Source organism: Mustela nivalis (genome assembly GCF_964662115.1).
Source record: "Mustela nivalis genome assembly, chromosome: 7".
In the NCBI taxonomy this organism is placed as follows: Eukaryota; Metazoa; Chordata; class Mammalia; order Carnivora; family Mustelidae; genus Mustela; species Mustela nivalis.
Window position 1 is genome coordinate 36314743 of NC_139026.1, and position 1153433 is coordinate 37468175.

The following is a 1153433-nucleotide window of genomic DNA, read 5'->3' on the forward strand; positions in this document are numbered from 1 at the left end:
TCGTGAGACTAAGCGGAACACCCAAAGAAGAAGTAAACAGCATTGGTTGCTAGCGAAGTTGTTCATTTAGGTGCACAGCCTGATTCACTCCCTCCTGTACCCTGCTCGCTGATTGGTCATGTAAACGTATATAAGTGGGTAGACTTGCGGAAATAAAGAGAGAGAAGATACACCTGAACTGGGGTTTCTTGTCATCCTTGCGGGTCGAGGGTGATAGCAGGAATTAAAGAAGCTAAGGAAAAGCCCTAGGATTTTATAGTTCATGGGAAATAGCAGTATGATCACTTTGTATTCCCTAGCTCTATCAATTGAAAAGTCCTAGAGGCAGTGACAACATAGTAGTATTGAACCATATCGGTCTGTAATATCATTTCCCACCAAAAGAGAGCAGGACTACTTGAAAACAAGGCTGATTTCAAGTATGGGTCAGAAAATATATGAGAGGAGCCTAGGACATCATATTGTGCTAGAAAATAAGCTACAAAAAAAAATTAAGGTGGTATAATAAAAACTTCACAGTTACTGTCACTAACTGAAGATGGGACAGTGTGAGTTTCAAAAAAAACTATGATTTTGATTATAACATAATGATAAAAATGAAATCTTGTCATTTGCAACAATGTGGATGGAACTAGAACGTATTATGCTAAGCGAAATAAGTCAATCAGAGAAAGACAATTATCATATGATCTCACTGATAGGTGGAATTTAAGAAACAAGGCATAGCATCATAGGGGAAGAGAGAAAAAAATGAAGCAAGACAAAACTAGGGAGGGAGACAAACCCTAAGAGACTTTCAATCTTAGGAAACAAACTGAGAGCTGCTTGCTGGAGGGAGAGTGGGTGGATGGGTGAGGGAATGGACATTGGAGAGAGTATGTGTTGTAATGAGCAAGGAGTATTATATAAGACTGATCAATTACAGACCTGTACTCCCGAAACAAATATATTAATTAATTGAATTTAGATTTTAAATATAAATTTTAAAAAACCATAATGAATGTTAAAGGTCATAAGATGGGATGCCTGGATGGCTCAGTCCATTAAGAATCTGCCTTCAGGGGGCGCCTGGGTGGCTCAGTGGGTTAAAGCTTCTGTCTTTGGCTCACATCATGATCCCAGGGTCCTGGAATTGAGTTCTGCATTGGGCTCTCTGCTCAGCAGGGAGCCTGCTTCCTCCTCTTTCTCTGCCTGCCTCTCTGCCCACTTGTGATCTCTGACTGTCAAATAAATAAATAAAATCTTAAAAAAAAAAAAAAAGAATCTGCCTTCAGTTCAGGTCATGATTCCAGGGTCTTGGGATTGAGTTCTGCATTGGGCTTCTTTTTGGCGGGGAGCTTACTTCTCGCTCTGCTTGCTGCTCTCCCTCCTTGTGCTCTCTCTCTCTGAAAAATAAATAAATAAAATCTTTAAAAAGTAAATAAAGGCCATGGGTTTATTGTAGCACTTTATTTTTTTTTAAGAGTTATTTATTTATTTCTGTGTGAGAGAGAGTGCTAGAAGGGGCACGCTAGAAGAGAGAGAGAGAGAGAAACTTTAGCAGACTCTGCACTGAGCACAAAGCCTGACACAGAGCTTGATCTCAAGACCCTGGGATCATGACCTAAGGTGAAAGCAAAAGTTGGAAGTTTAACTGACTACACCACCCAGTGATCCCCATAGCACTTAAAAAAAAAGAAAGAAAGGAAGGAAGGAAGGAAGGAAGGAGGAGAATGAATCAAAACTCAGTGCATGCCACTGGAAATAAATAGCATACCAATAACTGTAATTGTTGATCATTTAAAAAGAAAGAATTATGCTACTATTCTACCTTTTCAACATAAACTATAATTTATGTTTAAAAAAAGATACTAATGGTTGTCAGAATAAAGTTCCATTATAGAGAATAATTACAGCTAATAAATGTAGAAGGAATGACATAACTAGAAAATCAGTTTTGCTACCACATGCAAAAGAACTGAATAAGGCAATAATCAGTAATGGATGCCCAAACCATTAGATGAAACTAAGGGAGACCTTTGCAATGAAAGAAACAGGATATTACCATCTGAAAACACATGTCAACTAATCTCACTGAAGCAGGACAATCAATGTGTGCCTCCAAAGTGATGCAGTATAAAGGGCAAAGCATTACCTATGGAATGCTCTTGTGAAAAAGAAAGAACATACACCTGAATTAAGTCTTTAAGAACTTATATCCGGTCTAATGGAATATACAGTGAAATACAACAAGAAATAATCAGCCAAATCTAGACTGTGGATCATCTGTAGGATTACTGATCTAATTTCTTCAAAAAGGCAATGATGTGAAAAATAGAATAGGAGGAGATTGTCTATATTAAAAAATAATAAAGAGAGGGAAGAAGGGGAGGAAAGGAGAGGGAATGGAGAGAGAGAGAGATTGAGAGGAAATACAATAACCAATTATAGAAATGGACCATTTGGATTGGATTCTCATTCAAGCAAAGGGAATGTAAAAAGACATTTTTGAGACAAAGATATTTTAGCTGATAATTTAAAAATCGCTAATTTTATTAATTATATATAGTGATAATGACATTATGGTTTTCATTTTCTTTGCCTTTGATGTGTATTGAAATAGAAATGATATGCTGTCTGGGATTAGTGTTAAAATACTTTAGCCCTACCCCTACTCCTCCCCTGTGTGACCCCCAAAAAGGCAAGGAGAAGAGATTGAAGCTAGTATAGCAAAATACTCATGAGTTTTGAAACAGGGTGATATGAGTCATGAGAGTTTATTTTACCCTACTATTGCTTATATTGGAAATTTTATTAATGCAAAGTTAAAAAGAGAATATGAAATTACCTATGAAGTTATATTTTACTAACTTTAAAAAGAAAGGATGAAAGGAAACCTTATTTTTAAAAGATTTTATTTATTTATTTATTTATTTATTTGAGAGAGAGAGAGAGAGAGCACAAGCAGGGTGAGGGACAGACAGAGAGGAAGAAGCAATCTCTCCACTGAGCTGGGAGGCTGACCCAGGACTCTTTCCCAGCTCCCCCATTTTTGTGCTTTTGATGCTTAACTGACTAAGCCACCCAGGTGCCCCCTAGGCCTTATTTCAAAATTAATGTTAATTCTCTCCCTAATTGTCCAGGATAGGAACTTGAACTCAGTTCATATGTAGCCTCAATATGATACATACCATATCAGGCAGATGGCATCCTCAAAGAAGTTGGCTGATGAAAATTCAATGCCTGAACTATTTATAGAGGTGAATTCAGGGTGAACAAAACCAAGGGATGGAGTCACCTGAAGCTACAGAAAATGGAACAGTGCAGCTGAAACCTGTGAGAACTAGCCCTGGGAGGGGTCTATGAGAGGAGGCAGAGCTGTGGAGAAAAGGGCCCTGCAGGAAAGGCACCATCTTCTAACCCTGCTAGTGTCTTCCTTCCCTGTAGTCCAGCTGTCAGAGGCAAAAGAGTCTTCAGTCTACAGAAGTCAAACTTCAAGAGCACAGAGCAGGGCTGAGAATGGTCGGTGGTTGGGGAAGGCAAGGAGGAGCAATGGAGAAAATACTAACCTAAATGTTTATATTGCTATAGATCTGGTGCTGATATGGAATAAATTCAGGTAATATAAGCTTAAATTTTACAAGGTCTCCAGAGCTTTCATAATACAGACAATATCTATCAAATTTCTGTTTATATAATTCATAAATCAGCTATTGGTTCAGTATTTTGACTATGGTGAATAACAGGACAGCAGGGATGAAACTTGAGGACATTATGCTAAGTGAAATAAGCTAGACAGAAAAAGTCTAATATGACAGCATGTCCCTTATATGTGGAAAGTAAATAATAAATCAGACTCATAGAAACAGAGTAGGGAAGTAGTTTCCAGAGGTTGCTAGAGGTTGGGGAGAAAGAGGGAGAGGTTGGTAAAAGGATACTAACTTTCAGTTATAAGATGAGTAAGTTCTGAGGATCTAATATATAACATGGTGACTATAGTTGGTAACATTATATTATATAATTGAAAATTGCATAGAGACTAGTACTTAAATGTTCATATGCACAACACAAAAATAAGTATGTGAGATGATGCCTGTGTTACTTATATAGATGAGGTGAATAGCACGTGCATCATCTCACATAGCAATGTGCACATACGTCAAATCATCATGAGGAGCATTTTCCATATCTTACAATGTTATGTCAATTATGCCTCAATAAAGTTGAAAAAATTGGCTGTGCTTTAAGGGGAATTACTATTATGTTACATTTTTAAAGTAGTTGATCACTATATTTGTATTTAAGAGTACCCTGAAATGTATCATTTTCCCCAGTGTGTTGTGCTTTCTCATTTATTTGCTGAACTTTTTAATAACATTTTTACTTCCATTTTTAATAGTTATAGGCATTTTATAGACAAACCACCAGACGCTAAAATGACTTAATTTTTAATTTTAATGATAATCTATTGAGTTCTGTAATCAAGGTGTCCACAAGAAAACGACATTGAATAATTTTTAAAAACTAGATCATGGATGTGGCAAGAATTTAAATACAAGAACTTAAAGGAAAAACATGGGTTGGAAAATACATTTGGAAAAACAATATGGACCAAGGTCATGCTATTTATTTTAATTTCAAAACTATACTGAGATGGTGAAAAACCAGTGAATTCACTCAAGAAATGTCGAGCATCACAGTCTCATTTAATTATGTATCTGTGCTACCTAGTGAATGAAAGCTACATTACAAGTCAGGATTGACTCTTCATCCATTTGAATCAAATATATGCATAATTTTCATAAAAAGAGAAGTTGTGCCAGACCAGTTAAACAGACAAAGACAACTTCATTCAAGACTATTGCAATAGAAAAGAGAGATCACTTAATAGAAGAAAGAATGAACTCCACTCAACCAAAACAAAGATGGAAGAGTAGAAAAGTATTGAAGGACATTGTGGGGAGGGGGGTTCAGTCAATGAATTAGGCATCTGTGTTTGCTGATTGGCATTCATAGAGTTAGATTCCCACCCTTCCCCAGAAACTGAGAGAAAAAGGTACTATCATTCTTGATGATTACATTTCAAAGCAATGACTTCCAGGTTTTTGAGAAAGACAATTCTTGATTGTAGATTCACACCTCAAAGGGTCAGAGAAAAAATTTACAATTACAAGTTTTCTAAAGTAGATGTTCTAAGAAAGGAGGTCGGGGACTATAGATGAAGTTTAAAGTTTAAACTTTAGTCTAAAGTTTAGTCAAACTGAGGAACATTAAGGGAAGGCCATCTTGATCAACTATATGAATATTCAAATTATTGGATTTGAAATGAAGATTTCATAAAACAATAAAGCACTCTATACTTTGTGCTTTTAAGGCATTTTAGGGACAAGTAAGGTATTACTATTTCAAAGTTAATCTTATGTTTAATCTCTAGAGAATTTGGTTCATTGTACCTTTTGTTTTCCTTCAAAGAATTATGCTTCTATAAAACTAAGCCTTCCATATAATAGGCAAAGGGATTTGAAGAGTCTATCCCAGGGTGAATGTGCAGCCAATATGCTGTCATAGATGATGAGGAACAAGAAGCAGCCCAACTCTTGAAAAAAAAGTAATAAACCTTTCCATTAAGTAGAAAGGAACTCTATATACCAGGGCTCCCTTGTGGGAGAGTTGGCATCACCATAAATTGTAAATCAAAGCATAAGCAACCATTGCATGACAAAAAAATTATTTCAGGCAATTCAGTGAAGAAAATCTACCAGTAAATTGTTCTCTTCTTTCTTTCCTGATTGATATGCAATTTATGTTCCAAAAGGCTCTAGTCTCTCTTGGCTTAAAATTTTATACTTACTGCCTCTTGAGCTGTTTTGTTTTTTAAAGCTGGGTGAAAGTACACAGGGAAATTTGTCAGTAGACTATTTAAAGGAGAATAGGTCTGTGAGAACCCTTGGAAAAGCCAAGAAGAGGAAAAATCAGTGATATTTTTAAATCTAAGGTTATCTTCTCTTAGATATAACCAAAATGTTGGATTTGAAGACATTTGGAATAAGTATTTTTAAGTTTTTATTTAAATTCCAGTTATTTAACATACAGTGTAATATTGGTTTCAGTTGTACAATATAGTATTTTTACAAAACAAAAGAATGGCTAATTAGATTCAGAGCAAATATATGGGAATGTCTGAAAAAAATTCAACCAAGTTTTATGATGAAAAGTTGTAGAAGTGAAAAAGATAATTTTCTGAATGTACTGAGATCCAGTCTGTACCTCAATAAGGAGAAATTGAACATTATTGTTTGAATTAGTCTATGGATATAGCCTTATATTAGTTGTACTTTTATAGCTACTCATGTTTAGGTTAATAATTAGAACATTAATTATAGTTCACGCTACTATGAAGTCATGCATTTTTAAATCACAGTTATATATACTTTAGGCCTTTTTAAAAAAGATTTTATTTATTTGACACAGAGAGAGAGAGCACAAGCAGTCAGAGCAGCAGGCAGAGGGGGACGGAGAGGAAGGCTCACCACAGAGCAGGGAGCATGATGTGAGTCTCCATCCCAGGATCCAGGATCATGACCCCAGCAAAAAGCAGACACTTAACCGACTGAGCCACCCAGGCATCCCATATGTTAGGCCTTTATGCATATATGCCTCCTTCCTTTCTTTTCAACTCTTTCTTCTTTATCTGATACCACTTTCGGAGCTATTCAAGCGAAGCTTGGTTCTATACCACTCTCTACTCACTCCATACATGTTCTCAACTCAATCATATCTGTGTCCCACCTTCCATGTGGGGTGTGGGGTGTGTGTGTGTCTCCACACAAAGGATGGTGGCTAAATGAGTCACAGATTTGTATATCTGATGCAGGCCTATTCTCTAATTTCCAAAGCAAGTAACAGTTTACCTGGCATCTTTTCCTGGGTGTCTGAAATAAACCTCAGCACATCTAAAGCTGAACAGAATCCTCAGCCAATGGTAGCTGTTGTGAAAGGCAGCACCCAGATCACCTCTCTCCCACACGACCCTCCATATCCGATGTTTTACCATGACCTGTTACTTTTACATCTTAAATATCTTTTGAACTCTTTTGCTTCTATACATCTGTCATGCCAACATCTTCCTCCAAGGGGCCATCATTTGACATCTACATGACTGCAACAGCCTGGACCACCTACGTGTTTCGTCCTGCCCTTTCCTCACCTTCCCAACCAACACACCTCTATCATTTCTCCTTACTGCAGCTGGAGTGATCTTTCTGGAACACAGATCTGGAAATCAGATCAACGCCCTCTTTGAGCTTCTCAAAGACTACTCTTTGCTTTGAGAATAAAACGGGATTTCTTTTTTTAAAAAATATTTATTTATTTGAAAGACAGGGAGAGAGTTCACAAGTAGGCAGAGAGGCAGGTGGGGGTGGGGGAGAGGAGGCTCCCCCACTGCGAAGAGAGCCTGATGTGGGGCTTGATCCCAGATCCTTTAGATCATGACCTGAGCCAAAGGCAGAGGCTTAACCCACAGAGCCACTCAGGTGCCCCTAAAATGGGATTACTTTATATGACCTTCAAGGTCATATATATATACTACTTTGCCAGTGTTATTCCACTCTATGTGTCCCCTTAGTCCTTCTCAGCAGCCTCACTGACTTGCTTTGCTCCATCACCACTTCGCTAACATATCATCATGTTCCCACCTAGAGATTTATGCTTGCTCATCCCTCTGCTTGAAATGTTTTCTCCCTAGATTGTCATGTAGCCTCTTCTTTCAGGTCTTTGCTCAGGTATCACTTCCTCAGTAAGACCTTCTCTGACCACCCTATTTAAAATTTAAAATTTAGAATTCCTCTCCCCAACATCTGTTCTTTTGGTGCCTTGTTTTTCTCCATCATCATCTTGATACCTATGATATAGTTTACTTATTTTATTTTATTTTAGGCACTGTCAATTGGAATATAGGTTCCTTGCTCACAGGTATTTTTCTGTGTTTACAGGTAATATCACTGAGCCTAAGAGAATACCAAAGACACAGAGCTACATATTTTCCCTTTGCTGCAGCAGATCTACTCCAAGCTTTCTTCTTTCCTGTTCTGTACTATGGGAGGCTGGCCTCTACAAATTGTGTATCTGGACTCTTGCCCTCTGGTTTACACTGAGTAGTTTGCCAGTTGGGAAACACTTTCAGAGGATCAGAGGAGAAAAGCTATTTAGGTTGGATTTTATTTCCCTTGCAGCAGACCAGTTGTGGCTGTGTCTGTCCAGTTAGGGCCAGAGCTGTTCCATAATTCCTTTCTAAAGGTTGAAGGATCTCCAGGTTTTGGTAATTGCTTTCTGTCTTTGCCTCTTAGGGGACAAGTCTTTTGTTGTAATGGCTAGGCTCTCGTCCTCTGATCTCATCCTTTGGTTTCTTCAACCCTTCTTAAACCCTTGTAATCTGCCTTTTACTAAAATCTCCTCACCTACCCATCTGAGTGTGTCATCTATTTCTGCAGGTACCCTGACTGTTCAAGTAGGCATTCAATAGTAAGACCAAAAATTATATATATTTAGTGTTAAGAAAATTATCTTTTAGGGAAATTGAGTGTGTAAAACACAGTGTGTTTCTGAGTGCATTGTAACTTCTCAATTAGTGGTAATTATTATTATTATTAGGCCAAGACTTATTCTCATGGCTCATATCTCTTATATTTTAAGATTTTATTTATTTACTTATTTGAGAGAGAGAGAGAGAGAGAGAGAGAGAGAGAGAGAGAGAAAGCATGAATGGGAGAAGGGGCAGAGGGAAAGGGAGAAGCAGACTCCCCACTGAGCAGGGAGCCCAACATGGGGCTGGTCCCAGGATCCTGAGATCATGACCTGAGCTGAAGACAGACGCTTAATTGACTGAGCCACCCAGGCGCTTCTTGTTTGTATCTTTCTGGAATTTCATACAGCATTTTGTATATTGTCTATCAGTTTAGCATATATAGCACATAATAGAACATTTTACTAAATCTTATCTACTTTTCCTCAGGTTAAAATATTTTATCAGTAACTAGAAAGTAGCATAGTAATAACTTCAAGATGTTGGTCTTCATGATTAATTTATTGTCATTTTGTAAATATGCAAGTGTACCCTCCAAAACTGCTCCAGTAGCAGGAATATATTTACCTTGTTTTATGTAAACTGGGTGGCTCCTTGGTGTATAATAGTGTAGTTCAAATACAGCCCTATTTACAATGCAAGCAGGAAGAAGATAAATCATAGAACAAGGATTCTAAAAATAACCAGTGATTACCTGTCGGCTCCCTGAGTTTCCCACTGCTGTAGTAAAATGGCTCACTTCTACCTAATTCAGACAATAGCCACAAAATCCAAGTGGCCAGATGTAAAGCTGTGGGATGTTTCACAATGAACTTAAAGCCAGGTTTTAAAATTCTGTGCTCTTCTAATTAATATTTGTGCATAAATTTTTCTAGGAAGGTAATCTACATGATGCCATTAATGACTTTTTAAAATTCTCTGCTGGTGAAGAAATCAACATTGCAGGCTTCTGTTTAGAATTCCTTTTAAGCTCACACCAGAGCACAATATAGTCTCTCTGACACTGCATGGTATCCCAGAAGATCTTTAATGAGCTGGTGCAGAATTACTGGAATGAGAAGGATGTCTACAGGAAGTCCTGTAAGCTCCTCATTGCCAAAAAGATAAAATGTAAAAGAGGGAGGACCACAGCATTTGGTCAAGATATAAACTCAAAAAGAAAATTAAGAATTTTTATGTCTATAGCCACATTATATGATTGACTTCATACCATAATTATGAACTATATAATTAATAATTTTAGTTTTAATAATGTAGTAATGTACTGTATCAATAGTAATAATATATGATATCTAATAATTCTGATATTGTTAAAGGCCAAATGTCCTTTGGAACACATCTAATAAATCCATGAGGGATCTATATTTCTATTACTCAGATCCACTGTGACCATGAAAGGCAGGAAACTTCATATTCTTCTACTTTCCATAATTTTTTAAATTCAAATTCTTTTGTGTCAACTTATGACATTTGTCTTCCAGATTTATATTTAAGCAATTTGTCAGGCATCTCTTCACTCCTGGCACATACAACCGAACCAGCTGTTGTTAATTTTTATCCCTTCCAAGCCTTTTGGATCAGGGACAATAATTCCCCTCAAAAGATTCATTGATGTTTTGAGATAATGAATAAGAACTTCTTTAGAAATTTCAATATTTTCTCTATATAGAAATTGTCAAAAATCATATTTTATTCATCTTATCTCCTAGATTGATTTGCATCTTCAATAATAGCATACCTTCTTTATCTCTACACTACTTGGGACCTTTGTTCTCTGCATTCTTCCTATTTCTTGGACCTAGTAATGCCTTGGCACTCTTTTTTTTTTTTTTTTTTTTTTTTAATTGTCACTGATTCATCAGCTCCAGGGTAGAGAGTGTCCTTAACCAATCTCCACCTGTACCTCATTTCCACCCAAATGCTATTTGAGGATGTAGGCAGACCCGTATCCACATTGCACAATTATGGCAAGGGCCTGTGCAGTGTTCCTCAATAGTTGTGTAGTGCAAGAAGTAGGATTGCCCTAGAGAAAGGCAAGAGAAATAGGCTTAAAACCCTACAAAAAGATTTATTAGTGTACCTCTAATGTCATCATAAAATTAGTATATCTGACTACAACTAAAAAGAAAGACAAATGAGTACCCATATCAACACACATACACATACACACACACACACACACACACACACACTTCTGAGAAAGAAAGACTATTATTTCCCTAGTCTAATGGTAAAGATGGCCAGAAGCACGGTCTGTCACAGATCACTTAGAATAAGGAAATGCCTCATCATGCTCCAGAGAGTCCAATTCCAAAAGTTTCCTACTCTAGGGTACAGTAAAGACTGCTATGTTAACTGTTATAGCTGTTCATCTTCATTCATCTCATCTAACTACATTTTTCAGGGCCTAAAAGTCCAAGTTCAATGAAAATTGATGACAGATTTTAAAATGAAGATAACTCAAATTTGTTGATATTTCAAATAGTGAGCTTAAAATGTCATTAATAGATCTAACCTTTGTTACTTCAAGAATACTTTATTAATCAAATCATTTGGTTTTCCTCATAAAATTAAGATTCTCTACTTAGGCTATTCCCACCTGATAAATTGCAGGCTGGTTGTCAAGACAGAAGCTGTGGCATATCCCTTCTCCTAGCTAGAACATCTCCATGCCTCTGCCTCTTTGTGATATAAAGGGAATGGTGGATGGACTGGAGAGAGCAATGAGAAATGAATAGATGGTGCTTTCCAGCTTGAAGAGTCCAGGGCTTGAGATTACAAACTAAGTGACTCATTTCATTCCATTTCTGCATAGGTAGTACTCTTTACATATATATTCATCAATTATAATAAAACTAGGTTTGGGGATAATTGTTGCATCAGGCATACTGTAACATTTCATTCCAGGAATTCTGACTAGATTCATAGACTGTTGCATTTTTCTCTTCATTGATTACCTGCTCCTCATTTTGCTTTCATAGAAAAAGTATTTGTCAAAATAATATCAACATACAGTTTAAAAATACATAATTGAAAATCACACTCTCTACTGCTAATTACCTACTGCTAAGAAGTGATAAACACTTCTTATTCTTTCAGTTGTCTCTTGTGATACTTAGCTACATATTTTTAGGTAACGTGTTAATGCCATTATTTCTTAATTTGTGTCTTTATACAATATTTCTTGACTTTTATGGCAAATAAAGATTTAGTTTCCTTGTGTTCTTGCTGTTCACTTTCTTCCACACAATGTGGAAACGTAACTTTTAGTTACATCAGTAATCAGTGCTTATCTTATGACCTATGTAAAAATTATCCATTGTTGAGTGTACTGTGATATCTCCTTTCTTGAATATCTTTCCATGAGGTTAAAAGCTTATCCTTTTTTCCATAACTTTGTTTTAGTTTTTGTTAACTTCTCTAGTGAAAGTCTACAGTCACACAGGGGATAGGAAAATAATGAAAGGTAATATTGAAGAAAATACACCAATGAAAATTTTAAGCATTAAAACTCCATTGTATTAGGGTTCTCCAGAGAAACAGCTCCAATAAGGTGTGTTTGTCTGTCTGTCTGTCTGTCTCTCTCTCTCTCTCCATCATCTCATCTATCTATCAAGACAGGGATTTATATTAGGAATTGGCTCACCCAGTTATGGAGACTGACAAGTCCAAAGCTGAAGTGTGGGCTGGGGAGAGCCAATGGTGCAGTTACAGCCTAAAGGCCAATAGTCTGGGACCCAGGAAAGGCAAGGTGCAGATGAAGTCCAGAGGCAGTCTGCTGAAGAATTCCCTTCTGCTATGGGAGGCCAAGTTTTTGTTCTAATCAGGCCTCCCACTGATGGGATAAGACCCACCCACACTGTGGAAGGTAATGTGGTTGCTCACAGTTTACAGATTTGAAGGTTAATTTCACCCATAACACTTTCCAAGTTGATAGTAAAATTAAGCATCATACTCTTGATTTTGTAAAGCACAGTGCGTTTTTTAAATTTTAAAATTATTTTACAATACTTTGTTTTAAATTATTTCCCAATTTAAGCAAATTTTCCCCCAATATGAGAATCTTAGAATTTTTTTTTCAGAAAAAAGTGTCTCTTTTCTATATTATTATTTATTTGAAATAGCAATTAACTTTGCTAACATAAGCTCTTCTAAACTCAATATTGCTTGCTTTTCACTAGGAGTTATAAAAGGTTGAATAGAGAACAAGAGCTTTCAGTAACTAGAATAGAAGCAGGGGGGTAATGAATAAACTGTAATTTTTTTTCTTTACTTATGCTCCTGCCTCTCATCAATGTTCCTTTAAAAAAAAATCTATCTTATACTTCCTTAGACTTGCACTGTGCAATGTGAAAGTGGCTAACCGTATATGGCTCTTTAAATTAATGAAAACTAAATGCTACTCAAAATTCCTTTTCTTGACACCACTAGCTATACTTCAAGTGTCCAAAAACCATTATGTGGTTTCTCTTCTGCACAGTGCAGGTGTAGAGCCCTCATGCCATTATGGGATATTCTACTGAACAGCACTATCCTAGACAAATAATATAGAATTAGTAATTATAATCAAATGTATTGTTCCTGTTTTGTGATGGGATTGAAGCATGAGTTGGTCTTACAAATGTTGTTTGATTCTCTTTCCTGTTAATAAGAGCTGTTTGGACTTTAAAACTAAGACTCAGAAGAAACATTACCTTTGAAACACTCCATTAGGACTTCTGGGTTTTTATAACTCAACCCATTCAATTGATAATAAAAGCCAAGACATGAGTGAGACTGTGACACATAAGAGGAAGAGCAATATGCTTCGTATTTAAGAACGTGACCCATGAAGGGGGAGGGCTAGCCCGTCAGAGGCAGATGGGGACTAGATTCTTAAGGTGTATGGAAAACATGTTGGGAAGTTCAGTTTTAAGTAGAAAAGTAGAAAAGAAAATAGAAAAGACATCTAAAAATGTTAAGCCTGGAAACAGCATAAGCGGATTTTCTTTAGAGGCAGCTCTCAGCTTTTTGAAGACAGCAAGCTAGAAAGAAGATAGGATTTTCAAGTCAATCATATCTGGATTCACATTATTTTTCCATCTGCCACGGTCTGAAATGTCCTGTATACATTCCTTAATTTCAGTCTATCTCAATTTCTCATTTGCAAAATGGAACTAATAATACTTAACAACATGAGTTGTTAAGATGAATAGATGGGGTAAAATATGTAGTATCTACTGAATTCTTGGCATTTAATAGGAATTTTGTAATTTGCTAGTCCCTAGTCCTTCCCTTATTCACATCTGTTTATATTGCAATAGCAGAAGACACAAAAGGAAAATTCTGCAAGTGTCTGATATGTTTGATCCCATAGTTCAGGATGATTTATACGTGGCTTAACTGATGGGAAGTACAAGCAGTTTGAGATTAGTTAATAGCTCATCACCCCATGACGGGTTCTGAGTATAGCAACAGCAGAACAGAAACGAATGCCTCATAATCAAGAGGAAGCAGATCTAGAACTCATGTACTGACCGCCTAACTTAATAGTGAGACCCACTAATACAGAATTAGGTGTGACCGCAATAAATGCAAAAGAGAAAATAGTTTTCATCACATCAAAAAGGGTTTTCAGATAGTGTTGTGGTTCACTGGGGTACCACAAACATCCATGACATGCTGCTGATCCTCAGGAGATATGTAGAAGTTATATTTTCTACAACTGACAATACATATTCTAAATGCGTTTATCTGAGCCACTCATATGGTTGGAAAGCTTTCCTCCTAGAGAGTAACAACTTGTCATTTTGCTTCATTCCCGAGTATCTGCTCAAGCATCACTCTTGCAGGAGGACCTTCTTGACCATGACATCTAAAATAGCAGTTTTCCAAAGTTCTAAGTTTTACTTAGAGGATCAAATTTAATCTTTGGCAACAAATACTGTCAGTTGTTTTCTTGAAATGACAGGCTCACTCTGTTCATTTTCAAGTAAATGTCTGCCAATTACACAAGTCTGATTAACCATGGTTTATCTGCCAGTTGTTCTTTCAATTAAAATGTTGCTTCATGAAAAAGGCAGCTAGTTTCAGCTCTCAACTCAAACAATTGTGCATGTTCTTTTTTTTTTTTTTAATTCAAGGACAGTTTAGGTATGGAGCAAAAGTGCTTTGTGTTTACTTCCTACTTCATCCCATAGAACATTAAGAAGTCAACATTCAATAAAGTGAATAATTTTTACTGTTTTAGTTTTAAGTGAAACTGACTTTTAAAAAATTTTTATTTTATATGTTTAAAAAATTTAATTTTGTATATTTAAAAAATTTAATTTTATATATTTTTTTCAGTGCTCCAAGATTCATTTGTTTATGTACCACACCCAGTTCTCCATATGTGCCCTCCATAATACCCACCACCAGGCTCACCCATCCCACCACCCCCTCCCTTCCAAAGCCTTCAGTTCATTTTTCAGAGTCCACAGTCTCTCATGGTTCATTTCCCCCTCTCATTTACCCCAATTCACTTTTTCTTTCCTTCTCCTAATGTCCTCCATGTTATTCCTTATGCCCCACAAGTAAGTGAAACCATATGATAATTGATTCTCTCTGCTTGACTTATTCACTCAGCATAATCTCTTCTAGTTCCATCCATGCTGATGCAAAAGTTGGGTATTCATCCTTTCTGATGGAGGCTTAATACTCCACCATGTATTTGGACCATCTCCTCTTTATCCATTGGTCTGTTGAAGGGCATCTTGGCTCTTTCCACAGTCTGGTGATTATGATCTTTGCTGCTATGAACATTGGGGTACAGATGGCTGTTCTTTTCACTATATCTGTATCTTTGGGGTAAATACCTAGTAGTGCAATTGCAGGGTCATAGTGTTTTTTTCTGCAAGTACATGGCAGAATGCATTAATTGGTAGTACAGTTTGGTGGCACTGCCTTCATTCATATTAAGGCACCTATAATTTTACCTACCATTACTTTTGCACTACTTAAATTGGCTACAGTAATCAATTAGTACACAAAATAATGTTAAAATAATGATAAAATAAATAATTATTATTATTAAATAAGTTATAAAATCTAGTCTCTAAATAAACTCAGAATATTGAATGAAGAAATATGCATATTAGAGAAAACACAGGTGTGCACAAAATTTAGAATTAGAAAAAATATCATATAAAATATTTTTTAGTTATAAGAGATTATGATGTTCAATAGCATTTTCATGAATTAGAAATACTTTAAGTAATGGATAATTTTCTAGAGAAATGTAAGTTATCATAATGTACCCAGTAGAAGATATATAATGGAAAACCTGAGGAAACATTAACAGTGTAACTTAACATCAATGATCTTTTATTTTGGACAAATAAAGAGCTAAGATTAGCAAGAAAATATGGGGGAAAACAGTAACAATTTCTTTTATTTTCATATTTTTTGTAATGAGATTTCATTCATTATTACAATAGAAAACTGGTATTTAAAAATACTGAAAGAGAAAGGTTAATTTTTAAGGACTATACTTACTAGTGTTAAAAATATCACTGATGATTAAACTGGTGTGAACTCATAAGAATATTTCATAGCACATTCATTTTTCTCTTTCCAATTAAAGTATAGCCACATAATTTGGGAAAGGTGAACATAAGCTATAAGTTAAGAATGGGTTGGGAGAATTCACAATTTAGATCATGTTGAATATGCCTCATTGATTTTTTCATCAATGTTTCTCATCTGCAATGTTAAAATTTCCACAGCAGAGGCACCTGGGTGGTTCAGTAATTTAGGCATCTGTTTTCAGCTCAGGTCAGGATCCCAGGGTCCTGGGATTGACTGTTTAGTGGGGCTCCTTGCTCAGCGGGGAACTTGTTTCTCCCTCTCCCTCTGAGTGCCATTCCCCCTGCTTGTCTGCTCTCTCTCTGTCAAATAAATAAATAAAAAGTCTTTTTAAAAATTCCTGTAGCAAAACCCCCCTTTTCTTGGATTTTTTCATTTCCAAAACAAACTTTAAACATTTCCAAAAGATTCTTATGGCAAATTCCTTCCTATCTCCAGATAGCCATGAATAATTGGATCTGGGACTAGATCAGATTTCTAACTTGAATGTTTCACTTAGAACCTTTCTAAATTCTGAGGGCACGTTGGATTAGGAATTAGATCCTGTATTTCCAGAAGCAGAATTTTTGACACAATTTATACCACAGGGGTTGCAAACTGGATGTCCACTCGTCACATCTGCCTAGAGGCACGTTTTCTTTTGCCCACTCAAGGTTTATAAAACAATGAATTATTTAACAACAATTTGAAAATATTTGATTTCATAGCCAATTGAAATGTGGGACTCTGAGCTTCATTCTTTCTATCCTGCATGGCAACAATCTTCTGAAATAGAGAAGTTGGAGGACCCCCTCGATAGGGCTCTCACACTCAAGATCTGCATTGCCCATGGGTGCCACGTGCCTTACTCCTTTATAAAATTTGAATTTATGATCACTTCTTTAGGTTATGTCCAAAATCTTGCTGTCAGAAAATGATTTCCCAGAATACCTGCTATGCTATCAAATTCCTATAAATAAAGTCATTTTTTGGTTTATGGAACTCTACAAAATTTCCAGGCAGAGAGCAGATGTGTATCATGGGAGACATTGGTAATTTCAATCTCACATTAACAAAGATTGGATTGTCAATGCCCGTGCAGGGAGAAAAGTTTCCAGTGAAGGGGATATAAAGGGTATGTGAGCGTTCATGGGGATGCACGCAGAAGCAGTGGGTACCAAACATCTAAGAAAGTCAGCATGATCAGGCTGGGAAGAAAGTTAAAACAGACAGTCCACAGAAAGCAACAAAGTTGCTTTTGAAGTTAATGTGTAAAAATTCCCTGACCTGTGATGAATACAAATAGGCTCAGATTAAAAACTGTTCATATTGGCTTTTGAACAATCTGAGTCAGTGGCAGGCTTCTAAAACACGTGTTTAAATATACATGTCTTTAAAAGAGGAGACCGATATATATGTTTAATATTCTATAATAGTTTGATCTCAGAAATGCTTTTTAATTCCCATCCTTTTCTTGAAAAATAGTTTTGAAATCTGTTGTTTTCTTTTCAAGACACATGCAATTAGTCTATTTTTGACATTGCTCTAAGAGTAAACATGATTAAAATTATAATGAAACCATTTATATAGCCATTAATAAAATATGAGTTAAATCCATATTTAACCCCCCCCACACACACCTACACACATGGTTCTTTCTTGAAATCTATTCAACTTTTTAAATTTTGTCTCAGGTAATTTGGAATTGAGATTTACCAGAGTCAGCAGTTATCAGAAGGGTTTGCTGCCTAAGGGGATAACAAAAACCAGGCCAGAGAATTTAGGTTCATCTTGGGAAAATGGAATATGTGCTCCTTTTACTCATTCAGAAACATTTGCCAAAATCTGATCATATGTTACCCACACTAGTCCTTGCTGAGGCCAAAAAGAGGAAAAGACATAGTTCCTGTTCATAAGGGGCTAGCGACTTAGCCAGGCAGAAAAACAGCTCACAGTACAATGTGATAACTATAGTAATGATCCCAGGCAACTGCAAAGGAAGCCCAGAGGAGGCTTAGGTTGATATTGCTGTGAGAATCAGAGAGTTTCCCCCAAAAGCAATAACAGTGCATTGAACTTGGGAAGAGTACTGTGACTTTATCACCTAGTGAAGGGGTATACGAAAGCACATGGTAGGTTCAGGCAGCCACAGATAATCTCACATAATGGGAGAATAACTGATGACAGATGGCAAAGCGTTTCATATTGAGGCATTTTTCTATGAAGACTGAGGACAATTGGGAAACATACCAAGAGTCTTGGAAGTTATATATAGTTCAAGCAATTTCGTGTCTAGGAGTTTATTCTAAGAGAATAATGTGGAATAGAAGATAAGATACAGCAGCAAGGATGTTTCTCACAGCATTATCTGAATACAAATATTTGGAAACATCTGAAATAAGTTTCAACAGGAGCCTGAGATTGAGGTGGAGCTTTAGGATAGACCTTTGACAGTACCTCCATTTTGGTCTGTAAGGTGCAGATTTTTTAGTTAAAACAGAGTTAGACAAAGATTAAGTCAGCAACATCTCGAATTTTCTCAAGACCTGTGCTATTTCTCACATTCTCATTTGGAATCTTCCCATTGATTTTAATGACTTATGAAGAAACTAGTAGATTCAAAGGAGGCCTGGGGAAAAGGCAAAGGATCCAAGGAAAGGCCTGGCTATTGGCTGTGTTCACCTGCCAGAGCCAAGTTTCTGCTTTGTATCTATCTCTTCATTCTTATCCCTTGGTACCTACTGTTCCCGTGCTTTGTACACACTCCTTAAAGCCAAATTTGTCATTCTCCCTGAAGTGAAACATTCTCAGTATGTCCTGTATGCACCAAGTCAGACATGCTCCTACCAAAGGCTGTTTTTTTCAATCGCTCTAACCTCTAAATTTGAGAGAGGCCTATGAAGCCTGACTGCTTGAATGCCCGTTTTTGACTACATCACTTTCTACCTGGGTGGCCTTTGGAATTGACTTAACCCTTCTTTTCCTCAGTTGACTCTTTGGTAAAAATTAGAATTAAAAAATAATGCCTACTTGTTCTGGCTTGAATTGTGTCCCTCAAATATTCATATGTTGAAGTTCTGACCTCCAGTACTTCTTTTTTTTTTTTTTTTTTTTTTTCACACATCATCCATGTATTGGCAAATCACAATTGCTGTAACAATACATTAGGCATTCCACAGTTAAGGGCTATCAAAATTTCCATCAGTGACAAAAAGATTTGTATCCAAATGGACTGATTTTCCAGAATCCAAGAAAAAGTCTCCTAGGATTTATTTAAAGGTAAATATTAGAACAAATACTTCTTAAATTTAGGAAATTCAGAACATACGATTAAAGAATATTTGCAGTGCAGACTATATTCAATCCTTCCTTCAAAATGTGCCTTTGAGTACATAATTCTGTTTTCTCGATCTAAATTGAGCTGTCTTCCAAGGAAGTTTTCCAAAATGGGTGTCTCTGTGTGATAACATGCTTCATTGTATTTTTTTTTTAATTTATTTTTTATTTTCAGCATAACAGTATTCATTATTTTTCACCCCACCCAGTGCTCCATGCAATTCGTGCCCTTTATAATACCCACCACCTAGTACCCCAAACTCCCACCCCCCACCCCTTCAAAATCCTCAGATTGTTTTTCAGAGTCCATAGACTCTCATGGTTCACCTCCCCTTCCAATTTCCCCCAACTCCCTACTCCTCTCTAACTCCCCATGTCCTCCATGCTATTTGTTATGCTCCACAAATAAGTGAAACCATATGATAATTGACTCTCTCTGCTTGACTTATTTCACTCAGCATAATAATCTCTTCCAGTCCCGTCCATGCTGCTACAAAAGTTGGGTATTTGTCCTTTTTTTTTTTTTTTTTTGATAAACATATATTTTTATCCCCAGGGGTACAGGTCTGTGAATCACCAGGTTTACACACTTCACAGCACTCACCAAAGCACATACCCTCCCCAATGTCCATAATCCCACCCCCTTCTCCCAAACCCCCTCCCCCCAGCAACCCTCAGTTTGTTTTGTGAGATTAAGAGTCACTTATGGTTTGTCTCCCTCCCAATCCCATCTTGTTTCATTTATTCTTCTCCTACCCACTTAAGCCTCCATGTTGCATCACCACTTCCTCATATCAGGGAGATCATATGATAGTTGTCTTTCTCTGCTTGACTTATTTCGCTAAGCATGATATGCTCTAGTTCCATCCATGTTGTCGCAAATGGCAAGATTTCATTTCTTTTGATGGCTGCATAGTATTCCATTGTGTATATATACCACATCTTCTTGATCCATTCATCTGTGGATGGACATCTAGGTTCTTTCCATAGTTTGGCTATTGTGGACATTGCTGCTATAAACATTCGGGTGCATGTGCCCCTTTGGATCACTACATTTGTATCTTTAGGGTAAATACCCAATAGTGCAATTGCTGGGTCATAGGGCAGTTCTATTTTCAACATTCTGAGGAACCTCCATGCTGTTTTCCAGAGTGGCTGCACCAGCTTGCATTCCCACCAACAGTGTAGGAGGGTTCCCCTTTCTCCACATCCTCGCCAGCATCTGTCATTTCCTGACTTGTTGATTTTAGCCATTCTGACTGGTGTGAGGTGATATCTCATTGTGGTTTTGATTTGTATTTCCCTGATGCCGAGTGATATGGAGCACTTTTTCATGTGTCTGTTGGCCATCTGACCTCCAGTACTTCTTATATCTAAATACTATGTTGTTTAGATATAAGGTTATTGAAGATGTAACTAACTCAATGATGTCACACTTGAATAAGGTGGGGCCCTAATCAAATATGACTGGTGTCCTTATAAGGTGGGGGAAATGTAGACACAGACAAATATGCCCACAAGAAGACCACTCTGTAAAGATAAAGGCAGAGATCTGCAAGCCAAGGCATGCCAATGCCAACAAACACCCAAAGCTGGGAGAGAGGCAGGAACATATTCTCCCTCACAGCCCTGGGTAGGAGCCAAACCTATGGCATTTTGATCTCAGACTTCTAGCTACCAGAACTCTGAGACAATTCGTTTCTGTTGTTTCAGCATCCCAGTCTGTGGTGCTTTGTTAAGGCAGCCCTAACAAACTTAGAATGCAAAACCTGTAGATTGATTCTTCTCACACAGTAAGTTAACCTTTTCAGTCATTAACTATAAGAGAAATAAAGGGGTAGGTACTGTGGTTCTTTGTGGTACTCCTGAATTATGATACACACCTAGATCTGTTTTACTCTCTGTAGGTTAGGTAAATTTAAACTCAACACTTAAATAACAACTCATTTTTTAAATTATTTTTATTAACATATAATGTGTTATTTGCCCCCCGGGTACAGGTCTGTGAGTCATTAGGCTTACACACTTCACAGCACTCACTTAGCACTACCATCCCCCATGTTCATAACCTAGCCACCCTCTCCCTACCCTCCTACCCCTCAGCAACCCTCAGTTTGTTTTGTGAGATTGAGAGTCTCTTATGGTTTGTCTCCCTCCCCCTCCCATCTCATTTCATTTTTCCCTTCCCTACCCCACAAACTCCCCATCCTGCCTCTCAAGTTCCTCATATCAGAGAGATCATATGGATCATATGATAATTGTCTTTCTCTGATTGACTTATTTCGCTTAGCATAATACCCTCTAGTTCCATCCATGTCGTTGCAAATGGCAAGATTTCATTTCTTTAACCAACTAATTTTTTAAAATGCCCTTGTGAATTCTCTCAGGCTGCTCCCTACGCAGGGAATGTTGCTATCTTTTTCCCCTAGTTTAATTTGATGCAAAAACTTCAACTCATCCTTAGCTTTTCTGTCTCCCCCCATGATTGGTTGTAAGATATTAATTTTTGGTAGATGTTCAGATTTTCATAAAATAACATTTTGACTCTCTTAGTGGTCTCTATATACTTTTCTCTGTGTATTCTACACACTGCTGCTCAACACATCATCCTGGAAATGCTCATTTGAGCACATCAACTCCTTGCTAGAAAATATGCACTGTTTTTGGAAAGGGATTTAAGCTCATTAACTTGGCATTTAAGCTCCTTTGTGATTAAACTACTGTTTAGTTTCCCAAACTCAGATTCCATTCTTATGAAGTTGGTTTCCATTAGCAGTTACTCTCAGGGACAGAGGTCATAGCAAAGAAAAAGAAAAAAAAATCCCTCTGTTTTAGCATTTTACCTTGTTTCAAAACAAATAACTAGCTCAATTTTCCCATAACCTGTCCTCCTTGTTTCCAGAAAATTTCAATGCTATTTTAAAAATTATTTTAAAAAACTATATTAGATTTATGAAAAGGTTTATAAAATAATATGATGAATATTTAAGTACCCATCACCCAGAATCAAATATAAAGCATTAAAAAACCATAGAAATTCATTATGTTCTCCTTCCCTCCACTTCCCCCATATTCTTAAGCTTCAGAGAAAACCAGATCCATAAATGTCTTTATACTTATACCATGTTTCCATCTCTAAATAATGGATAGTACTATTTTAACATTTAAAATTTTCTACTTATGCTGTATATATCTTTCTGCACTTGTTTTTTACTCATTATCAGACCTTTAGGACTCATCATGTTGATTCATACAACTCTAGTTTATTTATTTTCCCTTTTGTATAGATTTTTACCATGACTACACTAAGATGAGTCCACTATCCTGTTGGTGGACATTTAGTTGATATCTGGTTTTATTTTATATATTCATTCATTCATTCATTCATTCATTCAAGAAATATTTATTAATCATCAAGGATACAAAAGGAAAATGAATTCCCTATTCTCCTGAAGCTTATGTTCTTGTATAAACCTGACTTCTTTTGCAAATGAACAAGAGTTTCTATGGAATAAATTCCCAGTGGTAAAATTGCTGGGGCATTGATTATTTATATCTTAAAATGAATAGATATTTTCCATTTTTTCTCCACAGAGATTGTCCCATAATATTAGAATGTTATTTGATCTATATCCTCACCAATACCTGACATAGTCAAACAAAATTTACCAGTCTGATATCCTTAGGATAACAGTATATTTTCAGAGTCTAAATGCACAATTCCCTAATTACTAGTGATACACAAATATGTTTATATTCATTGGATACATGTTTTTCCTGTGCTTTTACCCATTTTCTACTGGAATACATGATAAGCGTTCTTTATATAGTTTCAAGTTCCTATTTAAGTTCCATTTAGTTAACATACAGGGTAATATTGGTTTCAGGAATAGAATGTAATGATTCATCACGTACATACAACACCCAGTGCTCATCACCACAATCCTCTTTGTTCTCTATAGTTAAGAGTCTGTTTCATGGTTTGCCTCTCTTCCTTCCACCATGTTCACTTGTTTTGTTTCTTAAGTTCCATATATGAGTGAAATCATATGGTATTTGTCTTTCTGTGACTCATTTCGCGTAGCATAATACTCTCTATCTTCATCCACATTGTTGCAAAGATTTCATTTTATATATATTATATAAAATTTCATTTTATATAATATATATAAAATATTACTCAGTCATAAATATATATTATATATATATATATATTTGCCTTAGTAATAAGAGATATGGTTTTAGCTCAAAGAGATATGAGAAGATTGTCTTAGAAAATAGAACAACATGAATGTATTGTTCCTCTACCCTCTGTCTTTAGGGTGATATTTGAATCTTAAATGCCTACTTCCCACAATTGATTATGACACAAATCAATGTTACAATGGCAATAGTCCATGTCAGACTTTTTATGCCAGCTAATGTCCAGACATTATATAACTTTATCACCCTCCATAACACTAGGAATCAAAAAAAATTATTTATCATGCATTGAAGTGACATTGAAGAAAGAACTCGTGGTCATTTTGAGTGTTAGACTTTTGTTTCTACAGAAAATTAAAAAACTATAAAATTGTCTCAAGTGGTAAAGTCTTTGACTTTTGTAGATACTATTAAACTGCAACATTTTTTACTGGGACTCTGTATCATTTTACCATCAATGTGTCAAAAACTCCTGAGTTCTCATTTTTGACAGCACAGTGGAGGATAGTTATTGAACCATCACAATGAGAGAAGAAAACTATGGAGAACAAGACATTTCAACCTGCTCTAGCAGCCATACGATGAAATATAACTTTGCTAATGCTATCAGTATTGCTATTATATGACTCAGCATGAATATACCAGTTATGTCCTAGCAGCTGGCTGTTCTGATTACTCAGGCAGTTCTCATGACATACAAATTGCTGAAAATATGCAACATTAGTATTTAAAGCTAATGTTCTTGTTCTGAAGTGATCTATGGTTAGAAACCAGATACTATTTAGTGGGAGGGGGGGATTTGTGTGTGAAGTACCTGGAGGCAGTGATAGATTAGGTGGGGGAAAGGAGAGTGCAAGATGGATTATGCTTGAACTTGCTTCCATTTGCTAGTTTTGAAATCTCTACAAAGAGTACCATAATTAAAAAGTGAAGGGGAACATTTTCAAAGGGATTTGGAACATACAAGAAATATATAGTGCTGTCTCAGGGTTCAGAAGATAAGTGTGATCTTGAGTAGTCAGTTTTATTTCAGTTTCTGTGAAGATTGTACTGTAGTTCTGACACAATGAGAACTGACAGTATGAGAGCTTCACATCTCGGTGGAGATGATTAGAAGAAATTGAGAGAATGCCTTTGAGAATATATAAAACACATTGGTAACCTCCAGAACTAAATGGAGATTGGGGGAAGTGTAAAGCAGGTATTGTGGTCCTGAAGTCATTCTCTAAAACTCAAGGTAGCAAAATAGGATAATTAATAGTAACCTAATTTGTGTAAATATCAATTACATACATAGGAAGGGATGGTGCCTCATGATTCAATCTTAATAACAGATGGTACAGAGGGAGAAAAATCTTTGTTGAAGGTATTTTATTTGTGAGAGAGAGAGAGAGCACAAGCAGTGGGGAGGGGCAGAGGGAGAGGGAGAAGCAGACTCACATCCAAGCTGAGTGCCTGAAAACTCGGTGCTCAATCCCAAAACCCCAGTATCATGACTTGAGCTGAATGCAAACGTTCAACCAACTGAGCTACCCAGGTGCCCTGAAGGAGAGAATAATTTTATGTACTGCATCAGGTCAAGGAATTATCTCATATTCCTAAATTACTGAATACTAAAACAAACAACCAAAGCAAACCAAATAATTTACTTGTTAGGCTTTTTCTTTCAATAGAGAATTTAACCAAGTTACATACATATTAATAAGTAAAATTTTTGTTCTTGTTTAGGTCATTTATTTTATATTTAATGTGCTTTTTTATTTTCCTATTTTTAACTTTTGCTTTATGTATAAAGTCACCCTAACTCCATATTTTTAGAAGTAGTGTTGCTGTTTATGTATTTCTATACTGACAATAGTTTTCTCTGTACACTTTGAAAGTCTCAATTCACTGCCTTCTGGCTTACATTTGAAAATACTTCTTTGATTTTTACTATTATTTTGTAAGATATATTTTCTGGCTTGGGATAAAATGTGCTCTCTGGGTAGGTGTATTGTTATTTTTGTTTCGGTTCAGAAAACCCACAACCATTATCTTTTTAAATGCCTTGATTAGTATATGTTGGATATATACTTTAGATTTAATTTGTTTTTTACTATCACTTTTTTTCCCTCTGCTTCTGAGATCCTAGTCAAGATGCTCAGTAGATCTCTCATTCTACCTTACATACTTCTTAATATTTTAAAAATATTTTCATCTCTTTAACTCTATGATGCATTTTAGTCATTTCTGGGGGTATATATATTCCAGCTTATGAATTCCCTTTTTGTCCCTTTCTCATCTATTAATACTTCCTTTTATTTCAAAATTATCTATAACTATTCCTAGAAGTTTATTTTGATTGTTTTGTTGTTCATATATATGACTCAGACCAAATGTTTAAAATAATTCATATGCAAAAAAAAGAAAAAAAATAATACATATGCAACTACTCTAATATCTATAATTCCATGTCTTCATTTGTGAATGTTTAAATCTTTTTGCTAATTGTTTCATCTGACTGACTTATGTGGCTTGACCTCCTTCACATTTGATGATCACTGGTTGACTTCATTTCTTCATCTTGTCCATTGAAAATATAACACAACACAAACTGGGAAACTTCCTTCCAGAGGAGCATTTTTTTTTTAATTTTTTAAAATTTTTTATTTTTTATAAACATATAATATATTTTTATCCCCAGGGGTACAGGTCTGTGAATTGCCAGGTTTACACACCTAGAGAAGATTTAATTCTGCATTTTCTAGCATATAAACCAAGATTACTTCAGCCTCCTGATGCCTCATCATCGGTGGGCAAATCACAAGCTCTGCTTTGCCACTGCATGCCATCTAAGACTGAATATCTTCACAGCAGTGTAATTGTTGGAAAACCCTCAGAGCAACCCATTTTATTAGGGGTATGTACTGTTACAGCACCAGATCACACTTGGTTTTTTTTTTGTTGTTGTTGTTGTTTTTCCATTATGAGGAGAACAGTTAAAGACCTCTCACTCTTGCAAAACCAACTATACCTCATGTAAAGTGTTCTATGTAGTATATAGTTGGACTGCAGTGAGAATGGTTTATCAATACACTTAGTCACATGTGAAACAGAAGTCACATTAACTATATAGAGATGTTTGTCATCATTATCTACTAGACTCTTTATTGTTAGAATCTATAAAATCATTTGAAATATTGGTGTGCTATGCTTCCTGTTTAATCTGACATTATACTTTGCCCTTTTAAAAATCCTGGAAGTCATCAGTTAAAGACTTTTCAACCATGGCAAGTCATTTTATTTCTGTTTTCTTTCTGTTGTTAGTTTTAAAGTTTATCTCTTTTCCATTGCAAAAAAATCTTGTGCTTGAATAATTACTTACAAAATATATATTTTAAAAAGAGGAAAAATGACAACTCTAATCCCTTCACCTGGGAAAATATAACTCTCATTTCGAATCATACAATCCCTGTATTTATGTGCATTTTACTAATATATATTCATTTATTGTGAATATTTGCTAATATATTTTCATGTAAGGAATAAAATCTTAAAGTACTTTTATATGATTAACTTAGAAATTCAAATAAATTTCAAAAACTATAATATGAAAAAAAAGACATAACATTTTACATCCTGATGTAAGCACTACTAATACTGTATTTTTTTTAAAGACTTTATTTATTTATTTGAAACAGAGAGGATGAGCAGGGAGGATGGGCAGAGGGAGAGGGAGAAGCAGACTCCCTACTGAACAGGGAGCCTTGATACAGGACTTAATTACAGGGCTTGATCCCAGGACCCAGAGATCATGACCTGAACCAAAGGCAGCCACTTAACCTACTGAGCCACCCAGGTGCCCATCACTACTAATACTTTAATGAACCCTTTCAAGATCTCTAAGCACACACACACACACACACACACACACACACACACACACACAGAGTTTCTATGTAGATATATAACATTTATTCTTACCTTTTCATGAGATCTTTCAAATATGTCTTTATGAATTATTACCTTTTGTGATTTGTTCTCATTCATTCTTGCATACATGTCATACATTAGGCATTAACTCTCCTATTGAGAGCCCTTTATTTTGAGTGCTAGAACTAGATGCAAGAAAACAAGTGCAAGCTCTGCCCTTGAGATATACCAACTCAGTGAAGAGGAAACACACATAAAACATAGTAGTGGCCTATATAGAAAACATCACGGGTGCTTAGGGGAGGCGGCGATTCTTCCTAAGAGGGAAAATGGTGTAAAAACCTTAAAGAAGAATATCTGAGTTGAATCTTTAAGTTGAAAAGATGTTTGTTTACCCTGTGGACTTGTAAGACTCAGGATGAGGGAGAAGAAATATGAAACAGTAGCTGGTATTCAAGTAATAGCAATTTCAATAGATTCAGTAAGTCAAGAGTGTAGGAATATTAAATTATAGGTAGTGGTGGTAGAAGTAAGCATAATTGGCAAAAATATTAAGCAGCTAAAAAAAAACCACATTTTTCCCAAATTCAGTTCATTTTCAGTGATATGTGCTGCTTATATGATCAGACACGGCTATATTGTATGCTCTCCTGCTATGATGATGTGATTAGATATTCATTTCAGTAAACACTTGAGTATGTTTTAATTAAAATGCCTTCTGAGGAAATGGAATGTCACATTTTTAAATAGAATTTCAGGTTGCTATAGTAACTAATAAAACTGTCACTATTTATTCTAAATAACATAAAAGCATCTTTGAAGTTGGTAAATCATTTTCAAAATACCCTGACCGTTAGTTACTGATATTAAATTGAATTGTATTAACAACTAGTTTCATGTTTCATGTGTGAGAAAATGCAGAAAATGAGTCTAGAAAAATAGAGAAAGCAGAGATATCTTTTCAAAGCTGATGGGTTAGATGGAAACAAATGTTTAATGTACCTTGTACAGAAGAGATCATCTGTTAAGTTCAAATGATCCAGTAAAATTATTTTGTTGTTATTGTTCTGGTGAAAGTATGCCAGCCACTGAAGCATAAAGATAGTTAAGTGAGAGGAACAATGAGTGACATAAGGGAGTAAAAATGCATCCTGGAAATATGGGGCTCTTGTCATATACCTGTAGGAATATCTGCCTTTTGCAGACTTACTGATGTTGGAAACAAAATGCCAACTGCCAAATAGTTTAAATACTTTTTTTAAAAAAATGGTTTGCACAATATAGTGAATATGATATAAAATCTCATACTTCCTGATATGATTTGAAACTTAATACAGTTTAATTAATACATAACTCTGTCCCTATTTACCTGATAATGGCAGAGGCCATTTGAGTATTTATAAGGAGTAAAGTCAGGAATCCAAGTTTGAAAGTTAAGAATGTCAGCCAAAGACTTCCAGGACATATACAAAGCTTGAAAGCAAATTACAAAAATTACAAAAGTTACAAGGGGTACGTAGTACTAAGGACACCATGATGCTCTTTCTTCTTTTGGAGGAAGCAACATAATTGGTATGTGTCTAGTTGGCCCTTCTCTGGACTTAGTTTCCTCACTTTACAAAAAGGGGGAAATAATGTCCACTGCAAATAAGGAAGTGATTTTAAATATTCTATCACAGTGCCCTACAAATCTTGTTTCCATTATTTTGCCTACCCTTTTCAAGTTTCGTAAGATTTATTTAATCCTACCTTGCCATGGAAATTTACAGAAGAGTACTTTCACTGAAGGTACAACTTTGAAGTTAAGGAAGAGTTAGATTTATTCCCAGGTATCTTATGGTTCTTGGTGCTATAGTAAATGGAATCGATTCTCTAATTTCCCTTTCTGTATTTTCATTGTTAGTGTATAAGAAAGCCACTGATTTCTGTACATTGACTTTGTATCCTGCCACGTTGCTGAATTGCTGTATGAGTTCTAGTAGTTTGGGGGTGGAGTCTTTTGGGTTTTCCATATAAAGAATCATGTCATCTGCAAAGAGAGAGAGTTTGACTTTTTCATTACCAATTTGGATACCTTTTATTGCCTTTTGTTGTCTGATTGCTGTTGCTAGGACTTCTAATACTGTGTTGAACAAGAGTGGTGAGAGTGGGCATCTTTGTTGTGGTCCTGATCTCAACGGGAAGGATGTAAGCTTTTTCCCATTGAGGATGATATTTGCTGTGGGTCTTTCATAGATAGATTTGATGAAGTTCAGGAATGTTCCCTCTATCCCTATACTTTGAAGCGTTTTAATCAGGAACGGATGCTGGATTTTGTCAAATGCTTTTTCTGCATCAATTGAGAGGACCATGTGGTTCTTCTCTCTTCTCTTATTAATTTGTTCTATCACATTGATCGATTTGCAAATGTTGAACCATCCTTGTAGCCCAGGGATGAATCCCACCTGGTCATGGTGGATAATCTTTTTAATGTGCTGTTGGATCCTGTTTGCTAGGATCTTGTTGAGAATCTTAAAATCCATATTCATCAGTGATATTGGTCTGAAATTCTCCTTTTTGGTAGGGTCTTTGCCTGGCTTGGGGATCAGGGTAATGCTGGCTTCATAGAAAGAGTCAGGAAGTTTTCCTTCTGCTTCAAGTTTTTGAAACAGCTTCAGGAGAATAGGTGTCATTTCTTCTTTGAAAGTTTGGTAGAATTCTCTGGGGAATCCATCAGGTCCTGGGCTCTTGTTTTTTGGGAGGTTTTTGATCACCGCTTCAATCTCATTACTAGATATTGGTCTATTCAGGTTGTCAATTTCTTCCTGATTCAATTTTGGGAGTTTATAGTTTTCCAGGAATGCATCCATTTCTTCTAGGTTGCTTAGCTTATTGGCATATAGCTGTTGATAATAACAGTTATATTATCAGAAGTTGATAATAACTTCTGATGATTGTTTCTACTTCCTTGGTGTTCGTTGTGATCTCTCCCTTTTCATTCTTTTTTTAAAGCAGCAGTCCATGCATGGCAAAGCAAAGTAATTGGTTTCACCAATAAAAAGATGCAAAAAGATTCTAAGATGCTTTGTCATTACTGCTGAGATGATTCATAATGTACATTTAAGAATTCCCATCATATTGTTTTGTTTTAACTTTTATATTTAGTAGAATTATAAGAAAATATGTATTTTTATTCCTTTATAATGTTTTACATTAATGTTTGAAAGATCTAAAAAATTTAGCTGAAAAATCACATCTTCCTCACATCTTAACATCTTTCAGGGTTAGTCATTTATCAAGAGGGTTCCTAGAATTTTTTATGGGGTAATGGCACAGATGTATGCCATTCATATTAAAAGGCCATGTAAAAATATTTTATGTGATAATTTGGAATAGAAACAAAATTTTTAAATATAAATTTCCTGAATTAACTATTTTCCTCATTTGTTTTAGCAATACATGACAGCATGTATTTTCTTGGAGAAGATAGAATTAGAAGGTATGATCAAAAGATAAATCCTACTAAACAGCAAACAATTGCTATGCATTTTTATAAAAATGAATAAACTAGGACTGGACATGTTATTATTGGTTTTAAAATAGTAAAGTGAAATAAAATCTCTATTAGCTAAAAATGATCCAAGAAACAGATGGCAAGAAAAAAATATTTTGTGCAGCATCAATTAATTCATGTTAGTTCTAGCATTCTAGGGAAAGAAAATCTCTTTTCTTAAAAAGTATATATTTTTGAAGTGTTTAAAGGAATCATTCTGCTATTATGAGGTAATGAAATATAGAGCATAAAAATCAGATGCTAGAATTAGAAAATTTTGAATTTCTATCCCCTATGCACAATTTATAAGGATGTATTACTTAACTTCCATAATCCCCAGTTTCCTAACTATAAAATGGAGAAAGTAGTTAACAATCATATGTAATAAATTAGATAATGTATGTATACCCTTAGCAACCCTGAGATTTTGGTAACTAATAGAAAAAGACAGAAATATGTATTTATGCTTTTTCCAAAGAATATTATAGTCTACCAAATAATCAGCTTTTGCTCTAATAAAAATAAACTGATTTTTTAAAAAAAAAGTACAGGAAGGAACAATATGATTATGATTTCCTTAACTGAGTATCTTAGTTTGTAAAAATATTTGCACACCTTGAGAGCATATATATTTAAGGATAGTGCCATATATATTTTTAGGTCATAACTGTCCTAAAGAGAATAACAACCATAGTTAAGGCTTAAAATATCACAGGTAATTTTATTGCACTATAGAGAAATTTCTGAATTTCATGTGATTTGCAATTAAGTGTGACACCAAGTAATATGAATAATTATACACTCCTTCTCTAGATCCATATAATAACCATTTTCATTAATGCATTTGTATGACTTTAACATATCTGAGGAAGTGCTTCCAAATGCAGAATGTTTTAATCACTGTTTTATAAAGTATTTGAGAAAAGGCTTCCTAAGAAATCAGAGAAAAACTATTTAGAAAGGGTATGACCACACATCATTTATTCATGCACTCCCTGTCACAGTGGTTTTCCATTGTTTCTATATCTAGTGCTTTATATTTAAAATTTTTTTTAAGTCTCAGAATGGGCTTCTGAATCATGTTACACATTTGTAGGTTTCTTTTCTCAAACTAAATTAAAAGTTACTAAAGGGTAGAACTCCTTTTCATTAACTTTGAATGAACATCAATCAATATCTTGTACTCTTGACTTCTTGATTGGATTAAACAGGATTGCATGAAAGATGCCTGGAGTCTGATTTTAGGAGACTTAGATTCATATTCTAGCTCTTCTCTTCATAGTCTGTGGGCCACTTGTTGCAAATACTTTAAGCCTCTGACTCCTCAGTTGTCAAGCAAAGATCATAACAGGTTCTGCCTTTCTGACCTCAAAGATATATTTAGAGCAATAATATGAATGAAAACAGGTTACTTACCATAAATGCATCGTTTCCTTTCTAATCACATACCCTCCAGCTCAGTCAGGAACTCTTTACCAGGTGATACCAAATTATAGGGCCCAGATTTTACAAAGCCAACCTTTGTAAAATCTAAACCATCCTTGTCCCACTTCTTTTCTCATTGAAAACAAAACAAATGTATGTCCACAAATAATTAGCTGATGTTCTTCCTACAGAACCAATTATTTAATAAAATTAGGGAGGAGAGGGTTGCCAAAAACAAGTATGGCTATGTTCATTGATGTTTTGAGCATAATTTATATCTAGACACTTTTGTTAATTGTTATTCATCTTTAATTTGCCTTGTGCATTATCAACTATTATCACTGCAATTTGGATTGGTTATGTGTCTTGCCCTGAACTAGATTTGTGTTTCAATTAGGCAGTTTTTTATCAAACATAGAAAATGTCATAAGCCAACCAAGGACTTTTATCAGGGTTTTTATGCTGCTGATTTCTGGCAGTTATTCCACTGAATTGTGTTTGCTATAATACCTACAATGTATTTGACACGACTTTTCTTTTTTTATTCCCTACTGTTACCCACTGTAAGTATACTATTTGTTTCCTGATGGACCCCAGATATATACTGATAAGATAGTAGCTAACAAGGACAAGAAGCCACAAGATATAAAGGATTTTCATTTCATTAAAAGAGTAATGACTTTGTCTTATAATCATGAGGGCCACAGAAGGTTTTTAAATAGAAGAGTAGAATTTCATTTAGCATAATCTCTTCTAGTTCCTACCATGTTGCTACAAAAGTTGGGTATTCGTCCTTTCTGATGGAGGCATAATACTCCCTAGTGTATATGGACCACATCTTCCGAGAGAGTCAATTATCATATGGTTTCACTTATTTGTGGAGCATAACAAATAGCATGGAGGACATGGGGAGTTAGAGAGGAGAAGGGAGTTGGGGGAAATTGGAAGGGGAGGTGAACCATGAAAGACTATGGACTCTGAAAAACAATCTGAGGGTTTTGAAGGGGTGGGGGGGTGGGAGGTCGGTGTACCAGGTGGTGGGTATTATAGAGGGCACGGATTGCATGGAGCACTGGGTGTGGTGCAAAAATAATGAATACTGTTATGCTGAAAATTAAAAATAAATTAAAAAAAGAAGAAGAGTAGAATTTTCAAATGTCAATTCTTATCCTAGTAGTTATTACTCAAGGTCATGACAATTGAATACATTAAGAGATTCTGAAATTTCAGAATTGAATATACTTAGATTCAGTGGTTTAATAAAGACCAAATGAACAAGCAGCTTGTCTACACCAGTGTATTGAGTGCTGTTACGGTTTGTTTAATGTAGATGGGGCAAAATACAGAAAAGAGGGCTCATCAGTATTAGTCTTTTCTCAAAAACACCTTCAGACTCCTCCCACAGATATTCAAGGACCTCAGTTCATAGACCACTCTGTCCGCATCATTAGCATCATCTCCTTGTCCTACTAAATCATAAGTACTGAATGAAATGTTTTTGAGGTCTTGCCATGACAGGAATTGGGTATTGTTCTAATTTCTGAAAAGTCTTGGGAACTTTTCAATCCTCTATAATTTGTTAAGCAATTTTTCTTATTCCCTTTTATCAAAGCCTGAAACTTCCACAACTTATTCCTAGAAATGTCCTCATTATCTATTTTTTTCAAGGCTGCTGGCAACTTTCCACAGACTCAAAGTTGCTCAATCTTAAGCAAGTTGAATAAGGGGAATAAAGATCTCCATTTAAAATTGTATTATCTGTTGGGTGCCTGGGTGGCTCAGTGCCTGGGTTGAGCCTCTGCCTTTGGCTCAGGTCATGATCCCAGAGTCCTAGGATCGAGTCCCACATTGGGCTCTCTGCTTGGTAGGGAGCCCGCTCGCCGTCTACCCCCCCCACCCCCGTCTCTCTGCTTACTTGTAATCTCTCTCTCTCTCTCTGTCAAATAAATAAATAAAACCTTTTAAAATAAATAAATAAATAAATAAAATTGTGTTCTCTGTAGTATGAAGAGGGATAAAGAACCTATTAACAGTCATATTTGTTTTGGAAATGGCATAGTGGTTTTGTGGTGGGTAGAGAAGAGAGGTGGAGAAGACCATGGAGAATGCAATTTTAATAGTATAAGTAAGAGAAGACAAGTGACTGAAAATAGAATGTATGGAAGAGATCTAAAAATTAGTCACCAAAAAGAACTTGCTCCCTAATGTGCATGATGAGTTAATAGAAGAGTTGAAGATGGTTACAACTCGAGTAAGGGTTATAAGATCCCATATATTGATGGTGGGGTTGAACACTGTTGTTTCTTCTCTCATATCATCCAACTGGACCTTTACTTCCTCTGCTCTAATGAAATTGTTCTTATATAGGTCACTGATGACTTGTATGCTATTAAACCCTAATGGTCAATTCTGTTCTCATTTTATGTGACATCCCAGCAACATTTGATAAAGTTAATCACAGTGTACTTGCTCATATATTTTTGTCACTAGTTTTCTGGATGCTATATTCTTGACATTTTTTTTCTTTCTCCGGCTTTTTAAAAAACTTACTTATATTCCAGTATAATTAACATAAAGTGTTATATTAGTTTTAGGTGTACAGTATGTTGTTTCAATTCTGTATGTTACTCAGTGCACATCATAAGTGTACTCTTAATCCCCTTCACCTATTTCACCCATTCCCCCACCCACTTCTCTCTGGTGACCATCAGTGTGTTCTCCTTGTTTAAGAGTTTCTTTAGTTAGTTTGTTTCTTTGTATCTTTTTCCTTTATGTGTGTGTATGTTTCTTAAATTCCAGCTATGAGTGAAATCATCTAGTATTTGTCTTTCTTTTTCTTTTTTTTTACTCTTTTTATTTTTTTTTAAATTTTTTATTTTTTTATAAACATATTTTTATCCCCAGGGGTACAGGTCTGTGAATCACCAGGTTTACCCACTTCACAGCACTCACCAAAGCACATACCCTCCCCAATGTCCATAATCCCACCCCCTTCTCCCAAACCCCCTCCCCCCAGCAACCCTCAGTTTGATTTGAGAGATTAAGAGTCACTTATGGTTTGTCTCCCTCCCAATCCCATCTTGTTTCATTTATTCTTCTCCTACACACTTAAGCCTCCATGTTGCATCACCACTTCCTCATATCAGGGAGATCATATGATAGTTGTCTTTCTCTGCTTGACTTATTTCGCTAAGCATGATACACTCTAGTTCCATCCATGTTGTTGCAAATGGCAAGATTCCATTTCTTTTGATGGCTGCATAGTATTCCATCGTGTATATATACCACATCTTCTTGATCCATTCATCTGTTGATGGAAATCTAGGTTCTTTCCATAGTTTGGCTATTGTGGACATTGCTGCTATAAACATTCGGGTGCATGTGCCCCTTTGGATCACTGCATTTGTATCTTTAGGGTAAATACCCAATAGTGCAATTGCTGGGTCATAGGGCAGTTCTATTTTCAACATTTTGAGGAACCTCCATGCTGTTTTCCAGAGTGGCTGCACCAGCTTGCATTCCCACCAACAGTGTAGGAGGGTTCCCCTTTCTCTGCATCCTCGCCAGCATCTGTCATTTCCTGACCTGTTGATTTTAGCCATTCTGACTGGTGTGAGGTGATATCTCATTGTGGTTTTGATTTGTATTTCCCTGATGCCGAGTGATATGGAGCACTTTTTCATGTGTCTGTTCGCCATCTGGATGTCTTCTTTGCAGAAATGTCTGTTCATGTCCTCTGCCCATTTCTTGATTGGATTATTTGTTCTTTGGGTGTTGAGTTTGCTAAGTTCTTTATAGATTCTGGACACTAGTCCTTTATCTGATAGGTCGTTTGCAAATATCTTCTCCCATTCTGTCAGTTGTCTTTTGATTTTGTTAACTGTTTCCTTTGCTGTGCAAAAGCTTTTGATCTTGATAAAATCCCAATAGTTCATTTTTGCCCTTGCTTCCCTTGCCTTTTGCGTTGTTCCTAGGAAGATGTTGCTGCAGCTGAGGTCGAAGAGGTTGCTGCCCGTGTTCTCCTCAAGGATTTTGATGGATTCCTTTCGCACATTGAGGTCCTTCATCCATTTTGAGTCTATTTTTGTGTGTGGTGTAAGGAAATGGTCCAATTTCATTTTTCTGCATGTGGCTGTCCAATTTTCCCAGCACCATTTATTGAAGAGGCTGTCTTTTTTCCATTGGACATTCTTTCCTGCTTTGTCAAAGATTAGTTGACCATAGATTTGAGGGTCTATTTCTGGGCTCTCTATTCTGTTCCATTGATCTGTGTGTCTGTTTTTGTGCCAGTACCAAGCTGTCTTGATGATGACAGTTTTGTAATAGAGCTTGAAGTCCGGAATTGTGATGCCACCAACGTTGGCTTTCTTTTTCAATATCCCTTTGGCTATTCGAGGTCTTTTCTGGTTCCATATAAATTTTAGCATTATTTGTTCCATTTCTTTGAAAAAGATGGATGGTACTTTGATAGAAATTGCATTAAATGTGTAGATTGCTTTAGGTAGCATAGACATTTTCACAATATTTATTCTTCCAATCCAGGAGCATGGAACATTTTTCCATTTCTTTGTGTCTTCCTCAATTTCTTTCATGAGTACTTTATAGTTTTCTGAGTATAGATTCTGTGTCTCTTTGGTTAGGTTTATTCCTAGGTATCTTATGGTTTTGGATGCAATTGTAAATGGGATTGACTCCTTAATTTCTCTTTCTTCTGTCTTGCTGTTGGTGTAGAGAAATGAAACTGATTTCTGTGCATTGATTTTATATCCTGACACTTTACTGAATTCCTGTATAAGTTCTAGCAGTTTTGGAGTGGAGTCTTTTGGGTTTTCCACATATAGTATCATATCATCTGCGAAGAGTGATAATTTGACTTCTTCTTTGCCGATTTGGATGCCTTTAATTTCCTTTTGTTGTCTGATTGCTGAGGCTAGGACCTCTAGTACTATGTTGAATAGCAGTGGTGATAATGGACATCCCTGCCGTGTTCCTGACCTTAGCGGAAAAGCTTTCAGTTTTTCTCCATTGAGAATGATATTTGCGGTGGGTTTTTCATAGATGGCTTTGATGATATTGAGGTATGTGCCCTCTATTCCTACACTTTGAAAAGTTTTGATCAGGAAGGGATGCTGTGGGACACAACAAAGGCCGTCCTGAGAGGAAAATATATAGCGGCACAAGCCTTTCTCAAGAAACAAGAAAGGTCTCAGGTACACAACCTAACCCTACACCTAAAGGAGCTGGAGAAAGAACAAGAAAGAAACCCTAAGTCCAGCAGGAGAAGAGAAATCATAAAGATCAGAGCAGAAATCAATGAAATAGAAACCAAAAAAACAATAGAACAAATCAACGAAACTAGGAGCTGGTTCTTTGAAAGAATTAATAAAATTGATAAACCCCTGGCCCGACTTATCAAAAAGAAAAGAGAAAGGACCCAAATAAATAAAATCATGAATGAAAGAGGAGAGATCACAACTAACACCAAAGAAATACAAACTATTATAAGAACATACTATGAGCAACTCTACACCAACAAATTTGACAATCTGGAAGAAATGGATGCATTCCTAGAAACCTATAAACTGCCACAACTGAACCAGGAAGAAATAGAAAGCCTGAACAGACCCATAACCAGGAAGGAGATTGAAACAGTCATTAAAAATCTCCAAACAAACAAAAGCCCAGGGCCAGACAGCTTCCCGGGGGAATTCTACCAAACATTTAAAGAAGAACTAATTCCTATTCTCCTGAAACTGTTCCAAAAAATAGAAATGGAAGGAAAACTTCCAAACTCATTTTATGAGGCCAGCATCACCTTGATCCCAAAACCAGACAAGGATCCCACCAAAAAAGAGAGCTATAGACCGATATCCTTGATGAACACAGATGCGAAAATACTCAACAAAATACTAGCCAATAGGATTCAACAGTACATTAAAAAGATTATTCACCACGACCAAGTGGGATTTATTCCAGGGCTGCAAGGTTGGTTCAACATCCGCAAATCAGTCAATGTGATACAACACATCAATAAAAGAAAGAACAAGAACCATATGATACTCTCAATAGATGCTGAAAAAGCATTTGACAAAGTACAGCATCCCTTCCTGATCAAAACTCTTCGAAGTGTAGGGATAGAGGGCACATACCTCAATATCATCAAAGCCATCTATGAAAAACCCACCGCAAATATCATTCTCAATGGAGAAAAACTGAAAGCTTTTCCGCTAAGGTCAGGAACACGGCAGGGATGTCCATTATCACCACTGCTATTCAACATAGTACTAGAGGTCCTAGCCTCAGCAATCAGACAACAAAAGGAAATTAAAGGCATCCAAATCGGCAAAGAAGAAGTCAAATTATCACTCTTCGCAGATGATATGATACTATATGTGGAAAACCCAAAAGACTCCACTCCAAAACTGCTAGAACTTATACAGTATTTGTCTTTCTTTGACTGACTTATTTCACTTAGCATTATATCCTTTCAATCCATCCATGTTGCAGCAAATGACAGATTTTGTTCTTTTTATAACTACTATTCCATTGTATAGATAGATATATAGATAACATTATATAATGTATCTATATCTATATGCATCTCTAATTCTGTCTGTAGTATTTGCCAATTCATCCCCAGCTCTTAGGATGGTACTTAGAACACAACAGGCCCTCAATATTATTTGTTGAATGAATGAATGAATGAATTCAGCTTTCTATGGCCTAGTGTCCTGAAAACATCAAGATCAAACCATGTGTCTTAAAACCTCCTTGGACATTAAAAATCCACAGGAGAGAGATTTAAAAGTACTAGCACATGAGTCGAAATGCAATTCCTGCTCTTGTTCCCTGAACGGACCCTCTCTCCCAGTGTACAACAACTACTACATACACCTCTGTTCTCCTAAAGCTTCCCACCTCTTACCCCATCCCATCTGGCCCCAGCCCTCAGCCGTTTCAGAGTTGGGATGTGACCTCTTGTGTCACTCAGTAAGTCATAGAGTCTGACATCTGTATAGATATATCTATATAAACTATATCTATATATCTCATATTCTTTATTTATTCCTCTGTTGATGGACACTTGGGCTACTTCCATAATTTGGCTGTTGTAAATAGTGTGGCAATAAATATAGTGGTACATAAATCTTTCCAAATTAGTGTTTTCTTATTCTTTGGGTAAATATTTTTCTTTCCTTCCCAATCACTCTTTATTTTTCTTTTTTATTTCTCTATCATCTTCTCCTTGACTTTTTAGTATGTCCCAAGACCCAGACTTTGATTCTATTTTCTTATCTACCTACATTCACTTCCCTATAGTCTTACCCAGGAGACTCCAACTTTTTCCCAGATTTATATTTCCAACTAAGACCTCTCTCAAACTCCAGATATGAATATAAAGCTGCATATCTGACACCTTTACTTGAATGCCAAATAGATATTTTAGACTTGGATGAACATATCTGAAAGTATGCTCCTGATCTTTCTTCAACAAACTGTTTTCTTGCTAGACTTGTCACTTCAAGTGATGACAACTCAAACTCTTGCTGCAGATACCAAAAGTCACGGGGTTATCTTTGACTTCTTTTTATCTTTATATACCACATGCATTCTTTCAGAAAATCCTCTTGTGTCAAACTTTCAAATATTGTAAAATCGAATCACTTAAAAAATTCAGTGCTACAACCTTGATTCAAACTATGATTAACTCTCATTTTGATTATTGCAATGGCCTTCTTACTGATCTCCTTGTTTCTATACTTGCCCCCATGGTGTATTCTCAACACAATGTTAGGAACGGCCCCTTTAAAACATTACTCAGATCATAGCTTTCATCTGCTCAAAATATCATTTCATTCAGAATAAAACCCAGAAGTCCTTATGATGGCCTTTAATTTCCTGACTGATCTGTGCCACCACCTATTCCATTGTTTTTCTCATTTCATCTCTTAATCATTCTTTCAGCCATGAGAGCATTTTTTTTTAAAGATTTTATTATTTATTTGAAAGAGAGAATGAGACCAAGAGAGAGATCTCAAATGGGCAAAGGGAGGGGTCTAGGGAGGGGCAGAGTGAGGGGGAGAAGCAGACTCCCACTGAGCAGGGACTCCCACTGAGCAGGGAGCCTGATGTGGAGCCCCATCCCAGGATCCTGGGATCACAGCCTGAGTGGAAGGCAGACGCTTACCGTCTGACCCATCCAGGCGTCCCTACAATGACATTCTTATACAACACCTTTTCCACTGTTTCCTCTACTTGACATGTTCTTCCACTAGATGTATGTGTGGTTAACTCCCTCGCTTCCTTTAATTCTTATTCAAATTAATTTTCAAAAGAATTTATTTGTAACCTGCCTCTGTACAACAATTTCCCAATTCTCCTAAACGTATTGTACTTTTTTTCCCATAATGCTTATCACCTTTGAACATATTTTGTAGTTCACTTACTTCATGTACTGCCTGTATTCTCCTCCTATACATAAATCCCATAAAGGCTGTTCCGTACTTTCATTCATTGATATATTCCATGAATACAAAATGATGGTTGGTGCAATATTTTTTAAATAAATACTTGCTTAGTGAATAAATGATCCCACAAATTAATTTGACATTTTACTGTGACATTGAACACTCACATGCTTTCAAATAATTCCACTTCAAGGTATGTATACCCAGAAGAAACTTCAGCACACTTGTCCTATGCAGTATATACAATCCAAAATATATACGGAACTCTTTTGACTTGATAGGAAAAACAAACACAAAACCCAATATTAAAAATTGGCAAAGGACTTGAATAGACATCTCTCCAAAGAAAACATCTGAATGGCCAATAGTTGTATGAAAAATTCTCAACATCACTAATCATCAGGGACATGAAAATTAAAACTGCAGTGAGATATCACCTCACACATGTTAGAATAACTACTATGAAAAAAATACAAAAGATAACATGCATCAGTGAAACTGTGAAGAAATTGAAACCTTTGTGTCCTGTTGGTAGGACTGTGAAATGGTGCAGCCAACTGTGGAAATAGTATAGTTTCCTCAAAAAATTACAATGGAACTAACACTTAATTCAGCAGTATCGTCTCTCTGTATGTATCCAAAGAATTGAAACCAAGATCTCAAAGACATGTATGCTTTCCCATGTTTATTACAGCACTGTTTAACTAAGATATGGAAACAAACCAAATGTTCATCAATAGATGAATGGGTAAAGCAAATTAATACGGTTTTATATGTCAATTATAGCTCATTAAAAAATAAATGAGTGACTACATGGATTAATAAACAAAAGAATACATAAAAAACAAAAAAATGTGTATATACACACAATGGAATATTATTCAGTATCAAAAATGAAGGGACTCTTTTTAAGTTTTTATTTAAATTCTTACAAGTTAACATACAGTGTAATCTTAGTTTCAGGTGTAGAATTTAGGGATTCACCACTTATATACAACACCCAGTGCTCATCACAAGTGCACTCCCTAATACCATTTAACCCATTTCCTCACCCATTTCCCCTCCAACTAATTCTTAGATTGTTCTCTATAGTTAACAGTCTGTTTCCTGGTTTACCATCTTTTTTTGCTTGTTTGTTTTTTTGCCCCCCCTTATTCATTTGTTTTGTTTCTTAAATTCCGCATGTAATTGAAATCATACGGTATTGGTCTTTCTGTGACGGACTTATTCATTTAACATAACATCTTCTAGCTCCATCCATGTCATTGCAAATGACAAGATTTCATTTCTTTTGATGACAGAGTAATATTCCATTGGATATATATACCACTTCCTCTTTATCCATTCATCAGTCAATGGACATTTGGGCTCTTTCCATAATTTGGCTATTGTTGATGCTGCTATAAACATCGGGGTGCATGTACATCCTATGAATCAATATTTTTGTATCCTTCAGGTAAATACCTAGTAGTGCATTCACTAGGTTGTAGAGTAGTTCTGTTTTCAACTTTTATTTTATTTTATTTTTTTTTAAGATTGTATTTATTTATTTATTTGACAGAGAGAAATCACAAGCAGATGGAGAGGCAGGCAGAGAGAGAGAGAGAGGGAAGCAGGCTCCCCGCTGAGCAGAGAGCCCGATGCGGGACTCAATCCCAGGACCCTGAGATCATGACCTGAGCTGAAGGCAGCGGCTTAACCCACTGAGCCACCCAGGCGCCCCTGTTTTCAACTTTTAAAGGAAACCCTGTACTGTTTTCCACAGTTGCTGCACCAGTTTCTACTAACATTCCCACTGAAAGTGTAAGAGAGTTCCCCTTTCTCTACATCCTCATCAACATTTGTTGCTTCATGAGTTGTTAGTTTTAGCCATTCTCGCAGGTGTGAGGTGATATGTCATTGCAGCGCTGATTTGCATTTCCCTGGTAATGAGTGCTGTTGAGCATCTTTTCATGTGTCTGTTGGACATTTGGATATATCCTTTGAGAAAAAATGTCTATTCATGTCTTCTGCTCATTTCATAGCTGGTTGTTTGTTTTTGGGGTGTTTCGTTTGATGAGTTGTTTATATATTTTGGATACTAACCCTTTATCATATATGTCATTTGCAAATATCTTCTCCCATTCCACAGGTTGCCCTTTAGTTTTGTGGATTGTTTCCTCTGCTATGCAGAAGCTTTTTATTTTGATGTCGTCCCAGTAGTTGATTTTTGCTTTTGTTTCCCTTGCTTCAGGAGACATATCTAGTAAGAATTTGCTATAGCCAATGTCAAAGAGATTGCTTCCTGTGTTCTCCTCTAGAATTTTGATGGTTTCCTGTCTCACATTTACGTCTTCCATCCAAAAAATAAAGGGAATCTTACTGTTTGAGACAACATGGATGAGCTTAGAGGATATTATGTTAAGTGAAATAAGCCAGTCAGAGAAGGGCAAATACTGCATGATTCCACTTACATGAGGGATCTAAAATAGTCAAGGAATAGAAATAGCATGGGAAATAGTCAAGTATAGGAAAATATGCAATGATTTTAGTAACAACATTGAGTAAAAAATGCAGATCTAAAAAAAATTCATATTACAATGATATAATACTCAGGTTGCAGAATAGACCAAAGGAAGAATCCATAATAAATATTCATTGGATTAATGTTGTAGTTTTTAGTGGGCAGTCTATTTATGGAACATCTTGTTCTTACGAAGAAAACAAGACAGAAAGGAGGCCATGTATGAACCAATGTGCATAATGTTTCGTGAACTATAAGCTATTAAAATAAGCCATTTATCTAATTCTCTTAAGTTCCAAATCGGGGGGGAAAAAAGAATATTTTGAATTTGGGAAGAAATTGTCTATGCTCTCATTGCTTGTGCTTCAACTGTCCTTTCACCGTCTCAGTCGAAGGCCTCGGGATTTTCAGGGAAATTACCTTCTACTTCCCCATCTTGGGTGTCTCAGGTCTTACAGAAGAATTTTAAGTAAGCTACTTGAGTCAGGTTATGTCTGTGGTATAGAATCAACAAATCTCCAGGTGTGATCCAAAATTTAAAAAGACCAAAACACCGTTTTATTTATGCAATTTCAAAAGTGGAAATTTGTTCTCATCATGTAGATATTACAGTAAGAGAACTGGATTCAGCAATTAACTGTATTTTTTTACTTATTTTATTAGTTCAATTAGTTAACATAGAGTGTATCATTAGTTTCAGATGTAGAGTTCAGTTATTCATCCATTGCATATAACACCCAGTGCTCATTATCTTATGGACAGTTAATCCTTAACTGTCCTTAAACATTTTCGTTTGTAAATCAAATGCAAAAGTGGTTTAATTTTAATGATAACAGATTCTCTAGTTTTGGGGAAAAAAAACTTAGAAAAAATAGAATGAGGAATGACTAATCAACTACATCAGTAAATTAAAATGAAAATAGCAAGCAACATCATGAAGTATATTTAAAAATCAAAATCAGTTTCTTTGAAATTTTATCAAATTTTAGTTGGGATATTTTGGCCACTAAGAACTTTCATTTGGCTTTCCAAATGGAAATGTTTGTTTTCTTGCTTTTAAAATATTGATGTGCATTTTAAAATTCAGCAGTATCTTTATTTCTGAATTTTATTTTACTTTAGAAACATAATAAAGTAAATATAATGGTGATGATAAAGATAATATGCTGTTTGGCTATAACACCTTCTGGAAATTAGATTTTTTAAAAATAATACTATCATGAATGTGTGCACTAGAAAACCAATGGAAAATGGAATCCAGATCAAATAATTGGCATGGTCTAGGCATAGGTCTAGTATAACATTTTAGTCTTCACTATTAATCATGTTTTTTTCTTACTAGAAGACACTTAAGAAATATGCATCTAATATTCATAGCATGAGAATAGTAGGAGTTTGCATTATCATTTCCAAACATGCTTAGCAATACATGAATAATATTTTGCTACAAATTGTATGATAACAGCTCTAATGGTTTTGTAATCAAAGGGTAGATGATAAATGGGAATAGCCAAGTTTTTTGACTAGGAAATATTTCTTCTTTCCATATGGGATAGAAAATTTACCAATTTCCCTGGCTCTTTGCTATGTAAAAGGACTAGATAAAATGAACACAAAATAATTGTCTCTCGTGACAACAATATAAATATCATTGTGCTCTCTTCAGCAGCATATATACTAAATATCATCATTAAGATTTAGAATTTCTAATGAGGATGTGGTTTATGATTTTATTAAGCATGTTAATTTTTTTATATAATTTTTTATTTTTTATAAACATATATTTTTATCCCCAGTGGTACAGGTCTGTGAATCACCAGGTTTACACACTTCACAGCACTCACCAAAGCACATACCCTCCCCAATGTCCATAATCCCACCCTCTTCTCCCAAACCCCCTCCCCCCAGCAACCCTCAGTTTGTTTTGTGAGATTAAGCATGTTAATTTTATGCAAGAATTTACATCTTGATTTTAGACCACTAGTTAATTTAAAATGGATCCTTATTTCAGTTTTATTTAGAACAATCTTATATTTCACACAGTAGTTGATTCCAATAGCTTATCAAAAATAAAATAGGTTTAGGACACATGGGTGGCTTAGTCAGGAGTCTGTTTTTGGCTCAGGTTATGATGCCAGGGTCCTGGGATTGAGTCCCACATGGGGCTTCCTGCTCAGCGGGGAGTCTGCTTGTTCCTCTCCCTCTGCCCCTCCCCTGCTTGTGTGCACTCTCTCTCAAATAAATAAAATAAAATAACAGGTTTGTTTGTTGTTCTTTCCTAGATATGTGAGTCAAAATTGGCCTTGATCATTATTATAATATGATTAATTCAGATGACACAGGTAAGCAGGTCAGTATTACAATCATTTATCACCTTTAAAAAGTATTTTCTCATATGGTGAGTGCTGTGAAGTGTGTAAACCTGGCAATTCACAGACCTGTACCCCTGGGGCTAATAATACATTATATGTTTATAAAAAAATTAAAAATTTTTTTAAAGTATTTTCTCCTGATTAAATTAAATATATGGCATTCACATTCTTGTAATATGCTAACAGTTCTTATTCTATCAGCTCAAAACCTTCTACATCTTTGCAGTGCATAATCCATTTGATATTGATAAACAGCCTGCTGATTCTTTCTTGTATTAAATGTAATTCCATTTTGATCAATAAGAAAACTGTAAGTCCACTTGAATAAAAAGAAGAAAACTAAATCATACTGAGTTAACAAATTTGCGTGCTCTGGGATGTTACCAGCTGCTGCTCTTAATAATAAATGAAGTCATCACTTTCAGCAATCTGGAAAATAAACTGAAATAATTATGTTTTCAGTTTTGATTTAACTGAAAATCAGTTAAAGGGAGGGAACAAACATTCTCCCAACTGAATAAAGCTGTAGTTCACTGGCAACCAGGTCGAGTGCCTTTTTAACAATGGCCTAATTTATTGATATGCATATCCACTGAAGTGAGGAAGACCTCAGAGGGCCTTAATGCAGAGATCCAGGAATAAAACTCAAAAAGCTCTATATTCACAGTCCCCAGATATTATTTAAAGACATTGTTTTGTGATTACTGAGTAGTTTCTCCGTAATTTTCTGACTTTATTTTATATTAATAGCTGACTTGCTGAATACTTAAATTCTAACCTGCTTTTCTGTCACATTAAATACTACATTTAATCCCCAAAATATACCCAAGAGAAGGATGATGCTATCATTATCCCTATGTGAAATGTAAGGAAACTGAAATATATCGACTTGCCCAAGGTCTCACAGTTAGTAAGTGACAGATCTTAGATTTCACTAGTCTTTCTGATTCCAGAGCCCAGAACTTTTTTACCTCTATGATATTAACTTTGAATGGACTCATTACTAAACCCACTATTTACACTGTGGAATTAATACATAGATTGCATATTTGATTTAAGAAATGTTTTCAAGAAAAACAAAGACTTTTTTTTTTAAGATTTAATTTATTTTCTTGAGGGAGAGAGACCACAAGCAGGGAGAGGGACAGAGGAAGAGGGAGAAGTAGGGAGCCTGATGCCAGTCCTCGATCCCAGTTCCTAAGACCATGACTTGAGCCAAAGGCAGATGCTTAATCAACTGAACCAACCAGGTGCCCCTAAACGTGATTCTTTATGCTGCATAGAGCATGGCAGCCACAACCTAATGCCGTGAATATTTAAGATCCCAATATTCCAGAAGAAATCACTAAAAGTTTCTTGTAGATAAGTTAAAATAGTTTCTTTTCTTGCTTTGGATCACAGATCTCTGGTTACCTGATGGAGGTAATGACCTCACTTCCTCTCTCACAATTTTAGAGAGTTCTCTAAGCACCTGAAATCTATTAACTGACTCCCCTAACTGACAGGAGAAAAATAAAACAAAACAAAAAACTGAGCTCATTAAGTAAGTCAAACTTATGGCAGAAAAAAAGGATCTGTGATTTCTTTAACAGAAAGTCTTGTCAGTAACTCATTCTAGTTCTAATTCAAAATACATTCCAAATCAGTCTGTCTCTTCCTGCTTCCAAAGCTGGGTCTCAGACTGTAGCCACTGTTTAGCTACCTAGGAGACAACTCATTTGGTTACAGTGCTTCCATTTTGCCTTCCTATAATCTCTTTGTACTTCAGCCAGAGTGATGTGTCTAAATGTATCCCAAATCATATTTCCCATTCATTAAGACTCTAGAGGCATTTTATTGAACTTAGAATAAATCCACAAGAACCAGGGTCTATCTCTGTGACTGGTGCTCTGGCTATTGCTGTCTTCCCCAACCTTACTGACACCCTGCTCTCTTTTTGTGCTCAAGCTCTAGCCCACTGGATTCTTCTCCACCTGCCAACTTTGTTCGCGTCTCAGGCCCCTGAATCTGCTCTTTTCTCTGGCATCAAGTACTTCCCCAATCTCCTCTTGGTTGATTCCTTCTTATAATTAAAATTTTAATTATTTTATTTCTGAGAAAGAAACTCCTGAGTAACTCAATCAAAAGCACCCTGCTCTCCTCCAGTCACTATTTCAATAATATGTTTTATAGCTATGATTAATATCTGGTAAATTGTGCTTATTAGTGATTATTTACATTGTTAGCCTTTTCCTCTCTTTTCACATACATGCCCCTAAGTAGAATTTAACTGTTTTCTTCTTGCCATTCCTACCTGCCTCACACATCATAGGTAGTCAATAAATGCCAGTTAAGTCCATTTCTCTAATTGAGATGATGTATCATGTAGTATTTAAACTAAATCTAAACTCCTAGCTTTCAAGTGTGTCCTGAACAAATGTGCTAAATGAATGAATGGTACCTTGTAGTAATTGTTTCAGGTTGACATTTCTGAGATGAACATCTAACCTTTACAAAATGATATAGGTTTACAAACAGTACTCTGATTTGTTTTACAATTACCCCTTTTAAAGAAATGACTTAAGGAATTTTACTTAAAACTTGACATTTCTGTATATCTAAAGAGATCATAAGATCCTCTGTATTTTTCCTATCTAGCTCCTCTTACCAGGTTTGGGGTTTTTTTGTTTTTGTTTTTGTTTTGTTTTGTTTCTGCTTATAGGAAATATGAGACAAACATTGCTGAGCATTTAGTATTGCTACTTAGGTACCCTACAATTATTCTCAAGTATTTGGAACTATTAAAATAAAAATTTAGAATTTTTACTGGTTTTTAAGCGCTGGAAAGACAATGATTAACATATATAGCATACTTCTATTTCCTTAAATCCATTATAAAATATGGGTAGGACAAACGTGTTTTGTTTTCCCTGGAATAGTGCTAGTTTGTTGTCTTATCTTAAACATTCATACTTTCACTCTCAAAGTATTCCGAAATAGACAGCAAGTTACGTGCTAACTATAAGGATGGGCTATATTAACTTTGGTAGCATTATTTATCAAATAGTAAGAAAGGACAATGATAGTATCTACTTTCATAGGTGCTGGAAGGATTAAATGATTTAGTGTATGCAATGTCCTTAGTAAGTGCTTGGCATCTGATGTGTGTGAAAGAAATGTTAGCTATCATCCAGTTCTGATGGAAGGATAGATGAGTAAATGTTGCCCAGTTAGGTAGAGTAACAGCATTTAGTAGACCCAGAAGTGCTGCCCCATGATAGGTATCTTTTACTGTTTAGCTGTATTTAATTTTCACCTGCCCTTTCCAAGTTCCCTGGTTTTGATGTGTAAATGGCAGCCAAACTACCCAGATCACCTGTAGTCCTTTAAACTGATTGCTTTTCTTGTAGGCAGATTTTTCTGACATTCGACTTCACTAGGAACTGGACAAAGTGCTTTAAAAAAAAATAACATTGATACATTACTTGTTTAGGAATATAAGACTACAATTTTCTTCTCATGTGGGGAGAGAATTGGATTTTGAAGGGTGTGAGAACCAGAGGACAGAGATCATTGCTTGATTACAGGTGTTGTGCATTGGGCCTCTACTTTTAGAGTGGAAATTTATCTTCTAGGTAAATCATAGATATAATACACACAACGTACATGAGTTATAAATGTATAAATGTATTAAATGTATTGTTTCCCCAACCAACACCAAAGGGCTGTACTATTCATAAGTTTGGAAACATTGTATTTTATGACGAAAAAGGTTTTGGGGATTCTGTCTCTGTGATCTTCAAGATATCAAGCAATATGTAAGAAATACAACTCTTGTTTTACTTTAAGGGAAACATAATTTTATGTCTTTTAGCTTATACATGGAGATTTCAATTATTAAATTTGAGGCAGTTTACTTAAGTTTCACTGGAAATATTCTTGGAAGTAGAAACATAATTGGTTCAGAGATCCTCACTCTTGATATGTCTGTGTGAAATTTCATTATTTATTTTAGAATGCTAAAGGTATTATAACCTTTTCTTCATTATAAATAAATTGCAAAGGGATTTTGGAAAACATTGCTGATTTATATTTGTCTTTTTATATTCATTAATCATCTAGTTCTAGATGTGTTTTCTGTTCATGGGTTTGTTTTTTTGGGTTTTTTTTTTTTTGAGGGGTGAAATCTACAGAACTGTCTTGATCATTGATAGAGAACACAGTAAATTCCTTTACTCCCAAATTTTGTCTCAGGACAAAAATTTTCAATGTTTATATTTAGTCTGTATTTCCTCAGACTACTTTCCTTCATTAGTGTATTAAATATTTCCATTTAATTTTTTTAACTTATAAAAAGTGTCAAAGTGGCAAATAAGCTATATTTAGATTGTGCATTAGTGTGCAAAAATAGATCCTTAAACTGAATTCACAATCAGTTTCTCTGACTTGGATTTATAATACTTTCTCTAGAATAAAGTAAAAAGTGGAGATCATTTGCCATTTAATTAGTTGTGAAATACTCTGAACCAGTGGGAAAATACCCGATTTGTGAAGGATAGAAATCCTGTATGATTGTAAAGAGTTGGAAGATGATATTTGTCATTAAAGGGTGCTATATCAAAAAGTAGTGTCAGATATTCTGAAAGTGACTGATAAAATAATAGCCACAGCAAAGAAACTCCTAAGAAGTAACATGTGTGATATAGGTTGTCAAATAGTAAGTTCTACATGAGATTGGATTTATACATCCAACAAAATCAGTAACTTGTTGTTTACTGAATGGATTAATGAAGAGTTAGACTCCATTGAAAAGGCAACAAGAAAAATCTAGTATTTATCACTCTATAAAAATCAGTGGGTTATTTAAGATATAAACGCTCTTCAACATTAAAGACTGAAAAATAATTGTTGAACCTCTATCCAGTTATTTTTAGTGCATAATCTGAAGCCAATATATCAAATTACTACAGGCTAGTTTTAGAGATGATTATCAATTTGGATCATTCATGTGTTCATTGATCAAATAATTACAATAATAAATATAAAAGATGCAGGAATTTTCTGTATAAAACCCTGGAGATCCAGTATGAGAGAATAACATTTTTTTCAGATAATATGGAATACTTCATCGATCAAATGGCATACAAAAAATATGGCCTTAAGATAAATAATTGTTTAAATTCTCTCAAGTTATAGTTGATTGACATTTTTTCAGCTTTCTTATAGGAAGAACTGATTGACAAGGCAACTAAGCAAATGTCAAGAGATAGTTCATGTTAAAAGCATTACTGATAACATTTACTGAGCATTTACTGTGTGTGAGATGATACATTAAATTGTTCCTCATTACAACCCTAAGGCAGTTTTATTAGTTAGGGTAGGGTAAACTACTTTAACAAATGGCTCAAACCCAAAAGCTCAGTTGAACATTCAAAGGATATTACTGCCAGTAGGTGGGCAGATGCTCTCCATGCACTGATTCATCTGCGCTCAGCTAATAGAAGGAGAAAGAAAGTATGGAGGAAAAATATCCTCCTTAATAATCTTGACTCAGAAGAGACGAATATTAGTTTTGTTCAGATTCCATTAGTAAGAACTAGTCACATAGCCATACCTGGTTGCAATGGGAACTGAGAAATGGAGTCTGGTCAAACATTACCCAGCAAAACCTGACAAGCATAGAAGGGGGAAGAGAGCTAAACAGCCAACCTAACTGCCTAGTATGTGTTAATGTGATGGACATTTTACTGATAAGGAAAGTGGGTTATTGAATTTTTAGAAAACTTGCTTAAGATTTCCCAGCTAGTAAATGGTACATTTAGGACTTTCATTGACAATGCATTGCTCTTTCATTTCGTTTTTCTTAATTGCCAACTACTTTTTAAATTAATTTATGTCAAGTGACAAGTTACTTCTTAAATTCCCTTAAATTTTTTTCTGTCTTTGTATTTTTGTATTTTTCTAACTAGCTTTTATACTTCACAGCAGAAACTCTGCCTTTTTCCATTTTTGTAACACCAATATTTTTTGTGACTCTGAGATCACTTCAACTCATAATTAATGTTTAGCCAATCTTATCTAAATTTCTGATTACAGGTTAATGTTGGATTTAATTTAGAAACATAAGGCACGATACAGGAATTGATGTAAGAAAGGAATAGAAATAAAGGCTGAGTTCACTGTTTTGGCAAATTTTCAGAAATAAATTAAAATGCAGCAAGTTAAACTATGAGCACAATCGCTGATGTAACCAAGGAAATGATGCACCTGATGTAAAATATAACTGAGTTTTTTTTATTAAAATTTTGCCAAATAAATATTACCTTAAAAACATATTAATAAGTCTAGAAAGGTGTTAAAGACAAATAGGCAACAAAGCGAGATTTTCTTTCTTAATTAGAGATTGAAGACAATACTTGTCTCACTATTTAATTTTTAACATTATGTTCACATATACAAATTCATCTTTTACCACCAGCAGCATGATCCCACATATTGAAATGTATTAAGAAAATGTACTGAAGAATTCATTGGTATGGAGAGCATTAGTATTCCTTAGACGATTTTACTACTTCTTAAGTTTTTGTATTACTGTTACAGAGAAAGTTGGTTTATTTATCGACAGTAAAATGGGTCGTGAATTTTTGCTACAGCGTTCTCTCCACTTGAAGTATCTTCACTGCCATTTCTACCTGTATAACACTTATTCATTATTTTAAAAGATTTCTTTTTAAAAAGAAATTTGTTTGAGAGACAGACAGAGAGAGAGAGAGAGAACGCACACAGAGGAGAGGAGGGGCAGACGAAGAGGAAGACAGAGTCTCAGGCCGACTCCACACTGAGTGCAGAGCCCAACACCAGGCTCCAGGCAGTGCTCGGTGCCATGACCCCAAGATCACAACCTGAGTGGAAACTGAGTCTGAAGCTTAATGGACTGTGCCACGCAGGTACCCCAAACACTTCTCCATCTATTAATCCCTGCATTTGTGCCACCTCTTCTAAGAATCCTTTCAGGATCACAGTCAGCAAAACCCCTCTTCTTGGTTTGTGACTGTTGTCTTGGACTGTCATCTTATTTAGTGTATGCCCCAGGGTTTTCTCATTTTAATTATTATTACTCATAGTGCATTAAAATAAGCTGACATACAGCTGGTTGACTCCACTCTGCCCCGTTTCTGCCATAGTGTTTCCTAGTAGCATCTGAGAGACACGTGTACTGCACTCCAAAGTGGGGGTGTAACTGGAAGACAGCCAGCAACAATTTGCGTCTTTTCCCCTACTCTTTCCAAACACAAAATAACAAAAGACCTTCTAGGCCCCTGCTGGATGCTGAGGGGACAGTCTGTTGTGTCATGGCCCATTTCACAACTTGTATGATACAGGAGGTGGCGTGGAAGCAGCAGCATCAGAAGGAAATTCTAGGTTAGGTGCAGGAAATATAAGCAAGAAACAGAGGCTGGGCCCCTTGTTTTAGAAAGAATAGAGATTCTGAATGTTCTTGCTGCAATGGTTTTGCCATTTATTGTTGGACATAAGTATATAACTATTAACATATGCATTTATTTTATGTTTGTTAATATATTTAAATTCTGACAAGTCAAAAAATATAATTGGTTGTTTAATAAGATATTAGTTACCAAAGACCCATTTCACAAGAAAACTGATGAACATGTAACTTGTTCAAAATGTTTGCTTACATTTAACATCTGCCATGGGGCTTATGGAGATATCAATGGCCCATGAAAATAAAAAGTCACAAATCTGCTGAAAAGGCATCAGCATTTATTTCAAATGTAAGTATTCATTTTAAGAAGATATTCCAGAAGACGGATAATTAACTCATGTAGCTGTAGAAAATGTATTTCTGGAGCTCTCTCTAAACCATGACTTTTTATTTAGAGCAAATAACTATTCTTCTAAAATTATTTCACTAATTTTTTTCTAAGTTTTATTCACGTGTACAAAAAGCAAAATAGTAACTTTTAATGTGTTGGTTCATTAGCAGAAGAAGAACTTTAGAAACAGGTAAAGAATAATGTTTTACATCAACAATGACTTTTTGGTCAGTGATACCAGAGAGAAAATCAGTGGACTTAATTTACGGTTCTCATTCATTTCATGAAATCAAGGTAAAGATTCTTGGAACTTCATTCTACACAAGGTGAAATATCTGACATTATTATGAATGCTACTGTAAATTCAGTCTAGAAATTCAATGTTGAACGTAAAATTAGTGATCTTATGATGAAAATTTAAATGCAAATTTCAGTGGGGCACAATGTTATGGGAAACCTGTTTTCTTATCAAATTCAGAACTCTTGGAATTGTACTGTGATCTGATTTTGATTATGGTGCTCACACAAATTTATAATTGTGTAGAAACAAACTGTGATATTCCACCAATCAAAATAGGATTGTCAATAATTGCAAGAATTTTTTTAGTATACACTCCTAACTAATTTTGAACTAAAATATTTTACAATGAAGCTGATATTAAATACCAAAAAATTACTTTAATGTAGCAATATGTGATTTCTTTTTTTTTTCCTTTTCAAATTTTTATTTAAATTCTAGTTAGTTAACATACAGAGCAGTATTGGTTTTAGGAGTAGAATTTAGTGACTCATCACAAGTGTCCTCTTTAATACCCATCACTCACCTAGCCCATCCCCCGGCCACCTCCCTCCATCAAAGCTTAATGTGTTCTCTATCATTAAGAGTCTCTTACAGTTTGTTTCCCTTTCTTTTTCCTCCTTCCCATATGTTAATCCATTTTGTTTCTTAAATTTAACACATGAATAAAACCATATGCTGTTTGTCTTTCTCTGACTTACTTTGCTTAGCGTAATACACTCTAGCTACATCCATGTTGTTGCAAATGGCAAGGTTTCATTCCTTTTGATGGATGAGTAGTATTCCATTGGGTATATATACCACTTCTTCTCATCCATTCATCAGTCAAGAGACATTAGTGCTCATTCCACAGTTTAGCTATTGTTGATAATGCTGCTATAAACACCAGGGTGCATGTGTCCCTTCAAATCTGTATTTTTGTAACTTTTGGCTAAATACCTAGTAGTGCAATTGCTCAGTCATAGGGTAATTCTATTTTAAACTTTTTGAGGAACCTCCATATTGTTTGCTAGAGTGGCTACACCAGTTTTCATTCCCACCAGGAGTGCAGGAGGGTTCCCTTTCTCCACATCCTTGCCAGCACCTGTTACTTCTTTTGTTCTTAATTTGTAGCCATTCTGACAGGTGTAACATTCTGACAGGTAACTCACTGTGGTTTTGATTTGTTTTTCTCTGATGTGAGTGATGTCGACCATCTTTTCATGTGCTAGTGTTTGTTAGCCATCTGGATATCTTCTTTGGAAAAGTGTCTGTCATGTCTTCTATCCATTTCTTTTTTTTTTTTTTTAAGATTTTTTTATTTATTCATTTGACAGACAGAGATCACAAGTATGCAGAGAGGCAGGCAGAGAGAGGAGGAAGCAGGCTCCCTGCCGAGCAGAGAGCCCAATGCGGGGCTCGATCCCAAGACCCTGGGATCATGACCCGAGCCGAAAGCAGAGGCTTTAACCCACTGAGCCACCCAGGTGCCCCTCTTCTACCCATTTCTTAACTGAATTATTTGGTTTTGGGGTGTGGAGTTTGATAAGTTCTTTACTGATTTTGTCTACTGACCTTTATTCAGATATGTCCTTTCCAAATATCTTCTCCCTTTCTACAAACTGACTTTTAGTTTTGTTGATTGTTTCCTTCGCTGTGCAGAAGTTTATTATTTTGATGAAGTTACAATAGTTCAGTTTTGCTTTTTGTTTCCCTTGCTGTACGTAAGAAGTTGCTTTGGGTGTGGTCAAAGAGGTGGCTGCCTGTGTTCTCCTCTAGGATTTTGATGGTTTCCTGTCTCACATTTAGGTCTTTCATCCATCTTGAATTTATTTTTGTGTATGGTTTAAGAAAGTGGTCCAGTTTCATTTTTCTGTATGTTGCTATGCAGTTTTCCCAACACCATTTGTTAAAGAAACTGTCTTTCTATTAGATATTCTTTGCTGCTTTATCAAAGATTGGTTGGCGTTAGCATTCTGTGATTTCTATCTTTGCTGCTCATTACCAGTTGGGTTTTTAAAATATTGACCCTTTGATGAACTTTTAAAAATAATCCAAGTGTTTTAAATTAATATTAAACTTATTTTATGGATCAGCATTCTAAATTTGTCTGCATTTGGCCAAAATCGTTTGGAAACCTATAACCAATAAGTGAAGCACTAACAATCTTCAGCTTTTAAAGCTTTTAGTAAGTTACAATACTGCAAGTATTATTTGGAATTTAAATTCTTTGCTTGTATTGTAAGTTACAATTGTAACTTACAATACAAGCAAAGAGGAAGTGAGCAAATTAAATGATGGGAACACATATATGAGATGAAGCTTTGAAATAGAGTAATTGTTATTACATATTGTTTTAAGACTCGTTTGAAGAAACTCTTGTGCTTAATTGAATAAATTTATATTCTATGCCAAGATTGAATTAACTTGAAAGGCCCTAGGATTTTGCAGCATCTAAATTTTATGAAATTTTTAAAAAGTAAATATAGAATTAATTTATTATCTAGTTTGCTTATGTAATGTAATAAAAAGTTTTTCTGAGTGAAGGCAAAAGTACAGGTACATTTGAAATTGTGTGGGTTGAAATAAGTATCCATTTCAATATAAAAGAAAAATAAAAGCAAGAATACCCTCCATTGACCAAAATCTTCTCTGGGTTTCTGTTACCTCAGTGTCTATAAGGAGATCATTTTCTCAAATAAGATCATGATCTTCAGAGGATGTTCAATTAAGTAAGTCAACCACTTTAAATTTATTAGCCTCAAATGTAATTTTGAAGACAACTGCAGACAAATTTATGAAAAATTAAAAATAGTGAGACCATTTATTCTTCAGAAAAGTAGCAGATATGACACTAGAATAAGATACATTTTTGAAACTCATTAAAGCTTATGAATACTTACCAAGACTAATTCCTTTGCTTATCAAACTTATTAGTGAGTTTTAAAAACTATTAGTTGAAGTATATGTGTACAAAAACACAGATAATATGCATTCAACTCTGTAGAGTTTCACTGATTGAACTAACTGATGTAACCAGGAAACAGATTAAAAAAATTTTTTTTACCGGAACAACATAAGACCTTCTATGGCCCCCTCTACTCACAATGAAGTCATAGATTTGTGTTGCCAGTTTTAGAACTTTATATAAATAGACTCATACAGCATGTAGTTTTATTATCTGGCTCCTTATGTCAATATAATGTTTTGAGAGTAACACATATGTATACTTATAGTTAATTCATTCTCACTGGTCTATAGATTTCCATTATGTGAATACAAAAATTTATTTACACATTCTAATTTTGATGGACATTTTGGTAGTTTCGATTTTGGGCTATTAGAAATAGTGCTATTATCACTATTTCAGTGCTGCTTTTGAAAACATGTGTATACATTTTTGTTGAGTGTATAAATAGAGGTAGAACTACTGGGTCATAAGGTCATATGATTATAGTTATGGTTGTAACCATTTTATACATCCACCATAAGTAATGAAACAATTTTTTAAGCCAAAATAAAAATATTTTAAATTTTATGACTTAATTTTAAGGTCCCTTTGCCCTCTTAAAATTGTCCCAAATTGAAGAACAAAATAAATGATCACGTTAATGGTAACATTTTCCACTTTATCAGTCTGCAAGCAAAGAAAATATTTTGTCAAATGTGCTCTCTGTTTCCCAAATAAAAGGACACAATTTTTTTTACTATTAATGAAATATATATGCAATTTGAAATTTGCTTTTAATATAATTCAAGTTAAATGCAGGTCAAGATGGGTCATAAGCTGAAAATGTAACATTCCTTGCCATTGCTAAACTTCTTTTTCAAATAGTGACAAAATCCAATTTCAAGTGAATGATTAAATGCACAAAAGTAATACAAAAAATAATTTAAAACTGAAATGAGTCTCCTTTAAAATCCATTTTATTTAATGGACAAATTAAAATATTGAAAAAGAAATAACACAATTCAACATTTTGAATTTTTAAATTTTCCATATTTTAAACTATAGCTTAAAATACAATTTAACATTGTATTATTGTTTTATATAGCATTAAAATGCTTTTAATAAAAACATTGCAAAATAAAAGACTCCTATTCAAATTTTTTTTTTTAAAGATTTTATTTATTTATTTGACAGAGAGAAATCACAAGTAGATGGAGAGGCAGGCAGAGAGAGAGAGAGGGAAGCAGGCTCCCTGCTGAGCAGAGAGCCCGATGCGGGACTCGATCCCAGGACCCTGAGATCATGACCTGAGCCGAAGGCAGCGGCTTAACCCACTGAGCCACCCAGGCGCCCTCCTATTCAAATTTTTTATGAAGTATTCTTATAAACCTTTATAGTTATTTTTTTGTACTTTTAAAAGCTTTTTTTCTCCTTACTAAATAAGTGTAAATCTTTTGAGACAATAATTATTTAGCTAAGTACATTGGAAATATCCAGATTTCAAGCTTCTTTCTGGGAAATGAAGTGCTCCAACATCAAAGGGTTTTATATTTTAAAGTGTTTTATATTTTAATTCTCAAGGGGTGCCAAAAATGGCAAATAAAACACTCTTCAGTTACTTCATTGTTTTCAGTGTTAAGTGATGAGGAGGGTTCTCTCTTTGAGAGGAATGGTGAACTGTTTAAAGGAGAGTGAAGCCATCCCACTTGAGGAACATCAGGTTCCCTCACAACAACCTGCACAATTTTTGATGCTATACCTATGGGTTTGATATCTTTTACTAAAACTTTTTTAAAACTAGGTTGATATAGTCCTTCAGAAGGGCATGTGGCTTTTAATCCTGATTTACACTACTTTTATGCATCTAATTCTAAAATGTTTTTCTTCAAGTCATAAAGCCCTAGTGAATCTGTTCATTCATTTAACCAATATTAATTGAGCAGTTACTATGTGTTAAACACCATTTAGGCATTGGTGCTATGAGAGAGGATGGACTACATAATTACTTGCATGGTGAGAGAGTTACAGAGGAAATAACATTTGAGATCTTCCAAATCATAGCAGTTACAACAATGATGCTTTCAATTTCTTGTTAATGAAAGAGAAAAATGTTATGAGATCATTCTATTCAGGTGAGAAATGACCTATTAGTAGGAGAAACTATGTTTAGTTTGGTAATATAAGTTAGAATACTATAAGCAGATTATTCATCAATATGCTTCTGCCAGCCCTTTCAAAATTTTTAAGTAGTTCCCTCTTTTTCTTTAAATATGCACTTATTAAATAATTTTGAGAGTTGCAACATACTTTATCATTCTTGAATCTTAATGCATTTTAAACTATTAAATATCTGAGAAGTCCTATAGTGAAGAAACCTATTTAATGTTATTTATCCCATAATTTTCCAACTGTATTTGAATTTTTAAAAATTTAAAGACCTATTAAAATCCATAGAAAGCTTGTAGTCTATGAAATACACTTTGGGACATTTGGATATAGATCTATCTAGCCAACACTGAAAGATTAGAAAAATTTTAGTCACAGTAAAATAGCTAAAGGTACATTTCAGACAATATCTAAGAAGAAAAAAATGATTGTTTAATTGTGAATGGATTTTGAAGGAATTGAGCTTACATCACTGATATTTACTGATAGGTGACATGGACAGATATCATTGAACTATCATTTAGTTCTATGTTTAGCTCTTGTGTCTTGAATAGTTCATCTCCACCAGCAAGGAAATGTGACCTAAGAAACAATTATTTTTTATTAAATATTTATACATATATTTAATAAATATTACATAGTAAACATATATATTCATATGTATTTTCTCAGCTTTTTATTCAAATAAATTATGAGTTGAAGTGGAATATCTTATTACAAAGAATATCAAAGACTTAATTCCTTTAATTATATTTTGTCTAAAATTGGTTTAAGGAGTTTCCTTATTTGTTTAACATTTAATTACAAAAGGGTTGCATAGCCATAATACCCTTCCTATGCTAAATATGCTCTTATTCTGGAAGCCCTGCAGGATTGGTCATAGTTAAAGCTTGAATGAGAAGGAGAGAGGCCAATATTCCATTCCAAAGCTCTTTATTTGGTATTGTTTGGAATATGTGCAGCATCCATTTTGTTCCAATTAGTATTGGAATTTGTTCCAATTAGTTTGCTTCACTCGAGTAATCAGCTGAAACTTTATTTCTGAAAAATGATTGAAAGAGTTCAGAACAAGTGTCCCCAAAATGTGCCACATTGGCATGTGGCTTATTTGAGTTAAATGCAATTGAGACCTTGCAGGCTCATGTGAAATTTTTGCTCTCCATTACTACTGTAACAGTCTAAATTGAGGATCTTGCCCAGAATCAAAGTTATTACCTGAGATAAATTTTATTTGAGTGATCCATCTGTATGGCAGGACAAACATCTAATTACCAAATGTCTGTTGTTCTTACTGCCTAGTAAATAGTCCTCCCTTTTGAAGCCCCAGGTTCCTATCGTATTCCTTAGCTTAAGATAGCATGGATATACCTCACTTTAACTTTTTGTCTTGGAACCTTTCATGTATGTGGGTACAGTACATATGAAATTAAATTTGAATATTTCTTGGTAATTTGTCTCATGTTAATTTAATTCTTAGACCAGCCAGAAGAAACTTTAAAGAATAGAGGAATTTTGTTCCTCCCCAACACTATACAGCCAGTAAAACATGGATTTTGTTAGGCATGAATCTGAGGTTTTCAGATTCAATCCAAGGATCAAAGGAAAGACATTGCCAATTTACATAAAGTAACATGATCATATTTGCATTTAAAAATAATGTTGGAGGGAATAGATAGGATTGATTGAGGGGAAAATAGCAAGTTGAAGGACAATATAAAGACTCTGCCTGCTATTTTTCCCTCATTTTGGTTATAGATTTCCTTCCCTGCCTTCTTTCTCATTTTAATCAGAAAAACTTCAATCACTTCTCCACTTCTTATGAAAGCACTTATTCATCAATACAAGCGTATAGAAGAGCATCAAAGAAACTAGCAGAATTTCTGTATTGGGGAACAGGAGTTACTTATAGGCAGGAACCATAGACCAAGGGGGCCAGGGAATGTGAATGCACTAGTGATAGACAATGAATGTTTCAAAGCCTAGATTTTTAAAAACCATTTCTCACATCAATTTCACTTAATTTCTATTTCTTGTCAAGATCATTGACTTAATGATGAGAATGTTAAATCTAGGAAATAATACTATACTAATATCATATTTTAAATTTTGACTGTGAGAGAAAACAGTTTGAAAAGTTAAGGAGACAAATAGGATAAATAGTAAGAAAAATTATTTTTAAATGATACTACTTTAATCCTGAATGATATTTTTGATATGTGGATTTTTATGTTGGTTCACAAAGCTTAAGATAAATTATATTCCAGTTGATTAATAATTTTTGCTAAGCTCAATGAGAATATTTTTAGTATTCAAATGGAATTTATCACTTTTGAAGTAAATTGCAAACTATGAATTTATTGCTTTCTCTTCTGTTCATCTCCTGTACATCAGGACCAAGTAGAACAATGTTTTAGAAGAAAGGAATACTTATCCTTTAAATTGTATTTATGATTTTAATTATTTTCTTAAGTTGTTTTATTATGCAAAATTTTTGCTTTGTCTCAAAGAAGAGATTTATTAAGCCATATGTTTTATATGAGATAGAAGATATAGATTTTATATATCTAAGAAATTCAATGCATTTCACTTGATAATTGACATTCATGGTGCTAAAGTTTTTCTCACACAGCTTTACTTTGAAAAATAAGTATCAGCGTTATAGGGGCAGAAAAGTTTCTTTTCTTCCCTTCTAGATTCTTTGGCTGATTGATCTAATAATTAAATTAATAAAACATAAAGTAACTGAGAAAAACAGAAGATTAATAACATGTATACCTCCTGTGTAAGTGGGAAAGACCCAGAAAAACTGAGTAACTCTCTCAAATGGTCAAAATGATCAATTTAAATATTTTCAGCTAAAAACAAAAGAACATGTGTTTGCTGAAGGGATGCTTGTGGATGAGAAGTTATGGTAGGTTACCAAGAAAATCACAGTAAATAAAAGAAAGATCACAATGCAAATTTAAGTCCTTGCCTGATTTGATCGCAGTTTCTAAAGAATTAGATTTATCCTCCTCTTCCTAGTATGCAAGGAAAAATCCCCTTACAAATGGTGATTTCTCTTCTAAAATATAAATGTGTCTTACAAAAGGGTAACTTTTACTCAGTTTTCAGAGCTTCACCTAGGCCTGATGTTTCTTAAAAATAACCACTAAAAATATCAATATGCCAAAGAGGCATATTTTGGGGTGGCATATTTTGCTCCCCCTCAGCTTTATCAGATTAATAAATGACCTTTTATCCTTTATTTTCATTTTTGTACATAGATTATAATTTTAACATCAAGTATTAGGTAAAATACATTTAATTCATTCATTTTTATTGTTTAAGTAGCAGCTATTAGCAACATGAAATTAAGTATGCACCAAAATAAACTAATACAAGCATTTTTCAAGAGATACCAATAATGTGGTAATAGATGGGAGAATGGTAGGTATCCTGAGAAGCATAAGTAACTGAAAAGACATGAAAACCATGTCCAGGTTAACAGCCATGTACCTTACTGAAGGAAAAAGAACACAACAATTTAAGAATACTAGTATTATGGGATAACATTATCAATTATGAAAAGAAAAACATTTTCTTTAAAAGTTCTTTAGTTTTCTAAAGTAATTCATCATGTCAGTATATTAATTTAAAAAGATTCATGATCTTGTCAGCAAAGTCTCACAAAGCATGAAGAAAATAGAAGGGAGTCATTATGTATCAGCATAAAAAGTTTAACCAGACTATGTGTTTTTCAGATTTGCTTATACTCAGTCTTAGGCATGAAGCATTTAATAGGAGGGAATATTTACTGGGACATCTTTTCAGTGATCTCACCTCAGTTTCTGTAGCTGAAAGTAATGGCTTTCTTCTCTACATTTTCAAAGCATTTGATCGTGTGTGTGTGTGTGTGTGTGTGTGTGTGTGTGTTTATTTTAAAATTGAAGTCTGCATCTATATAGTTAACTGCATTAATTTTAAGTGTATGGCTGGAGGAATATTAACATATGATTTTTATACATGAATATACCTATCTAATCACTATCCAGATCAAGGTGTTCAGCTCCAGAATATTCCCCCAATCTGCTCTATCCCAGGGCACATTTCTTCAGATATAACTAATTTTCTGATACCTATTATGATAGATTTGTTTCACCTATCCTTGAAGTTTAAATAGAATCATTTGATGTGGGAAACAAAGGCAGCCAAAAATTTATGGAATTTCCTGACTACCTATAGCCCACTGACAAGTCCTTGAAAGAGGCAGAGTGGCATTCCTCTAGGGATTCAACTGCCTTGATGTTAATACTTTGCTAAAGGCAAAAGGCAATCCTAGCCTGAAATAAACCCCACCCCCAGGATCCTATAAATCTGCTTTAACATATAAAAATTCCTTTGGAAATTCCTTTATCTCTAAACCCGCCAAGTTATGTGTTGGCAAGCATATGGCCCACTGATATACATCTGAAGGGTCTCATGACTAAGGTTTTATTAGATGGTAATAAATGACCTTTTCCCAATAAGCGCTAGACCTTTCAAGGTCCTGGAAAACCTTGCTTCCAGAATTCCTTAGAAACTAACGCTATCCCTAACCCCCTCCCAACTTGAAAATATAAAATGGGCCACTCCTCATGATCTCGTGTACAGCTCTTTCTGCCCACAGGTCTGTCTCCATGCTTTAATAAAATCACCTTTTGCACAAAAGACATCTCAAGAATTCTTGGCTATTGGCCTCAAACCCTAACCTCGTCTTTCCTACACCATTATTTTTCATGTATGGCTTCATTCAATCAGAATTATGTATGTGAGATCCATTTGTGCTATTGTTGTTATCACCAATTTGTTCATTTTTATTTCTGTATAATATTCCTCTATGTATGCACATACACAATCTAAATATCCATTCTGTGTTTTTTTGTTTGTTTTGCCATTTACTTTTTCCAAGTACTTGAGTATTATAAAGATGCTGTGTGCAAGTTATTTGGTATACCTGTGTATTTTTAGGATTATCTAAGTGTGGAGGTCTAGCATAAGTTGTAGTTTTAACTTTCATAAATGCTACCTAAAAAGGTTGCCAAAGTGGCTATACCAATATACACTGCCACCAGCAGTGTATGAAGCTTTCCCTTGCTCCATATGTGTTCTAATTTTGGAATATTCTCTTAATTTAAGTTGCTGTTTTATGGTTTTAATTTTAATTTCTTTGATAATAAATAATGTGAAACTTCTCATATGCTTATTGACCATTACAGTAATCTCTTTTGGGAAGTGTTCGGTCAGACTTTTGACCATTTTTTAAAATTGAGTTATTTACCTTATTATTATTGTTAAACAAGGGTTCTTTATATATTCTAGATGAGTCCTTTGTCAGTTGTGTTTATAGTGAATATATCTTCTAGTATGTCTTATTAATTCTCTTGATAATCTTTGATGAACAGATGTTCTTAATTTAATGTACAGTTAGCAATTTTTAGTGAATTTCTTTTGTATGTTCTGCTTAAAAAATCACTCAGGTAATTGTCTGAATCCTGATCTCATCTCAGGTCTTAATCTCGGAGTCCTGAGTTCAAGTCCTGCATTGGGCTCCATGCTGAGCATGGAGCTTACAAAGAAAAAGAAAGAGAGAGAGAGAGAGAGAAAGAAAAGGAGGGAGGGAGGAAGGGAAGAAAGAAAAAAATGGAAGGAAGGAAGAAAATTTTGCTTACTCTAAGCTCATGAAGATGCACTACTGTGTTCCTTGTATAAGTATTATTGTTTTACTTTTCTCATTTGCATTAATAGTTGGAATTGAATTTCTTCTTTATTATGATAACCTTAAGAATAGAAATATATATTTTTTCTTTTTTGTATTTAATTTTCTAGTACCATTTATTGAAAATGCCACCCATTCCCCACTGACTGGCATTGGCATCTTTATTTACGTAAATCTGTTTCTTCAGTTTATTTTGAATATCCTATTTAATACCACACTGTGTTAATTCCTGTAACTTTGTAGTAAACTTTGTAATCTTTAAATCTTTGTAATCTTTAAAATCTATAAAATTTCATTTCATATTTTTTCTATTCAAGGTCCTTGGATTTTGTTTGAGAACCCTACTGGATTAGACAAACTCCAGTCCATATTTTAATTAGTCTGCAAATCTTTAATAGGGTAGGCAAGGAGTTTTTTATTCCAGTATAACTTTACCACACTTTCATTAGGAGGATTTTTTTTTCTCTAAAACTAGAGAAATCTACAGTGAAATGCAATTTTTATTATGAACAATTACAGATTTTATAATGTGTCATTGGAAGTATTCAGAATATCTAGACTCCTCAAATGATATGCAAGGATAGGAAATTCACAATATATCACCTACATATTTAAGCAAATGTCATTGAGCTAGAAATAATGATCTAGAAATATATAGTTCAACAGTTGAATGTTTTAAGAAAATATTGTGAATTAGATTGCAATTATTTTTCTTTTAATGCAATTTGAAAAGGTCCTTTATGTAGCTTTTAAGAGTTAGAAAAATATTTTTAAATTTTCACTTTTCCATATCTTTAACAGAGAAGCAGGAAGGAAATGAGTTGTTACCTAGATAAGGTTGTGTAGTGTAGGAAGGTCTTGTACTTGTTATTTGTTAGATAATAGGCTTGCTCATGTTTAAATGCAAACACTTAAAAGGGAAAAGCTGGATTATAAAGGAAAGAGAAATAATAACCAATGATATGAGCTGAAGTTCCTGAGAAGTTAGAGGGTCTAAAATAGAAGCACAAGTAGAAGGATTGGGCTTGGATAGGATGAGGGACTACTCTTTTGAAAGGGGAAATACAGAGGAGAGAATGAATATAGATATATGGTTTGCAAGATAAGTGGGAGGAAGTTGAATCCTTTTCTTCTGTGAAATAACAAGGAAGACCATTTCCTGACAGGAAGGGAGACAGAGGTTAGAATGTAAAAAGGAAAACTTTTGAAATAATTTATAGACTGAGAGCATTCTTGACTAGAGAAACTTGGCAGGATAGCTGTAGAGAGGGCTTAAAAATTAATGTTAGTTTTGTTATCATAAATTTGCTTATTATAGAATTCTCTCTAGAAACAAGTGTGCACGTTTTCTGGGGTAGGTATCACCACAAGCTATTATGTTTTTAAAAATCTTTTCAAAATATGCTCTCTCACAGACATTTTTTTCGACACCAGTCTAGGTATACTGGTGTATATATATGTATATATATTTGTGTATATATATACACAAATATATATATAGAAACATCATTTGATAGAATAATTATTAGTCTTAGAAGTTTTTTTAAAAGATTTTATTTATTTATGACAGAGAGAGAGAACACAAGCACAGGGGAGCTGGAGAGGGAGAAACAGGCACTTAACTACTGAGCCACCCAGATACCCCTATGCTTAGAAATTTTAAGAAAAGTCTTTATTTTAATTTCCTTAGATTATGAAAACTCTTATTCTGTCTGTGGTGAAGAAAGAAAATAATTGTTAACTCTTACTTGTGTGATTGATCACCAGCAACTTAAAAGTCATTATGAAGTCAATTCAAGTTGTGATGGTATATTATATAATGTATAATTTATGTTTATATATATGTATATACATATATATGCAATAGGGTACACTGAACTGTGTGTGTGTATATATATATAGTGTGTATATATATATATATATATATATATAAATAAAATATTTATGTGTGTGTATGTGTGTGTGTATATATATATATATATAATTGACCCCTGAACAACATAGGTTTGAACTGTGCAGATTTACTTATACATTTTTTTTCAATAAATACAGTGTAGTACTATAAATGTGTTTTCTCTTCCTTATGATTTTCCTAATAATATTTTGTTTTCTCTAGGTTACTTTAATATAAGAATACAGTATAAAATACATATAACATGCAAGTTATGTGTTTACTGACTGTTCATGCTGTTGGTAAGGCTTCCAGTCAACAATAGGCTATTAGTAGTTAAGTTTTTAAAAAGTCAAAGTCTGGGGTACCTGGATGGCTTAATTGGTTGAGTGTCTGACTCTTGATTTCAGCTCAGGTCATGATCTCAGTGTCTTTAGATCAAGCCCCACATTGGGCTCCAAGTTCGGTGGAAAGTCTGCTTTAGATTCTCTCCTCCTCCCTCTATCCCTCTGCCATTCTCTCTCTCTCTCTCTCTCTCTCCCTCCCTAAAATAAAATTAAAAAATCTTTTAAAAGTCAAAGTTTACACACAGATTTTTGACTGGGGATCAATAGTGTTCAAGGGTCAATTGTTATACAACCTATGTAATACATCCTATTGTATAACCTTTAGATGAGTTTCCCTGCTGCCTTCTATTCTTTTTGTTCCTTTTCATTGTCAGACTTAGAACTATTAATACCTTAAGTTTACATAAGACTTCAGAGTTTTCCAAATATTTTCTTCTCTCCTACCTAAGTTCATGCAACTATTATGCTGCATATTTAGGCCATAAAGTTAATTCTTCTGTTTCCAATTCTTGTGTCATTTCCTCTACCACAGGGAAAATAGTAATGCACTTTTAGTCAGACTGATTTAATGATACTGGGGGACTTGACTTGCATTTATTTCTGTATATCTTGTTATTTGAATATGAAGATAAGAGATACAGGGTTTTTTTCCATTTATGTTTCATAAATATTTTGTATAAACTCAATATTAATTAGTCAAATAATTAAATCCAGTGAATGAATGGTTTAAAAGAATCCTTAAATCATTTATTTCTTCTTTTTTTGGCAAAAGAAAAGAATACTTTATAATTTATATATGATCTTACCTTAACTTATTTGTTTTGGAAATATAGGTATTTTTATTCCATTTTTTTCCAGAGTGAGATTTAAAATTATAAGAAGAAATATTAAACATATAGTGTTAAATAACCAAGGAATTATACATCTGTATTTCAAATCTATGTACATTTTACGGAACAGTTTCAAGCTTTGAAGACATGGTTCAGGGTTTAACATTTTATATAAATCAAAAATGGCTGAGATCCAAAAGTAAATAGCGCCACTAATAAAGAAATGTCATTTCTGTTTCTTTATAACCCCCATTAAATGTTTCAATTGTTTTTGCTACACTCTAACAGTACTTACAGTGAAAAGTGAAAGATCTCTTTGAAAATCTCCTCAAAATATGAAAAATCAAGACAAGATCATTTTAAATTTAGATTCATGTAAATAATTCAAACAGATATCTCTACAGAGATTATAGGTGCATTAAAAGATGCTCAATTTCATTAGTCATTAGGAAATGCAAATCAAAACCAGGATGGGATATTATCTTACACCCTACAATTGCTGCTACAAAATACATAATAACAAGTGTTGGCAGAGATATGGTAATATTTTGACCTCCATACTTTGTGGATGGAACATAAAACTGTGCAGACACTTGAACAAACAGTTTAGCAATTCCTCAAAATATTGCACATGGAGTTACTATGTAACCCAGCAATTTCACCCCAGGTATGTACCCAAACAAAATTTGCCTACACAAAAACCTGTAGCCTTACAGCAGCCTTAATTGTAGTACCAAACAGTAGAAATAACCCAAATGTCTATCCAATGCTGAATGGATAAACAAAATATAGTACAATCCACAAAATAAAATGTTATTTAAAAGTAAAAAGTAATGAAGTTCTGATACATGCTACAGCATGGAGGAACTGGAGAGCATTATGCTAAATGAAAGATATCAGTCAGTCACATAAGACCACATAGGAATACCTTAATATGGAATGTCCAGAATAGGCAAATATATAGAGATAGAAAATAGATTAGTGGTTTCCTATTAGTGGTTGCCTATGCAAAAGGAAAATTGTACAAGATAAGTTAAACAGCCAAGGAAGACTTTATTCAAGACTATAGCAATAGGGTAGGGAGAAACAGTTCCCCTTCTTGGAATGCATTTGGGACAGGTGGCATGCCCTCTGTGGGGACAAAAGACCTAGCAAGCACCATTGAGCTGCCTTGTTCACTAGCATATGAATAGAAATACCTGTTGAAAGCAGCAAGCCTTGGCTTTATGGCGTCCTTTAGCATAAACTTCAAACCAATGTATGGTTGTGTGACTGCTTTTCTGGGACAAACCAGTACCTGCAAGAGCATGACAAGACCCTCTCCCAGAGGATGAGCCTGGGTCCACATCCTGCAGATCCCTACAATTTAGTGTTTTAAAATCCAACTTCTCCTGAGGTAAAACACAGTAATACTGTGCCATCTGGCCAGGAGACAGATCAGACACAGGGTGAAAGAAAAGATCTGATGAAGACTGGTGACACAAAAGGAGAGATTGTTTGCTCTTCTGTGAGGGTTTGCTGAAGAGTAGCAGGCAGGAACTCCCTGCTGAGGTGATGAGAGAGTGAACTTGTGCCATTTTCCTTTGCACACCAGCAAGGTCATACTTCAGTGAACAACACAGCATCCCCAAATGGAGGCTGGATCTCCTTACACCAAGTCCTACCTGCCTGTACCCTACAGTTGCATCTCCACTAGGCAAGTCTACCCGAGACTTAGTGCAAAAGGCCCTTCCCCAGAAGACCAGCACAAACCCCTCACATAGACCAGGTCTGCTGATCGTAGAGTGTTGCAAAGCTTCAGTTCTAGGGGAAATACCATTTAGCTTCTTCTAAACAAGCAGAAAATTTTAAACCTAGTTTAAACTTGCCACAGAGTGGATAAGGTCCAAACACCCTCCACTGCAGGCAAGGAGAAACTCTGCAAAGGACTGACCTTAGGGAAGGAACAGCCAAAGCACAACAGCAGCGTGCACACTCTGAAACACCTCCTGAAGGACCAGGCCCATGAAGTGTAAGACCTGTTCTTTATATAGCCATTACTCTTAGGAACAGGAATATAACAGCCTTTTCTAGCAATCACACCCAAAAAATGTGACTTAGACAAAATGACAAGAGAGAGGAATTCACCCAAAAGAAAGAACAGGAAGAAGTAGTGGCCAGGGATTTAATCAATACAGATATAATTAAGATGCCTGAACCCAATTTAAAATAACAATCATGAAGATACTAGCTGAGCTTAAGAAAAGTATAGAAGACACTAGAGAATCCATTACTGCAGAGATTAAATAATTAAAAACTAGTCAGGCCAAAATAAAAAAAAGTATAACCAAGATTAAAAACCTACTGGATGCAATGACAGAGGGGATGGATGAAACAGAGGCATGAAAAAGTGATATAGAAGATAAAAATAAGGAAAACAATGAAGCTGAAAAGAGAGGAAAAGAAAGGTATTGAATCATAAATGTAGGGATCTCAGTGACTCCTTGGAGTATAATAACATTTGCATTATATGAGTCAAAGAAGAAGAAGAGAGAGAAGAGGTGGCAGAAAGTTTAGCTGAGCAAATTATAGCTGAAAATTTCCCTCATCTGGAGAAGGAAACAGATATTGAAATCCAAGAAGCACAGAGAACTCCTATTAAATTTAGCAAAAGCTGGCCATCACCAAGGCATATCATAGTGAAATTCACAAAAGATACAAAGAAAGAATCCTGAAAGCAGCAAGAGAAGAAAAGCCCTTAACCTACAAGGGAAGACAAATCAGGTTCATGGCAGATCTGTCCCCAGAAATACAGCAGGCCAGAAGAGAATAGCAGAATATATTCAATTTGCTGAATGGGGAAAATATGCAGCCAGAATACTTCATCCAGCATTGCTGTCATTCAGAATAGGAGAGAAAGAAGAGTTTCCCAGACAAACAGAAACTAAAGGAATTCATGACCACTATGCCAGCCCTGCAAAAAATATTAAAGGGGACTCCTTGAGAGGGTAAGTAAAAGACCAAAAGCAAGAAAGACTAGAAAGGAACAGAGAACATCACCAGAAACACCAACTTTATAAGTAATGCAATGGTACTGAATTCATATCTATCAGTAATCACTCTGAATATAAATGTAGTAAATACTGCAACCAAAAGACATAGGGTATCAAAATGGATTTTTAAAAAATACGACCTATCTATATGCTGCCTTGAAGATTCTCATTTCAGAACTAAAGACAGCTGCAGATTGAAAATGAGAGATGGAGATCATTTATCATGTTAGTGGACATCAATAGAGAGCCAGAATAGCCATACTTATATCAAACAAACTGAATTTTAAACCAAAGACAGAAACAAGAGATGAAGAAGGGCATTATATATATCATATATCATATATCATAATTGAGGGGTCCATTCATCAAGAAGATCTTGCAATTGTAAATATTTATGCCCCAAACTTGGGAGCACCCAAATATATAAACCCATTAATAACAAAAATAAATAAAAAGAACATAAAGATAAATGTAAAGAAATTCATTGATAATAATACAATAATAGTAATACTTTAACACCTCACTTACAGATCATCAAAGCAGAAAATCAGGGAAACAATGGGTTTGAATGACTGACTGGACCAGAGACTTAACAGATACATTTCACTTAAAGCAACAGAATACATTTTCTTTTTGAGTGCACATGGAACATTCTCTAGAATAGATCACATACTGGGTTACAAATCAGCCCTCAACAAGTACAAAAAGATTAAGATTATAAAATGAATATTTTCAGACCACAACACTATGAAACTTGAAGTCAACCACAAGAAAAAATTTGGAAAGACCACAAATACATGGAGTTTAAGAAGATCCTACTAACAAATGAATGGGTTAACTAGGAAACTAAAGAAGAAATTAAAAAAAAAATACATGGAAGCAAATGAAAATGAACACATGGCACTCCAAAACCTGTGGGATGAAGCAAAGGCAGTCCTAGGAGGGAAGTATATTGCGATACAGGCTTATCTCAAGAAGCAAGAAAAGTCTCATACACACAACCTAATCTTCTGCCTAAAGGAGCTAGAAAAGGAACAGCAAATAAAGCCTAAAGCCAAGAGAAGAGGGGAAATAATAAAGATAAAGCATAAATAAACAATATAGAAACAAAACAAAACAAAAACCAGTAAAACAGATCAACAAAACTAAGAACTGGTTCTTTGAGAAAATTAATAAAATTGATAAACCAGCCAGACTTATCAAAAAGAAAAGAGAAAGGACCCAAATAGATAAAATCACAAATTAAAGAGGAGAGATCACAACCAACACCACAACTAACACCACATAAATACAAATGATTATAAGAGAATATCATGAAAAATTATATGCCCAAAACTGGACAATCTGAAAGAAATGGACAAATTCCTGGAAACATACAAAGGACTAAAATTGAAACAGGAAGAAATAGAATATTTGAACAGACCCATAACCAGCAAAAAAATTGAATCGGTAATCAAAAATCTCCCAACAAACAAAAGTCCAGAGCCATATGGCTTCCCAGGGGAATTCTATTAACACCTAATCTTCTCAAACTGTTCTAAAAATTAGAAATGGAAAGAAAACTTCCAATCTCATTTCACAGGGCCAGCATTACCTTGATTCCAAAAGCAGACAAAGACCTCACCTTTTTAAAAAGGCGAATTGTAGGCCAATGTCTCTGATGAACATGGACAAAAATTCTCAGCAAGCTGCTAGCAAATCAAATCCAACTGTACCTTAAAAGAATTATTCACCATGATCAAGTGGGATTTATTCTTAGGTTGCAGGGGTGGCTCAGTATTCACAATCAATCAATGTGATACACTACACGAATAAAAGAGAGTATAAGAAACACGATTCTCTCAAGAGAGCAGAAAAGGCATTTCAGAAAATACAGAATCCGTTCTTTATTAAAAATCCCTCAACAAAGTGGATATAGATGAAACATACCTCAACGTCATAAAGGCCATATATGAAAGACCCACAGTTAATATCATCCTCAATGTGGAAAAGCTGAGAGCTTTTCCTCTACAGTCAGGAACAAGACCGGGATGTCCATTCCCACCATTACTATTTAACATTGTACTGGAAGTCTTAGTCTCAGCAATCAGACAACAAAATGAAATAAAGCCATCTTCATCAGCAAGGAAGAAGTCAAACTTTAAATATTTGCAGAGGACATGATACTCTACGCAGAAAACCCAAAATACTCCATCAAAAAATTGCTAGAACTGATACATGAATTCAGCAAAGTTGCAGGACATAAAATCAATGTACAGAAATCTGTTGCATTTCTACACAATAATGAAGCAGCAGAAAAACAAATAGAGGAATTGATCCCATTTCCAATTGCACCAAAAACAGTAAGATACCTAGGAATAAAACTAACAAAAGAGGTCAAAGACCTGTACTCTGAAAACACTATGGAACACTTATGAAAGAAACAAGGACACAAAGAAATGGAAAAACATTCCATACTCGTGGATTGGAAAAGCAAACATTGCTAAAATGTCTATACCACCCAAAGCAATCTACACATTTAATGCAATCTCTATCCAGTATTTTTCACAGAGCAAGAACAAACAATCCTAAAATTTGTATGGAGCTACAAAAGACCCTGAACAGCCAAAGAAATCCTTAAAAGAAGAACTAAGCTGGAGGCATCACTATTCTGGACTTAAAGCTGTATTACAAAGCTGCGGTCATCAAGATAGTATGGTACAGGCACAAAAACAGACACATAGATCAATGGAACAGAAATGGACCTACAATTATGTGGTCAACTAATCTTCGATAAAGCAGGAAAGAATATCCAATGGCAAAAAGACAGTCTTTTCAATAACTGTGCTGGGAAAACTGGGCAGCAACATGCAGAATGAAACTGGGCCACTTTCTTATACCATTCACAAAATAAATTCAAGATGAATGAAAGACCTAAATGTGAGAAAGGAAACCATCAAAATCCTGGAGGAGATCATAGGCAGCAACCTCTTCAACATTGGCCATAGCAAATTCTTACTAGACATGTCTCCACAGGCAAGGGGGATAAAAAAGCAAAAATGAACAATTGGGACTTCATCAAAACATAAAGCTTCTGTACAGTGAAGGAAACAATCAACAAAACTAAAAAGCAGCTTATGGAATAGGAGAAGATATTTGCAAATGACATCTGTGTTAAAGGGTTAGTATCCAAAATCTATGAAGAGTTTATCAAGCGCCACACCCAAAAACCAAATAATGCAGTTAAGAAATGGGCAGAAGATGTGAATAGACACTTTTCCAAAGAGGACATCCAGATGACTAAAAAACACATGAAAAGATGTTCAACATCACTCATTATCAGGGAAATACAAATCAGAACCATGATGAGATACCACCTCACACCCATCAGAATGGCCAAAATTAAGAACAAAAGAAGCAACAGATGTTGGCAAGGATGTGGAGAAAGGGGAACCCTCTTGCATTCCTAGTGGGAATTTAACCATTGTAACCACTCTGGAGAACAGTATGGAGGTTCCTCAAAAAGTTAAAAATAGAATTACCCTATGACTGAGCAATTGCACTACTAGGTATTTAGCCAAAAGATACATAAATACAGATTTGAAGGGGAACATCCACCCAGACATGTATAACAGCATTATCAACAATGGCCAAACTGTGGAAAGGGTCCAAATGTCCATTGACTGATGAATGGATAAAGAAGAAGAGGTATAAATATCCACTGGAATATTATTCGCCTTTGAAATTAATGAAATCTGGCAATTTGCAAAGATGTGAATGTAGCTAGAGTGTATCATGCTAAGCAAAATAAGTCATTCAGAGAAAGACAAATAGCATATGTATAGCAATCACATGGCATTTAGGAAACAAAACAGATGAACATATGGGAAGGAAAAAGAGAGAGAGAAGCAGACCGTAAGAGACTCTTAATGATAAAGAACAAATGGGTGATGAGTATTAAGGAGGGCACTTGTTTATTTTTTTTTTTAAGATTTTTATTTACTTATTTGACAGAGAGATATAGAGTGAGAGGAAACACAATCAGGGGGAATGGTAGAGGGAGAAGCAAGCTCCCCGCTGAGCTGGGAGCCTGATGTGAGGCTCAATTCCAGGACCCCAGGATCATGACCTGAGCTGAAGGCAGATGGTTAATGACTGAGCCACCCAGATGCTCCAAGGAAGGCACTTGTGCTGATGAGCTCTGGGTGTTGTATGTAAGTGATGAATCACTAAATTCTACTCATGAAAGCAGTATTATATTATGTGTTCGCTAGCTAGAATTTAAAGAAAAAATTTGAAATGAAATGAAAAAAGACTACTGCAACAGAGAAAGATTGAACTTTACTTCTCTGAAACAAAAGATGAGAGGATTAAGTGCTGGTGCGAGCTAAAGGAGAAGTCCTAGAGGATATTAGGATGAGGTAGTTCAGTGTGATTAGGCCATCTAAATTTGCTAATGTAGCTGGATTCCTACCCTCCCACAGAGACTGGAAGATAGTGTCACTCTCTCTTTTGATTATATTTCAAAAGATGATGCCCAGATCCTTGTGAGACATTCCTAGGTTGTGAAACTGGTAACGGGCTGGGGGAAGATTTATCTATTTCCCCAAAGAGCAGAGAAAGAATATACAATTATAAGTTTCTAAGGTAAATGTTTTAAGGAAAGTTTATGTCAGGAAAAAAAAAAGTCTAAAACTTAGTGAAGCTAAAGAGAAGACCATGTCATTCACCTAGGGTTAGGAGAGGGGTTGTACAAGAACGAGAGTGACTGCTCATGGGTACAAAGCTTTCTTTTGGAGTGAGGAAATGTTCTGGAGTTGATTATGGTTAACTCCTAGCCACCTCTGGGTATATTAAAAACAATTAAAACTGTACACTTTAAATTGGCAATTCAGTTAATTATTTCTCTTTAAAGTTCTTTATGAAAATAGTTGCTTGTACAATTATTAGGTATGTAGTCCTACCTATCATTACTTCTTTACCAAATTGCTATGAGAATTAAAAGCATGCAGTTGTCATCAGTTGTAATTTTGTCCCGAAGATACCCGTCTTTGCTTTTTAAGAAATTTTACAGAGTTCTCATTACTTGACTCCAGGTGCAATTTACTGTTTGTTGAGCACCATTTTTCTCTTTTTTTAAACTACCTGCGTTATCAGCCAAAACAGTCTGCCTGTCAACATTGTTACTTCGTGATCATTTTATCTATCTGAAGAGCAAGGTAAGACACCTATGCCAACTGACATAATATGCACTCAGCCAAATTTTATATCACGTACCAAGACTTGGGTCCAAAATCCTTGTGTGACCTTCAGTTCTAATTTATTCAACAGATACATATGAGGGCCTTGAGAAATTGTCTTGCCTTTTTAACACATATCTTTGATTAAAGGTCAGGTGCTTTGTTTTTCCTTTGCCTGAGAAAAAGGTTACATTTGACAAGTCAGCATCATTTGACATCTTTGACCTCCTGGAAATACTGTCTCTTGCATGTTTCCATAACACCAGATTTTGCTGGTTTCCTCCTACTTCACTGACTATTCCTCCTCACCTTTGGTGAACCTCTATTTTTCAGAGTTCTGAATGTTGGACTATTCAGATTCTATGTTCTCCTCCCTTCTTTTCTTTATTTATATCTTTTCTCTATGTGTGCTTTACTGGCATACAACTTCTTTTTGCTAATTAATGACAAAATTTATGTAACAAGAAAAAGAAATCAGCATTACTTTCACTCAGAAAGAGACCAAATAAGAATTAATTTCTTTAGCTATGAATTTCACTTCTTACTAGAATGGGTGCTTTAAAGTAGCTTTTTCATGGAACTAGGAGAATGGTATCAAAGTGATGTGACTTGAATATTATTTTTGCTTTCATAGCATTATAAAATGATTGCTTCCTTATTTGACATGCAAGAAATTTTTCTAGTAAATATGTAAGAGCATGGCCAACCCATTGACTCTTTTTTTTTTTTTTATAAACATATATTTTTATCCCCAGGGGTACAGGTCTGTGAATCACTAGGTTTACACACTTCACAGCACTCACCAAAGCACATACCCTCCCCAATGTCCATAATCCCACCCCCTTCTCCCAAAACCCCTCCCCCCAGCAACCCTCAGTTTGTTTTGTGAGATTAAGAGTCACTTATGGTTTGTCTCCCTCCCAATCCCATCTTGTTTCATTGATTCTTCTCCTACCCACTTAAGCCCCCATGTTGCATCACCACTTTCTCATATCAGGGAGATCATATGATAGTTGTCTTTCTCTGCTTGACTTATTTCACTAAGCATGATACGCTCTAGTTCCATCCATGTTGTCGCAAATGGCAAGATTTCATTTCTTTTGATGGCTACATAGTATTCCATTGTGTATATATACCACATCTTCTTGATCCATTCATCTGTTGATGGACATCTAGGTTCTTTCCATAGTTTGGCTATTGTGGACATTGCTGCTATAAACATTCGGGTGCATGTGCCCCTTTGGATCACTACGTTTGTATCTTTAGGGTAAATACCCAATAGTGCAATTGCTGGGTCATAGGGCAGTTCTATTTTCAACATTTTGAGGAACCTCCATGCTGTTTTCCAGAGTGGCTGCACCAGCTTGCATTCCCACCATTGACTCTTTTTTAAAACAGCAACCATTGACTCTTTTTAAAATTAGAAAACAAATGTAAACTCATTCATTTAATAAATGCTGGTTAAATGTGTCTTATATGACAGGTTTTATTTCACAAATTAGAGACACAGCAGTGAACAAAATTAAAAAAAAAATTTCTGCAACTATGGATTCCACAGTATACTGTGAAGAGAAAGAGACAAAATGAAAACAAATAAATATATAGTATACTGTAAAATAATAAGTGCTATAGAGAAAAATAAATAAGGATGGGAAACTGAATGCCTCAGTGGGGGTTGTAGTTTTTAAAATGATGCTCTGGGAGCTCTCTGAAGAGAAAGCATTAAGCATATTGTTGAAGAAGATGTAGTAAATCATGAAGATTAATACTGAGGTGAATTGTATTCTAAGCAGAGAGAAAATGACAGTGCAAAGGCCCTGAGGCATAATGTGTTTAAAAAACAAGAAAGCTAGTGTTTTTTGAGAAAAGTGAGTCAGAAGAAGGGTAAAAGGAATTGAAAACATAGAGGTAGGTAACAGGTTTATGCTCGGCTTTGTAGGCAAATTAAAAATGCTAGCATTTAATTTTCATGTTACAAACTGACATTTATCAGAGGATTTTGTGCAAGAACTGGCTTGAACTATTATACTTTTAAAGAATCCCTCTTGCTGTTGTGTTGAGAATAAATTTTAAGGGGCAGAAGTGCAAGTAGGCAGATAATAAGGTATTGCAATAATCTAGACTAGAGATAGTAGTGGTTGGTAGTGATCAGCATCTATATATCTATATATCCATATGTCTATATTGATATCTATATATCTGTATATCTACCTATGTATACTGGAAGTAGATATGTATGGATTGGATGTGGAGTGTGAGAGAAAGAGAGATGTCAAGGATAACTTCAACTATTTTATTACCTGAGTAACAAGAAAAACAAATTGCCTTTAATTGACAAAGGAATGAGGCAGGATGAGGGGTGAGGGAGGTTCAATACAGAGATGGTGAAAACCATGCTAATTTTGAAATGTCCATTACATATTCATATGGAGATGTTGAGTATACAACTGAAAGTATGAGAATGGAGTTCAAGGAAGAGAACTAAGCATGAGATTTACGTTTGGGAGTCATTGCTCTAGATACATCATGAATAAGATCTGCAAGAGAAGGCTAGACACAAAGGAAAGTGATCCAAATCCTGAGAACGGAGAGTCGGCAAAAAGAAACTGAAATATATCCACTATGAAAGGAAGAAACCAAAGGTGTCTGGTATTCTGGGAGACAAGTGAGTATAATGAATCAAGGTAGAACTGATCAACTGTACAAATGTGGCTGAGAGATGAGGTAGGATGAGCACTGAGAATTGACTATGAGATTAAGCAACCAGTGACTTTGAAATAGAAGTTTTGATATTGCTGGAAGCCCAATTCTTGGCTAGAAGAAAAAATAAGAAAGGAACTTAAGTAAACATAACTTTTTGATTTGTTTTGACTTGTTTGTTTTTTGCTATAAAAGGGAGCAGAGAAATGCATGTGTTAGGTTGATAACTGTGAAAACTACTGGAAAACAGTTTGGAGGTTCCTCAGAAAATTAAAGATAGAGCTACCCTATGGCCCAGCAATTGCACTACTAGGTATTTACCCCAAAGATACAGATGTAGTGAAAAGAAGGGCCATATGCACCCCAATGTTCATAGCAAAAATATCCACAATAGCCAGAATATGGAAAGAGCCAAGATACCCTTCAACAGACAAATGGATAAAGATGTGGTCCATATACACAATGGAATATTACTCAGCCATTGGAAAGTGACAAACTTTGGTTTAAGGCTCACAAGTGGCTTTGCTGAACTTACCTTAGACTCCATCCCTACATTCTCCTCCTTAACTTCACTATCTGGCAACTTTTCCACACTTCCCTAGCCCCTTCTCTATTTCCTTTTACACAAACATTTCAAGGACCATTGCAAACAGAATCTGAGTTGTCATCAATACCTGGAGACACAAAGCATTGTCATGCTCTCCTCTCTTGCTTGTTCAAATGGAAAACTGTAGGCGTTGGGTTTTTTTTTAAAAAAATGAAGTTTTGGTCAAAGTCTGGCCCAAAGTTGAATTCAGAGGGTTTGCACACTCATGCAGCAGTCATTTTCTTGATTTATGAACACATAAATGGAATTGGTATACCTAGCCATAGGAGTGACTTTACATTGAGCCTCTGGTCTATGGAGTAAAAGTTAATGTAATGGGGGAAGCCAAACATAATACTTTGGAATGACTCCTCCCACCCACCTACCCCAAGCATCCAAGAAAACAGTATCTTTTCCTAAGATATATGATGAAGATTAGTTTGACCATTAAAAGACCTAAAAGATACAGAGATAGTAGGCCGCTAGCACATATCCATTTACTTTGTCATGTAGCCCCTGCCAACACGAGAGAATTAATAATAATGGACTATTGCAGTTCTACCAAGTGATAGGCCCAATATCACCTGTTGTGTCAGGCATGATGTTACTATTAGAATAGATTAATAGTACCTCAGGCAAATGGTATACGGTCATTTATTTCACAAATGGATTTTTTTCTATTTCAATTCTAAAAGAAGTCAGAAATGGTTTGCATTCACATGAGATGGTCAATATTAATTTATAGTTTTATCTCAGGACAGTGTCAAATTTCCCGTGCTTTCTCATACTAAAGTTAAAGAGATGAGGACTTAAGAGAAATCCCATAGAACACCATACTGAACCATTATATAGATGGACATAATGCCAATGTGACACAGTGAACAAAAAATACTTTAGTTAAGAATACATGTAGATCCATATTAATGACCATTGGCCAGGGCAGTCGGTCAGGAACCTGGATAGAAAAAGACTGAGCGATCTGAGACAAGGTCTTTGGTAGAGTTATATGAATGGATATGTGGCACAGGACGAATGGATATGTGACACAGGACACAAAGGGAAGATTTTTCCCTTTATAGCATTTATACCATTTATATCTATCATGGAAGAGGCACTGCACAATGAAGTAGACAGAATAACTCAGCCAGCTTTCTTCAGTGACTGTCCTGGAATTAAGATAATATGCAAAATTTTTAAAAAAGTGATAAAAGTGGTAGAGATGGAGGTTATTTACTGGCTTAATTTCACAAAGTCTTTTACCATTGTGTATCTAGCCTCTCGTCTCTGAATGTGCAACTTCCAGTAAAAGAAGTTAACACTGAGCCTGCAGTGTGAGGCCACTCATACTTGGTCAGCTAAAGGCTGGAGAGCAGTATTACATGATGAGGGCAGAAAGTATGCATGTGAAACCCCGATGACCCACTTTTAGTGCCTCCTGGTATTGCCTGGTTCACCTGCTGTAACTGTGGACAAACATGTCCACAGCAAACTGAGAGTGTGTAACGGTCAAGTGTCAGATTATATGGAGGTGGCATTTGGAAATGAATTTCTTAGTGTTGGTTAATAAATTCCTTTTTTTTTTTTAAAGATTTTATTTATTTATTTGACAGACAGATCACAAGTAGGCAGAGAGGCAGGCAGAGAGAGGGGAAGGGAAGCAGGCTCTCTGCCGAGCAGAGAGCCCGACGTGGGGCTCGATCCCAGGACCCTGGGATCATGACCCGGGCCGAAGGCAGAGGCTTAACCCACTGAGCCACCCAGGTGCCCTGATTAATAAATTATTAATATGCTACATCTAGGTTAAATAACATAACAGCCTTACTTATTTTTTAGATAAAATTAGAGTCTTCTGTATAGGCTTTCTGTACAGACTTCTGTATAGAATTTCCTATATAAAAATGATAATGGTAAGTTACCTTGAATTCAAGGTAATAATAACTCTATAATACCGGTGTTAGAAATTATGACAGTTTTATCTACTATCATGCCATTGTCTCAGCATTTGCTCCCCATTTTAACTTAGACTGAGATTTAACTTAGACTGAGATTATATTTAGATATATATCTCAATATATATACATATATATGTATATAAATGTACATACATTTATATATGCATTTATATATATATATAATGGTTAATCCATATGCTTTCCCTTACAATAAAGTAACAGGCAAATTTTAGAATATAATCTTCCTTTTTTTGGTTACCCTTAAATGCTGTTGTTTTGAAACTAGCATTTGATCATCCCACCACCTCTTTCTACTTTGCTCTCTGGATAGCCTATATAAGTGGGTTCCCTTTCCCTATAGCTTCCAGTTAGGATCAGCAATTTGGGAACTGGCAGCAGATCAGGAAAAGGTAGGAAAATAAGGTTAGGGACTATTTTACCCTGAAGTCTTTCCTAAAGTATTTTTGAGCTGGTGGTTTTTGTCAATCGAAGGTCGCAGTTCTTCTCAAATCGGTCATTTAATTATGATTATTTGCTTCCAAATTCTCTTAACTGCACTTTTTTTTTCTCTCTCTCTTCTGCCCTCACTGATCCCAGCCCCAGGATATGGAACTATTTTTTGTGGTTTTTCAAAACCCTCCCCGTACTTCTGTAAATAGTCTTTGAAATGAATTCTGGGATTCTAAATGATAACAGTAATTCATTGTTTTTCAACATTTTTTTTTCATTATCAATCCCCTAAGGAATATTTTTAGATATTATTTTCCTAATTACTTTCCACCCCCTTTCACTAAATGCTATTATAATATCCCAGATTTTTTCACTTTCAAAACCCATTTTCCACCACTTGGGGGTGATAGTGCCCCTGAGAATATAAGAGTAACTAGTAACAGAAGTAGCCTAATGGAATTGAAGGATGGCATGGACATATTATCAAGGACTAAGATAGGACATGGTTGGCTTACAGCCTGTGATATGTACTTACAACCAGCACCTTTGTATATGCCTAGAATGTATATATCTGGTATCCAGGAGATAACAGTGAAGGTGGTCCCTCTCATTATTACCCTTAGCAACACTTTGACAATTTTTTCCTCTTGTCACTGCAACCTTTAACTTGTGGCTATGAGAATTCTAGTGCCCAAAGCAGGAATGTTTACCCGAAATAAATGCTGTCATGATTCCAGCGAACTGGAGGCGAAATCTACTTCCTGGCCACTATGGTCTTCTCATGTCTCTTCATCAAGAAGAGAACCTACCGAGGTTACTGATTCCCTTACGAAATTGGTATTAGAACAGTGGACAAAAAGAGGCCTATTATTGAAATCCAGGAGGTTCACTGTGATGCCTCTCATTTGTATTATAAATAGCCATGACCAGTGGAACACTGGTCTATAGAAAAGGTAATTCAGATGACCACATTAAAGAAACTTGTCCTGAAAAGCTCTGGCAGAGGGTAAGGAGAATATGAAATGTATTACAGATTAAGGCAGTTAGGATCACCAGCCTAGGTCTTTTGACGAAAGAACTGGAGACTTAACAGCTATATTTTTACATTATTTAACATTTTTTCCTCTCTCATTTTTCTCCCACTTTCTTATATGAACAATGGTTGTGGCTAGCTTCTTAGGTTTCAGGGAAAAGTATGATTAAATGATTTTGTGTGTGACTTTATAAGTCGTCTGTATTTGGAATACATCTGTCAACCTGGCCAAAGACAACAATGTATGCTAAGAAACAAAAGGATGACGTTTGGCTTATATCTTCTATTTGTTCTTTTAGATTCACTCTCCACTCTGCTCTCCTTCCTGAAAAGTGCACCTGTAGTGACTATTCCAGCAGGTTCTCTTATCCTCTTCCATTTGAATTTGGCCAGTGAAGAACCCTGGCAGATGGTCAGAGGGATGGAAGACAGACACATTGGGTATTTGGTGCCCCAACTCTTTCCCTGTGGAATTCCTTAAACAAAGGTTGTCACACTACTAACTTTTAAGGTAACATCTTTAATTAACCCTTTTCTTTTTGTCTTAATTGAATATATTATCTGTGTCCTCCTGGGACCTTGCCTTATACTTTAACTATGATATATTTTTGTTTATATGAGCTTAATTGTAAGATTATGTATCCATGTTAGTCATATTCCCTATAGCATGATATTAAAAACTAATTGAAGGAATAGCTTTGGCCAAAAAAAAAAAAGGTAATCTTAATCTTGAAAACTTTTAAATTAATTGCTAGCTTAGAAAAAATATAATAGAATCTGGCCTGATAAGGTCAGCAGTAATAGGGTGTAACATCATTCTACCAAAAACCAAGTTTGTTTCTAAAATCAAAAGGCTATATGGTAATTCATATACTATTCTACTGATGGGAAAGAAACTGTATAAATTCTCTATATTTGACTTGTCTGATGACACAGATGTAAAAATCATGCACCTAAAGTGTCTAACTGTATTTAGTTTAGTATGTTATTTTTTAGACTGATACTCTGCCTATACATTTTACATCCGCAAATATAAAACTAGATTCCAGTTCAAATACTTTCAAAATATAATTAAGATGATGTTCCTTTCTGATCAAATATATCATCTTCAGTGTTTTGTCCCCGGGTTATAGCACAATGAATGACCTTTTAATTAATTAAAATAAATTATCAATATTTACTGAATGAAAAAAACTTAGTTTTAAAAAAAACTACAAAACATGTCACATAAGCATTGAAGAGTTTGTATTAAAACCTTATTCAAAATCTAAGCTGAATTCAAAACAATGGGTAAATGTACTAAATGTGAGATTGTTGATAATCCTTGAATTTATTTTATATAATCTTTCATAGATATAAATATAGAAAAATGTTGCCATTGTTTAATGACAAAAGTATGAAACATATTCTAGCTAACTATATCAATTAAAATGATGAAATATCCAAAGATTAAAATTAGTAATCATGAATTTCTAGAATGTGGTAAAACACTGATTTTCCTCAATCACCCTTAGTCTAAATAATTTTTTTAGTTTAATCCTTTTTTGAGATTCAAATCTTCCAAATTTGGCCTGTGGCCTAATAAATTAAAAGGTAAATGTTGTCTTAAGTATAAGAAACAAACTGAGGGTTGCTGAAGGGGAGCTGGGTGGGTGCATTGGTAGGCATTTGGGTGATGGGTACTAAGGAGGACACTTGATATAATGAGCATTGGGTGTTTTATGCAACTGATGAATCATTAAACTCTACTTCTGAAACTAATAATATAGTATATGTCAATTAATTGAATTTAAATTAAAAAAATTAAATTTAGGGACACCTGGGTGGCTCAATGGTTTAAGTCTCTGCCTTTGGCTCAGGTCATGATCCCAGGGTCCTGGGATGGAGCCCCACATCAGGCTCTCTGCTCAGCAGGGAGCCTGCTTCTCCCTCTCTCTCCACCTGCCTCTCTGCCTACTTGTGATCTCTCTCTCTCTCTCTGTGTCAAATAAATAAATAAAATCTTTAAAATACATTTGGGCTACCATCTGCAAAATACTAATCTTTCAGCACCCAGGCGCCCCCAGACTGACTTTTGTTCATAGCAATGTGTCTACCATTTACAAGTATGTATGCGTGTATTAATTGAACCAGCCACTGAACAGTTTTTATTTTAGAGTCTATGAAGTTTTTGTTTATATGAGCTCTGATCATGTAATGATTTGATTGTCCATAAACCAAAAAGATGAACTATTTAGAACTGAATAAAAGGAATAAAAACCTGAAAAAAAAAAGCAATCATCTAGCAAATTCTATTAAGCTTCTCTATTTTGATTTTAATGAATTTTACTAAATACCATAAAGGAACAAAAACAAAGCTCTAATCCATGGGCTTCAAAAGCTTTTATTCAAATAAGGGAGATAAAAAATAACCATCCTTCACAATTTACTGAGGGCAGTCTGAGTTTATACCTGTGTCCCTAGCTTAATTGTTAGATGCCCTTTTTATTCTCAAGGTGGTCATGTTAGGTCAATAAATTATATAGTCATTACCCTAGAGGTAATGCATACAAACCAATAACTAAAATATAGGGTTCCAAGTAATTAGTATCAGGAATTAAGATAAGTATAAAGCAATTACCATTGCAATTCATGATTGGGTGAGTTCAGTTCTCTCTGTGATCAGGGAAGACTTCAATGCAGAGGTGGCAGTTATGCCAGATCTTGAGAAAAGAAGACTATTTCAATAGAGATAAAATGAAAAGCAGGCATTTTATTCAAAATATTTATATATTTCTTGTGAAAAATTGTTCACATTGAAGTTGGAATGTAGATTAAAAGTGTAGATCTTTTTTTTCTGTAAGATATCTGGTTTTCCTAAGAAGGCTACACCCACTGTTCAGTGGGGAAATTTTTACATTTTAATTCCATCTGACTTTAACCTTCCTCCACTAAGACAATTTAAGCAGGAGACTGGTACACTATGGGCAAAAAATGCTCAGTCTTTCATATATTCAGTCTTCCATTCAGAAGAGTATGTATGTACTATGAAGCATTTGTAATATTTTAACAAGGCTGATTTTTATAAGAATTTTTAGAGTATTGGATTTTTCCCCAAGTTTTTATTTGAATTCCAGTTAGTTAACATACAGTGTTATATTAGTTTCAGGTTTATGATATAGTGATTCAACAATTCTGTAAACTACTAAGTATAGAATTGCTGCACGTGTTGTGTCACAAACGCGCTCCTTGATCCCCATGACCTATTTAACCCATCTGCTCACCCACCTCCCCTGGTAACCATTAGTTTGTTCTTTAAAGTTAAGAGTATATTTCTTGGTTTGTCTCTCTCTTCTTTTTTTTTTCCCCTTTGGTCATTTGCTTTGTTTCTTAAATTCCATGTATGAATGAAATCATATGGTATTTGACTTTCTCAGACTTATTTCATTTAGCATTATACTGTCTAACTCTCTCTCTATGTCATTGTAAATGACAAGATTTCATTCTTTCTGATGGCTGAGTAATATTCCACCATATGCGGATGTGCACACACGCATTTGTGTGTGTGTGTGTGTGTGTGTATGTGTGTGTGTACACTATGTCTTCTGGTAGATACTTGGGCTGCTTCCATATCTTGGCTTTAATAAATAATGCTGCTATAAACATAAGGCTGTATGCATTCCTTTGACATAATGTGTTGTATTTTAGGGATAAATACCTAGTAGTGCAATTGCTGGATCATAAGGTAGTTCTGTTTTTTACTTTTTGGGGAAACTCCGTACTATTTCCAGAGTCACTGCTCCAGTTTGTATTACCATCAACAGTGTGAGAGATTTCCTTTTCCTCCACATCCTCACCAACACTTGTCATTTCTTGTGCTGATGATTTTGGCCATTCTGACAGGTGTGAGGTGATAATGGATTTCACTCATGATAACCGATGACAAGCATCTTTTCATGTGTCGGCCATCTGTATGGTTTCTTTAGAGAAATGTCTGTTCATGTCTTTGCTCATTTTTAAATTGGATTATTTGTTTTGGGTGTGTTGAGTTTGATAAGTTCTTATGTATTTTGGATACTAACCCTTTGTTGGATATGTCATTTGCAAATACCTTCTCCCATTCTGTGGGTTGCTTTTCAGTTTTGTGCATTTTTCCTTTACTATACATAAGCTTTTAAAATTTTTTTTTTAATGAAGTCCCAAAAGTTTGCTTTTCTTTCCCTTGCCCCAGGAGATATATCTAGAAAGAAGTAACTATGGTGGATGTCAAAGTAGCTAATACTTCTGATCTCCTCTAGGATGATGGCTTCAGTTCTCCCATTTACATTTTTAATCCATTTTTTAATTTATTTTTGTGTGTGGTATAAGAAAGTGGTCCAATTTCATTCTTTTGCATGTAGTTTACCTACATGCAAAAGAATTTCCCAACACAATTTGTTGAAGTTTTCCCAACACAATTTGTTGAAGAGACTTTTTTTTTTTTTCCACATTGGATATTCTTTCCTGCTTTTGGAAGATAAATTGACCATACAATTGTGGCTGTATTTCTGGGTTTTCTCTTCTGTAGTATTGATCTGTGTGTCTTTGTGTGTGTGTGTGTTAGTGCCATACTCTTTTGATTACTACAGCATTGTAATATAACTTGAAGTCTGGAATTGTGATACCTCCAGCTTTACTTTCCTTTTTCAAGATTGTTCTAGCTATTTTGGGTCTTTTGTAGTTCCATACAAATTGTAGGATTGTTTATTCTAGTTGTGTGTAAAATGCCATTGGTAGTTTGATAGAGATTGTGTTAAATCTGTAGATTGCTATGGGTAGTATAAACACTTTAGCAATATTTTTTTAATGACTGAGCATGGAATGTCTTTCCAGTTCTTTATGTTGTCTTCAATTCCTTTCGTCAGTGTTTTATAGTTTTCAGAATATAGGTCTTTCATTTTGTTAGGTTTATTCCTAGGTATTTTATTATTTTGGGTTCAATCACAAAAATGATTTTTTTCTAAATTTCTCTTCCTCCTGCTTCATTATTGGTGCATAGAAATGTAAGGGATTTCTATACATTGATTTTATATTCTGAGAGTTTACCAAATTTGTTTATCTGTTCGATCAGGTTTTTTGGGTGGTCTTTTGGGTTTTTCATATATAGTATCATGTCATCTGCAAATAGTGAGTTTTACTTCTTCCTTACCAATCTGAATGCCTTTTGTTTTTTTTTTTTAGTTGTCTGACTTCTGTGAGTAGGAAGTGCTATCTTGAATAAAAGTAGTATGAGTGGATATCTTTGTCTTGTTCCTGACCTTAGGGAAGAGCTCTCAGTTTTTCACCACTGAGTCTGATGTTTGTTTTGGCTTTTTCCATATATGGCATTTATTATTTTAAATTATATTCCTTCTAAACCTACTTTGTTAAGGGTTTTTATCATGAATGAACATTGTGCTTTGTGAAATACTTTTTCTAAGTCTATTGGAATGATCATATGATTTTTACCCTTTCTCTTTTTGGTATGATATATCCCATTCATGGAAGAAGTTGCTGTGTTTGAGATCGAAGAGGTTGCTGCCTGTTCTGAAGGATTTTGATGGATTCCTGTCCCACATTCAGGTCTTTCATCCATTTGGAGTCTACTTTTTTGTGTGATATAAGGAAATGGTCCAGTTTCATTCCCTTGCATGTGGCTGTCGAATTTTCCCAGCACCATTTGTTGAAGAGACTGTCTTTTTCCCATTGGAAATTCCTTCCTGCTTTGTTGAAGTTTAGTTGACCATGGAGTTGAGGGTCTATTTCTGGGCTCTCTATTCTGTTCCATTGAGCTGTGCCTGTTTTTGTGCCAGTACCATACTGTCTTGATGATGACAGCTTTGTAATAGAGCTTGAAGTCTGGAATTGTGATGCCACCAACTCTGGCTTTCTTTTTCAAGATTCCTCTGGCTACTCAGGTTTTTTTCTGGTTCCGTATAAATTTTAGGATTATTTGTTCCATTTCTTTAAAAAAAATTGATGGGATTTTGATAGGGATTGATTTAAATGTGTAGATTGCTTTAGGGAGCATAGACATTTTCACAATATTTGTTCTTCCAATCCATGAGCATGGAATGCTTTTCCATTTCTTTGTGTCTTCCTCAATTTCTTTCATGAGTACTTTATAGTTTTCTGAGTACAGATTATTTGCTTCTTTGGTTAGGTTTATTTCTAGGCATCTTATCATTTGGGGTGCAATTGTAAATGGGATCGACTCCTTAATTTCTCTTCCTTCTGTCTTACTGTTGGTGTATAGAAATGCAACTGATTTCTGTGCATGGATTTTATATCCTGACACTTTCCAAATTCCTGTACAAGTTCTAGCAGTTTTGGAGTGGAGTTTTCTGGGTTTTCCACATAAAGTATTACATCATCTGCAAAGAGTGAGATCATGGCTTCTTCTTTGCTGATTCACATGCCTTAATTTCTTTTTATTGTCTGATTGCTGAAGCTAGGACTTCTAGTACTATGTTGAATAGCAGTGGTGATAGTGGACATCCCAGCTGTGATCCTGACCTTAGCGGAAAAGCTCTCCGTTTTTCCTCATTGAGAATGATATATGCGTTGGGTTTTTCATAGGTGGCTTTGATGATATTGAGATATGTAACTTCTATCCCTACACTCTGAAGAGTTTTGATCAAGAAAGGATGCTGTACCTTGTCAAATGCTTTTTCAGCATCTATTGAGAGTATCATATGGTTCTTGCTCTTTCTTTTATTAATGTATTATATCACATTGATTGATTTGTGGTTGTTGAACCAATCTTGCAGCCCAGGAACAAAGTCCACTTAGTCATGGTGAATAATCCTTTTAATGTACTGTTGGATCCTATTGACTCACATTTTGGTGAGAATTTTCGCATCTGTGTTCATCTTTTTTTCGATGGGGTCTTTTTCTGGTTTGGGGATCAAGGTAATGCTGGCCTCATAAAATGAGTTTGGGAGTTTTCCATCCATTTCTGTCTTTTGGAATAGTTTCAGAAGAATAGGAATTAATTCTTCTTTAAATGTTTGGTAGAATTCTCCTGGGAAGCTGTCTGGCCCTGGGCTTTTGTTTGTTGGGAGATTTTTGATGACTGCTTCAATCTCCTTACTAAAGCCTGAATGGGTGTGTTCAGGCTTTCTATTTCTTGCTGGTTCGGTTGTGGTACTTTATATGTCTCTAGGAATGCATCTGTTTCTTCCAGATTGTCAAATTTGCTGGCATATAGTTGCTCATAATATGTTCTTATAATTGTTTGTATTTCTTTGGTGTTGCTTATGATATCTCCTCTTTCATTCATGATTTTATTTATTTGGATTCTTTCTCTTTTCTTTTTGATAAGTCTGGCCAGGGGTTTATCAATCTTATTATTCTTTCAAAGAACCAGCTCCTAGTTTCATTGATTTGTTCTGTTGTTCTTTTCATTTCTATTTCATTGATTTCTGCTCTGATCTTTACTATTTCTCTTCTCCTGCTAAGTTTAGGCTTTCTTTCTTGTTCTTTCTCCAGTTCCTTTAGGTGTAGAGTTAGGTTGTGTATTTGAGACCCTTCTTGTTTCTTGAAAAAGGCTTTTCTCTTAAGACTGCCTTTGCTGTGTCCCACAGATTTTGCACCATTGTGTTTTCATTATCGTTTGTTTCCATGAATTTTTTCAATTCTTCTTTAATTTCCTGGTTGATCCATTCATTCTTTAGTAGGATGCTCTTGAGCCTCCATGTATTTGAGTTCTTTCCAACTTTCCTCTTATGATTGAGTTCTGGGTTCAGAGCATTATGGTCCGACAATATGCAGGGAATGATCCCAATCTTTTGGTACTGGTTGAAACCTGATTTGTGACCCAGGATGTGATCTGTTCTGGAGAATGTTCCATGTGCACTAGAGAAGAACGTGTATTTTGTTGCTTTAGGATGGAATATTCTGAATATATCTGTTATGTCCATCTAGTCCAATGTGTCATTTAAGGCCTTTATTTCTTTCTTGATCTTTTGCTTGGACGATCTGTCCATTTCAGTGAGGGAGTGTTAAAGTCTCCTACTATTATTGTATTATTGCTGATGTGTTTCTTTGATTTTGTTATTAATTGGTTTATGTAGTTAACTGCTCCCATATTAGGGGGATAGATATTTAAAATTTAACACTCCCCTCACTGAAATGGACAGGTCATCCAAGCAAAAGATCAGCAAGGAAATAAAGGCCTTAAACGACACACTGGACCAGATGGACATCACAGATATATTCAGAATATTCATCCCAAAGCAACAGAATACACATTCTTCTCTAGTGCACATGGAACATTCTCCAGAATCGATCACATCCTCGGTCCTAAATCAGGACTCAACCGGTATCAAAAGATTGGGATCATTCCCTGCATATTTTCAGACCACAATGCTCTAAAGCTAGAACTCAACCACAAAAGGAAGTTTGGAAAGAACCCAAATACATGGAGACTAAACAGTATCTTTCTAAAGAATGAATGGGTCAACTGGGAAATTAAAGAAGAATTGAAAAAAATCATGGAAACAAATGATAATGAAAACACAACGGTTCAAAATCTGTGGGACACAACAAAGGCAGTCCTGAGAGGAAAATATATAGTGGTACAAGCCTTTCTCAAGAAACAAGAAAGGTCTCAGGTACACAACCTAACCCTAAACCTAAAGGAGCTGGAGAAAGAACAAGAAAGAAACCCTAAGCCCAGCAGGAGAAGAGAAATCATAAAGATCAGAGCAGAAATCAATGAAATAGAAACCAGAAAAACAATAGAACAAATCAACGAAACTAGGAGCTGGTTCTTTGAAAGAATTAATAAAATTGATAAACCCCTGGCCCGACTTATCAAAAAGAAAAGAGAAAGGACCCAAATAAGTAAAATCATGAATGAAAGAGGAGAGATCACAACTAACACCAAAGACATACAAACTATTATAAGAACATACTATGAGCAACTCTACGGCAATAAATTTGACAATCTGGAAGAAATGGATGCATTCCTAGAAACATATAAACTACCACAACTGAACCAGGAAGAAATAGAAAGCCTGAACAAACCCATAACCAGGAAGGAGATTGAAACAGTCATTAAAAATCTCCAAACAAACAAAAGCCCAGGGCCAGACGGCTTCCCGGGGGAATTCTACCAAACATTTAAAGAAGAACTAATTCCTATTCTCCTGAAACTGTTCCAAAAAATAGAAATGGAAGGAAAACTTCCAAACTCATTTTATGAGGCCAGCATCACCTTGATCCCAAAACCAGACAAGGATCCCACCAAAAAAAAGAGCTATAGACCGATATCCTTGATGAACACAGATGCGAAAATACTCAACAAAATACTAGCCAATAGGATTCAACAGTACATTAAAAAGATTATTCACCACGACCAAGTGGGATTTATTCCAGGGCTGCAAGGTTGGTTCAACATCCGCAAATCAGTCAATGTGATACAACACATCAATAAAAGAAAGAACAAGAACCATATGATACTCTCAATAGATGCTGAAAAAGCATTTGACAAAGTACAGCATCCCTTCCTGATCAAAACTCTTCGAAGTGTAGGGATAGAGGGCACATACCTCAATATCATCAAAGCCATCTATGAAAAACCCACCGCAAATATCATTCTCAATGGAGAAAAACTGAAAGCTTTTCCGCTAAGGTCAGGAACACGGCAGGGATGTCCATTATCACCACTGCTATTCAACATAGTACTAGAGGTCCTAGCCTCAGCAATCAGACAACAAAAGGAAATTAAAGGCATCCAAATCGGCAAAGAAGAAGTCAAATTATCACTCTTCGCAGATGATATGATACTATATGTGGAAAACCCAAAAGACTCCACTCCAAAACTGCTAGAACTTACACAGGAATTCAGTAAAGAGTCAGGATATAAAATCAATGCACAGAAATCAGTTGCATTTCTCTACACCAACAGCAAGACAGAAGAAAGAGATATTAAGGAGTCAATCCCATTTACAATTGCATCCAAAACCATAAGATACCTAGGAATAAACCTAACCAAAGAGTCACAGAATCTATACTCAGCAAACTATAAAGTACTCATGAAAGAAATTGAGGAAGACACAAAGAAATGGAAAAATGTTCCATGCTCCTGGATTGGAAGAATAAATATTGTGAAAATGTCTATGCTACCTAAAGCAATCTACACATTTAATGCAATTCCTATCAAAGTACCATCCATCTTTTTCAAAGAAATGGAACAAATAATGCTAAAATTTATATGGAACCAGAAAAGACCTCGAATAGCCAAAGGGATATTGAAAAAGAAAGCCAACGTTGGTGGCATCACAATTCCGGACTTCAAGTTCTATTACAAAGCTGTCATCATCAAGACAGCATGGTACTGGCACAAAAACAGACACATAGATCAATGGAACAGAATAGAGAGCCCAGAAATAGACCCTCAAATCTATGGTCAACTAATCTTCGACAAAGCAGGAAAGACTGTCCAATGGAAAAAAGACAGCCTCTTCAATAAATGGTGCTGGGAAAATTGGACAGCCACATGCAGAAAAATGAAATTGGACCATTTCCTTACACCACACACAAAAATAGACTCAAAATGGATGAAGGACCTCAATGTGCGAAAGGAATCCATCAAAATCCTTGAGGAGAACACGGGCAGCAACCTCTTCGACCTCTGCCGCAGCAACATCTTCCTAGGAACAACGCCAAAGGCAAGGGAAGCAAGGGAAAAAATGAACTATTGGGATTTTATCAAGATCAAAAGCTTTTGCACAGCAAAGGAAACAGTTAACAAAATCAAAAGACAACTGACAGAATGGGAGAAGATATTTGCAAACGACATATCAGATAAAGGACTAGTGTCCAGAATCTATAAAGAACTTAGCAAACTCAACACCCAAAGAACAAATAATCCAATCAAGATATGGGCAGAGGACATGAACAGACATTTCTGCAAAGAAGACATCCAGATGGCGAACAGACACATGAAAAAGTGCTCCATATCACTCGGCATCAGGGAAATACAAATCAAAACCACAATGAGATATCACCTCACACCAGTCAGAATGGCTAAAATCAACAAGTCAGGAAATGACAGATGCTGGCGAGGATGCGGAGAAAGGGGAACCCTCCTACACTGTTGGTGGGAATGCAAGCTGGTGCAGCCACTCTGGAAAACAGCATGGAGGTTCCTCAAAATGTTGAAAATAGAACTGCCCTATGACCCAGCAATTGCACTATTGGGTATTTACCCTAAAGATACAAATGTAGTGATCCAAAGGGGCACATGCACCCGAATGTTTATAGCAGCAATGTCCACAATAGCCAAACTATGGAAAGAACCTAGATGTCCATCAACAGATGAATGGATCAAGAAGATGTGGTATATATACACAATGGAATACTATGCAGCCATCAAAAGAAATGGAATCTTGCCATTTGCAACAACATGGATGGAACTAGAGTGTATCATGCTTAGCGAAATAAGTCAAGCAGAGAAAGACAACTATCATATGATCTCCCTGATATGAGGAAGTGGTGATGCAACATGGAGGCTTAAGTGGGTAGGAGAAGAATAAATGAAACAAGATGGGATTGGGAGGGAGACAAACCATAAGTGACTCTTAATCTCACAAAACAAACTGAGGGTTGCTGGGGGGAGGGGGTTTGGGAGAAGGGGGTGGGATTATGGACAATGGGGAGGGTATGTGCTTTGGTGAGTGCTGTGAAGTGTGTAAACCTGGTGATTCACAGACCTGTACCCCTGGGGATAAAAATATATGTTTATAAAAAATAAAAAATTAAAAAAAAATAAAATAAGATTGTTAGATATTCTTGTTGGACAGACCCTTTGAGTATGATATGGTGTCCTTCTCATCTGTTATTATTGTCTTTGGCTTAAAATCTAATTTATCTGATATTATGTTTGCCACCCCAGCTTTCTTTTGATGTCCATTAGCATGGTAATGTTTTCCACCCCCTCACTTTGAATGTGGAGGTGTCTTTGGGTCTAAAATGAGTTTCTTGTAGACAGCATATTGATGGATTTTATTTTTTTATCCATTCTGATATCCTGTGTCTTTTGATTGGAGCATTTAGGCCATTTACATTCAGGGTAAATATTGAAAGGTATGAATTTAGTGCCATTGTATTGCCTGTAAGGTGACCATTACTATATTTTGTTTCTGTTCCTCTCTGGTCTACTGCTTTTAGGCTCTCTCTTTGCTTAGAGGACCCCTTTTGATATTTTGTGTAGGGCTGGTTTGGTGTTCACAAATTCTTTTAATTTTTGTTTGTCCTGGAAGTTTTTTTATCTCTCCTTCTATTTTCAGTGACAGCCTCGCTGTATATAGTATTCTTGGCTGATATATCATGCCATTTTTTTTCTGGCCTGGCAGGTCTCTGTGGGTAAGTCTGCTGTCAATCTAATATTTCTACCATTGTGTGTTACATACTTCTTGTCCTGAGCTGCTTTCAGGATTTTCTCTTTGTCACAAAGATTAGTAAGTTTTACTATTAGATGACAGCATATGGGCCTATTTTTATTGATTTTAAGAGTGGTTCTCTGTGCCTCCTGGATTTTGGTGTTTGTTCCCTTTACTGTATTAGAGTAATTCTCTATTATAATTTTCTCCAATATACCTTCTGCCCCCCTCTCTCGTTCTTCTTCTTCTGGAATCCCAATTATTCTAATATTGTTTTGTCTTATGGTATCACTTTTCTCTTGAATTTTCCTCTCATGTTCCAGTAGTTGTCTCTCTTTTGCTCAGCTTCTTTATTCACCATCATTTGGTTTTCTATATCATCAATTCTCTCTTCTGCCACATTTGTCCTAGCAGTAAGAACCTCCATTCTTGATTGCACCTCATTAATACCTTTTTTGATTTCAGCTTGGTTAGATTTTAGTTCTTGTATTTCTCCAGAAAGGGATTTTATTTCTCCAGACACGGTTTCTCTAATATCTTCCATGCCTTTTTGTGCCCAGCTAGCACCTTCAGAATTGTCATTTTGAACTCTAGATCTGACATATTACCAATGTCTGTATTGATTAGGTCCCTAGCCATCAGTACAGCCTCTTGTTCTTTTTTTGTGTGTGAGTTTTTCCCACCTTGTCATTTCATCCATGTAAGAATATATGACTGAGTGGGGCACCTGGGTGGCTCAGTGGGTTAAAGCCTCTGCTTTCAGCTCAGGTCATGGTCCCAGGGTCCTGGGATCGAGCCCCGCATCGGGCTCTCTGCTCAGCAGGGAGCCTGCTTCCCTCTCTCTCTGTCTGCCTCTCTGCCTACTTGTGATCTCTGTCTGTCAAATAAATAAATAAAATCTTAAAAAAAAAAAGAATACATGAATGAGAGAATAAAATACTAAAAGCATGGCAAAGACCCCAGAAAAATGTATGCTAACCAAATCAGAAGTGACCCCAAACTGGGGGAGAAGAAGGGGTAAAAAGAAATTAAAAAAAAATATATATATATATATATATACACATATATATTAGACTGGTGAATAGAACAGAGCCACCCACTTGATTTGGGGTGTATTTGGTCTCATAGAAGAAACTGCATCCCAAAATTTTAAAGAAAGAAAAACGTATATAGATACAAAAATAAGGGTAAACATGATGAAGGGATGGAATATGACTGTCAAGGTGAAAATTTTAAAAATTTCTAAAAAGGAATTGATAAGATAAGTTGGTTGGAAAAAGAAGAAAAAAAGAAAAAAAAAGAGAGGAGAGAATGTGCTCAGGCTGGAGACTAGAACAAAGTCCTGTGCTATATTTAGGGTATATTTTGATCTATTAGATGAAATTGTACCCCAAATTTTTTTAGAAAAATTTTTTTTCTAAAAAAAAAGACCTATAAATATACAGAAAATAAAGTTAGGTACAATGAGGGATAAAATATGCCCATAATAATAAAGGCTTAAAAAGATTTTTTTAAGGAAAGGTATTGTTAACATAAACTAGTTTGAAAAATTAAAAAATGAAAGAGGAACAGTTAAAAATTAGAATAAGAAAAAAAATTAAAAATATTTAATCTAACTTTGCAAGACTAAAGGTTCATGGGGAGAAAGCCATGAGTTCCATACATTGCTTTCCCCTCCTCTGGAATCCTGTTGTTCTCTTTGATTGGTGAGCTTGGTCTTGGCTGGATGTTCTTGCTGATCTTCTGGGGGAGGAGCCTGTTGTAGTGAATCTCAAGTGTCTTTGCCTGAAGTGGAATTGCACTGCCCTTGCCAGGGGCCAGGCTAAGAAATCTGCAGAAGTTTGCTTTCGGGAGTTTTTGTTCCTTGAATGCTTTCCATAGAGCCTGGAGAACAGGAATAAAAATTGCCTAGAGGAGCCAAGAGCTCAGAGCCCCACTCCTCAGTATGCCCTCAGAGTAAAGGGATCAATCACTCCTGTCTCCCTGGTCTCTGACCATGCTCTGGGCTCACTTGGCCTGTGACTGAGTGTTTCTGTCTCTGACACAGAGCCCCATTTGGAGTCTCCAAACCCAGCAGATTCCTTCCTCCAAAGGAGGAAGGTGAGTCTCCCAGGATCTGCCACTTGTGGGGTCCCTGCTTGAAGAGGTGTGGCCCAGCTGTGCCTTGGAACATGGTTTAAGGTAACCCCGATCTGAATGCTCACTCTTTGGCTCCGTCTCTGCATCCAGCTTCCCCACTCTGGTACCTGGCAGCTCTGCCACACTCAGACACCCCCTGAGGTACCTGAGACCACACTGTCCCTGCTAAGGCTCCACCCCCACTTAGCCTCTGGAGTGATGTCCCTCAGTGGAGCAAACTTCTAAAAATTCTGATTTTGTGCTCCACCACTCCACCACTTGCCAGGACCCAGCCCCTCCCCAGCGGTCTATCTTCCTGATGCTTCAGATTCACTTCTCTGCATGTCCTACCTTTCAGAAAGTGGTTGATTTACTATTCCCAGAATTGCTGCTCTTCTTTTCTTTGATCTTCTGTTGAGTTTGTAGGTGTTCCAAATGGTTTGATAACTATCTAGCTGAACTCCTGTGACCTGATGTCATTTCAGTCTGCTATTTCTCCACCATCTTGCCTCTCTCCCTCTTCTTTAAATGTGTGATAGAATTCACTCAGGAAACCATCTGGCTCTGAACTTTGTTTACTGGGAATGTTTTGATTGCTTAATCAATTTCTTTCCTGATAATTGGTTTGTTCAAATTTTCTATTCTTCTGTTTTAGTTTTGGTACTTTATGTGTTTCTGGGAATTTATCCATTTCTCCTAAATTGGCCAATTTATTGACATGCAATTTTTCATAATATTCTCTTATAATTGTTTATATTTCTGTGATATTGGTTGTTACCTCACCTTTCTTATTTGTGATTTCATTTTTTTTAGTCCATTCTCCTTTCTTTGATAAGTCTGCTTAGAAGTTTATCAATTTTATTGATTTCTTTCAAAGAGCCAGCTCTGAGTTTCATTGATCTTCTCTAATACTTTTTGTTTATTTCTTTCTTTCAATATCATTTACTTATCCTCTAATCTTTATTATTTCCTTTTTTCTGCTGGTTTTTGGTTTTATTTGTTCTTGTTTGTTTGTTTGTTTGTTGTTTTTTGTTCTGTTTTATTTTGTTTGTTCTTTTTCTAGCTTCTTTAGATGTAAGGTTAGGTTGTTTATTTGAGAGTTTTCTTCCTTCTTGAGATAGGTCTGTATTGCTCTAAACTTACCTTTTAGAATCACTTTTGATGCTTCCCAAAGGTTGTGGACCATTGTATTTTCTTTTTAATTTGTTTCCAAGTATTTATTTTTTAAGATTTTATTTATTTACTTGAGAGAGAGACAGTGAGAGAGAACATGAACGAGGAGAAGGTCAGAGAGAGAAGCAGACTCCCCATGGAGCTGGGAGCCCGATGCGGGACTCCATCCCGGGACTCCAGGATCATGACCTGAGCCGAAGGCAGTCGTCCAACCAACTGAGCCACCCAGGCGTCCCACGTTTCCAAGTATTTTTTAAATTTCTTCTTTTATTTGTAGGTTGACCCACTCATTGTTTAGTAGGTTATTTGACCTCCATATATTTGTGGTCTTTCCAAATTTTTTCTTGTGGTGACTTTTACTCTTATAATGTTGTTGTCAGAAAAGATACATGAGATGAAATCAATCTTGAGTTTGTTGAGGATTGCTTTGTGGGCTAGTATGTGATCTGTTCTGGAGAATGTTCCATGTGCACTTGACAAGAAACTGTATTCAGCTGTTTAAGGATGGAATTTTATGAATAATGTCTTTTAAATTAATATTTTCCAGTGTGTCATTCAATGTCATTGTTTCCTTGTTGATTTTCAGTTTAGATGATCTGTCCATTGATGTAAATGGGGTGGTAAAGTCCCTTACTATTATTGTATTATCAATTATTTTTGTCATTAACTGTTTTATGTATTTGGATGCTCCTATGTTGGGTGTATAAATTTTTTTATACATCTCTTCTCTCCATGTTTTATGTATATGTTGTTATACTCTACAACCTTTTATCTTTCAATTTCCTTGACTGATAGTCATTTTTACTGCTTTTGTGTCTACTACCTTTATACTGTCACTTTTGGTCTCTTTCCACTCAAAGAGCCCTTTAATGTTTCTTGGAGAGCTGTTTTTTATTTTTTTTCTTTCTTTCTTTCTTCTTCTTTTTAAATTTAAATTCAATTAGCCAACATATACTACATCATTAGTTTTTGGTGTAGTGTTCAGTGATCCATTAGTTGCATACAACACCCAGTGTTCATACATCATGTGCCCTCCTTAATGCCCATCACCCTGTTACCCCATGCCCCACCCACCTTCCTTTCCACAACCTTCAGTTTGTTTCCCAGAGTCTAGAATCTCTCATGGTTTTGGTCCCTCTCTGATTTCCTCCCATTAAGTTTTTGCTTCCTTCCTCTATGCTATTTTTCTGTGCTATTTCTTATATTCCACATATGAGTGAAATAAGATAATTGTCTTTCTCATATAGACTTATTTCACTTAATATAATACCCTCCGGTTCCATCCATGTCATTGTAAGTGGTATGTATTCATCCTTTCTGATGGCTGAGTAATATTCCATTGTATGTATGAACCACATCTTCTTTATCCTTTCATCTGATGAAGAGCTGTTTTAGTGGTCATGAACTTCTTTAGTTTTGTTTGTTTGTTTGTTTGTTTTATCTGGGAAACTCTTTATCTTTCTTATCCCGAATGATCACCTTGTGGGACAGAGTATTCTTCGCTGCAGATTTTTCCCATTCAGCACTTTGAATATATCTTGACACTCTCTTCTGGCTTTGAAAATTTCTTCTGAAAAATCCCCTGCTGTCCTTATGGGGGCGGAGGGGTTCTGCTGATAATTGTCTTCTTTTGTCTTGCTGTGCTTTTTAAATTTTCTTTCATTAATTTATTTATTTGTCAAAGAAAGAGGGAGCACAAGCAGAAGAAGCAGTAAGCAGAGGAAGAAGCAGGCTCCTGGCTGAGCAAGGAGCCCAATGTAGGACTCAATCGCAGGACCCTGGGATCATGACCTGAGCCAAAGGCAGACACTTAACCAACTGAACCACCAGGCATCCCTATCTTGCCATTTTTAAATTATTTTTTATCACTATGTTTTGCCATTTTTATTTTGCTATATTAATTTTATGCCTAAGTGTGGATCTGCTTTTGTTGGTGGTTCTCTGTGCCTCCTGGACCTGGACAACTCTTTCCTTCCCCAGATTAGGGAACTTTACAGCTATTATCTCTTCAAATAAATTTCTGCTTTTCTCTCTCTTCTTCTTTTGGGACTCCTATAATGTGAATGTTATTACATTTGATGGAGTCACTGGGTTCCCTAAGTCTTTTAGTTTTGTATAATGCTTTCTTTTTTCTCTCCTTCGTTCAGCTTGATTACTTTCCATTACTCTCTTCTAGGTCATTAATTCATTCCTCTGCTTCTTCCAGCCTGCAATTCACTCCATCATGCATGTTTCTCCTTTCATTTATTGAGCCCTTTATCTCTCCTATGTTATTCTTTTATCTTTATGTTAAGGGTCTCATTGATGTCTTATCTTGTTTTCTCAAGTCCAGTGAGTATTCTTATGATCATTACTTTAAATTCTCTATCAGGCAGGTTATTTATATCTGTTTCACTTAGATTTCTGGCCATGGCCTTGTGCTGAGATCTTTCATTTGGATTAAATCCTCTGTCTCTCATTTGTCTAAGTCTCTGTGCCTACTTTTGTTAGGGATGACAGCTACATCTACTGTTTTTGAGGGAAGTGGCCTTATGAAGAAGAGGTCCTGTAGTGCCCTGCTGTGTAGTGTCCCTTCATCCCCAGGGCCTTGCACTTTAGGAAGTGGTTCCAAATGTGTGTTGCATGCACTCTGCTTTTGTATCCTGGCTGCTTTAGACCATTTGCCTGGAGAGGTCCTTCAGGTCCTTCAGGCTGTTTGCCTGGAGAGAGCCTCTCTGAAGTAGGGTGAGTTGTGACAGTAGGGAGTAGAAATGGTTCTGAGAAGCCATTCTTGCACTAGGATGCCTGTTGTGGTTAGTGTTTGGTCCCTGGCCTGAATACAGCATTTTAACTAGGTGTGCTCTTGTCTGCTTGTGAAATCAGACCTGTTGACACACCTGCTAGAACTGAGGCCCTGCAAAACTCCTGGGTCTGAAGATACAGTTTTGAAAGGGCAGGTCTTCTGGGGGAGCAGGCCTGCTGTGCTGGGAATGGAGCAGGTGTGGCTGGGAAGGGCAGTTTTACTGAAACATGAGGGGGTAGGTCTTGGTGTAAGCAAATTAAGTAAAGAGTATAGATGCTATGCTGCTTCCCACAGGTGGCCCTGAGCTTATGCTGAGGAGAAAAGTTCTTTTATTCTTGCCAGTTCTTTTGTTCCAGAGTTCTCAATGAATACTGCATATTTGGGACATGCTCCAAGATGAGCAAATATCTTCCACAATGAGTGCCCTAGGTGCTCCTTAAATCACTGTTACCACACTGTATACCCAAGGCCTGTTTGCCCTGCCTTCTCTCCAAGAACAGCATCAGTGCCTCTGGGCTCTCCCTGAGCCAAACCCACTAACCTTTAAAACTCTAGGCTTTCAGTCCCACTGGTTGCAAGAACTCCAAAACTCAGCTACTCTCACTTTCCAGGCCAATAATTATGGGAAATTATCTTCCCCAGGTGCTCCCCTTTGTGTTGGTCTGACTCTCACCCTTCACCACCACTATGGTTCCCTCCCCATTGCAGCAGCCATGATCCATGTCTCTCCCAAACCATGTCTCCACACTTCTTATCTTCTTTGATGTGGCTCTTCTCTACCTTTAATTGTGAACTTTGTTCTGCCAGCCTTTTGGACAATTTCTGGGGGTATTTAGGATCATTTGATAGTTATCTAGTTGCACTCATGGGATAAGGCAAGCCTAGGGCTCTCCTACTTTGCCACCATCTTTCTCCCTTCAATGAAGAGTTATACATTTAATTCTAGTAAGTTAAGACCAGTGTTTTTCTACTCCAGCAATGCCATTGTACTTTTCCTTATCTTGAGTGAAAGGAGAGTGGCTACTGCTTTTTGGGGTTCTACTGAAGACAAAAGAATTTAAGTTAGGACTATGTTTAGTTTGCGTAAAGTGTGGTGTATTTTTGAAGCTTACCCTTCCCCCATGTAGAGTTCTGCACTGCTAGCATTCTAGTGCAAGAATGGCTTCTCAGAGCCATTTTTACTCCCTCCTGTCACAACTCACCCTACTTCATTGCATGACGATGCAGGGCAAGAGTATTTAATATCATATGATCATGTTTCATAGCATCTGAGACAAGAGGTCTATGTATAGTGAGAGGGGAAAAAAAAAGCTCTAATATTTGTAAAATATATGGAGCTACAAGCTAATCTGTGAAAACATTCTATCATTTATCAAATGTGTAAAAAGTACAGGTTGTTTCTCTTTCTCTTTCTCTGTCTCTGTCTCTCCCTTCATCTCTCTCTCTATATATATATATATCTCTTTCACTCTGTCTCTCTCTCCCTTTCTCCCCCTCTATCTCTCTAAATATGTGTGGTGGAATTACTCAACATATAATTGATGAGAGTTCCTGCTTTGTAGGACACAAACCTATAACAGTACTAGCAAGAGTGTAGTCTGTAATAAGGAACCAGTAAAATATATTATCTATTTCTTTCCCATCAGGCTAAAGCAAGACTGTGTTGCCTTATAGACTTAGTCTCCTCCCTGCATGTTTTTTTTTTTTTTTAAGATTTTATGTATTTATTTGAAAGAGAGAAAGAGAGAGATAATGAGAGAGAGAGCACAAGCAAGGGAGAGAGAGACAAGCATACTCCCACTGAGCAGAGAGCCTGATGTGGGACTTGATCACAGAACCCTGGGTTTTCTCTCTTTTTCTTCTTTCTCTTATGGTCTTATGACCTGAGCTGAAAGCAGATGCTTAACTGACTGAACCACACAAGTGCCCCTCCTCTCAGCACTTTTTTTCTCCCTATTTGGGTGGTTCAAGTGACCTGCCAGCCACTCTTGGAAAGCTCAGCAGGAGTATTCTCAACTACCTTCTGGATCTCACCTCAATTCATGCAAGAAATTTAGAGAGTCAAACTCTAATTTCATTTCCTAAATATATCATATAATCATTTACTCTAGATTGGCACCCCAAGATTGATGAGGGAAAAGAACACTTGGGATTCAGAATCCAAAATGATATAGGACCAGACAGCCTCTTTCCATTTACAGGACTCTTCCTTCTATGTCAAAGCCTAGAAAGGAAAATTCACACCAATTTCATCAATTTCCTCTTCTTCTCTCTTCCCTGCTTCCACAATTCTATGGGACAATGAAAGTCTGGCTTCTCCCCCTCCCCCATATCTCACCTTCCTTCTACTAAAACAAAAGCCATAAATCCTAACTGTCACAGGAGGAAGAAGCATCTTCTTTTTGCTATGCCTGTGTCCTTTTTTACTGCCCCTAAGAATGTTGAATCAAACTGAAACAGTCTAGTAATATTTTTTTTCTTTCCATATCGCTGGTTCCTCATGTTCAGTGTTTTGCTAAAGAGAGCAAGGTCTCTACCCTTTCCTTCTCAAGAGCTATAAACTTCCTGGCTTGGTTTTGGAGGTGGGAAGTGGAAGAATCAAACATGACTTAAAAGGGAAATTAAAATACATTTGGAGGGCACCTGGGTGGCTCAGTGGGTTAAACCTCTGCCTTCAGCTCAGGTCATGATCTCAGGGTCCTGGGATGGAGCCCCACATCAGGCTCTTTGCTCAGCAGGGAGCCTGCTTCTCCCTCTCTCTCCACCTGCCTCTCTCCCTACTTGTGATCTCTCTCTCTCTCTCTGTGTCAAATAAATAAATAAAATCTTTAAAATACATTTGGGCTACCATCTGCAAAATACTAATCTTTCAGCAGTTTTTCTTTTTCCCTTACCTTGTTCACAACATTTGTTTTTAGAATGCAATATAGAAGAATGATGTAAACATTCTGAAACACCTCAAATGTATAGAAAATTGATATTTTTAACTAAAAAAATTAGAAGTTCTGCCTTATCCATTGTCCATACCCTTGAAACTATGGATGTTAGTTTCCTAGGATAAAAGAACTTTTATGACCAAAGTTCCAGAAGTGATACCTACAGAAGAATATTGAAACTTTTTTCCTAATTTTTGAATTTTATTAATCAATTTTATTTATTTATTTATTTATTTATTTAGAGGAATGTGTGACCAGAGGGGAGAGGATGGGGGAGAGGGAATTTAGAGAATGTGTGACCAGAGGGGAGAGGAGGGGAGAGAGGGAAAGATAGAATCTTAAGCAGGAGCTTAGCACGGAGCCTGACATGAAGCTAAATCTTACAACCATGAGATCATGGCCTGAGCTGAAATCAAGGGTTGGACCCTTAACCAATTGAGCCAGACTGGTGCCGCAGAATATTGAAACTTGTATGGATATGAATAAAAACAATAAGGGGTGAACACTCTGTCATTACTTATAGCATAACTCTCAAATTACACTTCTGATTTATTTTATCTTAACACATATTTAACAAAAATAAGTTTAAATTAGGTAGGTTATACCACCAAATGGTAACACGGAATCAAAATTTACCTCATAGTAGATTCTGTCATTTTTATGCCTAAAAGTAAAAGTATCACAGCATCCTTTGGTTTATCGCAGTTTTCTGTGGGTAGGCTACTCAAGGTTAGCAAGGGTATTCAAGTTTGTCTGCAGAGAACTAGGCTTCTTCTATCATCCTTCTCTTCCGTCCTTAACACATACCGTTTCATTGTTTGGTATTAAGAAAGTTGGTGGGCTTGTGATCATGTTTTCATTCTATCGAGGAGGAAGGAGGAAGGGGAAGGTCAAAGGCAAAAGTCTTATTTTCAAAAAAATTTTGACATTTTCTTCAGGATGTAAAGTCTGGGTTGTCCTTCTACATTCTGCTGCCAAAATTTTAACTCCTGGTTGGTCATAGAGAGGTTATAAAGGACATTGGGGTAATTAATGAGTATTTTGTTTCCCAGCCTTTAGAGTAGAGGAAGGCAGAGAGGTTTTCAGTGAGTCACGCATGAGCCAACAGCCAGCATCGGCCATACTGACATGAGGCTATCTTTTGGCATAAATCCAAATTTAAAGGACCTTTGGAAATATCATTACCTATCTCCTTTTATAATTATAAATTACATCATAATAATAAAATTTTAGTTACAATAAATATGTATGATTTTTGGTAATATGTACATTAACTATTGACTATAATTTTATGTACTTTGCAGGATGCAGTATAATTAAACACTAATTCCAATCTATCATGACAAACCTTCTTCATGACTGAGACAATAATTCTTAGTCAAAATCATAGTAAGATGACAATATTTTCAATTATAATAAAAAGCCATGATGTGCAATATTAATTTTTCTGCAGGAAACAAAAGCAATTGATTTTCAATTGAAATTCTGCCTGAGTCCCAGTGAAAAAATCCTTTGGTCAGCACATCGAAAAGAATACAAAAAGGAAAAGAATAAGGCAAAACTCATGAATAAGAATAACTTGATTCAGGGAAACATCACATTTAGCTTTCTTATTTTCTTTAGGTAAAATTCTTTATGATGCTGCAGTTTAAGGTATTATAATGGATCTGATTATATACTGTAGAGTATTTTGAGAATTTTGAGTATAAGAGTCAGATGGCATTATCTTGAGGTTTTGTTAAATACTTTAAAATACAATGCAAACAACTGGTGTATATTGAATATGTGCGGAAATGAATTCACATAAATGAGGAGGATATATGTAATGCATATAATTTCTACCGCAGAAAAAGCCTGAAAGCAACTTCTCATTAGAAAATAAATATCCTAAAATATGACTCATGATGGATGGTTTTGAGAACTTTGACCGACACATGCAGAAATTATTTATTCAGGAAATATTTATAGAGCATCTATGCTATGCTAAGACACAGTTGTAGGTGATGAGAATATAGTGGCAAATCAAAGAGATGTTAAGATGTTCGCACCACACTTAAATAGTTAGTTCTGCCTAGAAAGGATGATATCATTATGCAAATTTGTTTTAAGGACCAGTAACTGGGAGCCCTTAGCCACTGTAATCAAGAATGTGCTCCTCATTGTTTCAAAGGCTCTACACTCCAGCAGTGGCTACACTAAGGACTTCAGTATGTCAAACAACTAATGGTTTTCTAATTGGCATAGTGCATATCAGAAATGGTTTCATATTAATGAAAAGTCGTGGCTCTGTAGTATTATGTAGACTACATTTGGACTCTCCATAGAAAATCTAACAATATTCAAGTAATATCCATTGGTAAACATGTTTTAGAGATAAATTCCTGCTTTTGAACAATGGAACAGAAGACTCTAACTAATCCTGTCTCTGGGATCCCACAGTTAGCCTCAGGCAGAGTGATGGCTGGTGCCTGAGGATAATCATAAGTGTAGCAGGAGACTGTTTTTCTGCCTCTTGTACAAAGTATGGTTGGAGTCCCTGAAAAGACAGGACTGAGATATTTGACGTATAAAAATAGCGAGTTTGAATTGTTTTGTGCCTGCTTGCTAATGGTTGTAGATTTACTGACATCTGTCATGTAACAGAATTGGTCTGAGGTAACTTTCATTCTAATTTAGCAGTGAAACTGTGGAAGAAAAGGAAGGCTGTGGAGGAGTGTAATGCTACCGGTCTGGTAGCTGCTATGATGTACAAATATAAAACTAAAAGAATAAAAGCTTAAAAGTGGTACATGATAAAATCTACTTAAATCAGATTACAATAAAAACAACAACATCCCCTGCCCTATGGCACTTACATTCTGGTAAAAAAGATGGACAATACATAAATAAATATACCATACATTAAACTTCTTAATTGGGTATTTGTAGCCTACCCCTGAGTAAATGATGGCTGAGTTAAGACCTGCATGAAATGGGTTGAAGCAAGTTAAAAACAAAAATCAAAGAAGACTACCTCATAGTAGAGTCTTGTCAGGTATCATCAGGATTTGGGAGCCCGTCTTCCTAAAGTATATGCAAAGCAAGGTTGTTGGAATTCAGCGTCTACTCATCATGCAAGGTGGGGGCGGGGGATAGTCCTGCGTTCTAAAGAACAGTTTTATCATCTAGTAATGTGGCCTGGAAAAAGACAGTGACTGTTTTGTCATTTATGATATATAAACTGAGGTTGGAATAGGAAATAGCTAATGTCTCTTTTGATTCCAAAATTTAAATGATTGTTTTCTGATTATTTCTAGTATCACCTGACATTCCGGGCTTTGATATAAATGAAAGTCAAAGCCAATATTTTTTGTAAAAGCTTTATTGAGATATAATTCACAGAACTTATTTTATTTACCCATTTATGGAAGCACAATTCAGCCATTTCTAGTATATTTACAGTCATAGAACTATCACCGCAATCAGTTTTAGAGCATTTTCATCACTCCCAAAAGAAACTCTGTACCCATTAGCAGTCTTTCTTCACCCCAACCCACCCCGCCGCCAAATACCTCTCCAGTGCAGGGAAATTACCAATCAACTTTCTATCTCCATGGATTTGCTTATTCTGGACATTTACTAGAAATGGAATCATGTGATCTTTGTGACCAGTTTCTTTCACTTAGCATAATGTTTTCAGGGTTCATCCATGTTGTAATATTTACTAGTAATTCATTTCATGTATTCCCATGTAATATTCTATTGAGTGGATATATAACATATTTTATTTAATCCATTCATCAACTGGTTGACATTTGACTTGTTTTTCACTCTTGCCTATTATAATATATCAGATGTTTCTATGCACATTTGTGTACATGTTTTTGTGTGGACATACCTTAGTTTCCCAAGATATATACCTAAGAGTGGACTTTTTGGGTCATATGACAACTCTATGTTTAACCTTTTGGGGAACTGCCAGACTCTTTTCCAAAGCTGCTATAACATTTTACATTCTACTAATGGCATATGAGAGTTCCAATTTTCTACAAGGTAAACATTTAAAGGTAAGCTTTTCAAATTCAAAAGGTAGTCTCAGGGGTAGGATAGCAGTTCATAGCCGCCCCCTCTGCCCCCCATGAATCCCTTATTAGATTGTGACACTCTGAGAGGATCCATGCAGTTTTATCACCTGTTATAACTACTAAATAACACATTTATTTTGCCTCTCAAAGTCCATTTTGCCGATGCAATTAAGTAGGGATCTTGATAAGGTGAAATCATACTAGATTGGCCAGGTGGGCTTTAAGTGAAATCCCAAATTGAGAGGCAAGAGGAGATTTGACGCAAATTAAGCAATGTGACCACTGAAGGAAGAAACTATACCACTGGTTTTGGGGATAAAAGAAGGGGCCAGGGGCCAAGGAATGTGGCTCTAGAAGCCAGAAAAGTCAAGGAAATGCCTTTCTTAGAGCCTCTGGAGGGAGTATAGCATTGCCCACACCTTGATGTTGACCCAATGAAACTGATTTAGACTGTTGACCTCCAGAATTGTAAGAGAATAAACATGTATTATTTTAAGCCATCAAATTTGTGGTTTCTTGTTATAGCAGTCATAGGAAATTAACACATCAGGTAATACATTTGCATTTTAATATTCTTGGAGGAGCTACATTGCCTTACTTCACATGAATAATTCTGATGACAATATCATATATGCAGGAGACAATTGAAGGAGATATTTGGGAGCAAATAAGCCTTTTATATCCCATAAAATTATACGTTCTATATGGTGCCTTATTCTTAAATCTGTGTAATTGCGAAAGTATACAAAAGTCTTTAGCCATTGTATAAATAGTGGTTAGGAGTCCAGGTAACAAAATCTATTTTCTATCAATTCACTGTGTAGGCATGAATTCATATTTATCCTTAATTTTCTTTTCTTTACAAAAAAAAAAAAAAAACTATAATCACTAAGGGTATGCCCTTGAGCTTTCTGTGACTCCAGTGGCAGGAAGTAGAACCAAATGGTTTACAGACTCGGGCTTTGGTATCAGTCAGTCATAAATGGTGCTGAAAAATACAAGGTATGTATATCAGAGTTTATTATGTGAGGACTGAAGGAGATAAGTTTTATAGAGTACTTAGTACAGATCCTATGCCTAGTCAACTTTCAAAAGTGGCCTTTAATTGTTTTTGAATATTATTAGTGAAGTTATCAGGGAATGAGAGTTACATATTGATGAAGAGCTCAGATTCTGAAATCAGACACTCTAGATCTGGGTCCCAGCTCAGACAAATATTAGGTGTATGACCATGGATAAGTCATTTATCATCTCTGTGTCTGTTTCCTTCTTTCTAAAATGGTTTTAATAATAGAACCAACTCATAGAGGTGTTGTAACTATTGCATGAATTCATGAAGGGAAGTTTGAAGAGTCATGCCAAGCCCCTGGAAACTCAGTCAATTTGAATGTTATTTATGGAAGAATTGCTTTAAATCCATTACCTTATCACATCAGAGGGTCTTGTCTTTTCAGTCTGTCTGTGTTTGTAAGTGGGTAGAGGAAACAGTTGTCATGTCCCTGTAAATGCCTTCCGCCCTGTCACGACACCGCTTCACACCAACAGTGCTGCCTACGTTTTTCGAACCAGTGGGGCCCTACCGACCACTTGTGTGTATGTTTGTTTCACTGTTTCTACTTTTGGTAAAGGAGTCTTATTTTCCTAATGAAACTCCGTTTATAGAATCCCACTCCACATTCAGGTCAGGAGTGAAGAGGGAGCCATGCACCCTTGCCCAAGCTTGCCAGAATCAAGGTCATGAGGGAACAAACTCAGTAATACCTGAATTTGCTGTACAAATTGTCTTCAAAAATATCCAGTCCAATTTATGTAATTTGACTCCCACAAAACATTTATTCGGATAACTTTTCTGAAGCAGCACATTTCAGTGTACCCTATGTACAGGGCACTTTAGATTATATCATCATATTTATTCATGACCACAATTCCCTCAGAAAGGTGTTATCAACCCCACTCTGCATTTGAGGAAATGAAGTCTAAGATAACTTAAGAACACAGTCAAGACACAGAGAGGAGAGAGAATCAGTATTTAAAATCTATGCCTATACGGTCTCCGAAAAACGGATGGCTGTGCCAATATTCTTTTAATCATTTTCCAAACGTTGAACATTGTAGCTTGTTTCTAATATCTTGCTATTAAACATAATGCCACAATGAATATATCTGTGCATTAATCTTTGTCAATTTTTATTGCCTCTAGATAGAATAGTAGGAAGTAGCACACTGGGTCAAAGTGTATGTAGTATTTTTAAGATTTTTTTTTTTTAATACATGAGATGAGATTGCCTCCCAAAAGATTGTTCCAGGCCTTCCTTCCAGCATGAGGAAGAGTGCCTGATTCATGCACTTTCACCACCACCATAATCCCTTAATCTTTGCAAATTTGTTGGGCAGTCTGTTCTCTCCGTTCTAATTATGTATAATTTCCAAATGGATGCTACTGCATAGATAAACACAGCCAATGGCAACAAGTGAATGAATCGAAGCATCTATATCTTGAACACAGGAAAATTAAAGTGGTAGTCATTTTACGTTTGCTTTTGTTGGAATGACAAGACTAGAAGGAAATTCAAAATGTCCCTGAATTTATATATTCTTTTAAACTTTTAAACCAGACTACATTGTCCATACATAAAAGTATACAAATCATAACTGTACTACTTGATTAAGCACTGAAATAAATAATGTCTATGTAACCATTATCTATACCGAAATATATTAGAAACCTCACGCCTTGAGAAGCCTCCTCATTACTGCTCGCAAGGCTGTCCCCACAGATGACCTCTATTCTGATTTGTGTCACCTGTATCGCTAGTTCTGTTGCCCTTTTTGCATTTTACACAAGTGGAATTATTTAGTATATGATCTTTTTAGGTCTTTAGGTCTTTAGATCTTATGGTGTATGATTTTTTGCCTGGAGTATTTTGCCCCATATGATGCATTTGAGATTTATCTCTGTTGTGTGTAACACTGACTTTTTTTCATTGCTGCACAATATCCCATTTAAGACTGTAATACTATTTACTTATTACTGTGGATGGTTATCTGAGTTGTTTGCAGTTTAGAGTTATTATGAAGATGTTGCTCTTTAGTTAGCATTGTGCTTGTACCACACATTTCTGTGTGCATTTCTCCTGTATATATAACTGGGGGTGGGACTGAGGAGATAATTAGAGTTAGTTTTGTTAGGTACTATCAAATGGTTTTCCAAGGAGATTTTACCAGTTAATGCCCCCGCAGCAGTGTATGAGAGTTCCAGTTGCTCCTTGTTCTCACCAACACTTGGCCTGGTCAGCTATTTCTTTTTTTTTTTTTTTTTAAGATTTTATTTATTTATTTGACAGAGATCATAAGTACTCAGAGAGGCAGGCAGAGAGAGAGAGCAGGAAGCAGGCTCCCTGCTGAGCAGAGAGCCCGATGGAGGGCTCAATCCCAGGACCCTGAGATCATGACCTGAGCCAAAAGCAGAGGCTTTAATCCGCTGAGCCACCCAGGTGCCCCTGGTCATCTATTTCTTATAGTGAGGAGTAGTATCTCATTGGTGGTTTTCAATTTGCTTTTCTCCGATGATTAGGAATGTGTGACACCTCTTTGCATATTTAAAGGCCATTTGGATTTCTTTTGTGAAGAGCTTGTTCAGGTCATTTATTTTCTTTAAAAGGATCATCTATTTTTGTCTTGTTGGATATTTTGAATTTAAAATATTTCAAGTGAAGCTTCTCTTTAGACATAAATATTACAAATGTCATCTCTCTGAAGCATGGCTTTGCATAGTGTCTTTTGATAAATAAGTTTTAATGAAAATTTATTGTGGGACACCGGGGTGGCTCAGTGAGTTAAAGCCTCTGCCTTTGGCTCAGGTCATGATCCCATGGTCCTGGGATGGGGACCCACATAGGGAATCTCTGCTCAGCAGGGAGCCTGCTCCCTGCCCCCCCTACCGCTCTCCCACCCTGCCTGTCTCTGCCTACTTGGGATCTCTGTCTGTCAAATAAATAAATAAAATCTTTAAAAAAAAAAAAAAGAGAAAATTTATAGCAAATGGAGAGATATTGCTACCATGTGGTGGAACTTTATAAAAATTTATTTAAGACACTCTCTGTCTCATTCCTCAGTATCCCCCCCCCCTTTTTTTTGGTAGCCTGTTAACCCCATTCATGCCCATGAATTCCTAAAATTTGCCATATAATTTTTTTTTTTGCTCTCATATTCCCATCCTTAAATATCATTTATCTTCAGGTATCTATTTTGCTTGTGAATAGAGCACATTATTTGTGACAGGAAAAGAGTAATTAATATTTCAAGTCCTCAAAGCATTGCTTGCTGAGGTAATAGGAATGATGCAATTTGCAAAATTTGGGAGGCTGAGAAATAAGTGAATTCTGCTGAAGAAGGAACTAGTGAAATAAGGAGACCCTGTGAGAAGATTCCAGGAGTTGAGAGGAGGGAGTAGCCCTGGAGGCTGGAGAGACCTGTGTGGAAAGAGCTAGCAAGGGGGAAGGAAATAGTACTTATGAATATTCTTAAATTCTGGTATGTGGTTGCAATGAATCTCCATTTTCAGTAAAATCCACATTGCAAATTGCTGCTTTCTAGAATTGTATCCACTTTGAGGTGTGGTGTGCAAAAATTTGTTAGGATGATTCAGGATAGAATAAGAGAATAAGATGCTGATCACTGGGGCTCCATTACACGTGGATTACTTGAAGCTCTAATTTACATCCGCACAGTGTGATTGATGCTATGTTTTCAGTTGTGTTTGCAGTCAACAATAGAAAAAGTGATTTGCACAAAAGCTTTTTATCTTGATGAAGTCCCAATAGTTATTTTTGCTTTCCTTTCTCTTGAGTTTGGAGACATGTCTAGAAAAAAGTTCCTGTGGCTGAAGTCACAGATGTTGTTACCTGTATTCTCCTCCAGGATTTTGATGGATTCCTGTCTCACATTTAGGTGTTTTCTCCATTTTGAGTTTATTTTTTGTATGATGTAAGAAAATGGTACAGTTTCATTCATCTGCATGTGGCTATCCAGTTTTTCCAACATCATTTGTCTTTTTTCCATTGCATACTTTTTCCTCCTTTGTTGAAGTTTACTTGACCACAGAGTTGAGGGTCCATTTCTGGGTTCTCTATTCTGTTCCATTGATCTGTGTGTCTGTTTTTGTGTCGGTACCATACTGTCTTGATGATTACAGCTTTGTAATAGAGCTTGAAGTCTGGTTTTGTGATTCCACCTGCTTTGGTTTTCTATTTCAACATTCTTTTGGCTCTTCAGCATCTTTTCTAGTTCCATACAAGTTTTAGGATTATTTGTTCCAGTTCTGTGAAAAAGTTGATGGCATTTTGATAGGGATTGCATTGAATGTATAGATCACTGTAGGTAGCATAGAAATTTTAATAATATTTATTCTTCTAATCAATGACATCGAATGTTTTTCCATTTCTTTGCATCTTTCTCAAATTCTTTCATGAGTGTTCTATACTTTTCAGAGTACAGATACTTGTCTCTTTGCCTCTATGGTTAGGTTTATTCCTAGGTATCTTACAGTTTTGGTGCAATTGTAAATGGGATCAACTCCTTAATTTCTCTTTATTCTATCTCATTGTTACTGTATAGAAATGCAATTGATTTCTGTGCATTGATTTTTTATATCCTGCCATGTTGCTGAATTCTATATGAGTTTTAGTAATTTAGGGATGGAGTCTTTTGGGTTTTCCACATGGAATATCATGTAACAGCAAAGAAACAGTTGACAAAACCAAAAGACAACAGACAGAATGGGAAAAGATGTTTGCAAATGTCTCATCATATAAAGGGCTAGTATCCAAAATCTATAAAGAACTTATCAAACTCAACACCCAAAGAACAAATAATCTAAACAAGAAAGGGGCAGAAAATATGAACAGACATTTTTCCAAAGAAGACATACAAATGGTGAACAGATACATGAAAAAATCCTCAATATCATTTGGCATCAGGGAACTACAAATCAAAACCATAATCAGATACCACATACAGCAGTCAGAATGGCTAAAATTAACCAGTCAGAAAATGACATATTTTGGCAGGGATGCAGAGAAAGGGGAACCCTCTTACGCTGTTGGTGAGAATGCAAGCTGGTGCAACCACTCTGGAAAACAGTGCAGAGGTTCCTCAAAAAGTTTAAAATAGAGCTACACTATGGCCCAGCAATTGCACTACTAAGTATTTATTGCAAATATACAAATGTAGTGATCCAAAGGAGCATCTGCACCCCCAAAGTTTATAGCAGCAATGTCACAATAGCCAAACTATGCAACTATTTCACTCATATGTGAATTTTAAGAAACACAACAGAAGAATAAACGGGAATGAGAGTAAAAAATAAAACAAGTGGGGTGCTTGGGTGGCTCAGTGGGTTAAAGCCTCTGCCTTCAGCTCAGGTCATGATCTCAGGGTCCTGGGATTGAGCCCCACATCAGGCTCTCTGCTCAGCAGGGTACCTGCTTCCTCCTCTCTCTCTCTGCCTGCCTCTCTGCCTACTTGTGATCTCTGTCAAATAAATAAAATCTTTAAAAAAAATAAAACAAGATATAAACAGAAAGGGAGACAAACCATAAGAGACTCTAAATCATAGGAAAAAATTGAGGGTTGCTCACAGGAGATGGGTGGGAGGATGGGGTGACTGGGTGATGGATATTAAGGAGGGCATGTGATACAAGAAGCACTGGGTATTATATAAGACTGATGAATGACAGAACTCTATCTCTGAAACTAACAATATGCTATATGTTAATTAACTGAATTTCAATAAAAAATAAAGTTTTTAATAAGTTTTAAGGAAAAAGCTTTTATAGCAACATATTTATTACAACAAATACAATTATATCAAATTGCGAATCTACTACAGCTCTCTAAATTGTGGACATGTGAGAATTATACCAAAATATATCTGAACTGGGCTTTTCTTTGAAAATTAGCCTCTTTTTTCGCTACATTACATTTACATGGTTAATCAAGTTAAAATTGGTAATATAGATGGTCAATCACCATCTTGTTTCTATAAAGTAGGCTTTGTCTTATTTGACATATTTCGGCCATGTCCTTGTTTTTGCCTCTCAATTGTACAATTTGGGGGGAAGTGTGGTTTTATTGAGTCTAGCAATAGAGAGTAGTAGCAAATATGAAGAATAAAACAATAATTGTGTGCTTTTCTATTAACATTTCTTTCTGAAACAAATGAAAGCGGCACCCTCAGAGGGTAATATTATGTTTTAAAACTGCTTTATTGTGGTATACCACTAATCTTTCCTATTCCAGTTGGTTCTATGTTTTCTCATCTATAGTATTAGAAGTTGATATAATTCACTGAATTACTATCCCTAACAGACAACTCCGGTCTTCTTTCCTACAAAAGAAAGACTGTAACATAAAATTTCCATCAAAAGAATTTTAAGACTTCTACAACTTTGCATGCATGTAAAATTCATGTAACACGTGCATTCATGAAGGCGCCTCACACTGCTAAAACTATTATTACTTATGAGAACTGATCTAATGGGGAGCAGTGCCAATGCCCCTGCAAGTGGAAAAGGGATTAGATGATTTCTACAGGGAATCTGAATGTCAAAACTAGATCCTGATGGTATACTTTGTTTAGACTTTCAACAGAGATTTTCAAAGTCATGAACTGTAGATCTTGCTAATTCCAACATTTTGTAAAGTGACAGAGTACTCATTTTGTGTGAAATCTTCTATGAAAAAAAAATAATTTTTGTCTTAGTCTGACTGTCAAGGACTGATTAGGTAGCACAGAAACTGAATACTAAAAGACTCCCTTCTTAAATTAAGGAATTCATGTCTACAAGGTTCCAGAACAAAAAAGATTTCTACTCTCTTGCCAGTGGGATGAAAGGATTTTTTCCTAATTGACTATACATGAATTCAGGCAAGGTGTTCAACAGACATGTAGGAAATATTCACTGTTTCCTTTGTCTAGTATGGACCTAGAATTTCAGGAAAGTTCTGTAGTCTGTATTGTGCCTATACATGCCTTCTACTTGCCTTCTATAAGTGCCTATGAGCAAAGACCACCAAAAATTCCCAGAAGCCAGTGGTATTTCCTATTGGAAAAGTTACTCTCTGTGGGTTTTAAAACTCAAGGAGGGTGGCCTAAAGATTTTTTGCTTCTTTTATTAGCCTGGAGAGAATGTTAATGATTAGGTGCCAATTCTCTTTGTGCTTTTTTTCTCCTCAATTACCTTACAAATTGGTGTCTAAATAAAGCAGGCTTATTACTAATACTATTTCTGTGCATTTTACTGAATCTTGGAAAATGTGTCATACAAGAGCAATGTGCAGTGTCCCCAGCCCTGCTGAATGTTTTCCTGCCATCTGCTTTATGACTCTTCACTCTGATTCTCCTACCTGGCTCCTATGATCAAGCAAACAGAGAAGGTAGCAGTGATCTCAGCGGATTTTCTTTCATCCAGCAGGTATCCTCTTGCTGATAGTTTTGTTTTCTTGAGGCCAAATGTCACACACACACACACACACACGCACACACACACACCCCAAATGAACACAAGTTACTGGAAGGCAGCATGTTATGGTGTGAAGACAGAGGCCTTTGGAGCCGAGGGTCTTCAGTTTGGATTGTGGTTTTTTTGTTTATTTAGGAGTGTGGACTTAGACAAGGCCACATATCTCTGTTATTCCGCTTTCCTAATATAAGTACCTAATATAATACCCAGTAAGAAGTGCTGTGTAGGGGCACCTGGGTGGCTCAGTGGTTAAGCCTCTGCCTTCAGCTCTGGTCATGATCTCAGGGTCCTGGGATCAATCCCTACATCAGGCTCTCTGCTCAGCCGGGAGCCTGCTTCCCCCGGCCCTGCCTCTGCATACTTGTGATCTCTCTTTCTATCAAATAAATACATAAAATATTAAAAAAAAAGAAGTGCTGTGTAATTAGATATAGGAAAGCTATAATGCTCTTAGAACATAACAGGCATGATTTAAAGGATAGCCAGAAGTTAAAAAAAAAAATAAATAAATAAAATCTACTTTTTTCTCTGTAAGCAGCTTGGAATAGAATTGGAGATACATAACATACACACACACACTCACGAAATCAGTATTACAATATAGAATATGATTTGGTCAAATGACTGAACAGGATAATCATTATTAGAGAATTTTAGAAGCCTGAAGTGAAAGATTCAGTGACATTCGTGGGCTAGTGGCTTTTTCTGAGCCAAAAGCACCATGGTGGGATCACTGTTTCAGGCAGGTGCTCTTGGCATCACTTGATGCAAGACACCAGAAGTGGCTATGGGAGGTTACAAAGCTATTGCAAACATTTAACAGCGTGTTAAAGCCTGGAACTGTACAGCCAGATAATTCTGTTCACATTGGAATTAAAAGCATTTAAGGACTGAGAGGGAGGAAGCAGCACAAATAGGTAATTCGCTCACCAAATGTTGAATAGAGTAAGCATCATTTCTTCCACATTTAGACTGGTAGCATCATTGATTTGAAATGAATTAAATAGCATTGAGCTACTTATTAATCCAGAGAAGACTGATTGGGGTTATGAAGAAGTATCTTTACAAATTATTTCCCTAGCAACTTCACACCCTGATGCTAGTGTTGAGTTTAATAAAACAAGGCTTTCAAAGAAGCTGTGCCAACTGAAGCATGTAGCTTAGCTACAGAGCTGAGGCAGAGCACACGGGGCTTTATCTAGACCATTTCACGGGGATATGTAATAGCCACAGAGAGCACCTCAGAATCTGTTCTCTCCCAAGTTCCTGGCCCTCCCTTCATTCGTAGCCACCGACACAGAGAAAAGACAAGAATTCTAATGTCCAGTAGGGTAATTGTAGTAACTGTATTATTCTGTTTGCTTAGCACTTTATAGTTGTCAAGGTATAATCCATATGTTTCCGGTAATTTTTATTGGTCATCTTCCCTAAATTTCTAAATATATTCTTAAAATGTGTTTCATTTTTTCAGGAGTTGCATAATATTTACATTGTTGAAATCCGTGATCTAAATTTTTAAAAATCTTTAAAAAACCCCTAATTTTCACATTACTTTAGTGATACTAGATCAGTAGAAATATAAGAAGTTTGGCCAGAATATTTGTGTCTCTTGGTAAGGAAGGGAAATAGAAGTGTGGAGAATCTGGATCTTGTTTAAGGAACCAAAATGAAGTGTTTGAGATAGAGTCTTGAAGATTCTGGGCAATAGAAAAACAATAACATTTTCCCCTATATCCCAGTCCAGCCTTCTTGGATGTATCAGCTTAATATTAATACGGTTATGTGAGTCTAGAGAAAGAGAATGGAGTTTCCAGAACTCTAAACTCAGATATGGAGAATAGCAAGTATTCTCTTTATATTAAAAGTGACTCTTACCACACACTGTGCTCAAGGACAAGTGCCTAAGTCAGCAAACACGTTTTTCTCATCCTCAACTCTAATAAATATGAGCTGTGCAAGTCACAGTCTATCTACCATTGTTACCGACAAGGAAATGAATATTTTTTAAAAGTATGTGCCCTGAGTGGATGATTCAGCTCTTCAACTGTAGGAAATCAGTGGTGAAGCATAATAAATCAAAAGCAAATGAATTAGGAGAGATTTTACTGTGAGTGTGTGTGTGTGTGTGTGTGTGTACGTGTGAAAGAGAGAGAAAAGCATCCAGTATAGATAGAAAGTTCAGGTAAAAAAAATTGAAGGTGGATTTTTTTTTTTTAAAGATTTTATGTATTTATTTGACAGAGAGAGAGATCACAAATAGGCAGAGAGACAGACAGAGAGAGAGATGAGGAGAAGCAGGCTCCCTGCCAAGCAGAGAGCCCCATGCAGGACTCGATCCCAGGCCCCTGGGATCATGACCTGAGCCGAAGGCAGAGGCTTAACCCACTGAGCCACCCAGGCACCCCGAAGGTGGATGTTTTTAAATCTGGTAAAAGACTGTGTATTTCAAAACAATGATTCTGAGGATTCAGCTAATATTGCGTTTTCGAAGAATTTAAACATCTATTTGGGGAGGGCATAGAAATAAATGACTAGGGACTAAGCATGCTATCTCTGTCTTTTACTCTGTTCAAATATATTGTGAGCATAAATTGAATCTAAGTCCCTGTGAGATGGTATCCAAGGATATTTTAATATGGCAATATCATAATATCGATATGTAAAGTAATTTAAGATGAGAATTCCTTGTATCGCGTATGCTGGACAAGATCATAGCTGAAGCTGGAAATGGTTTATCAACACATTTTCCCATGCTTAATGGAAGAGTTAATAGTTAAACTGTATCAAAAAATTTAAAAAACTGTGGACAAATATAAAACAATGGTGTTATGTAACACCATAACAGCAAGCATAATCCAGGGTTTTCCTGAGCAAACTAAGAAATGTCATCATTCTGGTGAGAGGTAAAATCAGGTAATATGGTTTTAAGAAAGTCAAGGAAGAGAGAGTTCTGGTAACAATGTTTGTTGACATTGCCTACCATTTCTCAAGCGCAGAGATAAAGCCTGTCAAGTACTCTTTTGGTTTAACAACACGGAGCTCAAAGTTGACTTGATTAGAGAATAATGGTGTGGGTGTGGACTGAGTGGGGACTAAGGAAATGGAGAAATTACAAGTGAATATGTCAAGAAGAATGGTTGAAAATTGAAAGAGATCTAGAGTAGTAATTAGTAGAGTGGATGGGTCCTAGGAGGGATTCAAAAGATGGATGAGACTTGAGTAAGTTTATATATTTGTAATGATAAGGATTCAAGAGAAGGGGAGAGGTGGATGACAAAGAGAGAAAGATCAACAGAACAAAACATGGAAAGAGCTCTAAAGACAGGTATATATTTGAAACCAACTTAAATAAATTTTGAATACTCTATAAAAAGTTCATTTGTGCTTGTGTGAAGTAAACCTAAAGTGAATTAGAACCAGTGGAAATAACAAAAATACACATTTTTAAGAGGGGTTCCTAGGTGGCTCAGTAGGTTAAGCATCTGACTTGATTTTAACTCAGGTCATGGTCTCAGACTCTTTAGATCAAGCCCCCTGTCAGGCTCCACGCAGGGCGTGAAGGCTACTTAAGATTCTCTCCCTGTGCCCCCCAGCCCCCCATCCTTTCTTTCTCTCTCTCTCACCAAAAACAAAACAAAACAAAAAAAAAAAAACACTTAAGAAAACCCATTGTATTTATTTATTTGACTGACAAAGATCACAAGTAGGCAGAGAGGCAGGCAGAGAGAGAGGGGGAAGCAGGCTCCCTGCTGAGCAGAGAGCCCAATGTGGGACTGGATCCCAGGACCCTGAGATCATGACCTGAGCTGCAGGCAGAGGCTGAACCCACTGAGCCAGCCAGGCACCCCCAAAATACACTTTTAAGAGTGGATAAATGAATAAGTTATGAATACAAGCTTTCAGTAGCTTGAAATGAGCTTCATTATAAAATACATTAAATAAATGAGAAAATATTAAGAAGGTTGATCATAACAGTAATGGGTTTTAAGTTTTATGAAATGCTGTGATAATTAGGTCAGAATTTTCAAGTGGAAATTGAGTGGTCTTCCTTAGAAATGCAAAATATTCATGAAACCTATAACAAGAATGCTATTAAAGTGTTTAGTTAAATATAATTCCGGCTCAAAATAATGAGCTTTCATTTATCATCCTGAATCTCAATAAAATTTGGCTCCCAATGTTTTTAAGGAAACTAAAATCTTCTAATAGTTTTTACAGTTTCTGGAATGAGAATTTCTGAAATCCTTCTAGGGTAGAAAGACAATTTTTTTAAGAGTTGAAAACCAACAAAACATAATTAAAGAATTCATCTGTTTAAAAACTTTGATTCAATTCAGTCATTATTTCACTTCTCACATAACAGCATAACTCGATAAATGTTTAGTTTATTGCCTACATTTAGCTGTGTCATTCCATCCTTCCATTATTTATGTCACTACTGGAGAGAAATGAATAATCTGTTTGTATGCTATGCCTGATAAAAAAAAGTTTTCTTCATTATTAAGGTACATGATACAGTGTCTCTTAGTAAAATCCTAAAAATGAGAAGCCCTGTATTCTATTATAGGAATGTGACTTCTCATTGTGTAACAATACAAACACCACTATCTGTTTATATTTCACTGCTGCAAGTAAAATTGAATAAGATAACAACTTTCTATATATTCACAAGAGAACAAATTTCATAGACTTAGCCATCCTATCCTCTATGGTATTTGAAAAATACTATGACTATTAATGATATATTCCATTTAATATTACTTATTATTTTATCTGATATATTCAAATATTTTTTGTTGCTGTTAAGTAAGCTCTATGACCAATGTGGGGCTCAAACTCGTGATTCTGAGATCAAGAATTGTATGTTTCACCAATGGAACCAGCCAGGTGCCCCACAAATATTTTTAATAAAACAGTATTCATTTTCCATCAGAGTCAGTGAAAAATAATAATTTAACTGATTTTTATGTGTAGTGCTGAAAATATAGAATGTGCGTCAGAAATTTATATTGTTCCAATGCAGGGAAAGATGCACGTGACAGACACGTATGTGAATACATTTTGAGAATAAGAAATAGTTTTCAAAATTAAACATGTCTTCAGTTTAACTAAAAAATATTTAATATGTAATTTCAGTTTAATAAATAAGTCCAAGGAAAGGTAGAGTGATATATACTAAAGAAGCATCTTATTTTATTATTGTTTGTCTCCCTCTCTGTCTTTGACCTAAGAGACTCTTAGGTAGAGGTAGAAGAGCTGGATGGGGAGATGGAGTATCTGGGTGATGGGCATTAAGGAGGGCACTTGAGGTTGTGAGCACTGGGTATTATATGCAACTGATGAATCACTAAATTCTACCCCTGAAACTAATACTACCTTTAATGTAAACTAACTTGAATTTAAATAAAATTTTGAAAAACTGAAATAAAAAATAAAGGAGCATAAAATTTTCTAGTTTTACTTTCTTTTTTATTATAGTGATTAGTTAAAGTTCTTCATAAACTGTAAATCCCCATTCAGAATATATACAAAAATGTCCTTACTAATATTTTCCTAATCTGGTAATTCATGATTTTATTCTCAAAATTTGTGATTATTTTTTTAAAGATTTTATTTATTTATTTATTTGACAGACAGATCACAAATAGGCAGTAGAGGCAGGCAGAGAGAGAGGGGGAACCAGGCTCCCTGCTGAGCAGAGGGCCTGATTCGGGGGCTGAAGGAGCAGGAGGCTGGCTGAGGACAAAGCAAAAGCTGGCGCCCTACACCCCCCCCTTCACCCGCTCCCCTCCATATGTGTAGCATTCCTCAGGCACCCCTGACTGCCATAAAACGATAAATAGTTAACTTGCAGAGATCACAGTTCTGCAAGGTAGGAGTCTCCCTTGGTTTGCAAATGTCCTTGAGATTTACAACAAAGAAGTTACCTTATCAATAGCCCTAATGTCACCCTCCCCTCCATAAAACACCGAAGAGGCGGAGGTAGAAGGAAAAGGAAATAAAGTTAAATTTCTTCTAAACCTAAATCTCATTAACAAGGATGCTTGATAGCAGGAATGTAACATTCCACCAGGAGACTCCCAATTGTCTTTACTTGATAAGTAACCAGGCCTTCAATATCCTGGTAGTGCTTTTTTCGCATGCGTGGGCTAACAGGCCAGTTCTGCTTCTGTAAGATTGCTTTGTCTGCTTTCGCGCGGGGTCCCCTGACCCAATCCACTGACGCCAAGTATGCCTGTTCAAACTATCAATCAATCAGCTCAGCCCCACCCGAAACTTGTTTGTATCTGTCTATAAAAACCCTGCACCAACCCAGCTCTGGACCTCTCGGCGTTATCGGCAACGAGCAGTGCAGAGGTCCAGGTTCGAACCTGCAATAAACGACCCTTGCTGATTGGCTTTGACTCACGTCTCTGGTGGTCTTTTAAGGTGGGGGTAATACTCAATTGGCATTTCAGGGCCTCAATCCCAGGACCCTGGGATCATGACCTGAGCTGAAGGCAGAGGCTTTAACGTACTGAGCCACCCAGGCACCCCTCAAAACTTGTGATATTAAGACAGTAAATATACAAGATGGGTTTTATGAAACTGTGAAATTTTATTTTCATTTGCCATAAATTTTGATAATGATATAACCATACATCCTGGCCCCAAACCATTTCGAATTGAAGTACCATATTCTATTGATTGTTTAATCAACAAAATTAATTAACTAATTTGATATTTTAATTATTCTTATTATGAAGTAGGGTTATATCAAATATGAATTGTAGCTCATCACTTTTTAAGTCAAATGAATCTAATTTCATTTTAAAAATCCTAATTACAGGGGTGCCTGGGTGGCTCAGTGGATTAAAGGCTCTGCCGTTGGCTCGGGTCATGGTCCCAGGGTCCTGGGATCCAGCCCGGCATTGAGCTCTCTGCTTGGCAGGGAGCCTGCTTCCTCCCTCTCTCTCTCTGCCTGCCTCTCTGCCTCCTTGTGATCTCTCTCTGTCAAATAAACAAATAAAATCTTAAAAAAGAAAAATAAAACTCCTAATTACAAAATGATTCTTTCAGTGACTTAAAATAGAATTAAAGAAAACTTTTCCCGTAAGTTATGGAAGCAGCTTTTCTTAAAGCAGATTTTGCTTTTTTGTTGTTGTTGTTGTTTATTTTGTTTGTTTATATCTTTGCTTACTTCTGTTGACTACAGTCATGCTATGTAATGATAAAGAGGAAAAATAACTTAAAAAGCTATTTCAGTATGGCATGAGAGGTATGATCATTAGTTCTGCTGCTCTATATCATATTAAGGGAAATGTCCTATCTCAGGTGAATTTGGGTATGAGAAATGCAGGGAAATTAATTTGTGTGGAGGAGGGCATCTATTCTAAAATGGGGAGGAGAAACGAAGGCTGCTTGTGAGCAGGAAATGACTAGGAATGATGATGACATCTGAAGGACAGAGCCAGTCAACAGAAACTCCTTACCCACAGCAGTGCTTGGGCTGTGGGTTCATGTCAGGCAAAAACCGTTTCCTGGTTTTTAGAGGTTACGTAACCCCCTGCAGCACATGAGAAGTGGCTGGTGTCAGGGAGCAGTATCCACTCCCTGGAAGGTAGCAGCTGGAAGAACTAGCCCGTGTTTGTTACCAATGGTGAGAACAGTTCCAGAAGCAGAACCCCAACCCCATAAAGAGAATTGGGGGAAAAGAGGGCGCTAGAGTAGAAACTTTCAAAGTGTGCAAATATGACAGGAGAAAGGTAAAGCAGCAGCTTGGAGGGCTCTACGGTACTCAGAAATCTCTTCAAAGCAGTAGCTTTAGAATATGTCTTCATAAAACAGATTCTAAAATCACGCTTTTGACTGCCATACGTTTTCTGGAATAAGTAAAACAAAATGGAGGCCCAGCAACTGCAGTGGAGCCATGCAAAGTTTTCAGTAAACTTCAAAATACTGGTGTGCTAGAAATTGTACAGAGCATATTCTTAGACCGGATTGTATGTGTATGTGTGTATTAAAAGATATAATAATATAAATAAAATGTAATCATTTAAAGAGAGCTATGCAAAATAACCAACACAATTGGTTGTTGGGATCTTTTTCTTTGGAGAGGAAATCAGTATCAAAATTGCCAAATCTCTAGGAAATAATAATAAGAGTTAAAACCCTATGTGTGGATTTGACCAAGGTGAAGTGACAGAGATTCCATTTACCACCTAAAAACAACCAAAAAAATTAACGAGCAAAATCTCTAAAACAGCAGTATTTAAAACATTGGACATCAAGCAAGGAGGAACAATAATTCCTAAGAGGTGTGGCACATATGAAGTGAGCCCTTCCCCAGCTTTTTACCTTGAGAGAGCTTTCATGCTATGTGGCACAGGGAGGAGGTACCTAGGTAGAGATTGGCATGCTCCTTGAGTTAAGGAGTTGGAGCTGAGATCTGGGGAATCCTAGATGGATAGATTCATGCAGATCAGAAAAGAGACACTTCCGTACCGAGAAAGATCTGCAGTGGATTCCCCTTGAGTATTCAGGAGAATACGGAACAGTGCATGACTATGGGAGAAACTACATGAGGCTCTGAAAAGAGTCACCCTAAAGGATGGGTATGTTGTTTATAAGCATGACATCAAATACAAAAACCCTAAAGTAATAGGTTGGTGGTTTGGTTTGCATAATAGCTCAGAATACTCGATGTCAAAAAGGTCCGAAGACAATGAACAGCTAAAAATACATGCATTATATGAAACAGATGAGGATCAGTTTCCTTAACATGAAAATAATTCATGATTAGAGAAAAGATTAATAGTCCCTTAGAAAACAGAAACACTGTTTAACATTGCAGAGATATATGTATGGATGATTCTTACTGGGTCATTTGTAATTTAAAAAAAAAAAGTTTTTCTAATTCTATGAAGAAATGTGATTGAATATATTTGGGTATACTCATAAAATGAAATATTATTCAGCACATAAAAAGGACAAGGAAAATCTCTGTAACCTAATAGAAAGAGAAGAATAAGATGGATTATTTTGGAAATAAAACAAAATTGTGGAACACCAATGTAGCATGGTCTCATTTTGGTAAAAATTAAAATAAATTATATGTGTATGTAATTAAAAAAATAAAACTGAAACTGTCTCTGAAGAGATATATCAATAATGAATAAATATAAGAAAGTCACATACCAAGGGCCAATAAATCTATGATCATGTGGATATATTCATAAAAGCACTACCAGATTTGTAAAACTGTAAGCAGTTGATAAACACCCGTGCTGAAGTGTTGACACCTGCTATGTAAAATAGAAACTCAAGCAGTTGTTATTAATAGGACCCAACACTTTTGTTAACCAATAAGGAAATGAATATTGAAGTGATTTATTTGAAAACTAGAAGTTTCACTTATAGAAATGTTTCATACTTCTATAAATGTGGGAGCATATGTGTATAAAGATAGCTGTTGTTTATAATTATCTAAACTGAAAACAATTTAGTGACCATTCATAAGGGCTGCTTAAAAAATATGAAGGTTTTGAAATACAATTAATATTCTTCAAGACTTTAAAAGGATGTGCTATAAAAAGACTATTTTGGATTTTTAAAAAATTTTTTAAAAGATTCTATTTATTTATTTATCTGAGAGAGAGCGTGAGCGAGAGAGAGAGCAAGCAAGCCAGGGGAGGGACAGAGAAGCAGACTCGCTGCTAAATGGGGAGACCAACTTGGGACTCCATCCCAGGACCCTGGGATCATGACCTGAGCCGAAGGCATTTAACCGACTGAGCCACCTGGGTGCCCGGAGAATGTTTGGATTTTGTCAATTGACAAATGACAAATGAGAATGACAGTGGCTGTCCTTGACAGCCACTCCTTACCTCTCTCCACCAAGTTTGTGCTACCTAGACATGCAGAAATGTCACCAATAGCTTCCTTGACTTCAGGTTTCCAGTCAGGATGGGAGAGGAAGAACAGAGACTTTTATGCCTTTCTCACTTCCTTCTGGGTAACTAAGGTTAGAACGAGCTGATGGTTCCTAGAAGGCAATCCTATCTTCCCAGTCCTCTCTTGTCTCTGTATTTTGGGGTTGTTCCAAGTCTAGAGAAATGGGAAAATACCCTTTTGTTACTAGTCCCCCACATTACTGTCTTCCCAATACTGTAATATCCTTGTGGTTTTCCTTCATCTTAACCATGACTTTATAAAGAGTCCCTTTATTAATTTCTCCTAACATTCTTTTAAATAGCCAGCTGGGCAATGTGTATTGTTTGGTATAACAAAAGCAAGCTGAGTATGTCAGACTATGTAAATGACAGCAGTTGAACTTAGAGATTCTGGAGTCTGGGCTTGAGTCTGAACTATACCACTGACTAGAGTGGCTCTGGGAAGATTGCTTAACTTCTTTAAGCCTTAATTTTCCCTTCTCAGAATAAAGCAGACACTCTCTGCTACATTGGGCTATGGTGAAAATTAATAGAGAACGTGAATGTAATATACTGACCGAATAGACTGATCACTATTAATGAAAATCAACATGAACAGATCTCTTACAGTGCACCAGGCATTCCAGGCCACTCTATATAACTATTTTAGTTTTTTCAATAGCTTATGAATACAGATGATTAGACATATGTGCACACACACACACCCATATATATATTAAAATATACTATATATGTAGTATCTGGCATATAGGAAATATTACTTTTTAAAGATTTTATTTACTTTTTTGAAAGAGAGAGAAAGAGAGCATGAGCGGGGAGGGGGGGGGCTTTGGGAAGAGGAGGCAGAGGAAGAAGCAGACTCCCTACTGAGCATGGAGCCTCACATGGGGCCCGAACCCAGGACCCTGAGATCATGACCTGAGCCCAAGTCAGATGCCTAACTGACTGAGCTACCCAGGCACCCCCATAGCAAATATTATATAAATGTTTGTGTTATGATTGTCATTTTAATTTCCTAATTTTAATGATGAGGTAAAGGAAAGGTTAACTATTAAAGGTTGGTTTATCAAACAAATTTAGCTTGGATTTGAATTAAGGAAGGGTGGCTTTAGAAAACAATATTTATGTGCACTTACCCAATAAATACTACTTATGATGATTATTGTTTATTCTATTTGTGTAAATATATTTAATAAGCATATATTGCATATATAGTTTTGGCATATATACACACCATATGAATATTTGTATGTTCACAGGCTATGTCAAGGAAGACTACATATCAACCCATTATTTTAAAAGTTACAGATATTAATTAAAAGTAAATTATGTTAGTGTACATCTATCTAGCTATGTGTGTATTTGTGTACTGACTACCAGTATACATATAGAGGTAAAAGTATCTGTCTAAAATTTGTACATATGTAGCACATTCAGTTATAATATCCTCTATTTCTACATGTATGACAAGAATCAGCACATGCATTTAAGATCACTTGTGCTTGCATCTCATAATTTAAAAAAATATAACTTTTTCTTGTAGCAAATGAACAGTAGTCAAAAGTTTAAAACTTTGCAGAAATGTCTGTTCATGTCCTCTGTCCATTTCTTGATTGGATCATTTGTTCTTTGGGTGTTGAGTTTGCTAAGCCAAACTATGGAAAGAACCTAGATGTCCATCAACAGATGAATGGATCAAGAAGATGTGGTATATATACACAGTGGAATACTATGCAGCCATCAAAAGAAATGAAATATTGCCATTTGCAACAACATGGATGGAACTAGAGTGTATCATGCTTAACGAAATAAGTCAAGCAGAGAAAGACAACTATCATATGATCTCCCTGATATGAGGAAGTGGTGATGCAACATGGGGGCTTAAGTGGGTGGAAGAAGAATCAATGAAACAAGATGGAATTGGGAGGGAGACAAACCATAAGTGACTCTTAATCTTACAAAACAAACTGAGGGTTGCTGGGGGGAGGGGGGTTGGGAGAACGGGATGGGATTATGGACATTGGGGAGGGTATGTGCTTTGGTGAGTGCTGTGAAGTGTGTAAACCTGATGATTCACAGACCTGTACCCCTGGGGATAAAAATATATGTTCATAAAAAATAAAAAATTAAAAAAAAATAAAATTAAAAATTAAAAATTAAAAACAAGTTTAAAACTTGTCTCATCAAACAAAATCACTAAATATAACTTATGTTTTGAAAATGTGTAGGCACTATATTTTAGAGAAAATAGTGTTTGTTTGCTTATGGATATGAAGAAGTATATCTCTACCTATGTGAGAGGTATTTTTGCTTCTGTACTATCACCAAAATTACATGATGATGATTTTTGTCTGAGAAATGCTATTTCACATGTGTTAAATGAAAGGGTATACTTTGTTCATTTCTAGTTTTTTAAGGAGCCTCCAATAATATTCAGTATAAGTAGTTGATCTTTTAAAACTCTTTCCCCTTATTGTATCTCCCTTGAGAGTACCTTAAAATACTGAAATATGCCTCAAATGATGGACATCACATAAATTAATAGAATCTCTGACTAGTGCAGAACTTTTTCTAATGTAACCATGGTTTCATCATTGAGCATTTCTATTGTTAGTTCCCTTTGCTTCTGGAGAGAGGCAAAACAGCAGGACTTTTGATATCTGAATAATTTGAACATAAAATGACAGAATATAATACAAAGGGAAGATAGCTGAGTTTTATGTGAGTATGGATTTAAATATCTATTTTAATTTCCAAAAGGTAATATGGATTCCTATGGCAAAACAATGACTCTAATTTAAGCTACAATTTATTATGAAGGATGAGGAACATTGTGAAACATTCAGGCAAACTGTCAACACTGATGCTTAAATGTTGTGATTACAGTTGCTATTTGAGGGCAGAGATCATTTTGCTTGAATTCCTTGCTGATGAATTTGTTGTTCAAATAATATGCTCCCTGAAATATAATATAAAAGGGATAGCTATGATCAATGGACTAAGACTTATTTATCTACTGTAAATATTTTCATTGTCAGGTTACAGTGTACAAAGAAAATAAAGAGGGCAAATCAGTGGGGAGAATGTTGATGCAAGTTACAGACTATGCTTTTAATTTACCAGGTGGCAGGGAAACTTCAGGGCATACACCAGCATCACATGTTTTTTCCTTTCTTGTAATTGGAAGACAGCAAATGTTGTAGGAGAGGTGTAAAATAACAAGAAACATTAGCTCTTTTGGTAAGTGATATTGAACAATGTGATGTGATGAGGAAGTTAAATTATACATCATTATATTGATGAATAGATCTGTGACATAATAGATTAAATTAATAGTTATAATGTGAAGTTTAAATTTAAAAGCTCCCAGAGCAAAACCTTCAGAGATAATTAACTAGCTTTCCTTTGACCTGTCGGCCAAACACTGAGGAACACAGAAGAAGATACTATTTTTCTGTAATTTTTTCCTTAGCCTCATCGTATTATGTTCAAATACACAAAAACCTCCTACTTTATCTCTTAAAATGCTGTATCAGGGTTCCTAGTTAGGTGTTGGCAGATTTTTTTTTACAACAATGCATACAATGTATGCATCCTTTAAGCTGAAATATAATTATGATCTAATGACCCACTCAGGTAAATAACTCCTCCAACTAGAACTCAGAGTTCCATTTTGAATTTCCATGACTTATTTGGAGCTAGTATGGACTTTCCCTATCTATGTTCTATTGTCTAGTATTGGAAGATGTTTCCTAACTAATCAGAGATGTAATTTATAAGAATGAATATTTTATTTTAGTTCTAGCTTTGATTCTAAGCAACACAAAAAGTGTTTTAATATTTATGGCCTTATTTCCTTTACAGGAAAAACTTTATTATTATTTGTCTTAATATTATTATTAAGGTAGGATTCTTTTTTCTTTTTTTCTTTTTAGTTCACACTGGGATTGTGGAGTGGTGTCATATATTGTTGCAGGCAAAAATTAGTCTAACTCTGGAAATCATATATTATTTTCAAATTTCTTAAATGTAAATAAATTATTTGTACATGAAGGAGTTAGAAGTGTACTGGCATATTTCAAGTCCCACCCATCATACTTACTACTTACTTCTACTGATCATTTTATCTGATCACACTGGAAATTCTTTGTAGAAGGGCAATCTATTAGTTCTATTGTCTTCTGTTTTCCACAAAAAATATACATATTATATATACATATATATTATATATACTATCTAGATAAATATATAGAACAACTTTTCAATCTATGATACAAAGATGAAAATGATTTTTTATTTTGTCCTTTTTTGCATCTTTTTTTTTAATTTTAAATTTTTTATTTTTTTATAAACATGTATTTTTATCCCCAGGGGTACAGGTCTGTGAATCGCCAGGTTTACACACTTCACAGCACTCACCAAAGCACATACCCTCCCCAATATCCATAACCCCACCCCCCTTCTCCCAACCCCCCTCCCCCCAGCAACCCTCAGTTTGTTTTGTAAGATTAAGAGTCACTTATGGTTTGTCTCCCTCCCAATCCCATCTTGTTTCATTGATTCTTCTCCTACCCATTTAAGCCCCCATGTTGCATCACCACTTCCTCATATCAGGGAGATCATATGATAGTTGTCTTTCTCTGCTTGACTTATTTCATTAAGCATGATACGCTCTAGTTCCATCCATGTTGTCGCAAATGGCAAGATTTCAAAAGATGGCTGCATAGTATTCCATTGTGTATATATACCACATCTTCTTGATCCATTCATCTGTTGATGGACATCTAGGTTCTTTCCATAGTTTGGCTATTGTGGACATTGCTGCTATAAACATTCGGGTGCACGTACCCCTTTGGATCACTACGTTTGTATCTTTAGGGTAAATACCCAGTAGTGCAATTGCTGGGTCATAGGGCAGTTCTATTTTCAACATTTTGAGGAACCTCCATGCTGTTTTCCAGAGTGGCTGCACCAGCTTGCATTCCCACCAACAGTGTAGGAGGGTTCCCCTTTCTCCGCATCCTCGCCAGCATCTGTCATTTCCTGACTTGTTGATTTCCTTTTTGCATCTTTAAGTTAAAGTTTTCTAGAGTGAACTTACTCTTATTTTCAAAGATCTAAATAAAACTGAGTGGTTGCACTCAGTTTAAAGGCATCATTTAACGCGACTACATTTTTTTTAACTTTATTTTTTCAGTGTTCGGAGATTCATTGTTTATGCATCATACCCAGTGCTCCATGCGATACGTGCCCTCCTTAATACCCACCACCAGGCTCATCCACCCATCGTCCTCCCCTCCAAAACCCTCAGTTTGTTTCTCAGAGTCCAGAGTCTCTCATAGGTTCATCTCCCCCTCCAATTTCCCCCAACACCCATCTCCTCTCCTTCTCCCAATGTCCTCTGTGTTATTCCTTATGCTCCAGAGTGAGTTATGACTCACTCTGCTTGACTTATTTCACTCAGCATAATTTCCTCCAGTCCCATCCATGTTGATACAAAAGTTGGGTATTTATTTTTTCTGATGGAGGCACAATATTCTGTTGTATATATGGACCATATCTTCTTTATCCATTCATCTGCTGAAGGGCATCTTGGTTCTTCCCACAGTATGGTGACTGTGGCCATTGCTGCTAAGAACATGGGGGTACATATGACCCTTCTTTTCACTACATCTGTATCTTTGGGGTAAATACCCAGTAGTGCAATTTCAGGGTCATAAGGTATCTCTATATATAATTTCTTAAGGAATCTCCACACTGTTTTCCAAAGTGGCTGTACCAACTTGCATTCCCACCAACAGTGTAAGAGGCTACATGACTACATTTTAATGTGTTTTCCTTTCACAATAATTAAATTGTGAAGTGCATGGCCAGAATGGCTCCTGATGTGAAAAATTTGTACTACAGTGATATCATTTAAGAATTGATTTATCTTAGAAAACTGACAACGTAATGGATATATCAACATTAACCTTGAAACCAGGACCTATAATTAGCCAAAGTTGACAAGGAACAAAGATCACAATCTGAAGGTTATCTTCAATATCTTTATCTAATTTCTAAAGGACAAACTACTTCACCTAACACCCACTGTCTAAGTGATCACCAAATAATCATTGTAAATTGGTCTAAAGTAAATCACCTGTCTATCCATATACTTCTTTTGTTCTTTGAAAAATAAGCGACAAAGGAAGAGAATATTAGATTACTCTTGCTGATGTCCACATGGTGCCTGACCCATTAACATATGTGGCCAGTTAAACCAGCGGCATTTTATTAATCTCAGCCAGTTCAAGCAATTTAGTTAGTCCTTTCTAAAATGTGCCCTTCCTTCACAAGTATAGATTTTTCCTTGCAACCCTAGAGCTTTGAATAGTTTTCCCACTTGAATAAGTTAAACATATTTTGGGGTCATGGAAAAACAATTAATTAAATCATTTAAATGAATTTTTGGCAGAGAGGCAAACTTCAATTTACATAGCAAGTACATTATTATGGGAGAAGACGAGAAAATACATACATACAGTATTACTAAAAGACTTTTCAAGTAATGTGGGTTTGTAGGATAATATGAAACAAGATTTAAATTAAAATGCCTAATATAAAAATGCATGTGGGAAATAATGTCTTCTTTCCATATAAAGGCAAATAACAGACATAGAGGGTGGATAGATGATGGATACGTAGATACAGGTTTAGATAAATAGAAAGATACTGCATTAAAACAGCAATTGTGTAAATATGCACTGACAGGGTAAAAAGCATTTTATGAAGGTGGTAATTGATAAATGAAAGATATCACTCTTAGTATACTCATTTTATGGCATTACCTATTTTATTAGTCTTATCTTCAATCATTTAGCTAATTTTAAATGTGCGTAACCCTTTATGCACAGTTTGTTTATATTTAGAGTGTATTCATATGAAATATAATTTATTTGTTAAAATTGAACCATTTAATGTAAATTTAATGTCTTTTCTAAAATTAACTAGAACATAAATAAATTCTTAAAATGTTGTGTTTATGGCAAGGAAACACAATAAGATATAATGATGTTCTTAAACACTGATGGGAGTATTATTTATTCTTGCAGTAAAATGGAAAACTTAGGGGTGCCTGGGTGCCTCAGTTGTTAAGCCTCTGTCTTCAGCTCAGGTCATGATCCCAAGGTCCTGGGATGGAGCCCAGCATTGGGCTCTCTGCTCTGTAGGAAGCTGGCTTCTCCCTCTCTCACTGCCCTGCTTCTCCCTCTCTCCCGCCCTGCTTGAATTCCTACTCTCGGTCTCTCTCTCTCTCTCTGTCAAATAAATAAAATCTTTAAAAAAGATAAATAAGGGGTGCTTGGGTGGCTCAGTAGGTTAAAGCCTCTGCCTTCAGCTCAGGTCATGATCTCAGGGTCCTGGGATCGAGACCCACATCGGGCTCTCTGCTCAGTAGGGAGCCTCTTTCCTTCCTCTCTCTGCCTGCCTCTCTGCCTACTTGTGATCTCTGTATCTGTCAATAAATAGATACAATCTTTAAAAAAAAAATTAAAAAAATAAAAATAAAATTTAAAATAAAAATAAAATTTAAAAGAAGATAAATAAAATGAAAAAGTTAAGTTGTATTTTCCCATATTAGAAAAACGAACTCCCAGTTTTAATCCCATACAACTTTAATATTCAGTTTTTGATTATATGAACCCAAGTATACAAATTATCTTAGAGTACTTAAGAGAATTTCTTTTAATATACCGTCTGTTTGGAAATTTCATCACATTTTACCATAAAAATAGTAACTGTGAGGTAATTATTTTTAGGAGCGCACATTTTATTTAAGATTTTGAAAATGGTCTCTTCTCTTAAAAAAAGAAAAGAAAAGAAAAGAAAATGATCCTTTTTAAGGCAATGCAAAATCCCAGTACTTAGAGATTAAAATATTTTCTCATAACTGCTATCTTTGGTGATATCAGAAGTTAGCCTAAAAGTTATGGTATTGACATTAAGATCAAGTGAGATCTTGGTGAAGTAAGAGTGATAAATAAGTAAACAAACAAAACTGAGTCTGATATAGAGTAAAACAGTTATATAAAGTTATTCATGTGAACAATGTATTTTTACACATTTCAGTTAATATAAAAAGTCTTTTTTTTCTTGAGTAAGCTCAATTTGTGAGCCACTCTTTACATTGTTAGAGTGCTATGTAAGCCCATACTTACTTTTTTTTTTTAAAGATTTTATTTATTTTACAGAGAGAGATCACAAGTAGGCAGAGAGGCAAGCAGAGAGAGAGAGAGAGAGAGAGAGAGAGAGAGAGAGAGGAGGAAGCAGGCCCCCTGCCAGCAGAGAGCCCGATGCGGGACTCGATCCCAGGACCCTGAGATCATGACCTGAGCTGAAGGCAGAGGCTTAACCCACTGAGCCACCCAGGCAGGCCCAGCACACACTTACTTTTAAAGTAAAAATAATACCTTCCAACAGTTTAAGTAGATATTGCTTGTTTTGATAACTTGCTCATCTGAATTTAATAATTATTACAGTAATTGCTTACAGAAAGTATGCCGTGTTCAATGTTTTATCTATTGTATCTGACAATAAATATTTGTTGCATGAATTAGTAATTTCTGATTTTAAACACAGGGATATTTTCTGTAGATCAAAAACATACAATCCTAAAATAGTCATACAAATAATATTTAGCCATGTCTTTCTATTTCTATGCTCTTTGAAAGAGCTCTTATATAGTCTTGTCAGAGAATCAGTATTATTTGAGGAAATGATATCTAGCGCTGCTTTCTCATACATTGTTTTAACTCCATGCCATGTGATTTAGGAATACAAGCCAAAGTACAAAAAAGGATAATTTAAATGCATTTTCCCCAAATGAAGGTATAAAGGATTCTCATACATTAACAATCTAACCTAACCATATGTTTATATTCTGATAAAGAGTCAGTGTAGGTAACTGTATTAGAAAGCATTTTATAAAATCATTAATAGACTAAATGGTATGTTGATGCCTTAAATGTTGACATAAATTCTATATAATTTACTTATGTGTTTTCTATTTGAAACTTCAGAATTGAGAGGGTAGCCAGGTATGTTTATTATCAAGACCATCCCTGACTTTTACCTGCTTGTACAAATTTGCTCTACCGTGACCTCTAATTTTTATCTCAGCTGCAAATACTAGGTTTTGCCTGCTTTCTCAGGTCTGGAATTACTGGTGCTAATAATAGCTGGCATTTATTTAGGTCTGTATATAAATGATCTTCTTTAATCCTATGATGTAGATACTATTTTATCCTTATTTTTCACATAATGAAATGGGACATACAGGAAGTTTAAATAGAGGGGGTTTGGGAGAAGGGGGTGGTATTATGGTCACTACTACATTTTATTTCCTTCCTTAGGGAACGTGTCCTGCCTTTCTCCTGCAACGTCTTGTGAGCTGGGATTATGCTGCAGTCAGTTTCTGAGCAAACTTCACATGCTGCCAGACTTCCCACTTGCTTCTCCTTGACTGCTGGGGTCTCCCCTGTTATGGGTGATTGTGATGATTCAGATGCTCTGCCTACTGAAATATTGGTGTGTAATGTACCACGATATCTCACTGCTACATCCCCCTGCCTGTTGTTTGCCCTAACACCTTTTATAGTCTGACTTCCTCCTACAAGTGCTGCACATCTTCAAGATGATTAAAGAAGGTCAGTTAGGAGACTTCTACAATAATATGGCAGGAAGGAGACTGCATCACAAAGAAAGAAAGAAAAAGACAGAAATGTTTTGTAGTTAAAACACAACAATCTGAGTTTCGTACTAGATACAGAGCCAAAATTTAGAATTAATTGAATGGAGATTTCAAAATTATGAACCTTAGTTACTGAAAGGTTGGATGTGGCATTCAGAATAAAGAGAAACTGAGACGAGGAAGGGGTAAAAAGGAGAGAAATAAACGTGGTTTTGGCTACAATGATTTTGAAGCAAAGGAGAAACCTACAGAGATACCTTGATATCACCATGTCCTCATGTTCATTTGTTCACCATACATGATAACAATTTTAAAAACTTTTCAAATATCTCATAGTGAAATGCTGAAATAGCGGCAGCTTGGGAAGTTGCATTAAGTACATAATAGGTGTTCAGTAAATTCATTGTAATTACCAGACTAAGGCATAGATTGATACCTTATTTTGACAGTTTCAAGGCCAATTCATTTCAAATTGAATGTGCTACACTCAATCGTTTATAAATGGAAAGATATCAAATGCTGTCACTAAAGCAGAATCTCTCTTATAGGTATATTCAATTAATCTTAAAAACTTTTGCTATTCAATTTAAAAATACCCTAAGAATATTTACTTTTGCCCTTAATAACTTCAAAATGATATGAAAAATCAGTCCTAAAGTTTCTGATTAATAAGTATTAAGTTTTAATTGCAAGGTCATTTTTAAGGTGTTTAATAAGTATCTTAGTGCAGAATTCTATTTCATAAAGAAACAAAGGTTCAAAGAAAGAGATTATGAGTTTTATTCCTGATAATTTGCTTAGGAAATTTCATGTAGCTATTACTTATAACAAAGTATTTAACAAATTAATGCATTTATATTTTTAGAGAAGAAAGAATTTTTTAAAAATGTTTCCTTTCACTTCGCTGGTTTTTTTTCCTTTCCTTTCTTTCTTTCTTTCTTTATTTTTATTTTTTTTTATTTTATTTTTTTTTTGTTTTGAGTAGGACACTAAAACCCAATTGGACAGAAATTAATTTAAAGGAGAATTATATTCTTTGAGAATTATAGTCCTTAATACTGACCATCCTTAGGTCCTGAAGGGTTCAGAAATCACAGATACAATTTTGCGCTCTTTTATATCCCCTTTATCTACTTACCCTTCCCCCTACTCACCTGCCCTCTGGCAACCACCAGTTTGTTCTCTGTATTTAAGTCTGTTTATTTTTGTTTGTCTTTCATTGTTTTGTTTCTTAAATTCCACATGTGACTAAAATCATACGGTATTTGTCTTTCTCTGACTGATTTATTTCGCTTAGTTTTATACCCTTTAGGTCCATCCATGTTGTTGCAAAAGTCAAGATTTCATTCTTTTTTGTGGCTAATATCCCACTGTATAAATGTACCACATCTTCTTTATCCATTTATTTACGGATGGACATGGGCTGCTTCCATATTTTGGCTATTGCAAATAACGTTGCAATAAACACAGGGTTGCATATATCTTTTTGAATTAGTGTTTTTGTATTTTTTTGGTAAATACCCAGGAGTGTGATTACTGGATAATATGGTAATTCTATTTTTCATTTTTTGAGGAAACTCCGTACTGTTTGTCACAATGGCTGTAACCAATTTGCATTCCCACCAACAGTGCATGGGGGGTTCCTTTTCCTCTAAATCCTCATCAAACTCTTGTTTCTTATGTTTTTTATTTTAGTTATCTTGACATGTGTGAGGTGATATTTCATTGTTGGTTTGATTTGCATTTCCCTGATGATTAGTGTTGTTGAACATCTTTTCAGGTGTCTATAAGCCTTCTTTGGAAAAATGTCTGTTCACTTCCTCAGCCCATTTTTAAATTGGATTATTTGCTTGTTGTGTGTTGAGTTGTATAAGTTCTTTATACATGTTGGATGTTAACCCCTTATCAGATACATGCTTTTGTGCTTTTTTATTTCCAAATTAGGATGCCAAATTGTTTTTTTGTCAACTTTACTAAAATGTAAAAACATCATAATAGTCATAAAAGCCACACATTATAATAAACAAATATAATGAGGAAATAAAGAACAATTTTGTAAAAAGTGCATTTTATATATAAGCTTCTCTGTACCACAAAAGTAATAGATATAGCAATAACGCACATTTTAAAAGTAGAATATTTAGGACATGCTTCTGGGTCAAAGTTTCTTTTTCTATACACTTACACACACACACACAAAGACCATAGGTCCATGGTTTTTGCAAGGTGCTGTACAATAACTGATATTTATAATTGGGGTCCAACAGAACTGATGAATTGTGTGATAAAAGAAGACCCATAATAAATATTTTAAAATAAATGAATACTAGAATGTGAACTCCATAAGTATAAATTTGTTTGTTTTTAAAATTCACTGCCACTTCCTCAACATAATGTACATCAAGATGCTTAATAAGACATATATAGAATGAAGGAAATGAAATTCATAAATTAACGATGAATTAGAACAGGGAAGAAACTATCTGAATTGAAAAATGTGTTTCTAGTTATTTGGATTAACATCATTCCTCCAAGCCCTGTAAGCATGGTTCCCAATCAAGGATGAAACATCACCTTGCATTTCCCTTTTAACTTTTTGTTCCTCTGTTACTTATTTCCATATGTAATCAATATAATGTTGTTTCTGGTCTTTACTCCAAATGTCTTGTCTATTTCTTTCACTAAAGTTTTAGTGTCATTTATTTTGCAAATTAATAATCCAAAAATTTTGATGTCTTACCACTATCCTAGGACATTTCTCTAGTCAGATCATCCTTCTTATCATGACCCTTTCTCCATTTCCTCAACCCCAAAATAAATTCTGTATAATTGTTCAAGCTGTTTCCTCACACTCTTACCTCCTAATGTAACTCATAAAAACATTTAAATCCCAATTAATATCTACCTTATTTGAGAACCTTACTGCTTTGATATGCATAAATTTCAGTGGATTATACCTTTTCTTTTCTATACTGAAACCTATTATGATTTTGTCTTTTTTCTTCCTTAGGGTCTTAGGGTCTCGAGGAGTATGGCCGGTTTTGTTTTGTTTTGTATGGTTCATATTGAGTAATTGTCATCACTCAGTATATACTTGTTCAGTGAATAAAAAAAAATTCTTGATGCCATTCTTCCATTGCACTGGTTATATAGAATGGAAAAGGAGGAGAACCCTGAAAATGGCAGCAATATCCAAAGAATATTGATATGTAAACACATTAGCCAAAAATATTATTTTGAGAAGTATATTAATATATGAGGCTAAAGGAATAAAAAACATCTATCCTGGATCTGTGGCAGCAGGAAAAGAGATGTGGCAAAACTGTGATGAAATCTCTGTTAGGTTCTGGCTTGACCACTTCTTCCATGAACATAGTCTACATGACCAGGCCTATGTCAGTACAGAAGGGATGCATATTCCTCCTACAGAAAGCAGTGTAGTGAGCATTGTGACAGGTGGGGATTTAAAATCTTTTACAGTGAATATTGTAGTAGCAAATAGTAATAAAACATAAATAGTAATAAAATATATAACAACATGCAGTATAATAAAGTAATTAGATTTGTTTTCCTGTTCCAGACAAAACTAGCCACAATAATATATTGTTATCATATATAAATTTAGGTTTCTGTATGTTATAAAAATTACACATAGAGTGTATAATACTAATGGGTATCTAATATATTACATACAGCTCTGGTTACTAATACTTTGATCTCTGACTCCCCTTCAGAATCTCATACTATCAGTATTCATCTAAAAAATGCACTTGTGTATATACATACAAATTTTGCATGTAATTTCAGGGGATTCTAGAACTTTCTAAAGCCTGCCTAGGACCTCATAGAGCTCTGACTTCCAAGACAAGAACTCGTACATTCTCTTTTCAGTTTGTTCCACCTCTTTCCCACCATCAACAGCCATATTCCATGGACAGCCACTATTTCAACCTGTAATCTCCTTAAGCCACTCTGATTTGTCTTCAGAAATTATCGCTTTGGTGAAACTTCCCTTATTCAATATTCTAGTAATCTCTTATTGCTTCAATATTCTAGTAATCTCTTATTGCTAAGTACACAGGTCGTTTTCCATTTATTTTTTAAAGATTTTATTTATTTATTTGACAGTGAGAAATCACAAGTAGGCAGAGAGGCCGGCAGAAAGAGAGGAGGAAGAAGGCTCCCTGCTGAGCAGAGAGCCCGATGCAGGGCTCGATCCCAGGACCCTGGGATCATGACCTGAGCCGAAGGCAGAGCCCTAACCTACTGAGTCACCCAGGCACCCTTGTTTTCCATTTTTTTTTTTTTAAGATTTTATTTATTTATTTAACAGAGAGAGAGAAAGAGAGATCGGGATCACAAGTAGGCAGAGAGGCAGACAGAGAGAGAGGGGGAAGCAGGCTCCCTGCTGAGCAGACAGCTCCATGCGGGGCTAGATCCCAGGACCCTGAGATCATGACCTGAGCGGAAGGCAGTGGCTTAACCCACTGAGCCACCCAGGCGCCCCTCGTTTTCCATTTTTTAATCTTACTTGATTTTTCAGGAATATCTGACACTGGTCACTACTCCCCGTTTCTTGCAATGTTTTTTTTTCTTTTTTCTTTATCTTGTGTCCATGACATATACTCTCCTAATTTCTCCTCTTGTATGCCTATTTCTTGTTAGAACCATTTTGTAAATATTAGCATTCACTGAGATTCTGGAATTCAGCCCTCATTTTATCTAATTGTACACTTTTCATCATCCATGTTGTTCACTTCCATGGTTTCAAATACCACTAATGATTTCCAAACATATATCATCAGTCAAGATTTCTCATTTGATAGATTAGCCCTTCCAGTGTATTTTGAGTATCTCTAATAGGATGGCTCACAGTCAGACAATAAATGTCAACATGATCAAAACAAAATTCATTTTGTTTTAGCCTAAATATTCTCCTGTTTCATATCTCACTGAAGAGTAATTTAATCCTCATACTTCACCCTAAAATATCGTTCTTTCTTTATTCCCATTTTTTTATCCTGTTCCTTCCAAAATATGTTCTACCTTTTCTTTTCTTTTTTTTTCTTTTTTTTTTTTTTCTTTTTTGAGAGGTCGAGTGCACATGAGCACAAGTGGTGTGGGCTAGGAACAAAGGAAGAGGGAGAGAGAGAATCTGCAGCCGTCTCCATGCCAAGCAGAGAGCCCATGCGGGGCTGATCTGAGCGGAAATCGAGTCAGACCCTTAACCAACTGAGCCACCCAGGTGCCCCCCTTTCCTTGATTTTAAACTTTCCTAGACTCCCTCAGGATAAATTTAAGCTTTTAAACAAGACTTACACGTTCTTTCATGGTCATGGTCACTGTTTCAATTTTCATTTTTCTTCTCTCAGTCTCCGTCAACTTCACATGGTACCCAAACTGGCCCTGTTCTGTATGCAAGCTATAGTTTACTGCCTCTGGTTATTTGCCATTGCTGTTATACTTTCACACCATCCATTCATGATCTACTTAGTCAACTCTTTTCTTCCTCAGCTCTGATCTCCCATAAATAGATTAGATGGTTCTTTTCTGTGTTTCCATTTCACCTCCAATTTCTATCTTATCATGTTGTGTGACTCCTGCCTTCTCACACAGCTGGTTACTAGGTGATGCATGGACACCTAGAATTATAAATAAAAACTTTGTTTGCAAATATATAATATCAGAAACCTAAAGACACATCTTATAATCCCAAAACTCTAACATGGATTGGGAAAATTAAACACAGATGTATACTGTAACAAATATTTACTATGGTAAATGTTTACCAAAATAAATTAAAATGCACTGTCTTGCGTAATTTCAAGATTAATCAAAGGGTCATAATTCCAGCTTGCCAGGAGCCCATAATATGGCTCCGCTTTATAAATGTAACCTGGACCCAGTTTGCAGTTTGGCATCATTTGGTGATAGGTGTCCGCCACAACTCACATACCCTATGGCATAATTTTGGGTTCTGTGGCTGAGCGAGACTTCAGAGATTCCAAAGAACTGCTAATTGGCTAACAGCTGGTTGGTCAGGATCAGGATTTTTGTGGTTGTTACTGTTTGTTTGTTTTTGTTGGGGGTTCAATCTGAGGAGATAACACTGGAAAAATATCTGAGGTTATAAAAAACCCAAATTTTGCCTCCTCTCCTTCCAACATAAACTGTCATGGGACATTACCTTAATACAATGGTAGCCTCCAACTAATATTACCAGCATGCTATCCCAGAGGTTATGTTATAGGAAAGCTCATAAAACAAAATACTTACATCACACAGTTTATAAATTTTATTAAAAACACAGAGAAGCAAAGGAAAGAGATAAAATAGGATGGCACACATGGGATAAGGTACAGTGTGGGAAGACCATGTGATCAGAATCCCAAGATATGCAGTAATCAAATGTCCTTTTTCTCTCTCTTCCATATCAACCTTCCACACTAATGATGTGGTCACAAAGGACAGACTTAAAGTTTGAGCTAGAGTTCAACAGGCAAAATACACTCTTGCTCAATGATACACACTTGTTCTACAGGGGATAAATACACCTGGTTGATAGATGTACCTCTCCAGTCAGCCTAATGAATAGCCATGGGTTTTATTTGTATTACTTATGTAGAGGACATAGGGTTGTAACTGAAGTCACCAATGGACAGCCAAATAAGTACTTTGTGAATGATAACTTTTCATGTATATCTATTGTATCCTGAATACTTACAGTCTCTTATATCTTTATTCTTAGTTTTATTTAATACTATGAATATAGAGTTTACAGGTCTCTCATAAGTATAAGGTATCCCTGATCTTTCTGTCCCTTTCTGTCTATATTTAACACAAGTATGGTCTGCTTTCTAACTACTTATCTTATATTTAACAATACTTATGAATTCCACCCATGTCTAAAAACATTTTACTTACCAGTTCCTCATCTATTTTTAAAAACATTTTAAGATGCTTTGCCTATGTTTTACAAACCAAAAACTTATTCATCTAATATAACAGAATACTTTTCTTTTTTAAATATTTTATTTATTTATCTGACAGAGTGAGAGATCACAGGCAGAGAAGCAGGCAGGCAGAGAGAGGAAAGCAGGCTACCTCCCCGCTGAGCAGAGAGCCGGATGCCGGGACTCCATCTCAGGACCCTGAGATCATGACCTGAGCTCATGACCTGAGCTGAAGGCAGAGGCTTAACCCACTGAGCCACCCAGGTGCCCCAATAATAGAATACTTTCAATAGCAAATGTACATGTCACAAAAGTAGCCAACTGTGGCTGATTTTATTTGCTTAAAAAAGGCTTCTATAATATTTTTCTTACCATGTGAATTTGATTCTCCTTCCAATGAGAGGTGAGGGTCTATGTTTCTTTCCCTTGAAATCAAGTGGGCTTGTGACTGGTATCCAATAATGAAATATGTTGGAAGTGACACTATTTGACTTTCAAAGCTAGGTCATAAAAAGAGAAGCAGCTTCCACTTCTGCCTTCTTCACTACTTCCCTTTAACTTCTGCTGTGATATCTGACTGCTCTTAGGCTGCCATGCTGTGAGGAAATCCAAACTATCCCACTTAGCAATGCCACATGTAGAAGCCATAAGACCACAAAATGGGGGTGGTGAGTAGGGGAGAAGTAGAGAGCAAGAGATATCTCCCAGGTCAGCCCCAGGTGCTTTAATGGTTCTACTCTTCAGGTCTAGCCACTGTCACATTTCAACCACATGAGACAATCTAAGTGAGAGCATTCTTGGCAAGAACTTCCCAAATTCTTGACCCAGTGATACCATGATAAATAAGAAAATGATTGTTGTTTTAAGTTACTAAGTTTTGGAATGATTTTTTTTTTTTTTTTTTTTTTTTTTTACTCATTAGCAAATGCCTGAACACTCACCATTTCTCCACCTGGTCTTGACCTCCCTTCCATACCTCACCCCTCCACCCTCGTACTATACTAACGTGATTCCACCCCATTTCAGACTGAGCAGGAGACAAGAGCCAAACCACTAATGACATTATATATAACTGCCATTTTGAAGAGAGTTTTATACAAACTTCAACTCTCTAGGACTTCTTGTTACTAAATTTTTCTTATTAACTTAATATTGAAGATGCTGTTTTCTGTACATAGTCTTTCTAAACCATACATTTGTATTCTTCATTACTCTATGAATCTTTAAACTATATCCAAAACAAAGATAACCCATATAAGTTATTTTCATTGTTTAATTTACTATCCAAGGTTGCTTGCACATGTCTTTGAATGAAACATTAAGGAAAAGCTTTCATGTTGGTGATTTATTTCCCAAGGCTTTCTCACCCAAAGAACAGAGTAATCACTGGGCTCACTCCATCCGGCTTATTTATGTTGCCAACTGATTCAAAGAATTAGATTGGTATCAGTGATGTCGGTAAACAAGGTAGTTAGGTAATCAGAAGTAAGTTGAGTCAAATTCTGAAGGATTCATATCTGATACGAGAAGTTAAGCAGTGAATATCGTGAGTCGAGCAGTACATGCCTAGCTTCTTCAGGTGCTTGTGTTGGAAAACCCAGGACTTAATACTAATGAGTTTTATTTTACTCACGTGTAAGATTGGAGTTAGGTGAGCACTGGGTGTTATATGCAACTGATGAATTATTGAACTCCACATCTGAAGATAATGATGGATATGTTGGCTAATTCAACTTAAATTTTTAAAAAAAGATTGGAGTTAGATCAGCATTCCCAGTATAAAATTCCTTGATTCTTAAATGTTAAACTGAGGCTCCCTGAATTTGAGCAGAAACAAAAATGAAAACCTTTATTTATTTATTTTTTAAAGATTTTATTTATTTATTTGACAGAGAGAGATCACAAGTAGGCAGAGAGGCAGGCAGAGAGAGAGAGAGGAGGAAGCAGGCTCCCTGCTGAGCAGAGAGCCCGATGCGGGACTCGATCTCAGGACCCTGAGATCATGACCTGAGCCGAAGGCAGCGGCTTAACCCACTGAGCCACCCAGGCGCCCCAAAAAATGAAAACCTTTATTATGAGGATTTATATTAGAATAAATCTCTTCTCTTGGTGAAAACCACTGCTGAATGTATTTAGGATGTTTCTTTGCTCTTGATATTTCACCTCATAGTGGTCTAAAGAGGAACATAAAAGACTTTTTCCTACAAGATGTTACTTTTCCTTTTAAGCAGAGAAAAGCATTTTTGAAGTCATTACTATTTTAATTTATTGCTCTTAGATTTGATGTCAGATAGCACTGTGTGATGCAAAATAAAATTCTCTGGAACTTGTCTTCTCTTGCCACATTTTGACTTCAGACAAATAACAGTTTTTAATAACAGTTTTTGCCCTTCTCCAACACTAAGATATACTTAGTTCTGAGCTGAAATCTCAGTGACTGTTTTTCAAATTGGTACATTTAACAGTAATTCCATGTAAATGCATAGACAAATGCTGATTAATGTAGTCTTTCCACAAAAATTTATCTTGTGAGAACTGGTGCTTATACATTTGTATGGAGACAAAAGAGTCAGCAACAACGTCCTCAGTACAGCTCTCATATTCTGTAGTTTGCATTTTAGACAGGGAAGAAGAGTCATGTGTAGCATTAACATAACAAGGAACATGAAACCTACATAATAAACAATGCTTACTATTTATGATCAAATTGGATATTAATTTTATGACAATTGATTTCAATTAATTACATTCCATCTATTTTTTAAAGTATGCATAACAAAAAATTTAAAGCTTTTTTTTTTTTTTTTTTTTTTAATTTGACAGAGAGAGATTACAAGTAGGCAGAGAGGCAGGCAGAGAGAGAGAGAGGAGGAAGCAGGCTCCCCGCTGAACAGAGAGAGCCAGATTCAGGGCTCAATCCCAGACCCTGAGATCATGACCTGAGCTGAAGGCAGAGGCTTACCCCACTGAGCCACCCAGGTGCCCTCCAAAAATTTAAACATAGCATATTTTCTGCGTACCTTTTATTTCCATTATCACTTTCACAAACAATATGTGGGAGAAACTGAGAAAGTTTTTACCAAAAGCCTCTTTATTCTTCTTCCAGCCTCAAGGCTAGACTACTTTCCCAGCTTCTCTTGTAATTGGATATTTCCATGTGAGTTGTTCTCAGAAGTGGAATTTGAAAAAAGTATGTGTTACCTCTGGACCAAGGATTTTAGATGTTGGTATGGTGCCTGCATTCTGTCTTTTATTTATTTATTTATTTATTTATTTATTTTGCTGTCTGGAGGTAAAACCCAAGGAGATAGCAATGCCCAGAGAAGAAAGGTGCCTAAATTACTGTGTGAAAGAAAGACCACTGATCATTTCTCACCCTGGAGTATTGAGAAAGTGAAAAATACTTCAATTTCGTTTGAGTCATTATGTATTTGGGGTTGTTTTGTTGCTTTTTTTCTAAATAATACAGTGTAATGGTATTGGTGACCTTCTTTAATGAAATAAAATAAGATTCACATTCCTGTAAAACTATAGATAAAGTGTGTGATGAGAATTACCTCTATTTTCTGTCCAAGTCCATCTTGAAATTTAAATTCAACAGTAAGCATAAATGCAGAAAATATCATTTAATTGTTTTAACAATGCTTAACTGTTGTGAATATAGGCAAAGTATTTTTGTAATGAGTATATAGTTGAAATGAGGTGATATTGAGATCAACATATCTATTGAAATTCATATTATTTGCTTTCTTTTTGCACCCGTATTATCCTTGAACTTAAAAGACAAATTACTCTCACTTACTAAATCTGTTATTGTCATGGCCCATGCTTCTTTTGTGCTTGCTCTCAGTAACTTAATCTTTACAAACAAAACCATCCTTGATTTTAATAAAATAAGCACTTTTTATTATTACTAAAGAGTAGATGTATGACACCCTGCACCTAAGACAGTATATAGACAAATATCTGAAATAAAATGTGTAGAAGGAGCATTAGTAAATGTGGTTAATAACAGTGTATACCTCCATGGACCAAATCCTTTCACTGATGTAAGGCACTAAAACTAATGAAAGAGATGGTTTTCCCTACCTCTTCCTAAACCTATTTGACTAGGAGGAAAGCATATCTCATCTTAATCATAGGTCGTTGGTTATTAAAAACCAGTAGGAACAGATTATAAGTTAGCATATTAATCGGTTTTATATTTGTTTGAGAGACTTTTTGCCTTGAATTAATAATATTAATTGTTTTTCTGGATTTGTACATATTCGGTTCCCAAAAATCTTCAGATTATATTTAAGCAGTGGTTCTTAAAGGAGGATTCCTGATCTAGCAGTATGCCATTTCGTGGGAACTTATTAGAAATGAAAGTTCTCTGGTCCCACCACAGACCTACTGAATCTGAAACTCTTGGAATGGATTTCAGAAATCTATGTTGTAACAAGCCTTCTGGAGATTCTCTTACATGTTAAATTTGAGATCCATTAATCTAGAAGACCTGAGGTAAGGGTGAGTCCTCTTTTCTCATATGAGTAGTTGATGTAATGCCTTCTGCAAAATTGCTGCTTAAAAATGTCCCTCGGTTTGGGTAGAAAATGTTATTATTATTATTATTATTATTATTATTATTATTTGTAGTGATGTTAGTAGTGAGAAATGGAAAATGTACAGTTTCTAAGCTGAGAATAACCATGAAGACTATCTCTTCTTATTAAAATATTTTTAGGGGGTGCCTGGGTGTCCAGCTGTTACGTGTCTGCCTACGACTCAGATCACGATGCAGGGTCCTGGGATCAAGTCCCTCATTGGGCTCTCTGCTCAGCTGGAAGCCTGCTTCTCTCTCTCATTGTCTCTCTCTGTCAAATAAATAAATAAAATCTTTAAAAAATAATAAAATAAAATATTCTTACTCATGACTATTTCCTGCCTTCCATTACCAAAGTCCTTTCTGTGATATCAACTACCAAGTATCCTTTAACTGTGTGTCAGCCAGTATGTGGGGATTATAGTTAGAATTAAAAGTTTTATTTGATGTGTGAATGGGAGTCAGGAAAATCAACACACTTCTTGGAAATGGTAACAACATCTGAAGCTGTCCTTGGCAAGTGTTGTTTACTAAGGAAATCAGAACCAAGGTTTAATAAGGAAGGAATTCTTCTGCAGAGAGACATTAACTATTATTTGACATAGGAGGTTTTCTTGTGTATAAAAAACATTTTCTGTTTTCTGGGCAATTCCAGAGAGTGATGGTTAAAAGAGGACTGATACCTGATTAATATGCAAAAGGTATTATTAAATTATTCCTATCTAAAATGGACTAAGCTGTCTCATGAGTTCATGAGTTTTCTGTAGTTAAGAGTAGTTAAGCTACATCAAATGGTAGGTTGATAGAGTGGTTTAGACCCTACTCAAAGTGTGGTCCTATCTGGGAGTTGTTAGAAGTACAGAATCTCAGGGTTTACCCCAGCTCTAGTGAATCAGAATTTACAATTTAACAAGATCCATTGGTAATCTGTATGCACCCTATCTCTGAGAACTAATGCTCCAGTAGACATCTAATGAATCATCTAATTATTCTTATACTTAATTCTTATAGGATTATGTTGTGAAGCAGAATTTGAATAACAGTCTGGCGGGACGGGGGTGGGGGTGGATACAGGAGAGTGGCCTCACACCTTTCACTGTGCGGTTGCTAACTGAATTAAAGTCTACTTCAGAAGAAAAAGATTCTGTTTCCTAAATATTGTACTTAATTTAAGTGAGCTGGTATTTGAATACTGTTTCTTTAGTTAGCTTCGGACTCTTTGTGTTAACCAAAAATGAAATATGCCTTTGGATCTCTTGCACTGCTTCAGCAAGATACTTTCCTTAACCCCCTTATTAAACCTAATGTTTAATCCTTCTCCTAGTTCCCTCTTCCATGCCCTCTTCCTGTTCCCTAAAACTAGGATATGCTAATTTCCATCACTGAAAATTTCCTTATTGTTTAGGTACTGGTTTTTTCTCCTGCCTTCTCTCTATACCTGGTGGGATGGGTCTGTGTGAATGGACGGTAGCGGCAAAAAAAAAAAAACAAAAAAAAAAACGCATAGGTAAAGGGATGTGTAGATATGGGGGAACTGGAACGCGTTCTAGAAACCAGACTTGGCTCCAAGCTGAAATTTACTAGGGCAGGGATTACTAACCATACAATCCTTATCGCCAAAGCAGTGAAGGGAGAGGAGCTGGAGAGGTAGCGAGAAGTGACAGATGCCACCACACCCTAGCTTGACTCAGGTCAACCATGACTACCGTGCCCTGGTCCTGGGAGCAGGAAGCTGCTTAAAGAAATGACAAGCACGGGAAGGCCAGTGAGCCCGAAGGTGCCCAAGCGCATTCATTCGCCTTCCCCCAGCACGGGCCAACGCACGCTTTCCTGTAGAGACCATTGTGCGGGGGAAGCCCAGACCAGGCAGAGCCTATCCCCTGCCCACACCTGCCCATCCCCAGCCCTTGGCTTCTCAGGGGGCACTGGGACCCGCGCCAGCGCCAGCAGCCCGGGAGCGGCTTTGAGCGAGTCGTGTGTATCCGTGAGCGCGTGTGCGTGAGGAGGAGAGCAAAGACGTGATTACTTCAGAATTTATTTAAGGGCCGGTGGAAACCACTGCAGCAGCTTCCAGGGGAAGCCCTTGTTCCAGAGGAAGAGGAGGTGGCGGCTGCCAAGGAGGAGGAGGGGGGAGAGACGGAGGAGGAGGAGCAGCAGCAGCCACAGCACGAGGCAAGTGAGGCGAGAAGATGCTGTAGCGTCCGCACCGGCTCCCAGCAGGTTGGTTCCTCCGGCCGACTGATGCAAGCGGCGAGGCTTGCAAAGAGGCTGGGAGGAGAAACTGGGTGTGGGGGACCGACTGCTTGCCTTTCCGGAGAAGAGGCGCCTCTTTTGAGTTCAGTGAGACGCCCTAGCGCAGAAATAGTCTGGGGGGCCAGGAGAGGACCGGTCGTGCTTCCCGCATCCCTTGGGGACTCGCTTCCCTGTAGCTTGCCAACTCCCGACGTTAGCCATGAACTCCGGAGGGGCTCCGGGAGGGGAACCGGGGGGAGAACTTCCCTTCCAGATGCTCCTCACGCCTTTCCCCAAAGCTCCCGTTTGGAGGGACACCCTCTGGGTGTCCTGGGCGCGGAGGGGGAGCAGCATCGCTTGGTTAAGTTTCTGTAAGTCAAACCCGGTCCCCAGCTCCCGGCTCCCCGCCCCGGGGCTCCAGCTGCACGCGGGGAGTCGAGGCTGCTCGGGCAAAGGGGCCGCTACTGCTTTAAGAGCCGCCTCCCCCTCTCCTCCTTTTGACAATGGTCTGAACCGAGCTCTGCTTCCCAAAGCAAAATTTGTAATATGCCATTTTTCCGATGGACGCTTCTCCTTTTGGCTGCTGACGGAGCCGCGGGAAGATGCCGGGTTGCTGCCACGCCACCCAGCCGGGGCACGTTCCGGGAGGGCGCCGGGGCACGCGAGTGTCTAAGCTGCCTTTCTCCTCCGGTTGCTAGGGAAATGGTCCAGGAGTGCCGGGTGTGAGCTAACCCTCTCGTCAAGCCTGAGACTGCGGTTGTCATTGATCAATTGAAGAAGCAGGACCCGAAATTACAGACCTTAGGTACAGAAACTGTTTGAGTTACAAGGTTTCCCTTCCGCTTTATTTTTTTTTCCCACCCCCCCCTCCCTGGCCCCACCCCGCCCCCAGGGAAGATGAGATGCAAATCCCTCCTTGCCAATTACTGCTCCATACCTTTTTGCTTTCCACCCCCATCATCTCCCTTCTCCTATTTCTCCACCTCCTCCCTACTTGGCTCTCTCTTTTTGGGTGAGAGATAAAGAATTCTGGTGTGGAAATTATGAAGTCAACTTCAGGGTGGTGGTGGGGTGGGGGTGTGGCTGAGACGGAACTGTCCAACCCTGTGGCTAGAGCTGGCTCTTGGCCATCTGTAAAGAAAGTGCAAAACGCTTCCATTAGAGGTGATACTAATATTTCCTGAAGACAGGGGATTTCAAAGAGTTAAATAGGAGGAGGAATATTCATGTAATGTAATCAGACAATGGCTAGGATTTCTCTCACCGAATTACTCCTTGTGGGTTAACTGAGGTGGAGCTGGGTTGGTTCTTAAGACTCAGTCTTTGAAGAGGAAACTAACTATCGAGAATAATTGCATCTTTGCCTGGAGGAGGGTCTAAATCCCAGGGATCTGCTTCTATGAAGTGATTCATTGACAGAAAAAAAAGCCTTTTGTGACACTAGCGTATCTGAATAGGTACTGCTTCAGAGACATATATTGCTAAGAAACACATTGGATCTTGAAAGCCCTTGGGTGATGACTCCAGCGGGCGTTCAAAACTTTTATTTTGAAATCTGAGAGATTTGGAAGATAGTCAAGGTTATGTGCTAAGAGTAAGGGAGTTGGTTTTCCTGGTATCAGATTCTTCAAGCTAAATTTAAGCACCAGGATAATTAAACCAACCAGATATTTTATTATTTTTTTCCTTTTGTAACAAAATAAACAATATCTCTAACTAGGTCTTAAAACCTTCAGTAATTTAATGAAACAAACAAACAAACAAACAAACAAAAAAAACCCAGCAACATGTAGAAAAGGATAACAATTCATATATCCAATTGACTTTGGGGAGGGGTGCCGGAAAGGCAAGTATCAAAGTGAGCTCTTAGGATGTCCTTCCTGGTTTTTCAGGAATTATGTGATACAATACAATTTTTAATACTGAAAATGGTTGTGAAAGTTAAAAGTGGAGTATGAGGATGGAGTAGATAGAAGGTAAATCGCTTCTGAACATCTGAAGTTACTTCAGATGTTGTCCATTCTATAAGAGGGTGTTGAACATTGAATATAGATTTTTAATTGATTTTAATATCTAATTATACATTTGAGAAATAGGTTATACTCTATCTTCAGGGTTATACAACTAGTTTGTAATTTATATTAGAATCCTCATTCTAATGCAAGAACTAAGCTAGTTCATGAAAGTGACCTTTATTTTTTGTAGAAAATTCTTTTCCTCCTAGTTTTGATGAGAAGATTTTAACTTATTTGGTTTGACTGTGGGTGAAGAAAAAAAACAGATGAATACATTTTATCTCCTAAGTAACTTTAGCATTTAGTAACTTTCATTTTTCCCAGTTGGATTTGGAGAGTTCAGAGTATGCACTGGAATTAAAACTTTAGGCATGGGATCAGAATGAATCATAAAGGCACAATATTCTTTCTGCCAAGGTGAATTTTGGTCACCTTATAAAATGAATAAATACTTGTATTTGTAATTGCCCTTTAAATTTTACTGTGTGTCTCAGGTATTCTATTGGAGACTTACAATGGGCTTATTTAAAAATAAAATCATGGGTTCATATCGCTACAGAAGAGAAAACTGAAGTTTTGAAGGGTGATGTGACTTGTTCTGGTTCCAATGCTGCAGGAATGGAAATGAATCAAGTTGAGTGTAGAATTAATAGACTAAGACCCTAAGTCCCTAAGCTGCTTCTCACTTTAGCATCTTTGGACTGACTAAATGGGAGACCAGCTTTTATATTGATATGAGAACCTAAAGTTTGTGAATGTTTATTATCTCATGGTTCTAACATGCCTTTGTTAGAATTAGGGTCCTGTATTCAGAAGGAAATTGTAGCTGAGGTAATCACCACAGGTATGCTTTTCCTTGGAATTTAAACTTTTTTATAAGTAATTCAAAGTGAAGATGTGCTAATGGCTTTTTTCTGAGAGGGATATGACTTAAAATAGAGATTCAAGAATGTTTAAATAACCCCAAGATGTAAGCCTTGCAAGTGTTTTGGCACAAATTGTCACTGCTATCATTTCCTCTCCCACTATTTTGTTTTAACCTTAAATGTCAAAAAGAAACACATTGGCTCTTGGTAAGGATTTCTCAGAATGACACAGCTGTTCAGTGTGTAGATTCTCATGCATGGCATGTGAACTAATTGTTTTTAATATTCCAATGTGTTAAAACATTTTTTCCTAATTCCTTTTCAATTAATGTAAAGCAAATGTATAGCAGTTAGAAAAGAGTCTCCTTTTTCCAGCTTTGTGATACTGTTTAAATAAAATTCAAATGGAAAAAAATATCCTCTCTTTTCATCATTAGGTGGTTAGCAACAGTAAAATGTGTGTGTGTGTGTGTGTGTGTGTGTGTGTACGTACATGCATGCACACTCGCATGTGCATTTAAATACATCTTACATACCTATTCTGTTACCTATTTAGGGTGATTAACAAGTCAAATATTTGCCTTCAGATAGCTCAGTGTTTTGAGTGATGAGCAATAACTCAAAGTATTATCTTAAGTTATCCTAAAATTCATACCCCCTCTTTTTTTTTTTTAAACATAGGATATCAGTAATAAAATACTTCCCTCTTACCTTTTAAAAAGTTTCTCCTAGTTTTCAGTGGGCCCTCACAGAATCATTCAGATAATTGAGTTTATCTCTTCAATAACCCAATTTATTTGAAGAATCACATAATAGTAATTAACTATTGAGCTGTTAGGTCTTGACATTTTATTTGACTATATCACCAGAAATATTTTCCCCAGGGACAGGAATATATAGGCAGAAAAATGAATTGACCTTGCATTATAAAACCAAAGAATGCTTCAGGATCAACAGCCAAACCAGCATTTCTCCACATCAGCCTTCTGCAAAACCAAGCCCTCTAATTAATAGCTTCTGGCCTCAGTACAACAGCTGAAATTGAGATGGGTTTGATTCTTTCTTGAACGTAAGATAGAAGATAAAAGAAAAAATGGGATAATTTCCGATTATTAAAATGCCATACAGTAGATCAGTGTTGCATCTTAAAGTCTGTTGTCTGTTATAAATCAAGTTAATAAGTGATTTAAAAAATAGTTCATTTATTTCATGACTGGATGTTTGTGATTAACAGCTGAGATGTGAAGTAACTACATTAGCTAATGTAATTTATGGTTTCTGTTTTCTGAAATATTGAGCGTTAGGTTGTATTGTTTCGATGGAAAACAGACAATGCAGTTCACAGGAAACAAAAGAATATTAAAGTCAACTAGCAGTATAACAACCTAAACCAACTTGTGCACCTCATTCTATTTCCTAAAGTTTGTATTCAATGTAGTCAATATCACTTTATCTATTCTGTGTAGACCACCTTTGGTTTTATAATGCATCACCTTAACAATTTAGTCAGAGAGTCCAAAAAGGGATAAAATGGGAGTTGTAAAGAAACTTTCAATTAGTTGGTAAGAAAAAAAACCTGTTGATAAAATCTGAAAAAAATTGAAAAACTGGTTATTATATAAAATAAATATTTAACTATTTGTAGATTCCTTAAATTCAAGGGTGAACATTAATTCTTTCAATTATTGAAATCATTCAAAAATCATTTTCTTCCTACCTATGAAGTGCCAGACACTGTACTTGTTTTTAAAATATAACAAATAAGGGTAAGATGGTGGTATTTTCTCTAAGAGATTTGTCAACTTACAGGGGTAGAAAGGTGATCAACTAGTATGTTGAATAATGTATTACTCTGAATTGAATTGGAGGAATAAGTCATGAAAAAAACTCCACAAATCTTTAAGAAGTAGGTGAAACCAACCTATATTTTGTAGGTAGGAGCTTTATACATTATCAGTAAAAGAGGAAGGATACAGATTAGAGGGAGTCAATGAATCATATTTCACTGAGTTCAAAATATTTTGTGTGGCTGGAGTTGGGATGGGGGTAGGGGGAAAAAAAGAGACAATTAGGTTAATGGGTGCAGAATTTGGTGAGTCGAAGGTCAGATTGTTTCTTTACTAAGACTTCCCTCCCCTTTACTTCCTTTAAGCAATGATGTGTGAAGTGATGCCCACGATTAATGAGGACACCCCAATGAGCCAAAGGGGGTCCCAAAGCAGTGGCTCGGACTCAGACTCCCATTTTGAGCAGCTGATGGTGAATATGCTAGATGAAAGGGATCGTCTTCTAGACACCCTTCGGGAGACCCAAGAAAGCCTCTCACTTGCTCAGCAAAGACTGCAGGATGTCATCTATGACAGAGATTCCCTCCAGCGACAGCTCAATTCAGCCCTGCCACAGGTATGCTTCCTGGTAGTATTTGTCCTTCCTGTTGCAATTGCGAAAGTGACAAGACTTAAATAAGCTTGGCTTTATTTCTATTCTTATTCTTTTCCCTTAAATTAGATCATGTGCATGTTTTGGTGAGAAAAATAAAAGAATTATTAGTTCACACAAAAATCTTACCTCAAATTTATGGTACATTGGTGATGGTGGGTGTGAAGGCCGAGTTCCTGTCTCCTCGCTCTTTTTTTGAAAATTTTATCTGCATGTTTTGATAGGCCTATCAGCTGTTGATCAGCATTCAACCACACGAAAGTGGGAATAGTTAGTTTTCTTTTTCTTGCTTTAAACAGTATTATGACATTTGGAAACATGTATTTTCCATTTTTAGCTGTGTGGTCTATCTTTGGAAATGATTATAGTTTGGAAGTCTACTGTCTAATTATATTTTATTTGACTTTCTTTAAAAATGCATAACACCTGCTCAAAAATTCCTGGAATTATCCATGTATTATCCCCTCTTCTCAGAAAACATTTTAACCAGTTTCCTTAAAATATATTTAGGGAAATAGAGAAAAGGCAAAACTTAAGCCTTATTCTCACAAACTTAAAATTGTTAGATTGGGTATTTTAAAATATATGCTTGTCAAGAATCTTATTTTATAGGAAAAGATAATTTTAAGGATTTCAAGCTTATTTATATACTAAGTTAATATTGAGACTCAGTCTTCTTATTTAAGAATAGAGCACTTGTGTTTGTTTTAGATATGAGAAAGATTATAGAATATGAATGAGATTTTTAATAATCACCCCAATACACTATGTTTTCCTTCTGAATATAAATTTGGTTGGCCCTCTACTATAAGGATAGTATATAAATATTAAAGAGTTGACCTCCCTCCATAAAGTTATATCTTGTAGCAAATATCTTTCATAAATATTAAAGGTTATATAAGTGAAGTTGATAAACTTCTAAACCCAGCTGTACTATTAACTTGAAGTGTGATGTTGAGATATTGAAGACTCTCAGAATGGAAAGAATCACCTAGAGCCCATGACATCTCTATCCAATAACCTTATAACTGTACATGAAGAACCCCTGTTCCAGTCCTTTTCATTTTCAGTTTGTCTTATGTTAAGATACAATATTATTTTCAGTAACTCTCACTGGTTTGTTTAAATACATAGGAAGTGTTGATTCACTTCAAAAGACAATTATCATAGCTTCACCAATTATTGTATTTTTCAAGGTTGACATTTCAGTCTTTCCAACTGTTCTTCGTAATGGGATTTTTGAAAGATCACCATCATGCTTACTCTCCTTTGAGATTATCTGAGTTGCTTTTAATGGTGTTAAATTGGCTCCTGAACCCCTCACACTGTTCATTATCTTCTGTGATAAGCACAGAATGAGCAATCATTTTTTCTTTCTGGATAGAGTGCTTTATTGAGGAAGCCTAGGATACATTATACATGGGGGCAGGTTCAACGTACTTTCTGTATGCCCTGGGACAGTGGTCATCTGAAGTTTATGATTGAGTTTCATAAATGCTGCATGAGTTCCTATTTTCCCTAAACTCTTATTAAAAGTTGATTCCTTGGTCCTACATGTAGGACTATGCATATATCCCTCCCGCATTATCTTTGTGTATCTTAGTTAAGCCTGATACTGTCAATTTGGATCCTAAATCTATCAAAATGATTCTAGGAATAGTTTAAGTGTTTAAGTTGTTTCTTTGTAAAAAAAAAAAATGAATGAACAAGATATTTTTGGGGAAAAGAGGAGAAAACTGGAAATGTTTTCATACATACTATGTTTTACAAATAAATCTATTCTTAAAGGTACAATATTAAATAAATTCTAGCAGTTCTGTTGTATTGAATATCTTGATTATAGTAAAATCTAAACTTTTAAGTTTTGAATTTTAATTATACTGGTCTGCAATCAAAAATTCAAAACCCCTGGGGTCAGTTGTATTTTAAAGTTCAGAATTTTCTTGGGTTTTTTTGTATGTATATAATGTAAATTATGGAACACTTCTCCAGATGGATTTGGGGAAGCACCCCATAATTATACATTTTCATCTCTGAAGAGAATTCTTTGAATATTCCTATTGCATGGGAAAAATAAAGACCATAAATCTCTCATGTTAGTACAGGTTTAGTTTTGTACCAATCAAGTTTGCAACACACTTAAAAATAACAGTTTGCAAAGTGTATGGGTTTTGGAATTATAGGTTATGGATTCTGAACCATTTAGGTAGACATAGTTCCAAAGTCTTTTACAAATACATTGAGATTTTTTCAATGTTGACTTGCATTTTACTATTATAAATATTTGAGTAATGCTAGTAATCCACAGGTCCTTAAAGAAAGTGATGGTCCTGTCATATTTTTTTTGGTCCTGTCATATTTTTAAAGAAAATTTTTAATAATCTAATCTGTACCTTAAGGGCTGTAGGTTTTCTGCAAGCAATAGAAGGATATTCTTCTTTAATTGGTACCTTTGAATCTTTTTGACTATTTTGTAAGCAGTGTGACTATGCTGTTGGGTGGCATTGTATTGGATATTTAGCTGAGAGGAGAAAATAACTATAAATGTGAGTTTTGAGGTATAAATAAAGCATGTCAAATTGGAAACTACAATAAAATAAAAATGAAAATTATTGTAACAAACACGGGCTAGAATTCAAATCAGCGTCAAACTTTATGACATATTATGTTTTATACAATACTTGTCGGTGTTGGTGATTTGGTGCTTTGCTATAGACACTTTCTCTCTGAACATTTCTTTATGAACAATGTAGCAATGATTTTAACAATCTTAACCTTGTAAATAAAGTTTTTTGGTAGCCATAGTGTTTAATTTTTCATATGTGATTGGGTATTTAAAGAGTACTAGTAATTCCATATCACCAGGTCTGGTGTTTATAAGCTACACACGCAATTTTCTACCTTTGTTATGCACAGATGCATTTTAATGTTCCATAGAACCTGAGATTCAGTGTGCCTCAAACTCAGTTGACCTTAGTCTTCTATTTCCTACCCAAAATACAGTGCTCAGTCTCCACACCCAGACACTGAAAGTCCTAAATTCAGTCATCATTGGGCCATATTGTTTTTAATCTCTAGAATAATTCTCAACTCTCTATTCTTTTCTGTCTTTTTTTTTTTTTTTTTTGCACCTGGCCCCAAACTTCCTTCTTTTTCCATCTCCTTTCTCTCAACATTTCCACATTAGCAAATGTGTTATGCCATGTGTTTGAATAATATACAAATGTCATGCTTTTGTAGGCCATGAAACTTCACACTTTTCCTCTATCTTCTTCACGCATATTCATCTCTGTGCCCATAATGTTCTTCACCAATGTCTTTGCCTCACTTCTCATCTTAACGAAGACTTCATCTCTTCCAGGAAGCCTTCTCTGAAACATCATGTTCCTTAGCTTTATCATTTCCCATTTTATCATTAAATATCTGCTTACATGCCCATTTCCTAACCTAGACTATATGCTCCTTAAGAACAGGAACGTATCGGGGCACCTGGGTGGCTCAGTGGTTAAGCCGCTGCCTTTGGCTCAGGTCATGATCTCGGGGTCCTGGGATCGAGCCCCGCATCGGGCTCTCTGCTCAGCAGGGAGCCTGCTTCCTCCTCTCTCTCTGCCTGCCTCTCTGCCTACTTGTGATCTTTGTCTGTCAAATAAATAAATAAAATCTTAAAAAAAAAAAAAAAAGGACAGGAACGTATCAAAATCATCTACCATGTTCTGAACCAGTGGAGTACCAGGTCTCTAGTGAGGGCTTTCAAAGTAAAACCCGAAGTAAATGCATATTAACTTTGGATGGAGAAGGAGCAATAAACTTGAAATAGGAAGGTCTAGGTTGTACTCTGACTCTTTCATACATCATCAACTTTCATCAGGACTTCAAATTTCCATGCTACAAAAATTAGTGAATATTAACACCTCACAGGGTAGTTTGTGATGATTAGAGAAAATAATACAAATAAGAACAAATTAATTTGCAATGCATTAAATATGAAAAGACTTGTCTGTTTATCCGGAATGCCAAAAGATAAATTAATTTCTGTATATGTATGTCAATGAGCATTAAAATAATTTACTAGTAATATTGACCAAATAGTTTTAAATTTTTTTAAGCAGGACGGATATTTGTCAATTACTAATATGCTTAGTAAGAATATTTAAAGGAAAGGCATGGGAAGTGAGTTTTCTCACTTCCTCACTAATAAAGAAAGTCATTATTTATAGAAGTTTACAATTTCTCTGTAGCACTTTATTTAGCATATATTGAGGGTCTTCTGTATGTTCAATGGTTACATATATTTGTAAAGGGGATAGGGAATAAAAAGAACATAATTTGGCTCCCAGAGAACACAGGAAATAGGCTTACTTAGAAAAAATATATAAATGGATCCAAATTAATATAGTACCAGACATTTATAGAAGTACTGAAAAAGTTTTGAGCTATAATATTGACTTATGATTAAATACAGAAAGTTTCATGTGGAAAGTGATCTTAAAGAGGTATTTTCAGGGGCGCCTGGGTGGCTCAGTGGATTAAGCCGCTGCCTTCGGCTCAGGTCATGATCTCAGGGTCCTGGGATCAGGTCCCGCGTCGGGCTCTCTGCTCAGCGGGGAGCTTGCTTCCCTCTCTCTCTCTCTCTGGCTGCCTCTCTGTCTACTTGTGATTTCTCTCTGTCAAATAAATAAATCTTTAAAAAAAAAAAAAAGAGGTATTTTCAAAAAATTTGGAGGAGCCCCTTGGTGGTTCAGTTCATTAAGTGTCTGCCTTCGGCTCAGGTCATGATCTCCATCTCCCTCTGCTGCTCCCCTTGCTTATGCTCTCTCTCTCTGTTATATAAATAGATAAAATCTTTTTAAAAAACATTGGAAAGAATTCAAGGATATTCTCTGTGGAATAGTAGAGTTGTACATGGGTCCTCTTAAAGACTTTTGGGGGACTGAAGTTCAGTCTATACTCTTCTTTCTAGGCTAGGCTTGAGGTTCCTAATTTTCACAAAGGAGACAGATGAACTAGCCACATATCTGGTTTTTGCTTTGGTGTGTGTGTATGTGTGTGTGTGTGTGTGTGTGTGTGTGTGTGTGTGTAAAGATTTTATATATTTATTTGACAGAGAGGTCACAAGTAGGCAGAGAGGCAGACAGAGGGGGAAGAGGAAGCAGGCTCCCTGCTGAGCAGAGAGCCCAATGCAGGACTTGATCCCAGGACCCTGAGATCATGACCTGAACAGAAAGCAGAGGATTAGTCCACTGAGCCACCCAGGTGCCCTTGTTTTGTTTTCTAAGTCTAAATCGGAATTAAATAAGGAGAATAACTGACAGATTTGTTTGTCAAAGAGTTGTAGGGGTAGGAGTGGCAGTACAGGAATATGACCTGTTCATATATATGGTGACAGTAAACAATAAGTGTGTGTATATAGAATGATCATTAGAATTTTGAGTGAACTGGTGATGAGGGTATAATGGAGGAATATCATTCTGCCATTTTGAATTAGGATGGATTACCTAATATACTCATCAGCTAGCTATTGCTAAAATTAAACTATATAGGGGCACCTGGGTGGCTCAATGGGTTAAAGCCTCTGCCTTCAGCTTGGGTTATGATTCCAGAGTCGTGGGATCGAGCCCCACATCAGGTTCTCTGCTCAGCAGGGAGCCTGCTTCCTCCTCTCTCTCTGCCTACTTGTGATCTGTCAAATAAATAAAATCTTAAAAAAATAAAATTAAACTATATAGAAAGACAAATACTACATGATTTCACTCAAATGTTGGATTTAAGAAACAAAACCAAAAAACAAAGGGGAAAAAAGAGAAAGAGGCAAAACAAGAAAGAGATTCTTAACAGTAGTGAACAAACTGACAGTTACTAGAAGAGAGGTGGGTGGGGGGATGGATTTAAATAGGTGATGGGGATTAAGGTGTGCACTTTAATGAGCACTGGCCTTGTATGGAAATGTTGAACCGCTCTATTGTAGACCTGAAACTAATATAACACTGTATGTTAACTAGCTGAAATTTTAATAAAAACTTAAAAAAATAAAATTATGTGACAATAAAAAACGGCACTGTCAAATCTCATACAAAATTTTGGGTTAATGGAATTCAGCTGATCTTGACTTGGATTGGTTGATCTTGGCTAGCTCATTTATGCCATTGGTTAGCTGGAGGTTGGCTCAGTTACCTATATGTTAACTGGCTGTTGCCTGATCCAGAATGACCTTGGCTGGACCAACTGGGGCCACTCAGCTCTATCCATGTGTGTAATTCTGCAATAGGCCAGCCCGGGCAGGTTCATGGTCATGGAAGAAGAGTAAGAGCAAAGCAGAAATAAGCAAGTGCTTTTTAAGCTTTCGCTTGAGTCTTCTTTTGGTAATATTTCATTGTCACGCCTAGACACAGAGTGGGATGCAATACAAAATTACATAGCAAAATTATAGGGAGGGTTGGAGCACAAGGACCACCACTGCAATTGTTTTACCACAAATATAAGCTAAAAGAGTCATTTGGGCCATTATTGTATTAAGGAGAGCTTATTGTGATAATGTAAGAGTTCTAGAGGGTTGTGAGAATTCAAAATAAGATTGTGAGTCTTCAATCTAAGAAAGACAATAGAAATGGAAATAATATTGAGGAGAAAGGATACACAAGGATTGGTAATGAACTAAATGGACAAGGCTTTGAATTTGAGTCAGAAGATCTAAATTTGAATTGGGGTTCTTCCATTTATTAGCTGAGGGACTGTTGGTAAGTAACTTGACTTCTCTGAAACTCTATTTCCTTAATTGGAAGGAGGGATAATATCTTCTCCTGGTATGGTTGAAAAGAGGTGTGTGTATATGCTTCTGAAACCCTGAACATTTAAAAATGTCAGGAGACATTTTTCATAAATTGGGGTGCACTAGTTGTATAACCTGAAGAGAAATTAAGTTGTAAGAGGCTACTTGTGGAGAGCAGGAATATGTTTATAATTTGATGTTTTTAAAACACAAAGCATTTAAGTGACACTACAGGAGTTACTTTTATCCTGGAGGCAGAATGCCTAGATATCTTTTTTTTCGCTTGTAACTTACTAGCTCAATGACTTTGGTCAAAGTAGTTAATTCAAACAATGATAGAATCTGCCTCATAGGATCATTATGAGAAATAAATGAGCTGGAACATGTCAAATGATCAATTCAGTGCTTCACAGATAGTACATGCTCAATAAATGTGAAGTGCACCTATTGATGCTGTTATTATTACTATAGATATTATCATCATTATCCTTAGCCAACCTTAACTGCACAATTTTACTGGGTAATAATGAACACTAGCACAAATTGAAAGTACTAAAAATCCTTACCTTCAGCAACCTTTATCAAATTTTGCAAGTTCCTTGATTTGGCCTTTTTATAAAAAAGAATTCTTAACTACACTCTGCTAAATGGTTTTCCCAAATTTTCCACTTCCTCAATGGCCAATCTCACATGTCCCTTGATTAAGTCAAACAACATCCCTTCGTATTGTGCGGAGAAGATAACATCCGAATCGAGCTCTTTCCTTTCCAATGAAACCTAATGCCACGGCACTAAACATTTTATCTCTTACTCCCATCAAAGATGCTGCATTTTTGCTACCTCTTATTGTATTTATTCTCTTTTCTTAATGTGCTTTTCTTGCCTCCAGTTAGTTATTTTTCCCCTGGCCAAATGAAATGGTATTCACCAACAGCCTTTGTATCTCAGGATTTATATCACTTCATTTATATCTCTCTTTTAATCTCTATAGCCAGTATTTTATCATCATCATTCTCTTAAAGATATACTCGTGTATGCTGCCAATGGATACATATTTTGCAAATCTAGTGATCCTTTCATTCTTCATGCCCCTTGGCATCTCGGTGCCAAGCAATGCTATTAATTATTTCATCTTGTAATTCCCATGTCCTTAATTCTTTTGTAACCATTCCTTTTCTTGCTACTCATTATGTTGTCTTTCAATACTGATTCTTTTCCCATGTACCCCCATACTCTTATTTACTCTCACACTAATCTTCATTTACTTCCGTTCTCCAATCTTATGCATTGCCCTTTCTGGTTAAGGCTAATACCTTCCTCTAAATTTTTGATGCCTTATTCTCATGTCCTTTTGATTATTACTTTTTCTCTCTATCTACTATCTTCAATTGTTCTTGCTCTATCAAATTGTTCTTTTTTATTAACATATTCAAATCTATTTCTTAAAAGGAAAAGTACAAGGCCAACAAAAAAGTCACATAACACCATGTTTCTGCTTAGCCACCAATCTATCTTTTTTTTCCCTGACACTTTATTTCCCAACTTGTTTGTTCTCACTGTCTCAGTTTCTTCATTTTTTATTCACCTTTGAGCAACTGAAGTCTGGCCCTCCCTGACTCCCTGCTCAAAATGATGTCACCAGTAAGCAGTTGATGAATGCAGTAGGTATGTTTTATTAAAATTCATTGCAAAGTTTGACACTGTGATTGCGCCCTTCTCAAAGAGCAAAACAAAACAAAACAAAAAAGCCAAACATCTTATTCTTTTAACTTCTATGGCACCACACTGTCTCGGTTTTTAAATCCTTTTTTTGGCTTTTTCTTCCCTATTTCTTTTTCTGTGAGTAGTTCCTCATCTAGTCACTCCTTAAATCTTAAATAATAAAGATATGATGAATAATAGCAATAGCTGATATTTCTGAACACTCCCACTATGCCAGTGCTTTATTTAAGCATCCAGATATTCAAATTGGAGTCTTTCTTTCTCTTTAAAGGGAGGCTTAAAAAGTGAGTTGTAAGACTTTATCCACAGAAAGTGCTAAGACGTAATCCAACAAATAAGTCCAACAACATTAGTTCAAGCTCCATTTTAAGACTCTACAAATGTTGAGGTGGTAAAGCTAGAAGAGAGATTGGGGTTTTTTGGAGAACTGTTGGCTTCCTGTGCATAATCTACCATTCCACGTATGAGGGATGGGGTGACTACCCTTCAGTTGAACCAAGTGAGAGGAGCTTCAGGGAAAACACTTAAGAGAGCTTGATGTATTTCCTCCAGAAGTTGAAGGATATAGAGCTGGATGTCTAAAACACACAGGTGTGGCTAGAGATGCTCGTGCCTCTATAGTAGATTAAAGGGCTGCATGGTAGGCAAACTTAAAGTCCTCCAATGTAAAAAAAAAAAAGTTATTAATTTTTTGAACCCCATGTCCCCAGGTGTTGAATAATGAGAGATGAATTAGAGGACTAACTCCAAATAAGAAACTGAGAGTGAGTCAAGTAAAACTGAGGAATATGGGTTCTTTGAGAAAGTCTTGAACCTACCCCAGAAGAAAGGTCATCCATTGCACTCAGAAAGCCCTGACCATAGATGACATCTGTGTCAGCCACATTTCATTGTGATCTTTCATTCCAGTTTTAGTCCCAAGCTCTGACTCTGCAAGGGTCGGGAACTGTTGCTATGAGTGTAGGATGTCTGCATAAAGGGAGACCACTGTGTCCATATCCTCCATTGCAGCTGAAAGCTTGAAACAAGCTTGAAAGCTGAGTGAAAAGGGTGAGGTTCAGGTGGGATAGGAGCTTAGGTGTTGTATATTACATAGTCCTATATGGAACTAGAACTTGGAAATTATAGAGTATTTAATTCCAAACAAAAGGACAGATAGTTTATTTTCTACGCATGAACAGAAAAGCTAAGACACTTGCCTGCAATTTCATTTGGGGTTCATTTCTTCATCTGAGGGAATCAGGAGATATAAAAATATTGATTTCTGAGTCCAGCTCTTTCATTAAACTGGTTAGATGTATCATCTCAGTTAATCCTCAAAACATTCCAATGAGGTCGTTATTATTATTCCCATTTTTCAGATGATACAACCGAGGCACAGAGAGGTTAAGTAACTTGTTCAACACCACACAGTTGGTAAGTGGTACTCACCAGGATTTTATTCATGGCTTACTTTTGTTTTACTCTGAGCCATCTCCTTCATTTCATTATGCTCATTGGATATAAAAAAATATTAAGCTTCTCTGGAACCCTTCTTTATGATACATGGGCCATTGAAAGTATTTCTCATGACTACTCCTACGTTTTAATAAGGCAAATAATGTTATTAGGAATGAAGTATGAAAATATTATTAGAGTTCATATAATTATATAAACACAATTATTTGAGGATCTCAAATCTTTATCTTTATAATACCATGACTTTATCTTTTAATGTATTGAGCATACTTTATAGCCCATCAGATACTTTTTATAAGCAAGAAAGTATGGGTTGCATGGTAAAGTATCTAACAAGAAATAATAGTACCTGGATTTCAGTTTCAACTTTGCTAAACCCCACAACACAGGAAAACCACTGAACTTCTGAGACTTCTGTTCACTTATGTATGAAAGGGTAATTCTCTAATATGTTGAATACTTTTGCTAATTTCAAATAATTACAAAAGGCATACACTTTCACTTTATTGATTTAATCATAACCATTTAATCAATAATTATGTCTTATGCAACAAATATTTTAGGGCCTACTATGCCTGAGGTTCTATGCTTATAGTATAGTGTTGCTGATATCTATGCTGTCTTTTCTTCCTTTTCTTTTCTTTTACGATTTTATTTATTTATTTGACAGAGAGAGACACAGTGAGAGACAGAATACAAACAGGGGGAGTGGGAGAGGGAGAGGCAGGCTTCCTGGAGCAGGGAGCTGAATGCGGGGCTTGATCCTAGGACCCTGGGATAATGACCTGAGCCGAAGGCAGACTCTTAATGACTGAGTGACCCAGGCAGCACTATGCTTTATTTTAAAACCTTGGCTAATTATGGTTCCTAGGAATATATTATGGTAATAAGAAGGTAAGGCCTATAATCCAGTGAATATCGTGTGTATTTGTAAATTCTTTATAACCGAGGATTATCTCTTGTTATTCCATTGCCTGTTATCCTCTAATGTAATAAACTGTCCATGTTCCTGGAAAGAAGGCAGTTCCCTCTTGTGTGTTCAGAAATCATCCCCTCTTGCTATTTCAGGACAAAACTTTTCCTCTTCTTTTCCTACATCATCAGTGTATCCATCTTTCGTGGGTTATAACCAGCAATATTCAATGTTCTTATATTTCTCCCATCTCAAAAAAATTGTATTAACAACCTCACCTTACCAAGTCACCACCCCATTTCTTTCCTTTTACAGCAAAATTTAAAAAATTCTATGCACTTATTATTTCACATCTCTCCCCACATTTTCTTCATTTTCTCTTGAATCCACCACTCCAGCTGGGCATTCACCCCCTAAACTCCATCTACTCTGCTTTCTGGAAATTATCTGTAATCAATAATCTCCATATTGCTAAACACATTGGTCTATTCTCGGTCTCATTCCTGTTAATCAGCAGTATTACCTACTCCGGGTCTCTTCTTTTCTGCAACACTTACTTCACTGGCTCTAGGGCAGCACACTTGCCTACTTTTCCTCCTACCTCATTGGTCAGTCCTCAGTGTTTGTTGTTGGTCACTCCTAATCCTCCAGACCCATTAGTGCTTGGTGATTCCAGGATTCCGTATCTGTACCTTTTCTATTTCCATCTGGGATGACACAATTGATGATCTCTTCTATCTCTTGGCTTTACATACTATCTAAATGTTGAGGACTCTGGAATTAACATTCCTAATGCAGACATTTCCTGTGACCATGAGACTCCTGTTGTCAAATGCAGAAATTCAACATGTCCCAAATTGAGTTCATGATCTTCACTTACTCTTCTGCTTCTCAACTAATATCCCTGTCAATCTTCTGTTGGCTTATGCCAAATCCTCAGTTTTTTATTTCTTTCATACATTCTGTATTCCATCTAGCAGTAAAGTCTCTCTGTTTTATCTTCAAAATATATGTAGACTTGAACCCCAGTAACCACCTCCACAGCCCCATCCTAGTCAGAGTCCCCTGCTCTCATCTGGATTAGACAGGATTTTCCTAACTGGCTCCTTGCTTTATGTCCTTGTACCTCATCAGTCTGTTGTCAAAATAACAAGAAGAAAGATCCTGATTCTGAGAAAAGGTAAGTCAAATTTTGTTTTACATCTGCTCAAATCTCTGAAATCTTCCCCTTTTCAGTGTAAAAGCCCAGGTCTGTAAATTGGCCTAAAGGTCTAAGAGCTGTCCCCTTCCCTTTTTCTGTCTGACGTCACCTCCTCCAGTTTTCTAACTAATCCATTCTACTCCCACAATTCTGGTGTCCTTTGCGGTTCAATACGTCAGGCATTCAGTTGTCTTAGGGACTTTGCACTGGCTATTCCCTAGGGCTGGAATGTTGTCCCCAAAACAACATGTGACTTGCTCTCTCAACTCTTCAGGAATTGACTCAGGTACCGTCTCCTTAGTGAGGCCATGCCTGATCAATGTAGTCAAAAGTAAAATATGTCCCTCTTTAATATTTCCAATCTCTGTTTTCTACCTTTTTTCTAAGGCACTCAAAACCTTCCAACACAGTGGAGACTTTATTTCATTGCCTTGTTATATTATGTGTTTCTCCCTCCACTAGACTCTGTTCCATGAAGCCAGGGGATTCTTTTCTAATGGTTTACAGCTGCATTTTCTGCCCACAGCAGTGTCTGGCATGTACTGTTGTTCCAAAGTACTAAATAATGAAATGAAAACAAAAGTCATTCTTTTGCTTGTTGAACATATTCTCTGTGGTATCTACTTTGTGCTTATTTGGCAAGTCTCACAGAGCCATAAAAAATTATACAGCATATATTAAATACCTTGACAGAAAAGAAAACACATCAATTTACAGAGCATTATGGCTAAAGTGTTTATAACACTAAAGTCATATATATGAGGCTGGTGTTGATACTACACCTCAAAGATCCTTCTGGAATGAAGTGGGTTTTATGTCAAGAGATTGTGGCATTTTTAATATTTTATAAATCAGAGCAAGGGAGATCAGAATGTAAATGGCTTGCTTTGAAGGTATGAATAAAAGATAGTAGTCCAAGTTTTTTTTTTTTAACATCAAGTTCCATTTCTTTTCACATTTCCATATTCTTTTATTAAAAAGTTTATGTCTTAAATTAAGCAAGCTTTCATGAAAGAACCAGTTTGGATAACTAATGAGATGCTACTACCACTATTTGAAATGTATATCTGACTTTCATTTCATGGAAGGAGAAAAATAAAAGAATATTTTGGTTAGTTTTTATTTTTGAACAGTTTATCTTTTAATTATTGATTCTTTTCCTTCCCCCCACCCTGCTTTTCTTTTTAATTGCTTGTTCTTATTCTCTCAGAAGGAATGATATCAACAGAAAAACAGCCATTAGTAGTCTCAAGAAGAATTTCTATCTTGAGTATTCCACTATATTTTATAGTCTAATTTGATATACTTAATGTTAGCACACGTGTGATTAATTTGTTATTATTAATCTGTGGAGAAAAATTCTGGATTAATTAACAGAGACATTGAAATTTATGCTGTTGACTTTTTCTGGATCTTTCTCTTCAGGACTTTATGGCACAAGGCTAGAGAGCTGCCATCTCAGTGTTCTAGTTTGGAGAAGAGAAAGATTTTAGAACTATAGTTGTAGAATGCTTTACAAGCATGACTATCACATTCTATCTAATTATATTACACTTCTTTGCATCGATCTCTGCTACTTAATTAAGCTTACAAAACAGTAGCTCTGTATTAGCTTACATATCACAAACCTTAGTAAGGTGCCTAAAATCTGTTGCCTGATTACTTAACAGTCAAGATTATGTGAATAAGTCTTAGTGAAGATTAGTAACTCAAAGGCACGTAGTGCTTGAATTTTCTTTTTCTTTGCAGATTTTATTTATTCTTTTGAAAGAGAGAGAGCACAACCAAGGGGAGAGGTAGGGAGAGAGGGAGAAGCAGACTCCCCGCTGAGCATGGAGTCCAATGCGGGACTCCGTCCCAGGATCTTAGGATCATCACCCAAGCCTAAGGCAGGTGCCTAACCCTCTGAGCACCCCATAGTGCTTGAATTTTAAATTATTCTTTGCAGGGCACCTGGGTGGCTCAGTGGGTTAAGCCTCTGCCTTTGGCTCTGGTCATGATCCCAAGGTCCTGGGGTCAAGGCCAGCATCAGGCTCTCTGCTCAGCAGGGAGCCTGCTTCCTCCTCTCTCTCTCTGCCTGCCTAATTGTGATATCTCTTTCTGTCAAATAAATAAATAGAATCTTTAAAAAATATCCAAATTAAATTATTCTTTGCATTGCAGCTGAGTTTGTGGCTCTAATTTTTTTTTAAATGCAGATCTACTAATTTCCTCCAAATGTGACAGAATTTATTAAGTAAGATTCTAAATGATTGGTAATGTCTTTCTTGGGCCTTGAATTAGGACACATTTCTCCCGAAATGACATTTTTAAAATACTTTTTTGCCTCCCGAGAAGTGAAATCCTTGATACTGGAACTTGGAATAGTATAGGAAAAACGTAAATATTCCTCTTGACTCTCACTCCCAGGAGAAGGTCAAGAAATCTCAGATTGCCTGCAAAGGCTGTATAAGGATTGACAGGTGTTTCTTGCAGCATTCAACATAAGATGAACATTTCTGCTTTGAAACATCACTCTGCCTGCAAGCCCATGTTAGTTTTGATATTAATTAGAAAAAATTATTCAAAAATGGATGTGATTAGAATTTTGCACTGCATTGTTTTGTATTAAACTAATTTTCCTGGATTATTCTTACTTATGATTGTCTTTTTATGCCTATTTTTAGAGTACTCTGGTTCAATTAAAATACGTAATATTTTGGCTCAAAACTTATTATATATGTTTATGTGAGAGTTTAGAATGTGCATTTTTGTTTTGGTGACTTACAAAAAGATCATTAATTTGTGAGTTTTTAAAAAAAATAGTGGTTACTAATTTAAAAAGTATTTCATGAGAAAATCTTACCTAAGGATCTATTTGATATAAAGGAGATAAGTCACTTCCAAATAATAGCAAGATTATTTTTTCTTATTAACTTTGTATATGAAAGACATTATTCAACTATATTTGTACAAAATATCATTTTAAAAACTCAGTTAGCTAGTTGTCTGATCTAGTCTGTCATCAGAAAATGGTCCCATGAACCATACACAATCTGCACATAATCCATGGTAGTTGACATTGCTTGAATTAGAAGAACTTTATCAGTTAATGTCTTTTAGTAGAAAAGCTTGATCTCTGAAATCACTTTTTTTAGGAATGTTGTAGGTAACTTTAATTTTTTTCTAAAAATGTAACTTCATTTTACAGTTCTAAGTCTAAAGTTCTATGTTGGTATAATTACAAAGTTTAATGTCTCCCACTAGGATTATAGATTTTCTATTTCTCTTTACAATTCTAATAATTTTTGCATATGTTTTAGACTGTTATTGGTTGCTTTCTACTATATAATTGTTTTATTTTCATGGCCAATTGAACCTTTAACATCATGAAGTGACTGCTTTTATTCCTAGACAGGCATTTTCTCATAAATTTCTCATAAATTCCCCCTTGTCTGATTTTAATTATATGATAGAGGATTTCTTTTTTGTTAGTCTGTACTGTACATATTTATCTGTCCTTTTACTTTCAGTGTGTCTGTATTTCTCTGTATATTATGCACAGATAGCAAATGGTTCTTTGATTTTATTTGTATACAGTCTGACAACTTTCTCTTTTAATTCTTTGGTCTCTGTATTGACTGATTACTTGAATGTTTGTGCTTAATATGCTGTCTTAGTAAGGGCTTTCTATTTTCCTTGTCTTTTTTGTGTTCTATTTATTAACCTTTCATGCTCCCTTTGAATTGATTGAAAGCATTTTTTTAATTATTCATTTTCCCCTCTATTATCCTGTCAATTTTATACTCTTTTGCTATTTTTTTTAAAGATTTTATTTATTTGGACGCCTGGGTGGCTCAGTTGGTTAAGCAGCTGCCTTCGGCTCAGGTCATGATCCCGGCGTCCTGGGATCGAGTCCTACATCGGGCTCCTTGCTCTGCAGGGAGCCTGCTTCTCCCTCTGACTCTGCCTTCCACTCTGTCTGCCTATGCTCGCTCTCGCTTGCTCTCTCTCTGACAAATAAATAAATAAAATCTTTTTAAAAAATTTATTTATTTATTTATTTGAGAGGGCTTTATTTATTTATTTGAGAGAGAGAGAGAGAGCGCGCATGCATGAGCACAGGGGAGGGGCAGAAGTAAAGGTAGAAGAAGACTCTCCATTGAGCAGAGAGCCTGATGCAGGACTGGTCCCAGGACTCTGTGATCATGACCTGAATCAGATGCTTAACTGGCTGAGCTACCCAGGCACCTGTTTTACTATTCCTTAACAGTTAATATATAATGTATAAATTGTGATGTGCAAACTCAATATACTAAAGTGTAAGATTAATGTGTATTAATGTGTATTTTCCCACCTTCTGTGTGTGATGCAAAAGATACACTTTTGTAGATTTATACAGGCAATATTCCTTTAGATTTAGTCAGACATTTACCATTTATGTTACTAATTCCACTTTCTGGATCTTGAATCTTCCATTTGACTCATTTTTCTTCTTTCTAAAGAACAGCCTTCAAAATTTCCTTTGGTATAGTCTACAGGTGAGTAATTTCTCAGCTTAGGACTTTCTGAACACGTCTTTATTTCACCTTTATTCCTAAAGGATGTTTTCACTGGATATAGAATTTTAAATTAGTGGTTATTTTCTTTTGGCATTGTCAACATGTCATTTTATTCTGACCATCATTCTTGCTATTGAGAAGGCAGTTGTGAATTTAATTATTGCCTCTTTGAGGGTTAATTGTCTTTTGTTTTTCTTTTTGGCTGCCTTAAATAATTCTTTTCAAAGAATTTTTTTTTTTTAAGATTTTATTTATTTGTCAGAGAGAGTGAGCACAGGCAGCCACCCAACCAACTGAGCCACCCAGGTGTCCCCTTTTTAAAGAAGTTTTAGTATCATGTCCTTACAAGGTGTTTTTTTAAATTCTTTTCTGTTCTGGGCTCATAGGGATTATTGACATTGTAACTTAATGTCCTCTCTTAGTTTGGGAACATTTTTACTCTTCTTTAAATTCAGTTACATTCCATTTTTCCTATAATTTTAGAATTCTACTTTCCATATGTTTATTCTTCTCGTTTTATCTTTTATGCCTCTTACATTCTTTTCTATATTTTCTATTCCTTTACCCATGATTTATTAAAAATTCTTTTGTATCCACCTTTTGGTTCACTAATTTTCCTTTACTGTATCTAATTTGATATTCAGTCTATTTATTTGGTTCATCGTTGTGTTGTCCTTTCTGATTTTACAATTTCATCTGTTTTTTTTTTTTAATTTTTAGTTTCCTGTGAAATTTTGCAATCTTTTATCACTTTGAATACTATAAGCATAGTTATTTTAAGTCTTTTAGATAGCTTCAATATCTGGGAGTCCGTGGTCTGTTTCTGTCATTTACTATTTATATTATCATTTATTCTTATTGTCTTGTCATCTCTTGTGTATGGTTGTTTTTGACGGTGTGGCAGACATTTGATATATAAAATTGTTAGTAGAAGTCATTTTAGTTCTAGAACTATATTATCTTCCTCCAGGGGGAACATGTATTTATTCTGGCCAGGTGTCTAGGAAAATAGCAATCCTCATTTGCCATTATTCAAATAATTCCTGGGGTGATCCATCATCCAGGGATATTCTTTCTAGAGTATAGCCTTTCAGAGTCTCAAATTCAAATGAAGAAGATTCCCTAGAACCACTTCATCTGACAGAACTTGACTCCACCTCCTGCTTCTCTAGCCCTATGAAGCTGTCAAATGTGCTAAGATAATCCCTTTAAAATAGGGAAAAACATAAAAAATAAAACTCAGGAAAATTATCTGACCTAAATGTCTAAGACCTAACTTTTCCACAGATCCTAATTCTTCACTACTTTCTTGCTATATTAGGTCATAAGTGAATACTGTATGTGTGTGTGTACACACACACACACACACACACACACACAGAGTGTCTGATGTTTTCAGTTTTCCTTATCAGGAAAGCTAGTCCAAATTGCATGGTCTGACATTACCAGAAACAGAAGTCCATGAGTTATTATGAGTACAATAAATGTAATTAATCTGAAAGCAATTTTCTTAAAATAAACATACTAATTTCTGTGAAAAAATTAAGCAATTATCTTTCTTAATTCATTTTCTGATATGCTCCTAGTCTTGCTATATATTCCTGCTAGGCTTCTGGATGTGAGTAACTGTTTCAACAGTGTTGAAAAATTATCTCCTTTCTTCCAGCATTTACTGCTTCAAATACATCCTCCCCAAAGCTGCAAAATTATTATTTAAAACACAAATCTGACTTTGCCACTCCTTTCTTAAAATGCTTCCATGTTCACAGAAAAAAAAAAAAACAAAAAAAAAAACAAAGGAAAACAACAACAAAAACACTATTAGGAACAATAAATTAAATCAGCAAAGTCACAGGGTTAAAGATGACTACACAAAAATTGAAGTGACTGATTATTAAATCAATATTAAAGATGATATGTGATAGACATAAGACAATGATAGAAGTATTTAGATAATGAATAAAAGCAAGGGTCAGAATAATGGAGTGGGGGGAAGAGAATAAACATTTGTTGATCATGTATTACATTTCCAAGTATTATATTAGTTGCCACCTTCAAATATTTTTTTTTATCCTCATAAGAGTCCTGAAATCAATCTCTTTAATTCTCTTTTATACATAGTAAAATAAAATCTCAGAATAGTATGTTTCTTACTCTCACATTAGTGGTAAGTGTCAAAAGCAGAATTTAAATGAAAGCTTCTCTGATTTCATTTCATTTCATTTCATCTTACTTTTTTTTTTTTTTTTGTGGTAAGTAAGGGCACTTAACATGAGATTTAACTTCTTAATTTTTTTTTTTTTTTAATGGACTCCACACTGGGAACCCAATGTGGAGCCTGAACTCACAATCATGAGATTGAGACCTGAGCTGAAATCAAGAGTCAGACACTTAAACAACTGAGCCACCCACCCCCTTCTTAATTTTTTTTAAACTGCAGAGTACAGTATTATTAACTATAGGCACTATGTTGTACAGCAAATCTCTAGATTTTATTCATCTTGCATAACTAAAAGTTTATATCTTTATATCTTTAAAATACAACTTCTCTTACAGTACTTAAGATTTTAGAATGGAATATAGTTTGTTTTTTCTTTTTTTTGGAAAAAAATCATTGTATTTCTCTATTTAGGAGAATAATTTTATTATTTTTGCCCAAACTATAAAATTGCGTTAAGATGTCTTTTGATTAATTACAGTTATTGTACTCTATTCTTGTTCTCTTTCTATACTGAACTTGCCCATCTGTGTTAACATAAATCAATATTTATTGTTAGAAACCTGTATGCATTATTTTTACTCAAGATTTTATCTATATAATTGCATTCATGGTTGCAGCTAAGTGTTCAACAGCTATTTAAATGTCCCTTATGTTTAATGTATTTGAATGTCTGTATCATACCCATATTCATCATTTATTCAATTTTATATTTTTCATTTTGCTTTCATTCATTGCCCTGATGCAATGTGACCTTAAGTAAACTTTCTAAGAAAGATATTTGAGTAGTGCTATATTTTCTGAACACTTAACGTATATTACCGTGTCTATTGACTTTATATAAGGTTGAATTTCACCTATTTCCTTATATCATGCTATGACAGAGGTAAAATAATGGGCTTTCATCTTCTCATTGTAAGTTCTTTTTTAAGAAAAGTTTTTGGAACTGCTTCTCATGCACCCCTGTACCACTAATTCTTCAGAGTAGTGACTAGAATCGGAAACAAAAATTATAGCCTCTGAGAGTTTGTGTTCCAGATGTGGGTCAAAGTACATCTATGTAAATATGTTATATAACAAACTTAATTGGAACTACCACAATATGGGCTATAGGTACTGTAGTTATATCCTTTTTACAGCTAAGGAAGTTAACATAGAACAGGGTTAAGTCACCTTCTTGGGCTGTAAATGTAGTATGTGGTAGAGTTCCAGTTGTAACCATGATAGTCTAATTTCTGAGCTCTCAGATTTGGTGACCAAAATCTACATTGATATACTCATATACTGATAGGCAACTTTTAATTCCATTTCAAAGTTACTTATTTTTAAAATACCTGATATATCCTATAAGGAAAGATTAAGGTGTTTTCAGACAAGATACTAGCAAAATAAAGCCCTTTTGTGAAACTTGAGACACCCAGCTCTATAAGACTTTGGGCCTGGCTGGACAAAGAGGAGTATTGCCTGTGAAATTTGAAGTTTGGAATCCAAGTTACGTCAATGTCTTGAATCTCTCTGTGCCTTGCAGTCTTTGTTTTTGAAGAGTTAGTGAGGTTCATATCCATAGCCAAGAAAAATGAGCAAAAACGTACTGAACCTTCAGATTTAAGTAGTTCACGTTGTCATGTGGAAAAATGGAAAGGGTCTCTGGAAAGTTCCAGTTCCAGTCTCAATCCTTCCAGACAGACCAGAGATAGCCTTCTTTCATCTGCTAGGATCAGATAGGAGCAGAATAAAAGGAGATGAAAGAGAAGAAAGCATCTCTCGAGCAGCCAGCACCAGGCCACCAGAGCAGCATCCAAAGGCAGACTTCTGAAAGCAAGAGACCGAGTTTCAACTGAGCTTTGTAGTAGTGATGACAGTGATGTTAGTGTAGGAACTGCTGGTAGTTGTAATCAGAGTAGCTGTACCAGGATTGGCAGGAGCCCCAGAGATGTAATGGCTTCAGCAGAGATCGCTGACTTTTTTTGTGATCATTAGAGAATACTCTGTTAAACACTGGGGTGCTTGGGTGGCTCAGTCAGTTAAGTGTCTGACACTTGTTTTTGGCTCAGGTCATGATCTCGGGGTTGTGAGATCAAGCCCCATGTGGGGTTCTGCACTCAGTGGGGAGTCTGCTTTAGAGTCTCTTTCTCTTTTGCCCCACCCCCACCACTGCTGCTTGCAAGCACACACTCTCTCCTTCTCTCAAATAAATAAATAAGTAAATAAAAAGAGTACCCTTTGAGCACTGAACACTTTCACTGTGCTTTAAAATAAAATGGCTTTGAGGTGCCTGGGTGGCTCAGTTGTTAAGCATCTGCCTTCGGCTAGGCCATGATCCCAGGGACCTGGGATAGAGCCCAGTATCCGGCTCCCTGCTTAGCGGGGAGTCTGCTTCTCCCTCTCCCTTTCCCTCTGCTTGTATTCCCTTTTTTTGCTGTGTCTTTATCAAATGAATAAATAAAATATTTTTTAAAAAATGGCTTCTATTTCTTCTCTTGATTGTTACAAGCTTTTCAGAAACAAAGCCTGTATTTCATTCAACTTTGATATTTCCAACATTGTGCATTATGTAACATACTGTAACTTTCTGGCAAATTTTTGTTAAAGTGGGATGGGCAAAAGCCAGTTTCAATGAGTTTAAGAGAAAATGAATTGAGTAGAATTAGAGATTTTAAGTATAGGGAGATGTTTCAAGGAATTTTGCTATAAATAGGATGATACAAACACTTGATGGCGAAAATGGAATCGAAAGAAATAATTGTTTTTTTCTTTTCCTTCAAGATAGAGTAACAGAATGCTTTTATGCTGATGGATGATGATGAGAATAATCTGCATAAATTTGTGATGTATAAAGGTGGGGGGGTCCTGCAGTTATGTCTTTAAGGAGGTGGAAAGGGAAGACAGTGGGAATGGCTTCAGTAGGAGGGATTTATGTAATTTTTTCTATGATAGTAAATGAGAGGTATGTCAGTAGAGGTGCTGGTAAGTGGGAAGACAAGATTAACAAGTGTGTGGAAGTTTTCTGCTTGTTGTTTCTATTTTCTCTGTGCAGTAGGGAGCAAGTCATCAGTTGCGAGTAATATAGGAAGGAAGTTAGATGTTTGAGGATAGAAGATATGAAATAGTTTTCTAAGAGTGTGAATGAAAAAATGAAATACAATATAGAATATGATTGCTGGAAAGTATTAACAACCCCTTAAGATTTATTATAGCATCTATTATTTACTTATTATTTTATTTTGGGGGGGGGTTGTTTTGTATATATGCTTTCTTCTTCTTTTTTCTTTGATTAGAATATTCAAAAGGTTATTTCTTTGTTTCTTTTCAATGAAATGTTACTTGGCTTATCAGCTATATAATTTTTTCCTTTCTCATTTATCATTTTAAAATGTTTTATAAGTTTTGTCATTCTTTTTCTGACTATGACTTGGATGTTTAATTCACATATTTTCAATGTTTCTTCTTCATTGATATGAGTATTAAGGCTCTTTTCCCCTCCTATGTGTTAGGTTTCTCTCCATTAGATTCAGATATATAATATTTAAAATATTCTGTAGGCTTTTAAAAATATATTTTAATTATATATTTGAGAGAGGAGAGCACACATGAGCAGGAGGGAGGGGCAGAAGGAGAGGGAGAAGCAGACTCCCCGCCAAGCAGGGAGCTCAACGGGGCTCCATTCCAGGACGCTGAGATCATGACTTGAGCTAAAGTTAGTTGCTTAACTGACTGAGCCACCCAGGTGCCCCAAAAGTATTCTGTAATTTTAAAAAATTAAATGATTGATTACACAATTTTGATTTTCAGGTGATGGGTATTTTGGGATTATTTTCTAATTAGTATTTCTATCTGTAGTTCATTGTGATAAAAAAAAAAAATGTGGTCTCTACTAGTGCCATCATTCAAGTTACCGATTTTTTGTGTCCTAATATGGCAAAATTTATGAACTAAGGGAATTTGGGAATAAAACGTCATCATTTTTTAAGGTGTCAAATTCAATGTATATGTCATGTAGCCCTATTTTATTTGTTATTAGTAAGTTTTTCTCAATTGTTATTTAATTTTTGCTTATTTGATCTCACATGAACTGAGAAAAACCTGAATTAATTATATAGGCAATTTAATAACATTTTGTCATTCTTTATAATTATAGAGCTTTCAAGTTATCAGCCAGGCATAACGTAATATTATTCTGAAACTTATTATAAGTAGAATAATTAATGATCACTATTAACAATGTCAAATATAACCTTTTAAAAGAGGATATTCTATAACTCTTTTAATATTATTTTTAGGATTATTCAAACTTAAGATAAACAGTTGAAACCAAGGCAAAAAATAACTAGAAATACTCTCCTATGAAACAGTGATATTTTCCATTTTGTGTTTCTTTTATTTGCAGATAGCTCCATTATTTCAAATAAGCAAAGGAATAATAGTTTGAAATTGCCTAAAATGTGCTTCAATCTCAGACATTTTAGTTGACAATTTAGTTAAAATTAACAGCAAATATCATTTATAATTTATCTCATTTTTAGTCTTGAAGGAGAAATGTCTCTTAATTTACCCTCTAATTTGTCCTTTCAGATATAAAGCACCTTAAGTGGGGGAAAATTATCCCATTGTAATATGCAGAATTTTCTCAATGAGCTTGCTTTATAGACAGAAATTCTAGAGTGTCTTTATATTTCATAATTTGCATTATAATAGCTGTTTTTGCAAGAACTTAATGCACTCAACTGGAAGCTTTTCAGTGTGTACAGGGAATTGTATTCTACTAAGTGATGACATGATTTTTTTATAAAGAAAAGTAATTATTTTCCTGGATACCCGGGGAATGTACGAGAATTGGAATACCAAGGACAGAATAGGTGATGATGGTGATAGTTAAGATTACATTTCATTGATCCCCCAAGTACATCAATACGGACAGTTTTCTACAGAATGATTCCCCTTAGTCATTATTTTTATGAAACTTAAAAATTAGGTTTCTACTTAGTACATTTTTTTAGCTTCATGTATTTAAAACTAATTGTAGGTGTGTCACATACCATCTCATTTAATTATCACTAAATCCCATGAGGCAGCTTGTGCAGTCTTGTAGTTGCATTTCTGTAGACCAACCAAACATGTCCTCCCTATGTTTTATATGCAACTGCAAGCAGAAAGGGTGCTCTGAACTAGTTGGTATTTTGAGATGTTAATTATAGGTTTCAAAGGAGATGCAGTGAAATATGAGGCAGCAAAGGAAAGACCTAATGTATTCATAGCCTTTGTTTTCCTGAACATGTTTGCTTACATGCTTTAACCTGTACCTATGTGCAACTAAACTTTTAATTGATTCCAGCCACAGATGATGGAAGGTTATACCCCAGGCCAGTTTCTGTTGTTTGCTGTTATATATTGCCAATTGATATGTAATTATGTATATCAGAAACCTGACAAGTTGAAGAGGTAATTAGTTTCCCTTATGCTTGTTGCACTGCACCTGTAAACTCTCAGAAGAGAACTCTGAAAATAAATCATATCTTGGCAAAGCCGCAGTTTAGATAAGCAATAAGTGAGCAGGTTTTTCAGGACAGGGTTGGAATGAAGCAATCTGGAAAATCAATATTAAGACTTAAATTTTGGACAATAAAACACTTCCTGGGTAGAAACTGGAGCTTGCCTGAATTGGTGTGTCCTGATTTGCATCTGGGAAGGCAAAGAGAAGAAAATATAGAAACTGTTTCTTGGATTTGGGGATTTTGCAATGGGAAGCTGAAGTTTATTATAAGAAGTGAGATAGACAGATCCCCTTTCTCTCATGGGGTTCTGTGACGTTAGATAATACTACTTTGTTGATAAATGAGGAATTTTTTTTTAAAGATTTTATTTATATATTTGGCAGAGAAAGACACATCGAGAGAGGGAATACAAGCAGGGGGAGTGAGAGAGGGAGAAGCAGGCTTCCTGCAGAGCAGGGAGCTAGCTGTGGGGCTCCATCCCAGGACCTAGGGATCATGGCCTGAGCCGAAGGCAGATGCTTAACAACTGAGCCACCCAGATGCTCCAAGGAATTATTTTTTGTGAACTTTTGAAGGAATTCACAGAAGCTTTGTTACCTTTTATCACATAAATCCATTAAAAAGGTTAAAACAGATTTAGCCAATTTAGATTTGGAATATTAAGAGAATCCTCATAAATAATGACTCGATGGATAGTAAATATTGTTTAGTGAAAAACCTATCTCAAAGGGAGGTTGATATGTATAATATCAAGTTTGTATTACTGTATGGTGTATTCTAAGATTATTGCAGGATTTCAAACCACTTGACTTTTGCTTAAGATTAAATTTGCCCGGAAGGTGGGAGTTGGGAGAGGGTGTGAGGAGTGTATCACATCACAAACCTCATCTGGGTTATATTGATTCTCCATATTACATCATCTATGTGAAGTTTTGCTTGAAAACAATATTGTTGTAGAGATAAATGCCTTAGAAAATGTTTTCTTTGGAAACCTGATGCATTTTCCCTTCTGGACAATAGGAACAATTACAAATCACAGATCTAAGCTAGTGACCTACACCTATCACTACAGATATTTTTTGGTTTTACAACACATTGTTTTTTTTTGTTTTGTTTTGTTTTTGTTTTGTCTTTTTTATTGTGCCACAGATGCAAGATTTTATTAATTTATTTGACAGAAAAAGAGAGAAAACACAAGCTGGGGAAGTAGCAGGCAGAGGCAGAAGGAGAAGCAGGCTGCCCATGGAGCAGGGAGCCCTATGTGGGGCTCGATCCCAGAACTCTAAGATCATGACCTGAGCCAAAGGCAGACGCTTAACCGACAGAGCCACCCAAGTGCGCCTGTGCCATAGATTCATGGAAGAAAGGCGGAGGCTCGGGAAATGTACTGAAAACTCTCCATGACATGCTCATGATGGGTGTGGTTAAGAGAAGCGGGATGCAACCTTGCTCTTGTCTGACGGTGCCTTCTGGGCAGGAGCCAGCGCTGTGTTATGTAACAAGATGTGGGATTTGCTGTGTGTGTTGTGTGCCTGCAGGATGGAGGAAAGGGTGTCAGGGTGGGAGAGAAGTGAAATCATATTTCTGGGAGAAGTGAATGCAAAATTAATTAAACATTTCTTCTTACTTGACTAAGATAAATGAACAATATGTGGATTGGAAATGGTTGTTGGCCTCCAGGCATTCGTGGCAGCATCTTTCCTGCCTCCTGTTGTTCTCTCTGGTAGCCTGGGCCCTTCTTTGGGTGCTTCTCAGCTCCTGGTAGGGAGGGTATGTCCATCAAAATATACTTGGGTGGGGGAGATTTTTCAATTTTTTTTTCACACTCCTCCTAATCTGATACTCTTGGGAGGTCACTGCCACTCACTGTATAACACATTGTTGTAAAAAGTAAAAATAGCTAATATTTATTAAGGACTTATAATACATCAAACACTCTCTTATCCCATTTAAATCCTTACAAAACCCCTTTGAAGTTGATAATTTCAGGTGATTCTTGAACAACATGGGGGTTGGGGCACTAGTCCCCAAGCAGTCAAATATCTGTGTATAAATTTGTCTCCCCCAAAACTTTAGTAATAGCCTACTGTTGATGAGAAACCCTACTGATAACATGAACAATCAACTAACATGTATTTTGTATATATATATATATATATATTTTTTAAAGATTTTTATTTATTTATTTGACAGACAGAGATCACAAGTAGGGAGAGAGGCAGGCAGAGAGAGAAGGAAGGGAAGAAAGCCGAAGAAAGCCCCCCACCGAGCAGAAAGCCGGATGCGGGACTCGATCCCAGGACCCTGAGATCATGACCCGAGCTGAAGGCAAAGGCTTTAACCCACTGAGCCACCCAGGCGCCCCACATGTATTTTGTATATTACATGTATTATGTACTGTAATCTTACAATAAAGTAAGCTAGAGAAAAAAATGTTATTAGTAAAATCATGACGAAGAGGAAATAATTTACAGTGCTGTATGCGTATTTATTGAAAAACAATCTGCATGTAAGTGGACCACATGGTTGTTTAAGTGTCAGCTGTATTTTGTTTTCCAGATGAGGTGTAGGGAGACTTATTGTCATGTTCAAGGTAAAATGCCAGTTAATGATAAAGCCACGGGATAAGCTCAGGCAGTCTGATCTCAAAGTTAACTTTTGTTTTGTTTTTCTTTAACCTACCAACTATGAATTAATTTCTAAGTTTTAAATTTGGGAGATTTTTAAAAATTTTTTTATTTTATTTTATTTTATTTTATTTTATTTTATTTATATATTTATTTGACAGAGAGAGAGAGAGATCACAAGTAGGCAGAGAGAGAGGAAGGGAAGCAGGCTCCCTGCCCAGCAGAGAGCCCGATGTGGGGCTTGATCCCAGGACCCTGGGATCATGACCTGAGCCAAAGGCAGAGGCCTTAACCCACTGAGCCACCCAGGTGACACTAAATTTGGGAGATTTTTATATCTGCACTTCTAGTTTCTCTTAAAACTTGGATAATCTGGTGACTACATTTGTATTTATTCAGGGAAACAATGACTTTAAACTGAGGAGCGATTGGTCCTTTAGACAAGTTTCAGCAGGGCTATCACAATTGTACTCATGGGAGCTGAGACCTTGAATGAGAAAAGTGATTATGTTTTCTTTGTTTTGATTATCAGGATATTCAGAACATTTGTGACTGAGTAGTAATTTTTTTCTTCCTCTGGTATTGATTTTTAATATTCATAGCTTTCTAATGAACATAATTTGTTGTGTGCATTTCTTTTTAGGCATGCCAAAGTGTTTGTGGATGCTTCATTCCACTATTGTGCTAAAATCTCTCCTGTAATTGTATAAAGAACTTGGGTTTTAAATAGACATAAATTTTGTCATAAATAACTTAAATAGATTGCCTCGAAGAGTATTAGAAATTCTATAGTTGAGCTGTGTTATCCTTAAGTATGTGAAATTTAGGTTACTGAAAAACAATGTAGATGATACAGTATCAGTAATGTATCAGGAGATTATGAAGAAAAGGGTAGAGTAGCTTTTAAACAAAAGTTGTAGTAAAATAATATTTTCCTAATGGCAGACTTGGGGCAAATGCTTTGTTAGTCTCCTAATTACAGCTACCTAATCACATTAGAGCGCAGATTGCTTTAAGTGTGTGTGTGTGTGTGTGTGTGTGCACATGCACACTTATTAAGTGGAATGAAGTCAACGTGTTAATGGAATAAAAATTTTGCACAGTTCACTCCACCAGATATAGAAAGCGTAGTAACCATAAGCCCAGTTGGAGCTTAAAAATGCACTGAGAATACAAAAGAGTTTAGAATACATACAAAGCAAAATACATAGTCCCGGAAAGCAGACGATGGTTAAGCAAAATTGATCAGGGGAATTTTTCTAGGAAAATCTCTGGGATCGACATGAATCTCCAGATTTGGCCTTATCTACACCTGTTTCCTATTTTACTAGTGGTCTTACACTTTCCTCCGTTATTGTAGTACCAATGTCATTTGTAATAGCTGCAGCTAGACAATATGAACTGTCAATATTTTTGTCTTGTTAAGGCGTGACCATTTATCTATTTTATAATCACCTTTTTGTTGCACTTTCTGATTTGTGATTTACGGGACATTTTATGTGCCAGTTCTAATTTATTTGTTACTACTACCACACAGAAACATTTCATTTTTCTTCTGAGTATATAACCTTTTATCATTTCTAGGAGCTTTGATTGATCAGAGATCTTATAAGTAATGGAAGCTGATTCTCACTAAATAAAGTGAAAACAGATTTTGTAAGATGTATACAAAACAGTGCAGTCTCAAATAGAAAACCCAATAGTTAGGTCTCAGAAAGAATAGGGACCATAGAAAATCCAGGGAGATGAGCAAGAAGGAAGGGACAGTTAGTGGGGTGCTGGCATTTGAGTTGAATCCCCTCAAATTCTTTGTAGCCTTTCTGACTGTTCAAAACCACATTCCCAGGCAAAAGAATTGAAGCAGCCCAAGTTGACTGACAAGCTTACACCCTGGCCAGAAGAGAGTAATACTTTCATCGGTGGTCCTAGGGCATGCGATGGAGAGGAGGTGTTCCAAAGAAGCTGAGGTCTCCTTTAGAGAAAGGCAGGATAAATGCTGTGCAGGGAAACTCATAGACGACATTCCTGCTGGAATCTTAAGTTCCACCATTTTATTTCCACTCCTATATGTGTACCTCTTGGCCACACAAGAATGAATTTAGCAGATGTATTGGACATTCAGACACAAATGTATTTAGTGCCAGTAATCTCAACCAATTTTTCCTGCAAAAAACACATTTTATAATCAGTTAGAGCTTTTTCTAGAGCCATTTGTCTTCCTAATTAAAGAGTCCTGTTGAGAGCAACTGTCTGCACAGAAGTAAGTAACAATTAGGATTTGATTCTATTTGAAATTTAAGACTTGGGCATATGTAGGCCATGCTTCCTCACCAATTACATCACAGGTTACTTCACAGGACTTGTATTTGACCTCTTAAAGTAGAGAATGTCCAACTATGTTTCAAGTGCGTTAAGTATTCTTGAGGTTTACCAATTCTAAATATATTAGAAGGGATCAATTTGTTAGTAAAACAAACATCATTCTTAAGTGTAAGCAAAGGAAATAAATTCTCTTTAACACATAAATATTCTATATAGTTGAAGCAAGAATATTTAAATAAATTAAGCTAAGCGTTATATATCAGAAATACACTATTTTATTTATTTACTATTTTCTTTCTTTTTTTTTTTCTTAGGTGTGGGGAGGAAGGGGAGAGGGAGGAGAGAGAGAATCTTAAGCAGGCTGCAAACCCAGAACCACCAGGCTGATGTGGGGCTCAATCTCCTGACTTTGAGATCATGACCTAAGCCCAAATCAAGAGACACATAACTGATTGAGCCACCCAGGTGTCTCAGAAAGATACTATTTTAAAAGTCAGAGGACATATACATTATTTCAAAATGACTTTGTCCCAACAGAATATTAATGTATATATAATTGCAGGAAAGAGTTGAATTTTTATTCATTTATCCTTTTAGGATCTATGGTTAAATAATATTTTAATATTGTTTTAATGAAACTAAGATAAAGATGTTTAATTAAAAGACTTTACCCCTCCAAATGGATCAGTTTGAAATAAATTTCTTTTTAATGTCATTGGTATCTCAGCATATTTAAAAAAAGGAAACATGACATAGAGATGAAAATTAGGCTTCTATTTCAAGGACATTACCTCAGTAAGGACTAATCACCACACTAAGAAGTTTTAATGGTAAATAATCAAGAAGCAGTATTAGGATCAGAAATTTGTATATAGGAGATTGATCTTAGAATGTTATTTGACCCTTTAAGGCCAAGCCAGAAACTTTAGAAATTATATTTTAAGAAGATGAACAAGGTATGGCTTTGCATTGGAGAATATAAAAGTATTTTGATTTAATAGACTTACTGGCTATGGTTACTTTACGTTAAATAACAGCAGCAACAGAGGGCTGAAGCAACTAATTATGTTTCCATGAAGGCCAATACTAATATGAAATGGAATACTTCTTTCAGACTAATAGAAGTAACAGGGTATTATTAGTGTTATTGGGTATTCATATGCAGTGTTATTTTCAAATTGCTTTATAACTACTTACTGATTATCCTTCAAGGATGGTCTGCTGTTCTCCATTCATCAACTTGAAAATAAGATACTTTGCATTGGACCTAGTAGAACTGACAATTTATGGAGCTATAGTCATCCTGGAAGTAGCTGACCAGTGCATGTAAGGAAAATATGGCTCACTTGCTTGAAACCATATCACCATTTCTCTTCCCCAAGGTGATGGAATTACAGCGAGAATAAATGCCACGCTAATGCCGGGCCATGAGCGTGCATTCTCTGTACATCAGCCAGCTAGCTCTCATCCCCTCACACTTTTGCCATTGATGGGATAACATTTAGATTCAGGACTTAAACAAATGAAACCTAATATACAGAAGCTGTTCAAATATTTACAACAGAATTTCCTTCAAATGTATTAAAAGGGAAATTTCTTCCCGTACATTTTAGAACTCCATCTTTGTCTTCTCGCTTCAGTAAGATTTTTTCACTGTAGAAATTCTCTAAAATTGGGGCATTAGATCAGATGGCTTTGGAGAGACTTTCTGGTTCTATGGAGATACCTGTGGAGCTTAGTGCTTTTGTTTTTTAAGTGTAAGAGCTCAACACCATACAATATCTACAAGGTGCTCTACATAATCTGTCACTACCTCTTTCCTCTGGGACTCAATTCCTACCTACCTCACTACCCATCCTTAACCACTTCAGCAAACATCTATCCTCTCACTCTTCCTAGGACATTCTAAGTCTAGTTCTATCAAAGTCTTTCTTTGTTCAGATAATTACATGGCCAACGTTTTTAATTTCCTCAGATCTCTTCTCAAATGTTGTATTAATCTGAGAGGACTTCCTTGACAACTGTATCTAAAAGAGCAATCATTCTCTGTCCTTTTCCACCCAGATAGCCATGTCATGACCTGACATATTAATATGTCATATTATATGTTTAACATGTTTAACATTAATATGACATATTAGTATGTTTAACATGTTCATCTCCACCTTGCAGTGGATACTGTTGGTTCCCTTGTCTAACCTGTTAGCTCCCCTACTAACCACTCTGGGATACTCTTGTCTTCTTGTCCTGACAGATTTGTCCTCAGGCCATATAGGACCTGCCTCTCCAATGAAGCCCACCTGAAGACAAGAGAACAAAAAACCCACCCCCTTCCCTTGCTGTGCATCTAGGTGTGGTACATTCCTAATGCAAATTTTCTCCATTGGATCAATGTAAAGCTAGTCCCCAGCTAAAACTATCTCTTGCTTAATTTTTACTGAAACTTGCCTCCTCCATTCCCCTCTTTCTCACCCTGTTTCTCTGGAACGTGACCCAGTACACGACTTTGGAATGTAATCTCTCTGAGACTAGACAATTTGTTTCCTTTATTCAAGGATACATTCTCAATGTTAGCCTGACATTTGTAATGTTTAGCCTGACAATGTTTAGCCTGACATCTGTAAATACTTAAGTGATTTAGAATAACTATCTTAGTCTTGAAGTTCCTAGTGGTTTTAGGTGATTTGAACACTCATTCTGTATTGGGTAAAGACAAGCAAAGAAACAAACAAGTAAAAGTCTACCAGCTTTACCTTCTCCACTTGCAAACATCTTAATGTTCAATTAAAATGGGCTTCATTAAGATTCATCTTTGCTATTATTCTCAACCAACAGTGGATTTTTTTGAAGTTCTGTGTGATGATTTAGGCCAAACTATGATCCGTGGGTCAAATCTAGCCTTGTTTGGTAATGCCCATAAGATAAGAATTTTTTTTTTTATTTTACATTTTTAAATGGTTGCAAAAAGATTTAAAGAATAATATGATTTCTTGACACATGGAAATTGTATGAAATTCTAATCTCAGTGTCCATAAATAAAGTTTCATTGGAACAGAATCATGATCAGTTATTCATGTATTATCTATGGCTACTTTCATACTACAAAGGAAGAATTTTTAGTAATTACAACAGGGACTCTACTGCCCACAAAGCCTAAAATTTTAATCTTTGGCCTGCTGTAGGAAAATATTTGCTGATCATTTTTTTTAGACATAAACTCTCATGTTATCTCACTACTTCTTGGGTTCTTATAAGCACTAATATCTCTTTGTATCATGAAATGTCTTTAGTTCAATAAGGCCTGTGACACCAAACTTTTACCTGTAATTATTTTCTGACCTCTTTCTTTTTTTTTTTTTTTTAAGACTTTATTTATTTATTTGACAGACAAAGATCACAAGTAGGCAGAGAGGCTGGCAGAGAGGAGGAAGCAGGCTCCCTGCCAAACAGAAAGGCCGATGTGGGGCTCTATCCCAGGACCCTGGGACCATGACCCGAGCTGAAGGCAGAGGCTTTAACCCACTGAGCCACCCAGGCACCCCTTCTGACCTCTTTCATTCAGGAAACACAGTTTATTCTTTCTTGTTGGGAACTTCATTTTGTTTCTGGTTACCAAATACTATATGTCTAATGGGTAAACTTTTCTTAGTCATCCAAAGCATTCACAACGCTATCTGAGTATATTTGCTGTCTTACCCAGTAAAACATTCCTGGCACAAGTCTTACTAGTAGAAACAAGGAAAAAAAATAGAATATACGAAAATACAACAAAAGATTTTCCCTTGTGACAATTTTCTTCTAAGAAGTTTTTAGTACTTTAGATACAAGTCCCACAGTCTTTTATTCCAAATGAAATTAATTTTATCACTAACTCTAACTTGCATTTTCAGATACAGGACTTTTTGGTTTTTTTTCCCTACAAAGAGTATAGAGAGGAGACAAAACCTGTGTGTGTGTGTGTGTGTGTGTGTGTGTGTGTTGATGCTTTCTAAGAGGTAGTTTATAATCCAGCTGAAGACCTGTTAGGTAAGAAATAGAATCTCAAACTCTAGCCATGGATTACACTTGATATTAAGAGTAAATGTCTTGGCAGTTTTATGAACTGCTTTATGGTTTAACTATCGCAGCAGTTAGATCATAGTGCTAATGAGTTGTAAAGGATGAATTTATTTCCTATAGGCTAATTAGCTTTATGCTATTCTTTGGCCATATAAATATCAATTTAGTGAGATGTTTTGCTGGTCCAGCTCTGTATTGGCATAGATATTAAGATAAGACAAGACAAGAGTGTGGATGAAATCAGTAACATTTAATTTTATAGTTTATATTCACATTTGGGAAGAAACCTTATTTTATGTAAGATATTTAGATTACATTTTAATATTTAAAAACTTGTTATTCTAGATGATACATAGATAAACATAAACTCAAAGGTAAAAGTGAACAGTTAGCCATTATGACTAATTGAAGCCATGACAATCAATATTAGAATCATTTTTTACTATGCCAGTGATAACTGTATTAATGTTAAATATTATTACTTGATTTACTCAACAAATTTATTAAAGATTTATTTAAAAAAATTTTTTTTTAAATTTATTAAAAAAATTTACTCCAGCTCTACCTAAAATGTCTCTGAACTATGAATTAAAATTTGAAATTTATGGTTCCATACAAATTTTAGGATTTTTTAAAAAGTTTCTGTGAAAATGCTACTGGAGTTTTAGAAAGTACATTGAATAGAAAGTACATTGAATAGAAAGATCACATTAGGGAATAGGGACATTCTAACAATATTAATTCTACTGATCCATGAACACAAGATATTTTTCCATTTATTTGTGTCTTCAACTTATTAATCAGTGACTTTTGATTTTTAATATAGAGATCTTTCAACTCCTGGTAAAATTTATTTCTAAGTATTTTTGTTGTTTTTGATGCTATTATACATGGGATTGTTTATTTTCAGATAGTTCATTTTTAGTATATAGAAACACAATTGATTTCTGGATGTTGATTTTGTATCCTGCAACTTTACTGAATATTTTTTTTTTTAGTTCTAATAGTTTTTTTATGTGTTTGGGATTTTCTATATAGAAGATCAATTTTTTTTTTTTAAGATTTTTATTATTTATTTGACAGAGAGAGATCACAAGTAGGCAGAGAGGCAGGCAGAGAGAGAGAGGAAGGGAAGCAGGCTCCCTGCTGAGCAGAGAGCCTGATGCGGGGCTCGATCCCAGGACCCTAAGATCATGACCTGAGCCTAAGGCAGAGGCTTTAACCCACTGAGCCACCCAGGTGCCCCAGAAGATAAATTTTTTAGTTCTAATAGTTTTTTATGTGTTTAGGATTTTCTACATAGAAGATCATGTCATTGACAGAGACAATATTCTTCCTTTCCTATTCTAAATGCCTTTTGTTTTTCCAGGCTAATTGCTCTGCCTAGAATCTCCAGTACTGTATTGAATAGGAGGGGTGAGAATGGGCACTCTTTTTATTCCTGACCTTAGAGAAAGCTCTCAGCATTTTACCATGGAGTATGATGTTAGCTGTGCATTTGTCATATATGCCCTTCATTGTGATTTTGTATCCTGCAACTTTACTGAATTTGTTTGTTTAGTTCTAATAGTTTTTTTTACGTGTTTAGGATTTTCTACATAGAAGATCATGTCTTTGACAGAGACAATATTCTTTCTTTCCTATTCTAAATGCCTTTTGTTTGTTTTTCCGGCCTAATTGCTCTGCCTAGAATCTCCAGTACTGTATTGAATAGGAGGGGTGAGAATGGGCACTCTTTTTTTATTCCTGACCTTAGAGAAAGCTCTCAACATTTTACCATTGAGTATGATGTTAGCTGTGGGTTTGTCATATATGCCCTTCATTATGCCAAAGTATGTTGGTTTTTTAGAATTTTCTTGAGAATTTTTGCATCTGTATTTATCAGGGATGTTAACATGTAGTTTTCTTTTCTTGTAGTGTTCTTAAGTGGTTTTGATATCAGGGTAATTCCTGCCTTATAAAATGAGCTTAAGAGTGTCCCTTTGTCTTTAATTTTCAGAAGAGTTTAGAAAAGATTTGCTTTAATTTTTCTTTAAATGCTTGGTAGAATTCACCAGTGAAGTCATATCCTGAAACAGCCAAAGCAATCTTGAGCAGGAAAACAATGTTGTAGGCATCAGGCTTTCTGATTTCAAACTATATTACAAAGCTTTGGTAATCAAAACAGTATGGTACTGGTACTAAAACAGACACATATCCCAGCGGAATAGAACTGAGAGCCTAGAAATAAATCCACATGTATATGGTCAACTAGTATTTGACAAGGGATCCACAAATAATTAATAGGGAATGGATAGTCTCTTTAATAAATGTTGTTAAAAAACTGGATATTCATATGCAGAATGAAATTAGACCCTTATCTCATGCCACTCATAAAAATCAACATGAAAATGATTAAAAACTTAAGTGTAAAACCTGAAACTGTAAAACTCCTGGAAGAAAACATAGGGAAAAGCTCCTTGGCATTGGTCTTAGCAATGAGTTTTTGGATATGACACCAAAGTGCAAGCAACAAAAATAAAAATAGACAAGGGAGACCTCATCAAACTAAAAAGCTTCTTCACAACAAATGAACTAACCACTAAAATGAAAGCACAAATTATAGAATGTTTATCATATAATCTGGTAAGGGTTTAATATCCAAAATATATAAGAAATTTATATGACAACATAGCAAAAAACCAAGACTGAAAAAAAAATCTGATTTAAAATAGGGAAAGGAACTAAATAGTCATTTTTCTGAAAAAGACTTACAAACTGTCAACAGGTACATGGAAATGTGCTTAGCACCACTAATTATCAGGGCAATGCGAAATCAGAGTAAGATATCATCTTATATTTGTTAGAATACTTATTATCAAAAAGACAAGCAATAACAAATGTTGGCAAGGATGTGGAGGAAAGGGAAACCTTGTGCAATTTTAGTGGAATATAAATTGATACAACCTTTGTGGATAACTGTATGAAGGCTCCTCAGAAAATTAAAAATAGAAACACCATGTGATCTAGCAATCCCACTTCTGGGTGTACACCCAAAGGAATGGAAACAACTATCTCAAAGAGATATCTGCACTTTCATGTTAATTGCAGAATTATTCACAATAGTCAAGGTACAGAAAAGTCTAAGTGTTGATGGATGAATGGATAAGAACATGTGGTTTTATATCTAGGAATATTATTATTCAGCCATGAAAAAGAAGGAAATCTTGTAATTTGTGACAATATGGATGAAATTTGAGGGCAATATGCTGAGTGAAATAAGTCAGACATAAAAAGGTAAATACTTTGTGATATCACTTACATGCAGAATCAACAAAAGCCAGACTTAGAAGTAGAGTAGGTGGGTGGTTTCCAAGCACTTGGGTGGAGGAAATGAGAGATGTTGATCAAAGGGTACAAACTTTCAGTTATAAAATGGGAACAGAATGTACATTATAGGGGTCACAGTTACTCATACTGTATTGTATACTTGAAAGTTGCTAAGATAGTAGATCGCAAGTGTTTTAGCCACAAAACAAAGAAAAGGAAGGAAGGAAGGAAGGAAAGGAGGGAGGGAGAAAGAGTTGGAAAGATGGGAGGAGAAAAAAAAGTAAGAGAAAAGAGAAAAATAAAGGTACCTGTGAGGTGATGGATGTCTTAGCTGAGGTAACCTTATTTTGGTAATGATTTCACAATATATTTGTATAATAATCATTACATTATACATAAACTTATACAATGCTATCTGTCAATTGTATCTCAGCAAGGCTGAAAAAAATTAAAATTTTTCTATATACTGGGGTCAATCATATATAATAAGGTGTTATGTTGATAATAATACACTCAAGTTTGTTCTAAATTGTTTTTATAGGGGTGCCTGGGTGGCTCAGTCATTAAGCAGCTACCTTAGGCTCAGGTCACCATCCCAGGGTCCTGGGATCAAGTCTGGCATGGCATCAGGCTCTCTGCTTAGTGGGAAACCTGCTTTTCCCTCTCCAACTCCTCCTGTTTGTATTCCCTTTCTTGCTGTCTCTCTCTCTCTCTGTCAAATAAATAAATAAAATATTTAAAAATTGTTTATATAGAACTGTGACTGAGATAGAACCTTTTATTATTTTATTAGTTTCAGGTGTGCAATGTAATAATTCATTATTGATATATACTGTAAAATGATCACCAGAAGGAGTCTAGTTAACATCCATTACCATACACAATTAGTTTTTTTCCTTGCAATGAGAACTTTTAAGATCTATTTTCTTAGCAACTTTCAATACAATACAATACACTTCTATTAACTATAGTCACCATGCTGTACATTACATCCCCATGATTTGACTTACTGCATATAACTGGAAGTTTATAGCCTTAAAATGATTTTTAAATAGTAAGAAATAAAAATAAAATGAGATTAGAGGTATATAGGCCCATTACCTTCTCTTAAATTCACATAAAATTATATATTTTTGTCAACAATTTTTCATTTGTTTTATATAATTAAATTTCCTTGCCTAAATTTTGTACATGCAGCTTGCAAAGCACAATACTTAAATTACAAATGTGTTTCTCTTTATATACCCTAGCACTGGAGATTGTATTCATGAAGTCTAATAGCAAATATTACATTGCTCTTATTAATGTTATGGCTCCATACTTAATGATATGGGGGGGGGAGAATAAAAAAAAACGAGAGAAAGCACATTATATTTGATTATCTCCCAATCTGTCATACCCAGTAGCTTACTTGAGGTTTGATCATGAAATCATCTGAGAAAATGTAGTCTTCTTTATTATAATCCCCCTTCTTTTTAAAGTGTTCTCTATATTAAACTTCTGACACAAGCATAATTTTAAAAATGTGCATCAAATTCAACAGTTAGTATATAGCTATTAACATGTAGTATAATCAGCTATAATGTAATTAAATTCTTTTATATTAGTAAAAGGGGGATAGATTAATTAAAATAAAGAATTCTAAGTCTTATAAGTATATAGAAATTGTTTCCAGGACTAGGATGCATATAAATATTGTATTTCTATGGTCTTCTGTTAACATTAGGAAATTATCTGCATATATGTACCAGGGTTCTTGTGGAATTTTGTGAGATTAGGGCCAAGGAATACTTTTGTACCTTCAACAACTTGAACTATTGCTGGAAAAATTAATAATATGAATAATACTCAGATTAATATATGAATAATACTAATAATACTCAGAGAAATTTGTAAACAGACTTTCCTCTTCATTAACTTCCATTGATCACTTACGGATGTTTATAACAAATCCTCTACCATTATTTTTTAGAAATGGTTAGTGCTGACCTGTGCTCTTGGCCTGATTTCATACCAAGAATTAACATATGTATTCTTGTTCATTGTCATTATTTCATAAAGTAAAATTAGCTTCATATTCCTCCTGGTTCATTGTTAAAGCCAAAGCATCTTCCCTTATTCAAGTACAATTATCTCCATAAAATTTACAGTGTATCTTTTATGAAGGGTATAGTTGTAAAACATAGTGTTCTTATAGAATATTATCTGAGGGATATTCACACCCTCTCTATTCCTTCATAGCCTATATTCTACTTACTTTTTTATTCAGACAATATAATTTCTTTCTCACATTCCTCATCTCTAAATGTCCCCATGCATCAACATTGGTTCTCTGTCTTCTCTTTCTACATTGACTCTGAGGGTGAGCTCAGCCAGTCTCATGGCATTAAGTATTATGTACCATGTGACAACTCCCAGATACCATCTCCAGCTAGTAACTCTTCCTCAAGGGGGACTCGTATCTGCAACTGGTTAGTCAATAGTTCCATTTTGACACTGAATAGGAATCTGAAATTTAACATATTTATAACTTGAGCACTTGATTTCCATCCCCAGCCCTTCAAAAAAAATTGCTCATCTGGTTTTTCCACATTTTTGTAATAAATTGTGTTCTTCCAGTTGCTTAGGCCAAAAACTTGAAGTCGTTTTATATTTAATTTTCTTTCTCTTTCACAGGCATCCAAACCAGCACTTAATAGCCTTGGCTCTTCTTTCAATACATAAGTGCATGCATTTACATATATATGTATTTACACACACATACTTAAGTACATATTTCCCATTTCATCTGCCTCCTTCTACCCTCCCCTCTGTTTTTTTTCACTCCAGTCACACTGACACCCTGGCTGTTCTTCAGAATTCTCCCAGAGCTAAAGAATGAATCACTTCTTCATTTCATTTAGATCTCTATTCAAATTCCTTATTGTTGAGGACTATCTCATCATCTTGTATAAAATGACTTCTTCCATCTTTGACTTTTTCTTTCACAGTACTTACTCCTAGTTGACTATTTATCACTTATCACCCTTATCTAGAATATAAGCTTCATTAAAGCAGCAATTTAATTTTGTTCTCAGCTATTTTTCCAATGGCTGCAATAGTAATGGACACATAGTAGACATTAAATAAATTTTGAAGAATAAATGAATCGAACTGACCTGGGAGTTAAATTAGACAGCAGAAAATGTTATGGTAATGACCTGCAGAATATGCCATGGGATAAGTACATTGACAACCCCATGATATATTGCTAACACATTAGGATTTCCAGGATTTGTTAGGAGTAATTGAAATCGGGTTGCTGTAGAACTGCAGAAATTGGCATTGCTGAATTAAGAAAATGCTGTCTCTACAACTTTCATTATGACCTTGTTAAACTTCAGACTGTGGTAGCTGGAGAAAACTTTAAGTTATATGAAGCACTAGAGAGTATACTCTTTGAGAGTGGGAGGTAGGAGCCATCTGCCCTGCTTTTGTCTCAGTTCTACTACTTCTAGATAGGTGATCTTGGGCAAGAATTCTAATTTTCTTCTCTGTCAATATTCTTGTTTGTCAAATAGGAATACAAATAATACTAACCTGATAAGTTTGCTATGAAGGTTAACTGAATCAATATACTCGAAGCTCTTACCTTATAGTCCGCTCTTAAAACAGTTTGCTTATTATTATATTTTCTAGTAAATTTGTACTAAATTTTAAAGGGAATCATAGAAATATTAATCATGACCATGTATCACATAGGTGTAAATCTGAGTTATTATTAAGCAAGAGAGTGAAATCATGGTATTTCATACTTCCAGAAATAGACTCCAGCCCTTGCCTTGAGAATAATGAACGTATGATACAATCAAACTTAACTTACTCAGTGGGACTCTAGCCACACCATCTCTTAGAGATGTGGTTAAAAATATCAGAACATTTAAGGAAATTTTAGGCATGGACAGGATGGCAGGCCCATGATCCAAGTTAAAGACAGCACAATTAGAAGTATAACCTAGTCTCTTTTTGCGGTTGATGTCCAAAAAAAAATGTGATGTTCCACTAAAAAATCCCTTTGTGTTATTGTTAGAGTCAGAGTGAAGGGGCTGATGACTCACCCAGTAAGCTACCTGTTAAATCACGATGTTTCAAGCTCTATCTACCTTCAGAATATATTTGAGAGTGGGCTGATCATTAGTCATAACTAAAAATATGTAGTACCAAAATGCAAGCTAAAGACACAGAGTCTCTGTAACTGATACTTATTACTAAATTCCTCCTGTAAGTTTCTAAGTCTATTTAGATATTTAGGCAGCCTTGTTTTCAATGCACATCCTTATAAACCAAAAGTAAAGTCAGCTGGGAGAGACACATTTGCAAATAAGCATTTTTGTCCAATGTAGGAACTATATTATTGAGGAAGTTTTCTTTGCAATAAAGAGAAAATATTAAATACTTTTATCAAACTATTACAGTGGCACACTGATATAAACCTCAATACACTGAAACTTGCAAAGTGATTTCTCTGATATTATTTTTAGATTTTTTGCTGAATATTAAAGATGAAAGTGACACCAACATACAGGATACATGTGTGATATGTATTATAATATATGTACATTGTTTGTGTGTGTATGTAATTTTCATAGTCTTGGGATAAAGTATGTTCGTTTAAAAGTTGATACTATAAGTCTTGATATAACAAAATGGTATAAAATTAACCTTGGGGTGCCTGGGTGGCTCAGATGGTTGGGCATTTGCCTTCGGCTCGGGTCGTAATCCCAGGTTTCTGGGCTCGAGCCCCGCATCAGGCTCCCTGCTCAGTAGAGAGTCTGCTTTCCCCTCTGCCTCTCTCCGCTTCTTGTGCTCTCTTTCTCTCTCAAATGAGTAAATAAAAATTTTTTAAAAATAAAAAAAATTAACCTTGATATAAAAATACTGAAGGGAAAACTGACTTGACTACAAAACTAACCATACAAAAAAGATAAAATACATATAGAATGCAAAAAGTATTTATGAAAGTATTTATATGTTGAGCACATATATTAAGTACTTAATTATGAATTGGCAAGTATTAATAATATCAGTATTGCCAAGAATATGGAGAAATAGTCACTTTTACACAATGCTGATATAATTAGAAACTGATAAAACATTTTTGGAGGAGACTATAGCAATATGAGTCAGAATTTAAAACGTGTATATTTTTGTTAACTTAGTTTAATCTAGGGGAATTTACCTGGTGGAAATAATCGGGCATGTGTTCAAATATCGATGAACAAGGATGTAAATCAAAATGTTTATAATAGTAAGAAAATGTACTAATCTAAGTACCCAACAATAGGGAATTTGGTAACAATGTGTAGCATATTCAAATGGTGGAATGCATTGTAACTTTTTAAAAAGTATGTTGCAGAGATATGCTTTCATCATAGATTTTTACTAAAAAAACAAATATCAGAAGGAATATGACATTAATTTTGTTAAATATACATGTGGATTTCTGTGTGTGTGTGTGTGTGTGTGTGTGTGTGTGTGGTTTGTGTGTTTGTATGTATAACATCAATTTGGTAATGGTAGTTTGTTAATGGCAGTGGAAAAATCAAAAAGGTTTTAGTTGCCGTGAATGTTCTACACAGGGAAGTTTAACTATAAACAAGTAAGCCTACAAATTAACAAGATACATTCAGAGTGGATGGTTGTTCTGAGGAAAAGTAAGGAATAATTTCTGCATCAGGGAAATGATGAGTACTTAAATAGGAAGTACTTAAAAATCTGGAAAGATGTCTTTCAAGTAGTAACATTTGAACTGAGAGACGTATATGAAAAACAAGGAGCTTGTTTCGAGAGCCCTGGGGAATATAGCCTTTTAGGAAAAGGGAACAGCAAAGACAAGGATTCTCAGACCAGAATGGGTTTGCGGAGCTAGAGCAGAAAGAAACTCTAAGTGATGGAAGGATCTGAGCAATGACAAGGTTGTAAGAAAAAAATTGGGGTCTAGGGGAAAAAAAAAAAGCATATTTTAATTTTAGTGCAAATGAATTAAGGAGGACTAATGAAATTTTACAGTTAAAAATAGTGAAATTATTTTATTTTTAAAGATTTTATTTATTTATTTGACAGAGAGAGAGAGATCACAAGTAGGCAGAGATGCAGGCAGAGAGAGAGGGGGACACAGGCTCCCCGCTGAGCAAGAGAGTCCGATGCGGGGCTTGATCCCAGAACCCTGAAATCATGACCTGAGCCGAAGGCAGAGGCTTAACCCACTGAGCCACCCAGGTGCCCTCCAAATAATTTTATTTTTAAAGTTACCTTGCCTCAAAAAGTAGAAATTCAGCTAGAGTACTCAGCATTGCCTTCCTAAAACAAGAGTGTTCTGCCTTCCTTTTCCCTAACAGTTTAATTTAACAGTGAATCAGGTTCATTGAATCACAGCTAATTGTAAAGCTTTCAAAATTAGCAGAAATCTTCCATTAAGGGCCCGGTGATTATGTTTATTAGTATTTGTGGCCTGATTTGTTATTAGGTAAAGAATGCTATTACAGTGTAATCTCATGCATTTTAACAGCTGTGTTATTCCTAATCATTTGAAGCAAGCTCTAAACGGAATCTCTTATATTAACAGAGATTCCCTAAACAGGGTAGATAGTAACAATCCATTTTATTTTAAGGCACTTCACAGATATTGGAGGAACTATGTAATTAGTTTAATGTTATTGAATGTTACTGTTGCTTTATGTTAACTCAGCTAAATATTTATTAGTCATAATTTTTGTACAAGTAATATTTTTATCAAAGTAACTTCAGGAAACTTTTTACATGACTTACAAGTAATTTTTAAATGTATTTGCCTTAATTTTACAGTAATTGATGAATGTGTCTCAAAAATATCTAGTTTAGTTTTAACAAATAGTGACCATTTTAAGCCATTTTTAACTTAATTCTTAACTTATACTGTACTTTTATGTTTCTTTGAAATTAAAAATATAAAGATAATCACCATAAATATATAATCACTACATTTATACCTAATGTTTATTTTATCTTTAGCTTTAACACATACAAAGTGCTATTCAAAATCAATAGATTCAAAGGAAGGGTAGTATATACATGGATCAGAAAAATTAAGTATTTTTGTGTTTTAATATTCTAGGTTGTGGAAATAACAAAAGTAACACACAAAAAGAGCCTCATTAAAAAAAATAATAAACATGGTAATGAAATTTCCTACTAGCACAAGACAACACGTTGGAGGTTTTTAGGTTTAATTAAAATGATAAAATATAGATCCTCTAAGTAAAGCTACGTTAAAAAAATACTCAGTGCTTTTCCATATATATGAGACTACTACTGTGTTATATATAGTGCTAAACTTTTATAGTTTTCATTTGAAGTACATATTAGTTAGAAAGGATTTTATGTGCTCAGTGTTGAATAGTCTCTGATCTTCTAAATCGGTGTTACCCATTTCTAGAGAATAGTATCAGTTTGTTTTATAAACCCTTTAGAACAGCACAGTCCAATAGAAATAGCTGCACATGTAGTTTAACATTTTCTAGAAGTCATATTTAAAAACAGACAAAATAGGGGCGCCTGGGTGGCTCAGTGGGTTAAAGCCTCTGCCTTTGGCTCAGGTCATGATCCGAGGGTCCTGGGATCAAGCCCCACATCGGGCTTTCTGCTGAGCAGGGAGCCTGCTTCCTCCTCCCTCTCTCTGCCTGCCTCTCTGCTTACTTGTGATCTCTGTCTGGCAACTAAATAAATGAAATCTTTAAAAAAAATAAAAGCAGACAAAATAGGTGAAATAATATTAACAATACATTTTATCGGTGTATCCAAAATACTATTATGTCAAATGTGGCAGTAGCCATGTTTCAAGTGCTCAGTTGCCACCTGTGGCTCACAGCTCCAAATTTAGTCAAAGAAGTTTGAGAACATGCATATCTCTATGACTTAGAAGAGTCCCTGTAGGCTGTAATTTCTCCACAAGAGAAGCTGTGTTTCAGTTAGCAAAAAATTGTTGTTGTGGAAGAAAGCTAAATGATGGATTAGATGGTTTTGTATCATGACAAACAACCAACTGTATCACTTTACTTTAGATGTTTCCTTTTTAATTTTTAGTGGATGTTTTGGCTCTGAGTGAACAGTTTTCTATGCCACAAGAACTTGTCTTAATTCACTGAGATATTCTCAAGTCTTCACTGGGACTTCTTTGCCCTCCATATTCCACAGACATCCTATTTTCCCTCTGGCCTATGACTTTGAACAGATAATCCATTTCTTCTATCTGGAATAAGCTTCTCTCGTTTTATGGGAAGACAAAACTTTATGTACCCTTGATGCCTAACACCAATGGTATACCCATTGTAAATCCATCTCAGAATCTACCAGGTGGACTTAGTTTGTAAAATCAGCGAGACTTAGAGCCTGGAGCTTTGAAAGTTAGCTGACTTAGCTCTGGACAAGTGAGGAGAGCTAGTGATAGATCGCCACCCTTAAAGGGACAGTAAGCTGTGCAGAGAGGCAACAGAAAAATGGCAGTGTACACAACCCCAGTGACAAGTGGGTGAGAGATCTGTCCATACTAATTTCAGAGCACGTTGGGGGAGTTTTCCCAAAACAAGGGACATGGCAGGAACCATTTCCCTCTCCTGCCCCCCAGCATAAGCAAAGAGACACCTGTGGGAGGTGGAGCTACACAGACACTTGCTAGTCAACTTGATAGCAGGGTTCCAGGCCCACAAGTTTTTATGAGGACTTGCACACTCTAAGTCTCCAAGCACAGTTGTCACTGTGCACCATGCCCATCCGACTTGCCACACCCAGCCTTGTATCCCTAGCCATCCTCAGGCACTTGGCTCAACTGTGCCCAGCCAACATTGTGCAATGAACTCAGGCTCCCAACCCCAGCCATCCTGGGGCACAGTCCCCAGCCACCACAGTGTTTCAGGGTTCTGGGAAAGGACTACTGGCCAGTGCAAATTTTGCTATCACTGCTGCCCCATTCACAAGTTCCCCAGCAGACACACCCCTCAGAGCTGGCCTGCCTGGGTCTCACTAACATCACAGAAAGCGAGCACAGCTCAAAAGAGGAATAGAGTCAGTGCAGACAACTGTACTGAAAGGAAAAGTGGCATAGACACAACAGGATATAAACAACACACATAGGGTACTCTCCTGAAATGGTTCTGGTGAACAAGAGACACTGCACTGCAGGACACTCCAGGACCTCTTTTTCATAAAGTTACTACTTTCAAGAAGACACAGCTAACTTTCTTAATACATAGAAACACACAGAGAGGCAGACAAAATGAGGAGACAAATGAATTATCCCAAATGAAACAGCAAGACAAGGCCGTAGCCAGAGACCCAAGTGAAACAGGTGTAAGTAACAAGCCTGATAAGGAACTTAAAGCAACGACTATGAGGATATTCACTGGACTTGAGAAAAGAGTGGAAGACATGAATAAGACCCTTAACACAGAGACAAAATATAACATAACAGAGATAAAGTTCTCAGTAAATGAAATGAGAAACATACCTGATGGAAAGAACAACAGGATGGAAGGAGAAAAGTAATGAATTAGCGACCTGGAGGACAGAGTAATGGAAAATAATTAAGCTGAACAAAAGAGAGAGGAGTATTGTGCAAAATGAGAATAGACTTGGGGAAATCAGTGACTCTATCAAACATAATAACATTTGCATTATAGGAGTCCCAGAAGAAGAAGAGAAAAGAAAGGGGACAGAATTTTTTTTTGAAATAAATGAAGGATGGGGGCTCCTGGGTGACTCAGTGGGTTAAGCCTCTGCCTTCAGCTCAGGTCATGATCTCAGGGCCATGGGATCGAGCCCTGCATTGTGTGTGTGTGGGGGGGGGAGGGGTCTCTGCTCAGCAGGGAGCCTGCTTCCCCCCTCCCTCTGCCTGCCTCTCTGCCTACTTGTGATCTCTGTCTATCAAGTGGATAAATAAAAATCTTAAAAAAAAATGATGAAAACTTCCCAAATTTGGAGAAGGAAATGAATATCCAGATCCAGGAGGCACAGAGAACTACCATCAAAAGCAACAAAAGCAAACCCACAGCAAAGACATATTGTAATTAAATTTCAAAATATAATGAGAAGGAAAAAAAAATTCAAAGCAGCAAGACCAGAGAAGTCAGTAACTTAAAAGGGAAAACCCAAAAAAGCTAGAAGGAGATTTTCAACCAAAATTTTGCAAGCCAGAAATGAGTGGCATGATATATTCAAAGTGCTGAGTGGGGAAAAAAATCTGCAGCCAAGAATATTCTATTCAACAAGGTTATCATTCAGAAAAAAAAGGAGAGATAAAGCATTTTCCAGATGAATAAAAACTAAAGGAGTTCATGACCACCAAAACAGATCTTCAAGAAATATTAAAGGGGAAACTTCAAGTGGAAAGGAGAAATAAAAAGTGACATTATAGAGGGAGGAAACACAAAAGGAGTAAAAAATTAATATTGCTATAAAAAAATCCATCAAGGAACTCACAAAAAAAGGAATATAAAATATAATGACATACCTGAAACATGCAGAGGAGAGGAATAAAAATGGGTTCAAACTTAAAAGACCATCAACTTAATACAGACTGTTATATGCAGAAGTTATATACAAACCTAATGGTAACCACTTATCAAAAACCACTTCTAAACATGAAAAGAATAAAGAGAAAGAAATCAAAATATATCATTAATGAAAATCAGCAAACCATGGAAAAGAGAAAGACAAGAAAGGATCAGAGAAAATCTTCAGAAACAACCACAAAACATAATAAAATGACAATAAACACATATCTATCAATAATTACTTTGAATGTAAATGTACTAAACACTCCAATCAAAAGACATATAGTGTCAAAATGAATTTTAAAAAAAGACCCATCTATATGCTGTGTACAAGAGACTCATTTTAAACCTTAAGACACCAGCAGATTGAAAATGAGGGATGGAGAAACATCTCTCATGCAAATGGATGTCAAAAGAAAACTTGAGTAGCAATATTTATATTAGAGAAAATAGACTTTAAAACAAAGATTGTAACAAGAGACAAAGAAGGACACTATATGACAATAAAGGGAACAAACCAACAGGAAGATATAACAATTATAAATATTTATACACTCAATAGAGGGGCACCCAAATACATAAAACAGTTAATAACAAATATAGAGAAAATAATTGGTAATAACACAATAATAGTAAGGGACTTTAACACCCCATATATATCAATGGACAGACCACCTAAACCAAAAATTAACAAGAAAACAATGCCTTTAAATGATACACTGGGCCAGTTGGATTTAACAGACGTATTCAGAAAATTTCATCCTAAAGCAGCAGAATACATATTCTTTTCAAGTGCACATGGACATTCTTCAGAATAAATCGCATATTAGTCCACAAGACAAGCCTCAACAAATTCAAGAAGTTCAAAATCATACCATACATCTATTCTGACCACAAAACTATGAACTAGAAGTCAACCACAAGAAAAAATCTGGAAAGACCATAAATCTATGGAGGTCAAATAACCTACTAACCAATGAATAGGTCAACCAGGAAATAAAAGAAGAAGTTAAAAAGTACATGGAAACAAAAGGAAAGTGAAAAATATAGTGGTTCACAACCTCTGGGATGCGGCAAAAAACTTCCCTCTTCCCCTATAAAGAGGGAAGTTTATAGGAATACACGTCTATCTCAAGAAGGACGAAAAATCTCAAATAAACAACCTATCTTTATACCTAAAGGAGCTAGAAAAAAACAGCAAAGAAAGCCTAAAGCCAGAAGAAGGAAGGAAATAATAAAGAGGAGAAATAAATGATATAAAAACTTAAGAAAAAAAAAGCCAAAAAACAAAATGAAACAAACAAACAAAAACCAAACAATAGAACAAACCAATGAAAGCAGGAGCTGGTTCTTTGAAAAAAGTCAATAAAATTGATAAACCTCTGGCCAGACTTATCACGGAAAAAGGAAATAGGATTCACAAATGAGAGAGGAGAAATAACATAATAAATAATAATAATAATAAAATTAATTAGTTAATTAATAATAATAAAATCACAAATGAGAGAGGAGAAATAACAACCAACACCACAGAAATACAATCAATCATAAGAGAATACTCTGAAAAACTCTATGCCAACAAGTTGGATAACCTGAAGAACTGGATAAATTCCTAGAAACATATAAACTACCAAAACTCAATCAGGAAGAAAAGGAAAATTTGAACAGACCAATTACCAGCAATAAATTTAAATCAGTAATCCAAAACTTCCAACAAATAAAAGTCTAGAACCATATGGCTACACAGGAAAATTCTACCAAACATTTAGAGAAGAGTTAATACCTATTTTTCTCAAACTATTCCGAAACATAGAAAAGGAAAATAAACTTCCAAATTCATTTTGTGAGGCATTACCTTGATCCCCAAACCAGATAAAGACACCACTAAAAAAGAGAACTACAGGCCAATATCCCTGCTGAGAATGGATGCAAAAATTCTCAACAAAATAATAGCAAATATACTAAACAATATACTAAAAAATCACTCACTACGATCAAGTGGGATTGATTTCTGGGTTGCCAGGGGGTTCAGTATTCATAAGTCAATCATTGTGATGCATCACATCAATAAGAGAAAGGATAAGAACCATGTGATCATTTCAATTGATGCAGAGAATTATTTGACAAAATACAACATCCATTTGCAATGAAAATCCTCAACAAAGTAGGTTTAGAGGGACCATATGTAATAAAGGCCATATATGAAAACCCCAAAGCAAATATCATACTTGGTGAAAAACTAAGAGCTCTTCCTCTAACATCAGGAACAAGACAAGGATGTCCACTCTTGGTGCTTTTATTCAAACATATTACTGAAAGTCCTAGCCACAGAAATCAGACAACAAAAGAAATAAAATGAGTCCAAATTGGTAAGGAAGAGGAAAAATTTTCACTGTTTGCAAAAGACATATTATGTATAGAAAACCCAAGTCTCCACCAAAAAACTGCTAGAACTGATAAGTGAATTCAGTAAATTCTCAGGATACAAAATCAATGTACAAAAATCTGTTACATTTCTATGCACTAATAATGAAGTAGCAGGAAGAGAATTTAAGAAAATAATTCCATTTACAATTGAACCAAAAATAATAAGGTACCTAGGAATAAACCTAACCAAACAGGTGGAAAACCTATACTCTGAAAACTATGACACTGATGAAAGAAATGGAAGATGACACAAAGAAGTGGAAAGATATGCTATGCTCATGGACTGGAAGAACAAATATTGTTAACAGTCTATATCACCCAAAAATCTACACATTTAATGTAATCCCTACCAAAATATCAACAGCATTTTTCACAGAGCTAGAACAAACAGTCCTAAAACTGTATGGAACCACAAAGACCCTGAATAGCAAAACAGTTTTGAAAAAGAAAAAGTCCAGTGGGAGGCATCACAATTCTGGACTTCAAGGTATATTACAAAGTAGTAATCAAAACAGTAAAATACTGCCACAAAGGTAGACACATAGATCAATAGAACAGAACAGAAAACCCAGAAATACACTAGCAATTATATGGTAAATTAATCTTTGACAAAGTGTGAAAGAATATCCAATAATGAAAAGACAGTCTCTTCCACAAACTACTGGGAAAACTGAACAGCTACATGCAAAAAAATGAAACTGGACCACTTTCTTCTACCATACATAAAAATAAATTAAAAATGGATGAAAGACTTAAATGTGAGAACTGAAACCATAAAAATCATTGAACAAAATAAGCAAAAATAAGCTATTGGGAACTCATCAAAATAAAAAGCTTTTGCACAGAAAAGGAAACAATAAAACTATGGAATGGGAGAAGATATTTGCAAATGACAGATAAAGGGTTAGTATCCAAAATATATGAAGAACTCATCAAACTGAACACCCCCAAAAAACAAATAAAACCATTAAAAATGAGAAGACATGAACAGACGTTTCTCCAAAGAAGACATACAGATGGCCAACAGACGCATGAACAGATAATTGCTCAACATCAGGGAATTATGAATAGAAACTACAATGAGATATCACCTCATACTTGTCAGAATGGCTAAAATAAACAGCACCAGAAATGACAAGTGATGGTGAGGGTCTGGAGAAAATGGAAACCTCATGCACTGTTGTAGGAATGCGAACCTGTAGAGCCACTCTAGAAAACAGTATGGAGGTTCCTCAAAAAATTAAAAGTAAACTACCCTATGTTAAAAGTAAACTACCCTATGGTCCAGCAATCACACTACAAAGAACACACTACAAAGAACATAAGAACACCAATCCAAAGGGATCTGTGCACTCCTATGTTTATAGCAACATTATTTACAATAGCCAAGATAGAGCCCAAGTGTTGGGCTGATGAATGTTGATTGATGAATGGATAAAGAAAAGGTACACACACACACACACACACACACACACACACACACTGGAATATTATTCGACCTTAAAAAGAATGAAATCTTACCATCTGCAATGACATGGCTGGAGCTAGAGAGTATACTGCTAAGCAAAATAAGTCAGTCAGAGAATGACAAATACCATATGATTTCACTCATATGTAGAATTTAAGAAACAAAGAAAACAAGCAAAGGAAAAAAAATCAAAGAGGTAGGGAGACAGAGAGAGATCAAGAAACAGACTCTTAATTACAGAGAACAAACTAATGGTTACAGCGGGAGGGGGGGGGTGGGTGAATAGGTGATGGGACTTAAGAATTGCACCTGTGCTGAGCACAAGGTGATGTCTGGAAGTGTCGAATCGCTGTTTTGTGCACCTGAAATTAATATAACACTGTATGTTAATGAAGTGAAATTAAAGTAAAAACTTAAAATAACAAAAAAGGGGAAAATTAGATTTAAGTTTGAGGTGTCTGGGGACATGTTCGATAGAATGTCAAATAGGCATATTGTTTCAAAAACCTGAAACTCAGAGGAAATTTTGGGGGTGAAATGCACAAGTCTGGAATTCACGGACACATGTATGTAGCCTTTAAAGTTATGGAACTGGATGAAAAACCCTGGGGAAAAAGTGCAGTGAAGGAGATGAGGTCTTCAACCTGAACTCGGGGGAATACCTGTCTGAGCTCAGGCGGCCATAAGAAAGACCATGGGCAGAGTGGTTTACTTTTGTTTTTATTTTTTAGGTGCAAAAATATAATAATAATATTAAATATTTTGTATTATTTTATTGTATTTTTGGTGCAAATGTGATAATAATAATAGCAAAAAGGTGCTTTTATTATAGCACAGAGACATACTATTTACTTTACAGTTCTGGAGCCTGGAAAGTCCACTGTCATGGTGCCAGCAGATTTTGGCTTGGTGAGGACCTTCTTCCTGGCCTTCAGACAGCTGCCTTTTTCCTATATCCTCACCTGGAGGAAAGAAGAGAGAACTCTGGTGTCTCCTTTTTTTTAACACACTAATCCTATCAGATCACCCATTCATGATCTGATCTAAGTCTAATCTTGTCCCCAAAGTCCCCCTAATACTATCATCACACTGGCGGGGTAGGGCTTCAACATACATACACTGGGGAGATGCAAACATTTAGTCCATGGCAACTATCATTTAGAGTTTTGTTTGGGAAGGATACACCAGGGAAGTGGGATTAAAACCTAGAAAGTGTAGTGTCTTTGGAGCCTTGCCCTCCCCCCTAAAAAATCTTTTTGTGGCTTCCTGTGGTACTTTGGATAAAACCCAAGATTTTTAGTGTGTTCTGTAAATCTCAGTGTTTTTTTTTTTTTTTAAGATTTTATTTATTTATTTGACAGAGAGAGATCACAAGTAGGCCAAGAAGCAGGCAGAGAGCGAGGAAGAGAAGCAGGCTCCCTGCTGAGTGGAGAGCCAGATGTGGGGCTTGATCCCAGAACCCTGGGACCACGACCCGAGCTGAAGGCAGAGGCTTTAACCCACTGAACCACCCAGGTGCCCCAAATCTCAGTGTTTTGAAAAAGGACGTGAACAACTCCAGGAAATGCCACTGACATGTAGTAAAATGTATTTAAGATTTGGTGATGTCAACAAGATTGGCTTTCCAGGAGTGGTGGTATTTGAAGGCAGATAGGAGTTGCCTGGGCAATACCGCCAAGGGAACTAGTGGAGACATTAAAAATTTGGCTATCAATGGCAAGAAAGAGTAGTAGCTGGAAAGGAAAATGGACCGAGAAAAGATACATTTAGACTGAGACAAGCTCTAGCACATTTACATACTGAAGGTGTGTGAGTGCTGAATTACATCTACTTGCAAAATCTGGGCTAGAGTATCGCACTAGACAAGAGTAGTCACAGTGCCATTCGTGGTGGGGGTGGGTCTCAGAAAAAGAAACTACACTCCCGGGTGTTTGCCAGCTGCCCTATTTTTTTTATTCTCATCCAGCAACCAGCTGCTAGAAGCAAGTGATAGGAAATGCCTGCTTACATCCCACGTTTTCTCTCGCTTTCTCAAGTTTCTAGACTGCTGTTCTTTCTCTTTCTTTCCTTACTTATCCAAGTCTGATTAATCTAAGCTTCTAGCCACTTTCTTTTTCATTCTTTTCATCTTTCCATAAAAACTATTATGATTTATTCTGATGAAGTTAACTGAAACAGAAAAAAAGAGTGCAGTTCAAGCTTTATCAGAACAGTATTGTGACTAATGGAGAACCACATTAGCTCTTTTAAAAAAAAAAAAAAACGGACAGAAAAAGCAAAAAAGAAAAAAAAATAATGGTAGAATATTAGATAGTGACTGATGCCTACTTATTGAGCATTGACTATTTTATAAACTATTTAAGTGCTTCATGGACAATGTGCTGTTTACATTTCACAACATTTATTTGTTGTTTTTATCCTCATTTTATAGATTATTTTTATAATCTATCAATTAGATTTATTTTTATCCTCATTTTGTAGATTATTTGTATTATTTGTTATTTTTACCCTCATTTTTATCCTGTTATTTTTAACCTCATTTTATAGATTAAGAGGTTAAGTAACAAAATTAAGATCATGCATTTCGGAACTTTTGGAGCCAGGATTTGAACCCTAGTAATCTGACACAGAGCCCAGGCTCTAAAGCTCCTAAATCATGCTGCCTGGGATAGAGCAGGGTGTGGATGGATATCTTAATGGCGAGCCAGAGTCATGTGGCTTCTTTGAGACGGTTGATGAAGTCCCAGAACCTAAGTCAGGTTCGATGGGTTGAGGAGGTTTGGAGCCGACGACTAAAGAAAGAATTCTTAAGACATCGTTGGTGCAAAATGGTGGTTTATTAAAGCACAGGGACAGGACCCGTGGGCAGGAAGAGCTGCTGCCACAGGTTGTGAGGGTAGGCTTGTTATATACCCCGCGGTTGGGGGGAGGTGGTGAAGGGATGGGAGATTTCAACAGAGTTCTCACATGTTAGGGAGGGCCTACAAGGTGCCGGGGGGAGTCCTTGCCCTTACGGCTTGATCAATGTCGTCTTTAGGTCAGGCACTAACATCAAGATAGTTCGGAGATTCTTGGTGGGGCATTATGATCCGGCTACCATTTACATTCCCTTCTACCTCAGTCTCCTCCAGTTTATGGTGGGGAGGGAGACATTAGGGCTTCAGGAACCAAGAGTTATTTGCCTCTGGAAATTTGTGCTATTGATAAGGTAACCTCCCTGTTTAGGTCTCTAGGACATCTGTAGAGCAAGGGAGATTCCTGTTCTGCAGGATTGCGATCCCTGCAAGTTAACTATTTATCGTTTTATGGCAGTCAGGGGTGCCTGAGGAATGCTACACATATGGAGGGGAGCAGGTGAAGAGGGGGTGCAAGGCGCCAGCTTTTGCTTTGTCCTCAGCCAGCCTCCTGCTCCCTCATCACGGTGTCCTTCTGAACTGCCTCAAAATGCATGGATTAGTTCCACCCATGCCTGAAAGGAGGGCACTGTGTCCCTGCTAACAACTGTAAGCGGTAGTAAGAGCAGCAGCTATGATAGCCACACTTGGTAAGAGATGACCTTTGCTGGATGAGGAGTAAATGTCAGGCACTTGTGCCAACCATTTTACTTGGAGCATTTCATTTAATCTTCCCACAGTCCTGTGCAGGGGTCCCATGATGGTCTTCATCTCACAGATGAGGGAAATGAGATTCAGAGTGGCTGAGTAATTTGCCACCTTGCTCATAAGTATAGGAGGAGCAATATTACACCAGAATCTAGGCTATCAATCTCAAAATCTTGGACGTTTTTATTTGCTCAAAATTTTTGATTAGTTTAGCCAATTCTCCACAGTCTGTCTCTGCTTTATCTTCTTGTGTTTTCTTCATCCCTATTTGGGAACAACTTGTAGGTGACATTTTATTGATTTCCAGAGAATATGAAATATAGGAAGTTCATACTTTGAGAATTCTCAGTGAAGTTTGTTTCCATTCAAATTTTTATCACTCAATTTTTATATCCAACTAATTTATTTAGATTTCATGTTTCCTCTCCCTCCCTCTTTTCTTTCTTTCTTTCCCTTCTCTATTGTCTTTATTGGTAATTGTTCTCTGAAATATTTATGTGGTAAATTTTAGCCATCACTTGGTTTTTATATCATTCTGAACACTGAATGAAGTTGAAATGTAAATTCAAACATAATGCACTATGCCAGACGTGAAACTAGTAATCTTTTACATGATGACATAAAATTGTTTTGAACACATGTTCAAGAACCATATGTTTTGCCAGGGGGAAAAACAAAAACAAAAATAAAAACCCTCTGGGCAGAGAAAGTTTTCAGGTTCCATGTTTTATTCTTAAAAGCTCATCATTCATTTTTCCACAAGCTACGACAAATTATATACTTAACAGAAGAAAACATCTTTAAAAAGCATAAGAATAGGAATTTTAACTTTTTTTTTAATTTGAAAGCAATAGTGAGTAGAACTTTGTCTTGATTAACAATTGTAATTTTCAAAATATCTCCATTTAAATGTAAAGTGTAATCTTTGTTATTACTCCTGTGGTTAGATAGGTGTACTTTGCTTTCCAAAGTTAACTGTGGTCCCAGAGAATAGCCTCAGAAAACCAAATAATTTTATGTAGCAAGGTCAGAAGAGCATATATGGCAAAGCAAGAACATTAATTTTTTTGGTCATTTTGGCTTTACCTAGGGACTTCACTGGCAGCACTGAACAACCCCTTAAACATAAGAGATGCTTTCAGAGAGAGTGCAAAACATACCAGTCTCCCAAGATACAAGCCCAGAGATAACCAAAGGAAAGACCCGGACAATTCTCCTGAAAGTTACTGTAGTCAATAGGATGCTAGATGCAAATGGGAAAGAACCCACATTTCTGTCCAACTATATTTTTGGGGTCCCCAAACTCACAGTTGCCAAAAAAGTTCTCGGGACACAAATCCGGTCAAACAAGGGTCAGAGCTGTCTGGGGAAGAGAAAGGATCCACAATCAATGGATATCTGAAAGCAAATTCAGGAGTCACAATTTAAAGTCCTAGTATTTATCTATTTGATTGCTTGTTTGCTTATTTATTGATTTATGTCTGCCTGCCTGCCAATCTGAATTTGGAAAGGAAAAGACAAGATAAAATTTTACCTTCCTGTCTCAAAAGCAATCTAGGAGAGATGACTTTGGTAGGAATCCTTACCCTTTGCCAGCTTTTGCCAGTTTTCCCAGGATTTTGTCTGCAGGCTCTGGAGTGTGTGGGTCTCACTTTAGTAAGGAGAAACTGTAAAGTTGGAAAAATAGTTTCCCTCTACCCTTGATGGTGAGGGTTTTGTTGTTGTTTTACGATTTTATTAATTTGTTTGGCACAGAGAAAGAATGAGAGCACAAGCAAGGGGAAGAGTAGGCGGAGGGAGAGGCAGAAACAGACTTCCTTCTGGGCAGAGACCCCCCGACCCCCCCCCAAAAAAAACAGGGGACTCTATCCGAGGACCCTGGGATCATGACCCCAGCCCAAAACAGACGCTTAACTGACTGACCCTCCCAGTCACGCATGAGTTTTTGTCTGAGACTCTTTTTCTCTAGGGCAGCCAGATTAAAAATTCTCTACTGTGGCCACTGCATTTTTTTTAAATGTATGTATGTATGTATGTATTTATCTATCTATCTATCTATCTATCTATCATCTATCTATCTATTTATTTGACAGACAGAGATCACAAGTAGGCAGAGAGGCAGGCAGAGAGAGAGAGAGGAGGAAGCAGGCTCTCCGTGGAGCAGAGAGCCCGATACGGGCTGATCCCAGGACCCTGGGATCATGACCTGAGCCGAAGGCAGAGGCTTTAACCCACTGAGCCACCCAGGTGCCCCTGGCCACTGCATTTCAAATAATCTTTGGTTAAGTTTAACCTGCTTGTTTAACTTTAAAACAAAATTTTATTCACCTGAGGCCTCCTACGGGACCCACTGCTGCTTAAGTTCCACCTAGAATAATTCTGGACCTACTCTGGTTTCTGTCAGACCCAGAACGACTCTGGGCGAGGTTGGTTTCTGAGTGGGACCCACTTTGACCCTGGACCTGATCTGGTTTCGAAGCCGGAAACGGTCCAAGCCCGGATGTGGTCCGGTTTCTTCGTCAGATGCCCCACCCCCCTCCCTGACCCGGTCCACATGCCCTTGGCCTGTTCGTAGACCTGGTGCAATTTCTATGTAGGACCCAGTCTGACCCTGAACTCAGTCTGATTTCTAAATTGGACACAATCTAGTTCTAGTCCGTTTCAGGACCCATTCTGGGGGGGGGGGGGGGGGGGATTCTCGAAGTTGGTAAATTCCTAACGCAAAGTGGTGGAGGACCGGAGATGGACTTAGGAACCCCAGAGGCAGTGAGAAAGCAAAGAGCTGGAGGTGCTCAACAGGTACCTGTTCCCCTGGTTGCTCCTTGCTCCAGGGATGGGGAGGGAGGGGGCAGCGGGGTCTTCTTTGATTCTCTGTTTTGAATTTAAGAACTGTTATAAGATTAACTGAGGCATATGAAAAATGTTAAGAGTTGGGATTCCGGGATGGCTCAGTCCGTTAAGTGCGTGACTCCCGATTTTGGCTCAGGTCATGTTCTTGGGGTGGCAAGATCCAACTCTGGGTTGGGCTCCACTCTCAGTGCAGAGTTTGCTTCCGATTCTTTATCTCTCTCTAAAAATAAATTAAAAATCTTTTAAAAAAAGTTTAAGAATTAGAGCAAACATTGATACACATTGGGCAGCGTCCAGTCTAGCAGGTAGCAAGGAGCTCTGAGGAGCTGTACAAATTAAAGACTTTTATAGGTATAAGGAAGTGGGAACAAAGAAGTCAAACTAGGCAAAAAAGGGTGAGTTCATTGTTTCAAAATTGCTTTCCCTTTAGGGGATTATACGAGCTTATTTTGAAGATGTTGGGTCCCCCCAAATTGGGTACCCCAATAATGAGTCCATGATTAAAGGAGCGAGACTGATACAAAGCGAAGGTCAAGCAAAGCTTTATTTCATGCCAAGCATCAGGAATCAGACCGACTGTCAAACAGACCCCTTGGATGCCCCTCCAGAGAGGACGACCCCTCCCTGCTTTCCAGACTAACTTTTATAGAGCAAAGGCCCTGTGGTTGGGCCTGGCCACACACAGGTGGCCAATGAGATTGAAACACACACACAGGGAACTCCACAGTGATGCTAGGCGACAAATTGAATTACAATTTACCCTAGTAGACATTTGAACCAGCCTGTCACACCTTGGTTAGGATTGGGGCCAAAAGGCTCCCAAAGGGCGGGGCCCCTACTCCTTGGTAGCTAGGAGACAGTATGTGCCCCCACTGATTGAATACCTCCACGTGGTCTGACCCACCCTTGTAGTTGGACTTGGTTACCTGGGACTGGTTTCGGGGACTTGCTTTTAAATAAGTTCCCCTGGCGGGGGGCAAGGTCAACCCAAGTTTTACAACAAAATGGCAGTTCAACTGGAGGTGGGGCTGCTCTGGCTGAATAGGCCCTTACAAAGATTACCTAACTAGTGCTGATCAGATTCCTGATTGACTGGTTTAAGTAAGATTCCATTTGTGGGAGAAATCTTGCTTTGGTGACTTGGGATTTAACATAAACAACTCCATTTTAGGAGCAGGTGGGCGGGCGCGTGAGGTAGGCAGGGAGCGGGAGGGAAAAAGAAACAACACTCCATTTTGGGCCTGTGGTCTTGTTTTTAATAAAGGATATCATCTTCCCTAGGTATAAAATGTAACAACAACAAAAAAAAAAAACTTGAAAAAAAAGGCAGAAAAAAGATATGTTTCTGACTCATGTAGCCTAAGAAAAGACTAGATAGATGAAAATAATGGGATCTTTAAGTTTGTACATCCCAGCTCGTCCCACTCTTTTCTAAACCAGTGTATTACCAAATGTTATGGGACTGATTACACAGCAAAGGGGATGCCCACATGCCTAATACCATTATTAGTTGCCTATTTTATTCTTTGGCAAATTTGTTGATACTCCTTAACAGTAGCCTACATATAGCCTATATACACCTGCTCAGATCTTGCCCATACTACATAAACAAACATCATTTTCTAGAAATGAAGATTTTCATTCCTAGATCCACTGAATCAGAAACTTGTGGATGAGGTGTGGAATCTGCATTTTCATTATCTTTCCAGATGTGCACCGAATTTGAGACTAACTCAGAGGTAAAATTAGAAGGCCTGGGTGATGTGATTGAGAAGGAATCTTCCAGGGATTCTACGGAGTCTGATCTGGGTAATGAGTGTTGGTATCATTAATGGAGGTATGAGGGTCATTTGAAAAGAAAAGATGAAGACTTCAGTTTGGATGCATTATATTTGGGATTTCTCCGTGACAGTAAGCAACAGGACAGATAAGGATTCAGGAATCATCAGTCCATGCAGTAGTCATTACCCTATAAATGGATGAGATCCTCCAGGGGAATCACAGAGTAAGAAGACAAATGAGTCAAGGATTTAATTTTGAGGGATACCAGTTTCAGATAAAGAGCCATGCATGAAAGAGTCTGGGAAGGAGTGCTCATGGGGGTCAGAACTAGGAGAGAGTTCAGGATTTTCATGGCAGCAAGTCTCCTGGGTTAAAATTTCAAGAAATGAAGATTCAACCATGTTATCGTGAATATCCAATAAGAATTTTATTTAGCTATACATGAAGATTGTTGTGCCTTTGGCAAGATAAGATTCAGTAGAATTGAAGCAGAAACAGGTTTGGGATTAAATGGTAAGTGAAGATACAGAGAGGGAAAGTTATACTGCTTCTAGAAGATGGACTAAAAGGGAAGGGGCTGCTTCCAGGCGGCGACGGGAGAAGAATTAGGCACAAACAAGTCAGCGGCCAGAGACTGGGAGCAGGGGACAACAGTCGAAAAGGACTGCTGCCAGGAGCAACTCCACCGTCTCACTTTTATTGGATAAAAACAATAGCCAACAAAAGGATTGATGAAGGTCAAACGTTAGTCAGGTCTTGCAGGCAAGCAAGGACGAGGATCAAGTTTATAGTTAAACAAGCACATTCAAAGGACTCATCTAACAAACAACGGGCACTTCTGGGAAGAGAAAGGAGTGAAAACGGATAAGGGAAACAGGCGGTTTTCCTTCCGCCCTGGGCTGGCCGGGTGTTCCCGGCTGCCCGGCTTTGGTGAAGGGGCGGCCTTCGACCCTGAGCAAGCTGGGCATGCCCAGCTTCACGGTCTTACATCGTCCTTCTCCCCAAAGACCTGTTGCCAGTATATGTATTTCTTAAGGCCATATCTAAATGTGCTTGGTAACTAGTAAAATCCTCCAGGGGTTACAGTTTAAGTAACAAATTATTCTGAGGGACAGCAGCAGAAGGAGAGATAGGGGGATAGCTGGAGGATAATTCAGGGCTAAGAAATGTATATTAAGATATAATAATTGGGTGCTTGGGTGGTGCAGTATATTGAACATCTGACCCTTGGTTTCAGTTCAGGTCGAGATCTCTGGGTGGTGTGATGGAGCCCCATATCAGGCTCCATGCTCAGCTCCAAGTCTGCTTGGGAACCCCCCTCCCTCTCTCCCTGCCCATCCCCCCCCCCAAGTAAATCTTTTTAAGAAGATATGGTAATTAATATTGTTTAATGTTGTAAGATAATTTATGGTGACAAAATACATTAAAGGTAAACTTTCATCTTTATGGAATCATCTTAGAATCCACTAATTTGTTTCTTCTTTTATTTTGATCACACTTAAATCTATACTTAATTCTAATGATCAGGGGAGAAGCTATCTTTTATTTTAGGGAGTTTATCATAATTTTTAAGTGCAGATATTCTGGACAAGTGCTTACATGACTGCTATGAACAAAGTAGTTTCACCGCTACACAATTTTTGATACATAAAATATTTATGATGTGTTGGGTAAAATAAACTTTAAAACAAGAAGGAAATATCTCTTTAAAAAAGTAGTGTTTATACAGTCTTAAAGTCATTACAAATCAAAATAATTTTTATGTGTTATATTTATTTAAAAAGATTTTATATGATGTATACCAGAGTCGGGACTGCTTAATTCTATCAGATGTTGAAACTACTATTGAAACAAACAAATACAAATCGAATTGGTCCTGTTTCGTCTTTCAGTAATGTTTGAGGATATGGATAGATAATCTGCTCATTAAAAAAGGTTTATTCTTGGTGTATCATCTTTAGTGATTTCTTCTAATTTCTTGAATCCTATAATATTTTATTTCTGAAGTCTTTTTGTTGTTTTATAGTAGGTGTTTTATAGTAGGTCTATCATCTGATCCTATATATCCTTTGATAGTAGAGTATCTGATCTAAAGGCTTTTCTAAATTAGAAGAAATAAGTCTGTTTTCAAAGTTACTCATGGATAGCAATATCTTAGCTTTCTCAATATTTATAATAAAGTCCTTTGTGCTAAAATGCATTTATTGTAATATGTGGTAATTATCATGGAACATGCAACAGATAGATTACCTCCAGTTTACTCAAAGCCACTACTCTAAGGAGGAAGAGAATGAGTCTGTTTCCACTAACAGTGTGTGTGTGTATGAAAGTATGTATATATGTCTGTGTATATATAAATGTGTGCATATGTATGTATATGTAAAAGTATTTGTGTATATATATGTGTATATATGAAAATATGTGTGTATACATATATTAAAAATATGGCTTATTTACTCGAGAGGCAGGGTGGAGAATTGTGGGAACTAGGGATGGAAAAATTAAAACAAGATGGGATCAGGTGGGAGACAAACCATAAGAGACTCTTAATCTCACAAAACAAACTGAGGGTTGCTGGGGGGTTAGGGATAAGGTGGTGGGGTTATGGACATTGGGAAGGGTATGTTCTATGGTGAGTACTATGAAATGTTTAAGCTTGATAATTCACAGACCTGTACCCCTGGGGCAAATAATACATTGTATGTTAATTTAAAAATATGGCTTATTTAAGAATGTCACTAAACAAATTTATCTGAATAGGATTATTCTTACCACATTGCTTATAGTATTTTATCTTTTAGATTCCAAACACCATATATAAATTTGTTTTAAAAAAAAGTAAGTTCAAAGACTTAACTTGATTGATCATTCTAGCCTGGTTTGAATTAAAATAGTATATTTTAATATTCAGTCATTCAGTTGTATTTACTGAATGCCTATCATATGCAGACACTGGTCCACATACCTATAAATTGAGCAGTGAACAAAACAAAGCCATGAGGAAATGTGCTGAATAGTAAGGGAGACAATGTGAGAGCATTTCTAACATTTCTAACATATTGATTGATTTTCATTTTCTCATTTCTATGTTCTCTTGCAGTTTCTAGGTTAGTGTTATTACCTAGAAGTGTAAATTATCCTCTTCTGAATAATATAAATCTAAATCCAGTAGTGTGATATAATTATGTGTAGATTTTTCAGTTGAAGTGGCCTTAAAACTATTTATAATTATAAATACAACTTATTTAATTTCTCTGCTTTTCTTTTCCTTTCCTTCCCAAACAAATTAAATACATCTCCCTAGTCCGAGCCGAGAGTTGTTGCAAGGGAAAAGACTTGTAACTAATGTAAATTGTATATTGTAAATCAGTTTTTAAATATTTTAGCATAATTTTTTGTAACTTACCATATGGCATAACATTTAGTGACTCAGAATAGCCCTAAGGTTTTTATTTATTTATTTGACAGAGATCACAAGTAGGCAGAGAGGCAGGTAGAGAGAGGGGGAAGCAGACTCTCTGCTGAGCAAAGAGCCCAATGCAGGGCTCGATCCCAGGACCCTGAAACCATGACCCGAGCCGAAGGCAGAGGCTTAGACCACTAAGCCACCCAGGCGCCTCTAGTCTTAAGGTTTTAAAAATGATTTGCTGAGAAATTATCTTACTTTAGATGTCACTTTCTGATAAGACCTCCCAAATGAGAGAAAAAGATTGTCTTCCTTTCTGTATTTAATTCATCACACAATTAAAACATACTCATTAAATAAAATTTAGAAATTCACAGGACAGTCTACATTTTCTGTGAAACTTGCTAATTTTCCCATTTGGTATTATCTGTCTGTGATTCATTTCAACAACAACAAAAATTATTCTAGATTCACAGTAAGTCCAAATTTAAGATTAAAATCTTACCTTCACATGCAAAAAGTATTCTTGCTTCTGGAAGGAAAAAAAAAATCACATTCAAAAGGTAGAACTTTATTTCCTTTTAAGTGTATGTGGTTTAAAGAGAAAAGATAGTGTCTTTTCATGTAGTGAAGAAAAACATAGCGGAAGATCAAATAGGTCAAGACTAATTGGGTCTATTTTAATAGTAACTTTATATTGCTATTTCCAAAAAAGTGTCCAAAACACTTTTAATTCCTTTTCTGAGAAAGGATTCATGATGTGGCTTGAGAAATTGCTCATTCAAAAGTAAACTTTGAAGAAATGAAACACAGTGTTATGTGTTACGAACAAAAAGTTTCGCTGAAGCCGTGGTACACAAGAAAGATTGGAGAAACCTGCTTATTACTATAGATCTCATTAAACCTGTAAAAAGATTGTGAGATCTATTAACCTTGGCTTTTGCCTCTACTTCACAAGAGAGGCCTGGTTGTTTCATGATTTTGTAAGTAAAATATTCAACGCTTAAATATATAAATATTGAAACATGTCATTCTTTTTTCCTTACTCTTTATTCAGTCACAGTGTGTCCTGATGAAATTATGTCCCCACACCCTCATGATTGGATGAGAGGGAGAGCCTGTAGGCCACACACCTGGTAAAATGGAAGAGCCAGACTGTTTTACTCTATCAGTATGTAGTTCAAAATTTAAAACAAAATAAATGAAAACAATATGCAATGACTGCTACTGCAGCTGCTTTTGCTTATGCTCCTACCAGCTAACCCTAGTTTTATTTGCTGTATGCAGTCATTTACCCTCCCAACAACCATGTGAGACAGGTACTATTATTATTTACGTTTTCTATGTGAGACAGAAAAGCACAGGAATGTTAAATAGCTAACCCAAGGTTACACATCCGATCAGATTCAAACCCAGGTATTCTGGCTTTAAAGTTCATATCCCTAACTATGCTATCCAGCCCTACATATTAACACTAACACCAAACCACATGCCATAGAACCACCATATGTTGAAATTAAATTAGCTTCTGAGTCTATTTTCTGATTGCAAAATTCTGGATAAATTTGTCTCTCATGTTGGGGGGACCCTGCTTGTTCCGACAATTATATAACAGCCCTGGGAATTAGGAATGAGGTCAAGGAGTTGCCTAAGGAAACTAGAGTTGGGAATATAAAATGCAAAACCCATTTAGAAGAAGCTGAAATCAGTTGATGTATACTAGTGATCATTTGAGCAGAAAGATAAGTTTTTTTAGGAAAACATTTTTTAAAAATTTCGGCTGCTTTGTGTGTGTGTGTGTGTGCAGAGTGAGGCTGGATCATTTGTAAATGCTCATATATTCTTTACATGGAATTTTAACATCTTCTATACTTTATAGTGCTTCCTCAAAAGGATGTTTTAAAACTGCCTTATTTATTTCTAAACACTAGGTAGAAATGAATTAGATGGATATGTTCATATTTTTATTATGTGGTCAGACATTGAATGAGGAGTATTTTTAATCTCTGTTGTAAAATATCTCAGGTTAAAAATAAAGTATGAGTCATCTGCTATGATGGTATATTCAGTAGCTAAAAATCACAGTGCTTTTAAAACATTCTGCTGTGTCAATTTGACTAAGTTGTTCATACATAATTGAAAAGATACTGCTTTTTCTTTATAGGATTTCCTATTGTAACTGATATTTATAAGGTTCTGAGGTATCAAAACTCAACTTTGTAGTAATGACCACAAAAAATGCTTTTCTTAGAAATGTAAGGATTCTTAAGTATTCAGAAATGTCAAGACAATGAAAATGTGTAAGGAAAGAGGCATATTGTGAGTTATGCATACTTTTTTTGGTTCATACTCATAATTATTAATAATGCAGGCAATCAGTTGATCACTTAGTGTTTTTTCCTGATTGTTGCTTTGGTTTTAGAAATAAAGTTAGAGTTGTACAGATGCATAAAAAGATAGAAGAAAAATAACTTTTTATGGATTTATTGATACAAAAAGCTTAATCCTGTGAAATATTGTTACTTTATAGTGAGCCCTTATATTGTGGACGTACAAAATTGAATGGTAGATTAGAAATGTATGAATTTTGAGTCTAGTTGCTGTATTAGCTATCTACTCCTGTGTAAACTGTACACAGTTCTGTAAACCTCAAAACTTACCGGCTTAAAACAACAGCGTTTATTATCTCACAGTGTGTGGGTAGGGCTTTGGTGCGGTTCCGCTGGATCCTCAAACCCAAGGTCTTTCCTAAAGCTGGAATCAAAGCATCAGCCAGGCCTTCAGATATTTCAGGCTCCAGTCAGGGAGGAGCGGCTTCTAAGTTCACTTCTAGAGCCTGGCAAGCTTCACTTCCAGCTGGTTCTTGGCACAAGATGTTTGTTTCTTGTCACATGGATCTCCCCATAGGGATGCTCACAATGTAGCAACTTCCTCCAGAGGGTTCTGAGAGAGAAAGAGAGGGTTGTCACAATTTTTTCAGAGCCTGATCTCAGTAGTGACACTCCATTACTTTTAATGTGTTTTCACTAGGTCTAGCTCACTTCAAGGAGAGTGAAATATGCAGGGCTTGAATTCCAGAACATGAAATCATTGAGAGCCATTTTAGCGACTTCCTACCACAGTTTCCAAAGACATACTAAATATTGTAAAAAAAGGAAAATGTATCTTATTCTTCTCTTTCTCTTTTTGAAAGCTTTCTTCCTTATGGAATTCTCTTGTTTGGTCTGAAATGACTCATCTCTTCCCCACGACTGATTCAAGTTTGCTTTGAGCTCTTATCCATCAATAGGTACTTGTTGAAGTAATCTTATTTTGTGTGTAAGACGTTTAGCAAATGTAGTGTGGACAATAAAAGAATGAGTAACTTAATGTACTTCCTCCCAGTAAGTTTGTGCTGGAGGTGTTTAGGGTGGGTTAGAATATGTTGAAATGATTCACTTCGTGTTAGTGACTAATTCTAATAATGAGTTATCCTTTAATTATGCCTTAGGTTTCAATGCCTTAGAATAGAAGAACAATGTATAATAGCACCTAAAAGGAAGTCCTTTTTGTTAGAGGCCTTAAGAAGACCTTGCTTCCACTGTACAGGCAACTGCCTACTCTCAACATCCTACTATTGCTTTGGGTTGTTTTTTTTTTTTAATATTTTTATTTATTTGACAGACAGAGATCACAAGTAGGCAGAGAGGCAGGCAGAGAGAGAAAGCGGGGAAGCAGGCTCCCTGCTGAGCAGAGAACCGGATGCAGGGCTCTATCCCAGGACCCTGGGATCATGACCTGAGCCAAAAACAGAGGCTTTAACCCACTGAGCCACTCAGGTGCCCCTGCTTTGGGGTTTTGATTTGATATATTTATCAAGAGCTTTTAGAACATAGATGGGTGTAGATCAATCTCTGCTAAGGAAGTTGAAATTTATATGGAAAGAAATGGTAGAATATATGACAGTTAACACATGAATATAAATATAATGGAAGTTTAGTGGACTTCTGGCTGGGCTGGTGAAGAAAATGTTTGTTTTGAATCTGAGTTATACGTACAGTTTTGATGTTTCAGGTCAAGCCTACTCTGGCTTATATTTTTAATATCCCTTTATGATAGGGTAAATAACAATCACCCAAGATGTCCACGTCTTAATTCCCAAACCTGTGAATATGTTGCCTTGTATGGTAAAAGGGACTTTTCAGGTGTGTTTAGATCCTGAGATGCAGGGACTGTTGTGAATTATTTGGATGAGGTCAATGTAATCATAAAGGGCCTTATAAGAGGGAGGCAAGAGAGTTAGTCAGAAAAAGGAGATGTGAAAATGGAACCAGAGATTGAAGGGATGCTCTTTGAAGTTGAAAAGGGGCAAGGAATGCAGATGGCCTCTAGACTTTGGAAAAGGCAAGGAAATAGTTCTCCCCTGAAGTCTCTAGAAGAAACTCAGCCCTGCCACCATCTTGATTTTTATACTTCTGACCTCCAGAATTGTAAGAGAATAAATGTGTGTTCTTTTAAGTCACTAAGGTGTACTAATTTGTTACAGTAGCAATAAGAAATTAATATACTTTTTATTCTCTGGAATTGCATTTTTCTATCTTCATGCTAGGTAGCTTAACTTTTTTAGAAAGTCCTTTGGATCATTTGGATCCTTTTAGGATGTATACCCTCCTGGGTAGGCCAGATATGGTCTTTGGGATTATGTGACTGTTTGTTTAGGAGTTGGGGAGTAAGAAATGGGAATAGGCTTTGGTACCCATGTCTGAAGTTGCTGGACATTCTGAAAAGCAAGGATACTGCACTATACATGAAGAAGATAACAAATGTTGATAAAGAGGTGGAAAAAATGGAATCCTTGTACACTACTGGTAGGAATGCAAAATGGGCAATTACTATGGAAAACAGTACAGAGGTTCCTCAACAAATTAAAAGCAGGACTGCTGTATGATCCAGCAGTCTCACTTCTGGATATTTATCTATAAGAATTAAAATTAGGATCTTGAAAAGATCCCATGTTCAATGTAGCACTATTCATAGTAGCTCAGATGTGGAGAAATCTTAAATAGATAAATGAATAAAGAAAATAGGACATAAAGTGCACCTGGGTCACCTGGGTGGCATAGTTTGTTAAGTGTCTGATTTGGTTTTGGGTCTGGTCATGATCTCAGGGTTCATGAGATCAAGCACTGCATGGCTTTCTGTGCCCAAGACTGGGAGTCTGTTTGAGACTCTTTCTCCCTCTGCCCCTTCCTACCGCATGTGTTCTCCTTCTCTCTCAAATAAATAAATCTTAAAAAAAAAAAGAAAATATGACATACGTTTAAACATGTGCACATACACACACATGCATATATATGCTCAATGGAATGTTATACAACTTTTAAAAAGAAGGAAATCCTACCACATGCAACAGTATGGATGAAGCTTGAGAATATTATGCTAAGTGAAATAACCCAGTCACAGGACAAATTCTACATGATTCCACTTACGTGAGGTATCTATAGTAAAGTTGTAGAAGCAGAGAATAATGGTTTCCAGGGGCCAGGGAGAGGGGGAGATGGGGAGTTGCTAATCAACAGGTATAAAGTTTCAGTTATGCAGAATAAATAAGTTCCAGGGACTTGTGCGACATGTGCCTATAAGTTAATAGTACTGCATTATGTACTTAAAAATAATAGAATAGACCCCATGTTAAATGTTCTTAGTTTAATAAAACATATATAGAAAGATTTTTCCTACCCAATATACCAATAATGTCTGCAGTAAGAGAAGATGCCCATCACTTTTGGCAGAAACTTTTTTTTTTTTTTTTACAGTATTTTAGCATTACCTGTTGTAGCTCCTTGGTTGAGGATGTGGGGATACTTGTCACTGTAACATTGTTCTTGGCCTTTGGGCCAAGCAAAAATTGAGAAACTATCCAGTTTTGATATTGGGTTATATAGCTACTGCATTATGCATTCAGGATTCACAATCCAATTTTGGGGATGCTGGAGGCAAAGAAGTAAAGACTGATCTACCATTGAAATGTAGCTACAGGCTTTCCTCAGTCTACATATATTGTATTAACGGAGACTGGTGCATGTCAGAACCAGAGGCTGTGTCCTTGCTTTACATGGTAGCTGAGTTATCACAGAGCTGTGCAAAGTCAGGATGTGGTTCTTATATTCGCTAGTTTCAGTTAACACTGTGCCATGCAAAATGAGGACTGTCTGCATTTTCTGTCTGAGTGGCTTTAAGCAAGAGAAATATGCATGCTTTGTTACTGCACTAATCTCAAAAGACTTAACATTCTCTGCACTTTGGAATTCTTACCTGGCTGTGTGGTTCAGATGAATGCTCTCAGTTACATTTGGGAAGAATAATTAATAATGAAAAATATCTTCCAGGAATATGAAGGAAAAGAAAGATCTGAATATAAAATATTCTAAATTATTCGTGATAAATCAAAGCGTATTATAAATTTGAAGCTTAGCTTTGTTTTTTTGTTTTTTTTTTTTAAATCTGATCAAATGAATAAAAGAAAACAAGACTGTCTGTAGAATATATACTGACTAGAGACCATTCTGTCATTGACTCTAAGTCTCCAGGTTAGAAGACTCTTCCATTATGTTATAATCTCAATTAATTTAGTCATATAACATCAGTGCATTTTATGCTCTCATTTCAGTCAGTTTCATTTCCTTTCATTTAATAGTATTTTGAGAAAGTGATATTGATATTATAAACATTGATTCATATCAGAATTTTGGTAGCATCAATTGAAATGGAGCTACCCAGAAGAAAAATAGAGAAATCATATGTCCTGTTGCTATTTCTGGTTACCATTCTAATCATCATTCATCATTTCAAAAGCAGAAGAAATAGGAAATGAATTTGAAATTGACTTCTTGTGATTTAGAACTTGGTGAATGAATTTTTCCCCAAATAGCAATGCAGGGAGTTTGTCTGCATATCCCTTTGATTCAGATTAGACTTTGTTCTGGAAAGTTTGCATATCTGATTTTAGAGTGCTAGAGATACTTGTTTTTTCAAATTCTCAATCTATCTGATTCCTCCATGGCTGTTATTTCCAAAATTAAGATATGATTATGAAATACATAACACTTAGCTGAAAATCCCATGCCAAACCCTCCGAAACTGTAAACTTAATGAATTTGACAACATTTTATCTGCTCTCTTTCCAGCTTTTTGATTATCTTAAAAATTGTTAGCGTTAGTTGGCTTAATACCTAGAGTCTGGTAAGGTAAATATTTATTAGAAATATTTATTTAATATATATATATTTTAATAAAGTATTTGCTGTGTTTAGTTTTCAGTTCACAAGCAATTCTTTCTTACAGTTATTTATAATTCAAAATGATAAATGGCCTTAAGGTACTTTGGTGTAGTCAGTAGAATTACAGATTATAGTTGGGAGGACAGGTGTATTTTATTTTTTCTTCTAAAAAAATCACTTCAGATAGAATAATCTCCAGATATTTTTCTGACCTGGTAAATATTTTCGGCTATTATTTACTGAGTTACAAATAAAATTTTTTTCCTCATTATTTATTTGTGTTTTGTGTCAGATAGGGAAAGATTAAGTATAAGTGGAGTTTAATTATAAACTAAGATCACAGCAATTGAATCTAACTCTTAACCAACAATGGCGGATAGCTATATCTCCCATAAATTATGTGTATCCTGGATTATAACACTGATACCTCTTTTAAGTGTTGGATCTTTTCTCTCAGTTGCTATTGCACATTTTGAATAGGCTGAAAGGTGCCCACCATGATGCATGAAGATGTGATGCCAGATAACACACATGGAACTGGAAGAGGAGTAAATTGTGATAGGTTCATGGTATGGATTTTATTCACTAAATAATTCTAGCAAAAATATTGCTCAAATTTTAATAGGAAAAATAAAAATTATATATTTTAAAATAGTGTGAAAATTTATGATAACCCAAACCATAAAATGCACAGAAAACTATAGGGTGGATTGAGGAGGTAAAATATAGGATTTAGGATCTTTTGGCTTTCAGGGAACATACATTCTAGAAATTTAATGAAGATTTATGCCTAGAAATAATCCATATCTAGGTCTTATCCACATGTATTCTAATCCATATCTGTTTCAACATGTCTCAGTATGTAATCTGTAAATAGCCATCTTTATTTTACTCAATTTTAATCTAATCTGTGTTTATGCATCATTTCTTGTATAGTAATAACTAGTATTTGTTGACAATTTACCTTAAGTTACCAATAAGTAACTTTCCATGAACCTTCATAATTAGTTTTCCAAGGTCCTCCTAAGATAGATACTAGGACATAGATCGACTTATTTTACATAAGGAATATCAGGCAATTGGCTCAAGTTCACAAAGCTAGTGAGCAGTGAACATAGGCTTGAACCTGTTCTCTTGATCACTAAGGTATTTCTTCTTTCATGTGTGTTGCATTTTGCAGGCTTGAGGTAGAATTGAAGGGCTGTTGACCGTCTTTAAGGCAGGGTTTCTTGGGATGGTGCCTCTGTTGTGTTAACAAAAATATCTGGTCATCAGTCTTGCCACCCAGAAGTTCAATTTCTGCAGTAAACTCCATGATAATCAGCTTCTCAATGGTTGCTTTACACTAATGAAACAAACATATAATGAGGATGAAAAATCTATTAATATAGGATAACACACATTTCAAAGTGATCCCACTAATGTCACCCAATCAGCTTATTCTCTTTGCAGGAGAAATTCATAGGAAGCTAAACTCAACATAAATTTATCAACTTACTTTAACATGTATTGGTTGTTCTTTATGGTAACTTCTGAGGATACAGAGATAATAATAAGTACAGTACTGAGCTGATATAACCCTCAGTTGTTTTTTTTTTTTTCACCTGGGTAAAATGACCATTATAAAATGGTGTAGTAAAGTTGTGATAGAGTTAAGTACAAGATGTTGGGATTAATAGCAGAACCAATACTCTAGCTTGAGGGACTCAGGAAAGTCTCCTGAGAGGAGGTGATGCCTGCAGTGGATCTCAAAGGGTAAAATTTATCCATAGGAGGGAGGTGGCTTTCTAGGCAGAAGGATCTGTGGTGCAGAAGCATAGAAGTTAAAAACAAACAAAAAAGCAAAAACACTCGACACAAAAAAGGGAGTATAGTGTTCATTATGATAGGAGTATAAGGATTCTTTTGAGGAAGTGGTAAAAGGAAAAATGTAGTCCAGAATGATATGATGAAAGACCTCATTGATACTCTTGATATTTTTTGTTTTTCCTAAGAAGAATGGGTACTTAATTAAGAATTTTGGGTATAGAAGTAACCTGTACATACTTATATTTGAAGCACATCATTTCTAGAGTACAGTTTCCCAAATTTTAGTTTGCATCAGACTCACTTGGGGGCCTTGTTCAAACACAAGTTTCTGAAACAGCAAGACTGCAGTAAAACATAAGAAAATGCATTTCTTTCTCTCTCTCTCTCTCTCTCTCTCTCTCTCCCTCTCTGTCTTTTTAAAGAGGGAGCATGCACATATGGGGGTAGGGGAGGGGAGAGGGAGAGAGAGAGAAGTAGGTATGCTTAGCATGGAGGTGGGGTGATCTCATGACCCTATGATCCAGTAACCTGAGCCTACATACACTTAACTGATTTCACTACTCAGGCACCCAAAGAAAATATATTTCTGAATTCCTACGTGACACTGATGTTACCTGTCCCCAGATCACTCTTTGAGAACCGCTTCTCAGGAGTCAAGATTATATGAGCATGAGTGTGAAAAAAACAACTCAAAAAATACACTCTTTTGGTAAAACCAGCATTTTGGGGGGGGGTGGATAAAATGAGGTTTTTGAATAAGATAGTGAATTCAGTAGTTATTAAAAGTAGGTGATAGATTGAATTGAGCTAATATTTTAGAAGGAAAAATTAACTGGGTTGGTATATGGATACGAGGGTGAGGGAAGACTTTATCAACCTCCAGAAATCAAGATTGGGCAACTGACTGTTTACTGGAAGTACCAACAAGATAAGCACTAGAGGAAGAAATTGGATGGGAGGTGTCTGGCCATAGTAATGGGAGAGGAGGAGAGGAGATGGTGTCTGATTTGGACATACTGAGTTTGAGATAACAGGGATACATCAGTGTGTAAAAGTTGGCAAAGAGGAGCTGATAGAGACTGAGTCAAGATGCAGCAAAAGATTTCCTTTATCATCAGCCATATGGAAGGGAACAGACAAGAAGAAAGCAACACCCAAAAAAATTCGTAAAGAAAAACGTTTCAAAGAAGGTACTCCATGGAAAAGGTAGAACATTTAATCTCTTTGGTACTTTCTTCAGAAAACCCTGTTTCATATAATACTGTACAGTAATGTCTTTGAAACATATTAGATTTCTTGTTTAGGTGTGAGTTTGAAGATAATACTTTGAAATTAAAAATATATGGCAAAAGTCTTTGGAATTTTACTTTTTTACTAAATTCAGTGGCATTCAGTCTCATACCTGTAGGTCAAACAAGGATATTCTTTTTTCCCATCAGAGATGATCCATTTCACTTCAGGAAAACTCTGCTTGCAGGGCCATTCATTCTTTCTAGAAATATTGAATAAGTATGTTTTCTCCCAAGTCACCATGGGTCTTGCCAAGAAATTGTCCTCATTTTTTCCTCCACACCTCCACTTATTTAAAAGAGAAGAATTGTTAGAAATTATTGCCTTTGGAGTCAGCCTATTTAGATTGAATACTTATTTGCTGTATGATTTTGTCAAGTCATATAAACTCCTGAAGACTCTCTGCCATCTTAAAAATTATGGAACTAACAGCTAAACGAGCTAGGATGCTCTTTAATAAGGCAGTAGAGTTCTTTATACTGTGTCTGGTATAGTTAATGTTCAATAAGTGTTAATTTCATTGTTACCCAGCCAAGGTGTCAGGAAAAACTTGCCAAGTGTGCTTTCAAAACCAAAACCAATTCTGGAAACATGAAATACTGAAACTTATTGTCACCCTAAAAATCTCCTTAACACCTATATAGTGTAATTTTAGCACCTTGTTTCCAGAATCCTTCCTCATGTTGCTAGATTGAAAGATCTACTTTTACTCTGAGACTGACATACTCTTTGACTGAAAAGATCCTTGAAGTCAGAGACATGTCATAGCCTCTAGATTCCATACACCTGATTCTGTATGATGCCTTGCACTTATTATGTGTACAGTATACATACACCGACTAAATTGTCTGTCATTCTGATTCCCCCCTAGATTCTGAAACCTTTGAAAGCTGTGACCTTGACTTATTCATCATCATGCTCTTCATGTTCAGCACAGTGCCTCAGTCAGTCATTGTTTTATGAAAGAATTCATGGTGTGGCTTATAGAAAATTCAGATTCAGGCTAGACTGTGCCCAAAGTAAAAATATAGTTATTTTCCTTTTTTTTTTAAATTTCAAAGAATGACTAAATAGGGCTCTTTCTGGCTTCCATAGGAAAGAAGATATATAAGATTGGTTGTGTGTGTTCCCTGCTTCTTCTCTGCCTCCCAGGAAATTTACCCTGTAAAGTTGCCAAGGAAACACTAACAGCTTAAGTCTGGTAAAGGAGAAAGATGCCTCATTAACAAACTCAGTTTCATTATTTGGATGCTTGCCTCAAGGAGATGCTGTTCTTTGATGGAAGATTGTTTCCATTAAGCATTGTGTGAAAAACTGAATGATTTTTTTGAGGAAATTTCTTCTTCTGTATCTCTTTCCCAGTGCTGTGAACCTACACACTAAGATGTTACATAAAAACATTATTGACTTGTAGTTCAATGTATTTGAACTATTTATTATAGCTAAACACATAGGTTAGAGAAAGTTTTCAAGCATTCACTATACAATGATCAAGTCATCAGGTCTTTAATTTGAAGTATTGACAGTATTTCATCAGAAGATAAATTTAATGTATTGTTTATTGTCTATTAAATCATTTTGTATATTTTCCTTCTTATGAACTAGAAACCCTGGGAATATAGAAATTTATTGCCTTAAGATAAGATAATACAGAATTGAGTGCCTCTTCCTTTAGGAGGATGTCTTATCAGTAATGTATAATGGAAAAAATGTACATGGTGCTTGGGGTTATAACACTTGGAATTCAGAGATTCTTTGCAGAATTTACCAGCTGTTTGATCTTGGGCAAATCATTCAGGCCTTCTATAAAGATGGGTTGTGCAAACACTATTGCCTTGAACCATCTTTCAAAGTAATTTATTTATATAAAAAATGAGAAATTCTGCATTTATATACTCTGCTTTAGCTTTTTTATGTATAAAAATGATACTATGTGCTTTATTGGGTTATTAATCCATTCAAAAAGTATTTATTGAGTTCCTGCTGTGTGTCAGCTATTCTAGACGGTGATGAGAGGTGTTCATCCTTTGTTGGACTCTTGACAACATTGTTCTTTTATCTTACTTCTTTGGACTTAGGATTGGTTAAGACTTCTACCTGTTAGTAGTCCTGGTGCATTACCATTCCTCTGGATTCACTGAACCATCCATACCTCTTTAAAGTATCCTTTTTTTTTTTTTAAGATTTTATTTATTTATTTGACACACAGAGAGAGATCACAAGTAGGCAGAGAAGCAGGCAGAGATAGGGGGAAGCAGACTTCCTGCTGAGCCGAGAGCTGGATGCGGGACTCGATCCCAGGACCCTGAGATCATGAGCTGAGCTGAAGGCAGAGGCTTAACCCACTGAGCCACCCAGGCGCCCCTCAAGTATCCTTTTATTAAATGCTCTTTTATGATGTTTTTGAGTTTGCTATTTGTTTCCGGATGGAACTTTCACTGATTTAGATAGGGAAAGTCTGTCTGAGATTTTACTACTTAAACTGAGATCTGAGGGAGTGAGGATATCTAGAGATTGAACATTCTAAGCAGCATGAAAAATATGTGAAAGTTGACCCTGCAGTAGGATTCCTGTTTGGACGGTTTCTGGAATAGCAATGAGATCAATGTGACTGGGGGGCATGAAAGTGGGGTAATGGAAAAAGGATGATATCAGAGAGATGGCCAAGGCCAGATCACTACAAGGCATTGCAAGACATGGTAATAAGTTTGTGTTTTATTCTAAGATTAATGGGAAGCCATCAGGGAGTTTGGATCTGGGGAAGAATCTGATCTAGCTTGTATTTTGAATGGATAGTTCCAGCTGCTGGGTAGAGAAGATATGGGGGAAGGGGAGACAAGGACAGATGGAAAGACGAGAGGTAGGCTATTTTCTTTAATCCAAGGGAGAAATTTCACCAATAGTGGTCCAAGGGATTAGCATGGTAAGAATGTATGTGGTAAGGAATAGTCAAATTCAAGCCATATTTTAAATAGAATTGGAAGGATTTGCTGATGCACTTGGACCTGAGTAGTTGGGTGAATGGTGATGTCAAGATGGAGAGCACTGGGACAAGAACTTAATTTGTGGGAGGGGTTGAGGTGGAAATTAAGTTTGATTTTTGCATTGTAAAATTTTATATAGCTAGAGGATAAGTTGAAGTTGAAGATAAAATTTCAGAATTCATCAGCGTACATGATATTTTAGTCAGTGCTAACAAATAAAATTATATAGAAGGTGAAACTGAATGGAAGCCACGAAAAAAGTATTGAAAGATAGATGGGGCAGTCAGGTTTGTTGATTGTACCTTAGAGATCAAAGAAAATGATGATGGAACATTTACAGTTGATTCAGCCATTTGGATATCAGTGGCAACCTTGATAAGATTGCTGTGATACAGTGGGGACAAAAGCTGCATGAAGAAAGAGTGGAGATGAGGAATTTTGAGGAATTTTTCTCAAAGGGAGAAAAATGCTTAATTTTAGTATTTTGCATATATATGAATTTTGTAAACTTCGCTACAAACATAAAATACCTCATCAAATGTTTTTAAATATCTTGGAGCAAATAATATAATCATTCAGTAAAAATGGTTGATATATATTGCTTATTGATTTCACTGTACTGATACATTTTGATAGGCTATTTTAATGTACTAAGTGTACTCTAAATTCAAATTGAATCAATTTCCCCAAAAGCATTCTTAAAATATTCCCAAACTTTAAATATATATAAACCAAATTTTAAAATATCAGTAACTAATAACAATATTGTAATGTTTTAAGTATTTTTATAATATAAAGTGGCTTTTTAGAAATGTAAAACTTGAAACTTGATATTAACTTTAAATGTAACTATCAGATTTCATGATATTCTGTGTCTTAAGGCATGAACAATGTTAGACTCAATGGACTTTTAAAATTTTATTTTCTTTATTTTTAATCTATTTGCTACCCAGTCTGTTTTAACTGCTTTTCCTTGACCATAACTGGCTAATCCTACTCTTTAAGTATAAAAATAAGGATACAGCAAATAGCCCTGAGGGAGACTTCAATCCCAATATCCTCTTTTTTCCCCCCTACTTCCATGTGGGGGAAGTAAGACTTAAACATCAAACTTAATGACTTGCATTGAAAACCACATGATTAATCCCTAGGCTCCATTATTGAAAGTGTCTGTCAAGGGAAAAATTCTGTTAACTGTTGGGATTAGGGCATCGTGGGGAGGGGGGGGGCACAGCTGGGCAACCAACAGCATCAGTGGTGCACAATGTGGAGTTTATTTTAAATCTCTCCTAATGTGATAACCCGAGGTCCCCCCTGCCCTTAGATCTCCTTCTACTTAGCGCTCTGACACTAGTCACTGCACTTGCAGCTCAACCTTCCCAAGACTTGAGACTTCTGATTCATGAGCCAGCCTTTGCTTACCAAAAAGCAGAGCTTTCCCACATTAGATGAGGCTGCCTTCACACAGCTTGCGTCAAGGACTGGCTAATAGCCTCACTTAGCTATTTGATACCCTGAAGAATAAGTGGAACTTCCATTACCCTAACTTTTTTTTTAAAGATTTTATTTATCCACCTGACAGACAGATCACAAGTAGGCAGAGAGGCAGGCAGAGAGAGAGAGGAGGAAGCAGGCCCCCCGCGGAGCGGAGAGCCCGATGCGGGGCTCGATCCGAGGACCTTGGGACCATGACCCGAGCTCAAGGCAGAGGCTTAACCCACTGAGCCACCCAGGCGCCCCAGCCTACCCTAACTTTTTTTTTAAGAGATAAAGTTGTTTACGTAGTTATGGATCCTAGTTTAGGAGCACCTGTGTTGCTCAGTCAGGTAAGCGTCTGCCTTAGGCTCAGGTCATGGTCCTGGGATCTTAGGACGGAGCCCCACATGGGGCTCCCTGCTCAGTGGGGAGTTTGCTTCTTCCGCTCTTTCTCCCTCTCTGCCTGCTTATGTTCTCTCACTCTCTCTTCAAATAAATGAATAAGTCTTTAAAAAGAAAAAAGGATCCTATTCTATTTTGTTCTGTGTAGATGATGGCAACACATGTAATGGAGGCTATGTAATAGTGGTAGTAAGCAGCAGTACCTGAGCAGTAGCATGTGGGCAGGTATTGGTTCGTTTGGCATACTTTTATAAATTGAACTGGGGAGCAATGAGTTAAATGGATTCAAAGAGTGTATTACATATACAACATAAACAGAGTCACCGTGGTGTCCACTCTCCATATCCCCAGCAGCGTTAGGGCTAGGTGAGACAAGTAGGGTGCTTAGGGCACAACATTTGAGGAGTCACTCACTCCTAAGATTGTACAAATGCCAGTCCTATTCCTATTGGATTCTAAAGATAAGGTGCCTAAGGGACAAAATTTAAGGAGGCACTCATTTTCAGGATCCCACAAATGCAGGGTCAGCACTTGTGTGACCCTCATAATTAATGCCTCCCTAAATTGTATACCCTAGACATGTCATCAGATGCCTCACTCTAGTACTGGCCTGGACCCATCCTGGACAGGATGACACGAAATTGGATGGACCAGATGACAGACAACAAGGAGGGAGAGGTTACGGGGGAGGAGCCAGTCCCATAGTGCACCTAAGCAGTTTTACTGCCTGCAGATGGAGCTAGGGTGGGAAAGAGTGAGGAGGAAAGTTCCATGCCTCATTGGTGCCAGAGAGGTGAATGAGATGCAGCTGTATGAAACTCTTTATAAGACTGCCTACCTTGTTCTGTTCTTAGGAGGCTGACAGAACATTCCACCAACATGTAGCCCTGCCTACTGTTTACCTCTGCCTATTTGGTCCATGTGGATATGTTCAAGGTAACCAGAATGCCAGGGTAAAGCTATTCCCCTAAAACTGGTATTAAATAAATTCAAGTTTGCAGTCATTCAAATATGTTTTGTAATACCACTTCATAATAGCTATATGAGACTGGGTAAGTTATGTAAACTCTTTAATTTCTTTTTCTTCCCTTTTTTTTTTTTTTTAAAGATTTTTATTTGTTTATTGGACGGAGAGAGACAGATCAGGAGCACAAGCAGGGGAAGTAGGAGAGGGAAAAGCAGGCTTCCCCCTGAGCAGGGAGCCCGATGCAGGGCTCCATCCCAGGACCCTGGGATCATGACTGAGCTGAAGGCAGCCACGTAATGACTGAGCCACCCAGGCACCCCAACTTTTTAACTTCTTAAGTGAGAAAAGAAATAAGTACTCTATAAGTCTGTAATAATGTTAATGTTTATAAGGCATTTTACGGGTACATAGTATTTACTATGTACTTCAAGTAATAGATATTTTATTAGATCTAAGTGAACTATTAGATCTAAATGAAGCTATTAAATCTAAATGAACATAATATAATTAAATTCTGTAACCTAATTTAAAAAAATCAGTTTATTTTGAATGTTTTAGTCAAACATTATTATAATAACTAATAAACTTTCTAGGAAATTGATACTTTTATGTCTTGATATATTTTTGTTGTTATCTCCATAAAAAGATACCTAAATAACAAGATAGATGGATTTGTTAAGAATTTCAGTTATATTTGCAGAAAAAATATTCAGCAACCATCAAAAAATGGACTCACTTTTAGTTATGTGTAGTGTTCCTCAAAAGATTTATTTATTTCACCTATTAATTTTACAACATAAATGCATTCATGAACACTTATGCTCATTATTCACACCTGAAAAGTTTATTTTTGCATCAAGTGATAGATAAGCTGTGTTTAATTTGGGCATCCATCCAAGTAGGACGCTTTTTTTCAACTTATACTCAAAATAGCATATGAGCTCAAGAAATCATTTTTCATTTAAATGAATAACCAGAATAAGAATGTACATCTGTACTCTGTTTAGAGCTGTGAGTTCCTAGTTTGCTTTAATTCAGCATGTTAAAAAATCATGACTATCAGTGCCTTTTGCATTCACGTTCTAAATTCTACTTTTGCGTTATTTTTCTCAGGGTGGTAACTGTCACGAAAGGCTTAAAATTTTAGGAATCTGAAAATTGATTCAATTTATCTAAGATAGTAGTAAATTTTCATATATATGATAGTAAGAAATCTTTATGATATGACTTTAAAAATACGACAATGCATAAATAAATGGCTAAAGTGCTTTTAATCTGAATCAATTTCTCTGTTGTCTGTTAATGAATTAGAAGTGTTTCTCTTTAATGTACTTTTATATAAAGTCTTTATTTTAGAAAGGCATATATTAACTCAAAATATACTTAACATCATTTTCTTTCATTCTAAATGTACTTGGAAATCACTTTTTGTATGAATAGAACTTTGTTTTTTGTCATGGTCATAACTGGTGTATTTTCAAATGGTGCAGTGATTATGCTTTATTTTCTGTTGATCTAGTGTTTCAGCCACTTTACTATCTTATGTTGTCAGTTCATTACATGAAATTCTAAAACAGGTTTAAAAATTATAGTTTACCTTTGGATTAAAAAATGCTTGTGAGTTTATAAATATGTTTCACACTTTGGTTTTATTATATAAGGGCATTAAGATTACTTAGATGATTTAACAGGAATGTTAAAGAACATATTAGATCAAATAATTTAGGTGATTTGATTGTTCATGGTGTGCATGGTGCTAAAATAAAGAATTTCAACAAGATGAAGAGGGAGAGCCTTTTACAAATAGACTTAACAATAATGCAGTCATATTAATTAGGATCTTTCTGTTTTGAGAGCCAGAAACTTAAAGTTGCAGGTGGGGAGAACATCTAGTTTCAGAAGTCGCTCAAATGATAGAATCAAGGGCATGGACCCGACCATTATATCTTCCCAAATCCATATTACCTTAATTTTCCATAAGGCTTTGGAAGCAATTTGAAGCAATTTTTATAAGTCTTTTTTGGCGCTAGAGTGAGGGAGAGGAAGTTCCTCAAAGGGATGCTGAATAGGGAAAAACATTATGTACAATATATTTGTTCCAGTGCAGATAACAATTTTCTTGGCAAGTATTCCTTATGGTTGCCTTATCTTTTATGGCCCTTGATAAAATATGCATACAGAAATTCATCACCCGTTAAGCTCTTGCTTGAAGTCAGCCTTTTCCAATGGAAACTTTCATGACATCATTTATTCCTTCCTTCTCCCCTGTCCTGCTTTTAATGTTGCCTTCACATGCTCATTTCAGCCCTGTATTTTTTGTTAAGATTCCCTGTTTTTGAGACACCAGGGACACAATGATGTGATTAAGTCCCAAATGCATTTGTAGCATAAATCTTCCTAATGATGTAAAGGTATTGGCTGTTTCTTTGGTCACAGGCATTTAATTTTCTCTTCCCTCAGTCTTCACTCAGTTCTCTCTCATCTCTGATTTCTTACTGCAACTGTATTTCCCAGGTTCCTCATCCTATCCTGTCAAAAAGATGCAAACAGATAAGTGACCAGGGTCACAAGAAAGAAACTTTTTGTCAAGAAGTACAACTCTTCACTGTAGCCACAGACTCGTCCCACAGCCACTGAGCAGACATTTTGGCTAAGCTCTATGTGTACCTGTAAACGGGGCATATGCTCTCCAGTTTGTCATAGCATCACCCGTTTCTCTGTTTATGATACATTTGACGGTTACTCAGGAATGCTCTTCTGTAGTTACTGATTCAAGATTAGAAATCAAACCTTGTAAAAGAATAGCTAATCTGCCCATGTCTGTTTATATTTTTATCTTTTAAGTACAATAATAGAGTGCACTAGAGATAATTAAAAATTTTATAGGGTAATCATTTTTCATGGGATTTATATTCTTACAAATAACATGTTAAATTGCAGTTTTTATTAAAATTTCTTTTTTCTGTTATGTCCTCACTTCAACTCCTTAGAGTACAAAATTGCTTTCCTACCTAGAGTGATTTTTGCATATATCCAGAATAATTAGTCTGTTTACATTTAATTTTTTTTACAGATGCCACAGAAGTAGGGAAAATATCTAGATTTTTAGATATAGACTATTTGTATAGTGTTGTAGTGTGCAAGGTTGTCTGAAAATAAAACAAAGTAAACAAATGTAGCTATGTGCTCTAATTTCATAGCTAAATAAAATATGACACTATGGGACTGGGAAATTCTCCATGCTGTTGAGTGGCATTTTACAATCAACACCTCTCCCCTTTTCAGGATATCGAATCCCTAACAGGAGGTCTGACTGGTTCTAAGGGGGCTGATCCGCCGGTAAGTTAGATTCTTTATTAAATTTAACTATTGGCAAATTGAATTATGTATACACCAGATCATCAGTTACTTGTATACAATTTGTCATATAGATATTTTTTGAAATATAGAGCCTTTATAGTAATTAATACAAAAGTGAACTTGTTTTGGGGTATTGTTTGGTGTTTTAAAAAGTTTCAGTATTTCATAAAATTCATCTCCGTGTATTGACTCTAAGATCAGAATAAAATCTTCATTAGAATATGTCAATACTTCATGTCCTATGGGGCTACACCAAAACTTTTGGAACGTGAGGGTATACCATTCTAGATATGAATGTATGTTTGGGTTGTAATATATTTTCTAGTTACTGAGAAAAATTATTTTATTAGCCCTTTATCTCAAGTATTCATTCTTGATATTGCTATTTCTTTTCTACTTTATCCAGGGAGCTTCTAGAAAATTAGAGAAAGTGTTCTGAAATTTTAAAGGATTATTGCTTTTAAGCAATAAGAAGGATTAATGGTCTAGTATTGGAACATCTTTCTGTGGTATCTGCTTTCAGAAGATATTGACTAAGATAACATGATTTCATGTTTGAGGTACAAACATGAGTTCACAGTGTATATCTAAAGTAAAAAGATTCAGTTTCAACAGAGAGTCAATGCATAAATTTTTATCACTGTTTGCTTTTCACTTAGCACTGTGAGGTTTTTTTTTTTTTTTAAAGATTTATTTATTTATTTGACAGAGAGAGATTACAAGTAGGCAGAGAGGCAGGCAGAGAGAGAGAGAGGAGGAAGCAGGCTCCCTGCTGAGCAGAGAGCCCGATGCGGGACTTGATTCCAGGACCCTGAGATCATGACCTGAGCCGAAGGCAGCGGCTTAACCCACTGAGCCACCCAGGCGCCCCAGCACTGTGAGGTTTAATGCTGAACACACAGAACCCAATGTTATCAATTTTAGGTATACTTCATTGAGGTATCTAGGTGAAGTCCATAATCACATTAAAACATCAGGAGATGTTAAAAAGATAACTTTCAATGTACCTCTATCTCTCCTGTCTCCTTCCTATGTTTCATGATGTTGTCTCATCATCACATTGCTCCTGAAGTAGGCCAAACAACATATTTTAGTCCTTTCCCTTCCTTTTAATTTCATTGTCTGAATTTATGTGGGAAAAAATATATTGTCTTCAAATAACTGCTCATATTTAGTCCTTGACCCTGTTATATTACAGCATAAGGTAAGATGAAATGTAAGTCAGCCAACCAGTATATTGTGACAGGATTTACGACTGGTCCTTTATTTTAGTAGTACAGGTGACCTGCTTATGGGATGTAATTTCACTCTCCTGCCTAGCATGGTATTTGTACATAGCATTCAACTTTTATTAGAAGAGTAAGTCCTTCTCCTTCAAAATACCACCATCACCTGACCACTGATTCCTAAAAGAATTCCACAGTTAGAAGTCAAGCATTTGTCCCTGGTTCAAATAAAAATTAAATACCTCTCTCCTGCAAGGGGTGATAAAAATCTTATTCATTATTTATCTGTTAAAATAAGTTAATCATATCCTTCCAAAAAAGACATCTTCCAAATATGGAAGATTGAGTGGCATAAAATCTAGTTGTTGAAAGAAGCTTCTTGAAAGGAAAAATGATCACAGAAAGGAAAGATGGTACACAGAAGGCAAGCTTCATTAGATTCATTCCCAATAGCTCAAAGTGAGGGGTGTGTGTGTATATGTGTGTGTGGTTTATAATATGGTGAAATAGAGATTCTCTCTTGGCCATGTCCTGCCATGATGTTGGATATTTTATACTGCTGTTTTCATTTTCTGAAATTCAGGCTGTGCGTATTTTTTACCTACATGAGCTTAGGCAGTCTAATTAGGGAGTTAACAGTACACATAAATTTAGTACTCCCCATTGTCAAAGAGCTGTCTAGAACATATTACTTGAGAAACTGTGTAATAAAATCATTTTTTAGTCCCATATAAAGCTTATATAAAGCAGTTGAATAGAAATGAAATGGTAATAGGATCTAGTGTCACTTCAGATATTTAAGAATAAGACTTTAAATGAAACTATTGTTTTTGCTCCCAGTTAGAAAACTTAAAGTCAGATTACATTAATTATAACCTAAATCTACTTGAAATTGTTTATAATTTTTCCATTTAAAAAAAATCTTTATGATAGATCATCTAAGTACTATTGTCCATTTCTACAGTTATGTCTTTTGTATAAATGTTTTTTATATTAGTAAAACCATTCTGCGATGAAATTTTATTGATAAGAGGTTGAAGGTCTTGTATTTTCCCCCTCATTATACAGAATATATAAAGTGCTGAAGGAATGTCATCTCAGAATGCCACCACAATGATGCATAGCTGTGAAATAATTTCTTTACCAGTATAACATAGATCTCAGGGGTGTAAGTGGTATACTTAAAAAATCCATTTTTTTTCTGTGGGTACACATATATTATTTCTGAAGGATGAGAAAAAAAGTGAAGTTTGTATTTTATATAGCATACATGTGCAAAAAGTTGTGTACATTTGCAAATGTCATTATAAATAAATTTGTATACCTGGTAAGAATAAATTTGAAGAACTCCAAGAATATAGTTTACATTAATATTTTTAACAATAAATGTTAGCTAGTTTTTTTGAAAACTCAATAGTCTCAGTTCAGTACTTATAATGAATGGGAGAATCATTCGTTCATGATTTTCAGAGGCAATTTCAAGTTTTTTGATGACTTTCTTCTTCTGAAAAGGATTACAAGAAGGATTTTTTCTTAATTCAGAAACTGAAAATTAATTGGTTCAGTAGGTAGAATTTACAGATTTCTCTAAATAACAGTCATCTTAGAAAAAAGCTTTTCCATCATTAAGAAAAATATCAGTTTAATATTGCCTTAGAACTATCTTTGAAAAATTATATCAGACATAGTTTACATTTAGCATGTCTTTTTCATTTACAAAAATTGGATCACAAGTTAACTTCCAGTGTAAAATTACAGCATATATTTACATATAAAAATTGAGTGAAAGAAAATAATTAACTTGTAAAGGGTAAAAATATCATTAAGTTAAATTAATGCTTTTTTGTATACCATTTACCATAGTGTTTTAATTCCTTTTCTTAAATTTTTATTTAAATTTCAATTAGTTAACAGAGTGTTATATTAATTTCAAGTGTACAATATAATGATTTCACACTTACATACAACACCCAGTGCTTACAAGTACATTCCTTAACCCCCATCACCTTTAACCCATTCCCCACCCACCTCCCCTCTGGTAATCATCAGTTTGTTCTCTGTAGTCTATTTCTTGGTTTGCCTCTCTTTCATTCTTTTTCCCTTTGCTCTTTTTCTCTTTGTTTTGTTTCTTAAATTCTATGTCTGAATGAAATCATATGATACTTGTCTTTTTCTGACTGCCTTATTTTGCTTAGCATGATACTATCTAGCCCCATCCACATTGTTACAAATTGCAAGATTTCATTTTTTTATGGCTGAGTAATGTTCCTGGGTATGTGTGTGTGTGTGTGTGTATCCCACATCTTTATCCATTCATCAGTAGATGGACACTTGGGCTATTTCCATAATTTGGCTATTGTAGATAATGCTTCTATATACATTAGGATGTATATAGCAGTACAGGCCTACCTTAAGCAAGAAATATCTCAGAAAAGTAATTTAACATTACACCTAAGGAAGCTAGGAAAGGAACAACAAATAAAGTCCAAAGCTAGAAGAAGGAAGGAAATAGTAAAGATTAGAGCAGAAATAAATGATATGGAAACTAAAAAATAGATTAGTGAAAATATTAATAAACATTTAAAATATTAATATTAATATAATAAATAAATATTAATATTAATAAAATAAAAATTATTAATGAAATTAATATTAATACAATTGGTAAGCATCTGTCCAGACTTAAGAAAAAGGAACCGAATAAAGAAAATCACAAATGAGAGAGGATAAAGAACAACCAGTATCACAGAAATCCAGTCATAAGAAAATGTTATGAAAAACTAAATGTCAACAAATTGGACAACCCAAAAGAAATGGATAAATTCCTAGAAACTTAGAAACTACCCAAAAGAAAATGGCAGAAATAGAAAACTTGAACAGACCAATAACCAGCAACAAAATTGAATCAGTAATCAAAAATCTACCAATAAGCAAAAGTCCAGGGCCAGATAGTTTCACAGACAAATTCTACCAAACATTTGCAGAAGAGTTAATACCGATTCTCAAACTGTTCCAAAAACTAGAAATAGTGGGAAAACTTCCAAACTCATTCTGTGGGGCCAGCATTACCCTGATACCAAAACCATATAAAACTCCACTAAAAAAGAGAACTACAGGCCAATATCCCCGATTAACATCAATGCAAAAATTTTTGATAAAATACTAGCAACTGAATCCAAGAACACATTAAAAAAAAAAATCATTCACCACAGTCAAGTGAGACTTATTCTTGGTTTTGCGAGGGTGGTTCAGTATTTGCAAATCGATCAATGTGATATACCACGTTAATAAAAGAAAGGATAAGAACGGTGTGATGATTGCAGTAGATGCAGATTAGGTATTTGTCAAGGTACAATATCTATTCATGGTGTTTTAAATTTTAAATGATAATACTGAAATGTAAAAAACTGGTGAACCTTAAGGAATCAGGGGTATAATCTGTTTTCAACCAACATTTAGAAGGCCAGGATCAGGTCTAAACAGTGCAGCTTTAGATAGCCAAGAGAACTTTGGATGCTGAAGACTAGGGCACAAAGCATAAGCATACCTAGTCAGGTGTATTAGCTGTACTTGTTATCTGGAGAGCTGTGGGTTTGTAGGTCCATGTGGAACCACTACTGTGATAGATCGCCGTCAAGTCTTGAGCCCCAAGTCTGAGCCAGAGTGTTATCCAACCCCAGTTAGCAGCCAGGATTTGTCCCAGACTGTGGTCTAGTTCTAAATCTACAGCTGGAATTTAGTAGCTCAGTTTGGCCACAGAACACAAGTTTAATGACAGACCCATGTAGACGAAAATTCACAGTGAGGAACGTTTTTCTTTGTACTTTTATTTAAAGAAATGTCTGAGTATTAATTAGCTGTTTACTTTCTTATCATTTTTGATTCTTTTTAAGAGTCAGCATGGGCAAAATTTAACAAAGATTAATATGGGACAAACCCTAGAGCACATGAAATACATTTCGGAACATATCTCAGTGTAACACACATTGGTTCAAGTGTCATGGTATTTCAGAGTGCTGTTACCAGTGTTTGAATGACGTCTACCTCGTTTGCCTCATCCACAGCTTACAACAATAATGCCACTGGCGCTGTGCAGCTCCTTCCCTCTTTTTCTGTTTGTTATCTCAGAGTAAGAAGATCTATAAATTCGCTTCTTACAGAACTTAGTGCTTTTAATTGTTCTGTTTCCTTCATCCAAATGCTAATGGTTCTCTTTACTTCTAAAGTGTGGTGAATAACTGAATATCCATCTAATCCACATCCTTGGGTTTGTTATGTACACTGTCCTGAACATTTTCTAGCTCTGTTAACATTGTCCCCATTGAAGAACCAGAATAGTACAGTCCATATTTTTTACTTTCTGTTCTCATTTTAATGACTTCCTGATGATTCTTAGCAATTTGGGTCAATACTCCATAGAATTTGAAACAAATTTATTTTCCTGAGGGTGTTACTTAGACCAGGTTATATATTTTTCAAACTGTAAGTTGTCTTAAAATTTAAAAGTCTCCAAGACCAATTTTAACTTGATTACTCAAAAAATGCCTGTGTTCTATTTATTTGCTGTACAAGATAAGGGAATAAAGAATGCAAATCTGAATTGTGATCTAATATAATTTCTTTTGACCTGGACTTTATATTGTTGTATTATATACTTTCATTCTTCTATTTGTTTATTTAAAATTCAGTGTATATTTGAGTGTACACTATGTGAGAGACATTTGTTTAGGTTTTTGGAAATGCAGTGATACAAAATACAGTTTCTCATTTCAGAATCTTGCAATATAGGGGAGTAGACAGGTTGGCAAAAATAATTATAATGTAAAGTAAACAAAATGTGAGACAATCCATATACTACAATTGTTGGGAATGAAAGGGTCTGGAGAATCAAAGGAGAATAGAAAGACATATTGTCTAACTTGATAATTATAGGATAAATTGAAGTGTGCCATCTGAGGAAAGTGGGGCATGGCATTTTAAGCAGAGGAAACAGTGTGTGCATAGGTCAAAAAATGAAAAAAATAACTTACTGTGGCTAGAGTGTGAAATAAACTGGAGTGTGGGAGGTAGTGGTAAAGACAGAAGGCTAGGTTAGGCCAGGGCAAGAACATGAGAAATTTCATGGAAGGAATTTATTCTCTATACTAAGAATGAGGAACCATTAAAGTCTTTAAACAGGAGATCAGCTCTCTTCTTTAGAAGGCTTTTTTCTTTTGACTTTACTTGGAGGGTGATTTAGATAATAGTCTAAAGCAAGGAGGCAAGTGAAGGCTCTTGCAGTCATCCAAAAGAAATATAATAAAAATGGTAATTGCAACCTGTGTGTGTGTGTGTGTCTACTCCACTGAATTATAAAACTAATCGAAGGCAATATCTCAGGAGAACATCAACATTTTGAAAAACACACTGAATGGTTAATATGAACCTATAGAGTGACAGTGAGAATGGAGAAGAATGGACTGATTGATGAGATAATAAGGACATAGTGATTACTCAAGAATAAAGACTTGTTTAGAGGGAAGAGAATGAGACTTACTGAGAAGTCAAGGCTGAATTTGAACTTTCTGGTTTGGCAGTTGAGTGGGTGAAAGTTCCATACATGAAGACAAGAATCTCATGAGATAGAGTACTTTTGGAGTGGGGATGATGAGTTCAGTTTTGGACACATTAAATTGAGCTGACTGAGTTGGGAGTGATTTTTGGAATCAATGAGGTGAGATCTCATTTCTGGCCATTGATTTGGATATGTAGAATAGTTAGTAACTGAAGCCATTGGAGTTGATGATGTCATCTCTAAAAATTGTATTCCAAGTGAGAAGATAAGAGAGCTCATAATAAATTTCAGAGGAAAAAAACACTTAAGTGAAGATTAAAGGAAAGGGAAAGGTCATAGGGTGAGTATGCCTCCCAAGAAGGCAAGGAAGAAATACTAGGAAGGTGAGGAATAAAAAATGCTAAGGTCCAGAGAAGGTGGTAAAAAGGGTTATTAGCAGCTTCATGATGTCATTGAGTGTTCAAGATGAAAGAGTGCCCATTTTATTTAGCAACAGGAAAATAAGGGGGTTATCTAGGTGAGAGTAATTTTAGTGGACTTAATTTAGTTAGAATCAAATTTCTGGGGACCTGAAAGATGAAATGGCAGAAAAGGATTGGATTCAGTGTCTGTAGAAAAGAGCTTGATTATGAAAGAGGTGGGAGGGAATTATAGCCCATATAAGATATGAGGTTGAGTGTGTTGAAACATATAGCAAGTACATAAAAAGAATTTACTGAGGAAAAAGAAATTTATTGATAGAGCATAAGATGAGGCAAAAAAGGATGGACTCCAGGGCATATTATAGAGAAAGGGCACATTGTCTTCAAATGTGAAATGAGTGAGAAAGAAAGGATTCTTTTTAGAAATGGAGGTCTTCAGAGATTGAAAGTTTCCATTTAATGATTTCTGTTTTCCCCACAAAGTGTAAAGGATCTAATTAGCTGATATTAGCAGAAAAGATGATGGGATGAGGTATCTCAGGAATATAGAGAAGATTTATCTAGCCTTTGTGGATTATGGGCTAACTATGTAAACCGCAGATGGAACACTGGAAAATGTTAGGGGTCCACCTGTGGTTGTTGGCAGTGCATTTGTAGTGGTTATGTGACTTAAAGGTGTGTTTACTTTTACCTCCAGCTGTGCTCTATGTCTCTGTGTCAGGTATGGGAGGTATTCCTACGACCATTTTAATTTTATGTTGTTCTGCAAGACCATTGCTATGGAAGGCCAATGGGACAAGATAATTGAGAATATTAGCAAAAATCCCTCAATCTACGATGAGTTAGAATTGCAGGAAGATAGGAAGGGATTGATAGAATAGAGGATTCAGAGTTTTCAATAAACTTGAAAAACATGTGCAGTGGGTATAGGAAAAAGGATAGAAGATTGTGGTGAGGGAGTAAGATGCTTGATTTGAACCTTTTAGAACCAAACATTTCCAGGCGCTGATAAGGTCCAGGTGCTAATAAGATGTGGTCATGGAAATGGGTGGAGTACAGAGAGAATGATGCTCACTGGAACTGATGACACCAAGAAACTGAGACCAGTGTTGGATGGATCATTTCTGTGGGCCCTGCAGTCTTTCTTGCTACATTCAGTCTCTCAGTAGTCTTAACCTATTTTACAGTTTAAATGCCATCTAGACTCTAATAACTGAACTGAATAATTTACATCTGGAGGCTGGATCACTTCCCTGAACTTCAGACTTGTGTATCCAACATATTCACTTATACATTCAAAAAAGGAATTTAAAGCATAACAAGTTAAAAAGTGAGCTTCTGGTCTTCGCTGTCACTTTGCAAATTTTTTGCAGTTTTCCCTCTATCAGTTCATGGCTATTAATTCTAAGAATCAAGATTCAGAATCATTTTATAGGTTCTACCTTCATAGTTTATCTAGAATCCAGACAATTCTTGCTAACCCCACAAAACTATCAGCCTGGTCAAAGCCACCATCCTTTCTTACATACACATGCTCAGTGAACTAAGCAGGATAACTTTCTTAAATTCAGATCATCTCACATCTAGGCTTACATCATTGTTGGCTTCCCATCAGAATAAAATTCCCAGACCCAATGGAATAATTTCTAAGACCCTTCATGACTTCTCTTGTTACAGTACCTCTAGGAACTCCTCTACCTTTTTATTTTTTCCATATCTCATTCCATTTCGGTTGTACTAACAATTTGCTACCCTTTACCCGTGCAGGGACTTGCTATTATTCCTTCTGCTTGCCATGTTCCCTCCCGATATACCCCCATTTTCTTTAGGTTTCTGTTAAAATGCTGTTTTAATAGAGAGGTTATCTATGAGGACTTATATTGTTTTCTTGCTCCTATGTGTTTACTGTTTGTGTTCTACTAAAATATAAACTCTGTATGGTAAGAGTCTTTGCCTCTTCTGTTCACTATTTTAGCCAAAGATCTAGAAATAAAAACCGGTTATATTTCCTCAATATATATTTGCTGAATGAATGAATGAATGAAATTATGTTTTAAGTACCTGATTTATATGATTACATTTATGTGTTTAAAATGATAACTAGAATACTGAATGGAGGAAGAGATTAAGAATGATATAGTAATTCTATAATGAGATTATACAGGTGTATTTGAGACTATGGTAATAGTAGTAAGAACTAAAATAACAGAGAATAAAAACCTTACAAAGCAGTAGGACTCATGGATAAATTCAAACATTGGCCACTGGGAAAAATAACAGTAATAAAAAATTAGAAGGATATATTTTGGATACTGTATATCTCATTTATTTACCTTGCTTAGTATCACTCTATATAAGCCCCTTGAGGGAAGGATTTTTCTGTCTTGATTACAGCTGTATTTGCAATGCTTTGAACATAGTGGGCCTACATAAGTATTTAATGACCAAATTAATGAAACAAGAATGATAATGGTAGAGGGTCTTCAGAGGGTAAAACAGTGAAACTTTATTAGAAACTTCAGTAAATAAGGGAGGCAAAAAAAAAAAAAAAAGTGGAGCATAAAAGATAAAAATGAAACCTCCATTGTTGACTCAAAATACTATTTAAAGCTCTGAACCATAGTACCATTCGTGATAAATATCCTCACATTCTGTGAAGAAGTGCTAGACATACTCACCAAAGACTTACTAAGTAATAATTAAAGTAATATCAGTCCTGCCACTGTGAATTATCACCTTGAGCCTTCATCTGTAGGGAGGGCTGCAGGTTTTCACCCTCTGAAAGAGAGAAGGGTGTGCCTCTTCTAAATCAGATGAAGGTGAACCAAAGCAAGGACTCAAAGAAGGAACCAGTGGTATCTCCATGTTTGGATATTTATTCAGCAGCTAAATCAGCACATGGATATTTTTTCAGCAGCTACATCAGCAGATGGTTCCACGGAATAGATTTAAAGTGAGAGAAAGAAATTAATGTGAATCTTTTGGAATATGGGGACATGCATAATCAATAAATTAGATACTTGCTTCCAATCTGATAAATTTGGATGGCAGTATGGTTAGAGGTATCCTAAGTCAGGGCAGTGGAAAGGGGTCTTATTAGGTGTGGCTGTTAAAACAGTTTGTTGTGTCAAGGCTCATGAGCTTACCATGGAACAAGTTGAGGAGATAGAAGGATAATGGAACCCTTCATAAGATGGCTATTCTCTACCACAATGGGACCCAATATTAAGAATTAGAAGAATGTCAAATGTTCTGCCAAAGACAGAAATTGGGTGTGAAGGGAGACAAGTAGTTAGCAAATAACAAAGTGCCTTTATTGATGAGCTGTACAGCATAGGATGTCCCCATGAGAGGATGTCCAAAGAATTCCCTAATGAACCCCGATTTAAAAATCTAATATTTAGGCATCTGGCATATAAAAGTCACCAGTCACATAAGACTTGCCCCCCCTTTTTTTCTTCTGTAATCCCTTTTCATATCCATGCCCTAGTCTAGAAGGAAGACCTATAAAGAAGGCAGAAGACAGGTGGAAAAAAAAATCATTTACCTCTTCCCAATACAAGTTCCTCAGTCCTAAGTTGGAATGACCGGGAAACTTTGAATTGAATAAGAAACTAAAGTTTTGATACAGGGCTGTATTAGAATTTCTTAACCTGAAACAGTCTTAAAATCTAAAATAAAACTTATTTTTACAACTGTAAGTGACCAGAAAGCTATGAATAGCTCAAGCTAAAACAGTCAGTCATGGCGAGGTAATATATGGCAAAGCATATTTAATGGCAAGGATGGATGAAAAATGAAGTTGTTATTTATTCAGATATGTTACTTGTATGCAGTTACTCATTTAAATTGAATTCAGCTCATTAAATAAAGTCATTTATATTGTGGAAAAAGAATGTCATTTATAGCTACTAATGACAAGGAATGGTGAAGTGGGGAAGAAATAGTGAGATGGTGTGGGTCTCAAAGTAGAGATGATTTTACTTGATACTGGAGGGGTAATGGATTGGAAATTCTAATGGCTTTCAAGAAAGGTGCAGACTTTATTTTCTGAAGTGAGCTATGAAAGGATGAACACAGTCGTCTTAGTGCTACCCATGAAACTATATAAATTCAATTAAGATAAAGTGATGGTAGTCTCCTTCAACAAAGTTATGAAATACACAGGAAAGTTTTGTTTACTGTAAAATAGAGCTTTCAGAAGGCACAGTGAAAAGTTTGAGGGGAAGATAAGAATGGAAAGTAGGATAGAGAAGGGTGAACACAGAGCACTATAGCATAAATGTACTAGAGAGACTTGATGACTTAGAAAGGTTAACATTTTGTGTGTCCCACAAAGATGAGAAAGGTTAACTGGTAAGAAAGTTTCCATAATAATTCATACCAAGTAGATATATAGATGCTGCTTAGACTGCAATTTACAAAAAATAAATTTTAAATATATATACAATGTAGTATACAATTACATTTTATGTAAATCTATATTTGAATTGTTTTGTGATCCATGGAAAATATCATAATATATAATGATTTAGGAGTGTGGGCTCTGGAAAGTGGCCTCAATTTGATCTTTGGCTCTGCCTCTTACTAAGTATATATGTAATCTTGACCAAGTTATTTACTTCATTGTGCCTCAGTTTCCTAAATTGTTTGATGAGGATAAAAATAGAATCTCTTTCACAGGGTGGTTATATATAATGAGTTACTACACACAGAATACTTCAGATAATGCATTGTACGTGTAAATCCCCTGTTAGTGTTCACAACTATAATTGTTATATAAAGGAAAGTCTTCATTAAATAATGTGGGATCATTGCAAAGAACTGGCTTAGATTGTATGCTATATTTTAACTGGAGAAGGTGAAAAAATAGTCTATGTAAATTAATTTTAAATTAGTTTTTTTTTTCTTTTTAAATATTTTATTTATTTGATGGAGAGAGAGAGATCACAAGTAGGCAGAGAGGCAGACAGAGAGAGAAAGGGGAAGCAGGCTCCCCACTGAGCAGAGAGCCCAATGCAGGCCTTGATCCCAGGACCCTGAGATCATGACCTGAGCCAAAGGCCCAAGTTCAACCCACTGAGCCACCCAGGTGCTCCAATTTTAAATCAGTTTAAACCAATAATTTGATGAACCACAAAAGACATTCTCTGTAGGAGTTGGGTATATACCAGGGTGGATAGGGAATAGGAAAGAAAAGAATCTACTTCATTAAAATCAATAAATTAATATTGTTAACTTGTCAGAATGGTTGAAGTATTGATGGCATGAATATGTCGCCAAAATACTGAAAGATAGTTCATATGCAGGAATTTTAATGTGATGGTTAGCGTATATGGTAACATGATTCCCATGTTATGCTACTTCTTCCTCATTAATGCTTTAGAGATTAGAACTATTTAAGCATTTATATTTCAGCACAATCAAACTGTTTAATTAGAGGGAACATTAGAATGTGTTTTCCTACATTCAGAATGTAAGTGTGAAAGTGAGAAGAGTTGAATTATAGGCTAATGTCTGCAAGTTTGTTTTAAAATAATACTGAATGTGGGAAACATGTATGAGATCTTTTGGCATATTGTATCACTAATGATTAGTATGATAAGAAATATTTTAGGAATGATTTTTCCAGTATAGGTCATTATTTGAGAAGCTCAGAGTAATGAAACAACTCCTTGTTGGAAATAGTCTTGTTATTTACTGTTAATTTCTAATTATAAGAAAAGAGGTACTTGAAAAAATTTTGAGGGGAAACCAATATGTGAATGAAAAAAATGATAAGTAAAATCAATTAGAAATTTACATTATTGCAAAGATACATATTTTTGTTAATAATAATAACATAAAACATTGAAATATATATTGATATTTTCTGTTTTCTGATCATATAAATTTCAATATGAATTGATTTACTTATCTTTGGTCTCCAAAACAACTATCATAACTTTGTCTAAAAGAGTAATACAATTTCACCTACATTTATATTTTGTTCTTTTGTGCCTGCCTTTTCTCTGCTATTTATTTTTATTATACATAAATATATTTACTTGTATATATGTGTATATATATATTTATAGGTAACATGCAAACAGGTATGATATATATAAAGCATATATAACATATATACTCATATGTATTCATATATATATATATATATTTCTTCCTACAAAAAACAGAACAGATTTTTTTTTTAGTGTCTTGAGTTCTTCACTAAACAAGAGGCTGGTTTCTAATTAGATTGTTCTTATCTAACACAATAAAGTAGAACTATTTTTATTCTTGATCAAAGATGCTTATAATTTGGTATGTTTATCTGAAAAAACAGATGGGTGAATACAGCTTTATACATATAATTGCTCATTAAAATGTGAAAAATACAAAGTAAAAATAAAGGTTTATTTAGAAAACATATTTGTAATGCCTGTTGTGTACTTAGTGTTATTCTAAGCACTTTAGAAAAAAATATCTGAGAAAAAAATAACAGTGCATTAGGTTGTTTTTTTATTCAGAAAAAAAAAAGCCTCAGTACAATAGATTTTTTTTTTAATTAATGTGTAATGTATTATTTGGTTGCAGGGATAGATGTCTGTGAATCATCAGTCTTAGATAATTCACAGCACTCACCATAGCACATACCCTCCCCAGTGTCTATAACCCAGCCACCCTATCCCTCCCCCCCTCCCCCCCAGTAACCCTCAGTTTGTTTCCTGAGATTTAGAGTCTCTTATGGTTTGTCTCCCTCCCTGGTCCCATCTTGTTTCATTTCTTTCCCTCCCTACCCCCACAACCTCCCGCCCTGCCTCTCAAACTCCTCATAGCAGAGAGATCATATGATAATTGTCTTTCTCTGATTGACTTTATTTTGCTCAGCATAATACCATCTAGTTCCATCCCCATTGTTGCAAAGGGCAAGATTTCATTTTTCGATGGCTGCATAGTATTCCTGTGTGTGTGTGTGTGTGTGTGTGTGTGTGTGTACACACCACATCTTCTTTACAGTGCAAGACTTTTGCACTCTAACTAGTTAGCAGTTGTTTCTTTTTAAAACATGATTAATAAGTATAGGAAGAGGTATAGAGATACATAATTTTGTGATACAGACAATAATAATGATAAATGTGTTTTTGAATATTTAATTTTTATTTTTTTGGAAGATTGTTTTGAAAAATAAATGTTAAGCTAGGTCTAATTTCCATTAAATTAAAACTTTTATTCTGGATGGAAGGAAATCAAGGGTCTTTCTTTTGCTCTTATCTAAAAGTAGTTCAATTCTGTATGTAGGCTTTAGCAACTAATAAAACTGGCAGCTGCAACTTGTTTACAGTACATAAACTTATTTAATTGCCAGAGTTATTTAGAGTATGAAATTAAAACTATTTTTTAGGTAACCTTTTTAAAAGTGTCTGTGTGTCACTTTTTCTAGGAAGTCCCAAATAACCTCCATGTAGTTTAACAGCTAAATAGCTGTTTGCTCTCAATGAGATTAGGCTATTCCTGGATGATGCCTGACTGGCCGTTCCAGAAAGTAGGCATGATTGCCCTAGCTGCCCTCTAAGGGCAGGGTCTAATGGGCAATTCCAGCAGAGCCTCGGGTGACAGGATGTGCTCAGCTCCAGGGCTGCTGCCTTTTCTTTTCCAAGGACCCCAATAAGGTGATGGATGCTCTTTCTCCTTTGGCAACATGAAAAGGAGCTAGTTTTCTAAGAATGTACCCCCTTTCCACTTGTGGTATTCATTAAAGTTTGGCTGAGTAAGAAATCTCAGACTTCTTCGGCTAGGATCCTTCCCTTTTCCCTCATTGGCTTCCAGAAGACAGGAGTCAATATTAAGGCTTGCTTGCCTTCTAGCCGTACTCAAGGAACTTGTGTCTCTTTGTGAAGGAGCACTTATCTGGGGGGAAAACAACTTGCTCTAGCCAACCCTATATAACTAGGTATTCTTTTTAACAACTGAGCTACCCAGGTGCCCCTAGATACTCTTTTTTAAATGCATACAGTGAGGGAAACATGAACCAGCAAAATGTAAATGCTTGAAATTACATGCATATTCTTTTTTTCACTTAACATTAATTATAACCATGGCAGGCACTTTAAAAAGGAATGCGATTATATATTCATAATAAATTTAAGTTCAGATTCTGCGGAATTCTTACTTTAACTAAGTCATGCTGATTCAAGAACACTGTGTAATAAGAATATGTCCTTAAGACTTTGATTTTATTTTCCAAGATTAAATTATTTTTCAAAAAGATATTTGAAGCTGTTGAAGTATATTTAGAAAATTTTAAGTATATGGAAAAGTGGGAAGTTAAAATACCAGAAATGGAATATTTGACCAAAAGAGTTCACCAAGTTTTTTGAAAATTTGTAAATCATGTTCTAGCTACATAGCAAAATCTGTAGATATTCTTATATTTTACTCATAGAAATCATTTATTGGAGTATGGTGAGAAGTTTTGTTTAAAATCCTGGTTATTTTCTCTGCTCTCCATTTCTTTTACCACAGATTAAAACCGGTAATGCACAAGAATGACTATTTTATCCCTCTGTAGACAGCTCTCTCTTCAAAGTTTAGAAAAATATCTTCCTGTGATGCCTGTTTAGAATTTAAAAGAGCAAGAACTTAACTGTAATTTTACATCACAACCAACATCATTCTAATTTTTAAATAAAGGTATTTAAGTAATTGCATTACATTTTTAAGTGGGAAAAAATGGCCAATTTGAGATAAAGATTGCCCAAATGACTTCTTTAAAAATATGGTTGTTTGTAAAAGAAATTTTAAATATAAGAATGAGAGAGGTTGAAATTAAAAATGATAGAAAAGATACACTGTATAATACTAACTAAAGAAAAAAACTCCTATGTAGCTATAGAATATCAGAAAATAGTCTTTAAGAAAAAAATTACTGAGTGTAAAAAGAGGAATACTTCAACATAAAAATTGATATACCAGGAAGATAGAAAAAATTTTAATTTTTATGCACCTAGTAACATAATAGTTAAAATATAGAAAGAAATTAAGAGAAATAAAAAGATGTAAAAAACCTTTGGTCATCATGGAACGTTTTAATACTTTTTGTACTTAAGTGATCAAGAAGATAAAATTTGTAAAGCTAAAGATAAGTTGAGCAACAGGAAAAACAAGCATGATCTAGTGATATATAGAGAACCCTGTACTTGATTTCTACAAATTAACCAAATATTTGTCATATAGGAAGACTCAACACATTCTAAAGAATTGATTCAGGTTGAATATTGTCTTAAAATAGCAGAATTCAGCTAGAAATTAGTAAAAGGATAAAATTTTAAAAATGATAAGTAGAAAATACTCAAGTTTTTGAAAAGTAGGACAAATACTTCTAAATAACTGGTCAGAGAAGAATTTAAAAATTAAAAATTTTTACATTCAATGATGTTGAATATTACATATTGAAACATATAGAAACAATTAAAGCCTCAGAGAGAAATTGATAATATTTATATAAGAAAAAATAAAGGTTAAGAATTAATGATGTAAGTATTCATCTTGAAGCTGAGGAAAATGAAGCAAATAAAACCTAAAGAATAAGAAAAAAAATAATGGAGCAAGTAGCAGAAACTAATAAAACAGAATAGAAATATTTAAAAGAGTATAAACAAAGCTAAAGTTATTTGTTGAAAAAATTATTAACACTGCTCTCTGTTGGGTCGGTAAAATAAGTGAAAAGACAGAAATAAATATAGTGAAAGGATTTTTGAACAGAATTTATGCTTATGAATTTTAAATTGTAGATGAAATGTGGAAATTCCTAGGCAAATACACCATGGCCAGTTTAACATAAGAAGTAAGAAATACAAGTAATATTTTTTACTATGTGAAAGAAGTCTTCAAATAAAAATCTCACAAAGAAAACTGTAGGAGCAGATGGTTTCATTAATGGATTGAAGAGTCCATTAATGAAGGAATTATACCAACTATTAAAAGCTTTAAAAGGCAATTTAAAAAAACACTTCCCAAGTCATTTTATGAGGTGTATTAGTTTTCTATTGCTGTGTAACAAATTACCACAACCTAAGAGGCTTAAAGCAACACACTTATTACCTCAGTTTTTGTGGTTCAGGAGTTTGAGAATAGACTAGCTGTGTCTTCTGGTCAGGGTTTAGTTGGCTGTGATGAAGGTGTGGGCTCGGCTGCATTTTCATATGAAGTCAGGCTCCCTTCCAAGTACAAATAATTGTTGGTATATATGCCTGTATGTGTGTGTGTGTGTGTGTGTACACACACACACACAAATATATATATATATATATATATATATATATATATATATATATATATATACATACACACACACACACACAGTGTATATAAATGCACACACTGTGTGTACCTGTATACACATATATATGCAGTGATTGGAGTGACATCTTATTACCTTTGCCATATTCTGTTTAGTTAGTCCTTGCCCATGCTCAGATGGGGAGGATTAGAGATGGAGCCATCCTAGAGTCTGTCTGCCACATGAGGCCAGAGGGAGAAGTCTTAAAGCAAAGCCTGAAAATTAATCTAAAGTGTTAACTAATTGCATGAAGCAATACATAAAAACATGACATCAGAAATTAGTTGGGTTTGCTCCAGAGATGCAGGTTATTTTAACTTTTGCAATTCAATGATTATAATTCACCATATTAATGAATAGGGGAAAATCATATAATTATATTTATAGGTGTAGCCAAAATGTAGATAAAAATTTAGTACCTCTTTATAATGATATAGTCCTATATTATATAATGATCATATGATTTAATATCATATGGTGGTTTAATATTATATATTAATATGTCATGATTTATTTATTTATTTGACAGACAGAGATCACAAGTAGGCAGAGAGGCAGGCAGAGAGAGAGGAAGGGGAAGCAGGCTCCCCATGAGCAGAGAGCCCGATGCGGGGCTTGATCCGAGGACCCTGAGATTATGACTTGAGCCGAAGGCAGAGGCTTTAACCCACTGAGCCACCCAGGCGCCCCTGTAATGATTTTTATGATAAGATTTCAACATTCTAAGAATAGAAAATTCTTTTATTCACTAATTACTGTCATTATTTTATTCAGATATTTATTCAGCAACTGATATTCACTAGGAATGCAACTGTTTTCCCTTTCCATGTGTACTCATAAAGATCACTCCCTTAAAAATACTAGCAGCTCTAGGGGCACCTCTGTGGCACAGCTGGTTAAGCATCCAACTCTTGATTTCAGCTCAGGTCATTATTCCAGGATCATGATCAAAGGGTCCTGAGATCAAGCCCCGTGTTGGGCTCCACAATCAGTGTAGAGTCTGCGTATCCCTCTCCCTCTCTCACTGCCCCACTTCTTGCATGCTCTTTCTCCCTCTCTGTCTCTTAAAAATATGAACAAATAAAATCTTTAAAAATAAATAAAATATTGGCAGCTCACCATATGCATTCACTATACAGAGATTATGCTTACCAAGTGCTCACACATCAGAAGTACACATAAAATACTTTACATTTATCAAAATTTATATCTGAATTTATTTATATTTAATAATAAATATTTTTCCTCATCTCCTTCCTTCTGTTTCTCCTTTCTTTTTATTTAACCAAACATAAGCTCTTCCAGACTTTTCCATATTTAACAGCTGTAGTTGTGTCCAATTTTCAAGATTCATTTAATACAGTTATTCCCCTTCAATAGCTAAATCACACACATCTTTTTTGGCTAATGCTGCAATGAATGAAATGAAAATTTTCAAGGAAATGTGACTTATTTTGATTTTTTTAAGTGGAAAGAAGATGGATTATTATGAGCAAACTATGTAAAATATAATACTTACCAGATAGTTGAGAGTATAAAAAAGTTTTTCAAAAATGAGTATATTTATACATACTTAAAACTGATTTTAAAAAGTATAAAAAATAGCATTACACTCGTTAGGTAAAAAGATAAGCTGCTCCAGAATGAAGATTTGAAAAGTATTATCTTCTTTGTTTTGCTACTTTCTGCAGAACTTTAATGCTATAAACAAATTATCAAAATGCATACATCACTAACAATAATTAGAGAAGGGTTTATATTAGTATACTTTGAAAGTATGTATAAATATGTGGAATTCTTACTTGTAATTATGTTTTGTTTATTTTATGTTTGTTGACATTGGAACTTAATTTTTCTCAGCCAAAAGAAAAAAAAAAAAGCTCAAGTATAAAATTGACTTTACCTGGTATTGTTTTTAGAAGGTATCACTAGTATTAAGCTAAAGAATATAGTTGAGGGGCACCTGGGTGGCTCAGTGTGTTAAGCTTCTGCCTTTGGGTCAAGTCTTGATCCCAGTGTCCTGGCCTGAGTCCCACATTGGTCTCCCTGCTCTGTGGGGTGCCTCCTTCTCTCTCTGCCTCTACTTCTTTCCCCGTGTCTCTCATGAATAAATAAATAAATAAAACTTTAAGAAAAAAATGAGTACAGCTGAGATACAGTAAGACTCCTTTCCTTCTTTCCCCTTTAAAATTCTAGTTATGAATTAGTTTCTTTGGGGCCACTAATCAGCTCTTTTGATACTATGGCAGACTTGATTCGCTAATCTGAACTAGATGAAGTTGGATGCCATAAGGAACACAGGAAGAATGCCATGTTCTTGCCCTTAAGAAATGTAATTCTAAAATCATCAAGACATTAACTTAAGTTCACATATTTTAATGCTATTCAAACAGTTTTAAATATTTATTTGGACATGAGGAATTCCATTTTTAATATGTTATATAGTGAGAAAGATTGCTGCAAATACTTGAAGTTTCATTTATATTAATGTTGAAGATGTGGCAAGAATTCTAATGTATTGTCAAAGTAACTATAAAAAATGCGGGTTTGCTAAACTCTCTTATTATTATCTCCTGTTGAAGTTGGATTTAATAGGAATGACTGAGAAGCCGACTTTCCTTTCTTTTCCCTTTTTATGATGCTATTGTCTCTAGAAAGCTCCTATGTTTGCAAGTCAAAAAAAAGTTATTTTGTGCTGATCCTATCAGAGGGCTCTATAGTACTTATGCTGAAAGTAATAGACTAGAAAGTCTAATTTTTTAAAAAAAATTTTATTTAACCTTGATTTAGTTAACATAGAATGTATTAATTAGTTTCAGGGGTAGAATTTAGTCATCAGTTTCATATGCCATCCATTGCTCAGTACAAGTGCCCTTTTTAATGCCCATCACCCCATTATCCCATCCCCCAACTATTTCCACTGTAGCAACTCTCAGTTTGTTTTCTGTACTTGAGTTTCTTACAGTTTGTCTTACTATCTGTTCTTATCTATTTTTCCATCCCTTCCCCTATGTTCATTTGTTTTGTTCCTTAAATTCCACATGAGTGAAGTCATATGGTATTTGTCCTTCTCTGACTTATTTTGCTTAGCTCAGTACCCTCTAGTTCTATCCGTGTCATTGCAGATGGCAAGATTCCATTCTTTTTGATAGCTGAGTAATATTCTACTGCATTTTATATCTATCGATCTATCTCCATCCATATTCACAATAGCCAAAATATGAAAAGAGCACAGGTATCCATTGATGGATGAATGGTTTAAAAAAGATGTGATGTATATTTGCAGTGGAAAGTCTAATTTTTTAGAACTTTAGTTTTTTTCTGAACAACTCATGTAATACAAAGTGTTATTGCCTTGCATCTTCCCTTTAACTTCTCATTATTTTCTCAGAGTTCATCTTTGACACCTCTTTCTTTTTTTTTAATCTGAATTTTATTTTTTTAAGTAATCTCTACACCCGATGTAGAGCTCAAAGTCATGACCCAAGATTAAGCGTTACATACATACTCTACTGAGCCAGTAGAGTACACTTCTTTGAGATCTTTTTAGACTTAAAATTGTTTTTGCTCATTTTCTTTTCCTTCTTCCTTATATTCTATATTCTTCAGGTGATTTTTAAAAATTATTTTACATTCCTTAAACATTACACTTGTTTCTTGCAGTGTGTTTGTTATGTAAAGTAAAATATACCACTGAAATTATACATGTTTGGCTAGTGTTGTAAAGGCAGCAACAGGGACCTGTTATTAAGGATGAAAGATAAGGGTTCCTGGGTTGCTTAGTTGATTAAGTGTCTGTCTTCAGACCAGTCATGATCCCAAGATCTTGAGATTGAGTCCTGCATCCGGCTCCCTGCTCAGCAGAGAGTCTGCTTCTTCCTTTATCCCCCTGTCCCTGCTCGTGCTTGCTCATTCTTTCTGTCTCTCTCTCTCAAAAATATAAATAAAATCTTTAAAAGAAAAAGAATGAAAGCTAAACTCAAGGAAAATCTCTCTGAGAAATTAACTCTAAAAAAGATGAATCATCTAAAGGGTAGATGCTGAATGATCTGGGCAGATGAAATAATATGAAGAGTGTAGTGGGTTCAATAGTGTCTCTGAAAATTCATGTCTACCCAGAACCTCAGAATGTGACCTCATTTAAAAAACAGATCTTAAGATCAAATCATCCTGGATTTAAGATGGGCTCTAAATCCAGTGACGAGTATGTTTATAAGAAGATGAGAGGACGTTGAGAAGCACACAGAGGAGAACACCATGTGAAACTGGAGACAGATTGCAGCCATGCACCGACATATCAGTGAATGCCGAGAATTCCTGAAAGCCACCAGAAGCTGGAAAGAAGCATGGAGCGGGTTCTCTCTCAGAGTTTAAATCCTCCCCAAACTGCCCAACAACCTGATTTCAGACTCCTGGCATCCAGAACTAAAAGAAGAATAAGTTCCTATTATATTAGGCTTCCAGGTTGTGGTAGTTTATTACAGCACGCTTAGGAAACTAATACAAGGTGCCCGGGATTTAAATATGACTGAAGTTTAGGGAACTACAGGAAGGTATCTTAAATTAAACTTTCCCTGTGGCCAGATCATTTTGAGTCTGATAGGAGTTTGTTTGTTTTTTTTTTTTTCAAGTGCTTTGGGAAGTCATAGGAGAGATTTATGTGAGGGAATTATATGATCACGTTTATGTGTTAAAGATATTGGGGTGCCTGGGTGGCTCAGTGGGTTAAAGCCTCTGCCTTTGGCTCAGGTCATGATCCCAGGGTCTTGGGATAGAGCCCCACATCGGGCTCTCTGCTCAGGGGGGAGCCTGCATCCTCCTCTCTCTCTCTGCCTGCCTCTCTGCCTACTTGTCATCTCTGTCTGTCAAATAAATAAATAAAATCTTTACAAAAAAATTATGTTGGATGCTCTTAAAAAACGAGTGGTGTAAGATAATAATTGAAACAGGAAGCATGATAGTATGACTCCAGGGAAGAGATGGTGGGAGTCTGACTGAAGCTGGTGGTGACAGAAGTGCATTAGGCTGAGGTATATTTTGAAGTTCCAGTTGGTGACTTGCTGATGGATTGGCTGTATATGTAGACAAAAAATTAAAAAATGCCTTTTTAAGTTTTGGGCTGAGATACTAGATAGATGAACATGACATTTACCAAAATAAGGAGCACACAAAAAAAGAAAAATTTGTGGGGAGGGAAGGAGGAGAATGTGATTTAGCTGAAGTTGTTTATATGGATTGAGATTTAAATTTCAGGGATGAGAGTACGTACATAATATTTAAAGTCATGGAGTTAGTTAAGATCCTCTAGGTAAAGAATGTAGAAAGAGAGGAGAGAGCAATCCAAGCCAGTACTGAAGCAAATTAGAGGAAAAGATGCACTATAGGACATTAAATAGGAGCTTCCTGGTTGAAAACTTTTGAGTGTTACATCAAAAAAGAAGGAAGATGTTAGGGGAGCCAAGTTCTAGTGCCTCACTATAGTAGACTAGATAATATTTATTTTTATATAAATAAGGGATTTATGAGTCCAATGATTTAGAGTTCAGAACTTTTTGCCTAACATCTTGAGAAAAATGTTTAATTTTCCTCAGCGGTACATTATAGGAATAGAATTCTGAAGCAAATTGCCAATGACGTTTTTGTAAGACCACAAATCTAGTTCACATTGCTTTCGATAATTCCCGTGAGCAGTAAGCCTCCTAGCATTCTCTTAATTTTATAACCACATCACATGGTATAACTTTTTAAAAAGTGCCTATATATAAAACTCAAGTGGTGCAGAAAGGAGGATATAAACCCACAGCGAAGCCAAAGTTTTGTTCATACATATGGCTAGGCAGTTAGTCCACTTTTAGACTCCTAGAGATGTAGAACTGAAACGGATCTTACAAACTGTCTAGAAGTATACCTTTACTTAAAAATAAGGGAATAAAGACTCAAAAAGGAAAAAAAAAAAACCGAAAACAAAAAATCAAACTTGCCCACAGTCCTATCTTGACAGAAATGGAACTAGCTTTTTTTGGCAGGGAGTGGGGAGTGTGGTCAGAACTGCATTGTGGAAACTCCTCTTTAGAATTAATCACGAAGGAATGCTGTCATTCAGAAGGCAATAATAGATTCTAGTTTCACTGCAGGAAAGAACAAAAGAAAATATTTCTTATATACTGTGGTTATATGAGTCATAATAAAGGACCCTAGGGCTTAATCCCAATTTTATCACTTTAATAAGCATCTTGATTTTTCTCAAGCTACATATTCTCACAGAGCATCAGTTTTCCCATCTGAAAAATTAAACCTGCATTTCACAAATGCACTGTTAAGGGAATGGGAGGAGTCGTGATAATTCTTGAATAAATGTAATGAAAATTCCGAGTCTCTTGTAGCCTTCAATCATAATGCCATTAAAATAACACAATTGGACTCATCACCTTGCAAGCTGGTCTTGACAGGAAGGAACACGTAGAAGAAAGAAAGAAGTAGTAATGAAAAGAAAGAAAAAATAACGACAACATTTTAAAGTTCTGCTCGTGTACACATAACACTGATACACTGGCCTTGAACTCTTTTCCCAGTAAGGTTTTTTGACTTGTTATAGAATTCCCCTGCAGCAAGAATAAATCTTCTCTACTTTCTATCTTAATAGATCACTTCCCCCTCCATCTCTAATGGTTTTCACCTATAGTATCACTCTCCTTCTCTTTCAACACTCAGAGATCTTTAACCTTCTGGTAGTCCTTTTTCCTCCAGCAATCCCTTCCTCTCCAGTGACCCCTCCTTCTCTACTTTCAGATAGTCCCTGTACTTAAAACCATTCTATAGGGTGATACTGTTCTCTCTACTTTGGGTCTCTATCTCTTCCATACAACCAGATTCAAACTACAACATTATGCCTCCTGCTATAATTTCTCAGCCACATTCTCTCCTTCATTTTCTGTGGAATTATTTCTATTCCCAAACTATAACAGAATGTTTGAAAATTATATTTGGAGCTGTGGTAATTGAATCCACTGACCTAATTTCATTTTCATTTCCCTTGCTCTCTCTGTGGCATTCGTTACTACTCTGTCCCTGCCTAGAAAGACGACTCTTCTTTCTCCCACTGCAACCAAGCAACCATGCCCTAAAATTCAGTGCTTGGGCATATGCTTCTCTCTGGACATACTTACATTCCTACAGGTTAAGAACTACCCTTGCTTCCACTTTGGGCAGCTAAATCTAAAATCTCTGGCCCCAGATCTGAAGTCTCTTTTGATCTCTATTCTTCCACTTGAAACTGAAGAGGAAAAAAACTTACTTAAGTACTATTACAGGGGTTTCTGACCTTGTTGTGCCCTACCCTTCTCCTTACCAGTCATTCTTGATTACCGAGTCTAGTTTTATCTTTCAAAATTATATATTTGATTTCATTCTCCTGTTCAGGAATTTTTACTAATTCCTGTTGACTGTAGGTTATAAGCCTAAACTTAGGTGGCTTTGCTTCTTATGCATTGGGAGTTCTATGAACCAGAAGACAGAAAGGAAATAAGGAAGGAAGGAAGGAAGGAAGGAAGGAAGGAAGGAAGGAAGGAAGGAAAGACAGACAGTAAGTAAAATTATTTTTGAAAATCCCTTAGGAAGAAACCATGGTAAAGACTGACAACACAATGATTGATTAACTCATTCAATATATTTATTAAAATTACTTAGGTGTAATATTTAGGGAATAAAATGAACATTTTTAAAATATACAGTTTGATTAGTTTTTCATCACCACCACAATCAAGATATAGAACACTCCTGTTACCCTAAAATTTTCCATGCCCCTTTGTAGTCAAAACCCTCCATGACACTCACATCAAGGCAGACATTGATCTGTTGTTTGTGACGATGATTTTGATATTTTTGGAATTTCATATAAATGGAATCATACAGTATGGCTACTTTCACTCAGCATAACAATTTTGTAATTATTATATAGTTTTGGTGGTATCAGTAGTATATTCTACTCAGTAGTATCCCACTGTGTAGTTATACCACAATTTGATTATCCAATTGTCAGTTGATAAACATTAGGGACATTTTAAATTTCTGGCTATTGTGGAGAAACCGTCTATGAAAATTCAATTGCATATTAATTTCTTTTGAGAAGACACCTATAAGTCGATTTCTATATTGACTAATAAGTGATCCTTAATATTGTAAGAAACTAGCAAGTTGTTTGCCAAAGCAACTTATCATTTTGCATCAACACAATGTATGAGAGTTCTAATTGTTCTAGTCGTTTTACCAACACTTGGTATCGTCAATCCTCTTTTATTTTGTCACTCTAATGAATATCTCACGATATCTTGTTAGAGTTTTAGTTTTCATTTCTTGATAAGTAATGATATTGAGCATGCTGTATATTGCTTTTTGACCACTATACTTAATGGTTGTATACCCATTAAAAGATTTTTTTTTCTCTCTTTAAGTTCTTTACATAGTGAGGAAATAAGTCCATTATTAGATACATATTTTATGAATATTTTACAATCCCTTGCTTGTCTTTTCATTTACTTTAACAGTGTCTTGCAAAAAGAAACTAATTTTAATTTTGATGCAATCCAATTTATCTTTTTTTTTTCTTTTATGATTTATGTTTTTGGGTCCTAAGAAATTTTTGCCTAAGTAAAGGTAATAAAGATTTTTTCCTGTAGTTCTGCCAATAATTAAGCAGTTTGTATATCCTGTTTGTCCATAGAGGGGTTTGTTAACCTTGGAAATTTGATTTGTCTGGATGCCTTGTATCCTCACCTTTCTGTTAAAAATAAATAAAAATAAATAAATATATATATATTTAATATTATATATATATATATATATATATATATATATATATATATATTATGGTTTTCAGATAACCTGGTTACTCCTCATAGCATGGGGGCAATGCTCTCTTAATACTTTCTTTCTTTTTTTTTTTTTTAAAGATTTTATTTATTTATTTGACAGAGAGAGATCACAAGTAGGCAGAGAGGCAGGCGGAGAGAGAGAGGAGGAAGCAGGCTCTCCGCTGAGCAAAGAGCCTGATGCGGGACTCGATCCCAGGACCCTGAGATCATGACCTGAGCCGAAGGCAGTGGCTTAACCCACTGAGCCACCCAGGCACCCAATACTTTCTTTATTCTAAGTGGAAGTAGAACTCCTCATACAATTACTTTTATTGCAGTATTGAAATATATTATTCTTCCTTTGGCTGATTACTAGATGAACTCTCTGGCTTTCCCTGAGGAGTGATAGGAACAAATAATACCACATTTTGAACACTAGAATGGGCCTCAGGAAGGTGAGAGTCGTACTCTAAAAGAACTGAGGGAACGGGGGGGGGGGCACTTAACAAATAACAGATTCAAACTTCCTACCTCCTACTTAGTAAATACAGTCTTTGAAAGAAACGGTGAATAAAATCACTATCATATTTCAACTTATTTTCTTCTTCTTTCTACATCTCTCTCTCTCTCTGGCTTTCCTCTCTCCTTTCCCACTAGCTGAATTCAAGTTAATGTAATGGCTTAGTATGTGAATCCTTTGTACTTAGCTTAATATTAAAGGCTTTCCAGATAGTGTTTGCATGCTATATTCTAGTTTTCTTCTCTTTCCAGAGAAGAACATTTATTCCAGGCAAACGTATCTTCTTCCTTCATTCTTTTCATGTTTTTGCTTCTGAATATACTGAATTTTCCTATTCAGATTTTAACCTTGAATTTTTGAGACTTCTAAATTTTCAGTAACTGAATGCTACTAAAACTTATCTTTACACTTAGCATTTTTAAATAAATATCTAACTTTAATCCAATAAGTTAAATGGGATGATCAATAAATGTAAATTTTAAATAATGCATGCATTTTCATGGCTCATTTCATCATTCATAATAAGCTGAAGTCTGTATCATGTCTTTGAGCACTACACAAATAAAAAATAAAACTGCTTTCTGTGGAATTTTTAAATAAAGAGCACCACCTTGTGGGAATATATATATTTATATGAAAGGAAGACAGGAATAGTAAAGGAATACCAACTTATTTTCAAAATATCTTTAATTTATACTATATTAAATTGTAAGTGTAAAAAGAAAACATCATACTTTTTCCTAAGAAAGATTAAAAGATAGCAAGAGAGAATTAGAAAATTTTTATTGTGTAATCATGTCAGGTGTTTTTTGTATTCTATGAATCAAAGAAAATCTTCTGCAAAATTATAGTTGCTAATGATTCCTTTTAAACACGTTATTCTAGAACTGATTTTTAGCATAAAATAATAAATATTGTTATAAAGAATTATTGAAATGATCTAACCCAATAAAGTAAGGAAACTAAAATTGAGGGAGTGTATTTAGAGTGTTCATTAGGTTTATCCAGTAGTGGGATAGGTATGTTCATGGAAACATGATTGCTGTTTGCCTGAATGGTTTTGTCCAATTAGCAAAAATTAGAGTATAGTAATGCTTCATTGACCTCCTCTGAGAATATAGATTAACATAAGTTAATTTTGTTATATTAAAATAATGCATAACAGATAATATACTATTGTCTGCTTAAAAACAGTTATTATTTTTCTACACTCTTTCTATGGTGCATTGTTCTTATTTCTTTTTTGCCTGCAAAGAGTGCTTCTGTTGTTTCATGGAACTTAATTTGAAAAGACGTAATATTTTTATGGATTAAAGTATTGCTGGTTCTTTTAAAAGTTCTACATTTGGCATTGTTTCATTTCAGCTTACTTTCAAAGATTGGACTAAAGTGTATTAATATTATTCTTACAAAGTGGAAGCCAGAACAAGAAATAATTCTCCCCACAAATATAAAAAGCAAACATAGCCTTCCACATCTTACAAACTCCCAAACACTGGTCTTATGCTTTAGAATTTCAAATTACCTTACTACTTTTTGATATCAAGTCATAATCATTCTTCCATGTTGAAATTGCAGAAGAACAAAATGGAGTTTTTTGTTGTTGTTGTTTGTTGTTATTGTTTAAACATGGAATTTTGTTAAGCCAGGTTTTGCCCTGTTGTAACCTGTGCGAGTTGAGCAAATGTTTCTGATGAGTTTAAGCAATCTTGCTTTGATTCTTGCAGTTTGTTTGAATCTTTATGAATCCCGAGTCTCTTCTTTGGTTCTTATTTCTTTAATTTTGAGTGATAAATATAGTTTATGTATAAATATATTTTTGAGTCTTCATATACAATAACAACAGTGAACTAGAAAGGGTCAGTTAGACTTGAGTGTTGCTTCTGGTAACGTACATTCAGGTGACTCCCAATGCAGTTATTCATTCTGTTAAGAAATCATCTCATCACATCATCCAACTTGTAGGCCCTTATCTTTTCTCCAAGAGCCTTGACTCAGATGATCATACCCACCAAGATTATTGAGCTATAGCAATTTTTCTCTCTATGGTCTTATAATCAGATGTAATTCAAATAAATCTATTTGTAACTATTCATTATTTATTGCATTTAACAAAGCATGAATCCGATGAACCAGGCTGCATATACTTACTATACATGATTTCCAGAAGTCATTAAATAAGGGTGAGTTATAGGACAAGAGTCTCCGAAAGAATTTTAGTGGTTTCAAGGTCTTTAATGTTTATGTTTCAGTTTTCAGAAGTCTTCTTCCTGGTACATTTATTGGAAACCTGTCCTTCAGAGAGATGATATATGACAATAAATTATTTTGAGTAAATTTTAAGTTACACTCCTTTTGCTTTTTAAGCCAATCTGAATAGTTTAATTATAACATATATTTTTATAAGATTTTAAATAATTTGGATATGTATGTCGTAAGAATTAAATGAGTGAATGTATATAAAATTTTTAGTCCATTATCTGGCACATAGAAGTTTCTGAGTATATTTGTAGTTTTTATTAACATTATCATTATCATATTTCCAAGAAATTATTGGAGCAAAGGATCAGAGAACTATAAGTATTATGCAGAAGTGAAAACTAAGGCCAGAAAAATAAAATAACCTATATAAAATTTTACATAATTCACAAATTGTATATATGTATGTATTTAAATAGCAAGCTAGAGTATGTGCAATAATGTAATCAGAAGGTAAAATATGCCAATGAATTTAATCAATAAGACAGCATTACAAGAAAAAAAATGAAAGTAATGTGAAATACAGTATGCAAGTATCAAAGTGGGAAAATAGGGCACCTGGGTGGCTCAGTTGGTTAAGTGTCTGCTTTGGGCTCAGGTCATGAACTCAGGGTCCTGGGATCAAGTCACGTGTCAGGCTTCCTGCTTAGTGGGGAGTCTGCTTCTCCCTGTGCCCCTCCCCCTGCTCATGCTTGTGCACTGTCTCAAAAATAAGTAAATCTTTAAAAAAAAAAAATGTGAGAGGGTAAATAGTCGGCCAGCTTAACGGAATAGAGTTTTCATAAGTGGCTAGGTTCCATTTTGTTGCATACCAGACTCGCTGACACTCAGTGATTTAAAACAGTAACCATTTATTTAGCCTCCAGTTCTGTGGGGTGGCAATTTGGAGTGGGCTCTACAGACCAGTTCTGCTGGTGTGAGCTGTGCTGAGGCGAGCTTCTCTGGGCCTCTTCATATGACTATAGTTGTCAGATTAAGGAGCCTGGCTGGTTTAAGATGGCTGAGCTGGTATGGCTTGTCTTGTGCATTCCCTCATCCTCTTGCTGGGCCAGCTATGTTTAATAGGTAGCAGTGGCAGGAGTCTCAAGAAGGAAAGAGAACATGAAAAGTCTCTTTGAAGCTTTGATTCAGACCTCACATAACTTCATTTCTGGAGCATTCTATGTTCCACAGTAAATTATAAGCCAGCCCAGATTCAAGGAGTAGGTAACTGCACTCCTCTTCTTAATGGGTAGATCTGCAAAGAATTGTGGTCACTTTGGTAACCAACCAGAATTGTAGCCATGGAAATGAAAATGGTACAAATTGTGATATAATAATCAAGGGAACTTGGAATCAGACAAAGAAATGAAGACAGTAGAAAAGTTAAATTATTTGAAGTGACTCAGTTAATGAGAAGCAACATAATTTATGTGGTTGAAGATTTGTAGTAAGGTTTGCCTGGATTAAAAGGCATTTCAGTTTTACTACCAATTCCCTTCACTAAAAACTGGCCTTAGGCATGACATTTAATTTAAGTTCTCATCTGTTCCTTCATTTGTAGAAAGCTGGACATGATAGTGACTACCTCAGGTGATGGGAAGGATGAAATGAAATCATTCAAATAAAGTGCATGGTTGTAAGCTTGATAAAGTAAAGGCTCAAAACTGTCATTAATTTAATAATTACAGTATTCATATTTTCTTGGTGGTATTACAGTTAGTATCCTGATTATAACAAAAACACATCTCAGGAGGAAAACTCAGTTGAAGGTAATTCTGTTTGGAACAAGGTTTGAATGCAATGTCAATGGAAATAGTTTCTGGGACACTGAACATTTTAAACTGGAACTTTAGAGGGAGATCAGAGATAGAGATACCCATATAGAGATGCTAGTTGACACCAAGGAATACAGGAAATCTGGAGCAAGAATCTGTGCAAGGAACAGAGCATGCAGCCAACACTAAATATTTAGGAATTTAGAAGATTAGATTATGATTAGTTTGGCCTGTTTGATCATATATGTAAGATAGGATGGTATTTTGTTGTTGTTTGCTTCCTGGCTCTAAATTTTTGCTCATTCTGTTTTTAGTTGTTTACATCATCACCAACTGTTAGATCTTACTCCTCTGCAAAGACTTACTCATATATCCCCTGCTTTCCATGCTTAATGATCTCAGCCGGTATTATAGGTGAATCATAACAATGCAAGAAATATTTTAATTGAATAAAAAGAAATGCAAGATTCATAATAAAATGATAGGCCAAAGTTTTATATTTCATATTTGATAAACATTAAATTTAAACATATCTAATCACATATGTTTATATATAATAGTATTCACATTTGCATATCATCAATCATAGCTAAGCTTCCCCAAACTCAAACAAAACAAAATAAAATGAAAAAACCTAATAGTTCTTCCTGATAGTTAAGTATAAATTTAGCACTAGCAGGTACAAGTTGGTAATAACTAACTGTATCTGACACAGGAAAAAATAGAACCATCTGGTTTCTTCAAAAGCAACCTTGTATTATTTTATTAATGGCTCACGACAGGGCAGAGCATTGTCCAGATCAACAATTCTGGTCTCCATTGTATAATTTCGTATTATAATCTTAATATGAACTCTTAAGTGAGATAATCTATCATTTTTCAGTCTTATTCAGTAGACATTTAATTAGAATATATTATGTAAAGGCTATTCTTGTTTTAACTTTCTTAGTTTAAATCCCCCCAAAATAAAATAAGACAAGACATTTCAGCCTTGGTAGAACCTTTTGTGACTGCATAATATATTCTATTGCTGATTTTAGGAAAACTAATTTTTTCAACTGAGTAGACATTCTTTGTAAATGTGATTAAGGGGGGGAATGTGTGTGCATGAGTCATGCTGGAGGTGGGAGGGTATGTGGGCGGTTGTAGTTTATTTTTCTAGGCTGTAGGTGGTATTTTGATATTTTGGGGATATTTCAAGGCTTAGGAGTGAACATTCTATTGTACTTTCTATTTTCTTTTGTCAGAGTTATGCTGAATGTTGTTTTTGTTGTAGGTGGTATTTAGAAATTTGATCCAGAGGAACATGTTTTAAGAGAAAAAAAAAGTGGGATAAATCAATACCAGTCAAACATACTCCTACACTACTCATCTGATAGTTGTTATTGCTTTTGTAGTTTATTTATTTATTTTTTTTGTGTGTGAGACAGATAGTGAATGATGATCAAATTGTTGGCTTTCATAGTTGACACACTAAGGGCTTTGACAAATCCCTTAATAATAAGTACTTCCCTTAAAGGAGAGAAAAGTGACAAGAAACTAGAGAAGAAATACAGGAAAGAGACACCTAAATATATAGAAGTGAGATAGAAAATTGAAGACAAAAAAGTAAAAGCTAGGATTGCTGTCTCCATTTTCTTTCTCCATTTCTTTAAGAAATTCTTATATAGATAATTCAAATTTATAAAGTTTTATCATCCTGCATTGATCTTATGTGGATGTGATCAGTGAAGCCAGCGTTGCTTCAAGATCGTCCTTAGCATTTCACTTCTCTCTCCATAAAATCATCTAAACTCGTGACTCCAAGTATAGCTATAAAAATTACATGTCACTGTAAGGATAAATTTATCTTAACATATAGATACTTCTTTTATTTATTAGTTGGGTTTTTCCTGAGCTCTGGATCCACTTTATAACTTGAATGTCACGACAAATCCAGTCTTACCCTCTTTTTCTTTTTTTCTCCTGTGTTCTATATTTTACTAAATGGTTCTTCTACGAAGTCAGACTCTCCAGTTCAAAACTTGGATATGATTCTTTTGAATCCTTCTTTTTTCCGAACAACCCTTTCATTGCTGACTTCCATCAATTTCATATTCAAGATACATCTCAGGGCACCTGGGTGGCTCAGGGGGTTAAGCCTCTGCCTTTGGCTCAGGTCATGATCTAAGGGTCCTGGGATCAAGTCCTGCGTTGGGCTCTCTGCTCGGCCGGGAGCCTGCTTCCTTCTCTCTCTCTCTCTGCCTGCTTGTGATCTCTGTCAAATAAATAAACAAAATCTTGAAAAAAAAAAGATACATCTCAAACCAAATATTTAATTTCTTTTTGCAGTCACAGGCATGGTCCCAATCACTGCTGCCTCACAGTTGGACCTCTGCAAAGCCTCTTCGTTTGATTCCTTATGCACTGTTTCACTCCTTCGGATTATTCTATAAATTTGACGTGGCTTTCTTTTCCTGTAATATGTAAATCTGGTCACAGCAAAGCTGCAGTGAGATACCAGGGGAAGTAATTTGGAGCACAAGAGATATTAGTCAAATGGGTGGAGTCCAGAAGCTGAGCTTTAGAAGATCACATTATCACAGACGGTGAGGACAAGATCAAGGTATGGCCATCTACGTGTATGTCAGAGGTGAACTGCTGGAGATGAGGAGACTGAAAAGCTGAAAAAGCAGGGTGCTGATTGAATTTCCTGCGATTTTTTTAAGCTATTAAGAATGGTTATAGGAATAGGTGGATGACCTGGACTTTTACCTTTACCTGGAAGTGATGAGGCAGCTCACCTCCCTCACACAAACACTGGAGGAGTCCGTGGAGGCTTGCTAAAACATAATAGTTAAATAAATCCAGGAATCCTAACCCAATACCTGAAATGTCCAGGTTTCAAAAGATGTTAATCCTGAGCTAGCACAATGGTTAGAATGATGTGATAAGGATTTTATTTTATTTTTTAAATATTTTATTTTTTGTTAGAGTGAGAGAAAGAGAGAGCACAAGTAGGGGGAGCAGCAGAGGGAGAGGGAGATGCAGTCTCCCCGCTGAGCAAAATGCCTGATGTGGGACTCAATCTCAGAATCCTGGGATTGTGACTCAATCTCAGAACCCTGGGATTGTGACTCATGATCTGAGTCAGAGGTAGATACTTAACTGACTGAGCCACCTAAGAGTGCCCCTCTCTTTTTTTTTTTTTTTTTTAAAGATTTTATTTATTTGTCAGAGAGGGAGAGTAGAGAGCAGTAGAGAGAGGGAGAAGCTGGCTCCCTGTTGAGCAAGGAGTCCCATGCAGTACTGGATCCCAGGACCCTGGGATCATGATCTGAGCCAAAGGCAGAGGCTTTAACCCACTGAACCACCCAGGCACCCTGATATAGTATTTTTTAAGTGCTCAAAGAAAAGAACTGTGAACACAGAATGTTATGCTCTAGTGAAAGTATCCCTTAAAAATATAGAGGACAATCAGGACATTCTCAGATGAGAGCAAAATAAGAGAATTCGACATCCATACCTACTCAAAAAGAATGTCTAGGAAAAAAACATGTGGAAGAAATTCCTTGATATTGGAATGGGCAGTGATTTTTTTGATATAACACCAAAAGCACAGGCAACAAAAGCATAATTCAATGGGATTATGTCAAACTAAAAAGCCTCTGCACATGAGCGAAATACAAATACCATATGATTTCACTCATATGTGGAATTTAAGAAAGAAAACAAATGAACACGGTGTGGGGAGATCCAAACCAAGAAACAAACTCTTAACTATAGAGAACAAACTGATGGTTACTGGAGGGGAGGTGTGCAGGAGGGTTAGGTTAAATGGGTGATGGGTATTAAGGATAGCACTTGTGATGAGCATTGGGTGTTGTATGTCAAGTGATGAATCACTAAATTCTATACTCGATACCAATATTATCCAGTATGTTACCTGGAATTTAAAAACTTGGAAAAGTTTTTTAAAAAGCCTCTGCACAGCAGAAGAAATATATGTGTGTGTGTGTGTGTGTGTGTGTGTGTGTGTGTGTGTGTGTGTGTATTTAAATGAAAAGGCAACTTACGGAATGGGAGGGAAAAAAGGGGAAAAAAAAATGTCTAGAAGGAGGTCTCTAAACAGAAGAAATAACAGTAGGCCTCTGGGAACATCAGGAAAGAAGAAAAAACATGGAAAGGGCGAAATGTAGACTTTGTTTTTCCTCTTAAATTTTCAAAATCTACTTAATTGTTGAAGCAAAATGTACTATGCTGTCCAAGGTGGTTCTCAAAAGCAATTATGGTGACAAGTGATGTGTCTCAAATTATATGTGCAGCTTGTTCCTTCAAGGAAAAATACTCCACTTTTCACCACAAGAGGGCAATGCAAAATCCTCTGAGAGAAGGATTGGTTTTGACCGCAGATAATTAATGTGTAAGACAAGAAAATGACTTAATTTCAGGAAGTTATTAACAGCCTTCTCAGCTCTGGAGAACAACAAAGTTTTAGTTGGTTTGGGCCACTTCATCAGTTCACCTGAAGGCCAGAAATATGCTGTTTAGTCTAAAGAATACAAAACAAAAAAACTTTAAACACTTTTTTCATCCCACAAAACAAGCTTATAGATTCTGGTTTTATAAAAAATGGGATTCATTGTTGCAGAAGGAACATTCAAAGAAAGAATGGAGACTTCCTGCCTTATCCACAATTTTAAACCATTAGTTGTAAAATTCATATTACAAGCTGCAAAAAGATGCCAGCCTTTGAAGCAACGATTTATACAGCAGCCCATGAGAACAAAACCCTCTATTGTAAAGGTTAGAGACATTTCTAGAAATGAAAGAAGCTTCAACTTGTATTTAGAATCCGTATTTGGTGTGGTGGGGTACAAAACTGCTTTACTGGAAAAAAATGATAACATTTTCCTTATATTTCAAGCCATTCCAAAGTGGAAACCAGATGATCACAGAGAGTACTCTTAAATACATTTTTTTTAACCTCCCAGCTTTGCCAAAAAGATTTTTTAACCTCCCTGCCTTGTAGTGTTTTAAGTACCTGGTCTTCTCATTTTTGGCATATGTTCCTGAGTTCTTAATAAAAATACAAAGAGCCTAACTACTACCCCTGCAGCCCACCCCTCAAAAATCAAATTACCTTAGGTCATCTTTTTGTTTTTTTTTTTTTAAGATTTTATTTATTTATCAGAGAGAGAGGGGGAGAGAGCGAGCACAGGCAGACAGAATGGCAGACAGAGGTAGAGGGAGAAGCAGGCTCCCTGCTGAGCAAGGAGCCCGATGTGGGACTCGATCCGAGGACGCTGGGATCATGACTGGGATCATGACCTGAGCTGAAGGCAGCTGCTTAACCAACTGAGCCACCCAGGCGTCCCACCTTAGGTCATCTTAATGAGGAATTACAGCTACTTTGATACTCTTCCATCTTGTTTGATAGTTTCTATTTAGTCTCATTATCTTCATATGTTTAATCATACCGTTTTTATCTGTATAAATATTTGAACCTCAGTTTATTAAGTTTTTTTCCTTTCCTCATAAAATTCCTCTTGCCAAGAATGTCCTGTTCCTGTATGTACTATACCCTTCTCTACTAGCAAGCCGATTTTTAGCTTTCATGAACTAATAAAAAAGCCACTTCTTCTGGGAGATCGCTTCAGTTTTGTTTTGCTTTGTTATTTGTTTTGTTTTTGTTTTGCTGTCCTGCAAAAGGAAAAGAAAAAGCATGCAGCAGTGCCAACAACCTAACCAGGATTATAGCACTAGTTTTCTTAGGAGTTCCCAGGTGATCTCCTGAGTAGCTTGTGTTACACTGGTGTGGTTTCTGAATGTAGGTGAGGTCCAAAGCTGACCACTAAGAATTCTTGAGATGTCTTTGTGCAAAATAGTGGTTTTATTAGAGCATGGAAACAGGACCCAAGAGCAGAAAGAGGGATTGTGAGGAACAACAGATTAGGGGAAAGTAAAGGTAAGGGAAGTTTCAAAAGGATTTTCATATGCTAAGGAAGACTCAGGAAACCAGAGTTCCTTGCTATTGTCAAGCCTGGATGGTCTTTCCCTATAGCAAGATACTAACATTAAGATAGCTGGGAGCTTCCTGGAGGAACTTTGAACTCTGCCTGCCTCAAGTATTTGTCAATGGGCTGCCAGTTATAAGGACATTTCATTTTACCTACGTTCCTTCTGCCTTTGTTTCCCACATTAGCAGTTTATTAGAAGTGTTTGCAGATCTGCTGCTCCACAAGGTTGTCAGAAACTAAAAGCGGTGACAATGAGAAATTAATCACTTAAATCTCTGGAATCTTAACGCAGGACGGAGCTCGACTTCAGTGTCTGGTTTATTAAAAATTTCCTAAGAAAAAAAATAAAACCTTTCTTTCTAATTATCCCAAGCCTTTCTACAGGTTATTCTTTTACTTTGGAATCCGACAGTTACCAAACTTATCACTTACTAGATATGTGAAAATGATCAAATTTATTTTATCTCTGCAAGACTCAATTCTTCTCATTAATACCGTAACTACCTCAAAAGAGTTGCCATGAGTATTAAGTGTAGGAAACCCAGTAAATGTGGTACTTCCAGAGTGCTTTGCACAGTGTGAGTGATCATTACATTTCCTAGGTAAGCAGAAATTGAGAGTCTCGTTAGGTCCGTGGTGCTTCTGAAAATCAGAGTGTCAGCAACTTGAACAGAGACCTGTCAGTTGGTCAGACCCCATGGCTGGGGCCAGAAAAGAGGAGCAGTAGGAGCCACCAAGGGCCACTGAGGCCCTCAGGACATAGCCTCTGCCTCCCTTCACACACATCCTGGTTTACTTTTCTTTGGCTCAGAGATTAGGAAGGACTGCCTTCCTAATCTTCCTTTCTTATTCCAAGAGCCACTGAAAATGTAAATTTATGTAATTTCCATCACCAGTTAAAGAAAGCTAATGGTAAACCAAGGGAATGGGAAACACAAAGATAGCAAGAATGAAGTAACAAGGATGTTCCTATATGGGGCCCAATGAAGTGTTTCCATCAAACTATATTATTTTATTGCCTTATTTGTTAACTACTTTTGCTATTTTTTTTTCTGAGAGAGAGCAAGTTGGGGCGTGATGGGTGGATCAACAGAGGGAGAGGGAAAGAGTATTAAGCAGGCCCACACGCCCAGTGCGAAGCCAACTCTCCATCTGTGGTCCCTGAGATCATGATCCGAGCCGAAATCAAGAGCTGGTGACTGACCCAGATGCCCTACCTTTGTATTTCTAAGAATTTTAGTGTATTACAGGCCCACACTTCCAGATGATTTTGTGTGTATATGTATGATGGGGTTTTGGAATACAGGTGAGGTTCGGTTGGGTGAGGTCCAGAGCCAAAAACCAAGAAAGAATTCTTGAGACGTCTTTGGTGCAAAATGGTGCTGTATTAAAGCACAGGGACAGGACCAGTGGGCAGAAAGAGCTGCTGCAATCGGGGTTGTGAGGGGTGGCTGATTATATACTGTGGGGTTGGGGGAAGTAAGGAAAAGGGAGGTTTCAAAAGGATTCTCGTATGTTAAAGAATACTCATGGGATACAGGAGGCCTTGCCATTGTCAAGTCAAGGTTATCTTTTGCTTTAGCAAGGCATTAACGTGAAGATGGGTGGGAGCTTCCTGGAGGAGCCGGATTCAAGTATCTGTTAATGGGCTACAGTTTATAAAGACGTTTAATTGTATCTCCATTTCTTTCTGGAAGCTAGGTTATTGATAGAAATGTTTTGATCTTATAGATTGCTAAGACATTTATAAACTTAGAAAGGCTTCTGTCTTGCAGTATTGTGATCTCTATAAATTAACTATTTGGTTTTCCTTTCTTTAGCTTTGGGGCAGCCAGGAGTGCCTGAGTAATGTCACATCTATCCCATCTTTGTGGGGTAGGTTGTAGGGTGTCAGCTTCTGCTTTGTCCTCAGCCAGCCTTCTGTTCCTTCATTATTTATATACATAGACACTTCTATTTATACATACAGATAGATAGATAGATAGAGGGATTCATGATATGATTTTCAAATGAGGTAAGGATGATCTTTAAGAGAAATTGTTACAGGATTTTTGTCACCTTAGTGCCCAGGCTCTTGGTCACCCCACTTCGAAGAATGAATTTGAAGAGGTAGACTAGATGAAGAGTGGTGTGCAGCAAAGCACCAGACAGAGGTTTAGTCAAAAAAACTGGGCTCAGAGAGAATCATTTTCACAAGATCAGTCATTCATTCAATAAGAACTGTATTGTGAATGTAGGGTCCAGAATTTTTTTTTAAAGATTTTATTTATTTTATTTGACAGACAGAGATCACAAGTAGGCAGAGAGGCAGGCAGAGAGAGAGGAGGAAGCAGGCTTCCTGCTGAGCAGAGTCCGATGGAGGGCTCAATCCCCAGACCCTGAGATCATGACCTGAGCCGAAGGCAGAGGCTTTAACCCACTGAGCCACCCAGGCGCCCCTAGGGTCCAGAATTTATCCAGACTCTTAAGTCAGCATTTTTTTTTTTAAACCAGACGACACTGACAAATTCAGTAGTATAATCCAATTTATATTAATTATAATAACTAGAAATGTGTATTTTAATGTAAACATTACTAGTAGCATTGAAATCAATGTCTAATTGTATGGATTAGGCTAAAAAAAGTTCGACAGCTCTTCCATAGGAATGTTTATGTAAGAATGTGACAGAGACTAGCAGCATGATTTTTTTTTTGAATGAAAGCATTATGTAGAAAAGATGCAATTATATAGAAAATATTTATTTTTTGAAATTATGGTATTCTGAAGTAGTTTTAGCTGCAGTAGGAATTGGCTTTGATCTCTGATGGCTAAAGCAGAAGTTTTATGATTTTTGTCTTGAGCTTTTGGAGGTAGTGATCTAGGAAAGGATGGAGATAATGGATCAGAAAGTCATTAGGACTAGAGCATTAGGCTTCCAAAAACAATTTGATGATGATGCAGTCTAAAGAATAATAATAGTAGGAAAGTATGATAATAGGAGATATAGGTACTTTCTTTGGGTTTCCTAGCACCTGACACTCTTTCATATGCTTAGAGAATTTTTCGCCATGTACTTCTCCCCCGCCCACCACCACCACCTAGTTTTATTGGGATAAAGTTGACATGTGGCATTGTGTAAGTTTAAGGTGTATAACATAACAATTTGATATATGTATATGGTGTGCAGTGATTACCATGATAAGTTTAGTTCATGCCCACCACTTCACATAGTTGTATTTTTTTCTTGTAGTGAGAATTTTTAAGATCTACTTTGTTAACAACTTTCATATGTGCAATACAGTATCATTAACTATAGTCACCATGTACATTACATCCCCAGAATACACTTATTTTATAACTGGAACTTTGTACCTTTTAACCACCTTTGTCCATTTCTACAAGCCCTCAGTCCCCACCTGTGGCAACCACCGATCTGTATCCATGAATTGGTTTTTTTCTTATATTCCACCTACAAATGAGATCATACAACATTTGTCATTCTGGCTTATTTTATTTAGTATAATGCCTTCAAGTTTCATCCATGTATCAAAAAGGGCAGGATTTCCTTCTTTTTATGGCTGAATAATACTTCATATATGTGTGTATACACACATACACACACACATTTATACATATATATATACATACGTGTGTGTATGTGTGTGTGTGTGTGTATATGTATATACATATATATATATATATATATATATATATATATAACATTTTCTTTATCCACTCATCTGTATACGGTCAGTGAGGTTATTTTCATTTCTTGGCTATTGTGAATAATGCTGAGATGAACATGAGGGTGGAGATGTCTCTTCAAGATAGTGATTTCACTTCTGGCAGATATATACCCAGAAGTTAAATTGCTGGGTCATAGGGTAGTTCTGTTTTTAATTTTTTGAGAAACCTCCATACTGTTTCCAATAGTGGCTACACCATTTTGCCTTTAGTGCCCAAAGATTCCCTTTTCTCTACATCCTCACTAATACTTGTTATCTCTTATCTTTTTGATAAGAGCCATTCTAACAGGTCTTAATTGATTTCTCATTGTGGTTTTTTTTGTTTTTGTTTTTGTTTTTTAAAGATTTTATTTATTTATTTGACAGAGAGAGATCACAAGTAGGCAGAGAGGCAGGCAGAGAGAGAGGAGGAAGCAGGCTCCCCGCCGAGCAGAAAGCCCGATGCGGGACTCGATCCCAGGACCCTGAGATCATGATCTGAGCCGAAGGCAGTGGCCCAACCCACTGAGCCACCCAGGCACCCCTCTCATTGTGGTTTTGATTTGCATTTCCCTGATGCTTAGTAATGTTGAGTACCTTTCTTATATCTGTTGGTCATTTGAATATTTTCTTAGAAAAATGTCAGTTTGAGACCTTTGCCCATTTTTACATTGGATTATTTGGGGTTTCTTTTTGCTATTGAGCAATAAGAGTTTCTTATATTTTTTTAGCCTCTTATCAGATATGTGATTTGCAAATACTTTTTCCCATTCCATCATTTGCCTTCCATTTTGTTAGCTGTTTCATTTGCTGTGCAGAAGCTTTTTAGTGTAATGTAATTCCACGTTTGTATTTTTGCTTTTGTTGCTTGTCTCACCATGTATCTCGGGAAAGCAGAGCCTATGTGCCCTACAGAAGCTACAAAATACTGGCTTTTGGGCTTTCCTCTGGTTAATAACTGCCTTCTCTGGACCTAGCAAGTCTGCTGTGCCCAGCTAGCATCATCATGGAGCGTTTGTGATCAGAGAAGCATTCGTATCGGAGAGCTGTATTTGTTTCCTAATTTGTGTGTTTTTTTTTTTTTTTTTTTTTTATTCCACCTACAAATGAGATCATACAGCATTTGTCTTTCTGGCTTATTTCAACAAACAAATTAGCACAATTTTAATAAGTTAAAACAGCACAAATTTATTATCTTTTCCAGAAGTCAGAACTCTGAAATTGGTCTTACTAAGCTAAAATCAGGGCGTCAACTGTGAAGTTCCTATTTCTTCTGACTTTTCTAAGGAAGAACCCGTTTCCTTGTCTTTTCCAGCTTCTGGAGTCCGCTGCATTCTGTGGCTCGTGGCCCCTTCCTCCCACCTCCATGCCGGTAGTTTGTCTTCCCCAAATCACTTTCTCACCCTTGCATTCTGCCTCCTTCTTTTAAGGACTGTTGTGGTTATGTTTGGGGCCACCAAATGATCCAAGATAATCTTCCCATCTCAAGATTCTTAGGTTAATCACATCCGTAAAGCCTTTTTGCAGTATAAGACAACATAGTCACAGATTTCAGAGATTTGGATGTGGATGTCTTTGAGAAACCATTATTCTGCCTACCACAAAAATCCTTTCTGTGGCTCACCAAAAGCAGTTATATTTATTTCCTAGGGTCTGCAGTGATCTAGATCCTAGTGGGACATCTGGAGTCTGGTGCAAGCTATAAATTCAGTGGCATTCAGTGTTCTCTGACAATAGTATTTTCACTTGATGGATCTTGGTGTTTAATGTTTGGTGTGGTCCCAGTTACTCCAAAGCCTCTGGTTTTTTGGTTTTTGGGTTTTTTTTTGTTTGTTTTGTTTTGTTTAGTTTTTTATTTTCCAAGCCTCTGGTGCTGTTTGTTTGTTTGTTTGTTTGTTTCTTTCCAAGCCAGCTGCTCCAGGTTCCAGGTTTTTTGGTGATTCTATGAGCTACTCTGTACCCTTTACATAGAGTCCTTGTCTGTTTAAGCTTACTAGACCTCTGACTGTATGAGAGAGAGAGAGACTATATAGAGAGTATGAGTGAGGTAGATGATATTTAAAGATGGAAGGTCTAGGCAAAACAACAGCAACAAAACAACCCTTCCAAAACAATAAACAACAAACAGAAACAATTAAGGGAGTTTCCAGCTTCCAGCGGTTAGAAAGTCTAATCACTTATTTATTGAATAAGTGTAGTAGAGATCAGTCAGTTATTTTTTTAAAGATTCATTTTTACTTTATTTTGAGAGAGAGAGCTTGAGTGGAAGGGAGAGAGGAGGGGAGAGGAGACTTCCTGCTGAACGGGGAGCCTGACGAGCTCAGTCTCAGGACACTGAAATCATGGCCTGAGCCAAAATCAAAAGTCCCACGCTTAACCCACTGAGCTACCGAGGTGCCCCTGGTTTTTTTTAATCTTTGAAGATTTTCATCTAAAATAAGTATTTTAAATGACTCCTAGATATTAAGGAGTCTGTCTAGTTAAATCAAAGTATCAAAACTCATTAAGTGTAATATACCTTGTATTGAAGTCATTGATACATTATAAAATCAGTCAGTTGATCAGTCTCTCTCTACCCATGTACACACACACACATTCAGATCTACGTTACATAAACATTTACAAAGTTCATATGATTCAATTTGTGTCCATTTCTTATTGTGGTGGTGACCACAGAGCTTGTCTTATCCTCCTTTTCATCATATATCCCTTCTGGAAGAGGTAAGAAAGGTCAACTAATTTATTTTGCCCAGGGAAGCCTGCTTAGTATCTGCCTGTGGTTCTTTTCCTCCCTTTTATTGCCCTGAGCCACTCCTTTCTATTCTAGTACTGAAAACAACAGGAGACTATAAATACCATGTGTCACTGTGTCCTTTTGCTCTAAAAAGAACTACCTCTAAAGCTTGCAAATGTGACCAGAAGGTAGAAGAAAGAAAGAAAGAAAGAAAGAGAAAGAAAGAAAGGGGGAGGGAGGGACGGAGGGACATTAATAGATATTTGACTTTCATTCTAGAAATCAGATTAAAAACAAAACAAAACACAGTAGAACTGTTCATTGCTAGTTAGCTCTTGCTAATTGGACGTAGAACACAGGTAAAATGGATGTTAATCAAGATCAGCTGGCTCAGACTTCTTTTACAAACAAGGGAACTGAGGCTTAGATAGCTTAAATAACCAGCTCAGGATCAAGACATATTTAACAGCTTCATTGATTGTATTTGTATGATTTCTCAAGCTGCCTTTGAAAATAAAAGTGCTCAGTTTATTAAATATGTTAGGTAACCAAAAAGAAATCCTTTTCTAATAATAATCTTAGATGTTAGTATTATATCCTGAAACTCCCTTCTTTTGAAAATTACATTAAAGATAGCACTAGAGGGGAATCTGAGTGGTTCAGTTGGTTAAGCAACTGCGTTTGGCTCAGGTCGTGATCTCGGGGTCCTGGGATGGAGACCCCATGATGGGCTTCCTGCTCAGTGGAGAGTCTGCTTCTACCTCTCCCTCTGTCCCTTCCACCTCCCATTAATTAATTATTTAAAACTTACTTACTGTATTTCTTGAATAATTTTAATGCAGCCAGTATTGAAGTTTCAGAAATCAAGATTTGCTTACAAGTCACATTGAAGGATATTAATGGATATTTCATCTTAAAATATCATAAGGTGAATTTAAGATGTTACTAAACCCTCAAATCATTTTCTAGGTATAAAAAAAACCAAATCATGAATAATTTTTATTTTGTTGTTAGTAGCACACATATGGCCACAAGAGGGCAATCTATGAAAATAATTGAAATGGCAAGGAAAACAGCATTTAGTAAGTGAACAGTTGTTAGGTACCTCTGATCACGAATTTAGCATCATTGTCAGTCTATTATAACGGGGTTCCATTTTAACTACATAGTATTTAATTTTAATCATGACAAAATAGCTCTACATTTTCCTTTAGGTTGTGCTGTTTATAGTTATACAATAGATACATCCCATGTGTGACACTGGAAGAAGATTACATTCTTATAGTAATGATAGCTTAGACAAACAATTGTACTGAACTGTTAGGAGAGTGGCAGTGATCAAAATAACTTTCATTTGTAAAGACTGTCTTGGATTTCGTTGACTCTTGCCTAATCACTGATAAGGCCATTTCCTGTTTTGAAACACATCTCCCGAGACTTAACAGGAAAAAAAAAGGGATCTCTTATGGATTGAAAGCCATTTTGATAAGTATTAGATTGATTATTAATTTTATCTGTATCCCTGTGACACAAGGTAATGTTGCATAAGAATGATTACTCTTCACAGGATCAAAGAAGAAAAAGTGTTTAGAGGATGAAGAATAGTTTCAGCATACTGAGTTCTTCAAAAATCTCTGCCCACACTAACTTCCCACCCCAACAGTCCTCAAAATAATACATATCATCTAAAATGTACATTCACTTTTGTTCTTAGGAAAATAATGCAGTAGAGTCTTCCAATTGAATTTCTGGAAGCAGGTGTTCTTTATGATAGCATCACCTTAATTCCTGCCAAGAACATAATGTTCAGTGCACAATTCCATTTTTATTAATTTAATTATTGTGTTCAGACTCTGCCCATTCTACCAGACATACTGCAGAGTGACTCAAACAGCTCAACAGAGAAATTCTATTTATATCCAACATTATGTTTATTTGGTTACATCCCTTAATTTTTAAGATTATATAATTTTGGAATTTAATAAAGATATAATAATAGTAAATTTGTTACAGAATTATATTTTTGGTGTGTCTCGGACCATGTATAGATTTACTTTGAGATTTTTTAAGTTGAAACACAATATATTAGTAGAAAATATCCCTTTGATGCGCAACAGAAAAAGCTTGAAAATAGTTTTTTTCTTTTAGAGAATAATTCTTTCAGGTAACTTTAAAGTTCTTTTTTTGTTTTGTTTTGTTTTGTTTTATTAATTTTTTTAAAATTTCTTTTCAGCGTAACAGTATTCATTGTTTTTGCACCACACCCAGTGCTCCATGCAATATGTGCTCTCCTTAATACCCACCACCTGGCTCCCGCAGCCTCCCATCCCCCACTCCTTCAAAACCCTCAGGTTGTTTTTCAGAGTCCATAGTCTCTCATGGTTCACCTCCCCTTCCAATTTCCCTCAACTCCCTTCTCCTCTCCATTTCCCCATGCCCTCCATGTTATTTGTTATGCTCCATAAATAAGTGAAACCATATGATAATTGACTCTCTCTGCTTGACTTATTTCACTCAGCATAATCTCTTCCAGTCCCGTCCATGTTGCTACAAAAGTTGGGTATTCATCCTCTCTGATGGAGGCGTAATACTCCATAGTGTATATGGACCACATCTTCCTTATCCATTCGTTCATTGAAGGGCATCTTGGTTCTTTCCACAGTTTGGCGACCGTGGCCATTGCTGCTATAAACATTAGGGTACAGATGGCCCTTCTTTTCACTACATCTGTATCTTTGGGGTAAATACCCAGTAGTGCAATTGCAGGGTCATAGGGAAGCTCTATTTTTAATTTCTTAAGGAATCTCCACACTGTTCTCCAAAGTGGCTGAACCAACTTGCATTCCCACCAACAGTGTAAGAGGGTTCCCCTTTCTCCACATCCTCTCCAACACATGTTGTTTCCTGTCTTGCTAATTTTGGCCATTCTAATTGGTGTAAAGTTCTTTTTGACCTAAGAGGCATCCTCTCTGGTACCTTTAGTGTTCTTGTAATAGGTAGGATATATAAATTACATTTACAAACTTGGTATAAATGATAGCAGCATGAGTTCATGTTCAAACTTAGAAAAGGAGTAACTGAAACTAACTACATATTCTACTCTGGAAATTAGACATTTCTCTCAACTAAGTAAGGCTCTGGGAGTGGGTTTTTTTAATGAAATCTGATAATCATTGCTAGTGAGAATGGTTTCTTCCTCTTTCTGTGACTGTGTATCATATTTCTGTCACAGACACTGAAGCTACAGTGCAAGTAGAATTATGGGGTATAAAAGTAGAAAAGAGAAAAATCAGGAAATAGCAATAATGCTTAGGAAAATGCCTGCAGAATGATGGAAATTATATTAAATAAATTCAACAGATTTTTTTTTTTACATTTTTAAAAAATTTTTTTAAATTTTTTTTAAAATTTATTTGACAGACAGAGATCACAAGTAGGCAGAGAGGCAGGCAGAGAGAGGAGGAAGCAGGCTTCCTGCTGAGCAGAGAGCTCGATGCGGGGCTCGATGCGGGGCTTGATGCGGGGCTCGATCCCAGGACCCTGGGATCATGACCTGAGCTGAAAGCAGAGGCTTTAACCCACTGAGCCATCCAGGCGCCCCCAACAGATCTTTTTTTTTAAGTACTTAACGATATTAGTTGTTTTCAAATAAGATGTCTAAATACACTGTTCTTAAGAACGTTCCCAGATACGTGTTGTTATAGCTAGTTTACAGCATTAGAAACCATGACTTGAAAAGTTAAGTGCCTTGCCCAGGAACACATAATAGCCATTACGCAAAGGATCAGAGCCAAGATTCAACTCATGCCTTCTGAGTCCAAGTGTAGTGTGTGTGTTGTGTGTGTGTGTGTGTGTGTGTGTGTGTGTGTGTGTGTGTGTATGTGTGTATTTTGTTGTTGTAGTTTGTTTGCTCATTTTGGTCTTGTGAGAATTCCTCGTGGAAATCACTAAACCATCAGAATACTAGAGATCAGCAAATATCCTGAATATTCATAGTGCCAAACAGAAAGAAGAGGAAGAAGGAGAAAGGATGCAAAGAATGGAAAAACAGAATAAAAAGCAAGAAAGAGGGATACAATTTGTCAGGACTAGAAATGGAGAGGTTTTGATTTGGTATCTAAGAGGCACCAAAGCATAACTGAGAAGTAGAAGCCACTTTTCCCCACATAGGCTCTTACTCATCTGCATTCTACCCTAAGCCCTGTTCTACCCACGTGTTGCCGATTCTTGTGGTCTGTGCATAAGCTGTGTCTCACTCAGTCACCAGAGGTGATATGGGGCTTGCTCTCAGGTGTTACCGCTATGTTTATTCAACTTTGGCCAAATTTCTAAAGCTTTTTCAAGCTTCTTTTCAGGACAGTTTCTTTTGTTTTTTTTCTCCCTCCCTTCTTTCCTGCCTGCCTTCCTCCTTTCCTTCCTTCCTTCCTTCTAAACAGAGAGACTTTTTGCTAAGCCTGGCGAAGGAACTAAGGAAGATCATGTCATGACACTGTACCGATGATACCCGTAACTCACACTGAGTTTTCCTGCCTTCTTGGGGCGCCGTCCAAAGAGACTTCGAATTTTAATAATGAATCTGAGCACTGTATCTGAAGTCAAGCATGATTTTTCTCATTAGATTTCATGTTTTGGGATGTAAATGTAAGCTTTGAATTACCCATTCACAGCTTTGTTCCAGTGCTTAGGACATGTCCATGCTAACTGAATGTATTACAGACAACCTTGATGTATCAGAATTACTGAGACATAGGTTAGGCCCCAACCATGACCTGGATTAATTGGGATGCCTGGGTGGCTCAGTTGGTTGGATGACTGCCTTTGGCTCAGGTCATGATCCTGGAGTCCCAGGATCGAGTCCCACATCGGGTTCCCAGCTCCATGGGGAGTCTGCTTCTCCCTCTGACCTTCTCCTTGCTCATGCTCTCTCTCACTGTCACTCTCTCAAAAGTGTGTAAGTGCATAAATTCAGCAGTTAGGCACTAATCTGAGTCCAGTTTTCTCTGTAGATTATTCACAGTTCTCATGAGCTGAACAGATGCATTCTGATATCCCAGAAGCCTCCCACTCTTTATGTAGAACATAATTTTATATATATATATATATATATACACACACACACACATATGTATATGTATATATTCATATCGATATATATTTTGTATATATAGTATGTAGGGTTTTTTCCCTTAGAAAACTGAAATATGCCATTTTATTTATTTTAGAGATAGTAGTGACATATCCCATACTGTCATAATTTTTTATTTAAACAGCCATATTTTTTAGCTAAGCAAGTCCTCCTATGGCTCAGGACAACTCTTTGCAAGTTGATGGTGAGCATGAAATTGAATTCTAGTACTAATTCAGAGAGTAAAACTGATTATTTTATTATATCATAGCATTATCTCATAGCATTATTACCTCTATACTTTAACAAACTGGCTTAATTTCATTCTGTATGAAATTTGCCAATTATTAACATTTTAACAGATTAAGTTATTCTGAAATGTCTTTTACTAGCATAGTTAATTACATTATGGTCTAACTTCCTTCACTTTTCAGTTGATATCATATTTAACATATTGAAAGATTTTTTTCATTTATATAACCTGTAACTTGGAAGTTGTTACTTTTATCAAAATTCTGAGAAAGCCTAGAACTAGTAAATGTCATTATCTTAATTCTGATTGCTGTCTAAGGTAAAATTTGGAGAGGAAATTCCTTAAGACATTTTGTCATCACCCTTATCATAATTAGATACTGTATATAAGATCGTGTTGGGGGACACCTGGGTAGCTCAGTGGGTTGAGCCTCTGTCTTCGGCTCAGGTCATGATCTCAGGGTCCTGGGATCGAGCCCTGCATCGGGCTCTCTGCTCAGCGGGGAGCCTGCTTTCTCCTCTCTCTCTCTCTCTCTGCCTACTTGTGATCTCTGTCTGTCAAATACATAAATAAAATCTTTAAAAAAAAAAAAAGATCGTGACTTGGGACAAATGCTAAACCAATGTATAGATTCTAGGATTTGGTCTGGCTCTGAACCTGTGCAATTAATAATTAAGAAAGAGGATATAAACTAATGAGCATGCTTCTACTCTGTATTTTTCTGGATTTGCAAGTTTGATTATGATTGTCATATGATTGTCATCTACCCTAGGAAGACTGTATTTTAGTGTTTATTGAAGGAAAATCCATTTTTCCAAAACACCTGTCTTTCATTTCGCTGATTCTTTCCTGTCCACCATTTCACATGGAATCTTTTCCCTTGGTAAGGAGAATATATATTAATTGTGAACCAATTAGTAAAGAATAATATGACAAGTGTTTTACTATAAAGGATTGGTGGCATAATGTTCTGATCAAGAAAATAGTGAAAACTGTTTCTTTGTGGGGTATGTGTGTGTTTTCTTTTTTGCGAATATCCCAAATGTAGCTGTGTTGTTTACAGGAGATAAAAGAGTACTGAGTAAAATTGGCCTTTTTTAACCCCAATATCACAGTCTTAGTTTCATCACATCTTAGGTGGAAAATGATGTGGTTAACACTTCTCTCTTCAAAATAGACTCCAGACTCAAAAACATGGTATCTTTAGCTAACACATAACAATTTCATTTCCACAAAAAAATTTCCTGGTGTCCTGATTTATCTAACTTAAATTTTAATCGTTAAAATATCTTTGTAAAAGTGCTTTTAACTAACAAGTATGACAGTGACACATGCTCTCTGGCCTCATGTCTGTGGTTCTTCACAACTATAACTATTCTAATTAGGATTTTTTCTAATTAAACATTAAGTATTGTTTTAACACTTTTTTTCTTAGCATAGAAGATATAGTTAGGAGTAAGGGTCTTTACTCTCATAAGGCTTATAAACTCAATTTATAGGATAAAGAAACAAAAATGTAGATTTTTCTGTCACATTTTATGATGCAGTCATCAATATCTTAGAGTTAAAGGTGAGTAAGGCATTATCCATGCTCTTTAAGAGAACTGATGGTGAACTTAGGAGATTAAATTGCAAATAATTCTCATGTAAGAAATATAGATATAAGCCTTCTAATAAAACTATAGACAAAAAGATCTGGGCCTGTATGAGAAGGAGAAATTATACCACTGGTTGACTATAAGAATGAGTAATTTTATATTTATAGTAATACTGAATGAATAATTACAGCAGAGTAATTCACACAAGAATTGGTTGCAATTATGATAAGCAGAGTTATTTAGGATGAAGGGTTTCCTTTCCTCTCTCCCATTTTACACACATAGAAGTAAGATTTGGCCTACTTCTAATCTAAGTGGAAAAACCTAAAGCCACCCAACCATGTTTTAGGGTTTTTCTCCTTCTCTAATCACTTCTGATTATTATCAGCTTAAGCAAAATTAGAAAAATCAGTTCCTTAGCTTCTGCAATTTGTTTTGATTACCAGATGTTATGTTTCTGTCGTCACCAAAAATGCAGTGTATTGTCTATAATTTGGAAGTAAAAAGTGAATATGCATTTTAAGGCCTCCTACCCATGCAAGTCTATAAGTCTATTATGCAAACTAGCTTTTTTAAAGTGAGCCTTTTCACTGACTTCCAGGGAATGGTGTTGTCACTCTAGCTTGTGTATGTTAACCAATGTTCATTCATTCAACAAATATTCATTGATTGTGACTTAATGTGAGGCTCTGTTCTAAGCACAGAGATTACAACAATAAGCAAAACAAAATTCCCTGCCATTACATAATTTACAAGGAAAAAAATGAGTTAGTTTCATATTATGTCAGGTTTTTTGGTATCAGATTTGTATAAGAAAAGATCCAGATACATATCTAGATCATCAGGACATTTGTTCTTTGGAATTACTGTTTTTAGAAACTGTACCCACATGCCCATAGGATGCAATTGTGGATATACTGCATATGCAGTCTGAAAACAGATTGTAGTGGGAGTTTTACATTGCATATGTAAGTTACTCTGACATCTTTGCAGATCACTTAACTGCTCACATTTGTAAACATCTTTTGGCCTTAGACAGAAAAATTAATGTCTCAATTCTGTAGAGGAGATGGATGAAGTTAATGACATATCATTTTAGATCATTAAAATTGCCTAAGATACTCATCATTTTAATGAACGTTTATAAATATGAATTTGTATTGCTCACGACACTCCTTTTTATCTACTCTTTTTTTATTATTATTTTATTTATTTATTTGGCAGAGAGAGAGCACAAGTAGGCAGAGAGGCAGGCAGGCAGAGAGGGGGAAGCAGGCTCCCAGCTGAGCAGAGAGCCCAAAGCGGGGCTCCATCCCAGGACCCTGGGATCATGACCTGGGCTGAAGGCAGAGGCTTAAACCACTGAGCCACCCAGTCACCCCTTTATCTACTCTTTTATATTAGTGCTGTACATTTTGAGCATCTTTGTTTTCACTATTTTGAATATCTCCTGAAAGTCTCACATATCTAAATAAGCTGGAATATTCCTCTTGAGGGATCCCACAAGATTGCTTTCCTATTCACACTTCTGCTTCCTGCCAGGAAGGCTTATCTTCTATTTGATTAAAATAGATTGATATTGCAACTGTAAGTTCATTATCTTGCCTGCTCTTCACTGCAACTTCTGTCTTTCCCAAGGTGATTGGGGAAGAACATACTATCTTGCTTTTCTTTTCTTTTTCTTTTTTTTTTTTTTTAACTTTTAAATGCATCTTTTTTTTTTTTAACCCCCTTACCTTAGAGTTACTGTGTCCCAAAATGGATAAACCTTACTGAATGTGTGTATTCTTAATTGCATCAAACTTAATTTTCTTCTAGACTATAAAACTTCTCACTTTCTTTAAATTATAATTTATCTAATATTATTGCTATGGAGGTGGGTGAAACAATGCATTGACAACCTGGGCACATTTTATTAAGGTCCATTTCCCCCAGACTTTGCTTGACTGCTGCAAATACCAGTTATTTTTAATTCTGAACTGGTTTATTTTTAAGGTTTTTTTAGGTTTAAGCTGTGTTTTTAAGCCATGTTTACCAAGTTCCTTGGGACTGTGTCAAAATGCCTCAAGGGTAGCTTCAGCAGGCTCTAAACAAGGACTCTGATTCTGTTACCTCTGACTCAAAGAAAGAAATTCTGTTGTTATATGTCTTATATCTTGGGCTCCCACATATAATTTCATTTAAAATATATTCTGCTTATGGTTACCAGCAAGGAGGAGGGTGAGGAGGGGATAGGTGAAATAGGTAATGGAATTAAAGAGTACACTTATCAAGATGAGCACTGAATAATGTGTTGAATTGTTGTACACCTGAAACTAATGTAACATTGTATGTTAATTATACTGGAATTAAAATTAAAAACTTAATAAAATAAAATATATTCTGTTTCGAAAAAAAAAATTTTATCGCTGGGTTATATCTACACTTTACTCAAAGAATCTATACTGTATCCCTTACCATTGACATCTACCACTCCCAGATTGTTAGGGGTATTGGCATTGAGCTCTGTATCAAATTACAGGCAGGTGTTGTTTATTATTATAATTCCATCCTGACCTTCTATTGAAGTCAGAATGGGAAAACAATCATGTGACTGAACATCATCATCATGAATATCATCTGGTGACTTCTTTGGTCACCAAAATGGATTTGGGTGACCTGGTTGGTCAGGAAAATTCCGCCTCCTTTTTCAGTCTGCCTGGTTTGCTCTCCAAGTTCTCAGCTTGGACAAAGAGACTGCTGTCTCCAGATAGAAGCCTCTTGCTTCAGGCAGGAGCCCCAGTGAAGTACCTATGCTACCATAATACTTACTGGCCCTCCTTTTAGCTTCTTTTTCTGGTCCTTCTTCATTTCTCTGGACTATTTAATATTAGGGTACTAGAGAGTTCAGTCATTAGACTTGTCTTCTCTCCCAATATTTGCTCCCCTTAGTCTGTACACTGAAGATGCTCAGATTTATAATTCTTGCCAGAACTTTCCACTGAAATCCAAGCTCATAGTTCCAAACACCTACTTGAAATCTCCATGTGAATGTCTAATAGATACCTAAAACTCAACATGTTGAAAATTGAGTTTTGGATCTTCCTTCTAAACCTGATCCAACCATAGTCTTCCCTAACTCAGTTATGACAATTCTTTCCTTCCATTGTGTAGATAAAATTCTTGAAGTTATGCATGTCTCTCACTTCCAAATCTACCTTCAGAATTGTTTTAGAGTCCAGCCATGTCTCATCGCCTTTCCCCTGTCCGCCTTTGTCTGAGCCACCATTAGCTTTCACCTGAGTGGTGTCCTACCTCATTTCTCTTGTACCACTGCAGCCTCCTCTCCCCAGGCCTCGTTTGTTTTTGTCTTTTAATTTTATTTATTTATTTATTTTAATTCCAATATCATTTTCAGTTGTACAACATAGTGATTCAGTAATTCTATACATTACTCAGTGCTCATCATGTTTAGTGTACTCTTAATCCCCTTGATCTGTTTCACCCATCCATTACCTACCTCTCTTCTCTGGCAACCACCAGTTTGTTCTTTATACTTAAGAGTCTGTTTTTTTTTTTTTTTTTTTTTTTGCTTGTTTGTTTGTTTGTTTGTTTTGGTCTCTTGTTTTCTTTTCTTTATCCATTCATTTATCAATGGACACTGAGTTGTTTGTTTGTTTGTTTTTTCCATATCTTGGCTATCAAATCAAAACCACAATGAGATATCACCTCAAACTTGTCATGATGCTAGAATAAAACACACAAACAACAAGTGTTGGTGAGGATATGGAGAAGGAGGAACCCTCATGCTGCTGGTGGGAATGTAAACTGATATAGCCACTGTGGAAAACAGTATGGAGGTTCCTCAAAAAATTTAAAATAGAGCTACCTTATGATTCAGTAACTCCACTACTGGATATTTACCCATGCTTTACTCTTAACCCAGAAGCCAGAATAATTTTTTTTAAATGTTAGTCAATCACTTAATTATGCCTCTCTTACCTTCAAGGCCTTCAAAGCCTCCCAAACCTGCTTCTTTGTCTTACTCAGAATAAAAGCCAATGCCTAGTTAATGCCCTATAACATCCACCTTACTCTGGCTTCCTTTTTGCACTCTGACTTCATCATCTAGAACTTCTGTGCTCATGTACCCTCCTTATTCTTTAGTTACTCTCTGAGCGTGCTACTTCGTGTTTCTTCTTTGTTCTACCCAGTACCCTCTTACTTTGATACCCCCATGGCTCATTTCCTCACTTCAAGTCTATACCTGTTCAGATGTTACTTTCTTATGGAGGCCTTTAAATATCTCTAAAAAAAATCAGTTCTGTTTACTCCACTGAAAGATAAGCTCCATGAAAAGACTTTTTTTTTTTTTTTCTGTTTTGTTCACAGTAGAATCCTCAGCAGTTCAAATAGCTATAAGAATTTAATACACATACATACACACATATATATCTTTGAATAAATAAATGGCCTTTCCTTAAGTTCTTTCCTTTAATATCTAAATAACATATCTACTTTACTATGGGTATCTTGGAGCCCTTACATCTGAAGATGCAAAAGGGAGATTTTAAATTTGCCTTCCATTTGCACCAGACTTGTTGCTTCTGATTCATGCTGTGGGCTCAGTTCCAATTACCTTAGATACTCTTGGTTCCACTGCTACCAGAATCTGTCCTCTGCTTGAAGGCTTAACTCATGCAGGGAGGCATCCCCATCACCTTCCTTCCCTAAGATGTCATGAATGTAGCTTTTTATGGGTAATTTTAAGATGATTAAAGGTATTACATCCCCAGACAGAAAATAGGTTAAAACCATTAATAGGCATAATAGTTAATAAAGCTAATTGGCCATTCTCTGCCTCAAACTATGCCTTTCTTGCTCTTGTGTGAAACTTCAGGTATTTGTTCATATCTTTACAGTTCTTTGTAAAGAAAAAACTTTGATAGTTATCAAAGTATAAAACTTGGTACATTACAATTTATAGATTATAAAAACTATTCAATAGTTTAGACCCATTACTGCATCATTTTGGATCCAGAGGATAAATTTGAACCATATAAACTTTTAATGCTCAGAGCTCTCATAAATAATTTTTTCTTTAATATATAAGTTATGGATATAGTTGTGAGATATTTAACCTTTGATATGTTTGTTTTATCCTCTTTCAATAAAGAAGCCTTTCTTTTTCTATCTCTCTAATCACATTATCTTTACTGCTAAGCAGTTTTCTTTTTAACTGGTTAACTTTGTTTTGTTAGTGGCCATAATGTAAAATAAATTTTGTATGTTGAATATTAAGCTTTAATGACCAGTTATTTCACTTTGTATATTTATAATGTGTTTGCCATTCATTCCACTGGGAGAAACACTAAAGTTGCCAGAAAAACATTTTAACATTTGAATTGAAAAATAAGGAAGATCTTACTCAAATTTCTTATAATAGAAATATTTTTGATATTCCCAAGAAGGAAATAACAGATTTCTTTAATATTTTGCAGTATATATATCAAGTGAAGATATTAACTGGCCCCATTCATTGTTCAATGACATATATATCATATATATGTGTATGTATATATATATATATATATATCATATATATTAAAAATGCATAAATACCTACAAATCAGGCCATATCCAGGTAGAGATTGAAAGGCCGAGGGAAAAAACTGATGTTTATATCTTGTGATATTTGTTTGAACTTTTTTTGTTTTTTAAGATTTTATATATTTATTTGAGAAAGAGAGAGAGAGAACAGGGCAAGAGGGAGAGAAGCAGACTCTCCAATTCCTGCTTAGCAGGGAGTCCAGACAGGGGACTTCCATGACCCTTGTTGAATGGTGATTTTACTCAAAACAAGCAGGGTGATGCTCTTCACAGTCTTTGTATTTTAGTTTTTTAATAATATATATGCAGGGCTTTATATTAATTAAAGATGACTTTAAAAGATAATGATTTCAATATCTAAAATTTATTCTTATTTATTTTTTTTTAATTCTATTATATTAACCTACAGTGCTATATTAGTTTCATATATATATAGTGAATTGTTGTATCCCTTGTGCTTAGTGCAAAACTTAGAATATTATAGGCACTCAATTCATAATTATTGAGTTAATGAATTGCATAGTCCAGTTGAAAGAAGTTTGGCAGGTCATTGTTATCAATAAGAGTGCTATGAGCATCAAAAGCAAAATTTTTGAATATGAAAACTTCTCCAGCTTATTGAAAAATAATATATTGTTGATTAAATTTTAGTTTTCTTGGCTCTACCTTTGATATTTAATAACCATCATCTGAAGCTAATGATTACCTACATTAATTTATTCAGTAACTAATTATTAACAACTTTTATGCCAAATATTGTTCTAAGCACTGGGAATGAATGCAACAGCTAATAAAACAAAAAATATATTCCCTTATAAAATGAATAAATATCATTTTTCACATATAGTACAATGGAGAAAATAAAGCTAAGGGAATGAAGTATTGCAGCATAGGAGTCAGGGCATACTTTTTACATTCTCTTCAGATAAAGACCTTCAGAAGTGCTAACATTTAGGCAAACCCTTACGTAACGTAAGCAGCAGTTGCCAAGAAGAGAACAATGCTTACTATGGGATTTAAAATCACAACTAAATAATCCTTCTTCCCTTGCTTTAGTGCCTGTTCCCTCTCCACTGCTCTACTTTTTCCCAGCATTTATCCCCTTCTGACATCCAATATAGTTTACTTATTGTGTTGGTTTCTGCACTTCTTCCTACTGCAGTGGAAGCTCTACAAAGAAGAGTGTCTGTCTATTGTGTTCACCAGGTATCCTAAATGCCTAAAATAGCATTCGACTCAGTTGGTACTCAGTAGATTTTCACTGTGCCATATGAAATGATATTTGGGAGACTGCAGGATTGTGTGGCAGTGAACAGTATGTATGGGTGCGGTGGCATGAAGTGAGGACAGAGTGCCAGGATCAATAATTGGAGAACTTTTCTAAGACATGGAAGAAGCTTTGTATTTTCTCCAAAGTGTGATAGGAAGCTTCTGGAGGCCTGAGAGTAAGAGCATGGAATGGCCTGATTTACATATTTGAAGATCTTACAGGCTATTGTGTGGAGAACCATCCACATTCTTCAGCAGCTCCCAGTTGTGTGGACAAGCATGCCAATGTGCTAATAACTCACCTATTGGAGAGCTTAGTAAGAGCCACAACTGAAGTATAGACTAACTGTGTGAGGATAGAAAGACTCTGGTCTGGAGGGCACTGGAGTTGGATTTTGAATATGAGTAAAAAAATACGGGCAACAGAAAACAATTGGGCAAGGGATAAATGCAACACAATCTTGGGGTAGAATAAAGATATTTGGAAATTAGGTTTAGGATTCTGAGTACTGAGAAGGGGCAATGACAGTAAATGCTTTAAATACATTATTTCACTTAATTTTTACCAGACCCCATTGAGTCAAAGCCTATTTTAATCTCCACTTCTCAGAAAACTGAGGCCCAGGAAAGTTTAGTTAAAGCTTTAATTCAACAGGAAAGAAGCTTGGAGATTTGAACTTGGATCTCTTTGACACTAGATCCCATGTACTACTGAGTTGGTGCTTTAATAATACAATAAAAATTCAAAGAATTATCCAGTTCCTTGCATCTAATCAGTTTAATCAAATTAATATTTATTTTGCATGACTGGGGCTGCTAATGTGTATAATGCTGTCGAAGGCACCATAATCATGTTACTGATTATGGGCCTTTTTATATTAAAGCAAATCATTTATAATACAAATGTCTGTCTTTGTTATGAAATGTTAATATTTATGTTCCTTTCATTTATTTATGTGTGGTGAATGTCAACTACAAGGCAGATAAATTGAAGAAATTAATGTATGCCCATAATTTATCATGGCATGATACACTCTTAATTCTGTGTCTGCATGGCCTTGTAATCAACAAGCTGAAAAACTGTGACTTGGTCATAGTCATTTAGATATCTACAGTTCCACCTAGGAGGCTGTAGTGTTCCAGGGCATAATAATAACTTTTAATAATTCACTAGTATTCACATTCATTTGAAATGAAGTTTTGCTAAAATTATTCTTTAGCTGGTGTTTAAACTTTTCATTCCTTATTTAGTTATTGGACTGAAGACTATACTGATAACACATACCTCGTCACAGCACGTGGTCTTAAAGGAGAGAAGGAACATTAAAAATGGAATTTGATATAGAAAAGGTGAAAAGAGAAGCTTCTCAAAGAAGAAATACTAGCCAGTGGCTTTGAGGAAAAGAATACAGCAGATCAGTGTTTCTAGATCTTGTTCACATTATAGCACAGATAGGAAATCACAATATTTTTACATTACATTAATTAATGTAGACAGAGGAGGATGCTTAAGCCTCGTTTAGAATACTTCAGGGACTGTGGAAGTCCCAGGATCTGACGAGTCACCCTGAAGCTGAGAGACTGCTGTCTCAGTACACCTATAATCTGTTTGCAACACACTGACTGGGAAGCTCTGTCCTACTTAGCTTAGAATGATTCATGGTATGACCAAGAAAAGCAGGACAGTTTTTTCTTTCTTATGTTCAGTTTGATTATAGTTAAAAAAAAAAAAAAAAGAATTCTATTATATCAGCTATCCCTTAATCCTGTTTGCACATTGAAAAAAAAAAATCCTGGGGAGATTTAGAAAAATGCTACTTTGGCATCCTTAAACTAATTAAATAAAAAAATCACTAGTGGTGAGGCCCAAACATTGGTTTTTAAAGCACCATAGGGGATACTACGGTGCAGAATATTATACTGTACTAGAGGATCGCTAGTGTCTTCTCTGTCTCTAATCAGCTAGGATTTTAAGTGATGTTAGAAGATAGTCTCTAGCAAACTAAGTTTGGGGAGGCCAGTGAATATTTGGATGCTGTACAGGGACAATTAAGGAACACCCACAAAAGAGACCGTCTCTCAGAAAAGAGAGTGCAAGACTCTGCTCATGATGCCTAAAAAGCTCCCCATAGACTCAAAATTGCCAGGAAGCTTCCCTTTCTCCTTGTGACAAAATTGAAGTGGAAGCATCAGTCTCATGAGAGAAAAAGAGATAAGGAGAGGGACAAACACATGTGAGATTGAAAGGAAAGGAACTTCAGTATAAAACGACCCACTGTTAAGTAAGTAAGTGAGCAGGCAGTGGAGAGAGGCCTCAGCAGACGGGAGAAAGGTTTATTGGACTGCTATGAAAAGAATATGGCGGTGATGGGGGCCCAGGCAATATGGAGGGCACTGTTAAGGTTGAGGATGGCAAGCGGCCGGGGCATCAATTATCTGATCAGTTTGTAGCACAGAAGCTGGACAATTGGATTAATACAACTATTTACTGAATGGGTCAAACAAAAGTATATTAAGAAATAGGGTGAACGTATTGGCAAGGCAATGAATGATACAATAGACCGTGGATTCTTAGTTGGGTATGGAGAGAGTGAAAATAAGAATTGGCTGACAGGGACGCCTGAGTGGCTCAGTGGGTTAAGCCTCTGCCTTCAGCTCAGGTCATGATCCTAGGATCCTGGGATCGAGCCCCACATCCGGCTCTCTGCTCAGCAGGGAGCCTGCTTCCTCCTCTCTCTCTGCCTGCCTCTCTGCCTCCTTGTGATCTCTGTCTGTCAAATAAGTAAATAAATCTTAAAAAAAAAAAAAAAAAAGAATTGGCTGACAGATTGGGACAAAACTTGGTCAGATAATTGTTTTCATGATGCCCAAGAAAAAAGTATAGTGAATGAAAAAAGAGGATATGAGAATGGGAGAAAGGGGAGTCATGTTCCCTTCTCTCCGGGTGTTAGGACTCCCATCAGAGTAATACTTCTGGCCTAACTTGTACTGCCCTGGGAAGAAAGGGCTTCCTTCATAGATGAGTTTGATAGAATGAACTGGACATGTGTAACTCGTCCCTTCTATCCCTTCTGTTACCAATCTGTGAAACTGCCTCCTCCAGAGAGCATGCATTCTAAACTGCTTTCTCTCATGATGTAAAAACTCTAGATTCTAACAACCCACCCATTCATAGCCAAATTCATCCCTCTAATTGAGGGAGTTAAAATCAACTGATTTGTTTGCATAAACAAGCTATGTTCTTTAGTATAGGTATGTTTTAATATTCTGTCTCTTTTTTACATGACAATTTCATACCATTTCCTCACTTCAAACATTCAATACTCCCTCCCCTAACCCGACTATTAGCTGATGTCTCAGCTTCCTTAGTTCCTGAGCACTTATGTAAACCCCCAGTACAATAATTACCAGCAAGGGAATCCACATGCTCTGCCTTACCACCTGTTCTCAAAGATGGTGTTTCTTTCTCTCTAAAGTCAGTGTCTTCCTTCATAGATTCTGTCTCCTTTTACCAACTGAAGCACACTGCTCCAGAAATTCATCCTTTCCAGCCTACATCATAATTTTTCACCTCATAGTAGCCCCTCTCCCTTAAGCACAACTTGTTCTTATTTCTCTCCCTCCTTTCCTTATTAGGTACCACTCCATTTCTTTGGATCCTTTTGCAACAATATGCTTTGAAAGTATTGTATAAACACACTTGCCTTCAGTTCTTCTTTTTCATTGTAAATTTATACCAGTGAGGCTTTTCGTGTGCCATGCATTCCCCTTCGTTTCCAGCCCTGGTCCTGGCAAGAGTTTGATGTTCTGGAAGAACCATATTGTCATTTATGAACTCCTTTTCAAGGAGGGAATCATGGTGGCCAAGAAGGACGTCCACACACCTAAAAACCCTGGCCTGTTAGAAGAGAATGTGTCCAAACTTCATGTCATGAAGGTCACGCAGTTTCTTGAATCATGGGGTCCATAAAGGAACAGCTTGCTTGGGCATTTCTACCAGGAGTTTATCAAGGAAGGTACCAAGTATCTCTGTGATTACCTCCACCTGCCACCGGAGATTGTGCCTGCCACTCTGCGCTCCAGCCATCCTGACACTGGCAAGTCACAGCCCAAAGGTGTGGAAGGATAGCAACCTGTAAGAATTACACAAGGGGAAGCTGACAGAGACACCTACGGATCAAGCGCTGTGCCCCTTGGTGCGAACAAGAGAGCAAAGGCTGGGGCTGTGTCGGTAACCGAATTCCGATTAGAGGAGGATTTGGTCATAGATGTGATTAGCCACTTCACTAAAGTTGGAGGAGATTGTTTTTGTGTTGGATAAATCTATAGCCGGGAAGGGGGGAGGCTTTTCTCCCAACCACCTGCTAAAACCAACCTCCACATTGCTAAATCTAGTGGCCAGTGTTCAGTCCTTGTTTTAATTGATCTCTTAGCAGCATTTAATACAGATGATCACTCTTGCCTCCTTGATTCGTGTCAATCTCTGGACTTCCAGGGCACATCCCTCTCTTAGTCTCTCCCCACCCCGCTTCACTGATTTGTTCCTGCTCATTCTCCTTTGCTGGCTCAGGACTCCTATTGTTGGAGTGCACCAAGGCTTGGGTTTGGACCACTTCTCTTGTCTATTTGTATTCACTTCCTGATGACTTCATTCCAGTTTTTTGGTTTTCTGTCTGCATGCTAATGTGGTCTTCAGATTTGTATATCCAACTGCCAACATGACATCTCTGTTTAGATGACTAATAGAAACCTCAAACTCAACATGCGCAAAATAGAGCGATTGAATTTTTCCCAAACCTGCTTCTTTCACAGCCTTCTCCATCTCATTTAGTGGCAATTTTATCCTTTCAGTGCTCAGGCCAAAGACCTTGTAGTTGTTCTGGATTACTTTTTGTCTTTCACAACCCACATCTGATTCATCAGGAAAATCTGAATACTTCCACAGGATTAGAATAGTTCATCAGATAGACAAGCATCAAAGAATACTTTGACATATGGAATCAATTAGGAATTTATTAATTCCCTTTTCATATTCTGTATGGAATTAAAATCAGTGGCAGATAAAGCAGTAGCAAGATATAATTTTGATTTATAGGGGGTTTTGTAATCAGGTAGACCTGGTTTCAAATGATACGAAATTTCTATTTGTCTAAGTGTGATTTTAGACAAGTTATATTTCTCTAAGACTTTGTTTCCTTATATGTAAACGAGGAATAGATACCTCCTTCAGAGAGTTTTATATAAGGCAACTCTGGCTTCCCTGTAATATCATTCAGTAAATAGCAACTGTTGAGCCCTTGTTCGTGCTCTTAATGAAAATAAAACAGGATAGTGATTGGCTTTGTCTTTCAAATGAAATTCTTGAAAAAAATAAAATTAAGGAAAAATAAAGTACTTGCTACCATGGCAACTGAGGCAGTAGACAGCTTAAAGAATAAGAAATGATAGTCTAAAGATTGCTTCAGTCTGCTTCACTGTTTTCACTCATATTGCCTTTGTTTTTGTAAATCCTATAATCTTTCTAATCTTAAACATGGGATTGTGAGTGGAGTGTCCATCCGTATAAATTGGTTTTTTTTTTAATGTTCTATTATTCCAAGATAGCTGTGATAACATTATCCTAAAAGCTCTTGCACAGAATTGATCACCATCATGCTTCTTCTCTTCCTGTTATCCTATCACTTAAACCTCAGTATCTTCTGAGATGGTATAAACAAAGTATATAAGATAAAGTGAACTATATGAAAGCACTAGGACATCTGCTTTGTTTGTTGGAACATGCCTTTCTTCTTTCTCTTTAATGTGGTATTTCTCCCAATACTCTGTGAATGTGTGATGGAGATAAGTTTATCTGTATGTGCATTTGAATGGGTGGATGTATGTAAGTTTACAGAGTTACTTTTTAAATCTATTTTTGAAACTGCTATTTTTTAGAAATCTATTTACTAAACTACTAGGCAGCAGCATTATTTAATACAAACAATATGGGTTGGTAGTTAGAATATATGGATTTATGGACTATTTTTTTAAAAAATTTATTTATTTATTTGAGAGAGAGAGTGACAGAGAGCAGGGGGAGGAGAGGGAGAGTGAACAGGGGGAGGAACAGAGGGAGAGGGATGAGTAGACTCCATGCTAAGCATGGAGCACAGTGTGGGGCTCAACCCCATGACCCTGAGATCATGACCTGAACCAAAATCAAGAGTCAGACGCTTAACTGACGGAGTCAGCCAGGAGTCCCTTTGCCAACAACTTGGCTGTTAATGTTCCAAGCAATGCACTCAGCTCAAACTTTGAATGTTCAGTATACCACTTATTAGCTGTAAGAATCTGGGAATTAGAGTAAGCATTTTTGAGTTCTCAGGACTAGTCAAAATGAGAAAAGTACTATTAATATACCACTCATTAAAAGAGAGAAGCAAAGCAGCCAGAGGAAGATTTGTTTCAAGCATTTCCCAAATATTTATTGAATTCTTACTCTATGCCTTGCCTTGTGCTGGTTCTTGCTAGTGACAGACAAGGAGTTCTATATAAGACAACTTTTGCATAATAAAGACTCTTACTTCATCTCAGACTTTAGAGACTGATTTAAAAAAATAAAATAAAAATTTTATGTCAGGGACCAAGAATTTTTTTGTATCCTGATGCAGTAATTATGGTGTTAAGTAATAGAAGACATATTTGGAAACTGGACAGTAAATAAAATAGAAAACATAGATTTATCCAGAGTGGAAATATTGGCCAGAAATCACTAAGAATTTTGCCGATTTCTAGGGAAAAGTGAAACTTAATATTGAAAGTGTACTATGAGATAGAGCATGTAGGGCGTAACCATGTTTAAGTTCAATATGTAATAGTCTATATGTAGTTCTCATGCCATAAAATGGACCCAATTTTCTCAACTCACTTTATTTCTGTTTATAAAAGTCAGAACTCAGAAACTCTTCTGGTATTATAAAAATTTTAACTATGTGGGCATCTGTTATTCCCAGTGGTAGATGAAGAATTAATGTCCTATCATAGAACTTTAATGTGATTTTTTAATAAAAATAGGCTAATGACATATATTTTAGAACATGAGATAAATTTAACAAATTTAGTAAAATTATTGTGTCATAGAATTATAAGGTTCTAATCCATCAGTATTTTTTCTGTTAAAAGAACAAAACAAAACTCAAGCCTGAAATTCATACTTCATGTTTTTAATTTAAGCATGAAGATGCATATGGGCAATTATAATACATATAAGTATTTGTTAAAAATGCCGTTCAAGCAAAGAGAAACCAAAGTGCAAAGAAGAGTGAGTATGAAAAGAACATACCATTTAAAAATTTTCTAATTTGAATTTTGAAGACAATATGTATGTAGGTGTGTTTATACATACATAAATACATATGTATTTATGCACACAAAAATACATATATGGGTATATAAACACATCTACATACATGCCTGTATCTAGATATGTATAAAAGTTTTATGAGATTATGTTAAAAAAAAAACTCGAGTGTATTATCATCAAGAGGTGGATTAAAGGCAAATTTAGTATTTTTATCTTGTTTTAAATAGAACTTTTAAATTTCAGTATGCTTCATTTGTGTTGATTTCTTTAGTCTGAATGACTGCAAATCTCGAGGGATCACAAAGGATTCTAAATATTGTCTTAATTTGAGACTCCCTCAGTGAATGGTTAGGTAGCTAAGAAATATCTCCTGAACTCAGAAGAAAGTCTTTGAGGTATTAGAAGTTTTGTTTTGTTTGTTGTTTTCTAATTGGAACCCTGCAATGTGAGATCTCACAGCTAGAACTGATGATACTTCTTGGGTGGAGTATCTCATTGGCTTGCTACAGATGCAGTGTGTCCTCTCACTTCACCTGCCTGTCATCTCTTTTAACTGTAACAGGTGTCTGATACTTCACTACCCCTCAGTAAAAAATTTGTTGAATAAATGAATGAGTGAGCAAATCCTACAGACTTGTGTACAACCAGCTGTGACTGTCAGGAAGGAGACTCAGAGATAGGGTGTAAAAGTAAACTTAGAGTGTTGGCTCTCTACATAGGATCATCGTTTCTGAATCTTGTAGAAGTCATGATGTGAAGAGAAGGAAGCAGATATAGTTTGAAGTGCATAAATACAAATATATATTTAGTAGATAGATAAGATAGATAATCTAGCTGGCAGTGTGTACCTAACTAGCTTCCACATGCCATCCATATGGGTCTCTGGGATGTATTGCCCATCTGGACTGCAAATTTCACTCCATCTGGCATGACTTCTAACTGAAAGCTTGGCTAGAAAATGCTTTGTTATCCTATAGTGTGATGGTGTAAATTGTAGTGATATCTCTCCTCCTTGTCCTCCTCCTCCTCCTCCTTTTTCTCCTCTCCTCCTTCCTCCCTTCATTTTTCTCTCTCTCTCCTTACTCTTTTTTTTGTCCAATATGGCATTTTCTTTCCCCTCTAAGGGTTTATCAGGAACTAAGAGCAAATGAACAGCCCTTTCAGTATATTTCTTTAATTCTTCAAATTCTTATCACTCTAACAAATTTTCAAATTTCTTATCCAATACACATAAATGAACAAAAGAAAAGATGTATTGAATTGCTTGTCTTGAAGCAGACTATATCTAACAGTTATTTGTTTAAAAAGTTATATTGAAGGGCTATGAAAAATAGGTGAGCTGAATCTTTCTGATGGTATATGAAATAGTAGCCTCTAACGTATTTTTTTTTGAAGTTTTTATAAAATCAAGCTGATAGCATACATTTCAGAAGGCTTAGGAGTAATTATTCTTAGAGGCTGAGGGGTATATTAGATGACTTCTGGGAATCTTCTCTGTAAATTTAAGAACAAGAGTCTGGCTTCAGGATTTTATTTTACCCATTTTTAAGAAAGTGTAATTGAGTTATCCTTTTACATTTTCATCTTCAGTTTCTTTCTGTAAAAATTCAAGTGTTTGAGACAGCTGGATTTAAACTTTCTAGAGTTCATATTCTTAATTTATCTCTCCTGAGAAAAGATATACCTTGAGAGATTTTGGGGGTGGTCTGAGTGTAGTAATTGAAATGGACATATTATTTACTCTTTATATGATTGGTAGACATTGCCCATAATCTAATGACTGCTACCATAAGCCTATTAAATTTTGTTTCACATAGTAATACTGTATTCTTTAGTTTTACTTTCAAGTTAATACTTAAAATAGTCTTATTATAAATTGAACTCAGTCAAACTAAGAATGAAGTTTCTTGACAAGCCAAAAAATCTTGGAAAGCTATTTGGGAAATTTAAGAAAGATGTCAAAATATACTAACCAAAAGTATGAAAATATGTCTCTACATTTCATATATTTCTTGAGAGAAGAATGTTCTAACTTTACTTGATTTCAGAGAAATAGGGTGTTAACCAGATTAAGTCTCTTTACTAATTTCACTTGAGAAAATGTTTACATATGAAAAAACACAGGTAACACAGTTACCTCATATGCCCTGAAATGTTTTCAGCCATATCTCCCCAAACATTCCATGACATCTTGTATCTTTTCATGCTTTGAACCTTCTCTTCAGATAGTCTTCAACCTCCTGCTCTTGCTAGCGTCACTTTAATACCCCTTGAGTTAGGTGCTTTTGAGATGAACACAATCTCCTTTATGTTGTCAGTCATTAGCACTTAATAAGCTGTATTTCAGTTGTCTTGGTAGTTGACAACCTCTTACTAGTTGATGTCCTTCCCACCAAATTTAAAGTTCCTTTTAGGACAGAGACTGGATCTTTTACATTTATTACTCTGTGGCCTAGAAATGGTGCCAGACTTCTATAGCCACAATGGACGTATCCTTTCAATTTTCAGACATGGACACCACCTTCACTACTGCTACCAGGCAGAGAAATAAAGTTGAGTTGTCTTCAAATAAGCCCTCAGAACAATGACATACTGTCATTATCATATATAGCCCATTTAGAAAACAAAAATTTGGGAAGGAATATGTATTTTGACAATTTCTACAACATTTAGAATAAGCACTGTATTTAAAATAATTATATATTAATACTGTTTTTCCTTCCAGCTTCTTTCAACATTAATTCATACTGCCTTCTTTCCCTTCTCCTCACAAAAACTATGGAAAAGAAAAACTTGTACTCTGCTTGGCCAAAAGCTTCAGAATTCCTTACTTAAGCAAGGATGCAAATTCAGCAAATATGTGAGATTATACCAGGAAGATGTAATAGTATACCAGAAATATTTGATTTATTGGCCTCTCTAAATAATAACATGAAATCTAGTGAATTCTCTGGTCTATATTATATCAGAACCATTTAACAGATAAGCATAAAACTTATGGAGATTTTATTTGCACCATAATAATCCATTTGGGAAAAAAAAAATCCCTTAAAGCCTGTGTTCTCAAGAATCTTCACAGTTGCTTTTGAGACATTATTTCCACTAATAGCTCTTTGAGGAGCATGACTTACATGGCCCTGTTAACCATAGGAGGAAATGTGATCCCAACATATATCTTTGAGTGGGGAAAAAATAAAAAAAAAATTTACATAGATCACTGATTACCAAAGCCAGTATGTATATTTATTTGTTTTATTTAATTTGAGAATCAGTGAATCCCATGCAGGCTAAAAAACCAGAAGGGGGAAAAAAAAGATTATTTTGAAAAATACAGTAATATGGCTGCTTAAATAATCATGAAAAAATAAAACGTGACTTCTCAAATTGCAGTGGTAGAGTTATAGTTAAGGTGACTAATGGTTTTAGCAAATAGGTAATTTATACAGGAGAAAAAAAATTGTAAAAACATAATAGTCATTTGAGTGCTCAAAAAGCAAATGGATGGAAACACATCAAAGGGAAACAGGAGCCAATCTAAAGGAACTCTCTGTGGCTAAAACTGGGACTATTTGAGTATCAAAATAAATTATATTGTGTTGTATTATAACCCCAAGTATAAAATAAATAGACATGAGTCCATCTGATACAAGTAAATGATTGAAAAAATAACTGTAGATGAGGCAAATCTTCTCTACAGAAGAATTCTATTTAATACATATAAACACTACCCTTCTCCACAAAGTAAAGCCTAATTTGACCACTTTCTGTCACCTCTTTGAGGATGTACTAAACTTAGTGGCCAACTTCCAATGGATAGAGAGTATGGAAAGGAAAAATAGTAACTTTACAGTAGAGAAATCTGGCAAACACCACCTTGTCAAGTGATGGTTAGTATTGTATGTGGATATCATGTACTCCCATAATGATGTCATGAGGTCACTTCATTAATATCATATGATGAGAAGGACACTTTACCCCTGTGATATGTACAGCCCGTAGCCCAAGCCTAATCATGAGGGAAACATCAAATAAAATTAATATAGGCATCGGAGCAGGAGAGCTTAGGGGATGCTTGGCCAGTACTTGATGGTCCTCTAAAGACTGTCAAGATCATGAAAAACTAGGAAAAGCTGAGACGGTGTCACAGATCAGAGGAATTGGGGAGACATGGAAACTAAGTAAACATGATACCCTGGATTAGAACTTAGAAGAGAAAAGAGACATTAACGGAAAGACTAGTGAAATCCAAGTGAAGTCTGGAGTTTATTTGATAATAATGTGCCAATATTATTTAGTTTTGACAAATGCACCGTAATAATGTAAGATGTTAGCAGGGAGATTGGGCGAGGGATATATGGGAACTCTCTTTACTAGCTCTCCAGGTTTTCCATAAATTTAAAATTATTCTCAAATTAAACATTTGTTTAAGACTTATCTTCTGGTTTATTTAGCAGTTTGCTGGGTAAATAACTACCTACTTGCTGAATTTACCAGAATGTGGGACTCCTATCTAAGGAATCCAGAATCATTTTTCTGCTTCTTCCTCATTGATATTATAAATCTGAGTCATAATTGGAATAAAGATATAAATGAATAATAAGTTAAATTTTGAGAGCCTGTCGCCATCATGTTCTTTTTATAGGCTTCCGGTTCAAAGCAGGTGGTTCCTGGTTCTTAATTATGTGTAACTATGCCATCTTAGATACATTCACAAAGACACTGCTTTTGGCTCATTCTCATCTCTGTTCTCTTGAAGTCTCCACCTTTGAACCATGTGTAAATGGAGCATTTATTTTTACTTCTAAAAAGTGTAAAGTCATCTGAATATGATCTTTTATACAGACTGAATACTTTGTGTTAAAAGACATAAAAAATGAACATGATTTGCGGTGTAGTCTAGATCTTTGCAGTTAGTGCTTTTAGATACTGAGTTAAAAATCTTCATGTATCTAAAAGATTTTTTAATTTCTTGTTTTTTATATATGAGAGATAAAGTTTTGATTTTTTTTAAAAAACAACTGTATTGGACTTCCTTAATCATTAATTATGAAACTTACTGATTTTTGTGTTAAAATGAGGGAAGGAGAGTAATAATTATGCCCATGTTGTGATGTTCATTAAGAGTTCAGAAAAGTAGAAATAGTTAATGCATTTTACTTGATAATGTTTCTAGTATTAAATAGCTTTACTGAATCATATGCCTGGAGCCTCTGTGTTCTAGCCAGCTATAATATGCTTTGATCTATAAATGTAAAAAGAACTCTTCGTTTTAAATGAAAAGGATTTGTACAAAAGTCTAAAATCTTGTTGAAAAGACTGGGAGTAACAAAGAGATTTGGAAACATACAGAAATACGAGTGATAGAACAAGAATTTGTACTAAATACGGCTTTAAACAGCATAGGAAACATGCTTCAGGTTAGTCAGAAGAGGTCCTCTGAATTACACTGTGCACGCTTCCCTGAAATGAAACTGTATGTTATTGGTTAACCAGGATATTTAGCATAATCACTCTGCTAGACTGTGGTGGAGGGAGGTGATTATCACTGAGAACAGATGGGCAGGTCCACAGCACTGCCAGATTCTGCACAAGCTCCATTTATTGTTGGTTCTTGCTTTTCCCCTTCTGTGTTTTAATTTTTTAAAAAAACAACATTATATGTTTTAAAGAACTAGCTGCACAAAAGGTCAGTGGCTGATAATCTTTCAGCTTAGATTTCAGACGCAGGAGAAAGATTCAAAATGCTGTCACTGTGTATCTATGAAGGATGGGGCAGATTTCATTTTACCCTCTAGCCTCCCTCAATGCATGCACGGATTTATCTGTACGCTAAGCTCTCTGCTCTGCATCTGTAGCTCCTTGTGGATTATATTGTCTCTGTGATCAGAAATGATTTTCTCGGATATGAACACCGTTTCTGGCTCCCCTAAAGTGCATCCTCCTAATGGGACCCGGTTTTACACTTTTCAAGTAAGTGTATTTTAAATGGCTTCACTACTTAGGAAGTTAATGTATAGTCAAACTTTCAATAAAGGGAAATAGAAGCAAAGGAAAACTGCAAAGTGTGAAAGTGTTAAAGAGGATGTAAGAAATGGATAGTGTGCATGCCAGTTTAATCTATTTTTTAAAAAAATATGGAAATAGGATGGCATTAGGATTCTCTGTATTCAAGCAAAATAATAATGAACACTTAATTTTCACAGGGATTTTAAAATTTGCTACTGTATCATCTTTGAGGGTTTATGAGATGTGTGTCCTGATATTGTTATTTATGGCTGTCATATGGTGGACATTACAGAGTTACTTCTCTTACATATCACAGGGAGAATAGAACTAAGGGATGTATTATGGAACTTTGAAAACTGTCTCCTCTGGGCTTAGAAAAACATTTTATATTTCATACATAGTTGAACAGAATTTCTATTATTTAATTTTGTTACACATGCAGTATATAAGTAATCACTAATATAAGAGGCTTAAATACCACATTTATACTTTACAATTTGAGATAAAGTAGAAACTCATTAAGATGGAAGATTTGGTGTTATCAAAAAGTCAGAATGATTTATAATATAAATATAAACGTGAGTTACAAGCTGTTACCTACTAAATGTGTTTCGGTTCCCCGTGAATAAATCAGCCATCAATCTAGAAAATGGTTAAGTCTAAACTAAATTAGATTCTTCCTCATTTTTCTCCTCAAACTGCATCTTTTAGTACTAAGGTTTACTTTGCAATTCACTCATATCATCATTACATGAAAAGGGAAAATGAACCTTCTTCTCTCTGTGTGTTTTACTTTATGTGAAAAGAAACAGCCTAGCACTTATTTATTTTAGCTATATAGTTATAATGTTCTGAGAAAAATATACATAAAGACCTAGAGAATTAATACAGTAGAGGTAGTCAGAATTGTTTTAAAAGAGAGCTCTGAATAAATGCACATCTGATTTATTAATGTCTTTTGCCTTTGCAAACTATAAGCAGCAAATATAATTACTCCATCTCTCTCCGCTTTTCTACTTCTATTTTTAATCCTGTTGCCTCTCCTGCTTTACACCGATGTCTACTGATAGTGCAAGTCTGTGCTGTTTCAGAATATATTCACTTCCCAGTGGCGATCTGCTTATTGTGGCAGTGACTCAAAATGCAAGTGCCCCAGGGCTGTTCTGCAGAATTATTACTTTTTTTTTCTCCTTCGTACACTGAGATATAAACACTCTTTACAATATCCTGTAGTCTGGCTCTTTGGGGCAGCTTTTGACATTAGGTATTCTAGTTCAGTCTCTTCAAGTTTAAGGGTCAGTAAATTCCATATGCTCAGTCATGACACAGGCTTTTTACAATTCCTTCAGTAAAGATCTTGCTGACACCTTTCTTGGCAGGTGATTGTCTTTGAAAACACAGTGGAATGATTTTTAAGCACTTTTTTGTTGCTGATGTTATAATGATTCGTGTAAAAGCTAGGAATTTGGTAAAACAGAAAGGTTGATAAATATGAACTCTATTCCACATTTTGAATTCATAAAGTGGTATTTGGTCCTGACATTTATGATGACAGGCAATGGATATTTAACTTTTTGTTGCTATTGTTTGTTTTTGTTTGTGGTAGAAGAGAAGGAAGAAAAACAAAATAATTTTTAAAGCATGGAAGGTAAAGATTTATAAAAGTTGACTCTTGGCTTTTCTTTTCAAAGGGCAGAATTGGACATGATTATTTTTCTTCTTTATATGTGTTAACCTATTTTAAGGCAATATGTTTTCTTTGGTTGAAATACTGTTATAAGAAATGAGATGCTGTAGAAGTTATAGACCATTTCTCAAAAAAAAATGTGTCTTTGAAAATGATGAGTTAAATTTCAAAAGTGGTTCTCATTATGGAATGACATAAATGCGTCTCAGAAATGATTCTGCATCAAGGAGCTGAGATTTTAATGCTTACTTTCTTAAAGTTATTTTAGCACGAAAGTTAACATATGCAAAAACATTTAAGATAGCTTAGAATGAATAATGTTGAGTTTCAGTTCCATCTTCTTATTAAATGTTCAAACTATCCTGTCATTTTTGTTGCGATTTTACATTACCAAATTTTAAGAGTAAGAATTAAAATGTATTTGACCTGAACAGTTCAAAGGTAACAAGGCAACAAATAAGCTGAAGGATATTTTAATTACAAGACTTTCATTGCATTTTAATTTATTCAAATGTATTCATACTTGCACATACACATGCAAATATGGTTTTTGTATAGACTATCTAACACTTAAATTAATTCCCTTATATGTGAGATCTCATTTCTTTATTCCTATGCATACGTGTATCTGCCCTTTCTTTTCTTTCTTTCTTTTTTTTTTAAATTCAGTGGTTCGTGGATCCTGGATGATGCCAAAACTCAGTCTGCACTATATGTTTAGTGAATTATTTATCACCAAAAATCATGTTGTAGAATGTAGTTGCCCAGGCAAAAATTGAGATTAAATAGTACTATAGAAGAAAAAATTGATTAACATGTTTGTATGCATCAGAACTGCCAATTTATGGTGCTCAAATTTGTATAAATGGGAAAGCTTCTTTAAAACAAAATTAAATAGATATACTATACATATGAAAGTAGTAAATTCTTCTTAACTTTATGTCCATAAAAATGATGCCCCATTATCATTTCACTTATATTTTTGCAAATAAAGCCATCTATATGCTTTATTAAATCTCTAGATTGGCTAATCATGACTTAATGTATGAATACTCCCAGAGGTATTGGTGTCCAACACACTACCCCTCATTTCCTAGAGATTTTAATATCTTCACCTAGTAGTTTTCAGACTGTATCCGCACAGCCCTGAAGTTTCATGAGAGTTTGTCAGTAGTTGCTAGAGACATACACCCTGAGGCTCTTAATGTTTCCTGATTCCATATTAACTAGTTTTATTCATTGGAGCTCTATGCAAGTTTTATGAACAATAAAGCAAACAGCATGGTGTTATTCAAAACAGAACAAAATGAAGGTTGCAAACTGCTTCCTCCAGCCAAAGGAATTTATTTTTGATGGGAACAACTTTGTCTGTTGAATCCACAGAGGAGTTTTTTCTGTTTAGAATACATTTCTTTGCCATTTACTCCTAGCATCAGTAACATTAACTGCCAGGACTGTATGGGTGGTTGACTTTGTTGCTCCTGGGATCCACAGAAAAGAAAATACGGCAACCTAACAATCCCTGTTTTTACGTTTAAAATACTTCAGGTATCCCCTGTCCTTAAAGGATAAAGTCCATCTCTCTCGCTTGGCATAAAAAACTCTTCATGGTCTGGAGCACATGTGACATACTGCTTTACTTGTTTTGCTTTCCCAGAATGTTGTCTGTATGCTTCTGCTGTCTTTGCCTCTTCACTCAACCTGCCCATTGGTCAGTTTTGTTTTGTTTTGTTTTTTAACTTGAAGACCCATCTCAAATGCCATCTCCTCTGTGATCCTTTACTCAGACACCTCATTTCTGCAGGCTGTATGAAGTGCCTTCTCTTTGTTCCTTTGCCTATCTGTACCATTGCTGATGCCCTTATCATGTTTTGTTTTAGTCCCCAAGAACATTTTATTAATCTATGTCTGTAGGACATCATGGATACTGCCAATATCTCTGTTTAATAAGCTGGGGGGATATATGAGATAGCTAAATGGTTAAAATGTGAAAATTTAAAACAATCAGCAACAAATATTTTTTTCAGACTACACAGTTGGTGAGGCCTAACTATGTATTATTAAAGAAATTATCTAAAGATAGATAAAGGTCAATTTAATACTAAGCTTTTGTGTACTGCAGTTGGAATCTTCAAAATCAAATATGGATACATGAGTAATCAAGGAAAATCTTTAATTTTATTATTTTTAAAATATGCTTTTATGGCAGCTAGACAAAGTCTCTTTGAGATATTTTTTCTTTATATCTCTTGCATTCCTTTTTCCTTTCCTTTTTTTTTTCATATTTTATCAAGAGAGTTAAAATTTGAGTGGTATCTAGATTTCCCATTCAGCAAATAGGATTAGCACCTGAAATATATAGAACACTAAAGGGCAAGCTGAACATCTCAATTGCATGAAGACTTTCACTCAAAAAGAATTTCACTCAAAAGGATATTACTGGTATGTAGTATGGGGCATCATATCTTTGCTATCAAATGAAGTTGAAGTAATTCTGGCTTTTTAGCAAAGAAACAGATCTTTAAAATATTCTATCCTTTTGGTACTACCTAGGAGTCCACTGTTATTTTTCTATTATTGGGAGTACATTCTGTTGATAATTTTGAAATGCACTGTAAGTATCTAGCAGAATTCTTGACACATGTTAGATGTTTAAAAAAAATAAAAAAGAAATAAAGGAAAATTAGCCTTAAAGAGAAAAGAAAGACTCCCTGTGGCTCTGGGGTTACATGGTAATATAGGCAGAGGTCCCCAGGCAAATGAGAGAATTGAGATTTTTTTCTGGCATCCAGTTGTATGCAGTCATGATTGTGAGTGGTAGAGATACGCAAGAGATGGTTCAAGCAGGTAGACCAGCACATTCAAAAGTACCAACTGGTGTGTGGGAAAGGCAGAGTTTAGTATAACTGGAACATAAACTGAAAATGAGAAATGGTTAAAAGTGAAGTGTGCAAACTCTAGAATAAAAGATAAATTTGCATGTTATCCTCAGGGATTTTGGTCTTGGTATTTAGGGATTTTTCAGAGAGAATTGACAGGCTTGGATTTGCTGTTTAGTTAGACTATTAGATTGTGCCATGGTTTGGTGACAGGACTAAAGCAGAGAGAACAATTCAGTAGCTTTCAAAAAAATTCAGACGAATTTTTATGATTTCCCTGCATTATAGCTAAAAACAAACAAAAGACTGGTACCCAAACTGACAAAACGAACAAACAAACAAAACAAAACTGGTGATTACAAAAGGTTTTCAAAGAGTTGTTAATAATGCAGAGAGTAAGTGATGAAGTTTCTGTCTGAATTTGAGATTGTGGAACCTCAAAGGCTGTGTTCTCCCCTATTTTCTGCTGCCTGTAGTGTTGATGATTAAATATATTAGCAAAAGTATTCCAAGCTACAGGATTTCCAACCTCAATGATCTATTGATTTATAAATATAGAAGAATGTGCTCCACCACTTCAAAACAATGTACTGCTGCCTCATTGCATTGTTTAATTTAAGGCTTTCATTTGGTTCCACCTCCTTATTTTATCTTTATTGACACAACATCCTCTTAATTGGAAAGATATTTTTATAGTAACCAAATTGTTAATAAACTTCCATCTTGGAGTTGCACTGAAAGACAAAAAGAGAAATTGAGGGGAAATGCTCTCCTAAATACACACTTGTGTTGGTTTAACGATGCCCTGTACATCAGTGAGACCAGCCAAGGGAATCAGTGAATAGCCCTTGGAACTTCACATAGGAAATCATAACTCTTTGACCTGCAGAGGTTTCTGCTTAGTGGAAATATGGTGGACTATATATTTTGTGAGACCAAAAATTGTGTCATTCTTTTCACTGTTAAATCACTAGCACCAAGCAGAGTGCCTGGCGTACAGCCATGATTAGCAAATAGATATTGAATTAATTTGCATATTGAAAGGAAGAATGTCTTGCTCCTCCTCATCATATAGGCATTACTGATATTCTGATACAGAATGACCTCCTCATAGGAACACATAGATGCTTGTAAGATTCCCAGGCTGAGATCCACAAATACATTTCACTTATATTTAGCTAAAATAGCTACATTTTTCAGGTAATGTCTGGAGGGGAGGGCAACTGGAAGTAAGGAAATGATTCAGGGTGTTCCTGAGATAAGCCTTTCACACACCAAGTACAGTGTCTGGTAGTTAGTAAGGGCTCCATGACCAGCAGCTGCAACAGCAGAAGCAGTAAAGTTGGGGTCCAGGAAGCACACTGGAGGTGGCAAGGATGAGCCAAGAGAAGTTAAGCATGAGGGAAAAGCTAGTAAGAGATAACATTCAAAAGAATTTATTAACTTACAAAATATAGGACACAAAAGAGGATGAGGCAAGATTACCTCAAAAATTTCTAATGAGGGAGCGACGGAAATGGAAGAGGAACAGCTTTGAAAAACAATATATTTATTTCCGTTTTGGACAGATTGAGTAGACCAGTTGGAAACACAAGCTGGGTTCTCAGGAGAGAGGTCTGAGAAGTAGACATAAATGTGGAAGGCATCTGCTTACAGTGGAGGGGCAGCTATGGAAAGGGATGAGATGACCTTGGCAAAGAATGAAGAGAGTGGGGCAGATGGGGCAGGACACAAAATCCTTGGACACTTTCACCTACCCAGAAGTATCATCAGTTTGATTTATGTGTGCTTGGTTTATTTCATAAACATGTTTTGGAAGCTTTTTCCTAATCGAACCTGGAATATCACCCTTGAACCTAATTCAAGTCAGAATTTTTGTGTTTGCTTTCTTTTGTAAATGCATTTTGATAGCTAACATTCCCTTCAAACCCCCTCTTTGAATGTCGTCCCTGAACCTTAATTTGAGTTAAATCCTCCTCTTCTTACGTTTCCATAAAGTAATTAATGTATGTCTTTTGTACCATTTATTATACTGCTTGTAGTTTTTCACGTATCTCTAAGAATGGTCTGTAAACTCTTGGAGATGTATTTTAGTTAACTATTTATATATTTTTATTGACACTTAGCCTAATGTCTGTCAAACAGATGTTGTCTATATATTTTGAATGAATGAATGAACTCATGTTTGAGACTGCCCAAAATTAATTCTCATCTGTTAATTCATTAAATCATTTAACACACCTTGTTGAAAATTCCCATTATGCCAAACTTTAATAATGGTGAGCAAAACACCTAGTTTCTGCACTTAAAAATCTTGGAATTGCCTCAAGTTATCCAAAAGCCACGGTAGTACATTATTTGGTGCCCTAAAGTAGAGAGAGAAAAATGCTTTGACTTGAGAGGTACATAGAGATGGTATTGTTATGACTTGTAAATTTAATTAATTTTATTTCCAAATCTACTTTTAGTTTTAGTTCATGGTTAACTTTTCCAGTGTTACCATATTGGTAGCAATAAAATTACGTAGTAGTTAAGATCATGTCCTTTGAAATTAAACACAGGATTCAAAGCCAAGTTCCACCATTTATGGGAGTGTGACTATAAGCAAATAGAATCATTTCTGTGTTTTCCCTTCACTTGACTATTATAAAAGAATAAGAATAACTCTTGAGGTCATTATGAATGGTAGATTATTTATGAAATCTTGTGTGAAGTATTTCCTTCTGATAAAGATGGTCCTCAATCAAGATTAGCCCTTGTTGTTTTAATTATTAACATATTTTCCAAATAATTGCATGATTTATTTTATAAGTGATCTTTTTCCTTTTGGCTTATTTTAAATTTAGAAAATTTTAACGCTGAGAGACTCTATTTACCATTTTAAATACTTAAAAGAGCTTATCAAAATATATTTCATTAACTTTCCAAGATCTTAATTTTATATAAAATACTTTTGTGTTTATAGAATGTAAACTTTTGGAGCATTGATACTACATATCCTTTTGAAAATATACTTGGGTTCCTTTTATGAATACATTTTGTATTTTCAAAATGTGTTTTGTAAATTTACTTTGAAACTTACCTTACATTTTCATTATGGCTTATTATCATCTACAGTTTTACACACATGCAAATGTAGATTTCAAATCATCAGTTTATGAAACTGGCTAATTTAGTGTCAAATTTAAAATATCTAAAAATTAAAAGAGAGCATCTCACTTTGTATATTGGGTGCCCTATACAATATTTAAAGATCTAAAATAGTTATGTTCCTGGGAGCCAGGAAGAATCAGTGCTATTATTGGCAGCAAAACTGTCTGAGAATTGCTGAGCATCTCAAAAATAATTAGGCATTTTAGCAATACTAAAAAGTGTACAATTTTTTTAAAGAATTCCACAAAATGATGTGTTCTATCACAAAGCAGAGTTGGCAAAGTTAAATGGAATATGCCATTAAAAAATAAATGAATGTAACCTAGTTCCTATAGCTTAAAATTTCAGTTTCAGTTATATTGGTGAAAAAAATACAGATGATTCATAGGAAACAGCATTATACTTATTACTGGTTCTCTATCAGATATAATCAGTGCAAAAGTGACAGCTCTGAACTACTGTGTAATTTTACACTGTTACCTATTATAATTTCCTTTTATCCTGAATTTTTGTTTTTCATATTTAGCACAGGATTAATCTGCTCTTTCTAGGAAGGTCTGTCTTTGGTTATGTTAGGCGTACAAGAAGCCACAGGTGTATTTTGATTCATGTTACAGAGAAGCTAAAAGAGGAAACCTTGCTTGAAATTGTAAAAGATGTTGTCATAAAATAATATAAATTTATCATATTTGAAGAATTATACCTTTTCATTGTTTAACTATGTTATTTGTTTTAATACCATTTTGTTTAGATGTTAAAATATCGAATGCATAAAGAACCAAATGTTTTAACAACAACATAATGCAGTTCAAATAGTTGCAAACAGATTTCCTTCATTCATTCTTTTCACTTATTAATAATTTAAGAAGTGGTCAATATTTTGAGGAGCAATTGTTTCAGGAGGTAGCAGATCAAAATAAATATTACCATAGAGAATCTCTCACAATACACTGACTTTGTACTGAGAGTCAGTTAATTCTAAACGTGTCATTGAGAAAGACTTCAACAAAGAATAATTGCTTTAGAAATTAGTAAATTTTAGGATGCCTGGGTAGCTCAGTTGGTTAAGCAACTTCCTTCAGCTCAGGACATGATCCTGGAATCATGTACTCTCTCTCTTTCTCATTCTCTCTCAGATAAGTAAATAAAGTCATTAAAAAAAAAAAAGAAATTAGTAAGGAATTTTAAAGTAATTCTATTACACAAACATAGGTGGAAAAAAATCATTTTTCAGTTTATGTATGCCAGCCATGTCTGTGACTCATCTTCTTGTAGTTCTAAAACAAACTGTGGACCCCCGGCCTCTGTATGTTTACTTATGCTGCTCCTGGGCCAATACTCGATGATGCACATGGAGACACAGTCATTCAGTATCTTTTGGTGCTGGTGATCAAGAAGAGGAAATACTTCTTCAGCTAAAAGGCTTGTATGAACAGTTTGGATCCTGAAGTAGCATGGCATTCTGAAAAGAGCAATGACTGGTGGTTTGTTTTACTAAATCTTAAATGTCCAATATTTACTCTTCTCACTTTAAAAATTGCATTACAAGAAACAAACTGCATATTTTCTTTGATGCTGGACATATTTATTGGTAGAGGACAGAGAAAGCTAAGAAATCAAGAAATAGGAGGTTAAAGGAAGAGCTTAAAGAGCCTTGAAAGGAAGATGCTTCATTTTCTAAGAAAGAAAAAATGAAGATGAGTAAGGAGATAAAACGAAAGGCTTGAAAGAAAGGAAGAAAGTGGAGGTGGTTCATCTCCAATGGCCTCATCCTAATGGTTTTACCCAGAGTGGGTGGGATAAGTAGGTAATATTTTTTAGGACAATAGGAAAGGTTGGAAATAATGGCTGTGTTGGGGATAACAGCTATCAAGCAACAATAAGACTCAAGCTGGGATTGGAAGCATAAGTTTATAGCAGTATAATAAGTGAATTTTTGTGTCAGTCTCCCTAAATGGAAATTATAATGGGAAGAAATATTGGCAGATATGGCAAATATGTTGGTAGTGGGGAATCCTAAATGCTATGTTGAACTGAATGAACACAGTTGAGTCTTCAGGTAATGAACATAGGAAGTAATATTTTTTAATTAAAATTATAGTTTACTTTTTTAAAAAGGAAAAAAAAAGAAATCCAACAAAAAATTATGCTTTGATTAATGCTTCTATAATACCACACTACAGACACAAATTCCAAGAAATGTATTTTGTCTAACATACATTTCCAGGATATTTTATCATGCCTGCTATATAGTAAGCACTCCAAAAAAAAATATGTGGAATGAATAGATGTTGCTTAAAGGTCTGAAAATGTTTTAACCTCATAAAATATTATGAATGAGTAAAGTTAATATATTTTGTAGTATTAAGTAATTCTCAAACTTATTTTAATGTTTACCTATATCTAACAAAAAGATTAAAATATAATACAAAAGATGTATTTAGGGAAATATGAGCAAATCAAACATTGTAGTTAATGACAGAGGACAGTCATACTATACGTTACACAGAAGGTAGAAGAATTTGTTTTTTTATACATATAAAATGTCGTAGACTAGATTACATTTAGAAAATTACCCTTACTTTTCACATTGCATTAGTCTAATTTCATTTAATATAGCCAGTTAGGGTACCACATTTTCAAAAAATATAGAGAGAAATTATAATATGGAATGCTACCAAATAACTTATTCCATGAAAAAAATAGATCTTGAGAAGGAAAAATAGAGAAAATTGTGGACATTATGTAGCCTGGGGTAAAGAATAAGGAAGAGGGACCCAATCTCTTGCACTCAAAAGAAAGATTCTTTTGGTTTGAATACACTCTCATTGTTCACAACGTGTGGTGAGAAGACTGCAGAAATACATGAATCTGAGTGAAAACTGGAGCAGTTTCAATCGCATATAGACAGTGAGTCTACAAGACACCTGGGTGGCTCAGTGGGTTAAGTCTCTGCCTTCGGCTCAGGTCATGGTCTCAGGGTCCTAGGATAGAGCCCTGCATGGGGCGGGGGGGGGGGGGGGGGGAGAGGCATCCCTGCTCAGCAGGGAGCTGCTTCCCTCTCTCTCTCTCTGCCTGCCTCTCTGCCTACTTGTGATCTCTCTCTGTGTCAAATAAATAAATAAAATCTTGCAAAAAAAAAGAAAGAAAGAAAATGAGTCTACACCTATTGCAGTGATAAAATAGTGCAGTGGGCAGTCATCAAAGATATCTCTGGGAACTCTATAGTGGGGGCTTTCACGAGAAGGCAGAGTACAAAATGCAAGGAGCAGAAGAAGCAGTTTTGTGTTTCGTATCTGCAACTTGAAACATGTGAAAAGGCAAAAGTGAGTGAATTTTATTGTGATTCAATTTCCTCTTTTGAAACAATGAGAGCTGTTAATATGTTTCTCAGGGTTGATATGAGAAACCACATTTGAAAGCATTCCATACATTTAAAAAACACAGTTCAGTTAAGGCTTTTTTGCAAGGGACAGAAAGCAGATTCCAGTTTTATTTGTCAAAAGAAAAGTGTTTTAGAATGATATAGGAAACACTGAAGGAAAAAGAGAAGAATCAGGATTTTATTGATTCATGCAGCCTACTGTATGCCAAGTTCTGTTCCAGGCACTGGATAAAGAGTGAGCAAGTAAAGTAAGATTATATTTTAGTGGGGTGAAAGATGTAGTAAGATAAATAAGATGCTGTGTAGTACATTCGATGGTGATAAATGCTAAGGTGAAATACAGAGTACAGAAAGGGGATAGGGAGTGTGGGAGGATGCAGTTTAAATCGGGTGGACAAGGAAGTTGTCCTGGAGATGTGAGAGAAGACATGGTAGAATCAGAGAAGCTTTCTACATCCTTATCCTAGAATGAACTGAAGGGTAGTCTTTTCTGGTAGTGTCCTCACCAGATGGGTTAACACAACCTACCTTCCTGTATTCAGGATTTAAATTCAAAGGAAAGGAAGTTTGGTTGGCCCAAACTGGACTTCATGAATCATACCTTGCCTTTTGCCTGGCTTGCCCAATCTCTGTCCCACAGCTCTCTCACTTACTGCACTGAGGAACACCATCGACAAACTGTGGGGCTCAACAGATTTTAGATTTCCTTTAAGACATAAGGTAGTGTCCATTCCATCTATATATTCCTTACCACTCCTAGAACTTTCTGTATCATCCTTTCTCCATTTTCTACCTTTTTTGCCCCCAAATCTCATTCATTCTTTAGAGTTCAGTGCAGTTTGTGTCTTTCATGAATATGTCACATTCCTAGGTAGGTTCAGCCCCCTCCTTGTGAAGATATCATAAAATGTTGTGCTTACATCTGTCCTAATAATTGGCACGAATCTGATTTGAGGATGCATATCCATTTCCCCATTATACTCTGAGTTCCTTAAGGACACAATGTATATTTGTTAGGTGAATGAATTTTGAGTGCTCAATAAATGTCTAAATATATAAAGGAGAACTGTGTTTATTCCAAAGATCACAAGATGCATCTTGTATCACATTTTATGTTGAGAATGTGTTCGTTAAAGGTGACATTGTGACTATAAAATATGAAATATCTGACAGATGATAGTTGATTAGCCTCATTATCTTGCATGTGCATGTGAGCATGTGTGGGTGTGTATGTGTATGATTGTGGATGTTTTCTTCGCTTATTTGGTGGAGATAAGTTATAATTAAGGAATAATTTATTTTTGTATTGATTTTAAAATAATAAGTTTTAAAATATTGGGGTCAGTTGAGATGCTCACCATGAGGCTCAACATGAACAAATGTAAAACAGGTATATGTACAGTGCTCTTTTTATTGTTATTATCCAGGTATCAAGTATTTGAAAGAAATACTTTCCCAAGATTATAATTACTTCCTGTTGTCAGTGCACATTTGTTCTGGAAATTGAAATTTGGCTTTTAGATGTTACATTATTGACTACAGTTTATATTATCCCACCTGTCTTGTGGATCAGAGTAATTATTGAAATTCTCAAGTTTCAGAATACATAATTACTCAAAATGCAGGCTACCAAGTGCCACCCCCAGAGATGATTCAGAAAATGTGGTAAGGGCCAAAGAATTTTCATTTTAAATAGAATTCCAAGTAATGTCTGTTCAGAAATGTCACGAATTGGGAAACAGTGGACAGGAGATTGGGGGAATTTTTAGTCCTATGAAAGGTACTTTCTATTTGAAGGACAACTGATGAGTGGGTGAAATATCCACAAGGCCTTGCTCTGCTTTTCAAGACAGTTGACCTTTGAACAATGTGGGAGTTGAGGCACTGACCCACTACACAGTAGAAAATTTGTTCATATCTTTCAGTTCCTTCAAAACTTTACTACTGATCGCCTACTGTGGACTGAAAGCCTTACCAGTAAGTCGATTAACTCATATTTTGTGTGTTCTGTGTATTATATGCTGTATTCTTACAATACAGTAAGCCAGGGAAAAGAAAATCTTATTAGGAAAATCACAAGGAAGAGAAAATACATTTATACTACCGTACTAAAAAAAAAAAAAATCCACATAGAAGAGGACCCGTGCACTTCAAACCCATGTTGTTCAAGGGTCAACTGTGAGATGTGCTTTTGATTTGATTAGAAAGACATGCTTTTGATTTGTTGTGGTGAAGTCACTTAGTTATTTCTTCCATGGGCAAATTTTAGCTGAGTGATATATAAATTGCAAGGATTCCAAACTACTGCTAAGAGAACCTGATTAAATTGAGGACCAGTGCTCAGGAATGAAGAACTTTAGCTTCTTCTTTCTTTAGGGCTATGTATGTTATGGGATTTCCAAATTCAGACCTAATAGATGACCATGTCAAGAAATATTCATTTGAAAAAAAAAAAAGAAATATTCATTTGTTCTTAATTAATGATTTATCTGTCACCTAGAAACTGTGTAAAATCAAACAAAATCTCAGAATTATTCACTGCAGTAAAGAACCAGTTCCTTTTTTTAAAAATTCTGATTTCAAATTACAGCTTGATTAAAATAATAGGTGTTCATTAGAAGAGGAGTGTTAGGTGGTTGCTCTTCCTGGACTACATAATTCTCAGTTGTCAAGAATAATCCCTCCTTACGTGTTTAGCTGTTATCTATATGCCTTCAGCTAATTCTCAATATTAAGGCCTACAGAGTGTCACTTAGCTTTCATAAAATATCTGCCCTTAGGCTAAGTTATATTTGTATCTTCGAAATCCCAAGTTCATAAGAAAATGGTGATGTTAAAACCTGCATGAAGAAGGTTAATCATATGATTAGTTGTAAATACACTAATTTCTTGTCCCCAGATTTTTTTTGAATTCAGCTTCAATGAGAAGAAATTTGGCAGTCTTACTAGAACTTTATAAAATAAGCAGTTATTAAATATATTTTACCTATTATAGAAAAAAATGCTTTAAAGTACCTGAATTATCAGTATTGATTAATATCTCCATCTCCTGGACTTTATGCTGTATTTGAGAGGGACAGTGGTCACTATGCAGACATTTTAATCTAGCAGAATCAGCCCAGAGCTGACATTTTCTGAGGAGTATCATATATGGTTGAAGAAGCATTAAGATTTGGAATCAGATCAAAATATATATTGCCACTTACTGCCTATGTGATTTTGGGCCCATTATTTAGTTACTCTGAATTTTAGTCCCCTCACTGTAAAATGGAAATAAACCTATCTCACAAGAATTTTATGAAGATAAGAAATTATGTAAAGGGGTATTATGAAGATTGGAGACGAGTAAACTGCTACGGATGTGGTAGGGTTTTGTGTGTGTGTTTTTTTGTTTGCTTGTTTGTTTTGTTTTTGTTTAGAGAGAGAGTGTGTATGGGGGGGAGGGTGTTGTGGTAGAAGACCAGAGGAAGGGGGAGAGAGAGAATCTTAAACAGGCTCCATGCTTAGCAAAGAGACCTATGCGGGGCTTGATCTCACAATCCTGAGATCATGACCTGAGCTGAAATCAAGAGTCAGATGTTTAACTGACTGAGCCACCCAGACACCCCTACAGATGGCCTTTTTATAATAAAAAATGATGACCGTAATGAAAATACTAATATTAAAGTACCGGATTGTTTTTTAACTTCCATGATTGCCTCCAGTGATTCTTACCGCCTGTAATTCATGCCTTTGTGTAGACCTGTGTAGACCTCGCCTTCATTAAATTAGAACTGACACTGTGTGAGTAAATCAAGATTCAAGTGACAGTTGGTGCCTTCTGAAATGAGATCAGGAAGCATTGCAGCTTCTACTTTGCTCTCTTGGAATTGCTCACAAGCCAGCTGCCATGCTGTGAAGGTGCTCCACCAGCCGTGTGGAAATGCTCACATGGAGAGTAGCCAAGCACCCCCTCCCCTGCCCCTGCCAATAGCTAACACTAATTTGCCAGTCATGTGAGTGAAACATTTTGGAAATGGATCCTTTAGTAGTAGTCAAGACTTCAGATGCTTGTTGCCCCAGTCAGCCTCTTGACTGCAACCTCATGAGAGGCTCCCAGAGAGGCTACCCAACTGAGCCATTCCCAGATTCCGGACTCATGAAAACAATGGAGAAATAATAAATAATCACTGTTGTTTTAAGCTACCAAATTTTGGGATTTCTTATGCAATTATAAGTAACTAACACAACTACCAAGGTCAAAAGACAACTTTGTCTTCTCTAAGCAAGTTCGTGGTAATGTATTCTGTTCATATATATTTCATTATCTTTAATATCGCTTTCTAACCAAACTGACTTGCTCTTTCTCCACCTAATTTATCTTTGCTCTCCACTTTACCTCAATACTTTTTTTTTTTTTTTAAGATTTATTTATTTATTTATTTTGACAGAGAGATCACAGTAGTCAGAGAGGCAGGCAGAGAGAGAGAGAGGGAAGCAGGCTCCCTGCTGAGCAGAGAGCCTGATGCGGGACTCGATCCCAGGACCCTGAGATCATGACCTGAGCCGAAGGCAGCGGCTTAACCCACTGAGCCACCCAGGCGCCCCTACCTCAATACTTTTACTTCATGAATACATCAGTCTTAATAGCATCAGTATCTTTCACATTAAACATTTTTTGGGACTTTCTCCCTGAAAGTCTTTTCTAAGATGTTTGCACAATACACTTAAAAGTTGCTTGTCAGCTGGTAACCTAACTTCTCTTCTTGCATTCTTTTAACAGCTCATATGATCTAATCTTAGTTTTTAGTAGTTAAATGAATATATGTATGCTCTTTGGTATTTGCCGAAGGCTTTTTCGTAGTAGAGAAAGCTTGTGATTGAAGGTCATGTCTACTCGCTAATACTGTGCATGGGAAAGAAACTTTTTTTTTTTTTTGAAATATAGTTGATGGAAGATGTTACATTATTGGTTTCAGGTGTACAAGTTAGTGATTTGACAACTCTATGTTATGCTCTCCTCACAAGGGTAGCTACCATCTTTCACCTTACGATGCTACTACAATACCACTGAGTATATTCCCTATGCTGTACCTTTCATCCCCACACTATATTCATTCCATAACTGGAAGTCTGTACCTCCCACTCCGATTCACCCATTTTGCTCATCTCTCCACCGTCTTTTCCCCTCTGGCAACCATCAGTTTGTTCTCTGCATTTATGGCTGTTTCTGCCTTTGTTTGTTGAGCAGGACAGAAGGCTTTTATATAGCAGATAATCAGTCCAAAGGAAAATTTGAAAAAAAAAATAAAAAGAAATAACTCCTTATTGGTTTCTATTTTTTTAATGGAATATTTTGCTGTAATTTAGTTTTCTTCTAAGCAGAGAAATGCTAATTTTGGTAAGCTGGATAGTTAAAATAATTATTTTGTGGAAGACAATATACACTAATATTTAACTTCCTTAGATAAAATAACATTTTGTATTGAAAGCATTTGAATCCCTATTTGTTTTTAAAAATTTATTTATTTATTTGAGAGAGAGTGCAAGCAAGCATGGAGTTGTGGGCAGAGAGAGAATCCTAAGTGGACTCCATGCTGAGCACGGAAAACTGATGTGGGGCTTAATCTCAAGATCATGACCAGAGCTGAAACCCAAGAGTTGGACACTTAATTGTGCCACCTAGGTGCCCCTTGAATACCTATTAAGGAAGTCTATGAATCAGAATAGCCTTTTTAGTAATGCATTTTATGATCCTAACAAAATTCAAAATAACATTAATTTTTATATTTGATTTATGATAATGTTTATGTGAAATTCCAATGTCTTCAGCTGTATTCCAAAACCGTTCCTACCAAGACAGAATTTTTCAAAAAAACAATGACTGTCTAAAAATTTTTAAAATTGTTTTGGATAAATTGCCAATCCCCTCTCATCAAAAAATAAACAGGGGATGTTTTCAAAGAATACATACCAGATGAAAGCATAGCAGTTAAATGGGCTTTAGGATATGTTTTCAGAGAAATATTTCCTAAAATATGAGATTTGATCATCTAAAAATTTTCAGAATTTTTGCTTTAGCTCAGCAAAATAGTTCAAAGAGCTTTTATAAAGTACGTGTATATATACATATAAAATATACATGTATATTTTATGACATTTATATGATCCTGATAGGAGAGATTTATTTATTTTTTATTTTTTAAAAAATATTTTATTTACTTATTTGACAGAGAGACAGAGACATGGGAGAGGGAATACAAGGAGGGGACATGGGAGAGGGAGAAGCAGGCTCTCCCTTGAGCAGGGAGCCTGATGTGGGACTCAATCCCAGGATCCTGGGATCATGACCAGAGCTGAAGGCAGATGCTTAAGGACTGAGCCATCCAGGTGCCACAGGAGAGATTTATTTACTTGTGTCTGTGATACTATTAGAAGCTTACACAAGTTCATTGCAAAAGTAAACCTGTTATTATTAATAAACAAAACAAAACTTTAATTACCCATCGGGCTCAAGAAAAATAGTGAAAAAGAGAAACTAGACCTTATCTAAGGCTTATCTAAGGTGTTAGTAAAGGCTGTTATGTTAGATAGGATTAGTTAGGAGTTTATATTGTGTATTTAAAAAATCTCAAAGCAAGGGTGCCTGGGTGATGCAGTCAGTTGAGTATCTGACTGTTTTTGGCTCAGGTCGCAATCTCAGGGTCTTGATATTGAGCCCTGTGTTAGGCTTCATGCTCAGCGCAAGTCTGCTTGAGATTCTCTCTCCCTCTCCCTCCCTCCCCCCCACCCTGGTTATGTGCCCCCCCCCCAATAAATAAATAAATCTTTACAAATCTCAAAACAGCACTGGTAAAACAAGAGAGACTTTCTTTTCCCACATAAAAGACTATTGGATACCAGTGGTCTACATCCCACTGCGTGGGAGGCTGATATAGCTGTGTGGATTGCGCCTCCGGCTGGAATGCCCTTAGCTCTCTCTGTCCTCCCACCATCCTCATTAACCACTATTCACCTTTCAAACCTCAGATATAAAGTCATTTTTCCAGGCATTCTCTGGCAGATACTGCTACTTGCCTCCCAAATATCTATTTCTTTCTTCTTCTTTATTAAAAGACTCCTAATTCTTAATTAGGCACATTTCACCTGGCTATCCCATCCCCTCTTACAGCTAGATATGGCTGTATGACTAAGTTTTCATCCACTAATCTAAGATGTGAAGCTTTTTAAAAGAGGTGGAAGGCACTGTTTCCCACTTTACTCCTTTCTGCTGGTTGGAATGCAAAACTGATTGCTGGAGCTCAAGCAACCATCTTTGATGATGAGGTAGAATCACATACTTAAATTGGCAAAAACCAAAAAAAGGAGTATAGGCTTCTGGCTACTTGGATTTTCCTTAAATAGCCTTGGATCACATATATACAATAGTCTTTTATATGAGACAGCAGTAACTTTTCTTGTTCCTGTCATTTTTATTTTGTGATTTTTATTTGTAACTTTCTCCTAATTAATATGACAGCCTTTGCTGACGCATTAGGTAAGGTCAGATTTCTCTGTTTTATAGCACTATATTTTTGTCTTTCATATTAGTCATCTCAGTATGTAATTATACATTTATTTTTTAAAATTTTATTTAAAGATTTATTTATTTTTAGAGAGAGAGTTGAGGGTTGGGAGAGGAGGAGCGGAGGGAGCGAGAGTCTCTAACAGACTCCCTGCTGGGTATGGAGTCCAACACAAGCAACATAAGCAACCAACAACAACTCGATCTCATGACCCTGAGATCAAGACCTGAGCCCAAACCAAGAGTCAGATGCTTAACCAACCTGAACTACTTAGGTGCCCAGAGTATATATCTTTACATTTATATATATTGGCCCTCTTTCTTTTTTAGTGAAGACTCTAGACAGCAGAGCCTATGTATATTTGTGCTCACTTTTATTCACTGAAGTCTATCATGGTGCTGACCGCAAAGTCAGTATTTCATAAATATCTGCTCAATAAGGAATGATCACAAGATCAATATATATGAGCTTTGATTGATAATCTTAAGTGGGACTTTAAGTTTCTCACGAAATTCAGTGAAAAATGTTTATGTTTCAGACCCATGTTTGTACTGATTGTATACCCAGCAGTAGTAATGGATTTATAACCATCAATTTGGTCATAAGACTTAATTGGTGAAAGGAGTGATGTGAAAAATACTGTCTGTTTTGGAAGATGAAATACACTGTCCCCATTACACTGTGATGAAATTCATGGTTTCCAGTTATCTTAATTACATTTGTCTTTACTTTTAAGAACAATACCAATTGTGGAAATGGGGATTTTAAGAAGTAATTATCAGGTGTATACTCACAAATTATATAAATTGTGTATGTCACAAGATAGAAATGTAACAGTTTTAAAGTCAGTGATCTCATAGTGAATTTTAAATAAATAATAAATAAATGACTATATGTATGTAAAAATCAGTGATTTCAGAAAGTGCATTTTCATGTAATAAAAGTAACTGTAATTATATATGTGTGTATATATATACATTTTGGCTTCATGATAGAATGTTCTGCCAGTTTTCAGAACCAAAAGAAGCATCAGTTTGCTTAGCATTCAAATTACTTTTAATACAGTTCCATGAAAGTAGGAAAAAAACATCAGTTTACTTAGCATTCGAATTACTTTTACTACAATTCCATGAAAATAGGAGAAAATATCAGAATCTTTTTGTTTGCATATCATCCAACCTCAGGTAACACAAAGCCTTACCATAGCAAACAATCAAGCTTGGTAAATGTGAGAGCAGTATAAAACACAAAGGGATCAATTAAATTAGGTTTTTGTTTCTGTAAGTGGACATGTGACTTATTTGAATGCAAGCCCTCTCACAAGAGTGGACTTTTTTTGAAGGAAAACAAAATTCTATAAAGATATCATGGTAACTGCAGGTAGAAATGCACTTACACATATTTTGTTCATGGGAACTGGAAAGTCAAAGAGTATTCTAGGGATAGAGATTATTAAAAAGATAATTCGGTGGTCGTGCAACATGTTATCATTGCATTCATTTAGTCTTAATAGAAGGATGCAAACTTTTTTATACCTGGGAAGCTCAACACAATGGCATAGAAATAAGAATCACCTGCTCCAATTCTTTTTTTTTTTTTTTTAGATTTATTTATTTATTTATTTGACAGACGGAGATCACAAGTAGGCAGAAAGGCAGGCAGAGAGAGAGGAGGAAGCAGCTCCCTATTGAGCAGAGAGCCCAATGTGGGGCTCGATCCCAGGACTCTGGGGTCATGACTTGAGCCGAAGACAGAGGCTTTAACCCACTGAGCCACCCAGGCGCCCCACCTACTCTAATTCTAACCATTTTATATTTAATATACCTGTAAGCTTTTTTTTTTTTTAAATACAAGCAATATCAAAATTCTGATGGGACTTCTGAAATATCAAGAAAAAAGTCAATAGATGGTTCATTTAGTGTTAGTTTTAGGTGTAGTAAAACTCCTTAAAAACTGATCATCCATCACTGTTATACAGAATATTATGTTATCTAGAATTCTCCATTAATCCCCTGATTAAAACAAAACTATATTAACAAGCAATTTATCAACAGATGGTAAGGCGTGGCATGGAATCTTCTGGCTGAACAGAAGTAAATGATAAAAGAGAAAATGTGAGTTATTTTTCCTGGGTGTCTACGGAAAATGGATATGTAGCCCATGATAACTATTTCTGTATTGTGATATTAGAGAATGTAACATTAAATGTGCAATTGAATACCATCTGTCTAGTTGCAGGCCAGAATCATGATCACAGATCCGACATATTAAGTGAAGCTCTAATGAGAGAGTGAAAGTCAGAGGTACAGTTCCTACTGAGAATGTTTATAGCTTAGAACAGTGTACAGATGGATTTTTTTTCTTTTGTTATGATATTAGAGTGCTTTTAAGATAGAAATACTGACCATTTTGAGATATTGGGGTCAACCAAAGCTGCTTTAACACCCATAGATATTTCAAAAATATTATAGTTAAGGATAGCATTTAATTGCTATTCTACAGGAGCATTTTAATTAACAGTTTTGAGGCTCTTAGCATCAGTGATTGAAATCTTGCTGTTCTTTTCCTGTCTTCCTTACGGGGGTTATACGTTCTTAGCAGTGAAAAGAATTGTGATTGTGGTTGTCGGACCAAACACAGGAAGCACAGGATTAGAATCACCAGGGGAAAGCTCTGAAATCAGAGGCAGAAAGAGGAATGTAGGGATTCAAGTTTATGAGAAAGACCTAGAAATAGAGACCACCTGGGGAACCCAACTGTTGACTCTTCCGTTTCTCCTTTAAGGGTCCAGTCTTGCTAATGTCTAATCAGAATTGATGTCTGTAGACATCTTTTAAAATGGACATGTATAGATTGTTAGTATTTCAGGATGGTGATATAAACTCTAAAGATAACAAACTTATGTGTTGCCAGAAGCAAGGGACTGGCTGTTTTCTCTCTAGTACAGAGAATGTGACCGTAGTCATGTACCTACCCTGGGTATTGGCAGGTAAGGAGAAGACAGGCGGAGATATGCTGCTGCTTAGTGTGGTGGCGGCTCTTTTTTTAAGGTCTGTGACCCTCACCATGTAAATTGGGAACTTATAGCTTGTATCTCCGTGCTGTTCCTTCCCACCAATCTGCAACACAATCTAAAAATCTGAAGATAGCATGACATTTAAACTATTAGCTTAAATAATTAATTAATTAAACTCGTTGCCTTCTTTTGATGCCAGCTAAGCAATATGAGGTTCCTATTATATATTGTACAGGTTCTTTTACACTTAGGTGATGAATTTTTAGTAATTTTTCTTTATGTATTTTCTTTGCTTATGATGTCAATAATTCACATTTATTATTTAATAATGAAAAATAGACATTTCTAGAAAAACAGCCTTGTTTAGCATTTTCTTTTTTTTACGATTATAATTATAAGAAAACTCTTATTTTATTAAACTCTTAAATTAACTCAGAGCAAAATTGACTTTTTTCGTTATGCCGTTCTAAGAATTGTAACACATACATAGATTATGTAACCACTGCCACAGTCCAAATATACAGTAGTTCCATCACCCCCAAAATTCCCTTCTGTGATCACTATTCTGTACTCTTCTCTGCCCCCAACCATCTTCTGGCAATTTGATCTGCTCTCCATCACTGTAGTTTTATCTTTTCAAGTGTCATATGAATGAAATCATATATAATTTAACCTCTAGAGACATTCAACCTAATACCTTTTGATAGTTATTGAAGGTGTTGTTTGTATTAATAACATGGATGCTTTTAAAAGCTGCTTTTACAGAGTTCCAAATAAATGCATTTTTCCCTATGTAAATATACCATGGACCAAGTGATAATTTTGATGTTTCTTACTAGAAACAGCCTATCTTAAACTCCAAGGCCAAAAAAAAAAAAAATTTAATTTCATCTCTATTACAGTAACAATGTGGAAAAAAAGATAAGACTTTATTTCAAAAACACATTTGCTTGAGGTTTTATCAGAGAGTATTTTTTGGGCACCTGGGTGGCTCCGTCAGTGGGTTGAGCCTCTGCCTCTTCGGCTCAGGTCATGATCTCAGGGTCCTGGGATAGAGTCCTGAATCTGGCTCTCTGCTCAGCAGGGAGCCTGCTTCCCCTCTCTCTCTGTCTGCCTCTCTGCCTACTTGTGATCTCTTCTCTCTCTGTGTCAAATAAACAAATAAAATCTTTAAAAAAAAAAAAAGCATTTTTAAATTACATTAAAAAATAGTGTTTCTTATTAGACCTTTCAACCATTTTTATGTTCAGGAATTAAAGATATGTACTATTAGTGTATTTAAAGGTAAGAGTTGGATTTTAACAAATATAGTTTATATTAATGATCATTTAATTATTGACGGGAGCCAGAGTGATCCGAGATACCCGTTAATAGCGCTGTAATCTTAGGTAGTTGAGTTAATCACTTCTTACCTATTAAAAAAAAATCAATAAAAGCATGCATTTCATTGGTTTTGTATTATTAAATAGCATATATGAAGCTCTTTGCATAATTCTTTTACTCATCAAGGGCTAGTGGAAGCTATTCATATTATTTAATTCCTTTTTAATTCCACATAAAAATGTTCCAAACTTGTTTAATGTTCTACTTCTATGTGTATTATCTGGTGTTAAATTAAAAATATAGGACCATGCACAGTAGCCCATGTAGAGTATGATCCTTTTGTTTAAATGCTTTTAAGTGAATGAATTTTAAAAATTCTAGAATTAAATTTTGAAAGATATTGCAACCAGTTTCTTTTCCTGAACAGTAGAATTTTCACGTATTATAAAATATCAAAGGATTTTTGTCAGTGTACTAAGATTTTGGTGATTTTAATTTTGTTTTTGCTTATTTGCACAAGTTGTTCTGGAGTAAATGGACATTCCTTTTTTGCTAGGAAAGATAAAAGTTACTTATTATGTTCATCTTAAAATATCGTTTCATTTCTCACTTGTACAACAGAGCTAATAAATATGGCCAAAGTTTTTTTATTGAAGATAAAATATCTTTTATTAATATATTTTGTTAAAGTTAAAAAAAGTGTAACAACATTATTATCCCCAGTGCATTTGTTTGGTCTAAATACAATTATTTGTGAGCTTGTTTATCATGTGGCTCTATCCTGAAGAAATCTGAAAACCTGAAACATACAAATCATACCATGTAGGTACATTTTCAGCAGTGTCATTTAAAAAACATGGTTCAAGATGAATGCATCTTGATGACTAAATTAAGTAGTTAAAATATTGGTTTGTTTTTTAGTAATTCAATTTGAATATCATTTTGAAGAAAGTAGAAAAATACCTAACTTAATTTTACTTTAAACAACGGTTATCTATACACATACTTAATTATTTTAAATAAATAATTAGAAGTTTATGTCCTTATCTAGCAAAGGATAAGGGCGCCGGGGTGGTTCAGCCAGTTGAGCATCTGACTCTTGGTTTCAGCTGAAGTCAGGATCTCAGGGTTGTGAGATACAGCCCTGTGTGGGGCTCCATGCTCAGCAGGGGTTCTGCTTGAGATTCTCACTCTCCCTCTCCTGCTGCCCCTCCCCACTCATCACTGGGGGTATTCCAAGGGTTTAGAAGCCTGCTCTTACAAACCTGGGACAAAGACCATATATATACATACATATATACATATATCTCTCTCTATATATATTTAGTGAATTTTCTTTTTTTTAAGATTTTTTTCTTTATTTATTGACAGAGAGAGAGAGATCACAAGTAGGCAGAGAGGCAGGCAGGGAGAGAAGGAGATGCAGAGAGAGGAAGTTTGCATCCCCCACTGAGCAGAGCTTGATGCAGGGCTCAATCCCAGGACCCTGAGACCATGACCTGACCTGAGCCAAAAGCAAAGCCTTAACCCACTGAGCCACCCAGGTGCCCCACATAAATAATTTCTGAAGTTGCTTCTGTGATTCTCATGGTGTAAGCACCTCAGGATGCTGAAGTAATCTCAGTGTTTAAAGGTAATCTTTATACATTAAAGAGTATACATTGTACTTTTCAAAAAACAAAGCCCTTATGGCAGGGCAGGGGGCCCATCTTGTGCTTTTCCCCTATAGGAGTAATACACTCTAACCTGGAAGGTGGACTTAGACATAGTATGTTGATCTCCAGTGTGATGTCTCCCTGAGGAATTGTCTAGAATAATATGGAGTACATTGATTTTTCCTTATGAGCTGACTTTAAAACCAAATTCTCCCCACAGAGAAGATGCGATTTCCCCGTAAATACGTATATGTGACAAGTTTCAGAACATCAGTTTCAGGTCTGCCTTTGGCAACTCATTTTTTTTTTTTTTTCAAAAGGAAATGAATAGTAGTAGATTTGTGCTGGAGTGAAGTGATCAGATGACAGATAAAGGGGATATGTGTTGCATTATATATGACATTTTTGGAGACTCAGCTTGTAATTTTTTTATAAGATTCTTCTAGGGATCTGATTTTCTAATTCTTATTTCTTAGGGCAAAAAGTCTCAACTATGTTAAGTACCATCTATCTGAGGATTCCTGGAGTTTAAAACGGTGTTCAGGAGTTGATATATCATTTTATAATTGGAGTTAATTAGGGAATGGGAAAAACATGTAATATTCATATATTTATTCAAATGTTTTTCTTTGGACTATTATAAATATTTTCAGAAAGAGGTTGTGCACATCACTATGTGGTCTCACTTTGGCTCAGTTTGCCTGTTTGGTGAAAGATCAGTTGGAACAGAGCATCATGGGTTCTGATGCTGTTAGGCCCTGTTCATCTGTGTGATTTGTAGCGAGTGTCTTCCAGTCAATTCCTTCTTTATAATAAAACTGTGAGTTTGAACCAGATAGTCTCTGAGTTTCTTTCAGCTTTAAAAGCTGGTAGTTCAAAAAAAAAAAAAAAAAAAAAGCCTATAGTTCTGTAAGTTTTCTCAGTTCAATTATATCACCTTTGAAGTGCCATTTGATTAATAACTATTTTTGTGTTTAATGAAGATGAATGTTTTCAATCTATAATGATAATCAGAACTAATGTTATTTAAAATAGTTGTTTTTATACCTGTTTATTTAACAAAATGAGTAATGTTTCATGTCATTCACACAGAATTCTATAGAAGCTATTTCTCTTTGTTTATTACCATTGAAATGAAGAGATTTATATAATTTTTTTATTTTATATACTTGAATGGGAACAGTGATTTGTATTAAAGGTTTTGAAAATGAGACTTCTTCCATGATACTGTTCTGCAATGTAAATATTTCTATGATAGCCTTTGTCATATTTTATAACAATTAAATGTGGACTTCTTTCTCTCAAAAAGTTCAGAGACTGTATCTTAATTACCAAAGTTTATATTTCAATATCTGCAGTGATCCCTGCCAAAGAATACTGATTTAATATCTGTTAAGTGAACAAATTAATGAATGATGAGTGAATGGTATGCCATTTTAGAAACCAGAGGGGAGATAGTTTTAAAGAAAGGAGTTGTACATTGTGTCAAATATTAGATAGATTATTAGATGTGATCTAAAAGGACCGTTGGGTTTAATCCATTAAAAGTAAAGATAGATTGCACTGAACAAATTAAAAATCAAATGGAAGCAGTGAAGTTAGACCTCTTAAGAAGCATAGTTATATAAAGGAGAAATCTAAGGCAGAAGAATAAATGTTGTACATATATGAAAGGCACTGTTTTTAAATCTTTAAATATGTTACTAGTATATAATTTTTGAAGGCTATGCTGAAGGATCCAATGGAGATGCTGGAGGAGGAAGTAGTCAGGGTAAGTAGTGGAGTGACAAATCAGAGGAGGGAGAAGATAAAAGTAGTGGCACAAAAGAATTGATATTTTTGGGAAGGCATAGATGTTTGAGTTCTTTGGAAAAGATAATTTAAAAAAAAATGAGAGGTGCGTGGGTGGTTCACTCAGTTGCGCATCTGACTCTTGGTTTCAGCTCAGATCATGGTCTCATGGGTAGTGTGATAGAGTTCCATGTCCAGGCTCTATGCTCGGCAGGGAGATGGCTTTAAGATTCCCTCCCCCTGCCCCTTCCCCAACTCATGTGTTCTCTCTCTCCCTCTCTCTCAAATAAATAAATCTTTTAAGAATTATTTTTAAAAAGAAAATGAATGCGTGTAAAAGAGGGCAAAATGAAGAAATTTATTCCAAATTAGAAAGACTTAAAGTGGAGGCTGTGACTTCTCTGTGAAGACAATGTTCGTTGTCCATTCTCATACATAATGACTTGCAAAAATAATCTCTTCTTGCCTAATAGCCTGAAGGAATCTTTATACTACCATATTGGAACGCTCTGAAGTAAGTGGGTATTGCATAGTCACTCTCTTAAAAAATGGCTGTACACTCTTGAAATATTCCTCAGTGAACCTTATTCAGCTATTACCTTTAGTCCTAAATGCAGAGAAGTTTTCAATGATATTTTTTTCCCTAATACTATATCACCTGTAATTACCTGTATAATAAAAACAAAATAATGCATTGGCATTCTCCTTATTATTTTTATTTTATATGCTGGTTTAATCATTTTTTACTTATTTGATTTTATGATCAGAGAACATCTATGCAATTAACCCTTGGTTTATATTAGCATACTTTATTCTTCTTAGTAACTTACCACTTTCAGATTCATTCAGTTTTTATGTTCTACTGGATTTTTAGAATTTTCAGTTCATGTCCCCCAAGTTATATTTATTTTTCTGCAGTGCTTGGCACCAGACAATTGCTACAAAGCTAGGTCTGAAAAACATGCGGGCCCATCCTCTTCTTAAGAGATAAGAAAACTTTAGAATTAAAGAAGTTGTGTCAATATTAACTTATTAAATGATTTTTATCTTTGATGCTATCTCTATTTTCTGTCACTAGCAAAAAAAAAAATGTGAACATGGAGTATTTGTTACAGTTAAAAGAAAGCCTAGCCAGAATCCACTGGAAACAAAAGGCTGTCCCCTGGATGCTGGGTATTATTGTTCGCACTTTGGTGGAATGAATTGGCTCCGTCCATATTTGCTGTTTATCTCAAGTCTCAGATGATAAACCTCAAGTAGAAGCACCCAAATGGCTGAATGTGTGGGTGCTCAAGCCGTTAAAGATCAGGGTAAACATCTGACTTCTTTGCAATGAAATGCAGATATTTCCTTCTCAGGAAGGAGACCCATCCACCCGTCCGTCCCTCTAACAACTCTCTCTCCTAACTCAGTTAGCTCAAGTAGTGACCACTTTAGCTCAACTTGTCAGTGAGATCTTGCTAGGTAGGGAATTTTAGGAGAAACAGAAAAGAGGAAGGTTTATACTTGTACATATAAAGTTTCGGAGCAGTAGAAAGTAACCCCGCCCTTTTTTTAAACCAACAGACCCAAGAGAGAAAAGGAAGAACTTCAGAGGGGTAAGAGAGAAAAGAACCAAGAAGAGTAAGAAAGGGGTATAGATAAGAAGAGTGAGTCTATGGCCATTCAAGTCTTCTTTGTTATCTTAATTCCTGAGACTCGGTTCTTTTCCCATCCTTGAATTTTGTGAGATACTCATTATTCTTATAATAATCTATCCTTAGTAGTGAAGTAAATTCAAGTTGTTTGTTAACTCTGGTTGCTGTAAATACGTTCCTTATTTGTAGGTCAATTAAAATGCATAAAATACGGTGGGGTTTGATGTGGGTGAGATAGTGAAATATTTATATAGGTTTTACATTTATAAACTTAAAATTATGAAATAAATTCTACCATAAATAATGCCCTATAGGTTGGTATACTACGCAAATTATATTAAAAAGGAGAGAAAACAGAAATTACACACTTGGAAAACGCTGTTGTGTTTTACTTTGAAGAATTAGTAGTATTCTGATACTTAACTTACAAACAATAGGTTATTTCTAGTTTAACAAATTACTTGCTTATCTGAGTACTTTTCTTCTGGAAATACTTTGAGCTTAGTGTGTCTACATTCAAAGTACAGAGTATCTAAAATTCTCTAGGGTTAATGCAATCTGGTCAGCCTCTCTGGAAAACAGTATGGCGGTTCCTTAAAAAGTTAAAAATAGAACTACCCTACAATTCAGGAATTGCTCTATTAGGCATTTACCCAAGGAATAAAAAATACTGATTTGGGGGGCACTTGGGTAGCTCAGGCCATTGAGCACCGACTCTTGATTTTGGTTTAGGTCATGATTTCAGGGTCCTGGGATCGAGCACTGTGTGGAACTCTGTGCTCAGTGTGCAGGCTTCAGGATACTGTCTCTCCCTCTCCCTCTGCCCCTTCCCCTGCTTCTTCATGTTCTTGAAAATAAATTTAAAAATCTTAAAAAAAAAATACTTACCCAAAGGGACCCATGTACCCCACTGTTTATAGCAGCATTATCAACAGTAGCCGGGTTAGGGAAAGAGCACAAATGACCATCAACTGATGTATGAATAAAGAAAATGCGGAGGGGGGGGGGGCGCGTGCACACACACACACACACGCACACACACACACACACACACACACACACACACACACTAGAATATTACTCAGCCATAAAAATGAACTCTTGCTATTTGCAACGATGTGAATGGGCCTAGAGAGTATTAAGCTAAGTGAAATAAGTTAGAGAGAGAAAATTACCATATACTCTCACTCATGTGGAATTTAAGAAATGTAACAGATGAACGTGGGGGTAAAAAAGAGAAAGGCAAACAATAAAACACTCTTAACTGTGGAGAACAAACTGAGGCCTGCTCAAGGGGAAGTGGGCCAGGGTGGGGGGCTAAATGGATGATGGGGATTAAGGAGGGCACTTGTGATGAGCGCTGGGTATTGTATGGAAGTGATGAATCACTAAATCCTATACCTGAAACTAATACTACCCTGTATGTTAACTGCCTTGAATTAAATAAAAATTTAGAAGAAAAAAGAATAATCCCAGGATTCAAGTAAAGTTTTCCTGTGCAGCATACTATTATTTTCAATTAAACTCACACTAAACTTTTCTTTTCTTTTTTTTTTAGGAGCCTTCTTTCTTAAAAGCTTTTCTAAATATCTGTCTGAACTTTTAAGTATTAAGAATGATACTGATAGCGGATGTTTTAAATTGGATAATTTTTACCATTAAAATGTGTACAATGTCTTCTTAATTCTAGAGGTATAACAGCTAGTTTCTATAAAAGATGCCCGTATTGGGGCACCTGAGTGGCTCAGTGGGTTAGGCCTTTGCCTTCGGGTCAGGTGATGATCTTAGGGTCCTGGGATCGAGCCCCACATTGGTCTCTCTGCTCAGCGGGGAGCCTGCTTCCCCCTCTCTCTCTCTGCCTGCCTCTCTGCCTACTTGTGATCTCTGTCTGTCAAATAAATAAAATCTTAAAAAAAAAAAAAGATGCTAGTATTTCCAGAACTGTAATTCTGAATTATATTCACAACTTCTGAATTGGTATCACAAGTTATTATTAGCAATGTTATCACTTTTTTTTTTTTTAACTTTTTATTTTTTATAAACATAAATGTTATCACTTTTTAACTTATATATATGATCAGAAGAATAGATATCTTTTAAATTAGTTCACCAGATTTATTTGTTTTTAATTGTTGGAAAGTTCCCACATGGAACTTTGTTTTTATGACTAGTGATTTTACACTTCCCAGCATGGTAAGGACCTATTCCAAACTCTGTGCATTACTTTTCTTCACCCCCGAACTCCTGGTTCCCTCTCACGTCACCCCACTGATCGGAATTCTACATCTTCTTCCTCTCCCTTTTCATGATTCATCCCTGAGTATCTTTCATGCTCTTCTTTCCTTGAACTCTATATATCCTTTTCTAGTATCTACCTCAAAACGGTTAAGGCAGATAGGAAATGAGATAGCATCTATACAATGATTGACATGCTTTAGGTGTTCAATGGATACAAAATTTCTCTTTAATGAAGTATATACATTTGAAACTCTGTCTTGGCTTTAATCAAACCATGAACACAATGGGTTATGTTTCATGATGTTTCATAATAAAACTTCTTTTGAAAAACAGTGGAGAAGCTTTGGAAAGTGCTGTGTGTATTTTTTTTTTTTAAGATTTATTTATTTATTTTGAGATAGCAAGTGTGTGCACAAGCAGGGGGAGGAGCAGAGGGAGAGGAACAAGCCGACTCTGCACTGAGCACAGAGTCTAAAGCAGGGCTGGATCCCATGACCCTGAGATCATGACCTGAGCCAAAATCAGGAGTCAAGCACTTAACATACTGAGCCACCCAGGTGCCCCAGAAAGTGATGGTTTTTACGTGGAAGGCAGAACTTGGTAGTTTGCATCTGTTACTAATTCTATCAGAACTCTATTGTAACTGACACGAAGAGATTCCTTAGACCATCTCAGTCAGTGCTCCAGAAAACATGAAAATTATTCATCAAGAGAAGCCTAACCTTTCATGTACATAGATTTAGGAACCCCTGAAGTACCTTGAACAACATCTCTGCACACCCATGGTTTTCTCCTGAACCACATTTTATTAAGTTCATGCCTCTCCTTACGGCATTCTCATACCATAAGTAAACCTCCTATCAAAATCTTGCTAAAGTATGAGTTTAGTTGAATATTTGTAAAATTTTTAGCTATCTAAAGATGGGATTTTCATATATAATTAAATTATTTTCTATGGCAATTTCTATGATACAGGATATTTGTCAATTTGGCAACTCTTAGAATGCTTAATGGGAGTCCTCATAATAAACTCCAACACCAAATATTGAAGTTGTTATCATTGGGTTATAGCATTTAGGATGATTTTTTTTTTTTTCTTAAGAGCTGTCTTTTCTGTCTTTCATGCTATCATGTCTGGAGGCAACCTCATCTTCCTGAAACTGATCTTTTAGAAGCTGCCAGTAGGGTCTGTCTGCAAAGCAAAACTTACCCTGCCACATTTCGCAGGTTAAAACCCAGAGTGGCTCCTAATTTTGCTAAAATAAGATGGCTATTCTTCCCAGTTGAGTTTTAAAACCCCCAGAGGCTACTCCTGGGGATGTTTTTGGCATCATTCTTGCTGTTGTCTACCTTACACTTTTTGCTAGTTACTTGCCCTCCACAGTAAAGCCTGTTTCTTATTGTGTGTTTTTGCTGAATTCATCCACCTTCACCAGGATAATTATTTAAACTTTAAAACTCCTTCAGATTTCTCCTCTTTAAAATGAATCCAACAAATGTTTTTATTGAGTAGCTACTAATTTTATGATGGGAAAAAGCAGAAACAGTACAGCTGCCCTAGCCTCCTGTCTAAAGGGGAAGCAAATACTGCTCAGATACTCAAAGAAATATAAATACAAAAAGTTAGTAAGACCTGTGAAGTGAAAAGATGAGATTCAGAGAAAACTTTTCCTGAGGAAGTCCAGAACTTCTTCAGTCCAGAACTTGGCCTTAGCCGAGTCAAAGGAAGGACAGAGTGGGGTGGTGGCTGAAGAGCTCCTGGACAATAGCTTTTCTACCATAGCAAGAGTCAAGTAAGGACTTCTCTTGGTACTCCCGTATCACTGTATGCACATCTCAGTCTTGACACTGATCTCATTAATTTGTTATTTCTACTTACTTCACCAAAGAGATTGTAGAATTTTTGGAGCATGTCTAATTTATTCTTGCTTATTCAGTCATAGTTGCCTGTCACATAAAAGGCACCCAAAACTGTTCTTATGAATTATTAGCTTATATCCTAATTGAAGTGTTATGCCTCAAACTAGTGGGTTTAAATTAGTTCCAATATCATAAGGGAAAAGTGGGACTTAAGAATCAGCATATTATGTTCATGCATTTTGCTTTGTCATCTCATATACTATATGAGATCTTTTCTCCTGTATAAGATGCAATAGAAATAGATACTTTCATTTTAAATGAATGATAGAAATAATTTTGGCATATTCTTACGCTTAAATTTATTTAAATTAATTTATAAAATTAATAAAATAAATTTATTAAAATTGAATTAAGTAAACTATTGCACTGAAATAGCTAAGGTATATACAGAAATAAGCAATTAAGTTCTCATTTAGGATAAAATCTCCTTTATTGTAATTCATGCAGAATGCCTTTTGCATAAAAAGTGGTTAGCTGATATTTACTCTTCCCTGATCAGAAGTATCAATAGATTAAATTTATCAGTGGTTTTCAGATAGATGCATTCTGTTAAATTTTCTTTTCTTTTCTTTTTTTAAGAATTTATTTATTTACTTGACAGAGAGTGAGAGAGCACAGAGAATAGTAGAGGGAGAGGGTGAAGGAGAGGGAGGGGCAGGCTCCCCCTGAGCAGGGAGCCCAATGCTGGGCTAGATCCCAGGATCCCGGGATCATGACCTGAGCCAAAGGCAGGCACTTAACATCTAAGCCATCCAGGAGCCCCTTGTGTTAAATTTCCTGAATTTAAGCTTCTATATTGCCCAAGAAATCATGCCCATAATGTTCAAATGTGAGGCGCTGGCACTGAAACTTTAACTTTTGGGTCCTGTGACCTCTCTTCCTCTCCTCCGCTTTCTGTTGCCTGTAAGTATAAGGCTACATGATGCTGAAAAATAGTACAGGCAAATTGTTGGCACATTTAAGGTATATTAAGATATTTAGAGCTATATATTTAAGATCTGAAAAAGCCTTCTGTGTGAGAGTCCACTTTCTAAGTGTAGGCTCTTAATAGACATTTATAGATGTTTATAAATAAGTCAATCCACTTTTTCTTTAACAAAGAAGTAAGACATCCTGATAAATCACCTTGTTCTTTTCAAAACATATATGATCCTCGGCTAATATTATATAAGAAGAGTCAAATGGTGAGAACATTTCAATACTTATAACTAATATGTGATTACCTATTGCTTTTCACATATAATTCTATGCCCAGTGCTAAAGGATTTTTTAAAATTTAATTTTATTTTTTCAGCGTTCCAAATTTCATTGTTTATGCACCACACCTATGATCCATGCAATACATGCCCTCCTTAATACCTACCACCAGGCTCTCCCAACCCCTCACCACCCTCCCCTCCAGAACCCTCAGTTTGTTTCTCAAGAGTCTGCAATTTCTCATGGTTCATCTCCCCCTCCAGTTTCCCTCAAATCACTTCTCCTCTCCATCTTCCCATGTCTTCTGTGTTATTCCTTATGCTTCACAAGTAAATGGAAGCTGATGATCATTGACTCTCTTTCTTGATTTATTTCACCCAGTATAATCTCCTCCAGTTCCTTCCATGTTGATACAAAAGTTGTGAATTCATCCTTTCTGATGGAAGCCTAATACTCCACTGTATATATGGACCATATCTTTGTTATCTATTTATCTGTTGAAGGGCATCTTGACTCTTTTCACAGTTTGGCAACTGTGGCCATTGCTGCTATGAACACTGGAATACAGATGGCTTTTCTTTTTACTATGTCTGTATCTTTAGGGTAAATACCCAGTAGTGCAATTTCAGGGTCATAGAGTAGCTCTATTTTTTCATTTCCTTTTTTAAAAAAATTATTTTTTAAAATTTCTTTTCAGTGTTCCAGAATTCATTGTTTATGGACCACACGCAGTGCTCCATGCAACATGTGCCCTCCATAACACCCACCACCAGGCTCACCTAACCTCCCACCCCCCTCCCCTCCAAAAACCCTCAGTTTGTTTCTCAGAGTCCACAGTCTCCTATGGTTCATCTCCCTGTCTAGTCTCCCCCAATTCACTTCTTCTTCCCATCTCCCCATGTCCTCTGTGTTATTCCTTATGCTCCACAAATAAGCAAAACCATGATAATTGACTCTCTACTTAGCTTATTTCACTCAGCATAATCTCTTCTAGCCCTTTCATGTTGATAAAAAAGTTGGGTATTCATCCTTTCTGATGGAGGCATAATACTCCATTGTATATATGGACCATATCTTTTTTATCCATTCATCTGTTGAAGGGCATCTTGGTTCTTTCCATAGTTTGGCAATTGTGGCCATTGCTGCTATGAACATTGGAGTACAGATGGCCTTTCTTTTCACTACATCTATATCTTTGGGGTAAATACCCGAAGTTTTTAGGGTAGTGCAATTGCAGGGTCATAGGGTAGCTCTGTTTTTAATTTCTTAAGGAATCTCCACACTGTTTTCCAAAGTGGCTGCAACAACTTGCATTCCCACCAACAGTGTAAGAGGGTTCCCCTTTCTCTGCATCCTCTCCAACACATGTTGTTTACTGTCTTGTTGATTTTGGCCATTCTATGCGTTTTGATTTGAATCTCCCTAATGGCTATTGATGATGAACATTTTTTTTGTATATCTGTTAGCCATGTCTTCTTTGGAGAAATGTTTGTTCATGCCTTCTGCCCATTTTTTGACATGATTATCTTTTTTGTGTGTGTTGAGTTTGAGGAGTTCTTTATAGATATTGGATATCAGCCCTTTGTCTGTACTGTCATTTGCAAATTTCTTCTCCCATTCCGTGGGTTGCCTCCTTGTTTTGTTGACTGTTTCCTTCGCTGTGCAGAAGCTTTTGATCTTGATGAAATCCCAAAAGTTTATTTTCACTTTTGTTTCCTTTCTTTAACTTTGTGGTCAAATAATCTTTGACAAAGCAGGAAAAATATACAGTGGAAAAAAGATAGTCTCTTAAATAAATGGTGCTGGGAAAATTGGACAGCTATGTGTAGAAGAATGAAACTCGACCATTCTCTTACACCATACACAAAGATAAACTCGAAATGGATAAAAGACATCAGTGTGAGGCAGGAATCCATCAGAATCCTAGAGGAGAACATAGGCAGTAACCTCTTTGACATTAGCCACAGCAACTTCTTTCAAGACATGTCTCCAAAGGATTTTCTTTTCTTCTCTTTTCCTGTCTGCCTGTCTCTCCCCGCCTACTCTCTCTTCTTTTTTTTTTTTTCTTTTTTTTTTAAGATTTTATGTATTCACTTGACAGGCAGAGATCACAAGTAGGCAGAGAGGCAGGCAGAGAGAGGGAGGAGGAAGCAGGCTCCCTGCTGAGCAGAGCACCTGATTCAGGGCTGATCCCAGGACCTTGAGATCCGGGAATCCCAAGCCAAAGGCAGAGGCTTAACCCACTGAGCCACCCAGGCACCTCCACTCTCTCTTCTTTCTGTCTCTGCCTCTGTCTCTCTTTCTTATACACATATACATGTTCCACACAGAGTTTTGTCTTTTGAAAAAGAGATGCCAGTACTTTGACAATGTTTTAAACTACTTAGCCATACTATCTCTGGTAGCTCTCCTATTTCAACCATATCTCACCTTTCTTGCATCCCAGTCTCTGGTACCTGTATTCCCCAAGGCCCAGGCCTAGGCCAATAAATGTCAGCTAAGAAGACAAGAACGAGAAAGAAGGTGCACAGCTCTCCTGCCTCTGTTAATGTGAAGCATGAGAGCATGCGCTGTATTTTCAGTGGAGGAGGCCACATAGGTCAACTCACAAATTAACATTTGAATTTTTTATTCAGACCAAATGAATCTATTGAAGCAGGATGATAATTAGAGTGGATGTGTGTCAACATTGGTCTGGGGGAAAAATGAGGCAGAAGACTGCAAAAAACTTAGCATCGTAGAACAAACACTGGATAGGAGAAAGAAATGAAATGTAAAAATCATTTAAGAAATAGGATTGCTTTGCCATTTTTGAGGTTTGCAACCCCCCACTCAAGTGTGAAGATGTTTTTCTTTTGATGTTTGATGTTCTCCTCTAGCAAGTAACACTTGAACCCATTCTTAAGTCTATAATTACTGAACCCTAAAAGAAAAAGTCTTACAGTGTTATCTTGAGTATAATTTTTAATATATGTATAATGTTCCCTTAGATTGAAGTCATGATTTTCATTGTGCAATAGGAAAACACAAATTTAACTTTGGGATAAAAAAATATTTTCTTTCCAAATGAATAAAATGTTGGAGAATCCATAATATACAACAACTCCATGGAAATCCAATCTTACATCATCTTTTCTTGCCCTCTAATTTCCTCACCATTTAAAATATGTACACACACACACAGACATACAGTGCTGCCACCACAACCACGTTCCTTTTTTAAACATAGGAACGAGGCTGTTTCACACTTATTTTTGAAATGTAGTTGGCTGTTTACTTGAGTTCTGTACCAGTTAGAGCATCCTGAAGCAGTCTTGACTTTTTTAAAGAAATGAGGGATGGCATTTTCTCTGATTTAAAATTGTTTCAGCTATATGAGGAGTTTGAGAAACAAGACAGAGGATCACAGGGGAAGGGAGGGAAAAATTAACCAAGACAAAACCAGAGAGGGAGACAAACCATAAGAGACTCTTAATCTCAGGAAACAAACTGAGAGTTGCTGGAAGTGAGGGGTGTGGGAGGGACGGAGTGGCTGGGGGATGGACACTGGGGAGGGTATGTGCTATGGTGAGCGCTGTGAATTGGGTAAAACTGGTGAATCATAGATCTGTACCCCTGAAACAAATAATACATTGCATGTTAGTAAAAAAAAAAAAAAATGGGTTCAACCATTGCATGAAGTACAACATTTTAAAAAAAATACAACTTTTTTTTTTTTAATTTTTAGGACCATCAACTTAGGGGTGGATTTAAGAAGAGTTTAAGCTATTCAAATAGCTCTCTGTTTTAATTCAAAAACTTATAAAAACAAGTTTTATGCTTTTTCTAGGGCAGAAAGTACTCTATTTCAACATACTCCTCTTAAACTGGCACTCAAGTCACTGTCGAATGAAACATGCATGTATTCATAATGTGTATTACAGTATGTGCTCCCTCAGGCCCCCGTACCTGGAGGGTAAACCCGCAGGTCCTAACCCATTTTCACCAGCTCTTCCCAATTGTCATTATAGGACTTTAAATAGCACAAGGCGAAAAATATATGTTTATAAAAAATAAAAAATTAAAAAAAAAAAAAGAAACATTAAGATATTGGAAAAAAAAATAGCACAGGGCTGGCCACAACTTCAAGTATTTCATAATTCTCCAGAAATGTCTCAAGAGTCCCCCAAACAAACCCTTTGAGCTACGGTGATCTTCATCAGTGGTCCTGGCTTCGTTGACTGTCCTAGCCTCATTGATGTACATGACTCTGTAGCTTTGGGATTTCACTGTGGTGGGTTTGTCTCTGCTTCCACCTCAATGCCAGCCCCATGCTGCTTCAGGTAGATGTGTGGGAATTTTTTTATTTATGTACAATTAGCAGCAATTTATTTGTGTTTTGCTTATTTGGATTTCCTAACTATTTTCAGTGAACTCTATCAAATTATAATTTATATGAAAATAGATTTACATTTAAGTAGTCAGTATAGTATGTCACAGTAACTGTGCACCAATCCTTCATTTGTTCTAAATACTGGTGTAAGGTCCAAGCTGCACAAATTGAGAAACACAGAGAATGTTTGGAAAATAATGAATATTATTCTGTATTTTAATTTAGTCATGAGAAGAACCAGGTATCATAAGATAATATTTCTTACATGCTAGATGGAGTTAATCATCTATATGTTCTTTGAGAAATGAGCCACAATTTGGGGATCCCAAGAAGCTTTATTTGATAATCCTGATAGAAACTCATCTGCAAAGATGATCTGTGTGTAAATGGGATATCTTTAGAATAACAAGATAATATCTCAAAAACTTTCTAAGGATTACTAATTTTAAGCACATGATTATTTTTTAAGCACTGCTACTTTTTAGGCATGCCATTTTTTCAGGCAAGACCACCTTGGGAGTACACTATAGTTGTGCCATCCTGGGGCTTTGATTTAAGAATTACTTTAGTTTACCAAAATATATACATTTCTTGTCAGCAAAAGTAAGTTAGCCTCTATAAATTTTTTCTCCATTCTATAATGTACATCCTCAATACATATATTTTTAAAATTTATAGCACTCTGTTATGACCACTTCAAAAATGCACTGTAGATTTTAGGCTAAAATATTGTTTATCTGCATGTTATATCAAATAGCATCAATTCAGTGTACAATATAATTTTTACAATGGTATTTTCAAATCTAGATAAATATGTCAGAAAATTAAATATATTTCCTTCTTAAATAGTCTTTAAAATAGAGGCTATTTATTTTGTTATTTAAAATAAATCACGGTGTGGTGATATTACACTTCTACCTATTAATGACTTAACAAAATTGAATTATAAACATATTAATACAGTAATTTTTTTCAATTAAGGGAGAGCTGTGTTGATGACTGCGATGAAATTTGACCTAGGTACAATTCTATATTCCTATCTCTCAGATGTTAAAGAATGAGAGCAGAAAATTTCTGTGTCACCTTTTTGGCTAGTAAGAGAAAAAAATAGGGTATGTATTATATTTTGTTTCTGTTAGCTATGTAGAACTCTTAAAAATATCCATGAAACCTTTTAACATTTTTTAAGTTTTTCTTTACATTCTCGTTAGTTTGGGCGCCTAGGTGGCTCAGTGGGTTAAGCCTCTGCCTTTGTCTGGGGTCATGATCTCAGGGACCTGGGATCAAGCCCCACATCGGGCTCTTTGCTCAGAGGGGGCTTGCTTCTCCCTTTCTCTCTCTGCCTGCCTCTAACCTACTTGGGATCTCTGTCTGTCAAATAATTTTTTTAAAAAAATCCAGTTAGTTAACATATAGTGTACTATTAATGTGAGGTGTACAATATAGTGACTCAATACTTCTATACAACACCCAGTGCTCATCACAACAAGTGTACTCCTTAATCCCTACCACCTATTTAACCGATTCTCTACCTGTACCTCCCCCCCACCATCATTCCCCACCCCTAATCATCAGGTAGTCCTCCACAAGTAAGAGTCTGTTTCTTGGTTTGCCCCTTATCACATATTTTTTACTACTATCACTAAAATGTTTCATCTCTGATGAAGTAAAAGAAAATATCATATTGCACACCCAACCATATTATGTGGGCCAAATAAATGAAATTAGAAGTAAATTTGGATGTAATCATAAAATTGTGACCTACGGCCACTGATTCCCAAGTATATGACTTGTAACTGGAAACTCACCATCCTTCAAGGAACTTGTTGATGCCTTTTCCCAGGGTAATTCACTTGGCTCTTGAGAAATGTAGTACATTAGTCAGATCTCAATGTGTAAGGCTTAGAGCATTAATTTGTTCATACAAATTAGGCCATAGCTTTTCTATAGACATCTTTCCTGGGACTCAGATGATATTAGAGAAGTAATTTATGGCCAGTAAGTACATTTTTGCATAAGCATTAATTCTCTCAGACCATTAATACTTTTAAGTAAATTACCCATTTAGTGAGCTAAATGCTATTTAATTTGAGAAGGCTTAGTTATAGTCTGAAAGTATTTAACTCTGAGTAATAACCTAGACTTTGTATTTTCAGGAATTAGTTTAAATAATAGAAAAAGGAAGTTATTATAACTATTCACCTATGCGAAGACTAACTTTAGTGATAGTTTATAGGAACTGCTAAAATAAGGCTGCATCCAGAAAAATTGATAACCTTTCTCATAAGATTTTGAATAAGAAAATATTAACTCTAATTATATGACTTTATAAAGTTGATCAATTTTAAAGATCCTTTTCTACTCCGGTAAGCAGAAAGGAAAATATGCAAGAATTCTAACTAAAGTGAGTTTGACATTGTATGTCTATAAGAGGAAGGATTTTAAATATTCTTTTAAGATTTTGGGATTTGGAGGGGTGCCTGGGTGGCTCAGTGGGTTAAGCCTCTGCCTTCAGCTCAGGTCATGATCTCAGGGTCCTGGGATTGAGCCCCACATCAGACTCTCAGCTCAGCAGGGAGCTTGCTTCTCTCTCTCTCGCTCTGCTACTCTGCTTGTTTGTGATCTCCTTCTGTGCCAAATAAATAAATAAATAAATAATCTTAAAAAAAAAAAAACACAGAAAATGGTGCAGAAAATTATGTTGACTTGGGAATATCATGATGAATGAACGTAGATCTAATCTTTCCACTCATGGAGCTTTTAGTCCAATTGGCAGACAAGTATGACTCAAGTAATCACTCTAAGTAATGTACAGCTATTGATAAGGAATGACATACAGTGTAAAGGCACTTTAAAATGACTTTTCAACTTGGGAAGGGGATAGAAAAGACTTTCATAAATGAATATAATTATATTCCTTTTGATCACAAATCCAGTATTTCATAAATTCTTTAGCAGCCTCTGTAACTGTAATTTATTGGTAAATTGATTTGGTTTTACAATGACTTATATCTAAATGTGAATAGGGATGGAAACTATGTTAATCAGAGTAACCAGAATTATGAGAATGATTGGTAGGATTTACATTAAATTGGTTAGAAAATCTTAACTTCATTCTGTGAAAGAGGCTACTAGTGTGTGTGTAGGTTTTGGAATAAGAGACCTGATAAACCACTTCTTATTTAACCCCTTTTCTTTTTTTCTTATTAAATATTTTATTTATTTATTTATTGGGTCGGGGGAGATAGCAGGGAGAGAGAGCATGAATAGGGGGGAGAGGGAGCCTGATGTGGGGCTCCATCCCAAGACCCTAGGATCATGACCTGCACCAAAGGCAGATACTAACAGACTGATCCACCCAGATGCCCTTTTTTTCTTTTTTCTTATAACATCAGTGTAAATATAAAAAAAAAATCATTTTCAGCATTTTAAGAAATGAAGAGCTGCTCTGCCATATTCCTTCAATAAAAAGATACAAATAAGTCGAGCAGTGCCAGATGCACAATCCTTATGTAACTTATATCTTAGCTTTTCTTGGATTTATCATGAATTTCAGTAATAAGAACCCCAACAATGAGTTAGTTTCTATATTTCATGCTATCTGTGGAATTTCTCCCTTAAATTTATTGTCACTGATAAGCTTTTGCTTGATGTCTTATCAGCCACAAAAGTTCATGTTGGTGAATTGAACCAAAACAAACTGACAAAGCATTCGTCAAAGATAGCTCAAATGTATCCACTTCTGGTCCCACTTCATTGCTTACTTAATCTCACCTTCAGCAATTAGCTTTCACTCATAAGATCACCTATGAAGTCTAATCAATACATTTTACATTTAGTTTGTAAAAAAATAAAAATTTCAGAATTTTGCATCTTTAATACACATGGAAATTATAAGAAATATTCCACAAGTGATCATTAAACCAAAGTCAATCAAGTTTAACAAGGAACTAGTTTAAAATGTTCCAATCTCAATCACCCCATTCTATTATTCATGATAAGATGTGTTATTCATATGGACATTGTGGAGGGTATGTGCTATGGTGAGTGCTATGAAGTGTGTAAGGCTGACGATTCACAGACCTGTACCCGAGGGACTAATAATACATTCTATGTTAATAAAAAAAAAAAGATGTATTATTCGTATGATAGCCATAGACTTTTGTTTATTCATTGGGTTGACTTTGATAAAATACCACACATTTATCAATATATAATTATTGGACTATCATCATCTCAAAGTATTTGGCCTAATTAGTAAGTTTTCATTATGATGAATGAGTAATGATAACCCAAAAGTCTATAAATATAATGTACATTATCTTGAGTATTTGGAAGTAGTTGGCAAGTGACCAAGGAATACTCAGTCAGTGATTTTCACATATCATGGCTAGTCATGGACTAGTGTAGTGCTCTCAGAGTCACCTGAGTTGCTTTTGAACACAAAGATTTCTTGGTTCCAATAAGAATTTCCAACAACTTCTTAATTAATTGACTTTGTGTTAAACTGTGGTAGTCTTTATTGCTACAAAATTATTTGAATTATTCTGACAAGCAGCAAGGTACTGGAGCCACTGAATTTTTGTCCTATTATGTTTAATTAAGGCCATATTTAAACACAGAAGTATAGCTATAGCATGTACATCTGTAATCTTTAAACTTTTGGGTTTTTTAAGATTTTATTTTTAAATAATCTCTACACCCAGTGTAGGGCTCAAATTTATAGCCCCAAGATCAAGACTCACATGCTCTGTTCACTGAGCCAGCTTGGCTCCCCTAATATTTAAGCTTTTGTTCTGCAGACATGAGTTGGGATTCTGGATATTTTCTTCTCATATGCAATTAAAATGCTATTATTTATTTTGAAAAATATCTCAACTCTATCAATATAGTAATTTGTGCTCTAATTTTTTTCTTTTATGAAATTAGTTGTAATGTTTTGGGTTTTGCCATTCAGAATATCAGTGAAGAGATTTAATAACAGAAACCATTGACTGAATAACTATTTTCTCCTAATGAAAGTCATTGTCTGAAAATTATACCTACTAAAATTTGTAGATTGTCAATTCAAAGGATCTCAGATTACTGAGGCATAACCCCTTTTGGGAAAAACAGAAAAATAATTAATGCCAATGCTATTCCTTAATTATAGCTATCATGTTTAATGAGATTTTATTCAACAAATAATATATGTGGTAGTGATTTTATGTACATTATTATATGTTATGTATTGTATACCATATACTCTAAATTAGAATTATAGTTTAAATATCTCCCAGTTATAAATCATGAAAATAGATTTTTGGATCAATATTATCTTAAATTCATTTTCTACAACATGTAATACAGGGTATTATAAATATTATTTTAAAAATTGTTAAATACATTAAACAAAACTGTGGAGATATATAGGGAAAGAAAATTTTTCAGAGCTTTCAGTCTTCTAAGCTATGTAGTGAATGCCTGAGGCAAACATGGGATGTAGCACTTCATAAATTTGCATGACCACAAAGCCCTGTGTTTTTGAAGTATTTAGAAGAAAACTCTTTAGGAAATGTTCTTCTAAAGCCAATGAACTTCCTTAAGATTAGCTCACGAACCATACCCTGCAATCCTATTCTCCAAAGAACATCTACCTTAAAAGAAAGAAGCGTCTTAGTTATTAGAATATCCACCCAGCCTTCTCACTGAGAGTGAAATGAACTCACATGGTACTGAATGAGAAAAACCCTGGCATACATTTCAAACAGCCTTTAGTTATTGTGCTGAAAAAAAGTGCATAGCTTTTTAGTTCAGGAAACATTTCTATTTCAAATACAAGAACTAATAATATCCACTTGTTCTGTATTGCCTTTTCACTTGGACATAACATTTTCTTCCATTAGACTATTCACCATACCTTAGACAAAACCCCCCTTTGCCACCTATGAGAATGTGAGCACTAAGAAATCACTTTTTCTCAAATATTTGCCCAAATATTTCTGAAACAATTTGTTCCTGGATCTGAAAAAGACAAAGTAGGCTTTCTATTGGATTTTGGACTATTAAATGTAAGTGTTAGCTGATTTGGGGTCATATTTAATTGCATCCGGTTTCCATCATCAAATCCAAAATTTCCTCCATTTGGAAGGAAACCAAATTGGAAAATTGGAAGAAACCATTCTACCGAGAAAGAAAAGAAAGAAAATGTAGGAGAGAAAAAAAGTGGAAGGAGATCTGGGGACGTTGGGTTCCTCGTTCCAGTTGTCCCAGAAACCCGGACATATCTCGATCTTTTTCTAGGAAAAAAACCCCACTGTCCTGGAAATATGTTCCATATTGCCTTAATAAAATTTATTTGCTGTCATTTTTTACTATTTGAATACCCAAAATTATATCTCCCATCCAAGCAATCATATCCCCTGAAATTTTATCTTCATACAGATCTTCACACCACTTGTATCCAGCCTTCCTCACTGTTGCCATTTTATTTCAGGCTCATTATTTGTATTTCAGTTAGGGAAGCACTCCTTGACTTGGTCTCTTGATTCTAGTGGTAGCCTCTTTCAGTTTAAGTTACAATATCTAACATGTAAATTGTATCAGATCAATTTCTAGCAAAACAAAAATAGATTTTGAATCATTTTTTTTGTTTTATTTTATCACTTCCTTTAAGACAAAACCAAAATCGTAAAAGTTCCAGCAAGGCCATTCTTTTTTTTTTTTTTTTTTTTTTTGCTGAGCAGAGAGCCCGATGCGGGCCTCGATCCCAGGACCCTGAGATCATGACCTGAGCTGAAGGCAGGGGCTTAACCCACTGAGCCACCCAGGCGCCCGAGCAAGGCCATTCTTAATCTGATTCTCAGCTACTTATCTAGCTCTACCTCTTGCTGCCTACCCCATCCTCACTGTCAAAACACACTCTGTATTTCAGTCATCCACTGTTGGTAAACAAAAACTTTGAAACATAGTGGCTTAAAACAACAATTTATCACTATTTCTCATGATCTGTGAGTTGACTAGATGATTCTTGCTTGGAGTCTCTTTTGCAGTTGTAGTTGGAAGCAGTTGGAGCTGGAATCATGTGAAGTCTCAACTGGAATGGTCAGCAAAGATGGCTTCTTCAGTCACGTGTTTAGCAGTTCAGTGCTCCTCTGCATCTTTCCAGTTAACAGAGTCCAGTGGTACAGTACTTCTGTGAAGACCAGGCTCAGGGCTGGAAGAAGCAGGAGGCAGAATTTGTTAAGGTTCTGTTGGGTCATATAGGCTATCCTTGGAGCTACACTATTATTTCTGCCACATTCTGTGGGTTAGAATACTCTCAGATCCTACCAAGATTCAAGAGAGTAGAGAAATGGAGTCCAGTCCACCTCATGACAGGAACAGGGTAAGATAACATGTCAGAAGAGCATTCAGGGATCTGATACACACTGTAATATGTGAAGCATTTCCTTGACTAGAAGGTTTTCTTCCCCATTTCCTATCTCCAGTATAGAGTTCCATGCTTGTGTATAAGGTTGTTCCTTCTCCAATCTAGAATTTTTGAGATACTGACTAATCTCATTAAGCAGTTTTACTATTTAATTATTTTAAAGTTCAATTATAATTTTTGTTGTATGGCATTATTTTTATTATACTAATGATAACACATGTATTTTAATTCTTTAACATTAAATTGGCTATACCAAAATTATTTATTAGAATATTTGTCCTTAGCATATTCATTCAGACTTCAGTGTGGTCATATAGGAAAGAGCATTCTGAGGAAGAGAGGAACTGAAGTAATCAGATTATTTTTATTACAACATACAGTTACAGAGTTTGATTTTTTTTTTTTTGAGAAAAGTTTTGAGGGGATAAAACTGAGACTATAAGGATATAGCAAAAATTACATGAATCCACTTATTTGAAAATATATTCATGTATATAATTTAAAAAACCTATTTTTAACATAAATTCACAAAGTTGGTCTGAGGAGCAAATTTTATAATACAAAAATAAGTTCCACAAATAAGTGAAATCATATGATATTTGTCTTCTCTGACTTACTTCATTTAGCAGGTCCATTCATTTTGTCACAAATGGTAAGATTTGATTTTGTTTTATGGCTGAGTAATATTCCATTGCATATATGTTTATCATATCTTTTTCCATTCATCTGCTGATGGACACTTGGGTTGCTTCCATATCTTGGATGTTGTAAAAAACAGAACAAATGAACAAACAAACAAAAAACAGAAACAAGTTCATAAATATAGAGACAAACTTCTGGTTGCCAGAGGGGAGGTGGGTAGGGGGATGGGCAAAATAGATGAAAGGGATTAAGAAGTATAAACTTCCAGTTGCAAAATAAATGACTGAGCTGAAAAGTACAGCATAGGGAATATAGTCATATATTGTAATAATGTGGTATGGTGAAAAACAGTGGCTGTACTTATTGTGGTGGCCAATGAATACTGTAGAAAATTGTTGAAGTACTTGAAACTAATATAACTTGAATCTAATATAACACTTGAAACTAATGTAACATTGTACACTTGAAACTAATATAACATTGTATATCAACCATACTTCAATAATAAAAAAATTTTTAAAGTAACTATAAAAACATAACCCTTCAAAAAAAAGGTCATTTTCTTATAACAAAACATCTTCCGGTGCATATCATAGTATTGTAATGTAATAAAATTAATTATAATAATGCAGTACCCAGCAATAAGGTACACAATTGGGTATTCCATTTTGGGTATGGGTAAACCTGCAGTTTCGTAGTCATTCATCTCTTCCTTGATTTACCCCACAATATTTTACTGAGCATCTGCTAAATGATAAGTCTTCTTTGTCTTGGGCTTGATGTGTTAACATTATTTTGACTAGTTGTAGCCTGATCATTTTTCTACTCACTGTGATCTGTGTTCACCCTAACCATGCAAATTAAATTGCTTTTGCCATGTTTTCTGTCCTATTTGCCAAATTCACTGAATATTTTTCAATTTATTTATTTGATCTCACTGCATTATTTATTACTGTTGCTAATCCTTTCCTTCTCAAATTCTCTCATTGGGATTATAAGACAGCTCAGGCATGTGATTTCTTCTGATTTCCTTCTCAAACGTCTTTCTTACCCAGGGTTTTTCCTCTCCTTAACCATTAAATATTGATTTTTCTCTAGGGTTCAGTTCTTAGTCCACTGGTATTTTCACTTATATGTTCTTTCTTTATATTTTTATTCACATATCTGCCTTTGTTAACTCTTTTATAACATAGCAAAGACATCTTGACTTTATTTCTACTCCCAGTTGTCCCTTATGCACTCCAAGAGCTCAACTCAAATGTCAAATTAAAAACCATCATTAAATACTCTTAACTCTGCTCCACAGAGCTTCCTCAGCCAAAATCCTGAGTCTATTGAAACCAAATTCTTAACAGGAAACTTATGTCTGTTCAAAATCCTCTAAGTACTGTTTACCTCCACTGCCTGCTTTATGACCTTCAAAACATACCGCTTTAATCCCCTAACATACAGGCTGATTGCATTGCATCATTCTCTCTGTATCCTGTAGAAGATAGCTTTTTACTATTTTCCCAAATAAAATTCATCCAGCTTTTACAAGGGCTGTTCCCTGGGTCGGGAATGCTTTAACTTCCCAAATGCCTAGTAACTTCTTAGGCACTCATGAAGACGTAGCTCAGATCAGATGTTTCCTTCTATGTGAATTCTGCCTTAGGCCATGAGCTCTATAATCTCTGGATTTTCCCTGTTCTTAAACATCTCACAGATCTCCATTATAGGATTTAGTACATTGCCTGTAATCTTTTCACTTGTCTACCTTCTTAGCTGGACTGTTTTAAAAGAGGAACAGTTTTGTCATTTATTCCATATCTCCTGTGTCTAGTGTTAATTGGCTGATTTACTTGAGATTAAAGATAAAAATAAATTGGCCTTTTTTTTTTCTTTTTTTTTTTTGGCCACAAAAGTTCACGAACTTTTCCTTGGAAGAAAACTGTCTTTGCTTTGGAATGTGCCTTAATTAACTTGGTTTCTTATTAAGATAAAATGGTCTGGGGCTGCTTTGGGAGAACACAGAGACAAATAAGTTGCTTTACATAATAAGGTAATTAGACTCTGCAAATGTGGGGAGAAAATAATAGGGGCCCCAACAGAAAGATGGTCAGCTGGACAGCAACAATTTCTCAGTGATGTGGAGAAGTTGTGGTTCAAAAAAACCTTTTAGAATAAGAATGCCTTATACTCAGATTGCTATTATTTATCCTGATGTTATTATGTATTACTATTATCTATCTTCAGATTATTGTATTTATTGTCTATTAAACATGTAAATGCCTTATGTGAATGATGTTTTGAGAATATTTAGAAAAAAGGGCCATATTCAAAAATTCAGTAAGACAAGAACTTTGGAGTGATGAGATTGTTGTGAGAATGAACACTCCTGTAATTTTAAAAATATCAAGGTGGGGGGAGAATAGGACTTCCCATAGGACATGATATGAATGTAGCAGTTAGTATTATTTAAATTTCAAAATGAAGGAGACCTCAGCTGACTTTGAAGACATATTTTTATAGAAGCTAAAACTTCTGTCAGTTCCTATAGTGTTTCTAATATGCATCATTAGGTATCTTAAAGGTAGATTTTTTCTTAGAATACACATTAACTCTCCACTTGTCAATTCAAATATTATTTTCATTTATGAACGAGAATCACTAGTATCCTCCAGAAAACGTGTAACTCTTACCCACCATCATTAAAGGATAGACATTTCTAGAAAGATAGAAGCAAAGCTAAAACTATATATAAGTAAAGACAATAATAATATATGTGCCAGTGATCTTTCCAGGGATGCATGTGTTTCTAAAGGATACGGTTGGGTTAGGACAGATGGGACAGTATGATTCTCTTCTTGTGTGGAGGCAAGCTGTGGCTCAAAGACATGATTTCTACTATTTATTTCTTTTTTGGAAAACCAAACTTCCTTAGTAACTAACTAACTAAACTTACTAACTAAAGCTTTGAAATAACATAAATATTTCCTTTGCAAATTTAGTATAGCTCTGTAATAAGCAACCATAGTGTCTTGGTGGAAAATCACAGTATCTGTTGTAACATTAGTGTAGTAACTACCCTCATAATTCCTAACTGTGGCTACAGGAGTCATGAATTAATGTTGTTATTGTTTAAAGGAAAGTAAGTATTCTAATTCCCTTCTTACCTTATTAAGTAAGAATAGTCCTTTGTGAGGAAAACACAGTAGAGCTTTGTCTCATTTCCTTATTATATTCTTCCTAGGTACTTGCTATTGTGTTATAATTAGAGATCAGTTGTTATTTTTTCTGATTAAAATAATAGTCATATGGAATTCACAGATTGTCAAAGAACCACATAGAAAATTGAGAATTGAGCTCAAATCCACAGTTTTCTTTGTTCTTTCTCTGATTCTCTGTCGCCTCTCCAATTCATTATGTCACCGATCCATTTACAAGTTAATCAGCAAGTTAATGGTTACCATAAAGTTAAGAGTATAGAATTTTGTTTCAACCTAAGACTCAAAGGTAGACTGTTGATACCTGCATTTCATATCATCCAAGATGTGCAATTGATCTATGTGATTTTTTTGGTAATAAGAATACAAACAAAACTTAAACAACTTAGGTTTGTATTTTAAAGTGAGCATAATTCTATAAAGTGAACACAGTTTCTATAAAAGATAAATGCAGATTGTCATGGACAAATAATTTTGCTGCCAACACCAAAATCTAGGTGCTGGAAAATATTATTTCCTCTTCTCTTCCAGCACACCCACCCCCAGCATCTGCCACACTTCTCAATGCCAGGCATAGGGCATGATTAGGAATTGAGAAGTCACAACCTGTTCTCTTTCCCAACTGGAGAAGAAGGCAAAAAAGGATCAGGAGCTTCCTGGACCGGTGGTGTTCAAACCTCCCAGACCCTATAACCCTGAGCTTGTAATAAATCCAGTATTTTCTAATACAGTGCTCTTTTTTACTTCCTGGAGTGACATTCACCAGAAACATAATTCATATATATGTGTGTGTGTGTGTGTGTGTGTGTGTGTTTTTAAAAGCTAACATAATTCTCTAACAAGTGTAAAGCATAAAAGAAAGTTAATGCATAGTAAATAGCATGTATTTCAATCTGTAAGTGTTCAGGAATGTCCAGACATAATGGATTTGTTAAATGCTTTAATTTATTACGCAGGGTCTCTGTGAAATGTGGCAGAAGTATGCTATATTGGTGACTTGAGTCATTGGTAGTGGGACTTTCCAAAATGTGTTCAAATGAAATTGAGTCTGGTCAGTATTCCTTTTGCTACTGAGGTATCCTTACTTCTAGGCAATCCCTTTTGACAGAACAATTAATTATATGCATATACTAATTCATACGTGTATATATATGTGTGTGTATATATACATATAGATAGGTAGATAGATCTGTATTAGTTGTCTGTGGCTGTTGTAAAAAAATGCCACGAGCCAAATAGCATAAAAACAAACAAAAAACAACCAGAAATACATTCTCTCACAGTCTGGAAGCTAGAGGCCAAAAGAACCATTCTGTCTTCCAAGCCTCTAGAGAAGAACCCAGTTTTGTTTCTTGTGACTTTTTGTGGATGTAGGTATTCCTCGGCTTCTGGACATGTTAATTTAATCTCTGTTCTGTGGTCTCATTGCCTCCTCTTCTGTCTCAAAACTCCCTCTACCTGCCCCTTGTAAGGAATCCTGTGAAGCCATCCCTTTACTTAACAGTTCAATCCCATCATACACCTATAGTGGTAGCCCCCAGCAAGGCAACTCACAAAAGTGTTTTATCTCAGAGGCCTGATCACAGATATCTGAAGCACTCAAATTATTAGTTTTTTGTTTATTGATTACTAAAAAGATAGAATCTATCTGATTAATAAAAAAAAGGGAACTATTTGTTGATAGGTGACAATTTTTCCACAAGCCTATTTTATTTTTTGCAAAGAAAATAAAGCCTCTTCCACATTATCATGGATAAAATATAGATTGTATAGGGATGCCCCAAAACAAAATTACTTTTTGTGTATTTCTTCTTGGCATTTATGATTTTCCTGTAGCACTGGATTTCCCATCATAAAAAGACAATTGTTCTCATGGAAACTTCTTAGAGAAACATTAATTTTGCACAAAATTGTCTTGCATTAGCAGGGACAGTTGTTAAGGAGGGGCTCATGGACGGGGTTGTCAGATTTGACTATGCCATGGACAATTTCCTACAGCTGAATTCATTTGAATAGCACTCATTAAAAAAAGAAAAGGTCTGCCAATGAATTGTTTGTAATGAAAGGAAAGAAAAAGTGGAAATGACCTGATTCTCTGTAAGAGAATAAACTGTTTTGTCCTTATAGAAGACTATGAAGCAATTAAAACAATGAACTATAGTTACATGTATCCATACTGAGAAATTTAAAAAAAAAAAAACTTAATATTAAGTAAAAAACCAAGTTATTTTTCCAAATGTTTAAACAAAGAATGATACTATATCTTTATGAATATATAAATACTTAATATGCAGGAATCTATATGGTAATACCATACTCCAAGGTAGTGCATATCCCTGGATAAAGAGATAAAAGGGGACTAGATGAGGTGATACAGACTTTAATTGTATCTATGACTTTAATTGTATCTATGTAATTTTTTTTTCTCTAAAGAGAGATCCTAATATGGAAATATGGAAGATCTCTAAAATCTTGATAGTTTATATGTCATATTATTTCTGTGCCTTTCTATATGTTATTTTTACTGAAATATACCAAAATAACTTAGAATTCTAAATTATAATAATATATGAATATAACATAATTATTTACATATGTAAATTATGATTTTGAATACTCCTTGTTTTTGTCAATAACACAAAAGAATACATAGGTACACAATTTGCCTTTAAAAATATTTTTAAAGCCCTAGTTAAATACCTATATTTATTTAAAATGAAACAGTTGATAAATTCCCCCATACCAGAGTTCCTTCCTTTAATTAGGGATAAATTTTCCACCTATTTTTTTTAAAGATTACATTTATTTATTTGAGAGATAAGGTGCAGAGAGAGGGAGAGAATCTCAAGCAGACTCTGCACTGAGCACAAAGCCTAAGGCTGAGCTGGATCTCAGTACCCTAAAATCATGACCTGAGCTGAAACCAAGTGTCAGATACTTAACCGACTGAGCCACCTGAGAATTGATTTTAATAGCAACTTAATCTTTGCCTCTCTCCAATTGATTTTAATAGCAACTTAATCTTTGCCTAGTTCTTGGTGCGACAGGTACTGTACTCAGCCTTCACGGTGAGTTTACAGGGAAGTTTTTCTAGTTGTAAACATGTTTAATGTTGAACAAGGGGAGGTTCCAAGAGATTAAATGACTTCACCAGAATTCATTGTTGGGCTAATATTGAACACAGTTCTTTCTATTCTTTTTTTTTTTTTAAGATTTTCTTTATTTATTTGACAGAGAGAGAAAGATCACAAGTAGGCAGAGAGGCAGGCAGGCAGAGGGGGAAGCAGGCTCCCCGTTGAGCAGAGAGCCTGATGCGGTTCTTGATCCCAGGACCCTGAGACCATGACCTGAGCTGAAGGCAGACGCTTAACCCACTGAGCCACCCAGGCACCCCAGTTCTTTCCATTCTTAACTGCTAACTCTTATGATAAATCTTTTCACCTTCCTTAAATATTAAAAGAAAATTTCAAAAGATCTGTCACATATTTACTTCAAGTTGTGTTGTTTAGTCCCTTGCTACTTGCCATTTTATTTGGTTTATTTGCTTTGGTGAAGGCAGGAGTGAGAGTTGGTGAGAAGTATAGAAACTGCCTGAAATAGGCAATTAATACAAACATCTCTCTTTCCTTCTCTCTCTCTCTTTTTCTCCACTGAAGGAATTCATTTGGATAAACAAGCTCTCTTTTGGAATACTAATTATCCCAAGATGGGTAAAAACCTTAGTTACATTTTTGTTGCTTTAATCATATTTAATGGAAAGGAATTGAAGTTAATGAAATCAGCTTGGGAGGATAAAATTTGCTCCAAGCAATCATGCCTGAAAGGAAATGGAAAATGAGAAAATAAGAAATATAAAAGTATGTAAAACCATTAATCTAAGGGTAGTAACATTTTAAACCATGAGCTCACTGAGTGGCTGATACTCCACCTAGTGAAATGTCTGGTTCTTCACACAGGCTCAATGACAGTATATTAACATTTAAGAGAATCAGTGCAAGTTCTTCCATTTTACTACAAATCCAACTGTGCCTCTAAGGGTTAAACATGCTTAGCATTGTCTGGAAGAGTTACAAAAACATGAAATGCCAGCACCACCCTGAAGCTATTGATTCCTTAAGGCGTGAGTAGGCCAGAGAATTGCGTTTTCTGTCTCCATTTCTCCTGTGATGCCATTTGTGCTGGTTGGAGAAAATCATACTAAATTTTGCTCCTACTTCGTTGATTCCTCCTTCTCAATTTCCTTTGCTGGTATTTCTCCTTCTCAGACTTCCCAGTACTGGACTACCATGGAGCCCATTCCTTGGTTACTTGGTGATCTCACATATCCAGAAATCTAACCAGATATTACCATTTATGTTGCTACTGCCTTCTCTGAGGTGTCACCTCTCTTCTGGATTATTACAGGAGCATCTAAGCATATACCCTGAACCTTGCTTCTACTCTTGCCTTTTTATGGTCTATCCTCATCAAGAAGTTAGAGTGATGTTAAAATTGTCAGTTCTTGTTATTTTTGTGCTCAGAACTCTCCAAAGACTTTTCATCTCTTCCCAAATAAAACCTCAAGTTCATAAAATGACCTACAGAATGAAATTCATACTGGCTTCACCTCATACTATCTTCTCTTAGTTCTTAATGTGACTGATGGGGACTTCTCAACTTAAAATTTAAACTCCTCTTCCCTCTCCTCATCCTCAGCATTTTCAGTCTCCCTGTATCTTCTCAATTATATTCCCCAAAGCACTTATCGTCTTATTTCTTATTATATAAAATACATATGTATTTATTGAATTTTTACATTTATCTCCATCCCCACCAGAATATAAACTCCATAATGTTTTGTACATGGATATATCCAAACATCTAGAATACTGACTGACACTCAATAAGAGTATATTTAATTTAATAAAGGAATTAATTAATCATTGAGATCCACAGCTTCATCTTCTTTGCCTTGTTACTGTCATGATGATAGGAGCATTTGCTGCTTATGGTGAACATGCAGTGGTTGTGCTATGTGTTTATTCTACCTTATCTTTTTTTAATATTCCAAACCAACTTTTGAGCTATTATTGTGCTTATTTCGGAAATGAGGAAACAGACCTATTGGATATAGTAACTTTTCCAACACTAGCAGCTAGTGGGGATGACAAACATTTGATTTAATAAAATATGATCCAGGGGTTGTGACCTGAACCACTATGCGGTGATGCCTATAAATTCACTTGTTGGAGCTTGTGCTTATATCAAATTATGAATATGGGTGACGTGAGTCTAAGTTAAAGATATGGATCCACTCTCAGCATGCTGCCCAAAGCAAATGTTCAACCAGACAAGACTGTAGGAAAGATAGAGCTCTAAGGAAGACTCAGTAAGGAAATATGCCTTGAGATCCCTCAGAGCTAGGCAGCTCTCTTGGCCCTCAAAGCTCAAGGGTCTTGTTCTGGTTGAATATCTGCAGAGGCCAGGCATTGTGCCAGGCCCTGGAAGACCCTGGTGGAATAAAGAACTCTCTTGCAGGCTAAATGGTCTGTCAGCAGTGTCCTAAGTTCACCAGGAGATGTAGAGAGGCATCTCAGGCATCTGGGTTTGATGAGTAAATTATTTACAGAATGTTGGTGGAGAGCCCGGGAGGGTATCCAACGACAGGACAATGCATGGGCGAAGGCACAGAAGTGAGAAAGAGCTCATGTCTTCTTGGTTATCTTTGGTTCTAGTTCAGGCAACACTTATTTTTCTCTTGCCTTCCCTTACTTCTTTTCTTTCCTTTGTTTCTCTTTTTTTTTCCTATCAGAGAGTAAGGTGTTTGGGAGCAGTGTATGGATTGCCAGTGGGGAGAATTTATGAAAAAAAAAAAAAAAGTGAAAAGTGAATCAAATGCTTAATGTTGGATTTCAGCTACTACATAATTGTCCCAGCAAATTTTTAAAAAAATATTTTATTTATTTGACAGAAATCACAAGTAGGCAGAGAGGCAGGCAGAGAGAGAAGGGGAATCAGGCTCCCTGCTGAGCCAGATGCAAGCCAGATGTGGGGCTTGATTCCAGGACCCTGAGACCATGACCTGAGCTGAAGGCAGAGGCTTAACCCACTGAGCCACCTAGGCACCTCCCCAACCCCCAGCAGATATTTTTTTTTTAATCTTATATCACATTAAATAATTATTCTCTTTTGTCTGGTTACCCTGTCACTGTTTCTGGTTAAATTTTTTGTGTCATATATAAAATACATATATATTTAAACGCTTTTTGGAAGATACTTAATTTAAATTTGTTTTCTTTCTACTTCCTACTTACATTTTAGAGCTCCATGGTACAGTGTGTGTCTGATCAATTAATATTTACTGATGTAAAATCATAAACTTGTCAGGCACTTTCAGGGAATCATTTATGATTTTTTAAAAAATGTTCAATTTTCACATTTAATATATGTTATTAATATATATTACTAATCTGGTAATCTACAGTAGCTAATTTATCATTCATATCTTTTTATTCCCTAGAGAGGTTGAATAATGTTATTTTTCTCAATAAAAAATTTGGAACTTTAAGAGAAAGTTTCTGTTTTTGAATTTCTGTAGTAAAGTCATTGTGGAGAAAACAAGACATCTTTAGCTGGTGTCTAAAATAAGGTGGTTGATAGTTTTTTGTATGATACTCGAGTAGTTTGGAAAATATAATTAAAAGCTTTATTTGTAAAGCACAATAAAAGTCTTAGATGAAAATTATAGTTTATATGTAATATTAAATATTCATGAGTATGTAAAATGTGTAGAGTAAAATGTGGAAATTACTCTGAGCTAGTAAGGATCATTGTGTTGATAGTTCAGAACAATAATACATTTATCTTGTTTCACATTTATCTTAAACCAATATGATATGGAAGTAAATATAGTTGTCTGATTTGTTGTGATTTTTGATGAATATTAAGTGTTTTGATAATTGATTCTTATGGTGTGTTCGGTGTATGCTGAGATGCTGACTGTATTTATGAGACTCATATTTTCACTGAAGACTTAGCTGTGATGATGTGTGAAAATGAATTTGAGGAGCAGATTTGAGAATCTGGCTTTGCTCATCTTTTATGACTTGCCTGATTTAGTGAAATGCTTTTCTCCTAGTTGTTACCTTGTATTTTATTCTGGTTTCACATATAAAAGGTAGATTTATACTCAGCTACAACAAAGACAGCATGAGTGAGTTTTTCAAGTTAAATAAATCATATAATAGAACTGAAGTTTTCATACAATGCCTAAATGTGAATGAAAATAAAAGCCCTGCAAAATTCCCTTTTTTCTATAATGACTGTCTTCTTATTCTTGAGGCTTTTTTTCCTCATATGAAGAAATGTTGATAGCATCATAAAAGAAACCTCAGTTCTCCTTTACTTTAAAATTGTCTAATGTTTACAGAGTTACTCATTTGTGGGTTTTTCTTTCTTTTTTCTTTTTTTCTCTTTTTGTGGTGGTGGTGGTTGAGTGGGGTGGGGGGAGGGGAGCATCAATCTGTCCATGCTCATAAATTTTCTTTCTCTTTCCCTCCTTGCCTAGATAACATCTGGATAGACAAAAGAGAAGTTTAGGTGTTTTTGTGGTTTTTGAGTTAGATTTTCTTTATTTTAGGTGTCTCACCATGATATCATGGAATCAACTACAGTGAAATTTTACCTTCCAGGAAACTGGACATCATCACCTGATATGCACTGAAGTGTGGCCATCTGATCTTGCAAATAGTGTTCTAGAACCCAGTGCCAAGGAGTACAGACCTGGCCTTTGCCTGGAGTCAAGAGCTCCCAAACTCTGGGACCCTCTTATCCTTAAGTCAGGCTTCTTGAATGTCACCAGCACTCATAGAACTTGTGTAAATCCTTTGGTGCCCATTGCCCTGAAGAGTTTAACTTTGTATTTTATTCTGCAGGCTGCATTGTTTCAGATCCGCCAGATCTGCTGAGCCTGCTCTCATGTTTTTTCATCTAGGCAACTTCCTCAGCCATTACCTTGTTGTATTATGGTGGTCATAGCACCTGATAAAACTGGGCCTTCGCTGAGGCTGTTGAGGCTTTTGAGGATTAAATAGAGGAAAGTGGGAAACTTCTCAAGAAGATCAGTTTCTTCACCCAACCTGAATTGATTCAATCTACCTACATCTACTTGTATGTCAGTTATTTTATCTGGACTTTCTTCTGACTTCATGGTCTATTATCTCTGGTTTGGTTCTTGACAGACATAAATTCTACTTTGGTTGCTTCTAGAAAAGCTTTTGTGTAAAAGCTTAATGAGTTCCTTTTTTCTTTCTTTCTTTCTTTTTTTTTTTTTTTTGCATACAAATTTGTTTCCTACATGTTTTGAGCTTTTCACTTAAATTCCAGATAGTTAACATATGGTGTAATATTAGTTTCAGGTGTACAATTTAGTGATTCAGTGCATACATATAACAGCCGGCCCTCATCACAAGTCCCTCCTTCATCTCCGTCACCTATTTAACTCCTCCCCTCCTCCCACCTCTTTTCTGGTAACCATCAGTTTGTTGTCTATAGTTAAGAGTCTGTTTCTTGGTTTGTTCCTCTATCCCTTCCCCCCCTGCCCCCCGCAAGTGTGTTTGTTTTGTTTCTTTAATTCCACATATGAGTGAACTCATATGGTAATTGTCTTTCTCTGACTGACTTACTGCACTTAACATAGTACTCTCTAGCTCTATCCACATCCTTGAAAATAACAAGATTTCATTATTTTTCATGGCAGAGAATATTCCATTAAACACACACACACATAAGTTCTTTATCCTTCATCAGTCAGTGGACAATTGGGTTGTTTCCATAATTTGGTTGTTGTAGATAATGTTGCTGTAAACATCAAGGTGCATGTATCCCTTTGAATGGGTATTTCTGTCTTTCTTATGTAAATACTTAGTAGTGCAATTGTTGGATGTCAGGCTAGTTCTATTTTAACTTTTTGAGGAACCTCCATACTCTTTTCCAGAGTGGCCACACTACTTTGTATTCCCATCAACAGCTAGAGCAAACAAGCCTAAAATTTGTATGCAACCATAGAAGATCCCAATTAGTCAAAGCAATTAAAAATTTAAAAAAGCAAAGCTGGAAGCATCACCTGAATCCAGACTTCAGGTTATATTATTTTATTTTATTTTTTTTAAGATTTTATTTATTTATTTGACAGATAGATCACAAGTAGGCAGAGAGGCAGGCAGAGAGAGGAAGGGAAGCAGGCTCCCCGCTGAGCAGAGAGCCCGATGCGGGGCTCCATCCCAGGACCCCGGGACCATGACCTGAGCCGAAAGCAGAGGCTTTAACCCACTGAGCCACCCAGGCGCCCCAGGTTATATTATTAAGCTGTAATGATCAAATCAGAATAGAACCCACAACGATATGGTCCATTAATCTCATTAATCTTTGACAAAGCAGGAAAGACTATCCAATTGGAAAATGACAGTCCTTTCACCAAATGGTGTTGGTAAAACTGAACAGCAACATGCAAAAGAATGCAACTAGAGCAGTTGCTTACACTTTACACAAAAATAAATTCAAAATTGTTTAAAGACCTAAATGTGACACAGGAAACCGTTAAAATCCTACAAGAGAACACAAACAGTAACCTCTTTGATCTTGGTCACAGCAACTTCTTACTAGATATGTCTCCTGAGGCAAGGGAAACAAAAGCAAAGGTAAACTATTGGGACTTAATCAAAATAAAAAGCTTCTTTATAGTGAAGGAAACAACAAAACTAAAAGACAACCTGAAGAATGGGAGAAGGTGTTTGCAAGTGACATATATGATAAAGGGTTAATATCCAAAATACATAAAGAACTTATAAAAATCAACATCAAAAAATAAACAATGCAATTAAAAATGGACAGAAGGTATGAAAAGATATTTTTCCAATGAATTCTTGACTTAAGTTTGAAACTTAAACTACAGTAATGAGTTGTTAGTCTTTGAGGTCCTGTTATAGCCTTCTCTAAAGAATTTCAAAAGAATGAAAAAAAGGTAACAAGAAAACAGTTTAATATCCAAGAAGAGAAAATGTAATGACAATATTTCAAAACAATACAATATTTTATTAGATCCATTCTTCAACTTGGTAAAAAGACCAGCAAGGGAGTGAGAAATGAAAGACAAATATGATGTTAGTATGCAGGGTCACTGGAATAGGACACTGGCTAAATCAAGGAAATTTGAATTTAGAAATGATTATAGCTGTAGAGAATCTTTGCCATACCATTGATAAGCTCTAATTCAAATTTCACACATTTATCACCATAAGAATATTTCAAATTAGGAACAATTTTTGTACCCAATTTTATTCCCACCCTAAAAATTTACAAGTTTTAAAAGCTTATAAGTAGTGGCAAATCCCTATGGAAAAATCTTCAGCTGAGTATAATCTACCAGAATTTATTTGCTATAGATATTGAGGTCTGTTTGGTTGTACTTTTTTTTTTAAATAACCTGGGTCTAAAGAATAGGTTAAAAAGTGTATTGAACGGGGGGTGGAAGGTTGGGGGAACAAGGTGGTGAGTATTAGGGAGGGCACGGATTGCACGGAGCACTGTGTGTGGTGCAAAAACAATGAATACTGTTATGCTGAAAAGAAATAAAAAATTAAAAATAAATAAAAAATTAAAAAAGGTGTATTAAAGACATACATTTAATATATTTATTGAATGAATTTAATGAATATATATACATATATATGTATATATATTCTCTCTCTCTCTCTCTGTATATATATATATACACATATATATACACACTTATACTCAGTACATAAATCTGATAGACCCTAGAATCATAATGATCTTTGGAGAAAATTTATACAGTATCTTTTTGTGCTAAAATATTGCAGGATTGTTTATAACAATACCAGACCTGAATACCTATAAGCATTTGAACATTTTAACCAGTGCCCTTTTTTCTTTCTTTTTTTTTTTAAAGATTTTATTTATTTATTTATTTCAGAGAGAGAGAGAGAGATAGGGCATGAGAGGGGAGAAGGTCAGAGAGAGAAGCAGACTCCCCATGGAGCTGGGAGCCTGACATGGGACTCGATCCCTGCTGGGATCATGACCTGAGCCGAAGGCAGTGGTTCAACCAATTGATGAACCCAGTCGCCCCAACCAGTGCCCTTTTCTTCATGGTTACACACTGTACTTTATTAATCTCTTTCTTCAGCCAGGTGACATTAGATATGAAACTGAACCTTAGTTTGTTCAGAAAGCTAAATACCCCTTCATAGCATTTCACACCAATGTTATAATACAAAGTTTGAATGTCAGCTAAATTTTAGCCAAAAACCAGACACTTGAGAAACATACTCAAGTGACATTTGACGAATGGAGACAGATTCTTGGTTGAGATAAAGGGCTTTTGCTTTCATTGGTGAGAAACTACTTTAGTTAATAAGTTGAGAGAAAGGGGTAAATAACAATTTTTAAAAAATTCTAGCCACTGTGCTAAAGAGAAGGAGGTCACAGGTTGGGGGTAAACAAACAATAAGCATAGTTCTTGCTTTGATAATTAAAATGAAGATCAAGAAAGATTCCATCATACCATCAGGAACTTACTAATAATGGATACCTAAAATTCTGAAAGTGGAATAGACTATCCAAAAGAGGCATGCTTCTGGTACTTATGTATTCATGGAGAGGCTAAATAACTTAAGTAAAAGAAATTCCTAACTGCATAGTATCTTATTTATTGATTTATTGAATTTTCCACCCAGTGTTCCTTTGGTTGTAACCAACATACACATACATGTGAACAGATCAAGAACAGGGGGTATTGATTATGAATGTTTGAGGAGCCTCACAAAATCCAGGCATGGGAGGGAAAGACTACTTGACTTCATGAGAACTGGCAGGACTTTGGGAGCGGAGATGCTGTACAGTCTCTCAGGGACTATATGATTCTTATTTCATTTTCCTTTTTCATGTCTGTTTTATTTTCCTTTCTCTATAGACTGGCTTAGTCATAAGTTTGAAGAAGCTTGTAAACACCGACCCCAGAGCCAAAGGATGCATCATCTTCTAGCTGTAAAGTAGAAAGCTCACTAGTCAGAATCTCTCATTGGATTCAGTTAGCACATCTTGTAAAGTCAGACCACCAAAATCATAAGCTTCTTTAAGCAAATGTCATGGCTGCTTTTATTTCAATTCTTGATACAATTAACTGTGGCCGAAGGTTATATAGTTAGAGGGACATTTGCGTTAAAGACCGTGCTGAATTTTTTAGGAAACTAAGCAGCTTGGTTACAAAGAAATGTATCCATCACATTTCTTTCCTTTCTTTTTTCTTTTCTTTTCTTTCCTTTCACTTTCTTTCTTTTCTTTTTTAAAATAGTTTATTGATTTGAGAGAGAGAGAGTGAGTGGGAGAGAATACAGGAGCAGGGGCAGAGGAAAGGGAGAAGCAGGCTTTGCACTGAGCAGGGAGCTCGATACGGAGCTTGATCCCAGGACCCCAGGATCATGACCTGAGCCAAAGGCAGACACTTAATGACCGAGTCACCCAGACACCTCCATCACATTTATTTTCTTAATTAATATCTACTTGATGAATTCTCAGTAAATTCCAGAAGTGATTTCACAAACCTGAGAGTTGATCTATGAGTTTCTTTCTTTTTTTTTTTTTTTTTTTTAAATACTTTATTTATTTATCAGAGAGAGAGGGGGGGAGAGAGCAAGCACAGACAGACAGAATGGCAGCAGAGGCAGAGGGAGAAGCAGGCTCCCTGCTGAGCAAGGAGCCCGATGTGGGACTCGATCCCAGGACACTGGGATCATGACCTGAGCTGAAGGCAGCTGCTTAACCAACTGAGCCACCCAGGCGTCCCTATGAGTTTCTTTCTAATTTTAAAATTCCATTGTTAACAATTCTGTTATTATTGTAACCTCTAAATTCAATAATCCTGTCTCTAGTCTCATTCCATTTCAGTGTACTCTCCTGTGTTGTTCTTTTTTTTTCTTTCTAATATTTTATTAATTTATTTGACAGACAGAGATCACAAGTAGGCAGAGAGATAGGCAGAGAGAGAGAGGAGGAAGCAGGCTCCCCGCCGAGCTGAGAGCCCGATGTGGGACTCGATCCCAGGACCCTGAGACCGTGACCTGAGCTGAAGGCAGAGGCTTTAACCCACTGAGCGACCCAGGCGCCCCCTGTGTTGTTCTTTTAGGGAAAAAAAAAAGTCTTCAAAACCTCCCCAGTACCATTAAGAAGGAAAAAGTTTTCCTTCACAAATCCTGGGAATACAGGCCTTCTTCCTTTCTATCTCATATCCTGTATACCATCACATGCCAGTGTCAGTCATCCTGATGACTTGCTGGTTGCCAATTACTATTTCCTTCTTCTTCATCATTAGTTTGTCTTTTTTGCTCTGCAGTTTGATTAAAACTGATCCATTCATAGTCTAGAGAACTCTCCATTACTCAAAACTCTATGCAAACATTAATTAAGTCTTCTATGATCCTTTGATGTGGCATTTTCTTTCCCTTTTCTGAGACTTCATGGTACACTCTCCTTTTACTATCATCATATTTCTTCTCCAGTGTTGTTATTTAATTATCTGTCTTTTCTGCTGTGGTATGGTTTTCTGAAGGTCAGGAGCATTATCTTTCACCTCTGAATATGCACTGCCTCGTCAAATTCCAGGTACATTGTAACTAATTAATCAATAGTCATTTTTAAATAAATAAATACTATATTATTTATGCCAGTTTGATTTGCTAACATGGTTTCCATTTACTGGATATAAGAAAGCTGGAAAACTTACCTTGAGGAAGGTGAATGATATGTTGGGAAAATAATCCAAGTTATTTCTTTGAAATTATTTTTGTATCTTTGACCAAAAAGAGTTATAACTTTTTCCACCTTTTATTTCTCACCCATAAAATGAAGAATGAGAAATAAATGATCTCTTTCAAGTCCTCAACACTATGACACTAATAATATGGAAGAATATTGACATTTTAGTGTTAGTAACATCAGTTTTTCATCACAAATATTCTTGTGGTAAATAAAAATTATCTGTTGATAGTTATAATCGAGGCTTACCACTTAATTGATATAAATGAATTTGAAATACATTAATACAAAACAAGGAACCAGATACACAGGTAGAAGTTTCAAATGTGTTTCTCCTGCTCTGACATCCACAGAGCCTTAATGTGTACATCCTGTTGTCTACTTCACATCTCTACGGTGGTGTCTCATAGATAACTTAGACATACTCAAGAGAGACGTCTTTAGTTTCCACCTGCAAAACTTTTTTCTCTTTAATCTCAATAAATAATATCACCATCTTTTCAGATTCTCAACTCAAAATTCTAGGATTAATTTTGAATCTCTTCCTTTTTCTTATATATCTCCCATCTAACAATTCCCAATGGAAATCAGCAACTTGTATCAGCTTTACCTGATTTCATGCATCCAAACATCCCAATTTACTTCCAGTGTGAAGCACTATCAACTCTTAACTGAAATATAACGTAGTCTTAAGTGGCCTCTGTGCTTCCATTTTTGTCTCCTTACCATAACAACCAAAGCTATCACTGAAAAATGCATATCTGATCTCATGCCTTCCACAGTAAAAACATTCCAGTGCCTCCCAGTGTAGTACATGGGGGGGAGAAATCCTTCATATCTTCACTCCGTCCTTGCCTTGATAGCCTTAAGTATTATACTCAAACATGCCTAGGTGCTCTGAACCCAGATACTTGAATCATTGTATTTTACTTTATTTTATTTATTTTATACATTATACATTTATTATAGTTTAGTATATATTATGTGCATTCATGTGTTTATTTACTTATTTATTTTTGCTCTCCATTCCCACTCTTTGCATACAACCATGAGGTCTATTTTAATACATAGAAAATATTTATTTAATGATGACGGTAGTTTTCAGAATTAATACTCCATGGTTTAAAATTATAAGTCCTAAACTTAATTTTCTCATTTATAAATGAGAAGTCATACTTTTCTACTCATAATTTTAGCCAATTTTAGCCTTTACAAGGCTTTAGTTAAATCTGTGCTTTGCTGTTTATAAACTTAAGATCTTTTTCTGTGTTTTGGTCTGCATTATATGGTTAGTAAATTTGATTTTCCTTCTAATAGCTTAAATGGTTTGACTTTTTGCACCTTATATTTCATCATACATCATTTTTTTTCATCATACATCATTTTTTTTCATCATAATCATTTTTAACATCATTTTTAATTGCTTAAATTACTCTCAAACTTTAATAAATACAATATATTCAAGACTAATTTCCCTTAAATATTTCAGTACTACAACTTAATACGATTTTTACTTAAAATCATAGTTCTAAATCAGGTGACACAAAACAAGAAATAGCCCTACTCACCACTGTATTCTTAGTGCCTAGACCAGAAATATGAAGCTTGTGTTCATTCCTTCATGGTGGACTATTGGATTGGGTTTTAGTTCTCCCATTTGACTTTCTCCAGTCTTGTTTTTCTCCCTTCCCTGCACATTTGTTCTAGATTCCAGAATTATGCAATATCAACTAAAAAGATTAATAGTATATCAAAACAGCAGAAAAATATGAAGTCAAAAAATATGATATTGCCTCGTTACTTGACGCTGGAAAGGTACACATTACCATTAGGCTCAGAAATCTTTTTTGATTGCCTAGAGAAATCTATAATTACCTCATTTTTATATGTTGGACTTAAATTTTTATTTAATACAGAGAAGTGTTTACTTTGGTGGCATTTCTTTGTTTAATGTGGTCCATTAAAATAAAAATGTTTCTCATTTTGACTGTCAGTTTGATATTTCCCTCTTCTGACACATTGACTGTGATAGTCTATTCTTTGAGCTCTTCTTAGCATTGAGAAGAAAATAAGTTTCATTAATGAGATATAAATTAGGATATTTGATATTTTGCATTTCTTCTAAAATTAGAACTGTAGCTGCAGTGTTTTAATTTTAGACAAATAATCCATAATTAGAATATAATACGTTTTACTGGTACTGAAAAATATCACAATATCTCTTTCATAGTTATTATTATACAATATATATTTTCATACCCATTGACTTTCTTAAGTTGTAGAGTGTACAGTGACTTTTAAATGTAAAATATAATTTTCTGTTGTTCATGCTGCTGATTCTGTTGTGTAGATGAGCACCGTAGTCCCATGATTTTGAGAAAAATAAAGCTTGGCTTTAGCATATTTCCTCTGCTGCTGATTATAAAGGTAATTATTCTGATGTTGCTATGGAAATACTTTTAAAAAACGCTTTTTGTAGATTTTGTTGCTGGTGTAATATTTCTATTTACTTATTTACAAATTGGTAAACCTAAATTGCATTTTGTAGGCAGAGACGATTACAAGGCACTATTGCTTAGGGCTGAAAACAAAAGTACTTGGTAATTTTAATGGAATGCAAATTCCTTCCCATTGTCAGGAAATTCTTTTATTTCACCTCATACCTAGGAGTTTGTCTACTTCTACTTTCCCAACAAGTCAACTTTTTTCAAAACCAGTACTGCCTCTTGAACATATGAAATAAGTATGGATATTTTCTTCAGTAGAAAGCTGTTGCTTTATATCTAATTCTATTCTAGAAAATGGAGCCCTGTGTATTTTACCTAGTCTTTTTGGTGAATCTCTGAATTCCTATTACCTATATCACTCTCTAGTTCTTGATCTCTTTTAATCAAACTCTCTGCTTTAAAACTGTACTCTGACGTTCTCTGTCTACTGATGGTGACTGCCCTAATTTTTATTCACCTGATAAATGGTGCCTGTCATACATTCTACAAAAATTGTTGAGTATCTACTAAGGGCTAGGCACTATTCTAGGACCTGGGATACTGAAGTGAATAAAATAAAAACCCTCCTTTGTAGAACTTACATTCTACTGGGAGTAAATAGTGATGATGATGTAGAATGCATAATATTAATATATAACATAATATGTCTATCAGATGATCACTAAGCACTATCGAGAAAAGTAAAACGTGGGGACCCTGGAGGTATTAGGGAAGGCTTATCTGAGATTATATTTGAACAAGAGCTCAAAGAAGGTGAGAAAGGGACTATGTAGATATTTGAGAGGGGCTGGGAAGAGTCATTTTAAACCTTTTCAAGATGAGTTTTACTTAGGAAAGTTTGAGAGAAAAGAGAAAGAATAGAAGTAAAATACCATGAGTAGAGACAAGTTTTTCAGAGAATCTTACTCTAAAAGAAGCAGAAAAAAATGGAGTGGTAACAAGGAGGACATGAGGAGATTAATGACATGCTTTCTGGATAGTTGAAATTGCATGTTTGTATGCTGATGGAAATAGTCCAGCGGAAGAAGAAGAAGAAGAAAAATCCATCAGTGTCTTGGTCTGTTTTCCTAGTTTGCTCATACAGTGCTGACATCTATTAAAATACGGTTGATTAGCAGATTCCTACAGGCAAAGAAAATGTTATAGTTCCAAAAAGAAAAACCAAAAACACCCCAAACAAACAAAAAACAAAACAAACAAACAAACAACAAAAAACAAGACCCAAGCATTTTGATCATATAATTTAGCATGGATTTTTCAAAATTAATCCTTCTTGCCATCAACTGTGTTGTAGAATTAACTGAATTTCCCACCGGTTGTGCTATTGTGCCATAGCCTTACTTCTTCTGATCAAAAGCTAATTTACATTCTCAAAGAGAAAAAAAAAATTCTCATAGAGAGAAATCCTTTATTTTAATCATTAGGTCATACTCCCTTCTAGAAGCCTAAGTACAGTTCTCTTATGGGAATTCCAAAATATGAGTAAATCATATGTAGACTAGATCAGAACCACCAAGGTGTAAATAGTTAAATACCATTAAGAAGTCAAATGTGTTAAATATTTTAAAATATCTGATATTTTGTTATTTTTATCTTTGTAACTCAATATTAAGGTAAGAAATGCATTATTTTTGGTTTACATTATCATGTGAGGAAAGTATTAACAAAGTATCAAAATTATCAATTCATTTACTTAATATTTTGTAAACAAACAACTAATTGAATGACAAATGTCTACTTTATGATAAATCCTAATAATTCCTTGAGATTATAGCTTTAGAAACTATCAGTTCAAATTGTATGTTAAAGTAACAGAAGCCCAACTAAAACTGGTTTTAAAGTATGGCATGATTTGCTGGTAACTGAAAATCCCCAAATAAGGCAGGATCCAGCATTTGATTGTACAGTACTTTAACTAGTGTCATCAAAAACACAATTTCTTTTGTTTCTCTGTTCTGCCTTCCAGAGATGTTTTCTCCATCATCAAATAAGCAAAACACAGCCATAAAATTGGCTTCCATTAGCAACCAGGGTCACATACATCCTTATTCAAATCTAGGAGGAGACAGAACACTTTGTGATTCCAGAATTTCAAGTAAAATATTCACAGAGGGTACATCCCTAGGACAGTGTCTGAGGACAAGAAAATAAAAATGCTGACTCTCTCAAATCAAAAGGTTCCCTGAAGTTAGGATATTAATTGGCTTTTTTTCAGACTGCTTGGGATCCATGCAGGAGATGTAAATAATTGTTCTAAAATCTGACTACTTAAGCTAAAAGGAGCCAGCAATACCACTACTGGCCTAAATATTTATAATAATTTCCTGATATTTTTACTTTACTTCTTTTAGCAATGATTGGATTTCTTAGACAAGAGTAGAAGGGAATGTATGCGAGTTCTTGTTGTGTAATTATATTAATCAGATCACAAAAATATTTACTGATTTACTGGATTTTGCAGATTAGATGGGGTTCCTGCCTTCAAGGAACTTAGAGTCTCACAGGAAAAAAAAGATGTGAATGAGCCAGTAGTATAACATGTTAAGTGTTGTAACACTGCTGGGAGAACATATGTAAAATATCTACATTGCTTTTCTAGAGCTGAGTAATAAATTACCACAAGTATGGCATTTTAAAATAATATATATTTGTTATCTCCAAGTCTTCTTGGTTTTGGAAGCTGGGCATGATTTAGCTAGGTTTTCTGCTCAATCTCACAAGCCTATAATTAAGGCTTCAGTCACTCAGATCTCAGTACTCATTTGGGGCTTGGGGTCCTCTTTCAGGCTCAGAGGGTTGTTGGCAGAATTTAGGCCCTTGTGACTGCAGTGAGAAGGTCCTCAACTCTCAGAGACCAGCTAGCTCCATTCCCCTTCAAGTGCAACAGAAGAATCTTTGGTCTCAATGGGAGCCAGTCCCCCTTTGAAGGCTTTCCCCCAAATAGACCAACCCTATCCAAAACAATACTTGTGATTAACTCAAAATCAATGAATTTGGAACACTAATTACATATGCAAAATCTCTTCATCTTTACCATAATCTTTTGACTAGAAGCAAGTCATAGGTCCTGTCCACATTCAAGAGAAGGGATATATAAGGGCTCCTGAGTGGCTCAGTGGGTTAAGTGTCTGACTCTTGATTTCCGCTCAAGTCATGATTTTGGGGTCCTGGGATCAAGCAGGTGTTGGGCTCCCTGCTTAGTGGGGAGTCTATACTTTCCCTCTCCCTGTACCCCCATCCCCATTCATACTCTCTCTCATTCTCTCTCAAATAAATAAATAAAATATTTAAAAGGAAAAAAAAAAAGAAGGGATGTATAGAAAATGAACAACAGAGGGGAAAAAAATCAGTGTCGTGACCTTGGCCCTAGGGTCCATTCACCATAGGAGCCAAATTGATTCCATCCAAAGGAGCAGAGGATTAGGGAAAACTCCAAGCAATGGGTAAAATGTGAGTTTTGTTATGGAAAATAGGACATTTTTATTTTTATTTTACTTTATTTTTTTAAGATTTATTTATTTAATTGACGAAAAGAGCACACGTGAACACATGGGGGAGGCAGAGAAAGTCTTAAGCAGACTCTGCGCTCAGTGTGGAACTGGGGGGAGTGCTTGATCTCACAACCCTGAGATCACAACCTGAGCTGAAATCAAGAGATGGATGCTCAATTGGCTAGGAAACCTAGGCACCCCAAGATGTTTTTAGATTAGAGAGGAAAGGGCACGTAGGTACTGGACTAAAATGAGCAGAAGCGTATATGGAATTCCAAAGTGGTTAAATGTGGAATAGATAAATAGGTCTAATATGGTTCAACCAAAATGTTGATAAGAAAAAATGGCTTTAGCTTTGACTATGTATGGCCATATCATAATATGTCATAAGAAGTTTAGACTTTCTTCTGTAGACAATGGGTAATGATCACTGGCATTTTCCCTTTTGTCCATGCATCCACCCATTCATTCATCCATCAATATTTACAAAATGGTACTTTGTGCAAAGCACATCTTAGATGCTGAGGATATGGAAGTAATGTTACCCTTTCCCTGCCACGAAGAACTTACAGTCTAGTGAGTAATGAGTCACATTCATTTAGCAACTTGTATAAATGTGACGATGAGACAAGAATAAATCTGTAGCTTACTTGGTTCAGTCCCAGAGAGACTTTGCCATCCAAAGAACCCAGTTCAGAAACCAAAATTAATTCAAAATAATTCAGTTCCTAATCTTCTGTTCCTTGAAGCTGGGAAGAGAACACAAAGTTGGCAATAATATTTTCTAAACTTTCTCTTTTTCCCCCCCATCTGCTGTCCTCAAACTAGAAGCAGTACGTTAAAGACCATAGAACCTTAATAGCCTGGGTCCTGGAATGAGTGTGTGGAGCCAAGTTTCCCAGGCCACTAGTTAGAAAAAATTCCATTGAGATGTAAGGGTGTCTCTGTTGCAGAATCTACCATCACCTAACTAATAAGAGATATTGTACCAATGGATAAGAGCCTGGGAGAGCAATGCATTCTAAATAAAGCTCCATTTCAGTCAAAACAGGCAGATGGGAAAGCATTCTGTGAAGAGTGCAAGTAAATAAGAGAATGATTTATTACAGAAAAGGGCTTTTGAGGAAAACTTTGGAGAGGAGGGAAACAAAGTGGAGTGAAATGAAGAAGTGATGTAACTTTTATAAAGGTAAGTCTTGCAGTAATAGATGGGGTGGATTATAGTACTGAACCAGCAGGAGCCTGCGGGCAGAAAGCTTGTGTGACTTTCTACTCATAAATAGTTCCGTTGTATACTTAAAGAGATACAGTATTTGTTGACTCAAATTTTTCTAAGTCTAAAGCATTCTGTTTAAAAACTTTAAAAACATTTTTTCATAGAGCCAATATTTAGATAGATATAATACTGTCATTCAACCTATCATATCTTTCCAAACACAGAAGACATGTGGAGTCACATTAAATTTTGCATACACACACACACTATATATATATGTGGTGGGTCCACACTAGATGGGCAACAATGTATTTCCAAAAAGAAGGTGTTTATGTAAGTATGAGGGTACTTATTCTTTCCCTGGGAAGGTGTAGCCAGTGGAACTAAGAGAAAAGTAGAGCCTGCAACAAATCATTTCAAAGCAATTAAATAGGTAGCTTTAAATATCTTAAATAATGAGTGCTTTCAGTCCAGTCCCTATTTCTAATACTTTTTTCTTCTATCAAATCTACAGATTTAATATTTTCAAAAAGCTATTTTAGGACAAATAAGTGAGAATAGTTATGTTTTAAATATTTTCCTTTATTTATCCTAATTTCTTCCCTTAGATCAGTGTATTATCTGATTATGCTTCATTGGAATAAGAACATTTTCAACCTTCAATAAGAACATACCAACCCTTCCTCTTGTCTTTACATAATGATCTGTGATGTAACTTTGATAATTTAGAATCAAGCAGTCCTGGATATAATAATGTCTTCATAATATAATAACATAGGTTACATATAAAAATGTGCAGTGATTTTAACAAAGGTCTTTAACGTTTCAAAATCTCTCCATTTGGATGACCTATTGCTATTCAAAATTGTACTTCAATTAAGAGAATAGTCTTATTAAGCACTCATGACATATATAGACCACACAATATTCTGGCTCAAAAATTGCAGGTGCTTATAATATATTGGCTCTTATCCAAAGAATTAATGATTATTAAAGATCAGAATAAAACTCCATCTACTCAATTCCATGATTAATATGTCAAATTACCACTCATCAGAATTACTGTGTAAGCAGCACTTGTTAGTGGCTGTTATCTAGGGCATGCAGAAGGCTGAAAACTCACTTTGATCTTTTGTTACTGATCATTAGACCACCCTTTCTTTCATGTGACTCCGCAAATTTCTTAGAAGTGTAAGGAACACATTGTTTTCCATTACCACTAATCATTTAGTTATAGTCTAATAATTCTGTTATGAATATTTAGCACCACTCCTTTTTTTTTTTTAGTGTACTATAATTTTTGGATTTTTGTGATTCTCTAACGTTATATACAAAACAGGGTAGCCTATAAAAAGAAGTTTCTTTTACAATATGTTGATAATTTGGTACCCCTCCACTTTCCCTCCCTCCCAGAAAATGGCTTCTCATCATACTTCCAAAAGAATTCAGTCTCTCCCCCTGGCTGCCAGGCACTTCGTGGTATCAACTCTGCCTGCCTACTCTGTCTCTTGTACTACTACTGTCACCCACTCTGTTCCCAGCACACTGGCTCTTAGAATATACACTGCTTTTCCAATCAGAGGGGAGTTGTGTATGTGTTCCTAGGAAAGACAGTCTCGACTCTTGACCCTCTCCCTCACAACTGTTCTCTTGACTGACTGCTATACTTCAGATCTCAGTTAATTTGTGTGTTTTGTTATGTGTTATTCAGTTAAATAGTAGATGACCAAAAAAGGTGAAGGAAGGAAAGAAGGGGAGTGGGGAAGGAAAATGGAAAGGAAATAACAATTGTCTTTTGCATTGTTTCTTGCATACTGTGTGGAGTTACAAATACATAAACCCAAATAATTCCATTTTAAACTGGTTAATTATGAATACTATTATGATAAGCTCTAAATAGCATTTGAGTTATATTCTTCTATTTCTTAAACTGTGTAGATTTTAGGAGCTTGTTAATTAATGCAAGGACTTCGAAACATTTCTTTAAGTATACTATTTCATGCGATTGGACATACTGCAGATCTTTGGATGGTTCATTATAGTAATGAAAACAACATTGCTGTAAACAATCAAAGTAACATGCATGTAAGTTTACGGATATAGACTCTCCTATTGCAAGCTTATGTAATGTGGATCTCTATAATTAGCTAATCAGTTTAATAGTTTTTACTAATTTAATTTTCTTCTCCATTTCCTATTAATAGATTGTCATGGTTGATTTACCTGGTGTAATTAATAACTTAGGAGCTACATTATGACTGCTGAAAGGCATTGTTAAACTGAACCTTTAAATATTTTCAAGCTATTTAATTTCCTTCCTTAAAAACAGATTGAAGAGCAGAATCAATTAGAAGAGAATAAGAAATTCAGTATAATATTAATATAACTTATAGTCACTTTAATTGACCAATTTAAGAATTCATTCAATAAGTTATCTCATATATTTTAAATCCTTGAAAATTGTATTGTTGCTCTATTTTAAGTAATTACCATTTAGAAAGTGGAAAATTTTATAGGAGGAAATAGAAAAAGAAATTTTTCAGAGATATATATTCAAACTTCTCAATATATAGCAAAAATATTACCTTTGTATTTTTGTATGTCAATGACTACAATAAATTTTCCACTTACTTTTAATGGGTGGATCAAATAAAATCTTAAGGGTTTGCCTTCATCTTAGAATTGCAATTCTGTATAACTCACTTATCAACAAAATATTTGAACATGTATAGTGTTCTAGCTAAACTAAGTAATTATCTTTTTAGATATATATAGTAATTATGTTGTTAGATAATTAGATAATTATGTTCTTAGTTTACTCAGTAAGTATTTCTTGAGCTCTTGCTTTATGCCAGACACTATGGTACAATCTGAGGCAATAGCAGTAAAGAACAGAGTCTGTGGTCTCTTGGAAATTATACTTAAATAGGAAAAGAGGCAGATAGATAAATGTCACAGAAACCTATAAGGCAGGAAGAGTGGTTGAGAGAGTACGAGGGAAGAGGAAATAATAGAAAAGGTGACAGTGTACAAGATTATATTGATGATTATAATGATGAGTTTCATATCAAGACAGGCAGCTAGGCATGTGAGAGCTTCAGAAAGTATAAAGAGATGGTATGCAGTGAACATGCTCCTTCTAGCTTTGAAGAATTGCTGAGTTTGGGGTATGTGATACGGCAGAAGATGGTTTATAGAAAATGAGATGTTTATAATGAAAATTATGGGAATTTGGGGATAGTTATTGTGGGAATTTGGATATAGTAGAGTGGGACAGAGCATAACCTTGAAAGAGGGTAGCTGAGATATGATTGAGGATTGGAAAAAGAAGGTCAAGGTTCTTCTCCAAGGATATTGAACCATTGGGAATTCTGACTGGAAAAAAACAAAGTGACAGTGATCCAGGTTAAAATCTTTAGGAAATGAGTGAAAGTAATTCAATCACATATAAACATTACTTCAATAAAGAAAAGTAGCAGGTGGTGTAAATCAGAGTTTGGGCTTTAAAACATGGAGTTTTCAGGAAGGAAGTAGTCTGGAGGAGGCAAGGACTCCTATGCTAGGCATTTCATTGAGCATCTAAGGTGATTCCATAGCAAACCAACATTATTAGTTTATCTGATGGCAGTGGCAGATTGGTGCTCAACACCATCCCACTGTTGTTCTTATGGCCCTTGATAAATAGAAGAATGTGGAAAGCTACAAGCTACATTTTCATGATTCTCTTGCAGTCAGAGCTTCTGATGTGATATAGGTTAAATCTCACATCTTCTCAGAAAGCTCTTGTTCTATAACTGTGCTCCATTGGCCGACAAGCACACTAGAGAGGCATGTGGGGCTTCTGGTGCGAATTAGCAGCAGTCGCAGCATCTTGTCAAATATTGCAAGGATGCGGAGAGGCAGGCATGTGGCACAGGTCTTCCTGGTGTAGGGTGTAGCAGCTGTACTGTAGTTCTGGAGCTGCCACTGCTTTTGCTGTTTCTTCTGCTCCCTGCAGAGGTGCCAGAGACTTCTGACTTGGGGAAGAGATAGCAATTCCCCTGGATCTTTGTTCTGTGGGATATCTTTAAGGTTAGTTAGTAAATGTTTAACCTGAAGTCTATTTCTTCAGCGCTCCTAGTGAGTCAGTCATTTACTACGCTGTGACAAATCCTCCCACAACTAAAGCGGCTTCTTCTCTCTCTAATAGAGACTTGAGCAATAGAGAACAGTCAGAGAGAACTACACAGAATTCCATATAGTAGACATACAGGGAGGAGGTAAGGAAAAATGTTACATTAATGACTTCACTTAGGTTTCTCTTTTGATCATGAAGCCTTTCTTTTGGCTCTGTAGAACATATGGGCTATTTATTCATCATGTTTTATGTAGGTTTGATAGAATTTCATGTCTGTCATTATTATTTTTCATAATCTAGTTTTCTGTGGTCTTTTATAAGGGATTTGAAAAAGGATCTACCTATCCCAGGGGCATGTCTTTTCATAATTAACCTTCAAAAATAGTTCAAAAGAATGGACACATTTGTATAAAATACAGTAAAGCAACTTGACTAGTTTGCTGAGATTGCTGTAACAAAGTGTTACAAACTGAGTGGCTTAAACAACAGAAATGTATTGTCTCACAGTTCTGAATGCTCAAAATCTGAAATTGAGCCATTGGTAGGGTTAATTTCCTTCTGAGAGCTGCTAGGTAGAATTTGTTCCATACTTTCACCTAGCTGCTGGTTGCCTTGAGGATCCTTGGTCTGTAATTAGTGTTCTTTCTGTGTCTTCACATGGTTTTTTCTCTGTGTCTGTCTCTCTGTCCAAATTTCTTTGTTTTATAAGGTCACAATCATATTGAATAAGCCCCCAACCAAATGACCTCATATTAATGGGAACAACAAAAATCTTATTTCCAAGTAAGGTCATATTCACAGGTACTGGGGGTTAGGACTTTAACACCTTTGTGGGAAAGCACAATTTAACCCATTACAGCAACCAAATAAAAATATAAATATCTAGTACATGTAAGGTAAGGTAGATGTATAGTAGAGTTGATAAATGGAGACTGGAAGATTGTATAACTAAATTACTAACTTAATCTCCACAAGAATGGACATATATGAGGAAATATCATCCTCATTTTGCCAGTGAGTAGACTGTGTCTCTGGGTATTTGCATAATTTGGCCAAGTTTAAATAAGCATAAAGACAGTATTTGAACTCTGAAATTGTAGAACTGATCTATTTGAAATACATTCAGTACACTTTTCCACTCTTCTACACTGTTTTCCCAAAACAGAAAATCTACATAAGAAATAAAAATCTAGAAAGCATCTTTTTCTTGATACTTATAATCCTTATGGAAAAATATAGTATTGTGAGAACTGTTTCATCTGAGAATTTAAGATCCTTCCAGGTGTGTGTGATACTGATATGGTAAAAACTTTGGTAAGAGTTTTGGTAAGAGATGATGAGGACTGTGGAAAGGGAGAGAAGGAATGAGATCCCAGAAGTATATCTGGGGCAGAATTTGTAAGTTTTGATTATTTAGTAGGTATGTAGTAATGAGAAAAAAGGGAGTTTAGAATGACTCCCAGATTTGTGTTTTGAAAAAAGGAAATCAGTCATAAAAGCAACCATGTGTGTATAGAACTATATTCAGAAAGAGAAGATACAGGGAAAGTCAGTTTTGAGGGCATAGGATTGGAGGTGACTTTGAAACATGCAGATGGTGAGCACCAAGAAGTTCAAATATAAGAATCTGAGCTGATGGATAAAGCCAATACTAGTTTTTAGCATCCAGGACTGAACATCAAAGTAAATGTGGAAGAGTAGTCAAATTGAAACATGAGTCAGAAATCAGAGAAATGGATAATGAAGCTGAAATAATTGTGACATCATATTTAGAATTTTTGCAATATACATCTTTAAATTTTAATTATGTAAGTATAGTACATTGATCAGTATCAATATTATGCATTTTAATTTGTGTATTATTTGTTTTAATGAGAATATGACTATGTACATACTGGTTAATCATCAAGATTTCTGAGAAACAGTGGATTTTATCCTAAATGTAAGGTTCCTTTGAATATACTTCTTGCCAACCATTCAGATCACCAAGCTAATAAGAAAGAGGCGTGTAGCCTTATTGTAGTTTCCATCACTGTTGAGTTAGCATTATCTGCTATTTTTTAGGTACCAAATATTATTGATGACAAATAAAATATAATTTTGTCAGCTACTTTTTATAGTGATTTTAAAATTCTTAAAGTAAACAAATATTGTAGAGTTCATGAGATATCAGTCATAGGAGCATATTATATTTTCTCTCATTAAATTCATTTTAGTTTTCCCATACATAATCTTACAGATTAAAGCAAAGCAGGGAAAAATGTTAAAGGAATGCAAAAAAAATGCATAAGAAGAAAGGCAGTAAGCATCTACAAGTGATTCTTCTTTAAAATAAAAGCACAAGTGCCAGCTTAAATAGTGAAATGTCATAGAATAACAAATGAGTTAATTTATTTCTATAGTTTGTTATTAAGGAAAGGACATGAATTGAAGCAAAGAAAAAGGCTAAATCATGTAGGATAGTTTAGTGTATTTACTTTGAGAAATAGAAATCAAATTTATTATTATATATGTCATTATTTTGAATGTCCAGCTTTGTTATAAATGCGTCATTTAATTGTTCAGAATACTACGGTACCTCCCTAAATCTTTTTTTTTCCTTTTTTTTTTGTAAATTTTTAGTTAAAGTATGGGTGGCATACATTATTATATTGGTTTCAGGTGTCCTATACAGTGGTTCCACGATTATGTACGTTACAAAATACAATGGTAAGTATAGTTACCCTTCGTCACCATACAGTGTCATTAATAGTATTATTGATTATATTCCCTATGCTGTAAATTTTCAATTTTGTTATTAATGTTTTAAATTTAAATTCAATTAACATATAACGTATTATTAGTATGTAATTAACATATAGTGTACTATTATTTAGATTCATCAGTCTTATACAATACCCAGTGCTCATTACATCATCCAGTTATCCCACCCTTTACCCCTTTCCCCTCCAGCAACCCTCAGTCTGTTTCCTATGATTAAGAGTCTTTCACAGTTTGTCTCCCTCTCTGGTTTCATCTTGCTTAAAGTAAAATAATATAAATTTTTTTAATTGAACCGTCTCAGTGGAGAATTTCCTTATATGCGTATTAAATTATAAGAAAATGCATAACTCTAAAAAGGTCCTAACTTTGAGTAGATGAAGATACTCTTTGAAAAATTGATTTCTAAAAGGGTTGAAATAAAATATGTATTTATTTTAACAGATGTGTAATATTCCACTGTGTGAATACATAGATTAATGAGCATTAAGTCATGGCGTTTTTTTTGCTAACACAAAATATAGTGTAGTGAACATACAGTTATATACATTTTAAATAATTTTGAAGGTATGATAGGATAAATTCTTAGAAGCATATTGAGTTACCTGCATTTTTAATTTTAATAAATATGAGCAAGTTATTTTCCAAAGATCTGTATGACTTTATATTTCCCTGGTTGAATGTGTACCTGCTCTGCCTGTCACCTTATAAATGACATCTGTAACATTTATGGCTTTATATTTGACATCTATGACACTAAAAGGAAACACTGGTGTCCTTCTGTAAATGAGGAAGTTGTATTTCTAGGCAAGTGGGATATTTATCTCTATGTCTATCGACCTTTTGTGTCACTTGGTAATCTCTCTTTTCTGCCCTTTATTCAGCTTTACAAAAAAAATTTGGCTTAGTTTTTAAAAAAATTTCTTTGTAAACTTTCATTGGTTTTAGTTTAATCTACCAAGGCCTTATTTTTCATTGGTAGACACTGTTGTCAGTAACTGCACACTGGATTTTATATGTCTAACTAAATATCAGTAACATGACTCACAAATCCCAACAAGAAATAAACCATGCCACTGACTTTTTTGGTTCCTGTATTCTTTTTCCTCAAGTCTCTAACTTTGAAGACATTAAGGACTGTGGTAACTATTGTGTAATGTAATTTTTAAAAATTTTGTTAGAAAACATAGTATCAAGGCATTCCCATTAGCTATTAGATTATTTTAGGGAAGGAGTCTTAATGGTATTTAAAATACGAAATGCCTTCCTCAAATACAAGATCACACAAATGCTAATGATGAAGAAAAAAGCAGATGATCAAAGCCCACAAAAATAAAGCACAATATTAGAAAGAGAGGTGTGCCTGTGAAATGCCTATGAACATAAAGTGGTTCACTTCTAATTTTCAAGGTAACCTTGGAAAGCGTGGTCCATGTTAAATGTGCTTTTATGCTTAATTGGCCTCTTTGGTAAATCTGCCCTAAATAATTAAACTGTTCTTTGAATCTTTAAGGCATTTTGAATTTTGAACCTGAGTACTGTAATTTCTAACTGAGTCAGTGTAACACATCAATAAAATGATTTCACAAGCTCCACTCCTATATCCTTACTAATCTACCTGAAAACACAATGCTAGATAATTTATTCACTTCGTAACTATATATTGAGCCTTTGCATTGGGCCATGCTTTGTGCTGGGCACCAGAAAAGATGACTAAAATACAGAACCTGACCTGGAACAGGTGTCAGTCTAACTGGAGGTCAGTCAAGGAAAGCTGTGATGACATCAGAGTCACTTAGGCATGTATAACAGGGAACCCCAGGTCCAGCTGGTAGTGGGAGGACAAAGAAAGTTTCCTGAGGAAGGTGACACTTGCGGTGAATTTTAAAGGAAGATTAGAACTTAGATCAAGGCAAAATTGTATTGCAAACTAGGATACAGAATATGCAGTCTCAAGTGGAGATTTCAGGGAATGTAAGTAATTTAGTTTAGCTGAGAGCATGCACAAGACACTAATGGGAGGGGGAACAGGAGAGGTAGAAATGTGCCAGGCTATCATATGTCTTTTGTGTCAGTTTGAGGCGTTTAGATTTTGTTATGAAGACATTGGGGAGCCATTATGGGATTTTAGTAAGGAATAATGAGGCAACATCTCCTAAGTATTAGACACATTGTTAGCTAACATGCTGACATTGATGGACACTACAGAAATAAGAACTAAAGCAGGCAGAAAAATAAATTACGTTGTGCATCTCAGTAGGTCCTAAGGGATTCAGTTTACTATGGTAACTGTAGTCCTTACTTATTTAGTGCTACATGCTTATGTGTTAAATGTTTTTCATGCTTTTGTGCCATTTAAACTGCACAAGAACCCTATGAGGTTGTTACTAGGCTATTATCTCTGTTTAAATGAACAAATAAAAGTACTCTGCTTCCGAATTTTGCAAAATTAAAAGGGGGATAGTAGCGACCCTTCCTTTGAATTAAGAGTATCTGCTTATGTAGATGTGCTTGATCTATCAGCTTCTTAGTTGGAAATGGTTGGCCATTAAAGAACTCCTTATTAGGAATCCAACAATAAATTTTCATTCATTTGTTCTGGGTTGTTTTTGCTGTCATTGTTTTGCACTAAGCATTAATTATGTTCCTGATATTGAACTCCGGTGCTGGAGACATGAAAGAGAACAATACAGTTTTTTCCCTAATGGACCCTCCAGTGTAAAGGAGAGCCTAATGAAGCTTTGGGTATATTTTTATGTTTTGGAAATCAAATTCTACACAGACGTGCTCATACTTGCCTATTGCTTTATAAAGCAATATTATTCAGGAATATTTTCCTATACCTTCCAAATTTTCCATGATTTTAAATAATATTTTAATCAGCTTTAATTATGAATATCATTGTATATATATATAAATCTTGATCATCATTTCTGATTATTTCCTCACAATGATTTCCTGGAGGAGGTATTAGTTGCTTAACAAATAACTTTGCAGAATACTATAATGACTAACAGTCCCACCAGCAAGTGCCAGTAACAGTGTGAGAGGAATTTTTCTAAATTTTTCTTTAATGTAAATGTTACCTCTTGGCATGGTGTTGGAAAATGTGCAAAGATGGGTCAAAATGATCACCAGGTTGACCTAGCATTTTTTAGAGTTTTCTTTGGATGCCAAAGAGTTTTCAGTTTCTGTTGTTTTGCTTGAAGATTTTTCATTTTTTAATTGCTAACAATGACTATTTTTTGAAAAGCCGTCCATTTATTTTGCAATGAAAAGCCACAGTATGTGGCTTTCTTTTTTCTAGTAAATTATTGTTGTGAGTTTAACAACTACTTGTCTACTTCTATTTGAAGATTATGGAAGAGATGAAGATGGGAAACAAGAAAAAATAAGACAGCTAATTAGAATATTTTAATAGGCACATCACCTTCCCTCACTGAAGCTGAATCAGTTTTGTGGGGGTGGTTATGTTTTCAGACTTAGCCATCTTTTTATTATTTCTAGTCATGAATATTTTATTTGCAATAGCATTTTCTTTGAAGGCTTTCTTTTATGATGACTACACAAAACTAGTAGCTCATGACATTAATTAAAAAAAAAAACAGAACTAGTTATGAGCACCGACCCTAGTTATATTATGTTTAAATCCCTGCTCTGCCACACACATTTATGATTTTCTGTACCTTCTTGTTATTGCTGAAATGGGTATAACCATGAAATAATTTCATGGTGTTGTCTTTAGAATTAAAGACATAAAATCTGCAGAGTTTGGAGTAGTATCTGGCATCTAATAAGTAATTAATAAATGCTAGATATAACATTATATATTTTTCTTTTAAAATTCAGTTCAGTGTAAATGATTTCATGTTGCCATGCTAAAAGTTTAATAGTTACACACATATCAGATTCAAGTGTAAAAACAAATTTGAGTTTGTCTATAATTAGAAAAATGAACATGTAGACAAGTTCAAAGTTCAAATTATCTGGAACTCAAGAGAAATGTATGTTTGTTTAGGAAGTTATATATATAATACACACACACATGCAACGGCCTTGTTTGTTTATTTGTGTATCTGTTGCTAACGCAATATATAGAATAACTGTTTGAAAAATACTCAGATTTTAGAGATTCAGTTGAGATTTGAAATTGTATGTGAAGATAAATTTTGGAATCTGCCAGTCGAAGAAACCAAACTATAAGGCATAGGCAATTTGGTGATTGGAATAGTCAAGTTCCTTTATCTGGGAAATATGTGTCTTTCTTTTTTCTTCTTCTCTCCTTTAACAGAATATCTAACAGAATATAATGGTTCTGAACTTTTAACAATGTTCACATTACTTCCGATGAAGAAAGACAAGGTTGAGTTCTCACAGAACCCATCTTGAGGCCTTTGTTATCAGGGAAAAGAGAGAATATTTTCTTTAAAAGTGGTGCCTGACTTCCTCTCTTGTTCAAGCTAGTCTTTCAGAACTCTGACCTGACTGGGTCCACAAAAAACATATTTGATTGTGGGAGTAAGTAGAGGCGATCCACGGCTTTGAGCTTGGGGCAGAGAGAAGCCAAGAACTGCATTTAGCACAGGAAGACTTTGTATAATTTTAAAAATTTAAAGAGAAGGTTTGGAATCAAGAGCTAACACTGCAGTGAAGGGTCCTCACAGTGGGTTAGGCGGAAGCAGCAGATTCAGACTGCAAGGCTTGGGAGTGTTCCTGGAAGCAAGAGGACACGATGAAGAGAAGGGAGCTCTTAAGAGTCCTAAGATCCGGGCGCCTGGGTGGCTCATTTGGTTGAGTGACTGCCTTCGGCTCAGGTCATGATCCCGGACTTCCAGGATTGAGTCCCACATTGAGTCCTGCCTTGGGCTCCCAGCTCCTTGGGGAGTCTGCTTCTCCCTCTGACCTTCTCCTCTCTCGTGCTCTCTCTCACTCATTCTCTCTCAAACAAATAAAAAAAAAAAATCTTAAAAAAGAAAAAAAAAAAAAAGAACCCTAAGATCCTTGGGACAAAAGGACTTTATACGTATCCCTACAATTAAAATCTTGTTCATCTCAGCCCTAAAACCTGGTATTTGGCCCTGATACATGAACTCAGACCAAAGGTGAGAGAAGAGGAGGGATAATACACCTTAGTAATATAATTTGAGAGTCTGTCCTCATCAACAGAAAGGCTAGTGTTAAAAGCCTTTTTTCCCTTACCATTTTCGAAGTCCTATATAATATTTGAAATCTATGAGCCCTTGTGGAGGGGTACTACTCAGATTTCTATCATCTGCACATCCAAATACCTGATCAGGAGTTCATGGTCAAATGGTTCTACTTTGACTTGGGCCCCAATGAAGTGGTATTTTTTCTGTACTTTTAGATGCCTATAAAATGTGCTCTTATTATTTGTAATTCTTTAAATTTTTAAACGTTCCTGCCATAAACATTTTCTCATTTGTTACCTGCAGATGATTCAAGAGACATAAGATTTATATTATGTATTTTTTTCAAAGATGCAAGGCAAATATATGCAGATGATAAAGTTAATGCCATACTGTAAAATTTAATAGAATGGACTAGAATCTAGAGCTAAGGGATTTAGGACTTATTTATTTCAGAAATAGGAGTAAAGACTCTATGGCATTATTATTTTTTAAAATTCTAGCACTAATAAAATTTATAGATACAAATTGAAGAGCCTCTGGTCATGTAACAGAGCCTCAAATGCAAGCTGTGTTCTGTGCTAGTCTCAAACTTCGCAGCCTTTAAGAGGTTTGACAGGTCCCTCTGCCCTTTCACAGATTATTATCCATCTAAAGTTTACTATACTTTGGGTTTTGAGCAAAGGAAACACTTGTGTGTCTTATGTCTGTTTTAAAAGGATCTCTCCAACAGCTATGTTGAGAGGAGATGGAAAGAAACAAGATAGAAACAGAAATTAGTTATGAGGTTACTGCAGTAATCCAGAGGACAGATAAGGACAGCTTGAGCCAGCATGATTGCTGGGAAAGAAATGGATATGCTTTGAAAAGTAAAGCCAATGGAACCTCTTAATAGACTGAATAAAATATAAAACAGGAATCAAGGGTGATTTCAGGTTTCTTGGCCTTGGTAATATCTAAAGAAATTTAATGGAATATTTAATACCAAAAATTACTTCAGTGATACATATAAAGTTCAATCAAAATATTCCCTAGATGTTTGAATAAGAATTTCAGCCTGGCTTTTAGCTATGTGTATCTAGCTTCAAGTTCATGAAATATAGATAGAAGGATATACTTCCTTGTTAACAATCTATGTTAAAAGAGGGGGGGAATACTTTCTTGCTAAAACTTGCAAGAAAATAATTGACAATGATAACATGAAGTTTTTAGTTTAGGCATGATAAAAAATGTGGAAAAGACTTAAGGGGATTTGTTGAAAAGAAGATCAGTTTGAATCAATGATATTGCATGCTGAAAATATTGTCTTAGGCTTATCCATGAATATGATCAAATATAGTGGATCTATAGTGGAAAATTTATATAGCAAAATATGTCCACTAATATTGTGTCTAGATAAGCCTTTATGTCAGCCAGGGTTGCTTATCTGAACCACAGAGAAAACAAAATGGTTTGAGTAACTATTTCAGTTCTCCCAAACTGCTACATAACCATCACCAATCTAGCTACAAAAGTGAGAAGTTAATTCGGTATATAAATGGATGTTTGAGGCCTTCGGTCTTATTCTCTTATGTAATTATGGTTGAGAAAGACTGTTCTAGACAGGGGTCACCTTTTCTAGCTGGTCACCTGTTTTTGTAAAGAAAGTTTTATTGGAACACAGCTGCATGCATTTGTTTACAACTTACCTACGCTACTTGTGTGTTATGAAAGTAGAGTTAAGTGGCAGGAAAGAGGTTGTACAAAATGTTTGCTGACCGGCAATCTCATCCACTGAAAATAAGAAGAGTAGTATAAGAATAGAAAATCTGATATATCTTGTGTTTAATTCAATTCATCAAGTAATAATTCCTTAGCATAGGTCACATTCTTTGTTTGGTTTGGAGTTAAAAAAGGATATGGCACAATCCATGTGCTCAATGAGCTTATCTTTTAATAGAAAATGTACACATAAACAAATGTAATGCAATGTTAAGTTAGAGTTATATGCAAAGTCCTATCTGAAGTTAGGTAATTCTGTTGAATGTGTATTGGGAAATGTTCCATGCAGAATAGGCATGTGACCTGGGCTTTAGAGAACCTTGGAAATTTGACAGGAAGAAAAGAAAGAAGATACAGTCTGGGGCACCTGGGTGGCTCAGTCAGTTAAGCATCGGACTCGTGATTTGGGCTCAGGTCATGATCTCATGGGTCATAGGATCAAATCCCTATGTGGTGCTCCATACTCGGGGAGTATGCTTGAGAATTTCTCTCTGTCTCCTTCTGCTCCTCCCACTTGTGCTCTCTCTCTCTTTCTGTTTCTCTAAAAAAAAAAAAATGAATAAATCTCTTTAAAAAAAAAAAAAGCATTCTAAGAGAGATGCACGAACAAAGAATAAAAGTTACAAAAATGTATAAGTGTTAGTCCTTTCAGACAGCTACCACAAAAATACCATAGACTGGGTAACTTATAAACACTAGGAATTTATTTCTCACAGTTCTGGAGGCTGAGAAGTCCAGGATCAAACACCAGCAGAATCAGTGTCTGATAAAGACCCACTTTTTGCTTCAGAGACAAATGTCTTCTTTCTATGACCTCACATGGTAGAAATGAGAAGGGAGCTTTCTGGAGTCTCTTTTATAAGGTCACTTCTCTAATTCATGAGGATTTTGCCTTCATGGACTAATCACCTCCCATAGACTCCACCTCCAAATATCATCACATTGAAGATACATTGAACATATAAATTTGGGGGGGACATAAACATTCCATCTATAAGAAGGTCTCTGTTGAAAAGTAAGTACAAAAAATATTTTATAGGCCCAGTTTCACTGAGTATCTGACCTCCAGTTTCCTCAACCTGGTTCCTTGCATGAGAATGGCAGCGTTCTCGTGATACTGATGGCTGCTCTGCTACTTGTTGGTAATCCATGTTCTCTCTGTATCAGAGACCTGACAGCATGAAGATAGTTCTCTTCTGGGTTCTGTGCTTATTCCTCCCACCAGAACAGATGTTCTTGAGGTCAAGAGAATATACCCAAGAAGATCCCCCATACTCTTTTTAGATCATTTCAATGTACCAGAAACTCTGAAATTCCCTAATCCAATAACCCTGGCCTTGCTTCCAAGGTCTGAATAGACCTCTTCCTTTAGTCTATAGACCTCATCTCTGACATGTGCGTCCCTAGGACACATGAGCCAAAAGGAGGCTGCTTGTGGCGAAAGAGCTTGGTCCTATGGGCCACAGTGTCCACATACATGCATGTGTCTGAGTCCCCTCACTGTGTGGGACAGAGCCAGTGGTGATGGGAAAAGAAGGGGGACAGCATTAAACCTCCATTTGCGTTGTTGTGATGGGCCCTGCAAACACTATGGGCAAGCCTATAGCCCGAGGCCAGAAAGCATGTTCCAGCTGCTAGCTAGCACTACAGATCTGGGTATAGATCACACCCACTTGAACAGGGAACCAGAACTCAACAAAGACACGGAATAAAAACTGTCATGGGAAAAACACCTGGCTAAAGAGAACAGAATGCCAGATCCTGGCCTTTTGATTAATTGCCAAGATATTTTATCTCATTACAATGATAAATTGTAATGGCTACTCTGCCTTCACTCTCAGTACATTCAGGTGCACCTTCTTTTTGGATTTTAACAGTTTGCTCTTTCTTCCCTTTCCTTGCCATAGTCTACCTGCCTCTGAACTTCAAAAATTTATGAGAAAGAGGATTAAGAGTTTTAAGTACATAGGCAATAAATAAGTTTATTTATAATTAGTTTATTATTTACTATGAAATCACATGTAAAAATATCTCACAACCAGCTGTAATCTGCCTCCAGAATATCACTCTCTAATCATATTGCTTTAAATATAGTATTATTTTTGCTCAAGTTGTCTTGTTTGTATCTTTTTCATAAACTAAAATAATCCAAAAGATTTTCTTTTTAATGAGTTTTAAACCCAGCATTAATTAGCAGTCTGCCCCAGTTTTCTATACATTGTAGATTCTGCTTAAAATAACTTTTTTGTGTGTATTTATACATAGGCATCTGCATGACTATTTAGGCTGTGAGGTGCACTTAAAAAATGTAGTATTTATAAATAAGGAGAAATGGGGAATCTACTCAGTTTACCAGAGACCCAGGAAAATTTGTTTCTGTACAAAGACTAGTTTTCAGTTCATACTTAACCTATAAGGTTTTCAAAAACTACATAGATGACACAAATTTCAACTTTTTTGTTATTCCTTCATTTAGTAAAGCTTATTCTTTTTACAGAACAACTAAAGAGCGAGTAGCCTATGTATCTAGACTTCGCTAGCCAGAGTTGAACTAGAAAATTTGATCAGAGTCGGATTGCAGAAAATTGTATATGCCATTCTAAACTTCATCTTTGAACAATGGGAATTTGTCTGGCTGTTTTGTTTTGTTTTGTTTTGACAGTGAGAAGAGCAGATCTGAGTTTCAGGGATATTTCTTGGGACTCTGAAGGGCTGTTTGCAAAGTGAAGATTCTGAAAAAGAGGAAACTAGTTAGAAGGTTATTATGATAGTTCTTGCTGAAAGTGGACCATGGCAATGGCTGTGCGAGGGAGAGAATAAGAGAAAAGAGCTAATCAAAGAGAAATGTTTCTTATAGGAGGAAAGAATGTTTAGTTTGGAGAAAAAACCCACACACAAGGTTTCTAAATAACTGAAGATCTTATGTTTGGTCTCAGATTCTCTCTGTCTCACTTTCTCTTTCTCTCTTAAAATTTCTGTGGGCGGATGGCTTTTATGAAGGCTGTGGTTTCTTCTAGAGGAGATGTTCCAAGTAAAGGGAGCATTTTAAGTTGTATTAGTTAAAAAATGGTGGCCTCGTTTTACTGTATCTTTGATATTCTTTAGATACATAATAAAAAATAAATTTAGATTAATTTAAATTAGGTTCTCTAAGAGTGAGGATAAAACAAGAAAGACTGAAAGCTTTGCTCATAACGAGAAAAACTCACTTAATCTCCTTTATTAAAATTATTAATTAGATCAGGGCATGACTTCCATGAAAATATGGTCTTCTACTGGAAAACAACAAAACAAAAAAATGCCCCCAAAATGCACATCCACTTTTTTTTAAGACTTTATTTATTTGACAGAGAGAGAGAAAGAGATCACAAGTAGGCAGGGAGACAGGCAGAGAGAGGGTGGGAAGCAGGCTCCCTGCTGAGCAGAGAGCCTGATGCGGGGCTCGATCCGAGGACCCTGAGACCATGACCTGAGCCAAAGGCAGAGGCTTAACCCACTGAGCCACCCAGATGCCCCATACATCCACTTTTTTAGAGAAAATGTTCCTTGTTATGTAACTTCCCCTCAGTCCCAGAACTCAGATCTGTTCCTTTTCAAAACCCATTAGTGTCTCTACCCATGCATCTTTGGCTTTCAGTTTCTTCTTCTTTTTTTTTTTATATTTGCCTTGGAAGCATGTTGGTAATAGCAGTATTAGGAGCACTATTTATACCTAAGAGCCAATATTCATCTTGGAAATAACACTACCTTTAGTATATACTTTTAAAATTTTTATTTAAAAAATAAAAATGTTAATAGATAAGCTTTTAACAATAAATGTAAAGATTTTAAAAATATGACCACATAATATTAGGTTCTTCTATAAAGTGGCTAGTATTATTTAGTTATAACAATCCGTGCCTCAAACATTTGCAAAAGTCAGTGGCAGTGTATCTACTCATTTATTTATTCAGTCACTTGACAACTATGTTTTGAGAACCCCTTTAGTGCCAGGTACTTCTTTAGGCTCTATAATCTAGCAATGGTCAAAATAGAGACATGTGCTTATGTCATGGAACTTACAGTGTGGTCAGGAAGAGACAATAAACAAACCCATTTAAGCAAATATATACAATGTTAGGTAGTAATGAATATCCTGGTTGAAAATAAAGTCAAAAGAATGTTGCAAATTTAAGTAAGGTGGTCAGATAACACCTTGATGAGAAGGGGACCTTCTAATAAAGTTTTGATTGAAACAAATAAGAAACAATCTAGGAAAAGGCAAAGGAAATGGAAATGGCAAGTGCAAAGGTCCTGAGGTGGAAGTATTCCTAGCATGTTTAAGCAGAGGGAGAATGATTACACTACAAAGGGATTAAGATGAAAATATTCAGTGGTGGAAATCAGAGGAGTGGGGTGCAGATAGTGTAGGACATTGTAGGCAATATCTAAATGACTTGGACTTGAGTGAGTAAGAGAATGAAATAAGAAGCAACTTGAGAATTGTTAAGGTAAGTGTGTGAGGTAAGAAACAACTTGAGAATTGCGAGCAAAGGGTGGTAGTGCTGGTCTGACTTTGGTGTAAACAGGATCTCTTGACTACTGTGTTGAAAATAGACCAAAGTAGGGCACCTACTATTATTGGCACTGGTTTTGAACTCTTCCCTGAGGCAGCTTTATCTGAGTTAATCTGATTATGAGGAGCAGAGGTCAAGACTATAAGAATCAAGTCCATGGACAAACAGAAATAGCAGTTAAGAAATCAGGGTCAAAGTAACAGCTAAAATTCAGAGAAGCTCACAGCTCAAAGATATAGGTCACGTAGCAGGTGAGGATATGCACATCATTAGTATGAGTGAATGAATGACCACTTGACACCCTAAATGCTTTTTAATATAATACCCAAGACAGATAAAATCTCTTTATGTTAATTTAAGTTATATTTTTAAAAGAAGGACTTACATATTTTAGAAATGGAAATTGAACAGTTCCTATTGTACATAACTGGAGGCATGTGGTTAGATTGAGGAGATACTGGATGCTGGAGTGATGTCTGTAGAGTGTGTGCTTTGGTCTGGAAGCTTTCTAATAAGAACTGGCTAACAATTTGGATAAAATGTGCAAATGAATTCAAAATTAATAAAAGTCGTGGAAATCATTTAATTCAGCAACATTTATGGAATGTTCATTATGTTCCAAGCATTTTACTACAAACAGGTGCTTAGCAAGGATGGGGATCGGGGTGCATAGGATAGGGAGAGTGTATACTACAGTGGTTAAAGCTTCAGCCAGAGAAACTAGAATTCCAATTCTGATACTCTTAGCTTTGTGACATTGGTAAGTAATTTAATTCTTCTCAACCTCAGTTTCTTCAGGTATAAATGGAGATCTCAATTTCTGTTTCATAGGGCTGATGGAAGATTAAATTAAATAATTATATAAAGTGTTTAGCAGAGAGCCAAGTACACAATGACCCAGTTAATGGTGACAGTTGCTCTGTTACTGGTTTGTTTTTTTGTTTGTTTGTCTTTTGGTGTGGTTTTTGGGTTTTTTTTTTTTTCTTGGTCTAAGTTTAAGAGTTTATAAGTTAGGACAATAAATATACACTTCACAATGTTACATGTTATAAAATAGATTGATACTATATAGAGATAGATGGTTCCATGTAATTGCAAGGAAGATCTATCTAAAGATACCTGTAGGAATCAAGAAAGACATCACATAGGTAGATAAGGGAGAAAATAAGTTAGATTTTGGAAAATGTTCAAGGTAGAGGTCATCATTCACTAATTCATTCATTATTAGTAATTTTATTTTGTGTATGCTGTATTCTGGAACTAGGCTAAGAATTGAAAATACACATCTTTATAAGAAATTATCTTTGCCCACCATTTTCCATTATGATGGGAGCAACTGGAGAGAATCAACTGTTAAACTATGTCAGTCTGTGTTCCCTAAAGCTTCTGTTGGTTATATATCCTGAGAGGGGAATTGAAAGAAGGTAAATGAGTTTGAAGTAAGGAGAGAAGCAAAATGAAAAGATAATCCTGCAAGTATCCATTTTAGGTGCTTTATAAATATGTTTTCCTCATACTAGAGAGGAAACTTAGAAGCAGGGATGTTAATTATCTTATCCAATCACTTAACCAGGAAAGGGAAGAATTGGGATGCACATGACTGCAGCTAACTTCAGGGGAAAAGGAAGCACATGTTGCTATGTGCCCAAAAAGAAAGAAGACCTGTATTATTTGTCAGCATCTCTCATGACAACCACAGATGGCTCCCTGCTTTGAGGAATTGGTCAGAGTTGGGTTGGCAGAAGCAACCAGGAGAGTCATGTTCCTTTGGTTTCAGGGTTCCTGGTAGGGGCTGGAAATAACAAGGCAGAATATTGGAAGAGTAGTGTTCTGGAGCCATTATATAGTAGACACTTAGGCATGGAGAATAATCAGGGACCCAGACACAGAATCTCACATGAAATGAAAAGTTCTTGGGAAGCACTGGACTGTCCATGCTTTAGAGTTATGTGATCAACTGGACTTCCCATTTTTAATGGGGAGCCCTAAAGTCTTGCACATGAAGAAATTTGTTCTGTAAATTCAAGATCTTTGCAGACAATTTTAAAGCCAAGAGTAAAATTCTTACAAAAAGTAAGATCTTTGTGTTTATTTTCTCATTTTGCTACATTTTCTATAAGAAATTCTTAGTTATTTTTATTAATTGTTGAGTGGAACTCATGGAACCATCAGATACATAGAAAAATAATTTTATTGCACTTTAGATTACATGATCTCTAATTACTAATTTGTGTTAGAGTAGGACTGGCCATGTGAAAGGAGAAGCACTAAGCCCTTTGAGGGAGACAAAAACCTTAGAACTTTAACAGGGTTCTTTCTGTGTACAATTGAATTGTGTTAAATAAGAACTTTGTGAAACCCTTATGTGCTGCAGGTGTTACGGCTCACATCATTTCTTCCTATCAAAAGGGATCAGAAGCACAGAAATAGCTACTACCAATGATCTCAGGGCAATTATTGGGGCATCTTCCCTCCAAGAGAATGGGATCAAGATTGCATTTGATTGGTGATCTCAGGAAGATGAGTACCTTCCAACCATGGACTGAGAGGGTGCATATCATTTATACCTTCAGGTGAGGGAGGCAGAGAGATCTTTGGTCTTTACCCTTTATTCCCTGGCTGGCTTTGAAGAATTTTTTAATCCCCCTGAGCTCTACTCTCCTCATCTGTAAAATAGGGAAAATAATATTCACTTCAGAGACTTCTCAAATATAAGTGGGATCTAATGGAAAGTTCTCAGCATGGTACATACATGATGACTCATCCTCCCTTCTCCCCCTTTCTCTATTCCTCAGCAGTGTAATTATTATTAGCTGAGCCTCTATCTCCAAGGAAAGAATTAACCGAGGAAAGAGGATGAACTCTCCTGGGCCATTGCTTTTGACTGCCTCTCTGCTCCGATGTAGAATCAAAGACAGAGAGGAGATCAAAGGAAAGAGAAAATGAGAGATACAGACTTTTTTTTTTTTTTTTTTTTTTTTTTTTTAGTTTATCAGCAATTTCTGTAGCTGGAACAGAAGAAAAAAGTAGTCACTGACTCCCCCTAGTTGTTATTGTGATTGATAATAGAACTTGGAGAGCAGATGTGGAATGGCGCACCCTTCGAAGAGACATTGCAGAGGCGTTGTACAGAGATAGGATGTATGTCCTAGCAGGGAGAGGATGTTCCATGAGTTCACAGCAGGAGTAGCAGAGTCTGCAAAGGGTAATGTAGCAGAGGTACTGAAGTTCTTATAGTGTAGCTTATAGTATTGGCTTGTGACCAGCAGGCCAAAAATGTCAGAGAGAAAGAGTATCTTAACAATTTCCTTCTTCCATTGCTTGATGCACAATGCTTTTCTTTATCTCACTTTCTCAAAGGGAAACATGCATTTTTAAATCTCTATGACCAGACCCTCTGACAGGACGCAGCAAGAAGGGCACACCATAACTGTGATATTTTTGCAAAAAATTAATGACCTCAGTGTAATCATGAGAAAATATCAGATAAACCCAGATTGAGACTCCTTCTATAAAATATGTGACCAGTACTCCTCAAAAAGGTTGAGGTCATAGAAGACACAGAAAGACTGAGAAACTATCACCAGTCAAAGTAGACTAAGAAATGATGACTACAACGTGGCATAGTGGTGTCTTGGATTGGATTCTGGAACAGAATAAAAGTATTAGTGGAAAAATTTAGGAAATCTGCATAGTTTATAGTTTGTACCACTGTTAATTTCATAGTTTTGACAAATGTTGATGGTTATGTAAGATGTTAACAGTAGCTGAAGCTGGGTAAATGGTATATAGCAACTCTGCTATCTTTGTAACTCTTCTTTAGATTTAAAATTGTTTCAAACTAAATTAAAAGAAAATTCTATGGCACATACCACAGCATGATCTCTTGAACCATGTCAGCTTTATGTAAATTTGTGAGAATGAAGGCTGTCAGGGTTTTTGTTCATTTTATCATCATTTGGCATAAGGTGTCCTTCTCATCTGTCTCTTTCCAAGCCAATTTTAGTGAAGAGCCAGGGAAAGGAAAAAATATGGAAAAAGGAAATGGAGCCCTGCCCATGTAGGTAAAGGAAACTCTTTAGAACTAGAACTTAAGGTTGTGCTGAAAAAGTATTCCAAAAAAACATAAGAGATATGGGGACTTATTTAGATGCAAAAATGTCATGAGGAAAGAGAAAAGGTTCTTTTTATAGTTCATCCTGATTATGTTTTTTCTGATATAACTCTTATACTGAAAGCATAAAGGAAATCCCATGTTCTAATAAAAAGGAAATTAATTTACAAATAATCTTGGAAAGAAAAGATATTAAGTCACTAGTCTCATCCATAAATTCTAAAGCATCTCATTTTTTTGATCCTTAATTTTCAATATTGTTGAGTCAACAAGTAAGTGGTAATGAAATGACCTTAAAATGTGGCCTCAGTGCAGTTGCCTCTGTGGTTTTATTAATCACAAAGAACAATCTCTAAGAGGCTTATTTCTGTAGTCACAACTGTCATTGGTGAATAAAGCATTTGGTTGTCTCTAGGGAAGTGGGACCTCTGCCAAACAGCTCATATGCATGAGGAGCTAAGCATGGGTTAGAACATGTATTTTGACCTTTATGATTCAGGACTATTAATTATGACAATTTTTTTTTTACAGATACTTGAATTCTTTTCAAAAAAACTGTAGCCCCACTCTCCAGGGAAATGATGCCCTAGTATGGCTAAAGCCACTTTCAAGTCTATTAAGTTAGCCCTATTTTCTTGGAGGCGTCATAGTCAGGAAGAGCAGGATGTGGTCCATTGCATAAGATACCAACTTTCTCAGACTTACTTTTTATGACTCAAAGCTACCTCCTTTTCTGTCTTACTAACCCATCCTTCTAGTCTTACTCACATAAACATAGCATCATCAGCATCCCATAATACACATATACTCAGAATATCCCTTCTGTTTTATTTCTGAATGTTGAATTATCTCATACCATCTTAGAGGGGTGGCTGCTAGAAACCCTAGGCTCTGCTCATGTGTGTTAAAGCTGACAAAATATATAGAGTAAAAATTTATTGATATCATTTTCCCCTTCACATAGATTTATGGCTTTTTTTTTTTTTTTTTTGCCACATTTGCTTCATGTATTTCCTTCTCCAAATTTTTATCTGGATCACTTGAAAGTAAGTAGCAGACAGCATGGTGCCTCACCCCTAAAGACTTAGCATGTCTCTTGTAACAGTGGAGACTTTCTTCTATTATAGTACAATACTATTATTGCATCCAAGAATTTCACACAAGAGTATTCTCCAGCAGTGCACAGTCAGTCTTCTCCCATTCTCCCCAAAGTACTCTTATCATTTATAGCTCTTTTATTCAGTCCAGAATTTAATCAAGGATCACGTGGATCCATAATTTGATCTTGCATGTGCTCCATTTCCTAAGATTGATTTGCCTATTGAAGAATTGAGGTGATTCTCCTTTCTCATACCCCATTTCACAGAAGCCTGTCTCCCTCTATAGAAAAGAAAGATGAAAGGAGAAAGGAAGGAGGGAAGCAACAAAAGAAGGGAGGGAAGGGGGGGGAAAGGGAGGGGTATAAGGTATCATTTTCACCCAATTTACGTTTTTCATGGTACAGAGTTCTAAGTTATAAAAACTCCTGAGACACCAAACAATAAAACAAAGCATAGCATGGGCATCTGTGAAGTATTGTTTAATCAACTTACAATATTCCTCCCTAACTTTTCTATTACGCTATGCATTGCCAATAAAATTTACTTCCTCTATCTTATAAACATCAAACTTTATACTGTTTTTCTTTGAATAATGTTTTGACTAATAATTAGTCAATAATTTTGACTATTAACAAGTTGACTAATAATTTTGACTAATAACAGTTTGTGAGAATTCAAACCAGAGGAAAATTTAAAAATTGAACCTTATAATATTACACATTTTTACCTTATGATATTATTCAAGTTTAAAAATCGAGCCTTATGCTACTATACATTTTTATACACTTAAATGTATTTATTGCAGGCAGTTATATTAGGCGATTGGGGAGTGACTCTAAGCTTAGAAATACATTCCAAGTAGTGAGAAATGAAATGGTAATACAATTTAGGTAGAAGAAAAATGCAAAATTTCAGTCTTAGAGAAGAATTTGTGTTTTTTTGTTGTTGTTGTTTGGTTGATAACAGTGATATAAAATTGCAAAGGTATTATAATTCAGTTTGATGTATTTAAAAAATGATGTAATAGCTTTATTTTAATATGCCAAATATATACATATATCACTAAAATATATTAGAAATTCCATAGTTTGTTTCCAATTAAACATAGAGTAACAAATTATATATATATATATATATATATATATATATATATATATATATCACTTTAAAGATGTGGGAGGAGGTACATTCTCTAAATTTCTTAGGGAATTATTGAACAAATATATTTTAAGACGAGTGTCCTAAATATTTTCAAATCAGGACTTTTTGTCATATTTGCAACAGTGCCTCTCCCATTCTCATTCTCCATGTTGGCTCTGGTTCTTCCTCTAACAAAATGGACGTTCCCCTCATGACACCTCATCTACTTATGCCTTATGCTTCTGTTCTGTCTTTGTTGTTACTATGGGAAACCTAGTTCTGCTCCTGGCAAAGTCTGATCCCTTCTTCAGCTCCCCTCTTGCCTACACAAAGACATTTTCAATAACCTTCCTTTCTTTCTCCTTGTTGCATCAACGTTCAAAAGTTGGTTCTTTTGCATGTGAATACCATTTTTAAAAACCCTTTGACTCCACTTAGGGTTCTACCTACTCTCTCCACCACAATTTCTTTCATTTTTACAGCAACATGACTCAGAAAGTTGAGAGTGCTTGTCTCTAATTTCCCTCATCAGATTCCCTCAGGCTCTTGCCCTGTCTCTCCAGCAAAACTGATAATGTCAAGAATATCAGAGTTTTCCATGTTACCAAATCCAGTGATTAAATTTTTGTCTTCAAGGGTATTTGACTGAGCTGATTATTCTCTTCATGCACCATGTTCCAGCCTTACAGTAATAACATTCTATGTTTTTTCTCCTCTCTGGCCTCTTTCACTCAGTTTCTTTTATTATCTCCCCAATATTTAGATATTGAGGAGTACACTGGACTCAGTCTTTGGACCTCTTCTTTTTTTAAATGTGTTGTATCATATGCCTTGGTAGTTTTTGGCTGAATTATATACTTAACTATCATTTTATAAATAATGACTCCCAAATTAATGTCTCCAGCTTGGACATAAACTTCAGATTAAAAAGAAAAAAAATACATCTTGGTTTTCTAAATGGCATCTCAATTTAACATATCAAAAACTGAGCTACTGACTTCCTACCCCTTGCTTCACACCTACTCTTCTCAAAATTTTCCACATCTCTCTTCTGTTCTTCTAGTTGCTTTGGCCAAAATTCATTGACTCATCTCTTTATCTCACACCCACATATAATTTTTCAACATATCCTGTTGGCTTTATCTTCACAGTATATTTTTTATATACTGGCTACTTAATCTAGTTACTTCAGTCACTTCCGTGGCTAACATTCTGGTTCAAATCATCCTTACCTTTCTCTCTGAGTTCTTACAATGGCCCTCTCATTGGTATTCCTCTCTTGCCCTACTTCAGTCTCTGTCACAAGCAGCTGCCCAGAGGATTACATCAACACTGAAACTGGATCGAGTCACTTCCCTGCTCAGAATCTTCCAATTGCTTCTCAAAAGCCTCAAGTCCTTACAGTGGCCTATAGAGTCCCAAGTTACCTCTGGGATCTGGTCTCCTTTGCTTTGCTTTCTTGCTCACTCTGCTCAAAATACTCTGTCCTTTGTACTTGCCCTTCTATAATATCAGATATGATATGAGATCCTACCTCTTAGGTATCCACATGGCTTACTCTGTCATCATCTTTACACCTTTGCTCAAATATCACACTATCCCTGAGTGCTCTCTTTCTTTGCTATCTAAATTGCACCTCCACCACTCCCTGTTTTGTTTTACTCTCTAGCACCACCACCACCTAATATTATCCCTACTTGCCTGTTTGTCTTCTGTATTGTCTGTACCGCTTCCACTGTCCCTGCAATGATTCCCACCACCATTCCTTGCAGGCTCCCTAAAGGTGAGGATTTTTGTCTGGCTTGACCAAATACAGCCTTCTACTCTATTTCTATACTCTGGCAGAGTCCCCAGTCCTCTTCTAGGAAGTCTATCAATATTTTTGAGTAAATGAATCCATGGTAAATATAATAAATTTTTGAAAAAAAATTATGAGGAGATACTCTGGCTTTTTTTTTTTTTTGCAGATTTTAGTGTATCAAACATAAGTAGCATAATACCTACATGATACATCTTTTTCCTAAAATAATTTGTAATATAATTTTAAACACAAAACTCTTTCTGCTTAGGTTTGAATAATTATAAAGAAAAATGAATTGATTACATTCTGGGACAGTTAAAGTATTCATTGACATAGTAGGACATGAGCTTGGCTTTAAATAAAGAACATAATATTTAGAAATGTAGAAAGGTGAAAACCAGGATGATCCAAGAGAGAGAAATGAGGTGAAACTACACTGAACAGGCAGGGATGTGTGTAAACTTGCTTTTCTTCCTGAGCAGAGCATCCCAGTTAAAGGGGAGAAGCTATGGCTTAAGCATGTAGGTAGAGGCTAGTACCTTGAACGAAGGGCTGAGAACTTTTCACTTCATCCTCAAGACATGGGATATTTATCAAATGCGAGGTGACATATTTTGAGGGGGGAGTATGGGAATGAAATGCTAAACAAAATGTTGGATAGATGATGTTCTGGCTGTAAGATTAATTAAACATAAGAAAGACAAAGTAGAGCATCTGGATTGGCAATTATTTCAGTAAAGTGAGGATGAAGCCTTAAAAAAAGAAAAAAAAAAAGTAATGCTGAATTCCAGGAAAATAGCAGAAAGTAATTTTCCTGAAGCATGGTAGAATGGAGAGATATAGTAATTTGTAAGAAAGGGTTGCAAAAGTCTAACAGAGTGGGTGAAAAAGGAAGACCTCTCTCAGAAGATAGTGTTGAGGAGGGGAGAACATTCCAGGCATAATGAATAGCAAATGCCAAGTCTATTTGCAGACAAGAGTTTAGTGTAAAAAGGGAATGGGTAAAAGTAGCATTATGGTAAGTAGGAAATGGCTGGACATGAGGCCAGAAATTAAGTCAGAAGCCTCGAAGAAATGAAATCAGATAATGGCTTACAGTCGACAAATTAGGGCATCATTTCCTTATCTGAAAGACAGTAGAGGAGTTATGCTTCAAAGAAAGTTGAATGAGTTGAGAATGTTAGACCTGAGGAGAATCCATGGAACATGTGCTTCAAGAAGAGGGATACAATGAGAAACAGGCAGGAAATGAGTGATAAGACTGAGGGAAAAAGGTACATTGGAAAGGTAGGAGGTGGAAGGTGCTCTAACAGAGAATGTGCTGGTTTGGAAGCCTTAGGAAGCCACAGAAGATTTTGCTATTGCCTTTTCTCCTGCAAAGTCAAAGGCAAAGCCCCTTACCAGCATTTGCTTTTATCTGATGAATGTGAATCTAACACCCAGAACAGGATGGAAATATACAAACTTTAGTAAACCTCTAATTGTGTTTAGTGCTTTTACGTTTACATGTTCTCAAGCATAAACATCCAGCATAGAAGAAATAGTATGTTCCTCATTTAGAAACATTAGTAATAATGGCAAAATGGTGATAGAGACAACCATGTTAAAGAAGGATCGTGGTGGCCTGGATGCATTTCTCTCTACTTGGCAATAAGGCCCTTCCACTGAGGCAGGTGTTTACATTTATGTTGAGTTTCTACTGTTTGCACTTCCAATTTTCAGTGGATTGCATTTCCAGGAATATCATGCAAAGCAACATGCATCAAAATGAATTATTAGCAACAATAATAAAATCAGAATTGTCGAAAGGGTGATCTTATACCTCCTAAAATTCCCAGGGAACCCATCTGTGAAACAGCAGATGTTGTAAGTGAGTTTTATATTTCTCAACTATATAATTAGTTTATTCAGTATGAATTTATTAAGCATCTACCATGTGCTCAAAACTGCAAAGCTGTTTATTCATGATACCAGGAAAAATGTTAGGACTTATAATGAGGAAGATCTTATCATGGAGAACACGGACATATTTATAAAAGAAGACTGTGAGAATAAGTTAAAAAAAGAGGGGGGTATGAGATATATAAGAAGGAAAGAGAGAAAGAGAAAGGGAGAGGGAGATCATTTATTTCTAACTGGTGGAATATCTGGGTGGCCTTCTCTATGCTGGTGGAATACAAAATGTATCTTTTTTTAAAAGGTTGTATTTATTTGACAGAGAAAACAGAGATCACAAGCAGGTAGAGAGGCAGACAAAGAGAGAGGAGGTAGCAGGCTCCCCGCTGAGCAGAGAACCCAATGCGGGACTCAATCCCAGGACCCTGAGATCAGGACCTGAGCTGAAGGCAGAGGCTTTAACCCACTGAGCCACCCAGGTGCCCAAAAATGGATCTTGAAGGGTAGGGAGCATATCATTAGGAAGCTATGCAGCCAGAGTTAGGGCAACATTCTTATCAGCCTCCACTTGTGCAATGTTTTGAATTGTTAAATACGATGCATAGGCAAGTTTCAAAGAATATAGCGCTTTTTCAGGTCATATATAGCTTAAATACTGTAAGGCTTAAGTAAGATTATACTTGATAGAAACTTTATTGCACACAAAAAGTTTTATGGATAGCAACTAACAACTGAATTATTTGAAGTTATGTGAAAATTAAACTTTAACCAAAGACAAGTTTGTAGATTGTGTGATGATGGGGTGTAGTAATTATTTAACAGAAAATTAAGATAAAGATACTTTTTAAAGTATCTTTTTGACTATCTGATCCATAATCAAAACTGTCTAGTAATATTCCTGTTGTTTTGATTGCTTTAAAGTGGTGCTTTGAAGCATACATATACGCAAATATTCAAATAAACAGAAAAATCAGAAATAATGTCCTTGAACATGGAAAAAATATCTTGAACTTTCCTGTTACCCCCAGAATATTTGGTAAAATACTTTATATTATTAATATTTTGATCTATTAATAGTATGTTTATATGTTATTGCTAGAATACTGAGCTGCTAGAGAACCATTTTTGAGCTTTCTCTAATACTTTGACACTTTGAATATCTGAAAATTTATGAACTACCTGAGTAATTAACAATGTCCATTAGTACAGTTTATCATTTTTGTAACTCTAAGTATTACCAATTAAAATATGTTGAGAATGGTAAACAGTATATTTGACCCAAGAAAAATTGAACATTGGTGATCTGGCCTAACTAATTTGTAAAAATAAAACAGGGTGGCTGACCTCTATGAACTTAAAGCTGTTGTACTGTGCTCAGTTTACCTCTGTTCCATTGTTTATCATTCATTCAAACATTTCAGGATCCTGCTCTGCTCAGATACCTCATGTGAGAAGCTTACAATAAAAAGACCACAGTTTCTGCCCTGCAGAGTCATGTGGTCTTGTGTGGGAGTTAGACATCTGCACACATAATTACAGGACCATAAATAGATCCCCTGGTCTATGGAAAACCTCAGGATAGATTTCTTTTTGTTGAAGACAGTCTTCTTAGAATAAAGGATATGCCATCTAAGCCTCAGAGAATGAAGAAGAAACATTCAGGTAGACAGGGCAAGCAAGATCAGCATGAGCAGAGGAAACAGGTGGTTCAAAGTAAGGGAGATCCAGTGCCTTCAGTAAATGCTGTAAGGTCATGGGTCAAACTCAAATGCTATCCAGAGCCATACTGCACATAGATTTTAAGCAGAGGAGTCACAGGATGATAATGGTGTTTTTGAAAGATCACTTTGGTGTGGAGAGAAAAAGCACTGGATGCAGGAAGAGTTGTTAGGAATCTGGGCAAAAAATAATCTTGATGTTAACTAAGACAATAACAGTGGAGAACGAGAGGGGGAATACATACCAGAAATAGCAAAAATGCAGAATTTCAAAACATGATGATCAGTTGGGTATTATGACAGAAAGACAGGGAGAAATCTTTGTGTTATTTGTTTCTCTCCCATTTAATTTGTATGTTTGTATGTGTGTGCTGGTGGTAACTTCAGTGACATCTCGAATTATGATGGAGCAAGGAGGCACACACAGTCTTTAAGGACCGACCAACGCTGCAAAAAGACATATGGACCCACTGTGTTCACTCACCATTATTTGTAACAGCCAAAATACGGAAACAAACGGTTGTTGATGGATGAATGTATAAAGAAAATGTGGTGTGTGTATGTGTGTATATGAATGTTATTCAGCCATAAAAAGGGAATCTTGCCATTTGTGACAACACAGATGGATCTTGAGGGCATTATGCTAAGTAAAGTAAATCAGACAAAGGCAAATACAAAATAGAATCTAAATTAAATTAAATATGGAATAATAATAACTAAAAAATTTTTAAAAACCCTCCTGCATGTGAAAAAGAGATTGGTGATGGTTGACAGAGATGGGGTGGAGAGTGGGAGAAAGGGGGAAAGGGGCTCAAAAGGTAAAAACTTCCAGTTACAGAACAAGGAAGTCACTGGGGTGTATAGCATGGATACTAGAGTTAGTAATACTGTATTGCTATTTAAAAGTTGCTAAGACAGTAGACAACTTATTGTAGTGCTTATTTTATAATATAGACAGTTACTGAATTATTACCTTGTACATCTGAAACTTAATATAATGTCCATTTTATGCCTGAATTAAAAAATAAATTCTAAAATGGAAAAATGACGGGTGATGAAAATTTTAAGTAGAGGTAGTGGGAGGAAGTATATAACAAAGCAGTGTATATTACACATTTATGCACTTGCTAGTAAAAAGTGGAATTGATTCTGGCTTCACTGTGATCATACCTTCTGTATGTGTCTGATCCTATTCTCCAAATGAAAATATTTTTTAAAAACCTGCAATAATAAAATGATGGGGATAGATAGATGAGAACATTTCTTTGGATAAATGCTAGAATTCTTAGCAATGGTTAAGGCTTTCATAAAGTATTTAACTATTTTCATGTCTTTTAAATCACTAAATATGAAAATTTAAATGGAATGGTGATGGGTACTATGGAGAGCACTTGTGATGGGCACTGGGTGTTACATGTAAGTGATGAATTACTAAATTCTACACCGGAAACCAATTTTACCATGTATGTTAACTAATTAGAATTTAAATAAAATCTTGAAATTTTAAAAAAATTAAATGGAAGTGCAGATGTTCCCTCACACACATTACGAACTATTTACATAATGTAAGTTTTATCTTCTGTCTTCTGTGGTCATGTATATTAATTACTTTCTCTGTCCATCAAACAACTGTCATGATGTTAGGCTCAATGTTACTGTTTTTTCTCTGATCCTAACAGAAATAACTGGAATTGACTAGGATAAAATTCTGAGGGTGGATCTGAGAGCTTGGATGTGAGAGCCATGGACGCTGATGATTAATGGGACAATGTCGGTCTCTGTGGATAGGTGGGGCTTTGAGACATAGAACTTACTGCTAGAATCACCTGTGACATGAGTTTCTGTCCTTAAAGACATAAGCTCTGTGTTCATTCCAATAATAATAGTTAACACATAGCAAGTACTTGCACTTGCCTCCCTGAAACCTAATGAGACAGTGTGTTTGCTTCTGTGATTTAGCCCTATTTTACAGATAGGTAATAAAGTAAGACACAAAAAGATAAAGTAAATTTCCCAAGGATGTACAACTACTGAAAGATGGTCCCAGGATTCTAACACAGACAGCTGCTTTTGCAGCTCTGGAGAGTTGCAAAATTTAACCACTTTGCTACTTTCCCTTCCCAGCAGTCCCCTTTCTCCCTCATGTAAACAGGCTGATGACAGACTGACCCCCAATAGACATCTAGGTAAGTCCATTCATGGACTTAAAACATCAGTGGATGTTCCGGATGCATCAAACTAAACACCGTGAAGTGCATATTCAGATGTTTTTCATCTTTAAAAGCAGAGATCACATTGTTTTGCAAAACAGGAATATCCATTGAGTAAGATAAAGTATATGTTATGTGTATACATTTTTAAAGAAATTTTAAAAAGAGGTTCCCAGGATTTCATATAATTCATCATTTGAGTATAAGAAAGAAATGAGGTGGGGGTGCCTGGCTGGCTTAGTCCCTAGGGCATGGGCCGCTTGATCAAGAGTTTAAATTCCCAAGTTGGGTGTAGCGATTACTTTAAAAAAATGTTTAAAAAAATAAGTACATAAGGTGACTGGCATATGTTTTCAGGTTTACTTAAAAATAAAAATTAATATTTCACTAAAAGATCACATATTTTTCTTTTAGTTTTACTGCATTCCCTCATCAACAGATTGGAGTTGACAGTTATGTAAAAGTAGTATATTTAGATGGACTAAAAATGTTGTCTACTATTATTACAATGATTACTATCAGCCAAGAGTGGGTATGAGTATGACTCTTCTAAGCTAAAGATGTACAGTTAATTTCCTATTATTGCCAGTATGAGTTACGTAAATTAAAAATGGCATGCCTGTTAGTTTTAAGAAGTAATCACTAGCTGATTTGACGATTCAGCAACCAAGTTTGAAATATTTGTGTATATTTATTGAAGAGAGTTATGCAGTTTAAAAATATTAGATTATTTTTATAGTAAATAGATTTGTCTCCTAAAGCAATTTGTGCCTGAAAAATGCATTGATAATATCACTTCTAGAACTACCGTGGTTGTTTACTCTTTCTCTGAGCTTACATCCTGAAGTTCTCTGCCTTGTGTATTAGATTGTGTTATACTGTTCATGTTAAAATAAATGAGAGTGGCATGCAGTGTAGTGCTTAAAAACTTTAATGCCAAGTGACTAAGTTCAAGTACTAACTTCTCCATATAAGACATTAAAACATATCAGATTGGGAAAGTTACTTAAATTCTCTGTGCCTCATTTCCCCACATGCAAAAATGAGACAATCATAGTAGCAACACCATGTGATATTGTGAATATTGAGTTGGCACATACAAGTTCCCTAAGACAGCACTTGAAATATAGTGAAAAATATATTTGTTTTTATTATTATTGATCCTATGAGTTACATTGTATTAAAAATTAATTTCTAACCCTGAAAATTTATGACAGTGTATTATATGCAATGAACTAAGTGAAATGTGAAATCAAAAGAGGAATTTCCCAAACGTTCAGTTTTATCCAGCAAGAGCTTTGTATTGAAAGGTAACTATTTTTCTTTAGGAGATCTTGATGTTGAAAGATAACTAATTCACTGTTGATTCAGTTATCTTGGTTATAATAGATAAAATTTGAATCAGTTTAATAAATTACTTTCTGAAAACAAAACTTGTGGCCATAAATGAAGCACTTTGGCCAGTAGTCTTGACCACTTCAATCCATTGCAGCAAATTTCAACCAAACAAAACAAACCAAAGCTCAAAATAAAATTGAAATAGTGACAATTTAAATGGAATTTTCAAGCATTAGGTAATAATTAAAACTTAATCCCTATTGGCACTTAAAGTTAGCAATGCTATTTGTATTTTAATGGAAGATATTTAGTAGAGAAAAACATTAAATGATACCCAAGTAGATAACTATAATGGAGATTTAAAAGCTGAGAAGATCCAGTATGGTCTAATGCAATTTTGCTAAAGTAAGGGTCTGACCTACTATGGTGTGTACTCTCAGTTCCAATGGTTATTTATTTTCAAGGCACCATAAGGAATGCTGCTGTTATTTCAACTTGTTGAGGTATAATTAAGTTAGAATATATGCATTTGAATAATATAGAAGCATGACACCAAATAAAACTTGTGAGTGTTGGAATTGGGCAATATGAAAACAATATCTGAAAGCTTTTCTTGGCCCCGTATTCACCATTAATCCTACTTCCTCTGGAATGTTTCTGTTGTACTTTGCACATGTTTTTACCATGAGGCCCTGTCCCATAACTATTCATCTGCTTTGTTTTACTCACCAGATAATCAGTGTCACTTGAAACAACATCTTCTTTTAACATGTCTAGTATGGAACTGGGCTTAAAACCGTGTGGACTAATATTTAAAATTTATCCATTATACCTATCTCAAGAGATTTTGACTTTTAACCTGATGATATTTCAGGCCTTTTATTTGGGCTTATTTAGAAACTAAAATTACTAGAATATAATGGAATTATTGATAAGGAAATGACCTTTACCCAGGCAGTCCCACATTTCTTTTTTTAGCGTTCTTTAAGAAAATAGTACCACAAATTAAATAGTGGGGCATTTTAAAAGTGATTCCTAACCTAGAGATACTTCAGTTTTCTGCACAAGGGCAAGAACTAATTTACTTTCATATGTTCACCAAACCAAAAAAAAAAAAAAAAAAAGCAAGAGGTCATGCTATAAAGTACTTTGAAATGATTGCATTTATGTTAGAAATTCCCAACTGTGCAACAAGAAATTTAATTCAACTTGAAATCTGTATCCTATAGAACTGAAACAACTAGACTTCAGAAGTTGAAAAACCCTTGTTCTGTGAAAGTTCTTTTCCATTTTGACTTTTAAATACTTTAACTTTATTTCTCTCATAGTTTTTATAACAACTTTACTAAGATATAATTTACATACCAGAAAATTTGCCCTTTTAAAGTATATAATTCATTGTTCTTTGACAGGTTCATAAATTATACAACCTTCATGACTATCTAATTTTAGAACATTTTTATAACTCTTCCCCCCAAAAAACTTGTATTGATTAGTGATCATTTTCCATTTCCCCTTCTCCAAGCCACTGCCAACTACTAAACTATTTTCCTGATTTATCACTTATATATTCTGGACATTTCACTTAATTGGAATCACAAAACATATTTCACTTATCATATTTGTAATGTTTACCCATGTTGTAGTATATTTTAGTATACTTCATTTCTTTTTATTGATAAATAATATTCCATTGTATAGGTCTGTCATTCAATGCCTAAAATTTTGTCTATCCATTTATTAGTTGATGGACATTTGGGTTATTTTAATTTTTTGGCAATTATGAATAATGTTGCTATGAACAATCATATATAACTTTTTTGTGTAGACATGTGTTTTTATACTTCTTAGTTATATAAATAAGAATGGAATTTCTGGGTTATATGGTAACTCTATGCTTAACATTTCGACGAGGTACCAAACTGTTTTCCAGAGTGACTACACCATTTTGCAGTCCCTCCAGCAATGATGAGTGAAGGTTCTATATAACTTTTTATGATACATAGTTGAATTAAAGAAAAATTCTATCTCCACTTTTATAGAATAACCTTCAATTTTTATCACAGCATAATCTATATCGTAGTATATCTGGAACAACTCTGTTACCTCCTTAGACTGTAAGCAGAATTTAAGAGCTGGAACCTATTTTATCCATCTTTGTGATGCCAGCACAGTTTTTTAAAATTTAATTTTATTTTTTCAGTGTTCAAAAATTCATTGTTTATGTATCACAACCAGTGTTCCATTCAGTATGTGCCCTCCTTAATACCCACGACAGGCTCACCCATTCCCCTAACCCCTCTCCCCTCTAAAAGCCTTGGTTTGTTTCTCAGAGTCCACAGTCTCATGGTTTGTTGCCCCCTCTGATTTCCCCCAATTCACTTTGCCTTTCCTTCTCCTAATGTCCTCTGTGTTTTTCCTTATGCTCTACAAGTAAGTGAAACCATATGATAATTGACTTTCTCTGCTTGTCTTATTTCACTTAGCATAATCTCTTCCTTCATTCTTTCTGATGGCCAAGTAATATTCCATTGTATACAGAGACCACATCTTCTTTTTTTAATTTTTAATTTTTTAAATTAACATATAATGTATTATTTGCCCCAGGGTTACACCACATCTTTTTCCATTTGTCTGTTGAAGGGCATCTTGGCTCTTTTCATAGTTTGGAGATTGTGGCCAGCACAATTTTGACATGTGACAGTTATTTTTAAAAAATGTTGAATAAATAAATGGTGATTTGGATTTATCATTTAATAAAAATATCTACAAATATATTATCATGTTTGATTTCTACTTTCTGTCAATGTGGCATATATGAAAGTCTGAAAACTTCCCAGTACAAAAGCCTACATAAAATGTACCAAATAGTTCATTTAAATACCATTCCAGTGTTTTCTGAAGACTGGAGCAATCTGAAGACATTTGCTAATCCAAAGAACTAGAAACTTGGGTTTAACACCAATGAGATAAATTTGGAGCAAAGGAGAAGGAAAGGGAATTGGGACTAAAATTGGGAATTGTATCCATCCAGAAGTAGTAAAGGGCCACCACACTCTCAGAGACAGAGAGCCTACAAGAAATCTAACATCTGCAAAAAGATGTCAGGAAGACTATCAGTATAAACCTGAGTTAAGAAACTAGGTTTAGAAAAAAACAACAACAGCAGCAATGATTGACAGGACGTTGCCTTTGAAAAGGGTGGGAATTTGTATTTTTAGTAATCATTTAAACTTCAAGTAGTCCCTGCTTCATAGTGCTTAGCAGAAGGAAAATATATTCTCCAGACTTTACAGAATTCCCACAGATTAAGATAAACCAAATACAAGCTTGCAATCATTGTTTTAAATCATGAGAAGAACGAAGTTGCCTTGTGCTAGAATCAGAAGAAACAATAAATAGCAAATTCTATTCTCAAGAATATTGGATATTAGAATTATAATGCACATAATATAAAATAAGTATAAAATATTTGAAGAATAAAGAATGAGCTAGTATGCCATGTTTTAAAATATATTCAATAGCTTTATAAGAAACAAAATTTAACTACTTTTTTCTTAAAAAGGTTTATTAACTTGCATTAAAGTTTTTACTACTAACCTTGAACAGTTTAACATTGTTTTTATTTAACGAATGCAGTCTCTACGACAGGCCCAGCATGAGGAGCTGGTAATATAGCAGAGGCGCAAAAAGTCTCCGGTCTGGCCCCCATTATTTACCATCTAGAAGCAGAGATTTCTATATTGGATTAGAATTAAAGCTTCTAGTTTTTTGTCTTATTGGGATCTGAAGATTTACTACCCTAGATTAATAAAAGTTGAAGGAAGAATGACATGAATAATTTAAAATAAAATGAGAGGTAACTCTCCCAAAATTCTCGTTAATTTTAAACAACCATTTTATTTCTGTGTCTTATGTATCATTGTGTTCTGAACGATTCACATTTCAACGTCTGTCACGATTCTTCAACCAGAGTCCCCCTTCTGTATGTACCATTAACTTCACCACGCAAATGATTCCAAGAGTGATCTATTCAAAGTAATAGAGCAAAATTAACAAACCCATAGCTAATTAGAAGGCTAACCCTTCTTTAAGGGTTCTGTAACCCTTCTTTAATGTATTGTGATCAGAGACTTAGAAACACTAATTAGATTAGATTTTCACATACTTGTGAAGAACAGGTACAGGGTTTTTGAAGAACACAATCAGAAAACAATAACTATTTCAGAGCAATTAAGTTATTACAGAATGGGACATGGTGCTAGTATAGGTTTACAAGTGTGAGGTTGTTTAAAAGAAAACTGAGGTGTGCCTGGGTGGCTCAGTCAGTTAAGTGTCTGCCTTTGGCTCAGGTCATGATCTCAGGGTCCTAGGATCGAGCCCCAAGTTGAGTGGGGTCTGCTTCTCCTTCTACCCCTCCCCCCACTCATGCTCTCTTTTGCTTGTTTGTTCTCTCTCTCTCTCTCTCAAATAAGTAATTCTAAAAAAAAAAAAAAAAGAAGTAAGAAAATGTAAAAACTCAACATGAAGGATGGGTTAAAAATGTTTTCTTCCCGGAGAGTTATAACCTCCTGCTTTTTCCTATATAAAGCTCTCACTCATAGAATATGTTCTTCCTCTTAAAGTATATATCTGTATATCTATATCAATCTATATCTACCTATCTATTTCAGAGAGGGAGTGAGGGAAAGAGAAGACAAGAGGAGGTAAGGTCAGAGGGAGAAGCAGACTCCCCACTGAGCAGGGAGCCTGATGCAGAACTCGATCCCGTGACTCTGGGATCATGACCTGTGCTGAAGGCAGTCGCTTAACCCGCTGAGCCAGCCAGGCACCCCTGAAGTATATTATTAAATAAACTAGTTTAACACCGAAAGAAAAAAAAAAAGGCGCCCCCTGAATATATATTTTGACTCCTAGATATTTTTCATTTTCTCAAGCAACCTTAGGTTAAGGGAAAAAAACCAAAACAAGTAAGGAGTATTATAGATCCTCTTGTCAACTGAAATAGCTTTTCCATGGTGATGTCTCTGCATAATTTATGCATGTAAACAAATGATAAATCCAAGTCATGGTCCTGCAGTTGAAGAACTTTCTATAGGAGAAGTTTCTAACTTGGACTATTTGAAACACTTTAATTTTTGAGGAAGATGTAAAACAAAACAAAACAAAAAAACAACAAAAAAAACAATTCCAAAACAGAATGGCAAGTGGGATTCACCTTGGGTACCAGTCTGGGGTAATAAATAGCTGCTGCATAAAGTTGCAGCAAGAGGAATGTTATGAGGTCACTTCAAGAAACAGATGATTATTTCAGGTTGTCTCAGGGAAGGGAGGCTCGAGTGTCAACACACATATGGTTTACTCGATGCAGCTGTAGAAAGCTCGTGCCGGATAGCGAAAAATCAGTCTGTTATGCAGCTGATTATACATTTTCACTTTCTATGTGCAGTTCTATGCACTGTATATTTTTGTAGCCGTTCAGTATTGATGGGGCTTATTTCATAAATGAGTAAATATCTGTACAATACAGGTAAGTCAAGAGTTTTTCCTTACTTCAGTTTTGTTTTGTTGTGTTTTTGTTGTTGTTGTTTGAGAGAGAGAAAGAGCACATTCACAGCAGACAGGGGTGAAAGAGGCGAAGGGAGAGGGACAGAGAGAATCAAAGTAGATTCTATGATCCAGAGTGGAGCCTGATGTGGGCACGACCAGGAGATCATGACCTGAGCCAAAATCAAGAGTCAGGTGCTTAACTGACTGAGCCATTCAGGTGCCCCTGGCTAAGTCTTTACCAAAAATTTCTTTTTTTTTTTTTAAGATTCCATTTATTTATTGAAAGACAGAGATCACAAGTAGGCAGAGAGGCAGGCAGAGGGAGAGAGGAAGGGAAGCAGGCTCCCCGCTGAGCAGAGCGCCTAATGTGGGGCTTGATCCCAGGGCCCTGGGACCATGACCCAAGCCAAAGGCAGAGGCTTTAACCCACTGAGTCACCCAGGCACCTCTTACCAAAAGTTTCTTATGAGCAGTTGAAAAGGTTAAGAATACAAAGGAGTGGTTTTCCATATATATTTTCTTTCTGGAAAATGTGTCTTACAAAGCCCTTCCCTAGAAAGCAGTATTCTGAGACTTTTTTTTCTTCTACTGACCAGAAAGATTCAGATATTAGAGGAAGTCCCCTAAGAGAAGAAGAAACAATGGCGTATTTTTTTTTTTTTAAGATTTTATTTATTTGACAGATAGAGATCACAGGTAGGCAGAGAGGCAGGCAGAGAAAGAAGAAGGCAGAGAGAGAGGAGGAAGCAGTCTTCCGGAGAAGCAGAAAGCCTGATGTGGGGCTCGATCGCAGGACTCGATCCCAGGACTCTGGGATCATGACCTGAGCTGAAGGCAGAGGGTTTAACCCACTGAGCTACCCAGGCGCCCCAACAATGGTGTATTTCTTATGTAAAGTGTTGTTTTCCGAGTCCTGGTTGGCTCAGTTGGTGAAGTGTCTGCCTTTGACTCAGCATAAAATCTTTTAAAAATAAAAGAGAGTGTTGTTTTTATTATCTTTTATTGCTAGGGAAGGGACACCAAGATGATCAAAAGGGTAGGAATGAAAAATTTCCAATAGCAGCAATAAACAAATGTTATTGAAATTGAAAATATTAGGTGTCCACAAGAAGACTCTTTTTATTAAAAACTCTTTTTATTAAAAAAGAATATGCCAGTGTGTTGTTACCTTAATAAATTTGACAAGGTCCAGAATCTAGACCTTTGCTGGGCAAATCCAGAAATTTGTGGGGTTTTTTTGGTTTTTTGTTTGTTTTTTTTCAATGTCTTTGAGTGTTAGCTAAACTCATATGAAGGAAGAGGAAGTCAATAATGTCATTGACCTGCTTAAATCCCTTCCATGGCTCCCCATTCCCTTCATCAAAGACCAAAACAAATAGCATAGCTTATACTCCGCTGTAGCTATACTGAACTACTATTTTTTTAGATATTTTATTGAAACATTCACATACCATTTACATACATATCTGGGAGATATTATGGGTTTGACTCCAGACCATTGCAATAAAGCAAGTATCATGGGACTGGGTGGCTCAGTGGGTTAAACCTCTGTCTTCGGCTCAGGTCCTGGTCTCAGGGTCCTGGGATCAAGCCCTGCATCGGATTTTCTGCTCAGTAGGGAGCCTGCTTCCCCCTGCCTCTCTGCCTACTTGTGATCTCTCTCTCTCTGTCAAAAAAAAAAAAAAAGAAAAAGAAAAAGAAAAAGAAGCAGGTATCACAATAAAATGAGTCAAATGATTCTTCTGGTTTCCCCATGTAATCTATTACATCTGAAAAAAGCAGTATACATACTTAATTTAAAAATACTTTATGGCTAAAAAATGCTAACTATCATCTGAGCTTTCAGGGGGTCATAATCACTGATCACAGATCACTATAAAAATATTGTAATAATTAAAAAGTTTGAAATATTGGAGAATTACAAAATGTGACTCAGAGACACAAAGTGAGCATATGCTGTGGAAAAATGGTGCTGACAGACTTCTTGCACTCAAGGTTACCGCAAGCCTTCAATTTGTAAAAAGCGCAATTATCTGCTAAGTTCAATAAAGGGAAGCACAATAAAGCCTGGTACACATTATAGTTAACCCATTTATAGTGCAATTCATTCACTTTTTATTAGATTCACAGAGTTAAGCATCCATCACCACAATCAATTTTAGAATGTTTCCATTACCTGCAGAAGAAATTGCAAATCTCTTAACTATCACCTCCTCCAATCTACTCACTTCCACTAGCTCTAGCAACTACTAATTTATTTTCTATTTCTATATATTTGCCTATTTGGAATATTTCATATTAATCAAATAATACAATACATGGTCCCTTGGGCCTGGCTTCTTTAACTTAGCATGATATTTTCAAGGTTTATCCATGTTACAGCATGTATCAAGATTTTTATATTTCTGCATAATATTCCATTTTACGTATATATTCCATTTTTTCCTTCCATTCTTCAATTGTTGGATGTTCAGGTTGTTTCTACTTTTTAGCTATAATGAATAATGTCGCTATGATCATCCATGTATAAATTTCCATGTGGACATATGTTTCCCACTTCCTTGAGTATATTCCTAGTAGTGAAATTGTTGAGTCATGGGATAAGTATGTACCGTTTGAGACACTGCCAGACTGTTTCTTCAAAGCAGCTGTACCATTTTACATTTCAGCCAGCAGTTTATGTGGCTTCTTCACTCTTGCCAACACTTGTTATTATTTACCTTTTTGATTATAGCCATCCTAGTGAGTGTGAAGTGGTATCCCAAGGCGGTTTTAATTTGTATTCCTGTGATGGTTAATGATGTCAGATATCTTTTCATTTGCTCACTGGCCCTTTGTATCTCTTTGGAGAGCTGTCTCTTCAGACTTTTTGCTCATTCTTTAATTGGGTTATTTGTCTTTTTATTATTGAGTTGTAACTGTTATTTAAATATTCCAGAAACAATTTCTTATTATAATATATATGATTTGCAAAAATTCTCTCTCATTTTGTGGGTTGTCTTTTCACTTTCTGGATGATCTCATTTGAAGTGCAAAAATTATTAATTTTGATGGTGTCAAAATTTGGGTGGTGTCAGCTTGGGCTGCCACAGGCAGGATGGCTCACCGTAGTGTATGTTCTCACAGTTCTGGAGGCAGAAATCTGAGTCCAGGGTCTCAGTAGCCACGTTTTCTTCCTGACTTGCACATAGCTACTCTATGGCTGTGTCCTCACATCATAGAGAGTGAGCTCTGGTATCTCTTCTAATAAGGACAGAAGTCCCATCCTGAGAGCCTCACCCCCATGACCTCATCTGAATTTAATGATCTCCCAAAGGCCCCATTTCCACATACCATCACACTGGGGATCTGGGCTTAAGTGTATGAATTTTGGGGAACACAATCAGGCCATAGCAGATGGTGTCCATTTTATATCTTTTTCTTGTGTTGCTTGAGCTTTTAGTGTCGTATCTAAGAAATCACTGCATAATCCAAGATTATAGTGTACCCCTATGGTTTTTCCCAAGAGTGTTAGAGTTTTGGTGTACTTAAGTGGTTTGTTTGTTGCTTTTTTTGACTTTAGGAAGTTGTTCATGCTGTTTCCTTGATCTGGAAAATATTTTACCCAGCATACCTTTTGCCTGGCTAATTCTTCGTCATTTCTCACATGTCATCTTAAATGCTTCCTCCATACACATACTTCCTGCAGGGGTTAGTTGAATGCTGAGGACCCTGGATATAGCCTCCATCACAGCACGAATCACATTGTTTTGTAATCGCTCCAGGTGCCTTTATTTACCGTGTCTGCTTCACCATTGTGTACACTAGAACCTTTGAAAGAAATTACAGAGGCTCCTGCATATGAGGCATTCAGTAATATTTTATGGGGTCAATAAAGAAATAACCAAAATACCAACTTTTAATTTATGGTGAGAAATGGAATTGTCAAGCAGACCTGGTATCCAAACTGAGCTGACAAGGGCAAGTCTCTTCTCTGCAAAAAAAAAAAAAAACAAAAAAAAACACAGAAAATTGAATTATTCTAAGAGTATTTCTTGGTATCCATGGGCTCGGAACGTGTTATATTATTTGAACGTTTAATGGCACCATGTCACGATGGTGTGTCCTGACAATTCCAGAGCTCACATACACTTGTCTCTGCCCCTTTTCTCACCATGACCATGATCCTTCAGCCTTGACTCCCTTTTAGAGAGAGTGCTTAGAAGACCATGCTAGCTTTTTCTTTCCCATTGTTTTTCTCTGTTATTTGGTGCTATTCCTTCCCCTTTCTTACTGACAAATTCTGCTTTACTTTTATACTAATACAGCATAATAGGACACAGAGTGTTATTCTCTGAGCTGCATTCCTCTTCTAAATGCTGCACACAGTAAAATTTTCCATGGCAGGACAATATGTTTTAATATCCTTAATAACTTCTAGGGCACCCACTAGAGCGTTTTAACTCCGTGAATAGCAAACAATGTCATAGCCCAAATATTTTTGGCTATATAATTATAACTCTGTTGATTAGAGACATGATTTAGTTTTGTTTTGTTTAGAGTTAGAGCTTTGTTGGGCCATGTAGGGAGATTTAAATATTCAGCCTGAATGCTATTTTGTGTGCCTGGGAGTGTTCGCCACAGCAGGTGTTACCTAACCAGATGCTAAAGGCTTTTAAATTAATACTCAGCATCTTGTCAAACATGCCTCCTGCTTTACACCGTCAGAGCTGTTGAAAATTGGCTTTTCCTGCCAACAGAGTTGTCGGTTGGCAATGACTCAGCCCTGACATGCTTTAGCTACAATACTTACTGGGCCAGGTGATTTTACTAATGTGCTTAGAATATTGAGTTTTAAATTTAAAAATAAATTTATAAATAAATTTCCAAATTATTTTCAAGCATTAAATGAGCAAAAAAGTGTCTTTTGGACATTGGTAGGAATAAAAGATTCATTCCCTCTCTTTCCATAAGAATGAGTCAAGCTCAAGGACAAGCTCATTAATTGGGTTAGAGAACTAAAAGGTTTGGTTCCTATGTGAAGGTTTCTTTCTGATGATCTTCTTCTCTCTTTTCTCATGTATCTGATATAGTAAGACCAGGTGTGAGGGCTTTTCCTGTTCGGGCAAAAGTACAGGGGGAGCTGGAGCAGGTTAAACAGAAAGGATTCGTGGGCTTTGTCTTCCGTCTTGGTTCTAGCTCATTGAATTTGTCTTTGTCATTTCAGTAATAATATGCAGAGGGACCACAAGGTTTGGGAGTTAGAGAAGCTACCCAAAGTTAGGATTTGGAAAGCTACTCAAACTTAGAGCCAGCACCCAAGAGGGAATGGTCTTAGCATGGTCCATTCTGCTCACCTGAGTCAGGAAATCCGTAAAAGGCTTTAGGCTGTAACCCTGAGTTCTGGCCAGACTTCTGGCAACTAGTCTGCTCTCAAACAACATCTCATAGCAACCAGCACAAGGGTTCACTGAAAACTCCTCAAATATGTTTTAATCTGTAATTTCACTTTGGACTCCAGTCAACATCTTGAGTGTTGTGTAAGCCCCAGAGTAGTGGCAATAGGTGCAGTGAGAGAGATGTGGAGGGAATTACAGCAGATGAGGTCACCTGCATTTTAGGGGGCTCTTAAGAACAGTTTTATGATGACCAGAAAATTTCTTCATAGTTGCTATCTTTGTAGACATTAATATTGTGCTTAAGAGAACAGAGTGTTATTTGATGTGTTTAAAGTAATATTAACCAAATTAATGGAAGAGTAAGAATATACTCTGTGCCAAGGAGCAAATGGGCACAACAAACCATTTGCTCTTACAAAAATGTGCTGAGTATTTTTACTGTCATGTTAATGTCAGTCGTTTTTCATCATGCTGTTCTGCTAATGATACGTAGGAATCCTTTCTTTTTGAGAACAATCCTACTGTCCCTTATTATTAGGATCTTCTAAAAGAAAAGTGTGTGTGTGTGTGTGTGTGTGTGTGTGTGTGTTGTGGGGAGTAGGGAGCTCAATGAAATTTATTTAACTAATTTATTTAAGTTGGTTGTAGGACTCTCAAGTTGCATTTCAGTTGCCATGAATGGGGCAAAATCTGCATGACTTCCTGAAGCACCTAATGAAATATACTATCCTAATAAAGAGAACTGGCCTTAGAAGAAAACAAAATTATATGGAATGACTATAGATAGCTCAAAAATTACAAAAAATAAAAAAATTTAAAAAAATTTTTAAAAAAATTACAGAGTGCATATTATTTATTGGACTGCTGTTGTAACCAGGACCTATAGTAGTCACATTTGCACTAATGATCTGATTTTTTTTTTTAACTTTAAGATTTTATTTTTGTAGAGCAGTTTTGGATTCACATCAAATTTGAGAGGGAGATACATTGATTTGCATAGACTCCCCCTTACTAACACTTGTAGACTCCCCCATTGTCCATGTCCCCTATCAGCTGGTACATTTTGTACCTTTGATGAGTCTACATTGACACATCAGTATCATCCAAGTCCATAGCTTATATTATAGTTCACTCTTGGTGTTAAATATTTTATAGATTTAAAAAATTTATAATAACATGTATCTATTATTACTATATAATAGTGGGTATTTTACCCTCCAAAAATTCTCTATGCCCTGCCTTTCATCCCAGCTCTCTCTGACTCAACCCCTGGCAACTGCTGTTCTTGGTTTTGTTTTGTTTTGTTTTGTCTTGTTGTTTACTGTCTCCACAGCTTTTTTTTTTCTTTTTCCCCAGAATATCATATAATTGGAATTGTGCATTATGTAGCCTATTCAGAATGGCTTCTTTCACTTAATAATATGTACTTCAGGTTCCTCTATGTCCATTCATGGCTTGATAGCACATCTCTTCTTAGCACTCAGTAATATTCCATTGTCTGAATGGAATTTATCCATTTACCTATTGAAGGACATCTTGGTTGCTTCCAAGTTTGGATAGTTTTGAATGAAGTCAATATAAACTTCCATATGCAGGGATTTTTGTAGACATAATCTTTCAATTCTTTTGGACAAATATGAAGGAGCACATTGGTTGGATCATATGGACTAATTAAATCATTTTTACTCACACCATCCGAATAAAAAGGCACTGCTACCTACATTGCCTAGACAGACAATTATGGCTTAAAATGTTCATTGCTATTGGCCAACTTATGAACCTAGCTCTTTTTCACTATGAAATTGGTACTGTTTGAACCAAGCCACATATAACTTCTATGAGTAGGCAGAGAATAAGGCCAGTTTACACATTAGACATACGGAAGCATGGCTTTGGGCTCACAAAATTCTTAGGGCCCATGCAGATGTTCCAGTTACTTTAAAAAGTAAAAGAAATAGTGAATATTATCTAGTCTGATTTATATTAATCTTTATATCAGCACAATAGTAAAATACAACTTTTAATACTTTTTATGAAAGAAAGGAAGTACCTAAGACCCACAGAAGTCATAATGCAGACAGAGTAGTCAATTTGGGGATATTGAAAAATATACTTCCCTCAAAATAGGTCCCCAATGAATCTATGATAGCGTTGCCTGTCCTCCAGTATTCAACGACAAAGATGAATCATTTCTAACAGCTTTTAAAGAATATCTGATATGTGGGGCAGCGCTATACATAGTAGACAGATTAAAGACTAGAAAGCAGAGTAGAGATAAGATATAAGATAGGAACATTTCAGTGGGAATGTAATAGGTGAGGCATGGTAGGAGCATGGTTTCATGCTTAGACAGCCTGAGCCTGCTTGACAGCACCTATGTTTGATTTCAACAAACACCTCCTTTTAGATGATGCCAGTTTCCTTGATTACAAGATTTTAGAAAACAAAAGTTATCTAGTACCTGTGTCTCCATCTACATTTTGTTTAGAAAACAAAAGTTATCTAGTACTTGTGTCTCCATCTATATATAAGAACCAACATGGTTCTTATAGCATGTTTGATTTTAAACAGATTCACATCTCTCAGGTCACTGTAATACATTAACGTAATTTACTATTTATGTAGTTTAGGGAAAAGGCAACACGGTTCTCTCATTGGAATATGGATACATAAGAAATCAAGAAGGCACAAAATATTATTTGCATGGAGTCTAAATCTCATTTTCCTTTTAAATTGGGCAGCCTTACTCAACAATTTCTGTGAAAACTCTGAGAGTCCAGTTGTGCCTGTCAAATTGTATTAGCTATGCAGGCGATTCTACCTCCAAGCTATCTAGCCCAGGGCTGACCATGAAACATGGCTGTTTCACACAGTAATTTTGGATGACAGCTTTTCCTGAGCTCATGCAAGTCTAGGAGGCAATTATGAGACCAGAGGTCATTAACACTGCATTTGATTATATAGCATAAGGTAGCAATAATATTGATAATAATAAATGTATATACATACAGAGAGAGATGGGGTATTAATTTCTGCAAAACACATAATTTTTATTTGCAAACTGCATTTATATAGTCTCTTGTGAATTTATAACTGATATTCTGAGATTTGTATGTATATAAAATTTAAGGAATATATTAAGACATTTTTTATTAACATATATTAACAGGAGTACAGGTCTGTGAATCATTAGGCTTACACACATTTCACAGCACTTACAGTAGCACATACCCTCCTCCATGTTCAAAACCCAACCACCCTCTCCCTACCCCTCCACCCCCAAGCAACCTTCAGTTTGTTTTGTGAGATTAAGAGTCTCTTAATGGTTTGTCTCCCTCCTGATCCCCTCTTGTTTCATTTTTCCTTCCCTATTCCCCAACCCCCCACCCTATCTCTCAAATTCCTCATATCAGATTATATGATAATTGTCATCTCTGATTGACTTATTTCACTCAGCATAATACCCTCTAGTTCCATTCACATTGTTGCAAACAGCAAGATTTCATTTATTTTGATGGCTGCATAGTATTCCATTGTGTGTGTGTGTATTCTGACTGATGTGAGGTGGTATATCATTGTGGTTTTGATTTGTATTTCCCTGATGCAGAGTGATGTTGAGTACTTTTTCATGTGTCCGTTGACCATCTGGATGTCTTCATTGCAGAAATGTTTGTTCATGTCTTCTGCCCATTTCTTGATTGGATTATTTCTTCTTTGGGTGTTGAGTTTGATAAGTTCTTTATAGATTTTGGATACTAGCCCTTTATCTGATATGTCATATACAGATGAAGTCCCAATAGTTCATTTTTGCCCTTGGTTCCCTTGCTTTGGTGATGTTTCTAGGAAGAAGTTGCTGTGGCTGAGGTTGAAGAGGTTGCTGCCTGTGTTCTCCTCAAGGATTCTGATGGATTCCAGCCTCACATTGAAGTCTTTCATCCATTTGGAGTCTATTTTTGTGTGTGGTGTAAGGAAATGGTTCAGTTTCATTCTTCTGCATGTGGCTGTCCAGTTTTCCCAGCCCATTTGTTGAAGAGACTGTCTTTTTTCCATTGGATATTCTTTCCTGCTTTGTTGAATATTAGTTGACCATAGAGTTCAGGGTCTATTTGTGGGCTCTCTATTCTGTCCCATTGCTCTGTGTATCTGTTTCTGTGCCAGTACCATACCGTCTTCATGATAACAGCTTTGTAATGGAGCTTGAAGTCTGGAATTGTGAGGCCACCAACTTTGGCTTTCTTTTTCAGCATTCCTCTGGCTATTTGGGGTCTTTTCTGGTTCCATAAAGATTTTAGGATTATTTGTTCCGTTTCTTTGAAAAAAAAGGGATGATATTTTGATAGGGATTGCAAAGACTTTCTGTTTTTTTGTCTTCATCTCTTCAATGTAATATTTCTGTTATTAATTTGTTCTAGAAAATACATCCTATGGTATAGGAAAGGAGTTATAGATCATTATACATGTAAATTTATGTGTAATTATATTCAAAGACATGTAGATTTAAAAGACAAAGCTTTCCACCGAGGATTACAAATAGAATTGCTAGAAGAGTTTTCAATTTTCAAAAGAGGAGACACCAAAATATAGTAAATTGGGGGTACAGCCTAAGGAAGTCATTATAAAAACATTTTGAAGTCGTTAATTTTGTCTGATTTAAATGCTAGATGGTCAAGTCAGCATGCTTCCGTGCCATATGCTTTCCTCAGAGCTATTTTTGATTTGCACAAATGTTAGATGGTTGGAGAATAAACTTAAAAGATGCTTTTTTTGTGGTTGGTGAGGTTGTTGGTGGTGCTTAAGTGAAGCTGAATTCCAGCTCACCCTTTATTTTTTCTCTTCTCTCTCAGATTGGTTTGCACCTAACGGTTTTCAGCCAATATGTACTCAGATAAAGTGCAGAAATAAGACCATCACCAGCTAATTAATAAAGTGGCCCACAAGATTAGAGAACGCAGGTTTAATTGGAAGGTAAAGAGTGTTAAAATTGTAATTATGATGAATGGATTGTCAGAGATTACTCTGGAGACTGCTGCCTGGTGTCAGTGACTTTAAATTAAAAGGTTGAATTTCCCTTTTGTCATGCAGCTTCTCCTGACCTGCTTTTCTGAGGTGAGGATTCACCTACTAAATCAAGGCCTTTCCAACATTCAGTTAATGAGAAAATATGTCCTTTCTCTTTTTCCAAATAAAGCCCCTCAAGTCAGCGCACCAACCTGAAATGAGTCAGAGAAGTTAGCGGTCTATTTCAGTCCTGTATTTAATATTAAACAGAAAATGCATCTCAAGATGAACATATGTAAAAGTAGAATGTTTTGCATCTGTTTGAAGATGGACAACCTAGTAGGCTATGATGAGTTACCAGGTAAAAGGAAGCATGAGGAGAAGGGAAGAGAAATGATGGCCAGAGGAAGCTCTGAGTCTAAACACTATCCTCCTGTCCAGGTTACTCCAATAGAATGTAATTAGGTGCAGAAACTGAGGGAATTTGTATCTCGCCCTTGTAGCCTTCACTTTTAATACATACAGGAACCAAGATTAGAGAAGCTTCTTTGCGTGAAACCAATTGAGAGCAACTCACTACCGCAAGGGCTATTTTTTTAAATATAAGTAACTCAGACACTTGAATTACTCAAGTTTATCCTTAGCTCTGATGTCAGCAAGCACAGGCAAAACCACTTTCAAGATACCAAGGCAGGTTACCTCTGCTCTGGGGATCTGACAGGCCTATGGGAGATGGGGACCAGTCCGGGCTTTGCTAGAATTAGTTAATCTCCCTCCCTCTCTCTCTTTTTTTTTAAGATTTATTTATTTATTTGAGAGAGACAGAGCAGGCTTGCACGCACCAGTAAGTGGAGAGAGAGACAGAGAGAGAGAATCTCAAGCAGACTCCCTGCTGAATGTGGAGCCCTACACAGGACCCATGAGATCATGACCTGAGGCAAAACCAAGAGTCAGACATAACTGATGAAGCCACCCAGGCATGCCCATAGAGTTAGTCAATGTCCTTTAATCAAGTTTTTTTTTTTTTTAAATAAGATTTGTAAATTAGAATTAGGGATGTACAGAAATTAGATGACTTGTGTTTGGTGTAAGAAGTGATACTTTAAAATTTTTTAAGTTACTAACCAAAAAAACTTCTCTCTCTCTCTATATATATATGTAGTTATATATATATATAACAGAAAAAAAAATATGGTTTTGCTTGGCTATGTTTATTTAAATTACAGTGTAGTTAATATACAGTGTGGTACTAGTTTCAAGTGTATAGTATAGTAATTTAATAGTTGCATATATTAGTGTTCATCAGGATAAGTGTACTCTTTTTTTTTTAAAGATTTTATTTATTTATTTGACAGAGAGAGATCACAAGTAGGCAGAGAGGCAGGCAGAGAGAGAGAGGAGGAAGCAGGCTCCCTGCTGAGCAGAGAGCCTGATGCGGGACTCGATCCCGGGACCCCGAGATCATGAACTGAGCCCAAGGCAGCGGCTTAACCCACTGAGCCACCCAGGTGCCCCAATGTGTACTCTTAATCCCTTCATCTGTTTCACCTATCCCTCTCCACCCAGTCTCCTCTCTGGTAACCATCAGTTTGTTCTCTCTAGTTAAGAGTCTGTTTCCTGGTTAGTTTCTTTTTTATTTCCCCTTTGTTCACTGTTTTGTTTCTTAAACTCCACATATGAGTGAAGTCATTCGTTATTTATCATTCTTTGATTGGTTTATTTTGGTTAACATTATACTCTAGGTCCATCCATGTTGTTGCAAATGGCAAGATTTCATTCTTTTTCGTGGCTGACTAAAATCCATTACACACACACACACATACATGCATATATACACACATACACACATACAGCACACCTTCTTTATCCATTCCTCTATTGATGAACACTTGGACAGATTCCATAGTTTGGCTTTTGTAAGTAATGCTGCAATAACCATGAGGGTGCATATGTCCCTTCAAATTAGTGTTTTTGTATTCTTAGGGTGAATACCTGGTAGTGTGATATGGGATCCTATGGTAGTACTGTTTTTAATTCTTTGAGGAACCTCTATATTGTCTTCCACAGTGGCCATACTAGTTTGCATTCACACCAACAGTGCACAGAAGTGTTCCTTTTTTCTCCACATCCTCACCAACACTTGTTGTTTCTTGAGTTTTTAATCTATCCATTCTGACAGTTGTGAGGTGATATCTCATTGTGGGTTTGATTGGTGTATCCCTGATAATGAATGATGTTGAGCATCTTTTTATGTGTCTGCTGGCCATCTGGGTGTCTTCTTTGGAGAAATGTCTGTTCATATCCTCTGCCCACTTTTAAATTGGATTATTTGTTTATTGGGTGTTGAGTTGTAAAAGTACTTCATATTTTGGACACTCACCCTTTATTGGATATGTCATTTGCAAGTATCTTCTCCCATTTGGTTGGTTGTCTTTTAGTTTTGTTGGTTGTTTCTTTTGCTGTGCAGAAGCTTTTTCATTTTGATGTAGTCCCAGTAGTTTATTTTTTGCTTTTCATTACATTTTAAAGTAACTAATCTACATGGTGAGCTGAATTACTTTTGAGGGTGATATAGCTAGAAATGATTCACTCGAGTAAATGTTGCTTAAATGGTGAATGCCTGAATGTGTATAAACATATTGAGAGCAAAAACTTTAGCTTGCTTCCTTTATTGTCATCTCCCTAGCACTTAGAATGATGTCAGTACACAGGAGTGCTCATAGGAGAGAGAGAGAGAGAGAGAGAGAGAGAGAGAGAGAGAGAGAATGTGTGTGTGTGTGTGTGTGTGTGTGTGTGTGTGTGTGTGTGTGGTAGGTACTTGAGTACATGTCAAGAAAGAGCAGTACATTCCCCTTGGTCTGAGATTACTTGGTGTGCCACTTTGTGTCTTGACTGTTCTTTAAAATTCCAAGAAAAAAAGAGAGTAGGGAAGGTCATTTTGGTTCTGGGGAGAAGTAGGAATTTTGGCAGACTGCATTTGGGAAACCAAATGATTGGTCTGAAAAGTTGTTGAATATGGCTTGTGGTTGGTAACTGTTCTACTACTCCTGTGTCGGTGACTCTAAGCAAGCTCAGCTCTTCCTATAGTGAATTCAGGTGTGGTGGAATATGAATGAGGTTGTCTTCTAACATTTGTCTTTGCTGTCTTCAGCTTCTGAAAATCTCTCTGTCATTTTACAATCACTGAAAGCAGGACAAATTAGAAAAGGAAAGCCTATGGTCAAGAGGGAAAAATAACAAATTGTCATCACCTATACCACTGAGTGACTGTCTAACATTGGTGAATTTCTTAACCTCTCTAGGCCTCAGTGAGACTTGTTTTTAAGACTATATTCTTCCAGCAGTTTTAGGTTTCTAGCAAAATTGAGGGACATGTACAGAGATTTCCCATATACCTTCTTCCCCCACACATGTGCATCTTCCCCTATTTTCAGCATTCCCCCATCAAAGTGTCCAATACAATAGATGAACCCCATCACCACCTGAAGTCCACAGTATACATTACCCTGGATAATTATTTTGCTCTTGGTGTCATACATTCTGCTGTGGGTTTAGATAAATATATAATGACATGTATCCAACATTACTCCATGCAAAGTAGTTTCACTGCCCTAAAAATCTTTGTTCTACCTATTCATCCCTCTCCCCCAACCTAACCCCTATCACTGACTGATCTCTACAGTTTTGACTTTATCATGTGCTTGAAATCATACAGTACCTAGCCTTTCTAGAATGGCTTTTTTCACTTAGCAGTATGCAATTAAGTTTCCTCCATGTCTTTTCCTGCCTTGATAGCTTGTTTCTTTTTAGCATTGAATGATATTCTACTGTATGGATGAACCAGAGTTTATCCATTCACCTACTGAAAGGCATCTTGGTTGCTTTCAAGTTTTGGCAGTTATGAATAAATCCATTATAAACATCCATGTGTATGTTTTTGTGTGGACATATCTTTTTTAACTCCTTTGGGTAAATGCTAAGGAGTGGGTTTGCTGGATTACATGAGTGTATAGTTTTATTTAGTGATATTCTAGTATTTTGTTGCAGTTTTATTATGATTAATGAGATAATCAATATAAATTGCCTGGCAGAGAACCTGGCATATTATAAGGGCTGAACCAATATGTTAATTATAATTGGTGTCATTATCATCTCATAAATGATATATAAAACTCCATTCATTTTGACAGTAGATACAGCAGAGAGAAATGTCAGAGGGAAAATGTAAAAACATTTGATGGTTAGCTCTATATGAGGCATCTGCCTCTACTGCAGTCCCGGATACACAGAATGTGCTTGTCTAATTCATGTTGCTGTGCATGGAAGGTATACTTTGCCTTGGGCCTCTTAGTTCCCCTACTTCCTTTGGACTAATTAGGAATGTTAATACGGGTAATTATAAGTAATGGTTATCTAATTCCTCGGATAAGGGTAAAAAAAAGGACTGCTAAATGCACTTCAAATCTGAACCATATAAACCTGATGAACAGCTAGGGTCACATGGAATAGAGAAAAATCACTACTAGATGAGTGGTCTGGAAAGCAATGTTCACAGTCTAACTCTGTATGGGCTGTAAACTTAATGAACTTGGGTTTGAGTCTTAATATTTCAGTTTCCTTGGCCATCAAAAGGGAATGAGACTCACCCACTGGTTATTTAGAGAGCAAGATGAGATAAGGAACTTCAAAGTAGTGCCTGAAATTTTCTAAGAAATTAATAAATTTAAAATTAATCTTAATACATAGAGACACCAAATAGCTTGCTTAGATTCAGTTCCACGATAATAAATCCAAGGTCATCTAGCACCAGTAACATCATGACCAATTTCTATCCTCAGTTTCGAATATATGATTGCTCAGTGCACTTACAGATTTGTATTTTCTGTTTTCTAAACATAAAAAGCATATTTCTCCATTGTAGAGAGTTTTGATGATAAAAATACATAGGAGGAAGCAAAACCAAACCAAACCAAAGCTCACTTATTATTTTAGTACCTGGAAATACCGCATGTTAAAATTCAGAAATATTTCCTTCTGATATTTTATCTTTCTATAGATCAAAAGCTAAATCTCTAGAAAAATAAACCTAGATATAAGTTTCTTAAAAGTGGTCTGATGTTAAATAGAGATTTAATTTATAGTTTGTTTAATAATCTTAATAAGTATAGGATTACTTCTAAAGGCCTTTATGTTAAAGCATGTAATGTGGCATCGTCATTTTCTTTTGTCCATCAAAATTATGCTGTTTTTATAAAGTTTTGGTCTTTTTATGGAAATATTCATTGTTTTCTACTTGTTGCTTATATCCATTCTCCACTAAAATAGAAAGCCCAGAGACTATCAACAGCATTTAAGCAGGCAGCAATCAGGGGAGAAAACATTTATCTGTAATGCCAGCCTAAATGTAACAATGAACTCTTTCATCTTGATTCTAAGCTCCAAGTTACTCTGAGGTCTTTGAAGTACCCACTTGGTCTAAAGCCACTCAAAGAGAAACTCAGCAAAATAAGTGGTTTGAAGCAAACAAAAATATAAACCCTAAACCTTTCCCAGCTTTGCATAATCATCATATTCATTTACTTTTGGCTGTATTTCCCTTTATAGAGTTTAGGTTAACCATAACTGTCTCCCTGATTTTCATTTTTATTTTTCATCTTCTGACAGTACCTTCTCAGCATGGAACTGTTTTCCCAAATATTTAAATATTTGACAAGCATCAGTTTTATTACTGAGAATCAATTTTAATGATTTAATGATTTAATGATAATCATGGGCCTATTTACTATTTTTCAAAATCATTTTAAAATAGTATTTGCTTATAAGTTAGAGTAGCTGAATAATTGAATTAAGTTTCTTGATTTTCTTTTTATGTAATCTGTACTGTGTCTAAACTCTCTGCTTCATGGTAAAAACACGCAGATCATACAATTTCGGATCTTATTTTGGGGAGGCCATTGAAGAATCCAAATTGTCATTTGTCACGTGGAGAGAGGATTACTCCAGTACCCTCAATATTTTTTTTCTAGCAACATTTAATCCATTTTCATTTATAGAAATTGAATACTGTTGAGCAACCACTATGTTTTAGACATTGAGAGTGTGGCAATGAAGTCAGACAAAATCCCAATTCACATGGAGTTTATGTTTCAGAGAAAAGGACAGAACAAGCATAAATTAATAATTTGCTGGATGATGTTATTAACTCTTAGTTACTTATAATTTTATAAGAGGAACATTTGCTTTATCTTGTTAACATACAAATGAACTTCTTAATCCCTGAATAGCATGTTTAGTAGCATATTTTGTGGTTGTTGTTGGTAGTGGTTTTATTTTGTTTCGTGTTTGTTTTCTGATGACTTAGTTTGAACATTGCTGTATAGAAATGAAAGTATAAGATTTTTGGAGTTGTTCACAAAATTAGCCAAAACTAAATCATTCTGTATTACTAGTGTATCACCATAGTGATGTTAATTTCAATGTGCTGTATCTGATACATTTTGAAACATAGTATATTCACTCACCAACGCAGCATATTACAATAAAATATAAATGTTAAATATCATAGGGTAGTATTTTCTCAACATTGAAATCAAATTAATTTAACAACAGCAATATATATAGAGGCCAGTCATTGAAAATTCTTTATTCCCATTTTTTACATTCAAATTATATCTTGATTTTTTTATTCCCGTTGAAAAAAATTTTTTTAAATATTGAAATATGTCTTCAAATATTTTTATTCCCTTTTCAGGAATTTGCTGCTCTGACAAAAGAATTAAATGCCTGTAGGGAGCAACTTCTAGAAAAGGAAGAAGAAATTTCTGAACTTAAAGCTGAAAGAAACAACACAAGAGTAAGTATAAAACTGCATCTGCTTGGAATCAATTTCTTATACAGTTCAGTGGCTTACTCCTCTATACTCATAAGAATATAATCATTTAAAAACTTGAGGAAGACTTTAAGCAGACACCAACTCATAGTCTGTTACTTAAAGTAACAAAGACTATTCTACAAAACTCAAAACAGGAAGGCCAGAAACCTAAATTACAGTCTCAACTTCCAAATCACTATGTTGCCTCAGAAAATGATTTTAGTCCTTCTGGACTTTGCTTTCTTTAACTTTAAAGAGAAGGACTGGATTTTGATAGTCTTAAACTTTCAAACTGTTGTATTGGTGGAGGGGGCCAATACTCCAAGACTGGAGGTGGTCAGAGAAGGAGAGACTTGAGAGGGTATGAGTTTCCATTATGGGGTGATGCGAGGAAGTGGCTTGGCATTGGTCCTCACCTTGTTAAAATGTATAAAACCGCTGGAGCAGAACTCTCCTAATTAAAAGAGGCATAACTCTTCTATTTCGGAAGATGATTGAGGAGACTTCCAGTTCTGATGTCATGATTTTGACGGACTTGACTATTTTCTGCTCTTGGAAACCCACGTCTTCTTTCAGTCTCATGCCCTGTGACAGTGAAGTCCAGAATTTGATCAAAGATGCTATTTTTTCTTGTTCAGAAGAAAAAGTCACTAAATTTCATGAAATATGTAAATCACCAGGTTACCTATAACTGAGAACAGTTTCTCTACCAAAAGAATGTGGAGGAGAAGACACTTTTGTGTGGATATGTAGTTCAATTTCAACATGAAGTAGGTGAAAAATATTTTCATTATTAAAATTCTGATAGATCAATGCTAAATACTGAGAAAGTGGGGTATAGTTAATCGTGTATTCATTTGGTGATTGGTCTCAGAGAGTAACATAAAAATCATAGCTCCACAAAGAGTGAGCTTGTGCCTTTAATGAGGAATACCATGTATCAATAATGGTTATATGATCAAACTCAATTTATCTCCTTCATCAGGGTCTTATTTTATGGTAAAGAAAGTCCACCAAGTATACAGACAAGGAATTGGTTTTCATTGAGACTATGATAAGCCAGTCATATGGACTGCCTCAAATAGAACATGACAAGGACAGTTTATATCATCTTATCAGGTGTCAGATGATATTTTTCTATTTCTTTCTCCCTGTTGGTATTTTTTCCCCAACCTTGATTTCTTACTTACTCCCTGTTGGTATTTTTTCCCCAACCTTGATTTCTTACTTAGAATTTTTTCATGCAAATATAAAGGTTACTTCTGCCATGAGATTTGTTCTTCCCTATTTCACTATTTTCCATTCTAATGCTTTAGGCTACATTCCCTGATGTAGCATAGTATAGCCAAATGTAAAAGTAGGATTGGGAAGCTGAACATGGTAGGAAATGTAAACTTATTGGTAGACTTTCAACTAATTCTCATATTTAAAATGCACCAGAAACTCTTCTTTTAGCTGTGTATTTTTCCTTTATACAACTTTTTTCCCCCTACAGCCCTTTACTCCTTTCTGATATCCTATGAAGGATATGTTATAATTATCCCCATTTTACAGATGAGATAACTTCTCAGAAAAAGGCAGATAACTTGCTGGAAATTAGGCAGTGAATAAACAGAAGAGAAAAGAGATTTGAAAGCTAAGGCAGTCTAACTCCAAAGCCTATGCCCTCAGCCGTGAGGCCATTAGCACAGTTATGCAAGTTCGATCCATGGAGGAGCCCCTGGATGGCTTAGTCGGTTAAGCATCTCTTGATTTTAGCTCAAGTCATGATCTCAGGGTCATGGGACAGAGCCCCCCATTGGGCTCCGCACTCAGCTGGGAGTCTGCTTGAGATTCTCTCCCTCTTCCTCTGCTCCTTTCCCCAAGGTGTGTGTGCTCTCTCTCAAATAAATCAATAGATCTTTTTAAAAAAAAAGTTAGATCCATGGAAGTATTCCAAGATTGACAACAGCTTAGAAAAGACTTTGCCCTAAGAGTAACCCATTGCAGTATGGAGTACATCATTCCTTCCTGATTATGACTAATTTCAGAGAACTAGGAGGTCTGGCGGCAGCATCCATACACTCTTCACTCTGTTACACTCCATGAGGCCCAGAAGTAGCTGTGACTGTTGCACCTGCAGAGGAACCTTGGGGGATAGAGGCAGTAAGGCAGGCTACACTTACGATACCTCTTCAGGGGTCAAAGTGAGAAAAATACAGATTTTAAATTCTCCTTGTGGACAAGCTACTATTTCCTTCTCACACCTAAAGAGAATTTGATTGGTAAGGAAGTTTAAAGTAGGAGTGTCTCAATTTCCAGAGTCCTGATACCTGTGAAAATACAGATGCTAAATTCCATTAGGGTAACAGAATTTGAAGTCATTAATAAATGCGACTTTAAACATAAATAATAGTTACTTTGAAAACATGAATAAAACTGGAAAACAGTTTTTCCACCGTCCTTAACGCAGTGGTGTGGAGGACTTTTGTTGTTGATTAGGGAAAATAGGGAAATAGATCTACGAAATCTTCTCTGTGTAAACTATCAATTATATAACAACTTCCTAAGTTACATAACCACCTGTCAACCTCCCCACCATACAGAAAAATATCCAGGGCTAAAAATCAGACATACATTCTCTCTTCCCCCATAGTGCCGTCTTAAATTTGCCAAATATAATACTTTTTATAGTTTTTATAATAGTTTCTCCTTCTACATGTTCTCTTTTTTGGGGTTTTTGTCTTGTTTTGTTTGTTTCTTGCTATAAACACCTACTTATTAGTCATGGAGAAAGAGCAACAAGCTACTATTTCCTTCTCACACCTAAAGAGAATTTGATTGGTAAGGAAGTTTAAAGTAGGAGTGTCTCAATTTCCAGAGTCCTGATACCTGTGACTCTCTTTCCATTTTGACTAGTTAACATATGCTAATGAACTGAGACAAATAACACAAAAGAAGACAGTCCACAAGGAGAACTCCTAGAGGATAGAGTATGTGTGTTAATTTTGAATATCATCGAAAACAGTAGATGAGAAAGGGCTCTACTGTATAATATTTGAATGAATTATATCTTGTGCAAATAGAAAATAGACGTTTCAGAGGAAGTTCAATGGATAAAGTTTATCTGATGTATCAAATAATAAGAATGGTAATATTATATAGCTAACATTAGTTACCTGTGAAATGTTTTCTTAAGTGTTTTGTATGTTTAACCCACTTTGTTTATCCTTACAGCAATCTTATTATCCCCACTTAATTTATGGGAAAACTAGCATATAAATAATTTGCCCAGGCTGCCACATGGCTTTTAAGTGACACATATAGGGAATCAACTCCTCAGCTTAACCACTGGCTATGTATTTAAGAACACATATACCTAATGTCACTCACAAATCATACATGATACAAGGGCTCATGTTTAGGGAAAAACAGAGTTTGTTCATTATTTTATAGTTCAGTTCTAATGTTCAGTACTTTATTTTGCATTAATTGTATGCAAAGTAATGTATGAGGTATTTATTCTGATGTCAGAGCTGAAAGTTTTGGCCATTTATCATTTTGTTGCTATAGCAACACCTGGTTCCCAGCTCAAAAAATATGAATGAATGAAAGAAATGAAAGTAATCACTATATTCAGCTGCCTCAAGTAATTAAATTGAGGACATCCAAATAAAATCATTCTAATATTAATGTTTGTACAAAAATAGAAATTTCAAAAATTGTAGAGAGTATTTACAGAACCATTCAAAAAGCTTTATTTTTGGGGCACCTGGGTGACTCAGTTTGGTTAAGTATCTGCCTTTGACTTTAGTCATGATTCCAGAGTCCCCACATTGAGCTCCCTGCTTGGTGGGGAGTCTGATTTTCCCTTTGACCCTCCCCATTCTTGTTCTCTTTCTCTCACTCAAATTAATAAATAAAATCTTCTTTTAAAAAACTTTATTGTTTAATATTTTCACACTGATAAAAGTGTAGAAAAACTGATTAAATAAAATTTGTTATTTCTAAAACTTCTCTGACCATATTTAGGCAAATTATATGTATAGAAAATAACTTACTCCTGTCATTATTTCAACTTAACTCAAATTGACTACTGAACCTTACCATATTTTGGCAGAATTAATTAATGAAAAAGTAAAAGAAAACCAGGAATAATAAACTAGTTATTATTTCTTAATATCAAAGTGGAGAATTTTTATTGTTGCTTTAGAACTGTTTTAACTGTTTTTGTGGCTGAGTATCTTAAAGAAAGTTTTTTATTATTGGCAGTGTTATAGAAAGTAGCTATTGTGAGGCTTTGAAAAAGAAGTTAGAAGGGGGCTCAGTTGGTTAAGCCTCCAACTCTTGATTCTAGCTCAAGTCTTTATCTCAGGGTCATGAGGTAGACCTCCTGTCAAGCCCCAGGATGAACCTCAGGTCAGGCTCTGCACTCAGTATGGTCTGCTTGAGATTCTCTCTCTCCCTCTCTCTCTTTGAATGAGTGAGTGAGTGAGTGAATGAATAAATAAAATCTGTTAAAAGAAAGTTAAAGCTGTTATGATTTCAAGAGCTACTCTTAATGTTAATTATAAATAATGAAGCTGTAATTTCCTCTTACAGGTCATCAACTAAAAAACTTAATGGCCCTTAATTTAAGTTAAAGATTTAATTTGAAGCATTCTTTACCATGCCTTTACTTTTGTTTTCAGCCACGAAATTATATAAATGAACATTTAAATACAATGAGACAACTGTTATAACTAAAGAGAAGCTTCCCATTCTTGACAAGCCTCTGTCTACACTAGTTAATAAAATCCCTCCAAACATGTTTCCTTAATGAATTGAAAGTACAGTCCAGTTGAGAAAGAAAGAGCTTCATAGCCAAGGCAGGTAAAGATGCATGTGTGGATGCAGGTGTACGGATATCTGAAAGTGCTCTGCTAGGGTATGATAAACAGAAGAGGGACTGGACATACGCCCTCCCAACAGCTATTGCAGTGTGGGATTCAAATGTCTACATAGAACCATAGGGAACTGTAAACAGTAGTTGAGAGTAGAGGATGTTGAGTTCACTGAGCATAAAAGCAACTAATTTATGTCTCTCATTCTCAGGTGTTAGTGTTGTGTTCTGTGGCCATATGACAGCAGCTGACATTATGCTGAATTCAAATCTAATAAGAGGTTGTATAATTTTAGAAATTTAGTTAAGAAATTTCCAATGATGCAATATGTACATATGTACATATACTGTGATACATTTGCATATATGCAGGCTGTGGTCATTTAAAATGAATCCTAACATAGGATTAGTGGTCATTTATGCAATCCTTGTAATCCCTTAGGTAGACCAAAGAGAGTGCCTTCTGCAAGACTTATTAAATATTAGATTAAAGTGTAGCTCCTAGCAAAGGTGTACAATTAGTAGCTTGTTAATGTTATCTTTGTGAGTTCTTCTTTATTTTTCATTTATTTTGATTTCTGAGCTTAGAAGCCATGGATATATGCTAGATTTGAACATTTTGGCCTCATTCTCCAGAATAGATAACTTACGTTTATCTTACTTCAATTCAACAAATGAATATTGAACATATATTCTATAGAATATTTTTCTAAGTATTGAGGAGTATTGAGGATGAGCTAAATTGTTAAGCCTCTAAGAAATCGGTTTTATATTAGTAACACATTTCTTGGTTTTATTATTATATGTTATAACGTTTTATATTATAACATATACATATAGATAGAAAGATAGATGTATATATATTATCCTAATTGCATAAAACAGTACAGCTTAACTGTTTTAATCAGGAAGACATTAAGGAGTATAAGAAATCTCCAAACCCAGAAATCTCCAAACCTAGTTTCCATGCACAATGCCTAGGACCATATTTCTTAGCCTTGTGAGTTTTCCTTACATTCCTAGTCCTAGAAACATGTAGCCTCTGCTACTACCTGTGCCAAGGAAATGGGCCCCCAGCCTAGCATGGTTCCTCACTGGGCTCCCTTCAGGATCTGTCCTGTGTGGGTGGCTCTGGTTGCATGACTCTTAAGTCACATGTCTGCCACCTAGTGGTTAAACATCCCAGGGAAGTGTTTTTTGTTTCCAGTATTGGGAAGATGATGTTCAGCATTCAGGAAATTATCAAAGATGGAGGGTATATACAGAAAGAAGATTTTTGGGCAACCACAAATACCAAGACTCAACTACAACCTAACTTTTATTATACTCTTTTCCATGTTAAAATTCTAACAACAGCAGTACTGACATATATCTATCTACCCAACAATACAACCGTACTTCTTTTTTTTTTTTTCTTTTTTGAAGATTTTATTTATTTAACAGACAGAGATCACAAGTAGGCAGAACGGCAAGCAGAGAGAGGAGGAAGAAGGCTCCCCACTGAGCAGAGAGCCTGATGCGGGGCTCGATGCGGGGCTCGATCCCAGGACCCTGGGATCATGACCTGAGCTGAAGGCAGAGGCTTTAATCCACCGAGCCAGCCCGGCGCCCTGCAATACAAACCGTATTTCTTAGGCAAAAACAAAATCACCTTTTCTCAAAAAAGAAGATACATGCATCCAGCTACATGACCAGGGTTCTTCCATTTGTACATTCCTGCTCTTATTAAATCTCAGTCATGTATTAATATTCTGTAGCTTATGGACTACTTTAATGTTAATCAGAATCAAATACCCAATATAAAATAGAATAAAAGGGGATAATAACTTAATTTACATTATGTATATGCTATAATAACAACAACAAAAAAGATCCCCTCTTCTCCAAGTGGTTAAAAAGTCCTATTGCCGAGACGCCTGGGTGGCTCAGTTGGTTGGATGACTGCCTTCGGCTCAGGTCATGATCCTGGAGTCCCAGGATCGAGTCCCGCATCGGGCTCCCAGCTCCATGGGGAGTCTGCTTCTCTCTCTGACCTTCTCCTCGTTCATGCTCTCTCTCACTGTCTCTCTCTCAAGTAAATAAATAATAAAAAAAAAATCTTTAAAAAAAATAAATAAAAAATAAATAAATAAAAAGTCCTATTGCCTATTCTAAATTCCAATTCTAAGCCTTCATTCCTGGACATCTGTATATGAACCAATATATACTCATCACCAACTCTAAGTATATACTAATTTCAGGATGGTAGTTCCCCAGCCTAGCCATGTGTGATCTCCAAGAAAGAATTAATAAGACAAGAAAGAATTAATAAGATAGACTCTTCCTTGGATCATTTAACCATTTGTAGGATCACCTGCTTCTGAATGATATGATAGCACGGTGAAACCGGGCTGCGAGCATTAGTCAACTGCATTACTCCTTTCACTGCAAAATGCATGTTCTTTTTTTCTCTTTTTTTGTTCAGAGGTAATGTCATATATGATAAGACTGTAAGCAAAAATCTGATAAGATGGTATTGAGAGGAGAAGCAGAGCCATTAGAGAAGGCTAATCCATATCCAGAAAGAAAACATTTATTACATTAAGAATAGAGAGTTGCCCCCTCCTTGATGGAAGGGATTTGCTGTAATCTCCTTGCTTCAGGGTAACTAGCTGGTCTCTAGGTATACATTATGAAATAGGTTCAGAATTGATGGCTGCAGCTAATCAGTTGGCCCTTCAGCTGTGGTGATAACCCTATCAACCTTAATTGTGAGCAGCACATTTTACCAGGTCAATGAGTAACTTCTATCCCTGAAATCATAGGCACTTTTTTATGGCCATTGAGCAAATGTGATGGCGGCCAAAGAAATAGACTGATACCCAAAAGGTGAATCATTTATGTCTTTCAGATTATCAAAAACCTCTGCAACAGAGGGTACCAAGGAATTAGTCCTTATTTAGAGCTAATATCCAAGACATTTGGTATTCTCCTTTCCTCAGAATAATGGTTATAGATACTTTTAGAGAGGATCTTCTGATTAGCTCTTGTTTCATAACAAACTACCCCAAAACTTAACATCACAAACAACATTTTACTGTACTCAAAGATTCTGAGTCAGGGATCCAGAAAGGAGAGAACATTTGCGCTCCCAGCTCTGATGACTTGATGACTAGTGACACTGAATGTGCTGGTAAATGATTTTTTTTTTTTTTTTCACAAGAAAAAAAAACAAAAACACATTCATCTGTATAGTGTTTGGAATTCCCATGGTGTAACTACTTCCAGTGTAGCTGATTTCCAACTACCAACGTGATGTTACTGAATGCAGAGCTAGGAAATGATGCATAATTGGAACCAGCCTGTAATATCTCTACCATTCAAATACAATAGAATTAAACAATGCAAAGAACATGAGATATTTAAGAATTTCATTAAAAACTTGGAATTTAGTAATATAATTAGGAAGTAATACATTTTGAGTGCTTACCTTTTAAAATATTTTTATTTAATTATAAGCTTACATAATTTAAGCTTTATCAATTATTGTGTTTTAACTACTGGCTGCCAGAAATCCTGAGAATTAGCCATCAAATTAATAATAAATAATAATAAATTTGTTTCAACTTAACCCTGCTTATCTGATGTTGGTCTTTCTTTAACAAACTCTGCTCTAACCACACCAGCCTCCTTCCAGTTCCTCAGGAAGCCAAGCCTTAGCCTGTGTTGTACTAGGTCCTTCATCTGGCTCCTCATTTGGCCAGCTCTTTCTCATTCTTTAAGTCTCAGTTTAAACATCACCCTCTCAATGAAACGCGCTTGCTGCCCTAGGCAAAGTAGGTCTCTCCTCTTTACAGCTCTCATAACTCTATTTCAGGGTTAAGTAAACACAAAATCCCAGAACCTGTTGGATTTAACCACTGCATACATGTATCTGTAGAATTCAAGAGAGTAGAAAACCAGGAGTATAATTAGGGATTGATCAGTAAAAGGAAAGCTCTTTGAAAATATTGTGTCATCATCATACTGAGGAACTATTGATATTATTTTGGCCCTTAAATATGATCCCTACCTACTGATCTATATACATTTAAGATCTTGTCTGTTCTTTTGTGCCAATGCATGGCAAAGTTTTCTGACACTTTGAACCATAATTAGTGATGGTGAATGGAGAGAAATTTATTTATTAAGGACTAAGAAAGGTGACACTAATATGTGACACAGAATCTAACAATGACATTGTGAAAACCAAAACTTTTCACTACTTTAGGAAATGTAAGCTTTAGGAAAAAGCCTGCACATTCTTTTTTTCTTTCCTTCCTTCCATCCCAGTATCTTGTTTATATCTTCTTTTTCCTTTTTTGTTTGAGTGATTTCTACTTTATTTTACCTAGACACCATTTGTTAGCCTATGCTTTTCAGTATCCTTCTGAAAATCTCTCCTACAAAAACTTCCTGCTTATGTATTGTTGTTCCCTGGCAGAATCTCAATAACTGAGAAGTTAAACCAGCAGGTGGTTTGTTTTTGTTTTTGTTTTTGTTTTTTTAATGTATCTTTGTTTTTAGCAGCTGAACTCCCTTTATGAAACAAAACAAAAAGTGAGGCCCCAATTCACAAAACGTTGAAAAGTAAAATTTCTTTGGAAAATGTTAAAACAGACGACTGAAACAGTGTTCACTGGACTTTCTCCCGACTTAATCATGGCTCCAGAGGCTACTCTGGGTGAATGTAGGTTCCAGAGCAGATAGTTTAAAAAGCATGCCCTTTGACCTCCTTTTCCTGAGTGATTATTGCAAATCTTGGTTACTGTATCCCAGTTGATTGCATATATTTTTCGATTATTTCTATTTCTATAAAGAATTAATTGTGAATAAAATCATTGGTGATTTTCCTATAATCATTAGAGCAACATGTCATTGTAACCATCACTATAATCACTCTACAAATGTGATTATCACTAGAATCACATTCAAAGCAACATGGTGATTATATTATGCTCACTACCTTCTTTGCAAGACTTTTTCCATGACCAAATGTAAATTTAATTGGTTTTGACTTTTAATACTTTTTTCTTAACACAATCATCATGCATTGTGCCATGTTCTTTAATAATTATTCTATTTGATCACGTGTTCTATTGTGTTGTATTTCTACTGAATTAATACTGAATTAATACTGAAATTAATAAATTGTCTAAAAGAATGGATCAGACCTTACATGATATTTCTTAAATGAGTAATTTGTTATATGCTAAAAATAGGACTTAACTTTAATGTAATTAGGAACCCTGGTTTAGACTCAGGTTTTTGCTTCTTTGCTGCTACCTGTGATAAAATCGGAGACTGTCATTAGATACTATGCAAACCTGCAATCGTTTACTGTAGTAGTTATGAACATTAGTGACTCATGCTCTTAAGATAATTATGTTTAGGATAATTGCATTTTCTGTTAAACCCAATAGCTGTTACTGGAGCACTTGGAATGCCTCGTGTCCCGACATGAAAGGTCACTCAGAATGACAGTGGTGAAACGGCAAGCCCAGTCCCCCTCAGGAGTCTCCAGTGAGGTCGAGGTCCTCAAGGCACTGAAATCTTTGTTTGAGCACCACAAGGCCTTGGATGAAAAGGTATAGTATTGATAAAGGATTCTTGCAATTGTATGTGTCAGTTATACCTCAATCAAGCTGAAATGTAAAAAAAAAATAATAATAATAATAATAATAAACTCTATCTACTAATTCTAAAAGTTCTAGTACTGACAAAAGACTTCAAGCTTAACAGTGCTTTTGTCATCAGTATCTAGCTCCTTTTCTTCATCCCGTGACTCAACTGACTCCTGACGTAAATCAGTACAGAGAAACCCATTTGAATTACAGGAATATCATTTTGTTAAGTGCAGCTGGATTATTGTGTGTGTGGGGGTCATACGCATAACCATGTTGTTTTTATTGGTGCTGAATCTATGACTTATCAAGTTATACTTGCATTATGGTGCATTACAGGCCTAGTCCAGATGGCCATTTGATATTTAATATGGTCGTTCAGTCTCCCTCTCTCTTCCTCTCTCTTTCTCTGCTTCTAGTGGCTCTCTGAAGTGCACGTCTATAGATGCCAACACAGGGCACTGCTAACTGACAGTTTAACATACATTGAGGTGCAAATTGGATATACTCCAACCTTTGGAGATTAATATTGGAAGCAAACTTTTTTTTCGATCTCTGATATCTTACTTCTGAATATACATTTTGAAGAGTCTCTGCATATCATAGCATAAGATATTAGTGGAAAAGCCTGCCTTAGGTCTTTTTAAAAGTAGCAATAAGCTTTTCTTAGCTGTTACTCATATAACTTCTGCTGACATAAATAAGCCAATATGATGATAATATCCTTTGGAGATTAGTAAGGCTTATGACATGATTTTAATTTAGTCAAATGTTAAAGAATTAACTTTTTAAAATTAATAAAGCTTTGGGATTCTGTAGAGTGGGAATTGGGGCACTTCATTAGAAAGTACCTGACAAGTTCTGAGTATTAAAATCCAAATAAGGGATTATTATCCAGTTATATCTAGGTTTCGAGCATGCAGACACTTGTGCTGTAGTTAATATTTATGTACATAGATACTTTTATCATTGGTCTTTCAGATGTTCTTACAGTGGGGATTATGTGAAGTATGTGCAAAAGGATAACTATAATTCTATCTTCTGATTATTAAGAAATTATAGCTTATTTTCATTGTAGCTGTGAAAGATAAGTAGTTTATGAATAATTTTGAATAGAACAAAAATTGATATTATATAAAGATCCTTGATAAATATATCAAATATCAGATGATCAATTTATTTAATGTTTAGTTTTACATTTCCTTTCTTATTACAAAAGCACATTGTTAAAAATTTGGAAGACTATATTTATGGAATATCTATTATATGTAGGACAGATATTTGGCCACACAAAAATAGATCAGACATCCTTCTTGCAATTGAAGAGTTCATAGCACTAGAGATTCATATCTGTAATAGGTGATGTTAAGAAAAAATATGTACAATGCAGTATGGAGCAACAGAAAAGTTATGACTAATTCTACTTGAGAAAATGATGAAAAATTCAAGAATGCACAGAGTGGAAGACATTTGGTCTGAATATTAAAGAATGTGTAGGAATTTTTGAAGCAGAATCAAAAAGATTCTCTACACAATAGGATCAATATGTAAGATAACCCAGAGATGTAAGAAGAGCATGGCCTCTCCAGAGAAAGTGTAATAGTTTTGAATGGCTTTAATGAAAGTGCTTGAGAATGTGTGATTTTACATGTTCCCTGTAAGCATTTCCACAACACCTGAGGGATGCTTTTATGAAAGAATGTATGTAAGGCTATAAAGAATATTGAGGACAACCTGATGGGTATAAGTACATTTAAGGAAGAAATAATTGTACAACTTAAAATTTAGAAATAATTTACTATGTAGACGTTCAGTGAGCTTAGTATAACTAAATGAAGCATTTATAATGGCCCCAGGAGCTATAATAGCATTTACTAACTCACTGGGAGTGCCATGGACATTGATGAATCCAAGGGGCAACTGAACTGATTATCAGCTCAGTATTGCTGACAGTCTGAAGGAGAGTGTTATGAGCTTGGATTCTGGAGTTGGACAGATATGGACAAGTGACTTAACTTCTCTATACATCTGTTTCCTCTTCTTCTGAATGAAGATAGTCATAGTATGTACCTCTTAGAATTGTCATGAGGATTAATTAGGATCTAACATGCAAAACTCTTAGCCAGTACTTAGCATACCGCAAGTGCTCATTAAATGTTAATGAGTATTACTATTGATGTGAGTAAATTTCAATATTTGTTAAAACTTTCAAGCTAAGTAAGGATATTGGTGTCACTGTTGATCCACATGCTTGTTTTAAATAGCATTCTATTTAGTTATTGAGGGATTAATCTCTGCCTTCATAGAAAATTTCCATAAGAATAGCTCACAGCTACTCAAGAGGATAGGGAGGGTGGGGACACAGATTACAATATCCTAATTTAAGTAGTATGGCTATTATAGAGATGATCAGAAGAAGGTGCAATTAACCATGTCTTCAGGACAAGACACTACCAACTTTACCACAGAGGATAAAGTTACACATGAAGAACTAAATAAAGTCTAAAAAATTGAACATAGCTGTAAACAATTACAGTGACTGTCAATCTTCATTATAAATGTCTTTATTTATATATCCATTGAGTTGTAGGATAAATTTTCACAATTAGCTAAGACCAACAATAATTTTGACATCACTCTCCACTATGTTTACCAATTTTGTGGGCTGGAGGAAAGCTATATCCATGTGTTTTGCAATCATTCAGACATCATTGACTATTTTTGTTTTTTGTTTTTAAAACATATTGGCTATGCCTGGAGAATATAAGCAAAATTAAAGATACTCTGCTTATCTTAAAGATAAGAAAAAAACAGTAAATATATATGCACTCTACATATATTTCTATGGTCTGCTATCATAGTACCAAAACTGGATTTGAACTTCTGGTCGAAGGAGATTTTTTTAATAATGTTTTCTGTTATAAGAATGGTAATTCCAAAATGAAACCCTGCCATGCCTTATTTTTAATTTGGAATGTATGCTTCTTCCACCAGAGTTCCTCTTTATTCTGAGACATATTTGTTATTTTTAGGGACTTATTTTATTTTAAATCCTGAGCGATTTAAAAATGTAAGTAGCCTTGAAACATCTTTTGGGAAAAAAAATTCTTGAGTTATTTTGAAGAAATATGCCCTTATGAAGAAAACTGATATAACAGATGAAATTAAAAATAAAAAATTCTACATGTACAGAAATATCTTGTAGTTTACACGATAGCTCTAGCTCTATAAATAACCGAAATACATGAACTTAAAGACTACACAGACCATGGATTAATTGAATGTGGTTAAATAGTAAAAAAATCAGAAACAGTTACGTAGAGAGCTAAGGCTATCAGTTGTGCACTTACATTTAGGAAAAAAATTAAAATTATAATTTGTCATCACATGTCAATCATTTCTAGATAGCTCCACAAGAACACCAAATCTAACAAGGAAAATATAGGTAACTATGGCATTCTGCTGGTGCTATGCTTAGCAGAGCAAAGCAAAAAACTAAAACGGTTGTCAGAGATAATAATCTTTTTTTTTTCCTATTAATGCAGTTTTTGCTATGTAGACAAGGTAAGATATCAAGATTCTTTATACCCTGAAAAAGTTTTCTCCTTTGGATTTTACTTTTTTTTTTTTTCCCTTATCAGTTTACCAGAGATTAGTGCAAGATGAATTAAATTCAGAGAATAATTTATTCTCATATAAATGTGACTAAAGCATTCATATCATACTGTATTGATAATTACAACACCAATTCTTACATTTACAGCTAATTCAGAATATATTCAGTTGTTTTTATTTTCTCATAAAGAGAGCTTTAGATTCATTACTTTGTGGGTGATAAGATCTCAAGCTATAGATACCATTCTAAATTTATTGAGGGTTGATTCTGTTTTCAAATTGTTTTATCAGCTTAATGATTTTTACTTCATGGAGGCTCAATATGAGAATAAAAATGCTTAACTTGTAAATAGGAGCCAGTTTAGAATATTTTCTGTGATGATTAGTTTAACAAAGAAAGTCAGAAAGATGCTTTAACCTAAAAGATAGTCTGGTTTCAGCCATTCTTTATATGACTTGAAGGACTCTTTTAGACACATTCTGGTGTATCAGTGTATCTTAAAATAGACACCTTCACCTCTTCACAGCCATCTAAATGTGATCTGATCAATGTTGCATATAGTGAGATCGTTAAGTTACATTTAGACTGTTCCATAGGATGTTCTCATCCACTAGGATTCTTAGACCTTTCTCACTCAGAACACCCGTATTTTATAGTTGGTACTTTAGGAAGTGGGCATAAAACTTTATAGTCATCCCTTTAAATAGCAACTACATCTATTAAAGTCTTTGCTGATTTCTGCTTTCCACATAACAGCAATCTACCTTATTTTCAACCGTCAGGATATTTGCTTCTTTTGCATGTATCCAAGCTACTCATAAGAAAAGTATTCCCCAGGTCAAATCATCAAAAATTTCCTTTGAAGTAGTTCTTGTTCAGTTATTAATCAGCGTTAGTTTTATCCATTTTAATGAACAATTATTTGTTTAACGGAACTGGTACCTAGCAGTCCATCTCGCATATCTAAGTATCAGGAAAGATCCTGTATAATTATCTTTGATATCAAATATCAATTTATGTAATATTAATAATTTTCAGAGAATTTCAGCATAACTAAGTAAAATTAATATTAAACTCCTCTCAGATTATTATGCTTTCTTATTCAAGATGTATTACAGGAGTTAAGTGCACCCAGCCCCCTGAATATGTATCAGTTATCATTATATAGCACAAAAATATGATTGAGATTTTTTTTAAAAATTTCTAATTAGATTCTAGATTAATAGGATATTAGTTTTTTTGTCTGTTTACTAATTGGAAAATAATTTTATAATGCAACATTAAAATTGTTAGGTAAGTTTTTAAAATATAGTTTTTTATTTAACCTATGTCATGTATTAATAATTTATTAAACTATATTACTTAAGCTATATATTATGTTCTCAATTAAATCTTATTTTTTTTTAAATGTTATTCATTAAACTATACTATCATTGAATTAATAAAATTAGTTTATAAAAATATAACAGTATATTAAAATACATGTTAACTTCACAAATACTATAACATTCCCATGTGAAAAAAAAAAAAAAAACTATGTTAACTCATAATAAAAAATTCACCATGGGGGTGCCTGGGTGGCTCAGTGGGTTAAAGCCTCTGCCTTCGGCTCAGGTCACGATCCCAGGATCCTGGGATCAAGCCCCACATCGGGCTCTCTGCTCAGCAGGGAGCCTGCTTCCTCCTCTCTCTCTGCCTGCCTCTCTGTCTACTTGTGATCTCTGTCTGTCAAATAAATAAATAAAATCTTTAAAAAAAAAAATTCACCATGAATTGCATCTCAAGTTAAAGCTATAAATTTTGTTGGTTCTTTTCTAAGAATTAAGCCACTAGAGACATTCATTTTAATTCAAATTTCTTTCTCTGAATTTCTTAAATTTTTTACATGATCAAAAATATCTCATTTTCAATATATGTAATAAAGAGCATATCTGAAGATCTGAACATAAATCAGATCTAAATCAGTTTTAGAAGTTCTAAGAAAGCAAGAATTGAGAAACTGCTTTGTGTTTCATTTATGTATGAAACATTTGCAAATTGTAATTATCTTCAAATCATAATTATCTTCAAACGAAATGTGCAGAGTCTTTGGTTCTACAGAATATATTGCCTTAACCTTTGATTTCTGGAAGCTGGTTAGGAATTCCAAAGGAAGCAAGTGCTTGCCAATCCCTAAGTAACAATATAGACCTCTAAGTAACAAAATGTGTGTGTAATGGACATTTTTCAGGTTCTAAGAACCCTTTATGAAGTTATTTATACCAAATGAAGCTCATGTATTATTTTTTAAAAAGTAGAAATTTTTTTTTACCTATGTCCTACTTAATCAGTGACTCTATTTTTTAGATGAATTCATAACGTACTCTTGAACTTTGCCTCCACTTACTATGAGTCAGGATTAAGAACAAGCAGGTCTATCTCCAACCCCATTGAAAATTCTGTCTTTGGAGCACTAAAATGACTTGCTTATAAGGAAATCCCTTGATATAGTGATGCTATAAGGTGACAATGTATTCATAGTGTTTATGAGCACTAAAGGCTATAAAGACTTTAGTAATTTGCCAAATGTGACTGTCTCTGATAATGGTATTGATGGATTCAGCACAGTTTAACATGTATGGGATGTACATTACTGCACATATTTTGGTTTTTCTTCTAGGTAAGGGAGCGACTGAGGGTTTCTTTAGAAAGAGTCTCTGCACTGGAAGAAGAACTAGCTGCTGCTAATCAGGAGGTAACATACCAAACTTTCTCCTCTTTTGAGGTGCAATATCACTAACATTATAGCCCTTGTGTTTCACGTCACTTTTATTAAAACTGTCACAAAAAATAAATGACATTCTGTATATGCCACTGAACAAGGTCTGTTGAAACTAGTTGCCAGGGTCATGTTTTCTGATTTCTGGTGAGTCGGATCTGTCACTAAGAGATGAAAAGAAAATTACCAAAAACTAGTGACAAAGGGGCTTAGAAAAACTGCAGTCAGAATAGCAGTCGTTTCAAAAATTAAAACACAGCTCCGAAGTTGGAAAACATGTCAAATATCTGTTAAACTTAGAAAATGTCACAAAGGAAGTTGACTCCTTGGAGATATAAATATACTTCCCTTAAGGTTCTTATTCTTATCTTCTCAGAGCTTCTGCCCATGTTTAGTGGCATCACTGAATCCACTCCTCTTGCTCTCATTCATGACTAAAGTACTATAACCATCTCTGACATTTAAAGAGTTGTTTTTTTCTTTAGAAAAATTTGCTAACTTTGGTTTTTAGGACACAAATGAAGTTGGGTCATTAGACCAGACATAGATATATGGATAAAAATACATTTAAATATATAAAATGTATGAAAAATAACCTGTGTAGGTCACCAAAATAGCCCCATCTCTTTTTCTCTCTCTAACATTTACTTATAAGGCTACTTTTCTCTCCAGAAATTTATTCCAGTGATGTAAATATTGGTATTGCTAGTAGTAGACATATTAAAATAATCCTATAAAATCTTTTTAGTTTTGAATTATTAAAGATATTGGAGGCTAATGTCATTAATTATAAATATTATCAAGGCATTCTTATTAAAATAATATTTGCATTTTCTTTGTATGCACAAATACACATTTTTAAACCATGATAAAAATCTCAAGTATAAATTACCTTGTTCTTTAAAATAATCTAGCTCAATTAAACAAGTTTAAAGTTAACCTTTGTTTGTTCTAGGTTAGCAATTTAAACATTAGAAAAAATGGACTTTTGAATGCAGGAATAATGAGTTCCATGTGAACTAAATTTTAGCGGCGTCAAAAACAAATGGCAGCACAACAGTTTAAAAAAGAAAATACACACACACACACACACATACAAATTTTGGTGACCAGATCAGCTTAGCAAACTGGATGGCTTTAGATAAATAAGTAAAATAAAGGGAACAAAGGGAAATAAAAGATTGGTACCTCTTAGTCATCATAGAAGAAAAGAACCTCTGAAGTAATAGATAATGACAAGAAGATCTCTGTCTTTTTAGGAGAAAGAATAGGTTTACCAATAAAGTAAGTATATGCTTTCCTAGAATATCCTGAAAAAATATTAAGTGTTCATTTATTGTGTGTCTTATCATTGTTAATTTTGATTTTCATGTATGTTTAAAAGTATATTTATTTTGGGTACATCCCTCAAAATATTTTATTGGTAAGACTAAAACAACAAAAACTTTGACAACTACTCCTGTGATAGCCTTGCTTACCATGCGGTGATAAACCTGTTTGTAACAAAGGGATAGTGAAACCTCTTGGCAAAGTTATGTGCCCCAAAGTAAAAATATTCCTCAAGTTCAAGTAAGGCTCTGAAAATTTGCTCTAGACGTGACAACAGCATAGTTCAAGCAGATATAAAATGGAAGAACAATGCTTGAGAGAACCAAAGTGGAAGAAAGACTTTTGATGGTTATCTTCAATAATTTAGCCTCCAATTTTATTGTAGTCTGTTGTAGGCAGCATGGTCCATTTGATTGCTTTGTATATTTTAAATCATTAACATGATTCTACAATTACTACAGCCCTTCTAAATGATTTTTGTTTTGTTTTACATCATTTACAGAAGAGGAAAGTAATTGTGTGCTCATTATTAACTCCAATAATTTTTTTTTCCCCTTGATTTTTTTATTAACTTCCAGGTGGCTTTACCAGAATCCGTGCTTAGGAAGTCACATATCTAAGGATGGGGAAGGGATTAGGAAAGTCCCCTTAGTTTTCTAACAATAAATTTTTTTATAAATAATTAATGATTTTAAGAGAGAGTGCATGGGGAAAAGCCAGCTTTTCCTTCAAGCTGAAACTTGGATTTCATTATGAAAATTAAAAAGAGAGAGAGAGAGAGAAATCAGAAGACACCTACAGTTTGAGTTCTCAGAATAACAGTTGGTACAAGAAATCCCTATAAACCAGGCATCATGTATTGATGATAAGATAACATTTAGAAATCTGACCCAAAAAGTTTAGAAAAATTTACACTATTGTCAGCTTTAGAAAGGGGAACTAAAAAACATTTGAATGTTAGAGGAAGTAATTGAAGAAAATATTTTAGAAAATAAAGGGCAATTTTTTAAAGAAAAAAAACAATTTAAGAACACAGTCTTAAGGACCAAACAAAAATACATAGCATAGACAAAAACAATCAGGGACTCAAACAAAATTCTGCACATGGCTAAATGAGCAAGGGTTTGGGGGAAATTTCATTTGATGCTTTAGATTTTAAATTAAAATTAAAATTACTTACAAGTGTTCCTTAATGGTTCAAATCTGCACCTTTCCTGAGTTTATATAGGAAGCTTGACAAGTAAGGATACCATAGTGTTCAAATCTCTTTGATTCCCAAGTTTCTGGTAGGGGTAGTAACTGTTCAGATATTTATCCAAACATATTCCTGAATTATTTCAGTTCCAAAATTCAGAAAAGAGAAATCAGAGAGCAGGGGTTTAGACTGCAAGTGATATAGTCATATACCTTGTTATATTCATACACATATATGCATATGTAGAGTTTGAGAAGATGACAGAATAGAGTTTATTCTATCATCATTATTTTAAGAGAGTTGATTCTGTCATCTATATATCATTATTCTCTTTCTGTGCCTGTCGGTGTATCTGTCCCTATCTCTGTCTCTCTCATCTTGTCCCCTTCTCCTACATGTTTTGGAGTTAATGTTTAATACATTTCCTTTTTATACACTCTCCCATGGAGCCCTCATCTTGTTCTCATACATCCCAGGCTACAACCATGACTTCGGTGGGGAAAAAAAAGAGAAAGGACAAAATCTGTAGCTCAAAATTCCTGCTTTTTTCTGAGCCTCATGGCGTTTCCACACAGCTGTGCTAATGGTTGAGGAGACTGTTTTCTGCCACAGGTATCCAGCAGGGGGCAAGGCGGAGGGGTTGAAATCTTGCTCAGGGTTTGCAAATCAAGATATGCACCTGGATATCTGTCATCACAAACAGGGAATGAGTTTTCTAATTTACACAAAGGCACCATATGTACTGGTGGGCCTGGAACTCTACCTAGTTTTTACAAGTGTCCCCTTAGGTTCCCTATGGCCCATTAACTAATGAAATAAATAGCCTTATTCAAAAGAATATGAGGCAACTGTATGTTCTAATTTGGAAAGAGCTCCAAAACTTTTTCTTTTACAAAAAGAAAAAGTTGCATAGAATGATCCCAATGTTGTACAAATATAATTAATAATAATACATTATTGTAGGACTAGAAAAAATTTGAGTATATAAATACCAAACTCTCATTTTTTAGTTGTCTCTGCCTCTTGTAGGCCTATGTACTATGCATTCCTTTCAAATTTGAGTTTTTAATAACTTCATTATAACATAAACAAAATGATAAAGATATTTTAGTTAGATGACATTTTCCATAACTAGATAGTTCTCTTGATCACTTAGTGATAGCCATAGGTAATATTTACTGAGAGCTTTAAATTCCTAAGCACTGTGCTAAATACATTTGTATCAACAGAATAATCCTGGAGTTTTGGTACTACTGTTATTTTATAGATGAGCCCAGAGAGGTCGTTTCTCTTAAGGTGCCCTTCTCTTCTGCTACAAATGTTATCTCTGAATTTGTCTTAACTCTCTGTACTCAGGCAGTTCCAATCTCTACCTTTAACTCTGTCTGTAATCAAACCCCATCCAATACTCTCTTCTTTGTGCATATACGTTAAAACCACTATAGTTCACGTGTCATTAATTATCACTTGGAATATTGTGATAGGTTTTCATTTATTCTTGTTTCCTATCCCTTTCTGCTGTGTCATTCTCCAGGGTTATAACCCTGCTGAGCAAAGCTCTAATCATAGTGATTATTTCTTACAACATATTCTAAGTTGTAATACATACTTATATGTAATAAATACCATATTAGTACATTAACAACATAATGCTACAATATACTGTATGAACACATGTGTTAATAATGTAATCATATATCAAGAACCTCTTCAATGGTCCTAATCTACAAATCTAGCTCTAACTCCTACTACCCCTACTGCCATGACTGAGTCATTCTAAGGTCTTGTTAACATAATTATATTCATTGTTTTTGAAATCAACCAACATGTTTCCTGTATCTTACTTATGCTAATGTCTCTCCTGGAATGCTTCCACAACTCTCATTCATTCACTGAAATCATATTTTCCCATTTAAACTCAAGTTCAGACATTACCTTTTTTAATGAAATATTTTATGAGTTCTTGCCACAGTCATCATTCCTTAGTTTAAATTGCTAAAACTCATTGCTTCAGCATCTATTTTGACTGTTCAACAGCTACTGGAGTTAATTATATATCCGTCTAAGCCTAGGCTGTTAGTTCCCTGAGAAAAATGGACTGCATCTTGTTCATTTGTGTTTATTGTATTCACTACAGTGATGTGAACCTCATGATTAACATGTATTTGTCAAATTTCATTGTATAGCATTTGTTCTAGCCAGTGTTTTCACATTGTTCCTTTGCTATTTCCTTAGTATTAAAGTTTGAATTACCTTAGGCATGCTCAATTAACAACACTACATTGATTATATGGATTAAATGAATAAGATGTTTGTTCTTTCCAAATATAATTATTGAGTATCCACCAAGTGCAGAAAATTCTGAGTCTCTGACAGGAGGAATAGGAAAAAACACAATGATAAATGAAACATTATGCAAGATTTCATGTAATTTGCCCTCAAGAGATGAAAATGAATATATAAATGTAAGTAAGGTATAACAATGCAAAACTCAATAAATGAAAAACACAGGCCCCAAATGCAGAGAGGATAAAGATATTTATTCTCAACTGAAGGATCAGAGAAGGATCACCCTTGAAAGAAATCTATGATTTGTCTTTAAAACTAGGGGGAAACATTTCAGGCTGAGTAGACAGTATGGTGGAAAACAGAAACAAAACCCTGAAATTGGCTGTTTTTAGAGTAGAGAGGATGGTGCTGTGTCAGTGAGGATTTCGGTATGAAAAGATGTGAAAGTGGAAGATGGGTAGGTGGGGAGGACTAAGATTTCAGAGGGCCCGAAATACCACGATCAAAGAGTAGAATTCATACTTTAAATGCATACTTAATGAAGTGAGGAAGCGGTGAAGGTTTTGTTATTTTGTTTTGGTAAAGTAAAAACTATGAAGGTATATTCTTTATTTCCTTTCTTTTGTAAAGTGTTAGGGTGGAGTAGAGCTGGAAAGTTGACATAATTGACATGGCTGGCTGACGTAATTAGCTGATGTGTGATTTTGATTATGACACCTCAGTTCAAAAAGTATTTATTGGGCATCTTCTGTTTGCCAGTTATTGACTTAAGTACTAGGTATATGTATATTAATAAAACTCAGATATTTAATGAATCAAAATTCTCTCAAATATAAGAAATAGAGATGTTGAAAGTCATTATATTGGGAAGGTGTTATTTCATAGGTATGGAGTTTCAGTTTGGGACTATGAAAAAGGTTCTTAAGATGGATAGTGGTGATGGTTGCAGAACAATGTAAACATACTATACCCTACACTTAAAATTGGTTAAAATGGTTAATTTTACATTACGTACAGTTTGCCACAATAAGAAATTAATTATACTACAATATGACTAATGTGAAAATAAAAGTAACTACAAGGTTTTTTAATATTACAAAAGAGAGTAATTAATTGTATGGGCATAAAGAAGGAAAAGCAGATAGTATTATAAACATATTCCTAGAGAAATTTCGTCATTTGTAGCAGCATGGATGAATTTTGAAACATTACACTAAGTGAAGTAAGCCAGACAAAGAAATAAAGTATGACTTTACTTATATATAGAATCTAAAAGGGTTGGAGTCCTAGAAATAGAGTAGATTGGTGGTTCCCCAGGCTAGCGATAGGAGGGAAAAAGGAAAGGCTTATCAAAGGATGGAAACCTTCAGTTATAAAGAAAAAGATTAGGGGATCTGATGTACAGATAGTTACATCTGATGTAATGATAGTTAATGATAGTTAATGATACTGTATTGTATATTGTATATTTAAAATTTGTTAAGACAGTAGGTATTAAATGTTTTCACTACCAACAACTAAAAAATGGTAATTCTGTGGGGTGATGGGTGTATTAACTAACCTTACTGGGGTAAGCATTCAAAAATAGGTACATAAATCAGTGCATTGGGGATAAACTTACACAATATTATTTGTCAGTTGTATCTCAATAAAGTCCAAAATCTTTCTAGAGAAAAAAATCACCTAGAGTTTGAAGAGTGACTTTAAAGAGCTTACCAGATGGACTTGTGGGAAAAGAAGGGAAGTAGACAGGAAGAGGGATGAGGACTAGACTGCAGAATTAGGCAGAGCAGAGTTGGGGAAGCATGGGCTTCCTCCTACGGGCAACAGTGAGTCAAGAAGAGTTTTTAAGGAGAGAAAAATGTGATCACATTTTTAATTTTGCAGACCAGTGATACTTTCAAAAGTTAAGGATATTAAAATGTATATAATAACCAAAGTCCTATGTTTATGGTTCAGATTTTTAAAAGCACTATGATTTTTTAAAAGAAACAAGGGACTGATGTCAGAAAATACTGAATTATGTAAAACAGAAGTATTACCATGTCTGGCATTTCTTCTGTCCTTTTAGTAATGGGAAATAATAGAAGTGAAAGAATCAAAACAGTATTACAAATATATATATAAATTTGCTGTCATTTTATGCCTCTTTGAATAGCCCCACAGAGGTAGCTTGTACTGTTAATGTTGAGTACATTTTCCAGGCCATTGTCCTAAAAAAGTGAGTCCAGTTTATTTAGGCACAGAAAATACAATAATGTCTTTATTTCTTGCAGAGTATTTTTGTTACTGCTTAAAATTGGAAAACCACACACACACAAATGTACAATAAAAGGAAATGCAAGGAAGAATAAATAGATTACTTCCTAACAATGTGTTCTCCTTTAGCAGAGTCTCATATCCTTTTAAAATTATTTTAATTAAATGAGACAAAATGGATTATTTTGAAGTTACATTAAAAACTCAATTGACAGACTAATTTTCACTGAATATACAGGTGCACTTATTTTAAAAGCTTTTCTACATGATTGCATTATACATAAAAAGAACTGTTACATTGAATTGTAGACTGATCTATATATATATATATTTTATATTGCTTTCATTCTATGTTTGTTTATTCCAAGCAATGAACTTACCAACTTTCAATTGGAATTTTCTTAAGGAAATTAGCATTTCATTCTACTTCATCTGTAACCAGCCTTATCCTTGAGGTCTTATTTCCTAAGGGAAAATGAAAGAACTTGTATGGGCAAATCTAATATCATCCTCATTTAGAAGAATATTGCATCAGATGGTGAGAGAAGCTAGAGGTAGCAAGTTCGTGTTTGTGGGACTTATAAGACTGTGGACTTTGGCCATTCCATTAAATACATTACACCATTAGGGACACCTGGCTGGCTCAGTTGGTTAAGCGGCTGCCTTCGGCTCAGGTCATGATCCCAGCGTGCTGGGATCGAGTCCCACATGGGGCTCCTTGCTTGGCAGGGAGCCTGCTTCTCCCTCTGCATCTGCCTGCCACTTTGTCTGCCTGTGCTCGCTCTCTTGCTCTCTCTCTCTCTGACAAATAAATAAATAAAACTTTAAAAAAATTTTTTAAATGAAATAAATAAATACATTACACCATTAAATCACCATAATGATTTCTTGAGTTGGGATTAGATCCAGTGCTTTGTGGAATCCATGGAAATTAATGGAAACATGGAAAAGTTGAATAGATATAGGCAAAGATGGAACCTACCCTAAAAAGCAAATAAAAGTCTGAGAAGGAAATGAGAGATGTAAAAATCAACCATGTCAAGAGTTAATGAAGCAAAAAAGAGATAAGAGATAGATAACGAGAGAGTTTTTAGTGTGGAGACTGGAGATGGCCAACAGTGTCAAATGTTTCATGAAGACATAAAAGATGATGTCTAATATGAGATGGTTAGATTTACAATTAGGTCACTGGAAAGGTTTACAAAGACAGTTTCAATAAAATATAATAGAAGGAGAATAGCTATTATGAAAAGAGTGAGTCAATTAGAAGTTTAGAAATGGAGATGATGAGTAATATTCTTTTGAGAAGTTTGGCAAAGAAGGAGAAAGGTGGTTAAATGTTGAAAAAATAGGCCATGTTGACAGATAGCCTATTGAAAATACTTTCAGCCAAAGAAGAAATGAAGGAGAAGCAATATTTGATGGGCAGCCACAGTAGAGGTTAGGCATGGTTTCAAGATCAATTGCAGGTTGTAGGACTCTGTTCTCTAAAAAATGGAGAAAGGAGAATGGAATGTGTAGTGTAAAGATGAAAGAAAAGTTTGATTTGGAGGGGAAAGATGTAAGCATTATATCAGATATTCCTCCCAAGAAAATATGGGTTCTTGGCTAAGGGAGATGGGAGCAGAGGTACTTTTTATGAGCTTAAGGAAACTGAAAATAAGGCGATGTAGAATGTGGCAAGGAACCAATAAGACTAAGCAAGGAAATTTTACTGTGAGATGAGGACTCAGAGAAGGTTCTCATGGAGAGCCCCAGCAACCTAAAATTTGCCAGTTTCCACTTACCAACTGAAACAACATGGATTCTACTATGATATTTCCTTATCTAAATCTAGGAAGTTCTGTTATTCATCATAATTTGAAAGGAAGAAATATGAATATGAAATTAAAGTGGTATCAGATGACTTTGGCCACTTTGAATCAATCCAGAGGTGAAATGATTTCTAAAACTTAACAAAGGTGCAAATCAGGAAACTTCTGAAATCCATGAGCAACTCAGCTGTAGTTCAGTAGTGTGAGAGAAATTTAGTTGCTGAAGATGATCCAGAAAAATGTGTAAAGTGGGAAAGCTGTTAAGCAGCACTTAGTAAAGAAATTTGCTTTTGGGGAACAGATAGTGATACTCATCTGAAGTCACATGACCATTTATTTGCAGACTTAATGAAATGACCAAGTCATTTTCCTCTTCAAATTAAAGCTGCCATTTCTGTTAATGGAAAGCTCCAGATACAGAAAAAAGAGACTACAGTAAAAGTTCTTGAGTTAAATTATTTCAGAATCCTAAAATTGATCATTATTTATCTCGTTAGACTCTGCCAGTTACTCATTTTTTGATCCTTTTAATTCTCTCTGCCAGTTCCACGAGATAAATGTCTATCACTGCTTTTATAAAAATGATTAATCTTAAAGCAGCTTTCTAATTTACTGTATGTTTATATACACCACAGCTGATTCAGCTGATTAGCTTATGTTCATCATTAGTAAATGTATGAAACTATTTTTGTAAATTTCATGACCGAGCGACTTTGAATTAACATTCTAACAGAAATTCAAATACAAGTGTTTTTCTATGTTTTATTAGTATTTGAAGCAATGTGCCATGGCTAAACTTACCTGAAAATATTATTTGTTTAATGACAACGGTGTTTGCATAAGCTAATGACATCTTGCATCCCCCAACTTATATCCCAATGTAAAACTCTCTGATGTGACATTTTTAGATTGCCTGCAAACCTTATGACCTTCTGATAGACCCATTTATTGGAAACCTGTACTTCCTGTTGGAATTGTATCATTTTGGGTTAGAAAAATGTGTAGTTATTAATTGATTTTATTTCATGAAAAAGTTTAATAATAGTTGAACAACGTCCTTTTTTTGCTTAATATTGGTAAATTCAAAACTTCAGCATTGTTACTCACAATGGCCTACAATTGCTCATTATGCCTCTCAGTTATGCTTTATGATGATACTGTATTGTAAAGATGAGCGTAGATACTGTAGATACTGTGATTGCCCACATTATTATCATCAATGGAAAATGTCTTCTTTGCTGTTGACAATTGTACTTTTCCAACACAAAGAATCTTTCCAAATAAAGAGAAACCAAGATGTCTTATAACAAAATATGTTAAAAGGCTTAAAATGAAAAGAGCCAAGGAAATTGCTGTTTGCTGCTCCCACTGTTTTTACTATTTCCAAGACCTGTCTGAAGCAATTGTTTAAAATATAGGTTAAAGTTGTCTCCTGTTGTGTTTGAGACATTTGAAGTCTGTTTGCCAATCTTTTTGGCTTTTTTTCCTGTTTTGGTTAGAATCCTTTCCCTGAGGAAAGCATAGGATTTGTTTTTCTTGTGACAACAGGCTTGGCTGTCTTATCCTTGCATGTTTTTTTTTTTTTTTCCCCTCTTACTATTAATAGCAAGATCACACTTGATATTAATACTTTGATCATAAGCATCAAAAATTGACCCATCTTATTTTACCCACATGTTTACTTAAGTTTTCTTATTAATTTTAAAGCTAACAATTTGACAAAGATTACTTAACTTTTAGAAAATTAAAATGAAATAATGAAATTTAGTGAGAGACAAGGGAGAAAGGAAAAAAAAAAAGAATATTTAACTTGAAGTTAAAGATCCCAGTGAAGTCTTAGACTGATCACTTTCTAATTCTGTAGCCCTCGGCAATTTATTTACACTCTCTGTACCTCAGATTTCTTATCTGAGAATTGGAATACTAATAAACTCTGGATCAGCCTATCTTTCAAAGATGGCATGATATTTGGATGAGATTATATACAAGGAAGTACTTGATAAACTTGAAATACTAAACCCATATTGCTATTATAAGGCTCAAAAAGCCAGTATCAGGGGCGCCTGGGTGGCTCAGTGGGTTAAGCCGCTGCCTTCGGCTCGGGTCATGATCTCAGAGTCCTGGGATCGAGTCCCGCATCGGGCTCTCTGCTCAGCAGGGAGCCTCCTTCCCTCTCTCTCTCTCTGCCTGCCTCTCTGTCTGCTTGTGATCTCTGTCTGTCAAATCAACAAATAAAATCTTTAAAAAAAAAAAAAAAAGCCAGTATCAGCTAGTTATTAGTTGAGTAGCAGAAAAATCTTTTCTGTTGACTATTTGAACTTGATAATAAACAAAATAACAGTAATTTATTTTATACCCAAAACTAAATCTCCTTTTCTTGGATAAATAAACATTTATTCATAGGATGATTCTGTAGTACAACATTCATTTTATAAATTACTTTGCAATTCACTTAAAAATTTTTTTTAATTTCTTTTCAGTGTTCCAGAATTCATTGTTTATGCACCACACCACACCCAGTGCTCCATGCAATAGGTGCCCTCCATAATACCCATCACCAGGTTCACCCAACCTCCTACCTTCCTCCCCTCCAAAACCCTCAGTTTGATTCTCAGAGTACACAGACTCTCATGGTTCAACTCCCCCTCCAATTTCTCCCAACTCACTTCTCCTCTCCATCTCCCCATCTCCTCCATGTTTTTCCTTATGCTCCACAAATAAGCAAAACCATATGATAATTGACTCTCTGCTTGACTTATTTCACTCACATAATCTCTTCCAATCCCGTCCATGTTGATAAAAGGTTGGGTATTCATCCTTTCTGATGGAGGCATAGTACTCCATGGTATATATGAACCACATCTACTTTAGCCATTCATCCATTGAAGGGCATTTTGGTTCATTCCACAGTTTGTCAACTGTGGCCATTGCTGCTATGAACATTGAGGTCCATATGGCCCTTCTTTTCACTACATCGGTATATATGTATCTTTGGGATAAATACCCAGTAGTGCAATTGCATGGTTGCAGGGTAGCTCTATTTTTAATTTCTTAAGGAATCTCCACACTGTTTTCCAAAGTGGCTGTACCAACTTGCATTCCCACTAACAGTGTAAGAGAGTTCCTCTTTCTCCACATCCTCTCCAACACATGTTGTTTACTGTCTTATTGATTTTGGCCATTCTAACTGGTGTAAGGTGCTATCTCAATGCAATTTTGATTTGAATTTGCCTGATGGCTAGTGATGATGAACTTCTTTTAAGATATATCTCCAAAGGCAAAGGAAACAAAAACAAAAATGAACTTTTGGGACTGCCCATTTCTTGGGTCTGTTAATTTCTTCAAATGCTTTCTTTTCGAAATTCTTCATAAGGTTTTGGTTATTCCCCAGGGATGCCCAGAAGTATAGTTATTATGTATCCAAGTGATTGGATGGATTTGTATACTCACTAATGCTTCTTTATGTTTGTGAATGCTGAATAAAACAGCTGGGGGAGGAAAATAATTTTAAAACATTAATATTTATTTTACTTATATATTTTTAAAAATTTTATTTATTTATTTTAGAGAGAGTGAGAGAGCACAAGCAGGGGGAGCAGCAGAGAAAGAGGGAGCCTGAGGGCTACATCCCAGGACCCTGGGTTCATTGCCTGAGCTAAAGGCAGCCACTTAACTGACTGAGCCACCCAGGTGCCCCATTAATATCTTAATATTAGAAGAAGAGGAGTCTACTGAAGTTTTGGTATCCTTTTTTTTTTTTTTACATTTTTTTTCTGATATTTAGGATTCTGTGACCTAAAAGGATAAATACATGGACAGAAAGCATGAGGACATGGGGAGTTAGAGAGAAGGGGGTTGGGGTAACTTGGAAGGGGAGGAGAATCATGAGAGACTATGGACTCTGAAAAACAATCTGAGGGGTTTGAAGTGACAGTGGGGTGGGAGGTCAGGGTACCAGGTGGTGGGTATTATAGAGGGCACGGATTGCATGGAACACTGGGTGTGGTGAAAAAATAATGATACTGTTATGCTGAAAATAAATAAATGAAAAAAAAATACATGGACAGAGAATACACCATAGTGGAATAGTTCTCAATGAGCATCACTTGTAAAGCATTTGAAAAATGCACATGTATCTAGAAATTCTTACCCATTGTTAGCTTGAGACCTGGCTATCTTCACTTAAGAAATAAAAGGAAAACTGTTATAATTGATTCTGGTGTTTATTGAAATTGAGAACTAGAGTGAGTATTTAATAGAGAAAAATCATGGGCCTTGAAGCAGACGTAGGTTTGATTTCCTGTCCTGCCATTTATAAGCTAAGTGATTTAACATAAGTCAGTTAACATATGTATCTATGTATCTATCTATCTATCTATGTATGCATTCTTTTATTTTGAGAGAGAGTATGTGCAGGCGGTGGAGGGGGAAGTGGCAAAGGAAGAGAGGATCTCAAGCAGATTCCAGGTTCAGCATGGAGCTTGTTGTGGGGCTCAATCCCTTGACCCTAAGATCATGCTTTGAGCTGAAATCAAGAGTCAGACATTTAACTGACTGAGCCACCCAGGGCCCTTAAGTCAGTTAACATTTTTAAATTGGTGAATATCTATCAGTAAAATATGAATGAAATTAATAACTACCTATAAGCCAATTATAATAATGAAATAACATGAAGTAAAAATATAGCAATTAATATACAGCTACTCAATAAATGACAAATATCGGGGCACCTGGGTGGCTCAGTGGGTTAAAGCCTCTGCCTTCAGCTCAGGTCATGATCCCAGGAGCCTGGGATCGAGCCCCGCATCGGGCTCTCGGCTCAGCAGGGAGCCTGCTTCCTCTTTTCTCTCTCTGCCTGTTTCTCTGCCTACTTGTGATCTCTGTCAAATAAATAAATAAAATCTTTAAAAAAAATGAAAAATATCATGTTGGTAGTCAAAATGGTGATGATTCTTCTCTAATGAGAATAGTTTGAGAGACACATAGAACTTGTCCCATAAAAGGATGATTAAAATGCTGCGCAAATGCTTAGAACCATTCTTCCTAAAGCTAGTTAAAACTCCATGTATATGATTTGGAAAGTATGACTAAGTTCACCAGAAAATTTTCTTTGATGAATGAAATTAACATGCTCAAAACACGATTCAGTACCAAACAAAGGTTCAGAGGATGACACAATTACAGGCTCAATGTGGAAGTGTTCATGGGCATAGGACTAAGTCCTGATTTGCAGCCAGAGGACATTAATGAGGTAAATGTTTAATCAACTTGCGCTCAGGTCCAGTTTCCTAACTCTAATCATTCAGACAATAACCCAGTTCTAATGTGCACTCTGATTTGCATGCATGACTAAGCTAACATCCAACCCTGAGTCACATTGCATTCCCGGTATTTATGGTAGAATAGTAAGGTCCATCTGTTCATCATGACCTCTTTATAACAAAGCCCCCAGTTCAACATGGTGCTCTCCTGTCTTTGCACCCTTCTGACCGTGATGGGAGAAACCCTAGTGGTTATCGAATTTATTGCTGAGAACCATGTTCCCTTGATACTTAAAGAAGCTCCTTCCATTGCGTCCGATCTCCTCACAAGGAGAGGGCATTATCTTAGACATACTTCCTGTAACAACTAAAGTAATGTTATCTGTATGTAAGCTCAATATAGTGCTTCTAAAATATACAGATGGTTTTAAATTATAGCATCCATTTGAGCAAGTTGTTTTTAATCCTTTCTCACTGAAAGTTTATCACAACTTTTATTGGCTCAACTGACACATACACACACACATATAATGACTTCTGTCTTTGGATTGAAGTGTGTGCCACAATTTCCACCACTTCTAGCCAGCAGGATATGGAAGGGGATCAAAATGTTTATAAAGATAAATTTTAGGGGCTTGATAGGGAAGCAGTACAGATGATTTTTGCTTATATCCCATTGAACAAAACTTGGCTTCACAATCACTTTGAGCTGTTAAAGAGACCAGCAAGTACATTGTCTAGTCAGGTGGCCATATGCAGGAGTTCTATCGCTAAAGAATGGGGAATGGATTTTAATGTGCAACAAGGAGCATCTAGAACATGTGACATATAAAGAATGCCTGGGATTCATTAGTAAATCGAATGAAGTCATGTAATAAAAATATTTACACAAATATCAGTAGCATTCCCAAACTAGCAGTAAGTAAATAGAAAATCAAAATAATAAAAATTGAAGACCATGAAAAATGATTAATCAGAAACTTATATAAGGATAATAATTAAGATATTATATTTAGCAGGAAAAAACATTCATTCAACAAACATTTATTAAAACAACAATTAAAACTAATAATTATAGAATGCCCACAGAGGTCCTCTTCTTAATGTTTTATGAATTTTAACTAGTTTTATCTTCATATTAGTAATCTCTGAGCCTGGTATTACAAACATTATTTATAGAAAAAGAAACTGAAGCTCAGAGAAGGTAAATAACTTGTTCAAGTTCACACTGACAGTACATGTCAGAACCAGAATTCTACTTAATATCTCATACTCTTAAATAGCACTTTGTCTTATCCCCTGGACAGGTGCCAAGTACTGTTTTGGGCCTTGAGGACATACCTATAACCAAGTCAGAAGTTGCCCCTGCCTCAAAGAGCTTGCATTAGAAACATATAAATTTAAAAATGATTTTATATAATAATAAATTATATGAAACAAATTACAAAGGGCTATGGATAGAGAGTATTGTAGAGCTCATCCACAATTATTTTTAGGATTTTTCTTTATTCTCTCAGTTCTTTCTTTTGAAATATCATTAACCAATGTCATCATATCATCTAAAACATTCCTATTTTGAGCAGAAAATACCAGAAAGCATACAAAAAATATATATTTGCTTTATTATTTCATTGTCAGGGATAATTTAGCCTATATTTCTACTGAAAAAAATGGCATTAGAAAAAATATGTGAAGTGAGTCTAAAACTCAGAAAATGGAGTTATAGTTCTGACTTTCCCTCCATCCATTTGAACAGTTTTGAAATTATTTTATGTGTTACTTGAGTCTAGTTGGCACACAATGTTACATTAGTTTCAGGTGTACAAAATAGTGATTCCACCAGTTTACACGTCATGCTATGGTCACCATAAGTGTAGCTGCCATCTGTGCCCATACATCTCTATGACAATATCATTGATGATATACTCTTAAAAAAGAGATAGGCATGAACTTCTACATCAGGGATCAGCAAACTCTTCTGTAAAGAGCCATCTAGTAAATATTTTAGGCTCTGTGGCCCGTATAGCTCTGTCATAACTACTCTTAACTATCCTGGATAGTCATGTAAACAAATGAGTTTGGCTGTGTTCCAGTAAAAATGGATTTAAGAACCCTGGAAACTGAATTTCTTATAATTTCTATGTGTCACAAAGTAGTATCTTTTTTTTATTTTTTTCAACCTTTCAAACTTTTACAAACCATTTTTAGCTTCCAGGCCTGACAAAAACGGACAGGCTTGATTACCCCACACTAGGTGATCACTTAGGACCTGTCCTAGAGGCTCACTGTCACTGGCCTTGACTTTTCACTGGGCTGCTGCCTCTACCCACACAATAGATGGGAGAAAGCCCCTGAATTGAAGACTACATGCATTGGTCCTCAAACTGAAGGGTATATAATGTTCAGTCAGAGGTAGATTCAAATTCAGATTCTTTAAAACGAGGTCCACATTTTTAACAAGCATTATAGGAGATTTTGATGCATGTGATTTTGAACTGTTAACAAAAACCTGGACCTAAATATAACATGAGCATCAAACATAGAACCCATAAACGGGAGATTATAAAACAGTGAGATAAGCAGCACAATAGAAATAAGAAGGAACCAAAGAGTACCTGATATTCTGTGAAAAGTGGATACTAGGGAGTAGTTGGAAGTTAGTATGGACAAGTGAGAGGAATGTGACAGGTTTAAAACCCTCTTCTGTATGGAATACTTAATTCGGTGCTATATATAAATTCTGCCCTGGTTGAGAAAAGAAGGATGAGACAAGAAAGGAAAGAACAAACACACTACAAACAGGAGCTATAACTTCCCTGCAGGGGATCTTACTTTCTCCCTAAGTGGTTCTGCCATTTGGTTGCTCTGTGACTACAGGCAATTTCCTATATTCTTTCTTCCTCAATTAGCTCAAACCTCATTATGAACTTTTAAGGTTATTGTGAGGTTTAAATAATATCAAGGGCTTAAACTGTGATTGGCACCAAGTATCTTTCAGTAAATATTTTTGATGTTGATAATGATTTTTTTAGCCATGATACTCCTTTTAAAGATGATTGAACTGAGATCCAGAGAGATGGATTTGTGTGTCCCACAGTGGGACTAATTAGGTGAGGTTTGTGGGGGCCAGAAAAAGGTTTGTCATTCATTCTCTGTACACTTTATTTTCTTTATCCATGGAAGTAAACTATAAAGACCACATAAGTTCTGCTTTATTTCCATTCTGACATTTTCTAATATTTTCACATTTAAAAATCACATAAAAATAAAATTAGAATACGTGCAAAAGAAAGTAGCACTTTATTATTACCATTAGAACCAAGCAAATACATTACTTTAAAAGGAATGTTCAGAATAATAGGTTTTGTATGCTTTGGTTGTTTCTAAGGAAGAACTAAGTGGATAAACTCTTTGTATTGTCCTGGCTTCCTCTTTTATATACAAGAATGACTAATGGACATTGTTTCTGCCTTCTGTATTGTCTCCAGCGCTTTTCTTCTTCTTTTTTTTTTTTAATTTTAATTATTTATTTATTTTTAATTAACAGATAATGTTTTATTTGTTTGAAGGGTATATAGGTTTGTGATTCATCAGTCTCCCACAATTCACAGCACTCACCATAGCACATAATGTCCCCAGTGTCCATCATCCAGCCACCCTATCCCTCCCATACCCCTCTACTCCAGCAACCCTCAGTTTGTTTCCTGAAATTAAGAGTCTCTTATGGTTTGTCTCCCTCTCTTCCTCTTGTTTCATTTTTCCCTCCCTTCTCTATGAGCCTCTGTCTTGATTCACAAATTCCTCATATAAGTGAGATCATATGGTAATTATTTTTCTCTGATTGACTTATTTTGCTTAGCATAATACACTCTAGTTCCATCTATGTCATTGCAAATGGTAAGATTTCATTTTTTCATGGCTGCATAATATTCCTGTGTGTGTGTGTGTGTGTGTGTGTGTGTGTGTATCTCACACCTTCTTTATCCATTCACGTGCTGATGGACATCTAGGCTCTTTCCATAGTTTGGCTGTTGTCAACATTGCTGCTATAAATTTCGAGTGCACGTGCCCCTTCAGATCACTACATTTGTATCTTTGTGGTAAATACCTAGTAATGCAGATGCTGGGTCATAGGGTAGCTCTATTTTCAACTCTTGAGGAACCTCCATACTGTTGTCCAGAGTGGCTACACCAGCTTGCATTCCCACCAAAAGTGTAGGAGGGTTCCCCTTTCTCCACATCCTCCCCATCACCTGTTGTTTCCTGACTTGTTAATTTTAGCCATTCTGACTGGTGTGAGGTGGTTTTGATTTGTATTTTCCTGATGTCGAGTGATGTTAAACACTTTTTCAGGTGTCTGTTGGCAATCTGGATGTCTTCTTTGCAGAAATGTCTATTCATGTCTCCTGCCCCTTTCTTTATTGGATTATTTCTTCTTTTAGTGTTGAGTTTGATAAGTTCAAACTTACAGATTTTGGATACTAGCCCATTATCTGATATGTCATTTGCAAATATCTTCTCCCATTCTGTCCTTTGCCTTTTGGTTTGGTTGACTGTTTACTTTGCTTTGCAAAAGCTTTTTATCTTGAAGTCTCAATTGTTCATTTTTGCCCTTGTTTCCCTTGCCTTTGGTGATGTTTCTAAGAAGTTTCTGTGGCTGAGATCAAAGAGGTTGCTGCCTGTGTTATTTTGATGGATTCCTGTCTCACATTTAGATCTTTCTTCCATTTTGAGTCTGTTTTTGTGTGTGGTGTAAGAAAGTGGTCCAGTTTCATTCTTCTACATGTGCTGTCCAATTTTCCCAAAACCATTTGTTTAGAGGCTGTCTTTTTTCCATTGGACATTCTCTCCTGCTTTCTTGAAGATTAGTTGACCATAGAGTTGAGAGGCCCTTTCTGGGCTCTAGTACCATACTGTCTTGATTATTACAGCTTTGTAATAGAGCTCGAAGTCTGGAATTGTGAGGCCACCATCTCTGGTTTCCTTTTTCAACATTCCTCTGGCTATTTGGGGTCTTTTCTGGTTCCATACAAGTTTTAGAATTATTTGCTCCATTTCTTTGAAAAAAGTTGATGGTATTTTGATGGGGGTTGTATTAAATGTGTAGGTTTCTCTAGTTAGAATAGATATTTTCACAATATTTGTTCTTCTAACCCATGAGCATGAAATGTTTTTCCATTTCTTAGTGTCGTCCTCAGATTCTTTCATGAGTATTCTCTAGTTTTCTGAGTACAGATTCTTTGCCTCTTCGATTAGATTTATTCCTAGGTATCTTATGTTTTGGGTGCAGTTGCAAATGGGATCAACTCCTGAGTTTATATTTCTTCTTTCTCCTTGTTGGTGTATAAAATGCAACTGATTTCTGTGCATTGATTTTATATCCTGACACTTTACTGAATTCCTGTATGAGTTCTAGCAGCTTTGGGGTGGAGTCTTTTGTAATATTGTTTCATCTTATGGTATCACTTATCTCTCAAATTCTCCCCTATTGATCTAGTATTGTTTATCTTTCTTTTTCTCAGCTTCTTTGTTCTCCATCACTTGGTCTTCTATACCACTAATTCTCTCTTCTGCCTCATTTATCCTAGCAGTTGGAGCCTCCATTTTTTATTGCATCTCATTAAAAGTTTTTTGATCTTGACTTGTATAGATTTTAGTTCTTTTATTTCTCCAGAAAGGGATTCTCTAGTATCTTTTATGCTTTTTTCAAGCCCAGCTAGTATCTTTATAATTGTCATTCTGAACTCTAGTTCTCTAGTCCTCACATCTTACTGATGTCTGTATTGGTTAGGTCCCTGGCATTTGGTACTTTTTCTTGTTCTTCTTTTTTTTTTTTTCCTGAGGTGAGTTTTTCCATTTTGTCCAGAGAAGAATAGATGAATGAGAAAACAAGGCTAAAAGGGGAACAACAACCCTAGAAAAACATATACTTTGGATAGTAATTGCTTTCCAGTTCATAGAATTGCTGCTATTCTTTTCTTTGATTTCTTGTTGAGTTTGTAGATGATCAGAATGGTTTGATAACTATCTAGCTGTATTCCTAGGACAAGACAAAATTCAGGTCTCCTACTTATCTTCCATCTTGCTCCTCCCCCTTCTCCAGTGCTTTTTAAGCATTTTGAAATGCTTTTCTTTTCCTTAAGACTTCCCCCCTTACCATATAAGAGTTAAAAAAAAAAATTGTTCCAGGACACAGTCTACAATTTTGTCACTTTTGCACTGATTGGGGGAGAAAAAAGGTGGACGGGACAACAAAAAATGTATGTATTCACAGTATTAGCCATGCCTGGCTGAGGAGATCAAATCTTACAGTGCTGAAAGGGAATACAGTCCATCTTCAAGAAGGTTACTTTTATGTATTATTTTTTATATCTTTATTGGTCATCTCTCTTTTTTAAGTGTTACTGAGGTATAATTGATCTACAAAAACTGTACCTATTTAATGTGCGTACATTCTCATGAGTCTGGACTTAAGTATATGCTCATTAATACCATCACCACAATCAAGATACTAAGCTTATCCATCATCTCCAAAAATGTTCTTGTGTTCTTTTGGTGATGTATTTTGTTTTTATTTTTGTTTCTGTGGTAAGAATACTTAATAAGAGATCTGTGTTCTCAGCTCTGTTAAAGTGCACAATACCATATAGTTAACAAAGGACACCTATACACCTATGTTGTAAGCAGTCTGTAGAATGTATTCATCTTGCATTACTGACACTTTACAGTCACGAAGCAACAACTCCTCATTCCCCTTTCACCTCAAATCCCTGACTGTGCTAAATTTCTTGTCTGATCTCAGAAGCTAAGCAGGGTGGGGGCCTGGATACTCTCAGATCAGTGACATTAATTTTAATGTGACATTTTAAAAGATTCACGTATTTGTTGATGGAAATACAGTGTGTTTGGATTATTAAAGTGGAAATTTCATTCTAAAACATCCAAAAATTCCTGACAGCATATGACTTACTCTTGAATAAACAGATGACATAAACATGATCAGTATTAGGTAGATTTACATTTATTAATTTAATAATCAATATTTGCTCAAAACATTTTAGTATTTCTCAGTATATGTAAATAAAATAGAAACTTTCATTCATTTCTTAACACATTTCATAAAAAATATACGTTTATTGAGACTTTTAAAGGCAGACTCTTATTCACAGTTTTGTAGCTACTCTATAAACTAACCATGTCTGGACCCAGTGGCCCCTTTATACTGCTGTGACTCTTTTTTAGCATGACTTGGTCTCCTCGTTTTTGCTTTTTTTTTTTCTTCTTGGAAGTAATTACTGCATTTAGTTGTCCTCCTGCCCTCGCTGAAGGCCATGTCAAATTATCATTTTTTTTTTTTTTTGCTTCTGATTTTAGGTAGAAAAAGGGGCCAAGTGATTATGGGAAGTATCTTGAAGGAAACCTTTGTTCTATGCCAACATGTCCTTTATGATAAACAATGCCTTTACTAACTCCTGTTTGTTTGTTTTTTTCATTGTGAGACATGTCAAAAGATAAACTGAAGCATATTAAAAATTCTCAAAGTTTCTTTACACAAAAATCCATTCAAATTAAGCAGTAGGGTCAAACTGGAAATGGTTAGAAGCTCTCCTTGACAAGACAGGGGTCGGGGGTGATGGCGGAACAGACCATAAAGAGAGAGAACCAATGCAAAGAAAAGATATTGATTGGCTCTTATAAAGCGTAGTGAGCTGTTTGTGATTGGCTGTCCTTGACATTTTGGTTCCTTAACTTTGTGGCATTTTAAAGGGTGACAATTTGGTTTGCTTACATTGCATGCCATGGCATTAGAGCCACATCAGTCTAATGGCCTCCTTATTTAATTAATTTAACAGTTTGTTTTTGTTGTTGTTGTTTTAATAAGATTCTGTCTTCAGGGAGGGAAGGAGTTATTAGCAACTGGCATCTTCCTGGGTGTTAGATATTGCAGTGTATTTTTTTTTTTCATGACATTCAAAACTTTAAGCTACTGCCAACATTTTCAGCACTCAGTACTGAATTAATTGCAATTGTTTATACACGGTGTTACACTTCTCAGTTTACCTCAGTGAATATTATTCTCCCCTCTTCATTTTTTTTTTTTTGCTTATTTATATTTTAAACTGAACCTTGCTTGCCTACAGTGATAAATATAATTTGTTCAGAAAGTGTTTTCCTATTATTGATACTTTTAGAAAACTCTTTAGGACTTTGTTTTTGCTTTTATTCTTTTGATTAATTTCTATATTTTATCACATTAGCAGCTTCCTTGGTCATTTTTATTACTGTTCTTCCATTTAATGCAACTCTTAGCTAGTAACTGCTGCAACAGCAGTCCCATGCCTTAACAATGTCCACTAATTCTCTCCAGTTTAAGTCATTGTGTATTTCCTATAGTCATTTATATCCCCCTAATGAAAATGCCAACATTTGACTTTATTGTAATTTTAAATATTAGAGAAATATTTGAATAATGGAAATAAATTAAAAGTAACCAAGTATCAAAAAAAAAGAATGACTAAAATACCAATTAGATGAATAGAATAGAGATAGTTTCATAGAGAATTGTAATTTATAGTAGAATTAAATATCAATAGTTATATTACAAACATAGCTATTGACATTAATATTATAGAATATTATAGTTAACAGTGAAAATGAATATAAGTATTCCATGCAAAAAACAAATCTACCTTAGCAGACATTTGAGATCCTATTGTTATTGCAACCATTGTCTTAAACTTAAAACTAACAATAAGAGTTTTGCATGCCAGTTATTGTTTTAAAAATGGGCTATAAAAATGTTAATGTTAGTGGGTTTTTAAAAGATTTTATTTGTTTATTTTAGAAAGAGAGAGTGTGTGATAGTGGGGAAGGGCAAGGAAGAGAGAATCTCATGCAGACTCTGAGTTGAGCACAGAATGGGATAAGGAGCTCAATCCTGCATCCCTGGGATCTTGACCTGAGCCAAAATCAACTGACTGAGCCACCCAAGAGCCCCTCTAATATCAATGTTAAAAGGATTTTTTTCACCATTAAAAACTATACAAGGAATTCTTATGTTTTTTAGGTATAAGCAATATCAGTTCATATATAAAATTTGAAAATAGCCCAAATTCATGCCCTGTTCATTTACTGTGTTTTCCATCAAAGAATCACCAGAAACTTACTGGTGATGTGCGTTTAAATTTGAGTACCCAGTGAATTCATCTAATAGGAACTGGGAAAGCTGGTCAGCCAGAGTGGAGCAGATTAAAAATAAAGGTATATACCATGTTCTCATTTATTCAATAAATATTTGTCAATTGAATAGAGATAGTATAGTGCTAATACTGAAACTACCACCAAGTGAATGGTTTCTACGTTTTCTGCCTCCAAGCTCTTTGATCATTCATTAGGGTAAGTGGATTCATACATTAAATCATTATTAAATAACTATCTTCTAAACTTGACAAGAGGCAAAATCTTACAATGCAAACCTCTGATTCTCTTCTCAAAACAATTCAGTCATTCATTGAATCTGCTGAGTTTCACATGTTTTCAGTCACTCACTGAACGACATTGAAAATGAATGTTACATAGGAGCTGATCAAATGGCATTACTCTATGTCATTGTTTTACACGGGTTTTAATATGCTTCAGTGGTGCTTACAGATCAGTGGCCAACACCTAGCACTGGAAAGTGACATGCCTATTGGCTTGAGGTCCTTAATTCTGTTTGAATAAGTATCTCAATCTTTATGGTTTCCCAGATAACACAAATCCATATAACAACACAAATCCAAACTATTGAGGCTAGAGAGTCGTTTAAGTGTAAATCGTAAATCTCTACTGTTCTACTAGTTACTTTTCTTTGCTTTTTCATGTTGCAACGTCAGTGGAATCTAAGCGTGGAATTCAGCTAAATTAAAATAAGTATATGTGTAGAAGCAAATTATGTGTTAGTGCAGTGAGACTTCTGCAAGTCTCACTCTTGGAATTGTTAATTGAGTTTGGGGTAAAAATAGAGGAAAAGAATCTTCGTTAATTAGATACGGGCAGTGTCTGGAAGTTGTTGTTAAGTAGGTAAAGGCAACTATGAATTCACAAATACCAGAATGACAATCTCTGGAGAATTAGGATGAAGAGTAGACATGATTTATTTTAAACAGTAGGTGGGCAGTTTTCAAAGTAATTTGAAATGCCTGTTCCACATAAGAGTTCTAAATAAAAGTGATAAAAATGTAAACAGCATGACTTATTCCTGGGAATAATTAAAGATATTTTTCAAGCTGTATCTCAGTTGTTTTGCCAAATCAGGACAGGTAAATGCCCTTGCTATCAGACCACAGAACTATAGTCTTGACCTAGATAAATGTTTGGATTATGTATGCAATGAATCACGTAAGTAATTTTCATAAGCCATTATAACATAATACTTAAACAACAAGTTTTGACGTTATCAGACCTGGATCAGAAACCTGTCTCTGTTACATCTTTTTCTCTGTGACCTTAAATATATTATTTATTCCCTCTGTGCTAGGTTCTTATTTTGTAAAATTAAAATGATGCCCAATTTATGCTATTGGGAGGATTAAAAGAGATTATGCTTGTAAATTGCTTTGCAATTTGTGGCATATAATAGGTATTCAACATATATAACATATATAACAACTATTAGTATTGCTAACAGTTCTTAATTAGAAACTTAATTTCTAAATTTCTCTTATTTTTTTTCAATAAATTTTTTCTATTAAAACATGGAATATTACAGAGTAATTAAAACTAACTATGGCTGCATGCATCAGTACTTAATATGCAGAGACAAAAAGAAGTTGCAGCTGGCTCTCTACAGTATAACATTTCTATGAAATTCAAAACCAGCAAAAATTCACAATTTTGGGGGGTATATATACAAATGTGGCTAAACTATAAAAAATAAAAACACGTTAATGGAAAACCTCAAGGAGTAAGGATGATAAAGGAAATATAATATGGAAAAAGTCACCAGTTGAGATATATATATATATATATATATATATATATATAATATATTATATTAGTAACAATTTAGTTCTTATGTTGAGTTCATGGATATTTATTTTATTCTTTAAAGAATACAATTTTTTTTAAATCTTTTATTTTTTATAAACATATATATTTTTTGGCCTTCCTGTCAAACTTCAGAATGTCCTGTAGATTAATATTTTCAAAAAATAAAGAAGAGAAAAACCAAGTGAAAATTAAATTAAATTACATTACTTTTCTTTTCCTATGTTAAGAATTCTGTTTGGCTGGAAAAAATTTCTAGATAACTATGGAATTCCGTTTTTCCATCTAATGTCAATCTATTCTAAATCTAAATCATATAAATACAGCATGTACTTCAATATACCTGAATTGTATTACCTAGGCTGCAATACACCTGTAAATATCTTGTAATATTTTTTTTTTAGATTTTATTTTATTTGAGAGAGAGAGAGAGACAGTGAGAGAGCGTGAGAGGCGAGAAGGTCAGAGGGAGAAGCAAACTCCCCATGGAGCTGGGAGCCCAATATGGGACTCGATCCCAGGACTCCCAGACCTGACCTGAGCTGAAGGCAGTTGCTTAACGAACTGAGCCACCCAGGTGCCCCAATATTTTGAATATTTTAAGACACAATGAGATGCAAAGTTCTGGTAAACTTTCATTAAGCTGCCCTCCCACGATCCCATCCGTATCCTCCTTTATAGTTGTCTCTGCCTCCTGCCCTGTTGCCTTACATTAGAGCTGTGAATATCCTACAAGACTAGGTCAGTACTTCTCATCCTCCTGTATTTTCTCAATGAATTCTTCCATTCTCAGCGTTCCTTGTTAATCTTGAATCATTTTTGAACATTGGGAAGATTTCAAGCTTACATTGTCTTCCACACGGATTACTAATTTTCTTCGCCCTGTATAAATTTTTGAGAACTTTGCCATCCAGTTTTTCCAACTCCCTATCTGGTTTTCCATTCATATAGTCTTTTTTCATGCAACTCTCTGTAAGTATTTCTAGATTGCCTCCTACTTGTTAACCAGCATCTTTAGAACTGGGAATAAATAATCAGATGTAGTTCTGGTTTTGAGGCACTCAGTGGCAAAATGGGCAATCAGAAAACTAACAGCTAATTGTGATAGTGATAATTTGTATGAGTTATTGGAGAATGCTAAGGAATTATATAACTTAAATCTGGAAGGAGGAGGGTCCCAGATTCCCAGAATGGGTGACATGTAAGCAAAGACCTAAAAGATGTTTCAGAAGCAGTCAAGGAAGAAGGGTGTGTAGAGGAAAACCCCAGTCTACCTCCTGTGGTTCTCTTTTACTCTGACATGACTACCACAGTTAAAATACTTTTGACACCAGATGTGTGTGTGCCTGAGTGGGAAGGGAGCATTCTTCCACCAAGCATTCACTGAAACACTTTCAGGTGTCTTACAGTTTAACTTAATTCTGACACTTCCTGGAGATAGTGGTAGATCCCACAGATTAAAGGCTCAGTCCTACATGACTACTCTTTCCACTTCAGATGTCAATTGTTTGTTTGTTTATACTTTTTAAATTTAAATTCAGTTAGCCAACATATAATATTAATGCATCATTAGTTTTTGATGTAATGTTCAGTGATTCATTAGTTGTATATAACATCCAGTGCTCATTAAATCACATGCCTTCCTTAATGCCCATGACCCAGTTACCCCATACCCCTACCCACCTCAGATGTCAATTGTAAATAAAAGTTGTCATCTGTGTTCCTGACTGATTTGCTATAAATCAGAGATTCCCATAACCCCCTCTTTGGATTCTATTAATTTGCTAGAGCAACTCAAAGAACTCAGGAAAACAGTTACATTTACCATTTTTTTTAAAGGATACAGATGAACATCCAGATGAAGAGAAACATAGGCAAGGTCTGAGAGGGTCCCAAGCCCAGGAGTTTCTGTCCCTATGGAGTTGGGGTATGTCACTCTCCCAGCACATGGATATATGTTCTCCAACCTGGAAGCCCCCTCACCCCCATACTTTAGGATCTTTATGGAAATTTCATCACATAGGCTTGATCAATCATTAACTCCAAGCCATCTCCCCTTTCTGGAGAATCAGGGGTAGAGTTGAAAATTCTAAGCCTCTAATCATGGCTTGGTCCTTCTGACCAGCCCCAATCCAGGAGCCAAAAACAATTTGACAGAGGCAAAGGCAAGAACAAAACTTGGAAGACTGGCCTGGAAATATCATGGGTTTAGAAATGCATAGACACAATGGGTCAGGCTCTCAGAAGCTAGATGAGCAATCAGGAAACAAAATAAGAGTGGTAGTGAAGCAATAAGCCAGAGCAAGAAGAACACAGATGGCAGAGTTTTAGTTGAGGTACTTCAGTTTCTTTAGTCTCCTGTCTTTCTTTTATCTTCATCCAGATAGTGTTCACCACAGGAATATTAAATAACCCATAGTACTAGGTACACAAAGAGCTCATGTTCTTCTATCTTCCTGAATGGTTTTCTCCCCACCCCCATTGTCTCCAACTGATAAATGCTTAGTCATTCTTCAAAATCTCCACGTAGAAATTCCATGTTGCCTTCCATGCCCCTTGTTATATTTTCAAGGACGCTTTTAGTTATAAGTGACAGAAAAGCAAATTTGAGCAAAAAAAAAAAAAAGGCTCATATTAATGAAATGCCAAGGGTAGAGGTGATTTAAGAATGGCTAGAATTAAGAGCAGATCTAATTCATCAGGGCTCTTTATTGTGTGCTTTTCTCCATGAGCTAGAACTGATGGTAAACAGCCATCCTGATTGTATCCTACCAGCTTAAGCCTGTAGAAAACAAATCTTCCCCCATAGCTCTGCCAGAAACATCTCAAGGAGTATTCCAATTTCCCTGGCTTGGATCATGTGCCCACACATTTGCCCTGAGTTCTGGCCCCCTGACTGACAGTCTCTAGGTTTAGAGTAGGGAAGGAAAATACCGCAGTGGAAGTATAGGATATAACAAAAGTAATATTGAAGGGATGCTGGGCATTTAAAAATGTGTCAACAAACAGTTGACAAATCATGGCTTATCAATTAAAATGACTGGGCAGTTCCCCTTGACCAGAGTTCCATGGGCCTTCAGTGGACTGATAAACTGGAAATATAGGCACAGCTATGCCTGGATGTGAATCTCCAGGGAGGGGTCCATACCTTAATGATAACACAAAGGTTTTCCAGATGGGAAGGTAGAAGTACTTGGAAGGGAAATGCTTTTTCCCCATCCCCACCCACTATGAACTTCCCTGACTTAAGCCATGTGAGGCAATTTGACAGAAAGTAGAAGGTATCAAGTTAAGGAGTTAATTTTCACTTGATTCCTGCTTAGTTCTTATCACACTCTGTTTATCTCAGTTTAATCACTTCTTAAATGTGGATCATAAAACCCATTTTGTAGATTAAAATAATTTCGCACAGTGCTTGGCACATGGTGAGTTTCCAGTACTTTCTGGCAGTTATGTAACAACTGGGTAAGCCAGTTTTTACAGAGTCTACCCGGAAGTGATTCCTCCTACCTGCCATGCTGTCTCATTTGTAGTAGGTCATGCTGTTTAGCAATGAGGGATCTAGGACTACTTTGGTATCCTAGACAAGTCACCCTCCCTTCCCTTTCACAGCACTCCCTGTCAGTGAGAGCCCAAAGAATGTTTTGGGGCCATCAACTTCCTTTCATTCTGTGTTTGTTTACAAGCTAGTTCTCAAGCCATCTCCTGCATTTGCTGCTGCTGCTGCTTCTTCTTCTTCTTTTTCTTTTAAGATTTTATTTATTTATTTGACAGACAGATCACAAGTAGGCAGAGAGGCAGGCAGAGAGAGAGGAGGAAGCAGAGAGCCCGATGTGGGGCTCGATACCAGGACCCTGGGATCATGACCTGAGCTGAAGGCGGCAGAGGCTTTAACCCACTGAGCCGCCCAGGCACCCCATTGCATTTGTTTCTTAAGCCAGCTGGGAGAATTTCCTAAAGAGACCTCTGCTACCTAGTGGCCCTGTAATTTCTAGGTGAACTTCTCTGCCCTTTGAAAACATTAAAGAGGCCCAACCCCCAACATTGCATTCACAGGAGAGAACCTCTAGCTTTTTCCCTCCTGAAAGAATAAAGATTACTAACACCTACAATTAAATCAGATGCTGAAGCTTTGCTTTCATAACTCCTCAGGATAATTTGTTATTGGGCAAAAATAAAATCTTAAATCATTTAAATCATTAAAGAATATAGAGGATTCTACATCTGTTCTCCTACTTCAAAAACCCAATTTGTGGGCTTGGTTAAAAACAACCAAAAAAAGTAGAATTTGTATGTTGATTGTTGAAAGTTATGTAATTCTTAGAACTGTCATGGGTATACTTTGTAAAAAACTTGATATTTGTCCTTTTTTAAATAGATGCACAGTTATATTTGCATATAGTGTTTTCCATATGAATTTGGCATTTTGACTTTTATTAGTATTATTTAGGGTATTAATTCACTGAGTCATTCAGTAAACCTTTTTCGAGGGCCTGCTTTATTTTAGGCACAAAGCCATGTTTAAAATTTATCTGAATTACTAAACCAATAGAACTTTTTCTGAACATAAAGTTAAATTTGGTTTTTAAATATATATATATTTTAAAAGGTCTTTCTTCGGGGTGCCTGGGTGGCTCAGTTGTTAAGCATCTGCCTTTGGTTCAGGTCATGATCCCAGGGTTCTGGGATGGAGCCCCACATGGAGCTCTCTGCTCAGCAGGAAGCCTGCCTCTCCCACTCCCCCTGCTTGTGTTCCCTCTCTTGCTGTGTCTCTCTCTGTCAAATAAATAAGTAAGATCTTTTAAAAAAGAGCTCTCTCTTCACAGCTAAGTAGATTAAATAATGGAAGAAAATGCATAGAATTTTTAAAAACTTATTATTACCTTTGTCAACATATTTGTTAAGCCATGGATGTTAGTGGAATGTCAGCATACAATGCTTAAATTTTTAAAAAATTTGAAATAAAATTTCATTATGTAATGATGATAATATAATATTATTCTTTTATTCAAGAGACAAGATGTTAAGAATTAATATAAAAATGATATACCAAGGGACTATTTTATTCTTATTGTTCCGTTAGTATAATCCATTTCTGTTCTAACATCAGAGAAATGTCTCCGAAGTCTCCCACACACTCTAAATCATTATTTTTTGTTACTTCTGAATGAATTAGGTTTTATTCTTTGTTTATCCCTATCCATTCATTATTTAAATCAACACATTTTTATTGAATAAACTAAACCTTGCACATAATAATATAATGTGCTGCTTCATATGAAAATGTTGTTTTCCATAAGGTCTTCCGAAAATTGTTTTCTCCTGAGATATTATTAGGACTTCTGATAGCTAAATAAATAAGCAAAGTGATTAAGCAAATAAAGGAAAAAATATTGGCATTTAGTCAGTGAAATACACACAATAATAAGCAGGGAAACTATAGCAAGTGGTTGACAGCAAGGTACGTTTTCTCTGAAGAATGGTATTTTGGCTGAGTTTTGAAAGCTGGGATTGTGTTACTTGTGGTCTGAGGTGGAAAAGAATGTTTTAGGCAGAAGATTAAGTTCCTAAAATCTGGATGAGAAAGAGCCTGGTGTATTTGAGAGACAGAAAGGAAGCTGTTGTGACTGAGGGAATGATATGGGGTATTCTAGACTTTGTTAAGAAGTTTAAATTTAAGCTAAATAATTTGGGAAAACATTGAGGTTCTTTAGAATGCGAAGAGTGACACAATGTAAGTGAAGTTTCAAAGGTGAATCTGGCTGCTTTGTGGATGATAGCTTGTAGGTGGCCAAAAGTGGGAGGAAGAGAACCTGTTGTTTGCTGACTGCAGTTCAAGAAGAGCACTTGAAGAGTTGTTCTTCGTTATTTGGTGATCGGCCTTACAAAATGATATGCATATGTTAATGCTGGAGGTCATATACCAGATACCTGATCTCATGAACACAGCATTGTGCATCTGGGCACTGAAGTAGTGGCAGGGATGGGGACAGCCACGGGACAACTTGACCTTTTACATTTATTTGGCAATTATTGGTCTATGCGACGTACTGGACTCGTGTGGACTATTTATTGTGTATTAAATACTATAGGCATTGATTTCCCCAAGAATCAATATTAACTCAATATCTGAGTTGTTAATGATGAAGTTTTAGAATTTAAGTGAGGTTTGGTGAGGTGAGGGCCGGAGCCAATGACCAAGTCAATGACTTGAGACGTCTTTGGTGCAAAATGGTGGTTTATTAAAGCATGGGGACAGGACCCATGGGCATAAAAAAGCTGCTGCGCTGGGGTTGTGGGGAGTGGGATGATTATATACTGTGGGGTTGGGGGAGGTAAGGAAAAGGGAGCGTTTGAAAGAAGAAGACACACAGGATACTGGAGGTTTTGCTATTTGTCAAGTTAAGGTTGTTTTTTCTTTTAGAAGGTTTTAACAGACTGTTGAGAGCTTCCTGGAGGAATGTCACACTCCTGCTATCACAGGTCCTCATCAATGAGCTTTAGGTTTGGAAAAAATTTAACTTTATTTACATTTCCCTCTGCCTCAGTCTCCCTCAGTTTTATGGAGGGGAAGATGATGTTAGGGCTTCAGGACTGATTTATGGGTCTCTGGAAGTTTGGTTATTGATAAGAAAGCCTCTTCCTTGTAAATCACTAGGACCTTTGTAAATGGAGGGAGACTCAGGTCTTGCAGGATTGTGGTCTCTATAAGTTAACTACTTGTTTTTCCTTTAGGGCAGCCAAGAATGCCTGAGGAATACCACACATGTCAAGGCAGGGGTGGGGAGTGGGTGTGTAGAGTGCCAGCTTCTGCTTTGTCCTCAGCTAGCCTTCTATTCCCTCATCATTTATATTATAGGATTTGCCAAGAAATTAATGTTATGGTATTAATGTAAAATACCTTCAAAAATATGTATAAATAGCAACTGTATCTTAAAACATCATTTAAAAATGTTAGAATGTTATTTTTTTCTCTTATTACTAAGATCACTTAAACTGTAACTATCTGAGAATCTTTCTTAGTTGAAAATACTATGAAAAGTGGAGCTGAAAATTTTCAAGAATGAATTGCTTTTTGAGAAGTCTTCTACAAATTAATTGAACTAGCAGCACTAAGATAATGGCCATTAAAATAAGGATAATGAGATGCATTTAATTCTAAGTACTCATGACAGTGGCACAAAATTAAGTCCAGTTTGTGTTTTTGTTTATTTTAAAATTACAGATATGCTACCTCTTAGAGTGATTGAATGTGCTTGTAACCTGCCTTCAGCCTGCAATGTTTTCATTTCTCTTCCTTTTATACTTTAAAAATATAAACTGATATGAATTTTAATCACATTTCATAAATTAATTTTAAAAAGTAATTTCTGAATTAATTTCTGAATTAATACCACATGGATCATGGCATTAATTTAGACACATTTCCGACTAGAAAATATTTTCTTCAATGAATATCGTATTCATGTAATTATTATTCAAAATGCTAACCTAAATGTTAAAAATATTTTTAAGTAAAAATATGAATAAAATTTAAGGTTTGTTTTCTAATTATTTGTGTGTATTCATTTGTTCTTAGCCACATTTAAATAAATTCAATTATTCTATACTTTATGCTCTATTTTAGATTTTTAAGGCATAGTGCTTTTATTTTGCAGATTGTTGCCTTGCGTGAACAAAATGTTCATATACAAAGAAAAATGGCATCAAGTGAGGGGTCCACAGAATCAGAACATCTTGAAGGGATGGAACCTGGCCAGAAAGTCCATGAAAAGGTATGACACAGATGACATGGTCCTACCTAGAAATATTTACTTTCTATGTCATTTGACAAAAATATGAAATATGAAGTCCATGTGATAAACATTCTTTATTATGTTTTGATTTGTTGGTCAAAAGGTCATGATGATGATCCCAGGGTCCTGGGATCGAGCCCCACATCGGGCTCTCTGCTCGGTGGGGAGCCTGCTTCCCCCCTCTTTCTGCCTGCCTCTCTGCCTACTTGTGACCTCTGTCTGTCAAATAAATAAAATCTTTTTAAAAAAAAAAGTCATGATGACTTTTCATTTGGTGATTTAATTTGATTTTCTTAAAAATAATATGCATGTGTTTAAATATATAAATATATATTTGAATTTCTCAATACTTGATACTTAACATGATTCTCTGAAATAATTAAATTATATATCTAATTGAACATATATATAATTGAATAAATATATTTGCACAGATAGGTGTATCTTTAATATATATCCAGGAATTCTAAGTATAATAACAATACTTTTGATTTATAAATGGTATTATGTACAATTGGCAATTCATCTGTGGCGTATCACTGCAAGAATTTTTTAGTAATCTCCTATTTGGCATTTTCCATGTGTTTAAGAAGGTCCTAACAGTATTCCTGTTAATGAGAAATTTTATTAAAAGATACCGGAACTCTTGGGACTTTTACTCTTTTTAGAAGGGAAAGATTTTCCTTTGGTTGGGGGTTCTACCCAGGGTAAGAACACCATCTGTCTGTCTGGCCCTTTTCTGGGCTAACCCATTTGTTTCCAGAACAAAAGGAAGGTTACTTGCTGGTCGGTCTGGACTCAGATAAAGATGATGAAGAGTTTGCATATCCTGTGCCTGAGGTTTAGATAATCTGTGGGGTTATTTGCCATTACCAGCTACATCTTCAGATGGTTGATCTTTAAACATCAGGACTGCATGAATTAGGTAGCAATAAGTGACATTGTCAATGGCAAGAGGTTTCAGAACAGAGATCAAGAAACAAGGGACTGGACCATGAAACAAAAGCACCAGTCTTCCTAGCTGAAAATAAACCGAACACTTCCTTACTTATCCAGTTGAAACAAATGGAGGGGCTTCTCGCATTTCCTCCTTCAAGTATGACAGCAAAGGGGGCCAAGTCAACCAGACTAATTTCCTGACACTCATCAGTTCTGGTGGCTGAGAGGCAAAGAGCTCTTAATTTAAGGCTTCACTATTTTAGCCTTTATCCATGTATTTTATAGAACTCTTAAGCTGAGTATTAAAAATAAACTATGGTCTGATGGCTAGGTTTCATGAGCTGTATTTCAAATTTGAATGAAATTTAAACTGATATCAGTCCGGTAAACAAATCACCTAGCTCTTGAGAATAAGCTGTTTGCACTCAAAACTCACTTTAGGAAACTAACTTGTAATTTTCTATTACTGTTTCATTTTAATTATGTCATCAGTAATACAGTGCTATATATTTTCTCTACTTATTCGGGTGTAAAAATGGACTTTGTGGTCATGAAGCCTTTTTCTCTTAGAAGTGACAAAATATTGCGTGTGGTTTGTTTTGTTTTGTTTTTTTCTTTAACAATGATGTATTTATGCTAATCCAGACAAGAATTAAAGAAATATGTTTTGAAAGGCAGAAAGAACTTGAGATCTTGTCTATTCCCTAACAAACCATTTGATATTTAAAGCGTTCATCTGGTACTTTCAGGAGAGAGAGTACTCACACACATTTTTTTTTTTTCAAATGTCATTTATTTTAACATATAACTACCAAATATCTAGGCATTAGAAAGTAAGACAATTCATGGTTCTAGTATCTGGATGAGGACCTATGTATAATAGATGTTTGTTTCTATTAGACTGCACATATTCTGAGGACTCTGAGTAGTTAGCGATATAAAGTACTTGTCTCTAACTTTCTTTGCCTTTTGGTTCATGGAGAAGGCATGTCAGCCAGCGTAGAAGAGAGATTCTGTGCCATTGCTAACTTACTCTTCCTTATGGATGTAACTAAAGATTTTTAAACATTGTAGTTATTGGTATTCTCTTTTTCCCAATTTCCCAGAAATATAAGAAGAGTAATTTCCAAATGCTTTAAAGTAATAATACACTGGTATTATTAAAAATAGCATGCCCCTCTCCTCCAATTTAGGCCTAAAATATGTATCATCATGTATGTATTTTTTTCTAATTTAAAATAAGTGACTTGTTTCAATTCATATTACCCCTGAAATGTCCTTCAGGAAAGTATTTTGAAAATTTGAGAGGTTTTTGTTTTTTTATTTATTAAGGTATAATTGATACACAATATTATTTCAGTTTCAGGTATACAACACAGTGATCTGATGATATTTATATACCTTATAAATTGATCTCCATGATAAGTATAGTGACCATCAGTCTCCATACAAAATTTTTACAATATTGTTTACTATATTCCCTATGTTGTATATCACATCTCCACATCTTATTCATTTTATAACTGGAAGATGGTACCTCTTAATCTTCATCATATATTTAATCTACTTCCCAATCCTCTTAGCTCTAGTTACCATCAGTTTTATTTTCATGTATTTATTTATTCATTCACTCATTCATAACATGTTTGTTTGCCTGCCATTTCTTTGTTTCCAGTTTTATTGAGATATAATTGACACATAACATTGTGTAAATTTAAGGTATACCACATGGTGATTTAGCATATGTCTATACTGTGAAGAAACTACCACAATAAGGTTAACACATTCATATCTCACCTAATTACCTTTTGTGTGTATGCAGTTACATATACTAAGAATATTTTAGATTTGGTCTCAGCAACTTCCAAGTATATAATACAATACTGCTGATAATAGCCACCTTGCTGTATGTTAGATCCCCTCCATATTCTAACTGCTGACATTTATGGATAAAATATGAAATAATATCCTTATCATTATATTTACTATCCTTATATAAATACTCCTAACTTACATACATAAATGTTATAAAGCATCTTTACTTTTTAAAATTATTCTCTGTTGCTTGATTATTCAAAGTATTTCAATACCACTGAATAACAAGTATTATGGGATTATAATTTAAATCCTACCACTTAATTTTTGCTTTTAATCAAGCAAAAAAAGGAAATAATGTTTTGGGGAGTGTCTGCGCAATGAAGATTGTCAGTGAAGGATTACTGTGGTATTAATGCATAAATTGCAAAATGGTGGTTGGGGAGATATACAGAAAACCATTGTGAGATACTATGGAACTGCCAGAGAGTGACTTGTAAATCCTAGTCACAAGGATTTACCCTTTGCTTAGGGTAGTAAAGTTACTTAAATTACATAGTCAGGGTGGGTTATTAACCAACAGATGTTTTATCTCAGTGGCTTGAGAATCCTGTTGACAAAATAGTTGATAAAAATAGTCTCAAAAAAGCACACTCTGAAACAGACCTTATTACTCATAGAAAAGCTATGTAATTGTTTTCAACACTTAAAAAAATTAAAAGAAAAAGTAAGTTTAACTGAAACTAGTTTAAATGTTTCTGTGGGACATAAATTTCATCAGTTATTCTAGAAGAACGTAAATACTCAGAGGATAATAAAATCTTTCAGGACACTAAATTTTACCCCACTGAAAGTTCAGAACTGGGCTCAATGACTTTCTTCCTGTTAATTTCTAGAGGAGAATTAATTTGTTAAATTTTTGCATAAATACACTGCTCTTGTAAAGGAGATAATAATGCTCCTGACTCATGTATTCTGTACTTCCAATTATTTTTTGCAGCTGCAAATACTTGCTAAGTGATGTGGATAAGTGGGATGTTAGACACTGGTGGAGAGTCAGAAGACATCACCTCTGTAATAAATTTGCTGAGAAAGTAGAGCGAAAAATCAGCATGCCCCAATTAATATTGCAAAACACGATAAATAAGTAGTGTCAAAAATGATATTAGAGTTTAAAGGAGAGATAAATTAATTGTGATAGGAGGTGTCAGAGAGGCAGCATGGAATAATGATTTGTTTCATGTCAGCACCTGGATTCAAATTCCATCTCTGCCAGTTACTAGCTGGGTGAACTTGCACATTAACTTGCCAGAGCATCAGCTACTGGTAAATAGTCATACCCAACTTACAGCTTTGTTGTAAAGAGTAGAGACACTGAAAAACAAAACTTAATTATAGGCCATAAATAGTATGGTTATAATATTGATTAATACTATGTTTTCATGGTTGTGCACTTTTCAATAAATATTTATTGGCAACATTATTGAAGGTATTAGGATATAGGTACTGGTCTGGGTGGTTGGGACATAGTAATGAACAAGGCAGATGGGGGCCCAGGCAATAAACAAATGAGAGGGAGTGAATGTGACCAAGGGACTGGTGTGAAGTATGTTACATAGACATGGCGAGGAAGGACTTTTTTAACAGGTGGGGATTGAACTGAAACCTGAAAGATGACACAGGTTCAACCACATGGAAAAACTTAAGAGTTTTTGAGGCAAAGGAAACACTAAGTGCAAATGTACCAATGGTGGCATAGAGCTTCTCTGGCACATTCTTGGGAAGAAAGGATGATGGGGTCATTGAAACCTAGTGGTCCAGGGAGAGAACAGCAGGAGACAGGATGGAGCAGTGAACAGGGTCAGATTATGTAAGTTCTTGTAGGACATGGTAAGGAGTTTAATTTTATTCCCAAAGCAATGGGAAGATAGAGAAGTATGTTAATGTGGGAGCATCTTGATTAGATATCTTTTTAAAAAATCACTTACACTTTTTAACACATCAGACTTCCAAAGTTTATTGAGATTTTCCTTTTCTTAATTTTACCAGTAATGAAATTGAGACTTACTTAGAATGATTAAAGGACTTCTTGGTCCAGAGCAGGACCTCAACCCTGGTATTCTCACCTCCAGAAAAGATTATGCTCTGACATTCCTTCTCATATGCCTGGATGACTTCTATATGTGTTACTGTTGAGTTTTTACAAAAATTCATTCTTACCCAATCTTAGTTTTTCTGATCTTTTCTTCTTTTATTATATGTATGTGTGTATATATATATATATATATATATATTCCCTTGTTTTTTAGGGTTGATTTCTTTTTTTTTTTATCTAAACCCCTTTTCTTACATTTTTTTAATTTTTTTCAGTGTTCCAAAATTCATTATTTATGCACCACGCCCAGTGCTCCATGCAATACATGCCCTCCTTAATACCCACCACCAGGCTCACCCAACCACCCCACCCTTCTCCCCTCCAAAACCCTCAGTTTGTTTCTCGAAGTCCACAGTCTCTTGTGGTTTGTCTCCTACTCTGATTTCCCCCAACTCACTTCTCCTTCCATCTCCCAATGTCCTCCATGTTATTCCTTTTGCTCCACAAGTAAGTGAAACCATATGATAATTGATTCTCTCTGCTTGACTTATTTCACTCAGCATAATCTCCTCCAGTCCCATCCATGTTGATACAAAAGTTGGGTATTCATCCTTTCTGATGGAGGCATAATACTCCATTGTATATATGGATCATAGAGCTGATTTTCTATCCAAGAGTGTGCTCTTAATTTTTTTTTAATTTTTCCCACAACTTCTTCAAGTTATTATTATCATTATCTGTTTATTTATTTTTTAACTCTGAACAGATCCCCAAGGCAATGGCAGTCCAAATTTTTGGTCACTACAAGTATGGCTCTTAAACCTAGGCAAGAGAGGTCCATGATTTAGTGGGCCTTGCTGTGGCCCTCTTGCCCCTCTACAGGATGAGAAGTTCAGGAGACCAGGGGAAATTGCACACCTGTGAGCCACACCACCACCCCTTCCTGACCACATGCCAGGTACCTGGAAGCCCAGACTCTCTGACCAAACTGACCTTCACCTGCCTCCAGGCCTTTATTGATTTCTTCCCAGGAGCAATGTCTGTATCTGCCTGAACTCTAGTATGCCCATTCCTAGACTGAAGGAGTGGCCAGGGGGCGCCTGTTTGATGGGGTTCCATAAAATGAAAGTGCTGGCTGAGGTATCTATTCAGGCAAAACCAGTCCAGTACTCTGGAAGGAGCTGAGACTGAGATAAGGTGAGCAGACTACAGCCCAAGGGCCATAGCTAGCTAAGTCCTGCCATACAACTTTAAGGAGACTGAGAATTATTATTTAGAATTTGATCTAAAAGTCAATGTGAAGGTATCCTTTCAAGGGAAATAACAGGTTATACTTTTCTTGACAGTTTGCTGACTGGATTTATAATCATTAAATATTTACATTTATGGTATATGGACCTCTCTTTGTTGTTTTGCCCTGGGCTGTCTCCCACCCCCAGATCCTAGAGACCTACCTATCTGCTAACGACTATAAGAAATACAATTTAGGGGTGCCTGGGTGGCTCAGTGGGTTAAGCCTCTGCCTTCGGCTCAGGTCATGATCTCAGGGTCCTGGGATCCAGCCCGGCATCAGGCTCTCTGCTCAGCAGGGAGCCTGCTTCTCTCTCTCTCTCTCTCTGCCTGCCTCTCTGCCTACTTGTGATCTCTCTCTCTTTCTCTCTGTCAAATAAATAAATAAAATCTTAAAAAAAAAAAGAAATACAATTTAATTTCAACCTTTTACTCTGAATTATTACGTCTGTTTGCATATATGTGTAAAACTAAAACAGAAGTCGCACAAAACAATAGTTGAATTTTACTATGTGCAGTACCTTTTGACAGTTCTTATTCCTCAGTGACTGATACATTATTTTAGTTCTTCACAGAGCTAAGGGTGAAGGAAGTGGCTGATTTGTCAGTGACATTACAAAGTGTGAAGCACATTTTACGATGTGAGGCCCTTTCTAGGGTGGTGGCTCTCTGCTCCCCTCAAGTTTCCTTTGCTTGTTATCCTCACTTTGAACCTAGGTGTTCTGAATGAACCAAGCTGCTTGATCACTTTTTAGAATTGTTGTTCTTATTTATTCTCTTCTATTAGAATCTGACATTAATTCATGATTGTTCTGAAGTTAAAATGTAACATAACAACTTAAGCAACAATAATATGTAAGTGTAAAAAGCTGAATAAATACAAAATCAGATATGGATTTTTATTCACATTCTTTTAGTTCCTTTGTTCTGATAAGCAAAAAAATTATGGCCAAAAAATTCACAAAATAAAATGAAAAATCAGTGCTAAGAATAATCCTCAGATCAGAAAATCTAGGAACTAAGTCTATAGAGTTTGCTTCATAGAACTTTGATCATGAAGGACATAGAGCTGAAGTGTTATAAGAAATGAAATACGGCATGGGCCTTTACCAAAATTAAGGGTTTTGTGGATTTCTAGCACTACGATGCTGTATTTTAGATGAGCCACTAAAGACAAAAATAGGCACTTAGAAAAAATTAATACATGAGCAATGTGATCCTCAGTGATGACAAAAGGATTTTATTTCATCATGCTATTATGACCTATTATGAAATACCATAATATGAAGATACTGCATTATCTCACACAAAGCTGATAGCTGCACATTTAAGTGTTTGGCTTATAAATATACCATATTTCTATTCAAAAATACTAATACAGTGCCTGGGTGGCTCAGTTGGTTAAGCAACTGCCTTTAGCTCAGGTCATGATTCTGGAGTTCCAGGATCGAGTCCCACATCGGGCTCCCAGCTCCATGGGGAGTCTGCTTCTCCCTCTGACCTTCTCCCTTCTCATGCTCTCTCTCACTCCCTCTCTCTCTCTCAAATAAATAAAAAAAAAATATTTTTTAAAAAAGTACAAATACTAATAAACATTATTTGGCACAAATGCCTTTCTTTCAGAGTCCGCTAAGTTCTAGTTAAAAGTAGTTATCTATGGCAATGTCTTCAGTGTATTCACTGCATTTTGGCTATTTTTATGTGCCTTCCTCACTACATGTCAACTACTGCCAGCAACTGTTCTTCCAGAAATTTAGTCTTTGTTAACTGTGGCTTATTTTATATATTATTGATTAGGCCCCAATTTCTTCTCTATATCAAAGATAATCATCATTTGTATTTGTTTACATCTGATTAGCCCTAATAGAATATTTTCTCTGTGCATTGATCCCATATATTGTAATCTAATTCCTCATAGCAACTGTGTATACTTCTCTTTTATTCTTTATTTGAATTTCCAAGCAATGAAACCAAGCAAAGGGATGGGATTTATGAATTTGCCATCTTGGAGTTAGCGCACCTCTCAGGAAAGAGAGGTCCAAGTGTAGCCTGTGATATATATGGCTGGAATGGCTTAGAGGTCTATGACTGGCTACAAAAGGGCCCAGAAGAGCCAAGTTTAGGATGTTCCATGGTTCATTCATATGTACATGAAGTTGTGCCATGTCAGTTTTATAGGAGCTCAGTTGAAGAAAAAGCTTTGGACCAAAAGTCAGGCATCTTCTATATGCAATAGCAAAAATGAGAAATAGAAATCTTCTAATGTTATGTGGGAGCTCGTTAAACTCAAAATAAATCTCTCTGAATGCAGTGCCTGGGTTTTTATGCTTTAACTGTGACCTTACTAGATGGGAAGAGAAAGGGGAATTGACTTGTCTATCTTTGAGAGCAAATTCAGTATCATATTATCAGCCCAGATATGAGGGCAGAAGAAAAAAGCACACAGTTGCTGCAGCTGGTTATCTTCAGACTTTAAAAGAATGATTCACAGAATTTGACAGAAAGTGTGTTCATTTACCTCCATCCTATTGGCATAATTTGAGTATTTATTTTATACCAAGGATTTGCTTCCTTAAAGTGTTGTATAGAAGTACAAGCACTTTTTCTTCTTTTTCTGTTGTTTTGTCTGATCTGCTGAGTCAATCCAGGAAAAATTTAAGTCTATTATTCAGATGCTCTGTGGTTGACCTACTTTTATTTTTCACTTTTGTAGAGTTTATCCATCTTATCGTATCTCACAAAGCACAAGTTTGCTAGGAATTTAATGTGTGTTTTATAGAATTCACTCCCCCAGAAAGAGAATTCCTAGGATGGGAATATTAGGAAATTTTGTGCTATACTTTCTGAACTAGCATCTGAACTGTAGTATTCATTAGATTTATATTTTAATATTCTCGGGCTCCAAGAGGAGCAGTATTCTGCTTTTTCTAAACTTGTATGACCAGAAATCCCCTTTATCTGCAGGGAAATTGCATATGCCAGGATGAGTATTCTGAAGAATATTCCTTAATGGTGGCTCTGGCCTTTTAAAGATAGGCAAACCCTTCTTCAAGCCTCTGTGGAAATCTGCTTAACAAAGGCTACACACCAAAATGAACAAGATAAATAACTGGCATAAAGCCTTTTACAGCTTTCCAAAAGTGCTTTTACACAATTGTTTTATTGGATCCCTGCAATAACCCTGTGAGGTTTGTAGAGCAAAGATTACTGGCTCAAAGTCTTACAGCTTGTGAACAGGAGGAGCCGATGCAAATGGTATAAGGATACAAATATTAAAAGTGAACGTGGCTGAAGAAAGGCAGCGTATCAACTACCTGATTTCATGGATTTCAAAACATAAGAGTATGCACTTTAAGCAAAGTCTTAAATTTGTCCATGTGTCTAAGGGGATGAAAGGGCTTAATAGACTGAGTATGAATCTTTAAAAAATTCAAAACTAAACCTTATACAAGGATAACTTTGTGGTCTCCTGTGTTGATGTCTCTAGCAGTCATCTATCAATTATACTCCCCCAGCAATTCTTACTGTGCTTTCCTTGTCATTTTTTTTTTCTTTATCCCATTCCTAGAACATACAAAATTCTTCCAACTAAAAGAAAAAAAATATTCTCTTTTGACCTTACTTCTTCCAACAGCTGTTGCTCTCTTTTGGCTCCCCTTTGCCACAGAGCTCTTCAAAGGGGTTGTCTACTCATTTTCCCCAGGTGCTTTCTTTACAGTTTTTATAGATCTATTCTAATAAGGTCTTTGTCCCACCATTTCACAGAAACCACTCCTGTTGCCATCATCACTAATTTTATGTTGGTAAATACAGTGGCCAATTGTCAACCTTTGTTGTCGTTGATGTTTTAGTAGATCACACTTTCCTCCTTGATCCCCGCCCTTTTTTAATTTACTGACATTATAGGAAACCACACTGTTTTTCTCTTACTTCACCAGTGGCTCTGTCTCAGTCTCCTTCCTTTCTTGGACCACATTCTTCTTCCTGACTACTATTACTACTACTACTACTACTACTACTACTACTACTACTACTTCTTTTTTTCCTTCTTCTACTTCTTCTTCCCCCTCCTCCTCCTCCTCCTCCTCCTCCTCCCCCTCCTCCTCTTCTTCTTCTTCTTCTTCTTCTTCTTCTTCTTCTTCTTCTTCAAGATTTTATTTATTTATTTGACAGGGAAGCACAAGCAGGAGGAGCAGCAGGCAAAGGGTGAGGAAGAAGCAAGGCTTCCTGCTGAGCAGGGGAGCCCCAATACAGGACTCAATCTCAGGACCCTGGGATCATGACCTGGGCCAAAGGCAGTTGGTTAACTGACTGAAGCACCCAGGTGCCCCTTCTTCCTGACTTCTTAATGTTGGAGTGACCCAGGTCTCAGTCCCAGTTTCTTCTCTCAATGATTACCATCAGTCTCATAGTCTTAACTAGTATCCATAAGCTAATTATTTACAAAACTTTAATTCTACTTCAGACTCTACAACCAAACATATTTATCCAGCAGCCTACTGAACATCTCCACTTGTGCATCTAAAAGATATTGCACATTTAAATTGTTCAAAATTTACCTCTTGTATCCCCAAACCCCCCAAAATTGTCTGCATCTTCCCCATCTCAGATGATGGAAGCTTTGCCTTTCCAGTTGCTCAAGGTGAAGAATATCAAGTCATCCTCAAGTCCTCCCTATGTTTCACACCCCACATCAAGTTGTAAAGAAATTAGATTTGTCCCGCCTTCAAAATGTTTCTAAGATCTGATCACTTGTTACCATCTGCCTTTAATCACCACACAACCATTATCAACCATCTCTTACCTGGACTATTGTAATTATTTCCTGGCCACTCTCTCTGCTTCTCCAGTGTACCTTCTACAGTCTGTTTTCAACATGATTTTATTTCTTACTTCTTATGTATTGCCCAAGACTTCAATATTCAATACAATGTTCAAGACCTCAATACACTACAGAGTAGCATGGGTCAAAATGGCATACTTGATTTTATATAGTCTAGTAGACCTCTCTTAGGACCATTCTTGCTCTGCCTGAATTATCCAACCCCCCCCCCAAAATTTAATCAGGTCAAGAGCACCAGTTTGTTTTATTTTGTTTTGTTTTTGTTTTTAACATTTTGTGAAAAGAGAAATAGAAAATGTCATAAGGTAACCAGTGAGCAATGATTTTTTTTAAAATTGTCATTGCCACTTTTGAATTTCTAAAATATCACTTTTAAAAATGGGTGGCCCCTCAAAATCAAATGCTATCCATATACCATTGCAATAGCCCACTGACATACAGGGTAAATGAAATCATTCCATCCCAGTTGTTGACCTGGTTTGGAGTTCCACCAGCAGTAGTGACATCCCATGGCAGACTGCCTTTTCAGGGAGGATTTCTCCTTCTTCAGGTGACACCACTTTGAGGCTTATTTTCATACCTAGATTCCCAAATTTATCAAGATGACTACACCAGGAAGGTCTTCCACACTTAGCTATACTCTGAGCTAGAACCATAACTGATATTGGGTGTTGGACTCAGATCCCAGTGCATATTATATTTCCCACATGGTAGGTTCTTCTCATGAGTTCTTGGAAATCTTTCTGATCCAGTCAGTTGTCTTATTTCATAGGATAGTTGGGAAAAACACTGAACTTCAGAAATGAAAGGAAAGCAGTCTTGTTTTTCCTTTCTCTCCTGAGGTTTCCTGGTAATTATGCAAATTACCCTCCTGTTATCCTCTCTTACATCAAGAGACACTGGAAGAGACTGTCAAGGTTTCATTAAATATTCTTCTTCTAGGGCAGGGGTACCTATTTGCCTTATATTTACATATCTAAAAGGAGTGCTGAGTGATTTTTCCTGAAAGAAAAAAGATCTTCTCCAATGTTATTTCTTTATTCTATAGCTGAACAAAGAAGGAATTCAAGATTTTTGGTCATAAGCAAAATGAAAAACAAAAAATCACCTCTATACACACAGCTAGTTATATTTTATAACTATTTAGATCATTTAGGAATTTTTTAAAAATATTTTATTTATTTATTTGACAGACAGAGATTACAAGTAGGCAGAGAGGCAGGCAGAGAGAGAGGGAGAAGCAGACTCCCCACCCAGCAGAGAGCCCCATGTGGGGCTCCATCCCAGGATCCTGGGATCATGACCTGAGCCTAAGGCAGAGGCTTTAACCCACTGAGCCACCCAGGTGCTCCAGATCATTTAGGAATTTTATAGATGAATCATATCATAATATAGGAAATAGCTACTTCTTTTATTTCTGAGTGTTATTAATATCAGTCATGGGAATATTGAATAGAAATTCCTCATGTTTCATCTAGATTCAAGACACTACAAAATGAAGTATATTTCAGTCAAGCCACATATACCAGATATAATGAATGAATTGTATTCTAGTTTAAAGATTGTGAGAATATTAGAACTTCAGAGTAACAGATAGTCCTCAGATTAAAATATTCTTGCTTTCAAATTTGGTGGAAATTAAACATGGTTTAGAAGGTCTCAGAAAATAATAAATATATTTTATACTTATTAATAAAACACAATCACATTGAACTAAAGAACTGACAAGTGAAAGCTCATCAGCTAGATACTTTAATTAAATAATATTTCTAAGTATTTACTGTGTCATAATGACTTTGCAAATCTCAGTGTTGAATAATAGTCATTAATGGTGAAGTAACTATAAGAAATCATCTGTATAGAAATATCTGTCTAGAAATCTAGAATTTTTCCAAATAAGGCAATATTTGGCAAGCTCTATTACAGAGATGTATTTCTTTCCATCTTTCAAAAATAAGAAATAGTTGCCTTTCCATTTGAAATATCAAATATATTTTAAAATAATTAGTTGATACTAGGATAAAGAATACTAATTTTTTGGATCTATTGTATCTGTTATTATAATCATTTCACATTTGATTATTTTATTACTTTAAATTCTTTGCCTCATTATGCCAGACAATTTTTCAGGTTTGATGATGAGGTTGAATACAGTAATTAGTAAAGTACCTGGATAATATTGATCTGTAGTTCTTAACCTCAACTAAACATATAATTACATAGGGAGACTTAAAAACAATTATATACCTGGACCCCACTCCTAGATATGGTTTAGAGTGAGAACCATTTTTATTGAAGTCTAATTAACATATAGTGTTACATTAGTTTCAGATGTATAATATAATGACTTAACAATTTTATACATTACTCACTGCTCTTGATCTCCTTTATCTATTTTACTCTTCTCAGCCACCCATCTCCCCTCTGGCAACCACCAATTTGTTTTCTCTACTTAATTCCCTTCTTTGTTCATTTGTTTCTTAAATTCCACATACGAATGAAATCACATGGTATTTGTCTTTCTCTGCCTGACTTATTTCACTTAGTCTTATATGCTGTAGGTTCATCCATGTTGTTGCTAATGGCAAGATCTCTTGCTTTTTTTTTAATGCCTGAGTGTGTGTGTGTGTGAGTGTGTGTGTGTGTGCATAAATACACATACCAGTTTTCTTTTTTTCATCCCATTGTGTTTGTATGTGTGTGTATCACATCTTTTTTTTTCCTTTAGAGAGAGTGTGGAGGCTGGGGAAGATGAAGGGATAGAAAGGGTCAGAGGGATAGGGAGAGAAAGAGAGAATCCTAAGCTGGCTTCATGCTCAGTGTGGAGCCTGGCACAGGGCTTGATCTCACAACCTTGAGATTATTACTCAAGTGGAAATCAAGAGTTGGATGCTTAACTGAGCCACCCGGGCACCCGAGTGCCCTTATACCACATCATCTTTACTCATTTATCTATTTTGCTGTGGTAAATTATGCTGCAATAAATAAAGGGTATATATATATATATATATATATATATATATATATATATATATCTTTTTGGATTAGTGTTTTCTTCTCTCTCTCTCTCTTTTTTATTTATTTTTTTTTTTTTTAGTAAATACCCAGTAGTAGAATTAGTGGATCGTATGGTAAGTCTATTTTTGATTTTTTGAGAAACTTCTATACTATTTTCCACAGTGGCTAAACCAATTCACATTCCCACTAATAGTGCATGAGGGTTCCTTCTTTTTCACATTCTCACCAACACTTGTTATTTCGTGTGTGTGTGTGTGTGTGATTTATTTTAGCCATTCTGACAGATGTAAAATGATGTCTCATTGTGGTTTTGAGTTGCATTTCTGTCATGATTAGTGATGTTGAGTATTGTTCCATGTGTCTGGTGACCATCTGTATGTATTCCTTGGAAAAACATAGGTTCTCTGCCCATTTTTTAATTGGATTGTGTTTTTAGTGTTGAGTTATATAAGTTCTTTATGTATTTTGCAAATAATCTTCTCCCATTTAGTAGATTGCCTTTCAGTTTGTTTATGGTTTCCTTCACTATACAAAAACCTTTTAGTTTGATGTAGTCTTCATAGTTTAATTTTGCTTTAGTCTCTCTTGTCTGAGGTGGCATTATCTCAAAAAATGTTTCTACAGCTAGTATCAAGGAAATTACAGCCTATTTTTTCTTCTAAGAGTTTTATGTTTATCACATTTTGTGTGGAATCCACTTTATATTTTTATTCAACTCTCCTAAGGATTAAAATGTGTAGTCATAGTTGAGAATAACTGATACAGAGTACAGATATTGTTATATCTGCTTTGTTCTAGGTTCTAGATTTGCAGGGCTTGTAAATAGGTGATTTGTATAAAATTAAACAGAATTAAAGAGTCATTGTGGAATTAGAAATAATAGCTGTGAATTCTGTGCTGGAGAATTTCAGAACAAAGACAAAATATGGTTATTTGTAGGATAAGATTGAAATATGAAGTCAGATCTGATTTGTGATAGCTAAAATGCAATGTGGAAATTAATACAGACAATCTAGGCAGACCCAAAATGTCCAAAATCATAGCCTTGAGGCCTTTGGACTCCTCAGCATTTAAATACTTTTTGGTTCTTAAGAATTTTATTAATGGTTTGGTGGCTTGATTTGGGTTACTCTTTTTTCCTATATTTTGTTACTTTCAGGTAGGCATCTTCATATTCTGAGCACCCAGTTTAGTATCTGGCATATGACAGAGGCTAAACAGATAGTAGAGTTTTAGTGCTGAAGTGAATGGATAAATGAAATACAAGTAGAGATTGAATAAATTGATAAATGAAACAGTGAATGAATAAAAGTAAGCAGAGAGGGAGAAAGAGAGAGAGAATAAACAAAAGAGAGAATGGAATGGAACACTGGACTACTTGGGTTCCTGTTTGAACCTTATTATTTTCTAGTAGTGTGACCTTAAGCAAAATACCTATGTTCCTTGCTTCAATTTCCTTTTTTGTTACAATAGTTTGTTATAGGGATTAAAAGTTTATGCACATCATGTAATTGGAATAGTGCCTAGTACATAGTCAGAACTTAAATGTTAGTGAAGTGGAGTAATTATTACAAACCTATGCCTGGAGCCAGAAATCTTACCAGCTGTATGTCTGGGGTAAGTAAATACCCAATAAATGATAGCTATTATTATTAGTTGTCATTATTCTAATGGAAGATACAGTCTTATCTGAGGATCTGGAGGCAAATCCAAATTTGAGAATTTGAAGTAAGATGAGGAGTATAATGATCTCTTAAAATGAAAGGAAATAGTATTTGCTAGGGCCTCAGATTGGCTGAAGTCTTCCAGAGTCCCTCCCTGAATCAGTGCTTGGTCTAAGATTCACTCATAGAGCTCACAAAGAGACTTCACAATTGATTTGTAGAGTTCCTGATTGATTAGGTCTTTATTCTGTTACCTTTTTCACCCTAATGTTGCTGACTCACATAAGAAATTTCCAATGAACTATCAGCTCTAGTTCTTTATCTCCTTATTATTTTTGTGCTTATGAAAGTTTTCCCTGTCTGATTTGTGTTATTTCTTTATTTTTGGTTCTATATTTCAATAACACTACATTCTCTTCTCACAGAATGAAATGTTTTATAAAATTTTGCCATTTTATAGATTCTGTCCAATCCTCCACAGAATTATTGAAGCTAGATTATTTACATTATGATTGCAAATCTTGTGTAACTTTTTTGACCAATCAATAATTTATCTCTAACCGGGGGCATCTGGGTGGCTCAGTTTTTTAAGTGTCTGACTTCAGCTCAGGTCATGGTCCCAGGGTCCTGGGATTGAGCCCACATCAGGCTCCCAGCTTGGTGGGGAGCCCACTTCTCCCTCTGCCTGGTGCTCCCCTGCTTGTTTGTGCTCTCTCTCTCTCTCTCTGTCAAATGAATAAATAAAATCTTTAAAAATATATAAAAATAATTTATCTCTAACATAATATTCATAGAACTATTTTAAAAAATAGAATGGAAGGGCTTGGTGTGCCCTCTTAAATGCTGATGAGTTTTAAGTGTATCTGTGCCTTTAACATCTGGATTTTATTAATTGTAAGATAAATTCCTACCTTATTATTTTCTCTAGAGAGATTAATAAGCCATGAGAAGTAAAATGCATAAGAGAAAAAGATCTTGAAATTCCTCACGAGAGAATCTAGCATTTATGTTTTAGATGTGAAAAACGTGGGAAAGCATATGTCAAAATGTACAAATCAAGTGTGGAATTATGTTCATAATAAAGTAAGTTATCAGCTTCCATAGCAGCTACAGTTAAGAATACTGTATTGTTGGGATGCCTGGGTGGCTCAGTTGGTTGGACGACTGCCTTCGGCTCAGGTCATGATCCCGGAGTCCCGAGATCGAGTCCTGCATCGGGCTCCCAGCTCCACGGGGAGTCTGCTTCTCTCTCTGCCCTTCTCCTCACTCATGCTCTCTCTCCCTGTCTCTCTCTCAAATAAATAAATAAAATCTTAAAAAAAAAAAAGAATACTGTATTGTTTATTTGAAATTTGATAAGAGATCTTAAATGTTGTCACTACAAAAAGAAGTGGTAATTATGTGAGGTAATGGATGCGTGTTAACTACCTTATTGTGGTGATCACAATATACACGTGTAACAATTTATCATGTTGTGTATCTTATGCTTACACAATATTATATATCAGATATATCTCAATGAATCTGAGGGAGATTATCAGCTGTCAAATATAATAGCTTCTTAGGGCAGCCAAGTATTCATTCTGCATAAGCAGTGTCCATCTACCTCTAAAATCTTATAATTAACATAGCTCCTAAATCCTCTGGAATACCTTATCAAGAAATAGCTGTCCAAGTGGAACTTAATTATTAAGTCATACTAATATAGCAATTTAAGTGCCCTCTTTCTGTACGTCCAATAGGCATTATCTTACCACTTTAAAGAAACATGAAAATCAGGGGCACCTGGGTGGCTCAGTGGGTTAAGCCGCTGCCTTCGGCTCAGGTCATGATCTCGGGGTCCTGGGATCGAGCCCCGCATCGGGCTCTCTGCTCGGCAGGGAGCCTGCTTCCCTTCCTCTCTCTCTGCCTGCCTCTCTACCTGCTTGTGATCTCTCTCTGTCAAATAAATAAATAAAATCTTAAAAAAAAAAAAAGATTGTTTAAAAAAAAAAAAAAGAAACATGAAAATCATGTTTGTGGAGTAGAAAGGCAATGTGTAACCACTAAATATGCTCAAAATCAGCAGTAACCATTAAAGTACCATAAAATGCAGAGTGAAAATGGGCACATTAGAAATTTAACTAGACTACTGTTTTTAAAAGACATGTTACAGTATTTTTTAAATAAATACTAGAGCTTGAAGTAGGATGGAGAATATTAATGATGAAGTCATTTTATTGAGGATTATCAAATACAAAGAGAGACCCATATTTCTAGCATTTACTTGGTAGAAAACGGAAGAACATGTTTAAATTTCTGGCTTTATCTCAAGATTATCTTTAGAAGCGGTAGGACTGTGATATGGTAGGGCTTCTGGGACTTCATAAATTTCATTTGGTCTTATTGTAGAATGTGTATTTCTGCCACTTTTTAAATCTTAATGTGCATTTATAATAATGGTTTCCTTAGTTTACATCAGATTGTTCTACCCTAAAGATAATTCATCTATATTATGCCTTAGAATAGGGCAAAGAGGACTCAGTTCTATTTTATATTTACTTTTTATGAAAACATTTTTTTCATGAGCTTTGTGCAATGATGGCTGAAAATATTGTCTCCATATTTTATTTCTTTTTGAATCCTTACTGTTTTTCCTAAAACTCATCTTACTCATTAATGGAAACTTTCATTCATTCACTCATTCATTCATGCATTCATTTAACAAATCTGTTTTTGTGGAAGATGCTCTAAGTCACTAGAGACACAAGTAATCATTTATTCAGTTAACAAACGTCTATCTCATAACCATCATGTGTCAGGCATCATTCTAGGTATTTGTGACACACAAAAAGAAAGGATAAAGGCTCTTTCCCTGCTGAAGCTTATGACCTAGCAATTTGGAGGAGGTTAGCTGATAATAAACAATAAATTTACCTAAGTAAATCTTCTAGTATATCATAAAATGATATTGAAGAAAAGAAAAAGTAGAGAAATGGAGAAAAATCAGGAGTCTTGGGGAGACATGGAGGTAGGAGTAGTTTGCCCTTTTAAATAAAGTGGTCAAGGTTGGCTCCATTGAAGCAGTTGAGGGTGTTAGCCATGTGGAATATTAGTGAAGAATTTCAGTCAGTAAAAAAAAACTCAAGCCAAGGCTGCAATATGGGAGAGTGATTGACTTAGAGGAGCAGCGAGGTTGCCCATGTAGCTAAAGCAAGAGAACAAGTGGGAGAATAGTAGGAGAGAGGTCAGGGAGGGCAGGGCTTGGAGGGGGGGGCAGGGGAGTAGAAAGTGGGGAGCTGTGGTTATTTTTTGTTATATTTTTGTTTTTGCACTGGGTAGGATGGAAAAGGATTGGAGTGTTTTGAGCAGAGGAATGACTTGGTGTAACATGATTACCAAGTAACAAGATTACCATGGATCATTCTGGTTCTTTTAAAAAGGAAAGTAAGAGGACAAGGTTATAAACAAAGAGACCAGTTAGAAGATTGTTACAGTAATTCAAGTGGGAGTAGATGACCCAGACATCATGTATTGAACAAGAAAATCCAGCTACAAACCCCAGATGAGTATTGGTAAAGAGGATGTTAAAGATCATGCCAGTGCCAATCACCAGAAGAAGGAGCCTATATATCTTGGCCTTTTAAGGGTTCTTTTAAGGGTTCAGGAGTTGTCAAAAAGGATTAGATGCACAGGCGTTCCTTGACACACAAAGAGGTCATGGAAATGGGTCCAATTCAGATATGTCAAAAGGTAGTGTTTAGTAGAAGATGTCACATTCAGTATTGGGGGTAAGTTTATATGAGGGGAATTGATTAGGCAAATAAAACATTGAGCCAGGACCGAAAAAAGAACATGCCTTGTGTTAATCTGGTAGATGAAACAGAAAAATCACAGGTTGGGAGACACAAGTGGGTTTAGGATTTTCTAGGGGACCAGTGTAGCTAGAATGGAATAGACTATAGCAAAAGATGGGAGTAGGCATAGATAGACAGATAATGTGGGTTCTTGCAATGATATGGGTTTTTTTAAGATTTTATTTATTTGTCAGAGAGAGAACAAGTGCAAGCAGGGGGAGCAGCAGGCAGAGGGAGAAGCAGGCTCCCCACTGAGCAAGGAGTGATGGGGGCACTTGATCCCAGGACCCTAGGATCATGACCTGAGGCAAAGACAGACACTTAACTGATGGAGCCACCCAGGTGTCCCTGATATGGGTTTTTGAGATCATCATAAGACCTTGGCTTTTACTTTTTTTTTGTCTGCCTTCTCCCCCACTAATTCTTCCCCCTGCGTGTTCTCTTTCTCTCTCTCTCTCTCTCTCTCTCGTGCTCTCTCTCAAATAAATAAATAAATCATTAAAAGAAAACAATGATAAAATTCAAAGAGTATCAAAAATATTATCTTCTCTCTGCCCCATATCATAAATACCTAGGCAAAACCTAACTATTTACAAGTCATGTAACTGACAAAAGACTTGTATCCAAAATATCTATTTATATAAAATTCTTATAACTCATCAATAAAAAGACAACTCAATTAGCAAATGAGTAAAGAATTTGAATAGACATTTCTCCAAAGAAGATATATAAAGGCCAATAGGCACATGAAAAGCTGCTCCTCATCATTAGCCATTAGGAAGTGCAAACAAAATGACAAGGAGATACCACTACATACACACTAGAGTAGTGTAATTAAGGAGGTCATGTGATGTGGTGAGCACTGTGTGTTATATGCAACTGATGAGTTACTGAACACTACATCTGAAACTAATATAGTATATGTTGGCTAATTGAATTTAATTAAAAATTTTTTTAAACTTAAAAAGGAAGTAATGAGTTTGGTGAGAATATGAGAAATTTGAAGTTACATCATTTCTCCTGGGAATGTACAGTGGTGTAGTAAGTTTGGGAAATAGTACTTCAAAATGTTAACATAGAATTACCATATGATCCAGCTATTTTACTCCTAGGAATTTATCCAGAGAATACAAAACATATATCCACACAAAGACTTGTACCCAAATTTTCATAACAGCATATTTTCAGTAGCCAAAAGGTAAAAACAGGCTAATGTCTATTACCATATGAATATATAAATAACAGGTAGTATATCCACATGGTGGAGTACTATGCAGCAATAAAAGAAACTGGTAATTTGCTATAGCATGAATGGATCTCAGAAACATTATGCTCAGTGAACAAAAGAATATTTACTCTGATTCAGTTTATGTGAAAGGTACCAAATAGGCAGGTTTATACTGGCAGAAAGTAGTTAAGTGCTAAGTGGCATCTAAGGCTAGAACTGGGGATCAGCTGCAAGTGATTGCTAATGGGTAAGGACTTTCTATTTGGGGTGATGAAAATGGTCTCCAAGTTAGACAATGTGGATGGTACAACTTCTTAATCAGCAAACACTGTTGACATTTATACTTTAAATGGATGGATTTTATGGATACAAATCATATCTCAATAAAGCTATTTAAAATAACCACAGAGTTTTCTTTTAATTCAATAATTTGTCATTTCAGTTCAAATCTCACAATTTATTTTAAAGATAAGTCTACATAGGGGTGCCTAGGTGGCTCAGTGGGTTGAGCCACTGCCTCCAGCTTGGGTCATGGTCTCAGGGTCCTGGGATCAAGCCCCACATTGGGCTCTCTGCTCAGCAGGGAGCCTGCTTCCTCCTCTATCTCTGCCTGCCTCTCTGCCTACTTGTGATCTCTGTCTGTCAAATAAATAAATAAAATCTTTAAAAAAATAAAAAAAAATTAAAAAAATGATGTCTATATAACAATGATTTGGAACAAAAGTTATATTATTTCTCTAAGATATAAATCATAGTTTTTATATGACCTTTTACTCTGAAATTATGAAAATATATATTAGGCTCACCATAAAATGTATTTAAGGAGGTTTGCATAGATGAAATATTACACATTTTTTTAAGCATAAATTATTTATAAACACTTAGGAAAAAACTGAGGTTTCAAAATCTTTCCTATGGGTAGTCCCAGATTTTGTTGTAGTGTATACATCTGTTGCTAAAGGAATTAAAAAGGTTAACATTTTATGTGTTTTATTTTAGTTGCCTGATTACTGTTTATATTTAATTAAATTTTTCTTACCTTGAGCCCATTAAAAATATGCAATTTTTTAAACAAGATTTTAATGGACCTCAGGTGCACAGAATTGGAATAATCATTTTTCTAATTAGAAAATTAACATGAATCAGTTGACTGACAAATATTTGTTGAATCTCTGTGTGCATATATAGTATATTCAGTACACACACACACACACACACACACACACACCCCATTCCTGGTACTTGTCTATACCATTCAGCATGTATAAGTATATCCTGTTGATTTACATGTTCCAAGTAAAGGTAATATGGTAAAGGTTTGATGAACTGAACTAGGAATTCAAAGTCTTGCCTTTAAATTCAAATCCTGTATGTGATTACCTGAGTCTCACTTTCTCTCAAGCTCTTTAGGGCTCTAGAATCCTAAATGTATTTTTTTTTCCAGTTATATGAAATATTTTCTAAAAGCAAAAGGTTGTTTCTAGTGATTTTTGTAGTTTCTATTGTTTTTCTATTTCTATTGTATTTCTATTGTTGACTAGAGAAGGTCATTCATGTATGAAAGTCGTTCATGCAAGGAGGTAGAAGTTCTAGTAAAGCTTAAGTTTGCTTGTTACTTGAGAGTAGTATACAGACTTCAAAGGTATTTTCTATTGTGAAAAAAACAAACAAACCCTGTCATATTATACCTCAGTAATACCAAATTTGTCTATAACTGACTGGCAATTGGCTTTGGCCTTCTTTTCTTAAGATCTTCTATATTTATTTGAGAGAGAGAGAGAGAAAGCGGTAGAGGGAGAAGAACCCTTCCTGCAGGAGCCCAGTGTGGGGCTTAATCCCAGGACCCCAGGATCATGACCTGAGCCAAAGGCAGATGGTCAACCAGCTGAGCCACCCAGACACCCCTGGCTCTATCCTTCTTCCCTAAACCAGTTCTTAATCGCTGCCTAATGATTGTAAACTTGCTTTTCTCAGTTCAATGTACAGATAGTTGTGTCGTGTGTAAAGGTCACTATCAGTACTTTTAGATTTTATGCCCATAAAAATTGTTGGTTTTTCTTTAGTTGGTTTTTCTTTAGCTTCACAGTTCCTCTACTTTGTATGTGGCATTGCATGCCTCAGGGGCAGGTATAACTTTGGAAAGAATTCTTACTTCTGATCCCCAGCAAGCAGCCATCTATCTCAGCAGTGGGGGGAATAGAGACGCCAAGGGAGTATTTGGATCTCAGCAGCATCTCTGACATTTCTACATGTTCGCAACACCTCTTACTTGTTTTATTAGATTATTAGATGTTCAGTGTCTGCAATATGAGAGTTCAGCAATATCTTCAAGGTATTAGGTCTGTTGATCTGGCATCCTTAGATACCGTCTTAAGACTCACTCCATCTTTTCTGCTATTTTAATTTAAATTTTCCAGGCTGTTTCTCCATGTGGTCGTTATTGAACTTTTTAAACACTGCTTGCCATTTGTCTGCATTCCCTTTCTCTCTGTATTCTCTTTCTCACTGTTTTTATGGTGTTTTCTGTTCTCCCTCTTTTCTCTTGCAGTCAGTCAGTTTTGCTCTAGTATGTCATTTGCATTCTTACAAGTTATGAGCTAGGCAAAATTGCACAATAAAAAACACCGGGCTTGTGGAAGAATAGAGATTTGTGTCACAACTTTATCAATGACATAAAACAAATAGGTAGAAAACTAATAAAAATGTAACACAGTTTTATAGATAAAATAGAATTTCATAAATACCATAAATATGACTTTTTACTTGGAAAAAGACCTGAAAATTGGGTGTTGGATGTGTTTTAAGGTTCATGCATTATGTGAAGTGGTGGAAAGAAGGGTATCTGAAATAAGACAGAAAATTATAACACGGTGGGTGTGGTTTGACTCAAAGCATGCGGTGCACTGAGGTAATGTTAGATGTTGGAGGAACCTGCGTGTGTTCATTTTGTGTGTTCCTGCACAGGAACTGAGGTTCAGTTGGTTATGGTTTTCTCGGATTAGCCACTGATTCTCAGGAGTGAATAGTGCATAAGAAAACACAAAATTTAGAACACAGCATAACATATTGAGCTGTTGAATCATTATGTTGTACGCCTGAAACTAATGTAACATTGCTTGTCAGCTATACTTCAGTTCATTGAAAACTATACTTGAGTTCATTGAAAAAAGAAAACACAAAATTTCTATAATTTTCAATTTGTTTCTTGTATCTGTTGTGTTAAATCAGACTCATGTTTTCCAAACAAGCACTCCAGCAAACGTAACTACTTTCTTTGCTTTCGCTCGTCTTATTTTTTTTATGTTTATCTTTTTTTAATTTGGCATTTGTTATTTGCATTTAGATTAAAGCAAAGCGCATCAGCATTTTCTTATTTTGACTTAGTTGTGCCCTTTTTCTTTTAGTGCTGTTTCTCCCCAGTTGTTGCACTGTCTTTACCACAAAGCTTCTGCAATGCCACCAGGCTGTAGGACGTGCTTCTGAAAACATGGGTCACCCTGTTTCTAGGCAGCAAGGGGAGAAATCAGGCTCAAAAGTATTTAATCCTTTTAAGTCTCCTTCCTGTGGGTTGTGTGCACTCAGGACTTATTCTTAGCAATACAGAAATCAAGGCTGTTTTACGTTATACATTTATTCCAGCTAGGTCAGATTCACACTGGAAATAACCTTCTTTAAAAGGAAAATATGTGTAAGTTCTTTTTCTGAGTGTCATTGAAAGTAAAACTTGCAAATGCACACAGGATCTTGAATAAAAATATTGCAGTTTCTGTTTTTTTCTTATTACTTAGTAATAATATACTGTTTATGTAAGTATAATGTTGTTTATAATAAATTCTGAATATAATTGATAAAATAATTGCCATTTATTAAATGTTTAGGATACACCAGTGTTTTGTGCTAAGTTAATATATATAATGCGATATGTATATCTATATGTGTATATTATATGTCAATGTATAATATAAATTAATATAATACAATTAATATAAGTGTATATGATGTCAATATATTATTTATTAATATAATAGTAGAATATAAATTAATTAATATATATTATACATATTATATATACAGCTTCCAGTTCAAATGCATCTGCTAACCTATTTGAAAATTATGGATCTACCTTTATATTTAATGACAATTAAGAGTTTTTCTAGAAACTTAGTTTTTCTTCAGAACTAGAGTTCTTGTTTCTCTCAGTGTGAAAGCTCTATCAGTTTCATTTCTTTAAGTTCATGAATTTTAAATTAAAGATGTAGAATATCCTAAGTGCCATTTCTTTCTCATTTCTTGCAGCGTTTATCCAATGGCTCTATAGACTCAACTGATGAAACTAGTCAAATAGTCGAACTACAAGAATTGCTTGAAAAGCAAAACTATGAAATGGCTCAAATGAAAGAACGGTTAGCAGCCCTTTCTTCCCGAGTGGGGGAGGTGGAACAGGAAGCAGAGACAGCAAGAAAGGATCTCATTAAAACAGAAGAAATGAACACTAAATATCAAAGGGACATTAGGGAGGTAAGTGATTCATAACACTTTCAGCCTTTGCCTTCTGAATGCTGCTTCTAAGAAGCTTTCTCCAAATCTCCTCTAATGGCATATAATCTTTACATCTTCTCAGGAGACTATAATTTGGGATGCATTATCTTAGTTTCAAAAGGTGTCCACAAAAGCAAAAATAGTTTACTTCATCAACCTTTAAAATGTGTATGAAAAGAAAATTTGGTATCAAGTCACAGACAGGGTTACTTTTTCATTACAAACTTTTACAGTTTGTAATGAATTTTTGCATTTTTAAGCTGCTAATTTTAAATAATTTTAGACATGGGTATGAATAATGAATTGCTACACTCTTAGCATATGGGAATACTCAAAATCACTACTTTAAATTTTCCCTCTTTTATTTTGGTGTTGTGTCTGTGAGTGTGAATGTATCTGTGTGAATGTGAGGAACTTTTCTTTCTCTAAATCTTTGATCCTTCCAAGATATAACATCACTTCATCTGTTTAATAGAGTACTTGAAAATTACTGCAAAAAGGTACAAGATGTTTTATTTGTAACAGTGCCTAATCACCTTACCAGCTGAGGTGAAATATTTAGAATCTTTCACTTTACACTTTATTCAATTAAAAAGAAAATTATCTGTATTTGTGGAAATTTTATTTGGTGACCTTTCACCTTTTTCATTTTTACATACTCTTTTAAATTACATATTTTTTATCTTGTAAAATATTTTTTTATATAATTAACTAGTTGTTATTAGATTTGACTCTACTGCATGTATTCAGTTCTTTTTTCCCATTCCCTCTTGAGCACACTTTACATTCTTTGCCTCTAACATCTCAACAGAACTGTTCTTAACAAAGTCATTGCTAACTTCCACATTGTTGAACTCTGCACTGGATCCAGTTATCACTCCCTGTAGTAATTCTTCACTTGACTAAAAGCACCCTCTACTCTTCTGATTTCCATCCATTCTTACTTTCTACCCTCATCTCAGGCTCCTTCGTTGGTTCTCCTTCTCCCTAGACTTGCAGTGCCTTCTCTTCTCAATCTACCTTCACTCCCCTGCTATGTTCATACAGTCTTATGGCTCCAAAAACCACCCACTGCCTTATGACTCTCAATTTATATCTCCAGCATATCTTATATCCTGATTGCCTGATGCCTGGAAAATTAACATATTCAAGACTATTTTCCTGTTATCTTCCCACCCCAAAGAAACCAGACTTTCCTGTAGTCTTAAACTTCCCAGTTGTCCCTAAGGCTATTATCATTAAAGCAGACTTTAAGTCTTACACTTCCCAGGTGTCCCTAAGGCCATTATCGTTATCTGGATCAAAAGCCTTGGAGCTTGTCCTTGGTACCTCTGTTTCACTCACACTGCATTTGATTCAGCCATAAAACCATTATTTCCAGCTTCAACATATATCAGTAATGTGACCTCTTCTCACAGTCTTCATGGCTCTTCCTTATTCCACACAACCATCATCTCTCACTGGATTATTACAATATTCTTGTGACTGGTCCTCCTTCTGCTTTTGACCCACTTTAGTCTACTCAACATGGCAGCCTGAGTGATCTGTTACACTGTAAGTCAGCTCAAGTTAATTTTCTGCTTCAGTGACCATGTACCCTACTTACAACAAAACCAAAGTCCTTGCAGTGGCTTACAAGCCATGTATGATCCCACTATCACCTTTCTGACCTCTTTGAAATTATCTCCTACTTTTTCATTTTAGCCCATTCTGTTCAGTCAAGATGGCCTCTTAAAGTAGCCATATCTATACTGTTGCATTTTCTTTTCCTTCTTCCTTTGCTCAAATGTTTTCTTCTCAGTGAAGTGTTCCCTAACTTTGTTATTTGCACATATACACTCTCCCTCTTCTTTCATTTTCTTTGTTTTATCTCACAGCCCTTACTGCCATCTGACATAGTATGTACTTTACTGATTACTTGTTTGTCATATACCTCCCTTTTCACTGTGCATAAAGATTCATAAGGGCTGGGATTTTTTGTTTTGTTTTGTTTGCTGCTCTATTTTAATCACCTGCACAACTACTGGGTATATAATAGGCATTCAAAAACTCTTTGTTGATACCCTGGTTTCTCTTCAGATCGCATAAATCTTTCGCCTTTTACAAAAACTCTTTGTTGAGAGAATGGATATTTACAGGTGTTTGATATTAATATCAAATGGCACAGATGAGATTAGACTGTGTACTAAAACAATGTCTACTGTCTCAGAAAAAGATAGGTGATCTATGAAATGGCAGAACTGCTCCACTGCCACACAAATGATGATACTGTGCTCTCTCTATACCTTTGTATGAATTGATCATCCAAAGATATGTCTGTCATTTTTACTCCTTCCCACAAACCAAAGTTAGAGAATTTATAAAATAGCTGAAGGTTTGCCACTCTTCTATATCCCTGTCTGGAAGCACTAAGATTTCTGGTTAGTAAAGCATCAAGGCTATTTCTTGAGTTCTTGCTCTGGTTTCTTCTTTGTCTTGGTCCCAGAGATTTAGCTGTTTACCTTCCCTCTAGCACTTCTCTCCTACCTTCTCTCTTCATGTTTATTTAATCCAGTGTCACCAATAGAGCCCTGTATCTCCAGCTCCCCTTTCTTATTGTTTATGTAAAAATAAACCCTTAGTCCTAATAGTCTTTGGATGTAGGTAACAAAGAACTAAGTCAGATGGAAAATATGAATCATATGATGCTGGCTTGCCCTTTTATGAGGAACATTTCTAGTTGGTAAGGTGTTCTGCTTTCACATGAAATTTATTTATTTATTTATTTGTTTGTTTATTTATTTTTATTTCTTTTCAGCGTAACAGTATTCATTGTTTTTGCACCACACCCAGTGCTCCATGCAATCCGTGCCCTCTCTAATACCCACCACCTGGTTCCCCCAACCTCTCACCCCCCGCCCCTTCAAAACCCTCAGATTGTTTTTCAGAGTCCATAGTCTCTCATGGCTCACCTCTCATGAGAACCATTTCCCTCAACTCTCTTCTTTTCTCCATCTCCCCTTGTCCTCCATGCTATTTGTTATGCTCCACAAATAAGTAAAACCATATGATAATTGACTGGAAGAGATTATGCTGAGTGAAATAAGTCTAGCAGAGAGAGTCAGTTATCACATGGAATTCTTTTAAAATACAATGAGTCTTATCAGCTCTAAAATTTTTATGTAGTTATATTTTGGAAGATATTCATGAGGAAAGAATATCTTTCATCATTCACTTCTCAAGGGTAGTCGCAAACAAATGTTTCAAGAGTCAGGCCAGCAGTATAAATATATGACACATTGGGCAGGAAACATGCAACATAGGAAGTGGTAAAGTTAATGAGACCTGGACAAGGAACCTATACTCCGTCTGCCTTTCTGGATATATCATGTGTAGTGTGTGTATGTGTGTGTGTGTGTGTGTGTGTGTGTGTGTGTGTGTGACACTGTTAAGGCCAAATAGAATATTTCCAAAAGGTTCAGGTCACAGGCCACAAGGCCCTGGTTTGCTGCTAGGAATTTCTTGAGGATCATCCGTGAAAACATTTTGGGTGTATTACATTTAATTTCTCTAATCTCTTATATTGCTCCTATCCAGAAGGTCCTTGTCATTATCTCCATTTTTCTCAAGTGAGGTAAAGTGACTTGTTAAAGGCATATGCACTGCCTTCCCCAGCACCCCACTCCTTCCAATCCCCCAACATCAGGAAGACACAGAATTAGCCCAGCTTCAAAACTTCTGCTGCTTCCACTGAGCAGCTTCCAAGATGAACAAAACGGAATCAATTATCAGTGATAACACTAGCATAAAAAATGCAGCTACACTTTAACTGCCCCCAAATAATCAATCTTTTGCTCTTTCTTTCCAATAAGTAATATGTGAAAATCATGTACTTTATAAAGGTATCACTTATACTCAAAACTCCAGCCTCTGCTTTAATTTCCTGACTGATAATGTACTCTTGGGTGATGGACACACAAGATCTACTAGATTGCAGCTTTTTTAGTAGGAGAATAAAAAAGTGATTCTTCTTGGCTACCCCTATAGTGCTGCTAACACTGTATGTATTGTATAAGCAATGCATATTTGTTGAATTAATTAAGGAAAAATAGGAAATAGGAAAAACTGACAATATAATTAAAAATTGAGTGCATTTTCTTTACATGTGAGGACAGCCTAATATATCTAAAATCAATTGTGTAAATATATTTCATTAATGGCTTCAGAGTAGATTTTTGACATTATTCTTTGTCAAGAAATATATCTATTTAAAATTTACTTTTGTTTGAAGTTTTCTTTTATTTGCTCCTTAAATTGAATGTGACCTATAAGAGTAAGGGTCTGGATTAAAGCTAAGTATAGTTCACATAAGATTATGTGGATAATCTTATAGCACTTAGCTCTCCACTTTTTTTTTTTTTAAGATTTTATTTATTTAACAGAGGGAGAGAGAGAGAAAGAGCACAAGCAGGGGGAGCTACAGAGAGTGAGAGAGGAGGCTCCCCCCCTGAGTCAAAAGCAGGTGCTTAGACAATGGGGCCACCCAGGCACCCCTCGCTCTCCACTTTTAAACAAGATAGCTACTAATTGGGTATTGGATAATAATATTTTATTAAATATATAGATATGCAAAGAGTTAGAGTTTTCTGTGATGTATTTAAATGATATATTGTTTTGTGAATTAAACCAGCTTATCTTTCCAACTTCCTATTAAGAGTTCTTTAAAAATTCCTTAGTGATTAAATAAATACATATCAATTTTATCTTTTCTGTTGTCTGAAACATGGATCTACATTACTGTAGAGCTATATTTATTTGATACAGTAAAATCCATTTTGTACACAAACTTCAGGTCAAGAGATAATTGAATCTTTACACTGTTTTTCTCCTTTTAGGCAGCAGTTTTTAGAGACTAGAAAAAGCTTCCTTTTTTAGAATTTCCAAGTGACATGCAGGGAAAAGATATTTCTCTGACTTGTAAATTCAAAATTTATTTTTGGCAACACAGCTTGCAGTTAAAAATTGAATCTCCCACATGAATCACTGAATCAAAAATGCAGTAGCAAAATCTGTACAATGACTTCTGCATGCAATGTATGCTGTAGAGTCAGATCAGCTAATTAGAGGCACAGTAGTAATTAATAATAAAAAAGCAGCTATTATTTATGGAGTGTGTATTATTCATAAGACCACACAAGGCACTTAAAATGTAGTATCACAACAATGTTATTGGGTAGGGATTAATATCCCATACAAAACCAGAAAACAAAACAAAGAATCAAACAAACCAAAAGGAAAAAAGAAAGAAAAAAGGTGAATTATGGAACAAATAATCAACATATTTCCATGGTAACTGAGTTAACGAATAGCAAAAACTGGGATTTGGAGCTAGTATGTGCTACTCCAGTGCTCACATTCTCAGGAAACCTGTATATGTCTTGAACTGAATTTATTGCTATTGTTACTTAGTTAGAAGTTTATATATGTAGGATAGATTCAGAATTTTCTTTTTGGGCTACAAAATCGACATAATGTTCCCAGAATTCTTTGTGAAAATGGAATTAACAGAATACAGTACTCTGAAAGAATCCTCTAAGATGATAAACTCTACACTCAGTGAGCTAAAAAAATAATATTATAGAATTGAAGAAGTCAAAATTTAAAATAAAAGCTTTTCAAATAGTAGCTTTTGTTTGTGTTAGCTAAAATCTAGAGATGCGTAGATAATGTTGAAAAAATTAGTCTGGGTAATTTTTGCCGAATTGTTGGATTAATTGAATTTCAGACATCTGATCTTTAATATTAATATAATAGCCAAGTAATCTTTAGTTGGATCTTGAAGGTCAGTGGGACCCAGAAGAAAGTAATAAAAATGCATTCCAGGTGGAAATGAAGTCACAGTGTGTATTAGTTTCTTAGGACTCCTGTAACAAATTATCATAAATTGGGTGGCTCAAAACGACAGTAATTTATTCTTTCACAGTTCTGGAAGCTCCAAGTCTGAAGTCAAGGTGTCAGCAGGACCATATGCCCTCGAAAGACTCTAGCGAAGAATCCTTTGCCTCTTCTAGCCTCTGGTGGTTGCTGGCAATCCTTGTGTTCTTGGCTGATAGCAGTGTAACTCTAGTCAGCTTCTCTCTTAACTTTGCATTTTTTCCTCTCTATGTCTGTGTGTCTTCAAATCTGCCTCTCTTTATAGCAGTCACTGAATTTATGGTCTACCCTAATCTTATGTAATACCATCTTAACTTGATTACACCTGTAAAATCCTATTTACAAATAAGGTCACATTCACAGATCCTAAGTGGACATGAATTTTTTTAGGGGTCTGGGGGGTATGCTGCTCTTTCCAGTACCTAGAAATAGAAGTGTCAAGTCATGAAGCTATTTGTTTTCCAAGCTTTATAGCTCAGATTTTCACTGAAGATGGGGGGATGGGATTGGGGGTGGGGTGGAGTGAACGTATAAAGGTATTTAAGCCAAGAAGCAGTATGATCAGACTGGCATTTAATATTCTGTCTTGGTCGGCAAGTCAGAGAATGTGGAAGCAGGAGAAAGACCAATAGCAAGATACAGGTTAGGCTATTAAGTGGGGAGTTAGGGTGAAGATTTCAAGGATGATTCCAAGAAGAAAATGTTATTTGTGGATAGGCTGGGAAGGCAGGCATGATGGGTTTCATGGCAGAAATATTGTTTTTAATTGCTTTTAATTTTAAGCAATTTTTCAATGTCAAATAATAGTTTAAGAGGGTATGAATCTAAACACACACACACAAACACACACACACGTACAGAACGCCTGCCCACTTCCCATCTTACCTGCCTGAGATTCTTAACCTCAGTCCTTTAGCTGTTACTGTTTAGTGCTGTTTTCTCTTATTTAATCTATGCCTTGCTATTAAACGAGGATTTTAGCTCTTTTATTTTCTCCCTTCCTTTCTCTTCCCCCATCCTTCCACTACAATTACCTCAAAATCACATTTAGTATCACCATTATTATGGCTATGTAAATAGTTCTCACAACCAATCTGAGTGGTGGTTTCCTATGATACCATTTCCTATTGTTGTGAAGCTTTTTGTTTTTCTAGGATTTTATTAAGTACTTGATACATTAATATGATCAAGTTTTTTAAAACTATGGCATATCTTCCCACCCACTCTACCAGATTAGTAAATTCCATAATTTCAATTCAGTTATGGTCAGTGGTCAAGCAGATAATTTATCATTCTTTTTCTTATTTTCTTTGAATCATTTCTTTTTCTTCTGCCATCCACCTCTGGCCTGTACAAGCTTATCTATAAGCCTGTGTCATTGCTTCTGCTACAGTGTGGGATTTACTTCTACTATCATTTTGAAAATCTAAGACAAGAAGTGATCAAGATCCTAAAAGCAGAAAAAAAAATCTATAAAATCTATAAAACCTAGAGCACTAATAACAAGTAAACTTTGAGAGAGGGTAGAACACCTGTTCTAAACTGAAAACTAGATGTTAATGATTTGTGCATGTGGTTATTTCCAGTTGATGGTGAGGGAAGACCGAGACATTGAAGGATATCCATTTATGGGTTTCCGTTTCTTCTGGAAAAATGAAAGAAAATTTATCTGCTCTGTGTATGTGGCGGGAGGTCCCAAAGGAGAGGACCAAAAGAACTGACTAGAAAGACTGATGAAGTAAATTTGGGTAGTAATACATGGAAGCCACCACCATCACATCAATTCTAGGCTCCTTATGCAAAGAAGCTCCTCAAATTACCAGGAAACCACAATGGGCCCATGAAGTTCACCTTTTTTTTTTTTAATTTAAATTCAATTAGCCAACATATAGAACATCATTAGTTCCAGATGTAGAATTCAGTAATTCCTCATTCGCTTATAACACCGAGTACTCATCAGTCACATGCCCTCCTTAATGCCCATTACCCAGTTATCTCATCTCCCTACCCACCTCCCCTCCAACAAGCCTCAGTTTCTTTCCCATAGTTAAAAGAGTCTCTCATGGTTTGTCTCCCTTTCTGATATCTTCCCATTCCATTCCCCCCCTTCTTCCAGATTCTGCTTATATTCCTCAAATGCATGAAACTATATGGTAATTGTCTTTCTTTGATTGACTTATTTCACTCAGCATAATACCCTCCAGTTCCATCCACTTCAATGTAAATGATAAGATTTCAACCTTTCTGATGGCTTAATAATATCCCATTGTACATCTTTACTACATCTTTTCTTCTTTATCCATTCATCTGTCAATGGGCATCTGAGCTCTTTCCATAGTTTGGCTATTGTGGACATTGCTGCTATAAACATTGGGGTACAGGTGCCCCCTTCAGATCACTACATTTGTATCTTTGGGAATAAATACCTATTAGTTCAATCACTGGTCCATAGTACTCTACTTTTAGCTTCTTGAGGAACCTTCATACTGTTTTCCAGAGTGGTTGTAACAGTTTGCATTCCCACCAACAGTGTAGGAGGGTTCCCCTTTCTCCACATCCTCACCAACATTTATTGTTTACTGACTTGTTAATTTTATCCGTTATGACAGGTGTAAGGTGTTACCTCACTGTGGTTTTGATTGTATTTCCCTCATGCCGAGTGATGTCAGAAATTTTTTCGTGTGTTTGTTAGCCATTTGTATGTCTTCTTTGGAGAAATGTCTGTTTGTGTCTTCTGCCCATTTTGTAACTGGATTTTTTATTGCTTTATAGATTTTGTATGGATACTAGCCCTTTATCTGATACGTCATTTGCGAGTATCTTCATTTCTGTAGGTTGCCTTTTAGGTTTGTTAATTGTTTCCTTTGCGGTGCAAAAGCTTTTCATCTGGATGAAAACCCAATATTTCGTTTTTGGTTTTTTTTCCCTTGCCTTTGGAGACGTGTCTAGCAATAAATTTCTGTGGCCAAAATCAAAGACATTGCTGCTTGTGTTCTCCTCTAGGATTTTGATGGGTTCCTATCTTACATTTAGGTCTTAATCTCATCTACTTTGAGTTTATCTTTGTGTATGGTATAAGAAAATGGTCCAGTTTCATTCTTCTGCAGGTGGCTGTCCAATGTTCCCAACATCATTTGTCAAAGAGACTATCTTTTTTTCCATTGGATATTCTTTCCTACTTATCAAAGATTAGTTGACCATAGAGTTGAGGGTCCATTTCTGGGCTCTCTATTCTGTCCTTTGATCTGTTGGTCTGTTTTTGTGCCAGTACCAGACTTTCTTGATGATTACAGCTTTGTAATAGAGCTTGAAACCTAGAATTGTGAGGCCACCAGCTTTGGCTTTCTTTTTCAACATTCCTCTGGCTATTTAGGGTCTTTTCTAGTTCCATACACATTTTAGGATTATTTGTTCCACCTCTGTGAAAATATGGTATTTTGATAAGGATTGCATTGAATATATAGATTCCTCTGGGTAGTGTAGACATTTTAACGACATTTATTCTTTCAATTCATGAGCATGGAATATTTTTTGCATCTTCCTCAATTTCTTTCATAAGCGTTCTGTAGTTTTTAGAGTACAGATCATTTATCTCTTTTGTTAGGTTTATTCCCAGGTATCTTGTGTTTTTCTGGTGCAACTGTAAATGGGATCAATTCCTTAATTTCTCTTTCTTCTGTCTTATTTTTAGTGTGTAGAAATGCCACTAATTTCTCTGCATTGATTTTATATCCTGCCACATTGCTGGATTCCTGTATGAGTTCTGGCAATTTTGAGGTGGTCTTTGGGTTTTCCACATAAAGTATCAAGTCACCTGTGAAGAGTGAGAGTTTGACTTCTTTGCCAGTTTGTATGCTTTTTATTTCTTTTTGTTGTCTGATTGCTGAGGCTAGGACTTCCAGTACTATATCAAACAAAAGTGAAGAGAGTAGGCATCCCTGTCATGTTCCTGACCTTTGGGGAAAAGCTCTCAGTTTTTCCATGAGGCTCACTTCTTCAGCTGACCCTTCTTAATATCTTTTTTAAAAAGTAGGTTATGTGGAGGGGAGGTGGGTGAGAGGATAGGTGAGCCTGGTGGTGGGTATTAAGGAGGGCACATATTGCATGGAGCACTGGGTGTGGTACATAAACAATGTATCTTGGAACACTGAAAAATTAAATTAAAAAAATAAAAAGGTTATCTACCTACTAATAAATTTTCATATAAGATGTTAGGAAGATAAAATTTTATCCATATTATCTATGAATTAGATAGTTTAAAAATTATTGTTTAGAATATCAGTAATGCCAAGATTTTCTCCATTTGCATTGGTAGTTGATTTTTCCTTAGAGTTTTGTGTTCACTGAGTTCTTTAAATTCTTTTTTTAATTAGAATATATATGCAAGGAAAACAGTTAAGGTTCAAAGTCAATTGGTTGATTCATTTGCAAATATGATTCAAATTTACTTTTTTTTTGGACCTCTTTTTTTAACCCTTGAGTTACTCTTATTTATATCTGAAGATAAGAGTACTGATGATATTGGTTATCCTTAGTTGAAGATTGCTTTGCAGTATGAAACAGTAGCCACCATTTCACCTTTATGGCTTACAACTCTACCCATAATAATACTTACCTCTACTGTATAATGAGCTAATTTACCTGTCACTGCTTTTCTAAGAATGTCACTTCCACGGTAGGCAGTTTCTTGTACTCCACTGCATTCTCAGAGAAGGAAACTTTTCGTTAACCCAGGATGTAAAGATTCTGACAGATAAATTGGGAAAATTCACATGAAGTCTTGCATATCTTCCTTGCAAAGAAAGGAATGAATATTACTTCAGGAAAACAATAGCTTTTAAATCTTACTATTTTATTTAAATAACAAGGCAATACATTAAACTCTCTGAAAATCTGATTTTAATTAATTTCTTATTTTAATTGTAGGCCATGGCACAGAAGGAAGATATGGAAGAAAGAATCACAACCCTTGAGAAGCGTTACCTCAGTGCTCAGAGAGAATCTACCTCCATACATGACATGAATGATAAACTAGAAAATGAGTTAGCAAATAAAGAAGCCATCCTACGGCAGGTTGAGTATCTCTACCTTGGTTTTGTTCTGGTCCCCATGTGTGTTGTAGTCATTCTTACAAAACATGGAGTAAATAAAATAAGGTATTTCTTGGCAATCAACCATTCTCTAACACTTAGAATAGAACTGACTAAAAAGATGTAATTTTCAGCATGTAATTTATATATTTGTCTTAATAATAATAAAAATAATGATTAATATTTACTTTGGATCTAGACATGAGCCAGAAAGTGCTAAACAGTTAACATGTATTATCTCACTTAAATATAACCATCACCTGTGAAGTAAGCACAATTTTACTGAGGCACTAAGGTTCAGAGACATGAAAACTTTTCCAAGGTCACAGATTTGGTAATTGCCAGAGTTATTACAGAGGCCTACGTCTATTTGACTCTAGAGCAGGAGTGGACAAACGATGGCCCATGTGCCAAAACTATGGCTCTGTTTTACAAATAAGTTTTTGTTGAAGCAGCCATACTCATTCATTTCACCAATCTACGACTGTTTTTGTGCTACAATAGTAGATTTAAGTAGTTGAAACAGAGACTAAATAATACACAAAGCCTAAAATATTTATTTTGTAGTATTTTAGAGAAACAAGTTTTGTCAAACCTATCTCTACAGACTGGACACTTAACCACTGTGCTGCATTCCCTTTCTCACATGGGTTAATACTGTAATTTTCAGTATTATGCTATCATGGTATATCTGAAGTCTTAGTATTGAGTTATAATCCATCTGTCCAAGTTCATACTCACTAGTAAATTTTTTTCTTTTTGCTGCCATTGGTAAGAGCTTTTCTGTTTTTTAAAGTGCTGAATTTTACTGAGCAATGTGATTAAGCAATATATGAAAGTACGAATAGAGTCCTCTCTTTGCACAGCAGGTGTGGTAGTAGTGGATGATTTTAAGTTGCGAATAATGGCTGAAACCCAAAGGCCCTGGTGGCTGGGATTTGTTATCCTCACAGTTTCTCTGTAAGTATCTCTTTTCCCATCCCTATTTCAGATGGAAGAGAAGAACAGACAATTACAAGAGCGTCTTGAGTTGGCTGAGCAAAAGTTGCAGCAGACTATGAGAAAAGCTGAGACCTTACCTGAAGTAGAGGCTGAACTGGCTCAGAGAATTGCAGCCCTGACAAAGGTACTGCAATAAGTCATTTAGTCAACCTAGATGTTCTTAGAGAACTAGACTTAGTCATAGAGTACTAGTACTTAGTTGTTAGAGTCTTAGAGTACTGGTAAGCCAAATGGAATCTATAGATTTTCTTTACGTTTTATGAATTCAAGTTAATTTAATCTACCATATTGGATTATTGGTTAGATTAATTTATCCTATTATATATCTTATTTATGACGCCATGAATGATTTACATATGAATGTGATGATACCTCTGCCTATTTTAACAGTAGTAAATATAAAATATCACGTCCTTGTAGTTGATTTTCCACAATAATATTTGTAAATTAGAATAATCACCAAATATAACAAATGATGATATTTAATATGTATGTAGATAGGCCATGATTATTTAATAGATTTAACATAAATTGGTATTAAAAATGTAGGAAATACCATAAGCAGTTTATTGCATTCTGACTACAGTATGAAAAAATTTGTTAGAAATTGGAAGTTAGATTTGTAGAAATCTAAATTCTGAAGTCAATAAAGACGATTTTAATATAGTTTTTCTGAACCAATTAAATTCAGTAATAATCTGAGTGGTATTCAAAATTATTTGCCATGTTATGGCTGTTAGAGTCTGCAATTTTCTGCATATTTTAGAATTTTGCAAGATTATAATGTTAAAATGACTATCCTAAACAGTCAAATGGAGATGGACATTGCTTCAGAGTGTATGTCTATATTGCTACAATGGAAGTTTAGATTTGCTCACTAAAAGCATGTTTGACTTTCAATATCAGTTCAAAAATATACACACATATTAGAATTATTTATTTATTTGAGATAGAGAAAGAGCAGGGGTGAGGGGCAGAGGGAAAAGAAAGAGAATCCTAAGCAGGCTCCATGTTCAGTTTGGGACAGAGCCTGACATGGGGCTTGATCTCAGGACCACGAGATCATGACCTGAGCCAAAACTAAAAGTTGGATGCTTAACCACCCGAGCCACCCAGGTGCTCCTAAAATGTATACACATTTTAGATATTTATGCAATCTTTGCTATGTGTTAAGTTTTCCATGCCACTGTAATAAATGGGTAAGATAGATATGCGAACTGCAAGTTACAAACTCTGGCATTAGGGATTATCCAAAAAAATTGATGCAGCAATATAAAAGCAGGTACACACATTTACTTTCCTGGAACAGTTGACTGATGCCTGTTGGTTAAAATAGGGTAATTAATCAGGTAGTGTAAAGGCAAACATTTGTAGAGAAGGGTAAAAAGTATTGGAATAGTTGGTTGTCTACAGAGTTTTGGAATTACTAGCTGAATAAAACATTAGTATGATTAGGGTAATGTTACAATCTGGATCCTTATATAGTCATAGACATACCATAAACCCTTCTGGCAATTTGAGAAATGTGTGATTTCTAAGTTGAAGATAAATTTATCATTTAATTTGGGAAATAGTCTCTAAATTATATGGAAATGTGCAAATATACTAGTAGTAGTCTATTTTTTTTTGAAAGCACATTTTAAATTACTCAAGTATGAATACACACACACACACACACACACGAGGCTTTTCATTTGAGGAAGATGAACTTACATAACGAGTTACTGAACTATTTTCAGAGGCTTGGCGAGTGGCTAATAATAAAAGCAGTTTTTGTAAAATTTTAGTGTAAAATAATCATCGCTTTATCCAGAGAAAAATATAAGAATATCTGGGATCTCTTTCAGAGTAACAATTTAAAATTCATCAAATAACTGCTGCAAATTAACCTCTGATGGACTGAGGATGAAACATACTTTGAATCATAATACTTGACTTACGAGTCTTCAAATTATACATTCCTAAGAATCCTTAATTTAGAATATTAAAAAAGATAACTTGAAATATGTGCCTTACCTCTTTTTGCCCTTCATTTTTCTCTGGGGTTATTTATTTATTTATTATTATACATATATTCTTCATGTACTCGAAATAATTTCCTCAGTTTACTTCTACTTAATAATATGTTGCTAAAATTTCACTTCATCTGAATCCTTTAGATTTTCTCCTTTTTTCAGTAGCATTTTATCCTTAGGAAGTATTAAAAATACTAGGGCTCGTTCTGCTCTCTTTTACCACTTTCTCTTAGGCTGACTCTATATGAACACCATTATTTCAACTACAGAGTTTCTAGATTATTGACATATTTCATACACATTTGTCAGTGATGAGGTTTTATCCTCAAAACACTTCCTCTGCTCATAACATTTTTATAACATTTGAAGGGACTCTTTCATTTGTTTTCCCAAGCTTTATGGCTATTATGATCTTGCACTCTCTCTTCTTACTTCACAGATCTTTAGGGACCGTCTCTAGAACCTGCTTTACTTATTTCTTTTTTCATTGTCAGTTCATTTTCAATATATCACTAGTGTTGATCATCATAATTTTTTCTATTTTCTAATTTTTTGACACTAAAGTAAAAAGATTTCCTGCTTAGTTTAAAGATAAGCTTTCCTCTCATATATTATGAATGACATTCTAAATAATGTTTCAGACATTTTATTTGGCCTATATTTTTTTTTTCTGCTTTTATTGTTTGCTACCTATCCTTTTTTTTTTTTTTTTCTCTTTGGTCCTCCTCTCTTTAACTTTTATTTCTTTTCCATTTTTAAATATATGCATGTTTTTCTCAAAACCATATCTATGTATAATTTCCTCTAAAACTTTAGCTCATTTCAAATTTTCCTGTGTTGCATTTAAGAGTAAAATCAAGATAAGCTCTATATCCGATCAAGGAGTACAGAAAATAGCAGATTGTTCTTGTATTTACATGACTTACTTAAACTGCAGTCTTCACAAAGCTAAAATGAACATAAATCAATAGTAGTTGAAAATTGATACCAGTTTTTGTATAGAAATGTTGTCTGAATTTATTCCTTGGTTGATAAGATGATCTTTTATATGTGTGCATGTCTGTGTGTGTATAGATAGGTAGGTAAAGCTCATTTAAGGCTTAGAAGTCAGAAGTATGGATTAATGGCTATGGATAAAGGTTTTAATTTGGCTTTGACAAGTATATACAAAACTAACCAATAAAGACTTTGGGCTCCCAGGTTTTTTTATTTATGATGTTTACTTCTTTAAATAAAATGCATTTTCCCTCAGCAAGGACATAATTCATCTTGAATTCCATAAGGTATTTCATTCATTTTTAGTACCAATAAAAATATCAACAGTAACAAAGTAATTTAAACTTGACAGAAATCGCGTTCAAACTCTGAAGTGAATTTTCACAGTATTTGGTGTGTTTTCAGTAGTTAAGTTGGAAACTTTGGAAGAGACAGTTTTGGAAATTGAAATGTTCATGCCTTGACTACCTTGAATCAGTCACCTGATTAATTTTTATACCACCAATTGCCTGTTAAAATGTACTTTTGAAAGATTACAGATACCTTAATGAATTTAGATTATTTAATTTCAACAACATTTTGCCCCATTTACTGTATTCTTATTTGAATTCTAGGTTTTAAGTGATATTAGAAAACCATTTTGTGACACTTGGGAACTATGGTAGCTTTCTCTGTTTCTTTCGCTTGGAAATTTGGGGAGAGAAATTGGTTATTTGTTATTTCTTCATTATTTTCCCATTTATGAAACAAGAATATCAAAAGTAAAATCTTACAAAATATAAATGTTGAGTTGTAATTTGTATTAGTACACCAGTTAAATGTTAAATGTTTGTTTTGTAGATTAGTTGGAATTTGTTGCATAAAATATAAAATAGTTCATATGCATATGAGCCAGTACATGAATAGGCTGCTATTTCTTTTCAGGTACTGCATGACATATTTATATATAGTCCTATATTTGCATAAAGTAAGTTTCACGGTTTTAGAATAAACTTATAAAATGTAATAGAATATGCTCTGGAGTTCAATCTTCTAGATCTGACATAGGATAATTTTGATGTTATAATTACTTGAGTTGTAATTATGATTAAAATGTTGCTTTAACTTTACATGTAATCTGTGCATAACATACTAATACAATTCAGCTATCAGCAGTGTCACATGTGTTAACACTCTGTGTCTGTGGTAACCTGATAATCACCTCCAAGACATGTAACTAACCCTGGCACTGGGCAAATATTAGCTCACACAGGCACCATGCTGCCTGCTCACTTTAGGGCACTATTTTGTTTCCATAGCAACAGATCCACCCAGAAACAGTTTTGGAGTGGTTCCTTGTATCATTCAGGAGAGTTCGTAAATAAATTCTCCTGTCCTCACAGTGTATTGTCATCTTGATAATTTGAGGACTTTTAATCACTTTCATTTAAAGTCTCCAATTAAGACTATATCTGAGAACAGATGCTAAGGTTCTAGACCTAGAGTCATACTGTGTGTTCAGAGACCGGAAGTCATTTTGTAAGCTTGTCACTGTTGCTGAAGAAACTCAATTCTACTTGAACTGGAGAATACCCACAATAATGAATCCCCTGGCTTAGCTTTTTCTTGATTTCTACAGTGTTAGATTTGTAATAAATTTTCCAAATTTATTTCACCTGGGTCATTGCCGTAGCATACGCCTCAACATTGAGATACATTGTTTCCATTATTCTTAAGTAATATGATAAACAAACCGAAATCCAAAACTTTTAACAATCTGTCAGAGACATATTCTAGTGTTTGGTTTCCCATAATTCCAGTTTGTACATGACTCTTTCAGAGTTGCTTTATTTCGTTCTGTAATAGTCTTTCATTGCCAGCCATCACTAACCTTCCATACCTTAGGTTGGTAGCTTTTTATTTGGACATATCATTGTTTTTCATTTATAACCATTGACTGCATCGTGTTCACCAGATATCAGTGTAGTTCTTTTCATATAAAATTCTGTCTATTAAAGTATTAAATTTGCTGTCACATTTTTCTTTTAAGCATTCTGTGCTATGTTCTGTTCAGTGTCAGTGTCTTTAGTTCTGATTTTTCAATTTTGTCCCTCTCCTTTTCCTTGACTTGTTAGTCTGATCCAACCTCTTCTACCTCATCTGATGATTATCAATATGTTATGGAAGCTAAACTACAAGAAATGATCTCCATACGTAGGAAGGTAGTCCTACTGGACTTTACTTTCTATTGCTAAATAGAATCCATCTAAGTTTTTCTTTTCATTTATAAAGATTATGTTACTTTTATTTATTGATAATCAACCATCTGTGCAGTTCAGTGCTTCCGGAGCTTAAGATTGGACAATGGCAGGTTTGTGTTCAAACCATGCACAGTCTGCATGTTACATTTGGCTGATTTCATTGCTCATAAATAAGTCCAATGTTTTGCTGATGCTTGGATGTAACAGGCCTTTGTAGCTGACACATTTCAAGCAATGCTGTTCAGCTGCCTGTTTAAAGAAAGTTTATTTTTTGAAAATTACATTTGCGGTTGGTAGTAGCTTGCTTTACATTTTATTTCAATTTATTTAGAAGAAAGGTGTTAATCAAATCTTACATATCAGGTACATTTTTCATATTTCTAAACAGGCTGAAGAGAGACATGGAAACATTGAAGAACGTATGAGACATCTAGAAGGTCAACTTGAAGAGAAAAATCAAGAACTTCAAAGAGTATGTATTTTAAGAACCACTCCCCTCAATCACTTTATGGGCATGTAAGAAATGAATGTCTTTCTTGATTATGGGTTCTATTTAAAATCTTATGAATATGTTCTCTGCACTTAAAAGGGAAGAAAAGTTTCTGCCAGTTTAATCACATCAGACATAAAATAAAATCAATTTTAAAGCTAGAAAAATATAAAATACCTTTTAGATGATTTTTATGTCAAGTTTACTTATTTTTTCTTGAATGTAAGGCTAGGCAACGAGAGAAAATGAATGAGGAGCACAACAAAAGATTATCTGATACTGTGGACAGACTTCTGACTGAATCCAATGAACGCTTACAGCTGCATTTAAAGGAAAGAATGGCTGCTCTAGAAGAAAAGGTAAAATGTCAGAAGAGTAGATTCGCATGAGGATTGAGCAGTGTTCTCACGATCCTGGCTGTTTTATACCCTGCTGCATTTATTGCATTAGTCAGATGTTCCATGTATTTTCCTTAAGTATATATGGTTTATTCTTAGAACTGAACAAGTAGTTTCTGTAAAAATATGTAAGATAAATTTTTCAATGAATAAAAAATTCTGCGTGGTATGTAAATCTTGTTTATTACATGGTCATATAGATAAATGCATTAAAATGTGTTTGTGATGAAAATATTTTAGTTATCCTTCACCTAGGGTGCATAAAAGAGTGGTAAGAGAAAAAACAGTATTTTGGGGTATATGGGAATCCTTCTTGCATTGAACTTTTCAAATGTTTTATGTAACTAAGTCTACTACTAATCTAAAAGCAAAATGTAAGTGAATTTATATTACTAGTAGAACTAATACTAATCCCAGTATAGGATTAGGAATGCAATAATTTCAGCTGCATTGTTTAAAAAACGGGGGGGGCCTTCTTTACAGTGTGCTATATCATTCACAATTTTATATGTCTCATTGATAGTTGGCAGCCACCAGACCAGTATGAGTTATGTGAGCTGGTTGCCAATTCCAGAATATTAACAAAGGTAGGGGCTAAAACCCAAGTGGACAAATCATTTTGGAAATTTAGATTGAATGCCAGTCATTACTTACGCTAGACATTTTCCCCTGATCTATACAAAATAGAAATTGTTAAAGTAGGCTGGTGAATATACCCATTACAAAGTGATAAGGCAGGCCTTCTACCCATTCAGTTTCAAATACATGGCCACTTTGCCAATTGCCACACAGTTAGTTTAATTTTACTAAAATTAAATTAGAAAAGAATACATTATTTTAAATCGTGCTTTGTAGTAAATATAAAAAAGTAGAAAGCTTTTATAACAGTAATAGGTTCATGACAAAATTTTTAAAAAATACCTATGATGCAACTTATTTTCACATGTCATGAGATGTGACAGTTTTGTAAATAGTTAAAATTTTATTTTTATTTCTCTAATAATTTAACTATTATTAGAAATTAATTTTTCTGTATTTGAAATAGAAGTCCAGAATTAAGCTTCCCAAAAATATGATCTGATAATTTTTTTTCATCAGGTAATAAAGATGACTTCATCTGAATTCTTTATAATACCTTTGGCTAATATTACACTGTTACTCACCTTTTCTCATTTTAAGAGTAACCCTATTATTTCAAATTTTAAAAGAGTGAGAAGAAGAAAACGTAAATAGCTTAAAAGATAATATTTATTCCATTTGTCAGTCCAAGTGTTACAAAATAACATTTCCCATTTAAATTATGTATTTTTCTAAATGTTAAGGTATGTTTAAAGATTCTATTTAAATTTGGTTTCCACGGAAACCAAGAAATAGCTGCACCAAGGAAAGAATCAAAGAGAAGGAATCAAAGAAGATTCTTGAGCAATGAAACATTAATCTACATATTTAATTATTTTCTGTTCAGCTAATTAATTATCTATTTTTTTTCTTTTCTTTAGAATGTTCTAATTCAAGAATCAGAAACTTTCAGAAAGAATCTGGAAGAATCTTTACATGATAAGGTATAATGGAAACCTACGTTTTATCCATTTTTCTATTTTACACTGATGAATGTTTTACGGTAAAATAAATTTGATAAGAAATAAGTTTAGGATGTTATCTTTTTACAAAAAATTAACTTTCTTTTTTTTTTTTTTTAAAGATTTTATTTATTTATTTGACAGACAGAGATCACAAGCAGGTAGAGAGGCAGGGAGAGAGAGAGAGGACAAAGCAGGCTCCCCGCTGAGCAGAGAGCCCGATGTGGGACTCGATCCCAGGACCCTGAGATCATGACCTGAGCCGAAGACAGAGGCTTAACCCTCTGAGCCACCCAGGCGCCCACAAAAAATTAACTTTCATACATACAGAAAAGTGTGCATATATAGAAAGAGCTTGGTGAATTTTTACAAACCAAACACACTAAAATTCAACACTGTGGTACCCCCCGCCTTATTAATGTACGATTACTACTTTTATCTTAAATGATAATCACTGCCTTGACTTCTAACAGTAAAAAAAAAATGCTTTTGATTTTTGTGCTTTATACAAGTAGAATAAAAATATATGCACTGATTTGTGTCTAGTTTGAGGTATCATTTTTGCAGAAATGTATTAAATATCTATTATGCATAATAAATTATGCTATGTATTTGCAAACATGCTCTTAATTCCAAAGTAGCTGAAAAATGTAATTGTGGAGAAAGAACATACCTTTTACAAAACAGCAGGTTGCAGAGTAGCAGATTCCATAAATGAACTAGACAGTAAGAGCTACAGGTGGGAGAGATCACCATACATTGCTGCTATAAATAAGACTTCAGGAAGGTGTGATTTGAAAAACCTTAAGGAATGGTAGGATTATGTTGCAACCCTTTCAAGTACAGTGCATGTGGCATGATTGTAGGTGCTTTGTGTGGGGAGGGGGTGAGTAGGGAGTTTGAGTTCTTAAATAATAATGGGCATAACAGTTTGGCTAGAATCAGTTATTCTCATTGTATGATATATGGTAGAAGAGGCAGATAAGGGCTAAATTATGAAACGTTAAAAGCTGTAATGCTAATATATATTTTCCTCCTTTATTAGCCTTCAAATTCCTGTTAGCAGTTTTGTCTGATTTCATTTTGTTGTGTATAGGCATATAATATAATATAAAATCATTAATTTAAGAAGTAGCCTATAATGTGTGTTGAACAAAAGAGAAGAGAGAGAGAGGGAGCAAAGGAGGAAAGAGACGGAGGGAGGAACAGAGGGAAAATCTGGCAATAGTATGGCATAGGGAGAGTATTGGAAAAGAAGAGAGAATAAAATTTTTTTAAAAAGCAATTACACATTTAGCCCCATTGGATCCTACATATTATGATGTCAATTTAAAACTACTGGTTGCCACAGTCAGAATATATACAATTTTCTGCAGGATAGATCTGCTATAGCAATACAGTATGGTGCCTAGGAGATAGCATCGAATTCTTTCTGAAGTTGTTAAGAAAGTCTACACAGGGAAGATTTTATTTCATCAGGCTCTTGAAGGCATATAGGATCTTACCAAATAGAGAAGGGTAGGGCAGAGGACAGAGCCTATGTAATAGCATAGAGAAAACAAAGATGGTTGATTTGCTGAATCACCAGAAGTTTGCTGTGACTGATATGTGTTTAAAGAACTAGGTTGTGACCAGATTGTGGATTTTGGACTTGATCCTGTTATGCAATGCTATATTATCCAAAGCTCTGTGTGCTCCTGGCAAGATCCCCAGAACCCACTCCCCCACCACCTACCCAAGGCTTGTAGCTTCAACAATCTGCCTAAGCAACCAGCAGTACTAAACATTCCATGCTTTGCACTTTTGCTCATGCTAGTAACTAGAGGAAGCAAATCCCAGGTCATATCTCATTTCTGAAATATCATCCCATACAGTTGAATATATTTCCTAATCTAATTATATCTCCTGGAACTTCTCAAAATTCTACTCAATAGTTGGTAACTGACGATCCATCATTAGCAAAAATCTCTATATTCAACCTCTTCTTATTGTTTCTCGTCATCCTGTTTATTTCTAAAATTTAAAATTCCTAGGACTTGTTTTGAATTTCTCTCCATGTTTGGTCCCCAAGTTCAGTCTCATCTAATCACCTCCTGGATCCTCTCTGTTGGTAGTGTTCATGTATTTAAGAGCCAACTCATTATCTTTATTTGGACACTTTGGCACCTCAAACATGACAAGTTGGTCCCTCCACCCCAAACACCAGCACCACCAACCCAAACCATCACTAGCAGCCACCTTCTGAGTAAATCACAACTCTGCCTCTTACTCAGGTTAACCTTGGGGTCATTCTTGACCCCTTCCTTTATCTCTCACCCCACATTCCGTCTGACAGCAAATCCTGTTGGTTCCATCTTTAAATTATAACTGAAATCCAGCCATTCTCTCTAACATGATTATTGTCCAAGCCACAATTCTCTTGCCTATGTTTTTAGAACAGTAATAATTTAATTTTTCCCTCCTCCCAGTCTTTTTTTTTTTTTAAGATTTTATTTATTTATTTGACAGGCAGAGATCACAAGTAGGCAGAGAGGCAGGCAGAGAGAGGAAGGGAAGCGGAGCCTGATGCAGGGCTCGATCCCAGGACCCTGAGATCATGACCTGAGCCGAAGGCAGAGCCTTTAACCCACTGAGCCACCCAGGCACCCCTCCCTCCCAGTCTTATTCAGTGATCCATTTTACTACTCAGGATGATCATGTTACTTCTCCGCTCAAAAATTCTCTAGTCATTTCCTATTTCACTCAGAGTAAAAACCAAAGACTTCAAAATGGTTGACAAGGCTTTCATGACTATCCTTCTCAAGCCACGCAACCACACTTTTCTAAATCTGTTTCTTATCTTTCTCTTTAACCTGTCCATTTCAGCCACAGTGACCTCCTTGCCCACTCCTTCAACAAATATACTCCCCTCCCACTAAGGGGCATTTGCACCTTCTATGCCTTTTCCTAAGACTTTCCCATTTTTTTTAAACTCCCTTCCTTCTTTTAGGTCTTTGCTCAAATAACACTTTATTGGAGAACCTTCTATGAGCCTCTTACTTTCTTTTTCCTACCAACATCCTATAGACTCTATTTCATTGTAATTTTTAGTAGATCATAAATTATATGAGGGCAAAAAATTTTTCATTTTGCTACTTTATCATACTGCCTAGCACAACAGAGGTGCTCTGTGAATATTTGTGGAAATAACAAACAAAGGAATTAGTAAATGCAATAAGAAACCATTGACTATTTTAGGCAAATAATTTATTTGATAAAATGTATTTTTTAAAATGATACAACTAGGGGAACCTAGGTGGTGCAGTCAGTTAAGCATTGGACTCTTGGTTTTAGCTCAGGTCATGATCTCAGGGTCCTGAGATTGGGCCCCTCATCGCACTCCATACTCAGCTCACAGTCTGCTTGAGATTCTCTCTCCTTCTTCCTCTACCCCTCCTGCTAATGCTCTCTCTCTCTATGGTAAATATTTTTTAAAAAAATTTTTTTTAAGTAAAATGAGACAACTAGGAGAAGAGTATGCAGGGAAGAGATTGAAGACAGCACTACCTCAGTGGAAGCTGGTGAAATAATGCAGGGAAAAAGTTTTTTTAAAAAGTGTAAAGTAGAATGATGGTAGTAGGAATAAAAAGGGCAGATGAGAGAAATATTGGGAAGGCCACACTGACAAAAATGTATCATGAGAATTGAAGTATGTGTCAACTAAAATGTCAAGCATTGGGTGCTGAGAAAAGAAAAAAAAAAAAAAAAAAACCAGCAATAGAAAATCCAGAAGGATACATTTAAACTTTTAGAACAATATAAAAGTTATAATCATGAAAACAAAATTAAATGCTTAGAGAAGCATTTAATTAAGGATTATAAGACAAAGTGGCTGCCTTCGGCTCAGGTCATGATCCCAGCATTCTGGGATCAAGTCCCGCATCGGGCTCTTTGCTGAGCGGGGAGCCTGCTTCTCTCTCTGTCTCTTTTTTTTGGGGGGGGGGTGGGGAATTGTTTTTATTTTAAAATAGTAAACAGAAATATATAATATATATGAAACTCCTGTGCTTTACTTTTTTTTTTCTTTTTGTATAAACAATAATGCAATCTAGGTCGAAGCACAAGGCAGAAACTTGAGAAAACAACAATTATTACAAATAGATTTTCTCCCCCCTTCAAATATCCATGAAAACTTTTAACGGCTGCATGTTTAGATACCTTTTTAAAGTTCTAAAGCCAGTATTTTGAATCTCAGATTTATCAACAACTCCTTGCTTCCCATTCCATTGCTCTAAGAACTGAGTATATAATTTTTTTAAAAGTCTACATCCTAACTTTAAGCCTCTACTCTCCTAAAAACCTGTCTAAAGAAACCAAAATGGTTAGAAGATCAGAGCAGAAATACTGTTAACACTTGTCACCTCCAAGCAGGCGGGCTCCTACCAACTGATTGTTGTTACTCCAAGAAAATTGAGGTGGAGGATATTACTACATTTATACCAATAGACACATAATCAACAGGTTAAAAAAAAAAATCGTACATTACGAGGAATCTTATCACTTATCAGTTGGCAGTCTCGGATGGTTTGCCTAGCTCTCTCCGGGCTGCTGCAGCTCAGATCCACAAGTAGAAATTACATTTGCACAACTTAAGTTGTGCTCAGTGGGTTAAAGCTTCTGCCTTCGGCTCAGGTCATGATCCCAGGGTCCTGGGATCGAGTCCCGCATTGGGCTCTCTGCTCAGCAGGGAGCCTGCTTCCTCCTCTCTCTCTGCCTGCCTCTCTGCCTACTTGTGATCTCTGCCTGTAAATAAATAAATAAAATCTTAAAAAAAAAAAAAGGATTATAAGACAACCCTTATCTTAAAAGACTGAAACTGTACTACCAACCTGAGAAAATTTTTTTAGACGTACAAATAATTCTATCAATATCAAGCTGATAATTTTAACATATTTGGTAATGATTTTTTTCCTCATCTTTTCCCATTCTTCTTTCTCTTCATCCATGTGTACTATAACACTTATAGAATAATCAAAGTGCTTCACTTTCTGCATAAATAAGACCTTTTCTTTATTTTTTACCTGGCTATGATTATGGCTCTGCATTTTGAGGTGACATATACATAGCTAGTCATGATCTTAGTAGTCCCACATGTTTGCAAAAATTTAGGATTAGTGAATGCCGGACAATATAGATAATTTTTTCTTTATTTCTGCTATTAACATTTTCATTACAAGGAGAAAAATCAAGCATATTTTACTGTCATGTCTAATAATCTTTAATAAAATGATATCCATCAGTTTTCCATTTTTAAAAATCCATTAAGCTTGGTATCTTGGTTTATCATAATTGAATGTTGGTATAATTGGCAATTGCATATTTTCTGAGTAAAACTTCTTTGATTTTTAGGAAAGATTAGCAGAAGAAATTGAAAAGCTGAGATCTGAACTTGACCAATTGAAAATGAGAACTGGCTCTTTAATTGAACCCACAATATCAAGGTAACATTAAATTAAAATCCTATCTATAACTCACCAAAATCAAGATGAATTTCTTGTGATTCCATATGGCCTCAAACAAAATAAATAAGTACCTCTTATTGCTCAGCAGGCATTACCCTCTGTTCACTCCTTACTGAGTTACTGTTTCTGTATTCAAAAATAATTCTCTAATTTAGTAAATTGTTCTGCAAATTTGCAAAAAAGTTTAAATTATTACCTTTTGTGTTCTGCTTGTAATTACATAGCTAAAAATACATAAAAAGAGTCTTAAATGAAATAGAACTTTATATAAGGAGATTACATCTCATTCTAGGAAGAGGCGACACCTCTTTACATGCAGAAATGTTTTCAATGTTTAAAGTTACTGAAGAAATATCATTGATGACAGTCCCTTAGCACCTACCTGTTTTGTTAAATTAATTGTAAATACAGAGTGAAGGAGAAATTATACAAGTATTAAAAACAAGTACATCTAGCCATACTCATCTTCTTTGACTCGGTATCTCATCTTGGAAGTAAGAAACAATGACATGATTATTTATTCGCTAGATATATAGACCAATCTTGTTAATTTACATATAATTGTGTTTTGTGCTTAGGGCCTTTTTAAAAATAAGGTTAATAAGAGATCTACAAGGATTTACTCATTTGATCATTTATTTATTAGACAACATAATCATATCAGCTATCTGAAACTTTTGACCACCACATACTTTTAGAAGTTCATTTTTCTTGGTCTTATGCTTATCCTAAGAAAGTTAGCTCCACGGGCTGGAATTATTGTTTTTTTCGGTTACTATAATCTCAGCACCTAAAACAAACAAATAAACATTGGTATATTATACTCACAATACATATCATTGAATGAGTCAGTATCTAATAAAGCATTTTCAGATACTCAAAGGAAAAATCCAAGTTACAAAATTCAAAAGGTGCTTATATCATCTTTAATATGTGTTAATAAAAGTAATAATGTAAGTATTAATAAAAATAAAGATGCTTATATTCTATTTAATGTAAAATAGTAATAAAAATAAAGTTCAGCATTTTGAGTATTTCTACCATCAGTATAATATAAGAAACGCAGTTCTGCAGGCATAAAAACACCCAAAGAATTTTACAAAATTTAAGTCTTTAATTTAGAAATCTTGTTTATTTTTCTAAATGCTTTGTTATGATTTATATATCTGAACTGAAACTATTTTTAATTCAGTGGTATATATTCTCATGGTGATAATGATGATGATGATGAGCATGTTGATGAAGGACAAGAGCTGATAAAATATCAACAGAGTAAATACATAAAATGTGCAACATCCAGCCAACAAACTTAGTATTTTTTAATAGAACCAAATGGCCATTTTGTTGGTTTGTTGATCTTTGGACTCAGAAACACAGAGTTGTAATTATAAAGGGGAGATAGGGTGTGAGGAGAGAGACAAACAAAAAAATCAGACTCAACTGTAGAGAACAAACTGGTGGTTATCAGAGGGAAAGTCGATAGGGGTATGGGTGAAATAGGTGAAGAGGATTTAGAGTACACTTATCGTCATAAGTACTGAATAATGTATAAAATTGTTGAATCACTGTATTGTACAGCTGAAACTAATATCAGTGTACATTAATTATACTGGAATTAAATATATACATATATGATTGGGGGAAAGACAGAGTTGTAGAAGTATTGTCTAAAATTACATCAATGCAGGAAGTCTTCATGGACAGCCTAATAATGGGTCATTAATCCACAATGAAGGATCATTGTGGAAACTTGGGAAGTACATATAGAATAATTCTTCTTTGACAGAACAGCTTGTAGTAGAAACAAAGCTAAACCAAGAATAAGAAGACTGACATCCCTGGGTCTAAGACAAACAATTACTAGCTGTTTGATTTTGGAAAGTCCATTTTCCTTAATAAGTTCAAATTTCATATGTTTTTGACCTGAATTGTATATAAAATAATATTTTTATGACTGTTTCACAAGCTTACTTTGCGACAAATGAGCAAAGGGAATTTTGTAAACAGTTAAGTCACAAGTATAAAGTATTATAGAAATTGGTGATAGATAAACAATGGGATGGAATTTATAATATGTTAAAAGATAACAATATTTATTGAACAGCAATTTTTATCAAACATCCATGCTTCTGAGTGCACAATTTAAAAAGAAATAATAGAGAAAACAGAAGATGCATGAGAATTTCATAGATCTATAGACAGACAGGTAGGAAGAGATGAGCTAAAGTTGGTCAGTATCAGTAACTAATATCCTGTGCTAGAATCTAATCTAATAATAAATTGAGTTCCAGAATGTCTGGAGAAGGTCTGATTTGGTTCAACTTTGAAGAACAGTGGGATCTGGGTCAGTGGAAAGGACAGTGGAAGATATTTTAGGAATCAGAGAGATGGGTAAATGATGTTCTCTAAGAAAATTCAGACTTGGTTTATCTATAGAAGTTCTCTGGTGAGATTATATGCAAAAGTAATAGGAGATTCAAGTGAGGAAACTGCACAGGCTCGTGTCTAAGGGAACCAGTGACTATATTGTAACTAAGACCTTCAAGTGACTAAAAGTACTGTACACCAAAAATTATTTAAAAGTTGAAATGTATGGAAATATTGATTCTGATTTCTGTTAGTAATGTACCAAACGGAGTTGAATAGAAAGGAGAGACGTGAGCAGTAACTGCTTTAGATGAAGTATAAGCAATGGGCTCTTCTACAGTGGATGTTGGTTCAGGCCTTTGTTCTTTCAAGATCAGTTAAGCACTTTCTACTTGAAAGATAATTGCATTGGAGATACAGTGGTAATGGTGATGAAAAATACATGTTTCAGATGGGAAATACAGGGATACTGTGAGGACAGTTAAAATAGAGAGAATACAAGGGGCAACAGTAGTATAAGATAATTGGAATTTTAATCTAAGACTTTAAGAATGTTAACCACCTAAATGTGTGAAGACTATTTCCAGCAGGAAGAGCAGTGTGTTCAAAGGCCTGGGATTAGAGGAAAAGTGTGAGTTGTTCAAGAAATTGAAAGGAATTCTGTATGACTGGATGGAGAGAGAAAAGACAGATAGTAACTAGAAGTGAATCTGGAGTAAGAAAGAGGGTTCTGGATTGTCGAGGGGCATATAAGGCCATTGAAGAGTTTTAAGCAGTGCATTGATAGGAGCAGATATGTGTTTTGGTTCACAGGTTTATAAATGACTTGGAGTTGAGAGATAAAACAACAAAACAACAAAACTCCTAGAGTGATGAGTTATAATTTTAGAATCTCCACTCTGATGACCATAGAGATATTACTCAAGCAGTGACAGAAAAAAGGTATCTAGAATGTTCTGAGGTTGACATTTAGACTATATAATAATTTCATTCATTCATATCTTACCAGATATTTATCAGGTATTTATTATATGCTAGGAATACCTCCTTAAGCATACAGTGGTGACAAAATCTGACCTTTTTCTTCATGAAACATAGACACTGTTACAGAGACTGAGAGAGGTCCTTTTTATGAGTAAGACCTGGCTCGTTAGTTTTTATATATGACTAATCCATAATAAAACCAGTTTGCTTGATTACATTCCAAGTTCACTGCTATAAAAACGAATAGCTGTCCTTTGCTTAGGGGATGATTTCTTAGTTCATTTGCTTTAAAGTTCTATTTGACAGAACAAGGATTTGCATCAGTTAGAGCAGTGCCTTCTACTGTTGCAAAAGCCACGGCCTTACCTAACCTTTTCTAATCTTGACTATCATTTGGAAATGCTTGTTTTTTCCCTTTTCTTTTTCCACAAAGATAACTAATAGAGCATAGGAGATCATCAGGAGCCCCAGTTCAAGATAAGATATAGCATTAAGCATATTTCCTACTGATGATAGATCATTTTATAGGACAGCATGCTGTCACTGTTACCATCATTATTATAGCAATAAACTGAATTTGTTGTAAATCTATATGTAAATAATGTGTCTAGAGAAACCTTTATTACACTTTGATTACAGTGTACTTTACTATAATGTTCCCTGAAAACCAGTGTAATAATATTTTTCTATTGGAATTTTCCAAATATTTCATCTCTAAGCAGATTTCAGAATCAAATGTGCTTACTAAAAGATTTTTCTTTATCTTTTTGAAACAATGTCTTAACAAAAGCTGAAAAATTATCTGGTGGTATATCCTATTTTATTAAAAAATAAGAGTATTAACCTTAAGTCAATCTCATTTTAAGTATTTTGTTACTGTCCTAAATTGACAAATAGAACTCTGAGAGATAGGGAATTCTAGGACCCCCAAATTATACATGTTTTACTGTTAGGTTAGTGGAGAATATTTACAACAGATACAGCAATGAATAACATATGTTGATATGTTATCTAAATACTTCAACAAAAAACATTTCCCAGAATTTAAGCCATCTTGGTTGTCAATCTCAACATGTTTCATTTTACTACCGCAACTGAAAATGATAATGAACAGATCCTTTGTATTCTAAATAGAAAATTCACTTCACTTTCAAGAATGAACCTAAGACTGGAATTTCTGGCATACGCCTCAGAAGAGACCTCAAAGAGTCATGGCAATTCATCAGTTTTCTTCCTTGAATTTTTCTTTTTTCTTGAGGGTTTATGCTTTATTTTTTATTGACAATTAAGCAGGTGATAGCGATTTGCTGGGAAGTTTAACCTTTGTGATTAGTCATATTTCATATCTTTCCTTTTTCCAGAACTCATCTAGACACCTCAGCTGAGTTGCGGTATTCTGTTGGCTCCCTAGTGGACAGCCAGACTGATTACAGAACAACTAAAGTAATAAGAAGACCCAGGAGAGGCCGCATGGGTGTGCGAAGGGATGAGCCAAAGGTTAATTTTTTTTTTTGAATTTCAAGTCTTTGATGATTCTAAGAAAATATCTTCCTCCATCTTAGATAGAATTTTAATACTGTGAGAATTCAAACTGCTAGCATTTTTAGTGTTAAACGTGACATATGACATATTTTTAAGACTATAATGCAAAACCACTGCTTGTGCCAGAAATAAGCAGTCCCCGTGCGTGTATCCACATAAACTTATAAATTTGGTTCTATTTTTATGCTAACTTCAGACATAAAAAGATCAAGGCTTAGAAATTTTAAGTGTTCAACATTACACAGTATAACAGCAAAGTGATAGACCCAAACTTGAATCTCTGTTTGTGTGGTTTCAATTTCCATGCTTTTTTATGCCTTATACTGTACTGACAAACAAATGGACTTTGAGTTTGCTTGGGCACTTGTGCAATAGTATTCATATTGTTAATTAAAATTAGTTAAATATTTTAATTATAATTACTATTTTAATAAAAGTTTGAGGAAAGTGTACATAGACTGTTGAAAGTGTTTCTAGAGAACACTTTATCTATAAACTTTCTCTATAGAGAACACTACAGGATAAACTGCAGTGTCAGTCTTCATTCATTGGATCAGTTTCTTAGTTACGTATATTGTGAGTTTAGAGTTGCATTTTACAAAGAAGAAATATAGTTCTTTTGTGCCCTAAGTATAATTTGTTCTCCCCAACCACTTTTATGTGTTGAGTACTATATAACTTAATTGTCCGTATTTATATACAGGTCCTTGATACCTTGTGTTGTTTATTTTTTTAATTTTCTATTTTTTATAAACATATATTTTTATCCCCAGGGGTACAGGTCTGTGAATCACCAGGTTTACACACTTCACAGCACTCACCAAAGCACATACCCTCCCCAATGTCCATAATCCCACCCCCTTCTCCCAAACCCCCTCCCCTCAGCAACCCTCAGTTTGTTTTGTGAGATTAAGAGTCACTAATGGTTTGTCTCCCTCCCAATCCCATCTTGTTTCATTGATTCTTATCCTACCCACTTAAGCCCCCATGTTGCATCACCACTTCCACATATCAGGGAGATCATATGATAGTTGTCTTTCTCTGCTTAACTTATTTCACTAAGCATGATACGCTCTAGTTCCATCCATGTTGTCACAAATGGCAAGATTTCATTTCTTTTGATGGCTGCATAGTATTCCATTGTGTATATATACCACTTCTTCTTGATCCATTCATCTGTTGATGGACATCTAGGTTCTTTCCATAGTTTGGCTATTGTGGACATTGCTGCTATAAACATTCGGGTGCATGTGCCCCTTTGGATCACTATGTTTGTATCTTTAGGGTAAATACCCAATAGTGCAATTGCTGGGTCATAGGGCAGTTCTATTTTCAACATTTTGAGGAACCTCCATGTTGTTTTCCAGAGTGGCTGCACCAGCTTGCATTCCCACCAACAGTGTAGGAGAGTTCCACTTTCTCTGCATCCTCGCCAGCATCTGTCATTTCCTGACTTGTTTATTTTAGCCATTCTAACTGGTGTGAGGTGATATCTCATTGTGGTTTTGATTTGTATTTCCCTGATGCCGAGTGATATGGAGCACTTTTTCATGTGTCTGTTGGCCATCTGGATGTCTTCTTTGCAGAAATGTCTGTTCATGTCCTCTGCCCATTTCTTGATTGGATTATTTGTTCTTTGGGTGTTGAGTTTGCTAAGTTCTTTATAGATTCTGGACACTAGTCCTTTATCTGATATGTCGTTTGCAAGTATCTTCTCCCATTCTGTCAGTTGTCTTTTGATTTTGTTAACTGTTTCCTTTGCTGTGCAAAAGCTTTTGATCTTGATGAAATCCCAATAGTTCATTTTTGCCCTTGCTTCCCTTGCCTTTGGTGTTGTTCCTAGGAAGATGTTGCTGTGGCTGAGGTCGAAGAGGTTGCTGCCTGTGTTCTCCTCAAGGATTTTGATGGATTCCTTTCGCACATTGAGGTCCTTCATCCATTTTGAGTCTATTTTTGTGTGTGGTGTAAGGAAATTTCATTTTTCTACATGTGGCTGTCCAATTTTCCCAGCACCATTTATTGAAGAGGCTGTCTTTTTTCCATTGGACATTCTTTCCTGCTTTGTCGAAGATTAGTTGACTGTAGAGTTGAGGGTCTATTTCTGGGCTCTCTATTCTGTTCCATTGATCTATGTGTCTGTTTTTGTGCCAGTATCATGCTGTCTTGATGATGACAGCTTTGTAATAGAGCTTGAAGTCCGGAATTGTGATGCCACCAACGTTGGCTTTCTTTTTCAATATCCCTTTGGCTATTCGAGGTCTTTTCTGGTTCCATATAAATTTTAGAATTATTTGTTCCATTTCTTTGAAAAAGATGGATGGTACTTTGATAGGAATTGCATTAAATGTGTAGATTGCTTTAGGTAGCATAGACATTTTCACAATATTTATTCTTCCAATCCAGGAGCATGGAACATTTTTCCATTTCTTTGTGTCTTCCTCAATTTCTTTCATGAGTACTTTATAGTTTTCTGAGTATAGATTTTGTGCCTCTTTGGTTAGGTTTATTCCTAGGTATCTTATGGTTTTGGGTGCAATTGTAAATGGGATTGACTCCTTAATTTCTCTTTCTTCTGTCTTGCTGTTGGTGTAGAGAAATGCAACTGATTTCTGTGCATTGATTTTATATCCTGACACTTTACTGAATTCCTGTATAAGTTCTAGCAGTTTTGGAGTGGAGTCTTTTGGGTTTTCCACATATAGTATCATATCATCTGCGAAGAGTGATAATTTGACTTCTTTGCCGATTTGGATGCCTTTAATTTCCTTTTGTTGTCTGATTGCTGAGGCTAGGACCTCTAGTACTATGTTGAATAGCAGTGGTGATAATGGACATCCCTGCCGTGTTCCTGACCTTAGCGGAAAAGCTTTCAGTTTTTCTCCATTGAGAATGATATTTGCGGTGGGTTTTTCATAGATGGCTTTGATGATATTGAGGTATGTGCCCTCTATCCCTACACTTTGAAGAGTTGTGATCAGGAAGCGATGCTGTACTTTGTCAAATGCTTTTTCAGCATCTATTGAGAGTATCATATGGTTCTTGTTCTTTCTTTTATTGCTGTGTTGTATCACATTGACTGATTTGCGAATGTTGAACCAACCTTGCAGCCCTGGAATAAATCCCACTTGGTCGTGCTGAATAATCTTTGTAATGTACTGTTGAATCCTATTGGCTAGTATTTTGTTGAGTATTTTCACATCTGTGTTCATCAAGGATATTGGTCTATAGCTCTCTTTTTTGATGGGATCCTTGTCTGGTTTTGGGATCAAGGTGATGCTGGCCTCATAAAATGAGTTTGGAAGTTTTCCTTCCATTTCTATTTTTTGGAACAGTTTCAGGAGAATAGGAATTAGTTCTTCTTTAAATGTTTGGTAGAATTCCCCCGGGAAGCCGTCTGGCCCTGGGCTTTTGTTTGTTTGGAGATTTTTAATGACTGTTTCAATCTCCTTACTGGTTATGGGTCTGTTCAGGCTTTCTACTTCTTCCTGGTTCAGTTGTGGTAATTTATATGTTTCTAGGAATGCATCCATTTCTTCCAGATTGTCAAATTTGTTGGCGTAGAGTTGCTCATAGTATGTTCTTATAATTTGTATTTCTTTGGTGTTAGTTGTGATCTCTCCTCTTTCATTCATGATTTTATTTATTTGGGTCCTTTCTCTTTTCTTTTTGATAAGTCTGGCCAGGGGTTTATCATTTTATTAATATTTTCAAAGAACCAGCTCCTAGTTTCATTGATTTGCTCTATTGTCTTTTTGGTTTCTATTTCATTGATTTCTGCTCTGATCTTTATGATTTCTCTTCTCCTGCTTGGCTTAGGGTTTCTTTCTTGTTCTTTCTCCAGCTCCTTTAGGTGTAGGGTTAGGTTGTGTACCTGAGACCTTTCTTGTTTCTTGAGAAAGGCTTGTACCGCTATATATTTTCCTCTCAGGACTGCCTTTGTTGTGTCCCACAGATTTTGAACCGTTGTATTTTCATTATCATTTGTTTCCATGATTTTTTTCAATTCTTCTTTAATTTCCCGGTTGACCCATTCATTCTTTAGAAGGATGCTGTTTAGTCTCCATGTATTTGGGTTCTTTTCAAACTTCCTTTTGTGGTTGAGTTCTAGCTTTAGAGCATTGTGGTCTGAAAATATGCAGGGAATGATCCCAATCTTTTGATACCAGTTGAGTCCTGATTTAGGACCGAGGATGTGATCTATTCTGGAGAATGTTCCATGTGCACTAGAGAAGAATGTGTATTCTGTTGCTTTGGGATGAAATGTTCTGAATATATCTGTGATGTCCATCTGGTCCAGTGTGTCATTTAAGGCCTTTATTTCCTTGCTGATCTTTTGCTTGGATGATCTGTCCATTTCAGTGAGGGGAGTGTTAAAGTCCCCTACTATTATTGTATTATTGTTGATGTGTTTCTTTGATTTTGTTATTAATTGGTTTATATAGTTGGCTGCTCCCACGTTGGGGGCATAGATATTTAAAATTGTTAAATCTTCTTGTTGGACAGACCCTTTGAGTATGATATAGTGTCCTTCCTCATCTCTTATTATAGTCTTTGGCTTAAAATCTAATTGATCTGATATAAGGATTGCCACTCCTGCTTTCTTCTGATGTCCATTAGCATGGTAAATTCTTTTCCACCCCCTCACTTTAAATCTGGAGGTGTCTTCGGGCTTAAAATGAGTTTCTTGGAGGCAACATATAGATGGGTTTTGTTTTTTTATCCATTCTGATACCCTGTGTCTTTTGACAGGGGCATTTAGCCCATTAACATTCAGGGTAACTATTGAGAGATATGAATTTAGTGCCATTGTATTGCCTGTAAGGTGACTGTTACTGTATATGGTCTCTGTTCCTTTCTGATCTACCACTTGTAGGCTCTCTCTTTGCTTAGAGGACCCCTTTCAATATTTCCTGTAGAGCTGGTTTGGTATTTGCAAATTCTTTCAGTTTTTGTTTGTCCTGGAAGCTTTTAATCTCTCCTTTTATTTTCAATGATAGCCTAGCTGGATATAGTATTCTTGGCTGCATGTTTTTCTCATTTAGTGCTCTGAAAATATCATGCCAGCTCTTTCTGGCCTGCCAGGTCTCTGTGGATAAGTCAGCTGCCAATCTAATATTTTTACCATGGTATGTTACAGACTTCTTTTCCCGGGCTGCTTTCAGGATTTTCTTTGTCACTGAGACTTGTAAATTTTACTATTAGGTGACGGGGTTTGGGCCTATTCTTATTGATTTTGAGGGGCATTCTCTGAACCTCCTGAATTTTGATGCTCGTTCCCTTTGCCATATTGGGGAAATTCTCCCCAATAATTCTCTCCAGTATACCTTCTGCTCCCCTCTCTCTTTCTTCTTCTTCTGGAATCCCAATTATTCTAATGTTGTTTCGTCTTATGGTGTCACTTATCTCTCGAATTCTCCCCTCGTGGTCCAGTAGCTGTTTGTCCCTCTTTTGCTCAGCTTCTGTATTCTCTGTCATTTGGTCTTCTATATCACTAATTCTTTCTTCTGCCTCATTTATCCTAGCAGTGAGAGCCTCCATTTTTGATTGCACCTCATTAATAGCTTTTTTTATTTCCACTTGGTTAGATTTTAGTTCTTTTATTTCTCCAGAAAGGGCTTTTATATCTCTCGAGATGGTTTCTCTAATATCTTCCATGCCTTTTTCGAGCCCGGCTAGAACCTTGAGAATTGTCACTCTGAACTCCAGATCTGACATATTACCAATGTCTGTATTGTTTAGGTCCCTAGCCTTCGGTACTGCCTCTTGTTCTTTTTTTTGTGTTGAATTTTTCCGTCTTGTCATTTTGTCCAGATAAGAGTATATGAAGGAGCAAGTAAAATACTAAAAGGGTGGCAACAACCCCAGGAAAATATGCTTTAACCAAATTAGAAGAGATCCCAAATCGTGAGGGGGGAGAAAGGGGATAAAAAGAGGTTCAAAAAAGAAGAAAGAAAAAAAAAAAAAGAAAAAGGAGAAAAAAAGAAAAAAAAAGAATTAAAAAAAGAAAACAAATAAGAAAAATATAAAAAAGAAAAATTTATATATTGGATAAAGTAGTTAAAAAATGTTAAAAAAGAAAAAGGTAAAAGTTAAAAAAAAAAATACCAGAAGGCGAGAAAAAAAACAAAAAATGAAAAAAAAAATCAAATTAATTGCAAGACTAAAAAAATCACAGGGAAAAAGCCACAAGTTCCGTGCTTTGCTTTCTCCTCCTCTGGAATTCTGCTGCTCTCCTTTGTATTGAAACTGCACTCCTTGGTAGGTGAACTTGGTCTTGGCTGGATTTCTTGTTGATCTTCTGGGGGAGGGGCCTGTTGTAGTGATTCTCAAGTGTCTTTGCCCCAGGCGGAATTACACCGCCCTTAACAGGGGCCGGGGTGAGTAATCCGCTCGGGTTTGCTTTCAGGAGCTTATGTTCCCTGAGCGCTTTCCGTAGAGTTCCGGAGGACGGGAATACAAATGGCGGCCTCCTGGTCTCCGGCCCGGAGGAGCCGAGAGTCCAGGGCCCCACTCCTCAGTGCGCCCTCAGAGAACAGCGCCCAGTTACTCCCGTCTGCCTGACCTCCGGCCGCACTCCGAGCTCACCGAGCCTGCGACCATTTCAAGGTAACACGGAGCTGTGAGCTTAACTGTCGGCTCTGTCTCTGTAGCCGGCTTTCCCCTTCCAATACCCGCAAGCTCTGCGACACTCAGACACCCCTGATCCTTCTGTGACTTTGTGGGACCTGAGGCCACGCTGACCCCACGTGGGTTTCGCCCCGGTTTAGCCTCTGGAGCGATGTCCCTCAGCAGAACAGACTTTTAAAAGTCCTGATTTTGTGCTCGTTGCTCCACCACTTGCCGGGAGCCGGCCCCTCCCCCCAGGGTCTATCTTCCCGTCGCTTTGGATTCACTTCTCCGCCGGTCCTACCTTTCAGAAAGTGGTTGTTTTTCTGTTTCCAGAATTGCTGTTCTTCTTCTCTTCGATCTGCCGATGGATTTTCAGGTGTTTGCGATCTTTAGATAAGCTATCTAGCTGATCTCCGGCTAGCTGAAGTAGTCTCAGCCTGCTACTTCTCTGCCATCTTGACTCCGCCCCCCCTACCTTGTGGTTTTTAATTGGTACCTGTGTCACGTATAAATTAATCTTTCATAGTAGGTATTTAGTATGTGTTAAATGAGTGAATCAGAAGTGAACAAATGAAAAAACAATCAAGTCCATCTTAGTTCTTTTCTCATTTGTATATGACAAATAAATTAGGGCTACTTGGTACCAAAACAATTTATAACACAAACGCTAATTCAGGTCCTCAAATCTTAAATAAATACTCTGGTAAATATCATATGATTCCTCCCCAGAAAATCATTTTACATAATCACAAAAATGAAAACCAATTTCATAAGACAGAAAACTCTAGGTCCTTTCTCTCTTACTTCCCTCTCTCTCCTACCCCCAGATAACATCTTGAAAAACACCTATAGGTATATTATCTGTAGGGCCACCTGGCTGGCTCCATCAGTAGAGCATGCAACTCTTAATCTCAGGGTCACATGGGATGTAGAGATTACTTCCTAAAAAAGATGTTAATTCACAGGAGGGATTTATTATATCAAATAAAAAACATAGTCATGTGAATTAGTGTGCCTTGGGCTTAAAAAAATCAATGAAGCATTTAAGTGATCAGAACAGTAGAGATGAAATTAAATCACTTTTCAATATTAATTTGATTATGCTTTGTTAGAATCTATGTAAATGAATGTTGCAAAGAGAATTATCATATAACTAGTGTGATAATATTTGCACTCTCAGCCTATAATAAGAAAGTGTAGGTAAGACTAATTAGTATAAGAGATGGAAATGCTTTAGTACAAGTGAAAAGAGATTGTTATATTTGGAAAGAAGGAAAAATGTTTCAAACATAGATACTTTAAAGTAATTGTTAACTTGAATTGGGGTTGAACTAGATATCATGCATCAGTTCGTCATAATTCCTATTAAAATCTTGATATTTATGCTGATAGTATCTGCCATACTTAAGAATTCAAGGAAATATTTTATTGAAACAATGCATTAAAATGGTAATAATCATTTCTGCTTTTGCTAGGTAAACTATAAAAACATGTGTGCTTTTTGTTGATATTTTTCAGAATAGTGCTTTGATAATGAGCAATACATACATATGATAATTACTCATTTCCCACACAGGTGAAATCTCTTGGAGATCATGAGTGGAATAGAACTCAGCAAATTGGAGTGCTAAGCAGCCACCCTTTTGAAAGTGACACAGAAATGTCTGATATTGATGATGATGACAGAGAAACTATTTTTAGTTCAATGGATCTTCTCTCCCCAAGTGGTCATTCTGATGCCCAGACGCTAGCCATGATGCTTCAGGAGCAGTTGGATGCCATCAACAAAGAAATCAGGTGAGTTCAATTATCACTGATGGTTTTAAAGGATTAGAAGAGCTTGATACTAAAAATGACATAATTAAATCAGAGTAGCAGGGATCCCTAGGAGCTTTTGAATTTTAAAGCACTTTTTACATTAAAATTTACTATTTAAAGGATATTTGTGGTAATAAGGTATATTCTTAAGGTACATTTAACAGCTGCCATAAAGGTACTAAATAGCATGCAATTAATATGCAGCCAGCTCCTTAAAAGTATTTGGACATCAGAGTGAAATTAACTAGAACTGAATTATTTCATACTAGATATGAAAAAATGCACTATCACCACACTGGATAATAAATGGTTTCCAAAGAGTAGATTACATTATAGAGTTGAAGTTGTACAAGTTATCAATTCAAACATTGAGAAATGTTGATCATTTCAATTTTTAACTTAATATATATGTTCTCAAATCCCAGTGATATTAATAGTCTTTACTTACCATTAACTTGACTAACCCCAGTGAAGAACCTAACTGTGTCAGGTGAATTTATAGTCTTTCAAACATCAGGAAACTATTCTTGTTTTTTTCTCAGTGGATGAACATTTCTTTACTATTTTGAACAATAGAGTTTTTTTGTTGGTTTTTTTTTTTTTTCATTTTTCTGGCTCTAGCTAAATCTGTTGGCTTCCTAATATGATTCACATCTATCCAGTTCTCTACTGTCATCAGCTTCTTGCACATTTCAATAGATTCTCATGTAGATGACAATAATACTTTCTGGTTTTCTCAGGGTACATGGGTTCCCATCTAATCCAAAGTAACATTGCAATCAGAGAAAACTTTTTTAAAACCCAGTGTGCTTAGGTAAAGGAACCCTTTTTCAAACCCTTCAGTTGTCCTTAAGATAAAGAACAAGATACTCCATATTATCTACAATGCCCCACCTTCCTCGACATTCTCACCTACTGCATGTTTCATTATACAAGACTTCCAGTTTTTTGAATATTCCTTGCTCTTTCCTTTATAGTTGCTATTCCTTTCTTCTGGAACATTCTCCTCATTCCATACCATTGTCCCATAACATTTAACCCTCTTTACTTTTACCATGAACATCTCTACCATCCTTCTTCTGTATTTTTGTTCATTTTACTGCCTTTCTTACCTTCATTAGATTGTAAATTATATAAGAACAAGAAATGTATCTTTTTTTGCCCACTGTTTTATATCTAGATCTTAGTACTTTTCTTGATAAATAGAAAGTGTTTCATAAATGTTTGATTAGCATAAATAGAAAAAATAATATAGAACATAAATTAAAACAAAATAACATTTATTGACACTATGGGACTAATGATTTAACACACTGAATAGATTTGAAATGAACTATGGTTCTGTGATATTTGTTTTCATTGAAAATACATACATATACCCTCAATGACAACCCAGGTCCCTCTAGGAACTCAACTTTGTTACCATAGGGTAGTAGAGCCCAGTTATAATCTTGGCCTAGACTAATTAAGTTGATACCCTTTTATATGTTTCCTTGCTGACCCTAATAATGTATTTAATATAATTGTTAATTTGTAAGAAATTAAGAGGTGCATTTAATTCAAGTATATACCAACATTCAGAAGAAATAGACATCTTGAGCAGCAGGGGAAGGTGGTAGAGTAGGAGGAATGTAAGCTTATCTCATCCCGTGGATAGAACTTGTTAACACTCACATAAGTGAAAGTAACCCAGAAAATGATCTGAAGACTGACAAACGAACTCTACAACTAAAGATAGAGAATATATCTGTAAAAATTAGTCAAGGGATTCACAAAATAAAAGGATATAAAATGTGACACCATATGCCTAATATGTGATGTGGAGAGGATTAAAGAATGGGTTCAAACTTAAGCAACCATCAACGTAATATAGACTGCTAATGGTAACCACAAATCAAAAACCTGTCATGGATAGGCAAAGAACAAAAAGAAAGAAATCCAAGTATATGACTGAAGAAAGCCAACAAATCATGAAAGAGAGGAGAGAAGAAAGAATTGGAGAAAAACTATAAAAACAACTGTAAAACAAGTAACAAAATGGCAATAAATACATATCTGTCAATAATTATTTTGGATGTACAAACTAAATGCTCCAATCAAAATACATAGGGTGACAGATTGGATTTAAAGAAAAAAAAGGAGTGATCTATATGCTGCTGACAAGAGATATATTTCAGACCTAAAAATGCTGGCAGGTTGAAAGTGAAAAGATGGAAGAACATTTGTCATGCAAATGGATGTCAAAAGATACTGGGGTAGCAATACTTATACTAGAAAAATTGACTTAAAACCAAGACTGCAACAAATGACAAAGAAAGACACTATATAATAAATAAAGGGGACAATCCAACAAGAAGATAGAACAGTTATAAATATGCACCCAACATTGGAGCTTCCAAATACATGTTAATAACAAACATAAAGGAACTAACTGATAGTAATACAATCATAGTAGAAGACTTTAACTTACATCAATGGATGGATCATCCAAACAGAAAATCAAGAAGAAAACAGTGGCTTTGAATGACACACTGGATCAGATGGACTTAACAGATATATTTGGAACATTCCATCTTAAAAGAGCAGAATACACATTCTTTTCAAGTGCACATGGAACATTCTCCAGAATAGATCACATACTAGACCACAAAACAAGTCAACAAATTAAAAAAGACTGAAGTCATACCATGCATCTTTTCTGACCACAATACTGTACAACCAGAAGTCAACCACAAGAAAAATCTGGAGAGAGCACAAATAGTGACAGTTAAATAACATGCTACTAAATTAAAAATGAGTTATGCCTCCATCAGAAAGGATGAATACCCAACTTTTGTATCAGCATGGATGGGACTGGAAGAGATTATCCTGAGTGAACTAAGTCAAGCAGAGAGAGTCAAGTATCATATGGTTTCACTTACTTGTGGAGCATAACGAATAACACAGAGGACATTGGGTGAAGGAAAGGGGAAGTGAGTTGGGGGAAATCGGAGGGGGAGATGAACCGTGAAAGACTGTGGACTTTGAAAAACAAACTGAGGGTTTTGGAGGGGAGGTTGGTGGGAGGTTGGGAGAACCTGGTGGTGGGTATTAAGGAGGTCATGTATTGCATGGAGCACTGGGTGTGATGCGTAAACAATGAATCTTTGAACACTGAAAAAATAAAATTAAATTTAAAAAAAGAAAAAAATATAAATAAATAATAAAAAATAGAGAAAAATGGTATCACCAAAAAAGAAGAAGAAGAAGGAGGAGGAGGAGGAGAAGAATCAATGGGGAAATCAAAGAAGAAATAAAAAATTAAATGGAAACAAATCAAAATGAAAAATGCAGTGGTCCAAAGTCTTTGGGATACAGCAAAAATGGTTCTAAGAGGAAAGTTTATAGCAATGCAAGATAGAAGCAAGAAAAATCTCAAATAAACAATCTAACTTTACACCTAAAGGAGCTAGAAAAATAACAATCAAAATACAAAACCAGCAGAAGGAAGGAAATAATAAAGGTTAGAGCAGAAATAAATGATAAGAAACTAAAAATAAATGAACAAACAAAAACCAGTAGAAGAGATAAATGCAACTCAGAGTTGATTCTTTTCAAAGGTCAATAAAATTGATAAACATCCAGCTGGGCTCATAAAATAAAGACCCAAATAAAATCACAGATGAAAGAGAAAAAATAATAAGCAACACCACAGAAATACAATTTTAAGGGCGCCTGGGTGGCTAAGTGGGTTAAGCCGCTGCCTTAAGCTCAGGTCATGATCTCAGAGTTCTGGATCGAGTCCCACATCGGGCTCTATGCTCAGCAGGGAGTCTGCTTCCCCCTCCCCCTCTCCTGCCTCTCTGTCTACTTGTGATCTCTCTTTGTCAAATAATTAAATCTTTAAAAAAAATACAATTTTAAGAGAATATTGTGAAAAATTATATGCCAACAAATTGGACAAACTTGAAGAAGTGGATAAATTCCCAGAAATGTATAACCTAAAACTGAAGCAGTAAGAAATAGAAAATTTGAACAGACCAGTTATCAGCAATGAAATTGAATCAATAATCAAAAACTCCCAACAAACAAAAGATCAGGACCAGATGACTTCACAGGCAAATTCTACCAAACATTTGAAAAAGAGGTAATATCAATTCTTCTCAAACCATTCCAAAAAATACAAACTAAACTTCCAAATCCATTCTATGAGGCCAGTATCACCCTGATTCCAAAACCAGATAAATACATTACCCCCCCCCCCAAAAAAAAGAGCACTGTAGGCCAATATCTCTGATGAACATAGATGCAAAAATTCTCAACAAAATATTAACAAACCAAATCCAACAATACATTAAAAATTATGATCATGAGGGATTTAGCCCCAGAATGCAAGGGTAATCAAATATTCACAAATCAATGTGATAAGGCACATCAATAAGAAAAGGGTTAAAAAAACACGTGATCATTTCAACAGATGAAGAGAAAGCATTTGGCAAAGTACAATACCCATTCATGATAAAAACCCTCAACAAAGTAGATTTAGAGAGAAAATATCTCAACATAATAATTAAGGCTTTACATGAAAAACCCATAGTAAGTATCATACTCAGTGATGGAAAACAGTTTTTTTCTTAAGGTCAGGAACAAAACAAGAATGTCCATTCTCACCACTGTTATTCAACATACTACTAGAAGTCTAGCCATAGCAATTAGACAACAAAAAGAAGGAAAAAATGTCCAAATTGGTAAGGAAGAACTAAAACTTCTACTAATTACAGATGACATGATATTGTTTATAGATAATCCTAAAGACTCCACCAAAAAACTACTAGAACTGATAAATGAACTCATTAAGGTGGCAGGGTACAAAATCAATGTATGGAAATCTGTTGCATTCCTATACACTAAAAATGAAGCAGTAGAAAGAGAAATGAAGAAAATAATCCCATTTACAATTGCACTTTTAAAAAATAATAGAATATGTAGGGATAACTTAACTAAGGAATTGGAAGACCTCTACTCCAAAAACTATTAAACACTGATGAGAGAAATTAAAAACAACACAAAGAAATGCAAAGATATTCCATGTTCATGGATTAGAGCAAATACTGTTAAAATGTCTGTACTACCCAAAGTAATCTACAAATTTAAAGTGATCCCTATCAAAATAACAACAATATTTTTCACAAACTAGAACAAACAATCCTAAAATTTATGTGGAACCACAATAGATCCTGAGTAGCCAAAGCAATCTTGAAAAAGAAAATCAAAACTGGATGTATCACAACTCCAAACTTCAAGTTATATTACAAAGCTTTAGTAATCAAAACAGTATGGTACTGGCATAAAAACAGACACATTGATCAGTAGAACAGACCAGAAATCACAGAAATAAACTCAAAAGTATATGGTCAGTTAATCTTTTACAGAGGAAGAAAGAATACGCAATGGGGAAAAGACCAGTATCTTCAACAAATAGTGTTGAGAAAACTGGACAGCCATGTACAACTGGAACCAGTTTCATTTTTTCTTCCACCATACACAAAAATAAATTCAGGGGCACCTGAGTGGCTCAGTGGGTTAAAGCCTCTGTCTTCAGCTCAGGTTCTGATCTCAGGGTCCTGGGATTGAGCCCTACATTAGGATCTCTGCTCAGCAGGGAGCCTGCTTCCCCATCTCTCTCTTTGCCTACTTGTGATCTCTCTCTGTCAAATAAATAAATAAAATCTTTTTAAAAAATAAATTCAAAATGGATTAAAGATCTAAATGTGAGATCTGAAACCCTAAAAATGCTAAAGGAGAGCATAGGCAGTAATTTCTGACATCAGCCATAGCAACATTTTCTAGATATGTCTCCTGAGGCAAGGGAAGCAAAGCCAAAAATGAACTATTGGGACTACATCAAAATAAAAAGCTTTTGCACAGTGAAGGAGACAATGAACAAAGCTAAAAGGCAACCTACAGAATGGGAGAAGATATTTGTAAATGACATATCTGATAAAGGGTTATATCCAAAATATATTTTAAAAATCGTATAACTCAACACCCCAAAAATAAATAAGACAATTAAAAATGGGTAGAAATGAAAAGAAATTTTTTCCAAAGTGACACAGATAGTCAGCAGACACATGAAAAGATGTTTAACATCACTAATTGTCAGGGAAATGCAAATAAAAAGTACAATGAGATATTACCTCATACCTGTCAGAATAGCTAAAACCAAAAACATAAGAAACAGCAAGTGTTGCTGGTGGAGATGTGGAGAAAGGAGAATCCTCTTAAATTGTTGATGGATGATGCAAACTGTTACAACCACTCCAGAAAACAGTGTAGAGATTCCTCAAAAAGTTAAAAAGAGAGCTATCTGAGATGTCTGTGTAGCTCAGTCAACCAGTTAAGTGGCTGCCTTCGGCTCTGGTCATGATCCCAGCATCCTGGGATCGAGTCCCACTTGGGGCTCCTTGCTCATCATGGAGCCTGCTTCTTCCTCTGCCTGCTGCTGCCTCTGCTTGTGTGTGCGCGCTCTCTCTCTCTCTCTCACACGCATACAAATAAAATCTTCAAAAAAAAAAAAAAAAAAAGACCACAACTACCCTAAGAGCCAGTAATCACACTACTAGGTATTTCCTCAAAAAATACCAAAACACTCATTCAAAGGGATACGTGCAACCCTATGTTTATTGCATAAGGTTATTTACAGTAACCAGACTATAGAATCAGACTAAGAGTCCATTGATAGATAAACAGTAAAGAAGTGGTTAGACATACAATGGAGAAGTATTCAGCCCTAAAATAGAATGAAATCTTGGGGCACCTGAGTGACTAAGTTGGCTAAATATCTGACTCTTGATTTTTGGCTCAGTCATGATCTCAGGGTCATGAGATTGAGCCCTGCCTCAGTCTCTACATGGAGCCTGCTTAAGATTCTCTTGCTGGAGGAGAGGTGCGTGGGGGAATGGAGTAACTGGGTGATGGGCATTAAGGAGGGCACTTGACCTAATGAGCACTGGGTGTTAAATGCAACTACTGAATCACTAAATTATACGTCTGAAACTAATAATACAGTGTATGTTAATTAAATCGAATTTAAATTAAAAAATTTTACCAAAAAAATTCACATGTTGCAGGTGTACAACATAACCAAAAAAATCCACCTCTCCCTCTGCCCCTCACCTCCCCTCACTCATGGGTGTGCATCTGTGTGCGCTCTCTTTCTCTCTCAAAAAACAAAACAAAACAGAACGAACTGAAATCTTGCCATTTGCAACAACATGGATGGAGCTAGAGAGTATAATGCTAAGTGAAGTAATTCACAGAAAGCCAAATACCATACGATTTCACCAATATGTGGAATTTAAGAAACAAAACAAACGAGCAAAGGGGAAAAAGGGAGGCAAACCAAGAAACAGACTCTTAACTGTGGGGAACAAACTGACGGTCACCAGAGGGGAGAGGGTGGGAGAATGGGTGAAACAGGTGACGGGGATTAAGGAGTTCCTGTACCCTGATGAGCACTGAGTGTATATGGAAGTGTTGAATCACTCTATTGTACACATGAAACTGATACAACACTATGTTAACTATACTGAAATTAAAATTTAAAAACTTGTTATAAAAAAGAAATAAGCATCTTCATAAAAACAGTGGCAGCATCTTCGTAAAAAGTGCTAACGCTAGAATTTATTTCTGGTTAAGATGTTTCTTCTTCCACAAACTATTGTTAACCATTAAAAAAAAAATTCCTCTTTTCTGGTTCCCTTAGTTTACTAATTCTCCCTTAAAGGAAGGGATTAAATTACTTCATTTGCCACTGCCTCATTTGTTATTTAATCTGTGCATCTGTAGTTAGCTACTATTTTGAGAGCCTTACTTTTGTGGTCTTATGTATTATTCCATCCTTCTTATTGATTTATGTGGGACTCTCTCCCCAACGCATTAGGACGTTTCAAAAGGAATCTTTTCTCTTCCTTCCTCCCTTCCTCCCTCCCTTTCTCTCTCTCTCTCTTTCTTTCTTTCTTTCTTTCTTTCTTTCTTCTTTCTCTGCATTAGGATTCTAAAGATCAGTGGATTATCATTTTCCTAAATAAACTGAACATATCGGTAGCATTTGATTTCCTGTTCAATTAAACTTCAGTCTACCTATTACTCGGTTTATTTCTCTAGGTTTGACTTTCCTTTACAATTAATACAATGTCTAGTGTTCATAACTACAGTTTATTTGTAGAAAAAAACAATTTTTCTAAAGGAGTCATTTCCCACTAAGCATTTTAAAGTACAAAATTTCTTTTTGTTGTTGTTTTTCTAAGAGGAGACATTTTTTTCCATTGGAATGTGTTTAAAGCGTTAATAATGTTGTGTTCTATTTCTTGACTAAGCCTTTCTTTGGGGTTCTGATCTTTGGGTGAACTTAAAGTGTACCCATGAAAATAAAGTTCAAAGTAAGAGAATTCTTATTCTTTTTAAAAAATATTTTCTTCATTTATTTGAGAAAGAGAGAGAGAGCACACAAGAAGAGAGCAGGAGTAAGGGGAGGAAGGGCAGAAGGAGAGGGACAAGCAGACTCCCCACTGAGCAGGAAGCCGGTCATGGGGCTGGATCCCAGGACCCTGGGATCATGCCCTGAGCTGAAGGCAGACGCTTAACTGACTGAACCACCCAGGCACCACAGAATTCATATTCTTTGTGGAACTGAAAAATTATAACTAAGTAAACGTGTCTCAGTCTTTGTTTACTTAAATTTTGGAAGCAGTTTTAAGTTCACGCAAAGTTGAAGGTTCACACAAAGTATAGAGAGTTCCCGAATATCCCCTGGCCTCCCACATGCGTGGCCTCCCCCATCATTAACACCCTTCACCACAGCAGCATATTAAAGTTGATGCACCTATACTGAAACATACTAATCACCCAAATTCCATTGTTTACATTATAATTTACTTTTGATGTTGTGCATTCTGGGTTTGGAAAATGTCTGACAAGTATCCATCATTATGGTATCATACAGAGCATTTTTCACTGCCATTAAAATCCTCCCTGCTCTGCCTATTCAATCCTTTCCCCCTGTTGACCTCTGACAACCATTGCTCTTTTCCTGTCCCTATAGTTTTGCCTTTTCCTAGAGTGTCATATGGTTGGAATCACACAATACGTAGCCTGTTTAGATTGGCTTCTTTTGCTTAGTTATATGCACTTAATGATCTTCCATCTCTTTTCAATGCTTGGTAGTTCATTTCTTTTTAGCCCTGAGTACTATTCCATTGTCCGGATATACCACAGATTATCCCTTTACCAACTAAAAGAGATCTTGGTTGCTTTTAAGGTTTGTCAATTATGTATAAAGTTGCTATAAACATCTGTATGCAGGTTTTTGTGTAGACTTAAGTTTTCAACTCCTTTAGGTAAATACCAAGGAACACAATTACCGAATGATATGGTAAGAGTATGTTTAGTTTTGGGAAAAAAAAATAATAACTGGTTTCCAAAGTAAATATGTGAAAAAAATCTTTGCAGTTATCATAACCTTGGATTTAAGGACTATGTATCAGATCCCAATAAGCCATTTGTAGTTAATAAGAAAATATCTGGGGAGAGGTTGTTGATCACCGTTTTAAAATCAACTGCTGCTACACAGTTTCATTGTAACAATATACAAAATATATATAGATTCAACTTAAATAGGATATTTATGTAACCCAGCTAAATAAAGCTCTTTGTTCTTTGCATGTCTCTAATAGCTAATTTGTACATATTCTTGAAGCTTCTCCTTAAAGAAAAAACGGGTAATAGTGCTTTGTCTTCTCAAAAACATTTATAGCAACAGTTGAAACAATTTCTTTTATTCTGTATGTACATATCTATCTACCAGTGGTTAGATCATCTCCATATTATTACATTGCCTGGTGCTTTTTTGAAGTTGACTTGGCTAAGTAAGTATTCTTAAAAAAATGTCTCGGGGTTTTATTTGACCAAATGATAATTCTGAATGACCATTCGTTGAAGATTCCATCAGTTATACTTTTTCATCAGGTGGGAGGTCAAGTTCAGTATCTTTGTTAGGATCTGAGTTCCTAAAAGTCTCATTTATTGGCACCTCAGTCCAAATGTAAGATTAGGATGAGTGGCAGGAAAAAAAAAAAAAAAAGGATTAGTAGCAGAAATTATCTAGGCAAGCAAGGTTTTAAAAGGTTTAGCAGCTGGAAAAAAAAGTTTTAGCAGGTGGTAGTATAGAAAGAGGGTTAGACTGAAAGAGGGGAGGAGTTATATATCACTTGAAAAGAAGGATTTTCTGAATTTCAGCCAGAAAGCCTCTAGAATTTATTGAAAGTTATATCTTTGCCTTAGAGAAAAGAAAACGTTAGATTTGGTATAAAATATTCACAGAGCTCTTTATTTATTTATTCATTTATTTACATGAATTCCACCTACCATCTTAGCACCGTATCATGGATCCAAATTAAACTGTATCTTCCAGGCTAATTCAGGAAGAAAAAGAATCTACGGAGTTACGTGCTGAAGAAATTGAGAACCGAGTGGCTAGTGTGAGCCTGGAAGGCCTGAATTTAGCAAGAGTCCACCCAGGAACCTCCATCACTGCCTCGGTTACAGCTTCTTCGCTGGCCAGTTCATCTCCCCCGAGTGGACACTCAACGCCAAAGCTCACCCCCCGGAGTCCTGCCCGGGAAATGGATCGGATGGGAGTCATGACACTGGTATGATGATATGCACGAGAACACCTGCCCCCATTAAGATGAATGGTGCATGAGCTGATACTTACTGGGTGTTTATTCTAAGGACCTTCTGTGTTTTTTGTTGTTTTTCTTTTCTTTTTTTTTTTTTCACAACATCCCTATGTGGTAGTTGCAACTATTTATCCCATTATGAGACAAACAAATGTAGCCTACAAAGGTGTAATTTTCTAAGGTCACATAATAAGTAAATAGAAAAGCAGTAGTCTAAATATCCCAGCAGCTATGTGAATGACTTAAACCATTAGTAAATTTTCATGGGATCTTGATCAAGTAAATTGGGACTGGGTATTTTATTTTTAAGGCAATAAATGACAAAAAAACACCCTCATTATTATAATTGCTTCAATAGAACAACATAGAATGTTAACATTTTAGAATATAGGTAATATAATTTTAATAAGAAGAGCCATCGGAAAAAAATAGGGACAATTTCCCAATATTTTTTAGAATTTCATGTCAACATTTTTACCCTTTTTTACTCTTTCTTTATTTCATTTTTTTTTTTAACATTTGGGATTAATAGTTGGAAACCTAAATTAAGAGGTACACTGAACATAATTGAGAGGAAAATCAAAGTGCCCTTTGCTAAAAGTAATACAGAGAAGAGTATGGAAGGAATGACAGGAATGACTACTGAATGCTATGATGGTTAGTCACTTAGTTCTCATGATAATGTCTGCAAGACTGAGGGTATCACCTCAAGAGAGAGCAGAGGTAACTGGGGTTTGAGAGCATGAGTAAATTGCTTATGCTCACCACAGTAAGTGGAGCTGGATTTTTCTTCAGATTTCCCGACACAAAAGCTTATGCTCTTCTGTCCGTGTGTGTGTGTGTGTGTGTGTGTGTGTGTGTGATAACCTGGGAATATGTTTAAATGACAATAATGAAGATTTAAATATTCCAAAACATTTTTGGAGGTAAAATTCTGTTTTTGTAATGAATAGTAAAACTTGGCTGCTAAAACAATAAAATTCTAATTAAAGATGAGTTTGGAGATAGAAATTAATTTAAAACAAATAGGTGAAATAAGTTTTATACAGTATAAAACTAGCACAAATATAACAAATAGAGGAGAAATTAATGATGCTATGGAAGAATATGAGGTGTATACAGTGTTTCTAAATACAGTCAGAAGGCTGTGAAGCTACTATACATGGTGTCACGATGTCTATATCTGTGTGTGTATGTAAGTATATGAAATATCTGAAAAACATTTTAATTCATTTTCTAAATGATATCTTTACATAAATATGTTGCAGTGATATGTACTGTAGCTAATAAATTGTAAAAATTATTTCCATTGGAATTGATTTATATTAATGCACATATATGCACATATTTATTATAAAGAAGTCATATCTCTCTCTATATAGAAATTGCTGTCACCTCTGAGGAGAAAGTACCTTACAAGTTTTTTATATTTTATTTTTACAAATTTGTTATGTATGTAAGTTAAATATCTTTTTCTTTAATGTTACAGTTAAGAATTGAAACAAAAAAACTATTCTTATGGTATGACAGCGTTTTTCACGTTCATACTCTTTATGATTATGGACTTCCATATGATAAAGGTCAACATAAAAGAAAAATGGCAAAATTTAAAAAAAAAAAAAAGGAAATTTTTACTTTCTTAAGCTACTGAGTCCTCTAGTCTGTGCTCATTTCCAGACTTGATATTAAAAGATATTTTTTAAGTAGGAGCACCTGGGTGGCTTAGGTAAGTGGCTGCCTTTGGGTCAGATCTTGAGCTCAGGTCTTGTCCTGGGATCTAGACCCTCGCCAGGCTCTCTCTTCAGCAGGGAATCTGCTTCTCCCTCTGCTGTTCCCCATCACCACCAGCCCCCTGGCCCTGGCTCATGCTCGTGCTCTCACTCTCAAATAAATAATTAAATAAAATCTTAAAAAAGTAATTTAAAAATAGACATTATAAAAAATATCCAATCGGGGCAAAGGACAGCTAATCAGAACTGACCCCACCTCGACACAGCACAAAGTTTTAGTCAATGTACTGAGATATACCCAGTATATGCAGCTACGCTGTGATCTGCTTATTTTCGAAATCTAGGAACCATCAATCTGATTTTATTAACTAAACAGGATATTGTCTCTGGCTTAGTTTCTGTTTATATTTGCTACATATATTGATGACTGTTTATTATCAAAGTTATAGTAAGAGTGCTATGCCCACAGAGCATAATTTAATCAGTATTCAAGGCAAGGAAGCTTCCGTTATTTCTGTTCTGCTATTCTTTTTTATATTTTTGCAATATAGTGTTTTGCTCTTTTAAGTAGTTCCATAAACATTAGCATCATAATCTTTGATAGTGTTATTATTTTATACTAATAAAATGTGTATAAACACATTTAGACATAATGTTTGTGTCTATATGAAAAAGATGCCAGTTTTCATGCATTTTCTTGAGCAGTTAGTCATAAATAAATCAATGGTAAATGAACATTATTACACTATAATTACCATACTTAAAAATCTTTGAAGCTTTTCTTGAGGGTAAAAATGTAATTAAAATTTTCCGTATCTGACTCAGAAAAAAGAAATGAAACCTGGGAAGTCCTTATCTCCTAATAGCACTTTGTCATTAAATTCATCACTGTTACAGTGAAAGACAAGTAGATTTTCTTTTACCTGTAGAAAATATTGGGGGAGGAGAAATAATCTTGTTGGATATAATCCATGTTTGAATAGTCAGAGGAAAATGAAAAATTTTAGGGACAGAAAAACAGAGATGGAAAAGATTATTATATTCATTTGTATTGTATATGTTTATATGTTTTATAAACATTATTTGTCCTCATTATAAAATGTGCTTTTATTTACTTTTACCTCACCACAAGTCTATAAGCATAAAGAACATTCTACCAAAATCTAGTTAGAATATTGAAAGAAAAATATATAAATGTAAATGTAACTAAAATGGAATAAAATTATTTTACTCACACAAGAAAAATTAATGAAGATATTAAGGGAATATAGGTTCATTGGAAATTAGAAAGAATTCACTTTTCAAAAAGTTCTTTAAAAGCACATCAACAAGAAAACAGCAGTCATAGAAACATGTTACACTGAGGTTAGAGCTTTTGGCATTTATTTGGGAATGAGAGATTTGTTGGGATGCCAGGAAGTTTGAGATACCTCAGGAATAGCATCCCAGCCCGAGGGAGGACCAAAGCTCTGCATAGATAGGGCAAAAAGGAATATTTATAAGCTCCATATATGTGCACTGATTCTTCACTTATCTATTATCTTCTTCATTCCCATTTATGTTTTCTTGGGAGGGTATAGTACCATATTTATTTCTGGCTAGATCACTCCATATGTTCTTCCCATTCCCTAGGATTCCATGTCTCAGATCTCATACACGTATGTTTGACCCCATCCTGTGGACATGCTGTCCACCCATTCCATCTAAGAAGTTTCCTCTCTGAAGTCCCTCTCAGGGGAAGTCTTTCTGTAATGGTTTAAGACATTTATTTAGAAAACAATGGAATGAAAAAACAAGACAGTCAAGTTATAGAATACTATTTAAACATGTAACCTGATCAAATAGTACTCACTAATTAGTTCTGTTTTATGTTGCTTTTATTACTGCCAATCACAGCCAAGTGATCTAAGGAAACATCGGAGAAAGGTACTGTAAATATCTTTTATATGATTGCTAGCTGAATGTTGCTTTTCTATGAAAGCTTTAAAATTATATTCCCATTAGTTGAACCATTTTATAAACATAAAAAGAAATACTGAGTTTAAGTGTGATCCAATTGTGTAAATATGATTATAAGAGCAAATGCCTCAAAATAAAATTGTTTATGCTGTATAGGGTAATGAATAGATTATGTGGTCTAAATATACTAGAATTAGATTGTTTATTGTCAGTGCTAGAACAATGTGCTTAGTTTTAATTGTAGATTTTACTATTATTCAGACCAACAGATCAGGAGACCACAGCCAATGAAAAGATAGCTTGTTACTCCTACTTCCCAAGAGGAGGGGGGCATGCCATGGAATGCAAAGGCAAAGGGAAGTACCCGAGTAGGTTTTCCTGAAGCAGAAAGAGCTAGGAGAAAGGATGAGTAGGAGCTTTACTGTGGTTTCTGTTGGAATGGCAAGACAAGGTAAGCAGGCTTAGGATTGGGTAGTTTTAATCGTGTCAGTGGGCTCTAGGTATTGGGCCATCTCTAGTTACGGATTCCCATCCTGGGATAATTAAGGCAGAGGAATATTGCCTCCCGAAGTGTAAGAACCAGATAGAGAGTATGATTTGGCATACAGGGCTAGATTGATTGATGTGCACATGAAAGGCGTACTCCAGGGGCGTAGTTTGCTATCTCTAGGAATTAGCTAGTCCTGGGAGGAACATTCTGCCCTGGGTCAGCATGATACCAGATGCCAGAGCATCAAGAATACAAAACTTACAAAAATAATCATTAATCTGTTGCCTTCCTATTTGGTGTGACATAAAAAGAATAAATATTGGAAATGAGAAACAAAATTGACTCCAGTTCTGATTCTCAAAATGACATCTTGTTAGATAATTGAGAACAACAGAGCTTGGACACATGGGATATTAGATGGGAAAGATTTCAAAGATTCAACCTATTATCCAGTGTATAAATTTATTTTTCAGCATCATCAAGATGTGATAGACTATGTCCAAACACTTCAGAAACCAACAATTTTTTTCTTTTGTCTTTTTTAATTTAAATAAATTTATATTATATTTGTGTGGCTTAGATTGATGGAATTTTTTTTTCTTGAGTTATTATCTATATTCATATAGTATCTTCTCCTTGATACTGTCAGTTGGTTCTCAACTGTCAGATTTATCATGCATAAAGTTCTTTGTCTTTGACTTCCTCAACCACTTAAAAGGGTCACACTGGAAATACAGAAAGAAATCTGAGTAGACGATGGTTGTAAAAGAAGTTCAGTGGATATAAGAAAAAAAAGTCACAAAGGAAGGTCCTGTACAGAGATGCAGGCTCAGGGAATTCAGGGGGTGAATAAATGGTTGGTGAGAAAGGTAGGTGGTCTTGGTCATCGAAAGACCACAAACTAAAAATTGTTATGTATCAGGATAAGGAGTTATAGGTGTGATTCTGTTTGTACTTCAAAAGAACCTGCTAAGATAATTATTATCATATCCATTTTATTGATGAGGAAATTGAATCTTAGAGAAGGTAAGTAATTAGCCCGTGTCACTCAACAAATAAGAGAATCCAGAATTCAAATCCGTCTCTGATTCTAAATCATTTCTCCTCTATTTTATTTATATAGTGTAAGCTCTAAGCATTATTCAGGCAAATAGTTTGTGTATGGTATTTTTAAAAGCTGGTATTTGGAAAGTTGGCATAGTTTGACTGGCAATGTGGACAGAGTAAGTCATTTTAGGAGGTGTTTCAGAGGGAAATTCTGGAAGCAGAAAGGTTAGGCTTAGCAGAAATAATCACAGAAAACAGTTACAGCTAGACCATGGGACTATGAAGACATAAACACATATTAGGAAGAGTTTAGAAATGTACTTTCTGATTTTAGATGAGAAGTGAGTTTAGAAAGAGTTTTCCAGAGTATTAACATCATCCTGAAAGTAGTTCTTGGAAAAGATGCTTCTGGTGGCAGTGTACTTGTTGAAATGGAGAGAGGAAATCCTATAAAGATACCTACATAAACTGTTAAAAGTAGTCTAAGCTTGGGGGCACCTGGTGGCTCAGTGGGTTAAAGCTTCTGCCTTCAGCTCAGGTCATGATTCATGGTCATAGGATCAAGCCCCACATCAGGCTCTCTGCTCAGCGGGGAGCCTGCTTCCTCCTCTTTCTCTCTGCCTGCCTCTCTGCCTACTTGTGATCTCTGTCAAATGAAAAAATAAAATCTTTAAAAAAAAAAAAAAAAGTAGTCTAAGCTTGGATGACAAAAGCCCAGTCAAACAATTTCATTAAGTTTCTCCAATGCATGAGGTCTTTATTGTGTATCATACATAAATACATTTATGCATAATAGCTTAACATAGAAACAAAGTAAGACATTATGTTGACATAAGATAATAAACAGCTTTAACATTTTTGCTGTAGCCATATTGTTAACATTTTGTCATCATAACTTCCAGAACTGTATCTTCTAACTATGCTTTCCATCATCATTCTATGTGTATATATTTTATGAATTTCAATGCACAGCAATGCCATGAAAATTATGCAGGATTATTGTAAAATAATCCTTTACAATCAACTCAGTTGTTGAGAAGTCTTACTGTAATGCACTTTTACGTGTCTATCTCTGACAACATTTGGCTTGGTATCCTGAATTGTTCTGGATTCTGAACTAAATTATTTAAAGAAATCCCTTCCACCCCATCTTATGGTTTTTATATGCCTTTGTCCATATTCTCATGAGAAGTAGTGAAATGAAATAATAATACAATTTATCTAGTAAAGTTGTATTTTTACCACCTTCTCTTCTCACTTCAAAAATCTATGAAAAGATATCCATGTCATGATAACTGACAATGCATGCTTTTTTTTTTTTTTTAGTGAATTAGCTCAAATATGTGTTCAGTAACTTTTTATAAAGCATTTACATTCCTGATATATTGAAATGGATTCCAGGATAGCTTTTTTATAGTCCCTGGGTATTGATCTATGATGTTTATTTACTCTGAAATATAATGTTGTGGAATGTGTCCATTTGTTTTTGAACTGGAACATCTTCACCTTTAAACAGTTATGACACTCACACTCTTCAATAATGTGAATTTATATGTGTAAGACCTATATGCCCCAAGTCTTTTTTGTTTTGTTTTTGTATTAGAATCAATTAGCCTTGCTTAATGATTTTTTCCATTTCCATCAATTTCAGTTGAAATCTAGAAAGAGTTCATCTCAATGTATTGTTTCCGCTTCTAGATTGCAGTGGTGGAAGAAGATGGTCGGGAGGATAAGGCAACAATTAAATGTGAAACTTCTCCTCCCCCTACCCCTAGAGCCATCAGGATGACTCACACCCTTCCTTCCTCCTACCACAATGATGCCCGAAGGTATGGTTCTCCCAGCACCCAGAACTTGGCATGCTCTCCTTCTGAAAACATTCCTCTTTCTTTCAGTGTTGTCAAATTAACTGCTTAAACATTTATGTGAGAAATTTGATTTGAGATTTAACTCTTCATTGGGTATTGCTCTGCTCCCTGTCTCCAACATCACTTGTGGAAAAAAAAAAGAAATTCCATTCTGAGATCAAATTTTTAGTTTTAAAATTAACTGTATATTTGTGGTCTTATTACCAGCCAATGTGAATGAGACAGACTCTTTCTTCTATTTTTAGTATATATTTCCTATTAAAATAAAGTCAAGCTAATGGAAGGACTTACTAAGAGGAATAACAAAAAAAATTAAGGGATTCTAGGAAAGGGTTATAAATTTGGCTTAGGTGTAAGAGTAATTATGGTCTGAAGTCATAACTGCACTTAATTTACTTTTAGCAGACAAGTGTGTACACCGCCCTCCAGGAGCTGGTGCTGCGGGCTAGAACAGCTACTCAGGCAGAAAGTTCTTAGGAAAAAAAGTATCCATGCCAAAGTATTAGAAGAGAGGATAAGGGAAAAATACCCATTTTTCGTAGTAACTTATCCTATGGTCCTTTCTGTCTGCCTACAAAATTGCAAGCAGGTCTCCATAATAATTAATGGCATAAATAAATCTAAGTATGCAATTCACATCTTAAATATATGGCCTTTTACAGTCTTATAAATTGCAGCATCTCTAGACACATAATTGATATAACTGAACATAATGACTTAGTATTAAAACCTACGTAAGAATCGGTCTTCTAAATCATATGTGTTTTACAAGAAATATATTTGGGGTGAAAACAGAGCTTTCTGTGCTCACAGGCATCTTTTTTCCTTCTGTTTTATTTATTTTTAATTTCTAATGTGGAAAAAAAAATAGTTACTCCAGTTTCAAAATATATGCTTTCACCCTCCAAGAAAAGTGTGAAATTACATTTTAACATGTGAAAGCTATTGGTTCGGAGTTTAGAGAATGTGAACTCATTAATTAGGATGAGTAAGTAAGGTAATTCATCATGGTGTTGTCACATTAACAGTGGTAGAATAGATAGCAATATATGTTGAACCTCTCCTATTAATACGGCATCAGTGACAGTGCCCAGGAATGGAACCTGGAGCAACTGCTTAGAATTCATTTCAGTTTATCATGTACCTAAAAGAATACCTGAGAACTGTAAGGAAAAACATAAAGTGATCACTAGAGCATATGATTGATTATTTGCTTCTAAATCCTACCTCGATGATTTAAAATGAAAAGAATTAGATTCTAAAACTGGGAGAGGGAAAGATGGCTAGACAAAAACTCAGGAAAGTTGTGGCTGGACTAGCCCTTTAAATTTCACTGTTAGTTAAATTTAAAAGTCTTATCATGGGTCATTATGTTTATGACTAAAAAATAATAAACTCTGAGAAGAAACTAGGGAAAGGGTCACATGCTCAAGAATGGAAGGTCATTTAACATGCAATGAATAAGCCAACCGGTATTCATTGGTTCATTCAAGATTATATCAAAAATAAGAGGGAAAACATTTAGAACAAAAATAATCTTTTCTGGAAAAATATTGGGTAGCCATAAGGCTGAAAACCCCCCCAAACTTCAGTATGCTTAAGAGCAAATGTGGGAGGAAAGGGAGAAAGTAAGCGTTCTTCTGTTTGTCCCTTTCTAAAGGAGCAAGTCTTGTGTACCTTGTGGGACGAGCAGGTTGCTCTCTTTTGTGTTTTGCAGTAGTTTGTCTGCCTCCCTTGAGCCAGAAAGCCTTGGGCTTGGCAGTGCCAATAGCAGCCAAGACTCTCTTCACAAAGCCCCCAAGAAGAAGGGAATCAAGTCTTCAATAGGACGTCTGTTTGGTAAAAAAGAAAAAGCCCGACTTGGGCAGCTCCGTAAGTGTGCATGTGTTTGACTCTTCACGGCCACTCATTGCAGTCACTTCTGAGGGTCTATCTGCTTTTCATTTCATTTCCCATCTTTGCATTTCTTTCTTTTTTAATCAGCTTTTTTTTCCCCCCTGACAAACTTTCTTTTTTAAGCGGCTCTGTAAATTCAATTTAGCTGAATAATGTTGGGCAAAACTTACATGGGAAGAATATTGTAAAACGTATGGTCCTTTTGATTTTTCTACGAATAACAGTAGCTAGAGTTTATTTGATGCTGACTCTCTGATAGACTCCAAGCCCCTATGAGACAAGTGTTATTATTGTTATTCTTCTTTATTGATGAGTAAACAGTGTCTTAGTAACTTGCAAAACAGAAATTTATCCTAGTGTCAGTGTTTCAAAGCGGTTTAAAACCATTGAACATTCTGCCACTTAAAGGACAGATATCTATACACGTTTTTCTGCTGAAACAATTGAAATCCCTATAAGAAATCCAAAATAAACTTTTCAGTCAAAATAAAGAATTACGATATGCAGGGCAAAAAAGTACAGGATTTCTTTGTTTAAAGCTAATACAGCATCCACAAACTAACTCTGCACTGTGTAGGTGGGGTGACAGAGGAAGGGATAGGGTAGTAGAGCTTGTGGTACTTACTTATTGTCAGTTACTAATTGAAGAAAAATATAGGTCAGTACATTTAAAATGACCCTAAGTAAATGTATAAACCTATGTGCATAGATAGGTGATGAATGGATGGATGGATGGATGGATGGATGGATGGATACATGGACATATTTATAATTGCCTGAAACAAAAAGAATATGAAAAATTTATTTCCTAAAATAATGACATATACACTTGCTTTGTATGTGTGTATATGTGTGTCTCTTTCTACATATTTATTTTTTCATCATATTGGCTATTTGTGATTGCATCTTCTTTTTTCCATCGTTTCCTTTTTTCCTTAGAACTATAGTTAAATTATTGGAAAATATTTAGCTCCTACCTCTAACACTAAATGCTGAACAGAATGGCACAGATTTCTTAGCACTTTCTTTAGTTTCCCAAATAAAGGAATGATTACTTAGAAGTAATGCTCCAGCTGCCAGGCTTACTTTCCTGTCCTGGCACCAAAAGAATTTCTGAGAGTAATATTTATGTTTGCAAATTTACAAATGTCGTGTATTCAAAAATGCTCTTCCCAACTTCCATAATGTAAAACCCACACAAAGCATCAGAAACCATAGGAAACTGGTGTCTGATTAAATGTGATTAAATGTTACTCAGCAGGTTAATTAAATCCTCTTTGGATTTCTGTTTCTCAGAAGAGGAACTCCTTAAGCTGTAAAAAATTATTGCATAAGGAAAGAAGATAGAAGATTATTCTTTTTAAAATATAAAATATACATGCTGAGACATTGTTTTCATTTTTTATTTGACAACTCTTTATAATCTTACCAAATTATTTGTCATTTCCAATATATTACAGTGTAATTCACAATAACGTTGATAGGTATTTTAAGATATTTATTTTGCTAACCTAGTAATCATTTTATTTATTCCTGTTTCAACATATATATCATTTTAGGGTCTATAATTTACCTTTCCCTTTTAACATATATTTAATTGCCTTTCTCTCATAGATTTTTTTGCCTATTTTTATTTTGTATTTAACTTTGATGAGGAGTAACTGAATCAGAAATTTTGCCAGTATTCTTTCAAAATCAAGGTATACAGGATATAATTTAACATCTGGTAGGATATAGATTCTTCTAGAAACCCAACCCTTCTTACCCATTTAAGTGACTGTGTGCCTCTATGTCAGACCAGATGAAAAGGGAATCAGTGATCATTTTCATCAACTCCATCCAAGTTGGAAATTAACGATAGTTTTGGGGGATCATAGCATCACCCCAGGAAGAATTCTGAACTCTGAGCAATTTTGTTTTACGCTGAAGAACAACAGAGATACAGTATAAATAAAGCCAGAGTCAGCAGCAGGTTAAGGACTGCAGTGCTGATGAGGACAACGGTACAGATATGTGTACCTCTGGAACTATATGGAAGCTGTACTGATAGTGAATCAAAGCTCCTGGAGAGACCAAGACTAAGAAGTCTTTATTGGAAATAAGACCGGAGTAAATGACAAGAAAATGCAGACACAATTAGGTTTTAAAAAAACATATATTTACCAAAAGAAGATGGTACATGGTACCACTGTTACTTCAGTTGAAGGATATGAACTCAGGTCTACTTTCGTCTTGGAAGGTGTATCCAGATTATAAGGGGAAGACTGTGAAAACTTTTCAAACCCAGGGACTACCACCTGGTAGTGCTGACTTATGCATCAGAAGAAACTAAGAAAGCACCCCTCCCTGGTGGTTATGATTTTAATAATATCTTGATATGGCAAATTCAAACACAGGCTCTGGCAATGTTCTTTCTTCTACCAATGCGAATAGAAATAGAAAAAGAAAGATGGTATGGAAAGTAATATGGTAGAGGGATGATGGTGTCAAAGAACCAAATTTGAAGTTTTGGACCACGTCCTAAGATTTTGAACTCTTAGTTAAAGATTTAGATCAAAAGCTCAAAGAAAGAAAAGTAATCTCAGGGTAGCTATACTAGAGGCCTCTAAATGAAATATGGTATGGACAGAGAAAACTATCTAAACAAAACTATGAACACGTTCACTTGGTTCCATCAAGAATGATGAGGAACAAAGGAGAAATTATTAGTAATTCAAAAAGGAGAATATTGGTAAAGGGAGTGTTGTTTGCAGTGTATAACAATCTGAAAAGCTAGGGTTATAAGACAAACTTCAGATATGATGAATCAGTCAGTGCGACTGCATTAATAACCCCTAACCCTGGTAAATCAAACTGAATATGCAAGTAGTCATTTTTTTCAAATGTGTTGCTAGCGAGACAGTATAAACATGGAGACCCCAAAGTGCAAAGGAAAGAATACATCAAAAAGTATTTGAATAAAGTTAACAGAAACTAAACAAAATTGTTCTATTCTAGAAGTCTATTTATTCTTTTATTTGAGAGAGAGAGAGAGAAACAAGAAGGGAGAGGTAGAGAGAGAGAGTCTTAAGCAGGCTCCACAATGGGTGTGGTGGGGCTCAGTCTCGCAACCCTGAGATCATGACCCGAGCCAAAATCAGGAGTTGTATGCTTAACCAGCTGAGCCACCCACTTGCCCCTATTCAGAAATCCTTAAAGCATGTTTTCCTTGGATACCACGATTATTCACTCAAATCACAGAAGTAGCGTAGAAAAAGGCTTGCTAATAATGAAAGATTTCAAGTTTTCAGGTACCTTTTAGAAAATTCATTCTTCTCTTTGTCAGATGGCTTAACAGTGCTATTTATAGTATTAAAGCCTATAATGTAGGGGCAGGACATGCAAATGAAAATGTCTGCTCAGTGTATCAGATGATAGGCAGGGTTTAAAATAACAGGAAGTAATACAGGTGAAAATGAGAGAACGAGAATTTATTCTTCCATTTAAAGCATTCATATTTAATTTTTTTATAGATTTATTTATTTATTTATTTGACAGAGATCACAAGTAGGCAGAGAGGCAGGCACACAGAGAGAGGGGAGGAAAACGGCTTCCCACTGAGCAGAGAGCCCCAGGTGGGGCTTGATCCCAGGACCCTGGGATCATGACCTGAGCCGAAGGCAGAGGCTTTAACCTACTGAGCCACCCAGGCACCCCCCACTTTTTTTCATATTTAATTTTTAAGTACTATGCTGGAAAGGTAAAACATACATGAGCCAAGTCTACCTGAAGGTACCATTTGAATTTGGGGAGGGTATCCTATTCCTTCTAGCAGATGTGGGATCTGTTTTAGTTTTTTCTTTCTCCTTTTATTTTTACTTACTTTATTCCCATATTACAAGTCTCAAGATGAAAAGATACAAAAACAGTTTTGATAATCTTGTTGAGGGGCATAGAGGCCACAAGACCAATAAGAACTTCTGCTGACTTCCTACAACAGATAGTCATCTGTCAAGATTTAGCAGCCCAATGACCACAGCCTCTTTTTTTCCTGATTTATGCATCTAGATGATGCATTGCTGATATTTCCATTAGTACTTAAACATGTTATGTCTAATCTATATTTAAAGTAATCACTTGATCCTGCCATCTTCCTTAGATGTTGACTTATCTTTCTCCTACCTCTAATATCCAAGCTTAAATGAGTTGTCCACAATTACTATTTTCACATTCTCATCTGTCAGTCACTTTATAACCTACCACAGCCTGACTTCCACACAAACTACTACTAAGATTCTAGAAACAATTTTAGTCTCAACCAACATAGATTAGTTAAGACAATGAAGGATGACTGTTATCCCAGCAATTTAAGAGGATAGTAACACACTCATGATTGTATTTATTATGATGTGGACTTAAGGAAGAAGCAGTATATCTGAAACAAGGAGACCTCTTCCTTTTAAAACACAATTTGAAAGATTTTGGTACCAAAGTTGTATGTATAATGAATGATAGGTATAAGTGAACATGTAAGAACAATGTCAAAAAGGCCACTAGCCCCAAATAAACTGATGATTGGAAAAACTGTCCAGACTAGAAGGGGACTTCCCATTATTATTTTTGTTTAGTAATTTTAAAATTTACAGAAAATGAATAAAAGTAGGGTTCGCCATATGTGAACAGTGTATACAAATAGTGTATACAAATAGTGCAACTATTCAAAAATTCGTTTTTGCTTTTGCTTGCTTAAGGAGAAAGATTTGACCCAGAAAAGAAGCATTAACAAGAGGGAATTGAAACCCAATAGGGTTGAGATTTTGAGGGGAAAAAAGAAAAAGAACACAGATATAATCCAAAGTCATTTCTGTCTTCTTACTTTGGAGTGAATAAGCCCATGTGGAGCCACTCTTAGTGTAGAGTGCCAACCATGGACTTCAGTAAAATGGTGAAAGAAAGCATAACTGTTGGCATCAAGGAACTTCCAGCTTATTAAAATAGAATACATAAACACAAAAGTTCTTTTATTTTAAATAAAATCTTCAGTACGTTCCTGACTCAGGAAAATTTTACCTGCTACATTGTCTATCCTGCCCAGTCTGCTAGGGACGGGGATTTTGAACCCCATAATCTAAGATTATACATTGGTTATTGGAATCCTGACTGGCTTGCCTTTTAATTCTATCCGAAGGCACTAACCTATTTTGAAGGAAAGCAAATTAACTGTGTTAAAAATAACCATGTCAGATGACACGAGTTTGTTTTTCTGACAAAGTTACTCAGTTACAGAACAGAAAAGGCAGTGGGTGAGCTGTGACTCATGGCATCCCTGTGGACAAGATGTCAAAATGGGGTCTCGGTGATGGAAAAATTCAGTGGGGTTTATAACTGGTTGAATAATCCTCCTATTATAGTGCTAACGAGTGGAGTGATGCCACCTTGGATCAAGATCTCTGGTGGCATAACTAGGACTCCTCTGTTTGGTCAATACATCCCCAGTCACTTGACATGAGTATTTCAATAACACAGGTATCTGATTATGGATTACTGATATGGACAGAAAACACAAATGAAAAAAAAAAATAGAGTTGTTCCTAAAAACTATTCTCAAAAATATCTTTCCATATGATCTTAATACATTCTTTGGTTTACTACCTGGGAAACACCCAACTCTCTCAGGTCTTCATAGAACCCCAATTATAATGACTATAAAGAAAAAAAAGAACAGAACACACATGACCATCCTAGCTGATGTTAACACTGAATGATAAGGATAAAGAAAAGAGGCCATTGACAGACATTGTAAGAGAGATGAAAAGAAATCAAATGAAGATATTTTCAAAAATGGAGAATTGATCCAATAGAACCAAATGTGACAAAGCTGTGGGAAAAAAAACAAACAAACAGAAAAATATATTAAATTGGAACAGGCAATGTCCCCAATTTTGGGTGTATAAAGTACATATATAACTGAGTGAAAATAAATACCAGATAGATAGATAGATAGATAGATAGATAGATAGAGGCTTCTTTTGAGAATTTCCTGAAGTGAAAAGCAATACATTTTCAAGAGATTTTTTGCCTCCTAAATTGCAGTTCTCTTTCCTTTATGGTCATCTGCCAGATTGTATTATAGTTGCCTGAACTCACTGACATACTATAATTAGCATAATGTAGAAAATAATGACAAAAAGAGCATCAATATTGCGCCAGAATTATTCAGCAAGCACCTTTCTACACATGAAATTTGGGCAGATTGTGCTGGCCTTTACCCCAAAATTTAGATTTTCCTAGATGCTCTGGAGCCAACAGATACAATAGAAATTCCACAAAGTACCAATTACAAATGACTCATGCTCTGCATGGTGAAAGGGCCTTTCTTTGAAGAAAGCACTATTTAGCTTTCATCGTGAGTGTATTTATTACACTTTATGAGCCAGGCCCTATGTCTAGGTGCATTTTTCAGAGAGCTAATAGGCTAACAGATAGAGAGCATTTAAGTAACCGTTTATAAACTCAAAGTGTATGTAAATCCAAGTGAATGCTATGAGTTAATATTAAAGAGAGGTCAGATGAAAGAAGAGATGAAGCCACCAGTGGGCAGTTTCTCTCTGGAATTAGAGCTCCCTTTTTTAAATACAAGGACAGAGACATCTGTTGGACAAATGGAGAGGTCCAGGCCTTGCAATGCAGGTTTTGGCTAGAAATTCCTATAGACTTGTACTTCAAGGGCCAACCTGAAATAAATTAAGTTGAAAGGAATCTAAGGACCAACCAACATAGAGATATTTGCCCTCATAGTTCAGATGAACAGATAGCTGCAACCAGTACCATTCATAGATCTAAGTCTATGAACGAGGGTCCTTTACTGAATTCCTTAGCCTCCACTTTTCAATACCCTTCTTGGAATTTTCTGTTATCTCTCTCTAACTGGGAGAGTCTGGAGCTGGCCGTGCTATCTGGACAGGACACTCTTAGCCAAGAAGCCAAGATTTGGACCTGTGAGTCTAATCACTGGAAGCACTGAAAAAAAAAAATTTTTTTTAAGCTTTCAGACCCTGGGAGAAACCAGGGAGGTAGTGCCATCTGGGCATGGTGCCTGATCCAAGCAAACAATATGGATCTGAGTCCCTGTTTCTCCCCTTCAGACTGTACCTTGAATCTCTTTCCCATGTTAGGGTTCAGCCAGATATCCCAGGGAGCCCAGAGACTTATACCCATGAGGTGGTTCCAGGCCAGTGGCCCAATTCTGGTTGCAGGAGGGTGATCTGACAAGTGAGTCACTCACTCCTGCGGTCTAGAACGCTATTGTATGATGTTGGACCACTAGGGTGTTGTCCTGCTGATTTGGGGTAACTAAAAGTTTATATATAAAACAAGCTGGAAAAAAATACTTGAGTGGGACCCTCACATCCTAGGAGTGGTCCTGTGTCCAACAATTCCAGCTCCTCAAAGACCTCACCAAAGTAAGTATGCTTAATGATACCTTAGAGAACTTAACTGAAGGCAGGGATTTAGACTTGGGTATTTGCATGCACAGCTACTAGGTGACCACTGACAAAGTGATAAGCAATTTATCATCTGAGGAATCCAATGAATCATGAAACTCAAGCCTTCAATGCCTGAGCACCTCGTGCCACGAGAAGGTAGAGAGTTAATGATGCTCTCTTCACATTCCTAGTGAGCCTCCCAGAGAGTGAGTAACCCCTAGCTTCCACAGACTAGAGTTTCATATCAGGATCACTCTTGACATTTTAAGGACAAGCTAAAGGATTTTCTACTCATTAAAGAATTCAGAATCCTAGTTCCCTAACTGATATGTGTCAGTTTCCCTTTGCAGTTACTGCGACATTGGAAAATGTGCCTTCCTCCCCCCATCAACATACACAAGTACTGATTTCCTTCTGGAGATCAGTACTGTCTCCAGTTTAGGACAGAACCATTTAGAGAGAGCTGTCCAACAGAAATATAATTCAAGCCACAGATGTGAGTCACATGTATAATTTTTAAAATTTTCTATGAGTTAATATTAAGAAAAGGAAAAAGAGGCCAGTGAGATAAATTTCAATAATTATTTAAGTAAGTATATCAGAATATTTCAACATGTAATCAACAAAATTATTAGATAGCTTATATTCTCTCTTTTTTTTTTTGCATTACATTTTCAAAAGCCTATGTATATTTTATACTTCCAGCAATTAATTTGGACCAGCCACATTTCAAGTGCTTCATAGCTCTGTATGACTAGTGAATAAAATTTTGGTATAGATAAATGGGCAGATATTCCTAAAGTCCATACAGCCATATGAACCCACTACCTCCTAGACAAGGATAAGACAGACTATCACCAGAGCCAGATGATCATCCATAGAGTTCATCAGCTGGTTTGGCTGAGATTATCTTTTTCAATAGTTGGAACCTGAACTTGGCTGGATCAGTTCTATGAAAGAAGGTTTTTATCCAGAAATATTTTAATTGGGTTAAAAAATGCACCTGATTATACATTTGCTCCTGCTTAAGGGTACTGTCCTACATGTGATCCTTAAAAATAATTTTACCTACTATGGCCATAAACGTTATTTTGAAACAGGAGATATCTGTAATTCTCTATTACATGCTGTATTCAAAGGATATTAGATTTTGATGTATTCATAGTATTTCTAAGCTCCTCATGCTTTTTATTTTTATGGTTTTATTTACGAGAAACAAATTCTGTTATCTTTTTTTCTGGGTCTAGATTTGACTCACGATATTTTTCCAGAGCTGTCTTTTTTTCCCTCCCAGAGCTATCATATGTTTAAAAATGTTATTTTTGCTAATTAAAGTGTTGGGTTCTTGAAAAAAATAATTTAGAAGTTCTTCTTTGCTCAGAAAAAATAGAAAGCCTGATTCGTACAACCACTTGGTGGTCGAAATGTCTTGTCTAACCTAATGGGTCTACTTCATCAATCTCTATGTTCCCATCTGGACTGATCAAGAATTTTGTAATTTTTAAGTGAATCATTCATTTCCATTTCCATTTCAAGAGAACAATTTTATTGTTACTTGCAGACTGTGTATAATAATTTATGGATATATAGTAAGGCAAGTACACTGATGAGAGAAATAAAATGAAAATACCCACTCACTGTGCATAAGTGGAAAGTCTCACATTTAAAAATGACCCCCAAGAGTCCTTCAGTTAGCTAGTGGTTGATTCTCCTAATGGTACCAACAATGACATTCTTTCATAATAAAAGTTATTTAGGTATTAATTGCACATGCGCATAACTGAATAAAATAAACTTTGGTACCCAGATTCAAAATTATTGACTAGATCTAGACAACAGTCAGTGTGTTTTCAATTAAAGAGGACTTTGTTATAATTTTACAGTTCAGTAACAGTTACTAGGCTATGAGATTAACATTTATACCAATGCTCCAGAATTTATAGCATCAAGTATTATAGATTGTTTGCTAAAATAAATTATGAAAAATAGTGACAACAAAGTTTGTCACTAGTGCTTTAATAAGATATTTCATTTCACTAGAAAAACCATTACCTGGTCAAACCCTGCAAATGTGAAGCTGGGAAATTACAGTGACAGAATGGTAAAAATTAACCTTAATAATTGTATTTATTGATGTATTGGTGATATTTGTGTGTCTGTGTAGTCTTTGTAAGGGTTAGTATTAGCTTGAGTCTTTCTACCTAATCTTGAGCTTAACTGGAATTTTTAATCCCTTACACTTAAAAAATATGTATACCTTAACCCACTTAAAAATAGTGAACATTTTTTTCATTTACCTTGGCTTCATGTTTTTTGCATATAGTAAATAACAAGAGAAAATAGAGCTCGGGATTAATTTCTTATTTTTCAATTTTAACTAGAATTTATGAATTAATTATGTTTATGGGTCCTGAATGAAATAAGTACATTGTAAAATGTGTAATTCTGTGTTTCGTGCCCAGCATACTTTTTTTTCTTCCCTCTTTTCCTTGCAATGTAATGTATATTGCATATTTTCCAGCACTAATAAAAATGACAGCACACTAAATAATCTATGCCATGCTGGGTAAAAGCAGTTCTTACTAAGATCTTCTAAAGACATGATTTTTTTCCAGGTATAATTATAAAATTTACAAAACAAAAGAAAACCTGCCAGAACATAAGAAGTTCTGGAAGTAAGGCTTATACGGAAGGATTTAGGAGTCAGCCAGGTGAGGAAAAGAGGATTCCAAAAGCAGGATAGGAAAAATCTTTAGAAGTCAGCAAATGCCTCTTCATTTCCTTGACTTGGAATTAAAGACATGCTCCTGATTGGGTTCCTTGGGCTATCATTTATCCCATTATACATAAAATGTGTCATATTTTTCAAATTTTGAAAAAAACCTCACTCATTACACCCATATTTGCTCTTGTTTTTCATAAGAGGAAAAATGGACCTGGAAACCGGCAGACTGTATTTGTCAATGCGTTTATTATGTATCATGTTGCTACTGGGCACAGTTGAATAGGAGGCTAATAGGGTACCTTTTCCTTTCATTCTCTCAGTGTATGTTCATTTATGCACCCATGCCATTTTACGCATGTTGGGTTGGAAATATAAAGACGATCTAAGAAAAAAAAAAAAAAAGAAGAATATGTAATACTGAAATGTTGACCAACTCACTTTTAAAAATTTATTTTCAGAACTGACACAATGTATTCAACCCTAATATGAATAGTTACTTCTTCACAGGAGGCTTTATGGAGACAGAGGCTGCCGCTCAGGAGTCCCTGGGGCTAGGCAAACTTGGAACTCAAGCTGAGAAGGATAGAAGACTGAAGAAAAAGTAGGTTTGGAGATTTCCTTCTTTTTTTTTTTTTTCTAGCTTTTACTGACTCTGTTATTTGTGGGGAATTAAAAAGAGGGTAATTGGAAACCATAGACCAAAGCCACGATTGTCCTAGTGTACCCTAAAACTTCTCAGTGCTGGAATTTCCTAGTTCTGCTGAGTTACAGTTTGAAATAGGTATACAGATCTTTGGCCTATAATAGAAATAAATGGTTTATTCTGAGAGACCAATGCATTTATTGCAAAACCCTTATATATTTAAAGTATTTAAATGTAGCCTCATAAGTAATATAATAATCTATTGATGTTAAATTCAGTAATGAATTGGTACAATAAAATGAGAACCTATACCATCCAACTTTGTGTTTCCTCTTACAATTCAAGTACCTCCTCTTAAATTGGAGTATTTAAAGGGAGAATATTTCTCTTTTTGATTGAACATAAACTTATTTTAGACCAAGAGCAGATTGTTTTGCATCTGTCAGGAAACTGATAGTGTATCTTTTCATTCACATGTAATATGGAACATTTAAATGACTTGCAAAATTGGCAAATTTTGAGTCCCAGCAGCTGTTAGAAAGCTAGTGGGTCTATAAATAACATATTTTTAAAATACAAAGTAGCATTTTCAGTGATGAAATAGTACCTATAAAACATGATGTCTCTATCCCTGAATCTATTGGTTACTCCTTTTCCTCTCCTCTTTCTCGAGTATTTATTCTTATGTGTTTGTAGTTTTCATGTTTACCTTCTTTCCTATGAAATAATATTCATTGCTCTAGTTACCATTATTTTAACAGATATGCTCATATGGTTATAGTATTTGGGATAATCAATTGAATTCATATTTTACCTTTTTATTTGCTTTACAGATTACAGATGTTTGCTAATAATGAGGAAATTGCAAGTTGTAGAAGAACTCACTAGCCTAATTGTTTCATTAGTTTTCTACTTAATAAAACTATATATGTATATACGTGTATCCAAATTTAATAGAAACACTGTGCAGAAATAAAGAAGTGACCTTGAGAACATTATTTCTTGAATACAATCAAATGCTCATTGTATTCAGTAGCAGTAAATACAACTCAGTAGCAGTTGTATTCGGTAGCAGTTTGACAAATATGGCAAACATTTCTTCTTTCATTATTGATCACTCAAAAATATAATTAAGTATTATTACAACCTGTTCAAACTCTCTTAATTTTATTTATTATCAAGGAATGCTTTATTCAATTTTATGGCTTTTTAATGAGAAAAACTAGATTCTTTAGAATTTGTTTCAAGTTTAAAGAACTTCCAATTTTATTTATTTAAAATTACTTCAAGTCTAAAGGAATAAGAGTAATTAAAATCCAGACTGGCAAATGAACTTGGTCTGTTTCACTTAAAAGGTAATTTTGCTTTTTCCATAATGAAATATTTATATATAATGGCAACTTGACCAGTTTTCACATTGCATAGAAGGGTGATATTGAGACAAATAATACATTTCATTGGTTGTTTTTGAACCAAATTAATGTTTTTTTAAACGGTTATGAAGTTAAACATTTCTCATTATGTGGTAATTTTAAGACTAATGTATTTAAATTTTACCTATTATTAGTTTTAAACACTGTTGGATTGACTTAATGTTAATTTTGTGGAATTATTTCTCAAATCCCAACTACCCTCTTAGTCAGAAACCGATTTTAGTTCTAGATTTGTCTTTAAGATTTTACTATGCTTGACTTTTGAGTTTTATTTTGCAAAATATTTTGGCCAAATATAACTTTAAAATGTGTTAAAGAAAATACTTGTCTTTAATATTAAGAAGAATATTAAGAACATTCTATGTTATAATAAAGGATAACATTTCTCAGTACAGTTATTTCCTATAGGATAATGGTATATGGGTTAAAATGAATCCAACAAGACAAAACAGAGTTGATTAATGGAAGAACAGAAGTATTTATGTTATTATTGAGTATTCCATGACAAGAATCTCAGGAGTATAAATGTGTAACCAGTATTTATGTGATGTGTATAAGTGCTAACCCTTATCAGGACTTGAATGACCCTGCACCTTGGTTTCTAGATTACTAGAGAGTGAAGTGTCTTCATGTAATGAGTTTTATAAGACAGACAAGATCAATTGTTTCATGTTTATTGGTCTTTCAAGATGGAGAAAAAATTCAGGTACATTTTACTGAAGAAAAAAAAAAACTAAAGCAAAAATGGAACAATTTCTTCCAAAATAGGCAACACTATAAGTTTATGTGCATAGTTGCAATGACTGTAGCTTCCTAACAATTGTTTCTTTATGGTCTATCCACTGACCAAGCCAAATGATGATTCCAGGACAAAGTACTTAGCTTAGACCTATGTTCACTGTCCCAAAGTTTATATCAGAGCTTCATCAGTCTCAGTAGCAAAAAGCAGAGCTGAAGAAAAATATTTCTTTCAACTTTGCTAGCATATCGGGTATCTACAATTGATAATCTGCGAATTTAAACTTAATTGAGAGAAATCTTATCTCAAGAAGTTAGTTATGACACATTTTTAAAAAACCATATGTGGGAGATACTTTCAGAGAACAGCATTCAAGATATTCCAAATTCTTGCAAAGTTCAGAAATTTGTGATGTTGGCAGTTCCAAACAAAGGTCTAATTTGAGGCACGTTTCCCATCTAGCGAGTTAAGCACACACAGGTTTGAACGGCTTGCTGGATCTGGGTCCCTACTTCATTTTTGCTTTTACTTTGCTTTGTGATGTAGCCATTTTTTTTTTCTTGTGTTTCTAGTTATTTCCCTATGATTAGACATGGGAATAGTACAATGGTGAATCTTCTAAAGAAAATCTTGTTGACCTTTTCCTTCCTGAGTTGGATATTATCATGCAGGTGCTGTTCCATCAGAGTAGCATCTTAGCTAGGCCTGAAGTCCATCTACTTTTGTTCTGTCTGGTTTGCTTTTACTATGCCTTATCTTTACTGTTCTTTCCTTTAAAACTTCAATTACATTAATTATTCCAGTAGGTTTATGTAGTGTACAGTTAATACCTACAATAATTGCATCACTTTGTAACTCATCTAGTGATTCTTCAGGTATTTCACATGAGTTTCTGGTCTTCCCCACTACAATTTGAACAGTTTTCCTGCAGCCTCGTGATATGGCTCTCCTAGTCTTTAAGCACTGGGTCGTTTATTATTCTCAGCATGTTCTCTCCACATGAAAATTGTGATTCTCATGGTTCTCTTGATATGGTCTTCTTCTGGAGTATCACAGCTTTCTGAGATCTTGTCCATCATCCTTTGTGTGATTTCATGGACTCCAGGCACCTTCTCTGACTTAACACATACTAAATGGCGCCTCTATTTCTAAAATTCACATTATGAGCACCTAGACCTGAGAAATTCACCTCTCCCCTTTTATACCTGTCACCCTAATCTTTAGGAACTTATTTATCCTTCTTAGTTTTCTACCCATTGTTCTAATCTAAGATCTATAGCTACTTGCTCAAGATGGCCAACTAAAATCAACCACACCACTACAAGAGGTAACTGGGGCATGAGAGAAACTATTGCAAGGCCACAGACTTACATGGCCCATCAAAATCTGAATTCCTTTTTATTGTTGTTTTGTCTGAGCATAATATTTTTTGAAGTATAACTAACATACAATGTTATATTAGTTTCAAATGTACAACATATTGATTCAACAATTACATAGATTATTCGGTGCTGAATTTTTAAATGTTATTTAACTCCCCAAATTTTCATTAGAGGTTGTGGGTCTTTTCAGGACCCAATAATTAGAAACTCTGTTCTTCGCCTCTGTTTAGAATTTGATAACAGACAATGGAGTCAGGCAATCAGATGTCAAAATGTCAACTTTATTAACAATTGAGCTGTTAGAATTTAACTGACAAATATGGCAAAAATGGGGGCTTCCCAACACTGAAGCCCAAAATTAGAAAACCTGACATGGAAAGAGCTGGATTGTCACAGGCTTCCAAAGTGTGCAAGTATAATCCCCACCTATCCAAAAAATAGCATATTATGATTAGGTAAATGTGTCTCTTAGCATCAAGGACTATGAACTCACAAGGAAGGAAATGAAATTTTATGCCATTAACATCTAAAAGAATTTTCAAAGTGTAACATTTCAGTGTTAAATGTATTAATATCTCATCATATTTCTTGCCTTTTTTTTACTGGAATATACATAGCTGACAGTTTTCTTTATCACCATCACTAGAAAAGCTATGGTAGGGTGTTTGGCAATCTCCCTGAGTGTTTAGAGATCTGGAAATATATGTCACATATAACATTAGATGATAATTGCCAAAAGTGTAAAACTATTGGTTCAAAATAACGTTTCCTCAAAATTTAAAGGTACTATTCTTCTTGCTTCTAGTTATATCTAATATCACTTTATTGTCATTCTTTTGTATATAACATGTAGGGGTTTTTTTCTCTCTCTCTGTGAATGAAAGTTTTAAGATTTTTTTCTTTATATTTGGGGTTCGGAAATATCATAAGTATTTCTATTCAAATTTTTTGTTTCTTTTTTCAGCTTTATACTTGCAGTCTGAAGACTAGTTAGTCTGAACTGTTTTACATGTTTTGACTTAAAAATTGTTCATCTCTGGACTCAACTTTAATTCCAAGAAGCTTAGAGACTTATAAGATTAAAGATGAAGTTATCTGTTTCAGTAGTAATACACTGGTCTAACTCTCATGACAGTCCTTGATAGGCAGTGAACATATTAAAATGGAAAGAATACCCTGTGAATGGTTACTTATCTCCAGAAATATAAATTCTGAAATTTTTATCTTAATTTTTATGAGAATTTTCCTCCTGCATTTTACACTACATATTTTTTTATTGAGATGTGTATGCATATTGAGATCTTTTGTATCTTGAGACATAAATTGAAAAATTCCATATTAATATTGATATACTAATTTATCATTTTCAATCTTTAGTTATAATATATGTAATGCATTATTATTATGTTAAGTATGCTATATTCTTCCAAGTGGATATCATTGCTAAATGAATATGGATTTGAAATCAATTTTTCAACATCATTAAAATGAATTAACATTCCAACTCAGCATCCTCCAGAGAAGCGGTTTTATCCTTGGAGCATGGCAGTCATAGTTAATCATTACCAGTGAATCTTTATGTTAGAACTTCAAAGACATAAAAGTGAAGCTCTGTAGATTTAGTTAATTTATTTCCATTGCAATCCTAAGGGTCTTCCTCAGTGCATAATCTTTAATGTGTTTTGAGATTCTGCACTTTTAATCTTTGGCATTTGGAAGATTTAGAGTTTGCATATCTCTAAGTAAAGTAAATATCACTGAAAATATTCATAATGAAAGGTATTGCATAAATTCCATAACATTGATTCATTCAATAAGTATTTATTAAATGTCTGTCTGCCAAGTTAAACTTAAAAATGAGTTGTATTCCAGAGGTTAATTTGTAAGACGTGTGTTAGAAGCTTTGAATACATTTTGCCATGTAAGTAATGTTATATATATGGAAGGTAAATGTCTTTGCTTCCTCTGCAAAAATCTATTCTGTAAGCATGCTATAGGAATCGAATCTGACTAGAGAAAGCAAAGGGGGAATTTGTGGTAAGATATTAGAGAATCTCAGAGATTTCAGAAACAACAGAGACAGGACAACTCCAAAACTTCAACAGTAAGAGATTATGAAATATTTCTCTAGAGGGTTGTCAAGAGCTCATATTTTCTGTTTCACCCCATTCCAAATTTTCAGTTCCTGGGAGAAAGCATGTAATTGGCTCCATGTGGAACTGATATTTGTACTTGGATCCATCAGTTATAGTCAAAGATTCATTTAGTACAGACATGACCATAGGAGAATGACTCTGGGGACTCAACTCAAAAGAATCTAATAAAGTAGAATAAAGTAGAATATTTCAGAACCTAAACCTAATGTCCTCAATATTTCTCTGAGAAAATGCGTCCCAGTTTCCAACTTGAAATTTTGCAAGCATGTCTTCTCTACATACGCTGAGCGAGAGCTACTATTGCCTTGTCATCCAATTCTATGTATGTAAATACTTCCAAATACATATGTATTGATAATAAATGCTTAAAGTTAAACTGATACATTAAAGGCTAGCAGTTTTCATCTTTTTTTTAAGATTTTATTTATTTATTTGACAGAGAGATCACAAGTAGGCAGAGCAGCGGGCAGAGAGGGGAAAGCAGGCTCCCTGCTAGCCAGGGAGCCTGACATGGGGCTCGATCTCAGGACCCTGAGATCATGACCTGAACCGAAGGCAGAGACTTTACCCACTGAGCCCCCCAGGTGCCCCAGCAATTTTCATCTTAAATAAAAATTAGACTGGAAGCTAGTTCACCAAAAAAAGACATTTTCCTTCTCCCTACTTTATGGAAACTTATCTTTGTCAACTCAAACTATTGTAAACTGTGAGACAAAAATTCTTTATTTTCTGAAAAATCTGGTTCTTCAAAATATCCACTTACACTTACCAATTTTTTAATATTTATTTTCTTAGACCAAAAAATATGTTAGGCAAAGAGTAGCATGTGTGTGTATGTGTGTGTGTGTCTGTGTTGGGGTGTATATACATGCATGTATATATTTGTGTGTATACATACATTTTTACATGTACATACATACACACATATATATATATACATACATCTATACATGTATATTACCTATGTCTATATAAATATCTTTTAGATTTCAAGTTAGAAAGGCATTTCTAAAGGACAACTGAATACTCAAAATATTTAGGAGAATGGAAGAATTATTATTATAGGGAAAGAGCTCAAAAGTATTTCGGAAAAAAAAAAGAAAAAAAAGTATTTGGAATAGATAATGACAACATTTTAAAATTAAATATTTATTTCTACTAATATAAGCACACTTTGGAATGCTGAATGAACCATTTTTCTTTTGAAATAATAGAAAAATTTCAAAAAACAAAACTAAGAGCAATAATAAATACTAGGAGACATGTATTTTATCTAATGTTCACCTATAGTGGAAGAAATTATAGATATAAGAATAAGCTAAGTAATATTTTTATTTACACTACTATCTATAGGTTTTAGTGTTTTCTCTTGTGTAATTGTGGATGCATGTTTTAAGAGTCTGCAACTATGTAGCTTAATTTTGTTTTCTTTTAGAATAATGAAGCTATGATTTTTTTTGCTTTGTATAATCAATTTCATTTACTTGTTAATCTGCATTTTCCTAGAAAAAAGCTGTAAACACAAGATACAGACAATACATTTCAAGTCTAAAACAGAGTAAATACACAAAATAAAGATAATTTAATGATGTTTCAAAAAAAATAAAAATAATAAAGTGCTACAAGCCTAAAGCCACCTCATGTTCTTATTTGAAAGTTGTTCTCCAAACTAAAGACTGGTCACCTCATTGTTAGATTCTAAAATAATGTATAACTTTTATTAGATTATTTTTGTTCAATAAGAAAGGAGATTACTGGTGACCAAGAGTAAATGGAGTCCTTTAAGAATAAGCTAGACATGTTAGAGGAAGAAAAATGCTGTAGAAACACTATTTATTGAGTTCAGAAAGTATTTCATTTACTTTGTAAATGACACTTCTGAACATAAGCTTGGGTTGAAACTAACAAAATGGATTTATATCTGATGGGACCATTGTGATCAAAGGGCCTGAACAAAAGAATTGATAACACAGAGAGGGCTAGACTCAGCTCTTTCACAAGTGATTTAAATAAGTGTATCAGATTTGTGCAGGAATGTAGCTAGAAGGCATAGTTAAGGTTTTAGAGAAATCATTTTGTTTAAGGAAGACCTTTACATAGAGATCCAGATCAAACAAGATAAAGCTTAATAAGGATGTTTATATAATTCTCCAACTAATTGCATGACTACCCTTACCAGTTACTTGTGTATAGGAGACTATGGTGTGTGTCTGTGTATAGGGGGATCTTAACTGTAACTCCTGAGATAGCAGTTTCTGTTAAAATAAGTAAATAAATAAAGACAACTCTGCAATGTCTGACAAGGAAGGTAATGATTTTCAGTGTCCATAAAAGCAATTGATAGGGCCCACATTCTATGCACTGCGCAGATCACATAGCTGGGTATTGTGTTAATTTCTGAGAAATACTCTTCAAGTGAATATATTCAAACCAGCATCTATTCCAAGGAACATGATCAACATCTTTGTGATAAGACCTTGGGCCAAAAGTCAAATGTTGTTATGGATAAATTTGAGCTGAATCTAAGTGAGACCGGTTAGCAATCACATATCTGAGAAGAAAGAACCACCTGGAAAGAGAGTTTTTCCTCATGATTCTGTCCAATGTAGAGCTGCCAAGTATGTGTACATGGCAGAATTATTATATGGGGGATTTAGATTTTATGAGAGATTGACTTACATGCTCTTCAGATTGTCCCTACCCTGGAATTCTATGATTCTCCATGTAATTCAGAGAACAGAACTCAGGAGAACCCTTTTTATCTTACTTTTTTTTTTTTTTTTAAATATCGTAGTGCCTGGCATACTAGGAGTACTAAAACATATTTTCTGAATAGCTGAATGCCTGAATAGAAGCTGCATGGGGAAAGAACTCTAAAGAAAACCTAAGGAGGGCACGTGTTACATGGAGCACGGGGTGTTCCATGCAAACGATCAATCATGAAACACTACATCAAAAACTAATGATGCACTGTATGGTGACTAACATAACATAATAAAATATTATAAAAAAAGAAAGAAAGAAAGAAAACGTAAGAAAAGAACAGATACTAGAGCAGTGATTTCTACTCAGATGAACAAACCAGGAAACTGGACTTCGTCTTCGCCCTTGGTCTGTATTGTCCTTATTCTACCTCTGTGCACTTCTGTTTACTCATATACCATCTCTTCAAAATCTCTCCAAGGAACTGATTTTCTTCTTTCTTTTTTCAGAACATCGTAGTAAAGCCATGTTCTATTCTTGCCTTCCTATGATCCATTCTTCACACTTCAGCTAAAGATATCTATCTAAATTAAGCTTCTGAACCTGCCTACATCTCTCAATTATTACTTAGTCTCCTTAGGATAAATTCCAGATGCCTTTATATGGCCCATACGTCCCTGCATCATCTGGTCTTTGTTTATCTCACCAGCTTTTTCTCTCTCTACTTCCCATCTTGCATGTTATGGTCTTAATATACTTAATATCTATTACTTATTTATAATTACTCCTCTCTCCCTGTGTGCGTATATTGTGTTCCCTTTTCCTCCTCATTCTTTGTATAATAATGATAATCATTATCTATTATATATGTAATAACTCATAAGCATATGGGGCAGTGACAGTATTCTAGGTGGTGTTCTACACATCTCACATGCATTATCTCTTTCAATTTTCAAAAAGCCTTCAAGGTAGCAGCTGCTTTTTTCCTCCACGTGTGAGGAAACAGCTTTCTAGGGCCTGGGCCATACAAGAGGCTGGACCTCCAGAGCTCAGCTTTCCTCTGAATTATTTGGGATCTCAGGGTAAAGCTGCAATTAAAAGCATGTGGCTGTCTGTCAGCTGGACCTTGAATATCCTATATAATTTTGGATGCTTTATATAGGGAGTCAAAAAAGAACTCCTCACTCTCTTTATACTCTAAAAAGGGTAGCATATTTTTTATAGAGAATAACTAGTTTCTCATCTGACCCTACCCCGTCTTTCAACACGAGCAACAAATACATTCAAACCGAACACCTTTTTTCTTTTTTTTTAAGACTGGGAAGGGGAAGGTAGTTTCAAAGCACAAGACATAGCTGTGTTAAAGATTAATTTTATATATATATATATATATATATATATATATATATTATCTCCATATATAATATATCAAAGTTTGGTAAAAGAATAGTAATGATCGCTTATAGATAAGCTATGTAAGAAATTTCAATCTGTGCTTGAATCAATCTTAGGTGGTTTATTCCAATGAAACTTACAAAATCAGTATCAAACAGCAAGGATAATTAACCTCCTTTTTTAAAAGAAAAAAGTGACTAATTAAGGTACATTTACATATAATGCTGGCATCTTAATCTGGAAAGACTTCTCCCCATTTATTCCGGCATATATAGGATCTTTTATTGGCTCTGCATAGGGTTTTCATAAGGTCTTTGAAGATGCTGTCTCTTCCCGCAGTTTTTTAAAATTAGCCAGCCATCGAGTGAGCTTGTCTTCCTTGTTTCCATGTTCCTAAGAAGGGCAGTGGTTATCTATATCTCACTGCTAGAGTTTTATTTTAAAAATAGTTCTAGACCGAAAAATTTCCACTAAAAAATATGTTTGTTTTCTGCACATGTATATACAAAAATAAATGTTTTTGTTTCAGATTTTACATAATCAAAACTTTAACCATGGGCCTAACTGGGTTAAATTTACCAGACAAATGAACAGCAGAATTCTTAGAAGAATAAAGATTTCTTAACCTCTCTTAAAGAGTCTCCTGAATCTCAAACTTTAGGGACATCTGGGTGGCTGAGTCGGTTAAGCTGCTGCCTTTGGCTCAGGTCATGATGCTAGGGTCCTGGGATTGAGTCCTGCATCCAGCTCCTTGCTTGTCAGGGAGCCTGCTTCTCTCTCCGCCTCTGCCTGCCACTCTGCCTGCTTGTGCCTTTCTCTCTCTCTCTCTCTGACAAATAAATAAGATCTTCAAAAAAAGAATGTCAAACTTTAGCTATTTGAAATCAATATTAACATTAATGAAAAGTTTTCCCAAGTAGGGTGATGATGATCCCTACTGAAAACTTCTTAATCATTTCCTTTTAATTATAAAGATAACGGAAAATGTGCCTGAACATATATTTTATCTTTACCCCAGTACACTAGCCCCTTTCTGTCCTCTTCTTGCTTCCTATTTAGCTTTGACTCCATGTGCATAATTTCAACACACTCAAAAATGCCCAATTTTTTTGCACCTCTTTCATTTGGTTGTATCCAAATGTCATACTCACGGCCACCAATGAATTTTCTTCATGTCTGTGTTTGAACACCTCTGTGCTGCTGGAGGACATTATAGCAGAAGAAGTTGAGCCAGCTTCATTTAGAAACTCAGCAGTGCCCAATAATTGCAATATTTTCCTCTTACCAATCTTGTTTCTACTCTCTGCAACTTTCGTTAGAGACCTCCACTGTCCTCAAACCTGCATCTTCTGCAGATGAGCTTGCAGTCTGCCTTAGAGGGAGAGAAAAAGAAACCAGCAGGGCACCCTGAATTATTTGCTGCCAAAAACTAACACTAGTCCCTCTCCCGATTTATTAGAGGAAAGTAGGATACTCTCTTCTTGCCCGAACCTATCACTTCGCAGTTTCTCAGTCATGTTGTGCTGACTTATTTGCTCTTATGCCTTCAGATTCTGCTCTCTTCTGTGTTTTGGCCATCAGCATTTAAGCATTCTCTAGTTTCGCCTATTAAGAGAAATCTTCTCTTTATTGCACATTTCCCCATCAGTTACTGCCCATTCACTTCCCAATCCGGTGTTAATCACTGATTTTAAAATTTTTCCAAGTCACCAGCTTGAACCTTGAGAAGTGACAGACAATCACATTCCACATAGGAAGCTCATGTTGTGACTTACTGATCATGTGAAGTTTTAACATTCAAAGTTGACTTGTTTATAAACAGGAAAGGTCCATTCATTCAATAAGAGATCTGGAAGATGAAAGTGAGACAGCTGAAAAGTTTCAGGTACCCATTTTGGACTATGACATATGTTAGCTGGTAATGTCTCCGTGCATCCGGATGTATGCTGATGTTCCCAAGGAAAACATGCCAATAATTGGTTTTGATCTTATTCATTAAATGATAACTTAAAACCTGTTCTTTTTCTCTGTCAATTAAAACTTGTTACTTGCCTGTTACTCACAGTGGTCTTTAACTGAAGAACATTTATTTTTCACAGAATCTGTCTTGCTATTATCATAACCTTGACAATCTGGAGTGAAGAGAAAAAAGAATAATGAGGTTATGTGTTGTGGTAAATAACTGCTTGTAGGAAAGAATATAGAAAGAAGAAAAAGTAAACACTTTTATCTAAATGACAAAACTCTGCAAATATATATTCTCTCTGACATGAATTTGTAGTATATTCCCACAACATATGTCAGAGTCACTTGTGACTCTAGCTTTTTGTCCTTTGCAAAACATTTAAGTCATGAGCGGGAATACTTAATATTAGCGAATGAGATGACTGACGACTGCTCAGTATTGCTTTAAATTATTTGACTATGGAGAACAAGAAAGTTCATAAAGACTCAGAGAAATCGGACAGCTTACAAAAGTTGGTAACAAATATATCAGAACTTGAAACAGTTCTTTTGAGTCCTTTTTGAGTGTCTCCTTTGTGTCTGTGTTTCCTGCTTATTTTCATAATTTCTCTTATATTTTATATTTAAGGTATTTTTATTGGTATAAGTTTTCTGTTTTTGAAAATGACAAATGAAGATGTGAGGGCTATTAATAGTCCACTGTGTGCAGATTTAATCAACTTGTTTTATTTAAGAGCAATTCCTAGATAGCTGGTAGGCTGCGAAAGATTATTTTGTCCATGGGAATAACTGGCCCCAAATACTTTTGGCAATTTTCCCGGAGAGCTCAGAAATTGCCTTTTTTAAGAGCTCATCAAAGAGTTCACAGGTATGTTGACAGGAAAGCCATTTTAATCCCTTAGAAGCAATCTCTTTTTGGTTTTAATTTTCTTTCTGTTGCATGTGTGATGTAAAAAAAAGGTGCCTTAAACTTCTTAGAACATGGTGGTGCCAATGTGTATGGACATTTATGGTTTTTGTTCATGTGAAAATTTGAAGAGCTTCCCACAGCTCTGCCGGAGCTAAGGCCAAAGAATATGCATTCTCCCAAAGGCCTATCTAATAAAACAATACCTGGTTTCTCTGAATGAATGCGTTTAGATGAGGCACGTACAGGGTGTTCCATTGCACGTCAGCCTTTTTCTTTATAATGATTGAACAGTAAAAATGGAAACTAAGTTGCCTAATTTCTGAGATACGAATTTCTGCTTCATATTTTGTTGTACTTAATATATTTTATGAGTTGTAGTAAGTTTTATTTTTTTGAAGAATTAGTCTCTTATGCTTGTATAGAAAAATTTAAAATAATATTCTCATTGCTTTTTGTTGAATTATTTAAATTCCATATTTTCCCAGTGCCACTACTATATCCAGGGAGCAAGAGGGCTACCTCAAAAACTACATTTAAACTAATGCTGTTTTGTGATGTTTTATGGTAATATTGGTGAACAAATTGAGCTTTCTTTTTTCCTCAGAGAAACATTTATAAACATCTGTCCAAATAAACATCCCTATTGAGAGACTCAGTTGGCACCAACACCATTTATTTTGCCAGCTCAAACAGCGGAAGAGGAAGTAATGTAGCAGGAGGACAAGAGTGATAAAATTCTTTTATGTATTCTCACGTGCTGAAGACTGGCAAATGTATACTTATAAAAATAACAATTATCATGACATGTGTGAGACTATTAAAATTATGGATCCAGAATGTAAAATTTCTTCCTGCCTCAGATTAAGGTGAAGAAACTGAAAATCAGCACTTACTAGTAACTTTGACCAAATCATGTATGAGAACTGGAACCCAGATATTCTGACCCTCACCCTAGCACTCTCTTAAGTCCCCACTTCTGCAGGGGTCCATCATACTTTATCTTGAGCTCTAACAATAAGCACATAAGGCCATATGAGTATCTGAGCACTGTTTTGTAAGTATTGCTTCTGTTTGTAAAACAAGCCAGGAGTGGCCTGAGGTAAAGAATATTCTTTAATAAAGTGCCTAATTTCTTCCCGGGGTATACTAGAGGCTGGGAAAAATGTGGTCATGCATGTTTCAGAGTGGCTCATTTTCAAGAGACAGACTTACTAGTCAACAATTAAAGCTGCCCTCAACCTGATCATGCTTTTGGACGCAGTGAGTACGTGTGTCATGGTGAAAAAACAAACAAACAAAAAAGACACCATGTCTTTCTCCTATCTGAGCTTTTGCACATCTGAAATGATGCTCTTGTTTTATTCCATGGCTTTCTTTGGACTGAAATGTATCCATTAACATTTGTGTGCTTTTCTTTTCCATCCATCCTTCTCCATCTCATGAAAAGCACATCTGGGTAAGTTGAATGACAACGGCTGCTGAACATGTTTATTTTCAGCACCATCCTTTTTTTCTTTTATCCTTATAGTATTTCTCTTTTCAGTTGTAACACAAGCTGCACTGCCTCTGACCTAAAATGAAAATTGTGAAGTGTATTCATTTCTACACCATAAAGGAATCATTGGTTCAGAGAAATGTTCACACTCAAATTTATGATGGTGGCCTTGCAAGCGCTTCTGTTTCTTCACTTCTATTAGGCACATGTCAAAGGCATTCCAGATGTCATTTCCTTACTTCTCGAGTCATTCTCTAGGACTTAGTATGGCACTCCGTGAGGATTAAGTCATAGGCCACTTCAGTACTTTGGACAGTGCTGCATGATTGGGTCCTCCTGTGTGTTCCCTAGTGCTCCTCCGTTTCCCACTGACTTTGTGTTCATCACTAGAACTGTGCTTAAATGAAGAGGGTTAAATGCTGGATTCTCCCCAGTAGGACTTTCATGCCTAGATTCCAAAGTAATCCTTAGTTTTGGTTGATTTCTTTGCTTGTGTGTGTTCTTTCCAATATTTCCTATACTACGGGTTAATATTCAAAGTTTTAAAAATCTAAACTACTCAGTCCTGCTTTTTGAACTAAAATTAAAACATGTTAATATCTATTCCTAAGACAAATTGGGTTTCAAAGCAAAAGAAGTTATGTACACATTTATAAAATATTTACATTGGTGTAAACTTTTGCATTGGTAACATGGTGAGCTTTTAAAAACACTTTAGTATGGGAGAGATATTGCTTTTAAATTAAAAGTGACACACACACACACACACACACACACACACACATATTTGGCAAAGAAAATGGCTCCATTGAGATGTCATTATCCAGAAAGCTATGGAGAGTACCCTACTTTTCTATATAGATATTTTATATACCAATACAAGGTCATGTACTTTGTAATATTGCTTAGTTCATTACTATGGCTTATATTTGTTATGCTTTTCTGCTCTAATTCTAAGCTATATTTACTATTACTAATTATTTAATAATGAAGAATTTACTTCAGTGAAGATAATTTATGATATTAAGGAAAGCTGTAGTGAGTGTTCTTAAAAATGTAAGGTGAGCTGTGCTTAGGGTACTGTTCAACTTTGCTAGCCAGACTTGTAAGCCCTTACTTTTTAAAAATAATGAATATTCTAGACATTAGATTTAAAATATTGTTTTCATGTTGTCATATAATACCAGTCTTCTGTTTCCTAATGACTTTTAAATTTCATGAGTAAAATAATCCAAATAAATAAAATTTCATTTCCCTATCACTTTTTGAATGAAATTCTGAAAAAGAATAAATGCATGATGCATTGTCATTTATGGACTTTAAAAAGCTGATGTAATTGTCTTCGTTCTAAAATTCACATTCTTGTAGTCTTATACATGCTCCTGGAACTTAACATTTTAGGGCCTCAAAATCAGTTCTCTAGTAGAATCTCTAACAGAAAGCTTAGGAAGTTAAAGTACAAATATAGTGAAAAATATGGAAGATCTGAGGTAGAAAGATCATTCATTAGATTAGGAAACAGAAGATAAGTATTTAAGCACCAACTATCCCATGGGTTGTATACCCTTGAGTGAGTGACATATTCTCTTTATTTATGATACTACCGTCAACTTCCTGCACCTCCTAAGAGCATGAGAAAATATGTGTAACCCCAGAAGCACAAAAACTAGAAACTTCAAAATTTGAGTTTAGGAGGGCTGAAAATTAGATCAGGCACGAAGGTAATCTAGTCTAAATGATATCCAAATCACCTGAAAATGACCAGTGTTCCTCCAATAAGTCCCCACTTTACTATCAGGAAGCGACTAAGGAGAACAGACCATAGAGTCTTTCAAAAGTGAAACTGTCCAATAGAAAGTCCTACAAGTCCCTTCGTTTTCAAGAACAGGGTGAGTGATTATATTGCTCCATCACATTTGTGTGGGTGTGCGTGTGTGTGTTTATACCTTTTTAATGGTTTTGAAACTGATTAAATTCAAAATAAAGCGAGGAGAGAAATTATGTAAATCCCAATTCAAATTCCCAAATAAATTTCTGAGACTAAGCTCTCCATTTCAGAGCAGCTTGAAGAAAAAAAAAAGTTTCAGTATGAATAAGCTTTGGTTTTAATGTAGTCAAACTATTTCAGTTCCAAACAACCTAGCATGTGTTCTTAGAACATAAATAGAATGCGACTTAGATGTGTAATGGTCTTTTATATGCACTTCATGTGAAAATGTGCCATAATACGATATACAAACACACATTCACTTGCACACACACACAAAATCACAGTATGCTGTGCTTTTAAAACCAAGTCAACCGTGTTAATGTTGAACTCAAAACTCTTAATTTTATGGAACTAAATATGTGTATTTAGGCAATCAGTGTTCTGAAGCAGCTGATTGGGAATTTGACATTTCTGTTTAGAATAATTATGTGAGTTAAGATATACATTTTCAGCTTGCACATGTTAGAAAAAACGTGGGTGGCATCACATTTTGTTCATATTTGCTGACCAGAATTTCAAATAGTTTCTCAAATATGCAATGTTGCTTTTCATAGAATTGATCAACAAGTCTAGATTTCTGAATGATAGAGTTATAGCCTGTTGTCTGTTTGAAATTTGAGGAGATCATTTCCTACTTACCCTCCTGACTATTCAATTTTAATGGAACAATTAGTAATGATGTGAAGCGAAGTGTAAGTATATTTACTGCTAGCATGATGTAAGGGAGATTTATTCTCTGGCCTACACTGTTAATAAGAGATTCAGCTGTCAAATTATGTTGACTTATATTTTATTCTTGGTTCTTATTGAGCCACATATTTATTTCTTCTGGTTATATCAATAACTAATTACTTGTCATGTGCTACAGTAAATAAGTAAGCCCTTAAGATAAATTTTTCAGAGCATTACTTTGTATTACAATTACACAAAATCGGTTGAACTGAAACAAGTTACAAGAAATTCAGCTTTTCCTTCCCAATTAGATAAATGAGACCAACCTCCTTCTTCTGACAGAGGTGCACAACCTGATAGTAAGGGGAAAAGACCATACATATTAGCCAGGAGGCCAAATAAATACATACCACTTAGGAATATAAGCAAACTACAAGAAAAGTGGGAGACCATTATTTTGTTTAATACTAACAATTAAGTAGATGCTACTGGTATTAATGTAACCAAATTCCTACAGTCCATTGACCCTCCTTTCTCAGTTATGAAAAATTCAAAGGTTAATTAACTAAAGGATCATATGGGGGTTAAGAAACTTAAATCTGTGGCCAACTTTTGGGGGCTCTAGTTCTGGCTCCGCCACCCACTGGTTCTGTGCTCCAAGTGACTTTAGCTTTTCAATGTCCTTGTCTGCAAATGAGTATCAATATGTATCTTATCATTGTGAAAATTAGAGAAAGTATACATGTAAAGAAAGCACTTAGGACAGGGCTTCACACAAAATATGTGATAAATGAATGTTAGCTATTGTTGCCTGGGATCCAGACCCTAATTTGTCTATATCCAGAACTTCTGTTCTTTCAAACATGATGCTGTATTTCTGAAGAACAGAAGTGGTTTAGATAAGTCTCTTTCATGGTACATTATAAATGAGAGGTGTAAGACTTGCAGAAACTGGAGTAGACACAAGTGACAACATTTGTATAGAAGAGAAATCTAATTCTGCCTGGGAGAGGTCTTGGAATCGTCACAGGAGGGAGGAAGCATTAGCTGTGTCTGAAGGATGAGTCTGAGTTGGCCACAATTCTGATGCAGAGAGGGCGTTTCAGTCAGAAGAAAAAGGCGTCATGGAGGGTCAAATCAAGTGAGGTATTGGGGGAATGGTGGTGTTTCGGCAGTGACTGAGTGCAGGAGTCTGCAGAGAGAACCAGAGCCAGATGACTAAGAGTTTTTTTCCATCATGCTAAGATATTTGACCTTTATTTTTAGGAGAGTGGGGAGGTTTTTAAGTAGGCAAGTCTTAACAAAATGTTTGTGTTTAGGAGGGTCTCACTAGGAGTTGGAAAAAGGCTGGGAAGGAGGTAGGTACAAAACAAGAGACAGAGAGACTCTGGGAGTCCATTGCCATGATCCACAAATGATGAGAATTTGAACAAAAACCTGGGTAGTAGTCAGTCAATTTGCAAAATATCTTATTTAATATCAGAGAGTACATTTTTTCTCTTTCTGAACAGCCAATATAGTTAACTGCTAAACAAAGTTCTTACTCATTTTTAATAATTAGAATTCATACTGTAATCAAGGACCCCAGGTGGTTGTCAACATCGAGAGTTCTGTGGATTACAATATGACAACCATTCAAAAGATCGTCTTGGCTAAAGCATGGAAAGAAAAACAAGAGACAGTGGAAGAGCAAACTCTCATCTCTAGGACTGTAGAGTCTTGGGTGGGAGATGGGATGTGTGTGGTACTACTCAACAATCTCTAGGACTGATTTTTGACACTGTAAATTTCCAGTTCTGAAGGATAAAGAGTCCTTTTGGAATGGAATTATCACGAAAATGAAAGGAAGGGTCATGAGTTAGGCAAACAGTAAGGTTCTGATGGCTGAAAGGAAAGAACTGCTCAGCTCTGGAAAATGGTACTCATAATGATAGAATTAGTAATGCACAAATTATTTGCAAAAGTAAGTTCTCAGTTCTGGTTAGAAGTAAGTGAAGAGGATTAGAAAGGGAAATCAAGACTAAACCTATTTAGTATTTGTAGTTCAGGTTGAGGATTCTACTTTAGAATGAAGGAACCATTGGAGCATTCAGAGGGCAGTGCTATGACAAAAGTAACAGCTCACATTCATTAGCTGCGTCCTTTGTGTGAGGCCCTGCTGTAATCACATTACATGTATTTTCTCAGGCCACTTGCACTGCAACCCTCTGAGGTAGGTACTGTTCTCAGCTTTATTTTGCAGTTGAGAAAACTGAGGCAGAGAGAAGTAAAGTGACTTGTCTGTGGATGCACAGCTAAGAAAAGGTCGCACCAAGAATCAAGCCGAAGCAATCAGACTTTAGAGGCCACTCTCTTACCTCTTCTGCTAGCACAGCAGGGGTTTTTGTTTTGTTTTGTTTTGTTTGTTTTTTAATGCCACTGTATTAGAAGGATTAGAAAACTCAAGATAGGGCCCATTAAAGGGTTGGGGAGAAAAAGAAGGTGGCAACAAGAATAGAAAGTAAAGAAAGATGAAATAGAAAACATGAAGGGGAAACGGGCAGGCATTAACTGGAAGGTGACTGGCACAGGCTCTCCTGAGTGACAGAGGAAAGGACACTGTGTGCTCTTCACACAGTCATACCACAAACTGGCAATCCTAAAATAGCATCATAGGCTAAGTGGTCTGAGAATAAGGTTTCCCTTCATTGACAGTGATGAACCATCCACGCTGGGAAGAATATAAGAAAGGAGACTTTACTGGCCGTGGTCTGTGACTTTTTCAAGTAATTAATGAACTTTATTTCTCAGAGTTTAACACTTTCTTGAACTTGTTGATGTACAAGTTGCAAGTTGTGTTCCCCTAGTATGAGGATGTGAGGACAGGGAACTTTGCATGCTCCAGGATTAATCAAATTTGTTAGGTAGCCAGTCACCAGATTTTTTTTATAGACCTACTACGTGCCAGGTATTTTTTGTTCAGCAAAGAATAAAACTGACTTAATCTCTGAGTCGATAAAATGTTAAAGATACTCTGGGTAGGAACATTTAGTATACTAGGGCACTTATAAAAAGAAGTAGTAAATATTGACTCAGGGGCGAGGAAAGGGTGGCTTCAGAGAATTATTTCTGTATGTCTTGAAAATCAAGACAAAGTGAGTAGGGAGACAAGGCAAGGAGGCATGAGGACATTGTTGAGTGTGATAGAAACACAACTTGCAAATACGCAGACATTCTCCTCCCATTACATCAAAACTGCAATAACTGAAGAGAGACGTAAAACCAAAAACAGGAGAAGCCAGACATTTCCATTTGGATTGAGTCACGGAGGCAAAGTCATACTTGCTTAAATTCATGTGGATTAGGAGTTAGAAATTACAAACCCAGCAAATGCCCTTGATTCATGTACGTTTGGTAGACACTCAGTCGTTTATCCAGAAATCCTTGGGGCTGGTTATGCCTAGGGTACCCACACTTTGGTCCTGTCCTCAAATCAGGCCTAGCATGCACAGGCTCCCTTCCATAGAGTGATATATGGGCATGCAAATGACTCGCACACCCAAGTGTTTCTTACCTGTTGGGCCTCCTAAGGTGTCACTTTCCAGTCACAGTAACTCATTGACACCTATTTCAAGAGAGTCTGACGCCTTTGGGGGAATCTAATGGCATTCTTTATTTAGATGAGACTGTGTTTCTTAAAAATACTCAACAATTCAAAAGTTTCTCTTATTCAGTACAATTAGTGCATTACTTTGAGTTTTCACGCAGGTGATGACAGCCCTGAGCCAGATAGATTTTCTAAAAGGAAATGTTACTGGTTTCCTCTAAAAGCTAGTCTACATCTTAAAACAAAAATGCATACCGATAACAATAGTGATATATAAATTATCCTTTGGGGAAAGATGGTTGAATATTACATTGTCTGGGGGAAGAAAAAAAGAGTAAGAAAAACAAAAATATTTCTTCTGGTCTGCAGCAATTTCCAGAGTCACACATATACTAGAATCATAGCCTTGCTCTGGAAGAACTGCCCTTGACCTTTGAAAAGGCTGAATCTGAAGTGCAGAAAATATGCATATCTTTCCACACATGGACTGGTCCAGCAGAGAACACCAGTATATTCAAAATGCCTATTCATGGCAAATCAGTTTTTTTATTTAGTATTTCTTAAAAAGTTAATGTTACTATTTCTCTGTCTGTGGGCCCAAAATATCTCATGAGCAGAAGCATGCCCCCCTACAATTAATGTTTACCCTTAATAATCTGTTAGAAAATCATCATGTATCAAACTGTGATTTCCAATTATTATAGTTTGCCTGTATTTTTTTTTTTTAAGATTTTATTTCACAGAGAGAGAGATCACAAGTAGGCAGAGAGGCAGGCAGAGAGAGAGAGAGAGAGAGGGAAGCAGGCTCCCCACTGAGCAGACAGCCCCTTGCGGGACTCCATCCCAGGACCCTGAGATCATGACCTGAGCTGAAGGCAGAGGCTTAACCCACTGAGCCACCCAAGCATCCCTGTATATATTTTTTTTAATGTTACTACTTTCTCATGCCATACACATCCAGATATATGTCTCTTGTAAATTCTGCATGGTGCAGTGTTTTTTAAGATTGAGAAGAATTAAATGTAATACTACTTTGAGAATTTCAGTGCATTCCTTTACACAGTTGATTCTGCCCTCAGATTAAGAGAAAGCGCATCTGAAGTTAACGTCATGTAGCCCTCAGTCCTGCTACAAAACCCAGCCTGCCGCCCAGAATCTGGCAGCTGTTTTCAACTCAAGTGCCTTTACATGGGCTCCAGCCCTGCCAGCCGGGGACCAAAGGACAGAATCCAGTGGACTAGAGCTCCCTTTTCTTATTATTTTGGCATATTCTTACTAAAGATATTATGGTTACAAGAGCTTGTGATTTTAGCAAAACAAACAAAGCAAAACAAGCAAAACAAAAACCTCTTTTAAGGGCCAGATTGCCCAAGGATTTCACAAACAATCCTGTGATTAAATTTCCGTGATGACAGAAAATAGAAGTATCTGAGCACATTGGAACTTAGTCTTAACCAGCCTGCTGTCAGGGATCCCCAGCCAGATCAGACTCAGGATCAGCTAGAATGGGAGTTACTCTGAAAAACTGGATCAAGAGGAAACAGAATTTAAGGATTTTTTTTTTTAATGAAACTTTGAATGGCATCGTAATCCCAAGTAGAAAACGGTATTTGGACTACAGAAAATATATATACATTATGGCGCTCAATTTACTCTAACAAGGAGCACCTAACTGCTAACACTGGCAGACGAGTTCAACATTCACAGCTATTGATTGAGTGCCTTGTCTGTGCCTGACCTTGTTCTAGATGCTTCTAATTATCTCTAAACAGAATATGTGAATACATCGATCCTCCTTGAGCTTATATTTGATTGGGATATAATAGACGGAGGTGTAAATGATACTCTGTGTTTGAAGATAACTGCCGTGGAGAGAAATAAGGAACAGGGGTAAGGAATGTACGGTGGTGGAAGGAGAGAAGTGGGGGAGACACTCAGAGAAGGTGACATTTGAGTAAATATTAAACATAGGAGAGGGAGTGAGCCATGTGGAGATAAAAAGCACAGGCATTCTGTACAGAGAGAATAGTGGCACAAGGGTCTTGAGGCTGAAAGAGGCCTGAGCTGTTTTCCAGGGAACAGAGAGGAGGCAGTGTCGCTGTGTGAGGCAGCAGCTGAATCAGAGAGCCGAAGGGTAGGTAGGAGAGTGGATCCTAACTGTTGCTTTGCCTTTTATTCTCAGCCAGACAGCGAATGATTGAGGGGTTGTGAGCAGAGAAGTTACAGTATCTGACTCAAGTTTGAACAGGGTCTCTCTGGCTCGTGTGGTGTAATATTTTTAGAGAACTAGTCAGAAGTTTCACAGTTAAAGTCTAGCTATTAAAAATGGCTTCTGAAGAACTCCTGAAATTCACCTGTGACAATGTCATTTGCTTCCTAGGTGCCAAGTGCATATTCACTTGCCTTTTTACTAAATGTAGCAAAAAACAGCTGTAAATGTATGTTTGTTTCTTCCCGTTTCCTGCCACTCAGCTGCGACATCACAGGAAGTGTTTCTTGCCCCCTTGGGTATAATATACAACTCTGAATGAGGCTCGTCAGCTCCATGGAGGCTTGCTTTCCATTGGCTTGCACACATTCCATGCTGAGTCCTTCCTCTGACCTTCTACCCTTACTGCTTATCCTGCTTCGAACGCCTTTCCACTTGCCCTTCACAGCCAGCGTGGTTGCCACGATGCCTTCACCATTGCCAGTGACCCATTTTCCAAAATCCTCCCACTCAGAACGTGCATCACCAAGTCTTACCATACGTTTGTGTACCATGTTGTGGTTTTGGACAGTTCATGGGTTTGCTTTTTCTATCTAAACAGGGATCTTGTGAAAAACTAGGGCTATGCCTGTTTTTCCTCATATTGAGCACGGGTCTGTGCTCACAGCAGGTGCTTATTACCAGGAGTACCTTGTGGTTGGTTGGTTGACCCTTCAGCCCCTTTCTCTCAATACCAGGAAGAGTGAGACTAGTTGAATCTGTTTTTCAGTGAAGGAATGTTGGGAACCCGAAGGAATGGGGGATGGTATAGCAGTCCAAGTGCGGAAGCCCCTCTATAGTGTTCACCTTGGATTCAGGGCACTGGTCACTCTTCCCTGTCACAGGTGCTGAATGACTTACACGTAGAACTTACCCATGTTTTCCTTGCTATTCCCACAAATGAAACAGCAGTTGATGTATATGTCTCTTCAGCTGCTATAACTTTAGTTTTTGTTTTGTCTCTTTGTTTCTTTTTTCACACTGAATGTGTGTTGGCAGCATCTGCTGCAAATAGGGAGAGTTCTCACTGAAAAGCATTTTCAGTTATGTACAGTTGACCTTGAACACCACGGGTTTGAACTGCTCAGGCCCACTTATCTGAGAATTTTTGTTGATAAATACACTGCAGAATTACAATGTATTTCCTCTACCCTATGATTTTCTTAATAACATTTTTCTCTATGTTTACCATAAGAATACAGTATAAAATATATATAACATTCATAATATGTGTTATTTCACTGTTTTATGTTATCAGTAAGGCATCCAGTCAACAGTAGGTTATTAGCAGTTTTTGGAGAGTCAAAAGTGCAATGCAGATGTTTTACTGTGCAGGGGGTTGGTGCCCCTCACCCCATGTTGTCCAAGAGTCAACTGTATCTTAACATATTTTAATAAGCAATTGTTTGTTTGATGGTAGGAAGTAATCAAATGCTTCATTTTGGAGTTCATATATGATATTATTGATGGATTCCTAAGCATGAAAGACACACATTCAAAAGAGCAAATTATACACTACATTTTTATCATTTGTGTGTAAGATCAAAAAGCATACTAAGGAACAGAGAATATATTTTCAATATAGTCCTGGTCAGGTAAATATCAGTTTGAGTTTCAGCACACATTTGCTATTTCAATAGTGAACGACTCAAATTGGTTTTGCAAATGGATGTCCGTTATAAGGCTCAGTAGTAGAGACAGTGATTAATAATGCATTTGTCAAGGCTCTTTACAACATTTTGCTATCAGAAGCAACCATTTGTTGTCATTGGGGTGTTTCACTTTCATTAAAAACAGGAGTGATTATAAATGAAAAGGAATGTAGTATTGAATTTCACACCTTACATTGCTTTCTCGTGATAGAAGTTAATTTCCCTCTGAGTTCTCTTTAAGTGAGAGGTAATTTCATAGTCTAGATTAAAAAACAAACAAACAAAAAACTCTGAATATAGCTACCTGGACCTGAAGAGCATACTAAAATGAAGCACATGTCTTGAATGGGACTAAACAATCAAATTTACCTACTGCCTCTATACAGACATTTTCTCTATCATTGAAGTTGTAAAGAGAAGTGAGCAAGGCAGATGGAAGAAGCCTCATTTAGATCCCATGATGTATGCTTGAATATACATATATGGGCCATTTTCTTGTTAAAGAGATAAGCTATTTGCTGATAAAAGAATTCAGCTTCTCAGTCCATTAACAACTTAATGTTTGAATATTGGAAATAAATGTTGGAAGAAATTATTTTTAGATGTCAGTGTTTCACTCATAATATCATTTGGTGATTTCCATGTATTACTAAAAGGAAGGAAGAATTCTGTTATTCTGCATTATCTCAGAAAAAGCGTGTAAAAGATTATTGGTTTTTAAAAAATACTGTCATTAAACATAATCGCTACTGTCTTTTTCCATGCTACCTAATTAATAATCTTTGCTGTGTACTTCAGGCATGAACTTCTGGAAGAAGCTCGGAGGAAGGGATTACCTTTTGCTCAGTGGGATGGGCCCACAGTGGTTGCATGGCTCGAGGTAAGAGAATGAAACCAGAAAGCTCTTAAATTCATCTTTTCAGTTTGATACTTTTTCTAGATACAGGTAAGGATGGGTTCTAGAAGTCACAGCTTTCCAGGAGCCTGGAGTAGCTTATAAAAGAGCTATTTGCTTTATCCAGGAAGTTGTGGGCATTGTTTTGATCTTAACTCTGATACATTCCTGTGATTGGGGCAGAAGGAAGCCCCGTGTGATAAAAAGAAGTTTCTCTAAATCTCACCATCTTCATGTCCAGAGAAAGAAAAGACAGCTATTAAGCCACGTATCTGTTGTTGCAAGAAAACATCTGTCCCCATCCATCAGTCCAGAGTTCTTCCTCATCCGCAGGTTACAGAGAAGAACCATCTTTGTATACAACACTTTTGTGTTACCCAAGAGATCACTGTCACCTGATTGTGTGGAGAACCAACCATTACTTTGCTTGTAAATTAATTCCAGAACCTAATTCTCCAAAGCCTAGAGGCCAGCTAGGTTTAGCTGTTTGGAATAAAGCAAGAGAATAATATGTCCCCTTGTTCCCCTCTGGGTCTAAAGTGAGTGTTACAATAAAACAAGATCTACATGCAACACTTTCTACAGAACACTGGGGCTGGGAAAAATAAAAACAACACCTGAGCAGAGTGGGGGGCAGCAGAAGCAGACTGGGGCGATGAAGGAAACACACATTTGACCACAAAAGACCCCTTCATACCACATAGTAGTAGTGTTCACAGCCTTTTCCATTCAGTTCTCTAATGCAGGCTGCTGACAGGTGCCAAGAGATGCCAGGATCAGGGCAAAGAAGAAAATAGGCTTTTCTTGCCTGGCAGAGGCTCCAGGAACCCATTGTTGTAAGTGTTTTAAGTGGTTAGAGATGATAAAATCCCTGACTTTCATTATCCTATCATATCCAAAGCTAACAAATTAATCAATGAGGAAAAATTAAAACCCAGTTTAGTTTAAAAACTAGTCTTATATAGATTAAGACATACTTTGCATTTTTTCTCGGACTGAGTGAAAGAAGCCTGTGTCTTGCTTTATTTTATTCTCTCATGTCAAGGGATTTTTCAGAGCTGCTGCTTCCAAATGTGCTTTTAAAATTACGATACTTTAAAAATCAATTATAAATCAACATGCTTAAGAAAGCACACTTCAAAATTGATAGCAGTTTTTTTTGTTCAGTGTCACTCCATTAAAATGAGCCACACTTTGACAGAGGGTTAGCTGCTACATTGGCAAGTGATGAATAAACCCTTCGATAAAAATGAAAAAAGCCTTACCGACATTAAGGAGCTAGGAAATGACAGGCGGTGAGGTTTTGTGCTAATTAAACCTATCCTGAGCACACAGAAATTGCTCGTAATGTGCTTCCTAAAGTGACTCAAATTACAAAATGGAACAAACAAGATGAATGAGAGGGGTGAGCCAGTGATGGAGAGCCCTTAAGTTTCACCTCCTTTAGCGCCTCCACGCGTGCACAGCCTGGTAGGAATGATGTGCAAACTTAAGTCTGATGCTTCACACACCATTTATCCACACCAGAAACTTTTTGAAAGTCTAATTAGGGATGGTACTGAAAACAATGGATGGGCAGTCCTTTGGGTAATATTATTCAGTATAGAAGTCTAAATATCTTTAAAAAGGGGAGGGGTGAAAAACCATTAGGGTTCAGTGAAGGTATATTCAGATGTTTATTTTGAACAACTTGAGTCTGTGAACTAAGAAGTCACCTCCCATTTTCCATCATATCTAATGGTGTCTGTCAAGGTGAGATCAAAACCTTGTACCTCACCTGTTAGAAGATAATATGACCTTTTCAGTCATGTGCTATATTTAGGTTCCCCTCTGTCTTGTCTTTTATCTTAAGTCACAGTCCAGGCCACACTGACTCAAAGATTTGGCTTTTGGTTTGTTTGTCTCCCCTATAGAGACAAGTAGTGTCCTCATACGACATAATTTTTTTTAAATAAAAGGATATCTAGGTTAGTTATCTATTACCATGTAGCAAAATATCCCCAAAGGTAACATTTCTTTTCTTCATGGCTTCTGTGGGTCAGGAATCTAGACATGACTTAGCTTGGGTTTTTAATCAAGGTCTCTCACGAGGCTGCAACCAAGGGGTCAGCCAGATTAGCAGGCATCTCAAGGCTTGATGTGGAGAGAATCCACTTCCAAGTTGACTGTGGTTTTCACAGTTGTAATTCAGTTCCTTGCCAGTGACTGGTCGGAAACATCATCTCCCCGCCACCCCGTGGGTATCTCCATAGGGCTGTGCACAGCATGACAGCTGAATTCTGCCAGAGCTAGAGGGCACTGAGAGGAGGGAGGGAGAGAATGAGGCAGGAACGAAGCTACCCTCCTTTCGTAATCTAATCTGCAAAGTGGCATCCCATCACTTTCACAGTAGTCTCTTCGTGAGAAAGAAGATACTGATTTCAGTCCAAACTCAAAGGCAGAGGATTACACAAAAGCAGAAATATCAAGAGGAACTCCCTGGGACTCAGCTTAGAAGCTGCCTTACCACAGCTAGAAGTAATAGAGCTGAATCTCTGTTTTACAAATGAAGAACATAAGGCCAAGGTTTAGAGAAGTTCACCAGTGCCACAGAAGCAATTGGAGCCTAGCCTTCTGGTCCAGAGATTTAGGCATTGACTTTGGCTGCTTGATAGCTTTTCTTCTTTCTCTTACTCTCACTATTCTCACTCATGTTCTCTCTCCGTTTGCTAAGTCTGTTCATATCAACAAATAAAATAGTGCAAAAAAAAAAAAAATCACTGTTTTGGATGTTTAAAGACCAAGATTTAAACTGCTCACTTGCATGTGCCCTGCTTCTTATTCACAGCTCATGATGGGAGGAAGGGAAATTGGAGAGAGTATTCCTTTTTCAAATGTGTTTAATTCAAATGCTACACCACGACCCATGTGAGTTGGCGTTCACTCATCACTTAAGATGTGTGCAGACACTGTGCACTGATTCCGTTGTCTTTCTAGAGCATCATAGCAAAGTTGAAAAATTGGAATCCCTAATTTCTAATGCATTATTCATTTTCTTACTTTCTTTATTTAAAGTTTTCCAGATGCTTATAACTTTAGTCTCCTCCTTTAGCACATCATTTTATCCTCCAAAACTTTGTTCATGCAGAACATCAACTTAAATTCACACAACTATCGCATGCTCTAGGTAGGTATGTGAGAAATGGGGCTTAACTACTGTACATGCTTGCATCAAAATCACATGACTGGAGGTGGTAAAGCTGTCTCTTTCTGCGCCAGAACTCCTTTTTCCTCAGAATTCCAAAGGAGATTGATAAATTGAATTCATGCGTTAAAAAAGTTGAGAGAGCCTTTAACCAAATGCAGCTTGTAGCTGTTCTTGTCCTTAAATCCAAGGCGGCAGGGATGGATTTGGTGATGTGCAGCTATTATGTTCAACCTAATAATATAAATTAGTTGTTAGATTGCACACCGTAGAGATTCAATGTAAAATCTTTATTTCCATCACTGCCTAGCTGATATTTTATAATAAATTGCTTAATGCCTTTATGCCTCTATGTCATCTGGGGAAAGTAATAATAGCTTCTATCTTGTGGGGTTGGGCAGTAAAAGAGTTCATATGTGTAAGGTACTTAGAACAGTGCCTAGCACATAAGAGACACTATTAACTGTCAGTATAATCTCTGTGTGTATTTATTTCCCTATCCAACAGCTCTGGTTGGGAATGCCTGCTTGGTACGTCGCAGCCTGCCGAGCCAACGTGAAAAGTGGTGCCATCATGTCTGCTTTATCAGACACTGAGATCCAGAGAGAAATCGGTATCAGCAATCCCCTGCATCGCTTAAAGCTGCGACTAGCAATCCAAGAGATGGTTTCCCTAACAAGTCCTTCAGCTCCTCCGACATCCCGAACTGTGAGTCAGTTTCTGCCCCTCCCTCTCCCAATGCTGGGCAAAAAGCAGCCATTGTAAGTCCACAGAGCCCAACTGTGGCAGCACACATTTCAATGTCAGCATGAATTATTCTGGAGAGAGTTAGCTTGCTCTTCATTAACCTTGCTGCTACTTTTAATAGGTTTCCAAGTGAGGAGCTGTGATTCTGATCAGACTGGAAGGCTGCGACCAAGATAGATGTTTGAGCTAGTTTCTAACTGAAGTCTGGGTTTTTCTCCCAGGCAACAGGATCCCAAGTTCACTCTTTTTTAAGATGCTCTCTTTAAAACAGGAGATGAGATGTTGGCATTAGTGCTTTCTGAAGATGCAATGCCGAACTCACTTCTTCTTACACAGTTTTCATAATTATGCAACTATGCAGATATTTGGTATTTTATAAATACCAAGTGGAAGACCTTCCTTCAAATTCTCTTTGTTTCTCCTGTGTAAATCCCTATTCTTCTCATAATCTTGTCCCTACCCTAACGCTAGAAAAGAACAAAATGTCTAAAAGAAAATGCCTGCCAGATGACAAACTCATGTACTCAGAACGACTCCAAATAATATTCATTCTTTCTTTAGTCCGTTGCTGAATTATATAGTACCTTTTGCTGGTAAAGCATATGATTTCTGATGTTAACTGAACTTCTCTGGCCCCATGTCTTATTGCAGAATAACAAACTATGGAAGAATGAGGTAAATTTGAGATGTGCATAAAAGATAGAAAAGTGGTATTACTTTATTGCAGTTTTCAGACAGAAAACTAAACTTGAGTATAGCTTTTTCTCTGTGACCTTCAACAGTCTGAAAGAATTGGCTTCATGCTTATTGTATCTGTCTTTACATTCCTTCCCAGTATACCAGATTCTAATGCCAGAAATACCAGGTCAAATTGAAAAAGGTTTTATCTTTCTTGTGTAATTCCATTTTAACTTCTTTCTAAGTAAGGTGTATAAAAAAGATATAATTTAACAAACCTTATGTATAACATTATTTTTAAATGTCTATAATGTTGCATACCATAGCTGACGTATTACTTAAGCTAAGAAATAATACAGAATATGTTTGACATAAGAGCTGAGTAGGCCATTAAAATAGATGTTGTAAACCAAACTCAGATCTGGTTTACTTCCCTTCCTCATTACCACTCCATATACTTATAAAAACTAATTAAAAATTTCTCTTAATTTATCCTCCATTCTAGCCAATCAAGAATATTATCAGTTTTCCGTGGTCCCCAGGCCTTAATTCACTGCCAGGCAAATTGTAGAGAATAATCAATAAACATTCACCTTAAGAATGGTGATTGTACAAGTCACTCTATCAGCTGTTACAGAGGCTATGAAATCTGTATGGCCTTGACTTCAGTGATGACAACTGTGTAAGGAAAGTAAGACTTGCTCAACACTAGGAGATGAGATAGTTTAATTTCTTAATGTTAGGCAGAAGCAAAGAGTTGTGAAGTTCCAAAGAAGGGGAAACCATTTCTGGTTGAATAAGGCTTCAAAAAAAATTTAACAGAAACAAGATGGGTCGGGAGAGAGAAAAACCATAAGACACTCTGAATCTCACAAAACCGTCTGAGGGTTGCTGGGGGTGGTGGTGGAGAGGGTATTTGGGTTATGAACATTGGGAAGGGTTCGTGATATGATGAGTGCTGTGAAGTATGTAAGCCTGATGACTCACAGACCTGTACCCCTGGGGCAAATAATACAGTATATGTTAATAAAAATAATTAATAAAAAATAAAAGAAATAAATTAATGAATAAAAAAGGAATTAACAGTTCAAAGTTAATCTATTATTAATTATTAAAAATTATTAATTTTAATATTACCTTTTGGATAAGACACCTTTTCAGTCTGTTTCCTTTATCTTTTTATAAAGATAAATTATTTTGCATCATTTATTATTTTGTGTATTTTTTAAACTTAGTATAGCATGAACATTTTCCTCATATTATTAATATACAGTTATAGTATCATGTTTAATTGCTGCATAATTCCTTCATGGAAATACCATAATGTATTTAACCAAATCCCTAATATTGAACATTTTGCTTATTTAACAATTTTCATTGTATTCACAATACCATAGTGGATACACACATAGTTATACTGTTGCATAAACTGTTTCCATAGCAACATATATGTATAGGACATTTATAGGCTTATTACTTTGAATCTTAATGGCCAGACTGTATTGTGTAACCTTTCCTCATCATTTTGTTAATATTGTTACCTTGCTTAAATTTTTATTTTTATTTTTATTTTTTTATTTTTTTTACACACAAACTGTATCTTTTATTTGTAAGATTTGTTTAGGTCAAAAGCCCTTTTATATATAAGTTAACACTTTTTCATATGCATATTGGTTTAGTATTTAAATGAATTACCTATTGGTAATTTTTTCCATTTTTCTAAAGGATACAGGAATATTCCTCTTTTTACTAATGTGTAAAAATTCTTTATTCAGAGAGGATATATACCCTTTACCAAATATTGATACAAGTTACATAAAAAATAAGTTGTATCTATTTGTTGTTTTGGGTTTTTTTTTAGATTTTATTTATTTATTTGACAGAGAGAAATCACAAGCAGATGGAAAGGCAGGCAGAGAGAGAGAGAGGGAAACAGGCTCCCCACTGAGCAGAGAGCCCGATGCGGGACTCGATCCCAGAGATCATGACCAGAGCCGAAGGCAGCGGCTTAACCCACTGAGCCACCCAGGCACCCCTGTATCTATTTGTTTTAAAAATGATCTACTGAATACTTTTTCTTCCTTTTACTCCACGATGGAAATATTTACTCATATCTAATACATTTTAAATATGATTTGCTTTGCTTATAAATTTTTAGTAATGAATCCACTACATAAAGTGAAGACAAAAACATCTTAAAGTTATCACCTAAGATTATATATTAGGATTCACATTTTATTTTATTTATTTATTTTATTTTTCTTTTTAGTGGGGGTTAGGGATGGAAAGAGAGGGAGAAAGAAAATCTTAAACAGGCTCCATGCTGGATGCAGAGCCCAGTTTGGGGATGTTATCATTTCTCCCAGAACAGTGTAATTATTTCAGAACATATATGTGTTTCTTTGTGTTCAGGTTTGAGTTTGGGTTCCTCAGTCAGGTGTATCTTGCTTATTTCCTCAAATTTTCAAGAGAAGAAGACAAAGTTATTTACTTAGACTTTTTTTTTTTAACTGAATGGAACTTCTATCTGATTCTGCCTCCTTTCCTGTCTGCATGAAATGGGCCAGACCACCCAAAAGAAAATCTAATATTTACATTTATTACTTTCTTGGGTCAGCCCTAATTTTGCAGCTTTCTGTCCGTTTTTTCTGAGCTGCTGCTGTTGTGGAAAGTCTCTTACCTAATAGAATCGGGATAGAAATACCAGTTCTTTGAAATATTTGGTTAAAGAGGGATGTCATAGAGAATAAGTACATGCTTTAAATATTTTATCTTAAATAAAAATATGTAAATGCTCAGGCACTTGCAAATTTAGATGAAACACTTAGGACTTTTCTTTGAGTACAATTCCAATGCCTGAAGTTCTACATTATCTCTTAGAACTTCATCCATAAAACATCTTCAATTTTTCTAGTTTGAATTTCCTTTTAAAGTGATAATTTTGAGATATTGAACAAGCTATTTGAGTGCAGGATCCTCCTGGACATTTACAATCTTTTCCCCAGACTTTGATGAAGTTGTATCTCACTGATAACGTGCTATAAGATTTGCCAATATCTGTCTTTCCAAATAATTCAACTCAGAATTAATATGAATGAAACTTTTATTTTTACTTTATGTTATATTTATTTAAACTGCCTAATTAAAAAAGCAGTGCAGTAGAAAAAAATGGGTTTGGGAACACAGAATTCAGCAAATTCAAGCAGAAATGTAAGGCATAAAATAGACATCAGTCAGCACAATATACATGGGAAACAAAGAGCGTTTATGAAACAAAAGATTTACTGGAGTGGATATTGCTTAATAAAAATTCTCTAAAGAAATTGTAGTAAATTTCTAATGAAATTGTGATGATATCCAACATCAGTGGACACCTAAGTGTCAGGCGCTGTTGGAAGTGCTTTACGTGTTATCACTCACTTAAACCCCACAACAACAACACTATGAGATAGGTGCTTTTTTTTTTTTTTCATCTCTTGTAAAAGATGGGAAAAAACTGCTGTACAGAGAGGTTAAGTGACTTTCCTAAGGTCACACTGCCTTGTGGTTTGCCCCAGAGTATATGCTATGATTTAGTACACCCTGCTGCTTCCTGCATTGACCTGTTTTCTTCTCTTTTATGGCATTCTTCCAGTTCTTTCGTTCCCCTTTTCATTATTAGTAACCTCATAATAAAGTGAGGTGCAATTGTGCAAATGCTAGTCTTCATATAATGGAAATATTTCTTTTCTTATATTGAGAAACATAAAATCAGATGGGGAGAAATGTGGATCTGGGCCATTCGAATGTGAAAAGTAAATGTCAAGTTTATTTACTTTGCAACTCAATTACCAAGTAGAATATTACTGCAAAATGATCTAGGAAGTAACAGAAATGACTTCCAGGTAGATAAGGTTTAGGATTATCCTGAGATCTTGCTGCTTTACTTATTTTCTATTTCTGCCAGCAGGAGAAGTGATTATTTTCCCATAATTAATTTTCATTTTAATTTTATTTTTATGCTGTAACTCTCTCTTGAATGATTTAATTAGGCAAGTGCTTTAATCCAAACATCCTTTAGGAATTTTCCTCCTAGTTCTCATTTGATAATACTATCTACATATTCTTCTCTGATGGGACTAAGATGAGGCAATCAAAGCAGGTCAAATACAAAATTGAGGGAGGCAAGCACTGTCAGTTGCTGACCTTGCATTTGCATAGCCATGAAGGCCCTCTACCTATTCTCTAAGATACTCTCTTCACTGAAATGCTTGTGCTCTACAGCACCCCTTTATGACTTACCCAGGTGAAAGTTCCAAACCTTTAGCAGGTGATGAGGAGAAAGAAATCTGAATAATTGACTTACAGTGCATGGGCTTGCTTATAAAATCAACTTGTTGAAACCTTGACAATGCCTAAACCATTGGGTTGTGCCAAAGCTATTTTATGAGTTACTTTACAAGATTCTGGAACAGACAGTGCTCCTCACAGGGAAAACCACAGATCAGAAGAGAACAACACACAACTTGAAAAAGTTTGCCAGCCATACTTTAGAGTATGGCTTTCGGTATTGCCCTCGGTATATGTTATTTTGCACGTAAAGCTACAGATAAAACCCTGGCTTCCAGCATCTTGCCAGTTCCAAAATTTCATGATAGACCGACCAATTTAGACTTTAAGATAAACTCTGGAGGGGATTATACATGTACAAATTCCAGTATGAGGTAATACTGGTCAAGTTTCCAGTAGACGGAGGGAGGTCTTAATTATTTGGATTCACAATTAACATAGAAGCTACAGAAATCATTATAAAATGAGACTGGCTAAAGTGAATTTCAGGTAATCATTCCAGCAACTCACTTTGAACAAACAGCACAGCCATTCGGGTGGACCACTGTGGTCACTGGGTATAAAGGGTATGTGACACATGAGTGTTAAGTTCTTTTTAGTATAGTACCCTCTTCACAAAGTTAATAAAAGCAATTTATTCTGTAATTTAATGATTCATATATCCATATGCCTCTGTCTGTTTATATTGAGCACCATTTCCAAAATTTGGGTGTAGAGGGGAGGGTCTCTTAATAACATAGGTGACTCCAGTATTCAAAATAGTTTCTAGGTGCACATAGTTTTATCTTGTAGGGAAAAATTCAGATATACCCTAAACCTCAAAATGGAAAATGGAAAATGAGAATTTTGCACATATAAATTTTACAAATATGATGGCTGTCCTCTGGGATTTTTCTTAAGTATGCTCTATGACAATTTGGGGCATAACTTCCCTTTGTTATGGAACTACAGATATATATATATGTTATTATATATATATGTTATATATTATGCATTACTCATATATATATAATTCTCTTATAAATGAGATTTATCTTATATTGAATTATACTCATCAATTTAGTTTATATGTTGTTATTTTTCAAATTATACTCAATTACATAATTTATAATAGGAGGAAAATTCAAACAGTACAATGTGTTGGTAGAAGAGGCCAGAGAGAGTTACAGTGAAGGCTTTTGTTGGGGCATCAATTTTACTACTTCCAATTTTAGACCCCTTCCAAAACAAGTAATACGCAATGCATAGGATATAAATTCCATTGTAACTATACGATGGACGTACTTGGACATCCTTGGAATGTTCATAAGGATTTCCCAGTGAAACGGTGAAATTTAATAAGTGGTTCCAGTAACCATTCCCATCAACAATATGTCACATCTGTATGTTACTAACTGGATTTTGGTTTAGAAATTGTGCATTATTCAGTATAGAGCAAATATCATGGGTTATTTTATTTAGAAAGCAAATGAGACTTTATAAAGAATAATGCCTGCAAAAAGGAAAATTTCCTTTTACATCATGTTCTTCTCTATAATGGTATAGGGCACTGCTAAGAAATTGCGAATCCTAGGTTTTGTAATTTCTGACAACATTTAGTAAGGTTGAAGAAAATAGTCTTTAAATTAAAAATAGCATTTCACTTCCTTTTCCTTTCCAAGAATATAGGAAAACAGCATACTTAAGGAATTACAGAAGGGAGAAATCATGTGGGAAAAGCTGATACTAGTTTCCAGACAGGTGATGATAATGCTTTCTTCCGCTTTGTACTGACCACCAATTTTCTCTTTTCAAGGACAAGGAAGAATCAAAACTTTTGTGAATGACATACTGGTAATTGCACAACAAAGTACCTGTGCCTTTGTGTTCTGAAGAAAAGTAAATACATTCCTCTACAGATCAAATTTAATCAGTTCTTTATGATTACAAAAACAAACAAAAAAATGGATCCATTAGCTACCTACCTTTGAAATGCAAATCTTGGTGTGTCCTTTTTCCTGATTAATAATCACAGGAGCATCATTGTAAATCTATCCCACAGGAGCTTCACAGCATCCCTCTTTCTATTTAATCTTTTTAAGTAGAAGAAAAAGGAAGCTGTGAGCAGACCAGCAATGCTGTCTCTCCTGTGCATGTTGTAGAAGCAGGAGCACTGTCCCGTTGCCATGGGACTGGTAACTTACAGTTCTGCTGCCTTTCTTCTTTACCACTGCTTCCCTGCCGTGGACCCCACTGCTCCCCCGCCGGGCCTCCTCCCTAGCCTTCAGGCAACGTTTGGGTGACCCATGAAGAAATGGAAAATCTGGCCGCTCCAGCAAAAACGGTTAGTCTTACGGCTTTGTTAAACATGAAGAAAAGTCCTTTGACTGTTACTGGGATGAGAGAGCTATTGTGTGTATGACAGATCAGAGTAATGGGTATGTTTATATAATGAAATGCATGAAAACTAACATTATTCATTAAGGTTTCATTTTACTGTGCTTGGACATTGTAAATGAAGCAGGGCTAGATGATCATAATGTGGTTAATATCGGAAGAGTTAGTAATATGCAAGCAATAATCAAGGATTTTATAATGCTTATTTATCCATTTTGCAACACGGGGAATATTTAGTAACCGATATCTCTTAGTATTGGGCGTATTCACAGGCAATGCATGTTCTCAAACCCAATTAAACATGTAATAGAAAAGTTCAGATTGAACACTCCTTTTTTTTTTCTTTTTTAAAAAAGATTTATTTATTTATTTGAGAGAGGGAAAGAGGGGAGGGGTAGAGGGAGAGAGAAGAGGAGAGGGAGAGAGAATCCCAAGCAGACTCCTCACTGACCACCCAGTGTGGGCCCCAATCTCACACAACCCTGAGATAGTGACCTGAGCTAAAATCGAGTCAGATGCTTAACCGGCTGATCCACCCAGGTGCCCCGAAGACTCATTTTAAATATAATCATTTAATTTCTTGTACTTTACCAATACAGAACTTAAAACTCCACCCCTCCAGAAAATTCTGTTCATTTGATACTCGAAGCACAGGCTTAAAGAAATTTTTAGTGACTTTGATTATAACTGTCAGCTTTTAAAAATATAATATTACATATAGTCATTTTTCATTTAAAATAACAAAGCTGAGTATGTCATACATTTTATTCTTAGCAGCTGCTTTTAATTTAATGTTCTTTTGGTTGTATCTGTATGTGAAAAATTGATTATCTAGTTTATGAAGGATAAAAATGTCAGTGTCATTTTCTAACTATATTTCTAGTTCAGTTTGTTGGGCTTTACTCTTGTTTACTTTTGTTTGTTGTTGACTGTTGCTGAAATCTATTTGATTACTACAAAGCTTTGTTAGAGGGAAACAGTTGCTTTGTGTACTTCATTAATTTACTTTGTTAGATTTTTATTTCATTGTGTGTGTGTGTATATGTGTGTGTGTATACATTTACATGTGTTGTATACTTGTATGTATATAATCAGGAATTTTTATTGTAGGTTTTTTTTTACATTGACATTTGGAAAATAACATACTTTTAAGAATTAAAAAAAGTTTGGGATGACCAGATCAAATGTATCGTGAAAAGTCCATATGTCATATGTGTGTATGTTTAATTGGAATTAACTAGAAACTATGTGGTTGCCATTGAACTGCTAAATTGATTACTGTGGGTTTGAATAAGGATCAGTGTATTTATCTAGTTAAGTCATAACATTTTCAATAACAAACAGTTTTGCTTCCGCTAGAATAATTTTTACTGTCTTCATTTGAGATTAATTTATATTTATCTGCTTTATTAATCATTCCCTGCTGCTAACACAGAAAGAATCTGAGGAAGGAAGCTGGGCCCAGGTAGGAAATTCCTATGCTCTAAAACAATATCATTTAGTATGCTATGAGGATATAAAGTAAGAAACTGTAGTATGTCATAATATTATAAATCTTCACTTAGCTTAGGTTAGTTAGGCTTATACGTATATTTGAATATGCTATGTTTAATACTCTATATGTCTTTTTAAATCTCCATATTTTGCAAAGAAAATGAATATCATTTCATATCTGGCCACTTTGAAAGGGAAATTTTCTTTCTTTTTCAAAAGAATGAACTGTAACTTAAATTTCTCTGAAATTGCCCCTGAATATATTTAATCAGGAATCATTCAAGTTGGATATAAAAGGGGGTGTTAAAAAAAAAAAAAACCTTATGAAACTTATGCTTTAAAGTATAATGGAAAGTGTGGGCAGTCTGGGGTTGAAGGCTGTGTGTCCACACTGAGCCTGCAGGTCCAAAGCCCCTTCCATTAACTGAGATGACTATATGAGACAGGAATCTGTACTTTGAACAAGCATGTGTGTTTGCAAGGAAGCTGCACATTTTTCAGCATTTCCACAGGACATGCAACCAAAAGAATTAATGCATGTGATCGCGCATCTGATTCAAACCTTTGACTAATGAGGAAAATTTGGTAGTTATTACTGGGACCTATATTTAAACATGCATTAAATTAGGGTGGTATTTGGGTTTGATTTTGGTAAGAATTTCATCCTTTTTAAGAACACACAAAAGAAGGGGAGCCCCTGAGACTTCCATTAGAAATACATGTTATAATTACAAGTGTGACTTGGTTGTAACGTAAAGAACTGAATAAAAGATGCTGTAAAATTAGTAGGTAGTGATAGTCCTTTTTAATAATTGGTCTAAAGGCGATGGTTGACTTGGTTTTCACTTCAGCTATCATGAACAATGGTTAGATGAGTTCACTCGTATTGTTACATTAAGTAACTAGAGTATTTGTCTTTGTTTTTTGATGATACCCTATTTCTTAAGTACAGAGTCTGTATACCTAAAAGAGACTGATTCTTTCCAATGACTTTTATGGACCCTGTCTGCATGCTTCACTAGATAGCAACAGTGTCCACACTGCATGCAATCTCTTACCCTTGTTGCTCCTCTCTCTATTTGTTTACCAAAGTTTCTATTTTCACCTTGAGATTTGCCATTATACCACAGCAAGAGAAGGAAATGGTGGGGTATTAGCTGATAGATAAAAATCAATTAAATTAAATAAATTTAACTATACAAAGAATCTTTAAGCTTAGCGTTTATATTGTACCATTAATTCTATTTTTTAATTTAAAAATGTATATTTGTATAGAATGTAATTTCTTCTGAGAATACAAAACAAACACAATCATTTTCTGTAAGCAGGTGCCACGATCCATGTACCCAGAGTTCCATTTTGTCCAATTAAGTCAAATACTTAAAGGCTAGGTCTTATTTCTGCTTTTTTCCCATATAGCATATTAATTAAATGTCAGTTATAAGAATATGCAATATCCTCCTATTACCATCTCATTTTATTGGCTAAGAAACTTGACTGCTATAAAACAATTCTAGTGTCCGGTTTTTCTACAGACTCTGGCTTATGGAGATATGAACCACGAGTGGATTGGAAATGAATGGCTTCCCAGCCTGGGGTTACCTCAATACAGAAGTTATTTTATGGAATGCTTGGTAGATGCAAGAATGTTAGATCACCTAACAAAAAAAGATCTTCGCGTCCATTTAAAAATGGTGGATAGCTTCCATCGGTAGGTTTTTTCAAACAGTAATTAAAATGAAACAGTAAATAACGTATATATTACTAGAACAAAAAGATGTCTAAGAAATAGAGAATTATGCTATTCAAAACATCTCTGTGCATATACTTGGCACATATTTTCATGCAGCAAATTGCAGTGACTATCTAATACAGAGGTGTGTACATATTATGAGCTCAAAGTTTATGGAACCACACATATACACAACGCAATATAACTTTTTTTCTGTATCTTTTGGAAATTCCATATTTGTGATTTGTATCTGTGTATGTTTTTATATTAGGAAATTATTTATTAAGAATAAAATTAAGTCAGTTTCAACTCTATAAATATACATATAGTTGTAAATTATATAATTTGGGTATATATCAGAAAAAATTTGAGAAGGAATTCTCTGAAGACGCTGTTTCTTTGTTTTCATATAAATCTTTTAATGTTTTTATTTGTGCATTAATTTTCAGAAAAAAACACTGAATGAGTTGTGAGACAGCCATAAGGACCCATGAATAAGATGTAACCTCTTTTTTCAAGTTGTTTACCATCTGGGGGGAATAAGAAGCTTGTTATAATACCATGTCATAAGTGTCATGCTGATATCTTTGTAGGTTATGTGAGAAATTGTCGATTGGATTATGATTCTTTTTTGTTCACTTCAAGTTTTTATTTATTTATTTTTTAAAGATTTATTTATTTGTTTGAGAGAGAGAGAGCCCACCGAGCAGGGGGGAGGAGCAGAGGGAGAAGGAAAAGCAGACTCCTTGTTGAGCAGGGAGCCCAGTGTGGGGGCTTAATCACAGGACCTTTGGATTATGACCTGAGCCAAAAGACTGAGTTACCCAGGTGCCCCTTAAGTTTTTATTTCAATTCTAGTTAGTTAACATACAGCGTATTACTAATTTCAGGAGAATTTATGGTTCATCACTTACATACAACACGGGGGTCCATCACAAAAAGTTCCCTCTTTAATACCATCACCCATTTAACCCTTCCCCCACCCAACTCTCTCCATCAACCTCAGTTTGTTCTCTATAGTTGAGTTTGTTTTATGGTTTCATAAGTAGTTTTTTATTATGATAAATTAATAAATATAAATCTAGATGATTTGGGTTTGCAAACCCCTATTTGTTCACATCCTGTCCAACATTTAATTAGCGACTAAAATGAAAATGGTATAAAAAATCAGATACGTTGATGACATAAAATTAGGATAAAGAGATAATAATTGGAGCTCTTCAATTAAACTTATGGAGATGTTTTGAATCTTAATACAGTTGTTGATACTGTTGGATTAAATTTAGTAGAGATAAGTGTGATGTGGTTTTTAGAAACCATTAAAATGTTGGATGGGAATCCATGATTTAGAAGTAGATCAAGTGAAAAAGTTATGATTTATACTTGGCACAAAAATCTCAGTTTGGGTTAATGGCTTACAGGACATATTTAGACCGTGTTTATTGTCAGACTCAGTGAAGTTCTACCATATGGTGAGATGACAATAAGAAACTGTATTAATATATAGGCATTAAATTATTATTGATAAAGTGCTAAGAGTCCAGTGGAAAAGTTAATTTTTTAAAATATATTTAATTTAACTTATTTTTTTTTATTTTGAGAGAAAGAGAGGGAGAAAGAGCAAGTGAATCCTCATGCAAGCTAGGAGGAAGGCAGAGGGAGATGGAGAGAGAATCTTAAGCAGGTTTGACTCCCAGTGTGGGGCTCAGTCCCACGACCCTGACACATGATCCTGAGATTATGACCCTGAGACCATGACCCTAGCAGAAACTGAGAGTCAGACACCCAACTGACTGAGCCACCTAGGCACCCTGAAAAGTTGAATAAATTAAAGATATTTAGCTTGGATAAGGAAAGACTTTAGTTTTCCTGTTTTGATATTATTACATGATGGAAGAATAATATTTGCTCTGTTGAACATGTGATTTTCTAGTTCAAATAATTGTAGATAGTAGGGTGAATGATTTCTGTTCAATAGAAAGAACAGCTTTGTAGGACTCCCAATTACCCTATCATATACACATTATTAGGCAGTGAGTTCCCTGTCCTTGAACTCAAATTTTATGTGGTTATAGTAGATTTTCAAATATTAGAATCTTTGATGACATATTTGCAGCTGTTTCCCATTCTTCACTGATTGACTTTTGTTTTACATTATAGTAAAAATGATTATTACATTGGTCAAGGTTTTTTTTTTTTTAAATAAAAATTACAGAAACAGTGGGGTTCTCTTGGTTCAGGGAAATACACGAGCTTCATCTTTATGCTATGCTTAGTTCTGACCTAAAGCAGGTAGAACCGACTGCATAGAGCATCCCACTGCCGTTATGGCCCAGTTTTCCATCTAGTAGACATTGATGTAATAATATATATCCTCCTTATAGTACAATTTTATATTACTGATAAACACTTGACAGAAATGAGCCAAGAACCATTGGTTTAACCTCAAGCTACCTGATGTCTGTAGCTGTTATTACATCAGTGTTATCTGTTTTTCCACTACATTAATTTGTTGGGGCTACCATAACAAAATACCACTGACTGTGTGGCTCAAATAGCAGAAATTGATTTGATCACAGTTCTGGAGTCAAGAAGTTCAAGATGAAGGTGTCAGTATGATTGATTTCTTCTTGGCTTGCAGATGGCTGACTTCTTCTTGTGTCTTCACACGATCTTTCCTCTGAGTGTGTACTTTCCCAGTTTCTCTGCATGTCCAAATTTCCTCTTACTTTTTTTTTTAAAAAGTATTGAATCATTTAAAGAAAGCTCTACACCAAACATGGGGCTCAAGCTCACTACCCCAACATCAAGAGTCACACACTCTTCTGACTGAACCCATCAGGCACCCCCAAATTTCCTGTTCGTTTGAGGGCACCTACCAGTGAGACTGGAATAGTACCCACCCTAAGGGCTATATTTTAATTGATTTACCATTTTAAAAACCCTATCTTCAAATATAGTCTTATTCTGAAATACTGAGGATTAGGGCTTGAACACTTGAATTTGAGGGAACATAATACAGCCCATAACACTTTGATTTTTTCCCATTTCTTCTGATTCTGAAATATTTTAACTCAGCATTGTTCTTATTAAAATGGAAGGCTTAGAAATGCATCCAGTGCTTGGGTGTAAGCTGGCCAGTGTGTATGGCTAAATTTGTGTGTATTTCTAAACAAGAAATCACAAATAACAATGCTCTTTACTCTTGAAGCCTAGAAATTCTTTTTTCCTATTGTACTCTTTCACGTCTTTTATATTTAATATCACCATGTCTTCTTTCTTCTCTCTGAACATCGCTAGTATCTGGATTTTCTTTGTATGCTCATGGCAATTGTCTTTTCTGTGCCCTTTATTTTCACAGCATTGACCCCTTAATTGATTTCCCTAGCCTTAGGTTTACCTATGTTCCCCATCTCCGATTTTCCTGCCAGGTTAATCTTCCTGCACCAAAACCAAAACAACAACAACAACAACAACAACAAAAAAAAAAACTATGATCAATTCTTTTTGCTGCAAAAACCATGCAGACAGCTCTCTATCACCTAGATGTATTCCACACTTAGGCTGAATTCAGGTTTTCCATTATGTTACCCGATTCTCCATATGGAATCATATTCCTCCTTATTTTCTGGCATGGATTTCCAACCCTGTACGGTATGTCTCACTATCACCACACATTTAAAATTTCATTGGCAACCCTGTGTTCAGGCGCTGCATTTACTTTAATAACCCCTTTTCTGCTACCTGACCTTTAAGGATCTGATCAGTTTTCTACTCTTCCACAATATCCTTTCCACACAGAATTTCATTATCTGCTGACTCATTTCTTTCACATATTCTGTAGCACTGAGGGGGTAGCTATTCATTTTGGTATGTGGTTCCCTGTCTAACTTTAACTTATTCACGTGTTTATATGTTTTTCTCATCAGCTTAAGAAGAAAGTACCCATTTCTTATAAATTTCTTCCTTTTATCATAATAGTGGCTTTAAATTCTTTCCAAATGAGTAAAGTGTTCATTTGTCTACAAATAATGTCAAAATAGCTTGATGAAAGAAAAAGACATGGATGGACAACACAATCCACAGTTCTTTTCAAGACTATGGTTTTCTTATTTTGAAATTAATATTTTTACTTTTTAGAAACATAAGTGCTTAAAATAACTGTAGTTTGCTTCCCACCAGTACTAAAGGACTTAATTACCAATGTAATTTGTTACTCCGTTGCCCTCAGAAGTAGTACATAGTGTTGACTATGCTTAATCAAAGAACATTTATTATCTGCTGAGTAAATTCAATGTGTTTTCTTCTTTTTTTAAAAAAAAAATAACAGAACAAGTTTACAATATGGAATTATGTGCTTAAAGAGGTTGAATTATGACAGAAAAGAACTAGAAAGAAGACGGGAAGCAAGCCAACATGAAATCAAAGGTAGTATATCTTTCTTTCATATCAAATGCCTTTTTTTCTGGGATTTTTAGCTTTCACTTTTATGAACCCCAAATGCTCTATATGTTACAAGGTCACTAAATAGCATAATTATTTATGTCACTAGTTAGAATAGTGTCATCATTATTTCTTTTTTGTTCCTTTTAGGAAACATTAAACATAAACATAAAAAAGATAGCATCACTCTATAAGGTGAATATCCATCCCATCTAGAATGTATTCTTGAATTTTTTAAAAATTGCGTTGACCCCCTTATGAACAAATGAAACATGAACAAATGAATAAATTGAGATGTACTCCTTTTAACCTATTAATTATACAGTCTGTTTGTCCTAAAGATATCGTCAGGTAGATATTTTTGTCAAAGTTTTAATAGAACATTCTCATATGATTCAGAGAAATATGGTATATAATTTATTTATAGCAGTTCACCTTTGGTTTATAGCATTTGAATTTTCTTTCAGTGCTTAGAAATTTTATTTTTGTACTATGGTTACAGAAATTATACAGGAATTTTATATAGAAGTTGCACAGAGATTTTACCTCTATAAATGAGACTAATCCATTAATAATTTTAGCTATAATTGTTAAGTCAAAGAAATGATTTAGAAGCATTGCTAATTGCTACAATTATTGTGTGTACAAAAAGGTTTGATTTGAATAAGAAAAGACACTCCATATTACAGATTATAAAAGTATTATATTTAATATTAATCCTCTAAATGTTGAGAAGTACCTTAATATACAGGGGAAAGAATTGTTTAAAAGAACATTTTAGATCCTATATTTATTAGGTACTACTTTACTTTTATTACTGTTGTTGAAAGAAAATTTTATTGTTGGGTATAGGTATCTATGGGTCTTTTTCAGTAAAAGTCAGCAGTCCACTTAGGTCCATTTATACTTTTTCAAAGGAAAAAATTTCTCATTAAGGGAAATATCACCAAATTTTTTGTTGAAGATTTTGGATACAAGCAATGTTCCCATTTACTCTTCACCAAGGGTTGATGTGTGGGAGCATTTCATCAAATTCAAGAAGTGTTTGTACATTAACTGTTCATAGTTAGGCATGAGTCAGTTTTCATCCTCACTTTCTTTGGGGCTCACTTTTTTAGGGGGTTCACTTTAAATATGAAAATAGTATGCGCTGCATGTTACCTTACCCTTTCCTTCCTATCCAAGTTTAGTGCTGTTTCATTCTTTAGGATTATCTTAGACTTCTATCATTTTCATTTGTGATAAACAGTGTCAGAAATTACTTTTATCTTTGGCAGTTTTGGGACAGCACATTAATTCTAGTAGAATGGGCTTGAATGCACGTGAAGGTGATTGGTTAATATATTTTTCTATATATGGTTCATTGGAGAATAGATAGACACACAATGGATTTCTTGTAACAGTTCATTTGACTCATTACTTAGGAGCAAGAAAGTGTTTTTCCATTATCAAAATTGAGCTGTTTGATTTCACTTTATTTTGAGGCCCCAGGAAATTGCAAATTGTTTTCAGTACTTTGTCATTCAGTTGAATTGAAATTTGGGAATGAATTGATCACAGAAAGACCTTAGAAAGAAGTCTATGTTTGACCTAACAAAAGATGTTTTAGCACACAAATAGATTTTACCCATGGGAAACCACTTTCTAGTTTTCTTTCTTAAGTATTTTTCCCAATTAGATTTTATTATGCTTGGTCTCACCACATGGGATGTTTCATATATAGGTAGATGTAAAAGAGAAGGAGAAATTACCCATTTGGCCCTATACCAAATATTGTTTTAGTTTTTGGCAGCCACTGGTTATAGCATAGCACTGAGAAAAACTGCTGTGATTCACTAGGATTGTACATACAAAGTTCCATATGATAGGAGGCTGTGAGTGAGATCGTAAATAGCCACTGTTTCCTGTAACTGATCCAATGACATTTGCAGGAATAAGTCTTGATGCTGACGAGGGGTCTCTGTTATTATCTGAAGTGTTAATTAACCTTGACCTTAATAAACAGCTTTCTGAAATGAGGGAACCATGTGAATATCAAGAATGTACTAACATTTAATTTGTTGCTAGGAAACAGTCAACACTGATGTCTAGCCATTTATTGGTGAGGTCAAGAGGATCCTTACAAAAAGCTTTAAAGTCAGGGCATAAATTTTTCTTAAAAATAGATTTATAGAAAGGAATCTGATTTACAAATTTTTTTTGTAATTTTTTTGTAAACAGCAAATTGCTGTAATTTTTTTTTGTAAACAGCAAATTGCTGTTCAGAAGGAATAAGGTTTACATTAGTGCTTTATTTACCTTCACCTTATAAGTAAATGAATTATTTTCTATTCATAATTTTATAAATTTGAGGACTCTAAGCTACAGGTGTGGCAATGATATTTTTAATAAAGATATATTGTAGAAATACGGTAAATACAAATGTTTTGTCTATATTTGCAGAAATACGGTAAATACAAATGTCAAAATATAAGCCCATCTCTAGAAAAGAACAAGCTCTTCCTACTTAAAGATCCACGTCATGCAAAGAAAACTGAGCAGTTTTGTTATTCTTTGAGGAAATGGTTGTAGCATTACTTTTAAAAAATCCCACACTTAGTGAAGGCAATTGGAGACCGATGCTGTTAGCCATACCTACCTGCCCAGTGTCTGAAGTGCAAGTTTAGTGCAACCAGTCATTTGAATCAATCAGTTGTTATCAACAGCAGTTGTTAATTTAACCACAGTATAATACTAACCCACTTATATCCCATTTTCTGAGATTTAACACCTTAGTGGAACAAGCTAATGAAAACTCAGAGGAAAATATATACTTTAGGAATGACCCATGGAGAACCAGTGAAGGAATGTGTGTGTGTGTGTGTGTGTGTGTGTGTGTGTGTTTGTGTGTGTGTGTGTACTATAAAATTTCTCTATATAGTAAAGAGCATTAAAGTCTTTTGCCCTGTTGAAGACATGAAGAAAGAAAGACCCATAAGTGTGAGGGAGCCAGTAAACATTCTCCCCAAAGAAATTCATTCTGCTTTGGCTGAAACAGGAAAACGGTAATAAGACTGGGAGGTGGGCATTATGAGTCTTTCTTCACATATTCCTCACTAAATAAAAAAAAAAAATAAGGATTGGAAAAGATATATAGAAAATCCAAGTAATCTAATGATAGGCCATATGATTCAAATTAATATGTGAATTAATATGCAAATTAATCTATATATAAAGATTGAATATGGCTAAAAAGAAATGAAATACCAGACCATGAAAAGACAGGGAGGGATCGTAGACGCATACTACTAACTGAAAGAAAAGTAGTACATGATTATACTGTAAGAATCATACCACATGATTCCAACTATATGGCATTCTGGAAGAGGTTAAACTATGGGCACAAGAATAATTGGTCAGTGGTTGCCTGTTGAGTGGAGAGGGAAGGATAAATAAATGTTGCACAGGGGATGTTTAGGGCAGTGAAACTATTCTGTATGATAGTATAATGATGAATACATGTCACTATACATTTGTCCAGACCTGTAGAGTGTACATCACCAAGAATGAACCCTAATATTAGCTGTGGACTTGGTGTCAATGCCGGTTTGCCTAATGGAACAATGGAGCGCGCTGGTGGGGGATTTTATAGTCAGGAGGGACAGGGGCTATATGGAAACACCGTACTTCCCGCTCACTTTTGCTGTGAACTTAAAAATACTCTTAAAAGTAGAGGTTGTCTTAAAGTTTCAATAGAAAAAAAGCTACTGTATTTCCCAAAGTATTCTTTATACTTTTTCTGGAAAACAACAGAAATATATTGTCTCATAGTTCTGGGGTTGGATGAAGATGTCAGCAGGGCTGGTCCTTTTAAGGGCTCTGAGGAAGACTCCGTTCCATGCCTCTCCCCTACTTTCTGGTGGTTTTCTGTCAATCTTGATGTTTCTTGACTTTAAACACATCACCCTGATCTCTGCATTAATCGGCATGTTGTTTTCCTTGTGTGCATATCTTACTTCCAACTTTCCCCTTTTTGGAAGGAAATCATCATATTGGATAGGGGCCCACCCTAATAACCTTATTTTAACTAGATTACTTCAATAAAGAACATATCTCTAAATAAGGTCACATTTTGAGGTTAGTGGGGATTAGGACTTTAACATACGAATATTGGAGGGACACAACTCAATCTATAACAACAACAGGTTTACCTTAATGGGTACAAACAAGCAAATAAAACAAAACATATGAAAAATACAAAGTATTGGTAAAGATGCAGATTTTTATACATTGCCACTGGAGGTTTAAATTGTGAGAGTAGAATTGATTTAGTATACCTGTGGGTATTCAAAACAGTACTATCCTTAATACCCACAGTGGAATTTAGCCAAGTGTCCATCAACCGTAGAATGGATCAATTGTGGCATAATCGTACAATGGAATACTAAGTAATGATGAAAATAAGCAGGAGAATTCTGTTTTCCATAGCACAGATGAATCCATATTGAGTGAAAGACACAGACACAAAAGTACATATAGTACAATTTCATTTATAAAAGCTAAAAAAATCAAACCTCAAAAAACTAATCTGTACTAAAAATAGAATACTGGTTACTGCTGACGTGAGGACAGAGACTGAGAACCTGACATGAGGGGACCCAGTGGGGCAGAGGTATCACTCTGTTGCTTTAATGGTATGCACAATCCTAACTTGTTAAGTGAACGCCTTAGGACAAATGTGTTGAAAAACTTAAACAATATATAAATACGCTGCCCCCCACTTGTGACTTGACCGAGTGCTTGATTTTTGCATTAATATGTGATTGAAAAATAATGAATTGACAAAGTCGTGGGGTAAGTAGCACACTATGGAATCCTTGTCCCATCTTACTGCTCAGTTCTTTGACTTACTGCTTCAGGTAAAAGAAAAAAAAAAAGCAGTATCTCTAGTCCACATTCAATATTTAATGAGTAGTTAAAAAACAATGATGAAGAACCATACTAGCTTCTCATTTTGTCATCTTCACTGAAGAGCTATGTATCAAGACACAAATGAGAAATGTCCCCATCTGGTGATAAAATCACTGAACTTCAGACAGACCCCTAGAGCTCCAGAACGGAAACAGGAAACACTTTGAGACATGGTGTTCTGGGTGATGGAAGTGCTTTTCAGTGATAACAAACACTCTTCCAATGACAACTTTTTTTTTTCCCCCTAGGCTACAAGTAGCCTAGGTGAGTTACAAGAAGGTAAATACATACAACACAAGGGGGTCAGGAACATCAGCGAGTGGATCAAGCAATCGGCATAAATGCTGACTTGGCCAGATACCTGTGACTCATTACAGCCGATAGGTTTATTTATCGTGCAAAATACCTAAATATGCAGCCTAAAATGATGCACCTCTTTTCCTAGATGTGTTGGTGTGGAGCAATGATCGAGTTATTCGCTGGATACAAGCAATTGGACTTCGAGAATATGCAAATAACATTCTTGAAAGCGGTGTGCACGGCTCCCTTATAGCCCTGGATGAGAACTTTGACTATAGCAGCTTAGCATTATTACTACAGATTCCAACACAGAACACCCAGGCAAGCCCCTTTATGCTGTCACTGCACTGTCCTAATTTATATAATGATAAACTAAACTTTTAGGAACAAAATAAAAGTCGGCTGTGTATTTATGATTTCTAATGACAGTTAGCTCAGCTCAACCTTTGAAATGTGTCACTGGGGCTTTAATTTCAAGCCACTGGATTTCTAGCCAAAACAAAATCATAAAATTAAGCAGGAAAAGGGATTTAGAGGTTATGTAGTCCAACCTTCCAGCTGAATGCCAGATTTCCCAAAACAATATCCCTGGCAGATGGCTTTCAGTCTCTGCCTTTCTGAGAGGTGTTCATTTCTATTTGCATGTCTGAATTAGACAGACACTTAGCAATGAGGATGCCATTGATTCCCCAGCCTGAATAATTATCTGAAATCGTCAGAGTTCATTAAAAACTTAAAGCCTTCAAACTTCATCACAGGCCTAAGAAATCAGATACCCAGAGATAGGGTATAGGAATCCTGGGTATCTCAAGTTCCCCCAAATAATGATCATTGGCCAGGTTTGAGAATAGACTTGATAAATATCAGACATAGATGTGACAAAAATTTGGCAGTCAACTTCACTTTTTATTTTGTTTTTATATATTGCAAAGTTTATATAAAATACTCAATTGGATTGAAGTAAGGCGACTTACTTTACTTACTTTGGAGTAAAATGAATTGAGGTCAGTGCCCCTTGACCTCAGACATGTATGCGTGGCCATCTCTCCATTGTCCACAGACTAAAGAAAATTGCCCTACCTTATATTTATAACTAAAACTTACAATGGCTTGTAGCCATGGAGGACTAAAAACTTAAGCCCCCATAAATAAGTTAGATTTGTAATGTTTTCTCAAAGGAATGCAATCTTCATCATTTTAAAAATATAATGTGACTTTTGCAACGATAACTGTACTTTCATGTCAACAGGCAAGGCAGATCCTCGAAAGAGAATACAATAACCTCTTGGCTCTGGGAACCGAACGGCGACTGGACGAAGTAAGTCCTTCTGTATCATTCACAAGGGATCTCAGAGAGTACAGATAAAACGGCTTTCAAGGAATAGTGCTCAAAAATTAATTAGATGCTTGTTCCCTGGGTAGAATCTAGAATTTTCCCCACTATTGTTCGTAAATATTAAATTTTATGACTTATTTGGTTTCAGAAAAACCTTTATGAATTCATAAATATTGTATCAGCTGTTAGAAACATGAAGGAGTAATTCAGAAACAGTCTCTTTTATGAGCTGTGACTACAGAATTATGTTGAGTGACATTAAAAAAAAGCAATGATAACACTAATCCTGATAAATTCAGCTTTTTAATAAGGAATGTGCTTATTTTTTAAATATCAGTATATCTTCACAGGAAATTTTAGGATATTAAAATGAGGAGAAAAGTGGCTTTCAGTAAAAGGGAAGCTTTTCATTATTTTAGATAGCGATATTGAGTTTTCCTTAAAAACATATGAAAACATTTCAACAGTCATAGGATTTGAAAGCCATATGGAATGTAAGAAGCCCAAGCATCATATATGCATGTTTAAATTATTTGGAAAATAATGAACATGTAAGTAGCCTCCTGAGATAAAGGAACACAAGGGGCACAAGGACTTTAACAGTCCTTCTGAGTTTGTTTGTTTGTTTTTAAAGATTTTATTTATTTATTTGATGGACAGAGATCACAAGCAGGCAGAGAGAGAGGGGGAAGCAGGCTCCCTGCTGAGCAGAGAGCCTAATGCAGGGCTAGATCCTAAGACCCTGGGATCATGACCCTAGTCAAAGGCAGAGGCTTAACCCACTAAGCCACCCAGAAGCCCCCTTTCTTAGTTTTTTACAGGCCCTTTCTGGAAGAAGTAAGAAGAAAACCAGAGTATGAAGTAACAAACGCAAATTGCAAAATGCAGGTGTTTCTTGGCTATAGAAAAAAGCGCATTAAAATAATTTTGTGAATGAACCCAGGAAATCCTCAAATGAGGCAATTATTCCACATTCAAATGGGCAGGGCAATGATCTTTGATTTATAAAACCCATTTGCAGAGAAGGTTATAGACAGATTAGCTCTACAGTCTTGACATCAGCTAACTTCCTATAAATTCATACTCCTGTCCAATCAGGGTAATGATTCATATTTTTAAAACCGAGTTAATACTGAATTTACTTTCATTTTATAAGTTGTTTGATAATCTTTTGTCCTTAATCTTAATTGTTGAATCAAAAAGATAGTCTACATAAACCCTGTATCCTTTTGAACACAATTATTCTACTTCCTCAAAAGGAATTTTAATAAAAATTATTAAAGATCTGTTTATTGCTATATTTTTATTTTTACTTTTTTTTTTTTTTAAGATTTTGTTTATTTATTTGACACACAGAGATCACAGGTAGGCGGAGAGGCAGGCAGAGAGAGAGGGGAAGCAGGCTCCCTTCTAAGCAGGGAGCCCAATGTGGGGCTCGATCCCAGGACCATGGGATCATGGCCTGAGCCGAAGGCAGAGGCTTTAACCCACTGAGCCACCCAAGCGCCCCTATTGCTATATTTTTTAATGTGGATTGACCCAAAGGAGCCAAGTAGAGACACAAGCCTGTATGAGTCAGTGTTGCTTTCTGAAAGAAAGAAAAAAGCAGAAAGGTCTAAATGGAATGTGACTATCTGCCTTTAAAATACGCTGCATCTTTTTCTTATTGTTAAAAGTATGGCACATGATTTTTTCACTCAAACTCTGCAGTCTCTTTTGTCCTAGTTTTTTTGTTTTTGTTTTTATCTATTATTATTATTTTTTTTATTTTAGGGGGTGGTGTGAACAAAAAATAGCTTAAACAACTTACCCAGAACCAGAGTGTACTTGTTTCTGGGGCTAATTACATTCAGATTCCACTAAAAAAAATTTGAGAAGTGCTAATGTGCTTCTGCAGACTTTGACTTCAGTTAAGTGGTTATCTTTCAGCCTCACCTCATGAAAACTTTGTCCTCTGATGTTGTCACTTGTAGGTCCTGTTAGCTTTCTGCAGTAACACTATATTAAATAAAGAGTCACACAATAGACCTGTACCCCTGAAACAAATAATACATTATATGTTAATTTAAAAAAAAAAAAAAGCTTTAGGTTACCTGCCCAAAAAAAGCAAAAGGAATCATTATTTAAATCCTTAATTGCTTATTTTTCACTCCTTAACCCATATATTATAGGAGCTGTAGATCCCTACAATGTAATGTAGTGATTCATAGAACTGAAGAATATTTATCTTTATGCAAGAACTCTCAAAATTCAAGAAATCAGAGAGGCCACAACTGTGAAATTCTGCTCCTTTTCTTGATTTATAAACATTTTAGACCTAGGACCATGCAGAACCTGGCAGCTGAGAAAAGGAATAGCAGAGAACTCTTAAACTATAAACTGGCTACTTAATCTAAACAAAATTTAGATTTGGGTAATAAGGATTCTAGTAGTTGGCTTTATCTATAGAGATATACAGATTTACATATAATTTTATTAATGATCTTCTTTTCCAAAATGACCCTGAATGTCAATTATCTTAGCAGTCTATGATGAAGAATACCTTATAATCTTAATTATAACACGGTAATTTGAGATGAATGTTGACCTATTTTATTCTATATGCCAAAATGAAGTCACCTGAGCTAGTACGGTCAACCCCACATACTGAGCTGGAACTTCGGTGAATAGATAGCCATTGCTTAGATAAGAAACTTAATGATCTAAGAAGCTAAGATCTATGTAGAGCAATTAATAGGTTTCTTGGAATTTGACAATAAGAAAAATTTGTGCTTAATAATACTAGTTAGACACTAGGTTACATATCACTCCTTACGAACTCAGAGAAGGTTCATTGTATCTGAGCAGGTTCTTTGTGTATGCACAGAGAGGGAAGAGAGTATATCATAATGATGTACCAGGATTACACTTGTAAAACAGCAACCAGAATTATATTCTGCTTTCAGTAGCATCTAAGGAGCGTGTGGATTCATTAAAAGGATGGTTTCCAGGCTGCACAGGTTTTTCAGTAATCTACAAGTTAATTAGTATCAGCTGAAATCTGACATATGACAAATTTAGAGTTTCCAACGCAGACTATGGGCAGTAGTATCTCATGTGTTCCAGGCTGTATCAAACATAGCTTTTTCCTTTCTCTTGTTAACATAAAAGTAAAATTCATGAAGCAGTTCTTCAGGTTTGTGAGTGAAATGCAGTTTGCCCAACACCTGTTAAACTAAATATGTCATCTCATACAGTAACATGAGTTGCCCTAAAGTATAGCAAAGAAGAGGTCATATTCTTTTCAGGGAAACATTTGTGGCTTTACTTTAGATTTTCAAAACTGTTTACTTTTAGAGATAGCAAACCTTAAGATTTGAAGTCACAGGAACATTTTTATAAAAGCATTTCTGTTGCAAATCTCCTATGCTATCATTTTGGAATTAATAGAACTCTCAAAATAAAGCACAGTATTTCAGATGTATGCTTTACAGACTGAATATAAATCCTCAATATTACCTGTTTCTAAGCACACAGTTTTAAGTAGCTGGACTAGTTTACTTGTTATCACATCAGATTATAATTCTGTTATTGGCAGAGTGATGACAAGAATTTCAGGCGTGGGTCAACATGGAGAAGACAGTTTCCCCCTCGTGAAGTACACGGAATCAGCATGATGCCTGGCTCCTCAGAAACGTTACCGGCTGGATTCAGGTTAACCACAACATCTGGGCAATCGAGGAAAATGACAACGGATGGTACAGTAGTTTTGCATTTCTGCTTATAAAGTAAAGCAAAACAGAACCAAAAAAAAAAAAAAAAAAACCTGTTTAGCAAAAGCTAGTCTCATTCTCTGACCTTGCATAGCTTTCTGGAATTCTTTTCTTAAGTTGGTTTGCTCTGCTTGAAGTTTACTTTGCTTTCATCAAAAACCAGACTCTTGGAATCGGCTGATGCATGAACCCATGGCACCTCGTTTACATTTTTAAAAAGAATTTAGAAAATCCTAAAAAGGACAATTTTGGCTAATGTCCACATCTAGGAAGAACAATACTCATCTGCATGATTTGTGTTTCTTTACTCTTCTATTCTCAAAGTAAAGAATTTGTTTAGTTAGAGGTTGGATTTGGACTAATGGTCCTTAGTGAATGGAAATTAACTCTGTGGTCGCCCTACATGTTTGAATATTATGAGTTTTATATTTTGTCTTAGAAACCCAGACTCATCAGATATTTTCACCTCTGACCAAGGCAGAAGGCCTTAAATAAACAAGCACAACTATGAGAAGAGAATTAAACAAACACAAAGCCAACAGTAATTTCCCAATTAGTATTATTTCCTTCTGTGGACATTAGACTTGTGTGACATACTTCACAAAGGAAAACAGCCATTCTGAAGGAGAGACCACTTTGAAATAGTAGTCACAAAGTTATTTCTATTTGGTAGGCATTAAAAAAAATAGTTTCCTTCTCTCTTTATTAAGACAATTGCCCAGAGTTGTTATTTCTTTTCAAGGTTAGCACTCTCATGGCCCTTAAAATTAGTTTCAGTATAAACCATGATCTCTGATCTACACATCTCACTTGTTAATATTATGGAACATGTTAACAAAATTCATGAGGAATCTAATGTGATTCAAATTAGTGAAGAAGTTCTCCAATACTTGGAGAGGGGAGAAAAATCCACTATCTGGAATTCTCTAGAAGCAATCTTTGCTTCAAAAACAAGCGCGGTGGGGAGCTGCTTTCCTTACAGGCTTCTAAGGAGGAATACACAACTCGAAAGCCCAGCTGAATCACACTGGAGTAACTTTTCATTAGTAACTTGGTCTAGCGGGAAGGGATAGGAGTGGCTCATGTCTGAGAGAAAGAAGGTCAACTAATATGTTAAGGATCCCTTTACGCAGGGGGTCACCCTTCTCATCTGAGATTCTGGACTCCATCATCCAAGTTCCTCTAAAGCCCTTTTCTCCGTTCGCAGTTGCTTCATCAAGACTGCAGAGGTTAGACAACTCCACTGTTCGCACATACTCATGTTGACAAGCCACTCAAAGGAGGCAGCACTGACTTGCTGTGAGTAGCTTCCCTTGGCTGACCAAAAACAAACCACCCCAAAGCGGCACCTACATATAGCAGGAAATATACACGACATGCTTTGGGATGGCCTTGCAGTCCAGAAGGGAGATCACCCTTTCGGATTGCTAGACGGTAGGAGACGAGTCTTAGTACCGTAGCTCTGAATCGAGTCCTTCCAATCACCATCTGCGTGCTCTGACCGATGTAAGGTCCCGCTGTTGGAGGCCTACCACTATCTTACGACACATCAGCAGGTCGCAGCCCTGGCCACCAGCACCTACTTTTGAGTAGCATTTTATATGGACGCACATAGGGTTTTACTGAGGACAGTTTGACACTTTGAGAATGACACACTTTTAAGTGAGTATTTTATGCAGGGGAATCTGAAGTAAGCAGAGAGTGATTTTAGTAGGTACACAGAGTCAAATAGCAGAGACAGGAGAATGTCCTAGAGGTGGTTTATTATTAAAGACAATAGGCTGACAATTTTTGAACTTCTAGCATGTTATTTTCCATCGCTTTTATTTGTATTTGTTGAAAACAAATAAATGGGTTGTAAGGAGCTGGGGCTTATGGTATAGGAACAAAGTGAAATTATAAGAATGCAAGTAGGACTAAAACTTTGATGATATAGTCGTAAGCTAGCAGCAGACATTTGTTTTAAGAGAAATACTTAGCTGATGAAAAATCCACTTCCAAGTCCATAAAAATGGAGTTTGACTGAAAAACAGTCAGTAGTTAGACTGCGGTTTCCTGGCTTATACACGTCAAGTGCTCATGAAATTTTTTTAACCTAAAACTGAGTTTTACCAAAATATTTACTTTTTATAATAAATTAATATTTTGGAAAAATCATTTTTAAAGCAATATTTGGAACCCGATGTGTGCCCAGGAATGGGGAGAGGAAACAGTTATAGGCAGAGGAACAGCTCATCTTGTGCTGTTTATTCATTGCCTTGAACTAAAAGCTCCATGCAATTTATTGTTGGTCTTTGGGGGCCTAATATGGGAGCTGGTGTGCTGCCTTATTTGGGTCACTATTTGAAGCTGCTGATAAAACAAAAAGCTTTCTGATAAGAGATTTAATTTCAGAATGTAAAACCCAACATTAAAAATTTAATTACGGTATACAATTTGGCATCTAATTAGGCATGATCTAAAGTATATAATGATTTGGCTAAATAAGAGGCTTTCCAAAATACTGTTTGTAATAGCTTCTACACATAACATGATAATTTCCCCAGGAACTGAATACTTCACTAATTTACAAATGACTATTTAATATGTGGAGTAGTGCTTGCTTCTTAGTTCCTGACTGATGGGTAGAATTACTCTTTAACTATTTGCAGTCTGTATTTTGTGCATGGCATTCTAGCTCATATTTCCCAGTTTTTACCATTAAATGGGATAAAGGTATTTATTTTTACAGTAACCTAATCTGGGGCAACCAATTTCTGTTAGCACTTTTGTTATTAAAATAATTCAGAACATATCATTTGTTGCTTCATTTGTGTTGGAAAGAGAAACTGTGAGCTTTTCCTAAGCATAGTATGACAGAAAAGAATCAGTGATGTCACATCAGATATGTCATTTATTACCATTTTGTTTTGTCACAATTCAACAAAGGTATCTTTTGAAGAGCTCTAAAAGATATGAATCAGAATATGACTCTCTTCCATGGAATAGGTCAATTCAACCAAATTTCCTGATGAGCAAGCTCTAAATTTTTCAAAAGGACAGCTCACATTTTCTGTGAATACCTTTGTTTCTATTTACCACCATGCTTTCCACAAACTTGAGCAAATCTTGTTATTTATTAAGTTGGCCTGCACAAAATCGGAGAAGAGCAAATGTTAATTACCTACAGCTCTCGGTCAGGTCCTATAGCTGACTTTCCGTTCACGGACTCCCAGGGCAGACGTAGGCAGGCTGCATGGAGATCACCAACAGTGGCAGAGGGGGAACTGTCCAGGCTGGGAGCTGTGGGTAGACTAACGCTGTGCATTAAATATTTTAGATGTCTTTTCCGTCTACTCTACCTAAAGTGCACTACCATCTCAGAAGACGAACAGTGAAGACCTTTGTGAAGACTGAATTCTAAGGAAACGACCACAAGTAATGGCTTATTCAGCTAAAAATGTGATCTGGGGGGAGTCAGATATTAAGCTTGATTCGTTTACTACAATTGTAAGAAAATGCTTAAGTCATTTGAATAATCAGCATCATCCACATCATAAATTCTGTACAACAGCTTTTATGAAATGGAGCCACTGTTTTTTTCATGTTTTATTGTAATATACTAGGCATTTATGTATTACTGTGTATGTATTTCTTTTTAAATGTGTAAGTCTTATGTAAATGGATATAAATATGATTTTTAAAAAAATAAAATATATGGTTCATGGAGTCTCGAGTGCAAACATTTGACAATTCCAAGTACTGTTTGTATTTTACCATTCCACCATTTTTACAGTTTTTGAATTGTAACAGTCAAATCGATATGTTTCTCCTTCAAGTCTGTCAATACTTAAAGCTGAAAACCTGCCTCTGATCATGTAAAAAGGAATGATTTAACCTGGAACTGGAGCCAAAAATAGTCCTTTAAAGGCAATCAGGGATGTCCTATATCTTTAGAAATAGCACTGTGATGGCTCGATCTCCTTTTCAATATAAAACAGAGCTAAACTGTTTACAAGAGTCAAAAACAATTATTTAAAAAAAATTTATAAGGAATAAACATTATCTTCTCTTGTTACTTGTGAACCAAGAAAAAAAAAAAAAGAAAAGAAAAGAACTTCTTTACTAAGAACCACATGCTCATCAGATATCTTGAACCGCCAGCCAGCACTGCTCAGTGAATGTCAACCACTGCAGAGTCTGAGGCTCATTTCCATTGAAAAAAATAAAAAATAAAAAAACAAAACCCAGAAACCTTTCCCTTTTGTCAATGTAACAGGGCATTAGCCAGACTCATGTCTAATGTTATAAGCTTCTAGCCAAGATGGCCTTGTTGCGACTTCCCTGAAGTCAGTCTTATCAGAGGAAATAAATGAAAGACAGAATGATTAACATATATAGTGTATAAAAGTATAGAAGAGTAACTCTTCCCTGTGGCTTTATTTGGTGGTGTTACTGTTGTTTATTCTTTGTTTATATGGGAGATTTCAAAGTAAAACCTATTTAATAATACCATTTATCTAACTGCTGATTTTCTGCTGCTTGATCTTAGAAAGCGCAAGACCTGTCATTAGTAATTTCCTTTTTGTATTTAATTTGCTATGTTTGCACGTACATTACATTTGTTTTGATGTCTGTTTTTGTTTAACAGATTCAGTCAAAAGGTAATGGTAACAGAAACCCTCTCCATTGTCAATAAAAAAAAAATACTTCCAGTTCTCTGTTTAATCTTTGTTTTCTAGTCACATAGTGTTTACCAATTTACTTAAACCATAACGCAAATTGTCCTTTTAGTTGACTCAATCTATTATTTATCTTCAACAGTAAGTCGGCCACAAGGGGGAGCACTAAACTTGCTTATGAAGGTGACTATAAATTTTCTAAAAATGTTGCCTGAGCAGGAACAATGGGAAAGAGCTTTCTAAGCTCATCTGATGACGGGCATCTTGACTTAAGGAAATGAAATGTAATATAAAAAATATGATGTTATAATAACCAACGATTTGTATCTACTCTTAATACATGACTTAATCACATAAATCAGTTTCTCCCCTTTAGCGATCATCTGGTAAGAAATAGTCAAATTGTTTATAATAGACTCTAATGTAGAGAAAGAAAAAGATCTACCTATTCCCTCAAAAAAGGTATAAAATACTCTGCAACATAGAATATAATTTCTGCCAGATTCTAAACTCCATTTATGGATTAAGCTCAGAATCTCAGTATTTTTCCTTCTGACCATCTATCAACTTTATGAATTCTCACATTTGTAACGATGAGAGCCTTCCCCAATACAATTTTATATAAATAAAAGTGCTCCCGAAATGTAAAGCAGGTCTAATTTGTATATATTTAATGTATTGTCTTGAACAAAATAACTCAATCGGAAAAACTTTTCCATAGATTTTAAAAGAACAACTTTAAATCTTTCCAATGTCTTACAGTGAAAACTTCCATGAAGATATCAAAAGAAGGCCACACGGACTTTATTTCAGCACATTTAAATATGACTGCATTTTTGGTAACATTATATTGTGTTTTTGGAAGATACATTTAATCCAAAATATTTTAGGTACAATCTAGTGAAAGTGCTTTATGGTAAGTATTAAATAGAAAATTCCTTTTTTTTTTTCCTTCCAAATTTTAGGCAATCCACAACTCAAGTGTATCTTTCTTGGTCACATGAGCAAGGGTATCACTTTGGTCATGTGAAAGCAAAAGTACTTTCTCTCCAGGCTCATGCACTGTTTTCAAGTCCCACTCAACTGGAAAATAACTCACGCCTGATTGCTAACATGTCCCTTCAGAACTGATTGTAAGACAGATGTACCCTTCGCACATGCCTTGCAAATGAACGACGATATGCATTCAGCTAAAGAATTTGCCATTTCAAATTAACTGAATCTTATATAAAAAAAATAAGGTAATATGTTTTAAACATTAAAAATGTATTATTCGTCAAGATTAAGTTGCAATTATGAGTAAAATGTACCCAATAGAAGAGACACTTTAAGAAACCCGACAGCTTCAAATTATGAGTTGAATGTCTGTCTAGTTGGTGTAACTCAGGAGAACAATGAGCTGACTATATTTTTTCAGGTTTAACAATCAAGTAGCCGATTTAAGTAAATAGGACATTTCCTTTGAGAAGCCATTTATTTATACAGCCTATGGTCCAAAAAAAGCTATTTTTCAGAATGTCTTATACTGGTTATAAGCAATTTTTATGAAACAAACAAGTAAATAAGCTCTTGCATGTTATCTCTCACATATGTTTCATGTGCCCAAACCATTACGTTAGGACAGCTGTTCTTAAAAATAATGTTCCTGACGGACTGCAAGATTGGGAAATACTTTGAGCACCATCAAAGACTCAGTGGGCATGGTATATTTTTTTATTTTAAATGTACCTTTGATAACCAATACCATGTAGAATCCTAAGTAATCCTAAGTAAATCACACATTTAACTAGCTATGTCAAGCTACTCTGGCTAACTGGCACATTACCATAAGCTTAGTAACAAAGACTCATTTTCAAACTTAAGTTTAAATCAAAAAATGTGTTTGGATGTCACAATATATTTCTCAGTGAGTTATTTAAAAATTAGAGATTTCACATAAAAATCTGGATTTGCGGTTTCTTAAAAACTCCTGGTCTTTAGCATAATGTAAAAACTTTTATCTTTCTTCCTTAAGAACTTTCCTTAATCAGTATACCCCATTTCTGTGTCATTTGCTTGTTTTTATAGGAAGTTGGAATCCTTAAGTGTACAGTCAACTAAGAGCCTGAGACAGGAGGAGGATCTCCAAAGAGCTCCCATCTCCATGACAAAGAGATTGGATAAAATGACCTCTTGGTTCCACCAGGCACATGATTTCCCTTGACTAAAAATGACCAGAAGGCAGAGCCGTGCTCCGGTAGCCAACCTTCCCTTAGGATATGTAGGACAAGCCAGATCCTCCTATCTAGAAGTTCATCTGTCTAGATGATTACCTAAGACTTTCCGTGTTATCTATTGATTTCATTTAAAATAACCATGCATGAGGACATCTCAAGAATATTAGAAAATATTCAAAATTGCTACAAGAAAAATTATAATTTTCTGACTTCAACTTGACTTTTAGGTTTTAGGTCAAAGCTACAGAGTCCTCATTTCAGGAAGTAACTCTATATTAATGTGTCTCTTTCAACTAAAATATTTGGGAGGGTTCAGTTTTAAAAAAATCAATCATTAGATAGATTTTTCTTAAAGTGCTAGACAACCTCTAAGGAGCCATGTTACAGACAACTGAAAATGATGCTCTTTGGGTCTAATGAAATAGAAGGCACAGGTCTTTCACTAGGCTTCAAGCACTGTTTTTTTAGACCAAGCTTCACAATTCATATTTCAGTTTGCAAGTAATTTCTATTTAAATAATTTATGGGAAATAATTCCAAAAATTTGACTCCAATTAGAAAATTGATTCAAATTGACTCAAAATAGGAAACAACGTCATGATGACTGCTTCAGCGCTTCTTCTATGTGCCCAAAAATGCTGGGGTCTTCAATTGTAGGTGTTATCTGTAAAGAAAATACGAGTCAGATGAATGTTCTTCCTTGAACTCCTTTCCCTCTCCCTGTAATTAAACAATTACCTGCAATACTGCACTCTCCATTTTCTTACAAAGGCATATAGAAATGTTCAAAAAAGTGGACTCCAAATTTAATATTTTAAAATGTATGTATAGTCTTCCAGAGTAATAAACTGTTCAGTTAACAAAACCAGAGGTCCTATGTGGTAATTTCTCTAGTCCTCTAATGAGCCTTTCTATGTGCCTCCCTAGAATTTTTTTTTTTATTTACAACTACTATTTACTGCTGCATCACCTTCTGTTAGATCTTGAGGATTAAAGACATGTATATCTATGCACATATAAAGTGCACAAAACTTAAAAAGTATATATATTCTTGAATTAGCCAAATGTTTGCCAAAACAATTTTCACTCACAACAGGAGAAATAATTAGTATATGCATCAATTAGAACTGTTGAAGCATGCATAACCAGCCTCAATTGCTTGCTTTCTCATTTAGTAATAGACATTAATGACTACAATAAAGGACGTTGTGTCTTTAATTCAGTAAGACTGCATTCCCACAATTGTTTGAATTTAACATATTTACTAATAATAGTAAAAATATTTCCACACACAGGTACCTATAATCTCAAAGCATATGCTATTAATTAATCTGTGTTTCCACATCTCTCATTCCCAGAGAGTGGCTATGCGGTTTCCCCCTTTACATTAAAAAAATGCTAATGCCAGGGCACCTGGGTGGCTCAGTGGGTTAAAGCCTCTAACTTCAACTCAGGTCATGGTCCCAGGGTCCTGGGATCGAGCCCCGCATTGGGCTCCCTGCTCAGCAGAGAGCCTGCTTCCTCCTCTCTCTCTCTGCCTGCCTCTGTGCCTACTTGTAATCTGTCTGTCAAACCAATAAATAAAATTTTTTAAAAAATGCTAATGCCAAAGAAGTGGGGAGAAACGTTTCAGAACCTGACATTAAATATTTTTGATAATTTACCTTATATGGCTTGCCATTGACAAGGGCAGACAGAGCTGACCGGGGAATTTTGCCAGACCTCGTTTTGGGTAACTGTTTGACAAACACTGCATTTCGAAAAGCAGCCACAGGGCCAATGCTCTGTCGAACATGGTTTATAATTTCTTCCAAAACTTGTTCCTCTGTTGTATTTATGTCTAGGGAAAAAGTTCAGATGATAAGCACTGAGTTAACCTTCGCTCATCATTCAGGGTCCAGACACTCAGGGAAGACAAAGATTTCTCACCTTTTCTCAACACGCAGAGTGCTAAGGGGACGTGGCCTTTCAAAGGATCTTCCTTGCCAACAACAGCGCAGTCGGCCACGGTGCCATGGGAAAGGACCGACTGTGAGAGGGAAAAGCATGCGTTTAGAAAATATAGGTGCACGTATATAAGAATACAAATACACACACACGTATGTATGTATGTATTTCAGCTGGGAAAAAAAGTACATGTCCGAGAACACAAAACGTGTAGCTGCCCGTGTGGAAATTACTCCTGATTCACGATTCCTATCATTATAACTGGGGAGACTGAATTGTTAGGACCCCTGTGGTAGTCACTTATAAAGGATAACCATAATTAAGACAAATTACTTTGTTTACCTGGAAAGTGAGGACTTGTTTCTTCATCTCACCTGCTCATTAATGAAGTTGGGGCAAATAAGCAGCAGATGCCACATGGGGACAAATTGCAATGGGCACTCGGAAACAGGTGACCTCACGGTGATGTGGCTTTGGTGCTGGCTACCATAAGAGCACTCCCCAGGGAAATCCAAGGCAGCCCCATGATTAAGCAGTGATTTTATTTATATCTGGTACTGAGCAATGAACAGAGCATTTCTTTTGTTGAGGGACCATCCCGAAGAGAGGATTTCCCGACTTGAAAGAAAAGGCTGGGCATGGCTTCGAAGCCCTGACCTCAGATGATCACGCCAATCGATCACACCGATCACTTTCAAACCGCTTACCCCGAGCTCTAAATATCCTAAGGAACAAAGCGGCTCTCCCTCTGGAATCAAAAGAACCCACAGAGCGACCACATGAGACACAGAAGCTTAGGGCTACAAACACGTTTCTCCCGTGAGGGTGCTCCTAAAAAGGATTGTTCAAAATGTCTTCTTCCCAAAGAGTGATAGGTCTTTAGTGACTGCAAATCCCTAACGGTTAGAGAAAACAGTGGGCGATATACCCACAGCTCCTTTGGCACTTCTTGATCTTTCAGCAAATAGCTTCTAAATCCTTTTCTGTTCCAACCGCTGCACCAGGCTCAGCGGTGAGCAAAAACAGGTGGAGCACGGTCTCAGGACGCTTACAGTCTAATGAAGGAGGGCGATGTTAAAAAGCAAGCACGAGTACTCATTATTAGGAATGTCTAAATATAGAAGTGATAGAGGCTCTGGAGAACTAGCCTGGTTTTTATATGAAAGCCCTAGCAAAAGCAGCCAAAAAACCTTGGGAAATATATGGCAAAAGCGGGAGGATAAACACGGGTCTCCGCGAAGCCTTCAGGAAATGAGAATGAGCTCAGGTCTGCAGGAGGGGTAGACGCTGAGGAGGCAGAGCAGAGAGGCGGGGCCAAGCCCTGAGGAAGGACTTGGCACAAACCATTCCAACCTGAAAGAGATGAATGTGGAAGGAAAGGAGAAAGCAGGACTGAGAAAGGAGCAAGAGGAGAGGAAGGTACAGTGGTAGAAAGGGGCTGGGCTAAGGACTTCCAATTTTAGTAACATTGGAAAGGCAATAAAGCACTTTCTGGAGTTGAGGAGGAGATACAGGCTTTTTATTTGTTTGTTTGAACAGACTTCTTTTTTTTCATAGTTCTAGATTCACAGTGAAACAAAGTGGAAAGCCCAGAGATTTGTTGTGTATGTCCTGCTCCCATATATGCACAGCCTCCCCTGCTCTCAAAATCCCTCACCAGAGTAATATAGCTGTTAGAAACGATGAACCAACATCAATACGTCATTCTCATCTTAATCTAGAGTTCACATTAGAGTCCACACTCGGTGTTACACATTCTATGGGCTTTATGACGTGTGTCCACCATTTTACTGCATTTTACAGAATAGATTCGCTCGCCTAAAAAAATCTCTTGTGCTCTGCTTATTTGTTCTTAGTTCCTGCTAGCCTTTGGCAAACACTGATCTTCTCAGATCAGTCCTTTTTCTGAAAAAGTCCTTTTTCAGAATGCTGGAATATCTATAGTACGTAGTCTTTTCTGTTCGGCTTTTTACTTCAGAGTGTATTCTGAAAAACAAACTTACTTTGCGTTTATTGTGGAGAATAGAGGACTGTTAAGGGTTAGTATTACAGTTTGTTGAAATCGCCCATGAGGCTACACTAGTAGACCAAGCCTATGACAGGGGGTATGAAGATTCTAGAGTTTCTTTAGAGGTAAAATGAACACAATTTTATGACAAATTGGATATGGTGTGAAGAAGAAGGTAGAGATGGTTCTGTGGTTTTTGGCTTGAACAGCTGACTGGATGATACGGTGCCATTTTCTAAGCCAGGAAATACTAGTGAAGGTTGGGGCTTGGAAGGAATGATCAAGTATTAAGTCTTGGAGATGTTCCATGGAAGCACCTTTGAGATACACGAGTCGAGGCGGTTGAGTCTGATGGGAGTCTTAGTCTGGAGATGCACATTTGAATGTCATTAAATGCACAGATGGTAATAAAAGCTGTAGACGTAGATTAGATTAGTTAGGGAGAAAGCAGTGAGAAGAATGTAAGCTATTAGGAACGCCAACATCTAATGGCTACAAGAAAAAGGACCAGCTGCCAAACTAGACTAAAAAGGCACAGCCAGAGAGGAGAAAAATGAGCAGAATCTAGGACATGCCCCTTTCAAGTTCCCAAGTTTCCACGAATTCTTCTTTCATTTATGCCAAGTTGAAAATGAGCCGTCTCTTCTCTGAGCTCCTAGAAGACTCCGTGAACTCCTAACCTGTTCGGTACAAACTCAGTGCACTACCTCACACAGCCCCTAATGCAACGAAGAAATCAGCATCTCCTACATCCTCTTGTTACCAACCACGCTGAAGGACCCAGTTGTAGGAGTTGCCATCCACATAGCTTTTGACTCTGATACTGCTGAGGATAGTATGTGTTCAATGAATTATTTTTGTGCTATACATTTTATTAACTTCATTGCTGAGACAGAGACGTGCACCTCATCTTCCATTAGTTGGGCTTCATGAAAAAGCTTCTGCAAAACACCGACTGTACAGACCATACGACACCATCTTCTCCTGGTGCTTCAATCTGAACTAAGTACTTTCAACAGCTTCCTGATTTGTTAAGATTTTACTTATGGTTTAGGTCCATATGCTTAGAGACAAATTTTATTGCCAAAGATTTGTACTGGTAGGTAGTATAGTCAGTCACAGTCCTTGGAAGAGAATATTTTGTCTATAGCAGATAAGATACAGACTTGGTAAGCCAAATGCTGTCATTCCAATTTAGGATTCCTTGAATGAGTAGAGAAAAACTTTTACCTGCCTAGCCAGGGTTTGTTTAAAAAAAAAATTATATACATATATGTGTGTGTATTTATTTATACATTATATATATTTATATATTATATATTAATATATATATTAAATATATATATTTACATTTATATATTAAAGTTTTCACTGGTGCCATAAGCCTCTCTACTTTAGTTTTTAAAATGCCAGGGTATCTTTTCAAATTACTGTTTAAAAAAATTTCCCATCCAGGTATTTTGTCACCTAACCAGTATAACTATAATTTTAACTAAATCAAACACCAAAATCCTCCAGTTTGCCCTTCTTCCACCTTGTTGCTTTAATTTCGCCATGTTTCCATCCTCAGTGTTAGTATGTTTAGAAGTGGATGGGAAAATGCTAACAGCTTTTCCATATGGGCAGAGTATTTTAACATCAGAAGTAATATATAACACAGTTTTCCACAGTATCAAAGTTTCACATTTTTGCCTAGTTTGTGGACAAACTCGAAAATCTGTGACCTACATAATCATTTACCGGAAATTTATGTCATCTGTAAATGAGGTTCATTTACTAGAGTGGATAAAATACTGTATTAATCCATCAGTGTTAAACAGATGCCATAAAGGGAGGGAGACAGCTTTCTATGTTGGCTCTACAAATAATATTTACATGCCAAATTGTGATTTCAACAACTGAATCGTTAAAAAGGAAGGCATCAAAGTATGTCTTGGCAACATTGAAGGGACAGAGACCAAACAAATGTCCTATGTGGGTAAAAAATATCAAAAGCCACTTTCATATGTTTCCTCCACGTACAATCCACAGAGCATCCGTGACTCGCTGGCAGTTAAGAACTGAAAAAATGATACAACTTGGGAGGTAACTGACTCACCAAAAGTGTGCAATGGTTCCAATTTACGACGTTTTGTCTATAGGTTGGTGTGAAAGCGACACGTGTTCAGGAGAAACTGTATGTCAAATCTTGAATTTCGGTCTTTTCCCAGACTAGTGGTATGCAACAGACACCCCTTTCTTGTGATCCCTGGCAGCGGCGAGAAGCCTCGGCTCCACATCAGCGATTACGCAGTAAACAACGGATACACTTAGAACCACTGGGTACCCGTACAACCATTCTGTTTTCCTTTTCAGTACCATAGTCAATAAATTACACGAGGTACTCAACACTTAATTATAAAGTCTGCTTTGTGTTAGATGAATTCACTCAGCTGTAGGCTAATGTAGGTGTTCTGAGCATATTTAAGGTAGCTTAAGCTAAGTTATGACTTTTGCCAGGTTAAGTGTATTAAATGCATTTTTAATTTATGGTATTTTCATTTTAGATAGGTTTAACCTCTTTCTCAAGTGGAGGAATATCTGTATAAATATAGATAAGAGGGAAATGCCTGTCATTTGTTGTTTCTGAGATACTGTCATTTTTTTTTAAACCAAAACTTTTATAATACTCAAATTAAAACTTTACAAGTGGGCTAAAAACTAAACATGTATTAAATGCATGTGCCACAATAGTACCATGTGCCCCACATAGAAAAATAATTTGATCTTTCTGAAAAACAAGTCATATTGAAAATTAATCATAGAATGAAAAACCTCTATTTCCTAGATCGTTTTTTTTCTCTAAAATTAAATATTTTAAAATAGTTTTTGATTTGTAGTTCATTTTAGTATTAAACATTATATTAATAGATTTTAAACTGCCATTCTAGTTCTTCGTTTATCATATTGGACAGTAGGTGTCTCAAGTAACAGAATAAGATATCAATAAAATACCTTTTAAATCAGTTAAAATTGCAAGCACATATGACAATTTATATTTGATGAAAAACATATAAACAAAAGTATATACACTAAACACAATAGAATGGTTGGGGAAGAATGAAGAATAAGAGTAAGAGGTAACAATAAAGGAATGGATCAATTAAAAAATGAAAAAAACAAGAGGGTGTTTTTTTAATATACTATATATTAAGGAGCATAATTAACAATCTTCTCTATCATGGGTTCACAAAATATTAATTTATTTGCATTTTAGTTTATTTTAGGGGCAGTGGTTCCACTTTGGATGCAAATTATAATAACCAAAAGAGCTTTTAAAAAATGCCTACACTTGGACTCAATCCCTTGATATTCTGGATTAAGTGTTGGGTGGAAATTAGGCATATGTATTTTTTTGTGATTAAACATTGCAAAATGAACACATCTGTGTATTTAATCCAAGAAATTGAGTATTACCAGCATCCCAGATGATCTTCTCATTTGGACAGTTGCACTTGTAAGAGATCCAGATGTGATTCTAATGTTTATGCAAGGTTGAGGTCCATCCTCATAGTTCATCCTCAGGCTGATGCCTTCTTGTCTTACGGTATTATATCTCTCACATTTTGTGCTTAATATTTAATATTCCAAGCATCATTTTTTCATAGTGGGTAGCGCTGATTTGTAAACCTTCCTTGTCCTTATATCTTTAAAATTTATTTTGTTAAATTTGATTGATAGATTAACTATATAATTATTATTTAAAATCATTTCCCACTCAAATTTGATAGCATTTTCCACTGTCTTTTAAAATTTTTAATTTAAATTCAGTTAATTAACATATAGTATATTATTAATTTCAGAGGTAGGGTTCAGTGTTTCTTCAGTTTTATATAATACCTAGTGCTCATTACCTCACAAGCCCTCCTTAATGTCCATCACCCAGTCACCCTATCCCCCAAGCCCCCTCCACTCCTTAGTTTGTTTCCTATGATTAAGAGTCTCTTATGGTTCATCTCCCTCTCTGATTTCATCTTTTTTATTTTTCCCTCTTCCCCTATGATTCTACGTTTTTGTTTCTTAAACTCCACATTTGAAAGAAATCATATAATTGTCTTTCTCTGACTTATTTTGCTTACCCTCTAGTTCCATCCACATTACACCAAATGGCAAGATTTCATTTTTTTGATGGCTCAAAAGTATTTCATTGTGTGCATATAAAAATGGATAATATATATTTATATATATTATAATGTATATAATGTATAATATATATTATATATAAAATGGGTATATATATCCATATATATATTATGGATAAATAAAATGTGTGTGTGTGTATATATATATATACATATATATATATGAATGGATAAAGAAGATGTACATATATACATAGGCAGGTCTTCTTTATCCATTCATCTGTTGATGGACATCTGGGTTCTTTCCATAGTTTGGCTATTGTGGACATTGCTGCTATAAACATTGCGTTGTAGGTGCCCCTTCGGATCACTACATTTGTATCCTTGGGGAGGTACCTAGTAGTGCAATTTCTAGGTCTAAGGGTAGCTCTATTTTCAACTTTTTTTTTTTTTAATATTTTATTTATTTATTTGACAGACAGAGATCACAAGTAGGCAGAGAGGCAGGCAGAGAGGGAGGAGGAAGCAGGCTCCCTGCTGAGCAGAGAGCCGGATGCGGGGCTGGATCTCAGGACCCGGGGATCATGATCTGAGCCGAAGGCAGAGGCTTTAACCCACTGAGCCACCCAGGCGCCCCTATTTTCAACTTTTTGAGGAACCTCCATATTGTTTTCCAGAGTGACTTTACCAGTTTGCATTCCCACCAACAGTGTAAGAAGGTTTCCCTTTCTCTGTATCCTCACCAACATCTGTCATTTCCTGTCTTGTTAATTTTCGCTATTCTGTAACTGGTGTGAGATGGTATCTTACTGTGGTTTTGATTTGTATTTCCCTGATGCCAAGTAATGTTGAGCATTTTTTCATGTGTCTGTTGGCCATATGGGTGTCTTCTTTGGAGAAGTGTCTGTTCATGTCTTCTGTCCTTATCTTGATTTAATTATTATTCTTTGGGTGTTGAGTTTGATAAATTCTTTATAGATTTTGATATTAGCCCTTTATCTGATATGTCATTTGCAAATATCTTCTCCCATTCTGTTGGTTGTCTTTTGGTTTTGTCGACTGTTTCCTTTGCTGTGCAAAAGATTTTGATCTTGATGAAGTCCATTCTTTCATTTTTGTCTTTGTTTGTTTCCCTTGCCTTTGGAGACGTGTCTAGCAAGAAGTTGCTGTGACCGAGGTCAAAGAAGTTGCTGCCTGTGTTCTCCTCCTGGATTTTGACGGATTCCTGTCTCACATTTAGGTTGTTCATCCATTTTGAGTCTATTTTTGTGTATGCTGTAAGGAAATGGTCCAGTTTCATTCTTCTGCATGTGGCTGTCCAATGTCCCAACACATTTGTTAAAGAGACCTTTTTTCCATTAGATATTCTTTCTTGCTTTGTTGAGAACTCAGTTGATCATAGAGTTGAGGGTCCATTTCTGGGTTTTGCATTCTGTTCCATTGATCTATGTGTCTGTTTTTGTGTCAGTATCAGACTGTCTTGATGATTACAGTTTTGTAATAGAGCTTGAAGGGGGTACTATCATTTTTGTGTAAATTTTAATGGATTTGAAAGATTCTATGACTTTAGCGGTTAAATTACAAAGATTTTTAATTATGCTTTTAATTGTAGAAGTATTAGTTTAAATCAAGCACCTTCAGAGGTGCAAGGATCCAGTATTTGGTAGGAGATTGCCTCTGCAATGGGAAGAATAATACTTCTTCATTCCCTCTGATATTGGAGTCATCTAGGAAACTGTTAGTTTCCACATTATCATCAATATCTATATTTATACTTAGGAAAATATTCAGCAATCTTACAACTATTTAAAGCCAATAGTCATTTAATGCTGGGTAGAACTGAAATTACATGGCATCTTTGCTGAATACATACTTTATGGAAATATATTCAATCCTGAAGAAATCACTCCTAAAAATAGCAAACAAAATAGCTAACTTAGAAAACAAACAGTGAAACTTTGGTTCAAATAACCTTCCAAAGGGCAAACTGCAATGAACACAGCTCTAGGATTTAAGTGCAGTAATTTAACAGCAGATTTCCAAGTTCCCAAGGATACTAGTAGGATTATTTAACAAAATGAAACTTAAGCTACAAGTGAAAGAATGAAACCAGGGAGCCTAATTTGTTCCCTGGAGGTGTCTCCACATGAAACCTGCCCACAACAGTGAAAGAGAACCAAGCAAGAAGGACCACATTAGCTCCTAGTAATTTTGGCTCCTAAGACCTGAAATAGCAGATTTCACACCCACTTTTCCTAAGGACATTTTGAACTTCCACTAGAGTATCCTAAGTGTCTATCTAGATGCCAGGCTCTCAAACATTAATCAACTTTTCAAATAGATATGATTATTACTTAATAGTTACAGATGGCCCTTACATGTATTGAGATTTGCAAGGATAAGATCCTCTTAAATTTATAAAAGCTATTCTAGAACTCTATTTTCTTATGATGAGAACAGAAAAGAACGTACAGTTTCCTGAAATGTTTTTAATGTAGTAATTTTAATAGAATTTGTTTGATTTAGTCTTATATAAAGTAATGCACATGTCATATTTTACTTTAAGAAACTGGAAAGACACTATTTTCACTATATATAAAAGCAACATTCAGTCTATTTTTAATTATTGCAAATGAGAGTCCCACGAATTAAGACCCTCCAATCATATTTCAAAAACCCAAATTGGAATCTGGAATTCAGAATTGACAATTGAGAATCCTAAGGAGAGTCCCGGAGATCATTTACAAATAAAGTAAGGTTTGGGTACTTTTAATAAATGTTGGTTATATCATCAATAAAAATAATAAAAATATGTATGTAAAAACATACACATTAATAATCAATGTTAAGCAATTTTGCTAAGAGGTGAGAAAAATCCAGTAAAGAATGTTAGTTCAAAACTTTCTAATAGATGCCAACATAAACTTGATATGAACTGAGGTATTAACTTCCTTATTAGACATACATTTACAGTAGAGTTAATAATTTAATTTAATCATTTAATTCATATAAAGGGAGACGTTCACATCAAGAAGGCTGATGGGTGATTCTGTGCTATAAGTACTCCAAGACCCAGTGACAAAATTCCTGTTGGAAACCATTGATTCTAGCATGCTTATCTTTTTTTTCCCCCAATTTTGTCATTTTACTGCCTACCTTCTGTCTGTCTCATTCTCTGATTACATACAATGAGAAGGATGTCAGTGGAAACATATTAAAGCATATATTTAAATAGGTTGATACTTCTCTTTTTTGTTCTAAAAATAAGAGAGAACCAAGAACTTTCACTGATAATAAAAGCTTTGCATATGTAATCTCCATATTTTGATTAGCTGACTCTGCCAGAAATGCAGGTGGAATATTAGAGGTAATCTCTTACAGGCAAGAAATTAAAAGTTCATGCAACCAGAACCACCTTTTGCCAACACACCAAAACACATGAAGCGTGAATTTCAATTTCAGGTTATCACAAAATTCACAGTAGGTTAAAAATAAGATCATATTATAATAGCACACGAAGCCACTTACTCCAAAATATTACATAAAAATCTTTCCTTTTACTCAGCTTATATTACATTGTCACACGCACAAAGCCAAGTGACGAGAGGCATTAAACTATTTTGTTTTCGCCGAAAATAAATGACTTTTAAAGAAGGTGATCATCTTCAGATTATAGGAAGGAGAACTCAGCTTTGATTCTGCATGTTCTGATCCCATGGAATTATTTTTAAACATTGTTTTTCATTTAAACTTTGTTCTACTCCATTTAAACTTATTCTGGGTTTGGTTCTGAAAATGATGGAATAAATAGGTTCCATCTTATCACGTTTACTAATTGCAATGAAAAACTCTGGGCTAAAAAAACAGATCAGATGACTCTATTAAAATTATAAGAACTTGAGACACAACCTCCTTTTTCGATTTGTTTATTTGGAGGTTTTGGGTTTTGTTATCATTATGGTTTGTTTCTTTGTTTTGCCTCCTATATATTCTGGCCCGGGTACTAGAGCAGCCCAAAAGGTGAACTGCCGATAAGTGCGGACAGACAGAAAAGCCCAAAGAAATGTCTGTCTCTACTGAAGCCCAGGGAAAGGAGCAGAGGATCTGGGAAACAATCCTTTTCAATCTACCTCCCTATTCCAGATGAACACCCACAGAGAAGCAGTTCCCTTCTTCCTTCCTATAGAGCTGTAGAAACCTTGTTGACTCTCCGCACCCTACTCCAAGTGAATGCCAGCAAAAGAGCTGGGTCCTTCCCCTTCTCCACTACTGGTGTGCAGCCTGTGGGAGGGAACCCTTGAGGGATGCCAGCCCCAAACACATGCACACACCCTGGGAGCCTAGAAAGATTCAGAGTCATTTGTGACACCCCCACCCCCACTCTACCTCCCAGCTATCCAGTCCCTGAGGAGATCCCTGGTAACTTGCTCTGCTCTACACCAAGCAAGTGCTACCAAGAGACAGTCTCATCCTCTGCCCAGGGATGCTGTGAACGTAGAATATGGAGTATTGACCCTTGATAAGAGCACAGGGAATACAGCCCTGACTTTTTACCCAAAATAGCAGCAATGGGGAACCTTGGAAATCAGAAAGTGATGAGTAGGTTATGGAGAGGAAGGAGTTGGAGAAAGGGATACTTAAAATCTGTGTATGAAGTCCTGAGCCTACCCCATGCACCCCAGACATGGTGCATGCAGGAATCCAACCAGATTCAGCACAGTGTAGATTCTGAACACTTAACTCAAGTTTCAGGTTGGCCTCTGAGAGAGAAACAAGTGACATGCACCAAAATAGCACTGCAAAGAGTGAAAATCAAATGGACATTGGAACCACAGTCCACAGAAAGTGAGCAGGGACAGGTGGTCTGTTCTTAACTAAATAAGTCATCACAGCAACACAAATCCACGAGATTTCAACAGGATCCAGAATCTCATAATGCAATATTCAAAATGTCTAGGATAAAAATATAAAATTACAGGACATAAGAGGAATCAGGAAAACCTAAAACTCTCTTAAAAAAAAAAAAAATCGGGTCATGCTCCCTATGAGTCAATAGATGCCAATGCCAAGATGACCCAAATATTAGAATGATCAGACAAAAATTTTAATGCAGCTATTATAATGGGCTATTTGGCTCCTGGAGATTTTATTTACATATCAAAGAGTTGAGTTTGGAATAAGGCCTTACATTTGGAAGGAGACCTTCTAATGGGGGGTGGAAGGTCAATGTCTCCTTGCCCTTTACAAGCCCACAAAAATTATCTTCCTCATCTCTCTTCTAGGAACTGTCCGGCTGGCACTTCTGTAGTACCTAAGGCTAGAACATAAAAGGGCAATGACACACTTATTATCAAGAAATATGTCTTTGACCCTAACACCTCATTTGCACATTCAGTATAAAATTAACAAAGATGGGGGCTCATGGGTGGCTCAGTGGGTTAAAGCCTCTGCCTTTGGCTCGGGTCAAGATCCCAGGGTCCTGGGATCAGCCAGAGTCAGGCTCTCTGCTCAGCGGGGAGCCTGCTTCCCTTCCTCTCTCTCTGCCTGCCTATCTGCCTATTGGTGATCTCTGTCTGTCAAATAAATAAATAAAATCTTAAAAAAATTTTTTTTTAAAGTTAACAAAGATGAATACTAAAAACCCAACAACAGCCATGGTGCCAGAAGAATGGGCAAACATTCTTGGAATGAAAGGGAGCACAGTTTTCAGTAAAGAAACAGAAGCTACAAAAAAAGAATGAAATGACTTAAAAGAAGGGAGATAGGGGTCTAGGAGAGGAGTGAAAAAAGTAAAAAAGAAAACTAATAAACTGATAGGCATAAATATAAATTTATGAATAATTTATTTAAATGTAAATGGTCTAAAATCATCAGTTAAAAGATATAGACTGCAGACTGGATAAAAATAAAAGTAAGACCCAACTGTATGCACAGTAAGTCCACAGAAAGCATAATGATCGAGATGGATCTCTACAGATTCATAATGATCCAGATGAAAGGGCAGCAAAAGGTAAATGACAGAAACACTATTCAAAAAAGATGAAACGGCTATGTGATTACCACACATGACCAACTTCAGAACAAAGAAAGTTACTATAGATGTTTAAAAAAAATCAATACATAAAAACATAAGGTTTATGCCAGTGACATAAGGCTAAAGAGTTGGAAATAAATTAATGCAATTCATGTATTAAAAAAGCAGAAAAAGCATTTGGCAAAATCCAGTGTTCATTCAAGACTCTTAAAAAAATCTCATCAAGGGACGCCTGGGTGGCTCAGTGGGTTAAGCCGCTGCTTTCGGCTCAGGTCATGATCTCAGGGTCCTGGGATCAAGTCCCACATCGGGCTCTCTGCTCAGCAGGGAGCCTGCTTCCTCCTCTCTCTCTCTGCCTGCCTCTCTGCCTACTTGTAATCTCTCTCTGTCAAATAAATAAATAAAATATTTAAAAAAAAAAATCTCATCAAAATAGGAACAAATGAATCTTAACTTGATAAAGTTTATCTACAGAAATACCTTCATTTCATTAAGAATGAAACATCATTCTTAATGGTAAGGTATTAAATGTTTTTAACCTAAGATCAGAAAGAAGACAAGGGTGTCTGCTCTCACCACTGTTATTCCATGTCACACTGGAAGTTTTAGCCAGTCCAAGAAGGCAAGAAAAAGGAATAAAAGGCATTTAGACTGAAAAGAAAGCAATAAAACTATCTCTATTCACAGACAACATGATTTTCTACATAGGAACTCTCAAAAATCTACAAAAAAAATGCATGATCAGTTCAGGAAATTCAATAGCATTTCTATCCACTAGCAGTGAAAATTTAGAAACTAAAACTTCAGAAAAGATTATATTTATAGTAGCTTAAAAATTAAATACTTAGGTGTAAATCTGTATAGCAAAAAGTATAAGATGTCAATGGAACATATTCAAAAAAACCTAAAGAGGGGTGCTTAGGTGGCTCAGTCTGTTAAGCATTTCCCTTCAGCTCAGGTCATGATCCCAAGGTCCTGGGATCAAGCCCCGCATAAGGCTCCCAGTTCAGTGGGGTGTCTGCTCCTCCCTCTCCCTTTCCATCTGTGCATGTGGTCTTTCTCTTTCTCTCTTCCTCTCTCAGATAAATAAATAAATAAATAAATAAATAAATAAATAAATAAATCTTTTTTAAAAAGACCTTAAGGAGTGGAGGCACATATAAAATTCTTGGATTAGAAATTTCCATATGGATCAGATATCAGTTTTTCCCAAAAGAATCTATGATTTAATACAGTCGTAATAAAAATCCACTGTAACTACAAAAGGTTCATTCTGAAATATATGTGGAAAAGTAAAGAAATTAGAACATCCAAAACAGTTTTGAAAAAGAAGAGCAAATGTGAATACTATTCAACTTTAAGGCATTCCAAAGCTATAGTATCAAGACAGAATAGTATTGGTAAAAAGATAAACACATAAAATAATGAAATAGAAGAGATACTCTAGAAATACACTCAAATACTATCAGCTGATTGGACAAAGGTGCAAAGGAAATTCAAAGGAGAAATGCAGCCTTTGCAATAATTGAATCTTGGAACCATTGACATCCATATTAAAAAATAATTATAATCCTCAACCTACATTTGTATCATACACACACACGAAAACTCAAAATGTAAATGTAAACTGATACAAAATGCAAAATAATAAAGCAAATGTAAAACATGAAACTATAAAACTCTAAGGTCAAAACAAAGGAGAAATATTTATGATCTTGGATGAGGAAAGAGTTCTAAGATATAATGCCAAAATTATGATCTGTCAAAGAAAAAATTATCAGTGAATTTGACCTCATCAATATGAAAAATACTTCTGCTCTGTAAGGACACTTTGAAGAGAACAAAAAGACTAGCAACAGACTGAAAGACAGTATTTGCAAATCATGTATTAGATAAAGGACTCTCAAAACTGAACAATAGGAAAACAACCTACATTTTAAAAAATGGGCAGAACATTTTTTAAAAGATTTTATTTATTTGTGAGGGAAAGAGAGAGAGAGAGAGTGAGCGTGTACAAGCAAGGGGGAGTGGCAGGCAGAGGGAGAAGCAGGTTCCCCACTGAGCAGGGACCCCAATGGGGGACTCAATCCCAGGACCCAGGGATCATGACCTGAGCTGGAGGCAGACACTTAACCCCCTGAGCCACTCAGGTGCCCCTTGCATTTCAACAGGTATCTTATCAAAGAAGATATGTGGATGAGAAATAAGCATGTCAAAAGATGCCCAACATCATTAAGGCATTATGGAAAAGTAAAAGTAATGACATACCATTACACATCTAATAGAATGGTTTAAATAAAGAATAATGATAATGCCAAGTATAGATGAAGATGGGAAGAAACAGAAATACTCAAACACTGCTGGTGAGAATGTAAAATTGTGTAGCCATTCAGAAAAGAGTTTGACAGTTTCTTATAAACTTAAACATACACTCACCACATAACTAAGTCAACTCACGATAGGTACTTATCCTGGAAAAAAAAAAAAAACTAATCTTGCCCCAAAACACATACATGAATGTATATATTATTTAAAATTGTTTCAAACTAGAAACAATTCAAATATCCTTCAGTGAATGAATGGATACAGAAACTGGCTAGTACATCTACAAATGAAAATACTAAAAGCAATATGAACAAATCATGATGCACACAAAAACTTGGATACATCTCGAATGTATTTTTCTAAATGAAATAGCCTAGTCTCCAAATATTATGTAACTGTATAAGTCCATTTATATGACATTCTAGAGAAGCAAAAACATAGAAACAGAAAAATCAGTAGTCACCAGGGATGGGGAGGGTCAGAATACGAAGGTCAATGTTAAAAGAGAATTCTTCAGCAGTGTTGACATTTTTGTGTATCCTACCTGTGGTGAAGGTTCCAAGAATCTATACAAGTATAAAAACTCATAGTATTGTACAACAATCAAGTGGATTTTTCACTATGTAAGTATACAAATTAAATACATAATATTAAAAAAAACTTCTGGAGACATTGCAACAATGTATTTACTTTGGAAGAAAATTCTTAGGATTTAAGAGTACAGTAAAATGTTTAAATCTCATACCAGTTAAAGATGGTATGCAAACCAGGTTATTAAGCAAGAGAAAATCAAGAAGCTAGAGGCAATCAAGTAGCAAGGATCAAGAAGCAAGAGTATATAAGCTCTCCTATAAATAACACATAAATGTAGCTTCTTAAAATTCCTCCCTACCACCTAGACAGAGATCAGGGAGTGTGGAGAACAGGAGGATTTACACAAGAGGAAGTGAGGTGAGACAGATATGAGAATAACCTAGCCTTTGCATCAAATGAAGGGTAATTTTCCAGGTACACTACTTAACCTCAATTACTGACTTCAGCTCTGTTCTCAGTACCACCTGGAACAGAAAATCCATACTTATCTATACCTCTTCAATAGCACCTGCAGAAATCCTGTGACCCGCAACATTTATCACGTCATCAACTCGAGACATAACATATAAATAGCCTTCTTCGTCCATGTAACCAGCATCCATGGTGTCATAGTATCCCTGAAAATAAGAATCAATAATGTCTAATTAGCATGTATTGCTAGGTAATGCAATCATTTAAGTTTGGTATAATATAAAATGTGATAGAAATGGATTAATGGCATGCATTTAACTTTTCTTCATTCCTAGGCTATGGAATTAAACTCCTTTTGATTTTGATAACTTACTAGAATCTCTTTGCTCCACTAATAGCCAGGAATAAATTTAAGCATTCTTATATATATATAAGTTAGATGTTTGAACTTAGAGTTGTGAAGGTTAGGAACTCAATTTTTTTTAATGGAGAAGTAACAGTTCAATATTTCCAACATACTTTGGTATTAGAAAGTACTTCTTTGATGGATTTCTTCTTTAATTATATTAATTTTTAAAACTTTTAAAGTTCTCTATAAATAATTACAAAATACAGCGCTAGTTTATTAACATGAATTTGGATTAGACCCGAGCTTCCATGAAATGTAATAATAGGGATAAAATTTAATTTTTAATCAACTCAAAGTAGCAGCACATCTTCACTGGTCCAGGAATCACAACAGAATGAAGAATCAAGAAGAATAAGAAGTAGAACAAAATATTACTTCCAATGCTTTTCAGTTATCTTGACAGTTACATTAACGAGCACGGGCTTTAGGAACAATTCAGATGAGTCACTATTTGAGCCTCTTACTCTGAGACTCAGGGTGCTCCTCTGTTACACAGGGTAGTGGGCTCTACCCTATAAGCTTCTCCGAAGCACAGATGAGATGGTGTATCTAAGGACAGCAGGCCCTGGCCCACCGTAAGCCCTCAGTAACTGGCCGCTCTGACTGCCACTTCTGTTGGACAGAAAACCTGGAGTACAGTTACAGAGCATGGACCGTGGAACTGGACTTTATGAGCTCCATTTTGAGCTCCAACACTTCTAAACTCCAGGCAATTTACTCAACCTTTTTGAGCGGTGATTAAGCCCTTAGATGAGAAGTCTGAAGTCAGGGTAACAAGGCAAGACTATTTACAGAGTCACTCCACATAGGTTAACTGTAAACGGAGACTCTGAAGGAGCTTTTGGTGATAAAGGTGCCCGTGTTGAAACCACAGGCACACCTTCTTTGCTATTGTCAGGTGTTATTCATCACATCAGGACTCTGATGATTTAACCAGAGGCCCATCGGGCAGATAGACTGGACTGGCAGAGCTCAGCTCTGCTGACAAATCTTCCCAGCCACGGTCAGTCGGGGGCTGCTTTAACCTCAGCTGCTGAGGTCATTTAATTTCACGATCTCTTTCTAAAGGAAGCTCCTTTAAATCTTGTCATTGGTCGGCTTGACTAGGTCACCTGTCCTTCACTCAAAAATAATCAAGATAAAATGCTGAACAGGGAGACTTGTTTTTGTTTTTATATGAAATGCTAACCATTCTCTTATTTTTTTTTCTTTTCGCCTACTGCCTAATGAGAACCAAGAATCTCTTGGAAAGAAATAGAAGTCAAAGGACAGCAGCAATATGATGGCGGGACCTGACGTGTATCATCAGTAAAGCATTGTTATAAACACAAAACACATCACCATGATGTGGAGAAACAGGTAAATAACAAGACAAAAAGTAGAACACTTTTTGTCATCCAGGTGGCTGGAATTTGTGCTATAGGAACACCATGTCTAGCATGTGTCTGTATTTTAAAATGGGAACTTAAAATAAAAAGCTAGGAGAACATTTAAGAACAAATGTCAAAAATAGATAAAAGAATGGAAAAATACAACTGTGGGGAATCCAAATGAACTTTGCTCACATAACCAGCTGTAGAGAAGATTAAGGGATTCTAGGGACAGGGTACAATCTGAGCAGGTGCTCTCAGTCTATAGCAGGATTCAATGCAGGGAGGAATAGAGATAGTCCCCTAAAAGTCTTTAACTTAATAAAAACTTTCCTGATATTGAGGGCTGCTAAATTTCAGGAAAATGTGCTAAGAAGAACAGAAATGTCTATGCCCAGAGACTGATAAAAAATAAATATAAAAATGATTTACTTTAATCATTGTGGTTTGGGCATTCTTGTTTCTGAGATCTGGAACTTGGTCCAGATAAACTTGAAAAGTTGTACTGTTATCTACGATGCCAGGACTAAGTGCTCAACTTAACAGGCAAGAAATACTTTGGAAGGTTTTTTAAAAAAGTATAATAAAGTTCTTACAGGAAATTTCTCAAAGTATAAATGCTTGAATGCCTCCTGATTCTTCCAGAGTCCTGAAAAAGCCCCAGGCGGTAATGGCAACCTTATAGAAAAACAAAGCAGTTAGGATTATGATCAAAGTGGTAATAAAGATAGATTGAGTAGAATAATTTCTAGTGTGATGGATAATTGCAAGTCAATCCCACATTGAAATACAACCCTGAAACCTGCTGGACATATCATGTCTGACTAAGGCTGAAGTAGATGGCCATGCGTATCATTGAGGGATGACTACAGTTTCTGGAAAGGGCACAAAAGAAGCATAACATCTGCAAAAAGGAACCACAAATGCATCACCAAATTACTTTTTAGGACAAATATCCTTCTACCATAGGCAAATAATTTTTTTTAATTAAAAAAAAAATTTAAGTACCAAGCTCCCAACTGCCCCCTCTGCCCATCTCTGTGTGATGAAATGTTCCAATTCAACATTCCACAAACAATCTCATCTTCACAATCAATCTGCCTCAGGGAATTCTCTCTCTCTACGCCCTCTTGCATTCTTCCTTTTTAGGACCATCCCAATGTATGTGATTTCTCATTGGATGAACACATGGAAATACTGGAGAATATGAAATATAACCTATCATATGATCATTGTCTTTCTCTGATTGACTTGTTTCACTTAGCATAATGCCCACTGATTTGAGGAATTTGAGAAACAAGATAGAGGATCATGGGGAAAGGGAGGGAAAAAAATGAAACAAGATGAAACCGGAGAGGGAGACAAACCATCAGAGACTCTGAATCTCAGGAGACAAACTGAGGGTTGCTGAAGGGGAGGGGGCTGGGAGGGATGGAGTGGCTGGGGGATGGACACGGGGAAGGGCATGTACTATGGTGAGTGCTGTGAATTGGGTAAGACTGGTGATTCACAGACCTGTACCCCTAAAACAAATAATACATTGTATGTTAATAAAAAATAATAAATGTGTTGTTTAAAAATGATAAAATAAAATATAAGATAGGATGTGCCCTTCTTTTCAATCAATTTGCTCTTATATTTCTTGCTTTCCTCCATAATCTGGAACAGGTGTTCTACACCTGGCAGGGCTCCATCTTTGTCTGTCTGTCTGTACAGGTAAATGAACAAGTTCTCACACTGGTCCCCTGCGGGAGGTGTCCCCTAACGAAAATAACCACTCAGATTGCTTTCTGGACACAAGACCCTTTTAGATGCTTTAACGTTGGGAAATTGAGATATTGTGAAACTCAAGGAATTTCAAAAAACTTCCCTCTCCAGGCTCATGCCATAAAAAATACGAAGTGAGGTAACGACTTCCCAGAACTGATGCTGAGAATACTGGAAACAAAGTAGACAGGCCACATGAGGCAATGTCACGCATCCCCTACCCCAATATTAGACCTTTGAGGCTCTGAATTGTATTCTCACATTCTGTCAGACAGAAAGTGCTGCTACAGGTGGGATCGGCGGCCCAGCTCCACCATCCGGCCAGCCTCCCGGTAGGCCCTCCCCTTGAGAGGGTTTCATTTTGTACTATTTTACAATGGAGGAACAAATGCAACATCCGCATTTCTGGGCCTCATGTTGTTGCATAAAATGCATATGAAAGCAGTTTTTAGGAGGCCTGGGTGGCTCAGTGGGTTAAAGCCTCTGCCTTCAGCTCAGGCCATGATCTCAGGGTCCTCTCTGCTCAGCTGGGAGCCTGCTCCCCGCCTCACCCCGCCCCCCCCCCCCCCCCCCGCCTGCCTCTCTGCCTACTTATGATCTCTGTCTGTCAAATAAATAAATAAAATCTTAAAAAAAAAAAAAAAGGAGGGACGCCTGGGTGGCTCAGTGGATTAAGCCGCTGCCTTCGGCTCAGGTCATGATCCCAGCGTCCTGGGATCGAGTCCCACATCGGGCTCCTTGCTCCGCAGGGAGCCTGCTTCTCCCTCTGACTCTGCCTTCCACTCTGTCTGCCTGTGCTCGCTCTCGCTCGCTCTCTCTCTGACAAATAAATAAATAAAATCTTAAAAAAAAAAAACAAAGGAAAGCAGTTTGTAAGGAGAACGACAGAGATTCTGCTGTTGTTACTCTTGCTGTTCATCGCTAAGCCTGCACGTCAAGGCAGAGGCTGAAGATGGTCCCTTTGTGTCCTTGTAACTGACTTTGCTACATCAGTCTCAAGGCTCTATGTATATAATTTCACTTTGTCAGTTTGTTTTTATTGTTAATATTTTATAGACAAGCATAAATCATTCGTTATTAAACATGGAAATAAAATATGAATAGGACAGCCACCAAAATACACTCCATGCAGCAGTATTTTCAGGACGCTGAGGATAAAGAGGGAAGAGGACAGCAGGAAGGGGTGGTAGATGGTAAATCAAAGCCAGTCCAGGCCAGAAGTGATCATAGTAATGAGGGAAGCCGGCTATATGTAACGTAAAAGAATTGACAAAAATCTCGATGGACCTGGGTGCTGCTTACATATTAAATAAATAATTTTCAGTTGTTCCCCCCCCCCCCAAATACATCCTGATATATAATCCTTTCTGTTTTTCATGGTGATAGTTTTAAACTATAAGAAAAATAAAAAGTAACTGTGATAATAAATGGCAACGGACACTCAGGCAACTTTGGGGACATCAGAGAGCGCTGGGGTCTGAGGCAAATTAGAACTCGGACACCAAGTCTAATGGGAGCACCTGTTCCTTAGCCCCATCTGATTGCTGGTATACAGAAATGCCCGTCCAAATCCTGAAATACTTAACACTGCCCATACTAAAAACTGTGTATATAGAAGGAGATACTGTTAAATAAGCCTCTCTTTCATTTTATCTACCCCACATACAAATTTTGATCCCCAGCAATCCCCCACATTGCCTCCTCCCAGTAGAGACTCCTACGTATTTGCACTTATAATCCCAGAGAATTAGTACTTTGGGTACTGTAGGCAATCTGAATTTCCTGGTGGCCTAGTATGCACCTGTGCACATGGATGGAGAGTGTAGCATTTTCTGGTGAGTGTTATTAGAGAGAAAAGGAATATTTTACACTTTCCAGAAGTTGGTTACATCTGCAACCTCTGTCCTTAAAAAGAAGATGCCTTGATAATTTAGGTTTTCTCTTACTTCCTGAGAGAACTATGATACCAGCAATTAGTAACAGATAGATTATATTCTTATAATTGATTAAAACTTAGACAATTAAATTGTATGTAGCCATCCTCCAAAGGAACACATTAACAAACTTTTAGCACATAGGCTTTTTCAGCTGTTGCACATTTTAAACACTTAAATTTTTTGAACAACAGGGACAGTAGGGATTTTTATACAATTTCTCACTCCTGCATAAATTTGTATATACCTATAGACCTTGAGAATTAAAAACATAACAAGGATATGATACAGAGACAGTGCATAAAATGGAAGGAATAAATCAAGGCCCAATGTTATTCTTCTTTAAGGACCAAAGAAATAAGATGGTTGAAAAAAAAAAAGAAAGAAAATCAGATGTATGGGAACTAGGAAAAAACAATATTTTAGGAGCCACTACAGTAGAATTTTAATAATGACTGAATATTCAACAAGGTCATAGAAACACAGATTTTGTTTGAGAGTGATTCGTGAGAGGTCAGGGGACTTACCGATGAAGATATATTGAGTGTTCTCAGGATTGTCTGTGGAGCAGACAATAACAGGAGTGATTAAAAAGTAAACAGGAAGTAATTAAGTGGAGACAGGAAGTTAGACCACACTTTTTTTAAAGTTTGTGGATGACTGAAAGGAAAGATATGTTATTATTGGTTTAAGGCAAAGAAGCAGGCCGATTTAAGATGGGAAAGATGTGACTAGAAGTAGCCAGTGAAGAGACTATGAAGTTAGAGAAGAAAACACCAGAGGAATTATGTTTTATTCATTCATTCATGTATGCATATGTGCATTAACTCGTGTATTTATTTTCTCCATTCAATCAATATTTGTTGGATGCTTGATATTCCTCAGTCACCACGTTAGACATTGATGATATAAAGATATAAATTCCGGTCTCAGACACATGAAGGGCCTGGCATAATGTGTATTATAAGATACTTAGTATTTTTATGATACAGATGCAGAGAAAGACATCACGAATGATGTCTATTCCATTAAGTTAGTGCAATAATGTAAAGATGTTTGTCAGGCAAGTTTGATGGCAGCTCCTTAGACTCTGTACCAGCAGGAGCTCTTGGAAGGGAAAGTGTTATCCCTGAATCTAAGCCCACACCTAAAAGCCAAGGTGTGGATCTGCCGGAAACGGCATATGTGCCTCCCAATCATTTGTGAGATGTTCCAGAAAACTGCTTCAATATCCCCAAATCTCATTGAGGAACAGGCCAGAGAGCAAGATAAGAGATTGCAATCAGTAATTAGCAGGATAAAACGAGAAATACGATCTGTTCTTCACTAATAAAGCACAATATATTTTAAAAATTCAGATGTTGCAATTTCAATATTAGAAAGGGTGTCTAAAAAAAGATCCTTGAAAGATGCCATATAATGGTCCAAAAGAAAAGCAGGAACAGAGAAGAGAAGCAACAAGCTCCAGAAAAAAGTTATGTATATAAGACCTAGAGTAGATTTTTTTTAAAAGAATTCCAAATTAACATTTTTCTTGTTGAATAGCCTAATGACTACCCTATTCCTTCTGGAATAATGGATGCCATGGTGCTCTTCTTCTGAAGTTACAGAAAAAGAAAACTGTTTTCCGTAGTTACAAAAACATAAAGATACGGTAGACTGACAGAAGGAGGGGAAGATTTGAAAATACTGAGACACAGGCTGGTTAGTCTCTGCACTCCTCCTTCAAAGCCAAGATAAAATGCTACTACTCTGTGATGATACCTTTCCCAACTCTTTCTTTCTTTCCTTTTTTTTAAATTTTTTTTTTTAATAAACATACAATATATTTTTATCCCCAGGGGTACAGGTCTGTGAATCACCAGGTTTATACACTTCACAGCACTCACCATAGCACATACCCTCCCCAATGTCCATAACCCCACCCCCCTCTCCCAACCCCCCTCCCCCCTCCCAACACTTTCAAGCAGAGTGAAAGGGAACTTTGGTTGCAACCTGTCCAGTTGTGAATCAAGAGGTACCCTCAGAGAATGTCTTTCCTCAGAGACCAATCTTAAGGGGAAAGAGAAATAACTAAAGTGATCCCGTGTGTGTGTGTGTGTGTGTGTGCGCGTGCACGCGTGCACATACACCTGAGCACACACTGATGGGGAAGCATGGGAGTGCTGAGAAATCCTTAAATACATAAGAAAGGAAGGGAATGCTCATCGATGTAGAACGCTGACATTCAAGATCACTCTGGAGTGTAAAACTCTTAGGTCTCCCTTCCCAGATAATATAGGATGGTCTGTATTTACTGTTCCATTAGGAATCCCCACAATAACAGAAGTAAATTGAAGATATAACTCCTGTTGCCTAGAGAATTCTGGGATTAGATCCCAACTTTCCCTCCCAGCATTTCCTATGGAGTCTGAGGCTTCACTTGAGATTTTCATATGAAGCTACTTTTTGTCTCCCCACAAAGAGACTGATTAGACCGTAACTTCTTTCTCTCTGGACAAAAGACCAGGTTATAAATGTGAATTCTAGCAGTGTCACTCACTGTGAAAGATGTTTAGATATACCCATGTCTAAAATGAGGATAATATCTGTCCCACGGTCTACACCCCAGTGATGTCATAAGGCTAATAAAAGGTCATACTAAAATTTGCATCTGATATTTAGAAAGGAACACGTGTCATCCTCAGTTTTACACAAAGGATATACTGATGAAAAGAGAGCCGTCCTGACCCTCTCCCAAGACAGCAGCAAAGTGACTATAAAGGGAAGCTATAACACACACCATTAGGGGACAGGAGTTCAATATCTGGAGGCTGAGAAACCGGCAGGCACCAGAGCAGAAGCCACGTGGACCCTGCCCTATAGCTCCCTCCTACTCCACCACTGTCTGCAGGGCACAGCCTCCTCCCCACCCCCAGAGCACACAGCAGGAGGCAGGCAAGCTCGGCTATCAGTAGCAACAACTAGATCTGGTCCAAGAAAATGCATGCCCAGAACAGAGGCCTCATTTGTTTTTTCCTTTTCAAAAAAACCTGAATACCGTGGAAAAGATTTATTAGTCAGTACAAGTTGGTTTTGATCAACTATTGCCCACTTGTTACAGTAGGCAGAGACCTATGGCTTTAATAACCTCGAGCAGTGTGGTACTGAGGAAGGCAACTGCAGTGAAAATGTTCTTTCACGCCCTGCTCTGTGTTGCTTGGAAATTACTGGCTGTTTTACTTCTGCACTTTAGAGCTCTGGATGCAATTGCAGGGACACCTCCCACAAGTCCTGAACATTCTGTATTCATAGCAACTCAGACACCATAACTTTCCCACTAAATTAACTGCCTGGGGTAGGTTTCAAAAATCAAAGAAATTTGCTAACATCTACAAAGACACGTAGTTTCTCTTCTACTAGAAAGGCAAAATCTGTGAATGAAGAGAACGTACGAAAGCTACGGGACTCCTGTTTATTACAACCTAAGGTCTACAGTAGTTTAAGGAATCACTTAAATGTCTCCCTTCCAGTGAAGGGATCCCCAGGACAGAAAAAGAGTGATTTCTAAAAAGCATTAACAAAGAAGTGGAAAAAAAGAAGTGGAACAAGAGTTTTCTGTTCTTCAACATTTCCACATACCACTATTTCTCATTTTAGGTGAATTGTCTTAATATGATAAAAAGAATCATTACACTTACTTAACATCTCAAAAAGGGTGGAAATATGATTATAGCTTCAGATTGTAAAGAAACTATTAGAGAAGGATAGTTTCCAATGTTATTTATCCTATCTAGAGCAGATTTTATAATGAAAGAAGCAGGTATAGCAGGACTTATAAAAGCAAATAAATCTAGGCTCAAAAGAATGAGTCATTTTTTATTAACTTATCATAATATAGTTTGAGATCCACACATTTCAAATATTCCATACAGTCTTTCCCCATATTTTTGTAATTATACTACAAGTATAATTAGTGAACATAAGCAACATTTGGGAGTGCTGCCCTTCCAAACTGCTCCTACTCAGTCACCATACAAAATAATGAAGAAAAGCATGGGTATGAATAATTGAACGCGGCATCTAACTCTGGCCAGGGCTCATTCCCAGGCGTGATTTTTTGATGCCGTCTCAGTTTTCAGTCCCCCATGGACACTAATTATTCTTATTACGGTGGTCTCACCCCATATATGTGCACAAATAATAAAACATAGCAATAGACCATAGAAACAAGAATTTTTTTCTGGAAGAAAAGTCGTAATTTTGCTTTTAAAATTATTTGGCAAGAAGACACACATTTTAGCTTACGTTTGGCTATTCTCCGCAGTTACTGTATATATTCAGAAATTGTGCAGAGTGGGAAAAGACCTAAACACTGTTTGCACATGAGATGAAAAATTTATGAAGACTAAACTGACCCCGAAGTTGCTACAATGTTCAATTTCAAATGTATTTAATTAAATATGTGTTAACTTTTGTTGTAAGTTTTTCAAACTTGAGGGTCAATACGTTTCTTTTTTTTTTTTTTTAAAGATTTTATTTATTTATTTGACAGAGATCACAAGTAGGCAGAGAGGCAGGCAGAGAGAGAGAGAGAGAGGAGGAAGCAGGCTCCTGCTGAGCAGACAGTCCGATGCGGGACTCGATCCCAGGACCCCGAGATCATGACCTGAGCCGAAGGCAGCGGCTTAACCCACTGAGCCACCCAGGCGCCCGTCAATACGTTTCTTAAAAGTCAGAATCTCAGATGTTTTGTGGACCCTGCCACCAGGCATAATCCCTCTTACAGTCCACCAAGGTTTTTTGGGTGCCCATGTAGCCAATATCGGGAATGAAGCCTGCTGTCAGATCCCATGTGGTCTGCCTGAAAAAAAATATTCTCTCTCAAATTACACACTATTTTTTTAAAAACCGGAACAATCTTCATTAAGTTAAAAAGCTGTGCTTTTTTCTTCCCCTTAATTCAATTAAACATATATTTATTATGAGCTCTTAAAAAGCATTCATTGACTATTTCACATTCTGGATGAACGGTGTATCCCCTCAAGGCACAGAGAACAGCTATGGACTAAGAGAAACATGTCTTATTGATGTTAAATGTGAAAACGTCCTACGTATGCTACAGGCAGCCACTGAGATGTACAAATAATTTTTTTTTAAAGATTTTATTTATTTATTTGTCATAGAGAGAGAAGCGAGAGCAATCACAGGCAGACAGAGTGGCAGGCAGAGGCAGAGGGAGAAGCAGGCTCCCCGCCAAGCAAGGAGCCCGATGTGGGACTCGATCCCAGGATGCTGGGATCATGACCTGAGCCGAAGGCAGCAGCTTAACCAACTGAGCCACCCAGGCGTCCCGAGATGTACAAATAATTTTGACGTTGATGGGTTAGGGTGGAAAGGCCACTGGAGAAGTGGTTTTCAAAAGGAAATCCTTGCTCTCCCAGATAAAAACAAGTTCCTAAAAAAACATTTCACGAATTATTCTTAAAAAGAGAGAAAGAGAGAGAGAGAAAGATCTTGGTGGGAACATTTTTTCCTGTTTTTTTCTACTTTATCTTTTGAATACAATTATATATATATATAATATATATATATATATATATATATATATATATATATATATATATAATTTTCAAACATCTAGTTTCACCAGGAACTTAAGGAAGGAATCAAACTCCACCGCATGTCATAACATATGATATCTTCAAATAATTCACATAGAAATTTCAGAATCCCAGATCAGTACAATGAAATTCCCTGTTCAGGAATGCAAAGGGAAGAAAATAATTCTGAATTGGTGACGATCTAAACGACAGAAGGCTTCGAGGCAATACCTGTGTTACTCTTAAGTACTAGAAGCAACATTAATGACTTCAAGAAAAAATACAGTCTATGTGGCCTTTTGCTATATTTTATTATTTTTGAATGGAAGTAGGGCAAAGCCACCAAAAATGAGAATGACAGAACACGTGAAGGGTATAAAACTGCTGGCATCAAACACTCCCCCTGGGATCGTACATGAGTTGTTTTGTGAAATAGACTCACTAACAGATTATACAAAAAGTATGCTGCTAGAGTGCTTTTAAAGGCTCTCAAAAGCCATGTGCTTCCCTAAGTAAGCTAAACCACCACCTACAATCTTGTTCAGATTACTAATTTCTTAGAACGCCATCCCCCCATCCCTACCATTTTCCCCCTAAGAGGTCAGATTTCAACCAGTTCTATGTTAACATATGAGGCTCAGAATAAGATAAATAAATGGTATATTCAGTATTTAATTTTTCCATTTTGCCAACAATATGTCTTAAAATTTAAACTTGAAAAAAGTAATATAGTGCTTACATGTTTAGGGGTAACATGAGAATCTGAGAATTGTATCATAAAGTGTATCCGCTCTGTTAGCTTTTTGTAATAAGGTTATAGTATTTTGACCCGAAAAAATATTCTTTTTTAAGTTGCTGTTTTTCTATTCATTTTCACAGAATTTTAAATGATAGTTTTGGTTTTTTTTTTTTTTAAATCTAGCTCCATCTCTGTTGTAAATGCCAAGATCTCATACATTTTTACTGCTGAATAACAGTCTATTGTATAAATTCACCACATTTTCCTTCCCCCCTTCCTCAGATATAGGGTTTAGGTTTGGGTTAGGGCTTGGTATAGGGTTAGGTTTAGGGACAGGTGAGGGTATATGTCTGATATCCTGCAGTTCAGAGACCTAACCTGAGACAATTTCATACCTCAGGTTAGGTCTCTGACCTGAGACAGGATGCCAAGTCATAAGAATTCATTTTACTTTTTCATTTCATTTCATTTTTTAAAGTAAGTTCCACATCCAGCATAGAGCCCTGTGCAGGGGTTCAACTCAAAAGCCTGAGTTCAAGACCTGAGCTGAGACCAAGAGTCAGATACTCAACCGACTGAGCCACCCAGGAGCCCAAAGAATTCTTTTATTTTTTTCCCAAGAATTTTTTTAAATAAATGGGAAAACAAATCTTTTTTCAGGCCTGACATAAAATGTTCTTTATTTATAGTAGCTCCTTCTGCCAAGTTCTACTACTAAACCACATCAGTAAGGATGCCAATGTCTTGCTCATCAGGGGCACTAAAGCAACCTGTATTAATTATTATAATGTCACATCCTGCTTGTCCCCCAATTTTTTAAAAGATTTTATTTATTTATTTGAAAGACAGAGATCACAAGCAGGCAGAGAGGCAGGCAGAGGGAGAGGAGGAAGCAGGCTCCCTGCTGAGCAGAGAACCCGACTCGGGACTCGATCCCAGGACCCTGAAATCAAGACCTGAGCCGAAGGCAGAGGCTTTCAGCCCACTGAGCCACCCAGGCGCCTGCTTGTCCCCCAAATTAACCAACTTCCACTTCAGTAATATTTTGACTTCAAATTTTGACACCTTGCTTACAATTGAACAAGGATGAAAAATGTTAGCAAGGGATTGTGGTATTTCCTGAGTCAGGGATTTTATATTATGCTGCTATTTGACTCAGTAATGATACTTTTAGAAATTATTCAGTACTATAGTGATTATCAGAAAAGGAGAAAAGACAGCACACAGAAAAAGATGTTCAATATGTCATTATTTATAATCATAAATATTCAAAAAAGACTAAGAGCTCTAGAATGGGGATAAACATTTTTAGGGGCAGAGCTAAAGTGAATGATGCTCATGAGACAAGTTTAAGGGAAAACGGCAATACAAAGATGAACTGAGGGGCACCTGGGTGGCTCAGTGGGTTAAGCCTCTGTCTTTGACTCAGGTCATGATCCCAGGGTCCTGGGATCGAGCCCCACATCGGGCTCTCTGCTCTGCAGGGAGCCTGCTTCCTCCTCTCTCTCTGCCTGCCTCTCTGCCTACTTGTGATCTCTGTCAGATAAATAAAGAAAAAATCTTTAAAAAAAAAAAAAAGATGAACTGAATTGTTTTGACAATCTACAATGCATGCCAAAAGGAAAAAGTCATATATACTATAAAATTAATGTTGTATCGCCAAAGGGTGGGAGCATAGAATCTTTATATACTTCTTTAGATTTCTGGTATTTAAGTTACATTATAGCATCAAAAAATATTTAAAATGCAAGATTTATCTTTAAAAAAATCATATCTAGGCACACCTGCGTGGCTCAGTGGGTTAAAGCGTCTGCCTTTGGCTCAGGTCATGATTTCAGGGTCCTTGGATGGAGCCCCACATCGGGCTCTCTGCTCAGCAGGGAGCCTGCTTCTCTCTCTCTGCCTGCCTCTCTGCCTACTTGTGATCTCTGTCTGTAAATAAATAAATAAAATGTTTAAAAAAAATCATACCTAAATCTGTTCCACTTTATGGGGTTTCCATGTTTATTAATTAATTTATTTTTTAATTTAAATTCAATTAGCCAACATATGGTCCATCATTAGTTTCTGGTGCAGTGTTCAATGATTCATTACTGGTATAACACCCAGTGCTCATCAGATTGCGTGCCCTCCTTAATGGGTTTCCCTCTTTAAACAACAGGAGTTGGCATTATGTATTCTCAAACAATGCATGAGCTTCTTTTGCAACCCCCTCCCTGGTACTATCATCACAACCACTCCAATTTTTTCTTAATATTATATATCAATTCTTGCTCTCTTATATAATAGTATTGAAAATTTTTCTTACTTTACCACAATATTTCCTAAACATCGAGCCTTCAGTTTTTGCATGTTGTCATCCAAAATCATAACTGCAAAGTAAAATATAAACAAATAATATAAATTTGAATAAAAATGCATAACCTTAAAGCTTAAACTTTTCCATGTTTCCTATTTCTAACTCCAAAAACTGTCACAGACATCTTTTAATTCCTATGAGACCATGAACATACAACTATGCTAACATGTCTCACAAAAAATTAAAAGAGCCCATGCTTTGATTCTTAACAAGATCATGAATTTTCCCTCAGAACCTCCCTTAAGTAAAGACAGTGCATTTCAAACATGCTCTTAATTTCATAATCCATGTTTATACCCACTTTAACATGGACTTTTATTCTACAAAAAAAATCAAAAATATATGCAGCTTTTCAAAAATTAAGGGAAACAAATCAAGTTCTAACATTACAAAAAAAAAATATTTCAAGCACTAAAAAGAAAAAGTATTTAAAAGCCTGGGAAACATCTTTCTCTGATTTAAAGCTTAATATCCACTTCTGAGCCTTCAAGATCCATTTAATTCCCAAATATTATCCCAGTGCTTTCTGCAGCACCCTGACAATCCTGAAAGATTTTAGGAGGCCAAAGCTTGAATCCACATTCCGTAACCCCTAATGCAACCTGGGAACGAGGATATATCATCGTGTTTTAAGCTCTAATTGATCCTTTGTGTGGCTTCATTTATCCAGGTTATTCTACTGAGTGAAGCTATGAGAAAAGGAGGATTTTGTCCCCAGAAAAAGTTAATCATTCCCTTCTTTGTGTTTCCAGAGCACTTTGTTTTAAGGTTCTATTCTGACCATAAGTAGTGGCATAAATATTCCTCTCACAAGATTGGGAGGTCATTAAGGGTAGAAGTCATGCCCCACTATGTTTCCCCAAATCCCAGTAGAGTGACCAATTTTCTCTGTGGCCCTGTACACGTATTACGCCTTTGATTTCTCTGTATAAAAAGTAAGAGCGATTCTTTTCTCAGTGTTGTTTTAAAAATTACTTGAAGAAAAAAGTGACAAGCTTGTGTAAGGTACTCAATGCATGCGACACTTAGGTTACATTGAGTTATTTTTCACACACAAAAAATGGTTATCTTTCCTTTCCCAAGTGGATACCACTTTTTTTTTATTATAATACTGAATACTACATTATGCTTCTGAATCTCTAATCACAAAACATAAAAATCCTAAGTCATAAAACCACTACCTCCTTGGGTATAGATACCTCAGTTCTAACATTTAACCTATGTGATCAGTAAGCCGATGGCTTTCAGACAAGAAGTTTCTGTACTGAAATTTCATGAGGCATCAAAGCTTAACTCTTTCTTAAAGCTGGATATAAAAATACTGAAAGGGAAATGTATTTAACATCTCCCACAAACATCAGCCCCTAAAAATGGCTCAACACAAAGTAAATTTTCTGATAAAAGGAGCAGGGATGATAGAACCGTTCAAAGTGAGGATTTCACTAAAGCTAGGTTCACCTTCCCATGCCTGGAAAAGTCATTGACTTCACAGAAAATCTATTTCTGCCCTAAAAAAAAAAAAAAAAAAAATCTAAATTTTCTTTTTATAAATACATCTGCATTAGGCTAAGTCAAATGATCCACATTTCTTTAACTAATCATTATACTAGAAAGAAAATAAAATATTTTTATGTCAGAGAGGCAAAGGATAAGTCTCTATATTTTATAATTTACAAGCAAATAGAAACTATGTAGGAACTGTATTCTGTCTCCCAAAGATGGGTTTTCCTCATACATCTATTAAGCTAAATTGTGTGACCTTATACATATAAAATAACTCCTGTTCTTTGTATTCCTTGTCTGTGAAGTGAACGTGTAAGTTGAAATCAGGTCAGTCTGTCTGGCTTCTCTGAAATAGCAGCACACGGCGAGCTAAGACTTAGTTCAGTCTGTTGACTGGCAAGTGCTTGTGTAATGCTCCCTCGTGTTACATCATGACCCCAGGAAGCATGTGGAATTATTGTTTCCATTTAGAAATAAGAAAATTGAATTTCTGAAAAGTTAGGTGACTTGTATAAGTTATGCAACTAGCAAGTAGAGCCCAAGGGAAATTACTGAACTATCAAAGCTACTACCAACAATCTAAAAATAAATATTTAAAATATATTATATCTTCTCGTCACATACTAGCAGCATGGATGAAGCAATTTTTCTATTTAGAATATTTACTTTTTATATTTATCTTTAGACAGCAAGGCTCAGAAGACTTATCATCACTCCTAAATTAAAAGGTAGCATATGTAATGGGAAACACTGCAACTTTTGTAGCAAAAACATGCAAAGAAACAAATAAAATAAAACACAACGGTGTGCATTGTCTAGAGGACCTTATCAGCCATATTACCTCAGGAAAGTGATTCAGCCTCTCCTGGCACCAGTTAACACATCTTTACGATGGCAATGATACCTCTGAATTAACTATAATTCATCATTAAATGAAATGATGTATGCAAAGTAGTCTGCACCAAGCAAGTATTCCATACATATTAATTTATAGCCATATCCTTAAAGTGCCTTATAAATACTGTTTTTTTGGTTATGACAGTCATTGAGAACATGTCCTTGGAAGTCAACAATCTTATTTTTGAACCAATGGATTAATAACAGAATTAATGCATTTATTTATAGTGTTCATTCAATCAAATACTTTTAAGCACTTACTGTGCAGTTTGATTCGCATTAGACATGGAAAAATAACCAAATTTATTGCAAATAATCAGGGTCATTTCTTACCATTGTATCCTGGAACACTTTTTCCTGCTTGTCCTGGAGGAGGTGTTTTGGAATTACCTAATCCAATGCATGATGCTGTAATTGGGGATCCAGTCTCTGGAGAAATAAATATTATTTATCATTTAACATTTAAATCTGAGATCATGATGTTTCTTCAGTGTATGCCCTGCCCCAAATCCCCCAGTTGGCCACAGAATTTATCTGAACGAGGAATAGATGAAGGGAGGAAATGCATTATTTAAAAATGAAAAAAAAAGATCCAGTAATAGATACAAGATTAAGAGTTTTAAAACTTAAGGACACGAATTGAGAACAATGTATAGAGTAATGCTTCTTCTGAAAAAAAGGTCTCTCTGACATTCTTGGTTATGAATCGATGCGCATGAAGAATGCAGAATTATGTGGCTGTGAGAATTTTAAAACACATGCCATGGCACGCCTGGGTGGCTCAGTGGGTGAAAGCCTCTGCCTTCAGCTCAGGTCATGATCCCAGGGTCCTGAGATCGAGCCCCACATCTTTGGGCTCTCTGCTTGTCGGGGAGCCTGCTTCTCTTCCTCTCTCTCTGTCTGCCTCTCTGCTTACTTGTGATCTCTGTCTGTCAAATAAATAAATAAAATCTTTAAAAAAATAAAACATATACCAAGAACTCAAAGATCTCTAGAAAAGATGCTCTCTCTTAATTCACCTAAAAGTTTTTATCATGGTAAATAAAAGCTACGTGCAAGATATTTGTTACATATGGCTTAATCTCTGGAATAAGTAACCCAAAGATTATGGGGGAATAGATGAACCATATCTTCTCTCATTTTTAAAGAACTCCAGCTGCCCTGAGAGCTTACATCTAAAGCTGAACTTAACATTGCTTTATTAAACTGCTCTCAAACTGCTGTCCCTGGGCTTCTAGAAGGCAGGCAGTCGGGTAAGCCGGCAGGGAGAAAGGCAAGAAGGAAGGAGGGAAAGGAGGACCTTTAAGCTGTGCTGATTATTTCATCAAGACCAGAGACTGCCACAATTAATCTGCACGGATGAACAAAATGACAAATCTGTTTTCTGTCTCGAGTTGCTAATAGTCAAAATAATAGCAGCAATTATATGATAGCCATAAATTCATAAATCCATAAAAGTGATTATTTTTATGCACAAATGCATTTGTTATTATTGGTGAACTCAAGTTTGGGGTTAACACGGTCTTTTAAATAGGAGATGTGCGTGTGTAGAGGAGCAGGATGAGATGTATTGACTGTGAAAAGTTGCGGAACTAGTGGCTTAATACACACAGAGACAGCACATATACCCAAGGGATCAACTGCCAAACCAATTAGATCCAAAGCAATCCAAAATATTAAAAAACATCTATCTTCCTAAGGACTCAGAATGTATTCTTTCCACTATGGCTTCTACCATAATTTATCACACATTTACATCGCTTCAGAATGGTAGGAAGAATTTATTACTGTTCTTTACTTTCCAGAGTAGCTTGGTTTATTATTCACATGTTATGAATGGTGGCTCCGCTCGCTTCAATAACGGAAGATGGACTCTGGAACATTAAAACACAGTTCCCAAGTCACAGTCCAGTGCTTAAGGTGCTAAGCCATATGGTCACCGCTGAGGAGAAGCAGCAAGTCACCAGAGCAGACATTTCTGATGTTAAACAAAGAACTTTCAAATGACAAGTGTTTCAAATGTGTTCATGCCACGACAAAGAAAATGGACAGGTAATACACAAAATCGCATTCCAGCAGTCAGGCAGTACCCCTGCCTTTCCTCCCTACAGCATAAACAAAGCAGGGAATTAACCACACCCCCATTTGCAAAGGTTAGCAACATTTTTCCCTTCACCTTTTTAAAAATGTCTCTGGAGTGACCTGAGCTGTCCTCCAAACTGACAGAGAGACAAAAGCGGTGTGGTAGCGGTCAAGGGAGCCGACCCCTGTCGAATGAGAGTGAGCGTGCAGAGCTTAAAGGAAGGTGTGCAGACAGAGCAAGGTGACACCAGCACCAGGAGCCACTAGGACACAGGACGAAGGGAGATGTCCCCCTTAGGATGTTTCTGTTCCCCCTCAAAGCCCAGGCAGAGAAGCAGCTGTTGAAGTATCTTCTATGTTCAAAGTGTGTCTGATTGTGGTTGGTTTACCCCAGAGGCTTTCAGTCATTCCAAGTTCAAATCTCTACATTTCTTAACACTGCAAAGCCTCTGAGCAACGTGTCCACAGAAGGCCTTAGAACCTACAAGTGAACCTTCCGGTGACTTCAGGACCTGCTGTCTGAAAGAGAAACAAACATGAAACCACCACAACAAAACTCTGACGGGCACTCTGCTGCATCTTGCACCTGGTGGATTCTCAGGAAGGATGCAGGCCCTCGGGCCTTCTTCCTCGACGCTGGGAGAAAGGAGATATGGGAAGAGGAAGTGAGACAAGAACCTTGTCTTAAACAAAGACATAAGAATGAGTCAGTGATGTGCTGTCGGTTTGTCCTGCCCCAGTGGGCTGATGTCGCACACACTTGCCTGATTCGTAAGCATCTCTGTGTAGTGACTCCGTACTTATAATTTTTGAACCTTTAGCTGTTTTGATCTAGTTAATGATTGTAAGATGTATGAACAGAACATTTTTCTGTATGATTACTCAGAATTTTAAGGGCAATGAAAAGGATTATCCATTCAGGTTCTTAAAGTAGATGACATAAGTCATTCGAGTCTCTTGCTGACTTTAGTTAGATTCATTTGCGGGTCTGGAAAACCAGCTTTTGGTAGTGACGTGTAGAAGATCCAAAATGCCAGTTCCTCGGCTCCACACAGGGAGCCAGAGTTAGGACCGAAGTGGGGGTGAGAACGACCATCACGGTTGTTACAGGAATGCTGGTTTTCTCTCTCTCTATCTCTGAGCATCCTGAGGCCTAAAGAATGTATCGACCCACCTGCATGGCAGGTGCACACCCGGGTGCTCACACATTCACACACATGGACTGCACCCACCCTGGCTCTCAGGCTGGTCCGTGTGCAAAATCGGCTTCTGGCTGGGGCAAGCCCTCGGGCATCCTGCCGGCCTGAACCAAACTTCTAAGGACTCCCAAAACCCCACTGCAAAGATGTTCTAAAATCATCTGCTTCACACTGTCCAGGCTATAATTAACCGGCTAACAGTTATCTAGGGAGACAGGAAATCCGGATGCCACACTGTGACCGGGAAATAGCTGCCAACCAGAATGTTCTCTTTGAAGAACAGAATTGGATGCTTCATTTGGAGAAATCTTTCCAAAGATACCTAATCTTAGAAAGAGACACCCAGGAAGAAGATGGCAAGAACTGAAGCTTGTGAAGACTACGTTATTTTGGTACATTTATAGTCATACTGCATTAACGGCTAACGCAGACACTTCACTTACTGCCTCTCTACCTTACTGCATTAGTGAACTGTTACTGAAAGGAATTTTCCTTAAAACTTCTAACGCTAAAGGAAGAAAAGGAATGGAAACGAATATACATTTTTTTTTCAAATAGGAATTATGCTGTGTACTATGCAAAGTGCTTTTTGTTTATATTATTGCATTTAATCCAACTACATAGGGAAATAGGGAGAAAAGGGAACATTCTTTTTACAAATGCAAAATGCGAAGGACTAACCTAGAAAATTTAAGCCATTTGCCCCAGTTTGCATAGTTCTTACAGACAAGGAGAAGAATGAAACAGGTAAGTGCACCACTTGTAAGGTTCTTAGGGAGAACACAGAAAGCTGAAGAGAAATCACCCAGACTGTGTCTCAGAGCAAGAAAAATCCTTGTGGCAGAGAGTGAACCCGGTCTCTCATATTCGCGAATGGTGGTATGGTGGGGCATATCTCTTACTATCGAATATTTATTGAGCAGCTTTTGCGTGCTAGGCTGTCATTAGAACTGGGGATAAAAGAGTAAACAAAAGTGACCACAATTCCTATGGTCAAGGAGTTCACATTCTAGTTGGAGAGACAAATGATGAAAGACATAAATAAACCATATGGCATGTTAAAGAGTGATAAGCACCAAGAAAATTTTAAAAAGCACAGACAGGGTATGAGATGTGATGGGAAAGAACTGTAATTCTGGGGTGGCCGGAAAGACCTCCCCGAGAAGGCAACATTTCAGTAAAGACCTGAAATAAGTGAGGACCTGTGTCACGTGACATCTAAGGACAAAGAATTTATGAGAAAGGAACCACAAGTGCAAAGGTCCTGAGGTAAGTTTATTCCTAGAGTGCTTCAGAAATAGTTAAGCAGGGGCCACTGGGTGGCTCAGTTGGTTAAGTGACTGCCTTCGGCTCAGGTCATGATCCTGGAGTCCCCGGAACTGAGACCTGCATTGGGCTCCCTGCTCAGCAGGAGTTTGCTTCTCCCTCTGACCCTCCCTCTTCTCATGCTCTCTCTCTCTCTCATCCTCTCTCAAATAAAAAAAAAAAGAAAAATCTTGGGACGCCTGGGTGGCTCAGTCAGTTAGGCCATTGCCTTCGGCTTAGGTCATGGTTCCAGGGTCCTGGGAACGAGTCCCACCTCCGGCTCCTTGCTTGGCAGGTAGCCTGCCTCTCTCTCCACCTCTGCACTCTGTATGCATGCTCTCTTTCTCTCTCTCTCTGATAAATAAAATCTTAAAAAATAAAAAATCAATAGTTAGGCAGTTGGTGTTACTGAAGCTGAATAAATGAGGAAAGTATTAACAGGAAATAAGCTTAGATAGGTAGTGAGGAGACAGATCATTTAAAACTACTGTGAAGTCCTTGTAAGACCTTAAACTTTCAGTCTAAGTGATCCTGCAAGCTAATGAGGGCTTTTGAACAAAAAGTTAATGACTAACAACAATGCAAATAAAATTTATGTAAATATTTTTACAACATCCAGGTTCTGTGATCAGGTTTATTTTAGTTGGGGTTTTGAGAGAGATGTGTCTGAGAAAATGCATGGACAGAGGGTGTATTAGAATAGTTGCTTCATATTGAGATTTCTGTGGCTTCCTGAACATGAGGAATGGGAGGATTCATTCTCATATAAGAATTCACTAGACTAGGGGTGCCTGGGTGGCTCAGTGGGTTAAGCCTCTGCCTTCAGCTCAGGTCATGATCTCAGGGTCCTGGGATCGAGCCCCACATCGAGCCCCTGCTGAGCAGAGAGCCTGCTTCTCCCTCTCTCTCTGCCTGTCTCTCCTCCTACTTGTGATCTCTGTCAAATAAATGAATAAAATCTTAAAAAAAAAAAAAAACAGAAATGTTAAAAAAAAAAAAAAAAGAAGAATTCACTAGATGAGCAGAAAGACTAAGGACCAGTCAGGTGGTGCAAGGGAGACAGACTGCCCACATAAGCCAAAGATAATCATTTTTTATTACGTAAGTGTTAGTGTGTGTATAGATCAACACAATATTTCTGAAAGGCACTTTGGCAATTACAAAAGCCCTTAAAAATGCACATACTCTTTAACACAGTTGTACACATACTTTATGGAACACATATAAGGAAATATTTGTGGGAGTTCACAAATATTAAGCACTTATCATAGTATTATTTATATTAATGCTTAGAAGATTGTTCAAAAATAGAGATTAAGCCAAATTAAGAATGCAAAGATATTCAAACATCATAGAAAAATATCTGATAGGAAATAATTCTTACAAAATATTGTTTAGAAAATCTGTAAAACAGAATGAGTATGATTCTTTTTTGTAAATACTACATGTTGAACAAAAATACATATGTTGGCAAGATACATATGAAAATATTGACAGAAGTTATTGATGAATGGTGAGCAAAGGGGAAATTATATTGAAGAATTCAGAAGACTATATCCACAACTTAGAAACTGACCCACCATGGAGATTCAGAATGGCTGCAATATGTTTCAACCTCATCTTACTGGAAGGCGGGTCCTCTCTATTTGAATCTGGGCTGCTTTTTGATGGTTCTAAGAGAAAAGAGTAGAAGCAATTCCTTGTTTCCAGGCACAGGCCTGAAGGGTTTTAAATCACTCTCTCTCTGGAACCTCTGAGCTACCCTGTAAAACGGCCTATTATTCAGAATCTTCCACACTAAAAATGCCATTTGCAGGCATTCACATCAACAGTCCTGACCAACTCTAGCTTTCCAGTCATTCCAAAGCAAGACAGTAAACCCATCTAGGACCCATCAGACCAGCCATTCTCTACCAAATACTGCCTGAGTTGTCTCGATCAACAGTACATGGAAACAAACAAAAACCAGTATGTGGAACATAAAAGCCCTGCCGATTGTTGCCCAGCACACACACCCAAGAAACCATGATATGTGGATGTTGTTTTAAGCTGCTAGGTTTTGATTTTTTTTTTTTTTTTTTTTTTTTTTTTGCACAGTAATAGGCACTTGGAACACTAGCCACTAAAAATATTATAATTTTTTTCAAAAAAAGAACTACTGCAATTCTTAAAAAAACATTGTGCATATAGTGATCTGAAAACTCTCCTCAAAAAACCCCAAAACCAAACCTAACCAAACAAACAAAAAAGCCCTCTCCTAGCCAGTAGTTGAAATCTGGTTGTTCCTGGGTGCTTGGGAACCATTTGAATCAGCAGGACCAAACACAGTCTACTGACTGACATTTCATGCTCAGAAAATGTTTGCTGACTAGTAAATACATACTTCTTACATGTGTTTAGGCTCCAGTTCCCATTATTAAGGTCAGAGTTCTTAAAAAATAAATAGCAAGTCACAGAATAATGCAATTCTAAAATGAGTCAGGGACTAGGAGAGTAGAGGATTCAGAGGAGAAAAAGCTCTATGTTACCATTATAATTCTGTTCCAACATTTTCTTATCCCAAGAATGATATTCAAAGGTCAGTCCTTCAATACATATTTATGGGATTCTCTGAAAGGCATTTCTTTTAATGAGAAGGCAGTGTTCAGGGTGGGAAGACATGCCAAACAGAAATGGCATGTTCAAAGGTTGAGCAGTTTGACCATCAAGGGACTGACAGCGTTATTCAGCACAGCAAAGCTCAGGGCAACTGGGTGGCTAAGAGAGAACGAGAGACAAAGTGCGAGAGACAAGTGGAGGCAGATCACAAAGTGTCGTCTATGGCATGGTGAGAAACGTGGATACCATTGCAGAAACAAGGAGAGATACAAGGGGTTTAGCAGAAGTGATTGCACAGGACTGCGTGGTAGAAAAATCTCTTCAGTTGCAAACTGGAGCACTAAGCCAAGGATCCCAGTTCAGAGCCAGAAGTCCATTAGATGCTGGCGGTCTGCTGAGGATGCGGGGGAGTGGGAGACGAGTCCGAATCTGAGCTATGCTCTGGGTCACGTGGTCTTGGTGACTGTTTGGGTCTGGAGAAAGAGCAAGAGGGAGAAGTCCAGGGACCACCCGAGGGTTTTGGCTCACACATGAAAAGCAACGTGGAAAGAGGGGTATATGTGAGTGAGGGTTAAGAGGAAGAACACAGTGGCAGGTTCATAGAGCCCAACTCCGTTGATAAGAGCTCCTGTCGCACTTGAAAATCGCTATTCTGTACACACCATGGTTCTAGAAACACTACATTTAAGCAGTATAGATTTAGAAGTTGGTGGCCCAGGCAGACAGCTGAAGTCCTGGAAATCAATCAAGTCAGCAACCTAGTACCGCTGAGTCATATTAATCACAGCATCATGATGGGCATAAAAGCAATTTGTAAAGAAACCATTCTCTCCACCTCTGAATCTATACAGTGCGCTATAAATAACTTGAATGGAGGTAGCAGAAAGAAAGCGGAGCAGTGAGATGTACACTGGTGAAAGAAAATCAATTTAATCTTTGTGTTCCCGAGATGGTACGATTACTGTTTAAAATACTTAATTCAAAGCAGCCTAACTTTTTGTACTGGAAGCAGACCATTAATTTGAGATGGGGTCTTATCCTTCTCCTTTACCAGCTCCTTACTGCCTGTAACTGTGGGAAAACTCATAAATAACTTGCAGTTGAGTCAGATAAGATACGCTGAATTAATGAAGGCTTAAGATAAGACCGAGGAAGGGAGGGCTCTGGACAACGGTGCAAGGAGAGCTTCCATTCTAATCTTAACTAGCCGGTTGACTTTGAGAAATTAAACTCTCTATGATTACTTTTCCTCATGTATAAATTGAGCCCTTAAGTTCCAAGTTTTCTTGAGTCTGGATTACCTACAGGCCAGGAGCCTGAAGATGGTCTTCATATTCGTGAAGCGTGATTCATAGAAAGGAAAGAAAAAGGAACATGTTTATTGAGTCTTATGATAGCCCGGGAAGTCTGCTGCATCGTTTGTACACATTTCACTTCATTTCAAGCTTTCTACGAGCCCAGGAGATAAAGTTTAGGCAAAAGATCAAGGACTTGCCCCTGGCCATCAGGTCAGTCGCTGAACCAGAATTTAAGGGCTGTCCTATTAGGATTCTGCAACACTTTCCACCACCTACATTGCTTTTCCAAGGAGAATAGTCACCTGTGGTTTTCGAAATCAGAACTGACAGCAAAAAGAGGAATTGGGAACTATTTGGAGGGTTGATGGACCTGCAGTGTAGGGGTTTACATGCAACAGTGGGAAAGAGAATTTTCCAGATAGTCAAGGGACGGCTTAGGAACTCTTTTTTTCTTATAAAGATCTACAAAAACATAACAGATTTTCACCTTTCAAGAGTGTATTAAATGTGATTCTTGCCAAAAGTAGCAGGATTAGAATAGATGACGTTTCAAAGACCAAACCAACTTTATATTATTACTTGATTTTCCAGTGTTCACTCTTCTGTGAAAACATTATCACTAAAACAATAATGACTACAAATACATATTCTAAAAAGCAGTTATATATATACGAACTATTTCATGTAATCATATTTGGGGGGGGAAAAACCAACGTGATGTTCTTTCTACATTATCATGCTGTAAAGAGGACAAAGTCTGATCCAATGGCTGCTATTTGACTTGAAAGATTCATTTTCAGATGGATTAAAAATTTGTCAACAGTTACTCACTTTCAAAAAGAAAAGCCTCATCAGGGCTGCCTTACATTTGACAGGAGATTATTCCTTCCACAAATCAAATTCATGGAGCTTACTTCTAAGCCCCTGCTTCTCAAATGATCAGTAAAAATTACCTACCTTAAACTAATGGAGATTGCTCTAAGTGAGAAAAAAAAAAAAATACTGTTGCCAGGCAACAAAGATGACGTCAGGACATTTTTCTTTCTCAGCAGATGGATACTGTCGGCATCCCTAGCTGAACACTGCTGAGATCCATAGAACTGTTCTTTCCCTTAATCACAACTTCTCATGCTAAACTACGTAAAATGTCTTCCCCATGAATGAGAAAAAAAGAAATGAGTTTATTTTTGATCACTGCATTGAGAAACCCAGAAAGGCAGCAGACAGTAGTGATTCATTCACATCACTGAAGACTCTGCAGGCTACTATCCGAAGGTGGCCTGGGGTGTATGTACCCTGCACAGCCCAGGTCATGGAGCAAAGGCATTGCCAGCACAGCCCACTTCAGCCCAGCACTCAAAATTCCACAGTGTGCATTTCGAGAGTTAGTGCAACTCATTGTCTTTGAAATACAGACCTGTACTTTAATGAAGTTAGACCACTCGGATTCGGACATTAAGTAAAACCCAAAAGCCAGGAATAACGAAGAGTTAGAAAGTAAACACAGGAAGGCAGCATTTGGTTGTACGTAAGTGTATTTCACGCTGAGATCTGCAGCCGGAGAAGCATTTGCTAGCGACTATGGGCACCCAAGCCAGAGAAGAGCTTGCAAATAATTAAAGATAGCATCTTCAAGGTAAGTCACCAAGAAGAGGCTTTCCTCACTGTCATGTCACCCATATAGAGCTTCTTACACCTTGGTCCTAGAAAAGCATTCTGCAGCAAAATAGACAGGACTTTGCATGGGGCAAAGTACATTCGAGTTATAAGAAAGTCACACATTTTGCACATAGTTGTCAAATATATTTCTAAAAAGGTAGAAATAATAAAAATCATAAAGCTTCCAATGCTGAATTCCAAAGATGAAAAACATTTCCTACTATGGACTAAATTTAGGACTATAAACTGACAGATTAGAATCTCTTGGCAAAAAGTGTATGAACTTATGCACAAAAGTAGAAAGTCTGAGAAAGCAGGAGTAACAAAGGAAGAGGATGATCCGGAAAAAAAAGTGGCTAAAACTTTGCTACCTTTTATATCAAATTGTCAGATGTTGGCTATGGGTTGCACAGTTAGTCTAGCTAGGAGGAATGAGATGGACTATATTTGAACCTGTACCATTTACCACAGAGATCCCTGTTCAGGGTAATTGTTAGTAAACTGCAATTACTTATTCAATTTTTGTGGATTTGATTTTTGTAAAGAAAATATATTGCCGTCTTAAAAAAAAAAATCCTGGGCTAATGGAGCTTATCCAGATAAACCTAAGGATATGGACTAAATTAGGTCAGCCTCACTAATTTTTGTGGTTCAAGCTGCTGTCCAAGTTGTCTGTTCTTAGAAAGTACATCCTATCAAATTGTGCAAAAATAAGGATTATCACCTCAAGTAGCCTTGACACATTTTAATAATATGGTATTAGGGTTGTGTGTACTTTTAGGATCAATAATTTTGATTTAAGAAGTAGAATGAGTGAAGTTTGCTGGAGGATTTGGAACCACTTTAATAAAATCCAGCATTATCAGACTCCTCAAAGAAGGAGGATTTAGGCTATATATAGAATATAGTGACTTCAGAACTGGCAATTGCAATTAAAACTGTAGCAGTTCAACCAGAGACTGAAATACTGTGATTACTCTAAGACATAAGAACTCAGCAAAGATGGCTCAAGGCATATAAAGAAAGATCAATAACTTAAGTTGTCACCAATGTCTCAATCCACTACATGACTTATATTTTCTCATTGAAATCCCTTCTCGGGGCTCTTGAAATTCTATGCAGAATCTTACTCCTCCATTAAAGTGATAGAAACCAAACAAGTAAAAAACAAACAAACAAACAAAACCATCCAATTGCTGCACCAGTTGGCAGCTCTCATGTCATTTCTTTCTTTCTTTTTAAGATTTTATTTATTTAGTTAAAATCTTTTTAGATTTTATTTTATTTATTTATTTATTTATTTATTTAGAGAGATCACAAGTAGGCAGAGAGGCAGGCAGAGGGAGAAACAGGCTCCCCTCTGAGCAGAAAGCCCAATGCAGAGCTCGATCCCAGGACCCTAAGACCATGACCAGAGCAAAAGGCAGAGGCTTTTGAGCCACCAGGTGCCCCTCTATTACTTCCTCTCTACTTGGGCATAAGGTACTTGAAACACTTTCCATGTCAGCTCTGTATCTTCTGAAGGGGACCACACAGATAATATTTTGGCAGCAGATGGGAAGAATCATGGATTCCTTTCATTTCAACGCTTTACCAAGTTGTCTTTTATAAAAGCCTTCGTGGAATTCGAGTATTCTAACCTCGCAGTCATTGTCTTTCATTAGCTGACTGATGGCATGTGAAGAAATAGTGTTTCCACCTAAATAACATTAAAAAGTGGGACGCCAAGCTCTGGTTACCATGATTTCTAAACCAGTAGTATCATGGCTTAGCAGTCAATAGCAAGGAAAGGGCAGGAGAAGAGAGGAAAGGTGAAAAACCTCAAAAAAAAAAAAAAAGAATAAGGTCTATTATGTTTTGGGTTTTAGTAATTAGTCTCTGAAATTTAAGGAGGCTTTTTGTTTGTTTGCTTGTTTGTACTTGGTCATTCAGTTATAAGGAAAACCATTCCTTATAGTTATCTTCAATCAGAAATAACAAAAAAACAAAAAACCTTCCTGCAAAGGACACCAGGCACTACACAGACAACTCTTTCTCTCTACAATGTTGCTCTTGTATCTGATTTCTGGAAAAGCGAAAAATGATTAATAACGGTACAGTGGTTTTCTGGTGATTGTACACCTGAGGATAATGAAGTTCTGGCTGTTTATTTTTTTCTGCACATGAATTACCATATCTTAATAGGACGATTTTCTATTCTCTTAATTTCCCCCTTGTAAATGATGATTGTAGCACCTCTGTTTCTCTCTCTGTACAAAAGAAAATGGAAAATTCAGTCTCTAATCCAGATGTTTTCCGTCATTTTATAGATGAGTTGCTAGGGAGATAAGACATCTGGGTAAATGACAACAATTTGCCTTTTATCCAGATTTACAAACCATGTGGATACAACCATCCCCATCAAACTTTACCAAGATGAATTTTCTGTATGAAACCACATGTTTGCATTCACAACTATCACTATCACAACCCAAAACAAATACTTAATATTTCAGTCATGTTGAACAGTGGTCTTTTTTTTTTTTTAAGGTTTTATTTATTTATTTGACAGACAGAAATCACAAGTAGGCAGAGGGGCAGGCGGAGAGAGAGAGAGGAGAAAGCAGGCTCCCGGCTGAGCAGAGAGCCCGTTGCGGGGCTCAATCCCAGGACCCTGAGATCATGACCTGAGTTGAAGGCTGAGGCTTTAACCCACTGAGCCACCCAGGCTCCCCTGAACAGTGGTCTTTATTAAAGTATTCCTACAAGGAGTTGATCAGTTCTCAAATTTTCCACAGGTTAGTTCTCAATTTAGAAATCTTAGATATTACATAAATCAGATACTAAAGAGTGTGGATATTTAGGGGCCAAAAGAGAATGTTAGTCACTAGAAATCTGTAGTCACGAATACAAATGTCACTTATGTAACAAAAACAACATGGTAATGAAATGGGTTTCCTGCAGAGTGCCTTCTTACAACTCAAGTCACAGGAATTAATCAATTTTCATTCACACATTTTAGTCACTTAACATAGCCCTAATTAATTCCAAATCATACATCCCCATTTTGAAACAGCTCATTTGTGCCCATATATTAATGTGATCAGAGAGCAAATTCATAAATTATACATTGTATGGAAGGCTTGTAAGAGTGTACGATTATACAAAAAAATCAATTTCTAAGTCAATAAAAAGAAAAGAGATCTTGTACAAAACCTGACATTTGAAATGAAAAGCACTCCTTTGGCCAAAGCTTAGCATTTCTTCAAATGTTATCAGGTTTTTATTGGTATACCTCTTGTGGAAATGCACCCCCAACTATTCCATATGTAAAACATTAGGAAATTGATGACCGTGTCAGAAATATCGACCTTTCCTTTCTTTTTCCTAAGAGTTAATAATAACCCACAAAGTACTTGCCTTCCCTCGCTCCGGAGATTCAACATTAATGTGATACGACCTTAGTGAACGGCTGCAAATATTAAACTCCAGTATCACTTCCCGATTACCACAACCTACATCTTTGAAAATAATGACTTCCTCTAGACAACAGAATAAAAATCCTAACTAGATTTTGTTAGTGGCTGACATCTGCATCACCTAGGATGAATTTCTTTCATAAAGTTTGAAATGACCTACCTAGCCGGCTACTGCCTACCTCTCCACGTGTAGGAATCTGTGTACTTTCACTCGACACAGTATCAAATTCTATAAAATCAGATGAAGAGGGGACAGAAAGAATCAGTCATGACTAGTAGAAATCCACTTCCACTGTATTGAGCATCCATTCAACCCTGATTAAAGTGACAGCATCCTGGCGTAATGTGGCTATTAATTTGCTCTGAACAATACATAAAAGAAAACCTGCAAATTCACACGAAACCCAGTACCCACCAGGGGCCTCAGATGCTTGTTTCTCAGGCATCAGTAAGCTTTTCTGTAAGCCCGGACACACTAACTACATACATCTGCACATGCCATTGTGTACAATAATATTAAGAAAAAGGAAGAGAATCATGATTTTATTTATTAAAGTGCTGGTTTCCCTTCAGTAAGCTGTGGCATAGTGACCTTCAGTGGGGGGAAAACAACACTCTTCCACAAACATTCGAGGAAGAGTGGGAAACAACCCCTCACTTTGGCCAGGAAAGGAAAACCACCTCAAAAAATGGACAAGGTATTTTCCTCTCCCGGCCCAAGAGAATAACTGTCAGAACTTTCCTGGGGAATGGGGGATGCAGCATTTCTATAAATAGTTTTCTCTGCAGAGGCAATAATTCTTCACTTGTTTTTATGTATTTCTACATGTGGCATTGCTCTTTCTCTGAATTCTGTCTTATCTTTTTTGTTTCCTAAATAGTCGCAAATCTGAATCCAGATAAGGAATTTCTCTCCTGGCAAATAAAACTAGAAAGACTAGAAACACTTCCTGGTTTGCCTTGTACTTAAAGGAAACTGTATCCCACTCTGACCACTCGTTTTATATTTTATGTTACAATATGGGAAACATGTTTTTCCAAAGAGCAATACGCAAGAAGATAATGTAAAAAAAAAAAAAAAAATCATTTACCGATATCAAAGCATTCTAAAATACCTAACACTGAACTTCAATTTTAATCTCTCACTTGATCTTCTAATCATTTTAAAAATCAGGCTTATTTTTTGCAAAGAAACTTTGCTCATTTTTTAATTCAAATTTGACACTCTGCCGCAGTTACTCAGAAGATGAACATTCTGAAAACATTAATCTAAGAGGGTTGATCTAATTTATAGAACCAAGTAGAATTGAACTAAAGTATGTGCAGAGGAAGCCCACAAGGTTCTCAGCTCACAGTTACTTTAATGGGTCAAATGGAAAACCCAACAAAATTTCGACACTTAGTGACAGGGAAAACAGGTCGTAGATAACCTACTTACTTTCACATATGTACAAAATTATGCCTCAAGAGAAGCAGCAGAGAGGTGTTTTTTTGTTTTTTTTTTTAATTTGTGTCAGATCTTATGTTATATCTACTTAATACAACAATTTGCTTCCCAAGGATGACTTAGCGGGAGAAAAAGAGAAAATAAACAAAATAAGTAAATAAGTCAGTTATGTAGACAATGAAAAATGTTTTGGGAAAAGATACACTTCTCTGTCTTCCATGACTTTATGGAACACAAGAAGGGAGCCAGAGAACCACAGAAAATCTTATGAGAGAATCAGTGCTTTAAAAAAAAAAGACTCTGGAACCAGCCTGCAAAATGTATAGGAGAGCAGAGAGAACAGAGATGGCTGATAAGGAGAATTTAAATTGGAGCAGATAATAATGCAGCTGCCGCAGCTCGAAGGCATAGGGGGTGTGGAGGTGGTATGAATCCAACAGATTTTCCTTCAAAGGAAAATCTGAGACGTAGTAACTTACTGGATATAGGCAAAGCAAAGAGGAGAAGAAGCAAAAGAGGTCTTCAGGACTTTACACCTAGGGACCAAGAGAAGGGGGTCATCAATATCATTTGCAGAGATAGTTTTAACCAAAGGAATACCAAAGAATTGTGTATTTTTACTGAAACCAGAACCGCCTAAGTCCTGAGTTTGTGCCTGATGGTCAGAGTTCTGAATTTCCCTCCCCTGCAATGTTTTTGAACACTCTGCAGTATTTATGGACATGCTTGGAAAATGCTCACCAGTTTGCCACCAGTGGTCTAAGACAGGTACTCTGAAGACCTTTTTGGACCATTCCAGGGTATCCACATCACATCGTTCTCCAGCCACAAATAATGTTTTGAACCTGAATACAAGAGGTAGGGAGAATTCAAATTATTCCTGGAAAATGTGAATAATGCCATCCTCATTCTTTTAAATGTTCTAGAATCCGACCACATTAATTCTGTCATTATTGTGCTCTTATCACAGTATCATACTACAGAATGGTGAGAACCATTGTTCATGTTGACCCAAAAGTAACCAAATGCACATCGCAGCACTGAAGAGAGGGGCTTCAAAAGTAGAATCCACAGCTACAGCTTCTCAGTTTTGAGAAGAGCAACTGAGTTGATCATTGTAATATACCTGTCATATTCATCTACTGACCAAAGATGAAAAACCTTTTCCGCCTTGACATTATCTCTGCCAATTTTAGCTCCACATTTGATTGCTACATTCTACTTAAGTCTATACACAAAAATACACTCTTGAGTATCAGCTAAAGCAACATATAAGCTCATAAATATGATGCTCTTGTTCATTTTGGTCAGTTTCTTTGGTAAAGATTACTCTGATTTCAAGTACATATTTACCCAATTCCAAGGATATACATAGGAAAAACAGGTTATTTAAAAGTAAAGGCCGGGGCATCTGGGTGGCTCAGTGGGTTAAAGCCTCTGCCTTCAGCTCAGGTCATGATCCTGGGGTCCTGGGATCGAGCCCCACATCGGGCTCTCTGCTCTGCAGGGTGCCTGCTTCCTCCTCTCTCTCTCTCTGCCTGCCTCTCTGCCTACTTGTGATCTTTCAAATAAATAAATAAAATCTTAAAGAAAAATAATAAAAAAAATAAAAGTAAATGCCACTGTGGCCTTCTAGGTCAAAAGATTCTTATCAAAAGGAATATAAGGTTATCAAGAGATGACAAATTTTTGACATGGAGCACCATGCCACAGAATAGAAATGGAATTGGGTTGACACTATTGGTGGTTCATTGAAAGAATGATTGTTTTCTTCCATTCTTGATGTCTCCATAGTCTTGTCTGTCAAAAAAGGAATGCATGTTGGTGGGAATGCAAATCGGTGCAGCCACTTTGGAAAACAGTGTGGAGATTCCTTAAAAAATTAAAAATAGAGCTACTCTCTGACCCTGCAATTATACTATTGGGTACTACTGGGCATTTACCCCAAAGATAAAGATGTAATAAAAAGACGGGCTGTCTGTACCCCAATGTTCATAGCAGCAATGGCCACAGTCGTCAAACTGTGGCAAGAGCCAAAATGCCCTTCAACAAACAAATGGTCAAAGAAGATATGGTCCATATACACCTCCATCAGAAGGTGCCATGAATACTCCATGAATACCCAACATGGATGGGACTGGAGGAGATTATGCTGAGTGAAAGAAGTCAAGCAGAGAAAGTCAATTATCAAATTATCAAAAAACTCCTGTACTGGAAGATGTGGTGTGAGCTGGGGTTTTGTCCAGCCTTCTCAAGGAAGTGGCCTGTCATTCTGGGATTTAGGCAAAACTGACTGGAAAGGGCAGCTGCACTGAAGCATGGGTCAGAGCTTCTGAAGCAAGTTAGGTAATGAGGGGTCAGTGCTGGGTTGGTTACCACAGGTTGTTCTGTGTGCTTGAAATAAGTCAAGCAGATAAAGTCAATTATATGGCTTCACTTACTTGTGGAGCATAAGGAATAACATAGATGACATTAGGAGAAGGAGAAGAAAAGTGAATTGGGGAAATCAGAGGGGGAGATGAACCATGAGAGATTGGATTCTGAGAAACAAATTGAGGTTATGGGGGGTGGGGGGTTAGGTGAGTCTGGTGGTATGTATCAAGGAGGACATATATTGCATGGAGCACCGCGTGTGATGCATAAACAATGAATCTTGGATCTCTGAAAAAATAAAATTAAATTAAAAAAAAATAAAATTAATAAAATTTAAAAAAAAGAAAAATCACCTTAACTTGACAAGAAAAAAAAAAAAAGGAATGCATTTTGAAGAGTCAATTCATTGTCATCAAAGTAAAAACCAAATAAATAAAAAGGCTACCTACTCATCTTAAATAGTATAATATAGCCATAGGAGATTTCTTACCATTTTCTTATTATCTCATTAAAATTCATGGAGATTCAGACATCCCCACACCATGCTTCAACTATATACACTTACGTCCTCTGCTATAGACATGTATTTCATTCTATACTGATTTGTTTCTTATCCATGTCCCACAGTGGACTGAGAGCTCCTTGAGTATTCATGTTCATGACCCAAACACCAATAAAAATATCCGGGATTTCTAGATACACAGACATTCCTAGAAGCTTAGAAAGATGAAGTACAAGGTGGGGAGTTGGCAAAACTTGTGTCAGCTTGATTCATTCTTCTAAGTAAAAGAGGAAGCCTGCTGTTTTGTTAGAGTGTGGAAACAGACAATGGAAGAGTGACTTGAAGAGAGAAAAGTTCTATTTTAGGAAATTTTTTATGAATATCATAAAAGTGAAAGAACTGAAGAGCAGCCATGTGGCTTCCACAGACTCAATCAGTAGTCTAGGAGATTGAGTACATTGAAACACAAACTGGGTGTAGTACAAAAATAAGGAATGGCAAGTCATGCTAAAAGTTCTGTCTGGGGAACTTAGGATAGGCAGGAGAAATCAGAAAACAAAGTAGGAGTGTCCATAATGGAGGGAAATACCAGGAAAAATAATGAAAGAACCCATTACAAATCTTTGTTAAGAAACTATTTAAATAATGTGGATCAGGGGCGCCTGGGTGACTTAGTGGGTTAAAGCCGCTGCCTTCGGCTCAGGTCATGATCCCAGGGTCCTGGGACGGAGCCCTGCATCAGGCTCTCTGCTCAGTGGGGAGCCTGCTTCTCTCTCTCTCTCTCTCTCTCTCTCTCTCTCTCTGCCTGCCGCTCTGCCTACTTGTGATCTCTGTCTGTCAAATAAATAAATAAAGTCTTTAAAAAAAATAATGTGGATCAATCATTTCGGTGAGTGATTTCTCAAAGTATGCAAGTGCTGCTAAAAGTACTCAAGGGAAAAAGAAAAAAAGGATGAAAATGGGAATATAAAAAGAGAGAATAATAAGAGACAAAGACTAGAAAAGAATAAATCAGATTTTTTGACATATATATATATTTGCAATTTGAGATAAAATTTAGATAATCAAATGTGTATTCATTTATAACTTGCTTCAGATTAAAGTGCGGGGGTGCCCTAGGTGACTCCATCAGTTAAGTGTCCAACTACTGATTCTGGCTCAGATCATGAACTCAGGGTCACTGAATTGAGTCCCATGGGTTAGCACGGCGTCTGCTTGGGACTCTCTTTCCCGCTCCCTCTGCCCTCCCACATTCATGCGTATATGTGTGTATGTTTGCTCTCTCTCTCTCTAAAATAAATTATTTTTTTTTAATTAAAATTAAAAAATATTAAAATGTGGATATCAAATATGATCTCATCTGACAAACCCGATATGGTACAATGAAACAAATATTAATACATTAAATTATTAAAACTAGGTTAAAATAGAAAAAGCTTAGTGTAAAGTTTTATAGTTTAAAATGTGGTCAATACATCTTTGGCTTTAGATGTTATGTAAAAACAAAACCAAAAAGTTGTTTTTTATTAAAGATTTTTATCCATTTATTTGAGAGTGAAATTGGGGGGAAGGGCAGAGGAAGAAGCAGACTCCCTGCTCAGCTGAGAGCCTGATGTGGGGCTCAATCTCAGGACCCTGAGATCGTGACCTGAGCCGAAGGCAGGGGCTTAAAGGACTGAGCCACCTGGCACCGCAACAAAACAAAATTTTAAATATAAAGACCATATTATTGATAATCCTGTGGCTGGAAATGTGAATTTATTTTAATTATATCTTCTTTAAGCAGTTCAATTCCTAATATGGCAGAAAACCTCTGTGATTATGAACATTATACATGTAAATAATTTGTATTAAAATTCATAAAGAGGTTTGGGTGATTCCAACAATGTAGGCAAAGAGTAAGGACGTTTTATAGATCTCAGAGGTCACATTCCCATCGTCCATCAAGCCACAGTTTATTCTAAAGAACTTTAGATGATCCAGTGGTCATGTATTTAGTTTATATATAAGACTGCAGATCTACAATTATATATATTTTTGAAAACATGGTGTAAAATATTGTCAAACTATTAGCACACAATGCAAAATAATTTTTGGCTAATCAAAAAACAATAAATATCTTGATATTATCATCAGTTTTTATAAGTTTCAATTAATTTTTTGGCTTTTTTTCCAGTCAAGTAAATTACAATTAATCTAATTAATTGGTTATAAATGATAACTGTAAACTACCTTTGAGTTTTTATCTGATGACAAATTTCTACATTATATATTTTAAAACTTAGCATTTATCATTACGATTTTGCCATACAAATTTATCACTTATTTTTCTCAGATTTTAGTTACAGTTTTATCATGATGGTAGCAATCTCCATGCTGGCACTAATAAGCAATATAGAAAAGGATGACAGTCCACAATGCATAGAAAAATTGATTTCTGGTTTTTCTGCATGTCAGACGATCTCTTCCATTTCCATTAAAATCACTTACTCTTTATAAAAAGTAGAGGAAAAATTGTGAGATCATTGGTGATTTAGAAAAATGTCAAAGTAGTATAGATACTTCGTTTCCTTAAATGTACTAGAAACTACCAATCTATTTTTTTATTAAAATTCCTCAAACTGCCCCAAAGTTACTACTTTTATCAATTACAAACTCCCAATTATGTAACATTAATGAACATTAGCATACTGTATACAAGGATTTAGGAACAGAATATGACTAATGAAAAAGTTAAGTCTTACAGTAAATACTTAAATATTATTTGACTCTCAATTCCTCATAGTAAGCAAAACCATTCTATGTTATGTGATATTTTTATAACCAAGATGATTACTACAAGAAAAAAGAAGTTAGTATAACTCTATAACCTAAAGATAAATTACAAGATAATTTAAAGATAAATTCATACTTAAGGGCATAAATGGCCTTATTTTTTAAAAGACATTTTGTGGCTTACGAGAAAAAAAAAAGAATAGTAGTATCACTTAACAGTTACATTTCTCATTAATGATTTTGCCCTTATTTTATTAATATGAAGAGATAAATGCCACATATCAAAAAAATTTAAATAATTTCTCATTAAAAATACATTTTATAAAGGGGCACCCGGGTGGCTCAGTCAGTTAAGTAACTGACCCCTGATTTTGGCTCAGGGGCTCAGAACAGATCTCAGGGTCATGGGATCCAGCCTTGCATCTGGCACTGTGCTCAGTTCTTGGTGTCTACTTGAGATCTTCTCTCTCCCACTGTCCTCCCCCTGCTTACAATCTCTATCTCTAAATAAATAAATAAATAAAATCTTTAAAGAAAAGTTTATAAATGTTACAAATTAATCATTCTTTTGTAGTAATTCGGATTCTGGTGAATAAATTTATCTAAGTTAATTACGTAGGTCTTCTATCTGCACCGTACACAATATGGTATCTGCCAGCTATATTTGGCTACTTAAATTTTAAATTGGTTAAAATTAAAAAAAATAAAATAAAAATGTCAATGTCATGGTAGGATTATCCCCTTGTCAAGAATTCAATAGTCACATGTAGCTAGTATCTACCATATGGCAGAACTAAGTTTGACAGGACAGTGCTGTCCTAGATTATGATAGACTTATACATACATGGGTAATGTTCTGATGATAGTAACATATGGGAAGATGAATTTACTTCCAAATATATAATACTAAAAACTTAAACAAAATTGTAATATACAATATCCAGAGTAGGGAAAAATACAGTGGAGGGGATTAATAGGAATGAAGTCTGGACACCTTTCCCCAATTCTCTAAAAAATTGAGTAGAATTCAAGACTCAAATGAAGCTGAAAATTAAGCCAAGAGAAACAGAAAAACAGCAATACTGTCAAATTAATTTTAGTCTCAAATTAAAAGGAAGCTGCACAGAAATGGATAAAAAGCTAAATATAAATTCTGATGAAGAATTTTCAGGTAATAAATTAGGAACAGGAGAAAACCAAAACGAGTATTTCTTTCAAGCTCCATAAACTACCAAACAAGTGAAAATTACTCTTCACTTGTGCCAAAAGAAGTTGAATAAAAATAGATTATTTCAGCAATGCCTCATCAACTCCTCGTTCGCTGAACATCATTACTTGTTGCCACCAGTGTCCCTGAGGTTATCTCCATTTTCCTTCATTCTATTTTCCTCCACTTGCTCCCCACTAGAATTCACTTTTAAAATGTAAAGCCACTAGCGTTGGTGTTACACCTGCATTTGTCACTCTGTCAAGGATCTACTAGCATTTTGTCCACCAATCTCTCCTTCAAGCACAACCAGGAAAGCTAGACCGAACGTAAAGATAGAAAGATCTCTTTAAGGTATCAGAGAACTGTGAGGTTAATGAGCCTTGGAAGCATTAATGTCCCAAAGAAAAAAAAAGGTACAGAGATGTCTGACATCGACTTGCTGCTTTTCCCCCGTTAGTATATATGCCAAAGCAAACAGTGGTTGAAAAACCGAGAAATGGGACAAAAATTGTGTCTGAGAGGCTTAGAAAATAAACAGCAATTCCTGCCATCACAATCTCTTGGAAGAGTAAAACTGGAACTCCAGACCCACAGTGGGAAGGGGTGGGATATAAAACACCTCAGGGTTTCAGGAGGAGTGCCTGAAGATTTATATCCTAGCAATAGAGATAAACTGGAAAGAAACTAGCTTTCCCAAATGCTGAAATCTAGCCTCAAGCTAGCTAAATCCCTACCTGGGTCGAAGGCATCTTCCCTTATGCTAACTGTGCGCCAAAATAAGAATTACTCTGTGGGACCTTAACAACTCCAGAGTGTCAAAGTAACACACAATGATCTATTAAGATAGAAGGCTCTATGACCAACATGTAAAGGAAAAAAGAGACATCAAAAAAGGAATCGCAGAGAAAATCAGATAGTCTTGTTATTAGACACAGACTTCACAATAACTCTGAATATGTCCATGAAACATTTGTATAATATCAGCCAAGAACTAGTAATTATAAGAATCAAATAAATATCTTTGAACTAAAAGATACAAAAATATAAACTTAGAAACTAAAAGTTTAGCCACAACTGAAAAGAGGATTAAAAACCCAAAATATAAGTTGAAAGAGAATAACCAAACTGCCATTGAAAAGCATAAAGGAGAAAAAAAAAACAGAGGCTCTGAGATATAGGTAATATGGTAAAAAGTTCTAACATGTGTCATTAAAGTATCAATGTCTAAGAAGGGAAAATTAGATAGAAGCAATATTTGAAGGGATAATGGATAAAAGTTTCTAAAAATAATAAAAGCTGTCAGGTCACAAATTTTAGAAGCAGTTTGAATCAAAAGAAATTGAATCCATAATTTATGGGGGGCTGGGTAAAATAGATAAAGACGATCAAGTGTTCACTTAACATGACGAACACTAAGAAATGTACAGAACTGTTGAATCACCTATATTATCCACTGTATGTTAAGTATGCATTGATAGAAAAAATAAAAAATAAAATTTCTTAAGATAAATCTAAGAAAAGATAGATCTTTCACACAAGCAAAAGAGCATTAATGATCTAAAATAAGAACTGAATAAATTAAGAGATAGCTAGGATCATGAATTGGAAGTCTCAATATTAACATGTCAGTTTTGATTACATCAATCTATAAACTCAAAGTAATCTCAAAATTCTACCTGTGTGTGTGACTGTGTGTGTGTGTGTGTGCATGTAAACTGATAGTCTAATACTAAAACATGTATGGAAATATAACGGGCCAAGATTAAAGAGTAAAGAACAAATGGATGTACTGTTATTATTACTACTACTGCGTACCAAGACACGTTATCAATCTATAGTGACAAAGACAATGGGAAAGCAGCACAAATATAGGCAATTTGGCCAATCCGTGAAATAGAATTAAAGCAAGCAAGAAAAAGAATCTGAGGACACTTTATGACAAAAGCAATATTTAGAGCCGTGGGAAAGAGGACCCTTTAAATGCATGAAACTTGATTACCTGGATACATAGACGAGGAAAAATAAACCTTGAGCCCTCACCTCATTGCATATGCACAAATCAAACCAGGTAGATTATATGAAACACGAAACAAGAAAGCTTCTAGAAAATGACACAGAGAAATAACTTCCAACCTTCAAATAGGAAAAATGTGTCAGTAGGATTTTAAAAAGCATGAACCAGGGGTGCCTGGGTAGCTCAGGAGGTTAAGCTTCTGCCTTCGGATCAGATCAGGATCTCAGGGTACTGGGATCGAGCCCTGCATTGGGCTCTCTGCTCAGCAGGGAACCTGCTTTCCCCTCTCTCTCTCTGCCTTCCTCTCTGCCTACTTGTGATCTCTGTCTCTCTGTCAAATAAATTAAATAAAATCTTTAAAAAAAAAAAAAAGCAAGAACCATACAGAAAAAAAAAAAAAAAAACCAACATTGATGAAAAGGTACATCTCTTTATCAAAAGTCACCGCTAATTGAAAGAGAAATTGAAATCAGGATGTGAAGATTATTTGTAATACATATAGTGAATAAAGAACTTGGATCAAAAGAATATGGAAAATCCTACACATCAATAAGAAAAAGAAAATTAAAATGTGCCCAAGGTTTGGATAAACATTTCACAAAACAGAATCTTCAAATGGCCAATGAAACACGAAAAAGCAGTTAGCTTTAAAATACAGTGAGAGATTTAGTATCTATCTTGTATAAATTATTAAAATTTTACTTCACTTCTTCAATAATGGCTTTAAATTATTTGCATTTCTGCTTCGAGTACCCTGTGATAATCGGCAACTAACTTTTAAAAAAGATTCAATAAAGAAAGCTGGATGTTTGATTGCTCATCCGCAATCAGTCATAAATCCAAAGACATCCAACATCCGGTCATTGTCACTCTGAGACTCAGACATATTTGGAGCAGTGCGTCAGATGTAGAACATCTCTGAAAGCTTTTGAAATAGAAGGATTGATGACGTTAGAATATAAGGGGCACCTGGGTGGCTCAGTGGGTTAAGCCTCTGCCTCCCGCTCAGGACATGATCTCAAGGTCCTGAGATCAAGCCCCGAATCAGGCTCTCTGCTCAGCAGGGAGCCTGCTTCCCGCTCTCTCACTCTGCCTGCCTCTCTGTCTACTTGTGATCTCTGTCTGTCAAATAAATAAATAAAGTCTTTTAAAAAATGAGCACATGGGGCGCATGGGTGGCTCAGTGGGTTAGGCCTCTACCTTCCGTTCAGGTCGTAATCTCCGGATCCGAGGTCAAGCCCCGCATCAGGCTCTCTGCTCAGTGGGGAACCTGCTTCCTCCTCTCTCTCTGCCTGCCTCTCTGCCTGCTTGTGATTTCTGTCTGTCAAATAAAGACTTTTTTTTTTAATTTTTAAATAAGTAAATAAAAATTTAAAAATGAGCCCATAAACATAATGGGAAGAACTTTCCATTATGAGATTTTTAACTTCCCTGAGAAACAGACCACGAGTAGGTGATAATATAATGGACTTATGTGCAAACCACCCAGTTTTATGCATATTTCCTAGTTTTATCATTCTAACATATTTGTCACTTAGAAAATAAAATATTATTGATCCAATTGAATTCTCTCCAAACACTACTTAAATCTCATTTCTCTTCACCATCCCACTGGCCACCTGGCCTCAGAGGTAACCAGCATTGCTCAGATATTTTCATTCCCATGCATTTTTTTAACGTATTTGCATATACATAAACAAGACAATATGGTTTTTGCAATTCTTCAAATTCCTCTTACCATATGTAAGAGAAACACAATCAATTTTCACTTGCTTTTTATACTCAGCATTATTCTTTTGACATTTATCCATGCTAACACCTGAAGTTCTGGTTGATTTCCACTTCTAAATATCCTGTTGAATTAATACAAAATAGTATGAAATTTATTTACCATTACGTGTTTACTATACATGTAATTGCTTATATTTTGTTTTGTTTTGAAACAATCTTGTTAACAATGTTCAAGTATATGGTTTCTTGTTCACATTTTTGAGATTCTCATTCTCATCCCTCCATATCAATAAGGGTTTGGTCATGAGGCACATTTTTTTTAAAGATTTTATTTATTCATTTGACAGAGAGAAAGAGATCACAGGTAGGCAGAGCAGCAGGCAGAGAGACAGGGGAAAGCAGGCTCCCTGCTAAGCAGAGAGCCTGATGCAGGGCTCGATCCCAGGATCATGACCTGAGCCAAAGGCAGAGGCTTAACCCTTTGAGCCCCCCAAGGCACCCCTGTCATGGGGCATATTAAGTGTGTGGAGCATCTGGTATTACTAGACAGCTTCACTATGCAATCTCCACAGTAGTGTAAAAACCATTCTGCTGCTTCACAACTTGCAAGCAGGTATCACTGTTTGATATTTTAACTTTTGCCTGTATGACAGGAGTAAATTGTTCTCTCTCTATTAGTGAGATTAAAGATCTTCCAATGTTTTAGACTATCCTAGTCTTCTCCATGAACTGACTGTCCATATCCTTTGACCATTTGTCTATTGGATTGTGTGTTTTCTTATTGATTTGTAGTTCTTTCTATTTTCTATACACTGAATGTTTAATGGCAATATATGTTGCAAATATCTTCTCTGAGTGAATAATTCATCACTTAAGTTTGTTTATTCTTTTGGTGGGCGATTATTCCTTTAGTGCAGTAAATGTCATCAATATTTTCCTTAATGATTTGTGATTTATGCTTTAAATGGTCATTTCCTACTAAGATATATTAAAATATTTATCCATTTTCTCCTGAAGGTATTAATTCTTTGCTTGACAATTTTAGGGCCTTGAATCCAGCTGATATTTATTTTTGTGTAGAGTACATGGTAGGGAATACATTTTCCTCTATATACAGCCAGTTGTTCCAATACCAATTTCTTTAAGGGTCTCTCCTTCTTCCACTTATTTGTTAAGCTACCTCCTCTGTAAATCAGGTTTCCATAGCAATGGGATCCTTTATTCAACTTCATTAGTGTGTTTGTTGATCCCTACTCCTATACCAGTGTCTTGAGTAGAAGAAAAAGAGGTTCTCTGTTATTATTTTTATCTCGTGCTCCCTCTCTTACGATCACCCTCTCTGTCCAATAGGTTTGCGGGGGATGAAGTGATGCCATGTCACAGTGATGGTCCAGAATTGTTATTAACACACAGTGATACTCAGGATATCAGAGATCCTATTCTAGGACAGCAGGTGGGCAGTTTAATTCTAGGACAGCAGGTGGGCAGTTTAATTCTAGGACAGCAGGTGGGCAGTTTAATTCTCCAAATTCTGGGCTGCTCTCTGTCTCATTCAGACCTCTAGACCAAAGCTTGCTCTCAGTCCCAGTCCAGAAAACACGCTCTCCATCATTAGAAAGCTCTTGCCGTGTGTGAGATATCACGCCCCACTGCATGGTCAGGTCATGAGTCGGCTCTGACACCGCAATGAGAACACTCTGCAGCCAACACCTGCTTGGACACCTGGCAAGCCTCTAGCTTCAGGCCTGTGTCCTACTTTGCACATCGATTCTATTTCCAATCCGCAGACATGTTGACTTTATTTTTGAGCTCATCTCTTGTGCTCTGGTTTTTCCTTTTTGTATTCTCTCATTATTACGCAACTGGAAAAAAGGGCTGCATCAGAGTGTTAGGGACTGTGATACCCCGAATGGAAGTAGCAGAACTGAATTTTTCTAACTTGATGAAGACTGAACTAGCAGATCATGGGAACATGATGATGATAACTACTACACTTGTGCTCTGGAAGGAGGAGGTGGGGAATGCAGGAGGAGGAGGAGAGCCAAAGGAACACAGAGGCTGCATAACTTTCTTGAGGTCACACAACTGGTAAGGGGCAGACCTGAACCCAGGGTGTCTAACTCCAGAGGAAGAATCTTAGCTACGGCACCGGGTACTGCCTGTCCCAGCTTTGCTGCAGGGTGGCTCTGGAATCCCGGCATGTCGCTTCACCTCTTTGTGACAACATCTTCTCAGTTGTAAAATGAGATGATTACGGTGGATAACCTCTAATCTGTGCTTCTGACTTCTAATCGACGATCATAAAGTGAATTTATAGTTCTGCTTAGCTCCTGGTTTCAGAATACCCTCTGAAATTTGCTTTGGGAGTGAAAATTTTTGGCAACTCTCCAAAATCATTTTAAAACAATCTTTAATGAGATACGTAACTCATCTCAAAAACACAATTTCATCATTGGAAATGTCCTGTAAGAGAAGAGAGAACGCAAGCTCTACAGAAAAACCGTGGGTCTGCCATTATAACACCTGGTGAATGTCAGTTCACTAAGTATGAAATGTCTTGAACAGAACTATAAAATGAAAGGTATGGCTGCATGAAAAGATTTGAGTCCTGGTGTTAATTATGTCTCCAACCCAAACTCAAATTTTGGGGGCTTTGGTTTCCCTGTTTTTAAAATTTAAAATTTCCTTGCTTTAAAAATGTTTTTAATGAGGCCCCTTCTAACATCTCTTTAGTTCACAAGTGAGAACCTATTACAGAAGTTCAGTGAAGGTATTATTTGAATAGGCTGAAAATACACAAGAAGTAAAAGCTGCTTTTATCCCATGAATGACAAAAATGCCTGGGTCAAGTTAGTTTCTTAGTATACTTCTCATAAGAGTATGTCTGGGTGAAGGATGTGGGCCCTTGTCAGATTGCCTGAGTTAGTTTCTTTCTCCAGAGTTTCTTAAATTTTCCAGTCCTAATACTACCCATCTGTAAAATGAGGATAATCAATTCCTACTTATAGTGATAACTGAATGAGAGGTGCTTAGACCGCTACAGCACGTAGTAAGTAATTAGTAAATGTTTGTATTTATTAACAGTAGTGATTTGAACAGCTGAAGGTGTACATCGTTAAATATCTATTTAAAAATATGTGCAAACCATCATGAGTAACGTGGGTTCCTAAAGACAGAAGGGCATTATCAGGGGGAACTTACTGCAATTTCTCTTACTCTAAAAACTCATATTCCATATTAGTATTAGTTTGGAAAAAAAAAGTGATGATTTAATAGGCATCCAGTACTAGTATCTGCTTTGTATGCTAGTACAATTAGAAAAGGTTTCTGCCTTCACAGTAACAGAGAATGTCTAAAACCCACGTACAAATGGGAAAAGAAGATGATGTCACAAAAAAAAGATGATGATGTCAAAAAAAAAAAAAGAAGATGATGTCCTTGGCTTGCAAGTCACACACAACTTCACAACCCTGCAGTCAGAATGCATTTGTTAGGAAAGAGTGCAAAGAACTACAATCACAGTTTCTTCAAAATTCCCTGGAACTGTCTAAGCCATGGAGACTGTCGACAACCTAAGAGGTTATTAACAAAAATCTACTTTTCTATCCTTTTGGCTGACATGGAGAAAATAAAATTGAAATGTAGTAAACAAAGGGACAAAGTGAGGGTGAGTAGAAATATTGTAATGGAAGGTTCATTTTATGAACACTTTTATTTTAATGAATGTATTCTTTAGATTACAGGTCAGCTTTTATGTAAATCCAGATCTAATGTTTCCTAAAACAAAAAAAAATATAGAAGGGCAAGAACCAAAAACAAAACCACTGATAGCCCAAACTGAAGGCTTCTTGCTTCCACCTGCCATCAGGGTATATCTATTTTAACTCCTTCTTTGGGTTTTAACAACATAAAATTCATAACTCTTCGCATTTAAGTTAAAAAAATTCAAAACAATAAATCAAACCCATTGTTCGACTTGAAGAAATTAGAAAACACTTCTTTTAGCTGACGATAGCAGGGACCAATTTCAAAGAGGTTTAAAAAGAGTTGATGCTGGAAACTGCCTTGAAGATACAAATTGCTATAATTATCTTTGAACATACATATCATTAAACTGAAATGGATGTCAATAAACCAGCAAAAAATATTTAAACTATTCAGAGCATATTAGTACAAAACAACAGAAAAACAATTTCCTCCACTCTTTCAACAGCACTAACCTGGAGTATAATTTTAATATTTTATCTGCATATATGAAATCAAATAATATTTCCCTTCTATTTACATCATTATTCTATTTTCAAAAGACAGACAGATACTATTATATATGTATAAACGCATTTTAAGTCATTGTCAGCATTTTACTTTAAGGGAAATATAAGCACTGTGGTTTCAAAAGGAGAAATATTTTGGTAAGAACTGAACTGAAATAAACACAATCTGGTATTAAAAAATAGTCCTAGTATAGCTAAAATTCTAACGGATTCAAAGCTATGTTTAGAACAGTCATTCTTAATAACATCCAGAGTCTTCTGGCTCTTTCCATAGAGGTATTGGAGTGCCAAAAAATATATATAATGTTCAGTTATTCATTCTGATTGCAGTTTTTAATGTAATTTGCCCTGTGCATCCCAAGTTCACCTTGTCAGAGAGTACTGCCTCCCCAAGGCTGCCCCAGGGTCCTGTTGACGGATGGCTCTAATTGCAGTCGGCGCTGTAAACAAGGCAGCTACTCCATGCTCTGCGAGCACGCGGAAATAAGCACCAGCATCTGGTGTTCCCACAGGCTTCCCCTACAATGAGATTCATTTAAAATGTCACTGGGTAAAATGTCTCATATTTCACTGACAGTTCAATACTTACACATTTAACACGGCAATATTAATAAGATGGGGTGCTCAACAAATCTTGGTTTTAAAATATCCCCATGTTCTATCGTAAATAAAACAAACCAAACGCCCAGGCTTCAGAGAGGCCATTTACTCCCCATTACGTCATCCTGAAAGCTTTTCACACTGCAATTGTTCCTTTCTTGAGTTTTGAAAGATAAAGGAGAGGAAATAGAGATCACATTCAAATTAATAACAAAGAACAGTCTTCCCTTAGCCAAGAAATTAAATACATCGTTTAGGTGGGTAAACTAAATGACAAATATGATTGCTACGAATTTCTAACTTACTCTTTTTCATGATACTTTTAAAAGTGACAATAGTGGGTTACGCGGTGGACTCCTGATTTCGGCTCAGATCATGATCTCAGGGTCGCGAGATAGAGCCCCACATCTGGCTCCCTACTCAGACTGGTCTGCAGGACAGTCCCTCTTGCTCTTTCTGTCTGTCCCTCCCTCCAGTTCACACACTCTCTTTAAAAATAAATAAATAAAATCTTAAAAAAAAAAAAAAAAAGAAGTGACTATAACAATTCTCAAAGTGTTTGGGAAGAGAAAAAGATATGGAATCACAGGGATTTCTGAACAATGACTTTTCCAATTAAATGCCTCGCTCCAAGGAAAGCAACTTCTATGACTTAAAAAAATTCAGTAAGATATCCACAAACGTATCTTTTCTATAGCCTCAAAATGACATTTAACAAAGTCAGTGGAAAACCCATGAATAAAAATCTAAAAATTTTTATAAAATATGTAATCAAAAGGACACAAAGCATTTTTTTTTCCTTTTTTAAGAGTGAGAGAGCACACTGTGGTGAGGAGCAGAGGGAGAGAATCCCAAACATGGTTCTATGCTCCGCACAGAGCCAGATGTGGGGCTGGATCTCACAACCCTCAGAGATCATGACCTGAGCCCAAATCAAGAGGTGGTCGCGTAACTGACAGAGCAAGTCAGGTGCCTCCCAAAGCATTTTTTTTTTTTAATATTTTATTTATTTATTTGACAGAGAGAGAGAGAGAGAGATCACAAGTAGGCAAAGAGACAGGCAGAGAGAGAGGAGGAAGCAGGCTCCCTGCTGAGCAGAGAGCCCGATGCGGGGCTCGATCCCAGGACCCTGAGATCATGACCTGAGCCGAAGGCAGAGGTTTAACCCACTGAGCCACCCAGGCGTCCCCCAAAGCATCTTTTAATAGACTTTTCTGTGAAATGGAAAATGAACATAGCATACATAAATCAGTGATTCTACAAAAATCTACGTTGGCCCAACTCCAGCCCCTTATCTCTCAATCCATTCTCAAAACCGCTACTTCTTCCTCTGATTCTAGAGCAAGGTGCCTGGAATGTTAATATATGTTATGTGAAAGAAATACATACTACACACACACACACAAACACACACACACAAACACACGTATTTCACAAGCAAATCCTTTTTGGAGGGGTTGGGAGAAAAAATGGAAAACAGGTTTCTGATTTTCGACCATTTCTTGAAGACTTAAAGGATTAAAGAACATCAGGAATTCTCCAAAGATAGTTACTATATGTAATCTTTCCTAAACTTCTCTGTCCACACCCTCCTATATGCACATTTCATGGATCTTATATTCTGTAAAACACACTTGGGAAACACTGATACGGTAAAAAGAGGAAAGAAGTCGCTAGTAGTAAACTGAGACCTCTCCCCCAACAGAGACTAATGAATGAACAGATGATAAGAAGAGGCCAACCATAGGATTCATGAATCCCAATTCACTATCTGCATCTACTTGGATCTTGGATAGGGTGTTATCAGTCTGTGTTTTCTTTTTTTTTCTTTTTTATTTTTTTAAAGATTTTATTTATTTATTTGACAGAGAGAGAGAGATCACAAGTAGGCAGAGAGTCAGACAGAGAGAGAGAGAGAGAGAAGTAGGCTCCCTGCTGAGCAAAGAGCCCGATGCGGGGCTCCATCCCAGGACACTGAGATCATGACCTGAGCCAAAGGCAGCTGCTTAATCCACTGAGCCACCCAGGCGCCCCGGTGTTTTCTTTTTTTTAAAGGATTACCCTCAATAGTCTTTAATGTAAGTATACATACTTTTTTTAAAATAGAACCTTTTTCTTATATTCTGTTGCTTTTTCTCTTGCTTTTTTAAAACCAAAGTATTTATTGCAACCAGAAATTCATTTTTATTAACACAACTATCCCAAAGCACTTAATTTCAATTTATTCCCTTACCATCTCATACAGGTCAAAAAGCTGTCAGATATAATCTGGCAACACATATACATAACTTGACTCACAAATTTTGAAGCCTTGAGCACATCCATCTAAAATGAACCAGCAGGTTTACTCTTTTGCACCCAGTGAGGTGAAAATTTGACTTTTACTTTTTTGATCTGTTTTGGGCACTGTTCAGGCCCTGGTGTATGAGATTGTGACTTTGGAAACTTGATCTCACCCACATAAAGATGATTTATTAACTGACTTTATACAATTGACTTTCCCTGTCTATGCTGCCATTTTCTCGCCTACTAAATAAAAATAAATCACTTTTCCAATATTTCCTCGATAAGCTAAAAGCACTGAGATAATATTTTAAAGTAGTTTGACCTCCACTGAAGAAAGATATTTTATAGCCAATTGGAATTGAATTCCACTACAGTTCCAGTGTCATGGGACAAAGATAATATACTCACAAAAGGGTGATATTAGGGTCATAACAAAATGCTACACCATGATTACCAACATAAAGGACACAATTTGATGTATTGTATAATGCCTTCAATTAATTATGTCTAATGATAATGGTAGCTTAAACACTAGGAATATCAGTTAAAAACTCTACCATATCTTTTTATAAATAATAATTAGTATTATAATTCTGACCCACACCAAATACATTTTCATAATAGTCTATTTATTGAGCATAAAAATCATAATAACATAGCATTCCTATTAGGACACTGAAGGAAGTGATGCATATAATCTCACCATATTCGTTTGTAAGTTAGCTGAGCTCAAAAGGTTCAGAATTTTGCATTTTATTGCCCATTTCCACAGAATTTTTCGATGCTATGATATGTTTCGCTGTTTTAGAATTTAGTGACTCAAAGGCTTATTGGTTTATTGAACACTGTCCTCCCCTGCCGTCCTGTAAACACACAAGCTTGTGTACATATATGTACATGTGTGCACACACAGGCAATATAATTCCTTTACAGTATTTTTTAAAAATAATAACACACTAACCACACTGAGTTGCCTGGAGAAAATGACTCTGATTCCAGAACTTGCATATTCAGTGAGGAGTGACAGCCAAACGCTCTTCAACAGAAAAGTAGGAAGATTCTAAAACTCTGGGGAATTTTAACAAACATACACACCAAAAGCAGTAATGTGGCTAAAAGGTAACAATAATTTAAAAACTGTGCAAAACTCAAACAGTAATGATGTCATTACTGTTTGCTTTTATTCCCTTCTCCAAACTAATGGCTAAAGTGTCCATTGCTACCCAGAAACCAAAAGCAAAAAGCAATCCTTCCAGTGGCAAAGCAGAGATTCTGAGCTTACAGCTGTTAGAAGTAATGAATTTTTAACATCAGAGATTTACAGAACATCAACAGCTAATATTTATGATGTGGTGAGTGATGGTACAAAGCATAGAAACCAAGACAGATAAATACCTGAAGATTAAGGTGTGCATACAATTCTCTACCACTTACGATTCAATGTGTTCACAGGAATCAGAGATGATAGACTGTGAATTAGAAAACCAACTGATGTCTCAGCTTCTCACATAATCCCTACTGAGGTTCAGGGTCAGCACTGGCAAGTAGTGAAAGACAGTCCCTTACCAAGACAAAGACCAGCTTAAACACTTGAGTTTGATCTATGAGGAAAAAAAAATCATTTTCTTCATTAATCCTATGATTTCAGTTTATCCAAAGGCTTGGTGTCAAAGCTACTTGTAGTTTCTCGGACTTTGACATAAAAATTTCCAAGCCAGCTGAGGTTCTTGCCTCTTTTTGTGGCAGGATTAGAAATACATCTGGTCTCTTTGAACACTACTTCTGAGAATATCACCGAAGGCATGTTTGTACTGCAGTTCTAAGGTGAAGACAGCAACATCCCTTATAGACTAGTTCTGAATTTAATTTCAGCAGACAGGTGCAGCAGTGCCAGCTTGTTTATTTTGGAAATGGGATGACATTGGCAATAGCATTTGTTAAATCTCTACTACATGCCTCGTGTCTTTACCGAAGGATGAAAGTTTGGGCATGCAACATCTAAACTTGAGACTTGTTAAAACATAAGCAGTTCCCCAGGATACAATATTTAGCAAAAGAAAAGCAAAATGCAGAATAGTCTGCATATCATTTGGATGATGCCATCTGTATGAAAATAAAGGAGGGGGATTTCTTATGTAAGAATACAGAAGACACAGAAGATTGCTTCCAAGTCAGAGAAATTGAAGAGCTGGGAGCAGAGGACAGTGAGATTTGCACTCTTCACCTTTTCGTGTATTTTGAAATATGAACCAAATGAGTGTACAACCTCTTTGGAAAATGGGCTTTTTCTTCTGTAAAGTCCCTCTCTCAATAACTTACATTATCTTGTTCCAATCTTGAAAACATCACTGCCGCTTTAAACCCCAATGAGAGAACTACTCTATGCCTTAAGACCTTCAGGTCTAGGATTTGGTTACTATAGCAGATTCTCTTTTAAGGAGTAAAAAGTTGCTTATAAATACAATTGATAACTAAGAATTTATATCAACTCACTTCATAGATTATTTGCTAGAGATTTCCCATAATTTCATGGGTCTCACCTGTGGGGATATGCTGCTACCTTGTTTTCCTTTATCTGTCCATACCGCTATCTAATTTGACTCAATCCTTTGACTGTCAACCCTAAATGTAGATTAGAAGTGCATGGGGTGCTTTCTTTTATTTTATTTTAAAGTTCTTATTTATTTATTTGAGAAAGAGAAAGCCTGAGCAAGGGGCAGGAAGGGACTCAGAAGGAAGGAGAAGCAGACCACTAGCTTGGCAAGTAGCCCAACATGGGGCTCGATCCCAAGACCTGGGATCAAGACCTGAGCTGAAGGCAGATGCTAAACGAACTAAGCCATCCACATGCCCTGATCTGGATGCTTCTGAAAGGGATCAGTGTCTGATTCTGGCTCCCAGAGATTCTGATATAACTGGCCCAAGTTGGGCCTGTATTGTAATGTTTCATGGGGACCCTAAAGAATTCTAATCTGCAGCCTGGGTTGAAAACCATAGTCCTTAGATATTAGGCATTACCTGAGGTTAGGCAATACCACCTGCCTCATCACCCTAGAGGATGAGCCTAGAGCTCAACACTAGCCTTTTCCCACCTGTTATAAATAAATGAGCCAATCCAAGTATTAATAAAAAAAATACTGATAACTGAAATCTGACTATAAGACTATAACTAAATATGACTTCACTGAGAAAATAATTGGGAAGAATTGCCTCATTCTTTATTTCTTGCTAGACTCCAGACTGTACCTATATATTATGATTTATAGGACCTAGCACCCTGAACACAATGATCCTTTCTCTACAGTCGGGAAGAACAACCCCAGGCCAGCTGCTGATCCTGTGTTGCCAAAGACTTCTGGAAGCTAAGTTTCAGTGTTGAGGATTTTGTTTGGTTGTATCAAAGCTTGAAAGGATTTTATCTTAATCTTTTAGATGAAGGGTTTTTGACTGGACTTCAGGGAAGTTTATGAGTATTCTAATCTTTTTAATGTGTATACATTCATCTTCCTAGGGAGATAAGTCAATCTGATTGGATTCTAAAAAGGAGTCCAAGCCAAGGTTAGGCATGAGAGCCTCCCCAACATAGAAACCTCTTCAAAGATTTTCTGTCTAGATCTTGGAAACACCGTGGCACCCATATTGGTAAGGAAGAAGTAAAACTGCCACTATTCGAAGACGATATGACATGATGCATATATATACAGACTCCATCATACTAGTAGTAGTAAATGAATTCAGTAACATTGCAGGGTACAAAATTAATACCCAGGTATCAGTGGTGTTTCTATACATTAATAATGAGGTAGCAGAAAGGGAAATTAAGAAAACCACTCCATTCACAATTGCACCAGAAAGAATAAAATACCTAGCTAGGGATGAACTTAACCAAAGAGGTGACAAGCCTGTACTCTGGAAACCATAAAACACTGGTGAAAAAAAAAATGGAAGATGACATGATTCATACTTTAAATATCTTACCGTTTTGTCCACCGTACCTCAATAAAGCTGAATTTTAAAAAGAGAGAAAGCTATCATTTCTGGCTTGGTTCTTCCCCTGCCCTCTCCCGGATTGCTGAGAGTAGACCATATGGGGCCTTACGATGAGGTTACCCTCCAATGAATAAGCCATTGCTTTCACCCAGGTCATAAGAGTCCATCTGTCCCACTAAAAAGATGCTTACCTCTGAAAGTATTAATGCCAAGTAAATGAAGCAGAGCACTGGAATTGGTAATTCTGCTGAGCTAATGAGGGTCTCTGACATATTTACCACTCTCAGCAGTCACAGAGAGCATGTATCACTAGGGTAGCTGGTAGCTCATGGCTTCAAGCAGGAGAGCGCTCACCTCTGAATTCCTCCACGCTGAGGAGCCATCAACCATACTCAAGAGACAAACTCCGGCTTTCCTGACTCAGAGTGAGAAGTTACACTTTGCTATAAGCAGAGAAATTAAATGGCTTCTTGCTTTTATTACACTAGCAGATTTCTGCCCAGGAAGTAAAGTGTGGCTATTCTGTATGTATGCTGCAATTCAACCTGAGGTTGTACAAAGCTTGGCTACCCCACACCATCCAATAATTTACCAAAAATTACCTCCAAACATCCTAATATTTTCCCCATGTTCAAAAACGAAACAAACACAGACCTCCTATGGCATTGCTGACCAATGACACCTTACTTGCAAAAACTTTTCAGCCGTTGTCCTCGCAGACCCCCTTCTGAAGCAGCTGGCCCTGCTGATGCCCCCTCTTCTGGAAAGCCCCCTTCTGCTTCACGATACCATCTTTACAGATTCTCCCACTGCCTTGTTAATTTTTCCCTCACCGTTTTTATAGCTTTCCTTTCATAATCTTTACCTCTCTGTTCCTTAATCACCTCAGGGACTTAAATTATGAACTCTTCTACATCCTCTAATTCTGAAAGTTCTTCTGAGTTTCGAAGTCCCCTTCCTGATACCATACAAATGTCTGAAGAGCAGCTTTAAAATCGACGCTACCAAAACTAAAAATACTCCTTCCCCCTCAACAAGCAGGAACGACCACAGTTCAGGTGGTAACCACCATTGTCCTTGCTAAAGACAGCAGAGCTATTCTCAACCTCCTACTAGGCTCTACCTTATGATATCCACCTGACACCCTAAAATCCTGCCTTTTCCTTAAAGGTCACTGATACCCTGGTTCTGGCCACTAGCTGGCACTACTCGGTAATTTCCCAATGTTCATCTCTAAATTATGGGTAGAGAGCCAGAGAACTTTGTTTCAAATCCCAACTCTGTCACTGTGTGCCATTGGTAAAGTTACTTAATGTCTCTGATCTTCAGTCTCTACAGCTGTAAATAGGGACTCAAAATATTTATCCCATGGGTGTATAAGAGAAATAGTTATCTATCACCCAACACCCAATCAATGGAAGCTATGATCACTACCGAAACTGCTTCACCCACAGAGCTTTCCCGGTCTACTCTAATCCTAAACTTCCCCTCAGATACTAATAGACAGATTTTGAGCCAGGGTGGAATCCAAACTGCCACTTACCAGCTATGTAACCTCAGTCAGCTTGTTTAATATCTTTGATCCTTATTTAGTTCCATCATCAGAAAATTGCATCAGAACAGGTATAAGAATTAAATGTAGAGTCTTTACCACAGGCAATGGCTCAATGTAATTTCTGAAGTTTCATATCTTCTACACCGTGTAAGAAAGTTCTCAGTCAGGTGGTGTTTTGGTTTGTTTCCTTTCTGTCCTTCACATTCATCTTAGTTCTTTGACTATCTTGTCTGCGTTCAGCACCAAGGGTGTATCTGATATTTATTCTGTTTCCTTATCAACCCCGAGAAAATATTGAGCTCAAAACAGGCACCAGTAAACAGTGTTGATGGACCCACGACAGAAGCTGCACTTGCTTGCTCCAACATAAAACATGGGCACACAGAGAGAAAAATAAACTCAGAAATAAATATCTTTGAACAACCAGTCATGTGAGAAATCTAAAAGATGCTGGCATCAGCTTTGTAATCTTTTCCGATTGAGAAGATCAAATTATATAGCCTGAATCAGAGTAATAACTGTGTCATCATTTTTCTCCTTCGGTACATACATAAAAGTACATTGCTGTTATACTAGATTAAAAAGAATAAAGAAGGAAATCATCTTCCATTAGATAAGAGCGGGAGAAGACTCTGATGTGTGCCTTTCACTGCACTACTTAGCAACATCATGGCTACTGGTCTTCAAAAGAAGCAACGTATCTCTGAGCTTGAAAGTGAATCTCTGTCCTTAAAAAAAATGGATCATCAAATTCGAGAAAACCAGTTAACATGGGAAATGCAAAATTTTTGCAAAAAGAAGACAACTCTATACATGGAAGCAACAGTTACATTTTTAAAATGAAACCCTGAAGGGGATAAGAATTCAGAAGGTCCACGTGTGGACAATATGTCACAGGATGTCCTCATGGAGACAGCAGGTCCAGTGCATAAAAAAGCACAAGGTATGTTCACTGAAGGTACCTGTGGATGGTCTGAAGAGTGTTCAATACAAAAATAATTTGAAATTCACTAAAGTAGTATCCTCAATATTCTCAAACTTTAAGAACTTCAAACCAGAAAATTTTTTGATCCATGTATACAAAGTGATTATAACGATGTCTAAAATATGTGTATGTAGTCATATTTCACCAATTATACATATATATTGTGACATATTTTTTAGGATTTTATTTATTTGAGAGAAAGAGAGAGAAAGAGAAAGAGCGCATGTATGAGAAGGGGGAGGGTCAGAGGGAGAAGCAGACTCGCTGGCAAGCATGGAGCCCAAGGCAGGACTCGATCCCAGAACTCCAGGATCATGACCTGAGCCAAAAGAAGTTGCTTAACCAACTGAGCCACCCAAGCGCCCCATATATTGTGATATTTTGTGAGGCTTTCCAACTAATTCCATAGACATTATTTTATCTGATTCCCGTGCAAAAAAGGAAGGTATAGAGCTCATCCTCACACCAAACATGAGAATAGATAAAGGGTACCTAAACTCTTCTTTCATGAAAAGAGGATTCAGTGAGAGATTATCAAGCTGAATATTCTGAAGGCTTCCAAGATATACACAGCTTATAAACCAGTAATGATAAAGCCCATCAAAAAATAGATGTGAAAGTTTATACATGTTTGGATAATGGTGAGCCATGAAATGTGCTGATTTACTCACACATGAAAGGCTTCACAGCCACTCTTATTTCACTCACCAGTTCTACTCTGCAAGGACAGATCCTTGAGGGGACAGATCACTGGGTTATTGTCCATAGATGCTACTCATTCTGTTACGATCGACACATCCCTGTGCATAGATTCCTTTGCCTGACTCTTAGAAGAGAATTAACATGCTCCAAAGGGAGCTGCCGTTAGTGCTCTGATGACTGCTGCAGTTACCAGACTCTAAAGGAAGAAATGTGGACTATTTGAAAATTTAAAAATTCAAGCATTACGCTGACTGGATTGCATAGGAATGAATGGTTGGTGTTTGTACTGTATAATTTTATTTTGGGAAAGAATAAATTCGAATGTTTAGGTAATAACAGCAGCTTATATATCTTGGCAACTATTCTAAGGGCTTTTCATGACTAACCACTTAAATGATACATAAGAAAAGTACTGTTAATATTGATATTTTATAGATGAGGAAACTAAGGTTGAGAGCAGTTAAGCAACTCATCTGAGGCCAAACAATTAATAGGTAAAAATTTCAGGAATCATTTTATGGGAGTCTTTTTTTTTTTTTTAAAGATTTTATTTATTTATTTGACAGAGAGAGATCACAAGTAGGCAGAGAGGCAGGCAGAGAGAGAGAAGGGGAAGCAGGCTCCCTGCTCAGCAGAGAGCCCGATATGGGACTCGATCCCAGGACCCTGAGATCATGACCTGAGCCGAAGGCAGAGGCTTTAACCCACTAAGTCACCCAGGCGCCCGTTCTATGAGAGTCTTAATCTGCTGTGCTTCTTCTCAAACATGAAAATTTTTCAATAATTTAGAATGAAACCTTCAGTAAATGCATTTTAAGAGTCAGCATCACTTTCTAGGACAATAAACTGAAAGGAATTCCAGAATTAAAAGTTAAAACATATTACCAAATAATATATTTATTCTAGGAAAAGACATAATTGATTTGGAGAAGAGTCACCGAAGTGCAGAATGGGGCAAACATGCGTCAGTCCTCTAGTTTTAATAATGAAGAAATGGATTCCCGCAGAGATGGAATTAATTTACTCAAGGTCATATAGGAAGATAAAAGCAAAACAAAATTAATAGCACAGATATTCTGACCTTGTTCCTATATCACAATTCAGAATCTTAAATCCTCTACTTCTGACTAATTTATCATCTGAGAAGGTGGAATGTATGACATATCTTCAAAGTTAATTGCTGAATTATTAAGAGAGCCATCTGTCCTAGTTTACCTAGTGAGCGTACGTAAGAGTTTACTGGCATGGCTTGCTGCTCTAAGGTATGCAACTTGTGAAAAGCAAACAAGTGTAAAATGAGAGCAAGCTTTCACTCCTTGAGAATCTCCAAAGAGACTGTTATTATGTAGACATGACAACTGCCATATCAAGAGCAAATACACCAACTAGTTTATGACTTAACGCCAAGTTAAACTGAAGGTGACCAATAACTAACATTCCATTCTAGGTAATAACTTAGCTAAAGAAGAGCAAGCGACTTTCTTTCTTTCTTTTTTTTTACTTTAAGGTAAAAGCCATTTTAGTATATTTTGGTATATTTTGTATATTTTTACATGCAAGCAGTTTTATATAATTTTCCTCAGATTTACTGACATATAATTGACAAATAAAAATTGTATGTATTTAATATGTCAACTTGGATGTTTTGATACATATATATACACTGTGAAATAATCAACACAATCAAGCTAATTAATATATTTTTCACCTTACATAGTTATGATTTTCTTTTTCTTTTGTGTGTGTGTGTTTGTGGGGAAAACACTTGCAATCTAACCTCTTAGCAAATTTGAAGCATACAATATAGTATTTTAAACTAAATTAGCCATGTTACTGTATATTAGATCTCCAGAACTTTTTCATCTTGAATAACTGAAACTTTGTACACCTTGGTCAACATCTTTCCACACAACATCAAAGAAACATACATTCTTCTCAAGGGCATTTAAAACATTCTTCAGCATAGATCACATGTTAGGCCTCTGAACAAGTCTTAACAAATTTAAAAAAAGAGAAGTCATTCCAAGTATCTTTTCTGACCACAATGGAATGAAACTACAAATCAATAATAGTAATAAAAACAATAAAATTCATAAATATGTGGAAACAATACACTCTTGAGAAAACATTGGGTCAATAAGGAAATCAAAAGAAAATTTGAAAAGTATCTCAAGACAAATAAAAATGAAAACACAACATACAAAAACTTAGGGGATGGAAAAGTGATACAAAGACATGAAGACATGAAGTTTATAGCAATAAATCCTGACATTAAAAAAAGAAAGAAAGATCTCAGAGGAACTAACTTTACATCTCAAGGAACTTGATAAAGAACAACTAAGACCAAAGTTCACAGAAACAAGGAAATAATAAAGACTAGAGAAGAAATAAATCACATAGTTAATAAAAACAATAGAAAACATAACAACTAAGAGTTGTTTGAGAAGATAAAAATTGAACCATCTTTAGGTGTATTCACTAGGAAGAGAGAAGACTCAAATCAGAAAGAGCGGATAATGTTATGGGCAGTTCAGAAATAAAAAGGCTCAGGAAGAACTATAATGGGGAGATGTTTGTCAGGTTAGTTGATTTCTTGCTTAGCCACACTGCGGTCATTACAGAAGCCTGTGTTCCCCTGTTTCATGTAATTGAAACGTGTACACAAGATACACATTGTCCATTAGTACCCAAGCAAAGACAAGAATAAAGAGGGCCCAGCCAGCCTTCTTTACCTTGAGAAGTGTTGGATTTGATTCTGCAGATGATAGGCTTTTTGTAAAAGGGGACAAATACAAAACAGAAGAAAGAAGCCAGAAAGCATCTCTGAGTAGAACCACCATTTACCAACACACACATACCAGATACACACATACCAGGTTGCTAAATTTGTTTCTACCTTCAGGTTCCTAGATTAAAGTGTTGTTTGTTTCATTTCTTCTCTGACAACACTGCTGTACCAAATATGTCTTGATCTGTATGTTATTGGGGTTAGGTCTGTTGGAATCAGCTCCATTAATAAAGTAAATTTCCCAAAAGGCACTGCTTATTTTCTTCCTGTCAAAAATAAGGACTGAATTGTTCAGAATTGGTTTACATATTTTAACTGGTTATTCTAAACTGGCTTCTAGAGTTGCATACTTCAAATGCATCCAATTCAATGAATAACAGTAAATCTTTGCTTATTAAAAAAATATAACCTATTATTTAAGTTGTTCATGAAATTCTCTGGTAAAGATAACTAGAATTGCATAGTCCTTCATAACAGAAAACAGTCTTGACTTATAAAATCAAGTTGTTCGTTTTTTTTTTTTTTTTCTGATTTTCATCCAGGCATTTATTTAACAAATATTTATTAGAACCAAACACCTGTCAAGAGCAAAGCTAAGGACACCTATTACTGATTACACGCATATTCCAGGTTTTTGTATATTTCTCAACTGGCACTGGACCAAAATTCAAGAGATATAATGCTTATGTCATAAATAACTATATGTGAGATATATGTATTAATGCACGTGTGCGTGTGTATCTTAAAGATTTTATTTATTTGAGAGAGAGAGAAAGAGAAGCAGACTCCCCAGTGAGCAGGAAGCCCAATGAGGGACTCAATCCCAGGACCCAGCAATCATGACCTTAGTCAGAGCCAGATGCCTAACCAACTGAGCCACCCCGGTGCCTCTATATTTAAAAAAAAAAAAAAGGCTAGCTAAGAATTGATGGTGAGAAAACACTAAGATAATCTATTTCTTCTCAGACTTAGAGCAGACAGGGGCAAACAAGCAAAACAAAGGGGCCTACAAACTAAAATGAAACAGGATCTGGGATCCAAGCCAGTGGGGGAAGCCTAAGGTGCTACTGAGAGAGGACAAGATTTGACCTAGGCAGAGAGGTCAAGGAGGGCTTCCGTGAGGAGAAGACACTTGATCTGAGGAATATATTTCAGGCAACAAATGGCAAATTCCTATAGTAGGAAAGAGCATTATAAAGCTTCTGGAAAACAGGAGCAGGCTGTGTCTTAGAAGGGAAGAGAGAAATTCAACAACCTTCAAGGGTTGAGGAGCCAAGAGTGATTAGGACTGAAAATGCCCATTAGCATTTGGAAAAATAGAGATATCCAGGGAAATTATCAAAAGCTGCTATAATGGGATGACGGCGACAGATGCCAACGGGGGAGGGCGGTGGAGGAAGGCAGGCCTTCCAAGATGAAGAAAGTGTTCTAACTGCAAGGGGATAAGGGAATTGAGAATTTTTGTGGGATTTGTTGTTGTTGTCATTTGTTTTAATGAAAGAAACAGAAATGTGTTACAAATTTGGTAACTACTGGGAAGCTAAAGCCGAAGCAGAAAGCCAGAATTTCCTATCTTTCCGCCCTGTACATGCAGAGCTATGTGTCCTCCACGGCAGAAACGAAGATCGTATTTTCCACTTGAGGAGTTCCTATTGGAACACACATTGTCTCAGGTGGGTGACTCTTAACATATTCAGAAGTTAAACTGATTTTCCAACTTAGAGATAGCCATTTTTGAGTTTTTTCAGCCAATGCAGTTATAGGTATGTATTAAATTTCAGAATATTAAAAAAAGATCTTTGCTGAGAAAAAGGATTCATTCATTATTCATTCATAAAATATCATGAACCACTTACAAGCAATAAGAGATATGTTTTATGAACTATAGATGACTTGGGCACATAATGAACTAGTACTTCAGAACATCAATTTTTGTTAAATCAAAATTCATCATTACATAAGAATATCATCACACTCACCAATTCACTATCTACCTTATAGCTCTGAAATGCTGTAATTCATTAAAAATGAATATAGGGCACCTGGGTGGCTCAGTGGGTTAAAGCCTCTGCCTTCGGCTCAGGTCATGATCTCAGGGTTCTGGGATCGAGCCCCGCATCGGGCTCTCTGCTCAGCGGGGAGCCTGCTTCCCTTCCTCTTCTCTGCCTGCCTCTCTGCCTACTTGTGATCTCTGTCTGTCTAAAAAATAAATAAAATCTTTTTCAAAAATAAATAAATAAATAAGAAAAGAAAACTTTGAACATACTGAGCTGTGTATATGACTTTATTTCTCTTTAGAAAAGGTCCATGAGTGATCTATTATTCTATTCACTATGAAAAGAATGCATTTTTAATTTTTAGTGGGAGATTTTAACTTCCTAAGTAAAAAAACACTTATCAGACAAAAATAAAATAAGATTAATTGGATAATGCACCTAAAATTGGGGGACAAAGGGGGATGATCATTTTGTGGAGGTTAATAAATGTTTTCTTCACTTGCCGGACTGGTGACAAGCCAAAACTCATTTTCAGTTTATTTTAGTTTTGTTTTAATTAATGGAGGAGGTACGTTTTTTCTCTGTATTGTGCAGCTCAAATTGTCAATTAATCCCCTGAGAAACAGTTCATTTACACAATAAATTTTACCTACCACCTGGAAGGCCCTGTGCGAGGCACAGGGCGGTGGGGGGGGGGGCATTTACAGAAATGACAAACATCTCCTGTCTTCAGAGTTTCCAGTATGACAGCACTGAATCTGCAAGGTCAGAGAAATCGAGATGATATAACAGAAGCTCAGAGAAACCTCCATTGGCCTGAGGAAAAGCAAAGGAAAACCAGAGAGGAGATGATATTGAACTTGCTCCCTTAAGAAAAAGGACCACTTTGCAACAGGATGAGAAAAGTGGAAGTTCACTAGGAGGAATAACTCAATCACTGTCAGATCTGCTCATATAAATGCCCGTATTATAGGATTTTTAAGTGGGAAGCTGAGTCTGAGGCCAGGAATCAGAGATAAGACTTGAAACATAGTCAAAAGTAGATGACGATCCATCACTTGTATCAGGCAAATGAGTTTGAATTATGTTATTTAAGAGACAGGAGTTCTTTGAAGGCTTATTTTTTTTTTTAATTTTTGAATTAAACTTTTTATACGAGATAATTGTAGATTCACATGAAAACAGACCATGCACCCTTCACCCAGTATTCTGCAGTGCTAACAGCTTGCAAAACTGTAGTTGACCATCGCAGTCGGGATATTGGTATAGTCAAGACACAAAACAGTTCCACTGCATAAGGATCCCTCATGATGCCCTTCAGAGTCACAGGTGTCCATTGTTAGTATACAGAATTACAGTTCATATCTCTGTGTTCTTCTTGTACCCTGAGACCTCATTGAACTCACTTGTTAATTATGGCTTTTTTAGATGTTCTTTAATTTTCTACATAGATAATCACACAGCCTCAAAAAGAAACATTTTTTTTTCTTCCTTTCTAAAATGTTTTTCTGGGGACGCTTGGGTGGCTCAGTGGGTTAAAATTTTTTTCTGTTTCCAGGACTATGTTGAATAGAGGGAGAGAGTGAGCCTCCTTGCCTTGGTCCAGACACAAGAAATATTAAGCCTTTTATCACTAAGAACTGGCCATTGGCCATTCCTTTAGGGGAGGACTATGGGACAAATTCTCTGAAGCTTTTCTTCATCTTGAGGGTATCCTTATTACTTCTTTATTCTCAAAGTATATTTTGATGGATATAGGATTCTGGACTGATAATTCCTTTCTTCTCACTCTTGAAAAATGTTGTGTCACTTTCCTCTGGCCTCCGAAGAAAGACCCTGTCATTCAAATGGCTTTCCCGGGATGTCTGGGTGGCTCAGCTGGCTCAGTGGCTGACTCTTGATTGTAGCTCAGGTCATGATCTCAGGGTCCTGGGATGGAGCCCCGAGTTAGGCTCTGTGGCGAGTCTGCTTGAGAATTTTCTCTCTCCCTCTGCCCACCCCCCACACTCACACACTCTCTCTCTTTCTCTCAAATAAATAAATCCTAAGAAAACAAAAACAAAAACAAATGGCTTTCCCCCATAGGGAAGGTATCCTTTCTTTCTCCCAAGTCTCAAGATGACTTTTTGTCTTTAGCTTTCAGAAGTTTATGGTGTGTGTGTATGGGTGGGTGTGTGTGCACGCGCACGCGCGCACACGTGTATTTCCACAGATTAACCATTTGGAAGTTTACCCAGTTTCTTGAATCGAAAGATGCATGTTTTTGGCTAAACTTAAGAAGCTGAAAATTTTCTTTCTTTTTTTTTTTTTTTCGGTGCTTTTTCAGCCCCTCTCTTTCTCCTCCCCTTTCATGACTCTGATGTCAAAAATGCTAGCTCTTCTGTTATCATTCCACATGTCCCTGAGGCTCTGCTAATTTTTCTTTTCAGTTATTCTCTTCTCTTGTTCAGACTGGTAATTCCTATTGTTCTTCCAGTTCACGGATTCTTTCCTCTGCCTCCTTCATTCTCATATTGAGGCCATCCATTGGGCTTTTTTTCTTTTTAATTTATTATTGAATTATAGGTGACATACAATGTGTTATATTAGCTTCAGGTGTACAACACAGTGATCTGACAAGTTTATACATGACATGATCCTTACCACGAGAAGTGCACTCATGTACCATCTGCCATGATACATTATTGCAATATTATTGACTATATTCCTTATGTTGTACTTTTCTTCTCTGTGACTTATTTCTTTGACTACTGGAAGTCTGTACCTCTAAATCCCCTTCACCTATTTCACCCACCGCATCCAATGAGTTTTAATTTTGGTTATTGTAATTTTCTTCCATATGGCTGCCCTTTATAATTTCTATACCTTTATTGTGACTATTTTTCCATTTCTCTCAAGAATGCTCAAATCACATATGGAAGCACTTTTATCATACCTCCTTTAAAATCTTTGTCAGATAATTCTAACATCTCTGCCATCTCAGTGTTGGTCTCTATCAATTATTTTTTTCATCAACTTGAGGTCATTCTAGTTCTTTGAAATGAGGGGTATTTTTTTTTTCATCAAAGCTTGGATATTGTATATATTATAATAGGAGTCTGGCTCGTGTTGACATCTTTTGTCGCAGATGGCTTTACTTTAATTTCACTCCATCGAGGAAGGGACAGGAGGGGTTAGAAATCCAGATACTTCGTCTGGCCTCCACTGATACCCAACTGGGAGAATGCTTCTCACTGCTGCTGGCTGGGTTCCACTTCCAACAGTAGGCTTCCACTGATAACTCCCTGATCTAGGGAGGTTAATGTGCCCTGTTACTGCTCCCTGCATGGCCTCCTCTGACAACCACCCCAATAGGGAGTAAGAGGGGTACACCTCATTATTGGAGGGTGGAGGTCTAAGTCCAGACTCCTAAGGGCTTATCTGTCCTTGCAAGTTTGAGGGGGTCCTCATTACTACTAGGCAGGGATAGAAGTCTTGGCTCCCTAGTCAAACTTCTCTGACACCCCTATGGGAAGATGGAGATGTCCTTATAGCTCGACAAATGCAGAAGTCTAAACTCAGCTTTTGTTGGTGGCGGGGAGAGACAGCGTGGATTTTTTTTTTGTGGTGTTTTCCTAGCGTAGAGCCATCTAAAGTTTTATGTTTTACTTAGGTTGTCCCTTTCCTACTCCTTTGGCTTAAGAGATTGTATTTCTTTTTTCCTTCTCTTTCTCTCTCTCTCTCTCTCTCTCTCTGTGTTTGGTTTAGTTTTGGGGTTTGTTTTTTTGTTGTTATCTTTGGCATTTCTGTGTTTAGCAGAAATCTAGGATACACGCAGGAAAAATAAAACCTGGGGTCTTAGCACCATGTTGATCCTTGGGTCCCAAGATCCCTAAAACTAGTTTCCCTTCTTCTGTCCACCTTTCTGTCTTCTCATGTTCTAGACATGCTTGTGACTTTTAGTTCTAATTGGAAGAAGGAATAGAGAAAAGTATGTCATTTTCATCTTTGCAAAAGCAGAACTCAATCCTTTGAAGGATATTAGGCAACAAGTTCTACGTTGGCTTTTGCATTTTAGACAGATAATTATAAATGGGGAAAGCTCAGAAATTGGAGGTAGAATAGAGGTATCCTGGAAGGGCATTTAAAGGCAGAAACGCCTGTTAGAATGTGCAATAGACTGATTATCAGATGAAAACCTGAAATATACAACTGGAGAGCACAGGCGCAAGTCAGATCAGAAGCCAAACACAGAATATATATCAGTAAATGACATACTTCTGCACATTGGCTGAATATCAGCTTTGAATATATGGCAGGAGGCAGGAAAGAGAGAGAAAACTTTCGAAAAGTACTAAAACATAAATTCAACAAAGTATAATGAGTGGTAGGGTGTGATATGTAAAGATCATGAAATCTGAATCACTCCTTAATTCTTAGTTTCGAGGACTGGGTAGATGCAGGTAAAATTAACAAAACTACAGAGTACATGGAAAGTACGTGGAAAGAAAATGAGGAAGCATGGAGATGGTGAGTTCAGTTCACATCATCTTGGCCATAAGGTGCGTACGCACCATCCAAAGATGGGCTACCAGTACGTTGGTGCTCATCAGGAAGCTCTGATATAGACAGGAGTAGTTGGAAACCTTGGTTTAATTAGTACTACTCAAATCCAACTGCAGGAAGATTATCCCCAAAATATAAGCAGAATGAGAAAAGAAGACTAAGAATAACACCCTTATAAACCCTAATGTTTAGGACCAAAATAAGAGAAACTGAGAGAGGAAAGGAGGTCAAGCTGCCTGAGAGAGAAGAACAGAGAAGTGGAGCTCAATGTGGTTTCATGAGAATTCATTGCGTTTAGGGTGTGCTATGCACTGTGCTGCAAGACTGGTTTTGGAGGGTCTCACGCTCTACTAGATATAAACGGATAATATCAAAGCAGTATGCTCGGCTCAGTGATCAGCGATAGACATATGCTCAGGGGGCAGCTGGAACCACAGAAAAGGCATGAAACAAAACCAAAGGCTGTATGAGGAAACTGACAAGATGGTAACATCTAAGCAGAGTCTTCAAGCATATTAGGAATTAACCAGGTAAGGAAAGACACAGGAAAAGTTATGCCAGAAAGAAGAAACAGTACCACAGCAAGAGGGCATGGAGCTCAAGAGGAGAGAGAATTACTTGCAGGAGACAGCGTGGCTGATGCACTGAGAGTGAAAAGAAAATCAGACTGAAGACCTTTTGACTTGGTCATTTATGAAGTCAATGTTGACCTCTGCTGCGCTAGATTCTAGGAAGTAATGTCGATAGGAATTGCACCACAGTGGGATAAAAAGCAACTAGAAGAATATGAAATTCACAGTGTGGATTTGGTACTTTTTGCAAGGAGCCTGGTGGAGAATAAAATAAAGATGGGATAGCTAGAAGTGGGCAAAAATCTAAAAAGCTTTGTTTTATTATCAGAAAGAATAGAGGATGTTTACACAGTGTATTAAAGAACCAGAGTGCAGATAAAGGGTTTTAGAATGTAGTTATTATATTTAATCCTTTACATAAAAATACTTATAAAGTATCTACTCTTCTTGAGCACATCTTTCCAGGATAAAGACAAACAACTGAGACCTTTTATTTGTTTCAATAAACTAAAAAAATAATAAAAGGCTGATGGTAAATGCACAAGAACAATATATTCTTCAGCTCTACAGGCAGCCTAATACTTTCAAATATAAATACTTAGAATGGCATCTTCAGCTCTGTTACGTTTATGTTACCCCATACCACAGTTCAATATAAGTATTCTGTATACAGGTTTATTTTGTTTACTTCAAAAGGAATGATTATTTTTTAAAAACCCTTTTATTCTATTGCAATAACTTTGGTACAATACTTTCTAGAAATCCTTTCCGGATAGAGATCAAGCTGATTAGTATATGTTTTTCATAATATAACTTTTACTGGTTTTATTCACACAATTTAAATAGTGGCTATTATTTTCTGTGTCCCTTTCTCTTTTTGAAATTATATATATATATTTTTAATATTTTATTTATTTGACACACAAAGAGAAATCACAAGTAGGCAGAGAGGCAGGCAGAGAGAGGGGAGAAAGCAGGTTCCCTGTGGAGCAGAGAGCCCAACGTGGGGCTTGATCCCAGGACCCTGGGATCATGACCTGAGCTGAAGGCAGAGGCTTTAACCCACTGAACCCACCCAGGTGCCACTTGAAATTATATTTTTAATTGAAAGAATATATAAAAAAAATCTCCTGCCCCCAATCCAAATTTTTCTGTTCCCACTTAGACACTATTTCTTTAAAAGTTTCAGTAAAAAATAATTATCTTTAGGTGGTATTAATTTCATTTTATTACCTCATACAGAACTGTTGTGTTCCCATGTAGAAGGGGTCCATAACAGATATAGGAATGTCCGACAACCCAGCCTAAGTCAGAGGCTGCCCACCACACCTAAAAAATAAGAAATAATAAAATACATACATGTTCACCAGGGAAATGTGCTGTCTCATGAATTTAAAACCATGATTACCTCTCCAGGTTTAAGTCCATAGATAGAAGACATCGTCCAGTTTAGCATCACAGCATATCCCCCCGTGGGTCTCACGACACCCTGAAGGACAGAAAACGTGAAGTTAACATCACCAACCAATGGGTTCAAAGATTCTTTGCTTTCACATTATCCATCTTAAAGAGTTCCTGTTTAGATTATTTTTTTAAAGATTTTATTTATTTATTTGACAGACAGAGAGATCACATGTAGGCAGAGAGGAAGGCAGAGAGGGAAGCAGGCTCCCCACTGAGCAGAGAACCCGATGTGGGGCTTGATCCCAGAACCCTGGGATCATGACCTGAGCCGAAGGCAGAAGCTTTAACCCACTGAGCCACCCAGGCACCCCTGTTTAAATTATCTTATATTCTATTAACTACATACTACTTTGGCTTTCCTATAATTGAATTTACATAAATATTTATTTGGCTCTCTCAATCATAAACACAGAAAAATTTGTCTCTATCAGTGTACTTACAGAATCCAGACCAGTCTTGACTTTCTAAAGAAAACTAAATGACCTCACAGAATCACATGAAATAAATATTTTTTCCAGGGTAACATAAATTAACAACATTACATTTACAGATATTTTTCCTGAACAAAAATGGAAACTCTCGGGTGCTTGGGTGGCTCAGTTGATTAAGTAACAGCCTTTGGCTTGGGTCATGATCCTGGAATCCCAGGATTGGGATCAAGTCCCAAATTCAGGGTCCCTGCTCAGCGTGGAGTCTGCTTCTCCCTCTGACCCTACCCTCCTCAAGCTCTCTCTCTCTCTCTGTCCTTCCCTAATAAGTAAATAAAATCTTTTCAAAAAAATAAAAAATGGAAACTCTCAAAATTAAGTGCACAGAAAAGTCAAAAATAATTGTGTCCTTCAAACACAGGCTAACGTAAGGATGGCGATCCCTTCATATTACATAACAATAGGATGCTCAGAGGAAACAAAGTCATATTCTAACAGGAGCCTCATTACAATGCTATACTGGGGACTGTGCTAGTATAGTATTAGAGCTAAACAATTCTTTAATGATGAATTCTGCAATTCTGACAAAGCAATCCTCCTGGGTGCGAACTAAGGCTGGCAGATTTGCCTTATATAGCAAACGTGGGGCAAAAAGTAGGGATTGTTACATCACAGTATTACAGCCTTCATGGGCCAGTTTCTAGCAGCTTTCCATGATATGGAACACATTCAACTTTCATACAAGATTAATATTTGAACACTGGCACAAGAGTCACCATAAATAAAAGCTGATGATAAATTTAATAATTGCATTTATTGCTTCACTATAAACATTAATCAACATTGGCTTAAAAAGGCTTAACCATGTGAATATTCAGAATGATCACATGAATGCTTTCTAAAAAAACAAGCTATATTTCACTCACATGAACTTTGAAGCTTCTTTTAGAAGAGCAATTATTATTCCTCTGTGCAGAAAATAATTACTCTACCTAAAGGCAAACATGGCCCTAATTAATACATGTACTACCAGTTGGAACCTTCTGGCATAACTCAGAAGCTTTAACATGCGTACGTGAATCCGAGAAATGAAAAACAAACTGACTTTCCATTAGTTACTAAAGTTGCTGCTCTCCTCAGGTACCACTAATAAAACAGAGATATCCAGCTGGAGAACACATTTTATCTACGTGCAGAAACAGCTAGTCTCTTGGCGAATGTCTCACGCAGCTTCCTTGGCATCAGACAGCTACTTACTATGTTGCGTGAAATGGTTCACATGCAGCTGGCTTCTCCATCATCACTGGAGTATTAGAAATCCTTAGTCCCCGCCAGTAGGTTTCTACATACATCCTCCCACCATGTAAACTGAGCAGCAGTTCTTTTCTGGGGATATTCTGTTCTGTCCTCCATGAACTTCACTCATTAGTTTGTTTTATTGAGATCTTTTCTTATGATTCAATACCTTGAGGAATTTGATAGTCATCAACTTGCAAATTTTTTATTCATTTTGTAGAGAGGAAAAAGTGAAGGTTTTTTCATGGATAATATGCTATCTATATACTAGGGTAGACAGTGATAAGTAATGTCAGTAATGATTTCATTTAATATGTTTCAGAATTTTCTCTCCATCTACCAATCCCTGCATTTAGAGCTCATTGTTATCAATAATTCTAAGTATTACTATAACTGGGTACATTTTTAGATTATACGGTATAAAAGGTAAGATGAATCCACTGAGAATGATAAAAAGGAAGAAAAGGCAAGAAAAAAACCAAAAATGAGCAGTAATTCATTTGTAAAACTGAAAAGATAACTTAAAGGAATAAGCTATCAAATTTCTATTTAATTCCCAAGCAGACTTTATCCTATAACCTTCTTTAGAGGATACTACCTGATGCTCCTTTCCCCAGAAAATGGTGAGTGCATCCATTTGATGCCCCAAAAAGTGGGATTTAAGAATGAGACCATGCATGATTAAGCATTTAAAATTATAGACTATCTATAATTTAATTTATTAAATCTTATTAACAAAAATATTTCCTTAGTTCTAGCAATTATTGCTTTTCATTTTTCCCCATGCTAATACCACCCAAAAGCTACAAATGTCAAAACGACTAAACGTTGTCATCAAAGATTCTTATGAAAAACAATTAAAATGGAGCTAATAGAGAAAAGCCATGGTGTCTGTTTTTCATTGGTCTTTGGTATCCACTTATTTTTATTTTTTTAAGGATGAGTATAAAAATTTCTGTTAAGTATTGTTTTAGCATTCATTAATCTACGTAATAGATCTGAAACTTGGTCTTTGCCTCCAAAATATTTGGGTAATAATTATCAATTTTCTGAGTATTTGATATGGTGTAGGAAAAAAAAACCTGCATAATTCCATTCTACATCTTCATGTAGATCTTTCATAGAAAGTTTGAAAGTAAAATAAAAATGAAAAGATTAGGTTGAAAAAGAGAATTTCTTTATTGTAATATTAATATGTGACTAAAAATAAGATGATAAAGCTTTTTCATTTCTTATTTATAATCACATTTTCCAAGTAATGATAATTAAAATGTAAGAGAAACATTGTTCAGCCAATGAAAACACATAAATCATGCTCAAAAATGAAATCATCATATTCTAATAATCAAAATAAATCAGAAAATAAAAACTCTTTTAAAACATATTTAAGGAGGGTGCCTGGGTGGTTCAGTCAGTTAAGTGTCTGCCTTCAGTTCAGGTCATGATCCCAGGGTCCTGGGATCGAGTCCTGCATTGGGCTGCCTGCTTGGCGGAGAGCCTGCTTCTCCCTCTGCCTCTGCTGCTCCCTCTGATTGTGCTCTCCCTTTTTGTCAAATAAATAAATGAAATATTTCCTAAAAAATGAACATATCTGAGGAGTGCCTAGGTGGCTCAGTCGGTTAAGCATCTGCCTTCAACTCAAATCATGATCCCAGCGTTCTCGGATGGAGTCCTGCATCTGGTTCCTTGCTCAACGGAGAGCCTGCTTCTACCTCTGCCTGACTCTCCCTCTGATTGCACGCTCTCTCTCTCTCTCCTCCCTTCAGTCTCTCTCTCTCTCTCTCTGACAAATAAATAAAATCATTTTAAAAAATTTTGAAATCTTGAGTATGATGTAAAAACACTTAATGTCAGCACTTACTCCTAAAACCCAAGCATGCTGCATTTTACACTTTTGAATATCTGTTATTACTTTCCTTATGTACTTATACTTATGTTCTTATACTCTACCTACCTTAAAAATAAAAACATTGGATGAACTAATATATTGTCAGAAAAGCCCTGTAACCTGCCAAAATACTGTTCTGGTATTTGTAGTATTAGCCATAACACTTAATGTCTTCTGAGGAACTTGAAAAACTTCCAGATGGGAATAACACTCTACACCCTAAATAAAGACATGAACGTGAATTCTATCTCAGAAATGCAAAAGGGGGGCACCTGGCTGGTTCAGTGGGTTAAAGCCTCTGCCTTCGGCTCAGGTCATGATCCCAGGGCCGTGGGATCGAGCCCCACATAGAGCTCTCTGCTCAGTAGGGAGCCTGCTTCCCCCACTCTCTCTCTCTCTGCCTGCCTCTCTGTCTGTCTGACAGATCTCTGTCAAATAAATAAATAAAATCTGAAAAAAAAATGCAAAAGGAGACAACGTAGAGGGGCTTTTTAAAACATGCAAAATGATGACAATAACATTACATGTTTAATGTATATAAGCATTTTAAAACTTCAATCCACACAGGTAAAATTAAAGGATGCTTATTAATCACCCATGAATAGGACCACAGAATCATCACAGATGGTCCTTATAGTTTCCAGCTTAATGAGCTGCCTTTGAAAACAAGGAAAACCACAAAATATCATGAATGGGGCCATTAAAGTAAAACATAAAATAGGAAAGAAAACATGTCAGCATCAAGTGTGGTATGCAGTTTGGGTTGCCACACTTAGGAAAAATACAAAACAGTATGGGTTTAACAGAAGAAGAAGACTGAGTGTGATAAGATTGAGAGCTTAAATTCTTCATCCTAAAAATGTGGTTTTTTTTTCTTAGTTGATCTATAGAAATCTAAAAAGCAAATCTTAAAATATTCAAGGAAGCGAAGTTTGAAGTACTCAACAAAATTTCATACTTGCTAAGTTGATACCCTCTGTCATCTTACTCTGCAACAGGCTTATACAAAACAAATATGCATAGTTACGTCCATATGTATTTATTCCCACATATATGTGTAAATATATACGTTTATGTGTGTGCTCATGCATGTTTCAATTTGGCCTGACAAGCTGAGGGGAAAAAAAGAAGAAAGGGTAAAGAAATATTTAACCTAAGTAAAAGAAATCCATTATGAGATGATTGGGATTAAGTGAATTGAGATATAAAAGATACAGTTCTGATTACTTAAAAAATCCAACAGATCAACAATAATCTGGTTCTTGTAATGGCTTTACAGTTGATATCCCCTCTTTCTAGAATGAACCACCACCCCCACCTCTTCCCTGAACCTGGTTAGCTCCTACTTCATCACAGAAGTACTTAAAGACATCATGAAAGTGCCACCTCGTCTAAGAAGTTGTCCCCAATACCACAGTTTAAGTGTCTCTCCTGATTCTTCCCTGGCCCCCAGGCCAGCAAACATCTTCGAAGTGACCAGCCTGATCGAGGGCTATGTCTTTCCTCCTATTCTGAGTATGGCTTTTCATCTTCAGCAGGGTCACTGCCATGGACGAGGCCTGTAGTCGATTTGTTGACTGAATATGTGAACATTGAGTGAATAAGCACATGTAAAAAAAATACAATTCTTGTTTTAAATAGTCTTCTTTGTTCAGGAGAAAGCTTTGAAACTTGTAGAACTCAGTGAATCTTATTAGCAGAAATGGGGTAGTTCCATTTGGGACAGTGCATCAAACATAAAATCTCTTGCTACAGGCTTTCGGATGCCTCTGAAGCTGCCTCTACAGAGGACACTTTAGCAGCAATATAATTTTTATTGATCTGAACAACTGTGAGATAAGAGGCAAAGGTATAGTGAGTTCAGCATTTTTACTGTACCACAGATTTTTAAAAAAAAAAAGTTCACTGCTTTTTTATTTGACTTTCTCCTATTTTTTTGTTCTAGGGTAGAAATATGAATGTCACCTAACATTCATAACATAAGGTGACATAAATTCTGTAAATGCACATCAGGACCAAAAGCCTACCACTTTCCCATCATGCTTTCCTCTCTTTTTTGTTCATTTGCTTCTTTCTTGTCTTTCTTCAAAAAATTTTTTTATTCTATTCAGTTAGCCAGCATATAGTACCTCATTAGTTTTTGAAGTAGTGTTTAATGATTCCTTAGTTGTGTATAACACCCAGTGCTTATCAGAGTCCAGCATCTCTCATGGTTTGTCTCCCTCTCTGATTTCTTCCCATTCAATTTTCCCTCCTTTCCCTTGCGGTCCTCTGCGTTATTCCTTACATTCCACATATGAGTGAAGCCATATGATAATTGTCTTTCTCTGCTTGACTTATTCCACTTAGCATTATCCCCTCCAGTTCCATCCATGTTGATGCAAACGGTGGGTGTTCATTCTTTCTGAAGCCTGACTAATATTCCATTATATATATGGACCACATCTTCTTTATCCATTCAGCTTCCTTGCTGCTTGCTTGCTTGCTTGTTCTTTCTCCTCTTGAAGTCCGCTTGACATACAATATTGTATTAGTTTCATGTGTACAATATAGTGATTCAATATTCATATACATTAGGAAGTGATCACCATGATAAATCTAGCTACTATCTGTCACCATACAAAGTTGTTACATATTGCTAACCATATTCCTTATAGTCTATACATTGTATCCCTGTGTCTTCTTTTTTTTTTTTAAGATTTTATTTATTTATTTGACAGACAGAGATCACAAGTAGGCAGAGAGGCAGACAGAGAGAAAGGAGAAAGCAGGTTCCCTGCTGAGCAGAGAGCCTGATGTGGGGCTCGATCCCAGGACCCTGAGATCGTGACCTGAGCTGAAGGCAGAGGCTTTAACCCACTGAGCCACCCAGGTGCCCCTTACTTATTTCTTAACTAGAAGATGATACCTCTTTATCCCCATCTCCTATTTTGCCCATCTCTTCTGCCCCTCTTCTCTGGCAACAATCTGATTGTCCTCTGTATCCGTAGGTCTGTTTCTGTTGTGTATTGTTTCGGTTTTTAGATTTCACATATAAGTGAATTCATACTGTAGGTCTTCCTCTGCCTGACTTCTTTCACTCAGCACGACGTCCTCTCATGGTTTCAATCCTCTCAACCCTTTCTGTCCTTTGCTTTCCTTCCCCTTTTCTCCTGCTCTCCTTTTCTGCTTTGACACTGAACATTTTTGTTCCTTCTGCCTGTGCACGTATGTGATTATCACTGTCCCTTCCCAATACCGAGCTGGAAGAAGATACATATAACCATCACTAAATCTCCCCTTCCCCAAAGCCCCCCCCCATCCAGATGAGAGATTCTTCCATCGTGCAGTACGTTGAAGTACCCTGAACACAGGCACCCAAACTGAAGAGGCTAGAGGCCCACAACACCGCAGAAATGTGGGCAGAGCAGCTCAGTTGTGGCTGCTGGAATATTTACAGCAGCTGACAGATTAACCTCTCCTACAGCAACCTGACAAATCCAGGGTTGGCAGATGCAGAGATGCAAATATGCCCTAAATAGATCTGCAACTTCTAACCAAAGAACAGATTGCCTTATGTGTGTCTTCGATGTGCCTCTGAGAAATGAGTATTTTTAAGCAGAATATTTTTTATGGGATCACAACATTATTTTTCCTCATGAAGATCAAAGATTGAGAGAACAAATTATATGATGACGTGAAATTTATGCTGAAGCGCTTCATAAATGTATGTGTGCTCATCTTTCCTGTACTTCTATTCTGGGAATCCAAATATTAAAATTTCAGATCCCATTAATCCTGATTATACCTACCGAGAGTGAAATGAGAATCTTATGAATAAAGAGGAGTCTGGGAACTAACTAGAGAAGTAAAAGATCATTTAACAAATATTCTGAGGATTTACCATGGCCCAGTTTTTAGGATGGAGACACAGTGGAGTCAAAGATGTGTGAAATATATTCTAAGAACTCTGAGAACATGCAGTGTTACGAAGATAAGCAAACAAAAACTAGCAGGGATAAGGTAGAATAAAACGAGTGGCATAAAGATTTGTTGACAGTGTATAATTTCAAAACAATTGAAATTCTAAAGTGCACTAGAGGGATGAAGGAAATAGTTCTGAGGGACCTTGAGAGACAACTTTTTCTTGCCCTTCTGCATGCCTTAATTTGCAAAACCTCCACACTCCCATGCTTAAACACCAGAACTCTACATTGAAGACCCGCAAAGCTCTATCTCTCAACCCAGAGGCACTTCTTGGACCCAGACCTTCACCTCCGACATCTCACTAGGCATCTCCACATTAACATCCCACAGAGGCATCATACTCAATGTGTTTCCAAACTCCCAGTTTCTCCGGCCCTAAACCACCTCCTGTGTTGAGTAAATATTCAAAACCATTCTCCTGTGTTCTTGGTGTCAAATCTTAGACCCTTCCTCTGCCTCACTATCTTTGAACAAAATCTGATTTCTCTTAATTAAGTGTGCTACCCTAAGTCCTAAAAGCCTGAAAATGAATCTCTTTGCCTCCATTTTGTGTACTTGTCTGTCTCGCCAGCAAAATGCTGCAAAGGCTTACCTTCTTTCCTTCATACTCTTCTCTCCCGCTTAAGTAGCATTAGTGTCCTCCATTCCTTATACACAGAATATAACCTAAACTTCTTGGCTAAAATTTAAGAGTCTGGCCCCTGCCTATATATTCAGTTATTTCTCCTCTTCACTTGTGACACATGCACTAGCCATCTTGGAAACTTCCAGGCACACTCCTTCCTTTGCGTATGCTAACCCTTTCTGCCTATAATACCCTTCTTTCAGTGATGGCACTCTATGAAGAAGTTTTATTCATCCTTCAAATGTCATTTTGTAAGAGCTTTCTTTGACCACTCTTTGGTGGAACAGCTCCCCGGCTCTTCCCACCACTGGGTCCCATTACTCTGCTTTATTTTTCTTCATAACATTTTTCACATATTCCATAGCTCTTTGTGTCATGCCTAGGTCCTGGCTATACTTCTAAAAAGAGAGCCAGACCCATATTTGGGTGTTCAGTCATATTTGCTGAATTTATTGACTGTAATCCTCCAGACACTATTCAATCTCACCTTTTCCCTGACTGAGAGAGAGAGAGAGAGAGAGAGAGCGGTCCTTTTAGAACAAGGATCACAGTCTATCTTGTACCACCTGCATTCATATACATTTCAACCCACCAAACTGAAGGGACTGTGGTTCACGCCTATCTTCTGGCACAGAAGGAACACTCAATACACGTATGTTAAATGGAGCTGAATTCAACATAGAGATCTATAATCCGAAATAGATTATCTTTAGGATGGTACATTAGGAAGAAAAGAAGAACAACTGAATCTTTTAAACGACCTTCAGTTTGGGCATCTAGGACTCCAAGGAGAAGTTCTTGACCCAGACAAAACCTGGGAAAGCTAGGATCCTTCTTTATTTGGAACCAGGAACCACCACTTTCCAAATTTGATGCTGTATACATTACTGTCATTTCTACCACACTGGCTGAGTCAGTTCTGGGTCGCAAGCTCCTCTTCTCTTCCTGCTATAAAGATCCCCATCCAGGCCATGTTGAAGATCAGGGTAATTTAAAATCTTGAAGTGTCACAAAGGTTTTCATAAGAATCCTTCAGGTTTGCAGAAGCTAAAGTGATTTTTGGAGGGTTCTTTTTTTTTTAGTTAGGTTATATTGTGTTTTCAGGGTCAGGGGTTTCCTCTCATGTTGATACTTTTCTATTAGATTATAACTTTCTGAATACCCTTCTATTTTATGGCCAAACATTCAGTTAGCCTCTGGATGGCTGGTGCATAATGCATAATTGCAAAAGGTGGAGGATTAAAGTTTAGGTGCAGAAGATCATTCATACTGCTGGAACAAGGCATAGTCATCAACATGAAGGAATATTTTTCAGATGACCAGAGTTGTTACAGAAATCCTAAGAGTTTGATTCTACAATGACACAAATATATTTATGTATACGCATTTACTTATTTATTTATGCACTCCACAAAAATTTGTTAAGTAATACAAAGCACAACAGGAGACTAAAATGTAATAAAACACGGTCTCTATCCTCAGAGAGAAGATATTCCCTACCAAATGCTTCCTTTTTTACAAGCAAGTGAGTTTTTTATGGAACATCTTAATTTTTCTTTTTAAAAACTAATCAAATGGAACAACTATTTTAAGACTATTAACAAATTATATTCTCAAGAGCTCTAATGCTACAGAAATCGAATACATAAAGAGGCCACTATACTCCAGGATGCAAGTGATGGTGAAAGTCCCTTCCCCCACTAAAATTTTATGATTCAATGTCTACTGAACTCCTTAATGAAAATGAATAGGGAGATGACACTGTCAGATTTTATGAAGTTCTACGAAGAAACAGTATTAGTTGGAGATACAGGCAAAAGTGATATTTATTCGTTATCTGACACCTTCAAAAATATTGATGCTTCTAACTTTGTTTTGTGAAAACATCCTTCATGTAAGCAGATTCAAAAATCCTTGGATGTCTTCGGTGCTGCAAATCGCACAGTTCAATACTCTGGATAAATTGCATGCTGTTGAAACTGTCTAGGTCAATTCTCAAACTTGCATTTATAACAAAGAATTAAATTCCCTTAGATCAAAAATCAATTCCCTACTCTACAAAAGTTATATCTCAGTTTAGAAAATAAAAATATTTAATTTAAAACACAGTTTTATAAAACTGTATTAAACCCACTGACATTTGATCAAATATCCATTCATCTTAATAGCTTACTAAAGCAATGGCAACTTGCTGATATATGTGAAGATTCTGGAAGAGACTGGGCCAGAGCATTTGACATTAAGTATAATTAATATTTTTCAAGATTTAAACACAACATTCCTTTAAGATATAAAGTACCCAAGCCTAGTCCTCCAGGCACAGTCTGCATTTTCAGTCAGTCATCAAACATTCTCAGTGGACAGGAAATCGGCCACCGCACAGATACTTATCCCTGAGAGCGTGAATACCTTGGGCAGCCCCGTTGTTCCAGACGTGTAAAGAATATACAGCGGGTGTTCCGAAAGAACAGGAACACAGTCATGTGACTGTGCTTTGGCCATCTCCTCATCCCAGTCAAGGTCACGACCTGGAGCCAAAGGCACTGTCTCCTACACAGGAAGTATACAGGAAAATGCAGTGAACAAAGCATGGTACATCAGAACAATGGCGACTGACTAAATCTGCATATATTAATCTGAGCATCTGACTCAAAATCTAGGCCTAGATAGCATTAAATAACACATTTATGACTACATATTTCGGGGTCATGAGTTAAAACTATTCCTAAAAAGTCCAACAGTTTGATGTTGGCTTCCACTGAACTGACCAGAGAACCTGATTTATTCAAATCTAAGGAGAGCCTTAAGAAATCCAAGGGGATGCAGTCATGTTTTCATCAAAAGAGCTTAACCAACAGAGGTTTATGATTTTCATAAACATATGCACAGTATTAACTTTATAAACCCATATCTATTTTTCTAACTTTTTTTTCTTTTATTTTGGAACTAAAGTCTTCATGATAAAATGTCAACTAACCCATTAAAACGTTTCGTTATACAACGGCAATTTAGAACTAATACTGTGGCCATTCTTTGCAAATGAGAAAATACTAAATCATTTTCAGGAGTAGGGAGATATCCACTTTTGCTTTTTCAAGAACAAAAACTCATTTTGAAAATTAATGAGCATATGTGACATATCTAAAATGTTACCCAATTTTCCCTCCACCTTAGTCATCCATTAATATGGTAGAAATGTTTGTTTTCTTTTTTGTTCCTCGAACCAAGCTCTGTGTTGTAAACTTTATGGTAATAGAGTCACGAGTTAGTCGGAGACAATTAAAAGAGATTAGAGGGGAGCCTGGGTGGCTCAGTGGGTTGGGGCCTCTGCCTTCGGCTTGGGTCATGGTCTTGGGGTCCTGGGATTGAGCCCCACATCGGGCTCTCTGCTCAGCAGGGAGCCTGCTTCCCCTTCTCTCTCTGCCTACTTGTGATCTCTCTCTGTCAAATAAATATACAAAATCTTTAAAAAAAAAAGATAGAGAGATTAGACCTCTTTACTTAAAATACTGCCGACAAAACAAGCCAGCTAGATAAAAAGTAAGGAAGTGGCTTATGGAAAAATTATTCTAATGGGGAGTCACAGCTATTTAAGTAGAATTAAGATTCAGTACATGCCTGATTATTTTCTGAAATGTTAACTAAGCTCCAGATGACACGTCAGGAAGTTTACATTTGGTGAATGATTAGTTTAGGCCCAGGCGAGGCTACCCATTCCTCCATGAAAGGTGGTAAGATCCACCCCCTAAAGAGCCTATGTAAGCATTCTCTGCATCAAGGCAATCCCCCAGTGAAGCCCAAAGACCCTGAGGGATTGAGAAAAACTGAGTCATTTCCAATTTTTCAGGATCCTTAATAATCAGGTTGCATATATGGTCATATATTTAAAGGAGTACATTTACAAAGTAACACTTCCATCTAATATCACAAATACAATGTCTTTGTGAATAAACACATTATAGGTAACCATCAGAGCTGAATTTCATAAAAGTGAAGTTTAAGGCCCAATTAGCTTCTCTGGCCTCACTCTGATAGACCCTGAATATGCCAATAAGAGAGAGAAAAATAGTTCACTGTCACCAGATTGTATATTTCCATTTGTTTTTATGAATCAAAGAAACACAACTAATTTCAAAAGCTTTGACATTACAATAACAGACCCATAAAAAGAAATTCTCACACTGCATAATGAAAAATGTCAATGGAATGATCGCAAAAAGTTATTACAGATCAAATGAAATGAGAAGTGAATGAATGAATGAATGAATGAATGAATGAATTCTTCAGGCTAAGAAAACCCTTTACAGGCACATGTAAAGAAGACTGGGCAAAAGGTAGGGAGGGAAAAGTCAGCATTAGCTTTTACATAGATACTTTTACTTCTATAGACACGTCCTGGTAGCGTTCCAGAAAGGCAGTATTGGCCGAGCACCAGAGCTAACTGATGTGATGTTCTTGTGATTCTGTCATCGCTTGCTTGAGGCTTAGGACTGGCAGCCTGGTTTTTACCTCCTTTGGCAAAAATGCAATCCTGGTTAATGAGACATATCACCAGGCCTCAGTCCACTGGGCTTAAATACTAACTAAACAGCAGGACTACTGTAAAGGACAAGAGACAACCAAAGCCCTCATCGAAGATAAATAAGATTCAAAATAGAGGGAAGTGTCTCAAGAAAAAGGGAAAGAGAGAGAGTGTGAGCCAGTTATGGAAAGGAAGGATGGAGGAGGGAATCTTTACCCACAAAAAGTAAAGAGAAGAGATGTGCATTCAAAAAATATGAATAGGAAACTTGCATGTCTATTTCCAGTGTGTTTGTAATGTAAAAGAAATAGCATATATCTTCTTGATTAAAAGTCATTGAACCAGGGGCGCCTGGGTGGCTCAGTGGGTTAAAGCCTCTGCCTTTGGCTCAGGTCATGATCTCAGGGTCCTGGGATCGAGCCCCGCATTGGGTTTTCTGCTCAGCAGGGAGCCTGCTTCCTCCTCTCTCTCTGCCTGCTTCTCTGCCTACTTGTGATCTGTCAAATAAAGCTTAAAAAAAAAAAAGTCATTGAACCAAAGTTCAAATCTTGACACCACTTATTAGCTGTGACTTTGGGCTCTGACAGCTCCATAACTCAGTTTCTTCATCTTTGAAATGGGGCCAGTAATAGCATCTACTTCATTGGTTTGTGAAAATTAAATAAGTATACGAAAGTACTTAGCTCCGGGCCTAGCAGAAGTTCTTCACAAATTCACGAGTTTATGCATATGCAAAGACCACACACATACTCACAGAAACACATGCATTTATGTGTGTGTGTGTGTGTGTGTGTGTGTGTTCCTACCCTTCCTCCCACCTCCTCACACCCAAAGCCTCTTTCACTGCTGACTCTGTATTCCTTGACTTAACAACAAGACTTTTTAAAAATATGCTTGAGGGCATCTGAAAGAAACTCAAGATTCTTGAGACAGTAAGAATATTAAAATCATTGAGTGAGGCAGTCCATGAACCACAGACTACTAAAACTTTATACAGAAATTTAATGCGGTCATGGGAATTGCTAGGTGGTAATCAAAATGACATCGTTTTAATGCTTTCTATTCTTGTATCTTGTCATTTAAGAATTTTCTGCAGACAACCTCAAGAGTTCCATAAAATTACACAATTCTTTGCACTCTTGTCATTTTTCGTCTGTAAAAAATTTTAATCTGCTAGGAACCCAAGTTGTTTCCACCATAAATAGCTGATAGTGGCATGGATGTAAAATTAAGGTGATCATTAGATCAAAGTTACTAGGAAAAGCACTGTAAAATGTATTCATTGTGTTTTTTAGACTGTTTTTCTTCTTTCATGGATCACAAAATAATTTCTGTTTAGAATATTCACATTTTGTTCTCCTGAACATGGTTTTATTTCCAGACTAAATGCCTTCTCTAAAATTTTTTAAAAGGCAATTTTTAAATACATATTAATCCTACCACTCCACAAGGCAGGAGAGCTCAGGGATCAAGTGATCAGAGGGCGCTGTGTTCAGACCATGACCCTGACACTCAGTACCTGGGCACATTGTTTTATCTCTGCTCACTGGATTTCTCTCACATAAAATAGGAGTAATGCTCATAAGTTATCAGGGAGATTTTCTAAACTGCTCACTAGTAGAGAATCAAGGATCAAATGGTAAGCAGTCAGTGAGTGAACGTTAGTATTATCATGATTATTACAATTTAAATTCATACATGACACAATAGACTATGTGCAGAACCCAATTCATTAACATTACATATTATTATATGTGTTTCAATCTTTTTGTTTTAAGCTAGTTTTTTTTTCATAAAGACAGAAAACATCATTCATACTTTTTTTCTTTTTGCAAAAATGGTGATATGCAGGAAGTATATGCAATTGTTTATAAATCTAGTGTTTCTTTCACATGGGCAAGACTATAATGATCCTTAGCACATCACCATAAGCAAGCACCATATTCACTATTCCTCTTACCATATTTGGACGATTATAAATGAGCACATTATCTGGTTTGTGTTGTCCCAATCTCAGTGCTTCTTCTAGAAGGGGGATGTATTCTACTCTTCTTCCAGGTTCAATCCCAAATGATGCTGTAACAACCACCTTGGGCTACAATGGAAAAAGCACAGTAATTGAGAAAGTTGAGCAGTTGATTAAGGTAAGTATAATATTTCAGGTGCAGGCTGGCAATTTAACATTCAACAAGAAGTGCTGTAATGATTCTGTTCTCTATTGAGTAAATGGCCTGAAAACAATAAACCCTTTGTAAATGTTGTAGACCTAACAACTTCCACAGAGATCTTGCTTACCTGCTCCAAACTTTCCACTCAGTGATGCTTTGGGCCAATAACTATGAGCTATTTAAAAATACTTCCCAAAGAATTCATGAGGCCACGCAGAATTGCCCTGAGCTGGTGACATGCAACGCTAGGGGCCCCGCACTAACTGAGGCCCCTATACTGGCTCGTCTGTGCTGAGGTTGTAGTATTTCTTAGGTGGGAAGAGTCAGCCTATTGCTACTTAGGAAGGGTTATTACATTTTTTTATGTCAGCATCTCTGCTTAAATGTGACCACAAAAAAAGAGGGGGATCTGAATCTCTGATTTATTTTTTTCTTTTATGATTCTTTTCTCATTCTAAATACATCCATTTTTGCCAAATACTGCACTTGTAACTTTGTTGTATTTTTCTTAAAAAGGCCCCCAAATGATTTAAGCTTCAAACCCCACAGAGCCTAAACCTGTCACTAAGTTACACCTGGAACTTTTCTTGACCTGACAACTTGCTAGTCCTTCTTCAAGATATACTAAGGTGTAGCCAAAAGGTGTCCCTGGGGGTTGCTGAAGAAGTCAGGGTTAATGTCCATTCTGGGCAGTCCTCAGGTGCCCAACTGTAGTGTAGCTTCCTCACACCCCCCCTGCAAAGGAAGCTCCCCAAGCCCAAATTTGGATCTCATTTATCTCTGAGTCTTCTATTCCTGGTCCAATGCTCATCATACCATAAGCTCTCAGTAAATGTTTCTGGAACAGAACCAAAATCTTCATTAATTTGCAGAAACAAACATGTCTTTATCCTTTTAAGTACACTACTTCTTCACCAAGAAATGGTGAAGCAAAGGAGGCAGATAATAAATTATTCAGGAGACAGATAATCAATCCATGATAGTGCATCTATTCCTGAATTCTGATTTCTAGTTATGATGCATTTCATCTAGGAAAGATTTATATTATACCAAGTATATGCATATATCACACAGTCTGATTTTTGAATATTATTTAATATTCATGGAGCTGAAACTCAGTGCAGGTACATAGCTTGCCCCAGGTCATAAGTGGTGGAATCAGAAAGAGGGCTACTTCTGTCTGCTTACAGAACCTTTCCCTTCCCACTGTATCAGGCTGCCTTTTAAAAGAAAAGTCAAAGGAAAGAAAAGAAAAACAAGTCTTGCTTCCTTTTATTATATTTTTAAAGACCCGACATTTAAGTAGAGTTCACATTTTAATATCTATAATACTCACAAAAATAATTCTAGACAACATTCCCTAAGATTAGAATTCAGAATAAATGAAAGTTCCATATCAAATTAAAAATATATATAGAATATATCAAAGCTTGAATAATTTAATAAAGTCAAAATTAGACTCTTTCCCTCAAAAAAGAATCCTTTCTACATTTCTATTCAACAGCCTTTTACTGGAGATTTTATTTGATCTAAGCCAACTTGTTAGGATACTGTACAGTCTTTCCATTTTCATCTGTTAAAATAAAGCTTTTTCTTGAGGTAATTTATTTGAAAATCAGGACATCAAAATCATTCCTGATTTCAACTATTCATTCTATCCAAGTATCTCAGATATATATCTCCATCTTCTCACCTTTAATTTGACCTGCTCAATGGTCATGCTCATAAGTATATACACTTATTCCTTACAAATAAGGAATAAGTATATTCCAAGTAAATATATACACTTACTCCTTAGAAGGGTGTGTGTGTGTGTGTGTGTGTGTGTGTGTGTGTGTTGATGCAGGGAACAAAGGCAGAAGAAAAACTATTAAATTTCCTATAGTCCATTGACAAGTCCTTGAAACAGAGTGATATTCCTGTAGGAACTCAGCTGTCTCAATATTAATAGTCCATTAAGGACAAGAGGCAATCTTAGCCTGATCCCCAGAATCCTGTATGTTTACTTAAACATATAAAAATTCCTTTGGAGGGGCACCTGGTTGGCTCAGTGGGTTAAGACTGCCTTCAGCTTGGGTCATGGTCTCAGGGTCTGGGGACTAAGCCCTGCCATCAGGCTCTCTCCTCAGCGGGGAGCCTGCTTCCCCCCCACTCTCTCTGCCTGCTGCTCTGCCTACCTGTGATCTGTCAAATAAATAAATAAAATCTTAAAAAAAAAAATTTCTTTGGAAACTTCCTCCATCTCTACCCCCCCCCAAGATACATGTTGGCAATCATCCCATCAATACACATCTGAAGAGTCTCATGACATTTCTTTTCCTAAACAGTAACAAATGCTCTTTTCCTAACAATAGCAGCCCCTTCAGGATCCTATTTTGTTTCCAAAACACCTGGGAGGCTATGCTCTCCCTAACCACCTCCCAACTTGAAAGTATACCATTGGCCGCTCCTCATGAACCCAGGGCAGCTCTTTCTGCCCACAGGTCCTGTCCACGTGCTTTAATAAAACCACCATTTTGCCCCAAAGATGTCTCAAGAATTCTTTCTTGGTCCTTGGCTTCAAACCCAAATGTCTTTCCCACAACGTGTGTGATGAATAAAAACACAGCCGGTGATACATAGTACACATTTTATAAATCCTCATTTTTATGTATCTCAATTACCCCACATCATACAATTTCCTTAAAAAGGAAAGAATGCATATACTACATCTCATACTTTTATCCAAATGGTGTTTAGGATTTTCTAGAGCTAAAATGCTGGCGTCGACAGCTTCCTCAGAGGGGCCCCCAGTTGCCCACTGGTCTGCAGGTTAGTGACTATTTCCCCCCAATTTACCTTCATAAGCACTGACTCAACCTGTTTGAAAAAGAGAGAAGAAAAATCTATCCAGTTAGTCCACAAACCAGCTCCCCAGTTCTAACACCTGATCTAACCCAGTTCTATTACCAGATGAAGTCAGATGTGCAAACCCTCACTCTCTGCCTTGCACCCAAGGGACCCTCAGTCCATATTCGCTCCCTTGTTAGGAAGGTCTCATCTCCGGCTTGTGAAACTCTGAAGGTCAACCATCTGTCATTCCCATAATGACCTTCCTTCCTTAATCAGCCCGCTGCGATTACTGTGTTGCAATCGCCCATTACTTCTCAGACAGAGGACCCGCCAATGGGTCTTATCGCAGCCTCTCTCCTCCCTCTGGCTCACATCATATTGCAACATCTGCCTCCTCTTAGCCTTGCTTAAAACAAGACACCCACCTGCTCAGAAACCTTGATGAGTCAAGGTCTACAGGACTCAGTTCAGACAAAACCACCTCTGCAAGCTCGCCACCTCTCCCTCTTCAGCCCCCTCTGTCTCTTCCCTGTCCTCCAAATGAATTTTACCCATTTCCAGCCCAGGCCAGACTCATATTCTTTTTCTCTCCTTTTGGATCCCACAGCATCATTCTCTTCAACTGGCTGAATCTTAGCCAAGATCTAACTCAAATCTCGACTCCAGGAAGTCTGCCTCAGCCACTCCAACTAAAAGAAGTCACTCCTTCTAACTCAGGGGTCTGTAACAATGGGTGAGAGCCAGACCCCGGCCACAGCACGTGTCTGTTGAGTTTTCTAGGGACACTGTCATGTCCTCCACTTACACTGCGTCAGGCTGCTTAAGTGTAATAACACCAGTAGCCACCTGTAACCCGTAATGCCTAAAATAGTCACTGTCTGTAACTTACCTGAAAAAAGCTGGCGGATTCCTGCTCTACATTCATAAGCGAATGATAGCTAACCTGTTTTTACTAAGTACTAAAAACTGGGCACTGTGTTAAATGCTTTCAGTTGACTATCTCAATGATTATTTCACAACAGCCTTATCAAGTTTGTTATTCGAGTACCCCCATTTAAACATGCAATCCGCCCCTCCCCGATACCCCTCTTCACCACTGTGCTTATACTACCATTCCCAGAACTATGTATGTTTTAAAGCAACTATGTGTTCAATCCACTTGGTAAGTAATTATCCAGTACTATCCAGGATAGTACCTGGCATGTAGTAGGAAGTTAATATGTTAATGAATAAATTGGTTATCAGTTATTTTCCTTGTATGTATTATACATCCCAAATAGATGGCAAGCTAACTTGAAAGGTATGCACCTAATCGTGTATTTTATAATCCTCATAGCACCTAGCAAGATGTTTTTTACATAAGATTGACCCCAAAGTATATTTCTGGTTAATGTATATATGCCAAAGAAAACACACATTTTAAGTATCCCATTTGAAAGGAGGATCTCATAACTACAGATCATTCTTGGGTGATTCATTCACAGATAAATACGGCTGCACTGTATGTAGCTACTACTGATTTCTCCAAATAAAGCACTTACCTTTGCATGATCAATACGACTACTTAGTTCTTTAGAGGCAAATCCCCCAAATATGAGACTGTGGATGGCTCCTATCCTTGCACACGCCAGCATGGTATACATCGCCTGTGGGATCATGGGCATGTAGATAACCACGGTGTCACCTTTCTTGACACCATGCTTGACCAAAACACCAGCCAGCTTAGAGACCTAGAACAAAATCATCACATCAGCAGTGTTTTCTGTGTTATTTCACTAAATTTCTAAGTTAAGATACTAACACTAGAAGATGATCTCCATCTTGGTAGTGGTTCAAAGAAGCCTGAGTAACACATATTTGAGGATGATGTAAGCTTAGAGAGTAGTAGTAATAAAAGCCACCCGTATTACAATGATTGACTATAAACCAACTTACTATTATTATGCCATATCAACTCTGTGGCTTAAATTTCCTTAATTATCCATTCAGCAACATAGTTACTGAGCAACTACGATGTCCCAGACATTGTGTTTCAAGTCGGGAACACAACAATGAAAAACGGAGATACAGATATGTCCCTGTGGAGCTTTTATTCTAAAGGGGAAATCTGTCCAGTGAACAGAAAAGTAACATAATGGCAAATGTGGGTATATGTTGGTTTAACTGTTGAAAAAGAAGTATGTGTTAGGAAAGAAACCATTATGGAACACTTAAAAGCTAAATCAGACAGATTGTGTTATTATTACTCCTATGTTAGAAACATGGTAACTGAGACTCAGATATAACAAATAGCTAATCTGGGACCAGAGAGAGAGTAAATGATGCAGCCAGGAAACCATCACAAGTCTTTGAACCTCATATTCTTTGTCCTTTCTGCTGCCTGAAGCCAATAATTTTTTTCTTTATAGTTTTTTAATACTAATTATCTATGCAAACTAATGGCCCTCTATCTTGAGATCAAAGACATAAATTTCTTTCTACTTTTGACCTACGTTTTGGGGACCAAAACAGACTGTATAAAATATGCTTAGACCTAACTGAATAAGAAGTTCATGGGACGCCTGGGTGGCTCAGTTGGTTAAGCAGCTGCCTTCGGCTCGGGTCATGATCCCAGCGTCCTGGGATCAAGTCCCACATCGGGCTCCTTGCTCCGCGGGGAGCCTGCTTCTCCCTCTGACTCTGCCTTCCACTCTGTCTGCCTGTGCTCGCTCTCGCTCGCTCTCTCTCTGACAAATAAATAAATAAAATCTTTAAAAAAAAAAAAAAGAAGTTCAACATCCTTTCATTTAAAAAATGTATATATTTTTTTAATTTTTTTAAAGATTTATTTATTTATTTATTTGACAGACAGAGATCTCAAGCAGGCAGAGAGGCAGATAGAGAAAGAGGAAGAAGCAGGCTCCCTGCTGAGCAGAGAGCCCGATGTGGGGCTCGATCCCAGGACCCTGGGATCATGACCTGAGCTGAAGGCAGAGGCTTTAACCCACTGAGCCACCCAGGCGCCCCTAAAAAATGTATATTGAGCACATGTATATGGCAGACATTGTTTTCTGATACATCTGTAAACAAAACAAGAAAAAGATATCTATCCTCAGAGAGCTTATGTTTCAGCAGACTGAATACTTACAACAATCATAAGTTAATTATGTATTATGTTAAAAGGTAGTCAATACTTTGTGGGGAGCGGAAGTAGAATAAAGTAAAGGGACTGAGAATGTGGGGGATAGGATTCTCAATGGGATGGTGAGGGCAGACCTCACTAAGAAAGTGGCATTTCAGGGGCACCTGGGTGGCTCAGCAGGTTAGCTTCTGCCTTTGGCTCAGATTATGATCTCAGGGTCCTGGGATCGAGCCCCCACTGCATCACATCAGGCTTTCTGCTCAGCAGGGAGCCTACTTCCCTCTCCCCCTCTCTGCCTACTTGGGATCTCTGTAAAATAAATAAATAAAATCTTAAAAAAAAAAAGTGGCATTTCAGCAAGGACATGTACATGTTAAGAATAAGTGGATATCCACGAGTATGCTCTTTCAGGCAGAGAGACCACCAGTACAAAGGTGTGAGGGGGATCATCTGTGATGTGATGGAGTAAAAGCAAGGAGAGCAGGGAGTTGGAACAGAAAGGACAAGGGAGAAAGTGGTCATAGATCAGGTCCAAGAGCTAAAGAAAGGGCCCATGCGGGTCCAATGGGCAGTGGGAAGGACTATGGCTTGCCCTGGGGTGTGGCTGTTTGAGATGAAGAACAGAGGAGGCCTGAGACAAGGAAATGGGCCACAGGGCTATTTACAGATCCTTTCATTTCATTCTGCCTCTCCTACTTTTTCAGCAAGTTCAAAGAACTTGGAACCCTGATCATTCTTCCTTTTTCTCTTTATTCACTTCCTCTGTACAGATGGGGAAAGATGTGTGTGTCCAAAGTTAAGGGCTTTGATGAAAGATAGGAAGTCAAAAACAACTCTCTTAGTGTTTTGCTTTCCCCGATCTGCACCTGCTAATTTAGTGCTATTTTTTAAGAACTCAAAGCTGCCCAGCCGAAAATTATGAGAAAGATAAACTGAAGCAATATAAATCATTTACTTAAATTCTATGTGGAGGTCAAGACCAAGAAACACACTGGAAATTTATATTCAAACCCTCAGGGTGTGATCCCTGTAGAAAGGAGCCAGGCTCTGTGATCATATCGCTGGGTGTCCTGTTGAAGAGTGAGGAGAGACCAATGAGAAGAGTTTGCCCTATTTACAGCTATAACTTCAGCATCTTGAATGGTGTCTATTGTTGAATAAGAATGACCTTCATCCAAGACCCAATCTAGCAGTAACTCTATATTCCAGTCTTCATAAGGCTGCTGGAAGATGCCCTAAAACTTTTCTGTCCTCTGAAAGAAATGATATCGATGAATTCAAGAACTTTTTTGGGAAAAAAAAAAAGATTTCAAAATGACCAAATGTGACCCCAACATGTATTTAAGTGGGAGTCCTGTCATACCTTTAAAAAAAATAGGGAGCCAACATATTAAAATTAGATTTCCAGGTTCTCCTAAAAAATTGTAAAGTCTAGCACCACTGGGCTTCTGTTGTTGAATGACAGCAATCAATTAAACCTGATGTCAGTGACTAGGCTGAACTCACCATTCCCTGGGACCATTAATCACAGAGCATAAATTCTTCCTTCCATCCTGAGTTTAAAACATATTCTGCTACATCTTGCTTATTTTATGTTTATGCTATAGGAGCATAGTCCTATAACCATAAATGACGTGATATATACTGATAATGAATTTTTTTCCCCACCCATTTCTCCCATTTATATTATCTGCTTGACTCAGGCATCTGAACTGTGAACCATTTCCTTGTAGACAATTAGTAAATTAGGCTGCACCGGGGCTACAAAACCACTAGATGGCGTCCCTTTGGCCTTGTTAACCCTGCTTTTTGCCACCACTCAATGTTTTGATACCGTGCTAACCATATCAGAGCTGCCATGGAAAAAAAAGTTTTACATGATCAGAAGAGAAAATTTCTTTTTCAGTAGTGTCCAGGGATAAATGTCACTCCAGGAAAAGTTTACACTGTAAACTGTATATTACATACATATATGAAATTATATATTTATGTCTATATATGTGAATGAAGTTGTATGGGAAAACATTTCTAGTGAGACTTCTAATAAACAGGTATATAAAAAAAATTAGCTCATAGCAAGACAAATAAATGAACACTGGTTTGATATGAAATATGTGGTAATATTTCATTAAAAAATGTTTCTTACTAACATTATATCTAGAGATAAGCAATACAGGAGCTCTAGAACAGAATACTGAAGTCTTGATTCAGACACAAATAAAATCATTTCGAAAATAAGTGTAGGCAACAGCAAACAAGAAGAGGAAAAAATCTAGAAATCCCAGCCATCTGAGAGTCCATAATCACTCGAAGAAAGTGCTATGAAACTTCAACACAAAGGGCAATTCAATTATTGCTATTTCATGGGTCTTGTTTTTACTGACTTCCAGTTGGAAAATTATCAAAGAGAAGGAAATTCGAGGTTATTTTTGTTCATTGTTAATATTCTTATCCTACCATAGATATTTGAATGTAAATTTATAATTTCTATCGCTATCCAAAGAGAAAATAGTTAACATGTATCTTGTATAATCTACAGTTTCTCAACCAAAGGAAAAGTTGTGTCATTCACATAATCCATATTCATCTTTTATCTTCTCAAGACTGTTTTTTATCAACAATTTAATCACTTTCTATCACTCACACACCACTAAATTGGTTTTCCATCTAATGTCAAGGGTGGTACATCTAATATGAAATCACGGTCAGGCCATGCCTCTGTTAGCAGGAGGGTAACTAAGCCGTGAAGGAAGCCCAAAAAAACAAAAACAAAATGAATGTACACATTCATTTAGATACAACACTATTTGGTTCTTCCCAGTAGAGACTATTTGAATGGACCATTTGTTTAATAGCTAATTTAGGGGGCATCTGGGTGGCTCAGTTGTTAAGCATCTGCCTTCGGCCCAGGTCATGCTCCTGGGGTCCTGAGAGTGAGCCCCACGTTGGGGTCCCTGCTCAGTGAGGAGTCTGCGTCTCCCTCTCCTTCTCCATCTCCCACTCCCCCTGCTTCTGTTCTCTGTCTCACTCTCTCAAATAAATAAAATATTTTAAAAAAAGAAATCTAATTTAAAGCCATTCAAATGTATAAGTATCCTGTCATTGATTCAACTTATACAGTATGTATATGCATATATCCTGAAGTCAAGTTTGCAGATGCAAAATAGGAAGATATAGTCCTTAAAGTAAAGAAATGCAGAGTCCAGGAAAAAGGACATATATAAATAGTAATGACAAAATAAGAAAATGTAACAACAGATATTTATGTTATGTGAAACTGTATACACATAGATTTGATTTTTTTTATAGATTTGGTTTAAATATAACACACACACGTTTCAATACATGCAAAAACTTTAAATTTTAAAATTATAAAAAGAAAACTTATCAGTATAAACAGTAAAAAAATTTTTAATAAATCTTGTATGTATTCATTCTGCAAAATCTTCATTCAAAAGCAGTCCTGAGGTTAGTATAATGTCATGATCAAATGTTTTTGACACAAATATTAAACGTTAGATGAAATTGACCAAAGACTATGTTCTGTGGAGTAAATTAGCACTTGCTTCACAAACAGCCAAATGTCTCCTAAAGAAAAGCATGTTTGTATGAAAGATAGTGCTGGTGTCCAAATTATAGTAAAAAGATAATAATTATAGGCAATTTCAGGGCCATGTCAAAGAAAATTATATGAAAGAGAAAACGAGAGGAAGCATGTTCTCAAGCTGCAATGATGTCCCACCACACATCCTGGTCGAATCACCCACAGAAAATATAATCAATTTAAAAACCAATTACAGTATCTGAAGAAGCAGTCTTCTTTTCCTAAAATTCTACTTGAAAAATAGAAACCTTCCCATGGTGTTCTATATAAAAACACCTTGAAAGATGGGGAGCAAACAGGGAATTTGCAGGTGGCTCCTCAATGAAAGGTTGAATCAGACTTTTCTAAAACCCAGTAAGGATAGCCAGTGATCCTAGATAAAGACGCAAATGTGGAATAGCTTCCACAAGCACAGAGGGATGCCATCCTTTAACTGTCCGCATGCAAGCAAATGTTGTTATTGCTGAGGAGATTTAAGCTACGAGATGCCTATTCATTTCTCTCCTGGACCATTTGTCATCTCCTGGTTTCTAATCTTGCCCATATAGTTTCTTCTTCAGAGAAACCAAAGTGATGGAGCGTCCCATCATACTTTGAATAAAATATAGTCTTGGGGTGCCTGGATGGCTCAGTTGGTAGGGGTCTGCCTTCAGCTTAGGTCATGATCTCAGAGTCCTGGGATCGAGCCCCATGACAGACTGCCTGCCCAGTGGGGAGCCTGCTTCTCCATCTCCCTGTGCCCCTCCCCACTGTTCATGCTCTCTCGTTCTCTCGCTCTCTCTAATAAATAAATAAATAAATAAATAAATAAATTTTTAAGAGATATAGTCCTTACAATGGTGCACAAGGTCCTACAGGATCTGTCTCGTGGACACTCCCCAATTTCATCTTCTTCCTCTTTCTTCTCATTGCTAAACTCTTGGTAGCCCCCTGATGGCCCAAGTTTGCTCTTGTTCTAGAGCCTCTGCCTGACCTGATTTTCACTCAAATGGGCACATGGTTCTCTCCCAGTGTCCATTTGGGTCTGTGTCACTGAGTCATCTCCTTGGTAACAAACAAGTTACAAACATCTCCTTGGTAAGAAAGCAAGTAGTTTTGTCTGACGAACATATCTAAAATGGCAGCCCAAGTCACCTGTAGCATCATATTTTCCTTCATTTATATTGTATAAGTTTTCACTTAAGTTGCATTATCCTTTTATTCGTAATTTATCTCACTAATCAGAATACAATTTTCCTATGAGGAAAGATTATATCATTCACCCTATAGTCTATGATGCCCACAATAGTGCCAAATATTTATCAGGTGCCCCAAAAGTATGTTTGAATAAATACACTGACTCCAGCATCATTCGAGTCCAGAATAATGAATTCAAAACACATCTGTTTTGACATCTTTCTAAACACACATCTTTCTAAAAGGTCAGAGGTCAGCCACCCTGAAAATAAGACAAATCATCTACTAAGAACCTATCAACAGGGGCACCTGGGTGGCTCAGTAGGTTAAGCTTCTGCCTTCGGCTCAGGTCATGATCCCAGGGTCCTGGGATCAAGCCCCACATCAGGCTCTCTGCTCAGCAGGGAGCCTGCTTCCCTTCCTTCTCTCTGCCTGACTCTCTGCCTACTTGTGATCTCCCTCTGTCAAATAAATAAATAAAAATCTTTATTAAAAAAAAAACCTATCAACAAATGATTAAAAAATTAATTAATTAAATGAATGAAGTATCAAAGCCATGGACCCGAATTTCAGGTTTCCAAGAAATCCAAGGTAAATGCTTTAAGAAGAGTTTTAGGTGAGGCAGGCTATAAACCTTCATAGTCAGGCAATAAACTAAAACAAGATTCTCACAGCATTAAAAAATAAAAATACCCTGTGGGACCCCTGGGTGGCGCAGTTGACTAAGCATCTGACTCCTGGTTTCCATTCAGGTGGTGATCTGGGGGTCCTGAGATGAGCCCCCTGTAGGGTTTTGCATTCAGCCAGGAGTCTGCTTCAGATTCCCCCTCCCTCTCCTTCTGCCCCTGCTGCTCATGCTCATTCTCTCTCTCTCTCTAAAATAAATAAAATAATAAAATTTTTGAAAAATTAAAAAGATAGAAATAAAATAAATAAAAAATGAAAATTCTCCAATGAATTGGGAAAAAAGCACAATGCAGAGCAGACAAGCGATGTTTTTGGAAATAATTATTTCTCTCAGACAAGGATTAGATTTTTCTTTCCTTTTTAATAGATGAGTAACTGTTCTTTTTCATTAATCCATTCAGTAAACAATATGAGCTTATGCTATAAAGGCCTGTATTAGACACCATGTTGATAAATAAATAAATAAAATATTACCCATATCCTCAAGGAATAGTACTCTGGTCAAGAAATACACTAATAAGTAGTATAAAAGCAATTATAAGTAGTATAATAAGTAGTATAAAAAGTAAAAAAAAGTAGTATATGAGTAGTATAAAAAGTATATATAAAAATAAACTTATGTATGGAGAAAGTGTCCTGGACTTCAAATCATGGAGAAATAGCTTCTGGCATAAAGGGAAGTAAAAAGAAGTGAGTTTACACTTCAAACAATCTCGAAAAATCTGGCTGAAAAAATTCAAGGGGATTGGTTGTCTTGTTGTTATTTTGAGTTTATGCTTAGACATTTTTATTTTGAATGCATGACTCTAAACATGGGGAAAAGGAAGCTAACAAATATTAAATGTTGCTTTCTTGTTTAATCTATTCCTTCCTACAGTATCTATTAAATTGGTTTAATACTTGTTTTCTTTACATGTATTCTCAGAATCTAATCTAATTTACAATTTATTCAGTTGAGAAGTTAGTCAAAACAGAGTTTTAGCTATAATTTTGGTAAAAATTTAAATCAGTAGTTGGTGCCTACTCATCTATAATTTCAAATGAAATACAAATATGTCTGTCTGCTAAAATATATTTTACAACATGGCATTATACAAAATAGTTCCCCAAAATAATAAGGTTTACGGGGAAATAAGGTTGAGCTAGGATTCAAAAATCAACATAACTGGAGCTCTTTAACATTAGTAAAAATACTATGACAGCATCATGTTTCAATGATCAGTTACGGCTTTAAACAGTGGGACTCAATGCTTCCTGTTCTATGATATTCTGCTGCAGGGCATTCACTTCCAAATTTCCTTGCAAAGAAGGACTAGTCAAAATAGCAGTGTAGATTACGTAGCAATATCATTAATTATTTTTTTTAAAACAGAAGAATACCTTCTTAGCTTTAAATTCTCAAAAACCACTTAACTCATCACTCATGCACTAAAGGATCTTCATTTTTTTTTTCTTATGGGTTTCAGATTTGGATAAGGTGTTCTCTTTAAATTGTGAGGAAGGCACTTCTCCACCTGCTAACAAGGCAACAATCCAATAGGAAAATGAATGGGCAAAAGATATGAATGGGCACTTTAAAAAAGTGGAACAAATGGCCAAGAAACACAGGAAAAAGGAGCTCAAGTTCAGTAGTTACTAGGAAAAAGCAAATTAAAACCATAATGCAGTATCACCACACATTCACCAGAAAGGCCCAAATTTAAAAAAAAAAAAAAAAAAAAGACTTGAGATTCTCAGGGCACCTGGGTGGCTCACTTGGTTAAATGGCTGCCTTCCACTCAAGTCATGATCCCAGAGTTCTGGGATCAAGCCTCAGGGCAGGCCCCCTGCTCAGCGGGAAGCCTGCTTCTCCCTCTCCCTCTGCTGCTCCCCCTGCTCGTGTGCTTTCTCTCTCTCATTCTCTGTCAAATAAATAAATAAAATTAAAATTTAAAAAGACTTGGGATTCTCAATACCAACTGTTGATAACTGGCATTCTCATACACCGCAATTGGGAATGTAAACTGGTACAACCAGTTTGGGAAACTGTTACGTGAAAGAATCTCAGACACAAAAAGTTGAATAGAAAAGCCAGACGCAAATGAGAACACTCTACTACTCAATTTATACAAAGTTCACAAACAAGTAAATGCCATCAGGGATGGTGTGTAAGGATCTAAATAATAATCCCCTACAGGCTGAATGAGAAATGACAAAAATGAAGCAATAACGCATGCTTCCAGGGGCTGGGGATAGTCTATCTCCTGATCTGGTTATGTGGGCGTGTTCTGTTTGTGAAAAATCTAACAAGCGTTCCATCAGGCTCTCTGTACTAACCTGAATGTGTATGACATTTCATTCTAAGTTTAAAAAATGGCATGCCAGGAAAAAAACCTACACAAAGCACTGTAAATTCAATCTCATACCAGCGTCGTTCACCTACTCACTGAGCATGGAGAAGGTAATTCCCCTTTTAGAGATAATACCTTGTAGCAGAGCTGACTGTCGTACAACTCAAGTTTTCATTGCCTATTTAAGAAGTTTAAAGAAAACGAAGCATATGCATGCTTATATCCCTTCACCTCGACAATGCAACGACTGGCAGGGCTGAATTTCTGCATGTTGTGGTTTTTACATTTTAGGTTCTTGCTTAAGAAAATGCTGATGATGGGGCGCCTGGGTGGCTCAGTGGATTAAGCCACTGCCTTCGGCTCGGGTCATGATCTCAGTGTCCTGGGATCGAGCCCCGCATCGGGCTCTCTCCTCAGCAGGGAGCCTGCTTCCCCCTCTGTCTCTGCCTGCCTCTCTGCCTACTTGTGATCTCTCTCTCTGTCAAATAAAATAAATAAAATCTTTAAAAAAAAAAAAAAAAGAAAATGCTGATGATGTGACAGACAAAGAAATATCAGATTATCTTACCCTGACAAGAGTTCTGAAAAGATGGAATTCAGACTTTGAAAAGAGCATCCTAAAGGGCAGAGTTGGAGGAAAGACTTCTCATGGGACATGGCCTTTGACTTCAGAGTAATTTTCTCCTCCAAATTATTCAACCTTCATAATTACAACTACCAGCATAATTATATTTCAAATAATTACCTTCAGTGGAGATAACAGACATTTTCAGTTTGAATTAAATCGGGAAAATTTAGCACACACTGGATGTCATCAGTTTTCCATATATTCATGAAAATTTCTCAAATGCTTTAGAGAGCTCACATTTTTATTTTGCAAAAAAATAAATAAAAATTCACAATGGAGCATCTGCCTTTGGCTCAGGGTCATGACCTCAGGGTCCCAGGATCAAGCCCCACATTGGGTTCCATGCTCAGTGGGGAGTCTGCTTCTTCCTCTTCCCCCTCCTCATGCTCCCTCTTGTGTTATCTCTGTCTCTCTCTCAAATAAATAAATAAAATCTTTTAAAAAATAATTTAAAAATTTAAATTTTTTTTTTTTTTTTTTTGACAGAGCACTAGTAGGTAGAGAGGCAGGCAGAGAGAGAGGAAGGGAAGCAGGCTCCCCACCAAAGCAGAGAGCCCAATGTGTGACTAGATCCCAGGACCCCGGGATCATGACCTGAGCCAAAAGGCAGTGGATTAACCCATTGAGCCACCCAGGCGCCCTAAATTTAAAAATTTTTTTAAATCACAACTGTTTGAATACCAAGGAAAGCAAACTTTGGAGGTACACTCAAAATGAAATTGGAGAAAATAAATTCAAAGTAAGAATTTCTAAAAACGATGAACAGTGTGTATAATATATACATCCAAATACAAACATAAACTCATACACTAGCCTTTATTTCACTGCTAGAACCACTAACTTGTAAAGAACTACCAAGAGGAGAACACACACACTTGTCCTGGGATACAGATCTGAGTTGCAAGTGTGGAAGATTCATGGAGGAAATATTCATCTTGAACTTCCAAGCCAACTGTAAATAAGTTACAATTCTTCATGGGTAGTAAGAGGTCAGAATTTACTTAGAAAGAAACTCATGTTATATTACTGATATAATTCAAAGATAAGATGTTCCCACACTGAAGGAACTTAGAGTCATTTAGAAATTTTAAATCAGGATGCCTGGGTGGCTTGGTTGGTTGGGCGGCTGCCTTCGGCTCAGGTCGTGGTCCCAGCGTCCTGGGATCGAGTCCCACATCGGGCTCCTTGCCCCGCAAGGAACCTGCCTCTCCCTCTGACTCTGCCTGCCACTCTGCCTGTGCGCTCACTCTCTCTCTCTCTCTCTGACAAATAAATAAATAAAATCTTTTAAAAAAAAAAGAAATTTTAAATCATATTTCCTTCATGCATTCCTTCATCATTCAATACATGCTCACTAGGCACCAGTCCCCACTCTGTGAACAGAACAAAAGCCCCTTCCCTCAAGGAAAGTACATCCTAGAAGAGAAAACAACACAAAAGAAGTTAGCTAAGTAAAAGAAAAACAATGGTACTGAGTAATAAATGGCAAAATTGAAAAGAAAGCAGAAAAGGGAGGTCTGAAGTGGTGTAGATGTGGGAGCATTTTTATTTACTATGGCTAGGGAAAATCTCATCCAGCTCCCATGGAAAATAACATCCAGCTACCATGAACCGTAAGATACCTGGAGGAAACACTATCTCAAGCAGAAGGCAGCTAAGTACAAAGGCTTTAAGTTAGGAGTGGAGTGAGCTGAAAGTTATATGCAGGAGGCAGTGGTCTGGGGTGTACAGCGCATGGGGCTGGGGTGTGCGGTTCATGGGTCTGGGGTCCATGATGCATTGGGGCTGGGTGTGCAGTGTGTGGGACCGGGATGTGCAGTGCAGTGGGGCCAGGGTATGCAGTGCAGTGGGGCCAGGATATACAGTGCATGAGGCCGGGGTGCACGGTGCAGTGGGCTAGGTGTGCAGTGTGTGGGACCAGGGTATACAGTGCACTGTGACCAGGGTATACAGTGCAGTGGGGCTTGGGTATACAGAGCATGGGGCCAGGGTGCATGGTGCAGTGGGGCTGGGTGTGCAGTGTCTGGGACTGGGATGTGCAGTGCAGTGGCGTCAAGCTATGCAGTGCAGTGGGGCCAGGGTGTACAGTGCATGGGGCTGGGGTGCGGTACATGGGCCTGGGGAATGCAATGCGGCAGAGCCGGGGTGCGTGGTGCAGCGGGGCTGGGAGTAAGTCGCAAGAGGTGATGACACAGAACCACAGGTCACAGGGAGGAGTGGCTTTTGTTTTTTTTCCGTGCTGTCAAGACAAAGTACAAATCTGTCGAGTAGTCCTGAGAGCTCTCGGAGTCTGGTTCACTGGAGCCCTATCTCCCTCACTGCTCGTGCTTGTACTTTATGCCAAAACCACCGCGGGGGCACTAGGTTCTCCCTTCCCTGAATATCTCTGTATGTGTGATTCCTTCTGTCGGCAGGACTCTCCTTCCTACGATTTCCCTTCCCACTTCTGGTGGTTTGGGCTAATTTTAAGCATTGGCTCTTCCAGAAAGCCTTTCTGTGCTTATTAACAGTTGGCTGAGCTGCATGTCTTCCCATGTGTTTCTACAGATCATAACACTGCCCTCTAACATGACCTTTATTACATTTACATAGGGTTCTTAGCTCCTTACAATTAGGAAATGGGTGCACTTCCCTTGTACCCCTTGTTCCCAACAGGGTCTGGCATACAAAACAAACATGTGTTCAATGAACGAACAATGGATCTTGAACCAGGCTCAAATCTCTCTCCAAAAAATCTTAATAAAGGACTGTATAAATTATCAGATCTATATAAAAGGTGACAGTTTTGGAAAAACTCTACTTCTGAGTCATTCTGTAAAATCTTCAGATCCTTCATGTCACTGAAACAATTTAGCCTAAAGTGGGTCTGTTCCCTAATTAAATAAGAAATGCTAACTAACTTAATAAAGTTTTACTTCGCCAGAAACTCCCAGTACAAATGAGACAGGGGAGATTAAAAGAAGCCACTTCTCATTGTTTGTTCTCAATGGCATTACCATTAAATCTTTCTTTCTCTGCCTTCTCTATTTAATAAAGTAAAGGCCACAGGGAACCGGGAGCAGGTAAATCAAAGCCAAGCACAATGCCTCCCTCTTTCCTAACACTTCTTCCTTTAGTACTTTAGAGAAGAAAAGCCTGGGGAATCAGAAGCTGCCAGCAGGTGAGAGAAACAGGCCTTTTAAGTACTTTGATGTCAGGCTAAACTGAAACCAATGAACCAGTACAAACCTCAAAAAGGTCTAAGAGTCTAGACTCAATATTAGAAAATCAAGATGACTTAGCAGAAATGCTTCTAAGCAAAATGTGTGTGCATTTATCATAACGCTTATGCAGTTGATTTAAAAAAACAACAGGAAATTATTGAACTCTCCTTAGTTTATGTTTCTCTAAAGCCTTCTCTTTGGCTCTGATGGTTACGTATCAAATTCAATATTGGTGTAGATAATATTCAGAAATATATAAGGAAAGTTCCTAATCCATATGCTACTTAAGATTTGCCTGTGTCTTAAGCCTTAATATTAATAAAATGAAACTGTGACAATATGCCCAAATCAGAGGAGTAAATTTTTAATCATAGATAAACCCTCATCTAAAAGCCAAAAATGCAAACCTAAAATAAAACACAGGGTCCAGCAGGTTATCGGGAGACTTATATGATCTCCTATAATAAAATGTGGCCTCAGATGACTAACAGAGTCATTTGCTAATGGAGTTCTCTCTCCTCAGCCCCAGTATGAGCTCTGTTCCTGTATAATTCATTCTGAAAACAGAGTTCACACGTACAGACTAATACAAAGTACCCAAAGTATAAATGTATCATTATTTTGTTTTGTTCTGTCTTGGGCTGCCTTGAACTCCCTTCTTACTGGATTGGAATTCCTCCAGTATGAGTCCTGAGGGAGCGAGGGCCCCAATTCCTACTATGAAATCAAAAGTAAAGAAAGAGAAGGAAGAGGAGGAAGAAATGCCTGATACTTTAGGCACGTGACCTAAAATTAGCCAACTAAGTATGCCTACTATGTCCGTCTAGGGGGTTACCTCAAGTTGGCAAGTCTAGTTACCAGACAATGTGTGGTTTCTCCTTAAACATTTACCTCTGCCCCTTCTCCCTTGGGGTGTGTCATTTTTCTGAACCTGGTACTTTAGTCTTCCCTGTTCATGAATTCCTCTTGTGTTTTAGTCAGCTGCAGCTGGCATTCACCGATAGAACCAGGCTGAGACCCAGCTTGAGCAAAACTGGATTAAATTTCTCTCTTGATTGTTTGCAACAACTCAGGATTGTCCCCGTTGTCTTTTTTGGAAATCACTTAGAAGTCTAAACAGGAACAGTGTTGATGCAAAAGGATATAATTTCTGGGAGTCAAGGAAAGTTGACCAAATTTTCTAAAAACCAAGTAGAAACCCTAAGTAGGTTAAAAAAGTGAAAGAAGACAACGTGCTTTCGAAAGCCTTCATTTAAAAGCAAATGCTTGGGGTGCCTGGGTGGCTCAGTGGGTTAGGCCGCTGCCTTCAGCTCAGGTCATGATCTCAGGGTCCTGGGATCGAGTCCCGCATCGGACTCTCTGCTCAGCGGGGAGCCTGCTTCCCTCTCTCTCTCTCTGGCTGCCTCTCTGTCTACTTGTGATTTCTCTCTGTCAAATTAATAAATAAAATCTTTAAAAAATAAATAAATAAAATAAAAGCAAATGCTTCCAAACTGCCTTTGCTACACAAGTAGTTCTCAACCAGTAACAACTTGCCACCCAGGACACATTCAGCAATGCCTGGAGACATTTTTGGTCATTTCACAACTGCAGGAGGTGCGCTACTGCCTTTCATAGGTAAAGACCAAGAATGCTACCAAACATCTACACTGCATATAACAGCACCCTTAACAGGATTCTCTGGCTTAAAATGTCCATAATGTCGGGGCACGTGGGTGGCTCAGTTGGTTAAGCATCCAGCTCTTGATTTTGGCTCAGATCATGATTTCAGGGTCATGAGATCAAGCCCCATGTTGGACTCCCTGCTCAGCAGGGAGTCTGCTTCACTCCCTCTCTCTCTCTCTCTCCTTCTCCTTTGCCTCTCCCCACTCATACTCTCTAAAATCAATTAATTACTATAAATAAACCCTTCCCTATACTTTTATCTCCCTTAAATCATATGTAAACAAATGCCCCCACAGAGCCAGAATACATGTTGCCCAGTCCACAATCCCCAAACACTTTGATAATTACTTCTGAAACCTCATTTCTACCCTAATGCTAAAAAAAAATATCTGATAATTCATCTGTCAATATCGTGACTCACCCAAAAACTACACAGATGGGAAAGAACAAACAAACAAGAAAAAAAGAGCAAATTAGGGAAACGCACAGTGTGTGGAGAGACCTGTGAAGGGCGAGGAGTGCCGGAGGGCATGACCAGACAACCAAGGTGAATCGATTGTGTGCTTGGCCCAGAAGGTCTGGAAATGAACCTTCGGGAAATGCTTCATTCCAAATGGCTTCTACATCGTGGGGGAGGGGGGGGAGGGTGCAGATTTTACTCTCTAATAGCAATTTTTAAGGAAAAGGTTTTTAACTGGTTTTTTCTTAAAGAGAAAACTCTGGTGTGTCATGTCAGGTGGTGATCTAATAGGAGGGGAGGCTGGTAGCGGGGAAGTCGAGATGCTGCTTCACTACGAGGGAAGCGGAAAAGGAGCCGGACTGACATGATGGCAACGGAGATGGAAGCAAAAGCCAGGAGAGGACTTACACATATCCTTAGAGGCTTGCTAAGTTCTCCCTGTAAAATGAGTCTCTTCCAGTTCTACTGTAACATGTAAAATAAGGGAATAAAAACTGTCTATGAGTTAGCACACCTCTAGTTTTCCCAATGCACCTAAAAGGAAACCATAGTAGTGTACGTCAATGAATTAAGCGAAGTAAAGTTACATGATGTGGATGTAGGTTCAGCAATTTCTATATGATTTCCAAGTAACATACACAGAACATTTACGATAGTACCTGCTCCAGAACCTCTTTGTAGGTAATAGTTGCTTTAGTATTTGTCACAGGACTGTCGTAGATGATAGCAATCTTATCTCCTTGACCGTTTTCAATATGACGATCAATGGCATTGTAACAAATGTTAAGCATTCCTTCCACGAACCTGAAAAATTGGAAGGTAAGTGTTAGTAACTCTTTTCCAAAATATATTGTTGCCTAACTAGTTTGTGTATTTCTAGACTGGCATCACTGCCCTTAAAATAGTGTTTCCCCATGCACGCTAAGTCAGATAATGATGCGTACAAAGTAGATATTTAAGATGGTACAGAAGGGACATCTTTTAAGATCTTATTTATTTACTTGAAAGAGAAAGTGCAAATGCATGAGTTGGGGGAGGGGTAGAGGGAGAAGCAGACTCCATGCCGAGCAGGGACCTAGACATGGAGCTGGAGCCTAGGACCCTGGGATCATGACCTGAGCCGAAGGCAGCCCCTTAACCGACTGAGCCATCCACGCATCCCCAGAAAGGACACCTTTATTTTAATAAATATGTATTTGTTTTGATGTGCACTAAAATATATATATATATATATATATATATATATATATATACCTCACACTTCAAGGGGATAACTTTGTGGGTTTTATTGTTAGGAAGAAACTAAGTATAGAGCACCAAAACAATCTAGGTTACACAGATGAAATGAATTGTATATAGGCCAAGCAAACATCAGGCTGAGAGGACAAATCATAGATGTGTGACTGAGTTTGGGTATCTGCTATAAAAAGACAAACTTACTGGAAAATTCAATTCTTCTTTAAAAGATATATATAGATACAGATATAGATATATAGATTTTTTTTTTTTTTTTTTGCTTCAGTGAAGTGTGATGTCTCTGGTTGCACAGAGAACAGATAAGCTCGGTTGTGCATCTTTGAGATATTTCATAATTTGAATAAAGAATGAACGTACACATGAAATTTCAATTAATTTTTTGGAAGACCTTTGCAATTTAGTGCTTTTCATCTCCTAATTGTTCACTAGCCTCCCAGTGAAAATATGGACACCAAAAGACAGAGATACTTTTTAAGGAACTATATATCATTTTTCCAAAAGAAAAGGCTTTGTATTTGCTACTTATTTAGGAGGAGGGGATTAGAATAAAGTATTCAAATGGACCAGTGGTCTAGTTGTCCCAATGTCAGACTAGCAAATATTTTAACAATGCATAATAACAGGAAAGAAAAAAAAAAAAAAAACATTGCCACAAGAAGAAAAAGCCTTGTCAGGTAGCCGAGGCTCACCTCAGGTCTTTGCTCAAAAAGCCCCGTGTGAAATGAGGCAGTGGATTAAAAGCAGCTATAGATTTGGCGGCAGCATGAAAAAATTACACATACAGAACTCAGCAGGACGAGGCATCGCTTAATCGGGGTCAAATGACCCTACACACTGCAATAATCAGAATATGGCGACCTGACAGCACAGCACAAAAAGTAATTAATGTAAGGATTCTCAATCGCCAAGTGTGATAGATTCAGTGTTTGTTCAAAACTATTGTCTCTTGCCCTTGACCCCACCTCTGTGAGCAGAGACGACTTCCCTGGCCGTGGGCTCCTCCGTGCGAGCTCCTCCATGCTCTCCGGAATCAGCAGACGATTCAGGCAGAGGCCTGAACTGAACACACTTGTACAGCTGGTTTGACTCTCTTTCGCCTCCTCACCCCCTGGAAGAGCCTCCTGATGCTACAGCTGCCTCCTCGGCCTTCTCCCCAAGAAGGTAGTGGCAGGTGGGAGTAGAGCCCAACAGAAGCGGGGAACCCAACCCAGTCAGATCCAGGTCTTGGAGCCACGTTTCCAGTCATGCCCATCCTGGGTCATCTGACCCCGTGACAACCTCGAGATACCTGGAAATAACCGCTGAATGTGTTGGGATTTGGACATTTTGGGGGATACTGGATAGGCAGTGTAATTGTAGCCATAATTAGCAAATATGCCAAGAAAAAAGGGTAGTTTGCTCAGCATTTTGTGGAAGAAATAAGGAAAGTGTTTGATAGGATTTTCTCACAAAAATATTTATTTCTATTTTTTTGGTTTTCTTTCTGTTTCTGAGACAGAATATTAGAGTATTGGCTTGCTGGAATACTTGTCAATGTTGTCATTGCTCTTTCTTTCTCTCTATGACTTCCACTCTACCACACTTTGTGCCCAATAATTAATTCCACTCATGACCATGCACAAAAAAGGGGCCCCCTCAATACTAAAGAACATGAGGAATTCACTTTATCATCTGCTGACTGTTCTTCCACCTCTTGACTTATTTCTTCCCAATACCTTTCATGGAATCTTCTTCCTCTGTCAAATCTTTGACCAAGATTCCCAAGGTTCCATATCCATCCCCTGGCTCACTCGGCATACACTCTCCGGGTAATCTTTGCACTCATATGGCTCCAGCTTCCACATTTGGCTCCAGCCCTGACCTCCTTTCTGACTTCTGGACCCTTCTAGCCAACAGTCTGCTGGACATGGAAGGGTTTCAGAACGAGCGTCCTCAAAACATGCTATTTTGATGTGTGGCTTATTTTGGGCAGAAGACAATCAAGGCCCAAAAGACTCGGGAAGACCTTTAAACTGTGCCCTCCCCCCGGCCCCCACTACTTAACTGCTTCTAAGAACTTAGTTAGAAGGCTTGGTCCAAGAAAAGATCTATCACCAAAGGTAACTACAAAGAGTATGGGCCAGGCATGGTAGGCTTGCGGGGAGTGCTTGGCAGGACTTATTTGTTCAAATTCCCGGTCTCATGGTCTCTGCAAACAAACATTTGCTCTTTCCATCTTCCTGTGAATTGTCTTCCTTCCTTTTGAAGCTCTAGGCCCTCACCTGCTTCACCTTAGCTCATGATGGCATATAAGCCTGAACAGTCTTCAAATCTCTCACATCTGTATGAGGCTCCCATACATTCACAATTAGTTTTTTTTTCCTATTAATTTCATATTATGTCAATTTAAGTAACATATCAGCCAAAAGAACCTAGAAGGATAGAGTAAAACATTCTCACCCAGACAACATCTCTATTTGGAAAGAATAACATGTCCAAAACCATAGTCATTTTCACCCCAACTCAACCCACTGCCCTGTCGGGGTCGCGCCCCTAAGATGGCACCGGCTACATAGCCCGAGCAGCACGGACAGCCTAAAAAACATCCACCCTGGCCACACGTGACCTCGCGCTCGTCACATGAACACCGCATGCCACCACTGCCTACGAGCCCCAGATACCTCCTGTTCACGTGAACACCTCTGTGATTGGCTGTTATGCCCTATATAAGGCAAGGGAACTTCACCGCAGGGGGAGGAGAAAGATCGACCAGGGAATAAACAAGAGCTTGTGCATCGACCTGTGTGTGTGTTGGTGTTGTGTCATCTCTGCAGGCAGGGAGAGCACGACACTGCCCCATCCCAAGTTCAAAACCTCCCCTTCCCCTGTTTTCCATATTTCAAGGAACAACCTTACACCCAGGGACCTGAATTAGAAACCCCAGAGTCAGTCTACGCCATACTACCCTGAACGCACCCGATCTCATCTGATCTCGGAAGCTAAGCAGGGCCAGGCCTGGTTAGTACTTGGATGGGAGAAACCCCAGAGTCAGATTTGATCCCTCATTCTCTACATTCAATCGGCCATATGGAAAATCACATTCCATCTCCCTAAACAATCCATTCTCTCATTGATAACCTGGGCTAGAATTACTGCCTCCTACTTAATTTCCCTGCCTCAGGCCTCAACCCATCCTCTCAAGTCACCTCTCTATGCTACTAGAATGTTTTTTAAGCCAGTCTGAGAAAGACAAATTCCATGTGACTTCACTTTTAGGTGGAATCTAAAAAACAAATGAATTTACAAGTAAAAAGGAGAATCCCCTGTGTAAACAGAGAACAAACTAATGGCTGCCAGAGGGAAGGAGGTGGGGGGATGGGTGAAGGTGAGGAGGAGATACAGGCTTCCGGTTATGGAATGAATACATCACGGAGGTGAAAGGCACAGCATAGGGAATACAGCGAATGACATTACAACAGCATTTTACAGTAACGGACGGCAGCTACACTTGTAGTGAGCACGGCATAATATAGAGAAGTTCAATCCCTATGTTGTACACCTGAAACTAAAGAACACTGTGTGTCATCACACTCAAATTTAAAAAAAAAGTTTTTGAGGAATGTTTTTCCTCAGTGTAAATGTTCTCACACCACAGAGTGCTTAAAGTCATGTAATACTGCTCCATGAAGTTCAGGATAAAAACTAAGTATCTTCCAGGGGCATGCAAAGACCATTCATCTCAGCTTTCTTTCTCCCCATACAACTTCCCACATTCCAGCTTCAAGGAATTACAAAATGTGTAATTCCTGAGTCCAGTCAGCAACTCTCGCTGTGGCCATCCTTGACCTTGACCACTCCCAACCCCAGGCAGTTCCACAGACCTATGCACAGATCCCTGCCCTGGTACTTGTCACATGGCAATAACAACTAGTCTACTTACTTCTATGTTTCCTTCATTATACTGTAAGCTAATTGAAGCAGAGACAATGTCATATTCTCCCTATAATCCTAGGATTTATTATAGCAGTTCTCATATTAGACATTCAATATATATTTGATAAATGAATGAATAAAAATATTAGTAAACGTCCAAGAAACGTTGGATTTATGATCCAGGTAGAGTAGCCAAGGTAGTTTTTCCTACCTCGTTTTAAAGTTGAGAGAACAGAGACTTAAAACAAGAATAATTCCCAGGACATTTGGCAAGAAATTGGATAATGCCATACCTGCAACGACTTTAGACACCTAGACACACATTGGTATTAACATCATATTAATTAATTCATTTATAAGCAACTTATTTTCTACCCTCAAGTTCATGGATTCTTTCCTCTGTGGTGTCCATTCTACTGTCAAGCCAATTCAGTGAATTTTTATTTTGATAATTGCATTTTTCAATTCTAAAATTTCCAGTTGGTTTTTCTTTAGATCTTGTGTCTCTTGGCTGAAGCTTTCTTTAGATTTTTCTCAAGTATTTGAAAATATGTAGTAGTTTCATAATTAAGTTATTAATATCCTAGGGTTTTCTTTTTTAAGGATAACCTTAAATATACTTAAAGAATTTTAAGGGTACCCTTTATGACCGGCAGAAAGAAAATTCAAATAAAGGGCAGGGCCTGTAAGCAGTGTTCAACAAGAACTATTGTAGGAGATAAAAAATTGGAATGGCTCCAGAGGTGGTAAGAGTTGATGAATATACCACTATAAATTGGCTAGACTTAAGAGATTGGTTTACTGTGGCTGACTGGACCAAGTGACCTGCAAGGAACCTCCCAGCTCAAAGATTTGATTATTCTACTATGACAAGATTCTTATTTCATTTTAAATCAAATCATTTCAGTAAAGGTCAATTTAATACCTTCTATGTGCTGTCTCTTTACTGTCCCTTCTAAATTCATGAGCAGGTTTTAAACGGATTGTCTCCCCAGATTATTAAAATAACTAATGCCCACTATAGACAACTGAGAAAATATACTTTGGGGTATTTTGTTTGTATATGTAAATATTTTGCCTCTATGTTTAAGATTATATAATGAGCCTTTTCCAAGAGTCTGAAAATTTTTTAAAAACCACACATTTAATGATGGCATAATATTCTATTCAATGGCTGTTCAATAATAATGTTAACCCTGTATTGTTGCAAATTGCTTTTCATAATACTGTCATAATTTTAAATGATCTTGGAATGATGTTTCTTATAGAGAAATATTGGTTACATTGTTTTTTATTATATTTGCAGGCAAGATTCCTACAATCAAACACATACATCAAATAATCACATTTCTTTTTTTTTTTTTTTAAGATTTTATTTATTTATTTGAAAGACGGAGATCACAAGTAGGCAGAGAGGCAGGCAGAGAGAGAGAGAGAGGGAAGCAGGCTTCCTGCGGAGCAGGGAGCCCGATGCGGGGCTCGATCCCAGGACCCTGAGATCATGACCCGAGCCAAAGGCAGCAGCCCAAACCACTGAGCCACCCAGGCGCCCCCAAATAATCACATTTCTTCTGGAAATATTGAATCAATTTACATTACAAACAGCAATACCTGAAATTCTATTTTATCACCCTCTCCAAATACAGATTATTCTCAGTCTTCTTCAGTTTGAGAAGTGAAAAGTAGTTTTAGTTTTGGTTTGACTACTGGTATTAAGTACAATGTCTGTCAAGTTTTAAAAGTTCTTTATATTGAACATTGATCTTATGTCTGACATTGTTAGAAATCATGTTCTCAATTTATTCACTAATTTCAATTCATGGTGTTTCTTGACATAAAAAGATTTGAAATTTGTATGTAGTCAAACTCATTTTCCTTTGCAATTTCTTCCTCTAAGAAAAATCCATAATACTCTCTTCTGGTTTCATTTTTTATACTGACCCTGGACATATGTCAATAATTTATTCATATATGTATAAAATCTGTATGTAATATACATGATATATTAAATATTATACATATGTATTGTATGATATCTGTATGTGACTCTATATATATGGATAGGTATATGTATACCTATATAGTTATATTTATATAATGATGTGGTAGTACAATTATATTTGTTTATCCATAATCAATTTTACAAGCATCAATTTTTGTGCAAGCATATATTTTTGAATGTTTACTACACTCGTTCTTTCATGATGCTCCATTCTTCCCATATGTATTATGCATATATATTCTCATATATATATATATATCAGAGTCTTTGCCAAGGCTATTGTAGTTTCTATATACAGCTACTTGAATGTTCTGTCAGTAGAGTTCTTATAAAGAGTTCTCTTTAAACTCAGTCAGCTTTTACTTCTGTTTAAAAAAGAAAGGAAAAAACTTCATATTCTTTATTCTACCACATCTCAGCCCTGAATTTCTTCTGCAGAAAACTGAAAGAAATCTGAATGTACCCCCACAGCTCACTTAATAACAGAAAAAAATACAAAAGTGAAAATAAATTGATAGCAATAATGGAACCACTAGAAATGGTGCTACCACCCAATCAGAACAGAGGAAAATTTTGGCCTATACGAAGCAAACAGAAGTAGAATGACTGCTATATCCAGAAGTCATAGAAAACATGGTAGATCCAAGTGTACTGATATGGAAAGATTTCCATGACATCTTATGTACCACCAATTTAAGATGAAACAAAGGAAACAATGTAGAAAAAAATCATACAACTGTACCATAGAATATATTTATGGGGAAACTACAAACCCCAAGCAGGTAATAAAGAGGCTCACAAAAAGGCTCTCAGTACAGCTCTGAAATAACTCCACAATCAGAGGCAGGTGCAAATAAGAAATGGGCCATATAGGTGTTTGGATGGAAAATCCAGACATAAGCCGTACAAACATACCTCCACCTACACACACATCACATAAACTCTCACCAGCCTGGTCTAACTTTCTGAAATAGGAGGGTTTCGGCATGGATGCTCCTCGAGAATATCTAAGACCTGCAGAACAGGGACAAGATTCTATGTGATTTCCGGGAGGTCTAGAAACCCTACATACCCCTGCCACCTGGAAATCCCCTCTTTTCTCTCAAACAATCATAGGCAGTAGGACTCTAGTAACCAAAATCTGTATTCGCTGACACATGAACTAAGAACATTCAAGTAGTTGTATCTAGAAATTTTGCCCTGGCAAAGACTCTGATAGATAGATAGATAGATAGATAGATATGAATATACATGCATAATACATATGTATACACACACACACACACACACTTTTAACAGGACAATATAAAGTTTTGTTATCATAAATAACAAGGGAAAAGATATATTTTTAACTTCAACAATATATAAAGTGTACCTAAAAATCAATATAAAAAAATTAAAAATCCAGTAAGTAAGGAATCTCAGCATGCTATCCATAGAGGGGGAAAAAAACTGATAATGGCCAATAAGCAAAAAAAAAAAAAAAAAAAAAGATGCTCACCCTCGCTGACGATCAGGAAAACAAACATTAAAACAATAATGAGATATTATTTTCCCCCCACTGGATTGATATATTGATATAAAGATATACAGTACACAGTACTTTTAATTCAGTCAAAGCAAGATGCTTATATATTTATCTCTGTGCTGTATAAAAGCACAAGGAGTCTAGAACAAGGTGCAAGAAAATAAGAATAGTGGTACCGCTGGGTAAAAGAAAAATTGATGGGGCAGTATGAAAAGGGATAATCTATATTTTTCTGTAACAAATACTTCTGTGTGACTTGGTTTTTGCTAACATGCATTAATGAATTAAATGGATGATATAAATATATTTGAATAAAAATATAAATTTTAACAGAAGATTGCTTGGCACTTGGTTTGACTGAATTATCAACTTCATCTCATTATAACTACCATTAATGAAAAATGTTAGTTAAATCTCTTTTCAATTTTCTTCTAGCAAGAAGGAATATTTCTTATACTTGTGACAACATCTAAACTCAATTTTAAGGAACTAAAACTTGGATCATTAAATTTTTACTTCTTTTATTTTTCTCACCAGAATCAACCTCAAGCAGCTATACAGTATACTAATAATGGCTACATAGAAGCTTCGAATCACATAGCTCTATTATAGAATAGCTACAGAATAGAATCACATAGCTCTATCATTCATCGGTTCTGCTTGCTGTCCCCCGCGATGTCAGTTGCTCTCATTCCAGCGACTTGTGAAACTACGCACGAATTGAGGCACATGGTCAGGAAGCTCGCCATGGCGCAGGAACACAGCTAGAGAAGTCATGCAGGAAGTCTTCAAGATCCAGCCTGTGTTTTCCACACTTCCTTCTCTCTGTCACAAGGACCAGTGACATTCCAATTGGTGGCTGCCCTGTCGACTCTATTTTTGAGTGAGCACATATGTTATGAAGAAAACCAGAGACAAATGTGCATGAATGAGAGACATCTGAGCTATAGATGTCCCTAAAAAGAAGTCAAAACACACCATCATCAGTGTCTGAGCTCACAGTGGTGGACCAGAGAGTCTTCAGAAGAAGCTCCAGTAAGAAGAAAGCTCTTGGCAGGGGGGCCTGGGTAGCTCGGTCTGTTAGGTATTTGCCTTTGGCTCGGGTCATGATCTCGGGGTCCCCGGGGTCCTGGGATTGAGCCCCATGTTGAGCCCTACCTTGGCGCCCCTGCTCAGCCGAGAGTATGCTTCTCCCTCTCCCTCTGTGTGCACGCTCTCTCTCAAATAAATAAAATCTTTACAAAAGAAGAAGGAGGAGTAGGAGGAGAGGGAGGTCAAGGAGGGGAGGAGGAGGGAGATAAGAAGAAGAAGAAAGCTCTTGAAATTCTTTCTAGACTGCTTTATGCATAATTTTCTATTTTCCCTTGCTTTTTCCTCATTAACCCCTGCTAGTTTACATCTAGCATCTTGTTTGAATTTGACTTCTCTTCTTCCCCTTAGCCTACCCTGAATCCTGTCTTCCTAATACTTGACGTTAGCCCACCCTGTATTTCACAGTGACCTTGTTCATCAAAAGGGTTAAATTGGAGTGTGTACTTGGCCCACACACTGGGCTGAGTGCATGAATGTAGGTAGATATCTGAAAGATTTTTAAGAGGTTGGGAGCCTGACGAGTTCCATAGTCTTGATCTCTAGGTACTGGAAGAAACTAGTGCCAAATGTTCACATGATTCTTCTATTCGCACAATTCTCATGATTCCCAACCTTCTGATGGTTAAGAGCTAAAATTTTGTTAATTAGGCATGTACGTATTAAACCAGTTTTCAAACATTATAAAAGGAAATAAAACTCTGACACTAAAAAGAAAAAGAAAACTTCTTTCAGAGGGAAAAACGGATAGCATTTACTCTGTGAATCTGATTACCCAGGTACAGAAAGTGGAACAGGTAAAGTTTAAAATATTCCTTCCAATTTCACCACACCCTCCTATTTTAAGAATAAAACTTACCGTATGTTTAATAGTGTGACCTATGAAATTCTTTTACAAACTGCCATATTTCAATCTGTAAGAAACAACTGTTGAAAGAAAGAGACCCCTAACACAACCGTATTTGGGTTTTATTTTGTTTTTTTTTTTTAAGATTTTATTTCTTTATTTGAAAGAAGGAGAGACAGAGACAGAGAGACAGAGAAAGCACAAGTGAGGCAGAGGGAGAGGGAGAAGCAGACCCCCCCGCTAAGGAGAGAGCCCGACATGGGGTCTCAATCTCAGGACCCTGGGATCCTGACTTGAGCCAAAGGCAGATGCTGAACCAACTGAGCCACCCAGACGCCCCAGCACAACCATATTTGGTAGTCGCAGTCCCGCAACCCTCTCTGTAGTCCCAGCTTCTGATTTCCGTACTGGTCATACATTCACCATTAATTAGCTGGAAAGTCCAACTTACAATTTACCTTCTGACAGGAGTTCCCTTCCTTGGATCATGATACAATTTTCTTCCTTGACCACGACCTATTTGGATCTTTATTTTGGCACAATTTCAGGGAAAAAAAGTTCAAGCTCTTTTTTAAAAGTTAAATAAACCCAAGGATAACATATTGAAAACAATCCAAAGATGATGGATATATTTGGCTAGCTACATACTAAAATACTAAATCCATGCTAAGATAGTGAGGAACGTATAACCATGATAAGAAACAATTCATCATTTTATAGGTAGACTTTTGGCAGATTACAACCCCCAATGTTAACTATCAATAATGATCTTCTCTTCAAACGTTTTTTTATCCAGCAAATTTAACAGTAATTTGTTGTTGGTTAGAACTGAGACTATAAAGAAACTGGGGAAAAACTAATTGGGAGCATGTCCACCACTCTAAAAGCCAGAATGATTTGCAATAACTGTAATAGGAAGCAAAATGTGGCAAATTTGCTGGCAGAGGTAGAAACAAAGTACGATGAAAGTACAGTAAAAAAGAGATTAATTCCAGCTAGAGGAATGTGGTTAGGAACAGGCGGATGTTGAAGTGAATGTAGTGTATTTGTTATAAGGGTCTGAACTTTGAACTAAAAAAATCAGAGTTCAAATATCAGGCATTTCAGGTACTAAATGTAGGACTGCAGGCAAATTAATGTGCTTAGGTCTTTCTTCCTCCATCTATAAAACAAAACAAAATGAAAAAATAAAAAAATAAAAAACAAACAGCACTTACTCTGTACCAAGACAACACTATGAACAGTTAACATAAATTCACTCAATTCTCATAATGACCCTGTAGATACTAATATCATCTTCATCTCACAGATGAGGAAACTGAGGCACAGAGAAGTTAAGTGGCCTCCCAGTGGACTGCATATCAAACAGTCAGGCTCCAAGTCACAACCACTTATTCTGTGTTGTAAAATGTACTCTACAAGCACAATTTTATACACATTTCATTGACTCCTTTTAATAATCCTATCAGTTAATTACTATTTTATACACACTTACAAGTGGGGAAGCTGGCTTAGGTAAGTTATAAAAGCACAGTTTTGTGGCAATGGGTACGACAGGCTAAAGCAAGATACAAGGGGAGGGTGACTGTTGCCAGATTTCTTGTAGAACAGTGTTGCAGGGATAGAGATGGAAGGCAGGAAGGGGTTTGAGAAATATGGAAGACTGAAAAAGGATTTTTAGAGAAAAAGAGGAAGAGAATGAAAAGAATGCATCTTAAAGAAACCAGGGCTCAAGAGGAATCAGCAAACTATAGCCACATGCCAACTCTGGCCCACAATCTGTCTGTGTAAATAAAGTTTTATTGAAACACAACCACACCCAACTGTTTACATGCTCTCTGTGGTTGCTTTTGCTTGGTAACAGCAGAACTGAGTGTTCGCAATGGAAACTTACTGGCCCATAAAGTCAAAAATATTTACTATTTGGCCTCTTAAAGAAAAACTTTGCCAATCCTGTCTCTAGAGAAGACTTGTAGAACAGAAATTTCTGTGATGATGGAAATTTTTTGTCTCTTCACTGCTCAATAGCATAGCCACAGGTAGCTGGTTAAATTTAAATTTAAATTAACTAAAAATAAATATAATTTAAAATTTAGTTCTTCCATCATACTAGCCACCTTTTGAGTGCTCAGCTTAGCACATTTGGCTAATGTCATTGCAGAACTAAATGTTAGCTGTTACTTAATTCTAATTAAACTGAAATTTAAATCATCACATGTGGCTACAGACTATCATATTGAACAATGCCTCTGTAGGGAATTTCAAGGAGGCAGAAGTGGTCCCCATCGCCAAATGCTGAAGATAGATCAAATGAAGTAAGGACTTCAGGTCAGTTCACTGAAAAGGAACACATAGGTATTGATGATCTTTGGGAGAGCAATTTGGATACAGGGATGAGCACTGAGGCCACTGGTATGGACACCGGTGTGTAAAGGAGAAGAGAACCTAGCATACAGGCAACATGGGTGAGAAGTGAGGGTAGGACGACAAGAGGGAATTCTCTTTAGCTTGTACGAAAGGGTGAAAGTAAAGGCGGCTAATGGGGGAGGCACTGAAAATTAACAGAATTTTTTAATGGCAATGGTAAGTGAGATGGCTACAAAAATTAGGCAAAGTTAGGTTCTGGTTTAGAAGTGCAAGTGCATTAATGCTGCTAGAATGGGAGATGTTGGCGTGGAGCATACCGTGAACCAAGACAATGAAAACCAATGGAAGCCTCATCTGAGAAGCCTGGAATGCCTTGTTAAGGATGGGCAGGCTAATTAAAAGGTCTAGAGCTGGAGAATGTCCTGCTTAGAAATGGATTTCAGGTCAGACTGGAGAGGCAAACAAGGAGATGGAAGCAGTTAGGATCTACTGACTAGGCAGGAAGAGCAAATACGTTGTGAAAACATGGGGGCGGGGGGAGAGAAACTATTACAGAAACAATCAAAGAAGGATGGTATCAAAAAAGCCTGAGAGTTGGTATCAAAGAAGGATGGTATCAAAGAAGGAAGGATGGTATCAAAGAAGCCTGAGAGTTTCTTCATCTCTGTATGTCAAGTTTATGTTGCCTCTTAAAGGGGATGGATACAAGATCTCCCTTAAGGAGACCTGAAATAAGAAGAAAAAGAAACAGTTTTGAAGTAGGAAAAGAAACTAATATTTTGTTAACCACCAATATGCCAGGTTCCGCACCTGGTAATTTATATATATATATATATATATATATATATATATATAATCATTAATGCACACCGTCCCTTGAGGACAACACTGTTATCCTCATGTTATCGACGAGAAACATGCCTCAGAGAGGTCAGCCAACTCCGCAGAATTATAAAACTAACTTGCGGCAGACTGCAACCCAGTGCTTTCCGACTCCAAGGAAGATGGGACGGATTTCCAATTTCACATGTCTGTGTGCTTGTTTGAGTAATTCTTGCACTTTCCCTAGAGGCTGTTTCCTGTGGGCAGAGACCATGTGCTAGCTCATTAATGGCACACAGCAAATGCTCAATAATTATTTTTAAATAACTGCTTGCAAGTGTGAATGAACGTGAACTGAAGTAGTGCTCTTCTGACACATTAACACAAATAAGAAAAAGAGTCTCATGAGGTAAGCGCTCAGTAAAAACACAACAACTGGCTCAAACGACTGCCATGGCACACAAACAGAGAGGGCTTTAAACATTTTTAAGAAGGCATCATATTGCTTTATACACACGGGGACATCTCATCTAAATTACAGAGAGCTGGCCTTGAGCCGTATCAACGGACTGTTCCAGGAAACCCTCCAAATTGGGTAATTGCTTACTTGGGGCGGCATAATAACCTTATGTTAATTTAACCACTAGGGATATTGTTTCTGTAAAAGTATTTGGAAAGCACATCTCTCTATAGGACAATTATTTTAACAAGGAAACCAAACACAAAGAGAGAGACATCCTTCAGCCCTACGGATCCTTATTCTGTGAGTACACACACACAGAACCCAGCCCCATTCACCAGCCCTAGCCACAGATTGTCCCATCTCAACAGGAAAGGACAGCACAGGCATCTGCACCTCTGCCAGAGCATCTCAGATTAAAACGGAGTGAACTGCCAACGATGAGAAATACAGCCAACAGGAAAAAGAATAGAAAGAAAGGCTCTCAAGAAATCAATACCTGTTATCTGAACTGTATCCACTGTCAATGAAGAGAAAAGGCATGAATGAATGATCTTAAAGATCCACGGGTTATGAGTCACGCTGGACAGTTAAATTCAAAGCTGAAAGTGAAGACACCACTTTATCTTGTTGGTTTTATTTTTTGTGTAGAGGAAATGCAGGAAAGAAACAGTTTAATCAAACAATAGAATTCGGTTTAATATAAAAGATAAAATTATAATTAATTAATAGTAAAGGGCAAATGTTAAAGATCCAGTCAAGACATGTTAAAATTTCAAAGCATGAATTTATTAAGATTGAAATATAATCATAATTAAATATACATTTAAAAGTACATTGTAAAGGCAAGTAAGCTTCATCAGACAGTCCTTTTCAAGAGAGCATTTAGGATCTCCATAGGAGCAGAGGTCCTCCATCAGCCAACTCAGAAATAAGTCATGAGAAACTCATAAGGGACCAAACTACAAACCAGAGCAGGTTCCTAGGAAGACACACCTACAGACCAGGGCCCACAGGATCTCCAAGCATATAACCCAGAAACCTCCAAACTATCCAGGGAACCAAGAAGGGACAGAAGAGGCGGTGCCACACTCCTATACTAACCAGTATTCGTTGGAGGGAAGAGAAGATGCCGCTCAGCATTTAATCCTGATAACAATGATGAAGTGATGAAGAAAGAATGGGAAAAAAAAAAAAAAAAAGGAGAAGAGAGAGCAGCCCAGGCACCATGCAGAGAAGGAAGACAACTCATTAACAGTTGTTACTTTTCCCTGGTTAAGGAGAAATGTGAAAAGAGGGTAGAAACAGGTAAGTGTTGAAAGTAATGCACTCAAAACCTGAGGACTTAAAGGCTTTTTCCTATTTTCATATTACATTTTCATCTTCGCTATCCATTCCCTTCTCTTTAAGGCTATAACTCACACAGAATGACACACCACAATGTTCTGATGGAACTCTGTCCGCTACAGCTGACGCTCCCAGAAGGCAGACACCACATTCATGAACTCATTCTGCACAACACTTAGCTTATGTCCACAGAGAGATGTCTCATACAAGCTCTTATTAGAGAGGAGGAATACAATCAGTCATTTTAGAATGCCTGAGAAGAACTTTTTCTTCCTATTGAACCATACAAATTATTATGACACTGTTTCTACAAAGACTGTAATTGGGAGAAATACAAAGGGGCATCAATTTGGTCTTACGCTTAAAAAAAAAATTTTGAAGCAAATGTGATACAACATTAAGATTTTACAAAGCTCAGTGTTCAATGTTCAATAAATTTTTATCTTTATTCTCTAAATATTTCGTAAGGAAGAAAGTTATGAAACTTTATGAACAATCTTAATCTTTTTGGAGAAAAAAATTGACAATATACATTAGAAAGTGTATAATTTGGGCACCTGGGAGGCTCAGTGGGTTGGGCCGCTGCCTTTGGCTCAGGTCATGATCCCAGAGTCCTGGGATTGAGTCCTGCATCGGGCTCTCTGCTCAGCAGGGAGCCTGCTCCCCCCTGCCCCCACCTGCCTCTCTGCCTACTAGTGCTCTCTATCAAATAAATAAAAAAAAAAAAAATCTTTAAAAAAAAAGTATATAATTTCTCTTTGATCTAGACATCTAAGAAAGTTAAGAAAGAAAGAAGCAGACAGAGACAGAAAGAGAAATCTTTGGAATGTTGTATCCAGAGATATAAATATATCTGCCTGTTTTTAACAGCAAATAAAGAGAAACCACCTAAATATCAACATAAGGATTGTGAAACAAAAAATTGTACATTCACCCAATATGTTAAAACATTCTAAAAACATTAAAAATTATGGACTAGAATAAGAGAGGAATGGAAAAATCACTTCTTATTACAAGTGGAAAATGAAGTATCAGTAGTATAGATAGTATAATTCCATTTTTCAGCAAGAACAAAACAGAGACCTAGAGAATCAAACAGTCTGATTGACATACAGATTTCTTAAAAGGGAAAACACATACACAAAAAATAGGAGTGTGTGCCAAAACTTGCAAAACTAAAGAAGGCTTACAGTCTACTTAATTGCAAGGTGCCAGTGTCAAGTTTGGTTTTGATAATGTCTTACTTGTGTAAGATATTATCACTGGGGAGAGCTGAGTGATAGGTACAAACAACTTTTTTGTACTATTTTGTAACTTCTTGTGAGTCTATAATTATTACAAAATAAAAATTTTTAAATGAGATAAAAAGACTGAAGGGAAATATATAAAGTATACCAATATATGCACTAAGAATGCATTGAGATACTGAACTACAGTTGATTTTCCATCTATTTCAACTTTCCTGAGTTTACCCAGTTAGAATTTAAAGAAATACTGCTTCTTTAGGGAAAAAAAATCATAAACCAAATTTTTGGTATTAGTTTCAGAGACAGAATTTAGTGATTCATCAGTTTTATGTAATATCCAGTGATAATGACATCAAGTGCCCTCCTTGATGCTCATCAAACCTAAATTCTGATAAAAATTAATTGCGAATAAAGCAATGTCAATGAAGAGGCAACGTCAATTCAAACCGAGGTCTCAAACTTAGGCCTTGTGATTATAAAAAGTCTGCTTTTTTAACTAAACCACACAATGTGTCATCCAACCTCCCAACTTCAGCTCTCACCAGAACAACCTCACAGACACAACCATGCCTTAGACATAGCTACAAAAATAAATCTGATTTGACTAACTAGATACCATTGAACATAACTCGAAAATTCTATTAGGCCTTTTTTCCCTACTCTTATCTTAAAAATAATCTTTGAACGGTATCACAAACTCTCTCCGTACTTTATCCTTGTCGACCCCCAATATCTACATAGATATTACATTCATAGGTAAAACATTTTCCATTAACATTTTTATAATTTGAAACTTAACTACAGTGCAGCCTACTCAGTTTTCTCAGTTTATTATCTAGCCCCTGCTAGGCCCACTATTTCCCTTTATTCTCTTTGCTGTTACCTGTCTTTTCCTCACCTTCCTTGTATTAGCACCTCTAGCAGAAAATAAGAGGCTGTACACATGGATAAAATGAAAACTGGTTGATTCTTTTATCTGTGAAAGGATTCATTAGTTAGAAAGCACTACTGTTGATCCAAATGTGTGGTTGTATCCTCTAGTTACTCACACCTCAACAATCAAAGGTAATTCAGAGTAGAGCTGACTGTAAAATAAAACAAATTCTAATACCACTATTTTCAGAAAATTATTACTAGATAGTCCCCATCACTCAGAATTACTCTTTTTAAACAGGAAATTGAAAGCGATCTTATTGCAAGCAACACTTTTTTTCCTTTGACGTGTGAAGTTGGTCTTCAAAGTTACACTCTATCTGGATTCTGATTCAGCACTTGGAATAGTTCCTGGCTTTAGACGGCATTGGATCAACGTCTGTGGAATGAGCAAGAGAAAGGAGGAAAGGATGGCAGGAACAAATGAGTGAATGAATGAGTAAGTTCTGAGCAAAAAAACTCCACTTTTATAAATATAACAGGCCAACGAACATAGATGTGTGTGTAGATATATGCATATAGGCACCAGGCTTGTCTTTAAATCTATATCACTAGTATCTATATCAAATCTATATATAATAGATTTGAAATCATATCAAATATCTATATATAAGATTTGATATATCAAATCTATATATAATATAGATTATAGAATATATATATTATATATATAAATTTGATATCATATCAAATCTATATTATATCTATATAATAGATATATCTATATATAATATCTATAGATATATCTATATATAATATCTATATATAATAAATCTATATTATATCTATATATAATAGATTTGAAATCATATCAAATATCTATATATAATAGATTTGATATATCAAATTTATATTATATATATAAATTTGATATCATATCAAATAGATTTGATATGATATCAAATCTATATCACTAGTATCAGGATAGTAAGATGGGATTAACTGGAGAGGAATTAAGATACAGTGAGAAGCTGATACACTCTAAAGTCTAACAGATCTGGTTTTTCTTTCTTTCTTTTTTTTTTTCTCTTTCTAGTTTTTTTTTTTTTTTCAGCATAACAGTATTCATTATTTTTGCATCACACCCAGTGCTCCATGCAATCCGTGCCCTCTCCAATACCCACCACCTGGTTCCACCAACCTCCCTCCCCCTGCCCCTTCAAACCCCTCAGATTGTTTTTCAGAGTCCATAGTCTCTCATGGTTCACCTCCCTTTCCAATTTCCCCCAACTCCCTTCTCCTCTCTAACTCCCCATGTCCTCCATGCTATTTGTTATGCTCCACAAGTAAGTGAAACCATATGATAATTAACTCTCTCTACTTGACTTATTTCACTCAGCATAATCTCTTCTAGTCCCGTCCATGTTGCTACAAAAGTTGGGTATTCATCCTTTCTGATGGAGGCATAATACTCCATAGTGTATATGGCCCACATCTTCCTTATCCATTTGTCCGTTGAAGGGCATCTTGGTTCTTTCCACAGTTTGGCAACCGTGGCCATTGTGGCTATAAACATTGGGGTACAGATGGCCCTTCTTTTCACTACCAGATCTGGTTTTTCATCCCAGATCTGCTACCTGCAGGCCAAGTAAGCATGAGCAAGTTACTGAACCTTCCTTAAATTCTTCTTTAAGAATGTATGTGCTTGATAAATTAACAAACTATGGTAAGGAGTATTACTGTTACTGTAATAATATATTTTATATTCTGTAACACTTAAACACACACTCACAAACATATACACATATGTGTGCACACTCACATACAAATACACACAGAGAATAAAGTCATCTTCTAGGATTTAAGAGGTTTTGATTATGAGCACTATTATTTCTATCAGATATAGACTGAAATAATTAGATATTTAATAAGAAAATCTTCCAAATTAAAAGTATTTTGCCAGTTATAAAATTTAAAATTAATTCTTTTGTAAGTTCATTAAACCTAGATAAGAGAACAATTTATCAAATTAGATCTACCAAGCCTGTAATTACAAATTACACTTCAAACAGCTCTTGAAATATTCAGGTGAAATAATAAAATGTTTACAGAAAACAGCAGAAGAGCTTGAGCAGTCAGGATTCAGCATTTTAAAACAATAATAAAGCCAATGTCCTGTCTTCTAAAATTCAAGCTCTTAACAGGATATGATCAGCTTTTATATCAAATAATAATATTAAGATTTGTACCATTATAACTATCATAAATGTGTCCTAGAAAAATAACATTTTATATTATCTCATTGCTATCACTTTTTAAATTCTTTTTTAATTGAGGCATAATTGACATACAACATTATATAAGTTTCAGGTATACAATATAATGATTTGACATTTGTATACACTGTAAACAATTATCACAGCAAGTCAAGTTATCATTCATCACCACACTGAGTTACAACTTTTTTTCTTTTTTTCTTTCTTCTTGTAATGAGGACTTTTAAGGTTAACTCTCAGCATCACCAAATATCCAATACAGTATTATTAAGTATAGTATTCCCATGACATTATTTTATAGCCTGAAGTCTGTACCTTTTGACCCCTTTTGCCCATTTCACCCAAACCCTTACGGTCCCCACTCTGGCAACCACCGGCCTGTTCTCTGTACCTATGAGTCTGGGTTTTTGTTTTGTTTTGTTTTGTTCTTCTGTTTTTTAGATTCCACATGTAAGTGAGATCATTCATCTTTTACTACTTTTTTAATTATTTTTTTTATTTTTTTTTATAAACATATAACGTATTACTAGCCCCAGGGGTACAGGTCTGTGAATCGCCAGGTTTACACACTTCACAGCACTCACCATAGCACACTTCTCTTTTACTCAATGCATCTTTTACTACTTTTAACCAATGATTTTCATTTGATCACTAAAATTTCATTAACTTACTGATTACAAAATGACAAATAAATGACAATCTGGTAATGTGATATTGGTCCAGCTCAAAAATCTGAAATTCTTAGAACCTGATATGTGTCAGAGAGACAACTTTTTCGGTCCACACTCACATGGGGACTTGGTCTGTACCACATAAGTGAAGTATTTACCTCTTTGTAGTGTGTCTTTGGCTTGATGACTGAGTGCCCATGAATTCTGTAAAATAGTCTCTTTTACAACTAAAGACAAATGAGCCAAAGAGAAGCAAAGGGAACCAGCTGCCTCATCAGTAAACTTAGACCCAAACAGAATGCAAACTGGTGCAACCACTCTGGAAAACAGAACAGAAGTTCCTCAAAAGGTAAAAATAGAACTACCTTAAGACCCAATTACTCCAGTATTAGGTATTTACCCAAATGATACAAAAATACTGATTCAAAGGGATACATGCACCCCAATGTTTACAGCAGCATTATCAACAATACCCAAATTACAGAAAGAGCCCAAATGACCATCAACTGATGAATGAATAATGTGTATATATATAGAGTATTACTCAGCTATAAAAAGAATGAAATTTTGCCATGTGCAATGACATGGATGGACCTAGAGAGTATTAAGCTAGGTGACATAAGTCAGTCAGAGAAAGGACATATACCATATGATTTAACTCATATGTGTAATTTAAGAAACAAAACAAATGAGCATTAGGGTGGCGTGAAGAGAGGCAAACCGCAAAACAGACTCTTTACTACGGAGAACAAACTCAGGGTTACTGGAGGGGAGGTGGATCGGGGGATGGGTTAAATAGGTCATGGACATTAAGGAGGGCACTTGTGATGAGCACTGGGTGTTGTATATAAGGGATGATTCACTAAATTCTACACCTGAAACTAAAATTACACTGTTATGTTAACTGGATTTTAAATAAAAATTTGCAGAAAAAATGTCAAACCCTTTGATGCCTTCATAGAAAGAAGATTCATGAGTCATTTTGGGTTCTGGTAGGATGGATAATTTAGGTATATCTACCTACAACTTATATAGGAGCCCAGATAGAAGAGAGATTAAAAAAGATAAATCCAGGGGTGCCTGGGTGGCTCAGTAGGTTAAGCCTCTGCTTTCGGGTCAGGTCAGGATCTCAGGATCCTGGGATCGAGCCCCGCATCAGGCTCTCTACTCAGCAGGGACCCAGCTTCCCCCCTCTCTCTGCCTCCCTTTCTGCCTACCTGTGATCTCTATGTCAAATAAAATCTTAAAAACAACAACAACAAAAAACCTATATATGAGGTGAAGTTTCAGAGTCAGCACAGTTGATAAACACAAGGTTTATGTACATTTCCCTGGGGATAGAAAGGTCACTGAGACCTGAGCGCTGCCCTTCCATTACCTTGTTATGATTCGTGAAATTATTGGTAAAAGTATCAGTGTGAGCTTATCTAGTAGATGTATAGTGGATGGAAATGAGCGTTGAGTATTCTTTGCCAAACTACCTTAAAGGGAAATAAGATTTAAAATGATGTGCTTATGAGGATAAAAAAATAATGAGTCAAGAACACACGTAAAAGTGGGATCTGGGAAATCAATGAAGATTTACAATTCCTCTAAAATCAGAGAGTAGAAGATACACAGAAACACAGATGATAAATGAGGAAACGGGAAGCAACATCGCAGATTAGACATTTTTAGAACTCTAACATAGTTCTCATTCTTTTACCCTCTAGGTCCTGACATCTAAACAGCCACATGACAACCAGACAGAAGTTAGAGTGTAGTTACAACTCATTACAGAAATCGAGCTCCACAGTGTGACCCAACTTGGTTGAAAAATGAAGTCCACCACTATATGACAAGTCACTTAAATCACTCTGTCCTTTGTTTATACAGCTATAAAAGTGCATTATAACTATACCTATTTCACAAGGTGTTGGCAAGATTTGAGGAACACGTATATCCTTGAAGCATGGGACCTGAGCCAGAGTATGTGTTCAATAATTAGTTACCTGCCTCTGCATTGCTCTAGCTGCTACTATTATCATTATCATTACTGAGACCTAATACATCAACATGGAAGAAAGGAATAGCTCCAGCATGAGCTAGAGAATAACCACATGTGAGTTCCCTACTACAGACCCTACAAATATCCCAAGTCTTATTGTGGCACACCCCCCCACCCAAACACTCAAAGGCAACATTGAACATTCTTAGATCACTTGTTCCCCGAAGTCTGGCAACATCCATGGAATAACACAGGTTAGTGAAAGCGCCCACAGCTCATTGTCTTTGTACTGAATTTCAAAAAATATGACATATTATGGACCAACTGTATATCAATATACATGAGAGAGCTGTATGCGATACAATGCCTGAGAAACTCATCTCTGCCCTTAATGTCAGCCATTTACCAAGGTTTGTCTGTCGCACTAGGCTCAAGAGGAAAAACAGTGGAAAAAAAACAGGAAAGAATACTGCATATGAATGTGTAAATCAGTAATAAATGCAGTAAATAAAATCAACAAGTACCTTAATTATACACACATAAGAAGTCCAGCATTTTCTTTTATTGAGAGGTTGGAGGAAAGGAAAAGTCTCATATATTCATACTTACATGAATTAATTAGGCTATTTATCACCATGTTCTAATAAAAGTAGTAATACAGCATATTGCAAGCAATGAATAATGTGGTCATTATACATTTTCCTTAAGCCAAAAAACCAAGAGAGCATTTTTTAGAAGATTGATACTGTTTTCTAGCATCCAGGAAACATTTCCAGAGTAGGTAACGATATAAAGCCTCTCTCTCCCCAACTTTGGGACTGCTGTACACATTTTAAATATTTACCTATAAAACACAGCTCATTTTTTCAAAGAGTATCAATCTATTACCCCATATATAATATGGATATTTTCCAAATGTTTCTAAGAATTAGACTCAGGTGTTTTTAATTACTTTTAGTGTCTTCAGTGGAGAAGAGATAAGAAAAGAAAGAAAAGCTAAAATTAACTCTTAGTAAGTAACACTATAATGTAGTTTTTATATGTTTATGTATTTATTAGAGTGCACACATGAGGGACAAAGGGAGAGGGAGAGAGAGAATCTTAAGCAGGCTCCATGCCCAGTGCCACCATGATGCGGGGCTCGGTCTCACAATCCTGAAATCATGACCTGTGCTGAAATCAACAGTCTGGCATTTAGCTCACTGAGCCAGCCAGGCGCTCTTATAATGTAGTATTTAGATGGAGTATAGAAGCTAATTTCAGACCGCCTGGATTCAAATCCAAGATCTGTTACTTACTAGTTTTATAAGCTTAGGCAAGTTTCTTAAACTGTATCTCCATCTCCACACCCATTAAATCAGAATAAAAACTGACCCTATCTCACAGGGTCGTTATAAATATTAAATAAATTATAGCACTACGTATTGTACTTGGCTCCCAACATGGACACAAAAAAGCCTACCTGCTTTTACTACATGCTGGACACTATGTACACCAGCAACACAATCATTCCAACGATCCTATAAAGTTATAATTATTGCCTTCTCAATCAGTAAGGATAGGCTGGATTACACTACAGTAACAACCGCAAATTCTCTGTGACTTGCAAAAATAAAAGTTTATTTCTTACTCATGCAACTTCACTGTGGGCTCAAGTGGACTCCCCAGATCTGCTATTAATGCATTTCTGCTCTGCAATGCAGATGGCTTGGAGCCCACATGTGTTTCACAATAGCCATGGCAAACCAGCGGGCTGAGGAAGGAAGGGCTGAGGAAGGAAGCTTTTGCAAATAAAGACTTCACTCTTAAGTGACACACCTTCCTCCTCTTACTGCATTAGCCAAAGCTAACCACATAACTCCGTGTATATGGGGACATCCGATCCTCTGGAGTGCCTGACCTAGAGGAGAACAGATACTGCTGAACAATAATACCCATCGCAGACCAATTTTATAAATTCTGCCATTTTACAATTATTTGGGCAAAAGCACTGTTCGAGGAGTGGAGCCAGAATTTTAACCCAGAAATCAATTTGCTTTCTCCACTGATAATGATCCTGGACTTTTTATTCGCCTACCCCCCAAAATAAGATAACTAACAAACTCCCATTGGTACCTGGCAAACATCATTTGGCCTTGATTAAGGAGGCAAGTTGGGAGGAAGGCAAAGTCAGGGCATCTGTGGTTTAGAAAAGCACTTAACTCTCAATTGAGAATCAATAAAACTCTATGAAAATAAGAAAAACTGTGGAGAGAAAGCAAAGTTAGATTAGTATAAAAGTAGACTTTTCTAAGCTCCAATGTTTTTGCTTCTATTTATTTAGCAAATAGTCTATAATACTGACCCTATGCTCCTTTGACTTAACCAATTTTTTTTTACAAACATCTGCACTGCTCAGGTCTACAACAGATACTGAGCATTCATTTTTTTTTTTTTAATCTTCCCAAAGTTCTTTAACTTAACTGAGCCATCCACTTAGGAGAGATGTCTTGAAAGATTATACTTGGGAAATGTTTTTATTCTAAAATCAAAACCTAGGTAGAAGGTATTCCTGTTGTCCAGAGTTAGCTCTTAAGTCAAAGACCTATAAAATTTAATTGCTTTCCTCCCACTTAGAAACATTTATAGTTTAAATCAGTAAAATTCACTATTTACTGAAAGTCACAAATTAAGATCTACCCTCTCTAACCTAGAATTTGAAAGAGCTTTTTTATTTATTTATTTTTAGCTATTCTAAGACTTTCAACTGGACTACCTCAAACTCAAAATTCTTTTTTTTTTTTTTAAAGATTTTATTTATTTATTTGAGAAAGAGAGAATGAGCAAGCAAGAGAGAGGGAGCTAGTGAGCGTGGGGAGCAGGGAGCAGAGGGAGAGGGAAAATCCGACTCAGGCTAAGCAGGGAGACTGTGAGGGCTCAATCCCAGGACTCTGGGATCATGACCAGAGCCCAAGGCAGATGCTTAAACGACTGAGCCACCCAGGGGCCCCGAAATTCAAAATTCTTACACTTCAACTTTCCTGGATATCATAATAGTACTCCTCCTAGATTACACTGGGGAAATAAGTCAAACAGAGAGAGTCAATTTTCATATGGTTTCACTTATTTGTGGAGCATAAGGAATAACATGGAGGACATTAGGAGAAGGAAAGGAAAAGTGAATTGGGGGAAATGGCGGGGGGAGACAAACCCTGAGAGACTGTGGACTCTGAGAAACAAACTGAGGGTTTTGGAGAGGAGGGGGTGGGGGGGTGAGAGAGCCTGGTGGTGGGTATTATGGAGGGCACGTATTGCATGGAACACTGGGTGTGGTACATAAACAATGAATTCTGGAACACTTAAAAAAATAAAATTAAATTAAGATGTTAAAAAACAAAAGAATATTACCCCTCCTTTCTATGCACTATCTTTTTACCTCATTTGGCCATAATTCCAACAAAAGCAAATAAAATTAACCTCTTATAGGAAGTTCTCTATCTCCATAGTTTAGATAAAGGATCTGAATTGCACATTCAGATGTGCTTCTAAAATTGTAATTTAAAGAGGTTATTAGATTCATATATTGTCACAAAGATTCATCAGCCTCCTACATATTTCTCTTGCACATGTCACACCAGTGTGGAAAGCAATGAGTTGCTGCTTGTTGCTTATGAAAGTAGAATTCTTTAAAAAAGAGAGAGAGAGAGAAAAGAAAGAAAATAAGGAGTAGCAGCAGATACAATACCTTCAACCACCAGATTTTTTTTTCCCCTCACCTAATAGTATATGGTGGGAACAAAGGAGAAGCAAGCCACCTTCCAGGAGATACTTGCTCAGAGTTTGGATTTTCCCATGCACCTGGTAGTTGATGCAGTCACAGCTGATTGAATTTCCATTGTTCATTGATTGTGCCATTTGTCAGGCAATCCATCCTTTCTTATGTAATGGCCATATTCCTGTAGTTCCCTCTGTTGTGTCCTGGAGGTTCAGCAGCATGAGAGACTGAGAAAATTAGATATGGCGCGGCATCAAGCTGCTGACCTTGAGAATATACAATAAGGCCCATCTTTTAAAGTTGGGCTTTCTTGATAGAGGTTTTTCTGCGGGACTGTATTTCTAACAGGTCATTTTTCATGCCGACCGTGTACCTTCTTAAAATATTTTTTGTATTTATAGGAAAATGACAATTTAAATTTTAAATATGCCTGTACTGTGGCACGATATTATGAATAAATTCATTTCATTTAGAGTTTGTCAAAAGGGGACAAATTTTTCATCTTTAGGTAAGCCTCTTACTTTCAAACCAGAATTAAACATCATTTTAATAAACTCTGATAAATATGAAGGAAAATTCAAAGAATCTCAGTAAGTTAAAAAGAGAAAAAGACTAAATTTCCCAAATAGTTTAATGTGGTTTATTGACGGATTGCCAAAGCACCAAAATTCATTAGGGAAATTCAATTACTTTCCAGTTACATAAAATTCACATTATACTGTCCGTATTTGTTTTCCTTGGAAACAAAGTCAAACTCACAGAAAAGTTGGAAATACAAGATAAAGAACTTTTTCCTCCTCTGAACCACTTACTTATACAATGCCTAATACCCCAAGAATAATTAAGTAAATCAACGACTATTATTTCATCCCTTTTCAATTGCCTCCTCATCTTCCCTGTAAACTCGCAATGAAATGTGTAACTATCTAGAGAAACAGAACTGTGACAGTATATAACAAGAACATACAGACTGGCTGAGTAGCTCTGTATGTCATCGTTTAGACTCTTCCATGGAGTTTCCTCCAGGAACTTCTAGGACCGAAACAAAAGAAAGATAAGAAACCACACAAAGCTGCAAAAACAGGGACACCTATTGATGAGGAATGGGTTTCAAAATAAGCAAAATTCCCTTCATTCCTATGTCACAGATTTCTTCACTTCTGCCTTTTTAAACACGGGTTTCTCCTAAAAGGGGAGGAAGAAAAGTAAAGAGAGGGAGGAACGTATTTCATAGCTCAGGTGCATCTACACGCTGTCATTCTGTCTCCCCTTCCTGTCTCTAATTCCTCCATGGAATGTTCCTTCCACCCTCTGCTCACTCTGTAACGCACTGCTCTTGGTCTCGCCTCTGTTTCTCCATTCACATCACATTATGAAAAGTCCCTGAGGATTTCTGAATCAAAATTGCTCTTTCACACCTCCGTTGCCTTAAAACATCTCTGAGCCCTTAACCTCTACTGATGGTCCTTCTTTTATCTGTTCCCTTCTTTATACTCCAGGACACTGCAAGATCCTGCTCTTCCTTCTCCTACTTCTTTGACCAAGGTCCCATCCACTCTTGCAAGGTATTTTTTCCCTACTTGTCTCCAAAGTTTAGTTTTTAGTATGTTCCTCTTCCTCTCTCTCCCTCCACCCCCATCTCCACTCAACATTCATCAGGCTTGAACTCTACATCTTTTCAACTTAGAGTCGAGTCTATAGCCGTACATCAAGCCCCCTCCAGGTTTCAGCCAATGAACTTTCATTTCACAATCAATTCCCCAACTTGGAGATCTGACTCACATTCTTGCCATTACCAAAACTTCCTTCCTTCCCTGAACCCCACTTTCAGGCAGTCACAATGTTGCATTTAGCCTGGGGATAGGAGTTACTCAGTTCTGGCCAAGTGCTGCCCATTGCTAGTGGATATTCTACTTTTTTGTCAAAAGAAGACCAAAAATTGAATTGATACCAGAAATGTGGATTTTAGGTGAAATCTTCCCATGTTTAAATACTGAGAACTACTTAAATAAACAAAAACTCAACATCTGGCTTACACAAAACCCACTTGTAGGCTTAGAGTCAGATTGTGACCTGTAGCCCAAGAAGTGAAAACAAAACCTTTTGCTTCCTATTCCAAGATTTCTGAAACCATCCTGAAACTACCTTCTGAATTTGAGTGCAGCAGGGCCCCCCTTAACTGCGGTTTCACTCTGCTATTTTCAGTTACCTGGGGTCAAACTCAGGCCCAACATTTGTTACAGTGTCTATGTCCTTGATCTCACTTGATCTTATCACGTAGGCATTTTATCACAAGAAAAAGAAAGATGAGTACAGTACCATAAGATATTTTGAGAGAAAGAGACCACGTTTACATAATGTTTATTACAGTATATTATAATTTTTCTATTTGAGTTACTGTTGATTTCATACTGTACCTAGTTTATAAATTAAATTTATGATAAGTATGTATATATAGAAAAAAACAGTATATGCGGGTTCAGTTCTATCCACGGTTTCAGGCATCCTCTGAGGTCTCTGACTGTATCCCCCATGGGTAAGGGAGACTACTGTACCAGTAACTCAAAATACCTTCTACAAGCCAACTATCCTCCCATACATAAGCACACTTGATTTTTTCTAACCTCTATGCCTTTGTCATGTTTGCTCCCCACGCAAAAATATTTTTCTTCTAAAGTCCTATCTTACGATGCAGTTTGAATGTTACCTTATCTTTGAAAACCTCCCAGGATCATATTTCAAAGACATTAATACCCAGTATTGTGTGTCAGGCACAGCTCCAAGCATTTTACAAGTCCCTCCCTACTCCCATATAATCCTAAAAATTAATCCAAAAAAAAATCCTGATACTATCCTGATATCCCCCATATAACCCTAAAAAAAATTCTGATGCTGTCATCATTCTCATTTTACAAATAAGGATATTGAAGCTTGCCCAAGGTCAGTGGCAGAACTGGGGTTGAACTCACACCCATTTCAAGTACAGAAAGAAAAGTAGTAAATTCATGTTCTGGTCATCCATGAATATATGGCATGTTATGTACCAGGAAAAAAATGTAAAATTCCACAACATGACTCACAAGACCATTTACCATACGGCTCTCTTCTTCCATTTCTTTATAATTTCCCCTGTCATTCCCTAAGTCCCAGCCACATTAGTTTTCTTTCAGTTTCTACAATCTACTGAGCTACTTCATACCTCACGGCCTTTGCATATGCTGTGCTCTTTGCCTGGAATGTTCCTCCCCACGTTTCATGTCTTATCTCTACTCACTGGGATCTCTGTATAAACATCATTTCCTCAAGATTCCTTCCATGATCCTTCTAGAGAAGACTATGTTACATCCACCACTAACCACTGTATTTCATAATATCTATTGCAACTCTAAATAAACAATTTTGTGATAATTTTTTTAATGTTGTCTCCTTTGCTGCTATGTGGTAGGTTCCTTCACTATCTCTTCCATCATTTTCTTTGTAGTATCCACACAATAAGTGAATGATTGATGTCTTTAACTCTTATGGAACATTTGAAGACTTAGAGGAATTAAACAACCTTTATCTCATAGCTAGTAAGGAACTGAGATCTTGCATGTTGGAAAAACCTACACACTTTCTATTATAGAAAGGTTAACCAAGCTGAAATCATTTTCTAGTAATCCGCATTTATTTGGGAGCCTTTCCTTTTCAGCTTATAGTCACTGTTATTACATACTAAATGCTAAATCAAATAGTATATGAGAGTCTTATCATGGAATGTTGTTTAAATAAAAATAAGCAAAAATGGGTTGCAATGCTTTCAGAAAAGAATAAAGTGATGACCTACACAGAAGAGTCAACCACAAAGTATAACACAAAGTGGACTGCCTAATCTTTACTTCAGAGAGTGGCAGCTGGATTTCAATTTCAGGCTAGGCAGCAGGATACCTAATGCAGGAGGAGAAAATAACCCAAACATCCATTTCCTTGTTCCAGGATTAGAGAAAATAATCAGAATTCTAATTGCTTCACCTTTGACTGCAGTTTTCCACGGAAGTTCCTAAAATAGACACTTTAGTACCCCCAAAAGCCAGATATCAAGAATGTGAATTAATCAACAAACTGCAACAAAAAGGTGGTTCTTCCCAACTTCCTAGAGCACCTACATGTAACTGGGATTTATCTTTCAGAGATCTCAGAGATTAAGGTACCTGAAATGTATGTTACAGGACTATTCATTTCAATGGAGAGTCCCTTAGTTTACCACCCTTAAGAATTTCTATTCCATGTTCACACTCCTGCGTAGGTAAACTGCTATGGGATAGTTAGTTGATGCCACTATGAAAGCTCACATGCATTACTATTTATGTGTTGGAGCTTTTGATAGGTCTACAGATGCTGAGTGGAGTTTACTTTCAAGAAAAACAGACAAGATTATAAGGAAGACGGAGAAGTCAAAGGGCACCAGAGATCTTGATTCCAGATAAGGCAGCTCTGTCTAGGAGAAGAAAGCTGTAGCAACCTCTCCTCGGTTTACTGAAAGATTTGGCTGTCCACATCTCCATTACCCAGCTCCCAGTGACACAGAAAATAAGTAAGTCTCTTTCAGAACAAATTATGCTTATATCCCCTTACCACCTCCCAAAGACATACAGAAGCAAAAATCATCGCATCTACGTACTCTGTTACTTATACTAACATTTTTTAAAACCTGTGTGTCAGCTCTGCCCTAGATCCTAGGGATATAAAGACAAAAAAGGGAGAGAGAGAGAGACATTCATCCTGCCCTTGAATTTAGCTTTATAGATAACTGTTAACCCATGAGGAATATCTGCAAATATGTGTCCAACACAGTATTGGATTCTATTTGAAACTGAAAGTGCTTATTGAAGTTTAAGATTAGATATATGGTCTCCTACCTTCATTTCCTGCCTAATTCTTCTCTGCCAAACAAAATTCTTAGTAAAATCCGATCACACTGCTAAAATAAATAAGGACACACAGACTTATCTTTATGCACCTTGATCTTTTGGGTTGCTACAAAGCAGGTATGGCCACGTGATTCCAAGAGTACACAGATGAAGAGTTCATATGGAGTATTATCAAATGTCAGTTATTTAAAATGCATTGAATTTTTGAAAACATGAAGACCCTTTGGTAAAAATGTCATTAAAAACATTCAGTGCAGGGGCTCCTGGGTGGCTCAGTGGGTTAAAGCCTCTGCCTTCGGCTTAGGTCATGATTCCAGGGTCCTGGGATGGAGCCCCACATCGGGCTCTCTGCTCAGCAGGGAGCCTGTTTCCTCCTCTCTCTCTCTCTGCTTGCCTCTCTGCCTACTTGTGATCTCTGTCTGTCAAATAAATAAATAAAAATCTTTAAAAAAAAATTCAATGCAGACAATTTTGGAAAATTTAGGCAAGCAATTAGAGATTAAGAAGAAAAAAGTTAGAAAGAAAATCTCCAGGTTACGAAGGCATAGATGGCTCAGTAGGTTAAGTGGCTGCTTTTGGCTCCAGTCATGATCTCAGGGTCCTAGGATCCAGTGGCGCACGGGCTCCCCGCTCAGCAGAAGAGTCTGCTTCTCCCACTCCCCCTGCTTTTCCCCACCACTTGTGCTGTCTCTACTTCTCACAAATAAATGAACAAATAAAATCTTTAAAAAAAAAAAAATCTCGTCTAAAATACCTATCTGATGAACCCTTGACTTCGACATTCTCTGCACTCACTCCGGCCCCTGTCAACCCCTACCAACCCTCTAGAAACTTCTGCTTTCCCTTCCATTGTCACTGCCACTGCCTTATATATGGCCTTCATTTGTTGTTACTTGACTTCTTTCTTCTTTTTTTTTTTTTCCCTATGACTTCTTAATTAACTTCTCTTCACATGGTTTTGGGGGAGGGGGTGGTCACATAAACCATTTTCAGTACCATACTTTATGACAGATATGCAGACACACAACTTTGAGAATACACTCTTAGGAAAGACCATGATTTTTGTTTTGTTCTAAGAAACACAAGGAGAGTTTTCCCCTCCTGAAATAACTATGGTGTAAGAGTGCAAAGATAGCTAGCTACTCTTCCTCCGAAATTTTTAAAGTCTATTTCATCCAAGACATGGTCTTAATTCTTTACCCATTTAGTCCTCATACTATTACCACATTTATAAATGAGAACACTGAAGCAGAGAGATTAAGTAACTCAGCTGTGAACACACAGCCAGTAACTGGGAGACCCAGAACTCAGACCCAGTATTCTGGCTCCACAGACCATGCTCTTAGTCGTCATGAGTCATCATGACTTACATATATACATATATACACACACGTATGACATATACACACATATGTGTGTATATGTCTGTGTACTATATTATGTCTACATATATACATATATGTACACACATATGTGTATATATAGACATATAGACATAGACATATAAATACACATGGTGCTTCGATCACTGTCAGGCATGTCAAAGAGGATTAGTCAAACACTACTGAAAAAATTAAACCAGAAGAGAAAAGGTGCTCAGATTCTAAAGGGAAAACTATGTAAACTGTTTCAAACAATGAAGGGGGGAGCATGATGACAATACAGAACAGGGTCTGGTTGGCTTGCCTTTCTCCATTTCAACAAGGAGACATTTGTCAAATCCAAACCTGTCATTTCCCCAATCCCATTCATTGCTGGGAATTTGGAAATCTGGGAAACCCCACTGCAGTGTTTCTCAAACTTTTACAGGAAACATCTCTCTCTAATGGCCAGCAGATGAGAGCAGCCACATTCCTACTAGGCACACAGCTGAACAAGCAGCCACAAGGCCAGTTTTCATAGACTGTGTGCCTCACCCTTACTATTCTGACAAGTCTGGCATTTATTCTACAATGTATCTCTGTTTGGTTGTGATGTAAAAATAATGTTTATAGCTGCTTATAGTTGCAACTCTAGACAAAAAAAAAAAAAAAAATCCTACCATGATTTCTAGCACCACCTGGCCTATATGTGCATAATTCTGGAGTACCTCATATTATGGCTTCATATAGACAATAGGGCTATGGATCTAATCTAAGCTGGCTCATGAGCCCCCCTCCCACCTCTCTAGCCAACACAATAATTTGCAACCACAGTAAAGGTCAAATTTCAGCCTGTTTTCCAACCCCTGGTTTTTAATAATTAGATCCTTGTCCACCTTGAGAAGATACACCCCTCCTTCCAAACCCTAGTTAGGTTTGATTTTACTGAAGTCTTTCCTCATTTAAATCTCTTGCTCCCTGCAGTGTGTGGATACTTGGCAATACTTGCCTAGTTTATCCCACTGTTCCCATTTGTCTCCGTGGCTGTCTCACACACTGGACAGTGCTGTCCCTGGGGCCAGACCCTTGTTTTAGCCCTGTAACATGGCCAGTGCCAAGCAGAGCCCTGCCATGCCAGTAAATCTCTGGGCTATAGGAAACTGAGTTCATAACAAGTACCCAACCCCTCAAGAGACGGCAAAAGAGTTGACTATAAAATTTAAATGAAACACAAATCGAAAGATCTGAGCACATCTCCAGTCCTGAATTTCTCTCCTAACAGTGCCAGGTTCCCCGCGAAGGGGACGTCGGGCCCGGTCGCCCAAAAGTCGTGAGAGATCTGGCTTGGCGAAGGAGTCACTCACCAGCTCGTGGAAGGGGGGTATCTGTTCTCCAGCGTTTTGGTCCAGGGCTTGTACCAGCTGATCTGCTCGGCCGCTTTGCCCCAGAACCTCTCGGGGTCGGCCACCGAGGCCGCGAAGTGGGTCTTGTACTCGCCGCCACCGCCGGCCGTGGACAGCGATCGGCAGCCCCGGCCCCCGAGAGCGCCCCGAGGGCCGGGGGCCACGTACGCCCTGCGGGCCGGGCCGGCCCCCCGCGCCGCCGCGGACCCGGGCAGGGACCCCCCGAGTCCCCCAGCGCCGGTGACTTTACGACACTGCAACCAAGACGGCTTCATCGCCGCCGGCCGGGCCCCCCGGTCCCGGAGTGCACTTGGCAGACAACAGCGAGGGCGCCCCCGACGTCCCGAACCCCGCGGGGAGCGTGCGGGAGGCGGGGGCAGCTCCGGAGCGGCGCGCGGGGCGCTGAAGTTTGGCCGGAACACTAGAGCTGCCGGCAAAAGCCGACCTGGAGCGTCCGGGGAAGCAACAGGCTGGAGTGGGGGCTGGGGGGTGGGAGGCAGGGGCCGGGGCCACCACGGAAGAAATTCAGCTCCTGCGTGCGCCCCCAGCGCCGCAGCTCCCGCACGGAAAGCGCCCTGGAGCTGCAGAACCTCCTCCCTTCTCCCACACGCCAGTGGCCCCCGGGGGAGGCCGACGCACCCATCTCGTTTTCAACAAACAGGTTTTCAAACAAACAAGTTGTGCGCAGCTCCTCTGACTTAATCTGTGCAGAGCCAGCTGGTGGAGGCGTACCCTGCGGCGAAACCAACACCCCGGGGCTCCGCGGCAAGGCCCCTGAAGTGCGTGTTTCCTTTGTCTTTAAAACTCAGCTAAGTCCCTGGTTATTAAAAACACGGGCGGCTCCAGGGCAAGGGCTGCTCCAGGATTTCCCGGCAGCTGAGAGGGTAGGAGGAGTGGAGAAAGGTTGCGCTGAAGTGGGTAGTAGTTTGAGGGAGTGATTGACCCGCCACTGGGGAAGGCAACACCCTTAGGATCCGGATTCACCGGCTGCCAGGTTTGCCCCAAGGGACTTGTTGCATTTCTGGCCTTCCAGTTTGCCTCTTTGGGGCTTCTGTGGGCCTTTTTTTTTTTTTTTTTTTTTAGGAGGGGAGGGAGCCAAAAAGAGGAGCTAAGTTAAGGTAAAGTGAATCAAACAACAGAGGAAGAGGAAGCTGGGGACAATTAAAAGAGAAAGACAGTGTAAATTACTATTGGGTCTAACATTCCTAAAAGCTCCTTCACCGTTTTTTTACACCCAAGTGAAATTCAGATGCAATCCTGTTTGCCTTAACATTTGCGGTTTTAAATGTAAAGATGTGTATTCCCAGGTCTGAGGTGAGAAATAGTGGAATGCCCCGGACCCTAGGAAGGACTGTAAACTTGAGAAACTGTAATCAGACCACTCTGCAGGAAAAGGATAATGTGGAGATAAAGGTTAAACAAAACAGAGATAAATCTAACGCAAACAAAGAGAATTTAAATAACCACCTCAGTTATTCCCTGTCAACTAGGAAACAAGGCGCTAGACTTCTTCCTGCCACCTGCAGCCTCCTTTATTTCTTCTGAAGGCTTCAAATCAAAGTAGCAAAAGACATTCACTACTACTTGAACTCAGAGATAAAGCCGTTTAAACTCCTAGCCCTCTCCTTTCCTCTGCCCAGTTGCTTAGTGTTGCTTCCTGGTGCTTAAGATCCCCTGACTCCAAATTATCCCCTATTGTATTACAGTGATGCCCACTCCAGGCATTTGTGTAAAAATGTGTGAGTACCTACCCTGCAAGATGTGGTTGCTGGGGCAGATTTGAAGGAAGGAAGCAGATAGTCAGGGGGGTACCTACTCTGTATATTTGTGGTGCTCCCCTTTCAAATTATGTTAGTTCCTGTAATTCTCAAAGAAGTACTAGGAAGTGGGAACTATAATCCCCATGTTTACAAATGGAACAGCAAAATAGGTGAACTCGCTGGAGATCACACAGCTACCAAGCAAAACACAATTCAGACCTCATTGATACTCTGAGCTTGGGAGCCCCTGCACCTTTAAGGACCTGCGTGCCAATGATACTGATCAGAGTAAGAAGGAAGGAAGGGCGAGAGGGAAGGAAGAAGGAAGATGGATTTTAGACTTCCAGTAAAATATGACAAATTGAATACCCACAGCTGAAAGAGAATCGAAGAGTGACAGTGAGAGCGGTGGGCAAAAGCCTCAAGGACAAAGAGAATAGGAGAAAAGAAACCAAATGACAGAATGGAATGAAGATGGATTCATGGTTTTATGATTTACAGGGTCACTTGGGGGGTGGGGAGAAAGGGTTCTGAATTTAATTTCATTTGGTAGAGAAAAGGGATTTCCTCTTCAGAAACCTGGACTGTGTCAGGATTTTGAGGCCCTGATTTCCTCTGAAGGTTTAGAATGAAGGTTAAGGGCTTAAAAACAAACGCATTAATTAAAAGATTGTATGAGACAAAGTTAGACCCCCACATTGTTTGGGCGAAACCATTTGCTCTGGACCTGACTGTATTCCGTCTTATTTTAAGTAATTGCACAAAATAGATTGTTAATGTAAGTTCCAAATCAGAAATGAGTTGAAGACATAGTTGAAGCAAAAGCAAGGAGTAGAGTGGACGTGTAGGACAAGGATCACCAATGAGACTAGAAATTTTTCATGGAGCTTAGTACAGAAGTGCAAAACAATGGCAAATCTAGGCCAGAGTTTGAGGGTGCACCATTGGCCTTTAAATTAAGACACTCAAAGCCTGTTGACTGGCCGAGAGCTTAAGATCATTAGGCACTGAGTCTCCGTTTGCATCCTAGTACTGCCACTTACTAGGTAGAAATTTGGAAAATTTATTAACTCTCCTACACTGTAATATCAGTATCTGTATTCTGAGGCTCCTAATCCTTACCTCACATGATTGTTGTGAGTTTAAGTATGTATACATTGGTTAGCATCAAGGCAGTAGCAAACCAAGCTAATTTAGGACTGCAACAAAGCGTAGGAACAACCCACCAAGCCCGAAGGACTACCTCAAAAACCTCCATCTTCATTAACATACCTGAAAGTTTACAACCAGAAAATTTTGAAAGAAATTATTTTAATTTAAATATGCATGTACTTTCTATACTGCTTCAAAAACTAAAACTGTACCGTTCATTAAATTGGGGACAGGGTAATTGCAATCTTTTCAACGTTTGCATCTCTAAAATTCTGGCTTTTAATGCAAAATACTTATTTTCTTGTGTACCAATAAACTGTATATATTTTTTTCTTTTTCTCATTTATTTTATTTTATTTTATTTTTCATCCTAACAGGTGTACCCTTTAATCCCCAACCCCCATTTTCCCCATCCACTCATCCATCTTCCTTTGGTAGCCATCAGTTTGTTCTCTATCATTGAGAGTCTATTTCTTGAATTGTCTTTCTCTCTCTTTCTCTTTGCTCATTTGTTTTGTTTCTTAAATTCTATATGTGAGTGAGATCATATGGTATGTGTCTTTCTCTAACTGACTTGCTTCGCTCAAGATTATACTCTCTTTCTCTCTCTACATGTTGTTGCAAATGGAAAGGTCTCATTCCCTTTTTATGGCTGAGCAATATTCCATTGTGTATATATAACACGTCTTCTCTATCCATTTATCTTTTGTTGGATACTTGGGCTGCTTTCATAGTTTGGCTGTTATAAATAATGTAACATTATAAGTTATAATATTATAAATAACACTGCAATAATCATAGGGGCGCATATATCCTTTCAAATTAGTATTTTTATATTCTTAGAGTAAATACCCACTAGTGTGATTACTGGATCATAGGGTAGTTCTATGTTTAACTTTTTTGAGGAAACTCCCTCCTGTTTTCCACAAGGCTGTACCAATTTGCATTCCCATGAACAGTGCAAGAGGATTCCTTTTTCTTCACATCATCCCTAACACTTGTTGTTTTTGTGGTTTTTATTTTAACCATTCTGACGGGTATGAGGTGAACATATTTCAGCATCATAATGAAAGATCTCATATGAGAAACACACAGCCAACATCATACTTAATGATGAAAAACTAAGAGCTTTTCCCCTGAGATCAAGAACAAGATAAGGAAGTCCACTCTCATTGTTTTTATTCTGCATCTATTAAAATGATCATATGGTTTTTATCCTTTCTCTTATTGATGTGACATATCACGCTGATTGCTTTGCAAATATTAAACCACCCTTGCATCCTAGGAATAAATCTCATATACCTGTGGTATATGACTTTTTAAAATATATATTGTAGGATTTGATTTGCTAATATTTTATTGAGGATTTTCCCATACATATTCATGAGAGATAGTGACCTGTAGTTCTCTCTCTCTCTCTCTCTCTCTTTTTTTTTTTTTTTTTTTTTTTGGTAGTGTCTTATCTACTTTTGGTATCAGGATAATGATAATTATCCTGATAATTCCTCATGGAATGACTTTGGCAATTTTCCTTCCTCTTGCATTTTTTGGAATAGTTTAAGAAAAATGGGTATTAACTCTTTTTTAAATGTTTGGTGGAATTTATCTGAAGTCATCTGGTCCTGAACTTTTGTTTGTTGGGATTTTTTTTTTATTATTGATTCAAGTTCATTCCTAGTAAATGGTCTGTTTTTTTCTGCTTTAGTTTTGGTAGGTTACATGCTCCTCGGAATTCATTCATCTCTTCCTAGTTGTCCAAATTGTTGACATATAGGTTTTTTTTTTTTTTTAAGATTTTATTTATTTATTTGACAGAAAGAGATCACAAGTAGGCAGAGAGGCAGGCAGGAGTGGGGGGAAGCAGGCTCCCGCTGAGCAGAGAGCCCGATGCAGGGCTCAATCCTAGGACCCTGAGATCATGACCTGAGCTGAAGGCAGAGGCTTAACCCACTGAACCACTCATATGAGGTACCTGACATATAGGTTTTCAGGGTATTCTGTACAATTGTTTGTATTTTTGTATGCTGGTTGATATTTGTCCCTTTCATACACCATTTTATTTGGCTTCTCTCTCGCTTGCTCGCTCTCTCTGTCTGTCTCTCTCTTCCTTTTGAGTCTTGCTAAAGGTTCATACAATTTTTTGATCTTTTCAAAGAACCAGTTTCCAGTTTCATTAATTGGTTCTATTACTTTTTTAGTTCCTGCATCATTTATTTCTGCTCTAATCTTCATTATTTCTTTCCTTTTACTGGGTTTGGGTTTTATTTGTTCTTCTTTTTCTAGCTTCTTTAGGTGTAAGGTTAGGTTATTTATTTGAGATTTTTCTTGCTTCTTGAGGTAGGACTGCATTTCTGTAAACATCCTTCTTAGAGTTGCTTTTTCTGGATCCCAACGATTTTGAACCATTATGTTTTTATTTTCATTCATTTTCAAACTGGACAGCAACATGCAAAGAAATGAAACTGGAACACTTTTTTATGCCAATAAGAAATATAAATTCAAAATGGGATTAAAGACCTAAATGTGAGAACTGAAGCTCATATGAATTCTAGAATAGTACACAGGCAGTAATCTCTTTGACACTGGCTGTAGCAGCTTCCTTCTAGGTGTCTCTTGAGGCAAGGAAAACAAAACAAAAATAAACTATTGGGATACATCAAAATAAAAAATTTCTGCACAACAAAGGAACAATCAACACTAAAAGGCAACCTACAGAATGGGAGAAGACATTTGCAAATGACAAATCTGACAAAAGGTTAGTGTCCGACATATATAAAGAGGTGATACAACTCAACAGGCCCAAAAATGAATAATCCAATTTAAAAATGGACAGAAGACACGAACAGACACTTTTCTAAAGAAGACATAAAATGGCCACTCACATGAAAAGATACTCAACATAACTTATTATCAGGGAAACGTAAATCAAAACTACAATGAGATATTATCTCACTGCTGTCAGAATGACTAGAATCAACACAAGAAGCAACAGGTGTTGGCAAGGATATAGAGAAAGGGGAACCCTCTTGCACGGTTAGTGGAAACAGAACCACTGTGGAAAACAGTGGGCAGGTTCCCCAAAAAGTAAAAAATAGAACTACTCCATGATCCAGCAATTGCACTACTAGATATTTACCCAAAATATACCCAAAGAATATTTAGATATTTACCCAAAATATATCCAAAGAATATTTAGATATTTACCCAAAATATATCCAAAGAATACAAAAATACTAATTTGAAGAGATACATACTCCAATGTTACAGCAATGTCATCCACAAGAGCCAAATTATGGAAACAACCCAAGCAAGCATCCATCACTTGATGAATGGATAAAGATGTAGTAAATAGATACACTGGATACAGCAGATATTACTCAACCATTAAAAAGAATGAAATCTTGGGGCACCTTGGTGACTCAGTCGTTAAGCATCTGCCTTCAGCTTAGGTCATGATCCCAGGGTCCTAGGATTGAGCCCCACATCAGGCTCCCTGTTCTGTGGGAAGCCTGCTTCTCCCATTCCCACTCCCCCTGCTTGTGTTCCCTCTCTTGCTGTGTCTCTCTCTGTCAAATAAATAGTTAAATAAAATAAATAAAAATAAAAAGAATGAAATCTTGCTATTTGCAACTACATGGATAGAGCTAGATAGGATAATGCTAATCAAAATAAGTCAGTCAGAGAAAGACAAATACGATATGATCTCACCCATAGGTGGAATTTAAGAAACAAAATGAAAGAGCAAAGGGAAACAAGAAAAAGAGAGAGAGGCAAACCAAGAAAGAGACTCTTAAATATGGAGAACAAACTGATGGCTACCAGAAGGGAGGCAAACAGGGGATGGGCTAGATGTGTGATGGGGATTAAGGAGGACACTTGCTGTGATGAGCACAGGGGGACGTATGGAAGTTGAAACACTATATTGTACACCTGAAACTAATATTACACTGCATGTTAATTAACTGTAATTTAAATTAAAACTTTTAAAGATTGCCTTCTCACATAATGCATTTGTGATGGTAAATCCAATACAAATCATTAATATTTAATTTAGATCACTAAAATCCTTGAGAGATCATTTTTAAATTCTTCCATACAGACCATTCCTAAGAAATTACCCTGTTTCTGATTCATATTCCACTACTAAAGCCACTCTATGGTACTCAAATATTTGTAATAAAACCTTGAATATATGAGAAATTATCTTACTGTCGGGGAATAAATGATGAAAAGGAAAAGAAATATCCTTTAAACTAATATTTTTTCATAAAATGTAGTCAATTACCAAACATTATTTTAGGCTGTCATTTTTTCCCCTCTTTTTGTGAATGTGCTTATGCAGGGGGGATATGAAATTAAAATAGGAAATGAAACTTAAAGTCAGTTTACCACAAAAAGAGCTGTTTCTGTGTAACCAGGAAATGAGCAAAAATTTTTTGGTTTCCACGATAACACAAGGATCGCAACTGAAGCACTATTTTAAAATTAGAGGAAATATAGGGAGAAATTAATGACTTACTTGAGGTAGATCATGAAATCAGATGTCTCATTTATTTATTGGAAGCAGTGTAGATAAAAAAAGAACTAAAAACTAAAAAACATGAAATATGTGTGAGATATGTGGACACCCTTTTCCAACCATTATTCTGAATTATGAGATGTGTAGATGACTCTTGTGGTACATTCCTATGTTGTTGTTGACACAACTTTCTGTTTTCAGAGCAGAACAAATAAATATTTATGGCTTGCTTAGGACATTTGTTTTAAAAGAGGTTTTTGTAAATTTTATTAAGAGCTCTAGAGTACATTTTAGAATTTTCAGTGAGGATGTTTTATGTATACAAAGTATTTTGGTTAACATGTCTTTGTTACTTGCTTACACTTGCATTTTTGTTTAATTAAGACACTCTGATATCTTGATATGAATATAAAATTCATTTCTTTTTTTTTATTCCTGCATTTTGATATTTCACCCACAACCAGTAATAAACAATGTTTCCAGAATTAGTATCTACTGCTGTGTAATGAATTAATCCCAAATTTAATGGCTAGTTATTATCTCACAGTTTCTGTGGGTTGAGAATTCAGGAAAGATTAGGGTGATAAACGATTCTGGTTTACCTGGGACTCGGGGAATTCCTGGGACATGGGATTTCTGGTGTCAAAACCAAGAAAGTTCTAGGCAAACCAGGATGGGTTGATCACCTTGGGCTTTCCTGGGTGATTCTGGCATCTCAGGCTTCCAGAGTCAGGATGTCAACAGGGTCACAGTTTGACTGAGGCTGAAGGATCAGCTTCCAAGGTGGTCTACTCATATGGCTACTGGCCAGATGCTTCCATTCCTTCTATTCCTTCCACTCCTTGCTGGATATGGGAAGAAGAGTTCAGTTCCTCACTACGTGCTTCTCTCCATGAGTACAAACATGAGTATCTGTAAAATATAAAACTAACTAAAATTCATTTCTTTATATCTATATACTTATAATATATGAATATAGTGATCATAGGTTATAATATTTTATTATTTATTCCCATTGAAATTTGTATCAGCTCGGTAAAAACCAATGCATCACATTTGAAGGAGCAACAAAACTTACTTTTTAAAAAATCTTATCTTTTTTCCTTTTTTTGGTTGGTGGCTTTCTAGCTACAAACTTAAGATACTATTATTGGGCTCTGCCAGACATTTGAGCTGAACAGACTAGAGGAGTCTTCTTTGTATCTGCTTAAGAGCTATGACAATACCAGGAGGCGGGACAAAGGTTTAGGTTATTTGAAAAACCATCACACTTGCCAAACTAAGTTTAAATCTGTGTGTGTGTAAATTGGCTGATTTCTGCTTTCTTCTTCTTTAACATCTCTGAAGGCTATTTCTTCAATGCTTTTGCAGTGAGCTAATGTAATAGTCTGCTAGCCCAATGTCCTTTCTCCAGGCACATTTAGCTGCTATCACTCAGCAAACCCAAGTATTTGCTGAGAACCTCTCATCGTGCTCAGCAGGAGTTCAGGAACACAAAGAATTATTTATAATGACCAATAATTCATTTCTCAGGTAGCTCCCAGTCTAGCCAGGAGGAAAACAAGTCAACAAACGCCCTTCTAGTTTGTTACTCCCTTTAGAAGTAGGTGAAAAAGCAATAGTGGAGGACTCAAGAAGGGAATGGGAAACTCTGGGTTCACAGCAAAAAACAGTCTTTCTAAAACATAATTTAATTTTTTCATTCTCTTACCTTAAATCTGTGAGTATCTTGCCACTGCCTATGGGGAGAAGCTCAAGGCCCTTAGCACCGACCTGTGATTTTTCCTTTGGTAACTATACTGCTCCCCAGACGGCATTTGGAAGTGAATAGTGTATTCTTATCTATTGGCGATTAATAAATTATTCCTTAACTTAGCAACTGAAAACAGCAAATATTGATTATATCATTTGAGATTCTATGGATCAGGAATTGGAATGGCTTAGTCGGCTAGTTCTGGTTCTAATGAGGTGGTAGTCAGGGTGGTTGGTCAGAACTATGGTCATCTGAATGTCCAAGAGGATCTGGTCCATGCTCACTCATGGCAGATGGCTTCAGTTCATTGGACTGTTTTGAGGGCATGACTGCTGCCTTTCCCCAGACCAGTGGTTTCTTTGTGTGTGTGTGTGTGTGTGTGTGTGTGTGTGTGTGTGTGTGAGAGAGAGAGAGAGAGACAGACAGACAGACAGACAGAAACAAAGAGGGACAGAGAGATACCAAGAGAGACTTCACAATCCTTTATTTTTAGTTTTTTTTTAAAGATTTTATTTATTTTTTTGACAGATCACAAGTAGGCAGAGAGGCAGGCAGAGAGAGAGGAAGGGAAGCAGGCTCCCTGCTGAACAGAGAGCCCGATTTGGGGTTTGATCCTGGGACCCTGGGATCATGACCTGAGCCGAAGGCAGAGTCTTTAACCCACTGAGCCACCCAGTCACCCCCACAATCCTTTATTTTTAATTTTTTTAAATTTTTTATTTTTTATAAACATATATTTTTATCCCCAGGGGTACAGGTCTGTGAATCACCAGGTTTACACACTTAACAGCACTCACCAAAGCACATACCCTCCCCAATGTCCATAATCCCACCCCCTTCTCCCAACCCCCCTCCCCCCAGCAACCCTCAGTTTGTTTTGCTTCACAATCCTTTATGACCCAATCTCAAGAAAGGCAATTTATCAGCTCTGTTTTCACGCTATCAGGCGCACAGACAAACTGTGGTGCAAAGTGGGAACAGACTACCCAAGGGTATGAACAGCAAGAGTCTGGATGAGTGGGAATCACCTTGGAGGCTGGGACCACCTTGGAGGCTGGCTACCAAAAGTAAGGATACTTTTGGTTTTTCATAATGACTGGAGGTAGCTACGAACATGGGCAAGACCATTTCTTGTACAAGAAAGTATTGTATCCAAACTGTCAGCCGTGTTGCCAAATAGCTCTTCTACACTTTGCATACACTATATTCTCTTTGCATACACTATTTGCATACACTATATTCTTCTTCTATTTGCATACACTATATTCTCTTTGCATATATTATATTCTCCCCTATGTGCATACCTGGCCCTATCCGTACCTGGTTTCTGGCAATTCTCTGAAAAATACTATTTCTTCTGATCTCCAAATAACTTCCTTCTGACTACAGTGCCTTCTTCAGTTGGGCAACCTTTCAAACTCCCTCTTTACCACTTAGTATAAACCCCTTCTTCTCTTGGATGCATTCCCTGATCACATTAAGCAATGATCCCTTGTTTTGCTCTGCCCTGTCTATGTATTTGTTATAGAACTTATTACACTGCTGTAATTACCTTTACCAACTCTTCTCCTCTAGAAGACGGTGAGCCCCAATCAGAGTATGTTGTATAATCTTAGCTTAACCTCACTGTCCCCATACTTTATGGTGTCCTAGCACAAAGAAGTACTTCTTATCATAACTTTTTGAAGGGATGACCCACTTAGTGATATGTTGTTTGTGTTTGTGTTTGTGTATGTTTCTACATCATGGTGCCACTTAAGAGAGAATGGCAGAACATAGAAGCTTGAGAACAACTGATGTGCTCTGCTCAACCCAGATTCTGCTTTGTCCCATTGGTGTCTTGCTGAAGTACAAATTTACCTTCATATTTCAAATATATTTTTTAAATAAACATTTTATATCATTGAAAAAAGGATAACTGAAATTTGTATTTTTGTAGATCATGTCTGTTACTTTTAGGGGACATGACCTGATTAATACGCTTATCTTTCAAACAATGTTCATATTAAACAGTTTAGGATTCCATACAAATCAGGAAAGAATAACCCTGCCTCAGTGCATTTAATGATGTTTAACCACTAAGCTCCAAAAGTGAATGCAAGTTCTCTGTTATAGCCACTAGAATTTATTAAACTGGACCTTCAATAATAGGTTAAAAAGCTACTGTACTAAAAGAGATAGTACAAATAAGAAATGGGCTAAGATACAAGCAACAGGAATCAGAAGCTATGAAAACTAATGCTTCCTATTCTAAACAAGTTGGTACAATAGCCAAATGCATTAACCCAAGGAGTAGCTTATTAACCAATGCACCTGTGCTATCTAGGAATAATTTAGGAGTCTTCTAGGCCTTTTTTGCTTCTAGTGTTTGACCCCAGAATTATCTGTTTTTGTGTACTCCTATTTATGAAAGATTCAGCTTGCCAGTCCTGACCGTGCCTTGACTGACCTCCACCGAATCTTCCAGATCTTGAGAGCTTCCTGGACTTTCACCTGCTTCCAAATTCCTCTGATGCTCTTGGAAATTTGGCTAGTTCAATGTACACTCATTCATTCAGGTAACATTCTTAGCAAAGAGCTATTGTTCCATGTCAACTCTGTGTCAGGCATATATGAATAGTAGAGGCCATAAAGAAATACTCCATGTGCTAGATCTCATGATGTTTACTTTCTAGTGGCCAGATATAGGAAATGATAATCTAGTATATAATACTACAATAAATAAATATTTTAGATAAGGATGTGGGCCATGGTAAAAATAAGACAAAGTAAAAGGTGAGAAAGGGACTTCCGTTAGGAGGTGATAATTTAAACTAAGTCTTGAATTATAGGAAAGAATTGACACGTGAATATCTGGGGAAAGAGAACTCTAAATGGAGAGACAAAGGGACCAGCAAGCGTAGGGTTTCCGTGGTTGGGACAAGCTTGGCATGTAGGGGAGTCAGAAAGTTAACAAGTGATTTTGGAGCATGTCAAAAGGTTGAGAGATGCCGTCTGAAGACAGGAGAAGCTAGATCATGAAGGACATTATAGACTATGGAAAGGAGCCTAGATTTTATTTTAAATTCAGTTGAGAGCCAGTGGATGAATTTTGAAAACAGAAGCTATGTTTTGACCTTCCTATTCTGGTAACATAATCAGTAGCTCCTGAATCTACATCTGTGACCAAAGGTCTTCAAAGCATCCAACCATAGAGGAGGCTTGGGTGTGCTGATGGTATATTGTTTCTTCTATTGACCATGTTTGCACATCATGGAGCTTCAGCACCGGGTCCCACCTTCACTCAAGTTCAGGAAATCCTTTCTCCTAGATGTTACAGTCACTTTTACCTTTTGGTAAGACAGGCACTTAATTCTTCAGTCATTCTCTGCCTTTTTAACTCCCTTGTCAGGTCCATATTAGAGAGCCTATAAGGAAACTGCCCAGACTTCTCCCCTACCAAAGCAAGCAAATAAACAAACCCTCAAAATTTAACATCTTCAACCCCATTCTGAGTTTCTTAATCCTAAGAATAGTTAAGTGGATTAGGCCCTTAAAAAATATAATTTTAACACAGCCAAATAGTTGATGCCAAATATTCTTTACTTACTCTGTATCATACTATTCACTGTTTTACTAACTGGAGTACATTCCATGGCTATTCAAGGCACAGGACATTCAAACTGCTTAAGAAAATGGTTTTTGTTGTTGTTTTAGTTTCTTTGCTTGTTTTGAGAGAGAGAGAGAGAGCAAGCACGAGTGGTGGGGGGAAGGGTGGAGGGAAAAGGAAAGAGAATCTTAAGCAGGCTCCATGCCCAGAGCGGAGCCCAATCTGGGGGCTTGATCTCACAGCCCTGAGATCACGACCTGAACTAAAAATCAAGAGTTGGACGTTTAACCGGCTAAGCCACCCAGGTGCCCAGGAAAGTTCTTAACCTACTAAGCTTAGATTAAAGTTCAGTTACTTTAAGATATTTCTTACCCGTTTCCTCAAAAATTGTCCTCCTCAATATTATCAAGACCATGCTTTTTTCATGTTAAGTTTTCTGTAATGGAAAAACATTTAAAAAAAAAAAACAAAAGAGGGGCGCCTGGGTGGCTCAGTGGATTAAGCCGCTGCCTTCGGCTCAGGTCATGATCTCAGGGTCCTGGGATCGAGTCCCGCATCGGGCTCTCTGCTTGGCAGGGAGCCTGCTTCCCTCTCTCTCTGCCTGCCTCTCCATCTACTTGTGATTTCTGTCTGTCAAATAAATAAATAAATAATCTTTAAAAAAAAAAAAAAAAGAGCCACCTTGTGTAAACATGTAGAGCAGAAGGGCACCTGGGTGGCTCAGTTCATGATCTCAAAGGTCCCCTGGGAGATTGAGCCCCACACTGGGCTCCCTGCTCAACAGGGTGTCTGCTTCTCCCTCTGCTCCTCATCCCACTCATGCTCTCTCTCTCCCATTCTCTCTGTCTCTCTTTCTCAAATAAATACATAAAATCCTAGGAAAAAAAAGTCTTTAAAAAAAAAAGGAGAGAACAAATAGAGCAGGAGTTCAGTTATGTGGATGCCCCCTTTATATTTTGTCTTCCTGGGATTAGATGTTTTAAGAACTAATCGAAATCTTTACTTCTGCCTTTGAGCAATACTGTCTTAAGTAACTCTTAGACCACAATCAATATTTGAATTAAACATTTAGAGTAAAAATACAGGAAGTTTCCTTAAACATGAACACGTATGCTTTCAGGATTAGATAAGCAATAACAGAAAAGTAACTAACTTGGACCTCTATATGCTTCTTAATTATCTACCATATGTGTAATTCTTATTGATTTTAACAGTGCTACATAAAGCAACTACCTGAAGCAACACTCTCTAAGACTCTATATATAAAGAAAATAAATTTGAGCCTCAACACTGTAAATGCATTTGTGGTCATTTAAAAAATCTAAGCTGTTAAAATTATGTTGTAATTAAGATATGTAACCAAATTCTTAAGTTTCGACGAAAGTCAAAACAACAGAGTGAAGACTTCTACAGTAAAAAATAAATATATCCCAGGGATTTGATTATGTTGTATATAATGGAACGATAATCAAATTTTATGTGTTGCTATAACCTTAAAGTTGACTTGTTTCTCCACAAATATTGTTAGAAAATAACATTGGACCGATTTGCTGTAGTATAATTATAAATTAACTCAAAATAGACAATGATGTAAATGTGCAACTGAACTGTTACAATTTCACTTTTGGTAATCAACGGTGTGTGCAAGATCTACATCCAGGGGTTTGGGGCTTTGTAGGAATACTTTCCCCACCTTTCAAAAAATAGTTATTTTTTTAAAATTTAGGTTCAAAATTAGTTAACATATAGTATATTATTAGTTTCGGGGTAGAATTCAGTGACTCATCAGTTGCATAGAACAGCCAGTCCTCATTACATCATGTGCCTTTCCTGATGCCCATCAGCTTGTTACCCCATCCCCCTTCCAGTAGCCCTCAGTTTGTTCTCTATAGTTAAAAGTCTCTTATGGTTTGCCTCGCACTTTGTTTTTATCTCATTTTATTTTCCTTCCCTTTTCCTATGTCCACCTGTTTTGTTTCTTAAATTCCACATATGAGTGAAATCATGTTATTTGTCTTTCTCTGACTGGCTTATTTTGCTTAGCATAATACCTTAAACTTAATCAGCTTAGGTTAGAAAAATGACAGTCAGTAAGCTTGCAAAGGAAAGACTCAACCCACTTCTATTCTCTTTGGAGATAGAACATAGGTCTAAAAAAAACAACCATTAAAAACTGACAATGATTCAATTGTCACACAGTCAAAACAGATTTATTAAAAACTAAAGAGCACAACTATTTAAATTCTACCTTGAACTTACCTGTAACCACCCCCTTTATTAAAAACAACCACAACAAAGTGGACTTCTATCCTTTCTATAGAGGTAAATTAATAAAATCTGAGGTGTACAATTTGAAATGTATCTGTTCAAAATATATGTGTAGCTAACAGGCATTCAAAGGAGAGAAAAATGGAGAAAGAGAACTTAAGAATGTGTTAAAATTTTATGCTTTTTTTTTCCACTCTCCACAATAATTTTTGATGTGGGCGAAACAAGCTGTAAGTTCCAGGCCATCAAAAATAAAGGAGTAATTATCATTGGGAGGACCAGAGAGAAATTATCATGATATAGAGGTTAAGAGCTCAGGCTCCTGAGTCAGACAGTCCTTGGTTTCAGTCCAAGCTGTACGATTTGAGGCAAGTCTCTTATTTCAAAACTGAGCTGCCTCCTGTATAAAATGAGGCTAGTACTGGGAAAAGTAAGTGAGATAATGCACAAGAAGTACTTGGTACAATACTTCATTCATTGTTGACACCAAACAATGGTTATTTCCTTTCATGCTTTTCACATGAATTTCTTAGGTACCAGGTACATGGAAGGCATCCTGTTGGGTTATAGGAATACGACAGGAGCAAGACTCTTACTATGGAACTTAATAAGAAGGAGAGAAGATTAAATATTTCATAATGAGAAAGGGCTGTGGGAATGTAGGAGCCCACGATCATTGTTGAAGAGAGTGGGACAAGAGGTAAACCAGAGAAGGCTGCTTGGAGGAGATTATTTTTAAGCTCAGAAAGGTGGGAATAGACGGGTTGAACAAGAAACAGAGTAAAAAAAGTTTTCAAGACAAAAAAAGCAGTGTATGCCAATAGCTTTTTTTTTTTTTTCTTCAGAGATTCTGATGGGTATACACTTTTCTCATCTTCATCTCTAGTTATTTTCATTTACTGGGACCTCTGTCTAGAACACTTTCCTTCCTCTTTGCATGCTCCCTGCCCCATTCCACCTCACCATACATCGTGGTTACTAATGATTAAGTAAAGACGTTGTCTGGACTCATAAGGTCATATTAGTACCTTTTAAGCCACATAGAGTAATATGAAATTTATCTTCAGAGATAAATGACCACAAGAGGTCATCGAAGGTTTTAAGTGTGTGTGTGTGTGTGTGTGTGTGTGCACGTGCACATATGTGTGCGACAATGCTGTTTCCTGAAAGGTAATATTCTTCCTTGTGCTTTACTTAGCATCAACTTACCTTGAGAAAAGGAGAAATGAATCTTCCTGGATGCTGGGAAATAAAAACACAAATGGAATGGTCTGGAAGCTGAACATTATATCATTAGCTGAAATTTTAGATAGCCCTGTAGTCAGCATGAGAACAGTATCTGCTCTGATACTACACTGACATGTGCAACAAGAAGAGAAACCAAACCCAGCAGAGTATAAAGGTTTAAATGTTCAGAATGTGCAGCCCCAAAGATACAGCGACAGCTGTGGTGACAATGGAAGTATGACTGGATATTGGGAAAACTCACAAGAGGCCTTTACGGAACATTATGGTACAAGAAATGGTCCATGTGGCCCAGAGGCAGAAGAGAAACTGGGAAGATAATTCGATTTGCTTATTGCACTCCAAATAAACCCCAAGTTCTTCAACTTAACTTAGAAGGCCCTCCAATGTTTTTCCTGTCTATACCTCCCTTTCTGCATCTCATACCATATCCTCAAGTCGCCACTGGACTTTCGATTTCTTTATGGCTGTTTCTCACCCCCTCTGCTTATAGACACAGTTTCATTTTAGTAGATCATTCTGTTCTTATTCACTTGCTTAATTTCTCGCCAGCCTTTGGATCTGTCCTTATATGTCCTTTCTTCCAGAAAGGTTTCTTTTTTTTTTTTTAAAGATTTTATTTATTTATTTGACAGAGAGAGATCACAAGTAGGCAGAGAGGCAGGCAGGCAGAGAGAGGAGGAAAGCAGGCTCCCCGCTGAGCAGAGAGCCCGAAGTGGGGCTCGATCCCAGGACCCTGGGATCACGACCTGAGCCGAAGGCAGAGGCTTTAACCCACTGAGCCACCCAGGCGGCCCCAGAAAGGTTTCTAAGTACAGTAGCTGCCTCTCGTTATGTTCTTCCCCTTTTAGAGCACTTCCTGTACTTCACGGAGGGCCCCAAACAATGAGGGTAAGGAGCTAATATACAGAGGAATCATGGACTCTATGATCGCACTAGTACATAGTGGGTGTTTAATAAGTGTGTGTTGGAAACTATAACTGACTTGTCAATTGACTTAATGAATGGATAAATAAATAAAACAAAAAAAAATCAAAACAAAAAACCGTAAGAACACCCATAAAAGAAAGAAGGGAGGGCAGGGCACTGTGTTGATGCTTTATCCATAATGTTTATAGTTTACTGCTTGGGGCACCCTGGTGGTTCAGTCAGTTAAGGTATAGGCTACAGCTCAGGTTATGATCTCGGGGTCCTGGGATCAAGTCCCACACCTGGATCCCTGCTCAGTGGGGTGTATGCTTCTCCCTTTCCCTCTGCCTCTTCCCCCTGCCTCAGGTTCCCCTGCTCAATGGGAAGTCTACTTGTCCCTCTTCCTCTCTGACCCTTCCCCACCCCTGCTCATGTTCTACTCCTTTCTCTCTCCCAAATAAATAAAATCTTTTTTTAAATGTTGACTGCTCGGAACTCTTTCTGCTACTTCATTGTTAGTGGATAGAATTGCAAAGGATTTCTGTATATGGATTTTGTATCCTATCACCTTACTGAATTCATTTGTCAGTTCTACTAGTTTTATGATGGAGTCTTTTGGCTTTTCTATGTAGTGTATCATCTCATCTGCAAATAGTGAGAGTTTTACTTGTTACCTGTTTGGATGCTTTTTATTCTCTTATTGTCTGATTGCTGTGGCTAGAACTTCCAGTACTATGTTGAATAAAAGTGGCGAAAGTGGACATCTTTGTCTTGTTCCTGAGCATAGAGGAAAAGCTCTCAGTTTTTCACCATTGAGTATGATACTGGCTGTGGATTTTTCATATATGACTTTTTTTTCCCCAAAGATTTTATTTATTTATTTGACAGAGAGAGATCACAAGTGGATGGAGAGAGAGGCAGGCAGAGAGAGAGAGAGAGGGAAGCAGGCTCCCCGCTGAGCAGAGAGCCCGATATGGGACTTGATCCCAGGACCCTGAGATCGTGACCTGAGCCGAAGGCAGCGGCTTAACCCACTGAGCCACCCAGCCGCCCTCATATATGACTTTTATTATGTTGAGCTATATTTCCTCTAAGCCTACTTCATTGAAGGTTTCTATCATGAATGGATGTTATACTTTATCAAATGTTTTTTCTGCATCTGCTGAAATTACAATATGGTCTTTATCTGTTCTCTTGTTGATATGTTATATCACATTGACTGATACATGAATATTGAACCTTACATCCCAGAAATAAATCTCACTCGATCGTGGTAAATTTTTTTTTTTAAATGTATTGTTGGGGGCGCCTGGGTGGCTCAGTGGGTTAAGCCACTGCCTTCGGCTCAGGTCATGATCTCAGGGTCCTGAGATTGAGTCCCGCATCAGGCTCCCTGCAGGGAGCCTGCTTCCTCCTCTCTCTCTCTCTCTGCCTGCCTCTCTGCCTACTTGTGATCTCTCTCTGTCAAATAAATAAATATAATCTTAAAAAAAAAAGTTTAAATGTTTGTTAGATTTGATTTGCTAGTGTTTTGTTGATTTTTGCATCTATGTTAATCAGAGATATTGGCGTATAGTTCTCTTTTTTTTGTAGTGTCTTTATCTGGTTTTGGCATCAGGGTAATACAGTCCTTACAAAATGAATTCGGAAGTTTTCCTTTCTCTTCTATTTTTTGGAATAGTTTGAAAAGCGTAAGTATAAACTCCTCTTTAAATGTTTGGTAGAATTCACCTGTAAAGCCATCTGGTCATAGACTTTTATTTGCTGGGAATTTTATTTATTACTGAATACAATTTCATTGCTGGTAATCAGTCTGTTCAAATTTTCTACTTCTTCTAGGTTTAGTTTAGGTATATTATATGTTTCTAGGAATTTATTCATTTCTTCCAGAGGGTCCAATTTGTTGGCATATAATTTTTCGTAATATTCTCTTACAGTCCTTTGTAGTTCTATGGTGTCAGTGGCTATTTCTCTCCTTTCATTTCAGATTTTGTGTACTTGAGCCCGCTCTCTTTTTAAATTTATTTATTTATTAAAAGATTTTATTTATTTATTTGAGAGAGAATGAGTGAGAGAGAGCATGAGAGAGGAGAAGGTCAGAGGGAGAAGCCGACTCCCCAAAGAGCTGGAAGCCCGATGTGGGACTCGATCCTGGAAGTCCAGGATCATGACCTGAGCCGAAGGCAGTCGCTCAACCAACTGAGCCACCCAGGCGCCCCTCTCTTTTTTAATTTAAATCCCAAATGTCTTGAATGCCGCTGCAATAAAAATAAATTAAAAGTGACACCGGTCCCCAACCTTGAGTAACTAGAATTTTGAGAGAATAGGAAACTTAAAGTTCTGGGTATGAGTGTTTTGAGAATACAAAGCAATAGACCAGGTTTTAACATCTAATAAATAATAAACTAGAAGGCTGAAGAATATTTATAAGTCAGATACCTTTGAAGACACTAAGATATAAAGCAAAGTTTGGGTAATAGTCCTTTCTTGTTAGATCTCATCATCATAAAATTTATATCCTATATTTATATATTTTATATATATTATATTTTATATTTATCTTAAATGTAGTATTTGTTTACAAGAAGAGCTTATATGAGACTTTAGTTTTAAGATCATTATTTTTATTACTAACCTCAAAATGCTTGTTGCTTGTTTACTTGGGTGTTATGGAAAACTCTGCTTAATCTTTGTAGATTTTGCTTTTGTAAATTGGATTTAAAAGGACTCAAATTTAACCTGCTGGCAATTATTTAATTGCTTTTGTTATAATTACCTCAATTTCTTTATGATAGAATTAAGTCAATACATATAAAAGATTGTTCAGAGTATCATGAAATTAGGAATCAATGAATTAATTTCATTTATGATTAAATAAAATAGTTTGTGAATGCAACAGACACATTTGTAAAATGTAATGCCATTACTGTATCAGCAAGAGTCTGTTAATTTTAAGCAAGGTTCCTGAATTTCTTTTTTTTTTTTTTTAAGATTTTATTTATTTATTTGACAGAGAGAGGCAGAGAGGCAGGCAGGGAAAGAGGGGGAAGCAGGCTCCCTGCTGACCAGAGAGACCGATGCGGGGCTTGATCTCAGGACCCTGAGATCATGACCTGAGCTGAAGGCAGAGGCTTAACTCACTGCACCACCCAGGCACCCCAGGTTCCTGAATTTCTTTGGAAGATTGGCAAAGCCCAGCTGGTTGATACCAATACCTATGTTCACTTCTCCTTTAGTGTACTGCTAGACTACATTCCAGCCCCCCACGAGGGGGGCCAAGAGTCCAAGTTCTGAGCCTAATATGGGCCTGAATGACGTGTATTTTCCAAGTGTGGTCCCTAAACCTTTGAACAAGATCATTTTCTGTACCTCCTGCTATCTAGCTGCAAAAAATCCTTTGGAAATCTCCAAGACCTTAGAATATGGTGGAAATAAATGACAGGAGCCTAAGTCCCTGAGAAACCCTAAAGAGTAGAGTCTACCATTTCTTGTCTTCGATGTGATACGAATGAGGAATAAATCCCTACTGTTGTAAGCCATCAAGATTTAAGGATATTTGTTATAGTAGATAGTCTAATCTGAATAATACAAAGGATATGAAGAAAATTCTAAACTTTTCTTATGCCTTTCTCTCTTAAATACCACCGAACATGCTCAATGTTACTATATATTACATTATCATTAATTCTGTACAAATTTATCTAAATGAAGATGGCATTGATCTGGATATCGCTAGGAAAGCTGTTTACCAAATGTTTCCTGCATTTTTACAATAAGAAATGTGCATCTAAATTAGAAGTATATAGTACTTACCATAGAGCCAAAACATTCTCACTCTGCCTGCAAAACACTAAAATGCCTTTGTTAATGTTTAGTAATATTTTCTTCCCCTACATGCTCCATATATTCTGCTAAGATCTTTCTACTGTACAATTTCTTCAGTAGAAAAAGAGTAATTTGGGCTTGTAGGGAGTCTGATTTAATAAAAATCCATATTACCAACCCATTTTATCAAATCATATCATGAAATACTCATTCAAATCAGAGTTAATTCTTATTTCATCTTTTAAGTGAATATAGTTTCTGCTATTAAAAAAACAAAATTGCATCATAGCTACAAGACTGATTAATTGTTAGCAATATAAAGTTTCTCATTCTTCAAGTGCATGGAAAAACTTTGATAGTGAGGGCTAACAAAAGTAGTACAGTTATTTCTGAAGTATTGTACATTGTTTTTATTTCATTATACCCAGATTCCAAATCAGAACAATAAGGAGTCTCTGTCATTCTGAAATAGCATTTTTGGCTGACTGATTTTATGAGTGAATGCAATGTTCCCCTTAATTAATTCAATCTGAAAGGAAGTGAGCATTTCCCCCCCCCCTCATTTTACAGATGAGAAAATTGAGATTCAGAGCAGAAAGGTAACTTGCTTAAGGATCTCCACCTAATAAATGGGGGAGCTACATTTGACCCCAATGAGATTGTCTCTGATAGCCTGACCCCTCATGACTAAATCTATTAACCAGAATTTCTCAGACCTGAGAACTAACAGATTATTGAGAATGTATCTGTGGATTACTAAGGATCTATAGACCCTAGGCTGGGAAATATGAAAATTAACTACTAGGCATAGTCTTCTGTTATATCTTGGTCTAATAAAATCATAAACACAGATTTACATAGAAATTACAAGGCATGATGGTAAAAGAAGCTATCAGATGATCTAAAACGTGTGTATACATGCATGCATATCTGTCTATCCCGCCATTTGTTCTTCCAGTTATTGAAGAGTCTGGACTTGGTTGTGTGCAGATAGAGGCTTTAGTATTCTCTACTCACTGCCTTTGCAGTGCTCTTGAAGCAGTCTTTAAATCTAGGTCTGCAAATGGCTGTACCCTGAAGACTTTAAAAACAATAAAGGAGCAAGGATAGGTGAAAGAGGATAAATTTCCAGATACTCAATTTCTTTCCTTCCCTCCTTCCTTCCTTCCTTCCTTCCTTCCTTCCTTCCTTCCTTCCTTCCTTCCTTCCTTCCTTCCTTCTTCTTTCTATTTGACAGAGAGAGAGAGAGAGAGAGAACGAGAGAGCATAAACAAGAGAAGCAAGCATCCCACTGAGCAGGGGTTGGATCCCAAGATCCTGGAATCGTGACCTGAACCGAAGAGAGACACTTCACCAACTGAGCCACCCAGGCACCCCCATATACTCCATTTCTTATGTATTCTTTCCTAAGACTAACCTAGTTTTGAATGATCTGTGGAAGAGACTGAAGGGCACTTCCCCTTCCATCTCCCTTTCCAGTCTCTTCTGTCTGGCTTCACAGAAGGACGGCACACGTCTCAAAATTCTCTCTGGACATCAAAGTGGCTTCAAAATATTGGTATTAAAAAGATAAATCATTGTCAACAGATAACCAAGGAAATATAAATCACCTTAGGACTTGTGTCTTTCCATGTCTTATAGACATTGTTGTTAAAGTTGAGAAACTGGGGTGCCTGGGTGGCTCAGTGGGTTAAAGCCTCTGCTTTTGGCTCAGGTCATGATCCCAGGGTCCTGGGATCGAGCCCCACATCGGGCTCTCTGCTCAGCAGAGAGACTGCTTCCTCCTTTCTCTCTGCCTGCCTCTCTGCCTACTTGTGACCTCTGTCTGTCAAATAAATAAATAAATCTTTAAAAAAAAAAAAAAAGAAAGAAAATTGAGAAACTGAGACTTAAAACGGATTGGTACTGTTCCTTGTTGTTTAAAGACCTCGCCTCTCGCATGTTACCATTTTCATAGAATGCACAAATTTTGAGGGAGTTTCACAAAAGCAAAGCAAATAACATAGCTAAGAAATACTAAATATTGAAAGCAACTCTTTTCAAGCATTTAAATATAAGCAGTTCTGGGACTCCTGGGGGACTCAGGTCAGGATTCTGGGGTCTTGGGATCAAGCCCCACTTCAGGCTCCTTGCTCAGTGAGGAGCCCTCTCCTCCTCCCTCTTCCTCTGCCTCTGCCCACTGCTCAGTGCTCTCGCTCTCTCTCTCTTGTTCTCTCCCTCAATAAATAAATACATCTTAAGAAAAAATAAATATAAGCAGTTCTTTTCAACTCTTCTCAACTTTGGGGCATGTTGCTAGTGAAAAGAAAATCTTTGAAGAGTTGAAGCAGTATAGGTTAATGAAGTAGATACTTTCAATGTAATTGGAATATTTTTTGAGACCACCAAAATTTTCAATATACTATTGGGTAAAACCCATGGATAAAATTTTTATGATTTCTTTCCGATTTGATATGTATTATTCAACAAAGGAGTCCAAACCAGTTTTATCAAGTCATATCATGAAATACTTATTTTAATTATTCAATCCTCTTATTTCTTCTTATAAAATGACTATACTTTCTTTTTATTAACAAAAGTATACACTAGCTCCTAGACTCATTAGTTTGGGGTAAAAGAAGTTTCTCTTTATTTAGATACATGGAAAGTTTGATCATGCTGGCTAGTAAAATTGATGAATTCACTCTGATTTCATATAGAATAATTTAGTTATTCCCAGAGACTGAGTAACAAAGTCTGTTACAAGAAGGTACACATATTTAGCAAGGAAATATTTCTGGGTATATAAATGATTTATGATCTAGGCTATGTATTACATGCATTATTAAAAAAATAAGTAATAAGAAGTAGCATATTGATTTAAATTTTTAAATAAATTGTTATATGAATTAATCTTTTCTTGATTGAGAGAACTCTATTTTACAAGACATGTTTTATATTTCTCAGTGTTTTTTATAATACTTTTGAAAATGAGCATTAAAATGCTTACCTGAATAGAAAAATGAAGTTAGGCTTTCCTTATCACAAAGTATTTTATTCTGCTTTCCAAGTTTTATTATAAAGAAATATTGATATATCTAGAATATGTCTCTTATTCATTTACTGTTATGTGTAATTGCAGTAAAACTGCTGCATAATGATTTGTCCAACTGTTAGTATCATCAACTCAAGGGCAACAATTTGTTTGTCATATAGTAAAGTTGTGCTTGCAATTATTAACATTATTGATTCATTAAATAAATGCAATGATAGCCATTTTCTAACAAAGTATTTTTTGGGCATGAGGAGACAGGATCAGGAGCTGTGCTATAAGCGAACATACTATATTTTGCTAAAATTTTTATTACCCAAAGTTAGATTTAGAGGACATTGTCTAACATCTGCAGTATACTTCTATCCATGTTCTATCACACAAAGAGTCTGTGGTATGTGCCAAATGACTATTAAGAGTCAAGAGTGTAATTTAATGAAACAAACAAGGATAGTATAAGCTGCTATTTCAAAGGTCACAGATAGCCATACACACTTTGGGATACACACTTTGTTCTTTTTTTTTATTAAATATAGTTTTTTATTTTTTATAAACATATATTTTTATCCCCAGGGGTACAGGTCTGTGAATCACCAGGTTTACACACTTCACAGCACTCACCCACTCTGGGTTGGAGTCACTGTTTATTAGACTCCGCATTCCCCTTTTCCTGATTTGCTTTCACTTTTGCAAGAACACATTCTCAAGTCCCTTCTTAACAAAGGGGTTATCAGAGGTAACTTCTGCATCCACAAATATTTTTAAATGGCTTTAGTTGGCCCTTATGCTTGATGAGATATTTTGGTTGTTTATTAAATTTTGGCTAACAACTCATTTCTCAACAGAATTTTGAAGACGTTACTTCATTAGATTCTAATATCCAGTGTTACTGATAATATTTTGAGGTTGGTATAATTCTTAGTCTTTCGTAAGAAGACCTGTTTTTCTGACTGAAAATCTTTTATGATCTTGTCTTCATCCCTGGAATACTGAAATATTCAAAGTGCATCACTATGGGTTTCGAGAATCACCCCCCCCCATTTAGTATAATAGGTATTTTGTGGGTTCTTTCAATCCTAAAATTCCTGGCCCTTTAGCTTTGGAAATTCTCTTCTGTCATTTCTTTAGAATTTCCCCTACATTGCCTTTGTTTTCTTACTGGAAATTATAATATCTGATGTTAGACTGTTGTCAGAAAGTCTTGTTTTCAAGATTTTATTTTTAAGAAATCTCTACCCCAACATGGGGCTCAGACTTACAACCCTGCCATCAAGAGTCCTATGCTGTACTGACTGAGCCAGCCAAGGCTCCAGGAAGTTTTTTTAAATATTTTATTTATTTGACAGAGAGAGAGACCACAAGTAGGCAGAGAGGCAGGCAGAGACAGAGAGGGGGAAGCAGGCTCCCTGCTGAGGGGAGAGCCCAATGTGGGGCTCGATCCCAGGACCCTGAGATCATGACTTGAGCCACCTAGGTGCCGCAGGAAGTTTTTTGAAAATAGTTTTTTGGTTTCACAGTGAGAAATGGTTTTACCAGCTAAATTGCATAGTAACAAAATTAAGCTAAATCTGCAGCTCCAGAGTTTTTAGACAGTTTGTTTAAAGCACACAGCAAGAAAAAAAATTATAAAAATGTTATATTGGCAAATATGTACTAAAATATAGAGTAATTTAGTTTCCCATACCTTTCTGGGTAGATTGAGGGGAGTCTTAATTTCATGAATAAGAGAAAAACCAAAGCAAGATGACAGGAATTGAAATCCTGGCTTCACCACTTTCTAGCCAGGAGATATTAGGCAAGTGACTTCATCCATCCATGCTTCAATTTTCATCTTTAAAATGAAGTATCAGGGGCGCCTGGGTGGCTCAGTGGGTTAAGCCGCTGCCTTCAGCTCAGGTTGTGATCTCAGGGTTCTGGGATCGAGTCCTGCATGGGGCTCTCTGCTCAGCAGGGAGCCTTCTTCCTCCTCTCTCTCTCTCTGCCTGCCTCTCTGCCTACTTGTGATCTCTCTCTGTCAAATAAATAAATAAAATCTTAAAAAAAAAAAAATGAAGTATCAATGGGTGCCTGGATGGCTCAGTGGGTTAAAGCCTCTGCCTTCAGCTCAGGTCATGATCCCAGGGTCCTGGGATGGAGCCCCACATCGGGCTCTCTGCTCAGCGGGGAGCCCGCTTCTTCCTCTCTCTCTCTGCCTGCATCTCTGCCTACTTGTGATCTCTCTGTCAAAAAAGTAAATAAAATAATAAAAAATAAATAAAATGAGTATTAGCAGGACCTGTCCATAAGGTTGTAATAAGGGTTGAATTGTTATTTTTTTAAAAAAGATTTTGTTTATTTATTTGACAGAGTGAGAGATCACAAGTAGGCAGATCAGCAGGCAGAGAGAGAGGGGAAAGCAGGCTCCCCACTGAGCAGAGAGCCTGATGTGGGGCTCGATCCCAGGGGCTCAATCCCAGGACTCTGAAATCCTGACCCAAGCTGAAGGCAGAGGCTTAACCCACTGAGCCACCCAGGTGACCTGGGTTGAATTGTTAATAGGTTAAGCTGTATGAAATGTCTGTGTCGAACTGGTTTTGACTGATAATTTCAGTTTCACATGGTTGAGCCTAATGTAAAAGATTTAGGAACAAATAGTGCCTGACGCATGGTGAAGACTACACAGCATAAGTCTTAGCTATGAGTCAGTTAAACCAGATGCCATTAGAGTAACAGGTGCAGGTAGCCATTGTTAGGTCAATTTTGGTAAAGACATTAAAGAATACTTCTCAGAAGTAGAGAAAGTAAGTGACTTTCACTTCTAGGCAACCAATCTTTTTGCGAGTCAATGCTTTTCAAATTATTTGCTTTTGACGAAAATTGAAGGAGGACCTAAATGAGCTATGGGTAAATAGGTTATTAACAGTTATTTTTGGTGATAGATTACTGGGCTATTTTCACTTATAACATGGAATTCAAATAATTGAGTGATGTTTATGTTTAAAAATACTGTCATTTCTTTTTTTTAAATATTTTATTTATTTATTTGACAGATAGAGATCACAAGTAGGCAGACAGGCAGGCAGAGAGAGAGGAGGAAGCAGGCTCCCTGCTGAGCAGAGAGCCCGATACGGGACTCGATCCCAGGACCCTGAGATCATGACCTGAGCCAAAGGCAGAGGCTTAACCCACTGAGCCACCCAGGTGCCCCAATTATTTTATTTTTCTAATAAAATTTTACCTTTAGTTATTTTGGATGACATTTATAGAATATATTGTTTTGAAGAATTGCATATCATATTAAAATAACTTGATCCAGAAAAATTACATATTAAACTGTAAGAGATTTTTAACAAGTTAATAAATTAAACTTAGTTTATAGTCATAACCTAATACTCTTACTTCTGAACAGATAGGCATAAATCAACAACCATGTTGCGTAAGAAAATGTTCAACTGAGGAATAAGATACCAGGCCAATGCTGACTTCTAATTTCTGGGAATGGAACTTTTATTTTTTTCTTTTAAGATTTTATGTATTGAGAGAGATAGAGAGAGAGCAAGCACACGAGCAGGGGGAGGGCCAGAGGAAGACAGAGAGAGAGAGAATCTCAAGCCAACTCCACGCTGAGCTGAGAGCCCAACTTGGGGCTCACAGGATCCTGAGATCACAACCTGAGCTGAAATTAGGAGTTGGGCGCTTAATAGACCACGTGTCCCATGGGAGTGGCACTTCTTAAACCTTTCTCCCTTGGATTTGGTAAACACCATTTCTCTACTGTTAAGGCAAAGTGAAAACCCTAGATTAATAATTTACAATTTGGACAATGTTCAGCTTGCCCCATTCCCTGAGGTTCTGCTTTGATAAACAAGGCTGATATAGAGACTAGGGCAATGATATGTAACAGCTGAGCTATCTGTAATCAGCCATGAGAAAGATCATGGCCTCTTAATTATTTTTTTATCATTCTTTAGAATGGAGGGAATTGATGACTCTTTTTTCTCAGTCTTGGATTTTTAGTTGTTGAATTTAAGTCCATCAATAAGAAAATTGATACTCAGCTTACAAATACAGAATGAAGCTCAGATTTTTAAAATTGTATAGGGAAGTTACTGTAAAAACCCTAGAATGCATCCTCAGATAAAGGGAGCCACGACCTCCAGCTTGAAGTTCTATAAACAATATGCTCGCCAGCTTTTAGACAAGTGCCATCTAAACCCGAGACAGCCTGGGATTCCATCAGAACCACAGAATGCCTGTACTACTATTTATAAGACAAGTTCATGGAGATTCATTTTTTAAAAAATCAAAATAGATAGACCTATTATTAAGTTTCTGTCATTTTATCTAAAAATTTCTGGAAAAGTATAAAATAAAATTAAGATTATTACAATCAGTACTATAAGGTAAAATTAAGAACAACTTTTAGTGTCTTAGTATTAATCAATTCTTTAAAATTGTATTGCAGAATAAATGTACCAAAGCTGGAAGAGAAGAAAAAACACATGATGAAAAGTATAGTAACTGTCCTGATGAAATTATATATAAGGAAGTCAGCAATTGGATGAAAAGACTATTTCCCAGTATCCAGATATTTTCTAAAAATGACTAGCTAACAACATTGTTTCTTTTGTTTTTGGCCACCATTCTCTAGTTTATCACTGACCTAATCAAGTCAACATCACTGGGGCTGGGAATAGACTCCAAGTACATGAAAACAATGAGATTAGAAACACATCTCAGTCTTCTATAATGTAGAGATAGCAGAGACAAAGTATCAATACATTCAGCCTGGGAAATATTAGTAAGAACAAAATCACAGAGAACAGTTTGGGAATACATAAAGAAACCTTGGAAGTTCCCAACTTCCAATAATCTTACAGTTTTCAATTTATACATTATCTTCTCAGAGTACTATAATTTAGAATTGATTCTGGCCTCACATGTGGAAAGACAACAGATTTGAAAGTTTATGTGTGACTTTCCTTCAATATCTAAACCAATGACTAAATATTACAACCATTCAAGGCAATGCATATATTTATTAACATAATTGTATTGCCCAAGAGTACAACATGTTATTTTCCACATGTCACTTTCTATTTGACAATAACATCTGATTTACTCAGTGGTCAATCTTCTGTTCATTTCAACATTTGTAATAATCTGAGAACTGAGAGCAAACAGGAATGTTCAGATCCATTGAAATACCTGGTGTTTTAAGATTCATGCATCTTGTCTATTGGCTAGATCCTCAATTCAATATTTTATGTGATGAATGGACATTTTCAACAAGCTTGTTATTTCATTTCTCTGTCCACATCAAAGTGGAAGGGGAAGAACTGAAAGATTTGTTTGAGAATCTATGCATTCATTCCATAAACATTTTTAAAAGAACCTGTGTGTTCAACCCTGCACTGACAAACTAAAATGTTATATAATAATTAAATAATAGCCATAGAAGAGACAAAAAAGTAACCATACTAAAGCCAAGCATAAAATTGGTGATCATGAAAATGACTCTAAATTGTTATAATAACATCTAAATTATGCTTACAATTCTTTGTGTGTGAGAGCAAGTAGGAAGCGTGTTTGTTTTAGTAGGACATTTTAAATATTACCTTCATTTTCTAGGACTGTAACTTAAAATACATATTGTTGAAAATGTAATCTTTAATACTTAATATATTTTATAACGTTCATTTACTGAAGCAGATTTCACAACAGCAGCAGGTGTACAATGATATTAACGGGCAGTGCCTCACTGTTTCTTTAGAAACTTCTAGAATTTATTCTCATAAAAATAATTATCTCCAAAGGCCAGTAGAGAAATTTAATAAGCTTGAGATTAATTATGATTACATTATGTCTCAGAAAATGGACATTGTGTAATAAGGTACAGCTAGATTCCCTGGAGAAACCACAGCGGTTATTTCCAATTGGCTATTTCTATTAGATACAGGAATAGCACCAAGAAGCTTTGAAAATTTAATAATCTCTGTCCTCCCTAGAGGACTCAATCAGTAGATTGAAATGAAATGTTATGTTGGATTTCAAAATAGAATATTCTGAATTATGTACACAAATTAATATTAGTGGTCATTCAGAAAAGTAATCAAACATTGCACCTGTGAAACTAGCCATACAGAATGGCATGAGTTCATAAGTTCAAGGGCTTCATAAAATATTGCTGTGGGCAAGTAGGCATTTAAATCAAAATTGAAAATACAAGCCTCAGGTCTATAGCTTAATGTATTTTCTGGTCTAAGTTGCATATGTATTATCATATTTTGTGCTTATATAAAATGCAACAGTTTTCAAAAATAAATACAAATGGCCACCACCAGTCAAATTAGTAACATCCCAGTGAAATTCAGTTTGGCTAAAAACCAAAATTGGCAGTCTCATGCCTGATCTTCTAAAGATGATCTTTCTTTTTTATGCCATATATTTATTATTTTAACCTAACAACACACCTCAATGCTAGTCATCACCAAAACAGCTATACATGACCAGTCCATATTTTGAAATGTAAAGTTGACAATTATTTTATATTTTACTTGCTGACATACTGATTTCTAGGCTTTCCCCAGGAATGGTGATTTTGAATCAATAATCATACATTATTATTGTTATGTTTCTATAAAACAGACTGTTAATTCTTCTTAGCATTCTATTATATGTAATTAGAGTTAAAGTGCAAATGAAATAAAAATAAAAATTCGACCTGGTATTTGGTTCATCCATTTGCAAAGTAATTGAATAAAATGAAAACTTGCCATCTGTTCTATGTATTCAAAATCCATGTGTTTGTAACATGGTAGCCTTTCCAGAGGAAATATATTAAGATCATTTTTGACGGCATGTTTCAAAATATTGTGGACTCTCACCAACTTAATGGATTTGATTCTTGATACGTATCCGTTTTTCTTTCCATTCCTTATGTTTATATTACAAATCTATGTAGGTATTTTAAATAATGAAAATAACTTTTACCCTATTTTCTTGAATGCTCAGGAAAAATTAAAAAAAAAATCTGCTCCCTAGGCACAGTCACTGAAATCTCCAAAGAATGAGTTTTTAGATGTATTACAATTGGGAAAAATAGAGCTCTTTAAATAGTAATATTGTATAAAATCACCAAATGGCAACTCCTAGTCCCTATAGACGATTTCTCTTCTCTTGGTAGACAAAACACTTAAGAGAACAAAATAAATTATTCTGTACCAAAAAGGAGCTGTTTCCAAGTACTAACATTATTTTTGTATCATCCTTTCCCCACTTGTTAGTTTCTTTCTTTCATTTTTACTGATATTAACAAAAAGAATATTTATTGCCTATGTAAACTGTAAGATTTACTACCAAGGAAATGCCTAGAAGCAATCCCTAAAATTCTGTTCTTAAGATCCCTCTCCAAGAATATGAAGTCCAGGGTGTATGTCAAGGGTATGACAGATGCTCATAATTTAACACTGGTACTTCTGACTCAAAGCTGACTCCTGCTTCAAGAGGCTCAGCTCAGAAAGCAGAATTAAATGTGCAGTGTCTAAACTAAGTTTACTGATCGTTCTTGTTTTCCTCTGAGAACCTCAAGCTGTGGTTTACAAACAGTTTTCTTGCAGAATGTGCTGTGAAATAGCAAACTGGTTTTAACTTATCTGTTACCTTGGGGCTTTGTTTACTTTCCTAAATGGAAAAGCAGCAGGAGATAAAGAATTCTGGAGAAGTATACCGTCTAAAACTGTTTCCCAAGCTCTTTGGCTGTGGTCAAGTACAATGTAGTAATAACTGATTCAACAGAAGTAAATCTTTTTTTGAGATGACTCAGGGCTTTTTGTATTCTAATGGGTTTGGTGAATTTCTCAAAGGGTAACATGAATAAACACTGCTATCACCCCAGTGTACTCATTTGGTTGATTTCTTAGGAAAATTTGATTACAAGTGAATGTACTTTGGGAAGGATTGGCCTGGTAGAAGCTAATGTTAATCACTTGTTTGAGAGAATTAATTATAAAAATGTTAATACTATCATTAATGATGTTTTTTCTTTAAGTGTGATGTTAATGAATGAAAAAATTTGGAATATTTTTCTATTCTGATTGCTATTGGGACATAGTTTATATTTTATGTGTGGTGTGTATCATCACGTATTTTCACAGAGAAATGTCTGTATATGTGGAAAAACCTGAGTAGGTCATTGAATTTTTCACATCTATATGAGACAAGTTGATGCAAACTATGACATGGCATGGATTGTTCAAATAGATTTTTTAAAAGTTTTTCACTGAATCATACAGAACATTAAAGTCTGAAGATGTCAATGGAACTATTTAATAAATCTACATCCTTTGCTTTAAAAAAATTCTAGCTCAAGAAGAGAGAGTAAAATGTTCAAGTCTAAATATTGGGAAAAAAACAGCAAAAAAAAAAAAACAAGAAAAAATTTGGTCAACAGGCATAATATAGCACAAATAAGAAATTTCTCTTTCTTCCACACTCCTCTCTTTAAGGAGCCCAAATGTTTCCAGCCCCAGCTCTATTCTTGGTGACATGCTGTAAAGGCCCCCACTTCCAAAGCCAATTCATGGTCCCTGTTCGCTGCTGAAATTTCAGCATTTAGGTATTTGTTTTAAGTAGCAAGGAGAGGAGGTAAAAGGATTCTTATTAAGAGCACACCCTGCTCTCCTTATACCCATCACTAGAATTTAGACATATGGTCAAACCTAAAGGCAAGGAAACCATGTGCCAAGCTAAAAATTGTGAAGAAAGTGAGAATAGTGATTAGGGGATAATTAACAGCCTCTGCCACTCAGGAAGCTAGTTAAAGCAGAGCTTGAAAGTTAATTCAGCTTCTTAGAATTCCTGTGTATCCTTTCTTTGTCACATTTCCACTTATTATGTGAATATACACAGGTTCTGCACTATGAAACTCTTCAAAGCTTACGTTGAATCTCCCCTCTCTCTCGAAGCTTTTCCTACCTACCAAATATCTCCGAATGATGATTTATGTCTCTCTGAATTTCCATGTTTTCAGTCTACACCACAAAGTCTCGATGTTACTGTATTATGGGTACTTCTGTTTGTATGCAGACTTTTCCCAACTGTATCTCCGGTTTCAGGAGAGCTGAGAGCATCATGTTACTACAGGTTTGTGGCTGGCCCTAATTTTTGATTTTCTGGATCCAGTGATTTTGTGTACGCATCCTAGTTTACAGGCTGTAACCTTGTTGACTTCTGTTGTTTATAGAAATTCATCCCTCCCCTTAGCTTCTGTGGCACGATCCATTAACACTTCTTATGAGTCCCAACTAACATGTTAGTGTTATGACATTGTGTTCACACAATTCCAAGTAGAAGAGATCTTGAACTTTGACCCCCAGTCAGTGGTCACTTGTAGGATATTTTAATACAGTCAAAGTTTGCACACTGTTGACCTACAGTGTGGTTTGTGATCAGGATCTGGTTTGTGGACAGATTTTGTTTGGCTCGTCGAAGGCCATTGAAAGAGTGATTTAGTGGTCAACATTTAAAAATCAGATGTCTTGTTAAAAAAAGAAAATAGAATTTCTAGATGCTCTTGAAAAATTCAAAGATCTGGGAACATTGGACCAACATGCATACATGTTATTAAAAAGCTTGAGCTGAGTAGCTGTTGTCCCGTTAGAAGACATAATGCTATATGTTCACTAAATCTCATTTCCTTTTCTTTCTTCTTTTTTTCTTTTTTTTTCTGAACACATAGCTGAATTACATTTTGCAATAAATCAGGTATCACTGTTTGACTGAATTAAAACAATCCAATATAGTTAAAAGTTATCTATCTATCTATCTATCTATCTTCAGGAATGGCTGCTGAAAAAATCGCCCGTATGATACTCATTTCTTCATTTCTTTGTGTCTTAGCCTGTCGGTAGACTACTGCAGAGGATACAAGTGGACAACTTCAAGCTATAAGAGACAATGGGGGCACTGCACAGAAGGAGTCTGACTCCTTGCACTATATCATGGAACAGAGTTCCCATGCTAATCTCTGCTATAACATAAGCAATAGATAAACCTTTATTGTATTAAACCACTGGGATTTGAAGATTGTTTGTTACAATAGTTAGCTTAAGCCTTTTTTTTTTTTAAGTAATCTTAAATTCATAGCCCTAAAATCAAAAGTCACATGCCCTACCAACTGAGCCAGCCAGGAGCCCCTGATATACCCACTTTAGACAATGGTAGGCAGGCTATAGTTCACCACGATCTCTACCAATCCCAATTTACCTTCCCAATTCCAATAAAGAGTTGAGGTGTTTTTTTTTTTTTTTTGGAGGTACTATTTTATTTTTTTTTAACTTTTTAAACTTCTTAATTTTAAGTACAGTAAACATAGTGTTATGTTAGTTTTAGGTGTACGTTAGAGTGAATCAACAATTCTATATATTACTCAGTGTTCATCATGATAAATGCTCATCATGATAAATGATGAGCACTGAGTAATATTTAGAATTTTTTTTACCCCAAATCAATACAGCTTTTATTGTATCTTTAAAATATCACAAATAAGTCTGCAAAATCATCTGGCATCTTGCTGTTTCTGTAACAGAGGAGTTGAATTTTTGACGTAAATTATGCACCTAGAGCAGTCAGAGAGTAGATTTTGAAGACCAAGTTTAAGAGGAATTTGACAAACTGAAGCATTTAATAATTAATTTACCAAGGCCTGGACTACTTGCCATAAAAAAGAACAGTTGAAGGAATTATGAATGTATAGCTTGGAAATTCAAATGTATTTTAAACAATCTCCCAATGTTTGAAAGTGTTATACAATGAGGGTTTGAGCTTGCACTTCCTATCTCTGGAGTGCATAATTAGGACCAACTGGATAAAAATAGAACTAAAATATCTCCTTCCAGAGCATAGTAGACACTACTCTTATATTGGGTTAATAGGTTGAACTACAAGACCCCTGAATTCCAGAAAAATTCTTATATTTTTATGAAGTTGGTGCTAAAAAATTAATTCATCTAATATGTGAGTGCATATACCTATTATTAGTTCTGCTTTCCTTGGGACATTACAATTTCTCTTTTGGTTTGGTTTGGTGGTTTTTACTGTTATAGTGAACATATAATGCTTTGTTTTTACATAGTGAGCTTCAGCTGTGCTACGTATTGGTTTGTTTTTTATGAATACAAAATGAAATTGCTTTGATGAAGTAACTAGTAGTCAATAAGTCCTAATGATTTTTACTTTCATAGTTCTTAATATTGATGATAGATGAACTTTTATGTCTCTTTACATGAACTCTCTTAAATAGGTCCAGTGACTATTCCATTTATAACCATCTTTAAACTTCATATTTTTTTTAATTTTTTATTTCTTTTCAGCATAACAGTATTCATTGTTTTTGCACCACACCCAGTGCTCCATGCAATCCGTGCCCTCTCTAATACTCACCACCTGGTTCCCCCAACCTCTCACCCCCGCCCCTTCAAAACTCTCAAATTGTTTTTCTGAGTCCATAGTTTCTCATGGTTCACCTCCCCTTCCAATTTTTTTGCAGAATTCTAGTTAATGTTAGTATCATTAAAATATAAGATATAAAATAAAGTAAAATATGAATAACAGACCTCTACCTCTAATACTAGTAATGCATTATATGTTAATTAATTGAATTTAAATTTAAAAAATTCAAAAAATAAAAATTAAAAGACAAAAAATAACAATAATAATAAACAAAGACCTTAGATGCACAAACAAACAGTCTAAAGCCTAAACAATTTTAATATTAGGGTAATCATTGAGATATGCTCATTCAATCTTTAAATAAAATCAGTGTTACTTTTTTTGTTCCCCTTTATACTTACAGGGTTGGATCTCTCATTTTCAATACGGCTTCTCTGACCTTTTTTATAAGTGGTGGGGAGTAATTAGTTAAGGGTTACAAAACTACGTCTTGGCTACCTTCTTGAATATATGTTTAGGTGTTTTGACTTGTGCTTTGGGGATCTGGGTGCTGGAGGTGTGGTTAGGACTTTGGAAAATTGACTTTCACTAAAAGCAGAGGAAGAAAGTGTTCTGATTTGATATTTGTACCGTATTTTTCTTCAAACTGGCAAGAACAGAGAGATGATTTGGGGCAACCTACACAGCATAGAAATAATGTGGGGAAAAAAAGATAAAAACTAAATTAAACTAAAATACAAAATATATGAAAAAGACTTTGCTAAAATAATTCCTTTACTTGGAAAAAAAAAAGTATTTTTACATTTCTTCCCTTCTCTGAACTTTTTCAATCTATATGACCTAAGCTGAAATAAAAATGTGAAGGTTACTATTAAAGTCACTTGACTTTCCCTTCCCCAATCTTATTCACCTCTTTATCTTTCCAGAAAGAACAATTGGCCTAAATTTGAAATTTATTATTCCCATGTATATTTTTGAATTATTACTACATAAGCAAGTATTTTTAAAAATATTTATTTATTCCTTTTAGAGAGAAAGAGCATGGAAGAAGGGGCAGAGGGAGAGAGGAAGAGAGAGAACCTCAAGCAGACTCTCCACCAAGCCTGGAGCCCAATGTAGGGCTCAATCTCACAACTCTGAGATCATGACCTGAGTCTAATCAAGAGTCTGGTGCTTAACTGACTGACCCTTCCAGGTACCCTGATACATAACCAAGTATTAATAAATTATATATTATTGATTTGCCTGCTTTTAAAAACCATGGAATTGACCCTTGAACAATGCAGGGATTGAGATGCCAACCCCCACATAGATGAAAATCTATGTATAACTTCTAATGCCTCCCAAACTGAACTACTAATATTTGCAGTTGATTGGAAGCCTTAGTGATAACATAAACAGTTAACATATATTTCATATGTTACACATGTTATATACTAAATTCTTATAATAAAATAAGACAGAGAAAAGAAAATGTAATTAAGAAAATCATAAGGAAGGGAAAATGCATTTACAGTAATGTACTGCATGAAAAAAAAAATCCATGTGTAAGTGGACCCATGCGGTTCAAACCCATGTCGTTCCATGGGTGACTACATGTGCACCCCACAGAATGTAATTAGCTTTTTCCTTATTCAACATTACAGGGTTTTGTTTTGTTTTTAAGAAAGTAAATGCATTCTTGCTAAATATTTTACCTAATTTTTCCCTCAAGCATTTAAATAATTAATTTGTTCTAATCCATTCATTTGTTTCCAAAGTCAACAAGTAGAAAATACTATAGAGTTGTCTTCCTCCCACCTCTGTACTTCAGTCACCCATTTTCCACCCACCTCAGTTCTCCAAAATAGATACCCATGGTTACGAATTCCTTGTGTATCTGTCTAGAAATATTTTAAATGAAGAAATAAATGATAGCATGCTATGCACTGTCTGTACATTGTTTTCTTTTTTTTAAATAATATTTTATCTTTTCCTATTGCTGCACAGAGAACATCCTTTGTCCCTTCTTAGCATGACATGATGTTTCATTTTGTGATTGGACCTTCACATACTTACCATTCTATTAATGTACATTTACATTGTCTCTATTTTTTTAGCAACTACAAATAACACAGCAATATATAACATATATATACATAATTTTGCATATGAGTTATATTAGTTACCTATTACAGCATAACAGATGAGGTGCTTAAATTGACAAATATTTATTATCTGACATTTTCTGTGGCCTGAGATTCCAAATACAATCCAGGTACAGTATTTAGCTAGATTCTTCAGCTTCATTAACACTCATGAGACCGCAATCAAGGATTGGTCTGTGTCTGTATCCGAAGGCTTGACTGGGGGAAGATCTGCTTTCAAGCTCACTCACATGACTGTTGTCAAGATTCAATTCCTTCAAGACATTTACTTAGAGTAAGCAAATATTAAAACCATACCTATTATCTCAAAATGAGTGCAAAGGTATCAAGAAAATTAGATTGGAAATAAATATATAAAAATACTGTGTAAAATTAAACTTTGAAAAATTGAAAAATGAGATGATAGAAATAAAAAATAATCCATTTTATTTTTTAAATGCCTTGATGACTATTTTGTGCCTATAAGTTGGAACACAGATGCTAGAGTTTCACAGATGCTAGGTGAAACTCTAGCATCTGTGTTCCAACTTATAGGCACAAAATAGTATATGACTAGGTGTGGAATTGCTTCATCAAAGTGTGTGTGCATCTCCAACTTCACTAACTATTGTGAAATTGTCCTCTAAAATGGTTTTAAAAAAACAAATTTGCTAGTTTACATTTATACCAATATTTTAGGAGACTCAACAGTTCTACATACCCACCTTTTTATTGTCAAACTGTTACAAGTTTGCCAATCTCTGGGGTGTAAAATGGTATCAAAATATTATTTAAAAAGTTGTTTCTGGGGCGCCTGGGTGGCTCAGTGGGTTAAGCCGCTGCCTTCGGCTCAGGTCATGATCTCAGGGTCCTGATTGAGTCCCGCATAGGGCTCTCTGCTCGGCAGGGAGCCTGCTTCCTTCTCTCTCTCTCTGCCTGCCTCTCAGTGTACTTGTAATTTCTCTTTGTCAAATAAATAAATAAAAAATCTTTTAAAAAATAAAAAATAAAATAAAATAAAAAAATAAAATAAATAAAATAAAATGTTGTTTCTGTGATTACTAGTGAAGTTTTGCATTTTAATGTAATTTTTATCAATTCTACTTTTCTGTTTTCTTTTCTTCTAATTGATTCATAATAATTCTTTGATCTATTTTGAAGAATAGTACTCTATTTGTTATATGCATCTCAAATCTCGTTTTTTTAAGTTTCAGGTCTGTTTTCTTAATTTTCAGTGGCTCTTTTTGAAAAAAAAAAGTGTCATTTTAATGTAGTATATATCTTACATATTTTTATATATGGCTTCTTGTGTGAAGTCTTTGTGCTTTCCCCCACCCCATCCCAGTAAGAAAAATAATTGTCTTTTACATTCTTTAACATTTTTATAACGTTTTACATGTGAGTCTTTAATCCATAGACTTTAGTTATCCCCTGAGGCATGGTTCCAAGAGTTTGTTTTTGCTACATCAGTGACCACATGGAAATCCATTTTTCCCTAATACAAACTATGCTGCCTTTGGTATTCTTGTGGCCATGAGCACCTGTTTCTCTGTGGTGGCCCCTAGAAGTGGAGGTACCGGGTAAAGAATATGCTGGGTTTTGTACTCACTAGCTACTACCAAATCATTATTCTAAGGGAATTATTAACTTGGTTCTAACACCAGTAGAGTATGAGTTCTACTTCATCATAAGTGTCACTAACCATTCATTTGACCAATCTGATGAGTCTTAATGGTTCTATCAGTAGTTATCTTAAGAAGGCATTTTTTTCTTTCAACTTATTTACTTGAGATACAGTACACAATGTATTCGAAGTGCACGGCCTAGTGTCTAGGTCTAATTTGTATGATTTGTGAATCCCAGTTTATTTCTTTCAATGATAAGTAAATATCCCCAGAGTGTTTGAAATAATGTAACCTTCCCCCATTGTTGTCACATGTGTAATACTGTCTTAAAGGTGATCAAGGAAAAGGAATTTACAGCTATTTACTTGAATTTTCTCATCCCTGTGTTTTGAATATCATGCTAATAATATCTTGTATCTTATGAGCACTCAACAATTTTTAAAGAGTTCCAAGTGCATTTGACAGGCATTTAAGACTCAGATTAAAGTTTCTCATAACTAAGCATAATAAAAGTAAAATGTTCTTTTTTGTGTGGATGAGTCACTTTCAATTTCTTTGTTATCTATTATGTTATGTTTAATCAAAAATGCTTGCATATTTATATCAACTTTCTGTTTACCCCTTAGATTATTCATGCCTGAGTGGAGTGTCAGCTGCAGAAATAGGAGGTTTAATGAGTTTCATGGGGATACCTCATTCCAAGAACAAAACCTGGAAAAGGAATAAAACACAAGTGTCTGCATACTAATATGGGCCATTGTTGGAGCTGATCTCAGGAGCACAAGATGATAGATAGTCCCGACCAATACACATCTCCTTTAGAGAGGCCTTTAGTTCCAATTTGGTTTTCTTTTTATAAGTTAATCTCCTACAGACACTGTGCTAACGCTGAATATATAAACGACAAATATCCAAAGGGAGAGGTTACCACTACTCTACCCTGAATACTGCATTACTCTGCACCTGCTCAGGTTTTATTTTAGACTGTTGCTTTGTTCTCCTGCTCTTTTCTTTCACTCTTTTTTTTTTTTTTTTAAGAACCATTGTTGTTTGAAATAGAAATGGATGCCATAAGAACAAACATTTAGCTTATTAGCATTCTACACAGACATTCTTTTTCTATGAAAAAGAGCCTTAATTTACTTTGGTAAAGATAATGCATTATAAAGTACCTTTTTTACATATTTAATATATGCTATGTCGTGCTAGTCTGTTGGGACAGCAAGCAAAGTTAATTTAAAAGAGTGAAATTTAAAGTTGATCTATGAAGTGCATGAAACATGGAGAACTAAGGCAATTATTTGTGCTTTTCAGATTAAAAATTCCAATATAAATAAATAAAAAACAAGTGATTTGGATCTGTATAATTTAGATACATTGTTTTGTGTGTGATTGTGTGTATTTTGTGTGGGTGTGTATGTGTCTGTGTGCGTGCAGTAAAATACATGGAATTACATTTTGGTTTTATATTTCATAGTAAAATTCCAACAAAACACTTCCAAAGTACACTACATTTCTTAAGCCAGGTGAAATTTTTGAAGTTCTATTATCCAGTGGTATTCAGGATTTCATTAACTCGTCTGCAACACAAGGGAAAATACTGTTTTTTTAATTTTAAACGTTGTTTTGAACTACATTCAACACTTTGAGATAGATAGTCTCTAAATTTCCTAATTGCATCAGATTTCAAAGAGAATGAACTTCATTCATTAAAGCAGAATGATGCTGATTCCTCCACACATAAAAGAGTACTCTGATGTGGTGCTTGGGTAACAGTGAGGAAGGAGATAGGCCAGAGAGACAAATGGGAATCTACATTAATTTAATGACTTATTCCTGTAGAGCACTTTATGTGTTATTTATATTATTTTTGTGGTTGATGTTATCCTTTGTAATCCATCCCCCTCTTCCCTTTCTTCCTCCCTTCTTTCCTTCCTTTGCATTTTTCTTTTTTTTCTTTTTGGCAAATGACTTGAGAGAAGTTAGCAGCTTGATCAGTATGCATGTTTAGTAAGTGTCAGAGTCCGGATTTGAACTTCATGACTATAAAAATTAATTTCCTATCCAACATACCGTGCAACAAGAAGTACACAGGGAGTTTTGGCAGAGGGTGATTAGACGTGCAAATGTGTCCAATAAAGCCACACATTTGTTCTCCCTGTTCTTCAGTGTTCTAGAGGAGGAATTAATGTACTGCTAACAGCATGTATCTATGGAATACAATTTCTTGAAGAATTTAAAGATGTGAACTACTAGTACTAACGAGGCCATATAGTGCCTTAGAATTTACAAAAATATTTTGTATGATTTACATTACTTCTTGAGAGGTTTTGGGTTTTTTTGTTTGTTTGTTTGTTTGTTTTTTGGTCATGGTTTCTAGTCATGGTTTGCATTTCCTCAGTCAACAAGCCAGTAAGGAAAGTATTATTAAACAGTTTTGATAGAGGGACGCCTGGGTGGCTCAGTTGGTTGGACGACTGCCTTCGGCTCAGGTCATGATCCTGGAGTCCTGGGATCGAGTCCCACATCAGGCTCCCAGCTCCACGGGAAGTCTGCTTCTCTCTCTGACCGTCTCCTCACTCATGTTCTCTCTCACTGTCTCTTTCTCAAAAAAAAAAAAAAAAAAAAAAAAGTTTTGATAGATTAAAACACTGAGGTTCAAACTGAGCCATTCATAAATTTATCAGAACTCAAAGGTCTCCAAATGTCTAGTCCCCTAAACTCCTATTCTTTCACTATCCCAAGGGACTATTAAATACATCAGAGATGGAAGACAGAGAGTCAAGAGCCCAACAATGATTTCATGTTAAGAAAATGAGACAGTTTAGTAATCCCACTTCAACTCAGGTCACGATTTCAGGGTCCTGGGCTTGAGCTCCATGTTGGGCTCCCTCTTTGGCGGGAAGTCTGCTTCTCCCTCTACTCCTCCTCCCCACTCATGCTCTCTTTCTTAAATAAATAAAGTCCTTTAAAAAAGGAAAATAAGACAATTATTGCAATTATTCATACTTTCCAAATTCCTCTTTTTTTTTAAGAGTCACTCAAGTATTTGGATTCTAAAGCATCCAAATAATTCTCTCAAGCTTTCTTTTCACTTCACCGAATTAATTAAATGAAAAAAAAATACTTCTCCATCAAAAATTTTAAATTAGGTAAGTAAATATTAAAGAAATACTCTTTAAAATTTCTTGAATATACTGATAGTAAATGCTACAATGTTTTTAATCATCATTTAGGGTGGCCCCACTTATCTTACCGGTTAGACACTGTGACTCTGAAGATCTGACTTCCAGAATCCAACTCCTAGTTCTAGAACACATTTTCTAGACAATGATATAACATTTCTGAATCTAATTTTTCCATGGATGTTATGGATAGAATAATATGCCTACGAATCACTTATGATGCTTGATTATAACTTTTATAAAACTACTCAAAATAAACTTCAATAACCAAAATGCAGTGGCCTATATAAATTCAGAGTTCTCAAGAAGTCTTTGATCACACCTCTGGCTTCATTTTTCTTAAGTTGCATAACAATGTTGGCTTACTTCAGGATAGCCAAATGCCTGTTGTACTTCTGAGCATCCCATCTCACACTGTTCCCTCCAGAGCAAGAGAGCTCTACCTTACCCATAATCATCATATGCAAGCCCTTTAAGCTTCATTGGGATTTAACTATTTAGAAGTCCTTTAAATTTTTTTCTACAGTGGGAATAATGAGAAGGAGTACTTTTAGTGGTTTATGCTAATATATTGATCATAGTCTCAATAGTAAACAGATCACATAGCAAGCTCACAGTGAGGAAAGAGACAGAAATGGCAGTGGAAAATAACAAAATCATTTTCCCCTGCAGCCTGCCATATAGGGTGGTTATAGACTGAAAGAAATAATCTATGTCAAAGCAGAACCTCTAACACACAATAAAAAATACTTAAACTCTAGATAATATTCTTCTAATGCTCTTGCTTTATTTTCATTTCATTTGATGATTTCATTAGCAGACAATCTAAAATCTAGGAGGAAAGATTATATAGAGTATCTTATAATTTTCCTAGGATACTTATTCTATAATACTGAATTAATCTGTTATTTCATGTGTTTGAATGAATTTGGCTTATATAGAGAGTCATATCATACATCTTGATTCAAACAGTTCTTTGCTCTCATCCGCCCTCTTTTTCTCCTATAAAAATATTTATAAATTAAATTAATCATTCCGCAATGGTTGATATGGCAAAAAAAAAAAAACTACAGTAGAGTAATTCATTAACTAACTCATTGGTTCTCAAGCTGTATGTGTCCGTGATACACTTTAAAATGTACCAGTTTAAGCTAAATATTTAAAGGGATTAAAAGAAAATGAGCAATTTTTTTAAAAAGCACATTTTCCGAAGATTGAAGGAAAGAAACCCGCTCATTAAAGTTATTCAACTATCCTTTACAGAACTGAGCCACTGAGTAGTTTTATTTTCTACTCTGACCACATTGTTGAGAACTTCTAAGATATTTTCATATATTCTGATAAGCATATCATCTCTTTTTTTCACTGTCCTTTTCTCTGCAGCTTTTTTTGGTCATAAGAAATTCTATGTCACTTCACCAAAACGTTCATGATGATCATATAGCTAAAATTTATTGCCTATTATTTCCCAGAGGCTGTGTTACAGTTTTTATATGCCTTAACTCTTTCAATCCTCTAAATGGTGACATTCCTTGCCAGAGATGTTTTTGGTCCTTTTGGCATACATTATTGGGAGTTCTAGAGGAGGTCTTTCTTTTATTGCATTCTATGTTTCAAGGAGTTATTTTTATAGTTTGAAAAAGTCACTTACAAGAAAGAATGCTTATATTATCATCTCCTAAAACATGTGCATGCACACACACACACACACACACACACACACCACCTGCTATGTGATAAGTCTAGAGCTCTTCAATCAGCAGGAGTCTCCATGCAAAGGAACTGTACAGTTCCTGAATTTACAGCTTCGTATTCATGTACAAAGACTGCCTACCTATTTCTAAATCATAGTTTCAAATTCCTGGAAGAAGAATCTGATTGGTCCAGATAAGGTTAATTGTTCATGAATGAGTTACTCAGCTATACCTACCAGGAAGAATCTTAAGAGTTGTAGAAGAAGAAAGAGGAGGAAGGGATGGAGAAGGGTAAGGGGGAAGGAAAAGGGGAGAAAATAGACCCAATTCATTAATGTTTGCTATTTGTACTAATTTCTCTGATAAAAGGCTACAATGTTATGAGTGCTTAGTGGGATTGGAGGAAATGGGATATACAGAGACCAGAAGAGGCTGGACAAAGGAACAGGAATGTTACTTTGCAAAGATGCAATTCCTTAGCTTTATGTCTAAGGGTCTGTAAGTGCTTTAGTAATGAGCATGGAGAATTTATGAACTATTTAGTTATTTAATTATGTTTAACTTCATATCATACGTGGTTTTCTCCGTAGTGTGAGATGAATCATTCTTATCCAATTTTTCATAATTTGAGTCAAAGAAACCTTCCTGATATAAAGTTATATCAAAATAGGAAATTTCAGCAGAATTGTAGTTAAGGTTCTTATACTTAGTGAGGGCAGACCATGTAAGTAGCATGTAATAAGACATTGCTGGCTGGAAGTATTATGCCATTATACTCATTCTTTTAAAACAATTGTTCTTTCTAAAAGCAAAGAAGTAAAAGATTTTGTCAAAGCATACCACCGCATAACTAAGGACTCATGCTCATAGTGCAAAAATCATTTCCTGGGACATGATGTCTATAGATGTCTCTTCACATTCTTTCATAGAGAATGACTTAGACTATAAGTGACCAAGAGCTTCCTCTCTTCCTGGCGTGTTGGACTCTTCACTCCACCATACTGAAGAATATCATCATTTTCTCTGTTACCAAAAAGTGCCACAGATTTTTTTTCAAAAAGCTAACTTATTAATATCTGTAATGTTCATCGTGAATATTAACATAAAAAAGAATAAGATCATGCATTATCAATTCAAACTCAATCTCAAATCAAGATCTGAATCATCCCTTGCATCCTGGTTCTTTTAACAGGGAAAGTTATATAAGAAGACAACATTTAGTATTATCAGTCTTTTCATTTTAACAATTTCAGTTGCTATGCAATGACACCTCGTTACAATTGGAATTGGCACTCCCTGATGACTAATGATACTGCACATTTTGTGTTTCTTGGCGACCTGACTCTTCTTTTGCATGCCTTTGTCTTTTTCCCATTTATAAAACACTGTTTTACATTTTTCTTATGGATTGGTTTTCTTAATCTTAATTTTATTATTGAATAAGATGCTCTGGAGGCAAGTTCTCTGATGCATGTGCATGAGACAATGGATTATCTTCCCAGTCTTATAACAGTATCCTTTGTGAATAGTCTTAATTCCATAAAAATAAATTTATTAATCTTTTCTTTTATGATTTGCTTTTTTAATGAACTGTTTCAAGGATCTTTGCATATCTCAAGCACACTAAAATTTTCTCCATTTTATTCTGGAAGCTTCATTAGTTTACCTTTTATATTGAGATCTATGATCTATCTCTAGTGTCTATGAGTGAAATTTACTATTATTTATGAATATCCAATTGACTCAGCAGCATTTATTGAAATACCCTCTTTCCGTAGTAAATTCCAGTGGCGCTCTTATCACAAAACTGATGAACATATAGGTGTGAATCTGTCTCTGAACTTATTGTGATTCCTTAATCTCTATACCTATTCTCATGCCAATATTACACATTCACAATTACTATATATTTATACTAAGTATTGATATCTACTAATATAAGTACTCCAGCTTTATTCTTCAAGATTTCCTTGACTCATATAAATCCTTTCCATTTTCTTATAAATTTTAGAATTAGCTTAATTTTTATTTTAAAGAAGCTGCTGGGAATTTGGTATTTTACATAACATAGGCTAATTTGGATGAGGTCTAAAATCTTTAGTGTTTGAGTTTTCTATTGCAGCATAACAAATGACCACAAATTTGGGGAATTAAAACAACATTAATTATCTCATTTTCCATAATCCGAAGTCTGGGCATGGTTTATCAGCATTCTCTGCCCAGGGTCAAGGCTCACAAAACTGTCTGATTACATTCAAACTGTTGGTTCAGTCTGGGGTCTCAAATGTCACTCAGGGTCCTCTCCCAGTACCTCTGTCATTTTTTTTTTTTTTTTAATTTGCTGCGTGGATTACTTTTTTGACTCTTTGCTGTGACAATTATAGTAACATTCCAGCTTGATATAAAATAAATCGGAGGGGAAGGGAAGGCATGCAGAGCAGGAGAGGAGAGATGAAGAGACACCTAGATAATCCAAAGGGGAATGGAAGAAAGGGAAAGGAAGTCACCACAAGAAGAAAATATAAACCCTAGAGAAGGCAGCCCTGCAAGAGTCCCTAGATTAAACTCTTCTGCTTGGTAAAACCTGGTTTAGATTTTTCAAATCTGTGTCTGTTAAGTCAAGCCTGGAGGATGGAGCTGCTGAATAGTCAGTGTAAGAAGGGCAAGCCAGTTACCTTCTAAAATAAGAGGTGCAAGAGGGCTTAAATGCAGGTCAGTTGGTCAGAGGGATGGAACTATCAGAAGGAATGGAGAACCAGATTCCTGTAGACTTTCCCTTACTACCCTTAGACCTGAGTGAGTAAAAAAAAAAAAAGTGAGGAAGGCAGGTAGGTAATGTACTACAATGTAGGTTTGACCAAAAGTTGACTTTTGCCCTTGGGTTAGTCCTGGTGCACAGTCAGGCAAACCTAATCCAGCTGACTCCTCAACCCCACAGTTCACACAGGAGAGAAACTGGCCTGGGATCTGTGTTAGCACTCTGCATCAACCCAAAGACCAATTTCACCTGGGTCTCATAAACTTAGCCTAAGATTCTTTCCCTGATCTCTTGGATACTACTGAAGCTGGGAAGCTAGAGGTCAACAGGGTTAAACCAGTAGATGCCAGCAGTGAAGTTCATATAGTGTCAGCTGTCTATGTTATGAGTACAAGTACTTGGGGGGGACAATATTGACTACCAAGAAGATGAATGGCATAATCTGGTGTTGTAGCTGATAGCCCAAGGCCTGATCGTCAAAGGGGCTCAACATGTGAAGATGGACAGTCATAAGCCACAATGCTCCTGATGAGCTCCTATGTGTCTGTGCAGGGTGAACTTGGAAGTTGATTGTAGCCTGGGTTATTGGGAGGATGACATTTACCTTGACCTCTGAATTAGGTATGGTGAGTGCCATGGTGGTCCTCACCAGCTCATTGGTTATATGATTTTCCCTCCATTAACCCTAGGACTGGGTCTCTCCCTTCTTGAAGTATTTGTGTACTATGTAGAACTCGTGGCAGCTTGCTTCTTTAAGAACAGGAGAGTCTCTTACTTCTTTGCTGTCTAAATCCTCTTTAAAGAGTTCATGTGATCAGTTAGGCCCATCCAGGATAAAGACAGTTTTCCTTAACGTCACCTAATTAGGGACTTTAATTATATCTGCAAAATCCCTTCATCTTTGCTGTATACCTTGAGTTAGAAGCAAGCTGAGGGCCCTGCCTACATTCAAAAGCAGAAGATTATATAAGGGGGTGAATCATTACAGGTCATTTTATAATTCTACCTTGTACAAAATAATAAGTCTTCCAATCCAGGAAGTGGTATTTTCTCTATTTAAGCCACTTTTAAACTTCTCTCAACTATATTTTATAGTTTGGATCATAGCCCATGTATTGGAAGATTTATTCCTAGGAACTAGATTTTTGTGCAGTTATGAATGATACTTTAGTGTTATTTTGTAATTCCTGTTTTCAGGATATAAGAATAAAATTTACTTTTGTATATTAACATTAAATCCAACAATCTTGCTAAATGTACATAGTAATTTCTACTAGTTGATCCATAAACATTAATAGGTTTTATATACTCACAGTTATGTCATGTTTCCCATTTCTTCCTCAATTTTATAGTTTTTTCATGCTTTTTTCCCTGGATAGAACCTATAGTGAAAATTTAATGAAGTGGTGGTAGTGGTGGTCTTGTCTTGTTCCCAACCTTAAAAAAAAAAAAAAAAAAAGGAAAGGAAAAGTAATAAAATTAAATATTTCACCATTACTTATGATGTTAACAATGGGTTTTTCATAAATATCCTTTACCAGTTGAGGAAACTTTCTTCCCTTACAGTTTCTGAATCTTTTTTTTTTAATCACTAATGAGTACTTAATATTGTCAGATGATTTTTCTGTATGCACTGATATGATTATTTTTATTCTTTATTCTCTTCACATGATTAATTATATTTAATTATATTTATATAAATTTAATATAAATTTATAATTTATATTAATTATAAATATAATTAATTATATTTATATCATGTTATCATCATGATAACACATCATATATATATTTTTAGTTTATTTGACTTGCTAATTTTTATTTAAGATTTTTACTTATATACATGAAAGATATTGTTCTGTAACTTTTCTTTCTTATAGTGTTCTTGTCAGGTTTTAGTATCAGATTTATTCTGGCTGCATAAAATGCACTGGGAAGTATTCCTTCTTTCTACATGCCAAAGAAGTTTTTTGTTTGCTTTTTTTTTGATTAATATTATTTCTTCCTTATATATTTACAAGAACCCACCAGTAGAGGCTGGAGTTTTATATTTTGTGAAGACTTTAAGTTACAGATTCAATTTCTTCAAAACATATAGGGCTATTCAGGCACTATTTTTTATTTTGTCACTTTTGGTAAATTGTCTTTCTTAAGGAATTTTTCCTATCATTTATCCTGTCTTCCTTCTGTGTCAGTTGCAGAATATTCTCAGTCCAGGCTTCCAGAATTCCAATCTCTGCCCAAATGACCAATGAGAGAGTAAGTTAATTATTGACAAAAATTCTTTTCAAGCTGTTAAGTTAGTTTACTAACTATAAATGATTGATTTAATGGATATATTTTGAATAGTTTTCCATATCTTTCTCATAACCAATAATCAAGAGCTTTTTGTTTATATTTTGAATCTTTTAAATAATTTTTTTTCTAAAAGGTTTTTGTTTCTGTAACTTTTGCTAATGAAGTCTCAGTAACTGAAGTGAGAAAACTAGTAAAAAGTTGGAAAGGATTGAATACTCTTTTGTGCATGTTACTCCATTCCCTGCCATGTAGTCACCAATTGGTCATCTAAATATCCCCTTGATAAGTCACCAATGTGGCATAATATGGATATGCTTCATAATAAAAATAAAAATGACTCTTGCATGTATTGATAATGTCAAAACATCTTAAAAATGTGAAAAAGCCAATGAGCCATTTGGGTTTTCAGCTTGCACCTAAAATATATGTATTTTTTGACTACCACATCCTTTATACAGCTATTTATTCTTAAGTGGTTCTGAAGGCATTTCAGTATGTGGGAACTAAGATGCTAGCAAATATACCTGAATTTGGGGAAATATGGAATTTGTTAGAATATAGTGAAACAGTACTTATGCAAAATATATATACCATTTAAATATTTTGTAAAAAATATTTTCATTTTTTAAAGAAAGATTTTTATTTATTTAGTTAAGAGTATGAGAGAGAAAGAGAAAAAGTGCTCATGGCAGGGGGAGGAGCAGAGGAAAAGGGAGAAGCAGACTTCCCACAGATATAGAACTCAATCCCAGGACCCGGGATCATGACCTGAGCTAAAGGCAGATGCTTAATCAAATGAGCCACACAGGCACCTGTACCATTTAAATATTTTAAAAGAATTTGAGAATAATTCATTAATTCCTGAAATGGCAGTACTTGACATTTGGGGATTTTAATTTTTATTTCTTCATTATGTCTTAGAAAGTTTTTAGTTAATTCTAACATGTCTAATTGTACCAAGATTTTACTTATTTGAAACTAGATTTTAAAATACTGCATCATCTTCTTGTCTAAACAACTGAAGAGATATTTATATTTATCAAGTATAAAGAACTACAGTTTTTACTTTACAGTATTCTATAAAATGATTTTAAAAATCAGGCAAGCTGCAGCACCTGGGTGGCTCAGTGAGTTAAGCCACTGCCTTCGGCTCGGGTCATGATCCCAGAGTCCTGGGATCGAGTCCCACGGCGGGCTCCTTGCTCAGCGGGGAGCCTGCTTCTTTCTCTACCTCTGCCTGACTCTCTGCTTGCTTGTATGCTCTCTCCCTCTCTCTCTTTCTCTCTGACAAAAAAATAAATAAAATCTTAAAAAAAAAATCAGGCAAGTAAAAATTGCCTTATTTTGTTTGTTGGTTGATTGGTGTTTTTGTTTTCTCACTTTGTCTAGTATTCTCAGAAGGGTGTAGGGTTAGTGCGGGATCAAATGGAGGGCATGCATCCTTGGACAAGGACAGTCTTCCACAAGTGTAAGTTGAATATGCTAAAAATTCTGTTACATCTTGATAAACATCACCCGTGTTTTACACACCAGATATGAAATGTACTCTGAAACCCAACAGTAACTGCCCCTCTTGGGCATTTTGATGCTTTTCCCCTCTCACTGCCTGGGTAGGTTCTTCTTGATGCTTAATTGGCTTTACAAATAAATTATCTTTGTTCCTACTGCCAAAAAATCCCTTTAATGGCCTCTCTCTAGACCTCAGTTCCTCATTATCCATAATTTAAACTTGTAAACCACTTACTCTCTTAAGCCAATGCGAGGGTGATTTTGTGCCCAAGAAAATAGATTTCTTAGAATTTAATACACAAAAACAATTATAAGACCAGCTTACGCTGTAGGTATCTGTTTGGTGGTCTTATGGATGACAATTGTGTTTAAATATACTATAATATTGAGATTTCACCCTTAGGCATCCACTCTTTTGTGTCTTCAGTGTTAAAGTCTATGTGTTTCTCACTGGGTAGAGTCATCCTTAAACAGCTGACTGACTGGTTGCCCTATAGGGAAGAAACAGTTGAAAACTAGTCTGAGTGCTAGCAGAGAGAGAAAAAAAACTTCCCAGGTTAAAAAAGATATCAGGATAAAGGAAAGAAAGCCCAGTATAAAGATTAAATATTTGAGATGCAAGAAGTTGTTTTCCTGTAAATTCTTCACAGATTTGCCTGTGTTTAGTTCTATAAAAATATATTTATTTGGAAGGATTAACTGTAAAATGGAAAACTTAATTGAAATTAGTGACTATATTTTTAATCCATTCATATGGGTTATTTAAATGGAGAGAGGAGTTGTATCTCCTTTCTGCTGTATTTGGGAAGGCTTTCAGTTAAACAAATATCTCTTCTATGTGTATTAAAGAATTTTTTTTCTAAATACAGGGGATGTGTACAGACTGAGATTAAAGTATAAGAAAGAGAAAGACAAGACAAGGAGCTTATCTTCTGGCAAACTGCATTTTCCCTTAAGCCGTTGTTAAAGTAGTTTTGGAATTCTCCGGGAGTTCCATGATATTAGCATTATGGAACTTTACAGCTGATAAAGACCATCTAATTTACATCCTTCACTTGCCGGGTGATGAACAAAGATCTCCTAAGTCCCAGTTCGGAAGTGATTTCACAATATCAAAATGTCATTGTCTCCTTAAAAATGCATTTTTATCTATAATTGTTTCAGGAATGGAACTGATAACTGTAAAAGAATAATGTTTGGATTAGTTAGTCAATTGAAATAATTTTTGAATAAGTACTTTAGACAAAACACATTGTTTTAGTAGCAATATGATACGTTGTTCAAAACCTCACTGGCTATTTTGCTTATTTTCATGTTGTGTAAAGATACTGAAGTAACACTATTAGCATTAAAGCTTATAAATGGAGATGAAATATAGTCAAAACTTTCCCTTAGCAAAGCAGAGTTATCATAAATAACACACACATCCTTTGAAATTTCCATTTTGAAAAAGCATAAATCCAAGCCTTTAAGTGAGAAACACCAACAAACAGTTAATATTTAATTAGAGTTCAAACTACTTAACACTTTAAAGCATGGAACTTCACTAAAAATCCCTCTTTTAAATTCACAGCATTTTAAATTTTACTCAGGGTTTTAAGTATTGAATATTACATGGCTCTAGATCCTTCTATTTGTTAAATGACTTATTTTGAACAGCGAGTTGACTCCACGGAATGCTTATTGCATTTCACTGATTAATGTCTTAGTAGATCAAGAAATCAAATTTAAAATTTCTGTCTTAATGGAGAATATTTTAGTGCTACACAATAGAGAACTGAAAGACAGCTTAGTCACTTGGAATTTTAGAAGTTGCATGAAATAGAAGTTACCTAGAAGAAATGCTACCAAATGGTACATAGACGTAGATGTTTGAAACTATTCAGTCTATAAAATTATCAGGGCTGTAAAATTTAACTAGTTATAAGAATATTTACTGGTCAGAGAACCCTGTCGAGCCATTTTCTCTCTCCCTTCTTCCAACTTCCAAAAGTGGGATACTATGGGAAAAATAGAGAAAATGAAGTGAAATAACTATTAAAAAATACCTAATCATTGTTCTTTCAGGTTAACTGAAAGGTTAGCTATATTTTGGGCACTATAGGCACAATTTTGGTCACTATGCTCATCTAAAATTGTGGGACAACATTTTGAGAATCAGTGCTTTGAACCCTTAACCCTACTCTATCTTTTCTTCAAATCTATTGCAATTGCCTCCTTTCCTCAAGTTTTGTTGGGTCATCCTGATAGAACATTTCTCCTCTTCTGAATAATGTATGAATGAATACTATTCTGATAAATAAAAAAATAAATTCTGATACACTATGTATATATATATATATATATATATAATACAAATGTCATATATGCAAAATTATTATTTGCTATTGTTTTGAGCCATGTAAGATTGTCATTTAAAATAGTTAAACCACTGTGGTGTTTGGGTGGCTCAGTCGGTTAAGTGTCTGTTTTCAGCTCAGGTCATGATCTCAGGGTTCTGAGTTTGAGTCCCTCATTGGCTGCCCTGCTCAGTCTCCCTCTCCATCTGTCTGCTTCTCTCTGTGTCAAATAAACAAAAACTTGTTTAAAAAAGTAGCTAAATAGGGGCGCCTGGGTGGCTCGGTGGGTTAGGCTGCTGCCTTCGGCTCAGGTCATGATCTCAGGGTCCTGGGATCAAGTCCCACATCGGGCTCTCTGCTCAGCAGGGAGCCTGCTTCCTTCTCTCTCTCTCTCTGCCTGCCTCTCAGTGTACTTGTAATTTCTCTCTGTCAAATAAATAAATAAAATCTTAAAAAAAAAAAATAAAAAAAATAAAATAAAATAAAAAAGTAGCTAAATAGGGGCGCCTGGGTGGCTCGGTGGGTTAGGCTGCTGCCTTCGGCTCAGGTCATGATCTCAGGGTCCTGGGATCGAGTCCCGCATTGGGCTTTCTGCTGATGGAGAGGCAGGCAGAGAGAGAGAGAGGGAAGCAGGCTCCCTGCCGAGCAGAGAGCCCGATGCGGGACTCGATCCCAGGACCCTGAGATCATGACCTGAGCCGAAGGCAGCGGCTTAACCCACTGAGCCACCCAGGCACCCAAAATATTATCTATAGCTAACAAGTAGTGAAAATAAGAACATAGACAAGTCAAGTAGCTTCTGCACAGTCCATAAATGGTAAAGGTGGGCTTCAAACAATGCAGTCTAGTTCCAAAGTCTATTCCCTTAACCACCACCTAGTACTGCTCCTCCAGATAAAATCCAGACCCAACACCCACTGTACTTTGAGGCTGGAAATCATTTGTGTTTTTTCCATCACTGCATCCTGAGCACCCAGACCCATGGCTAATACATTTATGTACAGAGTATCTATTGTTGAACAAATGAGGGAATGCTCAAGAATTCTTCTAGGGGAGTGATATGATGAGACAAAATCTTTAGTAGAGACAGAAAAAAGGAATATGGAAGGTCTCAGGATGCAGGACCTAAACTTGCCTGATAGAATTAGGAGAGGTTTTTTGAGAAACATGCAAGCCATGTTTGGAAGAGATCAGCCATAATGGTATTCTTCATGTAGAAAACAGCATCTGCAAAGCTCTGAGTCTTGAACTAGGTTCTACTTCTGGGTATTAGTAGACTATAGCAGAGATGAAAAAGCTGGGAAGTTCCCCTGGGGTGGGACTAGAAAGGATGATGTGTCTCAAATTCAGGATATTCCATTTAATCCTATGAGCACTGGGGAAGGCAGCAGGCTTTGTTTTCTTTCTTCTTTACTCTCTGAATCTACCCCCTTGAAAGCCTTTCAGTTCAGGGCCATCTGGTAGCTCAGTCAGTTAGGTGTCTGGTTCTTGATTTTGGCTCAGGTCATGATGTGGTCTGAATGATTGTTCTCTCATTTCCAACTTTTGTAATTTTTGTCTCCCTAGTCCAGTTCTGTTTTCCTTGGCATTTGAAGATTTTGTCTCACTTGTACTATCCAAAACTTTTACTAAAATCTGGTCCTATTTAAAGAGGGAATGAGATTTGTGGTATCCAAACAGAAATTCTGAATAACCAACAGTTTTCCTCGAAAGATTTGTGGTTTTGTTTTATTACTGCCTGAAGCACCCAAGTAATTACCTTTTGTTTCAAAGTGTTCCACATTATCTTGGTGTAACATATTTAAATACCCCTACCTTTATTTTCTAGACATAGTGTAATTTAAAAAGCATTAGCATGCATTTTTTTGTGATATGCTTTAAGCTATGGTCTGCAAAAAGAGAATTATGGGATATATTCTGCTACTGTGTGTTTTCTTTCCAGGAGAAAGATTTATTATCTCCCTAAACCTTCCCTTCTGTTTCTTAATTTTCTCAATTTCCAAAACTAGAATACAAACTCCTAGTGAGTAGACAAGAATTCAGTTCTTGAAATCCGTGGTACAGTGCTTTCTACTTTGTAGCTGTTACTGATCAACAAAAGAAAAAAAAAAAAAAAAAAAGAATGAATTTCCTAAATAATAGACTCACTAGTTGGGTACACAATGTTTTTTTAATTCTAGTTATTCCCAGGTTAATATAAAGAAGTTGGGTTGTTTGCCACATGATCTAATTATTTATATGTTGTTGTCCTTATAGCCAAACACCCTAAGTTTATCTATAATTCCTCACTGTGTTCTTCCTCTCTATTCTCCCTTTGGCTTCCTGCATTTCACTGAAATTCTCTTTATCAAGGTCACAATGACTTTCATTTTACTGAGTGCAAGGGCATTTTTCCTATCTTCATCATATTCCAACTCTTAAAACCAACAACACCCACCCTGATATTGAGACTCTTTTATACATCTTAATTTTTATCATGGTTATTTATTAAGAATTTTTTTTCTTCTGGAGTCAATATTGGAAACTGTTCAGAAAATTGTCTATTTCATTATGATTTTCAAATTTATTACTAGGTCTATGAAAAGCAGTCCCTTAAAACTAATTCATATTTCTTCTTTTTCTCCTGTTTTATGTCTAAAATTATTTTTTCTTTTATTACATTTTTTCAGAGTCTATAGTCTATCTTACAATAGCTCCTCCTCATTCCCACCCTTTACAAATATGCAGAAGCAAAAACAAGTACAATAGAAGTTATGATTTTTAAATTTACAAATTGTGCTTCTGTCCTAAAGTTTTATAAATTTTCAGTTTTCTACTTTGATCCCATTTATTTCCATTCCAATATGCTCTGTTAACTATTTTTGTTTCTTCTGTGTTCTTTATTTGAATAATTTATATTAATTTCTTCTTCTTTCTTAATAACAAAATACCTTCCTTAAAACATGTCATTTCAGATGTAAGTATACATTTGGCTGTCTATTCCACATGTTCTCATTTTTCTTTTCTTTGTATTTATGAATTCTATTAATGCAGATCTTATTTTCTATTTGAACAAATGATTTCTCTAGGAATTTTTTTTTGAACTAAGTTTCTAAGTTCTTACCGTTTTTAGCTCTCTCTTCCTCTGAGAAATATTATTTTCCATTAATGTCTGGTACTTGCCCATCAGAGCTCCCCATTCATCCCTGACATCCTGTGCTTGGCAGTTACCCCTGCTGATTCCACAAGTCTCTCATGCTTTTGCTATATGTGCATTTAATTTTCATCCTGCATGGTTTTGCAGAAATTATAATTTGTGACTTCCTCTTTTTTTTCCATCCATTCTCCTTGACGCTTTGTATGATTTCTAGGAGAGCAATGGAAAGATAAGTAACTAAGTCACTGCTACTTTTTTGGAGATTGAATTTGTAAAATATTTATAGTGACTTAATAAATCTGCTATGGTGGAAAGGATCTTCTCTTTGCCACAGTGTCTGCTCATTGAATATATGAATATACTTTTTATAGCATCTCATCTCTACTGAAGTTAATTTTAAATTAAACTTTTTCATCAACTAATCTAACTTTAAGTTAATTAATGTTCAGGCATCCTGTGTCTATTCAAAGAATGTGTGATTAACATTTTAGAAGCTAAATTGAATTTATATCTAGGGAATTGTACCAAGAGTGGTGGCTGAATTATAAGGTATTTTGTAGGATAATTAAAAAAAAATGAATCTAAAGAAAAACAGCTAATTGTCTATTTGAATGTCTTCAGTATTTAGAAAGCTAAGTAAATCATTAGAATAGGTTATTTTCTTTTCATACACATACTAATTATTCATATGACCTAGTGAACTATTATGTGACTTTCTTGGTGAATTTGATCCAATTCATTTGTATGTGTGATATGATCAAACTAATTGGTGTCTTGGACTCCTTTAGCTTTTATATATAAAATGGAAGGCTATCCAAATTTAAGAAAAATAAATCGAGGAAGGAAATTAATATCTATTAGTGTAAGTTTTTAAATATCTCTTAAAAAGAAGTGTTTTCTAGTTCCTAATTTTCATGTTTTTAGTAATGGGCTCTAAATAATGATCGATACACAAGATCTACTCTTATCCAAGTTACATGTAAGCCTTCTACATATAAGCCCATTATTCATCACCTTTGTACAGTCTCTCCTCCTGCTACCAAAATTGTTTCTAAAATTTCTAGTGGCTGATTTCTATAGGGCCAAACATCTCATAATATTACACTGCATGTGTTTTTCAAACTATCATATATCATTACCTTTAAAAGTTGCTATAGTCTGCTCAGTCAATTTCTAACACTATATTTTGTATACAATTTTGAACACACAGTATTTTTTATACTCTTATTTAACAGTTTTAATTCAAATTTTCCATTGTTATTTGATTCATCGTTTAAGGGTGCTGAATGGATTCTGCTTCTGAGAGTAAGCTAAATACTTATGTCAAAAATACTCTCGCAATTTTGTGGTTATTGTGTTAATACTTTCTTTCTTTCTTTTTTTAAGATTTTATTTATTTATTCGACAGAGATCATAAGTAGGCAGAGAAGCAGGCAGAGAGAGAGAGGGGGAAGCAGGCTCCCTGCTGAGCAGAGAGAGCCTGATGCGGGGCTTAATGCGGGGCTGGATCCCAGGACCATGGGAACATGACCCAAGTCAAAGGCAGAGGCTTTAACCCCCGGAGCCACCCAGGAAACACGTGTTAATAATTTCTACGATACCTACATTAATGTATTTTCATGTAGTTCACCACCAGCCACACAGACCAATTTCCTTACTAATAACTTACTTGTGATATACACACAGTTTGATCTTTCTCTTCTTTCAGGTCTTAACTCAAATGCTATCTTCTTGGCAAAGCCTTCCCTAGCCTTCCTATTTAAAAATATACTTCCAATGTCCCCTACCCTAATTTATTTCACTCCATAGAATTTATCTTCCTGTGCTATATTTTACTTATTTATTTGTTTACGGTCTGCCTCCCCTCTCTAGAATTTAAGTTTTATGATGTCAGAGATGTTATATGCCCTTGTTAGTGCTCTAATCACTGTTACTAGCATAATTTCTGGACTATCATAGTTCTCAATAAATACCTGTTAAATAACAAAAAACAAAACCCAGAGTGAAATAGACATTATGTATAGATAGAAAATGTCAAAGATGTTATAGGAAGTAATAGAAAATGTTTTTAAATAAAACATCTTTTATTATATTATGCAATATAGCATGTAATATTCTTGGTAAGATGTGCCAACAAAAGTTGGTCCATGTAAATTTCTGTATTTCCACACAACACATATCCAGTTGTATAGATCCATAATATTGGGCAGAATCTTGAGGCAGAAAATGAGAATGAAGTTCTTAGTACTCTGGATTCATATTGACAATGAAGATACTAAATGATGGATGAGTTGAGTATGTGCTATGAAGAGTGAGGTTATAATATATAGAGAGTGAAGAGTGAGGTTATAATATAATGAGACTTTGTGTCTCATTCAGTCGTCTTCATTGTAACTTGCTTCTCACTGCCAAGAACAATGTAAAAGCTTGAAAAATAAAAGACAGCTCTGACTTTATTGATTTTTTTCCCCTATCTTCTGGTACGCCTAGAACTAAGTAAATAAAGACCCCCGTATAATTGCTTCCTCTACCATTTAAGGTGCTCTTTAATGTCTAATGAAGCCAAGTGTTCCGTTATAAGCGAGTAGGTAGGGGCATCACTTCCAAAGCAGCAAATACCGATCATAGCTCATTTTGGCACTGGTGCCTGATGCAGGATGAAGCAAGCAGCAATATGCCAGGTGGAGATAAATCACTTAGCTGGCTGATTACATCAAATTGCTTCCAATATAATCAGCCGGGACACATTTACCAAACTGGCATTTCAAATCATTATAAGGAAGTTGAATTAATTGCCTAGTTATATGGCTTAATATTATGCGCTCAGTATGTGCCGTTAGTAGGCACTTAAAATGTTAATTATTACATATGGAAGGAAAAATAGAGTAAATTCATAGCTGATTTTTGTTTGTAATGTTAGACTTATTCTTTACATTATGACTCTGGAATATTGTCCTAATTATAAACTCTGTTACTTATCAATGAATGTTTTTGATTAACCTGAAATGTGTACAGAGGCATCAGTGGAGAAAATTAGGAAAAATAGACTGCACCCTACAACATCCAGCACCTGAATTTCCTTGTGTCATTCTCCATTTAGAGTCAATCAAAATTAGATTGCTGCTCATTTTAAAATTTTCCTAGTTCTTCATTGCTATGTCTGCCAGCCCCTGAACCACAATTCAGCAGTGTTGTGTCCCGTATACATTCTTGATTAAAAGGCTTTACTGGTTGGTTGTGATGAGGTTTTACACAGTCCCTTGATCCTCAGAGTTCACTGTCTTGGCATTTCCACATTTCATTACATAGAGAAAAATGAAACATGGGAAAGATTGGGCCATAGTACACATCATATTTCCAAACTTTGAAACTGGTAACATGATAAATGACAATAAAAATCCATTTTTTAAAAATGTTTTATTTATTTATTTGAGAGACAGAGATCACAAGTAGGCATAGAGGCAGGCAGGGGGCAGGGGAGCAGGCTCCCCACTGAGCAGAAAGTGGATGCAGAACTCGATCCCAGAACCCTGAGATCATGATCCGAGGGTAAGGCAGAGACTTAACCCACTGAGCCACCCAGGTGCCCCTAAAAACACATTTTGAATCCTAATACAGTGACATTGAAATTAATGTAAATGGAGTTCCATGATTGCCTCCCTTTTCTACTTAAATATTGAATGCTACCGCTTTGATTCCATAACAAAGATTTTTTAAGCCTTTTTTAAAAAGTTGTGCTCAGAGCTAAATGATTCCTTTTCTTAGGGACTTTAAGACTGACAACAACATCAAAATTAAAAGTATAAAGAGTTGATCGAGACTTTTCTTTATCGCTTCAGAATAATTTGGTCAGAGAAGTCTCTAAAATTTCACTCCAGGACAAATCCTTCCAAACTGTTAACACTGGCAACCTCAAGAAGGATTACGAGGGTTTTTTTTTTTTTTTTTAACTTGTTAAAACCAGAAACATTATGTTTGAAATTTAAAATACCTAACAATATGAATTTGATCACAAAAAATAATGGAACTCTCATTTCAAAGAAGACAGTAAGTCTTTAGCTTTTATTTAACATATTTATGGCCCTCCATATATTCATTGCCATAAACTAGAAAATGCACTTACTCCACTGTATTTATTCCCTGGGTGTTTTTATAGTAGACAGTTGCCTTCTTTATCCTGCTGCCCATTATCCTACCATCCGTTATCCTACTACTCTTCTCATTTGGGAAGAATTCCCTTGATTCAAGTGATCAGAGTTCTATCTTCTAATACAAAAGTTCAAATACCCAGGTATTGCATCTCCCTGACTCCAGAGAGTGCCATGATACTGAACTAGTGAAGTTCTTCAGCTTTGACCTTGAATCTGCAAAGATGCAAGTACCACTAGAGATGTTAGTGTAGCTGTATTAAGTCTTGTAGAAGAGCCAAGAGTGGCATCCTTCACATAGACTGGACTATATTCCCTGATTCTTTTTTTTTTTTTTTTAGATTTTATTTATTTATTTGACAGAGAGAAATCACAAGTAGGCAGAGAGGCAGACAGAGAGAGAGAGAGGAGGAAGCAGGCTCCCTGCTGAGCAGAGAGCCCGATGCGGGACTCGATCCCAGGACCCTGAGATCATGACCTGAGCCGAAGGCAGCGGCTTAACCACTGAGCCACCCAGGCGCCCCTATTCCCTGATTCTTAACCAAACTTTTACTGTTTGCTTATTTCCTGGGACTGATTCTCCAGCTTTCCTATGCACTGTTGAACTAATCATTATTTATTTAGAAAAATATTTTCTTTCTTAAGCTCTCCAGAATTAGTGGTGTTGCTTACAACAAAAGGTCTGGTGAAGAAATTAGTATTTGGGAATAGATTGTTGACAACGGATGCTTTGAGAAGTAAGATTTTTTGGATTGGTTATGGGCTAAAGAATGAGGGTGGGGAATGAAAATCTCTGTTATTATGACAGGTAGAAACCTGGCAATGAAGGCACACAAGGCATGAGGAATTCAAGACGGTAAGAAGATGGGATGTCTACTTATAATCATATGGAAAGAAGGAAAAGAGAATAAAGCCTGTGTTGTCCATTGCGGTGGCCACTAACCCCATATGGCTAATCCCTAGATATTAAAGACTTAGTGCTTAGAAAAAAAGACTGTAAAATACCTCGTTATTAATTTTTATACTGTTTATATGTTGAAATGATAATATTTGGGGTATACTGCATTAAATACAATATAAAGATAATTTCATTGGTTTAATTTTTACTTTTTAGAAGGTGACTTCCAGAAAATTTAAAATTACCTAAGACTCATATCTCTGGCTCCTGGATTTTGGCATTGGTTGAGGGAGTGAGGACCATAGTAGCGTTGATTATATGGGTGAGATTCTGGGGGGTTTGAAATATCCTCATCTTCCAATGCCACTGCACTCCTCTTTCCAGATAAAGAAACCCTTTCCCATTTGCTTAAAACACTGTAATTCCCCTGAATAAGAGGATTACAATAAAAAATTAAGACAATTTGCAGCAAGGTTAGGGAGGGCCTGAGGACCACAATAGGAGCGATCCTGGTCTATACTTCCTTGGAGTGTAAGTGATCCTTTTCTGTCAAGAAACAGTTTTGAATGAGCTTTTATATATAGATCTTCCACTAGCAGGACTAAGAATCAAAGGGAACAAGGTTCAGGAAGGCCACAGGGGTTAAGAGTAAAGCAATAGCTTATTTTTTATGACCGTCATGAGCTGATCTGCTCAGGTTTGGTGAAAACCCAACACTGAGTGGAAGGGAGGGATTACTATTTGATGAGTGTCTTTTTTGTTATTAGTGAATGTTAGTTGGCCCAGGGCACAGGAGGAGCATGTGTCTTCGTGCACAGTGGGCTGAAGCACATTGGAATTTACTGAGAATATTGTTTGTGAAGACTATACTTAACTATTGCCATTTTCTTACAAAACTATATTTTGGAAAATTGTATACTGTCAATTAAACTGCTTTTGTGTAAGCTGGATCAAGTCCTGCCTTTACAAAAAAAAGAAGAAGAAGAAAGAAGAAAATTAAGCCAATTTGTTTCATATCCAACGATCCATTTTTCATGGTCTCTAGGGTTCCAGTTAGGAATCATGTACCAACATGGGTCCTACAGGCTCAAAGAATTTCAGAATATGGATATTCACTTCTGTAAATGTGTGGCAACATGAGTGAAAATAGATTCTAAGTGTGCTCAACGAAAGGGAGCAATATAATTTGAAACTGGGCTGACGGTATCAGTATGAGCACATGTCCCAGAGTTTATTGCTTCAGTATCTTAGTTCAGTCAGCTGACACAGGTCCAATTGTTTGCTTCCCTAAAGTGACTTGTGGCTAGTCACCCATGTAACTTGCCCAAACATTTCAGGGAATTGGTTCACCAGTTAGTTCCCAGTATCACCCATCACCACCGCAGTCTGTCAGTAAGAAGAGGCTTACTGTAGTCAGAAATTTGGTGGAGTTCTGACCAAAGTCTGCCTCTTGGCTGACTCAGCAGAATCTAATTCACAGGACTTTTATTTCACAATTTCTGAAATTGTTCTGTAAATTCCATTTCTGCTCAAGTTATCCAGAGTCCATTTCTATAGCTCACAACAGAAGACACTCACTGACTGATGTAGATTTATGGAACTTAGTAATGTCCTCTGTTTATCGGGAGGGGTACAGATATTGATAAGAATACACCTTTTAAGTTCAGCTTTGAAACTGAATAACTATGACTTTGAGCACATACCATGTTCACTTGTAAAATTGGGATACTTGATTGTATTTTGAGTTGCTTCCAAGGCTAAAATTTGCAATATTTTAACCATAACATAATCTACATGCAATAAATATCTACAAACTAAATTTACATTTCACCCAATGATTTGACAGCTGCTACCCCAAATATTCCTGTGTCAACAGAATTAGAATTATTGGCAAAGCCTGCTCTAAACCCGAGGTTATTTTCCTGCTGAGTGATATATCCAACAAAGTTCTAAAATATGAAACGACATTCACTGTTTATCTCCCGAAAAAGTGCTCCCTATTATTTTTTTTGAACCTTGTGGCTAGAGATTTTGATTGTTAATTTAACAATAATTACAACTAAGCCAACTTCTTTAGTCTACAATATAATATAATCTCCAGGACAGTGTGGAAAACAATTATAAAAAAGATTAATTTTATAAATACATCGCAACTGTGGTTAGTGCCCCCAAATTTAATAGGGTGCTGTGAGCACACATAACGAGGCACCTGGCAGGTAACTGCCTTGACAGAAGCAATGTATTTTTCAGAGCTACGATGAAGGTAGAATCTGGATCATATTAAGGCCTGTGGCTGATGGGTCCAGGGCTGTTCTCCAGTTGATGTGTTTGATGAAGTTCAAACTGAAACACAGGACAATGTATGGGGTGTCAGTCTGATGACATACTTTATTAATCCTCCTTTCCTTTTGGAGTTCTCAAAGGCCTTGGATCCAGCTTTCTTCCCTTTATCAGCCCCAAATTAGGTGTTCACATCACTTGAGAAAGATAGTAATGAAAAGGCAAATAAATGTCTTCTGGTGGCCTCGAGCATCCAGAGATCTGCAGAGCTCTGCCTTCCGTGGATGCAGCCTTTCTTCCTCCTGGTTAGTTCCACTTTCTTTTAAACTTAGAGAATAAAAGTTTCCACCTGCAGGAAGTAAATCCAAAATTCTCCTTGAGAAGCAGCATTCCCATAAAAATCCACTATCTGCAAAGCAGAAAATAGATTTTCTTTTAGGCTAGTGTTCTCATTTTCTTTGCCACTTTAGTTTAATTTAAGTCCTGGGCATGAGTTTATTTTCACAGAGGTATTTATAGAGAGAAGAAGAGAGAGAGAGAGAGAAGTTTAAATTTGAATTTCTCCAGTGCCTTTAAGATATCAAGGCTCTCTCCAAGGAACATGAATGTGTTTCCTTCATAGTGGCGTCTTCCAAAACATGATGGCTAAGAGCCAGGCTCCAGAGCAAGTAGATGAGGTTGTTACTTATGCTGTCACCATCGTGCGACACCCTTTACTCACCCAAGCCTCAATTTTCCGGTCTGTAAAATGTGGCGATAATAAGATTCTGGTGAGGATTGAATGAGATACGTGTGTAGAGTGTCTGGTACAGTGCCTGGCCAATATGTGCACACTAGATGCCTGCTACTAACATCATCATCATCACCATTTTTTAACAAATAGTACCAGAATATCAGTGGAAGTTCTGGGCCACAGAAAGATAGGGAAAGGAGCGTATTCATGTCACATAGGCAGCCTCTAAAAGTAATTTAATTTATATCAAACCTATGCTCATCTACATTATTCATTTTCACCATTTTTATTGACTATGCCTCTTTGGATTAACCTTTATTTATTGCATTACAAAGCAGCACATTAAAATGTTTGAGTAAGATCTCTGGAGTCAGAAGGCCTGGAATGCAAATACAGTCTCTACCATTGGGAGCTAAGCCCTGTCAGACCAGTTACCTCTCTGAGCCTCTGTTTTTACATCTCTAAAATAGGGTTACTAATAGTGTCTACCTCACAGAGTTGATGAGAAGATTAAATGAGATAAGATATGTCAAGTTTTCAGAAGAGAGCCTAGCACAAGCTGAACATTCAAGAAATGTCAGTTCAATATAATTATATTACAGACTATCATGGATTTGGCATGTTCTTCTTCCAAAATCAATAGCGTTCTCATTTCTTATCCTGTAAAGCCTGTTTAAGGATTTTGCGCAGTGTGCTAAGAGTTGATAAAATTTTCATTGAAAAAGTTGAGGCTGAAAGAAGCAGTCTTGCCAAATCTCAAATTTTCAGGATCGATTCAAGCAATTTTGGGATATCAGTCAGAGTTCAGTCAGAAAAATAAAGGAACTACTCTGTGATTTCAAGCAGGAAATAAATTTAGTGCAGTGAACTAGTGACTTAAAAATCCATAAGAAGGGCTGGAAGAGCAGTGATTGTGGAAAGTACTCACTATTACTCAATATTACTCACTGTTATCACCAGCCATGACATGATTAGAAAGTTCCAGAAGTCACAGGAAATTTTCACTAATGATCTCAGCTCACCAGATGAACAGTTTCCAGGGATCCAAAGGAGTTGCGAAGAATTGTATGTGCTGAAGCTTCTTTCAAACATTGTGGTCTCTGCTTGCTGGACTCTAAACCAGAAGAAGGCTGCTGGCAAAGGATTCTGGGAAATGCATTTCCTAGACTCAGTCACTCTGATATGAGGACAGCAAGGAAAAAAAATTGCATGCTGGTTTTTCTTGGAAAAATAATATGCAAGTCGCTCCTTTGACCACTCAGCATCCATTTGGACACTTCTACTTATATTTAAATTTAAAAGCAACAACAAAACCAGAATTCTTAAATCTAACATATTGAAATTATTTCTTATTCAAATACAGGTGGGCTCACTCTTTTCTTATAAAGGAAAGATACCAAATTCCACCAGTTACTTTATCCAAAGCAGAGTGATGTTTCTTATCCTTCTAGTTTGGTCATGGAAATTGTTGGGTAAACTTTAATTAAAACACAAATTTTAAAGTTACCCACCACAAAAATGCTTTATATAATACAGTAGGAGAAAGAAAAAAAATAATATAGGTAAACATACACAAGCATATTCGTAGTGAATCATGTCTGGCACTACAGTGACTTCTGCATCTAGATAGGAACCAAATATTGATTTTAATAACTTTCCTTTTTGGTAACAGTCTTGTCACAATTGTGCTCATTTAGCACTTGAACTGCTTATAATTCTGTACATGGTGAGTTGCCCTAAACTTTAGTGGTCCCACCTGACTTCACATTGCTACAGTCCTTTATTAGTGTCTCCTCCCATAGATGAAAGTGGTAAGAACGTCCTAGAAAAACCCCGCTGTTTTGCATGCTACCCCACTGTGTGGCAGAGATCTTATTTTTCTTTAATAAATCAAGACCATTCGCTCCAAACTGGTTAGTGAACCTTTTCTTTGTCTGTTGGTTCATTGGCATTTCATCTTTCAGTTTCATAGAAATTTCATTTGTCCTATGGTAGAGGCGTTCCTCTCATAGGACAGGAAGTTGAAGTTATTAGTACAGGAACTGGGACGTTAGGAATGAAAGGAGCCACTCCCACATGTTTCCTTAGTTCCTGACCCTTATATTCTCATTATACTTCTAGGTTATCGGGTACCTGGTAAAACCCGTGAATCCTCCAGGTATTAGTTTAATACCTCACTTACAGTGCAATAAATCAGTTCCTTGGTCGGAAACAAAGTTTCCTTTGACGGAACAATGGATCCTATGACAGGAAGTCCAAGGTTGATGCTGCTAGCAAAGTTTATGGGACTAGGAAAGAGAATCTATACCCACAGAGTCTATTTCACAGAGCTCAAATTGCTACCCTTAATGAGACATAAAAATTCAATGTATCCATTTGGCACCTGGTGACTGGCTGATGGTAGGGAATGGTGCTGCACTGGGGACTCAGCCTTCATCTCAGCCCTTGACAAACTGGGTATTCAGTAATGGTTTTCACTGGCTGGAGTAGCTTTCGAGGAAGTCCGCTTATTTGGCTTAACTTTTCATGACTTCCATCCAAACTACTTTGAATACTCTGTTTCTTAATTTATTGAGCAACTACTAGAGTGGTTTTTGAAAGACAGAGGTTAACATGCACATATCAAAATCATCTTGTCTATGAGAGTTTCTTTGGTAGTGTGTACCCTTTAGCGAGGCAGTGTATTTAAGGGATACAAATATCCTTACACTAAGTAATGACCTAAAATGTCCTCTTCTGCTGATCTTTCATTTACCTCCTCCTCTGACTTCTGGTCACCAATATTCCAGTCATGTTCCTTCCATATTCGTTGCTATTTAGTCAATCCATTAAAATCATCTATGAATCGCATATATCCATCCATCTGGTCATTTCCATGACCAGCAAAATGAAATACCAAATGCACTGCTCAAGATTCCGTCTACCAGGAAGATTTCTCTTTTCCATCCTTCTAGGACCCAACTAAGTGGAGTCGTTCTGCTCTAGTCCTCTAGTTCTGACAGGTTGCAAATCTCTTTTTCTGTGTCAAGAAAGAAGTTTTTCTTTCTTATGAGATTGGTTATAAGAAACTCTCCATGGGGCACCTAGGTTGTGGGATTGAGCCCCACATTGGGCTCCCCGCTGGGCTCTCCTTGGGATTCTCTTTCCCTCTGCCCCTTCCCTCCCCACCCCCCCCCCTTGGAACTCTATCTATTCAAAAAAAAAAAAAAAAGAAAGAAAGAAAAAAGAAAAAGAAAGAAAGGAAGGAAGGAAAAGAAAAGAAAAGAGGAAAAACAAAAACCTCTCCATGATGTCACAGGTATAGGCTGAGGGAGAGGCGGTAATTCTTGCTAAATGCCGAATCTAGAGCTTTTGTTCTCAACCATAGGGGAGTCAGATAGCAGTCTATCTTCTGTTTTGGAGGGAATATGTTAAGATGACAGAGGCCACTGGCACTTTAGAAATTGCGCTGAGATAGCAGGCCCTCGAATTTTCATGGAGCTCACTTGCCAACTTCTGGCACATTATGTGTTATACAAGGTATCTAGGATACTTATTGATTCTCGTTAACCAGCTCCAAAGAGGATGTCATCAGTGTAGTAAATTCTGAAAACCTATGGGTTGTAAGGATGATTAAGATTCCTGTGGATAAGGTCACCTGGGTGAGCCTGTATGGCTCAGTGGTTAAAGCCTCTGCCTTTGGCTCAGGTCATGATCTCAGGGCCCTGGAATCGAGCCCCACATTGGGCTCCCTGTTCAGCAGAGAGCCTGCTTCTCTCTCTCCCCCTCTGCCTGCTTCTCTGCCTACTTGCACTCTCTATTTCTCTGTCAATTAAATAAATAAAATCTTAAAAATAAAAAAAAAGATTCCTCTGGATAGCTAGAAAATTTTAATAGTCCTGGTGAGAGAAAAAAAAAACAACACAAAACTGCTACTAGTAATCTTTTTAATGGGTTTAATTTTAAAGACTGGCTATAGGCTTTCCATTTGTGTGAATTAGTGCTTTAGAAATACTGAAAATTGAGAGAAAATGAAAATATTTTCATATCTAATAAGCAGATTTATAAAACAAAGCAGATGAATAAAATTGATATCTAAGAGTAGGAGTATTATGTAAAAAGAACAGGCAATCATGTAAAACAGTGAAAGGAAGCAATATAGGATCATAAGATAGAAATAAGAACTTAAAAATGGATTTTAGAGAGATAATGAAGATGAGGACTGAGTACAGATAAGGCAAAGGAAAAAAAGCAATGATTATATAGAATGCTATGATAATCCATTCATGAGTTATTTTATTTACTGTAATTACTTTTCTTTTTCAATTAACAACCATGAAAGGGAAAACATCCCCAGTGCTGAAAAGCATTTAAGAGTTGTATATAAGAAAAATAACATTTTGCTACAGTGCCAATGCCAGGAATATCATAGATTTTATTGAAATTTAAATGTGCCTAATGTTTATCTTTGTGTAGATATTTAAAACTCACACATGCTGATTAATTATTTTCATTTTCATGGTTGCCATTGTTGTCAAAAAATTTTAAGTACTTCTCTTGAATAATTTAATATCATTCTCTCCTAGGAAAATTAGTCATCTTCATGCTGCTGTTATAGATAAGAACAATATTACTGGTTTTAGAAACCATTTTCTTTGCTTCAACTGAAGCACAGTATATACAAAAACTTATATTTTCTCCCAAGTTTCTCCCAATTTTTCCTTATTTAATTTTTTTAGCATTGTAAATTTCACATTTTATTATTTTTATTTTATGGGAATGTACATCTAACAGATTTTTTAAAATCAGCACCTATTTTAGATGATTTAATTTTACTGAGTCTAAAGTATTAGACACTTAACTGACTGAGCCACTCTGGTGCCCAAAATTGCACATTCTTAATATTGCAGCACTGGAGGGGAACTGAGAGAAGCACTATTAAAAGTATGTAGTAAGCATCTGGCATAGAGTGGGGTTAGCACCATGTTGACGATAGTACAAAGCATAAAGGCTTTTGCCATCTCATCATTTACGATCTAACTCATAAAGTACTCTAAATCCCTTCTGTGAATTTAAAAAATCTCATTTCATTGTTTTATGGTTTGTATTTTTAAACATAATACTTCTTATGTCCACATAAGAGATAAGTGGCATGCATTTTATTGTTAGGTGGAATTTTTTGTTGTTGTTGTTGTTTTTTCAGGTTTCACTTCTGCTATTTTATAAATTAGTTTTATTGAGATATAATTCACATGCCATAAAATTTAACCATCTATAGTATACAATTCAGTAGTTTTTTTTTTTTAAAGATTTTATTTATTTATTTGACAGAGATCACAAGCAGGTAGAAAGGCAGGCAGAGAGAGAGAGAGGAGGAAGCAGGCTCCCCGCTGAGCAGAGAGCCCGATGTGGGACTCGATCCCAGGACCCTGAGATCATGACCTGAGCCAAAGGCAGAGGCTTAACCCTCTGAGCCACCCAGGCGCCCCCAATTCAGTAGTTTTTAATACGTTCGCCATTATCTCATTTTAGAACATTTCATCACTCCCTAAGGAACCCTGTTTCAATCATTACTTATTCTTCTTTTATCTCAGTCCTTAGGACTCACCATCTACTTTCTGTCTCTATGGATTTTCTCGTTCTGGACATTATGCATGCATGGAATCGTATAATATATGTAGTCTGTTTCATCTAGTTTCACTCACAATGGTATATTCAAGATTCATGTAACATGTATCAATACTTTATTCTCTTTGTGGACAGATAGGACTGTATGGATATACCACATTTGTTTATCCATTCATCAGTTGACTGATAATGTAGATTGTTACCACAGCGTGGCTATTATGAATAATGCTGCCGTAAACAGTCATAGACAAGTTTTTGTGCTGACATATGTTTTCATTTGCCCTGGATATGTTTCCAGGAGTGGAATTGCTGTGTCATATGATAACACATACCTGTACCAATAAATTCCATCCTGATTTAACAAAATAAAACACACACACACATACACACATGGAGGTTAAAAATTTTATTAATGTCTTTGTCACACTAAGCTGGATCAGTATACGAGTTATTGTTCATTATTATCTCTGGTTGTTGGCAATTTTGCAACATTCCTGAATCATTTTATTCTCTGGCTAGGCCAATTGAATTGTGGCCAAGAATTACCGATGAAAAGCCCTTCTGTGAGAAATACAAACCATTGCTCCTGGATCGACAGTGGGATGCATGTGAGCTTTAGCAGATGTGAAATTTTACAATGGCGTCTGAGGATTCTCCTGCAAGTTATCTGCTTTGAGGCTGGAGACAGCTATGAACATACGTGGTGAATCCCTACATATCCTGAAGTTGTTTGAGTCTCAGAAAGCTAGCAGCAAACCTGAGAGTTAGAGCCTTTTCCTGATCTTTATTCTTCCAACATACCCAGTGGTTTTCCAAGTTATGACTTCCTTGTATTAAATCTCTTCCTTCTTGGATTACTTAGAGTCATTTTTTTTTCTTATTGAAATCTGATTCAGAGGTGCCTGGGTGGCTCAGTGGGTTAAAGCCTCTGCCTTCGGCTCAGGTCATGATCCCAGGGTCCTGGGATCGAGCCCCACATTGGGCTCTCTGCTCAGTGGGGAGCCTGTCCACCCACCCCCCGCCTGCCTCTCTGCCTACTTGTGCTCTTTGTCTGTCAAATAAATAAATAAAATCCTTAAAAAAAGAAAAGAAATCTGATACATTTATGTTGGCACCATTACCACACACCTATTTTTAAGTCCTATGGAATCAAATTTAAGAGATTTTTAAGAGATTTAAGAGATTTTTATTTTGTTTTTTAAGATTTATTTAATTATTTTAGAAAGAGAAAGAGAGGTTTTGAGAGTAGGGGGAAAAGGAAGGGGCAGAAGGAGAGCATCTTCAAGCAGACTCCCCACTGACTGAGGAGCCCAACTTGGGACTTCATCTCAGGACCCTGAGATCATGACCTGAGCCTAAGTCAAGAGTGAGATGCTTAACTGACTGTGCCACCCAGACACCTCTAAGAGAGTTTATGTTAAACATTAACTATTATAAGAACCATTCTCATGCTGCCATATCCCTTGTTTCAGCATTACTGTAGCTCCATCCAGATTGTCTACAAAAGAGGGAAAGTTTTCTACTGGTGCTTTATGCTGAGGTCACCACCATAGTGCCTGTAGCATAATCAGCTCCACCGCCTAATTTTTGAAATATCTCAGCTTATAGAGTTTTCTTCCTGCTTTCATCAGATGTCTCTTCGTGGACAACATGTGGGACCTTCTCTGATTTGTTATGGAAGGGCTCTGGTTACTTATGAGACATTATGGGGATGCATGGAGAGAGAGTATTCGTTTTTGGCTTTCACCTTTGAAAAAGAGTCCTTGGAGTGTTATTTTTCCACTCACTTTGTTTTTCAGCCAGTCATCTAATTTCTTCTTTTATAATACATTCTGGTACTACAACCAAGGTATGTAGAAAAATACACTGATAAAGTTGTTATTTATAAATATACCTGTAAAGACTACCATTTTCTGAGAAACAACTATGTGCAGATACTAAATGATACATTTTATATAATACTAAGGTTATTTTTTAGTGCATACTATGTTCAAGGCATTATGCTAAGGAGTATATAGTCACTATCATATTAAACCATTAAACAATGATGAAGTAAGTACTGTTATCATTTATATTTCACTTATGGAAAAACAGAATTTATAAAAGGTTAAACAATATTTCCACAGTCAAAAAGTTACTAAGTATTACAGTTAGCTGTCGAACCCAGGACTCTGTGTCCTTGAAGCCCATATTTGTTACAGCAGCTGATTCTCTATCTGTATCTATGCATATAAAAAAGAAGTCTGTAGTCTTCTTCTGTATTACTCCAACCTGTCTTCCATTACCACAGGGTGTTTTGTTTTATTTTCTTTACTTTTAAATATTTTATTTATTTCTTTATTTGAGAGAGAGAGGGCACGCACAGACATGAGTTGGGGGAGGGATAGAAGGGGAGGGAGAGTGAGTGTCAAGCAGACTCCATGTTAATTGCAGAGTTCGACCCAGACCTCAATCTCATGACCCTAAGATCATACCCTGAACCAACACCAAGACTTGGGCACTTAACCCACTGAGCCAACCAGGCACCCCTGTTTTGTTTTTTTCATTAAGCAAATAATATAGTCACATCTTGCTCATAATTTTTCAGTGGTTCCCCATCACTTACACTATGAAGTCTCTACTTTTTAGCATAGTTCAAAAGGCACTTTGTGCTTTTATTCCTTAAACCGATTAAGCCTTAGTTGCCTCCACTTCCTCCAAACTGTATCTTTCCCAACACCGTGTTTTTCCATCTGACTGGGATGCTTATATGACTCGCAAACTCCTAATCATTCTTCAGGTCTTCTCTCCAAACCTCACCTTCTCTGTGAAGGGTCCATTGATTTGATTTCTTCAGGAAGACTTGGACAGAATGTCACCACTACTGGCATTGCTCCTTGCACATTTGTGTTAGTAAATAAAGTATGCTTCTGTCATAGGTGTGTTGTGAAGATTAAGGAAGACTGTCTTTGGAAGAAACTCCAGAGAAAGCTTTGACTACTAAGCACTACCCAAATATAGAAAATAAGCTTCTATAGAAAATAAGCTTTTTTTATAGCTTCTCATTTTTGCTGTTCTATCTTTACTATTATAAATTCTTTTATGTAGGGTTTGTGCCTATGACCACCAAAGATGCTGGGAATATTTCAGGCCTGGCTTATTGGATAACATTTACCTGTTGCTGAGACTCTCTGGTTGGTCACCAATCCCAATTGGAAAAGGTTTTAGGTCCTAGAATGAAAATGATTTGTAATGATGAGGTACCTGTTGATTTGTATTTGAACAGTATTATTGACTGGGAAGAACTGACGAGAGCCAGCTGAGCAACTCTGGTGATGACAGAACAACCATAGTTTCAATTGTTTGGTCACTTAAAAAGTGGGGGTGCTAGGCCTCCTTTTAAGGACAGCTTGATGGAGCCACACAAACTCTTGGTCTGCTCTGCCGGCTGCCCAGGCATGCTGATGTCCTCACTAGCAAAAAGACGACAGACAATACAATGGTGACTCACAGCCTTTTCAGATACACAATTCCTATTCCTTCTGTTTGGAGAGCTCGTACAGGGCACCCTCAGTGAAAGCTAACAATAAAGTATCCTCATGTTCTTAAACTAAAATAAGTATATGTGAATGTGTCTTGTCATTGTCATCCTCAAATAGAAAAGAACCCGAGATCTATGATCTGAGGAACATACTCAGGCATTGTTACTGTCCCAGCTTTTTATCTTTATAACCACAAATTCTTAGCAATATTCTTGTCCTGTATCAAACACTGGGTAAAGATTAAAAAAGAAAGAAAAAGAAAAGAAGAAGAGGGACACACACACACACAGAATGAAGGAAAGAAGAGAAATGAAGGGAAGGAAGGAAGCCTGAAAACAATCATTACTTTCCCGAAGAGGAAACCCTTAAAAACCTTAACCATTCTTAGGACACCTGGGTGGCTCAGGTCATGATCCCAGGGTCCTGGGATCGAGCCCCGCATGGAGTCCCGCACTGAGCCCCGCATCAGGCTCCCTGCTCAGCCAGAAGTCTGCTTCTCCCTCTCCCCACTCCCCCCTGCTTGTGTTCCCTCTCTTGCTGTGTCTCTCTCTGCCAAATAAATAAGTAAATACAATCTTGAAAACCAGAAACCAAAAAACCCCTTACCATTCTTCAAGTATCTATTCACATAACAAATAATTACTTTATGACAAGAAGAGCTCAGACAGCTTACTGGGTGCTGGGGGCCCTGCCTTTGTGGGGACACCAGAGAATAACAGGAAACCCAATGAACTAGAAGGCATCAGATGGCGATAACAGCTACATATCAAAGTAAACAGGGCGATGGGCTAGGCAGCGCCTAGGGAATGGATCACTTTCTATTAGGTGGTCAAGGGAGGCTCCTTACCTTATTAGTGTGACTTACCACCTGTTAGTGTGCTTTCCTGGGTGAGCTCACACTGCACCAGGTGCTGTGCAAAATTAAAAATAAGTAGCCAAAGACAGCTGCCCTCAAAAACATTAGTGAAGTTTGGGAAGAACTATAACCAGTTTGGTCCCAGAGAACCCGATCGGCTTCCTCTGTGTTGTCGCTCACACTGTTCCCCCTTCCAATGTTCAGGCCTGGTCCAAATCCAGTCAAAACAGTTTTCCATCACAAGACTGATTTATGAATGTGGTGATTCACGCTGGTGTCTGCCTCTCTGCGTTTGGCTCCGAGCCGTGCTCCAGGGATGGAGACACGTAAAGCCGGTGTGATTCAGATTTGAAAATATCTTCAGTATTATGTTCACTGAACACTCTCATTTTTATCACAGTTGTTTTTATTGACAGATATGAAAAGGAGAATTATTCTTTTCACAACCAGATTTTTTAAAAGAGCCCATGAGAAGAAGTTCAAGTGCCTGGGAGTACCAAAGCTCTTTTGCTCTGTATGGACAGCAAATGAGCTAGTCATTTAGAAAAACTAACAGTGTGTAAATGAAGTAGTCAACCCAACCTGATGCATCCGGTGACTCTGAGTCATTGACATCTAGGAGGGTGGTTATTAAGCCTCGATGTGCAGAGAGCTAAAAATTTCCTCTCTGAGCTTTTTACACAGGCTCACTGTAGAGGATGATATTCCATACATGGGACAATGACTTAGCTGATGTCCACAATCTAAAGGAAGGAAGAACAAGGTCACCACGGTTTACTTAACGCTTTCGATGTGCTACTCTGGCAATGTGCCAGATGTTATGTATTTATTTCCTCATTCCAGGTGCCCTTCCATTTCCAGGTAAACTACTTCACCAGGGCATCAACCTCTGCCTTCGATAAGTACTGCTCAGTTACGTTCAAGTCTTCTGCAGCTCTCACAAGGATATAGACACGGAGGTTCCGTGGATGTAGCTAAGGTTTATCAGTACAGAAGAGAGGCGTGCACATCCCCACAAAAGAATGCAAGCTCATAAGGGGCTATAGGTGCCTACTGACAGAATTTCCTTCTAGAAACTATATTTTAGAAATGGATAATCCTATAATGTAATCATATTCAAAATATAGGTACGTAACCATTTTCACTAAAAAAAAAAAAAAGGCAGAAGAAAGAAAGTAAACAAAGGATTCTGTCATCTTGCTTCTGACATTTTAAACTTTTTATACAGTCAGATCAGCAAAGAAAAAATAATGTCAATACTGGGAAAAGATGAAGGGAAGAGTCAAATCGTGGAACACAGGTTGAGAGCCTTTGTGGCATACCCCCTTAGGCTAGGACATAAATTAAACCATTCCCCAAAGGTTGCCTCACAAGAGCAGACTGTCTATTAAGGCAAGGTTTAGAGATCATCTTATTTATTGTCCGAGTTTTTGTTGTTTCTTTGTGTAACTAAAGCATATTGGACTTTTCCTGCCTGGATTTTATTGGAACCAAGGTTATACCAGTGATCTGAATTATATATTAGCTGTTCACATCTTCATGAAATCTCTCAATATGACAAATTTGAAAGGGAATGATTATGCGAGGTCTGTTCAGAATAGTAGAGCCACAACAGGAAATGTGAATTGCCTTTTTGACATTTATCCATAAGTTAATTACTCAGCTATTCATGCCTAAGTGGAAATTGTTGAATTTTCTTCATATGTTAGTTATTGATCAAAATCATAGTACTATTTAGATACACATCATTCGGGCATTATTTTCTTATGTGGGGTATACCTCCAGAAGTAAAATATGAGCTTCCAGGGTAATTGAAAAACCACTACATTTTATAATTATCAGATAAAGTCTAAGGCGATAAATATGGTCTTTAAAAACACCTGGGAAACCATTATTTCTGAAAATAAATTGTAAACTAAGCATGATTTTATTTTGCAGGACTTTGAAGCTGTAAATCAGTTTATGCTTGCCTCTATTCATTTAATTTATTGTTGCCTCACTTCCCTATTTCCAAGGAAGTGATAATAATAATCCCCTGTATCTCATAGGGGCTATTATGAGCATAAATGGCATAATATATGCGAACATGTTTTGGGCTACTTGATGAGGTATAGAGAGACTTGGGTCACTGGGAAATATTAACAGTGTAGAAGAAGTGGTCGACAAGCCTTTACATATATAAATGTGGTTAGTATTAATTGCTGTTGAGGAGCTATAGAATGAATATATAATAAGATTTTTATCCTTTCATATAAATAAAATTTCATAGATACATTCAATATATTGTCAAAAAAAGGAATCCATGATTTACTACATCCTCTGATTCAGATGATTCAAAATAAATGTTATTGATTTTTTTCCTCTCGAGTTCATTATTTTTGATCACTCCAGTAAGTCCTCAAGGACCAGCATTCACAGCATTTTTTTCTGGGCTGTTGAACGTAAACTCAGAAATACACCCAGACCTTTTTACATGTGTTAGAAATATAAACAGTAAATCCAATGGCTATGCAGAGTTAACAAGTTGTATTCTTCACATTAATTCCTAAAAGACATTGTGTTATCTTCCAGCTTAATTGCGCTATTTTCAATCCACAGTTTTACCCATAAAAAGAGATGAATAACAATACAAGTTATCAGAAACAACAGATAATCCATTGATGCCTCTGGCAGAAAAAACAGTTGTGTACAATGGGGACAGTTGTGGGTATTTGTCAAAATGTGGCTGTAAATGTGCTGGATTTCTTTTTTCTTGGCTTCAATATTTTATTGGAGAGGGGTCTCAGCTGGGTTCTCCAATCCCTCAGCTGAATTGTGGTTATTCATGGGTTCAAGGTCATCAATAATCAAAAGATGAATGCAGATTAATATAGGGAATTGAATTTAATTCTCATTACTCTGGAGAAATAGCATGGGGAATGGATGCTATGCCTGCTTGTCTAATAGATCCCTTCTGTGCTCCCAAGGCACCTTGCCTACAGAAATATTTTCACTTGGATATATAAATAAGCCAGGCAAAGTCATGTATCCTTTAAAAGACCAAAAGCATCGATTGTGCATTTTTATTCCCAGCAGCTAGAATAGTGGCTGAAATGAAATAGATTCAGTATACAACACGTTTATATGGATGAATGGATGTCTTGAAAAAAAAAAAAATGACTCATTAACAATTTTAGATCTCAACTTGGAAAAAATACTATTCTTGTATTTTGAAGTCAGATAAAATTGAGACCTGGAAAGAAACTTGGGAGAAAAGGGTAGAATTCAAATAGTCCTTTAAAGCACAGATGCTTTGTTGGGGAAAAAAGACATTCCTAGGCTCTTCAGTTACACATAAACAAAGCAAGTTCTCTGCCTCCTGTTTTTTGTTCCAAAAGGAAACTGGGGCAATTATTTGGATCTTTTAAATCAGAGCTCTGTTTCTTGTTCTTTCCTTTGGCCAAAACCCACCTCTCTCTCTCTCTCTGTTTTGTTTTGTTTTGTCTTGAGTATGCTTAAAACAGGATGCCCTGCAAAGGCAAAGTAGTTGCCTTTATAAAGAGTATGTATTGTTCTTTGGGAAGTTACTCATAAACTAAAAAGAGGTGAGTGAGTCTCCGTCACTTGAGGTAAGGCGTATCTGATCTTTAACCAAGAAGTAAATGATGCGTCCAGCCCCTTCCAGGGATCCACATATCACAAACCCTCATCGGGAAAGGCTCCACATCTCTTGCCCTGTGTGTTGGTGTCTTGGAAACAAAGGCAACTGTTGTTAGTAGGTGTTGGTAGTAGATTTCCATGCTGTGCTGCTGCTGAAGTTTGAGGCAGACATAGTAGTTCCAAAGATAGGGATGATTTAAGTGGTGAAGAATGGCAGAAGGTGGAAGAAAAGACAAGCTAACCAAGTTCTCATATTCCTTCTCTTAGGTATGCAAACAGTAAGATTTCTTTGAAAATCTCTTAGTAAGATTTCATTGAAATTTCAAAAAGTAGTTAAATGTTTTATTTTACTTTATTTAAATGAATTAAAAGACTCATAAAATACATGATTCAAGTTAATAATGTCAAAGGCAAGCTCAGGAAACAGTACTAAATTCAAGAATTAGGGCCAAACACCCAGAATTGCTTTTTGTGCTAATGTGTGAGCCCACTGGAAACTACTGAAAACAAATAAGCGAACAAAAACAAACGAACAAACAAATGTGACTTCAACTAGGCCAACAGTGTAAAAATGTTTTGAAATATTTGGTGAAATAAATGCCAAATCCCACCCTATAACCACTCTCGGACTCCCTGTGAAAATGTCTATTACATGGTGTTAAAATAAGCCACACTAAGGAAGTGCAGGAAAACGAGACATGATGGGTGAAATTAGACATGATGGGTGAAACCAGACCCTGAACTCTAAAAGTGCTGAGAAAAGGGCATGCTTGAATCTTGCTCTGTTTGGGGAGAGATTCATAAAACTTCTGTATTTCATATGTTATCCAAATATTACACCAAGATATTACATTTATTATCTTGTTAAATGAAATGAGTTAGTTCACACATTCCCTCAGAAAGCCAAATTATGAAGAATTTGTCTTAAGCAAAGGACTCTTCTATCTTCTTTGACCAATTCTGTAATAGGTCTGAGAATCTCATGGATTATGGACAAATGTGGAGTTGGACCCTTGAAATGGTATCAAATCTTTAGATTGTGATGGTCATTTGAGATTTCAATGTTTATCATTATTTTAAGAATCTGTCCTTTTTTTACAGGTAATGTTCAAAATTGTTGTGCTGCACAAAATAAATTGCAGAAAATATTCATCTTCTATCCAAAAGCTCCACTGGGATTAAGGTCAGTAAGTAGAAAAGGTATTAAAATATTAAACAATCTTTTAAATACCAACAACAAAAGAATGAATTATGGTCTTTGACCTGAAATGAAAACAGTTTTAATCTTGTGCTACTTACAATGGTGTGGTATGAACTCTTGCTTGACACTGAATGTTAGAAAGCACCTAAATATGTAAACAAATCAAAGGTTGGATGCTTCGATTTTAGACAGTCTAAAACACACTATTTCAAAATTTAGAGGGAATAGGCATTTAATTAAAAAAAAAAACTACACATGCAGTTTTTTATGCAAATAAGGTATGAAGAAATTAAGGAATTGAAAATATTTGTGTAACTATAAAGGAGAAGATCCATATACAAATAATACTGAAACTAATGTCTACAGATACTATTGTCTAGCTATTATAAATTCAAAGTATGGTCTTGATGGGATAGGGTTGAGCAAACTGAGGCATATACTGTGACTTTAAATTTTCTTTATCTTAGCATTAAAAGAAGTCAAAGAAACATGTATTGTTCTAGATGTTGCCTTATGAAATGGTAAAAATTTGATATGGGTAATACAAAATTATATAATTAAATTAAGTATTTTAATAGCTTCTACTAAGTGTAAATTTTTCAAATATTACCCCCAATACAATCTTCAAACACTCTATAATTCCAACTAGTATATTATCAATTTATAAACAATTCTGATTTTTTCCAAATTGAAGTTATTAAAGCAAATAAATCCTATTGAAGCACTGTGATGATTTGACAAAGGTCTAATTTGGCATTACTACCAGTAGGGTACAAATAATTTAAAAACCTTGATTATAACAATAAAATGAGTAATTCTACTGACATGGAAGCTAGAAACTTGTGATATGAAATAAATATTTAATAATTTATTATTTATTTTGCCTTATTATTCATCCAAATACTTTGCTCCTTTCAATAGAATAACCACGCATGTGTCATATTTAAGTTTGTTCATTTTTGATATATTGCTGACTTTCTGTAATAGAAATTATCAAAGCTTAGTGCATATTTTTCAATGGGTTCATCATGAAGGGATGCTTGTCAAGGTAAAGAGAAGGACAGGGTTTCATTTAATAGCCTGTAACTTTTATGACTTTTTGTAACTTTTTAAAATATTTAATCTTATTGTGTATGGACTTACATTTATCATGTCTTCGTGGCCTCACAAATGTTAGGTGTAATTCTGATGGTGAGTCTTGCTCTGAAGCAAGTGGACATTTCTATTTGTACTAATCTTGTGAAGAAGCCAGAGTATCAAAGTATAATTTTCTACAAGTTAAAAATATAACTCATAAAAAACATTAAAGTAAGCTCATATCAAAAACATTCACGAGAGACTAAGCCAAGGGTTAAACTCATTCAATGGAGTACAGGAAGGATCAAAGTGTGCGTAGACACAGAAAGAAAAAAATGCTGAAATGGCATTGCTAAATTAAATACAAAACTGTTTAATATCCTCCAGGGCCATAAAACATAACCTTTGGGGTTATCTTTTCTATCAGGCAGAAATCATTTGTATCTTAACTGAGCAAAAATCATTTGCAATTTAACAGTCTTCTAAAGGTTACATCTAACTGCACAGAGTCTGGAACTTTATCAATAGTAAATAGTAAATCAAACAAAACTGAATCTTCTTAGACAATCAAATAAGCTTCGAGTAGACCCATTAGTGTTCTAGTAAATCACGGACAAGACAAAAAGTCATCCTTTGCATCCCCCATTTTGAATACTTTTTCTTGATAAGGGAAAGGAAATAAAATCTGGGAAATTCAGCCTTAAATTGGGGTGAGAGAGGGACTCTTTAACTGGAGGTTGGGCGGTGGACCAGGACCCTGATGAATACATTTAGACTCCAAAACATGCTCTGTGGTAATTGTAACTTGGCCTTGGCCCTTTAGAGGCAGGTAGGAAACAAAGCTCGGAGGTGCCCTGTGCACTGGGACTCTTCAAGATGGGCCCATACTGGTGCACTCCAGTGTGGTGCACGCCTTATTTTATTGTCATTGTAATTGTATTTTATTGTAATTGTAACTTATTCTGTGTTTTGCTAACATTTCTGTATCTCCAGCCTTCAGTAAAATCCAGCCAAGTGATAGCCTCATCTTCAGCTGTGTTGTAGGAACTTAAATGGTGGGTCTGTTCCATGACTGGGTCAGCTACTCATGTTAAGCATGGAGAAAAAGGGGAGGGGCAGTGTTTTCCTGAACGAAGCCAGTAGAGTGGTACCAGCAGTGGTTCAAGGCAAAAACTTCATAACTAATACTGTGCATTAAGTCCTTTTGCACTTCAGGTATCTAGTGGTTTCTGTTTTCCTGACAGATAGACATAGTTCTTATTATTTGATTATATTATTTCTATTATTAATGTCAGTTATAGTATTAGTAAATGTTCCTCTGAAACATTATCTAGGAACCACTAAATTTAACAATATAACATTCCTCCCTGACTTTTCCAATGCACTGCTCTAGTCCTTTTCCCCACAGACTTCATCCTTGACCCAGAAGCAAATATATAATGAATGATCAATAGTTATATGAACCGGTGTCTCATTTAAATACTCCACTATGGGTTTATATCTATCATCGATCAATGGTTTAATGGGTGGAAAGATTTATTTCATTTGACACCAGTCTAAGAATGATCATTGGTATTTTGGAGAACAGATTTTGAACAATTAGAAAAATGTGTAATCAATAATAAGAGAGTTCTTATGTCCCACATAAAGCAAACGTGTCAAGAAATATTGTATGACTTACCTTTAATACATTATCTTTCTCCAGCTCTCTATCGATTACCTGTGACTTACAACAGTTTGAAGGAGAAAATAGATACCACATAGGTAACCTTGTTTCACGGCTGAAACAAGTTTATTTCCAGTAGCCAGACTGCCTTGGTGAGAGGAGCTTGGACCAATGGATTTAGCATCCAGAATTATAAATTTATAGAAAAATGTGGGACTGTGAGGGCTTAACGCTAAGGAATAATATGTAAATATTATTTAGAAAAGATAGATAAACAGATGTGGGGTGAAATTATCTGGTTCAGCAATGCACTTAAAGTGTTCTAAGAGATCAGTCTGGCTCACCTTAAGGTCTCTTCATTTTTCGTTGGTTCTCATTCTTCTCTTTCTTCGAGGACTTAATTCTATCGCAACATTGTCATATCTGCCTTTCCTCATTGTCTTCTCATGTTAGAGTCTGTAAAAGACCGTCATTCAGTTGTCACTTCCACCTGCTTGTTTTTGCCGGCAAACAAAGGCCCCCTATTACGCACTAACTGTGTGAGCTGGAAAAATGTCTTTACTTTGAAAGTCTCTTGCCAACAGCATATTTCAGCAAACTGTTTCCTTGGCTAGGTTGATGTCTTGACTAATAATCTGGAGTTTATAACCATAAACATGCGACCCAACATAAATAAGACTGATATCCAGGCAAGACACGAAGACCCAGCATTTTTACAGTTATAGCACTTGTGACTGTGTCTGAGAATTCTATCCATGAAACTGTCTACTACTTTCTGAAAGCTGAAAAAAGAAAATACAAAGAACTGCTGGAATGTAATTTGAAGAGTTATTGACTAGAAGACATTAGGGTGAAATACAATTAACACTGGCTGTATAACGAGACCACCTGAGCTCAATCCTGGCTCCTTTATTCTTTCTTTTAAAGATTATATTTATTTATTTGAGAGAGAGAATGAGCAGTTGGTGGGGGAGGCAGAGGGAGAGAGAGAGAAGGAGTGCGCAAGTGCACAAGCAAGGGGAGCAGCAGGCAGAGGGGTAAGCGGGCTCCCTGCTGAGCAGAAAGCTCTATGCAGAACTAGATCCTAGGATTCTGGGATCATGACCTGAGCTGAAGGCAGATGCTTATTGGACTGAGACACCTGGACACCCCTCCCCCACTCCTTTATTCTAAGGATTATTTCCTTTAATTCATCTCTCTCTCTCTCTCTCTCTCATTCCATCCTTCTCTCTGTCAGTCTCTTTCACACACACATACACATACACATGCACATGCCACACATCTGGCTTCTATCAGGGCTCAGACAGCTATGACTTGCAGACCAAATTCAGCCTACCACCTATTTTTTTAAATAAAGCTTTATTGGAAAACAACCATATCCATTTGTTTACATTTTTATCTATGGCTGCTTTTTTGCTTCAGAAGCAATTTAGGAGTTGTGACGGAGATCATATGGTGGCAAAGTCTAAAATATTTACTATCTGAAAAAAATAAAAATAAAAATAAAAATAAAATATTTACTATCTGGATCTTTACAGAAAACATTTGCCAATCTCTGGCTTAGATTATAGCAGAATATATATATATATATATATATATATATATATATATATATATGTCTTTTCCGTTTTAGGTTGAAAAAATATGACAGAACACTTAATGCCTAGGTCTTGGTTTCTAAACCATTCTCCAGTAAAAAGAAGCAGGGCTCCTCAGAGAAATGGTTTATTCTATGGCTGGAGCAGGAAATACATGGGGTGTGAGCCCAGAGCATCTCATAGTGCCAAAAAATAAAGAAATGGTAGAAAAAAAAAAGCAAAATAAACATTAATAGGGGCATGTCAAAGAGACAAGTAAAGGTACTCTGGATGATGAAAGCTGAAACATTTGAGTAAATAAATAAATAAATAAATGGTCTTGGATTATAACTCAAGGTCTAAAATAAATCTCCATGAGTTCATACTAATATAAATAGATGACTGAAGAAATAAATAACGGAGAAAAATAGAAACATCTCCAGTAGGAAGAATTTTAAATAATTTATGTAGCTACTCTGCCCTCAAGGAGGTGAAACGTAACTAACAGTCCATTTCATAAGTGTGGCTGTGCTAGTGACTTCCTTTGAAGAGTACAGTACAGAAAAAGGAAAAAAAGAGTTACTTGGCAGGAGGGAAACCTGACAAGCACTACTGAAGCCAGGTGATCAAGGTCAACATCGACAAGTGAGTAAGTCAGATTGGTAGCATGTACCCTTGATATGATGGGATGAGAACGGTACTTTGCCTCAGTGGTCTTCTACAAAAATATATAACCCACGTCTAATCATGAAAAAAATCCCAACTGAGAGGCATTCCAAAAGTATCTGACCAGTACTCTTCAAAATTCTTGAGGTCATCAAAAACAAGGGGAAATTTGAGAAATTTTCATAGCCACCAGGAATCCAAGACTACGTAACTACTAAATGTAATGTCATTTCCTGGATGGAATTCTGGAACAAAAGCGAACATAGGTAAAAACTAAGGAAATCTGAATAAACTATGGAATTCAGTTAATGATAAAGTATCAATATTGCTGTTGTATCAATTGTAGCAATATATCATATTAATATATTAATATGGGACACCGGTTTGGGATAAAGAGAACTCTCTGTCCTATTTTTATATTTTCTGTAAATCTAAAACTATTCTAAAGGAAAAATTTTATTTAATGATTTGTGAGGAAACACTTGAAAAGTTATTATATTTGATGGTCATATCTTACACATTTAGGTATAGAAATTATTCCATCATATGTATCTAACAAAGAGAATAAAACGAATAAAAAAGTTCCAAATATTGTTATTCTCTTGTAGTTATTTACTGTACTGAAATGTTTACTTGAAAATTTTTGCAGCTTTTGCATTTGTACTAATGGGCTCTGATCCTAAAAATACTAGAAAAATAAGAAACTCTATTTCGAGTAGAAAAGACAAAAATAGCAGGAAATAAGAGTCATGCTCTGAAATATAATAAAGTCATTCAGAGGTTCTATGTCATCACAGAATAAAAATGAGAAAAGGATGCAGTTAAAGGGTAAAATCTACTGGGGATATGTTTAATTCAAGCATTGTATTTTGGAAACTACCCAAAAGCAGTAAGAGATTTAGCACAACGTCTGGGAAATTAGAGAGAGCAGTACGATAGAATGGCAGTTCATTTGTACCTTTGAGGAAAAAAAATCAGCATAAGAAGAAAGAAAACAAGTTTTCCTACATTTAGAGAAAAAATACTGTAAGCTATATACATATTTCCCAAAGAAAATACTATTTTCAATAACAAATGTACAGCCTATATGCAAGGGCATATTTTTTTAACCAGGAATAAATTCAAAATTGACACAGTTCATTCTAGAGATGGCTAGAGTTAGAATGCTTTAAAAAGTTGAGAAAAAAAAAATCCAAAGCCATCTTCTGAAGCATTTTAAATGATGACAACATGATTAGTTTTAAAATGATGATTCTAGGGGCGCCTGGGTGGCTCAGTGGGTTAAGCCTCTGCCTTCGGCTCAGGTCATGATCTCAGGGTCCTGGGATCGAGTCCCGCATCGGGCTCTCTGCTCAGCAGGGGGCCTGCTTCCCTTCCTCTCTCTGCCTGCCTCTCTGCCTGCTTGTGATCTCTCTCTGTCAATTAAATAAATAAAATCTTTTAAAAAAATGATGATTCTAAGTCAAATGAAGTCACACTGGCAAACTTTCTGGAAGAGAAACCAGGTATTTCTGAAGGTCATTTTGGAATAAGGTATAATGGATACCCTGGGCTTCTGATGCTAGAAGCAAATGGACAGACCCTGAGTCCATCCTCAGGAAATGTCTTTTTCAACCTATTCAAATGTAAGGAAGTAATGTAACATTTTAGAAGACTGTGATATTCCCTTCCAAAGAACATACTATTGTGAATATAGTTAACCATAAATCAGTGGTTTCCGTGGCTTTCTCTGCTGTAACAGAAAAACATTTAGAATCATCCCACCTTTACCTAGAAAGTAAGATAAAACAAATAGTCCTCAACAAGTCAAGGTAATAAAGCAATTTAATTTATCAATTCCATGACATTAGATTGGAGAATATCTGTTAAATTGAATATAGTTATTAGCTATTGGTATTCTAGGTTGATACTTAAATATAGAAAAATCATACAATGTGCTATCAGGAACTTAATTGTCAAAATAATTGTCAAAATCTGAGTATACAGGTGAACTTCAGATTGAGCATACAAATTTTTTTTTAAAGATTTTATTTATTTTATTTGACAGACAGAGATTACAAGTAGGCAGAGAGGCAGACAGAGAGAGAGGGGAGGAAGCAGGCTCCCTGCTGAGCAAAACCCGATGCGGGGCTCGATCCCAGGACCCTGGGATCATGACCTGAGCCAAAGGCAGAGGCTTTAACCCACTGAGCCACCCAGGCGCCCTGAGCATACAAATTTTATACATGTTTAATTTAGCCTGATGTCTATATAGTTTGTTGCTGTTTTTTAAGGCAACTAATATTTCAATGAAGAGTAAAACACCAAAGGTGAAACAGACAGACAGATCCCTTTGACTGCTCGGTAGTTACATTGTTTAACATGAAGAGTAGGAATTAATTTTGCTTATTCCAGGATAGCCTCAGCATAGATTAATCAAGGTTCATTTATTTAACAAATGTTTACTGAGCACAAAATTAGCATCATGGATACAATTACAAGTAATATTAAAAAGGGTCTCTGTCTTCGTGGAGCCTATAATCCAATAGAAGAGACAGGTACTAATTAAATAATCACATAAACAAGTGTGAAACTGCTCTTGTAATAACTGATAGGAAGGACAAGTACATGGTGCTATGTGGCACAGTCAGAGAATTGGAAAAATCTCTGAAAGTCACACTTGAGATCCGATTTAAAAAGTAAATAAAAGTTCACTAGAACAAGAGAAGAGGGGTATTGCGCAGGTAGAGGGAAGGAATATGTACTACATTCTGATGAAAGTTAGTGTGGGCCATGAAGGAGCTTTGGAGATCATGGTAAGAATGTCTGCTTTATCTTAAGAGAGTAGGAAAGCATTACATTTTAACGAAAATGGGATAGCTGTTTTTGCCCTTAAAAGATGCCATGCTATCTAATATGTGGATAGATGATGAAATGGAGTTGACCCAGATTCAGGTACATTTGTTAAAGGGTTATTATAGTATCTGGGAGTCTGTTTCTGAGCACCTGAGCCCATGATACTTTCCCTGGAGATTCTAACAAGTGGATAGATTCAAGTACCATTTAGGAAATAATATGCACTGGACTTGGTGATAGATGGAATATGGGCCGGGAGATAAAAGAGAGAAAAAGAAACAAGTATAAAGATTAGCCTCTAGATTTCTGGCTAGTGCGGTTTGATGGGTATTGGAACTACTCTTTGAGATAGACTGCAGAAGAAGATTATTAAAGAGGAAAGATGATATTAAACACAATGAGTTCATTTGGGATGTTGACTTTAAGATACCACTGGAACAGACACGAAGGGATGACCACAGTGGCACTTCCTGAATGGCGAAATAAGGATCTCTGAAAATCTGTATAAAAACAATGAGAACACTGGCAGTAATTCTCAGAATCAATTTGTTTAACACTCTGGGGAATTAGCCAAAGGCTTACAACAATTATGAAGCTTAGAAAAATGGCTAAATCACAACGAAAACAATGAGCTCTGTGGCATTTTAACTTGCCTTACTCCAGTCATCCACTGGGGGATTTGAAAAGGTCCAACATATTCCTTGAAATCCAGAAGAACATGCCCAGACGCGAGGTTGCACATATGCCCAGGAATGACTTTTGAGAAGGCTCTGATCACTCCCCTTTGGCTGTTAATGATGCTCTGCCCAAGAAAAAAGTAAAGACTAAGGCAGAGTTTTAACTGTGTGAGGAGGCATTGTAGACATAGCCTAACACACAGAGCCCATCAGTAAAGACTCATTGGTTCGAGGCTTTTAAGGAAATACCTGTCTGATCATTAGCTGATCACTAAGTTAGTCGAGAAGAATCTTCTTCGGCGACACACAACAAAGAACACAGGTTGAATTAGTTTAAGTAAGTCACTAAACAAACAACTTTTTTGGTGGAATTGTAAAGTGGTGCAGCCATTTTGGAAAACATCTTGGCAGTTCCTAAAATTCTTAAACAAAGCATTACAATAAGATCCAGCAATTTGACTCCTAGATCTATGTCCAAGGGAAATGAAAATCTGTTTACACAAAAATTCATACATAAATGTTCATAGCAACATTATTTATAATAGCAAAAAAGTGTAAACAACATAAATATCCATCAACTGGAAAATGGATAAAAAATATGGCCGTATCTATAAAAGGGAATATTATTTGTCCATAAAAGGGAAGAAGCATTGATACATGCTGCAACAGGGATAAATCTTGACACATCACGGAATGTGCAAAACCAGACACCAAAGGTCACATGTTGTAGAGCTTCTTTATATACTAAATTTCCAGAACAGGTAAATCTAGAGAGAGGAAAGACTGGTAGCTTCTAGGGGCATAGGCCTAGTGGGAATAGGGACTCACTGTTTCTGAATGTGGTATTTTCTTTTGGGGTGATGAAAATACTCTGAAATTATATAGTGGTGATGGCTGTACAAATGTGTGAATATATTTAATTGTATGCTTCAAGTGGATGAATTTAGTAACAGGTACATTATAATGCCATAAAGTTGTCACAAAAAATTAAAAGGATGGAGTAATAAATTTCAGTATTTGGTGTTTAGAGGAAATATGATAACTTTGGATGCAAGTTATAGAGTTTTCTTTAAAATCTTGGTGTGTGAATAAATGGACAGTTTCATAATTGTCTTAGTCCATTTAGGCTGCTATCACAGAATCCTAAAGACAAAATCTATTTCTCACTCTTCTGGAATCTGGGAAGTTCAAGATCAAGGCCCCAACAGATTGTATGAAGGCCTGCTTCTTGGTTCTTGTGCCTATGTCCTCATTTGGTGGAAGGGCCAAAGGAGATCTCTGCGGTCTCTTTTATAAGGGCACTAATCTCATTCATGAGAACCCATCCTCATGACCAGATCAACTCCCAAAGGCTACACATCCCAATGCCACCACACTGGGGGTTAGGATTTAAACAGGTGAACTTTGGGGAGACACGTTCAGTCCATGGCAATAATGAGGTTATAGAGTACAATTTTTAAAAAGAATATAACAAATAAAATAGGGGAGACAAGGGGCCCAGGGACTCGACAAGGAAGTGATGTTCTCCAAGAAAACATCTTAAAGACATTACATATATGTCTCTGATTTACATTGCCTTAAAGCTATCATGTTAGAGAACATAAATATGTCAAAAGTTACTTTGAAACCAGGCAAGAAGTATTATTAAGATAAAAGGAGCTCACTAAGGAGATTAAAGCATATGGTCCTTTGCTGTTTCTTAAACTTCCAAACTTTTCAAAGGCATGTGGATCCTAGAACAAAGCATAAAAACAGAGCCAAAACTAAAAGAAGCCATTCACAGTAATTGAAATAGCCAAATGTAAAATGCAAATTGTTTTTAAGGCACTGGTGTTGTGCTTTGAGAATGCTTCAAGGTTTTTCAAGAGAAACTGGAGATGGGCACAGTTTATATGTATAAAGAAAAGAGATTTAAATGAAAAAAGAAACAACATTCCTTTCCATGTACGTGGTACGTTCAAACCACTACTCAGTTCTGAGGGCCAATTATACAGATATATATGAAAAGCTAGAAGAAAACATTTTGAGTGTGTTCTTTTTAGGAGAAATACGCTGTAATTATAAATCCATCTCACACTGGTCCTCATTGTCTAATATAATTACAGCACTTCTATCTGCTTTGTCCACATTATTCAGAGTCATGTTCATATCAATACTATTCCTAACATGCTGGTATTTAAACAGCTGTCATCCTTGAATATTAATATGAGAACCATCAACGAGGAAGACTGGGAAATTGATAGGTGAATTCGCTTTCATGCAGTAAATGAAAAGCTGATATGGTCCAGGGTAGGTCTTTAAAAGTAGTTTTTTGAGAGGTGGCAATAGGACAGAGAGAAAGAAAGGTGGCTTTTGAAATCAAGCTCATGAGGGCATGTGGTTATATTCCTTAGCCTATTGACCTTCTTTTTTTTTTTTTTTTTAAAGATTTTATTTATTTATTTGACAGAGAGAGATCACAGTAGACAGAGAGGCAGGCAGAGAGAGAGAGAAAGGGAAGCAGGCTCCCTGTTGAGCAGGGAGCCCGATGCAGGACTCAATCCCAGGACCCTGAGATCATGACCTGAGCCAAAGGCAGCGGCTTAACACACTGAGCCACCCAGGCGCCCCTGTGTATTGACTTTCTTATCTTAAATAGAGAATAGTATCTTCTTCAGAAAGATACAGGAAATATTAAACAAAATGATGTTCATTAATATTTTGTATGTCCCTGGAATGAAATAAGCTTTCAATCACCATAGCTATCATTGTATCAATTATTATTGAATCTTATTTTACATCATAAGCAACAAAAAGCATCAGAAAAAAAGTGATATTGTTGTGACATTATATCATGTCCAAATATTAATAAATAATTGTCATGGTTCTTGGCCGACACAGATTCATATCCTAGGAACTTGGTTCATGTTCACGTGAGAAAAGATGATGAACACATAATAATTTCTACTTAAATGTGGCACAAAAGTACTGTTTATAAAACAGTATGTTCCTCCTTTTGCAATTAAAAAAAAAGACGAAATTCCTCTTGAATGAGAAATCATGTAACAACTGGTAGAATGAGAAAAATGAACAAGAAACATCAAGCTCTTTTGAACCTTCTCTCTTTCCCAGAAGAAAAATAGAATGGGGGGGATGATTATCTTTTCATATGACTATATTTGCCACTCAAATAGGAATAGCATTCGAATGCTGACAAGTATTTCATAGTTAAAGAGGATGTACTCCGGTCTTGCTATGCTACAAAGGAAAGATAGCTACAAGGTTGTGCCAGTGGCATAGATTACAGCAAATTGTTGTTAAGAAATTTTCATTCTTCGCTTCCAGCTCATAGGTGTCATGAAATCAGAATGTCTTATCTACCCATTAGTCTCCTAAGTGCACTATGCAATCTCTGGTATGCTACAATATTGAATAAATGTTGGTTCAATGAATGAGACATTCTGACTGGGTATGCTGGAAACACAGCTGTCACCACGTTTCAGTAGGAAGGGAGAATAGTATGCCCTTTTACTGGCAGAAGCAAGGGCTCTTCCATATCTGATTGCTCTACCATGCGAAAGCTTGATGGAGGTAATGCTGACAAAAGGGTAGAAGTTTAAGTACCTAGAGTTACAGAAGGTTTGTGTGCGTGCGCGCATGCACGCACAGGGTGGCTAATGGATCCCGGGGGCTTTAAGACAGAAAGCCTAAAGAAACCGTTCCTTTGGGGAATTCTAGCTGGGGTTGGATATGCTATTGAAACTTGGTGAGATACAGAAAGATGGGAGGATTTCTGGCCAAGAAGCTGAAAACATTTTAAGGAGAGGAGTGAATTGGAAGATCTTAGTGCAATAGAATTACATTATAGGTGCTTTTGGGGTGGATTTAGAACCTAACCCTTATTTAATGGCATTTAATGCCTAAGAGCATGAGCCTGATTCCTGTTCAGGGCCTCCAAAGGCACTGACAGACTGGAAAGAGAGATGCAGGCAATCAAGGTCAGCTCCATATTTTTTCCAAGAATAGCATGCATGTCCACCTGCTCACGCAAGATTTAGATTAAAACCCAGTAAGCATTCCCTACTGTGTGCAGGTGACATTTTATCTTGTTACCTCCTCCCAGGAAACAATTTATTTATATTCATTAGGTCTGCAGAGGCTGATTTATTAAAACAGAATGGAGTAAATCCTTCAGGCAAACAGAAACATTTTATAATTCTCATCCATCATTTGTTCTCTATTAGGATTTTTATAGTTATCAAGTTGGGAGGAATAGTGCACACACTTATGGCAGGCCTGACGCTGTAGCAAACAGTTGACACAGCTGATCTCCTTTGATCTTCACAACAACCTATTCCATAGTTACAATTATAATCCAAATGTTACAGATGTGGAAACAAAGCAAGAGATATTGTCAATTAGCCAAGGTCACACAGGTACTCAGCGATGGCTCTAGGATTCAAAGTCTGTGAGCTGGTTTCAAAGCAGGGACTCTAAAACTCTGGGCCACACCGTCACCATCACGGTGCACTGAGTCACTCATACTTAGGAAGTAGAGAACCAGGCCAATAAGGTTTCAATGTTTGTTCTAAGTTTAATATAGTACCCCTTAGATTTTAATGTGTTTAAGAATTATTGTGTAAGAGCCTATACCCCAAATCAAATTGTATAGATGATATAAGGGAATTCAAGGCAAGTGTTGCCTCACTAGCTGACTTTAGAACTTAACCTTGAAGGGCACCTGAGTGGCTCAGGTAGTGATACAGGGGTCTCCAGATCGAGCCCCACATCGGGCTCTCTGCTCAGTAGGGAGTCTGCTTCTCCCTCTCTCTGCCTGCCTCTCTGCCTGCTTGTGATCCCTCTCTCTGTCAAATAAATAAATAAATAAAATCTTAAAAAATGTTTAAAAGAACTTAACCCTGAGAAGAATCAAGTTCACTGTCATGTGCAAACGCGATGGGAGTAGAAGCCAGCCTTCCCTCAGGTGCTTGGATGTGCCAACTGCAGGTAACTCTTCTATTCACTTGGGCTTTAGACCATTCGTTTGCCTGCTGTATTGCAGTTAGTATATGAAATGTAAAATATAAAATAAGTACCTAGAAATGTATTTTTATTAGTATTGCCTTTCCAGGAAGCCTTAATCACTCTCCATTTATTCATTCATTTTTTCCTTTCTACTGTCTCTCTCCCTTCTTTCTGTCTTTTCATAATGCGTTCAGTGCTAACTGTTAGGTATGTGGACCAAACAAAATAAAACATAATCCAAACATGTTCAGCTTATGCCCTTTAAACAAGTAAGGAACAACCATATTTCTCAGTAATGCCTTAGCTCTTAGAAACATGCCAAATATTAATCAATGGAATTGGGTATTTTGCCTACAACCATAGAAAAATCTAAGATGCCTAGAATTATGTCTTGATATTTACAGTTTATAACTCTAATAGATAAAATTCTGGGAAAAGGAGAGGATTGAAGAATCTCTTTTGAATTTGGTAAAAGCATTTGCTTGTCATCATGATAACATTCTTTAGTTGGTAGATAATAGAAATAATGTATTTAGCTCTCAAAAATGCCTGTGTTGGGGTCTGAGTGGATCAATAGGTCAAACATCTGCCTTCAGCTCAGGTCATGATTCCAGGGTCCTGGGATGGAGCCCTGCATTGGGCTCCCTGCTCAGTGGGGAGTCTGCATCTCCCTCTCCCTCTGCTTGCCACTCCCCCTGCTTGTGTTCTCTCTCTCTCTCTCTCTGTCAAATAAATAAATAAATAAATAAATAAGATATTTTTTAAAAAGTTCATTTGTTATGAACCGAAGAGACCAACTGCAGTTGTCTGTATTCTATTTTTATGTTTCCACATAATTTCTAAATGTTACAATAATACAAATAGAATTAGACAGTTTGATGCCCAAATGTTGTTCTGTCCAAATAAAAACTTATAAGTCATGAATAATACCAGAGTATGATTAAATGAATCCTTAGGAAGTAGAAAACCCAGGCCCATAATAAGATAAGGAAGCTCAACCTATGTCTCATTCTGAGGGAAACACATTGATATTCCCTCAATGCAATATAGTAATGCTCATCTGAGCAGATCTCCTTGTATAAGGATATTGTCAATTGTAGAGGACATCCCATTTAATTAGTTTACATTTTATAATGAAGTTTGGAAATCCAGGAAAATAAATGTATGACTCATGGTTTCCACATAGATAAAAGAAAAATTCAGGAAAATAAATGTATGACTCATGGTTCCCACACAGATAAAAGAAAAATCAAAATCACGGATAACCCTATGAACAATTAAATCAGCTTTTCTACCACAGAATACACTCAGTTTTGCAAAAATTAAGATAATTTTTTGTGATTATTTTTTATTCCAATGGGCATTATCTGACATAAAACATAAATTGAGAGGTAAGCAAGATAATGGCAGTTTTTTAAATAAAGATTTTATTTACTTATTTGAGAGAGAGAGAGAGCATGCAGGAGTTGGGGGAAGGGGCAGAAGGAGAGGAGGAAACAGACTTCCCGCTGAGCAAGGAGCCTCACCCTAGGATCATGATCTGAGGCAAAGGCATATATTTAACCTACTGAGCCACCCAGGCACCCTTGACAATTTTAAACGTATACATGATGACAAAGGCCTACAAATTTATTCTGAGTCTTTCACTAAACCAGCCAATAAGATTTGGAATCCAATGGATTGCTGTTTTCCAAAGATCCTTTTGAAAGGTGAAGACACAAAAGTTCACCGATTTTTTTTTAGTAATTTTTGCATTTAATAAGCACGACAATTTAGAGTTCGCAGAAGTTTTTATGTTTCTTTTAGCTACCTTCACTTCTTCAAGATTTGTGTAAATGCTTTCCAAACTGAACAATGGAATGTCTCAAAAGATAAACATTTGGAAATGAAATATTAAAATCAATAAAAAGGAAAAAGATAAAAGGGAACATAGAAGTGGAAAATTTGAAGAGTGGGAGCATGAAGAAAAGAACACATTAGTAAATGGGAAGAAAAATACAGACACTCTTTAATTTACATAAATATTAACTTTCTGAATTAGCAAAGCAGTTAAACAATGTTGATAGTAATCTGAAGTCTCACATTTAAAGACAATGTCAACTTGAAATTGATTACAATTAGGTAATAGTATCCTTAAAACATTATTGTAGTATAATCCAGATCTAAATCACATTGGAAAGATGAGGATTCAGAGAATATAAAAGCCAAATTACTGAAGCTGTATATTTAAAGTCAAAAGTTCTTTCCTAACATGGAAGGAATTTCTATAATCATTTAGTAGGTGGATCCCAAAGGACTAGAAAAATACTAAAAAAGAAAAATGACCTGTCAGATGATAATTAAAATTACCTGCAGGCTTAGCATTGGTGATATACCACAATCTTTAGAATGCCATGGAGACATCTAGTAAAATACCTCTTTCTTCACAAAATCTATTTTTCAAAAGGTTACTTGTTAATATTTTCCATGAAACTGAATTTCCAAGTCTATGCTGAAAATGAGTAGATGAATGGCATTTTCTTTATTTTTTAAATGTCTTGAAAGCCAACCTTATTGAGTGTATTTCTTCAATAACCCAAGGAGTTAAGGGAGGGGGAAAAAATCAGACATAGGATGTAAATAATCACAAGTGAAGAAAATCTAACAAGTATAGAGATGAAGGAAAATTGAGGGGCAGAACTATAAAAGCTACAATTTCATTTCCACTTTTTCTCCTGAATGATGTTGAATGCAACAATTAACCTGGCACTAACCTCCACCCACACTTCCCATTGACTCAATGGAGCTCTTCACAGAACTACAATTATGAGCTACATATAATGCAAAACTGTTAACTTGCTCATTTACCATCTCTCTTATTCTCTAAATATTTTATCTCATCTACTAACATGAAAGTTCCACTGACATCAAATGTAGATATTTTATATCTTAAGAGGTATAAAATTTATATACCTCCTATATGAAAATGAAAAATAAATCTTACATCTTTGCTTAAAATATGTCTTACACACATATGAACTTCTGTCTTCTATAACCACTAGTCTGAACAAGTGGCAATCACTATGTGCTAAGGCATTATGATGCTGAAAATCTACAGTAGGACTATTGTCCACATAAAGACTTGGAGTAAAGAGAGGAAGAGCTCTCCAAACTGATAATGTAATTTCTACAGGCTCAGTGACACGTTCCACTTTTTTCCCCAGGCTTCATTGCTAATTTAAAAATTGGTGTTAATAGTAAGTAAGACAGAAATGATATAAATGACTCAGTCTATGCACTGTCATTTAAATCTCTATAGTTTCCTCTTGCCTCACCCAGTTAGTTTTCTTCAAAACATTTCGACTGAATGAACATATCATTATTTCAAGACTCATCTTGGAATGAAGCGGTTTCCTCAGTAATTGCCTAAACCCTTCCCTAATGAATATCTTATCCTTAATACCTGTATTTTGTTTATATCTTATTCCCCATTAAATTTTCTCCCAATTTCATTATTGTTCTTTGCATACCACTTGTAGCTAAGACAAGCTACTACAATTAGTAGGGTTGGTGAGAGCACTTACAGTGGTATTTTAGAAAGATGTGAGGCTTTAAGAAATCTTGAGTCCTCTGAATTTCAAATATAGGTCCCTCCATACGTTTCCTTTGTAAACTAACAATGCGGCTGCAGCCAAAGTCAAAAGCTTTCAAAAAAGAATTTTTTTTCATGTCTGCCATGATGGACAATACAGAACGTGGTGGTGAGTGCCATCTCACCAAGGAATCAAGCTATAGTTTGGTGGAAAGGCTTATATCTACAGCCCCAGAATGGGTCTGTTCTCTTCAGCATCATTAATTGAGGTTCTGATTGGGGGGTAATTTTATCTGTTATATCCATTTAGAACTTACAATCATTTTTCTCTAATAAACTTTAATATACTATTTCAAGAAGTACCACACAGCACCTGCTCAAAAAGCTCTGAAGGCCTTCTACTCTAAGTCCTTAGAGTGACTCCCAAAGCCTCCTACAGTGCCTAACATTCCCTTTTCCTCTCAGTTTCTTTCTAGTCTTAACATCGTGTCACTTCCTTCAGGTCTTCCCGTATTCCAGCAAAGTGGACTGTTTCTTTTTTTTTTTTTTTTTTTTTTTAACTTTTTATTTTTTATAAACATATATTTTTATCCCCAGAGGAAGTGGACTGTTTCAATAATAACATACATGCCATTGTCTCCTGACTCGACACGTTTACATGCTTTGTTCAGTTCAAATAAAATGTCTTCCAATTCTATCTCCATCTAAAAAATCCTCTTATTTTTAGAGACCCAGCATAAATGCCATCTCTTCTATAAAGCTTTCCATACTCCATAAAATGCATTATTCATCTGTCTTGTAGCATTGCATTTTGCATTTTACTCTGTTTTGTAGATAATTATGATGCCTGTAAGTTCCTACAGGACAGGAGCCATATTATATTTATTTCTTGTACATCTCCATAGAACATAGTAGAGCAAATATCTTGTGTGAAATAAGCAATCAATGCACATAGTTGAACTAAATTTCCATTGTAAACTGTATTTAAAATGAAGTCTATCTGCTAGGAATTATGGTTCTTTTACCCATTCTTTTATTCACTAATGTTTATGGAGCATGGCTCATACACTATGCAATGAGTATATAATGGCATACCAACCATTGTCTTTTCGTTCATGAAACTTGCAATCTAGTATTACAAAATAGCATAATATAAAAAGCATAGGATTTGTTGTCACTTGGATTTGGGTCACTAGCTAGGAAAATTTGAGAAGTTGATGTAATCTCTCTGGAGCTCATTTATCAGTGTTGGTTAGATTGGATGTTCTTTACCATCTTTTATGGCCCCCAAATATTATTATATTTTATTTGGGCTCTAGATAAACAGATATCAGTGGATGCAACTTTTCAATAATATATATGTCAATATCAATGCTGTCTTTTTAAAAAAATAACTAAATTGCTTTCTCTCTGTACAGACCAAAATACAGTAACAGCACATGTATTAACTAAGTAAAATCAAATAACTATAAGAAAAAAGAGATCAGCTTCAAACAAATATTTTAGTAGGCTTAGTACAATTTACAAAATGTTAATAAAGAAAATTTAGGATTAGTATGTATTGCTTCAGACACATAATGGCCCAATTGGAAAATCCTGGCCAGGAAGTTCACCAAAGTTGAGAGTGTTCCCTCCAGCCATGTTTCTTCAGTCAGACCGTCATGATAAAAAAGATGATTTTCCCCAGATCAGCACAGTGCTACAGGAGGGAAATAAGGACACTCAACAATGGCTAAACTATAGAGTGTTATGATTTACTTTGAGGAACATTAGACTTGTGATGAAATTTTCTCCTAAGCTTTAAAAGAACCACCAATATGCCTTTTTCTTTTTCTTTTTTTGGTATTTGCAGAGTGGTTCCAGAAGGAATGGTAGAGAGGGAAAAGAGGAAAGAGACCATGGTGGCAGTCACTGCTTACTGTGAATTGCACATATATATACAGCCATCCCTCTCCTGAGAGACCTTTCCCTGTGCTCTTCAGGAATCAGGGAAAAACAAGTGTCTTAGATATTGCTACTGCTTATTAACAGAATAAAAAAAAAAATCACGCCACACATTAAAGCTCCACATCCATTTTCCCGTATTCGCCTTTTATTATATAATTGTTTGTGATAATGTATGGCAGCAATTCATCTGCAAAGTTCAAAACTAACTTCACTATAGAAATTCAAGAATGAGTATTTACATACACACATACATGTACACATGCACACACACACACATTTAAAGTGGAAACCAGATAGAGATTAAAATAAAAATACTGGTATCCCTTTTAAACAGACATGATTTTTGCAACCACATTTGACACTGATAGTAGTTGCAATAAACGTAAGACCAGTAGAGAGCACTACATGCACTAACTTTTCAAAATACTCCTTTGAATACTAACTAGTAAGGGCAATTAATAGAAGAATATTATTTTTCCTTTTAAATCTTACTTAGATTTTTCTCCGTTTCTAATCAGGGTGTTATTTTATTTGGAAACTAAGGTACTTAAACATCTCCTCGTGTTTTCATTGTGTTCCTACCTCCTTTTATTTGATGGAAATGAAAATTTCAATACAAAACATCTACAAGTGGATTTTTAGGTCTTTAATTTCTAACTTGCTTTAGACATATGTACTGTTAGTTTCTTAGTTGAAAATTATGGTAATCATCGTTGACTTCCTGAATTGCTGGGTGATGCATCACACCACGTATTTAAAACAGAATAATGATCCTCAGTCTATGGCAACCTTTTTTAAAAAATCACTTTGTCATTTGAAGTTTCAGAAATTCAATTGAATATAGCATTTCTGTAGGTAAACGGTATCAACTGGTGTATGATACAATGTTTACAACTGAGCAGGAATAATATGGCCATAGGTATTACAATCTGGAAGGATATCATTAAAAATGGCCACATTAGCCCTGGATTATACCAAAGTACAAGGCTGTACCTGAGTCGAATTTGCATTCATAATGATGATGTAAACATTAAAGATTGTCAACTGTAGCTCTCTTTGACATAGCAAAAACCTAGAAACAGCCTGAAAGGACACCTATATGAGACTATTTCAATAGAATTTTATGAAGTACTTAAGAAATGTTTTATAATGTGTATATATAATAATCAAGGTATAAATATGGTATATACTATAAATTAAGATTTTGTTTATTTATTTGACAGACAGAGATCACAAGCAGACAGAGAGGCAGGCGGAGAGAGAAGGCGGGGAAGCAGGCTCCCTGCTGAGCAGAGAACCAGATGTGGGGCTCGATCCCAGGACCCTGAGATCATGACCTGAGCCAAAGGCAGAGGCTTAACCCACTGAGCCACCCAGGTGCCCCATAAATATGGTATATGCTATAAAGCTATTTGAGCTTTATTTTTTTTTAAGATTTTATTTATTTATTTTTCAGAGAGAAAGAGCACAGGCAGTGGGAATTGGCAGGCATAGAGAGAGGCAAGTTTCCAGCTGGGCAAGGAACCTGATGCAGGAGTCAGTTTCAGGACCCTGAGATCATAACCTGAGCCAAAGGCAGATGCTTAACCGATGAGCCACCCAAGCATCCTGTGCTATTTGAGCTTAAAAAAAAAAGTGCATGTATCTATATAAATTAAAATATTATGTAAGACACATATTATACATATACATATATACACACATATACATATATATACACACACACACATATATATATATATATATATATATATATATATATATACACATATATAAAATTTCTGGAAGAATACACACACACACAAATATTCCTGTTAACATATATTGCTTGCAATGAGTGAGTAATACCTTTTGAGAGTTGTTCTCTGTGTGCATTGACTTACACTTAAAATTTCAAAACAAAAGTACTTGTTAAGAGAAGAATATGTAAACTATATAAAATATTTAATAGACTAGTTTACTGATTTGTCTTAGATAAAAATGGTAGTGATTTGTTTCCTCTCTCCATTTATCTGCCAAAAATATTTGTTTGGCTTGATTTGCCACTGATCGATACAAATTTCCAGGTGACAGGAACCTGAAGATATTCAGAGTTAAAGTCATCTTTATTTACCTCACTTTTTTTTCTCATCCTATTAAATCCACAAGAAGCCAAAATAGAAGTTATAATTAGATTTATTATGTGAGTAAATGCTTTCAGCAAGAAGTAAAATGAAGAAATCTTTGAAAGAGGAAATTTCTCAGAGACACTATTTCAGGAGGCAGATCTGCCTTATAACCACAGACTCAGGAAAAGGCAAAATAATATTATAAGTATCAGGAAGATCCACTGAGATGGGTAAGTGGGTAAGAGCTCATCCAGGACCAGAGAGGCAGGGAAGGCAGACAAATTGAGAGAGAACTTACCCTAAAAGAACGTAATTTGATCCTGTTGATAAGTTAAAGAACAAAAAAAACAAAACCAAACAACAATGCTTTGGGTTGGGTGCAGAAATTTCAATAAATGCAAACCAATTAAAATTGTTAATTTTTGTTTTAAATTTGAGCACTGGAAGATTAAAATGAGAGTTTTGAATTCTTCTGAATGTGCCTTCCTGTTAATGCTACATTTTGCTCTCTAACTTGCTAATTACTGACATATGTGTCCTTTAGGACACCTACAATAAATTCTGTTACTAGCCTCAATTACTGGACTGTGTCTTAATCTGGGAAGAATTCAAAGATGCCCTTTTCATATGTTTCTCCCTAATATCCTTAATTAATTCCATAGTAACTTTATTCTGTTAAGTTTTCTTATCAAAGAAAAAAATGTTATAGTATGGTATGGTATGGTAATAATTCTTTTTATTAAGCCTTTACTAAAGGTTGTGGGCTTTAAATATTTGACTTGTGAGTCCATGGGGGAGAGAGAGGAGTCCAGTATCATTTTTTTTAAAAAGATTTTATTTATTTATTTGACAGGCAGATATCACAAGGAGGCAGAGAGGCAGGCAGAGAGAGAGAGAGAGAGGGAAGCAGGCTCCCTGCTGAGCAGAGAGCCCGATGCAGGACTCGATCCCAGGACCCTGAGATCATGACCTGAGCCGAAGGCAGCGGCTTAACCCACTGAGCCACCCAGGCACCCCTCCAGTATCATTTTTAAAAATCATTTTATCTTGCCCCTCTTAAATCTCTTAGGCTTTGTCAGTGGTGTAAATATGACATTGGGGTGCATAAAGAATAAAAATTGTAAGCTGTGAACTTAGATTTCATTATAAAAAGATAAACCATAATTTCTAACTATGAAAATAGAAAAATGCTCATTTCAAAATGAAACATCATTTTATATTTAATGAGTTAAATAGGCATAAATAAAATACCCTAGTACAAGAAAGACTTTGGAATTATTATATGTGTGATTTCCCAGGGCAGAATCAGAGAAAAAGTTAGTTATTATATTTATGATTTCCAAGATAACTGGTAATGTAAAATAATGCAAATAAGACCCTTCCACTGAGGAATAATTACTCAGATTTCCATCTCTCAAAGTTCTTTCTTATTTCTTTTGAAAGAAATAAAAAATAATTAGAATTAACTTTATATATTTTTATTTCATCTTTAATTTTCCTAACATCCAACTCTGAATTAGTAACTCTGCATTTCATTCTAATTGAATTTTTATTATGGATACTACAATAGAAATTTTTTTTCCTGCTCTGGATTGTATTGGTACATTTCATTTATGATGGGCACAAAGTAACTCATGGAGAGCTTCAGTACATTTCTGGTCATTGTATTATTTTTCACAACCTGATTCTCAAAGGCCCCTTGTGGCTTGTTTTTTTGTTTTTTCTCCAAATTAAATAGCATTTTTTAAAAAATTTAACCCAAACACACACTATGTGTGCTTTCCCATCCTTGGCTTGGCTCTCTTGCTTCTCAGGATGCTCTTCTCCCTGTCACTATTTTTTGTATAATATTATCTGACATTATCTAGACCCGATTCAGTCATCAAATCATTCATTCTTTGCACAATACTTAGTCACTAATTGATCTCTTTCTTATTTGTTTATTACTTTGTTTATTGTCTTTCTTTCTCCTTCAAACCATATGCCAAGTGAAAACAGGGCTTTTCCTTGTTTACTGCAAAATCCCAGTGCCTAGAACACTGCATAGCATAAAGTAAGTGCATTAATTGTTCAATGAACAAATAAGTAATTATCAAAACAGATCCAAGGATTAAGTGAATATAGTAAGATTCTCTATGCTGATTTTTAAAAAATAACACAAACATTTATATTCCAAAATATAGGTTGGCACTTCATCTTAATGTAGTGTTATTTTGACAAAGCTGTGAGAATTAAGGAGGATAATGTGATATCTTCAATCAGTCAAAAATAATTTCTAACACCTAAAGTTGAAAGAATTCCTGTATGTAGGTGCTATTTTCCTCATATGACACTGTGCTTATCATACTCCACTTATAATCTAACTAAACTTATTCTCTTGGTATACTAAATTCTTTATGCAAAACTTCTCTTGATTTTGTCATATAATTCAGAAGGATTCAATTAAGTGAAACCTACCTTATTGTGGCTTTGAATGAATTTTAGCAAGAACAGATTTTATATTGCAAAGTAGGTAGTCATTTTAATATTTAACTATATGGATATAGAATGGAAGAGGCATTGTAGTTCTTTTCTTCTTTGATCTAAATTTCCTCCATGCATTCCTCTCTTTGAGGATAACTCAACAAAAATTTGAGTCATAACAAAAAAAAAAGAGAAAGGATATATATATATATATATATAATATGTACTATATTACATATATATTATATATTTATATATTATATGTGTATTATTACACATTATACATATATACATATATATTACACATATACATATATATGTGTGTGTAATATGTAATATTACACATATAATATGTAAATATATGTATAAATATATTCTATATATTATATATATAATGTAGCACATATATAAGATATATATATAATAAAATGCTGGAATCCCTAAATCTTCAGTAATACAAAATAAAGTGTAGTAGTTCTTAGTGGAAAGCACAGGGCTCTTGAATCTGAGTGCTACTATTCTTAAGGAAGCTACTAAACCTCTATGAGCCTTAGTTTACTTATCTATTGAATGGAATAATAATATCTACTTTTCTGGGCTTCAAAGAGGAGAGAGAAACCAACCTAGCACCAAGCCTAGCATATATTAAGTGCTCAATAAGTATTTACTGAAGTAATGAATTCTATTGAAAATAGTTACTGCTGAACTAAATTACTATATATAATTTAATGAAAAATTGTAGTGATTGTGTAACCAAATAGCTAAAACAAAAGTGTAATTACCTGTTTTAACAACTCCTTGATTAACACACAATCAACAAAACAAAATACATACAAATAGATCAAATACATTGACCATGATGGAATACTATGGTTAGTACAATAGTGGTCCAGGCAATTATTCATGAGAGCTAAGTATGATCACATTTCCTGATGTCAAAGAAGAGGGCATGGAACTTTTCTAATGTCTCTGCATATCTAAAGTAAAAACTCACAAATACTATCGAGGATAGTTACTCATCTTCTATAAAAAAACAAATTCTAATAGATATGCAGTGTTTGTTATTAATTTCCCACACCTACATAGACATAAGCTAAACCTATTGAACTTGTCACTACTAGAAAGAATAACTAATGAATAAATGATAATTTGTGCTTTTACTTTTCCTTTCAATCCTTATAAAAACTCTACAAAGTCAACATAGAGAGATTATGGCAGAGCAAATTTTCAATTAGGGAGCTCAAGGTATAAGTCCAGAAACATACTCTAAAATATTTGGTACTGGGTATACATCAGAAAACAAAAAGACAAAAACCTAATTTCCTAGACCTCACAATCTGGGATTTGTGTTGAAATAGCTACAATTATGGCTTTTAGATTTATGAATCAAGCCGCTCAAATACATATTCATAATAAAGTATGTTGTTAAAAGTACTGCATTAGTGACCAATGGATTTGTATATTCCTTTCATCCTCAATTATTGAATGAGGTTTGATGTTTTGTGCAAATCCACTGAACAGACTCTGCTGTTTATTGTTACAATATAACTTTTTTCTGTTGTTTGATTTAGGGGATGTGAATAATGATAACCAGAATTGTTGCCTCTTCCTGTCCTTTCTATGCTGCTTAGAGCCCTTACTGCATGGAATTCTCACAGCTTGCTCATTTTTTGTCTCCCAACCTGGACTGAGCACTGTCCAGGGAAAGGGCCACATCTCTTTAACCTTTGTGTTGTCAGCCCCTAGCATAGTGCTTGCCATGCAGTTCAGGGGGGATGTATGTTTGTTGTATGAGTAAATGTATATATTGTTTTCAAAGCACAGTCACATGCACATATCATTAGACCCTCACAAAACTGAGATTGTGGAGTGGAATTAGTGCTCTCATTTTACCGAATCTCAGTGAGATGGAAGGTTATTAATTCCTCTGTTTGACAGATGAGGAGAAGAGATCAGTGGGAGATTATGTGATTTCTGAAGAGCCCATAACTAAGACTTGAATTTCAAGATCAGAGTTCTTTCTTAAAATACTAAATGAAACTATAGGCATACTGAACTACTATTTTAAGTACGTCTTTAGGATCTACTTGGTGTATGGCCAGTCATCTTTGACTGGCTCAAATCATTGGTGAAATCTTGCCTTTATTTTTTTTTTTTCAAATGTAAAAAATGGGATGGAAAAGATCTTCAGAAACCACCCACATTGTAACTAGAAGACAATGAAATAGATTACATGCAAATATTTTGCTGTAAAACAGCGTCTGCCTTTAGGAATATATTGCTAGCCCAAACAATTTTGCTTTGTCATAGAGAAGGGGATGGAGGCAGCTTTGTCATTTCCAATCCTGAACCCACAGCCATCACCTTTCTCCTTATGTAAGATTTCTATACGCTTCTTATTTTTCTGGATCAGGAAATGAAAGTCTCTACAGTGGCAGGATACTGGAAGCCATCTGTTGGGGTGAAGGGGTCACAGCCAGTATTTGAAGGTTCTAGTCACTGAATCCTGATCAACTGACTCTAAAATGACCCTTTTAATAACATTATCTCCCACCAGACCACAGGCTACATGAAGGCAGGAACTGTCCTCAACTCCCAAGTGAGACCACAGCACATGGCATGGAACCCTCCTAGCTTATTTCCTGTCACACACATCAATGAATCAGCGAGTGGCAACTCTTAGTAACCAGTGGCAATAAATCAACCCCCCAAAGTGCTAGGTACACGTTTTTCAAACTGAGTGACAGAAATTTCTGTGTGTGTGTGAGTGTGTGTGTGTGTGTGTGTCTTTTAATTTAAAACCATTTTTAAAAAGTTTGTGTTTAAGATATATTGTTTTCTAGGCAATACACTCGGGTCCTTAAGGGAGACCTAGTGACGGAACACTGGCCTTAGGTCCGTTATCCTGGATACTGTTATACCTCAACATTCCAAAAAACACTTTAACAGAAATTAACAGCAACTATAATGAAATCCTGACATTTCTGAACTAGAAGCGTTTTCTAAGGGGTGGGATTACTGGGTTGACAATTTCTCTTAATCTGAAAAAAAAAAAAAATCCATCTTCCTTCCTCCCTCCCTCCCCCCATCCCCTTTCGGTCTTCTTCCATCCCGAGAGACGCACGAAGACACTGACGGTTTTTATTTGAGTGGAAAGTTGAAAGAGAGCAACACACCGGCTGCACCCATCCGGCGCTCCTTGGGGTGGAATAGCAAAGTTCTAGGGCACAGCCTTCCTGCCCGGAGCCGGCGAGGCAGCCGCTCTCCGCTACCTGCTCAGCTTCACGCCGCATCTGAAGGTCCGCCCGCCGCGGAACAGTTGCGTCTCCATCTGGCTGCCAACCCACCCAAGCTTTCTTCTCCTCCACCACCACCACCTTCCCTCCTTCCCCCCTCCTCCCCCTCCTTTCCGTCTTCCCTCTCCACCCCCGCCCCCAATCTCCTCCTCTTTTTCTCACTACAAGCGGTTGCTGATGCTGAAGCCGAGCGTCACTTCGGCTCCCACGGCAGACATGGCGACATTGACAGTGGTCCAGCCGCTCACTCTGGACAGAGGTAAGGGAGCGGCTCGCCCGCCAGGCCACTGCGTCCCCTCTGCCTCCCTCTCTGCCCCTGCCAACTCCCACCGGGACCGCCGGACGCGCTCGGGCAGGGGCAGCAGGGCGAGCGAGGACGAGCGAAAACGAGCGTAGAAGGCGTTCGCGCGGAGAGCAGGATACTTTCTTCCCCTTTCTCTGCCCGCCACGTCCCCACTGTCCCTGCACGCTGCGCTCGCCCGGCCCTGGGATGCCTTCCGCCGGGCTCTGGCGCCCCCGCTGCCACTCCCAGCCCCTCGCCCGGTCGCCTCCCGGCCGCCGGCTTTGTTGGAGCGGAGGCGCAGAGACCGGTAGGCGCCCGGGGCTCGGGGTTGGAGAGGGGCAGGGAGGAAGCTCGCCACGCCGGGCGAGGGCGCCTGCAGCCGGAGACCGGGGAAGCCTGGCGAGGGAGCCGCCTGCCAGCCTGCGCAGCCCGCGGGCCCGAGAGGGAGGAAGTTTGTCCGGGCGCGGGGGAACGAAGGTCGGTAGGGCTGCGGCTGCTCAGGCGGCCGCCCGGGGGCGGAGGAGGCGCACCCCGGGGTGGCCTGTGCCGGGGCGCACGGCGGCGGGGCTGCAGCGGCGAGGAGCTGCCCTCGGCCGAAAGGGCAACGCGGAGCACCCGCAGCAGCGCCCGGGCTGGGGGCGCAGCGTCGCTGCCGCCGAGCCCGACTCTTTCCGGCTTCTTGCTCCGAAGGCGGCCGGGGTCTCCTCTGCCCCTCGCCGTCCGCCACGCTCCGGTGGTGGCAACTCAGTTTCTCCTGCCCCGGCCAGCCTCGTTCCTTCTCTCCCCAAACCCGGTGTCAGCGCCGTACCCCGGCTGCGGAAGGCGCTGGGACGCAGCGTGGACTGGCTTGAAATTCAACTTCTGACCCGCGACCCGGTGCGTCTTGCTCTCTGACTTGAATGGGGAAGCAGTGTGTGCTTTCTCCCAGGACCTCGCCAAGCCCAAGGCTAGAACCCCCCGCCGCTCTGCGGTGGGGTGGGGGGGTCTCTCTGGAGCGCGCGTACGAGGCTGTACCTGTGCCTGTGTGTTCGGGTTTCCTTTCTGGCTTCCGACGTCTATTTATGCAGGCGCGGGAGTCCCACGACGCCGCAGCCGAGGACACCTGCTCGTACCCGACCGCAGCAGCCGGATTTAGGACCCTGGGCGGCCATTTGGAAATGGTGTGCTCAGTCGGAGATGATTTAGTCCGATGTGCCTCTAAAAATATTCTTCCTAGCGGATTAAACTGGACTGTGGGGCAAAGCGAAAGAGCATCCCGCAGCGAGTACAGTGCAAAAGCCAGGGAACTCAGTGGGATTTTAATTTGGAGAGACTGTGGATGACTTTAACGCAATCTGTTGGCGCCAGAACAGATAGTATGTAGTGCCCATAGCAACCTTATTTGGGGTAAGAGTAGAAAAATAAAAACCAAAAATTAATTAATTAATTAATTAATTAAATTTTAAATGATTGATTTATGTTGGGAAACGTTGATTTGCAAGCCACTAAATTAATAACAGTAGTTAAAAAAACTCAGAAATCTAGGGTATCATGCATGATTTCACTCCAGTATCATCATCTACACTAAGCAGGATAAATCCATTGCCACTAAGAGCCAGATGGCAAGCTATTAGAAATTATGGATTTCCCACGAATTTCTGTTTTAATGTTATGAGCTCTTATATCGTCCCATTACTAAATCAGCCTTTAAACATCCCAAGTAAAACGACTATACTGGGAGAAAAAAAACCAACTGCAAGAAAATTGCCTACCTGAGGAATTTTATATATTAAGACTACTAAACGTATTTCACCTCTTGGGTTTTACCTTAGCCCCAAGATTCCTGACGCAGTTGTGGAGAAGTGCAATCGGATGGGGATCTATTCTTAAAGTTTGTTCTAGCTCACAGCCAGACTGTACCTGTCCTTCCCAGTGTGATTAGGTCCATTTAGTAAGTAGCTCAAGAGGCAGAATGAGACTAGACGTAGCTGAATAAATTAACCAGCAGCAAACTGCAAAGTCTGATTTGTGGATGATGAGTTATTGGCACCACTGCTGTCCATAAAGTCAGTGTGTGTAAATATTTTCCCCTCTACCTTATTAAAACATGATTAATTATTTGATTAATTGCATCATTAAACCAATGAGAGAAAGAGTTCTGAATAATGTTCCTCCAAAAAGATGCAAGTCTGTTTAGAAAGGCAGCCCAATATTACTTATCTAGGCCCTATTTGGTTAGAACCATGGTGCTTGCTTTGGATAGGTTGGTTAGCATCTTTGGGCATCAGTTTTCCTCTGTGCGCTGTAAGGAATTTGGATTAGATGATTCTGATACTGTGCAACTTTAGTAGTCTATAAGTCAATTAGTTGAAATTAGACCTCAGTTTCTGGTCATCTACTGGAAGATTTTCCAGATTAGTCCCTCTCCCAAGTTGTTTGAGTGACCTTTGATGTATCCAGAGGTCACCCACTGATTTGGCCCCGTCAAAGCATTTCTCATATGCTGGTGCATCTGTCTCCTTGCTGAATGGTTGCTCCTTGAGAGAAGAGACCATTTCTAAATTCATTTTCTTATTCTCAGTGCCTGTCATAGTTCCTGACTCACAGTAGAAGATCAAAAATTAATGTGAACTAAGGACTGCAGTAATTTAAACAATGTTAAAAGGTAGGATTTAGCAGTGAACCAAGGTACAGTTCATAGATTCATGACATTTTGGTTCTGGGAAAGATGGCAGGAAAAACACAGGCCAGTGGTTCTTAACCTTTCTTTCTCTCTATGTGCTTGACAGATTCCTATCAGTAACCATAGCTCACCAAAGCTGTCATTAGTAACCAAGGGGGGGTTGGAGCAGGTAGGCAAAGGAGAAGGAAAGAAGATGCTTGACAAAGCCTCCCAAAGGCATCTCAGCAAATCGGAATGCATAGATCCATAATTTGATTTTTTTTTCCCTAGCATCTTTCCTTTTCAAGTGAGAAACATTGAAGAAGTAGAAAGTATTTTCAAGATTACTCTACTAGTTAGTGGGAGGTTTTATGCTAAAATTTAAATCTCCTTGTTTGATGCCCTTTGGCACCATAAACCGATTTATCTGGAATCTTCAGGGCAAAGGTTTTAAGCAAAGAAATCAAACCTGTGGATTGAAATTATGATTTACTCCTCCCAGAATTCAAAAGATATTACCTGAAACTAAGAAGCTCAGAAGTCTACACCAGCTTCTTGGACCTTGTTTGGGAAGCAAGATTTTGCCAGGACCAAGCTGGGCTCTGAAAAGATGAATACAGGGACCTAATATTCGAAACTCTTTTCTACCTTCCATTAAGACCTCATATTAAGCCTGTAAAGGCCTCTGGTGGCTATGGCCAGAGCTGGTTCCTGTTTACCCCGGTCCTAGTCCTTTGGATTCTTTACTCACTCATTGAATGCCTGGTATAAGGCAGACCCTACTATAGAAAGGTTAACTGGTTAACACGGTGGTGAACTAAACAGACATAATTCTAGTCTCCGTGGCAGTTAAAGACCATGGGGAGAAAGAGGTTATTCATATAAAAACATATGCACACATGCATACACAAAAAATTCACTCATGCAATAAATATTCATTCATTGAATGTTTATATCATATATGTTTAAACACATAAGGTATACATATGATATATTACTCTGTCTATATGTAATATACTATAGAAATACCAGAAACAAAAGTTTCTGCTTTTCTGGTCCTTAAGAGTGTCGTGGTGGAAACAGATAATAAATAAGGGACTGATTAGTTAATTCAACAAATGAGTATTGAGTGTCAGCCTTATGGAAAGCATTATTTTCAGCTTTGGGGCTAATGAACAAAAGAGATAAAGTCTAACAGAGTCTACACACTCATGAGTGAGACGAAGAACGCATTCACGTACAATGCCACCAAGAAGAGCTAAGACTGGACCAAGGAGAGTGGCAGGGGCTGCTCTTGTGGATGCGAGAGTCAAGAAAGGCCCTCCCTCCTGGACTGATGACATTTGAGAAAAGATCCAAAGGAAATAAGGAAGCTAACTCTGCAGACATGGTGGGGTGGAGTGGTGGTGATGGGGGGTGCCCTCTGCAGAAGGATGTTATCTGTGCGTCCTAGGAACATCACGGAAGTCTACATGAAAAGGAGAGCCAGGGAAGAGTGGTGGAAAGTGAATGTGTGAAGTTGGTGGCCAGGAACCAGATGATGTAGGTTATGATGTGGATTTTAGATTGGTTGAAAGTCTGAAGACAGAAATGATGTGAAGATGGAAAAGAGTGGGGAAGGACCTACTTACATGGTGTTAGGCAAGGGAAGGTCATGAGAAAGCAAAATTTAAAACTGAGTTTTGATGTATTAATACAATTTTTAGGAACAACATTCTGGATAAAGGGAAGAATACACATAAAAGCAACTTGATTGTGTAAAGCTTGGCTACCATTCCATTAATACATCTAGAACCAAACAAATGATCCAAAAGAAGAATTACCGAGAAGTAGTAACACTCCAAATATGCCTCTGAGGATAGAAATTTGGTTTTAAGTATACCAAGAAAATCTATAGATCAGCTTTTTCTTCTTATTGCTGGGATAAAATATCATATAATTAGATTTTTAAAGACATACTGAGAGCTGTAATGTACACATCACTATGCGTAAATCTACATGTTGAACCCAAGTGGTCATACTATGAGATACAGTCATTTTTAGTCTAATATTTTATATTAGACATTGATGTAGAAAGTAGTACCTGTAATTTACCCCTGTGGCAGAGAGAAGAGCCTGATAAGGAGATTAGTGTGGAGTCTTCTCTGCCAGAATTTAAAATGTTTACAGCAATTCTTCCCTACACCAGAGGTTAGTTTGTCCCTGATTATAATCTCTAAAACAGGGAATGACCTTTAGCTAAACTCAACAGAACAAGACAGGATGCAATCCATGATACTTAACACTTTCATAACAAGGGACACAGGAATACTTCACTACATTCAAGACTTCATGGATTTAGGCACTTTCTTAAATACAGTAGATCCAACTCTCCTTCACTTTCCATCTCAAGGTCAGAAAAGATAACACAACTGAATTCTTCAAAATTTCACTTCTTTCTACCTCCCCCCTCTAACTTTGATCGGAATTGCTTTTTCTTTTCAAATTAAGGCTTATAAACAAATAATACAAAAACAGGTCTTAGAGAACTGTGGATAAATAAAACAATTTCTAGGTGTGATTAAAATTGTATCAACTTTTGAGACTTTGCTAATGACATGATTCATAGTTTACAATCTATGTGAGGTGCCTCCATAAAATAAAACATTGGTATCCCTGAGTTAGATGCAACTTGGATAAGTCACAAAAGTATAAATGGAAATCTTGATTTCTTGGTTTCTGAAAAGAGTCATAATCTAAGATATTGATTAAACAAATCTTGCTGTGTTTTCTCCTAAAGAAAATGAAACTTTTAGTCCTTTAAAAATTAAGAGCTTTTATTTTGTGGATTTCAACTTTATGAAAAAAAAAAGAGTGCAAAATTGAATGCAAATGAAAATCCCATGGGTGCCACACTTTTCACAGGATGTATAATACATTAAAATTTTCTTTCTTTTCCTTTCACTTTTCAAGGCATTCAGAGCTTATTACTTTATGTATCTCCCATTTCAGGCCTTGGGCAGCCCTATAGCTTTCTAATCAACTGTATTTGCCCATTTTTATAAAATCTGCATTTGCCTGAAATTGCTTTTGCTCACAGTCCAAAGGGGCTTGCCCTTCCTCGCTCTCCTTGCTATTTCTTTTAACATGAGGAGCGGTAGAGGAAAACGGAAAACAAAAATTAAGGTAGTTCTTCTGTTGTTTCACACATGTATGCTGTGATGGGGAGGAAGAAGAGGGATCGACATTGTCTTATGGCTCTGGTCCTAAAACCTCACATCAGCAGCCAAGTATGTTTTCATCTATAAACATTAAGTGCTTGCTTGATTTCTCGTATTTTCTGTGAGCTTCACTACACCTAAAAATTTAATTTTTATTGAACTTTTTTTTTGACAAATCAATATCCGAGTCTTTCATTCTTCACTATATAGTTAGTTACACAACATTTTCCAGGAGTCAGAATTACGCCACATCCATCTTCTCTTTTCCTTTGATAATGAAAAGTTGCAACAAGAAGGTCTCAAATTTTAGAAATCTGTTGATTATTAAAAAAAGGTATTTTGCATGTAATGGGAGCTTTATGTACAGTTTTAAATCTGAAAAGAAATCAAGAAATTAATGATAGAGCTTCCAGAAAAAAGAAAAATATATCTGATATGTACTCTGGGTTGGCGCAGTAGCTATTCAAACCCTGAGACATTTTTGGTGTGCTCTAGTCATTTGTGAAACTAATTCCTTTGCTTTTGGAGTGCTTCCTGGGCGATCACAACTAGGGCTAGTAAGGAAAAGGAAACATGGAATGAGTAGTGTCAAATGGGTATTGGGTAATACTGGGTATTGGGGAAGCTATTATAGGTGCAAAGCCAATACCTCTTGGAGAGAATTCTTTTCTTAGTCCTGGTATCAGTCTATTAGGATACAGGCTTCATCAGATCAGGGCACTGGCCTCGTTTATGTAGAACTCAACACATTATCTGGCACAGAGTTGGCACACTCCTAATATTTGCTGATTGAACGAACAGATGAAATTGACTTAGCTGGACTGCCTCTCCTGGACACATCTGTAATGCTTAAAAACAAAAAACAACAACAAAAGAACCAACCTTCCAGCCTATAATAATGTGAAAAGGTGGCTACCTTACTCTATCACTTTGCTTCTGTGTCTGTGTCTGTGTAGCAGACTCTTAAAAGTGGCATGCTCCCCAGGGCCCAGAAAGGCTGCAAAGTGCTGGTGTTGATATCAAGGGCTACTTTCATCATTCACATCCACCTGCAATTTTAACTTGTTATTTGAACCACTCAAGCTAATGCTAAAATACAACTGAAAAGTTGAATTGAAAAATGCTAAAATACAAACTAAAAAAAAAAAAAAAAAAAAAAGTTGTGTGTGTGTGTGTGTGTGTGTGTGTGTATTTGTATGTAGAGGGGTCTAGCAGAATTTCCTACATGCACACACACACACACAATCTACACTGCTTCATCCCTTTTTAAAAAAACTACAAATGGATGAATGATAAAGCTGTGTTCTGATAAGCAAGTTAAAATGGATTTAGTTTGAAATCACTATGTGTTGGCAAGAGGGAACACGCTTTAAAAGTCATATTGATTACATCGATGATTTCCTTCTGGGCTAGGTGGTAGACAAGTTGTTTTATGATTGAATTTTACTAACATTTTGTGCTACCTGAATTTGAAGACTGGTCTAATAAAAAAATAAATATGCCCAAACACTACTTGAAAAAAAAATTATGTTGAATTAAGACTTACTTTGACTTTATACTCGGATAGTTATTTATCTTGGATAGAAAACTGTAGCTCCTTCTTTAAAGTGATGGCAATTTCCCGTAGAAACACTGTAGCTATTTCAAGTCCAACTGGTTCTGCTATTTTTGTTTACTTGGCCAGTGTGATGATAGTTATGATATTCCAATATAAAAATCTGTTTTTTTCCTATTAAAGAATAATCTTTAACTAAAAAAGGCTAGAATATAGGGAATCACAAAAGTTAAGCCCCCAGTTTAGATGGAGGAGAAAACCATCAAATCCCAGCTGAGTCTATTTAATAAAATGAGGGAATTGTGAGATATGGCTGAGAGATTCCTGAAAGTGATCTTTTGAGGAAAATTGGAGAAGAGCAGTAATTGCTGATAGACAAATACCCTTGATTCCAAAAGAGTGAGAGAAGTGTTTTAGGAAACTGTAGTTGAATCTACTAGTTTTGTGTGTGGGGGGGGGTTGGTTTGTTGTTGTTGTTGTTTTTTACAGAAAAGGCAGTGATCAGCTACTTTTTATTTATTTATTTATTTAGTGTGCCAGAATTTGTTGTTTATATACCACACCCAGTGTTCCATGCAATACATGCCCTCCATAATTCCCACCACCAGGCTCACCCAACCTCCCAAGTTTTTGCTTGCTGGCAGAAAAATCTAAGGACAGTAGTAGAAGAATGGGATTTTGGCACTTACAAAAGAAATTGGTGATCCCGCAGAGCCTACATGAGATCACTGAGAATAGATCTTGTCAAATTTCAGGTGTGTGCTATGACCCTACAATACCCATGCCATCACAACTGTTAGAGAAGTCTTATGAAAAGCATAGAAATACATGAAGTGGCTGATCATATTCTAGGATTTCTAGTGGTTGAAACACTGCTCCAAGGCAGTTTGGTTCTCTGTCCTGTTCACTGTTACTGTTATTTTGGATGAGGGTCTCGGGAGATTTGTGTAGATGATGTAGAACTAGGCAGGATAGCGAATGGTTAAAGAAACCATATCAATATTCTAAAATTATACTTGGCTTGAATGGCAGGTTACAACATTAGAGATAAAATTTAGGGGCAATGAATAAAGTCTTCATTCATTCATTCATTCATTCACCAGGAAAAAGGAGCCAACCTGGCTATTTACTGCTCTTGGTCATACTGCCCAGTGAATACTGCTCTACCGACTCCATTCAGCCACCTGGAAGACCTCGGTCCTGGGCTGGAGTAGGGGGTGTTTCAAATGACAAAGAGGCATTCCAGAATCAGCCTGCCTGGTTTTGAATCCCAGCTTTTGCCTTTACTGGTTCTGCACTTCCAAAGTTTCAAGACTCTTTTGACTCTCCATTTTCTTGTCTGTAAAATGTCAAATGACAAAAATAGCACTGACTTCATAAAATGTTCGCTTTACATGACCTAATACGTATGAAGTATTACTATTGTACATATTACAGGTCATCCTAGTAACCACTCAACAATAGTAATTATTTCTTCCTTGAATCGGAAGTTCTGTCACCCCACCATACTCCCAGGGGGCAGAGACAGATAATGTTTCATGTCTTCAGGCTATCCTAAGAGGCAGAGACTATTTATTTTGGTATTCTCTAGGAGCAAGATACGTTTGGAGATGCTTGGAGTTCAAAACCAAGTTTCCTGTATACATACCTTATTTGCCAACCCACTCTCCCCAAATTGCTTTTTTCTTGATGCTTGAATAACAGCTCCCCCCCCATAATTCCATTGGAGTACTTAGCACACAAGAGTGACTTTTTTTTTTACACTGCTCTCACCCCAGCAAAATTAAGTTATTTGCATTCATTTTGTTGTTCTCATTACCTGAAAGATAAGCGCTCAGATGTGTGCTGAATAAATTACTGGTTGGTCTTCACATGTTGCATGTGAAGGGAGTAAACCTAGCTAGGTGAGCAGATGACACAAGATGACAGATTTTTATTTAAGAAAAAAAATTATCTACATTTATTCTGCTCAAAATTAAAATGGGTGCCTTCCAGAAATAAGTGAACATCTTACTACTGGATTCCTGGAAATAATACAGGCAAAAGTTGGCTGACAGATTGGAAAAGCTACTGAGTGACTTTAAGATTCAGTAAAAGTTTAGGACAGAGATTAGAGTTTATGTAGATGTTCATTGTTTTTTGCCTTGTTTTATTTGTATGCGGATAGCAAAAGTGTTCCAAATGGTTGACTGGAGAAAATATAACCAAGAGCAACTTTTTTTTTTTTTTTTTTCTCTCCTTTGTAGTGCTATTTCATTGCTAAGCATCACAGGACAGGGAGAGGCATATAGATGCCAGTGAGGGGTAAGAGCTATCCCTACCTCTCCCTTGCTATGTCAACTTGGCCTGTTTCTACCCTCTCTCTCTCTCTTTTTTTTTTTTTTTTTTTTTTCGTTTTCATCTGTAAGTTTGGAAATAATATCTCTCTACCTCTTGAGGTTGCTCTAAAAATGAACTGGGAAAACATATACAAGTGCTCAGACCATTGCTAGGTCCATATAAATGCTCAAGCCTGATTCATTATTCCCCACCTCTTCTCCCCAGGGCATGTATTTTCCCCAATGCAATAAATGAAAAGTGTGCAAACTTCAGATCTAGACAGATGGGGATTTGAATTGCAGTTCTGCTACTTACTATCTGTGAAAGTGTAAGACATTTCTTATTCTCTCCACATCTTCTTTCTTTCATTCTTTTTAAAAAAATTTTTTTTAAAGATTTTTATTTATTTATTTGACAGAGATCACAAGTAGGCAGAGAGGCCGGGGGTGGGGTGGGGGCGCGAAGCAGGCTTCCTGCCATGCAGAGAGCCCAGTGCAAGGCTGGATCCCAGGACCCTGGAATCATGAAGGCAGAGGCTTTAGCCCACTGAGCCACCCAGGTGCCCCTTTTCTTTCATTCTTAATACAGGAATAATGACACACACTTTGTATGGTGATCCATTCCTTCGATTCTTCCCCTCCTTTAGCCTTTCAAGGAACAGTGAATCAGTCTGCTTTGTGCCTGGTACCAAGTCAAGGGCTAGAGGTAGAGCTTACAGTCCAGGGGAGAGAGACCTTACGCAGATGGTTCATACTAAGATAGTTTAAGTATTAGAACAACGGCTCATGAATTGAGCATTTACTACATTACACTGCATTATACTACCTCGGCTACTAGGCAGCCAGGCGTTCTGCTTAAGTCTCTTCTTGTCCCATTTTAATTAGTCCTCAAAACAAGACTTTGAGGCAGATGCTTTTAGTATTTTGAAGATGTGGGAATTGAGGCATAAACAGGCTAAATAAAGTGATTGAGGCTCAGGCTGGCTGATTCCTGAGGCCTTCAGCTTCATCACTATGCTATGCCAGAGGGCAAGTGCATGGGTCCATAACGGGGTCTGTAGCAAGCTTTGAGGAATTTGACCTTGTAAGGGACAAAAGATGCAGGGGTGCTTGCAATGTCTTCAAAAGACAGACAGACAGACAGACAGAAGTCACACCAGGAATGCATGTTACCCTGAGAGAAATGACTTTGTCCAGCGCTTGCAAAAGGAATGTATACCAGTGTTGGTCAAGATTAATTTAAGTGATGTATTTTTAAGAGTCTCCCACAATTATTGTAAAATAGCAGGTGTTTAATAAATGGCTGTGCTTAGTTTCATTTCTTAGTACCAAAGAGAGAATATCAATAGATAGAATTATAAGAAAGTACTAGCAATATTCTGTTCCTTCCCATGCTGTGCCGGTGAACACAAAAATAATGACTGTGGCATTCAGATTACGTTTCGGCAATCTGTACTGCACAGCTAAAACAGCCAAAACTTCTTTGTAGAACCAGAATTTTCACAGACTCTCTTAAGGGAGTGATAATAATGTCCCAAATCCCCTTTCCTTACAGTCTTTGCCTCTAAGTGGGATTAGTGAGAGGGATCTGGGAAGGTAACAGAACTCAAATTTCAGGCACACAGAGAAAATTGTGACTTCTTTTTCTCTTTCAAAATTAGCTTTCCGTGTCTTGAAGAGTGTGAACACACTCTGCTTACCCATTATTATTAAAATATATGAGATGATGTTTAAATACGGATTTCAGTGGTGCAAGTAATGCTGTATTTGTGTAGCATTAAGTGTGGAGGAGAGGTTGCACTGAGGTAAAATTTACAGATGATTGAGGTTTACTCCTGTAGGCCCCAAACTTACTAATTTTTAACTTAAAAAATATAGGATTCATTTACTTTCCTTCTTTGATACCAGGTATGTTCTCTAGAAAATGGGATTTTTGGGCGCCTGGGTGGCTCAGTGGGTTAAGCCGCTGCATTCGGCTCAGGTCATGATCTCAGGGTCCTGGGATCGAGTCCCGCATCGGGCTCTCTGCTCAGCAGGGAGCCTGCTTCCCTCTCTCTCTCTCTCTCTGCCTGCCTCTCCATCTACTTGTGATTTCTCTCTGTCAAATAAATAAATAAAATTAAAAAAAAAAAAAAAAGAAAATGGGATTTTTGTGAAGGAATTGTGGAAGGTAAATAAGGCAGTAAAACTTAATGCACATTACTGAACGAAAGATGAGATACTTATTTGGACGGGAAAGGGAAATTCTGCATCTCTCCAGCTTCTCAGACCTACTTTAGTTATTTGAGGGTGACAGATACACGCCTCTGGATAAATGAAGTACTCTGGATCGTGTAGACACTCTGTGACACTCGTGTGACACTCTGATGTCACGCCCATTCCCAGTATTGCCAATTTGGCATCCCAATGGGAACTGCAAATAGCAGAATATTAAGATGGGCATATGCTATGGACTGAAAGTGTCTCCCTCATTCCTATTTATACATTGGAGCCCTGACCCCCAACATGGTAGTATTTGGACTTCCGGGAGGCGTTTAGATTCAGGGGAGGTCATGAGGGGTTTGCCCCACATTGAGATTGATGCCCTTCCAAGAAGAGACCAGAGGACTCTCTCACCTGGCGAGCATGTACATGCTGAAGGCAGAGGTTGCAAGCTAGGAAGGAGCTGAAGGAAGGGCATCTGTGGGCACCTCGATCTTGAACTTCCCAGCCTCCAGAACTGTGAGAAATAAATGCCTGGTTTTTTTTTTTAAAGCCACCTAGTCGATGATATTTGGCTATAGCCATCTAAGCTAGGACAGAGTGGCAGTCATCACATGATCTTGGCCTCAGCAGTCCTTTGTCCTAAGAAGTTGAACAAATTAGCCACCAGCAAGATCTGCTGTGCATAGATACGCATTAAGGTATGCCTAATTTCCTGCTTTGCTTTCATTTTCTCCCCTCTCTGGGTTTAGAAATCTCTGCTTTACATGTACTAACAAGTTTTCAAAGCTTCTTGTCTTGCATTGCTCTCCATTATTTCCAGAGCTTTGAAGAAAATATATTTAATTATTCTTTTCTTAAAAGTTTCTCCGGGATATTTTCCAAGAGGAGATTTTCTGTTTGTGAATTATATGTTTTCCAAATGTGAAGGAGCTCTAACTAATCAATTGTCTTATATTCAAATAATACTTTCCTGATCTATTATTGATGTAGGCCTTTGCATATCTTGCTATTACCTTTCTTTGACTGATTGTGGTGGTAGCCCCAGGGTTGACAGGATATATCTTTAATTTAGCACGGTTGTCCTTCAAACAATACTCTTCCAATTGCTTCTTCCCATCTTTTGCCCTATTGTTGTACCTATGCTAGAAGCCTGTAATTCATTGCTATTAAACCAGGGGTCACAAACTAGAGCCCCCAATCCCAATTTAGCATGTGACCTAAGATTGTTTTGATTTTTTTTTCCCCTACATTTTTGAATGGTTAGAAAACTCAAAAGAAGAATATTTTGACAGAACATTCTATTACTTTCAAATTTCGGTGTCCACAAGTGAAGTTTGATTGGAACACCATGTGATCATTCGTTTGCATATGGTATATTTGCATATGGTACATGGCTGTTCTCCAGCTGTAAAGAAAGACTTTGAGAGTCAAGGAGTTGCGACAGACCATTTGGTCTGCAAAGCCCATGCTCTTTACTGTCTGACTCTTTACAGAAAATGCTTGCTGACCTCTGCTTTTAAAGCATTAGAAAAAATAGAGGAGAGAATATGTCTTTTATGTTTATCTTATTTTAACCATTTGAGGGTCTTTGCCCTCAGCTTTCAGTCTTTCTTGTGCACTTGTGTCTCAGATGGCTCACTCCACTTGCTCTCTGCCTTCCCCAGAGGGTAGACTGCTGTTGCTTCTTACCTGATACTGATCTGGTGGTGGGGATCGCAGGGGTTTCTCTATTGTCCTGGCCCAGCCTCAGTCTCAGGAAGGCCCTGTGCCTGCATCTCAAGGATGGCCTTTTCCAAATGATCCTGCCTCTCTTTGGTCTACAGACGAAAAACTGTACCTTCCTCTCTGGAAGGTCTTATGTAGGAGAGTTCGGCGCGCCTTCCCTAGTGGTAGGAGATTTCTAATAGTATTGGCATAGGATCCTGGATCTAGGGGTTTCCTGCCTCCTTCCTCCCCCTTGTGGTAGAGAATTTTTCTTTTACCATCTTCCTGTTGTAATGTGTCTTCATTTCCGGTTCTCATCCTGATCCATTCTTTTTCATGAACTCCCAGCAAAAGTTTGTGGAAAAAGCCCATGAGTATTTGCCTGCACTCACTCCCCCTTTCTACTTGAAGGATTTTCTATACCCTTTGTTACTACTGTTTTGCCAGGTTAACTCAATCTGTGTGAGCTGTGATTCCTACTAACCTAGTTGAGTAAGGAATTGTGTTCCCAGTTGAGAAGACAGGCTTTGAAAGCATTTTTTACAGCTTAGTTAATTTTCAGTACCGATTTGCACATCTGAGCAACTGTTTGGTTAGGCAGACTGTCTTTATGTTGTTATTCATATTTCAAATTAAAATCCAATTCTGAGACTAATTTGAGTGAATCTGTAATATGGCAGACTGAGCTCACACAGAACCTCTCCCATTACAAACATCAAGTTGTGCCAGATAAAACCCAACAATTAAAAAAACTATCTATAGCTTAGATTGCAAGTGAGAAAGCATAATCTTCAGGTGCCAGAAATGAAAAGGGAAGTGAAGGTTGGAATGACATCTTGGTAGAAGTGGAGGGAGGGAGATGGGAAACATGTCAAGTGGTTCCAGACTTAGAAATTAGCCCCCTGGTTGGGGGCAAAGCAGGAGCTAGGGGTGAGGTTAGATATGCTCTATACCCACACTTTAGACTTAATTACTTAGCTTGGATTTTAAATATATGCCACAGAGTTGATTCAGGAAATGTTCTGTCAAGAAATGTACATAAAGTGATTGCTAGTCTAGAACAAACTAGCCGAAGTAAAATGAAAGACAGTGCCCTTAAGAAACATCTAGCGACACTGGTTTCTCATAGAACAAATAATCCCTGCCCAACGGGGGCTCACAATTAAACATTAGAAACATATCAGAAGGAGCTAGAACCTTGGACTGAGTCAGTATTCACAACCAATCAGTGAGTGAATGAACCCTGCATTTCTGGCAGAGGGAACAGAAATTCAGAGAGAAGGTATGTCTGTAAAACGAAAACAACTTGATGTGGAAAAAATCAGAAAGAGACTATAAAATAAACATAATTTATAATTATTTTAAGAATGTATTTTAAAAGAGTGGAAACTATAAGGAGATAACCTGACCCTGAAAAATTTATAGGCACATTTGAAAAACACTATTGAAAAACATGAGAAAAGAATGCTGAAAGATTTTTTTTTAATAAAATGCTATTCAATTATGTTAAAGTTCTGAAAAATTTAAAAACTTCAATGTGTAAGACCATTTTTGTGTTTTACATACAGGGAAAAAATCACTTACATAGCAACATTTTCACTTTTTCTGATGTTATAGGCTTATATTAGAAATTACTGGGGAACCTGAAAGGAAGCTATTGTGGATTAAATATTAAAGAAGCCAGGAACTGGGGGTGAGGCTTATGTTGGGTTTTGTTTTTCTGAGAAATTTTTAAAAATTCTCCTTCTTTTAAGATTTTATCCACCTAACAGAGAGAGAGAGAGAGATCACAAGTAGGCAGAGCAGCAGGGCGGTGGGGCGGTGGGGAGGGAAGCAGGCTCCCCACAGAGCAGAGAGCTCTATGTGGGGCTCCATCCCAGGACCCTGGGATCACGACCTGACAAAGGCAGAGGCTCAACCCACTAAGCCACCGAGGCGCCCCTGTTTTTCTGAGAAATTAATCTGACCATGTCATCCCTTGCATTAAACTCTTCAGTGACTCTCACTGTCCAACATTCTTAACATGTTTTATATGTTCTTAATTTTATTCATTGAGCATATGCCAAATATTCATTTGTGTATGACCTCTTCCTTTTACCCCTTAGGTCCCAAATGCCTGGAACACAGTCTGGTACACTGCAGGTGTTTAATAGCTGTTGAAGAAACAGATAAACTCAAGGTCTTGGCTAATATTCACTTTGCAGGGAAGCTCCTCCTGTCCCCTTCTTTCCCTTTGCCTGGCAAACACCTCTATTTGTCAGCGTTCAGGTTTCAGATTCTGCAAGAAATCTTTTCTTGTTCTTTCAGCCTAGTTTAGACCCCTGTTTTATACTTCTGCCGTACCTTATAATTCCCTTTTGTAACATTACTCAATTATTCACTTGACAAGTAGTTTTTGAGCACCTGCGACGTCTCAACCATTGGTCTAGGCCCTGGGAATGCAGTAGCAAACACAACAGACCATCTGAACTCTTGGGAAGTTTACATTCCAGTGTGGTTGGGGTGGTGAGGGCAGGCAAGATGAAAGTAAACAAGTAAATACATTGTACTTCATTTAATTATAAGTAGCAGGAGGAAACAGGAAGCAAACTTAGGGGGATGATAGAGCCAAAGAAGTGGGGAGTGGCTCATGGACACAGGGGACCAGAGAGGTCCTCATGCAATGAGGCATTGGCCCTGAGAATAACTAGGGGAAGTGGACCCATCAGAGGAAAGAGCAAGGGTAAATGCCTTGAAGCTAGAATATTCTAGGGTATTATAGGACAACAATGAAGCTAGTGTGGTTGGAACATAGTGAAGGAGAGAAAGGGTAGTAGGATATGAAGTCAGAGAGGGACTTAAAAATTTTCTTTTTTAAATTTTAGGAGTGATGTCATTTTAGTTGGTACATTTACCACTGAGCTGGGCATGGTGCAGGGAAAAGGGACATGGTATGGCTTCTGGCCTCGTGAGGGTTCAGAGGAATGCCGGAGGCCCAACAGCTCCAGGACCAGCAGTGAGATGGCGCCGGGTGGCACAGGTCAATTCAGGATGTGGGGTGTGGGGCTGGGAGCTGGGTGTCCACCACTGATTCTAGAGGACCCCATAGCCAGCCCTCTGCAAAGCTGGTGGGCTTAGGAACTTCTTTCCTCAAGCCTCCAATGGGCTTCGCTCCACTTAAGAGATCCCGGTCCCAAGGTCTGGGCGTGGCCATGGTGGTGCCCACCTGCTTGAGGGGCAGTTCCTGGTCACAGCCTGGGGACTGACCAGGTCCAGCTGAGCTAACTCAGTAGAAGGTCCTTTCCCTGCTGCTGGGGCTGTCGAAGCAGTGAGGGCCCCACAGAGCCAGTCGCCATGATCATGGCTTCTGAGGGCCACGTTGGCTGCCTCCTGGAAGAGGGTGTGGAAGTTTTTGTGGAGATGAGCTAAGCGCTGGAGAGAGGCCATTGCACCCACGGACTGGCTGAGGCTTGCTGTTTTAAGGGCTTTGGTTTTGTACTCCTAAGATATTAAAGCCATGAGAGGGATTTTAGTTTGAACAGGCTCTCTGCTAAGTTGACAATAGTGGGTAAAAAGTCCATGGGGAGTTAGAAAGTAATTAAAGAATCTAGATCAGAGATGATGGCATTTGGGACCTAGGTAGTAGGAGAAGCAGTGATAGGTGGTCAGCTTCTGGATACATTGGGGACATTTAGCCAGCAGGATGATGAAAGTTTGAATATAGGATATGAGAGACACAAAGCAGTCAATCATGATCAGGCCTCTAGTCTGAGTATCTGGAAAGAGGGAACCCAATTTACTGAGATTGGGAAGACTACAGAAGAGCAGAAAGAAGGGGTTATTCCAAGAGGAATACAAATTTGGACATGTTGAGGTATCTATAGGACACTCAAATGAATTCGAGTTAGCAACTATATATAAAATTTTGGAACTCAAGGGGAAAGTCCAAGATGGAGATATAAATAGGGTTATTAACATATAGATGTTATTTAAGGCATCTGGAGGGTGGAAAGATGAAGATTGTTGACTCAGCTCTGGGTAATTCCAACATTTAAAGGTTGAGAAGATGAGGAAGCATGAGCTAGAGAGGAAAACCAAAAGAGAGTGGTGATCAGAGGCCATGTAAATGTCTTTTAAGAAGATGGCAAGGATTATCTCTATGAAATGCTAACAGGTAAGGTAAGATACCATTTAGGAATTGACCATGGTATCTAGCAGTGTGGAGGTCATCGGTGGTCCTGACAACTTGTTGGAATAGCAGGTGAAAGCTCCATTAGAATAGGTACAACAGAGTATGGGAACAGATATTTTAGAGACAGAATGAATGAGTTTTTGGAGAAATTTGCTTTCAAAGGTTTAAAGAAAACAGAGTACCTGGAAGAAGGTAGAATACTTGACATACTTAAAACTTTTGTGTCTGTAAGAATGGTAAGAATTGTATGTTGTGGTAACAGCTCTGTCCCTGATGTTAACTTTTTTTGCCTACTACAATACTTGACCCACAGCAGAAGCACAATTAAATATTTCTTAAACAAGTACCATTTCAGTTAACATTAGAACCTCAAATTTGTTATCATTTAGAAATCTTTTCAATTGACATTGCTTTTTCTTTTAAATTGGGCAAGCATATGTATTTTGACACTGGTGAAAAAATGAAGCGATCACAGATAATATGATTATTCCACATCTACTCCCCAGTTCCCCAGCTGACTTAATTATGCAAAGCACCACATACCACCTTTATTTCAGAAAAACCATGCGATGTGACAAATTAATTTGCTAAAAATATTCAGCACAGGTAGCTTTAATTATCTGGAGCAGAGTTTTTCAGATCACAGAAAAAAGAAAGAAAATCTTATTTTTCTTCAACAAAGTAGACTTTTACTTAAGTTTGGAGAGGTTCAGGAAACCATGAAATCTTTTCTAAAGTCTTTTTTAAAGGAGTGCCATAGTTTTGTGTCAAAGGTTGATTCACTGCTAAGGGATGGTACACAATTATGTGATGAAACACATGTATTTGATCGGAGGATGGTCAGTTGTCGTACTACAGATCCTAAGCCTGACATCTAGGGAACTACACAGATGAACGAAGTCATAAAAGATAAGATGAAACACATAGGGTGCAGATAGATAGGGGTGCTTAGCTTTGTTTGATGGATAATCAAGAATGTTTAAAACTTTTAAGGCAGGAAGTGAAATGATCTGAGCTGTGAATTTATTAACTAATATGAAAATTAGCTGCAAGATTGAAATGTATGAAGATCAGTATTTTACAAACATGACTCTGGGAGATTTTATTGGATGCACTTTGAAAAAAGTCCCATGGTAAAAGGAATGAGGATATACCAGATCTCCAAAGTGCTGGATTAAGGAAACTTAAAGATGTCTGTCAACTTTACAACCTATAACATATTTTTGAATCTCCAAGTCCTAGGCACATGATGGAACTCTTTGTTCAAGAAACTCAGTTATTCTTTGGAACAGTTTGACAGTTTTGGTCTGTGTTTTCATTGTGATCTGGATGGATGACCAAACCTGAACCTGAGGAAGAATTATGGGAATGGAAATGAAGGAGGTGGTGATAATGGGCATGTATTGACTAATAGGGGGTGAAAACAGGGAAAGGGAAAAGCCTAAAGGGAAACATATTGATCTACAAGGCTGATGAGTTAGCTTGACACTTAATAAGCTTTGAGATGCTGTGAGGACAACCTTATATAAGTTAGGGCTTTGATCCTGAAAGAAGTTTCAGAAGCACAGACAGCATATAGTGCACCATGTTGAGAATAATGGGAATGATTAGAGCACTGATTAAGGATATTGAAGAAATAGTAGCTACAGAGTTTTGTTTTTTGGGGTTTTTTTTTTTTTTTTGGAAAAAAAATGCAGTATAGAGCAAAAGACTAGTTTTAGAAAAGATACGGCAACAAGTACTTGAAAGTAAGTATTTATTTATTTTTTTTTAGCGTGACTAGCATCATTTCCAGTATTCAGATGGAGATATAAAAAGAAAACCAATGTAAAAAATGTTTTTCTGCTCAGCATATTAATTCACTGTGGCAGGAAAGTGTGATGCCTCCTTCAGAAATCCTGAAATACTCAGGATACTTGGGCAATCAGTGTTTTGTGACGAGTCAGGAATTCCACATTCAGCTTTGTCATCCTTCCTGTGAGTCTTTGGGGTGGCCCATTGTGTCACATTGGGATTACATGCTAGGCTCCCAACGCCTCAACTTGACGTGCTCAGAGGTCTCCCTTCTGGGCTTCCTTGAGAACCACCAGTTCGCAAAGAAGTATTTATTCTTAGAACTGTGCCTGTCAGCCCTTGCAGGTGTATCATGGAAAGTGCAGGAATTTATTGAATGGCTGAAAAGCTGACAAGGCGCCATCACCAGAAACAAAACCTTTTAAAACGTTAGAAAGCTGAGATTAAATAAAATACAACACACTGTGTCCCTCGTTGTATTAATATCCTTTACATAATTAAGTCTCCTTGCTTTTATGTTTAGAAGGAAGTGGATGTAGCAAAACCTATGAATGCATTTTCAAGGTCAGAATGTGGAGTTTGGAAGAAAAATAGGGAGCAGAAGGTAAGCTCATAGGAAAATTAAATCAGCCAGCTCTCCCCAGATGGTCACCTTTATACTGTTTTTGTAGCTCTTGAATTAGGCACCTGTGTTTTCTTCAACTCACTCCCTGCCATGTGAATTCTTGCATTTGACATTTTAATTGCAAATAAAAACAATAAATCCTGATTTTTTTTCACCCCCCCCCATGTTTTTTACTCTTATTTTTTCTTGGAATGCAATAACACATTTGTATTCGGGGATTCCTAAAATGCTTATTTGAATTTTACAATTCAAATTGTATAATATGTTATGATAATAGAAATGCAAGGATAGTGGTTTGACACACATAAAGGATTTCTTCTTGCACTCTTCAGGAGACCTGACTTGAGTAACTTTTAAGATCTGTTCAGTTTCAAAATATATATTACATGTTTTCTATAGTATGCATTTTTAAAGTAGATCTATGATTCATGATAAGAATAGCCATATGGGGGCCCCTAAGTGGCTCAGTCCATTAAGCTCTGCCCTCAGTGCAGGTTGTGATCCCAGGGTCCTGGAATCAAGCCCTTCATCTGGCTCCCTGCTCTGCGGGGAGTCTGCTTCCCCCTCTCCTCTCTGCTTGTGCTCTCTTTCGCTCTCTCTAATAAATAAATAAAGTCTTTTTTAAAAGGGGTGGAAAAAAGAATAACCATAGGGTTTTCATACCTAATTCAATTTAAAATGTTCCTTGAATGTGATAGTCACATGTCAAGTACCTCATCTACCCCCATACATGAGAAGAACATAATGCCTTTAAATAAACAATGACTTAATAAACAAATGACTCAATAAACAAAAGAATGTACTTTTCTCAGTCACTGCTTTCAGACTTCAGGGGCATTTGAACTGGCATTCTTATTATTGAAATATCAGGTTGGGGCGCCTGGGTGGCTCAGTGGTTAAGCCGCTGCCTTCGGCTCAGGTCATGATCCCAGGGTCCTAGGATCGAGCCCCGCATCGGGCTCTCTGCTCAGCAGAGAGCCTGCTTCCTCCTCTCTCTCTCTGCCTGCCTCTCTGCCTACTTACGATCTCTGTCAAATAAAAAAATAAAAAAATAAAAATAAAAATAATAAAAAAAAAAAACAGTAAGCTACCACCATCAGTTCTTAATAAACCAACACGGTAATTTCTACTTTCTTTTGCAGTGCTTCTTTGCATTGATAAGTGTTAACACTGAGGTTCATATTAAAGAAAAGGGATTCCTAAGAGATACACCTTATTTTTTCTCTTTCTGTTAGAGATACCCTTGATAAATATAGCAGAAAACTAAATGTGTTTAAAGCATTTATACAATGTGATGAAATATTTGCACCTATTTTAAGGTGCTCAGTGCACATACAATTAAAGATAGGATAAAACTACTCCGTAAATTATGGCAGGAGTGGTTTATATTAATACCACTTGAAAAACAATGCCTTTCAAATTAAACTCATTTATGTAGGAGTAATTAGTCTTGCAGTAAAAAAAAAAAAAAGAGAATTCATGATCAGATTTAAAGATTAGTACCTTATTTATCTCATTCAAAAGATAAAACTAAGCTTTTTATTTAATAGTCTCTCACATGGAACAAAACCAAGTTATTTACTGTATATTCAGGACCTTGTTGAGTAAGTCATTTCAAGTTTATTGCATTAGCCTGTTTATTTTGAGTTAATTAGATCCTAATGACTCATGAAATAGAAAAGGTACAAGTATAATTTCAAGGACATCTAGTGGTCTATGGATTTAAATTTTTTCATCTGACAAAATATTAAATTATTATTTAAACTAATATGAGCTTGTAGCAGCTGTTTTTACCCAATTAAATGTTTTACTTGTGAATTTAAAAATTAACTCCTCATGCTTAGAATCTACAACTCAACCTCCAATTTTATCTCCTAGAACTTCCTTAAAATTGCATTTAAAAGTTTCTGATACATTTTCATGTATACAGAGATTGAATAATGATTATAGAATCAGTGAACAGTCTTTTGAACAGTGTGTGTTGAATGGCATTGAGCAATTCAACCCTACCCTCCAAATAGTTCCTCCATTTTCTGGACAGGCATTTTCTTTTGGCTCATTTATTTATTCTGCAAATATTTAATGAGTACCTGTCATGTTACAGGCCTTAAGCTAGGCATGGACATCAAAGGAGAACAAAAAGCAATCATGGTTCTTGTTCTCATGATACTTACAATCTGCAGGAGAGAGAGTAGCCAAATAATCATGGAAATAAATGTAAAAGTTAAAATAATAATAAATACTAGGAAGCAAGGGTAGATGGTACTATGAAAGAATGATGGCACATGGTAGGCATTTAATAGGAGGCACTTAATCTTTGTTTGCTGGATTAATGAAAGAATAATGGAGTAAAAGGGCTAGCACAGGGACTTGTCTTAGAAAAAGCTTCCAAAAAAAAAAAAAAAGAAAGAAAGAAAAGAAAAGAAAAAGCTTCCCTGAGGAAAGTATATTTGACCTGAGATCTGAAGCATGCATAGGCATTTACTTGGCAAAGAATAAAGGGTTTAAAACAAAAACAACAACAAGATTTGGTGGCAAGATAGAACTTGACAGATAAAGAAGAGTGAACCTGTAAAAAAAGTTCAAGATAGAACATGATGCCAGTAGAAACTGGAGTGGTTGATCTTTATTCACAGACAACATGATTGTCTATATAGAAAATCCTACAGAATCTACTGAAACAGCTACTAAAACTGATTTTTATAAGATGAAAAAATATAAGGTTAACATTAAAATATCAATTGTATTTCTATATAATAATAGTGAGCAGTATCAAAATCATGGAATATTTCGAATCACATGTAACAAAATATGTACAAGTATTATTTACAAAAAAACTACAAAACACTGCTGAAAGAAATTAAAGATTTATATAAGTGGAACAGCATACTATGTTTACAGTATTGGAAATTCCAACATTGTAGAGATGTTAGTTTTTCTCAAATAGATTTAACACAATCCTAGTTAAAATATCACAGTCTTTTTAAAAACAAAAGCTGACAAGCTAATTATATGTAATTATTATAAAACTTATATGAAAATGTAGAAGATATAGCGTAGCAAAATTGAAAAGCAAGAACAAAGTTGGATGGTTTATACTACTGCTTCATTTCAAAACTCACTATAAAGATATAGTAATTAAGAAAGTATGATATTAGTGTAAGTATTAATATACAGGTCAGTGAAATAGAGCAGAGCTCAGAAATAGGCTCACAGATATGTAGCCAACTGATATTCAGCACGTGGGTTGGGAAAGTCAGTGAAGAAAGGCTAATCCTTTCAATAAATGTACTATAAAAATTGGATACCCATATGCTATGCTGAAAAATTAACTCAAAATGGGCCATAAATATAAATGTAAGATCTGAAACTATATTATATTATTTTATTATATTTTAAAAGATTTTATTTATTTATTTGACACAGAGAGAGAGAGATCATAAGTAGGCAGAGGCAAGTAGAGAAAGAGGGGGAGACAGGCTCCCTGCTGAGCAGACAGCCCAATGCGGGGCTCAATCCCAGGACCCTGGGATCATGACCTGAGCCAAAGGCAGAGGCTTTAATCCACTGAGCCACTCAAGAGCCCCTGAAACTATATTATTTTAAAAGAAAGTATAGAAGGGAGGACTCCTGGGGGTCAATTGGTTAAATGTCTGACTCTTGATTTCCGCTCAGGTTATGATCTCAGGGTCTTGAGATCAAGGCCTCTGTTGGGCTCCCCAGTGAGTGGAGAGTCTGCTTGAGAGTCTCTCTCTCCCCCACATCCCATCTCAAATGAATAAGTAAATCTTTTAAATAGTGATAATAATAATAATAAAAAGAAAGTATAGAAGAAAATGCTTAAGACCTTGAGCTAATCCAAGATTTCTTAGACCAAGATTTCTTAGATTGACTGTAAAGAGCATAAACCATAATAGAAAACAGGGTCAAATTTAAAATTACTGGCTAAAAAAAATCAATTTACTTTCATTTTATTTAAGAAAATTTTTAAAAAGCTAAGGAATAAGAGAAAACACTCTTGAAACATATCTGATAAAGGATTTTCACCCAGAATCTATACAGAACTCTTAAAACTCAACAATAAAAGAAAATAAAATGACCCAATAAAAAAATAAACAAAAGATTTAAATAGATAAATAAGTGGCAAATAAATATATGAAGATATTCAACCAGTGTTCAGGGAAAAGCAGATTAAAACTACACTAAGATTCCTAGTAGGATTTTTTTTCCTTAAAGTCCTAAATTCTGTGTATTATTTTTAAAAAGGTAGACTTTACTCTGTGTGATTATTAATTACAGAACAGTATAGAAATGGCTCTTCCCTCATACAAGAGGTCTTATCTAGGCTCAATGCTGTCAGTCTTCTTTCTCCAGTAATCACCTTTCATTTGATAATAAACGCTCATTTTCCGAAAATTTTCCCTGTTTAAAACTTCAGACAAATCATATTGTGTCCTTTGACCTCAGATATAAAATGTAGAGTTTGGAACACAAAGTCCCTTCTGACTCCGTGATACTACTCTCTTAAAATTGAGATAACTTTTTGATAAAAATCAAACAAAACTAGCCTCCTTCATCTACATTTGGCCCATCTATGGTGGGAATACAGGCATATAGATACCAGATTCTGGTAAGACATACTCCTCGTACAATTGTGCATATTAAAACTGTAACATTTATTTTGATTATTTTTGGAACCTTTTCCCCTGAGTCAAATTTTTACTATAACTCTCATTACCAATATATCTGAATTACACTAAAAAGGTGAACCTTGATATAGTAGATATGTGAGTATTGATTGAGGAAATGTTGGACTCATTCTTATAATTGGTACATTTATGTATACAGTAAGTGATTTTTAAGTAGGACTCAAGGACAAAAGCAAGTCTGAACTATTTCAGTTAACTATTGAATAGTAGTATAGTGGAAGGACATCGGCCCTGGGATTCAGACTATCTTAGTTTTTGTTCTGGCTTTATCAGTAACATTTCAGACTACTTCATCTAAGTACTTGAGTACTCAAAATGTACTCAAGTAACAATTCAGACTGCTTAGTCTAAGTACTTGAGTACTTAGACAAATCTTATTTATGTATTTATTTATTTAGAGTTCATTCATGTGGAGGCGGGAGGGGTTGAGGAAGAAAGAGACAGACACTCTAAAGCAGGCTCCGTACCCAGCATAGAGCCTGACACAGGGCTCAATCTCACCCTGAGATCATAACCTGAGCTGAAACCAAGAGCCAGGAGCTTTCCTTAACCATCTGAGCCACCCAGGAGCCCGCGTACTCAGCCTTTAGATTGTGGGCAGTAATTTTATCTTACTTGGTGTTGATTTCCTCATCTTTAAATTTATAGATCTGATTTGATTATCACTAGTGTGACTCCTGTTTGAATAGCTTATTGCTTCTATTCCGATTTATTACTTTCAAGCATGTATAAAAATTTAAATTAGGCTAACTGTCTATGGAGAACACTTTTAAATAACTCATTTTCTTTTACTATCTTTTATTTACTATTAATTTACCTAGTAGCAGGGCTTTCTATTACCTCTTCTGTGAGCATTCTTCCTTTTGAACTCTCCTGCACAAAACCATCTTAGCCTAATTGTGTATTGGGCCCCATTCTTCCTGGGGCTTAAGCCATCCTCTCCCACCACTTTTTTTTGTGTCCCATTAATTAATGGCACTCTTGATAAATGAACCATCCTGTTAGGCAGAACACTTACTTTTTAAGGCAAAAAAAAAAAAAAAGAAAAAAAAATCAACTAAAAAAAAAATCAAAACATTGATTTTATAAAGATGCTGAAGTTGATAGAAATTAAGCAAATTTCCAAAATTATAGCAAAAATTTCAGGACTCTGAACCAGGAGTCTTGACTTCTAGTCTTTCGTGGTTTCCATAATATCATAAGGCATTTCTAGAGCAAGAAGGTAATGATAAAAGGAGGATTTGTATCAAGGTGGTAGGTTAAGCATATGTGATTTCCCCCCTACCTCAAAAATCATCGATGTCAAATAGATATAAAACAAACAATAAATTTTAAAAGATGATGGGGAATAAAGGGTTGTAACTAAAACACAAAGTTTTGAAGAATTCCTAGAAGTGAGCAAGCAGACAGGATCGGATTGGTGAGTGACGAAGACAAGAATGATCACAGTAGTAATATTCATTGAGCATTTACTATGTACCAGGCGCAATGCTGAGCATTTTCATTTATAATGCTCACAGACAGGCACGCACACACGCACCACTCTGGGGTAGATTTTATTATGATCTTTGCTTTATGGTGAAGGAAACTCAACAAGGTTGAGACCCCTATCTAATACCCTATGCCCAAACGCCTTAGCTTCCCTGCCTCTCGGGTTCCTGTCTCCTTTCTAACCACTGTGATATTCTGGCAGAACAGAGAGTACTAAAACTCGAAAGCATGAACCTGAGAGAGCAAAGTATGGACAAATTCTCCTAGTGAAGGCCGGAGAAGAACCCTAAGCTCATATACAGAGGGCAGAAGAGATTCCTGGTACAAACATTTGGTGATCCATGAAAGAACTGAATTGATAGAGTGAATCCATTCTCTTTCCTTCTTTAGACTTCAACACAGCAGCAGTTGTTCCTAGCTTAAAAGCTCCAGCATTACTCTCTAAAGGAAGACATTTCAATTTCAGAGTAGGAGCCGAGATGAGAAAAGCATAGCAATAATCCCCAGATGTTTTTCAAAAGCCAGGAGCAATGGAGCCATCATACCCTGGGACAGCCATCTCTTTATTATCCTTTGCTGAAGAGGCCGATTCCTCAGCCACTTGGCATATCTACTCCTGGAAGTAGGTTTTAATTATTAGAAACTCTATCCCCTCACAAATGGATGGGAATGCCTATTTGATTACAGAAGCATATAGTTTAAGTTGTTAAGTATATTTATTAAATAAAGCAAAAAAAAAAAAGTCACTAGCTCTTTAAGAATGACCATCTATATGGTGATATATATACTTATATAATTATAGATAATTATCCTAGAGGAGATAGAATTAATAGAGCAAACAGTGCATTCTTTAAAAAATAAATATCAGAAAAATCAAGAAAATAATAGGCTGAGGTGAAGAAGGGACAATCATAGAGAAAGAGTTTGAAAATAAGAGATGAAAGAGTAAGGAACCTATCAGAGTTTATGGAATACAATAATGAAAAAGGCAAAAACAAAAGAGTTTGAAAATAAGAGGCAAAAAAAAAAAAGAGTTTGAAAATAAGAGATGAAAGAGTAAGGAACCTATCAGAGTTTATGGAATACAATAATGAAAAAGGCAAAAACACTAGAAAGAAGAAATACTAGGGAAACATTAGAAAAATATAGCAAAATCATTAAAACATCAGTCAAAAGAAAATCTAAGCCAAAATTAAATGGGACAAGATGATACTTAATTTAGATAAAAATTACTAAGAATGTATTAATATCGGGTGCCTGGGTGGCTCAGGTGGTTAAGCCACTGCCTTTGGTTCAGGTCATGATCCTGGAGTTCCAACCCTCATCGGGCTCTCAGCTCTGTGGGGAGTCTGCTTCTCCCTTTGACCTTCTGCTCTCTCATGCTCTCTCTCTCTCTCTCTCTCTCTCTCTCAAATAAATAAAATCTTTAAAAAAAATGTATTAGTATCCTAGAGAATGTATTAGTATCCTTATATACCTAAGATCAGAGTTTGAAGTACATGTGTATGAGGTAACAACTAATAGTGGGAAAAATTAGCAATTCACACAACTTTCTCAGAGATGATCAGCTCCAATAGACAAAAATGTAAGACCAGTTGAAATTTCAAGAAGTCATTTTAACAAACTCGAGTATACATACAGGTTTGTGTACGTATTATCTAAAGTTTTCAAGCATCTGTGCTATGACTTTAAATTTGTTATTAAAATCCAAAATGAGAAACGAAACAAGTAATTTTTTCTCTGATCAATATGTAAAAAAATCACAAAATAAAGATTAAAAATATAGTCCTTTTAAAAGCATTGCCTTGGTAACTTTTTTTTTCTCCCTCTAAATAATGTTTTCTTTAGGAGAACCTGGGTAGCTCAGTTGGTTGAGACTGGCTCTTGGTTTTGACTCAGATCATGATCTCAGGGTTGTAAGATTGCCCTGCATGTTGGGCTCCATGCTTAGTGGGGAATCTGCTTAGGATTCTTTCTTTTTCCATCCTCCCTGCCCCTTCCCCAACTCGTGTACTCAAGTGTGTGTACTTGCACACTTGCTCTCTTTGTCTCAGATAAATAAATAATTTTAAAAAACCACTTAATAAGAAATCACAATTAAACAGTAGACAGGAAAGAAATGATCCACTCTGTCAAAAGAAGAAAGATAGAGCTATGGTGGGATTCTGATTCCTCAGAACTCATGCAGAATCATGAACACACCCATAAACCTACGCAAACTATAAAGAAGGAGATAATAAAGATATTAGTAAGTAAAATAATCATGAAACAAAGCATATTTCATGAAGCCAAATGTTGGATTTTTGAAATGACCAGTATCATGAAGGAAATGTTTTTATGTTTGATCAAGAAAAAGAGCACTGGTTCAAATTTTAAAAAGAGAAAATCAGATGAAATGTATATTCTAAGACCACAGGACAATGAAGTGATAGAATATTGGAATAGCCCAATAGCAGAAGAAACTGAAAAGCTAAAACCTACTTGTAGGGTCCCAGTTCCAAATGAATTAGTAAAGATCTGTCCTTCAAAGAACAGGAACTTCTTTTCTTTTCTTTCTTTTTTTTTTTTTTTTAAGAACAGGAACTTCTAAAGTATTTTACCTATTCCAGAGTATATGTTAAAATTAATGGAAAAATAATATTTGGAAACTCAGTAAATAAGATATTAGGTTTTTTTTTTTTTTTTTTTTTTTTGAGAGAGCAAGTGAGAGAGAGCAAGCAAGTGAGCATGAGTGGTGGGGGGCAGAGGGAGAGGGAGAGAATCTTAAATAGTCTTTATGCTGAGCACAGAGCCCATCGTAGGGCTAGATCCAATGACCCTGAAATAAGATCTGAGCTGAAATCAAGAGTCAGACGCTTAACCAACTGAGCCACCCAGGCAGGCCAAGGATTCTATTAATTCTAATATAAAGAATGATTTGATGAAAGAGTAAATGATTATCATAAAACTAAAATTTTATAGAATGGAATCACTATATACCCATGATTACAATTTTTTTTAAGTTTTTTTTTTTTTTCTTTTTGAGAGAGAGAGAGAGAGAATGAGAGGGGAGAAGGTCAGAGGGAGAAGGAGACTCCCTGCTGAGCAGGGAGCCCAATGCGGGATTTAATCCTGGGACTCCAGGATCATGACCTGAGCCACCCAGGTGCCCCCTATGATTGCAATTCTTGATAAAATAATGAATTTTAAGACTTAGAAATTTAAATAATTACTTTCCATTTTAATCTAAAGTTATTCACTTAGTTAAAATTAGTTTGAATCATCTTTGAAATTTTTCATTTTAATTTTAGGAAAAAATGATTAGTAATAGAACATGTTAAAAGATTTTTTAAACAAAGAAAAAGTGTCTAGAGCACAGGACTGGGCTTCGGACTTACCCTCTAAACCACAAGATGTGACTTTATTTTATAATTAGGAAAAAATACTCAAATTCATTTTGATAATCTAATTTTATCTAATACTTCATAAAACTGTACTTAAATCAAATAACACTTCATTAGTAACTATGCAAATGCAGTAAGTTACTAAACAATTACTTTTCCTCCTCCTCTATTCCCAAGATTTAGTTTATAAAAGAAACATCAATAGAAAATCTGAGAAAGCAGCCCCAAGGAATCTAACATAATGAGGAGAAACTCATTATTTCATGTGTTACACTTGGCAGTTTAAATCCTCTTAATAGTAATCATGTTCTCGAGAAAATACATAAACTATTCACCATAACAACTTCTGCAAAGTCCAAGCTTCACCTTGTCCCATGAGCATCTATTACAGATGTAGATAGACCACACTAACCTCACCACATAATTCCAAAGTAACTAAGAAACTGGATGACAGTATGATACAGTAGCGAGAACACAGAAGAGCAAACATATTGTTAAGTAGCTGGATAGCCGAATAATACATCAGAGTGTCAGTTTGGATAAAAACATTCATCCATTTTCTGGTATAGGAGATACTGGAGGACATGAGAAGTTAAATTTGTAAGGTTTCTTTGTAACAAGCTCTCTGAAAACACCCCGTTTGATTGGGTGTCTCGCCAGCAATTTCTTGATAAAGTCTTTCCCTTCCAATTTCCTGAGCACTGTGAAAAAGGGAATTGGGATTTACTAATGATAATTATAAAAAGAGCCTCCCAATTTTATGATACACCCAGGTGGAATCACTACCAATATGAAAAGTTGGTTGCTTTTTTAGGCACTAAGCTAGGGAAATATTATACAGATTACTGTAGAGCCTAAGCGTCCACATCATTTTGGGTCTAGTGTTTTTAAGATGTCAAATAATAATTATCTTTTTACTAACTTTCATTGGAAATCATTAGACAGACAAGGAGTTGTAGAAAGGAAGGTTAAAAAATACACAGACTTTAATTTTAAGGTGAACTAAAGCTTTGTGAAAGCTTTCAACCAGCTGCATCTAAGGTCAGTTGAGGTCATAAATAAAGCAGAAATATATAATAGTGTAGATGGACAGGCTGGGTCTCTGGGGGTGCACTGTGGAGGTAGCCTGTTGCTGATCTGGATACGATGGTTTTATTGTGTTTCTACAGTCCTATACCCAGTACAGTTAATTGGCTAATGAATAAGTGTTCATCATACTCATGTTCTAAGAAACTTCAGAAACAGTTTATCTGCATACAAAATGTTGTCCTCTGGACAGCATATTTTAAAATACCTCCCTAGAGAGCTTAAAATAAGACTTCTCTAAATTTTTTCACAAAGCTAAAATGAACTTTGATACACGTTTAAGTCATAGTCATGGGTTCTTACTCCTGCTTATGGAAGAATGATTAAGTTGATCATTATGGAAAGATAGGGTCTGGTCCCTTTAGTTCTCATTTTCTTAGAACTCACACTTCGTAAGAAACCTAAATCTTGTCAGTGAGGCTCTACACAAGTATCATTGTTAAGTAATGAATACAAATACAATAGAACTGTAACAAGAAAATTTAATTCCATACAATCAGTGCCATTCTACAGACACTTTTCAAGTGCCTACAATTGTCATGATTCTGTATTGGATACAATGGCATATGCAAAAATTAGTAGGACACAGATGTTCTAGTATTTAGTGTAGAAGAGGACAGTAGATTGTTTCATTTCATTCTTTCAGACATGAAAAGACAGTTTACATTTTAGTTCAGGTCTAATCCCTCATAGGTTCCCAAAATACATTCAAGTCAGCTGTTCGTTTGCATGGATGCCACGAAAGTTAGAAATAAGAAAATATGGACTGAGCTAATTTCACTTTCATTAAGAATAAGTTATAGTTGGCTGTCATGATTTACAGACATGGATGCAAGATTGAGTAGAGAAGTGAGGTGAAAATATAGAAGGAAAGGGAAGACATCACTTACAATAGAGCTCAAAGAAAGCTCAAAAAAAGGAACGTGCAACTTTTGACTTCCCGAGATCTTGGGTAACGGTAGGCAAATCAAGATTCAGTTTCAGCTGTTTGGGAAAATTAGATGAATTTTAAAAGGGGGAGGGGTGGGTGTGGAGGAAGAAGAAAAGAAAAAGAACAAAATGCTGATTATAGTTCCTAGAAAAACTGGGAAACATTACTCATTCTGACCACATAATGGATTGTTTAACAAAGAAAACTGTATCTTAAGCTTTGTATACCTAAAGATTTGTTTATTGGGTAAGTAATCACTTTCAAATGAAATAGGTACCTTCCATTTCAGAGAATCTCTCAGCAACTACAGCTTTTCATTTGGTAGCACAAATTGTTCCCTTGGTTGTGGTAGGTTTGGCAAACACTTTACGGAGAGTCTGGGCCAGGATTTTGTCATTCTATAAATTCATGACTTAACAATTCTAGTATTGTCAAACTTGTTTTGTTGTTGTTGTTGTTGTTGTTGTTGTTGTTATATACTCCAGTATCATCCCAAATCCTATGAAGAAGAGTCATTCTGTTTTTGCTAAATAACATAAAGTTGGGTATTTTAAAGAACATAATGAGTGAGGTTTTTAAGTTGAGCGCATTTAAATTGGGATAATTCTTTTTTTTCGAGTTTACTAGTTGGTCTGCATTTGAGGAACATGGCAAGTTGGTGGTGGATCAAAGCAGAAACGATTGGCAGATGAGAAGGACATACTGATTCTCATGTCTCATTAGTAACCTGTGAAGTGAGAGTGTTTCCTTTCATAAAAAGAGTCTTGGAAGTGCACAGCATTATTGAGCATTTATTTGGTTGGTACATATGCTCCCGCTGTACAGCATTAGATTTTTAAACTGACCATTTACCTGCCCAGTGGGAGCTGATTGGTAAATAGTGAGGAATTTTGCAATCTAGTGATATCATACTGGTAGTTTGAAATGGCTGTGGTAGGAGTATTTACATAACAGAAGTCAGCAAGTGTTACCAATGAGGACTTTTGTCTTGTTTTGTTTTTCTCTTTTTGTTTTGGGGAACTGTTTGTGGATTATTTACCAGGACACCACTGTTGACACGCTCTGCATCTCACTCATCAAGTTGCATTGACCTTGGTTTAGCTTGTTCTTCTAACATGTAGACTTGCTCCTCTCAGTGTTTAGGGTCTTTGCCCTTGCTGTTCTCTGTCTGGATGCCCCTGCTTTGGATTTGCATAAGGCTGGCTTCTTCTGAACATTCAGGTTTCACTCCAAATGTCACCTTTCCAGGGAGGCTGTCTAAGACCCCCTTAATCAAAAGACGAACATAGGTGACCCGATATCTTCAGAATTAGCTCTGCAACCTAGAATAGTGGTAAAGTTATGTGCTCATGTATCAGCTAGGTCGTATCTGGTTGCGAGTCACAGAAAACCAAACAGTAAAGCCCGTATTTGTCTCGTAGGCAGAAATCATGGGGCTGCACAGTTCAAGGCTGGTACACCAGCTCAGGGATGGCATCGAGGGCTGGGATCCTTTCTTTTTCCTGCTCCACTTTCCTTAAGAAGTGAAGGTTCTTTGCATGATCACAAACTGGGGAAAGAGGAATGGTGCAAAGACCAAATGGCTGAAGGTCTATGCCAGCAGTTTGTCCATTCAAAAAGCCTCCTTAGAAACCATGCCCAATGTCTTTACACTTAAAACAACTGGCCAAATGACAAGAGTCTGGAAAGAGAAGTATGTTTGCTTTCCAGCTTTTATAGTAGAAGGCAAGAAACATGAAGGTTTTAGATGGCTTCAGAGTAGATAATTCATATTGTTTGCCACAGTACCCAATAAATGTTTATGGGATTAGTCAACAATATGCTTTAAATAACCCAGCTTCATCTTCATCCAGGTTCCAGATGGAGATGAGTCATAGGTCAGATTCTGCAGTCTAAATGTCAGTCAAGTTAATAAAAATTCATCATTAAGGAAAAAGAAGAAGGTAATTTGATTTTTCTAGATCACTGGGAGCTCATGCCATTAAGTTTCAATGTTTTCTTGTTTTGGGTTGTAATGTCCAACCTATCTTAAAGGAAATCTTTCCAAAATAGGTTATCCTAGTATCATCAGGTACTTGATGACTGATCATTTTTCAGTGATCAAAATATGTTATTAGGGACATTTCACTCAGTTGATTAAGTGTTCAACTCTTGGTTTCAGCTCAGGTCATGCTCTTGCATTTGTGGGATCAAGCCCTGTGTTGGGCTCTATACTCAGTGTGGAATCCGCTTCAAACTCTCTCTCTCTCTCCCTCTCACTCATTCTCTCTCAAATAAATAAAATCTTTAAAAAAAATATGTTATCAATATGAACATATTCATTATACCATAATGTTTTGAGTGGTCACCTCCTGGGTCTCTGGGCAGTGTTACAACTCTTTGCCCCAGCTTACAGTGGTCCATGATGCTATATTAAAATTTAAAAAAAATTTTTTTTTGCTCTACCTTTATTGTTTTATTTTTAATCCCTTTTCTGTGGCAGGGTAGAGAAATAAATAAGAACATGGCCACTGGAGTCAAACACGTATGGTTTTGGATCCTGGCCCTGTCATTTACTACTTGTATTGCCTTGAGCCAGATACTTCATCTTTCTCAGTCTTATTTGTTATTTTTCTTTAACTATACAGTGGAAACAACAGTAATTCTTGTATATATGGTTGAGGATTTTATAAAATGATATAAATAGGGCAAATAAGTGCTGAATAGATGATGACCTCACCCTGTTCTGGATCACATATTAAACTGTTAGTAGTAATCCAGAGACTATGTCTGTGATCTACTGCCTGCATCAGCTCCATCTGAGAGGATTACTAACAGAGCAGATTTCAAGGTTCAGTCAACCTTCAACATCTTTTTTTTTTAATCTCAATTTTTAATGATAATAATAATAATAATAATAATAAATGGTCCAGAGTTAAATTTTTATGTTGACTAAAATTTGAGAACCACTGCCTTCAGGCCTCAAGCAAGGATTTGTTGATCAGATTAACTTAATCTCTGTTAACAACCTTGGAGAACGGCTGGGAATGATTTTAAGAATATGGATTCCCGAGTCCCTTCTGAGTGTAGTCCAGATTCTACAGCAATATTGCTGAGATTCAGATCTTAACTTTACAACTTACTATTTCCCTGGGGAAGTCATTTTAACTCTACTGGTCGCAGTTTCCTTTTCTGTAAAGTGAGAGTAATAACGGTACCTACCTCATAGTGCGGTTAAGAGGAGTGAAATGTTTAAATCAGTGCCATACTACATACCAGATACAACAGCTAATACTATTAAAAGTAACATTGCTCTTTAAAATCTCTGGGCTATACGCTGAGATTCCCTATCGGTGAGTCTCAATATGACCACACATCATCACCAGAGAGCTCTGAAGATCTTGATGTCAAGTCCATACCCCAGAACAATGAAATCAGAAATATATGTAGGTAGGATCCAGGTACATGGTTTTATTTTTTTCCAGTGTTCCCAGTTGACGACAGTGAGTAGCCAAGACCGGAAACCACTCCTCCCTGCCATTTTAAAGCTCTCCAGGTGATTCTGATGATCAGAGAGTACTATCTGAGAGAGGTAGACTGGCAAATGGAACAGGGGTTAATCTTTATTGAGGGAGGAAAGATTAAGAGCTCAGCCTCCGACCAGGAAAGCCTGCAGAGCGTAGAGCTATTATAAAAGTACTGAATGTTGAAGGCAAAAGCTGCTAAAAGAAAAGCTGTGAATGGAATAAAAATAAAAGGCACAGGGTTTAGAATCCCTTAGATCTGGACTCCAGACTCCGATCCTGATTGTTAATGAGGTACTTAAAACTCCGTAGAAACCTCAATTTTCTCATTGCAAAATGTGGATATTTACTACCACATAAAGGTTGTTGGAAGGATAAAATGGGTTAAAGATGTAAAGTTCTTAGCATATTATGCCTCCTACTTCATAGGCATTAAATCTTTATTGTTATTGTTGCTTTTAGAAGTGAGGATTCAGGAATGCCTATAATTAACAACACAGGAAACAACATGTTGGTGAGGATACAGAGAAAGGAGGTCACCCTTACACTCTTGCTGGGAAAGCAAACTGGTGCAGTCACTCTGAAAAACAGTATGGAGGTTCCTCCAAAAGTTAAAAATAGAACCACCCTATAATTCAGCAATTCCACTATTAAGTATTTACCCAAAGGATACAAACATACTAATTTGAAGGGATATGTGCCCCATGTTTATAGCAGCGTTATCTACAATAGCCACAGTATGGAAAGAACCCAAATGTCCATAAACTGATAAATGGATAAAGAGGATGTGGTATGTGTATATGTGTGTGTGTGTGTGTGTGTATACACACACACAGGACTATTACTCAGCCATAAGAAGGAATAAAATCTTGCCATTTGCAACAATGTGGTTGGAGCTCGAAAGTATTATGCTAAGTGAAATAAGTCAGTCAGAGAAAGACAAATACCATATGATTTCATTCATATATGTAATTTAAGAAACAAAACAGATGAATGTAGGGGGAAAAAAGAGAAGTAAACCAAGAAACAGACTCTTAACAAAGTGATGGTTACCAACAGGGAAGTGGCTGGGGCGGGGGGGACACTGAGATGGGTTAAATAGGTGAAGGACATCAAGGAGAACACTTGTGGATGAGCACTGGGAGTTGTATGTAAGGGATGAATCACTAAATTCTGTACCTGGAAGAAAAAACTATAACAACATTGTATGGTGACAGATATTATTATGCTTACTGCAATGAGCACTGAGTAGTGGATAGAATTCTTGAATTGGAATGTTGTATGCCTGAAACCAAATATCACAGTTATGTTAATTATATTTCAATAAAAATTATATTAGTAATCTATATTAAAATAAAGACATGAGGATTAATGGAATCCAGGATATGAGAAAGAGTGAGGGGGCACGTGTAATACCCCAGCACTTCTGGGACAAATGCTGCATAGAGGGATGAACTTGAGAATTGGCAGAGCAGAGGAGGAGTCGGTTTCAGGAAAATATTCTGAGATCTTCTTATTTTCATTGTTTGTCTGGCAGCCTTCCCAGTCCTTATCTAATATTCCTTCTAGGCTGAGCTAAACTAGTAAACCCAGACTTCAATATTAGTAACCAAATTTGGTAGAATGGGTTCATGAAGTAAGTGCAAGGAGGTTCTGAATAAGAACCTTAAGGGGGCTCATCAGTAAAGTAGGCACACTTGCTGTGGTTTTAAGAACAAGTTTTTTGCTGACTCCAGAGCCTCTTTTGCTCCCTTCCAGATTCTGACCTTGCAGGTTTCTGTTACTTCTACAGAGCTAAAGGGAATTGAAATCCATGGAAAACTCTAGTTTGTATCGAGTTGATTACTCACCAACTTTCTGCAACACCAGCCAGGTCTGGGTTGGTGAGACCCGATTTCTCCCACTTTTGGTCTTTAGACTTCTTTTGGCTTTTACCGACTGCTGTGAATCCCATGACCTTATCCTGCTCGATTCTCTTAGGTGGCTTCCAGCAAGACGGTTAAGGCCCCAGAAGTCTCTGCTTTCCAGTTCTCTCCCTCTCACCAGATAGGCATACAGGGCATGCAAGCCTCCAAGTCTGTTGTCTGTGCAACCAGGAAAGACTCCAGTCTCCCTTCTTGCAGGGCCCCCCAGCATCCGTCATTGGTTCTACTGGGAACATACTTCAGTGGATAGAAGGGAAGCAAAGACTTAGTTTTCTGACCTAAGTTAATGACGTAACACTTCTCCATGAGTTTTCCTTCCTCTCACCATTACCTCTTCATAAGGACTGGAAAAGGCCTAGCCTGTAACTTAAGAGGGCTGGTCCAGCTTTTAATGGGATGTGCCTGGTTTCCTTGATCTTTTTTTTTTTTTTTTAATTAATATTTCTTAGCCTTGGATGGGCATAGGAATCACCTGAAAGCTTAAACAAACAAAAATTCTGATGTCTGGGTCCCAGTCTTACAGATTCTGATTTAATTAGTGTGGGGTAGCAGGCTGGTTTAAAAACTCCACAGGTGATTCTAAAGACAGCCAGCCTAGTGGTGGGTACTAAGGAGGGCACGTATTGTATAAAACCTTGGGTGTGGTGCATAAACAGTGAATCTTGGAACACTCAAAAAATAAAATAAAATAAAATAAAATAAAATAAAATAAAATAAAATAAAATAAAATAAAAAATAAAGACAGCCTTTCTAAGGAACACTGTTTTAGAATGGGGTGGTACTTAACATCCATGAACTTGTACCAGTCATTCTGAGGCTCCTGGAAAAACCCTATTCAGTGTTACACAGGGTAGTGAAGAATAATGGAAATGCTAGGATTCTGGAATACGGGGACTGATAGGAACCTGAAAGATCCATTTTATTTACTTTCTCAACAAACAAGGTCTGTGAACCAACAACTTCAGAGAATCACTTGAAACGTTTGTTTAAAAGGCCAATTCCTGGGCCTTATTTTCACACCTTCTGAATTAACCTCTCTAAGTGGGGGTAGAGGGTCAGGAACATATGTTTTAATAACTTCCCCCAGGTGATTGCTAGATACATTCATGATTTAGAGACATTAGTCTGTATCAGAGCTTTTAAACCCTGGGGACACATTAGAATCACATAGGGGCTATAAAAATACCCATGCCAAGTAGACCAGTAGTTCTCAACCTTGCTTTCAGCTTGAGCCATACTGAACTCCTTTCAGTTCTCTGAGTGCCCCACACTCTGTTGACCAGACTACTCAACCAGTAGTTCACAACCGGTGTTGTGAATATTCTGGCATAATTTGGGGGGGGGGGGAGGGTGGGCTGGGGAGAAGTCTTAGGCATTAATAATTTTTAAATGTATCCCAGAAAATTATAATGTGCAGTCAAGGTTGAGAATTCCCGAGTATTCAGGTTGGGGTCATTTTCCCTCAGTGTGGTTGGTTACTCAGTGGCCTCTAGCCTAGAGATGCATGCTTGCCTCCTTCTCCCATACCAGATCCATGCCAGTCTTGACCAAGGAGGTCTAGTCTCATGAGAAGTCATGTGTCCCTGTAGACACAAACCTCTAACCCCTGCTTTCCTGAGTTAGTTTCATTAATTAATCTATCACTCATTCGGTAAGTGTGTATTAAACTTCTGATATTTGCCAAGTACTCTGCATTGAACCATGGATACATTGGCAAATAAGATATTGTTCCGACCCCTCAAGAAGCTAGGAGATTTGCAAGGGTAAAGGAGGGAGATAGACATGCAAACAGAGGCAGAGCAGAGAGTAGGAATTACTACAGCGGATGAGTCAAGAGAACTGTGGGATCACAGATAAGGGAGAAACTTCCAACTGCCTTGGAGAATCAGGAAAGCCATGCCAAGGAGATGCTATTTAAGCCAAGTCTTCCCCCATGATTTAAAACAGTTTCCATGATGTGATTTCTCTCTATTTCATTTCTTGCTACCCTTGCCTTGCTTTCAGCTTGAGCCATACTGAACTTTTTTCAGTTCTCTGAGTGCCCTACACTCTGTTGACCAGACTTCAGTCTGCGTTGATTTGCTGGAGACATAGTTTCCCTTTCCCCACCCTGCACCTCCTACCTAAGACCCTGCTTACCTATTAATTCCATGAAGAGGCCCTTCCTGGCCTCCTCAATGATGATAAATGCCTTCATTAGGTCCATGCAGCAACCTGTAGTGATTCTTCTATAGGACATGCCTGCTTTACTGTGTGTCTGTGACTCCTCAAACCTATAAATGTTATGAAAGGGACAAAAACCAGCTGTGTCCTTTACCACTGTATCCTATGCATAACACGGATGAGTGACTTAACTGTGTTCCAGGAACAGGGGATGATGTGTGCAAAGCCATATAGGTTGCAATTCTGTGCCACATCCTAGAATAACAGAAAGTTTGGATGTCCAAAATAACAATGAGCAGGGAAAAGTTCTTAGAGATGAGTCAGAAGCGGTTGGTTGTGAAGGGCCTTGAGTGTAACCCTACCTGGTCTGAACTTCACCTTGTAAGCAGTGGGAAGTCAGAGAAGGTGTTACGTAGGGGAGATAATTATGAGGTTTATTATTCAGGGTAGTCATTCTGGAAGCAAGGTGGAGGATGGAATGAGCAAGAAAAGGCTAACATAAAGAACAGTTGGGAGATGTTTCAGTTCTGTAAGTGAAAAATAATAAAGGCTTTTCTGAAGTCATCAAGCAAAAGGGCTCCATTCAAAAGGGATATTTGAGATAGCATCTTCACTGCCACTGACTAACTGCATGTGGGGGTGCATGTGAACAATGTTGCCATTGTCTAGCTTGCAGGACAGGCTGGGTGGGGGTGTTATTAATGGAATTATGGAATATGGAAAGAGAAAAACTACCTTCAGGAAAAATATTAATGAGCTCAGTTTTTAACATGTGGAGAATTCCATATACCTGTGGACATCTAGGTAGAGTCTTCTGTGCAGTAAAAAATGCATGAAATTCTTAGCTTGGTAACTTACTGATTGTGAATATGGCTGGTATTATCCAATTGACTACATCGACTTCCAGTTTATGTACAAAAAGACCAAGTTTTCAAACTGGCAGTGTTGTGTCGATTTCATGACTTTTGCTTTGTTGGGCCACACTTGAAAATTAGTTGGCAATACTTCAAGGGAGAGTCTCCATTAAAGTTGCTTACTGGTTATTTTTTTTTTTTTGATTAGGTACATACATGTATGCTAACCTAAATTCCAAGGAGGTAATGATTTTATTATAGGTAGCCATGCTGTTATAGTCTCCTCATTTGACTGTGAGTTCGGAAGGGATGTGTGTCTTATTCTTACTGTCAAACTTAGTGCCTGCTCTAATAGGAACACAAATTAGTGGATGGATGGATGGGTGGATAGATGGATGAATTTAAAATATGATGGCAGGGATATGGGATGCTTTCTGGAACTAATCCCTTAGGAACTGAAAACCCTCTATCTTACACATAAATACCTACATGACTCTTCACTGAGCTATTGACTACAACAAGTAGAAGAGATCACCATAAGTATTTTTAAAGGAAGGGGTCTTTCATCATATCTTTTTTTTTTTTTTTTTTTGGCAGTACAAAACCGTGCTGGGAATTTTAAAGCTATGGGTATAAAAGACAGTGGTTCTTGATACATTAGCTTTTGATGTTGTCAAGTACAAGAGGAGCCTTTAACTTAATTGTTACAGAAAATTCTTTTGCTTGGTACTGTTCTAAAAGTTGGTAGGTAGGTACATGATCAGATTCTTTAGGAAGATAACCTTATGGACCTTATGAAGAGATTGGAGGAGAAGGAATGACTCTGTCTGAACAGAGAGGAGATAATGATGTAGGCTTAGAATAATAGAGAAGCAGTTAAATGGATAGAGCCCATTAGTTAATTAATTAATTCATCAGATATTTAGTCACTATATTATACCAGACTCTGGGGATGCAAAGGTGGCCAAACTTAGAGAAGTTCCTACCCTGTAAGAGTTTATCAGTAAGTGGAAGAAATGCACATTGATCAAATCATGACACTAATAAATGTAAAATTGCCGATGTGATAAATATAGTATGGGAAAGGAAGAGTCAGACTGCAAACAGCATCTCAGAGACAAAATTTACAGGACTTATTTTGTTATTGGGTGTCAATAAAAGGCATGTTTCCTACTCTTCTTTGCTAAGAGAATATTCAAACTAGTGTGTGTGACAGAAATAACATACATGAAATGCCACCGAGGAAGGCATATTCAGTGACGAATTGTGTAGAACAAATTAAAATGACTTTTTACCAAAAGATTAGATCAATAAGCTATGAATTTTAAGTTGTGATTTTGCAATTCATTCCACTTGTTTTTCATTGCACCATTCAACTGGAATAATAGTACTTTGCTGATGAGATACAGTTGATTCTAGATGTCTCTATTTTGATTTTTTTTTTTTTCAGATGTTGCCAGAGCAATTGAATTACTGGAAAAACTACAGGAATCTGGAGAAGTACCAGTGCACAAGCTACAATCCCTCAAAAAAGTGCTTCAGAGTGAGTTTTGTACTGCTATTCGAGAGGTATGACACTAAAATTTTAATCACTTCTATTTAGCCATATGTCTTCTGAAGAGAAAGCATGTCTTTTCCACACAAACAGTTGAATAGTTAAGACTGGAGCTACATTTAAGCTTTCTGTTTTTAGTTCCTTGGACAGATGATAAAATATGATTTAGTCTGCTAAATTCTTAAATTAGATCCAGTCAGGATTTATACATTCGTGTAAAACCAAATGTTGACCTTATGGTACCGATGAGGTCACTCCCTCAGCAGGTTAACTATTACATACTTGTAGTCTAAGTTACTTCGTGGCCACATGCAGTCATATGGAAATTCAGTTCAAAATAGTCATAATTCGTGAGGGTTGAGCTTTTCTTAAAAGGACACTCAACTGAATCTTAGATAAATCTGGAAGAGTTACTTCCTACGGACTAATGTTATAATTATCCAAACATTGCTGTCTAGTGAAATAATGGAAAATCTCTGAACAGACTGCTATGCCCTTCTAACAAATTTTTGTAATGCTTTCCTCGCTGGTGGTTGCAAGAAGCCTAACATATCCAAGTGTGTAGAAATGACTGAATTTTTGCATTGACTTGTGGTGGCATTGACTAGTCCACTAATGAATTTAATGGGTTATAAAAGACTTCATTTGGGATGTATAAGCCATATTGTTTTTTGAACAAAATAATATTAAGTAAGCCCATCATTTCTTCCCCATCAGGTTCTAAGTAATAATTCATTATTTAATAATTACTTAGAACCTAAAGTCCCTAAATCCAGCATATTTGCTCCACTAGAAGCCCCCAATAATAAATTATCTACTGTCATCCTCTCCAAAGTCAGTTGAACCCAGTGACAATCCGGAGAGTTTGTTCTGGTGAAGGACATACACTCGACAAGGAATCTTGTTATCAACTTCCCTTTCTCTTTGCAGTTCTACCTGTAGCTAATGCATTTATTTTTACCTCAACAATGCTAACAGTCACCACACAGGAAAGACCTAGGGGACTAAGATAGAGACATACAAAACCTCTTTCACTACAAGTTTAAACTGTAGCCTATCCAGGGTGGTTACAGTTTGGATTTTGCTGAGATTTGACTTAAACTAGGCTTGTGCTAAATATCAGGTAAAGTTGTTTGCTATTGAAGTGTTCTTTATAATGAACACAGCTTAAGTAAATAACCATAGTTGTGTCTCCAAGTTCAAAACTGTGGATTTAACCAAAAGCTGAAAGGAAATTTCTCAAAGTGTGTGAGTTCTTGGCCACCGGCTGCTCAGTGGGAAAGGTATGACTATGTGAAAAGCCTCTCTGAGGTAAATTTCTTTAGTTACTCTGTAGATCAAGGTTAGATTCCCTACACACACTTTTCTTCCTTCACAGAGTGCTACTCCTCTGAGATTTGATGGCCGATTTTCATTTTTAGATATTCTATCATCTCTTTTACTCTCCGCAGAACTAACTGAAGAATAGGACACATCAACTATATAACTCTCCTCACTGGGAGTTTGGCATATGATCAATGTGAAGTATCTATCTTCATGGAATTTACTTTCCAGTGAGAATATGATTAAATAAATATGCAATACAATGTCAGAGGGTGACAAAACTATGGAAATTAATAAAGCAGGATTAGGGGAGGTAGGAGTAAAGTTCTGTTAAGTTGAGGTGGTAAGAAAATAACCTAATTGAGTTGAGGTGGTGAGAAAATAGCCTAACTGAAGTAATTGAGCACGTCACAAATATAAGTGAGGTAGAGTTTTTCAGGCAGAAGAAACCACAAGTGCAAAAACCAAGAATGATCTGAGTCCATAGAAGGAATGTCCCCCAAACCAGACCGTCTGCAGTAAAATAAGCAAGGTAGACTTCCCAGAGGCAGCCAGAGATCAGATCACATAAGGCCTTGCATGCTAAGGTTGGGACAGTGGATTTCATTCTAAGCATGGGAGAAAGCCCTTGGAGAGTTTTGCCCTGACCTGACTGCTGTGAGAGAATACAAGTTTGTGGGCAAGAGAAGAAATCAGAGATTGCAGGAACAAAGTCATGAGCAGATCGAGTGAGAGGCTAGATGATGGCAGCTTGCATGGTTAACAGTGTTAAGTCGTCAGGTTCAAGGTGTGCTTTTTGGAAGTCAAGTTAACAGGAATTGTTCATGCGCTGGGTACACAGGTGAGAGAGACAAGTCTCAATCAAGGTTTCAGCTTGAACTGTTGGGTGAATGGTTATATAACTGGGTAGGAATCTTTGCAGCTGGACCAAATTTGGACTGTCCAAGGGCTCTGTTGTGGACAAGAGTAAGTTGATGATGCTTTTCCGGCATCCAAGTAGGAGTCTGGTAGGCATCTGAGTCTTGAGCCTGGAGGAGAGGCTGGGTCTGGAGATGTAGCCTATCCATCATTTCTTCCCCATCAGGTTCTAAGTAATAATTCATTATTTAATAACTACTTAGAATCTAAAGTCCCTAAATCCAGCATATTTGCTCCACTAGAAGCCCCCAATAATAAATTATCTACTGTCATCCTCTCCAAAGTCAGTTGAACACAGTTGTGTTATGGGTATGTGTTCAAACAAAGGATCAGGCCTTTTTCTTTAAAGAGTTTATTAAGGAAAAAGAGAATAAAAGTAAAAAAGAAAATAAATATGAAGACATTATATTGGCATTAGAAACATAACTTCCAAACCCCATCTGTGGTAAAGCGTTCTGTGTGTATCATTAGTGATCCACGGAAATCTGTAACTGAACTACGGGCAGTCCAGTAATTTCGGAGGGAAATAGGTGATGTAATTTATCTGCTTTACATTTTATAAATTTGGACTAATGAGATTTAATTTTAGGTTCACAGTAAGGCCCTTATAATAATTTTGTCCTGAAGGGCCATGCATGTTACACAGAAACTGTTTTCATCACTTCATCTTGACTCATATTCCACACTAGTTTTATGATATCATTCATACTTAAGTTTGGAATGTTCCTTGTTATTCTCATTATGTCACTGTACATTAACTGGGAAGTCACAGTAAAAATAGCAATATGTATTCAACAATTCTGAATCATAGAATTGTATTGTATCTCCATGTAGTAACAAGGTCTTCAATAAAAATGTAAAACATGAACCCATGTTGCCAGACAGGTGAATCCACAAGCCAGGAAAGAAAAGGGCAGCTAGGAAGTATGACGATGTACAACAGCAAATATGTGAAAATTAAATTTTTTGGAGTCAAGGATCCTTTCCCTCTTGGTCTCTTGGATAGTATTATACTGTCGTGAAACCTTTGAAGTTACAGTTTCTTATTCTATTCTTGTTCTTATTCTTATTCAATTATAATTCAGGTATTATTCTTACTCAAATTATGCTCAGAATCTCTATGATTAAATTATTTGATTTTTCAGGGATGTTTGCTAGTTAATACTTCCCAATGTGAAAGTTATGTGTTTGTCATGACAGGTAGCCCTTTGTCGGGCTTACCAGAGCAAAAACAGGTGCAGGTCATTGTCAAGAAGACCGTAAAATCCTAATTTTGCTAAAAAAAAAACAAACAAAACAAAACAAAACAAAAAAACGGGGCGCCTGGGTGGCTCAGTGGGTTAAAGCCTCTGACTTCAGCTCAAGTCATGATCCCAGAGTCCTGGGATCGAGCCCCGCATCGGGCTCTCTGCTTGGCAAGGAGCCTGCTTCCTCCTCTCTCTGCCTGCCTCTCTGCCTACTTGTGATCTCTGTCTGTCAAATAAATAAATAAAATCTTTAAAAAAAAAAATGGCCAATTTTTTTGAATTGCCTTACACAAGTGTAACAGTAGTTATTGTTCCAATCCCATGTTTTGCTTTACATTTGGATGCGACCACTAAATCAACTCTTGGCCTATGGGCAGTATTTATAGGGGAGAAATGGTTTAATGAAATTTTATTTTGTTTTTTTGCTGCAGATCAATGATTAAAAGACACTTGATGTTTTCTGTTTGTAACTCTTCTTCTGTGATCTCTAATAAAGATGGACAAAATCATGTTGAGCTCAGGACTGAAGCAAGACCATGTATGTGTATAACTAGAAAAGACCTCGATCTATTAATGAGTTTCACTTGAATGCCAGTCCATACACAGCTTTAGCCACAGAATACAGAGAGTAGTTTGCAATACTCATGTACCTTGATATTGTGTTTTCTTGCTGAAAGATCTTAAAAGGACCTGATTAATAATTAAATTGCACCTATTCTGTGCAAGTAATTTTGAAGTGCATGGCTGGTAAATGAACTGCCACATGCTTCTGCTCTCCCATAGTGAGAGACACTGGCTGACAAGAGAAAGTTCACAGAACTTTTTGAATGAGAGGTGAAATAAAATTTTATGGTACTGATATATTCCCAGTAAGGACCATTTCTGGGATTTTAAGTGGCTTCTTCAAGTTTTAGTTCCTCACTCTACTATTTAGGTTGAGTGACCTAAGTTTATAAATTGAAATATAAGGAAATATAGGGTTGAAATATAGGGATTATAAAACGTTGACTTCGGATAAGAGAATTTCCCATGAGAACTGGAGGGTGAACTTGGATTGAATTCAAATAGCTCGATTGCCAAGAGATGAAATTTTCCCTGCCACTTCATGTTCTTTGTGCCTCAGAGAAAGAAATCAATAGTATCTGAGTGGTCATATTTTAAGGGGATGTCCAATTTCTGCAACAAAATTCAAAGAAATTCTTTCTGAAACTAAAATAATAAAAAACAGAATGAATTTATTTGCCACCATCATCTTCCAAGTTTTGCAACATTCAGGATTCCTGATTTCCAGGGTGATATGCTCATTGATCCGATATTTGATGTGCTGCTGAGAGCGGTCTGTGGCGATGACTTGCTCCCACATTTATGACTATCATATTCATGTGAGAACCAAAAATGCAGAACCAAATGACATAGTCACCAAAGACTGCCTTGCTTGGCCAGTCACCAGATGCTGTGTGCTAGTATGCTCTAATGTAGTAGAACTGTAGATTAAGAAAGTAATCCAACTCCATATGGAATCCTTCTGTGAGAGTCAGTAGGATTGTTGGAAAACATTCCAGTTCTCCTCTCCTTCTTAGCACATGTTACAGTTGGATTTCCCCAAACTCCTTAAAGCAGGATGTGGTTATGACAACTGCTTTGGCGAAGAAAATGTGAATGGAAGTGATGTGTGCCATTGCCTTGGTGAAGCCTTTGAGTCAGTGTGTGATATGTTGTGTTCCTTCCCCTTTACCATGGGACTAGTGATGTTTTACCTGATAAAGGATCAATCAGCCTGGGTTGCAGAGGGAGAAAATGAGAAATATGGGCTTTAGCCAAGCTTTTGCAAACACGTAGCCTGAGCAAGAAATACACCTTTGTTACTTTAAGCCTCCAGGATATTGGGGTTACAGTACCACAACATAATTCAAGCCATCCTGACTGATAATACACAACTATCAAGCCAAATTTAGCTTGGGTAAATGTTATAAGCTGTAGCAAGCAACCCTTTAACTGCTGTAAATCAAAAGTCTATGTTGTTATTTTTGGTAAGCTAGGGTAAATCTTTTTAAAACTATATGAAATTAAAATTGATAACCACTATAAGTACCTATGCCCATTAGGTGACTCATTAATTTTAAATTGAGACACTTAGGTCATGGATTTTGCTACTAGATTATTTTCCATTTGCTCCTATTCTCATTTTTTTTTTCTCCCTGAGGGTGGAGCTCCTTAACCCTCCAGCACCACCTCCCATCCTATCTAAGTCTTACATTGTTGCCTTATAAAGGAATTTCTTTGTTTTATATACTTAAAGTTATAAGCCACTTAGAAGAGATATTTAGAATGTATCAGTCTGCTAATCAATGGCTCTTAGTCTCCAGTGAGATTCTTTCACTGAAGGGATTTATAGATTAGGAATTACCACCACAATGCCTCCCACCAGGAATGTATTAACTGCCACTGTTATGCATTCTGTCAGATGGGGGGAGGTGTGTGTATGTGTGGGGGGGTGGTGGCAGCAACCTCATTAGAGCAGTGTTGTAGTCAAGTCAATGACCAATGTTTGAATCCCAACTTGGCTACTTATTTCAGTCCTCTGTAATATTTTATTCGTTAATTTTTAATAATGGAATGATACCAACAGTCTTGAAGTGATTCTGACAATTAGAGATCTTGTATGTAAAGTCACAGAGTACAGAGTCTGGCATCCAATCAGAGGATGCTATTGTAATTGAAGAGTAGACTCCCAAATTATCCCTAGGTCCAGTGTTTTGGTAAGTCAGGAAATGGAAAACAGGGTTGGGGGAGAAGTGTCAAGTTTCTATAGGCTAGATTTAAGAAAACCCGTAAGACTAATGGACCTACTCATTGCCCCAACGTTAATCATGAAAACAAAATTAACAGAGCCATTGTACCCTACTGCCACGGCCATCTGGGACATACCATTATGACACACATGTTTGTTTTTGGTGCTGTTCTGTACATCTTAATCTACTGTGTGGATGAAAATGTGGGCAGTACGTTTAATCAGCTTTATGAGAAAACTAATGGTAGGCGGTATAGCAGAATACAGATTTATAATTACCTTAAGAAAACATGTATGTGGGGGCGCCTGGGTGGCTCAGTGCGTTAAGCCGCTGCCTTTGGCTCAGGTCATGATCTCAGGGTCCTGGGATTGAGTCCCGCGTTGGGCTCTCTGCTCAGCAGGGAGCCTGCTTCCCTCTCTCTCTCTCTCTGCCTGCCTCTCCATCTACTTGTGATTTCTCTCTGTCAAATAAATACATAAAATCTTAAAAAAAAAAAGAAAGAAAGAAAGAAAACACGTATGTGGATCAGTACTGACAAGAGATGAAGTAAGGATACGTAGGAGGAGAAAAGAGAGTGGGAGGAAGGGAGAGTGGAAGGGAAGGAAGCAGCTGAGAAAGGAAGAAAGAAAAAGGTAGGAAGGAAGGAATGAAGGGCGGCAGACTGATGTGTAATCATGGCTTTGCATTGTGTATTGGGACAATGGCAAGAATATGGAGTCCTACAGAGCACTGACCACGAATTCTGACAACCTGGACTCAAATCATTGCTTAGCCCTTTAATGATATGCTCTTGCTGTACTCATTAGTTAACTTCTGTGTTCTTGGTTTTGTGTATCCTTTTTTAAAAAAATGATTTTTTGAAATTTATTTTATTTTATTTAAAAAGATTTTATTTATTTATTTGACAGAGAGATAGAGAGCACAAGTAGGCCGGGTGGCAGGGAGAGGGAGAGGGGGAGAAACAGGCTCTCTGCTGAGCAGGGAGCCCGAGGCAGGGTCCTGGGATCATGACTTGAACGGACGGCAGCCACTTAACGGCAGCCACCCAGGTGTCCCCCACCAAATATTCTTATTTATTAATTTGAGAGAGAGAGAGAGATACTGAGAGAGCACAGAGGCGGAATGAGAGGGAGAAGCACACTCCCCACTGAGCGGAGAGCCCGATGCGGGACTCGATCCAGGATCTTGAGATCATGACCTGAGCTGAAAGCAAATGCCTAACCAACTGAGACACCCAGGTACCCAGGTTTATTCTCTTTTTTAACATAAAGGAAGACAATAATAACTTTGTGGGGCTGTTGGGAAGGTTAAATCAAATGAGACTAAAAAGTATAAAATACTTAGGCTAACACAGTATAACTAGAAGTATAGCTAAAAGAAGAAGCAGGTAAGAAATGGTAGTTACTCTGGTGAAAAAATAAGTGGTTTTAGTGACAAGACAATAAAATTTCATTGTGTTCTAATAGAAACATTAGTTATAAATACAAAGAATAATTGTTCTGTAGTTATTAATCATCCAAACAAGTGAAAAATCTTTTTCTCAATAGGAAGCTCACATTTTAAAAAATATCTTGACAATCTGGAGTGGTTTTAGAATAAACCAGTGTAGTAAGGAATCTGGAAACCTTGTCATTCTACAAGAAGTTAAGGACTTGGTGATTGTTAACCACAAAAGAAAAAAAAAACAGTGGGTAACATATTTGTCATTTATTATTTGGTAGGATAAAGTGAAAGGGATATAACCAATGTGGACCACTGGGTGAAAAGTAGCAGATTATAGATAATTAGCAATAACCACCAATTGGCTCTTTTATAATGTAAGAAGCCTCCTGTAACAACAGCAGAGGTTGGACGATCATATTTCAGACCCATTTTTGCACAAGAGTTTTTAACTTAATGTCATGTATAAACTTCATGTTGTAGGTAAAGTAAAAGCAAATATATTTGTATGCTTTAATAATTTATTTATATACTTACATATACATATATATAGTTCAGAATTTATATTTATATGCCTTATTTTTATTCCCTTCCATTTGTGTGCAAAAGTTTCATGGAAAAATATGTTTTTAATGTTTTACTTTAAACATGGACAGAATGGCATGGGTTCATTATGTAAAATTATCAATCTGTTATATAATGGCATCTAGAATAGTATTACATTCAAGGGAATTAACAAAAAATGTGTCTGACATATGTTTACCCGTATCTTTCTGTTCATATTGAATTTAGTTTAAGTTGGCAGATGACGAAAGAAAGCTTGATGGCTCTTATACATTTCCCTTGATTTTATTTGCACTGCCAAATGTGATAGGACATGAAAGCTAGATTGTTCCTTGTGTGATATGTTTCCTGCCAAGAAGAGCATGAAGTCAATAAATCTTATTTCTGAGCATCCTGAAGATTCATCGCACGATAGAGAATTTTTATGTTCTTTACCAAAACTTGTATTTGTCCCCGCGTGTCTTGACATGTCTCCAAGCCAAAGGAACCATAAATAATCGGGGAAAGCTTGATCAAATCAGGTACTCTAGAAATGTCTGAACGGGTGGGTTGCTCAGAACTACAAGAACAACAAAAATCTCAAAGAGTGCCTCTGTTCATTTGCTATAACCTATTCCTGAACTCTGACATTTTGCTACTATTTTGAAACCCGTTATGGTGAAAATAGCTGTTTGGCATGCAATTAGTGTAAAGTCTGATTGTTTCGGTAAAGCTCTGATTTTTATCTCTCATGTGAGTGCTGAGGGTCCTATTGAAGTCTGTGTGTGTGTGTGTGTGTGTGTGTGTGTGTGTGTGTGTGTTACCCCATGGGTAATTTAAAGACCCAAGTTGTTCCAACGGTAAAAAGTTTCTTTGTTCTGCAGAACTCCAGATGGAATAAAACTCTTCATATTCAGAGTGCATGTGGGGGTAGCATTTGGAGTTTCTGGGTTCAACATCCAGCTCGATTACTCTGGAGAAGAAGATGGAGCTTTTACTTTTTATGGAGATTTATTACTTTTCAACATCAGCAGGCATTAGTGTCAAAGACTCTGACGATTATCCTAAAAGATATCTTGCCTGCTCTGGGAAAAGTGGCCCAATAATTTCAAAGCCGTAGCCTAGAACCTATAGCTTTCTAAGGTTTTATTTAGAAATGGAGCAAACTGTGTTCTCTTTACTGTCAAAGGTTTTGTTTGTTTGTTTGTTTTGGGGTGGTTTTTTTTTTTGCTTTCCCAAGGATAAGTGTTAATGCACTCGGTTGAACTTGGGTCAGAAATTTCACTTTATTCATTTTTTAAGTATCGGATTTATTTTTCCTGGTACCTTAGAACAGATTGACAAGAGAGGTTCATTTGTAGCTAGACTTTCTTGTAGTAACATCTAACATGGCTGTAAGAAGGAGGCTAGTCATCAGATTCCAGAGACACTGTATGATAGCTGCTAGAAATGTCTGCCATTTTGGAAGGAGACATTAGAACTGAAAACTTGTGACCTTTCCAGAGCTGAAGCAAGGATATTTGTGAGGGGAAAGGGAGTTGAAAATGAGAAAGCCTTGTCAGTTTAACCATGGGAAAGAACCAGAACAACTGAAAAGACTGCAAAACTCTTTTAAAGGTTACTTCTGCATAGATGATTTAAATTGAAAAAAAAGAAAAAAAAGATTTCAAACGTCTTTCTTTGCTGACAGAGGCTGCATTGTTGATGCCAACCTTTCCCCAAAATAACTTTATTTGCCTTAAGGACACAGGATTTGGTAGGACCTAAATTCAACTTGAAGTGTCTTGAAGGAAGTTCAGGTGTCTTGACATAAGTCTGTTCTGCCATAATGGAGCTTAATTCTGTTTGCTTTTGAAAGTGCCGCAGGTGGCAACTTTGTGTCCTTGCTGGTATTAAAACAGACTCAGAACTGACTGAATACTAAAAATGACACAAATATTTCCGTGTAAAAGATCACTCCAAACTTTAACTTCTTCCAAATCAAACAAGCTTCTCATTGAAATATATATTTAAGCAGACACAGAATTTTCTTCTTTTTATATGGTTTGGTTAATTTGATTAATCTTCCAGACAGCAGCCATTCATTTTTACAAGAGAAGAATCACATAATCTTAATAAAACTAACTCAATGTCAAAAGCAAAACATGGCATGAACCCTTACACACATGGCTGCATTTTTCTTGGGATAACACCATAACTTTATCCGATTCTCAAAAGGGCCCATGATCTAGGCTCCCGCTCCACCTCCCAGGAAATGAAGACTACTCCCTAATGAAAGATTCTGGTATCAGTGGAGATGAGATGTACTACTTAACTCCGCTGGTCTCCCTCTCTAAGATCCTCCCAGTTTTATGAATCTGTAATTGCATAGCAAGTGACATATGCTTTTCTTCACAAAAATGACATGGAATTATAGAAGGCTGAGCATCTATGGGTGGTAGGAATATGTGACTCTGTGAGGCCGTGTATTATTGGTGTAAAAAAGACAGATATGATGGAGATTTTTAAACTGCAAAAATAATGAGAAAAATAAGTATACTCATTTTATTGAGTTTTTCAAAGAATATAATTATAATTTTATCACAGGAAATTGCAAAAATGGAATGACTAACTCATGGGAAACGAAATCTTTAAGTTATATTTCTGCAGCTTTCTCGGGAAAGACACATTTGTAACAATGTGAGGAGCGTTTATAACATCAACAGGTCACTTTCTGGTAGCGAGAACGGGGTTCTGTGTGGCAGGAACCATCTTAGACTGTAATTGCGCTAATGGGTCATTGATCTTAAAGATATCTAAACAGAACCTCACAAATAGTCTGTAGTGACTCTGAAGGCTGTTAGCATCCACTGTTGGGTAAATACTCAGCTCAGACTTTCTATTTGCTGTAACAAATGATAAACAGTTCATAATTCTAGAAGCTTGTAATTACATGTACCTACATAGGAGTTCAAAATAATGGAGTCCTCAGAGAAGTTGTATTTTATATCAGTTAGATAAAGTGAACATCCTGTCTTCTGTTGAGATCACAGGGCTGGAAGTCAGAACTTCTATTTTTGGTTGACAACTTTTTTTTTCAGTGAACAAGTCATTTAGCCTTTTCTTGCATCAGTACTGCCAACATATGTGCAGACAAGTCCATTTGTACAAGCCATCTCAAGTGAATGTTAAGTTACAAATTGTCATTTTTTAAGCAGCTTGCTATTATCCCTTGGGTGTGATTTGCATATTAGTATCACTTATAATTCAAATATATGCAAGGTGATCATTAACTTCCTCCCTCCCTTCCTTCTTTCTCTCCTTCCTGCCCTTTTTCTTTTATACAAGTGTAGGGCTGACTGCTGACCACGACATCTTGTATTCATCATTTCCTTGTTTTTTATATGGGCTGCATGTTTGTGTATTTTCCTCAAATATATTATTTTATTATTTTTTAAGATTTTACTTATTTATTTGAGAGGGAGAGAAAAGGAGCAAGTGAACATGAGCTGGTGGGGGCAAGGCAGGGGGAGAGGCAGAAGCAGACTCCCCGCTGAGCAGGGAGCCCCTATCCAGGGCTCAACGTGGGCCTCCATCCTAGATACCGAGCTCACAACCCGAGCTGAAGGCAAATGCTTAACCAGCTGAGCCACCCAGGTGCCCCTCATGTGTATTTATTTTAATTCTATTTAAAATATTATAAAAAGGTATCATGCTGCTGAAATCTTTGGGGGATGTCCTTTTTTCACTTAATATTCTACTCCTAAGATCCACTCATACTTTATGGTGTTACTGTAGTTCACTTATTTTGACTGTTGTGTGATATTCCATTGTATAAATATACTATCTTTTGTTAATTCACTCTCTCATTGATGAACATTTAAATTGTTTCCACGTGCTACTATTAACATACCTGCACTTCTTGTCACATGAACAAGACTTCTTTTGGGTTCATATCTAGATTTGGAGTTTCTGGATCATAAGGTGTAAAAAATATTCAACTTTAAGAAATAATGCCAAACTGTTTTTAAGTTTGGTTGCTCCAGTTTATACCCTAACAAGTAATACAGAAGTTGTGTATCCACATTACCTCTAAGTTGGCATAGGAGACATTTAAACTTATACTAACTGAATATACTAAAATAGCATCTCGTCGTAGTCATCATTTGCATTTAAGTGATCACTACATTATTTAATGCCTCTTCTTATAATTATTGGCCATTATGTTTCTTTTTCTGTTAAATATCTGTTCATGTATTTTTTTAACTGATTTATGCTTATTTTTTAAAATCAGGCAATTTTTACTTGCCTGATTTTTTTTTTTAAAGATTTTATTTATTTATTTGTCAGAGAGAAAGAGAGAATGAGCACACAAGCAGGCAGAGAGGCAGGCAGAGGCAGAGAAGCAGGCTCCCTGCTGAGCAAGGAGCCCGATGCAGGACTGGATCCTAGGACTCTGGGATCATGACCTGAGCCGAAGGCAGCGGCTTAACACACTGAGCCACCCAGGCGTCCTTATGTTTATTTTTTAAAAGATTTTTTATATGTATTCTGTTCTTTTCTTTTTTTTTTTTTTTAAGTAGTCTGCCCAAAATGGAGCCCAGCACAGGTGTTGAACTCACAACCCTGAGATCAAGACCTGAACTGAGATCAAGAGTCAGTTGCTTAACCGACTGATCCACCCAAGTGCCCTTTACATAATCTTGTTACTGACTTTTTGCTGATGGTGTATGTAAGTTCTCCTACATTGTATTTCCTATGTTATAACTTGTCTTCAAGATGTCTTTCATAAATAAAATTCTTAATTTAAAATAGTCACATTAATTACCTTTTTAATAATCACTGATTTTGGGGGGTATCTTACTTAAGAAGTATTTCCTACCCCAATGTCTAAAAGATATTCATCTATATTTTCTACGAAAAGTGAAGTTTTATTTTTGAAATTAATGTTCTTAATCCATCTAGAATTGATTTTTTTTGTATGTTCTATGAAGTAGGCATCTGATTTTGTCTTTTATTTATAAGGATAACTATTCCATGTTCTATTTTTTAAAATGTAATTTAAATTTTTTAGTGTTCCAAGATTCATTGTTTATGCACCACATCCAGTGCTCCATACAGTATGTGCCCTCCTTAATACCTACCACCAGGCTCACCCAACCCCCACCTCTTTCCCCTCCCAAACCCTCAGTTTGTTTCTCAGAGTCCATAGTCTCTCATGGTTCGTCTCCCCCTCCGATTTCCCTCAATTCACTTTTCCATTATTGAATAATCCATAATTTTTTCTGTGACTTGCCGTATTAATACACACTGAACTATACATATGGATCTGTTTCTGGGTTTCTGATTAATTGGTCAATTTATCTAACCTTTCATTAATGCCCTACTTATTTCTTTTGGGAGAGGCAAGGTAATTAGTACAGGGTTTGGGGGTATAGTTTTAATCCTAGCTTTTGTCTTATTAGGAGATTTATGAGTGCTTATTACATGTGTGTATGTGCAAAAGGAAATTGATGAAAGCAAACCATTCACGCATCAATGAACAGTGATAAGTATGTGCCGTAAACTAACGATTTTTATAACACCAATTCTGTTTTTTACATTAGAGGTCCCGTGGGTGGGGGTATACCACAGTTTCATATTCGTAATTTGTGGGTCTCTTTCAATTTCTTTTATCAAGGTTAATTAAGATTTTAAGTAAAGTCATTTATCTTATTCAGCTGAAGGCAGAGATTTCAGTTATCACAGCAAAATTAGTGCCCACTGCAGTATCTGCCAAATAGTGAGCATTTAATAAATACTTGTAGTATGCATAAAAAATTAAATAAGATGACCTTTTTATTAAGACAAACATATATTTGATTTTCATGGGTCTTGATTTTAAAATGGGACCCTGAGCTCATACAAATCCCAGGTAAAACCTGATAACACCTCTGGTTCAAAATAAGATCTTACTTACCTTAAAATGGCTTCCAACCTTGAAAGGTGATCAGTGATTAAAACCAAATACTTTTCTTTTTACATTTAAAAATTGTTTCTGGGGTGCCTGGGTGGCTCAGTGGGTTAAGGCCTCTGCCTTTGGCTCAGGTCATGATCCCAGGGTCCTGGGATCGAGCCCCGCATTGGGCTTTCTACTCAGGGGGGAGCCTGCTTCCCCCTCTCTCTCTGTCCTCTGACTACTTGTGATCTGTCAAATAAATAAATAAAATCTTAAAAAAAAATGTTTCTGACTTTGAAAACTGACCAGTAATTAAAATAAAAATTTCAAATCTTTTTATGTATTTGTATAAATATATACACTGGTATGGGTGTGCATATATGTAATACATTGGTTTTCATGTGGTGAGTGTATAACTATTGTAGCTGACATAAAACTTAGTAATGTGTATAGGTCATAAAGGAACCTTATAAAGACCCTCCTCCTGTGAAAGTTAGACTTAGGGGAGTTATACCCTTCTTAGTGGATCTTGTGATTGCAACTCTTATAAAATTATGAATCATTTTTCAAGGAATAGGCATTGCAAATTTTATAAATGCAGGGCGTTGGTAAGTTCTCTAAAACGGAGCCCTTTGGAGTCTTAATCTATTATAACTGTAGTTTTATAGATAAGAAAATAAGAACTGGAAAGTTTAAGTTGTCTTTCAAGCTAGTGAGTGCCTGAGTTAGTAACAGCAAAGTTTTCTGATGCTAGGCCAGTTCTAATTCCCCTTGCTTTGGACAGTATTTCAGAACATTCTGAAATGTGGAAACAATGAAACATTATTTCACTATTTATCAGTAATGAACCAAAATAATTGGAAAATTGCATCATGGTTCCCATTTCCATAATCCCTATTCATATCAGTGTTCCATGTGTACCAACAACATTATTCAAAATTTTTGCCTTTTAGTTCTTCCTTTGCTTCATTTAACATAAGACAATACATTGTGGCTTAGTTTTATATCCTCTCATATATTTGTAATCCAAATTTCCAAGAGACTGCGTAAAAATTTTAGTTACTAATCATTGCATAATTGGCATTATATCACTGAAAGAGTTACGACATTTGTAGAAAATTTCAGCCTCTACTAGAATAATTTAGTATTTTTAAGATCAAGCTTTAGCAAATGTGTTTCAGAATCTATCACAAATATGCATGTATATTCAAATATGCCTTTAGTCCTTTTCTTAGTAAGTTAGTCCTAGAGGCAGCAACACCATTTTCAACAAATAGCTATATTGGGGAGAATGCCTGCTATGCTAGCTGGAGGGAAAAAAATCTATTACAGGTAATCTTGTCTTCCAGACTACTTTGTTTTCCTCCTGTCTGCCTGTTGATTATATAAGAGATGCCAAATATTTATTAAGCCTGATACTTGGAAACCTTTTGAACTGCATTTTCTTCACGTTGTTTCCTGTAATCAGCAATGGGGCCAACAGGGATACATCCTTTTCTCCTTCTCAGTCTTGCTTCTAGAAGGGTGGGGCCAGTGACCAGGGACACTGGTGACAGAGAATTCATGGAGGTCTGAAGAGCCAACAAGAAGCATCGCCTTGTTGGCAGTGGACAGATGTGTATTTTCCATGTTAAGTGCTGTATTGACCCTCTTTATTTAACGTGAAGAAAGAAGAGGGGACTTAGTCTTTCTGGAACATCTAGTAGAACAGATAACTTCTCGCTCATTGATTGACAGCGCCACACAGATTTTTCTAAAGAATACTTGTGGACTATAAGCCCATATGAAATCAACGTGGGAAAGGTTACTGGCTGTGTAGCAAAATTAAAGAATCCTACCTCCTAGAGTTTCTAATTGAAAAAATATTCTGTTAAATTTTCTTTATGACCACCTGCATGACTGCCAGATATTTTTTTACTCCTTATTTCAGAAAGTGAATTATAACTGGGTTCTCTTACATTTCTTTGAAAATCATTCCGTTTCCTCACAGACGGGACAGTAATTACTTCTGTGTCCAGGATAGAGACTAGCCAACTGCCACTATACACTGAGAGAATTGGGATTGCTAGACATTAGCTAAGTAAATTAGACTTTCCTAAACAAGATTAAATATATATATATATATATATATATATATATATATATATATATATGTCCTTTCTCCACAAATGACAAAGATCTGTGTCAATTATATTTCAGTAAAAATTAAAATAGCCAAATCATAAAGTTGGAAGAAATTTGAGGTCTTAGAAAATTATAAAGACACCATAATTATTCGGTAGAACTTCTAAATAATAAATATTTTATTTTTTTTTTATTTTTTATTTTTTTAAAGATTTTATTTGACAGAGAGAGATCACAAGTAGACAGAGAGGCAGGCAGAGAGAGAGACAGGGAAGCAGGCTCCCTGCTGAGCAGAGAGCCCGATGTGGGACTCGATCCCAGGACACTGAGATCATGACCTGAGCTGAAGGCAGCGGCTTAACCCACTGAGCCACCCAGGCGCCCCTAAATAATAAATATTTTAAATGTCTGAAGATAGTCCCATGAGAGGACAATAATTTATTAGTTACTATGGTTGAAGAGTTTGTAATTATATGATTCAAATCACATTGTTGATATTTCATGCAAAATACCTTGTCAAGCATAGGCAATTACTCAAACAATAGTTAAGAGGAAGAGATTCATTTAGAATGTTCATTTGCTTTAATTAATTTTGGCACATGACTACAGCCGAGGGAGGAATTTTTAAGATTTCCATGACTTACTGATGGAAAGTAGGAGAGCCACTGAATCATACTTGATACTCATATTTTCATCTTAGAAAGGATGAACTTGGGTAATAAAGAGTCCATTTAAAATGTTGATTACTCATTGTGGTAATAAAATTGTTTTTAATGAAATTTCTTATTATTATAATTATGGCTTTATAATATCTGCATAGCCAAGTATAAAAACAGACTGAGGTAGCCACACATTTGAACATGTGACTATGTAAATGAATTTTCCCTAAACTTGAATTTAGTATATAATGAAAATTGGACCCTGTTAAGCTATAACTTAGAAAAAAAAAAAAGAAAACCTCAGAACGTTTATTCCATCTTTAGTCGAGTTCGTTATAATGATCTACTAATGAGAAAAAGAAATATTTCATATTTCATAAAATATTTCCATTCTGTAGGAGATAAAATATTTTTTCATTGAATTACCAGTGATAGTAAGATTTACATTTGTTAACTTATTGTAAGATTCCAGAAAGTATTTGACTATCAAATACTTACATATAATTTTGAAAGATGTTTTACAGTGGATACATAAACGTGAGTTTACAAGCAAAATATTCACAATTTCATCATCAGTCAGGCTATTTTGTTTATTTAATGTCAAATGTTCAGATGTTTACAGACATCGATTTTCTTTTAGGAAAGCAATATTTAGAATTGTTAGGAAGACATATGCTTATTGAACTATACATTTCAGTGTATTCAGTATTGATATACATATTGGCAGCTAAAAAGTAGTAAAAGGAGAGTTTCCCTTAGTGACTGATTTCAATATATAAAACTAGTTAGTTGGCTTTCAAACCAGATGCATTGTAATTAAGCTTATTGACTTGCTTTGCTAACAGAAATAATTTCTTAAAGATACTGTTTCAGACACTGCCATTCAATATATATTATTTTTAATGTAGCAGGTTATTAAGGAAACAAAATCATTATGTGTTGTGCGTTAACTCAGGGACATTTCCTGTTTCCCGCCCTTCTCCGCTACCTTCCCTTTCTCTGAGCATCAAAAAGTCAGGTAACCACTGAAACATTGTCTTTACCTCCTCTCATTCCACTGCTTCTATCCTTGAATGTGTCTGGAAAAGGGAAAGAAGCTGAGTGAGAAGGATACCTACCCTACCCCCATCACTGTTTTCACCTGAAGATTTCTTAATTCTGACTGCGATTTTGGTTCTTTTAAAAATGTAGCAATTACTAGTTTTAGGGCCTCGGGGCTTAAATCATTTCTACATGAATGCTTTTTCCATTTATAGCAGAATTTTCCATTGACCTTTCCTAAGGTATACAAATAATCCCTTAGACTCCCTGTTTGCTGCTAAAATTAATACAAACATATTACATTTACGGTGTTCATGGACAGTGGTAAATTAGGCCCCGGATCAATGACTTTTTTAGTTTGTAGCTAGCACCCAGAGGAGGCCCCAGGGAAAGGAATGACTCTGCTAAACATAGCCTGGCCAGAGTTCCGGCTCAGCAAGTTTTTTCCTGTTCATGATCTCTGGTCACAACAGACTTTCTCTTCCATTGTGGTCTCCCCTAGTAAGCCATAGATGACGGCACCAGACACCTAGAAGGTGTTTGTGGTGCTAGCTGTAATTCAATGCATCTTTGGACCATGTCTTCAGTCCTCTGTGCTTGCTGTGCCCCCCTCCCCCACAGCCCCAACTTCTGTTTACTTCTCATCAGCTGCTGCTCCTCAACTCTGTGCCCAGGACTTGTCCAGAATTTTTTTTTTTAAGTATCAGGCTGATCACCTGGACTGGCAGAATTCCCTTTCTTCCTGTTGAAGAGGAGAGTGTACTTATGCTAGCTATTCTTCTGGAACTTCTCAAGCATCGTAAGTAAGACTGTGCACTGCATCTTTTTGGGACATCATTCATTTTTGTCGTGGATTTGAATATTTATTACTATGATGTCCTGGCAGATGGCTGTGTCTTGAAGAAGGGCCAGCTTTCTCTAACATGCACAGAGGCACCAATTATGCTAAGTACAAGATGGGATTTCCCACAACATATTCTTTGTCATTTTGTACATTTATAATGAGAAGGTAGTGCTTTGTACATTGAGATTCTAAGAGAGATCCCAAACCTATTAGGAGTTAGCCAAAGTCCCCAGAGCCTTACAACCAACAAGCTTCCTCTCCCTGATTGGAGCTTTCTTATCCTTTAACTCCCATCCTTTCTATAATCTGGTTATCTGTCTATAATAAATGCAGAAGTTCATGAGAAATGCTTGCTGAAACTATTTGATTCTATAATTTTAAGTTTTGCCTGATTGCTTTACATGTAACACTGTTATGTAATTCATGCCCACTCAGTGCCCCATGGGGATTATATATATGGCCTTAGTGATAATTCAGTTGCATTATGCTCTTAATAGTTACATAGTCTTCTAAATTTCTAACAATACATATACCGTTGTATGGTCATCTATTTCTTGGAATCTTCCACAATATGTTATTCAGTGAAACGATTTCCAAAAAGTTTATAAATTAGGAATATGTCTATTCATGGGGCGCCTTGGTGGCTCAGTGAGTTGAGCCTCTGTCTTTGACTTGGGTCATGATCTCAGGGTCCTGGGATAGGGCCCCACATACGGCTTTCTGCTCCGTGTGGGGGCCTGCTTCCCCCTCTCTCTCTGCCTGCCTTTCTGCCTACTTGTGATCTCTCTCTGTCAAATAAATAAAATCTTAAAAAAAAAAATATGTCTATTCTAAGGACACATGGGATGTGAATTTTTTTTTTTTAAGATTTTATTTATTTGACAGATCACAAGTAGGCAGAAAGAGGAAGGGAAGAAAGCTCTCTGCTGAGCAGAGAGCCCAATGCGGGGCTTGATCCCAAGTCCCTGGGACCATGACCTGAGCCGAAGGCAGAGGCTTAACCCACTGAGCCAACCAGGCGCCCTGGGATGTGAATTTTAAAAAAGTACAGGGTCGCAACAGGCATGGTTCTCAGCCCAAACCTCTAGGGCTCTTTGCAACTCCTGACAGCTGTGATGGAATATGGTGCCTTCTGCCGGAGTGACTCCACACCCGGCCGACTCAACTATCTACCCAAGCAGTGTGGATTGGGCAGAAGGGACAGACGTGTCCCCAGCATTCTCCTCACTGGGGCATCCTCAAATTCGTATGGAAACGCTTTCTTTCTTTACGTGTGACCAGAAAGCACAGGCATCTGAAAGACCAGAGGGAGTTCCCACGAAGCCTTTAGCTGAGCCTCACAGGCTTCTGCTCGCCTGTCTCATATACCACGTGACATTTTAAAATGAAGTTTAAGCTATTTGGGGTTCAACTGTTAAATGCCAGTGTCTTTTCTCTGCCTACTTTTCAAAACGCAGTTCACCTGAGCTGCTTCTCCCTGTGGCTTCACCTGGGCTCTTCTCAATGGCACGTGTGTCCTTGTTTCGATAAGATCACATCCTTATCGACATTCTTAAGTGTCAAATGCGGAGCAGTTCCAATGCAGTGGGTCTGTTTTTTGGACACCGGAGAAGAGTCTCTGCTCTAGGATTTCCTCAAGACGGAGCCAATCCCGCCAACGGATAGTGATGATAACCAACAGGGACCGCTTGCAAAAGCAGCCAAGAGGCGAGTTCTAGCCTCCAGTGATCTTATCCAACGGGGTGTCTGTGCTCACTTAGTTAATTAACGCTGAGCCATAAGTTTGCTGAGCAGTTTGGCAGGTAGCATTTCTGATCTATCTTGTCAGGAGACAGTTAAGTGAGATCCTAGCCACGTCCTGGTTTCTGAATTAATTAGTTCCTGGCAAGTTTGACCTAAGAGACAAATGGCACACGGCTGTGGAGAAAGGCATACTTCCTGCCAGTTTCTTTCCTGTCTTACCAGCAGGGCTGATGTCTCTGGATCCTTGAGTAGGCAAACACTGATGTGTTGGAAGAACTCTGAGTGATGACCTCGCCACTAAGCAGATGGCCTCCCATAATTACCATTACACTCCCACAGAAGGCAACTTCAGCATTACCAAAGATAAGAATTGCTACCAAGGTGCGGTCAAGATGCTAACCATCCAGTATTTCACCACAGCAGGCCCAGACTAGCTGCTTCCAGCTTTTCTTTTGCTCTGCTGTCAGTGTAGGAACACTTTAGGGATACGTATTTTGGTGTGGACTGTGTATCTGAAAAGTATACTTAAATGTAAATGGAAATTCTACTAATATGTTAAATTGGCAATATAATACCCATGCAGCAGACATGTCTTTTATACATTTCTGGGCCTGAAGGGGATGGGTTGCAAGTACTAACAAAATGCATATTGAAAAGAATTGGATTTTATTATAATAAGACCCTACCACCAAGGAAGCATGCTTGGAGAACGAGATTGTTTCCAGTTGATTTTCCTCGGAGCCCTGCCATCCTCATAATTTCTCACTTTTATGGAGCAAAGAAAGATGGGAGAAGAATGGATAGAAATCTTACCTAAGATGAAACCTATCTTATGATGATGGAGTAGAGGGAGTAGAATGGGGAAGAAAGGAATAGAGCGGACACTCCATGTTTCCTACCAAACACTTCTCTCCGATGGCCGGAAAGATGACTTTATTTAGGTGCTTACACCTCCTACCTCTGCATCCTTCCCCCAGAATAATTCAGGGAAGGATGAGTTTACTCCCTCAGAGGGGTTAGTCTTACTGGCTTAAAGTAAGGCAGGTGCCCCAGTGTAAGCCCCTTGTGAATGATAGGTTTAGCAGGGTGAGGAAGTGACCCTGATATAGCTAATGTGGCAAGAGAGGAAGTCCAATGACAAGTTTCTGGGGAGTTTATTGTAGCTATTAAGGAAAGACATAGAAACAGATAAATACCTCTTTTCTACTGGATCTTATCTTGTCTGGATATGATTTTTTTTTTTTTTTTTTGGAAGTATGATGGCCTTTTGAGGGCTCTAAGGAGAGCAAGCCTCCAAAGACAAAACAGACATTCGGAACATTCCAGAGGAGTAAAAGCCTGGGTTTTTGATAAAAAGATTAAGTCCCTGAACTAATTATCTAGATTCGCCTTATCTTGAACTTTCTTGTTGCTAGCTTTTCTCAGTATTTGAGCCAGTATTTTCCAAACTGCACAGGAGAATCACGGGCAGAACTTTAAAAAATCTGAATGCCCAGCTCTCACCCCACTGCTGTCTGATCAGAGTGTTGGGTGAGAGCCAGATATCAGTATATTTCAAGGACCCCCCCCAGGTGATTCCATTATGTAGCAACATTTGGAAACCATCTGGTCTGAGCTATTTTGAAGTATATCTTTTGTTATTTCCATCCAAGTGCTTCCTAACTGAAATGACAGAATTCAAACTAAGAAAAAAAAAAAAAAAGGAAAAAAGAAACTAAAAACATTATTTGTATGAGTAGCTACACTGAATAAGAAAATAGAAACAATATTAAGGAGAGTATAATAAAGAGTCAAAAATGCTTTCATAGGGGCACCTGGGTGGCTCAGTGGTTTGGGCTGCTGCCTTCCGCTCGGGTCATGATCTCAGGGTCCTGGGATCGAGCCCCGCATCGGGCTCCCTGCTCCGCAGGAAGCCTGCTTCCCTCTCTCTCTCTCTCTGCCTGCCTCTCTGCCTACTTGTGATCTCTGTCTTTCAAATAAATAAATAAAATCTTTAAAAAAAAAATGCTTTCATAGTTTTCAAGAGGAACTCTAAGTCAGTTACTTAGCAATTTAATTGAACCACATTCAAATGTAATCAAGTACCTACTACTCTTGATAGAGTAGTCTTACTGATTAGTTCCTTTGATAAAACTTCGTGTCTATTTAATAACCTGAAGTTTAATTTATGTAAAATAATTAAAAGTGAGAGAATCCTTCCATCTTTATTAAATTTGGTCTTTGAAGAATGTCCACACAACAGAAACAAATATTGGCTTCTGTTATATATAATTTCAACAGCGGAAGATTCATTATCCTTGTCAGCTGTTACAAATCTCCCTGAACACACACACACACACACACAGGCAAATATACACACATCGTGTTTTAACCCCTGGGGAATCCTAGATTAAGTTCCTCTGATATCTTATCTTGCTGTGTAGTCCATAATTATTATAATATTGAATTTAGGAAACCATCTAAGGAATGATCTACTTACACTCCACATGGGGAAACTCAGGCCACAAAACTAACAGCTCCCTGGGAATCACGGCAATAATTCTAGGATTCAACCAGGAAGTCTCATTTTCTATTCTTCAGAAGGTTATGCTTTCTCTTATTTTGAGAAGGGGAACTTCCTGTCTTCTCCTTCAGGGTAGAGATTAGAGAACAATAATCCATCAGTTGTTTCCTTATCTCAGAGCCAAAGGACAGCAGTCTGTGCCTTTCTCACACTTTTTTTTTTTTTTTAAAGATTTAATTTATTTATTTGACAGAGAGAAATCACAAGTAGATGGAGAGGCAGGCAGAGAGAGAGAGAGGGAAGCAGGCTTTCCGCTGAGCAGAGAGCCCGATGCGGGACTCGATCCCAGGACTCTGAGATCATGACCTGAGCCGAAGGCAGCGGCTTAACCCACTGAGCCACCCAGGCGCCCCTTTCTCACACTTTTAAAACACTGTGCCGCCGACTCAGGATCTTGCTGAGAATTTCAGTGTCACCTCAGCCCAAGGGTGGTTATTTTTGGTTCCCTAAATTTTAACCTTGTTTGTAATCACAGTACATCATAATCTAACATGATGGCTTCCAGAAAAACCTTGCAGTTTTTGTAAAAAATGTTCTTGATGTCCCCGAGCCATCATGGATCCCATTCCTCGTCTCCACTGTTCAGTCGTTGGATTGGGACCTTGACTTCCTACTGTGTCTTCAAGTAGGGTCATAAAAACTGGGATAGGTTCGACGTATGAAGGTATCTCTAGTCTCATTAGATAGCAGGACAGGCCACTCAATTTAAAAAAACAAGTCTGGTAAATTGACAGATAAATGGGCTTTGCATTTCATTGGTCGTACCAGTGTAGAATGTCTCTAATTCTACAATCCAGAGAGATAAGTTTCTCAACAGATTCGCAAAGGGACTACCCAATCTATTTAAATAAAAGACTTTTCAAGAATATGCATTTGCATATTCATAAAGAGGACACTGCAGATTTAGAAACAGGCTTGAAGGGCACCTGGATGTCTCAGTCGGTTAAGCATCCAACTTCAGCTCAGTTCGGTCATGATCTCAGAGGCCTGGGATCAAGCCCTGCTTTGGCGCCCTGCTCAGCGGGGAGTCTGCTTGTTCCTCCTCCTCTGCCCCTCCTTGCTGAATCCCCTCTCCGCCCTTCATGGCCCTCCTCTCTCTCAAAATAAATAAATAAAATCTTTTTAAAAAAACAGACATGAGATCACAAGATTGTTTCCCTTTAATGCTGAGTTGTGCTGACAATTATCTCTAATAAAAATGAATGGGCAGGGGCACCTGGGTGGCTCAGTGGATTAAGCCTCTGCCTTTGGCTCAGGTCATGATCTCAGAGTCCTGGGATCAAGCCCCGCATTGGGCTCTCTGCTCAGCAGGGAGCCTGCTTCCTCCTTTCTCTCTGCCTATTTGTGATCTCTCTCTATCAAATAAATAAATAAATAACATCTTTTTAAAAAAATGAGTGGGCAATGTGACAGGAATCATCAGTGACTGAGAGAGAGATTGTATCAATCTGAATGGATAGCATTTACCTGATTGAGGGGAGGTAGTAATGAAGCACTTCAACCTGATTAATCTTTGAGCTTTTCTTCCCCCTTTTTAGACTTAGATTTTCTTTTATAGGATTTAATTGGAAGGATATGGAAATACAAAGGGGGATTTTTGTCCCACGTAAGGACAGTTAATGATGCAGTCAGATTCACATCATCTTCGAGGTTGATAAAATTGACCTACTTTTTCTTCAAGAGGCAAAAAGTCTCATGAAATATTTTCACATTAAAAAATGTTGCATTTTGGTGTCTTTCTTCTTGCATTCTATAATTAAACCTGGCATATCACTTCCAAAAGTTAAATGAAGTTTAGTTCATTTTCAGGTCTGGGCTATGCAATGAGTTAGCATTTCTGCTGCTTGAGACAAGTGGCATTTGCTGCTTTGTCTGCCAGAGAAGTTTTCTGACAGTAGTGATAGTGATGCAGATGTTTTTCTTTGTAGGGATCTTCCAACAATATCCCTAATGGAAACACATGCCTACTTCCTGGCAAAGAAAAACAATCATTTTTGAAAGCAAGAAAATTCAAATGCCTTTATCAAAGATGGCCAATGTAAACAGTCCATGATTTTCTCTACATCATTTCTGCTGTGTTCTGTTGCAGCCATAAAGTGATTCTCTTTTTTTACTCCCCCCCCGCCCCCGGCTCTCATATTGACCCAACTTTGGAAAATCTTATGCAGGTTCCAAGTGGAGTGGGGGTATTTAAAGTGGTGAGGGTGTCATTGGAGCAGAGGGTTCAAGCCTTGAGAATGCACTCTTAAAATTGATTTGCCATGTCATCTTGAATGTTAGGTCCAGATGAGCTGATTTGGTTTCAGTAAAGAAAGAAATACAGTCGGTATCAGTCATATGTCCTTACACTTAGGAATGTAACTTTGACTCTTGGGGTTTTTCTAGATGAAAATATTGAAAGACACATGTAAGTAATCTTTAGCAAATCCTTTTATAAATATGGTCAATATATAATTGAACAAATCTTTACATTGAACAAAAATGTGAAATTTTACAAAAATGCAGCTGAGATTCTCACAAAACTGAAAAAAATTTGGGGTTAAGTGAATGTTTGATTCTGCCCTTTCCTCAAAGGAACATTTTAATATGTTCCAGAAAACAAGCCTTTTGTCAGTTAGCTTTTAAAAAAGAATTTCCATTGATATGCACAAGACGTGTCCTTACTCTATTCATTTTTTTAAAAATGTTATTTTATTCTTGTAAGAATGCTTAACATGAGATATATCCTCTTAGCAAATTGTTACGTGTACAATGCAGTAATTTTGACCAGAGGTACAATGTTGTACAGCAGGTCTCTAGAATTTATCTTACTTCATTGAAACTTTATGTCCATTGTTTAGTAATTTCCCATTTCTCCATTCCCCCAGACCCTAGCAACCATTAGGCCCCTCTATGAGTCTATTAATTTAATTATTTTAACATCCCTCACATAAGTAGAATCATGCAATATTTGTCTTTCTGTGACTAGCTTATTTCATTTCGCTTAAACAGAGGACAACACATGTTGGTTAGGATGTGGAGAATTAGAACCCTTACGCAAGGTTAGTAGAAATGCAAAATGGTGCAGTTGTTGAAAACAGTATGTAGTTTCCTCAAAAAGTTAAAAATAGAACTACCATATAATCTAGCAGTCACACTTCTGAGTATTTATCCAAAAGAATTGAAATCAAGATCTTGAAAAGGTGTGCGTGTCCTGAAAGTCATGACGATGTATTCCTCAGTCTCCCTGCAAGGCTGACCCATTCCACGAGATGGGATACGGAATGGAGTAAAGACCAGAAATATCTGTTGTAGCCATTGTTTGGTCCTTGAAAAATACAGCATTTTAAATATACTTGTCCGTGTTAAGAGAACTATGTCAAAATGCCACTTCTGATGAGCCAGACCAAAATAGTCATTTTCAAAACCTATTTACCACCAGGGCAGCTATTTTGAGCCAGCTTTCTCTCCTTCTTGGGTGAATGAGCCATCACAGTCATAGGCCATAAAAGTAAAAAACTCACCAGTATAGAGGGGGAGGGCCCAGAGCAGTCTGGGTAATTCAAGCCAAATAAATTCTGTCATTAGTAGCAACCTGGTTAAGTTTGGGTGTGCCTATGGACAAGTGATTCTGTTCTCTCTTTCTCTTATCTTTGAGAGGACACACTGCCCTTTTGTATGACTAGCCTTAGAACCATTTTTAGGCTCTACCTTTATAAATTAAGTATGTTTAATTATGTTTGCTTACTTGGTCTGCTTCAGTTACCTTTTTAATCTAACAAGAAAATGGAGAAAAAAATCACTTCTGTGTGTCTATTTAGCCCTTGAATGAATGAACTTGAAATAGAACTCTAACTCTGTTAGAGTTCTTAAGCCAGTAGTTTAAAAAAAAAAAAAAATTCATTTTCTCCCTCCCTCTTTTTATCAGACCTGCACATGTTTAAGAGCTTGGGGTCATCTTTGATGACAAATTAGAACTTAGTGATCGTTTTATGCACTTTATGAGATTAATTGAACAGAGCCAAGCCTGGTGCCTTGAACAGAGGTTGAATTTAATAGAGCGCATCAGAGAAGAGGAAATGGAAAACTCCTGCCCATGCAGAGGGTAGTCTGGTGTTTTGGTAATGGCGAGCCGGGACAGTGTCAGGAAAGGCAAGCCTGTTCTGATACTCTTCATTTTGTAGCTTCTTAAATGAATTATCCTCATACAATCAGTCTTCATTATTCAGGGATGCTGTATTTATGAATTCACTTACTTGCTAAAATTTATTTTGCGGTCGTTCTTGAACATGTGCACAGTTGTGAAAAACGTGAGTCACCCAGTGAGCACCCTCATGTTCCTGGCTGAAAATAAGCAAGGCAGTGCTCCGCCGTAAACAAGTGTTCTTTTCATGGTCTGTTTAGTGTCAAATCTGTCTCATTTTTGTATTTTTGTTGGTGATGCCGCTGTTGGGATTGGCCCCCAAGCATAGCACTGAAGTTCTGGCCAGTGTTCCTCCCTGCAAGAAGGCTTGGGATGTGCCTTACAGGAGAAAGCTCTTTCTAGATTAACTTCATTCCGGTGTAAGTGGTAGTACCGTTGGCCTTGAGTTCAATGTTAAAGATCAAAAACGTTTATTGAATTAAGTGTCTTTAAACAAAAACACACATAAAACAAGTTAATAAATTGGTTGGTTGATGAGGATGTTGTGACCAGAGGCTCGCAGGAACCTAGGCCCATGTTTCCCTGGGAACAATGGCTCAGAATTGGCTAATTCAGCATTTGCAGACACTTAATAGACCTTAACTACTGCAAGTCACAGGAATCAGTTGTAGTGCTCATTTTCAATATAATCATTCAAGAGGAGAGATCAGGCCTAGGAATGCAATTAATATGTATAAATATATAATTATAAAGATTCATGATTTGTTTTTTTCCAAGAGACTCAGAAATTATGATAAAACTATTTTTATAAGTTTCCCAGAAATCACCAAAATGTGCCTCACAGTAAAGGTAGTGCAAGCTGGAAGACTCGGTCAGAGCTTTGACAGTTATGACATCTGCCATCTGATAACTTCTTTGGAAAAGAACCAAATCTTCTGCTTCTCTATTTTGAAGATTTATTTCAAGGACTGCATAACTCCTATCTCAAAGTCTTTAAATGGGGAATTAGCATTCTCTTTAAAACTATTTTTTTAAATAGTAGAAGGAGCCATGGAACATTTGGAAAAATTGGTGATTATGCAATAATTTCATATTAAAACTCAGACCAAAACTTGGGATTCTTTCTGTTCATTTTTCAACATGTGTCTGTAGCCTCTCCTGTTCTGAAACTTCATTTATCAAGCAATCTTTTTTGGTAATAACTTAATTTCAGAAATAGCTGTTTTAGTAATTTTCTTGCTTGTTAGGGTAAATTTTATCTATAGCAAGAATTGCTTCCTATAGTGAGTATAAGAAAATTTTGTTTCTGTGTATCACTTAAATTGGCAGGAGGTACAGATGGGGAGTTACTGAAAATACTTTGTTAATATCTTCTCTTTTTATTCAACTGTCTATAACTCAGTTTTAACATCAGTAAATTTTCAAGTAATCAAATAGAAATAAAAAAGAAAAACAAAACAAAAGTAATTAGTAGATTAAAAAATAAGTCACATGATCTGATCCCAATCCTTTTTTGCATTAGCAACAAACTTTTATGGTTGAAAAATTATGTCTGTCACCAATAGGATTTTTTCTAATGCACACTTTTTTATGACAATCAGTACCCACTCACCACCTAGCGTGGTTTTGCCATGAGCAGTGATAATGTATACAATCTGCTTTTGTGTTTTAATGAGCTGGTTATGATCTAATTGGTAAAATGCAGAGTTTAATTTTATGTGTTGTATTTATATGCTAAAGATTTAAAGAAAATCAAGATAAGTCTAATGTATATTTAGCAGTGAACGTACTGGATTTGATCAGGAAGTAATTATAGTCCACTTCTCTTTTCTATTGACCCTATCACATTTATTCTGTTTTTTTTTTAACAGACTTCTAGTTACAACTAAATGGGTCTGTATTTTCTTGTGTCTATCTGAACATGAGAAAGGAGAGGTAGGAATGAATAAATATCCAGTGTATAAACTACAGCAAAAATGGTAATTGATAAACGCTTCCACATGGACAGGTGATAAGATCTGTACATAAGGTATAGAGTGCCTTTTATTTTTCATAAATACATATGGCACAGTATAAGATTAAATACAAGGAAACCATTAAAATAATATGAAAGAGTATTTAATACATGAGGAAAACATTCCCAATATTTTAAGTAAAATACCAGATTACAAAAAGTATATAGTGACTGAATTGATGTTGATTTTTAAAATTGAACAAATAAAACAGACTAGAAATAAATCTCCCAAAATGTTAACAGTGGTTGTATCCTAATATGGAATTACAAATTATTTTAACTTTTTGCTTGTACAGTTCTATAGTGTACAAATTTTCTATAATGTATGTAATTATATATGCTGGTAACTCACTTTTTAAAGATGTATCTATTTGTATTCTTTTTCTCCTGAATATAGTTTTTTTTCCTTTTTCTTTTCCTTTTATTTTTTTTAATTTAATTTTATTTTTTCGGTGTTCCAAGATTCATTGTTTATGCACCATACCCAGTGCTGCATGCAGTATGTGCCTGCCTTAATACCCACTAACTCTAGAAATATTTCACTGGAAGAGGCATATTTGTGAATTATTTAAGTTCAAAAAAGATGACTTGGCTCCATTGGTTCAATATAAGACTAAGGCTCAGTTTATACATTACATAGGTGGATGTGAGAGCCAGCCCTCAAGACCCCATTTTCTCACTCTAAATTTCTTCTAGAAGATAACATATCCACAAAGGGCTTCATTTGCCAACTAAGTAGATAACTCACAAATTGTATCTTACAGTTTATATTCTTCCTCTGGCCTTCAGATCTACATATCTAGCTATCTACTGAACATTTCTTGGAGATCACAAGACAAATCAAGCAATATCATCCCAAATCAAACCCATTATCCAGCATCCCTGCCCACACCTCCACACTGGACCTCTTTCCGTCTTTCCTCACCCAGAGCCTACGAACACCCAAAATAAGGATAAGTACTGTCATTTTAATTCATTTAAAACAAGCGATATAAATAACCTCTGGAAATTTCACAATTGGTAGAGATCTGAGGACTGTTCAGTTCTGTTCAGTCTACACCTTAGTTGTATGGACTACTTTGCTCTGAATTTTATCCAACATTTCTGGCCTCCCAAACTATAATAGTCTCTTTTTCAACCACAATCCATTTAGGATGTCCCAAATATTATGTGGGACATATTTAAACTAAAAATCTAACCATTGTCTGAAATTCCAGTTTAATTGGGCATCCTGTATTTTTACTGCTACCTCTGGAAACCTATTATTAGTCATAATAATTTCAGTTCAGTCAACTGAATAATCGGGTTGGTTTTTAATAACGGAGTTGAGTTTTTCTTTAGTGTTTACTTATTAGTTCATATGACTCCTGTGACAATGACTGTACACACCAAAATGACCCAAATGATTAGTTCACTTACCACATAAAGACCTGTTTGAAGAAGTAGAATTTTACAACACTTGCAAAATTTTAAGTGCATAGGTGAATTTTAAATTTTAAAATTGCTCCCAGTGAGCAATATTCTCGTGTTTTGGGACCCTTCATGAAATTTCACATCATCTTAATCCAATCACTAAAATGAGACAAATTTTTAGGCCCCAAACCTCATTTGAATTTTACCCCGAATAAACAAATAGAGATAATCCAGTCCCTTTGAATGGTGTTAGACTAATTGGATATGACATCTTCCCAACGTTTTGTTCAGGCATTTCCTGTCACAGAGGACTCTGGCTGTGTAACAAGGACAGGATGGGAACAGCTGCCTTAAGGGAATTCTTTTTTAGACAACCGTAAGGAAAGAGATTTCTCCCTGGTGGCTTGGCCACCTGCCATGTGGACCCTGTGAAAATGCTGTTATTTATGATCTCCCTTTGTTCCTTCAGTTATTAAATGATTTGTACAAAGCATTTAATTTGCCTTACCTTATGAAAGTTATATGTGTAAAGAACCCGCTAGGAAATATAAACCCATCATAAAAATAAGTAGAGAAGTTAATAGTTAATGACACAGTTTTCTTTTAAATTATAGCCATTCCTCAGTTTTATAGCCTAACAGCTAATTATTGTACTTTTATATAACAGAATAATTAGTTGCAAAACTATAAAACTGAATAAAGTATTTTCTCTTCCCTTTGGAAAAATAAGTATAAGTACTGTCATTTTAATTCATTTAAAACAAGCGATATAAATAACCTCTGGAAATTTCACAATTGGTAGAGATCTGAGGACTGTGTTATGTAACCCACCAATAGTTTTGAGGCTTTCCTACTGAGTCCCTACAAAATCAAAAACAAATTAAAAGATGTGCCATTTACTGTCAAGCGTGAGGGGGGCATTTAATCCTCATTGTTAAGTGACCCCAGAATACCCTTCTTAAGGGTCCTCTCATCCCTCCCACATCAGTTAGGCAGTAGAGTGCTGGAGAACTTTCTTAATGGTTCTTCTTATTAGCATTAACCTATAAACATTTGAAAAAAACTCGTAGTTCCATTGTAACTTGGCGAGGCAAATGGGTAGATATTTAAAGGCATCATTCTGTGCAAAATATTCTTCATCTTTATCTAACTCCAAGCATTAGAGATCACTTGCAACTTGAGGCTGTTTTCCTTCAGCAGAATAATACTATGTTCACATAAATCCTCTAAGACATGGGATTGGTCACAAATTATGAACCCTTTCAATTCAGCTCTTCTACTGCTGTGGTCTACTCAGTGTCCTTTGAAAAAAGTCATAGATGGTATGTGTCACAGGGCAGCAGAAAGTCTGAGTCAGGTAGTTGAGCTTGGACTTACACAAGTGGATTGTGAGAGACAGACCTGAAGTGTCTACGCTGTTAAGATGTTTTAGAGCCAATGGGTCCGGGAGTGCTCAAGTCCTCTTCTGCATTTCACCCTTCCTTCTCAGGGAGTTACCAACCAAGGATGCTAGATGAAAGGACCAAAACCAAATAAGAAACATATTACTGCTTTGTTAATGGCATGGAAAGTAACCAAATCCTCTGTAGGGCAGCTCTGTCTAGTAAAACATAGATTAGATAATGAATTTTGGGCCCAGACACCTAAAATGAACCTATCTTTTCTCCAGTCTGAATTTGTGGTGTCTGGTTAAGCCTGTGAAAGTAGACTTTGAAACAACACGGCCAGCTACATCTGCCCCAAGTGGGCATCTCCTGCCTGATTTCTTGTGACATGGATACAGAAAGGGATGAAGGGGTGTCTCATGACGGCTGAGCTTTTAGAAACATGATCAGTGTCACTAGTAAAACTGTGGCCTAACACAGCTCCTGGTTGCTGACCAATCACAGGAGCAACAGGTCTTCCTTCCCTGTGGCTACTGGGACAAAAAGTAAGCAGGTATGCAGAGGCTAACATGGGGGAGGGAGGGCCAGAAGTTTTTAGTCTCAAAATGTCATATTTGTTTAAGATCTTCAAATTCAGTATTTATTGTATGTTTATTTTTGCTTTTAACTATAGGTAATGCCATCTTGTTGATGACTTTGTTGTCAGCTGTATCTTGGCAGGAGACTGGTGAAGTAGGAGGCTCTGTAGGAAAGCTGATTTGCTTCTGGAGAGCAGTAGTTGTATTGACAATTTTTTTTTTAAGATTTTATTTATTTATTTGACAGAGATCACAAGCAGGCAGAGAGGCAGGCAGAGAGAGAGGAGGAAGCAGGCTCCTTGCTGAGCAGAGAGCCTGATGTGGGGCTCGATCCCAGGACCCTGAGATCATGACCTGAGCCGAAGGCAGAGGCTTTAACCCACTGAGCCATCCAGGCACCCCTATTGACAATTTTTAATTGAGGTTTTTTTCTTCAGTGCTGAAAGGAAGTGCTCTCTTTCAAAAAGCATTTACTATATACCATACCAGCACTGTTGAAAAAAAATGAAGTTTTGAGGCATACTGCCTAAAAAATGGTGTTTTGTGGCTAAAAACTGCAGAGTCCATTTATCTTCCCCTTCCTGGTTTGAGGACATAAAGAGTATTTTACATGGCACAGTTGTCACTGAACCAAGGAGGAAGGCTTCCACTTCAAGGTCCATTTCTGGAAGCAATGTCAGTCACCTGTTTGATTAGTCCAACAATACCATCAGTTGTCTGCCTTACTGACTGAACCCTCTTCTGCAAATCATTTCAGCCTAATAGAGATGTATTGTCCTTTGCTTCTTTATACCTGTCAATATTTTTCTTGTCCAGCGGGTGGCATATTATCATCAAGGTTGATGGCTATTAGAAAGCTGTAGAAAAAGACATTACTCTGGAAATTTTATCCTTCTTGGACTTTCACAGGATTAATTTGACCTTGGATGGTCTAATTGTAGCAGACATGACTGGTAACCAGTATGTGTCATTTTCCTTCCTTTTTGCAAACAATGGTTGGTTCGTTCTAGACATGAAGCTTTATACCTTAAATTCCTTAGTTTATAGGAATTCTAACACTGCAATTTTATACAAAATGTTTGGCTGCTACAAAAGCATATGGAAAGCATATATGATAGATACATAGATAGTTATAGTTTTAAATACATAACATTTATTTATGGTTGCCATTTTTCCAAAATGGAAGAAAAACTCAAGGCAAAAGTTAGGTATTTTTTGAACTATCTCTTCGTTAATAGATGAACCAATTTTCGGTTAATCTGGGATTATTTCTACAAAACCTCTTAAAATAAGCAGATCGTATTTTCAGTAACTTAAGCTCTATCTCTATTTTATTTTAGCCATATGAAGTATATAGTATGCACATCCACATCAAGGCACTTGATTTTTTGCATGCATGGACTCCACTCCACTAAATGCATTTAAACTTAGAGCCACAAATTCATTTTAATACCTCCCCTGCCTAAAATCTGCTTTCAGAAAACCTTCCATATTTTTAGTATATTATGATAGGTATATTGTGACTTAATATTGTAGATGTTGTCCAACTACCCAGGTGGCTGTAATTATAAAAGGATATGAAAAAGGATCAATCTTTGCTTTTAATATCATTAGAATATTTAAATACTTTGCAATCAAGATACCATATCAAATAACTTTCTTTATTCAACTCTTATCTGAGTTTCCAAATCTGAAAAATCAAGAAAACCACTAAAAATTATAAATATAGATACAAATATCAGTCTTAATACTTTTACTGGCTTTTTATTATCTTCAAAATGTGCATTCTTACTTGCTTTTTAAATAAAAACTATAGATTTCATAAGTCTTAACGAACACTGTAATGTAGTAGGATTTGGACCATATTGTTTTCCCATTTGGACTTTGTTTCTCATTAATTTGCTCTAATAATTCTGATCGTTTGTCTTTCCACTTTTTTTTTCCTTCTCGAGTTACCTAATGTAATTTTCATTATTCACAATGTTGCTGAAAGGTTTATTTCTTTTTTCTAGTCACTGATATAGAGGAGTGTATTTAATCCTAATTGTAATTCTATTGACATTTTAGGAGCCAGCCTCTTCGTAATGAGGTACTACAAAATCTATGGAGCATCCTTACTTGAAAGAAATGTTACCATCCATTAAAGTATATGTTGCTTTCCACATTTATAAACTTTAAGGCATGGGAACTGATGTCATCTTTTCATTCCACTAAGCACTTTAAATATATGTTGTTCTTTGTATTTCAAAGCCCTTGTGTTTCATTTCCAAAACCATGATGAAGTTTCAGAATATTTTCATCTCAAAATATTTTCTGCTTTTTTAAAAATTTGGGTCATGGAAGTATAATTTACATAAAGTAATAATATTTCCTCTTTTCGGTGTACAATTCTAAGAGTTTTAATTGTCACAGGCAATCACATGATCATCAGCATCGTCAGGATTAGGATTTCCAAGACACCCAAATTTCTTCATGTCTGGTAGTCAACTCTTCCCCATCCCCAACTTGTGGCAACTTTGATCTATATTCTGTTCCTATTATTTTCCCAGAGTGTCACAGACATGAAATAGTTTGGGATTCTGGCTTCTTTCATTTAAGCAACATCCATCTGGGATTCATCGACATCGTCGTATGTATGGGTAGTTTCTTCCTTTTTACTGCCAAGCGGTATTCCTTTGTACAGATGTGCTTCCATTTAATTATTCATTTGGCATCGGAGGCTATTTGAATTGTTTCCAGTTTGTGGTGTGTATGAAGAGGGCTGCTATAAATATTTGCACACCATTTTTTATGAATATATGTTTTTATTTATCTTGGACAAATAGCTGGAAGTAGATAAGGGAATCTTAAGATAAGTGTAGGTTTAACTTTATAGCAAAATGGTATCCTGTTTTTGCAAGTGGTTGTGCCATTGAGCGTTCCTACCAGCAATGTACAAGAGTTCCGGTTGTTAAACATTCTTGCCCATAGTAGGTGTTGTCAATGTTTTTAAAAAGTCTAGACATAGTAAAAGAGTGTAGATGTATCTGATTATGTTTAATTTGACTCTTCCTAGTGACTAATGATATTGAGTATCTGTGGTGATGAGGATCTTCATATTTGTCACCCATAGATCTTCCTTGATGACATGTCTATTCAAAGAGTTTATCCAGCTTTTAATTGGATTGTTTTCTTACTCTTGACTTTTTGGAAGTTCTTTATTATTTGTTTAAGCCACTGAAGTTGGATTTTGTGCTACATTCAGCCAAGAGAATTCCTGATTGCTATTATTATTTGAGTAAATATTAAATGGAACTCTGCTATCTTTATTTTTTTTCTTTTAAACTACATTTTAGTCTCTTCTTTCTCAGTATCTAAACCGTGATATTGACAAATTTGCATTGGACTGTCGGTAGGAAAATTAAACCCATCTTACCCAAGTGGAAAGTACTTAGAAATGTTGTAGCTGAAATTGTCCAGACATTTGGAGACCCAACTGATTGTGGAAACTGTAATCCCCACTGTCCCTGACTGAAGCTCATGCAACCATTTTCTGTTTTCCCTTTAAGAATTCTCTTCAGTGGGGCGCCTGGGTGGCTCAGTGGGTTAGGCCGCTGCCTTCGGCTCAGGTCATGATCTCAGGGTCCTGGGATTGAGTCCCGCATCGGGCTCTCTGCTCAGCAGGGAGTCTGCTTCCTCCTCTCTCTCTCTCTGCCTGCCTCTCTGCCTACCTGTGATCTCTCTCTATCAAATAAATAAATAAAAATCTTTAAAAAAAAAAAAAAAGAATTCTCTTCAGGGCATCTGGTAAAATATTTTAGCTTCCTATAACAACTTCCTTCAAAGTTTTACAAATGTTTGCACAAGGGTCTTTGAAAAGTAAGATAGGTAGGGATACATTTTGTCCCCAGAAATTGATGAGCTCAGTAACTTTCATAAGGCAACATAGCTAATGGAAATAGAACTAATATCTCCCAGTTTTGACTTGACTCTAACTCGACCATGTCAGCCAGTATTTAAAAACCAACGGATCAGAATCTGCAGTACCTTACAGAAGAAAAGACTAACAATAATATTTGGCTTCTTTTCCTTGACTCTTGGTACATTATAATCATAAAAGAATTTAAAATGCTATTTCACTTTCATTTGGATTGATGAATTTGTTAGTTTCCAAATCGTATGATACATTTGCAGCCACCACTTGTATAATGGTAGGGATCATATTCAACCTAGATGGATTTATTCCAAATGTAAACAAATATTGGTGACATCTTCCAAGTTTTTGTTTCCCCATTGCTGCCAAAATAATAGTAGTCTGATGCTGTCTCAATAAGAAAGCCTCGTGTGGTTGAAAGAGGGAAGATTTGGGAGGCAATTACATCTGAATCTCTACATCAAATCTGCCATTACCTGTGTGGTCACAGGCATGCTACTACCGTCTCTGTGGCCGGTTCCTTGTGTGTAGAGTGCCTGAGCCCTAAGTTGTGAGCATCGAATGAACTTACAGATATAAAACGCTTAGCATTACACTTGGCCTTGAACAAGTCTTCATCAGATGCTCACCAGAATTATGACTATTTACTCCAAAAGATGTTTGCTGAGCAAGACCCCCGCTTTTTTTTTTTATCGTTTACAAGATCCTTTATCCAGTGCTACGTAAGTGTCTTTTTATGGCTATTGATTATGTATAAGAAGAAATGATAGAGCATGATTTCTTAGTTCCGGGTTTTTCTATCTCAAGACTATTGACATTTTGGTAGATGGTTCTTTGTTCTAGAGAGCTAGTCTGAGCCTGGTAGGCTATTTAACAGCATCTCGGTCTTCTAATAATAGATGCCAATAATGCCATCCCCCTCTGCATAGGTGACAACCCAAAATGTCTCCAGACATTGCCAAATAATGTCTCATACTATGCAAAAACAACCCCAGCTGAGAACTACAGTCTCCCATCGATTCTCTGTAAAATATTTTCATGGACTACCAATCCCAGGAGATGCTTCCCAAAAGATCCCAGTGTCAAATAAGTTGGGAAACATTGAATATTAATCATCATCATCATCATTATTATAGCTCATTTTTTTAATAAACTTATTACATGCTGCAAACTGCTCTGACCTCATTTAATCCTCTTAACAGACCTAGAAGTTAGTTACAACTCTAAGATTTATGTTGCAAATGAGAAAATTGAACCCTAGTGAAATCAAGTAGCTGACTGGAACGTACAATGAATACATGGCATCTGCAGGACCTGTGGATTATCTGTCCATAAAGCTGCCTGTTGCATACTCCACTTTTTAATTCACAATTCAAATTAGAATATTAAAGATAATTATTCTTAAATTTTTATTGACTTTATCTCAGAAACTCACAAAATTGCTTTCTGCTTTCATCCATTGATGACAACTTCCTCATTATTTGCTAATGATTGTCCTCATAAACATCCTTGGTTGCAAGCAAAGATAGAACTTTCCCTGGAAAAGATCACAAAAATGACTCCAGACAAATTCAAATGGTTTAAAACTAAGGAGGGAGAGATTTCTCTGCTTGGATGAAGCCAGGAACAAGAAATGGAGAAAATGATAATTGGGTCTTTTAGCATTGCGTTAAACAGGTATACACAAGGGGCTGCCAAGTGAAAGGGCATTCCAAACAGAGCAAACCATTCATGCAAAGATGTAGGCAGCTGGAACCGTGTGATATGTTTGGGGAACAGTGAGGGTGGAGGAGAACAAGTAGGGGAATGAAGTCATGAGAAAAGGGTGGGTTCTGCATTATTGTCATTGGTTTAACTCCTGGAGGCATCTGACTTTGCAACTTTTAAGAGCTGAAGACAGCTAAAAGCACAATAGTGACATGGTCAGGTAGGTCCTTGACAATGGTAACCAAAGTTAATAGTGTTTGGTGGTGGGAGACCCAATGAAGATACTAATCCGAGCTTTGAGCAAGAGATAATGAGTTACCATAGAACGAAAGAGGAGCACCTGGGTGGCTCAGTTGGTTAAGCATCTGCCTTTGGCTCAGGTCTTGATCCCGGAGTTTCAAGATTAAGTCCCACATAGGGCTCTCTGCTCAGTGGGGAGACTGCTTCTCGCTCTGCCTCTCACCCCACTTGTGTTCACTCTCCTTCGTGCGCTCTCTCTCTCTTTCAAATAAATAAAAATCTTTTAGAAAAGGGATCAGATTTAAGAGAGATTATTAACAAGAACAGCAGAGTAAGGAGAATCTTGCTCTTAAATTGTCTGTAAGATCAAATAAGTAGAACTAATTTGTGGAAGAGAGATCTCTCCAAAACAAAGCGATGCACTTTCAAGGAAATAACATGGAAACATGTTAAGCAGCTGGTAACCCGGAGAATTTGCATTAACAAGTCTCAGGCTGCACAAATGCTTTCCTGGAAAACTATTCCCTTCCCATTCAGACTTCTCACTACTTCTTAGTGAAGTATAGGGCCAAGTGGTAGATTCTGAATGGTGCCTCTACCTTTCTAGTCCAGGCCACCTTGTCTTTTTCCTTCTAAACATGCCCCTTGGGAAAGATGCATTAGCCTTAATGGAGACTCAACCAAATGTATTTTGAGAAATGATGAGCCAGCTAAGAAATGTTGGGAAGAGGTCCATCTGAGATAGTCAGAGAAAGATTGTTGAATAGATGCATGAATCACATTCTGAATTCACTTTAATAACTTTTTACTTAAGTGTGGAAAATAATTTTCTACTTCATCTTTTACTGAAGTAGCTAATTGATCACTCTCAAAAAAGTTCCCCAGCAAAATTCCAAATGGACTTTTACCTCTACACATCATATAATTGATTTTTACAACTTTATTATTTAAATCTTTAAAATGGGCAGAGAGTCTAAAATATTTAACCTTCCTGGTTTCTTTTCCTAAATGTCATCTTCAAACTATGTTTTAAGGGTCCTTCTCTATACTTAAGCTTATTTATGATGAAGCAATGTATTTTAGCACTGATATATAGGTTTTATAACCCTATCCCTGACAATTTAGAAGGATTGTCATTCTAACTACATTCTAACAATTTTCATAGTTGTGCCTAAAATCATAATTAATAATAATGCCTGCTATTTAAGGAGTGGTCTTTAAGTGCCAGAGTATTATTTCTTGAAAGTATTATTTCAAGAAAAAACTATACTAAATAAATATTCTTTACCCATTTCTCAGATGGGCAAAAAGAAGGTCAAACTGGTGAAGTGGTTCAACCAGGACCTCGTAGTTCCCCAGTTAGACTGCGAGGCTTAAACTTTGGTCCATTAGTCGGCAAAAACTATGTGCTTAGTACAATATCATTCTGAGTCCAGATTTTACTTCTGTTATTTTTATTTCATTTAAATGTTAATATGAGCCCATAGCTGATATGTTCCTCTCTGCAACTAGTCCTAAGAATCTCTGTCTTTACTTGTCCCTACCCCCGAATACCATTTATCTTCTATATTTATGAATTATGAATATGTGTCATGAATGGTAACATACCTTCCAACATGCAAGGAAAAGATATTGTTAGGCCAGTTTTGTGGAATATTAATTTATGAAACTATTTAAGATTTAATTTATTTATTTTAGAGAGAGAGTGTGTGAGAGAGGGAGCGGAGGTGGGGGGAAGAGCAAAGGGAGAGGGACAAGCAGACTCTGTGCTGAGCTCTATCTCTGTCTCACTACCCTGAGATCATGACCTGAGCAGAAAACAAGAGCCCCACACTCAACTGACTGAGCCACTGCAGCGCCCTAAAAATTATTTTTAAAGTGTTACTTTAAAAATAAATTTTTAAAAAATTTAAAAAACATTTTAAATATTTTTCAAGTGTTACTTTACTAGGGGTGCCGGGATGGGTCAGGCATTAAGCATCTGCCTTTGGCTCAGGTCAGGATCCAGGGTCATGGGATCGAGTCCCATGTCAGGCTCCCTGCTTAGGGAAAGCCTGCTTCTCCCTCTCCCATGCCCCCTGTTTGTGTTCCCTCTCTCACTGTCTCTCTCTCTGTCAAATAAATAAACAAAATCTTAAAAAAAAATTTAAAGTGTTCCTTAGATTCAGGATATATATATATATATATATATATATATATAATTTTATCACATATTTGAGAGACAGCACTTTATGAAATGGTAAAAATTCCTACTGACAAAGTAGTTTTTATAAAACTAAATATAAAAGTTTTTATGTTTGACGAACGCAGATAGCCAATAATAAAAATGGTCGTCTTCTCTGTTGCAACCATCCCCCACCAAAAAAAAAAAAAGGAAGGAAGGAAGGACTTTTGGTCCCAATCACCAGGATAACTGACCCAGAGCTATTTCGCATTGTGACATAGAACTTGGTTTTATGATGAAAATTTGTCATCCTATGGCAATGAAAGAATTGATATTCGTAATGTTCTTACCCATTCTTTTTTTTTTTTTTTTAATGTGAACATTTTAGGTGTATCAATACATGCACGAAACGATCACTGTTAATGGCTGTCCTGAATTCCGTGCCAGGGCCACAGCAAAGGTAAGGCTTGAGTAACTTTGAAAGTATACTTGACCCCAGTGATCTAGTAATTGATTGTGCGCGTGTGTGTTTCAGGTATTCTCGTGTGTACACTGTAAGAGAATTTAGACATCAGTGGCAGCCCAGAGTCTAGAACCAGTACTACTTCCCAGGTAAAAATCCTAATGGACAATTGAACGTTTCTGCTGCTTCTGTAGCTTAAGAAAGGAGAATGATTTCATTAAACTCACTAAACGTCCATTTGGCACAAGCAAATCTACTGGTTCATTGTATGAGATCATATGTGGTTTTCTGACACATGTCTCTGATCCAAAAGAGCTTGTTCCCTATTCAGTGTATGAAGATTTATTTGCACAAGTCGAAAGATTTGACTTGAAGCAGACTTGAAGGGAACTTCCCTGAAACCCACTGACCTAGCATTCTTCCTTATCTTCAGCGCTGTGGGTAGCTTGCGGAAAGAATGTGACCTTGACCTAAAGGGAAAGCCCATCACCTTTTGTGGTACTGACCACATTTGTTCCTTGAAGACTCAAATCCAGAGACTGCAGAGAAACCTAATGGAACTCTGTCCCTAACAGAACTCTTATAGCAACAGGATCATGAAATTATCTGGAAAATAGACCATTAGGAAACAACAGTTTTAAACTAAGACCACTGATGCAGTTCTTATTTTACAAACACAGAGGTGTTACAATAGATGCACAACAACTTGCTTTTCAAAAGCTCTTCTCTTTCTAATAATGTATGAGAAACAAGAACTGGTGAAAATAATCAGCATTTTCCATTGAATTCTTTTGTGTTATATCACCTTGTTTGGTTTCTCTCCTGATTTTTTTAATTGTCATTCTGTAACTGAACATGGTAGATTTGTAAGTTGTTTTGGTTTGTTTTGTTTTGAACCCAGACAAAAAAGAGAGTGTTTTTATCATTATATCCTGCTTTGCTTGTACTGAAGTGGAACACACACAGAAAAATGATCCCTACATGGTTTAATTAAGGGGAAAGTGAATTATGTAGTGTTTTACCATTCTCATTTCTTATTCATGTAGAACAGCAGGATAGCAGCATACTGTTGCAATAGCACAATATTTTCTGGTTGTTTCTGGGCTGTCTGCATTGCATCCATGTCAGCCATTAAAATCTATGCATGACGATGAGGTTTGCATGAGCAAATGCATGTAGCTAAAAACAAGCCATTATTTCCATATCATTCACTAAATTTCACTAAATGCAGACAGTAGTATAATGCTCAATTGATGTGACAATGCTGTGTGTGGAAAAGAATGGACGGTAGTTGGCAATCAGTACTTTCAGAGTGTGGAGTAAATCACTTCATGGTAGGCCTCTAATCAACTGTGGTTAAGGCAGGTGAATGCAAGTGGAAAAGAGGAAGCAGATAGAGAATCTTCTCTTGGTAGAAACTACTTCAGGGCTGTTCTTTTCTTTCCATGAGGGGTGGGAACTAATGGTAAGTTGTGTTTTCAACTTATTTTTTAAAAATTAATAGATGAGTCTTAAAACTATGTCTATAGTAAATGAAATTTTGGACGTGTTGATATAAAACCATAGGCTGCTCATTTTTGCCCACAACTCCACAGGAGGTGAAATATTAAATGTAAAATGTGGGGGGAAAACATCCTTACCAGATAAGAAGAATTCTCATAATAATGCCCAACATTGATGTGAAATACTAATAATCTGTTTGAATCTATTGTTTTAGCTTTTATTTTCCTCTAACTATCCTCAATCAAAAAAGAAAGAGAAAGAAAGAAAGAAAGAAAGAAAGAAAGAAAGAAAGAAAGAAAGAAACCCCAAAAACAAAAACCAAAAAGAACCCCCAAAACTCAATTTGCTAAGCCAGTGGTCAGGCCAGAGTGAGATTATATACGTATCCGCCAGAGTTTATATGTATAAGTGCTTCTAAGTACATTGAGTAAATATTCATGAGCATTTATGGGCAAGCACTGGGCAAGACTGTGTCACACAAAGAAGCAGATTACGTAATCTCTGCCCTTCTGGGGCTCACGGTCAACACGTACACAAAATCATTAGAGCACGCGCGCAGGGTGCGGAGGTAGTCTATGGACCCAACCTATTTTGGAGTGCAAGAAAAGGAGGAATTTCAGCTGCCTCAGGTACCTGGGAAAGAGTTTGGTGAAAAGGGGGACATTTGTATCAGAATGGATGAATTCTAGAAAGCCGGAAATAGCCAGTTAGGGCTTTGCCAAAGAAAGGACTCCTAGATGACATTTAAGGGAAGCAAGCTCCCTCCCCACCGTGTTCTTTTTTCCCACAGGAGAATGCTATAAAAATAAGAGGAAGTGCCCGACCCTACCCACTGCAAAGCGTACGAAGAGCCTTATTTCCCTCGTTTTATTACCCAGTGACCATCTTTTCTTTCAGGCAACAGTTGCAGCTTTTGCAGCTAGTGAAGGCCACTCCCACCCTCGGGTAGTCGAACTGCCAAAGACTGATGAAGGCCTTGGTTTTAACGTGATGGGAGGAAAGGAGCAAAACTCCCCCATTTATATCTCTCGCATCATTCCTGGAGGGGTGGCTGAAAGACACGGAGGCCTCAAAAGGGGAGACCAGCTGCTATCAGTGAACGGAGTGGTATGTTCCTAAAATAACCAGAGGTTTTCTCCCCTGAGCACCTTTCTCCCCCCTGCTGTTCCTGAAGTCAATGTTGAAAACCCAGAAGAAATCAGAATTTTGCGTCCAAACGGCTTCCTCCGTGTTGATGGACGGGAAACCCACAAAAGCAGTCACTTTGTATAGTTTTCAGGTTTCGTTTCGTTGGTTTGGGTATGATTAGTATGAACTAGTTAGAAAACCATCCCAAAGAGTCATCCCAAGTAGTAGAAATTTCCCCGATACGACACTCTAATGGATTTCATGTTTAGAAGGACATAATAATCCCAAGGCACTTTTTATTCAAATTACTATAGAAAAATATATGCATTTAAGAAATAAAACTCCTCACCCTGTATTTTTTATTTTAATTAAAGAGGAAGGATAATTTTAATGGAAAAAGATAACGCACAGCTAATTCCTTAATGTACAGCTCTAATAAAAATATATTAGCCTCTTCCCCAAAAAAGCTTGATTATGTTATATATTCATCCTGTATATTTTCATTTTGGCATGAAGTTAAGGCAGATTAAAATATATAACATTTTAGAGTAGAAGTATGAACATATTTTTTTTTCATACCCTTGCATTCTTTGGATGCCATTACCTCCACATGTAATAAGGACTTGCTTAAGAAATAGCTTTATCTGAATCATTTTCTCCTCCTAACTTCTACTTACATCAAAAATAATTGAAAAGCATAAATTTCAGAAGTTTAAATAGGAACAGATCAGTGTTCACCTGTGTATTATTCTCCTAACAGCTTTTCCTGAGAACTTAAGATTTTAATTAATCAACTAGATCTGGGTTATTTGTGGCCATGTTGATCTCTGCTTAGAACCCAACATCTAAAATAAAACACATCTGGAATGTGATATTGGTAACGAAAGGGTAAATTCTTGTGTATTTATATCTTGTATTTTGTTTGTTTGTTTCTTTTTTTATTTTTTTGGCCTAACTAGTAGTTTTACAGAACCCCAGACTACTCATTCAACTCTGCTGACCATCGATGGCCATAAAAATCATCAATCCATGAAAATTCTATGTCCCTTCAGCATTCCAGTTCTCAAATTACCATTTCATTTACTTTTTTCTATGTAACAATGCTTTGCGATGAGCTTTCTTGTTGACCTTTAGGTAACTATGACTTTTTCAAAGCATCATTCTACTGATCATTTCAGAGTCCAACTTTCTGGTAGACCTAGGTCATTCAAGTATGTCACAAAGTAATCTGTACCTCAGTGTATGAATTTACTATAGTTTATCCGAAAATATAGGAAAGATCAAAAGAAAATATAGATTTTTTAAAAAATGAAAAGTACAGGAAAGAACCAAAAATACATTAATAGAAATTGTGATTATATATAGCAACAATAAATGTCAATGAAATCGATTTAATGGGTGGTTGGTTGACATTTAACTATCTGTCAAGGGAGCTAAAGAGCCTTTGTTTAAGCCATGTATTTGCAAGGAAACAGCTGTAGGCATTTCATAATCTCTCGTCTATTCCTTGCAGTGACCATGTGACTTTATCTGGGAGGCTGCAGGGGGTATTGGAGAGTGGAATCAGATGCATCAGTCTCTGTCACTCAAAATTCATATGATTATAAGCTAACATCCCCCACACTTGAATTCCCTAGCCACAATAAGGGGAGTTGTAAGAAAGGGCCCTGATGAAGATTAAAATGAGGCAGACTGTCTTTTAAGAACTGTCCTGTCATAATTTGGTGAAACACCCTTTGATAAGTAAGGGTGTTTACTGAAGAAGGTAGAAGAGGGTTAGCAGTAGCCCCATGATAGCTAATGCTAGCCTTGCTAAAAGTATGTCTTAAGGCAAGTTCTACTACACAGGCAGGTGTATTTTACTTTATTTTTTTGAAGATTTTATTTATTTATTTGAAAGAGAGAGAGATAACAAGCAGGAGGGAGGAACAGAGGGAGAGAGAGAACAGACTCCCTACTGAGCAGGACTGATCTCAGGACCCTGAGATCATGACCCGTGCGGAAGGCAGTCGCTTAACCGACTGAGCTACCCAGGCGCCCCTACATGTAGGCCTATTTCAGCAAACATGTTAGCAAAAAGGCACTCATTCATTCTCTTTCAGAAGTTGATCAAATTCTACTTCTCTGTCCATTCAGATGTTTCAGTCATTACCTGGGAAAAAAGGTTCACTTGAAGCAGATGAAACAACATTCCAGGGCCAGGATTTTGCTACCCTTACCTTCAGTCTCAGACAATGAGAAATCCTATTAAACTGGCAGTTAGAAATCAGAAGCTTTAGTGATCAGACTTGGGCCACTAATCCTATGGTATGGGCTATGAGCCTCCTCAAGATTTTTGCACCCTGTTTGTGCAAAGATGGTGAGTGTCTCCAAAAGTCTTTAATATTCCACGTATATTTAAAACTCTTCATCTTACCAGTGAAGTTCCATTTATCATGTAGTTAATGAGTCACTAGTTTCACCAATTTTGAATCCATTTCTGATATACTTTTGCTAATAAGCAAAGCATAATTTTTTCAGTGAAATAGTATAATTAATGCTTTTACGGTGGCCAAGCTCTTGGACTGGTTTAAGCTTCTCAAATTAGGGTTTCGGGTATTGCACATCCATATATTTAAACTATATGTTATAAGCTACATAAAGTTTTTTTAAAAGTAAGTTGTATACATTTTAAGAGTGCCTAATATTGACTAGATGTTCATCAAGAGGTAGTTTTCATTCTGTAGATGAGAAACTTCTTGAGTTTCTCCTAGCCATGCAAAGAGTAATTAATCCCATGCAAGAACCCCGGGCTTCTAACACCTAATCCAGAAGTCATTTCAGTATAAATTTCAGTCAGATAGAAGTACTTAATTAGAAAAAATAATAATAACCCCATAATGAAAGAGCTAAAAAAGAGGAAAGATTGGCAAATGATCAAATTATTTCTCTTAACACCTTAAAGTACCATTTGAGGAAATTACTATGGAAGATTTTGAGAACATGTCATTTTAAACTGAGAAAAAAAAATTAGAATAAAGTGATCTGAAGGGCTGAAGCAAACCTAAACTACTTTAGTAACAAGTTCTCTGGGGAACATTTCCTAAAGTCCTACTTAAAAAGTGAAGAAATTATTCCATGGGTCTTTATACATCTGAAAAGATATTTGAAAGTACGTCTTGATTATGTATGTTTGTTTTTTTTTCCCTGCCTCCTTTTAGAAAGGATATGTCACAATGTCTGATAAAAAAAAAATGTATATATAGAACTATTAAAATGCACGTTCGGTAATAAAGTGGGATGATGGAAAGAGGGAAAAATAAATAAGTAGATATAAAGAAAAGATACAGCAATGGAGCAGGTGATTTTCAGTTTCTCTCTTAGTGTCTTGGAAGACAAAACAGAAGGAAACTCATACCAGCTCAGCTATCATTGGAGGGAATTTTTTTTTTTCCTCTAAACCTGAGCTTCGGAGAAATTTCCCATGGGATTCTTACAAATGGGACATTGAATCACCTAATACGATTTTCTAGAAAATACAGAGGCCTTTTGTGTAGGGCTACTTCTTATGTCAATCCTCAGTAAAAACAGAGCTGAATGCTCGATTAAAATCTAACATTAACAGAGGGTCAAAATGTTACTGTTCGAGTTTATAGCTTTGTATTGATCTTCTTTTCACCCTTCTCTGCCCAAGTATGTCATCAGCAATTTTGAGAAAGGACTCAAGCGTGTAAGCCTTTTTTTTTTTTTTAAAGGGTGCAGCCATTGTGGAGGCGGCAAAGACAATAAATAAATTTAGTGATAAAGCCCAGATAGTAAAAATAAAAATCTCAGTAGAATGGTAGAATAGGCCTAATTTTTTTTAAAGATTTTATTTATTTATTTGACAGACAGAGATCCAAGTAGGCAGAGAGGCAGGCAGAGAGAGAGGAGGAAGCAGGCTCCCCACTGAGCAGAGAACCCGATGCGGGGCTCGATCCCAGGACCCCGAGATCATGACCTGAGCTGAAGGCAGAGGCATTAACCCACTGAGCCACCCAGGTGCCCCAAGAATAGGCCTAATTTAATGGGAACCTACATGAGGTCTTGCTCCTGTGCCCACAATACTAGCTACCTCTGTGCAAAATCAGGGAGGAATGACTAAACATCAAAACCAGAGAGGAAAAAAAAAAAAATTGGGGGATTTCAGTTGATTTCAAGAGGAATATGAGGGAAGTTGGAAAAAATAAAAAGAACAACACAAAAACATATTAATGTGAGTGTCAGGACATTAATGCAAATATAATGTACAGACATGGCAGGAAACTGGTCCAGCTCTGGAATGTGCTGTTCAGCTCACACCCCATTGTGCTCCAGCCCTGGTTCCATCCCTGTGGAGAACAATTAAGTCCATCCAGACATGAGCAGTCTTGTATCCAATGAACATGTTAAAGAAGGAAGAGAGTTGTTTAGGATGGAGAAGATAACATTTAGGGGAATGATGCTTGTCTTCAGTCATCCTGCCTTGTGTGAGGTGCCTGATGGCAGAACCAAGGCCCTTGGGTAGAAGTCATAAGGAAGGTATTTCAAACTTATTATACTAAAGAGCTTTTCAACACATAGAGCTCTATAAACGGGGAAAGACTGAATCCTGAAACAGTGTGTGCCCATCATTTGAAGTTTTGATCAGAGAACAGAAGAACCACCTTGAAGGAGTATTTTAGAGTATGTGTAGAGAGCTGGAATAGTTGGTCCCAGGTTCCCTTCTAACTCTGTAACGGTGATTCTGTGCCCTCAGATGGAATTTCCCTGAGACCCCTATACACACTCCCACACACTCCTTTTTATACAGGTAAGTAGGTTCCAACTACTCTTTGTGCACATGACTAATGCGAGATTTTTCCTGAACAGAACGATTAAGAAGCTACTACAATATGATACCTTGTTTATTTAGAACTTTACGATTTATGAGTGGCATTTACGTGATATTCTCCCAGTTGTTCCTCAGAAGAGTCGAGCATGAAATGGGTAGCTCAGCCAGAGTTTGTTCCCCGTCCCACCGCGCATGCGCGCGCGCACACACACACACACACACACACACACACACAGAAATGGATACACAGAAACCCACACTGAAATACACACACGGGAACTGAATTTCCAGTCTTTATTGTGATCATAACCGATGCTTACCAAATGTTAACTATTAGTTATTTAAAAAGTCAATCCCAGTGAAATCTGAGTAAGTTCCATGGATTGTGCCAACATCAATTTTCTATTTTTAACATTAAACAATACTTTTAAAAGATGCTAATATTGGGAGAAGCTGAGTAAAGGGTGCGTGGGGCTTCCCTCTCTATTGCTTTTCAACTTTCTTTGACTCTATAATTATTTTCTAGTAATCCTTTTTAAACAGAGAAATTTCAAAAGAATCCACTTGAAATATGATATCCTACTGGTACTGATGGAAGAGAGGGCAGGTGGGAAGCAAACAGCAGAAGACAGAAAGATAAAAGCACCAGAACTTTAAAAATATGTCCTAGTGGGAAGAGGCCTTCATTAGCCTCTGAAATCCATGCGTGTTTTTAGAGCATCATTGGTGGGAAAATTGCAGTTAAATTTGCCCAGCTCTGTAGTTAATCCTAAATAAAGCTGTTGATACAGTGTATGCACAGTGCTAATTGATTTTTAAGCATAACAGATGAATGAGCAAAAGTTTAGGGATGGAACAGAATAAATTGTTTTCCTGGAATTTGGCTTTTTTCCCATTTTACAAATACCTATGCCAAGTTAAGGGTGAGTAGTCACAGTCTAAATTACTTATGCAGAAATGCTGTCAGGTGTGGAATGAGGGCAAAACAAAAATTAGAATTCCTTAGATTTGAGCTCTGAAGAGCTACAGTATCCCAGAAGGGAAATCTGTGTGAAAATCTTACTTGCCCATTACCTGAACAAAGAGAAAACACAAATAAAATAATTTTTAAAAGTTACTATGAAATGTATTAAGATTTCTATGAAAATTTAAGCTCCACATCAGAATGGGGGCCCAATGACAGTAGTAATTGTTTTATTAATTATTTTTATTAACATATAATGTATTATTGGCCCCAGGGGTACAGGCTTGTGAATCGTCAGACTTACACACTTCACAGCACTCACGATAGCACATTTTTGTTCATTGCCTTACCTTCAGCCTTGAACAGTCCCTTTACGTAGACAAGGCTCCATATCGAATTGCTGGACACCAGACACCATTGTAAGCGCTCTACAAAACGAATTTGTTGTTTCCCCATAATGATCTTTTGTGGTAGGCGCTATTATTAGTACTCTTATTTTACAAATGGGGAAACCGAGGAAGAGAGCAATCAAGCAACTTCCCCAAGGTCATACAGCTACTGAATGACAGAGTTGGAAATTCTAACTCAGGCAGTCTCAGGCCTTATTCATTCATAAAAGTAAATATATACCTTAGCCATTAATAAATTCATATTTTTTTCTATCTGTAGGAAAAAAATCAAGGTATCTTTATGGGTTTACGTAAGTGCATTATTGGTGGGAAAAGGGTCTGTCCTTTTTCTCAGACTCTCACAAGGGGCTTTGACCTTTCAAATTTAAGAAACATTCCTAAAAATAGTCATGTCTTGGAAAAGGATGCGCTTACTTGAAATCAGGTGGCTCAGAATACGGAAGAGGCCTGAAGAGCTTAGTTTGAATGTATTTGAGCCGTTCCACAGCTGGCTAACCCTTCAGTCCACTCTGTGCCAGACGCAGAAATCTCAGAGGCCACAGCGTGGCCAGAAACACCCGTTACAGCTCCCACTGACCCACAACCCCTGCCCATGTCGCTTGCCCGTTAGAAGGGAGCGGGCATAGACCTCAGCAGGGGAAGGCAGAGAGGCAGAGCCTCTGTCTTCACTTTCCCTAGAGGCCTGCGGTGAGAGTCCCCAGCTCCGCTCTAGACCACAGGGCCACGAGGAAAGCTATTCTCCTCAGTTCTTCTTTCTGCCTAGGAGGCCTTTCCAGATTCTTCACCTTTCTTGGCAACTGAGTGGCAGATGTTTCTGTTATAATTAAATAGGAGTGCAAGCTGTAACCTCATTTAAGTACTGAAAACTTTTGTTCTCTGGATGTCTTCACGAGACACTCCACTCACAACTGTAAAGGAGCCACGAGAAATACAACTGTGTTGTTTAATTATCAAAGTTACCTTGGGAGGGACACACCCAAGGCACCAGGCACCATATCCTCCAGTACGTGTTAACGCTGAGCGAGGAGTGGTCTGGTCCCCTTTGTCCTGATGTGGCTTGTGAGGTTGGCCACCCCAACAGAGCAGGCTGCCTTCCTGCCCTGTGGTTTCAGCCTGCTGCCCTGGGCCCTGTGAGTACTGGTTCTCAGACGTGAACAGCTCTACTTGAGATTTGAGCATCCAAATCTCAATCCTGAGATTGTTCTGGTAAAACTGACTGAAAATGGCTCAGTGCCAGGACACACTCACATTTAGGCAGTAATAAAGGACATATCTAGATGCTCAAAAGCACTCCTACACACATGGGGTCAGACTGACCTAAATCTCTGCTTAGCTTGCTGACAATGGGTTTTTGATGGTTCCGTGTAGTTGCTAGTGCAGTCTTGCTCAGTTATTTTTACCATTATTATATGGTAATATATTACCAATTATTATATGACAGCTGCTGAGTGAAGCCCTGGGTACAGATGGTGAATAAAATAAAAAAGGTTGTAAGTCTCATGGAACTTTCTGCCTGGTAGAGAGTAGGAAAGTGATGCTGATAGTGATAATGAGAATATACACATAAATCTATATGGTACTGGTGATATATCTGTCACTTCTCCCAACTGAAGGAAATCACCCTGATGACTGAGTTCCGTTCTACACTGGCCAGAAAAATGAGATTTTCACTTCAGATAGTTGATACAGGAGCAGTCCTATGGCTGCTCCAACAAATGATCACAAACTTGATGGCTTAAACAATAGAAAAGAGTTCTCTCAGAGTTCAAGAGGCCAGAAGTCTGACAATAGTTGAATGACCCAAAACCAAGGGGTGAGCAGGGCTCTACCCCTTCCTAAGTCTCTAGAGGACAATCCTGTTCTCTTTCCGCTAGCTCTAGTGGCTGCAGACATTCTTTGACCTGTGGCTATCTCGCTTAAATCTCTCGCCTCCCCGGTAACATTACCTTTCTCTCTCCCGGGTCAAACCTTCCTCCACTCCCCTCTTACAAAGATGCTTGGGGTTGCACTTAGGGCCCACCTGGATTGTGTGGGATAATCTCCTCATCTCGATTCTTAATCCAATCACATCAGCAAAGTCCCTTTTTCCATGTAAGGTCACTTTTGTAAGTTCCAGGGAATAAGACCAGCCTAAGACCAGCCTTCTACAGCCTTCTGCAGGGTGCTAAATCCAGAGGGCATACGGGTGTCCAAGACCATGGAATAGGACAGCCTCACAGGCTGGGGGCAAATTGGTTTTCCAGTCTTAGGCAAGCATGTGCTGAATCTTGTCCACCTTCCTCCCGATCCTCCCCTGCCGCCTTGGAAACTTTCCTCCTTTCACTTTTTGTCTATCCAGTCGACGAAGCCCCTCGGCCGCCTCTTTGCCGTCCCCCCAGCCCCAATTCTATCTCATCTTTGGATGATGGAAGACACTGCTGCCATTTCTTTCTGCAGAACAGCCAAAGGTTTTCAGCTATTTTTGAGTCCTTTTTTTGTCACCTGGGTGTGGTTTGAAGGAAGCCAAGGGTATGGGGGGTGGGGAAACACAACACACAAAAAAACACAAAAATTTATTCTTCTGGATATAAAACTGCCTCATAATTAAGCCCTGTGACAGGTGCCAGAAAGGGAAAAGGAGAAGAAAATAAGGTGCTGTATAAAAGAGTATGAGAAGGTACTTTTAATAACCATTAGGGATAGTCTGTCTGAGACAGAGGGCAAGGAAGAGTCCGTTGTCCTCAGAGGAGAGAGTTTGTGTGGGGGCACCCAGGTAAGAAAGTCCGTGGCTTGCCACGTGGGACTGGCCAATATGAAAGGAGTGACTGCATCATGGAGAGTCAGATACCATGAGCTCAAGGGCTGGTTGAGAATGGGACAGATTCATGTAGGTGCAACCAAAGAGGTTTTATTTCCTTTTAAGTGCAAGAGGAATCTTGATGTCCATCTACTCTGAAATCTGATGATAGGCTAAGGATTTCTGATACCTTCTATGGCTATTCATTATGAAATGAAACACGTGATACTTTTTCACTATTTAAGTATGGTGTTTTTTGGTCTCTTATTTACATTTTCTTTCTATACTCTTACACCACTTGACTAAGATCGGGCACCTGCTAACAACTTCAAAGCAATTTTCTGTCTTTCTATCCTACTTTTAATGGAAATGAGAACACTTTCACTGCCAATTGATATTTTCAACATCTCAAGACATTAAAATTCGAGTTCTTATAGGTTCTGAGGCATGTAAGGATATTCTAGCTATAATAAGATCATTTATTTTTTTTTTTAAGATTTTACTTATTTATTTGAGAGAGAGAGAGAGAGAGCACAAGCAGTGGGGAGGAGTAGAGGCAGAAGCAGACTCCTCACTGAGCAGGGAGCCCAATGCGGGACTCGATTCCAGGACCCTGGGATCACAACCTGAGCTGAAGGCAGACGCTTAACCAACTGAGCCACCAGGTGCCTGATCATTTACTCTTTGAAACTCTGTTTCATCATGTATAATGCAGAAACGACAATACCTTTCTTGCAGGGCAGATGTGATTAACTAAGAGAAAGTATGTGAAAGTATCTGCCACTAAGTATCTGCCATTAATTCTTACTAATGACTATTTATATTAACTGTTAATGTAAATAACTTTAAGACAGTTAAGGGTCCCTTTCTATCTTACAATTTTACCGGTATATATATTTAAACTCTCATTTCAGGCTAAGTCATTTCCTTTGCTCTTCTCTCTGTTTATCTTCAAACGTCAGTAAAAGTCCCCTGTTGACCATTCTAAGTCCAGAGGCAGTTGGAGCCTATTCATTGGTTGATATTGACAAGTCATTGGATTTCTTGGTGTTCTTATACCTTCAAAACTGATATAAGAGCACCTGTCCAATCTACCTTGCTTAATAGTATTGAAGGTAAAAGAGGGAATTAATGAATATAGATAGCATTGGCAAAAAGAAGACTGTATCTTTCCACTAAAAAAAAAAAAAATGCACCATTATTGCCGTATATTATTATCAAAAAGCCTTTTCCCTCAAGCTCCCAGATGGGTCTGTCTGTATTTCCTGTTGCTACAGAGTCTTAATTTGCAAGTGCTGAAAATGGAAGTAATCATCCTTCTTCTGTTGGCTGAGAACCATGTGGTTTATCTCAAAGGAATACAGCATTTGTCTTCAAATTCTGTGCTTCATCGAGTTCTGGCATCATTCTGGCTTTGAGGAATTCACCAAACTCAATTACTGGTTATTGTTATAACCATTAGCAGAGAAGCCAATTTCTATTGCCTAAGAGCTGTGCTTGATGATTCAGTTTAAGCTTAACTGGCTTGAGAAAGAACATTCTTTTAGGTTATTAAATGTTGGTCCACAGACTGCTGGCACCAGCCTAAAGCAGAGTTAGGATGTTGTTAATCTACCACGATTCTGTAGGTATGCCTAATGAAATGCAGACCACGTGAAAGCCCAGTTTGTGGAGTTTTCCACAAGGGATTTTGATCTTGTCTTGTTCTTGATTACATTTACAAAGACAGAAGATGCCGATACAAACGGCAGTCATATAACAAATCATAAGCTCTGTGCGGCTACTGGGAGGTTCATCCCCCCCAAACCAAGATGTTAGTTGCCGAGCCTCAGCTATGGGAAGTGGAAGGAGGGAGTCTTGGCCATCGTGGTGTCAGAACAACACCTCTCTAAGTTAGCCAGGGGCTATGACCACATTTAATGAAATTGCAAAGTGTGTCATATTGAACCATAGACTTCTACCGAATCATAGCATGTAGCATGCTCCTTTCCAGCATTCTGGAGAGGGGACTGCATCCAAGGCTTGTCTCAGAATGATAGGATCCATGAGAAGGAACCCTGCCATGGACCTTAATTACCATGGGTGACAAAGGCAAAGAGACTGACAGCTCATCGTGAGTGAATCTGTGTCTACAGGCCGGCAGCACTTTGAGAAATCACTTCAAAGGATTCAATCAGACTGCCAAAAAAGAATTATTAACCATGTGCACCTATGCCTGGGAATGGGAAAGGAGCAGTTTAGCAAAACAGAGATCATACCATGAAGGGGCTTGCTTTTATCTAATTATCCTGGAAACATCAAGTTAAGTCTTTCATAAATGGCTACATTACCCATAATTGGCCTTAGATTTAGCTTTGGATGATTGGTAGAAATATTGGGTCACTATGTTATGAACAGAAACAGGCTAAGACCTCTCCACTTTTCTGCCTGAATCTAGATGGCACAGCAGTCTATTTGACCATGCTATTAAAGTCTAGAACTGAAGTCTGCAGGGAACCTGAGATCCTGAGAGCCCTCTGAGTTTTATATTGGATCTGGAATGAGACTGACTACCAGGCTGGGAGGAGGGACAGTTCCTGATCCTGAAATTCTCTTTATTGTTGTGTCTATGATCTACCTAAATTTTTAGAAAATTTAAATGGTTATTATGTTGTTATTCATTCTTAATGTAAGAAGCAACTTTTTATTAACTAATTTATTTGTTTATTTATTTTTAAAGATTTTATCTATTTGACAGAGAGAGATCACAAGTAGGCAGAGAGACAGGCAGAGAGAGAGGGGGAAGCAGGCTCCCTGCTGAGCAGAGAGCCCGATGCGGGGCTTGATCCCAGGACCCTGAGATCATGACCTGAGTTGAAGGCAGAGGCTTAGCCCACTGAGCCACTCAGCCACCCCAAGAAGCAACTTTAAATATCACTGGCCATGCTATAGCAATTGAGACAGAGCTAATTCCCATAGGAACCCACTGCACACACCATTTTGCCTGGGTCTTATTTTACTAAGAAATTGGCAGGAGAGAGAGTACAACGCTGTATGATGCTAGTTATCAGATCACACATCATTTTAGGGTGTCAATATTTGTAGAAGTTAAAATGCCTTCTCTAGTTGTATTGAATATATTTTGCACATATTTGGAGTGTTCCACAAAGAAGCCCAATCACTTTTAACCTGCTTGACCTCTAATACATTTATTAAGAAAATCATCAAGAAGTTAATTATGTGCAACTTATTAGGCACATTTGATTACTCTGTGAATAAAACAAATCAAATATAGTCATTAACATTCCATCTGATGTACTTTCAGTTATCTAAGAAATGCGGGACCCTAGTCAAACTTGAAATTTTAACTCTGTTTTTCGTGTTATTCTCTCTGGACCTAACCACATCGTCTGCTTTCTCTTAACACATTAGCTACTCAGTTACTCCACCAAAATTTTAGTTTGAGAGAGTAGAATCAGACTATCCTCTGACAAAAGATAGTTAAATTCCCTGTCCCTAGAGCACATATGTAGCCAAATAAGGTTATATAACATTGCCTGGTTATAGTCTTGATAGTCATTTATTTGTCCAAAAAAAAAAGTATTTTTTAAGCATCTGTAGGGTGCCAGGCACTATCGGAGGCAGTCAGGATCCTCTGGTGAGAAAAAAAAAAAGAGAGAGAGAGAGAGGGAAATTCTTATCTTCATGGAGTTTCTATTCCAGTGGGGAAGATAAGCAATACATGAAATAAATAAACATCTATAATGTTAGATGGTGGCAAGCGTTAAAGGAAAAGAAAAGAAATCAGTACAGTGTAAGGATGGGGAGTGCCAGGGTACCAGGAGGATCAATAATCATCATAGGGATGAATATAAAGGAATATGAAGTCAACTCACGTCATTTTCAAAAAACTTCCTGGGTGGATTGATTTATACCTGTCTCTGGGATCTCACATCTATCAAGCTTGAAATCACTGCCGTTTTTCAACTCAGGAGGCATTAGGTGAAAAGCAAAAATTTAAAGCTGCAGTATTTTTTAATTCTTCCTCACCATTTCTCAGTCAAACATCATTCTCTGAAAACCTGGAGGTATACCATGCCTGCTTCAGCACGAATGATCTACCAGGCCGTGTAACCGAAATGTTAGCACAGATCAATAAACAACGAGAGGACGTGGAAGAAAGGAAAACTCAGGCTGGTTTCAGAAAATTAAAGAGACCAGCAGAAAAAACATTCGGTGATGACGGTTCAAACGGAATCTCGGTGGTTTTCCCAGACCACATTTCTACATCTATAACTTTTGCAGAAATGCAGCTAAAATCCCTTCATTTCACCTAAATCACCCAGGCAATTAGAGTTATAATTTTTTTTTGCTCAAATTCTTTCAAAGCTGTGCCTCAAAGCCCTTTTTAAACAAAATTACCCTTTGTCCCACCTTCGGTTTGTTCTAGAATGACTTTCCCCTCTCATTTTCTTTATGATGATATTGGGCTAGTGTATTAAATTATACAAAAAATATGAATCCATCCTTATAAAACTTGCAAATAATTCAGTGTGAAAAGACCCCAGTCAATAAAAAACAAACAAACCTTTTTAACCATTCTTCATTCCATTCTAGTTCTTTCCTCCCTCCATCTGCCTTTGAGAAGAAACGCTATGAGAGTAGGTACTTATGCAAACATTCTTATTTGCGCTCAAGCACATTTATTTAATTATTTATTTTTAATGATTTAATTTATTTATTTAATTACTCTATAAAATTACTTATTTATTTAATTATTTATTTATGTTTAAACCTAAACATATAAGGCAATACAGAACAGTGATTACAAGGCAAGTGGGGAGGCAGAGTCCTTACACATTAATGGTGTTGTGTCCTTGGAAACTCACAGAGTCTCAGTTTCCTTGTACAAAATTCAGAGGATAACATTATATACCCCACCCGGTTGTTAGGAAGGGTAACTATTTTGATAAATTTAATAGTAAACACTCTATGAATGCTATTTTTATAAGTAAGTTTTAAAAATGCATTGATATTCTCATATGTACTTATTATTCCGTGACTTGCTTTCTCAGAAGTATGTCTTGGGGGGCATCTGGGTGGCACAGTCTGTTCAGCATCCAACTCTTGGTTTCGTCTGCAGTCGTGATCTTGGGATCATGGGATCGAGCCCCACACTGGGCTCTGTGCTCAGCAGGGAGTCTGCTTGGGTTTCTCTTTCCCTCTCCCTCTGCGCCTCCCTGTCCTCCCCCAGTGCTGACTCTCACACTCTCTCTCTCTCTCTAATGACTAAATAAATATTTTTTTAAGAAGTATGTCTTGGATAGCTTCCCTTGTCAGCATATGCTTACATTTTTAAAGAAGGTTTTATTTATTTGTTTGACAGAGAGAGAAGGAGAACAAGTATGGGGAGCAGCCAGAAGAGGGAGAGGGAGAGGTAGGCTCCTCACTGAGTAAGGAGCCTGAATGGGACTGGATCCCAGGACCCTGGGATCATGACCTGAGCCGAAGGCAGATGCTTAACCCACTGAGCCACCCAGGTGCCCCATATGCTTCCATTTTTAATCTGCTCTGTAGTATTCTGTGGTGTGTGAGTACCACAGTTAATCTAAGCATTCCCCCAGAGATGGACATTTAGCTTGTTACCCAACTGGCTTTCTGTTTTTTGGTTGTTTTTGTTTATTTATTTGTTTGTTTGTTTTTGTTATTGTGAACATGGCTTTAATGAAAATCTTCATGTTTACCAGTGACTGTTTTTCTGGCATGGATCCTGACATGGGCTAAGGTTAGGGAGATCTGGGTATACTGTTATTTTAATGGACACTGCCAAACTGACCTCCAGTTTATACTTCTGCATTGTATGAGAACATAAATTTCTCCAAGTCTTTGGCAATACATTATCAATTTTTAAAAATAAATGATAATTTTTGTCCCATTCTGGATTTATTCTGTATCTCCCTAAGTAATAAAGTCGAGCATTTTTTTACTTGAACGCTTTATGAGAGGGCGCTAGTCATTCTAAATTCTGGCAGAAATGAACGAGGCATGTACAATTCAAAAAAGAACTCCATTGTGATTTTGGGGTATGAATGAAGGGGAGAGTCTTAGGAGGTAAAGTTGAAGAGGTCAGCTGGGAGTGCAGAGGGAAGGTCCTTGTAGGTCACTGTAAGGTGTTTGGACCAAGAAAATGAATGACCTAATAGAGAAGTGCTATCTGGAATGGACTTTGAATGATGGGTGGGGATTTACTACCACAGGAGAATGAAGGAAAGACATTCTAGGCAGAGGGAATAAGACTGAGAGATTACAGAAGCATGAAAATACATGGGAAAAACAGAATATGAGTTGACCATATATTGGAAATGAATATAAGGAAGCAGGGTTGGGCCCACCTATATGAGGGAAGTAGTTTGCATGCTATACAAAGTTATGGGAAAATATTCATCAGGTAGAGGAACCTGCCTTTCTTGGGTGCATTCCGTGGGCCAGGTACTTTACATGGTACTTTACATGGGTAGTTCATTAATCCTTAAGTGACACTCCTAAAGGAAGCGTTACACCATTTTGCAGGCATAGGAACTGAAGCTCAGGGAAATGATATAATTTGCCCTAAATCATACAGCCGCTAATCTTTGGGTCAAAGCTTTGAAGCCAGCTCTCCCCAGATAGGTTAAGCAGACGCTGGGTGCGTACTGTGTCCTGTGCTGGGTACTGGGGAGAAACGATTGATGTGTCCCTGTTCCTGGTCTCTAGGACAGTGTCTACCAGAGCTGTGTATATTCTGCTCCTCACCGGAGTAAGCAACAGCATGGAAAGACCAAAGGACTCAGACAAGACTCTGGAGAACAGTTTTGATGATAAGAGAGAAGACAGAGGATATTTTAAAATTCAGGCAAGATATCATAAGAAATAAGAGGGAGGAGAGATGAGATGGTAAGTGGGGAATGAATATCAATCAGTTTGGTGGTTAATTGGTTGAGGGGAGCATGCAAGAAATGTTCCCAGAGTGTCTAGTATGGCCACTGCATGGCCAGTGACAGCAAGATCCAGAGAGGAAGGGTGAAAAGAATCTTTGGAGGTTAGAGCCAGTTAAAGCATTGGAAATAAGTTTTATTTTGTGGACCTACCTGAAAAATCTTAGTGTTAAGTCACTGGTGACAAATCCAAGAATATTCTCTGGGTGTACTTTTAATTGGAAAAGACATTTGTATGCAGAGCCAGAGAGATATTGGACAGTAAACCCAAAATAGCCTTTAAATGTTCGCTGCTTCTGCAAGAAGGCATCTGTAATGTTAAGTCTCCACAATTAAATTAAATATTATAGCTATTATTAATGTTTATTATTCATGATACACAGCAACATAAATGTCCCCCTGCTGCTTTTTACACTTCACAAAAAAAAAAAAAGAAAGAAAAATCAAAACACCACATTTGACAGCTCTGGACTCAGAGCTGCCTAGGTTTTTTATGTTTCTCCCAAATGCTTTATATGAATTGCCTGGGCATCTAGGATTCTAAAACTGGTTAAATTATTATTTAACAGTGTATCATTTGAGGGGTTTGATTGAATAATTTCAGGAACCTATTATTTTCTCTGACACCCCTTAGAATACGGTGGTCTCTGTGAGATCTCTAGAGTTAAGACGCCGAAACGCGGGAAGGGAATCAAAACCAAACACACTATCCTGGTTGACAGAATCCCAGTTGTTACTGCAGGGAGAGAAGACAGGGTGATGTGCACTGTGCTTAGTTAAATAGGATTCCCCTATGCCTCCTAGAGATGAAGCCTTTTTTATAAGCTGCAACATCTTTCATACAACCTTCCAGTATTGGCCTTCTCCCTATCACAGCCCAGCCATCCTCAAATTCAGTGGGGACTGTTAGAAGAGTGGGCTTTGGAATTTGACCTGAGGGATCTCAGCCAGTGTCAAGGTAGGCAACACGACCTCATCAACATTTAAAAGACCTCCACTGAATCGGAGTACTCCTTCTAACCTAGTTTGACAAGTCAAAGCCAGCCCCCTCCGGGCTTAGGATTCTGCAGGAGCAGCGGATCCCACTCAGTCTGCTTTTCGGGTTTTGGGCAGAATTGCAAAGTGAGCAATAATGACCGAGGCGCCAGAACACCTACTCTTTCCAACTTTTCTCTTAAGTGAGATCTCTCCTTCCTTTTCCCTTCCTCATGCTGCCTTTGGTATGCAGCGGACCTGTCCTTTGACAAAACTGCTTCCCCTCGTGTCCACTGAAAATTCATACTCCACAAGGACGGCTGATATTTTTTAAAAACCAAAGATTTACCAAAGAAAGAGGATGTACCAGGCGTTACTATGTATATTTTGGTAACATCTTCCTGCATCTTAATGAGTGACAATTGTCGCGGGTTGCCGGGGACGGGGACGGAGGCAATTCCTGGGACATGAGTGCTCAAACCAGGGATTGTCTCTATCTAGGAGTTGAGGCTCAGAGAGGAAGGGCATTTTCAAAGGCTCATACTCTTCATCAGTGATTTGTCTGCTCTTAACATGCCTCAATCTTCTTGACTCCAGTCCCTGGGCTTTCAGCCCTGTCACAAGGCCAGTCTGGTGAGTTGCTGAAGAGTCACTAAATGTGAAAGGCTGAGATATATTTGCGTGTTTCAGTGGAGTATAATAGTGGGGAGTTTGGAGAAGGCAGTTTTGGGAGGGGTATGTGGGATAATGGTGGTTATCACACCTCCACACCGACCCCCCTCCCGGTTTGCAAACCACACCCGGAAGCAGATGTTGAAAATCAGCATTTACTGCACGACTGTTTCTAGACGTGGGCAAGAGTCACTGCAGCTCAGGGCTTTAGTGTCACAGAGTCTGTGGCTTGGGAGAGTGTGGATGGACACAGCATGCATGTTAGCAGCACAAATCAGGTCAATCATGACTAGGAAGGGTTCGCTGTAACCTCGACTTTTGCTGAAACTCACTCCTCAGAAATGAACAGACCAGTTGGAAGATCTCCCATGCAGCTGGCTTCTGTTTCGGATCCCGAGTGCTCACATTTGTACTGAAGATGGTGATGTGTGTGTGTGTATGTGTGCATATTTATTGTGTGTATGTGCATGTGTGTGTACGTATATTTATTGAATGTGTGTGTATTATGTAGTGTGTGTGTGTGTGTGTGTGTGTGTGTGTGTGTGTAATCTTCAACTGAACAAGCATCAGGAATTTTTTCCCTTCCTTTGGAGCCAGAACATCATGAGTTGAGCAGTTACTACAAAGCGTTACAACTGAAGTGTCATAGCTGCATTTGTTTTCCATCTTAGCCTCCAGATCTGAAAGGTGGGCTGAGATCACCCAAATGCTAGACTGGTGTATTCTGGTGCTGATTTTTCTTCTAAAGCTTTGCCCTCTCCAGGTATTTTGCCTCCTGGGCCACCTGGCAATGCTCTGCATTCTCTGCTGTCATGGTTCAGAAATTTTTATATTTATAACTACTCCCACAGGATGAAAATACGTGTAATTATAGACACGCTTTTCTCCTGTCAACCTCTCCACTCTTTTGTAGTGTTGGGTCAGTTAATGATTTTCCCCTCTCCAGTTCGTTCACATAATGTGTGCTACTATCAAGCAAATCTCTTGCCCACTGTTCTTCTCCTTAACGAAGTGGGACACAGTGGAGGGACTGAGAGGGATAGTTTTTCATGAATAAATAATAATCATTTGTAATTACCATATCGATTGCATGTATGGAAATGGTGCTTCTCAATTACTTGACAGTGATTAGAAGCAGTTGATTTACCTAAATAGTTGTAAACGCCCTTCCAGCAAACTCCACCCACTGTTCATTTATTTAACAGGCTTGGCCCCTAGATAATATAAAGGAAACGTCTACTTACTCCAGAATCAGAGTTCGTTGTTGCTATCGTCCTTAAGCACCTGAAGCCCTACAGTAAGATTATCGCAAAGAGCTAGCATTTCTTGGACCTTCTTTAAATGTCACATACTTTTCCAGGGGCTTTGTGTACGTTACGTTCAATGCCTATAGTGATCCTTAGGAGTGGATAATCTATACCAGTTTTACAGATGAAGACCTTGAAGCTTGAAGGTACTAACCATCTTGTCTGAGCTGATAAGGGAAGAAGTTCAAATTCAAACCAAAGCAGTACTGACTCCTTAGCTTAATAGGAAAAGTGTTATATACATGCATACATACATATATGTATATACATGTATCTATAGGTATATGTATATATGTGAGCATTTGTATATGTATGACTCATGTCACACACACGTTATATGTATGTGCCATGTGTCATGTCATACGTATATATGAGACACGTGGTGTGTGTGTATATATGTATATGAGTGGGGAGGGTGAGAGGGAGGGGAGAAGGGAGAAAGATGGTTTTTTCATTGACTCTTAATTGAACACACAAGGCACACAATAGATGCTGGGCATAGAGATAAGTAAGACTCATCTTGCCCTTGGACAGTCTGGTGACAGCAGAATGATTGTAAACTGATAAATTACAGTGCACTGAAATAGATATTAGCATTTAGGCAGGGAAAGAGTACTATGGGAGAATATTAGCATATTTTTTCCAAGGGATAAATGTGATACTTTTTATACACTTGTCACTTTTCTTCAGCAAAAGAGAATACATTTAGAACAGGAAATTAACATATTTGAAGGAAGGAATGGATCAAAAAGTCATAAAAGTTTTTTCTGAATATGTCCTGCAGCTAGTGCAGAGATATTCCATTCTTAATTAAATACCCAATTAATATGTGTAAGGTATTCTCAGTGACCAAAAATGATGATTCTAGAGCTACGCCATGGCAAAATTACAAGATTTTCTAACCCACTCAGCTCTCTTTCCCAGAATAACATAGCAGAGAAATTGACTATTTACTATTTGGGTTAATTATAGTCTAGAGTACTGTGCCCAAACACTGATGTACGTGTCCGTGCCTGGTTGGCTGGCTGTATGAGTTTTATAAAGTCACATATTCCTAGGTCATGTTGCTGAGGATATGGTAAGTTTGAGATACAGCCAGGCCTCTAATATTTAAAAAAAAAAAAATGCCTCAGTTGATTCCTATGGACATCCAGATTTAGAACTACTGTTCTTTAAAAAAACCACAAATAGGGAATAGCCCCCCGCATATGATATTTACTTTCTCTTTAATATCTTGTTTAATGCTATGAATTTGGTAAGTAAGAGTCTAATTCTCTGGAAACAGATCTCAGTTCATTTTAATCTGATCCACATACTACCTGGAGGCCTAGGATAAATTTCTTAAGCATTTCATTCCAATTTTTATAGAGTTATGAGGATTAGATATAATGCACAGAAAGTAGCTAGCAGTGCTTTGCACTTAGTAAGTGCTCAATAAATGTCAGAGTACACACACACACACACACACACACACACACACTTATTTTTATATATAGACATATGTACTCTTAGAATAATAAAATGACTTAATGGACTAAAAGAAAAACTATCCTAAGAACAAAATGATCAGTCACTGGAAACTTTGTGGAAAAGGAGTAGGTCTGTCTTTGACTATATTGGAACATTTCCAACGTGAGAACCATAACCCACAGGGAGCCCCTCACTAGCCCTCATGCTGCTCCTTCACTAAACAATTCATGCACTTTAGAGCTAGGAATTGACCAATCTCACCCTTGTCATTATTTCCTATTCTTTCACATCACCCCAAAAAACCGATCTCTGTACAAAAGGCACAGATTTCCAGATATAGGTAAGTCAGAAGGGTATAGTGTACACCATGGCAACTGTAGTTAATAATTCTGTATTGCGTCTGTATTGTAGTTAATAATTCTGTATTAATAAAAATTGAAAGTGTTAACAAAGTAGATCTTAAGAGTTCTCGTAGTTCTCGTCACAAGAAAAGCATTTTGTAACTGTAATTGGTGATGGATGTTAACAAGACCAAAGATTAGATACAAGGAGATTACGAAGATTGTTTCTAAGGGTCTTTACAGCTGTAATGTTCTGAGTTTCTGAGCTACCTGATTCCTATGACCCAGTGCTCTTCATATATTTTACTCCCTGGATCATTTGGCCCTTAATGCAAAGGAATGACTGATGTCATGGTAGGAGCCCATATATTACCCTGTCTCCAGATATGCCTAGAGTAACAGAGAGGTAGAGTGAATACTTGGTTATCTGGAAAAGTATTTAAGCAACTTTTGTAACAGCACACTCTGTCAGGATTATGTTCAAGTAGTCCCCACAGAGTGAGACCTACATAAAGACCTGGGCATGGACCATCTGACAGCTAATTATGCACAGATAACAAGCTTCTTCCCCAGGACGGGCATCTCTTCTATCTGAGGGCCAGCCAGGGTCAAAATTTAACAACGAGGTTCCCTAGTGCAACAGGGAAGAAACACAAGTCATGAGCAAATTAGTGGCTGCAGTGTGATCCAAAGTTCTCTTTTATTAGACAGAATTCTTAATCAACCAGGAAATTGAGCATACCATGAACTAGCAACCATTTTGCTATCTCCCAACCTGTGGAAATAGCAAAGCTATTGAAAGAGCAGAAGCCAGCCATGTTGTTAAGTTGGTTCATTTACCAGCCACTGATTTATTAAACTTTCATCAAATTAACTAACTTCAAAGCTTCCTTGAGCTTACTGCTACATGAGATTACTGATGAAACCAGTATGCAACTGGTTTTTACTGAGCTATTTCCGCCCCCCCCCCCCGGCTTCCTGAATGAAATATCTTCTCTTATATAGTAACATTATAGGATTATGGTTTTATATCAATTTAATGTTTTATTAGCTTGTATTTGTGCATTTGGAAGTGATAACAAATGATTAAAATTCTCTCATACTGATTTCTATGTATATTTTTAAAAGATTTAGCAGGAGAAATGTGTATTTTCAGGATAGAAATGTCCGTTCTTCCTAGTGCCTTTTAATTCATTCCAGTAAATGATTATGGCCAAAGTATGTGTAACTGTGGGGCAGATAATATCTCTCTGTAGGGCCTTTTCTTTTTCAGGACCATATTCGCCTTAGTCTAAATGTTTCTTAGGTACCTACTATTCCCCCATGCCTTCTCTACCACCCCTCGCCTTCTAAATAACATCTTTCACCAGATGTCTTTACTAAATGAATCCTTGCTTATGAGTTCCTAAAATTGCAGTAGGTACACCAAAACTCTTAAAGCAAGAGAATGAAATCCAATCATATAGAATTTCCAATTTTAACTGCAAGAGGGGGTTTTGCTTTAAAACAGGAAGCCCCTCGAGGTTTCTTCAAAGTACAGAAGGGCCACACTCTCCCCATCTGTGTCGAGCTGGTGCCCCAGGGTCTCAGTGACTGCTCCAAGAGCGAGGTGTCACAAAGGACAATTCTGGGTCAGGATGGCTTTTATACATAAAGCTTTGACAGAAACAGTTCAATTGTCAACAAATGAACGATTACATTTCAAAAAGCATGTTTTATATACTTAGCTCAAAATAAGGCACACTTTCATTAAAAGTGAGAAATAGGAGAAGCCAAAAGTACTTTCAGGGCTCAAGGAATACCTATTAACAAGTTTTTGCACATCAACACATATACCCTCACTGAGCAGATAGTTTGGTGGCTTTTTATGCATGGATGAGACCTCCATGGGAAGGTGATCTGCTTTTTCATTCCTAGCTTTAGAAAAATAAAAAAAGAGAGAGAAGGAAGGAAGCAAGGAAGGAGAGAGAGAGGAAGAAAGGAAGAAAAGAGAGGGGAGGAGGAAGGAAGGAAAGAAAGAAAGAAAAAAAAAGAAAGAAAGAAAGCAAAGAAGAGAAAACAGCCTTATTCTTCTAATAAGTTGAGCTAAGGGACTAAAAGCACTCAAGAGATAAATTATAGGTTAAATAGGCAAGCATCTGCACTGAAAAGCATCCGCAAAGTAGGCAAAGGCCAGTGGAAGAAGCAATCCAGATCAGTCATTAAGACAAGAGTTGAGACATTTTTCCGAAAATAATTAAAAAATAAGGTTGAAGAGGGTTTGAAATAGTACATTCTACAAACATACTTCTATTTCTTCGAATCTCTGAGTTACCTCTTAGTTTCTCTTGTACCCTTCAATTATAAACTTCAGACTCTTTGAACCAAGCATTTTTGGAAGCAGAAGTACGACCCTCTGCCCAGATCCCATCAGAAGGTTCTGTGCCCTGGTGAAGAAAGCAAGGTGGAAGGTGGAGTCAGACCAGGAGACCTGGTATCGCTGGTGAGCTGAAGGAGAGCCTGAGTCAGAGAGAGAGAGCATCAGGGCAAACATTCCAAATTCAAAGACTATGGTCTGGTTTTTAATAAATCGCTAACTGTATGGGGGAGAACAGAAGTTGGGCTGGGAGAGGGTAACTTTGAGGGTTCTGTGGGACTGAGTATGGCATACCAGCCATATTTCTCTCAGTTCTCTGTCCCTGTGGTGAGAGCTTGATAGCCCCATGTATCAGCCCCACAGCCCTCCCGGGGCAACTCTAAATTGCAGGCATAGTGCCTACACGGGGATAATGGGCCTCTAAAGGTCTGGCCTAGAATTTGCAACCCTATTAAATGAAAGCAAACAGAACAAAAGCCAAAAAGGGAGTTTGGAGATTAATCATCTGGCCTAGAAAATGGGTGAACCAATGAAATTGAACCAATTTCAATGTTATTGAAATACATGAACACATACATTTTAATATTAAAAAAGAAATTAGAGAAGGGCGTCAACAATCAAATCGCCCAGATTTCCTTTTGAAGATTTTTCACATCATAACCATTCATTTTGAGGCAAATTAGAAATTTTGAGCACACTGAAAACAGGGATGATATTGTACAAAGTGGTCAGAGTTTTCCTCTATCCTTTAATGTTCTTCCCAAGAACTGAGTAGAATAGAACTCCTAGAATAAATGCTAAATAAGCATCTGTTGAGGGACCAAGTCCATGATTGAATGAATAAGAGAATGAATTGATCAATGAACAAGCCTATTTTCCTAGGCTTTAACCACAGGCAAAAACTCACTCTGCTCAACCACTGTTTATAAACCCTTGCTCTCCAGACTTGGGGAAAGGCTGGTTCTGTAAATTATCTCCAGGGCTCATCATGGTCGTTTCTTAAATCCTTAGTATCTGCTTCGTACATGTGATGAAGCAGCATTCTTACACGCCATGATGGCTGCCTCATTGCTAAATTCAAAGCCCTTTCTTTTTCTCCGTCCACATCTACCTTGATGAAGCAAGTGATAAAATTGGAACATGGTCTCTTGTCTCCAAATCTGTATAATGTGGCAATCATGAGTCTCCACACATATAACTGAAGTGTGCTTGAAATGCAACTCACTTTATTTTTTTGTAGCTCAATATAATACCATTTTTAGACCCCTTTCTGCTTGGGTTATAAATTGTGATCTCAACCAACCTGGGGTGGCCTTCCTAGTCTCTTCAGTCCACTCTTGGGTGTTCTGACACTCTCTCAGCCTATCTCCTCATGCAGACTTTTTTTTTTTTTTTTTTTTTTCTGGGAGCTTTATCTAGGAAGCAAGTCAAAAAGACCTATGCACTTTGATCTATAAATGTGGGTTAGGTTATCTGCCCCAAGGATCAGCTCACAGGGAAGATTATCTCCTTTTCTTGCGGCCCTGCAATGTCTGATGACAGCTTTCTTCTGTTTTGCCTCTCCCTAATCCCAACCTGGAGACTCTTTAGAAGGTTTGGGAATAGAAACCTCTTTGTACCTACTTGTAGTACAAGTAGTAAAAACATAGTTTCCCAACTATTATCTATACCATGATGTCTACAAGACTTGGAACTCAAAAGCCAAGAAGTGATTTATTTTTTGCTTTCTGCTTCATCATCCCTACCTTATAGGTATGTGTGCATATCTGATTATATCCTTAGTAAGTTTTTCTGAAAATAAACTATTCTTTATAAAGGGCTTATTTGATGCATAACAATAATGCCCTCTGGAAAAATCCTGTCAGTTTGTGTTAAGTTACTAGCCTTGAATGACAGTCCCATTTCCCTCGGTCCTTGCAAATACACCCGATTTTAAAAAATACATATTCACCATTTTAAAATTAGAGTTATAAATGAAGTATTTTTTTTTTCATCTGTACTTCTTTCATTGCAAGGGAGCTTTAACATCCTTTCATAGGGTGTTATTTTGTTGTTGTTGTTATTTTGTTTTGTTTTATTTTAATTATTTGTCCCTGAGTTCATGAGCCCATCTTGCTTAGGACTTTATGTACCCTAGTGCACTCTCACCTGCCTCTTCATGGTAAGAATATGAACAAATTGTCATATACTGAGAATATTTTTTCTTGTTTGTTATTTAGCCCTTTTATTGTATATGAGATATAGAAACTTACAATTTGTAAATCTGATTTTGTGATTCCCCCCCCTCCTGGCATTTTTACCTAAGCATTCTTTCTCCATTGCCAGATGAACGTTTCAGCTCTGCTTCATTTTAGTTGTTTTATGGTTTTATTTTTCCATGTAAATTTTTATTTGGTTATGTTTAGCATAGTCTAGGAGATCGGGCTCTACATTATTTTCTGTCATTTAATGATTTGTTTCAGCATCATTATTTAGCTGTCCTTTCCCCCTTTGGTCTAAATCCCCCATTTATCATATAACAAAGTTTTAGGCATGATGGATCCGCTTCTAGACTCCGTGTTCTGTCTGTCACTACAACAATAAACACTGCTTTAATCGAGATAGATTCCCAACCACATCAGTCTCTGATAGCGAAAGTTCCTCTTCGTATTATTTTTTCTTAAATTCTTTCAGAATTTCCTTGACCAGTCCAGTGCATTTCCTCTTCCAGCTGAACTTTAGAAATCCCACGCTCAACGTTAGCGAGGTCTCTTAGGTCTTGGTGGCTTCTCACCCTCCAAAGCTGAACCCCCATTCAATCCGTCCTGTACCCTAGTGCGCCCTCACCTGCCTCTCCTTCGACCACAAACGCAGTAAATAACAACAGTCCTAGCAGCGCGCCCCATCTGCCGTGCCTTCTTGACCTGTCAAACCGGGATTTGAAGGAGACCCAAATCGCAGGTGGGTCTCGCAGGGAGAAGAGGGCGCGAGCTCGCCCTTTTAAGCGCTGCCCCTGTCTTTTCAGAGCGTGGAAGGGGAGCACCACGAGAAAGCGGTGGAGCTGCTCAAGGCTGCTAAAGACAGCGTCAAGCTGGTGGTCCGCTACACCCCCAAAGTCCTGGAAGAGATGGAGGCGCGCTTCGAGAAGCTCCGCACGGCCCGGCGCCGGCAGCAGCAGCAGCAGCTCATTCAGCAGCAGCAACAGCAGCAGCAGCAGCAGCAGACACAGCAGAACCACATGTCCTAGGTGAGAAGCGCCTTCTTCACACACCCGCGAGGTCCCTGACACAGACGAGTGTGCGGAGGGCTTTCCTACGTATTGTTTCTGAGACCACTGGGACAGAAGCATTAGATTTAACAACACCCCCCCCCCTCGCCCCTGAATCACTCAAGCAAATAAAAACAATGAAGACCTCAGAAAATGTTAACAAGATAGTCGCTGACGTTTTATAGGCCATTCAGCCGTGTTATGCCAATGTAAGATATTTTGGAAAATAATATACTTGGGAGGGCCAGGTGGAGACTCTCTAGGACGCCTCTGTACACATGAGGGAAATGCGGCCTCTGGGCAACCCAGGTCCCTGGGCACGCTCAATGACAAGAGTGCGGGCTGGGTTCCAGCCCCCCACTCACCCTCTTGGCCAGTTGCCTTTGCACAGTGTACAGACTTACCAACCATATAGTGCGGATCCTGGGAAGATCCCTTTAGAATACTGATAGAAATTCCTGGAAAACTACTCCATGGTGAAGAATGATGGGGAGACCTGCCAGTGTGGGTGCCTTTTTCTAAATACCACTGTTACAAAATTTCTTAGTCAGGTCTTGCGATATGCTTTTAAGAACATTAAGGGGGAAAAAATGTAAAGAGTAAGAATCCCCGTCTTTGAAGTGCTTCCTATGTGCTAGGCTTTTCACCTATGTTATTCCTTATCCTCAGAAAAATCCTTCCAGGTAAGTATCGCTAAAACCCCATTTTTTAGATGAATGATATGAAGTTGCAGTGGCTTTGTGGAGCCCTCACAACCACACTTTCAAGGAGTGTAGAATTATTTTCCTTTTTGCTGTTGCAGGCCATTTCATCTGCCAACATCAGATAGTCTGGATTTCTATAAATTGTCCTTGCTCTCCTTTGGAAGGATAGTTAATAGCATAACACACCTCTCCACTATGATGTCTGCAAATGTGATTTTGAAGGGAGGTCCAGAGTTCTTGGGAAAATGGCAGTAGGCATTTTATCAGACTACTATTGGAACAACCAGAAACATTGGATATGACATGTGACTTTCAATGGTTTGTGACTCACACAAAAAGGAGAAGCTACATGAGGAAGTGTAAAGACTACAGGATTTGTCCTCAGACATGGCTGAGAATTCAGCAGTCTAAGTTTCTTTCAAAGCTTGTAGGTTTTATGGTATATATCCCATAGTTTGGTGACTTCAACTAAAAATCACCTTCCATTCACTCTAATTTTTTTTTAAGAGTTTATTTGTCAAAGGGGGGGTGGGGACAGAGCACAAGCAGGGGGAGCAGTGGGCAGAGGGAGAAGCAGGCTCCCTGCTGAGCAAGGAGGCCGATATAGGACTCCATCCCAGGACCCTGTAACGGTGACCTGAGCCGAAGGCAGTTGCTTAACCAACTGAGCCATCCAGGCGCCCAACCTAACGTTCACTCTAAAAACTACATTTATTTAGCGACAAGTATTTATTTGGTACTGCCCGGGGCTTGACACTGTTCAATGGGCTGTAGAAACAGCCTGAGCAAAGCAAAGTCCTTGCATCATGATGCTTACCTTCTGGTTGGAGGAGATAGTTAATATCCAGGTAAATGAAAATAGCCTATGGGGGCCAGTACTTCAGAGAGTTCAAGTAGAATGCTTTGATAGACACTGGCTAGGGGACAACCTTCTATTAGGTGATCAGGGGAGACGTCTCAAAGGAGAGAACTTTTATTCTGAGGTTGAATACTGAGGAGAAGCCAGAAATGAGCATAAGAAGGAAAGGAGTTAGCCAGTGCCTGGCTCTAAGAGAGACATGGGCTATTTGATGTTTGAGGAATAGAAAGAAAGCTGGGGTAGTTAGTTAGGAAATAATGAGTAAGGACAGAGAGGTAGATCGGGGCCGGGTCACAGAAAGCTTTTTAAATCACGGAGGGAAGTTAGATTTTATTGCGGTGGAAGCCACTAAATGTTTCAGGCAAAGATCATGTATTTAAAAAGATCACTCGTGCTGTTCTGAGGAAAACGGATGATTGCAAGGTAAGAGCGAGAGCAGCGACTAATTAGAAGGCTGTTACAGAGCAGTCCAGGCAACAGACGCAGTGGTTGGACCAGGATGACAGGGTTGGGATGGGGGGATAAGGGTGCATGTGTACAAGGCAGTTTGCCCACGTCATTTTCCTCTCTAATCCATTGCGTATACAAAGGCACTTCACCTCGCCCGGTAGTGTCAGAATCCCTTCAAAGGTCTTTTTCTCCTAATATCCATCCACAATTCTTTTTTTTTATTATTTTTTTTTAAGATTTTATTTATTTATTTGACAGAGAGAGATCACAAGCAGGCAGAGAGGCAGGCAGAGAGAGAGGAGGAAGCAGGCTCCCTGCTGAGCAGAGAGCCCGATGTGGGGCTCGATCCCAGGACCCCGAGATCATGACCTGAGCCAAAGGCAGCGGCTTAACCACTGAGCCACCCAGGTGCCCCTCCATCCACGATTCTTTAGTCAAACGTGGAACTCTTTCCACTAACTCATTTTTTTTTTCTTCCCTCCTCAGTAATGTGGACTTACACCATTTTCCTAATTGATTTGCCACACGGGCCCACAGTGAAATTATTCTACAGTGTTTTAAAAGAAATATGTTGCCGTTCAGACTCCTGAGGTCTTACTAAAAGCTTCCACTGTTCTATCTATTCAGTCATCTTTGGAAGGATACAGCTTGGCCACGACTGTAGGCTGGGCCGTGCACCCCATTTCCTTTCTCCGCTCCATCAGTCTTCATTAAATCACTTCAGAATTTCCTATTGTCGCGTTGCCAAAGACTAACATTTTTAATAAAAGACATTTACAAACTCTTTTTCTCTTGTAGAGGCTACGGGAAAGTTCTATTTAAATGAACGTGAAATTTACATTTATGCCTGCCAGGACAGCCCTTGCTGCGCACACGCTCGTGGCCCCTTGAGGTGAAATGGTAGCGGCCACTTTAAGTAGGAGCGAAGTGGTACCGAGTAGTGTCACCCATGGATTTTATGGTGAATTCAGCCAAAGAGACCTGCCTTAGCTCTTGCTCAACTCTTAATTAATTAAATTTTTAAGGATTAAATGGGATTTGTTACACTTCCTAACTCATACTATGGTTGCTTTGGGGAAGAAATTTGAAGCTAATTTGACTAATTTACTTTGAACCGATCTCTGATTTTTTTTTTTTTTTTAAGTTTGACAAGTCACGCAAAGACCAAATAAAGCAACATACTTGTGAGATAGTCTTATTGTTTATCAAGCAAAACACAATTTCTCTTCTCTAAATTAGGAATTTTTAAAAATCTAAAATAGTGTAATTTATTAAGTAATGCTAAGTAGTGCATACAAATGGAAAACAGGCTGAATGCAAGTGGTATGTGGAGACTATCTCTGTTGCCCACTTATAATTTCAAATTCCCCTGAAATAAAACTCACTTGTCTTTCCCCCTAACTTCCATGTTTCATAATCAGGAGTAGATTACATTTTCTAAAAGGCAATAGAGATGATCACTATACAACCGAATTATAGAAACCTAAACAGAGAAGAGGAATAAAGCTATTTTTATGCTACCCCCACTTTCTTGGCAAAGAGAAGTACATTTACTCAGCCTTAAGCACCTCATTTTTTAAAGCATCGTTTTATAGACATCTCTGTTTCACTCAGATTCACAAAGAGTAAAAGGAGGAAGAGGAATCCTTCTTGAGTTGTCAACATTCTGAGGAAGTCAAGACTGAAAGATTCTCCAATTTCTCTGACCTCCTATTGCTGGGTTGACAGTGGAGAATTCCCTGCATTTGAAACCAGGCTGGATCTTAACAGATTTACAAATAGCTAGAGCTTACCAGTGGCCTCACCACCTGTCAGGCCTCCACTCTCCTTCCCTTGTCTGCTACTGACCGTCTCACCTCCCACGACCAGGGCCCCAGCCACCGTCCTGCTAGTCCGATCCAGAGACCCACTGCAGAATTGAGGAAACCAGCCTCAAAGGATGACTCTGATAAAATCGAATCCAAAGAACTCAGAGTTCACCAAGCAGAAAGCCAGAATAATAGCAATAATCATCGTAATGCCAAGTAACATTTATCAAGCAGTCAGGGTGTGCCGAAAGCCTCTTCTAATTGCTTCATCCATGTTCAAGTACTTAATCTTCACAACAATCTTATGAGTAGGAGGTACTATTTTGAATCTCATTTTAAAGGGAGAAACTGAGGCATATAGGATTTTTTAAAAATCTATACCACAGTTCATAGCTTATAAGTGATAGGGCCATGATTCGAACCCAGAAACACGGGCTTCAAAGCCTCTTTCTCTACATCACCATGCTATGCTTCTGTTTTCTTCAATGGCACCCGCCCTTACATTCCCCCATCCCTTGTCACAGGACGTGGTCACACGAGCTTTCCAGGGATTCCTTACGCTACTTAGAGTCATCCAACTCATTCTTACCATTTACCCCTTACTTCAGAGTACTCCCATCAAGTCAGCTGTCTTCCTTTCTTAACTGCTGCCTTAGAAAAATTGCCACAAATTTGGTGGTGCAAAGGAACACAAATTTATTATCCCGTAATTCTTTAGGACTGAAGTCGAGCACAGTCTCTCTGGGCTTTAGGAGGCTCCAAGGAGAAAATTCATTTCCTTGCCTTTCCTAGCTTCTAGACACTCTCTCAATCCCTTGCCTTGTGGTCCTTTCTCCATCTTCACAACCAGCAAGCGTGGTTGAGCCCTCACCTTGCTCTGACATCTGCTTCCACATCACATCCCCTCCGTTGGCTCCTCCTCTCTCCACCATCCACTTTTAATGTTGATTACAGATCCTACCTGGACAATCCAGGATCCTCTCCCTGTTTTAACATCAGCTGTTTAGCAACCTTAATTCCATCTACAACTTTAATCTCCCTTTAACGTGGGATCTAATGCCAGGGATTAGGATGTGGATAGATTTAGGGTCCATTAATGTGCCTACCACAATGGCTCATTTAAAAGTTAGCAAAGGGGGCATCTGGGGGGGCTCCGTCGTTAAGTGTCTGCCTTCGGCTCAGGTCATGATCTCAGGGTCCTGGGATCCAGCCCCAGGTCTGGCTCCCTGCTCCGTGGGAAGCCTACTTCTCCCTCTCCCACTCCCCCCTGCTTGTGGTCCCTTTTTGTGGTCTCTTTCTCTCTCAAATAAATAAATAAAATCTTTAAAAAATTAAAAAAAGTTAGCAAAGCAATCAGAGTGATAAAATTTACATCAATATGGGAAAAAAAAGGCTTTTATTTAAACAAGTAAAAAAAAAAACCAGTGATCCTTTGAATTACAAATCAAAGCAATGAGAGAAATAATGGGAACATTTGGTGCAGATGGTTCTTCCCAGTGGGTGTTTCAGTGACCCACATTTTGGATGCCCGGTGATCTCTTAGCTGCTGGCATGTCTCTCAGGCCTACTCCCTCCCCACTCTCTGGAAAGGTGAAAAGACCCAAGACTGTTACTAAAATTCACCTGTTCTGAGTCCTGTTCCCTTGCGACATGTACTATATAATAAATTAATTTGTTAAAAATTCAGTTTCTAGATCTCTGTCCCTTGCCCACCCCGGGGACCTATAAGAAGTTATTCAACAGAAGATTCTGTGAAATGGTCTGTTATGGAGATTAAGAAAAAAAATATGTAGAACTTTTAACAAAATATGTGACAATTAGTGAGCACTCAGTTGGAGTAGGTGTCCTATTGTAGTAGGGGTCCTGAAGAAGCACAATGGCCTTGTGCAGGGCTTTGGAAGCCCCACTCAAGCGCTTCCAGGCACATCTACTGAAGGCCTGCCAGCGCTGAGTGGGGGGGAGTGGGGGGGCAGGGGGCTGATGCAAAGTAGGCAGATTACGAGGCCGGCCACAATTTGTAAAAATCCATTTTGTGTAGCATGCTTGACATTCATGGGCATAAAAAATATCTGCAGCTTTAGAAACAGAGATCGGAAAGCACTGTTGTCTCTGAAATGATCCCATAGTGGGGGAACAGTTACTGGCCTCGGGGAGAGTGTTCCCATGAGGCTGCTTCTCGGGGTCCGAGCATGTGGGCGGCTGCCCACGGCGTTCAACTTGGTGTCAGGCTGACCTTGTGGGAGAAGAAACGGGCCTGTGAATCTGCTTCAGAGCAGGGGAGGCTGGTGTTTCCCACTTGTCAGTGGGAGGCTCTGCTGGTGGTACCCCAACCAGAGCACTACTAATCGCCCTGTAATCACACTGTAAAGGTTAGCTAGGCTTCACCTTCGTGAAGAAGAGAGAGAGGCATCCGGAACTGGGAAGCAGAAATGTTGGGCTTTTGAAATGCTTCCCGACTGGTGTTCTGTGTTTCATTTGGGGGAACAACTGTGTCTTTTCCATCCTCGTTTGATAATGACTTCCTTGGCAAACATCAAGCAACTTTTTTTTTTTTAGTATTTGGAAGATTGTGCATGAGTGACAGGGCCTAAAATAATTCTTGCTGTTCTCGCATAGTGCACGCTCTTTTGATATTTTTAGCATATTGTCGTTGACAAATGAATACTCATCACTGGCTTCCCTTCGCGCTTCCCCCCTCTTTCAGGTCCTTAAAGAGAAGCCACCTGATCGAAGATCCGATAGTCACAAATTCGAAACCGGGCTTCCGAATCCCAGCACATAGTAAAAGGAAGAGACCACATTGATAATTATACCTGTCAAGAAGCGGTGAACACGGGGTGTATGAATTCTTTACCAAGGCGACTCGACACCGTCTTTCTCGGGGGCTGAATCCCACTGCTCACACACTCTTTACACACACAGACCTTCCATTCGCTGCAGTGGGAATTCTCAGTGTGTAAAGGGAGAGGTTTTCCAGTCTGCAGACTGAAGTAGTACAAGAAGAGTCAAGTCAATGACTTTCTGATAAATCACCAGGCCAAGACAAAGTGAATCTTTGGGCTATAGCTTTTCCAGAGATGAACGAATCCCTCTTTAGGCTGTATTTCAAACTGTATCAGTTCAAGGTTGTTATCACTTACAAGAAACCTACGCAGGGTACCCATACCCTGACCTTGTCCACATCCATATTGCTGAATTGTCCGAAATAGAATTCCAGTTAATTGCAAATTTAGCATTTATCCACACCCCCCCCCTTCAAAATGGCAAGTTATGCTATTGATACTCTATTCAGGTTCTAGAAGCAACTGGCTTTTTATTTTCTGTCTCCATGAATTTAATTATGCATTAATGGAGTGCAACAATTTTTGCCCAACTTTTGGTTTACTAGAGGCAAAGGAAGAGAACTCTCATAGGGTATTTTTTTTTTAAATTTAAGTATTGCTTTTATCTATGATTATTGATTCTAACAGGATATAATGTATATTTATTCCACACAATATATATTATCAGAGTGTATTTGCTACGAACTGAGGTCTTCTCTTACCAAATGTTACAAATCTGGTAAGAGAACACTAGCAACAGACCTAGCTTTTGGTTAAGTTTTATATTTTTTGATTGATAAACTCTGGAGAAATCTAAACTCTTTCTACCTACACCGATACATCGTTATAGAAATTTATTTAATATTTTAAAGCTGAGAGCTTTACAAAGCTCAATTATGATATGTGTTCATACACACACACTCACACACACACACACAAATACATATTTCACACAATGTTTAGATCAGTTTCCCCAAAGATAAACTGGACATTTTTGGCAATCTAAGACCAAAAGTATTACTCCTTTTAAAATTATGCAGCTGTAAACCAGGATATAATATTGTAAATGAAAAGAAGCTGTTCCTTCTAGAGGGAAAAAAATGCCTCGTTCATTACACATATTCATGTAGGGAAATAGACAAGGAGAAACCATCTTTCAGGAAGTATCAGTTGCTGGAAAATGATCTATTAGGAGCCCCCTATACAGATCATCCCTTTTGAGTTATGATAAATCGAAGCACATAAATTGACTTTACTCAATGGAATGAATAGGAAGCAATAATCATTTAGGCACTTAAATAACTTAGGCACAAAATGTACCAGAAAAAAGAATAAATGTTTCAGCTGAAACATTCTAGAAAGAGCATTGGAACTGAGGCAAATGTTTGGATGTTCCCTTTTCTCAAATGCAGAAATTGATTCCCCAACCTAGAGTTTACATTTCAGATAGTCCCCCAAATTAGAAATCGATGAAACTCTGTTCAAGAGCTATTGCTTGAAAACAAGATAAAACCAGTCAGAATAAAATAGAACCACACATTTTCTTTTGCCCTGCCAAGGGGTAGTATTGTCAGTACCAGTTCTGCCTGTTCTTCGCAACACATCACCCAGCAGAGAGCAAAGAGCGAGGAAACTAGGAGCTACACCAATTTCAACAACCTTCCTGTGAACATATCATTTTTTACTGGAGAAAACTGGGGTGGGGGAGGGGAGGGAGGGCAAGGGGAGGGCGGACCTTGAATGTTATGTAAAATAGGTTTACAAAAGAGATAAGCATGACTAAAGGGAGTGAATGGAGACTACGTGCGAGTATTACTCAGTTTGAAAGAGGTAGTTCTCATTTTTATAAGAAAAATTTAATAAAACATATATTTTAGTTATCATTTAACAAAGAAGTATAAAAGCTATTCAGACGATGCCACAGATTCTCATAAAGGGAAATCATTGCACCCTTGTAATGAGAAAATGGTCATTTCAACACATTTCAATGCCTTGTGTAAATTTGGAGCTTAAGGTTTGTTTTCATTTAACCGTAAGCGTATGGTTGATATGAAATGATCATATGTTTTTCCATCAATATATACTGTCATGGTGTTATAGAAGCAGCTATCAAATGAACCGATACCTTACATTTGTGTTTTCTAGATGTCTTTGTATGTTATGCTTCACTTGCATAATGTTAAATGCTAATAAATGTATGCCAAGTCCTTTGTCAAAGTGAAGGGGCGAACCATCACACCAAAGGCATCTAAAGACAGATTACATGTCACAGTGGTCCTACATACAAATGACCAAATGGCCAGGTTTGGGTTTTGTTTTGTTTTCAGTAAAATCTGGTCATTGAAATATAAACCTTCTCTTAAAGTTTTAATCAAAAGTTTCTGTTCCTAAGACTTAGAGAGGCCCCTGTGTGGTTCTCTACGTTTCACCGAAGCCAGAGGGAAAGGGAAAAAATTTACTACCACTTGTACTAATGTTCTAATGTTCTTTATTATTAATGATCCTGGTAGAGCCACTGATGTGTCCAAAATCATATTAAGGACATATCAGGTTGCTCTTATGTGAATGTCACTCTTGAGTCTCATAATTAGATATTCAAAGTTAGGGGGGAGATCTGGTACTACTAGTCTTCCATGATCCTGGTGACTTTGAGTTCTTTCCTTTGGTCAGGTCGGTGGCCAGATTTTGCTAAACTCTTTCCTGCTGTGATTTTGAAGGCCAGTACACAGAGCATAGTTTAGTAAAAAGAATACCTGAACCTCTCCATTGGGGGCATTTCCATTTTGATTCTGTTGCCATTTGAAATAGAACATCCGCCGGGAGATAATGAGCTTAAATTACAATTGACTTTTGGAAAAGTAACAGACTTTTGTGCTTCCTCAATCATGTAATCAATGGGGAATTCTCTCTGTCTGTGAACTACCCCTATCTTTTAAGACAATGCTAAAATCTAAATGTAAAATCTAGCTTTCAGGGGCTTTTTAAGAAATCAAGGCTGTCTCGGACAAACTTGGCTAGAGATGGATTAATTACATCAATTTACAAATGCGGTTCTCAACCGCGACAAATCGAACGGATGTGATCCCAGCTCGTTTTACTCAGCTGTGCCCATAGGACTCCAAGACGCTGGGAGATTTTGTCTACGTTATCTTAAACGTCTATAGGTATCTGTGAATGGGTGAATAATGCCTGAATTTCTCATCTTTTAGCTGGTTTGTGTTTATTATACAGACAGCCTGTTAATAAGACCAGCTTTCGATAGAGCTGTGAAGTAGAAATCAATGCTCTGAAGACTTAGGGAAGCCAACGTTAGGCAATAGCTCCCCAAACTTGGGGCAGTCCTACCCAACGTGGCCCTCTCTGGATCATAAACTCCACGAGAAGAAGGTCTGTGCCGGCTTTGTAGACCTGACATCCGGTGGGGGCCTGCCACATGATAGGTGCTCAAATGGTGTTTGTTGAATGAATGGAAGATTGGGTTTAGGTCGATAGACAAACGAATCTTGCCTTCAGATAATGTGAAAAATTTCACCAGCATACAGCAATTGGCACTGTAATTTCTGAATTTCATAGAACCAGAATTGACTCTTTTCATAAATAAATACTTTTCAGATAGATTGAATTTGGAATCAATTACTTGAAACCTTCAAGGATTTGAGGCCATTTAGATGAGGGATAGTGTTTGGGGATTAAGTTTTTAACAATGAAGAAAGCTCAGCCTTTCTAGTTCTTTATGAAAGCTCCCTGAGTTATTTTGTAAGGGCGATTAAAAAACATAGAACTCCATTTATGAGTTTTATAAAATATTCTGTTTCAATTTTTAAAAAAGGAAGAAAAGTCATGACATCAAGCACATGATTAATATCACCTTTCATATTTTCTGATAACTTCTCTCTGAGGAGTTCATAGTAATTGGGGACACATCTCTAAATCTTCTTCTGCTTTCAAAAGATCACTTCTTTCCCATTCGATTTCTAGACTATACGTGACCTAAAGATGAATCACAGCTACTAAGCCTTTTCCATGTATTTATTCATTTAACAAATATTTCCTGTGCACCGAGTACATGGTAGGTTCTAGAAATACAATGGCAAACAAGACAGACATAGTGCCCTCCTGGGGCTTACTGTGAGGAACTCCACGTTCCTCTGGTGATAGCTAGGGTTTACTGTCCATCTCCCTCTTCACAGCTGACATAAAATCCCTGGCTCATGGAAATCATGAAAGACCCCCTGCTCATATTTTATGCGAGCTTGCTTTTCTAAAAGCAACACTCAAAAATACTACTCACCTTGCCCAGATACCATAGTTAGATCCCAGCAAGGTAGGTAAGTAATAATTTATTCATAATACTTAGCTATTACTAGGTTCTGCTGTGCTTGGTACTTTCCATGGGCTGTACCACTGAATCCCTTCAACAACTCTAGTAGGTTTCATTTTATAGGTAAGAAAACTGAGTCACAGGTATGCGACTTGTCCAGGTCACACAGCTAGCAGAAGAAATGGGGATCTGAACCCATGCAGTGTAACATAAGAGTTCATGTGTCTAACCATGATTTGTGGTTTGGGGGATGCCATTACATTAAAATAAACGGGTCATTAAATGAGTCACTGTATATAAAAGTCCTTTGAAGTTGTAAAGTAGTAAACAAAAAGATAGCTAGCTCAGTATTAAGGTCAACAGTCCATCAGAGGCAGAAGCAGACTGAGAACTCAATCTTACATTAACAGCTTACTCTCGAGAAGAACATGTCAAGCCAGGGACATGGATAAAGTGCAGGTTCCGAAAAATTTTGACGTGTGATAAATATGTCAATGACTTTTCAGAATTATGTGTTAGCCACTGTGTCTATCTGGTGCTACAAGAAACAAACAAAATCCCTTGCTGTAAGGGCTTCTAATAAACACACAGTGTGAAGCTGAACCAAGGATATTCCACATTTCCAGGGAAAGATCGGGCAATAGTACTATTTTCTCACCGTTGCATGTGATCGTGTCTTTCCAATTGTTTTCTTTATTTTTCTGAAAGAGCTGCAAAACTGTGCAGTGGTTCAACCTGACCAAAGTGGTATTATGCTGCTGGGAAGTAAAAGTATTAGACACCAGACTGGAAGTATTGTCTTCATTATCAAATAACTTTTAAGTTCATTTAAAAAAAGGGTGTAGGGGTGCCTGGGTGACACAGTCTGTTAAGCCTCTGATTCTTGGTTTCTGCTCAGGTCATGATCTCAGTGTTGTGAGATGGAGCACAGCATCGGGCTCTGTGCCCAGTGTGGAGTCTGTTTGAGATTCTCCGGCTCTGTCCTTCTGCCCCTCCCCATCCTCACACTCACTCTCTCTTTCTGTCTCTCTCAAACCAATCTTTAAAAAATAATAAAACAGTGAGTGCTGTGAAGTGTGCAAACCTGGCGATTCACAGACCTGTACCCCTGGGGCTAATAATACATTATATGTTTATTTTAAAAAAATTTTTAAAAATTATCTTTTTAAATAAAAAAATAATAATAATAAAACATGGATATAGAAAGATTTTTAGATGCCGAAGTTGCCTGAATATTTGGATGCCAATTTTCTTGTACTTTTTCAGTCCAGACCATACAGTGGGGTCACATTTTTGAAGGGGTGGGTTTGAAATCCAATGTGAAAGGCAGAAATTGAGACTGCCCTAATGTTAGAACAACAGCGGATGTGACCACGTTTCCAGAGGCTGACAGGAACTGACCCCTTCTGTGGGAATAGCGAACTCCTGCTTTCATCTTATTCCCTCACAAAGAAGAAACCTCCATGTGATTTACACATGTGCTCTCTCTCTCTGCCCCTCCCAGTTAAATGTGCACACCATGCAACTTAAGTGGTGGTTCCTGCTGGTGACAGCAAAGAGTCTTCTTAAGAAATCTTTAAAATCATTATTCTCCCCCCCAGTACTAAGTAATTAGCCCCTTCAAAATAGTTAACATTTTAGGAAGTTTAGCTTTGCACATCACACACCAGTGAGGACATTTAAATATTTTATATCCCAAATCACACTGGTTACACCTCTCCACCTCCCTCCTCCTTTTGTCCTCTTTATTTTTTCTGGTAATATTCTCTGTGCAAATATTGTCATCTTTCTCACTTCTATTTATATCTAGTCTTAGATTCTTTGGATTTCACTTTGGCAAAGTCTCCTGAAATTATCTTCCTTTACCCATTCTCACTATCCCTACCCATGCATAGAACCTGAGTATTTTTTAGCAAGGCTTTCAGGAGCTTTTAACTATTTTCACAACATGCTTCTCCAATTTTCCCTATATGTCAGTGCTAGGTAAGCCCTTCCCCCCAACTGAAGCTATTCCTTTGTTCAAAATCATCTGACGGGTCTCTTATCACCACACACACACACAAAGTCAGATTTTCAGTCTAAACCAAAACACTAGTATGGTGTTGGGGAAAGAGGACGTTAGAGTGCCCTCCCACCATATTTTACACCACAAGTGTAAAATATGGAACATGAAATGTGATAATATTGATATCTGGTGCATGGGTTGTGAAATAGAAGTTACGAGTTTCCTGACACTGAAACAATTACAAGTTCTTTTTCAAGGTGAAATTAAAAACAAAGAGACACTAGCAGTGTTTTTTTTTTTTTTAAAGATTTTATTTATTTATTTGACAGAGAGAAATTACAAGTAGATGGAGAGGCAGGCAGAGAGAGAGAGAGAGGGAAGCAGGCTTCCAGCTGAGCAGAGAGCCCAATGAGGGACTTGATCCCAGGACCCTGAGATCATGACCTGAGCCCAAGGCAGCGGCTTAACCCACTGAGCCACCCAGGCGCCCACTAGCAGTGTTCTATAGCAAAGATATCTATCAAGATTCCATCAGATTATGATCCACAAACTCCAGAGTATTTGCTTGAGGTAGGGGCTGTGTGTGCCCGCATGTACACGTGTGCACACTCATGTTTGTGTGTGTGTGTGTGTGTGTACAGATGGGTTACCATGCTAACGTTAGGAAGAGGTATAGGTTGAGATGCATTTCCCTACTATACAACATTGTGTTTTTAGCCATCTTGCTCTGTCTCGTGGTCCAAGTTGACCACTACCTATTACTAGAAACTATAAGACCTATACTATGATATACAGTCATACCTACACTGTAAACCTTCCCCTGAGCTTTTAATTATTTCTGAGCTGCCTCTTGCCTTCCTCTATATCTATGCCTAAAAAAAAATTGCTCAAATTTTAAATGGTCCCTCTTCAAAGAAGCTTTGTCTTTATCTTCCAAGCCTGATACTATCTACCCCATCATCACACTCCATTGTGGTATCTGTACCATCCTCCAGCTCTTCTTTTAGCTGACAGTATAACTATTTGTGCCTTTATCATCCTAATTTGCCCTGAAGTTAGTAATTACCTATGGAATGGGTGCTTACTTAAGAGGAATTACCTTTCATTTGTCAACACATTTGTCATCACAGAACGACTTCTGTATTATTTTGGGGTCTATCTCAGTAGTTCACCCATGAAACTCATCTGAATTGAGGACTCAACACCAGACACTTTTAAAAGTGAAAAAAATGGGGATGCCTGGATGGCTCCGTGGGTTAAGCCTTTGTCTTTGCCTCAGGTCATGATCTCAGGGTCCTGGGATCGAGCCCCGCATTGGGCTCTCTGCTCAGCAGGGAGCCTGCTTCCTCTTCCTGCTTCTCTGCCTACTTGTGATCTCTCTGCATGTGTCAAATAAGAGAAAAAAAAAGTAACCTCTAAATCTTTTTATTAAAAAGAAAAGAAAACATAAAGATAATAGTGTTAATTCTTATCACTTATTTCCTAGGTTTCTCTAACCTGGTTTTTTGCTCTCAGGATGAATATGAAGGTTGATATAAATATTTAAGACATCCCCCCCACCACCCTTTCCACACACACATACACACACATACAATGACTTTAATGATCGCTTATCCCCATGTATTTGTTCGGTTGCATATTACATGGAGAAAACAGTAATGGGTAAAATTGGGTTTCAAGTTAGCAACTGAACAAACAAGGTGGGTACCGTGTTACCACTTCCGATTAGAGTCCATTCCTGTATTAATGGTCCCGACTGTTTCTGCCATTCACTAGATACAGGCCTACCTACTTATTATCAGTCCTCCCCTTCCATGAGCCCCCAAGCCTCTACATCAGCCATGAAGGACTGGGAAGCTAAATATATTGTCTCTGCTTTAGCTTATACAGGAAAATAAAAGTTAATGGAAATCAAACAATTTCTCCAGTCGCAGTCACGCATTGCGGTCTTTGGTAGGGAGAACCTAGTTTTATCTGAATGGCCTGTCTATGCCAAACCTATTTAACATCTAATTTGAGCATGATATTCATTTATTTCTCTCCACAAGATAGAAAACACAGTATCTTACAGGAAAATTCCCACGCAGAGACTGAAATCTGCACTCTTTTGAATTCTTTAAGTTACAAACAGAGCTCCAAGAAATCTCCTACATGAACACAACATAGTGTCAAAGAGCTTAGTTGCTACCTGTCTACTAAACTCCCTGTGTATTCTTGTCCATTAACTGGGTTCTATCTAACCAGGCGGTAAGAGCAGGGTGCTGACTGACAGCCACAGAAGGAGACCCAGAGAGGCTCCCTACCTGGATTTTTGGCGACACGACTTCCCAGCGTCGGGTCCTCTGAGGAGAGGGTTGAACTCCACAAAGAGCTTGGCTTAGATGGACACACTGTCACTTCCACCATATTCGAGTGACTAAAACAAGTCACAAGGCCAGCCCAGATTCAAGGATTGGGGAAAGAGCCTCTCCTGCCTAACAGGAGATGTTCAATGCAAAGGACATTACAGTACAGAGAGGGACAGAAAACTGAGCAATTTTTCAGTCTGCAGCAATGCTTTTGTGAAAATAAGATGCTTGAGAAAACATCCTGGGTAGACAAAGCTATAGCTAACAGCTAACGTTAAGTGTGTCCTGTGTGGGCCAGGCACTGTTCTAAGAGCCTAACACGCACTGACACGTTTTAATTCTTCCAACATCTTTCATTTCAGGAAAATAGATGACCTGCCTATAGAAGGCTGGATGGGACTTCTTGTTAGAAAAGGAACCATAGTTGAGTCCAAGGCCAGGAATTCCCTGAACTCTGGGCCATTGTCATCAGAAGTCAAGATTATGCTGCGTAATTGCTGCTTGGGTGTCCAGTTGCCCAGGTAGAATACAACAACTAATAACATAAAGTATTAGGGCTCTCCAAAGAAACAGAAGCAATGGGAGATAGATAGATAGATAGATAGATAGAGGATAGATAGTTAGAGATCTATGATAGGAATTGACTCAGGTTACTATGAAGGCTAAGAAATCCCACAGTCTGCCATCTGCCAAACAGAGAACCAGGAAAGCTGATGGTGTAATTCGGTCTGAGTCTGAGGGCCTTGGGACATCCTGAGAACCTGCACTGCCTGTGTCAGTAGGCAGGAGAAGATGCATGTCCCCGTGCCAGCAAGAGGGCAGATCCACCCTTCCTCTGCCTTTTTGTTCTATTCAGGCCCTTGATGGACTGGGTGTTGTCCTGCATTTGTGAGAGTGATCTCCACTTGATCCACTGATTCATATGCTAATCCCTTCCAGAAACACCCTCACATACAGTCCCAGAAATAACATTTTGCCCGCTATCTGAACTTCTCTTGTCCCAGTCAAGATGGTACATAAAAATCAACCATCACAGATGGTTTCAACTTCTTCCTCCCAAAGAGAATGCGATCTAATGAGGCAGATGTAATAGGATGTTGAAAGGGTTCCCCCTCCCCCGCCCCGCCATTAGCAAGAATTATGGCTAAGACTTGAGGCTGAAATCAGAATTTACCAAACATTACCAGAATCTGAAGACACTGTTAGACTTTTTTTTTTTTTTTTTTTTTAAGATTTTATTTATTTATTTATTTATTTGACAGAGAGAGAAATCACAAGTAGGCAGAGAGTCAGGCAGAGAGAGAGAGAGAAGCAGGCTCCCGCTGAGCAAAGAGCCCGATGCGGGGCTCGATCCCAGTACACCGAGATCATGACCTGAGCCGAAGGCAGCGGCTTAATCCACTGAGCCACCCAGGCGCCCCACTGTTAGACTTTCTAAGACCGTAGCAGAATGGGCTCCATTCACATCAACCTCTACCCAATCACCAAACATCACAACAGCTGAAAGAGGGAGAGAGACAGAAAGATATAGAATATGTAATATTTTAGAAATTTTCCATTTCTGCCTCCACTCCCATCCAGCACAAGCCATGTGAGAGAGGAGAGCTTTAAGGCAATCTCTCATAAAGAGGTAGGGGTTACTCTAAGAAAAAAATAATTGGAAACTCACTCCCTTGCTGAACAATTGCTGAACTGTGGAAATATGTCATTCCCCCAAAGTGCCATTACTTCTATAGCTGAGAGCAATGAGAGGGTTCTTAGGAGACCCTTGAGATTATCCCTTGGACGTGGGGCACACATGAACAAGGAGACCAAAGACAAGGAGACTCCTCCAGGGCCTGCACCAGCAAGGCTTGAAAGGAGTGTGGTGCTTGAGGAGAACAAATCTCTGTTTCATTCCAATTCCCTCTGGTCCTCAGGATACCCTAAGAAGGTTCTCAGTAGTGCCAATAGGTCTGTACGATGAAGTATAGAATTTAGAGGAGGTGCTTGAACGAACTTGGGTGTTACATCAATGTCAAGTTGTTAAGCTTCTAAATGCTTAAACGCTTATTTTGCCTCTCACCAGTAGTAAACCATTTGTGGGCCAAAGAGACTCCATGGACCGACCACACTTTGAACGTGAAAGGGAGCAGGTTTTGCCAGGATATGTCACTTTGGCATAAGGATTATTTTGAGCTCAAGGCATTCAAGACCTAACAGACTCAAGGAAAAATTTTACCCCTCCTTTAATTACCTAAAAGAATTTAGATATGGGGCTTGGCCCAGAAAGAGAGCTATTATGAGATAAGTTTTTATCTGAAAGACCTATTGATAGGGCAGGGCAAACATCTCATTACTAAACTAAACATCTGCTCTTCTGACTGCCTGCTGAATTAGCCTCCTCCCCTTCGAAGGCCCGCATCCTATTCCTTAGCTCTGGACAGCAGATAAGCCTCAACTGCCTGACTTGCCCTGGAGTCTCATATGTTTGGGGCTCCCATATGGACTAAATTAAATTTGTTCTTCTCCTGTTAATCTGTCACATGTCAATTTAATTATTAAAACAACCAAAGAATCTAGATGGAAAGAGGGTAAAAATTTTCCACTGCTACAAACAGCACAGCCTATATACACTCTGCAGAAGAGCTCTGGATCGAATATAAAGATTGCAGATTTAAATAGAACCAAGTTTTAATTTCAATGGACAAAAGCAAACAGAAAGTTGTGAAATCTGCCCAAGATACCGCCAAAAAAGGATTGCAAGGAAAAATTTTTTTAAAAATTGCTGAAAAAAATTGAAAAGCAGAAGAACAATATCATTTATACCATTGAATACAGAGATTTTCAACAAATTCGTGAACTTATAATAATTCTCATTCTAAGTTTAAACTCATTTTACCCTTTTGTGAGTGCTTACATTAGAATACAGTCCGATCACAGCAATGATCTGCTTCAAAAGTGAACCAATCAGAGCAACAGTCTTGTGTGACACTTATTTATAATAAATATTTAGTCTGTTCCGGGTACCAAGCTCTTCAAAAACCCTTGGAACTTCCTAGGATGAGCTCAACAAAGGTGTCTTTTGTTATGTTAATGAAGCAGCTTTCAGAAAGTCCCTAGGTCACCTAAGGATGTGGGCTGATTGCTGGTGGAGCCAACTTCATGATTAGAAGTCTGGAACATTCAGACTTACCCTGTACCCTTCCAGGAGGGAGGAGGAACTGGAGGTTGAGTTCAGTCACCGATGGCCAGGGATGTAATTTATCATGCTGCTGTAATGAGGCTTCCATAAAATTCCTAAAAGGACAGCGTTCAGAGAGCATCCGGGCTGGTGAACATAGGAAGATTGAGGGAGAATGGTGTGCCTCAAGAAGCTGTGGAAACTCTATACCCTTTCCCCACACCTGTTCTATGCTTGCTGTTCCTGAGTTGTATCTTTTTATAATAAACCAGTAACCTAGTAAATAAAATGTTTCTCTGAGTTCTGTGAGCTACTCTAGCAAATTAATAGAAACCATGATGGGGGTCACTGGAACCTCCAGTCTCTAGCTGGTTGGTCAGGATATCAGCGGCAAGGGACCGACCACAGTGATGTTCATGCAGTTTGCTGAGTTGCATTCTTTTATAGTAAAGCAGTAATCTTGTAAATAAGACGTATTTTATTTGGACGCAAGGCAAATGAAATCTCCTTAGGACTGTTCCTTACATGTTCTTCCATGTAGACGATTGCTTGGTTCAGGTCAGAGAGAAGCACACACACCGCGCAGACAAGAGTTTGTTTCCCAGCCTGTGAAAGAAAATGCCTAGGCCAAGAGACGGAGGCCTGTTGTGGTTCTATGCTGAGAAATTTTCAGAAATTCATATGTTCAGGAAAAAAGCAAGCTGTTGGATTTACAATTTTCATTTCAAATATACTTTTAGAGAGGGATCACACTCAACATAGCATTAAGAGTTTTGCATTTCCTATTTCGTATTGGACAGAAATACACCCCAGTGGGAAGATGTCATTCTCTTGCATACCTTGACTGGAAATCACTGAACAAAAAAAGGCGAACACATGTTCCCTTTCCCACAAAACAGAGAGCTGCTATATAAAAACTTGAGACTCGTGGCTTACCTTTCTCTGGCCAAGGTTTATAGTACAAGCAGCACCAGGGGTCTTTTTATTTAAAACAAAAACAAACAAACAAAATAAAGAGGAATATCTTGAGAGTGGTTTCTCATCATGGGAAGCATGGTAAAGTTAATGAGAATAGTCATTAGTTACAAAATAGTGGGGAAGGGGCCCTGAGCTTCTAAGGTTGTCTGGATTTTGTTTTGTTTTTGTTTCGGTCATGGTGATGGTAAAGATTTGAAGAGCAGTAAATTCGAAGGGTGGAAGCAGGTCTCTTTCCCCATTAGAGAGAGAGACAGCAATTCACCTTGGGGATTGAATGAAGAAGTTGGAATTTAATTTAAACATAAAGCCATTACCCATACTTTATTCTTAGAGGACACTGAATCACCATTCTGTGTGTGTGCGTGTGTGTGTCTGTATAGTGTATAGTGTGCAGCGTGTGTGTGTGTTAAAGAAAAAGTAAAGGAACCCAGAGGAAAGCCTTGGTCTTACCACTCCAGCAACTGGGGAGCATCTCATGAAACACCAGTCTTCCTCTCTCTTCCAGGAATGACTCATAATCTTGCTTCTCTCCTTTTTTGTTTCCTAACAACTGGCATCCCAGACTATAACTTTATACACTTGAAATGAAGCAAAAAGAAATTTGTAGACAGGTTAGGATATACATTATATAATAAAAGAGTCACTTAGAACCGTCAGTGAAATTAAGAAAACAGTGATGTAACCTAATGCATGACCTACCTGTTGATAAAATGAGAGCAGTGAACTTCCGAATGCAAATTTGAAATTCAATTTTTTCACGTGGCCTGGAAATACACAAATGGCTTTCCACGGCTCGCAGGTGCAATTTTCGATCTTACCACCAGGGGGCAGAAAAAGGCCTTGAAAGGAGAGCTCTTCAATCACTTAGACGTGAAAATGTCAAAACCTTACCACGAAGGGAATGCAAAGAAAGCCAAAGAAATAAAGTGCGTTGATGAGCACGATGGTTCTTTTGTTTTAACAATACAGGATGCCAGAAGGTGTAGCTATGACAAACCATCTCAGCCATTTTCCATCTCAGTATCTTTTAAAGATATGATAGTTTCATCAACCATCATTTTGCTGGTTTGCGTTGAGGAGGCAATGCCTCCTCTCTCTGAACGTGAGCAAGTACTAAAGAAAGGAAGGGGCAACATACGCACCCGGTTTACTTCCTGAAGTGAATTCACCTGTCTGAAAAGGGGGACATTGTGATATTGCCATAGGAAAACCTTCAACACGGACTTCTTCCCTAAGGAGTTCTCTTGAGTCCTAGCACATCTAGCTGAAAAACTGCAAGCAAATCCACAATTTCTCTTGGTGTGTCAGTGCCAATAGAGTTTAGTTTAGTCACTGACACATTCTAAATTAAATTCCAGGCTATCGGCTATACAATCAATAAAATCATGGTTAAACTTCTGGTTTATAGGCAAGTTTCACAAGTTATCCTTGAATATGTAAAATCAACCTGCCATGTGCCTTTAATTTAAACTAATCAGTTCATGTTCAAAAATCTCCCCTGGGTTTTTATTTTAAACAGGACTTCTCCAAAAAATAATTGGTCTTAGAATTAAGTTGGAAAATGTCTTTGAAATCTGGCAGTCCTAATCTTCCCTTCCCAGTTCCTTAACTCTTTTTGCATTCTATACACCACCACCACCACCATCTTCCCTGAGTGCCAATATATATATGATTGCTCAACACCTGTTGTCACAACCTCAATTGCTATAAATGACCCAGTGACCATCTTCCCAGGTCACCCTTCTGAGCACCAACTGAAGTGTTACAAGCCTCGAATACTTAAAGCCGAAGGAAGAAGAAACGGCACAAAACTTTAGACTCAGGATGCTGGTTTAAATCCCAGCTCTGCTCTTACTAGCCAATTTCTTAACTTCTGAGTGATTTCTTTTTCTCTTTTGTAAAACAGAGTAGTCGTAGCAGCTAGCTTGTGGAGCTGCTTAAGCCTTAAGCGAGATCATGGGACATTGTGTCTGGCGTGTTGCAAACTCTTAATGAGAGTTAGCTTTATGTCTTCATTACAAGGGAGGTTTTCTTTTTTTCTTTCTTTCTTTTTAAAAATAAGCCCCTTCTCGAGTGGTTGGAGTCATTTCCCCTGGCAGGTTTTCCCTTAAATAGACCAGAGCATTCTGTGCTTGGCTATGATTTAATGCCTAGACGGTAGTTTACATCAACAACTGTTCATGACAACAGTGCCATCTGCGGAACCCGGTACAAGTCATCCAATCTTTTTGACAAATGAACCCCTCCATTTGTAAAGAATTGTTATTGACTAGACCAACAAATAGTGTATAACCGTAATCTCCAAGTTCTTTCCCAATGAAGAAGCATTAAGGTAGGGTCTCGTATGACTAACCCACATCTCAAGCCCAGCACACCCCAAACTGAACTCCTGACCACCCCACCTCCACATTCATGCCCCCCTTCTTAATTTATGACAGCCTCACCCTGCTGTTTGTTTGGAGTGACCCCCACATCCAGTATGTTAGGAAATTCGATGGAGTCCCCCTTCAAAAATATACCTACCCAGCCGCTGACCACTTTTCACAACTTACATTGCCACCATTCTGATTTCGGCCACCATCTCTCACCTGAGTGGCAGTAGTAACTTCCCCACCCCCAGGCTATTCTCAGCACAGTGGCCAGATCCTTAAAAATGACGGGTCAGATTATGTAACTCCTCTGCTCACAGCCCTGTAATGACTCTTCACCCAGAGTACAACCCATGTTTCTTACAACATCCTCAAGGCTCCATTAGCCCACTCCTCTAGATCCTACTGTCCTTGACGTTGTTCCTCAAAATGCCAGGCTTCTGAGCTAGCTCTTCTCTCTTTCCAACATACTCTCCTCCAGACAACTGCTTGACGAATTCCTGCAGATTCTTCAAAGCTTTGTTCAGGTCTTAATTTCACAGTATGACCTATCTTAACCTCTCTAGTTCCCAATGCAAATTGCCCGTCCTCACCCCTCATGCTCTGAACCCATTTACCCTGCTCTGCTTTTTTCTCTTAGCACTTACCACCACCCGTCATATATATCGGTGTATCCTCTCTTCTTTCTCTGTCCATTTTTTTTTGTGCTGCTTATTTTATTTTGTCTATTTCCCTCTCCTGGAGTATAAGCTCCACAAGGGTAAGGATTTTGATCGGTTTTATTCATTGATGGGTCCCTACCTAAAACACTCCATAATATTTGCTGAATGATGGGAGAAAAGTAGTGCGCGGAGAGGATTCAAGGTAAATGGAAGGTTTATTGGTTATTGATCTAAACAATTTCACATACATATCTATCGGTTTTCCTCTTTCACATGATTAACAAAATCCAAGCTTCTGTTAACACACACTTGTGTCATCATTTCTTGCCTAAGATTTGCTTTTCAGGTATCAGCAGTAGATGCTGAGACACAATAGTCATCACCACCTCTTCATATATAATTGGTTCAAAACCATAACAAGAAGAACAGGAATCAAGAATCAGAAAGACAGGGAAATGGCAAATTCCTTGAATATAGCTTCTGAAGGTAATAAGCACAGCCCTTACATGTTCCAGAGTCCAGCAGTCAAGTTTGTCACATGTAAACTCACATTTGTAAGTCATTTTCTTAAAAATGTTAAAATCAATAACTTATAATAATTAATTAATTAATATAAAAGATGAATTTAAATTTCACTTAAATTTTAAAGATTACTAAATTCAGGGCACCTGAGTGGCTCAGTCCATTAAATGTCCAACTCTTGATTTTGGCTCAGGTCATGATCTCAGGGTCGTGAGATCAAGGCCCACATCAGGCTCCATGTTCAGCATGGAATCTGCTTGGGATGCCCTCTCTTCTTCTCTCTCTCTGCCCCTCCCCCAGCTCAAGCTCTCTCTCTATGTCTCTCAAATAAATAAAATCTTAAAAAAATAAATAAAAGATAACTAAATTGAACACACATAGAATGAGTGACCATTATGCACGAAGCAATGTATAAGCAGTTAGTAGAATACCAGATGAAACATGGTGTTCGCCCAGTAAGAGTAGGAAACATAAGACATGTACCACCAGTAATTATAATTCAGTGCAGAATGTGATAAGTGCTATCATAAAGGTACAGAGCACAATAGAGAGACAGGAATGAGAATGATTAATTCCAATACTTGGAGATATTCACTTTTAAAGTTCATTTTAAATTTGTGCATGTGTTTATCTCTTGCAAGATGCTTCAACTAAATTGACCTCAGCCAGTTCCAAATAATTGCTGTGGTTTTTATTTTATGTTATCAGACTCTATGCTCTTCATTTGTCATTCCCTCAATTTGTTTAAGTAATGCTTTGCAAGGTACAAAGCCCTGAATCCTGAAGTTTTAAAGATTATTTTTTTAATCTAGTAACTTCCCATAATCCAAAGTACTCTGAACTCAATTTAATTCATCTCATTATCTGAAGTCAAAATGAACCAGGAAATGTGAATTACAAATCCCATAAAACATACTTCAAGTACCTATCAAATGAAAAATATTGTGAAGTTAGCTTCATGAACACAACTAATTGGTCAAAATTACAAGTATACGATCAAAGCAAAAACAATGAGGACATTCCTATGCCAATATTCCCTTTTCCGGTGAATGATGAAATCAGAAGCAGAAACTTAGGAACTGTCTTTGAAATCTCCCTATCTTTCCCCTCACTCTAGAGCAAATTCAGCATCAGACCCTATAGATTTTTCCCTCTTCAGTACCTTCCAAATGCATCCATTTCTCTCCATTGCCTGCCATGCTAGCTCAGCCTACCACATATGCCCCCTGGACAATTGCACTGGCTGATCATCTACGTGGGCTCTCACCTCCTACACGCCATTCTCCATGCTGTGCCAGGGGTGAGTCCCATTTGCGTCTGTGGCTATTATGGGGACTCTGGGTGTTTAGGGCCGAGTGACTCGCAGTTTTCAGTTCATGGCATAGTATCATCACCGTCCGTACAACGTTCCTCTCTTGTTTTAACTGTTTTTATTTTCTCCCTCTACCCCCCATCGCCATTATTTTCTTCTCTCATTTCGTTTATTCCTGTAGACAGATATACTTGCAAGAAATATGAGGTTGTTTCAACATAATGGGGTTTTAAACGGTATAAATGTTACTATGTGAAAGATTATACTCTGTATCTTATTTTTATTCACTCATCACTATGCTCTTAAAGATTTCACAATGTCTGCACTTATCAAATCACCATGGTGCACTTTTCAAATGCATCAAAGCACCAAATTTTAATATTTAGGGGTCATTTTACCTTGATTAAAAAATATTTATTTATGACACTGTTTGTTTTTCTAATTAATTACTTTCACCCGCTGCCAAGCATGCTGTTGACTGCATTCACTACATTTTCATTCACTGTGCTATGAACATGAATTCTTATATTTGACCCATATACGTTGAGCGCAACTATGGGTTTGGCAATTTTTCAAGCCATGGAGAAACTAAGAGCATATAAAAAAGACAAAAATCCATGCCGCTCAGGAATTGGTATTCTGTTGGTAGAAACAGATAATAAATAAGATAAATAAGTAAAATATAGATTATGTTGGATGATAAAATCTATAGGAGACAAACAGGGGAGCAGGTGTAAGAAGTATGCAAGGATAGGGGACAGTCAAGAAAACAGTTTTGGGTTCTGAGAAGGTGATATGTGAATGAAGACCTAGAAGAAGTGAAGGTATGAGCCATATGGGTATTTGGGAAAAGAGCATTCCAGGTCCTGAAAGGGCAAATCCTGGGGCGCCTGGGTGGCTCAGTGGGTAAAGCCTGTGCCTTCAGCTCAGGTCATGATCTCGGAGACCTGGGATCGAGCCCCACATTGGGCTCTCTGCTCGGTGGGGAGCCTGCATCCCCCCCCCCCCCAACCCCGGCCTGCCTCTTTGCCTACATGTAATCTCTCTCTCTCTCTCTCTGTCAAATAAATAAATAAATAACATCTTAAGAAAAGAAAAAGAAAAGGAAAGGGCAAATCCAAGTCTTGAGGTGAGAGTGAACTAATGTGTTCAAGAAACAGCAAAGACGCCAATGGGCTAGAGCAGAGTGAACCAGAACCAGGGAGGAAGAGTAGAGGTGGGATTCGAGAAGCGTGTGGAAGCTCCTTTTCTATGGCTTTGTAGCTCACTTTAAGGAATTTAGCATTTGTGCTAAATTAGATGAGAAACCACTGAAATATGTGAGTGAGGAATAACACGGTCAGGTGTCTGTTTCATCAGGATCTGACTACTGTGTTGAGAACCGACTGAAAGGGGCAAGGCAGAAGTGGGGAGACTAGTTAAGTGATAAGAAGCTATTTGGCTTTTGATATATTTAGAATGTAGAGCCAGAATGTTTAAATAAATCATAATAACTTATGAAATAAAAAGAGTCAAAGGTTTCTGGCTTGAGCAAGTAAAATAATGAATTGTCCTTATTGAGGGGGGAATATAAAAAAAATTACATTTTTCCCATGTGCAGTTTGAGATGCTTATTAAACATCTAAGCAGAGTGGTTGATCAGACAACTAGATTTATGAGTTTATAGTTCAGAGGGAAAAGTCTTGGCTAGAGTTATAAATTTGAGAGTCTTCAACATTTGACCAGTGTATTTAAAGCCGCGAGGCGGAAGGAATTCACTAAGGTACCCTAGATACCCCAGACTCACTAACATTTGTAGATCAGGAAGATGAAAAAAAACAAAATAAAACAAAGCAAACAAAGCTAAAATGTGTCCAGAGGGGCAGTTCTCCATCTGGTGTTAAAAAAAATAAAAAGAAATAAAAAAAAATAAAGATTTTCAAAAAGCATGCCTGTTTCAGTCTATGGAAGGACCTAGGCTTGGCATTTCGGGTTTTCTTTTTCTTTCTTTCTTTCTTTTTTTTTTTAATAAAAAAAAAAAAAACAACCATTTATTTAATTTTATTTATTTATTTATGTGACACAGAGAGACACAGCAAGAGAGGGATCACTGTAGGGAGTGGAAGATGGAGAAGCAGGCTTCCCCAGGAGCAGAGAACCCTTTATCCCAGACCCTGGGACCATGACCTAAGATGAAGGCAGTTGCCCAACGACTGAGCCACCTAGGCGCCCCGCATTTGGGGTTTCTGATACCAAGAAAAATTGTACATCAACACCCTTAGCTTAAGAAGCTTTTACTTTTTTATTTCCTCTAGAAGCTAAGAGACATCTGCAAGTAAGCAAGATGGGGTGGGGCTGGAAGGGGGCATCTTTCTCACCAGCTAAGACTTTGCTCCCCGCGAACAGGTTTATCTCAGGGTCTCACCTGCAGATGTCTTTGCCAAGGGTAGGGGATACATAATGGTCTTCATGTAGCAATTTGCAGCCAGCTCTGCACACTCTCTAGGACACAAGGGTCAGTATGGCTCATGGTCTGCCCAGCAGGCTGTATGCAAATTGGGGAAATCCAGAGCTCTGGAAGGGTCTCACATTCCATTGGTTTGCAATGGTTATCAGCCTTATTCCGATGGGTTAGACCCAAAGTTACCTAAGCCATGCCAGCATTGATTATATAACATTTTTGTATATGTTGTTCCTTATAAATGAGTTTTAGAACTTTTTAAAAAAAATTCTCAAAAAAATTTTTTAATTTTTTTTAAAAGATTTTATTTATCTATTTGACAGGGAGATCACAAGTAGACAAAAAAGCAGGCAGAAAGCGGGGAGGGAAGCAGCCCCCTGCGGAACAAAGAACGCATGCAGGACTTGATCCCAGTATGCTGAGATCATGACCTGAGCCAAAGACAAAGGCTTAACCCACTGGGCCACCACCCAGGCTCATCTTTGAGGTACATCAGGTCTTTATCTCCTTTGAGTGAGATGCTCTCTACTGATCTGAAAGGAAGAAAACATGTTCACAACTTGAGCAACTCTTGACAAGAGCATGTTTACCACCAGTATGGCACAGAAAAAAAAAAAAAGATTTTATTCATTTTTATTAAAATGCAGGATAAGGCATACTTAACAAAAAATTTATTTGAATGCCTGACCATGATTCTGCTTCAAATGCTTTAAGAGATTCCTATTGTTCTAAGACTAAAGACCAAATTATCTAAAGTGGCCAGTTGGACCCTACAAGGTCTAGCCTCAACCCACTGGTCCAGTCTGATCTCAGAGCAATCACTTTTATCCACACTGGCCCTTTCGATTGAACCTCTGTTCAGTGCAGGGATTTTGTATACAGTTTTCTCTCTTGGGAGCTCTCTTCCCCAATCCCATTCCCAGCTACCCTCTACTCACCCAATTAACTCTTGTGATCTCCCATCATTTACTTCTTCCTCAGGGCAGACTTTCCTGACTCTCCAGACTGGGTCTAGGTCCATGTCACTTGTTTCTACAGCACCCTAGGTCTTGCCTTTGTAGCCCATTGTATCATTTGTATTTTGATTTTCATCTGTATAATTATTTAATGAATATATTCCTAAGCAGAAAATAAACTCTACGGCATCCCAGCAACTAGCATAATGTCACATTACAGAGTAGGTCTTCGTTAATACTTGTTGAGTGAACCAATACATAGAAAGCACCTGTTGGGGCACCTGCATGATGCCATTGGCTCTTGGTTTCAGCTCAGGTCATGATCGCATGTGGTGGGCTCCATGCGGGAGTCTGCTTGAGATTCTCTCTCCCTTAGCTCCTCCTGCTCCTGTCCTAAATATATATATATATATATATATATATATATATATATATATATATGGCTGTAGTGGAACAGGGCAGCTTTCTTAAAGTGCTTATTCATTCCCTTGAAAGGTCCAAGTTGGAAGCAGCAGGCTACGGGTTTCCTCTTGTTATCTAAAAATAGAGCCTTCCTACGAAAACTTTCATAAGGCGAAATCGCATAGAGTGAAGAGACAATTACTATTAATTTATATAAGAAAAATTTGAAGCATTCCCAGACCCCAAACTTAACCTCCCTTAGGCTCTTCTGGTACTTTAGGACACATTGCCCATGAATGAGCAAAATGAATGAAGACAAAGCACAGACGCTGTGATGCAGGAGAGTAGGTCCCGGAGAAGGAGCTCGGACACATGCTGCGTCCATAATGGCTCACAGCAAAACAAACATGAACACTAGTTTTTGTTTTTCACCTTTTTATAGAAGTGAAGTTTCTTTTCTGAGGCCCTTCGGTTAGTGAAAACAGTTACTAATAGAGTAAAGTGGTTGTAATACAAACTTTCGAAAAGCAGGGATAGCTGTATGTAATACAGATATCTTAAATCTACCACCAAATTGGATTTTTTTTTTTTTTTTTTGCCTGTGTGATGCAGAAGCTAGAATAGTGGATATTATCATTCATGCTCTGGATGTTTCAGACAACAAAGTGACCTATTGTCAGTCTGCGTGTCTAACACCTATGCATTACTGTTGGAAGAACACAGCTCAACACACAATAAGCGTGAGGGGAATTTGACTCATTGAGCATCCATGTTCTTACATTGAATTTGGGGATTTTTATGGAACACGGCCACAGGGACTATGGGCATGAGTCATGAGAGGACTACCCTGAATATGCTCACTTCCAATCAAAAAGAGAATTTTGACAACTCTGTTGACACCTCAACGCTCCCACTGGTTATTCTTATTTTTTTTATTTTTTTAAAGACTTTATTTATTTGACTGACAGAGATCACAAGTAGGCAGAGAGACAGGGGGGGAAGCAGGCTCCCCTGCTGAGCAGAAAGTCTGGTGTGGGGCTCGATCCCTGGACCTTGAGATCAAGACCCGAGCCCAAGGAAGAGGCTTAACCCACTGAGCCACCCAGCCCCCCCCCCTGGTTATTTTTAAATTGTAATATATGTTTTGGGTTGACCAGTATCTAAATTCCTTGATTATTAGTTACATAGTTCTGCTGAGAATTTTGGACTGCCGTGCATCTCATGCTGCCAAAGATTTATGACGTATCCATGCCAAAAGCCCAAAGACAGGACAGTTTCCCAGTGTTGACTCTCCCATCTGGGAGGAAGAGTTGTCACAGTGCCTGCTGTGAGCGCCCACTCCTGCAATCCTTTCTTTTCATTCCAAGCCTAAACAAAGCACACCACCTTCTTTATTTCCTTTCGTTTTCCTTGGATCATTTCATTATGGAGGCAAAAAGGATACAGGTGGTTTTCCAAGAGATTTAGAGTTTGATTGTAGGCTTAATTAAGCAGAAAGAAGGGGTCTTGTTGAGAATGTAGTAGAAAAATTCAAGAAGTTCAGAGTGGAAATAAGAAAAAAACAGCAAAGGACCAAAAGCTCTGCCCAGCTAAAGAAATCATCCTTCAGAACACAGCTTTGACACCTTCCATAAGCAGGAAGCTTAAGACTTGAACAGAATCAGTTAAGAAAATTATAGACTTCTGGTTGAGTTTTGCTGTGTAAAAGCTTTACTCATTTTTGCCCTTATTCACACCCCTTCATATAATATTGTTTTATTTTCCTATAGCACTTATTACCACCTAATGGGTTCTTTCCCTCTCTCTCCTTCTTCCCTCTTCCCTCCCTCCTTCTCTCTCTCTCTCTTTCTTTCTTTTTTTCTTCCTCTTGTCTCTCTAGCCCTACTCTGTAAACTCTGGGAACAGAGAACTTGGCAGTTTTGTTCTAAACTATATTCCTACTGCCTTAAAAAGCATATGGCACTGAACGAACCCTCAAGAAACCTTTACTAAGTGAATTAAATAGTGTTTAAAGTCCCAGCAAGGGGCATCTGGGTGGCCTTGATAGTTAAACATCTGCCTTGGGCTCAGGTCATGATCTCCAGGTCCTGGGATCGAGCCCCTGCTCAGTGGGGAGTCTGCTTCTCCCTTTTCCTCTGCCTCTCCCCTCATGAGTGAACTCTCTCTCTCAAATGAATAAATAAAATCTTAAAAAAAAAAAAAGTCCCAACAAATATTTCTATCTTCTCTATAAAGTCCTTGCTGATTCCTTGAGGTGAAGGAAGTCACTCCCTCTATATTCCTGACATATTTCATCCATCCATCCATTCATCTATACAATGATTCATTTCTTCATTCATACCACAAACATTCACTGCGTGTGTGCAGTACACTAAGCACCACGAGAGACCTGGAGGCTGTAGGTCAGATAAAACTCTACCTACTGTTACAGTCTGGAGGAAGAGACAGGAAGTCAGTGCCAAAACAGAGCTACACACCGGCGTTTAGGAGCGTGCACAGGAAAGAGTTCTTAACCCAGCATTGCCAGGCCACGAAGGTTTCCCCAGAGGAGATTCTTTAAGCTGAAATCTGAATAATGAATAGAAGGGAATTGCAGTTTAGAAAAAGAAATGGCTTTTCCAAGTCAAAGTCGAACATAGTATATGTCAAGAACTATGCTGTTCATCTGACAAATAGCAAGGAGACGCCATGCACATAGTAAATACTCAGTAAATGTTTTATCCCAGTGGTTGCATGGTTTCTGCATCGACGAACAGAACAATTATGGAAATGAGAAAATCACCCGTAATGAATTACTTCGTGCTTTCCTTGATCTGATTTAAGGGTAATGCAATTTCCCTCTCCTGTTAAACCAGTATATGGCTGAAATAGCATTCGTGCCCTCACGTGTTGAATTTTGTAAGTACATTGAAGGACAGAATCCAGGTCTCCTATGCAGTCCCCTGACTGCACAAGGCTTCTCAATTCAGTGGTGCATCTCCTCCTGTTGTGGATGTAGAAAGGCCTGGTACCAACTGTTCCCCTACCCGGTATCCTCACCATTCCAGGTCTGAAAGGAAATCATCCTGCACTCCGTCCTAGGAGATACAAAACAGGTGCTTAAAATCTATCAAAAAGCTTTTACGACTCTTTGGCAAAAAGGCAAAACAATGAGCTCCATTATTCTTTCAGTATTCTGAGTTTTCCAGTATATTCCATGCTACTTAATATAGAATAACTTTGGAGGATTTCTTGGCAATCATGATTCATGGCTGGCTTCTCTCTGTTCTTTATGATTTCTAACCAACTCCCATCTGTTCTGCAATTTCAATATGGACTTGTCACAAAAGAGATTCACTGCCCACCTAAGGTTCAAGGAGGTAGCACAAGAGCGGCAGAGATGTCTCACATCTCAATCTGTAAGAAAAAGGAAAAATGGTAGGACCCAGGGTACCTGTGAAGGCCGTTAGAGTCAGAAAATGTGCCAGTTATTATTGAGGTACTGAAAACACATACAAAATAGCTTGTTCAAGAATTACCTGACTTTAAGGGCACCTGGGTGGCTCAGTGGGTTAAGCCTCTGCCTTTGGCTCAGGTCATGATCTCAGGGTCCTGGGATCAAGCCCCGCATCAGGCTCCTTGCTCAGCGGGGAGTTTGCTTTCTCCCCCACTACACCCCCCCCAACTGCCGCCTGCTGCTCTGCCTACTTGTGATTTCTCTCTCTGTCAAATAAATAAATAGAATCTTAAAAAAAAAAAAAGAAAAAAGAAAAGAATTGCCTTACTTTAAAACGAAACCAAAGCAATCAATCTGGAACACAACAGGATTCTAAGGAGAGAGATTGCTGCACGAGGTCAGCTGCCAACCTGCATAGTATTTGACATCGGTCTACTGGCCATCTCGTCCCCAAACCTGTCAGCTCCTTTCTGATGGGTCTATCCCTTTTTTCTCTTCTCCAGATCAGTCCTTCCTTCCTGACGAGGCATGTACAAAATTCGTGATTAGAAAACAATTTCATTTCATCCACATAACTTACAAACATGACCATTTTAAATAAAAATTGAGATGCTAGCTAATTATCACCAAAAAGGAATGGGCCCGCATTCCTTTTTGGTGATAATTAGCTAGAGCTGACGTCTCACTGTTCTGGAGTCCCTGTTTGCCCCGATTGTCACGAATCCCTTCAATCGCACACAGCGATTCACTTGTTTACGTCAACTGTCTGTTTCTAGAGAAGTTTGAATTTCATTCTCCGGTTTTCAATTTTAGTGCCTGGATCTCTTTTAGGGCGTGTATCACCTACCGTCTGTTCTTATAATCACCGATACACAAGTCCTTCCTCTTCCGCAACTGTTAGCTCCGTAAGATATCTGTGCTTCACTGTTGAATGAACATCAACGCAGAGGAAGGCATATAATGGATGTTCAATAAATATTCGATGGAAGGATACAGCAGTAGATGAGAAAGTGTCACAGAGTGGAGACAGGACTGGTCCTGGAGTTAGAACATCTCGCTTTTCTATTAACATATTATGTGACCTTCAGCAAGGTATATCTCCATTTTTGACCCTCAGTTTCCGTGTTTCTCACAACAGGAAAGTTCATTTGGATGATCACAACTGTCTTTTCACTCTAGAATTTTATGATTCGAGAGTTCTCTGAACTGGACTTTCATCAGTTTCTATAAATTTGCCAGCTGGGTCCTGAAATCCCCACCCTGTTCCCCATGGAATATGATTGGGAAATTATTGTGATTACGGTTTTGCAAAAGCGAGAGAGCATGTCAAGGAAAATAATACTTGGCACCTTGTGAATGAGATTTAAAGCCAAATATTTTTAGACTGTGTTTTTTTCTTTGATGTGTCGTTATCTAAATCCTCCTCACAGGGCTCCTTTCAGACGTGATTTAGAGTTAATAATACGTTAAGAGTCAAGCAACTCTGTCTTCCCCCGTTATGCAGCACAAAAGAGGAGAATGCAGGCGTCAGGGAACTTGTGATGAAGAATTTGCCAAGTCATCTGTTCCTTTATATTCTGCAGAGCAGTGAGAGTTCTGTTGCCACTTGAAAGATAAATAATAATAATTGTAATAAGTTCTTCTCTATTCCCAGCAGGACTGTCAGAATCTGAACACTACTTCTTTGCAATATTGCAACTAGGGGACACAGGCCCCCTGGTGTTTCTAAGAAGTGAGAATGATGTCATAGGATATCTTCTTTTTCCCTTGACTTGGCCTCAGGCCGGATGTCTCAAGTAAAGGAAGTGATTTCCTTCTTAAAATGTAGCACTAAAGAAATATTAATTAACCATTGTAGAAACATTTAAATATAAATAAAAAAGACAATATTACAATGAAGTCCCCTAAAATACTGCTCTATAGATAGTTAACAATTCCAAATATACGCACATCATTTTGAAAAGGATGTTTATAATTTTCTTCTCTAGTATCTTCTACCCTTCTACCCGCACTCTGCTGTCCTGGGGAATGTTCTGTCCACCTCCCTCATGTGGAGTTTTAGGGAGGCCGTGAATCTGAGTGTGAAGAAGAAGTATTATTTCCCAACATTTGTACTTCTGTAAGGAGAGGTTGTTCTCAACCTTGCACCACTGTCTCCTTGAGCCCGGTAAGGTTCTGTCATGGGAGCTTTCTTGTGCATTGTAGCATCTCTGGCCCTTGTCCTCCAGATGCCGGCAACACCCCTCTGATTTTGACAGCCAAAAATTTCTCCAGCCATTGCCACTGGGGCAAGATGGCTCCCAGTACAGAACTGATGATGTAGTATGATTGCCCTCAAATAAAATTCTAGGCCTCTTGGGAGGGAGGAATGACTTAGCTTTTTAGAGATGCAGAGGAGAGGAACCAAGCATGCTTGGTCTGGCATCTCTGGACTTCCTTTTGGGATCTGTGGCTGTTAGCGAACGTATTGTGCTCTGCTCTTAGTCTTCTGGTCGTATAACCCGAACTTAAGATTTGGGTGGTGATTTACTGAACCACCTTTTTTTTTTTTTTTTTAAACTTAGATGATGGTCAAAACTGTGCTATTTGACATACTTTTAAGGTTGTGGAGTTGACTTTAAACTGACATGATTTAGGCAAGTGGCTTTAAGACTTGGCATTTTTTGTGTGCAGGCTACATGGTTCTTTTGACCTTGACAGGTCATCACAGTGTAAGGTGGCTTTATCCTCAGGCAACTGACTATCTTAGCAAAATGGGCCATAATGGCCTTGGCAGATGTCTGCTGCGTGGGCTCTAGAAGGCAAGTAGCCGTAGCTTGACCATAAGCTCTATTTTGACTTGGACTGCCATAGAGACAGAAAGTGGATTCGTTCCTTTTGAGCATTAATAGGGAGAGAAATGTTGGCCATTTGTGCTGCTTTTCAGTCAGGCTTTCAGGGAGGACTTCGCACAGCACATGCCGCCGGGTTCCAAGTGGGCCCCAGTAGTGAATTTCAGACTTTAAATCATTGGTGCCAGGCCTGAACAGACGGTGCTGCATCAGCTGCCTGAAATCCCCTCCTTTGTGTTGTCTTCAACTGCATTCTTGGCAAAGGAAGAGCTAACATCTTTGATTCATGGTCCTTGTCCACATGCTTGCACATGTGTACCCTCCACGGCCGTCACTCAGTGGCTCTCGAAGGCTGTGGTTTTGTTCATTACATGAATTCTGACCATTTTGACCTCCACACTGGAGAGGCCCTAAGTGTGATTTTATTCATATTAATGTGGCCAATTTTAGTAATCATGAAAAAATAAGTAAAATTATGTCATTCCTCCCCATAAAGACGATATCCTTTCTTCTTTGTTGGAATCCGAGAAAGTGTTCACTGAACTTTTTGCAAAGTAAGGGTCTATGCCTGCAGCCACATGTTTCCTGGAATTGCAGTGCCCAAGAATTGGTTTAAAAAAATTAGGCTTCAGACATATACTCAGAAAGAAGCAAGAGTAGACTAAAAATAAAGCAAGGAAGGCAAAAAATTAAACTTGAGGAAGAGAAATAATTCTTTATTTTATTTATTTATTTATTTTTAATTTTTTATTTTTTTAAAAGATTTTATTTATTTATTTATTTGACAGAGAGAGATCACAGTAGACAGAGAGGCAGGCAGAGAGAGAGAGAAGGAAGCAGGCTCCCTGCTGAGCAGAGAGCCCGATGCAGGACTTGACCCCAGGACCCTGAGATCATGACCTGAGCTGAAGGCAGCGGCTTAATCCACTGAGCCACCCAGGCGCTCAGAATTCTTTATTTTTTTAAAAAAAAAGATTTTATTTACTTATTTAACACAGAAAGAGCTCACAGGTAGGCAGAGATGCAGGCAGAGAGAGAAGGGGGAAGTAGGCTTCTTGCTGAGCAGAGAGCCCGATGCGGGGCTCGATCCCAGGACCCTGAGATCATGACCTGAGCCGAAGGCAGAGCCTTAACCCACTGAGCCACCCAGGCCCCCCAGAAAACATTCTTTAACATTAAGACCATAGAGGATATTCTAGAGAGATTTGAAGGGGATAATGACATTAGATCTTCAAGACTGTAAGAACCAGATACAAAAAAAGCAAAGGGGGGATCACCGGGTTGGCGCAGTGAGTCTGACTCTTGATTTCAGCTCACGTCATAATCTCAAGGTTGTGAGATCCGAGCTCTGAATCAGGCTCTGAGCTCAGCAAAGATTCTGCTTCAGGATTCTCTCTCTCTCTCCCCCTGTCCCTCCATCCCCCCATAAATAAATAAACATATTTTTTTTAACTCTTAAAAAAAACCAGAAAAGGAATTTTTCAGATCTCATTTTGTTTAGAGAGAATATATAGAGGAATCATTTCAGTCATTCACAAAGGGTAACTAGGGTCCAACAAGAACTTCTAATAGAAGAAGGGATGCCATATCTTAAAGAGTAGGTTAAAGTGACTGCCTTTCAAAGAATAGGACTTGAGAAATTACTGACCTTGAGTCTCATAGTTCAATTAAAGCGGTTGCAGGGTCAAAGTCAGCACACTTGGAATGCCCCCTTGAAGACTAGGACAGTTACAGCAGACAGCTTCAATATAGAAAATTTGTACCTATTGAAAAAAAAAAAACCAAAACTGTAAGATTGCTATAGAAACTCAAGAATGATCTGGTGAATGACTGTTCAGAGTGATAGTAATTGTCAGCAGGCTAGCAAGTACTGCCTGTGTTTTGAAGGAATATGTGCCAGGAACTCTGGACATTTCAAATCCAATGGAAGCACAGACAAGATGAGACATCCTACTGAAAACTGGGCAGAACCATACTAGAGTCCATGCCTGACCTGAATTTTGCCTGAAGAAGAATATCTCCTGGGTGAGATGATCTGACTTGTAAGGAATAATGAGGGACACAATTTGTTTGAATACTGGAGACTTTTAAGTGGTCCCATAAATTACATATTTCTATGGCAGATGCCAATAAGGCAAAATCTAGATGACTATGTAAGAAAATGAAGTCTGAGCCAAAAAACAAAGGAGAGAAAGGAAAGAACAAGACATTCAAATCTAGCAAATAATGCCAATTCTACCTACCTAGGAAAGGGAGAAATGTAAGAATCAGAAAAATGGTTGAATCTAACTGAATGTCTCTAAAAGCAACAAGGGAATACCAAAAGGTCATAAAGAAAAACTATAACAGCTCTGTAACAAATCTGCACAAGATTGATCTAGAACTTTCCCAGGTTTCAGGAAGACAATGTCTTGCAGAGCACGTGGCAGAGGTATTGACTGGTCTTTACTGCATGTACCCTGGGACATGAGCCTCAATATGTCAATAGCAGTGTCAGCTCAGGAATGTGCTGAAGGTGATTTTGTGGCTGAACAAACATGGAGAGCAGGTGAAAACCTTCCCAAGCTCACGGTTTCACAAGCCTCAAAACTAATACAACAAGAAAACAGTGAGAGCAGCCACTGTGCTTGTGTTCGGGAGAGAGTGGAGGCTTTCCAGTTAAGTGTGGAACCATGGCATCAGAACACAGACTCTGCTGGAAGATGAGGTGAAGGAGTTTTGAGTCTCTGAGTAAGACCTGGTCACAGGAGATCTCACAGCATGGATTTTAAACTTTGCAGGGCAATAACAGTATTACAGTATGTCTACGTAAAGCATTTGATGGGCTGATTAGGAAGGGAAACTATTCCAGAGAGAGGGAATCATGTCTTCAAGACTAAGCGTCCTGAGGTAAGTGTCCTAGTTGGAGGATCACGAAGTCAAGTGATGAACGATGTAATGTCCAGAAATGAAGACGAGGGGAGCTCATATGTACAAAGAAGCACAACACATCGTAGGTACTGAATTTATGTCAGAAAGAGACACGAAAGCATTCAAATGTAACAACAAATTTGAATCATGGTGATACTTAGTGTCTTAGAAAAAGCAATAGTTACAAGCATTTAGGGTAAGGCTGATAACATTGGGCCAGAAACAGAAGTAGTTTTAGCAGAAGTAACAAATAAATACTATATACTCTTTTGATTATCTGTCATTGCTCAGAAATATGGCTGAAAATTTAATAGCGTGAAACAACAGCAGTTTATTGTTTTTCATAACTCCGGGGGTTGGTTGGATGGCTCTTCTGATCTCAGTTGAGCTTTCTCATGGGGTTCATTTGGTTCATTTGGTGTTTTGGTTGGGGTTGGGCTCAGCTGGGGCAGTTGGGTTGGCAGGGTTTTTCTCTCAATGTACTCTTTTCCTCAAAGAGGCTTGGTTGAGCTTCCTCATAGCATGGCAGTCTCAAGGTTCCAATGGGGTGAAGGTGACAGCTGCAAGACTTTTTGAGTTCTAGGTTCAAAAACCTGTACAATATTACTTATACCACATTTTATGTGTCAAAGCAAGCAGCATGGTCAGCCCCTTGCTGAGATGCAGCAAAATACTGTAGCCATATATTTTTCAGTCCATCTGACCAATTCATAAACTTGAAATTCAAAGTCAGTTGAGAACTGACTTCAAACATCTGAACATCCACTGGCCAGTCTAGGACACTGTCTGTATTACAGATTACTCCATTTGTAATGAAGTAATGGTGTTCTAGTTCTATAAATGCTACTCATAGATGGGCCTTGCAGTATATGGGTTATATTTTCCTTCATCCACAACTTTTTTTTTAATACAATTAATATTTGTTTTGTTATTTTGTCTGTTGTGTGAATTTTTTTTACGTTTATATTAATCCATCCCCAAATTCTCTCTCACTGGGCTGTTAATCTCTTCTCTGTTCACTTAAAAACAGGAGGTATTCTTCATTTTCTGAAGATGTTTCCTGTGGAAAATTCTATCTTGCTCCAATCTGATTGGTCAGCCAAACAGCTGCCTCCTCAAAATTTGTCATTAGTTTATTGATGGGTCTTATGTCTCACTTGTTCCTTTGTAAACTCCCTGCTACTAGTGAAATATATCCTCCAGTAACTTTCTGAAAGACAGTAAATTTTTGAAACTACGCATTTCTATTAAAACTATCCTTATTCTATCTCCACACTTAATTGAAAAATGTCTAGATGGAAACTCATTTTCACACAGGATTATGAAGTCACTGTTTTGCTGTTTTCTGTCTTTGTGTATTGTTTTGAGATGTTTATTGCTTTCGGATCTTGATCATGTGTGTAAAATCTATGGTCTTGTCTCTGGAAGGTTTTTAGAATCTTCTTTTTGTCCTTATCTTCTGAAATTGCATACTAGCATCATTTGGTTTGGGTCAATATTCACGCAGTGTGTCAAGCATTCAAAAGATTCATTCAATCTGATAAATCCATTTCTTACTCCCTGGAGAATTTTTTAAATTATTCCTTTCTCTGTTTTCTTTTAGAACTTCTACTATTTGGGTGTTAAGTTAGTTGGCATAGTCCAATAAGATGTCCAGTCCTTTCTTTGCTCTTTTTTCTCTACTTTCTGAGAGGCATCTTTGACTTTATTCTTCAGTCTTACTCCTGAATATTTTATTGTTATACTTTTATTTTCCATGAGTTCTTTTTTGTTCTCTGAATATTCCTTTTCTATAGGATCCATTCCTGTTTCTTTATTTTTTTTTTTTGAAAGGTTTTATTTATTTGATAGAGAAAGAGTGAACAAAAGAGAGAGAAAGAGCAGGGGGAGAGGCAGAGGGAGAGGGAGAAGTATCCTCCCCGCTGAACAGGGAGCCCAATATGGCACTCGATCCTGATCCAGGCGCTCTAAGATCATGACCTGAGCTGAAGGAAAATGCTTAAATGACTGAGCCTCTCAGGTGCCCCTCTTCTTGTTTTTTGATACAATAATTTCTAAGAATCACAAAGGCTAAATTTTTGGTCTGTTCTACAAACAACTGAGTACTTGGTGCTTGGCACACAGTAAATGCTCAAATATTTGTTAAATGAATCTCTCTGGAAATATTTTTTACAGGATTTTGGAGGTTTTCTTCTCTCTGCATAGTCCCTGTTTCCTCTAAATTTTTATTTTCTAATTATTTTGCTTCTTTCATTGTACATCTACTGATTCTTGCTTGTCTGCTCATAGAAAAGCTTGGCTCTAAAAAACTGATTTAAAAAAAAAACTCTTTAAACACAGACTGAGCTTGTTGACAGTAGATTTCTTGTATGGCATCAGTCAAATGGAATTTAAGATATTCAGTTCCAGTTTTTAATACACATTTTAGTTAGATCTAACTACAGAGTGTTCAAAATCATGTAGGATATATGTAAATGTCTAGTTTTAACATTCTCCACTATTTTTCTCATCTTCCTGAATCCTTCTTAATCTTTGCTATAAAGACCTCCACAGGGTAAGTCTACATCAAATGCTTATCTCTTAATTTTACCTTCCAAATATATTCATATAAATATCCAAAGATCTATAAAACTATTCACTGCATTGTTGTTTGTAAACAAGCCAAATGTTCATCAGTATGGAAAGTGTAAAATAAATGATGGCATATAATGAGACACTATACTGATTTTTAAAAACATAAGGGATACCTAGATGCGCATATATGGAAAGAAATTTAAATTTTCTTTAAAACATAGTGAAAAAACGTAAAGAAAAACAGGTAGTGTTCCACTTGCATGAAAAATGAATAGGCACAGAATTGATTATCCCTCTCCTATAAATAACACCTAGGCTGTTGGGAAATAAACAAAATATCTATTTCCTCTGGTAACTTACTCTAAGGATTAATAAACAAAAATCTATGACAATAAAGCCATCTTTATGTCTCATTCCTGTAACCTCAAAAGAAAATTTATTTACTTATATATTAGTTACTACATTTCAGGTACCCTTTTGTGAACATGTATATTTCAGAAACTTTGCATATGTTAACTTTTTCTTAGAACTGAATATAAAGTAGATCCTATCATTATTTTTATTTTTTCCTTTTTCTTTTTTTTTGAAGATTTTATTTATTTATTTATAAATATTTATATTTATTTATAAATTTATAAATTATTTATAATATTTATTTATTTATTTGACAGAGATCACAAGTAGGCAGAGAGGCAGGCAGAGAGAGAGGAGGAAACAGGCTCCCCGCTGAGCAGAGAGCCTGATGTGGGGCTCCATCCCAGGACCCTGGGATCATGACCTGAGCCGAAGGCAGAGGCTTAACCCACTGAGCCACCCAGGCGCACCTCCCCCCATTTTTAGATGAGGAAACTGACACACAAGGAAATTAACTTGCTTAAGTTTACTACCTAACATTTGAATCTATAATATCTGTATCCAGAACTTTTGCTTTAACCACCATGCTATCCTATTTATTTATCCATCATATGTTGGGTTTTCTATTCTTTGAACCAAAGAATTTCTAGTTGATATATGATTGGAAGGGTCAACTTTGATCAGTTTAAAATTATCGTTGGTCATTCCAAAGAAGATGATCTTTTAAACATTTTAATCTGCAACTTACTCTAATATGCATTATTAATCACATCTACACTGAATCACAACTCCTACTGTTATTTCATTTTTATATCTTCATTCTTATGAAGCCTTAAATTCCAGACTTGTCTTTCTCTCACTTGGTGCTGGCCAGCAGCCAAGGAACATTTGTATACTTGAAATCTAAGAAATAGATTTTCACCACACAAAAGAAGGAGAAGGAGGAGAAGAAGAAGGAAAGAAGGAAGAAAGGAAGGGAGGAATAGAAAGAGGGGAAAAGAAAGCTATGTGAAGTAATAGATTAATGGATATGTTTATTAGCTGGACTGTGGTGATCACTTCACAAAGTACACATATATTGAAACATCAAGTTGTCTACTTTAAATATAATACAATTTTTATTTGTCAACTTTACCTCATAACCCTGAAGACAAATCCCACATTTGCACTTACACACTTATCCTGAGTATCGTCTTTTCTAGTAGCTAGAGATACAGTCAGCAAACTGGCAGGATCATCATAGCAAGGGCTCAGGCTCAACTCAAGAAATATATTCTCAGGGCACCTGGGTGGCTCAGTGGGTTAAAGCCTCTGCCTTCGGCTCAGGTCATGATCCCAAGGTCCTGGAATCGAGCCCCACATCGGGATCTCTGCTCAGCAGGGAGCCTGCTTCCCCCTCTCTCTCTCTGCCTGCCTCTCTGCCTACTTCTGGTCTCTGTCAAATAAATAAATAAAATCTTAAAAAAAAAAAAAAAGAAGTATATTCTCCTCATAGCCTCCCCTTGCCCTCTGAATTATATCAAACCTTCTCAGAGCTTATAAAGCCCACATTAATGAAATAATATTTGTGTAATATGCTAGTGTGCCAAAGTTATTTTATTTCTATACCATTGAAGAACATGAAGAAAACTAGAATATATCTCTAAGCACTCTAGCCTCAGTTCCAGCTCTCCTATTTTAAAAAATTATTTTATTGGAAAGGGGATTGATTTTATTTTTAAATGTCCTAGGAGCCTCTGGAGACCTTCCTGTCTATGGCCCACTTTACCCTTCTGGTAGATTCCAACTGGTTCTTTCTATAGCATTGTATCCTACTAAGAGAAAACTATTTTAAAGAGCAGTAGACACTATGCTCGCCCTGTTCAGGTCCCCTCAGATCCCTTCTGTCTTGTCTGTGCGATCTCCAGGTTCCATCCTTGTTTCTCCACCAATACTGACCTTGGCTAGAGCCACTCTGCCAAGTGTAGAGATAGGGATTTCCTAGGACATTACTGGCAGAGCTTTTAGCCAATAACTGATTTGATTCTCAGACATAAAAACCCAATTCCTGCACCTCCAGTAAGGACAAATCCTGAGATAGAATTCATGTTTCAGCGATCGGGCTGATGCTGGAGCTCTGTCTAAAATCCCATATTTTCTTAGTTTCTTCCTGTTCTCTATTCTGCTTTGTACACTCTGTTGCAGGGTTTTTCTGGGAGCCCTTCTTTAATAAATGACTTTCCATAAATCCCCATTGTGGGACCTACTACTAGGGATGCCAACTTCCTAACCCAAGACATGAAGGAATAGATTTTCATCAGTTGTTTGGAGCATCAGATTCTCCCCCAAACTCAGTCCCACCGTGTGTCTATGGTTTTGTACAGTCTGGATCTGATGGCTTTAATAGGTTTTTCTCTCCTCATCTACCTACCTCATACCACTGTGGTATTTTTGCATGTACTTGTTTCTTTTCTTGGCATTCATTTTTAAAGTTCAAGGCTCTTCTGGCTACTGAATGTTGTCTGTACTCTACAAGATCCTAAAAACTGCATTCTTTGCTACTAACTCTTTCTCAAGAGTTCAAGTCTGATTCCCTATTAGGTATTTTGAGATCTTCAGTAAGTCAAAGTCTTAAACCTTTTCTCTTTCATCCTTACTGCTTCTAGAGTATTATAGAGTATGGTGAATGTGTGGATTACCGCATCAGAATTAGCTGAGTCAGAGTGATTTCTGCTGCTATTCTCACAAAAATGTTTTTACATCGTGATTCTCTATGCACATACATGCCCACACATTCCCCCACACGTATATAACTGAAAGAATATTTTTAAAGAAATGACACTTATTCTTACTACATATAATACGATCTGATATTTTGTACTCCATTTCATATTTTGATTCTACTTAAACTCAGCAACTTTAAAATATATCCGTTTTTCTCTCCAGCTTGTATTTCTACCCTTTTTGCTCATATAATCTTAGGGTAATATAATTTTTATGACTCGTCTTTTTAAATTTTAATTCCAGTATGGTGAACATACAGTGTTGTATTAGTTTCAGGTGTACAATATAGCGATTCGGTAATTCTATACACCACCCAGTGGTGATCATAACAATCCCTATCACCAATTTCACCCATGCCCCCACCCACCTCCCATCGGGTCACCATCCGTTTGTTCTCTATAGTTAAGAGTGTTTCTTGATCTGTCTCTCTCTATGATCCCTTTGCTTGTTTGTTTTGTTTCTTAAATTGCACATATGAGTGAAATCATACGGTATTTGTCTTTTTCTGACTGTCTTAGTTCACTTAGCATTATACTCTTCACCTCTAACCATGCCACTGCAAATGACAAATTTCATTCTTTCTATGGCTGAATAATATTCCACTGTATGTATACCATAGCTTCCTCATCCATTCATCTGTTGATGGACAGACATCCAAATCTGGTCAATGGACACATGAAAAGATGCTCAACATCACTCATCATCAAGGAAATGCAAATCAAGCTACAGTGAGTATCACCTCACACCTGTCAGAATGGCTTAAATCAACAACACAAAAACATCAAGTCTTGATAAGGATGTTTTTAATGTGGAGAAAAAAGAACACTCATGTGCTGTTGGTGGAAATGCAAACTAGTACAGCTGCTATGGAAAGCAGTATGAAAATTTAAAAATAGAACTACCTTATAATTCAGTAATCACACTACTGGGTATTTATTCCCAATATGCAAAATATTAGTTCAAAGGGATATATGAACCCCTATGCTTATGACCCATTGTCTCTTATTGAGCTCACTATCATAATTCTGCATAACAAAAGTACACATCAAATTTGAATTTAATTAAAAATGAAACTTCCTCTGACTATAAAATCCTAAGTGTGTTAAAGGATCCTAAATGATTCTTTCAGATGGTTTTTCCAATGAACACTCCCACCAGCATTAGTCCACATCCTTACCAACACCTGGGATTGTCAGACTTCTCAATTTTTGCCAATCCAGTATACATAAAATGAGAATCAATTGTAGCTTTAATTTGCATTTCCTTGATTATAAATGAAGTTGAGCAACTTTCTATGTGTTTATTGAACATTCCAATTTCCAATTTCCTCTTTTATGATGTTTTGGCTTATATGTTTTGGCCACCTTTTAATTATTTGTTTTTTACATTATTGATTTGAATAGTTTTAATATGTATATTGTATAAATATTAAGTACTATATATATAAGATATAATAACAATCCTTTGTTGGCTATGTGTTGTAACTACCTTATTTGTAGCATATATTTTCACTTTTTTATTATGTTCTTTGATGGACATAACTTAAAAATTTTAATGGACAAGTATTTAACATCTTTTCTGTGCTTTGTGCCTTATGTAAGAAATCCATCACTATATCTGAACATCACAAAGATATTCTTTTCTTTTCGGACTGTTATTGAGATATCATTGACAAATAGAACTACATAGTTTAATGTGTACAGCATAATGATTTGATTTACATTTACTGTGAAATGATGACTACATTAAATTTAGTTAACATATATCCATCTCCGTTGCATGCATGTTACACCTTTTAAAATTGTCCTCTACTTGGGACGCCTGGGTGGCTCATTTGGTTAAGCGACTGCCTTCTGCTCAGGTCATGATCCCAGGGTCCTGGGTTTGTGTCCCAAGTCTGGCTCCCTGCTCAGTGGGGAGCCTGCTTCTCCCTCTGCCTGTTCTGCCTGCTTGGCCTACCACTCCCCCTGCTTGTGGTCTCTCTCTGACAAATAAATAAATAAGATCTTTAAATAGCTATCAAATAATAAAATAAAGTAAAATAAAATTGTCTTATAGTTCCTGGATAGTCTATTCTTTTTTATTATTTTTTTTCTTTGTAGTTTAGTTTTGAAAGTCTCTATTGATGTCTCCTTTAAACTTACTGGTTCTTTTCTTGGCCTTGGTCAGCCTGCTGATGCGACAGCCCATGAGAAACATTTTTCATTTCTGTGGTAGCATTTTTGGTTTCCAGCATTTCTTTTTGACTCTCAGAATTTCCATCTCCTTGCTTATATTGCCTATCCATTCTTCCATATTGTTTACTTTTTCCATTACAGACCTTAACCTCTTAATCAGAGTTATTTTAAATCCCGTGTCTGCTAATCCCAAAATTTGGGTCATACATGATTTTTTTTTTTTTTCTGATGGTTGATGGTTGTCTTCACCCTGAGTCTCTTTCTGCCTTTTAGCATGACTGTAGTACTTTGTGGAGAACCTGGCATAATGCATCAAGTAACAGAAGCTGAGGTGAATAGAACTTTGGTGAAAGGTTTTATGTTCACCTGACTAGGAGTTGGGCTGTGTTTAATATTTCCTGGGCTATAGATAACAGAAGCCTCAAATTCCCAAGTATCCTTATTTTTGTCTTTTTCTGGGTCTTTGTGTTTCCCTAAGAATCCTTTCTTAAATAGAGTCTGAGCCTTGCAGCTCTTTCCATTATAATCTACTCTTGGGGCACTAGAGTTCTGTTGATGTGGTGGGAAGGAACAGGAGAATGTAAGCATTCTGTAGCCTATGATTAAATACCCAACTTTTAGTTGACTTATGTCCTAGGGCTGTGACCTTCACTTCTGTTTTCACCCAGGGTAGGACTTTGTTATGGAGAAAGTGTTGGGTGTATTTCCAAATGGTAACTATCCCCCCATTCCTTGCCTGAAACGGGCAGTGATTTTTCTTGGCTCTACAGTGAAAACCTAGTGGTTCCTGGAAGTAAAACACATGAGATCATGGGGACCCTTCTAAGACTGAGGATCCCAAGAGCATCTCACTCTCAAGTTGGTCCACACTGATCCTCTGCAATTTGTTAAAATTATCATCTACATATTCCTGTCAGTTTATGACTCCAGCCCCTTATGCTCCAGATAAGCTGATAAGGGCTGTGTTTCCCCAGGTTCTTGAGTCTTCCAGATTTCAGGGGGAAAATTTGCATTGCAACCTCAATTTTGTGTTAGGTCTAAGAAAAATTATTGGTTTTCAGTTTGTTCATTTTCTTTCTGGTTGAAGAACAGGTGGCTTATTTTTAAGGTTTTTACGTGTCAGAGTTGAAACCGGAAGTCCAACTCTTTTTCTTAGAGTCCTGTGTGCCCCCCCCCATTTTTATAAGGGATCAGCTCTTGAATATCATCTATCTAGATGCAATGCAGAACACAACCTTTAGTGATAAATAAACCCATCTTCACTCTCCCATCAAATCAAGAACAACGAATACTGTCCCTTACCACAAAAAGAAACATTAAGAAACAATCTCACGTATTATATTTCTTATCCGGGGTTTCCTTACAACACTTTTGTAGTTTGCCCAGACTTCTCTGAGAGCTCGTTCCTGCTTCTTTTACCCATTCTTCTCCCTCCCCTTGGTTTTTTTTTTTTTTTTAAAGATTTTGTTTACTTATTTGACAGAGACACAGTGAGAGAGTGAATATAAGCAGAGGGAGCGGGAGAGGGAGAAGCAGGCTTCCCACAGAGCAGGGAGCCTGATGCGGGGCTGGATCCCAGGACTCTAGGATAATGACCTGAGCTGAAGGCAGATGCTTAATGACTGAGGCCCCCAGGCATCCCACCTCTCCTTGGTTCTTAAATATAGTCAGTCTTCAGGGACCATCTCTTCATTTCTTCATTCCACATGCTTTCCTATAGTTCATGGATTCAGTGAATATTCAGCTAATTAAAAATTTCAAAATCTTATTTCTGTCTCAGCTTTTTAAAAAAAAATTCCAACATATATATCCAGTTGGCTCTCAGTATTTATATTTAAGTTTCTTAAAAGCGGCTCAGTAAATATTTTGATGGATAGAATGATCAGAGTCTTGTGAGAATGCCATTGCTACCGTGTCATTAATCAGTGAGCTCAGTAATTAGTGCCTGAAGAGCACTGTCAGTTGGGTTAAAGCCCAAAGGTGAAAATATTTGTGTGTTGTTGTTGTTGTTTTCTCCACATGTGATTGTAAACCCTTGAAAATAGTCTCTATAACTTGTTCATCATGGAAGGGGTCATAAAATATTTTTCCAATTATATTTTCCAGGTAGTGAATACTATTGTTCTTTCAGAAAAAAAATCTGACAAGTATGTTATAGATTTCTTCACCTTGATTTCATAATTTGTAAAATAATGCATGTCAAAGAGTGAGTGCAGTGAGTGTCTTTCTGTAATACCTGTTACTGAGCTAAGGCAGTGCACCTTGAGTCCTTCTGGCTACAGGCTCGTAAATGCATGCCAGGAGCTGGGGTGCTCTGGGTTGCCACTCATTACTTGAATTGATTGAACACCAATGTAGGATTATTCAATCAGGCTTTTGCTTTCACGTGAATGGCTTCTAACATTTTCCTACCAACTTCTAAAGGAGCAGACCACCTCTTTCTTACTTTCCTGGAATACAAAATCAGAAGACACATGAAAGAAAGAAAGGTTTTCTGCAGCAGGCCCTAAGGTTTTTTTTTGTTTTGTTTTGTTTTGTTTTTTCACCAGATCGATGTCTCCTAAGCTTCAGATCTGATCCACAGTCCACTGAGTTTAATCTGAATACTGTAGAAAGAAGAGACCATCTAAAGATAAATAAGAAAAACTATGTTTAAAAGTCTTTTCCACTCTGGGTAGCAACTGTAGACTCAATTTAATATTCCAAATGATGTAGTATTCTGCAGAATTCATGCCAAGGATTTAAACCTTCATGTTACTTAGATTTCCCCAAGAATGTTTTGCCCTAGTTAACACTGCAAAATGTATGATGAAGTAACTGATACCGGAAATGAGTTTCCCTTATTATTTGTTCCCTGACTCACCATGGCAGGGTTGTTTCTCGCCCTACCAGAACCCAAGCTGCCCAAGCCCAGTCCTGTGTTGTCTGCTGCTTGGATCTCTCAACACAATCCTGAGGAAGTTCCCGGTGCACTGATGATCCAATACAGACATGATAACTGATTATAGTCTCAGTCTCTGTATTCTAAATGCAGGCATATCAAGGATGGATTCTGATTGAACCGGCACATTCTTCTAAAGGGGCAACGTTTGGGAGATATATTTGTTAAGAGGCACTCAAAGGTGCCTCCTTCTAAAAGGGGGAAAAAAACCAACAACAACAACCAAACCCCAAGCCAGTTGCATATCAGAAATAGCATCCATTAATCTCTTTGCCAAGCAGCCCGAAGTAAAGAGGCCTTTGAAAGGAGTTGCCCTTAAGAAAGGAGTCATGGTTTAATGTGGTTGATTTGGAGCACCTTGCTTCCAGAAGCTAGCACCTGCAGCGGACTGACAGAGTCACTGCTTCTGGGAGCAGATTGGGTAATGATACTGATGACATTTATGGTCCAACATTTCAAGAATGAATTTACAGTGGAAATGGTTCTTAGTGCGGTGAATACATCATCGCAGTGAAAGATGGACGCCGAATTTATCAGCTATAAACTATGCAGCCCAGCTTAAGTTCTCTAGAAGGCAAGCATTACGCACATTACTCACAGTTATTTGGGGTTCATAATTCACTGGGAGAATATTTGAAGTACGAAGCTATATGCCACTATGGTAAAAACAAGAACAAAAAACCTAGAAAGGGATTTGCAGGCAAGGAAGAACAATGGAGAAACGTGTTTCAGGTGCCTCTGTGTCTTTTTCCTCCTCTGGTCAGATTTTCCATGGAAGCCACATAATTTTATCCTTGACAATCCCCTATATCCTGCTTTAGCAAGATTCTACCAAAACATTATATTTATTCATCTTGTCTTCTTTATCATTACTGTATAGGCCAGTCCATCATGTTCATTAGAAAGAATTTTTTTCTCTGAATCTATTAGAGAAATTCACACAAAATGCATATCTTTAATTTGTTGTGTGGATTTTATTATGCTTTACAAGTCACTCCTTTCTAGCCTTCGATAAGGACAAATATTTTCCTCAGACTTCTGGAATGTTCTCCAAATGATGCTAAGTATCTTCTCTTTCAGTGGGAGATGGCTCTGTGTACTGAAAAAAAAAATACTAGAGATATACTGGCAATAAATCCACATGTAAATATTGATAATAATATATGAATAGACTTGTGTTAAAATTGAAAAATAATAAAAATTAAAATTATGCAAAGAGGATTAATGTAAGCTATTTATTGCAGTAAGCCCAGACTAATACTTGCATTAGAAAGCTAGTTATTGAGAAGCAGAGATACTGGAGTCATAAGTATTAGTACTTATTCTTGGCTCTGAAATAGACTTCGGATAAAGTCTTTAATTGAAATCAATATTTTTCTGTCTTGAAATTAACATGATCTTTCTCAAAGATATCCTGAGTATAAATAATATGTAGGGAGAAATATTTTGATGGGGGTGGTCTAAGTAATCAGTAGGGGAGTAAGGAGATGCACTCCAACTGGCTTTCACAGAAGCTTCTGTCAGAATTCTGTACAATGGGTTTTTACTAAGTCTGGTAAATATACCAGGGCCCACCCTCAAATACATATTCCTTCCCTCCCAACCTATCCTTCTTATGGTTAAAGCTTATGGAATTAGATGTATACAGTAAATGAAACATTAGGTCTACTTTCAAAATCAACTAATTCTCTAAAAGAAGACTTTACAGATTGAGTAATGTTGGTATATGAAGAGCATGAAGTTTTATCCACTGTTTTGTTTTCTTTATTCAAGTGTCCATTTAAAAAACTCAGAAAAGACTAAAAAAAAGAAAATAATGAGGCAATTGTATCCAGAGTTCCCTCACCCAGATGTGCTGTCATTCTTTGTACATTAATATCCAGGAATTTATAGTACGAAGAATTTGCCACATACTATAAAATGTCATTACTTTGGCCTGCACGTTTACTGGCAACCAATATATAAAGTAATTTTTAAAATACCACCCATAAAAACAGAAGTCTTCCATATAACTTACCAGCAAGTGATACGGCTCAGCGATTAAAGCTAGAATGGACGTACCAGAGACACTCAACACTTGGTCAATGTTCCCAAGTGCCATAGCAAATATAACACATGAAACTTAATAGCCACGATTTTAAGAATTAACCTCCGGACAGGATTAGACTAACAATTAGAATCCTATGTATTTAAGTTTCAGTGAGCTATGAGTCTTGCCACCCGACTTTGGTTACACAATGATTTTAAAAGGGATGATTTTGCATACCACACTCAAGTTAGAATGAAAAATTATCTTCTCATGAATGCTGAAGTAACCATACCTACCCAGACAAGGTGAAGAGCACTTTGATTGTAATTTGCTTGCAACTCACTTATGCCAATCGCTAGTATATGATCTCAAAGTGTAACTCAGATATTATTCTCTAAGGATTATTAAAATAGTTTTTATAGCACTTCTGTATTGTATGCACACATGTATTTATTAATATTTCAGAGTTTGATTTATATGGTGAAAACATTTTAAAATTTGCATCTTCAGTTATTAATTCAGAGAGCGATGACCAAAGTTCAGAAGGGAGATAGGATGGAGAAGATATAGTTCTGGTGATGAAAGTAAGATTTTATTAAAGCTTATAAATTAATCAAAATAAAAAGAATAATTATTTTAGGTAACTAATTTAAGTAACTTTATTTAATACTGGAGCATTATATAATGTCTTATATAAACATTAATATTTGTTTGAAAATTTTAGGGTTTATCAAACTGAGTTTGAAACAACTCATTTTGGAATCTTGATTGAATATTTATTGTTAGGCAGAAACAACAAAACAAAAAACTAGTATGTTTGTGTTTTCTCTAGTTCTACCTAAACATATCTTCCAGCTATGAAAGATACTATATAAGGTGTATAATCTATTGCTATTGCTGAAGCATCTTAAGTTAAACCAGACTCTCTCTTGGGCCAACAACTTTCAGGTCCCTAAATTAAGAAAAATTTAGTATTTAGGAGTAGTATATGTCTCAGAATTCCCTCCCCGGTGTTTTGTATGAATTCTGCCTACCAGAACTTTTCCATGTATAGTGTGGGTTCTCTGTAATAGGAATTGACTTCAGAGCTTGATACATGGTACGTGTATAACTAATCCTAAAAACAGCTTGCAGAGCCGAGAATTAAGAACTCTGTGTTGTAACTGAGGAAAATAAAGCACAGAGAGGAAAAGTAGCTTGATCAACCTTTAAGCTGGGAAACCGTGACTTGTCCAGTGTCACTCTTCTTTTGCGGCTCATTCCCTTAACTATACCCATCGCTTTCTATATTCTGTATGCTGGATGAGAAAACCGAAGAAACCCCATGTGTTACTAAGAAACTCTTGAGCTGTTGAATCACCTCTTAAACTCAGTTAGTTGCACTAAGATGACTTTTGTGGTCATCAAGGACCCTAGGGACTTGATACCGATACAGAACATTTAACCTCTCTGGCCTGGCCAGAAATCTAATTTGAGCAGTTTTACTCTGATGCTCTATTTTTGATTGGTTAAGCCATTCATCCTGTTTGACATTGTTGTGTAGTGTTGCTATGCTTCCTTTAGCCAGCTGTCACATTCCAGCCCAGAGGTGGGTGAAATGATTCTTGTTTATTCTGAAACGACTCTTAGATGCTCTGAGTTGGCAATGTGTCAACGTAAAAGACACTTATCCTTTCAGCATAGCAAGCCTGAAAGACTTTCAAAATTCTTCGTGGAACTTTAAAAAAAAAAAAATTTCTTTCTGCCATTCAAATGTTGGCAGCCTGATGCAATTATTTCCAGCTCTGTTATTAACCCTGTGATTGTAAAAAGATGTCTTTGTAGTGGGTACTCATTTCTTCATGTTGAATTGATTCTAAATTTGTATGAGACTATTCATATCATATATCCTGTCCTTCTGAAAGAGATTACAACATTTAAAACAGGATGCATGTTCTGATCTACAATTAAATATGGAAAGAAGTTTGAATTCCTCTAGTAGAGGTTCTACTCATGTATACAAACTGATTCAAGAATATAGAAATTGATTCAATGAGCATTCATTTTATACTTTTTATGTGCCTGAAGCAAGACTAGATATCAGGGGCTCTGGATTCTGGGAACTCATAACCGAGTAGGAAAAAAAAAAAAGCAAAACCACATGCTTTTAATATTCTTTAGCCAACAACTTAGGCTCCTTCCAAAATGTGTTAAAAACTAGACTCAATGGAGTTTTGGTGTAGTTGTCCAGAAAATCATCTCAATTCTCCTTACCACTTTTCTGTGTAGATAGTTCGTCTTTCTAGTTACTATTATCCTTATCCACAGAATGTAAAGCCAATCAAGTGATTCAAAAAGTAATTTTAAAAATCAGCATTTTTTTCAAGGAAAAAAATATGGGAAGAGCCCAAGTGTCCATTGATGAATAGATGATGAATAGTTAAATAGATGGCAAACGGATAAAGAAGATGTGGTGTATATGCACAGTGGAATATTACTCAGCCATAAAAAATGAAATATTGTCATTTGCAACAGTGTGGATGGATCTAGGAAGTATTATGCCAAGAAAAGTAAGTCAGTCAGAGAAAGACAAATACCATATGATTTTGCTCATATGTAGAATTTAAGAAACAACACAAATGATCATAGGGAAAAAAAGAGAGAGAGAGAGAGAGAGAGACAAACCAAGAAACAGACTCTAAACTGGAGATAACAAACTGATGGTGACCAGAGGGGAGGTGGATGGGGGAATGGATGAAATAGGTGATGGAGATTAAGAATGATGAGCATTAGGTGTTGTATGGAATGTAAAATTACTAAACTATACATCTAAAATTAATATTACACTGTTTTTTAAAAAGTATCACACTGCATGCTAACTCAATGGAATTTAAATAAAAACTTTAAAAAAGTATATCAGAAGAGCCATAGACTTAACTCATTGGAACTGCAATGTGAATGGTGCATCCTTCAATTAACACTCTATTTCATTACGATACAAGTGCTAGTAAACGTATGTGTATAAACACAAGTGATGAGTCCTAGGCTTATCTCATTAAATATACACTGTGTATCAAAGAGAAAAAAAAAGTCAATCCTATAGCAGCTGATCTCTTTATCATCATGCACACAAACCACTCACATAACCAGTTATTCAAACTTTTATTTCTCAGTAAGTCAGGGTAGCAGTTAGATATTCAATGAATTTGATCAAAAAGTATTATCTTCAGGGATCCTGGGTGGCTTAGTCAGTTAAGTGTCTGCCTTGGGCTCAGATCATGATCCCAGGGTCCTGGGATCCAGCCCAACCGTGGGCTCCCTATTCAGCAGGGAGCCTATTTCTCCTTCTCCTCCCTATTCCTGATCACTCACGATCTCTCTCTCTCTCTCTTTCAAATAAATAAATAAAATCTCAAAAAAAAATTTTTTTTGAAAGCATTACCCTCAATGCTAGATCAATGTTCTTATTTTCAAGTTACATTTACTTTACTTTGGCAATAATTTTAAAAAAACCAGAGGTATATGTATTTTATGTTACCACCATTACTTAATTAAAGTAGTATGATTTTATCAAAGTTGGGATTTTAGAATACATTATTATGTGCAATATCGTTGTTTAGGAGGATAAACTTGACTTTTAGTGAACTGAATATGGCATTACAATGCTTCACTTTTTTTTTTTTATCACATTTGAACTGTGCACAGAAGGAAAGTGTTAACATTTAATTGTCTGTGAAACATTTTGAAGGAGTTAGCTTTGATGTGCAAAAATAATAGTTACTTAGAGGACTGTAATGCTGTAAGCTTGAGACACCCAACCCAAAGAAAATTTTTTGAATAAAAAGAAAAGAAACCACCACAAATAGTGCTTAAGCTACGTCTCTGATAATATGAAGCTTTCCCTTTCTTCATAATTTACTAGGTCTCACTTATTTAGGTCCACCTGCCTGCTATATAATCATATAATCATTCATCTTTTAGCGATTCATCAGCCCTGGCAATCTGATTAACCATTCCACAGGAAAAAAAAAAATTGAAGAAATAGCAATTGGTACAGGCTCAAGCTGCGTTAACTCAATGCTATTCATCCGGATGAAAAGTAAAAAAGGCAGTCAATCAGTTAAAAGTTTTAAATGTTTGATGGCAACGTATCATGTAACCTTAACATCTGGATGACTGGATTTTACTCTTTATATCCAGATGTCTGGCATCATACAGACACAACCTCAGCAGTTCAATCAGTCAACAACTTTCATTGAGAACCCTGCGTGTGCTGGACAAATCAGCAGGGCCTGACGGACAGTGTCACCTCACGCAGGGGCCATTTACAAAATCCTCCTAATTAGTCCTCCAGCCTCTACCCTCTCCCCACTACCAGAATACTAAAACACCATTTTCAAGATCTCTCGTGACTCGCCCAAAATACTTGCCTTGCCTCAGGTTTTCACTGAACTCTAGTCACTGCATCGGGCTATAATTGGACGGTTTACAGGAACCCCATTTATGAATTGATCATGTTACTTTCCTCTCTGCGTGTCAGTAAGCCCTTCCTCAGCTAGTGATGAGTCCTAGGCTTATCTCATTAAATATACACTGTGTATCTCACTGAGGGGTCGGTAATACTCATCTCACTGAGCTGCTTTTATGCTTAGATATATATTATGCCCATCAGACACTAAGAATATTTCTAGGGACATAGCAGTCGCTCCACGAGTGGAGGTAATTATTTTATCTATTAGTGATCAACATTAATAATACATGTAAAACCCAGTTTCTAATGTAAAAGAAATGTTTAATCAAGGTCCTTTCTTAACTTTCTCTTGGGGTCAGCGTTTCTTTGACCTTAAAATCCCGTTGACTGTAAGATGTTCAGCTTAAAACGACTTTATGAGTAAAAAAAAGAATCTTCATTAAATGTTGGTAAAGAATATAAAACCAGAACTGATTTCATAAATTACAGTATGGGAAATTATACTTATTGAGGAAAAATACTATTGTTTCCATTACTGTTACTGTCATTACTTTTACAATTCCCTGTCGTGTGTGTTACCCACCAACTGAATTAACTATTGTGTGGGGAAATGAGGAAACAAAAATGGTTCTAAAATTTCTGGCAGGCTTACCTAGGCAAAAATCCCACAAAGTGAAATAGGATACACAGGAGAAGATGCATCTAATTTTGTCCACGTTGGGATTGCCGTCAAAGGGCAACGTTTCAGTGGCCACTGGAAATAGGAATGGCTTTCTGTAGAAAAACCTGCAGATAATATTTGGAGGATGCTTTAATGTGATTCTTTCAGCTGCAAATCCACTCCATCTAGCTCATTTGTGAGATTCATAAAGAGGAATAAGGGAATGACTTGGGCCCACAGGCAGTGAAGCAGGAGGATTTTCTGGATGGTTCCAAAGATCCCCACCTCTGACATTTATTTACGAGCCTTCATCCTAAGTCTCAACCATTGAGCTTTCTTTTATTAATTATCATTCCCTGAGTATTTGTTATGTACGAGGCACTAAGCTAGCCATTTTTATGCCTCAGATCATGCAATCCTCCCAAGTTCTGTGATTTATATTCTGTTACTATCCCCATTTATAGGGAAGAAAACAAGGTTTTGAGAATTTAAGTAACTTACCTAAGTTCCCTCAGCTAATCAGTGATAAATCAGTGGAGCTCAAATTCGGCTCTTGTCCAGGGCCCCGGATTTACTATAAATAGTGGGCACATAGTCGGTGATGTGTTCTATTCTGTCTCTGAGTCCTCTCTATCCCACTACTGATGTTGACTTAATTCATATTCTTCCATAATTTCAGCCTATGCATAGCTTATAATAACCTCTCCAGCCCTACGAACATCATGATCTTTCAGTTTAGCTCCTATAATTAAACAGTGATCTATTTATCTGAGTCTGAATTCCTGACTTAAAAAAAAATACGTTTATTTCAATGCATATATTGGAATCAAGCTACGTATTTCCTAAGTGTTGATCCCTCTGTGGGATTGGTTACTCTCAGGTCAGATATCCACCCCTACCAGATTAAGTTACTAAAAAGGCTAATCCATGCCAATCAAAGGCTACATGCAGGGAAGCTTCCCTTAGAAATGGTATAGATGAGGCAATGGTAGAAACATCTCCACCATATGCTCTAAGTAGGACATGAAGCTATGGAATTAGAAAAGTCCACAGTAGACCAAAAGAAAAGAGGCCACACAACAGAACCTTAAGAAATAAATGTATACAGATTGGCCAGAATTAGAGAGGTCAGTATGAGAAATTAATGAAAAACAGAAAAGTAAGAGAACCAGTAGAAAAATAGAAAATAGTATTAAAGAATTCTATGAAGAAGGGAGTTTAAAAAATAAGAGTGTGTTCCACAACAACAAATGCTTCAGCAATATCAACTCATTCATATATATAACATAAAATATGCTACTGCAGTCCAGGGGACACAGGGTCGAGCAAGAAAAACAGGTCCTTGTTCACATGGCAGAAGAAACAAATGTTAATAATCATGCAAAACAATGCATGATTGTGATACATGATGAGACATGCTACAGAGGGGAGGTATATGGTATTTTTTAAGGTTTTATTTATTTATTTATTTGAGAGAGAGAGAGCATGAGCAGGGGTCAGGGACAGAAGGAAAGGAATAAGCAGGCTTCCTGCTGAGCAAGGAGCCCAACATGGGGCTCACAATCCCAGGACCTGGGATCATGACCTGAGTGGAAAACAGATGCTTAACTGACTGAGCCACCCAGGCATCTCTTGGGTGATGAGATCATAGAATCAGAGGATATGACATTGTGAAAGAGTGCAAGGAAAACTTCAAATTGATGCCTGAGCTGACATCAAAAGGAGATTGGAAATCAACTAGGTGAACTGGAGGAAGGAAGAGCCATGCAGACAGAATGTGGGAAGCTCCTTTGGCAAGAGGGAACACGATGGCTGATAAAGGTCCTTTAGGTGGCTGGAGTGGAGAAAGCAAGGACTTGATATTACATCTACAAAGAGGTAATGCTTGAGATGTAGCTAGGAGATAGGCATGCAGAACTGGAGGGTGCTGTTAAGTCTGGTCTATTATAAACCTGTGTGCAATAATAAGCTGGAGGGGAAATGGGGTGATTGACATGATCAGATGAACGTTCTGAGATGATGCTTCTGGCTGGAATGGGCAGAAAAGACCAAAAGTGATAATATGCAAGATTTTTTCAGTTCACAGAGTTTGCACTTATACTGGTTTAAGGGAGAAGATAAGGTTCGCTCCAAACCTGTAAAGCCTGGCCAACCGTGGATATTCAGGTATATTGGGATCCACATACTTAATGATGTTTTCAGGAATATAATTCTTGGCATCACAGGCACAGCTTGGCTTTCTACTCTGTTGGCTTTGTTTTTAGGCAGAATTTCCAGTCTTGGGGATGAAATGGCAGCTGGCAACCTAGAGTAAAAAAAAAAAAAAAAAAAAAAAAAAATCCTCTATATTATCACACTAGCAGAAAGAGAAATTTTCCCCCCTATCGATCCAGCAAATATCCCAGGACTGACACTTGAACAACTTGGTCAACTTGGTCATGAAACAATCATTGTGGCCAAAGAAGAGGACATACTCCGAGTGAGCCCTGAATGACTTGCTCACTTCTAGAGTCAGATGGTAGAGTCAATCTCACCTGAGCCACATGGCCTGAGAAAAGAAAAGGGGACAGTCCCCAAAGAGAACCTTGGATGATGTCTTCAGGAGTGGGAGACCCAGAGAAAATATGGGGTAAGGGGACAGGTTAAGAGGATCTTATGATATTCCTAGATAGAGATAACCACAGTTTTGATTGAGAGTAGAGGTCTGAGAGCTACTTAGGAGAATAAATTTACAGGATTTTGTAATGAATTAGCCAAGAGGATAAGGGAGATTGACATATCAGGAGTCAATCCTAAGCTTCACGTTTACATCCCTGGTGATACCATTCACTGAGAGACTCAGTACTGAAAGGGAGCCAGGGTAAGAGGTCAGGAGAGAGACGGAATATCATGAGTTGAATTTGGAACATATTCGGTTGGAGGTGCCATTGAGACATTAAAGAGACGCCAGGAATATACAGGTAAAAAGATCAGGAGTGACATCTGGGCTGCAAGTACAACCTTGCCCAGAATAGGAACAGTCTACTGATTTGAAAGTTGTCTTGACGATGGATAAGGAGAGTAGCAGAGCCGGATTACAGTGAATGGGTAAAATGGGTGAAAGTTAGAGAAACAGAGAAAGTATATACTAGTCAGTATGGTAGATTCAATGTGGCTACAAATTCATTATTATTTTTTCCATTGAAAAGTGAAGTTTAATTTGCTTCTCAGTGATTCTAGGCTGGCTTTAGTAACTTGCTTGACCAGAAGAATGTTCTGAGACTTCCAGTGCTAGGTCATAGGAAGCCTTGTAACCTCTGCCTGAGCCTACTGGAATCTGAGTTATGAGGGAGTCTAATTAGCCAGTCCAAATAGAGCGTTCTTAGGCGAATTATTAAACCCTTTAGCCTCAATTTCCTCATTTGCATAATGAGAAGTACTCAATAATTACTAGTTGCTGCTTTATCATTAGTGCCCACTGAATCTATAATGAAATGAATTCAGTAGCATAAATGGAGGTAAAATTTGGCTTATTTTCCTCTTTATGGAGAATTATTTTGTAGGATTTTAACACTATAACAATATTAGTAGCAACTCTTTGTAATAGCATCACAAATGGCCATTTATCCTGTTTTACAGATATGGCAAATAAAAACTGAGAAGACAGCAAGACATCATTCTAGACCCAGTTTAGACTTTAGATTGAATGCTAGATCCTCTGCTCAGCCAATGTACCATGTTAAACAACTGAATCACTAGTCAAGAAAAATACTTATAATCAGCATTCTTAAAGGAAATCAACTTAGTGTTCTATGCTTTTTGCAATGATGTGGAAAAACATCAAGAGGTGATATTTTCAGGGGGTACTTTGCCACTTCAGCTGGGCTTTCCTGAAGTTACAGAGAGCTGTGCTCTAATATCCTTCCCAGAAATACCAGCTCTGAAAGTCATGGGATTAAATTACGACTTTAAGCTAGTAACTGTTATAGCCCCAAAGAGAGCATTTCAGGAAAAACCTCTCTCAGATTCAGTAATTGTAGGAATGCCATCTAAAGGAAGAATTTGTGTACAATTTAGCCACTAACTCATGTCTTTCAAATGAGAAGAACAAAACAAAAACAAAAAACAGGGGCAATCAAGACTCCTTGATTTTTGACAGCAGCTCCCTTCCAAATAGCACTTCCCAGTTTCCATCATCTCACTAGAGTTTTCCTGCATAACCCAGTAGGCTTGTGTTTCTCAGGCACAAGGAGAGAAGAGTCTCCTTTTGACTATTTCCCAAGAGCCTCCTCCCCACAGGTCTGCAGATAGTAAAAGGAACATTGTCAGTTTCTTCTAAAAGTTTGTCTGCTGATTGCATTTTCCCAACGGCTGAGGTGGGGTGGTCTGACATAAGCTCAATGACACCCCAACCGTTCACTCTAGGGGATTTCTAGTTTGCCAACTCCTGTTGTTGGTTGAATATTTTGCCGGGGTCCCTTCTCACTCCTCCCCATCCACTTCCGTGGAGAAGAGACTTTTCTTGGTCTGTACTACGGGAGAGCCAATTCTCGAAGGCCCCTTGTCAAAAAAGTATATATGACGGTGTGTGATATGTTGTGCCAAGCTGGTTGCTGAGGAGACACCAGCCTTGGATGTTAGTACACAGGAAATGAGAATGACTGAGCAAGTTGGTGTGGACTGTGTTACCGTCAATGACACATCGATCCCTACCTAGATTCACTCCAGACTAGCAGAAGATGAACTCAACACTTGGAGGCACTATAATTTCCACTGAGAATATCAGATACATTGACAAGTTGTAGAAGTGACTGGAGTTTGCTAAGGAAAAAAAGTTCATTTTTATTCACTTGAGTAAAATTACACAATATTCTCTGCTTGCTTTTCTGAAATGGAACAGAGTATGGTAATGTGACTTAGAATTGAATTTGAAAAAAAACAAACAAATCTTTGGATGACTCCCTTTATTCTAATTCTACAGAGAACAGCAACAAATCTCCAACCTCTCCACAGAAGTATAAGAAAGAGTGTATACTTAGCACAGTGTCCAGTGAGGGTGAATAACTCAAATTTATACTAAAACTATGCATATATCTCTGTCATGCCTTCTTGAATTCTCCTTACCTCAACTCCTCACACTACCAACCAAGGATGAAGAAAGACTCACCTGTGTGCTTAAAGTCGGCATCCCTATTAGGCCATGATGCTAACAGAGACAGGAGGCTTCATGATTTTTTTGAACTCAGCCCTTCTTCTCTTCTTTCCTTAATGGAATAACTTCCATTCTTTTATGTCCGATGACTGGACAAGCACAAGAAAGATAATATTGGAAGGATGGGAAAAGTCTTCCTGAAAACAGTGTAATTGCCAAGCTCTGGCAAAAAGTCCATTGGATTACTGTATATAATGCAATCCTTAGCAATTTTAAGTGAAAGTGCACATTAGAGGATGAAACAATTATCTTTTCTGCCTGGGAACAGTTACTCTAGATGCTTCAAGGATATTTCCTTTTTATCTCTCTCAGCAGTAAACTTGTGAGAATTATCTCAATAATCATCTGAGCCTATTTCCTACTTAATTGTTCTATTTTTTAAATCTCAATTCTTGCTAAAGGAGATTTAAAGTGATGAACAATGAAAAATGCATGTCCATCATACACACACACACAGACGCACACAATATGATTAATAAAATCAGAAAGGCTCTGGAAAGGAGGAAGCCAACTGTAGTCTGTTTCACTTGACTATAGTTTAAGTTTTCTTATTATAGCACTTTAGCAATACAAAAAAAAAAATCAGCCCAATACTTTTAAATATTTTATTGACAATATTAACATAATGTATCAAGATATTTTCAGGCAAGTAGATAAAGTAAATGTGATCTAACTCATGAGCTATTAAAATGTAATGTTGTACATTCTTTTCATTGAAACATGTGGTCTTGTCCTGAATGACTTCCCTCCACACACACATAATTTGACATTATATGGCACGGTACTCAGAGAAGGGAAAAACTGTATTTAGCAGGCTCCCTTCAAAGCTGATTAAAATAGAAATGTTCTCTTCTTTTGTCACAACAGGACCTAAACTGTGTCCATGAGATGGCAAACATTCACATGTATCTACAAAGCCAACTATTTTGTTATTTTCAGCCCCATGTTAAAAATTTTGTGTCAGTGACCGCTAATTCCATTAGGGGTGTTCTTTTTTTAAAAACATAAACCAAAATATTTCTTTCATCTGAACAATTTTATTTATGGTGGAATTTCCAAAATTTCTTATATCTTGAAATTATCCACAAAGTATTATTTTGTGCTTACACAAAAAAGAGGCATTCCTTACAAGAAAAGATAAAAAAAAAAATACCATTAGGCAGTATTGTTATGTGTTTACTTAATACAATATCACCAAAGAGTTAATAGAAAAACAAAAGTTAAATATATTTAAAGTTTCCTGTAACTGATTTCTGGCTGTTCTAATGTTTTAAAGAAAAAAAAAATAAAGATCTAACATCAGACATAATATTTTGATAAGCAATATTTATTAAAAAATATAAGTTAAGCATTGCAACAAGCTACCTTCAATAAATTGCCCCCTATCAGAAAGAATATTATTGGAACTATATATCTAAAGCAATAAGGAGGTAAAGAAGAAGGAGGAGGAAGTGGAGGAGGAGGAGGAGGAGAAAAAAAATAAAGTATAATCACAACGGTGACTTTTGAGTTAAATACACTTTCCGTATAAAGTGGCAAGATAATATTTACAAATTTACAACTGAAAGGAAATCTTTATGTACAAGTTGTTTTGCTTTTGAACTTTTGGGGCTTCCTTCCTCCTGTGTAGTAGGCCCTCCTTGTAGAACTCATCTAGCCTAGATTTTCAGTTCATAGCACATGATAGATGAGCCTGGAATTAGAGGCCCCTGGAGTTGCAGGCTGTGAATCCGTGCTGGCAACAGGGGAGAGAGAGGCCGGGTCCTGGAGAGGCAATCCAGGCTGCTCTGAGTTGGCGATTCGATCCACTATGCTGGATAAACAATCCAAGCTGGATAAGGAGCTTTTATCTGTGGCATATACTAAGAATACAAGGAGAAAACCATTAAAAAAAAAAATCCCAAATAGAGAGACTTGCTTATGTGGCCTCTTAAACCATAGGTCAGCAACTTTGACATCCAGAGGTCAGGTGGTCACAGAAAGCCTGTTGTAGAAATTTGCAACAAATATCTAGCAATTCACGGGGGTGAACAGGGAGTGGAGAAGCCCTTTCGTAAAATTTCAAGCAAAAGTGCATATGTGTGCATCTGTTAGGGGGATTTTGAACAAAAGATGTGTGCCTATTTTGCTGCACCAAACCCCCTCCATAGGAATCCTCTCTTCTATTCCCTTCCCCAATACAGCCTGGAAAACGAGACTCTGCTTTGACAGGCTCAACTGTGAAGTTGAACTGATTTTGAAATTCCTCTGAAGTCATCAGTTCTTACCATTTGGCATATCAGGGCAGTAGATGCTCTCAAAACTGCTGCTTTTTCTGGACCAGACCGGACTGTTACATTCAGGCTATAATACAAGACACAAAGGAAGTTTGTTTTCAGGTCTTGGCAAAAAGATGCTCCGAACTAGGGTGGCGCTGGGCTTGACCGCTAGCTCCGTGCATTGACCACTCTCCATCACCTTCATTGCCTCGATTTAGGAAGAATTGGACCTCGCCAAATTGTAAGGGCACCGAGGTCAATCTCTGTGCTTGAAGAAGAGGAGAGCAGCGGCAAAGGGAAGAGGGCGGGGGTGGAATTCAGCAGCAATGTGCATTGGGTTAACCATGCAAAATGGATTGGAGTAGAAGGAAGCCACACTAATTCAGGGAGAGAATACTTTCCCAGGGCAAAAACCCATTAAAACCTGGCAACGATGGGGCAAATGCCCTCCAAAAAGAATGCATCAATATCCCTTTCCAGCCAGGCCTCAGCAACGCAGAGATGGGGGCCATGTTATTGATCATTTGCAGCCACCTGTCTCATATGACAACTCTCTCCTGCAATGTTCACCTGGAACCTGGGAAGAAGTCAAACTAAAATCCTGTTCAACAGCTGTTTCCTGGCATCTTTCTAATTGTGGCACCCCTTCTCTAGCACCCCCCCCCCAACTACCAAGCAGTAACTATTGAATATTTCGTTGCCACTCCTAGTTTAAATGAGATGTAAGAATTTTTGGAAAAGACTGGGGTGACCAGCGCTATCTCTTACCATGCCGTCAGAGCAGTTGGAGGTGGGGCTGGTGGGCTCCGAGCAGCTCTGTCCTGGCAGGCTGTAGTAGTTCTCCACCTGCTCCCTCAGCAGCTCCTGCAGGCTCTCAATGTAGCGGATGGCATTCCTGAGGATCTCCACCTTGGGCAGCCTCTGGTTGGGGTTGGTCGTGGTGCACCTCTTGAGCGTCTCGAAAGCCTGGTTGACCTTCTTCAGGCGTCTCCTCTCACGCATGGTGGCCGCCTTCCGCCGATCCATGGTGGTCGACTTTCTCTTGCATGCTTTGCAAGCCCACATGAGACAGTGTCCAGCCTGGTGGTGGCCTGTAGGTGCTCGCACGTGCTCATCCTCGTCTGAGCCTTGCAGCTCTGGTTTGTGCGCCCCGAAGGCAGCTCCTCTTGGCTCAAACTCATCCCCGAACTCGCCCTCAGGGGACGGGATGCAGGAGCCCTCATAGAAGTATTCAGAAGGCGAGAACTGGCAGCCGTCCATCATTTCCATCTTTTGCGGTGAAGCAAGCGGTGCACCTGGACAGCTGCGAGAGATACAGGGGATAGACCGAGCCTGGCGCCGCTGTGGGCCAGTGAATCCCCGGGCGGAGCTCCCTGGTCGGTTTCTCCGGTAATTAACAAGGGCAAACGCCTAGCGGCCTGGGTCGGGTGTGCTGGGGTTGGGGCTCTTTATATATTCTTGGGGGAGGGAGGCCGGCCCCAGTGGCCAGGCACTATTAGCATATCCCACCACAACCCCCGCAGGGGCTGTCTGGGCGAACCTCCGCCTTTCCTCTAGAGACAATTTGCTGTTTACAGCCCCTTTTGACGCTAATGGTTTTACTGCATTTCTGCTGGGGCGGGGGATCCGACCCGCTTACTCGCACTCTCTAGGTTACCTAAACCAAGGGATCACTTAAAGAGTGGTAGAGACAAAGAGGGACGAAGTCCATCCAACCTTTTGGGATTGCTCATACATAAAAAAATATTAAAACACACACACACACACACACACACACACACACACACCCTACTATAAGGTGAAACCAAAAGCAGACCTGCCTTCCCAATCTTGGACATGAGGAATTAGCTTATTTTTTGGTGTTTGTTTCTCTTCTACATGAACTTTAATTATCTTGGGATTTTTTTTAGTCAGTGGATCGAATAATGGTTGCTAAAAACTTTGAAGCAACACTTTGAATCATGGAGTGAATCTGGATTTTTAAAAATCTATTTTGCTCTGGTCAGCTGGTCACTTTATAGGCTCTGCGTTGTTGGAGGCTGGGCAGGGAGGGTCCTTTTTCCCCAAGACAGGGCTCACTCTGAGTTCTGCTTATCTAAAAGGAGGTGGGCTCCAGGGCCAGGTGATGCGAACCATCCTCGCTTCCCTTCCCCTTCTGCACACGTTTACTGAGCGCCTCTGCCCTTGTACTAGGCCTTTGCTAGACCTGGTACAGATCTGGCAGTTCCCTGCTGACTGCACCTCTGTGATTTGTACGGGAAGAAACTGAGTTTTAGACGGCGACCTCTCTTTCCAGGGGCGAGTTTCCTTTCTCCCCTTTCTGCTCCGCCCTGCCATTTCGACAGACTAAACAGCCAAGCTGGGCTTTGGGGTCGCTAATTTTCTGCTTTCAGGCGAGCTAACACCGTTACAGATGCGTCCCAGCTGCCAGCACAGCAATCCTTCTCGGCTCGTGTAAAATTTCCAGCTCAAACCTTGAGTAACTTCACACACTTTGGTGACAAAAGCCTTCCAGAAAAGTAATCGCATTAGGGTCTGTGGAACTTTGGTGGGTAGGAGAGAAGAGAGGGCTGCCATTTACGTAAGAATCAGTCTATCAATTGGCGTTTGCCAATGTTCCTCCACCTTTAACCTACTTCCAGATCTCTCAGGGAGGGGATGCGAGGGGCCACTGCTCTTCATGGACAGGAAAAAGGATTCCTTAAGGTCTAGGCACATAGACTTAAGTAGCCTGGAGATTTAGACAGGGGCTGTGGCCCGGTTAAAATAAGAGGGAGTGTTTTCATCACCATCTTCAGTCATCCAGTCCAGGAAGCGTTGTGGCTGGTGGGGCGGCGTCGCGCTTTCTGGTATTACTTATTCCTAAAATTATTTTCCTCAAGCAACCCTGGTTGGCTGATCCCAAGTCTGTAGGGATCAGAGAAGTTCTAACTTTTTCAGGGTGACATCCGCTCTCCAGTGTGAAGGTTCAGAAAAACAGGAGTGGTAAAATGTCAGTCACTAAGGTTAGCTTCTACCTGCAGGGCTCTGCCCCCTTTCCCACACTAATTCATCCCTAAGACAAAGACACCACCACACCCCTCACCTCTGGAAAAATCAAGCTCCTTTTTCACACCAACGGGCTGCTTAATCGTCTGGCCAGTGGGAAATCCGTCTGCACCTTATTTAGGACTATTACCAAGTGGATGCCTTTGAAATGAATAGGGTACTGAGGGCTACACTAGATGAAGGAGTCAAGTTCCTGAAGGACCCAGGCGGAGTCTAGACTCCATCCACAGCGGTGGAAACATTGGAATTGCATACACATTGCTACCTCTGAAATACAACTGTGGGGAGATAATCTCAGCCAGGAAGTCACACAGGTTCCGGCCATCAGCAATACCCCCACTTTCTCCGATTGTGCAGCACACACCTGACGCACAGATTTATGATTTGGGCCCAAATCAACTTGCCCTTCCAAGTTTAAGTGGAAGACGTTATCCTCGCCTTTCAGCTGATTTCTTTCCATCAGGCGCCTCCGGTGCTCTGTACCCAATCCCTCAGCGCGGGATATGTGTAGTAAACAATGATTAAGATTTTTCTATTTGCCGAGCACTGTTCTCATCCCTTCCTTAATTGTTCATTCATTTCCTACGGTCGACGACTCGGGGAGGGAGACGGTTTGTTAGAGCCATGTTTAGAAGACGGTAACCGAAGCTCAAGGGGAAAGTAATCTGCCCCCAGTCACGCAGGGTTGGAACTGGGCATCCTGAGTCTTAGAGCTCGGGCTCCTAGAAGTGAATTTTGTTTGTTTTCTTGTCCATTCCGACTCCGTGCGCGCGCTTGGCGCTGCAGCAGACCCTCGCCCGCGCTGGTGCCGCTCGCCCTTCCCTCCGCGCGGGGCCTGGGAGATGCTGTCACTCAGGAGGCTCTGTCAGTAAGGGCGGTTCTCCCGGGTTAGGGCCGTCTTGAGTAAGGTGATCTCAAAACAAATTTACCAGAGTGCCGCGGGCGAGTGGAACTAAAGAAGCCGCGAAAACACAAGCGCCCGGAGGCTTAATGGGACTTGTTGGTCCGGGGAAACAAGGTCCGGGGTTGAGGACCCTTGGGACTCAAGCGCTGAAAATAGGATCTCAAAACGCCGCAGTGAAAAAAACGAGACAAAACTTAAACCGCTGTCAGTGGTGGGGGCGAGGGAGGGTGAGGAGGAGGGGGAGGAGAGAGCCAAACAAAACAAAACAAAACAAACATACACAAAAAACGAGAGACAATATACAAAGGGAAAAGGAAGCCAGTGTTTCCAAGACGTCTGGGATCCCCCGGTACAGGAGGGATTCTGCTGCTCTTTTCCGACGGGAATCTGCGTAGGAGAAAATGAGGAACTGGGTGAGCTTCGAGAGAAAAATACTTTTTTTGGAGTGGGGAAATTGAATAAAGCAGAATGAAAAAAGTTGAAAATCACTTAAAGAGAGAGAGAGAGACATCTCCTGATTATTTGGGTGCTCTTACTTAAAATCAGACTAGACTGACTTTTGTTCCTCATCCAAAAGAATAAAAATACAAGCAGTGGTTCACTCTTTCCTGAGAAGTGAATTTCCTCCGTGCAGAGAAAACTCCTAAGTATTTAATAAGCAACCACGTTGTTAGAAATGACATTCCAACACTAACTATAGGAAAGCCTTACAGTAGGCAGATGAAGGGAAGACAGTATGCCATGCATGGTGTTATAAATGAATGCTATCCAAGGTTTTCCTGGAGCATATCAATAATTAAAATATTTTTTCACTTAACATTTTGAAGGAAAATAAATGCATGTTTGACTTTCTTACAGTTTAGACTCAACAGGTTTGAACTGCATAGACCTTTAAGTAATCACCAACCCCCCCCCTTTTTTTTGAGAACCTATTTTAATTTAAGTATTATGGCAACAATCCTAGTGTTGATGGACAGACTCCACCAGCAATACAATGCTCAGAGCTCCCTTTCCTAGTAAATTTTGTCTACCCTAGGAATTCTGCATTACTCCAAATTTTCTGTGATTCTCTCAGTGGGAGAAACCAAATACACATAGAAAGATGAGTCCATTTCAATTGCTTCTGCTTCTATCTGAGACCCTTATCAATTCCTGGACAAAGGGAGCTGTTCTAGAGATTTTTTGCTTATCGTATATGACTTCACAATGTGCTAAACAATTTCAAACTGCTATTAACTCTGGGAACCAGGCACACCTAAGTAAACACATTAGTACCTGCCAAAGCTGCTGGAAGAATTTGTGGAGAAGACAGCTGAGGAAGACATTGGCCTCTGCTTGGATTCGAAGACTCCCAGGAGAGATCAAAGGCCCATGGAGGGACTTTGAGCAGCCTTGAGAATAGAGAAAGGAGCCAGTCCTTGCAGCATTATCTTTGTTTCAGCACATGGCATAGCCATTCTGAACTCAGAAGCCAGGCTGACTCTGAACTAGGCTTGCAAAAAATGTCCTTTTCAGAATGAAACCTTTAGGGCTGAGAGTCATCTTTTTATAACACTGCTTTTGAGGGTTGGGGAGTGACTGGAGAGGTCTGTTGGAGAAATGTCTTGAAGGCCTGGCTCTTTGAGGAAGCACTGTGTCATTCCTAACTTACTAATGCATTAGATTAGGAAATGAGATATTCAAAAGTTCAAACTTAACTATATTTAAATATATCTTTCTCAGAGAATTTTGAGATAAATAAAAGATATAAAATATTGCTTACTAAGAGAAAAGCATGAACAGCTATATTCTAACTTTGAGTCAAAAATGTCTTAGTAAGGACAGAGTTCAGTTTAGCAACCCAAGACTCCTCTGGCAGTCTCAACGGTAGTTGAGATCATTGAATTTCAGCACTATGCTCCCATTCCCCACACACAGGAAGGAGTCTGATATATCTATATCTATATCATCTATATCTATCTCCATCCATTAGACATAAATGAATTTCCATTATTTTTAGGGTTGGATTTCAATGATTCAGGTGTGATGATTAAAGTTAGTTTGAAAAAGCTGGCATTTGATCTTTCATAAATTATTTGTATAGTAATATATAAAAAGAAAATAACTCATTTAAAAAAATATTTGATAACTTTATGGCTACTTTGGAAAAGAGACTCAGTTTAAATCCCAAATTGCTTATCTTTACCAAGTTATTATATCTTGATTTTCTGCTTCCATGGCCCTGTTTGTTTTGCCTTTGGCCTTAGTAGAGATTATCATCATTAATATGAAATAAAAACATTTTAATTGCAAACACACCAAGGATTTCATTGGAAAACCTAATATGTCAACTATAGCAGTGGAGGTCACATGAAGTCTTTGGGAAATATTTGCTCTATTTAATGAAGAGACCTCTATAGGCAACTTACTCCAAACAATTTCTCAAGTTACCTAGCTAGGGGAGATAGAGAAGATTTGCTTTGTAAAGAGTGAATAAAATCCATCAAGCAAATAAAGTCCATGAATTGATAAAAAAAACATTCTGCTGCTAAATAGTTTATAGTACAGAGCTTATTATAGATACATGTGCAATCATAAAGTAAATGAATTCACCTGGTTAATTATGACATTTGATTTCAGTTGTGGCATGAATCTGTGGCACACATATATACCTATATCTTATTTTATATATATCCTATATATAATATGTAATGTGTATACATATAGCAACAAACATACATACATAAGTACACACACATTTTAGGGAAATTCTCTATTGATTCTCAAGAAAAAAAAATCATAGATACATAATAAGCATGATGGATGGACATACACACCACCCAGACATACTCATATTCATACACATGTTCTGATTGGATAATTTGAAATGCTCTACACTTTATCTTTAATTAAATTACTGCCCTAATTTGGAGTTGGCTAGCTAATCACTCTTGCGAAAGAACATTTGGAAAATAATTGCTGAAGAGAGCCAAACTGTCCTAGACCATAAATGTTCTTTCTTATTTGCCAAAGGCTTCTCTTTCAGGCCACAAGCGGTTGGGCCAAGGGGCTGGAAACCACTGGTATTTACTTGCTCTAAGCCCTGACTCTTGCTTACAAATCCAAGAAACTCTTTCTTCCAAAGAAACCTTTCCCAGAAGAAGTAACAAGTTTCTCTCACACAAGCAGTTGTAGGATTCTGAGTGAATATGTAAAGTGCTAAGAACGAGTCTTTCATATTGCTACTGATTTCATTGTTATTAATACTTTTCCCAAATAGCACTTGCAAGGCAGACTGCATTTGAAGGGACTGTGGCTTTTGGTGGAAGAAAACATTTGGTGGTCAAAGTAGATTTACTGATGAAAAATAACGAGAGCCCACATTTAGTGCTTGGGGTTCAGCTTTGGCTAAATCCTTTATGTGCTTCAACTCACTGAAATCTTCACACCCCTGAGTTAAGCACCATTATTGTTGTCTATTATTTTATAAGTGAGGAACCCGGAAGAAGAGAGGAGCTGGGATAGCCCAAGAATACACAGGAGCAACCCGGATTCAATCCAGGTAGGCAGTGCGCACAGCAACTCAGCCCTTTGCAGCCCCTCACATTCCCGTCTGCTTTTTTCAAATCTCTGAGAGAGATTATATTTCAATGTCAGTTTTTCTCTATGAACCTTTCTGCACTCTATAAACCTTCTAGAAGAAACAAGAATTATCCGAGTGCTGGGAAGGCAGAGTAACTACTACCCCAGCATGAGGCCTTTAGAGATAGATAAGCGGCACGATACTGCTCCGTGCCTGCAGGGGGCGCTGTCTGTGGTGGTATCTGGAATTTGCGTGGTGTGCAACAGGAACGTCCAGACTGTTGGGCTGGGAAATAGCGAATTCGGTTTGATTTTCACATTTGTTAACTGAGGACCAGCTGTGGGGAAAAAGAGGGAGGAAGAAGTCAGGGGTGGGGAGAGGTATTGGAGGGAAGGTGCCCTTTGCAGAACCTAAGCGAGAAGTAGCGATTCCAGAGAAACGGCTGGCCCTCTGCCCCGCTTCACTTCCCACTGCGATTCTTGGTGGTCGTCCCTTCCTGAAGTTACAGGATAAACAAACCTGGCACACGTTGTAAAATCCTGGCTGTGAGGAGCTCCTGCGGCTTCAAGCTTCTCTGGGGGCTTTGCTATTTGGTCCAGTTAAGAGGTTTCATGTGTGTTGTTGTTGTCTTTTGCCCACAGCCATTTAACCCTTCCCTCTCTTGAAGCAACCTGTCCTTCAAAGAAGCCCACCCCCCCACCTCCAGAGACAAATTGTTCCCTTCTTTTATCTTTCTATTTGCAAAACAAACCCCAGCCCCCGAGGCCTGGGGGATAGTCCCGTCTTTTAACCGGTCTAGTTCAAGAAAACTAGGGAAGGTCCAACGACCTGGCTGGGAGGCCCGTGCAGCCCCTGGCTCCTCCTGCGAAGGCTTCTTCGTGAAGGGCCCGGTCTGAAAAGTCAAACAGGGAGAGTAATTTTGGGCTCAGTTAGCTGAAGAGATTTTTAGGCGGATACAAGTTTTTGTGTGGCTATCTCTTGCAACAGTGAGATTTTTACTGGACTGAAAATTCAGTTGTTAACTCTGGGTAAGTAAATCTTGCCCAGATCTCCAGGTAGAGGACGGTGAAAACATAAAAAGGATGCTGATAAAAAAGAAAAGGGCAGATTCCTCCTGGATATTCTTCACTTTTAGCCCCAAGTGTGAGGTCTATAGGAGATAGAAAAGTGAACAATTTAATTCAGACCCAGGAAAACAACTCATGTTCTTCCCTTACAGTCAGCCTTTAAGAACACACCCAAATAAATGGGCTTGTGTGGCTTCTTCAGTAAAATACGGCTCCTCTTTATTTACGTGCACCTGCGCCCAAACATATTTTCTCAGATGAATCAAATTAGGACCAACTTTGTCCATAAAGAAACTTATTTTTTAATATTACAATATCAGGATCCTCGCACATTTTATATGCAATCCGTCACTCCACATTTAAAATAATATTTCTTAGGTTTACATAAAAAATGAAAGTACTAAGATTATTTACAAAAAATACATTCAATACCACTAACATTTAGAGGCAACGTTCCCACTTGGCTTCAGACAGGAATGAACTTCTTTTGGACACGGCACAAAGGGACCCCCGGAATCAAAGGAAGAGGTTACACAACTAACCACACACACACAGAGTAAGGCTGCTAGGGCTAAGCCACTCGCGGTTCCAGAAGTAAAAGCCCAAAGCCGAAAGGCTTTTTCATCTGAGCGTGCACAACAGTTTCTGAGAAGTTTCTTTGTGAACAGGTCTCCTTCCCTTTCATAAACTCCTGGGTCTGCGCTCCTAAATGTTAATGTAATGTGACCCGGGCTCCAGGATTAGGCGAAGGAGGGAGGGTGGGGGTCTTCCTGCGCCGGGGAGGACATCCCACACTCCGGCCGCGAGCTACTTCTCCACCACCTCTTCCACGCAGGGCAGTTTGCGTTCCTCGGAGGAAATACTGTCCACGATGGAAGACAGGCATCGAAGGCTACTCGAGGCTGACGAATCGATGCTTGCCCCTCCTGAGTTCAGAAAAAGAAAAAACACTCAAGCACAGCATCCCGGGGGTGGGGGTGGGGGTGGGGGGAGGAGGGGGCAGTTCCGGGCCCCCGCGGGAGGACCTCGGCCCCGCGCGTCCCGCCGTCCCTGCGAGCCCTTTCTTCCCTTGACCCCAGGCCCCCTCCCGGGATATTCTCCAGCACGGCCCAGTGCCCTTTTACTTTACCTTCCTTGGCAGTTATCACGAGCCCCCTGGAATGATCCGAAACACTTGGCCACTGGGAGCTGCAGGTGCGCAGGAAATCCGCACCCTCAAGCTGGAGAAAAACCAAGGCCGCAGATTAGGAAAGAAACCTCGGTTCCGGGGAGGGAGTGGGGAGGTTCTGTGGGGGTGTTTCCCTTACTTCCTCGGCCGGGGACGAATTTCCTGCCTACTGCAGGCACCCCGAGTTCACGGGTCACTGGGGGTTCACTGGAGAGGGAGCGGGAGGGGCGGGCGAGGAAGGGGAACTGGGAAGGGAGACGGAGCAGCTGGAGGTTAAGGCCCCGAGGAAAGCGTCTAATCAGCCGGCGCATTCCCCTGTCCCAGCAGCATCTGGGCTTACATTCTCTTGCTTGGGTCTGTAGCTGAAGGGGTCCACCCCTAGCTCCTGCATTTTTTCCTGCTGATCCAGCTGATGGAGCAGGTCCTGCAGCCGCTCGATGTAGCTGATGGCACTCCGCAGAATCTCCACCTTGGGCAGCCTCTGGTTGGGGTTGGCCACAGTCCGCCGCTTCAGTGCCTCGAAGGCCTCGTTGATTTTCTTTAGTCGCCTCCTCTCGCGCAGGGTGGCAGCTTTCCGCCGGTCCGTGGGGGCCGATTTTCTCTTGCAGGTCTTGCAAGCCCAGATCAGACACTGGCCCGGGCAGTGGGGGGGCTGCAGGCCCGGGGGCGCCAGGACGTGCTCCTCTCCGCTGCTGTCGCTCCCAGCTTCCGGGGGCATTTGGTCCTGGCAGGGGGACAAGGTACCATCACTCCCTGGGTACAAGGGAGAGCCCTCGGCCACTTCTAATGGCTGCAGAGTAACATTTTCCCCGTCCAAGTAGAAGAAATAGGAGCCAGTTTCAAAAAGGTCCATCATCATGTTCTCCTCCTTGGCCTCTGACTCGGTTTGAACTGGGTGATGGGCTCAAAAACCCAGAGGAACCACCCAGATGGCATTTAATTAGTGCGGTGACATAAGTCGCCCCAGCTTTATATATAGTAGCTCCTGAAACTCAATCCAACTTTTAGCTGTCATGGAGCATCAGTCTCCCAATGTGATCACAGCCAGTGCTCTCCGGAATATCTGGTTTGAAAGAAAACTGAGAAGTGTCACCACCAGGACGACAGGACCATCTGTGTGCAGAACAGGTTAAAACAAAATACTCCAGGGAGAATTCTACAATTTAAATAAAACATTTGAATGTTTCCATTTAAGACAGTTTAGGTGCTAACCTGTTTACTGGACAACTTCAAAACAACTGGGGATTTACACTGCTCCGTTCCCCTCCCCCAGGCTCATCTGAATTCTAAGTATAGACCCATGATGAAAGATTTCAGAGGCAATAGCCATTGCTCCAAAATAGCCTGGTTAATATTTGCAGAGTGGTTCAGCTCTTTTCTCTGTCCCGCCTGTCAAAAAGATGCTATTCCTGTGATTAAAACCATTACAGTCCTTCAAAGTTATACATGACTTTCAGGCTTCAGCCTCAATAGCAGCAGGTAAATCTCTTTCCTCTCTTTTACTAAGGCTGATAAGATGATTTGGGAGCTGGAGGGGTGGCTGAAGGGTCCTCAGATTCCTTCTCTGGCTATCTGCTTTGGGGGGGGGGTGGCAACCAAGATCTGAATTCTGTACCCATCCCTAATGGGGAGCCGTGGTGTGGTACCAGTGAGGTAAGGGGTGGCAGAGAATGGGGTTGTAATACACGGAATCACTTCTTTGAAAACAGTTTTAGTGGAAACAAGACTCACACCATAGCTATTTGCTATTTCAGAATTCTCTGTGCCCTTCCCCTACCCCAAGGTTCCCCCGTTATGGCTCCTACTCTGCACACTGTTCTCAGGGCTTGGTGGTTCACATCCTGATTCCCATTGACTCCAAATAAGTTGTTGCATAGGATTCAGGTGAGAAAGGTGGCAACCAAGTCCCAAGCAAGGATTACCAATTTTAGTTGTAGCCCGCCATGGTCCCATGATCGGGAACATAATACAATATAAGGATGAAGGAGAGCATCTCTAGATGGGAGAGAACCCCCTTCAAGTCCTAGCTAAGGTAATTTCAATGTATGTGTACATAGACAAGTACTAGTTCTGGATTGCTCCAGGATACTAACAGTTGTATTATAGAATTTTGTAGAGCGTTGACTCCAATGGTGTCATGCTTGGGAAGCACTTAGCCTTATATCGGCTGCTTGATGAACATTAGTTAGCACTAAAAGCATAAGGCTCTGTGCGGGGCTAAGACCATTTCGTACGAAGGAAAGAAAACAGCTATTGCAAAGCATTTTTTTTTCTTTTTTATTATCGCATTCTTTCCTTTTCCTTTCTCTTTCCTTTCTTTTGCTTTTCCCTCCCCGAGCTGTGCAGCCTTCACCTGTAAATGGCCTTTGGGATGACAGTCAACCTTGGTTTTGTCCTCAATAGTCAGTGCCTAAAAAAGTAGATGGAAACATAAGGTATTCCTATTATACCCCCAAGTAGGGATAATTATAGGCTGTGTTCAATATGACTTTATCTTTTAGATGACGATGTGAAGACAGTTTAAGGGATCAATGGGCAATGTAGGAACTAGCTTCATTTTTGTGTCAAGTCACTTATTCCAAAAGATAATTCTTCATAGCCTTTTCTTACTGAGCCACAGGCTTCAGGGGTTATGTTCTGACATTTGGGACTGTTTTTATTTTTTTGTTATTGTGTAGCTGAATAATTTCCTATCAAGTTTGAGAACCATTTTTATTTTTATTTTTATTTTTTAAGTACGAAACACGGGGAAGAATAATATGAAGCCATTACCTATTTTGTGACATTTCCTTCTATTTCTGGCAGGGCTGGTTGCTAATATCAGCAGGTGAAACAGCAGATTGAGGGTCCTGACAACTCATCTTATAATGTGAAGACAATTTGAAAAGTCACTTTTAACCAATAAAATATATCACATTATTGCTAAGATAATTAAGATAACAATAATTAAAATTCATTTATTCAACATTTGGGGGGTACCTACTAAGTGCCAGATAGTGTCCTGGGGGATAAAGGATAAAAGAGTAAAAAATGATCCCTTTTCTCATGGAGTTTTGAACCTAGAAGGGTGAATGAAAATCACTAAGTAGTAAAAAATATGAGAGGGAGCCCTCAATTTGGGGTGCAGAAGGCTTAGATTACAGTCGTTTCAGCTTGTGAAGTCTCTGGCAACTCTAATATCTCAAATTCTCACTTTTTTGTCCATAAAGTTGAAATAGTGACAAAAGACGTCATACTCTCAAAGGTAGCAATGAAGAAGAAGTTTTTAAAATTGTGCAATCACTTCAAAAATGTTGCATATTCTATAAAAGTACTTTCATTAATGGAATTAGGTGTAGACAAAAATGAGATAAGAACAATATCACTTCTAAGGAAATTTGTCACTTGGAGAAGGAACGTTAAGGTGGTACCATTCTGAGACTCACTGTTGATTTTAAGAGGTATCAGATAGGTGGGGCTTCGCACGGTGAGCCTGCTATCTTTTTCCCTCATTCAAGTGTTGTCACTGGAGAAACAGTGAGTCAAAAATGTAGAAAGAAAAGATTCTAGAAAGTAGAAAAAGCTTTGAGGTGCTGATCAATATCACCCTCCCAGGCAGGAGTGGCATTTCTTTGTGTGAAATCAAACCTTACCTCGGAATTGTGGTCCCTTATTAAATTATAAAGCCCCTTTCCCAACATTCTCTAGAACTTGGGCCAATAAAATTTAGTGTTGCTGTTCACCTTCGTTGAAACAGGCTTTTCCTTCTTTTGTTGTTGTTTTGGGGGTTGGGGGTGGAGGTTGGAGGAGAGAAAAAGGAAATGCCAGCTTGGGAAATAACCACGCATTACTAGATTAGGTAATGGGAAAATATGCAGTGATTCCAAACAACTAACTGGTGAACTCTTGGAACTCGAACTGTTTACAGAATATGAGATGCCTGTAATTGCAATTGCATTATTTCTCATCAGATCTTGGGAGACACAGACCTTGACAAGTGGTCCAAACAGGTTTGTGTAAACTGAAATCCTCCAAACTTTAAATAGTGCAAATGCATTTAAAAAAAATTATGGACCAATTAATAATAATGAGAGAATAATAATATTAAGGATCACTTATTCACTTCAGGGGCCTAGAGTTCATTCATAACAAAATCTGAAACTAGGTTGGTGATAGAATTGAGAGTTTTCAAACAATTTGCCACCTTGTTGTTCTTATTTCATTGTTCTTACTTCATGCTTAGTTATTTGCCAATGCATTTTCTTCCCATCATCTCCACAGAAGCTTGACTATATCCTGTTCTCCGTGAAAAGCAGTGGGAGGGAAAGGATTATAGCTGCTCAGTCAATGGTGGCCTGTGGCTACGAGCCTTTGGGAAGGTGTTGCAAGCAGTAGAAAAACAGCTTTGGAATGAGACAGAATCCAAGTTCCAGCCATTCTTCTTAATTTTTTTTTTTTTTAAGATTTTATTTATTTATTTGAGAGGAAGAGAACAGGAGCTGGGGGAGGGGTGGTGGCAGAGGGAGAGGGAGAAGCAGATTCCCCACTGAGCAGGGCTTGGTCCCAGGACCCTGGGATCAGGAATTGAGCCAAGGCAGATGCTTAATCGATCGAGTCACCAAGGCGCCCCTTTGCTTAATCGATCGAGTCACCAAGGCGCCCCTTTGGCCATTCTTAATTATATATTTGGAGCCTCAGTTTTTTTTTTTTTTTTAAGATTTTATTTATTTATTTGACAGAGAGAGATCACAAGTAGTCGGAGAGGCAGGCAGAGAGAGAAGGGAAAGGAGGGTCCCTGCTGAGCAGAGATTTCTCAATCCGGAGCTCAATCCCAGGACCCTGAGAACGTGACCTGAGCAGAACGCAGAGGTTTAACCCACTGAGCCACCCAGGTGCCCTGGAGCCTTAGTTTTTTATAAGAAATCAACTGGCATATATAACACATCCATCACAAGCATGTCCTTCACCTAAAATGAAACGATTAAACGTTGAGTTCATAATAAGAAATATGCACTCAACAAATGTTACTTTTTTCCCTTCCCTTACTCAGTTCTTAAGGCCTCTGATCGAAATAGCCAAAGTGAATTAATGGCAATACCTCGATTTGGTGAGACAAATATTTAAGATGAATTTAGGGACCGAATGATGTTAATGGTATAGTGGAAGTGAAAATATTGCACCTAGTGACTCCAACAAAGTGTTTGATGTATTTATGCCCCCAACAAATCTCTGGTTTCCTGCGGGACAGACGCTAATGAAAAATAACCACAAAAATGAGTCACGGGGGCGCCTGGGTGGCTCAGTGGGTTAAGCCGCTGCCTTCGGCTCAGGTCATGATCTCAGCGTCCTGGGATCGAGCCCCCCGTCGGGCTCTCTGCTCCACAGGGAGCCTGCTTCCCTTTCTCTCTCTCTCTCTGCCCGCCTCTCTGCCTACTTGTGATCTCTGTCTGTCAAATAAATAAATAAAATCTTAAAAAAAAAAAAAAAAGAAAAAAGAAAAAATGAATCACGGAACTAGGAACTTTGGAGGAAAGAACTTTGGAAGCTAGCATACAGTGACGAGTCTATCCTGAACTGGAAGCTTGAGAAAGGTCGGTTTGGGGTGGAAGTTCCTGAATGTGTGGTTGGTATTTCCAAGGAGCATGCTGAAGATATTTAGCAAACCTGTGGGTTGGGATGGTGGTGACAGAAGGAGGAAATTCAAGGAAGAAACCGTCACCGGTGAAGGTTTGTCAGAAACTGGTGAAGAGATTTCTGTGGGTCATGTCTCAGGAATCTGGCTCTATTATCGCATAGTTTGGTTCATAGAAAGCCGTTTCACTGATAGCTGAGAAAGTAGGACTGAGAGCCAGAAGGAAGTAGCAATGAACAGAAAAAGAAGAGAGAAAAAAAAGACAGAAGAAAGGAAGGGGGCTGGAGAGGAGAGAGGCAGGATGGACTGTGAACTTGGTCCAGCTTGCCTGTGGGAAAAGAGTCAACCGGCAGGCCTCTGACTGGCCTAAATATTAGTGGTGAAGGAAAGGCCCGGTGACAGGGAAAATTCAGAAGAGGCAGATTAATGCTTGAAACTTGCGGCAGCGCAGTGAGTAACATGAACCCCAGCACCTGTAATTTACCTAATCGGCAAACAGTTTGTGCCCAGAGATTCCCCAACACTGTGGTAAAAATAGTTCTGCACTTAGACTGACAGAACATTCGAGTCACTTCAGAGAATATGGGGGAGGGGCACGGACCACGCAGAGGAACTGGGAAGATTTAAAAGGCAGGTCCTGCGCAGTCTCTAGAGGGCGGCAGGGAGAGGTGATACTGGGAAATGGGGCAGGACCCGGGCTCCCGAGGACTCTGGTTTTGAGGCCTGCTCCAGAGCTGGTTGCCTTTCTAAAACAGCCGAGACACAGATCTAAGACAAGCAAGGGAGGAACCAGACAGGCTGCTCTTCAGATCTTTTCATGAGTGTGTTGCTCGCTCTTTGCTCTCAGCTGGCCTGATTCCCTTCCATTTGGGAGTAGAACCCTACTTCCACAGAACTCGTGTTCAGGTCACGCACTGACCACAAAAGATACTGTAAGAGCCTCTGCCACATTTCTTATTTTCTAGGCCATAATTTCCAGGGAAAGAGACAATGAATGCTCCTCTCCCTGCGAAACACTCATTCCTTGCTGTTTACAAAAATGAAGTTTTCTTATAATTTTGTACTCTCCATTACTTTTCATTCAGATTGATAAATTGGGGAGCAAAATTTGGGAAACTTTAGAATCTTTCCAGGTTAAATAATGCTTCCTGGTGACTGACCAACTGGGTCACCAACTGGTGTAGGTCTGCTTAGGATGGGAACCAGGAGCTCTGACATACAGCACTAAAACTGGGAAAATTCCATGCAAATCAAGGAGCTGGTCACCATAAATCCCAGAAAAAGACAATAGATGCCTACAGTTATCTCTTCATAAATAAGACAACAGAGTGCAGGATATACAAAGTGACTTTAAAAAAAAATTACAGTGATTACAAATACGCAGTTTGCCTTTAGATTCAAGTTCTAGGCCCAGCTCTGCCACTTGGTGATATTCGACCTTGGGCAAATTATATAACTTCTCTAAGTCTCAATTAACTAGTCCATAAAGTGAAAATAATTTTACTTTATTTAAGGTTGTTTTAAAGATTAAAACAATATCAATGAAACACTTAATATACGGTGTCTGGCCCATAGTAAAACTCAGTACAAACCAGTATTATATTATTTAACTTTTGATCAAAGAAAAGAAGGAAAATCATCCAACTACATATCACCTTAATAAATCACACTCTTCTTTGTTTTCTGTATGTCAAAAAGTTTCATATAATGCAATATTACATAATGTAAGTGTTGTATTACGTTATTTAAAAATATAAATCTAATACAGTATTACATATATGTTACATTTTGTACTTAAAATATTATATGACCTTTTTCATGATACTACATACAACTATTGTTTAAAATGTCTAAGAGACACAGAGTAATCTTTCAGTGTCATTTACATCTTTTAAAAACCAAATGAATTGTGCTATTTAGAGCATCCAAATTATAGTAGGGTCTGGTGTTACTAGCTTTGCTAAGCTAAACAGATGTCTCTCGTGTAGAACGGTTGGCCAAGTATTTTGTTACTGTCCTCCAACTGGCTGGTTATGACATATTGTCCAAAATAGTTGGTGCTTTAATGCCAATGTCAGAGCCTCCTGTGACAAATAGTCACCACTGTACAAACACATTTATTCCATAAAGTTTTTCTACCGGTTTAGGGAAAAAAAAAAAAAAGTTGTTTAGTCAGCCATACACACACATTTCATACTTTCTGAGAAGCTCAAACATTTCTGCCTCCTGATAATACATGTTAGTTTTTAGAATAATGATATAAGCACCTCAACAATTTAAATTGTATATTATCTGAGCTTTTTCAGTACAGAAATAACATGGTTGATGTGTCCCTAGTCACGTAAAATATCTGTTAAGTTTTATCTTCCTTGATTTTGTGATCCAGGCTAGATGTTGTGATTGGAAGACTTTGCTATGTAATTTTACAGTAAAAGTATACCCGGTTTATTAAACCATGTAAATTAATTTTTCTTTTTCTTTTATTTAAGCATAAACTAGCATGAGATTTAAGCTCTTTGAAAATATAATGTACAAGAAGTGGTACTTTCAGAGTGTAGACTTTAAAAGTAGAGTGCAGTTTTACATTTTATTTTGTAAAGTCATAGCCATTATTCAACTCTGAAAAAAAGAAGTGACAGGCCCTGTGTTGAAGTGCTTTAATGAATGATCTCATACCATCTTCACAGTGTTTTACCAAGCATGTTATGTAATTAAGAGAGAGAAAGCAAAGAGAAATTTGTCTACTTGCTCAAGTTCACGTGCTTATAAACCAATCCTGGTTCTTATACCAGTGATTGATACAATCAGAAGGAAGTTCTTATTCTGAGCACCCTTACAGTAACCAATAGAAGGATAGTCCTCAGTGGAGGGGGGGGGGAAATCTCGGGGCAAACAAACTTAGAGGACCTTTAAATGTTTATTTGGCAGCCTGTAGGGTAACTTATTTTCTAGTAGAGTGACCAAAAGAGGCAGTGTTGAGAGCTGACGGCTGAGGTTTGCATCTGTGTTTGGTTGCATTGGCAAATAGCAAAGCAACTGTGTTTTCCATGTTACTGCCATGTACAGGCAGCCTGTCCCATATACATGATGCAAGGGTGCCTGGGTGGCTCAGTTGGTTGAGCGACTGCCTTCAGCTCAAGTCATGATCCTGGAGTCCCAGAATGGAGTCCTTGCATCTGGCTCTCTGCTCAGTGGGGGGGTCTACTTCTCCCTCTGACCTTCCCCCCTCTCATGCTCACTCGCTCGTTCTCTCTCTCTCTCAAATGAATAAATAAAATCTTAAAAAATACATAAAATAAAAATAAAAGTGTCCGATTTGTTTTCCAAACCATTTGCTTTGATATTTAATTTCATCTATTCTTCTTTCTCCTCTTATAGTCTAGGGTAGGACTGAATATTCTGAAAAATGGCAAATGTATATTATATCTTCTTTCACAATGATTATGTATGGGCTTCCAACTAGAATGGCTGTTTGCTTCATTGTTGACCTACCTTATTTTAATTCTTTACTATGAATCTGTCTTTATAAAAGGTTATAGTATCATCTCATTTCGATCTGCCTCTGTCCATTCCTTGGACATTGTTTCTTTTTGGAACCTGCTATTTTATGTATGTACAGTCCCACACCCGACCCTATATTCCACTTCGGGTTTATGTGCCTGCTGAAGAGTCTGTCACTTACTACCATATTTCTTAAATTTCTAGATCTCAAGTTACAAACATTGATATGATTAACTATTTAGCAATAGATCCAACTTTACCACTTCTGACTCCATATTCTTCATGTATTTTAAAATTTTCAAGATGATTTTCTCTTTTTAAAATACATCCTTTCAAATGTTTGCTTAATTAGCAGATTTTAGGTTTAATATTAAGTGAAATAGTAAGTGAATATTAAGTGGGAGCTTCAGAGATTCAATAAACTCCCACATGAAATGTTTTTTGAATTTCCATTTATTCTCATTCTCTTTTTCTACCTCTTCCTTAACAAGCCTTTATTCTGTGCAGAATTTTGTATTAAACTTAGAGAGATCTATATATTTGCCCTCATAGTGTTCATTTTGGTACCTTTGGTTTATTAATGTGAATTACATTGATGTTTAAAAGATATCACATAAGCCATTTATAAAGAAAGCCTTTCTTAAGAAATCCTTTTAACATAGTGTCTTCCTGAAATAGAGAGGAAACATACTTCAAATTTTCTATTTAATAATTATGCTTTTAGTCAGATTTAATAATCAGTAAAAAAGTTTATTTTTATTACTATTCATTTATTGACAGAAAAGAGAAAATTGAGTCTTGAATGGGGTTGCTCCTGAAAAAAGCTAGAACTTAAAATATTTTAGTTCCAAATATTTTAAAACTCACTTAGAAATAAGATCATTTGGGCTTGAAAGAGTCTTTTTCTCTCTCAAAAATAATGGACACATTTTGGTCCAAGAATTACATCGCTGAGGGTAGAATTTCTTTCTAAATTTGTTTCCATGAAAACAGACGATCATATGCTGCTGGAGATCAAAAAAATAAGACGCCCACATAGCCCGTAATAAAACATTCTTTTCTGCTCAATGCAGGCTAATGCGGGCTGTGACAAGCATGACTTCTATGATGGATATTTGGTAAAGTTCGATGTTCTTTTCATACAAACAAGGGCTCTATTAACATGGTTTCCTCAACTCCACTTCTCACTTCCAAATCCTCTAGGAACTGACACCAACTGTCCATTTTGACACTTGTTCATTAATTTCCTTTCAATAGAACTATTCTCTTTGCTCAGCTGTTGCAGCAATGTAAGGTTTTACCAACTCTTCTGGCGCGGGTTTTTGTCGAACATTCTGTCTGTATCCAGAAGATAATATAACCCCAGAGCCCTAAAGTATGTCCCCTAGTCATTGGTGCAGTTTCCACTTGTTGCATTACCCATGCTCACAGAGGGAAATTTTAGCTTGACCTCTTCACCAATGAAAAGAGAAAAATAGATTCATTCTCTCTACCTAGACTACTATCTGAGGTTCCCTAAATGGTGACCATTAATCTGTGCCAGTCCTTCCTTTCCTAACTTGCCTCCTTCCACACAACTGACCAGAGTGGAGCCAACAGATCCTGAGTTCTAAACGGCTTACAGAAAATCTCCCTGCCCCCACTCCATTTGGGAGGTATGGATACACCCACCCCGTGGGAAGAGTCCCTTCACCACCATGACTGGAAACACGAACAGATCCTAGGGAACAGAGAATGAGTGTTGTATCTCTTTGTGAAACATGGCCAACCTGGCTAACTTTTACTCACGATTGGGAAACTCCAGCTCTTTGAGGATTAAAGGATATAATAATGAGTAATAAAAGGCATGGTTGGAGTTGAGTATAACATTTGTTTTGTAGTTAAAATAAAGTTGGACCATGCACAATGGTATGTCTTTTTCATGGCACAACAAGCTCTTTACTTGTGTGTTAGTTTTTGTTTGAGGTTAGTGAGAAACATCACATCACGAAGAAAGAATGCAAGAATCAAGGGTTGCTTTGCTCTTTACCAATCTGTTGCGCTGTTCTCAGAAATGTTTGCATTTGAAGTTGCCAAAAGATAGCAATCTTTTTTTTTTTTTTTGTGGCTGCTATGCTTAAAACTAACATAAGTGTAATAAGTGGTATTTGATTGTTTTTATATACTTTTAACATTTTATTCAGATCAGTGTGGTTTAGTCTTTCAGATTTTTGTATTATGTTATATAATGTAATAGCGTTAGGAACATATGCTACTTTTTTTTTTAAAAAAAACTAAGTAATTTCAAGATATTAATTCTTTCATGTTCATATATGATTCTAAGATAGCTAGACTTCTTATGTTTCCAACTTTATTTTTACTTCTTTGAGGGTTTGGTATTTTATATAGCTTTCTGAAACTCCCATAGCAGATTTTTTTTCTTTAATCTTATCCATTTCAATTCACCAAAAAGCTTATTTTTTTCCCGACTTTGAAGAAAATCCCAGTCTTCTCAATGGAATAAGTTATCTTTTGAAGATTAAAGTGATGATTAAAATCAGCTTTTGGACATATGCTAATACTATAATACTATTTTTGGCAGCGGTGTGTTACTTAAAGAGTTTTATAAATACGTTATCTTAGCAATAACCTCAGCCACAGGAAAAAATGAAGCACGATCTTATAAGATCTTATAAGATTAGTGTGAGATTTCCTGAGGGTGCAGTAATTTAGCTCTACCTTTAGAAGTGGGCAACAAGACTTTTCTGGGGGCTCTGGGACTTTTAATAGTCTATCTAGAGAAAAGGCAAATAATGGAAAGAGAAGGGGAGAGGCAGGGAAGAAAGGAGAGGGGAGGGGAGGGGAGGGGAGGGCAGGGCTAGGAGAGGAAGAGTAGGTTGTGAAATCACTCTGAGTTCAGAACTGACAACTCGACTTTCATCAAAATCCACTCTCTAAGAAAACCAGTGTTTTGAAAATCAAGGTATATTTGGAATTATAACACAAAAGGCTTTAGGGTAAAGCCCTTTTTTTTTTTTTTTTCTGGCATGCTTCCTTGGGCACAAAATTTGATGAAAGAGCACGGTCCCAGGAAGCTTGCAAACACTTGGGTTGTCTCACATGAAAGGTGCCTGAAAGGTGATGACTTTGAGGAACTCACAAGGAAACTATTTGTAGGGTCTGGAGCAGCATACGCTGCCCATTTTTCACAACTGTCTCTTTCCATTATAGCTCATATTGATTATAATATCTGCTTCTAGAATTATTCAGAACCAAGCACTTACCCCATTGCCCTATAAAGCTTATTTGTTCATATGACCCACTCTCGAGGGCAGGAACCGTGGAACCGGCAGTGCTTGGAAAACGACCTGGTGGAGAACAGGTCCTACGTCATCTTTGCTGCGCCAGTTCACAAGAATGGTGATTGCCAAAATCCGCCTCGACCTTTCTGAGATGAAGGGGCATTTTTCTTCAGTAGAGATTTATTGCTATTTTTACTTCTACTTAGGATTTGCTTCTTTATTCATGCTTTGCCAAAAGACGTGTAATCGAGGTCAGCACAAGATATAATGAACATTTACTCTCTTTGGAAAGAGTTCTCTGACCTTTCTTTTGATAGAAGTTCCCAGAAACTTTATGGGACCAGGAGCTCTCTTACTCAAAACAACACTTGATAGCCAAACTTCTCTTTTTGTACATGAAATTACTAAGACTCAGATACTAAGTCTAACTAATTAATTGCTAAGTCTGACTGTCACAATTTAATTTGAGAATTTGAGTTCAGGCACTCACGCTGTGTTTATATGAGACTATGACTGTTCATTGGTTGTTCCTTTTTTTTTTTTTTTTCAAGCTTTTATTTATTTGAGAGAGAGATAGAGATAGCAAGAAAAACCATGAGCAGGGGTAGGGGAGTGGGAGAAGCAAGCTCCCGTTGAGCAGGGAACCGGACTCGAGGCTCTATCCAAAGACCCTGAGATCATGACCTGAGCTGAAGGCAGACACTTAACTGTCTGAGCCACACAGGCGCCCCACGGCTGTTCATTTTAAAAGTATTGGTGGGTTGGTTGTTCCTGGTCACCCAGCTCCTGAATACCTGGCCATCCTTGATGTTTCTGGCCTTCGTGTCAACAAGAGTCACTACTGGCCCCATCAGAGTGAGAGCCTCAGGATAAGGCTTAGCTCAGGATAAGCTTAGGATAATTATTTCACACCCAGCCATTCCCCAGGACACTCTTGAGAAGCTGATCTGTGTTGTTATCTGCTCACCTCCCGAAACCTGCAGCTTCCGTTTCCTGGGTACCTGAAGGTAGTTACAACAATATGGAATTCAGCATGGACAGTTGTAACACGTAACTCCCCTCACTACATCTTTTAACTTTCTCCTTCATAAAGTCTTGGCTTTATAGTAATAAAATTGTGTTTTAATTTACCTTAAAAGTACTTAATTTTATATAAAAAAAAAATTAATCCAGTAAATCTTCATTTAAAAAAAAGGTATCTTTAATGTTATCTACCGGGTAGCCCCATTTATAAAAGGCCTTTGAAATGAAGACAGTAGACTATATAAGGCACTTACTGAAACAACCAGGCCTCAAGGTTTATTTTAAGAAGCAGTCTTGGTATCAATTGCATCAGAATCCCTAAGGGAGCTTGTTAAAATTTGGATTCCCATGACCCACTGCAGCCAGCTGAAGTAGAATATTTCTGTAAATGCTAATAGAGTTGTTGCTGGAATTCAATGTGTCTAGCACAGTGCTTTTTCATCTTGGCTGGGAAGTTTAGAAAACACCAGGTGATTTTAATGCACAGTCAAGTTTGAGAACCCCAGATCTAACACAATGACCAACACTTACTAGATACACAGTGATTGACAGATACCCTTATTAGACGAATAGAAGCTAGTAACTAATTAAAAACCAATCTCTAAATTTAATTTACTAACAGAAAGGAGGAGCAATGAAATCTCCGGTATATATATTTTTTTACTTCAAATAAGACTAGATCTTGGATATTTATCTCCCAAAATACATCTAGTTAAATGATTTTACATTAGGTAAGAATAAATAGCATTTAAATTATAAATAGCATTGGTAATGTTGTATAATACAACTCCTTTTCTTGAGGAAAGTCCTACTTTAAAACATGGGTTCAGAACACAATGTCAAGAAGAGGTAAAACCATAGTTCAGTTACTGAAATATCCAAATTTCCATATGATAATAAAAATGGGATGGTAAACACAAATATTTAATTGCATACTTACCATGAGACATTTAAAATAATTGTTTAAAATTAAAAATTATTTAGATATATTAACTTTTTTAAAACAATATCTCTAATAGTTAATATCACATCTAAATCCACACTGCTTTTAAAGTAAAATCTTTTAAAGTAAAAATAAACATGTAGCAAAAAGTGCTAGGATGACTCACCTAGCCCCCATGCATCATTTCTTTTATAAAGAATTCTTTATTGGAATAACATTTGCATAAGCATCTCTTAAATTGTGATTTTTTTTCTTTAAAAGTTCATACAATGGCATTCTTCTTGGTGTATAATCACCTACTTTGTTATTTTATGAAAAATATGAGAGCTGAAGTGCAAATATTCCATATTATAATGTTGACTTTGCTAGATTATGTGAAATGTCGTTTAAAAATTAGACAGTAGGGGCACCTGGGTGGCTCAGTGGGTTAAAGCCTCTGCCTTCGGCTCAAGTCATGATCTCAGGGTCCTGGGATCGAGCCCCACATTGGGCTCTCTGCTCGGTGGGGAGCCTGCTTCCTCCTTTCTCTCTTTCTCTCTCTGCCTCCCTCTCTGCCTACTTGAGATCTGTCAAATAAATAAAAATAAAAGTCTTAAAAAAATAAAAATTAGGCAGTAAGTTCCTGTTTAATATAGTTAGATTATATTCAGTATGCAAAAAGGACATTTCTTAAAAATTGAGCTTAATATAACAAACATATTTTAAAAAATAATAATCCAATAAACTTAGAAAAACATAATAGAAAACTCAGTAGAATAGGCCTTGCCGTTCAACTAACTGACTTTAGCACATTTATGGATAGATTCATCTAAAATATTTTTTTGTAAATTGCACATAATTCAAGCCTGAACTTTGAAAGCAAAAGTCATACTTCACTTCAATGCTGTAAATATCCCAATTACCTTATTAAACATTTCTATAAAATCCTGATGCATTTCTCTCTCTGACCATGACCAGAAAAAAGAAGAAAAAGAAAATGTAAAGCGCGACTCCAAATTGTTCATAATAGCTACACTTACAAAAACAAAACAAAACAAAACAAAAGTTACACTTAGGTACTGGAATTTTGATTGGTATACATTTTTTAAAGAGATTTTTCTGGTGTTAAAAAAATCTATAAGCATTTTCTACTTTTGTAATGAGAAAATCAAATGAAGATCATTTGAGAAAATCAAATAAAACAAAAAACTGGAACTAGTATATCTGGCAAGTAACACCAATAATAGGACCAGGAAACAAGACCTATAGCACATTTACAGCAAAGTTTGATTGATGCTGACCCAGAAGTATTGAAGGAATATATTGTAAATTTCCCTATATAAGGACGAAATTCTTTGCAGAGTTTGGGGCAAGGCTGAGCTTTCTGGTTAACTGGAATTGCTTCTGATAGACATAAAGACTCTGACACAGGCAACCAGGTAGCCAGCTCCACACGAGAAGCTTCCATTATCTGGGAAATTCAGTCCTTCCTAGTTAGAGCAGATTTTGTTACATGCTACTTTACTTAAATTTTTTGGACTGGGAAGTAAGTTTACCCTAAGTGACCCAGTAGTCTAAACTCCAGATTTTGTTTCTGGGACATAGATGTGTCTTGGAATTCTTGTAAATTGTGGGGAAAAATGTAAACATTGCATGTTAAAGTAGTATGATCCTTTGGGCATTAGAAGTTGGGTGAGAGATTATTCTAAAAGAGTGAAATTATTTATGGTCATTAAAGGGAAAAATGGCCATGCACATACTAAGATTTGTTTGCTCCAAAATTCATTTTGATTAATGGTGAGGTGGGTAAGTTTAACATGATTCTTTCTTAGCAGCCAATTTCTTTTCATCATTTACTGAATAATATGTCTTTTCTTCACTGTGATTTTTTTTTCCTTACCAACATTTTAAAACCTTATAACTTGGTCTGTGTTAGAAAAACTTGTTTCATTGAGGTATTGCCTGCTTCTCATATCAGTAATATAATTTATTTGGATGATAAAACATCTTAATAGCTGAAAGAATAATTCTCCCATCACTCTTACTACTCAAAAAATATTAAGCTATTTCCCAGTTATTTACTCTTTCAGATAAACTTAAGAAGTTTTTACAAATTTGAAATAATCTAATTTGAAAAGAACCGTGTTCTTTATAACAGGCTTCCCTTACCGAAAAATTTAATATTTTAGATTTCCCTATTTTATAGTTTTCTTCAGAAATGTCCTATAAATTTAACCTCATGGAATTTTATAATATTGTGGACATTATCAGTGAACTAATTTTTCTCATTATATCTTCTCACTCATTAAGTGGCTATTTATAGTTTTGGTATATTTATTTTGAGGTCACCTGCATTAGAGAATTTGTTATTATTTATAAAATTTTTCAGGATACTTATTTCTATCTTCTAGGTTCTTTTTCTTTTTTGCTACATTATTTTTGTATCAAATAATGGCAATTTTGACTTCTGTTATTTTTGTTATTGTTTTGGTTAGATTAGCGGTATATATTTTTGGTAACTGATTTTGATAATTTTTTTAATATTTTATTTATTTATTTGACAGAGAGAGATCACAAGTAGGCAGACAGGCAGGCAGAGAGAGAGGAGGAAGCAGGCTCCCCGCGGAGCAGAGAGCCCGATGCGGGACTCGATCCCAGGACCCTGAGATCATGACCTGAGCCGAAGGCAGCGGCTTAACCCACTGAGCCACCCAGGCGCCCGATAATTTTTTTTTTTTTTTTTTTTTTTTTTGCCTCAATCAGCTCTCTAATACCCTAGTTACTTAAGGCACTCATTCATTCACCATTTATTTAGAGCTTATGCTCTATGAAGGAGAGATATAGAGATATAGATAAATATGTGTATGTGTGTATGTCTATATCCCTATCATCCATCCATCCGTCTATCTATCTATCATCTATCATCTATCTATCACCGTTTATCTATCTTCAGGAGATAAGCGGTCATTGACACCTGCCTGGGTCTCTCTACTTTGTGTCTGTTTCTGAGGAAAGAAGTCCCCTTTAAATCTAGCTGGCATGGAGGACTCTGCTCTCTGCTGACCCACTCTCCTGCCTTTGACTTTTCTTGGATCTGCAAGCGCCCGTTCCTGGACTCTCTTCAGCCTTGCCTCACCTGCCTGTTATGACATGTTACCTCTCCCCCCGCCCGCACTCATGTGTCCTGCTAGCCTGGTTTGCCACCTGTCGCTCACTCCCATCCTCTCTTGGACCCCGCGAGCATGCAGGGACAGCTGGATCCCGACCTGCCCCTGCATCTCCGGCAGCAGCCTCACTGTGGATTATCTTGTTCCAAGTTTCTTCTGAAACCGCCTCACCCTGCCTTTTTAGTCTAATTCATTTTGGTAAGGTTTTTAAAAAATGTGCTAAACCTATTCCTGACTCCTTAAAGAGTAAATAAAATTTAAAGAGGAAAAAAAATGTTTTCATCAAGAGGAGCTTGGTTGTGATAGATATTATTGTTCTGTCCAGGGGCTACTGAAATATGCTGGATTTCAAATGGTCCTGACTTTTCAACTTTGAATGCCTATGTGCTTTTAATTAAAGGGGTGTGTGTATGGGTGTGGGTGTGCATACAATATTAAGGATGTAATCTATTGGCTTTGCTGTTTTCAAACCGCTGTGAACTGGGAAACCAAGTTTGCTGAAGTGTTTGTAATGTTAGGGGGGGGAAGGCTGTTGATAAATTATGTTTGAATAAGTCACCCAAATGTACAGAATTCTTTTTCATCAACTTGAGTTGTTTTAAAGGTTTTTTGCATTTTCTCATGATCTTGGTTTCATTCTGGATCAACGAGAATCTTGAGCAAACCACACCATGTTGATGCCCCCTTCCCTGCTCTCCCGCCTTTATCTGTGATCCCCCCGTGTTTGCTCCCTGATCAGAGAGAGAATTTAGCCTGGTGCATTGGTAAAAAGAGAGGCTGTCACGTAGGTGATATTATTTTACTTCTGCTATGGCAAACTTTCTACTGGACTTATTTGAGTTTCTCTTGAGTATTAGATGTTACGGCAAATGCTACATGAATAAAATCAGGAGCACTTAGTCTTTGTTCACAAGTGGTTGACAATCTAGTAAGTGGGGCATGCCAGTGGATAAGAGCTATTGAGGAAAATGGAGGCACCAACAAATGGTTTTAGGAATGTGTAGGGTGGGCTTTTGTACGCAAGTATTCTTACTGGGCTGAGTCTAGAAAAAGAGAGTAATACTGTGGGAAAGGATTTTTTTTTTTTTTTTTTTTTTTTTTTTTAGTTTTAGAGAGAGAGATTGTGTGTGGGGAGGAGCGGGGGTGAGGGGGAAGGAGAGAGAAACCGAAGCAGTCTTGGTGCAGAGCGCAGAACCCAGTGCAGGGCTTGATCTCAGGACCCTGAGATCATGACCTGAATGGAAACCAAGAGTCGGGCACTTAGTGCCACCTAGGTGCCCCCAAAGGATTTTTTTTTTTTAATGAGTTTAATTCAACAGACAATGAAGGCTATTGAACAGATTAGTGAAATGATAAGAGCTGAGAGCTAGGGAGATAAATTTGGCACTGAGTTGTAGAGAACTGGAAAAACAAATAAATAAGGCAATTTGGTTTGGACCAAATATATACTGGAGAGGGCAGCAAATTACAGAAAGAAGACTGGATTAGGTCCCTGAATTCAAAGGCCAGCACTACCACTGGCCATGTGGCATAAATAATTTGTATAAAGTGGCCTAATTTAGACAATATCAAGAAATTTCTGTTCTTGAAGATGTGAGTAATTAGCATTCACATGTGTGTGTGTTCTGTGTCTAATTAGGGAAGAACAAAGATATTAGATATATAGTGGTCTCTAGGTAATAAATTGGGGTATGGTGGTGCACCCTCATCTTTGAAATCAGACTTCCGGTCTCAAACCTAGATTCTTATACTTAGTGTGTAACCTGGGGCAGATTATTTAACCTTTTTTGCTTTTGTTTTCTCATTTGTAAAACACAGTAGCACCTAACTCTTAAGAATTGTCAGGAGATTAATTCATTAACATTTGTAAAGTCAGATGAGTGCCTGGCACATAATAAGAATGCAATAAAGACAAGGGTTACTAAGTTACAATAAATAAAATTGTAATAGTCTATTTTATGCAGATTATTCACATCACAATTTTTAATAGTCCAGGGCACAAGCATTACTCCTGTTTGCCTGCATCTGTTTAGGAAGGTGGTGTCCTTAGACTCATGAAACTCTGTCCAGCAAGTGAATCTTCATATCTTCCATGATAATTCACCTGGTTATAAATACTAAGTGAGTAAGAACATAGTGAATTCTGTGGGAAGCTCTTGGAGCATGTCAAGGTTTATTTTTAATGTATAAAACACCAATTGTTAGGGCTTAGGGAGTGTGGTGGGTAAATAACAGAAGTAAATAAATATTTCCATTTTATGCTCATTCAATCAGGAGAGCGGGACACTTTGACAGATTTGTGAAAATAATATGTAAATGTTTTATATGATTTAGTAAATTTTTTAGAGTTTAAAATTTACTCATGTTTGTAGAAGTATGAATTGTTTCAAACACAAAAAGAACTTTAAAGAATGATATAAACTTTTTCACTCATTACTTTATTTTGACAAATCTGTGTTGCCATATAGACTATCTACGTTTCAAATTTTAAACCAAGATTTATAAATGCACTTGAAACCCACGGGGGTCCTCCTGATTCCATGGCAATCCATCACCATATCTGTGTTCCTCCCATGTCAGAAGAAACCATGATTCTCATGTGAAATAATTCATGAAAATATGTACTATTTGTTGTATTTTTAAGAATTCTGTAAATGGTATATTGTAACTATTTTGTGGCTATTTTTTCATTACCCTTTTTTTTAAATGAACTTTATTGAACTATAATTTACATGAAATAAAATGCACTCCGTGTATACAATTTTTTAAAGTTTTAATATTTATTTATTTTAGAGAGAGACAGAGAGAGAGAGAGAGTGGAGGCTGGGGTGGAGGGAAAGGGAGAGAGAATCTCAAGCAGATTCCATGCTGAGCATAGAGCCTCACTTGGGGCTCAGTCTCACAACCCTGAGATCATGACCTGAACTGAAGTACAGGGGGGCCTTGGTTGCTCAGTCAGTTAAGTGTCCAGCTCTTGGTTTTGCCTCAGGTCATGGTCTCATGGGTTCTGGGATCAAGCCGCCTGTAGGATTCTGCACTCAGTGGGAAGTCTGCTTAAAGATTTTCTCCCTCTGCCCCTCTTCCCACTTATGCACTCGCATGGTCTCTCCTCTCTCTCTTTCTCTGAAATAAATAAAGAGATCTTAAAAAAAGAACATTAGATTTTTAATTTCTCTTAGATAAATGCCTAGGAGTGGAAATGCTGGGTAAAATGATAATACGGTCTTATGTTTAACTTTATAAGAGGTTACAAAACCTTTTTCAAAAGTGGCTACCATTTATTTCCAGTTCCAACTGTTCTAAATCCTCTCCAAGATGACTTCATATGACCAGACATTTTAATTTTAATCATTCTAATGGTATGATTATCTCATTCTGATTTTAATTTGTATTTCCTTGGTGACTAATGATGTTGAGTACCTTTTCATGTATTGGCCATTTGTGTGAGTGTGTGTGTGTGTGTGTGTGTGGCGGAGGTGGGGTGCGTGTATGTGTATCATGCTATAAATATACATGTGTTCTGGATACAAGTCTCCTGTGACATTCCCCCAGCCTGTGGTTTGACCTTTCATTTTTTCTTTTTTTAAAGGTTTAAAGGTTTTTAAAGATTTTATTTATTTATTTGACAGACAGAGATCACAAATAAGCAGAGAAGCAGGCAGAGAGAGAGGAGGAAGCAGGCTCCCTGCCAAGCAGAGTCTGATGTGGGCTTGATCCCAGGACCCTGGGATCATGACCTTAGCCGAAAGCAGAGGCTTTAACCCACTGAGCCACCAAGGCGCCCCCAACCTTTCATTTTCTTAATAGTGCCTTTTGAAGAACAGAAAGTTATACTTTTTTTTTTTAAACATTTAATTTTTTATTTTTTTATAAACATATATTTTTATCCCCAGGGGTACAGGTCTGTGAATCACCAGGTTTACACACTTCACAGCACTCACCAAAGCACATACCCTCCCCAATGTCCATAATCCCACCCCCTTCTCCCAAACCCCCTCCCCCCAGCAACCCTCAGTTTGTTTTGTGAGATTAAGAGTCACTTATGGTTTGTCTCCCTCCCAATCCCATCTTGTTTCATTTATTCTTCTCCTACCCACTTAAGCCTCCATGTTGCATCACCACTTCCTTTGAAGAACAATTTATTTTTATATTACATTTCATTTTTTGTACTCTAAGAAATCTTTGCTTATCCCAAGGTAATAAGGATTTTTTTTTAGTTTCTCTTCTATAAGCTTTATGGTTTTAATGATTATATTTAGGTCTGTATTACATTTCAATTTAATTTTTGTATTTGTTAAAATGGATTGTTTTTTCCAAATGGACATTATTGGAAAGACACTCTTTTCCCATTGAATTACCTTGTCATCTTTGTTGAAAAACAACTGATCAGATATGTGAGGATTTATTTTTGACTTTCTATTTTTTCTTTTAATGAAAACACTGTATATCTATAGTGTAAATCATTAAACTGTATTCTATTTAAAATTTATTTTCACTATTCTAGTCTTTGCATCATTTCTATATAACTGCAAAACCAGCTATCAATTTCTAGAAAAGAAAAGCCTTATGGTATTAAGATTGCTATTTCAGGGTCACCTGGGTGGTGCAGTCCGTTAGGCATATGAAACTTGGTTTGGCTCAGGTCATGATCTCAGGGTTGTGAGATTGAGCCCTGTGTCAGGGTCCACACTTAGCATATGTGTGTGGAGAACTAATATCTTAGCAATGTTGAGTTTTTGAGTTCATGGAAATGTATTTAAAAAAATATTTGAATATTCTTTAATTCTTCTCATCAATATAATTTCTGGTATACAGATCCTGTACCTATTTTGTTAAATTTATTCTTAAGTATGTTTATAGATGCTATTGCTAATGGTATTTTTAATAAAATTTCCTGTTGTTCATTGATAATATGTAGAAATAAAATTGATCTTTGTATCTTCATCTTATATCTTGTAACTTTTTTAAAGCTACTTATCATACTTAGCAGTTCTTTTGAAAATAGATTTCTCAAGGATTTCCTCCCACATAATTATACCTTCTACTCACATAGACAGTTTTGTTTCTTCCTTTAGAAACCTTATTCCTTTTGTTTCCTTTTCTTGTCTTATTGTAATGGCTAGGAACACCAGTACAATGTAGAATGGAAGTTGTGAGAGTGGGTATTTTTGCCATTTTCTTGATCACGGAGTGAGAGCCTTTAATATTTCACTATTAAGTATGATATTAGCTCTAGTTTTTGTTTTTTGTTTTGTTTTGCTCTTTGTAGCTGCTCTTAATCAGTTTTTTAATTTATTTATTAAATACTTTATTTTATTTGAGAGAGAGAGAGGGAGTGAGAGAGAGCATAAAAGGGAAGAAGGTCAGAGGGAGAAGCAGACTCCCCGCAGAGCTGGGAGCCCCATGCAGGACTCCATCCTGGGACTCCGGATCACGACCTGAGCCAAAGGCAGTGGCTTAACCAACTGAGTGACCCAGGTGCCCCCTTAATCAGTTTTAGAAGCCACTTTCAACACTTTGAATGTCATTGCATTGTCTTTTGGCTTACATTATCTCTAAATAGAAGCCAGCAAATTTTCCTATCTTTGAACCCCTGAATGGGATTATTTTCTTTGTTGCCTTTAAAATTTTTATCTTTATCGTCCACTCATAGTTACTTGATTACGATATGCAGCTCCCACTCTTGCTAAACATGGTCTCAGGCACAGTAATTACACTTTCATTATATTTACCTGTAATATGGGACTCTGCAAAACTTAAAAGATTTTGTAGGGATTAGTTGGGATGATGTATATAAAAGTATTCTAAAAAGTTTAAAATTTACTACAATGAATTTCCAATTCAAGAATACTTTCAGTGAAAATTAAAATAGAAACATAGTAATAGTATTATTAACAAGAGAATAAGGATCTTTTGTTGCCTTATATTAAGTTATAGTTTTATTTTCAAATGACTGTATTGCAGACACTGATTCAGAATATGCAGTTGAAATGTCCAAAATCAAAATCTCCTGACTTGTTGTCTAAATCACATTTATGTTACTTGTGCACATGTCTGTCTATTCATTTTAGTCCAGAAATTCCTTGACAATGCCCAAATCATTTGTGAAAAAAATAGACTGTCTTATTTAGCAGAAGTTGATATAACTGCCATACTTTTCAGTAAGTGCATGTGAAACATACACAAGTGCATGACATACAGATATGGCACTAATATCAAAAAGTACAATACAACCTAAAAATGAGATGCATTATCTCGCTGATAAACATTACACACTGACCAGTCTGGGTGAAAGACTAACTTTGCCGAGTTCATTGTACTTTTATGAAACACTTTCCTATGTGCAATCTAATCTACTCCTTAAAACATCTTCGTGAGCTGGTAGGTGTATGACTCCTGCTTCCACACGAAAACTCTATGCACGATTATGAAGTCATTCAACAGGAAATATTACTTGTCCTACAAAGGCAATCTGTTTTGCCATGATTATGGTTTATAAGCTTTTATTTCGTATTTACACTTTTCCATACCATTCGGTTGGGAATTTCAGGTCATTTTGTGTTCCAGGCTTCATCAAAACTTTCATGTGAGTTTTCTGAAAGTTGGCCATGAAATGGACTTGCCACAATAATGCCATGGACTTGTAGGATGCATACTTTGCTGAACTTAAATTCCATTTCTAAAAATCTAGTGTTTGGTACCAGATGTGGAGGGTGAATCACCATCTTTTTATGAAGAGGGAAAGCTTTAATTAGCTTTATTTCAAAAGACTTATTATACATCTCACCTATAAACTGAGAGAAGAAAATTATGCGTTTTAAAGTGGGATGAAAGTAGAGGTGATACCCGCAGCTGCTGTCGTCTCTGGCAAACCATTCTGAGAGGCTCCAGTTTCATTTGGTTCAGATGAAACACATGTTGCTCATTTATTGTACATGTGCTTCAACGTATTTTGACAAATCGGATCTAAAAATGTTACAGATGTTCCTCATTATTCTAATTTGCACTTAGTAGCAATAGACACCTATAGAATGTGTCTGTATACTGGCTGTTTCACAATATAAGAGAAAATTTAGCTATCATTAATATAGGTGAGTTTTTATTCAATTTTAGGTATAGTTTTGTGATAAAGCTAGGGAGTGATACACATTCAACAGGTGTTCTAATATTTTTTTTTCTGTGAAAACAGAGATTTTTTTAAACAGGTTTCAAGTAATTTCAAGTGGAGATGAAATTATTCTGATCTTAATGTCTTTTAGAGATGTGCTATTCAATATATGGCCTGAGATGAGGCAGCAGTATTATAACTTGAATACTTACTAGAAGTTAAGAATCTTGGGTTCTACCCTAGACCTACCAAAACAGAGTCTGCACATTAACACAATCCCCAGGTGATGTGTATACACATTACAGTTTGACTGGCACTGTTTTGTAAGAGGTCTTATATTAAACCTCGGCTTTGTACACACACATATGCGTATACACATGGGTCAAACCTGAAACCCTACGCTGTACATATCTGTTTTATACACAAGTTGTAAAGAGTGGGCCGGCCTGTCAATTGACCTGCTTATTTTCTTATTATTTAATACACTAAAAAGTAACCGCACAAGTACTTTCCAAAAGCTGTCGGTCTTCCGTGAATACAAAAACCCATATTCATAACTATTGATTCACCATACTTTTTCATTAACTGATACATGAAGGAAATTGAAGAACTTCTACTCCAACTTCAATCTTTTAGAATTCTCATTTTTTACTGTTTTCTGTAATTTTCTATAGAATAAAGTCGGAACAATAGTGGATTTCATTATTACACTGCTTTGCCAAGAAAAAAACAAGAAACAGGACTGCTTATAAGATTAAAGAATTTAATTTCTTGGGTAATAAATTTGATTTTCAAATATCTTACTACTGATGGTCACCTTGGGAAATAGGTATATGTTAATTAAATATATTATACTTTAGTACTATATTGTATTTATATATGATTTACTGCATTATATTAGTTAAGGTAATTACCAATTATTTCTCACTATGTGATATAAAATAAAATTTAGACTTACAAGGACCTCTGAAATCATGATGCAAACTAACTCAGTTCCTTAAATTTAATTTTATTGGCCATCACATTTCCTATATGTATATGCCAGCAGAAAGAAGCATAAGGTATTCTTTTTTTTTTAAAGACTTTATTTATTTATTTGACAGACAGAGATCACAGGTAGGCAGAGAGGCAGGCAGAGAGAGAGAGGAGGAAGCATGCTCCCTGCTGAGCAGAGAGCTCGGTGCTGGGCTCGATCCCAGGACCCTGGGAACATGACCTGAGCGGAAGGCAGAGGCTTTAACCCACTGAGCCACCCAGGCACCCCATAATTCTTATTATAGAAGAAATATAATAAATGATACTATTTCATTTTAAGATCCTTAATTGAAATATATGATGAAATAATTTCATGTAGTTCAAAACTTAGTACATTGTCACTATCAAACAAAAAGGAAATTGAAATATATTAAGAAAAAAATCTCTAATTTGCTATGACCTGGTTAATTTCTTTGTTTATAGTTTCCATGAAGTACACTCCTCTAAGATCAATCTTGCGAGATGAAAAAAGATCCTTTTATATAATCTATTCAGAAATTTCTGTTGGCACCACCATAGCACATCATTAGTTTACAAGTTTGCCATACATCATACATTTCTGCAGAAAAGACCTTTCAAAACTATCAATAGTCGGTTGAGTAAACATCTAATAGACAAATACTTTGATAACCCTGTATTTAATGCTACAGCACAGTGGTACAGCTTGTCCTGAAAAAGGTACAAATGTACTCTGTAGCTTCCTATCAGCAATCACACTGTTTCATTTTTCTTTTTGTTTTTCCAGCTAAAGATCACAATGCAACTAAATAGCCCTAAGTGTCCCCAAAGAGCTACTGTGTGTTGTATAAAGGCTAAGTAATCCCGGCAGTGTCAAGGGGTTACTGTTCAGCTGTTGGAGATCATGAGATGATATCTCAGCACTCATAAAACAGAGGAATCAAAACACAGGGGTGTACATGGAAGTGTACAGACCGTTATGACAGTCCTGGAAGTTATCCACAAGGAACGTTAACACCTTGGAAGCCAAAATAACACGACCGAATCAACATTTACAACTTCTGTTCAAGATTCAATCTAATATGTGGGGGAAATTTACGTGGAAACATTCATGCTAATATAATGATAATTTTCTATTTGGCTCATTCCAAAGATACGGAAGACTTAAAAAAATCTCTGGGATCTCTTCTTTTAAACATTTTAAATGTATATTTATTCTGTACAAAAAAATGACTACCCTGAATTACCTATTTCCTAGAATTATTCCTAAAATGTCAATCCATAAGGCACAGTAACAGAAACACAGAGATTTCTTTAAGGTTGTACATTTCAATTCAGAAGAGTGAGGGGGAGATTTTGGCCCCTGGGATTTGAAAATGTCTTCCAGTTGTAATCTTTGGTCTGGATATTTACATGGTGGTCTCTTCCCATTCCAGCTCAACATCACCTATAACATAAAGTAACATGTCACAAGAGAGAACAGAAACTACCAGTTCAAAAGATTTAAGTGTTTCATAGCAAAAATAGAGCGCAGATACAGAGGCTCTTACCTTACCTTGGATTAGAGAGAAATAATAAAAATTTGCTATATGCACTAACTGAGCTTCTAAAACATTTTCATCTAAAACATTAAATTTAATTAAATCTATGCTCCTGGTACACTAGCAAATTGGTACATGATGCCTCTTCTGTTTACCTTCCATGGCATCCAAAGAGTCCATCTTCTGAAGTGCTGAATAGTTAACAAAACAGATGGGCTGATTACTTCCTTTACTTGATAAAAGATCCAGAATGCACTGGTATAAAAAGATATACTGTGCCTAGACACCAAAGAAAGAGTGGTTAAATAAATGGGTAGGGTGGATTTTTAAAAAAATTATTTTTTCTTATAAGGGGAGCTATGCTGTTACAGTGAAAAGTAAGGCTGAATTTAAAAATGTTAAATCGCTAAATGAGAAGCACAGAATTTACCATGTATATAAATGATTTTGTACCATTTCAAACATCAGGTTTTCTAAATTCCTATGGCTTCTTGTAGCTTCAATTTTTTTTTTAAATACTTATCATTAAACCCCATACTAATTTGTTCTTGCTTGCTGTGATTATAAAAAGGTGGCAAATTAGGTTATTTAAATCTGTTTATGAATTTCCTTTTTCTTGTTAGGTCTAAATGAGTAATTTTCCTTATAAACAGTTTTCTTGTTAGAATGATTAGAATGGCTATTCGAATGCAGATGATTCATTTGCTTTCACTATCTGGGAGTGAGCACATTTACACACCATCAGCACATTTAAAATATGTTTGACAATTCTGTTAATCACCTGATATTTGGCCTACCCAGTGTCAAGTATCTGTTCTTTATTTGTAAGTACGAGGCAGTTGATCACTGAATTATCCAAACACCCATGCCCCAGACAAGGACTCCTGTTTCATCTGAATGTTTAGGCTAAATTCAGTATTGTCTAGGTTTTTTCAGTTTTTTCAGTATAATTCAATAACCTGTTAGCATTTCTGACTTCGGACTTTCCCAAAGTTCTTAAGGTTAAGTCATAGAAAATCACCCTCCTTTTTACAAAGGAAACATAACTGATGTTAAAGGAACACAATCCAATATTTATACTCTACATATTACCTATTATCTATGTACATATGTATATTGACGATTTAAATAAGATGTCCTCTAAGGTGACCATCTTCAGAACTCTATGTTCATATCCATTTTTACTGTATCTCAAAACCTTTTTGGAACTCCTCTACTGAAACTGTCTTCAGAGACTGTTGGTCATTGTTACGAATATCTATTTCTTCATGAATTACAAAACGCTTCCACAAACATCTCCTCAACAGAATGTCAGTTCTGGGATTGCAGAATCCTGTCACATTCACGACTCCATTCCCATTACCTGTAATAGTGCCTGGCATGTAGTAGTTACGTAACAAATGTTTGTTGACTCAGTATCATTTAATTCTCACAACTAGCCAACCTTTACCATTTAAGGAAGGATTTCATTTGGAGAACATTTAGAAGTCACTAGGGATTAAGTTTTGTCAGCCAGTGGGCGATCAAGTTACATGATTCAATTTTGGTAAGAAATGAGGTGTCATTATACAGTAACGAAAATCCTGTCGAAATTGCTAGTGAAGTACTTCTCATGGTAGTTCTGAAAAAAAGTGTATTCAAGTACATGTCACACGATGAGTAACATCCTTGGCAAAAATATATGGACCTAATATAATTTCTTTAAAAACAACAATCATTTGAATTGATGCGTTTTGGTAGTTCTTACAAAATCACATTTGAATTTGAAGTCACATTTGATATGTTATGCTTCAGACTGTCCCGATCTCATTTTCTCCACTGGAAAGAATGATAGGTTTAAATTCTGCCAGCAGGCCAGGCTGATTTCCAAAGGGCAGGACTGTATTTTCCAAGATCCCTCTTGCCATGATGTGTTATTGCCAAGGAGGCAGTGGAGAGTTCAGTTCTAGTTCCTGCCTTAGATAATCATGGTACCTGAAGAACAGAACTTGTCTGATGTTTAGCTTCCTCATCTGGAGGATCATAACACCTATGTTGTGATATTTAAAGGACTTACTATATATGTAAAGTGCTGTGCAAAAAACTAGGCAGCCTAAGTATATTAGCTTTTTTCTTTTTTTTTTCCCCCTTCTATCCAGAGACTTCACATCAGTAAATTTCTAGGAAAACCAGAGCAGGACAGGGACTCATCCAAATTAATCTTTATTTGATTAATATTTGATCCCTAATGACTTCTAAATGTTCTCCAAATGAAATCCTTCCTTACATGGTAAAGGTTGACTAGTTGTGAGAATTAAATGATACAGAGCCAACAAACATTTGTTACATAACTTCTACATGCCAGGCAGGCAGTACTACAGGTAACGGGAATGGAGTCGTGAATGTGACAGGATTCCACCCTCCCAGAACTGACATTCTGTTGAGGAGATGTTTGTGGAAGCATTTTGTAATTCATGAGGAAATAGATTTTCGTAATAATGACCAACAGTTCTGAAGAAAGTTTCAGTAGAGGACTTATTTGAGGGTCTGATAGCCGCTCAGGATGTTATCTCACTGAGGCCTATTCTCTCAGAAAGTTCTTGGGGCGACTATGAACTGTTTTTTGGTAGACAGTGAAAGAGCTCCATGTTCTCTGCTGGGTCTAGGCCATGCCCCCAGAGCAGGGTTGTAGTGGTAATATATTCTGAGGTTCCCACCACCCCGCCCCTGCCCATGGCTACTGTAGTATGTGCTGAGATCGCATTCTTCATCCAAATGGCAATCACTCCCGAGTGCAACAGAGGAAAGTAAGAAACCACTCTTGTGCAAGGCAATCCTGATTTGTAAGGGCTGGAGCCAAGGACTGTGGTCATTTTCCTTTTTATCATCAAAGAGAAAAGATGGTAATGAGCAAAACTTCTGGGAAGGAAATCAGGTGAAAGAGAGCTTCCGAGTAGCAGCTTTTCAGCACAGAGGGAATCCAGCAGAATTCTGTCAGATAGTTACTGCACAATGGAGAGGGACTGTGTGTTTGGTGCTTTAGTACTTTCTCTTATTTAATACTGACCATAAGCATGTGAGAAGTATAACATGATGATTTTACAAAAGAGAAAAAACTCAAAGCGGCTAATTAAACAAGTCACAGAGCCAGCAATTAATTCAGCAGCCGAGCTGGAATCCTAACTCCATTCTCTGACTTCAAAAGTCATGCTCTTTCCCTCCCCTACCCAACTGTAGCATATTGCTTGGGCTGGTTAGACAAGCATAATATACGAAGTTGAGAGCATATATTGTGTACTAAATTGTGTGAAATTATTAACAGGCATTCTTGAACACACTGTTTACCAAGTTCAGTTCCACAAAAATATAGAGCTTGGCAAAATAGTTTCAACTTTTATTCCCTGAAGAGTGACTCTAGTTTCTAGAAGGAAACAAGATCCCGATCTGTCCCACCCTCTATCCTATCCAAATCTTGATCAATGTCAAGAACACGGAGTACCTGTGCGCATGAGTAATCTAGGGACACGGGAGGAGAAACACTAGCTTTCTGCTTATTCTTACTGTTAACAAACATAAAAAAGAATTTGGGTTTTAATAATGGTTCATAAATAGTTGGATTGATATTGGAACCCTTATCATTGAGAACAAGCTACCTAATTTGTGGGCCCACTGCAAAATGAAAATGAGAGTGTCCTCCCTCAAAAATTATTAAAGATTTTCAAGACAGTGAGAGCAAACACTAAGCCAGGTGCAGGGTACTATTGAATATGGGGCCTGTGAGATTGTGCAGGCTGTACACCCAGGAAGTCAACCCTGGTCACAAGTTATCTTCCATTTCTGAAGTATCCTAAGGGTAGAGTGATACTTCACTCCTTTGTTCCCCTTCAACATATAGGGGAATGGATATGGATTCCATTACCTAGTTTCACCTAATCATCACAAAATTGCAGTGGCTTAAAAAGACTCCTACAAAGAGACCCTGGATTGAAGGTAGTATTTATCATGTGAGCCCAGATGAACGACAAGGAAACGGCAAGGCTGATGTTCTTTGTGCTTCTAGAATAAAACTTATAACCATTGAGGTTAAAAACAACCATGTAAGGAAATCTGACAAAAATCTAGATCATTTTTTAAAAAATAATAAATAATGTATAATATATATTTATAATATATAATATATATTTAAAACCACTATTGAAACAGAATTATCTCATGCTAAGGATCATTATCTTAATGATAATATGAAGGCATCACAATTACAAGATTTCAAAATATTACTTATTTGATCTTTATCTGATATCTTTGATTTCTCATTTTGTACATATGCATTTTATAATTTATGTAATTGCTCAATCTACATTTAAAAATAAATATAGATTTATTGGAATTGAATGCCCAAGCATTCTTCCTGAGAGGAATGTGCAGTCCACAAAGTTTAAATGTCTCTGGTCTAGAGCAGCATCTTTCTAATAATATTAGTGTTCCCCTATATGACATTATAGGTTCTGTGGTCAAAAGAGGTTCAAGGATTTCACAATCATGTAATTTTGGGAAATAATGTTTATAAGGGTTCTGGCTCTATAACTGTCAATGTACAATCACATAGAGCCTTTAAGAAATTCTAAGATCAGTTTAATTTCTTTTCAAACTTATTTAGCAAAGAACCTTTTTTCTCACATTTTTAACAACTGTGATGGTGCATGTGTTTTCTAGTAGGTATTGCAGAAATTACAGCAAATCTAGATATTTACCATGAGAAAACTTCCACTTGAAAAGTATAGAAATATCAATCCAAATATACAGAGAAAAATCTTACATATTATAGTTAGACAGACTCTGGCTTGAATTTTGGTTCTGAAACATTAATTATATAATCTTGAAATATCACTTAAATTCCTTGGATGGAATATCTGCTTCCCTATTTGTAAAGCAAAGCCAAAAATACCTAGTCTGTTGATTAGTTTTATTGATACTGCTTTACAAATAAAAGATTAAATAAGAAAATATATTAAAGGATTATCATAGAAGGTGGAACTCTCTAGACACCCACTATAAGTTTTTGTCTCATTACCATTATACTATGTGATTTTTTTAATGAAGAAAAATCTACATATTTTATAAATGTTTTTGCCTTTAAACCAAAACAAAACAAAAAACTCCCAGGGAGAAACTAATATGACAACTGTTTTGAGTACTAACATACAAAGGGATAAATATGAACACGTGAAATACATAGAACCCCGTAACAGTCAATATTTTAAGCTTTTCCCAAATATAACATTTAGCATGTTTATAAAAGAAAATGATCTGATTCATTTCTTAAGTTTCCCCAATTTCTTAGTATTTCCCAAATACTAAGGACATCGATTTTTGAATTGCTTTCTATATGCCTATCAGTAGAAACAAGCTAGGATGAGCAGTCAGTAACAGTACTGAGGGGTGACTGCCCCACGTGGGATGTCCTCCCCAAACTTCCTCCCCTCTAGGGGGTTTATTATCTAGAAAAAGTATCTACTCTGCAAACAAAGTTTCAAGTCCATGCCCAACCAGACTGCTGCTGCTAAGATCCTCCCTTGTAGAAAGTGCAGAGCTGACACTAAACACAGTTTAGCGGTCTTACCAGGTTCTGTACCATGCACATTCTTTCACTTCTCAGTTCAGCTACTAATCCATATATATCCACAAAATCGTGGTCATTTATATGTTGTGTCAAGTGGTCCAGAGCAATAAAAACTCCAGTTCTTCCAACTCCAGCACTGCGGGAGGAATAAGATTATACAAACATTGTTCATCATGTTGATAGTGATGAAGAAAGAGAACTGTGAACTATGGTAGTAATATACTCTCAACAGGTCCTTTTCTTACTTGGAGGAACTTTTTTTTTTTTTAAAGATTTTATTTAAAGATTTTATTTGATAGACAGAGATCACAAGTAGGCAGAGAGGCAGGCAGAGAGCGAGAGGAGGAAGCAGGCTCTCCGCGGAGCAGACAGCCCGATGCAGGGCTCGATCCCAGGACCCTGGGATCATGACCTGAGCTGAAGGCAGAGGTTTTAACCAACTGAGCCACCCAGGCACCCCTTGGAGGAACTTTTTTTGGAGAGTCTTTAGATTTGTGTTGTTACTGAGACTGTCTAGATAGATCAAGATGATTAATATCAGCACTCTATCAAATGTTTGAGGTTTTGTTTTGTCTGGTTATTTTTTCCAGTTGAACTTTTCCACTTCTTTCGTATTATAAAGGAGATAGTTGGAGAAGTATAGAGAAGAGTTAAAAAAAAAAAAAAAACTGTTGAAAATTCTTGGGGCGCCTGGTGGCTCAGTCAGTTAAGTGTCTGTTTTGGGTTCAAGGTCATGATCCCAGGATCCTGGTTCTCTGCTCAGCAGGGAGTCTGCCTGCCCCTCTCCTTTCGCCCCTCCCCGCAGTGCGCTCCTTCTGCTCACTCTCTCTCTCAAATAAATAAATACAGTCTTTTAAAAAATTGTTGAGAATTCTTAACACCAGAAACTTTGTATTGAACATATTTTTGGTTACCAATAGAAATGCTAAACATTAAAAACATCCTACTATTTAGTCCGATAGCACTTCTCTGTATCTTGTTGGTAATCTCTTGTGTGTTCTTTTCACTTTCTTTTCTTAGATTTTTTTTTTACTTCCTATAGATAAAAAAACTGAAAAGCTATTTTTTAAAAAAAAATTAGTTTAGCACCCAGGGACAAGTATGTGCTCCATAGAAACATTGAATTGATAAACTTGACAAGACTTGGGTGCCTGGGTGGCTCAGTGGGTTAAGCCGCTGCCTTCGGCTCAGGTCATGAACTCAGGGTCCTGGGATCGAGGCCCGCATCGGGCTCTCTGCTCAGCAGGGAGCCTGCTTCCTCCTCCCTCTCTCTGCCTGCCTCTCTGCCTGCTTGTGATCTCTCTCTGTCAAAATAAATAAATAAATAAATAAATAAATCTTAAAAAAAAAAAAAAAAAACTTGGCAAGACTTATGCAGAAATTCCCATTAGAAGGACAAGAATCTTGGTATTTGAATGGTTAACCTAGGAAGTAAATATAAAAAGAACAACAAAAGACGTTTGGCAGGTCACCTGGCCTTATAAATGTTACTTTGAACAACATAAAAATGCCATTTTGTAGTTAAGAAATAGTCGAATCTTAGCAATATCTCATGATTCAACCATGTAAGAAATAATGAGCATTTCAATGTAAATTCGATTATGGCAACACATGCGCACATATGTTGAACAGTGGAATCTGTCATGACATCATTCAACATACCTCGAGTGTCAGAGCCTGTCCTAGGCATCTGGGGTACAGCTGTGAACAACAGCACAGAGTCCCTGAACTTATGGAGGTTACTCTCTAGAGGACAGAGAAGGGCAGTACATAGCTAAGTAAGCATGCATAGAATGTGCCTGGCGGTAAAAAGTGCTAGGAAGAAAGATAAATCAGGTTAAGGAGAAGGCATCTCTGATTATGTAATATTTGAAAAGAAACTTGTGTAAGAGAGCCCACAGTTGGGTCTTTGGGAGGGGAGCACATAGCTCAGGGGAGTGGGGGGAGAAGGGATTTGAGTGGCATGAGTTCTGTGTGCTAGAAGAAGAGCCGGGAGCCCAGATGGGCAGAGTGCAGTGGGGAGGCGAGAGGGGTGAGTCATCAGAGTGTGCTGCAGGGCTGCAGGTGGAACTTAGGAAGAACAGAGTCAAGGATGACCCCACGGTTTTGGCGCCACACAGAAAGGATCTGCCTGCCATTTGCCAAGATGCAGGTTGAGAAGCAGGAGTGAGTTTGGAGACTGAATCAAGCATTCTGTTTTAGACACATCACATTTTCAGAGTTTTGTGGTCACTCAGGTTGTCACATCGAATTAGCAGTTAAATGTATGTCTGAGTTGAGGTGAGAAGTTGGAGTTAGAATAAAAATTCAGTAGACAGTTTCAAATGATGCTAAAAGAGAATTATTAACATGAGCATGCTTTTTTCTGAACTCTCTCATCCATTTCAATCACAAAGAAGGAGATTCTCTCTCTTTGATTATGGATTGGAGTATAGTTGACACACGGTGTGACAGTAGTTTCAGGGGCGCAACATAGTGATTTGACAAGCCTATGCATTTTGCTGTTTATTACAATGTAGCTACTCTCTGCTCTCTACTCTGAGGCTACAAAGGTGATATTAGGTCCTTTTCTAACAGACTTCCCTGTCAGTGGCACTGTATGTGCAAGATACAGAGAAGCCAAAGGCAGCTACTGCCCATTAAAGGTTTTAATCATCAATGACCCAGCTTAAAAGCAATCATCAACTTTAGAAGAAAACTCTTACACTATTTACACTATATATTATTCTGTTGAAAATGTTATGTAGAAGAAGGAGAAATGGAATTGGGAGGGTAAAAATAACACTTTAACTTTTGTTCTATATGCTTTTTAAATCTAAGCATTATTTAGATATTTTATAATTGAATCTAAGCATTTATGTATTACCCTTATAATTTTTAAAAATCCACAATATTCCTGGAAAATATATAATCATTTAAACTAAATGGTGAATTTTTTTCCTCTAAATAAGAGTAAAAATTTGGATGGATTGATATTTTCTTACATCTTTAACCACATTAATTATAGTATTTATCTGTTAGAAAAATTATCAATTAATTATTAGACTTATTATAATTAATAATGTATTAATTATTAATGTGACTAAGATACTATTACCTCAATTTTTATTACAGTAAAGGATACATAACATAAAATTACCATTTTAAGGATTTTTAAGTACACACATCTAAGTTGGTGTTAAGCACATTCACAATGCTGTGCAGCTGTCACCACCATCCATTTCTAGAACTTTTTCATCATCCCAAATAGACATTCTCATTAAACAACTAATTAGACAATGTACCCACTAAATAACAACCATCCTTCTCTCTCTCCCTTGAGTCCCTGGTAGCCACAGTTCTACTTTCTGTCTCTATGAATTTACCCATTCTAGGTATCTCCTGTAAGCTAAATCATAAAATAGTGTATTATTACCTACTTTTTCTCTGGTTTACAAACCAATTATCAAAGAGACTCAAGTTGAGACTTATTTAAGTTTATTATGTTAGAAAATAATCAAATCCATCTGTTCAGAAAAAACTCTGAATTCTAAACAATCTTGAGTTCTATTTCTTAGAATGTTAAATACCAATTAAAAGAAAGTGGAGAAAAACTTCAATTTATAGTTATATTCCCTTAAGTATGTCCAAAGATCTAGTCAAAGGAAGACACGTGTGTAGCTAAAATTTGTAAAAATTGTTGTCATACTTGGGTTGCTCACTTAATTTGGTCTTTAAATTTTGTTTTCTTTTATTCTTTGTAACTCAAATCCAAAAATTTGCTTTTATGAAAAAAATTTAAATTATGGTAGTAGGCTAATGCCAATTGACATAATAAAGGATCAGATGTTTATCTGTAAAATTCTTAAAATCTCACACACACACACACACACATACACACACACACACACACACACACACACACATCAATGAGGGTCTACTATTAAAAAAAAAAAAATTGAAGACTTTCGTTTGAGAGGCATAATCCAGTCAAGAGTTCAAAAAGATTCCCTTACCAGTAAGATACTTTCCCTTGCTTTTAGACACCTTCACTACTCATTTTATTTTTGCCATCTAACCTTTTATAAAGTTAAAATTTGATCCATTATAACCAGTAAAACATCTGAAAACTGGAAATTGGAATGAAGCTACATTAACATTCTGCCAGAAAATAACCAATGGTATCATGATAATAAAAGGACCACATCGACTTTAAAGACCATATCTAGTGTTTCATATAGATTCTGGAAGTATCTTCCTTACCTGCAGTGAACAATCATGGGTGTGGTGTCATGCGCTCTGCTTGCTCGAACCAATTTTACAAAGTGAACTAGAGGGGCACTGTTTTCAGGGACCCCGTGCTCAGGCCAAGCAGTAAAGTTACACTGTCGAACAGTCATGCAGTCTCCATGCTAGGTAGTGTGACAGATTAAAGAAGCATGACATGATTATTATAGTATCACGATGAAGGTTTAAGGCAGCTGACATCCTACCTTTTGAAGGTGATCTTTTAAAAATGACTATTTACCAAACAGAGGAACCTGTTTTTCATGATTTCCTGCAAGACAGATCTTCTATGATTGTTGCAATAAAGCAAGTTGCCTTCCAGTATGAATGGAACGAGTAAAAAAGCTTGCGAACAGATGATAATATAGAGTGTTTATATTCAAATGTAGTGTAATATTTGGTAGCACAAGAATAGGAGATTTTAAAATAATTTCGATCCAAATTTAAATAAACACATTCACCTATTATTCAAAACACAAGTATTGAGTGTCTGATAATGTCAGAAAGTATAAAGATCCTTGTGCCATTTTCTGTCAGTATAGGCATTGATATGAACTGATAAAGTTGGGATCCCACAGTCTATCTTCAGTATCAGTTCTGGATTAAATAGAAAATCAAATTATTAAAATAAAGAGATGACTGATTAGGGAAATTCCTGTTTTAAGGAATTTAAAATTTTTCACTTTATAGTTTCTTCATCAAAGAAAAACCTAATCTATAATTTCCTTCTTTTTTTTTTTTCCTCTTGTCTACCTAAGAATTTGATGTTCATTGGTTAATATAAACTTTAACCATAAGATTTGGAATTAAACACAGTGACCTAGATACTGAAGTCAGTTATCAAAAATTTCTGTTTAGAAAATAAGAGGAAAACACTGTTGAATATAGAGGTATTGTAGCAAGGGACAGTTCTAGAAATTAATTTTACTTTTAGACAGAGCACTCATATTGTGTTCCCCTCCCCTCCCCTTGTTTTACCCTTTCAATTTTCAGATCCCTGATGGTCCAGTCTATTTGTACATCCTCCATTAGCTTTGTAATCACTATATCTCCAAAGACGGTAACTGGTTTGTTGTCCTCTGGCCAATACTGATGGCATCTGATCTGCATTCAGAGAAAATCACCAGTCATAAGAACCATTGTTATATGGATCGATATATCACAGTTATTGCTACTAAGTTAAAACTGCCTTATAGATGTCCAGGTTATTGATGACTCACAGTATTAGCAGAAATTGCCACACATATATTAAGACAATTGTAAAATAACATCTTGTGAACAGATTTTCAAATAACTCACCCTTCCTTTTTCAAAACACTGAGTTAGCATTACTAATGTTTTTGCTCTGGTTTCCCATACCATTCTCCAAAAATCCCCAACTGTTCCTGGTAATGGACCTTGAGTGGCAATAAATTCATTTGGACATAAGTAGCCCTAGAAGGATATAATGACAATATTAAATCAACATTTATACATACAGTATTTTTTAGTTTTTGAGCAATAGATAAAAATGCACTAATTGTAAAATATCTAATAGAATGTGGAATTCACCCACAATATCATTATCCAGAATGAAATGTCATTAACATTTTGGTCAATTTCTTTACAGTATTAAAATATGTACATTTCTCCATTGATATAATATTTATGAGTTCCTACTGTGTGCCAAGCACTGTCCTAGGATCTGGAGATTCATCACTGACAAAAAACACTAAAATTCCATTCTTAGTTATTTTATATTCTCTATATTTATACAAATAAATATACTGATATTTACTTTATATTATCTATTTATTACATATTAGGGAAGATAGACATTAAGTCCATTAATAAGTCTGTTAAATAAGCAAATTACATAGAACCTTTAAAAGAGGTATATGTTATGAGAGAGGGTTTTCAGAAAATTTGATGTTCAGAAAAGACTCACTGATGACATCTAAGGAAAGACTTGAAGAAGTAAGGCAGTAAGCTCTGCAGGATTTTGGGGCCAGTGTTCCTGGTAGAAAGTCAAGTGTAACATTAAAGAAAAAAAAAAGTGCCTAGAATTTTCTATGAACACTAAATGGCTAGAGTGGAGTAAATGAGGAGGGGACAGATAGAGAAGATAACAGAAGAAAGAACGGAGGAGGGAGGATAGGATGCTTTAGGTCCTAGCAGGTAATTATAAGACTTCGGTTTTCACTCAGGATGATCTAGAAAGCTGTTGGAAGGTTTTAAATATATAGAGTGTATGGTTTAATAGTTTTACTCTGGTTTCTGAGAGAAGACCAGCCTATATGGGTTAAAAGTGAAAGGAGAGTAGCTAGAAGGTTATTGCAACAATACAACTAAGGGGTTAGTTAGGGTGATAACAGGGAGGATGGTGAGAAACGAAAGGATCTGGATATACTTTGAAGACTGAGTCAAAAGAATTTGTTGATGGACTGGATATTGGGTATTAAAATCAGTAAAAATTTTAAAGGAAGGTTTGGAAGACTTTGGGATATGCAGGTTTGAAGGGAAAATTGGAAATTCGTTACAGACCCGTTAAACTTGAAATCCTTGTTAGATATTCAAGTGGGAATATTATGAAGGCAATTGGGTATATGAGTTTAGAATTCAAGAAGAAATCCAAACTGGAGACATAAATTTGAAAGTAATCAGGCAACCCACGGAATGGGAGAAGATATTTGCAAATGACAGTACAGACAAAAGGTGGATATCCAGGATCTATAAAGAACTTCTCAAACTCAACACACACAAAACAGACAATCATATCAAAAAATGGGCAGAAGATATGAACAGACACTTCTCCAATCAAGACATACAAATGGCTATCAGACACATGAAAAAATGTTCATCATCACTAGACATCAGGGAGATTCAAATTAAAACCACATTGAGATACTACCTTACACCAGTTAGAATGGCAAAAATTAGCAAGACAGGAAACAACATGTGTTGGAGGGGATGTGGAGAAAGGGGAAACCTCTTCCACTGTTGGTGGAATGCAAGTTGGTGCAGCCACTTTGGAGAACAGTGTGGATATTCCTCAAGAAATTAAAAATAGAGCTTCCCTATGACCCTGCCATTGCACTCCTGGGTATTTACCCCAAAGATACAGATGTTGTGAAAAGAAGGGTCATCTGTACCCCAATGTTTATAGCAGCAATGGCCACAGTCGCCAAACTGTGGAAAGAACCAAAATGCCCTTCAGTGGAGGAATGGATAAGGAAGATGTGGTCCATATACACTATGGAGTATTATGCCTCCATCAGAAAGGATGAATACCCAACTTTTGTAGCAACATGGACGGGATTGGAAGAGATTATGCTGAGTGAAATAAATTAAGCAGAGAGAGTCAATTATCATATGGTTTCACTAATTTGCAGAGAATAACAAATAACATGGAGGACATGGGAAGATGGAGAGGAGAAGGGAGTTGAGGGAAATTGGAAGGGGAGGTGAACCATGAGCACTATGGACTCTGAAAAACAACCTGAGGGTTGTGAAGGGGTGTGGGGGGGTGGAGGTTGGGGGAGCCAGGTGGTGGGTTTTAAGGAGGGCATGTATTGCATGGAGCACTGGGTGTGGTGCAAAAACAATGAATACTGTTATGCTGAAAAAAAAAAAAAAAAAAAAAAAAAGGAAGTAATCACCACACAGATAAAGCACAAGATTAGATAAAATTATCAAGGAAATGAATTCAGAAAGGAAGAGTAAATTCAAGGATTGGGCTCTAGATAATTCAGGTGTTTGGTGGTGAAGGAGAAAACAGAAAACCAACCACACTGAGATGAAAGAGTCAGAGCTGTAGAAGGAAAATTGAACACTTGTTCCAGGAGCAAAAGACAGAGGCCATCTACATATGGATGCCAGAAGAAGAAAGTATTTCAAGGATGAGGACAGTTAACACGAATCAATTTATAAAATGTTTCTCCTGGTCATCTGCATTTTCCTTTCTCAGGGACTAAATGTACTTTGGCACTATAATATTCTATCAACGTGGGAACAACTATGATGTTTCTGATGTTATTACAGCTCCTTTGCATCATGGCCTTTAATCTTTAACTTCTAATTATGGTAAAAAAATCTCTCAGGTTAAAGTAATATCAGGCATAGGGTTTAGTGCCTTTCTCTTGTTCTATTATGTTTCCATTGTTAATTTTCTTGAAAGCCCTTCTAAACTCATTTGTAAAGTTAGTGGCTGTTTATAGGGACGCAGCATCTCTTTCCCTCCCTACCTCTCTCCCATAGTTCTTTCATCATCAAACTGTTCCCAGCTCTCTATGAATCCTAGCTATGCATAGGAGCGCAATTCTTAAGGACAGGTGAGGGCAGAGAGGTAAAGTTAAATTAACCTAGTTACAGACCCTGACCTGGAGTTTCCCAATCTTAAAGGATATCCTTCAGATGTACTTATAGTATCTTACTTCTCCCTTTTTCTCTCCCAGACTTGAGTTCTTTTGCTTTTCCATCTGAAGACTAATTATTCTGTTTTCTTCCCTACCTCCCATTATAGTTCTCCTCCCTTTTTCCTCTAGCACTGGGACATATAGGAATCCAGAAACCATTTGTAGATGGCCTCTGTCTTTTGCTCCTGGAACAAGTGTTCATGAACTCTCAGATAGAAGTGTCATGGAACAAAACGGGGGAGGTGGAGGGAATTGATACATCTGACCTTTCTTTCTGAGACGTTTTCACTCTTTCTGAGGGAAGATTGCCTGAATTTGGGGATGGCAAAGTAAGGGCCATTGTGGTATCACGGCTTTTCTATTTCCATCTATTTCTGGAATTCCAAGCAAAGAAGATTTACCTAAAGCCTAAGAGCAGCAATATCCTTCCACTCCAATTCTGAAATCTGCCTTAACCTACATTAAGATGTTTTCCATCTGGGCCTGCTTCCCATGCAGCTCAGTAATGATTATGCATATCATTACATATGGGTTATAGTGACTTTGTTGTAAGATTTATTATATTACAACGTCACTTGATTATAGCAGGATATATATATTCAGAATCCTTAGTTTTATTGCTCACCCTACATTATCATCTTCTTATAGCTGCTTCCTGACAACCTGTAATATTTAAAGGGAGCACTGGGTGTTCATGAATATTCCTTTGTTTATGTAAATCTGTTTGGTTTAGTTACACCTACTAAAACTGTCAGTTTCCTTTCTAATCATATTCATACCCTATACTGTCACCCTATGTCTGGTTGAACATTAGAGAATGTGAGTTATTCTTTTGTACCTACTTATTAGTGAATAAAAATGGTACAAACAAGAGATACAACCATTTGTGCTTGCCCTGATCTGTAGTATCACAAAACATATGATCACTAGCACATTGATTAAATTTAAATGCATATATGCAACATTCTGTAAATCAAAGTAAAACTTCAACATAGTATGGAGTTTGGGCTGTAATGAAAATTAGTAAGCACAAGATTTCACCAAAATCTTTAGAGAAGAATTATATTTTCCAGGGCATCAATCATTTGAAAAATGACTAAAATATGTCACCACAGTAGACAACGTGTGTGGTTTTTCAAAATGGATTTAAAGTTCTTGCATAAAAATAGGCTGGAATTCAAAGGATGCTTTAACTCCTACAAACACTCGCTCATTTCCCCTATTAAAAAAATCTCAAATTCTCTCTTTATATATTCCTTTCAGAATAAGACCCAATATATGATTGAAATTTTGGAGTCATTATCAACCAATAAAGAATTTAGAATGAAAATTTCCCCCTTAACAGGGGTTTCAAGGGAACGAGACACAGAAGAAGTTATGTTAATGGGGAAAAGCTGGAGCAACACAGAAGCAGAGTCCCAGTGGGACTAAAGGGCAGGCCTGGGAGTGACCTATGAATAAGAAAAGAATACAAGACTGTGGACACTAGAGGAAACCCTCAAGTGTCTGTAGGGTCACCGTAATAAGGATGGCTAACTTTGCTATATATTAGAATTGAACCCAGTGGGTGAAAATATAAGGGGAAAAATCTTGTTTTTATAAAAACAACGATATATTGGAGCTGTTCAGAGATAGAGTCTTCTGGCTTAGGAGAAAGTAGGTGAATCAATGCCAAGAGAGGCTAACATCTAATTATCAGGATTTTTTCAGAAGCAGCTTTGAGGCAAATGGTTGAATTTAATAACCACAAGGTCAAAGGCAATTCCATGTGTCAGCCCTGGTGCTGGTCTTGGGTACATTTCAAGTTTCTATGTACCTGTGATAGTGATGAGCCCCGAGAGCACAAGAGAGCCATGAAAGAGAGGGAGAGAGAGATCCCTAAAACACTTTGGTGTCATTCAATTTTTAATCCAATACAGTAAGCATTTATTATCTATGATGTGCCAATTAGTACATTAGGCATGTAACAATTCATCTCATGTTGGTTCATTTATGTTTTTTGAGCAGCTACAATGAATGCACATTCTACAGGTAACTGAGGATCAAAGAAGAACATGACATTGTAGTCTCCTTGAAGGACTGAAAATCTAGATGGCAAAAAGAGCATAAAATTTTTATATTGTATGGACATAACTATATTTGACTTTTTCTTTATAAGATAGATTGACAGACATCATTGCATACAAAGAATTTACTGACAAACATTAATTAGAGGAACGGCCTGGGGATATGTAGCTTGAAGTTATGTATCTGTCACTTGGTAAATTGAAATCTCTATTAGGAGCCCCCATTTTTGCATCTATAAAATGGGGGTAACTAGTGTTGTTGTAAGGAATTTTATGCACATAAAATGCATAGAGTTTATAATAAATTTCTTATTTAAAATAGTTGGAAGAGTAACATAATCAAAGTATTCATGTTTTATAAGAATATAAAGCAAAACAAATAGTAACTTACAGAAACATAGCTGGCATTAATATAATCTGATCCTGGAATACTAGCGTCAGCTATCAGCTTCACTCTGTTATTATTATCTAGAGGAAAATATAAGACAGTAATGCTAATTCATTGTTTAAATTGCCACTACTTGATTTTACTATAAAAGTAATACAAAGAAATTCATGATGTAACATTGAATATCACAGATGGTAGTAAAATTAAAATAGAAGTTCCCTCTTATCCCATATTTCCACTACCCAGATACAATGACTATTAATATGTTCTTGTATATATTTCTAGAATCTATCCAATTTCATAAAAACTAACCATAAATGGAGTGATAGACATTCTTTTTTGCATTTTTTTCATTTACCTATATCTTTCCATATATTCATAAACAAAAATATCTAGGTTATTATTTTAAACAGTCATATCATATTTCATTGTTCAAATATAACATACTAATTTAACTCATGATGATTTCAACTCACCTCATTTTGTTATTGTAAAATGATACGTAAATATAACTAAATTTTTTGCCTATATGTTGTGGCCTATTTATAGAATACATTACGAGCAGTAAAATTCCCGAATACTGTCATGCATTTCAAATTTTGAAAGATATTGCCAAATTGTTCTCTAAATATATCAATTTATACTCTGAATAAAAGTGTTTGAAAGTGAACAATTCTGTTTCCTTTTACTTTCTACTACAAGATATTGTTAAACATTTTAGTTTATGATTATTTTGATAGATACAAATTGATGTCTCATAATAGTTATTCTTATTTCCTTAAATATAAAAGCAATTCAGCTGAGCTTCTTTGCTTGTGTATTGACCATCTTAAATACCGTTTTCATTAATGGTCATTTCATATTATACTATTTTTCTATTTAAAAATATTTTATACAAAGATATATCATGTTACAATTTTAATACACACTACATGTATTGAAATATTCTTCTAATTTTTTGACCCTATCCATCAATGTACCTAGCCTAGCTATCTTGCCATACATAAAATGTACATTTTTTAATAATCAAAATTAAAAGTTTTTTTCCTCAGAGCATCATGATGACTTCTTGTGTTATTTCACACAAATGTGTCTTTCATAGCAATATTATTATTTTTACAAATCTTCCATTCATATTTTCTTCTAGAACTTTAATGGTTTTTCTGCTTTTAACTATTTCAATCTTTGATCCATTGGGATTTATTATTATTTTTTATGGAAGTAGGTAAAATCTATCTTCTATTGTTTGTTTCTTTGTTGCCATTTGGAGCAATGAAGTCCCAGTTTCTTAATATTTCCTCACTTCCCCCTTATTCAAAATACCACTCTTATTATACACAAAATTGCTCCATGTATTTCTAAGACTATTTCTGGACTATTTATTCACTTCCATTAATTTATCTGCCCATTCTTTCTTTAATACCAAACTTTTAATTATTATTCTTTAGACTATTTTAAGATCTGATAACATTAGATTCCCCCAATCATTATTTTTCTTCAAAAAAGGGGCTCATATTATTTTTTTTGAGGATTTTTACCAAGTTGGTATATGGATATCTCAATTGGAATGTCCAGTGCTAATTTTTTTTTTTTTTTTAAAGATTTTATTTATTCATTTGACAGAGAGAGATCACAAGTAGGCAGAGAGGCAGGCAGAGAGAGAGAGGAGGAAGCAGGCTCCCTGCCGAGCAGAGAGCCCGATGTGGGACTCGATCCCAGGACTCTGAGATCATGACCTGAGCCGAAGGCAGCGGCTTAACCCACTGAGCCACCCAGGCGCCCTGTCCAGTGCTAATTTTAGCAAGGAATGGAAATGATACAAAATACCTATTATACATAATTATTTTGATTTTTTTTTTTAAATCTCATTGGGAAGGCACTCAGTAGTGGAGGAAAATGGGTAAATGGTGGGTTTGAATTCCAGAATTCAAATGAATGGCCATGCATTTAGAGCCGTTCAAATATGAGTGGCTTTAGGTGCATTTTAACTTCTCTGCTCCTTCACTACCTCGCCTATAATATACAGTTACAATATTTATTTCGTAGAATCCTCATTAAGAAAACGTACATGAAAGCTTATGGAACTTCTAAAGCTGAATAGGATTTGATTAAACTTAAGCACATGCTACTTTTCCAACTTTGCTGTATTGTTAGTGATTCAAATGACCTGTCTGATATGCTTAGAGATGGGGAATGTTTAAGCAAATTTATGCAAATGATTTATGTCCCAAAGACTTTGAATTTGGTATGACCTAACTATTTTAATGACATTGTGGCTATTCCTGTAACTTAGGAAGGGAAGCCATCAGGTTTCTGTTCAAGCGATATGCCTGCTTGTAACTATATGAGTCAACCACAAGCTAAAACTTTTCTTCGTGGTGTTGGAACATTTCTGAAGGTCATAGTGTCCTGTCAAACAGAGATTTGGAAATCTCTTCTGCAAGCATTTGCTGCTAATTCTAGTATCTTAAAGCCCTGTAAGCTAATATCTTCTAAAATGCACTGTGATATTTGAAATCCTACTTCCTGCATTACTCAGGGGAAACAATGCACTTCACTAAGCTGTCTCAAGCTAAAATTCAGAGTCTATTAAAATGAATTCATTCTCTACGGGAGGAAAAAAACGTTTCTTCAGCTTAATGGCTTCTCTGCAAGCACAGTGGGAGAATATATTAAGTTTAAACATCTCATTTGCTTGTTCTGTGTGTGTGTGTGTGTGTGTGTGTGTGGTCGGGGAGTACTTGCCATCAGAAGTGGCTGAGTTTAGAGCTTGTCTTCTCACTCAGGTTAGGGAAGTGGGCTTGTTATATCCAGACTATACACCCCAAGGGCCTGTTATTAAATCTTATTCACCCAAAAAATTAACAGCTTTAAAAATAAGCAATCTATTGATAACTAACAACCATAAGAATTAACATCAAGAGCTTTCCATGTTCCAGTATTGGGCAAAGTGATTTACGTAATTATTTCATTTAATCCTCCCTATAACCTTATGAAGTGGACACCACGGAACAGTATGTCCAGTCACTAAGGCAGCTAGTAGGTTCACAGGATTGTAGCCCAGGAAGTTTGATCAGAGCCCACACATTCTTAACATTTTTACTACATAGCTGGCAGTACATAGTTAGCTGGATCAATAAATTATTCTCATCACATTCTTGAAAAATAGAGAAATCTACCTAACAAAATTATTTCTTATAGGAGCTCCAACTCTCTAAGAGCACAGTTAAGAAAAAGATTTTCTACAAATGCATTACAGGATATTGAATGTAGATGCAATACACTTGAAAAATTATTGTAAGTTTTCTGTACTGAAATGAAGAAGAAAGCAGAAAACAATTGGACATTATCCATTTGACTCTAGCAAAGGTGAAAAATGTATGAAATGCCAATTATAATATCCCAAACACTCTTGATTTATAACATAATTCCATCAGCAACAATTACTTTTTGTCTTAGCTTCTTAGATTAGAAGAAATTGGGCAATCAGACTTTTCAGGTCTCCTTGTTGTTTTAAGGTTATTTACTTTCCTTGACTGCTCTTATTCTCTTCCTATCCTGTAAGTAATAATCTATATGGTCTGACTTTTCTTTCAGCTGTGATGTGAATCTGAATAATAATGTACTGGGATCTTAATAATAAAAGAGTGATTAAAAAATATCTTGGGTTGCCTGGGTGACTCAGTCAGTTGGGCGTCTGACTCTTGATTTTGCCTCAGGTCATGATTTTGGGGTTGAGAGATTGAGCCCTGTGTCAGGCTCTGTGATCGGGCAGAAGTGTATGCTCTGCGTGAGATTCTATCTCTCCCTCTCCTGCTGCCCTTCCTTCTGCTTGCACTCTCTCTCTCTCTCTCTTAAAATCTTTAAAAAAATCTTGCTACTGTGTCAAATTTTTATGTATTTTAAATTAGATACTCTTTGGTCTTTGGAAATAAGTTAGCTGTATTTGGTTTGCTTATTTTATATATACTGATGTAAGTTACTCCAGCCAAATATATGATTGTAAATAAATATTAAATATTCCATAGAAACTGTCTTTTTAAAAAAAGATTTCTTATTTATTTATTTTTAAGAGAGAGGGAGAGAGAGAACATGGGAGCGCACGAGTCAGGGGAGGAACAGAGGGAGAAGCAGGCATCCCACTGAGCAGGGAGCCTGGTGCAGGACTTGATTCCGGGACCCTGAGATCATGACTTCAGCTGAAGGTAGACGCTTAACTGACTGAGCCACCCAGGCACTCAGTAACTGTCTTTCAATCAGATTATAGTGTTTATTTTCACAGAACAGCACTGAATAGGCATGCACCAGTACCAAAGAAATTTAGGTAACGACAAATATAAAAACATGAGAATTTCCGTTATCTTTTAAATTTACGATGCATCGAAACCAGGTTAACTCTCTGAAAAGGAAAACAAAAGGACCTATTGAGAAACTTTGTGCCACAGAAATTTAGAGAGTCTATACTAACATTCCGTACTTCCTACAAAAGAGTCTGATTTGTCAACTTGCTCCTAAAGTCATTTACTTATGACTTGCTTTGTTCCAGAAGGGATTTGGGGTGATTAAAGCTATTTGCATTTTCATTTTATCCTAATTGTTGGGAATTAGCAGATTCCACTAGATTACTACTTCCTATATCACATTTCCCTAAATTTGTTTACTTCATGCCTCAGTTATCCTTGAGTTCTAGAATATCAGAATTCAGTCCATGTCCTCCTATCTACATCCTTTATGATTTTACACTCTGTTATTGTATCCTTCTTCAATCTATGTCTTTCTAGACAGAAGAGTTAATTCTTCAGTAAGGAATTTTCCCAATATAGATTTGAAAATGCACAGAACATACAAAAATGTATATTTATTAAAAATACTTTCAGATTAGGAATATTTTAAAATTCTAGATTTTGAAATAATAGTAACAATATTTTAGAATATCACAAAAAGCGTATTGAATCAGAATATAGATAGGAGGCACATCTGTTCAAAAAATGTAATATCAAATATATAGCTATTATGATCAGAATTTTTCTTTCACATCATTGCTAATTCTTAAAGTGACAATACAGTTTTTCTTATTGATTGAAAAATGAAGATTTATTTACTATGGTGAGACACTACCCTGTTTCCTTTGTAAAACCAATCCTGGTAAGCACACATTTGCTTTGATCTCCAAGGAATATTTCTCAATACAACTTTTATATTCTATAAGAAAGCACTGCCCTGCTTTTAAGGGAAATGAATGCACAAAGTTACGTTTCTCTTTTCACTGGAGAACTAGATTTGTAGGAAGATGTTAGAGAGATTCATTACTTGGGTTAAATTACAAAGCTAAGAAAATATTAGGTCTACAGTTTCTTGCACCTGCATAAGTGAACCTTGTATGAACAAGCTGAAAATCATGTACATTATCTTTATTAAAGATTAACAAAGCAAGAGAGATACAATTTGAAAATTACTGCTAATAAAATGCATTATTGTAATTTGATTAATATGTAATATAATAGGTTTAAGAAATAAAAAGACTAAGATGCATTTGGTGCTCATTTTAAAAATATTTTTCAGGTGGAAACCAGAGACAGTAAGGGCACATACATGGTTTTATGTTTGGAAAGCGGTTTTTTGCTCGGTTCCAAGGCAGATCAGCATCAGTTGAAGAAAGATCCTGAAGAAATTTTGGTAGTTCCTGTGGAATGAAGTCATTGCAAAGTTGAGATTTATTTCGGAGGTAAACAAGAAATTCTACTTAGGAAAAAAACATTCTTTATTCTAAACCTTTTTACTTTTAAATTATAAACACCTCTCATAAATGCAGAAACAAGGTCAAATTAATAGCAATGAACTTCCACAACCGTTTACTGAAAATGTCCTGAATAAAATTGGCAAGTTGGGCTGTTGCTTCCTCTGGGATAATTTCTTTGTACTTTTGGAAGCCCTAAGATGTGGAAACCGTATTAATAATAGCCTTCTCTATACTTTATTAATGGTTTCATCAGGAACACACTGATTATTATTTAATATTTTAATGTCTACTTAGTAGGGGAAGGGAGTTCAGTGATTTATTTTTTGTTTTTTCTCCTCAGGCAGTGTGATTTCATGCCTATTAATTGGTACAACATTGGTCAGTTTAAGAAGATGCCAAAGGTCAATTTCCGTTCTCAGTAGGCATTGTTAAATCGATACTGGAATGCAAAGGTGCGACTAAGAATTATCAGACACAGATGAAGGGTCAAGGAGATCCGTTATTGACATTTTGGTAAAAAATGATATTACCCCTTCATCCTTAAGAAAGTTCGTGCAAGAAAATGCATTCATTATTTTGTTGAGCTGGTGTTTGATATTTACAAAGTTTATAGTTTTTCATTTTAGAAATGTCTCAACTTGCCAAATTCCTTAAAAAAGTATTAAGAATTTGTGTTTTTACAGTTTTTTCAACATTTATTAGATGAGTCTCCCTTTCCCCCTTATTCTTCCTCAGAAAGAAAATCTTTGCCTGTGGTTATGTGCAGTGTAAGCATTTGAAATCTGGTGTATTGGCATAAAAGGCTTAGAAAAAATGTGTTTAACTAAGTAGGGAATCTTAGGATAGTTTCCCTGTGTCAAGGTGTTGGGAATATATGTCCGTGTGTCCGTAAGAGACAAAGGAATAGGGGGGAAACACAGGTGAAATGGAAATCTCCTGAAAGCTGGTACTTTTTTTTCTGTAATTATTTCACATAGAAGTTTCCATTCATAGATTTAAATGACTGTGGCCTTGATAATCAATACCCAATTACCAGGTTGAGTGTTTGGATAGTAATGTCACACTTGGCAGCCTTTTTCTTATCAGAGAACACAGGCCTTCCAGCATCCTATGTAGTTCTTTCTTCTATTGTTTTTTCTGTTCAGTGGAATCTCAGATGAGTAAGACTGTTCTTCATCTTTTTGCTTTTGCATTCTTTCTCCCTCTCTGGGATATTCTTCCCCTCTCTGTCTACCCATTGGTCTTCTGTTTGTCCAAAAGTGCATCAAACGTTACCTTCTTGTGCATGCTTTTCTAACTGTTATCTAAATAATGTCAGTCCTCACTTCTGTCTGCATATCTCTGTCTCAATTCAGTGTATTTATGTATTATTTGTGCAGATCTGCAGTTCTTAACATAGTATGAACTTCCTTATGGTAAAAGTCATCATCCTAATCTAATAGCTATTAGTGCTTGTATCAGCCACTATTCTTAGTGTTATACATATTCGATCATTTTAGTGTTCACAACTCAGTGAGGAAAATGTTAGTATTTTACAAATGAGGATATTGAGGAACAGAGAGTTTATGTGGTTTGTTCAAAGTCGCTTAACTATTAAGTGTTGAATTGATATATATTAATATGACAAATATTTTTTTAGAACATTTTATTTATTGTTTGACAGAGAGAAACACAGCAAGAGAGGGAACACAAGCAAGGGGAGTGGGAGAGGGAGAACAGAACAGGCTTCCCGCAGAGCAAGGAGCCAGAGGCGGGGCTCGATCCCAGGACCCTGGGATCATGACCTGAGCTGAAGACAGACACTTAATGACTGAGCCACCCAGGTGCCCCAGTATTTAAGAAAGTTTTTAAAACCATGATCTCCAAAGAGGTTGAACTAGAAATTTTCTCAGTGTAATATATGTGAAAATGTTGTTGCTAATAGAACTTTTCATCTACTCAGTCATGCATAATGTAATTATATTCGCTCCTATTACAGTGAAATTACACTTTTGCTCTTGAAAAATTACAAGTTCTTGCTGTGTAAATGCTAAGAAAAGTTTTATGGTACCATCGATTTTGTTAAGTCCAGGCCAATATTACTTAAGAAGCATAACCAAAGAGCTGTAGGAAATACCATTAATCTTCTCACATTTTGTTATTATTCCCTGAGAGGCTGAAATAGTATAATCCTGAATTATTCAAGCCAATTGCTTAATTCTTTGTTTCATAGGTTCACACACTAAAAATTTCATGGAAAAAAAAAAAAGAAAATTGTTGGTGAAATTTAGAAATCCATTTTACTTATATAAAACAAAATAATTATATAAGTTTGGAAAGAGGTATACAAGTTTTAAAAAAGCTTATTTATAGATCTGATATATACCTCATTCATTAATATAATTTCAATTTTATAGATATATAAAATGCTAAAAGCAATATAATTAATCTTAACTTTTAAAAAGTGTTGAAGTGGAATTTTCTTAACTTCATGTATTCTCCATAGGTGATATGTACTTATTTCATAGTAACTAAAAACTAAGCCTCATAAAACATGGATATTTTTACTTTTAGATAGCTCTAGAAATACTACTTTTGTATTTTCTGGAAACATCATGCTCTGTTCTCAGGTTCTTCTATATCCCTAACCTAAACTAAATGGCAAATATAAAATGGAATTATTTAGTCTCTAAATATAAAATCATTATTTAAATATAAAACCACATGTATGGTAAAGCCTAAATCTCACACACCAGCAAAAACCAATGAATGCAACTTTCCAGATTCCCGTGTATATCTGGATGAAAGAGCAGGAATGAGGCCAGGCTGCCATTGCTAGGGAGGTCTGAAGAGGAGAACCCTTTCCTCACACAGTAGGTGAGTAATTCTGTTCAGGTTGCACCAGAGGCCATCCCGTGTAACATTACTATCCAAACAATCAACCTGGTAATTGGGTATTGATTATCAAGGCCAGAGTCCTTCATGGCCTTGCCTTCTTAAAATGGACATGAAATGTGACACATGAAACGACTGGAGGTCTGGCAATGTTGTGACAACTGCTGGTAACATACCGAAAATTCTTCTTGAAACTTTAGGTTGTTGTTTGTGCAAAGCTCTTCAACATGTTGCAGGAAGGTCTTCTTGCTTACCGGCCTCCAAGCAAAGAGAGATAGAAAATGGAATCATATTAGATTGGCACTGGCTGGACGATGAACAAGTCAAAGAACAACAGACATTTCAAAACCCATAACCACATAGCCCTTTAAAGTCACTCTGCCATGTTTACAAAATTAACTTTTCCCCTGTAAGTGTGCTTTCTTTGTATCGGTGGCACCAAATCCTTTCCATTTTTAAGTGACTTTATATGATGATTTCACATTGTAAGGAAAAAAGTTATTCAAGTAAATATAAGGGCATAAAGTTATCATTGAGCCCTAAAGCACATAATACCTCTTTGTCATACAGAAAACATTTTATACATTATAAGGTTTTAGAAGATATAAAATATTGCAGTGACCTCATTCTCATAATGACATGGTTTTTAAACCCTAAGGAGTTTAAATATCCCCGTATTACTTCCCAAGCTAAAATACAGACATGCAAGCTTCACCCCAGAGAGAGAGAAAGCATTTCTCCAGTTACCATGCAATTAGTCATGCTTTTATGATTTATATCCAGCTTGGAGGTTTTTCCAGCAAACATACAAAAAAGGAACCACACATTAAGATTCATTGAGTCAGTGAATTTAACAATGACATTCAAAAAGAAGAAAAGATATTTAACAAACTTACTTGATGGATTTTCTATAACTAAGTAACCTGCAACAGAGATTGTGTTAAATACATGATAAGTTGAGGGTATAGCTCTTTCTGAAAGAGTTCTAGATTAAAATCAGATAAATAAAATAAATCCATAGTGTAGGATGTGCTATGCCTTTCCCTGATATGCAATCATTATTCTAAATTCCATTTCCTTTTTCTAACTCATATTATTTGGGCTCAAATATGGCCAAATAATAACTTAGCTTCCCTCTCAAACGAAGATACTCTTTTAGTATCGTTAGGCATTTGGGATACTATGCTAAAAACAGATCACTTTTTATTATATTGCATAGTATTTAGAGTCTAAGAGAGTTAATATAGATTTTAAAAAAATATTTTCTTTGCCCATAAAGAGTGCTTCACCAGGGAAAGTAGATCTTTGAAAAATGACATCATATTGCCTAAGTTTTATTTCATGAGTGAATTTTGATGAGCATTAAGCCATAAAAAAAAATCACAATTCTTTCAGTTATTTAGACAAAGCTTCTCTGAGAGTTTGTTGGTCAGTTATTCATACTCTGAAAAAAATTGAAATAATTTTTAACAGCCAAGTAGACTATGAAAAACACAAATTCAGAGATGGTAACACCTTTAATAACACATTTGTCATGCACAATTAACACTGCAAAACCACAAAAAGCACAAAGTATAATGAAATAAAACCAATAAAATATAAACTTTTCAAAGTTTTAGATTTTAAATATTAACAGGGATGATTTCACTACATTCCTTAAGTGAATAATGTTTATAAGAGGATGTGGTTTTTGAAGTAAAGAACAAATAAAAGAAAATAGATTGAAAAAATGTGTCATAATCAATATTATGAAAATGGTACAAAGGAGTATATTCAATGAAGAAAACATGAGTCAAAAGTTCATTTTATTATAAGAATTGGTGAAAAGCATGGGGGTGCAGGAGCAAATATTACTAAGAAGAATGATAAAATTCTGGTTAATGTGATAGGTGTCCCCAAGGAGATGGAGGTATCTCTCCTCTTCTCAGGGTAGAACCCCATACAGCATCCCATTATCAAACATGGCATCACAGTGATAAAAGAGCAATGTTTGAGCAGTCTTGGTAGATGAATTTGTAAGCTTCCTACAATAACCTAGAGTGATTCTAAGAAGGCAACAGAGAACTTTTTAACTAAAGGATATGGAAATGGTTGAATAGGCTACTAAATCAGAAGAATCCTCAATTTGGGGTTTGCAACAGGAAGACAGAGTCTGAATTAGAGGCCCTCGACATATTTCTGACATAGCAACAGATAAAATGGGAACTGAGGCAACAGTCAGTCCCTGTTGGAAATAATTACCCTTCAGCAAAGACCAGCAAGAAAAAAATATGACCATGGGCTAGAACCATACTACCCAAATACACTTAGATGCCTGATGCCCCAGTGCCCTTATGCCATCATATTCCTGAGAAACAGGAAAGGCAAGTGAGTTAGGTTGGTAAAGCCTAATTGACTGAGCTGATAGAAATATGAATGAGATATGAATGAGAAATAGGAATGAGATATTTGAGTTAGCAAGATCAATTTCCCTGCTACCACACAGAAATGGAAATTCTTGAGTTGAATGGGTATCACTTTCATAACAACAAGGAGCATTATTCAATTTGTGATTGGTGAAATTCAAACACACCACATCTGATTTAATGACAGGCTCATGGTCTACCTATTTAAGGACAACCAGCCTGCCTTCCTACAGTGGGGAGCATCTCTCTTCCTAGAAAATCCAGGAGTATTTGAGGTGGTGTTGGCAGAATATTTTTCCTAGGTATCTAGAAGCTGAAGTAGGGCTAGCTTCTGGGCAGTCATCAACAAGGCATTTGAAGAATCAGAAGACGTTCATCAAATCCTCAAAAGACATTAAACATGAATAATCATATTAAAATATAAATGCACAAGAAGTAGTTAAAGCACCATGTTATTATTCACATCCTTGCTCTTTTTCTCATTAATGTCTCTTCTCATTTAGAAATTATAACTAAAAATGTATTTTTCTTTTGTTAATTTCTTTACAGTGAAAAAGAAAGTTGCTTCTTTTTAAACTATTATTTTATTTTGCATCTGAAAGATCTCTCTAAAGATACTAATTTTGAACTGTAACTGGCTAGCTATTGGATCCAGGTGGCTATTTGTGAATTCTTTCCTTACTATAAAATATGAGCGCTTCAAATATCCACTCTAGCAATTAACCAGTTACTTAATCACTTAAGTAAGTAACCAGTTACTTACTTAAGCAAGTTACTTAATCTTTCTGTGCCTCTGTTCCTAATTTGGAAAATAGAGCAAGTATTTGTAAATGAAGCTCATATATTTACAATGCTTAGAAATGCCTTTGGCTTTGGAAGCAATACATAAATATTTGTTAATATCATTAATATTATAAATTGCTATTTCTACTTTATTTTATAAAACTCAAGCTCCTCTTACCCATCTGTCCTACAGTTCACTGATATAAAGGAGGATTTCTTTTTGTTTCCAAGAGAATATTCTATCTTAATTTTACTCAAAACTGGGTAGACTAAAAGATGCTAAATTAAGCAATGAGCTTTCCTGTTTCTTAATCAGGGTCTCAACACAAAGAGTGGTCATAAATATCCAGACTTCAAATCCAAGTCTGGTTTTCTAGTTCTCAATTTAAGATCCTAAATAAATCTCTAAGAACATAAAGATGGTAATAATTCAGTTTTCACATTACCGTGTGAAAGCATTCTCATCACGCCAGCATTTTTAACATTATTCCTTACAAACTACCTTTTACCTTTTAACATTATTCCTTATAAACTACCTTTCACATACCCTGTTTGTATTCCAGATTTTTTCTACCATTCCTCCCTCTCAGTTTGCACCATTCTAAGGGTTTTCCTGCAACTGGATCCTACTGATCCTCAATAGCTGATTCGAGTGTTAACTCTTCCATGCACCTCACTCTGTTCTGATATAGAGAAAATGATTTCTTCCTTCCACAAAAAGAAATTCTTATGGGCAAACCACTTTCCCCCTTGTATTATGGTATATAAGCACATGCATTAAGGATAATGTATTGAGGTTCATATGTGCTTAGAGGCAGGGGTAGAATTAATACTGGTTTACCACAAGACCCTCATAACCTTATTCATAGTAGACAATGAATAAATCATTATTAAATGTATAATTGTGGATTCATTCAGACTAAGAAACACAGAAAGCTAAATGTAAGTACTGTGCTTATTATGACAGTATCTGAATTTAATGAATTTTCCACTAAAATAGTAAGCAACTGAGAATTCTCAAGAGCTTTAGGTAAGTATGATCAATAGATATATTAATAAACACTCATGAGTCTAGGGTGCCTGTGTGGCTCAGTCAGTTAAGTGTCCCCCTTTGGCTGAGGTCATAATCCCAAGGTCCTTGGATCAAACCCCCCATTGGGCTTCTTGTTCAGTGGGGAGCTGGTGTCTCTCTCTCCCAATCTCCCTGCTTGTCCTCTCTCTCTCTCTCTCTGTTAAATAATAAAGTCTCAAAAAAACCCCCAAAACACTACATGAGTCTAAAAAGCCATATTAGATCCCCTCACAGTAGAAAGTTTATAGGTGTTAGAAACTTTTTAGGAAATTAGATATATGAACAATAAAATCATCTTGCCTATTCAAGTAAGAAAAAGATAGACTTCAAAAAAAGAGTAAGATCTATTTTGGCTTCTTTTTCCTTTGTCCCACTCTCTTTATCCAAACCCAGTCACTTTATGTAACCCATTCTTCACATGTGTATATACATAATGTGAGAAACAAGACTTCTAAAGTCTAATTTTTATGCAATTTTCCAGTCTATGCCGATGTCACGAGTACATGTAAACTGAAATTGAAATATCTGTCTGGGTAGCCTAAGTTGAGAAGACATTTTGGCCAATATTACCTGTTTCCAGTAAAAGATTTTTGTGGTTGTGTATTGTATCCGTATCACTGTTTTGATACTTACCCTCATATTGTATGGATGCATTTTTCTTTTAAGGATTAGTTGCATTCTGGGGTGCTTGGGTGGCACAGTTTGGTTAAGCATCTGACTCTTGATTTCTGCTCTAGTCACGATCTCAAGAGTTGTGAGTTCAAGGCCCCTGTCAGGCCATGAGAAGAGTGGGGTCTCTGCCCGAGATAGTCTCTCTCTCTTTCTCCCTTTGCCCTTCCATCTCACACACTCTCTCTCAAATGACTAAATAAATCTTTTTAAAAAAGGAATTGGCTTCATTCTAAATTTTATTATAGTTTTAAAGTTTTGTTTTTAAATAGGAAAAAAATTAACTTAGACAACTTAGACAGGGAATTAGAAAAGAAGGTGGGGCATAATACAAAAAAAAGCATTGACTTTTACTGATGAGGAAATTAAATTCTTTTAGGAAAAACTGTTTGGTTAGATAAGTATAAAAAAAAACCACACAGAAATTAATGTGCATGAAGGTCAACAATGTTATTTTAGGAGTGCTATTTTCAAATTAAGTGATCTGTGAAAACACTCAAAGAAACTCAAATAGAAAACTTTTTATTACCATTTTTAAAAACAGATTGTTACATGAAGAGCATTTTAGCCTGATATTTTATTCACTTACAATGGTGAATGATACTGTCAAATCAAATTCAGTTCATTATTATATAAATCAATTTGGGAATTGTCCAGATTTCAGTAAGATAACCAACCACGTTCAACAGAAAGGGCTAAACACTTTTTATTACATGAATCTTAGCTGTCTTAAATCTGATTCCCTTTTGTTGAAAAGGGTATTATTTCATGTCTGGGCTCATTTTTTAAAAGTCTATCAAAAACTTAAATTCCACTCAGATTACTCTTGATAGATCCAGAGAGGAACCATTTATTTATGTTGGCAGTGGTGATTGAAGACCATATTGTCACAGAGACTCAGCTTTCCCTCAAGGTCAATTAGTTGAAATCTATAGGGAATTAAAATATCGTCCAAATAGAGAGCCATGGATGATACCCTATAGATGAGCAGCTTAAATCAGCATTACCAGTGGCATAGGACAAACTGAGAAACTTTGTGTTTTCTACTTAAGTCAGGTAAAAAGAATAGAACCTCAAACTTTATTGCATTGATTAAAAATCTGTATCTGGCACACTGACATGTACTTCGGATTCAAATAAAAATTTGTTAAGAATCTATCTTTCTGGTAAAACATTAATTAATCCTTCCAAGTGCTATAAAAGATTGAATATGAATTTTTAATTTCTATATTTCAATCAAGTCATTAATTCCTCCGACATTTACATCTACTTCTATAATGATATCCTATTACTTATCCTCAGCACTAACTATAATGCATTCAAAGATGTCTTCAGTTTTGTTCTTTCCTATTCTTTTTATTTGTTCTAGGCTTTAGAATGGTATTATTTCAGATCTTTCTTTCTTTTTTAAAAAAAGACTTTATTTATTTATTTATTTATTTATTTGACACGGAGAGAGTGAGAGAGCACCAGCAGGGAGACCTGCAGAGAGTGGGAGAAGCAGGATCCCCACTGAGCAGGGAGCCCGATGAGGGGCTTGATCCCAGGATCCCTGGATCATGACCTGAGCTGAAGACAGCCACTTCACTGACTGAGCCACCCAGGTACCCCATTTTCAGATCTTTCTTCTTTTATCAAATTGCCAATGATTTTTCTGGAGTCCCTAATATAAATTTAAATATTATCCTAACCAATCCTCATCAAGTTAAAAAAACTACCAGATGATCTAGCAAATCTACTTCTAGGAATATATTCACAGGAAAGGAAAACACTAACTCAAAAAGACATCTGCATCTCCATGTTTATGGGAACGTTATTTACCACAGCCAAGAAATGGAAGGAACCCAAGTGTCCATCAGTGGCAAAATCGATAAAGAAGTTGTGGCATTTGTACACAGAGGAATTCCTTTGGCCACAAAAAGAGGAAAACCTACCACTTGCAACAACATGGATAGGCTTGAAGGTACTATGCTAAGTGAAATAAGTCAGACAGAAAAGAACAAATACTTATGATATTACTTATATGTGGAATCTAAAACACAAACAAACACAAATTCATAGAGAAAGAAATCAACTTTGTGGTTATAAGACTCAGAGGACAGAGGGAGGGAGTATTGGAGGAAGGTGGGTAAAAGGTACAACGTCCAGTATTAAACTAAATAAGCACTAGGGATGTAACGTACAACGCAATGGCCGTGGCCAACATGGCTGTATGGTATATTTGAAAGTTGTAAGGAAAAGAGACCCTAAGAATTTTCATCATGAGGAGAAGATTTTTTTTCCATTTTTCTTTTCTTCATTCTTTTTTTTTATTGTATTTATATGAAAAAAAAGTTCATTAACTGAACCTACTGTGGTAATTACTTCACAGTATATGTAAATCAAACCATTATGCTCTACACCTTAAACTTACACAGTGACGAATGTCAGTTATTCCTCAATAAAACTGTAAATCAAGTTAGAAAACGTTATCCTGATGGCTGGAACAGAATAGCTGACTCAGACTTCACCTTCTAAGGTGAACATCTCAATAAGTAATATAAATTTTTCTTATTCAGTTAGAAAACAGTCAATTACTAAGTGCTATCTAAGTATTTTCTCAGTATATCTCCTCATATCTGTAAAGACAAATAGATTTAAAAGCTTAGCCCTTTGAAGGGCAGCTCTTTGGAGTCAATGCCCCTTCTGTTTTCATCACGTCATTTCCAGGGCCCAGAACAGTGCTTGGCACCTGGCAGATGCCCACTGATACTTCTTTTACCCAATAGAGGTAAAAGGGACTTTTAGATCAATAAGGAAAAGCAATATTCTTGCTGATGTCCAAGAGCTGAAAAAGATTCCCAAGGTGGCAAGAGTTGAATTTGCATTATTACTAAGCCTCTCCACATTAGCACATTGGAAAACAAATTCCTGACAGATGTTTTACTTTGTCAGCCACATATTCTCAATTACGGCCAGGGCTACAAGCTTAGCTACCTTAAGCAAGAGGGCAGAAGGAACAGAAAGAGAAGCTGGAAAAACTGCTGACAGCTATGTGAAGAGAGGGGCTCAGGCTCTCAGTGAGACCACAGTGAAGAGGACACAGATGACACGGTATCATCTAAAAAAGGAGTGCTAGGGGCCTGAACTATTAGCTAGTAAGGCAAGTTAGCCCTAAAGTTCCTAAAGTTAGGTGTTAGAAGGTAACCTCAAAAAACTAAATTTGGAAGAAGACTACATCTACCTTAGCAAATAGGATTTATGCGCAGGTGTGTTCTATAAAGGTTCTGATGAATCCAAACCGTTAAGTTAAGCTCTAGCAGAGTAAGAGCTCTAACTAAATAGGACACTACTAACTGATTCTAAGGGAGAAAATGTGGTGCTCGAGGAAAACACGAGGTAAAAATAGAAGTATTTTTCTGAGGCATTAATAGCCTTAGGATTAAAAAAAAAGAAAGAAAAAAGAAAAAGAATAAAAAGTAAAAGAATTCTGTTTAATGATGATGAAGAAAGTTACTTGGCAGAGCTGCTCTACCAGACCCCTTGTGAGTCTGGAGTCCTGAGAGGTCAGCTTTGAGGGCTGGTTGGAAATGGATATTTTATGTGTGATGTGATCACTTAAACCTTCAGCTCAACAGTCTCACTTTGACAACTGAATCTGATCAAGCAGGTCCTTTGAGGAAAATGTATTTTTATAAAACCATTTTAATTCTGTCAATGGAAACTTGGCAATTAGTTAATAGGAAGTAAAACAAGGTAACCTATGATTCCGAAATGCTAAATATGATTAGAGTAGAAAGAGTCCTGGCTTCCATTGTTTTAATCATGCTGAGCACTATCCATGATCAATGAGAGTGTCAGGGATCTTGGCCCCATCCAGCCTTGTGGCTCATGGAGACTTATTTCTCTGTCATAGATGTGGGGTTTTAAAATCAAACGCATTTTTGTTCTTTGCCTCCATTCATATTCTTTGCATGAAGAAACTGATTATCTCTGGGGCATTCAATCTGTTGCTGGGGTCACCGGTAATGCTGACATTTTGTTATGCTACCTTCAGAAGCCATAAGGCAATTTTTGTGCTAGCATATAAATGGCATTTCCGAGCATCAGAGGAGTGCCTGAAAGCGTGCACAGCTAGCTACCCATTGATTAGTGCAGAAGTGCAGATACTATGAACTGTGCCACTCTGTGTATGCCCCAGAGGTACAGAACGGGAAATTTCATCATCCTGGTCCTTACAGATTACCACCTGCGGTAGCTGAAATGAGCTTATGTGAAGTGTGGGCCCAGACTCGATCTGTCAGATGGAAAACTCAGCTTTGTATAGTGGTAATAATAAGACAAGATGCATGTGAAGGAATTGAGGTGGATACTTATTTTACTATCAAAGCTAACACAACATGAGAACACAGCAAATTCTTACGACATGCACATTATGAGTCAATGTGCATTTTGATAAGGTTAACTTTACCATATCAATAGCATGCAAATTATAGAGGACATATTGTAAGTAGAAAGCATAGGGCTTGGGCTTTTTTTTTTTTTCCCTTTTGGCTTGGAAAAAAATAGCATGTTAAACCACGAAACGCTCAATATAGTGCATTTAAAAATATAGAGCACACCACCTGACAAGATGAAAACAATCACAGCAGAGCTCTGCATCACCACAGTAACTTACTGGATGACAAAAATCTCCTTGCGTCTAAAGAAAAATGAAGAATATCTGGAAGTAGAGATTCATTATGTATTTAGTACACAAACACACTGAATTATCTTTTGCTACTACAAGAACATGAGCATTAAATTAATTAAATCATCCTACTTCAGGACACTTCTCTGGAATTCACATATTTGTCAGACACTTCTTATCTGGATTCATGTATTTTTGTCGTTGTTTGCAAAATAGTTTAAGAGAGAAGTAAAAATTCATAGCTTGAGCCTGTCAGAGTTGATGGCGATTGAAATACCAACAATTTTACACAGAATTTCATGTATCACATACATGTGATGTGATATATCACATGTATCACATATCATGCATTCTTACTGAAGGTACAGTAAGACTTGTACTACTAAAGATCTTTCGGTTTCTGCAAGTTTGAGCCTATACTAAAATGCCATCACTCCTTTGTCCCATATAACTAAAGAACAAAGAATTCAAAAAAAGCAGAATCATTTCTCAGCATAGGGAAAGCTGCTTGAAGAAGGATCCCATGGGGTCATGTCTTTAAGAAGGGTTATATTGACCTCATCTAATACGCTTCCAAGTTACACATACACAAGCACACAGAGGGGCAAGCGTATCTTGTTACCTCTGAATCCAACACACCCAGGCTAGCATCGTGGCTGTCCTATTTACCTGGTCAGTTACTTAAATTCTCTAAGTATCTTTCGTTTTTCAACTGCAGAATGGGGAAAAAAGTATCTACCACCAAGGATTGAAAGGGTTACGTGGGATCATTACACACAGAATTAACACATAGTAATTGTTCAAAAACAGTAGCAATTATTATGTTAACAAGCCCTCTATGCGAAGGTAGATTGGGGTGATTTTTAATTTTTTAAAGTTTGCAAATAATAATAATAATTCCCAATGTATGCTGATTTAGAGTTTTTAAGAGTTTTCTGAAAACGCAATTCAATATGCAAACTTCTAAAGTTTTTGAAGAAAGAAAGATACTCTCAAAAGAGCAATTCAATTGCTCCCTTTATTTTGTTGAGGATTTTAATTAATGCACTAGTACGTTCTTAAAATAGGTAAGAGAATTAATATGGAATAATGCACAAAATTTGGATGGGGAAATTGAGGCTTGGAAGGAGTTGAGTGTCAAGTAATTAGATTAGTAACATGATTAATGTTATTCTACTGTGTTTTGTTTTGTTTTTTCCCAATTTAGTCACCATGGCCAGGAAGGGGGATGGGGGAGCAGAGAGGAAGAGGGAGACCCAGAACCTACTATAACTTAATTAAGCCTGGTAAGGAAACAGTGAAAAATAAACATTTTTTGCAAATAGAATATTTAACTTGTGAACTTTCTGTTAGGTTATTTAATTTTAAGTGTTATAACTCTCTTGGAAAGGTAGTTTGTGTTGCAGTTAAATTAGTTAAAGCAACCCATAGGGCCAGCTGGTCTCAGCAATCTTGAAGAGACAGGTCTGTTACACCTGAGTGCATGCTGATCTTGCCAATATTCCCTCTGAGAAACCTTTCTCACTTTCTTGGCCTAGGTGGCTGTTTTTGTTTGTTTATCAAATAACAGCCCCAAGGGTCATTTTCTAATCAGGTGAATTTGGAAGAGATGAGCTCAACCCTTCCTAAGAAATATATTGTGCATTGTCTAAACTTAAATATAAAATGTGCATAAGGAAATGATATAATTATCATTCCAAACAGAAATTGAAAACATTATTTTGGCCTATCCTGAATGTTCTCATGGAGTTCCAGAGTACTAAATTGTTTTTGTTTTTTGTTTTTTTTTTCTAGAGTACTAAATCTTCCTTTGAGTTTTGTTCTTCAGGAAGAAAAAGTACAATGTAAGAGAATTCTTCTTCAGATCCTTTGTGAAACAGGTAATTTATAATTAATGAGAGGTGACACACAAAATTTACAGGATGAATCTTAACATGTAAATAAATATAAAGGCACGTGTCATAAAATGAATACTTTCTTAACTATAAAATTCCAAGTCCTTGACAGGATTTAGTACAAGCATCATAATGACTTTTGTCAACTAGATAACTCCCTAAAATTAGTATTTTAAGTATTGATTAGATATTTTTCTTTTATCATTTCTCTTATGGACATGTCAAGAAATAGGACAACTGAGGAAAACTGCTAGTCCATTAGCATGAAGAAAGTGGGCAGGTTAGAAGGAAAAGAACATATGTAAGCTTCAGGTAGAAAGAGCATATATGTTAGTGGGATATTTTTTAGTGCTGTATCTCAGTTTTATTTTATTTTCTTTTAATTATGTTATGTTAGTAACCATAAAATACATCATTAGCATTTGATGCAGTGTTCCAAGATTCATTGGGGTAGATTTAAAAGAAATTACCCAAGTTCTTTCCTGCAAATAACAAAGACCTATGACATAAGTTATTCAACAATTTAGAAACTAAGTCTAAGTCCCTGATTCTTTTTTTTTTTTTTTTAACTCCCTGATTCTTTACTCTCAGAATCTACTATCAGTCTCTGTGGTTTATTCTCATGACCTATATGACTTCTAATAGATTTAGATCTTCCAGCACCTCAAGACATGTGAAGGGCTTTAAGCTTCACTGAAAGACGGCTCCTCATGTGTGTGCACATGACTAATTATGGATCCATTAGTTACCATTTCTTCTAGGCTTATTTTCTACTGTATTACTGACCTTATTAACATGAAAAACCTTCCAAAAATAGTAAATCTGGAGACAGATCTCTGTAATGAAGCTAGTACTCAAACTACTTGATAGTTACTTTAATAAATTTCTATAATAATCAGGCAAAGCATAGTCTTATGAGGCACCAGAATTACAAATAAGGATATTTCACAGTCATGAATGCTGGAATCATAACAAAAATGAGAAAGTAAAAAGCATAGATGCTAAAATTTCCAACTTTACAATTCTGGGAGTAATATGTACTAAAGATCTATGTGCAAAAATAAATAAATATTATTTGAAATATACTTGAAAGACACTTCTACATCATTTTACAAATAAATCCATATATACATAAATAAACTTGGAAGCAAGAACATAAATAATTAGGAGTTGAGAAAATAAATAATTAGGAGAAATAAGGCAGCCCCTGATTTATAAAAAACCAATAATAAACAATCCATGCAATCCTTATCCACTGTTTCCATTAGCTGCCATGACAGTCATTGTTAAAAAAAAAAAAAAAAAGCTTCCAGTTTTCAGACAATGGCCATGTTCAGAAGTATAGGAAAGAGCAAACCGTGAAAACACACAGAGCTTAAGGAATCTAACCTCACCACAGCCTGCCTAGAATGATAACCTCCTCGATAACAAGCACTTTAATACGGACTAGCTTTTTTCACTTTATTAAGTCTTTTCTCTCTCCTAAAGATCTACTTAACTGAGGACTTTGGGGGGGATCAATAAAGCTTCTTTTAAAAAATTGCCATAAAAGTGTTTGGACACTTCCATTTCAGTATGAACAGATCCAAATAAATTGTTCAAACAACCAAAAATAATTGTACTGAGAGATCTGATGTGTTATCCCTTGTACTTTTGGGTGTTAGAAGACGCTGAGACTCCAGGTCTGTGGTGGTGGCCTGAACACTGAGAAAGGGAGCTGGGAGGGTGCTACAGAAGTTCAGTTGGCCCACAGGGGGACAGCAGAAGAGATTTCCTTTTAATCTGCAGGATGACCCTTTTAATTTATGATAACACTGGATAACTTTCATTTTGCAGTATTTGGAAGGCCCCTGCTTACCGGATGACACTTCCCTCTGTAACACATATTAGATATTTTTTTCAAAGTCACTCTCTTAGGTAAAGACCAGCTTTGCTAAATGACAACTATAAACAATTCCTTTTTAAGTTCAAGAACTTTCACGGCCTATCTCTGGAGTTAATAATTTTTTTAAAGGCTAGCAGAGTTGTTCGTGTACTTTGTAAAAACTGTCACGTGCTTATAATCATCACAAAATACTGGATCTTATAAGAATCTAAACTTGTTATAATGGCCTGATGACAGTTTTTATTAAGGATTTGATGAATTATCTTAATAGACAAGTTTTTCAAATGTGCCAACATTTTGAATGATTTATAATAATCTCAAAAGGCCTTAAAATACTTTCTCTTTAAAATTAAGCACCTTTACTATTTCTAGTACATACTGATGACACACTTTTCCTTCCAAAGGTAATTTTTACTTTGTATTTCATTTTTAAATATTAAGCAATTTAAAAAATAAAGTGTTAATACACAAGTTACATTTTTAACGTAATTTCATACTAAAATAAAGAGCTATCAGGCTTTTATAAAAGTGATAAAACAATATCAAGTCATCACAAATTTAATTAAACTTGTAATTAAAAATATGGACATTTCCAGAAAATCCAATATAAAAGAAATCGATCACATGAAGTGAATTATTAAACATAATTTTAAAAGTTTAATGTGTAAAAATATTTGTCTCAGGAAAAAAAAAAAAAACTTGCTTGAACATTATAGTCCGAGGTTCATATTGAACCCAAAGCATAAGGAAGATTAAGTGATTCTCCGAACACCAGTGAGAAGTGTGCAGAAGATGGAGGTCACCCTTTGAAAGAAGATCTCTATGACCTGTGTAAATAGGAGCCCCACAAACACTTCCAACAAGCATAGGTCAGAATAGGGTCATGGCTCCAGGCCCTCTGAACCACTGTTCGCCAAGAGGAGTGTGCTCACCGCGTTAATCTCTCGTCCTTCAGTTCCAGGTCTGCCACAGTGATGAGCTGATCCAGCTTGAATTTGGTGTCAATAATTTCTGCATCTTGAGGAGAGTATGTGCCACCTTCTTTCTGCTTCTGTCGAATTCTAAAATAAGTGTGGTAAAGTCCGAAAAGGAAATACCATAGAAAGCATATGAAATTAAGTTTCATTTTCTTTTTAAGGAAAGATAGCCATCCAGTATTTTCTTTGTTGGGGTCATGTCTCTGAATATGGTGCAGATTTTTAGCTACTCAACTTCTTTCCCCTGTTTTAATTTCATAAAACCCAATTCTAATATATTCCTTTAACAGGTTGCTTTGTTGTAGTTTCAAATTTTAATGAGAATCCGTTGATCAGGGCCTGGACCACTGGCAAATTTTAAACCACAGTGCAAATGAAACTGATGCTGTGAGCTTGTTTTTCCTCCCTCTAGCTGTCTCTAGCTTTGTCATAAAGAGAAAATAAACCGAAGTGGAACCTGCTCATTGCTATCAGCACCAGTGTTAAAAGACAATGGCACATCTACAGTCATGAAAATGTATAGAAATATGTTTTGAATTGTCCCATTGGCTTTTTATAAAGATATTGTGCAGCTTATAATGTTATCTTTATTTACATTCAGAAAACTCAGGTTCAAAAATAAAAGTCACCTGAATTTGAGAATCAAATCCAAGTCCTTTCATTTTAAGCCCTTTATATGTTTATTTTTCTATGACATAGAATGGTCATTACAAAGTGATATTAGCTAATCTTTTACATTTCAAACACTTATTATGTAATATCAGTTGTGTATTCAGGATGGAATAGAAAGTATAAAATATGGTGCCTATTCTCAAGAACATTATAGTTTAGTTGAGAAGTAAGATCTAAATGTAGCAAAAGCAATAAAAAGAAAAAAAAATCCCAATCCCAATTCATAAGACAACTATTAGTATTGACAGGAAGTAAAAAAGTGAGATCTAATTTGAGTGTTCCAGAATAAGAAGGAGGAAGAAGCACAATTCTGGCTGACTGATAAAAGCAGAGTTGTATAAAAACCTTAGGAATGTTCAGGTGAGAACAGACCCATTTGGCTGAAGAGAAGTGTATCAGGAGGTAGTAGGGAATAAGAGGGAAGTATTTCTTGCCCACATAAGGAGTTCATCCTATAAGGAGACGAAAAGTCAGAAAAGTTTTTAGAGCAAGGAAACAATATGAATATGGCCAAAGCATACCCCTCAGGACAAGGAAGATATCTTACACAATCTATCTCTAAAAGTGCCTAGAATAATGACATTCCCTCACCATCTCCTGGCTGAATCTGAAAACAGTATGTAGCAAAAGAAAAATATTTGTTTCAAGAGCTCCTCAAATTATCCATCAAAATGATGATTTAAGAG

General features: G+C 36.6%; 7 protein-coding genes and 1 long non-coding RNA gene across 28 annotated transcripts in view; 3 read left to right on the forward strand and 5 right to left on the reverse strand.

Annotated features, from left to right (window-relative positions):
• The first annotated feature begins 149820 nt into the window (after nt 1-149820).
• Nucleotides 149821-638393, forward strand: PPFIA2 (PTPRF interacting protein alpha 2). 16 transcript variants are annotated; one of them, XM_082742763.1, is made up of 34 exons: nt 149821-150283; nt 150994-151100; nt 155329-155579; nt 237816-237869; nt 434836-434937; nt 445258-445422; nt 451734-451808; nt 484666-484782; nt 509828-510049; nt 520910-521056; nt 522065-522199; nt 527201-527287; nt 527715-527798; nt 528044-528175; nt 529714-529776; nt 535183-535274; nt 540008-540143; nt 548374-548594; nt 559066-559303; nt 562960-562989; nt 566258-566388; nt 568145-568299; nt 579022-579115; nt 604282-604363; nt 608070-608270; nt 615577-615639; nt 617128-617157; nt 618704-618897; nt 623249-623346; nt 628757-628932; nt 629861-629929; nt 633525-633684; nt 634907-634998; nt 637019-638393. In XM_082742763.1, exons 3-33 carry the CDS (start codon nt 155331-155333, stop codon nt 634963-634965), a joined length of 3861 nt encoding a protein of 1286 aa, XP_082598889.1. In that variant the 5' UTR covers nt 149821-150283; nt 150994-151100; nt 155329-155330; the 3' UTR covers nt 634966-634998; nt 637019-638393. The 16 variants fall into 16 exon arrangements, with proteins under 16 accessions (XP_082598889.1, XP_082598897.1, XP_082598898.1 ...); XM_082742771.1 differs by lacking the exon at nt 149821-150283 and having other exon boundaries at nt 150822-151100; nt 618722-618897; XM_082742772.1 differs by lacking the exons at nt 149821-150283; nt 634907-634998 and having other exon boundaries at nt 150822-151100.
• A 749-nt stretch (nt 638394-639142) lies between these two features.
• ACSS3 (acyl-CoA synthetase short chain family member 3) lies at nt 639143-795397 on the reverse strand. Its single transcript, XM_082742779.1, has 16 exons — nt 794659-795397; nt 761244-761388; nt 745252-745440; nt 740671-740805; nt 736598-736738; nt 725930-726010; nt 725755-725850; nt 704869-705020; nt 690364-690467; nt 674910-675005; nt 672126-672189; nt 660392-660473; nt 658100-658222; nt 642506-642605; nt 642241-642416; nt 639143-641240 (listed from the first exon to the last, which is right to left on the reverse strand). The coding sequence occupies exons 1-16, from the start codon at nt 794970-794972 to the stop codon at nt 641172-641174; spliced, it is 2067 nt and encodes a 688-aa protein (XP_082598905.1). The 5' UTR covers nt 794973-795397; the 3' UTR covers nt 639143-641171.
• A 14-nt stretch (nt 795398-795411) lies between these two features.
• LOC309870484 (uncharacterized protein) lies at nt 795412-834722 on the forward strand. Of its 3 annotated transcripts, none has more exons than XR_014314609.1 (5): nt 795412-795691; nt 804828-804948; nt 806295-806439; nt 810937-811574; nt 811788-812565. XR_014314609.1 is itself a non-coding variant. In XM_082742787.1 (5 exons), exons 2-5 carry the CDS (start codon nt 804876-804878, stop codon nt 834653-834655), a joined length of 321 nt encoding a protein of 106 aa, XP_082598913.1. In that variant the 5' UTR covers nt 795412-795691; nt 804828-804875; the 3' UTR covers nt 834656-834722. The 3 variants fall into 3 exon arrangements, 1 of the variants encoding a protein (XP_082598913.1); XM_082742787.1 differs by lacking the exons at nt 810937-811574; nt 811788-812565 and adding exons at nt 827815-827871; nt 834556-834722 and having other exon boundaries at nt 806349-806439; XR_014314608.1 differs by lacking the exons at nt 810937-811574; nt 811788-812565 and adding an exon at nt 816959-817712.
• Nucleotides 834723-858072: 23350 nt separating this feature from the next.
• On the reverse strand, nt 858073-902410 carry LOC309870485. 2 transcript variants are annotated; one of them, XR_014314610.1, is made up of 4 exons: nt 901916-902410; nt 876819-876930; nt 859856-860053; nt 858073-858583 (listed from the first exon to the last, which is right to left on the reverse strand). It is a non-coding gene; the product is annotated as an uncharacterized lncRNA (long non-coding RNA). The 2 variants fall into 2 exon arrangements; XR_014314611.1 differs by having other exon boundaries at nt 859856-860084.
• On the forward strand, nt 900274-1024549 carry LIN7A (lin-7 homolog A, crumbs cell polarity complex component). Of its 3 annotated transcripts, XM_082742786.1 has the most exons (7): nt 900788-900877; nt 942610-942728; nt 983794-983865; nt 983941-984017; nt 986269-986478; nt 1012559-1012780; nt 1019327-1024549. In XM_082742786.1, the coding sequence occupies exons 5-6, from the start codon at nt 986362-986364 to the stop codon at nt 1012778-1012780; spliced, it is 339 nt and encodes a 112-aa protein (XP_082598912.1). In that variant the 5' UTR covers nt 900788-900877; nt 942610-942728; nt 983794-983865; nt 983941-984017; nt 986269-986361; the 3' UTR covers nt 1019327-1024549. The 3 variants fall into 3 exon arrangements, with proteins under 3 accessions (XP_082598911.1, XP_082598910.1, XP_082598912.1); XM_082742784.1 differs by lacking the exon at nt 983941-984017 and having other exon boundaries at nt 900275-900877; XM_082742785.1 differs by lacking the exons at nt 983941-984017; nt 986269-986478 and having other exon boundaries at nt 900274-900877.
• Nucleotides 1024550-1074910: 50361 nt separating this feature from the next.
• MYF5 (myogenic factor 5) lies at nt 1074911-1076766 on the reverse strand (the record flags this gene model as incomplete). The annotated part of the gene is made up of 3 exons (XM_082738819.1): nt 1074911-1075101; nt 1075507-1075582; nt 1076266-1076766. 3 exons carry the CDS (start codon nt 1076764-1076766, stop codon nt 1074911-1074913), a joined length of 768 nt encoding a protein of 255 aa, XP_082594945.1.
• Nucleotides 1076767-1084356: 7590 nt separating this feature from the next.
• MYF6 (myogenic factor 6) lies at nt 1084357-1086120 on the reverse strand. The gene is made up of 3 exons (XM_082738935.1): nt 1085587-1086120; nt 1085208-1085298; nt 1084357-1085004 (listed from the first exon to the last, which is right to left on the reverse strand). Exons 1-3 carry the CDS (start codon nt 1086103-1086105, stop codon nt 1084886-1084888), a joined length of 729 nt encoding a protein of 242 aa, XP_082595061.1. The 5' UTR covers nt 1086106-1086120; the 3' UTR covers nt 1084357-1084885.
• A 24806-nt stretch (nt 1086121-1110926) lies between these two features.
• PTPRQ (protein tyrosine phosphatase receptor type Q) overlaps nt 1110927-1153433 on the reverse strand; it is a 198273-nt gene continuing 155766 nt past the window's right edge. The window contains exons 34-44 of the mRNA XM_082742760.1: nt 1152031-1152227; nt 1138617-1138643; nt 1137897-1137978; nt 1134699-1134789; nt 1129110-1129186; nt 1123558-1123692; nt 1123237-1123362; nt 1122235-1122383; nt 1117993-1118128; nt 1112549-1112672; nt 1110927-1112299 (exon numbers count right to left, since the gene is read on the reverse strand). Of these exons, the coding sequence (XP_082598886.1) occupies nt 1112262-1112299; nt 1112549-1112672; nt 1117993-1118128; nt 1122235-1122383; nt 1123237-1123362; nt 1123558-1123692; nt 1129110-1129186; nt 1134699-1134789; nt 1137897-1137978; nt 1138617-1138643; nt 1152031-1152227 (1182 nt within the window). The 3' untranslated portion in view covers nt 1110927-1112261. The remainder of the gene's footprint in view (nt 1112300-1112548; nt 1112673-1117992; nt 1118129-1122234; nt 1122384-1123236; nt 1123363-1123557; nt 1123693-1129109; nt 1129187-1134698; nt 1134790-1137896; nt 1137979-1138616; nt 1138644-1152030; nt 1152228-1153433) is intronic.

Coding starts and splice junctions, on each gene's coding strand:
- PPFIA2 (XM_082742763.1), top strand. CDS start 155,331: ATGATGTGTGAAGTGATGCCCACGATTAATGAGGACACCCCAATGAGC. Junction 527,799..528,043: donor AAAATCAAGAACTTCAAAGA/GTATGTATTTTA, acceptor CTTGAATGTAAG/GCTAGGCAACGAGAGAAAAT. Junction 529,777..535,182: donor AAGAATCTTTACATGATAAG/GTATAATGGAAA, acceptor TTTGATTTTTAG/GAAAGATTAGCAGAAGAAAT.
- LOC309870484 (XM_082742787.1), top strand. CDS start 804,876: ATGAACAGCAAGAGTCTGGATGAGTGGGAATCACCTTGGAGGCTGGGA. Junction 804,949..806,348: donor TTGGAGGCTGGCTACCAAAA/GTAAGGATACTT, acceptor CGAATCTTCCAG/ATCTTGAGAGCTTCCTGGAC. Junction 806,440..827,814: donor ATGTACACTCATTCATTCAG/GTAACATTCTTA, acceptor GTTTGTATGCAG/ACTTTTCCCAACTGTATCTC.
- MYF6 (XM_082738935.1), bottom strand. CDS start 1,086,105: ATGATGATGGACCTTTTTGAAACTGGCTCCTATTTCTTCTACTTGGAC. Junction 1,085,299..1,085,586: donor ACAGACCCAAGCAAGAGAAT/GTAAGCCCAGAT, acceptor GTTTTTCTCCAG/CTTGAGGGTGCGGATTTCCT. Junction 1,085,005..1,085,207: donor CGTGATAACTGCCAAGGAAG/GTAAAGTAAAAG, acceptor TTCTGAACTCAG/GAGGGGCAAGCATCGATTCG.
- ACSS3 (XM_082742779.1), bottom strand. CDS start 794,972: ATGAAGCCGTCTTGGTTGCAGTGTCGTAAAGTCACCGGCGCTGGGGGA. Junction 725,851..725,929: donor ATGGACTTAAACCTGGAGAG/GTAATCATGGTT, acceptor CTTATTTTTTAG/GTGTGGTGGGCAGCCTCTGA. Junction 660,474..672,125: donor TTAGGAAATATTGTGGTAAA/GTAAGAAAAATT, acceptor TTTTTCTATAAG/GTTGCCATTACCGCCTGGGG.
- LIN7A (XM_082742784.1), top strand. CDS start 900,796: ATGCTGAAGCCGAGCGTCACTTCGGCTCCCACGGCAGACATGGCGACA. Junction 900,878..942,609: donor GCCGCTCACTCTGGACAGAG/GTAAGGGAGCGG, acceptor TTTTTTTTTCAG/ATGTTGCCAGAGCAATTGAA. Junction 983,866..986,268: donor GTGCCAGGGCCACAGCAAAG/GTAAGGCTTGAG, acceptor CTTTTCTTTCAG/GCAACAGTTGCAGCTTTTGC.